The sequence below is a fragment of the Sus scrofa genome, chromosome 10 (assembly GCF_000003025.6).
Source record: "Sus scrofa isolate TJ Tabasco breed Duroc chromosome 10, Sscrofa11.1, whole genome shotgun sequence".
NCBI lineage: Eukaryota > Metazoa > Chordata > Mammalia > Artiodactyla > Suidae > Sus > Sus scrofa.
In genome coordinates, this window is record NC_010452.4 from 15,958,436 (window position 1) to 17,111,868 (window position 1,153,433).

The following is a 1,153,433-nucleotide window of genomic DNA, read 5'->3' on the forward strand; positions in this document are numbered from 1 at the left end:
AGAACAGCGTGAGAGCAGAATGCATGACCTTTGCGCAGCTCCTGATCGAAGGACAGAATCTGGAAACTTGATCAGTGCCTTAAACAGGATCTGTGGCTGCCCAGAATCCCCAGATAATGATTCTTTCTGAAGTCCTGTTGCAGAAACCTCTGTAAGAATACTTATTACCACTTTGGCAATAGCGATGACGTTTATTCCTTAAATGAAAGCGAGCTACGCGGTCTGCCTGTGTGTGTGTGTGTGTGTGTGTGTGTGTGTGTGTGTGTGTTGGCTGTGCCTGCAGCATTGCGGAAGTTCCTGGGCCAGGGACTGAACCCATGCCACAGCCATGACCCAAGCCACAGTAGTGACAACACTGGATCCTTAACCCCTTGACCGCCAAGGAATTCCCTCACGTGTGTGTTACATGAATTAAACGTGGGTCCTGAGAAAGTCTGTAGCTGGGGCAAAAAATAATCTCCCAGGTAAGCTTCTTCCTGTGCATTTTGTTGATAAAACTCCTCTAGTGAGCTGAAGATAAAATTCCTCCGTGAAAACCTAGTTATGTTATTATGAGCACACGTTTACCTTCTAGCTAGAATAGTGGCTCCTTTTGCACCTCTGCACTTGTCCTTGGAGAAGAGAAAATCAGTAGTTAGCTGTCAAAATCAGAGCTACAGTTCTGCTCATCATGCTGTAAGATTTGACCTTCATTCACCTGTCAACTGACTTAGAGCTGAAATTGATGGGATGCAGAAGCTCACAATAAAATGAGAAGCTTATTTTTATAGCTTGATTTTTCTCCATTCCCCAAAGAATAAAAGTGATTATCTCGGTAAATTTCTGCAGTTTGGTTTTAGTATTAAATATTCAATAAATATTATGAGTTTACAATGACTGATTTTGGCACAACCTTCCACAGCCTTGAACATAGCTTATATTCAAATCTGCTGATTTTATTTGAATTTGTTCTTTTGGAGAATAATGTTTTATGACTACATGTACTGTATTTCTGGGTTTATAGTAGCAGCTTCAAATGATTAAGGATTTATTTTGTTATTAACCCTGCCAACAGCCGTTGAATTATTTCACCTGCTCAGGGCTTGAATTTTATCCCAAATCCTAACCTAATTTCCTGCCCTTGCCACTGCTTTCTGGACAATAAAGAGGGCTTATTCTTTTAACAAATAAATATTGAACACCTACTACGGGGTAGGTGCTTATTTAGTCACTGTCATAGATACAAGGATGAACAGAGTAAAGTCGGTTTAGTGGCAGGAGGTGAGATAAACAAGTAAACAAATCTATTAATTTCAGAAAGTCATAAATGCCTTGGAAAAAATAATACAGGGTGATGTTAGCTCTGATTCCCGAATATGTTCCCATCATCATGTGCATAAAACTTGATGGCTCTGCAGAATCCTGGAGGACAGGCAAAGGCTATGCATAGCTGAGGGGGTGCTCTGTGGGACGGGATCATCACAGAAGATCATTCTGAGGAGGTGATATCTGAGCTAAGATCTAAATGATGAGAAGGAGCCCGTCATCCGTGGATCTGGGGGAAGGAGCCCCGGCAAAGGGAACAGGATGTGCCAAATCCCGGGGGCAGGAAAGCCACTGACTGGCAAGTTGGGCAAGGAAAGACCAAGAGCTGGGGCTGTTGAGCTGGAGGGAGAACGGGAGGCTAAGAGAGAGAGAAAGAGAGGCAGCCAGAGGCCAGTTCACCCCAGGAGTGTAAGCCATTGCGAGGACTTGGGACTGATCAGGTCAGCAGGACAGTGACATTATCTGATTTACATTTTTCAAAGATGACTCTTGCTCTTCTGTGGAGACTAAGAGTGTAGGGCAAGAATGGAAACTGGGAGATGAGCTAGTGAAAAAGAATACTTCAGGTAGATTCTGCAGTTTTTTTAAATGGCAGGACCACTGATTTATCCCATTATGTAAGTTTCATGGGTACAGCATGATATTTCTACTTCTGTATAGCATGCTGCTCACCACCAAAAATTTAGCTTCAATCTGTCATCATGCGATTGACCTTTTTACCCGTGTTGGCTCCCTCCCCCTCCTTTCCCCTTGGATAATCACTACTGTGTTCTCTTGTTCATTTATTTCGGTTTTTAAATATTGTGCATATGGATGAATTCATATAGTGTATGTCTTTATCTTATTTCACTAACATAATACCATCTAGATCCACCCATGTTGTCACAAATGGCAAGACTCTGTCTTTTTTTTAAAGCTGAGTACTATTTGGGGGTATGTATATGTGGCATATGTTCTTTATTCATCTACTAGATTGTTTCCATATTTTGGCTGCTGTAAAAAAAAAAAAAAGTGTTTCAATCAACATGGGGTTGCATGTGTCTTTTCCAATCAGTGATTTGGTATTCTTTGGATAAATACCCAGACATGGGCTAGCTGGTAGTTCTGTTCTTCATTTGTTGAGGAACCGTCACACTATTTTCCATACTGGTTATACCAATGTATGTTCTCACGAGAGTGCACAAAGATTCCTTTTTCTCTACATCCTTTTCAACACATGTTACTGCTTGTCTTTTTGGTAATAACTATTCTAACAAGTGTGAAGTGATATCTCATTGTGGTTTTGATTTTCATTGTCTCTCATAATTAGTGCTGTTGAAGATTTTTCTGTACGTCTTCTTTAAAAAAATGTCTAGTCGTGGCTCAGTTGTTAACAAGTCCAACTAGGAACAATGAGGTTGTGGGTTTGATCCCTGGCCTCGCTCAGTGGGTTAAGGATCCTGCATTGCTGTGGCTGTGGCATAGGCCGGTGGCTACAGCTCCGATTAGACCCCTAGCCTGGGAACCTCCATGTGCCACGGGAGCAGCCCTAGAAAAGGCAAAAACACACACACACAAATGTCTATTCAGTTCCTCTGTCCATTTTTTGGGGGCGGGGCAAGTGCTGGGCTGGCAGCATGCAGAATCCCCCTGGCCAGGGACTGAACCCTTGCCACAGCAGGGACACCACCAGATCCTTAACTGCTAGGCCACCAGGGAACTCCTTTCCATATTTTAATCAAGTTGGTTTTTTTGTTTTTTTGTTGTTGTTGCTATTTCTTGGGCCGCTCCTGCAGGCATATGGAGGTTCCCAGGCTAGGGGTCGAATCAGAGCTGTAGCCAGAGCCACAGCAACGCGGGATCTGAGCCGCATCTGCAACCTACACCACAGCTCACAGCAACGCCGGATCGGATCGTTAACCCACTGAGCAAGGCCAGGGGTCGAATCCGCAACCTCATGGTTCCTAGTCGGATTCGTTAACCACTGCGCCACGACGGGAACTCCGGTTTTTTTTTTTTTTTATCGAGTTGTATGAGTTCTTTATATAGTTTGGATTTTAACTTCTTATTAGATATACAAATTGCAAATATCTTCTATTCAGGAGGTTGTCTGTTTTGTTTATGGTTTCCTTTCCTGTGCAGAAGCTTTTTAGTTTGATGTAGTCCCATTTGTTTAATTTTGCCCTTATTTCCCTTGCCTGGTGAGATGTAACAGAAAAAGATTGCTGAGATTGAGATTAAGAGCACTGCCTATGTTTTAGTCTAGGAGTTTCAAGCTTTCAGGTCTTATATTCGTCTTTACTCCAGTTTGAGTTGATTTTTGTGTTATGGGATAATGGTCTAGTTTCATTTTTGTGCACATGCAGCATACAGTTTTTCCAACATCCTTTTTTTTTGCTTTTTAGGGCTGCACCTGCGGCATATGGGAGTTTCCAGGCTAGTGGTCTAATTGAAGCTACAGCTGCCAGCCTACACCAGAGCCACAGCAATGTCAGATTCAAGCCACATCTGTGACCTACACCACAGCTCACGGCAATGCTGGATTCTTTTCTCCTTTGTCATAAATTACTTGTATACTACATATATAATATAATATTATGTATATATAGTGTATAAATGGGTTTATTTCTGGGATCTCAATTCTATTCTACTGATCTATGTATTTGCTTTTCTGCTAATACCACACTATTTTGATTACTATAGCTTTGAAAAATAGTTTAAATCAGGGATCATGATACCTCCAGCCTCCAGCTTTGTTCTTTTTTTCTCAGGATTGCTTTGGCTAATCAGGGTTTCTGGTGGAGCCACATACATTTCAGAATTTTTTTGTTCTATTTATATGCAAAATGTCCTTGGAATTTTGATACAGATTGCACTGAATCTTCAGATGCTATATCACAGTGATTGATCTGCAGGTGTGAACAGGCCTCAGCATTCCTGGAATAAGATTATGTGGCTTTTAATCCTGTCTCCTCTATAAAACTTGCTCAGCTACTTAACTACTAGGTATTTTTTGCCATCTATCAAATGGGGACAACAACAATTAATTTATAATTTCTGCAAGAGGCATTATTAGAACCAGATGAAAGCTTATAAGTGAGAGGATTTGAAAAGTACAAAGCATTTCAGGAATTTTAGGATTAAACCACCCATTACTTGTCTCCCTAAGATCCCTGAAGCACCACTTCTCACACTGCCTCTTACTCTATGGTCTTTAGTCTCCTACCCATTAATGCTTTTGAAGCTGCCATGATGTGCTCTAATATAACACATAGCTTATACTACAAAGTAGTATGCTGGAAATGAATAATCATGAAACACAATCCCAATTGGCATTGCTTAAAATATATGTCTCTATTGGCAAGATTATTACGTTTGCTTGGCCATACAGAAACTCTTTGGCTGACAGCAAAGCACCATTCTCATATGGGAAACATACACCTACACCATACATACACACAATATATACAGAAATTTCTTAGAGAGCCAGAAAAATAGACAATTCAATTCAGAAGTCAGATCACTGGTCTCTGAACAACGAAAATTCAACTGTGTAGAGAAAAAATTCACTAATCCAAAAACACATTCAAAATGACTTGCCTGAATTCTGTCATTACATCAAGCTCAAGGCTCACTCACCTGCCTATTTATTTATTCAACTAACTTGGGGCCCATTCTGAGTACAACGTTTTCCGATTTAACTTTCATACAACCCTGTCATATGGGACAGCACTGCCACTTTCCCCGCTCCGCAGAAGAAAACACTCAGGTGTTGTGGAGACAAATGACTCACCCAAAGTATCCCCCTAGTTAGTATCCTACTAGTTAGTATCCTCCTAGTTAATGGTAGCACTGAAATTCAATCTCAGGTACCCAAAACCCAACTCCCGGGTTTGTCTCTGCACAGTCTAGACTCTATCCACTGCTTCTAACGGCTACTGGTGAGGGAAGGTGATGGCAGAAAAGCACTCGAAAATGAAATTGCAAAACAAAGGAAGAATTCAGCCCAGAGGAAAACTCAAATAAAAGAGCTAGTCTTTGAAAAACATTCACTGTATGTTTCTCCTCCAATATACAGAGGTAAGAACCTAAAAATGAGTCCAACACCCTTACTCAAGCTATAAAGACAATGTAATTTATTTCACATGTCCTGTCCTCTCCTTTCCAGGTGAGCAGACACAGGGAGTCACCTAGGGAAGTGAGACAATAAAGGTGGGTTTCAAATTGTGGGTGGATATTGATCGACACAGCCTCTCAGGACAGAAGAAACTGATAACGCGCCCCACATCCCCTGGGCTGGCCTCACGTCTTCTTCAAAGCTCCGGAGTGAGAAGCTCACAGGCCCAGAGCCCAATTGCAAAGTTAAGTTCAACTTCCACAGCCCTCTGCCTTTGCCCGCTGCCTCCTCAGCCCTCTGCCCAGTGTGCCCAATTCAGAGGGGTCACAGGAAGGACTGGAAATTCACTCACACCTAGGCTTCGCTGACTTAGCTTAAAACATGGGGCCTCTGCAGACCTCCGTTCTCCATGTCTTTTGCTCTCTCAACAATCAGAAGCAAGAGAAACGTCCTGCCTGACCAACGAACAGGAAGAAAGTTGCTCAGCATGGCTGGATCCTGAGAAAAGCCTGAGAACATGCCACTGAAGTTTCTACTTTTTTTTTTTTTTTTTTTGAAGTTGAGATAATTGTTTATGGAGTTCCCATTGTGGCTCAGTGGTAATGAACCCAACTAGTATCCATAAGGATGCAGGTTCGATCCCTGGCCTTGGACCCCGTGTTGCCATGAGCTGTGGTGTCAGTCACAGATGCAGCTTGGATACCACACTGCTGTGGCTGTGGCTGTGCTGTGGGCCGGCAGCTGCAGCTCCGATTTGACCCCTAGCCTGGAACTTCTTTATGCCGCAGGTGCAGCCCTAACAAGACCCCCCCCCACCCCAAAAAAATAAATAAATAAATAAACCAAAAAACAACAAACTGTCAAGAATGCTTTAGAGAAAAGGGAACACTGTTCATCAGTGGTTTTAATTTGTGTATAAGGTTCAGGGGCCATGAATGGTCATGTTGCTATTTCTAGTCATTGTTTACCTCAAACATCCCTTAATAAAAATTATATATACAGAAGAACATGTTTGTAGGAAGAGTCAGTAACTGCAGTTTTTCATCTATTAATTCTGAGGTCCAGTAAGAAAGGCTAACCAGGCAGGTGGATAGGCCGACTGCAGCTTGAGAAAGACCAGGGCTAAAAATACGGGTTGGGTCAGTATCTGTCTGGAACTTGGGTTAAGACCGTTAAATATCACCCACGTGTCTGCCGCTTACACATCTTCTAAACCTGCCTTTAGTAGTTAGGGAAAATGGCTCAAGTTTCCATCTCATATACTATAGGGAGCGCACTCAGATTTCTGTAGATTTTCAAGATGGGGGGGTGCGGATTATATTCACTGAATTTCCTATGACCCACGGAACGGGCTCCTTCTATTCTCCAAAGCTCCACTATCACGATGTCCCACACTTTTATCACATGTGGCAGCAATGGAAGAAAATACAGCCAAGACCCAGAAACCACTTCACCTTGAAAGTTGAACATCCCGGAGTTCCCGTCGTGGCACAGCAGAAACAAATCCAACTAGGAACCATGAGGTTGCGGGTCCCATCCCTGGCCTCACTCAGTGGGTTAAGGATCCGGTGTTGCCATGAACTGTGGTTGCAGACGCGGCTTGGATCCCACATTGCTGTGGCTGTGGTGTAGGCTGGTGGCTACAGCTCTGATTAGACCCCTTGCCTGGGAACCTCCATGTGCTGCAAGTGCAGCCCTAAAAAGACAAAAAGAAAGAAGGAAGGAAGGAAGGAAGGAAGGAAGGAAAAAAGAAAGAAAGTTAGTTGAACATCCCACCCCACTTCTATCAGAGAGGGTTTCCCTTGGCGGACTGTTCTTCAACCCTCGTCTGGTCCCTGTTGCTGGCACGCTCTTCCACCTTCACTTACGGGCTCTGCTTGGAGCTCTGCAATCCTTTACACATCCCGCTGCTGTTTCTTGCCTCCTTTCTGGATTGCCCGGCAAATCTCAAAACTCTTCTTCCTTTACTTTCAGCTAAATTCAGTTCTAACTTGTCCTTAATGTTGCCCAAATGGGCTGTGTCAAAGGGAGCTTCACTTTCCCACCCATAAAATGCACCATCAAGGCAAATTCTTTAACACCCGTAAGTCAATCACCCTCCTTCTGTGGATGATAAAAGCAGCAACAGCTCTCTTTGAAAAGACATGTTTGGGAGTTCCCTTCGTGGCTCAGCAGTAACATACCTGATTAGTACCCGTGAGGACTCGGGTTCAAAAAAAAAAAAGGCATGTTCTCTTCCTACTACATAGAGAAAGACGTGAATGCTGGCATTATGAACAACGATGCTAGTCCTGTTTTTAAAGCACATGCATAAGATGGTCTAAGAATTGTAATAAGTGCCTTATACACATATCCTTCTTTGATCCTTACAACAAACCTATTTTACAGACAAGGAAACTAAAGCTCAGAGAGATTAGGCATTTCACCTAAGGTGAGACAGGTGTTAACCAGAGACTCCGAATCTGCATGTCATTCTCCTCTGGTCCATACCCTCAGTAATGTGCTAGTAAAAAATATTTTTTGGATGAGATTAAGATTTAAAAAAATTTTTTTATTATAGTTGATTTACAATGTTCTGTCAGTTTCTGCTGTACAGTAAAGTAACCCAGTTATACATACATACACATATATATATATACATACATATACAGCCTTTTTCTCACATTATCCTCCAACATGTTCCATCAAAATGATTAAATAGAGTTCCCTATAGAACTCAAATGCTTATCCACTCCAAAGGCAATAGTGTGCATCTACTAACCCCAAACTCCCAGTCCATCCTACCCCCTGCCCCTCCCCCTTGGCAACCATAAGTCTGTTCTCCATGTCCATGAGTTCACTTCTTATCTGTAAATAGGTTAGTTTGTGCCATATATTAGATTTCAGATATGTGACTCATATGGTATTTGTCTCTCTCTTTCTGACTGACTTAATTTGGTATGAAGGGCTCTAGTTTCAACCCAGTTGCTGCAAATGGCATTATTTTCTTCTTCTTTATGGCTGAGTAGTATTCCACTGTATATATGTACTACATCGTCTTAATCCATTCATCTGTCTTGGACATTTAGCTGGCAAGTATTTAACAACTGGCTCCACAGAGGCAAAAATCCCTGCTTTGTACAGCTTGCCAATTTCCATGGTGCAAATCAGCCTCCCACCAAGTCTGATTTCAAACTAATGTGACATCACTGAACACAGAGTTGGGAAGGTATGGGCAGTAGCAAACCATTATACAGCAATTCTACCAACAGACCCATAATCCCGAGAGCACAGATAAAAGCAAAATGTAATTACAAAATCATATTTTACGGGTTTATCACCTGTTTCTAACTATGTTATTTAGTTGTAAGTTTAAATAATTTAAGCTTTAGCAATGGCTGGATTTACTAGCCAGCTTGCAGAATTCTTGAAAACAGTTGGCTCTAGCAAGCATGAGCTGCTGTGAACATACACACAAACTGCTCCTTGTGTGTACCTTTAACATAATCCAGACTTTAAAGAATTAGGGAAGGAAATAAATCAAGATGGAAAGGAAGTCAGAAATGTGTTCTGTGATGAAAATTTAAAAACTCAAGAAGCTGGGACTTCTTGCGATTCCGGAGCTTGAGGAAGGCAAATACCTGCTGTTAAATAACATGATAATGTTTGGAGTTCAGACACATTTGTCATGAGTTTCAGAATTTGGTTCAATAGATAAAATGATTAGGGGGAACAGTAGGGTTGCCTGCTTATTGATCACTGTGACGTTATAAACAAAACATGAGCCCGATGACTTCTTAAAAAAGAAAAATATGAAATAATAATGAATGCTATGACTCTGGATTTAGGAAGTGTTTGGCTTGGTTTGGGGGACATTGAAAGATATCAAGTCAACTCCAGATATCTTTTAACTCATTATCAGTTTTCAAATCGTTTCATATTAGAACAGTCCTACAAGGATTGCACAGCGGCTAAAGACAATAACTCTCCAAAACTATTCACATCAGTCCCCAGAAGTGTGGGGAATAGGAGCACAGAACCACATCTGAATTCCTACTGTCCTTGCTGGGGAAACTGAGACGAAGAGGAGTTAGTCTAATCTTGTAAAACGAGGTCAGGCTCAGATAGGAGCCCTGGGTTCCAGCCTCTGCTTTTTCACTTATTGGCTTTTTAACTTTAAGAAAAGTAAGTTGTATTTTTCCTGCCTCAGTTTACATGCACCCAAAATATTGATAATCATATCTGCCCTATCTGGCTACTTTTTTTTTTTTTTTTTTTTTTTTGGTTTTTAGGGCCGAACCTGAAGCATATGGCAGTTCCAAGGCTAGGGGTTGAATTAGAGCTACAGCTGCTGGCCTATACCACAGCCACAGCAACGCGGGATCCGAGCCACATGTGTGACCTACACCATAGCTCATGGCAATGCCAGATCCTTTACCCTCTGAGTGAGGCCAGGGATCAAACCCACATCCTCATGGATCCTAGTCAGGTTCGTTAACCGCTGAGCCACGAAGGGAACTCCCTAGCTACTTATTTGTGTACAGTGATTACGGCGGTCACTGAAGCCACCATTCCTGGAATCCAATTCATCTTGAAAAAGACTGGACAAGCACAGAATTTTTTGGCAGGCACTGAAGCTACAAAAATGAGCACATAGGTAAGGTCCCTGCCCATGACGAACACTCAGTATGCTGGTAAAACACAAAGTGGGCTTAGAGAAGTAAAAAATCTATAAGATGCATGCATTTCTGTTGTCATTTCCTATTTAAGAACATTCAGGAATTCCCGTTGTGGCTTAGCAGGTTAAGAACCTGACGAGTATCCGTGAGGATGCAGGTTTGATCCCTGACCTCACTCAGTGGGTTTAGGATCTGGCATTACTGTGAGCTGTGGTGCAGATCGCAGACTCAGCTTGGATCCCGAGTTGCTGTGGCTGTGGTGTAGGCTGGCAGCTGCAGCTCTGATTCGATCCCTAGCCTGGGAACTTCCATATGCCGCACATGTGGCCCTAAAAAGAAAGAAAGAAAGAAAGAAAGAAAAAAAAAAAGAACATTCAGGAGTTCCCATCGTGGCGCAGTGGTTAACGAATCTGACTTGGAACCATGAGGTTGCGGGTTCGGTCCCTGCCCTTGCTCAGTGGGTTAACGATCCGGCGTTGCCGTGAGCTGTGGTGTAGGTTGCAGACGCGGCTCGGATCCCAAGTTGCTGTGGCTCTGGCATAGGCCGGAAGCTACAGCTCCGATTCGACCTCTAGCCTGGGAACCTCCATATGCCGCGGGAGCGGCCCTAGAAATGGCAAAAAGACAAAAAAAAAAAAAAAAAAAAAAGAACATTCATTAGCAACGTTGAGAATTTTTAAAAAAAATCTATGAACACGCAGAACTTGCAGAATTTTCTACACAGCCTCCTGAAATCTATTCCACACTATACCCTCAGGCTGGATGTCCTTTTCTTTAATTAAAAGAAAGGGACAAAGTTACACTGAGATAATGATTTTCATAATGAGAAGACCTACCATTAGTAACAGCTCCAAATTCAAGACAACATCTACTTCTTGACAATGGAGAGTTTTTTGTTTTTGTTTTTTTTTTTTAATCTTAAGAAACTAAATAGTTTCTCTACAGATAGAAAGCATCTAGAAGACAATCATATGGTGAAAAAAAGTCAAGATAAATGGCTAAAACCTTTTCCATTCTTTCTTGTTGGCTGATGTTGGTGGCAAGGTTAGTTTTAAGTTGGATGCTTGGTATTTAACCTTGAATGTCTGGTTTTCATTTGCATTACAATAAGTCCTGGCTATTGTACACTCTGTCCAAAAATCTAAAAACCTATTATATCTTGGCTTAATGGCCTGTGTAACCTAATTTAAAATGGGAAAGTGAGCTTCAGGTTTCTCTCTCCAGTTTACTGCAAAGCCAGTATTAGCACAGTATTGTCTTCTTGTTGTCACTTATCACTGATGGTTTCTTCCAACAAGAAGAACCTGCCCATCATGGTGCTGGGTTCAAGGGCAGCTGGTTACACCTGCCCAGAGGGACACAAGGGGACAGAGCAGACTCTAGATGGAGAGGCTTGAAAAGGCACAGAAATTTACATTTAATCAAGGTTCTTCATGTCCCTGATGACTCAGTGTCATCTTTTTTTTTTTTTTTTTTTTTTTTTTCTTGTGCTTTTTAAGGCCGCACCCGCAGCATGTGGAAGTTCCCAGGCTAAGGGTTGAATCAGAGCTGCAGCTGCCAGCCTACACCACAGCCACAGCCATGCAGGATCAGGCCACGTCTGCGACCTACACCACACCTCATGGCAACGCTGGATCCTTAACCCACTGAGCAAGGCCAGGGATCAAACCCTCATCCTCATGGAAACTAGCTGGATTTGTTTCGCTGCGCCACAATGGGAACTCCCAACTCAGTGTGATCTTGAACATATTACCTGACACATCTGACCTTGAGTTCGTTGCCTCATCCGTCAAATGGGAATACTGCCTGAGTGGGCAGCTCCTGCGAGGCCTGCCTTCTCTGTAACCACAGTGATGGGGGCATCTGTAGGCCGAGTCTGTACCAAATAATCCTCCCGCCTCTGCCCCAACAGACTCATCCCAAAGTGACCCCTACCCAGCTCAACATGAGGCTGCTCAGTTCTCTTCCTTAGTAACTGACATTTGCACAGAGACACAGAAACCTGGAACTCTCTGGTGGTAATAATAATAATAAAGCAAACACGGATGGGGTTTACCGTGTACCTGACACTGTTCTAAGCTCCCTCTATATTTACATCTTCAGAACCAAGCTATGTACATGTACTATTTCTAGGATCACCTCCATTTAACAGATGAGGAAACTGGGACCCAGAGAGGTAACCCTATGGGGAGAAAATACACAAAGTCCTGCCTCTCAGGACTTTATCATTTTATCTCAACTAACCAGCCCCCAGGATATGGCTACGATACTATGACTGCTAAGAGGTACTGAAAGATTGCCCTGAGCCTCGCACCTGTCATGGGTTTGGCTTGTATTATTTCCATCCGATCTTGGGGCGCTGCCTGAGAGGCAAATACTGTCATTGTCTTCATTGTACCTGTGGAAGAATGCATTTCTGGCTCCTTTCGCCCTTCCCCTTTCCTCCCCTTCCTACCCCCCTGCATAGAATGAAGGTCTGATGTAGACAGTGTAAATAGCCAGAGCTTCTGGGCATGCTATTGTCTGAGCATCTGACCAACATCAGCAAGAGAGAAAAGCTGGCTTGCAGTTGTGACAATGTCCAGAATGTGAAAGCCCTAGGGCCACTAATCCCTAGCCCATCTGAAGCCAGAAGCACTGGGCATGGAGACTGGAGGCAACCACCAGAGGGCGAGGGACACTGAGATGAATGGAGTGGGGTAAGGAGAAGGGATACGGGGGCTGTTCGGGGAGAGAAGGGGCTCCCCGACACTGCCCAAATCCAGCGCAGGGGCCTAAGGAGGAAAGAAGAGACAGCATCTGAATGCTGGAATACCCACTGTCACCCAAAGCCAAGGATTTCCTAGCTGGTCATGAATGGCAAGACCTATGAGGCAGCGTGGGCAGCACTGAGGGCTTCCAGCAGATGAGGCCCTTCAGCTGACAGAAGGGAAGTAATCTGCTCAAAGTCATGAAGCTGGAGTGGCAGAGGCAGGAGTAGAACCCCCCCCCCACACACACACACTGCCCTGGCTGATCTGGGGTCTACACACTTAACCCATTACCCATCTTGCTCTTGGGCATTTAACCAGCTACTCCATGTCCTCTTTGCCTACAGAGAATTCTTCTATACCTTATTGCTTTTCTTGGACGGCATGTGTTCACATCTGTCCCCAAAACCTCTTTCACATCTGGCTCAGCTTTCCAAGCCAGGCACAAATGCCAGCTCTCTCCATGCCAAACTTTTCCCCTGCCTCTCAAGCCTCAGTACCTTCTCTCTTCCTGATCCCACAGAGCCCTTTGCCTATCTAAGCATACAAGGTGGATTCTGCTCTGCATGGGAGCTGAGTGGGCAGGTCCAATCTCTTCTGCTAATTGAGATCCCCAAGGCCAGAGGTATTTCATATGTTGTTGGCTTCCCTTCACCCCAACCAACCAACACACACACACCACCAAGACACTGCCTTGCAGTTAGCACTCAAGTAGTATGTGCTATGAGTAAGTTCTGAGGATCTAATATACAGCATGGTGGCTACTGTCCATATTGCATATCCTCAATATATACACAGTATATATATATATATCCATATCATATACTTAAAATTTGCTAGAGACAGTAGCTGTTAAGTGTGCTCATCACCAACCAACAAAATCTTATGTAATATGTATATATTATGTTTATATAATATAAATATGTATTTATATTTATATGCATTTTCTGTACAGCAGAAATTGACAAAACATTGTAAATCAACTATAATAAAAAATTTTTAAAACTTCTGTGAGATGGTGACTGAGTTAAGTAACTTGGTAAATCATTTCACAATGTATATGTATATCAAATCATCATGTCATACACCTGAGATGCGTATAAATAATAAATATTATCTATTTTAATATGATCTTTTAATTGAGGTCAATTGTACCTCAATACAGCTGGACCGGGGGAAGGAGAAGTCTGTATGGAAGGAGGAGGCAGACATTCAGAGGATTCAAACAACCACAAACACAAAGCGGCCTCAGAGGAAATGTCAGGAGCCTCTGCTCTGGTTCCATCCCTCAGGCTGAAAGGCCAGCTTGTCTTTGAGTCAATCATTTGGGGGAAGCATCTTCCCAAGAGAAGGCTATGGCATCGCATGAATAAGTCATCCACTGACTCTCTGCACGGGAAGAGTTACTGTGTTATCTGATGGAAATGCGCAAAAAAGAAAGCAGAAGGAGAACAGGATTGCATCCCCAAAGGGAATCAGGAGAATTTACCACCACTACTCAGGTGCCAATTTGGTGCAGAAAATGCTCTCGGGACTTTGCATGCCTCTCGGCTCAGGGTCTGAGGTCAGCCGTGCCCAGCGCCCTCTCCTGGCCACCTGGCCGAGGGTGTCTCTCTCTCTCTCTCTCTCTCTCTCTCTCTCTCTCACACACACACACACACACACACACACACACACTCACTCAAAGGAGCCACCTTCTTACCACCGCAGGATGTCACTATAGCTTCTCAAGAGGCCACGCTCTGAGCATGGGCCCCGGAGCAATCGCCCTAGACTGGGAGGGACAACATCTCCCAAGAGAAGCCGCAGGAAGAAGGGACAGCGTCGGTAAAGACCACGCCTTAACCCCCTAACTCAAGCCACCAAGAAGTCTTGTCCAGAATCATGCCTCAGATCATGTCCCACAAGCCTGAGGGACAGCCAGGTGGGGAGAAAGAACCCCAGCTTCAGTTTGCCCCTTTTCCTGAGCTGCTGTTCAGTTCACGGATCCATGTGTGGGGGATGACAGCAAAACTGCAAAGAGAGCAGTGGCAAAGGGGTGTGAGCCTCCTCCCTGTGGCCGGGTCTGGGTTTTGGCAAGGGTGACAACCCCAGGGGAGGGTCAGAACCCATCTGCTGGTTGGGTGGGTTCATCCTTCCGGCTCTGCAAATCTCCCAGGCATATTTCATGCTTAATGAAGTATCTGCTGTTGTTGGGGTTGTTATTTTCTGAGAGCTTAATGAAACGTCTATGTTCAAGGCTCTTCAGATGGATGGTATTTATTCACTTTCCTCTCGTTTACTTTATACCTGGTGGATGCAGGTTTACGGCAGAGATTAAACTCTTGTCGTTTGATGTGCTTAGAGATGTCAGGAGGTCAGCTTCCTTCTTCAACTCACAAGGTTGTTAGTCTATGACTAACCCACAGGTTTCCAAACAAACCAGCTGTCTATTTTGTATCTCTTTTGAGCTCTCTCAAAAAAATAAAATCAGGAGTTCCTGTTGTGGCTCAGCAGAAACAAACCCAACTAGTATCCATGAGGATTCAGGTTCGATTCCTGGCCTTGCTCAGTAGGCTAAGGATCCAGCATAGCTGTGAGCTGTGGTGTAGGCCGCAGATTTGGCTCAGATCCTGCGTGGCTGTGGCTATGGCGTAGGCTGGCAGCTGCAGCTCCGATTCCAACCGTAGCCTGGGAACTTCCATATGCCGCACGTGCAGCCCTAAAAAGCAAAAAATAAAAATAAATAAATAAAATAAAGTAAACCCAAAGCCTAGTATCTGGACCTCCACTTGCTTGAAAAAGCATTTTCTATAGCCCACTCTCAGCATCACCCACAAACGACCTCCCAACCCTGGGATTAGCTAGAGCAGATCTCATTTTACTATGCTTCACTTGACTGCACGTTGCAGATGGTGTGTTTTTTACAAATTGAAACTTTGTGTCACCCCTGCATCAAGCAAATCCATCGCCACCATTTTTCACACCAGCATTTGCTCACTTCACGTTTCTGTGTCACAATTTGGTAATTCTCAAAATATTTCAAGTTTTTGAGTAACTAGTATATTTGTTGTAATGCGAGGTGATCAGTGATCTTGGATGTTACCACCGCAATTGTTTTGAGGCACCACAAACCTTGCCTATATAAGATGGTGAACCTGGAGTTTCTGTTCTGGCTCAGCAGGTTCAGAACTCAACTAGGATCCATGAGGTTGTGGGTTTGATCCCTGGCCTCATCAGTAGGTTAAGGGATCAAAGCTACAGTGTAGGTTGCAGACGTGGCTCAGATCTGGTGTTGCTATGGCTGTGGTGTAGGCTGGCAGCTGTAGCTCTGATCTGACCCCTAGCCTGGGAACCTCTATATGCCTCAGCCGCAGGTGTGGCCCTAAAAAAAAAAAAAAAAAAAAAAAAAAAGATGGTGAACTTAATTGGTAGATGTTGTGTGTGTTCTGACTGTTCCAGTGACCGGCTGTTCCCACCTCTCTCCCTCTCCTGGGGCCTCCCTGTTCCTTGAGATACAACCATCTTGAAATTTGGTGACTTAATAACCTTACACTAGTCTCAAAGTATTCAAGTGACAGGAAAAGCTGCATGTCTCTCACTTCAAATCGAAAAGCTGGAAATGACTCAGCTTGGTGACGAAGGCAGGTTAGAAAACCGAGACAGACTGAAAGCCAGGCCTCCTGTGCCAGTCAGCTGAGCTGAGAATGCAGAGGAAAAGATCTTGAAGGAAATTAAAAGTGCTACTTCAGTGAACACATGAATGATGAAAACATGAAACAGCCTTACTGCTGATACAGAGAAAGTTTGAATGGTCTGGATAGAAGAGCAAACTAGCCACAGCATTCTCTTAAGACAAAGCCTCACCCAGAGCCAGGCCCTAACTCTTCAATTCTAGGAAGGCCGAAAGATGCCAGGAAGCTGAAGAAGAAAACGTTGTAGATAAGAGTTGATTCAAGAGGTTTTTAGGAAAGAAGCTGTCTCCATAACCACAAATGCTAATGCAGAGGCTACACTGAGTTATCCAGATCTAGCTAAGATAATTAAGGACAGGGGCTACAAGGGAGAGCCCACTGGGGTGCATCGGAAATGAATCCAACTAGTATTCATGAGGATGCAGGTTTGATCCCATGGCCTTGCTCAGAAAGTCAGGGATCTGGCATTGCCGTGAGCTGTAGCATAGGTCGCAGACATGGCTTGGATCTGAGGGTGTGGCTGTGGCTGTGGCTGTGGCTGGCAGCTGCAGCTCCAATTCAACCCCTAGCCTAGGAACTTCCACATGTGGTGGGTACAGCCCTAAAAAGCAAAAAAAGCAAAAAAAAAAAAAAAAAAAAAAAAGATGTGGCTACACTAAACAATAGATTTTAAATGTAGATGAAACACCCTTCTATTGGAAGAAGATGCCCTCTAGGATTTTCATGGCTGGAGAGGAGAAGTCAAGGCCTTGGCTTCAAAGTTTCAAAGCGCCGGCTGACCCCCACTAAGGGCCAGTGCAGCCAGTGACTTTCAGTTGAAGCCAATGCTCATTTTTTATTCCCAAAATCCTCACGCTCTTAAAAATACTGAATTTCCGCGGCCTGTCCTCAGTCGGTGGGATAATAACATCTGGATGACAGCACATCTGTTAACAACATGGTTTACTGAATCTTGTAAGCCCGCTGTTGAAGACATACTACTCATGGGCGGGGGGAGATTCCTTTCAAAATATTTCTGCTCATCGACAATGCACCTGGTCACCCAAGAGCTCCGGGGAATGAACAAGACTCACGTTGTTTGCACGCCTGCAAACAGCACCATTCATTCTGCATCTCATGGATCAAGTCAGTTTGACTTTGTCTTATTACTGAAGAGAGAAGTTTCATAAGGAGGCAGCTGCCACGGTGATTCCTCTGATGGATCTGGGAAACGTCACTTGAAAACCTTCTGGAAAGGAGTTACCATTCTCGATGTCGTTAAGAACTATGTGTGGAGTTCCTGCTGAGGCGAAGCCGGTTAAGGATCTGGTGTTGTCTCTGCGGTAGCTCAGGCATGGTGTCAGTCCGCAGCCGGGCAGAGCGCGTTAAGGATCCAGTGTTGCCACAGCTGTGGTACCGGTCGAAAGGTTCCCATTCAATCCCCGGCTGAGGAACTCCTGCAGTTCCTGGGCCACGGGGTTCACCCACATCCTCATGGTTACTAGTTGGGTTCATCACCGCTAAGCCACGACTGGAACTCCTTTGCTTCTTCCCTTTTTTGGGGGGGGGTCACACTTGTGACAACATGTAGAAGTTCCCAGGGCAGGGATCAACCCCTCATCACAGCAACCCAAGCCATGGCAACAACATCTCTAGATCCCTCACCCACTTTACCACAAGAGAACTCCAAGACAATGATTTTTTTTGTCTTTTTGCCTTTTCTAGGGCCACTCCTGAGGCATATGGGGTTTCCCAGGCGAGGGGTCGAATCGGAGCTGTAGCTGCCAGCCTACGCCAGAGCCACAGCAATGCAGGATCCGAGCCGCGTCTGCAACCTACACCACAGGTCACGGCAACGCCGGATCCTTCACCCACTGAGCAAGGCCAGGGATCGAACCCACAACCTCATGGTTCCCAGTCGGAAACCATGAGTCGGAAACCATTCGTTAACCACTGTGCCATGACAGGAACTCCACCAAGACAAAGATTTTTGACATGGAATCCACTCCTAGTGAAGATGCCATGAAGCCTGCTGAAATGACAACAAAATATCTAGGACATTACGTAAACTTAGTTGATGTAGCAGGAGAAGTGTTTGAGAAGATTAATTCCAATTTTGAAAGAAGTTCTACTTTGGGTAAAATGCTATCGAGGCACTGGGTGGTCCAGAGAAATTGTTTGTGAAAGGAAGAGTCAATCAATTCAGCAAACGTCACCGTTGTCTTATTTTTAAGAAGTTGCCACAGCCACCCAACCTTCAGGGACCACCTCCCTGATAAACTGGCAGCCATCAACACTAAGGCAAGACCCTTCCCCCTCAAAAAGATTATGACTCCTATGACAGCTATGAAAAGATAATGCTCAGGTGATAGTTAGCAAGTTTTAGCAATAAGGCATTTTCATTAGCACCACACACTAACCACTTGAGCTAACTGGCCACTATAATAAAGCATTTTTAAATTAAGGCCTGTACATTTGCCAGATATAATGCTCCTGCAGTATAGTGTAAACATAATTTTCACATGCACCAGGAAGCCAAAATATTCATATGATTTGCTTTATTGGGGTATTACCTCTATTGCAGTGGCCTGGAACTGAACCAGCAGGGTCTCCAAGGTAAGCCTGTATTTGCAGCAGTCTGAGCAATCCGTCTACAACACAGACCTCTCCTTTGAGTCTAGTCTGCAGCTAAGGAGAAAGGAAGCAAACCTCAGTGCAATTGTGGTATGTGGTTCAAGTCAGCCACAAGAAACACTCAGCTGCAGGCTCCAGGGGCTGCAGAATTTAGAGGAGACGGGGAAATACATGAAGTCAAGTAGGCAGGGACGCATGGGTGGAAAGTTGGACTTGAACCAGAACTAGAAGAATGGATCGGCAGAAGAGCATGGTGAAGGGGGTTGGGGGGGTGGGGGCAAAAGATGGAAACGAGCCCTGTGAGCTTGTGAGGCTGTGAGAACACTGACAGCTGAAAAGAATGGGGCTCCATCGTAGGGAACAAATTTTGGAAAAGGAGCAAGACAGTGGAGGATCTTGAAAGAATCTTGAAAACGTGCTTAGTCACTTAAAGGTGACAAACAGACTTTGCAAAGATTCCTCACCTCTCCGGCCAGGTGGACTAGCTGGCTACTTTTTACATGTTAAATATATCTTTTACTTAAATACCAGATGCCTAACTAAAACTTTAGCAAACATTTAGTGAGTGTCAGCTGTGCCAGGCGCCCTGCCTCGGGCTGGAGGCTCACAGATGAGAGTTGCAATCACACGCTCAAGTTCTCATGTGTAGGAAGGAGATGACACCACCCAGGAACAGGCAGTGGTTATCTTTATTTTTTTCTTTTTTGTCCTTTTAGGGCCCCACCTATGGCACATGGAAGTTCCCAGGCTAGGGATGGAATCGGAGCTGCTGGCCTACACCACAGCCATAGCCACACCAGATTTGAGTTGCATCTGTGACCTATATCACAACTCATGGCAACGCTGGATCCTTACCCCATTGAGTGAGGCCAGGGATCGAACCCGTAACCTCATGGATGCTAGTTGGGTCCGATATTAACTGCTGAGCCACTCCTGACCCAGGTATTCTTAAAGGGCTCCAGGCCTTTCCTAGGGAAAAAATTCACAGCGAAAAACCTCTCCCGCCTTTTTGCTTGAACAGTGCTTTGTCCACACGCCATCAGCGCATTCACTCGGCACTTTAGGGTTAGCCGTCTATTCCTTTGCCTCCCACATCGACAGCAAGAAGCCCCTGGGGACACAGGCTGTAGCTTATCCATTATAATGTCCCAAGCGAATGTTTCAGCATTCATTCTTAATCAACGGCCACCGTGGAGAATGAAATTGGGGGCAATCCAGACACAAAGTAGGAGTATAGAGAGGCAACGGTGCTTCTCCTTCCTAGCAATAAGAACTAGCTATTACGCAATTTTAGCAGGCATGTGAACAGAACAGTGAAATGGTGTAGAAACGGGGCCTTTTATGAAAAAGTGCTTTAGAACTTTCAGGAACGACTGGCGATTGCAAGAACGGGAGACATACTGCTGGGGCAGCCGTGAATCCACTGAGACTTTGCTCTGTCGCATCAGCCTCCCCAGGGGCAGGCCCCTTTGAACCACAGGACCTGCCACACAATCGCAAGGCCTATAGTCACCTCCTGATCTCTGCCTGCCTCCCTTCCCCCACCACACTCACTCCTTAGAAGCGCTAATCCTTACGCTTCTTAGGTGTCACCTTGAAAACAGCAGGTCTTGGGCAAGGGTTTCCAGGGCACTTCTTGGTTCCCACGTTGCTCAGGAGTGAGTGTGCCCCCTCTCCCAGATGACCCCGAATTCGGAGCATACATCCTCCATTGCCAGAGGTAAAAATGCTTTTCACTTTAAAAATTGAAGACATTTCTTATTTTATTTATGGTTTTTTTTTTTTTTTTTTTTTTTTTTTTTTTTTTTTTTTTTGCTATTTAAGGGCTGGACTCGCGGCATACAAAGGTTCCAGGATAGGGGTTGAAATGGAGGTGCACCTGCCAGCCTTTGCCACAGCCACAGCAATGCCAGATCCTTAACCCACCAAATGCAGCCAGGAATCGAATCCGCATCCTTATGGAGACTAATCGCGTCCCTTGCCGCTGAGCCCCAGTGGGATCGCCCGAGTTTCTCATTTTATTTATTTATTTTTTTCATTTTTTTTATTACTGAAATGAATTGATCACATCTGTAGTTGTACAATGATCATAACAATCTGATGTCCCAGGATTTCCTTCCCACAGCCCAGGCACATCCCCCACCCCCCAAACTGTCTCCTCCGGAGACCATAAGTTTTTCAATGTCTGTGAGTCAGCATCTGTTCTGCAAAGAAGTTCCGTCTGTCCTTTTTTCAGATTCCACATGTCAGTGAAAGCATTGGATGTTGGTGTCTCATTGTATGGCTGACTTCACTGAGCATGATAGTTTCTAGGTCCATCCATGTTGCTAAAAATGCTGGTATTTCATTCTTTTTAACGGCTGAGTAATATTCCATTGTGTATATGGACCACGTCTTCTGGATCCACTCCTCTGTCGATGGACATTCAGGTTGTTTCCATGTCTTGGCTATTGTAAATGGTGCTGCAATAAACATTGGAGTACATGTATCTTTGCGAGTCATGGTTTTCTCTGGATAGATGCCCAGGCGTGGGATTGCTGGATCAAAAGGTAGTTCTGTGTTTAGTTTTCTGAGGCATCTCCATACTGCTTTCCACAGTGGTTGCACCAATTTACAATCCCACCAACAGTGTACTAGGGTTCCTTTATCTTCACACCCTCTCCAGCCCTTCTTGTTTGTAGATTTTTGGATGATGGCCATTCTGGCTGGTGTAAGGTGGTACCTCAGAGTGGTTTTGATTTGCGTTTCTCTAATAATGAGTGACGTTGAACATCTTTTCATGTGTTTCTCGGCCATCTGTCTCCTTTGAAGAATTGTCTGTTTAGATCTTCTGCCCATTTTTGGATGGGGTTGTTTGTTTTTTTGGTATGGAGCTACAGAAGGTGTTTATAAATTTTGGAGATGAGTCCCTTGTCAGTGGATTCATTTGCAAAGATTTTCTCCCATTCTGTGGGTTGTCTTTTTTTGGTGTTGCTTAGGGTTTCCTTTGCTGTGCAGAAACTTGGGAGTTTGATTAGGTCCCAGTTGCTTATTTTTCTCTTTATTGTCAATACTCTGATAGGTGGATCTGAGAAGAGGTTTCTGTCCTTTATGTCAGAGAGTGTTTGGCCTATGTTTTCCTCTAGGAGTTTGATAGTGTCTGGTCTTCTATCTAGGTCTTCAATCCATTTGGAGTTTCTTTTTGTGTATGGTGTTAGGGAGTGTTCTAATTTCATTCTTGTGCATGTGGCTGTCCAGTTTTGCCAGCACCACTTATTGAACAAGCTGTCCTTTCTCCATTGTATATCCTTGCCTCCTTTGTCATAGGTGTGTGGGTTTAATTCTGGGCTTTCTATCCTGTTGCACTGATGTCTATTTCTGTCTTTGTGCCAGTACCATATGGTTTTGATGAGTGTTGCTTTGTAGTGTAGTCTGAAGTCCAAGAGCCTGATTCCTCCAGCTCCATGTTTCTTTTTCAGGATGTCTTTGGCTATTCTGGGTCTTTTGTGCTTCCAAACAAACTTTAAAATATTTTGTCCAAGTTCTGTGAAAAATGTCTTTGGTGATTTGATAGGGATTGCATTGAATCTGTAGATTGCCTTGGGTAGTATAGTCATTTTGATAGTATGAACTCTTCCAATCCACGAGCATGGTATATCTTTCCATCTATTTGTGTCATCTTTGATTTCTTTCATCAGTGGCTTGTAGTTTTCAGAGTGCAGGTCTTTTGTTTCTTTAGGTAGGTTTACTCCTAGGTATTTTATTCTTTTGGATGCGATGGTAAACGGCATTGCTTCCCTAATTTCCTTTTCTGCTTTTTCATTGTTAGTATATAGAAACGCTATTGATTTCTATGTATTGATTTTGTATCCTGCAACTTTGCCAAATTCGTGGATAAGCTCTAACAGTTTTCTGGTAGAGTCTTTAGGATTCTCTAGGTATAGGATCATGTCATCTGCAAAGAGCGATAGTTTTACCTCTTCCTTTCCAATTTGGATTCCTGTTATTTCTTTTACTTCTCTGATTGCTGTGGCTAGGACTTCCAGAACTATGTTGAAGGGTAGTGGCGAGAGCAGACATCCTTGTCTTGCTCCTGATCTTAGCGGGAATTCTTTCAGCTTTTCCCCATTGAGAATGATGTTTGCGTGGATTTGTCATATATGGCCTTTCTCATGTTGAGGTAGGTTCCCGTTATGCCTACTTTCTGAAGGGTTTTTATCGGAAATGGGTGTTGGATTTTGTCAAAGGCTTTTTCTGCGTCTATTGAGAGGATCATATGGTTTTGACTCTTCATTTTGTTAATGTGGTGTATCACACTGATGGATTTGCAGATAATGAAGAACCCTTATATCCCTGGGATAAATCCCACTTGATCATGATGTACAATCCTTTTAATGTATTGTTAGATGCGGTTTGCTAGTATTTTGTTGAGGATTTTTGCATCGATGTTCATCAGTGATATTGGCCTGTAGTTTTCTTTTTTTGTGGAGTCTTTGTCTGGTTTTGGTACCAGGGTGATGGTGGCCTCACAGAATGAGTTTGGGAGTATCCCTTCTTCTGCAATTTTTTGAAATAGTTTCAGAAGGAGAGATGTTAGCTCTTCTCTAAATGTTTGATAGAATTTGCCTGTGAAGCCATCTGGTTCTGGACTTTTGTTTGTTGGAAGTTTTTTAATCACAGTTTCAATTTCCGTTCTTGTGATGGGTCCATTCATCTTTTCTATTTCATCTTGGTTTAGTCTTGGAAGATTGTACTTTTCTAAGAATTTGTCCATTTCTTCTAGGTTTTCCATTTTATTGGCATATAGTTCCATATAGTAGTCTCTTATGATGCTTTGTATTTCTGTGGCGTCCGTTGTTACTTCTCCTTTTTCATTTCTAATTTTATTGATTTGAGTCCTCTCTCTTTTTTGCTTGATAAGTCTGGCTAGGGGTTTATCAATTTTGTTGATCTTTTCAAAGAACCAGCTTTTCGTTTCATTGATCTTTTCTATGGTTTTCTTCATTTCTATTTCATTGATTGCTGCTCTGATCTTTATGATTTCTTTCCTTCCACTAACTTTAGGTCTTGTCTGTTCTTCTCTCTCAAGCTGCTTTAGATGTAAAGTTACTGAGTTTCTCATTTTAGAATCATCACATTGCACAAAGAAATTGCTGATAGCCATTCAAAAAGGAACGCCCTATTTCCCCAGCTCCTGACTTCCCCAGGCGCCTACTTTCTCAGGCCTGAGGACTCCATGCCATTCATTATTAGATGACATGCAATCAAGCTTGAAATCCATGGGACTGTCAGCAAACCACAACTGGGGCATATCCACTCCCACCTGGAGCCTGGAGTTTACACCTCTTATCGTGTCTGGTTCAGGCACGACTGAACTCCATATTCAGTCTCCAGCTGTGGATTCTGTGTGTAAAGACAGGCTCTTCTGGATTGCAGAGAAGGCTTTGCCTTCCACAGTGACAGAAGACAAGATCACCAGACTCGAACCTAAGGGTGATGGTGTCGCCTTCCTGCTCAGAGGCACCTTCTACCACCCGCATGCTTCCTAAAAGCAGCCGAGGCCAAGCCGGGCGCATTTCAGCTTCCGCAGACTAGAAGCAGAGGCTCGCAGTTTGCAAGAGTTTTCCTGAGAAAAACAAGCCAGGCAACATGCCCACGGCCGGGGCCAGACTCCCCAGTCCTGCTGCTTGTCACTGCTCCTCCGTCCACGTGCAGCACAGAAGTCAGGTGTACCTCTTTCCAACTCTGGCAGAAGTTTCCAGTCATGCTCCCTGCACTTTCCATCAGAGCGAGACTAAGCGAGAGCTGCTGTTCTTCCCCCTCCCTTACCCTTTATTCCCCCATGCGAACAAATTCAAAAAGAGCCAAAAGGGGGGCCTGGTAGCAAAGAAAAAAAAAAGAAAGAGAGTTCCCATTGTGGCGCAGTGGTAAATACTCCAACTAGTATCCACGAGGATGCCGGTTCCATCCCTGGACTTGCTCGGGGGGTTAAGGATCCGGCGTTGCCGTGAACTGTGGAGTATGTGGGTCGCAGACACAGCTGGAATCTATTGTTGCTGTGGCTATGATATAGGTCAGTGGCTAAAGCTCTGATTCGACCCCTAGCCTGGGAACCTCCCTTCATATGCCATGGGTATGGCCCTAAAAAGACCAAAAAAAAAAAAAAAAAAGAGTTCGGATGGGAGCAGCTGGTTCCCTACCCTTCTAAAAAGTTATTTTCTGCATGAATGTAAAAGCCAAGTGACTTTACACTCATGAACTGACTGCATGTTACCTGGCATCTTCCTTGAGACCTCAACTATGTTAAACAGTTCGACCCACAGATCTGTACAGGACTCCTGCTGTTGCCCTTTCTTAGAGAAAGAGCCCAAGATGGAAAGATTTATACAGGAGAGAGAGAGAGACGGTAGATCAGAAAACCATCTGACAGAGTTCCTGTTGTGGCACAGAGGAAATGAACCAACTAGGATCCATGAGGTTGTGGGTTCGATCTCTGGCCTCGCTCAGTGGGTTAAGGATCCAGGGTTGCTGTGAGCTGTGGTGTAGGTCACAGGTGCAGCTTGGATCCTGCATTGCTGTGGCAGTGGTGCAGGCCAGCAGCTGCAGCTCGGATTAGCCCTCTAGCCTGGGAACCTCCATATGCTTTGGGTGTGGCCCTAAAGTACAAAAAACAAAAAGAAAAGAAAAGCATCTGCCATCAAGGGAGCTTTCTAAAGTCAACCTAGCCTGTCCCAGTGTGAATTTCAACTCTGAAATGTTCTTACCCAGAGGAGAACAAGCAGCAGAACTAGGGAGAGCAGTCTACCTCCTTAATCTATATGAAATTAAGAGCACAACCTCCAACCGTTTGTGCAGAGGCATCCAGAATGCCAGGGAACTCCCAGAAGCAGTTCGTTTGTAGAGAAAGATACATGTACCCTGGCCAAAGGGTGAAAGAGAGTTCTCCTTGCAGCACTTGCAATTTAAAGGCTAATCTTGTGTTTGCTACACAGAGGACAATCACTCAATAACTGCCATTGATTGGCTAACTGGCACATCACTTGAAAATCAGTCTGAATGCTCCTGGAATTGAGCATTAACACTTTCCAGCCTATCTTCAGATTGGCCTTTGAAGCATCATCTTCAGGGCTTCTGTTTTGTTTTTTTTTTAATAATGAGTTTTATTTTTTCCATTATAGTTGCTTTACAGTGTCTTAGGGCTTCGTTTGAAAGGAGAGAGTCATTGTGGAGTATTTTAGTCCTTAAGATGCCCTATAATTTCGTTGACCTCAAAGCCTTGAGGTCAGTACACTTAGAATGACTAATGTGAATGGAGCAGTCATGCCTTCTACGATTTAAAACAATTCTCCTTCAAATTGGGGTGACAGTCACCACCAAGTATACAGAGGACTAAACTTCTCTTTCCCTACTTCCAACTGATGTTCAAGCTACCCTGGTAAGTAGAAGATTCCAGAAAGCACAGCATAGAAACAACCTATATGTCCATCGAAAGATGAATGGATTAAGAAAATGTGGTGCATATACACAATGGAATATTACTCAGCCATAAAAAGAACAAAACAATGCCATTTGTAGCAACACAGATGGAACTAGAGACTCTCATACGAAGTGAAGTAAGTCAGACAGAGAAAGACAAATACCATGATATCACTGATATATGGAATCTAATATATGGCACAAATGAACCTTTATGCAGAAAAGAAACAAACTCATGGACATGGAGAACAGGCTTATGGTCACCAACAGGGAGAGGGAGGGATGGACTGGGGTTAGTAGATGCAAACTAATCCATTTGGAGTGGATAAGCTGTGAGATCCTGCTGTGTAGCACAGGGAACTATATCCCGTCCCTTGTGATGGAACATGATGGAGGATAATGTGAGAAAAAGAATGTGTATCTATATGACTGAGTCACTCTGTTGTCCAGCAGAAATTGACAGACATGGTAAATTAACTATAATAAAAATTGTTTTAAGAAAGCACACAGTGGTGCTCACTTTCTCTTCCCACAAGTCTTAACCTGTCACCTCTAATGTTTAAGTATGTTGGCCAATGTAACCAGAAAAAAGAACATTATCACCCTTCCCTCTTTTGTCTGTTAAAGTAAATTCTGTCTTTGTGAGCTTTCTTGTACAGAAATAGGGTGATGAGTGAGAGGGAGCATTGAAAGTCATTACAATGAACTGAGTAGATTTACACTGTTGAGGACAGAGAACTATCAGCCAGTGAGCACAGGCTACACACAGAAGAGGAGATGGGAGGGAAAAAAGAGGAACCACCCGGGCAGGATTAGAAAGTGTTTTTAGGAGGTAAGGAGCAATGAGTTCAGGTAAGAGAAGAGGGAGTTACTTGGGTAGTTCTTGTGTTTATGAATTGCTGAGAAAGAGGCAAGAGGGAAAGAGATTTTAATAAGCTCCCTTTATATTAATAATGTCTTGGGAAATTATTCATGATATTTAATTGCTTTTCAAATATTGTTGTTGGATGTAAGCCTGATGTTCCTGTGAATGTCACCCTACGCCAAGCCTGGGCCACCAGGGATCTCAGCTTTATATGAATTAAAGAGGTTGTTACAGTTTTATCCAGTTGGAAATGTATTGAAATGCCTCATGTGGTTTTAATTGTATCAACATTGGCTTGAAAGAAACTCCTCCTAAAATATTATTTCCATAGAATTTGGGTGTTGGGCAGGACTTTAGAGTAAATCTGCTTTAGTCCTAATAGACTCGATTTTTTTTTTTTTTTTTTTTGGTCTTTTCTAGGGTCTCACCTTTGGCACACGGAGGTTCCCAGGCTAGGGGTCGAATCGGAGCTGTAGCTGCCGGCCTACACCACAGCCACAGCAACACCAGATTCAAGCCACATCTTCAACCTACACCACAGCTCACAGCAGCGCTGGATCCTTAACCCACTGAGCAAGGCCAGGGATTGAACCCTCAACCTCATGGTTCCTAGTCGGATTTGTTAACCACTGAACCATGATGGGAACTCCAGACTTGATTTTTTTTAATGAAGAAGAAATCTGTGATTTCTAAATTTTTTGTTGATTAATTTAAAACGTTGATATATATACTTTATCATTTCTTTATGTGATAGACTTTATTCAAATCCCCAAACTCTCAAGTTATTAATTCAGTCTTTCTTTTCGTAACAGCTTTATTGAGATAAAATTCACATACCATGTAATTTAGAGTGTATACTAAATTACTTTTGGTATATTTACAGTGTTGAGCATCCATCATCACAATCAGCCTAGAACATTTTAATTACTCCAAAAGGAAAATCACTCCACAACCCCTCTGTCACTCCCAACCACAGGCAACCACAAATCTGCTTTCTCTATATATAAATTTACCTATTCTGGGAGTTTCTGTCATGGCACAGTGGAAATGAATCCTACTAGGAACCATGAGGGTGTGGGTTCAATTCCTGGCCTTGCTCAGTGGGTCAAGGATCCGGTGTTGCCGTGAGCTGTGGTGTAGGTTGAAGACGTGGCTCGGATCCTGCGTTGCAGTGGTGTAGGCTGGCAGCTACAGCTCCGATTCGACCCCTAGCCTGGAAACATCCATATGCCTCAGGAGTGGCCCTAGAAAAGGCAAAAAGACAAAAAAAAAAAAAAATTACCTATTCTGGACATTTCATTTAAGTGGAATCACAATGTGTGGTCCTTCATGACCGACAGCTTTCACTTAACACAATGTTTTCAATGGTCATTCATGCTATAGCACACATTTGTAATTTTCATGTACTTTTTTTAGCCAAATAATATCTCATTGTATAGATATACCAAATGTTGTTGATTCATTCACCAACTTATAAATGGACACTTGAGTTGTTTCCACCTTTTGGCTATTTCAGCAGTTATGAATAATCCTGCTATGAACATTCATTTATATGTTTTGAGTTTTGTGTATTTGGTTGGTTTTGTTTTGTTTGGGGGCATGCCCATAGCATGTGGAATTTCCTGGGCCAGGGACTGAATCACGCCACAGCAGCAACCTGACCCACTGAAGTGACAGCGCAGGATCCTTAGCCCACTGTGCCCCAAGAGAATTCCTTCATATATGTGTTTTTATGTAGACACATGTTTCATTTTCCTTGGGAATATACCTAGAACTGAAATTGCAGGGTCATATGGTAACTCTATGTAAACACAAAGTTAAAACTTTTTGAGGAATCTTAAGACTATTTCTGAAATGGCCATACCATTTCATATTCCCACCAGCACTGTATGAGTGTTCCAATTTCTCCATACCCTCATCAATATTTGTTTTGAATTTGACTTTTTTATCACAGCCATCCTTGTTGGTATGACATGGTATCTCACTGTGGTTTTGATTTTTATTTCTATGATATGACTAGTGGTGCCAAGCATCTTTCATTTGCTATTGGCCATTTGTATATCTTCTTTGGAGAAATGTTTATATGAATTCTTTGCCTATCATTTATTTTGGTTCTCTTCTTATTCTTGAGCTGTAAGTATTTTTATATATTCTGACATAACTTTCTTATCAGATACATGATTTGCAAAAAAAATTTTCCCATTCTGTGGGTGGTCTTTTCTGTTTCCTGATAGGGTTCGTTGCAGCACAAAAGGTTTTCATTTTGCTGGGTTTTCTTATTTTATTTTATTTTTTTGTCTTTTTGCCTTTCCTAAGGCCGCTCCCTCGGCATATGGAGGTTCCCAGGCTAGGGGTCGAATTGGAGCTGTAGCTGCTGGCCTACACCACAGCCACAGCAATGCGGGATCCGAGCCGTGTCTGTGACCTACACCACAGCTCACGGCTGGATTTTCTTTATTTTTTTTCTTTTGGTTGCTTGTGCTTTTGGTCTAGCTAATAAACTTACTAATTCCAAGGTCAGAGAGAGTTACCTCTATTTTTTCTAAGACTGTTATAGAATAAGCTCTTACATTTAGTCTTTTTTTTTTTTTTTTTTTTTTTTTTTTGCCTTTTTTATGGCCACACCTGAAGCATATGGAGGTTCCTAGGCTAAGGGTCTAACTGGAGCTACAGCTGTTGGCCTACGCCACAGCCACAGCAATGCCAGATTCGAGCCACATCTGTGACCTACACCACAGCTCATGGCAATGCCAGATCCTTAACCCACTGCGTGAGGTTAAGGATCGAACCCGCATCCTTATGGATACTAGTCAGGTTCTTAACCTGCTGAGCCACAATGGGAACTCCTAATTCATTTTTAAATTCATGCATATTTGTCCAGGGCCCAGCAGGTGCAAAAAAGCACTGTCCTAGGAACTGAGCATACAGAGGTACATAAGTTCCTGCCCTCAAAAGGCTAACAATTTTGCCAATTTTCGTTTAGCTAACTAAAATGGCAACATTCAGTTAATTTGTGCCATTCTTCACATTCACTCCCTATGCTACCTCCCTATTGATACCTACTCTCTGAATCTAGCACAGGATCCTAAAAAATATGGGTCTATCATCTAAAATATCCCTGTTACTGTGTAAACCAGCAAAGGCATCATCTTCTTTAAACGTCTCAGTTTGGGTAACTGATGAGACCCACAGGCTCTGTGGCAGAGAAGAGGAATTCCTGGGCATGTGGGAAGTCTCAGGGGCTTCCCAGGTCCCTCTAAGCACTGCATTTGGACAGTTCTTAAAAACAGAACATGTTCTGGCCTTGCCTATAAAGATTTTCCTTAGGGCTCGCAAGGTCTTGTTTGTCGTCCAAGCCAGAGAGGTGGATCTCTGCCACAGGTTCCGGGGGAAGCCAAGGCTACCCGAGATCTCCGAGGTGGTGCGGAAGCTTTCACACTGCCTCCCCCAGCAAAAGAACATGATTTATCCCAGTCTAAAAACAGAAGTGAGTCCAACCCCAGGCAGCCACACGATCCCCTCTGACAGATTGATAGGATGCTCACGACTATTCTTGACTTGAATGTTAGTATCTGTGTCTAAAAGCAATACTGATAATCGAATCTTTAGAAGCGGACTCTGAGCAAGAAGCAAACCTCTGCAGAGCTGACCACTTGCTGGTCCAGTGATCACAGTCGCGGAACTGGTACAATTCCTTCTCTGGGACTGCATTTATTCACTGCCACCAATGAACATATGTTGACCACCTACTATGTACCAAAGACCGTGCCAAATAATGACAAAAACAAGGAAGAAGAGATTCTGTTCTCCAAGATCCAGACTTAGTGGGAAACCCCTAGTGTCGTGGAGAGTGCAGGATGGAGTGCCTGCCCCCAGCTTAAACCTCTCCTGCCCCCAGAGCATCTGGAGAAGAAGACCTGACAATGGCTCAAAGGGATGAGGTGCATCAAAAGCTTCGATACAAAGGAGCCAACGTAAGAATAGAAACAGGAACAGGCGTTCCCCTCATGGCTCAGCAGTTAACAAACCCGACTAGGATCCAAGAGGGTGCAGGTTCAATCCCTGGCTTCGCTCAGTGGGTTAAGGATCTGGCGTTGCCATGAGCTGTGGTGTAGGTCGGCAACTGTAGGCCAGCTCTAATCCAACCACTAGCCTTCGAAATTCCATATGCTGCAGATGCAGCCCTAAAAAGCAAAAAAAAAAAAAAAAAAAAAAAAAAAAACTATAATCAGGAACATTTCCAGGAAACATGTGCATACTCTAGAATTCCATAATAAACTGAATAACTGGGAGCATCTCTATGTGACAGGCCCAGTGCCGAGTGGTGGATACAACATTAAATAAGACCAAACCCCCTTTTCTTAGCGTCAACTGAATGTAATTCAGTAGCCTAAATAAGACAACTCTGTCAAAAGTGATGAATTTCCAAAAGAGCTAAAGAAAACTCTAAACCGAAGCAACTACTATGACAAAACACATTGACCCCCCATGTCGGGTACAACTTACTAATTAATCAGTGCTATAGAGACCCAAGGTCTCTGGCATTCCCCGATCAAGCATCAGGTTACTGCCTTACGTGATCTGTTTCTCTTTTAACCTAAAGCAAGGCTAGAAAGACATCGTCCCACATCCCTGTAGCACAAGCCATTCAATATCTTATTTTTTTTATTTTTATTTTTTGTCTTTCTGCCATTTCTTGGGCCGCTCCCGCGGCATATGGAGGTGCCCAGGCTAGGGGTCGAATCGGAGCTGTAGCCGCCGGCCTACGCCAGAGCCACAGCAATGAGGGATCTGAGGCGCGTCTGCGACCTACACCACAGCTCATGGCAACACCGGATCCTTAACCCACTGAGCAAGGCCAGGGATCGAACCCGCAACCTCATCGTTTCTAGTCGGATTCGTTAACCACTGAGCCACGAAGAGAACTACTCAATATCTTATAATACGGCAGAAAATAATGTGAAATGAAACCGCTTCTGAGCCAAAACATACATTTAACATAACTGGGGTGTTTTTCCCTGACTTAGCCTGCAAGTCCTAACAGTGTAGCCACATCCTTGCCCCGTGGCGATTGCGCAGCCGTGCTGGGTGCACGGAGAGTGCACGGAACACAACTAAGTGATGAGGTCTCAGTCCTGAGGGAGGTCTGTGCTGGGAGCTTGGGATGATTCAACCCTGGATACGGACTCTAGGAGCTTAGAGTCTAAGAGGGGAGTGGAGACACAGCTGTAAATACTATTTTAGGCTGAAAGTGAGGTTCTGACAAAGGTCTGTTAGGGCAGGGACATAACAAGGGAAGACATGAGGTGTGATCAGCCTTGTAAGGTCCATTTTCACACGGCTGTAAATGCGGTCTTACTATTTGAGGATCCCAGCTCACATGGGAAAAGGCTGTAAAAGACAAAAAAGATGTCAGCATGTACACGTCTAGCCATGTACGCAGGGATCTATCTATACACGTATTCTTCGGGCTGCTGGAAGGACTGGGCCATGTGAGCTCAAGGCAGGCATAAGCTTGGCAGGGAAGTGTTCAGAAAGGACACCTGGACCACAAAGCGCATCCTCTAGAGAGAAACGGGTAGAATTACAGTTTATCAAACAGGAAGTGTCCTACAAGGCCAGTGGTAATTTCAAGTGCAAAGCCTGCCATCACTCACCATCAGCCTCTTGATCAATCCCTCGCACTCCCCGGCCCCAGCGACACTGGCCTTCCGGTTCCTGGATGTACCAAGCATTCTATAGGCTGCTCCCTCTAACAGAATATTCTTTTCCCTTCTCTCCCTCAGACACTAGCTACTCATCCATCAAATCTCACCTTTTCAAAATTCCCTTCTCTGAGTCTCCATTCTAAACAGAGTGCCTCAGGAGTTCCTGTTGCGGCTCAGCAGGTTAAGAACCCGACTAGTATCCATGAGGCTGCGGGCTGGATCCCTGGCCTTGCTCAGGGGGTTAAGGATCTGGCGTTGCCGTGAGCTATGGTGTAGGTTGCAGACGTGGCTCAGACCTGGCATTTCTGTGGCTGGGGTGTAGGCTGGAAGTTGCAGCTCCGATGCGACCCCCAGCCTAGGAACTTCCATACACTGAGGGTACACCCCTAAAAAGACTGAAAAAAACAAAACCAAAACCTAAACAGAGTGTCTCCATTGATCTTTCTAATGGCATCTTTTATACATTTGCTTCATGGCATGTATCGAAGTCTTTGGTTATACATCTTGCCAACTAAAAAAATGCACAGCATGAGACCTATGAGTGAAGGTTTATTTGGGACTTAATGAGGACTTACAGCCGGGTGGACGGCCTCTCAGATAGCTCTGGGGAGCTGCTCTGAACAGGTGGTGGGGAGGCCAGTATGTACACGATGTGGCTGAAGGGAGTATGTATAACCCAGCACGCATCTCCGTGGAAGGCTGCTGTGGTCCCAAGTGGATCCATCAGAGATCTTAGCACTTTTCTAAGTTGAGAAGGTGTAGCAAATTGGGTTCCTAAAACTTGCTCCTGAAGACACCTAACTGTCCGAAGGCCTGTTCTGCCAGTCTGTCCCAGAGCACAGAGTGCCTCACTCCCCATCTGCTTCCACACCCGCTGAGCGCCTTTCAGGGGGTGCTGAAGTTCAACAACTGCGGTGGCTACAGGGACCTCATTCTTGTAGAACCTGATGCCAAATGACATTCTTTAGTTGGCTATTTTTTTTTTTTTTTCATCTGTCCCTCCTACCAGACTACCTAAACGAGGGCAGGAATCACATATGATGAGCACTCTACACAATACTAGTATAGAGCACTGTGCCAAAGCTCTTTGCAAAATAGGTTTTATGCGTAAGAGAGATTAAATTTTTCTCATATGTCAGAGCTAAGACCAATGGGAAGAAGATTGTTCCAAGGCTATAAATAAGACATCTTTATTTCCTTTTTACAAGTTCATCTGAATTATATGCATCATACCCGTTGGTTACAACATTCATGTCCTAAATAGAGGGTCCAATCGTGATGCTAAGTAAAGACATGGCCAGATCAGTTACGTAACGAGCTCTCGGTCACCGGAAGTGTCGGCAAGGAAGCACAACGATCCCTTTGATTCTGAAAATGGACTTCACCATTAAGCTGGCAAATAAAGTTTTGCAAGCTTTTGCTTGAAGCTAAAGCTTAAGGAAACTACAGTCATTCATCCAATCGTTTATTAGGGTCTTTTACTTATTGATGGTTGTGGAGAATTTACCACCTGCCAGGCTCAGTGATGGATGCTGGGCATGGAGCAAAGGACACAACACGGTCCTTGTCCATGGACGTTTCTTTGCACAAAGTCTCACGGTCTGAGAGGAGGCACTGGGACATTTGGCTTCAGGTTGCCGCTATCTCAGGTTGAAACTCGTTTTAGAAACCCTCGAGGCAAAGACTGTGTTTTTTGCCAGGGTAAGGTGGGGGCTTCTCCAGAAAGCGGCAGGAGAAAGCCAGCCACAAATCATGCTCAGGTTGATAATACTCTTAGGAAATAACCCATATCCTCATCTTACATGGCTGGATACTGTTGTCCAAAGGACATAAATTCTATCCTCCCTTTAATCATGCAAGGACTACACACAAGCCAAGTGGGGCCATAAAGGTAGCTGTGCCCCCGGACATACTAAATTGCTTAAGTGACAGCTCTGGCTCAAACAGCTCTTCCAGGATTTTTTTATGAGGTTCACTAACATCTATGGATCCATGCCCCACTCAGGTCGAAGGGTAACCAACAGCCCTGATCTGCTGGCCTGAGGGTAATAGCAGGGGCACAGCATGGAGCCAAGCCCCATTTCCCTGGCCGACTTCTGCCTCCAGGGTCCAGACGGCAGCTCTCTTTACTCCTCCCCTAATTATTTGCAGGTTACATATATTAAGATACTTTTGATCCTGAAAAACCCTCGGCCAGTACTGAAAGCATAATGACACACAAATTAGCCTTATCTGGGATATTGCTCTTTAGACAAGGCTGCCTGCTAATGAACTGGGCGGATGCACGTGGCCTCCTGGTTTGAGACTTTTTATTCTGGTCCAGCACATGCTCACAAAGAGCAGAGTCTCTGGGGCTCATCAAACAGGACTCACTCCTTCTTATCTTGGCCTCGTGTTGACTGCTCAGCTCTCCCCTTGTCTTGTGAAGTAAGTCCTGTCTGTCTAGGACTATATCCCAACCTGCTTCTGCTTTGGAACTTCCTAAGTCTCTCTTGTTCCCCCTCCATTCCCTGCAATACTGTTTTTCTTGCCGCTTTAACGCACCTCCTTCACTTATATGACGGAATCCCTCGCGAGATCTATTTAGCCTTAAACCCATGACTCTGGATGATCAGAAGTAAACGCCAGAAATGCTAATGTCTGCCCTTGATCGAAAGCTCTTTGCTTCGGGACCCTCCATGGGCCAGAGGAAAATAGATTTCCATCAGAGCCCGCAAGATGAGTGTGACTGAGTTCATTGATGATCGAATCCCACTTGAGAGCTTACGTCTCTGTCCAACCCTAATTTGATCTAAATGCGTTCATGCTCTAGTTCAGCTGAATGCACATTAGCTCCTCACATCTCAGGGGAGAATCGGGTTCTTGAGAGAAGCCGGGACATTTTCTCTCAACTTACCAAGCAGGTGCTAACGAGAACACATCATCAGATACAAACCACTTCAAGTCCCTACTTAACTTTCTGCAGAGCTCAACTCTCAACAAGGAATTTCAAGAATAAAGAGATGTCCTCCTAAGGTGTGAAATGGGGGGTTAATAATGGGTACAGAACACAATGCCTATTTATACTTATTTATTTTTAATCTAAGTGTTCCTTTCATTATCCAAGTGTGGGCTCAAGAACATAATGGGGTCAAAGAAATGAAAAGAATACATGTGGCTAAAATTATATAATAGCATTCTAATAAGGTAATAAAAGAGGGAAACTCGCTGATATTTAAAATTCAGAAGGACAGCTAGTGATCTCGAGATTAACCAGCGTGAGAAACTCCCTTTGGGGTCAGTGAACATATCTGAGGAACTGGGATCCCATCGCATTTTACTGTGATATAGGTTGGTTTGCTTCTACATGGAGAGAATGCACTATATCCATATGTGCCAGATGCAGGGTAAAACTGGCAAACAGATCGACTTCTATTTGCCTTTCTGGGGTGACATGGAAGCTTTCAGTACAGCAGATGATTAGGTTGCGGGGGCTGTTTTGGTTTTGCTTCTTTGTTTCAATCACAGAGAGAGGAGAAAGAAAGAAAGGAAGCAAAGCAAAGCCCACTGCCCTTCAGGAGACAAAAGACCCTCAGGGACATCTTCTTGGTCACATCCACCCAACGAGGCACTCCCGGGTTTGGGCTTTATGTAGGAATGTGTGCAGTAACGTGGTCACTCACCAGAAAGCACGGAAGAAGTGGTTAAGAATGTGACCCGTATATTTTCAAGGTACCTTTAAAAGGAATCTCTGCGAAGATACTCGGTTCTCATGGCGATTCACTCTGGAGACAAGGGTTCAACTGAGCCATTGAGTATCTTTTTCTGCGAACCATCCTCTCTCAGCAGTGGTCAGAGCAGGGGCATTTGGGGGCGTTAAGGGGGTCCTACAGGGGCTTCCACTCTGGCTTTAGGGTGTGTAAAGTCACAAGACAATGTCACTCCCATGCCAGCAACCACAATAAGCCATGGAATCTATGGAGGAATAATATTTTTCAGCCTGTCGGAGAGCAGAGATTGTAAATTAAAATCTTGTTTCTCCAAGGAGAGAAGAACATACAACTATGTCACTTCTGACCGGCAGGCCAGTGGTGGAGATAAGCACTAAAGAACAAGTGGAGAGGAAAACCTGATAGGCTTTTTTTTTTTTTTGGCTTTTTAAGGCTATACCTGCAGCATTGGGAAGTTTCCAGGCTTGGGGTCGAATCGGAGCTGCAGCTGCCAGCCTACACCACAGCCACAGCACTGTGGGATCCAAGCCATGTCTGTGATCTACACCACCTACACCAGAGCTCACAGCAACGCTGGATCCTTCATCCACTGAGCAAGTCCAGGGACCCACATTCTCATGGTTACTAGTCGGGTTCACTTCCGCTGAGCCAGAACAGGAACGCCTGACGTTATCCAATTTTTAAAAGACATTTTGTGGGCCAATAAATGTAGCAAACATTGAATTAAACCAAGTTAAACAGATTTCTTTCCTGCCGGACCTTCCTAATCCTTCAATACGTTCATTTGCGTGGCCTTCCGAAGGAAAGCGCTCTGGTGTGTAATTTCACCAAATCTGCTAGAACATGGATCTCTTTTCTCTGAAATCTTAGGAAATACTACCAGAGGTAAGTCACTTCATTTTTGTGTCAGTTTTCTTTCCCCTATGTGAATTTTTTTTTGTCTTTTTTTTTTTTTTTTTTTTAGGGCCGCATCCACGGCATATGGAGGTTCCCAGGCTAGCGGTCTAATCGGAGCTAAAGCTGCCAGCCTACGCCACAGCCACAACAACGCCGGACCCTTAACCCACTGAGCGAGGCCAGGGATCGAACCCACAACCTCATGGTTCCTAGTCGGATTCGTTTCCGCTGTGGCATGACGGGAACTCCTCCCCTATGTGAAATTTAATAGAGTTTGCTTTAGTACTCCCAGAAATCTGAATGGGGATCAGTACGGTGCCTACAAAGTTTGAATTCTGTTAACTAAATGAATTCCAGGACTATGGTTATTAACACAGGCAGCGTGTGGACACAGAAATGGTCACCACATGTTTGGAAGCAAAGTTTCATATCTGCTGGACTGAGAGCAAGTCAGAAAACCTAGGCTATCGAAGGTGTAGAAAACGTCAGCCCATGCTATTCCTGCAACTCAGAGCTCAAGGTCAGACTCTTTGAAAAAAACAAAGACGTTTTCCATCAGGAAAACAGACCATCCTTGTTTTGCCACAGCTTCCATGGCAACAACACTTTCCAAAAACTCATAGAACTCCGTGTATGAGAAAGGATGTCTGTATCACAGGGGATCAGAGATAAGTCCTCTGAGAAACAGATTCCATCTGGAGACAAAAGAATAGAACATTCGACCACTTTACAGGAATAACAAGACAGAACATTTGAAATTAGGAGTCTCCTGGAGATTTGAAATGTGCTCTCTTTCAATGAGGAAAGACCACATAGATGTGTCTCGTTCAAGCACTTAGGTGCTCTTTCTCCTACGGCACATGTTATCCTTCCAGCATGTACTCCATACTCCTGAAAATAAGATGGGAGGAAGAAAAAGTGACTCGTGTTTCAAAGTGAAAAAAGCCACACTGGCAGAAGACGCGTCTTTTCCATCTCCTGGCAATGGGGGGTCAAGAAAAGAATGGACAGCTGAGATGACGATTAGACAAGGGTGGCCCAGGTGACAGTGATGTTTCATCCCCCAGAACTCACCCTCCACCAGGGCAAGTCTTGGGAACTCCCACTCTGTACTGGAATGGTGCTTTATGCCAAGAACTTTTCCCCCGCAAAGTGTCTTTCAGGACTGTAAGAGTTCAGAACCCCAGGGGGTCTGTTTTGTTTGGGGATATTACTTAGCTGGCTTGCTTCAGCTTGGGCCGTAGCAGCAGTCAACATGAGTGATGCTAATTGGGATGCTGGTATATGTCTGTTTTCTTTTGCAGTAACGGTTCTGGGAGCAAAGTTGATAAAGGTGGTTTTTGCTGGCAGGAGTTAGGACCATGGCTGCAATTACCACCCACTCATTTTCCAAACTAGAGCTCTAAAGAGTGAAGGATGTCAGTATCTCCTCCACTTCAATGACGCTTTTGGAATTGCTAGTCTGTGTGAGCGCCACTGCTGTCTCCTGGTTAGTGATTAAACATCTGTGTGGAGGCATCATTGCCAGAAACCTTGAAGGTGCTGGGCCCTAGGCTTGGGACAGGGGCTAGACAGGTGCAAACTGGGCCCCAGACCTTCCAGGTTTGCCGTCTAGCTGCAGAGACAAAGCTAAAATTATAAACCATGGAGCTTGTCACCTCCTTCCTTTCCAACTTTTTATTATGAAGAATGTCAACAGTCACAAAAGCTGAAGCAGTAATATATACTGAGCACGCGTACACATATTCATCAACTCTATTTAAAAATAAGCCAAATACTCTGTGATAATCTAGATGGGAAGAGGATCTGAAAAAGAATGGGTTTGTGTGTGTATACATCTGTATCTATATATATGTATAGATACATACACATATATATGTATATATATAACTGAATCACCTAGTTGCACAGCAGAAATTATCACATTGTAAACTGTAAACATTGCAAATACCTCACTAAGACTTTAAAAAAAATGAAAACCAGTGTTTTCCATTACTTGCTTTATCTGTGTGTACGAGAGAGAGAGAGACAGAGACAGAGAGATTGGAGAGATTGTTAAAAAAACTTGAAAGAAGTTGCAGATATCAAGACACTTAAAGTCCATAATAATTCAGGTGCATCTCTTAAAAATAAGAATATTCTCCTCCCATTTAACCACAACATTAATATCATATCTAAGAAATTTTATACTTCCTTATTGCTATTTAATATCCAGTCGATGTTCAAATATCTGCACTTATTCCAAAAATGTCTCTTTTTTTTTTTTTTTCAGGGCCACACCCACAGTATCTATAAGTTCTCAGGCTAGGGGTTAAATTGGAGCTACAGCTGCCAGCCTACACCATAACCACAGCAACACCAGATCCAAGCTGCATCTGCGACTTCAACCTACACTGCAGCTCAAGGCAATGCCAGATCCTTAACCCACTGAGCCCAGGGATTAAACCCATGTCCTGTGGATACTAGTTGGATTTGCTACCACTGAACCACAATGGGAATTCCTAAAAATGTCTTTTCGAGTTCTTGTCTTCTAACCAGGAGCTAGTTAAGTTTTCACATTAGATTTGGTTGTTATGTTTCTTTAGTATCTTTTTAATCTAAAATAGCCTTCTTCATGTGGTATATGTACACAATGGAATACTACTCAGCCATAAAAAGAACAACATAATGCCATCTGCAGCAACATGGATGGAACTAGACTCTCATACTGAGTGAAATAAGTCAGAAAGACAAAGACAAATACCATATGATATCACTTATAACTGGAATCTAATATACAGCACAAATGAACATTTCCACAGAAAAGAAAATCAAAGACTTGGAGAATAGCCTTGTGGCTGCCTGGGGGGAGAGGGAGGGAGTGGGAGGGATCGGGAGCTTGGGGTTAATGGATGCAAACTATTGCCTTTGGAATGGATTTACAATGAGATCCTGCTGTGTAGCAGTGAGAACTATGTCTAGATACTTACATTGCAACAGAACAATGGGAGGAAAAAGTATGTATACATGTATGTGTAACTTGGTCCCCGTGCTGTATAGTGGAAAAAAAAAAAAAAACAATATGACCACCTTCAATTTTGGTAAATGTAAAATGATGGAGATATTTGTAAGAATTAAATAATCTGTATAAGCTCTTAGACAAATAAATTGCACATGAATTTTTTAAAAAAATAAAATAAAACAGCCTCCTTCACTCCTCTTTTTCTCAGGATATTGACTGGCTGACTTTTTGAAGAGATCAGTTATAGAAGGTCTCACTTTCTGGATTTTTCTGATGGCTTCATCATGGTGTCCATTAACTGTTTTCCCATCAATGTTTCCTGTAAACTGAAAGTTAGGCCTAAGGCTTGACTGAACATATTTGACAAAACTTCCCACTTTCATACATTGCTCATGGGAATGTAAGATGGTGCAGCCACTTTGGAAAATAATCTGGCCGTTCCTTAAAATATTAAATGTATTAGGAAGAAGGCAAGGGTGTCCCCTCTCAACATTCCTTTTCGACATTGTACTGGAAATCCTAGCTAATTAAATAAGACAAGAAAAAGGAATCAAAAGGATACATCTTTGGAATGAAGAAATAGAACCGTCTTCATTTTTAGATTAAATAATCATCTATATAGAAAATCCAAGAGAATTGATTTAAAAAAAAAAACTTCCTGCAACTAATAAACAATTAACAGCAAAGTAACAGGATACAAAGTTAATATACAAAAGTCTCCTGTTTTTCTATATGCCTGCAATGGACAGTGGACTTTGAAATGCAAAACACATTATTTACATTATTACCCCTCAAAAATAAATACTCAAGGATAAATCTACAAAAAAATATGTATATGATCTATATGAGGAAAACTAAAAAACTCTGATGAATGAAATCAAAGAAGAACTAAATAGATATTTTATGTTCATGGGTAGGAAGGCTCAGTGTTGTTAAGATGTCAGGTATTCCTAACTTGATTTATAGATTCAATGAAATTCCTGTAAAAAGCACAGCAAGTTATTTTGAGGATAGCAACAAACTAATTCTAAAGTTTATACTGAGACGCCAAAGACCATGAATAACCAACACAGTCTGAAGGGCAAAAATAAAATTGAAGGATTAACGCTACTCAAAGTAAAGACTTACTATAAAGCTATGGTCTTCTAGACACGTGGTACTAGGGACAGACCAGACAAACACATCAAAGGAACAGAAGAGAGGGCCCAGAAGAAGACCCACACAAATATAGTCAACTGACCTTTGACAAAGGTGTGAAGGCAATACAATGGAGCAAAGGTAGTCTTTTCAAAAAAGGGTGCTGGAACAACTGGATATTTGCATGAAAAAAAAGATTCTAGACACAAACTTTACACCCCTCATAGAAATTAACTCAAAAGCAATCTTAGACCTAAATGTACAACACAAAACTATAAAACTCCAAGAAGAAAAAGCAGGAGAAAACCAGATGACCTTGAGTATGGTAATGCCTTTTTTAGACACAGCATCAAAGGTGTAATTCATGAAAGAAATGACTGATAAGCTGTGCTTCACTAAAAATAAAAACATCTGCTTCATAAAAAACAGTGTCAAGAGAATGAGAAGACAAGCCGGAGACTAGGAGAAAATATTTGCAAAAGGCACATCTGGCAGAGGAATGTTATCCAAACACACAAAAAATTTTTAAAACTCAATAAGAAAACAAACAACCTAATTTTTTTTTCAACCTAATTTTTTTTTAAGGGCCACACCCACAGCATATGGAGGTTCCCAGGCCAGGGGTCCATTCAGAGCTATAACCGCCGGCCTATGTCACAGCCACAGCAACACCAGATCCGAGGTGCATCTGTGACCTACACCACAGCTCACAACAATGCTGGATCCTTGACCCACTGAGCAAGGGCAGAGGTTGAACCAGCATCCTCATGGATGCTAGTCAGGTTTGCTAACTGCTGAGCCACAACGGGAACTCCAAAACAACCTAATTTTTAAAATGGGCCGAAGTCCTTAAACAGTCACCTCACCAAAGAAGATATACAGATGGCAAATAAGCATATGAAAGACGTTCCACCTCCAAAGTCATCAGGGAAATGCAAATTAAAACAGCAATAAGGTCTCACTACATACCTATTAGAATGTTCAAAATACAGAACACTGACAACACTAAATGTTGGTGAGGTTGTGGAGCAACAGGAACTCTCATTCATTGTTGGTAGGGATGCAAAACTGCACAGCCGCTTTGAAAGACAGTTTGGCAGTTTCGTATAAAACTAAATATACTCTTAACCTCCAAGCCAGCAACTGTGCCCTTTGACAGCCAAAGGAGTAGAAAACTTATGTCCACACTAAAACCTATACATGGATGTCTATAGAAATTTATTCATAATTGCCCAAACTGGAAGCAAGCAAAATGTCTTTCAGTAGGTGAGTGGATAGACAAACTGTGGTGTATCCAGACAATGGAATATTCTGCAGCACTAAAACGAAATAAACCATCCAGCCATGAAAAAAAAATAGAAGGAAAATTTTTTTTAAATACGTGTATTTTTTTTCTTTTTTTCTTTTTTAATTGTTATTTCCCCAGTACAATTTTTTTTTCTACAGTACAGCATGGTGACCCAGTTACATGTACATGCATACATTCTTTTTTCTCAAATTATCATGCTCCATCATAAGTGACTAGACATAGTTCCCAGTGCTACACAGCAGGATCTCATTGCTAATCCATTCCAAAAGCAATAGTTGCATCTATTAACCCCACGCTCCCAATCCACCCCACTTCCTGCCCCTCCCCCTTGGCAACCACAAGTCTATTCTTAAAGTCCATGATTCTCTTTTCTGTGGAAAGGTTCATTTGTGCCATATATTAGATTCCAGATATAAGTGATATCGTATGGTATTTGTCTTTCTCTTTCTGACTTACTTTACTCAGTATGAGAGTCTCTAGTTCCATCCATGTTGCTGCAAATGGCATTATGTCATTCTTTTTTATGGCTGAATAGTATTCCATTGTGTATATATACCACATCTATGGAAGGAAATTTAAATGCATGTTGCTAAGGGATTGAAGCCAATCTGAAAAGGCTACCTACTCTATGATTCTAGCTCTATGACATTTTGGAAAAGGCAAAATGATGGAGAGTGAAAAATCAGTGTGTTTGCAGGGCTTGGGGTGAAAGGGAAGGATGAATAATTGGAGCACAGAAGACTTTCATACAGAGTATTTTCATATGACAGATGTATGTGCAAACCTACAGAATACACCATGCCAAAAGTGAACCCTAATGTAAGCTATAGACTTTAGGGGATTATGATGTGGCATATAGGTTCATCAGTTGTAACCAATGTGCCACTCTGGGGGGGATGTTGATAAAGAGGAGGAGGGAACACTATGCCTGTGGTGATGGCATGGGAAATCTCTACACCTTCTTCTCAATTTGTGGTGGACTTGAAACTGCTCTAAAAAAACCACAAAGTCTTTTAAAAATAGCATGGCAATAATATATACCATTAATAGAATAAAAGACAAAAGTAAAACAATTTTTTCATTCGAAATAAAAAAATTATGAAACAGAGTTTCCATATGATCCAGCAATTATACTTTGAGGTGTACAGCCAAGAGACAAATGAAAAAAAAAAAAAAAGTCAACCCCCGAACTTGTACACAAATACTCACAACAGCATCCTTCATAAAAATTAAAAAAAAAAAAAAGAAAAATAGAAACAACCCAAATGTCCACCAACTGATAGATAAATAAGATGTGATGCATTTCATTCCATGTGATAGGATATGGTTGGACCGTGAAAAGGAATGAAATACTGAGGCATGAATGAATCTTGAAAATACACTAAGTAAGTGAAAGAAGTCAGTCACAAAGGGTCACATATTATGTTATTTTCTTTATATGAAATGTCCAGGATAAGCAAATCTATAGGAACATAAAGTAAATTAGAGGTTGTCTGGGTACAGGGGCAACAGAGGAGGATATGTGAGTTTTTCTGCTGATGGGTACAGAGCTTCTTTTTGGGGTGATGAAAATGTTCTAAAATTGGATTCTGGTGATGCCTATTCAACTCTACACTTTAAACGGGTGAACTGTCTTGTATGTGAATGATATTTCAGTAAGCTGTTAGAAAAGAAAGAAAACTTCATTGATGGGGTTGTGTGTCTTATAATGCATCACATCGTAAAGTTCATAATTTTTGCTTTGCCCTCAGTTAATAATGCTCAGTTTGCTTTTTCTTTTTACGGCCACACCTGCAGCATATGGAAGTTCCCACCCCCAGGGGGTGAATCAGAGCTGCAGCTACAGGCCTATGCCACACCATGGCGACACCAGATCTGAGCCACATCTGCAACCTATGCTGCAGCTTGCGGCAATGCCAGGGATCAAACCCACAACCTCATGGATCTTAGCTGGGTTCATTAACCTCTGAGCCATGAAAGGAACTCCCAGTCTCTTTCTTTTCTGCAAATAAGTTCATTTGTATTCTTTTTTTAGATTTCACATATAGGTGATATCATACGATGTTTGTTTCTCACTGTCTAACTTCACTTAATATGATAATTTCTAGGTCCATTCATGTTGCTGCAAATGCCATTATTTCATATTTTTGTGGCTGAGTAATATTGTATTGTATATATGTACCACATCTTCTTTATCCATTCCTCTATCAATGGACATTTAGGTTGCTTCCACTCCTGGCTATTGTATGTAGTGCTGCAATGAACATCGGGATACATGTATCTTTTAGAGTCATGGTTCTTCCAGATGGTGATTCACTTCTAATGAAAAGAATAAAACAGACATGATGGTATATGATTTCAAGGACTAGGTGGTAATGAGATCCTGCTGTACAGCCCAGGGAACTGTATCGAGTCACTTGTGAGGGAACATGATGGAGGATAATGTGAGAAAAAGAATGTATGTATATCTATGGCTGGGTCACTTTGCTGTACAGTAGACATTAACTGTGGTAGATCAACTATAATGGAAAAAAACAAAAATCATTAAAAAAGTAAAAGAAAAAAGGACACCATGACTTCCTCCTCATTCAGTCTCTCTTGAATCACTCTGGGTGAATTGAGAGGACCTGTCATGAGCAGTCCTATGGTGAAGATCCACAGAATGACAAACTGAGGCCTCCAGCCAACAGCCATGTGAGGGTGCCACCTTGGAAGTGGATTCTCTAGCCACAGTGAAGCCCTCTCATGACTACAGACTCCAGCCAACTTCTTGCCTGCAACCTCCAAAGAGACCCCGAGCCAGAATCATTTGGCTAAGCCATTCCCAGATTCCCAGCCTTCAGATATTTAGTCAGATAATGAGTGACCGATGTTGTAAGTCACCAAGATTTGGAATAATTTGTTATTTAGCACTAGGGAATGAATACAGATGCATAAATGAATGCATAGAAAATGTGCTGCATACATATTAACCAGAGAAACGTCAACATTCAGACATCTCTCTTTCGGCTTTTGGATTCTCTGATGTATTCCGTATTTGATTATCTCCTTATTTGACATATCCTTTATTTGACTGACTGAAGTCCCTTGGTTATCTTTGTGGCAGAACTGCCAGAAGTGACAATAAAAATACAATGAAGGATGATGTGATCTGGTTACAATCAAGGTAGAAGTGGAAAGCCAAGCTTCCTGGAGGAAGAGCCCTGAAAAATCACGCCGACAACCAAATACTTTTCTGTCCTTGTCTTTTCCAGACTCATACATAGGCTATCAGTCCTCTTTCCCTTTTCTGTACGAAGAGGAACAAAGTTGCTTCCTGCTCCTGCCTTTTTACTTAAAAAAAAAGGCAGCAAACTGTAGATTTTTAGCAGCAGCAGCAACCAGCTATAGAGTAAGGCATGTTATCTGTGTGAAACAGGAACATTCCCATCAAGGCTAAAATGATTTCTTTAAGGATAAGGGGCCAAATCTATTTCAAATGGAATTTTCCAGGAGAGGAACATACTGTGAGGTTAGCTCCCAAGTTGGCTCATTGTCTGATAGACTAAGAAGTCAGGATTACCCGTTAGTACTTTTTTTTCAGACTGGCTTGACTAGTTCGGTTGGTTTCAACCTGCTGTAAATAGGCCTCAACTTCTGAGTTTAGGTAATTGCCATAGTAGAGGTGTGACTGCTTCAACAACAAAAAATTAACCCCCAAATCCTTAATAGCGCAAACACAATAGAAACTTATTCCTCACATTCATACAGTCTGAAATACATGTTCCTGGACAGCAAGAGACTCACTTCTTCTCCTCCCTCTTTTTTTTTTTTTTGGTTTTTTAGCGCCGTGCTTGTGGCATACGGATGTTCCCTGGGTAGAGGGCTTGAGAGGCTCTCTCTCTCCAGGGGTTACTTATTGATCCTTTGATTTGTTTGTTCTTGAAATGAATGAAATTGCCATTTGAGGGAGCTAGAGAAAGATAACATAGCAGTGTGACTCATAGCATCTTTGGCTCTGTGTTTCCAGGGGTACCAGGCACATATCAACAACTGTCCATAACGAAGGCAGGGGCAGGGGCTTGTGAGGAGCATGGGTTCTGGTAGATGCCTGGGCTCTGGTAGATGCCTGGGCTCTTGTCTTGATCGTGTGCTTTGGGGCAAGTGACTTGTCCTCTCAGTACCTCACCTCCCTCCCCTGCAAAATAGGAAGAGCGACCAGACCTGACCTACCTCCTGGGGGTTGCTATGAGGATGACATGAATGAAAGCATGTAGCATGCTGACAACAGAGGCTGGCACATAATGAATACTTGACACAGCCATTCCTTTCAGGTTCAAGTTGGTGATGAGGAGTTTATTCTTTTTTCACAACTTGGGACTGAGGACTCGAGAAAGAAATTCATCTCCAAGTCCTAAAGTAAAAAGAGCGACAAATGTGGGCAGGCAAGAACTAACTCGGCAGCACAGATCTGGCCCTGGAATGCAGGACTATTCTAGAATCATCTGAACTCAGTTTCACAGGTCCTTCCAAGCAGGCTCTACCTTGTGAAGCATCTTACGGTTCAGCAGAGAGTGTTTGGTTTTTTTAAAGATACATCCAATGGGATATATAGCATCACTGGTGAAACTGTTTTCATCAACCTATGGAACTACGAGGAAGCCTAGGGAGGTATTAATAAAAACGGGGTTGACAGGCACATCACTATAAAGCAGTGTCAGACACAATCCACATATATTAATGGAAGCAGGATTCCAGGGACAGACAGAGAATGTTTCCAGAAGGAGCTGGCTCACTTTGTTATTTTTATATGGGTACAGATATGATGTAAAATGATGCTTTATTCCATTAACTATAACCCAGACATACAGTGTCGTTCCATTTCCCAAAGCAATACAAGCAAATAGCCCTGGAGACAACAAATGGAAATCCATTCTCTCTTCTCTCCCTACCTTCCTTTGTGAGTTAGAATTAGCAGATTTTCCTAAGAACAGGCTTTGCTCTCTTGGCCCACATCCCCACGTCCCCAGGGGAATACAAGAAGACCAACTCCCTGAGATATTTCAAAATTGGGGTGCCTTTTTGGTGTTTTTGCTTTTTGCTTTTTCAGGGCTATACCTGTGGGATACGGAAGTTCCCAAGCTCGGGGTGGAATCAGAGCTGCAGCTGTCAGCCTACGCCACGGCCATAGCAACACCAGATCCAAGCCGTGTCTTCAGCCTACACCACAGCTCACAGCAATGCCAGATCCTTAACCCACTGAGCGAGGCCAGGGATTAAACCTGCATCCTCATGGATACTAGTCGGGTTCGTAACTCACTGAGCCACAATGGGCACTCACCAAATTGGGGGCTTTTTAATTCACAAGATTTAATAAAAGGATTCAATCAAGGCTGTGCTGACATGACATTCAACTGCTCAGTTCTCTGAAATCTCAATAGAGAGGATTATTTTGCATGATGTAAACCAAACATCTTGATGACTGACTTAATTACTCAAATGTCCATCTGCATGCTTTTGATGTCCTAGGTATAAATCTTAAGACAGTTATATTTAAGCCAAAGAGCTGGTCCATTTCTAAGCAACGCTATTTGAGTACACAAGAGGTTCTGAGGGTATCTGAATCTTTTTCACCCTCAGTTGAAGGGACAGAGCAACAGTGATCTGACATTTGTGGAAATATCCTTGTGGCCTGGCCTCACTGGAGTTTTTTCAGTTAGGTTTATAAAATCCGCTTTATTCTATTGATTAAAAAAAAAGAAGTCATATGATACATTCGAGCAAACAAATTTATTCCTAAATTAGGTCAGTGGAAGCAAACATGCAATTTTAATCCTTTGCTCATCTCATCAGCAAACCAAAACCAAAACAAAATATAATACTCAGGTCCCATATTACATACTGTGTGCACAGAAAAATGCAAAGAAGTTTAACAGAATGCTCCCTACATGGACTCTTTTCACTGGATTAGACGCTCAGATGTCTGTGTCTGATAGGTATCATCTGCTAATGCACTTTAAATAACTGAGTCAATAATTTGATATGTTGCTTTTATAAGAGTCCAATATTCCTTGAAAAATTCATATTTCTGCATTCCCAGACGTGGTCCTATTGTTCACAACCAATACTGGTTCTCTGGCGAGAAAACCAAAGGCAGCTCTATTAGATATTCCTCATTGATATTCCTACATTTTTCAGTCGCCAAAGAGATGTGAATATAAAAAGCAAATCTATGGCCCTACATGTCAGACCTGGGTGCGATCAAAGGCACTGCCCACAGTTCCTGGGCAGCATCAGACACCAACCCCAGTGTGGGTCAAAGCAGGCCAGCCGGAAGAGCTGTGAACCCCTCCTCCCTCTGACTGCCCACACTTCCATTCCTGCTGAACTGCTCCTTCCACTGGGGCTAGATGCTCCCACCCAGGGAAGACTAGAAATGCCCAGATCTCAGAGTTGAAAGTCCCATTCTCCCAATGTGCCTGCTGCTCCCACTGCACAAGTCCCTGGGCAAAATCTCCTGACTTAAGAGATTCCAGTCCAGCCTTGATCACCTCCCCACTTCCTCCATCCGAGAGTGACAGTCACCAAACTATCAGCTGTTGGTAACAAGTCCTTTTAGGTCCTGTGAACCAGGACTTAATTTCAAAAATATACCAAGAGCTAATACAACTCAATATATAAAAAAAAATCCAAAAAACCAAACAACCCAATCGAAACATGGGAAGTGGACCTAAATAGACATTTATCCAAAGAAGACATACAGCTGGCCAACAGGCACATGGAAAGATGCTCAACATCACCAGTTATTGGAGAAATGCAAGTCAAAACGACCATGAGGTATCACCTTGCGCCACTCAGAATGATTATCATCAAAAAGTGTATAAAAAAAACAGAAAAAAGACCAACAAAACCAAATCCAAAACAATTAACAAAATGGTAATAGGAACATACATATCAGTAATTACTTTAAATATAAATGGACTAAATGCTCACTCTGACCAAAAGACATAGACTGGCTGAAAAGATACAAAAACAAGACCCACGTATGTGTTGTCTACAAGAGACTCACTTCAGGGAGAGGATGGAAGAAGTTATTCCATGCGACCCGAAATCAAAAGGAAGCTGGAGTAGCAGTACTCCTGTCAGACAAAACAGACTTTAAAATAAAGAAGGTTACAAGAGACAAAGAAGGTCATTCCATAACGATCAAAGGATCAACCCAGGAAGATGCAGCAATTGTGAAAACGTCTGCATCCAAGCCAGGGGCACCGCAATACTTAAGGTAGCTGCTAACAACCTTAAAAGGAGAAATCGACAAGAACACGATCATGGTGGGGGACTTTAACACCCCACTTACAGCAATGGACCGATCATCCAGAGAAAAAAAATCAACGAGGAAACACAGGCGGTAAATAAAAAATAAAATAATTTTTAAAGGTACATTATATAAACCTAAGAAGAAACCAACAAACAAAAACAAACAAACGAACCAAGTCCCTTTACGCCCTAAAGTTAAGGGGGAAGCATCCATATTTTGCCTTCTTCACTCTCAGTCCGGCACAATGGTTAATTGAAACATCCAATGTTTCAGGCCCTGACAGACCCTTCCCTGGACACACGGAAAACATCAGCAGATTCTGGAGCGCGGCCTCCACGGCTGCCCCCTGGAAAAAGGGTTAAAGCCCAGCACGGGCGGGATCAGGGGTGCCACTCTCTCTCACACGTTAGCTCTGCCCGGGCCTGGCAAGGACAGCCTCAGCCCGTTTCCTGGCCCATCAGACTCTCCAGAGGGGTTTGCCCTGGATTAAGGTTTCGAAGCTTTGGTTTTGTCTAGTCTAATTCCATGTCCTGTGGATATCTCTCCCTGGAAATCTGTCTCAGCCCAAATAAAGGGGAGAAAGGTGAGGAGCTAACCTCCCCACCTCGCAGTGAAATGCAGATGGTTGACTCCCGTAGGGTTCCCCTCCTGAAGCCAAAAAGCTCACAGTACCTCGGCTTCAGGCTGCCTGGGGCTGTCCCAGCTCCGGCTGTGGCCTAGAGAACAAAGGCTTGTCCCAGCCAAGGCTCTTTCTTTGCTTAATTCTTTTCTTTATGTTTCATCCCAGGGTCAGCCACTAGGCAGCCCCACTGCAGGGCGGGGAAGGGACTCAACCCGCAGCTCTCTCCTGGGGAACAAAGAGCAGCCTCTCATCCGGCCATCAACCCCCTGCTTCCTGCCTGCCAGCCATTCCCTTTGAGTGCAGCCTGGTGGGGGGCGAATTATTCTGAGCTTTTAAGAGATGGAGTGAAATCACCTCTGACAGAGGGAAAGGGCTTTAATAAAAGAGGTTCCCTCGCCCCCTCGGTTATGTCTGAATTCAGCTGATGTTTCCTGCTCTGGATTTCAAAGAAAATTTCTGTTTTGCTTCTGGGTTTGGAGATAGGTCATAATGAAAGGGAGTTCAAGGAAACTGGCCTGTTACAACAGCTGGACACTCAGAGGGGCAGGGCTGATATGGCTCGAGTGGGACAGGACCCCAGCGTGAGGAAGCCAAGGGGGCTGCATAAGCCAGATGCCTTATCACAGAGGCAGGATCTGACCCCCAGCCTCAGGCCATCAGACAAGAGTGCTGTGGGTCCGAGTCATAGCAGTCTCAGAGAAGAGCCCAAATTCTTCTCAAAAAGGAATACATGGACATTTGCCGCCTGGAGTCACTTAGCTTCCATACTTCTGAGAAAAGCCTTCCATTTTTATTCGAGAATGCAACCCCCGCCCCAAATTTCACCTTAGTCTAGGTTCTTGAAAGCTAATCACCACTACACTGTGCTCAAGTAGAACCACTCATCCTCTGAATAGTGACTGGCTCAGGGATGCACAGGGGACCATCTCAGGGCAAGAGAAAGTCTGTAAGACTTTGATGAGAATTCTGAATTTAAATTTTCTACCAGGCTTGAATCTGATAGGGTATAAGATCTAGAACCCCTGCAGCCATTCTGTGAGCACAGGATCAATCCTTTCTAAGAAGGAAACCCACGGAGAAGAAAGTGTAGCCAAGTGAGGAGACAAACAGAGTGTATGCTCCTGGATCAAGCCATGCCTGAAAGCAATATATTGCTGAACTTCTACCATAAACTTTCTTTTTGCTTAAACTATGTTGGATTGAGGTTTGTTCATTTGTAAGTAAAAGTACACTAATCATACATGGAAGTACAAGGTAAGTACAAAGTAAGTATCAGAGACCTAGAAATAGGGAGTATCCAACACCAGATTCCAAGAGAGCCATAGAAGCAAATAGAGAGGCAGGATCTGAGAGGTTCAATACCCAAGACCTGGATCAGTGGTGTCCAAATGTGAATGTGCAGAAGAATCACATGTGGAACTTAATAACTGCAGAGATTCCCAGCCATTCCTGTGGGCAATTCTGATCCATAAGTCTGGAATTTGACTCAGGGATCTGGCTCTTAACCAGGATCTAGGCAAACTGGGGGCAGATGATGCAGGGAACACACGTGGAGAAACATTACATTTTCCGGGCTGGGAGTTAAAGGACAGGGTTCTGATCCTGGGGTGAGGCAGTGGCAAGCACCGTGAAGGGAAGAAGAATAGCATGAGGCCAGAGCTTAGAGCAGGACTGCAGATACGATCACGGCAGCCGCAGCTCTGCTGGTGACTCACAGCACACGGTGAGCCCGCAGGTCATGAGCCACAATTTCAGAGCTGGACCATCGCACGAGGTTGGAGAAGCCAATGCGATGGTGTGAGCAGAAAACATCCACGTCTGCAAGCGCTTCCATGGATCCACCTAAGCTGCTTCTACCCACCCACCTGTCTGGCAGCTAGAGATTAGGAAACCCAAACTCGGAGTGTCTCCACTGCATGTGCAATGCAACACAACTATAGCCTCTGGTAGCTGGGACCTGGGTCCCCTGCCAGACCACACCCTACTTCAGCTGGGTCTCTGCAGGGAGCCGAGAAGATACAAGGAGCCGAGGAAGGGAGCTTGCTTGAACGGTGCAATTCCGAGGGCAGGCTCCTAATCAGAAAAAGGGGCCTGCCTGAAAGGTGCAATTCCGAGGGCAGGTTCCTAAACAAGGGGATGCCTGCCTGCAGGGCACAATTCCAAGGACAGGCCCCAGAAGACAATAAGGCTTGCCCGCTGACATAGGTGGAAAACTAAATTTCCCGGAAAATAATTTCCATTTTGTGTTGCTGAGGGGGACTGTTCCATGGATGACTTAGTCTTTTCTGTTATTCACTTGTACTCAGTTTTCCTCAGTCTTTCCTGATTATTTACTTATTATTCTTATTTTCCATTCTTATTTTCCTGTGGTCATTTGTGATTTAACAAAGTTACAACAATAATATAATAAGAATTTCATCCTGAAGGACTTTCCCCTATTTAAATCCAACTTAATTAAAACATAGTGTTTAGCTACTTACTAGTTATACAGTAAACTTTAGAGTTAGGACTTTAATGAGGTTCACAGAAGTTAGACATATATTATTCATGACCAAAAGACACCTAGCTATGAGTTATAAAAGCTTTTAAGTGATAGCTAGTTAAGTTGGTTTATATTTTCTTACACTGTCTCCCTGCCATAACACTTTAAAGATAAGCACTAGTCTAAAAACAAGATTTGTTATGTCTGTGACCTCTTCGACTTGTGGAGACTGGCTGGCCATGGGATGATTTGTACTGAGTCTCCTCCTTTCCACATGATGTATTGTACCTAATTGCCCTTAAATTGTACTCACTAAATTTAGTTAAGACAAAGATCTTAAAATATGTTGTACCTAATTGCCCCTAAATTGTACCCACTAAGTTTAGTTAAGATAAAGATCTTAGAACATGATGTATAGCAGCTATACCATGTAATAGTTAACCAATGTACTTTTAACACTGTGATGTAATCTGTAGTGAAAAACTGTCTATATAATCAACCACTTATGCCAATAAAATTTGAGCAGTCCAGCGCCCTGAAAGAAGGGACAAAGAGGCTGTCTCCGTATGTACATTTGCCGACACGTGTCCTTCTCCTATCGGGAAAAAGTGTACACTCCCTGACCGCCAGAGCTGGCCTCCGGCAGGTCTCAAGAAAGGTCAGCCTCCTAGCTGTGACAAGGAGAATGGGCACAGAGGGTCGAGGTCAACAGGAAGCCTGGATGCAGAGGACCCAGCTCGAGGAGGGACAGTCTTCAAGCTGGAGGTTGCATTGACTCATTCTGCTCAAAAAATCCTGGCCTGGCTGAGGGATGGAAAATAGGGGAAAGGCAGGATGGCCAGCCTTTGGGAGAAGGGTAGATAAGTACTGTATCACTCCGAGTCAGCCCCTGGCATTGGGATGAGCCCCACTTGGGCTCCTGCTCACCCCTGGGGATAAAAGAAACGGATTCTGCTCTCAGTAGGGTTGGAGGTCACCCCAGTGCTTCACAACCCGGAGGACTTCACAGACCTACCTGAATACCATGTTCTTTTTCAATGGAAAATACAAAAAATAACACAAGCTCAACATACGATAGAAATAATAATACTTCCAAAAGTTTCATCCCCTGCATCACTGTCAATATTTTGGGGTAAATCCTTCCAGAATTCTTTAAAAAGGACAAACACATCATATAAGCCATTTTAATAAATGGCCCTTTATACTACTTACTGTAAGCATAATTCATGTCAGATATTTATTTATTTTTTAATTTTTGCTTTTTAAGGCCGCACCCACAGCACATGCAGGTTCTCAGGCTAGAGGTCAAATCAGTGCTACCTCTTCGACCTACACCACAGCTCAGCGCAATGCCGGATCCTGAACGTACTGAGCGGGGCCAGGGATCAAACCCTCAACCTTATGGTTCCTAGTCGGATTCATTTCCGCTGTGCCATGACGGGAACTCCAGATATTTAAAGGCAAAGAAGTGAATGCTTAAATAATATCTCATTTATCATTAAACAATCCCTTATTGTTAAATATTTAGACGGTTTCCAAGTTTCTACTACCATAATCTTTGTACATGTTTTTAATTAAATCCTTAAAAGAAATCCCTAGAAATGTTAGCCTAGGATGAATTAGGCTTGGATATTTTTTACCCTCCTGACATATATCACAAAATTCCTTTCCAGAAAGAATATGACAATTTACTTTCCAGAAGACTCTGGAAAGTACAAAGTATTTAATACTGAACTTTGATGGATGTGAACTTTTGCCTTCTTTTTCACTCAAAATTCTGTCTCCTACTCACTTAGAATCTTTTCACACTAAGACAATTGGAAAACGCTAACAATTCCGTTTGCAAACCACTCTGATATACTTTTAATCCTCCTAGCAATTGTGAGAAACAAGACTTACTATGAATTAATACCCCTCGTTGCAAATGAGGCCCAGAGAAGTTGAGCGATTTCTCGAAGCTCTTATGTTTAAGATACACTGGTAATGAAGTAAAAACCAAAGAAATTTCTTCCGAGCCCAGGGTCCCTTTAGAACACTCAGGATACCACTTTAGAACACATTAGAATTTCCACCTAGGACACCACTAGAATTTCATCCCCAATGACTCTGATTTAATTCACCTCGTACAGATGTCTGTGATGAGAGAACACTTCCAGAATGCTTGAGAATGAAATGAAAAATGATGGACCTTCTTCCCAGAAAAAGGGACACACTTATGCACACAAAAAAACTATAAATATATCAGGAGAGAATCGAAAAGACTTGTGGCCACAAATACACCCAAAGTCCAAGGGCACTAAGAGAGGATTTAGTTAGTGGATTACTGATTAATATTTGTGTGGTAAGCAGAATTCCAAGATGATTTACTTCAATGATCCTTATATAATTATTCCCTTCTTTTTTGATCGTGAATGGAACCTATGTCTCAACCCAGGATTATATTACGGTAAAACATATGGAAAAAGACGAATCATCCCAAGTGGGTCTGACCTAATCACAAGAGTACTTTAAATGGGAGCCGAGAGGTCAGAGACCAGGGAATCTTGTGATGTGAAACATGAGAGAAGTTCAAGAGAAAATTTTCTGCTGGCTTGAAAGATGAATGGGCCCTTGTGGCAAGAATTTGAGAGTGACGTTTAGGAGCTATTGTCCTAAAACAAGCAGATTGCCAGTTATTTCTCCAGCTTTAAAAAAAAAAAAAAAATGAGTTTACTTGGGAAGAGCAGAGAATTGCAATTATGGTCTGCAACCATTGTGAGCCATGTACAAGCGCCTGCACAGCAAGGAAAGAACTCTCTTACAGAGCGTAAAAGGAAGTTGGGAGGGATTATAGCAGACAAAGACACAATGGCTTTTCATTCACTGAGTTCTCGCCAGGAAAGAAGAGGAGGCTTTCTTCTTACAAGGGTCTACCGATGTCATAGAGTGTGAGCGCTCCCGTTTCTGGTCTCCTAATTCTGTGTAATGGAGGTTTCTGTTTATTAAATGTTATGACATTTCCCCCTTTGATCAAAATCTTTCTCTGAAAACATCGCTTTCAGAAAAGGCAGGTTTTCTTGTTTCAGTGGCTTTCTGTTTCTAAATGTCAGCTATAACTGCCATGGGTGTAGTGTCTCTTGTTAGGGGGACGGTACACAGATTGGAAACCTACTGAGGCCATATTCAAGAAATAAGGAGGTGTATGAGGGAGAGCTCTCAGGTCCTTTTTATCTAAAGTACATACGTTATCAAAATTATCTTGACAGACAGATCATCTTAAGCATCAGGTCATCATCAAAGGACTGGCAACAAAGTTCTGGACGAGACATCCTGGGAAATCTGTCTCATCAGAGATTGTCTGCTTCAATTCCAGGGAATCTTTACGTTCAGGTCATGTCTGTGCTTTCTCTGTACATCATGTGAATCCAAGAGACTATTCCTTGGAGTTGGATGGCACAAGTGTTGGATAGGGGTGTTTCCACTGAGGTTGAAGAGAGTGCTTCTGGAGGTGTCTTTCCTAGTAGACAAAATCTCCAGGTTGCAAGGTGTAATGCCTGAGGTCTTCTTCTCCTGAGAGTGAACTGTGAGAAGATGGCTCTACCGAAACATGGTTATTTTAATAGAAGCAATTAAGCCTCTTAAGCATCAGAGGCAAGTGCATTCATTGGCTGTCCTGCGACTATCTCAACGGATGAGAGTTCACGAGTTCCAGAAGGGGTTCATCTGAGATTTCCAATGACAACGTGTTTGAAAGGTCTCTGGAAATTTTGCCAATAGAGTCTTGTTTAGTCAGACACACCTGCTATTAGTGTGTCTGACTAAACTAGAGGATTGAGGGTGGGAAGCCCAGTAGGAATGTTGTAAAACTGGCCAAACAGTACAGACTTGTGCAATCCCCTGGCCCATAAAATGGGTGCCTCAATCACTCTGAAGTTTGAGAGGCATTCTCCAGATAGTGATACTCATTTCCAAAAGGACTTTGGCCACAGAAGAGGCAACAGCCTGTCTACAAGAGAAGGCTTCAGTCCAGTATGAAGACACACATGACTAAAACATGGGATGGAGGAAGTTATATGAAATCTGTTTGCCAGAACTTGAGTGGTCCGGACAGTTGAAAATGCCCAGAAGCAGAGAAAACAAGACGTCCCTGGGTTGTACTTTGGAGAAATGGAACCAGTGAGTTAGGCACTTTTTCAGCCTTGTTCATGCTTCCCCACCAAGAGGAGTCATGAAGACTATCATTTTGTCATGAAACTGACGATTTAATGTATGTTCAGGGGTGAGGAGTGGGAATTCTAGAAAGTCTCTGATAGGACTGAGTTGCTATTTGATTCAAGCCAGAACTTGCTCTTTTCATCCAACCAAAAATTATTGAATTTCCAATCTTGCTTTTTTGTTTTCGTTTTTGTTTTCTGAGGTCAAATATTGGGCCTCTCTAGCCAGGTTTTCTAAATTATCTTTTGGGGAAATATCCCTTTTGGATGATGACACCGTTTTGGCTGCTGTTTGCTGAAATGTCAGCAGGATGATTTCCCGTAACTTTCAGAGAGTCAAGATTGCAATGTCACCGGATTAATAATAGCTCAAGTGGCAAGTTAAAGCACTGCGTTCAGTAATTCTTAAACATAGCGGCTATTTTTTATTTTATGTCCATTGGAAGTAAGAAAGCCACATGGCTTCAACAACGTTTCAAAATCATGAACTACTTCAAAAGCACTTCTACCACGAGTATAAATATTGGCAGCTTTGTCCTTGGCTAAAGTACAAGCATGTGTTAAGAGCATATAATTCAGCCTATTGGACTAAACAGCCATTGGTAAAAATGCTGCCTGAAGAACATCCAAGGAAGTTGTCAGAGCATATCCAGAACAGCATTTGCCACTGTCGCCTTTTAAATAAGAACTATCAGGGAACCCCCAGAAGTCAATAGCACCCCATGGGATTTCCTGTAGATCGTTATGAGGAATTAGAAGGTGGTCCCTCAGCATTAAGCAGTTGTGAGGTACTTCATCAGTGATGAGGAGGAGAAGAATATTTTGGCCAAGAATTACAACATAAAAGTGTTATGTAAGGGGCAGCTGACAAAGGACTTCATAGGAGGTGAGGCAGCTGGGAGAGAGATGCGGAGTGTGCTGAGACTTTAGCAGAGCTTCTGCTGCAGGAGGTACACAAAGGGTTAAAGGGGATCCCATAACAATTTTCTCAGTGGCTGCAATGTCTCTAAGGCAAGGGAGGGTATCCCAGTGCCACAGGGTCCAGCTGCAGACTGCAATACCGTATGTGTTTGTGGGGGTCCCCATGTTTTACGTGAGTACCCCAAGGGCCCCCTCTTCCTTTCCACATAGAAAAAGGAAAAGGGAATCTGGTAATTGCGATACCAAGGGCAGGTGGGCAGGTTCATCAGATTCTCCTTTAAAGCTCTCAAGTCTATGTTGTCTGGTTCTCCCCATAAATCTGGGTCAGGGTTATTAACGTTGAGTAAAACATACAAAGTTGTGGCCATAAGAGAGAAATTTGGAATCCAGTTTCAACCATCACCAACTGGCCCAAGAAAACCTTACAACTGGCACTTAGTTTTAGGATTGGGAAAACTTAGGACACCATGAAGTCTATCTGAATTTAAGTATATAGCACTTGTTCTATATCAAATACCCAAAATATTTATTATATTATTATTGCTTTTTAGGGCTGCACCCAAAGCATATGGAGGTTCCCAGGCTAGGGGTTCAATCGGAGCTACAGCTGCCACCCTACACCACAGCCACAGCAATACGGGATCTGCGCCGGATACCCTACATATTAAACCTGGGTTTGGCCAAACGGTAATTTTTCTTTGCCAAGTTTATGTGCCTTTATGTCTAAAAGCTTTAGTAAATGGATGCTGTCTTTCTCGAGGAAGCTTAAGAAGAGTAAGAAGCAAAGCAAATTATCCACTACTGCAACAAAGTAGAATCCCCAGGGAACTGTATGTATATCATGCAGATCAGCCTTCAGGATTTGTGAGAAATCAGATGGACTCAGAAACCCTGAGGCATTACGATCCAGGCGAATTGTTTTCTTCTTTTGTGTAGGCAAAAAGGTATTGGCAAGAATACTAGCCAACTGGAATAGTACGAAATGCACTGCATACATCAATTCCAATAAAGAATTTGCTTCCAGAGGGGTGTTAGCCACGTAAGAGGATCGGAAACAACAGGGCGTCAAGTTACAGTGTCATTTTTTGCTTGGAGGTCCTGGGCACACCTCCACCCTCATCCTTCAGGTTGTCTCACTGATAGAATGTAATTCAGGCATTAGTACAAAGGAAATGAGGCCTTGCATCGTGTAATATTCTGTCAAGGGCTTTATGCCTCCAAGGATTTCTTTCCTTATAGGATATCCATTCATTCTGGGAGAAGCTTTTGAGGAATCTGTTGGAATCCTGATGGGAAGCATGCTGTGTCATCTTTGCCAACATCAGTGGGAGATCTGACCCATAAGGAAACGGGAGCTGATTCAAAAAGGGAAAAATGAGTGATGTCAATAACAAATAAAAGATGTCCAAAGGGTCATGACATTCACCCGGTGGGTGAACGGGTGAACTTCGGTGACGGCTCTCAAATTCTAGAATTATTTCTCCTTTGGGGAGAAAGAAATTCCGACCTGATACTTTAAGAAGTCTCAGCCTGGTAAATGAATAGGGCAAAGGAACTAAGGAGAAAGGGGTCAGATCTCTCAAAGAGGGGGGTTCCCAAACAAAGGGGAGGAGGTTCAGAGTCAGGAGTCTCCGGATGTTCATCAGAGATCCTCCGCTGTTTGAACCATTTTGTTACTCCAAGGTAAGGGCTGCTTTCTGGTAGTGGGACTGAGCACCGAGAATGTGGTTCTGATGCTAATTAGGACCGGAAGAGATGCACCCCCTTTCGGAGGAAATGTTTCTCCAAAAAGAGTAAGAAGGAGGATTGGGAAAAGCCCATCACTGAGGATTGTGCGCATGCTGGAAAGGCTGGTAGAGGGCTTCGATTTATAACAATCTCTTTTCCAGTATGCTGTGGCTTTTTACAATGATAGCAGAAAGCAGGCGTTCCCGTTGGGGCTCAGTGGAAACACATCTGACTAGCATCCAAGAGGATGCAAGTTCAATCCCTGGCCTTGCTCAGTGGGTTAAGGATCTGGTGTTGCTGTGGCTGGGGTGTAGCCCAGCAGCTGCAGCTCCAATTTGACCCCTGGCCTGAGAACCTCTATATGCCACGGATGGGGCCCTAAAAAGACAAAAAAAAAAAAAAAGATAGCAGGAAACAAAAAGGCTTTGCTTCTGTTTAGGGACTTTCAATGGCTGTAGTTGGAGATAAAGAATTTTGGTGGTGTCTCTTTGAGGTGACTTATCTAGAGAAGGAGAGAGCTAGATTGCTAGATTAGGTAAAGCTAGAGTAGGTATTGTTTCCCTTTCCATCCTGGTTGTTTTTTACCAGAAGGGTGGGGTCCCAGTTCAGTTCATTAATAAACATAGAGTTAAAAGCTACCCTGACAGAATCAACATCTTAAGGAAGTCCAGAATTTTCTTAAAAATAATCAAATCGATTATAATAGTCACGAAGAGTTTCATCAGATTTTTGCATGCAAATAGGAATTCGGTTTCAATCAAGAGGCCTTGAAAAAACTCTAGTAATTGCTTGATGGATTCACCTAGCGATTGCCTGAGACTCATCATACCACAAGTTAGCAGGCTGGTCTCCCGGTTGTAATTCTAGAGACATTTCAAAATTCTCCACTGAAACCATCCCAATTAGTGGTATTCCTTCAACAACACCCTGGCCTTCACCAACGACAATACGAATTAGTTGATGTGAGTCAGAGAAACCGGGTTAAGTTTGAATAAATATATGAAATTTAGATAAATAATTGGGGGGGGGGCTTTTAGGGCTGCACCTGTGGCATACAGAAGTTTCCAGGCTAGGGGTCCAATCAGAGCTACAGCTGCCGGCCTATACCACAGCCACAGCAACGCCAGATCCGATCCGTGTCTGCGACCTACACTACAGCTCAAGGCAGTGCTGGATCCTTAACCCACTGAGCGAGGCCAGGGATCAAACCCACATCCTCATGGATACTAGTTAGGTTTGTAACCCACTGAGCCATAGCGGGAACTCCCCAAAATGTTAACTAAGTTAGATTTCAATTATTACATCTGTAAGGATCTTTGCTTACTTTGGGAACATTTTTGAAGATGGCTCAAAATTCAGCTTTAGTCCAGACACTATAAGAAATTAAGGGCTTAGCCTCCTGGATTCTAAGAAGACTAAATTTTAATTCTTGTTTTGTTTTGTTTTGTTGTTTTTTTAGGACCATACCCACGGCATATAGAGGTTCCCAAGCTAGGGGTCTAATCAGAGCTGCAGCCGCCGGCCTACACCACAGCCACAGCAACGCTGGATCCTTAACCCATAGAGCGAGGCCAGGGATCGAACCTGCGTCCTCACGGATGCTAGCCAGATTTGTTTCCTCTGAGTCACGACAGGAACTCCACAGAAGGCTACATTTTAAAGGGACGGGTTTTGGTAAGTTCAGAGGAAAGGGAATGGGGAGAGCTTGAGAGAGAAAGAACAGTCTAGTGAGAAAGTTAGAATGAGGGAGCTGAGGGTACAGGAGAGGCAGGTTGGAAATGGTACTGGAGTGAAACCTGAGACAGAGAACTCAGGAAAAAAAGAGCCTGGGCTTCAGGAACCACGTGAGCTCTCTTTAATGATTCTTTGGCTCAATCTTAAAATCTTAGAGTTCTCATTGTGGCTCAGTGGATGAAGGACCTGATGTCGTCTTTGTGAGGATGTGGGTTCCATCCCTGGCCTCGCTCGGTGGGTTAAGATTTGGTGTTGCTGCAATCTGCAGTGTAGGTCGCAGATGCAGCTCAGCTCTGGTGCTGCTGTGGCTGTGGTGTAGGCCATGGCTGCCACTCCGATCTGACCCCTAGCCTGGGAACTTCCATATGCTGAGGATGTGGCTGTCAAAAGAAAAAAATAAATTAAATTAAAATTAAAATCTTATCTTACAGAAAGAGGCAATCTGAAGCTCTGGCTAATGTGTGGTAGCCTCGAAATACCAGTCAAAAGAGGGAGTCCATATTTTTTCTGGAAAACTTTGAGTTACTGTAGTCTGATTCAGCTTTCAGAAAATGAAGTTTGGGAGTTTCAAAAATTCCCCAGAATGGTCACTGATTTTCTAAATTGCCTTTGGTCAGGTCAGTTCATTTCGTGAGAAATACACACGAGGAAGGATCAGTTTTTAAACATAAAATCCAGCTGGAGTCCCTATGCGGGAGTGGGGGGGGGGTAGCCTCAAAATATTTAGATAACTGGGATCTCATTTCTCATAGGATTTTCCCTAGCGTAAAAGAACAATTTTCAAACAGCTCCAATAGTTTACAGCTCCAAACAGCTAGCAATTCAAACAGGCTAAACAATTCAAATATCTCAAAGAGCTCATAACTCAACAGCCAGCAGGCCTCATACCAGTCAGCTCTAAGGAACCAGCTTGGTCCTGGAGGAGCCAGGCAAAGGCTTTCCAGCCAGTTCCCATGGAACTGTCTCTATCCCACATGAACGGGCCAGTGGATGAACTGGCATAGCTTCCATCCCCCTGAGATTTGGATTTCATCAGTCTGGGTTCAGCCTGGTCATCTGGGTTACTTTTTAATCTCTCCAGGTGATCTCAATGTGTCATCAGGTTTGAGAGTACACAGAGCCACAGTTATCAGTGTCACCAGAGGCTGAGAAATAGCTGCCCAAGGTAACTGGCCCCCTCACCGAATCCATGACCAGCTGTAACCCCCTCCTTGCAACATGAGGAGATGGAGCTGGACCAGGGGAGGCCACCCGGAGGCAGGCGGACACTAAGAAACAGGAACGCAACATAGAAGCTGGCCTCTGTTGTCCAAGATGTCTGGACACAGACCATAGCCTCAGCAAGTCAGACCCTGAAGAAATGCACAACAAGGGCTCCCCCAGCAGGGACTCTTCAAGGCCTCGCACGGCTCGCAGTCCATCTGGTCCTGCTCTCGTCCCCTCCCCCTCTGCAGGCAGCCTTCCACCTGAATGCACAGGCCTTTCTTTTTGGGGGGCATGAGAGGATGGCACATCTCTGTACCTGTAGTATATGGAAGTTTCCATGTCAGGGCTTGAATGGGAGCTGCAGCTGCCAGCCTACACCACAGCCACAGCAACGAGGGATTTGCAACCTACACCATAGCTCAAGGCAACGCTGGATCTTTAACCCACTGAGCAAGGCCAGGGATTGAACCCGCGTCCTCATGGATACTAGTCAGGTTCGTTACCGCTGAGCCGTGACGGGAACTCCCAATGTCTTCTGTCGGTTTAATTCTTCGACCAGAGGGCAGAACCTGGGGGCAGAGAGGAACGTGTTCTTCCCAACCAACCACAGGTTATTCAGGGCCGACACCCATTTCACTTACTGTCAGGTCCTGTCCCCTGAGATCCTGACTTAATAATATCAATGCTGATTTCTCAGCATGAATTCTCTTTTTCTTTTTTTTAATTCTTTGATTGTAGTTGATTTACCATGCTCTGTCAATTTCTGCCGTACAGCAAAGTGACGCAGCCATAAATATATACACATTGTTTTTCTCGCTTCATCTTCCATCATGTTCTATCCCAAGTGTTTGGATCGAGTTCCCTGTGCTGCACAGCAGGACCTCATTGCTGAATTTTAACTTGGCAACAATTGTGACCAGTTCCGTCAGCGGGATGAACACTTTCGAGGCTCCGCAGTCACAGGGCACGCCTCTGGAGCTGTGCCGGTGTCTCCCAGAGAGGTGAAGGGTGGGTTCTGACCCCCAAGGAGCAGCCATCTGGTTTCCCTTCCAGGATCAGGGATTCGACCTTGCACACGCTGCCTTTGGAATCATGAGTGAGCTTTTGGCTGCCACCAGCACCACGGCTTCCAGCAGCTTTGTCTGGCACCCTGTCTGCTTCTCTCTGCCAAAGGCCCTGAGACAAAGAGACTGCAGGTGTTTCTGTGAAGCCCTCCCGACTCTCCAGGCCAGAGGGATGCACTGCATGAGGATGAGGGGAGGGAGTCGGGGAGTATGCATGGCTGATGGGCGTCAAAAAGAAATATGGCAGCTGTGTTTTCTTCACCGTCCCTGATATCACAGGGATTTTGTTTGTTTGCTGTTTTGCAGGGTTTTTTTTTTGTTTTTTTTTTTTTGTTTTTTTTTTTTTGCTTTTTTAGGGCCACATCTGCAGCCTATGGAAGTTCCCAGGCTAGGGGTCGAATCGAAGCTGCATCTTCTGGCCTACACCACAGCCACAGCAACGAGGGAGCTAAGCTGCATCTGTGACCTAGACCACAGCTCATGATAATACTGAATCCTTAACCCACGGATTGAGGCCAAGGACTGAACCCACATCCTCATGGATACTAGTCGGGTTTGTAACGCCCTGAGTCACAACAGGAAATCCTATTTTTTAAATATTATTTTCTACGTCCCTCCCATTGGAGTGTAAACTCCCTGAGAGAAAGGTCTTTGGTTTCTGGCTGTAGCCAGTGACTGGCACATGGTAGGAACTCAATAAATATCTGAGACAGAGAGGGAGGAAAGAGAGGGGGAGGAAGAAAGGGCGAGTACATGGACTGTGGGATTAGATAAACTTTGGCTTAAATTCTTTCTGCAGGAATTCTAAGTGAGCGAAAAACATGGATAAGTTATTTACTTTCTTCAAGTCTCTTTCTTCATCATATTACTGATTAGCAGAACTGGAGTAAAGGCCAGCAATACTACACGTAAGGCTGCTAGTGCTATTAGCCAATCAAAACACAGGACCTAGGAGTTCCTGTTGTGGCTCAGGGGTTAGGAACCCAACATCGTGTCTATGAGGATGCATGTTTGATCCCTGGCCTCTCTCAAGTGAGTTAAGGATCCGGCATTACCGCAAGCAGATTGTGTAGCCTGCAGTTGCATCTCCGATTTGGTGTTGCCATGGCTGTGGTGTCGACCTCAGCTGCAGCTCCAAACAACTTGACCCCTAGCCCAGGAACTTCCACATGCTGCAGGTTCAGCTATAAAAAAAAAAAAAAAAAAAAAAAAAAAAAAAAAAGACGTAGGACCTAATTACTTATTGAGATTATTTGTAATATTATTACTAATATTAAGTACATTTCCGAACATTAGTCAAGATGTGAGCATTGGCCTCTAGGCCTCTAGTCAGAGTTTATCGGATAAGGGCTGTTCCCAGTTCGTCTCTGCTTGTTGTGTGAAGTTCCCCTCTTTTCCCCGAAATTCTGCCTTAGTTTTTCGAATTTAGTGAAAAGCTTCATTCTTCTAGTCACCCTCATCCTGCCCGCTCTGCCTCCCCTACTGTGGATCCCAGCCCTTCTCATCACGGGTCTCTCAGCCATGGAGCCCTGCCCATCCCCACACCAGGCCCTGGTCCCGGACACGTCTGCCTGGGAATGAACCTCAAGTTAGCCAGGACAGAGAAAAGCTCTGATTCTGTCTTCTTTACTGCTGAGCAGGTGGCTGATCTGGCCATTCTCAGAGACCTTTCCCCAGCCTGTTGGGTTGCATTGTCAAAGTTTAACTTTCAAAAAATTCAAACATGATTATCATATAAGCACAGAGTGGATATGTATCCAAGATTTATTTACTTCATAAAGGGATGATCAGAGGAGGATAAAGCGATTTCAAAGGAGAATCTGAAGAACAAAGACTCAGACCATCACGAGTGGCATGATGAAATAAGTTTGCTAGAGATCAAATTGGTAAATGTCTTACAGAGCAATAAAGTCTTTTTAAAGGAAAGAAATCATTTGGGGGAGTTCCCACTGTGGCTCAGCAGAAGTGAACCTGACTAGTATTCATGAGGAGGTAGGTTTGATTCCTGGCCTCGTTCAGTGGGTTAAGGATCCAGCATTGCCGTGAGCTGTGGCGCGGGTCACTGATGCAACTTGGATCTGGTGTTGCTGTGCCTGTGGCCAGCAGGTGCAGCTCCGATTCAACCCCTAGCCTGGGAACTTCCATATGCCACAGGTGTAGCCCTAAAAATAAATAAAGAAAAATAAAAATAAAGAAAAAAGAAAAAAGCAATCATTTGCATCTCTACCAGAATAAAATTAAAATGTAACTTCCCAGAGTCTGGGCCCCAATCAATAATAAACAGTGTAGGGGAGGAAAAAGAATTTTCCCTTCACTCTTCTAGGTTCTTCGCTGAGACTAACAAAAGGAAAACAAACAGAGGTTAATAGAATGTATACCTCCTATGTACATGGGGGATACCCAAGAAAACCAAATAACTCCCTGAAATGGCCCAAGTCACCACCTTAAATGCCATCTCCAGTGAAAGACAAAAGAAGGTGCCCGAGGATGGGAAAGCCAGTTATGAGAGGCTATCTGAAAGCACAGGAAACAAGGGTAAGGGTGTTTATGCAGATTTATGTTGAATTGAGAGCTTCCAGAGCTTTACTCATCCTTCTCTACTTGGTAGAGAGAGAGAGACAACCTTACAGGTGGAGACTGACCCTGTCACTGTAAATGCCTCTTACAAAAGGATAACTTCCACTCAGTTTCCAGAGCATCTTCTCTATCTGCTATTTCTTTTTTTTTTTTTGTCTTTTTTGTCTTTTTCAGGACCACACTCATGATATATGGAAGTTCCCAGGCTAGGGGTCCAATCGGAGCTGGACTGCTAACCTACACCGCAGCTCACGGCAATGCCGGATCTTTAACCCACTGAGCAAGGCCAGGGGTCGAACCCACATCCTCATGGATGCTAGTGAGGTTGGTTACCTGCTGAGCCACAATAGGAATTCCTGCTATTTCTTAAAAATTAATCAGCCTAAAGTAATTCTTATACCCAAGAGGCATCTTACGAAGTGGCAAATTCTACACCCCTTCAATAGGCAGGCAAAAGTCCACTGCCCTAGGGAATTAAAAAGTCTCTAAGGTCCTGTTGGGCAAGCCTTCCTATTTTCACATCCAAGTTTCAGATAACTTTTCTTAACAAAGTTGACTTCTACAAGCTAGGGTATAAAAACACTGTGATGATGGGAGTCCCATTTTTGGCTCAAGGGGTTATGAACTCGACTAGTATCCATGCAGATGCAGGTACAATCCCTGGCCCAACTCAGCAGATTAGGGATCTGGCGTTGCCATGATGTGGTATAGGTTGCAGGCACGGCTCAGATCCAGTGTTGCCGTGGCAGTGGTGTAGACTGGAAGCTACAGCTCCGATTCAATCCCTAGCCTGGGAACCTCTATATGTCACAGGTGCATCCTAGAAAAAAGGAAAAAAAATTAAAGTAAAAATACTGTGCTATTCTGTGTGGCTGACACTATCAGATCCTTCTGATAGAAACTGCCCCTCCCAGCACTATACTGAGACAGAGGCGCAGGTGGCTATTTTCTGGATACAGATGAGTTTGTTAGGCCAGGAATGGGCATCAGGCTTAAGGGGAGCCCATCTCAGGATGGTCAATGGTCTTTTGAGTGCAGGGCCAATGCTGTACCCAAGCAGGAACAAAGTGACTTGATTCAGTGGAGACTTTCTGGGGAACTTTCTGGGAATTATGGGGAGAAAGTCCATTAATATTGGAAGGAAGAGAATGAATAAATTAGGATTAGAAGGAAAGACTGGAGCACAGATGCAGAAACATGGCATCTAAAGGAGGATCCACAGAAACCCCATTCTTTTTTTTTTTTTTTTGTCTTTTCTAGGGCCACACTTGTGGCATATGGAGGTTCCCAGGCTAGGGGTCGAATTGGAGCTGTAACCGCTGGCCTACACCACAGCCACAGCAACGCAGGATCCGAGCGGTGTCTGCAACCTATACCATAGCTCAAGGCAACACTGGATCCTTAACCCGCTGAGCAAGGCCAGGGATCAAACCCGAAACCTTATGCTTCCTCGTTGGATTCGTTAATCACTGGGCCACGATGGGAACTCCGCAGAAACCCCATTCTAAGGACACAACTTCTTCTGGGTCAGGAAGTTATCAGTAGAGATGAAACCAAAACACCTCTGACTTGAACCCAGCCATAACCTAGATTTGGACTTGAACCCATATCCAGGACGGGAACCCCGCCGCATGAACCCAGGTTGGAACCTAAACTCAGGTTATTAGAGTCACTCGCCTGGTGTCTGGACTTACGGAGGTTCAGGTTCTTTGTGTCTCAGTGCAGCAGGAATTCAGTGAGAGACACAGTGGTAATTAAGAAGTAGATGTATTAAGATAAGACACTTGTGAAAGATGCTAGCATGCAGGCGAGGAGGCATGCAGGGAGGGGGAAAAGACTGCTCATTTCTTCATTCTTCGAGTAAACATCAGGCTGACATCACTAGCTCCCCCTGTATATCAGGTAAGAGTATTTGGCCCTATGAAGTCCAGCCAGGACCCTATGAAGTCAAATAGCAGAAAGGTGGTAAGAGATGCTAAAATATTTTGAATCCTCTCAGGTTTCTATATGATGAGGGCCCCTTCTTTGGGATGTCAACTTTCCCTTAAATTCCTGTCCTTGGTCCAGAGGATCGTTATCTTGTTGAACTTGAACGCAGGCCTCATTTGATCTTACCTAATGACCTGAAGCATATCTTGTGCTTTTATTTATGGTTTTATAGTTAAGCAAGCCTGCTTCATTCCATAACATTCTGAGGGCTTTGTTGAGTGATTATTAACTTCCCGTGGTCTCCCAAAGTTCCCTAAGTTTCCCTCTCTATCTACGGTCCCCCTAGTGGGACTTCTGCAGCTACCTGGGTAACTGTCCTGCTCCGTCCCTATCAGAGACCGTAGGGCTGCTGTACCCTCGAGCTTCCATGACAGTGAAAATTACGGCCTTCCTTATTTCTATGTGCTATAAATATCCTTTAAAAAATGCTATTGGAGTGATTCTCTTGCTCCTTACAGCCCATGGAGCCTTACTTGCACAAAGTGTGGCTCCTACTCCATAGGGCCACACAGCCTGGGTTACACTCTCACCTGGAGTCGCAGCCACAAGGCTGTGTCTGTGGCCCCTATTAGTTGCCTGTGTTTTATCAGACTGAGGCTGCACCCGGAGGGTGGCTTATTCAGAGACTATGCAAACTCCAGAAACCCACTCAAACCCGCTCAAGGAAAGGCAGACCTGAGTCTGGACACAGGGAATCTTAACAGAACCCTGTTTAAACCCAAGGTCTCGCCACATAGCTTCTCCCTCCTTCTTCCTACCGGTCTTTAAGCTCTTGTCTCTGCTTCTTTCTGTGCTTCTCTTTTCATTCTTTTCTTTCTGCAGACTGATTTCTTTTCAGGGGCCTCAAAGTTCTTCCAAAAGAGCAGTCCAGTCATTTGAGTCAGCAGAAACTTTCAGCTCAACTCCCCCCAGCCCCCCAATTCCCAACCGGCAGAAGAGGGAAGGTGCCCCGTCGGTTCTGATGTCCATCCCTGTGCCTAACCAGGGACGGGCCCTCTCTGCTGGTGTTAGAGCAGCTTCTCCAAGAAGATGAATTGTCTGGAATAGAAGAGAAGAATCTAAGGAGAAGGGGAGGGGGGGACAATTGAAAGAGAAGCTCTTGGTGTTGAGCGCGCCAAAGTTCAATGACTCGTCCTTCCCAAATGTGCCCAGCAGAGGACGTGTTTGAGCTGAGTGGGACAGAAACCTTTGGGCTGCCTCCTTGGAGCTTCTTGGCACTCATGGGGGCAGGGTGGCCTCCCCGCCCCACCCCCAGAGCAAGTGAACCTACCCAGGTGAGAACCCTTACCCTCCTAATCCTGCAGGTACATCGCCAGGCTCTCTTGAAGACCTGATATGTAACCCTCCATCGAGAGGGTTATAAGACAAAGGGTGTCTTCTGGGAAAAAGACAGTGAATGGAGCGAAGTGTCTCTGGCTCTCTCCCCTGCAGGCCTCAACATCTAGCGCTTCATCAGTAGCCTTTTTATCTTTTTTTTTTTTTTTTTGTCTTTTGTCTTTGTTGTTGTTGTTGTTGTTGCTATCTCTTGGGCCGCTTCCGCGGCATATGGAGGTTCCCAGGCTAGGGGTTGAATCGGAGCTGTAGCCACCAACCTACGCCAGAGCCACAGCAACTCGGGATCCGAGCCGCGTCTGCAACCTACACCACAGCTCACGGCAACACCGGATCCTTAACCCACTGAGCAAGGGCAGGGACCGAACCTGCAACCTCATGGTTCCTAGTCGGATTCGTTAACCACTGCGCCACGATGGGAACTCCCCGCCTTTTTATCTTAAGATAACTAATGGATCTATTTTGAGGAGGGGCATGTAGGAATCCTTCTGAGATTCCAAGGAGATGAGAAGTACAAAGCATAATTAGAGAATTATCCTTGTCACCAGTATCTTCAATCAGCACATCATTCATAGTGATGGTTTCTAAGAGATTTTTATGGCAAAAGTGTCATCTCCAGGGCAAACGAAAGCCCACCCCTACTGCTCCTAAGTCCCCTTTAGGATTACTGATGCAAGTCACTGACTAGACCCTGGAGTCCCCTGGTGAGGAGGGAGTATCGTTTCCATTTGCCAAAGAGAAGAAATGGGAGGTCCCCTTGCGGCTCAGTGGGTTGAGAACCTGACCTAGTCTCCTTGAGAATGTGGGTTTGATCCCCGGCCTCAGTGGGTTAAGGATCCAGTGTTGCCGTGAGCTGTGGTGTGGGTTGCAGATGCAGCTGGGACCCATCGTGTCTATGGTTGTGGTCTAGGCTGCAGCTCTGATTCGACCCCTAGCCTAGAAACTTCCATATGTGGCAGGTCTGGCCCTAAAAAGAAAAAAAAAAAAAAAAAAAAAAGAAGAAGAAGACATGAAGGCTAAAGTAATGACTGCTTGTTCTTGAGACAACCGGTCTGAAGTTCTGCTTCAAAGAAAAGCTCACCTTGGAAGCCTGTGGTCAACACACAAAATAGGCAGAACCACCAAAAGACCTCAGAAGAAGAAGGTTTAATTCCTATGAGAGTCCTTTGCTATTAATTAGGCATCATTTAATCCAGGCAACTCATTTCCAAAAGATCTGTCATTTCTTCCTTTTTTTTTTTTTTTCTTGAACTCTCATCCTCATGGATACCAGTCAGGTTCTTAACCCCCTGAGCCACAATAGAAACTTCTGGGAAAAACATTCTTATTGCCACAGGGCTGAGAAATCTGACAAACAAACCTGTTACTTCTTTAGTTTTTTACCCCAAGCACAATCTCTGTTTAGCATCTTCATTACTTAAGCACCCAAGCCTAAATGCCTTTGTCCTATCCATTCCTCACAAATGTATTGTTACCTTGTCTGAAAAGTAGCAAAGCTGCCTGCCTTGGCTATGTCTGAGACCTCCCTATGTACCAATTAAATCCTGTTCACCTCTCTATGTCGATTTACTTATAAGACCAGCCATAAGAACCCAGGAGGGACAGAGGGGGAAACGCCTTCCCAGCAGTGCCCAGAACAGCATGATGGAGGGTGCTGGGCTCAGCATCTCCTGCTCAGAAGACTGGGGATACAAACACTGGCATAAATACCATGAGCGGTAAAGGACGCAGCAGTTTTCAGCAGGGCCTGAGCCAGGGTGTGCACTGAGATCTCCAGGCCCCACTTGCAGCCTGGGTTTGCTGATTTTTTTTCTTTTTTGGGGGGAGGGGGCTTAAGGGGGAGGCGCACCTGCAGCATATGGAAGTGCCCAGGTTAGGGACTGAATCAGAGCTCCAGCTGCCAGCCTACACCACAGCCACAGCAATGTGGGATCCAAGCTGTATCTGCGACCTACACAGCTCATGGCAACACCAGATCCTTAACCCACTGAGCGAGGCCAGGGATGGAACCCACATCCTCAAGGATACTAGCTGGGTTCATTACTGCTGAGCCACAACAGGAACTCCCAGAGACCAGTTTCTTTCCTTGTTTCTCACTGGGAAAGAGCTAAGCGAGGTTCCTGCTGGGGATCAACCGGTTGTGGGAGGACGTGGCAGCGTCCAAACTCAGCTTTGCCTGGACACCCATGAGGGCTCCAGTCTGGTTTGTGTTCCATGAGTGCTCCTGGAGGAAGGGCCATTGTCTAGAATGAGGGAGACTCTGCTCCAGTGGGAGGGTTCAATAACCTTACTGTCTTGGGCTTTGAGCTCACATTAAAAAGTCTGGTTCTGCAGAAACATACTCAGACATGGAGAGCAAGAGGGAAGGAGAGGGAGTGGTTAATAGATGCAAACTATTCCATTTATAAGCAATGAGGTCCTGTTGTACAGCAGAGGGAACTCTATCTGATCACTTGTGGTAGAACATGATGGAAGATAATGCGAGAAGAGTGTGTATACATGCATGATGGGGTCACTTTGCTGTACAGCAGGAATTGATAGAACGTTGTAAATCAACTATAACGAAAATTTTTTTTTTTTAAATTCTGGTTCTATTGCTTTGCTGTTGTGTGGCTTTGAGCGAGTTACTTAACCTCTCTGAACCTTTCTTCTCATCTGGTTCATGATAAGAACAGTACCTGTTGTGTGTGAGTTCTCTAGACTCAACGAGCTAGCAAGTGCTCACTCCACAGCAGCCCTTTACAGAAGAATCACCTGACTTCTGAAGTGGGCCATTCAACACAGCTCCAGGAGCTTTCCTGTATGGTTTCAGATATTTAGTGCGACTTTAGGAATGGGTTTATTATGGATCAATTTCATGTTCCAGAAGGTTCTTACACACGAGGTTTCCCTAACATGCACTGCACAAACCACTCACTACCAGCGTGTTCAGAGACATCACTCAAAAAGCGGCAAACACGGCAGAGTTTACGCAGGCTGTAAATACGCGGAGTGGCTGCTACAAACATCTAAGACAGATGTTTCCCGACTTCCCCAGGTCAGCAGATGACACAATTTGCTTTGAAAGGCATGCTGGATAGAACATGCCACGCAAAGGATTTTGAGAGAAACTACTTTCGAAAGAAAAAAAAAAAAAAAAGAGTTTTCTATCAGGAGAAGTATCTGGCATCTTATTGTATTAAACAATCAAGTCTCATCCAGGAAAACCATCTCACCGTTTACTGATTTTACTTTAGGGAGAGGGGCTGAGGGAAAAGTGATCATTCTGAAAGCTCCATGCGAAGGGAGCTGCGCCCAGTCCCGTCTGGTGGGTCAGGAGCGGAGGGCGCGCTATGATTAAGTGCCCTTCTCCTGCTAAGACATTCTGAGAAGGGCTTGTAAAGTGTAATGCGAATGGTCAATAGGTTTTAAAGTCAAGAGTCTTCCTGTCAAGGTCATGGTGACAATGACTCTTTAGCCCTCAGGGAAGCTTTAGGGAGAAGCAATGTCATAATTTTAAGTGAACATTGGAAACCATTGTTGAAATCACGCAGTGGTTATCGCCGCTGACTCGAATTCAGCTGAGTCTCTCACGTTCTTATTTGCAAATTGACTTTGCTTAGACAGTCTATGCATCATTAGTCAAAAATTACCTCTTTGTTTTCAATTATGTCCTCTCCTTTTTAGAATGGCTTCCAACGCATGCACTGAGAAACAAAACAAATTCCAAGATTTTGTCTGCAGGCACAGACGGGATTCGTTAAAAAGTTCAGCTGGATAAAGAATTAATAAAAAGAATGAAATCATGCCACTTGCAGCCGCATGGATGGACCGAGAGAGTCTCATATGAAGTGAGGGACAAAGACAAATATGAGGTCACTTATACGTGGAGTCTAATGAAAAATGATACAGAGGCACTTGGTCATGAAATGGAAACAGACTTAAAAGAGTTCAAATTCAAATTTATGGTAACCAAAGGGGAAACACTTGGGGAGAGGGATAAATCGAGAGATTGGGATTGGCATAGATCGCCTACTGTATACAAAATCAGTAAGCAACAAGGACCTTCTGTACAGAACAGGGAAATCTACTCCATACTCTGTGCAGACCTACATGGGAAAAGAATATGAGAAAGAATGGATATACGTGTATGTATCGCTGATTCACTTGGCCGTACGTCTGAAATTAACACAACATTGTAAGTCAATCATACGTTAATAAAAAAAATGTTTAAAAGAATTATTTTTGTCGACAAGAATGTCTGTTCCTCTCCTCTCTCCTTCCCTTATTCCTATTTATTTCAGGCCTGGGTACAGGCCATATACTGAAGCACACTTGAGCCTGACATAAACTTATGAATCTCTAGTCTTGGTTTTACCCACTGAAAATGGGGATATTTATACCTGTCTCAGAGGGCTCTTATGAAGGTGGACAGATGAAAGTGTAGTTAGCAGCCAATGAAGAATGTCTGCTTTTTTTTTTCTTTTTTTTTTTTTTTTTTTCTTTTTAGGGCCACATCTGCAGCATATGGAGGTTCCCAGGCTAGGAGGTGAATTGGAGCTGCATCTACAGGCCTATGCCACAGCAATACAGGATCCTAGCTGCATCTGCGACCTACTCCGAAGCTCATAGCAACACTAGGTCCTTAATCCACTGAGAGAGGCCAGGAATTGAACCTGCATCCTCATGGATACTAGTCAGGTTCTTTTTTTTTTTTCGTCTTTTGTCTTTTTGAAAGCCACACCCGTGGCATACAGAGGTTCCCAGGCTAGGGGTCAAATCGGAGCTGTAGCCGCAGGACTACACCACAGCTCACGGCAATGCCAGATCCTTAACCCACTGAGCAAAGCCAGGGATCAAACCCGCAACCTCATGGTTCCTAGTCGGATTTGTTCCTGCTGGGCCGCAATGGGAACTCTGATACTAGTCAGGTTCTTAACCTGCTGAGCCACAACAGGAGTCCTGAACATCTATTATTCTGAGCATCCTGTCACTTTTCCCCTAAGGAAGTCCCAGGTGGATGATCAGAATTTAAAAATCGTAAGATAGGAGCCACTCTGGCTAAAGAAGTGGAGCCTGGGGTGGGGAGGGGCAGGGGCTGGGCTTGGGGATGGGGAAGGAATAGGATCACAAACCGCATGGCTCCTCGGAGGCACTTAAGCCTCTTTGAAACCGTATTTGAAAACATGGCTCTAGCATCTCATGGTGGAAAATCCAATGGTATTGGGGGCAGGAGCTGATCGGCCCCGGAAATGAAGGTGTGCTTGGGAGCCAGCCGCCCTTACACCTGCTCTGAGCTCAGCCCTGCTTTGCTGGCGACCAAGGTCAGCTCAGGATGTGCCTGGAGGAGCTGTCCAGTCTTGCGCTGAGTCTGGTCTGCAGAGCCCGGGGAAGCCTGGCATTCTCCAGGAGTTTGACTTTAGGCTCAGGTGGGGCTCATCGCAGAGAGACGGCCTAGGGGCCAAGCAGAATGGCCGAGACTGGCTTGAGACCCACATCTCCTGCAAATGTTTCCTGCTTTTGTCCATGCATCCAACAAGTAATTATTATCCAGTAACAAGTATTATCCAGATACTAAGTCAGAAGCTGGGGAGAGCAGATGACTAAGATACTCCCCTGTCCCCCAGGAGCACTCAGCCTAAGAGAGGAACACACATGTCCTGATAAACACAGCATGTCTCATGAATGCTGCAACAGCATGTGCAGGCTGATGGGAGTATGGAGGGAAGAGCAGGTCCAAATTTAAGTTACTGAGATGGGCAAACACAGACAGAGACTTCGTTTTAGCAAGGCTATGTTATTTCATGCTCGATCTCATTTTTTTGTTTGTTTGTTTTAGGGTCACCCCCCTGGCATATGGAGGTTCCCAGGCTAGGGGTCAAATTGGAGCTGCAGCTGCTGGCCTATACCACAGCCACAGCTTGGGATCCAAGCCACATCTGTGACCTACACCACAGCTCAGGGCAAATGCCAGATCCTTAACCCATTGAGTGGGGCCAGGGATCGAACCCGCATCCTCATGGATGCTAGTTAAATGAACTAATATATGTAAAACATTTAGAGTAGGGCTGGATCTATGAAAGCTGCTCAACAAATACAAGCTTTTATCAATATCCTTTGTGTCTGCATCTGAGTGTGTGTGTGAGAAAGAGAGGGAGGGAGAGAGAGAATGAAGGCGAGGGGGAGGGGCAGACAAACTCTAAAGTCTCTTCTGGCACTACAAAGAAATTACTACAGGAGTTCCTGTTGTGGCTCAGCAGTAGAACCCAACTAGTGTCCATGAGGATGCGGGTTCAAACCCTGGCCCCACTCGGTGGGTTAAGGATCCAGCGTTGCTGTAGGCCGGCAGCTGCAGCTTCAATTCGACCCCTATCCTGGAAACTTCCATACGCTGCAGGTGCAGCCCTACAAAGATAAAAAAAGGAAAAAAAAAAAAAGAAAAAGAAATGATAACATATTTTTTCTGACTCCTTACAGTGACAGCTGTCCCAGAGGCTATCAAGAAGACCTACCAAGAAGATCTTATTTCCATTTTCCTATCCAACCTTGTAGGAGAAAAACCGAGACCAGGTAAAGACTTACTACTCAGGAAATTCATCATTATGTTGGTAAGCACTGTGATTATTTGGACGGCAGCACCAGGACAAATCTGAAGTCACCTGAAGTACACCAGAGTGAATTCCCAGTTCAAACGAAGCTCTCTTTATTTGCTTCTGCTAATTAAAAAATCAGACGGAAAGATACTGAAACATTACAGTGAAAACGGCACGGCGCTCTACCAGCTTAATGAATTCCCTCGTGAAATCAGCTCTAAAATGTCACCCCTCATAAATCATCAAGCACAATCTTCCTTGTTCTCTTAAGAGCTTTAGAGTTCATTTTCAAGATCCATGTTTATGTTCTGTTCTGTAGGTTGTGTGATAACCTCTGGACAGAAAAAAAAAAAAAATTCTGGTTCTCTGACTTATCTGCATGCTACCTTTAACCAAAAAGCAAAATGGACAATTACTGATGGCTTCCATTGTATTGTAAGTTCACTTCCAACCTCTTTAGATGTTGTCCTCTATGTAAAATTGCCCATCAGAATTCTCCATGTGGAACATGATGGAAGATAATATGAGAAAAAGAATGTATATGTACGTATAACTAGGTCACTTTGCTGTACAGCAGAAGTTAAAGGAAAGGAACATTGTAAATCAGCTATAATAAAAATTTTTAATTAAAAAATAAACAGAAGAAATTTCAATTCTACTGTATTCAGCTCAATAAACTTTAATGGTATCATAAAAAAAAAGGAGAATTCTCCATGTGAATGTCTCCCCCACAAACATTTAAAAAACTAAACTCATCATTCTTACCTTCCAAATTTAATCTCCCCTGCCCCCAGGATTCATCTCTTAACGCCAACACCCCTCTCTACCCAATTTCCTCATCCACTCAGGTCCCACTGATTTTGCCTTCTTATTATCTCTAAAACCTCTGTCTTTTTTTTTTTTTTTTTTTTTGGTCTTTTTAGGGCCACACCTGTGGCATTTTTTTTTTTTCTGTCCCAGGCTAGGGGTCTAATCAGAGCTACAGCTACCAGCCTACACTACTGTACCTTCCTGAGTCCCAACAGGAAACATCCAGCATCTCGTTTTGCCAAGGCTCTGTGTTTCTTGGCCTAAAGCATCGGCTCAATGTCAGGGCCAGAGTCAATCTGGAGCCAAGCTGAAGAACGGGGTGTCCAAACCACAGTGGACAAGTCTTCCAAGGACACTCAAGGACAAATCAGGCAAACAATTCAGGGGAGGCATGAACACCCGTCACCGCCCTAGTAGTTGCTCAGCGTGGCTGGGCCGTGCAATGGGAGATCCCCCTAAATGCCGCAGGGGCTCATTTGCAGAGCCTCAGGGCTTCCTGCTGCCCCAAAGCTAGCGGGGAGGGATAGGTGAAATAAGCCCCGTCTCTTGGCTAGCTCGTGAGCCCCTTCCCTTTTGAGCATGATGACAGGCAGCTTCACAAATAAGCCGACATCAAACCAGAAAGTGTAATAAATGCTGGGAGATTTATAAGCCCCAGGAAAATGCGAACTGCCAGTGAGGTGGAAAAAAAAAACAAAAACAAACTCACAGTGATCTCACTCTTATGAGAATCCTTTGTTGACTAGAAACTGAGATTTCCACGGGGATGATATGGTCAGAGGATTGATGAAACGAAAGGGAGGCAGCCCATCACCTCCCCAGAGGAAAGAAGAGGCAGGTGTCTGTGGGCTGGGAGGTGGGTCCTGTGCTTCAGAACGTGTCCATTTTCTTCTGCTTAGTAATAATGAATAGGTGATTTTTTTTTTGTCCCTTTTTTTTTTTTAGGGCCACACCTGTGGCATATGGAAGTTCCCAGGCTAGGGGTCGAATTGGAGCTGTAGCTGCTGGCCTACCCCACAGTTACAGCAACACCAGATCCAAGCTGCATCTGCGACCTACACCACAGCTCACAGCAATGCCGGATGCTTAACCCACTCAGCAAGGCCAGGGATCGAACCTGTATCCTCATGGATGCTAGTCAGGTTCGTTACCACTGAGCTATGCTGGGAACTCCACCAATGGGAGATTTCACCAGTCACTGTTCGGAGGACAAATGATCGGAAGAAATTTCTCAGTACCCTCTGCAAGACAGTTGGAGAGATACACAAGGTACAACCACGTGAGTTATAAAGAATGACCTTCCCAAGCTGAGCAATAAATGACCTCAGGCAGCCATTCTGAAGGGCAAATAGGAACCCCGAACTTCGGAGGTTCGGCCAGCACTGCGTTGTCACTTGGAGCAGTGTCGCAAGACATGTTTCTTTGAAAACTCCATCTTGTCCTTCTTTACTTTATCCCATCTTCCTGCTTGAAAAACAGTCACAGTGCTGGTAAATGACTTAAGCTTAAGAACTGTTATGTGCCTAGAGGCCAGAGTAAGAGTTTAACCTTTTACCAGCTAAGTGGCTTTTAAAATAGTAAAAGAACTTATATAATAGTAAACAAACCCTACATCATCCACCCATAGCCACTCCTCATTTGATCTCATCTAAAGAGCACAATAAAAAAGGTGTGGTTTCTTGAGGCAGGGCTCTTGGTCCCTGAGACCTTGAGTCTCCCAGTTCCCACTTTTATTTAAGATAAATGTCTCTGTGTCTTGTTTTATGTTAACTTTTTTCCTTAAGTTCCACGGCACCCGTTCTCCAGCCCCATCCTGCTGAGCTGGCCTTGGCAGAGCAGGACTCATCAGAGCCTCTGGCAGTCACCACGGTGTGCTCAAAACTTATTTTTCAAAAGATGAACATCAAACCACAGACTTAGGGGGCAAGCAAGCTTGTTTTACTTATTATTCCTACTTTTATTTACGTTTTGAAATGTTACAGCAGGTAAACGTTTTGAGAGCTAAGTGGGTGGGGATGAGCTGGATTTTATTCTGCCTCTAAAGAAAACACCTGGATTTTATTCTGTCTCTAAAGAAAACACTGTGGGGTAGACCAAGCCCCGATAAAAGCAGAGGGGCCAATGGGAGTGACAACCCCCTGAGCTGGGGGCATGTGTGCGTCAGGACCAGGGGGCAGGAAAATGAGAAACAAACAATGATATCACTTCTATGTGGACTCCTCTAAAAAAAAAAAGGATATACATGAACTTCTTTGCAGAACATAAACAGACTCATAGACTTTGAAAAACTTATGGTCACCAAAGGGGACAGGTGTGGGGGTGGGATGGAGGATGGACTGAGGGTTGGGACTGGTATATGCACACTGAGGTCTATGGAATGACTGGCCAACAGGCACCTGCTGCAGAGCCCAGGGAGCTCTACTCAGTATTCTGTCATCATCTATGGGGGGAAAAGAATCTGAAAGAGAAGGCACGTGTGTACGTGTGTCATCACTTTGTTGTACAGCAGAAATTCTTACAGCCTTGTAAATTAACTATACTTCAATAAAATGTATTACAACATTAAAAAAAAAAAAAAAAAGAATGTTTACTCCAAGGCTGTCCACTGAACAGATGGTACGTTATAAGGAAGACTAGCGCCATCTCTGGTCAAAATGCTACTTGGGTCCAAGGTTCCATTTTCCTACTGAGCCCCCATGCTTGCTTTGTGTCACCTTTTGGGCTCTTCCTTCACAAGCTCAAAACCCCCAAGTGCTAACTACACACCCTGGTTTCCGGGACTAATGCTAGCTGCCAAGTGCTGTTTTCTGAAGGAACATGACTATGTTTAGAGGATACTTAAACAACTGCTTTATTTGGTCAGTTCAGGAGAAAATCAGATCAACTGCTTGTTTGGTGATGGATGGACTTGGCTATCAACTTGTTCTCACTTTCCTGCAAATTATGTAATAACATAATTGAATTGAATTTTGTTCATGCCACAGTTGTTTTTCTCACTTATCTAAAAGATCTTTCAAAAATTTCCCTTGGTCTATATGTTATTCAAATTCTAACCTCATTTCTCAGGATTTCATTTTATTGATTGAGGAAATTGAGTCCATCAGGAAGAACGCCACGTTCCCACCATGTCAGAATTACAAAGTAAATCTTTTATTTATTTATTTCTTGCTTTCTAGGGCCACACCCTCAGCATACAGAGGTTCTCAGGCAGGGGGTTGAATCAGAGCTGCAGCTGCCAGCCTATACCACAGCCACAGCAACGAGGGATCCAAGACGAGTCAGCATCCCACACCACAGCTCACGGCAACACTGGATCCTTGACCCACTGAGCAAGGCCAGGGATCGAACTAGTATCACGGATATTAGTCGGATTTGTTTCCGCTGCGCTATGAAGGGAACTCACAAAGTAAATCTTTTAAAGGAAGTTTACAACTATTTCTTTCCACTTAAGAGCTTCCTTGCTGGGCATATGGGAAAATCATGCAAAGAGAACACAGTAGTCTCTAGAAGACACACTATAAACACACGGTATGTGGGTACTGTGGCAGTGAACAGGGCTGGTTCTCCTTCCAGAAACATGGTGGGATTTCACTTCCACACCACCCTTGAAGTAAGGCAGGACAGTGTGAGTATTCTAGGTAGATTTAATGAAAAGGGATTTTTTTTTTTTTTAAAGGACCACATCTGCGGCATATGGAGGTTCCCAGGCTAGGGCTCGAATCAGAGCTGCAGCTGCCAGTCTACATCACAGCCACAGCAACGCCAGATCCACGCCTTGTCCGTGACCTACACCACAGCTCACAGCAATGCCGGATCCTTAACCCACAGAGTGGGGCCAAGGGTTGAACCCACAACCTCACAGATACTCATCAGATTTGTTACTGCTGAGCCACAAGGGGAACTTCTGGATTTATTTCATTTTAAAGTACGAGCAGGGAGAGCTACAGAAGTAATGAAGAGTTGGAGAACAGGAGTTCCCGTTGTGGCACAGTGGTTAGCGAATCTGACAAGGAACCATGAGGTTGAGGGTTTGGTCCCTGGCCTTGCTCAGTGGGTTAAGGATCCGGTGTTGCCGTGAGCTGTGGTGTAGGTTGCAGACGCAGCTTGGATCCCAAGCTGCTGTGGCTCTGGTGTAGGCTGGTGGCTACAGCTCTGATGAGACCCCTCGCCTGGGAACCTCCATATGCCTTGGGTGCGGCCCCAAAAAGACAAAAAGACAAAAAAAAAAAAAAAAAAAAAAAAAGAGTTGGAGAACAGCATTTGGGCAACAGGTCAGAACAAAGGGACTCCCCTCACGACTGGGCAACAGAACACATAGGCTGCCCCAGGAACATTCTCGTCCACCTGCACCTGCCCATCTCTCATTCACTGTTCAAAATCCCATTCAAAACGTCCAAGCAGCCAAAACTAAGTCACGTCCATACCAACAAAATTGCCCACAGTGAAGAATCCCTAATGAAGGAGACTGCTGTGCTAAAAGGAATTGTATGGATATTTCAGGGCAAAATGTGATGGATACCCTCTATGGCGGCCGAAGCAGAAGTCCCTGAAGTGCTAGTCATTGTTTGAACCAGAATTTAGGCAAGAAATTAAGCAGCTAAATCCCCCAGATCCCCAGTCTGCTACCATCGCACCCTAATATGACATAAGAGACTCCCGAGGTGCTTCCTAAACCAGGGTCTCCCTCAGGACACTTGGTCGGCCAGGTGCTTCTTGAATAGGCTGCCCTCACCTTTTACCTTTTTGCTATTGCTGCTGACTCGTTCCAGCTTTTAAGAATTCCTCATTACCCAAGAACCTCCTTTCTAGAAAGATCATACAAGTGCTCTCAGGCGCCTACCTGGACCACTGTATTCCTCCAGCTACAATCAGGAGACCAACTGCAGCAGACAAAGAGAAACCTCATGACTATTACGACACCGGCGTGTAGTAAATACCATTGACTATTGCCTTTGGACTGGAGGAGCAATGAGATCCTGCTGTGTAGCACTGGGAACTATGTCTAGTCACTTATGATGGAGCTTGATAATGGGAGAAAAAAGAATGTATACATGTATGTGTAACTGGGTCACCATGCTGCACAGTAGAAAAAAAAATGTACTGGGGAAAAAAGAGTTGATTACAATTAAGACTACTTGATAAGGAAAAAAAAAGTTAAAAAGTAAATACCATTGAATGGAATAGACTAAATGGAGCCACTTGACTTCGTAAAGAAAATCTCCATAAAAAATGAGAGATGGCCTATTTCGGGCAGGAGGAAATGTCTCAGAAAGAAAGCAGAGCCAGCCTAATTACTATCAGCCTAAGAAAAATTCATTGATGTGCCTTCCTAGGAATAGGTTTTTTAAAATCCAAATAAAAATGAACCTCAGGTATTTATGTATGTGTTATAAATAAGAACCAACTTTATTTTACTTTATTGGGGGGGGGGAATGCTCCCAAGGACCAGACAAAAGAGCTAAATGCCCTGTGACAGCCTCAGTAGCCCCAGAATTGCTTTTATAATCATTCCCCAGGCACCCAGGTAGGCATAATGTCATTTAGTCCTTGAGATTATTCTGTGCAAAGTCTGAAAAATAATGACGAATATTCATCACCAATGTTCTCAGTTGAGAAGAGCAATTAGCAAATTCATAAATTAAGTGCTTGCTTGCTTTTCTTTAGTCAAATATAAACAGTTGTTAATAAAGATACTTTTCTATTTTTTTTTCCTTTTATGGCTTTTTAGAGCTGCACCTGCTGCATGTGGAAGTTCCCATGCTAGGGGGCCAATCAGAGCTTCAGCTGCCAGCCTACACCACAGCCACAGCAACACTAGATCCAAGCCGCACCTGTGACCCACACAGCTCGTGACAATGCCAGATCCTTAACCTACTGAGTGATATGAGGGAGATGGAACCCGCATCCTCATGGATACTAGTTGGGACATAACCTGCTCAACCACGTGGGGAACTCCAAAAGATATTTTTCTTTAACTAAAATTTTTCTCCCAGGAAATAAACAAAGAGATGTTGAATGCCAATATTACTGCTTGAACCTCACATCATTGCATCATGCCAGACACCTAGATTCAGTGGCAGAGTTTCATGGGATAGTGAGCATTGGTTAATAAGTCAGTGTGACTTGGGGGTGGGGGTGGGGGATTGGGTGGAGAGCCACAGGACTTCCCCCTTGCTCACACGTGGTCCACGCTTTTACTGGAAAGTGCACAGAAGTATAAACGTGTAGGTTGGCAAGTTACCATCCCAAGAGCTATCGTGGTGACTTCATAAAGTCTCAAGTCCTGTCTCTAAAACTGGTAGAGGCAAAAGCTGACTAACCCACAATTGAGAAAGAATGAGCATTTCTGGAAGTGAGGTCATTATGCTACCTAAGCACACAGAAAATAATGTACAGAACCAAGGTGCCAAGGTACCAAATTATACTGAGATGTCTGCAATGATGTGGGTGGAAATGTTGGCATTATCATGCCTAATATGTTCTCTGTCTGCAGACGGAATTATATGCAATGTTGAATTATAATCAGAATAATGGTTGGCGAGCAAGGAACTACAACAAGGGAAGTGAGTTGGATGCCTTTTTAGAAACATGCCTCAGCCAAAATAGCTTGAGGCAGTGTCCTTCGTAGGAATAATCTTGCCCAATGAGATAGTAAGACTGAAGACAGGAGGAGTGACCTCCCTACGACGGACAGTTTCTGGATGTTCACGGTCCATTAGCCTTCTGTTAAATCTTAGGCAGGACCAGAAATCAATTTATCATTTTAAGGTGACTCACCATCATATCTCTTCTCTAGCTCTGTGATTCATAATATTTAAGGCAGTGAAGATGTTTCCTAGAGGGATAGCTGTCCGTGGTGCTGAACCACTATTAGCAACCCTGAGATCCTGCTGACTCCTAATTAAATTCCTCCCTGGAAGTTTAGGACTATTATTAACACCAGGCCGATCAGAATCAAAGGGAAAGGCACTTTACTTCTTAATAAAAAGTAAAATCCAAATGTTATGCACAAAAACTGTATGGGCAATGTTTAACGCATAAAAATGTCATGAAGATAAAGCTTCAGGAAACGCAAAGAAATATGGAAAAAAATGATGATGAGATTTTAGTCTACACTTTCATCTCATGATAAAGAAATGAGGCAACAAAGAACATATGCAAAAGCCCTAATACACATACATAAAACTGTACAGCAAAGCCTATAACCAGAAAATGGACACTCTGAATTTTTATATGACCAAACCTGGCCACTTTCAGACCACCTGAAAAAATATGAGCAAAGTAAAAAAAAAAGTACAAATGTGGTATAAATGTTATTATAAATGCATATAATATTCTCTGCTCATAGTGCAATAAAACTAGAAATTACACCATGGGAACTTAAAAACTTTCTCAAATAATTCTTGGGTGTCAAAAAGAAATCAAAGTAAAGTTTGTAAGATATCTAGAAAGTAGTGACAATAAAAGCACCACATATGAAAACTAGAGCAGAATGAAAATAAATATATTAAGTATTCAACAGAAAATACTAAGAGATAAACTACTCCTAGGAAAGCGGAAATAATGCATCAGTAAACATGAAAGCAGAAAGCAATACATTAGAAAACAAAAACATAGAACTGATTAATAAATAAAGAGCTATGTCTTGACTGAAGAAAGGAAAATGTTTGAATTACAGGAAGGAGGAGATGGTTGGGGCAGAGAAGAGAGAAGGCAGAGAGAGCTCAATAAACAAAGACAGCTGGAGGGGAGTTCCCACTGAGGCTCAGCGGTAAGGAACCCGACTCGTATCTGTGAGGCTGCGGGTTTGATCCCTGGCCTCACTTTGTGGGTTAAGGATCCAGCATTGCCATGAGCTGTGGTGTAAGTTGCAGACACGCCTCTGATCTAGTGTCACTGTGGCTGTGGCGTAGGGCAGCAGCTGTAGCTCTGATTCCACCCACAGCCCAGGAACGTCCATATGCCACGGGTGCAACCTGAAAAGAAAAAGCAAAAACAAACAAACAAAAAAACCCCAAAAAAACCAGCAACAACAACAAAAAGACAAAAGACAGTTGGAGAAGCAAAGCCAAAAGTCAAAAAGAAATGTTCAAATTGCTGACATGTCAGATGACTACAGGTCCCAATGAAATTATTTCCCCTCTGTGGGAAGTCTGAGGGTCAGTTCACTTGTCTGCTCCCCTCTCCACTCTGACACACACACACACAGACACACACACACACACACACACACACACTCCATTTCCTTCTCATTCTATGCTCCTATCATGAATGGTAGACTTACTTCCATTATTGCTTTTGGGGATAGCTTGCATTTCTTGGGCCAAGCAGAATATAGGGGCTTTAGAGACAATTCTGCTAAAAACTCACACCAAAATGTTCAAGTATTCTGCTTATTTTACAAATGAAGAAATTGAAGCTTGTGAAGTTTAAGTTTTCTAAAGTCTCATGGTGAGTATTTCAAACCTAACTCTACCTACTCCAGTCTATTTTTCCTCACGATGCTATACTGCCTCTCCATGGATAGAGCTGGAGAGCACATCGGAATAAAATCTGTACACAGTTGGCAAATAGTTGAGAAAGAAGGCTAAGATTATTAATGAAATCAAGAGCCAAATGATCTCAACACTCTGAAATGACTGGCTGACACCAACCTAAAGAGTTCCCTGAGAGCGAAGTTCAAAATACTGTATTTGGGAGTTGGAAAAAAAAATAGTTCTACACAAAGAGAAAGAGGAAGATCTGGTCTGATGCAGTTCATCTGAAAAATTCCTCAGTGTTTTAGTGCCTGTAGGCTCCTTGTATCAGTCTGTGTCCCAGTAGAAAATGGTGGCACAGAGTTTAATTGAAAAGCATTTAATGAAGGAACTGTTCACAGGGTTAAGGCAGCTAACTAGTAGTGCATCACCCAAGGACTGGCACCATGAATTCTCAACAGGAGCTGAGGTCATCACTAGGACACACCCATTGTTCTTTTGAAAAATGGTTCGGGAGTTCCCCTTGAAGCGCAGCAGAAACAAACCCAACTAGTTTAGTACCCATGAGGATGCGGGGTTGATCCCTGGCCTCGCTCAGCAGGTTAAGGATCTGGTGTTGCCCTGAGCTGTGGTGTAGGTCAAAGACACGGCTTGGATCCTGCATTGCTGTGACTATGGTGTAGGCCAGCTGCTACAGCTCCTATTAGACCCCTAGCCTGGGAACTTCCATATGCTGCAGGTGTGGCCCTTAAAAGAAAAGGTTCAATAGCTTCTTGCTCTTATTCTCAAAACTCCTGCTGGGGACAAAACCAATCCGGAGCTAGAAAGAAGGACGCCCTGAAGGTAGAGGTCAGACACCTAGGATATATCTCACGGAGGACAAAGTAAAGAATTTATCTGTTGGGGAAGCGAAGAGAGAATACAGTACATTCTCATTACTCTCATTCAACAGAATGACACAGATACTTTTTACGAAGTGAATTTAGTCTCAGGTCTGTTGATATATATTCCTGTCCTCTCTGCAAGGACCAGAAAAAACTCGGAGATCCCATTCTACACGAATGACTCAGAGAAGAAATACACAAGGAGTGCATCCCAAGAAAGCCAGCTGGTATGTCAACCTCACAAAAAGTAGATTCTGGGGGGTAAGAGAGACTCGGGAAAGACAAGTGTGAAGGCTCGTAGTGATCCATGGTGGCCCAGAAAAGACAGCACACGCATACAGGAAAATCACTGGAAAGCAGAAATCTGTTTAATGTAAGCAATAAGTTCCTGCTCTCTAGAACTATCCATCAGTAGAACTCTCACTAGAAGCATGTCTTTATGGAATTCAGTCATAGTCTAGGCTGCCACCTGCTGTTGGGGCTGCCGGCAGAGGGATTCCTGCATTTGGCAGGGCATTTTCCTTACACCCCTGAAATTCAGAGACCTGACGCCAGTACCAAGCACACGAGTCAGTCCTGCTTCAACAAATGCTTGTCCTTCATGCTCAGGACCACGGAGGCAAGACCCGAGAGGCTGGTTTCATTCAGCGATCTCCCCTGCTACTGACATGTAGACATTAAACTATCGATCCAGCCACAGTCTTTGAGTTTTGTCAATTATCAGGAAGGCTAATGGAAAATGACCAAATATGGAAGTGCCTGTTGTAGCTCAGCAGTAATGAGCCTGACTAGTATCCATTAGGATGTGGGTTCAATCCCTGGCCTCGCTCAGTGGGTTAAGGATCCAGCATTGCCATGAGCTGTTGTATGGGCTGCAGACATGGCTCAGATCCTGCATTGCTGTGGCTGTGGTGTATGCTGGCAGCTACAGCTCCAATTAGACCCCTGGCCTGGGAACCTCCATATGCTGCAGGTGAGGCCCTAAAAAGACGAAAAAGAAAGAAAGAAAGAAAGAAAGAAAGAAAGAAAGAAAGAAAGAAAGAAAGAAAGAAAGAAAGAAAGGAAGGAAGAAAGGAAGAAAGAGAGAAAGAAAGAAAGAGAAAGGAAAGGAAAGGAAAAGAAAAGAAAGAAAAGAAAAGAAAGAAAGGCAGTCCATCTTAACTGAATCATCTGGTCATAATTGTTTTTTCTCCATTTAGTGACAACATTTGTCCCAAAATGCTCTTTGAAAAAACTAATTTTTTTTCTTCTTTAATTCATTCCTACATTTAGATGCAACTTTTCCACACATGTTAGGGCTTGATGACCCAGGGATAAATACCTCTTAGAGAAACTGCTGTGTATTGTCTTCCAGGTGTTTTATAATGTTTTTATGCTACTGTGCCCTTAGAATTACCACCTCAATACCGCAGTGCTAAGCGTTTGCTCCATTACACCTCCAATTGTGTAAGGTTAATATGCCTACAAATTTCACTGGGATTGAAATACCTTCAAAAATGTGTGCTCTCTGTTTTTATTCATAAGATATTTTTAGTTCTAAAATTCTTTCCAGGTAAGGTCAAATCCCAGATTCTGAGGCAACACCCCAAAGAGGAATTCTATTATTATAGTCTTATTGTTCTAGTTCAACTGGATTTATCTCGTTTTAACCACAATGAAATGAAGGCAGAAGAGAGTATTTTTTATTTATAGACTTGTATAAACTCCAGAATTCCAAAATTACACCAATTACAGTGGGAAAGACCAACAATTTTAGTGGCACTAAAAATGCTAGAACATGAATTCTAATTTTACCCATTTTTAACTCTTTTTCTTTTTTAGGGCTGCACCTGTTTCCAGGCTAGGGGCTGAATCAGAGCAGCAGCTGCCAGCCACAGCCACAGCCACAGCCACAGCCACACTGGATCCTTAACCCACTAAGCAAGGCCAGGTAGCGAACCCAAATTCTTATGGATACTAGCTGGGTTCTTAACCTGGTGAGCCATGACAGGAACTCCCCAGAAATTCCACTTTAAAAAAGAAAAGTGTCCCAAAAGTGAAATAAATTCTCCTGTTTGGGTTCAAAAAACCAATAGAAACTTTTATATGGCAGTCCTGAATTTAAAAAAAAAAAAAACTCCTTCCCAACTAAGCACCTAATTTCATAAACATAACATCCTGAGAATTGCTAGTGGTTGCAATATACTAGCCACCTAAGGATGTCTGCATCAGGTTAAAACTGACTTGCTTGGCTTTGTCATTTGATTTCATATATTTTGTGTTGCTTATTAAGCCTTCACTAAAACATTCACAGAAAAGGGGAACAAATTTTTCACACTAAAGAAATAAACATAACGACCTTCTTCCTCCCCTAACTACATACACAGATGTGCATAACATTTTTTTGGCCACGCCCACAGCATGCAGAAGTTTCCAGGCTAAGGACTGAACCTACACCGCAGCAGTGACCCAAGCAGCTGCAGTGACAACACTGGGTCCAGCACCCACTGCACCACAGGAGAACTCCACAATGACACTTTTTTTTTTAATGGCCACACCTGTGGTACATGGAAATTCCTGGACCAGGGATTGATTCCAAACCACAGCTCCGACCTATGCCACAGCTGCAGCAATGCAGGACCCTTTAACCTACTGCACCGGGCTGGGGATCAAACCTGAACTTCTGCAGAGACTTGAGACACTACTGTCAGATTCTTAACCCACTGTGTCACTTCGGGAACTCCAGAACTTCACCATGACTTTTTTGTGTGTGTGTCTTTTTAGGGCATGGAAGTTCCCAGGCTAGGGGTCGAACTGGAGCTACAGCTGCCAGCCTACACCACAGCCACAGCAACATGGGATCCGAGCCGGGCCTGTGACCTACACCACAGCTCACAGCAATACCAGATCCTCAGCCCACTGAGCGAGGCCAGGGATCGAGCCCACGTCCTCATGGATTCTAGTCAGATTCACTACTGCTGAATCACCACAGGAATTCTAACATTTTTAAAAGATATTTTGACTCCAGTTACTTAATTTCATTTAGACAGATTTTGGTATTTCTTTGAGCTGAAGTTACCATCCCAGGCAACGGTGACATCCTCTCCCTAAAACACAGAAATGCTAGAAGTGCCAAAGGCTTTGTCTGAAATCAAAACTTGACACCACTCGAACAGGAAATTGTCTCCAAGGCCAGGAAAAATAGGGCAGGCATTCTTTATGGGCTGGCATTACTTCCATGTCAAAGACTTAACCTGAGCGGTCTTTGTAAATTAACGTTCTGAGGCCCATTGGCCATCAGAGCCCAATCCGTCTCATACTCATTGCTAGTTCCTGGTCTATTGAAGATGCTCTGAGCATTTTTCCTTTGCAAATTACTGAGAAAATCTGTCACTTTGAGACACGAAACCTGCCATCTTCAGATGCTCATGATGTTCAGAGAACTCAAAAGACAATGCCTCTCCTCCACATTTTATTTGGTTTTTCCTATCCTGTCCCCACACGCGCATCATCCCCACTGGCCACCTAGCAGAGCCCGAATGTGCTGCTCAGTCTCTCATGCCCAGGGAGTCACAGTCTTTCCTGCCCATCACACTGACGGTGGTTTTAGACATAGGTTCCTCTTGGATCTTGATTCCAGGGTGGATATAGAGGGTTTCTTCCTCTGTTCCACCATTCTGTCCCTTTCTAGCTCATGGGAAACAAATAAAATTGAATAAAACAATACATATCCAGCATTCGTGAGTTGTCAGATTTCTTACGGTTGTATGATTATTTAGCCACGATTCTATGCCGAGCAGTCTACAAAGTGTGTTTTAGGTGTTACATAACGTGGTTTAATCCTCTTAACAACTCTAGAAAATAGGTCATGTTATCATCCTCATTTCACAAATGAGAAAACTGAAGTAGAGTGTACTTAGTCATTTTCACATTTCATAAAAAGCAAAGTTACGTCTCCGAAATTCTGGTTCTCATCATCTCTAGGAGGTTCTGTGTGGCACAAGGGGTATAATTAAGTTTGTTCAAAGATCACAGAAATATCAAGGACTCTGTGATAGGCACAGAGACAGCCCCCCAAAGAGTTCCATGTCCTAATTCCCAGCATCGTAAGGGAATACATTTGTGTTGTTTTATGCCATTACATTTGGGATACCTTGTGAGAGTCGTGGCAAAAAACGAAGACAGATGCGTCGTCCTGGGTGGTCAAGGAGAGACAGGAGAGGGTATCTGAACAGAGTGTTTAAGGATGTGTAGCAGCTCCCCGGGCAAGGGATGAATGCGGAGAGCAGCTTCTCAACAGAGGAAGGACAAACACTAAGGCATGACACAGGAGGCAGGTGGAGGGGACAAGGACATCTGGGCAAGGCTGGGCACAGGACATGAGTTCAGAATGGCAGGGGATGACTCTGGTTGAATCCGATAAGCCAGGGTAAAGAGAGAAGATTTTTATCTTGTAGAAAAGGATAGGTATTAAGAGTGGAGTAACACGAACCAATTTTCACTTTAGAAAGAACACTCTGGTTACTTATTTAATGAATATAGAAAGTGGGCTGCAGGAGGAGCGATATAGAATCTAGGATAAAAACAGTGATTATCTAAGCAAGAAGTGATAAAGACAGGGGGGAAAAAAGCCAAGTTAGAGGACACAACAGATTTGAAAGACATTTAGGAGGTAAATTCACGAGACTGGGTGATTTGGTGTTGATGAGCTTCATGGCTTGAGAGAGAAAGAGGATGTGACTGCTGTTAGTCAAGACAAGGAAAAAAGTAGAGTCTACCTTTGAAAAAAAGGGAAGCTATTTTGCTACAATTTTTTGAACAAATAATAAAGATTATTCCAATTTATTAAGTGCTACTTGTGCCAGGTCTTTATACAGTTAACTCCTGTAATACTCATACGACTGTTATTATAGTTTCCATCTGTTAGATGAAGAAAGTCAGGCTCAGAAAGGTTAGCAATAACTTGTCCACTGTCACCGAGCTGTCAATGCACCGCTCAGCTCTAGCACAGGAGCAGAAATTCTCATTGCAAACCAATATTCTTTCCATCCACTCCACTACTCTGTCATGTTGTTTGAAGTGCTAATGATAAAAGGTGCTTTAGGATGAGGTCCGATAGACCATCCAAAATTCAAGTCTGGAAATGAGATCTGAACTGGAGACTTAAAGAAATTAGCGCTCATCAGCACACAGGTTGAGCATGGCTGAAATTGCTCTTTTTAAGAAACTAGGGAGTTTCCGTTGTGGCTCAGTGTTAATGAATCCAGACTAGTATCCATGGGGACTCAGGTTCGATCCTTGGTCTTGCCCAGCGCTGCTGTGAGCTGTGGCGTAGGTCACAGATGTGGCTCAGATCCTGTGTTGCTGTGGCTGTGGCATAAGCTGCAGCTGCAGCTCCAATGTGACCCCTAGCCTGGGACTTTCCATATGCTGCAGGTGCGGCCCTAAAAAAATAGATACAATTCAAAAAAATTTTAAAAAGACCAAAAAAAAGGAACTAGAACTAGAACTCAGAGAAACCTGGGAGGAGACATTGTTTAGGGGATGAGCCAAAGGAGGTCAGCCAGTGCAAGGAGCCGAGGTGAGCCAGAGCCCCAGGGGGAGGACAAGGTTGACGTTACAGAGCCAAAGGGAAGTGTTGCCCACAGGACACCCTCACGAGTGTGTGCTGGTGAATGTAATTAAGTACAAAATCTTCTCCAGCTAGAAACCCTCTCTTTAAAGATAGAAGGGAAGCAGTTTTTTTACTGAGTAAGCATAACCCAGAATAGGATGCATAGTACGAGCCACCTGCTAAGAGACTGCCAAGACAAAGAAATCTCACCCTTGTATATAATGAGGCAGATACGACCCATTAATGCATGCGCTCCAAATACCAATTACTGTCCTCAATTAAGAGACCTTGACAAACACAATTTGACAGAGTTCATCCTAACTTTAAACCAACTGTTGGGGTGACCATCTGTGTCCGCTAATTGTCTTTGTACGAAGGAAAAACAAGCTTCTCATATCATCTTGGCCAGGAGGAGAGAGAGACAGCTCTTCCTTGATGTGCAGAGTTCAAGAAATAAAGGAAGGAGGAAGGCGGGGAAGATGTAGGTTTGAAGGAAAGAGTGAAAGAAGGCGATTATATGGACATTTAACTTTCTCTATAGTATCTAGAAAAATGGAGGCAAAAAGATTTGTTCAACAAACATCATTGATAACTCCCTGTAGTCTAGGTACTGGGCTGGGAACTGCCTGTTGGTCACCTAATTTGAATCTTTTCACCACGCAGGCTAGGGTTTTGTTTTTTGTTTCTTCCTTTTTTTCAAGGTTGATGGAAGCATCATTGATTTACAATGTTGGGATCATTTCTGCTGTACAACGAAGAGATTCAGTTAGACAGGTACACACATCCATTCTCTTTCAGATGCTTTTCCCACACAGATGGTCACAGAATACTGGGTGGAGTTTCCTGTGCTCTACAGCAGGTCCCCGTGGGCCAATCATTCTGTTATGAGAGCGTGCATATGCCAGTCCCTAATCCCCCGTTTATTCCTCCCTCCTGCCTCTCATCTGTTAAATAAGTATAATAAAATCTCTTACATACTATAATAGTATATATAGGTTATTATTATAACCCATAATAAAAGTATATAATCTATTACTAGGTATTTAAAAGATGAGGCTCAGAAATGATATAACTTTCCCAAAGTCACACAGTAAGTAGCAGAGGGCCAGGATTCAAATCCAGATATATTTGATTCCAGAATTTATGATATTTTCACCATTTCATGCCCAGGAATCTTCCTCAATGATGTCTCTCCCAGGACAAATCAATCAGTCATAGGCATGGCCAAATTAGGGCCTGTAGGTGACTAAAGTGGGAAAACGGCCATAATAGGGTAATGTTTTAATATATTCAATATATTAATACATGAATTTTCATATATTTTTAATACATTAAACTAAAAACGTTACTGAGAAAGACTTTGAAATTTAGTGAGTAACCGAAGCAGCTGATCCATCTGGGGTATCGCCAGTCTTCATTGTGTTTGACTGGGTTCTTTTACGACTCTGTGGAGATGGACATTAACTGTGGAAGCCTAACAGTGATCAAATAATTTCTGCCATCGAAATGCAAATTCTGTCCCAAGGAAGTTCAATTGCTTTCCTCCCCCCACTCCCCTTGTGGAAGACTCTAGGCCACTTCTCCCCCCACCCCCTTTTTAAGGTCTGCACCTAGGCATATGCAAGTTCCCAGGCTAGGGGCTGAATGGGAGCTACACCAGTCACAGCCACGCCAGACCCGAGCTGCCTCTGTGACCTACACCACAGCTCACGGCAGTGACGGATGCTTTAACCCTCTGAGCGAGGCCAGGGATGGAACCTGCATCCTCATGGATGCTAGTCAGATTCGTTTCAGCTGCGCCACGATGGGAACTCCCGCTTTCAACATTCTTCAGGATCTATAATTGTGTCTGCTCTTTGGATTGTCCTTTGCACCATGTGTCACAACTTTCTAGTTCTCACATTCATTAATGAGTTAAAAGCTTTGACGAATGCTCATTTTACATTTGTATGAGAATCATGGCTCTACCCTCTTTTAAAATCAAGTCTTTTCATCCTCGGTTGTCCCTACTTTCCAGCTGTCCCATAATACCTCGGACCCAGCCAAGTCATCATTTCTTCCCAGTGTCACAGAAAGTAGGCACTCTGGTGTCAAGTCTTAGCTTGTGTCCCTGGGCAGTAGGAGAAGATGGAACAGAGAAAGTGAGCCTGGCTCACTTCCCCTGGTGACATGGAGAAAGGAAAAGGGAGATGGGGAGTTTCCCTTGTGACACAGCATTTTCTGTAAGAATTCATTTCTAAAACATGTTCCTATGCGTAAGGTTAAAACACAGTGTCTTGGAGTTCCCGTCGTGGCCCAGAGGTTAAGGAATCCGACTAGGAACCATGAGGTTGTGGGTTCGATCCCTGGCCTCGCTCAGTGGGTTAAGGATCCGGCATTGCCATGAGCTGTGGTGTAGGTCACAGACGCAGCTCGGATCCCGCATTGCTGTGGCTCTGGTGTAGGCCGGTGACTACAGCTCCGATTCGACCCCTAGCCTGGGAACCTCCATATGCCAAGGGAGCAGCCCAAGAAATGGCAAAAAGACAAAAAAAAAAAAACCAAAACCAAAAACAAACAAAAAAACCCCACAGTGTCTTTGGCTCTGTCCCAGAAACTGTTTTGTAGCAACAGTTATTAAGGAATATAGGGTAGGACAGTTGAAGAAAAAGGAATGAGGCAAGCACAACAATAGAAAAAGGACATCAACTATGGGAGTTCTTAACTAGGATCCATGAGGATGTGGCTTTGATCCCTGGCCTCGTTCAGTGGGTTATGGGTCCAGCGTTGCCCTGAGCTGTGGTGTGGGTGGCAGACGTGGCTCGAATCTGGCCTTGCTTTGGCTGTAGTGTAGGCCAGCAGCTACAGCTCCGATTCAACCCCTAGCCTGAGAACCTTTGTGTCCAGCCCTTAAAAGACAAAAAAAAAAAAAAAAAAAAAAGCCAGAGATCAGCAAGGATCCAAGGCTTCCTTTTGCTGCCTATCAAGGATAACCCAGAAACACACCCAGAATCCCTCCAGAAGGACAGACAGAGCAAAAACCTGAAAGCCAGCGTGACCCAGACAGGATCACCCAAACTGGAGAGATTTTATTACCAGCAATTACTCGGTTTAAAGTTATTGACCCCTGTAAAACATTGATTAGATTAGTTACCTAAACAATAAAAAAGCTATGTTTTTCTTTGTACATCTGAACAGTGTGAGTGTTAAAGTTTTGATCCTGCTACGATGTCTGGAGCAGGTGTTTGGGGTGGGAACATGGACAATCTCTAACATCAAAGGGTCAAGAAAAGGGCCCGGTCCTTCACGGAGAGAAACGCTCCAAGTTCAAGTTACACCCAACATCCTGGCAAACGGTACATGCTCATGCCTCCTTCAACCTGTTGGATTACTTGGTAGCATGGGACTCGCTTACTTTCTATCATAAAATGGTGAGGATTTGGCCTCTGGTTTTGTATATTCATTGCTTTTGCTTATGGCATGTTCAGAGGACCACAGGGAACTTTCACAAATGACTAATCAAGCAATTAAGTTAAATCCAGCAACTAAAATTTCCCTTAAATGAGAACATCTGGGGTCCTCTCTCCAGGAAGGAATTATGCTTGGCACTTCACAAAGCTTTTAGGAAGATTAATAAATTGTTGTTTTCAAAGGTGTTCGAGAACTCTGGCTAATAGTGTCTACACTGCATGTTTTAGACATTAATGAAAGTTTGCATTAATGTGGTATTTACTTTGGACCAAAAAGGGAAAAAGAAAATTAGAGCAGCCCTTTCCAGAGGGGAAAGCTTCCTGCCACATGTGGCTATGGAGCACTTAAAATGTAACTACTGTGACTGAGGAGGTGAATTTTGAGTTGTTCTTAATTTTACCTAATTTAAATTTAAATAGCCACATGTGGCTAGTGGCTACACATTACACAGAGCAGCATTAGAACAATGACAAAATAAAAACAATGAATATTTAAAGACCCTTAATGATAATAACAACTATACGGAGTTCACATTGCAGCTTCATGGAAAGGAACCAGACTAGTAGTATCCATGAGGACGCAGGTTCAATCCCTGGCCCGGATCAGTGGGTTAAGGATATGGCGTTGCCATAAGCTGTAGCATAGGTTGCAGATGAGCCTCTGATCTGGTGTTGCTATGACTGTGGTGTAGGGAGGCAGTTTCGGCTCCAACTCGATCCCTAGCAGGGGAACTTCCATATGCTGCAGGTGCAGCCCTAAAAGGCTAAAACTAAATAAAAGCAAAAATAACAATTATAAGAGCACTTATAAATATTTTGAACCCTTACATAAGAGTTTCCCAAGTTGATTTTGCAAATAATACTTTTCTCTCAGGAAATATTAAGTTTAAAAAAGTGTTCCATGCCGCGGGAGCGGCCCAAGAAATAGCAACAACAACAACAACAACAACAAAAAAAAAAAAAAAAAGACAAAAAAAAAAAGTGTTCCAACAAAATTACACAATACTTGTCAGAGCCTTTCATGCACATGCTGTGCACACCCAGGAATAGGACATGGTATGCAGGTGTGTTCACAGTATCTTCCAAACATACTCCCAGAATCATTTTTGCTCTCTTAGTACCTGAAACTTGTGTCTGGGCAAACATCTGAAACACAGTTTCAAAAATCCCCGTGTGAAGAAAAGGGACCCAGTAAAATTAAGACCTTGGATGTGTACCATACTGCTTTTGAAATGAGCCTATGTCCAGACACGGCACTAAGACTTGATGTTATTCACTGTTTTGAGTTGATGCTTTTTTTTTTTTTCTTTTTTTTAGGGCCACACATGAGGCACATGGAAGTTCCCAGGCTAGGGGTAGAATCAGAGCTGCAGCTGCCTATACCACAACCACAGCAATGCCAGATCCAAGGTGCATCTTCGATCCACACCACAGCTCATGGCAACACCAGATCCTTAACTCACTGAGCAAGGCCAGGGATCAAACCTGCACCCCCATGGATACTAGTCAGGTTTGTTTCCACTGAGCCAGGACAGGAACTCCTAATCCATTTTGAATTTATTTTTGTATATGGTACTAGAAAATGTTTTACTTTCATTTCTTTTGCAAATAGGTCCTCAGTTACATATAGCTGCTCTCAGCTCCACTTATTGAAGAGACTGTTTTTTCTCCATTGCATATTCATACACCCTTTGTCGTAGATTAACTGACTATGAGTACATGGGTTTATTTCTAGGTTTTCTATTCCATTCTATTGATCTACGGGTCTGTTGTTGTGCCAATGTCATACTGTTCGGATTACTGTAGATCTGTATTGTAATCTGAAGTCAGGAAGCATGATACCTCCAGCTCTATTCTTCTTTCTCAAGATTGTTTTGGCTCTTTGAGGTCTTTTGTGTTTCCACACAAATTGCTGATTTATTTTTTTCTAGTTCTTTGAAACAAAAAATGCCATGGATATTCTGACATAGATTGCACTGAATCAGTAGATTGCTTTGAGTATCATGGTCATTTAATTTTCCAATCCATGAACCCTGCATATCTTTCCATTCGTTTCTGCCATGCTCAATTTCTATCATCAGTGACAAACACATCCTTTTCATTCCTACAACACTCCTCTGATGTATTAAAGGAGTAGGGTTTTCCACTCCTGGGCATCTATCCAGAGAAAACCATGACTCAAAAAGACACATGTACTCCAGTGTTCATTGCAGCACTATATACAACAGCCAAGACATGGAAACAACCTAAATGTCCATCAACAGAGGAGTGGATAAAGAAGATGTGGTACATATATACACAATGGAATATGACTCAGCCATTAAAAGGAACGAAATAACAGCATTTGCAGCAACATGATAGACCTAGAAATTATCATGCTAAGTCAGTCAGACAATGAGACCAACATCAAATGCCATCACTTACAGGTGGAATCTAAAAAAGGATACAATGAACCTCTTCATAGAACAGATACAGACTCACAGACTTTGAAAAACTTATGGTTTCCAAATGAGACAGGTTGGGGGGTAGGGGGAAATGCACTGAGGGTTTGAGATGGAAATGCTATAAAATTTGGTTGTGATGATCGCTGTACAACTATAAATGTAAGAAAATTCACTGAGTAATTTAAAAAATAAAATAAAAGAGTGAGATTTTCAAAATGCTCAAGCTGATAAAAGCAGCCATGGTAGGAGTTCCCGCTGTGGCTCGGCAGTAACAAACCTGACTAGTATCCATGAGGACGTGGGTTTGATCCCTGGCCTTGCTCAGTGGATTAAGGATCTGGCGTTGCCATGAGCTGTGGTGTAGGTCACAGATGTGGCTCAGATCCTGCGTTGCTGTGGCTGTGGTGTAGGCTGGCAGCTGAAGCTTCCGTTTGACCTCTAGCCTGGGAACCTCCATATGCTTCAGGTGCAGCCCTAAAAAGCAAAAAAAAAGCAGCCATGGTAACCTGCTGAGGATCTCTGCACAATGGACTATCCCCAGGTCATCAACCAGCATCAATCAAGAAGCAAAGGTAGCGCATCACATAAGCACCATTATGGAGAGAGCTGCACTTAAGACACACAATGAGTTCTGTCTATTGACATTATTGCCTTTGCCCAGAAGGGACTAATGGTTTCTCAGGATGAGGAAACTGTACTAACGTGTAAGATGCCTAAGTGAAGATTAATGGAGATTTTAGTGATATCACTTAGTAATATTCATTTGCTAAATCACAAACGGGTGACTGTAGCCATAAGTACATCAGTGCTTAGAATTCACTGCTATTCTCCATAACAATGGGATTTGAGACAACCACTCCTTTTCACTGCTCAAACAAATCCCAGAGAGCTGCAAAATATGTGGAAGAGAATATACTATTTTCTCTCGATTTGAAACAATAGTTGGCTCTTGACATTTCTACCCTAAGCTTGTTAAAGAACGTCAATTATGAATTATGAATTATCAGTGACACCCTTCATCAAGCATGTAGAGTTCCTAACTAGCCTCCTGTTAGGCTTCCTGCTGAATCTATGAGGCAAGTCACTCAGGGTCACATTGCAACTGTCTTGCTTCCACTTTTCCCCAATTCTCATTATACTCTAAGAAGTATAAACATTTGCTTTATTTGCATTCACTAGATTGAATTTTGCATTAATTGTTCACCCTTCTCTGAGTCTATTCTCTTCACCACAGAGATTTCAAGTTCTTTCCAATGAAGATGTAAACTTCCCCAATCCATATCTTTGGGCTTGCCCATATGACCTCCTTGGCATATTGAATGGGGATGCAGTAGTGGTAGCTTGCTAGTTCCGTGCATAAACGTTAAGAGGCCACATGTGTCTTCCCTCTCCCTCCTGGGCTTCTGCCATTGCCACGAGGAGGACATGCTAATCCATGGAGGAGCAGAGACATGCAGAGCAGAGCTGGACCCACTCTTAGCTTAAAGCCAAGAACAGATCAGCCCACCCCGAGCAGCTCACAGATCCTGAGCAAGACAGTTGCGTGAAACCACTGAACTGGGGGGTAGTGTGTTAAACAGCAAAAGCCAACTGGCCAGTCATCAGTTAAGGCTCTGCACTATTCCAGAGATGGATTAGGCGCAGGTCATTCTGACACATGTAAAAAACAAGTTCTCTGCCCTCACAGCAGGTCTTTGCCTTCAACTGAAGGCTTTACTTCACAATTAGATACTTTTGACCAGGAGGAGGTAAGAGATGCCCCAGTCGTCTGACTCCAGCTCAAGTCCTGCCTTATTTCATTTGTCCGGTGGTAGTAAATGCAAACCATGACCAGTGCCAACAGAGAAATCTAGTGAAAGGCTCAGAGTAATTCCTATTAGAGTGTGGGTTTTAGTTCAAATGTTTTTATTTCCCCATATATATTTTTAATTTTTTAAATTTCCAAGAGAAATTGACCCAAAGAGTCCTTTAAATTTGCAGGTCTCATAAAGGTGCACGGTTGGAAGTGAGTGGTTTTATTTTCTTTGTAAATTCAGAATCCTCAGGGAATCTGATTCACTAGGTCTGGGATGGGGCCCCAGAATCTGCGTTCTTCATGTCCCCCCCTTCTCCTTTTGCCCCATAAAATCAGGATGCTATCAAACTACAGGCCACTATTTGAGAATCTCTGCTTAAGACTGTAGGCTTCTTGGGGACACTTAATGGGCAATTTGAGGTAGTGCTGGATGAACCTATTGCCCTATGCCACCGTGAATATATTTTCCCATCCCAGAACGACTCCTGTCCTCACAGGGAGGGCTCCCAGAGGTAATTAGGTCTGAGGGAAACAGAAGGATGGGAGAGAGCCCTGGGTAGGAGGGGGTAAAAGACAAAGACCACCTACAGAACCGGTAGGAAGCACTGAACCCATCACTGGCCGTTTATTCTGTGCATCTGCTAAACTGGAAAAGCTCGGTGCTTCTGCACTTTATCCTAACTACTCAGGATCTGAACTCCAGCAATCAGATACCTAAGCGCACTCTCAACTCCTCAGTTCCTAAACAAGCAATCTCCCCTTATCCCACCCAGCCCTGTCACCTCCAATCTTGCACGTGTCTTGCAGACGCTCCACGGCGGGTGGGCCCCACCCATCCCCACCCATCCCCACCCATCCCCACCCCCACCCTGCACTCACTCACTTCCGTTCTGGGCTCCAGTGTGTTGTCTCCAGACCCGGCTGGATGGGCGCGAAGGCCACGGAGGCCGCGTTGCTGATGTAGGCGCTCACCTCCTTGGTGAGCTCCTGGAGGCCCGCGGCGCTGTAGCCCGGCGCAGTCCAGCGCGTGTTGTCGCGGGCCAGGTTACCTGCCTCCCGCCCAGGGTGTCGGCCAGCCGCGCTGTGAGTGAGTCTGCGCCTGCGTAGCTCGTGGGTCTGTGCATGCGCAGCAGCTCGTGGGTCTGCACGTCCTTGGACTTTCCCGCCTGAAACGCGCCAGCGCCGGTGGACACGATGAGCACAGTGCAGTTGGCCTGCAGGACTGGACACGGGGACAAGGGGTGAGAGGAAGGGGCGCTGGACGGGCTGGGAAGCCAGCTAGAGCCTTGGGCAATCCCAGACCCCTTTGTAAAGCGGGGAACCCTCTCCAGAAGGTTACAGATTCATGGACCCATTGGCTGCCCAGTGCAAAGATCCTGCCTCCCAGTTAAACGCTCACCTAGTCCGGTAAAGGAGCTTTTAGTTCCTTGCTCTGGGATGCCAAGTGATCTAACTTGTCTGGGTATCAGAAAACTTGGGCCTTGCCCCAGCCTGAAAGGGGGACAGTAGCTGAGCCTCATTCGAGTTTGGCCTCCAGTGCTTTCAGAATGCACGGTTGGCAAGGGTGAGCAGAACCTAAGGCATTTGATACCGTTCTTCCCCTAGTCCCAGAAATAAAGCCTGAGTTGCCTCTTTTTTCGTCCCCCCCAATAGGGAGGCTCCTGGGAAGAGGGGTTACTTTACCTGGGAAGTGCCCGTGATCGTGTCACATGGATGCCACCTTAGGTTTCTTACTGGCAGAGCTCTGGCCAGTTCTTAAACTTCTACAAGCTCCCTTGCTCCATTCTCTCGGTCATCTCACCTTGTTTCCTGATCTCTGGATATTGTTTTGCAACCTGAACTCTGGATGTTGTTTTGTACATGATAGTGAAACCCTGTACCAGACCTTAAATCTTTGTGTTTTGAAGTAAAAGGCTTTTCTTTAACCTCCCAGGTTTGCCTCTAGTCTCAAAAGGCTGACTCAAGAGTTAACGATTAGGAAACATTGTTACAGCGAAAATCTAGTGAAAACAGCCTCGCTTATGTTATGGCCTGCCTTGACCCACTCAATTATTGCTAATACTTTCTAGTTAGTATTGCACCCCGTCTGGCTTTTCACAAATGATCTCTTCCTTACTTAATTGCTTTCTTTTACTAGTGGTTATTTTCTAGTTACAGTTATATTTCTAGTGGTTTTCTTTTGTAATCGAAACCGTCCCCAACACCCCTTCCCTGTCAGCAGTCCTCATTCTCCAGAAAGGTCAAGGAACGATAACCCCAAAGACAACCATAAACCATCCCCGGACCAACTGACACCGGATTTGATGACTCCAAAATGATCTATAGATGAAAAAGAATACAGACACCTTAATCCATAACCCTGTCTTCTCAGCTAACCCTATAAAACCCCTTGCTGTCACACCCTCTCAAGTCAGGACATAGTTTTGAGGCCTTAGCTTGCTGTGTCCTCCTTTGCCTGCAAAGCAATAAAGCTGTTCTTTCTGTTTCTCCCAAAACTCTGTTTCCGAGACTTAATTGGTGCCGGGATACAGAGGCCACGTTTCGGCTACAGGAGGGCCTCAACGAATGCTTTTTGAATGAAGCACCTGCCTGGATCCACGCTCCTGACTGCAACTCCGTGCCCAGCTAACTCTTCTGGATCTGAGCTCCAGCCTGATGATGTGAGCTGTGCCCACCCTTCATTGATCCATATTGAGGTTCTGAGTCCTCTTCATACCTTCAGCCTCCACTTCTCCCTCTTTTTGCCCTTGTCTGTCCACTAACATTCAGGGATGACACTCTGAGCTTTTTGTTAAATACAGTGTAAAGCTGGAGGAAGATCAGACTCCAGACCAGACCTGTCTATTATAAGACTAGTCTGAATTCTCACAGCTTCAACACATCTTCACAAGGCAGCTGAGGAGCTCCCATTGTGGCTCAGCAGTATCGAACCCAGCTAGTGTCCCTGAGGAGGCAGGTTCGATCCCTGGCCCCACTCAGTGGGTGAAAGGATCCGGTGTTGCTGTGAGTGGTGGTGGGGGTCACAGATGAGGCTCAGATCCCAAGTTGCTGTGACTGTGGTGTTGACTGGCAGCTATAGCCCCCATTCAACCCCTAGCCTGGAAACTTCCATATGCTCAGGGTACGGCCCTAAAAAAGGGAAAAAAAAGGAAGGGAAGCTGAAAACTGGTTCATGTCTATAAATAAGAACCAACCACCTGTGAATAGACGAAGGCAAAGCAGAATCAAAGACTGTTGACTTCAGAAGTGTCAACAGCCACTGTGCGGCAGCATGTTTACAGTGTTGATCTGAGTCATTTACAGTGATTGACGTGCAGTCTGGAACATGGGGCTGCTGGCAGTTTAACAGAGATCAATCCATAATTCCAGCACACAGCAGAAGTAAAACTCTGCATTGCCATCTGGAACGTGTGTTCACAGGCCGATTAGAAACCAGTTACCTGATGTAATTATACTTCTCCCTTGCCTGTTTTTAAAGAGTTTCACGACATCCCAGAGCATGAAAAAAATTGAAAAAATACTCGAGAGAATGAGGTTCAAGTTTGAACTGCATGTTTAAGAGTTTCTCTCAGACATAGAAGAGGTGTTTATTTGGTTTTGGTTTTGTAGCAGGAATTCTTTATTTAGTGACCCTCCAGCCCTGGGATTCTGTGTTTTTAATGTCACTTAATTTATTTTTTTTATTTTTTTTTTATTTTTATGGCTGCACTCACAGCATCTGGAAGTTCCCGGGCCAGGGATTAAATCCGAGCTGCACCTGTGATCTATGAGGCAGCTGCGGCAATACCAGATTCTTTAATCCACTTTGCCTGGCCAGGTGTCAAACCCACACCGTGGCAGCAGCCTGAGCTGCTTACAGTCAGATGTATAACCCACTGTGCCCCAGGGGGAACTCTGAATTATTAAATTCAGTGCAATTTGAGGACAAATAAAAGGAGGTTATAAATTGACATCTCATACTTAGTAAATATATGGCTGAAGAGTTGCTTACCAATTCATTGGTAGTTGATCAAATGACAGTTTTAATGCAACGAAGAACACCGCCATGTGGAAGAATCCTGCGGCACATTCTTTTGCAAAACCAGAAATCCCCTTAAATATATAAATGATAATTATCCTTCATGTGTTTTTGGTGGATACAAACTTCATAGGATGCCCAGAACATGTTTTTGGCTTCTCTATGGTTACAGTTTTCTTTTTCTTGTTGTATATAGGTTTCCGATGTTTAGCATTGTATTTCCCATCTGTATACCCTGCAGAGTGATCATCAACATAGGTCTCCTTATCATCTATCACCATACAACGGACCCCTTCATTCTCCTCAAACCCGCTCCCAAGGCCTTTCCCTGCTCCTAACCACTAATCTGTTGTCTGGATCTATGAATTTTAGTTTTGTTTTGTTTTGTATAGATTTTACATATGAGTGAAATCATACAGTGTGTATGTGTGTGTATGCGCATGCTTTTTAGGGCCACACCTGCAGCACATGGAAGTTCCCAAGTAGGGGTTGCATCAGCTGCCAGCCTACGCCACAGCCACAGCAACGGGATCTGAGCCGCGTCTGTGACCTACACCACAGCTCACAGCAATGCCAGATCCTTAGCCTGCTGAGAGAGGCCAGGAATCAAACCTGCATCCTCATGGATCCTAGTTGGATTCATTTCCACTGTGCCACAACGGGAACTCCCCATTTTTTGGTATCCTCTTCAATTTATTTTATTAATATCTTATAGTTTTCATTGTATAGATTTTTCACCTCTTTGGTTAAATTTATCCTCAGGAATTTTATTTTTTTGATGAAATTATAAATGGGATTTTTGGAGTTCCCATTGTGCTCAGTGGGTTAAGAACCCAACATAGTCTGTGAGGATGCAGGTTCGTTCCCTGGCCTCGCTCAGTGGGTTAAGGGTCTGGTGTTGCTGTGGCTGTGGTGCAGGCCGGCAGCTGCGGCTCAGATTCCACCCACCTGGGATTCCCTTCATCCTAGGAATCTTGGGTCTGGCGAAACTACCCAGGCTCCCTGAACTTCAGAAGATGCCGTTGGAAAGATACATTTTGAGAACTGTTCTTCTTTGGTCTTTCCAAGGAGCCAGCAAATATATAGTTGCACACATGACATTTCTGGTAGGTTATCTCAGCTGTTTGAAAGATAGGATTCTTTCATTAGGATTTTGGAGTGTAGGAGAAATAAAATACTTTCAGATATTTTGTTCTTATTCCCAACCCAGTGGGGGATGACTCTTGGCAACTTAGAGAATCCCAAATTGAATACTGAGATAAAGAATGCAGTTTAAGTAATATATTGCCCTAATGAAGCCCTGTGTCATTATTATTCTCATAACATAAAATGTGAAAGAGAAATATTTTCTTTTTTGCCTATTTCTTTAAGAATGTCATAACCCCAGTGGCCTTTAACAAATGGCATCTTCACCCAATGCCATGTATCAGCACACTCCTAAGGAATTCTGGAATGGATTTACTGCTTTCTCTGAAAATCAGGGAATGACCTATTTCATACGCTCTTATTTAGATTCAAATACATGGGAATGAAAAATAATAACAATTTCCAATGCTGAAAACCAGCAGCCCTGATGTACAATTTTATTCCCTGAGTAAGGAGATGGGGACCACATGGCTTTGCTCAGTATTGTCTCTCGTATGGTTGAAAAGGGGCAGCTTAGTGGGTTTCAATTTCTTACAACCCAGGAGTTGGCTGTTTTTGTGGTGACAACATGCGTGGGACAAAATTTGGGCCCTGCCTTATATTCTTGAGGTCTGTCTCTTCCTGCAGCCGTGGCTACAGCAACCACCTTCAAGCAGGGGAAACCTAGCAACACCTCCCCTCTGCTGCAGCATATCTGTCTTATTTTTTTAATTTAATTTTATTGGAATATCGACTTACCATGTTGTATTAGTGTCAGGTGTACAGCAAAGTCCATCAGTCATACATAGAAATCTAGCCATTCTTTTTTCCCATATATGCTATTACAGATGACTTGTGTCTTGCCACCACAGCATGGAATGCCTGCAGAGCCAGCCCAGCCCTTACGCAAGTGTCACGTGAATGAGTTGGCCCCAGAGTTAACCTTTGAACAATGGGAGGTGGGAGATGGTAACTGGGTAGGTCTCCACCATCCTTCCTGTGCTCTGTCTATTCCGAAGCATCAGTGACCCTGGTGGACCCAAGCCCCAGGTCCCTGTAAGAGAGAAGACCCTGAAAACGCCCCCCTCCCCCACTTCATTTTCCCCAACTCTTCCCTCCTGTTTTCTAGAAACACTTGTCAAAATTAGAAAATTCTGGAAGCTAATTAAGAAACTAGGCAATTATGTTAAGTAACTTTGTGATGGATTGTCAAGACACTCTTGGAAAAATCCTCCAGTTTAGCTTAGCATCTAAGATGAGACCACAGTTAAGTCATTGACTGGAGAGCCACTGTATTAAAAAAAAAAAAAAAAAAGACTCAGAAAAATGAAATTCTAAAATCTTTTTTTAGGAATTATTTCATGTATTCAGATCTTCATTGCATATACATTTTCTTGCATAGAAGGCAGGAGACGCAGAGGCCTGGGGGTTGGTTGTGAGTCCTTGAGTTTGAAATGTCATGAGCCAACAGTGAGCTCAATGGCTTTTGCTCTTTCCCACGCAGTGCTAGCTGAGTGTCAGAACAGAAGTTCAGTGCCAATTTAGTTCTTTTTCCATTCTTACCCTTCAAATATATGACAAGTAGATCTGATGAATTACTCTCTGTGTTAGACATGCCAGAAATTCAGGATCAGTTTCAATCTTTGAACTGATTGACATACTTAAAGCATAAACACATAAGAGTGGGGAAGGAAAGATCTTAAAACATTGTTTTAAACTTGAAACAATTCAGGCGCACAGAAAAGCACAGAAAATAACAGATTCTATGGCATACCATTGAGTTGAGATAGTTAATAATGCTTTATCTTAAATTCTTTGAACCTATTACTTTAGTAAACAAAAATTTTAATAAAATATTTACATTTTAATAAAACATTACTGCCCAGCTAAAGGCCCACCCAATGTCCATCCCCTTCGCCTTCTATCCATCCTTAGGGATAACTCAATTCAGAAATTAGTATGTGTTGGAGTTCCCATTGTGGCTCAGTGGTAATGAGCCCAACTAGTATCCATGAGGATTCAGGTTCAATCCCTGGTCTCGCTCAGCAGGTTAGGGATCTGGCATTGCTGTGAGCTGTGCTGTAGGTCGCAGGCAGGGCTCAGATCCAGAGTTGCTGTGGCTGTGGAGTAGGCCAGGGGCTATAGCTCCAATTCAACCCCAGCCTGGGAACTTCCCAATGCCGCAGGTGCGGCCCTAAAAAGACAAAAAGAAAAAAGAAATTAGTATGTGTTATCTCCCCATGTGCTTTTGGTCTTCTGCACAGATATGCACCCATAAACAACATATGAGTCCCCTGCATTCTAGCTTTTGTTGCTATTGAGGAAGCTAGTTGTAGTTCTTGGTTAAAAAAAAACAAACAAACCTGCTTTTCTCTTTGATTAATGTTAAGATTTTCTCCTTGACTTTTGTGGTTCAATTTCCCTGCAGTGTTACCAGGTACTTAAGAAAAATGTATCAGGGGAGTTCCCGTCGTGGCGCAGTGGTTAACGAATCCGACTAGGAACCATGAGGTTGCGGGTTCGGTCCCTGCCCTTGCTCAGTGGGTTAACGATCCGGCGTTGCCGTGAGCTGTGGTGTAGGTTGCAGACGCGGCTCGGAGCCAGCATTGCTGTGGCTCTGGCGTAGGCCGGTGGCTACAGCTCTGATTCAACCCCTAGCCTGGGAACCTCCATATGCCGCGGGAGTGGCCCAAGAAATAGCAACAACAACAAAAAGACAAAAGACAAAAAAAAAAAAAAAGAAAAAAAAAAAAAAAAGAAAAATGTATCAGGCATGAGAGCCACTGTGATTTATAAATCTGAAGACCCATGTCTGAACTCACTTCTGGAAAAAGACCCTCTTTTCTCTCAAACATTGCCTGTTTCTCCTGCCTGGTCACCCTTTCCCTGGGGGGGGCTCACTTGACAATCTCCCTTCTGACTGCCTATCAGCCCACCTCCCCTATGCTCATTTCCTCTCTGCTTGAAATAAAGCCCAAGCCCCGAGGCGCCAAGAAGCAGTGCTGGACTCTCAGCAAGACCACAGCATCAGCTCTGTATGTCTGCTGAATTCTGGCCCCTGGGAATTTTTGATTTTAGCTATGCTTTAAAATGAAAATGAAAATGAAAAATGTTATATTTTATCCAGTGCTTCTGGACAGGACAAGGGAGTGGGATTTTATATTTGGTGGATCTCACTGGAGCCAAAAAGCCAGAACAAAATATCTTAACAAATATACTTCTTGGGCATTCCTTGCTCCCTCAAAATATAATGAGCAGTAGCTTGCAAGTCGGAAGTTAAGGGGAGTTCCCATTGTGGCTCAGCGGGTTAAAGATCTGGCGTTGCTGTGGCTGTGGTGAAGGCTGGCTGCTGCAGCTCCTGGGAACTTCCATGTGTGTCAGGTGTGGCTCTAAACACACACACACACACACACACACACAGAGAGATAATGGAGACCATTTTAAGTAGTTCTTAGCTGTAACATAACCCAGACTCAAACCTTGGCTCTGCTCCCACCAGCCGTGTGTGCTCAGTTGGGGTGAATCAACAAGGCTGGGTGGCTTCAGTTTCCTCACCTGGAAAATGGCACGAAGACCAACTGTTGTTAGGAGGGTTCGGTTGTCTCTGTGACCATTTGTACACAGACACACGTAGACACATGTCCCCATTCGAAGACAGAGTGAGCTGTTCAGATTAGATCTCTCTACTTACATAGATGTGGATTTAGATGAACATTTCTTGCTAGCTGTCAACCCACAATTCACAAACTCGAATGGGCAAGAAAAAGCAGCTCAGTTTGCATCTCAGGCTCCCCATTGCTTCAGGCAGAAGGATACTCGATGCCAGTCTTTTTGCGATTTCCCACCACCCCAAGGAGAGTCTTCAGAACACCACATTGTGTCAGGCTGAGCACAGTCTATTCAGGAAATAAAGATTATTAATTTAGAAGCAAGAAATGTGTATCCTTGGTGGGTGAAGAGAAAACTATGAAGGGCCTGGAGACGCAGGCCTTGGCCTTGGCCCTGGCCCAGTTAAGGGAGGGAAGCTTTGGGAAGAGGGCGGGGGTGGGGCAGGGGCCTCTGCAGAATGGAGGGAGGGAACCAGTCCCCAGAGCGAGGAACAAGCTGCAGGCTGTCAGGGCCTCCGGGGAGAGTCTGTATCCGGTGGACAGAGACACACAAGAGAAGGGCCGGATTACGGCAAGTCCAAGAAGGCCAGGCGGAGAAACAGAACGTTGACTAGGAATAGGGAGATATTCAAGACTCTTGGTATGAAGCACACGATGAAAGAAAATGAGTCCCAATGCATGACTCTTAAATTTTAGATGTCCTTTACATTGCTTCATTTCCCAAATAATATCACTATCAAGCGCTCTGATGATTCCAGGTCAGCTAACTTTAAAGGCTGTGCATGTGCACGTTACGTTAGAGTTAAGCTAAGAGAATTATGGGAACTGTAATTTGCTAAGAAAGTGTTTCTTCATCAGCCCCAAATAGCATGAGGTTTTAGTTACCACATACTAATTAAATTGAAGAACTCCTTCTTTTGCTAAACTTAGAAAATGTGATATAATGTGATAAGGTGATGAAGAATTAGCAATCTAGATGGTAGAAGAAATAAAATGTACAATCAATTGCATAAAGTTCCAGAAACACTTTATTTAAAAATGGAGTTGTAAATGCATAACAAAATAACATAAGTAATAAATGTAACAAAAATAAATAAGGAGAATAATGTTTTCATACAAAATAAAAATAACATAGTAAAAGGCCAAATGTTTGTAATTGAACAAAACTGTGTAAACACTTAAACAATAATGTAAGTAGGATAGATGCTAATATCTTCCTAAATAGCTCCTTACCTTCTACTTCCATGGGGATAAAATCAGTACCCAAACATTAAACCAAAGAGGAAATAATGGTGATTATTTTGTTCTACTTTTTCTTCAAATGGATTGACCCTGTTTGAATGTCTCATTTATCCCTTCAAAGCAATTCTACCTTTCCGTTCACACTCTTTAAAACCTTTTCTTCTGTCTTCCTTTATTCACTAGAATGGGGAATTTAGCTTTACAAGGAGAAGAGTTCATTTGCCCCCTTTTTTTTTTAATTTAAAGAAAAATATGAGATCCATTATACAACAGACTTGTTTTTACATCTCTACAAAACAGTTTTTTTTTTTTGCATCTTTATTAACTGGCCCAAGTTTTGAAGTGTATAGAGTTAGTTCCTTAAAACAATGTAGCACAGGATTATTGCTGAGATATTAAAGACTATTTCATAAACGTTGCAGTTTTAGCTTTTTTTAGACCAATGGGGGAGTCAAGGGTTTGGAAAATTCAGGTCTACTAATAATATTTAACTGAATTAAGAGTCACCCAAATTATAGTGTTCTGGAAACATAAAAGATAATTTTTTTTTCAACTTATCCAAATGTGAACTTACTAGAAAGAGAAAAAAAAAAAAAAGTTTACAGAAGATACTTTTCATAAGCTTCCTGTTTAGCACAGGCCCAAAGCCTTGGTCGTTGTCTTGCAGGGTCCTTATAAATGTATACGACTGAGACAGGATTTACTATTGGGTCCTACAGGGAAACACACAGAAGCAATTCCTTGCCTGGGAGTGAAACTATCCACTAATCTTATGACTACTGGTTCTCCAAGTTTCCTAATGTAGAAAATTTTAACTTCATGATCATTTCAAGGGAAATTTTTTTTTTCAACTGTCACATATAAACTTGGTAACACAAGACCAATATACATGTTCTTAGTTTTAAAAATATACTCCACTTAAAACTATCTGTCTACTTTAATCCTTCTAGTTATCATTTGCCCTAAAATTAGACAAAATCTTACTTTCATTAAAAAAAAAAAAAAGGAAAAAAGTGCCAATTGATCTTTTGGAAAGTGGAGTAAAACACTGTGGGGTTAAAACAAATACAGTATGATCAATCGCCTATGTACAAAAAAAAAAAAAAAAGCAAAAGAAAAAAAGAGACAGTCCTTATTGACAGATAAGTCCACCTACCACTCCCAGCAAATCTTAGTGCAAACATAATAATTCATCTCCATAAACCCCAAGACAATGTACGCAGCAACAAAGTTATATAAATCACATATATGCTGGAACATTTTAGAACACAAGAAGGACTCTTCAGAAAGGTCAGTTTGACTGTGGAGAGTAACATGTCATCGTAGCCAATGGTCATGAATCCTAATATAAACCCTATTAGTAAGAAGCAAATAGAAGTGTTTAACAAATCTGTACAGATGAGGAGGAAGTCCATTTCAGGGAGCAGCTTGGCACAGGAGACATGGGGGTCAGAAATGATGGGTATTTAGTTTGCTTGTAGGTCACAGCATGGCTTAAAGAAAAAAAACAAAGATCTATGAAGGGAAAGGATGCAATTATCGAATGCAATTTGAAAATTCATAAAACCACAACATGTGAAACTTCCACAATCTGCTTTCTCCTACGTGTGCATCAAATGGTTATCTAAATGGCTTCAAAGGATTATGATGACACCACATCATAGGTAAAAAAAAAATAAATAAATAAAATTAAGAAGACAGAGAGAACGAGATTGTAGTTGACCAAGCTGTCTTATTTAGTATAAGTCAACACTACGCTCCTTCCAATATTCCTAGTCATTCCACAGGTAATAATTTTTAACAAGCAAGACAAAGTCATTCATGTACTGTAACATCTTCCTCTTCCCCATCAGGGTTGAACCTATTGAAATGTATACTGAAATCAGCCTCAGATTCCGCATTCTCAAATTCAGCTGAGACTGAAAGAGCAGCAGGCTGAAGAACCCTAGCTTCTGGTTGGCAAAGTGTCGGTGTCTGACCCGGGCTGCTGTGGTTATTCACAGGACTGGACTTCTGTTTTGGTGGAGACGGCAAGATTGCACTGGGAAATCCCATGTTGTTCAGAGCCTCCAAAGTTCCATCCGGGTCAATCATAGCATTGATCGCTGCAAGAAGAAAAAAGAAAGAGGAGGGAAAAAGAATTGTAGGTGCGCTTAAGTTTGAGTATGACCATTGCTTATGACTTGGATAATATTTCAACTACTGATGCTTATAAGAGCTTAAACTGGGCTAATCTTTCTTTTTTCTTGTTTTTATGGCTGCACCTGCAGCATATGGAAGTTTCTGGGTTAGGGGTCAAATCAGAGCTGCAGCTGCCTGCCTACACCACAGACACAGCAACAAAGGATCTGAGCCGCATCTGTGACCTACACCACAGCTCACGGCAATGCCAGATCCTCAACCCACTGAGCGGGGGCCAGGGATCAAACCCGCATCCTCATAATCAGATTCTTAACCTGCTGAGCCACAACGGGTACTCCTGGGCTAATCTTTTCAATTCTGTGTTTTAAACTTCACTTAATCAGTAATTCCAGGGCTGATCTATGTTGTAGATTATAAAGACTTGAATGCTTTCTCTGGTCCCTGGAGTAGACTAAGTATGGGCATTTCTGAGCCTGGGGGAATTCAGGTAAGATCTTCCTGAACGTTGCTTTAATTATTATGGGAGGATGGTAAAAATGGTAGTGATTTAGGGAAACACTCTCAGCCTTATTTATTACTCAGATAATTGGGGATTAGTTGCTGATGGGCTTTGGAGTAACCTAACCTGCAGGTGGAGGAGGCCACAGTAACATCCGCATACTTTGAAGGGGCTGGCACGGCATGCAAGTATGTCCATGCCACTGGGCCATCAAGCTGCCCTGGCAGCCTACCTACTCATCTCCACAGCGGCCCCAGCAGGCCAAATAGACCTTGCTGCCTCCATGGGAGGGGCCAGATAAAAAGCAGCTTTCGATCCAAAAGATCCTTGAGTGGGCAAGGGAAAATCTTCGGCAGTGATTTTCACCTTGGCATTGGGCAGAGTGGGGAGCTGGGACAAAGAGGCACCAAAGGTAAAAGAAGCGTCATTTCAGAGGTCCTTTTAAAGGCATACGCCCGCCCTACCAGCTAACAATCATGTAAACAAGCCACTCTGCCTCATGGGGGTATATCCTAACCCTTAGGTATGCCAAGGCTGAAGAAAGGTTCAGACTCACTTAGCTAGGACCAAGGTCAAGACATACCTAAATAGGCATTAATGCATATAATTAAAGATCTGACACAGATGAAAAACCATGTTCGTGTTAAAGTTTAGGAGGCAAAGGGTCTCTTTCTTCTTTTCTCCCTCCTCTCTGGTGCCTGTGTCCAATCCACACTCAATTCTTGTAGTTCAGCCAAATGACTATTATTTACATTAGAACATAAGTTCATGTGGGTTATACCAAAAATATAATTTAAGAATTATCAAATCATGTAAATAATGCTAATTGGCAGTAAGCATTATCAGCTACACACACACACACACACACACACACACACACACACTTTAATATATTATTTAATATAATTAATTTATTTTAGGGCTGCACCTGCAGTATATGGAAATTCCCAGGCCAGGGGCTGAACTGGAGCTGTAGCCACTGGTCTATGCCAGTGGCAGCAACCTACACTGCAGCTCACAGCAATGCCGGATCCTTAACCCATGGAGAGGGGCCAGGGAACGAACCCGCGTCCTCATGGATACTGTCCGGTTCATTACTACTGAGCCACAACAGAACTCCCTAATACATTATTTATATGTTTTTCAATAACAGCATCTATATATAAAAATATTAGAGCCTATATATAATACTGTGAATTATAACATCTATCCTATATGCCTAGGATTAAACTTTCTTCTATTTTAAATTATTCATACTAGGTTTTAAAACCTCCTTTATATGAAAAATTTGAATATGCAGAATCTGTATCTTTTTTTCTTTTTTTTTGGCCACACCTGCAGCATATGGAAACTCCCGTGCCAGGAGTTGAATCTGAGCTGCAGCTGCTGGCCTATGCCACAGCCCTGGCAACACCAGATCCAAGCCACAAATGCAACCTATGCTGCAGCTTGCAGCAATGCCAGATTCTTAACCTACTGAGAGAAACCAGGGATCTAACTGGCATCCTCCTGGAGACATCAGGTCCTTAACCAATGGAGCCACAACAGGAACTCCCAGAATCTATATCTTTATCTATACATCATTACACTTAATCACATAGTGTTCTTTTTTTTTTTGGTCTTTTGCTATTTCTTGGGCTGCTCCCGCGGCATATGGAGGTTCCCAGGCTAGGGGTCCAATCGGAGCTGTAGCCACCGGCCTACGCCAGAGCCACAGCAACGCGGGATCCGAGCCGCGTCTGCAACCTACACCACAGCTCATGGCAACGCCGGATCGTTAACCCACTGAACAAGGGCAGGGACCGAACCCGAAACCTCATGGTTCCTAGTCGGATTCGTTAACCATAACCACTGTGCCACAACGTGAACTCCAATAACATAGTGTTCTAATAGTCAATACTACTTTAGAAATACCACTTAGAAGGTACTTGTCCCAAATCATTAGCTCTTTATACTAAATTCAGTAGCAAATTTACCTTGTAGCTGCTTTTCAACTCTTTTTAGTTCCTGTAAGATTGAAGAGATCTCCTGTAGAGAAAATAGTAACAAAAATTAGCTTACTTTAATCAAAACATTTTTGTTTGATAAGCAATGAACCTCACACTCCTCTTATCTGGAATCCTTCATATTATCTACATGGCTTTACATCTGTAGCAACAGGATATGAAATAATCATGATCTCCAATAAATGAGATTCAAATTTTAAAATCTTTAATGTTGAAACAGTCTTTTTAAAAATGAGATGATGACAGATGATGAAAAGTTCAAAATAATATTCTATAAGCAAATATTTTGAAAACTTGTACTGACCAACCTTGCAACACCTTTGTAAAAGTGCTTGCGGGTTTTCCTTGGAAAATTCATAGACTGTTGGGATAACTCCCTGAACAAGAAAAACCTGCACAAACCCTTGGGGAGGAAACAAGCAATCTAGATGAAGGAAATGGAAATGACTCATGTCAACTTGTATTTGAGTTTGGCTCTTATTTCAAAATGGCTTATTTATAATCTATAATTATCACAAGAACAAGAGTATGTAATTCTGAGACCCCACACCCTCAAGAACTTTGAAACAAGCAACATGTTAAACCTCTGTGAGAGACAGTGAAGGCATAAAATTTCCCAAATTTGTACACTTATATCTTCTTTTATACATCAACAGGTAAAAAATAAGCATGCCATTCCCTGAAAGCAAAACCCTCCTTTCAAAATGTTTTAAGAGTCAAGAAAAACGACCATACCATACTTGAGGTTTTCACAATAGGGACTTCACTTTCGGCTCTTAACTTGCTTTCTATTTCATCCCAATTCCGATCTTTGTCTTTAAATAATATTCTATAAAGCAAAAACACAGGCATTTTACTTTTCGCATTTAAAAAAAATCTATCACATTTTAATGATAACACAAAGCTACAGAAGAATAAAGAAACCACTAAATATTACATGAATTGTAAATTCAATACTGAACCAACATTACCAATAAACGCACTTATCTTAAGAGAATTTGTACTAAAAAAGTAACTGGCTATGAATACACACATAAACCCTTTAAGTGCTTATCTAATCCTTTATTGAAAACCATCTGATAAGAGTTTAATATCCAAAACAGATAAAGAACTCATACAATTCAATAGCAAAAAACCCAATAAAACCCAATTAAAAAATGGGCAAAGGACATGCAGAGATATTTCTCCAAAGAAGATATACAAAGGGCCATTAGGTACACAAAAAGATGCTGAACACCACTAGCCATGAAGGAAATGCAAATTAAAACCACAAGGAGATGGCACCTCTTGCCTGTTAGAATGATCATTATCCAAAAGGCAAGAGATAACAAAGGCTGATGGGGAGAAAAGGGAACCCTTGTGCTTTGCTGGTGGGACTGTAAATTGGTACAACCACTATGGTTTTTTGCGGAAGCGCCTCAAAAAATTAAAAGTAATACTACTATATGATCCACCAATTTCACTTCTGGGAATATATCCAAAAAAAAAAAAAAAGGAAACACTTGAAAAGATCTCTGTACCCACTGTGATCACAGCAGCATTATTTATAACAGCAAGGATATGGAAACAACCGAGGTGTCCACCAACGGATGAATGGATAAAGAAGATGTGTGTGTGTGGGGGGGTGTGTGTATAAACATTATTCAGCCACAGAAAAGAGGAAATGCATTTTCAACAACATGGATGGGCCTTGAAGGCATTATGCTAAGTGCAATGAGAGAGAAAGAGACAGATACATTATGGTCTCACTTATAGTGAAACCCAAACCAAAAACAATAACAAACAAAATCCCCAGACTCATAGAAAAAGAGAACAGACTTGTGGTTACAAGGCAGAAGGTCCAGGGAGGAGGAATTAGCAGGAGGTGGCCATGAGGACAAACCTCTAGGCACTTGTTGTCAAGAGCGCAAAACCCAAGCGTGAGCACAGACCAGAAACTATTTTTCTTTTTTCTTTCATTTTTGTATTGTGTCTATATGAGAAGAGAGAAGTCAGCTGAACTTACAGTGGCCATCACTTCACAATATATATGTAAATCAAACCATCATGTTGTTCGCCTGAAGCTTATACAGTGATGTAGGCCAATCAGTTCTGAGTAAAACTGCAGATTAAAAAATATCAGTGAAGCATATCAAGTCCCTCTAAATCTGGCTGGAATATGAGGCATGATGCCTTGAGAGTTAAAAAGCAACTGAATGTTTGGCTTTTCTTAAGGAGCGCGTTTATTTTATTATTTGATTTTATTTTAATTCATTAATTAATTTTAGTGCCACACCTGCAGCATAGGGAAGTTCCCAGGCTAGGGGTGGCACTGGAGCTGTAGCTGCTGGCCTATGCCACAACCACAGCCACGCCAGATCCGAGATGCATCTGCGACCTATGCAGGAGCCAACACCGGATGCTTAGCCCACTGATCCATGCCAGGGATTGAATGGGCAGCCTCATGCATGCTAGTCAGGTTCTTAACCAGCTGAGCCACAATGGGAACTCTGCACTGTTTTCATTTGAATCACACCCAATGGTCAGGGCATTAGCGCTCTAAGGTCTCCTTAGGTGGGGTAGGGTGTTTGTGTTCCTTTAATGGCTACGTCATCCCCAAGTCTGCTGATCCCATCTTCTGTCACAAGTAAGGGAGCTCTCCTCATGTGAGGCTCTGTCCTCCTCTGATCTCCTAATCAAGTGTGTGCCCAGAGACAAATGAAGCCCTCCCTTCCCTGGGGTAAAGCCCAACTGTAATTTGCAGGAAAAAAAAAAAGCCTAATCAGTTAGTCATTTACATAGAATTAACAAACCGTAGGGCCTCCTCTCTTGTCTAAGTGATTAATACGAGGAGTCATGCCTTGAGCTTGGTTCAAGTACTCAGTGTAGTTCAAGAGGAAACATAATTGCTATCGCTTTGAATTTAATGCCACAGAAGGTAGAGTCTAAAGCTAAGACATGATGGAGGGTTGTTATTATTATTATTATTATTTGGTCTTTTTGCCATTTCTTGGGCCGCCCCTGCGACATACGGAGTTTCCCAGGCTAGGGGTCCATTCGGAGCTGTAGCCACCGGCCTACACCACAGCCACAGCAATGCAGGATCCAAGCCGCATCTGCAACCTACACAACAACTCACGGCAACACCGGATCCTTAACCCGCTGAGCAAGGCCAGGGATTGAATCCGCCCAACCTCCTGGTTCCTAGTCAGATTCGTTAACCACTGAGCCACGACAGGAACTCCAACATGATGGAGGATTATTAACCACAGGAATAAATTAATGAAATAAGCACTGATTAAAAGAATCTTGTATGTGGATGAAGTCTCCAAAACCAATCACTGGTTGAAAGATTTCTGACTGCACGTTATCTGCCCAGCACTGTTCTGATGCCCTCACAGCTGAGTACAGAAGGCACCAGCATGAGCAGGTAATTCCAATTCGCTGTGAAAAGAGTAGGCAGGGAAACAGGATGCGAACTGTGGGAGCGCACAGGAAGGGCCCTTGAGAGAGGTCCTTAGAGACAGGGCCCTGTGAGCTCAGTCCCGGAGGATGGGAGGGGGTGACACACCCGAAAACTAGGTCTGGCTGAGAGGGCTAGGGGACGATGAGCCATGACCATGGACAGACCTCATGGCGAGAACCGAGGAAGAGGAAGTTCAAGACAACGCAGTCCCTATACACACGATTCAGGCTGGTGAAAGGGTTAGACGTGGACAAAATTACTACCACGCCACATAAACAAATAGCAATGGCATTAGAAAACCTAGTTTTTGACTATCCTAGAGCCTTTTTACCATAAGTTTTAGTCTCACTAGTGTACACATTCTGTTCTCTTTACCGATGAGGAAGATACGACTATATTAAAGTTTGAGGTCTTATGAAAGAAGCCCTAACATTCTGTTAATTTCTAATACTATTCTTATGTGGAAGCGTAAAATTTTCCCAATTATTAATAAAATTAACTTAAGTGATTACAGCTGTTCATTCTCTATGATAAAGGGGCAGATGATCTGGGCCATCTGTTCTCTTTTGGCCTCCACATGCTGGCTAGCCTACAGCTGTAGTATCTGAAAAGGGAGGAACAGGCCAGGGGCAGCAGTAGGATTCAGTACCATGGACTTCATCATGTCCCAGCAACGAGGGTAAGAGAAGCAGGATGTCTGAGCAACAAAACGGTACCTGATCTTCCCGGCTGTTTTATCTATAGACTGTCTTATCTTCCTAGAGAACTGAAAGACAGATGACAGCAGCAGATTATCTCCCATGACCTGAAACAGGCAAAGGACAGAATGGACGTTAACATATTTTCCACGATCCTGGAGCAGCATCAGGAACCCTGCTTACAATGCTCTATCTTTAGGGTCATTTCATATTCGTGCTAATTTTAATAAAAGACCAAGGAAGCGTGTAATTACCAAAGTGTAAGTAAATTGAGAAAGAGAAAGAAATGAAAAAGGAGTTCTTTTTTGTTAACTAAGTGGGCACGTTTCCATATTATCTTCCTGATGTCACTTCTTATCTAGTCTTCAACTGCCATCAGGAGTCTGTCTATCATGCTTCCAATTCAAACTGTCATCAAAGCGAAAGGGGAAGTAATTGAGAATACGAAGTTTATTACCTACTCTTTCATCAAATGATATGAACACAGAGACCAAGAAGATTACAATCCTTGTTCTCCACAGCAGGAGATAATTTTTAAAAACTTACTCCAAATACTAAGTTTTTACAATGGAGGTTGGTACCACCCCAGGCGAACGTTATGGGCAAAACCGAGGGCTGGCAAGTTTCTGTAAAGGGCCAGACAGTGAGGGTTTGGGGCCACGGGGTCTCTGTCACAACCAGTCATGGCTCTCCTTATAGCAGAAGCAGCTACAGGTAATATGCAAACAAGGCAGCAGGGCTGTGTTGTAATAAAACTTTCTTTACAAAAACAGAAGGCAGGCTGAATTTGGCTTGCATGCTGTAGTTTGCCAAGAGTCAAACCATGAAAGGCACAGTTTGGTGGAATGCTAGAGAAAGGCCTGAATTTAGGACTAGATGTGGGGTCTCAAGCCAGCTCCTTGTATTGCAGACCTGTATCCAGGTTCCGTAAGAAAATCCAGAAAATAAGATATTGGGGCCATGGATGTTAAGACCCTTTAAAGACCGGGGTGGGAGATGGGGGGAGATAATGGTAATATATGGGAAATGCTATTAAATATTTTTATAAAAACAATGTACATAATTGCTAAATTTTCTCATTAAGTGCTGTACAAATTCTAATGAAAGGGAATGCAGTGAGTAGTGACATTAATCATGATAATTAATAACATCATGGAAAACTAGAACTTGGATATGCTAAGAATTTGAATTTAGTCGGGGATAAAAGGTGACTTTGGATGTGAAAAGCAACATAAAAATTATGAAAGGCTAAATGGTATTTTGTAAATCTTGAGGAAGTAAGCCAAATAAGAGCAGAAGACAGGTACTAATGAGACAGGTGTGAGAAAGGGCAGCGTAGTGGTAAGGGGGAGTGGAACAGGAAAAGGACAGATGAGCTCCTTCCTCCCTCATCCTCAGAGTTCAGCATCACAATGGGTGAACAATTCTTCTACCAACCTTGCGATAACCATCAATCCAAATGTTTCCATTCTCTTTAAAAATATAAACTTCAGAGTTCCCGTTGTGGCTCAGCAGTAATGAACCTGGCTGGTGTCCATGAGGATGCGGGTTTGATCCTTGGCCTCACTCAATGGTTAAAGATCCAGCATTGCTGTGAGCTGCGGTGTAGGTTGCAGATTGCAGATGCAGCTCTGTTCTGGTCTTGCTGAGGCTGTGGCGTAGGCTGGAAGCTGCAGCTCTGATTCCACCCCTAGCCTGGGAACCTCCGTATGCCGTAGGTACGGCCCTCAAGAGCAAAATAAGCAAACAAATAAATGAATAAATAAAACCAGCTATCATACTGCAATTGCAAGTACGGAACTAATGACATGGTTCTCCATCAGGCAGATGTGTTCCTACTCTGCACAGCTGAAAATGTACAAATTCTAAAGACTGACTTTTACTTCCTGTTCCTTATACGCAGGGATCCACAAGTGTGGTCCTAGCAACATGAGACAGAGGGAGCAAACGCAAAGCCAGTCTGGGCAGCACCCACTGGTGACCCACAGGTCCTGCTCATGGCTCTACACCACTGGGGCGTCTGTGCTTATGAAGCAACGGCTGACTGATAGAACCTACCTCTAGTCATACGATTTTTTCTTTCCCATCTCCCTGACTCCCTCCAGCCAAGTTCAACAATACCCTGAATCCCATTCATCATTCCCTTGCGTTCTTTCTTATAGGATTTGTTAGATCCGTTTCTGTCCTAAGTATATGTTTTTTACTTTTTAAATTTATGGCAACACCCATTATATATAATCGTTTGAGAATGACTTCTTACACTTAATGTTCTATTGTCAAAATGCATCTACCCTGTTGCACGTGGCTGTAGTTGGTTTGTTCTGACGACCCCGGAAACAGTTCAATCTGTGCACATGCCACTTTACACATTCACGGGTCTTCAGATCTAAACACTGAGCATATTTCCAAGGTTTGTCACTGTCCACAGCGCTATTATCAATATTCTTTTGCATGACTTTCATTGTCAGTGGTATGAAAAGGTATGTACTAGCAGCCAAACTGCTACATAATGGGCTATATTTATGTTCAACTTTAAGAAATAATGACAAACTGTTGGCCAAAGTGACTGAGCCAATTTAACCTCCACCAGTAACAGTAAGAAAGCCTGGGCACCCACATCTTCTCCAACATTTAATGTCGTTAAGACTTTCTAATTTGTGGCCAACTGAATGCGTATAAAATCGTCTCATTGTGTGTGGTCCTGAAAAGTAGTTTTCTGAACACTCATGAGTTGAACATCTCCTTGTATTTTCATAGGCCTAAGGTATTTTCTGTGAAATGCTGTTTTTTTTTTTTTTGCAGATTTTTCCATCGGGCTGTTTTTGCCTTTTTAAATCAACTAGAGCAGTTCTGATATATTCTATACACGAATCCCTTGTTGCCTGTGGGTTTTATATAGGCCTTTAACAAACGCAAAGCAAACAATATTTTATGTAAAAGTCAAAATTTTTTGTGTCTTTTAGGAAATCATTCCATGCTACCATGTTGAAAGATATTTACCTACAGTTTACTAAAAATTTTAGTAAAGTTTACTTTCAGTTTTAAGTTTTATTTTCACCCTTTAGGAGCTAAGTTCACTTGGCATCAATTATTTGTATTTGATGTGATGTGGGGATGAAATACCACTCTACCCATAAAGACAAGCACTTTTTTCCTAGCCCGACACACTGAACAATGCTCCCCACTCCCCTCCAATGGGACAAGCCTCCCCTGCCTTTTGTTGAAGTGCACGGTTTACTCACTTCATCCCTGCTCCAGGTTCTCCGCCTTGTAATTGTTAAGTGATCAGGAGGCTCTGTTGGTTGAGGTCTTGGATCGCTAGACCGACAGTTGTTTCCTTCGGGTGTTTTAGAATGAACTAATGGAGGGATCTTTCGGAAGTTGAGGCTTTCATCAAAAACACGGTCAACTAACTAATAGGACAAAAGCAAACTTTTGTGAGAATAGAATACTCTGGAAAAGTACAGATACTGGCATTATAGTTTTTATGATTAGACAGAAGTTATTCCATTCTTAGGTAGTAAGAGAAGCATGATTATCTTCAATAAACCAATTACTCTCTTTCAATAAGCACTTCGAGGGTGTCCGTTTTATAAAATAGATGTTCATCTACATAGATTTTATTTTCAAAATCTAAAACATGTGACTATGTTAAATTTGATTGATTCTTCCATGGATTAGGTTTCCCCCGAATGGAAAACAAATGGTAAGCAGAAAAAGCTGAGCCATGTAGATGGACAAGGAGTTCCTTTTACTCACATTGCTTTACCAGTGTAAAATAATGTTTCTTTTTCTTTTAGTTTCCTATCTTATTTTTTTTTTCTCCCCAAATCCAGGTGCTAAATTTCTTCACAGATACATAAATTACAAATTATAATTGAGTTTACAAAAGAAAAAATTTTAATTTACAAAGAAGTATTTTGGTCTTAGATAAAACTTTCTCAATGCTACAGAAATGACATATTCCAGTACAAATGATATACTGCCATCTACAGTGCAAATTATATACATACTATACAAATTAACTCAGGTTTACTGAAGAAGGAATACACTCTAGTACAATAATAAGAAATAAAGAAAAAAAGGAAAAAAAAGTCTACTCAATGAAATGTTTGAAAAATTTTACTGGGTCTGAGTGAATGTTTAATCATGTTAGGTAAAATTTAGTTAGACAGCTAAGAAAATAGTATCGTCATCATTTAAAATGAATGTACCAGAAGAATTGTGTATGTCTTGCCACCAAGAAAATTCTTTTATTTTTCACCAATAAGGATGATTTTTATATATATTTACAATCGATCAATGTGGTAACAAAACTCTACACAGATTAATGAAACATCATTTACCAAATTAGACAACACATGAAAGGGAAAAAACAACCAAAAAACCATTAAAGAACAAGATTATAAATGTGACAAAAAGCAACTGAAGAAAATATTATTAGCACAGTTTACAGAATTAAATGTGTCGAAAAGGCTAACCACTTTTGGCTACTATTGAAAACAATATTTTATCAAATTAAGTACTCAGACTCAATCATCAGCGTTAGAGGCTGGCATATGTTTTCTGTAAATGGCCAAGACAATAAATATTTTAGGCTCTGCAGCCAACCGGTGTCTTTCCAACTACTTAATTCGGACACTGTAGCACCAAACAACCAGATGATAATTAAACAAGTTAGTGTGGCTCTGTCCTAACTAACTCTTAAGTCATTCTTTCAAAATGCCAGTCTTTTATTCGTATCTCTGCACCAAGTCAAGAGAGCCCACGTGGCCAGAGTACCATGGTTTTTATATTAAATGTTAAAGGCACCTCCGGAATGTCTGCTGCACATGGTGCTCTGAGGCTGGAAAGCAGGAGACTCCGGTTTGGGAAGGAAAATAGTCTACAAATGCTAATTTACATTCCAGAGTTCACAAGAACGCTTCAAAACTGAATATATGAGAGAGAGAGTGCACGTATGTGTACTTCAATTTCTGAAGCATTTTTGCCTACGTATACATATGTGTAAATCCATCAACAGAATGAAAACAGTGAAAATTGAAGAATTTTTCTCTTTCTTTGCTACTAGAGATAACTCCTAGTTAAGAAGCTATGAAAATACCTGTTCGACTGAAGTATTTTTGTAGGCAAGGTTGATAGGACCTTTATACAGTTATTTACCAGTTTGAGTTTCTTTTCAGACACCATTGACCTCCACAGTTTACAACGTTTCCTTTTTGCTTTCTTTTTCTTTTGTTTTTTTGGCATGCCTATAGCATGCAGAAGTTCCCAGGCCAGGGATCCAAGCCACACCACACAGCAGTGACCACGCTGGTTCCTTAACTGCTGGGCCACCAAGGAACTCCACCAAGTGTTTCAATACTTTTCTAGCTTTGTATTAAATAGTAGACCAAATGTTAGCCTTTACAAGTTTGGTTGGAAAAACATAAGAGAAATGTGTTAAAGCAAAGTTGGAAAATGCAGAGCTTCATGCCAACAGGGAGGGGGGACAAAACTAAAATAAACTAAGCAAAAAGCTAAAAGCAAAAGAAATAAAGAAAAGAAAGAACCTTATGCATTTCTCCATGAAGATCTCCTACCTCTTCTCTAGTGTCTATGGCAGAGCCAGGGGTGGTGGCGGCAGTGCTTACTGTGGTACTAGGGGCAGTGCCTGAGGAAGTCACTGAATCTATCTCTCCTGCTACATCGTTGATTTCCCGAGCAATGAGAGCAAGATCTTGGCTGATCCTGGCAATGATTTCAGAAAAGAAGTTTAATCCTTTCAAATGACAGGTCTAGAAACAATCACTTTTGATAGAATCAGTTACATAAGTTGCACATCTACTTCAACATTTGTACCCCAAACTTAAGATTTTTTGGAAATGCTAGTAACAGTTGGATATTCATAGTCTTAAGCTTTAATTCTCGAAATGAATGAAACTAAATTCCACATCCTCCACACATTGTCGCTTTGGAAAAATAAATGGGTTAAACACCTGAAGTCGTGATATGTCTACAAAATCTTTAAAATACACCTTTAGTATTAATGACTAGCATTACTATATTCCAGGAGTTCTTAAACTTGGGGGTGGTGAACAGAATTCAAGGAGTCTGTGACCTTGAATGAGAAAAGCAATCACAACTATATTTCCACTAACCTTCTAATTGAAACTTAGCATTTCTTTCAATTATAAATCCAAGCAAGCGACAACAGTGGTCTTAGCAATACCGGTGATTTTCGTCAGCAAAAGAAATCACATTATAGCTGCTGCAAGTACCTCAAAACATTGTCATCACTACCTTGAAATTACTGCAGTCCTTAAACCCACAGCAATAACCTTCCATTCAGTATGTTAACAAAGGACCATCTATGACCATATCACTTTAAAAATACTTTGGTAACTATTTCAAAATAACTGCATTTCTGTGTCATTCTAAGTATTTTCTGTTTATGCATCTAGAAATGTTCTCTGAGACGAGCTCCCTAAGCCTCCCCAGACGGCCCAATGGGTGTATGTTAACAAAGAGGTGAGGAACTCTGAGAGCGTGGCGCTTTATGCTACACGCCATACATGCTCCACGGTACACAATGTCACTGCAACATCACAAGGCAGAGGTAGAGCTTGTGAGGCAGAACTTATCTGATGGTGCGTAAAGACACATTTTCAGAGAAAGTTTCTGGCTTGCTCGTGACCACACACAACTTAAAAGTAGCTAAGACAGGGCCTGCTCCCAGGTTTAGAGCTCATTTCCATAAACCATTTATCTGTATTTTCGGCCACATGGACTGAAAGACTAAGTAACTGTTTCCAGTGATAACTGAAAGTTATCAAAGTTATATATTCACTGCACATGATCTCAATTTGGCTGCTTCCACAGTGATGATTTTGGAATGACAGAATATTCATAATAGTGACTGTATAAGCTTCTTAACTTTAAAATCTGAAGTACAAAGGAGCATTCTTTTTTTTTTTTTTTTAGGGCCACACCTGCAGCACATGGAAGTTCCCAGGCTAGGGGTCAAATCGGAGCTGTAGCTACCGGCCTACGTCACAGCCACAGCAAAGCCGGATCCAAGCTGCATCTGCAACTACGTCAAGGCAACACTGGATCCTTAACACATCGAGTGAGGCCAGGGATCAAACCCGCAACCTCATAGATACCAGCTAGGTCCGTAACCCATTGTGCCACAATGGGGACTCCCTAAAGAAGTATTCTTTAACTTAGGAAAAATGTGAGCTTGAAAGACTTTCAAGGAACATAATAATTACATTAAAAACTTCACAGATTTAAAAAGATAAGCTAAGTAAAAGCTTACGGCCCAACAGAAGCAATTTGTGGTCGATTCCTTTTTATTTACCAATAAATATTTACCGATCCAGGCACTGTGCCAGGCCTTAAGGGTTTCAATGGTAAATAAGCAGACAGGGTCCTTGGCCTCGGAAGCTTAGAATTATATTCTAATATAATCAAACCAGTATTTACCATTATATTATAATCAAAACCACCACAAAGAAGCTTTATATTCATCAACTCTAGTTCACAACCATCTTGTAAGAGAGTTATTATTTGTTTTATTTTGTAGATGAGGAAAACCAGCCTCAAGAGAGGTTGTGTGACCACTTTTTGGTTAAGGTCACACATAATATGGGGCATAATCAGATCTTTTCATATGTCATGCTATGTATATTATCATTCCACATGTAATTTTAAATAACTTATTAAATTAAAAAAATTATAGTTGATTTACAATGTTCTGCCAATTTATGCTATATCTCAAAGCTACCCACTTGTGTGTGTGTGTGTGTATTCCTTTTCTTATATTATCTTCCATCGAGGTCTCTCCCAAGAGATTAGATATAGTTCCCTGTGCTAAACAATAGGACCTCAATGCTTATCTAATCTAAAAAATAAAATAAAAAACTTGTTAACTGTTGATGCAATTCTTTTGAGAAGGGGTTTAAACTGTTTCCTTTGATAAAATATTCAACTCTTGCAATTTCCTGAAATAAATGAACTAGAATGAGAAACAGAATAACCAAGTTTAATGAGATAAAAAAATACACAAGCATTTAATGACCTATTTTTAAAGTTTTTTTATGCAGACAGCTGTGCATTGCAGCTTGTGCTATCTGTAGAAAGCAGTATGAATTAATTAGAAAAAACACCAACAACCGCAACTGCAACATCTTAGGTGGGAAAAATGGGACTAAAAAGAACTCTTCCTGTAGACACCATGCACACTGTTCACTTAGGAGGCACCCACAAAGTCTTGTTTTTAATTTGTGAGTACACTGTGCATTCACCAGCTGTTTCTTTGCATGGTGATTCCCATCTTCAGGTGGACTCTGACATAAACCATGAACTTAATGTCAATCTGTTCTGCTTAAAAATCTTAGGACCTACTGAAATCAGTATTAGGAATTCTAAAAGACACATAAAATTATGGAGGAAAAAAACCCCAAAGTTATGAGTATCTTCAAGTAGAAATATTTTACAACTCAATATAGAGTATGGATATATTCATGTGGTTAAATTTAAGCTTACAAATCAATTCTGTAATACTTCTAGATGATACTTCTTAGAATACTTTATAATAATGTATGTCTTTATCTCTCTTGTATTCTGTGTTTTTTATCCAAGCGTATAACGCCCATTCTTATTATCAAATCTCAACCTCTATAAAGTCTGCTGAAGGAAGGGAAATTCTAAAATGACACGAACTTTTTATCTGGAATTTTGCTTCCATCTGCTTCCTCTGCAATACCAACAGAACCTCAAGCCTTCTAATTAGAAAACCTAATGGATACCTTTCACATTTAACTTCATTCTCCTCATTCCAAACTATGGATGAGATAACAGTCCTCAAGGAAGGAAAGACAGAGGAAGGGTTAAGTTCTATAACACCTGCACTAGTTGTCTACCTTAGCGTCAGAACCAATAATGTAATTTCAAAAATTCTGTAGAAAGAAATATCCATTACTTGTAAAAAGGTGGGTTAACAAGAAGGACATACTTTATGAAGTTATGATTTTCTCAGGTAAATTCTCTCAGTGATGCCCCCTTTCTTACTTAAATCAATTAAAGATTATTTGTTACTGTAGGATTAAATACAGGGCAAATATATTAATAATAGCTTTGGGTATAATGGAAGTTTAAAAGAAATACTGAAAATGAGAGTCCTTGTTGAAAGGCAGGTCCTCTAAACATGCAATATTTGCAAGCGTGACCTAACATTAACACTCGTTTAGGTTTTAAATTAACTATGAAAGAAATATTCCTGCTTCATCTTTTAAATAGCGTATTAAGTTTCTAAAGTTTTTATATGTACTCAGAGTTCCAAAGGATATATATATAAACCATGAGCATGAGATTTTTTTTTTTTTTTTTTTTGGTCTTTTTAGTGGTGTACCCGTGGCATATGGAAATTTCCAGGCTAGGGGTCAAAACAGGAGCTGCAGTTGCCAGCCTGTGCCACAGTCACAGCAACACTAGATTTGAGCCACATCTGCAACCTACACTGCAGCTCCTGGCAATGCCAGATCCTTAACCCATTGAGCAGGGCTGGGGATTGAACCCACATCCTCATGGATACTAGCCAGGTTTGTTACCGCTGAGCTGCATCGGGAACTCTGAGATTGCTTTTGGTATTACTGGGAAAAAGGAACTGATGAGCTACTAAAGAAGTATACATGCTAGCTTTAGAATTCTAATATTGACGCTAATGACAGCATACCAAACCTTCTGTAAGTTTACTAATGGATAAGAGATTATAACTATATGTAGTGTTTAGGAAAGAATTTAGATGACAGAAGTGATGAAATATAAAATTAGTTTAAGAAGTGACATTAAGAATCATTCCAGAAAAGCTGAAGTTGAGCCTGACACCATTATAAAGAATCAAAAATAGGCTAGTTCTCAAGAAGCATAAGGATTAACTGATGCATTTGACCAAAGTAAAGACTACAGGGAAGGGTCACGAAAGCTTCCTACTGACAAGGAGAGAGCTTCCTCTTCTTCTGGGGGAAACTATCAGCTATATTTATTATGTGCTAGTGACATTGTGATGCAATGTTTACCAACAATTTTCACGAAAGAATTATGGCAATGCATATCTCTTGTGAGCATCCAATGAAAGCATGGGGAAGTGGGGGAAATAGGTAATCTGACACCCAAAAGTCTGGCTTAGGGTAGGAGAGTGATGAATTGAAATTAGAGGCTTCTCTTGGGTAGGTGGAGCTTTAATGACTTGAGTAGCCAGAGAAATTTAATGACTGGTCAAAACAGAGGAGGAGTAAAGTACATGGAATCTAATTCTAGCCACCGAAGTAGGTAGGGATTTAATTTATTTTTTTTTAAGGTACTTCCCATTATTTTCAACAAAACTAAGTCCAAATGGGAGCAGCTCCACACATTAGTTGTATTTAGTGAAATGCAAGCTTAAAGCTAGGCTTATGAATATGCTTCAAATAAACCGAACGAGTGGTGAAAAGGAAACAGTAGGCAGATAACCATGAAGGTCTTGGCCCACTGCTGGCCTTCAAGAAACATCTCCTAAAGGAATGAGAAAAAAAATTAACTAGAACCCTCTTGGAAAAAATTTAACACTACAGTGGTAGGTATAATAACGAATCTAAAACAATGAAATATCTTTATGCGTCTTCCGATTTGAGGGAGAATTATATAATCTTACAGTATAATTTTTAGGTAAGTGCACTGTATTTAGCAATCTATAAAGGTAGTGTCGTAGCTCTCTTTGCCCTAACATTCATGAAAGTATAATCTAAGAAATTCCTAAGGGGAGGAAATCCGTATCTTTGTTATAACAGAGAAACTGAGACAGGAGCTACCAAAAGCACATGCAGCAGGGGTACCTAGAAAAAAGTCCTCTTCAATTGAAAGACTGACTATATTACATTTTGCTTATAGCCTTTATATTCCAGATATTCCTTATTTTTGTGCTTTAAGTTTATTTTATTTTATTTTTTTTGTCTTTTTGCCATTTCTTAGGCTCCTCCCGCAGCATATGGAGGTTCCCAGGCTAGGGGTCTAATCGGAACTGTAGCTGCCAGCCTACGCCAGAGCCACAGCAACACGGGATCCGAGCCGCGTCTGCGAGCTACACCACAGCTCATGGCAACGCCGGATCCTTAACCCACTGAGCGAGGCCAGGGATCCAACCCGCAACCTCATGGTTCCTAGTCAGCTTCGTTAACCACTGCGCCATGACGGGAACTCCAAGTGCTTTAAGTTTAAATGCAGGTAAATAATTACTATGCACAGATTTACAAAGTGCTGGTTAAGTGACAGAGCTCTAAAGTCTAAGCAAAAAAGAATATGACAAAGCGTAAGACATTTTGCAGTAAATTAAAATCACTATTACGCTTTTCAAAACAGTGTCTTCACCTATTGCTTTTCAAAAAGTACTGCTCTCAGCATGTGAGTTTTCTTTTTGTTTGTGTTTTTAGCATATGAGTTTTCTTAAGTAGCCAATTTTAAAAAAGACTGCGTATTTCTCACATTCTGTTTAGTTTGTGATCCACGGTTAACTTAAAAATAAATTTCCTTCTTTTAAGCAAACTTATCAACATCCTATAGAAACATTAAATACCAACATTAACTTTCTTACATTCAATACTTTCCTCCTTCTTGCCTTTTTACATTTTTTAATAAACAAAAGCAAGAAAACTTTCTCTTGCTTTGAGATATATGGCTTAAAAATATACCTTGAAAAATTAAAATCTGAAAGGCAAGTTTTATTAGCACAATGCTACTAGAGAACTGCAGGAAAAGGGCACAAAATCATTCGAGATTAAATAGCCTCGCTTTAGAGTACTAATATAGATAATAAAATACACAGAGACAAGGGTAATAAAATGCCCATATTAACACAACAGAACCAAGTGAAAATGTAACAGTCCCTTTGCACTTTCCCCTTCGTATAATAGTTCCTTTCTATTTAGGGGCAGGGAGGTGGGTCTGGCCCAGAAGATGTCTGCTGTTCCAGTTTAGGGTAATGAGCTTGAAAGGGGAACCTCCTAAGAAGAAGCAGGACGCTCTCTAGTTCCCTGAGGTACCCCTTGAGCTCTATGGGAAAGGGAAAAAATAATGAGACAAGAGCAAGGCCTGCTGTGGCAGCTGTGCTCACAAGAAAAAAAAAAATCAGTGGCAAGATGTTCTCACCACAGGAGTTCTGTGGGCCCATATAATTCACGGCACATGTATGCCCTTACTCTGACCACGACTGGCTTATGGTGCTTCAATAATTACCATTATAAAAACGTTTCTTTATACAGTAAAACAACAACGTTTAGCACAATGAGTTTAGAAGGGCATGTTCTATAAGAATTGAAAGCAATTAAAAGCAATCACAAATGATTAGCCATTGAAGACAAAAAAAAACTAAACATTATATTAAACTAATGAGCCAGAAAAAAACAATGCACAGAAGTCCACAGGGTAAAGAAAAAAAAAAAAAAACCAAAACACCATTAAATCATCATAAAAGTTTACTTTTTAAAAAAAGCATTTATGGACTATTATATATAAATTCTGCAATCAATGCTACCAGGCATAAAACTTGAAGATTAGTGTCTTAAACTAAAGGCAGAAATAATTTTAGTATGTACACAATGAATGTGTGGCATACCGCAGTAAAATTTAATACCTTGTAGACTTGAAAAACCTTATAATTCAACTACCACATCGCATCTATTTGAGTAGAGCCTCTCTTTAATGTTCAACTACAATGTTATCAATTAAAAAATCACATCTGCAGCATGAATTTTACTTTTTATTTTATAATCTTAAGGTGATTATAAACATTTATTTAATATTCAAAGTAATACTTCCATTTAATTATTAAAGGACTGCCCCCACTGTACCTAATGTACGCATAACAGTACGAGTAATGATCTGCCTACGCTAATTCCCCCCAGAAAACATCTATTGGAAGGTTAAAAAAAGTAATCAGAAAGCTGCACAATTCTCAGTTATGTGGAGCAGATACTCACTGCCTTTCAAAAATTATACTAACTCATCAGCATCTCTACTGGAAATGAGAAAGGGGAAGGTTACCGAAATAAATTACTTCTACGATATGTAACTAGCAATGGCCCTTGCAATACAAAATGGAAAAAAAAGGGTGAAGAGTAAAACTATTGACAAAATTACGTTCAGAGTTATCTGTGGATTTCATTCTTGGTCTATCAGTACAAATCAAATCAAAACTAAACTTGTTATCAAGCTGGAACACTGACAAATAATTTCAGCTCTTAGCGATAACCCACTAAAACCAACCTGGCAATTTCTTCTCGATGAGCAGTCCAATCCCGGATGTAGTCTTCCTGTTCTTTAATCCGGTGCTTGAACGAAGAACTCGTAGGCATTGCTGACCCAGAGCTCTGCAGCCGAGTCGTTTTCAGGGCTGGAGAAGTACGTAGACGGGTATGTTTAGGGGAATTACGGTTTGATCCAAATTCATCTTCTGAGGTGGAAGCATAATCAGTAGGAAAGCGCCTCCATCTTGAATTTACTAAATTAGTTTAATTATTAAAAAAAGAATTATTATGTTATCTTTTAAAAGAGTTAAAATAAAAATCATGATTTGCAAAAACACCATGAGAGCACACACAGCACAATTTTCAATAACTGACATACACACACCTCACAAAAACCATAAGTCTACTACCCCTTAAAGATAGAAACATTGTACGCTGGTGAATCAAAAACAATGAATAATTAAAGACAATCAAAAGAGCATGTTTTATGTAGTATGGTGAATAAACATTCAGATGAAGAATTCACTAAAGACAAACACCTAAGCAAGCTCTATTCATAAATGTTTAACTCGGGTACTATTTAATTGCAAATACTTCCTATTTTAAGTGACGATATGGATTTTTAATGACAATAACAACAACAACAGCAAAAAAAAAAAAAAATAAGGGAAAAGATTTCCTCATGCCACATGGACTTTCAACATGGAGATGATAAAAACCCTCTTTTCCCAACATACAGATGTGCATAATTCCTGTGGTGGAAATTATGCCTTTATGGCAGAAAAAAAACATTACCTCTGTCATTCAACATCCTGTTATGCTATGATTGGAAAAAATCTTTTTACATGGTAAAAACACAACAAAGCATCTTTAGTACAACTGTGCTGCTTTGACACCGAGAGCATATGGTAAAAATAGACGATGGCAATAAAACCTACAAGGAGCGAAAATCTACAGGCTCTTCTTACAACCACTGACATATACGGCACAGGAGATACTGACAATCGTCACATTCAAGAAAGTGGCCATCACTTTCTTATTGACAGTTAGTAAAGATTTAAAAAATGGTTTTGCTGACACATTCGAAAACCAAAAGACAAATTAATGCAGACAAGTTCACCGCGACTGTTAATATAAGAATCAAACATACAAATAAAGCGTGAAGCATAAAGAGGTAAAAAACAGGGGTAAAATGGCTATTTTGTGGTCAGCTTCCTAAGAGCAGACATTACACCTGTTTAATCCGCTAATGTGTACCTAGCACTCAGCAGCATCTGGCTAACACATGTTTAATAAACGTTTTTTTGTGGGTTTTTTTGTTTGTTTGTTTTTGTTTGTATGTTTGTTTGCTTTGTCTTTTTTTGCTATTTCTTGGGCCGCTGCTGCGGCATATGGAGGTTCCCAGGCTAGGGGTCCAATCAGAGCTGTAGCCACCAGCCTACACCAGAGCCACAGCAACGCGGGATCCGAGCCGCGTCTGCAGCCTACACCACAGCTCACGGCAACGCCGGATCGTTAACCCACTGAGCAAGGGCAGGGACTGAACCCGCAACCTCATGGTTCCTAGTAGGATTTGTTAACCACTGCGCCACGACGGGAACTCCTAATAAACGTTTTTGAATAAATGAATTAATTCCTAGATACTGACCATGTGCTCTTCTCAGGTTAGAAAAACCTAGCAAAGCATGAGATGTTTTTCGGTGGCTCAAGGGGCAAAATCTCAGCTCCTGCTTTAAGTTCCAACTGCTGCTATTTTTAGAAGAGTTTTCTTCCTTCTTTACTTTCTCCTTCCTTCCTTTCTTTCTCCCTCCCTCCCTTCTCTCTTTTAAAACAGAAACTGACTCTAGACTGTGTAGGTTCCTTCACCCTCCTCCATTAGAATTTTATGTCGTTCCTGTCTTTTCCTCCCCAAAGGACATTTTTGCCTGGAGCTGAGTTGGTTCTCAAATAAAATTGATATCCATTCCCCTCAGAGTTGGTTTAAGAACAAAGAAATCTGTCATCAGGACTATATCGTAAGTCTGAGCCTACCCACTTGTCCAGATTCAAACTCCTATTCGAAGATATGCAGAACGTTCATGGCTTTCTGTAAAAGTGTATGAAAATACACACATGGAACTCCAGGTTTTCAGTTGTTTGAAGGAGGTATTAAATGTATGATGGTAACATTATAACTCATTAACACAAATAATACTTTCACCATGGTGGAAATTTGCTCATTTCCAGACATTTGAAAACTCCTATAAATTAAACGCACCCCAAGACTTGAAAACAATTTTAGGAAAAACTAAGGAACAAGAGCAAAGAGGTTTTAGAAAAACAAAAAAAATTGAAATATGGCAAGTCGCTTAGACGGCAAGCAAATCTGTACTTTTTAAGAAAGGCATTTCATTAAATATTAAGTGTTTTTTATTTTGCTACCCTAGAATATGATTCATAGAAGGAAATTCATACGTTAAGAAAAGATCATGTTTTAGATTAAATTTCCTAATTTCTCATTTGGAAATTATGGTCTCGATACCTATCACTAAAAAACTGGAGAGAAAACAAAACCAAGAACAAAGGGATTTAATAAGCTGCAGAAGATAGGAAAACATAAGCGGGTATCATGGAACTCAGGTAGCCCGTTCGGAAGTAGCCGAGAGGAGGATGCCATCAGTGGCTGATAGAGTTCACGAGTGGCAGACTACATGAAAGCAGAACGAGGAAGCGAGAGCCAAGCACTAAGTGTCTGGTGACATATAAGAGATGAGTCACATTAGAATTTAATTTTAATCATCTGAGTCTCAAGGTCAGGCAATCATGACATTTTAGAGAGAAGAAGAAAAAGGAAAACTTCTTCAAATGAAATTCATAACCTTTCCACCCATTGTTCTAGGTCTATTCAGCATCCAGTAAGAATAATGAAGCTTCTGATAATAACTTTTAAAAGGGGATGGGGGGAAGGGGGAGATGAGAGCCACAAACTGCTGGGTGTAAGATGGGCTCAAGCATGAATTTATAATATGGGGAATATAGCCAGTATTTTATAATAACCATCAGTGGGAAGTAACTTTTTCAACTGTATGAAAAACTTAAACATAATGACATAAATAAGGAAAGGAAAACAAAGAGAAAAGCGACCAACAGAATAAAACATACTTTAAAAACTGAAAGGTAACATTTTTAGGTTTTTCTAAAATTGAGATCAAAGAAGTAGATCATAGCAGAAAATGAAAACACAATGAAGAAGTCTTCAGATAATTAGAGAGAGCTATCTTTGCCGACGGGAGGCACGTCACACACGGTGTGCTATGCAGCAAAGCTCAAATCAACCTCTGGACCAAACTTAGCGCGTGTCACAGCAGAGAGGTGGAGCTGAGGAGTGAAATGAAGCAGGGACTCTGGTGGAAAAGGGGCTGGGAAAGAGAGTTTAAAGCCAGGACCTCTAACCTGTTACTTCCCAAAGAACTTCTCTCAGTACCATTGCTTTATTAATCTCTGCTTCCACACTACAGCAGTTACACCCTGTATCTGAGGAAAAAGCCCTGTAGTCTGCTAGCCACCGCAGAGAAGACTTCAAGCAAAAATGTCTTTAACTTTCCCCAAGGCCTACTTATTTATCCCAGCATTTTATAACGAAATGACCCTACACATTGGTCTGAATTCTTCAATTTATAGATAAGAAAACAGGCCCAGAAAGGTCTTGTTTTGCTTAAGTCAAAGTTTAAGCCAAGTCTACTGACTGCTCAGAGCGCGAAACTCATTATAAGTGCTTTACAATTAAGCAAACCTTTTAGATTGCAATAAAAATATTTCAAGTTAGACCTGAAGACATCCCAGATTTCTCATAGAACGATTACTTTTGTGATGTTTACCAATGCTGAATTTTTTTAAACCTTTTTCTTGAATTTTATTGCGCTTAGGTAAAACCATTGATAGAATTAAATGTAATTTTGTATCATTAGGCTCATTTGAATTACTGGTACTAATAAGGCACTTCAGACAAATCATTAAATTGAAAATTCGTTTTGAAGGTATCTGAAATGCCAGTTTCTCAGAGGCTTGAGATTAAAGTGCTGGACAGCACATATAGTAAAATGAGAAAAAGTTCTAAGATGGGCTTAATTTTGTAACTAACTTGAAAATTATTTTCTTTACATTAATTACGACTCATTTTAGTTGTAAAATTATGCAACACTCTTTCTTGTGGAAATAATAAACTACCTATATTCACTATGAAAACATACTACCCATGATGCCTAAATAATTTAAAAAAGGAAAAAGTTATTAGGACCATTTATCTGTAAATGTTTGATTTCTCTTACTGTTAACCAAAACTTTGCTGACATTAAAATACATCCACATCTATAGACATAACATATACAGTTCAGAAAACATTGCATCTTCATACTTACATCAGAATATTTTTGTGGGAAATCAAGCCACAAACATATTTTACATGTGTATTTATGAGCACACAGCAATAAGATCATCTTTTTGGGGGGGGCAATCTCTGACAGTGTTCTGTGTTGGTCTTCGACCTGGTCTTTGAAGAAAAAATAACTCAAGCCACACATGCCCAATATTTACTTCCTACCATCTATAAATTTTGAGGATTAGAATAAAAATGGGAAAGCCAACAGTCTAGAAAAATTCTAAGGATGTTCACAAAATTTTAAAAAATTTTAGAACGTGTACTTAAAACATAATAAAAAGCAACTGTTTTATTTTGATAATGTGGGATATTTAGTTTTAAATATATCTCATGAAAATAAATCCATGATTTTTTTTTTTTTTTTGGCCACCCCTGTGGCATACTGAGTTTCCAGGCCAAGGATAAGATCTGAGCTGCAACTCAATGCCACAGTTGCCTCAAGGCGGGATCCTTTAACCCTCTGTGCTAGGCTGGGGATCAAACTTGCACCCCAGTGCTCCAGAGAAGCCACCGATCCCATTATGCCACAGCAGGAACTCCTAAATCCAGAAATTTTAATGTAACTTCATATTGAAGGATCACTGAAGAAATCTGGGGGTTGAGAGAGAACTAAACTCCTAAAAGCAAGTTACATCAGAATTAAGGAGGCAGCAAAGAAACCTTACTCAATTTTGCGAAGTTAGAGATTTCCATTCTTCTATTTTTATCATCTCCACTTCTTTGAAAAACCTTTTTTTTTAAACACAGCCTACGATATAGAATTTGAGGCATTACAGAGTAGTTTTTACATATGACAATTTGCACAATGTTACAGGCTCTAGGTCAGATATTTCTAAAGAGCTTTAAATTTACAGTGTTGCACACACTGTGGGTACAGTGCGGATGCATAGTTTCGTATTCTTCTAAATCATATTTCAAAAGTGAAGTTTTTATCTTCTTTTGCCATTCAAGATTCATAATCATATTAAGTAGGAATGTCATAATATCAAAGATATCTCAATTAGGAAAATCAAAAAAGTAGGCGTGCTTGTTTCTTTTGGTGTTTTACTCCCTACCCCCAGTAACTATTTTAGTTATGTTACCACAGACTGAAAGATCTGGGTCGCTTGTCCTAGACAGGCTATCAAACTGTAAATGGGCATAGTGACAGAATCTGGATGTACAGTCCCAGACCACAATGCGGCTGTAGGCTCACTAAGAGAGAAAAGAGGATGTGAACACTGGAATGACAAAGACTATGGTGAGCCATACCAAAATCTTTATGTGGTAGACCAGACTTATACATACACTCCTGGTAATATTCCAATAGAGTCCAGCTGTCTTCTGGAAGCTTTGCACACAAGTAGGGACTATTTTTCAGAGCTAGACTAGCTGTGGTAGAAAAAGGAACAAGCTACAAAGAAAAGCCCTGAATTCTTATCCTGCCTCTGATAAATCTATTAACCAGGGAAGGTTATTCCATCTCTTGATCTTAGCTCCCTAAACTGAATAACCCTTCTCATATTAAATTCCATGACCCTAATTAGTAATACACTGTTACTAAATACAAAGAAGGCCAAACTCACAAACTTCAATGTGTCCTAGAAAATTTCAGTAAGTAATTCAAGGTACTTTTTGTACATAGAAAGATGCATGTTTCTTGAGTTCTGCATTTAAAGAAGCAGAAAACAAAATTTAACTTTAAAGATATATATGTGTGTGTGTGTATATATATATACACACATTATACACACACATAGACATATATACACACATTATACACACCCATATATATACATATATATATATGGCATCTTATGGCTGTTTCTCAGACTTCCTTAAGTAATCATGTTTGGTTTGCATTTCAAATAATTCCCTCCTGTTAAACATTGAGGAATAAAACCAGATCATTCATGTGCAGTCAGACAACTAGTACAGAAGGACGAGTCATCAAGGTTTCCATGGTAACATACAACTTAGATTACGGCTTAGGTTATGACAGGAGAAGATGTAAACATTTTTATGTACTCGGACATGAGGTGAGGAAACAAGCAATGCAGCAGACGAAATCTGAGCAGAGTACACGCCGTGGAACACAGCGCAAAAGGAATGTGAACTGCAGAGGCTAAGCCACACGGCAACAGCAGATAACAGCACTGCATGAATATACATCAAAAGACACTAGTTTTTAAATACTTGGCAACAGAGCCATGAACTGTCAACCAAATGAAGGGGAGAAACAAGGAGGGCAGGTGTAATAAGGAAAAACGTCGTCTATTCTGGAATCGTGACTATGTGTTATTCACCTTCAACCTACATCCATCCCTAAGCACAGATGTAGTCATCACCGTCTCACCCACAGACCAGGAGAGAGACAGAAGCGGGAATGGAGGGAAGGAAGGAAAGGAGCAGTGGAGAGAAGAGCGGAGGAATAAGAAAAAAATAAAATAAAAGGATGCGTGCATGGTACTATTAGCTTTGGGTCTTACGGGCTATTCGGTGATAGAAGTAAAAACTGAAAAAAGACTGCGTACCAGCTTTCCCTTCCCTCTGCACTCAAGACTTGGGACTCACTGAGATGACTGACAAAAATCAGTCTCCGAGTCTTTTACCTGCTGGTTGCCCCTCACCTGTCCTTGTCAGTCACGCCCACCTAAGAAGCTGATTATGACGTAATGAGACCACCTTCGCAGGATATACACAAATATCTGTCTTAGTATTCTTGGGTCACACGTGAATGCTCACTGGCTACGGCTCTGGGTGTGAAATATATAAACAGACAAATATGCCGGCAACAGGGTGCATTCGGCTGGGGAGAAAGTGGCTTCTGCAACTCTTATAGTCCATGACAGCTAATTACTACAGTCAAATGACAGAAGAGCACCTTACGAGATAATGCTCATAACCAGTTAAGTTTCTATAGCCCAGTTTCGCCCTTATGTGCTTAGTGACTGTCTCACGAATCCATCTTCTTCCACTGAAATAAATTAAGGATTAGTTTTCACCTGCCCCAACCACAAACAGATTTAACTTAAAAAAATACAAGACGTATCAAAATAAGCAGGAAAAAAGGGTAAAACTGATTCTTTCCTTTAGCTCTGAAAGAAGTGATAAAGGTCATACTGCTTTTCTTCAGGCGCATAAGAACTATGAATTACATGAGGATATCTAAAAGTTAAACATGTTTTTAAAGCACAATATTAATTCCTATTATTTAAACCAGAGAATAATTCCAAATCTAATTTTCACACACAAATCCAGATGCTTCATCAACTAGACAATTGCAATTCCCAAACTGGTTCAATATACATGTTTGTTTTTTTCTTTTTAGGGCCGCACCCGCAGCATATGGAAGTTTCCAAGCTACAGGTCGAATGGGAGCTCTAGCTGTCCGCCTACGCCACAGCAACGCGGGATCCAATCTGCATCTGCAACTACACCGCAGTTCACTGCAACACTGGATCTTTAACCCACTGAGTGAGGCCAGGGATTGAACCTGCATCCTCATGGATAACTAGTGAGGTTCTTAACCCACTGAGCCACAAGGGGAACTCCTGGTTCAATACACTGATTTTGAAATCACTATTTTGCACCAAGATGTTAATCGAAAGTAGGTATAACTTCTGAATTTTCCACTTACTACGCTAAATAAAATATTTTTTATAGGAACAAACCTCTCTAGCGAAACCTTTCTATTGAATATTTTGGGGATCAACACTGACATTTAAATATTTTAAAAAGGAGCCGCCAAACATAAAAGAAAATATGCTAATATGATAAAAAAGCCTGGATCCAATTTACCTGAAGGAGAGCCATGCGCTGAGGTCATACTTTTGACCTTGGAGTCTGAGAGTCGAGAGATACTATTAGCTCTAATCCTAGGAGAAAATTTATCTGAAGGTACTAATCGGGCTCCACTTCTAATGATGGCTTCTGCGGTCCGGGAAGAGGCACTACTTCGAGAGATTGTTGCTTCGGAGTCACTGCGAGCCGATAACGAGCCGAGCCTTGTTCTACGAGGCTGAGCCAACAGATCGATCCGAGAGATGTTACGCCGGCCGGTGGGAGGTTTAGACGTCGAACTCGTGGTGGACACTTCGGAAGCCACGGAGGCTTTGTCGGCATCGGCAAGTTCACTGTCTGAAGCTTCGCCGAGTCGGGCTCTGCGCAGGAGGGAGGTCCTGGTAGGTCGCGGCCTTGGAAGGGTGGTGGATTTAGCCGAGGAACCGGGCGCCCCAGGCGAAGTCTTGGATTTGGTCCCCTTGCTCCCCTCCAGTTTGGCGTGCGCGTGCTCTTCGGTCGAGGCAAGTGGCGTCCTTCCGTGAGGTTTACAGGCGTACGTTTCCTGGTCGGATGACATGACATCGGAGATGGCCGAGTGAGGGACACTGGAGGTTTGGTCGTCATCGGTCAGGTCTACTGAAGGCTGCCGTATTCTTCCGCTGGACTGCACAAATTTCCGACCCTCGGCCCTAGAACCTACATCGGCGGAACGACTTTTTGTTTTCTTTTCGATTTTCTCCCGAGTCCCCGAAGATGACGACTTTGTGACATCCTTGGAAGGAGAGCCCGTGGAACACCTGTCTTTATAGAGACTCGTGAAACTCTTTCGCTTTTGGGTGGACTTCCTCTCAGTCTCGCCAGTCACCAGACTGATGGTACTGGCTGTGTCCACGTCAGATTCTGGTGAGATGGAGTTGTCTCGGTTGTAACTGGGGGTGTCTGGGCCCTCATCCGTTTTGTTATCTTCGCGCAGCTTAGCTTCTAGAAAAGCCATTACTGCCTCTGTGTCTTTAAGAATGAGAGTCGTGTCCATACTAGAGTCAGTGTCCATGGAGTCACTTCTTTCTCGTAGTCTGCTGGCAGTTGTCAGGGCTAAAGAAGGAGGTGTAGACGAAGGCTGTTTGTTTATATGCGGAATGAGTTCTATGGGTATGTTGGGGCTCGGTTTTTCTATAGTGAAGCTCCCTTGCCGCACTAGGGGCTTGGAGGAATCCTTCTTGTCCGCTGCCTTTGAGGTCTGACTTTTCAGAAGTTCCTCAGCTTTTTTTCGCTTGCCCTCGTTCTGGGTCACTCTTTCTCCTTTGCTGCTAGAATGTCCTGGGACTTTTTCTTGAGGCTGTGACTCTGGCTTCAAAGAGTCTTCCCTACATCGATCGACCTGACCAGGAACGCTTTTTGAAGCAGACAGCTTGGCAGGTGTCCACTGTGCCTGTTCCTTTTGTTCTTGTTGCTGGATTTTAGCTAATGTTTGCTTGACCAAAGAGGGCTCCTTATCAGTTTCACTCTTCTCCTTTCCAGAATAGGAGCTGCCAAAGGGAAGCAGGGTTTTGTTATCGCCACCAGTTTTAAGAGTCTCACCGTTCACTGCCTTACTCATTTTACTCAGGGCTCTGTCTGCATCTTGCTTCTCCCTCTGGTACACCTGCGCAGGTGCTTCTTTCTCCTGAAGTTCCGTGTCTTGTTTTTCTCCTATCTCTGACCTCTGTGCTATAATCTTTGCTCTGGAGCCCTCGAGAGACTTTTCTTCATTTGGAAGCTGGGGAAGGGTTCGTCTCCTTCGCTCTCCCTGACCAGCCAAGGAAGCTACCAAGCCAGCACTTCTCACTGAAATGCCAGATTCACTGATATCTGCATCTATAAAAGGAAACAACAAAGCAGGAACTCATTGGGGCAAAAACATAAAAACAAAATCCCTAAACCAGATTTTAGGGTGTCATAAGTCAGACAAAATGAGTTTCTATTTCCACGTCTAATGATAATTAAAAATACAGATAAAAAGCCACATACAAATTATTTTTTATTTGTAATTAACCAAATCTAATAACAGCACCATGAGGCATACAACTGTGTTTAAAAAATACACTTTATATTTATTTCACAGAAGTATAATGAAAAGGTGATTAAATCACATTACGCAGATCTGTAAAAGATGTACTGAGTAAATTATGTGTTGAGTAAATTCTTTTTCATTGATGTATGGCACAGGTGGCATTTAAATATTTGTTGTATTAATGAATGGAATAGTTTGGAGTTGTGTTAGTCTTATTTTAAAATTTTCATTTATATATGTTACATATATATAAAATCATATAAAAATTTGTGTTTGTATATATATGCTTCACCTACAAATTATCTCTTTAGCTTCAGTTAGGGTTATATTTTAATGACATCTGCATTAGTAGTAAAAATAAAATTTAATGTAGGATGAGCAGGAGCATATGTGACTGTGTTTATTGAGGTTTAATTTACTTCTCACTATATAGATTTAGCTTATAGTACTTTAAAAGCTGATGTATGGTTCACAGAAAGAAAGAAAGAGAACAGAGAGAAAGAAAGAGAGAAAGGAAATACCATTCTCTAAAGGAAGAGGGATGGACAATTCCATTATCCTGTCTTCTTGATCATGCCTTGTATGATTGGCAGCCAAACTAGCCCACTGTGAAACCCAACGCTTGTTTCCAGATGAAGATGTGCCTTCCTAAAGGGTAAAAATAAGAGAATGAAATTATACAGTCAGGACCCATCTGATCCCCCTGTTCAGAGAATTCCATTTCATTCTTAAATTCCATTTAACCTGTTGTACAAAGCAATATTTAAACCTCATATTCCTGTATTATCATTTATTTATTTAAACCTCATATTGCTATATTATCAACATTTCTTCACATACAAAATGAAGATTTGGGGGGTTACCCCTTTTAACTAAAACATTATCACTGTGAATGTAGTATAATTTTCCCTACCAATTAAATACAACAATGGTATTAAAGTAAGCTCTTAGTGCTCATAACTTACTGCTGCTAAATAAATTCGGCTGTACGACTAAAGCTTTGTGGACGCTATAGTGAAGTTAGTTCTACTCCAGGCGGCAGAACAGAATCTGAAGACCTGTTCCTAAGTTGTTCTCCAGCTCTCTAAACGTCAGAGTCTCAAGGAGTAATTAAGTCTGCCAAGTCATGTTCAGGGATTTCAAAAACAAACCCAAGGCTGCAGGCTTTTTTTCCACAACACTTTAGTATTTCCAGAAGAAGCTAGAAATCGCTCAATCTTTAAGAAGTTTTGTATAACCATTCTGAACCTAGACCTGCCCCTGTCTAGATCTGTCTTTAAGGCAAGTGCTCGGTCAGGTGTGAAACAGAATTTAATTCATGACATGGTTCCATGGACTTATGGATGTACACTGGGTCAGTCTTTAATACGGAAGATCAAAGATTGTAGAAAAAATGTTTCCTCACTAAAAATCTAAGCCAAGGTTTAGTATTAAACCTGTAATGACCACTAAGGAATGGGACGCTATGGCCAAATTTCATTCTGAATTATCCAAAACACTATTTCATTATAAGTGTTAAAATGACAGGCTAGAAACTGATAAAGTAAATATTGAAGGTGAAAATAGTAAGTTGTATAACATAGCAATGCACATAAAAGGAAGCCTAAGGGTACCAAAACCTGCTAGAATCCTTGAATTCCTTTTGGGATTTCGTGGGAGCTGCCCACAGTTCTGAGACTGAGGAAATACTACAGCCATTCACACCATGCTAGGAATACCCACAGAAGGGTGGGTTTTAAAGACATATGTTCATGTAGAACCATTCCGTGAAGACAGTTCTGATGGCTTCTTTAGGTGGTTTCTTCAAAGTCAAGTACATGCTCGGGCTATATATAAATGTACTTGGCACGGGTCAAGGGGACAAACAGCAGAAGAGGGAGTGTTACAAATTCACAGTCACCAGCACCCTTCCTAGATTAACCAGAATACCAAAACACTGCTTCTAATAAGTATCAATTGCTTTCAGGAAGTAAATTATGCATCTTGTAAAACAGAAGTCAGAATAAAAATTCCCTAAGATCAAGGAGGAAAAAGGAATACTAAAATACAGTAACTGTTTCGATAGTTTTCAGGAAGGAGCAGACCATAAAGAGACAATTTTTACATTAATAAGCAAATATGTATCCATACTTACCTATCTATAAAGAATATTTAACTTACATTTCACAGATATTTCATTTTGTTTTATGTATACCATAAGATTTTATTTATATTTTATATTTACTTACTATTCCTGAATTTTAAATTAACTCATTTCCTGAAAGGCAATACAGCATAGTGAATAAGACAATGAATTAAGAAATCAAGGCTCCTTAAGGTTCAAATTCTGGCTCCACAAAGTATGAGTTTTAAGACCCTGACCAAGTTAATATCTACATACTTCAGTTTCATTATTTGTGAAATGGTACACAGCAAGTGTGTGGATGTTAAATCTTATTAGTTGAATAAATTATAATTATTTAATACTTCTCAATTATATACATTGTTCTATATTTCTTTCTGACATATCAGTGTAGAATGAAATTCTAATATCATTTCTGGGAAGGGAATAAACGTGTGCATAGATCTCAGACTATCATTACGCTGGGTGCTTTTCCTTGTAAATAGCTTTTATTAAAAATACCATTTGTACAGATGGGAAAACTGAAGCTAAGAGAGGGGAAATGACTGGCTCAAAGGTGCTGTTAGATGTGGCAGTTCTGGGATCTGCACTCAGGTCTTAGAAGCTCTACCATACCTCACGCGGTAACTCTCTTAACCAGGCCACCCCTAATTAATTCCACATTATTCTAGTTACCTCCTGGGCTGTCCTACAAGGGTGCTTATCTAGGTCTATCAGTTGTACCTGTCAGGCACTACTTTGCACACGTATCCTGGCATGATAGATCTTTCCATTCCAAACACACGACCCTCCTAGAAAGTACAAGCAGTGTATTTTTTTGTTTGTTTTATCTCATAATGCCAAGGAGAGCAGTGAGCACATAGCTCATTAGCTGCCTACTGAAATTTAACATTTTCCCTCACTGGCAAAAGAATATTAATTTTAAGAGTATTTTACAAGAGGATGTATCAGTTGCTTAAATAGAGTGGACCCTTGAACAAAGAGGGGGGTCGGGGGGAACAGGGGCGCCAACCCTCTGTGCAGTCAAAAACTCATGTGTAACTTTGCAGTCGGCCCTCTGTATCCCCGGGTCCCCATCCTTGGGTTCAACCACGCATGGGTTGTGTACTATTGTAGTGTGTATCTAGCAAGAAACATCTGCCTGTTAAGTGGAGCTGTGCGGTTCAAACTTGTGCTGTTCAAGGGTCAGCTGTAATTACAAATGACACAAATTTATACTATGTGCATGTAAAAAATAGGAAGCGATGCATACCTCTGAGCTGGGAAATCCAGGTGTACTCAGTGGTTTTCTTTCTTCCATTACTATTGCAGCAGAACTGAGAGCCCAATCTTTGACCAGATCTTTATGCTTTTCATTGATAATAGGCCTATTATAATCCTGATTGTCATCTACTCCAAATACCTAGGAAGAGAAAATTATTTTATAAATGAACAGTCTAAGCATCAGATTAATAGGTGACTATTATTAGTAACATCAGAGGCAAATAATGTTTTTAATTAATTTCATAGATAATTTCCGTAATGAGGGAAATCTGTTTAAGGACGGGGTGGCATCCAATAGGTGTAACGGCAGGAAAGGGAAGCAGGGCAGCGGCACGTTACGTAAACATCACTACCCTTTCTTAACCTTTAGCAAATGTTCTATTTAATAATAAATAAGCGATATTCAGGACATTGCCTCTGATTTGTTAAAAGATGTTAGTAACAGTAAACATTATAATAATGCCAAGAGTTAGGACAGAATAGCACACCACTTTAGCTTGTCTCTTTGCTCTGCTATTTTTGAGAAGCATGTTGGAAGCTGAAAGGTATGGGTGATTTTATCTGTTCATTCCCTAACAAACGCTTAACATTTACACGGATGAGGTGCATTTATACCTATGATTTTCTAAGGTCCTAAATAACAGATTTTATTGTATGATCTTTGTATAGAATATACCATAATCCTCAAACTTTGCATAGAATATAACATAATTCTCCAACGTAAAGGACTCTGTTTCAAGTGCAGATTCCTGAGTCTATTCACAGAGATGAGCATTTTCAATAAGAAGGTTGTTGGCTGTTTTATGGTCAACACTTTTGAAATATTTTAAACATAAAGACCAACAATTAGTCATCTGCCTTTAAGGGCAATTGCCTGAGTCTTACTCATTTACTGGCACAGAGTAGGCCCTGATGTTGCTAAACAGACTGGAAAAAGGTTGTAATTAAATAAAGTTTAACATTCTGTTTTACTGTTAAGCCTACTTTGTTTCCAATACTTGTATTTATAGGCATAGCTGGGCTCTAATTGTTACAACGAAGAAGAGGAAGTGTTTGATTTAGCCTTGTGTAGAAAAGGATCTTTAGAACATAACCAAAGAGGCTTCATTTTCTACAACAAAAGGAAAAAACCTTAAACTATTTTTCTAAAAAATTTTTTAATAACACGATCACCTATCTGGTAAATCATGAAGTCTACATTTAGCAATGCAGGTATCAGATTTTCAAATTCACTAAACTTCAAAATGTTACCACTAGATGGCATTACTTACTACTTATTCAACAATAAGTGGTTTTCAAGAAATACGGTTTAATATTCTGTTGAACCATTCAATATTCAAATGATCCTTGCTTTAAGAACAAATTGTGTATTATGAACTTTAAATCAAATATGAATTTTAATCATACACGGTAGTACAGTACAGAAGTGAAAAAAAACTGCTTCATTTTACTAAACATTAGAATTAACAAGTTTAAGAAGTTTAACAAGAATAGCAGTAAAACACACGAAGTATACCTTTCTATGCACTCTGCCTTCAACCCCACTTGTAAGAAAAAGGAATTAGAACTACTAAATCATTAGTGATTTTCTTAAATTTTAAAATTATCTCTAACTCAAGTCACTGAACTCCAGCTTTACTGAAGTTTATCTCATTTGTGTAATTGCTGGAAAAAAATCTAGAGTAAAAGATAAAAATAACCCCATGTGATTTCCTATAATGCTGTATCTCTCCATGTTAATTGATCAATTAACTTCAGTTAATTTCTGATGTAATGCTATTTAATTCTAATCCTTCTCAAAATGGACTTCCAAAACTTCATTTCCTCAAATAGCTAAGTACCAGCAATTTCAAATATATTATACCTCTCCAAATCACCTCTGACACTATTTTGAAATGAAAACCAAAGACATACACAGGGAACTAAGTTCTTAGGGAAGGGGACTGAAGTTGTACAGACAGTTCTCAGGTGACTTTTTACAGATTCCTCTGAAAGACTCAGGGATAGCTGGACGCACATCTGTCAGAGAGGCAACAACTTATTTTCCAAACCAGTGACAACCCGAGGTGCTGCTGTATGGGTAAAGAAGGCTTCAAAGTTCATACCAATATTTTTGATGGTGTTTAAAAAATTGATGACAGTTAACAACTAGCTCAGCTTGACACTGAAGTCGTCACTTCTGTGTCTAAGTACAAAAAATCCACAACTTCCATGGGAAAACAGAGAAGACAGGAACAGCTGTACCATCCATATACTTTAAAGCTGCAACACTTTTTACATCTAAAAAAATACACTAGGAGTTCCTGTGGCGGTTCAGCGGTAACAAAACCAACTAGTATCCAAGAGGATGCGGGTTCGATCCTTGGCCTCACTCAGTGGGTTAAAGATCCTGTGTTGCCATGAGCTTCCGTGTAGGTTGCAGACGCAGCTCAGATCCTGTGGGGCTGTGGTCTAGGCTGCCAGCTGCGGTTCTGATTCAACCCTAGCCTAGGAACTTCCATATGCCACAGGTGCGGCCCTAAAAAGGAAAAAAAGACAAAAAAAGTACATAAAATCTGACATATGATATCATACTTAGAACTCGAGAGCTCCTCAAAGCAGAGACCAAGTTTGCTAGATTTTCTCATCTTTTCATTCTAGATTTTGTCCCTAGGTGATTCCACATATCCCTGAGGCGTCACTTAAATCACCAACTACGCACAGCTGCTCACCTGTTAACTCCCTCCTCCTAGACGGCTCAAAGGTATTTCAAATGAATGATGCCAACCCAGCCTCCTGAATCTCTCGTCCCCACTCTGAGCAGGGCTCAATTAAAGCCCTCGCCCTGATGAAGTATACGATCAGGGTCCCTCAAATCCAAAGTGGGAAAGGGGGAGAGATCAGATGTCCACCCAACCTTGATGCCTCCTCTCTAAATAGGATGCTCCTCCTCAAGTCTGTCAGTTTCTAATTCTTCCCAGGAGGAGGAAGGAGGAGTAGGAACAGAAAAACTTCTTTTTGAACTTGTACCCCCTGAGCTCTCTGGGACTGGCGGTTTACAGACAGCTTATTGATCTTAGGGGCTGGGGTGGCTCTCGTGTGCCCTCTCCTATAGTTCCCCTGGTCTGGGTAGAAGCATCTCTAGACTGAGAAGTGACCTGTGATCCCTCCCACAGCCTCTAGGTTTAGGGTAAGAAGGTAGAATTATGGGACGTGTCCTCAGGCATTTCCTTTGAATGGGTGCAGGTGATATCTGGCATCTCATGTGGGGATTTCACATCCATTTCTCATTGGCTACTTGAAACAATCTTAGGACCTGTTACTGAGGTATGTATGGTACTTGTTATCCACAGGCTGCTGGGCACTTATTTTAAAATCACGACTAAAGAATGGAACTGCATTCGTACTCATCATATCAAAATGTCTAAGTAAAAAGGCACTCAAGTCTCACCCTCAGGAGACAAGAACACCTCTTTCCTCAATAAGCAAGGACCTCCTGGGTAAGGACAGCAGGATCTGTACTGGTTCAAATCAAAGCAGAGGTTTCCAAGGCTTATGGAAATCACTTGACACACATGCAGAAATTACAGTCACTAATATCAGGGAATGAAATCAGGAAGATGTGGAGTTCCCGTCGTGGTTCAGTGATAACGAACCCGACGAGTAGCCATGAGACGTGGGTCAATCCCACGTGGGTTAAGGATCTGGCGTTGCCATGAGCTGTGGTGTAGGTTGCAGACGAGGTTGGTCGGGCATTGCTGTGGCTGTAGTGTAAGCCGGTGGCCGCAGCTCCGATTCAACCCCTAGCTGGGAACTTCCGTACGCCGCAGGTGCCACCGCAAAATGCAAGAAAAAAAATTCAGGAAGATTTAATAGACGAGAATTTCTCGAAACTTGTAATTGTTCATGAAAATCTAATTTCATATTTTAAATGAAAAATCCCTTAAAATTCAGTGGAATGCAGAAAAGAAACTCATGGACTTGGAGAGCAGACTTGTGGTTGCCAAGGTGGAGGGAGGGGGATGGACTGTGGGTTTGGGGTTAATAGATGCAAACTATTGCATTTGGAGTGCTTAAGTAATGAGATCCTGCTGCATAGCAAAGGGAACTATATCTATTCACTTAGGATGGAACATGATGGAGGATAATGTGAGAAAAATAATATGTGTGTGTGTGTGTGTGAGAGAGAGACTGGGTCACTTTGCTGTACAGCAGAAATTGACAACACTGTAAACCAACCAAAAAAAAAAAAATGAGGTGGAATAAATAGTTCTAAACGTATAACACTGTTATTTTTGTAACGTATTTATAATCAATTTTTTTGTTGTTGTCTTTTTAAGGCCACACCCGCAGCACAGGGAAGTTCTGGAGGCTGCGGGTCAAATCAGAGTTGTAGCCGCTGGCTTAAACCATAGTCACAGCAATGTGGGATCTGAACCGCATCTGTGACCAAAACCACAGCTCATGGCAATACCAGATCCTTAACCCACTGAGCGAAGTCAGGGATCAAACCTGTGTCCTTATGGATGCTAGTCAGATTCATTTCTGCTAAGCCACAACAGGAACTCCCATAATCAATTTTTATATTTAAAATTCAGAAATTCCCACTGTGGTGCAACAGAATCAATGGTGTCTCTGGAGCCTGGGACACAGGTTCAATCCTCTGCCTGGCGCAGTGGGTTAAGGATCCGGTGTTGCTATAGCTGTGGCATAGGTAGCAACTGCGGCTCAGATCTGGTCCCTGGCCTGGGAACTCCAAACGCCGCAGGGCAGCCAAAAAAGGAAAAAAAAAAAAAAAAAAAAAATTCAGACAAAATTTTTAGAAAAGAGCTCAGAATGGGAGTATGGGAGATGTTTCATAATTTCTCATGGTATACATCAAACACATGTACATTGATGTTCACAACAGCCAAAAGGCAGAAACCCAAATGTCCATCAATGGATGACTGGATAAACAAATCGTGGTCTATCCACACAACAGTATGTTATTCAGACATAAGAAGGAATGAAGTACTGATGCATGCTACAGCATGGAAGAACCTTGAAAAGATTAAGCCAAGTGAAAGTAGCAAGTCACGGGATTCCACCTTTTTTTTTTTTTTTTTTTTTTGTCTTTTTGTCTCTTTAGGGCTATCCGCAAGGCATATGGAAGTTCCCAGGCTAGGGGTCCAACTGGAGCTGTAGCCGCTGGCCTACACCACAGCCACAGCAACACAGGATCCAAGTAGCATCTGAGACCTACACCACTGCTCATGGCAACACCAGATCCTTAACCCACTGAGTGAGGCCAGGGATCGAACCCGCGTCCTCATGGATGCTAGTCGGGTTTGTTAACTGCTGAGCCATAATGGGAACTCCAAGATTCTGTTTTTATGAATGGTCAGAATAAGCAAATCAACAGACACAGAAAGCAGATTAGTGGCTGCCAGCAGCTGGAGGAGGCAGGAATCAGAAGTGACTGCTTAATAGGTATGCGATTTCTTTTTAGGGTCATGAAAGAAAAATGCCCAGGAATTAGAAAGTGCTGATGGTCACCCAGCATTGTGAATACACTAAGACAGTGACCTGCACACTTTAAATGGCTAAAATGGTGAATGTTATGTGAATGTCACCTGAGCTATTTAAAAAAGGCACCATCTGGCCTGATCTTCTTCCACGTCACCTCTGTCTGGGTAAAAACATACTCTCAAAATCTTTGTCCTCCTGCAGAATCTGGGCCACATCCTTGATTCTTCCATTTCTTAGGAGACTTGCAGCCACACTCTCTTCTCTTTCCATCACTGTTTAGGATCCTTTTTCTATTAACTCCTCCTTTTGTATGTTCACATCACACTCAGATCTAATCTAATGTCTTCATGGTTAAAATGTCCAATTTCTCTCTTCTTCATGGCTTATTTCATTATCACGCATTCCTTTCTTTCATCCCTAACATCTGGCTGGTCATCGACAGCCATCTTAACCTTCTCTTGCCAAACAGATTTTTAAATACTGAGTGGCAAGGTAGGTGTTGCTAGAAACTCAGAGGTATCTCTAGTTTTTTCCAATCAAGACAATTCTGGAAGTTCCCGTGTGGCTCAGTGGTAGCAAACCTGACCAGTATCTATGAGGATGCAGGTTCCATCCCTGGCCTCACTCAGTGGGTTAAGGATCCTGCACTGCTATGAGTTGTGGGGTAGGTCACAGATGCCACTTGGATCCCACCTTGCTGTGGCAGCTGCAGCTCTGATTTGACCCCTAGCCTGGGAACTTCCATATGCCACAGGTGTGGCCCTTAAAAGACAATTTCCCCGAAACTTATACATGTCTTTTGAAATGATCTACAGACTTTTGTGACTTCCATACTTATTACAAAGAGAAGCTTACAAAACATACGAAGTTTTAAATTATACATTTTAACAAGTTACTTTGGAATCAAAATACAAACTAGTTTTAGCATGTAAAAAAACAGGAAAGCCTGTTTGTGGAAGCTTGGTTGTATTTAATCAATCTATAAATTTGCTGAAATCAATAAGCTAATATATAGCTAAGAACATACATATACGGATAAAAATGAAAAAGCATGTCATAAGATTTTCTTTCTCATTCATTCATTAAAAAGACATTTACTGAGTGCCAGGCACTGTTGTTCTAGGCACGAGGAATACAGAAGAAGACCAATAAGACCATTCTAGAAAGAAGAGAAAGAAAATAAACTAGCTAGTGGTACATTCCACAAAGGAAATCTAACATGATAAAAGGAGGGGAACACTAGGGCTCTATCAGATGGGGTGGTGAGACAAAGTCTCTGCAAGTGAAATATGAGAAGGAGGTAGGCAGGCAAAAACCAAACCTAAACAACACAGAAAAACACACAAGGCACAGCTCATTAGAGTGGAGAGCCTCTTAACAGCAGGAAAATAAACGAGATTTCAGACAGTAACAGAGAAAGGAACACAGGGAGGCAAACCTATTAAATGCTAAGCTTTTGACTGAAAAAAAGCAAAGGTTTCCTTATAAAGCTTTGGGAATTAACACAGCAGGATAGGGTTTCCTATGCCTAAGAGGACATGGGGCGCTAGGAAGGGGAGAGGAGAATCAGAGTAACCAAAAGTAAATTCTCCTGATAGAAAAATTGAAAAAAAATTTTTTTTTTTTGTTCAGTGAAAAGACAGCAAGAAAGAAGATTAGTGTATGAGGAAGAAAAATCAAGCTGTCAGAATTGACCTGTTAAGAACCCCACTATTTCCTTTGGCCCATCAACTCATTTTTCTAGATTAAAAGGAAGCAGAAAAAAGTGTTACATCCAAATTCAAATGCAGCCTCTGTTACCAAGGTCTTCTCTTACCACACCAGGCTCTCATTTGATCTCTTCTCCACCCATCTCATCTGGTGTGTGAGTGGACTGTGGACACACTTCCTTCTGCTGTGCCCTACCTGGCACTCTCTGCCTAACTCTGACTCTACTTTATCACAGTTCTCTGGCTCTGACCTGGACCCAATCTCAAATCTTGCCGTGAACCTCAGACTCAGAAACAGCTTACACCTGGATCCAGGCTCGCAGCTCTGGCTTCCTCTGGGCTGACTCACTGCTGTCGAGGTTCCCTCTTCCGTGATCCCAGTCTTGTTACAGTTCTCCTGGTTCTGGATTCTTCCCTATGCCCCAGCTGCCGACAGAATCGGCACTGAGAGATACAAAGCCCCAGGAGGGGAGAGATGATGCTAAAAAGAGGTACCTGGGGAGTTGAAGCTCAGGACAGGAGAGGTACCCCGAAGAAATGGTCCACGGGACGGGATTTCTGGAGAGGAGAGATACTTGTTTCGAAAGACACAACCTCAAGCCCTCAACAATGGCCAATTTCTCTCTTTCATTTAATCTTTGGCTTTCTGTTTTCACTACAAGTCTTTCTCACTGAGCTTGAAAGTCTAGAGCCAGGAGTTCCCCTTGGGGCTTAGAACCCAACTAGGGTCCATGAGGAAAGAGGTTCGATCCCTGGCCTCACTCAGTGGGTTAAGGATCCGGCGTTGCTGTGAGCTGGGGTGACTGTAGGTCGCAGACACGGCTTGGACATGGCACTGCTGTCTCTGTGGTGTAGGCTGACATTCGACCCCTAGCCTGGAACTTCCACATGCCTCGGGTGTAGCCCTAAAAGGCAACAACAACAAAAAAGAGAGGCTAGAGCCGCCCTGACAACATCCTCCTCTTCCCTGGGCAGTGCTTTGGATGAAGGAGTGGGGAAAAGAAAGTGGCTCTACAATGGGTTTTCTAGGTGTCACAGGGAAGTCAAAGCAGGGAGGTCCAGGGGCGATTAGCATGGCTACGGAAGACAATTACCTTCAGTCCAGGCAGTTAACAGCACTTTCTTATTAGAGCGCATCTCCATGCAAGCTTAGACGTAAAACTTAAGAGGTCTTTATAAATAACAGACATTTGTGTTAATAGCATAAAAGGTAAATTTGGGGACAAAGCATAAAATAAGGTTATCTAGGGACAAACCCACCACACGAGCATACAAACCCCAGTGCTGTGATCCCATAACCTGGGGGCTGGGTCAGGGGATATCTCAGGCCCTTTTAACTACGACCATCACAGAAGATGATGGCATTTTACTTCATCGTCTCTTTAAAGAAAGCCCATCTTAAAAGTATGCAACGTCTCCGAGTTAAGATGCAAATATATGTTCTACTTTTCTTCCCTACACCCAGGAAGACAAGGTATTTGGGGGAAAAACTGAACAGGCCTTCCAGGGCTTCTCATAGCGAACATCGGTGTAGCACGTGACGCTGATGCTCAATCACTTTTTTTTCAGTCTCTTTCTGACTCCAAGATGCTCTTTTCGTTTGGTTTGCTCTTATTTCTGTTTGATCCTCCTTTATTCACTCTTATTCCTTTATCCACCCATGTTAGCGTTGCTAAGAATTTCCTTCTTGGCCTCTTCTTACTCTAGGCATTCTTTCCAAGCGATCTCAAACATTATTGTGCATTCAGCTACTCTAACTCCGAAATCGGTATCTTAGCCCAGACCTCTTCCCTAAGACACGGAGGACATGCATATTCGACTGCCTATTGGACATGCCAGCAGCTCTTTTAACTGCCTTCTCTGCTTCCAGCCTTGCCAATTTTCCATCCCTTCTTCACACTTATGACAGTGACTTGATCATACCTGCCGTACCTAAAAGGCTGCAATGATCCACCGCCGCCTTTTCAGTATTAAAAAATCTGAAGTTTTTAGGATGATACACAGGGGCCTTCACTATCTACTTCAACCTCAGTTCTCTAAAAGTAACTGTGGTCTTCCGCACAAGTCCTCCACTTCCTTGTGCTTTTGAACACGTTGCTCCGTATGTCTGGAAAACCTTCGACCACGCTCGTTATGGGATTAAGTCCACAGGTTTCAACATACGCTTAGTTGGCAATTAAATTCAATATCTATTGAGTACATTTTCTACACCAGGCACTAGGTTCCTGCAGTCATGGAGTTTATAGTCTTGCACCTGTGCCTGAGCACATGTTTGTTATAGGGAAGTGGGAGGCAAGTAAATAAGAAACTATCAAACAGGGATAAAGCTTATGATTAAAATAAGCTGATCTGATAGTGACTAGGGAGATGTCTTAGACTGGATGGCTAAAGACTCTCTGAGGAAAACATAACCTTTTGGAAACCATTAGTATCCTTACTTGAAAAGTTTGTTTATCAAAGCATTCATCGTACTTTTTTAGGGCTGCATCTGCAGCATATGGAAGTTCCCATGTTTGGAGTCAAATTGGAGCTGCAGCTGCCAATCTACACCAGAGCCACAGCAACAGGGGATTCGAGCCACATCTGCAGCCTACACTGGAGCTTGTTAGCAATGCCAGATCCTTAACCCAATGAGCGAGGCCAGGGATCAAACCCACATCCTCATGGATACAAGTTGGGTTCTTAACCTGCTGAGCCACAAGGGGAAACTCCTCATCGTACTACTTTTAATTCATGCTTTACTTGTGTGGTTCCATTCCTCTTCATATTCAGTTCTTGAGGAGAACTCTTGTCTTTTTAATCTTTCTCTCCCAACACAAAGCCTGGCACCCAGTCGATGTTGAGTAAAGGTTGCTAAAAGAGTAAATGGACAAAACAAACCAGCTCTCCAATGAGGGAGTAGAAAAGGAAAGAGGCCACACTTCGGTTTTCAGGACCAAACAACAGTTAAATCGAGAGGGACAACAGCTGATGGCCCCCACGTCCATCCCACACACCCTAAACTTCAAAAGGGAGAACACGGATGACAGCAATTTGGAGGGATGCCGGGATCTGCTCCTCCCTCCCAGGTCCTTCTGAGGCCTAGATTCTGGCTATTCTTGGTCTTGGTTTTCTTCATGCCCACAGGTTACTTCCTGTTCTTTAGGCATTTGTCTCCCCAGGGCCTGACCTCTAGCTTTAACCACAGCTCATAGATTCTCAGCTCTTTTTCTTTGGGATTCACAGGGCAATGTAGTGACTCTTGTTTTTTCCTGAGAGTTATGCTCTTGGCTTTGTTTTCTCATTTATACAAACTAAGAACGACTCTGAATTATTTACTCAGTCACAGTCTGACATTACTCCCTTAAATGAATCCTGCTCTAAAAACCTGGTTTTTCCCTGTCCATAGTGTGACCATATAATTTATCATTGAAACTGAGATTCTTTTTGAAAATGAAAAAAAGATGCTTATGACAATTACAGGTAGCAAGTGTACAGCAGGTTTTGTGGTCCCTCCCTCTACCTGGGAGTTTACTAAGGGGTCTCATCCGTAATAATAACTTCTTTCTTGGCTTTCTGGCTGTTCTGGCCAGGCTATTCTCCTGCACTCTAATTTCCACTTGAGCTTCAGATTTGACCCTTTCAATGCTGAGAACTTTTCAGGATTTATTAATACCTATAGTAGAGATCCATATGTGGAAACTCTTAATAAGGGTAGTAACACAGCTAACATTTATAGACCTCTTGTTATAAGAAAGATATTGTAAGAAGCCTTTTATATGTTTTATTAAATCCTTTTTGCAACCTGGTGAGATTGCCTCCATTTTACTGATAAAATAAACACAGGCTTCAAGAGGTTAGTTGACTCAAGGGCACATCTCTAGCACATGCAGGGTTTGTACTTAATTCTACTGTCTGCCTCCAAGTGTTCATGCTCTTAAGTACAATATAATCTCTCACTATAATATAATGTTTTAATAGAGAAACATCAGTAACTATGAATGAAATACCCATAAACCAAACAAAGGTCTAATAGGATAAAATTAATATTAATCTGAATTTTAAAACTTCTTAGCAGTCTCTTTTTTTTGTTCAAAAAGTATCCTTTTATTTTCTATTTGACAGTATTTTAAATAGCAATATACGTGTTCTCAATAACCAGAGGAAAAATTATAAACTTTAAAATAATCTGAAAGAAATGTCATTACTGATTCCCAATGATGAAAATAATTCAACATCACCAAGAGTCATTTTCTATTTCCAATACTGTGTCCTTAGATTTCCTCTAATATATCAGAAAAATAACTTTATCTGTTTAATTGATTTATCTCTCTTATTAACAACTATCATAACATCTATTTCCTAAACTAATGGGTCTCCAAAAGTTCGGAGCTGTACCCTCCAACGGTAAAAAATTTTGAGCATATGTTCCTCAATAAATGAATGTTTATAAATTATATACATATACCAATAGATTACACAGATTGTAGAACATACTCCTAAATAAAAATTAAAACGGTGAAATTAAAAGCTAACATAAGTATTAATAATTGCCCTGCATCCCAAAGGGTTATCTTGTCTAGTCTCTAAAAGACCATTCGGCATATTTATCATCTAAACTAGCTGTAGCTCAAATGTTAACGTGCATATAAACCTTGTTTTTAAAGCAGATTCTGATGCAGTATGTTTAAGCTGGGCCTGAGGTTCTGTATATTCTGTATTTCTAACAAGTTCCCTAGTGATGCTGGTGCTACTCACATGCTGAGCAATTAACAAGAACTTTAACAAGAGATTCATGTTTAGCCAAATTTATGTTTCTGTTTCCAGGGGATAAAATATACAGCTGATTCTAAAGTCAACCTTCCATTATGGGGAAAAAAAAATTGAGAGGAAGAACTACTTTTAAACCATACAACAATCATTACACACATTAATAATGTAAAAAAAAAATCTGAAATGTAAATAGTCATCATGACTAGATATACGCTTGGCTAAACTCAGAGTATCATATACACACTGATTTTGTTTTCATATACTTTTCTATCACCACAGACAGCAGTGAAACTAAGGACAAAGAACAAAACTGATTAAAACATTCATATTTTTATCTGCTTCCAAAATGAAATTAGTAGGCAGAAAAGCTTTGTTTAGCTCGTATCAGCTAATGTTTATATTAACAGAGTCATAGCTATCTGGTTTTGTGTGATGCTTAGTTTTTAAATAAATGCAAAGTGAGAATGGCCAAAGTATAGCATTTTAAAAGTCTATCTTAAAATTCAAACAAATTTAAAAGATCCAAACACCTTATATGTATAGGACTTTATATATGAAACGCAGGCAAATTCAGAATATAAGCAGAACAAAATCAAAAAGGATTTTGGTCTTACTGTTAGTCTTGCAGTTTCCTAATAAACTCCTAAAGGTTCGACAGTATTGACTACATGAGAACGTTTTATTCTATCTCCCCAATAACTTCCAATAGTCGAATATACCACGAGAAAACTAACATCATACCCAAATGTCAGTGCTTTACCTTGTCAATCATTTTCCTTGCTTCCACCTCCTCACTGTTGGGATTCTCTAACTCAATGGTGTAAGTGCCCTTGTCACTTTGGTCATCATCATTATCCTTTTCAGAAGCAGCAGAAGTAGCTTGATTTTTTAACATTTTATCCATCTCCTGGCTTGGTCTGTGCCCAAGACTCCCTGAACTTCTTAATAATGCAGTTGGTAGGAAGGGAATGGACACCGATGGCTCCTCTGATTTCTGTTTAAACAATTTCCCATGTGGAACACCATGCCCCCCTCTGTGGTGCGCAGAGCTAGTCTGTAAAGACAAAGAAACCACTTTGGCATCTGCTGTTGGAGATTTCGTTTTTTCAAGTTTTGTATGTGGTGTTGAGTAAGTAGTTTCCTGACACAAGATTCCTGTACTCTGAGTAAAAGAATACGACCTTCTTTTTCGGGGATTGTCTTCATCAAGGAATGCAATCATAAAAGCAGTCTGACTTACAACAGCTTGGTCGTGATGCTTTTCAGGAGCCTGAGCCTTCTGGAGCTTCTTCTGGTCTGAATGGTGGCGCCTTAAGTGTTCCTCCAGAGGTGCACGTTTGCTGCAGCGCCTGTGAGCTCCAGCATTTTCTGAGTCGCTTTGTGTGCCATCATCATGTTTATTTCCTGCACACAAAAAAGAAACCGCATAATAGAGAAGGAAAAAAAAAAAATCCCGTGGAGAAAATTAGAAGCATATACAAAAGTGCTGTTTGTTCTGGCCCCTCCCCCTTTTCAATCCGAAGTCATATGTTCTTTTCAGTAACAGGCTCTGCAAACTTCCCTCAATTGCAATGCTTATATTCAAATTTTGTCAACAACAATGAGTCCTTTATAAGCAATTGAAAAGGATTACTTTTCTTTCTCCAAATTTTAACTTTATAATGGTTTGGAAATACCTTTAACAGATAAGCAATGCTATATCATCTGTGATAGTCTGTATTTATAACTTTAAACATTAATCCTGCCTTCAAACCTTTTACCTTATTTAAGCAATCCAGAAATTTATCCTTAACATTAGAGAGGAAAAGACAGAAAAGAGTGAGCCCACTGAAATGCTTATCATCATACAGGAAAAAAGAATACAAATGACATAAAAATGTGATGAATCTTAGCTTGCAGTGCTGTTAGTACTGAATGAACAGCACTGGAAGCTAAGATTCATCACATTTTTATGTCATAATAAAAAGATGCAAATTTTTGGTTTCCACCAATTCTTGTGCAATTCTTTACAAAAGTCTTTTTTTTTTTTTTTGCATTTTTCTAACTAGTATTTTATTTTATTTTATTTGGTTTTTTTAATCTTTTTAGGGCCACACCTACAGCATATGGAGGCTCCCATGCTAGGGGTCAAAATGGAGCTGTAGTCACCGGCCTACACCACAGCCACAGCAATGCGCGGGATCCAAGCCGCATCTGTGACCTACACCACAGATCACCAGATATTTAACCCACTGAGCGAGGCCAGGGATTGAACCTATGTCCTCATGGATGCTAGTCAGATTTGTTTCCACTAAGCCATGACGGGAACTCCCACAAACGTCTTTCTAGCTATGAGAATTTTTGAAACCGCATGTGTGTTCATTTAAACTCTGGTGGCTTCAATAAGTTATTTAATAAGGCATGCTAAAAGGCCCAGCATGGAAATGTGTAGTCTATGAAATCCTATATAAATCTACCAGACAAATGGCATGGTGCTAAATATGATCACATAAAAATATGTCTTCTCCATTAAGCATGTAGAATCAAGTTAGAAAACTGTATTGAATTTTGAGAGCATCAGCTTCCTAACACAGGTTTTTTGTTGTTGTTGTTATCCTTCATAGTTTTATTAGAGATTAAATGTGAAACTTCATGAAAATTATTTTTCATTAATTTAGGATTCTACCTAAATAAGTCCATTAAAAAAAAAATCAAATGATAGTTATACTATTATAGCATGAATTTAATGGAAAGTCATGTTATTCTATACATGTTTTAAATGATAGCTTTTTAGAAGAAAGCTATACATGAATCTAGTCAACCATGTATTCCAATTTTTCAGGGACTAAATCTGAGCTTTAAATTTTTCTGGGATATATATATAGTTTTTTTTTTTTTTTTGGTCTTTTTACAGCCACAGCTGCAGCATATGGAAGTTCCCAGGCCAGGGGTCAAATGAAAGCTGCAGGCCTACACCACAGCCACAGAACACTGGATCCTAGCTGCATCTGCAACCCATCCACACCTCGCAGCAACACCAAATCTGGATTACAAACTTTCATCTGAACACCCGCTGAATAACACAATATCAAACAAAATGATGATCAGAACTTAAAGACGTAGGGCCTGGGGAGGGCCAAGGACAAATGTCCAAGAGAAAGTTTAGTTTTAATACTCATGGGCTTGTTTCTAATGAATGTACAGGTTACCTATTGGTGCTAATCACTTAACGCAAGAGGACCCACCACAAAACTGTAGCCATCTATTACCCCCCAACTCCCAGGTATCAACTATAATGGAAAACATAAAAATCATAAAATAAGTAAAAACAAAACAAAAAACGTGGTACATAAAAGGAGTGAGAAGACTCAGAAGGGAGTGGAGCACATAGAAAAGTGTTTTGGGAAAGTAACAAGCCAGGGAGGCAAAGGGGGTGAGTAAGACCGAAATGAAGGGGTTTCAGGAGCACTTTCTGCAGAGTGACAGCCACTAACATTATAAACATCGGATAGACAACAAATCTGAAAAAAACCTTTCTTCAAATTAGCAGCTAGTGAAAAGCAATCTGAAAAGGAAAAAGCTGCGTTTAATTAATGGAATGTCTGCCTTGGTAATTAAGCTAGGAATCAGGAATAGCAGATGGGACAGAGAACCAAACAAAACCATTAGTTCAAACACAGAAGTCATTAAAAACATGACATTGTACAATCTATTTCATGTTGGACTGGATATCCTGAAGAGCAATCCAGTTTGTAAGCGTTATAACGAACTCCCATACATCCGACGTACTAAGACCAACTAACCTATGTCACACACACACACACACACACACACACACACTGACAATATGAAAACATCATCTTTACAGAATTTTGTTCTTGTACCAACTAAATTGTGGAATTTCATTCTTGAACCAGAAAGCTCTAAGTGAATCTAAAAATGAATATAAAGCTATAAATGAATAGCTTTAAAAATATTCACTTTTAATGAATGCAATTTATAAGCTATAAATGAATATAAAATTTGGCACTTGTCTGGTGTCAGGCCCGTTCAGTATCACTTCTTCAAGTTACAGGTTAAAAATCCTCTTTAGAAATTAGCCATTTTCTGGAGTTCCCATCGTGGCTCAGGGGTTAACAAACCCAACTAGTATCCACGAGGACATGGGTTCAATCCCTGGCCTCGCTCAGTGAGTTAAGGATCCCGCGCTGCCGTGAGCTGTGGTGTAGGTCTCAGATGCAGCTCGGATCCTGTGTGGCTGTGGCTGTGGTGTGGTCCAGTGGCTACAGCTCTGATTCAACCCCTAGCCTGGGAACCTCCATATGCTAAAAAGACAAACAAACAAACAAGGAAATCAGCCATTTTCTGCCTTGAAAAATACTTTTTTTGCATTTTTCAGCGTTACACAAGATATCGGAGCTAAACTGTGATTTCTGTTTTTACTCAACCAACAACAAAAAATCACTAGCAACTGTTCTCACCAAGCTGCTTTCTACTTTGTCTATCATTAATCAGACATAAAAATGTTGAAGTCCTTTCAGTATTTTTTAGGGTAGGTTAGCTATACCCATTTAGAAGCTATACTTGGTCAAAAGAAGCACAACTCTCCTAAATGTCTGAAGCGTCTGGGCTTTATGAACAGTATCTCCTTTCCCAAAGTGTGTGCACCTCATTCCCGCAGGAGCAAAGCTGTTTTGCTTTGCTTTGCCTACTTACAAGTTTTCGACCGATCTAAGCAGTTGCTAAAAGTCTAATTATTGTGAAATTGTTATGATTTGCTATACTTACACATATTTTGAGTCCAGATATATATTTTGGATACCCCAACTTGTGGAAAATCTTTAATGATGGCATCTCTGACTCTGGGGGAAAGTCTTTTATAAATATGTCTGAAGAAATAAAGTGCCTCGATCTTGGATCAAAAATAAATTATAGGAGTTCCCGTCGTGGCGCAGTGGTTAATGAATCCAACTAGGAACCATGAGGTTGCGGGTTCGGTCCCTGCCCTTGCTCAGTGGGTTAACAATCCGGCGTTGCCGTGAGCTGTGGTGTAGGCTGCAGACGCGGCTCGGATCCCACGTTGCTGTGGCTCTGGCGTAGGCCGGTGGCTAAGGCTCCGATTCGACCCCTAGCCTGGGAACCTCCATATGCCGTGGGAGCGGCCCAAGAAATAGCAACAACAAAAAGACAAAAAGACAAAAGACCAAAAAAAATAAAATAAAATAAAATAAATTATATTCGCAAAGACAATTTCTTGGATGGTTTGTACACTGGCCGGAAGGGAAATCCCTAAGAAGGGGTCTAAGCAACGGCAATGGCAACATACTAGAATGTACCTATAAATCTGCTCTGAGGGATAACAGTAATTCATATGATTTCTGGTAAAGGTTTAAAATATCTAACCACGAATGTACAGCTACACTGTGAGCATTAATGCCTCCATTTGGAATCAAAATAACAGCTAAAACAAAATAGTTATTATGACTAAAATTACAGCATTTAAGAAAGGTGGTTTTTTAAAAAAATCATTTTTTGGCCTCACTTGCAGCACGCAAGTCCTAGGCCAGGGATCAAAGCCATGCTATGGCAGTGACAATACCAGATTCTTAACCCACTAGGCCACCAAGGGACTCCCTAATCAAGGCACTTTTAACGGTTGCTTTTAAAAGGATCTTTTACATTCATTTTTGACATTTATTAAGAGTGGTTTCAAAAAGATGATGTTATTTCTAAATTTTCAAAGATCATGCTACATTTTATATGATACAAGGCTATCGGTATTATTCATCCAATTCATAAAAATTGTCAATTTACAAATGGGTAGCTTTTATTTGTGAGCTTTAATATCTATGTACACATACAGGCCTCAATTATAATTTATTATTATCAAGTAGGAGAAAAAAAAAACTGATCCCATGTCAAAAGTTCATATGCCAGGTAATTAATTGCTTATGATTATAATTAAATACAGAAATAGGCCCTGACAAAGAATTAGGTAACTATACCATCTCACTCACTGCTTATTTCTAACAAATCAGAAATAGGTATTTCTTCATTAGTTTATCAGAATCCCAGGGCATAAAGTCCAGGTTAAAATGGGGTCAGTCTTGTCAATGATAGTGAAGTCATTCATAGTTTATTCCAATTACTGAGTACCTATCACATACTCAAGTCCTAGGTAAAGCTTTAAAGATAAAAGGTAAGTGATATATAATCTCTGACCTCAAAGAGAATTTATTTAAAGCTCTTGAACTTTTTGTATAGTAACAGAATAGTTAGATTAACATGAAATCATTTCCCTTATAGACAGCTTGTTAAATAAAATTAAGATAGCATAAGTCTGTCCTCAATAAATTCTAAATTAATTGGCAAAATGAATGGAAAAAGTTGATCAGTTGATACTTTGAGGTACAGGTATAAAAGATGTTATACTCTGGCCAAGGGTTATACTAATACAACATATCTAATAACTATTTCACCAATAAACACTCAACGGCAGTTTTCATAAAAGTCTTACTAGTGAAAAAAGTCTTAGTTCGATTAATTCCCAGTATCTATAAGCAAAAAAAAAAAAAATCTGTTTTAAGAGTAACCTGAGAATAGTTGGCAACGCTCTGCTAACAATGTGATGGTATTGCCAAAGCAGAAGTGTGAGCCATTATCCAATGGCTTAAAACTTTCAAAATTTATATCCTGCCATCTTACGAGAAGCAAACAATGGAGAAGAGAATTGAGTGTATCCTTTCCTTAAGTCGAGAAAATGATGAGAACTGTCTTCTAGGGAATTCCACTGGTGAACCGAATGACTCTTTTATTTCCACAGGAAAAATAAACATCTTTAATGACATAAATATAAAGTTATAAAACCAATCTGGTTTTGGCAAGGAAGTGAAAGCAGCAGACTGTTCTGATTGAGGAAGTTGGATGTGGGCCATACAGCTTTGCTCTAAAATCAAATATAAACTTTTGAAAAAGCACAAATTTCCTACCATATAATTATTTACCTAATAGTAGTTTGGTTACTGGGAAGAATGAACTTTTTCATAAAATAGGAAGTTTTGAAATGATCATTTCACTTTACCTTTCAACCTTTTCAAGTAAACCGGAACGTCACTTTTAATACTTTTGGAATCCTCTTCTGTTCTTTCCCACACCATCTGAGGAGGGTTGTTCTGGGCTAGCCAGTCAGCTACTTTGTTTTCTGGTGCCATCATTCCAGTTTGAATTCCCGGCAGGTCTTGAGTTCCAGGAGAAGACTTCTTTGACTTGTGGCGCTGATCAGAAGCAAATTTTGTCACATGGTCTCTAATAGTTACTTTCCCTGGGGTACTGTCATCAAACTCAATGGTAAAGGAAGCATGCCCTGCACCTGTTGTATGGGAGCTGGGTGTGTCTTTTGTTGGGATTTCATGAATAGTGCTTTCTGTTATTTGTGATGGTTGCTGAAATTCTTTTGTAGGGATTTCAAAATAACTTGGTTCCCTACAGAAAGGAAAAAGTACTTCTTCATTTGCAGCTGCAGCTTGTTCCTCAACTTGCTTGGCATCTATGCTGCACCCTAATAAGAAAAATAAGAGAAAATTCAAAATATTTGGGAGCTTCTAGCACTTGAGGGCATACAGCAATGGCCACTTGTGTTATTCCATGAGAATCAGAAGGAAGTCTGGATGAGAAAGAATGGCAAATGTCACAGAGGAGAAATAATTTTGATTATAAACATGGCATTCAGTTACAAATAGGAGATGCAAGATAAGCAGCAGCAATGTCAAAAGACAGTGAAGCAGTTAAGAGATGGACCATGCCTGGTGAGGTACATATTTTTTCCAACTTGGATCCAGAAATTATCAAAGTAAAAAGAACTGAACTCAAATGGAGATAGAGATGCATACTCAAAGTACATTTCTAGAGAGACTAAAAAAAAAATATGAATTTCCTCATCAGGTAAGGAGGATGAAATATATGAAATATCTACAAGCACAAATAAAGTTCCAAAGGAGAACAGGTCCTCAAATGAGAAAATAAACATGATGTCAATATATAAGCCATGTTCTAGACATAATGATTCACTTACCATTTGTCACCATCACATTCAGAGACATTACAGCGACAAACATATCATTACTACTGTATTACTAATTGTAATCCAAGAAGACAGATACAGTTTATATAGAAGAAAAAAATGAGTAAAGCTAAAACATGTGGTCTGCTGGCAGCACGGCAAACCAAGCAGCCATGGGAAACAAAGTGAAAGGAGAAAATTCAGTTGCTAGCCAGTTAATTCCAAAAGGAAATTCATGAACATCTCCACACAGGAGAATGTGTCTAAGTGTCAAAAATCCCAGGTGAATGCTGAATTACAGATCTCAGATCAAGAAGAAGAGTTGGCAGAGGCAAGCAACTCTGGAACACTGTCACTATTCCTCTGTTGCCTCTGAGATAAATATAAAGGCATAAAAATAAGTGCCTTTATCCATAATGTAAAGGCAGAGAAATGAAAATGCTAACTGAAATGATTTTTTTTAGTCTGTTATCAGATAGTGCAAATGCAAACAAACAAAAAAAATTAAAGATTAAACTGCCCTGTTTTTCAGGAAGCAAAAGAACCATGTCTCTTATTAAGATGGTAGAGAGTGAGTTCAAATAAAAAGTTCCTCTCCAAAATTTCTCTAAAGTTCAATAAAGCATTCCTTTAAAAATAGATAGAAAAATCATTTGCAGATAATTTACTAGGAAGGAAAGGCAACACAGGCAGATGAGGTTGTTTCCAATCACTTTCTAATTAACTGAAGTATTTGTTCTTTTGAAACATCTTTTCAAAAATTGAATATTGATGGGATTCTTCAGTCCCTCATTGAGAACCTTTACTGACTACTCAGATGACAGGAGGCAAATCTGGAGGGTATGAAAAACAATCAAGCACAGACGCAAGGCTCCAAAACCCAGGCGTTCAGAACCATTCAGTATATGCGGCAAACAGTCTGATGCTCGTCAAGTCTCCCAAGGATGTCCCTGTCACGTGTCAGAGTTCCATCACTGATATTCCTAACAATGCTTCTGAGCCATAAAACAAAATGTTTCATTAGGTTGTCTTCTTTGCATAAGAAGGCACTGAGATGGGTATTTCCTTTAAAAGCAATGCAGGAAATGGATAAACTTTTGTTCCGTCATCTGGAAAATTTATTACATAGAGGAAGTCATTTCTCTGAAGATGATAAAATCAGATCAAGTGTGGGCCCACTGTACTTGGGAACTGTAGGCCGAGTACAAAAATTATTAGGGGTCTTCTAAATGAATAAAGAAAAATAACAGCTTTCTTTTCTCCGAACACTGACAAAATATATTCCGAAATTCATTAACATTCACTTCTCGTCAAAGCCCATCTCGTTTATACTACAGTGAACTATACACTAAAAATAAACTGCACACTAAAATATTTTATTTATACTAATATTTTATTATGAATCTCAACTGCTAGATATTTAAAAGTGTCTAGTAACTGATTATGCTAGAATTAATTACATTTATCTAAATCAGAGGGCAATATCCTTAAGTTCTTAAGGTATTTCATGATTGTGTGATCTCCTGGGGAAACTTATAATACACATAATCCAGAAAAAAGTGTTCCCTTCACCCTTCCGCATTAAATTAAATTAAGCTATTTTGAGACGACAGAGACTACAATCATGAAGGCACATTCTACTTAAGTCACCCATCCAATCTATCATATTCCAATACTTCAGATTACAAGGACTGGGACACTCCTTTCATCAAAAAGGAATTCCAGCTCAAAAGTTTCCAAATTTAGCATAATTTGATTACAAATCAATGTAAGAGTCAAAAATCTACTCTTTACATTTGTACACACCTTTTCAAAATGTATGCAATACATAAAGGCCTTCAGAACCTAAAAAAAGTGTTTAAACCAAGTGAGCAGGTAGAAGGGCAAACCGGAACTAAAATGAGGACAAATTCTCCTTCATAGGACGCAAAATGTTCACACAATGTCAGGAGAACGTGATTGCTCCAATATTTGCTTCCAGGGTTTTGGGGGCTGTAAGTAATTCTGTAGCAGACTCTGGATATGCATGGGCCCACAGAAAGGGACACAAAAACTTGCTAGATAGCAGATACTCTATTACCCTTCCTGGAATATTCACCTTTCAAAATAAGCACCAAGTTTTTTTACATTCTAAAAATTGATAACTAAGAAGCAAATCACTTTTTGCTTTCACCAAAAAAGTATGCTTAGAGCATAAATAAACTAAACATAAAAACCCTTAATTTCAAAACGATCAAATGAAACAATATTTAGTATACATTTTCAAATTTGATTCTGTGGTATCTGCTGGCCTCATAAATTATTTCAGATCAGTAAACTGTTTCTCTCACCCTGTATTTTAGAAAACGACAAGTGATCAATCTGGAACAATAACATCCTCATAGTAATATAAGAAAGCAAGTTGGAGTTCCCGTCGTGGCACAGTGGTTAACGAATCTGACTAGGAACCATGAGGTTGTGGGTTCGATCCCTGGCCTTGCTCAATGGATTAAGGATCTGACATTGCCGTGAGCTGTGGGGTAGGTCGCAGACACGACTTGGATCTGGCGTTGCTGTGGCTGTGGTGTAGGCCGGCAGCTGTAGCTCCCATTCAACCTAGCCTTGGAACCTCCATATGCTGCAGGTGAGGCCCTAAAAAGCAGGGGGAATAAAAAAAAAAAAGCAAGTGAGACTCTCATCAAGGCTTTTAATCAACTGAATCTGACAGAGCACTTTAAGCCACTTAACAAAACATATAAACCACTTAATTCCTTCTAACTCAAAAATAATCCCAAGATTATCAGAAAGCTTTTGTCATCTGGCAGAAAAGATGCTCAAAAAGACAGGTCATACAAGCTGATAATGATTTAAGAATTTAGTTTCATGCCCACAGCTGAAATCACTACTGGATGCTTTAGTCTGAAATTCATTTTATCATGCAGAGGTATGAGGGATCAATTTTTCATGTCAATTTATTTTTGGAGTGTTTGTTCAAATTTTTGTAGTCTACAAAGTACATTCTTTTTTAATTTTTATTTTTTTGTCTTTTTAGGGACACACCCATGGCATATGGAAGTTCCCAGGCTAGGGATCGAATCACAGCTGCAGATGCCAGTCTACACCACAGTCACAGCAACATGGGATTCAAGCAGCATCTTTGACCTATATCACAGCTCATGGCAACGTGGGATCCTTAACCCACTGAGCGAGGCCAGGGATTGAACCTGCATCCTCATGGATCCTAGTCAGGTTCTTAACCTGCTGAGCCACAGCAGGAACTCCAGTATATCTTGGCATGATTGTGTGTGTGTGTGTGTGTGTGTGATGATTGCTGAAATTTTTACTGTGGTTAAGAGTACAGATTGTGTGGAGTCAGGCTCCTGGGTTCGAATCCCAGCTACACTATTTGCTAGCTGGATGACCTTGGTAAATAAATTTACATCACTATGCCTCTGTTTCCTTATTCATAAAATGGGTAACAGTAGGTATTGCTGTGAGGATTAAATGATTAAACATACGCAGGGTACTAAGAAGAGTGTCTGGATAAAGTAAGCACCACTGAAGTGCTAGCTATTGTCAGTAAACCATGGTTCTGTCTCCAGTACAAAAATTATATTTATACTTCACTGTGTTCTAGAAGGGTGTAGTTCAGATTTCAAAAGTTGTTTTGTGTGTGAGGGTGGAAGGACAGACCTTTAATGGCTAGAAACCTCATCATCACAATTAGTTTTCAGACTTGGTAATAGCGAAGTTGTGTATTTTAAGTTAACCACCAAATTAACACATTTCTCTTTCACTCTCTCCCCCCTTTCTCTCTCTCTCCCCTTCTCTCCCTCCACGCGCCCCCCCCCCCCGGGCCCAGGTGGCTATAGTGCACAGTGGTAATATAACATGTGAGCCTTGAAGTACGGGACTTACAGCTTAGATGAAAAGGCATACACACAAAATACTGAACAAAACACTGTTACATGCTAGCAATACAAATACGCCCACACATCTTTTAGAATTCTATATCTTCTTATTAATATAAATACATGTCTGGGGGAGAAGAGCAGGCAAGAATGAGTCTAATTTATGGGGGATGCTCTCAGAGATAACGCTAAACATTGGTAATGGGACATAGGGCTAAGGAAAAAGTGGGACAAAATTAGAGAGAACTCTGACATAAAATCCATTCTGCAAGCAAAAGGAAGCTACCACAGTTTCTTGAGAAAAGGAAATAAAGGATAGCTTAGATTTATTACACAAAATGAAATGCAGAAGAGTTGAAATTGGAAAGAGTTCCATTATGATTCAAAGGGGAGCAAGGGCAACAGAAGTAGGTGATGTATCAGATGAGGTGAAAGGAAGGGAGACACTCGGAGATTTCAAATAAAGTAGCCATTCCGGATTGCCTTCCAAAATTCACATCCTGTTCCTCCCTCCTAAAAGAACCCCAACATTCCCGAGTTCTGCTCTTCCCATGACACAGCTTATGGACCAAAGGGGAAAACTGACGCCACATTCGGCTTCAGGATGGGTACGACTGGCTTAAGGATAATCTCATAACCCTTGCCAGGCACTGGTTCAGAAATAAGCAGGTGACCTACTCCTGACCTTATGAGACACCAACGAGATGACAGATGTGTTGAAAACTTTGGGGACAGCTTCCAGGGGGTCTTCTAAAAGCAACCTTTTCGATTTCCTTCTGAATGTGATCAAAGCGGCACGTACCCTACCTGCTATTGACCAGCAGCCTCCGAGTACGAGGCAAAACTCCCTCTGTATGCAGCCACTGTGGCTAGAAGGGCTGGGAGCTGGAGAGAAAAGAGCTAGCTGATGACACGGCTGAGATGCTGCATTAACCGACCCTGACAAGATTCAGTTATTTAAGCCAGGGGATTTCTTTCCTCTTTAGTCTCAGGTAGCATTTCTGCTATCTGCATGTTAAAGATATGCTAAATAATACTCAGTTTCTGAGCTTGGACATAAAGAATAAACCATGTTGGCCACAGAAACAAGGAAACTGAGATGGGAATTTCTGTGCAAAGCTGACAACTTCGTTTGGGACACTTTAGGATCAACTCAGTAAGGCCAGCTTTCTTAGACTTGTATCCTGGTAAAAATTAGGGCACATTTAAAAACAAGTGCTCTTATTCTGCAGCTAAGAAAAAATATTTTATTTATCTTGTAAATATGTCAAAGGCAGAAAGTTGAGAAGAGTTCTGACGGAATCTCTCCTCGACTCGGGGTCACGGCTGGCTCTGCACACTGCCTCCCGGTGCCTGGACTTAATTTCTCCCGTTATGGATCCTTATCTGCATTATCACAGAAAACGGATGCTCCATCCTTCAGTGCTGCTGTCTTTGTCAAGTCCTTATGTGACAAACAACCGATACCTTCGTTTATTTCCTGGAAATCTTGATTTTCTGGACTTTCGTTTAATTCATTACTACACTCCTCCGGCAACAAAAGGGTATGTTCCTTGCCCACTGACCTGAGAATATGACTCAGAACCAGTTCTTCACTGTGGCTGCTCAACAGCTCATCTTGTTGCCACTGTATTCCATCAAATTGAGCACACTGAGATTTTAAAGAAGTTTTAATTTCATACATTTTTGAGCATTTGAAGCGAATAAAAATTTTTCATTTAAAAACATAATTAGATGTTTGTCAATCTAAGGAAAACACACAATTAGTTTGTGTCTACTCTTTTGGTCTAATTGAAAACATTTTAATAATTATTTTAAAATATTTAAAATACCCAATTTTATTATTAAACTATACATCGTTTTAATAATTGTAAATAAAGGTGATTTACAGAGATATAAGAATTAATACCTTATGTGATAATCATTCATAATAAATAAAGTTAAAATGACCATGTCACTAAAATACTCATCGACTATTTTTTATCATGTTAAAGATAGGAGATATTTCTTTTAAGGGTGGACAGACTTTGGCTTTAATAAGTTCTTCCTAAAATACATATTTAATGTCATACTCAGATTTTTTTTTTTTTACCTGATGTTCCAGTTTCATGACTTTTTTCTTCAGGTTTGCCATTGGACTTGAAAGCCCTTTTTTCATCTACCTCATCATCTCCCCACCAGGATGGCTGCCCATATAATGGAGTACCACGGGGCATGGCAGAAGTATCTGGAAAGAGGTGGGAAAAATCTGTCTAAAGCATATGAGACAGAAAAAATATATATATACTTTTGCAGAATGCTAGAATTGCCTGGTTGATGTAGTCAAGGAAAACCGTAGCAGAGCTGGCCCCGAACAGCGTGGGGGTTAGAGGCCTCAACCATTCCTGCGGTTAAAAATTTGAGTTTAACTTATCGTCAGCCTTCCAAATCCACGGCTCCTCCATATCTGCAGTTCTGCATTCACAGATTCAACTAACCCTGGATTGTGCAGCACTGCAATATTTACTGCTGGAAAAAATTCACATTTAAGGGGATCCGCACAGTTTAAACCAGTGTGGTTCAAGGGTCAACTGCAGTCTAGACAGCTGAGAAGTACTCTAAGCCGAATAACTTAGTGTTTGTGTTAGGACCTCATTCAATAGTGAACATGATGAAATAACTGAAATTCTGCACTGGCTAATATTTAGGTAAAGTTAAACTGTTATGGCTCATTAGCTTTCTGTTAAGGCACAATCAGTTTTACGGTATATAGAAATGGCTCATTAAGTCTAAACATAAAAGACAAAAAGAAAGTAATTTTGGTATAAGTGACTATTTGTAAGTTTTGTTTTTTTTTTTTAACTCCTAAAGCCAGTGCAGAGTAACTAAATTCAAACTACTTGTTAATTGGGCTAACAGATTTAAATGTGAAACAATTTGCTATGTCTAGCAGTTTTAAAAACTGCTTTTGTATGAATGAGATTATTTATGTAAAACTTTTCACATTTCCTGGAACACAATAAATGTGACAAAAATTATGATGATATAGCCATTATTGGACATTTCTTTTTCATTCATTTCAGTTGTAATTCAGAGGAAAAGCACACAAACGTGAAAGAAAATACTATAAGGCAAATTATATTTACTTCTCTCAAATATTTCAACATATTAATAAACACACCTACAAACAACTGCCATATGTTTTATAATGCTTTCTTTTTTTCTTTTTACAGCCACACCTGTGGAATATGGAAGTTCCCAGGTCTAATTGGAGCTGCAGCTGCAGGCCTACACCACGGCCACACTGCATCCGAGCTGCATCTGCATTCTATGCCACAGCTTGCATCAATGCTGGATCTTTAACCCAGGGAGTAAGGCCAGGGATGGAACCTGCATCCTTGGACACTATGTCGGGTTCTTAACCCATCAAGCCACAAAGGGAACTCCTTATAATGCTTTCTAATGAAGCACTGGCTGCATTAAAACCCACTCTGAAACTGTCACTATTCTCATTATTTTTATAAGGACATACATAATCAAGTATAAATATGATATTTTCTTTTCTTTTTCTTTTGTTTCCCTTTTTGGGCCACCCCACAGGCATATGGAGTTCCCAAGCCAGGGATGAGATACGAGCCACAGTTGCAATCTACACCAGCTGTGGCAATGTGGATCCCTAACCCCCTGTGCTGGGCCAGGGATGGAACCTGAGCCCTGGTGCTGCTGCAGAGACGCTGCCCATCCTGCTGCGCCACAGCGGGAACTCTGACATGATATTGTCAAAGAGGTTAACTTACCCATGGCTTTTTCCTCCGACTTTAGTGCTTCTGTAGTTTTGTGCTGTGCTTCTGTGGCACTATCTGCTACCTTTGAATCTATGCTTTTGGCACATGCAGATTTTGATGACTCTGATTCTGAAGATTTTTGGGACAACTGAAGCTGAATGGTAAACTTCTCATGCTACAAAACATTTAAAAATGGAAATGAAAATATCCATTACTGAAATCAACCCTAGTAAACGACATGTTTACAAATGAAATAAGTAAAAACATTTTTACCTTTAGAGCTTCTTCAGGGACCCTCATTTCTCCTCGAACTACAGTGAAAAGATTTGTATGTAAACAGGGCTAAGGAAGAATATAATGTCAAAATTTTGATAATCAACCTTAAAATGATCAAAGATAATACAGAAATTGGCCTATTTTCGACAGGTAATTACAGAATTATATATTCCCATTAAGAGTTATATATTAAAACAAGTTCACAGATATAAAATTTTTCATTTTAAAATACTAAATAAATTCCTAAAATCTAGCAAGTAATCTAAACTTGGATAATCACGGCCTTCAAGAAGCAAATAACTGGTGATTAATTGGAGCACAAAAGACATTTCATTTCTCACTAACAATAATATGACTACAAAGAAGAAAAAGCACCTGCGTCAAACTATATTGAGGGCTAATCACAAAAATGCAAAAAGAAGTATGTCATCGGTGATTACCCACCAGTAAATCCTGAAGGAATTTGATTACTCATACTTCACAAACACTGATAAAATGAAGTTCATCTTCAAAGTGCAAAAGAAATGCTATAATTAGGGCTTTTACAGTGACCACAACCACTCCTTTCCCCCATAAATTGCAATCGGGGTCATATTACATTATCAAACAACTGATTCTATACAGATTAGAACCAAGTGCTAGCTATAATGAATGCTTTCATTATTATGCCAGAAAGAACAATGTCTCTGTATATTAAAAAGATCTTTCACTAAACAGCAGAGGTCACATTTCCCACCATTACTTAAGCCCATAATGAAAGGACTTTTAAAACCACATACTAAATTCTAGTCTTCTTTACCAATTCAGAGCGCCCATGACTTCAAGGGTAGAAAGCTATAATTACCATGACCACTTGGGGTTTGGGGCGGGGGGACAGACTTCCCATGAATAACAAGCAGCAAACTTGTTAATGAGCATGTTTCTACTCATTAAAATAATAAAAACGTAGAATTTTTTAGAACTCTAAAGTGCTTTGGGAATATCCTATTCAATTCCATTAACCCACCTTTCTGTTCTATTCTGGAGGACTAGAGGGGAGGAACCCAGAATTGTGAAATATTAACATTTTCCTTTTTTGTTATGTACATATGCTGATACACATTTGCTGGTATGGATGAAGATATATATATTTCATGACTAAGTATATTTAATGAAAAGTAAAAACTGAGTAACTTTGTTTTATCCCAAGAAACTCATTACTAGTTGGAGACAATTCAAAGCATTCTTATATTTTCAATGGAAAACACAGCATCTTAAAAATACTGAAAGCCACGTCTATTTTTTCAGTGGAAAACAAATGAGCTCAGCCTACTGTAAGGGTGTTGTGATGCTTCAAGTTTCTGCTGGGCTTTCTCTATTGATGGCTTTTCCCCAAAGCTAGTCTGGGATATCTCCTTTAGATTCAGACATCCTCAAGATCAGGGAAAAATTTTTAAGAGGGCCTAACTCAGGTTCAGGCACTTTACCTTACAAAAAAACCTACTGTGCATGGGACCAAAACACTCCAGAATCCTCTTGATGAGGTCAGGAATTTACCTGAGAACTGTGGTAAGACTAGGGGATTTTGAGACTGCCCTGACCCCAGTTTTTAACCTCAAATTTTACTACCTTCCTAGTGGTATAGACCCAGACAACTGTTTTTAACTTGTTTAATTCAGAAAAATGACCATCTAAGGTACAATTACTTATGATGTAAATAAGTTACAAAACCACAGTAATATTACCCATTGTCATGTCAATTATATCTAAAAGTCACATGCTTACTTATATCTTGCTTACTTGAAAAAAGCAAAAAAACCAATATTTGGGTATTTTGGCATTTTTAAGTAAGAAACAACTGAAAATGGACAAAATACATGAAACAATGGTTTGCAAGACAATCAACATCAGTCAACAAAAGACAGCGCTTCTTGAGGGAAGAGGAACAAATCAAGGTGAGTCCAATCACTGCCCCAACTCACTACTTTAAGAAAGCTTCCAGGGAGTTTCCGTTGTGCCTCAGCGGTAAATGAACCTGACCAGTATCCATGAGGATGTGGGTTCCATCCCTGGCCTCGCTCAGTGAGTTAGAGATCCGGCATTGTGTGGCTCTGGTGTAGGCCAGTGGCTGCAGCTCCAATTCAAACCCTAGCCTAGGAACTTCCATATGCAGAGGGCACAGTCCTTAGAGAGAGAGAGAGAGAGAGAGGAGTTTCCAAATCACAAGGGAGGGGTAATCCAGAGAGAAACTGACAGATTCCCTGAGCTGTGGAGGAAACAGGGTTGAGAGTCTGGGGAGACCAAAGTGACTAGAGTTCATGGACTGAGCACGGAAGAGAGGAGAGCTGCACAGAGACAGAACTGCAGAGACGGACTTGCTCAAGTATTCAGCTGGGTACTGACCAGTACCTTCACTTGAGAAAACTACTACCTATGGCGGAGATAAGAACCACATGAAAGTATTAGAGGTAACAGTGCCCGGGGCTAACAAAGGGCTAGGAATTGTGTCTACTCACAACAGCCACGCTGGAAAAACTCATGAATCATGAGCCACTGGATCCAACGGAGGTTGGCGAATTTTTTCTGTAAAGGGCCAGATGGGAATGTTTTAGGTTTGGGGGCCTATATGACCTTTGTTCCAACTACTCAACTCTGCTGCTGTAGTGTGAAAGCAGCCACAGAAACATGTAAATGAATGGGCATAGCTGGCTTCCAATAAAACTTTATTTATGAATACAGGCTGAGAGCCAGGTTTGCCAATGAGTTTGCTAACTCCTAGAGCAGAGTATACAGACTCGTCTTGCCTCAGCAGTGGGAAATAAGCACCAGAATAACCTTGAGAGCCTAACAAAGGCAAGACCCAGGATGGTAAAACTGTTTCCCAGCAACATGTGTCCCAGAACGAAGCTCAAAAATACTTAGAGGAATCCAAAAATACCCATGGAATACTCAACAAGGTAAAATCCATTATGTCTGCCATCCAGTCAAAAATCACAACGCATGCAAAAATCAATTAAAACTGACACAGAACTACAGACGTCAACAAACACGTTAACACAATTATTGTAAATGTATTCCACAGGTTTAAAAAGTGAAGACTTGGGAGATTTCAAAAACAAATTCCAAATTGAATTTCTAGAGGAGAAAACTATACTGGATGGGTTGACTGCAGGTGAGACACTACCAAAGAAACGATTAGTAAACTGAAAGACAATGCAACAAATTGAAAGCAGAGAGAACAATTAAAAAATAATAAACAGAGCCTCAGTAACTAAAAGACAATGTCAAGTAGTGTAATATACATTTAGTTGAAGTCCCTGAAGGAAAAGAGGGGAGGACAGAAAGAAGTTTGAATAAATAATGGCTGGAGTTTTTCTAAATTTGATTTAAAGTATAAACCCACAGATACAAGAAGCTCAACAAATCCCAAGCACAAGAAACGTGAAGAAAACTACACAAAGGCATATCATAAACAAACTACTCAAAACTAGGGAAAAAGAGAACCAATGCAAACAAGAATACAGTGAAGCAACACCTGGAAGAAAAGCAATGTTATCTAGAATTCCATGCCGGGCAGTAGCACCTTCTGATAACTAAGGCAAAATGTTTTTCCAGACTCATGAAAGCTGAAGGAATTCATCACCAGTAGAGCCATTCTATAAGAAATATTAAAGGAAGTTCTCTATATAAAAAGAAAATGACATGAGATGAAAATGTGGATTGATAAAAAAGGATGAAGAGAGCACAAGAAATAGTAACTATACTGTTTAAGATACAAGAGTACAGTGGCCATAAAAATTGAAGACAATTTTCTAATTACTTGAATCTCTTTAAAAGATAACTGATATTTCAGTGATAACAATGTGGTATGGGGTTTGGAACACACACAAAATTAAAATGTATGACAACTGTCGCATAAAGATCAGGACAGAAGAAATGAAAGTATCCCACTATAACATTCTTACACTATATGTGAAGTGGGATAATGTTACTTGAAGATACAGCTTAAAACGAAAGATAAAGGAGTTCTCGATGTGGCTCAGCAGGTTAAGGATCTAGCACTGCTGAAAGGTGCTACATAGGTGTCGCGGATACAGCTCAGAGTAGGCATTGCCATGGCTGTGGCACAGGCCTACAACTGCAGCTCCAATTCTACCCCTAGCAGGTGTGGCCATAAAAAGAAAAAAAAAAAATTAAAGATGCAATGATACAACCATCAACACACAATCAACACAAGACCCTCCACCAGCAAAAAGATTATGACTCACTGAATGCAAAGATGACAGCTAACATTTCCTAGTAATAAAGTATTTTTAAATTAAGATATATATATATACACATAATACTACTGCATACTTAATAGACTACAATATCATTTAAACCTAACTTTCATATGCACTGGGAAACCAAAAATATTGCGTGACTGGCTTTTTGCAATACTGCAGTGGTCTGGAACTGAAACTACATACTCTGAGGTATACCCGTATTTGGGGGAATTTTTTTTTTTTTTTTTTTTTTTTTGGTCTTTTTAGGGTTGCACTCACTGCATACGGAGGTTCCCAGGCTAGGGGTTGAATCAGAGCTGTAGCCGCTGGCCTACGCCCCAGCCACAACAATGCCAGATCCGAGCCACATCTGTGACCTACACCACAGCTCAGGGAAACACGGGGATCCTTAACCCACTGAGAAAGGCCAGGGATCGAACCTGCATCCATCCTCATGGATAACAGATTTGCTTCCACTGAGCCACAATGGGGAACTCCTACTTAGGGGAATTTTAGAGCTAAAGTGTCAAATGAATGCTTTCGGCTTTCACCTAGAAGACATTAATAAAGATAGAAGAAATCAAATAGACAACAGTAACAACTGAAAAATTCGATTAAACTAAAAGCTTGGTTTTTTGAGAAGATGCTTCCCATTTTCTCCACAAAAATCTGTTCTACTCACAGGATTTGCTGTCAGTTAATGTTGACACCACTTTTCTAACTGTTTAAATCCGCTGCAAAGTCTCAGATTTATCCTTGACTCTTCTCTTTCTCTTAGTCCACATCCAATCTAATTAAGAATATTAATGGCTCCATCTCCAAAATAGGTACAGCATGTCTCGCTGCCTCTGCTTCTATCCCCCAATGGTCCAAACTTCCATTATGGCTCACCGGGAGCTACTACAGCTCCTGTACAGCCTCCTAACGGGCCTCTCTCATCACCCCTGCCCACCTCCCCCCTTAGTCCCTGAACAAGAGTAACCAGAGGACCCTTTTAAACATCTAAGTCTTTATCAGGTCACTTCTCTGATCAAACCCTCTCAGAGCTCCCTGTTTCACTACAAGCCAAAAATCTTAGAGCGGCCTCTCAGGGCTGACACCTTCTGCCTCCAGCCACACTGACTTTTTTTTTTTTTTTTTTTGTCTTTTGTCTTTTTGTTGTTGTTGTTGCTATTTCTTGGGCCGCTCCCGCGGCATATGGAGGTTCCCAGGCTAGGGGTCCAATCGGAGCTGTAGCCACCGGCCTATGCCAGAGCCACAGCAACTCGGGATCCGAGCCGCGTCTGCAACCTACACCACAGCCCACGGCAACGCCGGATCGTCAACCCACTGAGCAAGGGCAGGGACCGAACCCGCAACCTCATGGTTCCTAGTCAGATTTGTTAACCACTGCGCCACGACGGGAACTCCCCACACTGACTTTTAAGGCCGGTCCTCAAACAGGCCAAACGGGCTCCTGGTTGAAGTCTTTTGCACTTAACTCTTCTATCTGTCTGAAGAGCAGTTTCTCCAGATCCATCCTTATCTGGCTCCAATGGTGGCTTCTCAGTGAGGTCTCTGTGAATAACCTTTTAAAAATTATAACTTCCCCACTCCCCGCCACTAGCTCCGTACTCCATTTACACTTTTCCACCACAGACTTAAACACCCTCTGTTACCTCTTGTGTGAGTGCCCTCAGCTCCCTCCAACCCCATTACAGTGTAAGCTCACAGATGGCAGGGACTGGACTGTTTCCTTCACCCCTGGACCCCTATTCATCAGGGGCTATGCCTGGCGTACAGGAGACTTTAATGAATAATAGTAAAGGGACGAACTCATGCTTGCTTATCCGCTACATTTCTGGCCACCTGGACACATATTAGCTCCTTCTGGAGTTTATCCTGGTCACTACGGCATTTTATTCTACCTCCTGAGTTTATAGTCGTTTCTTTAACTTGGATATTTCACTACCTGCTTTTCCAAATCACTTAATTTCTCTTGAAATTAAACACTTTAAGTCGTTTGAAAAAATACTTTTGGCAGACAAATTCTGTTTCTTAGTCCCAGTCTCAATTCACAGTGAAATGTTCTTTCTATTGCTGTGGCATTTTAATTAGAGTAGCTTTCAACTATAAGGTATAACAGTTTGCAGAATAGCTAACTATTAAGCTAAATTTTAACATGAATAAAGCACAATAATGACTTCAGTCTGGTATCAGAAAAAATAAATGTAACATATAAAATTTCACCCTCGGGGTTCCCGTTGTGGCTCAGTGGAAACAAACCTGACCAGCATCCATGAGGACACAGGTTCCATCTGCTTAAGGAGCCGGCGTTGCCATGAGCTGTGGTGCAGGCCGGCAGCTACAGCTCCTATTCGACCCCTAGCCTGGGAACCTCCATATGCCGCGGGTACAGCCCTAAAAAGACAAAAAAAAAAAAAAAAAAATTCATCCTACATAATCTCTGCCACTGTAACAGCCCAATAGTCTTTTACACATGGTGCTCAAAAATCATAAGCAGGAGTTCCCGCTGTGGCACAGTGGGGTAATGATCTGGCTTATCTCTGTGGCATTGCCGGTTCAATCCCTAGCCCAGGGCAGGAGGGTAAGGATCCTGCCATGACCACAGGTGGATCCACCAGATTTGATCCAGTGGATCAAACCTGCCAGCATGCTTATATTATGAATTCTTTTGTCTCAAGAAACGTCATTTTACACTGGAGTAAAGATTTTTAAATAAATTTAAATAAATGCACAATATCTAAGGATATCATATCCAAATCTCAGCTTATCTTCAAGTTTCAAGGTGATGTAAGTCTGTTCGGGAATCCTTACATCATTCACAAAAGTCTACAAGAGAAAAAAAAGATGTTAAGTTACATATGAAGTATAAAATCATTATATTTTAGACAAGCAAATATTCAAACCTGATATAAAATATATGTCATATGGTGGCTAATACAGCTTGCGTATCATCATAAAATACATTCTGCATCGTATACGCTAATCAAGGATTTCATACCAATCCCTGTATTACTATTACAAGTAACACACAAAGAGCCAGGCTGCAGTTGCTCCAAGCCCACTATGCTGCCAAGACAAATTTAGGCACCTAAACATGATGCCAAGAAAAGCTCTTGTGCAAAGCTAGAAATTGTAAAGGGTAAAAGAGTTAGCTCTCGATATACTATCAGGGTCCACTGGACTCAACTTGAGCTTTTCTGGACAACTACAATTATTTGTGAGGATTGAGATTTCATTATTTTTATTCTTAGAAGTCTTCCAAAATACAAAAAGAAAAATTTTCAAGTTGAATAAAATTCATTCCATTTTATTTTATTGCCATCTGAGGCCTTTGGACCCTTTTATGAATTTAAGACAACATACATTATAGATACCTTATTTTTTCCCGTTATCTTGAAACATTTTGTTTCATCATCATCCTGTGATTATTTCATCTTATCAATTATTTCTGACTATGCTGAAAATGACCAAAATAGTAACAGAGGAATGGAATTACCTAGAACATCACTATCCAACAGAAACACATGCAAGTCACTAAGAGAAGCTACACGTTTGCCTTTAAATTTCTTAGCAGGCACATTAAAAGGGTAAATTCAAGGAGGTGAAATTAATTATAATACTATAATTCTAATTTAACCCATACATTCAAAATAGTGCTACTTTAACAAATAACCAATATAAAAATTAAAAAGATATTTTACACTCTTTTTGGAAGGGTGGGGACTGTTTTTCAGACTAGTCACATTTCAAGTGCTCAAGAGCCACACTACTGGCTACTGGCTGCTAGCACAGAGCTAGAAGGGTGATGCAATCATGGAATAAATCATCACTATTTCATCAATCTTCAGGTTTCTTGCTGCATTATCCAAAATATTGCACCATCTTTCCAAGAGGATATAAAAGACATCTGGAAACACCATCTTTTGTCTTTTTTCTAAGCTATCAAAGAGCACAAACTGAGATTTAAGAATTTTTCATTTAACATTCATAAAGGCAAAGATGAAGAAAAAACAGGCAGGAAGATGTTTCACAAGTATCAGAGAAATACAAAACGGAGAGCTGCACTCTAGACTATAACAATGATAAAATGAAAATAATGTAAGCAAAATAGCAGACTTTGAGTCTTCAGATGAAGATAATCCTGGCCAAATTTCCCATAATGCAAGAGTTGATGAGAGAAGAATGTTTTCAAGGTCAAAAAGAAACTAAGATATTTTTCATCCAGTTAGCCAAAGTCAATAAGGGGCATGAAATACTTTTCAATAAGAAATGGACAATACCGTACTTTAAAAGAAATTTGACAGTTTTATTTTTTGATGTTTCTGCTCAATACTTATTTGATTTAGTTGTTTTTTTTTTTAATTTTTTTTTTTTGTCTTTTTGCCATTTCTTGGGCCGCTCCCACGGCATATGGAGGTTCCCAGGCTAGGGGTCGAATCGGAGCTGTAGCCGCCGGCCTGCACCAGAGCCACAGCAACGCAGGATCTGAGCCGCATCTGCGACCTACACCACAGCTCACGACAACGCCGGAGCCTTAACCCACTCAGCAAGGCCTGGGATCGAACCCGCAACCTCATGGTTTCTAGTCGGATTCGTTAACCACTGTGCCATGGCGGGAACTCCAGAACAATGTTTTTTATGTAATTGCCTGGAATGTAGACATCATATAAATGCCCAGCAAGTTTTTCTTTGATAAGTTGAAACTTTAAAAATTACTTTACTCTTTCCTTCTGAATTTCATTTTTCCCATCTTTTATTTTATTGGACTTGAGATGGCCATGATACCTTACTTGGGAAGGTTCCCTCCACAGTGAAGAAATTCAGAAGGGTCCTGAATGTTATACAGAAAAAAATATATATAAGGGGACTGTGCTATTATGGTCATATTCCCAAATTCCTATACATAGCTCATACTATGTAATAATGTCAAAGAATACCAGTGTCTAACTCTATAAAAAAAAAAAATAGAAGTTGCAATCTTATTTCAAATATAAGGAGACAGGAGAATACTACTAAAACTCAAGATCACACATTAGCATCATTTATGAGTAACCCTAAATAACAAGCTCCCAACATGCTTCACGGAAAGGTTGGAATGTTAATACAGAAGAAAATTCAAAGGCTTCAGGCATTGATAAACTCTAATTTCAAGTTCATTTACAAATGAATTTTAGAGTGTTTTAAAACTTTTATCTTGAGTTTGCCAGTCTATATTAATTACAGAAGAAAAAAGCTGAGGAAAATGATGGAAAAGAGATGAATAAAGAAAATATTGATTAGCTGATGTTTCATAAGCATAAGATAAATAATTAGGTATGTGGCCTAGGAGAAATGCCACAGTTGCAAACCACTTTTTTTTTTTTTTTTTTTTTTTTTTTTTTTTTTGGTTTTTTTAGGGTTGCATCCAAGGCATATGGAAGTTCCCAGGCTACGGGTCAAGTTGGAGCTGTAGCTGCTGACCTACACCACACACACCCACAGCAACGTGGGATCTGAGCCGCGTCTGCGACCTACACCACAGCTCAGGGCAACGCTGGATCCTTAACCCACTGAGCGAGGCCAGGGATTGAACCCGCATCCTTATGGATGCCAGTTGGGTCTGTTAACCACTGAGCCACAACAGGCTCCCCAAACCAATTTTATTTACAACTATCTCAACCTAAAATACCATATTTACCCAAAAGGCCTAAAATGACCTATAAATTCCACTTAGAGCTTATTGTTCAACTCTTAAATAGTAAGTACCTATTGTTTTTCACATAAGGTACTAAGTACTTTCATAGATTAAGAAACATATCATTTAAACATGCTGGCATTTACGACAGAGATAATCCCTAAAGTCTAAAAAGGAGTAGGAACTATGAGCCAGACTCAAAGTTTCGGCTCACAAAAACTAAGTGAAAACATCTGGGGGCAAAAAGTCTCCTGACAGCTTGAAATGACAAGAGCAGAGCAAATTCCAAAGACTAAAAGGAGAAAAGTCTTTTTAATAAATTGATGACAAAGCACTTTAATAAATTACATATTTAAAGAAAAACAGGTTTTGTTTCTTACTGACATTATCAGAAAAATTTTTTCTTCATTAACATAAGAAAACACCTATTTTTTGATTTGATCATACCTCTACCTGGTAGGTAAGAGCGATGAGGACCATGAGGCACAGAGAGCAAAGTAACAATCAAGACCTCAGAGTTCACAAGCAGAGTTACTGGAATTCAAGGTCAGGTCCCTGAACTACAAATCCCACGATCTCTGTTCTCTGCGCATCAAGGAAGCTCGGCTGCCCAAGCTAAGCCAAGCCAGCTCCTCAAACCTCCCCATCCAAACCACTAACCTCAGAGAAGCACACTGAACCAGATAAATGTGTATTTGATTTATATACAAATAAATAACATAACTGACTTATAAAATCATATAATCACCATGTACTATATGCTCTGGGAAATTTCGAACTGAGTGGCCGGCAGCACAACCACGGCAATCATGCTGCCGGTGACAAAGGCCGTCTCTTCTTCCTCGAACCACTCTCTTCATGCCCTCCTCACTCTAGGCCACACTGGTCTGCTGCTGCAGGAACTCCGGTGTGAGAGGGGACACGGCAGGGGGTGGAAGGTAGGGAGCTGAGGCGGAATGGGGTAGGAGTGGAACCAAGAGGCCATGGAAGCTAACAGAGGTGCAGGGGCTCCAGGGGACAGAGGAGGCAGAAAGGACTGAAAGCCAACAAGAGGAGCCCCAAGGGGCTTGCAGCCCACTCTAACATCAGCTACAGAACCCGTTCCAGCTTCCCCAGGCACAACCACCTCATCTCTGGTAGTAATATCAAGTGCGGACCTAGGTAGTTGGGAGTGTATCTGAGGGGAGGATGAAAGGCAGTACAAGTGGAAGTGGTCACAGGCAGTTATTTACAAGTTGAGTTTAGTAGGTAAGTGCTTTCTAAACAAATTTAATAGTGTTATGTAGTCACTGCAAAGTAGACAGGCTACAGGATGCTTAACTTGTTTTAATTACTTCTCTTACCATAACAATAATAGTAACTAACACTTACTAAATGCTTAGTATGTACTCCTCTAGGCGTTTAAAATCATTAACTTATTGGAATTCCTACTGTGGTGCAGTGGGTTAAAAATCTGACTGCAGCAGCTGAGTTGCTGCAGAGGTGCAGGTTCGATCCCTGTCCCCATGCAGTGGTTTAAAGGATCTGGCGTTGCCTCTGCTGTAGGACAGGTCACAAGTGCTGCTCAGATTAAATTAAATGAAGTTACATTACATTAAGGGACAGAAAAATGAAGTAACTTATCCAGGGTTACACCACTAGTAAGAAATGAAGCTGTGATCATAATCACTACACAGTGTTCCTTCTGAAACTATATTTTTAACCTGGTGCTCAAATTTCTAAAACTATAGGAATTTTACGAAAAAAACAGACTGTGAATAACAGTCTACTAGTTCTCTAGCAATAAAATGCATGATAGCTGGTAGTTCACAGACTGGCTAACAAAGTCCATTCTGGCATATTTCCTGAGCTATCCATTTGGGAAACAGTACATTTATCATTTGTGTAATGCTTTGAAGTACAGTAACAGGCACACTCACATGTATTGTTACATTTCATCTTCATGAAAATTCTACAGAGCTGGAATTACTGTTTCACTGTGTTAAATTCTGCATTGTCTTCACATTCATAAAATTCAACTCATGATATTTCTGCACAACTTTGGGAACTAATATGAATACATATGAGAAAATAGAATTTCAGTGAGAATAAGGAATTTGCTCAAGGTTGTAACACTTATGTATCACAGACTGAGATTCAAAACTAGGCCCCCGGCACTTCTGTCGTGGCACAGTGGTTAATGAATCCAACTAGGAACCATGACGTTGTGGGTTCGATCCCTGGCCTTGCTCAGTGGGTTAAGGATCCGGTGTTGCTGTGAGCTGTGGTGTAGGTCGCAGATGTGGCTCAGATCCCACATTGCTGTGGCTGTGGTGTAGGCCAGTGGCTACAGCTCTGATGAGACCCCTAGCCTGGGAACCCCCATATGCCACAGGTGACGCCCTAGAAAATACAAAAAAAAAAAAAAAGACGAAGAGACAGAGGATCAACAGAATAGAAGAGAGAATCCAGAAATAAACCCAGACATCTATGGTCAATTATTCTTCAACAAAGAAGGCAAGAATATAAAATGGGAAAAAGAGAGCTTCTTCAGCAAATGGTGCTGGCAAAACTGGACAGCTGTATGCAAATCAATGAAACTAGAACACATCCTCACACCACACATAAAAATAAACTCAAAACGGCTTATTAAAGACTTAAACCTAAGACATGACATTATCAAACTACTAAAAGAGAACAGAAGCAAAATATTCTCTGGCACAAACTGAACAAATGTTTTCTTTGGTCAGTCTCCCAAGGCAATCAAAATAAAAACAAAAATAAACAAATGAGACCAAATCAAACTTACAAGATTTTGCATGGCAAAGGAAACCATAAACAAAATGAAAGGACAACCTATGGAAAGGGACAAAATGATGCAAATGACAAGAGCTTAATCTCCAAAATATAGAGACAACCGTACAACAGCAACAACAAAACAAGCAACCCAGTTGAAAAATGGGCAGAAGACCTAAATAGGCATTTCTCCAAAAAAGGCAAATGGATGGCCAGTAGGCACTTGAAAAGATGTTCAACACCACTAATTATTAGAGAAGCACAAATCAAAACTACAATGAAGTACCACCTCTCACAGAATGGCTATCATTAATAAGTCTACAAACAACAAATGCTGGAGAGGGTGTGGAGAAAAGGGAACCCTCCTACATTGCTGGGAATGTAAACTGGTACAACCACTATGGAAAACAGCATGGAGGGTCATCAGAAAACTAAATACAGAACTACCATATGATTTAGCAATCTCACTCCTGGGGATACATCCGAACCAAACTCTCACTCAAAAAGATACATGCACAGAGTTCCCATTATGGCACAGTGGGAACAAATCCAACTAGGATCCACGGGGATGTGGATTTGATCCCTGGCCTGGCTCAGAGGGTTGGGCATCCAGCATTGCTGAGAGCTATGGTGCAGGTGGCAGACACGGCTCAGATCCCAAGTTGCTGTGGCTGTGGTGTAGGCCAGCAGCTGTAGCTCCGACTGAACCCTGGGAACTTTCATATACCATGGATGTTGCCCTTAAAAAAAAAAAAAAAAAAAGGATACATGCACACCTATGTTCACTGAGCACTATTCACAACAGCCAAGACATGGAAACAGCCTAAACATCCATTAACAGATGAATGGATAAAGAAGATGCGTGTATATATAGAGTGTAAGACTACTCAACCATATAAAAGAATGAAATAATGCCATCTGCAGCATCATGGATGCAACTACAGATTATCATACTAATGAAGCAAGTCAGAAAGAGAAAGACAAATACCATATGATATCACTCATATGTGGAATCTAAAATATGGCACAAATGAACATATCTATAGAACAGAAACAGACTTACAGACATAGAGAACAGACTTTGGATTGCCAGTGGGGAGGGAGGAGAGAGTGGAATGGACTGGGAGTTTGAGGTTAGCAGAGGCAAACTATTATAAATAGGATGGATAAACAACAAGGTCCTACTGTATTGTGCTGTGGGATATACCCATTCTCTTGGGATAGACCATGATGGAAGATTAAATAAGAAAAGGAATGGACAGGAGAGGATTAAGATGGTGGAATAGAAGGACTGGAGCTCAACTTCTCTCCTAAAAACAACAAAATTCACAACTAAAAGCTGAGCAATCCCCACCCAAATGGACTGGAAACCTTAAAAAAGATACCCTACTCCAGAAGAAAAAGAGGAGGCCACATCAAGAAGTAGGAGGGGCGATTTCACGATATAAACAACCCCATACCTCCCGGGTGGGAAGCCCCACAGACTGGAAACTAACTGGTTCACAGAGACTCACCTACAGGAGTTAGAGTTCTGAGCCCCACATCAAACCCTCACATGCTGGGATCTGACACTGGGAGAAAGAGCCCCTCGAGCATCTGGCATTGAAGGCCAGTGGGGCTTGTGCACAGGAGTGCCACAGGACTGGGGGAAACAGAGACCCCATTCTTAAAAGGCGCACACAGACGTCCACGTGCACTGGATCCCAGGGCAGAGTGAGGTCTCCATAGGAATCTGGGTCAAACCTGACTGCAGTTCTTGGAGGACATCTTGGGAAAACAGGGGTGAACATGGCTTGCTGTGAGGGAGGGACATTGAAGGCAAAACTCTCGGGAATATTCAGCAGCTGCCTTTCTCTGGAGGTGACCATTTTGGGAAAAATCTGGCCCCACCTGCCAGTCAGCAGCTGAGAAGCCCCAGGGCAAACAACAATCCAGGTGGGATCACAGCCCCACTCCTCAGTAAACAGGCTACCTAAAGACCCCTCAGGCACACAGCTGCCTCTAATTCCATCCAGAGACTAAGCCCCACCCACCAGAGGGATTAGAATCAGCTCCACCTACCAGTGGGCAGGCATCAGCCCCTCCCATCAGGAAGCCTACAGCAAGCCCCCATACTGACTTCAGCCACAAGGGGGGCAGACACCAGAAGTAAGAGAGGCTACAGGTCTATTATCTATAAAAAGGTCACCACACCAAAAACCTATAAAAATGAAAAGACAGAGAACTATAACTCAGATGAGGGAGAAAGGAAAAACCCCAGAAAATCTGCTAAGTGATGAGGAGATTCTCAGCCTCCAGGAAAAAGACTTCAGACTGTTGATGCTGAAGATGATGCAAGACATTGGAAATAAACTGAAGACACAGATGGATAACTTACAGGAAACACTGACCAAAGAGATACAAGATGTAAAACTTAAGAAGAGATGCAAAATACAATAACTGAAATAAAAAATTCACTAGAAGCAGCTAACAGCAGAATACAGGAGGCAGAAGAACGAATAAGCGAGGTGGAGGACAGATTAGTAGAAACTACGGATGTGGAACAGAAAAGAGAAAAAAGATTGAAAAGAAATGAAGAGTCTCAGAGAACTCTGGGACAATGTTAAACGCACCAACATCCGTATTATAGGGGTGCCAGAAGGGGAAGAGAGAGAGAAGGGGACAGAAAAAATATTCCAAGAGATAATAGCCGAAAACTTCCCTCACATGGAAAAGGAACCACTCACTCAAATCCAGGAAGCACAATGAGTACCATACAAAATAAACCCAAGGAGGAATACACTGAGACACATATAAATCAAACTGACCAAAACTAAAGACAAAGAGAAAATCTTGAAAGCAGCTAGGGAAAAGAAACAAGTCACATACAAGGAAACCCCGATAAGGTTATCGGCAGATTTTTCAACAGAAACTCTGCAGGCCAGAAGGGAGTGGCATGATATCCTTAACGTGATGAAAGGAAAAAATCTCCAACCAAGATTACTCTACCCAGCAAGGCTCTTGTTCAGATTTGAAGGAGAAATCAAAACCTTCACAGATAAGCAAAAGCTGAGAGAATTCAGCAACACTAAACCAGCCTTACAACAAATACTCAAGGAACTTCTCTAGGCAGAAAAGAAAAGACAGCAACAGGAAACAAAAATTCCACAAATGACAAGGCTCACCAGTAAAGGGATATATACAGTAAAGATACGAAATCATCCATCCACAATTATGCCACCAAAATCAGAAATCATGAGAAGAGGTGAGTACAAATGCAGGACACTGGAGATGAACTTGCAATTAAGAGAACAACAACTTAAAACAATCTCATATACATATAGACTCATATCAAAACTTCAGAATAACTGCAAACCAAAAATCTACAATTGATACACAAATGAGGAGTCTCTGAAGAAGAAATATATCTCATAGTAAATAAGAGCATAATCCACCATGAATGGGGTCATTTGACATCATTCTTGGAATGCTGAAGTCTTCTTAGAACTGATTCTGATTTCCTCTTCATCAAAGAATTTATGATAATTATAATTAAATAATTCAACTGTACAATTAAATAATATAGTTCTACAATTGCATTATTATTAACCATTTCTCTCCATGGTATAATGTAAAGTCTACAATGTCTTGTTTATCACATTACCTAGAATGGTGTAATGCCTTTATTGAAGAATCAATAAGATGTAACAAATTGTGAGGACATATTTATATAGTTACACTGTTTTTTAACCAATTTATTCATTTTATATTTTACTTATTTTCAGAGGGTATATTATTTTTGTTATTCTTACCAGTTAAGTTATTCTTTTTAATATGCTATATAAAATATTTAATAGTATATAAGGCTTTTTTCTTTATAAATTTTAGTTGCATAATAAATTTTAATATAATGCTAATTTTTAAAGAAAAATTGAAATGTAATAGATAATACTAAATAGTAAAGATGAAAGCCATAGACAATGGGATAAAATATATAATAAATTTCCTATTTGTCTCAAAAAAAAAAAAAGGAGAGAAAAGGAATGGATATACAATATGACTGGGTTACTCTGCTATACAGCAGAAACTGGCACAGCACTGTAAATCAACTATAAGTTTTACAAAAGATTTACTGGGTTCATGCACTGTGCAGAGCTTTGAGCTAGGCACTGTAATGTATTTACAGAAGCAAAAGGCACATGAACTGTTCCAAAGCACATAATCTAGCACAGTTACAGATATGCACAAGCAGATTTAATATAAGGCTGGTAATACATCCAAAATAGAGATTAAAAGAGAATTTTATAGGTGTGCAGAAGAGTAACTCTACAAACAGGACCTGAGAATCAAAACTGCTTGCTTACATGCCCTGTGTTAAAATAGTTTCCACCTTGTCTGCCTATCTCTACTTTAATCCATGCGATGTGTTAACAACAGTCAGTTAATATTCTTAAATACTTTTTCTTTGCTCCCTTCAGAAAGATGCAGAATTTGGACTTCACTTTTAAAAATAAGTGTGACTTTGATAAGTGACAAGGCAGATGTCAGAACTACTGGGGTACAGAAAATCTAACGAGGTATTTGAAGAAGCAGACAGTGCAGTAGGAAAAGTGCTGTTTGGGAGGTATAGCAAGGAACATGCAATGGGGCATGAATCAGGAAAAGTGGGCCATGCCAGATGTGAGGCATTTCAGTTCAAGTCCAGGGAATTAAGACTTAAGTCTATGCGCCATAGGGAAAAAAATAAAGGTATGAATAAAACTAACAGGAAAAAAAAAAAAAATGCCTCCAAGAACGTATCTCAAGGAATAAACATAAAAGTCCTTCAGGGAGTAGCAGGACAAGCCTGAACAAGAAAAAAAAAAAAAAAAAAAAGTTTTACTATATTTGTGAAATTTCTGCATATGTTTTTCCATATAATGTTTAATGTATATTTTAAAAAGCAGCAGCAGTTGGAAGAAGTTGGGATACATTTAGTTTCTGTTAAGTTCATTTCAAGAATTTTAACAGCGTAGATCTGAACAAAATCCTATTTGTGTATGTTAGCAGGGTCGTAAGAAAATTGAGAATAAATTCTTCAATACTTTAGTATTCTCTTATTTCACAGCTACTTATATTTTGCCAATACAGAAGGAGTAAATGAAGAACTAGGAAAAAAACCTTCACTGCAGTAACACAAAAACATCTTCAGTGTAGGAAGGCAAAGAAGAAAGAATGAACACTAGTGTACAAATCACATACCACATTTGTTAAGGTCAATGAATGAGTTTCACTCCCTTTTACTCCAGTACAGAAGGTCCTCCAACCATCTGGCACCCAACCACCTTTGCATATTTTTTTTTCCAGTTAACCCATACTTCTTGTCTCCTAAGAGTGCTTTTCTCATTCTTACTGTCATGACTTTTCACTGTTTTCCCACATATAAATTCAAGCCATTCAATAAGGCCAAGCTTTCATCTTATCTCCTTAGAGAAGTCTTTTTTTTTTTTAATAATCTTTTATTTTTTATTTTTGTATTGAAATATAGTTGATTTTCAATGCATTAATTTCTGCTGTAGAGCAAAGAGATTCAATAATACAAACACACATGCACATATACATTCTTTCTTATATTCTTTTACATTATGGCTTATCTCACAGGATACTGAATACAGTTCCCTGTGCCATACAGCCCCAACCCCAGGTCCACCCCTAGCTCACCCTCCTTCCCCCCTGGCAACCACAAGTCTGTTTTCTATGTCTGTGAGTCTGTTTCTGTTCTGTACATAGGTTCATTTCTGCCATATTTTAGATTCCACATGTAAGTGATATCATATGGTGTTTGTCTTTGTCTGGCTTACATCATTTAGTATAATAATTTCTAGGTGCATCCATGTTGCTGCAAATGGCACTATTTCATTCTTTTTTACGGCTGAGTGATATTCCACGGTATATATGTACCACATCTTAACCCATTCATGTTGATGGACATCTAAGTTATTTCCATGTCTTGGCTATGATTATCGAGGTGCATGTATCTTTTTAAATTAAAGTTTCTTTCCAAATATATACTCAGAAGTGAGACTGCTGGATCATATGGTAATTCTATTTTTAGTTTTTTTGAGAACTCCATACTGTTTCCATAAACAAGTAAGGGGAAACTAAAGAAAAGCAAATATAACAGGAAATGTAATCTGATTCATTTTCTTACAATGCTAAACAAAAATTCAAATAAGACAAAAAGCAAACTCTTAACTTACCCCATTTAGGCTGCCCAAATCTTTCACCAAATGTTCATCAGCAGAGGCATCGTAATTGATTACAGCGTGTTGCTTATCCACACTACGAGACTGACAGAAAATTTTTAAAGTTAATAAACACAAGAAAATATTGAAATAAATAACAAAAATAAGGATTTCTAGCTAAATACTCTGTATTAATAGGACAGAAGAGAGACATAGGGAAATATCAAAGTGAAAGTAAATCAAATGAGACTTTAACTGTTACAATTCAACACAAATTTGGCATCACTTCCCAAAGAGGAAAGCCGCCAAAATTTTAAGACATTCCTTTCTACCGAAGTCACACGTTCTACTTTGCAGAGATTTTAAATCAGCTGATTTTGCTGAATGTATCAAATGACAATGTTTTTTTTACAATTTGAAACTCTTATATGGAAATCATGTGAATTATCAAATTATCATTTTATAATGTCTTATAAATCTTATTCTAGTATAGTATCTTTCAATACTAAAAACTGTACCATAAATTGTTTAAGGAGTCTGAAGATGAAGATGAAAGGACCGTAATGTGATATGCTCCCGAATAAGCTGACCCTCACTTAAACTGTGGGTTCTAAAACTCAGGGGAGAGCTCTAAGCGAGAAAGAAGAAAAGCCAAAAAGAGGAACTGATACGACAAACTGATTTCTGAAAATTGCCTTTATGTCTCTTGGAAAGCACACATACACTCTTTCTCTCCACAGCTTAGTGAGCTATTTGTACATGAAAGCAGCTCAAAGATGAACGAGAAGCCTCTGGACATTTTTTTACTGAAAGGAACTACCAGAATAGTGACAGGAAGAAATAGTCTGAGAACCAGTGAATGTGAACTCAGCGACCATTTATTACAGGATGACTACGAGAACCTTTGTCGAGAAGAAGCCAGGGACGCATCCAGAATGGGGAGCAGACCTAATTTCCAGTTTCCGGGCCAGCGTGTAAAGAGCGTGGACGTCATCCTCACAACAAGAAAAAGCTTAAACGGAAAATCAACAACCTGCTTTAGTGTCACCAGAAAATTGAGGTCCTAAGGTCAACCGCCACCCGAGAACCACCACGGCGGGTGAATAGAGACAGAGCGGAGAACCACAGCTTGCTGAGAGCAGAAATGACCGCTCCCTCCTGCAACTGGTAGAAAAACTATACGGTGAAGCGCTTAATGGCTGGAGCCTTGAGTGTGAACTACCTGGAGAGCTGAGAACCCCCAGGGACACAGCCTTGGGGGGAACATCATTTTTTCCTGAGTTTCCCTCCAGAAGTCCCACAAGCATCTCAGGGGAAGGACTGGAGAAAAATCTCCTGCTCCTGGCAAGGTGAGGAGGAAAGCAGTCATTCGGAGATACACCCATCCTGTTCTCCTCACCCAGAGCCTGCCTCCAGGAAAACTGCTCTAACGGAACTTGTTCAACCGAACCAATGTGGGTTTTTACGGAACCTAACTGACATGGGAGAATGGAAATACCCAACTCCAGCCTCCTGAGTGACCTTGGTAAAATGACTTATCTTTGTTCAATCATTCTATACAAAAGGTTGACAGCTTTTTTTTGATGAGACTGAAGGTATGGGAAGCATCTGAAAAGGCAGTACTGCCCTGCTTAAAACAAACTCCCCAGTCCTCTTACTAGCCAAGGTAAAACATCTCAAGTCTTTAATATAGCACCCAAGGGCCTCCAAGGTCTGGCCCCCTAAAACGTCCCTGTCTTAATCTCTCAAAACATTTGCCTTCACGTCCTACATACAAACGGCAAGGAACTATTTTAAACACCTAAAACAGACACTTCAATACCACGTACTCAACCATACTCTAGCCTTCCAGAAACCATGTATTCATCTTTTAAGGTAACTGAGAGCAAGCCGCCTCCTCCAGGAAGTCTCTCCAGATTTCACATTCCCATAATTCCTTGCAGGCAGAACTGACCAATCTCTTTTTTGTGCACCTCATGCCAACTCCCATCAGTGTCCTGGGTCATGCTGTTCACACTTAGCTGTTTACACGCAATCTCATTCTATGAGACTCTAAGCCCTAAAGGACAGAAAGACCCCATCTGTGGGCACAATGATATCTCAACACTCAGCATAGTGTCTAGTACATAGTATGTGCTTTAAAAAGCTTGATGGAAAGAAAATCCATGCTATTTGGCCAATTTCACTGTATACAGAAGGTAGGTAGAAAAGTTTTCTTACATAATAAAAGAGCAAAAGTACTGAAGTTACAAAATTCAAACCAAATTTTGAGAAACTACAAAGCAGGTAGCTTAAAACAACAGAACCAAAATAACAAAACAAATTCTGGCTCTCAGATAATTAAAAAAGCAGACGAATTTGGCAAATAAGAGTATCAAAATGAAGCAAGAATACTTCTTCATTTGTTTAAGAATACTTCCTCTCCTGCAACAAACAAGCCAGAAAAAGTCTCTCACTGAATAAAAGTCAACACATAAAAAACAATTCAAAAAGTATTTTTTAAAACACAACAATTTCAGGCCAGGCACAACAAAAAAAGCATTCGAGACTCAAAGTGACTAATTTCTACAAACTATGAAATGGAAAAATGACTTCTTGATCTTGATATGTGTCATACATGTTTTAGGTATGAAATAGCCACTGATTAACATTATTCTCTCTTCTTCCTACTAAAAATCTAAGAGACAAATACATGGATACATATGCTAAGAAAAAACTAAAAAGAGAACATCTGCCACTGTATGTCATCATCATTTAAAATTTTTAAAAGATACCGTAGCTGAAAGATTCTTTAAAGTCCAGTTACAGTTTTACAGTCATGATAATATCTAGTGATTTATTCTTTGCTACGCAACTCAATTTGCACAGAGGCATCCAATATATTGTAAAAAAACCCACTGACCACGTCTTTCTGAATCTTATTTTATCATCTGTAAAGTGGAGATAATTATATCTCTTAGAAATTGTTGAGGAACAACTCAAAAAACAGAAATAAACATTGAGAACTAGAAACTACATGGTACTTTTAATAGTCATAATACTGCACCACTCAAAACAAAGTATAATCTTTATTCAATAATTACATTTTATATATTTCATCCATGGCTCTCTAAGATCTGTTACATAACAGGTCTTATGAAATATAGTCATCTTCCTATAGCAAGACAAACCACTCAGCAAGTTAATTAACTTGCTAAAGTGGTAGAAACAGAACTGGAATTCCAGAATCCCTTGTTTAATCAACTACTCTTTAATACCCAAGCACATTTTCTTCTCAATGACCACATTCTTTAGACTGTCTTTTATGGAGTAAGATGACATAACAACAACAAAAAAAATTCAGAACACCTTTTTTGGTTATAATTAACAAAAAAATATAATTGTAACAAACAGATTACACAACCTTATGGATAATTTGATTCCTTTTTGTACTGGGTTTAAACTACATTATCATCACGGTATTTTTTTAAATGCTCACAAATCTATTTGTAGTTGAAATCTTTACAGGTTAGAAACTACTAAAAATTATTCAGAGACAGAGATTCTAAAATTTAACACCTAACCAGTGGTTGTTTCCTGTAAAAAATGGAAGGTTTTAAACTAAAAATGCTAAATTAGGTTCACCAAATTTTAAAAGCTCTTCTTTTATTTATTCATAAAAAAGCAATCAAACAGTAACCATCTGTATTTCTAACAATTTTAATTATCATACCAACTGATCTAACCAATGTTGAACCATTTCATTTACATAAAGCCTTAAAATGAAAACATAATTTCATCAACTCTAGGGCTCTAATTTTTCAAAACAGATATATTTTTCATTTATATACTTGCGAAAGTCTCCACTATATAATCCATACCTATAACTAATCCAAAAATTAGTTCATTTTTGAGAAACGATATTAAAAGAATAAGATTTTTTAAATCCATTTATTTTACTAATATACTATGAAAAATTAAACCTTTTAAAAACTAAACACAATTTGCCAATATGTTTTCTTACTTCTAAACACAATATGTACCTCTCTGGATTAAGAAAAGTCCCATTCATTTGTAGTGTTGATTCAGACTACCACATAAGCAGCATGTCAATCAAACCATGGACCTTCTTCAGAAAATACAGTGACTAGGGCAGTGCCAAAAGCGGTATGCTGCTAGCAGAAAAAGGACATACGTATTTTTGGAGGCAACTGTTTTTTTTTTCTTGCCTGATCACAGAGTTTCCTCATCAAGTTTATATTTTATTTTTAAAATAAAGCATCAATAAGAAATAGTCATAAGTAGGATAGATGCTCACATTAGACACACACATTGATGAAGATGAAAAAAATTTTTTTTAACTTCTTATAGTGGTAGTAATGGTCTCTACGCATTAAAAAATTACTGATTTGGCTTTGAATTTCTGTTATAAAGGAATTATTTCAATTATGATATCTGAATCAACTCAAAGATACTTAAAAAAATCCATTACCACTGATTTCCTTTCAGTTTTTTCAATGTGGTAAATTATATATAAATATTCGGGGAGGGGAGGAAGAACTGGGAGGGTGAGAATAACACACACACACTACTGTATAGAGTAGATGATTAGCGAGAAGCTACTGTTAGAGCACAGGAAAATCTACTCAATCGTTTATCATAACCTACATGGGGAAAAAGAATGGATATATTTATATGTATGACTGCTTCATTTTGCTGTACACCTGAAACTAATAAAATATCGTAAATCAACTATACTTCAATAAAATTAAATTAAAAAAATATATATACAAACACAATATTTGTCATTTTAACCATTTTAAGTGTACAGTTCAGAGGCATTAATTTACAGTGTTGTGCAGCTTATCACCACTATCCATTTCTAAAATTTTTTCATCACCCCAAATAGAGACTAACTGTACAGCAATGACTCTCCAACCCTCCTGCCCCCAGTCACTGGTCACCACTCATCTACCTTGTGTCTCCATGAATTTCAGTTAGGTGTTTCATATAAGTGGAATCATGCAATATTTGTCATTTGCGTCTGGTGGTTTCCAGGTAAGGTGACATTCACAAATATGGAACAGTACCTTCTGGGGTACACAATTCAAACCATAACAGAGGTATAGAGATTTAGTCTTGAACTCTTCATTCTGTACCACTTGTCTATAGGTCTACCTTATGCCAATATCTTACTTATTTACTTACTTCGTAGTAAATTTTGAATTTGAGAAGTGTGTTATCTAACTTTATTCTTCTTTTTCAAGGCATTTTACCACTTTTTAATTCTGCCAAACTTTGTTCCAAGCTCCTCAGAAACAAAAAAATCTTTAATCCATCTTCACTATGGGTCCCATTTTCCTGCTTCTTTACAGCCCTGATGATTTTTTATTGGATACCAGATGCTGGGAGTTTTACTTTTTGAATGTTGGGTATTTCTGTACTACTGTAAATATTCTTGAACTTTGCTCTGTAAATATTCTTGAACTTAACACAGTTAAGTTACTTAAAGACGGTGTGACCCTTTGGGGTATTGTTTTTAAGATTCAGGTAAGAGTAGAACTCAGACCAGGGTTAATTATTTACCATTAGGAAGCCGTAGCGGCCAATGCCCTGCGAATTGTAAGGTTTTCCAGTCTGGCTGGAAAGGCGTACCATTCCTTACCCAGTCAGTGCCAGGCACTGTTACCTCTAACCTGTTCGAGCGTTCTTGCCCTGCCCCCAGGTAACTCCTGCACGTACGTATGCTGATCGGTACTCGACTGCATACTCGAGGGTAATCGTCCACAGGGCTCCTTCTCTCTCCTCTCCAAAACTGCGCTCCTACGGCCTGGAACCCATCTGGGTCTCCTCGGACTCTCGACTTCCTCGCTCCACCTCACAGATGGTCAGACAACTTCCACTTGTTACCCATAATCCAGGACACAGACACCTGACCAGTTGTGTCTTTTAAGCTCACCTCCATCTAAGAACAGATTTATCCTGCAAGCTCTTCAACAGCCATTTCCACATTTCGTAAGATACTGCTCTGCTGGCTGATACACACAGAAAGTACCACTTCCACTCTTTTAATGAATGAGTTCCCCCATTGCGAATCTAAGACAGCTTTCAGTTTCAAGCGGACTATATCCGAACAGAATCATTCTTGCCTTCTTAGCTGCCAGTCTCACCATTCCACTTCACTGAGAAGCCTAGAAAACCGCTCTTCTATTTCTCTCATTGGATTTATTTAATTAAAGTATCATAATATGTGTATATAACTCACTTATATACTCATATAGCTATATAGTGGCTTCACTTTTGCTGTCTCAAAACTACAAAATAAGATCTTTTTATACTTTGCAAGTAAAAATATGTATATAACCATATGCAAATTTGACTTCTCTAGGGGTAATGGAGGGTTTTTCAGTTTCAGACTATTAATATTTTCGGCCAAATAATTCTTCGTTGTGTTTGGTGGGGGCATGGAGGGTATAAAGAAGTATGTTATTCACCTGATCATTCGGACCTCTGCTCACTGCATGTCGGCAGCAACCACCTCCAACCCTCCACCATGCGTAACAATCAAAATGACTTCGGACATTGCCAAACATCCTTCAGGGGTGTGGGGAGAGGCAGAATCACCCCCCGTTGAAAACCACTGGGCTAAGAGAATAAACATTTCTATTCTAGGCACTTTGTTTACAGTTTTTAACTAAAAAAAGGGGGTAAGGGGACAAGGGGATAAGATGTTATTGTCAGGATCTATTAAAATAACTAAATCCCCCAAAACCTGGGGATCCATTTTTCTGCTAATTACCTTGCTCAAAGATACCTTTAAAGTATCTTTCAAAAGTAACTCCCTCATACATAATTCAATTAACACCAACAAAATCTGTATGGCTCAAACTACTGGAACACATCATCATGAACATCTCTAAAAGAAGGAGATTAATTCAGTATCAATTAAGTATGATTAAAATTCAGTTTTACTTCATGCTATGTTCATTTTATGAATTATTTACAAGTCTTATTTTAAAAGTGTATAATGTGAAATTTCTTACTTCTTAAGAATAAGCTTCTCTATTTAAAGCTCTCATTTTTCAAAATATATTCTCCAAGACTTAGAATTTAGTTTTAAATAATACAAGGGAGAGAAAATTAATTAAGCCAATAGCTGGAGCTAAAAGAGAGAGAGCCAGGAAGTTCAAGTCTTACAAGTAATGCTGCTCTTGAAAGGAAAGAAAAACTATTTTATAGCAATGGTAGGACTCGAGAAGACACACCCAGGAGGAAGATGCAGTTACCTGCAACATGAGCTCACAGTCATCTCTTCCAACAAAAATCATTTCTCGCGGCAGCCTGTGGCGCGTGCCTCCACTGCTCACCAAAAACCAGGATGTTAAGCTCATTTTCTGCTTAGCTTCTAAGTCTCTGGCAAGGCTACGTCATCCTGTAGAGGGAGATTCAGAAAAACATACAGTCAAATTATTTTCAACTCTAGTATCTATTCACCAAATGCTATATACGCAGGCCTAGGACTAGAACTGCATTCGACATTTTTCCCTGACTAAATAAACAGTCGGTCCACGATCCCAGGAAACAACATATCTATCAAATTCTCATCAGTAAAGTAAGTCCCTGGACTCCACCAAGAATTCAATTAAAAAGGAAGCTATCAGGCAATTAAGCATCTAGTCGACTAATAAGATTTATCACCCTTCTGAAAGGCTTTGAGCACAGCTTATAAAGTCCACAATCCTCAAGTAAATGATCACATTAGTATCATGTTAAGCTCAGTAAACACGAGGGAATACTAGGGGTTCCCAGTGCGGCACAGTGGGTTAAGAATCTGACTGCTGCAGAGGTGCAGGTTTGATCCCTGGCCCAGCGCAGTGGGTTAAAGGATCTGGCATTGCCGCAGCTGTGCCACAGGCTGCAGCTGCGGCTCATATTCGATCCCTGGCCCAGGAACTTCCACATGCTGTGACTGCAGCCATAAAAAGTTAAAACAAACTAAATACTAGGAACATTGTATAAATAAGCGTCTAACTTACACATGCTTTGAAAAACAGATTAAATTCAAATGAATATATTTGATACCTGATTAAGAGCTAACAACAGACACCAAAGAAACTGTTTCTTTGTCTATCAAGTGTAGATACCTGATGTACTTTCAAACATGCAATTTCAATTTCTCTGTCCTCATAATACTATATACTCTCAAAATACATTTTTTCTAGAGCAGCACTTAAACTTTTTGTTCTTAAGACCATTTTACACTCTCTAAAAAAAAAAAAAAAAAAAAATAGGAGCCTAAAGAACATTTTGTTTACAGGGCTTAGATATATTAATATTTACCATATTAGAAATAAAAACTGGAGTTCCTGCTGTGGCACAACTGCACCAGTGGCATCTTTGAAGCACTGAAATGTGGATTTGAATCCTAGCCTGGCATAGTGAGTTACAGATACAGCGTTGCCATAGCGGCAGTACAGATCACAACTGTGGCTAGGATTTGATCCGTGGCCTGGGAACTCCAGATGCCACGGGGCAGCCAGAAAAGAAAAAAAAAGAAAGAAAAATGGAGAAGATATTATTAATTTACTTAAAATTATCAGTAAGTCAATTTACTTTTAGTAAAAATAGCTAATATTTTCATGAAAATTAATTATATTTCCAAAAATATTAGTGAGAAGAATAATGCTATTTTACAAATCACTTTAACATTTGGCTTAATAAGAGGATTTTCATATCTGCTCCTCATTCAATCTGTTGCCATGCAATGTTTAACTTAAAATATTTTAGGAGTTCCCGTCGTGGCGCAGTGGTTAACGAATCCGACTAGGAACCATGAGGTTGCGGGTTCGGTCCCTGCCCTTGCTCAGTGGGTTAACGATCCGGCGTTGCCGTGAGCTGTGGTGTAGGTTGCAGACGCGGCTCGGATCCCGCGTTGCTGTGGCTCTGGCGTAGGCCGGTGGCTACAGCTCCGATTGGATCCCTAGCCTGGGAACCTCCATATGCCGCGGGAGCGGTCCAAGAAATAGCAACAACAATAACAACAAAAAGACCAAAAAAAATAAAATAAAATAAAATATTTTAAAAGCTAGCTTCACACAGATAATTAGTGGGAAAAGGGAAACTTATTTAATAGTCTTTCCAAATAACCAAAGATAGTTTTACCTGACACTACATCAAAATTTCACAGGTGGTAATTTCTTGAAAGTTGTTTACAATATGCAATCTGAAATTTTCCATACTTTGTAACATGAAAATCCATCTTCTACTTTGAAAGGATTCTGTATCATTGCACAATGGTCAATTTGAAAAACATTGGTTCCCTGAGCTACAGAGATCTTCCCTGTGATGATGCATTTCATTACACGGTTTTAAAGTATCATATTCATTAATATCAGAAAAGTCTTTAAGTACAGGGCAGCTGGTAAGCTCATGCTGGCAGAATCACGTTTTCAAAAATTCTAATATTCTCTTGAAAGTATAAATTTTATTGGCAAAAAATACCATCCATTGTGTCTGCCAAATACTCAAGTCTACAAAACCATCATCTGTCTGTCAGTCACTGTTTTAAGTACAAATGGTGTTTTATGAAACAAATGGCTAGTTCAGCTTGCAGCTCAATGACAAAAATGCTTTTCCCTGAAACTACCATGGTATTTTGGTATACAGCACACATGCTCTGTGTATAGTTCTGTCACACGGAATATTAAAAAGATGTGACTCAAAGGTCAATAAGCAATAACCTCAATCAATTTTTTTTGACGACACGTGAAGATCCCAGGCCAGGGATCAAACTCATGCCATAGCGGATCCCCAACCAGCTACCACAAGGGAACTCCCATTTGTAACACTCCATCAAGGATATTCTTAAGTGAAGCTGCTTTTTTTCCTACCGGCCCAGTGCATGGCAGTGGAGAATATGATTACTATTACTAGCACAGCTTGGGGCCAATGCCTTGATCTGCACTAAGGTAGCAGCTGCTTTAGTCATCATTGTTTTTCGTACTATCAATTCAATGTCAAGTAATGCTTTGATAATATTATGAAAATAGTTTTGACCTTGTGACCTTTGAAATGGTTTCAAGGATTCCCAGATTTCTGTGGACTGAACTCCGAGAACTACTGTCGCAGAGGATGTGGCTGTGTCATTAAAAGCATAAACCTAAGAGTCGGTCGGACAGGCGGAGAGGTCTGACCCCTGCTTCCACTACTTTTATTTCTGCATGACCTTGGGAAAGTTACATACCCCATATGTAAAATGGGAATAAGGGCAGTATCTACTCAACAGTTTTTTTTCCTTATGGATCAAAAGAATACTACTTATAAATATTTTCCCATGAAATGATACATTCTGATACGATCTAATTAGAAGCAAACTATATTACACTGAACTGAAATGTTCTGGAATTAAAAACACATCTATACATTAAAAGAGAATCCCGTAAAATGTAGGATTTGAATATTAAGGTAAAAATTCTATATATTAAGAATTTATCTATACATACATGAAATAATGGGTTTCATCAAAACAAGCAAATAATCCCTGCAGAGTTAAAACAATTAAGTCTTACCACCCTCTTCAGCTTCCTAAATTGATATGGTCAATTTATGTGGATTCTTAACTCTTCCATTCACTTAATTCTTTGATGCAGATCCATCTGTCTACTCTTTATCGAATTGGGTTTTAGCATTTCATATGTATATCCTGGCCAAATCAATAGAAAATCAAAAAATTTTTACCTGAGGGAAAAACCTTCGATCTAAATATAGTATATAATTTGCATACTGCCTTTTCAAGGAAGGACAATTTTAAAACATGATGTTAAGAAGTCAATAGTTATAAACTCATTTAAGGGAACTGAAAGAAACTTCTTTTCCGCACTGTTGGTATGGACGATATCCATAAGACATGTTAAAGGAAACTGAATTAGCCTAAATACAGTATATGAAAAACCAGGGCCAACTATGGGCAACAAGAAGAGTTTAACATTTTCGAAATCACAAAGTAATATTAAGCATGACGCATATGCTATAAAAATATTTTAAGCAGACAATATCAAACATAATTATATAATATGCAAATAAGTAATATATAACTCTACAATATATACATATAATCATACCATGATATAGAGTCAAATAAGGTAAAGTTTTCCATTTTATCTTGACTTTCAATAAGCTTAAAAGGTAACAAAAATACATATTTTCCTAAAAAACGAAAATAAAACACATAACCCTCACGATGAAGGGTGTTTATTTATTGAGATGGAACAGGGACCATGCGTCAGCTTCTACTCTCTCCTCAATGGGAAGGAGTGAGATGTGACCTGAACCCACTGTCCCTCAGTTTTCATCTGGCCTCTCTCCCCCTATCCACACAGCCTTCTCACTGATGCTGCAGGTGTAACGCTCTTCTACTCACTGAGTAATATTGACACTCAGGGGACAAAACTGAAACCTCTCGTGAGCTTCCTTAGCAGCCAAAGCAGAGATTTCAGCTCAGGTTCCTTTAAAGGTCAGGAAAAGGGGCCTTTGGGTTTGCCAACTATACAGAACATACCCAAGGTCTTGACCTGGGCACCTCAGATATCCTATCTGTAAAAAGAAAAAACTAACAAACAAACAAACAAAAAACCCAGAGACAAGAAGAGAGCACTTCAAGGTAAAATGAGATATATTAAGGGGTATCTTGTACCATCTGGCATACTGGGAGGCACTAAATATATGCTCAATGCCTTTTCTCCCTCTCCTCTTAATCTTTTCATCCAAGTAATACACTAGTATCATAATATGAGATCAAAATATGTCAACCGAACAATAAATATATATTGAATAGCTTCTACATGAATGCTCTAAAATTATTCAGTTAAAGAAATATTTGGAGTTCCTATTGTGGCTCAGCAGAAACGAATTTGACTAGTACCCATGAGGACGCAGGTTCCATCCCTGGCCTTGCTCGGTGGGTTAAGGATCCTCGTTGCCATGAGCTGTGGGGTAGGTTGCAGACGCGGCTTGGATCTGGTGTTGCTGTGGTTATAAACGTGGGCCAGTGGTTACAGCTCTGGTTCAACCCCTAGCCTGGGATAGCCTCCATATGCCCACAGACGGTGGCCCTAAAAAGACAAAAAAAAAAAAAAAAAAAAAAAGGAGAAATATTTAAGGGTAAAAATTGTAGCAGTATAGTATGCCTTATAGCTGACTCATAAAAATTTAAAATACTATAACCTCTATTTTGTACATATCTCAACCCTGAAGCAGTTCATTTAACGGGTCAGTGACTAAAATTCCTGTAACACTTTCCCAAAGCACAAATAGTTGTCAGGTCATGCTGGGGATCTAAAGTCCGAAGGGTATGAAGGACCACTGACCTATGAAAAAATCGTAGCCCCAGGCTTTCTCACATACTCAAGTACAACCACAAACTATAACCTTTGCCCCATGAGATGTAATTCCTCCCATTAAAAGTGGGGGTACAATTTCCCACTCCACAACTGTGGGCTCTGCCTCAGGACTGTCCTGGCCAGTGGGGTGATGTTAGTAGCTGTGGAGCGAGTTGCTTGAGCAACTGGGTCTGACCTCTTGCACCTCTGTCTTGCCCATAAAAAGAACATGCCCTCGTTAGCCCACTGGTTCAGGGAGGAGGGGAGACACGTAGAACAGAGGCTGAGGTCACATTCAACTTGGAGCCGGCCCCCAGCATATCATCCAACCCCTTGCGGAAGGACACTTATGTGAACAAGAATAAAATTACTGCTGTTTTCAAGCCACTGAGAGACGTGCAGCTTCTTCAATAAACAGTGTTGATAAACCTGGACAGCTACATGCCAAAGAGTCCAACTGGACTACTTTCTCACATCATCTACAAACAATACACTCAAAAAGGATTAAAAACTTATATGAAACCATGAAACTCCTAGAAGAAAACATAGGTAGTACACTGTTTGACACTGGTCTTGACAATAATTTTTTTTTTTTGGAGGGAGGGATATATCTCCTCAAGCAAGAGAAACAAAAGCAAATGATAAACAAGTGTGACTACTGCAAACTAAAACATTTTTGCACTAGGAAGGAAACTATCCACAAAATGAAAAGGGAGCCTACTGAATGAGAGGAGTTATCTGCAAACTATGCATCTGATAAGGGGTTCCTATGCAAACAATATATCTGATAAAGGGTAAATATATAAAGATCGCATGCATCTCAACAGTAACATCAACAGGCCCATGAAAAGATGCTCAACACTGCTAATAATCAGAGAAATGCAAAGTGAAACCACAATGAGACATCACCTCACACTTAGCAAAATGGCTATCAACAAAAAGACCACAAATTACAAATGCTGGCAAAGATGTCAGGAAAAGGGAACCCTTGGACACTGTTGGTGGGAATATAAATTGGTGTAGCTACTTTGAAAAACAGTATGGAGGTTCTCAAAAAAGTAAAAATAGAACTACCATAAGATCCTGCAATCCCATTCCTGGGTATCTATCAAAAGAACACAAAGGAGTTCCTGTCGTGGCTCAGTGGTTAACGAATCCGACTAGGAACAATGAGGTTGCGGGTTTGATCCCTGGCTTTACTCAGTGGGTTAAGGATCTGGCGTTGCCATGAGCTGTGGTGTAGGTAGAAGACGTGGCTCAAATCTGGCGTTGCTATGTCTGTGGCGTAGGCCGGCGGCTACAGGTCCAATTAGACCCCCAGCCTGGGAACCTCCATATGCCGTGGGTGTGGCCCCAGAAAAGACAAAAAGACAAAAAAAAAAAAACAAACCCACAAAAATACTAATTCAAAAAGATACACACAACCCACTATTTACAGTAGGCAAGAGAGGGAAGCAACCTAAATGTCCATTAATAGATGAATGGATAAAGAGGACATATACATATTTACATAGAATGGAGTATTACTCTGTCATAAAAAAGAATGAAATTTTGCCTTCTGAAACAACATGTTCGGAACTGGTGGATATCATGCTAAGTGAAATAAGTCAGAGAAAGACATACTGTATGATATCAGTTATGTATGGAACCTAAAAAATAAAGAAAACTAGTGAATATAACAAAAAGGAAATGGATTCACAGATACAAACAAACTAATGGCTATCAGTGGGAGGGAGGAAAGGGGGAGAGGATTAAGAAGTACAAACGATTATGAAAAATATAAATAAGCTACATGGTATAATATACAGCATATGGAATATAGCCAGTAATAACTATAAATGGAATAGTATAATCTCCAAAAATTTTGAATCACTATGTTGTACACCTGAAGCTAATACAATATTGTAAATCAACTATAATTAAATTTTTTTAAAAAAGGAATTATCAGTAATTATTCTCAAACTTTTCCAAAAAACTGAAGAGGGGAGACATCCTAATTCATTCTATGAAGGCTGCATTACAATACCAAAGGCAGACATAGAAGCTACAAGAAAAGAAAACCACATCAATATGTTCTGTTATTGATGTAAGAATCTTCATCAAAATACTGGCAAATCAAATTCAGCAGCATATTGAAAGGATTACACACCATGGCTACACGGGATTTATTTCTGGAATGAAAAGATGGGTCAACATATGAAAATGAATCAGTGTAACAGAGTAGAACAATAATATGAAAGAAAAGTGATCATCTTAAATGATGGAGAAAATGCCCTTGGCAATATTCAAAATCCCTTCATGATAAAAATACTCGGTAAATTAGGAACATAAGGAAACTTTTTGAACATGATAAAGGCCAAATATGAAAAGCTCACAGCTAAATTCTTACTCAGTGATGAAAGAGTCTTTTCATCCTGTGCCCCTAAAATCAAACCTGTGCCCCTAAAATCAGAAATAAGAGAACACCTACTTTAAACGTTTCTACTTAACAAAAAGTACTGGGAGTCCTAGCCAGGGTAATTAGGTAAGAAAGAGAAATAAAAGGCATTAAAAGAAGTAAAAATCATCTCTGTCTAAAGAGGACATGATCTTATTTGTACAAAATGCTAAAAAGCCTACCAAAACAACAAACAACAAATCCCACACAATTATCAGAACTAATGAATGAACTCAGAAGTTTCAGGATATAAAATTAAGCAAAAACCTGCATTTCTATTTATGAGCAATGAATAGTCTGAAAAGAAAATTAAGAAAATTCTATTTATAACAGCATCAAAAAGAATAAAATATTTAGGACTATATAACCGAGATGGCCCAAGACATATACCTTAAAAAATACAAAGCACCGCTGAAGGTAGTGCTTAAAGAAGACCTAAACAGGAGTTCCCGTCGTGGCTCAGTGGTTAACAAATCTGACTAGGAACCATGAGGTTGTGGGTTCCATCTCTGACCCTGCTCAATCAGTTAAGGATCCGGTGTTGCCTTGAACTGTGGTGTAAAGGTCATCGATGTGGCTCGGATCCGGCATTGCTGTGGCTGTGGTGTAGGCTGGCGGCTACAGCTTCCACTGGACTCCTGGCCTGGGAACCTCCATATGCCACGGGAGCAGCCCTAGAAAAGGCAAAAAGACCAAAAAAAAAAAAAAAAAAACCCAAATAAATATAAACACATTCTGCATTCATAGATATGAAGACTTAATATTGTCAGGCGACAAGACTACCAAAGCAATCTGCAAAATCAGTACAATCCTTATCAAAACCCCAACAGCACTGTCTGAAGAAACAGAAAAGTCCATCGAATAATTCATATGGAATCTCATGGGACCCTGGACAGCCAAAACAATCTTGAAAAAGAAAAGCCAATGTTGAAGAACTCGCATTTACTTACTTGAAAACTTCCTACAGGGTGACATTAAGTACAACAGGGTGGTGCTGGCACAAAGACAGACATATATGCCAATGGAATAGAATAGAGAACCCAGAAATAAATCTTTACATATACTGTCGGTCTACTGGTTTTCAACAAGGGTACTAAGACCACTCAATGGGGAAAAAGATAAGTCTCTTCAACAGTGCTGGAAAAATTGGATATCTACCTGCGAAAGAATAAAGCTATACTCTTACCCAACACCATACATAAAACTTAACTCAAAATGGATCAAAGATCTAAAAAGGAGCTAAAACTATATAAAACTCTTAGGAGGAAAAAAAAAAAAGGAAAATTTGTATGACTTCATATTGGGTAAAGGTTTCTTAAAGATGACACCAAAGCATGGGCAACAGAAGAAAAAAAAAACAGATAAACTGGACTTTGTTTAAGTTTAACATTTTTGTCCATCAAGGGACAATGCGCAGAGAGTGAAAAGAATGGGTTTGCCAATCATTATCTGAGCAACGATTCATATGCAGAATATTAATCATTAGGAAAATGCAAATCATGACATACCACTTTACACCCATCAGGATGGCTATTACCAAAAAATGAAAACAACAAGTGTTGGTAAGGATGTGGAGAAACTGGAACCCTGGGCACTGCTGGTGGAGAGGTGTAGCTGCTATGGTTTCTCAAAAAGCTAAACACAGAATTTCTGTATCATCTAGCAATTCCACTCGTTTTGGTACATACCCAAGAACTGAAAAATACGGACTCATATACCATATATCTGTATACCAGTGTTCACTGCAGCATTATTTAGAATAGCCCAAAGGTGAAAACAACCCACGTGTCTGTCAACAGATGAATAAACAAAATATATGCACATACAATAAAATATTATTGTCATAAAAAGAAATTCTGACACATGCTACAACATGAACTTTGAACTTACTCTATTATGCTAAGTGAAAAAAGCCGGACACAAAATGGCAAATATTACATATCCACTGATAAAAGAGGCATAAATAAAATTTGCTGAAAATAGGTAAATTTATATAGACAGAAAGAAGAAAAGGGGTTACAAGCGGTTGAAGGGAGAGAGTAAGAAGTCGTTTAATGGGCACCAAATTTTTGTTTGGGATGATGCAAAATAATTCTAGAAGTAGAGTGGTATCAGTTATACGTGTCAATTTCAAGTCGCCAAACTGTACACCTTATGGTTAAGACGGTAAATTTGATGTTTGTTTTTTTTAAAGTGTAATTGTAATTGGAAGAGAAAAGCCATTCAAGTCCTTTCTCTGTTTTGATTCTGCTTTTCTTAAACCAGTTTTGGAGACCATTGAAACTGCTGAACGATGCAGTAAATAAATTTGGCGCATGTGCACATTTGGCACAACCACTGGGAGACAGCCTTATCATTACCTGCACCTGATTTTGCTCATGAGCCCACGTCACCTTCCCTAATAAAAGTCACGTGGGCTGAAGCCTAGGCGCCTTTGTTCTGTGGAACCAAGTGCCTCCGGGCCCCCACTTTTCTAAATGTAAGAGTCTTCTGTGTTCAGTCGCGCCGTGCGGGTCCCTCTTCCAGGATCTCCCATTGACCTGCAGCACTAGCCGCGGCAAACCAGAGACATGGTAAAACTTCACTTTGTTCAGTTTGCATTTGTTTTTGTCTGTCTTAGAACAGGTTATTCACTGTAGGCTTTGAAACCTAAATTTTGTCACTCTATAAGCTTTATTTCTGTTAGACTCTTATAGTTTTAGGCAGCAGAATTCTACAGCTGAGATGCTACTGTAAAAGCAGGTATCACCCTTCCAAAGTAAAAAAGCAAATGAAATAATACTAGATTTCTCTGAATTCAAAGAAAGGAATCCAAAGAGTTCCCATCGTGGATCAGCAGTAACGAACCTGACTGGTATTTATGAGGGTTCCAAGGGTCTGGCGTTGCTGTGACCTGTGGTGTAGGTTGCAGAAAGAATGGAATCTGATACATTCAGGGTACTACTATTTACTGTTGTAACAGAAGAATTTTATCTAATGAGGAATTTAAGTGACTAAAAAGATCAGCCCCAAAACTTACTAGTATAGTTTCACAGATTAGACCAAATGAGATATGCTTATCCGTTAATCATGAACAGTTAATTAACATGCTTCAGTTTAGAATTAACAGTGATTGAACCCGCATCCTCACAGAGACAACGCTGGGTCCTTAACCTGCTGAGCCACAACGGGAACTCCTATTTTCTGTGCTTCTTAATTTCAGAAGCACTAAAAGAAATTGTAGTATTACAAAGAGCAGAAGTAACCTTCGAACAGATGTTGTCTGTCTATAAGTCTTTCCCATGGCACAGTAAGCCGTTTTTTTTTTTTCCTCTGCAGGCCTAGAACACTCTGTTCACACATCTACTGTGCTATAATTTAAACTGTAACTTACAGCATAATTAATGTTACTATATGTCTCTAGTTCCTAAACTCCTTGAAAGCAGGAAGGTCAATCTTCCTCCATCCATCCTTTCAGGAAACACTTAAGAGAAAATCTACCAAATTCAGGCACTCTGAGCATTCAGGGTGCACAAATAGAAAAGAGGAAAATCCTGCTCCAGGAACTCAGAGGGAATAGTGGTCAGTAGATGCCAGGACAGAGATAAGCTTGAGGTGATGCTAGAAGAAACAAGAAGCTGTCACTGCTCCAAGACTGGGACGGGGACACTGAGGGTAGTGGTATCATTCTAAGTCAGAACAGAGCTCAAACAGAGACCTTTCTTCTTCTCTGTATTTCCAGAGCCTGGTCCAATGTTTTGCCTCCAGTGAGTGACAATCTATTTTTAATGAATGAATGAGTAGCTCTGGAACTGCTACAAATCTTCTTGAGCTGAAAATAATCTGGAACTCTCCAAGGACAGGGATGAGAAATTAATCATTTAACATTTGCTACAATTAAATCTAGCCATTAAATCCTGGATAACCCCTCCTTCACCCCCTCCCTTCTTCAACTGTCTCTTATTCTTTATCTTCTTCTCAGATAGGCCTTGTTTTTTGTGGGGTTTTTGGTTTTTTTTCTTTCCAGCAGTTGACAAAAGTTTGAAGTTCTAACATTTGAAGGTCAGATGGAAGTAAACACTGACCCAACAACACAGTCCCACTTCTATGTTCCTAGTGACTACAGGTAGCTTTAAAAATTGACTCTCCTGTTAGATCAGAGCTCATTTCAGGATCTAACGGATTACAAATGTGGTACTTAAGCTTTAAATTAAAAACAAACAAAACCTCTGCAAATGTTCAATACAGCACACAGTTCTCCCCATACTTCTAAGTTTCAGCATTACATATATTTAATTTGTTTTGTTTATTTCTGTTAAAAATGTTGCTTCTAGTCACTTATAGTTCAAATTGAGGACTGCTCACAAGAAGAGTCTGAGTAACTTTAATGATAAGAGCTGTATGATAGGCAACAACAGTGCACCTAGTATATAATAACATTACAACAGAACTATGAAATAATGCATCACTTAACCCACTGCAAAGAATAGTTTACTCAGATTATCAGGTTGGAGGGGGGAAAAAACCATTACATAAATGATCATCAGCGCATGTAATTACTTGAGCTAAAAACCATGTTAAGGAAAGTCTATTCTTGTGCTTTTGGTGATTGGCGGGCTGATTCATCACCAGATGGCTTTATAGAGAATGAACCTCCTCTCTTACTTCCCAATTCCTGCTGTAAGAAATAACCGGGCTCACATGAGGACTATCCATCTACACAGCTGAAAATGCTTTCCTCTAGCATAATTCACATTTTAATAAAGTACTATCTAGTTCTGCAACCACGAGACAACGTTTCTTCTGGTACCAGCAGGCGTGAAAGAGTGACAATGATCTCTATGGACTTGGTCCAGGGCCTGGCTCTGTTTCCGAAATGAATAAAGAGTAGGAGAAAGAAGATGTGACTTTCATAACAAATTGAAAACGTAAAGAAAAAAGTAATCACCTTCACCTCCTGAAATTGTCATTTGAACCAGCGGTAAAGCTTTTCCATGAAACTGAACGAAGCCACACACAGGCTTCCATGACTTGTAATATGTCTTTTTCAAAAATGTTGACACTATATTTTAGAGCAGTTAGAGGTTCACAGTAAAATGGAGGGCGAGGAGTTCCCACCTTGGCTCAGTGGTTAATGAATCCGACTAGGAACCATGAGGTTGCGAGTTCGATCCCTGGCCTTGCTCAGTGGGTTAAGGATCTGGCACTGCAGAGAGCTGTGGTGTACGTCACAGATGAGGCTCAGATCCCGCGTTGCTGTGGCTGTGGTGTAGGCCGGCAGCTACAGCCCCGATTCGACCTCTAGCCTGGGTACCGCCATATGCCATGGGAGCAGTCCAAGAAATGGCAAAAAGACAAAAAAAAAAAAAAAAAAAAAGGAAAAAAGACAAAAAACAGAGGGCGGAAGAGAGGGATTTCCTAATACTCCAACCACCACCATCAGCACCTCTCTCATTATCAAGTATCCCCTGCCAGAGTGACTTCGTTTTCACAGTGGGTTTTCTGCTTTTGCTTTTACAACTGTTGAATTGATACTGACTGATCATAATCAAAGCACCTCGCTTACATTAGGCTTCATGCTTGGTGTTGTGCACCCCATGGTTTGGACAAATGTATGACGGCATGGATCATCACCTTGGTGTCTTCAAATGTATTCACTGCCCTTTGAAGCCTGTTCTCCCCTTATTCATCCCTCCCTGCAACAACTCCTGGCAACCACTGTTCTGTGTACTGTCTCCACACTTTTCCATGTCACATAATTGGAATCACATCGTATGAAGCCTTTTCGGATTGGATTCTTTCACTTAGTAATATGCATTTAAGTTTCCTCCATAGATTTTCACAGCTCAATAGCTCACTTCTTTTTACCTATGAATAATATTCCATTCTCTGAATGTACCACAGTTTCTTTATTCATTCACCTGTGAAAAGACATCTTGGTTGCTTCCAAATTTTGGCAGTTATGAATAAAGCTGCTAAAAATACAATGTCCTTTGATCCTATCATACCGAATATCCAAAAGATAAGTGAATAAATTTTAAACAAAGGCATAAATTCAGGATTAACATTTCACATTTTCTCCCTACTAAATCTTTGAAGGGAAAATATCCTCAACACTAACAGCTCTGCCTCTGACACCTAATATTTCTGGAAATGAAAAAGCATTAGAACTGCATTTCAGCTAAGAACTCAGAATCAAATAAGGTGCAGATATGACTGGTCATATGTCATAAACGCAAATACATATAATTTTAACTCAGCTTTTATGTGTAATAATAGATAGCATTAACTGACCATTTACTGTATTCCAGACAGTTCTAGGAACTTCATACACACACATGCACGTAGTGGTCTTTAACTACAAAAGTTATGTAGGTTCTAAAAAGTGGACAAACATTATGTAACATTTAAACAAGAGAACTCCATTGTATAGAGTACTAAAAAATAATTTTCTTCATTCATAAAGCACTACACACCAAAACCAGGGAGAGCACAATAAGACAGAAAACGTTGATAACCTCATAGACGTAAAAACAGGCAAAAGTTAAGTAAATGAATATGACAACTTCAGTGATAATAGGAAGTTAGGAATATGAAGAAACAAAACAGCATGATGTAACAGTTTTAGGATGGTGCTGTTTAGTCTGGGTGGTCCAGGAAACATCTCTGAGAAAGTGACATATATGCTTAGAACATATTGAGAAACTCAGCCCTGCTGTATAATTAACTTGATCTGGGGGAGATAATGAAATACGCTCCTGGGAAAAATTTATTCCTTTTAAAATCCCTACCCCCATTTGAAACTGTACAGTTAATCCAAAAAATTAAATCCACAGCTGTGCTTTCTTTGGATACCAACCAAGATAGCTGTTTATGTTCATGTGAACAAAACCTGCACAGGGAAAACTTTTGCTTTCATATACTCTTAATTATTTTGGAGTGGGTGCTCCAATTTTACCTTTATCATCTGCCATATACATTATTAATTAAATTTAAACCAAAACCAAATATATGCCGAGAAAAAAATTAATTTATAACTTTCTCCTAAAATAGCATTAAAGATAAATTTTTTTTAAGAAAAATGAATTGTGATGTTCTAAATATCAATCATCATATAGTCTACATTTGAGTTTACTGTATGTTTTTAAAAGAAGACTTAGATTCGATAACATACTGTTCGATAAATTATCTAAGCATTAAAAGTTGCTGACAAGTCTTCCCTGCCACTTTGTGAAAAATGTAAAGGCTGACTTGCTTTCTTTTGTAGAACTGTACAATTTTGTTAAAATATACTTTTGTTGCTTTACACCAACAACTCAATTTAAGACTCAGATTCAAAAATTTACCAAGCGCCTCCTTTGTGCCAGAAGCTGTGCTAGGTGCTTATACTTTCATGCTTTCATTTAACTCTCAAAACAAGCATGTGAGAAACATTTTTCCCTTGAAGAAAGCGAAAATTAAATGACTTAACCAAGGTCACAAATCCAATAGTAAAGTGGAGGCAACTAAATTCAAACCGAGGATTTCAGAAACCAAGTTCTGGGCCTTTTCCACAACTACTGTCTCCTTTGTATTTTCTCAAGTATGCCTTAAAATGCTAGTGATGCTAATCCCTACAGGCAAAGATTTGAATATGGCTGAAAAGAACATGTTTTTACCTAGTAGCATGTTCTCTGATGACACCTTTTTGCACAATAAACACTGACAGTTCATGTAATATTCAGTCTCTTTTCAATCTATCTCTTACTTTCCTACTGGGCTACCAGCAGGTTCCAAGGTTCTCTCTGTCTCCTGAGAAGTTCACAGATAAGTAAGAATCTATCAATTTATATTAAAATCAGAAAACAAAAATCAACAGACCCATTTAGAGGAATAGTACAAATGCAGTCAAGTGGGGTACAGTTTAGATTAGAAACCTAGAACTTGAAAGAACAGTAAAATATCTCTAGGCTCAATGAACAACTATGAATCTGAAAACCTTTGTCAGGTCAACTATTACTAGGAGCAGGAAAAGGTGCACAAACTTGGCTCAAAGAACTGAAAACAGAACCTATAGGTGTGATAGTGGAAAGGCGTGATAGTGGGAAGAAAGGAGCATGAGTTAAGGGTCTATAAGAGCCTGAAACCCAAATGTTTTTTTGATTCACCTTTCTCAGTTCACTCTATGACAACAATTTCTCTTGTTTTATTCACTTGTCAGTAATGCATTTTAGCATATAACGCCTAAGGTGCCCTGTAAAAACTTTTTATATTCTAATTCGGAAAGACACATGCATCCCAATGTTCACTGCGGTACTATTTACAATAGCCAAGACATGGAAGCAAACTAACTGTCCATTAACAGATGAGTGGATAAAGAAGATGTGGTATATACACATACTATGGCACAAAACTAACCTCAACAAACCTAAGCATACAGACATTATTTCAAGCATTTTCTCTGACCACAATGGCATGAAACTAGAAATTAACCACAGGAAAAGAACTGAGAAAAAATCAACTACATGGAGACTAAACAACATGTTACTAAAAACAATGGGTCAACGAGGAAATAAAAAAAAAAATACCTTGAGACAAACGACAATGAAAACACAACCATACAAAATCTAAGTGATGAAGCAAAAGCAGTTCTTAGAGAGATGTTCATAGTAATACAGTCTTTCCTTAAAAAAAAAACAAAAACAAAAACAAGAAAACACTCAAAAAAAAACCCTAATCTACCACATAAAAGAATTAGAAAAAGAGGAACAAATAAAACCTAAAGTCAGCAGGAGGGAGGAAATCATAAAGATCAGAGAGGAAATCAGTAAAATAGAGATTAAAAAAATAACAATAGAAAAAAAAGTCAATAAAATCAAGAGCTGGTTCTCTGAAAGGGCAATAAGCAAATCTGACAAACCTCTGGCCAGGAAGACAAGAGAATCTAAATAAACAAAATAAGGAATGCAAATGGAGAAACTTCAACTGATACTGCAGAAGTATGCAAAAAACTCATAAGACAATACAATGAACAACCATATGCCAACAAATTGGACAACCTAGAAGAAATGGACAACTTTCTATAAACATACAGCCAACTAAAGGTGAGTCAAGAAGGAACAGATAATTTGAACAGACCAATCACCAGAAGTGAAATAGAATCTGTAACAAGAAAAACTCCTGACAAACAAAAGTCTAGGTCCAGATGGCTTCACAGGCAAATGTGACCAAACATAGAAGAATCTATCCTTCTAAAACTCTTCCAAAAGCCTGAAGAGGAGGGAACACTCTCAAAGACATTCTATGAAGCCACCATCATCCTAATACCAAAACCAGACAAAGATACCCCCATAAAAAACCAAACCAAATAAACAAAACAACAGGCCAGTATCTTTGATGAATATAGAGGGAAAAATTCTCTACAAAATTTTAGCAAACTGAATCCAACACATAAAAAAGATCATACACCACAACCAAGTGGGAGTCATCCAAAGTACACAACAATGGTTCAACATAAACATACACAAATCAATTAATGTAATATAGCACATAACAAAAGTCAAAAACCACATGATCATCCTAATAGATTAAAAAAAAAAAATCTGACGAAATTCAACATCCATTGATGATAAAAACTCTTAGTACAAGTTCTCCTGTGACACAGAGGGTTAAGGATCTGGCATTGTCACTGCAGTGGCTTGGGTCACTGCTGTGGTATGGGTTCAATTATTGGCCTGGGAAATTCCAGATGCTATGGGTGTGGCCTCTGCTCCCCAAAATAAAACTCTTACAAAAGTGGGTATAGAGGGAATGTATCTCTACATAATAAAAGCCACTTATGACAAACCCACATGTAATATAACACTCAATGGAGAAAAACCAAGTCTTCCCACTAAAATCTGGAACAAGACAAGGATGCCCACTCTCACTTCCAACATAGTACTGGAAGTCCTAGCCACAGGAGTCAGACAAGAAAAAGGAATGAAAGGTATCTGAATTGTAAGAGAAGAGGTAAAACTATCACTATATGCAGATGACAGGATACTATATATAGAAAACCCTAAGGACTCCACATAAAAACTAATAGATCTGATAAATGAATTCAGCAAAGTAGCCGGATAAAAAAATCACATTCAGATTATCAGTTGCATTTCTGTATACTAACAATGAAGTATTAGAAAGGCAACAATACTTTTTAAAATTGCACCCCCCCAAAAAAGCCTAGTAATAAACCTGACCAAGGAGGTAAAAGATTTATATGCTGAGAACTAAAAAACATTAAAGAAAACCAAGATGATTCAAAGAAATGGAAAGATATCCCACACTCCTGGATTGGAAAAATTAATATTGTTAGAATGGCCATACACCCACAGCAATCTACAGATTTAATGTGATCCCTGTCAAATTACCCATGACATACTTCACAGAACTAGATCAAATAATCCAAAAATTTATTAGAACCATAGAAGGGCCAGAATTGCCAAAGCAATCCTGAGGGGGAAAAAAAAAACAAAAACAAAGCAGGAGGTATAACTCTCCCAGACTTCAGACAATACTACAAAGCTATAGTAATCAAAACAATGCAGTATAGGTACAAAAACAGACATATGGATAAATGGAAAAGAACATAGAGCCCAGAAATAAACTCAGACACCTATGGTCAATTAAGCTTTGACAAAAAAGGCAAGAATATAAAATAGGAAAAAGACAGTCTCTTCAGCAAATGGACAGCTGCATGTAAATCAATGAGACTGGAACACACCCTCACACCATGCACAAAAATAAACTTGAAATGCCTTAAAGATTTAAACATAAGATAAGACTCTTTAAAACTCCTAGACGAGAACACAGGCAAAACATTCTCTGACATCAATCATACAAATGTTTTCTTAGGTCAGTCTCCCAAGGTAATCAAAATAAAAACAAAAACAAACAAATGGGACCTAATCAAAGTCACAAGCTTTTGCACAGCAAAGGAAACCATTAAAAAAAAAAAAAAAAAAAAAAAGACAACCTACAGAATAGGAGAAAATATTTGCAACTGATGCAACTGACAAGGGCCTCATCTCCAAAATATATAAACAACTCATACAATTCAACAACAAAAAAACAACCCAATCAAAAAATGGGTATAAGACCTAAATAGTCGTTTCTTGAAAGAAGATATACAGATGGCCAGTAGGCCACGAAAAGATGTTCAACATCGCTAATTATTAGAGAAATGCAAATCAAAACTACAATGAGGTACCACGTTGCACCAATCAGAATGGCCATCATTAGTAAGTCTACAAATGACAAAAGCTGGAGAGGGTGTGGAGAAAAGGGAACCCTCCTACACTGTTCATGGGAATATAAGTTGGTACAACCATTATGGAAAACAGTATGGAAGTTCCTCAGAAAACTAAATATACAATTACCATACGATTTAGCAATCTCACTCCTGGGCATATATCCAGACAAAACTCTAGTTAAAAAAGATACATGCACCCCTATGTTCACTGCACCACTATTCACAATAGCCAAGACATGGAAACAACCTAAATGTCCACTAAGAGATCAATAGATACAGAAGATGCTGTACAAATACACAATGGAATATTATTTAGCCATAAAAAAAGAATGAAATAATGCCATTTGCAGCAACATGGATGCAACCAGAGCTTCTCATACTAAGGTGAAGTCAGAAAGAGAAAGCCAAATACTCTATGAAATCACTTATTATGTGGAATCTAAAACATGACACAAATGAACCTACCTACAAAACAGAAAAAATTCAGATATAAAGAACAGACTTGTGGTTGCCAAGAGGGGAGAGGGAGGGAGTGGGACTGACTGGGCGTGTGGGATTAGTAGATGCAATGTATTACATTTAGAATGCATAAACAGTTAGGTCCTACTGTATAGCACAAGGAGCTTTATCCAATCTCCTAGCACAGACCATTATGAAAAAGAATATAAAAAAAGAAGATATACATATATATACTTTCTACTTTCATGTTAAATTATAATGCTCATAAATATAACACTATTGTGCAGCAGAACTATGATGATAGAAGGGTTCTGTATTTTCACTGCCCAAGACATGAGCCAAAGGCCATGTGAACTACCGAGCACTTGAAATATGGCAAATGCATTAGAAAGCATTATTTTATTTTATTTTAGTGTAAATATTCTCATACTGCTAGTGGGTAGACAGCAATAGCGCCAAAAGTAAAATGGAGCTCTAACTCCTTGTATAGTGTTCCTTTATTTACACCACGCTGACAAAGTGTGTGTAATTATGTTTATCCTAAGACCAAGACACAACCTCAAAAACCATCTTTGACAAAAAATAACTAAGTCCTCTGGTTTTTCTGCAGCAGATATCTGATGATAGTATTTACCAATAAAACAATGTATGCATTTTAATTCATAAACAATTTAGGCTTATAAAAAAAGCGATTGTCTCAAAAAATTAAATTCATTCCTGCCTTCGCATGATCATTTTCTTTCCCTGCAGCTTTGTAACTTTTCATGGAAAAATGGTTTCCTACGACTGCATTACACAGATAACATCATGTCACACTACTGAAGACCAAGTCATGAGGTAAATACTCGCACAAGGAAAGATATATTCTTCTGACAATTAGTCAAAGTCCTACTGAGATTTCTATTAAATTTTTTATTTGTAGTTTATTGCCTACGTTACATATTCAAGAATCCTATGAAAAGATATAATTATCTTACATTTCACAGATATCTATTAATTGTATATTCATATCATCTGGAGTCTTAGACAATTTCATATGATCAAATAAAAATACTCAAAATATGAAAAGAAATATCTTTTATTTCAAGTGCTTAAGGACTCTGATTCATAAATTTCATAATTATTCTTCCCTGCTCTGACATTAACCCTTATTCTGTCCTTTTATTTTTACTTTTTTTTAGACACACCCATTGCATATGGAAGTTCCTAGGTCTGGGATTGAACCTGAGCGACAGCATGAACCTGAGCTGCTGCAGTTACAACACTGGACCCTTAACCCACTGAGCCATAGAGGGAACTCCTATCCTGTCCTTATTTCTGACACTGATATGTTTGATAAAACCTTACTTTTGCTTCCTTCATTTACGATGGATCCAACAATGGTTTACCCAATTTTTTTAAGAAGTGACTTTGAAGCACTTATATTTCAATCTTGTCAAAAAGTAAATTTACTTTTCAGAGTATATGGTACACGTACCTATCAGAGAAATACTCAGATCTAACCAGGAAGTAATTTTATAACAGAACGCAGTACCCATACTGGTAAATTTGAATTTCCAAGGCCAAAGTAACTTGTAGATTTTGAGCATGACATCTTTACACAGCAACTAATTTTTAAAAGTTGCTTTACTATTTTTAATAAATGTTATTTCCTGTTAAGAAACTGTCAAGCTGGTTCTTACGACTAGCTCCTTGTTTATGTAGCAAAGTTGGAAAATAAAAATACAAATGTCTACTAGAATCTAAGAATAAGTCTTTCAGAATCTATGCTCTAAAATGAATGAACTTTCAAATAAAGAATTGATATATTACAAGTTGTAAAAGCTTACTGTTTGAACTGTTAAATTTTTGCCTTTTGAAAATTTGTTTTACAAGAGAACTGTTAAAAGCGTGTTTTAAAATGATTAGAAAGTATGAAAAAAAACTTAAAAACCCTGACAAAGAAAAGAAAGTATGGAAAGTATATAGTTCACCTAAAAAAGCTTTTTCTTCCTTCTCTTTAGTGCCAGGCTTTAAGGAATAGTCTGTTTTTGCTAATTCACTTCCTTACCTTTCAACCATTCTTGAATTTACAGTATCTTGGAAAGGCTTAGTGAATTTCTATCCTCTCTCTTCCTCTTAACTGCCTTACTGACATGGTCCAAAACCATGACTCTGAAACTCATGATCTTTAATATTCCTGTTGTATCACCTCTCAGCATCTTTGACCATTCTTATCTTCTAGAAACATTTCTTTGGTTCCTCTGACTTCTGTAGCCACTTCTCAATCTCTCTAAAAGCCTCTACTTTCTCTTTAAAATTCTTGTTTTTTTTCAGGGGTTACTTCCCTTTGAGGCGCGTTCTCTTTGAGACTTCTGTGAAACCACTGGACTTCAAATATGGCTTATTACATTTAGTCACACATCTAAATTTCAAGTCAAAACCTCTGTAAGATGCAGACCTTGGAATTCCCCTTGTGACTCAGTGGTAATGAACCCGACTAGTATCCAAAAGGAAGTGGGTTCGGATCCCTGGCCCTGCTCAGTAGGTTAAGGATCTGGCATTGCCCTGAGCTGTGGCATAGGTTGCAGATGCAGCTCGGATCCCACATTGCTTTGGGTGTGGCTGTGATGCAGGCTGGCAGCTGCAGCCTCGATTTGACCCCTAGCCTGGAAACTTTCATACGCCGAGGGTGTGGCCCTAAAAATACAAAAAAAAAAAAAAAAAAAAAAAAAAGATGCAGACCATATCTCTATTTACTTAAAAAGCATTTTCAGTTCCAAGTATCTACTGACCTGTCAGAAATTGAAAAACAAAACAAAACAAAGCAAAAAAACCTGAATCTTTCTACCTTCTGAACAAAATCTGCCTTTCCTCCTGTTTCCTCTATCTTGATAAATGGCAGTATCAACCATCCAGATAACTCTCTCCCCCAATCTCCCTTTATTTAGGTCACTGATGTTTATCATGAAAATGTATGTTTTCTGGAGTTCCCATCATGGCACAGTGGAAACCAATCCAACTAGGAACCATAAGGTTGCGGGTTTGATCCCTGGCCTCCCCCAGTGGGTTGGGGATCCAGCATTGCCCTGAGCTGTGGTTTAGGTCGCAGACGTGGCTCAGATCTGGCATTGCTGTGGCTGTGGTGTAGGCCGGCAGCTGCAGCTCCGATTGGACCCCTAGCCTGGGAACCTCCATATGTGGCCCTAAAAAAGGACAGACAGACAGACAGACAGAAAGAAAGAAAATGTATGTTTTCTAATTCCTCAAAAAAGACCCCTTCAGCTTGGACTGACTGGGTTGACAATATAGGATAGTAGGAACTGGGGGAAATGGGCTACAGTTATGAAGGTTAAAGAGAAAGAAATTTTAAACGTACTAGGGTGATGAATGCTTTGTTAGAATTCGAGACTGGAGGGAAAAAACTACAAACTGCACCCAAGGAAAAGAGAGGAAGGAAAGAACAAGCCAAAGATTAGAAATTCTTATGCCAAAACTAGACACTTGAAAAGCAGATAAAAGAAACGGCTGTCGTAGAGTTCCCTTGCGGTGCAGCAGGTTAAGGATGTGGCATTGTCACTGCAGCAGCTTGGGTTGCTGCTCTGGCTCCAGTTCAATTCCTGGCCTGGGACCTTCCACATACCTCAAGTGTGCCCCCCCCCCAAAAAAAAGTGGTTGTCAAGAGTATTCTTTGATGAAATACCTGTCTTATACACACCTCATTATATCTTTGGGGGGCAGAGGGTAAAAACTTGCAATTAACCTAAAATCCCATTAGCAAAAAAGATGCTATATTCTACTAATGAATTATGTTCTGAATGCTGTTCCCAATAATTACTAGACATTCGCAGTAATTACTAGACATCACTAGCCCTATCCTCTTGTCTGTGGTCCACCCTCCCCAAATAAATTTCTAAATTTTACTTTATTTATCTTTCATTTAATTGCATTCTAATTGTTCCCACCTCTCCAATTTACAAATTTTAAATGTCTTATTCTGTATAATAGATCCTTCACATTCTGGAATTTGTCACATAAACCACTTACAGTCTAATAGCCACAGGCTCTTATTTTTTAGTGAGTAGCCCAACACAAAATTTTTCACGTTAAGTGAGGGGTAGGGAATAGTGGAAGGTATTGAGGTACTGAGAACAAATATTTCACTCCTGGATTTGCTACTAAAATAGCAGAATCACTATTAGAGAAACAGCGTGTTTCTTTAGCAGTAAATCCATGTATCTTCAAAAAGATATGTAATGCCCAGCAATGATGAAGGCTGAAGAAACACAATCTCATATACCAATGAAGGAAGTTTACTTTGGCAAGAGACTGAATGTGTGGCTGGAGGAGTCGGGGGAAGGGCGAAGTATTACACTGGAAAATGAGAAAAGGTTTCAGAATTCTACGTATTCCTTGAATCAGTATATTTCTTGAAATAGCGGCAAAAAAAAAAATACTGACTTGCACAGAAATTCACAGTTAGAAATGTCCACTGCAGGGCTGGTCACAATTTAAAAAAAATATCATTAATTTCCATACATTGTAAATTACAAACTTTATGAGTTTAATCTCATCACAAACGTTACCAGATTAAACCAAAATAGACAAGAATATGTAACAGCAGTGTCACCAGCTAGTGGAATTATGAGAGTCTGTTCTTCCTGACTTAATGGTGTTTTCTAAATTTTCTGCAATGGACAAGACTTAGTTTCATGAGAGAGAAAATAAAACAGTATGAAAAACAAAGTAGCCATCAAGTCGGTAATACCATATAACATAAAAGGTTCTCAATGTAGATATTTTGAAGTTACAGTTCTATTGCCTCAAAAAGCTTAGTTCTCTATTTGCAATGTCCCTTTTTCACCAAAATAAGTATTTCACATGAACCTCTGTGTCATCAAGTGTGCTCATTTCCCCTAGCTTCTGCTTCAGTAAATCAGTTTCTAGCTGGCCGGCTGACTGAGTTCAAGTCCCCTAACCAGCCCCAAAGCTCTGAATTTGTCCTTTTTCTATTCCACACAATATGTGACAAACCCTAAATCCAGTTAAAAAGCCAATTCAAAGAGGAAAATTCTCCTTGTTGGCCTGGGAAAAAAAAAGGAAGCTACCCTCCTGACTTTCTTCTGACTTCAGTCTGGTTCAGACTCTGCACTTAGAAGTGAAAGATGAGTTTAGAAATGGAGAAAGTTATTATCGCAAAGCCTCCTTCTAGCATCTTGTCCTTTTCTCCGCCCTCAATACTGCAAAAAGATGTACAAAAAGCTGCCTTATGGGGACAGAATGCAGAAGAAGTAAAAAAACTATTCCTACAGAGGCAGGATGAAAAATACTTCTGCTCCTCTCCCCAGCCCTAACAGTTCTTCACATTTAACGCCGTCAAGTGGTAGCACACTTGGGGCACCTCGAAGGGGATCCCCAGATGCGATCACACCTTTCACGTCTTTTATATCTATCTCATTTGTTTTTTCAAAATAAACCTCTTAGGGAATTGGACTATTGCCAGCTTTATTTTATAGATGAAGAAACAACTTCTGGGAGTTCCCTGGTGACCTAGTAGGTTAGGGTCTGGCATTGTCACTGCTATGTCTTGGGTTACTGCTGTGGCTCGGGTTCAGTCCCTGGCCAGGGAACTTCCATATGTTGTGGGTGTGACCCCCCCCAAAAAAAAGAAAAAAAAAGAACATCTGAAATTAAGTGACATGCCCCAAATCACACACTTCATGACTCTGAGGCAACTCCTGATAGCAAATTCTTCTCACTCAAGGGTACTCTCTCCAGTTCAAAGCTCAGTTTACCTAAGAAAGCGCTGCAACACATGTGTGAGTAACAGTTTGTTCACGGCTTTAGATTAAGTAGTTTCTGGGGGAGAGTCATCAACATCTCAACAAATGAGGATAAAGAGAGGTCTGATAAAATTTTTTCTGAGATAGTTTACAAGGAAGAGGATAAGACCTGGTACCTTAGGAAATGTTTCAATGATTAAAGGGGGTGCAGGTGACGGATCATTCCTCATCTCTACCCTCCTTCCCTATCTCCTGGGATTCCACACTCGTGACCTCACTGGCCACTCCTTTTCAATCCTCTGTGGCTCCGGCTCTCTGCTAAGCTTTCCCTATTGGAGAGTAGCAGATACAGTTCCTGGACCCCTTCTCAATCCAATGAACATACTCTCAACCCAGGGGATGTCTTCTAGTCCTGCGTCTTTAAACATGTTCTACTGGTGATGCTTAACATTTAAGTATCTTCAATCCCAACCTAGACTTGAACAGTCAACTGTCTGCTTGATTATCTCTACTCGGATGTTTAATAGATATTTCAAACCTACCATGCCCAAAACTCTTGAATTTTTTTTTTTTTTAAACCGGAACTTGGTAACTTTCACTACCCCCACCACTACCACTCTCCTAAACCTCAATGTTTCTTCGTCTAGATTATTCCAATTATCTCTTAACTCATCTTGTCCCCTTCTTTCCCCCTCCAGTCTATTATTCACAAAACGGCCAGAAGCACAGTTGTTAAAAATACAAGCCGATTTCTGTCACTCCCTTGCTCAAAACACTCAATGAACTCCCAAGGGACTTTAAATAAAATCAACGAACACAATCCCGATCCAACCTCGTTTCCTCCCATACATCCTTTCTATTCCTCACTCACTAGGCCTCTCTGGTCTCTGAATTCACCCACTGCACTCCCGTCTCAGAGCCAGAGCACCCTCCAACCGGATACCTGCAGGCCATGCTTCCTTACCTGTTCTAAGTCTCTGCTAAATGTCATCTTCTCAAAGAACGGGATTCCCTAACCAGTCTCTAAAATAGCAGCTCTCAAGATGCAGAATGTTATATAAAGAGGCTATCTTTGGTGTAAAAGGGGGTAAGTAACTCCAAATATATACTGTGTTGGCCTAAATTGAAAAAAAAAAAAAAAATCACTGGAAGGACTCATAAAAAGTTACCTGTTAGACTGGGGAGAGTGGTAACTCAGCAGATAAGGTCAATGGGAGGGAGTATTTTTTACCTTGTTTGTTTTGAAAATGCCCTTTGAGTTTTTTAAACCATTTGAATGTGCTATCTGAATGACTACTTAAAAATAAATCTAGGAGTTCCCATTGTGGCTCAGCAGTGATGAACCCAACTAGCATCCACGAGGATGCAGGTTCCATCCCTGACCTTGCTCAGTGGGTCAAGAATCCGGGGCTGCGTGAGTGGTGGTGTAGGTCTCAGACATGGGTCAGATCCAGCATTGCTGTGGCTGTGGTATAGGCCAGCTGCAGCCCTGATTTGACCCCGAGACTGGAAACTACCACATGCAGGTGTGGCCTTACTCTCTATCACTCTCTATCCCTTAACTCTCCATCACTCTCTATCCCTTTACTCTGATTTTTCCTCTCAGCACATGGGTTTATTTGACTTTATATCATATAATTATATAATTATCCATGTCCGCACCAGATTGTAAGCTTCAACTAAATCCTTCAGTACTAAAGGATATAATGATTTTCTCCTTAATTAAAAACAAACAAACAAAAAAAAACCACATTCAAATGCTTTTCATTGTCTTTGTGTCATCTTTTTCCTCCAGCAAATTTTATTTACAGTAACATTTATTTAGTTTTTTTGGCTTTTTAGGACCACACCCACAGCACACGGAAGTTCCCAGGTTAGGAGTCTAACCAGAGTTACGGCTGTCAGTCACAGCACAGTTTTTTTGGCTTTTTAGGACCACAGCCACAGCCACAGCAATGCGGGATCTGAGCCATGTCTGCGACCTACACCACAGCTCACGGCAACGCCAGATCTTTAACCCCCGAGCAAGGCCAGGGATGGAACCTGCCTCCTCACGGATCCTAGTGGGGTTTGTTACCATTGAGCCACAATGGGAACTCTGATTTATGTAACATTTATCCTATTTATAAATCTGCATGGCTATGCTCTTGGCTCTATCCAGTACAAGCACAGGATGAAGACATAAGAGGGCTTGCCTGTTAAATTTATAAATGTCAAAAAGCCAGCAAGGGAAGCTAATCCCTAGGACGACAGAAACATGATTCAGGAAAGATTTCAAGTTTTAACTACATGCAAGTAGACGATATTTAAAAGGGTCAAAGGTAAATATTGCTTCAAAAACATCATTTACATGTTCACACAGGATGGGAAAGATCTTAACATAAAAAAGACTTAGGTTTAGATTGACTACAGCAGTGATTTCCAGACAATTTTTTTCAAAAAATAAAATGGAAAACATCAGGCTAACTTTTTATTGTTAATTTCAAAACGCTAAAACGAGACCCAAAGACAAATATCAAAAGAAACTTACCTCCTACTTACACTATCACTCCATTGAAAAAGGTCATTTTAAGATTAGAAAAGTAGAAATACAGAATGAAAAAGAACCTAATCCCCTGAATGGGACAAATATAATTTGAAAAGCCACAAAACATTTTTCTCCCATTTTTTTGCCTAAAACTGGCAAAGATATTACTGTTGTTATTAGCATTAACACAATTTGCGACTCTAAACACAACTATATGACTTGAATGCAGGAAAGGAATAATCATTCAGACCACAACAGGAGAATTAAATCTCCAATTTAGAATGGGATCAGAACAAAAACAGCAATGACAAAACTGACTGGGTCTAGTGACAGAGATGAGAAAGGTAAAAGACACTGTATTACCTGAAGCTGTGTTTAATTTAGAAAAGGGAAAACTTAGCAGAGACCCGAGACATGGAGGAAAACCTTACTGTACGTCACTCTTAAAGACAGAAGTGAATCAATGGAAGAAGTTGCATAGCAGAGCAGATACTAGCTTAGTTTAAATAAGATCTATTTTACTTTTCAAAAGCTAAATGAGCCATCCTATGCTCATTTGTTTACGGAAGTGCTCCTCATGGAGAAGCTGGACTAAATGAGATCTCAGGGATATTAGCAGTAGGTGGCGCATTGTTTGAGACAACTTCTAAAGTCTCCTCTAATCTTAAAATGTTATGAATTAGAAGGGAATAAATATTGCCCTTTTTTCAACTTACTGAAAAAGATAAGTGGAAAGAATTTTGGCTTTAGACAAAAAGACAAAGGTTAGTACTGTGTGACACAGAGGCAGAATTATTCACTAAACTCTGGACTTCAAATATTCTCAACTTTATTTTTTTTAAATTTTTTATTATACTTTATTTACAATGTTGTCAATTTCTGCTATACACAAAGTGACCCAGTTATACATATATAAATACATTCTTTTCTCATAATATCTTCCATCATGTTCCATCACAAGTGAATAATACCTTACTTACTAGACTGCTAGACAAATTATAAATAGAAACACAATGGCTGGCACTTAGGGACTCAATACATACTAAGTATTATTCACTTATTTAATATTATGTACCAAAGGGTAATATTTTCCGTACTGCTTATTAGCTATTGATATAATTAAATACTGACTTATTCTCTGCTGTGTCTCATTTTTGTTTTTCAAATCTAATGCTTGGGCTTCCTTTCGACTTCTATGCTTTGTATAATATCTACTGGAGATAAGCAATTTTTACAAGGTTTTCTTTAACCTTGCTTTCATTGGTTTTCTTTCTACCTTTGACACAAAAGTGGGCTTTACTCTCAGCACATGTCAACTATGTCATTCTTTTTAGCCCCCTTCCCAAATCGTAATATACTATTGCATAATGATATCACCTAAACTGGACTATATATCCAGTTTAATCAACCCTACAACCCCACAGGTGTCTTCTTGTTCTTTTATGAAGCCCAAGAGGCTAACTCATTGCTGAGCACTTCCCTCAAGAAATATCAGAGTAAATAAAGACCCATTTCATCTAGGGTAGTTGATTATTATAAATCTTGATTATTAACAAGAGTTTATGAAACAAGGTAGTCTGAGGTTTCTCCCCATTAGAAGAAACCCATTTCTTATTGAAATACATCAGCACGTAATGCTCCAGACAATATATATTATTTACTCACCAAGGATTTTTCAAATGGTATGTAATTCCTCTTTTCTTATATTCCCAGAATTTGCAACTGTACAGATATTTGAGTTGGCAATTTAACACCACGCTGTTAGATGTTTATTAGAACACTGCACTGTTTAACTGCCCAATGTTCATGAAAAGAAGAAAAAAAATCACTACACCTTAATTAAAATAGCAAAAGTATTTTTCTGGGATAGAATTTTGTGAAATAAAAGACATGTTGGGAGTTCCCGTCTTGGCTCAGCAATAACAAATCCAACTAGGATCCATGAAGACAAAGGTGTGACCCCCTGGCCTCACTCAGTCCATTACGGATCCGGCGGTACTGTGAGCTGTGGTGCAGGTCACAGACACAGCTCAGATCTGGTGTTGCTGAGGGCTGTGGTGTAGGCCGGCAGCTGCAGCTCTAATTTGACCCCTAGCCTGGGAACTTCTATATGCCGAGGGTGCGGCCCTAAAAAGACCAAAAAAAAAAAAAAGTTGACAACAAGTTTAAACATGTTTAGTATTCAGTACTAGAAGAGTGATATGTGATTACCATCGGATACAACAATAAAACTAGTTTTTTGTTTTTTTTTTAGTGATAAAAGGAAATAAAAAACTGATAGTTGGAACAAACAAACCAAATCACTTAAGCACAGAGTTTTTTAAAAGTGTTTTGATATTTACATTAACAGGCATAATGTATGATAATTTTACAATATAAATTTCACTTCTAACACTAAATTGGAAAATATGCAGATGGTTATTTATTTCCATACAAAGTCATTTTAGAACATCATGAAATTTAACAGTAAGACAAATTTCAAGTTTAATATAATTCCACATGGTGAATTTAATTACAGATTACTTTTTAAGTAAGTTGAAATGTAAGCGATATACTAATTCTTTTGTTTTGCTTTGGCTCACTCGCAGCACATGGAAGATCCCAGGCCAGGGATCAAAATTTCACCTCAGGAGAGAACCTGAACCATAGCAGTGACAAGGCCAGATCCTTAACCCACTGGGCCATAAGAGAAGTCCATGATATACTAATTTTTTTAAAAAGTCTATTAAAGTGCAATGTAGAATTAAAGGATTAAAAAGTATAAGACAACAAATAAGCAATTTATGGCAAACTCAATTTCAACAAAAAAGCATACATTTAATTAAAAGTTCAACTTGAGTGTTCTCCTTAAAAAGTAAATTAAGCTGAAAATAATAAAATTCATTAACTGAAGAAAAACAAACCTCATAGGTTCTTGTTATGTGGCAATTTGATTTTTAAGAGTTTATATATAGTTGATCATACTATAAAATACAATATAAGACAACAGTACTAAAATACGGTTACTAATAAGAAGTAGGGGGAAAATTCCAACAGCTTTTGTTTTTAAGAAAAGCCCACTTAGGGTATCTTTTTCTATATCCTTAAGTTAATACATAAAACTATAGTTCTACATCATTAGTATTATTATCTTTACTTCAAAAGAAAAAGACTAGACTGCTACAACGGAGCTGTCAATGAACCTGACTGTCACAGACAACTCAAAGAGTCTGTAGAGAAGCTTTCCCTAAAAGCTGGGGGACTAGGGGAGACAGCTGGGAGCTCACATTGCAGAGACGTTGGTTTTATTTGACTCTGGCTTTCATGAGTATTTTGGCTGGACACACAAGTCAGTTCACTTTCCAAGTTTTACGTCTTCCTCTTGTCTCTGTTAAGTGCTTTTAGACTCTTCAGCTTTAAAACACCAAAATTCTACAAGATCTACAAAGTTAAGAAAAAGTAAAAGCAGCACTGGTTTTACTTTTTAAAAAATAATGGCAGAAAAATACAAAATGGTTTGTAACTTGCAATGTAATAGTTCCAGAACTGAATTCCTAAACCGTTGCAGCCTACCCAGCCAGGGTTATATCAGTGCAGACCTGGATACTGTATTTATAATATAACTGTCTCCTCTCAAATCAGTCCTCCACCTGCTCCTCCCCATTCTCCTTCAATCTCTCTTCTGTTTGTTTTAACCCCAGCAAATGGTTGTATGCATTGTAAGCTTAATAATCAAATCATTTTAAGAGATGCGTTTTCAATCAAGTGTATCACCTACTTTACCACATTTCTCCCAAGTGGGTGAATTTTCATTAAGAGAATAAAAATATCAGTTCAAAAAGTCAGAAAAAGAAATGTACCAGGCCTATTTTTTGTTTTGCATGCTTAAAAAACAAAACGGAAAGATGTTTCCTAACCTCCTCCCTTAGGAACACGAATGCGTTACCCACCCAATAAAAAAACAATTCCGCCGGTTCATTTTCCTGCTACACAACAGCTTCGTCGTCAAGGCCCTTCCTAGTCCATTCTTCATCGTCATCTAGTAATTTTATATTGATCACCTTGGCAAGGCTTGGACAGGCACTGTCCTTGTCTTCCAGAAGCTTTACATTCTCCAAATAAATAAAAACTCTGCTACACACTAAAAAACAAAGATTCTATGACTCGGGATACAAATCCCACATCTTCCCGCCCTGTGTTAGGCAGCTGCTAATTTTTCCTTCCCTTGCATAAAATGAAGGGACACATACCAAAGACCACATTTGAATCTCAGGACAATGAAGTCGACAGGAAGCCACTTTCTCCTCCCCCGGTTTACTACCAAGCTACAGCCTGCGCGGGTGCAGTCGCCTGGCGGGGTGCGTGACACCACGTCTTCTACGCCCTCCCACCGCGTCCAAAAGGCTCCTCGCCGGACCCCCCAAATCACCCCACACCCCCAAAACAACCACACAATAAGGATCGACACCGAGCTGCTCGGACCGGGAAATATCCCTTCACCAGCGGCAGCGCAGCCATTCCCTCCACTGCTCCGCCCGCACCCCTGCACACTGCTTGGGCGGAGCGGCTGCACAAAGCCGGGAGAGCCCAGACGACTCAATACGTGGACACAAGCGGGGAAGCCGGGCCGCAGGACTGGGGGACGCGGGGGGGGAGGGGAGGGGCGGCCCCGCCGGGTCCCGGGTCCGGGGCGGGGGCAGCGCGCGGAGCCTACGGGAAGCGCCCCTCGCCGCCCAGCCCGCACCCCGCCCGCCGCGGGCCGCGCCCGAGCCCCGGCTGCAAACCGGAGGAGCAGGATGTGGGAAGACGGCGGCGACGGCATCAGAGTGCATCACTTACCCCTCACTGCTGAGAGGCACCGGACCGGGGGGCGGGGCGCGCCGCGTCCCGTGAGTCTCTCGCCAGCTTCCTCCCCCACCCCGTCGTCGTCGTCTTCGTCGTCGCCGCCGCCGCCGCGATCGAGCTCCTGGCCCCTCCGCGCCGCTGGGCAATAACGTTATTCCACACACGCTCCGCACATAGCGGTAACGGCAAGGAGCGGCCGCCCAGTGCGCAGGCGCCAGGGGAGAGGGCGAAGAGCCCGGCCCTACCCCTGCTCCGGCCCAGTCCCGGCGAACTTCTACTGCGCAGGCGCCAAGCACAGACAATGAAAAGGGGTTGTGTGGGGGGTCTCACCCACAGGCCTCGCCAGCTGCCGACTGCGCAGGCGTACACCAAAGACCTGCTTCAACAATGAGGAGGACTGGGCTTTAGCTGGGACCGCAACCCGTAAGGACTACATTTCCCAGCGGGCAGTGCGTCAACTCCTCCAAACTGAGGTCGGGTGGCCAGCTGGGTGTGCTAAAATTTGTAGCGTCAGCCGCTTTCACAATTTAGGCTGTTTGGGAGATTCAGAGCTTCTTTTTCCTGAGAATTTATTTGGCGGTGTTGGCAAAAGTTGTGGCTGAAGAGTGTAGAATTTATTTGCGTTCTTGAGACGCCTCAAGGGTCAACTGCATTCTAGCGAACTTAAAAGAATCAAGGCGTTCAGTGAGTGCTTTCTGTCAGATGGTCCAAACACACGATGGGATGGAGGCAGGACCAAGACAGGCAGCGCTACAGAAATGGGCGGAGCCTCCAAACGGTCTCTTGGCGACCAGATCTGGCAGCCAAACTGCTGAAGCGTGAGCTTGGAGCGCGTTGCCCTCTGGGAATTGTAGTTTGTTTGGGAGGGCGCCTGGGAACTTGAGACAGTAATCCCGGAACACGAGGACTACAATTTCCGAGGTCCACCACAAGGGCCCGTGGGTGGGAAGAGGCCCGGCTGGCTGCGTCTGGGATTCCGCGCTCCGGGTTGACAGCCGCGGCAGGAAGCGGGTGGGCGCCTGTGGGGCGCTGGGGCCTCTTATTCTCGGAGAGGAGAACCCTGGACACTACCCCACGCAACTCCCGTCTCTGAGCTCCGAGTGTGTGCATGGCGAAATCTTCGGAGAACTCTACCCTGGAGGAGATTCTGGGGCAGTATCAACGGAGTCTCCGGGGTGAGTTGCTCCGAACCTTTGCCCTAACCCCTTAATACCAGGGTCTCGTGGACGGGAGCTGACCAGGTGCATTTCCTAACGGCTTGGTTCGGCCCAAGCCAGAGTGCAGAGGAAGAAGCTGGATGTTGCTGTGATCTTTGAGGGAAGGCTAAATAGTTATTACGGTTAAGCAGCATCGCTTCCCTTGATTCCCATAGTTCCCATAGTTACCTGAACCAACTCCCTGATCTTGTCTTGGGCATCTTTTTCACCCGACGCCCGCAAAATCTCTAGGACGCTTCTATGAGTGTCGCCCACTTCCCCTACATCTCTCTTTTTAATCCAGTACATTTCTGATGCGCTCTTTTTACACATTCGAATTATAGTATGCTGGGTTGGATGTGATTTATTGGACAAGGAAAAAACACACTAATAATTATTTTAGTCACAACAGCTTCTATTTAGCGGCCCAGGCTATTTACACACATTAAATCACTTAAAACTTAACAACAGTCTTATGAGTGACCCTCTTCTACACCTGGGGACCTGGTGCAAGGAGGTTAAATTAGGCCAAAGCCGACCCAGCTGGTTAGTGGCAGAGCCTGGTATTAATTCAGTCAGGCTTGTCTGCCTTAAAAGCTTAAAAGCCTATGTTTTTTCTTTCTCCCTTTCTTTCTGTCTTCCTTCCTTGCTTCTTTCTTTCTTCTTTCTGCCACACCTGTGATCTGTGACGTGTGTGTAAGTTCCCAGTCAGGGATTGAACCCATGCCTCAGCAGCCACCTGAGCCACTGCCATGACTCTGTTGGATCCTTAATCCTTAAAAGTTTCATTAAGGAATATTAGAGGTCCCACTGTGGTGCAGTGGGCTAAGAATGACTGTGGAGGCTCGGATTGCTGTGTAGGCAAAGGTTCATTAAGGGATCCTTAACCCACCTGGCCTCCACCGTGGGTTAAGGATCCCTTGTTGCCACAGCTGTAGCACAAGTTGCAGCTATGGCTCCGATTCAATCCCTGGCCTGGGAACTTCCATATTGCCACGAGTGGGGCCATTAAAACATTTTTTTTTTAGGATTCATTATTCTCCTAGACGTCATTCACTCTATTTTCTGTTCTTTTGCATTTCTTAAACCTCTTGGTTTTAACGTTTATGACCATTATTTTTACCAGAGTAATAAAAAGCCAGTAGAACTCCATTTTTTATTCCCTACAACCATTGAGGTAAAATGAGCAAAAGACAGGGTTTAACAGCTAAAAAAGGGATATTTTATAAGTAAACAGTCAAGCCTGAAGTAATGTAGAACCAAAACAATGGTTTAGTGTTAGGCGATTGTAGGGGTGTTTTCAGATGGTAAACAGGTTTGGACAGAAAAAAGAGATAAAGTTATAAAGTTAATCACGCTTTTGAGATACTAAGAATAATTGTATTATCTCTTTGAGATGTTTAAAAGACTTAAACCAATCATTTCACCCGTTTGTGCTAAGGTCTTCCACCTTTTCATTTAGTGGTACTCCTCAGAGGCCAAAAAGTAGGGACGGTACCTTGACATGCACTTGTGTACTTGCTGAAGCAACCTTGATTATGGGGGAGCTTCATTAAAACCCGCTGGGATAGTAATAGCAGTGACCACCTAAGGGAGTTATAGAAAGTGGCCTTAGAGTACAGCTATTGTTTCACGTACTTAGGTCTGAAAACAAGTTGAAACTAACTATGAATTCCAAGCTCTTTTTTTTTCCCCCCGCTTTTTGCTTTTTAGGGCCGCATCTGCAGCATATAGAAGAAGTTCCCAGGCTTGAATCGGACCTATGGCCACTAGCCTGCACCGCAGCCACAGCCATGTAGGATCTGAGCGAGCAGCGTCTGCGACCTACACCACAGCTGGTGGCAACGCCGTATCCTTAACCCCCTGAGTGAGGCCAGGGATCGAACCTGCATCCTCATGGATCCTAGTTGGGTTTGTTGACCGCCGAGCCACAGAGGGAACTCCCCCAAGTTCTTAATTATGGCGGCTTTAACACCTGGGTCAGAAGCACCTCCTCACAGTAGTGATGGCCCGGGTTTGTACACTGCCCACCACGGTGGCAGACTAGCCCATTGTCCTGCCCACTCTTCATTAAGACATGGCCGTAGTTAAAATGTAGTAATGTGGGAAGTCTCTCTTCAGGACTGAACAACAGCTCTCATGTTATTACTTTAAGTCAGCAGTTCTCATCTGGGGTGACTGTTTTCCACCCAGGAGATGATTGGTCATGTCTAGATGCATTTTTGGTTGCTGCAGCTGGCAGGGAGGAGTCCGCTGGATCTAGGGCGCAGAGGCCAGTGATGCTGCTCTACAAACACAACACATGCCTTTACAGTCAAGAATTACCAGGTCCGGAGTTCCCGTCGTGGCGCAGTGGTTAACGAATCCAACTAGGAACCATGAGGTTGCGGGTTCGGTCCCTGCCCTTGCTCAGTGGGTTGACGATCCGGCATTGCCGTGAGCTGTGGTGTAGCTTGCAGACGCGGCTCAGATCCAGCATTGCTGTGGCTCTGGCGTAGGTTGGTGGCTGCAGCTCTGATTCGACCCCTAGCCTGGGAACCTCCATATGCCGCGGGAGCGGCCCAAGAAATAGAAAAAAGACAAAAAAAAAAAAAAAAAAATTTACCAGGTCCAAATGTCAATGGTGCTGAAATTGAGAACCATGATCTAGAAGTTGCAAGGCTTTGCTCATAGCATTTGCTCTGCGAGAATCGTACTTGAAAATAATGGCAATTAAGGATACAGATTGTATTGGCTCGTAATTTTGCCTAAGTTCTGTCAGTGTGGCTAAGCTTACTTCTTTATCAATGGAAAGTGACAGATGCATAAACCCTCTCAGTTGGTGCCAGAAAAATACCAGGTGTGTCCTTCATGATGCTCAGGGCCGATCTCCTTGATTTGCCAGCATCCATACATCATTAGTGATCTTCGAGACACTGCTCTCTTAAAATGTTTACCCTCCGGTGCAGATTATCTTTCACTCCTGGCGCCTGCCACGTCAGCACGGTTTTCAGCAATGAGAGTCTTATGAGAATATTTTCTTTGAGATTTTGAAATTTCTGTACACTTGTTTTAATGTCTTTCAGTATTGTCTTTGCCACTTAGCTGGTTTTGTCTGCTTTTGGCTTGTGCTATTTTTATCTTGGTCATGCTACCTGTCAGCCCTCTAGTGAACAGTGACAACAGTCTTCTAAACTAGCTGAGGCCCGGTCAAGTGTACACAGACACATGTCTCTCTTATCTTGCTGTGGTTTCGTTTTTCTGCTCGTCCGCTCTGGTCTACGCTTGTTTTGAGAACTGCGGTGCATCCGGGCTCAGCCTAGTGAGGTATGGCTCATTGCATGTTTTCTCGGAGACAGCTGGGCACCTTGCGGGGTGTGGTTTTGCCTCCCTGTCACCAGGGTAATTCCCTTCACATTGCCCAGTACAGATGGAGAATGCAGACATTAATAATTCACAGTACATATATGAGTGATGATCCTTCCTAGGCAGCAGCATATTTGCCTTTTGTTCAAAAGCATCCGGATGTCAAGAGAGGCTCAGTGCTGAGCTGGAAATTAGCAGAGCAACGGGATGACAAAAGTGAATAGAACAGACAAATTTGTCAGCAATCAGCAGCTCAGTAACCTTTCCGGTGCTCACTGTACTGATTGATATTTGGATAGTGGGCTAACAAATAGTAATTTTGCTTTTTAGGGCCACACCAGCATATGGATTTATCAGGCTAGGGGTCAAATCAGAGCTGCAGCTGCTGGTCTACACCACAGCCATAGCAGTGCAGGATCTGAGCCATGTCTGCAACCTGCACCACAGCTCACAGCAATGCCAGATCTTTTAACCCACTGAACCAGGCCAGGGACTGAACCCGAATCCTCATGGATACTAGTCGGGTTCTTTACCACTGAGCCACAACGGGAACTCCCCAGATGAATTATTTACTTACGTTTATGTTCATGTGATTGTGTAGGATTCAGAGGTTGTATTTGTGTTTGTGTTCATAATTAAGTTTATATTCAACCCCTGTGATTGGTGTTAGGGAAAAGAAATGAGGATGCATTGTGAGGTCTCTTACTGACCTCTAAGGAGAGACGAGGAAATGAGTATCTTTCCATCTCTTGGATATAGACAGATAAAGCTGTGCCCGGTAGCAGTGGGATAGGAAACCCACTGGAAACTCCTGTCTAGCCTGGTTTCCTTACATGTAAGCAGCAGATGACTGCATCTGGGGAGTAGTATTCTTGATAAGGATTATGGCCCTTTAGATGCAAAGGCTCCATTTGAAGAGCCATGGAGTTTCATCTGTCTTGGAAGATCTGTGTTGTTACTCTTTAGGATTAGCTCTGTTTGTCTGTTGCAGTGTATAATTATGTTACTATGTATATATTTGAAAAGCATTTAGCATGGTTTGAAACATAGTGTTGAAATAAGTTTAAAATATCACTCACTCCTTGATTTTAGTTTTAGGCCACAGTTCTTGCAAATTCCTTCTCTTAATCTGTGATCCTAGCAAATGAAGTCACTTGTTGCAAAAAACCCCAAACCTACATTCATCACTTTTCTTTGGGACAGTTGTTGAGTTCCATATCTTAGTATTTCACATAATACTATTTTGTTTTTCTTTTCTTTTTCTTTTTTCTTACCTGCGGCATATGGAAGTTCCCAGGCCTGGGGTCAAATCAGAGTTGCAGCTGTGGTCTACACCACTGCCATGGCAACACTGAATCCGAGCCGCATCTGCTGCCTGTGCCACAGCTAATGGCAACCCCACATCATTGACCCACTGAGCAAGGCCAGGAATCAAACCCCCATCCTCACAGAGACAATTTTGGGTCCTTAACCTGCTAAGCTACAATGGAAACATAATACCATCTTTATAGTACAATTTAACACATATCTTTGAATGTTAAAAATTCTAAAAGATTAAACAAGAATATTAGGAAAGGGATTGATTAAATGGGCTCATAAAACTCTGCCATCATTGTAAGCTAATGAAAGCTTACACAATTTTTTTTCAGATTTCTTTTTCTTTTCCTAATACAGCTTATGAACTTTTAATCAGATTAGGTATACATAAATAATTATCCTTTCTCTTAGAGGTGAAGTCATTTGATGGCTCCACAGAGCATACTTTGAGTGTTAGTCAAGCCCTCTGCTTCCTTTTAATAGACACAGTAAAGATACATGCTTTATTCATAGATTTCAGTGTCGAGGTCTAAAGCTCTGTGCTTCTCATGTAACACACTTTTTGACTTTCCTTTTCCATTAACAAGTCTCTTCAGAAAAGACTGACTTACCGGAAATCTTTTGCTTCTTATTTCACTCAAACCAAGAATGTGTCTTATCTGAACTTTTCTTAACTCCTGAGGAGTAAGAGGAGGGAAGACTCAGTTTGTAATCAGTACTAAATTCCTGTCAGAGAAAGGTCTACATGGAGACAGGGTTGATGTGGAGAATATTATAAACTCACTGGGTCTCTTGTGTAGTGAGTGTAGACTTTCATTGTTGAACCCTGACCTAAAAGACCCAATTTCTTTCATTTAATCAAGGTAGAAAAAGAGTTGCTGTAAGTGGAGAACTTTATATTAGAGATTTTGTAAGATAGAGCTTTTTTTTTTTCCTGTTATAGCTATTTTTTTTTTTTTTTTGATTTCAAACTTTTAAGTCAATAACTTTGGAGAAAGTAGAGTCTATTTTCCAAGGGCCTGTAGAATGTTTTTATAAACATATTCCCATCTGTGATTGGTAATGAAAAGGTAGCAATTGTATAGTTTTTTTTAGGGTTCCCATGTAGGTAGCAAGAAATAGGAGCTTTTTTCTTGAGTACACAAGAAGAAATAGATCTAAATTTCCAAGGAAGGGCCTAGAACAGAAGAGAGCGAGAACGTCACTGGTATCATTGTTATGTGTTGCTCTCTTACCTAGAGAAAGCTTTTCCTGAGAAAAAGCTCTCCTCTGAGGATCTTAAGAATTATTTGAAGTAAGTCAGAAAGAGAAAGACAAATACTATATGATATCACTTATATCTGGAATCTAATACATGGCACAAATGAACCTTTCCACAGAAAAGAAAATCATGGACTTGGAGAACAGACCTGTGGTTGCCAGGGGAGGAAGGAGAGGGATTGGGATGGATTGGGAACTTGAGGTTAATAGATGCAGACTGTTGCCTTTGGAATGGATGAGCAATGAGATCCTGCTGTGTAGCACTGGGAACCATGTCTAGTCACTTATGATGGAGCCTGATAATGTGAGAAAAAAGAATGTATACATGTCTGTGTGACTGGGTCACCATGCTGTACAGCAGAAAATTGACACAACACTGTAAACCAGCTATAATGAAAAAAAATAAAAATCACAAAAAAATATTTAGATAGAATCCATTTGAAATAGATAATAGCCGTACATGAACTTGCATGGGAATTCATTTTTTTAACATAAATTTCTGGTACATATATGTAAATATTTGATAAGTTAATGAATTAAAACCAACTTTCAAGTACAGATGACAAATTTTGAAAGTGATGACTGAAATCTGGGTTTCAGCTTTAATGAACAAAGAACATTTTTTTGTTATAGTTAATGCTGTCTAGATTGGAGGTGGAGAATTTAATCCTAAAATACTAGTAGAAGTAACAGGTTTAAACTTGAAAAGAATAACTGGACTTTAATTAATGAAATTACCAATTGATTGCCTAGTTCTCCAGTTGTTATACTTGTAAAAAACATCCATAAAATGGGGTAGAATTATTAGTAATGTCACCACTAGTGTCATTAGTGTATTATTATAGTATAGTATTAGTATATAGTACAGTATAATATTACCATATTGATATGGTTCTGTTAATAATATAAGGCTCGGATCCTTTGCCGAAGATTTGCTGTTTTTTAGGGCCACAGGTGCAGCATTTGGAAATCCCCGGGTTAGGGGTGGAATTGGAGCAGCAGCTGCGGGCCTGCACCACAGCTCACAGCAACGCCGGATCCTTAACCCACTGAGCAAAGCCAGGGATTGAACCCGAGTCCTCATGGATACTAGTTGGGTTCATTACCACTAGGACACAATGGGAACTCCCCAAAATTCTTTCAGTTGCTTTATACAGTCAAGCTTTAGAGTGGTTTGTTAAGCAGCAATAGATAACTGAAATAATTATTCAGTGAAATATTCACCACAGAACATCTTCAGCAGGAGTTCCCCTTGTGGCTCACTGGGTTAAGAACCTGTAACAGCTTTATTGAGATAAAATTCACATACCATGTAATTTAGAGTGTATACTAAATTACTTTTGGTATATTTACAGTGTGGGGCATCCATCATCACAATCAGTTTAGAACATTTTAATTACTCCAAAAGGAAAAGCACTCCACAACCCCTCTATCACTCCCAACCACAGGCAACCACAAATCTGCTTTCTCTATATATAAATTTACCTATTCTGGGAGTTTCCGTCATGGCACAGTGGAAATGAATCCTACTAGGAATGATGAGGGTGCGGGTTCGATTCCTGGTCTTGCTCAGTGGGTCAAGGATCCGGCGTTGCTGTGAGCTGCAGTGTAGGTCATAGATGTGGCTCGGATCCCCGCATTGCCATGGCTGTGGTGTAAGCCGGCAGCTGTCGCTCCGATTCAGCCCCCAGCCCGGGAATTTCCACATGCTGCAGGTGCAGCCCTAAAAAGACAAAACAAAATCAAGTGAATTTTTGGTACCTGCCACAGAGTGCTGGGCTAACTGGACTCAGCTGGGTAGTTGTTGGGTCTCTTTCATCCCCTTGCAGGTGGATGGCCTCAGGTGCCAGAATCGTCAGGAGGCCGCACTTGGCCGTTACTGGGCTGGGCTTCTCTCCTTCTTATTGTGGTGGTCTCAGGGCCTCTCCTTTCCATGTGGCCTCTTCACAGTCTCTCCAGCAAGGTAGCCAGACTTCCTCCTTACTGGCCTAGGTCTGCCAAACCCCAGCATTCTGAGAGGGTAGAAGCAGAAACTACCAGATGTTTTTAAAGGTGTGATTGGTCTAGCAGGGTGTACGTTCCCCTGCATTCTGTTTTTAGAGATGAATTGTGAGAGTAATTTATGTTAAAATCCTGCATATTTATGTTAAGTATGTGCCAGTGAGTTTAAGCTTAATTTCCTAGGGGAAATTACCAAGAATTTCCATGGAAGATGTGGCCAGCCAGGTGTACATAAATACGGCTGCTACAGAGGCTGCCGCTCTGAGCACATCGGCTCTTCAGATCTTCATCAAAGCCAGGCAGTCAAATGTCCCTTGATGGAGAGAAGGGTTGGGGGACAGAGGGATCCTACCCCCAGGGACAAGGAGGCTTCCTTGGGCAGGAACTTGGTGTGGTGGAGTCCCTCTGCCCCACTCCAGGAGGGGTAGGGGAGTCAGCATTGAGGGGCTAGCATGGTGTTTCCCCTGTGGGGTTATTGTTTGCGGTAGTGGAGCAGGGAGAATTCTGTGCTCCTTGGTGGTAGAGCTGTATTTATTTATCTATTTATTTTAGGGCTGGACCCATGGCATATAGAGGTTCCCAGCTGTATTTTATTTATTTATTTAGTGGCTGAACCTGCAGCATATGGAGGGTCCCAGGCTAGGGGTCGAATCAGAGCTCTGGCTGCCAGCCTGCACCACAGCAACACCAGATCCGAGCCGTGTCTTCCACCTACATCACAGCTCACAGCAACGCTGGGTCCTTAACCAGTTGAGCGAGGCCAGGGATCGAACCCACATCCTCATGGATACTAGTGAGATTCTTAACCTGCTGAGCCACAACGGGAACTCCTCAAGCTATGTTTAGTGAATATGAACACTGAGGTGGCAGGGACCTTAGAGCCTGTCAAGTCTAACCTCTAACCCGTGACCTTAATCTCTCACATCCCCTGGCATGTTCCTCAGCCAGCTAGAAACAGAATTGTGCTTTTTTCTTTTTTCCCCCTGCAGTATCAGAAACGGTTTCTTTTCCTTTAGAAATTGTCTCTTGAGTTGGTGTGCAACTGGTCACCCAGATATCACTGGCCCTGATTGTCCTCTTCTTATGACAGAACGTGCGAATAGAAGCATCCACCAATTGAAAAGTGCCCTGAGAGAAGGTGATGTCACTATTGGAGAAGATGTCCTGGATCCTTCGTTTGGTACCCACGTAGGAAATGAGGATGCTGGGACTGCCTGGCGCGAACTGCAACACAGCCATGCCGGTGAGTGCCACTGTCAGTCCTGACCTGAGTGACACACAGTGAACGCTTGAACCTCCGTGCAGTAATGACTCCAGTCTCTCCTCCTCTGCTCCACTGCCAGGATTTTAGTCCAGAGACACAAATCAGCTAATCTAATTCCTTGCTTATTTCTTTTTTCTTTGATTTCCCAACGCCTGTAGGCTGAAGTCTAACATTTATCAGATGTCCAGCAGTATTTTCTTCAGATGAATCCATGCTACCCCTTCAGCCCCATTTTTCTTCTTTTCTTTTTGTCTTTTTAGGACCGCACTCAAAGCATATGGAAGTTCCCAGGTTAGGGGTCAAATCAGAGTTACAGCTGCCAGCCTACACCACAGCCACAGTAATGCAGGATCCAAGCCGCGTCTGCGACCTACGCCACAGCTCATGGTGATGCTGCATCCTTAACCCACTGAGCAAGACCAGGGATCGAACCTGCGCCCTCATGGATGCTAGTCGGATTCCTTTCCACTCAGCCACAGCAGGAACTCCAGCCCCATTTTTCTATCTTCCTTTCAGCCATTCATCTTGTAAGCCTTGTTCTAACGCTACCAAACTTCTAGCCATGCTTCTATGCTTTGCCTGTGCCATGCATTCTTGCTGGATTTTTTTCTCAGCCTTTTCTGCTCAGTGAGCTCCTCCATCCTTCAGTGTATTATCGCCTCTGTGAAAACGGGCACAATTAGGCGCTTCCTCTTCTTAGAGCACCGTGTATATATAGCTCTAGGTCTACCTAGAGCTCATTATACTGTTTTACATCTGTTAGTTATATCACTTGCTCAGTGGCTTCTTCCTTCCTATGCTGTAGAGATTTCCTTGTGGTTGTCTTTATGTCCCCAGTCAAGAGTGCATTTCGTGATGCATAGTACACGTTTAAACAATATTTGTTAGATGGATGGAAGGATAGTTGGGGGATGATAAACCACAGATCAAAAATAAGGTGAACAAACCCATCATTTTTTTTCCACAGTTAATCAGCTCAAAGCCTTGTTGCGCCAACAAGCAACAGAGGAAAGTGAGGTATCTCCAAGAAGACGAAAAATGTCCCCTTCGGTAAGTGTTAGCTTTGCAACCTAACCAAAGCATTATTTTCTCTAACTATGTTTTAATTTTACCATGTCATTTTTATTTTATTTTATTTTCTGCATTTTAGGCAAATGCAATATGCAAATATACCTGCAGCATATGGAGGTTCCCAGGCTAGGGGTTGAGTCAGAGCTGCAGCTGCCAGCCTACACCACAACCACAGAAACTCGGGATCCGGGCATGTCTGCAACCTACACCACAGCTCACGGCAATGCCGGATCCTTAACCCACTGAGCGAGGCCAGGGATCGAACATGCATCCTTGTGGATATGGTCAGGTTCATAACCCACTGAGCCACAATGGGAACTCCCAATTTTACTGTGTCATTTTAGTAATACATGTTCTAGACAGATTCTGAGCAGGGCATGTCAAAATGTAAAACATTTTAAAAGAAATTCTCTTTCCTCTGATTATATTTGCTGAGGACTTCAAAGCCTGTTTTCCTGATTTTTTTCATTTCTTATTCACTTGAAAAATGTGACTGAGGAAATAGTTGGAAGAATTTACTTTGCAACTGTTAACAAATACAAAAAAAGGAACAATATATGAAAAAGGTAAGCCATTGCTTTTTTATTTTATTATTTTATTTTTATTTTTTAGCCATGCCTGCAGCGTGCAGAAGTTCCTAGGCCAGGGATCAAACCTGAACCACAGCAGTGACAACACCAGATCCTTCACCCACTGAGCCAACAGGGAATTCCAAGCCATTGCTTTTTTAAAGGGATGTTATCATTTTTAGAATTTACTTTTTAATTCTAGCTATACATTGGTTTATGCTTTCATTTTGAATGTTAAATTTGAAGTATGTAGTCTTACTCTACATTTTAAAATATATGGTTATAAAATTGTGTGATACAAGATGCTGTGCTCTCTTTCTTCTGCAGCTGTTTTCCATTGCTGTTGCTTTGATGACATGTATTATTTCTTTCTTTCTTTTTTTATTTTTTGTCTTTTTGCCATTTCTTGGGCCTCTCCCGTGGCATATGGAGGTTCCTAGGCTAGGAGTCCAGTGGAAGCTGTAGCCGCCAGCCTACACCACAGCCACAGCAACACGGGATCCGAGCCGCATCTGCAACCTACACCATAGCTCATGGCAACGCCGGATCCTTAACCCACTGAGCAAGGCCAGGGATTGAACCCGCAACCTCATGGTTTCTAGTCGGATTTGTTAACCACTGAGCCACGACGGGAACTCCGACATGTATTATTTCTGATTGAAGCAATGTGATATAAAGCCTGAGATAGATGCGAGGGAACGGGTGGGTGTGAGGAAAGGGTGTTAAGAAGTGAATGTGGAGGGCGGGTGTGTGTGAGGTGGTGTGTGTGTGAGGAGGGTGGACGGGAGGGGTGGGGAGATGTAAGGGAGGATAGGTGTGAGGGAGAGTCCATGTGAGGAGAGGGGGTGTGAGGGAGGGTGTGTGCGAGGTAGAGTGTGTGTGAGTGTGAGGGCAGGTGTATGTGAGGTAGAGTGTGTGTGTGTGAGTGTGAGGGAGGGTGTGTGTGAGGTGGGGTAGGCATGAGGGAAGGGTGGGTATAAGGGAGGGTACATGTGCAGTAGAGTGTGTGTGAATAAGGGTGGGTGTGAGGGAGAGTAGATGTGAGGGGAGGGTGCGTGTGAGGTTGTGTGTGTGTGTGGTTGTGAGAGAGGGTAGGCGTGACGGGAAAACAGGTGTGAAGGGAGGGTGGGTATGAGGACAGGGCAGCTGTGAGGGAAGGTATGAGGGACAAGTTGGCCAGGTTTAAGTGACCAAAATAGCAGTCTATGCTTTAGGTCTACCTGGGCTCTATCATGTACTCGCTCATGATTTTGTAATGAGATCATACACTTAAAACTCTTTTGATACATATGAAGTCTGACACAAATACAAATGTTACGGCAAAACATCCCCCTTGCATTTTCACTGTGACAGCTGAATGCTCAGGCTATGTGCTGGAAACAGTGGAGACGTGTCACTTTCCTGTACTCACAACTAAAATGTCCTAAATCCCCCCGTGGTAACACTTCATTTCAGCCTGACACATATTTCCATGCTTAATTCCCACCTTAGAGAAATGTACTGTATGCTCCTATTCAATATTTATCGGTATAAATTATAATTTTCATAAAATATTTCCTCATTCAGTACATGTATTACTGTTGTCACCCAGTTTCTGAAATGCTTTTATGTGCACAGTGGGTGGAATACTTCTGAGTCTAGTACATTAAGTTGCTGTATGTGTTGAGTGCTCAGACATGCTTATTAACATTTTAAAGATAAAACTGAGCAGTGATGTTACAAAGCTGACTCCAAATAGCGAAGAGAACCCTTCTCACCCAGAGCGTCAGTTCAGAACGTGCAGCATATACGTTACCGTTACACAGGTCCATTTCTATGGAGCCATGGGAGAGAGTGGAACTTAGACTCTAAGCGCCTACAAATTTTATGTGATGGTTACAAGCCTTAAGAAGAAAAAGGAGAAGGAGGAGAAAGGGGGGAGGGGGAGGAGGAAGAAGAAGAAAGAGAGAAAGAAAGAAAGGAGAAGAAGAAGCTTTTGAAGATTTTACTCTTTAGGATGCAGTTTCATAACCAGTATGACATATGAGAAAGATGTGGCTGTATTGAGAGTGAAAATAAGGCAGTGTCAAGAGAGACAATACATCAAGTTATTATTTTAAAAGGTGGACATCCAAACTCTAACAAACCCCTCAAAGTGTATACAAATGATTTCATATGAACAGTTTCCATACCATATTAGCTTATTTTTTAATTTTCACATTGACTATTTCCTGTAGACACAAAACTAATAATTCATTATTTGCCTGTGTTCTGAATCCATTTCTATTAGTATAAAATTATTAGTTGCTTTCTAATTACCATAGTTAATTCATTTAATTCAAGTCTCTTTGGTTTTTAAATTTATTAAATATGCCCCAAAGCAAACCTCTCCTTAATTATTCTGCCATGAGAGCTGGTACTTCATCATTGTTAGGAATTTCTGCTGGATTGAAAAACAAAATGATTGTGTGGTCATCCCAAGCTTTCCTCTGAGTTCACCTAACTGGTCGATCCTCATTTTCCCTTTTCTTGACTTCCTCTTTTCTTTAAAAAATATCGTGGTATGATGCATGATTTTATAAAGCATTTTACAGTCATTTTAAGATAAGGTAAGATGTCCATTAAAAATCAATTCCAGGGAATTCCTGTTGTGGCTCAGCGTAACAAACACGACTAGTATCCATGAAGACATGGGTTCAATCCCTGGCCTCACTCAGTGGGTTAAGGATCTGGTATTGCTGTGAGTGGCTGTGGTGTAGGCAGGCAGCTACAGCTCCAGACCCATAGCTTGTGAACATCCATGCGCTGCAGGTGTGGCACTTAAAAAAAAAAAAAAAATCAATTCCAAGACTGCTGCAGAAGAGAATTAACACGTTTTCTGAAGTCTCTTCACTGAGTGAATTTCAGTTTCCTATGTCCCTGCTTTTGCGCTATAGTCTTAGAGTCTCTATGTTCCAGAACAGTGTAACTTCGAATTGACTTGGTCAGAAATCAAAAATCAGGAGTTCCCATCGTGGCTCAGCAGAAATGAATCTGACTAGCATCCATGATGATGCAGGTTCAATCCCTGGCCTCACTCAGGAGGTTAAGGATCTGGTGTTGCCATCAGCTGTGGTGTAGGCCACAGATGTGGCTCAGATCTGGCATTGCTATGGCTGTGGTGTAGGCCAGCAGCTGCAGCTCTGATTTGACCCTTAGCCTGGGGACTTCCGTATGCTGCAGGTAGGGCCCTAAAAAGACAAAAAAAAAAAAAAAAAAAAAAAAAAAAAAAGGAAAGGAAAAAAAATCCCATTTTGCTGTTTTGCTAATGTACTCCCTTGTAGATACGATTTTACCTCACTGGCACCCACTCGGCATCAAACACCTGTCTGAAGAACCCCTTCTTCAGGCAGCTCTTCTGCAATTTTAGCTGGCAGTTCTCTTCCATGGCAATTTCTGGAAGAGCTGTCCCTTTATCTCAGAATGACTGAGTAGGATGTCACATTTTCAGATGGCTTCAATAGGCAGCTCATCCCTAGCCAATTCTATTACTCCAGCGTTTTTCCATGTACCATAAGCTTCTTACTACCCCATTCACTTTCCATCCTTAACAAAGGGTATTCATATCCCTGAAGCTTTTCTCTTTGTGGAGTTTATAGGATAAAAAATATAAATACTCGTAGCCACGTTGTGATATAGTCCGTGTTTATCCTGTGTTTATATGATGTCAGTGCTAAATTGAATGCTAAGTGGAGGTGGTATTAACTGATGCTTTGCTAAATCCAAACATGGTGAATTTGTTTTTGCCTTAGAGGTCACCAGAACATGAGGAAACCAATATGCCTACTGTACACAATCTTGTTGCTATCATCAATGACCAGTCTCAATACATTCATCATTTAGAGGCAGAAGTCAAGTTCTGCAAGGTAAGTTTCACAATAAACATTGAAGCCTACCTACATTAACGTTTCTGTTAATTATACCCTGTATGAACATGTGCTGTTATTGGTCTCCATGTTGATAGCAGTACACTGACAATTGCCGTCTTTGTTTGATGTGTAAGGGGAGCTTCTCAGGCTTGGGAATGATACTCCTGACCATTCTGCCGTTTCTGAATACTCCATTTCCCAGCAGTCTGGGACTGTGTGTGATATTTTGATAATATGCTCTCGTGTTTCAGAAGTTTTCCTTTCCTCCTTACTGACTTTAGCCCAGCTCATGGCACATACTTTGGAATGGTAGTACCAGTCATTCTCCCACACTTGTCAACCTATTGAAATTGTGGTGCAGCAAGTAGGGATTCTAAGCTGGTAGACTAAATCGACTCATTGCCAGTGTAAAGGTTTTTAACTTTGGATAAGAATGGCTCATGGGGGTGCTGATGCTTATCATCAAGAAATGTAATATGTGGCACAAATGAACCTTTCCACACAAAGAAAAAGCAACAAACACATGGACGTGGAGTACAGGCTTGTGGTTGCCAAGAGGGAGGGGAAGGGAGTGGGAGGGACTGGACGTTTGGGGTTAGTAGATGCAAACTATGGCATCTGCAGTGGATAAACAGAGATTCTGCTGTGTAGCACACAGGGAATTGTATCTGATCACTTGTGATGGAATATGATGGAGGATCATGTGAAAAAAAAACCATGTATATAGATGTATACCTGGGTCACTTTGCTGTATGGCAGAAATTGACAGAACATTGTAAATCAACTATAATAAAAAATGAAATAAAAAAATTAAACATTGCTGTACAGTGGGAAAAAAAATTAAACATGAACAAAACCCCAAATATGTCACCTATGGCTTCTAACACTAGATATTATATTGCTTGACTGTATGATGTTTACTAACGTGATTAATGCCAGTGGAGCCTGTCTGTCTTCCCAAAGTATGCTAGTGCTTTAGTTTCTCTTTTTTTTTCCCCAATATCAGTGCATCAGATCCTGTGATATTTTTATAGGAGTTACTGATATCTTTTGTGTCATTCAATATTTGGCTACTCTTCTGAGGTTTAAGTCTGATATGTAACTTAAGAAACCTTCAAACATTTTATTGCCTTCAATTTTCAAGGGAGTTTCCTGATCTCAGCATGCATGTCATTTTCTCTTTGTTCTTGGAGGATACAATCATTATTACACAAGTAGTCTAGGATTACCAAAAAAGCCAAAATAATATCCTACCACCCCTTCCATTAATAAGCTTCTATTAATCCCTAAGATGCCGTGAGTAAAACTTAAAACATCTTGTAGAGGAGATAAAACTTTACCTCTATCCTCTTGGTGACTTTGATTGAGCCTTAGCATGACATTGACATAAGACAGATTAACAGGATAAAGCATACACATTTATGTAATGTCAGGTTTAAGTGACGCGGGAGCCTTTATAAGGAAATGAAGCCCCAAAGAAGTGAGAAGACCTAAATGATTTTATACTTGATTGACGAAGATGCAGCTGTGGAAACACAAAATATGAGAGAAGGCTAGAAAAGATGAATTCTTTTAAGAAGGTCTTTTTGTCCAGATTTCTTGCAGCCACTACTCCCTGTCCCTGGTGATAAGAATGTTCTTTCTGGAGTTCCCATCATGGCTCAGCGGTAACAAATCTGACTAGCATCCATGAGGACATGGGTTCAATCCCTGGCCTCTCTCTGGTTTAGAGGTCCGGTGTTAACTTAAGCTGTGGTGTGGGTTGCAGACGCAGCTTGGGATCTGGGGTTGCTGTGGTGTAGGTTGGCAGAACTTAGCCTGGGAACTTCCATATGCCATGCATGCAGCCCCAGAGGAACAAAAAAAAAAAGAAGAAGAAGAATGTTCTTTCTTTCTGGTGTAGGAAGGTATCTTTCATATGGGAGTTTTATTCAGGAAGAAAGAGAGAGGTCCGCGCACTCTTTTGTATCTGCTGTTTTTCAAGTGCCCTTAGATCAAACTAATTCTTCTAAAGTGGCATATTTTGGGATGGCAGGTTCTGCCACGCTTCCATATATATCATCATAAACTCCCCATCTAGGTGGGAAGAGAGCAGAATTGCCCAGAAGCACCAAGGCAGCACTAGAGAGGATACGGCACAGTCCTTTATTTTGCGGTATAAACTATAATTATGATAGGAGAAGCAGGTTACTAAAAGCTGGTGTCTTTGGGGTTGTTTTTAATGGGAGAGAAAATTCTTAAAGGAGTAGGATCATTTAGATCAAGAGAGGGGAGATGAAAGAGTTTCAAAGGGAAAACAACAATGAAAAGATATATTCAGGATGAATATTATTTATTCATGGGAGCCATGAGGCATCTGTTCTAAATTCCTATAATGGACGGATATGTCTTAGAAATAATTAAACTAATGCTGAACTGGTAAAATGGAAAATTACAAAAGCCTTGGAGATTAGACCAAGTATAAATTTGATACATTTTAACAAGGGAGTAAGAGAATGAAAGTCATGTTTAAGGGCTTAGAAATACTTTATTAGTTTGCTTAATGAATACACTCTCTTTAGATCAGTTTTAGGTTTACAGAAAAAGTGCTTGGAAAGTGCATAGAGTTCCCATGTACCCCCACGTACTCGAACAGCTCCCCAACGCTTTCCCCATTAGTGACATCGTGCGCCAGGGTGGTACACCTGTTAACAATTGTTGAACCAATGTCATTACATCATTATTTACTGAATTTCTCAATTTACGTTAGTGTTTACTTTGTGTTCTATATTCTATAAGTTTTGAAAAAATATATAATGACATATTATTAGAGTAGCACACAGAATAGTTTCACTGCTCTAAAAAAATCATCTCTGCTCTGCTTATTTATCCCTCCTCTCCCACCTGCTAACTCCAGGCAACCACTGATTTTTTTTTTTTATTGTCGCCTTAATTTTGCCTTTTCCAGAATGGCATATATTTAGAATCATACAATTTGTAGTCTTTTCGGATTGATTTCATTGACTTAATAATATGCATTTAGGTTTCCTTCATGTCTTTGCATGGCTTGATGGCTCATTTCTTTTCTTTTTTGTTTTGTTTGTTTTGATTTTTAGGGCTGCACCCACGGCATATGAAAGTTCCCTGGATAGGGGCTGAATTGGAGCTGCAGCTGCCGGCCTACACCACAGCTCATGAAACTTTTTTTTGTTTTCTATTTAACATTCCTCTCCCCCCACCCCCTGCCACTGTGCATGCATTATGTGGAACACATACCACAGCAGTGACCATGCCAGTCCCTTAACTCCCTGAGTCACCAGGGAACTCCAGTAGCTTATTTCTTTTTTTCACTGCATATTTATCTCATTGTATATAACATGGCTTATTCATCCATTCACTCACTGAAGGACATCTCACTTGCTTCCAAATTTTGGCAACTATGAATAAAGCTATTGTAAACATTTGTTTGGAAAGTTTTGTGTAGACATAAATGTTTAACTAATTTGGATAAATACCCTGAAACACAATTTGTTGTTAGCCTGGTAAGAGTATATTTAGTTTTTTAAGAAGCTGTGCCATTTTGCTTTCCTGCCAGAAATCAATGAGAATTCCTGATGTTCTATATTCTTGCCAGAATTTGTTGTTGTCAGTGTTCTGAATTTTATTGTATTAGAAATATGTGATGGTATCTCGTTGTTGTTTTAATTTCGCTTCCCTGATGACATATAATGTTGGATTTTTAATGTACTCATTTTCCATGGTACCTTCTTTGATGAGGTATCTTCAGGTCTTTTGCCCATTTTTTAATTGAGTTGTTCATTTTCTTACTGTTGAGTTTCAAAAGTTTGTATTTTGGATACCAGCCATTTATCACATATGTCTTTTGTAATTCTTTTCTCTCAGTCTTGGCTTCTCTTTTGATTTTCTTAACGTGTCATAGAGCAGAAAAATTTAATAAGTTCAACTTATCAGTTTTTTTCTTTCATGGATTTTGCCAAACCCATTATCAATATTTTCTCTTCTTCTACTAGCTGTTTGATAATTTTGGGCTTTTCATTTAGACCTATGCTCCATTTCGAGTTAATTTTTGTATAAGGTGTGAGATCTGTGTCTGGAGTTATTTATTTATTTTTTGGCACGTAGCTATCCATTTGTTTCAGTACCATTTGTTGAAAAGACAATCTCTACTGAATTACCCTTACTCCATTGTTAAAATCGGTTAACTATATATGTGTGAGTCTGTTTGGGGGCTCACTATTTGTTTAATTGAGCCCTTGGTCTGTTCATTCACAAGTACCACACTGTCTTGATTACTGGAATTTTATAGTAAGTCCTGAAGTCTACTGGCATCAGTCTTCCCGATTTGTTCTTTGACCTCAGTATGATGCTGGCTTTTCTGCATCTTTTGCCTCTTTATATAAACTATAAAAGCAGCTTGTAAATGTCTACAGAGTAGCAGGTTGGAATTTTGATGGGGATTGTGTTGAATCTCTCAAGTTAGAAGGAGCTGATCTCTTGACAGTATTGAATCTTCCTATCCATGTGCACAGAATAGCTCTCCATTTATTTAGATATTCCTTGATGTCTTCATCAGAGTTTTGCAGTTTTCTTCTTAAAGTTCTTGTACATCCTTTGTGAGATTTATACCTGAGTATTTCTATTTGATGTTAATATATATGATATTGTATTCTTAATTTAAAATACCAATTATTCATTGCTAATATATAAGAAAACAATTGACTTTTTGTTAACTTAGTAATCTTTGGCCTTGCTATAATCACTTATTTTTAGCAGCTTTTTGATTTTTTGAGATTTTCTTCATAGATAATCATATCATCTGTGACAAATACAGATGTCTTTTTAAAAAATTTCTATTTTCCAATATGTATACTTTTATTTCCTTTTCTTGCCTTACTTCATTAGCTAGGAATTCTAATGTAATGTTGGATAGGAGTGATGAGAGTGGACATCATTGTCTTATTCTTTATTTTAGTGAGAAACCATCTATTGTCTCACAATATTAGCTGTAAGTTATTTGTAGATTTTTTTTTTTTATTAAACTGGAGATAGATTTCCTTTATTCCTAGTTCACCTTGAATGGCTCCTGGATTTTGTCACTTACTTATTCTGCATCCGTTGAGATGATCATATGATTTTTTTCCCCCTTGTCCATGTGATGAATTACATTAACTGGTTTTTAAAATATTGATCCAGAATTGTATAACTAAATTGAATTCTATTTGGTCCTGTTGGATAATTCTATTTATACATTGTTGAATTTGATTTGCTAATACTTTGATGAGGATTTTTTCATCCTTATTCATGAAATATATTGATCTGCAGTTTCCCATTTCTATAGTGTCTTCACTTGGTTTGGGTATTAGGGTAATGCTGGTTTCATAGAATAAGAAGTATTTTATGGAGTTCCCATCGTGGCGCAGTGGTTAACAAATCCAACTAGGAACCATGAGGTTGTGGGATCGGTCCCTGCCCTTGCTCAGTGGGTTAACGATCCTGCATTGCCATGAGCTGTGGTGTAGGTTGCAGATGCGGCTTGGATCCTGCATTGCTGTGGCTCTGGCGTAGGCTGGTGACTACAGCTCCATTTGGACCCCTAGCCTGGGAACCTCCATATGCCGCGGGAGCGGTCCAAAGAAATAGCAAAAAGACAAAAAAAAAAAAAAAAAAGTATTTTATGTGGTATTTTACAGAGAATAAAGTAGACAACAGATCAAATTTGTTCCTTAAAAGTTTGGCAGAATTCACCAGTGAACCAGAGGTGGGCGTGGTGCTTTCTGTTTTGAAAGATTATTAATTATTTATTCAATTTCTTTAATAGATGTCGGCCTACTCAGATTAACTGTTTCTCCTACAAACTTTGGTAGACTATGTTTTTCAAGGGATTGGTTCATTTCCTCTCAGTTATCAGATTTATGGGAAAGAGTTGTTCATAGTAGTCCTTTTTATTCTTTTAATGTCTATAGGACCTATAGTGATATATCACTTTAGATATTAGTAATCGGTGCCTTCTCTCTTTTTTTCTTAGTTAGCCTGGCTAGAGCCTTATCATTTCATTGATCATTTCAAAGACCTTTGGGTTTTGTTGCTTTTTCTATTGATTTCCTGTTTTTTAATTTCGTTCGTTTCTACCCTAATTTTTATTATCTTCTCCTTACTGTGGATTTGGGTTTGTTGTTGTTTGTTTTAGTTTCCTGAGATTATTGATTTCGAATCTTTATTCTTATTTTTTTCACTGATTTAGTTGCATCTCACAAATTTTGATGTTATATTTTCTTTTTTTTTTTTTTTTTAGTTCACAGTGTTTTAATTTTTTTCCTTGATTCTATCCTTGACCTACATGTTGTTTGGAAGAGTGTTGCTTAATTGCCACATATATTGTGTATGTTCTAGCTATCTATCTGTTATTGATTTCTGGTTTAATTCCATTATGGTCTGAGAACATATCTTTTGTGATTTCTGTTCTTTTTAATTTTTTAACATATGGTTTTAGGCCACAGAATATAGTATGTCTTGGGGAATGTTCTCTGTTAGCTGGAGAAGAATGTGTATTCTCTTGTTTTTAGGGGAAGTATTATATAAATGTCAGTTAGATCCGATTGATTAATAGTGCTGTTCAGTTCAACCGTGTCCTTACTGATATTTTACCAATCTGCCAGATCCGTCAGTTATTGATAGAGGACTATTAAAATCGCTAACTGAAATAGTAGATATTCTATTTCTTCTTACAGTTCTATCAGTTTTTGCTTCATGTATCTTGATGCTCTATTGTTAGGCACAAATGCGTTAGGATTGTTATGTCTTCTTGGAAAATTGACTTGTTTATCAATATGCAGTGCCTCTTTTTATCCTTGATATTTTTCCATGCTATGAAGTCTTCTTTGTCTGAAAGTAATATAGCTACTCCAGCTTCCCTTTGACTTATGTTAGAAAGTGGTATGCCTTTCCTCATCTCTTTACTTCTAAACTATTTGTGTCTTTGGATTTAAAGTAGACTTCTTGTAGACAACAAATATTTGGATCTTGGTTTTTACTTACTCTGACAGTTTGTCTTTTCATTACTGTAGTCAGATCACAGATGTTTAAAGCACTAATTGATATGGTTGGATATCTATGATATCTACCATATTTGTTACTGGTTTTGATATATTGCCTTTGTTCTTTTTTTTCGTTAAAGTATAACTGATTTACATGTTGTACCAATTTCTGCTGTACAGCAAAGCAATTCAGTCAAATATATATATATATATATATAAAATATAAATATATAGTCAATACATATATATAAATACATATATATATTCTTTTTTATATTATTTTCCATCATGGTCTGTCCCAGGAGATTGGATATAGGTCACTGTGCTATACAGTACGACCTTATTTATCCGTTCTAAATGTAATAATTTGCATCTAATAACCCTAAACTCCCAGTTCATCCCTTTCCCTTCCACCTTGGCAACCACAAGTCTGTTATCTACGTCTGTGAGTCTGTTTCTGTTTTGTAGATTCATTTGTGCCGTATTTTAGATACAGCATATAAGTGATATCATATGGTCTTTTTCTTTTTCTTTCTGACTTACTTCACTTAGTTTGATAATCTTTAGCTGCATCCATGTTCCTTTTTTATAGCTGAGTAGTATTCTATTGTATATATGTACCACATTTTCTTAATCCATTCATCTGTCGGTGGACATTTAGGTTGTTTCTATGTCTTGGCTATTGTGAATAGTGCTGCTGTAAAACATAAGGTTGCATGTATCGTTGAATTATAGTTTTGTCTGGATATATGTCCAGGGGTGGGATTGCTGGGTCATATGGTAGTTCTATACTTAGTTTTCTGAGGAACCTCTGTACCATTTTCCATAGTGGTTGAACAAATTTACATCCCCACCAGCAGTGTCATGCCTTTTAATTAAAGGTGAGAGCTGTACATGATACACTGAGTAAAAGGAACTGAGGGAGGTAGGCATTTAGTGTGAGGTTTTTTTTTTGTCTTTTGGCATATGGAGGTTCCCAGGCAAGGGGTCTAATCAGAGCTGTTGCCACCGGCCTACACCACAGCCACAGCAATGCCAGATCCAAGCTGCGTCTGCGACCTATGCCACAGCTCATGGCAATGCCGCATCCTTAACCCACTGAGCAAGGCCAGGGATTGAACCTGCAACTTCATGGTTCCTAGTTGGATTTGTTTCTGCTGCGCCAGGGTGGGAACTCCTGGGAGCCCTTTTGATGTGGTGATGAGGTATAGGAGTAGGGAAAGCATTCTGTAGTTCTCAGATTAGGTCTCAGTCTTTTAGTGCACTTAGAGTATGACCTTCACAAATGTTTCTCTGTCTCCCCCCACCCTCTACTCCCCTTAAGCGAGATGAGAAGGCTAGGAAGCTAGAGTTGTTTTTTTTCCTTTCCCCAGGTCACTTAGGTTCTGGAAAAAATAGTTATTTAGGTTCCAGTGAAGTAGTTTCTCTTGGGGAAGACCTAGTTGAAAAGAATAGAATGCTTTTTCATGACTTTTCCTCTACTACTGGATGAAGCAGGAGGGGCTTTTTTTCTAGCCTTTGCTGTAAGCACCTGGTAGTGTCCTAGAGATAAAACTCACAAAAGTGTAGAAGACACCCTCCCCCAAGAGACTGGGTCCCTCTGGAGTTTTTAACTCAACTTCCGTCTACACTGAGCTTTCAGCATTTCATCAATTACTTCACATTTTTCAACCCTGGCACTGGTTCCCCCAAAAGTTTCTGCTCTGGTAGGTTGTGATTCTCAGGAATGCCTGTCTTTCCAATTCAAAGGACAATAGTTCTCCCTGTGACCTTAATTCTCTGATGGATCTAAGAAGAGTAGTTGACTTTTCAGTTTGTTCAGTCTTTTTCTTGTGAAGATGGGAGTGATGTCTTCCAAGCTTATTATCTATCAGGCCAAAACTTGTAAGTCTGCAATATTTGTTTAATTACAGTGTTCAATTACAGCTTTGATTTTTTTTTCTGAATAAAATAATTGGATGGAATTTTCATATATTGCACAATAGTTTTTTTATTACACTGGAAATGAAGATTAAGTATTGCACAAGCAATATATCAATATTTTTTACATTTTTTTTCAGAGTGAGATGCACATTGATAGCTATTCTAATTGCTATATGCCTGTAATTATATTACATCCTGCACAGCCCAAGAAACACTCTTTCAGAGCTCTCCACCAAGCTATTTCTCTCATTATTTCCTTCCATCTGGCTACCAGTTCATAAACATTGTAACTTTCCATGTCTTTCTAGCTCAGAGTCCTCTATTATCTATATGGTCTTCAGTCAGTTTTCAACAAGTTACTGGCATTGGAACATGAGTAATAATCTATCTTACCCAATTTTTCAGCAGTGTGCCTCATTCTTAAAAGTCTTTGACCTAAACCCTTTAATTAAAGCCTTTTCATAAGCCTGCAAAAAAAATGATCAGAAACCGCATAGTCTTGTGATATGGCCATTAGCAGGCCGTCTGCTGTATTCCCCCAGCCTTCTCTTTGTTAGCTAATGCTTGACTTGCTCTGTCTAGATGTAATTACAGTATTTCAGAAAAGGGATAAAAAGCATAGGTCTTGCATGCTTTATGTCATGTCGGATGGTCTGGGAATCAACAAATAACATTGCTTAACAATGCTTGATGTATGCAGTGCACAAGTGGCATTTCTTTAAAAAAAAATTGCTTCGTGTATTTGTTATCTGTTTCTGCTTTTCACAGGAGGAACTCTCTGGCATGAAAAATCGGGTACAAGTAGTTGTGCTTGAAAACGAGAGGCTCCAACAAGAGCTGAAATCGCAAAAAGAAGAGGAGGAAACAATGAGGGAACAAACGCTTCTGGATGCCTCTGTGAGCATTTTTTAAAACCATACAACTAAAATGTATAGTTTGAATGTTGCCTTCTTAACTGCTTAGGTGTTTTTTTTTTCCCCTGAAGTTTGACAGACGTATGGCGCTGGTATTCACTTGGGGCCTCAAAAATTAAAATTCACTGCAGCAGAATGAATCTTTGGATGAAATGATGTAGTGAAGCCTAACATGGCCTCTGGTTTCCTCTGCGAGCATACCATTTATGTTTTTTCCTTATGGCAAGAGCAGATCTGCAAACAGGAAGTGTGTTATATAGGAAGGATTTTGTTGAATCCAGCAGCTGTTCAGAACTGTAGCTTAGATTTCTGTTGTATTTCTCTACATTTTCTTTGAACTTTAAATTCCAATAAGTCTGGTGTGGCAGGAGGAACACCGGCCTGAGGGTCCAGGAGTCAAAATATTACTCTTCCCATTGCCCCTACCAAGCCAGCTGTTGGAGTTCCCATTGTAGCTCAGTGGGTTAGCAGTCCGATGCACAGTGTCCATGAGGATGTGGGTTCAATCCCTGGCCTCCTTCGGTGGGTTAAGGATCTGGCATTGCTGTGGATGTGGTGTAGGCCAGCAGCTCAGCTCCAGTTCCACAGCTTGCCCGGGGAACTTCCATATGCCACAGGTGTGGCCATAAAAGGAAAAACAGAACAAAACAGAACAAAACAAAAAAAACCAAGCTGAGTGTTTTGCAAATAATCGTATAGGACTTTGAAGAAGCATAGCTTAAACCTCATCATTCCGCTGTTTGTTTGTTGGCAGTTTGAGAAGTTCACCAATATTAGCAGTTCTTAACCTTGAATGTGAGTGACAGTCATTTGGGATACCTGTTGACAGCACAGATCCCTGGGTTTCATCGCCTGAGAGTCTGATTCAGTTGGTCTGGGTTAAGTCTTTGAGTTAAAAATACGAATTATGGGAGTTCCCATTGTGGTGCAGCGGAAACAAATCCAACTAGGAACTATGAGGTTGCAGGTGTGATCCCTGGCCTCGCTCAGTTAAGGATCCGGCATTGCCCTGGGCTGTGGTGTAGGTTGAAGACAAGGCTCGGATCTGGCGTTGCTGTGGCTGTGGTGTAGGCTGGCAGCAGTAGCTCCGATTAGACCCCTAACCTGGGAACCCCCATATGCAATGGGTATGGCCCTAAAAAGCAAAAAAATAAAAATATAAATTATGAACAAGTTGCCAAAGTGAGTCTGATATCAGTGGACCACATTTTGAGGAACAGAGAATTAGATGATCTTTAGAAAGTGTTTGTGATAGTTTTTAAATAGTGTTTAAACCTAATATCGCCTAATGACTTGTCAGAGATACTTTCTCCTTCACAATGTTTCTCAAGCCTTTGCCATAGGATATAGTTCACCACAGCTCGTTCTGCTTTTTGAGACAAATTCAACTTTCCACGGGGAAGTTTTAATACTTGCCTGTTGCAGCTCTGCTTTGCTGTGGCTTTTGGTGGTTTTGACTTTGTTGTCGTTAGTAAATCTGTTCTGATTAGAAAAAAAAAAATGACTGTTTTAATGTTTCACTGAGGCGTCCTCTAATTTTTGTCTGTGAAGTTTTTTTATTAACCTGACCTGATATTTTAGTCATAATCTTTGAGTTCCGTGTTCAAGTTTGCTATTTAGAAGTATCTGAACGTGGTACCTCTGAATAATAAAGTGGGCTGATTAGCATTTCTGTTTATTTCTCTGCAGTTACATTTCACTTGATGACCAGATATTTTTCCTTCACTATATAACTTTTCTTATATATTTATTTTATATTATATTATTAGTATTAGTACTTAAAAATTCCACCTTGGGAGTTCCCGTCGTGGCGCAGTGGTTAACGAATCCGACTAGGAACCATGAGGTTGCGGGTTCCGTCCCTGCCCTTGCTCAATGGGTTAAGGATCCAGCGTTGCCGTGAGCTGTGGTGTAGGTTGCAGACGTGGCTCGGATCCCGCGTTGCTGTGGCTCTGGCGTAGGCCGGTGGCTACAGCTCCGATTCGACCCCTAGCCTGGGAACCTCCATATGCCGCGGGAGCGGCCCAAGAAATAGCAACAACAACAACAAAGATAAAAAGACCAAAAAAAAAAAAATTCCACCTTGGTTGCTTATTATTTTGGTGTCAATTTAAAAATGATACAACCATATCAAAAGTACTTAGAAGTAGCTATTTTGTAAAATAAGTAAATTCTTTTGCTCTTCCTCAAAATAGGCAGCAAACAGTGACTCAATTATTCATAGTGTTCAATATTTACATGATGGCAAAGAAGTAGAAGAAGGGGAAGTGAAGGAAGAAAGGAAATTAGGCAGACAAGTGAATCAGAGGGCAGAAGTGAGTAAGCAAAAGGGGAAGGAAATGATGGGCCAAGCACACATGCTTTGCCATATGAGCAAAGGACACTTGCTGAAGAAAGCTACGCACATGCAGATTATAGGAAGGATAAAGTTGTACAGAGATTATTTTTTGAAAATTCACACGAGCTAAAACATAATGTAAATATTGAAATGACTATTGCAGATAGGTCAGGTGACTTCAATAATCTGTTGAATGTTGGTCTTCTCTATTATTTTATTATTAATAATATTATTGGAGTTCCCATTGTGAGTCAGCAGTATCGAACCCGACTAGTAACCATGAGGTTGCAGGTTCGATCCTTGGCCCTGCACAGTAGGTTAAGGATCCAGCAATTGCTGTGAGCTGCAGTGTGCGTCACAGGTACTGCTCGGATCTGGTGTGGCTGTGGCTGTGGTGTAGGCTGGCAGCTGCAGCTCCGATTGGACCCCTAGCCTGGAACTTCCATATGCCACATGTGTGGCCCTAAAAAGCAAGCAAGCAAACAAAGCAATATTATTACCCCCACTTTTTACTTGTGTAGGTGAACGGAGGCATTTCAGCAGCCTATGCTTGGTGCTCTATTGAGAGTTTTAGTGTGAATGAAACTATTTAGAATATCTTAAATATAAACAGATCAAGAGATACTATCTTTTGTCCTAAACTATTTTTTTTTTTTTTTTTTTTGTCTTTTGTTGTTGTTGTTGCTATTTCTTGGGCCACTCCCACGGCATATGGAGGTTCCCAGGCCAGGGGTTGAATCGGAGCTGTAGCCACCGGCCTACGCCAGAGCCACAGCAACGCGGGATCCAAGCTGCATCTGCAGCCTACACCACAGCTCACGGCAACGCCGGATCGTTAACCCACTGAGCAAGGGCAGGGACCGAACCCACAACCTCATGGTTCCTAGTCGGATTTGTTAACCACTGCGCCACGACGGGAACTCCTGTTCTAAACTATTTTTAATGAGTCTATTACCAGGTTGATGATAAATCTTGCCAAAATTATTGGCAGACTTAAATATGTATTATCAATATTTCTTGTTACCTTTTAAAAAAGAATTGAAGTCATTGATGACTGGTTATGAAGTGCCAGACACTTTATCAAATACTGTATTTACTTATATTATTTCAGTTTTATGACAGCCACACAAGGCAGATGATTAAATTAAGGTTCACAGCAGTTAAGTGCCAGAATATCTGGCCTAATATCACAAAGCTAGGATTCAAACACAGGACTGTCTGACTCCCCAGATCCATTCACCTGGCCTCCAATTAGACCACCTTACTGCCTAGATTAGTAATCTTGAGCCAAATGATCTTTGTTCGCCGTGGAACTGGGACTTGGGTGGTAGCCTACACGACTTTTAGCCTATTTTATGACCTTGCACTTGAAGAAGCGAGCAGATTATTTTTTTCAAACTAAAACCGTTCAAAGAATATTTCATTTCCATCTCCCTTTTTCATTGTCTTTCCTTCTTGAAGGGCTTTGTCTCTAGAGTTCAAACAATTTACCTCCCAGACCCTCATCTGACTCTCTAGCTTCGTCTTCTGACATGCATTGCCTTGCACTTCAATCTTGAGTAATGCTGGATTGCTTAAAATTCTCTGGCGGGCATCATGCTCTTTAAGGCCCTGAGAGTTTTCTCATGATGTTCTCTCTTCTTGGCCTGCCCTTCCCGTCTAGCTTACTCTCTTTGACCCTTCAAAGTATCCCACCAAGGTCAGAACTTCTCCAGAAAACTTTCCGTGAATCTCCAGTTGCTCTCTGCGTCCCTGTCCCCTCTGGCACCGTCCCCTGTGCACACCTCTGGTCTCACACTTGCCGTGTGGAGTTGAAATGATCTCTTTAAGTGTTTCTCTTCATTAGCCTGTAAACTCCTTGGGATAAGGTAGTCTTGCTCATTTTTACCTCCTAATCTCTTAGTACAGCGCCTGAGCATAATAGGTATTATACCAGTGTTTGCATTAAACTGAACCTCCAAAGAATATGGAAGAGCATCTCGGAGTACTACTAGGATGACTGCAGTGTACCACGTTGTCACATGCTGTGACATCACAGTGTAGTTCCATGCTTGAGGACGTGTCTCTCTTATGAATACGGCTGTCTCCTTTGGCCCTCAGCAGGAGTTCCATATTTACTTGTTGAAGAAATTAATATAAGTATTTTAGTTCTTGATTCTCACATAAATTTCCAAGATCTTTGGGCTGCTTATTTCACTGAATGCTGAGAGAATGCCCAGGTTCGCAACCCGGCAGTGGGTACGCCACACTCAGTCTGCAGAGAGGTTTTATTCGTTTGAAAAAAATGACTCAATATTCAATAATGGTTCACATGAAAAGCCAGATGTCTGCCTCATTCTTTTGAAAAATCAGAAGATTTTCTGGTGATAAGTGTTCCGATTGATACATAGCAGCAATGACGACCTGAGTAGTGGCTACTTGCTGTGAAAGATCTGTCATGGCCCCCACTCCTTTTAGAATCCATGACACGCTGACCGCATGTTAGTTCCGTTTATCCCCATTTTTTAAAACTGAAGATAAATAATTTTCTGAAAAGCCAGAGGAGCATAAAGATTTAAGGCATGGACTCTGGAGCTAGATCACCAGGGTTCAGATCCTAGTTTGCCGCTTATTAGCCACTTTCTGTCTCCATGACTTTTAGCAAATGACTCTGTGTGACTCAGTTTCCTTATCTGTAAAATGGAGAGATAACTGTCAAACTTACCTCCTATGGTTGTTGTAATGATTAAATGAGTAAATACATGTGGGGCACATAAAACAGTGTCTGGCACATAGTAGACATCATGTGTATTAAATATTATTATTAGTCATGCCTTTGTGAAATGTGGAAAATGAAGAGGCTTTTGCAAGGAAACAGGTCTTCAGAGAGGCGGGGATAGATTCATTTGTTCAATAAACTGATATCCAGCCCTCTTTGCTCATTTACGTTATTGCCTGTACCTGTAGGAATTTGACTTGGTAACACTTGCTATGAAATATGACCCTAGTAGCCTAAAAATGTAAAATAATTCTTCATTTGTACTTAGAAGGATCTGCTTTTTTAAAAAATTCCTTTCATCACAGGTAATAATCAGCATTCCACTTGCAAAGCATGCATGTTGATTTTAAAGTTAAAAGTCAATTGCAATTACTGTCATATTTCATTTTAGGGAAATGTGCAGAATTCTTGGATTACACCAGATGTAGATTCTAGGGTAGATGAAGCTGCCAGAAGATCACTTTCCCATGGCAATGCAAACGTTATCAACGCTGCATGTGCTGGTGAGGCTGAAAAATGGAAGCTAGAACTGGTGAGTAGTTGGGTACTTTTCTCTTAGGCATCTACTTTTTTGGTACTTTTTTATTGTAAAGTTACATAACTCAGCATTTCCTATTTTAACCATTTTAAAAATTTACCATTTAACCACTTCAAGTGTACGGTTCATTTGCAGTAAGTACACTCACAATGTTGTGCAACCATCAACACTATTCATTTCCAGAACTTTTTCATCATCCCCAAAACTCTGTACCCATTAAACAATAACTCCCATTCTCCCCCTTCCCCAAATCCTTGGTAACCTTTTCTACTTCCTGTCTTTATGAATTTGCCTATTCTGGGTACTTCATATAAGTGGAATCAAACAGTATTTCTCCGTTTATGTCTGGCTTATTTTGTTTAGGATAGAGTTTTCAGGGTTCATCCGTGTTGTAATATGTATCCTATGTTTTCTTTTTAAGGGTGAATAATATTCCATTGCACATGTATACCACACGTTCTTGATCCATTCACTTGTTAATGTATTTGGGTTTTTTTAACCTTTTGGCTGCTGCGAATAAGGCTGCAGTGAACATTGTTGCACAACTATCTGTTTGAGGCCCTTCTTTCAAGGCTTTTAGGTATATACCCAGAAATGAAGTTGTTCATTCTTTTTTCTTTCTGTGTCGCTGACTCAGTTTCAGTTGTCTGTCTTCAAGTTCACTAATTCTTTGTTCTACTGCCCAGCTCTAAAATCCCTGTAGTGAATTTTTCATTTTAGTTTTTGTTCTTCTCAGCTCCAGAATTTGTTCGGTTTCTTTTTATAATTCCCTTTCCTGGCTTCCTTTAGTTCTTTGTCCATGTTTTCGCTTAGTACTTAACTATGAGTACGTATTTAAGACAGTTTTATTTATTTATTTATTTATTTTTTTAGTAGTTATTTCCCCTATACAATTCTTTTTTCTGCTATACAGCATGGTGACCCAGTTACACATACATGTACACATTTCTATTTTCACACATCATCACACTCCATCATAAGTGACTAGACATAGTTCCCAGTGCTGCACAGCAGGATCTCATTGCTTATCCATTCCAAATGCAATAGTTTGTATCTATTAGCTCCAATCTCCCCAACCACCCTACTCCCTCCCTCTCCCCCTGGGCAACCGCAAGTCTATTCTCCAAGTCCATGATTTTCTTTTCTGTGAAAGGTTCATTTGTGCCTTATATTAGATTCCAGATACTGCAATGAATATGCGGGTACATGTAAGACAGTTGATTTAAAGTTTTTGTCTAGTACGTCTGATGTCTGTGGTTTCATGAGCATGGGTTCTGTCAATTTATTCTATGTTGAGTAAGCCATTTTTTTCTTTTTTTTTTAATGGTTGGTGATTTTGTTGTTAAAAATTGGGCATTGAACTGCTATACTGTGGTACCTCTGGGAATCAGATACCCCATTTTTCTAAGGTTTTCTGTCTTTTTTATTGTTGAAGGTCGTATTAGTCTTTTTGAGAGTTTTCCAAACTATTGCTATAAAAACTTGTCATGTGTGATCATTGAGGTTTCATTAGCTCACTCATTTGTTTCACAAAGATTTTCTTGAATGCTAGGAGCTGAAACAAACAAACAACAATGACAACAGAAACACCAAAACGTCCCCCCACCACCAAATGTAAGAACTAACTCTCCCAGCCTCTTGAAGTTTGGCTGTGCTGGGATATTCATTCACCGTTCAGCTAGGCTTGCTCTGAGCCTAGAGAGCAACCTGAAGGGAAAACTTAAGGTCTTCTCAGCACTTTTCTGACCATGCTTCTTCCCTGAGCATGTTTATGGCTTTCTAATTTCCCCATATGTACAGATGCTTTTTTTTTTAGGGCTGAATCAGCAGGGTATGGAAGTCCCCAGGCTAAGGGTCAAATCGGAGCTGTGGCTACCAGCCTACACCACAGCCACAGCAACAGGAGATCCGAGCTGCATCTGTGACCTGCACCACAGCTCACAGCAATGCCGGATCCTTAACCCACTGAGTGAGGCCAGGCATTGAACCTGCGTCCTCATGAATGCTAGTTGGGTTTGTTACCACTGAGCCATGACAGGAACTCCTACACAGATGCTTTTGAATTTCCTAATTTCCCAAAGATTCTAAAATAATTCTAAGAGAAAATGATACTTTTAAGTCCTTTCATCTATTTAAAAATAACACTCTAAACAGAATGTTCCAGGGGAAGATAAGATGAATCATGGGTCAGCTCTCATTGTCATCTACAGGTGTCACTGTTAGAGTTTTCTAAAGGCTCGTTCTGGTCCCAGTCTTCCTCTACTTTCTCGTTCCCTAATCCAAGATATATTCTACTATTTAGGAATGAATTCCTTTTAAAAAACAATCTGAAAGACTAAATAAGTTGTATGATTTTTTTTCCCTAGCTGAATTTGCGACGATAACTGTCTAATCCCCGTAGGATGAAGACCGAACTTCCAAGTCATCTGCACTTTGCCTCAGACTACCTTTCTAGACCCACTTCTCACTCTGCTGTCACTCTGACAAGTGTTGGCTGTAAGCATTAGGGCCTCTCACTATTTGCTGCTTTATAAACTTCCTACCCAGTGTCTTTTCTCTCTGAAGAATTGACTTCAGCTTTTGCAGTTATCCCTCCCTGAAATGTTTCCTTCTTGTCCTCTACCTGATAAAATGTCTCCAGCCTGCCACACTTAGTTCAAATGTTCTCTTTTATTGTACCTTCCCTGAGTCTGTTTCCATTCCTCCTTTTCCCACATTAGCATTAATTCCCCTCTTACGTATTCTCTTAGTGTTTTGTTTAACTATTATGGATTCATTTTTTAATCCTGTTTGTGTCAAAGGTCAGTCTCTGCATCTGTGTGCTTCAGATCTTTCTCATTTTTTCCCCCAGGGCTTTCACTCCTGCATTTGTCTTCTCTTGCTGTTGTATCTTTTCTCCCTCTTTTTTCTATTTTTTTATTTTTGTCTTTTCTAGGGCTGCACCCATGGCATATGGAGGTTCCCAGGCTAGGGGTTGAATCGGAGCTGTAGCCGCTGGCTTGCACCACAGCCACAGTCACACGCGATCCTTAACCCCACTAAGCGAGGCCAGGGATCGAACCCGCAACCTCATGGTTCCTACTCGGATTCGTTAACCACTGAGCCATGACAGGAACTCCCTTTTCTCCCTCTTGACTAGGTTATTTTCAGCAAAATGTGTGCTTTACTAACTCCCATCTTAAAGAAAAAAAAAAAACAAAATATATTCTGTGGATTATACATTCCCATTGAATTATCACCCTGTTATTGCTCGCTTCATACCACAATCTTTCCAAGCAGTTGCCTGCATTCATGCTCTGTTCCTCCCCTCCCATTCTCTCATCAACTTACTTCATTTGAGCGTCTATCCTCAGTGTTCCCATAACCTTTTATTTTGAGGTCATTAATAACCCTAGTCTTCACCTTCCTGAACCTTGCAGCAGCATTGTGTCATATGTACATCAGTTGATCATGGCATCATTCGATGTTTCTAATGACACAATTTAACTAAATTCAGGAAAAAAGTATAGAAAACAAAAACACAGCTTACCGATTTGTCTCTAAATGAACAACCATGTCATTGTCACCGGTAAGATAGATCACATTACCAAGTCCCAGAATGCCGGAGGCCAGCTCCAGCGGCCAGGGAGTGTACACTTTTCCTGAAGGAGAGGGACATGCGTCGGCTTTTGCAACGGAGACAGCCTCTTTGTCCCTTTTTTCAGGGCGCTGGACTGCTCACATTTTATTGGCATAAGTGGTTGATTATATAGACAGTTTCTAACTACAGATTACATCATAGTGTTAAAAGTACATCAGTTAACTTTTACATGGTACAGCAGCTATACATCACGTTCTAAGATCTTTGTCTTCACTAAATTTAGTGAGTATGATTTAAGGGCAATTAGGTACAATACATCATGTGGAAAGGAGGAGACTCAGTACAAATCATCCATGGCCAGCCAGTCTCCACAAGTTGAAGAGGTCACAGACGCAAGAATTTGGCATTCACAAATCTTGTTTTCAGACTGGTGCTTATCTTTAAAGCGTTATGGCAAGGAGACAGTGTAAGAAAATATAAACCAACTTAACTAGATATCACTTAAAAGCTTCTATAACTCATAGCTAGGTGTCTTTTGATCAAGAATAATATATGTTTAACTTCTATGAACCTCATTGAAATCCTAACTCTAAAGTTTACTGTATAACTAGTTAGTAGCTAAACACTATGTTTTAATTAAGTTGGATTTAAGTAGCAGAAAGTCCTTTAGGATGAAATTCTTATTATATTATTTATTTATTTATTTATTTTTGTCTTTTTGCCATTTTCTTGGGCCGCTCTCACGGCATATGGAGGTTCCCAGGGTAGGGGTTGAATCGGAGCTGTAGCCACCAGCCTACACCAGAGCCACAGCAACTCGGGATCCGAGCCGCGTCTGCAACCTACACCACAGCTCATGGCAACGCCGGATCGTTAACCCACTGAGCAAGGGCAAGGATCGAACCCGCAACCTCATGGTTCCTAGTCAGATTCGTTAACCACTGCGCCACGACGGGAACTCCGAAATTCTTATTATATTATTGTTGTAATTTTGTTAAATCACAAATCACCACAGGAAAGTAAGAATAGTAAGGAAATAATCAGGAAAGACTGAGGAAAACTGAATAACAAATAAAACAGCAGGAAAGACTAGGTCACCTGAGAAACAATCCACGTTCTCCGGCGCAAACATGGAAATTATTTTCCCAGAAAAGCCCCAGTTCTTCCCCATCAACATCAAAATGAGAGCTGTGTAACCTGAGGCCTGCCCTCGGCTTGTACCATACAGACAGGCTTTCATCCTGACCAGAAGCCCACCTTCGGCATGTACCGTTCAGGTGAGCTCCCTTCCTTGATTAGGAACCTGCCTTCAGGTTTTTCTGCTGTCAGGCATGGTCCTTTTTTTGAGTCCCTGCATCTTCTTGGCTCCCCACACCAGAAGCCCTTTTTATGCCCACTCCCAATCACTGCCTGCTCTTTCTCTTAAAGCTAATCACTGTCTGAACTTTTATGAAAATTGCCTGAGCATGCCTCTAAACACTGGTGTCACTTTCTGCCTGTGCTTTGTTTTGTTTTTGTCTTTTTAGGACCACACCAATGGCATATGGAAGTTCCCAGACTAGGGGTTGAATCGGAGCTATAGCCTCTGGCCTATACCACAGCCACAGCAGCACCAGAGCTATAGCCTCTGAAACCTACACCACAGCTCATGGCAAAGCTTGTACCTTAACGCACTGAGCAAGGCCAGGGATCAAACCTGTGTCCTCATGGATACTAGTCAGATTCGTTTCCACTGAGCCACTATGGGAGCTCCTCTGCCTGGTTTTTATTTCTTAATCTTTTTTATTATTTTTTTTTAAGATCATAGCTTTATTGACATGCCATACAATTGCCCCTTTATATTTTTGTTTGTTTTTCATTTACTCAATGAATTTATCACATTTGTAGTTGTGCAGTGATCATCACAATCCAGTTTTATAAGATTTCCATCCCACAACCCCAGCGCATCCCCCCACCCCCCCAAACTGTCTCCTCCGGAGACCATAAGTTGTTCAATATCTGTGAGTCAGCATCTGTTCTGCAAAGAAGTTCTGTCTGTCCTTTTTTCAGATTCCACATGTCAGTGAAAGCATTGGATATTGGTGTCTCATTGTATGGCTGACTTCACTTAGCATGACAGTTTCTAGGTCCATCCATGTTGCTAAAAATACTGGTATTCCTTTCCTTTTAATGACTGAGTAATATTCCATTGTGTATGTGTTCCACATCTTCTTGATCCACTCCTCTGTTGATGGAAATTTAGGTTGTTTCCATGTCTTGGCTATTGAAAATAGGGCTGCAATGAACATTGGAGTCCATGTGTCTTTGTGAGTCATGGTTTTCTCTGGATAGATGCCCAGGCGTGGGATTGCCAGAACAAATGGTAGTTCTATTTTGAGTTTTCTGAGGCATCTCCACACTGTTTTCCACAGTGGTTGCACCAATTTACATTCCCACCAACAGTGTCATAGGGTTTCTTTTTCTCCACACCCTCTCCAGCACTTCTTGTTTGTAGACTTTTGGATGATGGCCATTCTGGCTGGTAAGGTGGTACTCAGAGTGGTTTTGATTTGCGTTTCTCTAATAATGAGTGATGTTGAACATCTTTTCATGTGTTTTTTGACCATCTGTATGTCTTCTTTGGAGAACTGTCTGTTTAGATCTTCTGTCCATTTTTTGATGGGGTTGTTTGTTTTTTTGGTATTGAGCTGTAGGAGGTATTTATAAATTTTGGAGATGAATCCCTTGTCAGTAGATTCACTTGCAAAGATTTTCTCCCATTCTGTGGGTTGTCTTTTCATTTTGTTTAGGGTTTCTGTTGCTGTACAGAAACTTTGAAGTTTGAGTAGGTGCCATTTGTTTATTTTTGTTTTTATTGTCATTACTCTAGGAGGTGGATCTGAGAAGATGTTGCTATTTATGTCAGAGAGTGTTTGGCCTATGTTTTTCTCTGAGAGTTTTATAGTGTCTGGTCTTAAATCCATTTTGAGTTGATTTTTGTGTATGGTGTTAGGGAGTGTTCTGATTTCATTCTTTTCCATGTGGCTGTCCAGTTTCCAAAGCAGCACTTATTGAAGGGACTGTCTTTTCTCCATTGTCTATTCTTGCCTCCTTTGTCATAGATTAGTTGGCTGTAGGTACGTGAGTTTAATTCTGGGCTCTCTGTTCTGTTCTACTGATCTATGTTTCTGTCTTTGTGCCAGTACCATATGGTTTTGCTGAGTATTGCTTTGTAGTATAGTCTGAAGTCCGGGAGCCTGATTCCTTCAGCTCCATGTTTCTTTTTCAGGATGTCTTTGGCTATTCTGGGTCTTTTGTGCTTCCAAACAAACTTTAAAATATTTTGTTCGAGTTCTGTGAAAAATGTCCTTGGTAATTTGATAGGGATTGCATTGAATCTGTAGACTGCCTTGGGTAGTATAGTCATTTTGATAATATTAAATCCTCCAATCCACAAGCATGGTATGTCTTTCCATCTGTTTGTGTCCTCTTTGATTTCTTTCATCAGTGTCTTGTAGTTTTCAGAGTATAAGTCTTTTGACTCTTTAGGTAGGTTTACTCCAAGGTATTTTATTCTTTTGGATGCAATGGTAAATGAGATTGCTTCTCTAATTTCTCTTTCTGGTCTTTCATTGTTAGTGTATAGAAATGCCATCAATTTCTGGAGTTCCCGTCGTGGCACAGTGGTTAACGAATCCGACTAGGAACCATGAGGTTGCGGGTTCGGTCCCTGCCCTTGCTCTGTGGGTTAACGATCTGGAGTTGCCGTGAGCTGTGGTGTAGGTTGCAGATGCGGCTCGGATCCCGCGTTGCTGTGGCTCTGGCGTAGGCCGGTGGCTACAGCTCCGATTGGACCCCTAGCCTGGGAACCTCCATATGCCATAGGAGCGGCCCAAGAAATAGCAAAAAGAGACAAAAAAAAAAAAAAAAAAAAAAAAAAAAAAAAGAAATGCCATCAATTTCTGTGTATTAATTTTGTATCTTGCGACTTTGCTGAATTCATTGATGAGTTCTAACAGTTTTCTGGTAGAGTCTTTAGGATTTTCTAGCTATAGTATCATGTCATATGGAAATAGAGTTTTACTTCTTCCTTTCCAACTTGGATTCCTTTTATTTCTTTTTCTTCTCCTATTGACACGGCTAGGACTTCCAAAACTGTGTTTAACAGTAGTGGCAAGAGAGGACATCCTTGTCTTGTTCCTAATCTCAGCAGGAATTCTTTCAACTTTTCACCGTTGAGAATGATGTTAGCTGCGGGTTTGTCATATATGGCCTTTATTATGTTGAGGTAGATTCCCTCTATGCCCACTTCCTGAAGGTTTTTTTTTTAAATCAGAAATGGGTGTTGGATTTTATCAGGCTTTTCTGTGTCTATTGAGAGGATCATATGGTTTTTATGCTTCAGTTTGTTAATATGGTATATCACACTGATTGATTTTCGGATATTGAACCCTTGCATCCCTGGGATAAATCCCACTTGATCATGATGTACAATCCTTTTAATGTGTTGTTGGATGCGGTTTGCTAGTATTTCGTTGAGGACTTTTGCATCGATGTTCATCAGTGAAATTGGCCTGTAGTTTTCTTTTTTTGAGGTATCTTTGTCTGGTTTTGGTATCAGGGCGATGGTGGCCTCATAGAATGAGTTTGGGAGTGCTCCTTCCTCAGCATATTTTGACATAGTTTCAGAAGGATAGGTGTTAGCTCTTCTCTAAATGTTTGATAGAATTCGCCTCTGAAGCCATCTGTTCCTGGACTTTTGTTTGTTGGAAGTTTTTAAATCACAGTTTCAATTTCAGTTCTTGTGATGGGTCCGTTCATCTTTTCTATTTCATCTTGCTTTAGTCTTGGAAGATTGTACTTTTCTAAGAATTTGTCCATTTCTTTTTTGTTTTCTGTTTTATTGGCCTAGAGTTGCATATAGTAGTCTCTTAATGATCCTTTGTATTTCTGTGATGTCCATTGTTACTTCTCCTTTTTCATTTCTAATTTTATTGATTTGAGTCTTTCTTTTTTTCTTGATTAATCTGGCTAAGGGTTTATCAATTTTGTTGATCTTTTCAAAGAACCGGCTTTTCGTTTCATTGATCTTTTCTGTGGTTTTCTTTGTTTCTATTTCATTGATTTCTGTTCTGATCTTTATGATTTCTTTCCTTCTACTAACTTTAAGTCTTGTCTGTTCTCTCTCGAGCTGCTTTAGATGAGCTTTTTCTTGTTTTCTGAGGTGGGCTTGTATTGCTATAAACTTTCCCCTCAGAACAGCTTTTGCTGCATCCCATAGGTTTGGGAGTGTCATATCTTCGTTGTCATTTGCTGCTAGGTATTGTTTAATTTCCTCTTTGATTTCTTCAGGGATCCATTGGTTTTTTAGTAGCATGTTATTCAGTCTCCACGTGTTGGTGATTTTTGCAGTTTTTTTCTTGTTGTTGATGTCCAGTCATATAGCATTGTGGGAAAATTTGCTTGATATGATTTCAATTCTCTTAAAGTTACTGAGGTTGGATTAGTAGCCCAAGATGTGATCCATCTTAGAGAATGTTCCATGTGCACTTGAGAAGAATGTGTATTCTGTTGCTTTTGGATGGAAGGTCCTGTAAATATCTGCTAAGTCCATCTGGTCTAATGCTTCATTCAGGGCCTGTGTTTCTTTATTGATTTTCTGTCTGGATGATCTGTCCTTTGCTGTAAGTGGGGTGTCAAATTCTCCCACTATGATTATGTTATTGTCAATTTGTCCTTTTAAAGTTGTTAGCAGTTGCCTTATATATTGTGAACCTGTGCTGGGTGCGTAGATATTTAAAATTGTTATATCTTCTTCTTGGATTGATCCTTTGATCATTATGTAATGTCCTTCTTTGTCCCTTAAAATATTCTTCATTTTTAAGTCTATTTTGTCTGATACGAGTATTGCTACTCCAGCTTTCTTTTGATTCCCATTTGCATGAAATATTTTCTTCCATCCTCTCACTTTCAGTTTGTATGTGTCTCTAGAAGTGAAGTGGGTCTCTTGAAGACAGCATATATATGGGTCTGATTTTTGTATCCATTCAGCCAGTCTGTGTCTTTTGGTTAGGGCATTTAGTTGATTAACATTTAAGGTAATTATTGATATGTATGTTCTTATGGCCATTTTATTAATTGCTTTGGATTTGTTTTTGTTGCTCTTTTTTCTTCCCTTCTTCTCTTGTTTTCTCCTCTTCTGGTTTGATGACTAACTTTAGTGTTGTGTTTGAGTGGATTTTTCATATTTGTGTATCAATTGTAGATTTTTGGCTTGAAGTTATTCTGTAGTTTTTATATAAGAGTCTATATGAGATTGTTTTAAGTTGTTGTTCTCTTAATTTTAGGTTCATCTCCAGTGTCCTGCATTTGTACCCACCTCTTCTCATGATTTCTGATTTTGGTGGCATAATTGTGCATGGATGATTTCATATCTTTACTGTATATATATATATCCTTTACTGGTGAGCCTTGTCATTTGTGGTATTTTTGTTTCCTGTTGCTGTCTTTTCTTTTCTGCTTAGAGAAGTTCCTTTAGTATTTGTTGTAAGGCTGGTTTAGTGTTGCTGAATTCTCTCAGCTTTTGCTTATCTGTGAAGGTTTTGATTTCTCCTTCAAATCTGAATGAGAGCCTTGCTAGGTAGAGTAATCTTGGTTGGAGGCTTTTTCCTTTCATCACGTTAAGTATATCATGCCACTCCTTCTGACCTGCAGAGTTTCTGCTGAAAAATCTTCCCATAACCCTATTGGGGTTCCCTTGTTTGTGACTTGTTTCTTTTCCCTAGCTGCTTTCAAGATTTTCTCTTTGGTCAGTTTGATTAATATGTGTCTCAGTGTATTCCTCCTTGGGTTTATTTTGTATGGTACTCATTGTGCTTCCTGGATTTGAGTGAGTGGTTCCTTCCCCATGTTAGGGAAGTTTTCAGCTATTATCTCTTGGAATATTTTTTCTGTCCCCTTCTCTCTCTCTTTTCCTTCTGGCACCCCTATAATATGGATTTTAGTGCATTTCACATTGTCCCAGAGTTCTCTGAGACTCTCTTCATTTGTTTTCAATCTTTTTTCTCTTTTCTGTTCTGCATCGGTAATTTCCACTAATCTGTCCTCCACCTCGCTTATTTGTTCTTCTGCCTCCTGTATTCTGCTGTTAGCTGCTTCTAGTGAATTTTTTATTTCAGTTATTGTATTTTGCATCTCTTCTTGTTTAAGTTTTATATCTTGTAACTCTTTGGTCAGTGTTTCCTGTAAGTTATCCATCTTTGCCTCCAGTTTATTTCCAATGCCTTGCATCATCTTAAGCATCAACAATCTAGTCTTTTTCCTGGAGGCCAAGAATCTCCTCATCACTTAGCAGATTTTCTGGGGTTTTTCCTTTCTCCCTCATCTGAGTTATAGTTCTCTGTCTTTTCATTTTTATAGGTTTTTGGTGTGGTGACCTTTTTACAGATAATAGGGTCGTAGCCTCTCTTACTTCTGGTGTCTGCCCCCCTTGTGTCTGAAGTCAGTATGGGGGCTTGCTGTAGGCTTCCTGATGGGAGGGGCTGATGCCTGCCCACTGGTAGGTGGAGCTGATTCTAATCCCTCTGGTGGTGGGGCTTCGTCTCTGGATGGGATTAGAGGCAGCTGTATGCCTGAGGGGTCTTTAGGTAGCCTGTTTACTGAGGAGTGGGGCTGTGATCCCACCTGGATTGTTGTTTGCCCTAGGGCTTCTCAGTGCTGAGGGTGGGGCCAGATTTTTCCCAAAATGGTCACCTCCAGAGAAAGGTATGCTGCTGAATATTCCCGAGAGCTTTGCCTTCAATGTCCTTCCCTCACAACAAGCCACATTCACCCCTGTTTTCGATGTCCTCCAAGAACTGCAGTCGGGTTTGACTTAGGCTCCTGTGGAGACCTCGCTCTTCCCTGGGACCCAGTGCACGTGAAAGTCTGTGTGTGCCTTTTAAGAGTGGGGTCTCCATTTCCCCCAGTCCCATGGAGCTCCTGCGCACAAGCCCCGCTGGCCCTCAGTGCCAGATGCTCCAGGGGCTCTTTCTCCCAGTGCCAGATCCCTGCACGTGGGAGTTTGATGTGGGGCTCAGAACTCTCACTCCTGTAGGTGAGTCTCTGTGAACCAGTTAGTTTTCAGTCTGTGGGGCTTCCCACCCAGGAGGTATGGGGTTGTTTATATCATGTATTCGCCCCTCCTACCTCTTTGTCTTCTGCAGTAGGATATCTTTTTGAAGGTTTCTTGTCCATTTGGTTGAAGATTGTTCAGCCTTTAGTTGTCAATTTTGTTGATTTTAGTAGAGAAGTTGAGCTCCAGTCCTTCTATTCTGCCATGTTAATCCCATCTACAATTATCCTCTGCCTGGATTTTAAAACATGATAAATATTGAATCACATGTATGTATTCTTTTGTGTCTAGCTTTTTTGTTCACATTGTATTTGTTAGATTCACATATGTTTTGTATGTGGTAGAAATTTATTCATTTTCAATGAGGGGTGTATTTTATGAATATAACACGTTTAATGTATCAGTTCCATTATTGAAAGATATTTTTATTTTTTCAGTTAGGGGCTGTTGCCAGTATTGCTGCTCTGAACATTCTTTCTTATGTCAGTTCGTGTGCATGGCACTCATTTATGTTGAGTATGTACCTTGGGATGTTGTTGGTCTTAGGGTATGGATATGTTTGATTTGAGTAGATAAGGGCAAGCTTTTCCAGGGTGGCTTTTATAAGTTTACACCTCTGTCAGCAGTGTGTGTGACACCATAGCTGCATCTTCTTGCCAACACATGATATTATGTTTTGGGGGTAGGCCTACAGTGTTACCTCATTGTGGTTTTCATTTGCATTTCTCTGATTGCTCGTGTAATTGAATATCTTCTCCTATATTTATTGGCTATTTGATGTCTTCTTTTGTGAGATGCCTGTTCAAATATCCTTATTATTTTGAATTATCTGAAGTTTTTTTTTAGAAGTTCCTAATGGATACAAGCCTTTTGTTGGTTATATCTATTGAAACATACACCTAAAGAAAATTATCAAGAGAGTTCAAAGGCAAATTCTTGACTAGAATTTATTCATTTTAATGTGGTCCAGTTACCAGTGTTTTCCCTTTATGGTTTAGTGCTTTTTGTGTCCTATATAAAAAAAATGCTTCCATGGACTATTCCTCCTCCATGAAAAAGAATGAAAATATGTCATTGGTAGCAACATAGATGGGCCTAGAGACTCTCATACTCAGTGAAGTAAGTCAGACAGAAATACAAGCTGTATGATACCACTTATATGCAAAATCTAAAAAATAGTACCAATGAATTTATACACAAGACAAAAATGGACTCACAGACATAGAAAATAAACTTACGGTTACCAAAGTGGAGGGGGACGGAAAGAGGGACAAATTAGGAATATGAGATTAACTACTACTTCTGCCATTAACTACTACTGTTAAAATACTTTTTGTATAGTAGTACAAACTAGTATACGACTACAAACTACTATACAAAAAATCGATAAGCAAGTAGGATTTACTGTATAGCACAGGGAACTATGTTCAGTAGCTTGTAATAACCTATAGTGGAATATAATCTGAAAATGTGTTTAACTGAAACACCTTGCTGTACACCTGAAACTAGCACAATATCATAAATCAACTATACTTCCATTAAAAAATGGAACAAAGTTTAACTCTAAACCAAGAGAAAATTCTGTCAATTTTACTTTTATGCAGCTTTGTACTAAGTCTTTTCTGTCTTTGCTACTTGCTTACTCTTGTGCATGAGCTTATCTCTTACCTATTTATTTGCAGTGTCTTTGTTTGTGATGCTCCCTTTTTCCATCCTTCAGAGTAATTTAAGATTAAATTCTGATAAAAAGATTTCAATGTCCATCCAATGCCGAAACTACATGGGGACTACATGAGTTCTTTATACATTTATTTATTTATTTATTTGCTCTTTTTGTCTTTTTAGGGTCACACCCTCAGCATATGGAGGTTCCCAGGCTGGAGGTCCAATTGGAGGTATAGCCTCCAGCCTATGCCACAGCCACAGCAATTTGGAATCTGAGCCACGTCTGTGACCTACACCACAGCTCATGGTAGTGCCAGGTCCTTAACCCACTGAGCAAGGCCAGGGATCGAACCCGCATCCTCATGGATGTTAGTCGGGCTCTCTAATTGTGAGATACAACAGGAACTCCATACATGAGTTCTTTATACTAAGTAAAAGTCTTCATGTATTTGTTCTTCTCACTGGCTACCCTTACTTAATCAGCCCCTCTCTATAGTCACTCTTCCATCTAGCATTTTGCCGTCTACTGATACTAACTGCATGCTTTCTCTAGTCTCTGTATCTTTTACTCTATTGGAAATTACACTTCAAGTCTTAGCATCTCCTCCAATGAAGCCTTTTCTACTTCTGTTCAGCTGAATTACAAGTTCCTGCTTCTCTGATTTCATTTTATCTTTTGTATTCTTCCTTAGACCAAATTATATCTAATTGAAATTGTTCTACTTCGTCTTAGACTATAAGCTGCTGAAGGCCAGAGGCATCTTCATCTTAGATACCCAGTAAATATTTATTGAATTAGGAGTTCCTGTCATAGCTCAATGGTTAATGAACCTGACTGGTATCCATGAGGACACGGGTTCGATCCCTGGCCTTGCTTAGCAGGTTAAGGATCCAGCATTGCCATGAGCTGTGGTGTAGATGACAGATGCAGCTCGGATCCTGTGGTGCTATGGTGTAGGCCAGCAGCTGTAGCTCTGATTCAACCCCTAGCCTGGAAACCTCCATATGCTGCGGGTGCGGCCCTCAAAAGACAAAAAGACCAAAAAAAAAAAAACTTTATTAAAGTAATATCTAGGTATCAGCAGAGGCTTGTATATTGTATAGCAGTTAAGTCTATCATCCTGTGATTTATAACTTTCCTTTTATCATTCATCCAGAACATCATATTTTTGGTATGTCAGCCGTGCAGCAATCACAGTGGGGAATTCCAGGAAGATTTGATCCTTGCCTTCACAGACCTTACATTTTATAATTCATTTTTCCCAGAGTCACACTTTAAAAAGAGCTCTTGCATGCAATTTTGAAAACAAAATTTTCATTAGTAATCACTATTTTATGACTTGGTAGTCCTTCGCAGGCTTTCATTCAATAAACATAGAATATTTGGGATGGACTAGGTAAAGTGTTTGCAGAAAGGACACATTTATTTTTCTCTTGGGTTAAAAGAAAAAAATGAATTTAATATTAATAATTAAAATTTGCTTATAAAACGCAGGGTATAGAGAAAATGTATATTTCTTTCTTTTCTAAAGGAGAGACTAAAACTTACTTATGAAGAAAAGAGTGAAATCCTGGAATCTCAATTGAGGTTTTTGAGGTAAAGTATTATTCATTTATAGTCAAAACCATAATGATCTTAAAAATATATTTGATGTTTGCTGGAATGCCAGTTTTAGTCAATATAGGAATTACTTGATGATATTTTATATGCAGCATATGAAATTTCCTCAAATTAATAAAGAATAAGGGGGCATAAAATTATCAAGTCCTTTTTATAATCCCATCTCAAAGAACTGTGAGCTAAATTACAATTTTTTCCCTTCATCAGTTTTATAGTATTTGTTTCCTCATGGTAAAAAGAATCAGTAATTATGCTTATAGAAGTTATGCTTTTAAGGAGTTCCTGTCATGGCTCAGTAGTTAACGAATCTGACTGTCATCTATGAGGATGCAGGCTGATCCCTGGCCTTGCTCAGTGGGTTAAGGATCTGGCGCTGACGTGAGCTGTGGTGTAGGTCACAGACGTGCCTTGGATGCTGCATTGCTGTGGCTGTGGTACAGGCCAGCAGCTATAGCTCTGATTGGACCCCTAGCCTGGAAACCTCCATATGCCTTGGGTGCAGCCCTAAAAAGCAAAAAAAAAAAAAAAAAAAAAAGTATGCATTTAAAATAAAATAGTATAAATAAAGCACTCTAATTTTCAAATTACAAGCAAGTATTTTTTCCTAAATTTTTTCACCTAAATTTAAAATTACAATGATAATATAATATTTTGCGTGTTTGTATACATGATGAATTTTAGTATACATGAGTTTTTACGTACTTTTTGATATATTTTCAAAAATCCCAGTAAAACCTATGTATATATAGATTAATCATTAGTGATTGATTTGTCATGTATTGAGTAGGAAAAGATAAAGGAATTAATTTTTTATTAATGGTTAATTTAAATAATAGTAATGAAGCATTTTCTTTTTACTCTTTATTTTTTAAATTTTATTTATTTATTTTTTTTGTCTTTTAAGGGCCACACCTGCAGCTTATGGAGGTTCCCAGTCTAGGAGTCAAATCAGAGGTTTAGCACCTGGCCTGTGCCACAGCCACAGCAATGCGGGATCTGAGCCGCATCTGCGACCTACAGCGCAGCTCATGGCAATGCTAGATACTTAACCCCCTGAGTGAGGCCAAGGGTTGAACCTGTGTCCTCATGGATGCTAGTCAGATTCGTTTCCACTGAGCCACAATGGGAACTCCTCTTTATTTAAAAAAAAAAAAATTTTAGGGCCACATCTGCAGCATGAATCAGAGCTGCAACTCCTGGCCTACACCCCAGCCATAGCAACACAGGATCCTAACTGCAACTGTGACCTACACCCCAACTCACAGTAACAATCCGCTGATCGAGGCCAGGGATTGAACCCGCATCCTCATGGATACTAGTTGGGTTCTTACCCCACTGAGCCATTATGGGAATTCCATGAAGTATTTTCAAATAAAATAACCTTTAAAGTACTTTTTATGATATTATTTTAATTAGCCCAATTTGCAATCAAATTTAAAGTCTTCCAGCCATAAATTTTCTAGAGACATAGTCTAATACTAAGAACCAGAGCTCATGGCTTTCATTGCACATGTTATTGTTCACTTATGTATATATTTTTATGCTTTTCATACTTGATCCTGATTAGTTTTAAGATTTTCTCTAGAGAGTTTTACTTTTCCATGAAGAAACCCAAACTTTAAAAAGATGGTCTATTTTTTTCTCTCTTGCTTTGTCATATTTTTCTTTCTTTTTTTTTTTTTTTTTTTTGCTTTTTTTTTTTTTTTTTTTTTTTTGCTTTTAGGACCTCACCCGAGGCATATGGAAGTTCCCAAGCTAGGGGTCAAATTGGAGCTGCAATTGCCAGCCTACGCCACAGCCACAGCAAAGCCAGACCCGAGCCACATCTGTGACCTACACCACAGCTCAGGGCAATGCTGGATCCTTAACCCACTGAGTGGGGCCAGGGATCAAACCTGCGTTCTCATGGATACTGGTCGGGTTGGTTACCACTGAGCCACAACGGGATCTCCTTAGATAATTTTTGAAGGTTTTGTTTTTGTATTTTTAATGAAGAAAAATGGACAGTAATAAATTACTCATGCATATAATCCATGTCCTTTATGTGATTTTTACTGTGTTCTTTACAAATCTTAAGTTGTTAACATTTGAAATAGGGTATTCCCCTCAAAGCAAGAATATCAGGTTATGTTGCCCCAGCACTTTATTAAGAGAAACCACTTAGGGTTGGTATTTGGAGTTTTTGCTTTGTGTAGATGGGATTCTGTGTAAAAAGAGCCAGTATCGGAGGCAGACTAATCTGTTGTAAAATCTTACAACAACCTGGGCTAATGATTTAATATGTTCGAGTCTCGTTTTATTCAAAGTGTCAATTAAGATAATCACACATCTCAGGGTTGTGGTAAACATTAGTAAGCTATGTAAAGCACCTCATAAGGTAAACACCAGAAAATAATAGTTGTTATCCCTATGATTTAGAAGTAGTGTACTTTTACCTGGCTGTCTGCTGGAACATTTTTTTCCCCCTTCTTTTTAGGAAAGAGTTAGCTGAATCGCAGAAAGATTGTGAAGATCTTAAAGAGCGATTAAAGCACAAAGAGTCTCTTCTTGCAGCTAATGTTTCTCACCGTGTTGGTGGTCTTTGTTTGAAGTGTGCTCAGCATGAAGCTGTTCTTTCTCAAACCCACAGTAATGTGCACATACAGACCATTGAAAGACTGACTAAGTAAGTACACTCCTGGATGCAGAGGCTTTGGCAACATGGAAAATCCTGTCTTTAAAGGGGCATTATAGGGAGTTCCCATCGTGGCACAGCAGAAATGAATACGACTAGTATCCATAGGATGCTGGTTCGAACCCTGGCTTTGCTTAAAGGGTTAAGGATCCGGCTTTGCCGTGAGCTGTGCTGTAGGTCGCAGACACAGCTCGGATCCCATGTTGCTGTCACTGTGCTTTAGGCTGGTAGCTGCAGCTCCAATTGGGCCCCTCGCCTGGGAACTTCCATATGCTGCAGGTGTGGCCCTAAAAAGACAAATATAAATAAATAAAGGAGTATTAGAGTTTTTTTTAACCTCATGCTAAATCACATGTGATTAATGTTAAGCTTCAAATGAGATGTGTTTTAAAAGTTTCCTTTATCGGAGTTCCCGTCCTGGCGCAGTGGTTAACGAATCCGACTAGGAACCATGAGGTTGCGGGTTCGGTCCCTGCCCTTGCTCAGTGGGTTAACAATCCGGCGTTGCCGTGAGCTGTGGTGTAGGTTGCAGATGCGGCTCGGATCCCGCGTTGCTATGGCTCTGGCGTAGGCCTGTGGCTACAGCTCCGATTAGACCCCTAGCGTGGGAAACTCCATATGCCGCGGGAGCGGCCCAAGAAATAGCAAAAAGACCAAAAAAAAAAAAAAAAAAAAAAGGTTCCTTTATCGTAGCTTTCTTCAAGACAGAATTGGTAGATTCTGGCAACTGTGTGTAACTGTGTCATTTTGGACCAGCAATTTTATCTTTCTTGGTTTTAGTGTCACCTGGAAACAAGGGAGTTGAAGCAGATAAGCTTCATAATTCAGTTCATTTCTATGACCTTGTACTTGCAAACCCAGTGCTATTCATAACAAAACCGAGTTTGAGAGGAATTCTTTCCATTTTGCTCTGTCTTGGATTTTCCTGCTGCAGTATGGGTAAGGTGAATCTTTATCAAGTCTTTACCCTGTGCCTCTTGTGAAGAATATTATGAGCACCCTGGGAGAAGGACCCTCTGTATCTCATTATTAATAGGGGGTTGGGAATTTCTGTCGAGGCTCAGCAGAAATGAACCTGAGTAGTATTCATGAGGACGCAGTTCAATCCCTGGCCTCAGTGAGTTAAGGGTCCGGCGTTGCTGTGAGCTGTGGTATAGGTTGCGACACGCCTCAGATCCCATGTTGCTATGGTATAGGCCGGCAGCTGCAGCTCCGATGGGACCCCTAGCCTGGGAACTTCCATATGCCATACACGTGGCTCTAAAAAAATAAAATAAAAACGTAGTCTCTCTTAATCTTAGTAAAGCATTGGTAAGGTAAATACATCACCCTCATTTTACAACTAAGGAAACCAAGGCTCAGAGAAATTCAAAATTTGCCTGTTTATATTGAAAAAAATGAATGGAATCATATTTCACAAAAGTAAATTCAAGATAGTTTAAAGACCTTGGTATGACTCTAGACTACAAATGTATGAAAAGAAAATATAGAAAAATGTCTTTATGGCCTTGGGCTAATCAAAGTTCTGAGCATAAAGAGGAAAGCCAAGGTATAAAGGGAACAAAAGATACATTGGACTCCAAAAACTTCCTTATGATACATTATTACAAACTAAATTAAAAAATGGGAAATCCTTTACATTTTATATAACAAAAATGTTGGTACAATGTATAAATAATTTGCTTTGAGACAAACTGCTCAGTTGCCAAGTAGATGTATAATATGAATTGGTGAGCAATAAAAGAGGAAGATAGTGTATAAGTAGATATTCATTCTTTTGCTTTAAGTTGATATGTAGTTGACCCACAGTCCTGTTAGTTCCAGGTGTACAACATAATGATTTGATAATTCAATACATTACAAAATGATCACATAAATGTGGTTATATCCGTCACTGTTTAAAATTATTGACTATATTGACAGTATTATTGACTGCATTCTCCATGCTGTACATTTCATCCTTTTGACTCATTTACTTTGTAACTGTAAGGTTGTAGCTCTTGAGCTCACTCACTATGTTACTCCTTCTTCCAAACCTTTCCCTCTGGTAACCATCTGTTTGTTCTTCATGAGTCTGTTTCTTGTTTTATTAACATTTGTTCATTTGTTTTATTTTTCAGATTCCACATAAAAGTGAAATCTCTCTCTGATTTATTTCATTTAGATAACAGTCTCTAAGTCTATCCATGTTGTTGCAGATGGCAAGATTTCATTCCTTTGTATGACTAATGTTTCATTGTTTTTATGTATGTATATACACACTTACATCATATCCTCTTTATCCATTCATCTATTGATGGCTATGTAGGTTGCTTCCGTATCCTGCCTATTGGAAATAATGCTGCAGTGAATACATCTTTTTGAATTTCTGGTTTTGTATTCTTCTGAAAAATACCCAGAAGTAGAATTGTTGAATGGTATGGCAGTTCTATTTTTAATTTTTTGAGGAACTTATATCCTGTTTTACCTACAGGCTTACCCATTTACATTCCCGCCAACAGTGCTCTAGATTTGCCTTTTCCACATCCTCACCAACACTTGCTATTTGTTGTCATTTTGATGTGAACCATTCTGACAGGTGTGAGGTGCTATCATATTGTGATTTTGATTTGCATTTCCCTGATGATTAGTGATGCTGGGCATCTTATGTGTCTGTTGGATAGCTGTGTATCTTCTTTGGAAACATGTCTCCGGGTCCCCTCCCCAGTTTTTAATCAGGCTATTTTTTTTTTTTTTAATGTATGTTGAGTTTATTGAGTTCTTTGGATATTTACCCCTTATCAGATATATCATTTGGGTATTAACCCCCTAATCAGGTATACCATTTCAAATATCTTCTTCCATTTAGTATGCTGCCTTTTCATTTTGTCAGTAGTGTCCTTCACTGTGTAGAAATGTTTAACTTTGATGTAGTCACACTCGTTTAAAAACATTTTTTTTGGTTTTGTTTCCATTGTGAGGAGATACATCCAAAAAATATTGCTAAGACCCACAACAAAGAGCATATTGCCTAGGTTTTCTTCTAGGAGTTTTATGATTTCAGATCTTACATTTCAGTCTTTGATCCATTTTCAGCTTATTTTTGTATATGATACGAAAAAGTAGTTCAGTTCAACTCTTTGCATGTAGCTAGCTGTCCAGGTTTACTAATACCATTTACTGAATAGGCTTTTCCCTATTTTATGTTTTGCATTTTTTTGCCATAAATTGACCATATAAGTAGCGATTTATTTCTGGGCTCTCTATTCTGCTCCATTGGCCTGTGTGTGCATTTTCCCTCCCTCCTTCCTTCCCTCCCTCCCTCCCTCCCTCCCTTCCTTCTTTCCTTCCTTCCTTCCTTCCTTTCTTTCTTTTTCGCCACCCCACAGCATATGGAGCTCCTGGGCCAGGGATCAGATCTTAGCTGCAGCTGCAACCCAAGCCACAGCCATGGCAATGCTGGATCCTTAACCCACTGAGCCAGGTCAGGGATCAAACCTGCATCCTAGCACTCCCAAGATACCACTCATCCCATTGTGTCACAGCAGGAGCTCCTGTGTGTACATTTTTTTGTGCCAGTATCATATTGTATTTTATTAAAGAAATGTTTTATTTATTTACTTATTTTTTTTCTGTTTTGGCTGCCCAATGGCGTATGGAGTTCCTGGGGCTATGTTCCTATGGCACAGTTATTCCCTAAGCTGCAGCTGTGGAAATGCTGGATCCTTAACTACTGCGCAGGCCTGGGATCAAACCTGTGTCTCAGAGCTCCCAAGAAAGATGCCACCACCAGTCCTTTTGGTGGGAACTCCAGGAATGTTTTGTTTTTATTTCTATTTATTTATTCATTTGGCCATGGACTATAGCAACTCAATATGGGATCTCAGTTCCCAGACCTGGGATTGAACCAGGGCTACAGTATTGAAAGCACTGAGTCCTAACCACTAGGCTGCCAGGGAACTCCCCATGTTGTTTTGATTACTGTAGCTTTGTAGTATAGTTTAAAATCGGGGAGTGTGATACCTTTAGCCATGCTCCTCTTTCTCAATATTGTTTTGGCTATTTAGGGTCTTCTGTATTTCCATACAAATTTTAGAATTACTTTCCTGGTTCTGTGAAAAATACCATTGGTGTTTTTATAGGGATTGCATTGAATTCTGTAGAATCTTGGGTACTATGGACATTTTAACAGTATTAATTCTTCCAGTCCATGACCATGGGCTATGTTTACATTTGTTTCTGTCTTCTTCAATTTGTTTCATTAATGTTTCTTATAGTTTTACAATTACATGTCTTTTACCTCCTTAGGTGGATTTATTTCTGGGTATTTTATTCCTTTTGATGCAATGAGAAATTGTATTGTTTTCTTAATTTCTCTTTCTGGTGGTTCATTAGTATATAGAAATATAGCAGACCTCTGTATGTTAATTTTATATCCTGCAACTTTATTAAATTCATTGATGGCTAGTGGTTTTTTGGTGACATCTTGAGGATTTTCTGTGTGTAGTATCATGTCATCTGCAAACAGTGACAATTTTACTTCTTCCTTTCCAGTGTGGATTTCTTTTCTTTTTCTGATGGCTATAACTAGAACTTCTAATACTATGCTTAATAAAAGTGCTGATAGTGGGAATCCTTGTCTTATTCTTAGAGGAAATGCTTTCTGCTTTTCACCATTGAGTATGATGCCCCCTGTGGGCTTATCATATATTGCCCTTATTATATTGAAGTTTGTTCCCTCTAATCATATTTTCTGGAGGAGGTGTTATAAGTGAATGTTGAATTGTGTCAAAATTTTTCTGGAGTTCTCTTGTAGTGTAGTGGTTAAGGATCCAGCACTGTCACTGTAGTGGCCTGGGTCACTGCTGTGGCATGGATTTGATCTTTGGGCTTGGAACTTAACTGTGCCGCAGGCACAGCCAGAAAATAAAGCTTTTTCTTTTTCTGTATCTATTGGATCATCATATAGTTTTTATTCTTCAACTTATTAATATGGTGTATCACATTGATTAATTTGCAGATATTGAAAAATCCTTACATCTTGGGATATATCCAATTTGATCATGGTGTGTAATCTTTTTAATGTATTGTCAGATTTGGTTTGCTAGTGTTTCCTTGAGGATTTTTGCATCTAGGTTCATCAGTGATATTGGTCTATAATTTTATTTTTTTGTAGTGTCTTTGGTTTTGATATCAGGGTGATGCTAGCCTCATAAAATGGGTTTGGAAGAGTTCCTTCCTCTATAGTCTTTTGGAATAATTTGAGAAGGATAGGTATTAACTCTTCTCTAAATGTTTGTTAGGATTCACCTGTGAAGCCATCTGGCTCTTGACTCTTGTTGAGTTTTTTTTTTTTTTTTTAATTATTGATTCAATTTCATGTCTAGTAATTGTTCTGTTCATATTTTCTATTTCTTCCTGGGTCAGTCTTGAGAGATTGTGTATTTCTGGGAATTTTTCCATTTCTCCTATGTTGTCCATTTTATTGGTATAATATTATTCATAGTAATCTTTTATGATCCTTTGAGTTTCTGTGGTGTCAGTTATAACTTCTCCTTTTTCATTTCTGATTTTATTGATTTGAGTCCTCTCGCTTTTCTTTTTTTTTTTTTTTTTTTTTTTTTTTTTTTTTTTTTTTTTTTTTCTTTTTTTGTCTTTCTGTCTTTTGTTGTTGTTGTTGTTGCTATTTCTTGGGCCGCTCCCGCGGCATATGGAGGTTCCCAGGCTAGGGGTCGAATCGGAGCTGTAGCCACCGGCCTACACCAGAGCCACAGCAACGCGGGATCCGAGCCGCGTCTGCAACCTACACCACAGCTCACGGCAATGCCGGATCGTCAACCCACTGAGCAAGGGCAGGGACCGAACCCGCAACCTCATGGTTCCTAGTCGGATTCGTTAACCACTGCGCCACGATGGGAACTCCTCGCTTTTCTTGATGAGTCTGGCTAAGGTTTACCAATTTTGTTTATCTTTTTAAAGAACCAGTTTTTGGTTTCATTGATCTTTTCTATTGTTGTTTTAGTTTCTATTTCATTTATTTCTACTCTGATCTTTATGATTTCGTTCCTTCTACTAATTCAGGCATTGTTTGTTCTTTTTCTGCTACATTTAGGTGTAAGGTTAGGTTGTTTTGAGATTTTTATTGTTTCCTGAAGTAAACTTGTATTGTTATAAACTTCTCTCTTAGAATTGTTTTTGCTGCATGCCATAGATTTTGGATCATTGTGTTTTCCTTCTTATTTGTCTACAGGTACTTTTTTATTTCTTCTTCGATTTCTTCAGTGGCCCATTGGTTGGTTTTAGCATACTGTTTAGCTGCCATGTGTTTGTGTTTTTTATAGTTTCTTTTTTTTTTTTTTTTCTTGTAGGTGCTTTCCAGTCTTATAGACTAGAAAAAGTGGTTGGAAAAGATGCTAGATATGATTTCAGTTTTCTTAAATTTACAAACTTTGTTTCATGGCCTAGTATTGGATCTGTCCTGGAGAATGTTTCATGTGTGCTTGAAATGAATGTGTAGTCCGCTGTTTTTGGATGAAATGTTCTATATTAAGTTATTTGGTCTAATGTGTCATTCAAGGCCGGTGCTTTCTTACTGATTTTTCTGTTTGGATGATCTGTCCATTGGTGTGAGTGGGATGTTAATGGCCCAAGTATTATTGTGCTACTGTCAATGTCTACCTTTGTATTTTCTAATTTTAGGTGCTCCTGTGTTGAGTGCATATATAGTTATAATTATTTATATATATCTTCTTATATATCTTCTTTGATCATTGTATAATGTCCTGTTTTGTTTCTTATTGCACTTTTTCTTTTAACGTCTACTTTGTCTAATAAAAGTATTGCAACTCCAGGTTTGTTTTGATTTCCATTTGCATGCAATACCTTTTTCCATCCCCTCACTTTCAATCTGTGTGTATCTTTAGATACGAAGTGAGTCTCTTGTGGGCAGCCCATATGCGGGTCTTGTTTTTGTATCCATTCAGCCACTCTTTGTCTTTACATAGGAGCATTTGGTCCATTTACCTTTAAAGTAATTAATGATAGGTCTGCACTCATTGCTCTTTTGTTCATTGTTTTAGGGTTGTTCTTGAAGTTCAGTTTTGTTCCTTCTTCTTTTCAATTTTGGCTTTTATGACTATTTTTAGTTTTTTGTTTGTATTTCTTTATCTTTTGCGTATGTATGTAAATCTATTATATATTTTTGGTTTGTGGTTACCATGACTTTTGTATGTTGTATATGTATTTTGTACATATATGATTATTTTAAGTTGTGGCCTTTTCTACTTAGAGAAGTCCTATTAAAATTTCTTGTAAAGCAGCTATTGTGGTACTAAATGCTTTTAGCTTTTGATTGTCTGTAAAAATTTTGATTTGTCCATCAAATCTGAATGATAGACATGCTGGATAGAATATTCTTGGAGGTTTTTCTCTTTCATCACTTTAAGTTTATCAATACCTTATGGCTTGCAGAGTTTCTGATGAAAAATCAGCTCTATCCCTTGTAAGTAATTGTTATTTTTCCCTTGGCACTCTAGATAGTCTCTTTATCTTTAATTTCATTATTTTAATTACAAAACATCTTGGTGTGGTCCCTTTTGGGTTGACCCCGTTTCGGACTCTATACTTCCTGGACCTGGCTGCCTGTTTCCTTTCCCAGGTTACGGAATTTTTCAGCTATTATGTCTGCAAATATGTTCTCTGCCCCTTCCTCTTACCCTTCTCCTTTAGAACTCCTGTAATGTGAATGTTAGTACATCTAATCTTGTCTCAGCAGTCTCTTCGTCTATCCTCATTAAATTCTTATTTTCTTTTTTACTGTTCATCTTGGGTGATTTACACTATTCTGTCTTCCAGTTTGCTGATCATTCCTATGTATTATCTAACCTACTGTTGTTTCCTTCTAGTGTATTTTCAAATTTCAGGTATCTATTCTTCAGCTCTGTTTGGTTCTCTTTGTATTTTCTAACTTTTTGTTAAATGTCTTTCTGGGTTCATCCAATTTTCTCACAAATTCATTGTGCATCTTTATGATCATTACCTTGAACTCTTTATTGGAGACCGCTTATCTCCTCTGCTTTACATAGTTCTTCTGAAGTTTTACCTTATTTGAAAAGTTACTCATTCTGTAATTATCCAGAGAAATACCATTTTCAAAATGCCAGCTATCAAATTGGTGAAAATTAAAGAAGACTCATGGTCTCAAGAATTGGTGAGCCTAACAAAACAAAACAAAAAAGAATTGGTGAGCCTATGAATAAGTGTATATTTTCATACCTTGCTGGTGGAACTATAAATTGACACTAGGTTGGGGGCTAATTTATCATTCTTAATTCATATTTAAATTATGTGTTAAATATTTTAAAATCTACCCTAGAGGATGTGTGTGTGTGTACATAATGAGGCATTTGTAGGAAATTCTTTTTGCAGCATTACTTGTAATGGTGTTGTGATATTGTGATGTAATAAGAAATACATATTTTGGTGTGCATCTCCAGTTCCTGTCATAGGGGTGTTATAACCCCTGTATTTCCACAAGTGGTAAAAAATCAATAGGTGCATATTTTGTTATAAAACTTGGGTTTTGTCCCTTGTTTCTGAAATAGCTGTTCCAGTCACTCCTGGGTTTATGTTAATTAGATGACTTTTGGAAATCCACTAAAGATGGGGGTTCTGGCTGCCACAGAAATCATCCATTTGATTAGAAAACTGGTATTTTCAGCTTCTACTCTCCATCCTTTAGGGAGAGGAGGGGCTGGAGATTAAGGGTAGTCAACAATGGTGAATGATTTTATCAATCATGCCTGTGAAACCGCCATTAAAAACCCTAAACGGTGGAGTTTAGCGAGTTTCTGGGTGGTTCAACACACTGAGGTGCTGGAGGGTGGCACTCCTAGACAGGGCACGGAAGCTCCACACCCCTCCCCATACCTTGCCCTAGACATTTTTTCCTGTTTATCTGTTCGTGAATTGTATCTTTTATAATAAATGGACAGTAGTAAGGAAAGAACTTTCCTCACTGTCTGTGAGCTATTCTAATAAATGTTTAATCCTGGAAGGGGTCGTGGGAAACCAAGGTTTATGGCCAGTTATCAGAGATGCAGGAGACAACCTGGGACTTGAAATTGGCACCTAAAGTGGAGGGCAGTCTTAGGGGACTGAGTCTTAACCTGTGGGATCTGTGCCAACTCCAGGCAGTTATTGTCAGAATTGAGTTAGTATCCACCAAGAATTAGACAGTTACCATGTGTGGAAAACCTACACAGTTGCTATCAGAAGTGTTATAAGTATAGAAACTGAGTGTAGAAAAAACAAGACATTTTCCTTTTACTTATGAACAACCTAACTATCTTCAAAGAAAAATATCTAAAATATAGTTTAGATAATCTATGAAATTTTATGCATAATCAAAAAAAAAGAACGAAGTAGATTTATATGTATCATTGTGGGACTAAGCTCCAAAACATGTTGCTGATGGAAAAAATAAAAGATGAAAAAGGCATACTTCATATGAAACTATTTGTATTCTTTTCAAGGGCCATTTGCAACCTTACTATATATTTTCTCTGGGTTCATACTTGTGCATAGAAAAGGGTGTGAAAGAATAAGAACACAGTATTTAACAGTGATTACCACAGGAGAGGTAGAAGAAAGCACTGCAATCAAAAGTATGTGTCAAATAGGTCTCTAACCACATTGGCAATGAATTTATTATAAGGAGAACATAATGAAAAATTAACTTTAAAACAAAAAAAATATTCAGAGTCATGCAGCTAAAAAGAATAGTCTAAGATAAAACTAAGTCTAACAAAACCAATCAACAAATAAAAAAACGGGTTTTTTTTCCCCCTACTGTATTGCATGTTCTAGGTCATGAGAAAAATATTGTAAAAGGAAGCTACAGTGTTTACATTGATTCTAAGTCTGTCAGTCATTTAGAAATTAGATTCTTGCTCAGTTATATATTCCTTTGTCTCTATTCTAAATTTCAGCTCTTTGCCTCTTAATGTCAGCCTTCTTAGTTCAGTTTTCTGCTTTGTCAGCATGTCATTGGCTCATGTTCTACTTTAATAACAGTATACAGTGGAAGGTTTCTGCTTTTATTGTCAATGAAAATCGTTGTCTATATGATTCCCCGTTGCCTTGGCTAGTTCAATTTCTTTTAGCTTACTCATGCAGGATGCTGGATATTGAGTGTTATCTTGACTCTGAAGAGTGACCAAAACTTTTTAAGTTTGGATTTCTAGTTTTAAGCACAATTAGAAGCCTGAACCCTCAATGAACTTTATCATAGTATTTCCTGAATGACTCTAATGTGGAATTTTAAAAAGTTATATCCCAAATGTGATAAATCAAAAGAATTTCCTGGTCTCTGTTCAAAATGTTGTATTGTGGGAGTTCCTCTTGTGGCTCAGCAGGTTACGAAACCAACTAATATCTATGAGGTTATGGGTTTGATCCCTGGCCTCACTCAGTGAGTTAAGGATCCTGTGTTGCTGTGAGCTGTGGTGTAGGTCATAGACCCAGCTCGGATCCTATGTTACTGTGGCTGTGGTGTGGGCCGGCAGCTGAGCTGCAATTCAACCCCTAGCCTGGGAACTTCCTATGCTGCTGGTGTAGCCCTGAAAAGAAAAAAAAAGTGTTGTATCATCACACCAGTTTTAAGCTATTTTGTTGATCTTTTAGCTTACTAATGACACAAGAGTGACTTGGGCTTTTGAAAAGGAGGGAATCAGGCACAATTTGGAGACCAGACTGCCTGTGTGTTAGCGGTATTGTGTTAGGATCCTTGAGACTTTTTGAAGAGAACACTTAACAACTATTGAGTATGTTGAATATATATTAAAAGTTGATTTTAATTCCTTATGGTATTTTTTTTATTTCTGCCCTTCACTCAGGCCTCATTATGTCATGAAGTGGGTAAGAACAACAGTAACCTCTCTTTCTTTCTTAAGGGTCAAAATACCTTTGAATGGGAATCAGGATGGAACTAGTTTATGTTAAATTCCTGTCTGTAGCCCACAGTGCCTTGGAGGGACCTGGCTGTACTTTTCAGAAAGGAGAGATGATTACGGCTCCACTGTCCTGGGACTTCAGTCCAACTTGCTTGGGTTTTTTTGTCTTTTTCTTTCTTTCTTTTTTTTTTTTTTTTTAAATGTCTTTTTCTATGGCCGCACCCACAGCATATGGAGGTTCCCAGGCTAAGGGTCTAATTGGAGCTGTAGTCGCTAGCCTACACCACAGCCACAGTAACGCAGGATCCAAGCCATGTCTGTGACCTACACCACAGTTCACGGTAACGCCAGATCCTTAACCCACTGAGCAAGGTCTGGGATTCAACCCGTGTCTTCATGGATACTAGTCGAGTCCGTTACCACTGAGCCACGATGGGAACTCCTAGTCCAACTTGGGACTTGGGGGTGGGTGATTGGCAGTTTTCTGTATGGCTGGCGTTGGAAGATTATGGTAGGAAATTCCCAAAAATGAGGAACAAAAAAATGTCGTAGTCAGCCTTTTAGAATTTCTTTTTTAAGACAGTAATAATACTTACTGATGATTCTTAAACATAAAACTGCTAACAACTGTGGAATAACTTAGGAATTAAAGGTATTTCTTAGGTACTCCGTATTTCAAGGTGAAGCTCATGCATATATCAGACCAACTCTCTTTTTTCCTTATTGTAAACATTTGGGCACAATTATTCAGGGACTTTCTCAGTCCTTTCTTCTCTGATTGTTGCACCAAGTTCCTTAAAATACTACATTGAATACTGGCACCCGTACTTCTTAGCTCATCTTCTGCCTCAGCTGCTCCTTCATCTGGATCATGATTGTTACAGGACTCATGTTGAACCGTTTGCCTTGTTTGAGAACTTGCTTGATCTCATTCATCAAAACACCTCCACGGGTTTTTTAAGCACTTAAAGAACTCTTGCCATGGAAGAGGGTAATTTGGAGAACTGCTCCATCACTCTCGCATCGAGGTATCCTGTGAACTTGCACAACTTCCCACTGTGAGGGGCTTTCCTCAGGCCTGGCTCTGGGGTGGCCCTGTGGACTGGCAGCTCTAGAGCACGACTGTGACTGGCTGGCTAGTTACCCTGGGTGGCCAGAATTGACTGTTTCTGGAGGACAGATAATGAGTAGTAGCATGGGGCTGAAAAATGAGGGCAAAATCTAGAAGGTGACATCCAGAAGTGGGACAGAAAACAAGGCCTCGTGTTGAGGACAAGGCTGACACGCCCAGAGCTGTTTTTCAAGTGTTTGCTGTTTGGTATATGGGCTGGTTGAGTTGAAACAACAAAACAAAAAAATGCAGCAACTGACTGGATGACCCTAAATGGCCGAAATTGCTACCTGCCTCTGTAAGTATATGTAATTTAGGCATCTCTCCTGAACTTCCCAGTTGGTCTGAGGGGCACCTTGAAGCCTATAGTATATTTCTTTCACTATCGGTGTGTGTCAGTCCAGTGGCGGCACAGGTATTTAGTGTCATCAATTTTGTGGTGTTACTGTTAAATCATGACCTTAACAAAACATCAGTATTTGTGGATTTATCTTTGATGAATTTCTGTGATTCAGTAGTCTGAAGTTGGTGAGTGGATATTCTAAAACTTTCTTCAGAGCAATTAAACTATTCTCCAACTTTAAATAGTCTAGTGACTTTAAATTTAGCTCATAAAATATTAAAACTGAGAAGGAGTTTTGCTTCACCTCTTTGCTGCTCTCCTGTAGCAGAGTCGTTATTTGTTAATTTATTCTTTTGTCATTTATTTCATTGAGTATCTTCTGTGTGGCAGACTGCTTTTAGCAAGAGGATATGCTGAAAACGATTAAATGTGTTAAATTTAAGTCTCCTGTAAGAAGCACATTTGTTAGATTTTGATCCTATTGTGGTCTGTTAACATAAACGCTGAGCTTTTTTGTTCTTTTTATTTGGAATTTCGGCTTTGATGATGGCATGGTATTAGGAAGAGATCATTGATAGTGACTTTGGTTTTTTTTTGGTGGATCTTAGAACTTTAAGAAAGGTGACTATGTGAAGCCTATGTTGACTTGTTACCCTTAAAGAGTGAATTTTTTTTTCCTACCAGAATGATAGTTTCTACTTGGAGTGCATATTCTCAGTGAAGCTAGTTGTCTTTTATGTTAGAGCTTTTTGTGAAATGCAAACAAATATGAGTTCAGAATTGCTTGCGTTTACTATTTGTTACTTGACCATAGAATAATTTAATCTTGCCTTGATTCTTCCACTTTTTCACATAATTGTTGTGTCTGATTATACTTTATCAAAATAATTAACTCCTTTCCTTTGAACAGAAAAAATACTTTTCTCAATTGAAAACAAATCAAGAAATTCCAAAATGAAGATCACCATGCCCCCATGAATTTTATGATACTTGCAGCAATTCTTTTTTTTAACAAAAGGAGCTTTTGTGAAACTAATAATTGTAACCTTGTTCAGTATTACATATTTCTTAAAAATATGGCTGCTTTCCAAATACCACGAATAGTTTAGGTTATTTTATCTTTAAGAGATTTTTCAGTCGAGTCACTGGTTAATTTTGAAAGTAATTAAAATTCAGCAATTATACTCTTTTAAGTTGGAACTCCTTAAAGTTTGCTCATTTTTTTAATAGTTTACACAATTGGCTCTTTGCCGATAGTTCAGAACTTGGCAATGAAAAAAAAAAAACTGCAGCAGTTACTTCAAGTGAATTTGAAACCACAGTTCAGGGCTTGAGCTGTTAACAAATCATGGAATAGCAAAAATAACAGTGCAACTTACTTTTTTTTTTTTTTTTTTTTTTGCTTTGTGTGTATAGAAAGTTTCCCACCCTCACTTTTTTGGCTTCTACTGGTCATTTTTATCCAGTGGATAAGTTCCAAATATCCTGGAATCTTTTATATGGGATTTATTTAACCCATGAGATTGGATCCTTGCTGTTTTACATGCCAGAGTATTTTGGCATTCAGTTCATTTCTGTCCCCAAGAAATAGCTTAGCTTAGGGTACTTCTGAGAACTGCTAAGGAGGAGGTGGAGCTAGGCAATGAGCAAAACCCAGTGGGGTAAGATTTTGTAAAACTTTCTGCAACCGATTTTGCATTATATGTGTAACTCGGGCCTTTGAGGGATTCAACAGAACTACCCATTGAAAGAAGAAACATGTTTATAAGTAAGTGGAAGGTTTTCATCGGTAGAGAAGCATGAAAAAGAAGATTGTGAAGCGGGATAGAAAGGAAAGGACCTGTGTTCCAGGGGGAGTCAGCAGTGAGAACAAAACCTCAGTAGTCCCTTCTCAGCATGGCAGCTTCTCCTTCCATGTACAACCCCCACCTTCCCTGCTTTGTTACTTTTGGCTCCTTTTCACCCCCACCCATTTAATTTTGAAACTAACTTCCTCTTTTCTGGGCTTTCCTCTGCAGCCCTGAGTGTGCCAGTCCTCTTCACAATAGGGTATTGTCCCATGCAGATGCCGTCTTGCCATGAATGCGCCTGGCCTCTCTGGCTGCTCTGCCTGCCCCTTGCCCAGTGAGCACAGAGGGTCTTTCTCCGGGGTGTGTTTGACTCTGGGCTGAACCGGCCTGTCCTGGCTCTTCTTATAATTCACATTAATGCTTTTTTTCTTCCTGAAAGAAAGTGAGTGAATGCGCGCTCGTTTGATCATTTCTTGGTTTCCATGTTCTTTTTTTGTGCTGACAGAGAACGAGATGACTTGATGTCTGCACTAGTTTCTGTAAGGAGCAGCTTGACGGACGTGCAGCAAAGAGAAGCGAGTGCTTTTGAGCAGGTGAAACAAGCTGTGCAAATGACCGAGGAAGCCAATTTTGAAAAAACCAAGGCAAGTCTAATAAGATTAACATAAAGGCCTACCATAATTGCATTTTTTTTTCTTTTCCGCATATTGGTTTGGTTACTCTGCCATAACTAAACTCTCTTTTCCAAGCACACAAAGTGAATACCAATTTGTTAAATGTTGACTTTCTAAATTAAAGTTGCTATCGGAGAATTCGTATTCCCCTGCAAATTCTCTTGCTGTGTCACTATTGAAAGAATATAGTACAATGTGACTTTGAGAGACTTGTATGCTTAACCTTTTTATTTCCCAATAATTTTTAATGCTAAGTGAAACTGTTAACACCCATGCTTACACATTTGTATATGTTCATGTGTGACTAAAGACAGATGTTTTTCCTCTGTACCTGGGAAGTTTTGAGAGCATCCAAGATGCCATGATAATAATATGTGTGTATTTAATAGCATCTTTAGCTGTGAGGCTGGATCCCTTGTGTGCTTAGTCAAACAGATTTAATGATGATGGTAGTAATAGTTACATAGGGATCAAGCAGTGTTCTAAGCACTTTGAATAATAGGAGGTTGTTGTTGATTCATTGCAGTGTTGAGGGGCCACGCCTTAAACCATTCAAGTTGGTGTGTATTTATTTTGTAGCCACACCTCAAGTACTTAGTAGCCACAGGTACCTCATGATTACTGTATCGGTATCAGCCATCGCAGACAGAGAACATTTCCATCATCACAAAAGAAAGTTCTGTTGTAGAGCATTGGCCTAAGTCATGTAGTAGCATCATTGTGTTATTGCACTAGAAGAGTAATCAATCTTTTTCAATAGTTAGTTTTTTACTTTTTGAAGTTTTTAGATATTTTATTGAAGTAGTCGATTTGCGTACAATGCTATGTTAATTTCTGCTGTACAGCAGCAGAGTGACTCAGTTATACACACACATATTCTTTTTCACGTTCTTTCCCATTATGGTTAATGACAGGATATTAAATATCGTTCCCTGTGCTGTACGGTAGGACCTTGTTGTTTATCCATCCTATATGAAATAGTTTGCCTCCGCTAACCCCAGACTCCCAGCCTGTCCCTCCCTAGCCCCACCTTGTCAACCACAAGTCTGTTCTCTATGTCTTTGAGTCTGTTTTTGTTTTATAGATATGTTGATTGGTGTCGTATTTCAGATTTCACGTATAAGAGATATCATATGCTATTTGTCTTTTTCTAACTTCACTTAGTATGACAATCTCTAGGTCCGTCTATATTGCTACTGATGGCAGTATTTCATTCTTTTTAATGGTCACATAATATTCCATTGAGGATCTGTGTGTGCGTGTGTAGGGTATGTATTTATATACACCACATCTTTATCTTTTCACCTGTCAATGGGCATTCAGGTTGTTTCCACGTTTTTGCCATTGTGAATAGTGCTGTATGAACATTAGGGCGCATGTGTCTTTTCAAATTACAGTTTTGTTTGAGTATATAGGAGTGGGGTTGCTGGATCATATGGCAACTCTATTTTTGGTTTTTTTGAGGAACCTCCATACTGTTTTCCAATGTGGCTGCACCAATTTACAATCCCACCAACAGTGTAAGAGGGTTCTCTTTTCTCCACACCTTCTTCAGAATTTATTGTTTATAGACTTCTTAATGACGGCCTTTCTGATTGATCTGAGGTAGTACCTTACTTTAGTTTTGATTTCATTTCTCTAGAGATAATGAGCATCTTTTCATGAGCCTTTTGGCCAACTGTATTTCTTTGGAGAAATGTCTATTTTAGATCTTCTGCCCATTTTTCGATTGGATTGCTTGTCTTTTTGTTCTTGAGTTGTATAAGCTAATGTATATTTTGGAAATTAAGCCTGTGTCAGTTGCATCATTTGCAAGTATTTTCTCCCATTCCATAGGTTGTGTTTTCGTTTTGTTTATGGTTTCCTTTGCTGTGCAAAAGCTTATAAGTTTGGGAGTTCCTGTCATGGCGCAGTGGTTAACGAATCCGACGAGGAACCATGAGGTTGCAGGTTCGATCCCTGGCCTTGCTCAGTGGGTTAACGATCCGGCGTTGCCGTGAGCTGTGGTATAGGTCGCAGACGCAGCTTGGATCCCGTGTTGCTGTGGCTCTGGCATAGGCCAGCGGCTACAGCTCCGATTTGACCCCTAGCCTGGGAACCTCCATATGCCGCAGGAGTGGCCTAAGAAATGGCAAAAAAAAAAAAAAAAAAAAAAAAGTGTATAAGTTTGAGTAGGTCTCATTTGTTTATTTTTGCTTTCCTTTGTATTGCCTTGGGAGACTGACCTCCTCTGCCTTCTGAAACTTCTGTCATTCTGACCAAATGTCTAACCTACTTTACTTCCTCAAACACTCTTATTTTGTCATTTGTATTGAAGTGTAGCTGCCCTTTGATGATATCATGACCCTCAAAACCTCCAGCGAAGCCCTTTGCCATCATTTCATCTCGCCTGGCTGTGTTGGAGGGCTCGGCACACCCTCCACTCCTTCCTGCCATTCACGGGCCTTTGCTTTGGTACCTACGTCTAATTCCGCTTCAAAATCAGGTTACCATGTCTCTTTGAAATCATTTTTCTCTTCTCTCCCTAATTTTAATCAGTATAAACTCTCAATCTAGAAGACTATTTGACACTTTTTTAAAAGAAAATCATCTGTTTCATTACTTCAGTTTATAACATTGTAATATCTTTTATACACTCAGCATGTCTTAAACTACAAACATTGATTCTCACAGTTCTGGAAGTCCAAGATCAAGGCACTGGTAGATTTGGAGTTTTTCTGGTTCACAAGCAGCTGTCTTCTCGCTGTGCGTTCACATGGCGGAGGCCGCGCGGGAGCTCTCTGGAGTCTCTTTTAGAAGAGCGCTCGTCCCATTCATGAGGGATCTACTCTCATGACCTAATCCCCTCCCGTAGGGCCCACTATTTATTTGCATCACTGGGGGTTAGGTTTCAATATCTGAATTTTGGAGAGGCACAGACATTCAGTCCTTAGCACCCTCTGCTTCATCTCTTTTCATCAGCCTGAAAGGTTTCACCGTCCGTGGGGTTAACCTCTGCAACACCTTGGTCCCGCCACACTTGGCCTTCCTGACCTCTGACCTGTCCCTCCCGCCTGAACTGACGCGTCCACGAGATCTCAAGCTCTAACACCAAGCCTTTTCTCTTCCTCCCTGTCCCAGTTAAATCTAGTCCGTGTCCTCATAACTGCCTCTAGTGCTTCAGCCTCCTCTCACATCTTACTGTACCTTTGTCTCCAGGCTGCTCCTCTTCCTTTTCCATTTAGATGTGAATTTTACAGCCTGATGCTAAACTCATTGTATTCATTCCATCAAAACAACCAACTGACAAGAGCTTCTTCAACACCTTTGCATCCCTCAAATGTGTCTCCTCATTTTTTTTTTTTTCTTTTTTTCTTCTTTTTGGCCATACCTGCAGCATGTAGAAGTTTCTGGGCCAGGGGTTGAACCCATGCTACAAGCTGGATTCTGTGACAATCCAGTGACCCAAGCTAAAGCAGTGACAATACCCTATTCTTAACCCACTAAGCCACAAGGGAACTCCTCATTTCTTTCTTATTTATCTGGTTCTCTTACTTCCCAAGGCGAATCTCATGTTCTTGCTATCTCCTGTGTCTAGAGTTCCAGGGACCCCAAGCCATTTTTCATCACATGTTTTTGTATCTTCAGTCCTTTCTTCTCCACTTGTTTTTTAGCTTTTTTTTTAAACCTTTGTAGCTTTGCATTCACTTCTGAACACACTGTAGTTAGACTTTCAACAAATTGTAGTCTGATTTCATGCTGCTGAATTGCTCAGTTTATGGTCACCAGTCACTTCCTGATTACTAAACCCGGTGACCTCACCTCAGTCCTCATTTTACTCAAACTCTAGGAAGCCGTTACTGTCCTAGCATAACAGCCCATCTTTTTCCCTTGATTCATCTGATTCTTTCCCCTTGTGGGTTCTCTTGGCACTGCCCTTGTCTCCTCCTCCACACCTCTTTCAACTTGTTTTCCACAAGCCTTAAGTGCAGACCTTCCTCACAGTCAGTTCCTGGCCTTTCCTCTCAAGTCGCCCGGATTTCAGGACTTTGTGTCTTGTCCTCATCCGAACACCCCCGCATGGTGCCTTGAGCTCTCCCAGCTCTCCTGTGCCCCAAATCTACATATCTACTTCTAAACCTCTTCACCTGGGTGATATGCCATTAGCATCCCAAACGCTGCGCCTTGTCCCTTCTCCCTCCTCCTGTCAACCACTCCTCTTCCTTCTACCGTGTTCTCTCTGGTACCTTTTTTCAGATAAGAATATCATGGTCTTACCCATAACCCTGGCTTGGATCCTTTAAAACATCTTGGCTCCTCCTCTAGACATCCAGTCCGTTGCCAGCCTCTCACCATCTCTTCAGAGGCCCTTCTTCCTAAGTTATGCCTGCAACTTCCATTCCTGTACCCCTGCCCCGGCTTCAAGTAGTCGCATACGCTTATGCAACCCACATGGCCTATTACAACAGCCTTGCAGTTGGTCTCACTCAGGTCTCTCTCAGTTCCAGTGTATCTTTCACTCCACTGCCAACGTCTTCCTAAATTGTAAATCTCCCTGTTCAGGCAGCCTTCCTGGTGTAGTAGAAGGAAACATGAATCCCTAGTATGACGTTCCAGATCTTTGATAGTAGAGTCCCACGTTTCTAGATTTACCTTTCACTACACTCCTTTCCTATAACCTGTGCTGTTTCTGAAACGTAAACTGTAATTGACTATTTCCCTGAATTGCTTCTGCTGTACTTTTCTGCACTGTATTCATCTGTGAAATACCTGTTCAACCTATGAGGCTCAACTCAGGTGACAGTCTTCCTAAAAATTTTCCCCAGCCCTCTCTTATTTGAATTAATCTCTTCCAAGTCTGTATTCCTAGTGAGCTGTGTATCATTTTTGTGGCTGTTTACATAGCTCCACCAAAAGTTCTTAAAAGCTAGGATCTGTGATATCTATCACTGTATCCTTCATCTGGCTATTTATATATTAATTGTACAATAAATGTTAAATTAAAGTTAATTATTAGCTTTAAATATGAGTATGAATTTTTGTAATTAGTGCTTTCGAAGTTTGAATAGTTAAGAACTAGAGAAACTACCGAGTATTGCTTTCTAAGTAGTATATAAACAGCAGTACAGGTCCAGTAGTTTATATCACTAAGGTATGTTCAAATATATTAGGAATTTTGCTTTCTGGGAGTAAAAAGTGAAACAGCATACATATTTTAATTTTAAAACCAACTTGTTTATTTCTGAGTTACGAAATTGTTACTTTGTTCTTAGAGTTTCTTGATATTTGTTGCCATCTAGTGTCCCATTTTGCATATTGCATGCTAAATAAGTCGAAGCTGTCACATTGTTTCATTACATTGTATTATGCTATATATTATATTATATCATATTATACCAGTGCTACCTCTGTGCATGTGGGATTTATTCCAGGACCTAAATCCTCAGTTGGTTGAAACCCCAGACGTAGAGCCCATGAATACAGAACTTGCAGATAAGGAGGGTGGACTGTACATACTTCTATAGTGGCAGTGAAAACACCTGAGAATTTTGTAAGAAAATAAATCTATAACATGAGAAAATTATAATGCCATACATAGATTCTCAATCATTTAACTCCCTTGAATCAAATCCCTATTCTGCCACTTTCTAAGTCTGTGCTCTTGGGCAAGTTACCTAATGTCTCAGAGCCTCAGTTTTTTATCAACTGAGTGAGAATTAAATAAATTAGTCCATGTAAGCCGTTTAGCAAACTCTGGCACATGGTAAGTGGCCGATAAATGTTTCTGTTTTTCTTTGAAATTTGCAAGTCATTACAGCTGGGAATAATTTTAAAAGGGAGAAAAATTAACCTGGTAATAAATGAGAGTAGAAAAGTAGAGACTTTTGCAGTGACATCTTTGGAAGGGAAATTGTTGGCTTTGGCATGAAATTACTATGAACCTATCTATGAGATAATCCTTTAAAGAGAGTTAAAAAAAAAAAAAAAAAAAAAGCCAACAACACCACCAACCCAGTAGGTTGAATAAATGTCCCCCAGACTTTCTTTCTTCCTTTTTAAGTATCCACACAATTCTTTTCTTGGACGACAGCAGAATCAGAAAGGCAAGAATTAGAAACCCAAAGTAAAAGGAAAATCAGAAGACCATTGAGCATTATTTGCAAGCACAGACATAGACCATAATGCTTCTTGATTTGTACATTATTTACCACAAAACAAAAGCAAATTATAAACAACTTGAAAATGGGAGATAGAAACCTAAGTTTCTAGTAAGAAAGGGTTTAAGGGTTAAAAATCAATAGATTCCATTATTTGTAAGAAATGCTTAAAACATGTTGAAAATCGTTTTAATTTTCTGGGCTATATTTCGTAAAAATGAACACATTTTCAGACTTAAGTTTATGTTCATAAAGCGAACTCTAACATTCCTCATAATTCTTTCTTTAATCATGAATGCTTTGATCACAAGCATTTCTAGGAACCTAGTCCTAGCACTTGGGATGCTTACCCTATTTTAAACATCAAGTTGGCTAGATACAAATTTATTTCAGAAAATGTTTTGACTCCGTTAAGATGGTAATGTATACTCATTGGTTTAATAAAGCTAGAACTGGGAATATCAAGTCCAGTAATGTTTGGGGAAACATGTTAATGTGGTCAGCAAAGAATGACCACAAATAGATTTCTTAGGAGAGAAAAGCACCTTTTAGGATTGAGTCATCTGGTGGGGGGTGCATGTAAGTCCCCAACTCCCCAAGACCTACAGCCTGAAAAGGATTGTGCTTGGGAAAAGGAAGAAGCCACAACCTTGGGAACTATTAGGAATGATGGCAGCTGGAGGCCCCAGATTAACTCAGTCACCTATGAAGATCTATCAATTAATTGCAGTTGACCCTTCTTTGACCTATGCCTTGAGGATTTAGTTATTTTGCCTTTGCCGAATGATTATATGAGTAAAATCAGGGAGTCCCAAATCATCTGGGATTCTGAAAACTAGGACGAGGAGTCCTAGAATTAACAAAGATTTCATGGAAGGAATGTGTACGTACTTATTTATCAGTTCATCTGAGGCAGTTGAATTTTATCCTCACATTTTATGCCTCGGGAATATAGAAAGTTTCCAAAAGAGTTTGAAAGAAATTAGGGTTTATGAGTTCCTGTCCTGGCGCAGTGGTTTACGAATTTGACTAGTAAACGATGAGGTTGCAGGTTTGATCCCTGGCCTTGCTCAGTGGGTTAAGGATCTGGCATTGCTGTGGCTGTGGCGTAGGCCGGGGGCTGCAGCTCCGACTGGACCCCTAGCTTGGGAACCTCCATATGCCACGGGAGGGGCCCTAGAAAAGACAAAGAAAAAGAAAAGAAATTAGGGTTTAATGCTTTTAGGATAAAAAGAAGAAAATTCACATACTTCAGCTATTTACTGTGTGTATTTATTATAGCTTTCACCAGAGGGAAGCAGAGCAACACATAAAACAGTGCTTACTGAAACCACTTCCTTCTCCATTAACCAGGAATGTGATTATCAAATTATAATTACACAGTGTCTAAGTCAGATGAGATTCAAGTTTCAATCAACTGAGGGGAACACAGAGGTGAAGTGAGGTGGATAGTGTAGTTAAGAGCCACTGGGATAAGGCTAAGGTAGCATAGAATGACTCAGATGCTCTATGTGAGGCACCTTACTTTTACTGGGACTTTTTTTTTGGATTTTGAATTTTTGGGTATCACATATAAAAATATTGTGGATACATCCAAAAGGAAGTTAGAGTTGTTACTTCCTGAAACTCAGAATGGGAAATTTAGATGAACAGACAATTGAGGACTTCTAAATGGGCAGAAATGAAAGATGACACTTCTCATTTTATCAAACTAGGTACTAAATGTTATTTTGAGTCTTTCTTTGTCTTAATTAATGCCTAATGTTTAACCTGGTTATGTATGTAAGAAGAGTGAACTAAATCTTATCTTAGTTGTATTTAAGCAAACTTGATTACTATGTAATTAAACAATAGATGCCTGTATGTTATGACAAATACATTTCATCTTGAAATTCTGTTTATCATTTTTTCAATTTTTAAAGTTTTATTGAAGTATAGTTGATTTACCATATTCTGCTAAAAAACAAAGTGATTCAGTTATACCTGTACACACATCGGTTCTCTTTCAGATTCTTTTCTCACATGGATTATGACAGAATATTGGGTAGAGTTCTTTGTACTCTACGCAGGTCCCTACTGGCCAGTCATTCCATATACCTTGTTTATCATGTAAAGTACAGATTATTTTTAACCATGACCAAATGGAAAATCAGTTAAGTTAGATACTTATATATTTCATATTAGTATAAACATATAATTGAAATACTAGAACACTTGTTTTTTTCTAGTTTTTTTTTCCAAAATTCTAACTCCTCTGTGGCCCTTATCAAGGTTTGTTACCTGGATTTTCTTAGTCAATTAGTTAATATAGCCTTAATTGTGAACATTGAAATATGTGAATAAATGTAATATTCAAACACTATTTTAGATCAGTGTTGACAAATATGAAAAGAGTCTTTATGTTGATTTTAGAGTGACTTTTAACTATCTTAAATACAATTAAAGCTTAATTGTCTCATATCCCCTTTTTTCTTCTAAATTCTAAGGTCCCATTTCACTCTGTCTTGCTTATTCTGGCAGGCTTTAATCCAGTGCGAACAGTTGAAGAATGAACTAGAGAGGCAGACAGAACGACTTGAGAAAGAACTTGCATCTCAGCAAGAAAAAAGGACCTTTGAGAAAGAGATGATGAAAAAAGAAATGACAAAAGAAAGAGAGGACATGAGATCAAAGGTACTTAAGGGTTCAATTTGTTATCCACATTGCAGGAGAAATGTTTATGGGGATGTAATTGCTAATTCTGTAGGCTCTAATTTTTGAATGATCTTTAAAACTTTAAACCTTTTACGTAGTCTAGTTTGCTTAAAACTGAGAGTTCATAAAATTTTCTGTTCTTCAATGTATTTCTCTATAAAAGTTATATTCTCTGATCTTTCCAAAGAAAATAATTAATTAGATTTCATGATGTGAAATTGTGAAATTTACTCTAATCTTGCCATTCTGTTTGATTCCTCCTCTGTCAGAGGAGAGCAGGAGCTCTTCAGGTACCCAGATTTCATTTCAACCTTGGTTAAATCAAGGAGAGATGACTCTCCTGTTTCATCCCCACTTCTAAATTAGACTTTCAGAAGAGAAAAAAAAACCCTTTCATTTGTAAGAAACCAACTGACCCCCCCCCAAAAAAAAGTGATTCTATACTCTGTACAAAATAGGTTCTAACAAATTGCATGATGAATGATCACCATCACCAGATGAATAAATGGAAGGGAGAAATTAGAGGCAAAAGGAAGAGACAACATGAAATGGGCAGTATTTGAAAAGCGGTAGCAGACTAGAATGCAGAGTTTAGTGGAACTGTCTTTAAAGATGCTGCAGGAAAGTGAAATTAAGTGAGATGTGGTTCGTGAAGTAACCCAAACCACAGTTAGTTGCTTTGTTTTGTCAAAGCAGGCTCACAGCTTGGACCTACACATTGTCTTACAATATACCAACATGTGATCATTGACGCATTCAAACACCTACTGAGTCTGTGGTGTGCAAGGCGATGTGCAAGCCGAGGCCATGTAAAGAGAAAAATCACAAATTCTGCCCAGTGAGTTTTAAGTCTCACAGATACCCGAAGCAAGATAAATTCCCTTGTTTTCTTATCCTAAAAAAAAATCAAAAAACAAAGAAGCCTGTCAAAACCTAACTGTACTTCAGACTAACTGCCTACCTTCTCTGACCTGGATTGGTGATCTCAGTTGCTGAAGAAAATCCCACAGTCTTGCAGGTGACACCACCAATGGTCTTTAGTGTCCATGGCTCCTTCGGTGCTTTTTAGCAGTGTTCCTATGCATTCTTTTCTCTCCCATTCATTCAGGATGCAACAGATACTATTTGGAGGTCCCAGGAATGTGGTAGTCACAGGACTAATGCGGTTCCCTCATGAAGCTTATAGACTAGAGGGAGAGGTAGGCGTTAAACACCTACTACTGATTTTTACCCGTGATAAAGTGATTTTTTTTTTTTTTTTTTTTACCGATGAAGGTACAGTGTAGAGTACCATGAGAATGGATAACAGGCAAATATGACTTAGTCTCGGAGGTCAGGAAAGACTTTCCCAAGAAAGAGACTTTGCAAACGAGACTCAGAAGGGGTGGTCCGGTGAAGAGTCTCAGACCCAGGAAGACAACATTCCCAAGGCTCTGAAGCCAGAAAGCATCATACTTTCTAGGAATCTAGAGAAGGCTCAGATGACTGGAGCATTGAAGTTAGGTTCAGAGCAGTGGAAGATGAGTTGGGAGAAGAACGCAGGGACCATATCGTAAATGGCTTTAAAATTCATGTGAAGGATTTTTAATTTTATGCAAGCAGTGATGGAAAGCCATTGAATGGCTTTAAATTGGGCCATGTCATAGTGTCATTTACATTTGGGAAAAAATCATCTGTCAGGAGATTTGAAGGAGAACCAGTGACTGCCTGGAGATCAGGTGGAGGTAATTGGAGTAGTCCAGGTAGGAGGTGATGGTATCTTGCAAGGACTATTTCAAATCGCTTTTATTCTCCTCAAATTCTCTACCACAGCTCCTTTCCTCTCATCCTCAGCAGAGAGCCTTACTCTCCTAACAAAGGAAGTTGAAGTGATTAGGTGTAATCACTTCAACTTATTTATTTCCCCCCACCTCTGCCTGAAGCACAGTTGCACCTGTGTTGCACTCTGGTCAGAGGGAGAGGGGCTTAATGCTAATCCTTTCTCCTTGTTGTGGATCCCAACCTCTGCCACCACTTCGGGGACCTGTTTCTATTAGTTCCCCGCTCGCTTCCACTTCCGAATCTTCAGCCTGTCCTCACTGCAGCCTCTTCCTTATCATCAAGAAAATACTCAAATATTTTTCTCTCATCTGTTGAAAGAAACAACCATTCTAGTCTTTCTCCATCTTGGCTACCCAAAAGTTCCAAAAACTCATAGCTCAATCTGTATCCAAAATGACTCATGGGAGAATATCTGAGGGTAGGATAGAGGTATCTGTCATTTAAAAAATTGTCCAGGTGATTTCAATGTGCAGCCAAGACTGGAAGCCACTTTACTAATCCATTTCCCTCCTTACTCTTTCCCTCAATAGTCAAGTTTCTTGAAAGATTTGTCCATGTGTGTTGTTTTTATTTTCTCCCCACTCACTCACTGTTGAGCCCACTGCATTTCAGCTTTTGTGCCCCTAGCCAATGAAATTACTGTTGCTGTATTCACTGGAGACCTTCTTGTGCTATTTTTAGTGAATATTTTTCAGTTCTTACTCTCCTTAAAAGATTCTCTTTCATGTCTCTGAATCGATGCTCTTGATTTGGGAGCATGATGACGTGTGCCTTTTAGGTTACTGTGGTAAAGTGCCTTTGAGATAATGAAGGCGACATGTCCAGAAAGCAACTTGACAGGAGGTTTTAAAATTTAGCAGAGAGCTTTAGATTTAGGTGTTAAAAATGGCTAAAACATTTGAGGCTTTGATTTCAAGTATATATATGGTATTGATTCCTAAATCTTTATCTCTTTAGTGAGCTCCTGAACAGCTTCACTCCCCATCTTCCCTCTCATGGTAGAAACACTATTTATTCATTCAGCCGGTTGCCCAACTCAGAAATCTTGCTGTCATCCCTGTCTCTTCCTCCTCCCTCACCCCGGACATTATTGAGTCATCAAGTTCTAGGGATTCCGGCTCCGGGCAACTTTACGTTGCCCTGTCTCTCCATCCCAGTGCTTTCATACATCACCCTTGGATGATTCCGCCAGCCCCAGATGGTCTCCTTGCTTCCAGTCTCACCTCCTTCTCATCTGTTGTCTGCTCCGAAGAGTCAGAGATGATCTTTCTAAAATGAATACGTCAATAGGTCAGTCTCTTGTTTTACAGTCCTTTCATGTCCCTGTCTAACCCCTTGGATAAAATGTAGGATCTTTTACATTTTTCTTTCTCTCTTTGGCTGTGCAGTGTCATCTCCTTTCTTCCTATATCACCACCATCCTGACCCGCTTGCACCTCCTCAAGTGTGGAGACCTGCCAGTCTGCCATGCTATTTTTCATTTCCAGCTTTTGCCTGTGCCTTTTCCCTCCTGTTTCCCTCCTGTTTCCCTCCTTGCTACCCCCCACTGCCTAGAGGAATCTTCCTCTGGCCTCTGACTCATCCTTCATGGTTTTTCTTTTTTTTTTTTTTTTTTTAATAATTTTTTTTATTTTCCCACTGTACAGCAAGGGGGTCAGGTTATCCTTACATGTATATATTACAATTACATTTTTCCCCCACCCTTTCTTCTGTTGCAACATGAGTATCTAGACAAAGTTCTCAATGCTATTCAGCAGGATCTCCTTGTAAATCTATTCTAAGTTGTGTCTGATAAGCCCAAGCTCCCGATCCCTCCCACTCCCTCCCCCTCCCGTCAGGCAGCCACTTCATGGTTTTTCTTGATGCCACCTCTCCTCACAGTCTTCCAATGAGGAGTTTTGGGGAGCCCCTCTGATGGGCTTCTATAACTCAATTTACTGCAAATTCTTGTTGAAGTGTCTTCCCTAATTTACTGTGAGTCCCTGGAATATATGGTTTGTTAACACCCTATTGCTTGGCACATCCCTCCCACATAAAATACCCTCAATAGATATTTGTTGAATGAACACAAAGGGAAGAAAAAAGGCCCTGTGCCATTGGAAAGGCCTGACTAAAATACCAGGAGTTCAGAGGCTCAGACCAGATTCCTCTCTGCAAGAGATCATGGAAAACTTTGCGGAGAAGGCAGCATTTTCACTGAGCTTCCAACAAATAGGCAAGATTTAGGAATGCAGAATGTGCAGGAGAGAATGCTGGCTATAACCAACACGAGGAAGGACGCATGAGGAGGTAGATGAAGTTGTGAGCTGAGCCTTGCTTTTGCCAGACCGAGAGGGTAGCATCAAGAGCAAAGATCAGCTACCCTTCCCACCTGGGAGACTTTTTTCTGTGTTGTTTAGGGAGGAGTTCTTGCTGAGCAGTTCTACTATGTAAAGATATGTTGATGAGAATTCCTGATAAGAAGAGGCAAAAGATAGCTGAAATCCGGCCAGGCAGTATTCCAGGTGCTTTCATGTGTAATTTTCTTAAACTGCTAATTATTTTATGAGTGAAAGTGGCAACTGGAATACAATGCATTTGTGAGCTTGAGTCTTTTTTTTTTTTTTTTTTTCCTTTTACCCCCAGTAAGCCTTAGTTGACATTTCTTCTCAAGGTCATACCCTAAATAAAGATGTATGAATAATGAGCTGAAAGTGATCCTAGCACTGAAGCCAGTACTCTCACAGGAAATGGTAGAAGGAGGCTTTGGAGTAAAAGAATTTAGTGTTGAGTCCACTTTGACGTTTCTATGACCTTGAAAAATGCAGTTAACCTCTCCCCATTTCAAAGGCATAAATAATGGAGTTGATCTATTGATCAGTTGATAGGATGAAATAAGTAAATATTTTGAAACTACTTAATATACTACCTGGCTTAGAGTAGACAAATTAACAAATTTTACCTTGTGACTGTTATTCTCACTCTAGCAAGAGAGAAAGAAATAGCCTTACTGGATAGATTTCTTGGACCTATGTCTTGGTTACAAGCAGACAGAATTTAATATAAAGCCCACCTTTATTTTTTATTTATTATCTGAAATGAATTCGGGCAAATTAATTTTCTGAATCTCATTTTTTTTTCCAACTGAAAATTAATCCAATATATTCCTTCTCCATGGGGATTAAAACTTGCTAGCACGGGAAGTTAACCTAACAGGGAGTCTGAACAATTAATCGTAACAACATGGTTCTCATAGTTAGGGCTGGAGCAAGCATCCCTGCTGTGCTCGTGGTGGGAATGCTCGTGAGACTGGTGGATTTTCTTTCCATCTTTTTATTATTTTTCTTTTTTCCTTGCTTCTTACTCTTTTAAAAATATCATGTATGTGGGAAGCTCTAGGAGAGCAGATGCCTTCTACCTAGACAGATTTCGAATCATTTCCTTATGAACAGTACTCGCTGTGAGTTTGTCTGTTGGCATCAGTAATGGTCCTTGGTTGCACTCAGCCACTAAGTTTGTTAGTTCAATCAGTTCTTCAATCATCTATTTATTGAATACCCCCTGCGATTTGTGAGTTTTCCTCAGTCGGGTTCCCTCAATAATAACCCATTGCTCGAATCCTTAATTCTGGTACCTCTTGTATGTGAGGTACCACTTTATACCACATTCAGTATACCAGGGACTGCTGTAAGGTAGAGCTTTCCGTCAAGCCCTCCCATCCTGGGTGTCCTTGTCTCTTGCTTGCCCCTGTCAAAGTTTAAAGGACTTACCTGATGTCAACACCCCAGACATCCAGCAGTGTTGCAGCTGTCTGTGTTCCTTCTGTCTCTGCAACAGATGTGGGTGGAGAAACTCCTGCCGTGTAACGTTGACTTCCAGATGGTGGGCGTGGGGAAAAAGAAGGTGTGACAACAGGAGGGGAGGCCTCGAGAAGTGGGTGACAGAAGGGAGCAGACAGGTAGTGGGCCGAGGAAAGGAGTGATGGGTGGCAGAGGGAGGGAGTCATATGGAAGGCGTACAATTTGTTACATGCTAAGAAACCAACTCTGAAAGTACCATTAGCAAAGTAAATGTCTGCACATTTACTTCAAAAATGCGCACAATTTGAGATGTTTACCATAAGGCATAAATCCACATAAATAAGCAGCATATGATTTCTAGTAGCTGGTAATTAAATTTTCTGTTTTTAGTTCCAGAAAAGCTGTAATTACATGTTTCATAATAGGGATACTCATGAATGTGAATTTTTAAATTAAGGAAATTTAACTAAAATATTTTTATGTGTTAAATCTAACTTCTTTTGACCTTTAATTTTTATTTCAGATCATAATATGCATAAGGATAATTCATAGCTTGGTATTCATAAAAGTAATTTTATGGGCAAATTAGATTTGCAGCCAATCTTTTGATGATAAGAACATGTAAACAATCCTAAGTTACATGTACAATTCTCCACAAGCCCCAGGAAAGATAATTAATACATCTACCATCTAAATTGGAAAATAGCTACCAAGGCTCACATTTTAATATTGGCAAATTTAGTTGTAATTCAAAGGCAATCTTGATTTTTTTTAAATTGAAGTATAGTTGATTTACAATGTTCCTTCAATTTCTGCTGTACAGCAAAGTGACCCAGTCACACACACACATTCTTACAGTCTTTTTTTTTTAAGTCTTCCATTGTGTTCTTACCCAAGAGATTGGATATAGTTCCCTGTGCTGTACAGTAGGACCCCATTACTCAGTCTGTTCTAAATGTAATAGTTTGCATCTACCAACCCCAAACTCCCTGCCTGTCTCACCCCCCCGGCAAACACTAGTCTGCTCTCCATGTCCATGATTTGTTTCTGTTCTGTAGATGGGATCATCTGTGCCTTGTTTTAGATGCCACATAGTAGTGATATAATATGGTGTTTGTCTTTATCTTTCTGACTTCACTTAGTATGAGAATCTCTAATCTTGATTTTTTTTTTTTTGTAAAATTTTGGTTATTGATTTTAGTGTCGAATTCACACCCATGTTAGAGTACAATGGTAGATTTCAAATATTATTTCAATTTGTTATCAGTTTTTGTTTTAACTGATTAAAAACTAATATATACATATCCCTACATGTTTTGCTCTGGAGTAAGGTAACATGTCTTTATCACTTTAAAACTGCTGCAAATGAGAAATTAAGAACCTAGAAAATTTTGGCTTACTGGAGCAAAGTAAAATGTGTTTGTAAGCCAAAAACTCTAAAGGTTAGATCTAAGGTCTAGAAAGCATTTATAACCCTGGGAAGAAAAACTAAGAACCCGATATCCAGAGAGTTCTTCAGAAAAGCTATTTATTCTAAGGATTCATGCATTTATCAAACATTAAGCATCATACCTCTTGAGGAGCACACCTTTGAGGAATTTCTAGTCTAATAAGGAAACAGACAACTCAAAAAGTGTGATGTGTTAAGGACCGTGCTAGAGATAGGTAGAGATAAAGAGAGGTTGTTGTAAGCATTTGTGCCAGAGTGGTGGTCAGAATGTTAAACCACCAGTACCGTAGGGGCAGCCGTCAATGAAGATGGATGCCCGCTACAAGCCAGAGCCATGACTGTCCCAACACGTGAGCTGAATCAGCCATGCGTATATGAAGGGGTGCCTATTTTGTACTGGGGGTTAGTCAAAGAAGCCTTCCTGGAGGAGTGGAGCCAGTGGCTAAGAGGAATCCTGCAAGAGAAATAGTGCTAGCTAGATAGCAAGGCTGGTGGGGTTTTTCCCAACAAAGGGAACTGCATAGACCCTCCTCTTGGCTGGTTTTGGGGGAAGTGGAGTGGGATTGTAGAACACCAGTAGCTCTCTCTAAAGATAATCTTCTCCAGCTCTCCCGTTCAGCCTAAGAGTGATCTGATTCCTTGACATCTCTGAAATTTATTCATGACTATCTCCTCCATATCTTACGTGAGTGTCTGCTATGTCACCTTAGACTTTGCACCAAAACTTTGATTTTATCCTCTTCTTACATGTTTTCCAAAATGAGTGCAGAGACCAGGGGATGAACAGGAGGACAGTACATCTTTAAGTCTAGGGAGATAGATGAGTTGAAAAGGTAAAGTAATAGAGATACCCAATCCACAGAGAAATGATTTGTAAGCCAAGACTCTTGTTAATTCAAAATATTTTAAGTATTTATTTTGTCAATGATATTATCACTTGGGACTTTTATTTCCTCTCACAGGTGTTGACCCTATCTCAGAATATTGCCCAACTGGAGACCCAGGTGGAAAAGGCTACAAGAGAGAAAATTTCAGCTGTTAATCAACTAGAAGAAATTCAAAACCAGCTTGCTTCCCAGGAAATGGATGTCACAAAGGTATAAAGATTTTAGTTTACCATTTACTCACATATTTTCTTTGAAAATTTTCTTCCTGATGCGCAAAGCTCAGAAAGAAGTTTCTAGTAGAAAAGTTTTGTTATTTCGAGATAATAAATGTCCACATAATGGTTATTTGTTCAACATTTACTTCTTATCAGCAGGCCCTTTGCTGGGTGCTGCAAATACAAAGATGAATTAGACACAAATAATGTCTTTGAAGAGCTTAAGGGTTAAGTTGGTGAGACACACTTGTAAGTAAGCCAGCTTTATTTATTTAGTTACTGAATATTTAATAAAACTTGTATTGCTAAATTAGTCAATTAGGCATAATTTTTTTTTTTTTTTTTTTTGCCAGAGATAGCATAGGTTTGGTCTTACAATAATACTAAAAGACATTTACAACATGCAAATGTGCTTAACGTAAAAATATTCACCATCTTTCATTCCTTTTCAGACCTGTTCTCTAAAACCAAGATTCAGTACTACAGCTTTTTTATTCTATTTGTCCTTAAAGTTATACTTTACACTGTGGTATCAGTGTCCAAACTATGGGTATCACAAATTTGTGAACCAAGAGCTAAAATGTTGAATGGTCCTAACTGGCTAAGGTCCATGTTTAAGAAACACTGGAAGTCTCTGTAGATTTCAGTAATCGTTGCTTTAACTAAGTACCTAAATGTGGACATGTGTGATGTAAAGGATTAAATCAGTTTATTTTTCATCAATACATACACAGATAATTTTGTTAAAATACATGCCTAGTTCATATTGCATTTTACTTCTCCACATATTTTCCTAAATGTTGACATGTTTTTCATGCCTTTATTGCTTTTTATATCTCAGTAATTTAACTTTAATATGTACTAGGAAAGGAAGCCTATTTTTTCTTTTTTCCCCCTTGAATTTCTATAGTTCTTAATCTGCTTTCTAAAATGGAACCTAGCTAATATAGAAGCTTAAAATACCATATTTGCCAATCTAATTGATGTGTTTGTGTGGAGGTAGGGGTAGAAGTGAGGGAACTGGGGCAGAGGGATGGAAACGGTTCACCTGATTTAGAGGCGAAAGCTGTACTGAGGTTTTCCAGTTCATTGTCAGGAGAGAACTTTCTGTTGAAATTTGGTGTTGTAGAGAATGACTGCTGTGTGTTTAGAACTGCCCCAAGGGACTCAAACATCAGAGTTATGCCTTGAGGTTGCTTTCACCCCTGAGATAGTATCATTCTAGTTCAATTTAATTTGTTGATTTATTTTAGATGAAATTTAAGTGTTATGGATAAACTCAGCAAATGCTGAACTGAAATTAGTGAGGCAGGGAAACTTTAAACAGAAAATTAGGGATAAAATTATTTTCAATAGGACCTAATGCTTAGATGAATATCTAAATCTGTATGTAATAATTTTGTATTGGTGTTAGTCTTTAAACACCATGACTGTATAATTGTTATTTTCTGGTATTACGATTTGGATTTTTAAAATTTCATTCATATATGTAAATCAAATAGATTGGACTAGTGAAGAAAGTCAGGGAGCCTATAATTTTTTTCTGTCATTCTTAATTTTTAAATTTTATCTGGCTTTAACTAGTAACTTTTTGTAAATTACCAGTTATTTTTGAAATGGGAAGGATCAACTCACACACATTGAAGATATTTGAATTTCAAATATAATTTTTAGTAATATTATTGTTTTTGTAGATTTTTTGAGGATCATTGGGGAAAAGCTTACTGACTTTTTCTTTTGTTAGTATAATTTTTGAACACAGATTAGTTTCAAGTATTCTTTAAACAGAGGAAATGTATATAGGTTTTATAAGATTCTCATACCTCAATAATGATGAAACCAGTTTCTCAAGTTCTAATGATCATTTTTGGAGAACTACCAAAACTGAAAAGTTTCAAGCAAATATAGCAAATGGATGACACATGATTTTTGGAAACTTGTAACTTAGAAGCTGACTTAACAGACTTGTGTGTTACTGGATCTCTCTGCAGGCTCTCAGTTATCTTAAAGGTTCCTAACTTCTTTGTTTAGATTTATCTGCTAATTACATTTTCCAAATATATTTATATGTCTGTAGATGCCCTGGATTGGGGGAAAAAATGTATAAAAGATGATAATCAACTTTAAGACACTATGTATGTTTATTATTCAATAATATATTAAAGTTATTTCACTTACATGTATATTTTCTTTTAATGTTGAATGCTATAGTTATTTTAAAAGCAGAGTTGGCTTAGTCCCAGTCCATGACTTTCACTAGACAACCTTTCTTAACTTAAACACGTAGTATTGTGCATGGTAAGATTGACATTATCTACAAAGCTGATAGTAAATTTTGACTGGGTCCTACTCTACACCTAAATATTACTAATATAGCCTATTAGCAGAGAGAAAAATTCCTTTATAAATTTCCTTGAATAAAAGCCTAACTGATAAAATCTTTAAAGGAAAGTTTTATAATATAGAGTATCTATTTAACTGTGACAACTTGAATGAATAATAATATAGCTTAATATTTTAATTAATAATTTTTCCCAGTTAAAAATGAGATGATAGTGTATTTTGAATGGTAATATATAATTGAATCTATTAGTTTACCTTAAAAAATATTGGACGTATTACTCAAATTCCCTAGTTATGCACTTCTCTAGCTGTAATTTGAAATCGTTAGACTCAGTAATGTCTGATATTGCCTCCACATCTTATAAGAATATATTAAATATGCTAATAGAAAATGCCATTCTCAGGAAAGTTCTATTGTATTTTATTTGTATGACCTCTAGAGGGCACCAGAAGATCTAATTGCAGGGATAGTCTGTTAGATTCCAGCAGCTATTGATCCAGTTTTTATAATCTAACAGGTGTGTGGAGAAATGCGCTATCAACTGAATAAAATCAAAATGGAAAAGGATGATGCAGAAAAGGAGCACAGAGAGTACAGAACAAAAACAAAAAGGGATCTTGAAATTAAAGATCAGGTAAGATTTGATAAGTATATCTGCAGCAATTAAAGACTATCTAATGTTTCTTTCTAAAGTTGTGGTTTTATTCCCAAGTCATTTATTTCTATTGTTTCTAACTAATGGAATGATCCAATTTATACTATTAAAAGAACTTCATTTACAGTTGCCTAAAATTATCACCTTTCTCATGAAATTGTGAGAATACAACTGCATGCATATGAAATTTCAATCTGACAGGTCATAAATATACATTTAGATGTGTGTGTCTATTACTTACAAAAGTTAAAAAAAAATGTTCTAATGCACAGTTTGAACCTAAAATATATGTACATAAAGTTCTCAAAAGATGCCAACTCGAGTCCAATTTTAAGAGAAAAAGTTTAAAATTTGTGAGATGAGATGAGTTGATATGTAAATATGTCAATCAAATTGATTGTTGGCAGAATGAAACCAGTTTTAACTAAGATAACCATGAATATGTTTGCTCAGGAAGCCTAAATTGAGGGAAATTAGAAATGTTAGGGAAAAATGCTGCTTACTTCAATTTCAGTTTGAACAGATGTTTTACATTAAATCTTAGTTGAGATCCTGTAGATACTCCAATTTTAATTGACAACGTGGATAAAATTTTTGGAGAAGCAGTTCTAATAGGCTGACTTTTGGTTTTCTAATTTTATGTTGTAGTACAGAACATTGAAAGCTTTAATTCTTTATATTCAATGAAAGCAGGTTGATACATCCATTTATTCAATTAAGACTGAGTTCTCAGTGTCACTATTTCAAAGAAATAGCTTTGATTTAAAAGTAGATAGCCCTAACTAATTTTTTGAAAAATATTTCTAGTTCAACACTTTTTGCCATATTTCCAACTTACTTCTCTTTCAACACAATCAACTCTCTATGCAAACAGTACAAAGACAATTAGGAAAAGTATTGAAAATGAAAGTGATAATGAAATTTAGTATAAAAAAGTTTTCAAGTTGTGGCTGCAAATCTAAAGAACCAAAATCAAATTCTGCTTTTGTGTGACTATATTCCAAGTGTTATAATGAGTTTTAAATTTTCAGAATTTTCTGAATTATTAACATGTACAAATAATGAAATTATTTTATTCCATCCAGTTGGGGGCGTGCCTGATAGTGAAATTAAAAATCCTTCCTATCAGGAACTGGAGATCTAGGACTACCAGCCAACACAGAACTTTCCTTTTCTGATGTATTATGACTTTTTTTTTAAGGTATCATTTTGTCACACTCACTAGCATTACTGTATACTTTTGTGTTACTCTGTTGCATCAGCTAGCATAATATTTTGGACTAACTAGAAACGTATAATAAAGAAGACTCCTGAATTATTTATAAATTACATTTTAATATTCTAGAGAGAAAAAACACTATAGGAACATTAAGATTAGAATATCACTTGTAAATGAATCACATGTGGAAATATTTGTAATCTGTTCTTTAGCACCGTATCTCATTTTAAATAACCAGTAATGATGCAGAGGCTAAAGTTGCAGAAGTTTAAAAGGAGCAGTTTTCATTTGTAAATCTTTCCTGCTAAATAGTGAAACATGAACAGTTTTCATAATGATTTTAGTGTTATTTTTAGGCAGAGTTGCACCTTTTTAGGAGGTCTGAAAGTCAGGAATAAAACCTCTGAGCAGTTATAAGATGTTCACAAATGTAACGTGCTTATTGCTGTTTTTCTCTTGGAAAGAATTTGAGGAAACCTTATAGGTGCTCTTTGTAACTATTTTGTACTGAACAGACAGTTTCAAAAAAGAAAGTAGTGGTGTCTCATTCCATGGATGATCTGGAGGAGCAAAGCAGCAATTGTTCTTTGGTCTCTCAGCCATGACCTGACCTTCTGTCTTTAAGACCCGAGAGCTACTTTGCTTGGCCACCATCTGCACTCAAGAGAGAAATTTCCATTTAACTTTTAAAAGCTGGGCATGTTGAACATTTATCTGAAATACCTAGAATACTATAAAGCCTATTTGACTTTTAAAGTGTTCTATACCATGCAATTCAGAATAACACGAAGACTGTCTCTATGTTTACAAACGAGGTGTTCGTTGTAATATAGTCATTTTATTTCTATTTTTGTTAATCTGGCCTCTTGATACATCTTTCAAGTAGGTGGGAAACTGTCAGATTGGAATGTGGTGAGAACAAGAGCTTTTTTGATGCACACAAAATAGGGCAAATGGTTGACCATCAAAATCATTTTCCTCATGACCCAAGCCTTGACTCTGGCATAATTAGAAGGAGAGGTTAGGAGAGTAACAATGGCAAATCCCTTCCTCCCATTTTCTCCTTTTATTTTATTTTTTTTTCTTTCAATTGTGTCAGGAACCGATGGATGGGCAGATTATCCTTCCCATCAACTCTTTTGTATCTCTTCAGCTTAGAGAGCGCCTGTCAGCCTCAGCGGATGCTTCACATACACACACACACACACACACACTCTCTCTCTCTCTCTCTCTCTCTCTCTCTCTCTCTCTAAATAAAAAAATAAAAAAGACATTTGGTATGGAGGAGAAGGAAAATTTTGTGCCCTGAATTTTATCAGAAAATTTTGTAGGCAACAGTTACACACATATACATACTCCATTATGGGAATTTTAAAACATATAGAAAGAGAAAGAGAATGTTATAATGAATTCCCACATCTCCATCACCTAGGCTCCAAATTTTGCCAACCCTGTTCCATCGACCTCATATTTTTTTCCCTCCTTCTTCATCGTTGGCCTCATCTTCTTTGTCATCTTTGTTGTCATCCTTTTCTTCTCCCTCTTCTGTCTTCTTCTTCTCCTTTTGCTAAAGTATTTAAAGCAGACCTCAGACATTGTTATTTTGCCCATAAATATGTCTGTGTGCATCTATGAAGTTTTTTTTTTCATGATCACTATGTCATTACCACACCTAAAAGTATTAACAATTCTTTAATATAATATAATGCCCAACCCATATTGAAAAAATTTTTAAACCATCTCTACAATGTTTTATAGTTGCTTTATTCAAATCAGGAAAATAAATATGTTTTTATGTGTTAGACTGTCATGTTATAACCTTCTTTAATAGGAAATAAAGGGAAATTTTAGGAAAATTTCTTTGTTGTCAATACATGTCATGATTGTGCTGTGTAAGGTACTTCATCATCATTCTAAAGAAATACGAATTAATCCTGTACCTGAAAGAAATGGCTACCATGCAGCAACCCCGATCATCGTATTCTGTAAGGAGCCCTTTAGTTTGAGATCCGAAATACATAATTAATTTCAGAGCCTTACATTTAAGACTTAGGAATGCAGCAGGAAGCCCCTGTTGTTACCCGGGCAGGACGAAGGCTGGCTGGCTCTGAAATGAATGATACATAAGTGGAATTTTCCTTGCCAGCTTCCATTTTGGTAGGTGAATTTCAGAAGATAATTCTTTATAGCCCCTAATCTTTGATCAGGGCCTAGTACAGAATGAAAATACAGGGCCCTTCGTTCAAGAAGGAAGAAAAGCGTGCTGTTAAAGGTACTCCAAGGTAAAGCATTTTCCTTTCTTCTGCAGTCAGCTTTCCCTCTCCGTTCCTCAGCGTCTTCCCTCCCTCTTTCTTTTTTTCTCTCCCTCTCTCCACACACTTTCTTATGTTATGGTGTTTTTATTTGCTATTCAATGTTGGACTCCCTCCAGCACAGGGATCCTCATGGGGGTGGGGACAGAGTACAGACCCCCACAGGTGCCCCATGACTGGGTTTGCCCGTGAGTCATGGTTTCAAGCTTCTCCCTCCTGCCGGCCGCAGGACTATACACCATGCCCCGGTGGGGAGGGGAGTCAGTCTTCCCAGCCCGAGGTGGCCAGCCGAGCAGCCTCTGGAGATTGCAGCCTGCACACAGGGACACCCTTGGTACCAGGATCAGGGTGCGCAGAGGCTCCGTACTGAGTACCCTGAGCGTGCTTCAGTGCTGCCAGCCTGGAGCAGGAATGGTCACCTCCATGTCCTGCCCTGAGCCGTCAGGAGTGTGCACACTCAACCTAGCCTTCCCCAGGCTCCCGCCAGAGGTAAAGGATAACAGCAGAACACCTGCCTTCCCCCAACTCTGCCGGACCCAGTCCCACCCGAGGTGCAGTGCAGCAAGGTCCCAAGGCAGGGCCGGAAAGAGGAAGCTGCAAGGAAACAAGTGTCTGAGGTCTTCCCCGGTGCTGCCGGGGAGCAGCGAAGAGACAGAACCCCGGGTCTGAGTGGGGCTTCCATTATCCCAACAGTTCATTTAGGAAACACAAATGCCAGGATAAAATGATAAAGAATTTTAAGACCTGGACCCCAGAGCATAAACTCCAAGTTCTGGGCCCTGTATGAGCACCCTGATCACATGCCCACGAAGCGCCCACGGCTAGGGTGGGGACAGGCAGACAGAGGTTTGGTGTGCTCACGCACCTCGTTCACCCCTACTCACACATGCAGACTTGTGTGCGCATTGAACACGCTCAGGCGTCCTTTATCTGAAGAGGGCGGCCAGCTACAGCTCATGGGCTGCATCTGACCTGCAGCCTGTTTTCACAAATCAAGTTGTAGCAGAACACAGCCACTTCATTTGTTAAGGCATTGTCTACGACTGCTTTCCTGCCAGAAAGGCAGAACTGAGGAGTCGTGGCAGGGGCCCCATAGCCCACCAAGACTTAGAAATATTTATTTTCTGAGCCTTTACAGGAAAAGCTTGCCAACCCTGGCCCAAAAGGACAGAGATACAACTACATGTTAAGTTTCCCCTGCCATCCTGGAATGTGGACCTTAGAGATTAGAGACTCCTCAATCTTAAACTGTAACTTAACAGTTTCGGGGTACTTCCCAGTATAGCAGATGTGCCTGATCCCTCGTCTCAATCATTTAATGGCATCAGCAAGCGAGTGTATGACCGGCTGTAGTGTTACTACCCTACCAGGGGCACATGGCTTAATAATGGCTTGGGTGGGAGTATAAATATATAAATTGTTTCTATTGTACATTTTTAGGTTGGTTCAGTTTCTTTCAGAGATAAGAAGACTTTCCCATCAGTATGGTTTAAGTTATAACTTTGGAGTTATGGCTACAATTGAGTAGGAAGCATTCAAATTCAAAATTACCTGAGTGGGGTAATCAAAGCAAATCTTTAAAGGTGGAGCACAGATACAAAAGAAATAGACAATAAAATTTTGGCTGGAAAAAGAGGGCAAAAAAGGATTTGAGGGTGGCTCCTGTCTACAGCAGTATGACTCTTGCACTCGAATGCTGACAGTAAATGTGGGCTGTGTCAACACAGGAGTTACTTCCTAAATTCAGTTGCATTAATTAGATTATCGGGAATAGTACTTCTATTTTGTGTGGCCTTGTGTAATGATCAGAGGAAGCCCTACACATCCTAATAGTAAGTCCTTCTTAAGGTGAGAAAAATAAAAGCAAAAAAGAAAAAATGAAGGACTGCACCTTTCTACTCTTCACTGTCTTTAGGAACTTGACAGATAATTTCAAGGGGAAAGTTCAACACCTCTTCTTGATCTTTAATATGGAAAGAATAAGAGCAAAGAGATTTAATTGCAGCACCTAGAAATCACAGTAGCCTGAAATGAGAAGTTTCTGACAGTAAGATGATTGAGGTAGATGGCTGCAAGAGGCCACAGAACTTTCTTCTCCGAAATGTTTAGCTTTAAACAGCAGCAGCAATGTTCTTTACCTGAAGCCCCAGCTAATGGACTTCTGAGATCCGCGGTCTTCTATTTGCTTCTGGAGACATCCTAGGAATATTTCATTGTATGTGTTAAAGTAGCGAGAAGTGGTATCCCTCTTTTTTACTCGTTTAGCACCTTCAGAGGAAAGTAAAATCCTGTTCCGCTCTCTCCTCTCTTACACGTCTGTAATGCTGTGTACTCTTCAGAAGGCTTCGGGGGGATATATGGAGATAATGGATGGGTTCTGAGAGCTAGACTTCAGAGACTTATCCAACTACCACCTGCAGTCTCACTTCTATCTCTAAAAAAGTGCCTGGGAGGGGGCCACTTGGTACATGCCTTTAGTACATGTCATCACTTGGTCCCGGTGATGACAGAGTTGCTCTCCAGTGTTCTTCACACCCTCTTTCAGTGCTGGGGGCTTAGCACATTCCTTTCCCTGCATCTCACTCAGACCACAGCCCCTCGAGAGGGTGTAGCCTACCCAGACCAGCATACTCGGCACTGTGGGGGTGTTACCTAGAAGACCCAGGTCCTGCCCTTAAGGGGTTTATATTCTAGTTGTAGAGACGGAGTACACATTTGAATATGCCTTAAAAATACTTGCAAAGTAGCATATCGACAAGTGCAAATTAATGTAGTGTGAACTTCATGCTGGCTACAGCCCATGAGAGGGAGAATCTGGTTCCATGTGTGTGATGCAATAAAACTTTTTTTTTTTAATAGCATCTTCCCTAAGTATGCCCTAAAGCATTGTTCAGCACACTTAGATACATTTGTGTTCTTATCACAGCCTAACCAAAAATTCTGAGAAAATTCTTCAGCCTGGCGTATGTCTAGTAAATCAGCTTTTGTTCTTGTGCTGTCTGATGCTTGAATGGGACAATAGGATTATGTAAATAATTTTAAATACCTCTGTTTAATAAAATATTAATATTTTTCTGAAACACCATGTAAAATTATTTCTTCATTGAAAATTATAATTATGTTGGTAAGGTGAAAAAATTAGCAGTAAAAAAGTGAGTTTGATTTTTTTTTGAACAAAGAAACAGTGTCAAATCAATCCAGTGAGGAGTACTACTTTGGAGATCCTTGGGGCATTTAGCATTAATAACTTTAATGATGATTTGGGTAGTGGTTTTAGGTAGCAGCATATATATATATGTGTATTATAAATATATATATATATAAAATTCACAAAAACACTATAGAAATTCAAATGCTCAAAAAGTCATTTAATTTTCCAGCAAAGATGATAATGCTATTCATAATAATAATATGTTTTTAAATGAAATATATACACAGAAACACTGTATCTGAAAACAGCAATTTAGGGCTATTTGGAGATAATGGCACAAATAGGAAATAAAACAAGCCCTTTTAGAAATAATATGCCTTATGGGATAAACATTTAGAAGTAAATGTTTGCCTTTGGATAGAAATATAAAACTGTAAAATGAGCTCGAGAAATATTTTTGTGTTTTAAGGAAGTCGTAAGACTTGTCAGTTACTGTCCCTAAAGAAATACAACATTTGCTACATTTCAGTTTCCGTGGATGTTAAATATTTTGGTCTGTAAAAATTTTTTTGCATGCTTATTTATTTATTTTGTCTTTTTTTAGGGCCGCACCCATGGCTTATGGAAGTTCCCAGGCTAGGGAGCTGCAGCTGCTCCTGCCTACGGCTGCCAGCCTACACCACAGCCACAGCCACACGGGATCCCAGCCACATCTACAACCTACACCACAGCTCACACCAGATTCTTAACCCACTGAGCAAGGCCAGGGGTCGAACCTGCATCCTCATGGATAGTAGTCGGGTTCACTGTCACTGAGCCACAACGGGAACTCCTGCATGCTCATTTTGACTTTAAAAGTTGACCCATCCTTCTAACCTTGCAGATTCCCTTCTCAGATACCAAGTCTGCAATTCTGGCAGGTACCAGGTAGCAACAGCTCTTCGAATATATGTCCTTGTAGGCCAGCAAGCTGAGTGGTATTAGACATAGGACAGCTACAGATGCTTCTTTTTCCAGTCCAGAAATATTAATACCAATAACCAGTATAAATATTACTAATTACTACATATATACATACATTGAAAAATAATATTTATTGTATAAACATAAGCACATTCACAGAAGCCAGTAATTCCATCACCCAGTAGAGCAAACTGTTTTCATTTTTCTGTTTTACCTTCCACTTTTTGTTCCATATGCATATATAATATTTGCAAGTAGTAAACATAGCCTAGATATAATTTTTTCACTTAACAACAGCTTAAGCCTTATATGTGTTGCTGCTGCTTCTTCCTATGGCCGTTAACGTGTACTTTTAAAGGAAAGCGATGTCAGATCTTGAAGAGAACAGATACTGTTGTAAATTTGGAATCCTTTTGCCCTAAACTTCACCTATTGCTTTAACTCAGTAACCATATATGGCCTGCACTGTGCTGGCCTAGAAGGAACTTCTGTTCTTCAACAAGGGAGTAGGTAAGACAAGTTTGCAAATAGATATACATCAAAGGACACCGTATTGTTAGCAGACTACAAAAGAGCATTGTGACTTATGAGAAGGAGAGAGGACAAAATTGAAGGATGGTAAGGATGTTGCCTGCCTTAGATGGGAGACAAGGACATTTAGGTTGGACGGTGGCAGCTTGAGCAAAGGAATGGAGGTGGGGAGGGTGCAGGGAAGGAGGAGGTGTTTAAGGGACACGTGTGTCTTTTGATTCCATAGCATCCTTGTCTCACTGACCTCAGCGTCGCAAGTGCCACATCTTTGATATAAAAGATTGTCCACAGAGGAGTTCCCTGGTGGCTCAGCAGGTTAAGGAACCAGTGTTGTTACTGCTGTGGCACAGGTTCAGTCCCCTGACCTGGGAACTTTGCAGGTGTGGCCAAAAAAAAAAGATTGTCCTTAGAAAATGGTCTTCTATAAGGTTCAGAATCCCAGTGTCATTGCCTGCTTATGTTGGCACTGAAGTCATATTTTGGGAACGTTTGCATAAGTTTTACATTTCCTTTGTATAAATTCTGTGTAATGGATTTTCAAATGTCAGATAACATACAACAAAATTTCATCTTACTAACAGTGTTAGAATCGAGTGGGATTAGTTTTCTGGAAATAAATAAATGACAGTTACCTTAACAATCTGTAGGTTTTCAGTAATGGAAGCTGAAACACAAAGTATACAGGGTACGTTTTACCGATGGACTCTGAGTCCAAAGACTTGACTTCTTGATGTGGCTTCTCAGCTAATTTCCTGGGCAAACCTCTCAGAGCCTCATTTTCTTTCCCAGTGAAGTGAGAAGCTTGGATAAGTGAAACCTAAGGTTTTCTTTATCTCTAAATGCCAGTGTTTCCAGAAACATGGGAAATATTTCTCTGCCCTTCTTAATTATAAATTAAATATTCCTAAAATCAATAAAAATTATGTGGATTCTCAGTGTCATTCCAAATTTCCCAGTTATTCACTCTGAATTTATAAAAATGACATTTCTGTTACAGTAACCATGAAATTTTAGTGTCATCAATTTTAGATTATATTCTTTTCATTATTATCAATAATTGAACAATAAAATGTCTAGCCTCTTCAACAGTTGAATTTAATTCCAAGTTAGACACCATTTAATCTGCAATAAGGATTAAAGTCCTACTCAATTTAGGACGAAGTTCTATTGGAAATATGTTAGGCAACAGCAAACTGCTCAAGGTAGTATTTTGGAGAAGAAGTTGCTTTTTAGAAAGTCGTCTGTGGAATTAAATTTTGTCAGTCAGAATTTTGTACCTGTGTGAAATGAACCCCATGAGAGGGACATGGGTAACTCCTTTGGAGAAACATGGCATTAATAGCTAGTGCTTTTACTTTCAGTTTTTTTCTTTCTTTGTTTGTGGCCACATCCACTGCATGTGGAGATTCCCAGGCTAGGGGTCGAATCAGAGCTACAGCTGCCGACCTACACCACAGCCACAGCAATGCCAGATCCGAGCCACGTCTGCAACCTGCACCACAGCTCATGGCAGTACCAGGTCCTTAACCCACTGAGTGAGGCCAGGGATCGAACCTGCATCCTCATGGATGCTAGTCAGATTTGTTTCCTATGAGCCACGACGGGAACTCCTCCTTACTTTCCATTTTTATTGGGTGATCTCATAAATAGCCATCGCAGTGAAATGCTGTGGCAATTCTGGATCTAGATGACCCAGAATGTGATCTGGGTTTTGATTTTTTAATCATCAGAATGAAAACAAATTTTTAAGAGATTTCACATATACCTGGCATGTTCCCCTGACCCTCACTGGAGTCCAGTGTGAGAGGCTGCTCTGGACAGAGATTCTAGATAAACTGCAGGCTGCTCATGACTCTTAATAAATTGCAAGATGTTCAGGGAGTTCCTGTTGTGGTTCAGCAGAAACAAACCCAACTAGTATCCAAGAGGATGCAGATTCCATCCCTGGCCTTGCTCAGTGGGTTAAGCATCTAGCATTGCTCTGAACTATACCGTAGGTCACAGACACGGCTCAGATCCCATGTGGCTGTGGCTTTGACTATGGCCGGCAGCTGCAGCTCTGATTCGACGCCTAGCCTGGGAACTTCCATATACTACATGTGTGGCCCTGAAAAGCAAAAAAAAAAAAAAAAAAAAAAAAAAAAAGGGATTTTTATATTGCTATTATTAAGAGATGGTCAAGGTAATTTAACCCTTTTTGGTATTAACATTCATATTTAAGTGGATCTGTTACACTAACATTTAGACTTTAGGAGAAAGATGAGAAAGCAGAGTGGCCTTATTTCTGGCCTGCTTTCTGACTTCCTGAGAATTTTGGCGTTTCCTGAGAAGAATAGAAATACTTTTCTGTATAGAATCTCTCTGCTTCCACCTGAAGTTCTGATATTCATTCGTATGCATTCTCTCTCTCTCTCTTTTTTCCCCTTGACCCTCCTGCCTCCAGTGTTAATAACACATGCAAGAATAGCATTAGCCTGGCTTCAGAAGCCCGAGTCAAGCTGTGGTCGAAAGTTCCCTGTAAAGCGCAAGGGAATGCTCATGTCTTAGGATGACAGTCAACGAAAAATGGGAAGCAAAGACTTTTAGGGGAATCTTAAGAGATGGAGGAGAACGAATTGTTGAATTGCTTGACGTGAAAGATGGTCCCATCATTGCAATTACTGCCTGTTATCTTGGGCCCTTCTTTCACTTGCTCAGCATTTTCTCCTTACGGAGAGGTAATCGTCATATACTAATTTGAATTAGAAACTTAAGGGTGTCATTTCCAAGTTGTCTCTACACTTAAGTTTATCATAGAAAAATAGGGCTGGGTCAGTGTTTCTTCCCTAATTGAACATCCACTCTGTGTATAGTGATTCAAGTTCTTTATAGTGTTGGTATTAACAAGAGCCAGATGTGTTTTGGTCTAAGAGGAGAGTTAAGGCAAATGGATGGTCAAAAATCCATTTATATATTTTAAGTCTATGTAGATATATATCTTTGTGTATATATGTTTATGGTACAGATAATACATAATACAAGCCATGTGACTTACTGATAAACAGGCTTTCTCGAGCAGTGAAGTCTGAAGTGTGAAGTCTCTAAGGGCTGAATTTAGGATAATTTAGACTTGCCTCTCAGCCAGGAGAGAAAGAAGGACCCTACTGTTATTCCAATTGTAAAAACAAGAAAAGAAGAGTGGAGGAAAAGGAAAAAAAAAAAAAAAGGAGATAATGAGGAAGGCTTTAGAAGGCATCCTAAAGACATTTACACTAAGAACAACTGGGTTGTCACCTCTGTTTACTCTGTTTCACATTCATCGGTAACTCAGAAGGGGCCAACATGCCCACAGATCCATTCTTATATCCCATCCGTAGTTTCAGGAAGGATCCATAATCATAATTGCTGTAGCTCCTCATCCCACCCCACTTGCCCCCATCGTTGCTGGTCGTTGAGAGTAACTTCATCGAGCTTGGCAGTTTTCAGAGGACGCTTTCTAACCACATAGCAATAAAGTGCATGACAGTAATTTGTATCTTCGGTATTCACACTTCATCTCTTTTATCCATTCATCTGTTTACGGCCGCTTGGGTTGTTTCCTTGTCTTGGTAATTGCAGATAATGCCACTGTAAATATTGATATGCCTGTATCTTTTTGAAGTAGTGTTTTTTTTTTTTTAATATATTCTCAGCAGTAGAATTGCGAAGTCATATGGTAGCTCTATTTTTAGTTTTTTGAGGGACCTTCATACATTTTCCATAGTAGCTGCACCAATTTACATTCCCACCAACATTTGTTATTGTGGACTTTTTGATAATAGCCATGCCAGCATGTGTGAGGTGATATTTCGTTGTGGTTTTGATTTACATTTTCCTGATGACAAGCAATGTTGAGCATCTTTTCATTGCCTCTTGGCCATCTGAATTTCCTCTTTGGAAAAATGTCTTCAGTTCTTCTGCCCATTTTTAAAAATCAGGTTGTTTGTTTGATTTTGAGATGATGTAGCGCTATTTATATATGTTGGATATTAATCCCACATTGATCATATCATTTCAAATATTTTCTCCCATTTACTAGATTTTCATTTTTTTGATCGTTTCCTTTGCTGTGCAAGAGCTTTTAAGTTTCATTGGATCCCATTTGTTTATTTTCGCTTTTATTTCCTTTAGGAGATGGGTCCAAAAATATACTGTTGTGATTTATGTAAAAGAGTGTTCTGCCTAGAAAGTTTTAAAAATCAGGATGAAAACTTTTTATATTGATATTTATACTTTAACAACTATATTTAAGGTGTTTAGTCAGTCCTTATTATATGCTGCCATTCTAGTAAGTGTATGATGGTATCTTATTGTGGCTTTAAGTTGCATTTCCCTAATAATTAATGATATTAAACATCTTTTCAGGTACTTACTTGCCCTCCATACATCTTCTTCAGCTATATCTACTTCTACACTCCAGCTCAAGAAACTACCATCTTTACCAGTATTACTGTAGTAATGTCCTAATTGGCTTCTTTTTTTCCCCCCCTGCTTCCACCCATTTTAGTCCCTTTCACAGCCATAGGGATCTATTAAAATCTGTGTCAAATCTGTCCCTCAACTTTTTTTTTGTCTTTTTTAGGAGGTTCCCAAGTTAGGGGTCGAATCAGAGTTGTAGCCGCTGGCCCACACCACAGCCACAGCAACGTCGGATCCTTAACCCACTGAGCAAGGCCAGGGACTGAATCTGCATCACCATGGATATTAGTCAGATTTGTTTCCACGGAGCCACGACGGGAACTCCTTGTCCCTCTTGTGATTGCAACTACCAGTGGTTCGCTACCTCAGTAGAGGTAAAAGTCACAGTTCTTAGAATTAATCCACAGAATGTTTCACAGTCTGGCCCTCCTGTTACCTATCTGCCCTTATCTTTTGCTTTTCTCCTCCATCACCCTGCTCTCGCCACCTTGACTTCTTTGCTCTTCCCCAAACACATTAGATACAATCACACTTCAGGTCTTTTGTCTTTGCTATGCCCTTTGCCTAGAACATGGTTCTGCAAGATAGCCTTATGGATCAGTAGCTTAATGCTTTCAAGTCATTGCTTTAAATTATCTCCTCTGTGAGCCTATTCCTGAGCACTAGTATTTTTATTTTGTTTTGTTTTGTTTTTGCTTTTTAGGGCCATACCTGCAGTATATGGAAGTTCTCTGTCTAAGGGTCGAATCAGAGCTACAGCTGCTGGCCTATGCCACAGCCACAGCAACGTGGGATCCGTGCATTGTCTGTGACCTACACCACAGCTCACGGCAATGCCAGATCCATAACCCCGTGAGTGAGGTTAGGGATCGACTCCTGCATCCTCATGGATACTAGTCGGGTTTGTAACCTGCTGAGCCACAACAGGAACTCCCCTGACCGCTTTATTTTAAATTGTACACTATTCCTGCAGTATTCCCTTTCCCATTTCTGCCTTATTTTGCTCTGTATCTTACTCATTTATTGTGTTTGTATAACATTAGCTTCATGAGGTTGTGTTCTCCTCCGTCCGCACACAACCCATTAGCAAAAGCAAAAACTGAGTTGAATAGTGTTATTCTTCCATGTAACCACCTGGCATGTCTTCCCATTTGCATTTAGAAACTAACGTCTACACTCCTTTCCATATCCTGCCAGGCCCTGCATAATCTGATCACCAACTATCTTAACAGCTGCTCTTCTCGCCTACTCTTCCTGTCTCCATTCACTTGAGCCTCACACTTTTCCTTTAGCTTCTCAAACATGCCAGGGCCTTTGGACAAACATCTGCCTTATGTGTTCTTCCTCACCCTTCCTGCGCGTAACTAGCTTCTTTTCTTTCTTTGGTTTCCACCTAACAGACTTCACTTTTCTACCTACTAACATATACCCCATTATTCTCTCATAGTACCTTGTTCGTTTTCTTCCTGAAACTTAATATAATTTATATTTTAAAAAATTTTTGATGTTTTGCTATTGAATTGTATACTTTCTGTTTTGTTTTCCTCCCCCCCCCCATTGTTTTGGAGAATAATTGATTCACAATGTTGTATTAGCTTCAGGTTTACAACAAAGTGAATCAGTTATGCGTATACATATATCTATTCTTCTTTCCCTCGTAGGTTATTACAGAACGTTGATTAGACCTCCCTGTGCTATACAGGAGGTCCTTGTTCCTTATCATTTTATATATGGTTGTGTTAATCGCATCCTGCCAATTCTTCCCTCCCGCACCACGGTTTTCTCTTTATAACCAAGTTTGATTTCAAAATCTCTGAGTTTGTTTCTGTTTTATAAATAAGTTCTTTTGTATCATATTTATTAGATTCCATATGTAAATGATAACATATGATGTTTGTCCTTCTCTGACTGACTTAATATGATAATCTCTAAGTCCATCCATGTTGCCGCAAAAGACACTATTTCATGCATTTTTATGGCTGGGTAATATTCCACTGTGTATATATCCATCTTTATCCATTCCTCTGTCAATGGACCTGTCTTGGCTATTAGAATTAGTGGCGCAGTGAACATCATTGTGCATGTATCTTTTCAAATTATGGTTTTCTCCAAGTGTATGCATGAGAGTAGGATTGCTGCGTCATACGGTAATTATATATTTAGATTTTTTTTTTTTCTTTTTGCCATTTCTTGGGCCGCTCCTGCGGCATATGGAGGTTCCCAGGCTAGGGGTCTAATTGGAGCTGTAGCTGCCAGCCTACGCCAGAGCCACAGCAATTCGGGATCCGAGCTGCGTCTGCAGCCTACACCACAGCTCACGGCAATATCGGATCCTTAACCCGCTGAGCAAGGGCAGGGATCGAACCTGCAACCTCATGGTTCCTAGCCGGATTCGTTAACCACTGCGCCACGACGGGAACTCCTATATATTTAGATTTTTAAGGAAGCTTCCTACTGTTTCCTATAGTGGTTGTACTAGTTGGCATTCCCATCAACAGTGCAGGAGGGCTCCCTTTTCTCCACACCCTCTCTAGCATTTATTGTTTGTAGACTTTTTGATGATGGTCATTCTGACTGGTGTGAGGTGATACCTCATTGTCGCTTTGATTTGCGTTTCTCTGTTAGTGATATTGAGAAGCTTTTCATGTACTTTTTGGCCATCTGTATCTCTTCTTTGGAGAAATGTCTGTATCTTCTGACCATTTTTTGATTGAGCTGTTTGTTTTTCTGATATAAAGCTATGTGAGATATTTGTATAGTTTGGAGATTAGTCTCTTTTCTTGCTTCGTTTGCAAAGATTTTCTACCATGCTGTGGGTTGTCTTTTCATTGTTTTAATGGTTTCCTTTGCTGTCCAGAAGCTTTTAATTTTAATTAGGTTCCATTTGTTTATTTTGGGTTTTATTTTCATGACTCTAGGAGGTGAGTCAAAAAAGATATTGCTGCCATTTATGTCAGAGAGTGTTCTGCATATGTTTTCCTCTAGGAGTCTTATAGTATCTGACCTTCATTTAGATCTTTAATTCACTTTAAGTTTATTATTGTGTATGGTGCTAGAGAATATTCCTTTTTTTTTTTTTCTTTTTTTCTTTTTAGGGCTGCACCTGTGGCTTATGTAAATTCCCTGTGTAGGGGTTGAGTTGGAGCTACAGCTGTTGGCCTATGCCTCAGCCACAGCAACACCAGATCCAAGCTACATCTGCAACCTACACCACAGCTTGTGGCAGTGCCGGATCCTTAACCCACTGAGTGAGGCCAGGGATCAAACCTGCATTCTTAAGGATACTAGTCCGATTCTTAACCCGCTGAGCCACAATGGGTACTCCATGTGAGAGAATATTCTAATTTCGTTTTTTTTATATTTAGCCGTCCAGTTTTCCCAGCACTGCTTATTGAAGAGACTGCCTTTTTTCCATTGTGCGTGTGTGAGTGCATGTGTGTGTGTGTGTGTGTGTGTGTGTGTTTGTTTTGGCTGCTGTGTGTGGCACATGGAATTCCCAGCCAGGGATCAGATCAGAGTCAGAGTTGTGAATTACACTGCATCTGGCAACGATGGATCCTTTAACCCATTATGCTGGGTCAGGAATTGAATCTGTGTCCTGACATTGCAGAGACACCCCAATCCTCTTGTATCCCAGCAAGTACTCCTCCATTGCATATTCTTACCTCCTTTGTCATAGATTAGTAGACCATAGGTGTGTAGGTTTATTTCTGGGCTTTCTATACTGTTCCACTGGTTTGTATTTCTGTTTTTGTGTCAGTACCATACTGTTTTGATGACTGTAGCTTTGGAGTATAGCTAAAGTCTGGGATCCTGGTTTCTCCAGTTCCAATTTTCATTTTCAAGATTGCTTTGGGAGTTCCCGTCGTGGCGCAGTGGTTAACGAATCCGACTAGGAACCATGAGGTTGCGGGTTTGGTCCCTGCCCTTGCTCAGTGGGTTAACAATCCGGTGTTGCCCTGAGCTGTGGTGTAGGTTGCAGATGCGGCTCGGATCCAGTGTTGCTGTGGCTCTGGCGTAGGCCGGTGGCTACAGCTCCGATTCGACCTCTAGCCTGGGAACCTCCATATGCCGCGGGAGCGGCCCAAAGAAATAGCAAAAGGACAAAAAAAAAAAAGATTGCTTTGACTATTCAGGGTCTTTTTTGTTTCTGTACAAATTTTTGAAAAATCATTTCTAGTTCTGTAATAAATGCCATTGGTAATTTGATAGGGATTGCCTTGTAGGTGTAGATTGTCTTGAGCAGTATAATCATTTTGACAATATTGATTCAAAATAAAGTATTATTTTACTTAAAAAAAAAAAAAAAAAAAAACCTGACCCTTTCATTGGAATTCAGATTTGAGGCCAGAGACTCTTACTAGTCACATCCACTTTAGTTTTCCAGAGCTTTTGTGCTTATCATGCAGTTAGGGTCACAGTAACTGAATGAGTGGGTGGATATGTTGCCAGAAGTTCAGCCCTGAAAGTAAATTACTTAAAGCCATATTCTCACTTTACAACTCAACAACAACAAAGCAAACAACCCAATCGAAAAATGGGCAGAAGACTTAGGAGTTCCCATTGTGGTTCAGCAGTAATGAACCTGACTAGTATCCATGAGGATTCAGGTTCAATCCCTGGCCCTGCTCAGTGGGTTAAGTATCTGGTGTTTCTGTGAGCTGTGGTGTAGGTCACAGACGAGGCTCGGATCTGGCATTGCTGTGGCTGTGGTGTAGGCCAGCAGCTGCAGCTCCAATTCTACCCCTAGCCTGGGAACTTCCATATGCTGCAGATGCGGCCCTAAAAAAGACAAAAAAGGAAAAAAGGGCAGAGAACTTAAATAGACGTTTCTCCAAAGAAAACATATGCTTGGCCAGTAGGCACATGAAAAAATATCAATATCACTAATTATTAAAGAAATACAAATCAAAACTTCAATGAGGTACCATCTCACACTGGTCACAGTGGTCGTCAGTAATAAATCTACAAATAACAAATCCTGGAGAGGATGTGGAGAAAAGGGAACCCTCCTGTACTGTTGGTGGGGATGTAAATTGATGCAACTATTGTGGAAAACAGTATGGAGGTTCTACAGAAAACTAAGTATACTACTAAAAAAACTCCTATATGATCCAGCAATCCCACACCTGGACATGTATCTAGACAAAACTACAATTCAAAAAGATAGATGCACCCAGGAATTCCCGTCCTTGCTCAGTGGAAACGAATCTGATTAGGATCCATGAGGATGCAGTTTTGATCCCTGGAGTGCTCACTGAGTTAAGGATTCAGCATTGCTATGAACTGTGGGCTAGGGTGCAGACATGGCTTGGATCTGGTGTTGCTGTGGTTGTGGTGTAGGCCAGTGCTGTGGTGTAGCTCAATTTGACCCCTAGCCTGGGAACCTCCATATGCCATGAGTACAGCCCTGAAAAGACAAAAAAAAAAAAAAAAACCCACAAAAAGATACATGCACCTGTATGTTCACAGCAGCACTATTCACAATAGCCGAGACAGTGGAAACAATCTAAATGTCCATCGAGAGATATATGGATAAAGAAGATGTGGTATACATGCAATGGAATACTACTCAGTCCTAAAAAAACCAAAATAATGCTGTTTGCAGCAACATGGATGCAACTAGAGATTCTCATGTATTATGTGAAGTAAGTCAGAAAGAGTAAGACAAATACCATATGATATCACTTATACATGGAGTCTGAAATATGGTACAAATGAATCTATCTGCAGAACAGAAATAGTCTTGTAGACATAGAGAACAGATTTGTGCTTTCTAGGTGGGGGAGAGTAGGATGGACTAGGATTTTTGGGTTAGTAGATGGAAACTGTTACATGTAGAATGGACAAACAGTAAGATCCTGCTGCATAGCAGGGCAACTTTATCCAATCTCCTGCCATAGACCATAGTGGAAAAGAATGTACATGTATATATATGTACATATGTATAACCGAGTCCCTTTTCTGTACAGCAGACATTTGCACAACATTGTAAATCAACTATACTTTAATAAAAAATTCTCACTTTAATATCTTCTATCTGGTGAACTTGGGCAAATTGCTTAATATGTCCAAGCCTCAGTTATCTTATGTGTAAAATGAGGGTAGATTAAAATTACAGCTCTGTAGGGTTTTGTAAAAACCTTGAGATAATCTCATAGCACAGTAATGAAATTAACAACTGACCTATAAATGTTAATCATTATTTTTAGTAGTGATATTATGATTCACAATCTCTATCCTCATCTCTTTGTTTTGACTGTGTTCTGTTTTATCTTGTTGCTTTACAGAGTCTTGGTGATAACTGCATATGTTATTTTTGGTATGACCTCACCAGTACATAGAAGTGGGGCTGTAATATAAACTTATATTAATTTTGTGTGTGTGTGTGTGTGTGTATCTTTTTAAGGCTGCATCTGCGGCATGTAGAAGTTTCCAGGCTAAGGGTTGAATTGGAGCTGCAGCTGCTGGCCTACACCACAGCCACAGCAGTTCTGAACTGCGTCTGTGACCTACACCACAGCTTATTGCAGTGCCAGATACGTAACTCATTGAGCAAGGCCAGGATTGGAACCCACGTCCTCAGTGGATACTAGTCCAGCTCATTACTGCTGAGCCACAATGGGAACTTCATAAGCTTATGTTAATCTAGCTTCAGAGCCAATTATCATTTGGGTTATGTGTTTATCAAACATGTCTCATAGTGAACACTTAATGAGCTTAAACTTGATTAAAACCCCTTATGGCACAAGTCTACTGCCCTAAACTTGGGCAGTAGGTACAGATATTAATTAACATTTACTTCTCTGAAACTTAATCATTTGAGTTTGGACTTATGGTGTCAGCTTGTCTGAACCCTTTTGGACTTTGTTTTTAACATTTCACTGTAATAATTTAGTCCTCTCAGGTTTATGTCACAGGCAAATTTGATCATCAGGTCATTAGTGTCATCATTAAAGTGAATGATTGAGAGTTCCCGTGGTGGCTCAGTGGTAATGAACCCAGCTGGTATCCATGAGAAAGCAGGTTTGATCCCTGGCCTTGCTCAGTGGGTTAAGGATCCAGCACTGCCTTAAACTGTGGTGTAGATTACAGACGCAGCTCAGATCTGGTGTTGCTGTGGCTGTGGTGTAGGCCAGCAGTTGCAGCTCCGATTCAACCCCTAGCCTGTGAACTTCCATATACCACAGGTAGGGCCTTAAAAAGCAAAGAAAATTTTTTTAAAAAGTGATTGATTTAAACAGTATAATATCAGTAGCAGAGGAGCCCTGCGACCTATGGCTGAAGACCTCCTATAGCTCGATACTCTCTATTCAGTCCTTTGAATGATTTTTTTTTCAACTGATGTGTTTGTTTTACTGTATAAGAACCAGACCGTTTACTTTCTTCAGAATAATTGAATCAAAAGATAGTTACTTTTGTACCTACTATGTACAGTGTGCTTAGGGTAGCACTGAGCCATATGACAGAAGATTGCAGTGATGGCTCATAGTGAAATATTAGGCATGAATGGCTAAGAAATCAAAGTGCCTTTGTAAATATGCAGCAGGTTTGTACTTGGCAGGATTTAAACCTGTGTTGGGAAACTCCCAATGGAAGGGGAACGGGTCTGCCTAGAATTCCAATCTCTCTCTCTAAATCATCTGGATAAATGGACTCAAACGGAACTGTGAGGAATTAAGAGACTGCAAAGTCGTTATTTTGAGATTTCTTTTGTTTATTCAGTTGACCTACTTTCCTTTTAAAAATGTTATGTCTATAGACATCTACCAAATCATTAAGTTGTATACCTGAAAGTAATGCAGTGTTGTATGTCAGTTATACCTCAACACAAAGTGTTCTGTCCTAATCATCATCCTATATTTATCTATATTATGCCTATTTAATTTTCTTTATGAAAATGAGCAAAAGCAGGAATTAGGTGCTTTATAATTGTCACAGCACATAAATTCACTGCTGCATATGAAAGTGTTTTTTTTTTTGTATGCACACATATGTATATATTCATATATATATACGTACACATGTACATATATATTTGTATATACACACAACAGAAATTGAAGGAACATTGTAGATCAACTATAAAAAATTATATGTATATGAATCACTTTGCTGTACAACAGAAATAAACACAAAATTTAAAAAAAAAGAACCAATCAGCTTTACTTCTTGAACCACATTACCCACAACTCCTGGCAAAGTAGGTGCTCATTGAAAGTTTGCTGGTTGAATGGTGAGCTAAGATTTCTTGCAGGAGAAGAGGCTTGAAGGAACTCTGACTTGTGGGTAGAGGGAAACCCGATGGAAAAAACACAGCAAAACCCAGGGAGGAGTGGGATGCAGCAGGGTCTGTGTGGTCTGAGGGAAGAGGCTACATACCCGTGCGTGCGGTGCCCTGCACAGGGAGACACAGAGGGAGGGGCCTCTGCCTGCCGAGGTGGGTGGGGTAAAGAGTCTCCCATGGGAATATTTCAGAATTAAGAATGCAAAGTCTGATCTGTAGGATAGAAAAAAACAAGGACCTACTGTAGAGCATAGGAAACTACATTCATTATCCTGTGATGAACCATAATGGAAAATGAAAGTGTTTTCTAAACTAGGAAAAGCTCCTATATGCACACGGAGCTTTTATGACTGAATAGATAGTCAATAAATGGAATAAATGAATTTGCCTTTTTGCACGTGGATGTTGTTAATTTGAAAGACTCATGCTTAAAACATTTATGAACTAAAGCATCTACTGTACATTGAAATCTTCTTGCCAAATTTAGTTAGAAAATGTAGGTGATTTTAGAGTTAAAGCTAAGTACAATAAATTCTTAAGTTCCCCAAATAGTATTTTACACAAATATTCATGTAATTCACAGCTAAAGAGAAGTTTCTAAAAACTCCCCATAAGGTGAGATCACGTACTCCATGTCTCAGTACAGAAGGATTTTTTTTTTTCAATCAGTGGTGTCTCTAAAAATAAACCTGGTTTTGTTGTTAAAATTTGCTGTTTCTTCATCATATAAGAACATCTCATTAATTTTGGTGAAAATCCTCCACCAAGATAAGGTTAAATTGTCCAGTTTTCCAGTGGAAGAAGATCCGTTTTGTGTCATGAGCATTGTAGCAGAGAAGAGGTGAGTTGACAGACGTGCCATTTCGTGGTCAGGATATTCTGAATCCAAGCAGGTGTTCAGGGAAGAGCCTGCAGGTCTGAATGCTCTTAGGTTTGCTGTCAGTAGCATTCCGCCTCTTACTCTCTTTAGGGTTTAAGAGCCAGAACATTGATATTGCTCTTCTCTTTAATCAGGTACACCAGGGAGTAACAGAAGCTGGGTAGGTAGAAAGGGAGGTGACCTCACAGAGGTCCAGTGTATTTTTGTAGGGGGGAAGAGGAGCTGTATTCCATCATTTATACTGTGAAGTGTCCAGACGCCTTCGATAGGGGTTTCCTTTTCTCAGTCATTTGAAACTGATTTAGTGAAAAAATATGATTTCCTATAAAATAAAATCATTCCATTTGGAGTGAAAAGTGGGGGGATCTTGACTAGGTCTGAATGTTTGAGCTTTTCTTGGTTCGAGAGACAGAAAAATATTCTGTACTAAACAGTCATGGTGAACATAAAATCTAATACCATGTATTTTTCTCTAAATTAAGAAATGATGTATATGATCTTATGAAACTAGTTCGTTAAAAGGGGGGGGGGTTCTAAATCTTAAATTTGTGCCGATTGCCAGAGATTGACGGAATTTAACTACTAAGAGAATACACAGAGCAAAAAGAACACCTTCTTGTTGAGTAACAGTTGTCAGAGAAGAAACGGATGATGTCTTTTCTCTATTGCCTTCCAAAAATTAACTATTGCCAGTAAGGGCTTGTTTGTGCTCGGAACTGAGTTAGCTTTGTGGTCTGGCACTATTCCACATTTGGAAGGAACTCGATATCGGCAAAGGGCCTGAAGCCTGGGTTCTAGTCCAGTTTAGTGGGCCTCAGTGGGTGGTTTCATCTCCAGGGGACCCCCGTGTTGTCACCTGCAAAGGCAATGATACACATGGTCTCTTAGGTGTCTTCTGTCTTTAACTGTATCCTTTTTTGTTTTTTAAAGGCCTGTGTTATTATATAAGCAAACTCTTCATGTAAACAGTGGAGTTAAACTCCCAAATGTTATAGGGTCCTTTTGGGAGGAACGCATTTTTCTTTTGGAAGGAATACAGCCAGCACGGCATTTAAGGGAGAGAGATTTTACTTGATAAATGTACATTCAAGGCTTGAAAATCAGGTCCAAAATAACTCAAAACTTTTCTTATATTTCCCCTTTAGGAATCAGAATATTTACTGCTGTTTTTCTCCACTCCTATAAAAGCAACCTTGAGCATAAGAGTTTTAATTTATTCTAGTTGCTAAATAATAAAAATATGTATATTATCTAAGAGACAAAATAGTTATGCCAGAATTCCCTGTTTTTCTAGCTAAGGACAAACAGGGCAATTTATTTTTTTCACAATTTTTCATATCTGACAAAATAACTGAAAAACTATACTTACTGCTGGAATAGTAGCAGGTTTAGTAACTCTTTTTAAATTATGATTTTATAGTTGTCAGTACTTTTATATCTACTCCAAAAAATTCTGGGCTTTGAAAAGCATACTTGAATATTATATTGGTGTTTCTGTAATTATAGCATCTGAAAAATTATTACATTTGGAGAATAAATGGAAAACGGAGGAAATTATTGAAATTCTGCATTTCAGTGACTTCTATGCTGCAGTTCATTTAAAGTAAAAGTATCAGTTTTGAAAAAAACTTTCAAAAACTAATTGGGGATTATAAGTGATATCCTTGATGCCTTTTACATATTTTTTTATCTTGTAATGAGAACCTGAAATCATTGTAAATACATTTAATAATAAAGATTTTTTTTTTTTTTACCACACGAACTTCACATATTTAAATTTATGGATAATGTTTCCTGTAGCAAAATCAGATATAGCTTCAGGATTAGCAATATCTTCACTTCATTTGAATTTATTTATATTCCTAGATAAGTACAGTAAATAAATATAAAAATATCCTACTTGAAAATGCCTTTCATTATTTATCGAGAATGTTTTAGTGTGGTTTTCTATTTAGTCTTTTTTTATTTGTGTTTACTCAAATTTTTACACATAGAGAATGCTGCAAGAGCAAGAGCAGTCTAATTAGTACTGGACAACATGACCAGTCACTGTAATTGTGTATTCTAATGTATTTTTGGTTTTCTATTGGAAAATAGTAATAACTTTAATAAGCAGAGGTATAAGGAACAAAATTATATCCAAAATATAGTAATGTAATCTGAAAATTATGGTTAGACTTCATTCAACATGAATTCTGGAGCCTTAATATTAATGCTTATAAGACATTTTCTGCTATAAATTTTTATAAGGATCAAGCAAGAATATGGCAGTGATTTCTGTTATTTAATATAGCCCAGATGATTATAAATTTGAGGAGAAAATGAGGTTGTTTAGATCTATCATTGAGTTTTTTTGATCAAAATGATAGGAAATTCATATTTTAATAATTATGGAGGACAAGACAGTGAAGCATGAACAGATTGAATATATATATATATTCATACACACACACACACTTATATGTATAGATATATATTTGTAATTTGCTGCCATACGGATTATATATATAATCCAGGTTGTGTATATAACATATAATGTACATACTGTACAATGTCTGGCAAATAGTAGGCACATAGGTGCTCAAAAATATTTATTGTATTGAACTGAGGATTGGGAAGGAATTCTTTAAGAGAATAAAATAACAGTTTGTTTTCCTAAATTGGAATTATTTTATTTTTACTTTGCGTGATTTTCCCAATTGGTAATAAAACAGTTTTCAAATGGTGATAAAAGTCAGTGTAATAAACATTAGAGTTTGGCATATCTATTTGTAGATTTTCTTTTCTTAGGTCATTTTTTCTTAGCTTTCAGTTTCTGTACTTATTAGATTATTACTGTTTCATGAGAGAAGAAAGAATATCAAATGATTTTTGGTCTTTGAAAACACCAATCTTTTTATTTAAAGATAAGAGAAAAGAGATCTTCCTGTTTTTATTACAGTTCGTTTTGAGAAAAACAACTCTGGGTTTATTTTTCTTTGAATGTACTTATTGTAGCAGGCAAAATACTTTTGAAGCGCTTTCAAAAGTATTGGGTTAGAGGGAGTTCTCTTGTGGGGCAGTGGGTTAAGAATCCGGTATTGTCACTGGAGTAGCTCCGGTTGCTGCTGTGGTGCAGGTTCAGTCCCTGGGCCAGGGAACTTCAACACGCTGAGGCATAGCCAAACCAAAAAATTAGAGTTAGGTCTAATTTTTTTTAACATGAATTAAATTTAGAGTTATTATTTTAAAAAAGGATTAAAGTTAAAGTTATTATTTTAAAATTATGTTAATTTGTTGAGAAATGAAGAAATGTTACGTCAAAGACTTGTATTTCATTGGTGAAAAGGGGAACTTCCAAGTAGAGAATGAAAGATTCAGCCTGAGCAGGAGGCAGGTATACCTCTGAAATGGTAGGTTCTTTCTTTTTTTTTTTTTTTTTTTGTCTTTTTGCAATTTCTTGGGCCGCTCCCACGGCATATGGAGGTTCCCAGGCTAGGGGTCAAATCGGGGATCTGAGCTGCATCTGCAACCTACACCACAGCTCACGGGCAACGCCGGATCGTTAACCCACTGAGCAAGGGAAGGGACCGAACCCGCAACCTCATGGTTCCTAGTCGGATTCCTTAACCCACTGCGCCATGACAGGAACTCTGGTAGGTTCTTTCTTAACATCATGATTGATGACAGTCTTTTTTTCTTTCTTTTTCTTACTTTTTTTTTTTTTTTTTGGTAGCTCTTGATATGTTTTCTGGTATTGACCCAATGTAGAATTTATTCTCAGACCATTTTAACTCTGCATCTTTGGCATATGATAACTAATATGGTCAGTAATTAGCAGATTTATATATTTGACTCTCTTATAAATTTAGGACTCTTGCATTTATTTTGAGTTCTTTAACGGCATTTCTTTTTACCCACGGTGTGGGGTCATTTTTATCTGTTTCAATCTCTCACCTGCATCTACCTCTCTCGTAACTCTTAGCATGTTCATAGCAACTTAACTTTTTGGCAATGCATTATTTCAAGAATTTATCACCTCTTTTTTATGACTCTCCAACAGTTGCACCTTATTTTAGATTTTTACCTAAATCTAAGAGTCGTCATAATTCTCCTTTGTATTTCCAATAATACATCAGTGGACATAAAAGGCCAAGATCTCTTTCTCCATGGTATTTACAGTATGAATGTGCAAGCATGTCATGATTTAAATGTTGTTGATATTTCACCATTTTAGAATATTTTAGAGCATGATAGAATTGGGGGCAAATAAAGCACCTCAATATTTTATTTTTATTTATTTTGCACCTCAATATTTTAAAGAAAAAAATATAGACCTTATGAGTGGCTTGATATTATGTCTCTGATGAACAGAAACTTACATTCCTGAGAGTGCAAAGCAAGCCTTTTCTCTACCTCTAGCAAGCATAAAGCATTTACTTTCAGCTTTTCACTGTTGAGAATGATGTTAGCTGCGGGTTTGTCTTATATGGCCTTTGTTATGTTGAAGCTTCTTCCCTCTATGCCCACTTTCTGCAGAGTTTGTATCAAAAATGGGTGTTGAATTTATTAAAATATTTTTCTGCACCTATTGAGATGATCATATGGTTTTTATTCTTCAGTTTGTTAATGTGGTGTATCACACTGTTTGATTTGTGGATAGTGAAGGTCCTTGGGATAAATCCCTCTGGATCATGGTGTGTGATCCTTTTACTATATTGCTAGATTTGGTTTGCCAATATTTTGTTGAAGATTTTGCCTCTATGTTCATCCATGACATTGGCCTGTAATTTATTTTTCTTGTGATATCTTTATCTGGTTTTGGTATGAGGGTGATGATGGCCCTGTAGAATGAGCCTGGGAGAGTGTTCCTTCCTTTGCTAATTATTTTGGGAAGTGTTTAAGCGCAGTGGGTGTTAACTCTTCTCTAAATGTTTGATAGAATTCACCTGTGAAGCCATCCAGTCCTGGACTTTTGTTTTTGGAAGTTTTTAAATCGCAGTTTCAATTTCAGTACTTGTGATTGGTCTATTCATATTTTCTCTTTATTTTTGGTTCATTCTTGGAAGGTTGTACCTTTGTGAGAACTTGTCTATTTCATCTAGGTTGTCCATTTTATTGGCATATAGTTGCTTGTAGTAGCCTCTTATGATCCTTTTCTATTCCTGTGGTGTCAGTTATAACTTCTTTTTCATTTCTGATTTTATTGATATGAGCCTTCTGTCTTTTTTTCTTGATGAGTCTGACTAAAAGTTTTATCAATTTTGTTGATCTTTTCAAAGAACCAACTTTTGGTTTCATTAATCTTTTCTATTGTTTTCTTCATCTCTATTTCATTTACTTCTGCTCTCATCTTTCCTTCTACTAACTTTGGGTTTTGTTTGTTCTTCTTTCTTTCATTGCTTTAGGTATAAGTTTAGGTTCTTTTCTTGTTCTATCATAATCTTGAGGTCTTTTGTCAGTTTTTCGCAAATTTTCTGTGCGAATAGTTCCACATGTAGTTGTATTTTCAATGTATTTGTGGGAGTAGGTGGGCCTTACATCCTGCTACTCTGCCATCTTAGACCTCCTCCCAAGGTTAGGTTTTTTATTCGATATTTCCTTGTTTCCTGAGATAAGATTGTATTGCTATAAACTTCCCTCCTAGAACTGCTTTTGCTGTGTCCCATAGGTTTCGAATTGTCATGTTTTCATTATCATTTGTCTCTAGGTATTTTTTTTATTTCCTCTTTAATTTCTTCAGTGATCCATTGGTTGTTTCGTAGCATACAATGGAATAAAAAGAATGAGATAATGCCATTTCAGCAACATGGACGGACCTATAGGTTATCATGTTAAGTGAAGTAAGGAGGACAAATATCCTATATCACTTACATGTGGAATCTAATAAAAATAATACAAAAGAACTTGCTTATAAAACAAACAAACTCACAGATTTTGAAATCGAACTTAAGGTTATCAAAGAGAAAACCATGGGGGAAGGGATAAATTGGGAGGATGGGGTTAATGCATATATGCTACCATATATAAAACTAGATAACTAACAAGGACCTACCATGTAGCACAGGGACATTTACTCAATGTTCTGTAATAACCTGTATGGAAAAAATAATGGACATGTATAATTGATTCACTTTGCTATAAACCTGAAGCTAATACAACATTGTAAATCAGCTACACCTCAATATAATTTAAAACAAATTTACTAAACCAGTCCAAAAAAGTATTGCTGTCACTTGGGATCTTTTTTATGAACTGACTAGAGAGCTGCAATGATTCATGTTTTTGCTCTTGAATTTTCTGGTATCACAGAATAGTGACGTAAGCTTGGCTTAACTAAAAAAGTCTGCTGTACTATCAAAAACGTAACAGAATCAGCTTTGTATCAGATGTCTTAATTCCTCTCCTCTTTGGATACATACTTTTAGAAAGGCCCTTCTTTTCTGCCTTAGTCTCATTTCATCTGTTTTGAAAACTTGTTTTGAGAGCTACTATAGCTCTAAGGTAAGTGCTTCTGAGTATAAGCGATCAGTTGATGCTGCCTCTCTTAACATTATGGAACAAGAAGAAAAGTTTTCTCAAAATTCTTTTAATATGCTTTAAACAGTAATTGCTTAGAATAAGAATTGATTTAGCAGCCACATTGAAAACAATTAGAAAACAGAAAAGTTTCACCCAAATGTTACGTATTGTATTGGGAAGGCTCAAAGGTCAAGTGCCACATTGATTCTCAGGCTGTGTGGAGTCTTTCTTTTGTAAAAGATGTAAACTTTGGGACCTGAGGCCACACACATCCAAACTGCACTTCCTCAAGGCTACCCCCGGAGTCTCATGGGGAAATGCTTCTTCAAAGTCAGTCTTTGCAAACTAAGAGCTTCAAGGGTGTGAGTGTGACATTTGATCCAAGCCATGTGAGTTAATCTTCTCCCAATGTCTCTGCCTTCCACCCATGCCAGGTTATAGGCCGAGAGGTTTAGAAAGAACATTATGTCATTTTTTCCTTCATCTTCTGTTACATGTAGAAGGTTCGTTTAGCAAGATAATACACAGTATAGCAGAAAGATTATAGGACTTGAAATCAGACTCATCCTGTTTTGAGTCCCATCTCTGCCACTAAATGTCTGTGTATTTTCCCATCTGTAAAACCAGGATAAGATATTAATTTTTATAAGATTGCCATGAACACAAAATAAGATTAAAAATACAAAATTAAAGTACAAAATGTTAATACAGTGCCTGGCACATAGTAAGTCCTCAAAAATGATAGCTGGTATCATCAGTGTTACTAATTAAGCCTGAAATAAAAACATAAGAAATCAGTGCTGTTGTGCCCTCTGCAATAACAACCATGAACAGAACTTCTAGAATGGTATCAACAACCTTCCACATCTACTGCAATAAAGAAGACAACCATTTTTGTCTATCTCTAAAATGACTTTTTTTTTTTTTTTTGTCTTTTTGCCATTTCTTGGGCCGCGCCCTCGGCATATGGAGGTTCCCAGGCTAGGGGTCGAATCGGAGCTGTAGCTGCCAGCCTACACTAGGGCCACAGCAACACTGGATCCGAGCCGTGTCTGCAACCTACACCACAGCTCACGGCAACGCCGGATCATCAACCCACTGAGCAAGGGCAGGGATCGAACCCGCAACCTCATGCTTCCTAGTTGGATTCGTTAACCACTGCACCACAATGGGAACTCCCTAAAATGACTTTCTTATTACTTATCCTTCCGTTCACATAGGCTGGCTTTTAAGAGTCTAGTTTGGAGAGTAAGTCTTAGAAATAATTTTTGCTGTATTGTAGACCAGTGCTATTACGTAGAATTTTCTGTGTTGATGAAATATTTTATACCTGCACTGTCTGATGTAGCAGATCCATATGTGGCTGTTGGGCACTTTTTGGATGAATGCAACTGAGGAACTACATTCTCTATTTTAATGAAATTAAGTTTAAATAGCCACAGATAGCTAGTGTAGCTCCAAACAAAACCCTATTAACGATTTGGTAATAGCATTCTTTTTTTTTTTTTTTTTTTTTTTTTTTTTTTTGTATTTTTAGGGCTGCACCCATGGCATATGGAGGTTGCCAGGCTAGGGGTTGAATCAGAACTGTAGCCACTGGCCTATACCATAGCCACAGTGATATTAGATCCGAGCCGTGTCTGTGACCTACACCACTGCTCACAGCAGTGCTGGATCCTTAACCCACTGAGCCAGGCCAGGGATCGAACCTTCATCCTCATGGATGCTAGTCAGATTCATTTCCACTGAGCCACGATGGGAACTCCAATGTCATTCTTAATATCTGCAAGTTAGTAAAAAGTGTCAGCGGGTGAATACTTAATTTCTCATGTGTACATTCTTTTTACCTATGCAGAACTTGATAGAAACTATTATTTATCTCCCAAGTGATAGATTCTTATGTTTTATTTTTCAGTAACATATACCACTTTACTTTTCTAAATATGTTCTGTGGATTCATCCATTCATTTGTGAGTAATAAATTCACATTGACAAATTTTGTTAGCTTCCAAACCACAGATTCTTCTTTCTCACTGTGCAAGGATTTGGGGTTCCAGTCTTCCTACTGTTCTGTAGTATATTTTTTCTTTGCTCCTCATTTTCTTCTTATGTATGCAGAGAAGTTACCCTTTAATAAAGTGTATTAAATATTTTTAAGTCACAGAATGTTTAGTAGCAGGGATAATTCATTACCATTGGATGAAAATAGTTCCTATATGCTACTTTTTCTTTCCAAGAAAACTTACCCTTTGGGATTAAGATGATATACAATGAAATCAATTTTATGGGATGAAACAAGAAGTTTTTTTAAAAAAAATGAATAGAATAAGAAGGAATAGGAAATATCTAAGTGCTTCACACATAGGATTAATGTTGCATTGTGAAATGATAGTTACATTTATATATATATGTGTGCAGGAGTGTGTATGTTTCTAAATTAAGTGAAATGAATTTATTAGTATGGATCTTGGTTGAAAAGAAAAACATGGAAAGTTTTTGTCAAATTTATAGTATAATATGAAGAAGCAGTGTCAGAAGATCTGGTTAATTCAGTGTTTTTTGATTCTCAGTTTCTTATTTGTATAAACAAGGATACCTGCCCTATATGCTTCATGCAGTAGTTTCAAAAATGAAATAAAATTCTAAGGTGATATACAGTTGTAGCCTTCCTTGTTCCTTTAGAGTGGTTTATCAGTTATTTTATATTGAAAAAATTCATGGCTTACAATAGCAATAATTTATGCTCTTGTTTATGAATCTTCAGGTCAGCTGAGACTTAGCTGATTTTCTTAAAATCAACTGGGTGGCTCAGCTTCAGAGTGTGGGTTGTAGGTTGTCTGGGCTATGGTTTGGGTTTGGTTCTATTCCACATGTATTTATTGTGTGGTCCAGGCATAAGGGACAACAGCTATCCAGGGCATGCTTTTCTCATGGAGAATCACCAGATATATAAAAACAAAGCCAAACCACATAAACATATTTTGACTTCTGTTTTCATTATAGGCATGAAAACTCCATTGGCTAAGTGAAATCAGATGGCCAAGCCCAAAGTCATTGGGGAGAGATAGCGTATTCTAATCCCAGTGGAAGGGAGATAGAAGTGAATGTTTGCTGACAAATTGTATAAACTATTATATTACCCAGAAGCCATTATATCCAAACTTTTGTTAAGTACTCATTCTCAAATATGAAAGGACAGCCAAGTATTACATATTTGAGGAAAGCCTCTTTCTATTATGTATCTAAATCAAACAGAAAAAAAGGACACTGAGGCAACATATAAGTAGGGGAGAATGTTTAAAATACTATAATATTCTAATAGAGAGGTACAATATTACATTCATAAGATGGAAGTAAATGTGCTAAAAATGTTTTCTTTTTAAATTCAATAGGAGTTTTGGAAGGTGAGGTCAAGGGAATCTCCCAGAAGTTAAAATCTGAGTACAGCTTAATAGAATATATAAGAAAATTAAATGATCAATTCAGTAGAGACAAAAACCAATGTCCAGGAGTTCCAGGAAGAGGAATTATTAAAATGTATGGCATCAAAATATCCTTAATAATAAACAAGAATTTCTTCAAATTAAAAAAAAAAAAATCCTCCACATTGAAAGGGGCCTAGTGAAAACCCAGCACAGCACATGTAAAAAGATCTAACATTGTAAAATTTCAAAATTCCAGGGAAAAGTATTTTCAGAAACAAAAAAGAAAATCATGGACCGTTTATTAGGAATCATGAGGGCTTAGGGCTTTTTTTTTTTTTTTTCCCCTGTATGCACAGCATTTAGAAGTTTCTTGGCCAAAGACTGAATCCTGTGCAACAGCTATAATCAGAGCCACAGCAGTGACACACCAGATCCTTAACCCACTGAGGGAACTTTGGCATAGGGTGTTTCAATTGTTATATTAGAATCTTGAAGACAGTAGAGTAGCCTCTTAAAAATCCTGAATGAAAATTAATTTCAGCATAGATTTTTATACCTAGCGAAACTATCAAGTAGTTGCATGGAATAATAGCTTTTTCAGGCATACAGATACTTTTAAAAAACGTATTATTCATGTACCCTTTCTTATAACAGTTACTTGGAGTACGTATTTCAACAAAAAAAGGGAATAAACTGAAAATCAGAATGACTTAAACCCCAGAAAACAGGGAACTCTAATAGGAGCATGGGTAAGGCTTGACCCAAGGCAGAGATCAACCAGACCAGACATAAAGCACTGAGAAGGATATATCTAAAAAATTTTTTTGAGGGAACTGATAATTGATCTAATATGTTTCATTATTTGGAAAAATATTACTGATGGGTATTTGACAGATCCGTTTGAACATTTGGGGGGAAAATGTCAGTTACCTAGAAAAATAAACTATTAAAAACTGAACAGTAGATTCAAGAAATAATAAAATATTTTATAATAAAATTAATTTAAGCAGAAGCTTGTTTTGGTACAAACAGTATTTCTATAATCTATATAATGTAAATGAATTACCAACTAACGATTTAACCAAAAGTGTTATATGGAAGAATGAGGTGGGTATATTGAGCAGTAAGAGACCTAAATACTACCTTCTTTAATATAGTAAGTCAATTGATAATGTATAATGGAGCAAAATCAAGGAATAGCATTATATCACATTATTTAAAAATATGAAGATAAATATCAGGAGTGGATCCTGTGTGCCATTGAGCATTAGCCTTGGAGATGGTTGAGGGGTAGAGCATAGGCACTAGCCATTCTTTATTATGATCAGTTGAGTACTATTTGACTTAAATTAAGTACATTACTTTGATAAGAAAATCTAATAATGGTGAGAATGAATTTTACCATGATGAAGAAGAAGAGTTCCTACAGTATAAATTATAAATGAGCAATAATGAGTCTCCCTTTCTCCATATCTCATCCTTGGTATTGTTCTCCTGAGGTAGCCACTTTTAACAGCTTCTGCTTTTAGTTGTTCTGGTGGTGACAGTCATGACCTGAAGCTTATCTTTTGGTAAAGTGTAAAGCTATCCGGATTTGTCTTTGCCCAGTTAGCCAAAAGGTGGCCATATCAAACTGCATTGTACATTGCAGGTTAATAGTGTACTTTGAGAGTAATGTACAATTGGCCTGTGACTGTTGTTGGCCTTTCATCCCTGAGCCACTGTATACAGCCAAGGAAGCAGGCCTGACCTAGTTGGGTGAGGCAAAGGTTTATCCTGCCAGTGGGAGCATGGCATTTCTGGCAAGAGGGTCCTCTTCTAACTGTTGGAGTTGGTGCCATGGCAGATTTTCCTGACTCAGGGAGTAAGTGTTGAGCCCTAGTCCAGCTGGTTAGATTATTTGTTGATTTTGATTATCTGCACCAATAAGCTCTTTCTCTGGCACAAATAATCAGAAGCAGGCAGTGATTTTCCATCTTCCTAACAAAAAATGCTTTTTGTGTTTTGAAATTGTAACAGTCTTACTCAGTTTTCACCAGAATACTGCTTTATTGGGAAATTTTGTTGAATTAAATCAACAACTCTTTAGTCCTCAGAGATAGCCATATATCCTTAGGCTGCTCATTTTTCTCTACTTACATCTTCATTATTCTTGACAGGTAGAGAAAAATCAGTAATAATACTACTAGCTGTCTTTTATTCCGCCCTTACTGTATCCTAGGTACTTTGCTAAGCACTCATCTCATTTTATCTTCATGATAGTTTTAGAAGCTTGCTGGGTTTATCACTCCCATATTAGACTGAAGAAACTAATAAGAGTTGAGTGACTTGTCCAAGGTCACAGAGTTAGAAAGTGCCAGAGCTGTGTGTGAAACCCAATTTGTGTTGACTCGGGCCCTTGTTTTTTTATTTTTTATTTTTAGAGATGTACCTGCGGCATGTAGAAGTTCCTGGGCCAGGGGTCTAATTGGAACTGCAGCTGCAGACCTACACCACAGCCACAGCCACACTGGATCTGAGCCACATCTGTGACCTATGCTGCAGCTCATGTCAACAGCGGATCCTTAACTTACTAAGGGCAGCCAGGAATTGAACTCATATCCTCACAAAGACAGGGTTGTGTCCTTAACCCTCTGAGCCACAATGGGAACTCCTTGGGCCCATATTCTTAATCAGTCTCTGTGTTTGACTCACTTTCAGCGCAGCCTCTGACTTTTTATCACATGAGATTAGAAAGCAGCTGCTTTATACTTAAAACCTAATTACCAATGTAAGGCTACATATGCCGTTGTTGGATAGTCCTTATAAAAATTGTTGCCCCTTTTGAAGACAGTTTGGAATTTTATACATTTTCTATTTCTGTCATTTTTTTAATACCCTCTAATTTAAAATTCTGGAGTCATCTTTAATATCTCTTGATATCTCTCCTTTTACTTACAAACACTCATCATGTTCTCTTTCTATTTCGGTTTTCGGTGTCCCTCCTCCTCATGGTTGGGATATTGCGCCTGTCTTACTGTGCTCTCCTACTGCCCAGTCTCTACCATCTTAAATTGATCAACCACACTGATCCAGTTTTTTTTTAAGCTCAGCTTCTCTCATATTGCATACATATTTAAACCATGATCTCCACATTATCTGTAAGAAAATACGGCTTCATAAATCTCAATTTCAAGATGTTCCATAATTGTTCTAAGCTACCATTCCACGCGAGTTGATGTGCCCTTACCTTCTTTCCCACTTTTCTTGCCCATGCTAATGTATCACTAATCTGGTCTCTTGAAGCACAGATTTTCTCTAAAACTCATTTGTTGCTTTCTTACGCTTTGTGTCTTGATAGTCTTTTCTACTGTATATGTCACATTTCCTCAACTGAATTGTTCATTCCTGAGTGTAGAGGTGGGAACTCCCTGAGTCCACCATAATATTTAGTATAGTTTCTTGCATATAATGCTGTATAAAAAATTAATGAATTTTTGAAATTTTAAAGTTAACGTAGAATCCCAATTTTGTACTTCTTTTCATTTTTGTTAATTTCATATATGTTAGACAGAACTTAGACTTTTGTATTATGTTTTTCCATCTCTTTAATTATATTTAATTTGGGGATGTAAATATATTGATATGATTTTTTTTTGAAAATTTGAATAGTTTCATTTACTATTCTAATCTGAAAGATACTGAAAATCTACCCTGAATTGAAAACAATATACTCATTGTTACATAGGTTTTTAAAAATGAACAACCATTATAAGTTGTGTTATTATATTGCTGGTAATCTACAGTTTGGATGGAGATAAACTATAGTGTAATACATGGAAAAATTATTTCATTTCTTTTGCCTGATGTATTAAATATGGTTGGAGAGTATCCTGAATATTAAGTAAATCACATGAAGAAATTTGAAATGTACTTAAATACTAAGTTTAAAATTCTACTTAGATATGATTTTGTTTTCCAAGAGTGGATTGCATTTTTGTGTATTAAAATTGCCTCTTGATTTCTGCTGAGTTTGAAAACATTTCAACCCTTCCCTTTCCCCTTTTTTGTTTTTCTTGTTTTAGTAGTCTGAATATTTATCTCTTCTCTTTTCTTTTTAAAAATAGATGTCTATAATAAATAAAGATTTCTACTTTAATGTATAGATTATTTAAAACTACTTTCTATATAAAGTGTTTTTGCTTTGAAATGTTTGAGTTTCAGTAAGACAAGGATAATTTCACACGGAGACCAAAGAATAAGCTGTCATAAATTTTCATATATTTTGCATGTTTATATTGATTAATCTTAGAGTGCTTTTGTCCCCTTTTTAAATGCAATTTTAATGTAATATTATTTGAGTTAACAAATGGTATACATTCAAAATGCTTGTAGGTTTTCAAGCTTTTTTTTTTCTAGATACTATCGTGCATCAGAATGCCTTCTTTTTACACCTCACATTATTCTAAAAGATATCTTAAATTATTTTACCATTTAATTTGGTTTTCAAAACATCCAAATAAAGCTATAACTACATCTTTTAGAATAAAGAGTCCCATACTTGATGTAAATCACTGCCTGTCTGATCTAATCTCACAAACAGAAATGTTATATTTTAAAAGTGACTTTTTAAGTTGGTTTTATTTTTGAAAGGGGCTGAGGCTTAGAATGAAAGTACAGATTATCCATTTTGACTACCCTCATTTGATCATTTCATTTTTAAAATGAGACTGCATCTTACGATCCAAAAAAGCCTCACTAATGTGCATTTTTGGCTGTGTTAATTCCCTTTGTCATAAAATGGAAGCTCGCCTAAATTTTCTAATAATTGTCCATCACATTGAAATTCATGGCAAAAAATAAAAAGGAGTTAATTTTGAATTCACGTGCATATATTTTATATGGATGCTCTTTCTCTCCTCTCTCTACCTAAGGAAATCGAGAAATTGAGATTAGAAGTGAGTGAAAGCAAGCAGCGCTTGGAACAGGAGCAGCAGAAGGCAACCCAGGCCAGGGAGGAGTGCCTGAAACTGACAGAACTGCTGGGCGAATCTGAGCACCAACTGCACCTCACCAGGTACTCCCTAATCCCATTATGCACCATAGCACCAATTCCATTCCACTGATTTTTGCCACAGGCTTCCAAACAGTTGTGAGAGTTAAGTCTTAGTCATTCAGTGCACACACAGCTTTTAGGCGTATTAAGAAAAGTGGAGATGTGGTGAGCAAAACACCCAGACAAGTGAATGATAAGTGTGGCAGTGAATTACTGATATATTCCAAAACCTTTCATCCACAGTGCTCAAATATTTAGGTGATTCTCTATCAATATAAGCAAAATAACATATTTCTTCTACTATTACCACTACCTCTCCTGTTAATTCTGTGTCTCATAAAACTGCTGAGCTGAAGTATCTGAGGAAAACATTGAGGAAAAGAATCAGCTGCTGTCAGTGGTGAAGGAGACAGAGTAAAAGACATTCCAAGATGCAGACTGAGATGGAACTGATACAAAATAAGCGACCTGATCCTAAGGAGGTGTAACGTTTAGGGATGAAATTGAAACAAACCATTGCAGTAACCGTGCTTGACACTATCGCGATTTCAAAGATTTCAAATTGCATTGCTTCCGTCATGAGATATGGTGATGTGATCCTCGTCATCATAACGCTTTAGGAAACATGCAGCTCAGCCCTAAATTACAAGAAGACATTTTAGGTAGTTTGGGTATTGAACTGGGTAGTTTGCTGTATTGAAAACACACACACCTATACACATAAATATACAGACACAGAAAAAAATTCAAACTGAGATTATAGGCATTTCACATTACCATATAAATGGTTTCTTCTCCCTTTGCGTTTGAGTACAATTTTTTTTTTCAATTTACAGATCAAGCCTTTGAGTTTGTTCAATTTTTAGTGTTTTTAGTTTTTAGAGAGAACATTGTCTAAATACACATGTGAGTGTATACTCCTTGGTTTATTCCTAAACTAGAAAAACACTGGTCTTCTAATCATAGTAATATATTGAATTTAAGCTATGAAAGGGGACTGATCCCTTTTACATTAAATATGACAATGTAATTCTGAGCACGGTATGATAACAGATGGAGAAAAGCACCACTTGAACAGCCTGCATTTGGAGAAAAAAAAAAAATTCTAGAGGTTGGTGAACCTCCCAAAGTTTTGGGTTAGTGTTAAGATGCCTCTAGTTCTGTTAAAATCCAACTTTGTCAAAAACATTTTGTTATGATAACATTCCAAATGATTTGCCAACTTCCCTTTTAAACAATACAAGGAAAAGAGAAGAAAGAAGGAGAAAGGAAGGAAAAAAAGGAAAGAAGGAAAATCATTTATACATGTGTGATATCTGGACAAATCCTAATAGATGAAACACTTTTATGAGAAAAAAAAAACCACTTAATACTGCAGAATAACAACTGTTCTTTGAATGCCCCTTTAAAGTATTGTCATCATAGAACTGAGAATGCTCACGTTAACACAGTTCTTATTTAGTCTTGGAAGTTTTGGAATTCAGCTTCATCAAGATAGTTAATAGTCTTTCTTCTCTGTCAGACTTCTATTGAGAACCAACCATTTGTGTGCTAAGCACTACTAACCCACTTAAATAGGACAGCTTTTAATGTCTCAATGTGGCTGAGCTTCAATAAATAAATACTAATGCGGGTTTTTGCCCCCTTTGCCATTCTGTCTTACTCAGGGAGTTAATTTCTGAAGTCAAAATCCGTAGAGAGTTTTCCCGTGCAGTATCAATTTGTACTGTCTGACAAGATCAATTTCTTGCAAGTAGAAGCATATTAAGATGCAGTAACTATTGAAAATGGACTAGTGGTAACTAATTCCTTTGTTCTTAAGCAAAACGGTTTTGCTTGGTTCCCTAGAAAGCTTTTTCTATTGAGCTTTATTTACAAGCCTACAAAAATTTAACTTAGCTTTATAGAAAATAAAACTTAATTATCTATTGTCTAAATGTAGTACTCTTTTGTGAGCTTTTTTTTACACTTAGTCTACATTCATGTTTTATAAAATCCACATTCATAAATTTAAAGATGACAATAAAACATGAAGGAACTGTGTATATCTTTCTTTTGCATTGACAATGTGACTTGGTTGTTGGGCTAAATTTTTCTGATATATAATTCAGATTTTTTAAGAGTTTGTTTGCTCTCACCATTTTTATTGATTCATATATTCCAGTGTGTGGCTAAAAAAAGTACATATTCTAAATAAAGTTTAAAGTTAAATATGAAAAAATACTATAGAGTAGTGATAAAATAAGACTTTCAAATATGCCAGGGCAAAGAACATTTAAAAACTGGAGTAGAAATTTGTAGGTCAATCTGAAAGAAAAATAACCTACCACTTTTTTTTGAATTTCCCTTTATTGTCTAATTGGGCTTAAAAGTGGAAAATAGAAATTCAGCATTTATTGAAGGACCGAATTGGTAAATATGACATTCATATGTTCAACAAATATTTATTGAACAACTACTGTCTTTTAAATACATTGGTTGGCCCTGAATGTAAGGAGGGGAAAAAAAAAAAAAAAAAAAACCCTCAATACTTCAATTCCCTTAGGTTGTTGATACTCTTCAAAGAGGCTAGATCTATATTTGCAATTTTAATGGAGGGTAATAACAAAGTAGTGAGAGAAATAGAGTTTACTACAGGAGTACAGAAGGAGATTTGGCTCCTTCTGCACTGGGCTTCCAGGTGATGAGGCTTTCGGAGTTGGTGAATAGGAGTTCTCAGAGTGAGAAGGGTGAATACCCAGGTAGCGGGAACCGCACACTCAAAGAGAAAATGATGAGAGAGAATATAAACTCTACAGTCAACCTTAAGTTTTTTGAGAAGAGGCAAACCTGGAACAGGGAAAGGAACCAGAGGAATTGTCTCATGCTCCATATTCTGGCCTTTTGGCCATTCTGTGAGTAATGGGTTGCTCTTTTTATATATTAATCAAGGGCCCGAACATGATCAACTTCTTGGATTGGGATCCTGACTCAGACAGAGGTATGGAGAGTTGATTAGGACACAAGAAGACCAGTTAGGACTGAGTAGCCAACTCCAGCCCTTTAGGCCACATCTGGTCCATCCATCATCTCTTTTGGTATGGTCCCTGAGCTAAGAAAGTTGTTTCTATTTTTAAATGATTGGGAAATAAAAACAGTATCTCATGCTACATGAAAACAAATATGTCTGTAAATAAAATTTTATGGGACACAGCCATGATTATCCTTTATGTACATATGTAGAGTCCTACCATTGGCAGAATTGACTGTGGTCCTCAAAGCTTAAAATACCTCCTATCTGGCCCTTTACAGAAAAAGTTTACAGCCCTAGTTGGGAGGCTGTGTAACTCAAGTAACAATCAAGAGAGCTTGAACTATGATAGGATCAAGTTGTGTATTTAAAGAAGGTAATTGAAAGGCACTGTGAAAACAGATTGGTTGGGAAAGAGATGATTGGCAGGGACGCCAATTAGAATGTAAGCACAGTAGTAGTCCTCACTTAGGAGTGTGCCAGTAAAATGGAAAGGAAATAGCATCTTCAGGAGGCGTTTAGGGGAGTGATAAGAAAGGCCAGAATTAAAGGTGATTCCAAAGTTTCTAGCCCATGTTAACTGGAAGACTCATTAATTCAACGAGGAACCGTAAAAGGAGGGAGAGAGGGAAGAATGTGTTTGCTTTCAGAACGCCAGTGGAGTTGTCCAGTGTGGGTCTGGTGTGAGGAGAAAGATCATGACGATAGGCTCAGATCTGGCTGCTTTTCCATAAAGATACTGTAGCCAAAGGAGTGGGTGAAAGCCCGGGGAGAGCACCCTGCCTTAAAGCACTGTGGGAGAAGAGCCGAGGAGACCGAAATGAGACCTTCAGTGTAAGAGAAAAGAATAAGGAGTGATTCAAAGTCCGCTTTGGGTGAAGGAACCATTACAACCGTACACTTGACTTAGCAGGGGACGGGGTATTCGGGGGCAGGGTGTCCTAGGTTTGAGGAAACTTGAGTTTGGGTGTCTTTTCCCAGGCATTCACTATCTTTGCAACTTTTGACAAATTGCTTAATTCTTTGAAACTGTGTACTCACCTATAAAATTAGGTTACACTAGATGATTTCTAAAGTTTCCTTCCAGCTCTGATAGCTAATAACTCTAACTGTAATTTAAAACAATGCAGTATTAAATTCCTGCTTTATTGACATTAGGCATTTAAATCGATTGGAGTATCCTTTGTTCAGGATGTTTCCTTGGTTCGAAGTTCAGAGAGATTTCATAGAAATGTCCTTCATACCCACTGTTCGCATTCATCGTAAATTAGGCTCTGCTAACCTCTCACGAGGGTTATAAAAATACTCTGCCATCATCCTTCCAACCTTTCTCCAACCCCTGCTGAGTGGACATCCAGAAGCACTGCCTTGACTCTGTCATTTGCTCTCAAAACCTTCCTCAGTGCCATGCTATGACAGCATTCAGCATTTAAGGTTCCTTGACAGGCTCCCCGCTTTCTGGTTTTATTTCCTTGCTACCAGTTTCATCCTCTCACATGTTCACTGTGTTCAGGGAACTGAGCTGAGTGCCTTTCATTTAACCCTCCCAGTCGCCCTGTAACGTACAGACTATTATTTCCAGCATGTGATTCAAGAAGATGCAGCCCTGCTTCAACTTTTGCCCTTTTCTCCCCTTGCCTGTTGTCTACACCTAGACTGTCCCTCTGAGCTCCTCTCGCCCTATTGTGATCTCACCTCCTTTTCCAGGTCTCCCTGAAATTCTGGGTTTTCCCCGGGAGCGCTCCTTGATGCCCCATGCCCGAGGGAGCACGCCTTTCTCTGACTCCTCCTTCCCACTTGGAGCTGAAGGCACTTACTACTACAAAACAATTCCTCAAAAGAGGAAAAATGAAAATCTGAAAAAAATAATTCTCAGAAGTGTTTAATGCACCTGCTTGTCTTCCCTTCTGGAATGTATTCTTCTCCAAGTGGAAGGAGAGGTCTTATTCGTATTATGTTTCTCAGAGTGCCTAGCTTAGCCCTTGGCAAAGAGTTGAAGCTCAGTAAGTCATAATTCTATTAATGATTCATATACTGCAAGTGTATGGCCATTCAAAGCTCAGTATTGATATATAAATATATATATTTAATATTTATTTATCGGTATAAAATATAGGAGATGGAAAAAATTTTTCTTGGGAATTTTTCTTGTACATATTATAGTATGTTATGCGTTTATAATTTTTTTTTCATTTTTAACCTCACATGCATGTATGGTATCGCAGGATCAAACGATGACCATTGTAACAATTCAGGTAGAGTTGGTAAAGTGTACTGTGCCTCTCACCTGAATATGCTTACTTGAAAACCTCTCTCTTTCTTCTTCTCTCTTCCTTCCTCCCTCCCTCCCTTCCTCCCTCTCTCTCTCACACACACACATAGAATTTTAAAGCAGAGTTCTCTATAAGATTGTCCCTCTGACAGTGTTTGAATCCAGTGCCAAATAGATATGACCATTAAGCATAATACATAGCCTGAGTACATGAAAACAGAAGCGAGGTTCCTCTCTTGTCAGTTGTTTTCGCTGGTCCTACTATTCAACTTCTTTTCTTTCTATAACAAACTTTCAGGTACATTTTAAAATATCTGTTCATATATTTACTCAGTCTGCATGGAGCTTTCCTGTTACAAGACATTGTGCTAGGGCTGATGGGCGCTCTAAATATAAAATAGCTTCAGACGCTGTCCTTCACAAGCTTATACGCTGGTGAGGGAGAAAAGAAAATATGCAGAGTTGGTAAGATAAATAAGAAGATCCAGAAGGGAGATTCCAGGAAGTATTACAGGGACAGGGGGACACATAATTTCTTACTGGTCCTTGGTTGCATTTGGATCTAAAAAAAAAAAAAAAGTGAAAATGAAGGAAATTTTGTGGGAAGTTGCAGGTGAGAAAATGGCATGTAGGCGGTGACCATGTATACACGAGAGTAAGTTGAAGACTCACAAGTGTAGTCTCCGAGGTTAAGAATGTATTCGTCTTAGGATCTGCCTGGCACCATGCTAAAATGTAGTAGCTTTGTAAAGAAATAATAGGAGAGGTAGTAGCTAAAGGCAAGTCAGTGGCCATCACTGACTGAGCGTGGACTCTGTTCCAGGAGGGAACTGAGCTGAGCGCCTTTTATTTCGCCCTCCAAATAGCCCTGTAACGTACAGACTGTTGTTTCTCTGGTTTGCAGCTGATGCAACAAAGGCACAAAGAAGTGAAATGATTCATCTAAGGTCACACAGCTGATATGTATTTGAAACCCAGCAATTTGCCTGCAAAGCCTATACTGTTATCCATCAGGCTGTAATTCTATGGGAATTAGTAGGGAAATAGATTAATGCAATTGTTCCTGAAAGACAACCGAGAAAACCAGTAACATAAATTTATAATAGAGATAAGTGTTAGCTGCTCCTTTATGCACTGACAGAAATGCCTGTCAATGAATTGTAGTCTTGGCTTGTGTTTTTCCTAAGAAAGTGTCCTTTTTGGCTCATCATTTGTGTTAGTCATTTAATGTATTATAATACCACTATCATTCTCCTTCTTCACTTCTTTTTTACTCAAGAAGAAAGAGAGGCTTTTATTAAAAAAAAAAAGTGGAAATTCCTTTACATTTGTTTTTGGCATGTCCAAACCTGTTTAAAAAGCTACAGGATTTAACTCTCTCTCACAAGACTAGCATTTACATATGGGCAGATTACTTTATGATATTGCTATTAAAACAACCCTTTCTGAATGTTTATGTAATTGTCATTACCTGTTATCGAGGCAGACCCTCTTCTCCATACTTATCATACGTGAATTGAATCACATTCTTTTGAATCCTATCTTTTACTCAGATCTGATCTGGAGGGGGATGAGTATAGGAAGTTTTCTATTATTTCCCAGAGAATTAAGAAACTGAATTGCACAAAATGCAAAAGGGAGGCCAACCTGCCATTAAATCTGCAGGGTCCAGCTTCTGTCAGGAGAGCTACCTTTAAAATGTGTATTTCCACTTTTAGATAAGTAATGTTTTTCATGATACGTACTTCAAAGAACTTCTCAGAGTAGGGACCTAAACGAGGTCCATAAAATGGGAGGGAGGGAATGGGAGGGATCGGGAGCTTGGGGTTATTGGATACAACTTGGAATGGATTTACAAGGAAATCCTGCTGAGTAGCATTGAGAACTACGTCTAGATACTTATACTGCAACAGAACAAAGGGTGGGGAAAAAAAAAATGTATACATGTAAGTGTAACTTGGTCCCCATGCTGTACAACGGAAAAAAAAATTACATTAAAAAAAAAAATCTATGACCAGATGGGAGGATTTGACCTTATCCAGACACAGCAACGTGAACTCTACTATTTGTATCTTTTTTTTAATTTTTTTTTTATTTCCCCAATACATTATTTTTTTTCCTACTGTACAGCATGGTGACCCAGTTACACATACATGTATATATTCTTTTTTCTCCTATTATCATGCTCCCTCATATTTGTATCTTTTTGAAAGCAGGGAGGAGGAGAGAGGAGTTACCTGGTTATCTGATTGTGATGGGGGCTTTACTTGGGGAGAGATGAGAAAGGCTTGAATTCCAGAGCATTTAGCTTCCAGGTAGTAAGTATTGTTAAGTACATTCTTGAATTTGACTGATCTGACCTCTCTGATGACCAGTATGAACCAGGCCTCTTTGGTTTAGGTAATAGAAATCCCCCAAAGGGGAAATTGATTTGTTTATTAATGAGACCATGTACGACCCAGGTGCGGCTGGGACCTTGGGCTTTCTTGGACCAGGGACTCAAGGCAGCACCAGTGTGCAGTTGTCTTCTGCCAGTTGTGAGCCCCCACTTCTTTCTAAATGTTGGCTCATTCTTTCCTGTTCTTCCACGCATGGAGCCACATCCTTTAGTCTGAACTAAAGATCAAAGAGATGCCCTTGATTTCAGACTGTAACAGTGTGACTTCTTAGCTCCTCCACTTCCAATTCAAGGCCTTCAGTCCATATTTCAAAACTGAATCTTGTGCACACACACCTTTTTGGGTATTGTGACTGGCAGCCTCAGCAGAACCCCAAAAGTAAGAGAAGAGTGTTATACTCTTAAAGGGGGGAGGCTCTTATTAGGGGAAGAATGTCAGGGATTCTGGGTAAATAAAACAGCAAATGTCCCCTCTGTTGCCTCTGCTGTCTTTTTGACAATTCTTGATTTTTCCTTTGACTAAGGAGTGATTTGAAGTGGAAAGAAGTGGAGAGAAAAGTACCTCTCTGGTCATGTTGGTGCGACAGTGATATGTTCCATTGTCAACATGTTATCAAGTCAAAGGGGGCATGATTAATTCTTTCCAGGGTTGCTTTGTGGTTTTTATTTAGAGAACTCTCAAAATACAAAAAGGAGGAAGTAAAGAATGCATAGATGAATTTCTGATGCATGCCAAGCACTGTGCCTGGTTTCCTGCAGCCGTGCTATAGCAAGTGTGGTCCATGGTGGCTGTATGTTACCACTCTGCAGCAAGAGATATACGAAAGTTGAGTGTTTGGAAACTTTGTTTGTTTATTGATTTATTTTACTTTTAGGGCCACACTCACAGCACATGGAAGTTCCCTGGCTAGGGGTTGAATTGAAGCTACAGCTGCCGGCCTGTGCCACAGCCACAGCAACACAGGATCTGAGCCACATCTGGGACCTACAGCACGGCTCACAGCAATGCCGGATGCTTAGCTCACTGAGTGAGGCCCGGGATCAAACCCACATCCTCATGGATCCTAGTTGGGTTTGTTACCACTGAGCCACGACAGGAACTCCCTGGAAAGTTTTTTTTATCTATCTTAAATTGCCCCAAAATCCAAGTATATGATCAGTGGGCTTTTTTTGTATCTTTAACATTTTTTTTTTTTTTCCAGTAATTCTTTTTCATCTTACAAAGCTAATGCTTTGCACAAGATTTTTTTTTTAAAGGTATTTTACACAAAAATTTTGAGACACCCTGCTTTCTCAGTCAAAACAACAGCCCAGGGAAACAGTCTTGGAAAGGTGAAGCGAGAAGTTTCCCAGTGCAGGGAGAATAGAAGCGGCAGGGTTTGAACTGGGCCCGTCAGACTCCAGAACCTGTGCTCCGAAACGCATCTTCACAAATGAGCGTAAAAATGTCTTTCAAAGCTAAACAGAAATACTTTTTGGACTGTAGATTCTCAGTTCATGGGCCAGGAAGCAGGCCTTTTTCATCTCTCTGTCTCGAGCACCAAGTTCGGCAGCAGGCAGTTTGGCAAGATCTCTGCCAATGCTGGATAAAGGCGCCTCTCCTCTGCACTGTTGGTGGAAAGTCAGAAGGAACTGCCTTCATCTGCAGGTGACACTTAGCTCAGGTCAAAAGGCCAAGCTTTCAGCATCTCCTCGTTTGAAGGGGACGACATACCATTTATATGCGTTCTTGCTATCCCATCGTGAACCATTATCTCCTTTTTTTTTCCCCCCCAAATTATTGAAGAATTTTTAGCCTGAAGTTTCCATTTAAAAGTTAAGCTCATTTTTTTTCCCTTATACTCCTTTCATGAATAAATTAAGCCGAGAACGTGTCAAAAATAATTTTAAATGGATATATGTGCCACCAACATCTTCAAGTCCTGAAATAGACGGCCTTGGTACCGTTTTAAATTGTGTCCTCTTTTCCTCCCCCCGCCACCAGGATCAGGGGGAACAGGCTGTCAGAGAGCCAGGAAAGGAAAGACACTTCCTTTTGCCCTCACGGACACCACGGTGCCCGAGCCCGCTCCTCTCCACCTGTTTGACCGACTCAGCACCCCGGTCTCGGTGTGGCCCGGGGCGGGAGAGGTTATGGAGTCCAAGGCTGCCAGAGAGTGTATCTCTGCAGGTTCTGCTTAATGTTCCCTGGCTCGCTCCTCTCAGGCTGTGAAGCCCGAACGTGTGTGCCATGACAATCCACGCTGGGGAGGTACTCTTCTCCCTGCCACACAGGCCCACAGCCTGGAGCATGGTGGCGGCGGCTGCCAACTCATTTTCTGAAGAAGCCCAGAGGAAACTGAGAAAGTATGGCCCACACCGGCTCGCCTGACTCAACAACAATGAACATCAAGTTCAATGAAAATAGGAGGAGAAAAAAAAGCAAGAGCAGAATTGTTATCCTAGTAGCCCTAAGTCTCGATATTTTTCTGCAGGAAAGCTCTGCTTTCCAGTACTAATTTAAGGCAAAAGAAGTATAAACGTCATTAACTGAAGGATGTTTTATTTCTTCTGAATTGGGTATGTGGGTCAGGCCAATACTTAGGCATTACTCTCTTGTAATGTGATGTCTCCCTGATACCCACAAGTAGATTGCACAGTGATTCCGTGGCTGTTAAGTCCTGGAATCAAAGCTCCTTTGAAGGATCCCGAGAAAAGAAGAACGCTGGGGAATAGCCGGTCTCCTCCATGCCCGGCTCAGGCCATGTCCCGTGGAAGACCAAGGGCCCAATTCAAGTAAACAAACTTGGATTCGTCTACTGCTCTATTAGATCAGCTGAGCAAAGGACACAGTTCCCTGAACTCAGGAACTCAGAGTGGGTGCCCAAGGAGTCAGAGAGTGTTTGGGAGCAGCCCCTAAAGCCGATGCCCAGCTGAGGGAAGGCTGCCGCACTTTTGGCTCTGCACAGCCTCTTCCCAGCGAGCGCAGGTCACCTGCAGGAGGGCTGAGTGTCTCCTGTCCTGACCAAGCCGTGGGGAGGGGGGCACAGAGAGAGCATCACAGGGATTCCTGGGGCGGGGGGGGGGGCGCGGTGGGGGGCGGGCAGGACCAGTGTCGGTGTAACTTACCCCTCTGATGCCTATGTAGGTCTGTCTCCAAGAAGTCTGTTGCTAACCAGGGATTTCCCAAAAGAAGGTACCCTATGTTGAGGGACTAGTTATAAACACACAAATATATAGCTCTACCCCCAAAATAAGTATATGAAATAAAGCAACAAGTCACTCTTGGTATAAAGAGATGGAGGTTGGGGGCGTTCAAGACAGGGCCGTGCAGTGGGTTTTAGCAGTATTCGAGATTTTCCGTTTTCTAATAGCAAAGCTGAAGCGCAGTTCACGTGACGGGGCATACTTCTGTTTGTGATTATCTTCTGTCACCTAGGGACAAATCTCTTACTGCACTTTATTTCCTACCGATCTTAACTGTGATTTTATGAGGCCGTATACGAGTGTGAAAATCATTTAAACTCATTCAGGGTTCTGTAAATCTGAGGTGTTGCTCATCTAGTCAGGGACTCCAGCGCTATTAATATAAATTCATGTAAATTAAATTAATTATCAGGCACAATGCATTGCTCAATCTAGAAAACATTAGGGCAATTGAGACATGATCAAATTACTCAAGTCCATTTTGGCAAGGTGGTAGCGTTGACAAATTAGGGACACAAAGAGAGTATATTGTTAAATTTATGACTTCCTATTTTCTAAATCTTAAATAGCCCTCTTAGTCTTCAGAGGAAAACCATCTTGCCATTCCTGACATTGACTATTCGTTAAACCAAGATCTAATGGAAGCAGCTTTGCAACCTAGGGGCTCTTTAAGCTCTCTTTGTCACACTGATGCACTTCTCTCTTAGCCTATTCCTGAAATAAGGCATTTATTCACAATCATTCGCTGTTGAATTAATCATCAATGTCTGGGTTGAGGAAAGAGGATAGTTATATTAAGGAATAATAAAATTCATCTGCAGTGAAAATAAAGCTCATGTCAGAACCACAGATGAACCCAAACTCAGCTCCCACACTCAGACTAATTTGCACAAAGAATTATCTGTTAAAAGTGGAAGAAAGAATGACAGCATGAGACAACTCCTGTAACTAATAAACTTTTTAGGTGCTGTTTCATATGTTTGCTTTTCATTAAATTCAGGAATGGCTGCGACTATGTTGTTGTGATTCAGTCAACATTGATTCCTATCTGTTTTTCATCTACAAAGGCTTAGGGATGCCAGAAAATAAACTGTTAACGGAGAATTAACTTCTTTGGCATGCTTTCATACTTATCTTCCAAATTAAAGAAAATGAAATGGGCAGAAACCGAGTGTAGATTACCTCCTTTTTGTCAAAAATGGTGGGAATTTGAAAATTAATAATAAAAAAGGGAACAGATGCAGTAACATGCCAGAGGGAGATTAATGTGGAGAGTAAAATCTGTGAGCAACAAAACTGAAGCAAACTGAATCAGTGGGAGGTGGTTGTACAATCAAAATCAGGATAAAAGAGAAATTACAAACAACCCTGCACTTGTCAAAGTAGTAGTAATGAAATCCTGACTCTGCCAGCAGTGAGAACCTGTGTTAGCACTTTGGGGTAAGGATGGTAGCCGGGTGCCAGGTAGGAGGGCAGTGCGAGGTTGCTGGGCAGCAGCCATCTTGTGTAGAACAGATGGCACCGAAAGCTGGCAGGGGAGGGGCTCCTTAGCAGAACTAATCAGACAGTAACAGATAGGGCAGCTGGGAAGACTGACCACAGAGAGGGAGTCTGCGGGGTAGCCGAGTGCCATGATGTTTGCAGTGGTGTGCCCATTGGTCTGAGATAAGACCTTGCAACGTCTTTCCCATCTAAGGAAGAGCTGCAACTTTTTGTTGAAAAAGAAAAATGGAGTTGACTTGTATCACGGTTGGGGGTGGGGCGGGTGTCAGGGCAGAGATTGAGAAAGGAAGAATTGTCCATCTCGGCACCGTGTGAGTGAGTCTTCCATCCCAGCTTCAGGGAACTTTGATATTTGCTGTTTGTACGTTTCTGCCCTCCTAGTGTGTGTCGTGTGGCACGTGGATCGATCACTTAATATATTTTGTGCATCAGAGAGTTTGCTGTGTCGAGGCTCTAGTTAAAATTAGAGAAGACTTTTTGATATGATTTCTACCACATATATCTTTCACACGTGAAAACCAAAAGCAGCCCCACGATACACGCACGTTTGTGCTTAGTAATTTCTCATCACCTGACTCAAGCCCTATTTGACTCAGAGCTACATGCGTTTGTGCTTAATAATGTCTCATAACCTGAGCTGATCCATATTTGACTCAAAGCTACTTGCCCATCTTTTTTTTTCCCCTGTGTAACTGTGGATCGAACATCAAAATGTAAGCATAATTCAGAACCTAAAACCTTAAAACAAATTAAGTCATTTTGAAAGAAATGAAATAGAAAACTGACCTGATATATTTAATAACTTATTAAGGAGTCATGGTTTTTTAAATATAAAAGTGGGGCATTTGTGCTAAAACAACTACTCTAACAAAGAAATCCAGATCACCTACATCTGTTTTTGAACTGGTATATTTCTTTCTTTCTTTCTTTCTTTTTTTTTTTTTTTTTTTTTTTTTGCAGAAGGCTTTTAGCTTGGCTCAATTTATTCATTTTGAAGGGGGAGGGGGGCACATTACCAGGATTTGAAATAGGTGGTATAACATAGCCATATGCTATTTATGCAGCAGTTTCTGCAATAAATCTAATTTGGTGCTGTCAAAAAATTAGACTTATTTGATATAGCAGCACATTAGTAAATGATTGTGGCAGTTTTAAAGTTGTCATCTAGTCTCTTCTTACTCTCAACAGAATCTCTCAAATCCATTTTTCCCCCTTGATCCACTCTATGAAAATATCTCAGTTCTTTGTCCTGCAGTCCTGCAGATATTTCCACATCTGAAAGAAGGTCTTGCCTTAAGGTAACTGAGGAAGGGGGTGGAAGAATGAATATCCTCTGTTGTTAAAAGACTTAGGCAGGAAAAAAATCAATAAACCAGAGAAAAAAATAATAGCATTTTCATCATTTTCAATTCTAAGAAAAAGCAGAAATATGAGTCTCCCTCGGAATGTCAATAAATTCAGACCAGTTCTTGATTAAGGAGTGTACGTACTTTATCTTCCATCCTCCTTCCATGTGCTGTTTTAGGAAAACTGATGGGAGAAAGAACACGAACGACACCAGCTCTTGGTCTTTACCTGGCAGCACCCTTAGAATCGGCTTTCCTGGTTCTCTACTGCAACCTGGCAGCATCGCCTCAATGCCTTTTTTATTTTTTTCGGTAAAATTTATGTTTCAGGTGTTAGTATCAAACTATCTCAAACTTCTTCCTAGTGTATCTGTTTAAAAGACAAAATAAGCATCTTGCACATTAGGCAAATTAACCTTAACAGTATTCTTTGAATTCCTTAAATTAGCCCATTTGTCAAATTAATCATCGTATCATTTCCCTGTTCTTTTTCTTACGTATTTATGGACGGGGAAAGTGTGTGTGTGTGTGTGTGTGTGTGTGTGTGTGTGTGTGTGTATGTACATTCATGCATCTGTGTGTGACTATAAGTGATGTTAAACGGAGTGGGTTTTATTTGTTTATGTTCCTATTAAATAAATTTTCCCAAACAAACCTACTAGTGTGTTTTCAAAGGCAGTTTGCTAAGAATGAAGAATTACCTTCACGGTACTTCAAGCAGCCTCTGTTAAACCAGCATTTTGTTAAACTTCTTTCTTCTGTACAGCAGCAAATCAGACCACAGAAGTGATCAAGTTACCTGTATTCTTTTTAGGGTCTTCAAAAGCAGGGATCCAGGTAACCAAACTACCATCAAGCACAGATGACTCTGAAGGGAAAATTACCCAGAGCAGTGTTAACAAACGTGCTGGGTAAATTAGGTACTCCTTTTGAAATTTTCTCCACATAAAAAGAAATTATTTAGAAATTGTGTTTTAGGAAGTTGAAAGAGAAAGCACCTCTTAGAATTCGTATTTTGAGTTCAAAATCCATATATTAAATTGCATTATGTGCATTCATAAGAGTGATTTGTAGGATATAGAGTATTTTGGAGATTAGTAATAAAATTGAAATTAGAGCTGAAAAAGAAGGTCTCTGCTCTTGCGTTTTAAGCTGTCCTCTTTTTGGTTTTATTTTTACTTTTATATTTAGTATTATAATTTTCTTAAAATGTCTGAAAAATTGCTCTGATAAAGTCTTCTATATAAATTATTTTTAATCTTTAAAGCTTTAAGTTTCTAATTTTAAATTACATGTTTTTAGACTTTTTATTAATAAAACCTACTTTCAATTTTATGTCAATAAAATGAAGAGTTTAAATTTTTATCTTTTCTAAAAAGAATTTAAGAAATTTTACAGACTTGATTAATTTTGCTTTATGGAAGCACATGCAAAAAAGATTAAATCAAGGGGTAATTCTTGCAAATCATAAAAGCAACGTTATGAACAAAGTGCCTTTTAGTTTCACATTTGTAACAGTGCTTTGGTTAAAATACGTTTTCTCCTCAAAAGTGATCTTTCTTTTTCTTATAAGAAATTTGAGTTGAGACATTGGTCTGCCTTTTTCCTAAGAAATATGAGTGTCTAAATACTGGTAAATAATTCAACATCAAGTGATTTCATGTCCGATTTATTAAGGGAGGGTAAGTAATTGATAGCTGTAGATGACACAGAATAAATTTAACCGAGACCATCATTTTCACCAAATTTCTGAGTTTATTTCTTTCACAAAACTGGCCTATTGATACAAGCTACATTTCTTCAAATAGATTATGTTTGTTCGGCAGCATGTATTTGAGTATTATACAGAGCTGTTTATTTTTTACATGATGGAATTTAAAATACACGTGAATTGATTTGTGTATCATGGATTAAGGTTTTCAAAGCAAGAACGGAGCTGTGTGTTAATATATAGCTTATAATTGAAATGGTACATATTTGTACATTTTAAGTACTTCAGTGTAAAATGTCTTAATTGGAATACTCTTTCCCTTGGCTAGTTCATTAGTGAAAATATTTATTCCTCAAGTTAATGCTATACAGTATGAAGCAATTTTTACTTAGTGTAAACTTGTTTATGATATTTTGATTTCACTTTAAAACTTTTATTTTGCTTCTTATACATATAGTTCATACTCGATATAATAAGAAGTGCAGACACACATGAAGGAAATACATATCAGCTGTCTGGTTTTACAAATGATCATTAAAACACCATGTCTTACTACTTTGACTCCAAATTATTGTCTTCCCAAACCCAAAAGTAATTTTCACAAGCACATTACACAACAGAACTTCGTCTTCTGCTGGTTAGCGGTAGAGGATTTAAATCCATGCCGACAGTTCATTTGACAATGACCTTGAGGGGCTTTGCTTCTTGAAGAAGAAAGCAGAAGCTTGCGGTAAACAAAGTTCACTTCTGACAGATGGATTGAATGACAGAAAGGTTGCGAGTGCCAGAATAGCCCTGGCAGAGGAGGAAATGTTCAGTGGAATCCAACAGGAGAGGAGGTGTGAACAGGTGCAGGGTTGCTGACGGAAGGGGAACCAGATGGAAGGAGCCAGAGCCAGTTTATTTAAAGGAAAAGGCAGAAAACATTGAAAGGCTGTGCGATCAGTGGCTAAAAGTGTTCATAGAGGAAGGTAAAAATTCACAAAGCAAAACTGCACAGTGGGGTAGCTAACACTTAGCATAATGGTAGTAATTTGTGAGTTTAGTTTGGAAGTTGCAATTGAAATACATTCATCTTGGCTCTTGACACCATCAAGTATAGATATTTGAAAGTTGTTTATTTTTTTCTAAGTTTCTGAGCTTTTTTATCCATCCATTAATTTAATTTTTTTCTCCAGCCAGAAGCTCCGTTATGATAATACTAAAATTGTGTCGTCAGCTCGGAAAAGAAAAAAATTTAAAGTGAAGATTAACATTCCATTCAAATTTATCTTGTGATGCCTCAGTTTTGTTCACATATGGGAAGCAAATGCACGCACTGTTGGGTGACATCTGTAATATCTAAGAAATTTGCAATGTTAAAATAGATGCCGTTGGTTGCTTTTGTTGTTTTAAGTCTCTGTTCATTTCGTGAAGTCCAGTTTGGTTGTTCCAGTTGGAATAATGTTCTCTGAAATACACATTTGCCTGCCCCGATCTGCGGGTTAATTTCTGTTGCTGAGGTTGCCCTGATTTTCATTGACTTTCAGTGACCTGCCTTCAGGCGGACACCTGCAAACTACATATCATTTACAAGGGGAACAGTACACAGTGGGGCTAAGAAGGAGGACTTTCTTGTTTTCTCAGGCATATGAAAATTAAACTTTCTCTCTGTGAACTAAAGACGTCTTTGCTCATCATCTCTCTGGTCACATCTTGCATGTCATTTACGTGGGCCCTTGTCTGCCACTCTTGTTCTTGAAAAGTTCCTGCGTTGTTACATGACTGATAAAAAGATGTCAGTAGAGGAGAGGCGGTTATAAAGCAATCAGCAGGAAAAACAATGAAAATGCACCATTGTTTTTGGATTTTAAAGATCTAGTAATCTCTCCACAAGAACTTCTGCACACTTCTCCCAAAGATGAAATATTCAGAGGCAATTCAGTGAGCACTGTGTTCATATTCCCCATCTCAGAGCAGCCTGGATCAAATAGATTCCATCACATTTGATTAGGGCATTCTGATTTTAGCGAAAATGTCCGGGATCCGTGGCATGCTTTTGTCAGTAAAGAGAAAGAACTGAAATTCGATGAGCCGTTACAGAAGATGGTGATTTACACCTATAGTGTTTGTGGAGATCAACACTCTTGGTCACTTTTTTTAAAGACTGGATGAGGCTAAATGTAACGATTCCTTCGAAGGGGAAATAGTGATTTCTTCTAATAAAGGGGAACTGATAACCTGTTTTTAAAAATCAGCTCTAAAATGTGCTTCTTTCCTTCAACTCATTAAGATTTCATCTAATAGCTATTCTAAAGTTTTACATATACTTGATTAGAACATACTTGCTTTAATTATAATGTAATGATTTTGCCATCTCTTACATCATAGTTAGTACCTTTGTATAGTAATGCTGCTAGCATGGTGCCGCTGTTTAAAATAATACCATAAAACTCACTTGAATTTTGGGGTCCGGGTTGGAAGGTAGTAAAGGAAACTGCAACAATTAGTGTCATCATTTGATATTCGTACTGCAAATTAAATTGCAGGTTCTTTGTAGGTAGAACTAATAGCTTTCCAGAAATGTGAAACTTAGTTGTACTCAGTTTAGCATCTTACATCATAGGGGTCTTCAGTTTGCTTTTTGAATGAAGGGCTAAAGGGTGGATTGCTATTAAATAGGCATTCATGCAGCATTTACTGAGTGCATGTTCTATTCCAGGTACTTGGGGAATATTTAGGCACTGTAAAATTGTTAAATGAAGAGAGCATGCGCCTTCTTTACAGGTATCCTACAACCTAGTGGACAAGGTTTATGTAACTACATACTTTGTGCGTGCGTGTATGCAAAATCTAGGAAACACTACAGTTAGAGTCATAAACTTTCTTTACCTCAAGATCATCTTAAAAGACTGAAGTGATGAGGTAATTACTCATGATAATGACTCATTATAATATGTGAGAACCGAGATGCGGAGAACCTCAGTGCTTTGCCCAAGGTCAACAGTCATTTAGCAGAAGCTGAAAGAAGAGCTTCCATCTCCTTGCTCTTGGTCTAGTGCTTTCTCCTGCATTCTAGTGCTTACTCCTTTGTACTCATGGACAGTATGACTTGTCTGAAAAAGCTCATTAAAATCTGTCTGTAGAAATCTCCTACAACCTGTTGCCAAAGGGGAAAATAATTTTCTTTGTTTCTTTCTTTGGCCACACCCACGGCAGGTGGAAGTTCCCAGGCCAAGGATCAACTCCTGCCACAGCAAAGACCCACCCAAGCCGCTGCAGTGACAACCCCAGATCCTTAACCAACAAGAGAACTCTCAAGAGAAAATAATTTTCTTTTTGGACTCAGGTCCGTGCTCCCAGTTCTTAAAGCAAGAAAAGCAGAGGTTTAACCTATAAACAACAATTACCCTCTCCTCAGAATACTCCTCCTGGGTGGGAGTGGTGGTAAAGAGAGCTCTCGGGACACACAGTCTCCTCCATGAGAACACATTACCCACATTAACTCAGTCTCCATGGAACCCTTCCAGGTAGATTCTGCCATGAGCCCCGTTTTACAGATAAGAAAACTGAGGTGTCTAGGTTAATACTTTGACCAAAGTCACAGCGCCATCAAGTGGTGGAGTTGGGGTTCAAGCCTCGGCCGTAAGGCAGGCTCCAGAACACAGACTTTGGTTTTCAGTATTTCCCACATTTATGTGACTTAGGGAAACTTTTCTAGTAAAAAAAGAAAGAAAAGAAAAGAAAAGAAAAAAAAAAAAAAAACACCTGATTCCTCCACATAGCTCCCAGGAGTCCGGTACTGGGGAATATACAAAACAATCTAAATTACTTTGTGGTAGGAAAACAGAATTATCACATGGGAATTATTTGTCTCCTTATCTCACCAGTGACTCTGGAACTTCACTCTTTGCCCCACCTCCCGTTTTACTTTGATTCACGAAGGGAAGAGGGAGGTCAGTAACTCCCCCTTTAGGTGTCGTCGGTGTTCTAACGTGGAAGAAAGAGGGAGCAACATCTCTGGCCTGTAACTTGAACATCAGCTAGAGGTGCCAGGGTCACCTTACAGGAAGTTCTTCCGTATCTCCTGTTCCAACCTTGCCTTTCTATGTTAACAGTTCTGGAAAATAAATTTGACGTTGAAATAACGAGGCACCTTTCAAAGCTTGGCTCTTAGAGTAAGATTTTATAGAATAAAATATTATAGGCACTTTGGGGCATCAATTATTTTAAACCATCTTCTGCTATGAATCATCGATGCAGACTTAAAGAGTGGGACCCCAAGTCAAACTCTGCAGTAGACTTTATTCTCCTTCAGCTCCTGGCCCACTGCTATTCCCCCCCTTGTTGTGTGTCCTTTCCTGTATCCTGAAGAAACACCACAACTCGTGGGCAGTAATATCCGGAAGTTGAGAAGTTTAGCACTGGTAAGGTGTTATTGTTTCTGTAAATACACTCGAAGGTGCCTATCATTTATAAGTATTTCAAGTGCTATTTTCTAGAAATGACCGTGTTATGATAGTGATTACAACTGTGATTCTCTTGAGGGTTTACTCTGTGTGGTCCTGGTTTTCCCACTCTCCTTTCCGGATTCTTGAATTGTACTTCTTCCAGCAAATAAATTCCACCAACGTTTGTAGAGGTTTGAAACCATCCAGTGGCTTATTTGTATTCCATGAAGAGCAGATAATGTTTTGCAATAAGTGAAAACTACAAAGGCATCAGATTAACTCGCCAGGCAGGAGGATAGTTTATGAAATTGGCTGACAGATTGATTGACTAACTAATACTCTTGATAGACTTTGAAACCATTCGTTTCTTACTAGAAACAAGTAATGAATGAATGATAGGAGGCTGATGGCTGAAGATTCAGGAAATAAATCTGTGGGGGGGGCAGGGATCTCCTAGAGAATCTGCTATTTCCCATTTAACAATTACAGAAAGACTATTAAATGATAAAACATTTTCAATTATATGCACATTAACTTATTAGGAGTCTGTAATCCATGTACGTAACTGGACATTTTTCTATAATTTGCCAGCTTGGCTGTATGGAATAATTTTTAATATGCTTCGTAATTTAATTTTAAATATGAATATGTATTTGGGGAGCTGCTTCAAACCAAATCTGATTTGCCAAAAAAAAAAAAAAAAGAAAAGACTCTGTATGGTTGCATTTGTATAATAGGGTGACTTCTTTAGGTTTAGCTATTCTTTGTTTTCTATCAGAATTTGTCTTTGTTTCTCCTTTCAAGTAATGGTGAAATTTATTAATATATTAAATAAATGATTTATTATTAACATATTAAACATTCTCTTATTAAATAATATTTAATAAGAAATGTATTAATTTATTAAATATTATTTTACTATTAAAAATAAGAGATTTATTTATATATTAAATATTACTAAAGTATTATGAAATAAGAAAGAAGAAACTTATTAGTGTAGTCAATATGATTTTAATAGTTTTTGCTTTTTATAAAAATTTTGAGATTTTCTATCTTCATAAAGTACGTAACGTAGCAGCATTTGACAACATAGTTATTTTCGTCTGTGGAACATCAGGATTACAAACCATGCTTTGCTTTACAGAAGGAGAAAAGGAGTTAGGCTCAAAAAAGCGCTGTCCGGTAGAACTACAATGGGAGCCATGAAATGCAAGCCATGCACTTAATTTACAATTTTCAAATAGTCATGTTTAGAAAGGTCAAAAGACACAGATGAAATTCATTTTAATAACAGTATATTTAACCCAGTGTATGGGGAAAAAAGTATCATTCCATCATGTGATCAATATACATTAATCAGATACATTTTTTCTCATTCTTCACAGCAGTCCCATAGGTATTTCTCCTACTCGTGGCACAGCTCACTTCAATCCAGCCACATTTCAAATGCTTGGTAGCCACATGTGAGGTAGCCGTAGACCTCTCGTTCGTCAGTCTTCCTGGCTTTTCCACAAAACGCAGTGTAGATGCAGTCATGAACCCTAAAGTCTATTTCTACAATAACTGGAATCATTCTATGCAAATAATAAAATCCCGTCAGCTTTTGTAAAAAGTTTGAAGCCAGTAGCCAGGACTAACTTGGATTAGTTTTTTTCTGAGGAACTGTCACTTTGAGAGGAGGAGGCGGCTGGAGAAAGAAGCTGAACAATTAGCTCTACCAGCAGCAGGTCACAATAAGTTCTTCCACAGCTTACTGTCCCGTCTTCACCTTTACATCGTAAGAGCGATGGAAAGTAAACTTGCCAAATAATTAATTTGAAGGTAGAGTCTAACCTTTCAAATGATGATCTGGGCTGGATGTTGCTGGTTGCTTTCTATAGGCTATCTCACACATTCGGATAATATCATTTTCCTAAATGATAAAATGAGCCTTTAGACAGAAGGTCCTCTCTGATGTCACATGGCTAGCAGATGGTGGGGGCAGGGTTCGGACCTCCATAGCGTGCGTCCAGAGCCCAAGCTCACTCCCACTGTGCAACACCTCCTCCCCCTGGGTAGCAAATTGAGGAGATTTTTTATTCTTTCTTCAAGGTTGATTGTCCTTGAGATAATTATATTGATTGCTACACTCTGAGTAGTCAGTCACCTTTTAGGAAATAATGATAACAACAATAATGATATTGGAGTTCCCTGGTGGCGCAGTGGGTTGAGGATCTGGCATCGTCACTGCTGTGGCTCAGGTTGGATCCTTGGCCCCAGAACGTCCACATGCCACAGGTGAGGTCCAAAAAAATAATAATAACACTACCAATTAATATTTGTGAGCACTTATGATGTACCAGCCCTATAGTAAGTACATCTTACATATGATATCCTGGTGGTTCTATATGGAGATGTACTGTTAATAACCCCCTTTTCACATTTGAAAAACCTGAGTGATCCAGGAAGTGACTCGCCTAGGCTACACAGCTAGTAGGTGGGGGTATTGGGACTCTGAAGCCAGGTCTGGCTGACACCAAAGTCTGCACTCTTCCTCCGCCCCTCCTTGTGTACCAAGAATAACCAACCCAGGGAGTTCCTGTTGTGGCTCAGAGGAAACAAATTTGTGGCTAGTATCCATGAGGATGCAGGTTCGATCTCTAGCCTTGCTCAGTGGGTTAAAAATCCAGTGTTGCTGTGAGTTGTGTAGATCCACAGACATGGCTTGGATCTGGTGTTGCTGTGGCTGTGGTGTAGGCCGGCAGCTACAGCTTGGATTCCACCCCTAGCCTAGGAACCTCCATATACCATGGATGCGAAGCAAAAAAAAAAAAAAAAAAAAAAAAGGAAGAAGAAGAATAACCAGCCCAGCCCAGCTGGTAGTGGAGCTTATGTACTAAGGGATAAAGGCCCAAAGTACAATATTGGTTTTAGACATATTTTAGTTGCTTATATTCCTTTTCTCAGGGCACAGATTCCACTGGCTTGGGTAAGTTCAAGGCAGGCTAACTTCTAGAAATGAGTTTGAATATAGATTTAAAATAAAGAAGACAGCAGGTTTTCAGGACTAGAAAGGGCAGCTCTGCAGCTATAGGAATGAGAAGGATGATGGCCTAGAACTGGCTTGAGGAAGAAGAAAATCCAGCAAACACTTTCTGTTTCTGAAGCAGAGAAAACAGTTAAGGATGTAGATAGGAAGAGTTACAAGCAAGTATTACAAGCCAAATAGAAATAAGGTTAAATCATAAAATGACTAAAGGGAAAAATGTTTTGATGAAGAAAATGAACTAATTACTATGACAAGAACCATGGTTTTCTTATTTAGAAGACTGGGAATCATACTAGAGTAAGAATTTGAAAACTTGGGCTCAGGTCAATATTTTGTTCTGTAAGTGCTGGTACTTTTCAGCTCCAGAATTTTGTGTAACAGTGAGGAGAGGTTATAGAGATCTCAATGAAGCTTTAAAAATGAACTGTTTCTGTTATCAAGCCAAGGTCAGTCAGGAGACCACAAGTTTCTGTTATCAAGCCAAGGTCAGTCAGGAGACCACAATCCTAATTTCTCAGAACAGTGAAACTCCCCCCTAGCCATTTTCATTATAGCACTTCCCCCCTTCCTCAGACTTAGAATTCTGGTAAATTCAGCCGTTTAACACATAGCCATAAACTGAGATAAATTTAAAAGTACTTTCAGGAAGTAAATAACTATCACAAAGCCCTTGCACTTTTCTGCGTAGGACCAGTGGAACTTATCCTAAGCATCACTTTTATATACTAAAAAAAATAATCTGGGAGTTCCCATTGTGGCTCAGCAGTAAAATGAACCCGACTAATACCAATGAGGATGTGGATTTTATCCCTGGCCTCACTCTGTCGGGGAGGTGGCATTGCCATGAGCCGTAGTGTAGGTCACAGGCACGGCTTGGATCCCACATTGCAGTGGTTGTGGTGTAGGCCAGCAGCTGTAGCTCTGATTCGACCCCTCGCCTGGGGACTTCCATATGCTGAGGGTGCAGCCCTAGAAAGCAAAACACACACACACACACAAAAAAAAAACCCAGAAACATAACAAAACAAAAAACGTGGCAGTAAATCATAGCAAAAACAACCAATAAAACAATTATGAGAAGCCGATCAGTGCTTCTGTATGCTTTCTGTTTCTTTAGAATAACATCAGAGACCTTTCAGGCAACAAATGATATTGAGTGCCTGCTATTTCTGGTCCCTGAGTCAGGCACCCAAAGATAACAGCCATGAGCTGTGATTCTCAGGAGCTTCCCAGCAGAGGGAATGCAGCAGCAAGCAGGCCTCCCTCAGTCCAAATCATGAACCTGGACTACAAAGAGTTTGTTACAGTTGGTGTAGTTTGCTTAAGGAAGCAGAGACATAATTAATATATTTTAGACATAGTTCTGCTGCAGATGGTCAGGCTTCTATATGCCAAATACCTGGAAAATCCTCTTTTGTGGAACATCTCCTCTCCAAACAGTCCAGATAAATGAAGCATTACTTACTCTGTTATACTTGAGAAATTAGATATCATGGAATGTATTTAGTAATTGTCACTCTTGTTATTGTAACATATTTCTGAATAAATTTAATAGCCACAAAGTAACTAACATGTTCCCCATTTAAAAATAAATCCTAGGAGTTCCCATCGTGGCTCAGCGGAAACGAGTCTGAGTAGTATCCATGAGGACACAGGTTCGATCCCTGGCCTCGCTCATTGGGTTAAGGATCCAGCAATGCCATGAGCTGTGGGGTAGGTTACAGATGTGGCTTGGATCAGGCATTGCTGTGGCTGTGGTATAGGCCAGCAGCTGCAGTTCCAATTCCACTCCTAGCCTGGGAACCTCCATAAGCCACAGCTGCAGCTCTAAGAAGACAAAAAAAAAAAAAAAAAAAAAAAAATTTCCTAGAAATTAAAAAACATTTTGCATATAAAATAGAAACTCATTTTAATCAATTGCACTACAGTTTGACAATGATTCGACAGGTTACAGAAATGCCATTATAATGTATATTGAGCCTACTGATATCTAATTTGAAGCTACCCCTCGGAAGGATTATTAGGAAACTGATATTTTTTCAGAGAGGAAAGACAAGAATGGACTGACGTGATAGTTTACGCAGAAAACTCAGAGGTGGAAATATGAATATTTTGACAATATGAAGAGGCAAAGGCAAAATCATGATCTAATTTATTTCATGCAATAGCATATTTGTTCTTATTCTTTAGTCTTTAGCATTGAGCTCATAGTATCATAAGATAGAATAGAGGCGGGCCCGACATTCTCCCAGGAACTCTGATCCATACAAGCACTCAGTTCGTCTGAGACATCCAAGCTACTTAAAACCTTTGAAGGCTGAAAATCCTGCAATGTGCATTTGATGGCTCTTCACTCTCTGTATCTACCTAGGGTTTCTACAACATCTACGAAACAATGACAGAAATTGCTCTTGCTATTGCTGTAGTAATAAGTGCTCTCCCTGCTTCTAATGTTGTCCCTCGCCCATCTGTTCCCGGCACTGCCGCCAGAGTGATCTTTCTAAAGCTCGAGTGTGATCACAACACTCCCCTGCTTGAAACCCTACATTGGCTCCCTCTTTCCCTGAGGATGAAGTCCTTAAAAATAGCTTCCCGTCCTGGCTCCTGCCTACATCTCCAGTCTCCTCTTTCTTCCATCTCCCCTCCACCAACTGCTCGCTTCTACCCCACAACACACATATTCCACCCTCTGGTCGTGCCAATACTGTTTGCAGTTTTCCAGGAGGCACCTGATTCGCTCCCCCACCCCCGGCCTTTGCACCAGTTGTCCACTTCACTTGTAACAATCTTCTCCTCATTCTTTATGTGGCTCATTTACTACTCATTTTAAGCCTCAGATATTTTAAGCTTCCTGGAATCCTCCCTCTCTGTGCCTAGCCACTCCCCAACTCCCATCCTATCCACTGTAAGACAGCAGGAAATTTAGCTCCCCTTTAATATTTACTTTACCATTTTAGTTGTTCTTTGGCATCTGTTTTCTTTGCCAGACCACGAACACTTTGGAGAGATGGCTGTAGCCTGTGTCTTGTATACTGATGCCTCCCCACGCTTCTGTGCCTGGTGCAGAGTAGGTGTTTAGGTATTTGTTGAATGGATGAGCAGTAGAATTTGACTAAACTTCTCATGCAAGGCAATGCTCTGAAATGGAAAGGACACCAAACTTACGACTAGCTGTTGGGTGTTAAGAAAAATCTCTTAAGTCTCTGAGCTTAAAGATGCCTCATCTCTCAAGGATGTCTGTTCCATCTCCCTTTCTTACAGAATTAGTATGAAGAGTAGAGAGGTCAGTGCATTTGAATGCGCTTTGTAAAACAGGAAGCAAAGACGTGTGGAAGATGATGAGATGATAAGAGTCTGTGGTTTGTCTTGGGTAAATGTGAGTTGTGCAGGCAGCGTAATAGACGCAGGCACTGTCTAGTCAACACACTCTCCTTGGCCTTGAAGGTTTGAGTTTTCGAATTATTTTGGAGGTGTTGTGAGAGAGCTTTTTGGAGGAAAAATATTTTTAGGAATTTTTAAGAATTATTTCCTTCCTTCTGTGTTGATTCCTTTGAAAGAAGTTGACCTCCTTTGTTTCTGCTTCCTTTCCTAGAAGTGACTTGTGCTGTGCTCTGATAACTCATCTCTCAACCTCGTACTTAAAATTCTGACATACTTTGCAGTGAATAAAATAGAAATAATTTACTCTAGGAAATGTTTGACACCATAAAGTGTTTTGCATACTTGAGGAAGTAGGAATTACTGAATCCTAGTCCTCCTATATTTTTCTTTCCCTACTTGTTCCATCCCAGTATTTCTACCTTTGCTCAAGTATGAGAACATAGTCCTTGTTCGTAATCAATAAGTATAGGACTATGGTTCTTCTCAAACATGTATGATGTCATGCTGTCTACTGATTTTACTATTGTTTTTATCTTGTTATTATTGTTAATAACAATAATTAAAGTACTGGCCAAAGTGGAGATTATTTTATCCATTCTCTTCTTCTCATCAGTAGACAGGATGATCCTTAAACCTGTAAGGATACTTAGTACTTTCAATCTCTTAACAGTTGTTCATTCATTTATTCACTTGTTCATTCATTCGTCAAATACTTGTTGACCACACAGTTGTGTTTCATGCACCATGCTGGTCTCTTGGGATAAATTAGTGAGCAGAATAAAGGTCTCTGTTCTTCAGGCACTAACATTCCAATTAAGATGTGCATGTCTGATTTTCCTTAGGAGTCTGTGGTCAGCTTGAGGCAAGAGATGTATTTATATACCTTTTAATGTTTTTGCAGACGTCGATATTTTTCTTTAAGGATACAGCTAATTGATGGTGTCATGGTAGGAGGAAGTGATCAGTGACATATAGGACAAATGAGAAAGGAGAAGGAGAACCATCTTGGGACTGGGCTACCAAGATAGGTAATATAGGTATAAAGTCACACACATGTAGATAAGTGAAATAAGACTCTTGTCCTTTACCTCATTTCTCTGCATCCCTGACAGAATAACATTGAAGCATAGAGATTTGTACTGTGGACATTAGACTCAGGTAGGCCCTTAGTAACTGGTAGACTTTGAATGAACTTTACAGCCTCTCTAGGCCCCAGTTATCTCATTTATAAAGTGAAGGTCATAAGAGAACCTACCATTTAGGGTTGCGTGAGATTATAAGGATACATGTAAAGAACTTAGCTTATGGTAAACACTAATGAATAATATGTCACTAAAATTATTAATATTTTAAGGTAGGATTTTTTTTTTCCTGCCCTATTTTCACAAAGAACCCCTGGATTGAAAGAATTAAGTTACTGGAGTTCCTGCTGTGGTGCAACAGGATCAGCGGTGTTTTGGGAGCCCTGGGACAAGATTTGTATCCTTAGCCCGGCACAGTAGGGTAAGGATCTGGCATTGATGCAGTTTTGGCTTAGGTTGCAACTATAGCTTGAATATGATCTCTGGCCTGGGAACTTCATATGCTGCTGGGCTGCCAAAAAAAAAAAAAGAATTAAAATTACTTGTTTGTGGTTACGTGGGTAATAAGGAGGTAGATACTATACTTGAAGCCTCTAGCTTTGTGAGCTTTCTGCTATACTCTGTTGCCTCTTAAGGTATGGTTTTTCCAGAACACAAAGAGAATCAAGTGAAAAATGCTGTGTGTGTTTTTTTAAAAAAAAAAGCATTAACAGATAGACACCGCTATATATAAAATAAATTAAAAACAAGGATTTATTGTACAGCACAGGGAACTATATTCAGTAGCTCATAATAAACTATAACAGAAAAGAATCTGAATCACTTTGCTGTACACCTGAAACTAATGCAGTATTGTAAATCAACTATCGTTCAATTTAAAAAAGCTAAATGATAAACAAGTATTTAACTCTAGTTAAACTCATAGATTCACTTTCCATAGTAGATTAACAATTTTGAAAATACTTTCTGTGTATACTAAGGTTGAAAAAAATGAGCATGTTAAAATAATGGATTCCAAGTTTCCCACTGTGGAGGAAGTGTAACACTTATAGAAAGAGGGAAGACTAGGTTCTACCTATGTTGTTGGACTGGAATTAGAAACATCAGTGTGTGTGTGTATTCCTATAGAGACATATAGACAAATATTCATATTTGTACTTACACATTTAGATGTATATTTGTATCCTGGCCCTGTTTACTAAGTCAAGACTTGTCAGCAGCAGTGAGCACCACTTAGTGACAGATCTTGGTTTCTAAATACCACTAAAAAGCACAAAATGCTGATTCCAGGGCTGGCAAAGGACAGTGCAAGATGAACCTGGAACATCTTGTAGGGATCTAGAACCAAGAGGTGCACAAGGATAACGGAGATATTCTTGCAATAACCAGCTCGAACGGGGTTCCCACTGGCCAAGTCTAGGATGAGTTGAACTTAAAAATAAGTGATGATCATAATGGCTTATAACCCAGTGAATAACACCAGACTCCGGCATTCCCGTCATGGCGTAACGGAAATGAATCCGACCAGGAAACATGAGGTTGCGGGTTCAATCCCTGGCCTTGCTCAGTGGGTTAAGGATCTGGTGTTGCCGTGAGTGGTGGTGTATGTAGGTTGCAGATGCAGCTCGGATCCTGCGTTGCTGTGTTGTAGGCTGGCAGCTACAGCTCCGAGTAGATGCCTAGCCTGGAAACCTCCATATGCTGCAGGTGCAGCCCTAAAAAAAAAAAAAAAAAAAAAAAAAGACAAAAGGCAAAACAAACAAACAAAAAAACCAGAATCCATGACTCCACAGTGATGTCAAGAAGTTAATAAATGAGAGAGAGAGGAGAGTTCTTCCTTACAGCACAGAGTTAACTAATGAATAAGAAAGAATGTTAGAGTGGAAAAGTCGTCATTATATATAAAACTAGGAGGTTTGATGAGGAAAAGGATAATCACATGGTCTTATGTTACCTACAGAGAGGGGAATAGTAACTTAGAGTGGAGAAGCCTGGGGGAGACCGTCTAACCCATGGTGTGCCGAGGCTGGCTGGTACCGCTCATGAAAACCAATTATGTGTGTTTCTCGCCTGGTTAGTTCAGCGATGTCACTTTGGTAGCTTACAGTGGGCCCTGGTAGAAGTATTGATACTAAAAATTGGCAAACACTCAAATCCATGATAAAATATTTTCTAGCACACCCATAACATCGACCAGGTGATCAAAGATGTCACCGTTATTGGGACAAGTGGATCTTCATGTGTCTTAACTCACAACGGCCCCCTGCTTCTTCCCTGTAATTCCATCAAGAATGGCACTCAGCTAGTGAGCATGTTGTTACCCCAAGATGATGCTGTCACAAAGCTCTCGATAATGAGGGTTTGTTTTTGCTCTTTCAGGGCCGCACTCATGGCATATGGAAGTTCCCAGGCTAGGGGTCGAATCAGAGCTACAGCTGCTGCCTACGCCACAGCCACAGCCACAGCCACACAGGATCTGAGCTGTGTCTACCACCTACACCACGGCTCATGGGCAACGCAGGATCCTTAACCCACTGAGTGAGGCTGGGGATCAAACCCACATCCTCATGAATCCTAGCCAGCAGGTTCGTTTATCGCTGAGCCACGAAGGGAACTCCCACAAAGCTCTCAATATTGTACTTTGAAAGGGAACACCTTTTAACCAGAAGGGTTGTATGTCTAACACCAGAATTTCAGTCACAGTAAACAGGTGAAGAGAAACGTGGCAGGCGGTGTTGGTGCCTCAGATCACTGCCACACCAGGGCCTTGTCCTCAGGGTGGATTCAGGACTTCTCTTTCCTGTCCCACAGGCACTGATGGATTTTAGGAATATCCTAAACTTTTAGTCCTTCAATGCAGTAGTAAAATTTTACACGTACTTTTTTTTTTTTTTTTTTTTTTAGGGCCACACCCTGCAGCATATGGAGGTTCCCAGGCTAGGGGTCTAATCAGAGCTGTAGCTGCTGGCCTACACCACAGACACAGCAACTCGGGATCTGAGCTGCATCCGCGACCTATGCCACAGCTCATGGCCATGCTGGATCCTTTAACCCCCTGAGCAAGGCCAGGGGTCGAACCCATGACCTTATGTATATTACTTGGATTCGTTTTCTCTGAGCCACAGTGGAAACCCCTCTCTCACCTCTCACGTTCTGTCTTGGCTCCTTTGAATTCCCTGTTAGGGCAAGTACTGTGCCATGTTTACGTATCTTTATTTGAGCCATGCCTAGCAGAGTGTCTTTCATATAACAGAGTTATGATAAATATTAAATGAATTGACTTGGATTCTTCTCTGATCCCTTCCTTAGAGACCTAAGTGATTTTTTTTATTAATTCTTTCAACCGATTATTGATTCCGTCTTGAGTGGTATAAAATCGGTTTCCTGCATCAAAATATTTCAAATCCCACCTCTTTACAGTGCTTACAGTAACCTTTGGGAGGATTTCTAATTCTCCATGGCCCTCCTTTTCTTCAATTCTAACGTGAGAGGATTTGATTAAACAGATTTGAGAGTCCCTCTCAGTTCTAACAGTTTAAGGTTTTACCAAAAACCCACTAGGTCAGAAAGACCCGGCAAGGGGCGAGAACAACATAGAAGAAAGGGGGCATAAAAAGGAGGTAGGAAAGCAAGAGTATGCCATGTTGTTATGCAATAAAAACCAAAATTTGTGTTCTATCCGGTCAATGAACTACTTACTATTCAGCGATAAAAACGATGTAGTGTTGATGTAACTTAACGATATAGATGAACCTCAAAACATTATCTTAACTGTAAGAAGCCAAACCCCGGAGCCCACATGTTGTGTGATTCCATTTGTATGAATTGTCCAGAAAAAGCAAATCCATGGAGACCGAGAGTAGATTAACGGTTGCCTAAGCCTGGTCGGTGGAAGTGGGAAGTGACTACAAACGGACACACATAGAAAGAAAGGGCCTCTTTCTGGGCTGATGAAGATGTTCTAAAATTAGACTGTGGTGATGGTTGCACAACTCTAGTTTACAGAAAATTGTTTGTTTTAAATGGGTGAATTTTATAACAATTATATCTCTAAAAGAAAAAAAAACCAAAATGTGGAAAACAGTGTGTCGTTGGGAGAGAATTCAAGAAACGAGAGTTGAAGTGTAACAACATTTGTTGTTAAGGTCTTCTTTTAAACTGTTTTATCTTATAAGCAGAACAACAATGAGACTCTAGTCCTTTTCACTAGTAAATTTTTTTTATATATAATGATTTTTATTTTTTTCCATTGTAGCTGGTTTACAGTGTTGTGTCAATTTTCTACTATACAGCGTGGTGACCCAGTCACACATACATGTATGCATTCTTTTTTCTCCCATTATCATGCTCCATCATGTCACAAGACATAGTCCCAGGGCTGCACAGCAGGATCTCATTGCTAATCCATTCCAAAGGCAATAGTCTGCATCTATTAACCCCAAGCTTCCCAGTAATTAGATAGCTTCTCATTTTGAATTTTTTGTTTGTTTGTTTGTTTGCTTTTTAGGGCCGCATCCTCAACATATGGAAGTTCCCAGGCAAGGGGTCGAATCAGAGTTATAGCTGCTAGCTTATACCACAGCCACAGCAACATGAGATCCAAACCATATCTGCAACCTACACCACAGCTCATGGCAATGCTGGATCCTTAACCCATTGAGTGGGGCCAGGGATTGAATCTGAGTCCTCCTGGAGCCTAGTTGGGTTTGTTACTGCTGAGCCACCATGGGAACTCCTCATTCTGGAAATTATTGGTGAGCCTGGCACCCTTTGTGTTAAGGAATCATAAGCCCCCGTTTACAAAGATTAGTCCCAATTATGACTATTGTCTTGGTATAATCATTAATGATGCCCCAGTTTCACTCTCAAATGGGTACTGGTTTGGAACAATGCATTTGACGGTCACCCAATTACTGGAGAGCTCAGAGTCCTGGGTTTCCCTAGCTGCATTCCTTGATCTGGTTACAGGTCTATCTTGGGGATAGTTAGTGAAAGAATCCACAGTGCTCTTTTTAGGCTGAGCCCCTCATCTCCAGCTGGCAATGCCATTAGAGCCATTCTCTTCCAAACATGTCTGAAAAGTGTTTGCCTGCTCATATGACTTGAGCAGATTCTGCAGCTGTTCTTAAAGGCTGCAGCCTTCTTCGCCACTCTGGCAAGTTTATAAGGACATCCGTTCATTAAAAATTCACCATTTCCTTCCTCTGTGCCACGGACTGAGCTGGGCGCAGGATATAGGAGAGACGAAGGTGACAAAAAGAGACCGACAAGGAAACCAATAACCCAAGTGTGGTAAATGCTGTCTTAGTAGATATACATACACAGCGTACACTGATGTCACTGAGGGAAGAAGGGCTAATTTAGGAGAGTGGAATTTTGAGCAGGCCCTAAAGGAGTAGTACACATTGAGTGGGGGGATGGGGTGAGGGGGGGGCAGAGGGGGCTGATGTGGGTGGGGAAGACATCCCAGCAAAACACAGAGACATGCGCAGTTATCCAGGGCCAGAAAGCACAAGGTGTGACTGGGGTGACAGTAAGGGGCCTGGTGCCCCTCTCCATTTGTTGCAATATTCCAGGCTGGAACTGAGTGCGAAGCAAGACCTTGGAGAAAGTCCAAAGGCTGTTGTTATTAGAAGGACCACAGGGGACCTCATTGCCCATTTAGCGCGGACCCCTGACGATCCATTTGAGCGAGGTGTCGGGTGTATTTTCATTCTGGAATTTTATTCTACAACATTACCACATGCATTGACCGATTTCAATACAGACTTTCCTTATGTTGCTTTATAATTAGAAGCCAGTGAATGGAAGTTCCACAGCGGTACATAGACTAGTAGCGATAGCTTTATGGGATTGTTTATTTTTAGTCTGGCAACGGCAAGACAGTAAATATCTCCATCAGTAAACGAAAGCAGCATGGATGAGAAATGCCCACAAGGAGATGAGGCGTTAGAAATAACTAAGCCAGTTAATTTAAGGAACCCTCATATCACTCACCTATATTTAGAGTGTAAAGAATCAGTGGTGTGTGTGTGTGTGTGTGTCTGTGAGTGCGCGCATACGCTCGTGCGCAATGTCAGTATCCTCAGAGGTGCCAGTCACGAGGCCCTTTGCATTCTTAGGTCCTAATTGTTGAGGAAGTTTCTCTCTCTAGGAGCCTTGGTGATTGACCCCGTGCATCGGGTCAACGTCCAGTCGCAGTGGGAGGACAGACGACTGTGACAACAGAAGCTTCTTCTGCAGTTTCTTTCCATGTGACCCAAAGGGATTTTAGTATGACGTGCTGGGGGATCTTTTCATCTTCACATTCACATTCACATTACACGGCCTGAGGTGTGAAAACATTTAACGAAAAGCATGCCTGTGGCTCTGTAGGATCATTCACTTGCCTCTAGATAGGATCGTCTGCCTGATATTTGAGATTCCATTTTAAGCCAGGGAGGAAAAGCAGAGGGGTCTGCAAAGCTTAGTTTCAAGGATTTAAGTTTTGGGGAGTTCCCATGGTGGCACAGCAGAAACAAATCCAACTAGTATCCATGAAGAGGCAGGTTCCATCCCTGGCCTCGCTCAGTGGGTTAAGGAACCAGCATTGCCGTGAGCTGTGGTGTAGGTCACAGAGACAGCTTGGTTCCAAAGTGGGTGCGGCTGTGGTGCAGTCCGGCAGCTGTAGGACCGATTCCACCCCTAGCCTGGAAGTTCCATATGCTATGAGTTTGGCCCTAAAAGGCAAAAAAAAAAAAAAAAAAAAAAAAAAAAATAGAAAGAAAGAATTTAAGTTTTGGTTTATTAAGCCATCCTATAACTCCAGTATCTTTAGGAAACATTGACCAAGAAAAAAGATTAATTGGTGATACAAAACCTTGAGATTGTTTTGGAGAAAGAGGTGTGTGTTTTGCAGTCACAAAATGCCCTGATTCACTTGTCGTGGTTTTTTGCTTACTTGAATCCCTCTGGATTTATGGCAAGTTGTGGCCATTGTAGGAAGGGTCCTTCGGGTTCCCCCCTTAACGTAAGGGGGAGTCTGTGGAAAGAGCGTTGTCTGCTTAGGCTTGACAATTTCCTTCCTATCAGCTTTCTGCGGTCTGTGGGGGCATTGATGGGGGTTAGTGCATGTGTAGATTAAACGTCTGTCTGTCTCCTCTCTGCCTTGTAGACTGGAAAAAGATAGCATTCAGCAGAGCTTTAGCAACGAAGCAAAGGCCCAAGCCCTTCAGGCCCAGCAAAGAGAGCAGGAGCTGACACAGAAGATACAGCAAATGGAAGCCCAGCATGACAAAACTGGTAGGTGGTAGGGAAAGATTAGAGCCTGGGCACTCGCTCACAAGCCAGGCCCACGCCTTACTGTGAAATGACATCAGGAACACCTGTAACCTTTGGCTGGCCGAAGGGAGCAGATGCTAACTACACCGGAGATTCCGAATTACATATTAGTTAGCGTTTAAAAGAGAAAATGGAAAGTATTGCCCACTGTCTGTTGATTTCAGAATGCTGCTCTCACATCTGTTGCACCATCTGGATTATGAGTTTATTTACCTGTGTTCAAGAAACGTAAAGCTGAGAGAGACCACAACAAAGTAGAAAAACAAAGGGCTTGTTTTTGGCTGGGTTTTCAGGCACACATGTTATATAAAGAAAATAGCATCAGAAGCTCTGCGGGAAATGCTCTGAGCTTACAGTTAGAGTCTCCTGAATAGCATTGAACAGTTCCCACAGAACACACATTATAGCTACTCTAAAAGCCTAATGAGTTTGCTTCAGCATCCAAACTGGAGAAAAGCTTTAGCCATTAATCGGTTCTTAATTCACTGTCGCAGCTGGATGTAATTCAGTGGCTCCAAATTGATATGTTCCTTTATTTAATCTTTGCAGCTTCGAACATTTTTAGCATTTGTATGATTCCCCCCTCCCCCACCCCAATCCAGCGTGATGTTTAATCCTTTGCATTCTTCAAGTTCTCACAACTGCTGTTAAAATTCACTAATACAAGGCATTGACCACAGCTGGCAGCTTGGCTAAAAATTGCCATCTTTCATCACGTTGGCGCTATTCTGCAGCCCGAGTTGGCCAGTAACTCTTTACCTTTAATTTGAAAGTAAAATGCACTTTGAAAATAGGCAGTTTGATTTGTTCCGTTGGAGCCTTATGTAGTTCCTTTCACTCTTGAGTTGTGTGTTCGCAGACAGTGTTAGTCAAAACAAGACAGCGTCAGTCATTATAATTCCACGCCACACACTCCAGGCTGATTGTACTATTAAAACAAAAGTTTAATTGATCCTGTCTCTTCCAGAAAAAAATGTGGCTTAATTTTTAGTGCCTTGATTTATTTTGCTTTGTATGCTTTATGCTTTTTGCCAATCATGATCTAAGACTGAAAAGAAAGGGTCTATTAAAGCTGTCACCTAAAGATAGTTTTCATGTGATTTAATGTAAAGTATATTTGTTGACGTGGTAAAAAAAAAAAAAAAAAGAAAGAAAAGAAAAAAGTTGCTTATCCTATAGGTGAAAAATTGCTCACGTAAAATTCATTACATAACCAGTAAAGAGGCCAGTGTCATGTTGGGCCACATGATTCACTCCATCACTTTCAGTAGAGGCTTTCCCCTCACAGTATTTGGCCAGAAGGAAATGAAAAAATCACCAGGTGTGGTGGTTGTTTTTCCACTACCAAGAGCAGGAAATTACAGGATAAGCAATCGTTTGCCCTCTGCTAGCAGGATCCTGGTGATGGAGACCTGGGCAGTATCTGTGAAGGCTGGGTAAGAATACTACCCGAGGAGCTCCTGTTGTAGCTCAGTGGTTAACGAACCCGAGTAGCATCCATGAGGATGCAGGTTCGATCCCTGGCCTCTCCATCAGTGGGTTAAGGACCTGGCGTTGCTGTGGCTGCAGTGTAGGCCGGCAGCCACAGCTCTGATTTGACTCCTGGCCTGGGAGTGTCCATATGCTGCCAGTGCAGCCCTAAAAGACAAAAAAAAAAAAAAAAAAAAAAAAAAAAAAAATTACCTGAGCCACTCTTAAGATTACTTCCTTGTATTTTGCGCTAAAATACCAGACTCCCTTCGGTTTCTTTGATCACATCTTCACTGATGCTCTCACACTGTTGACAATAAAATAAGGAAAATATGTATTTTGCCTTTGTAATTAGAGAATTATTTGCAGGATGGTGAAATATGTGAGCAAATGTGAAACAAAAACATGCATTACAGTGTAGAAGAGAGTTCCTCAGTTCTTTTAGTTTTGAAGTATCTGGTTATGATAACTTTTACCACTCTGTTGATAGTAAAATTATCAACATAAAGATAAAATAGCTTGCATATTACAAAAATATAATCATCTACGACTCCGTTTTAGGTATTTGACAATTTATTAGTATGTTAAAAATTACACAAAGCTGGTAGGATTGAAAATGTTTCTGGTGTATAATTATCATGAAAAGAAACGTCTCCTAAGGTTGAGTGTCTTGCCAGCTGAGCAGTCCTTTGATCTAAGACCTTCGGAGTGGTTCAGGGTCTCAGAGGAAATGTGTGTGTGTGGTGGTCTTAGCACCTTGACCGCTGTCTGTGTGGAAGCGCTACAGAGCCACAGCCATAAACATCTTATGTTGGGGGGGGGTTGTTATTTCTAGAAAGTGAACAATATTCCTTGCTGACCTCCCAGAATACATTTTTGATCAAGTTAAAGGAAGAGTGCTGTACATTAGCCAAGAAACTGGAACAAATCTCACAGAAAAGCAGGTACGTAATCTTATACAGCACTTTCAGAACACTGTGTATATGAATACTGTAATTTTTTCTTAAAAGACAGTGTCAAAATTAGATACCTATTGGCATATTTTCTGTAAAAAAAAAAAATGATTTTTTCTCTCTGAGCACTTTTTAATTGTCCACACAGAAACCTTGGTGTTTTTTCACACTTAGGTATACATACTGTTATTTGACTTTTTTTTTTTTTTTTTTGTCTTTTTAGGTCCGCACCTGTGGCACATTGAAGTTCCCAGGCTAGGGGTCAAATCAGAGCCACATCTGCCAGCCTACCCCACAGCCACAGCAACGCCAGATCTGAGCCGCGTTTGCAACCTACACCAGAGCTCACAGCAACACCGGATCCATAACCCACTGAGCGAGGCCAGGGATTGAACCTGCGTCCTCATGGATGCTAGTCAGATTCATTTCCACTGAGCCATGACAGGAACTCATATTTGACTTTTTTAATGTTCAGAATTGAAAACTATGAAATTTCAAAATATAAAGCTCAAAATGGCCATTATTTTAATAAAGGATGAAGATAAGCAGTTTTAAAGTCTTATTTTAACACATTTAACATTATTATTATTATGGTTCTCCATGAATGCACAAAAGTTATCTTTAAGTCAAATGATAATAGATGAAATATGTATACATAAAAATGAAAGTACATGATACTTTGAAATAAACCAAAACCATCCTATCTCCTAAATTTTTTTCATTGTAATAAAACAGCATCATTCATTTTATGGGCATATGATCTTTCATAAATCCATTGATTAGGATCTTAATGGATTTTTTCTGTACATTTTCTAATCAGATCATCTCAATGAATGAGTGATTTTATATTCTAAATTCTTAGAAGCCTGAGTTCTCTCTTAGCTCTGACAGTAATGGTGTAATCTTGGACAGATTTATTTGACCTGCTTGAACTGTGGTTTCATCTTATAAATGAATGATGTTGAGAATCTCTTTGAATTGAACTCAGAATAAATCATTCAGTTAACTAGCTAGATCTCAAATATCACATCACAATATAACCTATGTGTATCTTCCCTTTTATATTTTTCTGAAACTCACTTAGATCTACAAAGAACAAGCAATGGGGCTCAGCAAACCAGCTACAGACTTAGGTATCTCATTCAGGAAGAAGATCCAGGAGGATCAGAGCATATCTGATCATTCTGAGCCCTATCTTGGGTTCCTGTATCAATGAGCAGGCCTAGCTGATGGAATGCTTGTTCCTAAATCTTTTGGAAAATCAGAGGGCTGACAAATCCAGTTCTTTCTGCTCACAGGAAGGCAGAAGCTCCTATAACCACCCTGAATGTGCTCTAAACATGCACCTTTTTAGCAAATTCTAATTAAATATCTTGTTTGGGAAGGGAAGAGGCTCAGGGTGCCAAAATACCTGGTATTTTCAGGAAATTTGACAAGGAAACCCAAATGATTTTGCCATGGAAGAGACCCTCATGCTGTGTCAACAGTAGGTATTCCTATCTAGAGAGATTTGATTTGCCTCACATAGATACAGACAAACTGGATTAATAATTTCAGAAATATTTGGAACTGGGGCTTAAAAGATTGTTACATTAAAATTGCTTTGAGATTGAGTGCCGATAAATGTTCTTGCTAAGGAGACGCAAGTCAGGAAATTGAATTGTATAAAAGAGAAAGAGATGCTATTATTATTATTTAATTCTCAGAACAGCTTGAGGCAGGAATTATTACCTTCTTTTACAGATGAGGAAACCAACACTCAGAGTGTTTAAATAGTCAATAGGAGCCCTAGAGTTCTAACTTAGATATTTCTGGTTCCGAAGCCTATGATCTTTCTCGCAGTAAATATTGTATTTTACATCTACTGCTAAAGAACATCCAGACCAAATGGGTTCTGATGGGAAAGTTGAGGAGAGAAAAACTCATCTTTAAATTCCCATGGAGAAGTAAGCGTATTTGGCACGTGAGGGTCAGCTTGTGAGCCTGTGTTAGTTAACCTGGGCTGTGTTCCCCGAGGCCGCCTTTTCACTGCTCCAGGGCTGTCTGCTTACCCTGTGCTGGTCTGGTGAACTTGAACCTCAGCCTCTCTTCCACTCCTGTCACTTCTGATGCTTCTAGCTCCTGACAGCTACTTTGTAAATTGATGTATTCCTTTATGTCTGATACACAGCTGGCACTCAGTACATATTTACTGAATGAATGAATGAAACAGACAAGCACGTGTGGTGCTAACCCCCTATCTTGGTCTGCCTCTGGTTCCAGACTCCTCTTTTGCTAATGACAGGCAGCGTGCAGTAAAATAACACTTTGGAATTCAGACAGAAGCAAGGTTTGAATCTTGCTCTGCCACTTAGCTTCATGACCCTGGCTACATTGCTTAAACTCTCCAAACCTCCACTCCTCTGTCTATAAAAACATTTTTAAAACTATGCTGCAGGATTGTGGTGGAAATTAGAAACACACATAGAGAGATGTAGATACACACATAGGTATAGCACCTGACGCCGCTTGACACATGGAAGTCTGCAGTAGGTGTTCTTGCTGTCATTGATGGCATCAGTTTAAGCATCTTAACTGGCAATTAGGATATCATTTCACCTTGCTATTATTGTCTTTGCCAGAGTCTGAGTGCCATCATTTTCTGACAGATATAAAGTCAATGTCACGATGAAAAACTTTTTTTTTTTTTTTTGCTTCTTCTTTTTTGGCCACCGTGTGGCATCTGGAGTTTCCAGGCCAGGGATTAGATCCGAGCCTCAGTTGTGACCTAAACTGCAGCTGTGACAACCCTAGATCTTAACCCACAGTGTCAGGCCAGGGATCGAACTTGCGTCCCAGTGCTCCCAAGATGCCTCGGATCCCATTGCACCACAGCAATACTGAAAACTTTTTTTTTTTTTTAAGTTTTATTGTGGTTTATTGACAAGGCTGTGATAATCTCTGCTGTACAACGAAGTGACCCAGTTATACATATACACACACCTTTTTGAAGGTCAGGAAAATGTGGATCTGGTTGTGTTTCAGGTTCTGCCCTGGCACCTTGTTTTGTAGGTCTAAGGATTTAAAATATGTATCTACTCTAATTTTACAAGTTGATGTGAAACTAAAAACTTAGCGTAAAGACCAGATAAGCTATTTGTTATGGTTAAAACTTTTACAGGCCCCTAAAATTTACAAAATAGGTGCTTGGTATGTCTCACAGGAAATTAGGAAATAGGATAAATTGTGAAGGGGGCTTGTTTGTTTATTTACTCTTAGTTTGTCATTTCCCTCTGGCTTCCTGCATGACAATATTCCATTTTATTTTACCTTTGCTTTGAAAACCTCTAAAAAGGTAAAGGGCTCAAAGAAAGCGTTTCTTTTTTTTTTTTTTTCTTCCTTCCTTCGTTTTTTTCCCCCAAATTTTATGGCTGCACCTGAGGCATATGGATGTTCCCAGGCTAGGGGTCACATCGGAGCTGCAACTGCTGGTCCACACCGCAGTCATAGCAACACCGGCTCCCGAGTCTCATCTGCAACCTATGCTGCAGCCACCACGGGAACTCCACAGAGTGTTTCTTTAAGAATAAAACTATAAACTAATTAAGCCTTGTAGAAGCCCTCTGGGACTGAGCCTCTGCAGACCCTCTGCTAAACTTTTGGGATAAATAATTTCCTGTGTGCTTTGAGGTGAGGACGTCTTAAGGTTTTTTGAGCTTTCTAAAGTGTTGTCATTGTGGAAGCTCAGGCTCCAAAATCATTATTTAAACCATATGGTAATTTTAATCCAGGTTTTCCTCAGAGTATTGCAGTACGATTTCTCCTGAAAGCAGAAGTATTTATTTCATGTTGACCAACAATTTAAAACATATATATATTTTTTTGTCTAAGAGTCTCATGTTATTCAAGATCCCACACTAAACAAATGGATTCATTCCATTTAAACTAAGCTTTAAAAAAAAAAAAAAAAAAAAGCCTTGTGGATCTAGTCCTGTGACTAGAGCCCCTGCAGAATCCCTGGGAAAGCTGACCCTCCGGGGCCCCACTGTTCCCAGACAGGCTCACTCTTTCCTCCGGCCTCCTGCTAGGCTGCTTTGTGCCAGTGTTTAGAAACGGTTCCTCCGCGTGTGTGTCTGTCACATGTGTTTCTCCCCAAGTAGACGTGCATCACAGTATGGCTGTGCCCACTGCTTCTGCCCCCTGCAAGAGCTCCGCAGTGATGAGCCCGGACTTGCTGCACGCTGTGACTTCCCCACTGCTCCAGTGCTGTCCGCAACCCCAGGGTTTGTGAATAGCACATCCCATTTCAGAGCTAAAAGCGAACAGCCAAGTCCTTGCATTTTATATTTGCTTTTGACCCTCAGACGAGAGAATTAATTCCATTTTGCTTTTAATTGGCACCAGGCAGACATTCTGGCTGATTTTAGAGGAAGCTCACATAAAACTTTAGCTCCTTTTTGTCTTTATTCCCCAGAACTCTGAGAGCTTGTTATAGCAATAGGGTTGTCTTTGAAGTTGGTAAATGGAGGTATTTAAATATCTTTGGTGCAACTGTGATTTTTCTTTATCCAAGTGAAGGAAGTGTTCCATCTCCCCAGGCGCTTAGATGAATCAGCAGGAAAGTGGTTGCAGTGCTGTTTGCAGTGCCATCTAAGACGTGACCTGGGAAGGGCTGGTGCAGGCTAGGAGTGAGCCTCTGCCAGCTGCAGAAGGGAGTCCAGCCTGTGCTTGCTTTCTGTCGCTCAACACTCTTGCCCCATTGCAGTGACTCAGATACGGAGCATAGAGCTGGGGTCTACGTAGCTTTTCTTCCCTTTCTTTCTTTTCTATCACTGTCACTTTCTGGGTTGCTAGGCTTGTGGATGGATGTCTAACATTACCCATTGTGTATTTGTGATTTGCGTTTCGTAATTAAAGGGAACAATGGGAATCCACTGGGTCTCGTTATATATAATGGTTGGTTTAATTTGTTTCATTTCTATCTTGTTAATTGTAAATTGATCATTAAGATTTGAATTCTAATCTGTCACCAGGGTTGTGGGTATTGAGGCTAGAGCAATGATCCTGGTTTTAATCACTGATGATGAGAAACAAATTTTATAATTTTGGTACATATTGCAGTTCATATATTTTAACACTGTATTTTATGGTGTTATAAATATTGTTAAATGACTTTTAGTGTAGTTTTACTGTGTGGACTATAATGTATAAATTATATTACTGTTTTGGCAACAGTAGGTGTCCAACTGTGTGAGTTTAATTGAAGTAAAGAACACACACCCGGCTGAACTATTTTTCTCCCCTTGCATGTTTAGATGATGTTAGGTTGATGCTACAAAAATTATATTCTACTGGAAGAAACGGATATTGGCATCTGCTAATTAATACCAAAGGCTGAATGAGAATCTAAAAGAATAAAAAATTAAGGAGTCATGTTTTTCCTTAAAAAGCAGTGATCACTGTAATCCTAATTATAGTAGTAAAATATTATACTTCATGCAAATGTAATTACACAATGTAAGTGGTATATAAAAATGCAGTGAGAAGTTCATGCTTCTGTAAAGCCAGACATTACCTAAATTTTCTCTGAAAATAGATTAGAGTCAATTATCTTTTTATATGACACTAGGATACTCATGCCACAAATATAATCTCAAGCTAACACAGATGCGTCTAAGTTGACTCTTTGAACTTTGCATACTGCTAGTTCTTTCAACACATCATGGACTCCAGACAGGTACAAGACAATGTCTGTGTACATATACCAAACTTTTTAGTGGACATTGTTAGTTGGTAGGCAGATTACCATTATAATCAAAGAAAAACATTCGTATAAAATATGCAAAGCAGAAAAATGCTGTAGCAATAAAATATCTGATAGTAATATGTGCTTTACAAATAACATTTATATTTTCGAAATTACATATATAGGGGGTCTTTGATGTAGGGCATTTGGATATAAATACAAAGAAGAATTAAGGAAAAAATGTCCTGTTACATTACTGTCCAGCTATAACCATTATTCACTTTAGACATATATCCTTTCGGTCACGTTCCATACAGAGGCAAGTGTGTGTGTATACATGCATTTATATTGCGAATGAAATTATTACTATATATACAGTTTTGCATCCTGCTTTTTAGCTTAATATTCTCTAATGAACACTTTGTGCTATGTCACAAAATTCTCTGAAAACATAGTTTCGTCATTGGTATGTATAATACTTCATCAGAATTTTTAACTTTTCTTAAATGTATTGAATACTGTAATAAGAACTTTATACATAAATCTGAATTTTTGATGCTTTCCTTAGTTGAGACATCTAAAAGGGAGTTTCGGGTCCAAAGACTATGAGCCCTTTTAAGGCTGTTAATGTGTATAACTTTGCTCAAGTCCTGCCCTAACTGCTGCTCAGTATGGGATATACACATACCAGTATGTGACAGAATGTGAGCGATTAAAAAGGGGGGTGAGGGGAATAAGAGGCAGTGTTGCACGGTGGGTGGGACACCCCCTTTAGAGCTGGGCAGACCAGTGTTTGTGTTTGGGCCTGGACAGTCAACATTTGAGTGACCTTAGGCGAATCATTAAACCTCATGATCACCTCACAGAGAAAAGGGATTAATCCAACCCTGTGGGATTAATTGAGATCATTAATGTAAAGGATGCAGATTATCCGCTCTCTGGCATAGCAGAGGGCATGCAATAAATGTTTGGCTTTAATCTGGTTTTATTAGGCATTTCTTTGAATAATAGGGAAACAGTATTTTATAAATGTTTATTGACTCTGTTTCTTCCCCTGTGGATATTTTTCATATTGCCTGCACTTTTTAAATTGGAATTTTGATGAAGACTGAAGATAGCATTTTATTAAATGATGCTTCCAATATTCATCCCACTTTTTATGTTCCCCCTTTTTTAATTTTGAAAAATCTGTTCCCACCTCTTTGTTTTTCCTATGAATTTTTTTCAAAATCAAAGTGACTTAGTTTCTGTTTTAAATACATGTCCACTGTAAAAATTCAGGAAATACAGAAAAGGAAATTTTTTTAAAGAATTTCTAATCCTGACACCAAGGGATAGTCTATGTTAACATGTTAATATATATATCAAGATATTTTTTATTTTATAAAATTGAATACCCTGATTTTTAACATTTTCCTTTTTGATTAATATGTCATATTTTAGGTCAAGAAATAATACCAATAGATAGCCACATTATCAAAATAGCATCACATATTTCTTTTTTAAAGTAATATGACTAATCATCTGTTGATAAATTTTGGGATTAAGTTTCCAGATACTGGGGTGCAGGCCAAGGTTGCTTCTACAAACAATGCTCCAATGAACATTCTTGAGAAAACGTGATATTTTGTGTGTGTGTGTAAAAGTTTATACTTTTACTGTAAAATATGTTTCTTTTGTGGTTTTTCTTTTATTTCTGCTTCTTTTTCTTTTTAGGGCCTCACTCATAGCATATGGAAGTTCCTGGGATAGGGGTCAAATTGAAGCTATACTGCCGGCCTACACCATGGTCACAACCACCCCAGATCCGAGCCGAATCTGTGACCCACGCACACCCCAGCTCATGGCAACCCACTGAGGGAGGCCAGGGATCGAACCCTCATCCTCGTGGATACCAGTTGGGTTCTTAACCCACTGAGCCACAAAGGGATCTCCTGTAATTTTTCTTTCAAAAAGTGACTTTTTTTTTTCCCCTGAGAAAGTACCTGAGATCAGATAAATATTCTTCTGCACTTGTTTCCTAATCTGGTTTAATATTTTTTGTTCTTCCGGAGTTTTAGTGCATAGTACACACTGTGGTAGGAGACACAATCTTGGAAGAATACTAAATTAACAACTTCTAATACCTGCTCCCAAATTCTTTTTATATTGTATGTGATTTTGAAAGGAGAGACATAAGTCATTATCAACTGATTTAGACTATTTCAAATATAAGTAAATTCATATTAGATGAAGCAAATACAGATGGAGGGCTTGATCTGAGTTTGAAAATGAGATGATCCACTCCCTCCTGTGTAATCTAGCAAGAAGGGTGAGGCACAGAACACAACTCAGAGGAATAAATCATAAGCTAATGTGTGCATAAAAGCTAGGGTCAATCTCAAAAAACAATGTGCCGACATATTGAGAACTGCAGGTATTAATCAGAGTCAGCTTCCTTTGAAATGACACTTGAACCAAGGTGAAAGCAAAATGAGGAGTGAGGGGAACTAAGAGGAGGGACTGCTTTATGCCAGATCTTTGGGCTGAATACCCTTAGCAAGTCCACATCCTTTCCAGGAAAAAAAATAAAATGAAAAATGGCTGTCTCACCTAACGGACGAATGCTTTCTTTGGTGGAAAATCATTTCACCTCAAGTATCTTATGTAAACTTCAAGATACATACCATTGTAAACTCCAAGTATTTTAATATGCAAGAGTTTTCAACTTTCCTTTCTTTTTCTTTTGTTCTTCTTCTTCTTTTTTTTTTTTTCTTTTTTAGGGCTGCACCTGCGGCATATGGAGGTTCCCAGGCTAGGGGTCGAATGGGAGCTGCAGCTTTCAACCTACACTACAGCCACAGGAACGCCAGATCTGAGGCATGCCTGCAACCTACACCACAGCTCATGGCAACACTGGATCCTTAACCCACTGAGCAGGGCCTGGGATCGAACCTGCATCCTCATGGATACTAGTTGGATTCGTTTCCGCTGCGCCACGACAGGAACTCTCAAGTTTTAAACTTTCAGTTCCATCTTCTGAGGCAGTAGATTATGAGGAGATGGAGGCCTTAAGGAGTAGTGTGCAATTAAAACAAGGACAAGGATACAATTTTTCTTGGATAGCTATCTTTCTGATGTTTAAATTTTGAGATTGAGGTTGTCATCCAAGACCCTGAAAGGGCAGCCTGTTTCCTGACAGACATCAGCTGTCGCCAAAGTAGAAGTCTGTGATCCCAGTCGGAATATGTGAAGACAGGAAGGAAACTGGAGGAATGGTACCTAACTTTGCAAAACGGATGAAGATGAATCTTAAGTATCTGCCGACATCGATACTTGTATGTGAAGCAAACTGATCTGTTCTCAGGATTCCAGAAAAAAAAAAAAACTTAGAAGGCAGGAGTGGAACATAGGACTGAAAGCAAAATAGATAGTTCTACTCGCATCCCATGCAGCCAGATGACTGTCACTCCTCCACCCAAAATATTAGGGGCTTCCTGTCTGAAGAGATTAAACCATCAGGCACTGGTTAAAATAGCTGCTACTGTCAAGTTAGAATAGAGGGATTGGAGCTCCGTTGTGGCTCAGTGGAAACCAGCCCGACTAGTATCCATGAGGCGCAGGTTCAGTCCCTGGCCTCGCTCCATGGGTTGAGGATCCACCGTGGCTCAGGTCTGGTGTTGCTGTGGCTGTGGTGTAGGCCAGCAGCTATAACTCCAATTCAACCCTAGCCTGGGAACCTCCATATGCCACAGGTGCGGCCCCAAAAAGAAAAAAAAAAAAGCGGGATTAATAGAAAGTGTACATTCTGAAAGGTGAGATTCCCACCGCTCTGTTTCCATCCAGCTCCTGGACCACTGATGGTTAGGGTTGTACACAACAAGCAGGAAACTGGAGAATTCTTGTTTTGAGAAACAAGATGACCACAGAGAAAGGAGTACAGATACTGCTATTGGGCATCTTTCATCAGGAAAAAATGGCTCGCCACTCAGTCACTCTGCACTAAAGCCCACTTGTTTGGGGAAAATGAATGTACACAGATGCATGTGTAATCATAATTTACTTCTTACCCAACAGGGGGCCAGTATTTAAGCAGCTCTTATAAAACTGATACCGCTTTAACTGCAAGCTGAAGCATTAGTAATTACATTGACAAGCTAGACATGGGGTCAGATGGCAAAGGACCACCGTTTTTAAAAACTATATGATTTTAATCATGTGCCATTAAATTACATATGTTTACTAAAAGTAACAACTCTGCCACAGAAATTAGGCCTGGGGGTGTTCCTGTCACAGGGTAATGACTGGCCTGTAATAGGTACTCAGTCAGTATATGGTAAATTAATGGTGGTCTTTTTCGAAGTGGGATTTGATCATTATCATTTTTGCCTCGTTCTTTGAAAAAAAACCATCTCTCTTCAAGTTAATTGTTATTCCTTAATCTGTCGACCACTCGAGTTCCTGTAGTGTGTGTATCCTTCTACGAGACATTTTGTAATTTCTGAAATATTTTATTTTACATAAAACAAGTTTATTGACACTGTCATGTGTAAGTACGGAGTTCAAGAAAATGATAAGGTGATACCATAAAACCATGCTCTCGTAATAAGAACTTTTAACATCTGTCATTTCTGTTTCCACCTCCCTAGATCTGAAATAGCTCAGCTCAGTCAAGAAAAAAGGTACACCTATGACAAACTGGAAAAGTTACAGAGAAGAAATGACGAATTGGAGGAACAGTGTGTTCAGCATGGCCAGCTACATGAGATAATGAAGCAAAGGTAATAAAGATTTAATAATCAGTTAACGTGCCACACATGAATTATGTTTGGTTCAAAAGCAGAATGGGAATTGCGGTGGATAAACAGAACTCATGGTTACAGTGGTACTCGAGGAACATGCTCGGAATTTAATACCTCTATAGATTTCTGCTTTCTCAACTCAGGTTGTTCCTATAATACACAGAAGGAGAGCACATTCCTTCTTTACTGTTCTCTGAAGACGTAGAATAGGATTTAATACAGAATTTTGCAGGAACACCTTTAAGGTGGAAATTGGTAAAGTGATCTGGAGGAATTTTGAAATATTTTGTATGATTTTTTGGAAGGTAAAACATGTAACAGGCCTAAGAAGGTTAAATGTCCTTGTCAGAGGTTGCAGCAATGGCGATGCTAGAGCCAGCGTTTGACTCCAGATCCTTTGGTTCTTTCTAGCAAGTTACTTCTCTGAGCATCAGTTTCTGCCTCTATACACTGGGGCTAACAGTAGCCACTTTGAAGTCAGATATAAAGATCGAATATAATATATATAAAGCGTCCGGCTCTTAATAGCCACCCACTAAATGGCATCGGTGATATTTGCTCTTTTTTTAGATGAAGAAGCTGAAGCTCAAAGAGACTAAAGAATTTGTTCAAAGTGACATATTGAGTAAGCAGGGAAGTTCAGACGTGACTCTTGATCTTTTGGCTCCAAATTCTTTTCCTTTTTCTATGAAGTGGTTTTTTTTTGGGGGGGGGCATAAAAAGCACAGCCCCTTAGTATTTCCTATAAATGTGGTATTCCTAATTTTTTAAAATGAGTTTTATTTTTCCCATTATAGCTGTTTTACAGTGTTCTGTCAGTTTCTCCCACAGCAAAGTGACCCAGTCACTCATATATACATTCTTTTTCTCACATTGTCCTCCGTCATGCTCCACCATAAGTGACTAAATAGAGTTCCCAGTGCTATACAACAGGATCTCATTGCTTATCTACTCCAAAAGCAATAGTTTGCATCTATTAACCCAGATTCCCAGTCCATCCCACTCCCTCCCCCTATCCCGAGGACAGGGCAACCACAAGTCTGTTCTCCAAGTCCATGAGTTTCTTTTCTGTGGAAAGGTTCATTTGTGCCGTATATTAGATTCCAGATATAAGTGATATCGTATGGTATGTGTCTTTCTGACTTACTTCACTTAGTATGAGTCTCTAGTTCCATCCATGTTGCTGCAAATGGCATTATTTTGTTCTTTTTATGGCTGAGTAGTATTCCATTGTGTACATATACCACATCTTCCTAATCTATTCATCTGTTGATGGACATTTAGGTTGTTTCCATGTCTTGGCTCTTATAAACAGTGCTGCATTGAACATACAGGTGCATGTGTCTTTTTCAAGGAAAATTTTGTCTGAATATATGCCCAAGAGTGAGATTGCTGGGTCATATAGTTCTATATTTAGTTTTCTGAGGTACCTCCATGCTATTTTCCCCAGTGGTTGTACCAATTTATATTCTCACCAACAGTGTAAAAGAGTTCCTTTTTCTCCACACCCTCTCCAGCATTTATTTGTGGATTTATTAATGATGGCCTAATTTTTATATAATGATGAATTCCTCAGGAAAAAAAAACAACAGAACATTTTATACCCTAGAACAATCAGTGACTATAGATTTGGACTTGTGCACAGCAATCATGTACATAATGGCGCTTAACCTGCCAGTGGAGGTAGTTTTCTTGGTGTCCATCTCCCCATTTCTTTCTTTCTTTTTTTTTTTTTTTTTTGTCTTTTTAGGGCCATACCCACAGCACATGGAGATTCCCAGGCTAGGGGTCTAATGGGAGCCATAGCTGCTGGCCTAGGCCACAGCCACAGCAATAACAGATCTGAGCCACATCTGCAAGCTACACCACAGCTCACGTCAATGCCAGATCCCTATCCCACTAAGCAGGGCCAGGGATCGAACCTGCGTCCTCATGGATACTAGTCACATTCGTTTCCTCTGAGCCACTACAGGAACTCCCAGCTCCCCATTTTTACCCATTCCTCAGGCACCCTAGGCCTTCTCTGTTTCAAAGTCACTCATTTGTATAATTTAAGGAAAATGAAAATGTTTAAAGGCTCCTTTTGTTATTTTTTTTTAATTTTAAGTAAACATACAGTTCCTGGGCTGGGGGAGGGTTCTTTACAAATTTGATCACTTGCTCTATTGAAGAGAAGAAAAGTAGTCAGAAAATGCCACCAAAACCTTAATCTTTGAGCAATTTGCAAAGTAGGAATCATTCATTGATTCACTTATTAAAATATTTACCTAAACCCAGACACCGTTCTAAGCCAGAGGTCAGCAGACTGTTTCTGTAAATGTCCAGAGAATAGACTATTTTAGGCTTCATGTCTGTCACATAATCTTTGCTTTTTTGTAACCACACACACACGCATATGTGGTTATTTAAAAAAAAAAAGTTTAAAGAGATATCTAGGAGTTCCCGTTGTAGCTTGGGGGTAAGGAAGACGACTAGGATCCATGAGGATGAGGGTTCGATCCCTGGCCTTGCTCATTGGGTTAAGGATCTGGCGGTGCTGTGAGCTGTGGTATAGGTCTCAGATGCAGCTCAGATCCTGTGTTGTTGTGGTTGCAGCATAGGCCGGTACCTGTAGCTCCTGTTCAGCCCCTGGCCTGGGAACTTCCATATGTTGTGGGTATGGTCCCTCCAAAAAAGACAAAAAAAACCCGAAACAAAACAAACAAACAAAAAAAACGAGGGGACACACACACACACACAACCTTTAAAAAGACAAAAAGGCCAACCAAACAAGTGCAGAAGTTTGGCTCTTGGGCTATACTTTGCTCCTATACTAGGCAACCAAGGCATTTTTCTAATATTTCTTTTCTTACGTTTGTATATTGTTTTGGAGTTGATCCAGTTCACCTCACGCATGTTATCCTACCTGGAACCAAACCTGGGAAGTAGTTGTCATTATCATCTTCATTTTCAGCTGGAGACCTAGGGCTCAGAAATATAAAGTTGCCAGCTGAAGCGGGTCAGATAATAAATTCATCATTCATTCATTCAACAAATATTTATTGATTGCTATCATGTGTCGTGTTCTCCACCACATGCCGGGAATAAAATAGCACAGTCAACATAGTTCCTCATCTCATGGAGCACCCCCCCCCCCTTATAGAGAAGATGGATATTGGCAAAAGACTTTAACAAATACCTAATAAAATCACAGGACTGATACTCTGAAAGAGAACTATGCTTTGTGGTATAAGCACATTTAAAAGGTGACTTATCCTGATCAGAAAAAAGTGTCGGTGAAAACAGTGGCATTTGAAATGGAATCTGTAAGCGGCCCTCTGGGCATTACTCGCCTTTTCGAGCGGAGGCTGGCACCCTGCACCCCAGCCCCATCCCGTTTTGTCTGGCTCAGGAGCAGTCATAGTCATTTGCTGACGTGTTCTCCGTGGCTCCTCTCACCCCTCAGTGTCAAAGTTGAGCAGATGAGTCAGAGACCGACCTATTAGCTTACAAACCCTAAAATAGTTCCTCTCTGTCCCTCTCCTAAAAAGTTTGCCAGCTTCTGTTCTAGAGAAGAGAGAACTATAAAATCGAAGGTCCCGAGGGAGGACTCTTGAGGAAGGAAAGAAACTGCAAAGAATAACATGTGATGAGGCTGAAGAGGCAGGTGAGAGCCAGACACAAAGGCAGGGCCTTTAAGTTTATTGTGGGCTTCTGACTAAAAGGAAGAAATTAAAAGACTTTTTTAAAAACAAAGGAGAATGGCGTGATCCCATTTGCATTTTAAAAATAGCATTCCCCAGAGTTCCTGTGGTAGCTCAGTGGTAACCAACCAGACTAGGAACTGTGAGAACTCGGTCCGATCCCTGGCCCTGCTCAGTGGCTTAAAGTTCCAGTGTTGCCGGAGTTTCCATCAAGGCTCAGTGATTAACGAATCTGACTAGGAACCATGAGGTTGCACATTCAATCCCTGGCCTTGCTCAGTGGGTTAAGGCTCCAGCATTGCCGTGAGCTGTGGTGTAGGTCACATATGCAGCTCGGATCCTGCATTGTTGTGGCTGTGGTGTAGGCTGGTGGCTACAGCTCCCATTAGACTCCTAGCCTGGGAACCTCCATATGCTGTGGGTGCGGCCCAAGAAAAGACAGAAAAAAAAAAAAAAAGATCCAGTGTTGTCATGAGCTGGGGTGTAGGTTACAGATGCGGCTCGGATTCTGTGTGGCTGTGGCTTAGTCTGGCTGCTGCAGCTCCGATTAGACCCCTAGCCTGGGGACCTCCATATAAAAGACATAAGTAAATAAGTAAATATAAAATAAAATAAAAACAGCATTCCATCTACTTGGTAGCTAGCTGGAATTGGAGGATGGCTGGAATGTTTACGTCGGATCAGTTAGGCAGCTGCTAGAGTATCAAGTGATGGTGACGGCTTGGACTTGAATTGGTAGTAATGATGCCAGATGTAAACAGATTGGTAAAATATATAGGACACGAAATGAACAGGACTCAATAACTGATTGACTCTGTTGGGTAGAGAAGGGTGTATACCAAGGGTAACATTCCTCTTTCTGACATGCGCAACAGGTACACAGGGATGCCACTTCGTGGCAATTAGAGAATGTGCCAAAGTGGCAGGTTTGTGGCCGAGATGGCCTGGGTTTGAGATGAGCCCAAGTGTTAAGTTTTGGCGGTTAAGTTTTGGCGAGTTTAATACTCGAAGGCATCATGCGAACGGGTGTGTTGAAGAAGCACGAGAACATAAGGGACTAAGCTCAGGAGTCAGGACTGGGCTGCAGGTAGAAAACCCCGTTGGCCACTAAAGGGCATTTGAAACCTTGAGCATCCATGAGGTCGCCTAGAGAAAATGGGAAGGAAGGTGGGCTTCCTGAATGCCAGAGACATCAACAGTTTTAAAGGTAAGGTAACCTGAGAGGTAAGTGGAAACTGGAAAAGTGGGTTATCATGCACACCAAGGGCTAGAAGTCCTTCAGAAAAGAGGCCATGATCCTCTAGGTGCCTCTGAGTGACCCAGGAAGACTGAAGAGCATCCATTGCCCTTAGTGATGTGGACAGCACCGCTTATGCTAACAGAAACATTTGTAGTAGAAGCGTGGGTACAGAAACCGTATTAGAGTGGAATGAAAAGTTGGTGTGAGTTGAAAAATTGAGATTACACATCTAAACCACTGTTTTGTAAGATTTGGGTGCAAAGAAAAGTGGGAAACAAGAGAAAGCAAGAGAGACAGACCACCCAGCTGGTGTAATGGGAGAGATGTATTGAGAGGGGCATTTTGGAACAGAGACTTTTTAAAGTTGCAGCCTGTGTGAATTTATTAAACTCTGATTTGTCAAGGGTATTAAGTTGTAAAGTCAGGAAAGTTACCTTTTCTAGCTGGTGATTTGGAGCCCCTAATGTCCGCAAAGGCCATCCCCAGAATTCATGCTAAAGCTAGCAATGCCATTTCTTCCTAGTTATATTTTAAAATATTGATTCATATATCCCCTCCTAGAAAAGAGAGCCATGTGTGGAGTTCCCGTTGTGGCTCAGCAGGTTAAGAACCCAACTAGTATCCATGAGGATGCAGGTTCTATCCCTGGCCTCACTGAGTGGGTTAAGGATCTGGCATTTCTGTGAGCTGTGGTGGAAGTTGCAGATGAGTCTTGGGTCTGGCATGGCTGTGGCTGTGGCATAGGCCTTCAGCTGCAGCTCCAATCCAGCCCCTAGTCTGGAAACTTCCATGTGCCTTGGGTGTGGCCAAAGGGAAGGAAGAAAGGAAGAAAAAAGAAAATAGAACCATATGAGAGTGTCATGGTGTATACAGAGGGAACAAGCCCTGGAGTTAGTGGAAATGGGCTGAACACACTCACATGTTCTCATGTGCTCAAGTATTGTGTCACCAACCCTCAGAAATCCTGATTGTTTTTTTGGTTACACAATTTCGCATAGTTTTTTTCCCCCTTTTTTATGATAGTGTATTGTTTAAAGTATATAAATAAAAAATCATTGAAGATATGAAGCTACTGATTGAAACATAAACTACTTATTGGTTTAGAGTTGGTAATTCTTCTACAGACAACCTCAGAATGATTTTTACCAGACCTTTGTTTTTCTAGTAGAAGTTTTATTCCTTGAAAGCTAGTGTTAAAATTCAGAAATAAAGTATTGATTTTTATCTAATTTGACATTTAATTTTAGGGGAATTAAGACTATTCATTATTTTCAGAGGAGTACTTGAAAAGACAAAATATTGGCAAATATAATCCAACAGTGTTTAAAAAGAATTATTCACAGTCAGGTAGGACTTATTCCAAGTATGCAAGGCTGATTCAATATTTGAAAATTAAATGTAATTCATCATATCAATAGGCTAAAAAAGAAAAACCACATGATCATATCAATAGATGCAGCAAAAGCATTTGACAAAATCCAAAACCCATTTATGATTTAAAAACAAAATAAAACCTCTTAGTAAACTAGAAATAGGGGGGAACTTCCTCAACTTGATAAAGAATATTACCAAAAAATCCTACAGCTAACATTGTACTTAATGATGAAAAACTCAGTACTTTCCCACAATTATCAGGTTTAAGCCAAAGATATTCCCTTTCACCCATCCTTTTCAACATCATACAGGAAGTAATGCAATAAGACATGAAAAGGAATTAAAGGCATAAAGATTGGGAGGGAAAATTAAAAAAAAAAACCTATCTTTGCTTACAAGATGACATAATCATCTATGTAGAAAATCTGAAAGAAGTGACCAAAAAATGAAACTAGTAAGCAATTATGGCAAGTTTGCAGGACATAAGATTAATATCTGAAAGTTAATTGCTTTCCTATATACCAGCAATGAACAAATGGAATTTGAAACCAAAAATACAATACCATTTACATTAGCACCTCCAAAATGAAATATTTTGGTATAAATCTAACAAATTATGTACAAGATCTATATGAGGAAATCGCTGATGAATGAAATCAAAGAAGTAATAAATAGAGTGATAGTCCATGTTCATGGATGAGACTGTCATCAAGATATCAGTTCTTCCCAACTTGATCTGTATATTTAATAGAATTCCAATCAAAATCCCAGCCAGATATTTGGTAGCTGCTTCTAAAGTTTCTACATGGAGGGGCACAACACCCAGAATAGCCAAAATATTTTTGATACAGTGAAGGACAAAGTCAGATGACTGATACTACCTGACTTCCAACTTATTATAAATCTGCAGTAATCAAGATGGTGTGGTATTTAAGAAAGAATAGATGAATAGATCTGTGAAACAGAACAGAGAACCCAGAAATAGATCCACATAAAGTTAGCCAACCAATCTTTGACAAAGGAGCAAAAGCAGCGCAGTGGGACAAAGACAGTCTTTTCAAAATATAGGGCTGAAACAACTGCACATCCACATGTGGAGAAATTCACAGATATTACACCTTACAGGAAATTAACTTAAAATGGATCATAGGCCTAAGTAGGCAAAATGAGAAAACTCCTAGAATATAACCTAGACAAACTTTGGAATGGTGTTGACATTTTAAATACAACATCAAAAGCATGACCCATGACAGAAATAACTCATAAGATGAGCTTCATTAAAATTCAGAACTTTTGCTTTGATAAACACAATGTCAAGAGACTGAAAAACAAGCCACATACTGAGAGAAAATATTTGCAAAAGACACTTGATAAAGGACTATTACCCAAAATACATAAAGACCTCTTAAAACTCAACAAGAAAACAAAAAGCCCGATTGAAAAATGGACCAAAGACAAATACCAAAGAAGAGATACAGATGTCAACAAAGCACATGAGAAGTCCTCAATGGCATACGTCATTGGGGAGATGCAAATTAAACCGCAGTGAAATAGCACAACCCACCTAGTAGAATGCCAAGAATCTAGACCACTGATGCCTCCAAATGCTGGTGAGGCTGTGGAGCAAAAGGAACTTATTGCTGGTAGGAATGCAAAATGGTACAGTCAGTTTGGAAGACAGTTTAGCAGTTTCTTTCTTTCTTTCTTTGTCCTTTTGCTTTTTCTAGGGCCACACCTGCGGCATATGGAGGTTCCCAGGCTAGGGATCGAATCAGAGCTACAGCCGCCGGCCTATACCACAGCCACAGCAATGCAGGATCCGAGCCGCGTCTGCAACCTACACCACAGGCCAGGGATCAAACCCGCAACCTCATGGTTCCTAGTCACATTCGTTAACCACTGAGTCACGACGAGAACTCCAGTTTGGCAGTTTCTTATAAAACAAAACATGCGATCAATCAATGGTACTCATTAGTATTTACCCAAGGGAGTTTAAAATGTATGTCCTCCACGAAACTTGCACATGGATGTCTACTGCAACTTTATCCATAAGTGCCAAGACTTGATAGAAATCAAGATATCCTTTGGTAGGTGAATGGATAAATAAACTGTGGTACATCCAGAAAATGGAAGATTATTCCACACTAAAAAGAAATGAGCTATCCTGTCATGAGAAGACATAGAGGAAACTTGATACTAAGTGAAAGACACAAATCTGAAAAAGCTACAGCTGTATGATTTCCATCTATGTGATATTCTCAAAAAAGGCAAAAATCTGGAGATAGGAAGAAGGTTGGTAGTTGCCAGGAGGTAGTGGGAAGGATGAATTAGGACTTTTTTAGGGCAGTGAAGCTTTTCTGTATGATGCCGTAATGGTGGATTCATATCATTATGTGTTTGTCCAAACCTATGGAATGTACGACACCAGGAGTGAACCTAATGTCGACTGCGGACTTGGGTGATTGCGATGAGTCAGTGTAGGTTCAGCAGCTGTAACAAACGCACCACTCTGGTGGACAGTGTTGATAATGGGGAAGCTATAAATGTGTGGGAATGTATGTGTAAGTCTTTATACCTTCTCTTCAGTTTTTCTCTGAATCTTATATTGCTCAAAAAAAGGTCAGTGAAAAAATGGAAAATCTATAAAAGAACAATTGACTTTTTACATTACAAATAAGAATTGAGGGAGTTCCCGTCGTGGCGCAGTGGTTAACGAATCCGACTAGGAACCATGAGGTTGCGGGTTCGGTCCCTGCCCTTGCTCAGTGGGTTAACGATCCGGCGTTGCCGTGAGCTGTGGTGTAGGTTGCAGACGCGGCTCGGATCCTGCGTTGCTGTGGCTCTGGTGTAGGCCGGGGACTACAGCTCCGATTAGACCCCTAGCCTGGGAACCTCCATATGCCGCGGGAGCGGCCCAAAGAAATAGAAAAAAAAAAAGACCAAAAAAAAAAAAACAAAAAAAAAAACAAAAAAAAAAGAATTGAGGGAGTTCCCGTGGTGGCTCAGTGGTGACTAAACTGACCAGCATCCATGAAGGCTTGGGTTCCATCGCTGGCCTCGCTCAGTGGGTTGAGGATCCCTGAGCTGCAGTGTAGGTCACAGACGCAGCTCTGATCTGGCGTTGCTATGGCTGTGGCGTAGGCCAGCAGCTACAGCTCCAGTTCATTCCCTAGCTTGGGAACCTTCATATGCCATGGGTGCAGCCCTAAAAAGCAAAATAAATAAATAAATACATGAATAAATAAGAATTCAAATATCATGAAGCTATTTTGTATGTTTTTTATCATACACATGGATTTAATTTCAAAGATGCATTTTAGAGAACACTGTTTTTAAAACATGTTATTGACCAATCGTGCCTCTTTTCTTACATAATTCATTAGGTTTTTATGAAATGAATAGCTGTCATTATTTGTTACATAGGAAAATTATATTTATTTAGCTTTTTATTTTCAAGTAACTTTAGACTTATGGAAAAGTTGCAGAAATAATTGAGAATTCCTATGTATCCTTCACTCAGTTGCCTACAATATCAGCCTCTTACACAACCACAGCACAGTTATCTGACCCAGAAAACTAGCATTGCCTGCAACACTAGAAACCAACCTCCAGACCCTGTGGGAATTTCACCAATATTCCCCCTACTATTCTAAGTCTGGTCCAACATCCTATGTTGCATTGAGTTCTCATGTCTCCTTAGAGGTCTTTAGACACTTAATAATTTCCCTTAAGTGGAGAATCTGATTTGTGATAGTTCCTCAGTATTTCCTCATCATCCACAAACCTGACACTTTCAACGAGAATTGCTCGGTTGTTTCACAGAATGACCCTCAGCGTGGGTTTGTCTGATGTTTCCTCATGATTAGACCGAGGCTGTGTGTTTGGGGCAGGAATCCCACAGTGTTGTGTTCTTCTTGGTGGGTTGCATTTGAAAGGTACATGCTGCAGTGTGGACTTTATCACTTGGTCAAGGTGGGATCCGCCAGGTTCTGAACACAAGAGAAATTTTAAGTGTCTTGTGGGAGGTACTTAGAGACTTTGCAAACACTCTGTTTCTCATTATAGTTTTTTAAGAGACTTTCTGATTTTCTTTTTACAGCCGTACCTGCGGCATATGGAAGCTCCCAGGCTAGGGGTAGAATCAGAGCTGCAGCTGTAGGCCTTCGCCACAGCTACAGCCACACTGCGACTGAGACACACCTGCAATTTATGCCACAGCCACAGCTACACCAGATCTGACCCACTGAGCAAGACCAGAGATTGAACATGCATCCTCATGGATACCAGTCAGGTTATTAACCTGCTGAGCCACAGTGGGGACTCCTAATAGACTGTTTTTTAGAGTAGTTTTAGGTTCAAGAAAATGACTTTTAAAATACTTTTTTTTTTTTTTTTGGTCTTTTTAGGGCCACACCTGCAGCATATGGAGGTTCCCAGGTTAGGGGTCCAATCGGAGCTGTAGCCACCAGCCTATACTGCAGCCACAGCAACGTGGGATCCAGTCTGTGTCTACGACCTACACCACAGCTCACGGCAAGGCTGGATCCCTAACCTACTGAGCAAGGCCAGGGATTGAACCCACGTCTTCATGGATGCTAGTCAGGTTCGTTAACCACTGAGCCACGACAGGAACTCCTTAAAGTAACTTTTATATTATAATCTTTAAATATGTACTTATTTCAAATAAAATGTATTTACTTAAAATTCCCCTCTTAATCATATCATGTGAAAACCATGAAATCATCAAATCAATTTCTAAGGGGTTTCATACAGCTGTGTATTTCGGTGAGGGGAATTTTAGAATCAAAGTACATTTGGAGATGCTGAGGTAGACCCAGAGGGCATGTTATAAGTGTCCTGAGAGTGGAGAAGGGTTGGGACACCAAGCATTGAGCAAGAATGAATCTTGGACCCGAGAACATTACCTCCTACATTGCTGCAGCTGGTGGAGAAGAGGCCGTGAGCTGATAAATGCAGGTTGATGGATACGATGCTGGGAAAGTGAGCTGAGGCCAGAATTTGTTTGTTCTGTGTTTATTAGTCAACTGGTTTATACCAGTCGTTGGACTTGGCCGGGGATAAAAAGATAAAAAGGGTTTTCACTGCTGCCGCATTCCCATGGTTGCAGGTTCCCTCTTTGCGAGGGCTGGTCAAGGTACTATGAGCCCACAGCCCAGGGCAGCCCTGATGCTACATGCCATCTCCTGTGAGGGGTCTTCTGGCTGCTTCATACCTCCTGAAATCCCTGAGGCAAAAGGAGGAGTGTCCTGGGGGACCAGTTGGCCTTGGCAGCCTAGAGAGTATTAGTTGCCTGGAAGCTTTGGGTGGGCCGGTTTTGTTTTTGTTCTGTTTTCTTTTCCATCTCTTGTGCTCTCTGTTTTGTATAAACCCAAATTTTGTAGTTATTAATTGTGGAATGTATAGTCATAAAAACTTTCCTTATTCCCGAGGAAATTTCTTGAGTTAATCATCACACATTTAAGAATCATCATCAAGGAATTCCATTGTGGCACAGCGGTAACAAACCTGAGTAGGAACAATGAGGATGCCGGTTCTATCACTGGCCCTTCTCAGTGGGTTAAGGATCCGGCATTGCTGTGAGCTGTGGTGTAGGTCGAAGACAAGGCTTGGATCTTGCTTTGCTCTGGCTGTGGTGTAGGCTGGCAGCTGTAGCTCCGATTCTACACCTAGCCAGGAAACCTCCATATGCCACAGGTGCCACCATAAACAGCAAAAAAAAAAAAAAAAAAAAAAAAAAAAAGAAGAAGAAGAAGAATCAAAATAGAGACCAGGAGTTTCCGTCGTGGCGCAGTGGTTATCGAATCCGACTAGGAACCACGAGGTTGCGGGTTCGGTCCCTGCCCCTGCTCAATGGGTTAACGATCCGGCGTTGCCGTGAGCTGTGGTGTAGGTTGCAGACGCGGCTCAGATCCCGTGTTGCTGTGGCTCTGGAGTAGGCCAGTGGCTACAGCTCCGATTCGACCCCTAGCCTGGGAACCTCCATATGCTGCGGGAGCGGCCCAAAGAAATAGCAAAAAAAAAAAATAGAGACCAAAGCTCCCTGGGTAGTAATGGTCAGAAAACTGACCCCAAATTATAGGTCGTTTATGAAGTTCTTATGGGCAGTTTTTAAATCTAATAAGTGAATGTTTTTAAAAGTACTGAAAGTTGGCATTTATAAGCCACAGCAATTTACTGAGAATACGAATCCAGTATCTCATTGGCTTCCACCTAGCAGAGCTCCTGTGATACTGCACCAGCTCCAATAATTTGACTTGTGATAATTTGGGGGAAAGATATTTAGATCTTCTTGCGTTTTTAGTGTTGTGCTGAGGTCATCTTGGTCTTCAAATACTATTGTTCTTTTTTTTGGTCTTTTTGGGGCTGCACCTGCAGCATATGGAAGTTTCCAGGCTAGGGGTCAAATTGGAGCTATAGCTGCCGGCCTATACCACAGCCACAGCAACATGGGATCCTTAACCCACTGAACGAGGCCAATGTTCATGGCTACTAGTCGGGTTCGTTAACCGCTGAGCCACAACAGGAACTCCAAATACTGCCATTCCTAGTTTGAGGTATAAAATGCTCTCAATTTAGCATCAAATAATTAATTTCATTTGCTGCAAGTTGTTTTGCTAACCTCCTGCGGCCCAATATTGCACAATTTGCATCAGCATTGTATTAGTTTCTCAACAACTATGCTTCAAGTCCTGACTGAATTATAACTCAGAAGTGAATCACCAGGCATCTCTTTTGCTGAAGGAAATGTACATACAACCCCTACCTCCTCTCTCTCTACCACTACCAACCCCTTTGGTGATGAGCTGCTTGGGAGTCTGTTTCTGAATAACTGGCAACATACTTTTAAAAATAAATTAATGTAATTGCTCTGTTATTTTAGATTTGTATGCCCTTATTTGATAATATCAAATTATAGAAACTGGTAAGTCAAAGTCTCCAGATGCTGCTGGGAAAGAAACTCATTTCAACTCATTTATTTTGAAATATTTCTTTGTTATTGCTGGCTTTCATTTTGCTGGACCGTGGGAATGTGTATTAGGTAGGCTGCCTCCTCTAAAGGGTCTAAAGACAGACAACCTGAGAGTATCACGTGGAGGAAAGGAGGAAGCTATGAGAACCAGAAGCAGCTTATAAAACTTGATCCTTTAGCCTCAAATTATACTAAAATTGTAAGCCAATTGGGGTCAACAAGCAATTTCTTCAAAATCCAAGTATTCTCTGCATTATTGGCAAATCCCTAAGGCACTTTCAGTTACATTTTATTGAGAGGACCTGAAATCAGATTGCTTTCCTACCCTCCTAATAACAGGGGAAGTTCTAGCATAGGAGTTCAAATTTTGATCTGAGAGTGGATAATAAATTATATGAAGCAGCCTGTGTAGTTACCGTAGCTGGAACAAAGCAGGCACTATCGTAACTAATCACCTGGTAGAAAATTAAATGGGACGTAGACCCAACAAAAGAGAATAAGGAAAACATCAAGACATCTTAATATAATTTACACTTCTTCCTGGAAGAGACTCAATACCAAGGAAAAGGAAAAAGACCTTCTTTCACATAATCATCAAATATTTATTTAAGGCTTATTATACAGTGCTGATAGGCTTGGATAAATCACTGGAAAAGCAGACATCCCTGCCCTTAGGGAGCTTACATTCTTTCAACTGCCTTCAGGTATAGTCCGATGCTTTTAAGACCTGAAAGCAGAGAGACAGTATTATTGACCCCAAACAATAAAACCGCCAGTTATTTTACCAGAAAAATAGGTTAATTTGGGCACAGCAAATTAGAAAAGAACTGCATTTCAGGGCACTCGATCTGTGACAAACCGCAGGCAAGTCCAGAGAGTGAAGGACAAGCATGTTCTTTTCTAGAGGAGAAGGGGGGTTGGGTGGGGCCGTTATAAACAAAGAGTTCATTGGAGGAAACTGGGACTTCCAAGTGTAGTGGCTTTTCATTGGCAGAGTCGTGACCGTCTCTAATTGGTTGGGCTGTTGCCTGGTGAGCAGTTATTTGTTTTCCTCCTCTTGCTGGGCAGTAAAGGAGTAACCTTCTACCTGTTGGAGATATAAAATATGTCTTTTCCTCTTGGGTCTGTGGTTGACTTGGAGGGGTAGGGCATAAGAGTTCCCTCTTCTGGCTCTCCTCCTAGAGAGTTCCCTCGGCACACACAACCCCCATATGGAAGGGGGATACGCCCACACACGCACATATAAAAGTTCCCTGGCCAGGGTTCAAATCCAGGCTTCAACTGTGACCTCTGTCAGATCCTTAACCCACTGTGCCGGGCCAGGGATCACACCTGCACCTCCACTAGAGATAAGCTGGGTCATTAATCCATTTCGCCACCGAAGGAACTCCCCCAACTCCATTTTAAATGAGGTTTCTGTTTACTGATTTTCAGTATATGCTAGTTAAAAGCATGCACCCTCAAACAAGGGTTCCTTCCTGGACGTGTGGTGAAGAGCCGATTCCTTAAATCATAAACTTAATCTTCCTCATTTCATCACTTTCTCACTTTATCTGAAAAATGCTACTTTATAGGGTCATGATAATTGCCTACAATAACCCTTGAAAAGTCCTTAAAACAGGGCGTAGTGGAGATTTAGTCCACAGCAAATGTTTTACACTGTTATTCATTCAACATACGTACCAGCCCCTTAACACACCTTGGGGCTCTCTTCTAGATTTTGGACAAGCAACAGGAACTTCCGAGACTAACATCTAGATGGTAGTTTCTTTACATTATGGGTTAAACAGGCTCATGTGAACTAGCCTGTGAAACAGAATGCCATGTTTACATCATGTTGCTTCTAAGGGTAAATGCCTTCTGAGTTTTCAACAACTGATGGGATACCATTTTGGACCACACTTGGGATATGCCTGTAATAGTCTGTGTTCGTAGGTGTATGAATGTATGTGTGTGTATGTTTATATGTGTCCTCTGTTCAGTGATAAAAGTTTTTAATATGAGCCCCAAATAAAATTTCAAAACAGATACATTTACATAGTTATTTTTTAAAAATCATATTTTCAGCATAGCTAGGAGTGAGGAGCACTCTTTTTAAATTCCCAATTGTAACTTTACCTATTAGGGTTTTTTTTCTTTAGAAACAAAAAAATTAAAAAGGCTATCAGATTTTAACTTCTATTCCTGGGAGGGAGAATTTTCATAACATTTAAAAATTAGAAAAGAAAAAACCCTAAGAACATAAAGTACTAGGAAATAGCTAATGCCTTTTTGGAGATGAATATTCTAGTAAACCATCTATAATGAGTCAGTTTTATTTGATAATGTTTATTATTTTTATTTTTCCTCAAGTCTGGATAATAAAAAATATTCAATTAAAAAAAGAATGTATACATGTATAGGTCACCATGCTGAACAGTAGAAAAAGAATTATTGGGGAAATTAAAAAATTTAAAAAAGAAGATAAAAAATAAATATTGCTTAAAAACACTGTAAAAAAAAAAGAAAGTGTTAGATGTGAGTTCCCACTGTGGTGCAGTGGGTTAATCATCTGGCTTCTCTGTGGAAGTGCTGGCAATCCCTGGCCCTGAGCCATGGGTTAAGGATCCAGGGTTGCTGCAGCTGTGACATAGGTCAAAGCTCCAGCTCGGATTCCATCCCTGGCTTAAGAACTTCCATATGCCATGAGGGTGGCCAAAAAAAAAAAAAGTTTTAGAGGCATTTTAGAAGTGTAGAAAGAACCACAGACTCTTGTCTTTGGACAGAGCTTTTGCTAAAAAGACAGAGCAGGTAAATTTCTGTTCTTAGAGAACAAAAATGTATTTCCATGCTTAAAATCCCTAAAAACTTCTTCCATATATCCAGTGTAAGCCTCTCAGAGTCCCTTAACTCTTTAAAGCCACATTTCTCTGTGTGATTTTATCTTTTATATAGACTGAGAATTTCTGATGAGCATATTTATTATTCTATCCCTTATGTTTTAAAATTTAATTTAGTGCTTTTAAGTTAAATAGGAGTTATTTTTCATTTCTATGGTGATGTTTGTTGCCTTGCTTTAGACTCCATAGTTTTAAACATTGCATGTTAAACGTGCAAACTTTAAATAGATCGCCTGGCTTGTGCTTTATTTTGTATCTTCTAGCTTATTAACAATATATCCCTATGTTTATTAACATTTATTAAGCATTGAACATACAAAAGCAAAAAGTCATGATTGCTGCCCTTAAGTTCCCCAGTTCTGCTGGGGAGACTCTTGGTGTCAGAGGGTACAATATGCTATGAAGAGAGTGAATCAGGATGCTCTGGGCACACCAGACTGTCATTCAACCCAAGCTTCATTAGAGAAATAAAACCTAACTGAATCCTGAGAAGTAGTAGAAGTAATCTTTTTTTTTTTGGCCATTTCTAGGGCCGCACCTGCGGCATATGGAGGTTCCCAGGCTAGGGGTCTAATTGGAGCTACAGCTGCTGGCCTACAGCACAGCCACAGCAACTGCCAGATCCGAACCGCATCTGCGACCTACACCACAGCTCATGGCAACGCCTGATCCTCAGCCCACTGAGCGAGGCCAGGGATTGAACCCACAACCTCATGGTTCCTAGTCGGATTCCTTAACCACTGAGCCACGACGGGAACTCCAAATAGAAGTAATCTTAACTGAAAGAAGGACTGCACGTTTGAAGGTTCTGGGAGTCAAAGAGGACATGATGTCTTCAAGAACTTCACTATTGGTGTTCCCGTTGTGGCTCAGCAGGTTAAGAACCCAACTAGTATCCATGAGGATGCAGGTTCGATCCTGGCCTCACAGTGGGTTAAGGATCTGGCACTGCAGCAAGGTGCAGCATACGTTGTGCTTGCAGCTCAGATCCCTCATGGCTATGGCTGGTGCGTAGGCAGCTGCAGCTCTGATTTGACCCTAGCCTGGGAACTTCCATATGCCATGAGTGTGGCCTTAAAAAGAAAAAAACAATAAAAAAGAAAGGACTTCATTATGGCTTCAAAATATAAAGGGAGATTGACAGAGATGAGGCAGGATGCAGGAGTCAGAGCTTCCCTTCACTTTTTCTCTCTCCTCCTTCTTGGGTTCCAGTTATACATGGGTTAGACCACTTGATGTTGTCCTGTAGCTCTTAGACGTACTATTCTAGTCTCTTCTTTCCCCACACTCCTCCCTCTGCCCCCCATGCCAACTCATTTCCCTCTTTGTGTTTAGTTTGGAAAATTTCTTTTGGCCAAGCTCTAATAATTTTCCCTCCCTCTGTGGAACCCAGGCTGTTGAAGTTCTTTATTGCTCGTTAAAGAAATTCTTTGTTGGTGGTGCAGTTTTTTTTTGTTTTTTTTTTTTAATTTCTGGCCTTTCCATTTGACTCTCATCCATGGTTTATGACAGGAATAGGGATGGGGGTGGGACTTCCTGCTGCCTCCTTAGGATCAGATGCACTTGTGTGCTGGGGCATATTATTAAATTTCTATAAATGTGTGAGTCATTCAACATTGTATTGGTGGTTTTCAGTTGGCCGCACTAGAAGTGCTTACATCACAGAAATGGGCAGACTTGTTTTTTTTTCCCCAGAGAGCTGGAGTTCAAACACTTACCATCACATCAATGATAGATTTTGCTTTTACCTATTCCTAGGGCCAGGTGCCGGGGGTTCCACCCCTCCCAGGGGGAGAGCGCTGTCTCCCCAGAGGCACTGAACTCTCTCCTGGGAAGGTTTCTAGACCCTTCCACAGAGGCTTGAGCCTTTTGTTTCACATAAAAAACAAAGAGTCTAGAATGTGGGCAGGGGTCTGTGCTTGTGACCCCGCAAGGCTCGGGTGCATGTCTCGTTGACTTGCTTCCAGTCTTTCTCATGAGCATCCAGTGGAAGGAAACCTGTGGAAGAGGGCTTAGGGATGGGTGCAGACCCTTCTTGTCCTCTCATTGTCTGGAGCTCCTAGGAATTCTAGACTAACCACACCAGCCCACACTCTGAGAGCCCATTACCGTTTTTCTGGCTTTCCTCTTACCTCCTTTTATGGTGGCCATTTTCTCTTTCCCGTTCTTTGCCAAAGATTAAAGCAATTCAAGAGTTCCTGTCTCTCCTCAGCAGGACACACCGCCTTTTGGAATTTAGCTCCCCTGGTTATCTTCCACCCTCAGCTCTCTAACTGGCTCAAGAATAATCATGGCTCTGTTGATGATCTGATTTTTTTTTTTCATCGTTAGGGTGGGAATAATACTCTTTCGTGGCTTCCTGCGTACTAAGAGGAAGTGGGATTCTCAGAAGTTAGAGCTGGAAGAGTCTTTCTCTTGAGTCATGTAAATATGTTTGAAATTTATTCTGAGCCCTCCGAGAAGGGAGCCTTTGAAGGGTTTTAAGTGGGGAGGAGGGGGGTTGCATTCCGGTAATGGTAGCCTTTTAAACATCGTGATACTTACCTCTACTTGGTGAGGCAGAGGGGCCCCCGATGGCTTTCTGTTTACCATTTCCCATCTTTAACTCTGTGGTTTGTTTCTGACTTCTGCGTGTATCGACTTTTTCATCAGTTTGCATTATCAGCCGACTTGCATTTCTCTGACTTATTATTCTGGTATATATCTTTTTATATCTGTTTTTGAATATATATTAACCAAGTGGGTGATTTCAATGACAACTTTGCCAATTCCTTCACTTCTACTGCCTTAGAACTTGAGGAATGATTAAATGATAATGTTTATTTTTGTTGCAATCCCAGGGCAGTGAGAGTGAGGGGAAGAAAGGTGAGATATGGAAGAATGGAAAATAACCTAGGCCATGTGTTACCATACTGAAGACTGCTGCTGCTGCTGCTTTTTTTTTTTTTTTTTTTTTTGCTTTTTAGGGCTGTACCCTCAGCATATGGAAGTTCCCAGGCTAGGAGTCAAATTGGAGCTGCAGCTGCCGGCCTACACCACAGCCACAGCAACACAGGATCCAAGGTGCATCTGTGACCCACACCACAGCTCACAGCAATGCCAGATCCTTAACCCGCTGAGGGAGGCCAGAGATGGAACCTGCGTCCTCCTGGATACTGGTCAGGTTCATTACTGCTGAGCCACAAGGGGAACACCTGCTTCTTGATAAGCCACAGGGTCACGGCCACACAGGCTGTTTCTGGACAGGCTGCGCCTCCAAATAGCTCCCTGGAGGGAGGAAAGGAGAGAGAATTCATCTGTCCAGCTTCTATCCCTGTCTCCCATGGGTCCAAAGTTTTCCTCGTGGGAGATAATTCCCCTGCCCTTGAGGTTACATTTCCCAGTGCTTTTAGCAGTTGTTTTGGAAGCCAAATCCGGAATTCTAGAATTTGGCGTGTCATTGGACTCCAAGTAGCGGGAGGAACCTGAGGCTCGAGGTGTATGCAGTGAGCCTCAGGCGGCAGAAGCAAGAGAGTTCTGCGAAAGCAGTGAACTCAGTCGCAGCGGCCCGGGGCTGAGAGCGCGGAGAGGGGGCACCGAGAGAATCTGATGTGCCAGTGATGGATGAAAACATGAGATACGGGCAGCCTCCAGGCCAGCCCTTGAGACACTTCATTCTGGGCACCTGCTCTCCCTCCGCTGCTCTGTCTCCCTTTCCTCCCAGAGTCGCTGATGATCATCACTGCTTTTGAGCCTTCCTGCGACGGTGTCTTGGTTAAATGTCCCTCGTTTCCTTTTCTTTGTCCTCCTCAGGGAATCTCTGCCTCGGCTCCTGCATCCCGGGGAACCCGGGTGCCGTGCTTTGTTTGGATGCCCAAGAGGCCTGCTCATACGAGCTGCCTGACACCCAAACCAGGGATGCCACTCCCTTCTCTCCAGGATCTTGGAGCCCTGAGCTCTTAAGTCTACTTGTTCATGTTCTTTCACTTTCTCTATTTGTATGGTAAGCTTATTGCCAGCAGGTATCACGTCTTCTGTGGAAAAGTAGCCAATTACAAGGCAAGGGTGCTGGATAAGGAGGGAAAACTCAGCATTTGTGGGCCAACCATCAGCTGCCAACATCTGATCGTGGGCCAGCCAGATCAACTCCCTCAGCCTCTCCTTGCTCATCTGTGAAATGGGGCTTGAATCCCATGCAGATGAGTGTGGAGGATCAAACCAGGTCGTAGGTGTGAAAATGTTTGGAAAAGCCTAAGCACTGTAGAAATATAGTACAGTATTATTATAATCAGCTGCCTTATAGTCATAGCATTATGGCATCAGTACTGTGAAGTAGATGCAACTCTGTAATTGCTCACACAGCACAGCAGTTTTGTAATTAAAGGGTGCAGCAGAGAGGCGTGGGGTAATTTAAGCATTGGATCAGTTTTATTGAGATAATATTCCTGTCTCCTAATTTTTGGAGGGGGAAACTGAGGCTCCCAGAGGTTATGTGACTTGCCCATGGTCACTTAGCTAGCATGTCGCATCGCCAGTCTGGGAAGGCAAGGTTGTCTAATTCTGGAGCCTGTGCTTCCTCAGTGCATGGCAGTGTCTCTCCACGTTTCCCCAGGAAGCCAGCATCTGAGCTGGTCCCGGACTCCAGCTCTCCAGAGCCCCAGGCCACGAGGCTCCCAGCAGATTTTCCCACTCTATCTTGTGAGTGACAGTGGCGTCTAAGAGTCAAAGACTCCTCTAGGGGCTTTTCAGACTAGTGTGCCTTAGCAATCTCCTCAGGTCACAACAAGACTGAGTGAACTTTAAAAAAGATTTTTAGGAGTTCTTATTGTGTCTCAGCAGGTTACAATCCCAATGTAGTATCTGGAGGATGTGGGTTCGATCCCTGGCCTCATTCAGTGGGTTAAGGATCTGGCATTGCCTCAAGCTGCAGTGTAGGTCGCAGATGTGGCTTGGATCCCATGTTGATGTGGCTGTGGCATAGGCCAGCAGCTGTAGCTCTGATTGGACCCCTAGCCTTGGGAACTTCCATGTGCTGCAGGTGTGGTGTAGAAAGAAAATACAAATATTTGTTAAGGAAAGTTTTATCCGGATGTATGCCCAAGAGTGAGAATAGACTTATGGTTGTCATGGGGTAGGGGCAGGGAGAGGGAGTGGGATGGATGGTGTTGCCTTTGGAATGGATTAGCAATGAGATCCTGCTGTGGAGCACTAGGAACTATGTCTGGTCACTTATGATGGAGCATGATAATGTGAGAAAAAATGTGTACATGTATGTGTAACTGGGTCTCCATGCTGTACAGTAGAAAATTGACAGAACACTGTAAACCAGCTATAATGGGAAAAAAAATCGTATGTAAAATAAAAATGTTTTTTAAATTATCAATAGAGAATATATTGTGTGGTGGTTAAAACATGCAGTTTCTGGTGCTTCCTGCCTGGGTTCTCATCCCAGCCCCACCACCCAGCAGGCTCTGGACTGTGGGCAAGTCAGTTCACTTCGTGGCGACTCAGCCTCTTCATCTGTAAAAGGATGGAAAGCAGTTCCCGTCGCCCAGTGTTGTTCTGAGACTGAGTTTAAAGCCTGCTTGGCACACAGGAAACAGTATATGTTTTTGTTAAATATAATAATAGGTTTCTTCGGTTTTAGTTTGCAGTTCAACCTTAATAGTGTATCAGTATTAAATAAAAAATAAAATAGAGGAGTTCCTGTTGTGGCTCAGCGGGTTAAGAACCCGACTAGTATCCATGAGGACGTAAGTTTAATCTCTGGTCTAACTCAGTGGGTTAAGGATCTGGTGCTGCCATGAGCTATGGTGTGGGTCGAAGACACAGCTCGGATCTGGCATTGCTGTGGCTAGGGTATAGCCTGGCAGCTACAGCTCCGATTTGACCCCTAGCCAGGGAACTTCCGTATGCTGCAGGGGCAACCCTAAAAAGAAAAAAAACAAAAAACAAAAGAGAAACACAACATAGCAGGTCCTCCTTTAGAATGAAATAAGCTTCACTGATAGGACTGGACATAAAGTTCAGACAGCACTCCATTTCAGGCTGGTTTTGTGGAGTTTGTTCCAAGGCAGACCTTTATCACCTGAACTGGGAAGGGCAGTGCTGCCAGAGAGCCTGTGGCCTCTCAGTTCCAGGAAGGGCTGCCGCTTCCCAGCCCCGGCCCGCAGAGTCCTGGGACTTGAGGCTGTGTACACAGCCCTAGAGGCAGATCTTTCTTGTGTGTTCATTCAGCTCTTTCATGTTACACAAAAAGATTGATGTCTAGAATCAGCTGAACATAGTGGTTAATTCCTTTGTGGGATTCCATATTGGTTTTGACATTTGTTTGATAATTTTGAACAAAACAACTTCCGAGGTGATTACGTAAGTAGAGTGATGCTTAGTGCTTTTTAAAGTGTCTTCCTTTGTTTAGTTAACCATTTCATGACTCTGACGGCGGGGAGCAATTCCATCCGTTGTTTTTGCCATGTGTAACATACAGACGGTTGCTGGTGGGAATTGAACAGATTGGAGAGACTATTTGATTTGTAATATGTAGAGTGGCATTTTCTAGGGTTTTGTTTTCTATAAATTAATTGGTTTTTAAAATGCCTATTATCCATAAAATTGTGTGTGTGCATGTGTGTTTCAGCAGGAGCAGAACCATCTTCTCCTTACCACCTATGGAAAATATACAGCAGTTTAAAGAGCAGATATTTGAAAGGCATTTTGCAGAAATAAAAAAAAACTGCAGCATTAAAGTGGCTTTTGAGTCATTCTTTTGCCCTTACTGCAAATTTTAATGTTTATATGCTAGACAAATGTCCTTAAAAGAAAGGAGACATCCATCCAGCGGATGCACTGCCGACTCTGGCTGCTAAGTGAAGCTCCGCCAGTCCCGTGTCAGTGTGGGGATGGAGAATGGAGGGGGTTAAGATGCCAGACGTGCAGGTCAGGCTGAGTTTTTTCCCCACCCTGTGCTGCTTATCTGCTGCTTCCTTTTCTTCTCCTTCTTTGTCTGGTCCTCCCCTCACTTTTTTTTTAGGGCCACCCCCAGGGCATAAGGAAGTTGCCAGGCTAGGGGTCAAAGCAGAGTTGCGGCTGCCGGCCTACACCACAGCCACAGCAAGGCGGGATCCGAGCCTTGTCTGCGACTTATACCACAGCTCACAGCAACGCCGGATCCTCAACCCACTGAGCGAGGCCAGGGATCGAACCCGCAACTTCATGGTTCCTAGTCGGATTGGTTTCCGCTGCGCCACGACAGGAACTCCATCCCCTCACTTTTTCATTACTCTTCCTCCCTCTTTTCATGCTACTGTTGCTGTGCTTTGGTTTTTTATTTCTAGATATCCACCTGTGGCCAGATTTCATACTCTTGGTTGTGACATTTTCTGTGAATTCACACTGATAGGCTGTATTATCCAAAATCTGTGTTACTAATTATGAATTTTAGTCACATAGCCAGTTGCCAGGAAACCCTGTGTTCTTAAAAAAAAAAAAAAAAAAAAAAAAAAAGTTATAGGACACATAGATGTTAAACTGTCTTAACACTGAGGTTGTTTATACAAGCCTGATCAGCAATTAGGAAGAAATCAATAAAAATTGTAGTTGGTCATAGTTTCTTACCCTTGCCGAACTTTGCTATAGAAAGAAATGCCTTATATTCATCTTGATTCTTCAGCGTCATAGAAATTCACTCAGGCGAGTTTGATGAATAGGAGAAGAAATCTTTATTTGCTGGGTCCATACTTAACATCTGCATGTATGTCTGTATTAACACTGCCAATTTTCAATTCCAAAAAAGGGGGAGGCTTTTTCAAGATTGAAAGGAGTAAAACCTTGTATTTTCAATTCCTAAAAATATCTCAAATGGATAACAGTTAAAGTGAATTCATTTCGGTGTATAGCTAAGGTACAGATTTGGCCGTGTAGTACTGTTGATCATATTATACCGAGAGGTGATTTTTAGACTTATCTGCAGAACCTCCTGAGGCTGAGGGAGTGAGGGAAAGATCTTATAAAGCTGGTGATTTCCGGCAGATGTGTATTTATACCTCTAGCATCACTAGTTATAATTGAACTATAAAAATGTTGCAACCATCTGGGTAGCAAAACGGGTGAGGTCTGCTCTTGCCTGTGATTACAAGTATGGAGGATATTGGTTGGACTTCATAGCACTGGATTTATAGAAAGAAAACTGTCAGGCGGGGACCGTGTGGCATGCTGCTGGGATGTGTCTGCAGCCAGCTTCCTGGGGTGGCCTTCCCTCAGATATCCAAGGGTCACCATGTCTTAGTGCCCGGTGACACAGTGCTGCTAGGTTCTCTGTCGATTCTACTTTCAGGGTAAAACTTTGATTTTCATGGATAACCTAATCCGCAGAAAGAAAGAATATTATAAAAAAAAAAAAAAAAAAAAAAAAGCATAGCCACCAAAGCCTTTTCTACTAGCAGAGGAGCTTATCATTTTTTCAGAGGGGGAGGAACCCAATTACAGCCTCACTGTTGTAGACTCTTGCAGCATTGAAAGTCAACTGCTGATTCCTTCTAGATGGAGGATAGCTCACTAACTGTTCTGGAGCACTTGAGGATCAATTCCTGAGACCATGCAGTCCCTCCTGATTTACAGAAATGTTGGGCCGTGTACCTCCACAGTTAGAGCTATTAGAGTTTTTGCTGATTTGCTTGGCACATGTCCAGCAAAGTAGTCCATTAAAATTCAAATGCTTTCCCAATAATTGAGACAATCAATTTACATTAAACAAGACACAATGATAATTTCATGTACAATTTAAATTCTATAGAAAATAATCTGTGTGCAATAAAGAGGGATACTTATTTTTGATGCAAAGGGTTGTTTTTATCGTCCGCATAAACAAATCTTTCATATTTTCAAAATAGTTCCCTCATTATCCTTGATGTAGGGGAATTCTATTGTGTTTTATTGTGATGTAGGGACAAGTCTGTGTCTATGGCTGCATGTTTAATAGGCACTGGGGCTTTCTCACAGTGGCATTGAAATTGAAAGGATTGAAGCAGAATACGGTGGGGACATGCTTGTGACATGACTTGGAATCACTCTCGTAAAAAGAGCACACGAAGAGGATGCATGTTGAGCGAGTCTGCTGCCTTTGCGCCAGCAGTAGGGAAGTGGGCGCCATGCATGCATCTTTACCTTTGTGCAGTAGATCAGGGACCTATTGCTCTACCAGGGCCCATCTGTTAGACCCTAAGGACATCATTCAGAGGAATTGGGGACGGGTACATAGGCTAGGGGATGATGTTGCCATGGGTGTGTGCCTTTGTGCTGAAGAGACAGCTTCAAACCCCCAGTGAGTCTGGCCGCCAAACCCAATGAGCTGCCTTGACTCCTCCATGTCTCTCATGTGCAAGCCCTTAAGAAGATGGGTGTGGTAGGTCGGGAAATCTAGAACACTGGAGAAGTATTATTAGGAAGAGTATAGTAAAAAAAAAAAAGAAATAATAATAATAATGACAAGATAGAAAACAAGTCCTGTCAGAGCCCAAGAATATATTTGGCTTCTGCTTGCTGTGTCTGTCTGTTTCTATAAATGGTCCAGAATAGAAACCGGATGTTTAAAATCTCTCTCCCTTTCACATGCTCTCCTCCCCCTCCTGTCTTCCTTCCTCTTCAGGATCAGGAGACTTACTATTTTTATTATTTTTTATTTATATTCCTGTTTTCAATATTTGTCATTTGTGTGGGTAACACATTAATTTTTAATAAAATATTTTCAGACTCTCGGAATAAATGAATCATAAAAGAAAACTCGAAGTTGATATAGACTCCCAGGGAGCCTCTAAACTAAGTGTTACTGTTACTTTTCCCACTCACAAATGGCAAATGGTTATTTTATTTATTTTTTTAAATGATTTTTATTTTTTCCATTATAGCTGGTTTACGGTGTTCTGTCAATTTTCTACTATACAGCAAAGTGTCCCAGTCACACGTACACATATTCTTTTTCTCACATTACCCTCCATCATGCTCCATCATAAGTGACTAGATCTCATTGCTTATCCATTCCAAAGGCAGTAGTTTGCATCTATTAAGCCCAGACTCCCAGTCCATCCCCCGCCCTCCTCCTCCCCCCACCACCCGGCCCAGCCCTGAGCAACCACAAGTCTGTTCTCCAAGTGGCAAATGGTTATTTTAAAAGAAGACGTGTACTTTGATTAAACACTCTTATCTTTGTAAGTGAGGCTAATTTGTATTATTTTTGTAGCACAAAAAGTAATTCAGGCATCATTCTAGTTAAAAGGAAAGAAGTACCAAAACAGTGTCAGGCAGCGCTCTCTAGCAATTTTCTTTTTATCGAGAAATACATTTTCGACAAGCCCCATTGCTGTTAAAGAAATTCAGTTTTGATTTGAGCCTTGAGCTCAATTTTTGTATTCTAGTTCTGTTGCCGAACAAAAGAGGTTAAGGAAGGCAGCATTTGTTGCTTTTAGTAGTTTATTTTCTCCAATCAGTCATTATAGTTTTATATTTGTAAAATCAAAATGAATACTGGGAATTATTCAAACAGGTTTATATTACGTGCTACTCCCAGTGCTATAGCTTTGTAATACACTTTGGAAATATAAATGAATAAGGATAGATTCTTCCAAAATTTTTTTAATTTTAGACAGCATGAACATTTAAGGTATAACATCTTAGGAGACTTTTTTCCCATTCTCAAATTGTAAGAATACCAGTTATCAATTTTATGTTGGCAACTTAGATTTTATTTTAGTCCTTGTGTATATATACAGTTTTGTATTTTCATCTTTGTCATTAAAATTTCTAAATAATATTACTTTCCTCAAGTAAACTGACTTCTTAACATTAACAACACATTTATATAATTTCCTGAATATTACATTTTATATCACAAATAAAGATTGACAGATGTTTTGAGTCTTGCCTGTCTTACAGAGCCGAGTTGCATAGAATGGCATTTTATTTTATTTTTATTTTTATTTTGCTTTTTAGGGCCGTGCCCGCGGCATATGGAGAGTCCCAGGCTAGGGGTCTAATCGTAGCTACAGATGCCGGCCTCCACCACAGCCACAGCCACACTGGATCTGAGCTGCGTCTGCGACCTGCACCACAGCTCATGGCAACACCAGATCCTTCACCCACTGAGCGAGGCCTGGGATGGAACCCTCAACCTCATGGTTCCTAGTCGGATTTGTTTCCCCTGCGCCACGACGGGAACTCCTAGAATGGCATTTTAAAGAATCAGGAGCAATCTGATTTTTCTAATCCAGCTCCTTCTCTTACCATTTACCTCTCACCCCCCTGCCTACCCCCAAGGCAGACACTTTATAGAGGAGGAGACAAGGTGACTTCTGAGACTCCAGTTCAGGTAATGACTAGAAGTCATGGTTTCTAACTTCTGCCTTTGTGTGTTCTACCACACCCCCTCAATCATTTATTTGTTCCCAGAAGTAGGGAGGTGGGCTGGTACAGTAATCAGAAGGAAAATACTAAATGCAGATAAATAGATGTTTAGCAGAAACTAGCTTATCCAGGAAGCCTGAGACTAGCAGTTTGATGGTTCATTGAAAGGCCAGAAAGTCGTAGCAGTTGTTACATATTTCAGGCCAAGACATTTTCTTTGCGCGTGGATCACCTGATTTGCAGTGTCATATCATTTTTCCTGGATAAACCACACGAAAATTGCCTCTTCCTGCACCCAGTTTGGGTTTCTTTAAAATGACAGAGGACATAGAGATATTTGGTAAGCAGCCTCCATGCAGCATTTGCTATTTGAATGACCCTCTGGCTCTGCTACCACATCTTTTACATTTATTTCATGCACACCTCATGTGACAGACTTCTTTTAAAAAACAAAACCAAAAAACTCAGTTTCACTGATTCTTTTTAAGTCATTCTCCTTTGTTTTCAAAGAATCGGCGAACTCGTTTTTTGAATAATCATATTTCCGAGTTCATGAAACACGAAGTTAAGCTTCTGTGAGTAGCGTAAAGAGGTTTGTGAAGAAACCCCACTGGACTTTGGGAAGTATAACACAACTGGTGAGAGCACAAGTGTCCAGTCATGCTGGAGCGTAGCCATTTGGGCCTTAAGGACTGAAAGGTGCTCCGGACCAGTCGTGCTGCAGAGCCGCAGCCAGTGGCCACGAGTATTGAATGCGCCCTGGACATCATTCATTACATTTAAGAGCGGGAAGGGAAAGCCCTAGTTCATTAGGTGTTCAGGGCAAGTGGCCTTCCACTCAGAGAGATTCTGCTCTACGTTAGAAGGAGCTACTAGAGTCAGACAAGTAGAGCCGTGTAACTAGTTTCATCAGAATACTCTGCATTGCATCCTCCAGGCCAGAGAGGAGGCAGCCAACCTGGAGGCAGGAGAGAGGCACTTTCTTTGTTCTTTCTTTGCTTTCTCCCTCTGGGTCTTAGACCAGATTCACACCACCCAGAAGATGGGCCAGTGGGACATTATTATACCAGGCAAATATCCCGCCGTTGTTTGGCAGTAAAAGCAGTGGCCACTGTTCAGCCTAGAGAATCACCCCTCATGTACAGACTTTTGAGTGACCTGCTACAGAGGTGGGGAGAGCTGGGGGTGCAGCCCTGCTCTCTTTAGAGGGCTGATCTACTCCTTACATAAAGTCCTGAAAGAATTGCTTTCCTAGGATGTTGCACTGCTGCAAATACAAGTGATTTCAAAATGGGTTTCAATAAATTCTTGGATTCAGAACCCCCATCTGGTTTTTAAAGGTACTATAAATCCATTAAGTCTCATTCCTAAATAATGAATGAACCAGTCAACAAGTGGTGAACAACCATCCTCTCTCTAAATTGAGTTACGAGTATAATTCTTCCACTTCTCCTTTTATCATTTTTTTTGGGCATCCATTCCACTTTCCTGTCTTAATGAGGTCATGGTATTTTTCAAGGTGGTGATTATAGCACGTGGATGCATCACAAAACAGACACGCAAAGGTGCTCTGTAACCACCTCCTCACGCCCTTCCTAGATTTGTTGTGGCCCAAAGGGGTGGGGCAGCATTTTTCAACATGCGGTCCATCCTATTCTTTGAAAAAAGGGAATGCAGGATGTTTTAGTTTGGGACATATTGCATAGACTCTCTGGAAAGTCAAAATGCACACAAGTGTATGAAAAGTCTGAGAAAGTATTAATTTTTTTTTTTTTTTTGGTCTGTTTAGGGTCACATCTGCAACATGTGAACGTTCCTAGGCTAAGGGTAGAATTGGAGCTGCAGCTGCTAGCCTATGCCACAGTCACAGCAACGCCAGATCTGAGCCATGTCTGCCACCTATACCACAGCTCAACGCTGGATCTTTAACCCACTGAGCAGGGCCAGGGATTGAACCCACATCCTCAGGATACTAGTTGGGTTCGTTACCACTGAGCCACAAAGGGAACTCCGTTACTTTAAAAATGAATCATTTTTAAAGTTTTAAGTTGGCTCTAAAGTAATAATGTAAATTAAAATACTTGTAAAAATTAAAACCTTTACAAAATGAGGGTTACAAACTGCCCTGCAGAGCTGTTTGGGGGGATTATCCCTTATCTAAGCGTGGAAGTGACCCACCAAGGGACTTCATGGAGGACCTGCATAGTTGCATCATCTTTCAGCCCTTACTCCTCCTATCCCAAACATGGTTTTTATTTTCCCTTTTTCCCTTTATACGCTTGTCTGTGGCATGAATACCAAGTCCGTGCTTTCTGCCTCATAAGCAGGAGGAGCTTGTTCATGGCTGTTCCATACACCTGCCCTGCCAAAGGATGGGAGTCTCTTATGTACAGGTGAGAGTTGAGGTGTGATTATGCCATGCTGCTGAGACTATGTCAAGGAACAGGTTTAGGGAGTTTAGGGGCCCTGGACGACTTGTTTATCTCCATGACCACTTCTCTGGTCACGATGAGCAAGGAGAGCCTTACCTATTTTTCTCTCCGCTCCTGCGCTTTTAAAAGGGATTTTGCGGTTGGTATGTTTTTTCTTTTTCTTGGGGATCAGGAATCATTTCTGAATGCTGTATATAGAAGATTTGTATTCATCCAATCATTAATGTGTTCATTCACGGTTTACACCTACTCTCTTCAGATAATACTAAGTGCCAGAAGGGATTGTGCTAAGCACAGGGATTAAAAAAATGCACGATGCTTAACCCTTGTCTTTGAGCACTCACAGTCCAGATGCTCTTGCCTGTGCTTTCCAAAGCTGGAAATACCTTTTCCTTCTCTACCCAGAGCCCTCTGATTTCTCAAGAGCCAGGTCAGCTGTCATCTCTTCAGCGAAGCATTCCTCATCCCCACTCTCTGCGTTACTCAACGCTTTGTTCAGACGACACTTTGATCAAGCACATAAGACGCCGTAATTATTCTCTGAATGTCTGACTCCTTAGAAGCAGTTCCTTAGCACAGAAATCATATCCTCGTTATCATTGTTTCTCTAGCACATAGCCAAGTGCCAGGCACTTAGAAGGCACTCATGAAATGAATTTGCAATCATTTTGTCTTCTCACTCATCTTTTTTCAGTCTCCCCAAACTGTAGAGGGGTGGGAAAAAAAAAAAAGAGAGACAAAATCAGAGTTCGAGGAATGTACAACTTGAGAAAGATTTTCTAACCGCTTATCTGCATCCTCATATTTGGAAAAACTGCTCAATATCTGTGTGTTTAATTACTATCCTTCAGCACGCTTCATCTAAGTTTTTATTGTATAATGACGTACAGCCAATGAGCCCTCAATAAATCTTAATCATACCTATTAAATATGCTTTGATGTCATTAAAACTAGAATGGCTCCACCCTCTATTTAGGCTGTTTAGCTTCTCATTGTGTTATCAGTTGGTTCTTATTTTGCAAAGTTTGTAGGTCACATTTAATGGAGCTGCTTGTTAAGGTGGTTAGCAGTTACATAAATGACGTTGACTTTATACATTTTATGATAGTCATTTGGAATGAGTTATACATTTTCCAAGCTTTTAGTTTCCCCAGTGGGTCTGATATATTAAAGAATGATTGTTAAGATGCAACTTTTGTGAATTTCTTTAGTCAGCTAAATTTGACATGTTACCTAATGCTAATGATTTCTGTATCACAGATGAAGGAGATAATATAGAATGGAGGCTTGGGCGCATTTTTCTTCTTTTACATGGCCAGGCAGAACAGCCCTTGGAAGCTAATCCTTGGACAGAAATGATCGTGTCTTGCTCAAACCAAATATACTTAACTTCTATATCTGTCCCACTTTTTTTTTTTTCTTTTTTGGCCACCCGAGGCAGATGGAAGTTCCTGGGCCAGGGATCAGATCCAAGCCTCAGTTGCAACCTGTGCTACAGCTGGGGCAGTGCTGAAATCTTTAACCCATTGCGCTGGGCCAGGGATTGAACCTGCATCCTGGTGCTACAGAGATGCTGCCAATCCTGCTGCACCACAGAGGGAACTCCTCTGTCCTCCTTTTTTTTTTTTTTTTTTTTTTGTCTTTTTAGAGCTGCACCTACAAGTTCCTGAGCTAGGGGTTGAAACAGAGCTGCAGCTGCCAGTCTACACCACAGCCCACAGCAATGCCAGATCAGAGCCAAGTCTGTAACCTACACCATAGCTCACAGCAATGCCGGATCCCCAACCCACTGAGCAGGGCCAGGGATCGAACTCGTGTCCTTGTGGATACTAGTTGGATTCATTTCTGCTGCACCACAATGGAAACTCCCCTGTCCCACTTTTCAATAATAATTTTTTGACTTATATCTGGAAGTGCTCCAGTTTTTCCACATGGCCCTTAGAATGCAACATTAGTGTTGCATTTCATATTTCTTTTTTTTTTTTTTTTTTTTTTTTTTTGTCTTTTTGTCTTTTGTTGTTGTTGTTGTTGTTGTTGCTATCTCTTGGGCCGCTTCCACAGCATATGGAGGTTCCCAGGCTAGGGGTTGAATCGGAGCTGTAGCCACCGGCCTACGCCAGAGCCACAGCAACGCGGGATCCGAGCCGCGTCTGCAACCTACACCACAGCTCACGGCAACGCCGGATCGTTAACCCACTGAGCAAGGGCAGGGACCGAACCCGCGACCTCATGGTTCCTAGTCGGATTCGTTAACCACTGCGCCACGACGGGAACTCCTCATATTTCTTATTTTGAATTATGCCCCTCTGTTCACCTGCAGGTTGGCTCCTGCTAGGTGTGGCCTGGCCTTAGAGTCCTGGACTTTTCGCCTAGAATGGGGGAGGCCTAAATGGCTGGAAATGAGGCCACCCAGACAGCCTCCTTTCCCTCAGGCCCACACTCCCATCTTGGGGTCCTAGAGCTCCCCTTCTTCCATATGGAGATGAACTGACCCCAAGGAAGGGCTAAAAAAAATGTGTTTGGGTCTATCCTAGGATATCTCAGATGACAACTGCTTTCAGCATAGGATTTAGGGGGGTGGGTACGGGTGGGACTAATGGAAAATTTGAGCTCTCCCTAGAGGCCAGCATGTCTTAATTCTAGGCAGTTAGTCACTCTCTTATTTCTATAGGAAATGTTTCTCTTTTCCAGCACTTAGAGCACCATGTTCATGGTGTTTTATGTCCTTCTCTCTCATTAGACTGTAAAGTCTTCAGTGTGAATCTCAACTAATCAACCTCTGAAATCTCTGTGTCCAAAACTATGCGGAATTAATGAATAATGCTCTAGAAACTGAGTTAATTTAAAAGTCGTTAGTTAATGGTTAGGATTAACGTATGCAGATTCCATAGGTGTCCTTATTTCTTTCCACCAAGCAGTCCATTAGGATTTGAACTCACCTGGCTTTATTAGCTATTTTCAACCTTTTAAAGCTACAGAATGGTTCGGTCCATCCAACACAAAAATAAACAAAACAGGAATTCCTGTCATGGCGCAGTGGTTAACAAATCCGACTAGGAGCCATGAGGTTGCAGGTTTGATCCCTGGCTTGCTCAGTGGGTTAAGGATCCAGCATTGCCGTGAACTGTGGTGTAGGTCCCAGATGCGGTTGGGATCCCGAGTTGCTGTGGCTGTGATGTAGGCCGGCAGTTACAGCTCCGATTGGACCCCTAGCCTGGAAACCTCCATATGCCGTGGGTGTGGCCCTAGAAAAACAAAACAAAACAAAAAATAAAATAAACACAAACAAAAGTGATTGAATGCCTATTACATGACAGCAACCTAAGGCCATGGAGATTTCGAGATAAGTTAAACTGTCACTGACCTCCTCTTTTTCTTTTAATGCTATGTATGTATTTATTTATTTATTTTTTAGGGCCGCACCCATGGCAAATGGAAGTTCCCATGCTAGGGGTCCAATCCGAGCTGGATCTGCCCGCCTGTGTCACAGCCAGAGCAACGCAAGATCTTAGCCACGTCTTCGACCTACACCTTATCTCGTGGCAACACCAGATCCCTAACCCACTGAGCCAGGCCAGGGATGACACCCAAATCCTCATGGATACTAGTGGGATTCTTAGCCCACTGAGCCACAGTGGGAACTCCCACCACTGACCTCTGGTTCTCTGGAGAAGGAGGTGTAGAGCCTCCCTCTAGCCCCCCGAGCACTGTGTTGGTAAAGACTTGAGTCGAGAAATGCAGGTAGCAACCTAGGACCACTGAAGAGAGGCACAAATGCAGCCAGAGATGCCGGGGAACTTCAGGGAGGTAGGGATGCCAAAACATAACTTCAGAGGATGTGCCCAGCTGCCTGCCAGGCCGAGAGGAAAACTGGAGGGACGCTCTGGCGGGAGAAGTGACGTCATGTGGGGTAAGAACTACAAACAGGTCAGCGTTGGTGGAGGGAAGGCAGAAAGCAGGAATGCCCTGGAGATCTATGGCAGGGATCTGAGTTTTTGTCCTGTAGGGACTGGGGGGCCAGTAAAGAATTTTAAACAGGGCACAAGAGCAGATTTGTCTTTCGTATAACTCACTCTGGCAGCAGCATTGAAGGTGATTTGGGGGAGCTAGGCCGGGAAACTAGATAGGAAATGACTAAAGCCTGAAACAGACCCAAAGAGGACGGGATGGATTAAGAGAGAGGTTTAGGAGGTAGCATTGGCCAGCAGTTGATAGCATATGAGAAATGAAGAAAAGGGAAGAATCAAGTAATTTTTCCCCCGTTACTACCTGTTTCTAGGGAGACATTTTTGAAATCTCTGGGGATGAATTTGCAGAATGCCCTAAAAGCAAATGATTTTAAAATGACAGGTCGTTGGTCATGTCTTCATTTGGCTTAAATATTCCCTAAAGCAAGTCAACATTTTTATTTTCAAATTTTTTTATCCCGTATTTCCATGACTATTCAAACCAGATGTATAGTTTTTACAATACAAAAATATTTTATGTCCCAAGAAATGGTAGTCAAGAATTGTATCAGGAGTTCCCATTGTGGCTTAGTGGAAACAAACCCGACTAGCATCCATGAGGACGCCAGTTCGATCCCGGTCTCACTCAGTGGGTTAAGGAGTTGCCATGAGCTGCGGGTTGCAGACTCGGCTACAATCTGGCGTTTCCGTGGCTGTGGTGTAGGCTGGCAGCTGTAGCTCTGATTCGACCCCTGGCCTGGGAACCCTCCATATGCTATGGAGCCCTAAAAAAGAAAAAAAAAAATGTATCAGAAGAGACTGTAGCTGTCTTACCAACTTCTTCACCTCCCAGCCAGGCTGATCTCTTCTGCCTGCAGTAGACTTAACCATACACTGTCTTTGGTGCTAGATACAGACGGAAACCTAAATAGATAATAAAATATAGTATAACTATATCAGTTCTCTTTGGCCGGTCCTACTAATTATGGCTTCAAGCGGTAGTATTATTTCTAAGAGAAGAAAGTTAAAAATAATCAAGTCAAAATAGTAAATGATCAGAATGTCCATCACCAGGAGATAGGTTACATCAATAGGACATAAATTCTCTACAGTGTAATTCTAAAACGCTAATACAAATCACTTATTAGAAGAAAAACCATGACAGATGTTTGAAATATGTAAGTAGGGCACAGAGGATATAAGTAGTATATATGATTCTAGTTTTCGCAAAAAAAAAGAAAAATAGATGTAGATATGTACCCAAGACGTCATGTCTTCTTCACACTCTAGCTTTTGTATCTCACACACGTGGACTCAGTTTTTTCCCTGTGCCAACTTACATGTAGAACTCAGCGACTCCCAGAGTTCCCCAAAGACTTCGTTTGACTATAGCCCTGCTGATCAGCAAGGACTTTACTGGGGATGTTGTAGTTAAGACATTGGAGGAGTTCCCATTGTGGCTCAGTGGTTAAGGAACCTGACTAGCATACATGAGGACTCGATCCATGGCCTCGATACATGAGTTCGATCCCTGGCTTCGATCAGTGGGTTAAGGATCCAGTGTTGCTGTGAGCTGTGGTATAGGTTGCAGATGCTGTTGAGATCCCGCATTGCTGTGGCTGTGGTGTAGGCTGCCAACTGTAGTTCTGTTTGGACCCCTAGCCTGGGAACTTCCATATGCCATGGGTGCAGCCCAAAAAAAAAGAAAAGAAAAGAAACAAATTAAACACTGTGCCTCACATATCCCTTAGAAACAACCTTACAATGTCCGTGGATACTTAGTTCTCTCCTTCAGAGTCCTTTCTAGACCGTGTTTCTACTCTGGGACTTTTTTCCTCTCTCCTGCTTCCCATGCTCCCCATAACTTTCCAATACTTTGCCTTCTCAGGTTCAAATTCCTTACCCTTCTATTATGCAGAATAATCCAGTGCTGCCCCAGCTCTTGCCTCAAATGCACATACATTCACTCTAGCCTGGATCTTGAGTAAATTTAACCTTACAGCCTCCCCCCCCGACACACACACACGAGGATGTGATAAATAAACTGGTCTCTAGGCAGTGACATTATTGGTGTATTTTCTTCCTTCACATGTTCCGATAATTTCTAAGTTTTCTGCGCTGAGCGTGAGTTATTTTTGTAAAAGGAAATGTAAACAGTAAAAAAAAAAAGTTCAGTTCCAGTTGTGCCTCTTTTAGGAAAGCTTTCCTGACTAACCCCTTCCAAGGAGAGTTAGATCCCTCTATTTTTTTCCCATTTTGCCTTGTTGATTTCCTCACTCCGCATTGCTTTGCTGTGATCATGTTTTCCCCTGTGTTCTCAGACCCTTCCTCTTCTGCTGGTTCCTCACTGTCATAGGTCCCTTGTCCCTTGTCCCTTCTTAATCCTAAATCCGTAGATAGGCTGTGAGTCCCCAGAAAGTGTCTGCAACATTTAATATCTGTGCATTTCTTTCCTGGAAAGCAGATGCTTAGTTTTGGGGTGCCTTCATTGTGGCAGGCAAGACTGTAGGTCTGCTCGTTAATCAGAACCTCACAACTTTGAAGATCCCCTGACCCCCTGTTCGTTCATCCTCCTTGTTTAGAATGTAAGTGCCGCAAGGCAAGGACTTGTCTGTCTTGTTCTTCACCAGCATCCTCCTGCCTAGAACATAATAGACACGCGAAAAGGATAATGTTTGGTATGATTAGGTATTATGGGGTAGAAAAGATTTCTTTTACTATCCCCCCCTTTTCAGAGTCGATTAAATATCACGGTGTTACTCGAGGAAGCAGAGAGTAATCAAGATTCTGAGACTCGGGGAACTCAGACCGAGGCCGATGCTCAGTCTTGTTACAAGGTTGGCCTTGAAGCAGGGTGGGATTTGGCACCTGGGTGGACATCCGGCCCTCATCTCTCAGGCTGGACTTGGTGGTCACCTAAGCTGTTGCACTCTTGGCTGGTTTGGGGCCCCAACCCAAGGCAGCAGGTCTCCTGACTCTTGGGTTTGGGAAGTGCAGCGCTCTTGAATGTGGCCTTCCCACAGCTTCACGTGACGCAGTTCATTTTGTATTTAAAGGGAGTTTGTTCCATGGAAACCAGACAGGGTGCTGTTTAAATAGCAGGCTGATGTCTCAGGGTAACATATTGGCCCACTGAGATGCACAGGACTGTGAATCACAAACCCGCCTCTGTACGTTTCTGATATTGTGTGAATGTTCTGGATGTAAGAAAATCCTGTTCAGAATGATCAGGTTCTCTCGTTTTGCCAAAATTCGTCTTTTGAAAGGTTGAGTTGGTGGAATAACTGCTCTTCCTGGCTGCGTAGATTCTCTCAACCACTGCAAAATATTTTTAAAATCAGGGACTTCAGTCCCTAATCCAAATTGTATTTTGGTTTATTTTCTTCAGACTATATATATGTGACTGGGGCTGTGTAGTTAAAGTTCAGCTTTGTGTGTGGTTGTCCTGTGACAATTTCAGTTCGTAAAATAAGACGTTTTCAAAAACCAACCTGAGACCGATACTCTCCAGCAGTTTAGCAGCAAATCTCTGCTCTGGGTATTGAACAATAATTGGGATCTTTCTATTGGCTTTACATAAACTCAGATTAGTAGTAAAATCTAAGCACCAGCCCATTTGGCAAACTCTTCCACTTCATGCAGTCACAAATTTGCTTCTGATTGTGCTTTTCATTCGCACCTAGCTCAGATTTTTGCCTGATGCTTTTTTAAATCCTCTAATTTACATACTGTGGTAAATTTAAAATGAGAACAGATGAATGCTGCTAAACTTTTCTATTTCACTGATGAATATGGTATTTTGCTTCAACTATCTAGCTGTTATATATTCAGTGACCTTTAAAACATGAAATAGATACTTTTTCCATCTATACTGTGCAAGATGGATCATTAGTATTGTCTTCCCTTTGAGACAATGAGTCTGAGACACAGAGGCCAAGCAGAGCATCTGGGAACTGATTGCAACAGGGCTAAAATTCATAGTTTCCTGTTCCCGGGCTCACACACAGTCATCTGGGCAGAGCAGCTTCTTTCACGTTTGGTTTCCTTGGAGCTGTGGGAGGTGATGCGTCCACTCGAAATGTTTTTCTTCCTGCCCTGCAGTCCCAGGGCACCACAGTCTATGTTTAATTGTACCCATTTGGGGGTGTTAGGACATATATTCTAAGTATAAGTGAGATAAGAGGTAGTGTTTTCTGAATGACTAACATGGGTCTGGCCTCAGCTAAGTGTAACATTTTATCTCATTTTTATTATCGATAATAATCATTTTGTTCTCCCCCCAAATCAGTCTTTTTTTTTTTTTTTTTTTTTTGCTTTTTAGGGCCACACCTGTGGCATATGGAAGTTCCCAGGCTAGTGATCCAATCAGAGCTGCAGCTGCCGGCCTCCACCACAGCTCACGGCAATGCCAGATCCTTAACCCACTGAGCAAGGCCAGGGATCGAACCTGCAACCTCATGATTCCTAGTCAGATTCATTTCTGCTCTGCCACAACGGGAACTCCACAAAATCAGTCTTGAAGAGTTATCAAAGAAACCAGAGCCTGACAGGAGCTAGGGTGGTAAAACAGATTTTATTGAGATGCTGTTGCAATAGGGGGAGAGAGGGCTTTGTAGAGAGCTGGCTCAATTTCAGATACAACAAGGAAGAGTGTGGGGGTTCATAGCCAAGGAGCAGGATGGGGGGTGGTGGAGCATGGAATCAATAGATGGGAAATAACTAAGAAGAAATATCATAGATGAGGGAGGATTCTGGCTAAACAGACCTAACAGGATTCTTCCTGGAGGCAGGCCCAGTGATCGCACATCACCGGGGGTGGCGAAGATAGGAATTTTGATTCGATATCTGTGTTGATCTGTTATCAAGGGTAGGGGGTTCTCTCTAAACTGACAATATTCTTGCTAAAATTGGACATTGCAGGCCTGACAAGGGCACACGCTGAAGCCCAAGGTCAAAGCCTGGTTGAAAAGAGGTCTTAGAGGAAACTGACTAAAGTTTGGTCAAGAAGAGAGTCTTTGAGGTTAAATCATTAAATAGCTGAGATTTCTGAAAGCCATGCTCTGTCTGTAACCTGCACTGGCCTCGTGGTTACATGGACCTGTGTTCCCCACTGGATGGTGAGCTGCTGGAGAGACGTGTTCTTTCCTCGCTCCTCCATCTTGCCTAGTGAGCAGCAGGCACTTCCTACTAGCTGGGCCATTTACCTGGTCAGGTACGTGACAAGTGTGCCACCCACCGTGCTGGGCATCTAGGTTGGCCGGAGAAAACTCAACAGATGATGTGGAAATAAATGCTTGGTGAGTGAATAGAATCCAGCACCACATAACTTTGTAACAATGTTCATTTTAGTTTCAATAACCAAGATCAATATTCATTTTAAAGTCATATGCACTACTTAGGATGACAATGTTATAATTCCTAACAGCAAAAATCTGGGGCACATTTTAAAAGAAAGTACAGCAATTATTTTTTTAAAGGGCTTATTTTTTTATTTCGGAATGAAGGATTGAAGGTTTTAAAAACTGTAACCAAAAATTCCTAGGGCATTTTGCGGTTTTCTTTTACCCTGCCATGAAAAAGTAGGCCAATTTCTAGACATGTAAATGCTTTACTTCTGTCTCTCTTGCTCACACTCAATTGTGCAAAGAGACTGGAGGCTCTGAAATCTAATAAATGACTCTAATTCAAAATGTCTTACTCCAAATTCAGCTCGATAGAGAGCCAAGCTTTTGTCATTATATCTCATGTTAGGCAAACCCAATATATTAAATCCAATTTTACCGAATTGATTAGTTAAGTACACATTCTTCACTTAACATAATTTGTGTAGCCATTCCTCCTTGTTGCATTTGCAAATGTGATTCAGTTTATTAGACTCCTCTGTGCCACATTTCAAGGGCAGAGTACATCTGATGATGTACCCAACAGACCAGTAGTGTCAAGTTTGTCACAGTGCCTGGGCACTGTCCTGGGTCTTGAAACAAGATATGGGTCAGAATACTCTCTGCACTCGTGGCGCGCGAGCTGCGGGAGCAGGGATCGGGAGAGTGGGTTGATGGCTGGACCAGGGTCTTGAGGACCTCAGAGCATGGCCCTCTTCTCTGGGCCATCCCTTCTTTGGCATCCTAGTTTTCTCTCTCCTCCAACTGCTTATCCATTGAATGAACCAGGAGCATTCAGGGTGTATCTTGATGGAAAGCCCTGCTCCTCAGCTTCCTCTCCTTGGTGTGGTTCACTGAGAGGGAAAGCCTGACATAATTAGGTCAGAAGAATGATTGGGTTCTGTTTTTATCCTTGATGCTGCCCTGGCCAGTGGGGAAATTCTCTTATTAACTCTGTGGCTGGCCTGCGTCATGAAGGTGACCCAAGGCTACTGGGCCATTCAGATTATTCAAAGATAAAAGATGTGAGCCATTTCAGGGGACTCGTTTAATAAACCTGTAGAAATACTCACTTGACAAATTTGGGATTATAGTGGCAGAATAAAATCCATTTAAAAAAGAACAGATGCCTCCAAGTTTGATGAAACTTGAATGGGAGGATCCACTTAGGAAAAGCAGTGAAAGAAGTTCAAAGGAGCTGTCAGCTATGTATAATTCTTTTCATGTAAATACATAAGGAAAACCAGTCTTTTGGCTTTTATTTTTACAGCTAATATGCCTAGGTCCAAGTGGATCATTCCTAGAATTTAAAAAAATGTAAAGGAAGTTGGAGTTCCTGTTGTGGCTCAGAGGGTTAAGAACCTGGCTAGCATCCATGAGGATGCATGTTCCATCCCTGGCCTTGCTCAGTGGGTTAAGGATCTGGCCTTGCCACAAGGTGTGGTGTAGGTCACAGATGTGCCTCAGATAAGGTGTGGCTGTGGCTGTGATGTAGGCTGGCAGCTGCAGCTCTCATTTGACTCCTAGCCTGGGAACTTCCACAGGCGGCAGGTGCAGCCCTTAAAAGAAGAAAAAATGTAGAGGAAGTAGTTTACTTGTTCGTTTTTGGTGAGAGGGGAAGGTTTTTTTTTTTTTCTTTTCTTTTTATTATGGGACACAGTCTCCCATCTTTATCCCCTCTTTCTTATAGTGCTTTTTCTGGACCTTTCATTATGATCTTGTGGAATTGGGCACAAAGAGCTAGTGTTAAGTTTCCAGGTCCTTTAGTAGATGCTATATTTTTAATAAATGTTAAATATACTCATTATACTGTCTTTTAAAGAACACTTGTTTTTTAAGGGTCTTTGTGTATTCATCTGGAGGGGAAAAAAGTAAGCAAATCTGCTCTATTCAAATCCTATGTTCTAGGGGAACAGATTGTCACAGAATACACAGTGATGAACTTCCAAAAAGGGAGATGGGTGGAGGAATCATAGGTATTTATCTCACATGTTAGAAAACATCAATGCTTTGTGAGTAGAAAATGGACCTTCTCTTCTCTTTTTGGCCAGACTCCTCCTCATGCTTTGTAAAAATGAGCTTATTGATTATGTCATAATTTTTCTTTCTGGAAAGAATCTTATAAATATTTAAAGTCATTGTGTGTCTATTCTGTTGATTCTGAACACTGAAGACATGAAAGAAGTTTCATTCTCATTGTCACATCAACAGTGAAAATGATCCCAAAACTAAAAATAATCTCTTTAAATGTCCACATTACTTAGTAGTTGGTTTTGGCTCCAAAACAGAGTTCCTTCCTTTTAAATTGGTCATTTAAGGAGTTGCCGTCATGGCTCAGTGGTTATTGAACCCGACTAGCAACCATGAGGAGGCGGGTTCGATCTCTGGCCTCGCTTGTGGGTTAAGGATCCAGTGTTGCCGTAAGCTGTGGTGTAGGTCACCATGATGTGGCTTGGATCCCAAGTTGCCGTGACTGTGGCGTAAGCCGGTGTCTACAGCTCCGATTTGACCCCTAGCCTGGGAACCTCCACATGCCTCTGGTACAGCCCTAAAAAGACAAATAATAATGACAAAAAATAAATTGATCATTTATAGCAGATAATTTTAAATGTAAAAGAGAAGCCCTGTGGAAAATATAGGGAAAAAAATTCACCCTTTAAGTTAAACTGTACTTGCTTTGGCTGGCCCTTCAGTATCCGTATGTGCAGCAGCTTACCATTGTTGACTGGCACCATGGCATGGAGAACGTTTTTCAGATAGAGGGTATTTACTTCTTAACTGTGTGCCCGTAGCAGTCCTTGTGCAAACCTGACATTTGTAATGTTGATGCTTGATGTCAAAGTACAGTATCGAAGTCCAGATTTTTCATCATTTTTCTAAAGCTTTTATCCTTAACACATTGATTTGAAGTCACTCACAATTGATTCTTAAAAGAGAGAGTATTTCTGTGTTTACATAATTGCAAGAGCAAGTATGCCTTATGGATTTCAGCTGGCACTCTCCAGCCCTGTGTTAAGTGGTTATCAAGGGTGGTTATTATCATTTACAATATGTAGGAGGAAATCAAGAGGCAGAGATTTTATTGACTTACACCGTGAGACCGCATTTCTGCTAGACTTAACTTTTTTTAAATTAAAAAAATTTTTTTTTCTTAGAGTTGATTTACAGTGTTTTGTCAGTTTCTGGTGTATAGCTGCTAGACTGTTATAGGTTTTCTTCTCATTTTGGCTGCACTATTCAAGGTATCTCTTTCTGACAAAACTGTAACTGTCCAGTTATCCTGGTGTGGGTAGTGATGTCCCTGTAGGAACCTTTGGGATCTCTCCCCAAATGAGTGCTCAGGACACACAAGACAAAGTTCAGTTTGATCTTGACTTTTGAATGGGTCTGAGCAAGGTACTAATTTTAGGACCATACTCTACCAAGAAGTCTAACTCTTCCGCAAGGACGGTCTTAAGATCATCGCTTATAGAAGAGAAAGTCATCCACGCCTTTAGCCTCCTGGCCCAGGACCCTGTCTCTGCTCTTGTTCAAGGCTGTTGGTTCCTGGCTGTCTCCTTGACTCCCCAGTTTCCACAGTTTGATAGCCATTGAACACTGTATTCCACCACCCCTCCTGACACCCCTTACAATAAATGCTAATTACACAACAGGTAATAAATGTATAATAGATCTCATTATAATTAATTACTATCGCAGCAGCTAATGTCAATAGTCCTTGCCATGCAGCAACCACAGTCTTTTTCTAAGCACTTGCCTTCATTAACGGGCTTCATTCTTGTAACAACCCAATGAGGCAAAGACTGGCATTGTCTCCATTTGACCAAGGAGGAAACTATAGCAAAATGAGGTGAAGTAACTGGCCCAAGGTTACCCAGCTCTGACATGACAGAGACTGAACTTGATCCCAGGCAGTGCTATTCCCAAGTCTGTGAACAAGGGTTGCTGATGTGAAGAATCTTAGGATTATTTTAGTGCCCATAAGAGCAATTGAAAGACATTCCTCCTGTAATCGCAACAAGATTCAGTATTGTTTTATGTCCACATTCCTTGTGCTGTCCAAGCTGCTTTCCTGCTGTTGAACTGCTACTTGTCCCACAAGGAACATTGGATCTGTTTCTGAATTGAGTCCCAACATGCATGTCATAAGCTGTTTCATGCATATCTTAAGCTTGAGTATCCTCTGTCTATGTGTGAAAATCATGTCCAGATACATGGAAGAAAATGTGGTAGAGAGACTAAAATCTTAACCGTTTCAGAGTTCCCGTCGTGGCACAGTGAAAATGAATCTAGCTAGTATCCATGAGGATGCAGGTTTGATCCCTGACCTCGCTCAGTGGGTTAAGGATCTGGCGTTGCCGTGAGCTGTGGTGTAGGTCGCAGATGTGGCTTGGATCCTGCACTGCTGTGGCTGTGGTGTAGGCTGGCAGCTGTAGTTCTGATTGGACCCCTAGCCTGGGAACTTCCATACTGCCGCCGGTGTGGCCTTAAAAAGACAAAAAAAAAGTCTCAACAGTTTCGAATATGTTCATGTTACCTTAACTTTAAGGCAGATTGATGAATAGTGAGAAGAAAAAGAAGCGAAGCAATAATCTGAAATAAGATACCGGCAGAAAGAGAAATTGGGTAAAATCTTGTCTTTCCCTGCTGAGTCATTCCTAGTTATTGCCAGTTTATTCTGTCATTACACTAGATGCTGTGCAGCAGCTCTCCATGGTGTAACCCCAATTTGCAGACCAGGAAACTGAGGCTCAGAGGCAGGGAATGGGCCCACTGTTGTATTGTCCATAAGAGGGGAAGCCAGAGTTTAAACAGCTTTGCCTGACTTCTAAGCCTGTGCTCTCCCACCACACTTCACTGTCTCTGCTGCTAAGTGAGCCTGCAAAATTGGTGGCTGTCAGAGGGGTTGTCAGGATTCAGTCGGAGGCCTGAGCAGGGTCATCGGGAGCAAAAGTCCCTGAAAAAGTGGAGGAGTGTTACCATAAGCCCTCAGTGGGGCAGGGGGAAGGGGAAGAGCTACACATAAAGGGAAAGAAAGTATACAGCCTTTTGAGAGAGTGGGAATGGAAACAGATCATAAAATACCTAGAAAGTTAAGAAGTTTCTAATCCATTTGCACGTTTTTGAGTATGCTGATGCTTTTTATTTATTGCCATTCAGTGGTGACGTGGTTATTTCAGACTTTTTAGGAAAAACTTTGTGCCACCAAATATCAGTCACAACACAGTTGCATTTCACATATGTCACACATGTCACATATATGTTGCATTTCATGAGATCAATTTTTTAGGCTTTCTCTGCTCATCTCCTTTCTGTTACCATGGCAATAATAATGTTATTGATCTGGGTGGAGCCTGAAGTTATTCACCACTGGGGCATAAATTAGATTTATTATGAAACTATTGGGAGTTCCCATCATGGCTCAGCAGAAATGAATCCGACTAGCATCCATGAGGATGCAGGTTCAATCCCTGGCCTTGCTCAGTGGGTTAAGGATCCGGCGTTGCTGTGGCTGTGGTATAGGCCGGCAGCTGTACCTCCGGTTCGACCCCTAGCCTGGGAACCTCCATATGCCGCAGGTGCAGCCCTAAAAAGACCAAAAAAAAAAAAAAATTACAGCAACCAATTTGTTTAAAAAATAAAATAAAATGAAAAAGAAACTAATAGGAATTTATCAGATATTAATAAAGCGCATATATGATCGATATAATTTGCGGAGGTACCCAATGTAGTGGCCTCTACTTGACATAATTAATACAGAAGTACAATTTTTTTCACAAAATGCATGGTTAATTATTTGGAACACAAAGTTTGCGCAGGAAGCACTGCTTTATATGGAGGATCTGTGGGCTTTGCAGCAGCGCACTTGGTTTGCAGCGGGGGCGGGGGGCGCTGACGCGGCAGGAACGGTCACTCTGAGCGAGCCTAACTCACAGAGTGATTGCTCACCCCCCCCCCAAGAGTGTAAAAACTGGAGTTTTCCTCTTCTTGGGAGATTGAAGCATCTGAGTCTCGAAGAACATCTCATTGGACATTTAAAAATAGACAAAGATGATTCAGAAAAGAAAGAGCCCACACTCTCCATCCCAAGGTCCAGTCGATCGCCGCAGAGTATGAATGGTGCACGTCTATCATTAAGCAACGGGTGCAAAGGGGAGAGGTGGGCGCTTACGTTACTTTCTTTCGGCAATGCCATGGTCGCCCAGACGAGCTCCTGCTGCCAGTCTCCATGGGGGGTCCTCCCTTTTTCCTGTTGGTGTCCAGTCCCACCAGCAGATTCTGGGCCTTGCTGTATTTCTGCGGGGGTTGACGTCAGGGGCCCTTTAGCCTGTACCTTCCAGCACACTTTGGGGGGGAGCCACCATTCCCCAGCAAGGCACTGTCTGTTGCATCTTACTGCTTAATTACTCTACCTATTTAATGCCACTTAGAACATTGTCAGCTGTTGAGAAAAGGTAATTATCACTAGTCAAATGAAAAACACTTTTTTGGCTGCCTTACGGATACACATTTTACTGGTACCTTGATACATAATGAAGCCTGATAGCAAAACTTTTGCTTGTCTCTTCTTCAAGCCACAGCTGTTTCTCTGCTAAATTCATCCCATCTGTCTTCCCTTCCGTAAAGCTGTAGGCAGTATAGCATAAGTACAGAAGCAGTTCAGTGCTATTTTGGATAAACATAGCTGAAATTTGAATCTTTGCCATTTGCGATGCACACATTTTGTTTTACTGCTGCAAAGAGAGCTGTCAAAATACAACTACATGGATAATTTACTAAAATACAGTCAAATATAAGGTCGATCAAAGAGAAAGTACGTCGGGTCAATCTGACGGTTCCAGTATGTTCTCCGTAGGGTGTCCCTGACCTCATGAGCCCCTGAATTCTCATTGGGGGGAGCAGCCTTGAATGTCTTTGTTGCAATCTGCAGAAAGCTTTTCAGGAGCTCCCCCTTCCTTCTAACCGTCCGTGGCGTGACTTGCAGTCTTTAAGGAGCGTTAGAAGTCTACCTTCCTCGTCTCCAAAACAAGTTTGCGTTAATGGGAAACATTTTCTCTTTCTTGGCGCAGGCAGTCAGATTTGAGCGACACTCCCATTCTATTGTGTTGTAAACTTTATTGCGTGGAAGCCTTTGTTACCCGTGAGACTGTTTCATTCCCACCCACTTCCTTATTTCTGGGTTATGGATGCATTTAAAGGCACTCCGGTGCATTTTTAAAATCGATAAGATACAGTGCTTTAGCGCCCAGGGAGTACTCTTGAATGAATCCCTCGTCTGAAGTCGAAGAGCTCTCACTGCCACATGGGCCATTCTCTCCAACATCTTTCCTGCTTTCTCTTTCCTGTGTGTAAAGGTCTTTTCTAGGCCCAGATGGGTTGTGACCTCTTTGAGGTGTGGGGTCAGTATCACATATTTTGGTACCCACTGTGGCCAGAGCTCATAAAATGTATTTGGCCTTCTGTTTAAACAAAGGGAACTGAAACACCTCATCTTTGGGATGAAACCCTTAAGTGATTCCTTAATCTCAAGTTTAGATTAAAAAAAAAAAAAAGGGTTTTTACATAAAAGATAAAGATGGAGTTCCCATTGTGGCTCAGCGGTAACAAACCCAACTAGTATCCATGGGGACGAGGGTTCGATCCCTGGCCTCACTCAGTGGGTTAAGCATCTGGCATTGCTGTGGCTGTGGTGTAGGCTGGCAGCTGCATCTCTGATTCGACCCCTAGCCTGGGAACGTCCATATGCCTGGGGTGTAGCCCTTAAAAAAAAAGATTTAACTTGTCTCCTTTCTACCAGTGTGGATTCTCTCCTCGCACGTTCCTAGAAGCACTTGGCAAAATTCCCACAAATGTGTGTCCTGTTGACAACTACAATTTCCTTGGAGTGCAGTCTTCTCTGGCTTGTTCTCCACTATTCCCCAGTACCCAGCAGACACGGCATTGTAGGAGTTTGGGTGAATGTTTGTTGCACAAATGAATGAGTGAATAATGGAACAGATGAATCTTGTGGTTTATTTTTTACATTGCCTTAAAGCCCCTGCCTCCTGACCAGCTTGAAAATACCAGCATCTGTATCATGTATGGCATTTAGACAGCTTTCTCAAAAGCACAGTGCTGCTGGGCCCCCAGCTGAGGCCAATGACATTGCTTTCCTAGAAATTCTGCAAGGCCTTCTCTGCACCAAAGCATGGGCCTCTTTCATCTTGTTTTTTTTTCGGGTGGAAAAAAAGAAAAGAAAAAAGAAAAAGGCCAGGCTCTCTGGGAGGCAAAAGTAACATGATTGCCACAAACCCAACCAACTCTCTGCTTCAACCAAAGGTGGACATGGCAGCTTTCGCCAGTGGCTCTTTGAAAGCCATCTGTAGAGAAAGGATAAAGCAGTCTTTAAATTGACGGCATAGTGGCATCTGATCCTGGGCCAGTTGGTGCTTTAGAAGCACAGTCACATCGATCATGATGCTGTCATGACAATCCCTTCTTCCATTCAGCACGTACACGTGTGTCAGACCCTGTAGGTACTGGTAGGCTTCAGCTCATGCTTGCAAAGAACTGACATTTTAGTGCCGGGGCAGGCAGTCATGAGGCATGGTGGTAAGAGCCCTAGCACGGAACACAGAAGAAGGAACAGGAGTGAGGAGACCAGAAAAGGCTCCATGGAGGGGTGATGCTTGACTCCTAAAGAGATGGTGGGTGTGCAATAGAATAAGAAAAGACTAGAACAGGGCACTTTCTCTAATAACCTTCTTTGGATTCCACACTGTGGAAGATCTCTATTGACTTAAGGCCCAAGATAAAGAGCAGCACGTCACTTCCTGCCTGGTTCTCTCTATGCCTGGTTGGACCACCTGACGGCTCTGCCAGCTACCCAGAGGGTTCCTATGGCTGTTCAGCTCCAAGGCCACCCTGACTCAAGCCGCTTCCTATACTGCCTCTATAGTAAAATCCAATTACAATATGAACTTGTATTTTTATTTTGGGAGGGAATAATATGGATAACAAAGTTATCTACAGTGAGATTACTCATTAAACTCACCACTTGATAAGTTTTGTACATTTTTTCGAGAATCCATGGACATCTCCCCACATGTTGATAATCATTTGAGAGCCTGTGGCTTTGACTCCATTCGAGTGGGAGGCCCTCCCCGTCATCTGTGATGGGAGGATAACGAGCCTCGTCCTCCAAATGGACACAGGCTATTTAAATAGTGACCGCTCCTGGAAATACCGGTCCAGCTCGTGGATGTGGACTCTCAGGGTTCCTCTGAGAGCCAGCAGATGGGGGAGGTGGGGGGCTCTTGTCACAGGAGAAATCTGGAAATAACCCTTTATTCAGAACCTCATGGAGAAGTCAGGTGGCCACTGTCAGGTCCTCTTAACCCTAGGAGCTAACAGGACCCTGACTGACAACGGATCCCTGGCGTAATATTTATTTTTGGAAATTTCAACTTAAAACATGTGGTGCTCTTGGTCTTTTAATTTTTTTTTTTCCCCTAAATGTTGTTCGCTTAGCCACGATGCTAATTGTTTACAGGGAGCTCGCAGACTCCTTCCCACCCCCTGGCATGGGCTAGTTGCTGTGTCATGAACTTCAGCCTTTGAGTCTAGATGGCTCTGTTTCTTTTCATGGGAGGTCAGAACTTAGTGATTCTGTCACGTATTCAAACGATCGACTGTAAGGGCTGGGTGGATTCTCCCGGCTAGACTTGGATTTGAAAGGCACCAAGAGCAGCGAGCCGTCGCTAGAGATCCTGCTTAACATTTCACTGCAAGTAGGCTTGCTACCAATTTACTTAACCGAGATGCCAGGGAGTTACTAAAAAAAAAAAATCCAATTATTACACATTATTCAACATATTTACACACACGGAACTATTTCAAACCAGTAATGCTGGAATAAAGACAAAATAATACTGTGTATTTACATAACACCATAACACCTTTCATTAGAAAAATCACAAGCCTTTGCTAACTCCCTGAGCAGCACAACACCCGGTGAGGTGTGTAGGAAGTAAAAGGTAGAACAAGAAACAAGAAAGAGATGGAGGGAGAAAGGCAGGCGCACGCTCTCAGCGTGGTCACGACCCCTGCTGGACGCCCCCCCGCCCCACCCCCACATTCAAGGTCAGCTCACCCCAGGGGAGGGAAACAGACACTGCAGGTGCCTGTACGTGTCCCCGGGCAATGATGCAGAGTAGTTTGCTTCTATAGTTGATGTTTTGGAGTCTTTCCAATCTAGACTCTGGTCTGTATTTTATTGCATTGAATCGACTGGGATGATGAGCTGAAAAGATTTAGATTTACGTCTACACGAGACTGTGACAGTGAGGTCCACTCTGGAGCCTTGATTCATTCATTGTTTAACCTTTCCTAGGCCCAACTAAATAAGATTTCCTTTCTTTTTCCTTAGCCAGGGTGTGACAGTCCATTCTCCGGAAATGCCTAGAAGCAGCCAGATGCAGGCTAGTCAGTGGGTGAACCCTGGTTTCTCCCGGGAGGGTCAAGGTTGATGGGAAGAAATCCCAGCCCAAGCCATGCCCAGCACAGTGAGCACAGAGAACGTCCCGGGATTCCTGCAGACCGCCTAGGGCAGGCCTGGCACTTGGGACAGTGGAGTGCCCAAAGAACCAGGGTGAGCCCAACAACGTCAACAGACCCTGGGATGGTGAACTTTGCATTGCGATTTAAATTTAGCACATTTGGGAATTCCTGTTATAGCTCAGCAGTAACGAACCCGACTAGTATCCTTGAGGTTGTGGGGTTCTATCCCTGCCTCAGCTCAGTGGGTTAAGGATCTGGCATTGCTGTGAGCTGTGGTGTAGGTCGCAGATGCGGCTTGGATCTCTCATGGCTGTGGCTGTGGCATAGGCCTGTAGCTGCAGCTCCAGTTCAACCGCTAGCCTGGGAATGTCCATATGCCACAGGTGCGGCCCGAAAAAGCAATAAAAAAAAAATTAGCACATGTTAACGTCTCTGGATGACTTTTGCATTTGATATTGGATTGGATTTCCATCCAGTTTAGTGCTAGAACTTAGCACTCATTTGGTTGTGCTACACGGTGGTAGATTTGTTCACCTGATCCTTTGGGAAAAAAGAACTTTTTCTCTATAAATCTTTCTCAGAGTGAAGTCTTTCTTTTGGCTGAACCTTTCAGATGTTTGGATGGTTGAGGTGTCACAGATGCCCACGATAAGATAGCTTTCAGACACTGTAATTTAAGCGTCTTTGAAATGTAATAAATAGAGCTTTGTCTGGGTTTGGGAAATAAATGTTTTCTTCCCAAACAGCTGTTCATTGGTGTTAACAATTTTCCTGTCTTTTGAAAGGCAGCGTTTCTTTTTACGTCTAGAACCTCGACACCTTTCTCAGCATGTTAGCCGTGTTAAGACAGGTGCCGTGGTGGTGTTTCTGACATCCCTGTGTCCCATGGGCAGGTGACAAGCCTGACCTCAGGGGCTTCCAGAAGGGAAGATACCACTCATTTCACTCTATGTCATTCCAGGTCAGACTGTCACTTCGTGTCTTAGTGGGGCTGGGTAACTTCACGGCCTTTTCAATGCGTCTGAGACTATTTTGGAAAAGGCATTTCAACACCAAATGCAGTATGAGCAAGTCTTTGCCCCTGTCTTTAACCAGCAAAGCAAAGGAGCCTTGGTTTTTCATTTTGGGCGTCCCAGTTAGCATCCAAAGTGGCCATGTATGATGCTGGGATGAAGTTGGTGATGACCAACTGTGAGAACTGGCCGTGGTAACTACCAAAGTATATTAGATCCTGGCCTGTCCCCTCAAGGTGGTCACGACCCATTTGGGCCTAGAAGCGACCTCTACACGTGGGAAAAGAAAAGCAGGAAACATGTGAGAGAGTGTAATATACATCCATGCTCTGACTTAGGTAGAAGGGCCAAGTGTTGTTTAAGTTATGTTCTACTTTGAAGAAACTCAGACTCAAAGAGGCTAAATGTTCCCAAATTCCCATGACTGGTAGGCTAGGGAATTCTGTACCCTTTCCTACGGAATGTCAGCCTGGGGAAGGGAAGTTAAGATCGAGCATCCTGAACCCAGATGGCTTAGCTTCAAATGCTGGCTCTACTACTTCCTGTGCTGATGGTTTGGGGCCAGGAACTTAAGGGGAGCCTAAACATCTTCCTCTGTTACCTTAGGAGAATTGGTTCTTAAGAGGACTGAATGAGCTGTTACACAGAAGGGTTCAGAACAGGACCTGGCACATAGCAAGTGCTCAGCCAACACGAGCGTTGCTCACGGGCTCAGCACAGGGGCCGAGGTGTAATAGGAAGTGACAGTTTGTGTTGTGCTCCAGGTAGTGAAAGCGACATGGGACCTATTCCGGGTGGAGCAGCTGGCTCCGGACATCACTCCTGTCCAGTGGGGGGAGGCTGTCTGACCCACCCCTTTAGCAAAGTCAGAATAAAATGGTATTTTTGTTCTCATGCTACAACCCAGGCTGACTCTAGTGTATGAAATTAATGCAGGATGGATCATTTAAAAGGTCCGCTTTGGGCGCACCTGGCGCCATTCTCGTGGGACAGTTAACATGCAGGTCTTGGTCGACCCCAGTGCTGCCTCATAACGAGGCGTTCCAGAAGACTCTTGAGAAGCCTTTGAGATTTATATCCTTGGCGTTTGAAACCCGTGGGTCACCATGCACGTACAGAGCCCTAAATTCCAGGCTCCTTGTCTCCGTGCACAAGCCCTGGGCTGGACCCTCCTGGAAGCTGCAGTTGACCTTCGACTGAAAATGTGATCCAAGGCTTGTGAATTTGGAAGCACTGAAGTGAGAGCAAAGGCCCTTCTTTTTTTTTCTGTTTGTTTTGTTTTGTTTTTTGCAAGCCCATGCCATGCTGAAGTTGCCAGGCCAGACACAGAACCTATGCCACAGCAGTGACCCTAGCCACGGCAGTGACAATGCTGGATCTTTAAGCCACTGAGCCACCAGGGAACTCCTCTTGTTTTTTTTTTGTTTGTTTGAAATCTCATTCAATGTTGAATTGGGTTGAAGTCAGTGATGAAATGAGGATCCTGGAAGCTGTAGTCCTAGAGGAGGAAACGAGTTAGGAAACTTGACTTACAGAAATCAGTCCTGGTCCAGACAGATAAAGAGGATACAGGGAGGGAGAAAGAAGAGGGATCAAGAAAAGCCCACCTGAGGTGACAGCCCCTTTGTCCCACTGCATCAGAAGCAAGAAGGGATTGGAGTTCTCAGTGTGGCTCAGCAGAAACCCATTCGACTAGGAACCATGAGGTTGTGGGTTCGATCCCTGGCCTCGCCCAGTGGGTTAAGGATCCGGTGTTGCCGTGAGCTGTGGGGTAGGTCGCAGATGCGGCTCGGATCTGGCATTGCTGTGGCTGTGGTGTAGGCCGTCAGCTACAGCTCTGATTTGACCCCCAGCCTGAGAACTTCCACATGCTGCAGGTGAGACGCTAAAAAAGACAAAAAAAAAAAAAAAAAAAAAGAAAAGAAAAGAAAAGAAAGAAACAAGAGGGGAGTTCATGAGAGCAGCGCCGTGGCTTTTTCTGGAGAGGGGTGTCTGGTTAAGCATATATGTGACCCATAAATTCAGATTTTAGTTGCATCCACTCCCATTTCTTCATGTCAGCATCTGATGAGCAACCTCTGAATGTTCTAGTACCCCTAGCAAAATAATTTTGATTTGAAAACCTCCTATTGATAGTTAATTTTTATGGAAAGACTATTCTCTTGATTAAAAAAAAAATACTGACAATTTCAGTGATATTAAATTAGTTTCCAAATATACAACGACAGCTTTGTTGGTGTGTGTTTATGTGTGCGATGCGTTCAAATGCGTACGGCATGCCCTGCCATCTTATTCAAGAACACTGCTTTAATTTTTCACTGTGTGTAGGAGCACCCCGCATTCAGGCTCCGTGTGAGTGTGAATTGTTTATGACACTTGAACCGTGAACCTGTAGAATTTGTTAGCATACATGGAAATTTGGTGAGGACAAGGATTGTTAGGCTAGGAAATCTGCTTGTCACATGTGCAGTAGCTTTAGGTAAGTCCCACCCAAGGGGCAGTGTGGTACAGACAAAAGGGCATTGGATTTTAACCAGAGGAATCTGGCTTTTAGTCCTGTCTTTACTAGTTTACAACTATTGTTGGTATCATGGGTTTAGGAAGACAAACCTGGGAGTGTCTTCCAAGTGCTGCCACTTACTAACTGTGAATTTAGGCAAGACATTGGCAGCAGCTCTTAGCCTCAGTGTCTTGTCTATAAAACGATCATAATAGTAGCAGTGATACTTTCTTCAAAGGGTTGCTGTTCTGATGTTAAAAGTGGCTAGAAAAGCACCTCCCAGTAACTGCCCACACAAAGGGCTCAGTAAATAGTTAACAATCATCATAATAGCGCATATTATTTATTGCTTTATGTATTTTATTTTTGAATCTCAATTATTTCATTCATTAGATAGAAGACAAACTTCTCACATTGCAGAGCTGTTTTCAGAGTTGAATGAGCTAATTAACGTACACGAAAGCACTTTCTGTGTGCTCCGAAGCCCTCTATTCAATATAATAATAATAATGACTATGTTGTCATTTATTGAGACTCTGCCAAGTGCCAGGCACTTTACACACGATCTCTAATCCTCACAACAATCCAGTGAGGTCAGGAGTGTCATTTGATATTGGAAATGATGCGGGCTTAGAAGAATTTGCCTGGGATCCTGCTTAGATCTTAACATATAACTTTTTTTTTTTTTTTAATTTAAACTTCTCATTCTACGTAGCCACATCTCAGTGATTGTAATAGAATTGTTAATGACAGTTTATTGTTCCTGTGGATAATAGGATCAGGCTCATATCTACTCTGAGCTGTTGAATCGTCCCTGAGGACTGTAGCATACACTGCATGTATTTTATGCTAGCACATGATTTTGATGAAATGCACTTAAAACACACTCATTTGCAAACCTACACATGTCTCCACCTACTAAGCCCTAGGCTAAGAAGGAACATGTCGGCCAGTCCTAGGTGATGGCAATGTGGTTGAAATCCATATGCTCTTCCCAAGGTAAATAATTTTAAGGGCATCCTTTTTGAATGGATAAATTCTGATATTTTTATTGTAATGCTCAGTGGTTTTTAGTCACTTCATGTTTTTAGATTTCAGTTACATGAATCTTCATTCATATTGTTGATTACAAGTAAATGGAATTTACTCTTTGATGCTCCTGCCTGCATGCTAATTATAACTGTTAGCTCACCAGCTAAGAGTGGGCTGCTCGGATTGGCATACCTGACCCTAGGCACATCCACGAGCTCATGTCTGTCTGTATGAGTATAGCTGCACACCTGCCTCCCATTGGACTGTCGTGCGATAGGCATGGGCTTTTGAGCTTGGCAGTTCCTAGCTACATAGCTTTGCTAAAGTTTGGGGGTCTTTTGCTTCTTTTTAAAATCCTCTCTAATCCTCAGTCTCCTTCTTGGTTAAATTGTAATAATCATACCTGTCTCTTAGAGTTTCTGGGCAGATGAAGGGATATTTCATGCTCAGCACGCAAAAGATGGAGTGGCCCCCACTCTTCTTTGACTTAACGAAAAAAGGTTCCACTTTTGCAACAGCGGAATATCTGCTCTGCTTTTTTTGCTGCCTTATTATTTCCACAGACATGGAAAACCAGGTATGGTCAACCAGCCTAAGCTTCTGACACATTTACAGGAAGATCAGAAGCTAAGCTTTTTCTCCTGTAACTGAGATGGGGCTGCCTCATCTGCAGAGTGTCCTGTGCCTGGGGGTGGCAGGAACGTCCCAGCTGCCCCAGGAGGCCGAGGCTACAGTAACTGCCTCTCACCCTCACTTTTCAGGGGTTTCGCTCCTGAAGCCACCATCCTGGCCTTGATCACACACAGGTATCTACCAGGTTTAACTTTCTGTTGAAGAGACCCATAATTTTCACCTGTGTCTTTTTGGTTCCTCGCTCCATAGAATATTTTAGAATCTTTTTCTAATGCCCCCTCCCCCTCGCCCAACTGCTCTAAGTTGCAAATGGCCAGATTTCAGTCATCAGGAGAGCAGAAAATGTATTATTTTTTTGCAGCCTGTCTTACTGGGGGCCAGATTCCAAGGAGGCAGCCCGTGTGCTTACAGGCCAGGAGAGCCAGGATTTCAACAGTGTCAACAATCTTTGCTCATCATACCAAAAAAGCAGCGTGTCGGTGCCGACTCATTAGCATACAGCCGCGCGTGCTTGCTAACAAAGCAGGCTCTGGGTATCTGCTAGTTTCTCAGCTTGTCTGTCTTCCCTGACCGAAAAGAAGAGGAGAAATCGCTGCAGGCAAGGGTGCCGTCCCCTCCTTCCACAGCACAAGGATTCCCAGGGGGAGAGCTTTGAAGTGGTTTCCCAGTAAGCACCCCGGGGGAGAAAGGAGACCATCCATCCTTTGTTTTGCTAATCTCGTTTAAATCTATGACAAGCAAATAAATCGCCATGTTGCCTAGGGGGGAGAAAAAAAAGATCCAGCTCCGAATCATTCCCATCATCCCCATTAGAGTTTTGCGTGAAGCCCTTAAAAAGAAACAGGGACCCGGGCAGAGGTAGACACGCGTGCCCTCCTCCTGGTCTGCCTCTCTATCCTTCTTTTGTTGGGGGGGATGGAGGGAAGAAGAAACGCACAAGCAGATGTGCTGCTAGATCTACAGGCTTCTGCCAACCATATGGCATCTTAAAGAAAGATGGTTGGAGCGTCTGGATTAGCAAAGAGTCGGGTTGGGAAGCCATGTGTCGTGTTGGTACAGGCAGTTGTTTGAGCTCTCTCTAAATGGCTTCAGGAGATTGTGTAATGGAACAAATGGTCCTGCGAGCCCGGGAACAGCCTTGCCGCTGCTGGAGAGGCAATTGGCCCTCAGGCGGGTACTGCTTCCCTGTCCCCCCTCTCTCCTCTACCCCCCTCCCCCAGTATTGTGTCTTCTTCTTTGAATGTTCTCTAAACTCGGAGAATTGACTCAGAACTTTTCAACTTAGAATCACACTCGTGGCTTCTCCCCGCCTCTGGGTCCGCCTGAACTCTCCTCGCTGTCCGTCCGTCAGAGCTGGTGATTAACGATGCTCCAGTCCCCGCTCAGCTCAGCATCCCCTCGCCGCCCTCCGCAGGGGTCCGGGCTCCGCACACCACAGCCTTCAGGGCAGCCTGACAAAGGCCTTTCTGGGGAGGTTGCCCAGCTACTGGGGGGATGATATGCCCTCTCCCACCAGAATTTCCAGAAACCCCCCAAAGACGGAGAGTCTTTCATTTCTTCCTCAGCCAGGAGTTTTCTGTGGTCCCAGGCACTGAGCACATGAGAGACATGTCCCTTTATTCTTTTGGATCTCCTGTGAGATGTGAAAAAAAAAAAAAATTATTCCAATTCTATGGCAGTGAACCATCTGGAATTTGAGGTCACACGTACATTTCCCCAGCAATCCGAGACCTGGTCTCTAATACAAAATGTAAATAGAAGTTTAAGAATGGAGACCCTGATACCGGCAGCACCTTGGTGGTGCTTGAGCCGTGGTCAAGTTCTCCAACCACTCTCGTTCTGAGAGCTTGAGGCAGAAGGAGCCACGAGGATTCCCAGTGACAGCAGATCTCTCGAGTTTGTTCTCTTAACCGAGCTCTTTGGACGTTGCAGCAGCATTTTAGGGCAAACACATCTTATTGGCGTCTCGTTTCAGGGCCATTGCACATACAGTGCCTTTATCTTCAGGGGCTAGAACAGTTCGGCCTGCCTCCTCAATGGGACAGAGAATTCTGAAGCTCCAAGTGTATCATCAATCATAGTTTATGGAAGGCGAAACAAATAGTCAAAGAACTGGTCCATGTATCTGACCAAATCGGCCAAGCAGTGTGAATGAAGTGGTCGGTCCCGTCAGTGGGGGGCGCTGCTCAGCGCCTGGTGGGTGCTGCACACCAGGGAGCAGAGGACCAGAACAGCAGCACCTCCTGCCGAGTTTGAGTCCTCGCCTCCCTTCTGACAGGCAGTGAGCTCAGCTGCACAGGCCCCACAGCTTGGGGTCAAGGAAGAAACACAACATCCAGGTTGCAAATGAGTTGGCCGTGGTAACCAGTAGGAAATAGGAGGCTACCGTGTCCCCTACAACTGCCGTCAGTGGTACTCTGAGCGAGGAAAAGGCATTGTAATTTATTTTGCTTTGTAGTGATGCAGTCTTACGTACCGCCCCCCCCCCACTTTCCCAAATAGAAATGAAGCCTAGAGTGTGTGCGACTGGGCTGCAGTAGGGGAAAAGCAGAGTCTGGAAACCTGAACATGTCTTCAATCTGTCATTACGTTTATGCCCTTGTGTCTGAGGCAAATGATTTTTACTGTCTTGAGGTCATCAGGGAATAATTTAGAGATTGTTACTGACTTTTTCCTAACCAGCTATTTCCGATATGGATAACAGTGTTACTGGAAAAATTTCAGATCACGTGCTATTTCATTTTTGTGACTTCTTTGTATCTATATTTAAAAAATGATTCCTATCTCATATACATAGGTTAAAAACACATTCCTTCCCCACTGCCCCCCGAACTCATTTCATACTGAAGTGTTAGGCTGTTCTTACTTTGTCTTCTGAATTTAGGATCGGGGCAGGGGGTTGTCTGCGGAAAACACAATTTTGATTATCCACCAATTGGAAGAAATTACTCCTTCAGTCCCTTTTACCATCCAAGTGTACGGTAGTCCCAAATTTGTCAGCATTAGAATTTCTTGAAACAATGCAATTAAACTGCAACATATTTCCTAACATTCTTAATTAAGACAGTAACTGAAAAATGTAGATTAACAGAAGTTACTGTTTTTATCAACATATTTTCTTTCTTTCCCGCCACCGTCACGTCCCCCCTCCCCCCACTTGTTTCTGCTTTAAATGTCTGATGTCAGTTTCGTCCACATGTACATTATGCACATGGCACCAAAGAAACAAAGTAAAAAATTCTCTTTTAATTCTGAGCTGCAAGCCCAGCGCCACATGCACTGTCTGTTACATGTCGCTTCTTATGAGGTTCATGCTGGGAGTTGCTTTTTAAAGGCAAAGTGTTTCTGAAGGAAAGAGTTCAGGTTGCGCAGATTGTGTTAGAAAAATCTCACTGTCTCCTAGTGGAATTAATATACTGATTATTCTGTGCAGGCTCAAACTGGCAGCATGTGCAAAAGTTCAAGAGTGTCTGGGAATTGAAATATGGAGGAGAATTTGGGAGAGTGAGCAGAGACAAAGAATTGGAAGTAGGGTCTAGAAGTGAAACTAATGGTAACTTTGTAAGGCGGGGAGCAGTAATTCGGGCATGAACAATTGTGTCATAGAGCAGTACCCAAGGTATTTTTATGGAATCAGGAAGTCCTGTCTTCCATGGCACCATTTAGGATGGATTATAAAAGTCGGTTTCGTTATTGGATGAGAAGGGGAGGAAAAAATCAAGATATGTCATACCTTGCACCTTTTAAATTTTCATTTCTTTGGGTCCTTAAGATATTTGCCAATTTCAATTAAGTCATATGACAAGCTTAATCACCAACATAGATATTTAAACGGGTTGTAATATTTCTTCAGCTTCTCTATTAGCCAAGATTTTCCTTTCCTGTTTAATTAAAAATTGAGTCCTCCATGGTCAACAAACAGTGATTAATTTTTTGTTGTTGTTTACAAATACGGAATTAAAAGGTAAGAAGAGCAAACACCATCAACGCAGCACTTCCCATCACAAGGAGACCAAACTTTTTTCACATTGCTTCTCAGGGGAAAGAAATTGGGACGTGAGCTTGGAGTTAATGAAGCTTTCATCCATCTCCTTCCCTCAACTGCCATCTCGGCTTAATCCTCTCCTTCTGCCAAAGTCCAGAGGCCCTGCGAGCCCCCGCGGAGCCTCCGGAGCCAGATGCCCGGCACCAGCCCCCCTGCCCGCGGCCCGCCCGCCGCCCCCCCATCCCGTTCGGGGGCCGCGGGGCAGCCGGGCCGAAGGGCGGGGAGGGCGGGACACGGGACGGTTGGGCGGAGCTGGAGGGGGCGCAGCGCCCGGAGGCGCACGTGGAGCCCCTCCGACCCTCGAACCCGCAGAGGCACCGTTGCCCAGCGCTGGGGGGCAGCCGGGCTGGCGATTCCCGATGCGCTCCGAGGGGGAGGGCTTTGCTTGGTGGGTTCTTTGGACGAGGCGGGCACCAGACGAGGCTCGTCCCTGCGTGCACAGCCGCCCCTAACGCCATCTAGGAACCTCACTAAAACTCTCTCCACATGACTCTGGGAGTCTGGGGTCAGTAGATGCAAACTATTGCCTTTGGAGTGGATAAGCAATGAGATCCTGCTGTAGAGCACAGGGAACTATATCCACTTGTGATGGAACATGATGGAGGATAATATGAGAAAAAAAAATATATATATATATGTTTGTATAACTGGGTCACTTTGCTGTACAGCAGAAATTGACAGCGTTGTAAATCAACTATAATTAAAAAAAAAAGACGAAGCCTTATAATGGCGGCATCTAAGATGGGGAAAAAACCTACGTTGTGTTTGGGAGTTACTCTTTTCTAAAGCAGGAAATGATCCCTGCGGGGACTTGGGAAACAGGGTCCTCGCGTTGCTCTGTGGGTCACAGTTGGGGAGGATATTGGTCCTGCCTGTACACCTCTTAAAAGGGTGGGGTGCTCTTAAAAGGGTGCAGGGTAAGGCTGCCCCTCCCTATCCCCTAGCATACAGCCCTGCTGCCTCTGTGCCCCATAGCCCGCCACCCTACATTGTGACCGGTTGTTGGGGCAATTGTTTCTACTGCCCTGAACCTTGCCTCTCCCATCACAGCCACTAGGGAACTGCCTTACACAGATAAGTGCTGTATGGATGATTTAGCATGTCTGGGGGTTTCTTTTTTGTCTTCTTAGTATCTGGGCACTGTGATCTGCAGGGGTTCCCAGTCTACAGAGCAGGTGCTCACCAGGAGTGGGGGCCATGACTGGGAACTGCGTCCTGTCCCTTGAGGGCCTCTGGTACAGCGCTGAGTCCACGGCAGGGGACTGCAGTTTGCTGCCTCCGATCACCCCAAGCCTCTCCTTGGCTTGCTCTTCTGCCCCCTCTTATTCCAAGCCCCCACTCTCCCTGAGCCCGTCCTGTGGTGACACTCTCGGCCCTCTGAGCTGAAGCCCGTCTCCTCTGCTATCTCACGGATGGCGTGTCTTGTGTCCGTAGATGCTTTCTGCTTGGAGCGCCTCAAAGTTGATTGATGACGAAGAGATGGTGCTAGGTGTTTTGATTCCAAAGCCATCTTAATAGTGTTCTCTTTGCCACCTCTCTCAAGGCCACAGTGGTTTCCTGGGCTACATGGAACATTTTGTTTACTTGTCCTACTTAAAAAAAAAAAAAAAAAAAAAAAAAAAAAAAAAAAGACTAAGGCGTGTTGGAAGCCTAGACTGGTTCTCTTGCCATTTCTTAAAATTCAGAATTCTGCAGCCCGAACATTAAACAATTGATTTAGCTGGTTCCTTCTCCCCCAGGATGGCACATACAAGGGCAGGATCTGACTTTGCCGTCGGAGCCCATGAGAAACCAAACGCGCCCTCCGGCAGGCCTGATGACTCGGCTCTGCCATGGACCTTCTAGCTGGAAGAGTGATGCCATCGTAGTTATCCCAACACTCATCACTGTGCAGAGGATCCCCTTTTACTAAATGATTTATTACTCTGCGCAGAATTCCTTTGGCTGCAGGTTTTATTTCTGAGTCACTCTGTTCAGCTCAATTGGCCGCCTTCAGTTACCGTGGCAACCAGCAGATGGGGTTCTTTGACAAGGGTCAGCAGGGAGGCTGCCTGGGTGTAGACTGAAGAGGAGCTAAATAATAAAAGCTCTCGGCATTGACAGTTCGTTGTGGATGGCCAGGAGTCATCAAATAACTTTGCCTTAAAACCCAGTTCAATGTATGACAGTAAATGCACCCGAGTGACTAAATCTGCTGACTTAGCTGCCATGGGCTCACTCTTATTTCATCGCACTCCTGCAACCAGTTTGACCTCCTCCCAGGCTGGGGCTGGTCAAACATGAGGGAACTCGAGGCTCCCACGCCTCCCCATAGTGTGGAAGCTGTTGCCTCCCAGGACCAGTGCTGCAGGGTGTGTGTCTCTGTGGGCTCCAGGAAGTGGACCTCCTTAGAACAGAATCTTCCAGCAACGCCACACTGTGCAACTGTTTCTAAGCACAAGTGTATTTCCAAATAACTAGTTTTCGTTTGAGGGGTTTGTTGGCCTCACCTGCAGCATGGGGAAGTTCCCTGGGCAAGGGATCGAACCCATGCCACTACAGCAACCCGAGCCATTGCAATGACAATACCAGATCCTTATCCTACAATGCCACCAGGGAACTCCCAAATAACTAAGTTTTTTTTTTTTTAGGGCCCTACCTGTAGTATATGGAAGTTCCCAGGCTAGGGGTTGAATTGGAGCTACAGCTGCCGGCCTACACCACAGCCCTGGCAGTGCAGGATCAAAGCTGTGTCTGCAACCTACACCACAGCTCAGGGCAATGCCAGATCCTTTCGCGCGCTGATCAAGGCCAGAGATTGAACCCACATCCTCACAGATACTAGATGGGTTTGTTACTGCTGAGCCACAACAGGAACTCCCCCAAATAACTAATTTTTGAAAGAGAGTGCTCAGGCTTGAGTTTAGGCTGGGTGCAGCAGGAGAGGTGGTGTGGCTTTTTCTGCTGGCACTTCTCAGAGCCCTGGAACCAGGGGTGGCTTGTTGCTACTCTGCAGATGTGATTTTCAGCAGTCTTCATTCCTCCATCCTGTTTTCCTTTGCACAGTGAGGCTGTGCTCGCCATGACTCTGCTCTCAGGTATCTGAGACTTAAGGCAAATGGTCTCCTAGGTTCTTCTAAGATTTTTGCCACAGTAGCTCCTGTCCCTACAGTTTCATGGTCCAGACCCCTTATATGGACATCCTCCAAAGAGGTGACAAGCTCAGCCTGGTCAGACAGGTTGCACTTTAAAACTGCAAGGTAGGAGTTCCCGTTGTGGCTTACCGGGGGCAACAAACCCGAATGGTATCCATGAGAACGTGGGTTCAATCCCTGGCCTCGCTCAGTGGGTTAAGGATACAGTGTTGCCGTGAGCTGCAGTGTAGGTCACAGATGAGGCTTGGATCTGGCGTTGCTGTGGTGTAGGCCAGCAGCCATAGCTCTGATTCAACCCCCAGCGCCTGGGAACTTCCATATGCTGCAGGTGCAGCCCTAAAAAGACCAGGAAAAAAAAAAAATTAAGGTAGTGACACAGCAGATGTTCCTAAGTGACCTGAAGGGAAATGGTACCTCCCATCTAGAGGCAGCTGTGTGTTCACAGTTGGTCCAGCAGAAAGCCCTGGTGGCATTATCAGGGCTGCAGGGCGCTGCCTGGGCCCTCCGTGCACACCGGCTGCCTGCTGGCACCGGGGCCCGCGGAGAGTTTCCCAAGCTGGTTTTGGAGCTTCTGGACTCCTTCCCCTGCACCCTTCATGTCAGCGCCAGTCTGTGAACTAAGTTGGTGTGGTTTCCAGCTGAGGAGACCTCAACTTGGTCCGTGACAAGGGAAGAATAGAGAGGGAGAGTGTTTAGAAACTCGTTTAGCAAGGAGGCCGTGCAGCCGCATTTTTATTGAACTTTATAAAACCATTGATCTGCAGTCCAGTGGAAGTTCAAAAAGAGCAACAGCAAAGCCAAATCTGTTCTCTTCCCCAAGCTAGGTGGGAAAGCCCTGGGCTAGGGATTCTTCCTCTTCCCAGCCCCGGGGCTGGAAAATGGTGGTGTCAGCCACTTCCTAGTACCTTGGCAGTGTGTCACCTTTCTCAGGGTTCTTGCCTGAAACATGATGGAGGATAACGGGAGAAGAAGAATGTGTATAGTATATATGTGGGTGACTCAGACACTTGGCTGTACAGTAGAAAATTGACAGAACACTGTAAACCAACTATAATGGAAAAAATAAAAATCATTAAGGTTCTTGCCGCAATCCTTGTTCTTTTGGTATGGAAGCAAAGTCAGGCTTTTTCTAAAAAGGATTTGGATGGCGCAGAGCACTAGATTTGGAGTCAAAGGCCATGGGTTTCAGTCCTAGATTTACCGTAGACTTTCTGTGTGACCTTGGACAAGTCACTTGTGCTCTCTGGGCCTCAGAGTTACTGTAATGGGCAGAACTCCATGATGCTAAGGTGCGTCTCCTCTCTAACACGACCTGACCATTTCGGAGACAGGAGCAGGGGTCTTTTCCCCATTGTGCCCCGATGCAGCCGCCTGCTGTATTGAAGAGGCAGCACGGGCTCAATGGAAATTTGAGAGAATGAAAAATTAAAGGGGCCGTACAGGAATGTAAATTCCCTTTATTAGAAATGTAAACTTTTCCCCAGAATGGCAGGGCTCTTAGAATGAATTACTCCATTTCAATCACTATTGAATAGGGGAGATTCAGGCAAAGGAAATTTAAACAGCAGCCCAGCCATTGAAAGTGCCTGAATTTCCTAAGTGAGGATAATGGGCTAGAACAGGTCCCAGATTCCTAAGCATGTGGCGTAATTGTGCTGATTCGGTGTGACCACATTAATGAGATGGAATTTTCTAAAATGCAGAAGCAATTTTTAAGCACTGGAACAAAGTATACAACTTAAAATTAATATGGCTTATTTGCCAAATTACTTACCTAGACCAGTAATTAGGGGAATGGGGTTTTCAAAACTTCAGCTTGGGGGAGTTCCCATCATGGCTCAGCGGTAAACGAATCTGACGAGCATCCGTGAGGATGCAGGTTCAAGCCCTGGCCTTTGCTCAGTAGGTTAAGGATCCGGCATTGCCGTGAGCTGTGGTGTAGCCAGCAGCTCTAGCTCCGATTTGACCCCTAGCCTGGGAACCTCCGTATGCTGTGGGTGAGGCTCCCCCCAAAAAAGACAAAAACTAAAAACTAAAAACTTCAACTTGGGCAACCTAGATGTATTGTTATGACTGGTTACCTGGCCATAACTGAAGACAGGAGCATGGGACAATTCTGTAAAGTCGTAGTATTGTAGGAGTTTGGAGCCCAGAGAGAACTTAGTCATCTTCTAGCCCAGGGGCTGGCAAATTTCTTTTCTAAAGGGTCGAGTAATAAACACTTTAGGCTCCGTGGCCATATGGTCTCTGTTGCAGCTACCGACTCTGCTGTTACAGTGCAAATGCAGCTATAGTCAATACGCGAGCGGACGAGCATGGCTGTGTTTCAGTGAAAGTTTATTTAGGGGCAGTGAAAGTTGAATTTCACAGAATGGAAATTTACATCACAAAATACTACCTTTTAATTTTCTTTTAATCATTTAAAAATGTAAAAAAATATATATATGTATATTTTTTGAGGGCCACACCCACGGCATATGGAAGTTTCCAGGCTAGGGGTCCAATTGGAGCTGCAGCTGCTGGCCTACACCACAGCCATGGAAACATGGGATCTGAGCCGTGTCTGCAACCCACACCGCAGCTCTCGGCAATGCAGGATCCTTAACCCACTGAGCAAGGCCAGGAATCAAACCTGCATCATCATGGATACTCGTTGGGCTCCTTAACCGCTGAGCCACGACAGAAACTCCAGTAAAGAACATTCTTAACTTACAGATAGTAAGGCAGTGGGCCAGGCTGGCTTTGGCCTGTGGTGTGAAGTTTGCTGACCCACTTCTAGCTTGTGTTTTTAAGACTGACATCAAAACTTGGGAGTAGACAGCATGGTTTTCATTTAGGGAGTTGGCTGTTTTGATGATCAAAACTGGAGCCATGCAAAAAAAAAAAAAAAAAAAAGAAAGAAAAAAATTACTCTCCAGAAGAACCCATTTTGTTATGTGATCGATAACTGCGAGTCACAGTGTAACTGTGCTTCTCACTAAACTTGAGAATTTCCATCAGAATCACCCAGAGGGCTGATTACTTGACTACCCCTACCAGGTTTTCTGGTTCAGGAGGTCAGGAGGTGTTCTTTGCTCAGTTTTTATTTTTTATTCTTATTCTTCTTCTTTTTTTTTTTTTTTTTTTTTTTGTCTTTTCAGTGCAGTACCTGTGGCGTATGGAGGTTCCCACGCTAGGGGTCTAATCTACAGCTGCCAGCCTACACCACAGCCACAGCAACACCGGATCCTTACCGTGAGGCCAGGGATCGAACCCGCAACCTCATTGTTCCTAGTCAGATTCGTTTCCGCCACGCCACGACGGGAACTCCTCGCTCAGTTTTTAAAGTGAAGAACCTGAGGCTGAGGGAGCTCAGGCCTCTTGCCCAAGCAGAACAGGTAGTTTGTGAGAGGATTCTGAACCTTTGTCTCCTGTTTCCAAATCTAGCACTCATGCATCGCTTCTAGGATTATTTTAATTAAGTGACACATTTCAACAGGATACTTAAACATTTTTATATATTATGTTCTTTCAGGGACAAAGTTACTACATATTAAAGTGTACATATACCACAGATGAAATTAGGGTCTTGGAGTTCCAGTTGTGGCTCAGCGATAACAAACCCATCTAGTGTCCATGAGCATGTGGGTTCGATCCCTGGCCTCACTCAGTGGGTTAAGGATCCAGTGTTGCCGTGAGCTGTGGTGTAGGTCGCGGACAAGTCTCAGATCTGGCATCGCTGTGGCTGTGGTGTAGGCCAGCAGCTGCAGCTCTGATTCAAGCCCTAGCCTGGGAACCTCCATATGCCACATGTTCAGCCCTAAAAAGCAAAGAAGGAAGGAAGGTAGAAAAAGAAAAGAAATGAAATTAGGGTCGTATGTTTGGTATAAATCTTGTCCACTGTAAGTGGTTTGCTCATTCTGACACGTTTATCTAGCACCTTGCTAAGTGCTGGAGGCAGAGAGCTGAACCGGATCCCCTTCCCGTCCTTAAATTCGTTGTTGAGAGGGAGAGGCAGACGGCAGTGACTGAAGCTGGGGTGGATCAGGGCCCTGGTGGGTGGAAGCAGTAGAACAGGCTGCAGAGAGATGTACACGGTTTGGGGACTGATCTCCAGAAGCCATGCAGATGGAAAGGGAGAAGGCCAGGAGGATTCAGAACCAGGTCACTCGGGGTGGTCCCACCCACGCCAGAGGGGGGCAGAGGGAGGAGCCCGCCCCTGGTGGCTTGTGAATCCTGGCTCTCTGAACTTAGGCAGTCAGCTAACTTCTCTGTGCTTTGCTTTTCTCATGCACAAAACGCAGATGATAACACGGTGTAGTACTCTTTGAAGGACGAATTTAGTGAATGAATGGAAGATGCCTGCAGTGCTTCCTGGCCTTGAGTAGATGCTTGGATAAATCAGACTGCTCTGCTGGGAACAGGGGAGAACTGAGCGAATATTTTGCAGTCACAGTATCTGCACCTCTGAAGTCCACATGCTGGTTGAAAAGTATTCTTCATTTCCATGAGGAGGCCCCTCTCCCTGGGGGACTGTGGGCCTGAGCGTTCTGAGAACACTGATCTAAGAGGGGGAAGGAAAATCTTTACTATAGGCAGTGCCCAAGGGAGGGAGGGGGTTCTGGTCTGAAAACATTTCAGGACAAGACATTTTACCATCACCACCACCACTAACCCCCCCCCCAAAAAAAAAAACAGCTGCAGTAGTTTGTAGGAAACTCCTAGGTTCATTGTTGAGTGGAACTAAAACCTGTGATTCGAAACACATATTATGCATGAGGACGTTGGCCACTGCTAGGGTTAAGGAGGATACGTAGGGGCTGAGCTGGAGAGAAATACAGAAGGAGTGGCCCCGAAGGCCTGGCACCAGGTTCCCAAGTGTTCATTTGATTATTATGCCTCCTAACTGATTTAGACACTGCATATATTTTGTATGTATCACATACAACACACAAAAATTTAAATATATGTATTCACAGTATTCATAGCAAATGAGTGTCTGAAGCACAGGACCAGAGCTGGCAGCTTGCGCTGCTTCTGTTTTGCATAAGATCTTCCCAGCCCACTCGGCTCTATAAAGTCATTTTGTATTTCACCACTTGCTCCATCTTCTCTTGAAGTCATGCATACACATATATTTTTTGAAATGTTGGTTCTGATGGTGCAGGCGGGGTGTGGTGGAGAGCGTCCCTGTGGGACCAATAGAGATGTGCTCGGGCCCCGCCCCGGTGCCAGGCTCTCTTCATTGTATCTGCACCCAGGGCCTGCTTGTTCCCATGGTGACCACTACCCCCACCGGCCTGTGACCCCTGGGAAGCTTTGCAGGGGTGAGCCCGTGCTGACCGCTCTACCCAGCGTAGGTGCAGCTGTGTTTCTCCCCGAGGCTCCCGTCTGCCCAGCGGTGGCCAGTCCTTAGGAAGTGGGCCCTGTATCTGCGATTAGGATAGTGGCCCAGCCTGGGTGCAGTGTGGCCTGGAAGTCTCCTTCCTTGTGGACTTGCAGTGCCCTGTGAGGGCAGGGGGGCACCCGGGCTAGGGAATTGGAGGTGGGGGAGGGGATGGCCTTCCGACGTGGCCTGGCCGTGACTCCTGGAGCATCGGGACAGGGTGGTGCAGACAGGGAGCGTGTCTGGGGGCCTCTGGGAGAGGAGCTATCGGCCTTGAGATTGGAGCATCCAAGTTAGGGATTGAGCTCTGAAATCTGATGATTCTACATCCCCCTCCTTTTTGGGGGATATGTGCCCATGGGCATGCCCCATGGAAGTTTCCAGGCCAGGGATCGAACCCCCACCACAGCAGTAACCTGAGCCACAGCAGCAACAACACCAGATCCTTAACCCACTGAGCCACCAGGGAGCTCCGATCCCATCTCTCTTTGCTGCTGTGTGGAACCTGTGTGCGGTCGGCAGCTCCTCCTTGCAGGAGGGGCTGCTGGAAAGTCCTCGGCCAGGTCAGCTGAGTGCAGCCCTGCTTCACGCCTTGGAGGGGAAGTGGCTGAAAACAAAGGGCCCAGACAGAACAAGAAATTGAGACCTCTCAGAAGGACAGTGATGCCAAAATCTGCACAGGAGGAACAAGGAGTTTCTAGCCCTGTGAGATCAAGAGGCGCCGTGTCCCAAGCAGAGTGGACCCTGGTCATAGGTGGAAGGAGCAGCGAGGCGTCTGTGTGGCTGGAGAGCAGGCGCCGGCCACTGCCCCAGGCCCTGCAGGGGTTGGAGAGGGGCCAGCTCATCCAGGGCAGGTCCGGATGCCCATGTCCGCCTGAGAGGCAGCCCGTCAGCTGGGCCCCATGTCCCAGCCCCTGGCCTGCATTCTCACCCTTCAGAGCAACAATTTGGCCGTCACCCCACAGCTGTGCCTTTTTTCTCGCCCTCTTCCTGGACAGTAAGGGGGCTGCCGAGCGAGAGCTCGCAAAGGCTCGGTTCACCTGGCCTGCCCGCCCTCTGCCTCTGGAGGAAGGCCCATCTCTGCCCGGGTGCCTTCCTGCCCCTCGATCCAGCCCCCTTTGCCGAGAGGATTCTCCTCCTCCTCCTCCAGGCCCTCCACCAGTTCCTTGCGACCTCCCTGCGTTCAGCCGCACCCCTGTCCAGAACAGTCTCCTGTCTTGCGCCCCGGCATCGGCTCCTGCATAGACACCATGAATGACTCGTCCAGTGTCACTCAGGTGGCAGGTGGGGATGTGAGGCAGTGCCCCGCTGCCGTCTCCTCTCTCCTGCATCCACGGTGTCCTCTGCCTCCCCTGCCTGCTGCCAGCCTCTGCATGCGGCTGTTCCCCAGGCCTGGCCTGGGCCCTCTTGCTACAGCAGAGGTTCCTGGCTGGTGGGAGGTGGGGGCCCGGCTATCTGTATTTTTAACAAACTTGACAATCTTTGCCAGGCTCTCCTGACACATTCCTGGCCTCACCTCTCAGCAGGTTTGACTGGCACAGCTGGAGATCCAGCCGGACCCTTCCTTGGTCCCACGCCAAACAAGTGCTGGGTGAGTGGGTGGGTCTTGCAGGTGCCGCACCCTGACCCCAGAACTCCTACTCCAGGCCTGGCCCTCCTCCCAGCCTCTCTTTCTTGGTTAATGGCCATATTTGTTAGTTTGGCTCAAAGCTTTACTGGGTCCAGCATTGCCTCCTTCCGAGCAGCCCTCGGCCTCTGGTCAAGCCACACTGCCCAGCTTGAGGTTCCCCGGCACCACTGCCTTGGCAGTGCCACCTCCCAAGTGGGCAGGCCCTGCCCCTGGCCCCTGCCAGAGCGCATCCCCGCCTGCCAGTTGAAGGACCTTGGACAAGTCATAGATCCTGTCTATGCCTGTTTCCTCGTCCTCGAGGTAAGGGAGTGCCCTGAGCACCGAAAGGTTAGAGGCGAAGCCCTCAGGAGACGATGGCGACCGTGGCGACGTGTTCCCTAAGCGGGCAGAAGCCGTCCTGGACCTCGACCCTGCCCTGAGGGCCCAGTGCTTTCGTGGCTTGGCAGTGCCCTCTGTGCAGCACTTTCTTGTCTCCTTCACTGGCTGGGAGGCCCCTAAAGGGAGGGCTCTTTTGTGGTTCTTGACCCATGGGAAGTGTTGACCAAGGGTTGGCTGCTCTGCCGGGTGAGCTCGGTGAATCCCCAGGCATCACTGAGGACGCCTCGACTCGGGCGGGCTTTGCCTCCGCTTTCCACCGCTTTCTCATTGCTCGACGTCATGCAGGTTTACTGAACGTCTCGATTTTAGTTTTCTCATCTGTGAGATGGGACGATCCTGCGGCGGCCCCGACCTCTTAGGACTGTAGTGAACTCTAATGAGGTAATCAATGCAGAGGAAGCAGCTCAGAGGCTCAGTGAATGTCAGCTCTCAGGAGTTAGCTCTCCTCAGCAGCTGCGGTTTGCTGAACTCAGGACAACAAAAATGAGAGCAGGGACCACCATGGATGGTGGAAGACAATTTATGAGTCAGTAGGACACACCCCAAGGAGCCTCTTCTAACTGATTGGGTGATGCAGATTCACGCACAACGTAAGCTGGGCTGTGCAGTGTTTGGGGAAGGCTGTCCTAAAAGATACCTTTTTAATTAAAAGAAAGTCTTCCCAGTAATCAAAACTGGCCTTGAGAGAGCTGCTATTGCAATATATTTCCTTAACACAGTCCCTTTTCATCTAAAATCTGGGCTGTATTTTTTAAAAAACAAATGTGAGTTTGGCTTTGTTGTTTTTGCCTTTTCTGAGCGTGTGGTTGGCTTCGTTGCTGCATATGGGGCAACATAATAGAGGCTGCCTCTGAAAAAAGAGGAAGTATATTTATTTAAAGAGAGAAAAACAATCATTAGGGGAACTGCTTGGAGGCTTCAAGTTGAGTCAAAGTGAATCCAGCCTTGGCTCTTCAGCGCTGAAGCTATAGTACCCGCTGGGCTGGCCTCCTGAAGGAAGGCAGGACTTTCCCCGGGCTCAGTGGTGCTTCTGCAGGAAAACCCTGAGCAGCTGCTTTCCTGCTTTGAAGTGGGGCTCACATCCGGGGCCTTGATTCAGATGCTCGGGGTGGGGCCTGGGTGCTCCTGGTCGCTGCTGCAGGGCCCCGAGGCCCACAGGGTGTAGCATACTACCAGTTGAGCCTCATTGAGTTTCCCAGGGCCCCCCTGGAGGTGGGTCTAGGCAGGAACTGGCCCCATTTCTGGTGGCAAGCTGGTGTGGCCAGCCCCTGGCCAGCTTTTGGTGCAGTGAGAACAGGCTTTGCTCAGCCCACAGCCCTGGACCAGGCAGCCACTCTTTTCAGGAGCCCAGATACACACCCAACCCATCAGTCAGCAGGAACGTCATCTCAGTGACCGCAGCACAGGGCGGGGACCACACGGAGGATGGCCACTCCTGGTGCCACCTTCTTCTTCTTCTTCTTTTTTTTTTTTTTTTTTTTTGTCTTTTTAGGGCCACACCCATGGCACATGGAAGCTCCCAGGCTAGGGGTCACATCGGAGCTGCAGCTACTGGCCTACACCACAGCCACAGCCACGCCAGATCCAGGTCGAGTCTGCGACCTACACCACAGCTCATGGCAATACCGGATCCTTAACCCACGGAGTGAGGCCAGGGATCAAACCCGCATCCTCATGGATCCTAGTGGGGTTTGTTACCACTGAGCAGGACGGGAAGTTCGTCTTGGCTCCTTCTTGCCTTTAAGCCTTAATGGTGTCATCTGTTTATCCCATGTTTCTGTTTCATTTGTTTGGAGCAAGCATGAAGCCAAGGGGCTGCTGGCTTTGAGCCAGGGGCTCTCCCCTTACCCAGGTTTTGATTGGAGAGGGCTAGCTACCTAAAGGTTTACAGAACTCAGCTGCTAAGGAGGATATTGTCCACCTGTCTGATTCAAATATCAAAGCATGAGATTTGTCTGCTTCTCAAGGAAGAAGGTTGTTGCAACATCTCTGCATCTTCCATAGCACCCCGAGCAGAGCAGCTGCCCACATGAGTGGGTCAGCCTGGGCGGAATGCCGCTGCCCCTGCCGGCCTTTCCATGCTGAGATGGTGATGGAGGAAGACTTCTGCTGGTGTGATGCTAGTGAGGTGGTGTGGAGACCATGTGCCCGGGAAAGACTGCCCCATGGAATGGCATGACGGGTGGCAGAGGGAGTGGACTGGGCGTCCCAAAGCTGCAATGGCTTCTCTGGAGGGAACTTATTTTTCTCTCTTCCAAGATTAGAGGAGAGTAACAGGAGCCAGGGGGCGGTAATGGGATTTATATACGGTAGGGCCGCAGGCAAGGGCTGGCGCTTGGATGGAAGATACTTGCTCTTGGGTTCTGCGCCAGCCAGATTCAGGGAACGGAGAGCCTCTGTAGCCCAGGCTCGGGGCGAGAGAGACCCTGAACCTGGCCTTGCGCAGCTACAGACACAGAAAGGAAGAACGGAGCTATTCCGGCAGGGAGCAGGGGCGCGGGGGGCGGGGCATAGGCTTGTGGGCGTGGTCAGAGCAGGCCCCTACCGGAGAAGCTTGCGCAGTGCCTGCTAAGACCCGCGTATCCTCAGTGCCGGCCCTCGCACCCTTGCAAGGTAGGACACCTTGCGGAGGGGTAGCAGAACGCAGACTGAAAAGCCAGCAACACCGGTCCGGGGTGAGTGTGCCTTCCAGGGCAGCTGGACCAACCAGCTGCAAAACCCACTGGAGGGTCTAGAAGGGGGTGGGCCAGGTGCCTTCTGGGAAATGGGGAGGGTTGCCCCTGGCCGAAGGATCGCAGAGAGCGTGAGTCAAGTTGTGGATCATCATTAGGTTTCCCGGTTTTACCTTCTCCAAATGCTACGTCCCTGTAACTCAGCGAGGCTGCCCAGATCTCCCAAAGTCCCAAACATCTGTCCTTGCGGGTTTTAGTTGTGCTCAGAGCCCCCTCTCAGGAGAGCTTGAGCCTGAGGGCAGGCTGAGCCCAGTGTCTGCAAAAGAGTCTTCGAGGGTTCTGACTCGGTGTGGGACTGTAGCCTGGAGTTTGAGGCGCAGTTTGAGGTTTTTTTTAAGTCGATTGAAGTCGAGTTCACTGACAAGCTGTGATCATTTCTGCTGTACAACAAAGCGACCCAGCCATGCATATACACACATCCGTCCTCTCTCGGATTCTTTTCCCATGTAGATGATCACAGAACACTGGAGAGAGTTCTCGGGGCTCTATGGCAGGTCCCTGTTGGCCACTCGGTCCCTAATTTGTGCTTTTAAAATCCTTTCCTTGTGAAAATACAACCCAGGGTTATGCTGGTGCTTTTTGCTCGGAGGAAGGGCCTAGGGCATGGCCAGCTTCTTCCCAGAACACTTCTGGGTGGCTATTCAAGTCTGAATTTAGTGCTAGGCTTCCATTGCCACGGGCGTGCGTGCGGTAGGAAGCCGTCTGTGGACAGATGAGGGTAATAGTTGGAGTGAATCAGCGAGTCTGGAGGGGAGAGCCCAGCAGCAGAATGACAAATTTAGGCTCTTTAAAGACATCTGGTCAGCGATGCCGAAGCTCGTGGTTGACTGAGTGATTAATAACGGAAGGCCCTTAGTGAGTGTCCCCGCCGTCCCTGCCCCCTCCCTGGCAGGGCGGCCGGCTGCTCCAGCCTGGCAGGAACAGTTCCAGCTGGACCACGGGGGGCACTTAGGCCCCTCATCTTTGGCCTTGGGGAGTTTGAGGTTTGAGTATATCTTCAGTTTCATCTGCAGAGGCGGCTTCCGCTTCCCTTTCTCATTGGGTGCAGTTCCATTCACCTCATCCAGCGCGTCCAAAGGCTTCCAGTCTGGCTCACTGTGACTTGTAGCTCATGGTTCAAGGTCAGGAGCATCCCTCCAGCCCAGGACACAGTGGCACAAAGGTCAAGGGCTGTCTTTGCCCCCACTGCTCCCTGAGGCCTCCTTGCCCCCTGTTCTCGGGACCCATCTCTCATTCTGGATTCTTCTCCAGGCTGAAGCAACTGGACAAGCACGGCCAGGCCACAGCCCAGCAGCTGGTGCAGCTCCTCAACAAGCAGAACCAGCTTCTGCAGGAAAGACAGAGCCTGTCGGAAGAGGTGGGACGCCTGCGAGCCCAGGTACCCTGCAGGGCGGGCTTACCTGCCAGAGAACACGCTGGGTTGAGTGGGGTCTTAGCTGCGTCTTGCCAGGCTGAATTCCCCCCGGGGTCCTGCTGCTCGGCGAGTAGGCTGGGAGGGTAAGCTTGAAGGGGGTTCTGGGTACAGTGGGCGTGGGGGTGGGGGACACAGAAGTGTGGGCCCTCACCTGTCATCTTGAGGGGGCCGAAGTTTGTGCGTGAGAACAGATCCACCACGAATCCCCAAGCCTCGCGGAGGGCGGGCACTGCCTGGGGGGCACCACGAGCCAGAGGCGCGGGAGGCGGCAGGTGGGGTGGGCTGCAGTGGCCTGGGGGCTTCCTGGAGGATGTGGACAGTCTGACTTGGTGGAGGAAACGGCGAGATCTTGTGAATGGGATGCAGCAGGAGCTTCTAGTCCTAAATCAGGATAATTGAGCTAAGATCCGGAGGGCTTGCGGAGGGCCTGGCAGCAATACACAGATTATTGAACATGCATTACGTCTCCCTGCCCACGAGCGAGCCTGCAGGATTGATGACTGTCTCCGTCTGACAGGCAGGGAAACAAACAGAGGCTTAATCCAGCCACCCAGCTAGCAAGTAGGGGCGCTGCAAATGGAGCCCAAGCCTGAGGCTCCCCATCGCCCTGCCTGCCTCATCGGGGCTCTCCCTGTCCAGGTTGGGTCTGCGGTCTCCAGCAGGGATCAAGGAGGAGAGAGGCATCCAGCCGAGTGTGGACAATGGATGAAACCTTTTCTCCCCAAGTTGCTTCCCTTCCTGTTGGCAGTGAGGCTGGGCTTTTTCCCCCCATCAGGCAGTTTGTTAGGATAATGAGGGTCCGTGGCTGGGCCGGGCCTCAGCCTCTAATTAGGATTCGCGCCCAGGTGCTCCGTGAGGACCCGGGGGACGATGTGCAGAAAGTGCTCAGAATGATTAATGGGAAAAATGCAGCTGGAAATGAAAATGATGAGACATCGCCTCTCCCTCTTTTTGCACAATGACCACGTGCCCAAATGGGTCCTGGGGAGTCTCTTCTCTCAGGGGCCACGCCACTGAGCTCGGACCCAGTAGACCGCGCCTGCCTCCGAGGCCGCCTGCTGAGCCACGTGGCCTGCGTCGCAGTCATCAGGCTTGTGAACAACTCGGTAAAGGACCCGGTTCTGGCCTCTCCTTGCACACAACCGCGGGGCACCCCTGGGAGCAGGGCCCCCGAGTCTGCATTTTAACAAGCTGATGGGATGATTCTGGAGGTCACAGGAGTTTGAGAGCCTCTTTGGGGTTGGGAGGCAGAAAGAACGGCGAATGACTGCAGAATGTGTGTCACTGTCCTTAGGCTCCACGCAAGTCACTGAAGGCGCTTCGAAGACTAGGTTTCCATATCTGCACAGTGGGTACTGTGCCAGCCTAACCAAAGGGACATTGGAAGTGTCAGAGGGGGGCGGCTGGGAGGTGCACGGCAGACTCTCTTGCAGATTGCAGGCCTCAGCAGTGGCAGGGTGTCCTCTGCCCCCTCCTCCCCCGACTGGAAAGAAGGGTCCTGGCAGAGGCACGGCTTGGGCGACGCTGCTCACTTCTCTCTCCCTGACTCCTCCAGGGAGCACAGGCCAGAACACAGCTGTCTGGGCCGTTCCTTGTGGGGGGGCCGGGGAGGTGCAGCCAAAGGTCAGGGCCACGGGTCTCCAGGTGGCGGGAGGGACTGCGACTCATGGCCAGCAAGGAGCTCCGGGCCTATGGGGGCCGAGGACAAGCTCTGGACTTGGCTTGTGGAGAGTCTCGTCTACCAGCTCCGAGCCCGTGGCGCTCTGCTCTCCGTTCTGGACCAGATCATTACCCTGTGGGGTTTGCCTTTTAACGCCCCATCTGTACAGCCCGCTCGGATCTTAGCATGGACCATCCACAGTTAGAAAGCTCTTCCAGGGATTTAAAAACTTGGTAATTGCCAAATGGATTGCAAAATTTTTATAAAACGCATTGAAAAAAAAAAAAAAAAAACAACCCTCAAAACTCTTCAAAAAAAAGAAAAAAAAAAAAGAGCAGGTCTTTCTTGCCTTGCCTGAAGCAACAGAAATGATTTGACCATCCTGTGCTCTATCTGATGCCTGGCCCACCTGGCTCACCTCGAAAGGGATCTTTGAGACTCAGATATTACATTTGGAGTTATTTTCATATGAACATGACAAAAGAAAGTTGGTAGCAGAAGTGTCGGCATTCAGGAGCAAATACTAGAGTTCAAAGGGGAGGCGGGAATCCAGTCGCGCAAGCTCTCCACTGAATATCTAAACCAGAGGCCTGCTTCTCCCACCCAAGTGTGGCGTTAGATTCTCTCGTGCCATGAAATGAACTGTGGGTTTGGCTTCCAGGGAGCCCTGGAGGGGAGTAAGGCTGCTCTTTGCCTCCAGCAGGTGCTCAGCGAGCGCTATCTTCAGAGGGTCCTGGCTGACCAGCCACACCCAGCCCACAGCCAACCTTCTCCTGGAGAGAACTCTCTGGTTTCAGGAATGGTTTCACTAAAGCTCTCCCAGCCTCCAGCCGTAAGAACTTAATTTTGCAGGCCTGGGAGTTCCCGTTGTGGCTCAGTGGTAACAAACCTGACTGGTATCCATGAGGATGTGAGTTTGACCCCTAGCCTTTTTCAGTGGGTTAAGGAGCCAGCATAGCCAGGAGCTGCGGTGCAGGTCATAGGCACAGCTTTGCTGTGGCTGTGGCGTAGGCTGACACCTGCAGCTCCAATTTGACCCGCGCAGGAACTTCCATATGCCTGCAGGTGCAGCCCTAAAAAGAAAAAAAAAAAAAGAAAAATTTTTTGCATGTCATACTCTAAAAATCTGTGTCCACTGGAATTCTCAAAAGAGAATGACTGGTTTCTGGCCGGGGCAGCTGCTGCGAGGCTGGCGCCTCCCTCCAGGTTGCTTCTGTGCCTGGGCCCTGAAGCAGATGAGGATGAGCTTGGGTTGGCCTGCGACCTCGGACGGGAAGCATCTAGCCTGTTCAGAAGGCTTCATTATCCACATTGTTTCGGCTGAACTTCTGAAACATTCACGACCTGCCACGCCCGGGGAGCTGCTCATGGTCCTAAGTCCGCCAAGGTGACATTTTTTTTTGGCCATGAGCATTCCTGTCTCCCTGGAGGTGGCAGGTCTGCCAGAAGCTGACCTGGCCCTGCCGCCGACCTCCACCCCAGCGGGTGTGGCTCAGGGTGCTGATCGCCCAGCGCAGGGCTGCGTTTGTCCTTGGCTCAGGACTGATGAGAAGCACGGCTTTAGAAAATAGCCTTTAAAACATCATGAAGGGCTAGGCTGCTTCCTGGAGAGCGATACAGACATGAAAGCACCAACCCCACCTTGCTCCAAACACGGCTCCCTTCTTTCCTCTTCAGGGAAAAGGGGCGTCGTCAGAGACCCAGGCTGAGCGGACGCAGGCCCAGCCGGGACAGGACCGGGACGTGGAGAGGCAGGGAGGGGCCCAGGGAGAGCGGCCTGGGCCCCAGGGGGGTGTCCGCAAGGCTGGGCAGCTGGGAGCGGGGTCAGCGGCCTGCCACCCACGCCTGGGGCTCTAACATCTGGCCTGGAAGGGCGGCACAGCTGGTGAGGAATGAGGGTCTTTTCTCAGCGAGAATGGCATCCAAGAGAAGGGAGAGAATGGAACCCGTCTGTCCACCGAGAGGACTGTCACTTACACGGCACCCTTTACGCATTTCCGGGGTGACAGCTGTGGTGCAGGGTTGAGTCTGGGGCCGGAAGCCCCCTTCAGAAGCATCACATTGACAGTTTAGGAAACAGCATCTGAAACGGATTTATTGGTCATCAGTTGGCCTCATGACTTTGGAGCATTTTCGGCAGTGAGTTTACTTTCTAACTTGATTTAAATTTGTGTGTGGATCCAGCAGACGTATGAGATCTTACTCAAAATCATGGGCGTTATCTTGTTACCCCAAAGGACTCTTGAAGAGAGCTGGAAAATGAGCTCAAGACACAAAGACCACTTGTGACCCGGAGCAAAGGGAGGAGGGGGCCTCAGAGCCGGGGGCTCCAGGGAGGGCCCCACGCTGGGGGGCTGCACCTGCAGACCAAGCTGTGGGTCGCCCAGCTGGGACTTGGACGTGAGGGGTGTGTGGTGGTCCTTCCTTGAACCCCGGGGGCTTCGCCCAGTTAATTTCGGCGCTTCTACGAAGCTAGCTACCTGCAAGACAGATGGTGCCTGAATAGAACAGCAAATACACTGAATAAAATAAATTAAAAAGCCTCCTCCTGAACCAAGATTTTTTGGAAAGAATTCTAAATAGATGAAAACAAACAATTTGATTTCAACCAAATTGTTGTTTTTTTGTTTTTATCCTGATTTTCACCCGAATTGTCAGTCTCAAAAATAAACACTGATACATTCCCAGAAAATATTTTTCAAATAAAAACTGACTCTGTTAAAGTTTGCCCTGATTCTTTCAAAACTGTGTACAAGACACTGTCAACCAAAGTGACTTGCATATTTTTTTAAATAAACTTGAACATATGCAGCTAAAATGTCATTAACTCCCTGCTGCCTGCGTGTTGTTAGGGTGTGACGTAAGACCCCCCCGGGGGGCACTTCTAACCCAGGGGGTCTTGCGACCCCCAGAGAAACATCCCCAAGTAACTCAAATAGCAGCGTTTCACCTCTTCTTGTTTTGACTACAGGCCCCGTGCGTGATTAATATCGAGAAGCACGTACGGCTTCACTCAAGCCAGACTTGCTCTTCCGCTAACAGTTCACTTTGTCCAAGAGCGAATAATTTCAGAGTAAGCCTCACGAAGGAGAGATAAATTGAATTTTACATTGCTTCGGCTCCGTTTGCTCCACTTATTCCTTCCCGAGTCAGACATTACATTTTGCAATATAAATTCACAATCAAGATTTTAAAGGGAGCTAAATATTTTAATCCAATTAGACAAGTGAACAAAACACTGAATATTACATGTGGTGTAGATAAGTGGTTCTGCCTTTAAAAGACTGTAATCCCGTCACACCACAACCCCGAATGTCAATGTTGTCTTTATTTTTAACGCTTTCAAACACGAGGCAGCCAGAGGCTCCACTCTCTGCTGTTGGTGACACTGTCTGTCCTTTGGGAATTCTTAAAATCTATTTACCATGTTTTCATGGTTCGAATCAAACACAGGCCCCAGCCTGGGTGCAGGGACGTTCTTATGACTCATGGGATTCGCGAAGGCTGGAAGAGGACGGACTGGGTCCTGCGGTCGTGGAAGGAGCCCCCTGTCCGCGCGTGCCCTGGGGAGGAGGCGGCCGGCAGGTGCCAGCCCCTCCCTCTGTCACTCTGAGGACTCCGAGCCTTTGTCCTCCAGGCTGACCGCCCCGCCTGTGCACAGGGCTCCCTGCCTCCCCCAGAAGCGGGTCCCAGGTCCAGCTCGAGATGCTCTTTTCCAGGAAGCCACTGTCCTCACCTTTTTTCTGCAGGGAAGTCTGCTGCCTCCACCTTGGCATTTTTCTGGCTGCTGCTGCTTTTTTTCTTTTTTCTTTTTAGGGCTGCACACATGGCACATGGAAGTTTCCAGGCTAGGGGTCGAATCAGAGCTGCAGCTGCCGGCCTACACCACAGCCACAGCCACGTGGGATATGAGCCGTGTCTGCGACCTACACCACAGCTCACGGCAACGCCGGATCCTTACCCACCTGAGCGGGGCCAGAGATAAAACCTGCATCCTCATGGATGCTGGTCGGGCTCATTACCACTGAGCCACATGGGAACTCCAGCTTCTTTTTAGCACAAATAGAAAAACCTGGTCCAGAGAAGTGGAGTGAATGGAACTCGGTGGGAAACGCACTTCCAGAGGCTGGAACTCACCCCCGGCCACAGGCCAGATGGAAGCGGGTGGGGGCTCCCCTCTGGAGGGGCAGGGGCCTGGAGCTGGGCCCCAGCTACGCAGGCCAAGAGGGGGCCTGGCTCCCTAAGGGCAAGGAGGGAGGTTCCATGTGGAGGGGCTGCCGAGCGGCTGGTGGGGAGCTGCACAAAGAGGCAGCTGGAAAGGCGGGTGGGCTGAGCTGCCTGCCGGTGGCTGGTGAGCAGGACACGGGTGCCTCGGGGCCCCCAGCCCAGGCCTGGGCACAGAGCAGCAGAGAAGGCTTGGCTGGACCATGCAGGTCACCCAGAGACTCATTTTTTAAACTCTGAAACGTCTAAATTTTAGAAACAAATTAGACACAGGTCAGGATGTATGGGGAGAAGGCTCTGTTAGGGTCTCAAGTGAGAACTGAGAAAACGGGTCCAGGCGTTGAGGCTTCAGGCTCTTGCAGGTGTGGAGCCTTGGTGTCCTCTGTGGACAGCGCTTCCGAAGAGCAGCTGCCAGGCCACCCGATGGCCCCGGTCAATCTGGGGGACAGCCACTGGCAACCGCAGATGTGGCCACACCACCCTGGGGGCCACAGCAAGGGGCCTTGGCGACAGGTCTGGAGGCAGAGGAACCATGAAATGGTGGCCGGGGGGCTCAAGCTCACAAACCCCCCCCCCGTCCCTCTGACAGCCAGACCGTGACACCGTGGTGCTGGCAGTGACAAACCTTCTGTATCTCTGGACACGCTCCCGGCTGGGGGAAGACCCGAGAAACATTCTTCGCTAAATGCAGCCGTCCGGGGTGACACAGAGGAAGACAGTGGCGTAACAGGGTAAACCATTCCGTCACGTTTGCTGAGCTCTGGCCGTGGGTCTGGCGCCGAGCAGCGCGTCTGTGGTGGAAGCGGGAGGGGTTACAAAGCAAATGAGCGACAGCTGAGGAGACAGTGACGGCCGCGTCACACCCGGGACAAGGTGGGGCGGCCCTTGGCCCCGCGTCCGCAGGGGCAGATCCAGTGACAGCAGTTCCTCGAGGGAACCGCCAAGACTCGGGAGAACTGCGTGTTTCCTGGAGCTGGTGTCTTGCCTTTTCAGTGCAGTTGGTTTACGATGTGTCCGCTTCTGCCGCACATGCAGCTTGGTTTTAAAACCCACCTCTCCCCTCGCCTTCGGGTCTTAACTGCCCTGTGTTGTGCGTGTTACACACGTGTGTGTTCTTCCACCTCAGTTCCGTTCAGTCGTTCTTCTGCAACGTGCCGCTGGTGGTTTACACTCATCCTCGTGTTCAGAGACGCCCTGAGCCGTAACACTGGAGGAAAAGCCACTCTCCCTGGGGCCCCTGAGGGCGGCCACCCTGCCCCAGTCAGTGAGGACGGCAGGCAAGCCAGCTCTTGGAGATGATGCTTGATTGTGTGAGGTGGAGTTGGGGGCAGCCCCCGAGGACGGCGGGGGTGGCCCGGGGCAAGCTGGCCTCCCTGCAGAAGCCCGGGGTGGGGGTGGGGTGCAAGGGAGAGGGCCCAGCCGTCTCCCCAAACTCCAGGGGGCCACGCAGACCCTGATACCTTCCCCGGGACACACGAGGCCTCCCGCTGTGCAAGGGGGCTGCACACACAATTTGCCGCTTGCCCCATGTCAGGACCCCAGACTTGAGTTGCCATTGTGGCTCAGTGATAACAAACCTGTCTGGGATTCATGAGGATGCGGGTTCGATCCCTGGCCTTGCTCAGTGGGTTGGGGATCTGGCGTTGCCGTGAGCTGTGGTGTAGGCCGGCAGCTGCAGCTCGGATTTGATCCCTAGCCTGGGAACCTCCATGTGCCGTGGATGCAGCCCTGAAAAGACGAAAGAAAAACCTAAGACTTGCTCATCACGGTTGGTCGCAATGGACTGTCTCACATGACTGGGACATCTACTTGAAATGTAAATGTTCTCTCATTAAAAAAAGGCAGCAGACTGATTTTTCATGTTTCTTGTGCAAACCCTGATCTCGGTGTCGCTCGCTGTCCCATCCTGGGGTGGCAGGCGCCCCTCGAGCTCGGGAAACCTAGATGGGGGTGCAGAGCGCACTCGTTGCCCTCGAAGGTGGTTCTCCCCCGGCCTGAGGCCGGAGTCCCGACACCACGTCCCGGCTCATCTGCCGCCGCGAAAGCCGGGACTGCCGCCCAGCCTCCCAGGGGCTCCCGCTCCCGCTCCGGGGGGCAAGGACCTCGCAGCCACCCGCCCACAGGATACGGAGCAGAGACCGGAGAGATGTTTTCCTTCCAGCGGTTTCTGACGTGGTTGACACTGATCTGATAGCATCAGCCAGGGCAGCAGGAGTCGGTACGACTCCCTCGACCCAGTTCTCATGAGCTGGTTTTGAAACCCTTATTCCTGTTTAAAACTAAGAGACCGAATGCGGGAGCTTCCCCCTTTCAGCACGTGGGAGGTGGTTTCCAGGTGAAAACACCTTTATTTGGTGAAAATACATCGCCTGCATCTACACATTTGGAGGTTCTAGCTTGTGTCATGTCACCAGGAGTTTCTCAAGGCAACTTCGATTACACCTTGTTTTTTTGGGGGGGTCTAGTTTTACTCTCTGTAACGTCTGAGCAGCTTTCCGTTAACAGGTTCTGGGACCCGTCGGCATCTCCATATCCCTGGCTGCAGGGGGAGCGGAGCGACTCTTTGGCTGGGTCCTGTCATCAGACTGTTTTCCGGATTAAAGCATTAAAACCAAAGAGTTCCCCCTATATTCCTACAAAGTTTTCATCACCCGGTTACATACAATTTATTTTCTGCAAAACAATCTTCTCCAAAAACTCAGAAAGGGGTTAACGGAACCAGTGAGAAGACAAAGCACATTGAAGATCAGCATCTATTTAAACTTACTTTTATTATCGTTTTTTTTTTTTTTTTTTTCCAGTTACCCAGCATGCCACAATCTGATTGCTGACCTGGATGAAACAGAGTGAAATAAATGATTTACAAAGAGATATTTACATTCATCTGATTTGTACGGAATTATGCCACAACGCACCGCCACCTTCCCAGCGGACCCCACCTCAGATCGCGGGGGGGCCCCGTCACCACCACCTTCCTTGCCAAGACGGACGGGCTGGAGCTGACGTCTGACACTAGATGAGGAGACCTCCTGCTGTACGTTTGCTGAAAAGGCGTTGAGTTAGTATGTTTTTTATATCTGCTCATTTGTATGCTTTGTTACACAGAAGAATTTCAATAAATGAACTTTTTGAAGACTTGAAATGGTTCCTTTTTATCTTGTGGTGATGGAAAAAAACACACCAAAAAAGGCACATATTTTAACTAGGCCAAAGGGTATCAAGGACCAAACCTTTCTCCTGCCATTCACGCTTCTTTCCCTCTTCGAGGTGACCTAGACAGCGCATCCTTCAACTCTGCTTTGACTCAGCATCCCCGAAGACTCCAGAATTTACCATCCTGCTAATCTGTGCACAACCAGAAGACACCGGGAAGCACTAAGCATTATCCTCTTTGCTCTGGTAACAACAAAAACAGACAAAAAGCATCTTTGGCTTGGTGGTGTCATGTTTTCTTCTTCCATATGCAGTAACTCAGAGGAACCTAAAAACATACTTAGTGAAGTTACAAAATTTACTTCAAGTTCTATCAAATATCTGTACACAGATCATTATTTTAGTTTAAAATAGTATTTCTACTATACACAGTTAAGCCCTCAAATGCTTTAAAGTAAAAAAGTGGGGGGGGCACTGACAGTGTCGTTTTATCCTTGGGGAGGACATGGACCTAAGGGCGAGGCTGCAGCCTGGGCGAGTCCCCGACCTCAGGCCACTGTCCCTGGCAGAGAGCTACCGCCGGCACCGCCGCCTCAGCATCACTGGCACGGCCTCTCGGATGGATGTGGGTGAGCCTTTGGGGGCAGTGGGAAGATACACCCGCAGAGACCGTTCGAGTCTCTCGCGTGTGGACGAGGTTCAAGCCTTAAAGAACAGAACTTCTGTTCCGATTCGGAAGTTTGTTTTGATTTCACCAAGTGTGCTAGACACACACGCTGTCACACAAGCTATGTTAACTGTCCCCAGTTCTGTTTCAGGAAGGGTAAATAAATGACACAATAGTCTAAAGATAGCACCTGTAAAGAATCGTAGAGGTCACTTTATGTCAGCCTCCTGGATCTGTCAGGCCCAGCGGTTCCGAGGAGAGCACGTGCGACATGCCCCCGCGTGTTTGACCCGCTTGGGTCCCAAAGCCGATCGTCTCCCTGGCTGCGTCACAGGGGCAGAGCCAAGTCTCCGCAAGAGCAGGCTCATGAGGTAAAATCAGAAAAAGGCCCCATCCAGAATGATCCTAGGCAGATCAGACGGCAGTCCAAGCATCCCACGCGTCTCTGTCACCCACGGCCGAGTCGGTTAATTGGCCATGAAGTTTTCAGACCGTAAGAAGGGAAGTTACGCAGAGTGAAACCTCATCGGGAAGACACTACTGATGGGCGCCACCCGTTAACGACGCTGGGTCCAAAGCCCCTGGTGTGAAGACTGGTGGGGCTGGAGGGGAGCCAGACACCCCTGCATCGCCGGCGGCACCCACCTGCCCCGACCCGCTGCCGGGACGGCGGCGCCTCCCCCGGGGGCCGCCCTTCTCCGCCTCTGCGCACCTGCCCGGCCGACCCCGGGCCGAAGCCGTCCAATCATCCCGTGCGGGGTGGGAGCCACGGGAAACCCACCTCCTTTCCTGTCACGCTTTTATCTAGAAGGAGCTGATACCAGGCGGAGCTATTCCAAAGCCTCCTTTCAGAGAAGAAGATGATTTCGTTTTCTGAGATGACGGAGCCACGTCCAACAACAACAAACAGAGAAGGAGCAGATTGACATAGTGCTTTATTTAAGCTGTCTGCACGAAGGAAAATAATGTGCATCCCTATCAGACGTGTAAAAATACTGAGGATGTACAGTGTACAAAAGTTTCTTGTAGTTATTTCACATCCTTGTGGGCCATATCCTTAAGGAAATAAACAGTTTTAGTATGACCGACAGTAAGAGTAATACAGGTTCTTGGGTTCATAGTTGCTTCAGCTTAAAATCCTTAACCAGGTGACTGGATCTCGCGCGGATCTAATGAAAGAACTAGCAAAGGTCAAGAAATGTCACAAACTATAAAGCTACAGGGAGGTAATTCAATTACCAATTTAGAGGTTTCCTTTTTATTTAAATAAATAGTTTAACATTTCATGCTGGCCTGTAATGCATTACCAGGAGCAAGATAAGGAACTTCTACTGTGGACACAGTACAAACAGTAGCAGCAAGTAGGACACTGAGGTGTGACAGACCCTGCGGTTAGTAAGGAAGGCCCTCACTTTGTCCTCTAAGAGAAGCAAGTGGCCCTGCAAGAACAGTCAGCTCGACGAAGCCAGGAATCGGGGTGGGAGGTGGAAACACTGCACTGATGCTATGGGGTTAGTGGGGACAGCAAAGCTGTGAGCAGCCCTGCCAACGATCCAAGCAGAAGCGGCCCATTTCCCCCAAGAGGCCGCCTGGGGCCCGAGGCAGCCCGCGTGGAAGGCGGTGCAGGACGGAGGCCGCGAAGCCCAGACTCTCTCCCCACAGAGCGGCTCCAGGCTCAGGCCTCTCCGTCCGCCAGGATCCCGAACTTCAGCTCTGGGCGGACGGGAGGGAAGTTTCCGACTCGCTGTGTACACGCATCTCTGGGTTTCGATCGTTCTTCTGCACCAGCTGAGATCGGGGGGCGAAAGGAAGGGACTCTCAAAAGCGAAGCCAAGGAAACCCCTTGCGTGGCACCGACGGAATCTCGGGAGGGGACTGAGCCCGGGCACCACTGGGGACAGAGAGCCAGCTGGGCAGAGGCCGGCCTGGGGCCCAGTCAACGCCGCGTGACTTTTAGGAGGTGTCCTCGGCCAGCGTCATGGAAGCCACCTTCAGATCTGAAAAAAACCCCAAACCCCCGGTGTGCTGAGTGTGGGGCCTGACTTTCCCTCTGCAGAAGTGAATGCTCTGAACACCAGCCCGTCTCAGCTCTCCTCTCTCCCTCTCGCCTGTGTCTTTCTCACCAATGGATGCAAGACAACTTACAGGACATACCTTCCAGTCTACTTCCTGGTCAACGTGAAACATTCAACAGAATTCCAAGAGGAAAAAGAATGTTGAGCTCTATGTGTAAGTTAGGAATGAACTACCATTCCCTGGAACTTCCTACTCAATGCTAAGGATGAACTTCACTCAGGTAGAAATATGAAAAATCAGAATAACATCTATGTCTGCATATGTCTTAGCTGCCTTAGTAAAATGCCCTTGAACCCCCCTGTCGGTCCCAGCGGTCCACCCACCGCCAGCAGTGGTTTCGGATCTAGAAATCCACACTTCCAGCGTCAAGAGGCTAAGACATCGGCGTATGAATATGACTCGTCCTACGGGAAGGTCACTTGCTCTCTCATACAATGCGGTCACGACACTCATCATGCTGGAGCCTTCCACGTGGGAGCTGTCCGACGTTCACCTAAAACACATCTCCTCAAGTGCCCCGTGGAGTCGGGAGCCCCCCTGCCCCCTGGACTTCACAGGCTGCTTTGGAAAATGTCAGCTCCTAGCACCAAAGGGTTGAATCTGAAGTCATCATTAATGAAGGAGAAATATGAGGTTTGCATACATGTCCCCTGTCAGTGAGCAATGGTGGAATTTGAGGACATGAGTATATACAGAAAAAGAAAAGCTGGAGGTGTTCTTTTTTGTTTTTTGTTTTCCCTGATGGCTTAATTCAGTGAGAAATGTACCATGATCAGAATAAACACACCAGGTCCTTCTCCTTTACTGCCCACTCCGTAAATACTCGCGATGTGTGCATCTCGCCAAGTGAAGTCCATTTCTCGTCATCCGGGTCTCAAACTGTCTTCATTACACTCTGTCGCCAGGCCATCGTAACATTTCGGTTCCCAAAAGAGCCAGCATTAACATCCATCTGTTGCAACCCCTTGGCGTGGAGAGTTGGGGGTTTCTCGTTTTTAGCACCAAGGGGTTAACCGACAGCGCCTCTCCCCCCCAAGCCGAATTCTGCCCTCCGTGTGCAGTTTCAGAGCCTCGTCCCCTTTGTCTACATAGGAGAGAAAGTGCATGACTCTCATCAGCGTGTACATTCCTTGCACATGGGTCGAAATAAACTGCAGGACGTCTCTTTTATGTGAAGTTGGAGTGCATTGGCTAACATGACATACAATTCTCATCACTAAAAAATAAATACTACGGCAATAGAAACAAAATCATAAAAGGACATTCGAGGTTTTAACATCCGAGAGAAAGCAAATCCACGTAGAACTGAAGGTAAAAAAATTAAAATAAGGCAAACCACCTTTTTACCTTGGTGTACAAATTTTGGTGAAAAGCAGGATCGTTACACCTGTCTACATTCTTCAGCCATCAGAGGTGATAAGATCAAGAAGGGAAAAAGGGTTCCAAGCACAGGGGAGAAAATGCTTTCTGGCGCAAATGGCATCACGGGCCCTCTAAGTGACCTTGACTCCGAGAGCACGTGTCCCTCCTGGCAGAGCAACTCCCTCGCCAACGACTGCCTGGGAAACCCGGGCGTCTCCCGCAATCCCCGGCCTCCCCTGCAGTATCCAACAGGCGTGCGCATTCCCAGATGTCTAGCGCTAGCTTCACAGTTGGTCAGTCCTTCTCTCAAACGCTTCCTAGTGGATTCCAGCCGATCTGAGTGACACATGCCTGCTCTCTGCGCTGCTCTGATACGCTTTACTAAGACTGCATCTGCGCATCACCGCGCTTCCACGATTGCTTGTTCTCAATTAGAAACTACAGCTTCTTAGTCTAATTAGTGTTTGATTTAGCTTCTAGAAAGTTAAAAAATGTACCTAGAATCAGTGTATCTCCTTTAGCCTTCACTGTTAATAGGGGAAAACAAAAATTAAAAGATCAAAAGATGACAGTTGGTGCACAAATGAACAGTGGTGGGCTCATGACTTCCAGAGATTGTAAAATTACCTCTTAAAGTTGCTATAATAGTAAGACAGTAGCAGCAACAGCATGAGACCTTAGACTGAGATACAATTTCATGCAAAACCAAAAAGTCGAGTGTGTCTGCGTACGTGTGTGTTCTCAGGGGTACAGGCGGCGCGGGGTGGAGACCTCGGACTGGTCTGGGAGTCGGAAGGCGCCTGCCCTCCGTCAGGGCGAGGGCTGGTGTGATGTCCAGGAATCATTTTCAGGGATGAATCTAGGATGACAGTGAAGTAGCAGAAGGAAAGAGACTTATTCTCGTCCACTTGCAGAGTAGGAAAACTGAGGGAAGTGCGGCCGCCTCTCATTGTCCATGCAGTCCATTCCGTCCTCATCATCTGTGGGCAGGAAACAGCTATTTGAAGTTTACTTTCATTTTGTGCAACGTTTTCTCTAGTCTACACACAGGTCTGACTCGGAACATGATAAAGATGAACGGAGCCAAAGGTCCCCAGACGCTTGTGATGGTTTCACTCATTTTAAAAACACATGATGGTTTCACTTATTTTAACAACGATCTCATTTTTCAAACACATGCTCTTTGATGAAATAACACTATCAAATCATCTCTTTTAAGACACTAACATTTCAAGACTCCACCTGTGAAAAACTACTTATTGAAGACAAGATTTGTGTAAATAAGACAAATGATCTTCAGCGAGCTTTAACTTCATGAAACTAGCCATGTCAGAATTACCAAGTCAAAGAATCCTAAGGCACCCAAAGTATCTGCTTAGAATCCAATATCGATCTGTCTTCAAATACTTGTACTGCTTCATGATGCTTTAGGTGTGCTTGCACATCAAAGCTTATTAGGATTCCATTTCATCTGAGCCCTTGGTTGCATGTGTGAGATGTTACGCTCTTTACTCTGTATCCCGTAACTGCCTTAAAACTTGATCCCTAATTTTCTTATGATAAAACCTTAACTCAGAAAGAATAAAGAGAATCAGCGAGGAACGAGAAGGAAGGAAGTCCCCTTCCAAGTCCCCTAGCTCATCAGGGAACAAAGTGGGAGACCCGAAAGGCAAGGAAAGAGCCCGTTTCCACTTAAGCTGCTTCTCCCTTTGCTGGTCCCTGTTTTCTTGCATTTGAAAGATTACAAATGATCACTTGACCTCTTTCCAAACATATTCTGATGAGGAAAATCCTGCCCCGTCAGAATGCACTTCCTTGCATTCAGTCACTCAGTCTCCGGGGCTCCTGTGCACCTGCTCTGGGCCACCTCCCTCCAGGCCTGGGGCTGTTTGCCAGGGTTGGGGGAGGGGGCGCCCCGCTATTAAATCATATACTGTCTGACATGAAACAAGTGAGAGTCTTTCAAAGGCCCAACTTTCTTTTCTCTTTTTTTGGTCTTTTGTCCTTTTAGGGCTGCACCCACCAGTGGCGCATGGAGGTTCCCAGGCTAGGGGTCTAAACGGAGCTACAGCTGCCCGCCTACACCACAGCCACAGCCACGCAGGATCCAAGCCACATCTGCAACCTACACCACAGCTCTTGGCAATGCCAGATCCTTAACCCACTGAGCAAGGCCAGGGATGGAACCCGCAACCTCGTGGTGCCCCAGTCGGATTGTTTCCGCTGCGCGATGACAGCAACTCGCCTTTCTTTTCTTCAAGCAAAACAATTCTATTTCCTCAAACACAGAGGAAGGACAGCACCAATTCTTTTATATTTTAGCCTCTCCGGGGAGCATCACTTTCATGTAAGGGGAGAAGGCACAGATCTTGCTCTGTCATGGCCACTAACCCTGTCACACAACAAAGGACAATGCTCTGCATTCCTCTGCAGAAAAACCAGCATTTCTGCTATTTTCTCAGTGTTCTATTATTTTTAATAGAAGATTCTAGAAATGGGGTCGAGTTGCTAGCCAAAAGCCTTGAATGTACCAGAACCTATCACTGTATTAGGTGGGACTCAATCCATCCAGAAGCATTTGTGGCTCCTGCTCCGAGTAAACCTCTTTCCTTCCGGAAACAGACGTTTTAAACTAACGCCAGCATTTCCAGGCAGTACTGTGACTTGGGGAAAGCTCTGCCTCCTTATGAAATACTGCTGAGGTACCGGGCAGACCACACGCGTCTTTTTAGATCCCATACCTGCCACGGTGTTTTTGGTTGTCCTCCAGAGGACAGGGGCTGTGAATGGCGAGATCTGTTTTGAGTCACAAAGTATAAGAACCCTCCAGAGGAAAGGCGGCTGACATCTTAACGCCCAGCCTCTGACCTGTGGCGATTACATTTCAAAGGAACAGCTCTGCCCCCGAGCAGCAGCTCTGCTTCCCTGGATGTGCCTCTGCGCCTTCAGCACGCAGTGCCCGGGCGGCCTGGTCCGGCCTCAGCCAGCGTGGGGCAGGCCCAGCTCTGGGCCACAACCCGGCCTCGCACCGGGCCGGAGGCCTGGAGCCCAGGAGCCCAGGAGCCCAGGAGCCCAGGAGCCCAGGAGCCCAGGAGCCCAGGAGCCCAGGGCTGCCCGGCTCTGACGGGGGGAGGGGTTGGATTTCCTTTCCCACGAGTATTTTGGCTACGAGGCTGCATTGTCAGCTGCAAGTTTCCTGCCACTTTAGGAACAAATGCATCCCATTTCTGAACATGAACATAGAAAACCACGTGAAGGCCCCATGCCTCGATCCTCTTTACAGCCAGGGACATCGCCTGTCACTCCGGCGCCTCCTGTCCTCCTAAGTTTGGCAGGAGTGGGGGCAGACTCCCAGTCCTGTCCCCAGAGGCACTGGACCCTGCTGGGGCAGGAATGAGGGGTCCGCGCATCTGAATGCGCTCCCCCTCTGAAGGGAGGTTCAGAGGCACAAAGACACTAAAGGACACCACCTATGCAAAGAGCCTCAAAGAGCTCACATCTGGAAAGAGACCAGGGTGCTCAGCCCTGCCTTTGACTCTGGATCCCGGGACCCAGGCAGCGCTAGGTGCCTGATTTCTTTAGAATATTTAGCAAAAGTAATTACAAGGCAGCAAAAGCTACTAGGAGCTCAAAGAAATCCTCCTTTTCTCTAAGAGGAAGGCAGAGGACCATTAATGGATATCATGCAAGACGACACATTCCAAAATCTGTTCAATTAATTAACACCAGCGAGGACAATCTGGCCTGTTACTGCAGCTGTTTGTAAAAAAGGAACATTTGCCTTTCTAACTGCTGATTTGTTCTAAAAAATAACTCTATTCTGTTTTATGAAAGCAAGGTGGCAAGTGGGAAGACCATCACTAACTCGGTGGTCCTCCTGTGGGCTTTTATCAACAAAGCCTCTGTGGGTTTTCACGCTGTTCGAAGCTGCGAGAGCAGAGGATGCTGAATGGCATCACAGGCCAAGGTTTCACAGGTTCTTCTCTGAGCCGCCTCTTCGGGGACACTGGGCCATACCCAGGAGCCGTCCGAGGAAGCGCACCGCCCTGCCGCCCAGGAAGGGCCCAGGCGCTGCGGTCTGACGCCCAGGAGGCTGCTCCCTAAGGCGGGAGCCCACCCTCGGCCTGGGCTGGGCTGAGCCGTGAGGGCAGGCTGCGGGTGCCCACGCCCTGGCCTCCGCTCTTCCGGCTGACGTCTCTCTCTGGGGACCCTGAGCTGGAGTAAGAGGGTGGCGCTCCACAGTGTCCTCCTGCCCCCAGACTGCGGTGCACCTGTCAGTCTAGATGCTGCCGCGGGAGGCACGTCTGGGCAGGGCCACCTGGGGCTGGGCTCAGGGCAGGGCCCGCCGCACTTCGGGAGCTGTGTCTTTCCTCCCTCCCCGTGTCCACCCACTCTTTCCACTGGGGCTTTACCCCGTCACCCTTCACAGAGTGGGTCGCAGGATAAAGGCCACTATTCCATCAGCTGAGCTGGCACTTAAATACAACCCTATTTTTATAGGGTTATTTAAATCTATAGAGAACCCGGGCTGCCTTTCTTCAAGAGATGGCTTCTCAGGCACCCGCGGGGCAAGATGGGCTCTGAGATCATCAGCCCTGTGCCCCTCTTTCTAGAGGGCAGAGTGACCTGCCACCTTCCAGAGCTCGTGACGGACAGAGCAGGACACGAAGCAGGGCCTAAGCCCAGGGCTTCTTCAACTCCACCGTCCTCTTCCACGCTGGGATTCTACGCCGCCTCTTGGAGTAAAATATGCACTCCCGGCTTTGCATTTCAGAGCCGACCTGCTTCTTTGGCTTTCCAAAGAACCCGGTTAGTGCTTCCTAAAAACTGAGAGTCCGCCAATGCCAAAAGCTCTGTTTAACCAACACAAGTGTCTCCAAGAGGCTGTGAGTCAGCGACATGTCAGGACCTTGTCCTCCCTCCCCGTGGAGCTGTGCGAGGGGGACGCCGAACACACATTCCGGGCAGCGAGGGCCTCCCTCTGGCCCTGACACCGCCGGCCTCACCGTCGTCTGTTTATTCACCTCACTTAATACACATTCACTGAATACCTACACTGAGCTGGGGCGGGCAGTGAATAAGACAAACCAAATCCTTCTCAGAGCTACTTCATTCCAGCTGGAGAAAAACAGTAAACAAAGAAATAAACAAATTAACCCAGGAACCTCCTACACTGTTGGTGGGAATGTAAACTGGTGCAGCCACTACGGAGGTTCTTCAAAAAACTAAAAACAGAGGAGTTCCTGTCATGGCTCAGTGGAAATGAATCTGACTAGTACGATCCCTGGCCTCGCCCAGTGGGTGAAGGATCCGGTGTGGCTGTGGCTGTGGGGTAGGCCAGCAGCTATAGCTCCAATTCAACCCCTAGCCTGGGGTCCCCCAAATGCCATGGGTGTGGCCCCCCCAAAAAACCCCCTAAAAATAGACCTACCATGTGATGGAATAATCCCACTTTTGGGTATCTATTTGAAGAAATCCATAATTCAAAAAGATACATGCCCCTCAATGTTCACAGCAGCACTATTCACAATAGCCAAGACATGGAAGCAACCTAAATGTCCATCGACAGAGGAGTGGATCCAGAAGATGTGGTAGGTATATACAGTGGAATATTACTCAGCCACAGAAAAGAATGAAATAAAGCCGTTTACAGCAACATGGATGGACCTAGAAATTATCATACTAGGTGAAGTAAGCCAAAGATAGATACCATATAATATCACTTATATGTGGACTCCAAAAGATATATATATACATACACACACACACACACACACACACACACATGAAGTTATTTCCATAACAGAAACTGACTCACAGACCGAAAACAAATTTTTGGTTGTCACAGAGGAAAGGGGCGTGTGGGGAGGGCCCAGTTAGGAGTTTGGGGTTAACAGGCACACTGTGTGTGTAACGGATGATAACCCACAAGGACCTACTGTGGAACTCTACTCAGGGCACTGCACACTATGCTCTCTAACACATTATAAATGTTGTAAGAGAAAAGATTCAGAAAAGGAGCATGTGTATAAACATACGAAGCAGTGCGCTGTATGCCTGAAACGTACGACTGCGCATTGGTAAAAATAAAACTATATATATACTTCAATAAGAAAAATAAGATAAATTAACCAGGAGAATATCAGCAGGTAAAGGGGTCGGGCCATGTAGAGAATGAAGGGGCGGAGAGATGGCGTCTGATAAGCTGCACTGTTTTTCAGGTTGGGAGGATAAAGAAAGCTCTCTGATAAAGTGACATTTAAATATATCTGAAGACCAGCAAGAACTGTCCACGCAAAAGGCTGGGAGGGGAGTGTCCTAGCGGAAGGGAGGTCCCAAGGGACAGCGAGGCGCGGGGCCCTCACGGTGGAGCCCGGGGCTGCGGAGAAGATGGCAGAGGAGGACGGGACCAGAGCGGACGGAGCTGTGCGGCCAGTGTGAGCGGTTCGCGTTTAGGAGGCACTGGTGCCACTGGAGGGTGTTAAGCAGGGGATGATGGAGCCTGGATACGATGACGCTTACAGCCCAAGGAAGAGGCCCTGCGAATGCTCTATGGTGGACGTACTCCCAGGCCAGGCCAGCAACTCAGGGGTGTTATCAGAATCCCCATGGCCTGCACTGGGCCAGCGGAAAGCACGCCGAGACGGTGCCTGCTGTTCCTACTCACAGTCCTTAGCTACTTGTCCACAACTGCACAGGCTTTGTAACGCTGTCTTCAGCTCAGAGATTCTGACTCCAGCAATGAAGCCCTTCACCTACCAATGGTGACAACCCATGAGAAGCACTCAGCACGCTGCTACCTCACAACTCAACCTGGGCACCAGCCAGGCTATGATTCCTGCTCCTGACTACAGCTAATGCTAACTGTGGGACTTTGGGAGGCTCAACTTTTCTCTGGGTTTCAATTTCTGCCATTATAAAAACAAAGTTAGGCTCTTCCTGCAAGTCTAAAGAAAGAAAAATGCATACGCCCAGGTAACTGCATTTTTCACTGCACAGCACACACAGTCGGCTTGCTGCCAGGCCACGGCTCAGATTACGAATGCCAGGCCTAAGGACCCCAATTTGCCTTTCAGTGCTGTAATCAAGAGACTCCATCCACTGTTGGAAGAGCACTTGAATCTTCCCTTCTCTGGGACATTCAGGCTGAATTAGTACTATCAACTCCTCTGCTTCTTGAAGAGGAGAGACAGAAGAAATGTAGCAAAGGATATTAAAAAAGGAGGGAAAAAAACCCGAATATGGGAGATGGGATTAAGATGGCAGAAAAGAAGACTGGAGCTCAACTTCTCTCCTAAAAACAACAAAATTCACAACTAAAAGCTGAGCAATCTTCAACCAAATGGACTGGAAACCTTAAAAAAGATACCCTACTCCAGAAGAAAAAGAGGAGGCCACATCAAGAGGTAGGAGGGGCGATTTCACAATATAAACAACCCCATTCCTCCTGGGTGGGAAGCCCCACAGACTGGAAACTAACTGGTTCACAGAGACTCACCTACAGGAGTGAGAGTTCTGAGCCCCACATCAAACTCCCACGTGCGGGGATCTGGCACAGGGAGAAAGAGCCCCTGGAGCATCTGGCACTGAGGGCCAGCGGGGCTTGTGCGCAGGAGCTCCATGGGACTGGGGGAAACGGAGACCCCATTCTTAAAAGGCGCACACAGACGTCCACATGCACTGGGTCCCAGGGAAGAGCGAGGTCTCCACAGGAACCTAAGTCAAACCCGACTGCAGTTCTTGGAGGACATCGAAAACAGGGGTGAATGTGGCTTGTTGTGAGGGAAGGACATTGAAGGCAAAGCTCTCGGGAATATTCAGCAGTTGCCTCTCTCTGGAGGTGGCCGTTTTGGGAAAATCTGGCCCCACCCATCAGTCAGTGCTGAGAAGCCCCAGGGCAAACAACAATCCAGGTGGGATCACAGCTCTGCCCCTCAGTAAATAGGCTACCTAAAGACCCCTCAGGCACACAGCTGCCTCTAATTCCATCCAGAGACTAGGCCCCACCCACCAGAGGGATTAGAATCGGCTCCTCCTACCAGGGGGGAGGCATCAGCCCCTCCCATCAGGAAGCCTACAGCAAGCCCCCCATACCGACTTCAGCCACAAGGGGGGCAGACACCAGAAGTAAGAGAGGCTACAGGTCTATTATCTATAAAAAGGTCACCACACCAAAAACCTATAAAAATGAAAAGACAGAGAACTATAACTCAGATGAGGGAGAAAGGAAAAACCCCAGAAAATCTGCTAAGTGATGAGGAGATTCTCAGCCTCCAGGGAAAAGACTTTAGACTGTTGATGCTGAAGATGATGCAAGACATTGGAAATAAACTGGAGGCAAAGATGGATAACTTACAGGAAACACTGACCAAAGAGATACAAGATATAAAACTTAAGAAGAGATGCAAAAGACAATAACTGAAATAAAAAATTTACTAGAAGCAGGTAACAGCAGAATACAGGAGGCAGAAGAACAAATAAGCGAGGTGGAGGACAGATTAGTAGAAACTACGGATGCATAACAGAAAAGAGAAAAAAGATTGAAAAGAAATGAAGAGAGTCTAAGGGAACTCTGGGACAACATGAAACGCACCAACATCTGTATTATAGGGGTGCCAGAAGGAAAAGAGAGAGAGAAGGGGACAGAAAAAATATTCTAAGAGATAATAGCCGAAAACTTTCCTAACATGGGAAAGGAACCACTCAGGAAGCACAACGAGTACCATATAAAATAAACCCAAGGAGGAATACACCGAGACACATAGCAATCAAACAGACCAAAATTAAAGATAAAGGAAATCTTGAAAGCAGCTAGGGAAAAGAAACAAGTCACACACAAGGGAACCCCGATAGGGTTATGGGAAGATTTTTCAGCAGAAACTCTGCAGCTCAGAAGGGAGTGGCATGATATACTTAACGTGATGAAAGGAAAAAACCTCCAACCAAGATGACTTTACCCAGCAAGGCTCACATTCAGATTTGAAGGAGAAATCAAAACCATCACAGATAAGCAAAAGCTAAGAGAATTCAGCAACACTAAACCAGCCTTATAACAAATACTAAAGGAACTTCTCTAAGCAGAAAAGAAAAGACAGCAACAGGAAACAAAAATACCACAAATGACAAGGCTCACCAGTAAAGGGATATATACAGTAAAGATAAGAAATCATCCATGCACAATTATACCACCAAAATCAGAAATCATGAGAAGAGGTGGGTACAAATGCAGGACACTGGAGATGAACCTGCAATTAAGAGAACAACAACTTAAAACAATCTCATATAGACTCTTATATAATAACTTGAGAATAACTGCAAGCCAAAAATCTACAATTGATACACAAAGAAAAATCAAATACAACACTAAAGACAGTCATCAAACATGAAGAGGAGAAAACAAGTGAAGAAGGGAAGAAAAAAAGCAACAAAGACAAATCCAAAGCAATTAATAAAATGGCAATAAGAACATACATATCAATAATTACCTTAAATGTGAATGGACTAAACGCCCCAACCAAAAGACAGACTGTCTGAATGGATACAAAAACAAGACCCATATATATGCTGTCTTCAAGAGACCCACTTCACTTCTAGGGACACATACAAATTGAAAGTGAGAGGATGGAAGAAAGTATTCCATGCAAAAGAAAGCGGGAGTAGCAATACTCATATCAGACAAAATAGACTTTAAAATGAAGACTATGTTAAGGGACAAAGAAGGACATTACATAATGATCAAAGGATCAATCCAAGAAGATGATATAACAATTTTAAATATCTACGAACCCAACACAGGTTCACCACAATATCTAAGGCAACTGATAACAACCTTAAAAGGAGAAATCAACAATAACGCAATAATAGTGGGGGACTTTAACACCCCACTTACAGCAATAGACAGATCAACCAGACAGAAAATCAATAAGGAAACACAGGCCCTGAATGATGCATTAAACCAGATGGACTTAATAGATATTTACAGGACATTCCATTCAAAAGCAACAGAATATACATTCTTCTCAAGAGCACATGGAACATTCTCTAAGATTGATCACATCCTGGGCTACAAATCAAACCTCGGTAACTTTAAGAAAATTGAAATCATATCAAGCATCTTCTCTAACCACGATGCTGTATGACTAGAAATGAACAACAAGGAAAAAAAACACAAAAAACACAAACACGTGGAGACTAAGCAACATGCTACTCAACAACCAATGGATCATTGAAGAAATCAAAGAGGAAATTAAAAAATACCTAGAAGCAAATGACAACAAAGATAAGCACTCCAAAACCTATGGGCTGCAGCAAAAGCCATTCTGAGAGGAAAATTTATAGCAATACAAGCCCCCTCAGGAAACAAGAAAAAGCTCAAACAAGCTAATTTTACATCTAAAGGAGCTCGAGAGAGAAGAACAGACAAGACCTAAAGTTAGTAGAAGGAAAGAAATCATAAAGAGCAGAGCAGAAATCAATGAAATAGAAACAAAGAAAACCATAGAAAAGATCAATGAAACAAAAAGCTGGTTCGTTGAAAAGATCAACAAAATTGATAAACCCCTAGCCAGACTTACCAAGAAAAAAAGAGAGAAGACTCAAATCAATAAAACTAGAAATGAAAAAGGAGAAGTAACAACGGACACCACAGAAATACAAAGGATCATTAAGAGACTACTATATGGAACTCTATGCCAATAAAACGGAAAACTTAAGAAGAAATGGACAAATTCTTAGAAAAGTACAATCTTCCAAGACTAAGCCAAGATGAAATAGAAAAGATGAACGGAACAATCACAAGAACTGAAATTGAAACTGTGATTTAAAAACTTCCAACAAACAAAAGTCCAGGACCAGATGGCTTCACAGGCGAATTCTATCAAACATTTAGAGAAGAGCTAACACCTCTCCTTCTGAAACTATTCCAAAAAATTGCAGAGGAAGCACTCCCAAACATTCTATGAGGCCACCATCACCCTGATACCAAAACCAGACAAAGATACCTCAAAAAAAGAAAACTACAGGCCTACTTCACAGATGAACATTGATGCAAAAATCCTCAACAAAATACTAGCAAACCACATCCAACAATACATTAAAAGGATTGTACATCATGATCAAGTGGGATTTATTCCAGGGATGCAAGGGTTCTTCATTATCTGCAAATCCATCAGTGTGATACACCACATGAACAAACTGAATAAAAGCCATATGATCCTCTCAATAGATGCGGAAAAAAGCCTTTGACAAAATCCAACACCCATTTCTGATAAAAAACCCTTCAGAAAGTGGGCATAACAGGAACCTACCTCAACATGAGAAAGGCCATATATGACAAACCCACAGCGAACATCCTTCTCAATGGGGAAAAGCTGAAAGAATTCCTGCTGAGATTAGGAACAAGACAAGGATGTCTGCTCTCGCCATTACTCTTCAACATAGTTCTGGAAGTCCTAGCCACAGTAATCAGAGAAGTAAAAGAAATAAAAGGAATCCAAATTGGAAAGGAAGAGGTAAAACTCTATTTCCATATGACATGATACTATACCTAGAGAATCCTAAAGACTCTACCAGAAAACTGTTACAGCTCATCCATGAATTTGGCAAAGTTGCAGGATACAAAATTAATACACAGAAATTGATGGCATTTCTATACTCTAACAATGAAAGAGCAGAAAAGGAAATTAGGGAAGCCATCCCATGCAAAAGAATAAAATACCTTGGAGTAAACCTACCTAAAGAGTCAAAAGACTTATACTCTGAAAAGTATAAGACACTGATGAAAGAAATCAAAGAGGACACAAATAGATGGAAAGACATACCATGCTTGTGGATTGGAGGATTTAATATTATCAAAATGACTATACTACCCAAGGTAATCTACAGATTCAAGGCAATCCCTATCAAATTACCAAGGACATTTTTCACAGAACTCCAACAAAATATTTTAAAGTTTGTTTGGCTATTCTGGGTCTTTTGTGCTTCCAAAGACATCCTGAAAAAGAAACATGGAGCTGAAGGAATCAGGCTCCCGGACTTCAGACTATACTACAAAGCAACACTCATCAAAACCACATGGTACTGGCACAAAGACAGAAATATAGATCAGTGGAACAGGATAGAAAGCCCAGAATTAAACCCACGCACCTATAACCAACTAATCTATGACAAAGGAGGCAACAATATACAATGGAGAAAAGACAGTCCCTTCAATAAGTGCTGCTGTGGAAACTGGACAGCCACATGGAAAAGAACGAAATTACAACACTCCCTGACACCACACACAAAAGTAAACTCCAAATGGATTAAAGACCTAGATATAAGACCAGACACTGTAAAACTCTCAGAGGAAAACAAAGGCCAAACACTCTCTGACATAAACGACAGCAACATCTTCTCAGATCCACCTCTTAAGAGTAATGACAGTAAAAACAAAAATAAACAAATGGGACCTAATCAAACTTAAAAGCTTCTGCACAGCAAAGGAAACTCTAAGCAAAACGAAAAGACAGCCCACAGAATGGGAGAAAAATCTGTGCAAGTGAATCAACCAACAAGGGATTAATCTCAAAAATTTATAAACACCTTCTGCAGCTCCATACCCAAAAAACAAACCCCATCAAAAAATGGACACAAGATCTAAACAGACAGTTCTCCAAAGAAGACATTCCGATGGCCAAAAAACACATGAAAAGATGTTCAACATCACTCATTCTTAGAGAAATGCAAATCAAAACCACTCTTAGGTACCACCTTACACCAGCCAGAATGGCCATCATCAAAAAGTCTACAAACAGTAAGTGCTGGAGAGGCTGAGGAGAAAAAGGAACCCTAGTACACTGTTGCTGGGATTGTAAATTGGTGCAATCACTGTGGAAAACAGAATGGAGACTCCTCAGAAAACTAAGAATAGAACTACCATTTGATCCAGCAATCCCACACCTGGGCATCTATCCGGAGAAAACCACGACTCGCAAAGACACATGTACTCTGATGTTCATTGCAGCACTATTTATAATAGCCAAGACATGGAAACAACCTAAATGTCCATCGACAGAGGAGTACATCAAGAAGTTGTGGTACATATACATAATGGAATATTACTCAGCCATTAAAAGGAACGAAACACCGGCACTTTTAGCAACATGGATGGGCCTAGAAATTATCATGCTAAATGAAGTCAGCCATACAATGAGACACCAACATCCAATGCTTTCACTGACATGTGGAATCTGAAAAAAGGACAGACTGAACTTTTTTGCAGGACAGATGCTGACTCACAGACATTGAAAAACTTATGGTCTCCAGAGACAGTCTGGGGGGTGGGGGGAATGTGCTTGGGTTGTGGGATGGAAATCCTGTGAAAATGGATTGTTATGATCATTATACGACTAAAGATGTGATAAACTCATTTGAGTAATAATAATAAAAAAAACCCCGAATATGTCATTGTGTGAGCCAAAAGATGTGACTTGAAATCTTTTAGCTATCCAAATTTACTCCTGAAACTCAATTTTTGCCCTAATTCCTAAACTATTGATGCTATCTTTGACAGCATATGAGGATGCTTACAAGTTATATTTGATATTAAATTCTATTTGGTAGTCTTTTCTTCCCTTGAAAGGAAGGGTGTTTATCAAAGGGTGGGGTGCACACTGTGCAGATGAAATGCTTTTAAGTGGTGCATAATGTATAGTTTTAAGAGGTATCGAGTTTGATAATATCAAGAATTATGAGCAATCTAAATTATGTCTTCACAGATATTACTGCTTAAGACAAAGCTAAGTCAAAGAGAGTGATTCCATTTAAAGTCAATTTTACAACCACTAAGTACGTAGGAGACCAGAATTAGCGACATTCTGAAGGTGGGTCTCAAAGAGCAGTGGGAAACGTGACGGTCTATTTCAGAATCCTTTCAGCTGATGTCAAAATAATCTATTGGAGAAAAGTAGGAAGGGCTAATTAGTCTATAATTCTCATCTACAAAGTTTACCATATATATTCTTTAAATTAAAAAACCTTTTTCTCTTAGCTGCCTGTCTTGAGATATTTCCATATCGAGAATGCCATATTCTTAAATGGAACAGAGTAAGTCACTGTGGAATTTAATCTTGAAAATATCCAATTAAAAAAACCCAGATTTTTCTTCTGTTATATTAGGACAATATCAATGACCTTGTGGATTTACTTACATTTTTCAGGTGGCGTTATTGTAATAGTCTGAGCTGTAAATTCTTCATCAAAATATCTGGTGTCTGTCTCAGATGTTACTTGAGGCTTAAAAGGAGGTACAAGCTGTAAGAAGAAAAAGAGTACTGTTGAGTTTTCCTTCAATTTAGGAAAATTCAGTTCTGGGATAAAATGAGAGAGCAGGTACTGAAGGAACAGTGCAAGAGACGAGACCGCCCAGCTGCACTTTGGAAGGCCCATGTGGTAGTTGGCTTCCCAGTCAACTCTCAACACAGAACCATAGTACCTGGTTGTTCCATATCATATTTCAGGGATTATGAAAAATAGAACAAATGGGAACCAAAGGACAGGGTGGGAAGAGGATACTGAAAAGTCTGTCCTCATACTTTTCCCCTAACATACACACAAAACCACAGGGCAGTGGGTGGTGGCGGCGGCAGCAACAGAACGAGGCTGTTCCCAGTGCGGCAAAAGCACAACCTGGCTGGCTTTGTGCTCCCTCCTTCTGGCGCCTGGCCGGACAGGCTATGATTTAAAATGCACCTTACTGACATCAGCTACTGCCCAGCTCACAGACAGAGTACTGCCTCTGTACTTGGCAAAGACCGACAACTCCGCCGACTTGAGCCGGGGGTTAGTGTCTGCCCCTGCTCTGGAACCCGGGTTCTCGGCAGCCCCTCGAGGGATGTGCCAGCGTTTTGCCCATAGTTTTTTGTTTTTTTTTTAATCAGTTCCTCAAAGGGAACCATCACCTGAAAGATTAAGAGTAACTGCGCTAGGGTTGCTAGAACTGGACTCATTTGCCTCCGGAGGGCGGGAGGCATGGGGTGGGGGAAAGTCTTGGGTTAGGGAAGATGACAGAAGCTTGAGCCATGTGAACCTCTGCCTCTGTACCTCCACTGGCGGGGAGGGGCTGGGACCAGGAGAGGCTCCTGCTTCTCAGGGCTCTGACCTCACAGGGAGCGCCTGCTGGAAACCTGGTCCAGAGCCTGGTGTCAGAGTAAATGCTTCAACGAATACCATTCAGAAGAGGGGGTGCTGCATTTAGAGAAACATCCCCACGTGCATAGAAAAATGGAAAACAATGACCAAAATTACTGTTTTATAAAAATTTTACAGAAACAAATACACAACTGGCTTTAAATCAATGCATTTTCCCACATTTTTCCATTTACGTTTAATAGTAAGGCAAAAAACCTTTAAATTATTCTCTAGATGGACCATGTTTTAAACCACCAAGAAATGACCCGAATTAAAAGCATGTTTTCAGAATAAAGGACCCCATTTCAGTTTAAAGCACATTCAGTGACTCTAAAGGCTTCATTATTAGCAAGTACTCTTTTGGGGACTGAACCAAACTTAGGTTCCACTGATCAGGTGTAAAGGTTGCTAAGGGGCCAGAACATGTTTCTAGCTGTGCCATTAGACGACTGGACGCAGGAAGGAGCTCACTCCACTGATGGGAACCTTCCCTCTTGCGTTCACACAAAAGCGCTTTACTTTCCTTCGACAGACGTTTCAACATCTGACGCACACGCACACATCACCGTCACACCTCCTCCTCAAGGCTTCTAAAGTCCCTCAACGGCATCACAACACAGGCACACAAGAACAAAGGGGACAGAGACTGGAGAGTTTGGGGTTTTCCTTTTGGAAAACTGAGGGATAACGGCCTCTACCTGGCAGGCAACTGGGAGACTGGGACTCTGGCTGTGACCTTCCCTCTGTCTCACTATTCTACAAATGTCCAAAAAACACGCTTCATCCTTCCAATCAAAAACTAACCACGAGGGAGTTCCTGTTGTGGTTCAGCAGTAATAAACCCGACTAGTATCCATGAGGATGCAGGTTCGATCCCTGGCCTCGCTCCATGGATTAAGGATCTGGTGTTGCCATGAGCTGTGGTGTAGGATGAAGACACAGCTCGGATCTGGTATTGCTGTGGCTGTGGTATAGGCCAGCAGCTGTGGCTCCCATTTGACCCCTAGCCTGGGAAGCTCCATATGCCCGAGGTACAGCCCTAAAAAGCAAGTAACAAACAATTAAAAAAAAAAAAAAAAGGCATGAGAATGTCTCTGAGCAGCAGTGGGCTTCTACGGGGCAAAGGAGAATAGGTTTTGCCCTGCCCACCTGCTTCCTTCTGATGGCAAAAACTTCAACCTGCCTTCAGGTGAGGAGAAAGCTGTCATCCTTTTGGATGAGACACTGATCACCTGAGACTTTAAAAAAACTGAAATAGATCTTTAAACAGTGTTCAAGAGATTACAGAGATCCTAGTCTATTCAAACTCATGCTAGGTTTACCTGACCTCTGCCCTCAACCAGCTGCCCTTTCCAGCATTTTCTATCCTTGCACTGCTTCATTTCTCTCCAAAAGACTTTTCAACCTCTGATACACAGACCTACACATACACAAACTGTATACATGTTTATTGTCACCATTTTTATACTTCCTCCCCAATAAAATTTAAGTTCCACGAGGGCAGGTACTTTTTTTTTTTTTTTTTTGCTTTTTAGGGCTGCACCCACGGCATATGGAGGTTCCCAGGCTAGGGGTCGAATCGGAGCTGCAGCTGCAACCTATACCACAGCACAGCCACGTGGGATCCAAGCCTTGTCGGCGACCTACACCAACCACAGCTCACAGCCACACTGGATCCTTAACCCACTGAGCCAGTACGGGAGCTCCTGAGGGCAAGTACTTTTAAGAACAGTTTTATTGAGGTATGACTGACGTACAATAAACTGCACATGTAACTGCACAATTGGAATCATTTTGATGTGTGTGTACCCATGAAACCATCACCAAAATCAAGATGATGTCCTGGTGTCGTCTAATAACCCCATGCAAGTCCGTTCTCCTCCCACCCCCAGAGGCAATGGCTGCCATGCTTTCTGCCATGGATGATTTGTTTCTATTTTTTAGGCTTTTATGTAATTGGAGTCGCAGAGTATGTATTTTTTGTCTGGTGTCTTTCACTTAGCAGAGTTATTCTGACAGTTGTTCAGGTCACTGCATGTACCAACAGCTCACCCACTTTACTGTGGATGTACTGTGTGGACGTCCATCATGCAAGGTCCCACAGTTTATCTACTCTGTCTTTGGACTTCTGGGTTGCAGGCTTCAATAGATAAAGCTGCTAGGAGTCTTTAGGACCAAGTCTTTGTATAGACATAGACTTAATTTATTTATACAAGGAGTAGAATTGTTGGGTCATTTGGCAGATGTATACTTAACTGTTTAAGAAACTGCTAAACTCGTCCCAGAGTTGCTGCCACACTGCATATTACTACCAATGGCGAGTAACTGGTCCACATTCTTGCCAACACTGGTTCAGCCACTCTTTTCGATATTAGATATTCTAATATGTGGATGTATTTCACTATGGTTTTAATTTATATTTCTTTAATGAAGTATCATCATTTTCACTAGTTTACTTCTTCTTTGATGAAGTGTCCTTTCAAATATTTACCCATTTTTTTCCCCTTATTAGGTTTAAAGAGTTCTCTATACATGATTCATGTATGTCCATTTTTAGAAATGTTCATTATCAGATTTGTGATTTGCAAATATTCTCCCACCTGTGGTTATTCCTTTCACACTCTTATTAGTGCCTTTTGAAGAACAATCAGTCTGAATTTTGATTTAGTCTGACTTGTCATTTTTTTCTCTATGGATCATGCTTTGTTTGCTCTTATCTAAGAAATCTCTGCATAACCTAATATCGCAAAGATTTTCTCCTATATTTTTTTCTGGAAAGCTTTACATTTTAGACTATAATTCATTTTGAGTTAATCTTGTAAATGCTGCAAAATCTTTCCCTTAATGGATGCCCAATTGTTTCAGCACTATTTGAATAGAATTGTTTTTATATTTTATTGAAAGTCAATTAAATATACAAATGTAGGTCTATTTCCAGATTATCTATTATGTTGTATTGATCTTTTTCCAATGTTATGGTGAATAAAGATATTATCTGTCCATAACAAGTAGTCTAGATTTGATTACTATGACTTAATAATGAATAAGTTCTGAACACAGGTAGGTAGGTCTTCCCACTTCATTTTTTGTTAAGCTGTTCTGGCTCTTTTAAGTCCTTTGCATTTCATATGAATTTTTACTTATTATTATTTTTTTATTTATAATGATTTTATTTTTTCCATTATAGCTGGCTTACAGTGTTCCGTCAATTTTCTACTGTACAGCAAGGTGATCCAGTCACACATACATTCTTCTTTTGCGTATTATCATGCTCCATCACCAGTGACCAGGCATAGTTTCCAGTGCTACACAGCAGGATTCCACTGCTTATCCATTCCAAAGGCAAAAGTTTGCATCTATTAACCCCAAATTCCCAGTCCACCCCACTCCCTCCCCTTTCCTGTTGGCAACCACAAGTCTGTTCTCCAAGTCTATGAGTTTCTTTTCTGTGGAAAGGTTCATTTGTGCCATATATTAGATTCCAGATATAAGTGATACAATATGGCATTTGTCTCTTTCTGACTTATTTCACTCAGGATGAGAGTCTCTAGGTTCCATCTCTGCTGCTGCAAATGGCATTATTTTGTTATTTTTTTTATGGCTGAGAAGTATTCCATTGTGTATACATACCACATCTTCCGAATCCAATCATCTATCAGTGGGCATTTGGGTTGTTTCCATGTCTTGGCTATTGTGACTAGTGCTGCAATGAACATGCAGGTGCCATGTGTCTTTTTTAAGGAGTTTTGTCCAGATAGATGACCAAGAGTGGGAATGCTGGGTCATATGGCAGTTCTCTATATAGTTTTCTAAGGTACTTCTGTACTGTTTTCCACAGTGGTTGTATCAACTTACATTCCCAAGAGTGCAAGAAGGTTCCCTTTTCTCCACACCCCCTCCAGCATTTGTCATCTGTGGACCTGTTAACGATGGTCATTCTGACTGGTGTGACGTGGTACCTCATAGTAGTTTTGATTTGCATTTCTCTAATAATAAGTGATGTTGAGCATTTTTTCATGTGCTTGTTGGCCATCTGTATATCTTCTTTGGAGAAATGTCTATTCAGGTCTTTTGCCCATTTTTCAATTGGGCTGTTGGCTTTTTTGCTGTTGAACTGTATAAGTCATTTCTATATTTTAGAAATTAAGCCCTTGTCAGTTGCATCATTTGAAACTACTTTCTCCCATTCTATAAGTTGTCTTTTTTTTTTTTCTTTATGGTTTCCTTTGCTGTGCAAAAGCTTGTCAGTTTGATTAGGTCACATTAGTATATTTTTGCTTTTATTTCTGTTGCTTTGGGAAACCGACCTGAAAAAACATTTGTAAGGTTGATGTCAGAGAATGTTTTGCCTATGTTCTCTTCTAGGAGTTTTATGGTGTCTTGTCTTATATTTAAATCTTTAAGCCATTTGGAGTTTATCTTTTTGCGCAAGGTGTGAGGGTGTGTTCCAGTTTCATTGATTTACACGTAGCTGTCCCGTCTGTCCTGTTTACCCAGCACCACATGCTGAAAAGACTGTCTTTTTCCCATTTTATATTCTTGCCTCCTTTGTTGAGGATTAATTGACCAAAGGTGTCTGGGTTTATTTCTGGGTTCTCTATTCTGTTCCATTGGTCTGTCTGTTTTGGTACCAGTATCGCACTGTCTTGATGACTGTGACTTTGTAATATTGCCTGAAGTCTGGGAGAGTTATGCCTCCTGCTTGGTGTTTGTTCCTCAGGATTGCTTTGGCAATTCTGGGTCTTTTGTGGTTCCATATCAATTTTTGCATTGTTTGTTCTAGTTCTGTGAAAAACAACCTGGGTAATTTCATAGGGATTGCATAGAATCTGTAGATTGCTTTGGGTAGTATGGACATTTTTACAATATTAATTTTTCCAACATAGGAGCATGAAATATCTTTCCATTTCTTTGAATCCTCTTTAATTTCCTTGATTAATATTTTATAGTTCTCAGCATATAAGTCTTTCACCTCCTTTATTTATTCCCAGGTATTTGATTTTTTTGGGTGCAATTTTAAAAGGTATTTTTTTATTCCCCTTTGATGAATACAGATGCAAAAATTCTCAACAAAATTAGCCAACCGAATCCAACAACATATAAAAAAGATCATACACCACAACCAGGTGGGATTCATCCCAGGTTCACAAGGATGGTTCCATATGTGCCAATCAATCAATGCCACACACATTAACAAGAGAAAAATCAAAAACCACATGATCATCTCCACAGATGCAGAAAAAGCATTTGACCAAGTCCAGCATCCGTTCATGACAAAAACTCTTACCAAAGTGGGTACAGAGGGAACATACCTTAACATAATCAAAGCCATTTATGACAAACCCACAGCAAATGTAATACTCAATGGAGAAAAGCTGAAAGCCTTCCCACTAAAATCTGCCACAAGACAAGGATGCCCACTCTTACCACTTTTATTCAACAGAGTATTGGAAGTCCTAGCCACAGCAATCAGACAAACAAAAGAAATAAAAGGTATCCAAATTGGAAGAGAAAAGGTAAAACTGTCACTGTATGCAGATACCATGATACTACATATAGAAAAACCTACTCGAAATGATTAACAAATTCAGCAAAGTAGAAGGATATAGGATTAAAGTTCAGAAATAAGTTGCATTTCTGTATACTAACAATGAAATATTAGAAAAGGAATACATATCAATTTTAAATTCAACCTAACAATTCCTACAGAATAACCTGCTAGGATCCTGGTTATGGTTCTAATGAATTTATATATAAAACTTTGAGAGAATGAACATCTTGAAAATACTGAGTCTTCTAAATCACAAACACAGTATATCTCTCCATTGCTTAGGTTGTCTTTAACTTCCTCCAACAATATCTTTTAGTTTTTATTTTTATTTATTTATTTTTGTCTTTGTGCCTTTTCTAGGGCTGCTCCCGTGGCATATGGAGATTCCCAGGCTAGGGGTCCAGTTGGAGCTGCAGCCACTGGCCTACGCCAGAGCCACAGCAATGTGGGATCTGAGCTGCATCTGCAACCTACACCACAGTTCACGGCAACGCCAGATCCTCAACCCACTGAGCAAGGCAAGGGATCGAACCTGCAACCTCATGGTTCCTAGTCAGATTCGTTAACCACTGCGCCGTGATAGGAACTCCTCTTTTAGTTTTTAGTATAACGGTCTTTTAAATATTTTGTCAGGAGTTCCTGTAGTGGTTAAGCATAAACAATCCAACCAGTGATCATGAAGTTGTGGGTCTGATCCCCTGGCCTCACTCAGTGGATTAAGGGTCTGGCGTTGTGGTGAGCTGTGGTGTTGGTCACAGACAGATGCAGCTTGGATCCTGCATGGCTGTGGTGTAGGTTGGTAGCTGTAGCTCCGATTAGACCCCTAGCCTGGGAACTTCTATACACTGTGGGTGCGGCCCTAAAAAGCAAAAAAAAAAAAAAAAAAAAAAAAAAAAGTCAAAATATCTCAAAGTTCACATTTCTATTGCTATCATAAATGATATTTTAAATTAATTCCCACTTTGTACTGTTGCTTTTGTATGAAATTACAATTTCTGTATCTTGCAATCTTTATTTATCTTGTATTAAGTAAACCCATGGTTTAAACTTTAGTAACTTTTTATTGATTCCATCTGATTTTCTACATATATAATCATGTTGTTCATGAATAAAGACAGACTTCTTCCCAATCTGTAGAAAAGGCCAAATAAGAAACAAGAAAATTACGAAATGAAAAAACTCCCTGGTAAAGGCAAACATAGAGCAAAGGAAGAAAATCATTCATGCACGAACATGGCAGGAAATTTAAAAGACAAAAGTAGTAAAATCACCTATATCCACAATAAGCAGTTAAGGGATACAGAAAACAATTAGATACAAAATACATCAAAAGCAGTAACTGTGAGGAGAAGTGAGTATAAATGCAGGGTTGCTAAAATGCATTTGAAATTAAGAGGTCAGCAACTTAAAACAATCATGTGTATTAATAAGATTACAATATCCACCTAATAACCACAAAAGAAAAAAAAATCTAAAACAGATATACTCACAAAAAAGAAAAAGGAATCTAAACATAATACTAAAGACAGTCATCAGGGAGTTCCTACTGTGGCACAGCAAAAATGAACCTGACTCGTATCTATGACGATATGGGTTCAATCCCTGGCCTTGCTCAGTGGGTCAGGGATCCGGCACTGCCATGACCTGTGGTGTAGGCTGCAGATGTGGCTTGGATCCCCTGTTGCTGTGACTGTGGCAGAGGCCAGCAGCTACAGCTCCGATCTGACCCCCTGGGAACTTTCATATGCTGTGGGTGTGGTCCTATAAAGAAAAGCAAAAGATAGTCATCAAATCACAGGAGAACAAAAGAAGAAAGAAAGGAAAAAAACCGACAAAAGAACCCCAAAACAATGAACAACATGGCAATAAAAACATATATGTTGATAATTATCTTGAATGTATATGGACAAAATACTTCAATCAAATGACAAAGAGTGGCTGAATGGATACAAAAACAAAACCTCTGTATATTTTACCTACAAGAGACTCACCTCATTTCAGATCTAAAGACAAACACAGACCGAAAACGAGGGGATGGAAAAAAGTATTCCATGTATATGGAAATTAAAAGAAAACTGAAGTATAAATACTTATATCAGACAAAATAGACTTTAAAATAAAGATTTCTGGAAGATGCAAAGAAACCCACTATATAAAAATTAAGGGATCAATCCAAGAAGACATAATAATTGTAAAATATATATGCAACCAACACAGGATCAACAATATATAAAGCAAGTATTAATGGGCATAAAAGGAGAAACTGACAATAACACTATAATAGCAGGAGACTTTAACAACCCACTTAAATCACTGCACAGATCAACAAGACAGAAAATCAACTGAGAAAACATTGGTCTTAAATGAAATATTAGACAGATGGACTTAACTGACATAAATAAAATATTCCATCCAATAGTAGGAGAATACACATTCTTTCAAGTGCACATGGAACACTCTCCAGGAAATGTGACAGGCGAGGCCATAAAAGAAGCCCTCAGTAAATTTAAGAAAACTGAAAGCACATCAAACATCTTTCCTGACCTTAGCACTATGAAACTAGAAATCAATTACAAGAAAAAAACTGGAGACTAAACTTTATGCTACCAAACAAGCAATGAATCATTAAAGAAATCAAAGAAGAAATAAAAAAAAAAAAACCCTACAGACAAATGAGAACAAAAACACAAGGATTGAAAACCCATGGGGTGAGGCAAAAGCAGTTTCAAGAGGAAAGTTTATAGTAACACAAGCTTACCTCAGGAAACAGGATGAATCTCAAATGAACAATCTAACCTTACACCTAACAGAACTAAAGTAAGGAGAACAAACAAAACCCAAGGTTAGCAGAAGGAAAGAAATCATAATAAGAACAGAAATAAATGAAATAGAGACTTAAAGAAATAATACAAAAGATCAATCAAACTAAAAGCTGGTTCTCTGAAAAAATAAACAAAATTGATAAAACTTTAGCCAGACTAATCACTAAAAAAAGGAGAGGGCCCAATTCAATAAAGAAAGAAATGAAAAAGGATACATTTCCACCAAGACCACAGAAACACAAAAGCTTGTTAGAGACAACTAATAACTACATGCCAATAAAATAGTCTATCCAGAAGAAATGGACAAATTCTTCAAGATATAATCTCCCAAGATTGAATCAAGAAGAAATAGGAAATATGAACAGATCAGTTAACAGTAATGAAATGGAATCAGTATTCTAAAAATTCCCAACAAAGTCCAGGGCTAAGTGGCTTCACAGGTGAATTCTACCAAACATTTACAGAAAAGTTAACACTCAATCTCCCCAAACTATTCAAAAAACTACAGAGGAAGGAACACTCCTAAGCTCATTCTATGAGGCCTGATACCAAAACTAGACAAAGACATCACAAAAAAAGGAAACTACAGGCCAATATCACTGATGAACATATACGCAAAAAATTCTCAACAAGGAGTTCCTGCTGTGTTGCAGCAGAAACTAATCTGACTAGTTAGTATCCATGAGGATGCTTTGAGTTCAATCCCTGGCCTCATTGAGTGGGTCAGGGGATCTGGCATTGCCATGAGCTGTGGCATAGGTTACAGATGCAGCCTGGATGCTGTATTGCTGTGGCTGTGGTGTAGGACAGCAGCTGTAGCTCTGATTTGACCCCTAGCCTGGGAACTTCCATATGCCACAGGAGCAGCCCTAAAAACAAAAACAAAAAAAACCCCCAAAAAACTCAACAAAATGTTAGCAAACTGAATTTAACAATACATTGAAAGGATCATACACTATGATCAAGGGATGCAAAGATTTTTCAACATCTGTAAATCAATCATTGTGATACATACACCACATTAACAAACTGAATAAAATCACATGATCATCTTGATAGATGTGGAAAATGTTTTTGACAAACTTTCTCCAGAAAGTGGGCATACATCAACATAATAAAGGCCATATATGACGAACCCACAGCTAACATCATACCCAACAGTGAAAAGCTGGCAGCATTTCCTCTAAGATCAGAAACAAGACAAGAGATGCCCATTCTTGGCACTTTTATTCAACATAGTAGTGGATGTCCTAGCCACAGCAGTCAGACAAGAAAAAATAAAAAGAATCCAAATTTGAAAGGAAGAAGTAAAACTGTCACTGTCTGCAGATGACATACTATACACAGAAAATCCTAAAGATGTTACCAGAAAACGACTAGAGCTCATCGATGAATTCTGTAGTTGTAGGATACAAAATCAACATATAGAAATCTCTTGCACTTCTACACACTAACAGTCAACTATCAAAAAGAGAAATTAAGATAATAATCCCATTTACCATCACATCAAAAAGAAGAAAATGCCTAGAAATAAAATTAGCTAAGGAGGTAGAAGAACTGTACTTGGAAAATTATAAGACATTGATGAAAGAACGTAAAAATGACACAAACAGATGGAAAGATAAACAGTGTCCTTGGATTGGAAGAATTGTAAAAATGACCATACTATCCAAGGCAATATATAGATTCAATGCAATTGGTAATAAAGTACCAATGGCATTTTTTTTTTTCAACAGAAGTAGAACAAGTAATTTTAAAATTTGTGTGAAAACACAAGACTCCAAAACAATCTTGAGAATGAAGAATAGAGTTAGAGGAATCAAACCCTCTGATGAGATTGTGTACAAAGCTACAGGACTCAAAATATTATAGTACTGGCACAAAAACAGACACATAGGTCAATGGAACAGAAGAGAGAGCCCAGAAATAAACCTATGCACTTAATCTACAACAAAGGAGGACATTCCACACAATGGAATACTACTCAGCCATAAAAAAGAATGAAATTCTGCCATTTGCAACAACATGAAAAGAATTAGACAGTATTATGCTAAGTGAAATAAGTCTTATTTTTCTCTTCAGTAAGTGGTGATGGGAAAATTGGACAGCTACATGTAAAAGAATGAAATTATGACATTCATAACACCATTTACAAAAATAAACTCAAAATGGATTAAAGACCTAAATGTATGACTGCAAACCAAAAAGCTCTTTGAGGAAAACATACACAAAACACTGCTTGACGTAAATTGTGGCAAGGTTTTTTGGATCTGTCTCCTAAAGCATAGGAAATAAAGGAAAAAACAAACAAATGGGACCTAATTACTTGAAAGCTTTTGCACAGCCAAGGAAATGATGAACAAAATGAAAATACAACCTACTGAATAAGAGAAAATATTTGCAAATGATATGACTGACAAGGGGTTAATATCCAGCATATATAAACAGCTCATAAACCTCAAAATCAAACAAATGAATGATTTGATTAAAAAATGGGCAGACGAACTGAATAGATATTTTTCCAAATAGGACATGCAGATGGCCAAGAGGCACATGAAAAGATGCTAATCATGAGGGAAATGCAAATCAAAAGCAAAATGAGATGATCAGCTCACAGCTATCAGAACAGCTATCATTAAAAAGTCTACAAATAGCAAATGTTGGCGAGGATGTGGAGAAAAGGGAAGCCTTGTACACTGCTGGCGGGAAGGTAAATTGGTCCATCCACTATGGGAAACAGCATGGAAGTTTCTCAAAAAACTAAAAATAGACCTACTAAATAACACAGCAATTCTACTCCTGGGTATATATCCAAAAAGACCAAAACCACTAACTTGCCAAAGATACATGCACCCCAATGTTTATAGCACCATTATTGATAAATGCAAAGATACAGAAGCAACCCATGTGTCAAGCAATGAATAAAGATGTGATATGTACATATGTATAAATATATACATAAATACATACACTTAATGGAATATTACTCAGCCATAAAAAAGAATGAAATTCTGCCATTTGCAACAACATGAAAGGAACTATGCTAAGTGAAATAAGTCAGATAGAAAGATATATACTGTTTAATATCACTTATATGTGACATATAAAAAATGCAACAAGCTAGTGACTCCTAACAAAAAAGAAGCAGGGAGTTCCCATTGTAGTGCAGTGGAAACAAATCCAACTAGTATCTATGAGGATGCGGGTTCAATTCCTGGCCTTGCTCAGTGGGTTTTAAGGATCCGTTGTTGCCATGAGCTGTGGTGTAGGTCGCCGATGTGGCTCGGATCTGGCATTGCTGTGGCTGTGGTGTAGACTGGCAGCTACAGCTCCAATTCGACCCCTGGACTGGGAATTTCCATATGCCACAAGTGCAGCCCTTAAAACACACACACACACACACACACACACAGATGCACAGAATCTAGGTTAGTGGAAGAGGGGAGGGGCAATATAGGGGTTAGGGGATTAAGAGGAAGAAACTATTATGTACAATACAAGCTACGAGGATAACAGAGCCAATACTTTATAGGAACTATAAATGGAGCATAACCTTTAAAATTGTCAATCAGTATTATTGTATACCTGTAAATTATAAAATATTGCAAACTATACTTCAATGAAAACAAGTTTTAAAAATTAACATTGCTGGAGTTCCCGTTGTGGCGCAGTGGTTAACGAATCCGACTAGGAACCATGAGGTTGCGGGTTCGGTCCCTGCCCTTGCTCAGTGGGTTAACGATCCGGCGTTGCTGTGAGCTGTGGTGTAGGTTGCAGACGCGGCTCGGATCCCGCGTTGCTGTGGCTCTGGCGTAGGCTGGTGGCTACAGCTCCGATTGGACCCCTAGCCTGGGAACCTCCATATGCCACGGGAGCGGCCCAAGAAATAGCAACAACAACAACAACAACAAAAAGACAAAAGACAAAAAATAAATAAAATAAAATTTAAAAAAAATTTAACATTGCTGTATATTATATATGAAAGTTGTTAATAGAGTAAATCCTAAGAGTTCTCGATACAAGGGAAACATTTTTCCTTTTTCTTTTATTTTCTATCTATATGAGATGATAGATGTTTTCGAAACTTGTTGTGGCATCATTTCATGATATATGTAAGCTGAATCACTATGCTATAAACTTTAGATTTATACAGTGCAATATATTTATTAGAGCTCAATAAAAGTGGAAGGAAAAAAGATGAGGAAAAATACTAGAAAACAAAAAAATCCCCAAAGAGGGAACCCCATATTCTGAATATAAAATCTACCCAAATCTCTGGCTGACTCCTGAAACCAAAGAGCAGTCTTTAAAGCCCCCTACTGAAGACTAAATAAATTGACTGACATTTTAACTGCCACCTACTTTTTTTTTTCTTTTTTGGCTTTTTTTTGTCTTTTCTAGGACCGCACCCACGGCATATGGAGGTTCCCAGGCTGGGGTCTAATTGGAGGTCTAATCGCCGGCCTACAGGTCTGCAACCTACACCATAGCTCACGGCAACCAGGGATTGAACCTGCAACCTGATGGTTCCTAGTTGGATTCGTTAACCACTGAGCCATGACGGGAACTCCCAACTGCCACCTACTTGAAAGGAGACAGAGTTTTCAGTTTGAGTACAGCCATGAAAACTGCCAACTAAAACAAATAACTACAACAAAAAAAATCAATGTTCTCTGTTGTAACCTAACAGAATTCAGAGATACTATTACACATCAGTCCCAATGTTCAGGATATACTCCAAAATAACTCACCATAAACAGAAGATGATGATGCATATACTAGAAAAAAAAAATCAATAGAGACTGATATCTAGATGACCTAGATGTTGGAATTAGCATAAAAGAATTTTAAAGCAACTTTTATAACCAAACTCAATGATGGGAAGTAAAATATGTTGATAATGAATAAAGAGATAGAAAATCTAAGCGGAGGAGTTCCTGTCGTGGCACAGTGGTTAACGAATCCGACTGGGAACCATGAGGTTTTGGATTTGGTCCCTGCCCTTGCTCAGTGGGTTAACGATCCAGCGTTGCCGTGAGCCGTGGTGTGGGTTGCAGACGCGGCTCAGAGCCTGTGTTGCTGTGGCTCTGGCGTGGGCCAGGGCCTGCAGCTCCGATTGGACCCCTAGCCTGGGAACCTCCATATGCCGTGGGAGCAGCCCAAAGAAATAGCAAAAAGACAAAAAAAAAAAAAAATCTAAGCAGAGAAATGGAGACTATTTTAAAAAGAACCAAATGGAAAATTTAAAATGGAAAAATATAATATTTGATACTAGAAACTCAATGTATGGTTTACAGCAGATTAAAGATGACATATGAGTCAATTGATTTATCCACAGAAATCATCCATTCTGAAGAACACAGAATAAAAAGTTAGACAGTGAATGACACTTCAAAGACACTGAGACGCTATCATATGGTCTTAATTCTATCTGTAACTGGAATTACACTTGATCTTAGCCAAAAGGCCGAGAAGCGATTGTAACTGGAATTACGAAAAGAGAAAACACAGCTAAGACAGAAAATACATTTCATGAAATAATGGTCAATAATTCTCCAGAGTTAGTAAAAGATTAGGGATTCAGAAAGTTCAGAGAACTCCAAGTAGAAGAAACAAAGAAAACCTCCCCTGTACACGTTACAGTTACAAGGTTGGAAACAAAAGTCTACCTGCCAAAGTCAGGCAGAGAAGCAGAACGTGTGTGTGTGTGTGTAGATTACAGGGACCTAAAGTCAGGCAGAGAAGCAGAACGTGTGTGTGTGTGTGTGTGTGTGTGTGTGTGTGTGTGTAGATTACAGGGACCTAAAGTCAGGCAGAGAAGCAGAACGTGTGTGTGTGTGTAGATTACAGGGACCTAAACTGTGTGTGTGTGTCTAGATTACAGAGACCTAAACTTTACACTTGCTCCGGTGTGGGAGCTGGTTCAGTCTCTCTCTAAGGCTGCTCAACGCTGAGGCCTGGGGTCCAGAGGGCAGGAAGGCTGGATGAGAAGATGCGTGTCAGGTGGGGGAAAGCATGAGCTGAAGGTCCCAAGGACGGTGTGAAACTCATGGCATTTGTTACTGTCTCTGACCTGAATGGGGATCTTTTCCGTGGAGCCAAACACGGGAAAAGCTCAAAGAGGGTCCAGGGGAGATGGGGGAGGCGCAGGCCTGACAACCGTCTCAGGGCAAGGAGGTACGCTAACACATGCAGTGACGCAGGAGCCACAAAACCACGGCTGCTTCAGTTCTGTCCTCCGAATCCACCACAAGACTCTCAGAAGGCAAGGGAATTTCTGAAAATGCAGTTCAGCTGGTCAAACGGATACATTCTAAGGCCTTCACACAAATACAAATACTGAAGTGTAACATACAATTTACAAGGGAACAAATAACTGAACTTGAATTGGTGCTCACATTCTCTCAACTATCAAGTTACCTACCGTTTTTTATTCAGTGAGAAGATCCCTCAAGAATGAAGGCAAAGTAAAGATAACATCAGACAAAAGAGAACAAGTTTCTTGCCAGCCAACCTGCGCTGTAAGGAATGACAACGGGAATTTTTAGGCTAAAAGGGCGACACCAGAAAGAAACCTGGGCCTTCAAGGGAACGAGGAGAGGCTGGTGTGCTGCCGTCCGTGGTGCTGGCTGCACAACTGCGAACACACTCAACCCCACTCTGTGCATACTGTAACGGGTGAAATATGTCTCAGTAAAAAAAAAAAAAAAAAAAAAAAGAAGTAATTTTAAAAAGGAACCAAGAGCATCTGAAATGGTAAATAGGTAGAAAAGTAATAAATACTAGAATTTCTAACTTAGAATTTGGGGCAGAGATGAAGATTAATCTTCAAATAGGAACAGAAAAGTTTAATAAATGAATCACAAGACTTACTATAACAAGGGTTTGAAGAGTCACTTAGGCTCTTTCAGAAGAGGCATTATTTCATTCAGGCTTCACTCTGTTTCTTGCACTTAATACAGTTTACTCATTTTTAAATGAATAACTGTTTATAGTTGCTATATCATTGAAATGGCTATTAACCAAGTGGTCAAAATAAAACTCTCAAGGACCTATATCACTCCCTAAATGAAAATGCCTCTTCTTGTCTGAAGAAAATACATGGGGAAAAGTACAAATGTCGCAAGAATAATGTTAATCTCAAAATGAGCCCAAAGATTCCAAATCAAGCATCCCTGAATACCTCTTGACGCCTCTCTCTATAAACATACACATACATGTATATGACTATTTTTTCCTTATAAAGAATAAGCTTCAGTTAGCATACAATCGGGTTTGGGAATCTTCAGCCGCAGCTAGGTCCTCAGGCACTAACAGGAGCCTCCTCAGGTCCCTCGTAGGTTTCCCTCCGGCTCCCTTTCCTCTCCCTACACAGGACAGTTGCTCTCAAGCTTCTAACACAGACCACACACGTTATTCTCACTCTAAGAAGGCAGGGAAAGCAGGGCCTTCAGGCAGGAACTACCCCAGCTTCTCTAACCAAATACTTCTTTGGTTTGGCGGGCATTTCTGGTCCATTCCACTTAATGTCTGTACAAAGGAGCCTCGTTTCTTTTGTAAAGGCTGATCCCTTCAGCTATGTTTGCCCTGTCTTCTTCCTGACATCTTTTTTCTCTATTTATTAATCTCAGTTTATATAGTACATCTCACTGTATCTTTTCTGTATCATCTTAAGTCTTACTTTTTTCTAGATAGCTCCACGTTCAGAGTCTTTACATATTTCTCCCCTAAGTATATAATCACCCCTCAGCATCCTCAGGGGATTGGTTCCAGGACCCCTGTGGATACCCAAACCCATGGATGCTCAAGCCCCTTATACACAATGGCGAAGAACTCGCAGAGAACCTCTGCACATCCTCCAGCAAACTTTAGGTCATCTCTAGATGACTTACAATACCTAGTGCAATATCAATAGTACGTACGTTGTAAATACAATGTAAAAGCCATATAAATAGTTGCCTGCATGTGGCAAATTCGAATTTTGCTTTTTGCAACTTTCTGGAATTAAGATGATAGATAGATATGAGATAGATATGTATATATAGCCATTAGCTTGTAATAATTTTTAATGGAGTATAATCTGCAGAAATATTGAATCACTGTATGCATAGCTAAAATAATACAATATTGTAAATCAACTATACAAAGTAAAAAACAGGTTTTTACAAAAAATTTTTCTGCAGACATTATACTTCCTCATTGGCTATTACAAACATTTTCTTTAAATGTGAGAGCAAATTAAGGATGTCTTAATATCACATTCTAGGCAGTTTTTAATCATAGACTGCTGCCAGCACAATGAGAAAAAGAAATAAGGGGTGCACGATTTTTTTAAGGGCCACACCCCTGGCATTGGAAGTTCCCAGACTAGAGGTCGGAATTTCAGCTGCAGCTGCCAGCCTACACCACAGCCACAGCCACAGCCATGCCAGATCAGAGCCATGTCTGCAACCTATACCACAGCTCATGGCAACACTGGATCCTTAACTTACTGAGAGAGGCCAGAGATTGAACCTGCATTCTCATGGATACTAGTCGAATTCATTTCCACTGTGCCACAACGGAAACTCCAGGGTACATGATTTTTAAGAAGAAAAAAAGAACGTAACAGATCTTTAATAGGGGAATATATAATAACTAAAATTAGATTACTTTCTAATCATATTTCTAGAATACGTTCAACAGGAATATGAGGACATAAATATTTGTATGTATTGTTGGAAATAACTGCTTAACATCTTATTTAGAGTAATTTAAGACTATGTTCATAAATGGCTAATAATTTTACTATATGAATTATCAGGGTATGGTACCAAGATTATAAATTTGACATGTAACCTTTTTTAAGAAAAACTTGCATAAAATATTTTTTAATGATAAGGATATCTTTTTCTTGAATGTTTTACCTAAAAAGCTCATCTGGACTTGACTTATTTCTGTATTGGGGTAGAACTGAAATTGAAAAGATGACATTTTATACTAATTTAAAGATTAGATACAGCTACATTTTCACATTTTTCTTGAGTCAGCTGCTAATAGTTTTCTAAGAATTATCCATTAACCCTTTTTTTCAGAAACAGTATAAAATTGTTAATAGTTGTATACTATTTTAATTTCTGTTTTGTCGTTGTGTCCCATTTTCACATATTTTTGTGCTCTCTTTTCTTGACTAACTCTGAGATTTGTCTACTTTAGTAACTTTTACTAACGGAATTTTTTTTTTTTTTTTTTTTTGGTCTTTTTAGGGCCACATTCGCGGCATATGGAGGTTCCCAGGCCAGGGGTCGAATTGGAGTTGCAGCTGCTGGCCTAGACCACAGCTCACGGTGACACCGGATCCTTAACCCACTGAGTGAAGCCAGGGAAAACCCACATCCTCATGGATACTAGTCAGATTTGTTTCTGCTGAGCCACAATGGGAATTCCCATAACTGCATTTTTGTTTTCCCATTTTAAATGTTTGATATTTCATCCATTTTTACTTTTATGCTTATTATTTGCTTCTATTCAATTCTACTGGGTTTATTCTGCTGTTGCTATTTTTCTCTCAACTTGATCTGGAAGCATAGCTAATTAATGTTTGATCTTTCTTATTTGTTGGCCACTCCCACCCCAATACAAGTATCTAAGAACCTCTTTAGCTGCATTTCATTGTCACATGACAATGATAAATTGACATTCAGCTTAAACATTTTCTGCTTTCCAATGTGCCTATTTTAAGATGAAATATATTAAAGTTTATTCTAAAAGTCTGAGTTACACTTTTGTTTTAGGGTACTTTGTACTTCTGTGCTGTTGCTCCTAGTTTTACTGCAATGTGGTCACAGAATATGATCTGAGTTATAAAGTTCCTTTGTTCTCCTAAGGTTTTATTTATTGTCCTAAAAGAAAGGCAGGTTCTAAATTACAGACCCATAGCCCATGAACATTGATGCCAAGACCCCTAACGAAGTATTAGCAAAATGCATTTAGCAATGTATTAAAGGGATTTTACACATGACCATTTTCATGAGGATTCCACTGAATCAGTAACATCAATCAATCACTTTGACTGGTATTGCCATCCTGACAATACTGTCTCTAGCACAGACACGTGGGATGTCCTTCCATTTGCTTATGTCTAATTCATTTAAGCCATGTTTTGCTGTCGCTGTGGCCTAGGCTGGCAGCTATACTCCAGTTTGACCCCAACTTGAGAACTTCCATATGCCATGGGTGAGGCCCTAAAAAGACAAAAACAAATAAATTACTGAATATTTTATTCTTTTTGATGCTATTTTAAATGGAATTTTCTTAAATTGGTTTCCAGTTTGTTCATAGCTCATACATAGCTGCAATATAATGTACCATGTGTGTTGATTTTATATGTGCATCTTTGCTGAATTTATTAGCTTTATTTAAGGGTTTTTTTGGGCATGTGTGTGGGTTTCTTAGGGCTTTCTATATATAACATCATGTCACATGTTAATAGAGATAGTTTTACGACTTCCTTTCCCATTTGATTACATTTTATTTCCTGTTCTTTCTAAATGCTCTGAAAACAACTTCTAGTATACTGCTGAAAAGAAGCATTGAAAGTGGGCCTCCTTGTCTTCTTTATCTTTGGGAAAAGCTTTCAAGACTTTCACCTGAGTATGTGACCTGTGGATGTCACGTATATCCATTGATATCCAAGTATATGACTTTTATTATGAGGAAGTTTCCTTCCATTTCCATATTTTTGGTTTTTTGAATATGTTTTGCTTAATTTACTATGATAGGGTGTTGCATCTTGTCAAATGCCTTTTTTTTTCCTTTTCCTTTTCACGGCCGAACCTGTGGCATATGGAAATTCCTGAGCCAGGGGTCAAACTGGAGCTGCAGCTGCTGCCCATGCCACTGCCACAGCCACATCAGATCTGAGCCGCATCTGTGACCTACACTGCAGCTTGTAGCAATGCAATCAAACAGTCAGTAAGGATGTAGAATACTTAACACTATTAACCCACCTGACCTAACCGACATTTATAGAACACTGTATATAACAAGAATACACATTTTCGAATACACATGAAACATTCAATAACACAAACCATTTTTTTCATAAAACATTATCTCAATAAATTTGAAGTATTTAAAATTATACAAAGCATGTTCTTTCATGTTCCTTAACAACAACAGAATTAAACTAGAGATCAAAACAGAGCAATAGCTAACAAAGCTCCAAATACTGTAAATAAGCAACTTTTTAATAATCCAGAGTCAAAAAGGATATCACAAGGAAAATTAGAATGCATTTGGAAAAAATTAAATCACAGTATGACATAACAAAACATTAAAAAAGGTACCAAAAATATTAGGTTCAAGTTTGATAAACTAGTGCGATATACATAAAACCTCCACTAAAGACCAATTTACCTCATTTTCCTCAGTTTCTTTTATTTAGTACATAATGTCTGATTTCCAACCAAAAAAAACCCTGCAAGACATATTAAGATAAAAGATATATTTTCATGATACAGAGCAAGCCTTGCATATGGCAGAGATATTGGAATTGTGATACCAAGAATTTAAAGCAGCTATATGATCAATATACTAAAGGCTTTAATAGAAAAAGCGGACTACGTGTGAGAACAGATGGGTAATATAAGCAGATAAATGGAATTTCTAAGAAAGCATGAAAAGAAATGTTAGCAATCAAAAAATACCACCACAGAAATTAAGAATGCCTTTGATAGGCTCACCAACAGTCAAAACACCCAAGGAAACAATCAGTAAGCTTGTAGCAATGTTAACAGAAGAAGAGAGAGGAGAAGAAACAGAAGAAACACCTGAAGCAATAATACTACTTCAAAATTAGTTTAAGCCACCACACTACAGATACTGAAGTGCAGAGAATACCAATGAAGATAAATACCCCCCAAACCCAAAGTTAGTCATAGGTAGAGCCTTTCAAATTGAAGTCAATCAAAGTCAAAATCTTGAGAGAAGCCAGAAACACACACACACCAAAAAACTTTACAGGGGTGCAAAGAATTACATTGAATTTCTCTTTAATAACCATGCAAACAAGGAAAAAAAAAAAAGCAGAGTAAAGTACCTGGTGTTGAGAGACAAAACTATCAACCTAGACTTCTCTATCTAGCAATATCATCCTTAAAAAAATAAAGAAATATACTTTCCTGTACAAAAATTGAGGCAATTTGTCACTTGTAGATTTGAATTCCAAAAAATATTTTAAAAAGTTCAACAAAAAGAAGGAAAATGATATAGGTCAGAAACTCAGATCTGCACAAAGAACATTAAAGAAGGAATACATGAAGACAAAATAAAATCTTATTTTCCATATTCTTAACTGAAATAATCAACAAAAGTTTATTCAAAATAATAGTGCAAAAGTATATATAATAATTACAGCTTATGGATAAGTGAAATTAATGTCAGCAATGTTATAAGAAACAAAAGGGAGGAATTAAGAATATTGTTATAAGGAACTTATACAATCCATGAAGTGGCCTAGTAGTATTTAAAAAAGGCCTTGAACTAATTATAATTTGATAATTATATATGCCTATATAATTTTTCAATAACTAGTTAGTAATAATTAGTTATAACTATAATTAGTTATCAAATTATGTTATATAATTATATATCTATATAATTATTGAATTATTAGTAACCAATTCAATGAATTACAGTAAAAAATATAGACTGAAAAGAGTTTAAAAGAAGTGTAAATGATATGCTACTGGAGTTCCCATTATGGCTCAGCCATAACAAACCCGACCAGTATCTATGAGGATGCAGGTTTAATCCCTGGCCTCACTCAGTGGGTTAAGTATCTGGCATTGCTATGAGCTATGATGTAGGTTGCAGACTTGGCTTGGATTCCATATTGCTGTGCCTGTGGTGTAGGCTGATAGCTGTAACTCAGATTCGACCCCAGCCTAGGAGCTTCCATATGCCCCATGTGTGGCCCTAACATGCAAAAAAAAAAAACCCCAAAACAAAACAAACAAAAAACCATGAAAGTCTGGAAAAAAAAGTGGAACACAAAAGAAAATACCAAGGACAGGACAATGAATAGACAACAGTAACAAATGTGATAGATATTAATCCAACTAGGTCAATAATCACTTTAAATTTCAATGTCTAAAACAACTAAAACACACAAAGACTGTCAGAGTGGATCAAAAAGCAAGACCCAACTATGTGTTATCAACAGGAAATCCATGTTAAATATGAAGACACCAAGCGATTAAAAGTAGGAGGTGCCATGGTAACACTTACCAAAAGGAAGCTGGAAGAGCTGTATTAGTTTCAGACATAGACTTTAGAGGAATGAAAATTATCACAGACAAAGAGAGACATTACATAATGACAGAGGGGTTAATTCTCCAAAAAGACATAACAATCCTCAAAATGTGTATGCATCTCAGAGAGTTTCAAGATGCAGAGGACAAAAACTGATACACTCTAAGGACAAACAGATCAATCCACCATCATAGCTGGAGACGCCAACAGCTTCTTTGTCAGTAACTGACATCCATCCAGCGGCCAGAAAACTAGTAAGGACTGAAAAGCACCATCGGCCAACTGGATCTAATCACTATTTATAGATGACCTCCTCCAACAGCAGACCACACATCCTCCTCAAGCTCACACAACACTCGCCAAGACGAACCGTTTCTGGGCAATAAAGCACACTTTAACAAATTTAAAAGAACAGAAATCATAGGAAGGTATGCTCTCAAAACACGCAATGATTAAATTGGCACTCAGTAAGTTAAAGCTATCTGGAAAACCCCCAAATACGTAGAGATTAAGTAATACAGTTCTAAATAACATATAGTCACATAAAGATATCTTGAGAAAACTTTAAATATATTTTAATTAAATAAAAAATAAAATACAACTTACCAAAACTTGTGGGATGCAGTAAAAACAAGATATATAGGAAAACTTACAGCACTGAATCATACGTTAGAAAAGGAAGGTCTAAAGGCTTCCAGTTTAGGAAACAGGAAATAAAAGAGGAAATAAAATCTGAAATAAGGAGAAGAAAATTAAATAAAAGGTAGAGCGAAAATCAATAAAACCAAAAAGTGAAATCACCAAAATCGCAAGCTGGCTCTTGGAAAATATCGACAAAATTGATGAACCTCTGCCACATTAAGGAAGAAACTGAATTTTTACCAGGACTTCTGGCATTTCTAATAGTGTTTGTGCACAAAAATGCTATCTGGTGCAAATTTTTCAATGTTGAAGATTATGTCCAATGACTTCTCATATTTAGTATTTTGTTATTGTCTGTTTACTCTTTGTCACATTTGACTGTTAAACCTCTATTCATCCTTTTTTTTTTTCTACTTTTCTGTGTAATTCTGTGTTAAGTAAAATTCTTACCAGAGCATCTAGTTATATTTTGTTTTTTAACTTATTTGAAGGATTTTAAAGCTTAAGCTCTTTGCATTTCGTACCATAACTAACCCTGGTTTTGACAGCTGTCTATGCTCTTTTAGAGCCTCAGTGCAATGCCTCACAATCAATAGAAAATAGTAATTTTAATGTGAAATCATCAGAACATTTGGAAGATATTTGCAGCTTATCTTTTTCTGAAGTTTTAGACTGAACTTCCATTTGAGTGTGGTAAGGAGAGTATCAACACGAGGCTACCCAGAAGCATACTTTTATGCTCTCTTCCCTGTTAGTACTCATGCTCTGCTTGCCTATCCTTGCTTTACTTACGAAAACAATGGCAATCACTAACATTGGCATAACTGCCAGCAATTACCCATTTTTTTTTTTGCTTCTTAGGGCCACACCCTTGGCACATGGAGGTTCCCTTGCTAGAGGTCCAATCGGAACTACAGCTGCCAACCTACACCACAGCCACGCCAGATCCAAGCCATGTCTGTGACCTACACAACAGCTCACGGCAACGCCGGATCCTTAAACCACTGAGCAAGGCCAGGGATCAAACCTGCAACCTCACGGTTCCTAGACGGATTTGTTTCCTCTGTGCCACAACAGGAACTCCCACCAAATTCTTTAAGCTGAATTTTTCAACCAGAAAACACAAAGTCATGATTCAGTCAGAAAAGTGCATTGCCACTTTTTTATGATACTTCACAAATGACTCTGATTCACCTACAGAAACGTGCTCTCATCAATGCCCACCCCGACCATGGATATCTTTCAACACGCAATTCTGGCTCTCTCTGGGTCTCCCTCCCTAACCTACCTTCTCTTTCCCATCTATTTTCGCACCCCTCTCCTTCTTATAGAGGAAACCCATTCCCACAACTTTAATTGAATTTTCAAATATGCATATTCATTCTTGCTCTCACTCCCAAATGTTAGTGCTGTATGTCTAGCCCTTAGAAAATTCCATTTAAAGTTAAGTGTCGCCCAAACTAGCAATATTCTCCTTTCCCCAGGATTGTCAGAGAGGATTACTAGTTGTTTCTTTAAAATATCTATAGAATTCACATTTCCTTTTCCTTCCTCACTACCTTTATTCTGCTTCAGTGGACGCTACTACTTAACTCTTGTATAATTCCATCCGTCTCTTAGTGAGATTCTCTTTCCCAAATTCTTGTGCCTAAAAGTATATAACCAACAAAACTTGAAAATGTCTAGTCATATTATCTTATTCTTCTACTTCGAGATTTATAATTCTGCTAAGTACGTGGACCAAACAAACATGAGCCAAAGTATCAAGAAGCTACATCAAATTAATAGGCCCATTTCTCCACATTTTGCATCCACTTTCTATCTACCATAAATTGCTGGTTCTTCCCAGGTTCAGCATATCTCCATGCACTTCAATCATCACTACTTTATCTATTCTCATATTGGTCTCCTCTCTTCTTATAGTCCCATCAATTCCAAGCCTATTATTTCCTCTAAATTCATTCTTTTTTCCATGAATATTTCCAAATCAGGGAGATCACGTCTCAGATCTGAAGCTAAATGAGTCTTAAAGGCTAAAGCAAAACAATGAAGGCGAAAAATAAAAAATGATACCAGATAGAAACACAGACATACATAAAGGACTGGAGAGTGTATAGACGCACTAGTAGTATATATGCAGACTTTCTCATCACATTACAATGCAATTGTCTAAAGCTAAACATAATTACAATGTATCATGATGTTTATAATATAGAAAGTAAAACACAAAAATGATAGCATAAAGAATGGAAGGGGAAACAGAACTATGCTACTGAAAGTGATATGGTTATAATATCACTTGAATGTACATTGTGATAAGTTAGAACATATATATGGAAAATTCTAAAACAACCTCAAGACAAAAAAAAAAGAGTATGGCTAATAAGATCATAGATGAGATAAAATGAAATCATAAAAATATTTAATAAATCCAAAAGTAGAGAGATAAAGAAAAATATATAAAGCTGGAAGATTTAAATCCAACTATATAAATAACTGAATTAAATGAAAATGGGTCACAGATTCTACCAAGAGTCAGTATTACCAATGGGTCAGAGAAAAGTAAGGTACGGTCAGTGACCAAGAAACTAAGGCACTGTGTCTTCCTCTCCTCCTGCCATGGGCCCAGATCCTCTGATGGTGTCCAGCTGTTCTAAAGTATGGGCTGTGCCAACCATCTCCACAATGCCCCCGCCCCCACCCCCACCACACCTGCTCAGGCAGGAGGAAGTGAAAAGGTGGGACAGAAAAAGAAAGTTTTCTGGAGACAAAACTTTTGGCCCACAGAATAAGATAGGAGCAAAGCCACAAAAGTTTATCAAGGCTGTCACTCATCGAGTTCAATTTGGTTAACAAAATCCACCTCAGGCAGCACAACGGGAAGCCAAAAAGAAACTGAAGACATATGACAAGAAATAAGAGTTCCAAGAGCTAAATGAGCTATTCAAATCTGTAGCTGCTGCTCAAAAAAATGAAATAAGGGTGCGGATCCTGAATCCATGGTCCATGCATGGGCAGAAATTCTCTTGCGACTTGACTGTGGCAAGAAAATGTGAGGCAAACAGTGAAGACCTTGAAAATCATACTCTGGATAACCAACCGGGCTGGGGAAAAACTGAAAGAAGCAGTGAACAAGAAGATCAAAAAAGAGGAAAAACAAATTCCAAATGTGAGTGTGCAAAGAGTTCCTTGAAGCTATGAAAACAACAAATATGGCTCCTTGGGTATGCTATGGAGGGGACAGGCCTGCAAGCATCCTGACATACTGACTCCTGAGTTTGTACTGTGTTGTACTCTATCCTTTTATCTTTCATAAAAAGAAAGAGAAAGAACAGAAAATTTCATTAGAAGATCTAATTGAAAGAGAGTGTTCTGCCCTAGGTCCCAACGCAACCAAAATAACTCCAGAATCTTTTCCTGCAGAGAAGAAGAGAAAAAGACAATGAAAGACTGATAAACTTGATAACATTTATTAACTGAAATTCATCTCTAGGGAAGACATGTTCCTTTCTCAATATTTTATTTGTTTAATCATTAATTTTTGCACTCGGGACTCAAGAATACGTATCTTAGTCTCTGGTGCATATATAATACTATATTTGTTCTGCTACTGAAATCGTTCCAGCTTTCAGCGCTGTTCATTAGTCAAAGTTGGCTCCTGTGTCCTACCTTCCTTTGTGTTTTTACTTTCTGGCACCACAAATTTCCTTGGGCCCTTCTTTTATCTTCCCCCTCCTGCGTGTGGGATCAACCTCTTCGCCACTGAACTTGGGTTCGCTTGCTGAAGGATGACATGCAGTAACAAAGATTTCAGTGCTAGGTGTGATGGACAACCTATTTAGTGGTAAAAGATGCTTTCTCCCTAAGATCGGAAACAAAACCAGAGTGTCCACTCTCATCATTTCCACCCCACATCATAGAAAGGTCCCTGCTAATACAATAAAGCAAAAGAAAGAAATAAAATTCATACGGATTGAAAATGGGGTAAAGCTTCTTATTTACAGAAGATATGATCATGCAGAGAATCCTAAGTCATCTACAGAAAAGCTGCTAGAACTAAAAGCAACGTCAATACACAAAAATTAATTATATTTCTATTCACAACAATATGAAAATGAAATTTAAAAATACCATTCATATCAGAAGACATAAAATACTTAAGGGTAGGCTCAGACTCTGGAGAGCGATCTCGTCTGAGCCTGCCGGTGTAATAAACCTGAGTTCTCCAAAAAAAAAAACAAAAAAAAACAAAAAAAAAACTTAAGGATAAATTTAACAAAATATGGATAAGACCTACACATTGAAAATTATGAAACATAACAGAGTAATTAAAAATCTACCTAAATGGAGAGGTATAGACACCATATTCAAACGCCAACTCTTCCCCTAATTTTTCTATAAATTGAACACAATCTCAGAAAATCTCGGCAGACTTTTTTGTAGTTGACCAACTGAGTATAAAACCTATACAGAAATTTAACTAGATAAATTTGTACTATAAAACCTCGTGCCAGAGAATGTAAAAGCTTAAAGACACTTCAAAGATCGTAATTTTATGTGTGAATAAAACACCTTGTCCATTTCCACAGAGGAGGGAAGCAGCACATCCAGGATGAGAAGTTCCACATTCCAGGACTGAGGTCTTCCGAGTTGGGACAGGATGATCTCCGAAGCAGCCACTAACTCGTTTTTCACTCTGCCTAGGAAGAGATTGAGCTTTCCCCTAAAAATACCGGTATCTCTACATGTGCCTTCATCTCTAGGTTTGCCACAATAATTTATAGCAAAACGGCCAATAATCATGTAATAAATCTACAAAAATAGTAAATCTCCCAAAGCATATTAATAATACTGTAATAAAAACTGGATTTTAGAGATGAATTAACCATTTATGAATAAATCACACATTTTAAAGACAGAAGGCCCCTTAAAAATGTTTGAAAGCACTAGAATTACAACTGAATTCATTAAAATAGCTACTGGCATTAGTATTCCTATAATTAATTCCTTGTCTGTTAGCGATACAATGCAAACTCAAATAAGTCCAATTGTATTTTCACAGCCTTTCAGAAAGAGTCTCAAAATTTAAGAGTGGTGATGGAAGGAGGTTCTTCTGCAAGTATGTAAAGAAGGCAGAAAACCTCAGCGCCTCATCCAATATCCAGGATATCACCCACCATCCCTGGCGTAAACCCATAGGTGGCATCGGTCGATGATCAGTGGAAACTTTGCTATGGCTGTGCTTCCTCATGCAAGATACTGAACACCTTTGCTCGAATTAAGTAGCAACCATTTTCATCAAAATTCTAACAATTTACACTCGTTTCTCCAGACATTATCTACAGCTATGCTTTGGCAGCCCCTTTTCCTGCTCTACTTGCTTGCTTTTCCAGTTCCATGGGCCACAGGAGAGCTGCCAGAGATCTTAATAGTACCTCTACCCTGGGCATGGTCAGCCCAGTGGAGCAGGCAGGATACGCTTTGCTTCTTCACTGTGTGCTAGCTGGGTTCTCTGAGCATTCCCTAGGCAAGGCCGAACGGCAATTAACGCGAGGAGCTGAACACTGATGAGGAAACCTTTGCAGCCTGTCTTACGCTCCTAAGACGACTGAACAAAGTCCACATTTCGCCCCTTCTTTAAGTTAGCAGTGCCACACTCGCGCTCCACACTGTCTCTTGAACAAACTTTTCTTTCTGTCATAGGCTGGTATTACTGTTGGTGGTGGTGAGGTCCTCCTAGGACAGGGTGTATCAAAGGGATATTTAGTTGCAGTTTGTAACCCTGTGTGCCTCTGACCATCTATTATTTCTAGGAGATAAAACAAGATCTTGACGCTTCTCGGGTATCTGTTTTAGGTCCTTTTATAGTGTACCGACGTTATCAACAGCACACTGCACCAAGGGGCTCCGAATGGACGGACTCATAAAGATCAGGGTTATAACAAAGTGGATGTAAAACTGTCTACAGGACGCTAATAAAACACTGAGCACACTTAAGAATGGTCACGTGCTTCTCACAAGGTTTGGGAAGGATCCAGTACTTACCCCAGCGCTTGACACATGGGAGAAACAGATGTGTGAGTTTAATTGGACTGAAGTTTGAGTAGAAGTCGTCGACACAGTGCAACTATTTTAAACACCTAGTTATAAGAAATGCTTAGAAAATCACCACGCTCCCTATTACCGTAACATAATACAAAAATGAAGTATTCGTCTTACTTCCTCATAACTCATACATCATCCGATCTTTACTTTAGGGATTAATGAAGAAGAATATCTGGCACAAAACAGACAAATGTTGCTGACTGACATAAGATTTGAAAAAATATGGAAACTTGGAACATAGTGAAATGGAAGGACAAACTACACAAAATGACAGGATAAAAATTTTAAATGCGGAATTACATAAAAATTTCATACTAAAACTTTTATATGAGCATTTGAAAATCAAAAACTCAAAATCGGTGTCTGTACTAACAATATCTGAAGTAGTAAAAATAAAATAAAAATTTATAAGAGAGAACAGATGTAATGCTTCCTATTTCTGCACTTAAATAAAAATTACAGGATTAAAAACAAGTACTAAGCAGATTACAACAAAAAGAAAATTACATAATTTGCAGCATTCATTTTGTGGATCTTCAAGTCCTGTTTCAAATAACTGAGAAGTTCCAAGAAGGCAAATTTATTGCTTTGTTAAATATTAAAACCAAATTGCTTTAAATTCCTTTTAAAATGAGAAACTGTATAAATAAATATGAAGAGTTCACTTTACAATGAAAAGCATAGAAAAAAGTTTTAAATTATGATTTTCTAGTTAGTTTTCCTCAAGAATAATATGAGTGTCTTTACTTTTTCTGAATTAAGGAAATGCTGAGATGTAAACTAACAAATTATTGTGATAAAAAAATGATCACATTGAATAAAATTTAAAAACGCATTTGGGGCGTCAAAAATATCAATAAAATTGCATGCTAAGAAGTTCAATATTCCATTAAATGAGAGTAAAAATGAAAAATATCATTACATCATTCCGTTTAATTCACTTAAATTTTTTGTCCTGTAAATTCATTCTGTCAGGCCAAAATAAACACTATGCCGTGAAGATAACCTACCTTTTTATCATATACATCTTGCCAGTTTACTCCAGAGAAGAAACTGTGCCTCATAATCTCCTTTGCATCATCTGGTCCTCCACCAAGGCTGTGAGGACAGAAATAACATGAAATGAGTACAGGACATTTACATAAGCCCAAGGCATAGCGAAACGGTTTTTGTGAAATGTAATTTTCTGTGCATAAATAGTTCTTATGAAAAATAACCATAAAAATAAAAAGCTTTCCGCCGTGAGATCTATGTATCCGAATATGCTATTAAACAATAACTAGCCTCCGGATGGGATGGTATTTGAAAAGAGCATAGGCTTTGGAGACAAAGCTGAAACAGGCGACTAGCTCTGGACTTCATGAGATATATGACAATGAAAAAGTTGCTTAATCTCAGTTTTCTCATCTGTAGAGTAGGGATAATAATACCAGCCTGGTGGATTATTGCAAGGGTTAGAAATAACATTAAGTATCTAGCACAATAAATGGTAGCTACTGTCAGTTCTATAAACTAAATTTATTTTAGAATGACTCTAGTCAAAATGCACACTTAAAACTTCTAAAAATACTGGATGACTGGTTAGAAAGAACAATCTGGAGAGCACTGCTGACAGACAAACTCTGGACTATTTTCATATCTCAAAAGAATTTCCATAGAAATGACAAATTTAATCCATGAAATATCGCTGAGATGTAATTTGCTATGCAAGTTTCAATGTGAATTAAAAATTTAAAAATACACCCATCCCATCTTTGAAGGTACTCTTCTTCAACTAATACCTGACACAACATGAAATTCAGGTACTTTCTGCCTTCTCAATTTCATACGGTGCATACTTGTCATTACGAAGAAAGAAGGAGAAAAACAAAACAGAAGGAAGATGCGAGGGAAAGAGAAAAAAGAAAAAAGAAACGGCAGGGAAAGAATGAGGAAAAGAAAATAAAGGCAATTATTTAAATATGAATTTGATAGAGCAAGTTTCGTTGGATCTTACTCATGGTTAGGGATGATGTGCACTTAACAATCAGCTGTCTGGGGAAATTATGCAGATATAATGCATGTGATCTATACATTTATTCTTAATTTTAATGATATAAAAATGTGAAGCACAAAATTTACAAAGAATACTAAAACATACAATGTTTGTTATTATAAATTAAACATTTGGATTTGAACTCCAAAGCCACCAACTGACTCATAAGTAGTTCTGACATGAATATTGGCTAATATTTCTGTTTATGGTAAAGACTAAGATGAAAGTGATACAACAGAGACATATGTCAGAATTTAAGTTGTCAGTTATGTGAGTAACTTCTTTGCTGAATGGTTGAGAGCTCTGCAAGAGTGGGAGACTAGTTCCTCATTTTTGTGCTGTTCACAAAGTAACAGATGCAGATACAACAGATTTTAAAATTTAAACTGTATTGTAGCAGAGGAAGGACAGTCTCTTCCAGGAGTGGTGTAAAAGAATGAAATCAGAACATTCTCTAACACCACACACAAAAAGAGGGTCAATATGGATTAAAGATCTAAATGTAAGGCCAGATCCTCTAAAACTAGAGAAAAACATAGGCAGAATGCTCCTTGATGTAAATTAGCAATATCTTCTTTGATCCACCTCCTAGCATACCGACAATAAGAACCAATATAAACCAAGGGGGCCTAATTAAACTTGAAAGTTTTTGTTTTGGTTTTGGTTAAAGTCAAAAGCTTTTACACAGCAAAGAAAACCATAAAAAACAAACAAAAAAACCCAAAAGACAACCCACAGAATGGGAGAAAATCTTTGCAAACGATACAACCAACAAGGGCCTAATCTCCAAAATATACAAACAACTCATACAACTAAAAACAACAAAAGGAACAACCCAATTGAAAAACAGGCAGAAGACCTAAATAGACATTTCTCCAAAGAAGATATACAGATAGCCAATAGGCACATGAAAAGATGCTCAACAACACTAATTATTCAAGAAATGCTAATCTAAACTACAACAAGGTACCACCTCACACCAATCAGAATGGCTATCATTGGTAAGTCTACAAATAATAAATGCTGGAGAGGGTATGAAGAAAAGGGAAGCTTCCTACGCTGCTGGTGGAATGCCAATTGGTACAACCACTATGGAAAACAGCATGCAGGTTCCTCAGAAAACTAAACATAGAATTACCAGCAATCTCCCTCCTGGACATATTATTATCCAGACAAAACTATAATTGAAAAGATACATGCACCCCTATCCACAATAGCCAAGACATGGAAACAACCTAAATGTCCATTGACAGGTGAATGGATTAAGAAGATGTGGTACATATATACAATGGAATACTATTCAGCCATAAAAAAGAAAAATGCCATTTTCAATAACTTGGCTGCAACTAAGATTTTCAGACTAAGTGAAGTAAAGCAGAAAGAGAAAGACAAATACTATATGACATCACTTATACATGGAATCTAAAACATGGCACAAATGAATCTACCTACAGAATAGAAACAGACTCGCAGACAGAGAGACCAGATCTGTGTCTGCCAAGTGGGAGGAGGGCAGGGTGGGATGCACTGAGAGTTTGCAGCGAACAGATGCAAACTACTACATTTACAATGGGTAAGTAATGAGGTTCTACTGTACAGCATACAGAACTATATTCACTCTCTTGGGAGAGAGCATGATGGAGGAGAACATGATGGAAGTATATATATATGTATGGCTGGGCCACTTTGCTGTACAGAAAAAATTGGCTTAATACTGTATATCAACTATAATTTAAACAAAGAAATTAATATTTTAAAATTGAGTATTTACTCATGAATAAAATCTTTTAATACTGACTTTATTAGAGTAATCAAGTTTCAAATTTGATACAGGGAAAAAGCAAATCTTAATAAACAATGACTGAAGTTTGAAAAAAATTTAAACTTATTAATGTTTCCCTATCACTTTAAGTTGAAACAAAGAACAAAACAGTACTTCAAGCCCCAACTTTACCGTATTTGCCAATTTTGGTGACATAAATACTCCCACTGTGGCCAACTTCTAGTTACCAACCTGATGTCACTCAACACAGAAGGAAGAGATGTGCAGAAGCAAAACATTATGCAGTATTTCTAACCTCAAAATACAGGAGCAAAATATACGTTACCTCAAAAGCACACATAAAATTTAACATTGTTAGAGAGCAATGGATTTTAATTCTTTTTCCCTTTGATGTTAATTAATGTTCTTGATTTAACTGTAAGTTTGCATAACTTAATTTTTAATAATGACTGTATTAAGCAACCAGTTCACAAAATTCTTGAAATTTAACAACTAGCTATTATAAGCTGGTACACAACGCCAACTCCCAACACAGCACTGGGTGGGAAGAACAACAAGTAGGTCCTAGAAAACAAACAATTATACAATTCTAACGAATTTTGGAACAATCCAGGATCCTCTGACACACTGTCAGAATGGAAAATAAAACCATTAGCTGGTATCTCAGTATCTGTAGGGACGATCCGTGGTTCTCATTAATTAGGTCTCCTATCTCAAGGTCCACATAGAATAAACCACACCCCTGATATGGCACTTTTAGATCATAATACTTATGTTCATATTTGGAACGTTCAGACTGGCAACTCTGTATTTAGTTAACACTAGGCACTTCCTGGCCTCACTCTTTTTCTTTCTATTTTAAGTTGAGTTTGTCTCTCCCCTGGTAGAATGCAAATTCTTTTGAGGGGAGAGATCAGCCCTGGATTATCCAAAAAGCATTTTAAGCTTGTGCTTAGGGAGCCAGAAAAGCAAAAACACCAGAAAAAATGCTTCTGAAAAGAATTATTTAACATTTCAAAGTATGCATCAAAGTAGTATGCATGAGAAAAATCGAAACTCAGAAGTAGTTTATTACACTTATGTTATTGTTTATTTCAATAATGTTTTCAATTTGAATTATATATGAGATGGTAGATGAGGTGGGAGTTAGAATGGAGAAACAATTATTTTATTAATAAAAGATTTTAGTCCAGGTTTGGTTATTCTTTTTTTTTTTTTTTTTGTCACTTCTCAGTTCTCTAGCAATAGTTTGGCTTTGGATATAGCCAGCATTTAATCTATATTTATAAATACATATAAATCTTAAGTATAGACCACGAATACTATACAAAGTCTAAGAATACAATCTGAGGCTGCCATTTTAGAAGTTGGGAGAAATTCTTTAACACGAGCTTCTTTAAAGTGTGAAACTGTCAAAAATTTCAATGGCAATGACGCCCTAATATACAATTTAAGATTTCAAAGTAATATCAAAATATGATTTTCACTAGGATATTTTTGTTTAAGAGTATCAAATTCCCATAATGGAAAGCCAAATGAATCCTCAGCTACTATGGGTTATGGATTATTGGAAATATCATGGAATTTACATTTTCCTTGTGTTACTGAATACAACTTAAGGTGATGCTTTTCCTACAAAATTTGCCCAGGAAGCTAAAGGAGATACTAATAGAGTAATCATAAAGTAATAAATAATAAGGAATAAGAGCAAGATGACAGCTAGCGCTTGGAGAGAACTGACAGCAATTCAGCAGAGTACCAGAAAAAAAAGTCAGTATGTAAAATAGCTGAATAGGAATAACGAGGAGGGATAGATACCATAAGTGCTACATTTGCTTGTTTCCAAAGATTTTTTACCATCTTCTGTTGGCTCTTTCCCTTCTTTCAACCTCTTAAACGTCGACATTTTACAAGATTCTGTTCTAGGTCTTCTTCTCTTTATATTCTACTCTATCATTCTCATGAGTCCAGCTGCCTCCTCGCTATCTACAGATTCCTGATCCATATATTCATCTATTGTATTTCTATTAAGCACTGGTATTATTTTAGCTGCCTGCCTGACATCTAGGCTTTCTATAGAAACCTCAGCTTGGTATACCCAAAACTATTATCAACATCCACCCCACCAAGCCTCCTCCGACTACTCCCGCTGTTAATACTACTCCATTCTCATTGTATAAAGAAGACATGGTGCAAATAGAAAATGGAATATTACTCAGCCATTAGAAAAGCATGAAATAATGCCATGCGCTGCAATGTAGATGGACCTAGAAATTACCATACCAAGTGAAGTAAAAGACAAATATTATATGAGATCACTAATATGAGGAACCTAAAAAAAAATGATACAATAGAACTTACAAAACACAAACAGACTCAAAGATTTCTAAACAACTTACATTTAACACAGGGGAAATGTGGAGAGCGAGGGATAAATTAGGGGGTTGGAGCTGACATAAACAAACTACTGTATATAAAACGGATGAGGGAGCCAAGACATGGAAACAACCTAAATGTCCATCGACGGAGGAGTGGATCAAGAAGATGTGGTACATATACACAATGGAATATTACCCAGCCATTAAAAGGAACGAGACACCGGCATTTTTAACAACATGGATGGACCTAGAAATTATCATGCTAAGTGAAGTCAGTCAGACAACAAGACACCAACCTCAAATGCTATCACTGACATGTTGAATCTGAAAAAAGGACACAATGAACTTCTTTGCAGAATAGATACTGACTCACAGACTTTGAAAAACTTATGGTTTCCAAAGGAGATAGTTCGGGGGTGGGGGATGCGCTGGGGTTGTGGGATGGAAATCCTATAAAAATAGATTGTGATGATCATGGTACAACTACAAATGTAATAAATTCACTGAGTAATAAAAAAAAGAATGAAAAAAAATTTTTAAATAAAATAAAATAGATGGGGTAACAAGGATGAGCACAGGGAAATTTACTCAATATGATGTAATAACTTCTATGGGAAAAGAATCTGAAAAGGAATGGCTATGTGTATATATATATGCATACGTATAAAGGAATGGCTTTACTATGCTGTATGCCTGAAATGACGACAACTTTGTACATAAACTATACTCCAATAAAATTTAAAAAAAAGTAATACTCCATTCTCCAAACTAGTCATCCAGGCTGGAAAACTCAGAGCATCCCCGACTCCTTCCACTTCCTCACCATTTCTACAAATTTCACAAAGTTCTATTTAATGCTATTTACCACTGCTTAGGAAAGACCCCATCTCTTACCTGGACAGTTCCATACGGATTCTTAATTAAATTGCCTACCTGCTCCTGACCTCCCACTGCTGCACTCTATCTATGGCAAAGCTGCCAGTTACCTTTTCATAACACAAATCTTACTACACCATCCCTTACTTTTAATAATTCAGTGGCTTCTCACCTCCTTCTAAATAAAGGTGAAATATTTTCTAAGAAAAACATGAGGTCCTTCCAATCGAACATGTCAGCTTTATCTCCTAGTCTTACCCAACTCACATTCTACTCTCTGGGTGCTGACTTTCTCAAAGGCCATGTGCATCTGGAATCCTAGCTGTTCCTTACATGTAAAATTCTCTGCATGAATGTAACTGCAAATTCCACTCCTTCATGAGCCAACTCAAGTCTTCCAATCCCTTAGACAGCTAATAATTTCAATGGCGTTTGCATGTTGTTTCACCTGAGCATCTCTGAACATACGTTTTGCACCTAGGATTCTATGAACATCTAGAGCAGAGACTATTCATCTTAGTCATCCTTCCATTCTCAATGTTTTAATGTAGCAGGGGAGGGATTGACATATCTACCTTAAAAGGAAATAACAGATAGTTTAAAAATATCAATTTCTTTAGATAATACCAACCTCTGGGTAGACAAAACTTTAAGAGTTGTCCTGGGCCACAAACAAGTCACTAACATTCTAGAAAGGTAGCTCACATGTATTCACCAATTATTAAATACCTACTATGTGTTATCCTTGAGGGGGCTACAGGGCTGGAGTGGGCAAAATGACAACAAAAGAAATGAATGAGACACAGACAGGAAAGCCAGAAGAAAGAGCCGGAAGAAAAAGATGGGTTGAAAAGTCACTGCCCTTGAAACCTAAGGCAAACATTAGATCTAAAAACCAAATAGTGGAGTTCTTGTGGTGCAGCAGAAACGAATCTGACTAGCAACTGTGAGGTTGAGGGTTTGATCCCCGGCCTCGCTCAGTGGGTTACGGATCCGGCGTTGCCGTGAACTGTGGTGTAGGTCACAGACGCGGTTCGGATCTGGCGTGCCAGTGGGCTGTGGTGTAGGCTGGCAGCTGGCAGCTACAGCTGTGATTGGACCCCTAGCCCGGGAACCTCCATATGCCATGGGTGCAGCCCTAAAAGGCAAAAGACAGAATAAATAAATACCAAATAGATAAAATGGAAATCCTAGCTCTGTTTAAAGATTATCTACAGCCAAGTACCACTTGTGACAATACTTGTGAAATAATCACATCACATGGAACATATTTCAAAACCTGAAGAAAACGGTACACTGTAAAGAAAATACAGGAGAAATCCAAATAGCAAAGGAAACTTGATTTCTACTCTTGTTCTACATGAATTTTATATGAGAACTAGGATAAATCACTTGGCCATCTCTGGGCTTCATTTTCTCATCAAATGGAACCGAGAGCAGCACCTATCTAAGATCTCAGTTACGACGACTACACAACACTTGAATGGTTCTTCACAAAGTAAAAAGGTGTTTACATTATGAGATGTTACAAAAGATCAACCAAAATTTGAAACTGTATACACTTAAGAAGCTTACAATCTAAGAGATTTTCAGAGAAATGCCAATATGTGTATATATGTAGATGGAACAGTGGATATATACATGTGCATATAAACACATATACTGAGGTTTTTTTTTTTTTTGTCTTTTTGTCTTTTCTAGGGCCAAACCCGTAACATATGGAGATTCCCAGGCTAGGGGTTGAATTGGAGCTGTAGCTGCCGGCCTACACCAGAGCCACAGCAACACCAGATCCGAGTCGTGTCTGCGACCTACACAACATCTCAGGGCAATGCCAGATCCTTAACCCACTGAGCGAGGACAGGGATCGAACCCATAACCTCATGGTTCTTAGATTCGTTAAACACTGAGCCACGACGGGAACTCCTGAGAGATATTTTAAAATTAATAATTTTATGTCTGATATATAAAATGTATGTGTAAATAAATACATAAATATGAACAAAGAATACTATAGCTCATTAAGCAAAGAGCTGAGGATTCTTCAGGTCACAGTGTTGCTACGAGAATAGAAACACAAAGAATGTAAAGATTTTTTTTTTGCCATTAATCTTTTCATGGCAAAGAATTATCTTCAAACGGCAAACAAAAAAGTAGTTAGATAACAGGTTGGCGTGGGAGGAGAGTAAAAGACAGTTCCATCCTTTTTATAACAGAAATCAGCATAGACATCAAGGGCCAGAGACTGAAAGGAAAAAAAAAGGGATCCTCCTATCTCCACAACAGCAAGCACCATGGCAATTAAAAAAAATTGTTTGCTCATAACACTCTCAGAATCCTTATTTGGTAAAATCTGTATCAAACTTCCAAGTTAGGTAAGAGTTGAGGAAATCTTTGAAATGTTCTATATTATGCAGTTAAAAATAAGTCAGCGTCTCCGTGGGAAGATGTGTACACCAAATACATTGCTTCTTGGAGTTAGTTATGTTTGACTTAATTTCCATATCACAATTTCTAACCACATTCATCAGCACCCCCTGCGTGTTATTTGTGGCTTACCGTTTATTTGGATCCTTTATCAAGAGCCCTGAAAGCAATGATTTTGCATCTGAAGAGAGTGTTCGAGGAAATTTAATGTCTTCCATTAGAATTAGTTCAAAAAGTTTCTCGTGATCCTGGTTGTAGAAAGGTAACCTCCCACACATCATTTCATACATGACAACCCCAAGGCCCCACCAATCCACGGCTCGGCCATAGTCATTATCTTCTAACACCTGAAAGGAAAACCAGTGAAAGATTAATTATTAAAATTATTCATTTTTTTAAAAAACCCAAACACACAAAATATAAGTTAATTATTTGGTCACAGAACATGGGATTGGACCTTGAATAGGGATGGCATTTAGGAAAGGAAACGGGCAGCAGCAAGGGGCTAGTCACGGCCTGGCCGCCCACCACCCTGGCTGGCACCCGCGAGGCACCAAGTGGCGTCCGTGGCCAAGCTCAGCGATGAGCTCCTGCAACCTTCACTCTCCTGCTCTGGGGAGAGCCCACTGGGTCTGCCCCAGGAGCGCAGGCCACGGCCACCCCCAAGTCTTTGGTTTTCATCAGTGCAGGCAGCTGCCAGAGGCTGAGTCCACATGGGGGGCCCAGAGAGTAAAAGATTAACTATTACACATTAACTTTTAAAGCATTATTTTTAAAACAAAAGATTTTTACATAAAAATGAATCACAACTTTCAAAGCCTAGGTAGGCTATTCTGGGATCTTGACATTTAAACTATGAAGCATCCTATAAAAGATACAAATCACACCAAATACGCGAAATGTTTAATATGCATTCAGAAATGACTGGGTACCACAAAGGTCATGCAACAGATTCTAAGGAAGTGAGTATATGAGTGCCTTGGGGATCAAATGAAAACTACTGCATGTTTGTACCTTTTCTCTTTGCCCTACTTCATTTTGCCTTCTGGTTCCACTACTGCAGAATTTAAGTAACACCTCAGAGATAAACTGTGCTGATCACATAGCATACAATGTGTCTAACAGACTCTGGCGCTGGGAAGGACTATCTGATACAAACCAAACAGGGAAAGACAGAAGTAAACAAAGGCAATGTACTCAGAAGAATCCAGGGCAGGGCAGCCATGAAAATAAATACGGTCACTTTTGAAGGCTCTGACATGCTTCAACTCTTTCAGAAAAGATGTAGTCGACAAAGCGAATATCAAGATTTCTTGTTTGGGCTGTAATAAACTTTAGGAAAGTTTCAGTACCTCGCAACAAAAATTTCTATTAAAACACAAACAGTAAAAAATCATGGACTCAATATCTGTGGTATATGCACTTAAATTTATTTCCCAAAACACAGTACCTGCAAAACAAATTTACTAAGAGACAATATGCAAGTATGTGTTAGGCTGTGTTAGAGTAACGTGTTCAAACTGAAACATGATAACTTGCCATTTGTCGTGGAAAAACTCAATTTACCTTTTTACTAGGAGTCTTCCTCATCCAATGGAATTATCTTTATCTATTTGGATCTTTCAATATTTTATATTAAGGTACTATTTTGAATAACCTTTTAAAGGTTATTTTAGCTGATCCTTTTAGCCTTGGGATAAACAGATCAAGAAAACCATATACATGAAATTTATCAATTAAAAGATCCTATAATTGATTATATTAGAGAAAATGTGACACAGAACTATGTAGTACTCATGTTCTGAATTTTTTTCTTTTTTCTTTTTTTGTTTTGTCTTTTGCCTTTTTAGGGCCGCACCTGCAACATATGGAGGGGCCCAGGCTAAGGGTCCAATCGGAGCTATTGCTGCCAGCCTACACCACAGCCACGCCGGATCCTTAACCCGCTGAGCGAGGTCAGGGATCGAACCTGCAACCTCCCGGTTCCTAGTTGGATTCATTTCTGCTGTGCCACGATGGGAACTCCTAAACTTTCCAAGTTTAAGTAAATACACTGTTGAAGATGACTCCTATGTGACTTTTATTTAAGATTTACTCATAATTTCATAGAATGGCTCATGATATTTTTGACAGTTACACGGTGATTATTATAAAGACTAGGAAAGGCACTTTGGTGGACAGAGTAGAGATGGAGAAGAATATAATTTCAAGAAATTACAAAAGACGCTACCCAAAGATTCAGCAGTGTTTTAAAATTCCCTGAACAGATTTTTCCTTCCAGTTTTACCAAGACCGACATCGGGATTACTACAGTGGCTTTAACGAACATCTAGCACCTCATGTACAAATAAAAAATTAAAGAATTACAGAATACTTCCCTTGTGATGAGAACTCGTAGGATTTATTCTCTTACTGATTTTCCTGTGTAACAGACAGCGCTCGTAATCACATTGATTATGTTGTACATTACCGTTTTGTGGCTAAAGATAACTGGGAGCTGCACTGACAATACACAAACACAAGTCCCGTTTCTATATTTTCCAAAACCCTTTTGTAAATAACAAACTGAGATATTTTTGGGGAAAACAGCAAATTCTAGTTTCTACCTTAGCCAAAAATACTTAAAATTTCTTGTTTGAAATGAGTAATATGAGACATACAGAAAATAAGAAAGCAGAAGGAATTCTACTGTATACTTAAAGGGAAAGGCTGTGTATATATATATATAATTCTGAAAGACCAGTGACTTTTGAATCTATCCCATGTTCAATCACCAGACTGCACTGTCTGTAGGCCTTTATCTAATAGATGCAGGATTTTACCTAGGAACAAAAAATTTTTAATCTTTTCACTAAGTAACCTTTTACTACATTCCTACACCAACAACAAAACAGTGGCGCACACACAAAAAGAGCCAAATGTGGTTTTTAACCTCTTTTTTCATAAAACCATAAAAAGCATAAAAGCTGGATTAACTGCCTCCCGAACCCACATTTCACCAGCCGGGTTCTCATCCCCAGCTGGCAAAACTGGCAATCCTTTATTTTTGTTTAAATACCTGGTTTGCAGCCAGAAGGGAAAGGGAGTACATAAAAAAGGGGTTTTATTTTTTGAAGAGAAATAAGCAACTGAAAAATAAAACTGCATTGTAAAAAAATCTGTTTGATAAAATAAAATATATTTTATTTAGCTTTGTAAAATGAACATGGATTCTCAAAGTGGTTTTGCTTCTGAACATATGAGCTTTAATTGATATACACATACATAATGCTACAATTAGAACTGTTTGTTGTATCAGTTTGTACTGAACAAATGTGATGTAATGTATTATCTTAACTGACATGTAAAACTTAGGCAATGTTTAAGGAGAAAATACCCTAACAATTCCACCAGTCCTCTTCTAGGAGTTTTTGCTATCAATTAAAAAGAAAGACTTTTGCTGGAGTCTTACTTCAAAACAGCTGGAAGATGAAATACACAAGAAATAAAAATAAAAGTGATTATAATATTCTACATGTGGATACATAATATAAAACATGCTACTACCATTCATACATTTTTTCTCTCTCCTTAGATCTAAATTATTTCAAAATACAATCCAGAGTGAAATGAAAAATCCATAGCCTCTTTTGCATTATTTTTGGAAGATAATTTCTCTCCCTACTCGAAACACTTTTTCCAAAATTACAGTAATATATAAAATTGACAGTCTTTAACCGAAGAGTTGCAGTTCCTTCTGGCTACCTCTGACGATTGTTTTTCCCTTAGCATTAAAAAAAAAAAAAAAAAGTATCATGAGGGCTGATCCAAAGGGTAGGATAAATGGTAATGGAGGGTTACAACAATGGTAAAATGCATTTCAATTCCTTTACAAAACAACTTATCACATAATGTGGAGATATAATGTGTATATGTGCATATATATGATATATATATGCAGATCAAAAGCTGCTCCCAGAGAAACAATCCACTGGAAGACGACTTATCTTTAAGAAATAAAGGAAAGAATGTATCTCTTTTCCATTAAATCAAGTTGAAATATGAATGTAGTATTTGGTACTTCCCTCTATTCTTTTTGTCCTCTGTAACCAGAGATGCAGCTTCACTTTATAACGGCATTTAACACAAATGCCCAAACAGAGATGAAGAACAAGTGGGGATTTGGAACACTGCAAGAATGTAAATGTTAAAAAAATAATGAGAGGTCACGTCAGTAAACACCCAAACAGAAAGCAAGCTCTAGGAAACAAGGTTTGGTTTCAATTTTTCCACCAGGAGACAGAGATTGCTTTGCTTTCTGATCTAATAAAATCTAAGATTCAGGGAAGTCACAGCAGGTTATCAACGACCACTAAATGTACTGGTGATATTCGGATAATATTTGGTAAAATTCGATGCAGACACTCCCATGTATAGGACAACCAGGTAAGTTTTAAAAAAATCACTCAGCTCTTGAATGGTTTCTAATTCCAAAGAATGACATTAAATAATAAACTATGTATTTTAAAATAATACCATCAGTTAAAAGTTCCCAATGTAAATATTTATTTGGCTAATGGGCACTTCCAAAAAGCATATTCATTCCAATATTCTTTTACCAATTAGGATTCACTGGGAGGCTGAAGGAACACCTCCCTCAGCTTGTTCGCCAGGCCACACAATACTCTCAAGACAAGCAGTTAAGAGGAGGCTATGGATGCCCTGGAGTGGCTTCCTGCTCAATCAATAATCCTGACAGAACAGATGGGGGAAAAAATTAAACATCTAAACAAACTGTCTGTACACCTATGTTGTGAAAGTAAACTGCGAACTTGGATGAACCAATTTACCACTAATTCAAAAAAATTTTTTCCTGGTAACCTTATATTTCAGGTAACTGATATGTGTGTGTTTAACATACAAACATACATTTATTACTTTATAACTTGAAATACTTTAAGATTCCTAACATCAGAGGAATGTGCTTAAAAAACAAAAAGACTTAACAAATTTTCTAATTCAGATTCTAAAATACGTTTGTAGCTTCAGAACTAAGTATTTCATAACCATTATGAATCCCATAGTTTATGGGCATTTTCTTCATAAATATGTATTTTATATCCAGTTTTTAACTGCTCTAATGATTCCAAAGAGATTGAAACTGTAAATGCCATTTGTTCTGAATTAAGATGCTGTAAGCTTTATGGCTACCTCTAAGCCTGCACACACACAAATACTTGCATGCAGCTCACATCGGACTTTCAAAAGCATTCTTTGGCTAGAACAGGCAACACTTTTGAACAAGGGGGATACAATAGTGGTGATCAAATCATACTTAGACATATCTCCCCAGAGAGTTCTATACTTCTTTTTATCCCAAAGTAACAGACATTACGGGATTCTAAGAAAATGGGTCTTTGTAACCAAAGGAACAATGGCCTTTGTCAAATGCTACAGGTAATCACTAGTGTTCGCAGTTAGGGGTAGCTTTGTAAATGTTCTCATGTTTCTGAGACTTTAAACTTTGCACTGAAATTAGAATCATTCCAAAATACTGAATGCAAATATTCAGATTGTTAAAACCAAAAGACCACATAACACTGAAAAGAACTTGAGGTGAAAAATACCACTACAACTGACAGAACTGTAGGGAAGTTTAAAAGCTGCTTCTTAAAAATGTTGAGAGCCATTATCACTGAACTAAATATACCATTTTTGTTCGTATTTAAACATGATCTAATTTACAGACAAAATAGGATGGTTTTTAACATTATCTAGAAACACTGAAAACAGTCAACTCCTGATAGCTGTTTCTTAAGTGTAAATTCTAACCCAAACGCAGACAACTTCGAGGTAGACGAGTCACTGGGCTCCCCTTACTTAATTCTTCCCTTTAACGCTGGTGATGAGGCCTTTTCAGAACCATCTGGAAGATGAAGGTTTTCAAAAATACTTTAAGAGGACAATGGTTACACGGACCATTCATAATGAAATAAAATATTAGGGATGCACACAGTTTTAGGAAAGCTACTAAAACAACTTTTTATTTTTTGTAAAAAGCTTAGAAGGTTTAAGATTTAGTTTCACAATCTGTTAGAACAAGTAGAATTTTCTCCAAGGGTAATAAGCAAAACATAACTATGAGTGCTCCTATTTTTATCTACAGATAAAATGTGCAAATGTATATAACTTTGGCCTTATTCATTTGTTTTAACATCCCCTAAAGACAATACTGACAGAGCCCATAAAATAATGTCTTTTACATTTATTCTTTGTTGTATTGAAAATAAATTTTCATTTAGTACATTGAAAACTACCAACTATCTTCAACCTTAATTTATATGATTCTCTCAACCCATTCTGAAAAAGTATTTCAGATATTGTCAAAATATATATTATAAAGCTAATAGGCTTCAAAAGGAAAGTGAATAACACGATACCAAGCGAGTGTTTTCTAAAAATGAGGTTCTGAAAACTAGGAATGCATCAAAAAAAACCCCCAAAAAACAAAAAAACGCGTTTCAGACACTGAAAAGCAGAGTATTTTACATATGAAATAAAATTATATACATTTTTTCTGAATACAACCATACCAGATACTATGTATTTTCTAACAATCAAGTCATTTTTTGCCATCTTTTTGTTAGTTCTAACTTGATTATCAAATAATTTTTATTTTTACACTATTACAGAAGTGCATTTCTCTAGGTTTCCAAAACCACCTTATTCAACCTTCCCCATCTGTCACCATCTGCTTCTTTTTAGCATGTACTTTTTGTGTGATCACATAAGCATGTGAAAAATAACTAACATTCAGATGATTATCTGCTGGTACATTTGAGGACTGGGCATAATAAAAGTGAACTGCCAAAACGTACTTAACACTTTTAATTTTGTTGGGTCTTGCATGTAAGCTACATTTGATTTTCAAACTGTTTTACAGTTGGAAAGTTGATCAGGTACTGCTAACTCAAGAGCAAAGCTGAGACTCTAAATAATTAGCACTGCATAAAATGGTTTGGATTCAATGAGAGCCAAATCAAATAATAAAATTCAACAGTAAGATTTTATATGTGATTTCTAATTTCTTTTACAATGGTGAGGCGTGAAAATATAGTAGAGATTATGAAAACAAAATCCCCTCAAAACATCTTATAGTCCATACTAGATGACAGGTCAAGTTTATTTCTTTCTGATACAAGAAAGAACAAAGACACTTTAAAACTATATCTACTAAAGCATCTGTAGCGATGGAGCACACTAAACGTGTAGTTTATATGCTTCTAGGACTGCATCTCTGCAACCTTTTTTAAAAAAGACATGGTTTTTCTCTTTAATTCTGTACTTCTCCATCACAAGAAGACAACAAAATTCTTCTAAAAATATCCTTTTTTCAACAAATGGCATTTTTATAAAACTTCCTTATTCTGGTGGTATTTGCCACAAGAAGAATCTTAAGTTCATTTAAAATTTAAGTTCATTTCAAAATCAGCTATGAGTCTGAGATACAGAATAGTCAGATGTACTAGAATATATCAGTTTTAAATGCTTTCTAACAGTGCTTTTAAAGTGTCTTTTAAATACCCTGCATCCAGCTTTAAATAGCAAAGCATTCCTACCAGATTAACAGTTAAAACATAAGTGGCCAGTTTAAAACATAGCCACTGCGAGATGAATGACAGGTTGCAGTAAAATCTCTATGATGCGTAAACAAGTCTTCGACAAGAGGAGGAGAAGGGAAAATATTGACAGTGAGTCCTTCAAAAGCGAACGGTACTCAGGTACATAGGTATTCCAGGACTGACAAACAGCTACTACTTATAACTATCAAGAAAAGTCTGGTATCAATAATGGTATGTACTAGAAACTTCAAGATTCAAAGAAAGTGCGAGATGCCATCTGCAGTAAAAGGGAGAGGCCGGTTTTGACTCTTGCCAATCCCTCCCGAACTCTGACCGTGTACATCTGACCACTTTATGGCCCTGCTCTCAGTTCAAGAGCGATTCTCCCTTTTCCATGAGAGCAAATTCAAACGCCACTGCATCCCGACCCCCATTCCCCGCGTTCAGCCTCCTCTCCTCCTGCCACCAGACCCTCCTGGGGCCGCTCCCTTTCCTTTTACCACGCTGCACGTGACTCCAGAAAAGAAAAGCAATTATTTTCTTGCACAGTGATGATCATTTTCCATATTCTATCACCTTAGTAAATACAGACAGCTACTTGAGGACAAAACCATTTCTTGTGATCTTTGTCTTGCCAGCATCTAACATAACGCATGACACAATAACTGTTTCTCTAATGAATGAATGGGTGTTCTTTGGTAAAAATGGTCCGTATTGGAGACCTGAAAAAAAGGATTTACATGCTTGTTTTTAAAAGTAAGAGTAAACACGGTTACCCTGATTTAACAAAATGCAGTATTTGACACACCTAAAATATAAAAATTAAAACTGCATGAGAAGTTAGTCATCTCAAGATTTGTCACCCTCAATTAGCAACCACAATGGATCACCCTCCCCGATAAAAATAAGGTGTCAAGATTTTAATTATGAATTGGTGTCTATCAGCCATGGGGCATATAAACTGCTTTTAAAAACCAGACTTCTGTAATATTTTCTTAAAAAAGGTATACATTTTCTTATTTGTCTTTAAAAAAGTGATAATTCCTTGGGAATTGCAGACTTTCTATTTAGAAACAATTGGACTCTTCTTTCATTAAATTCTTGGTTTTGTTCTTCAGTTGATGATATTTGCATATAAAATGCTATCTGTTTCTTAGATCATCTGCTTCTGAAAGGAGATGTACTATCTCCTTCAGAAATAACTTCCTCTAATCGTGACAACTTAATTTTTTATTCTAGAGATGGGAAATGGATAGCAAGGGCGATGGAACTCCAGAGAAACAAAGATCTCATGACATCCACAAAAACAATCCTACTCTACAAAATATCGCCTTGTACTTGAATGGACAAGAAATAATGCCACTCACCTTTCACCTAATTCTGCCACAAAAATGGAAAATTTTAAACTCCAGATTTTATAACGGAAAATTTTATTTTTGGCAGCCCTCGATAAAAAAATATTTGGAAATTTACTGTGAAAAAACTGCCAATATTTCAAATTACTAGTATTTCTTTACAATTACTCAACATTCTTGAAATGTAAACTGAATCTCTAACTGAAAAGAACCACTGTAATAATAAACTGACATAAGTTACTACATGTAGAAGGACTGCTAGTATCATTTAGAATATATTCCTTTTTCCTAATTCTTCTCATTACCTTTTCCTGTTGAGCATTTAACAAAGCATCTATTTTAAAAATGACAATCATTTACATCTATAGGTGGCATAGAAATTGTGGCTTTTGGGGGTCATGATGTATGCAGTTAAAAAAAATTCTGATCCTCAGTTCCCTCACCTTTAAACATCAGGTTTGCTATCACGAAAGGTTCTTAGTGTGCTTGTGTATCATGTGGCACATAATAGGTGTTCAAGAAATAGTTGTCTTCATCCATCCAAATCAACGCCTCCCTATTTGGCTTGCACTAACCTTGTTGGGGTTTGGGGGAAGAAAGGAAGCTGTTCTGCCTCACAGTTTTTGCACTAGCTGCTCTCTGTGTTTCGGAGGCTCCCTCTTTATTTCTGCAACAGCTGCCTCTTAGGCATTCAGGTCTCTGGCCAAACATTACTTTCCCGAAACATCATATCAGTAGAAGATCATGTTTTCCATGAGCTGCAGCAGAATCTCCCATCTCACCTGCTCTTTTACAAAGAAGAGGTGGGATCTATGGTACTACCTCTGAAATGTGTGTCGGCTTACGTAGGAATGCTTAACCAATAAGCATGACAGAAATGAGGTGGTTTCTGAAACGAGGCCATAAAAGGGGATGCAGGCCTGACTGTTCATAGCAGCATTATTAGCCAAAGACTGGAAGCAACCCAAACGTCCGCTGACTGTGGAATGGATAAAGGAAATGTGGTCTATTCAGACAGTAAAATATTATTTGACCCTAAAAAGGAACAGAGTACCAATAACATGCTGAAGCATGGATGAACCTTGAAAACATACTAAATGAAAGAAGCCAGACACAATAGGCTACATACTGTATGACTGCCATATTTACAGGAACTATTTGAAACAGGCACATCTATAGAGACAGAAAGTAGACTGGGGAGAGAAGGGGGAGGAGCTAACGAGTATGGGGTTTTTTTTGTTGGTGTGATGAAAATATTCTGAAATTAGACAGTGATGATGGTTGCACAATTCTGAACATACCACAAACCACTACTGTATACTTTAAAAGGCTGAATTTTATGGTATGTGGTAATAAAATAATAAAAATATACTATGAAGAGAAAATTAAAAAAAAAACTAATGAAATATTTCTTATGGTTTGCTAGGTTAAAAAAAAAAAAAAAAAGGAAGCATTTTCTAAACTGTTCCCTAGGCACTGACTTTCAGAACCCAGAGATAAAGAAATCTTGCTGTCCCGAAGGCACCAGGTTATGAGGAAACAAGGTCACATGGAGAAGTTGAGGCTGTTGAGAGCCCTGTAAGGTACCAGTTGACAGCCACCATCAACTACCAGACACATGAAGGGAAGAGTCCCAGAGTCCAGCCTCTAGCCATAGTCACCCCCTGCTATGCCCCATGTATCATGGAGCAGTCATTTGTACTGTCCCACCTCAGAGGGCTCCATTACATAAAATGGTTGGGTTTGGCAGTGGTCTATTTTGTAGCAATCTTAACGAGAACACTACTTAACACAGCCACCTCATGGCAAGCTTCCTTTCCCCAGCTTTTTTCCCATCATGACACTTACTCATTACATGACCTTCTTTATACATGTATTTTCACTCTGGCTCTACCAAAGTGGGTTCCCTGAGAGCAGGGTTCTTTGTACTTGTTCCTATAACCACACCAGCCAGAAAAATACCCAATACACATAGCAGATGAATATCATATAGGTGTTGAATCAACAAATACATGGAATTACTGTGAAAACTTTGGCATGGGGAGGTCACTGGATGGAGCCTGCTTTCGTTTGGCATGGATTCCAAAATGTACTTACTGTTAGTTCACTAACTTTCCAAATGAAACACTTTCCAATAATTTAGTATGAAAACCTGCAATATTACAAATCCAAATTATCATTGTTTCTTCATTTCTATAGGAAATACAAGATGGACTATAAAATGATTCACATTCTTGTCATTCAATTATTCCATTTTAATAAATGAATCAAAATAGGCATGATCAAGAAGTAATATACATATGGCCAAGAAATAAAAATTGATTCTTGCAGTTACTAGTATCTCCGTGCTTATAAAGTTTAAAAAATTCTATATATTCTCTCCCTAGAATAGTAAGTTGGACAAGTGAGAACAAAACAGATTAGATTCATGTTGAAATCCAAAGTCAAAGTAGTAGATACTTTGCAAAATATTATGTCAGTGCTTTTTTTTTTTTTTTTTTTTAATGAATGGAACCACAGCCTACCTCTGGTGCCAGATATTCTGGTGTACCACAGAACGTCTTCATGGTGGCTGCATCTGTGATCCCTTCTTTGCAAAGTCCAAAATCTGTAATTTTTATGTGGCCATCTTTATCCAGCATCAGATTCTCCAACTATGTAGTAAGAAAGATGACACAATTTGTTATATAATTTCAAATACAGGAAAATACTGCTTTGAAAAATTATTGAATGCAGAGGAAGATATTTAGGTATTGTGGAATGAGGACATAGTTAGAGTTAATAGAACTTTCAGTACTTGCAAACCCCGTAGCTTCCTAAATTATGTAAAAAGAAACATGCTTTATCAAATACTTCATGATAATGAAATTATTGGTTTTTAAACCAAGAGAAGTAAGCCATTATTGTGCAAGTTCTAAGACTTAAAACCTAATTAACTTTCCAAAGCAAATGTCCATTCTCTTGTTCTCTCTTTATTTTAATAAGCTGTTATCTAAACAATCCCAAAGAGACAAGAATGGGTTTCAACAATTTCTCTTAGGAGTCTGTTGCTTTTATAAAATACTCACAGAAATGTTTCTTTGGTGGTAGTTGTAAATCAAACCTAAGTCTTATTTTGTAAGGTAAGGCAATATCTTCTTTTGTAGTTCTTTGTAACAAATAAATACCAACCCTTGTAAACATAAGAATATGAAAGTCAACCACTCAGCAGTGAATGGAGAAACACAGCACAGATACTGTTAAGCTGGAATCATCTTGAACCCATTAATACAAAAACAAACAAGACAATCTTAAAGATGCAAGCAAATAGCAAGATCATTTTCCCCAAGTGAAAAATTACAAAATGCAAGGAGGAAAAGAGCTTGTGCAAAGCCAATGCAATTAAAAATATCAACAGCAACTGATCTTTTTCTTCCAATTTGAACCTGAAGTTAGGATTATCATCATGCAGAGATACACATGAGTTCTGGGCTGTGATCTTATAGCCTCATATATAGATGGGGCCCTAACCTTGCTCAGTCATGTAGATATAACCTAAGAGAATACACAAGAAATAAATATACAAAAAATGTAAAAAAAAATTAGCAGAATGAATAATTAACTTTATTTAAGGAGTAGATAGTTATTCTCTTCCTTAACGTGATGATGTATGAAAAGTGCATACCCAAACTCTGAAGTCAGCATCAAATTCAAAACAGAACTCCATATAAGAACATAAGCAGATACTGATCAATGATGATGTTACGTTCTGTCGTATTACCCAGTATCTCATAAACCACAAACTACAGTTAAGCAAGCTGTGCTCAGCAAAGGAAAGCTCAGAGCAAGTCCTTAAGAATAGCACTTAAGGTCTTTTGCCCATTTTTCCATTGGGTGATTGGCTTTTTTGCTGTTGAGTTGTAGAAGTTGCTTATATATTCTAGAGATTAAGCCCTTGTCCATTGCATCGTTTCAAACTATTTTCTCCCGTTCTGTAATAGATGTTCTCCAAGAAAGATATACAGGTGGCCAACAAACACATGAAAAAATGCTCAACATTGCTGATTATAAGAGAAATGCAAACCAAAACTACCATGAGATACCACCTCACACCAGTCACAATGGCCATCATTAATAAGTCCACAAATAACAAGTGCTGGAGGGGCTGTGGAGAAAAGGGAACCCTCCTGCACTGTTGGTGGGAATGTAAACTGGTACAGCCACTATGGAGAACAGTTTGGAGATACCTTAGAAATCTATACATAGAACTTCCATATGACCCCGCAATCCCACTCTTGGGCATATATCCGGACAAAAGTTTCCTTGAAAAAGACATGTGCACCCGCCTGTTCACTGCAGCACTATTCACAATAGCCAAGACATGGAAACAACCCAAATGTCCATTGACAGATGACTGGATAGGAAGATGTGGTGTATATATACACAATGGAATGCTACTCAGCCATAAAAAAGAATGACATACTGCCATTTGCAGCAACATGGATGGAACTAGAGAATCTCATCCTGAGTGAAATGAGCCAGAAAGACAAAGACAAATACCATATGATATCACTTATAACTGGAATCTAATATCCAGCACAAATGAACATCTCCTCAGAAAAGAAAATCATGGACTTGGAGAAAAGACTTGTGGCTGCCTGATGGGAGGGGGAGGGAGTGGGAGGGATTGGGAGCTTGGGCTTATCGGATACAACTTGGAATGGATTTACAAGGAGATCCTGCTGAGTACCATTGAGAACTTTGTCTAGATACTTATATTGCAACAGAACAAAGGGTGAGAAAAAAAAATGTATACATGTAAGTGTAACGTGGTCCCCATGCTGTATAGCAGGGGAAATTTTTTTTTTTTAAAGAAAGAAAGAATAGCACTTAAATGTACTACCCAGCTCAACTCGACTGCTCACCACATTTCACACACTGCACTGACTGCAGAGAAGTTGAGTCCATTTTTTGACTTCTACGGAGAGCTGAACAAACCTTAAATATACTACTAAACCTTTCAAAAGTGGCAGTTCTCCAAAAAAATAAAAAATGAAATAAAATGCAGTTCCCATCATGGCTCAGTGGTTAAGGAATCCGACTGGGAACCATGAGGTTGCGGGTTCAACACCTGGCCTTGTCCAGTGGGTTAAGGATCCGGCGTTGCCATGAGCCATGGTGTAGGTCGCACATGTGGCTCGGATCCTACATTGCTGTGGCTGTGGTATAGGTCGGCAGCTGTACCTTTGATTTGACCCCTAGCCTGGGAACCTCCATATGCCGCGGGTGCAGCCCTAGAAAAGACCGGAGGAAAAAAAAAAAAAAAAGTGAAAGTTCTTTTATTTTATCTAAATTCATCTTCCTCATGATTTTTTACTAACTGGAGCCTGAGAATCTAACCAAATTTGCACAAATGGCAATAAATCCTAATACTGAAACCAATCAAATGTCAAGAATCTCTGACTACTTTAACTGCTTTGAAAATCTTTCTTTTTTTCATGCTTTTAATTTTCCCATTTTCCTTTTCTTTCTCCTGTCATCCTTTCTTGCTACTCTTTCTATCTTGACATGATGGGAAGGGGGAAGTATAAACTAGCAAGGCTGTTGTTTTGTTGAACAGAAATATAAAAGCTCTGTTCTTATTTTTTTTTTTTTTTTTGTCTTTTTAGGGCCACACCCACAGCACATGGAGGTTCCCAGGCTAGGGGTCGAATCAGAGCTGCAGCTGCTGGCCTACACCACAGCCACAGCCACACCAGATCTGAGCCACGTCTGCGACATACACCCCCAGCTCACGGAAATCCCAGATCCTTAACCCACTAGGGCCAGGTACTGAACCTGTGTCCTCATAGATGCTAGTCAGATTCGTTTCCACTGAGCCACAACGGGAACTCCTTGATTTTTAAAAATATACTTATTGTTCTAATATATGAATACATGATAATATATAAAAACAAAACCAAATTAAGTTCTTAAAATGCTCTTAAGATTTTTATAATACAGAAAAATTCTTATAAAAACTTCAAATAATACATAGTAATACTGAAGAAAATTTGTTTGGTGTCTATTTGCTATTTTACAGGCTTTACATGCCTTGCAAAGTGTTCGTGGAAACAACGACAGCACGAGCTAATGTGCTAACTCTCCACATTCTAACAGGACCATTTTGAAGCGGATGAGAACAGAAGTATTAAAATGTACAAACACTGTTTAATAGTAGACGACATATTTTTAAACATCCTGCTTTGTATCTAATTCTCTAATCTCAGATTTCGTCTGGAAGATACCGAGGGCTGAGGAGTGAAACGAGAGGCAGGGATCGGGTTGCAGTGAGGAAGAGGAACCTGAGGCAGGTGACCAAGAGGCCCGGTGTGCCGAGAACCGAGAGGGGTTCCTGGGGTGCAGGACTCAAAAACGGTCTACATATGGGGAAGTTCTAGGCACACCGGGACAGGTGGTTATTCTACTTGTTTTATAAGTCAGCTTAATTCCAATGACAGAGTCAGAAGTAAGGTGAGCCCACGGGGTGACTGTGAGAGAGGAGGCAAAGGCCATGAGATCAGGGACAAGGCAGCGTGAGCTCCCCATGCGCCCAAACCTCCCCTATCGGACAGAGGTGAGTGACAGTAACGCGCGCACAGGACTGCTTTGAGAATTAAAGGAGATGTCGAGGGTAGAACTTAGTAACTGCATCGATCATTTATTAAACACGGGGAGTTTAGTGGCTGATTTATAGCTTATCAGAATAGTGGATGCTCCTCCAGACAACCATGTACACTGAAGCAGAGAGCAAGTTCAGAAATGGAGCCCTAGAAAACACATCTGTTAGGCTGGTGGTGACTCCCTTAAAAATCCTTTTCAGGATGCAACAATTTCTCTTCAGTACACAAAACAGTAACATTTCATAATTTTTTTTTTTTTTTTTTTTTTTTTGTCTTTTGTTGTTGTTGTTGTTGCTATTTCTTGGGCCGCTCCCGCGGCATATGGAGGTTCCCAGGCTAGGGGTTGAATCGGAGCTGTAGCCCGGCCTACGCCAGAGGCACAGCAACGCAGGATCCAAGCCGCGTCTGCAACCTACACCACAGCTCACGGCAACGCCGGATCGTTAACCCACTGAGCAAGGGCAGGGACCGAACCTGCAACCTCATGGTTCCTAGTCGGATTCGTTAACCATTGCGCCACGACGGGAACTCCAACATTTCATAATTTTTGAGCCAGGTATTTTATCAGAGTGCCCACCTTCTTCCATCAATCACTTTCCTGTTCTCGCAATCCTGAAATGTCATTTTGCTGAGCATGAATGAAAAACAACTTGTCCATCAAAATGCGAACAGTCAGAGATGCATTACCTTAAAAATACGATATCTGCAAATATAATCTTGTATAAAGATAAACTGGGGGTAATTGTTACCCAGTCTTGTTAAAAAATGAATAATTTTATGAAGATGCATAACAAAGTTTTCATAAAATTTAAGAACCGTTAGTGTCGTGGTTCACAAATGTGAAAGCAGCAAAGAACCACCTGGAAATTGTCCCAAAGCAAATCAATGGCTTAGATGTATCAAAACCACTTGGAGGAGTTCCCATCATGATGCAGCAGAAATGAATCTGACTAGGAACCATGAGGTTGTGGGTTCGATCCCTGGCCTCACTCAGTGGTTTAAGGATCTGGAGTTGCCCTGAGCGGCAGTGTAGGGTGCAGACATGGCTTGGATCCTACATTGCTATGGCTGTGGTGTAGGCTGGTGGCTACAGCTCTGATTAGACCCCTAGCCTAGGAACCTCCATATGCCAAGGGTGCGGCCCTGGAAAAGACAAAAAAGACAAAAAAAAAAAAAAAAAAAACCAACCACTTGGAAATCACTTTCTTAACTAACTCATCTGACAGTAACATAAAGAGGATTTAGTCACATGTTTTTAGGAACTCTTCTACTGTGTAAAGGAGGAATAAAAATATTTACAAATACTCTTTCTTTACTTCTCTCTCCTAAATCTGGTGTTTTCAAACTTCTTTTTTTAAACCATAAAATGCAAAAAGAATGCTGGCACTGGATTGTTCAGGTACTCAGCTTTATAAAACTTTTTTTTATATATTTGTCTTTTTAGGGCCACCCTCGAGGCATATGGAGGTTCCCAGGCTAGGGGTCTAATCGGAGCTGTAGCCTCTGCCCTACACCACAGCCACAGCAACGCCAGATCCAAGCCGCGTCTGTGACCTACACCACAGCTCACCGCAATGCCGCATCCTTAACCCACTGAGTGAGGCCAGGGATCGAACCTGCATCCTCATGGATGCTAGTTGGGTTCGTTAACCGCTAAGCCATGATAGGAACTCTTGATAAAACTTTAAATGCATCTGTGTATCTCCACTGTCAGTATCTAGGATTAAGATCAGGGCATCATGTTTTTGCTTAATGGACGCATTCAGTGGCAGAAACAATGTACGAAGTCAAACAGGAAGTTTGAAGACAAAGATTATACATTAAAAATCTGCATAATGCTTACTATTTGTATCAGAAGGTTGTCTGTTATCCAATCGTTATCCTCCATACTTTGAGGAGACCAAAATTTCAGACACATACCTCAGAGGTTCCATTAAAAAAAGGTAACATTTTTTACCCAGTTGAATTGAACAGGCATTATTTGACAGAGAGGATCCTGATTCAGTAGATTTTGAAATCTTTTTCATCTGTGCTTTGTGAAAACAAAAAATTATAGCAAGAAAATACTATGCTCCTTTCTGCTCTTTTGGGTGCCTAGAATACAATTAAACTCTTAAAATCCTAGCTGTTTTTAAAGCAGTGCTTGTCAACGTTTCCCACTTCATAGTACAATAAAGCACAGAATTTGTACCTGCATCAGTACACTGGCTGCTTGAGGCTGGAACTGACTGGCCCTGAGGCTCCTCTAATTACCTGTTGGGCTGAGGGAGGCCATGGCTTAGGCACACAGCCTCGGAAGCCCTGCTCTATAAAAAAGCCAAATGGCCTATTAGAAAGTTTAAAAGTTTTTACCTTAAAAGTTTTTAAAAACTTAAAATATACTTTATATTTATCTACTATAATAGTCATATAGTTGTCTAACATATTATGAATCTACATACACATGTCTTTTAGGTATTATTTTAATCAAATGGCTGGCATTTTGTGATTAAAGAAAGGAATGAAAATAGCAGTTCCTAAGGGCCCTGACAACTATTCTAGCAAGATAAACAAACACGTCCCTTTTAACACAGTTACATCAGCGCCAAGACCGCCTCAGGCCCAAAAATATAGTAAGAAATTCCTCCCTTGCACACTGGGTATTTAGGTTTATGGATATCAAAGTGCCAGATGTCACACAAGCTGACCTGCAGGAACTTCGTAACCACGGTTAAGAGAGGGTGTTGAAATTCTGCAAGGAAAACTTTCAACCTTCCAAAGCTAGAAAGGAATGCACAATATGCAAAGCAGAGACCCCACCTAGATTGGGTGGGGTTGAAGAATGACTATATTTAGAAACTGTACCACCCTTGAACCCAGCGCAAGCTAGACTTAATGTCAGAGGTGGCAGGTGTTCTGAGCAGCAGCAGTGGCTAAACGTCTTCATACAGGATGAAACCCGAGTGACTGGTCAGGAGTGGGAGCCGTGGTTTGGGACTCGATATGCAAAGTTAAGCGTGCTGTCTCTTTTAGACTGCTGGTTTATCTGGGAGCTGAGGAAGACCTGGGGGTGGGGGGCTCTGATAAAATACTCTCTCAACACGCCTTTGTGCCATCACTGAGTCTTAGAAACCATCTAAGCATATTCTGGCAGTTTCGCACATGAACAGTCCAAGTGATCAGGTAGAAAACAAGATGAGATGCTGCGCAAGCAGACTACAGTAGCAATTTGTATATGATTTTCTCCCCCTTGCCCTGCCATAAAATCTTGGGAGAAATTAATTCTTCATGGAAGGCCAGTATCTGTACCTTTGCAAGTGTCCCTATTCAGCCTGTTTTGTACTTCGATGGCAGTGGTCATTGAAAAGAAAGGTTACACTTGAAAAAAATAAGAGCTGAGAAGAAAGGAAGTTTTTAATAAAATCTGTACTAATGACGGGCTTTAGAAGAGGTTTCTTCAAATTTTTATGGTATCATGAAGCAACATCAGTTTTTCCTAAGTAATCCCAGGAATTCGGGTCCTTACCAAAACAAAACTTCATATCATGACATGTATTAACAATAAATTAAGCAAACTTACTTCTTCTTTTTTTTTTTTTTTGGTCTTCCTAGGGCCGCACCTGTGGCATAGAGAGACTCCCAGGCTAGGGGACTAATCAGAACTGTAGCCACCAGCCTACACCACAGCCACAGCAACTCAGGATCCGAGCCTCATTTGCAACCTACACCACAGCTCACGGTAACGCCCGATCCTTAACCCACCGAGCGAGGCCAGGGATTGAAACTGAGTCCTCATGGATGCTAGTCAGGTTCATTAACTGCTGAGCCATGACAGGAACTCCAAAACTTACCTTTTAAAGTACAACAACGGTTGTAATAATTTATCTATTGTTTTGAACACCAAGTTATCAGGAACTGTGAAATAATAAAATGTCTTAAAGTAGCTTACATATGAAATGAGGCTTTGCCTCTTAGGTACTGATTTTACTTGAGAGGTGCAGCTACCGGTAGGCATCTCAAGTGGATTTGTATTTGAATAAACAGAAGGTCATTAGCTAGAAAGGTGACAAAGACAAATGCGAGATCAATCAATCCAAGTAAGTACCGAAATCAGTTTTTGATAATGCTGTTTTGAAAATATTTTGTATAAATATATCTAAAACATTCCTTCTCTTATCTTGGGCAGCTTTATTCAAACTTTAGATTTACAAAGGTCTTCTTAGAGTTAAGCCAATGCATTCTCCCATTTTAACTCTATAAGGCAGGACGGTGTAATGAAAAGAACATCATATCTGGAGCTAGGATTCATGGGATCCAGTAATCTTGACTATGTCACCAACTTAGCCCATGACTTTGAGTAAGTCACTTACTAGGCATCTAGGCGTCAATGACTTCGGCTATAAACTACGGATCAGCACTAAATTTCTATTGTTCTAACTAAAGTTCTCGTTCTATCATGCATAATCCTATGCAATATGAATACAAGTAACACCTGCAGAAAATCTGAATTTCTGACCTTTTATGTTATGTATTCTTTTTCTTTTTAGGGCCGCAGGTACAGTATATGAAGTTCCCAGGCTAGGGGTTGAATCACCAGAGCCACAGCTACCACAATGCCAGATCCAAGCTGCATCTGCGACCTACACCACAGGTTGCAGCAATGCTGGATCTTTAACCCACTGAGCAAGGCCAGGGATCAAACCTATGTCCTCATGGCTACTAGTTGGGTTTATTTCTGCTGAGTCCCAACAGGAACTCCTACATTACGCATTCGTATTGGTGTATACCCCATGGATTCTACCCAGTGGTATACATTTACTTAGACCTTTAAGTTAAGGCTACTTATTAATAAAAATCAATCAATTTAGAGAACAGAGACCACTTAATTGTCTAGTAAAGTTAGTGGTGTGTATATATATATATACATATATATATATATAGTAACTACATGACTAGTATTCATATACAAAGTAGGTATTTCATATTGCAGCTTAATAAATTTAACTTAATTTCATCATCAGAAAGAAGGATGGAGCAAAAAAACCTAATTAAATGAACCTCAGTGTACCAATATGTACGTTGATTCATTCAATGAGAAATAATCCAGGAAGCTATTAAAACCATCCTAATTATATCATTCCTTAATCGTTGCTGGCAATCAGATGCGCATTCTTCGTTTCTTTAGAGTAATAATTCTATCTTACAGCTTTAAGCATTTTCTTTTTTTTTTTTCCTTTTTCTAGGGCCACACCTGTGGCATATGGAGGTTCCCAGGCTAGGGGTTAAATCAGAGCTGCAGCAACCAGCCTGCACCACAGCCACAGCCACGCCAGATCCAAGCCGCATCTGTGATCTACCCTGCAGCTTGTGGCAAGGCCAGATCATTAAGCCACTGAGTGAGGCCAGGGATCGAATCCACAACCTCATGGACACTATGTCAGGTTCATTACCAATGAGCCATAATGGGAGCTACCAAGCATTTTAGGTATATTACTGAGTACGTCAAAATTATTCTCATTTCCTTAAATCCAGAAATCTTGCACTTTCTCCCTACAAATAGGATTCATCAAACACAAGTAGCAGTGAGGAGAGTAGATTCGGGCAGAGGAGAGCTAACTGCTTGTAAGTAAATTTGGAAATATTGTCTAAGTTTTATTGTACCTTGTAACTAAATTCTTCTTTCAAAAATCTAAATTCAGACATTTGAACATTATGGGATTATTTGGCCATGCAGATGCAGATCCAGGGATGCTGAATTCGGCCACTCTCAGCTATGAAAACCTGCAGGCTAAATATAATCATGCTGTCGACTGATAGTCACTTCTGGTCTACTTTGTCACTTAGTTGATGATCCCTGATCAAACATAGTTGGACAGTTCATTTCTCCTAAAAACAGTACTTGACAGCTTATGCTAAGAAATAAAATAAAAATAATATTTAAAAATGAAAGTTTGGGAGTTCCCGTCATGGTGCAGTGGTTAACAAATCCTACTAGGAACCATGAGGTTGTAGGTTCGATCCCTGCCCTTACTCAGCTGGTTAAGGATCCGGCGTTGCTGTGAGTTGTGGTGTAGGTTGCAGATGCGGCTCGGATCCCATGTTGCTGTGGCTCTGACGTAGGCCGGCAGCAACACCTTCGATTCGACCTCTAGCCTGGGAACCTCCATATGCTGCGGGAGCAGCCCTAGAAAAGGCAAAAAGACAAAAAAAATTTAAAAAATAAAAGTTAAACAATGAAAATGTTTAAAAAATAATATGTTATACCAACATACATACTATATTTCACTGTCATCATGTAAAACAATATTTTTGAGAGTTACATCTTGGGGTCATTCATAATACAAAGATACATAATTGATAGCAATATCTTGAAATAACCTAGACAACTGCTTGAATAATTAGATAATTTAAGAGTCACATGAGGAGTTCCCGTTGTGGCGCAGTGGTTAACGAATCCAACTAAGAACCATGAGGTTGTGGGTTCAATCCCTGGCCTCACTCAGTGGGTTAAGGATCCAGCGTTGCCGTGAGCTATGGTGTAGGTCGAAGGGGTGGCTCAGATCCCACGTTGCTGTGGCTGTGGTGTAGGCTGGCAGCTGCAGCTCTGATTCAACCCCTAGCCTGGGAACCTCTATGGGCCGTGGGTGCATCCCTAAAAAGCAAAAAAAGAGTCACATGAAATGAATGAATGGGAATGAGGGGATGATTGTGATTTCTTTTATGTGCTGTAATACCTTGTTTCAACAGAATTTCATAAAATATATGTAACTTTTATGTCTACAAATCAAATTATATTTTAAATGAATTAATACTTGATAGATAAAGCAATTCTGTGTCAGATTTTTACAGGTCAAGACTACCATATGACTTACTTTTTAAGAAAGACTCTCACATTTAGAATTTTTTCAGTCATGGCACGAATGTCCTTAATATGGCCAATCTAATTCAAAACACCGTCATGGGACTTCCTACTACTTTTTATGAGATACTCCAGGGGTCAGCAAACTATGGCCTGTGGGCAAAATCTTGCCTACTGCCTGTTTTTGTAATTAAAGTTTTACTGGAACACAGCCAGACACGCACATTTACATATTATCTGTGGCTGCTTTCACCCTGCAGTGGCAGAGCTGAGGAGGTGCAAAGGAGACAGTACAAACAGCAGAGCCTAAAATATTCACTCCCTGGCCTTCGCAGAAAGTTTGCCAAGCTTTGAGCTACTCTGAGGGTCTTGTTAGAAAGAAACTTAGAGAAAGAAAGTACCTCTTACTGATAAAACAAATACAGTGCTTTTTAAAATGGAAACTAAACAAGTTGATAAAAAGCTGTATTAAAATGCTTCAGGTATTTAAACCCATGAAATATTAACTACAATATCAAATATTTTCCTGCCCCTAGATAATCTTATCCATTATAAAAGTTTCTTCATACTACATCACAGGATGGGAATATGTAATAATGAAATTCAACTTAGAATGTCACTTGCAAAGTTACTTGACTTTTAAACAGATGTTTAACATTACTCGTTATACTTATAGAAAAACTAAACTATTTTTGGTAGATCACATTTGATCAGAACAGTTAGGCAGAACTTATTTTGCATGTCAAAACCTTGGACTTAAACTACACACATCAATGAATGAAAACAGTGAACTACATTCTCAAACAGAGTGGGTTTTTTTCCCAACTAAATCTGCTTTTCTCCAAATTGTGTAACTTTGTAATTACTTTGTGTTTGTCCCTATAGTCTCTGCAAAAACAAATTCTGATTACTTTGCTTTTTTACCTTGAGATCCCGGTACACAATCTTTCCGGAATGTAGATAGTCCAAGGCAGAGACAATTTCTGCACCATAGAAACGTGTGCGGTCCTCAGAGAACACCCGCTCTCTCGACAAATGGAAAAACAGCTGCAGGGTAAACAGCAGGGACAGGATTGTAATAATTACTGATTTAGTGGGGGAAATTAACACAAACATAAAACACCTCTCATCACCATATTGTGATGATAGATAGTGTACTCTCAGTGGACACTGCGCACTCTTAGACAGCAGCTGGCTTATCTTTCCCAGGTTTCCAAGGGGAGACTGCGAGCTGTTAAATCAGCGTTTTAATCAATATACCAATCTTGTCTAAGGCATTCTGCTTGCTACCCATTTAACCTTCAGTTACCAGAGGAAAAAGTATGCATCATCAGATTACGTCTCCCCCTCAGGGGTACACTGTTGCTTCACTCTTTCAAGGATTAGGTATGGAGACTTCTTTGAAATAAATGAACATAAGCATAGACGTAGTATTTCTAATTAATTCCCTGATTTGCAACCGACTTCAAAGAAAGGACTGATGATGTATGGAATCTGATTTAGGTGAACTTTTAAAATTCTACAACTCTTGATTCATTATGACAGCTCTAGAAATGTTTTTAAAGCTTCAATCAGTATTTTCTGCAGAGAGAAACTGTGAGGCTTTAATTTTTCAATTTATTTTCGTAATGCCCAAAATGGACTGAGAAGCTCCCACTATTCCCCTTGTACAGTCTTCCCATTCCAATAATAATTAACTATGACGCCAATCTTTTCTCGGGTAATTACTTGAATCACAATGAATCACCACTCATTTCCTATTAATCACCTAAAAGATACTCCACTCCAAAGTCAACAAGCATTTATTTCTTGGGTGCTTGCTGTGGTCAGGTGTCAGGCTCTCTTTTTACGACACCGAGTGTCTCATCTCTCAGTTCAACAATGTATATGAGGAAGGAGCTGGTTTCAGGCACTAAGCATTGACTACTGATCTTTGTTCTACTGTTTCATCATATTAAGAAAGTCACTGAGAGCAATGGAAAGATTGTTGGCAGTGCTGAGTACACTGCCAGAGATCACAGTAGGTACTCAAGACCTATCTCTGATTAACCAATCAGGCAATGTATCCTTGACCACGAGATCAGAAACTAACTGTCCTTCATGTGGATTACTTACACAAATCGCTTCTACAAATTCCTAAGAATTATGGTTATCCAAGATTTACGTCTCACACACCAAGTCCTTAGTTGTAAGTAACATAAAAAATGTTCCCTATAGATTCTTCCCTTTTCCCATCTCCACTTCCACTTAAGAGTTTATTATTATTTTAAGGTAAAATTTATGAATAACCCATTGTTATAGTAAAGAGAGGGAGGTAATATCACATAACTATTGCCAAAAAAGACTGGCTCAGTATTAGCAAGAGGAAAGAAAGCTAAAATATTTGGCAGGTGGTCTCTAAACGTTAATGCTCTCTACTACATTGTCATATTTTATCAAATCTAAGATGCTATTGTGACTCCATTAATTTATGCTATTACCAAGAACAAAAACGTCAACTAAAACAATGACAGAACATCAAATATAAAAAGGACTTCTGATTCCAGAAATGTTCAATGTGTCTTACGAATGACAAAACATACTATGTCAAAAATCAAACCTATGTCTCTAATTTAGGGATATGTTTCAAAATTCATTCATCTTACACAGGCAGATAATATGCTATTAAGGTACTGCCATTCAAAGGAAGACAGGAAGTAGAAAGAAGCATGGAACATCAGTAAAAATTACAAAAAATTCCTAGGTCAAAGTAATTTCTGCCATCCTTTATGCAAAATATCACTGATTTTGATGAAGGAATTCCTGTGACCTCTGTGTAGATTTATGGTAGTCTTCTAATGAGATGAAAATAGTGGTTGGATTTCTAAGTTTTCTTAAAACACTGCCAAGCCTAGTACCCACTCATCTACTGTACAAAAGATTCTCTCTAAACAAACACATGTCAGCTTCTAGATCTTTAATTAGACCATAAATTTTCAATTTGCCTTCTAGCCAATCTCTATAAAAATATCAACTTAAACAAAGCTACTTAAGGAGAAGAATTCTATTTATTTCTCAATCTGCTGTCCTCTGATGACTACTCTTGCTACCTCAAGGAACTTATTCTTGTTTACACAACCAAGAACTTCTTGTTCTGGAGCTTAGAAGCTCACCTATTCCCTTTCTCATTCGTCTAAGCATTCTTGGGCTTTGGTACCACAACTCTCCTGATTTTTATTTAACTCTCTGATTATTCCTTCTTGGTTTCTACCTTGGTTTTGAACCAACTTCCCATTTAGGGAGAATCAATTATTTTAAAGTCATTCTATTGGACACTAGAAAGAGAAGAAGAGGGCACACGACGGTGATTAAGACGTCATCCCTGACTTTAAGAAAGTCAACCCAGTGAAGGAGATAAAAAACAGGAGAACCGTGAGAAACTTCCTACTTCTGATATTAAAAATGCTTTGGAGGCAAAGGATGATTAATCTTTACTGGAAGAAGCAAAGGAAACTTCACAAATAAGGTAGTATTTCACTGGGGTTTTGAAGGATGAGTTCTTCAGGAATAGTGAACAAAAGAGAAGACTATGAAAGACTGCTACACAAGTTTTATCCATCTTAATATTTTGACCATAGCCTAGTAGAGTACCTACAGAGAAGATGATGTGGCTAGAAGGTATTAATTCTAAAGGGAAATAAAAACAGTGATGGAAAGGAAATAGCATGCAATGAGTGCATGTAGCTGCAAGAACAACAATATACATTCAGAACAATGATACAACTTGGGCAAAAAAATACAAAGACAAGGCCACATTCTTTATGACCTTTCCTGTCATGTTATGGTTGAGAGATTAATTCTGTAGGTAAGGGGTGTCAAAGACATCTGGGTTAAAAATTAGCATAATTAAAAGACAATCCTGGCAGCAACTGGAGGATTAAAAACACCTGATACTAGGGTAGTCAGGTAAGCAATTCATAATGTGCAAGAAAAGTTACTGAACACCAATTCAGTACAACTGCTGTGAAAAAGCAGCAGATACAATGAGAGGAAATGGTGCTGATCCTAAGGATACCACTATTTGGTTAGAACAACCAGCTACATAAACAATTTCATTAAAAATATGTAGTTACACAATAGAGAGTTTTTAAAGAAATGAATAAGTATGTTCAGTTATATCACAATTTACATTTGAACTGGCTCAGAGCTTCAACTAGAGATGTGATAACAGACATTTCAGGAGAATCAATAGCCCAGAGGGAACCTGCTTATACAATTTGGGCCAAGGGAAACAGCAACAGTTTTGAAGTTTCCCTATGGATAGCCAAGTAGACATTTCTGCCAGCAGTATAAAAGAATGGGGTTGGGAACAGAGGAACAATGGATTTTATTTTGATCTGTGGACACTTAAATAAGAACTCGATAGCACTGCTTCAGAGCTATAGAATCCAAGGGCAGAGGGATAGACATGGGAGTCATTTATATAAAGGATAACTGATAACACTAAGAAGGCAAGGTATAGCCCAGAAATTTAGTAGAAACTGAAAACCGAGTTAAGCTCAGAATATTAGAATATACTCACATGAACAGGAAAAAGAGGTAGAATCGGATAGTCAGATAAAGAGTACTAAGAGCAATACAAAAGGAACAAAGAATGTAAAAATACATGGAGAATGACAGACCAAGTTTCAGGAAGGAAGTGAACAGTTACCAGCTATAGGAATTAGGTCATTAGTTCCCTTTCAGGGACGAGATGTCACGGCTAGGTGGGCTACGAAAAGAATATAAAGGGAGAGATGGTGACTCTTCAGAAAAACATGAATGAGATGAGCTGACGTATTATTGAAACAGAAGATTTTTTGCTCAACACGTAACACTTTCAAGAAAACTTTTGACTGAAAAAACTGAGAAATACTATAGTGCTACAATTCACATGGAACAGGCACACAAATGAATGCCAATGAAATCAGGCAGCCAGAAACAGGTTACTGTATAAAAAATTGAAATACAGTAAAGCTGATGACGATGTATAACACACTAATGAGAAAAATGACTAATAAATGGTGTTTAACTGTAGAGAAAAGTAAAATTTGATTTTCGCCTCACATTGTAACAATTAATTTCAGAAGTAATTTAAAACCTAGAGAATATGAACCAATAATTACGTGATCTCAGGATGAAAAAGGATTTTCTAGGAAGAAAAGAAATGGAATCATAAAAGGAGAAACTGGTAGAATTTACATAAAATAGCAAAAATAAAACTGAGTATCTATGACAAACATGACAAAGATCAAATGCCTAATACATAAAGAAATTACATAAAAAACTAAGCTACAAGGGGAAAAAAGAGTAAGGGCACGGATAACATTAAGAGGAATACAAATTATTATATGAAAATATGGCACTCTATAATAATCAATGCAGTAGAGATAAAAACACTACACTTAAAGAAATGGCACTGCCAGTGAAAGTGTGATGAGATAAGTATCTGTACACACTGGTGGCTAGTATGTAAACAAACTCTTTGCTGGACAATTGGCAATAGATATCAATACGATTTTTAAAATACAATAGTTCCTCTTCTAAAAATTTCCTTTAAAAAAGGCTATATAAAAGTCTCCTACACAAGGATCATCTTGCAGCAGTACATGCGAGAAACATGTGAAAACAGCCTTCCAACCACGTTGAAAAATCTTCCACCTAACATCATAACAAGATAAATTTCAGATGTAACTGGCAGGTAAACATAAAATGTGAAGCTAATTAAAAAACTAGAAAATAAAATATAAAAAGTTCATGGGACTAAACTTACCCTTATGTCCTATAAAACAAAAAATGAAAACTGGGAAAGATACACAACAGAACCCTTTCTAGATCGTGGATAGCAGGCAGTGTAGGACCCTATCCTCTGTGAAAAAGGAAGTGAGCCCTAAAAGCGCCTGCCTTCTGTCTGGGGGTGTCTTCCAGAACGCTATGCAAGAAAGGAAATGCCAAGTACAACACAGAGGTCTCACTGTTGGAGAGGTAAGTATCAGAGTTTGAAGTGGGTGGTGTAAAGGACATTAGTAGGACAAAACACAACTGAGAAAGAAGCTATACAAACTATATACTTGAGTCTGCTGATACTAAGCAACACATGAGTAAGGTTAGACTCTATGAGAATAAGCAGAGAAGGAAAGGGGATCTGTAGGCCAAATCATTCCCAGAGCTCACACAGAACTGAGAGACATTCAATTTCTCCTCAGTCAGAAGAGTGTCATTACTGAACACCCAAGCAGTCAGTGGATATTTCAAAGAAGTCAGAGTAAAAGCTAAACCTACATTAACAAAGCTAACAAACACTGGAAAATATATCAGCAAACAACTGTTTTTCAGAACAAGTAACATTCTTCAAAGACCAAAAAAAAAAAAAAACCAAAAACAAAAAAACAAAACTAAACACTCATGTAAAATTTGAACTATCTAGTATCCAATCAACAATTACTAGACATGAGAAGATGCAGTAAAATATGTTCTATCACCAACAGAAAATCCAGTCAGCAGGCAAAGACCTCAAAAATAACAGATGATGGAATTAACAGAAAGTGACTTGAATGCAATATGTGAACATAAAAAACAGATAATGGAAAATAAAAAATAGGACTTAAAAAAATTAAACATATAATATCTGAATAAAAATTTGCTAGATGAGATTAACAACAGATTAGAAACTGCAAGAGAAAAGACTAATGAAATTAAACCACAGCAGAAGAAAACTATATAAATTGCACCTAAAAAAAAAAAAAAAAAAAAAAGAATCTCTGCAACCTGTTGGAAAGTATTAAGGAGTCCAACATATGTAGAACAGCAGATTCTGAAAGTGGGAGGGAGACTCCTGCAAAATAATGTCTGAATTTTCTCAAATTGGGATAAAAATGATAAATGCACAGATTAAGTATTTTAATGAAACCCAACAAGATGAAAACTCACAACATTCATGAACGCTCAGAACATAACCAATTAGGTTACACTAAAATGGCCGAATAACTGGCCATAAACAGAAAATCTTCAAAAAATTCTGAAGGGAAAAAACATTATAAACAGAAGAACAAATAGGAGAATATCCCCAGACTTATCCTCAGAAACTATATAAGCAAAAGGACAATGGAACAAGATGTCCAAATCGCTAAAAAAAAAAAAAAAAAAAAAAAAAACCAAAAATCCTAAAATTCTGCATCCAGTGGACATATCTGTAAAGATTAAAGACTTTTGCTTTGACTATGATTAACAGATACCAGATTTACATCCCCTTCTTCAACAATTAGAAAATCATGTAAAATAAACAATTGGAAAATCATGTAAAATAAAAAAATAAGCATCAGGCATCAAAGGTATATTGACTCCCCCAAAAAGGGAAAAAGGTGATAGCTACGGTTGTTCTAGCCTGATGCCTGGAGAGACCATCCAGAATGTAACACAGGGAGGGAAAACCAAAAGAGAACCTGGTGGTACCCTTGAATCAAGCATAGAGAGTTTAGAAATTGGGGAGATAAAAGTTGCTATAATTCATGAGGCAAAGAACCAGACAGAGGAGAGTTCCAAGGGTCTGCCATGGACCATCTTTGAGTTTTGCTAATAAGCACATGTATGTGAGGAAAATTCTGAGGCCAAGGAAAGAGCCATTGAAAAGAATCAGGTGAAAAAAACCACAAGCTCATAAAGCCAAAAATAACCTTTGTTCTTACCAGGCAAAATGGGAAAACTGAAGAAACGTGGGACCCAGCAGAGTCTTTGAGGATACCGTCTCTATAGTGCACCAGTATTAATGTTAGACACAAAGGCCACACACTGATTTTTGACAGAGATGACAAGATCATTCAATGGGACAAAGGACAGCTTTTTCAACAACAGATGCTGGAATGACCAGATATCCACATGGGCTGAAAAATGAACCTCAATCCTTAGCTTACTGCATTCATAAAAATAAATCTAAAATAGGTCATCAGCCTAAATGTAGTAGGTATAACTATAAAAGTTCTAAAAGGCAATATGGGAAAAATTATTGTGATTCAGGATAGAAAACGATATAGATTGTATTAAAAAAAACAAAAGACAAATTGATAAAATGGATTTGAAAATTAAAAACTTGTATCCCTCAAAAAATATCACTGAGAAAATGAAAAAGCAAGGTATAGTCTGGGATGAACTATATGGAACACATGTATCTGGCAAACTATTTGCAATCAGAATACATAAAGAATTCGGAGTTTTCGTCATAGCTCAGTGGTTAAGGAATCCGACTAGGAACAATGAGGTTGCGGGTTCAATCCCTGGCCTTGCTCAGTGGGTTAAGGATCCAGTGTTGCTGTGGGCTGTGGTGTGAGTAGCAGATGCGGCTTGGATACTGCATTGCTGTGGCTGTGACGTAGGCGGGCAGCTGTAGCTTCGATTTAACCCCTAGCCTGGGAACCTCCATATGCCATGGGTGCAGCCCTAAAAAGCCAAAAAAAAAAAAAAAAAAAATTGTATTAAAACTATACTAACCAGATTAGAGACTGCTCACTTCTACCACATTAAAGAGATTATTCAGTTGGAGAATAAAATATACTTTTAAAAGAATAAAAACTCTCTAGGTAACTTTTAAAAAATATTTAAATCTCTGATATAATATGAATGAAATATGTGGGCTATTTATGAAATATATCCAATATCAATAAAAATAATAAATACTACAATTTTTTGCGCATTAAAGGCATTACATTCAACAAGTTACATAATGCTATCTCCATATTAGATGATTAAGAATAATAAATATAAGTTATATTACTACTACAATAGTGACTACTTTTGAGTATTGCTACTCGTCTGGCACTATACTTAGTAATTCAGACACATTACATTACTTAATCCTCAAAACAACCTTATAACACAGGCACAGTTATTATCTCCATCACAGAGTTGAAAAAAACTAAGATTTAGGCATGTTGTGAAATTTACCCAGCATCACGTAGGTCTTAAATGGTAGATCTGAGATTCAATCTCACGCTGTTCTTCTCTAAAGTATATCATCTATTATATACTAAGTATAGTTTTTATTAATTGTAGATAATAAATTATAAATTATTCTGTTAAATTTCATTCATAAAATCTCCTTTATAATTGTACACTATGAACTGCATAAAAGAGAACCTCGTCTAGAGTATAGTTGCCTTCTCAAGGTCTAGAAGTACACAGGAATTCAACAGTAGCAGGCAAATTGAAAAATGTAGATGAAATGAACAAATTCCTGGAAACACAACAAAGCTCACTCAAGAAGAAACAGATAAAATGCATAGCTCCATAAACGTGTTTTTAAAATTTCACTTCATTATTAAAATCTGTCCTACAAAAAAAAAAAAATTTCGATCTCAAAATTACACTGGTGAAGTCTATGAGAAAATGGAAGAAGCAGCAATTGCCGCCTGACTCATTTTAAGAGGCTACCATTACCCTGAATCCAAACCCAGAGACATCGCTTGGGGTGGGAAGATAAGGTACCATACACAATGTTCCTAATGAACAAAAATATAACATTCTTAACAAAATTTTGGCAAACTGGATCCAACAACATACCAAAGGATAATCCATAACATCTAAAGGGGATTTATCTGAGAAACGCAATGTTGGTTTAACATTTAAAAACAAACAAACAAGGAAATTCAAGGTATTAGCAGAATAAAGAAGAAAAACCACATGATCATTCCAATACAGAAAAATCATTTGACAAAATTTTATGTCCTTTTGTGATTTTTTTTAAAAAGCACAGCAAACTGGGACTAGAAAGGAAATTCTTAAAATTTGATACAGGTTATCTATGAAAAACTTACAGCTATCAACATTCTTAAAGGTGAAAGTATAAATGCTTTCATCCTAAGATTAGGTATAAGGCAAAGATGTTTGCTCTCACTTAGCCATTTAACAGTATTGTTGGAGTTCCCGTCGTGGCGCAGTGGTTAACGAATCTGACTAGGAACCATGAGGTTGCAGGTTCGATCCCTGGCCTTGCTCAGTGGGTTAAGGATCCGGCATTGCTGTGAGCTGCGGTGTAGGTCACAGACACGGCTCAGATTCCATGTTGCTGTGGCTCTGGCGTAGGCCGGCGGCTACAGCTCCGATTGGATCCCTAGCCTGGGAACCTCCATATGCTGCGGGAGCGGCCCAAGAAAAGGCAAAAAGACCAAAAAAAAAAAAAAAAAACAAAACAAAAAACAACAGTATTGCTAATAAGGCAAGAAAAATAGAAAATCCATTGCAATTGAAAAAATTCCAAGTAAAACTGTCTTTGTGTCTTTGTTTCCACAGGATGTGATCATCTACAAAGAGAATCTCAACATATTTACAAAACAAAAAAAACCCCACCACACAAAAACCCTTTAAGCGAGGATGCAGGATTCAAGGCTAACATAATTATCAACTGCATTTCTATAAGCCATTAATTCAAATTTGAAATTTTATCACTTATAAATAAAAATAAGGTAATTATGGATAGGTTTAACAAAATGTTCAAGACCTGTACAATAAAAACTACATGATAAATGTTGAAAAAAATTATAGAAGATCTAAATATTGGGAAAGACACAGCATGTTCATGGATCACAAGATAATGTTGTTAACGTGTCGATTCTCCCCAAACTGATCAACAGATTACAGTATTAATTAAAATCCAGCAGACCTTTATGGAGAAATCAACAAGCTTATTAGATAACTTATACGGAAATGTGAAGTAAATAGGGTGGCCAAGACAAATTTTAAATAGAGCAAAATTGGAGTTCCCGTTGTGGCTCAGCGGGTTATGAATCTGACTAGTTTCCATGAAGATGTGGGTTCAATTCCTGGCCTCGCTCAGTAAGTTAAGGACCCAGCATTGCCATCACCTGCGGTGTAGGTCACAGATGTGGTTTGGATCCCGTGTTGCTGTGTCTGTGGCATAGGCCAACAGCTGCAGCTCTGATTTGACCTTTGAACTTCCATATGTTGCAGGTGCAGCCTTAAAAATAAAAAAAAAAAAAAATCAGCAAAACTGGAAGACTCAAATTGCCTCATTTCAATACTTACTCTAAAGCAAGAGTACTAAAGACAGTGAGATATAAGCATAAGGATGGATGGATAGAGATCAATAGAGTAGAGTCCAGAAACGATTCAGTCATATATGGTTAATTGACTTCTGACCAAGGTGTCAGGACAATCCAATGTGAGAAAAACAGTGTTTTCAACAAATATGCTTGGACAACTAGATACCCAGTTGCAAAAAAAAAAAAAAAAAAAACAAAAAAACAAAAAAACAAAAAAACCAAAAAAACCCACAACAACCTTGACTTTTAGCACCGTAAACAAAAATTACCTTGAAATGGATCACAGACCTAAATATAAGTCCCAAAACTATTAATATGTCTAGAAGAAAACATAGGAGAAAATCGTAACAAACTTGTGCTAGGAAAAGAAAATTGAAATTAAACCCCAAATGCATAAACCACAAAAGAAAAAATGGATAAATTATATTTCATCTAATTTATAGGTTTCGTCCTTCAAAAGACACTTCTGTAAGAAAGCCAATCACTGGTTATCAGGGCAGAAGGTGATGGCAGGAAGTGACTTTAAAGGGGCATGAATGATTTGTCAAGGTGACAGACAAGTTCCATATCATAACTGTGGTGTTGGCAAATTCACTTTATATATCTGTCAAAACTCACTGAATTGTACACTCAAAAGCGGTTAATTTTACTGAATGTAAACTACATATCAACAAAGGTTTTTTCGAAATGGATTTAAATGAAAACATACACAGGAAAAAAATTCCCCACCAAAAAAATTGAAAAGGCAGGACCACAGATTGGGAGCAAACATTTGCAATATATATATATATGATAAAGTACTTGTATCTAGAATATATATAAAAAGTCTGGCTACTCAACATTAAGCAAAAACCCAATCAAAAATTGGCCCAATGATTTTAACAGATATTTCAATAACGAAGATACAACATGGCAATCAGGCAGCACTGGAAAAGATGTTCAGTGTCATTAATCTGTCAGGAAATTCAAATTAAAACTGTAAGACACCACTATAGAACCAAAAGAATGGGTAAAATTAAGAAAGACTAACTAGAGTTCCTGTTGTAGCTCAGCGGGTTAAGAACCCAACTAGCATCCGTGGGGATGCAGGTTGGTTCCTTGGCTTCGCCCAGTGGGTTAAGGATCTGGTGTTGCCACAAGCTAAGGTGCAGGTTGCAGATACGGCCTGGATCTGGCATTGCTGTGGCTGTGGTGTAGGCTGGCAGTTTGCAACTCCGATTTGAACTGTAGCCTGGGAAATTCCACATGCTGTAGGTACAGTGAAAGGAAGGAAGGAAGGAAGGAATGAAGAAAGTCTGTGTCAAGCATGGTGATCATCAGAAACATCCTAGAAGAGCAAAATGATACAACTTGGCAGTTTCTTATGAAGCTGAACATAGCAAATGACACAAAAATTGCATTCCTAGATATTTACCCAAGGCAACAAACTATACATCCACACAAAGATGTGTACAGGAATATTCATGAGAATTTTTTTCATAATAGCCCCAAACTGCAAGAAAACCAAATGTCTATCTCCTAGTGATTACATACACCCATTATAATACTTCCGTATAATGAAGTAAAGCCATAAAAAGAAATAAACTACTGATACACGCAACAATATTGAGGAATTTTAAAAGGAGTATGTTAAGTGAAAGATGCATAACACAAATGACCATGTACTGTGTTTGGGGATTATAATTTTTAGTACTTAAATATAGTTTTGTTCCATTTTCCTGATTTTTTTTTATTATACATATATTGTGCCTTCTGTTTTCATGCTCTTGAAATACTCATTCTGGGTTAATGCAGCTTTTGTGTAAGAAGTTTGACTACACTGAAACTGCCATCCTGTGCCATAACCACATGAAGAGAAATCATGAAAAATATATAAATGCCTGGCCAGCTCCTGCAGTTCCAGTCACATGTGATACTCTAAATGTGAAAGGAAGCATCTTAGATGCTAAGGCTAGTCGAGTCTTTGGATTATCACTTGAGATGCAGTAATATACTGATTTAAAGAATTTTAGGAAACTAGCCTTGAAATATTATAAAAGTAGATACTAAAAACATGCCCAAATTTATTTTGCCTTGAACTTTATATGCTAATATGAATATTATAGTGCATCCTTTTCGGCTTGAGACTTTCTGAAAAACGCCTGGATGAAAACAACAGAATTCCTATAAAACTTAAGTAATTTATTAATAACTAAGACAGTAAAGAAGTTAGCTTGTCAGACCCCTTACAGTAAAGATATTTCTATACCTATAAATTGAGTACAATTAAAAAAACATCACTATGAATATAAAATGATACTTTTAATTTAAAAATCGCTCAAATCACACCTCCATAAATTAGTAAGTAGAACTAGAATGTTGACTGCCGGCATTTCTGTCTCATGTGAATTTAAAATGAGATGATTTTGGTTCATTGAAGACAAAATGCCAGCCGGATAATGAGAATCTGAAATGAGGAGGAGAGGATCTCAAGATTGGCATAAATCTGGAAGTCATATGCAAAAAATAAAATCAATTTTATCAAAGAGCTTACTATGGAGTGTACAATGAGCTAAAACGTAGACAAGAGTAGCATGTAACTCAAAGTGTCAGCTTCATTTGTACCCACAGAAAGAATATAGGAGGATGTGAAAAATTTATCGGATGAGGAACATTTCTTTCCTCACTAATGAATGTCAACCTCCAGGAGATTTCGGCTCGGAGAGAGATTTACAGAGGTTTGGTTTACAGGCCTGAGAGAAAGAAGGCTACGAGTAAGATTTGGGGGAAGAGTAGAGACATTCTAAACCAAACTAAACAATACCTTAGTTTTCAGTTTACATTTTCTCCCATAATATTTTTCTGCTCCTCATATAAATTTGAAAATACTCAGGTACTTCCGTAGTTTGGGCTACAGAACAAGAGTGGATTGGGTATGCCAGCAGCAGTGTGATTAGAGTACTTTTATAATTATTTCTTCAGATGCTGATTTGTTTCCACTAAAGGCTGCAGTGAACTCACTTCCACAAGCTTGTTCTACTGAGCTCCAAACAAACCCTTGTAGTACATTCTGTACTACAGCCAAGATGCGAACCCTGCACTGAGCCAGAAAAAAAGGGAGAATCCCATGGCACTCCACTTAGGAACTAGCAGTTAGAGGTCAAATCCAATGAATTCAGCTACCTTTCAGCTGTATAGCTTAACTATTCGCTCACATTTAATACTTTCTCCTCAACTTCTGAGGCTTTTCTTCTCTGGCTTCTTCTACCCAGGATCCTCCTTAGGCTTCTCTCATGAGGAACATATCTGATGTGCTTATCTTCAGGCACCATTCTTGGCCATTTACTGTTGTAACTACATGCCATTCTCACTCCGGGCATTCTTCCCTTCCTTGGTTTCAGCACTTCTGATGAAGCCTATCCGTATCTCTGATCAGACTCTCCCCCCTCCTTCATACTCCCCACGAGGTACCTCATGGACGAGATGGGTATGAACACGTCCAGATCGCATTCCTTTAACTGTGTGTCCTTAACTGTATAAAGAGTCCAGTATCCACACAATTCCCCAAGCAGCAGGCAGGAAACTGTGATGTTTCCTTTTTTTCTCCACTTAGTCATTAAATCCTAGAAATTCTACTACCTAAAACATCATTTAGAATTTCATTCATTTTATGTGCATCGGGACTACTGATGGACTCTTATGACTGTAATACACACATTCTCTACACACACACACTGGAGAGACCCAGAAAACTAACCAATCCAGTACAATGAGCATCCCTGTCACTCAGCTTGTTAGTCTTCAAATACTACTTTTTCTCTGAAAGAAACAAGAGCTTCTTGAGAAGATAGCCTGAGAAGGAAAAGTGAAAGACAAGCCCCAGGATATCTGGTTAAGGCAGAAGTCATTACCAGCTATTGTGTAAGTTCAAAATGATTTAGGAGACTTGAAGAGGCTCCCACTGTCCAAACATGGAAAAAGTTCATCTTGAAAAGATAATCATTGCCATTTATTGGAACCCATGAGAAACATATTTTTAAATAACTGGTTACCTTTGACAACAACAACAAAAAAGAATTACATTTGTTCCAATATTGCCTGAATTAACAAGCTTATCATTTTTATGATCAGATTACCAAAACTTTCCAACTGCAGTAATTTCTAAGTAGCTTCCTTGCTTCCAATTTTGTCGCTTCCAATACAAGCTTCATACTGCTACCAAAGTCATCTTTCTAAAACATTTTCATACAGAAATCCTTCCATGATGCTTCACTGCCTTCGGGATAAAATCTAAACTACTTGGGAGACATCTGTCCTACCATGACCTTGACCACCTGGTCAGGTTCTTCTGGCTTTTCTCTGCACAACCCTATGCATCCTCTGTACTGAGCTACATCTGGGCTGGTGAAGGAGAGCTTCTTGCATGCACATTCTAAACATTTGATTTGCTCTGTGAAGGAATACCCTTCTTTCATTGTTACTTATCTAACTTAACAGTCACACTTAAGACTTAGCCTAACAATGAAGACGTGTTTCCTACCCTGGCATTCTCCCCCTTCTCCCTCTTGCTTCCTGGATTGATTCAAACACCCATTCTCTGAATTCCACGGCAACTAGTATTTGCACAGCAATAATGACACTATAAAGTATATCCATATTTTTCTGTATATCTAATTCAATACTCATCTTCTAAATGTAAGTACTACATGTTCCTTATTTCCTGCATCCTCTGAGGTCCACTCCATAGTAGCTGCTCATTAAATATTTAATAGGGAAATGGACTATAATGGAGTAGATTCTAAAGTTAGCATATAAATTATCAGTATAAGAATTTTTTAAAAATCAAGTATCAAAATCACCCTTGAAAACTCCTTAGGAAGGCACTATAGTGGAGTCCAACACTCTGTCTCAATACGGTTATTAAGCTCAGCACAGTTTTTCCTCCAGCACTGAAATTATAGTTTCTTTAGATGAACACCTATACTTACAATGCACTTAATAGCAATGTTTTATAAACAATGTTTACTTTTTAGGTCTAGAATTTATGTTACATGAAATTCTAAGGATGACGGGTAGAAAATGACATGGAATAAAAGAAGAGCAAATTTCTCTCTCTCATCTTGAGGCCACTCTGCCTGCAGTCATCAAGAGGAGTGGCAGAATCACCATTTCCCTCTTTCTTTCTTCTCCCTCTCTGTCCTTCCCTCCTATCTATGTTATCTCTTGCTGAACCTATTTCTTTGAATTCATATCAATTAAATGATTAGGATATGACTTCATTGTACCGATACGCTTAGAAGCAGCCACTGTGATTTTTCACAACTAGCATTTCTCCCACAAGCTACTTCCATCAGGATTATGTACTGCTTTAAACAAGACTGGCAAAAGGAGGGATGATGACAAGCATGGCTTTGAGCATGCTGAACTCCCGGGCAGCAGGTCCACGAGGAAGAAGTCCAGATACTCACAAATGTGAAGAAAGTCTAAGAAATGTCTCACAGTATATCAGTAAGTGCTGCTGGGGACTTTTTTGTGTGGCTTTGTGGATATTCCTACTTTACTTCCCTCTACTTCATTCTTAGTTTAAAAGCATTAAGTACTATGTTAAGTACTTTACAGCATCTAAGTTTTCCGCATTTCTAGGAGTATCCCTGAATGAATAAATGGCACTGTGAACCTAAAGCAAAACCAAAATAAAATATAAGTCACCATAACATATACTGAATATAGATTTACTTCTCAGAAGATAAATTTAAATTCATCTGAAAAAAATCTCATTAAGTCCCAAGAACTAAATAACTATGTATTTATAAAGCACATTTAGGAGAATATCTAAATTGTATTCAAAGGCACATATGATAACCTAAGAGTAAAAAGTTGGGAGGTTACATATATAAAAATGTGATTTTTACAAAAATTACGTAAACACTGTATTTTCAAATATGTAGCAATGCTATAGTTATCATACATACACATAAAATTATATATCATAGAATCAGTTAGCCTGCTTTAATACTTTAAATAATTTCAGTTTTTATTTATAGCACATTTCTAAAACAGAAATGCCAAACAAGAGAAATACTGTAGGAGTTTTAATGCTAAAGAAAACATCTAGTTAGTCTGAAAACCTGCTTTTGTGTATTTTTTTTCACAATCACCAATTGATTAATTTCCGAAGTATTCTAGGTTAAGAAGAGAAGTGCAGGGGGCAGCCAGCTCCCTCTACTGAGCACCTAGGCAGCTTCCCTTCAACCACCATGCAAAATTCTTCTCTCTCCTGTGAAATTCCAAGGACCTTGATCCATACTCTGGATACAAATGATAACAATCACTTTACACGTAGTATACAATTTGTCTTATCTTCCTCATCACAATATAAATTCCTTGAGGGTAGATCTATGTTTGATTCATGTCTGTATGCCCCACAGTATCTACCAAAGTGCCCTGCTCATACACAATAAATATGTAGTTTATAAATACAGCAATTCTCCCCACCCAAAAAACATTTTCAACTTTTTTCTTCAAAATAACCATGTAGTACATTACTTTCTATTTTTCTTCCTACTTCTTAGCAGTTCTTAGTTTACCATTTTTGCTAACTTCTTTCATCCCTGTTCCTTGAGGGAATCTGTCCATCTATTCACTTATTTACTCTTTCAAAACATCCAATAAATATTTGCCAAGTTCCTACTCTATGTCAGGTGGTGTATAAAGTGCTAGGGTTACACCAGTGACTAAGACCCTTAGAGAGCTCAGAGTCCAGTAGGAAAGACAGACAAGCAGATTATGTCATAATAAACCAATGTGCTGATTTCTATAATAGATGCAAACACATGACACTAAGAGTTTTTTTTGCAATTTAAGAGTGTTTCTCCTGCTTTTTTTTCCCTGCAGTTTATCATTTCTCTCTGCAGTATCCACTCTCCTGGTTATCCATCCATCTCTCTATCTACCTGTCTGCCTGCCTACCTACCTTCCTTTCTTCACTTTTACAACACCTACCTGTGATAAAATAATACAAAAGCTGCACAAGAAGAAATGTGAAAAGAAGTCTTTCTTCCTTCCTTGTCCCCAATGACTCAGTTTTCCTTCTCAAAGGTAAACAGTTATGTACAGTGCATATTTCCAGAGATATTTAATGCATACACACACATATATACGGTCTTACGTCAACACAATGGTAACATACCTTACATTCTGTCTGCACCTTGTTTTTCTTACTTCGTAACATATCTTAGAAATTGCATGGAATCAGCCCATATTGGGTTGCTTTGTTCTTTTTAATGGATATGAAGTATTTCACTGCACAGACGTAACACTGTTTAAGCAGTCTCCTTACTGAATGTTCATTTAAGGTACTATAATATTACAATGAATGTATATATCCATATATTATTTTGTGGTAAATCTGTGTGTTTCTACAATAACTTCCTGAAAGTGAAATTTCTGGATCCCAAAATATGTACATTTTTAATTTTAATAGCTACTAACATAGGAGATTTCATCAGTTTAATCTCCCACAAAACAGGAAATATCCACCTCCATAACTTAAATTACAACCTTTATGGGAATGGCTCCCAAACCCACATCCATATTCTAACCCCTTATTTATTCTGTGATATTCCCACCTATCTATCTATCTATCTATCTATCTATCTATCTATCTCCTGGAACCTCAGGGAAATGATTTTCAAAACTAAATTTATAATTTTAACCTTAACACATTCTTCCTAAGTTCACTATGCCTATTAATTCTCCCTGATTCCAACCGAAAATCACTTCTGATAATTCTCTTTTTCTACCCACATCCAATTAATCAATTGTTAAGACACAGAATCCTAGAGAGTTGTGTGACATCCATCTCCTTTTTACTTTTTCATTCCCAGACAGCAGCTGACTGCAAGAGCCCTGTTCTGAATGCCTAGGCTACTATTTGTGTGTGTGTGTGTGTGTGTCTTTTTAGGGCTGCACCCATAGCATATGGAAGTTCCCAGGCTAGGGGTCCAATCGGAGCTGTAGATGCTGGCCTACGCCACAGCTCACGGCAACGCCAGGCGATCCTTAACCCAATGAGCGAGGCCAGGGATCGAACCCACAACCTCATGGTTCCTAGTCGGATTCGTTTCCACTGTGCCACAAGAGGAACTCCCTGGGTGACTATTATCTAACTCCTCAATTTCTGCTTCCTCTGCTTACCTCCCAGTGAGGCTGCTCACATCAGCCTCTCTGCCGGAAACAGCTTCTCAAATCAGTTCCCCCGATGAAACCTCATGAAGGCTACCCTAAATGCTAGATCTTCCATAGTACCCTATCATTTATGAATTTATTAACACTCAGGTCTTTCACTATACATTCTAATTTACAATATACTTCCTAAGATAAATGATCAACTTTTATCACATCTGGATAAACCCGCACTCCCAAGGGACTCAAAATGTGTTTACTGAAAGAATTTCTTCCAATGAACTGATTCCCACAAAGCAGATAATTCTATAGGAAAAAATATTCTATAGAAAATATTTCCTTTTTACTCTCTTCCCTCCTCTCTCCCTCTTCTTCCCCTTTTCCTCCTTGCACCCCCTTCCTTCTTCATTTGTTCATTTGTTTCTTCCTTTCCCTCCCTCCTTCCAGATAATAAGACTATTGTATCTGCAAGATACAAGCCCCTATTTAATAATTAAATTTATTTCAGAACACTCACAATATGAAATATTTCCAGTTAACTATTCTAATTACGGAATTTCTCTTCAAACCACAAAATTCCTTAAAAGTCCTTAAATACAGTCAAAGTCACTCTAAACACCATGCAAAAGAAGCGAAAACTCAACCACAATGCGCCTAGGGCCTACTGTTACACTGAGTTTAAAATGAGTAAAAAAATTTTTTTTTAAATTTCACAAAAACTTGACGAAGAACTATATAAAGGAATATAAATTATATATTTCTGGTTTTCAAAATTACGTAACCTCAAAATCTTATCTGTAGTAAAAGTTTTTACATTATTCAAAAAAGAAAGGGTGAATACATTTTCCTATACATAAAAGTAGATATTAAAAATGATATTTGATTAGAAAATTATTCAGCACCCGTTTACTAAAACAGCAGAAAGAGCTACACACATGCTTATGAAGAAGTAGAGAACCATTGTAACTGGTATGGTACATAACTTTTAAAAAATAAAGGCAATGCTACCATGCAAATGCAAGTGCTAGATTCACTTCTTGACTCACCTCTCCCCCATTAACATATTCCATCACAAAACACAAACGGTCTTTTGTCTGGAAGGAATATTTCAAGGACTTGAAATGAAAAAGAAAAAACGTTATATTATAATCCTACATTCTTATAACAGTACAAGAACAGCACACTTAGCATGTAGGTATGACTGATAAACCCAATTGTTATTGTCCCTTAAGAGTCTCTTCCTTTAAGAAGACTTAAGTAAAAGCTGAGAAACGTAACACAAATTTTGCAAAGAACAGCAATGAGGATTATTTTGGAAAATTAAAATTAGGATTTTTAGTAAAAATAAATAGTTAATTGTTTTGAGCACGTCTTAATCTAATTTGAAACTGTACTGGTCCCCAAAGTTCTTATCCGTGAGTAATTTGTAAGGCCTACAAATTACTTTAGGGGAAGTTTTAGGAATACAGTTATAGTTGTTATATTTGGGTTTCTCATGTAGTTTCACTATCACTTTTGCACTCAGGTGGCATAATACGACCCAATACAATAGAGCTGTTTCAGGTAATTTTATAGGCTATAAAGATATTAAAGCATTAAAACCAGCTAGCTCATGACACTAAACAATAAACACACAAAAATGTAACAAAATAAGTCTACGGATCTGGTGATACTTCTGACAGTTCCTACTAAACCATCCGGAATCATTAAAAGTGTCTTCCTTTTGAATGTCTATAATTTTAAATCTTAATGAACTTCACTGGAACCAGGAACATAAAAATCTTTGCCAACTATGCCTCGATTATAAGTAATCGGACCAAAAACACCAGTTTATTTCAAAATAACTAAGTGATATGTCACAGTTTATACTTTATCTAATGAAGAAAACATACCATGACTTATCCTATTTTTAACTTATAATAGTATGTCTAAATTTATTTTAAAATGTACTTGCTTTATTTTTTTTTTAAGTCAGGGAAAGTTAAGGGAAATAAAAAAAAGTCTCAAAACACCCATGAGTCTGTATGAGAGGATTACAAATGCATGGATGTTGTAAATATTAATCCATATGTTCTATTTACTTATCCACAAAGGAAACGGCATACCTAAATGAAAGTTATTTAAAATGTTATTTTTCAGGAAGTTCCCACTGTGGCTCAGTGGCAACAAGACTGACCAGTATCCATGAGGATGCGGGTTTGATCCCTGGCCTTGCTCAGTGGGTTAGGGATCCGGTGTTGCTGTGAGCTGTGGTGTAGGTCACAGACACTGCTCGGATCCTGCATTGCTTTGGCTGTGGCACAGGCCAGCAGCTATAGCTCCGATTCAACCCCTAGACAGGGAACTTTCATATGCTGCAGGTGTGGCCCTGAAAAAAAAAAGGCAAAAAAAAAAAAAAGTTATTTTTCAAAGCTTAGCTGTTATAATAAAATTCCCTTAAATTTAAAATGTTATGATTATTACATCTTTCCTCTAAGCACTTACTGTTAAAAAAGGATGTCTAGTGTTCTTTAATACTCTGCTTTCAGTTAAAGTGTGTGCCACTTCATCCTACAAAAGAAAAAGGCAAACCTTTATGTTGAGCACTAATAATATAAAAATTTCACTATTTCTCTAAGACCAGAAGAGATTAAACACAGACACGGAAAAATATTTTATAACATATGCTCCTTTTATTGCTAAGCTTCTTTTATATAAAAAAGAGGGTCAAATGAGTGATTTAAATCAGATGGCTATAAACTCATACAAACCCAGTCAAACTTAAAGTTTATCAATGGTGATACAATAATCACCAAAAAGTTATCAGGGATACAGAAAATGGCATAGTACGCTTTCTCCTTGCAGAGACTGCCTTGTTGGTTAATAGCTAGACATGGAGTAGTTAATATTTCCATGTCTGTAATACCTTGTGTTCAGGGGCATCTAAAGGATATATTTTAGTAAATATCATAGAATTTGTAAGTCTTCGGCATAAAAGAAAAATCAGTTATTGAAAAGGGGATCACAGTATAAAAATGATATTTAATTCTAAATTTTATAGCAATAGAAACAGTATTAAAAATTGTATCTTTTTGCCTGTGGCTTTCTAGCATGCTTCTCTTTATAAAAAAGGTCCCAACCTATTCTAGGTGACAATTTTAAAATCTAGATATAATTCAAACCAAAAATAGAAGAGCGTATTTCCCCAATTTTGTATATAAATTTCATCTTGACATCAAAAGTGAACTAGGAAAAATTTTAACAAATGGAGAACTGGAAAAATGTCTCATATTTCAAAAATAACACTATCTCGGAGTTCCCGTCGTGGCGCAGTGGTTAACGAATCCGACTAGGAACCATGAGGTTGCGGGTTCGGTCCCTGCCCTTGCTCAGTGGGTTAATGATCCGGCGTTGCCGTGAGCTGTGGTGCAGGTTGCAGACACGGCTCGGATCCCGAGTTGCTGTGGCTCTGGCATAGGCTGGCAGCTACAGCTCCGATTAGACCCCTAGCCTGGGAAACTCCATATGCTGCGGGAGCGGCCCAAGAAATAGCAAAAAAGACAAAAAAACAAAACAAACAAACAAAAAAAAAACACTATCTTAAAGAAGAAAGGAAAGGAAGGTAACTCCTGAAGCTAACACGTCTCTGGTCTCTCTGCCTCTGCCAAGATCCTAAACAAAACCCTTCTTGGACCAATTTCTTACCACTGTCAGCAAATCACAATCAGAGTATATGTAAGACATGCAAACATTAGGACATTGCATTATATTTATTATTTTTGCAAAAGTATGTGACCTTAGTTAGAAGATAAATGAACAATAGACTGATCAAAGATGCTAAAATCCAAAAGCCATTCCAAGAGACCAATTCTTTCTGAACAGAATGTAAAATGTAATGACACAAGTATTTAAAACCAGTGAAACAAAGCATGGGTAAGAAAGCAATCCAGTCTTATACTATAAAACTCTCAGAGAAAAATACAGGCAGAACACTCTTTGACATAAATCGCAGCAATATTTTTGGGGGGTCCACCTCCTAGAGCAATGAAAATAAAAGCAGAAGTAAACAAATGGGACATAATTAAAAGTTTTTTGCAACACAAAGGAAACCATAAAACAAAACAAAAATCATGAAGACAATCCACAGAATGGGAGAAAATCTCTGCAAACAAGTGACCCACAAGGGATTAATCTTGAAAATATACAAAAATCTCATACAGCTTTATATCAAAACAAGCAAACAAACAAATAAAAAAAAAATAGTCTGAAGATCTAAACAGACATTTCTCCAAAGAAGACAGATGGCCAAAAGGCACATGAAAAGATGCTCAATATCACTATTAGAGAAATGCAAATCAAAACTAAAATAAGGCATCACTTCACCAATCAGAATGGCCACATCAAAAAGTCTACAAACAGTAAATGCTGGAGAGGGTGTGGGGAAAAGGAAACCCTTCTACACTGTTGGTGGGAATGTAACTTGGTACAACCGCTATGGAGAACAGTATAGAGGGTGCTTAAAAAAGGTAAATAGAGAACTACCACATGACCCAGCAATCCCACTCCTGGACATATAACTACAGAAAACCATAATTCTACAAGATACATGCACCCTAATGTTCACTGCAGCACTATTTACAATAGCCAAGATATACAAACAACCTACATGTCTATTTACAGATGAACAGAGGAAGATATATACACAACAAAGTATTATTCAGCCATAAAAAGAATAAAACAATGCCATCTGCAGCAACATGGATGGACCTAGAGATTATCATATTAAGTAAAGTCTGAGAAAGACAAATATATCATTTATAAGTGGAATCTTAAAAAAATGATACAAATAAACTATCAGAAAACAGAAACAGACTCACAGACACAGAAAACAAATCCATGGTTATCAAAGAGGAAAGGGGGGAGGGATAAATTAGGATGTGGGGACTAAAAGACATACATTACTATGTATAAAACAGATAAACAAGGTCCCACTGTATAGCACAAGGAACTATATTCAGTTATCTTGTGAAATTGTAAGTGTAGTGTAAGTCAGAGAAAGGCAAATATCATATGATATCACGAATATGTGAAATCTAATAAAAATCATACAAAAGAACTTATTCACAAAATAGAAACAGACTCAAAGATGTCAAAACCAAATTGATGTTTACCAAAGGGGAAATGGTGGGGGAGGGACAAATCGGGTGGCTGGGACTGGCATAAACACACTACTACACACAAAATCACCTAAGGAACAAGGACCCACTGCACAGCACAGAGAAATCCACTCAGTACTCTGTGATGGCCTATACGGGAAATGAAGCTGAAAAAGAACGGACAGATGTAGAAGCTCACTCACTTCGCTGTACACCTGCAGCTAATATAACACTGCAAGTCAACTATATTCCAATACAATTTTTTAAAAAAGGAAAGAAAGCACTCCAGTCTTTTTAATAAGCACCAGGCTGTCATATCATAACTCTGAGTTAGAATATAGTACAAAATAAGGAAGAAGTAGAAATGATACCATAACTTCAGTACTCACAGTTCTAGTACAATGATTAGCATACATTAGATACTTAACACGTGTTTGTTAAGCTTAACTTTATCGTAAGAATGAATTTCAAGATGTCAGGTGTGTGGGACTTCAGGTATTCAATCATTCATTCCTCCAATAGACATGAAACAAACATATCCCGGATACTGTTCCACCCACTCAGCAACGCAGACAGTCCCGCCCTCTATCAGCTGGTGGTCCGTTAATGGAAAAAACAAAGCAGAGAAGGGGATGCTGCAGTTTATGAGCATCATACAATGAATACAAGATACAGGATTAAGGATTCCACAAGCGGCTATTTAATGAAATACAGAACTGAATTCATTGATTAAGGAACAAAATCCGTGATGTGCATTTACTAACTATTAAGGACAGGGCAAGTATAAAGTGAATAAAAGACATGATTCTTTTGCTCATGGAGTTCACCTGCTAGTGGAGAATATATAAGAAACCAATCGGCAAACATCCAATTTAAGAAATCACTACAAATTCTTAAGAGAAAATTGGGGTATCTTCCGGAGTAAATGGGATGACAAAAGAAAACCAGAGCTAGAGAAAGAGCACAGGTTGGGGAATGTGAGGATGGTATGGGCGGCGAAGGATGAGGGGCCTGACTTCTGCTTCTAAGTCGGCTCGGGACGCTGAGCGCAGGCGGGCTCTACCGGGAGACAACCACACTACCTCGAGAGAGCTGAGGACGGTTTGGGCTACCATACCGGCAGCAGGAACAAGAAGAAAATGAAGGTGTTTTTGAAATATAAAATTAATAGTAATTAACAGTTACGTGCTTCCAACAAAAGAGTAAATCGCAAGAAATATTTCTTTACATCCCATCAGAAAGACATTCACAAAAGATGTAACACTGACTTGTTATGCTTCAGGATATTAAGTGATTTGAGGGAGTAAACTACGAAAAGACTAAGGAAAGTCAAGTATGAAACCCATCTGGAACCAGAAAAAATATTCTAGTGCTTCAGAAAATATTTCTGGTGGATATTTCATTCTATTGTGTTAAAACAAACTTACTATATGTGATAGTTATTTTTCTAAGTTACGTAAAGTTTCATGAGGGCTTAATTCTGTCATCTGCCTAACCACGTTACAGATGTATGTTGACAAAAGCTAAAACAGTATTTCTTTGTTATAAGAATGGAACCAGAATTACATCCTTCATGTAATAAAATGTATTTTCTACCATATTTTACATCTGATAAATTAGAATATTCCCCCTTCATGCAAATGTAATGGTAAAGTATTTCACATACTAATTAGTTTCTGCTATGAAGATAAGGTACACGAGCTAAAAAGTAAACACAGATGTCAATAATTTTTAATTACAGTTAAAAGCAACATGTCAAAACAAAAAGTTAAAAATAACAGTGATAAAACTTAGTGGCTAAAACAATATGATGCTTTTTAAAAAATCCTTTGTTATTCAGGATTACAAATGAAGAGTGCTTAAAAATCCTTCGGTATATAATGTGAGTATAACGTTTTCATGAAAATAGCTTTTGAAATACAGTCTCATATATATTCACCCATGGTAAAATACTCAATAATGAATTTTAAAATCAAATTTCTTTCATAGAAAAATGCTTGGGGAGCATAGAATTTCCCCAGTCCTCTCTAATTTCTCTCTTCCCCTTTACTACATGTGATCTAAAATTCTCCTTTCATTTGCCCCACTTATTGTCCTGTTCGTAGGGTTTTTTTCGGCAAGAGGACAAGGAGTAAATGGCGGCAGAGAAACCGCCGAAGAGAATATCTCTATCGCCAAAAACGCGAAGAGTGTCATCTCCTTTAGTCCCTGCAGCAACTCAGCAGGTAGATTTGATTACTCTCATTTTTACCTGGGGAAGCACAAGTTAAACTGCTCAAGTTGCAGGGGACACAATCAATACTGGTCCCACATCTAAGTCCAACATCAGTGGTCATTTCCACTTCACGATACGGCCTTTTATCTTCAAAACAGTTTAGTAGCAACTTAACTAAGTACTTTACCTCTGTTCGTATTACTTTCTCCATCTTGACCACAAGACTAGAATGACTAACTCTATCGGGAACTGGCTACATCAAGATATATCACATCTCAGGCATCTTTTTAATTCATCGAGAACAATACACCCTAGAGGAGCAGACGGAGCGAGCAGGCGGGGAAGTCGGGAGAAGAGAGAACAGCCCCTACCTTGGCACACCTGTCCTTACTTACACCCCAGGGCCGACCAGTGAGCTTCACGTACTTGTTCGGTTTTGATGAGCCACTTGTTAGCAATCTTTACTTTTTTTCCCTACAGGAAAGATGTCATACATATCAACCTCAGTTTGGGGGTTCTAACGTCTTCCTCTCTGGAAAACTTGAGCACCAGCCTAGACACAGACTTTGAATACTTCTTCACTCTCCAGCTGGCACACCGTCTTCCCTCTACTGCTTCATTTTTATTTCTATTCTTTTGGAAGATCTTTTTCATCTTGATGGAGAAAAGGAAAGCATGGTTGTTCCCTGTGGTCTATCAATACCGCATCACCTTTCTCGAATGTTGCTTTTGATACTTTGCTCTTCATGCTCTTGTTCCACACAGTCCTTGGAGGGAGGGTTACATGAACTCCTCTGACGCAGTCACAGTAAAATCTTTAGCACCTGGTCCCTAAATTGCAGCATCTATACTGCCCTTCACTACCTTCCCTTCTTCCCTTCTGCCTCTTTCAATGCCCAGTATTGGAGTCAGTCAGTCTCTACTCTCTCACCTCTATATTCCACGTCTGAAGGGGAGAAAGCCACAAACATCCTGACAGCACTATCACAGTGCCCTCTCCAATCGCAGCTGAATCTCCGAGGATTCTTCAACATATCCCTACGGATGTCACTCTTCCTTTACTCAGGACGGTGGTTTCAAAACTTTCCCTGGCCTCCCACCAGGCCTGTTACGTAGGCGGAAATGCACACAACCCCACGACGTTACTCCACCTGCTAAGCTACTGAGCTGAGACTGGAGCCCAGGTTGATGGGATTTCATGATGTCCGGGAGCTTTTCATTACGTTGTCTCTCTGCCTCAGCCTCACTCCCTCAGTTTCAAAATGTGATCTTACTTCCTACTAAGAAGATAAGTCATTAATGATATTTGATGAGTCTGATAACTATCCTCCTGAAAATATACTCTTCTCCTTATTTCCAGGACATCAGAATCTCTTAATTTTCTTCCTTTATAGTGGTTACCTTTTCTTAGTCTTTTTTTCTGGTTTCTTCTTTCTTTTCTTAATCACCATACCTGTGGCAAATGGAAGTTCCTGGGCCAAGAATCAAATCTGTGCCTCCACAGCGACTGGAGCTGCTGCAATCAGATTCCTAACCCACTGAACTACAGTGGGAACTCCTGGTTTCTTATTTCTAAGCCCCATTCCAGAAGTGTCCCCAGGAAGCAGTCCTCACATCTTCTCTCGTCACAGGTACACTCACTCCCTTGGTGATTTCACTCAGACTAAGACTCTAAATACAGTCTACATGGCGATGGGTTTCTATGTCAACATTTCACCTGCCGTTCCAGGGTCACACTGCGGCTATTCTGTACCCTACCCTCGGGGTTCCAAGTTGGAGCTCTGAACCACCACGGCTGGGGTGTTAGTGAGGCTGCTCGGTACCTTGCCTCTGGGTCCTAAGGCAGAACTCTGACCTGCCATCACCAGATTGTGCTACTGGAACTCTGTGACCACCCCAGAGTTCTGAGTTGCAGCTATGACCCAACATCACTGGGGCTAATCTGTTACTCTTCTGCAACTGCCCCCTGCCCAGGCCCCCTGGGTCCTGAATCATGGCTATGAGTTGGCGTCACTGAAGCTAAGCTGATGCCGTTAATACAACTGTCCCCTGGGTGCAAAATCAGATGGTGCACACTACTCTACTCTGCCTCTAGGTCCAAGCCACTGTCACACCCTTGTCACCCCAGGTATCCTGCTGCTGGGTTAGCCTTTACCCAGGAGTCTGAGTCACTGGTGACCCAGAAACCCAGACCCCAGTTCCATGGGAGAGCTCCATACACCTGCACCTCAGAAACCACTGCCACTACAAGTGTATCTATGGAAGGACTCAGGTGTTGAGGTAGCTCTCTGTGCACCAGACCTCGGACACAAACTCCATGGATGTACTGAGTGCCAGCACACTAGACCTGCCATTAAGAAGGATTCCCTTGACAAGAACTACCTCTAACAGGCAAAAAAGAACAGGAGGGTCACAGCAGCTTTTGCCTTTGAGGACCCAATAGCCTTAGCCGCCACTGCCACCCACAGACCCCTACAGGCTTGGTCACAGAAGATCTCCACAATCTACATTATGTTGACCTCCGCTGAGAGAGCTACATGGAGAGGAGGTCACTGTGTCCTCCCTGGAACCAGAGACACCACACCTTGCCCAGGTGGCACACTCACAGTCATCTATAGGTAATAGCCTTTCCCCAGTGAAGCCAGTCTGAAACAGCTGAAAAGGGGGAACTGATCCCTCAAATGCACAGATATCAATATGTAGACATTAGAAACATGAAGAAAACAGGACACCATCAAAGGTACACATAATTTTCCAATAACCGACACTAAAGAAATGGATTTGAGGAGTTCCTGTCGTGGCTCAGTGGTTAATGAATCTAACTAGGAACCATGAGGTTGCGGGTTCAATCCCTGGCCTCACTCAGTGGGTTAAGGATCCGGTGTTGCCGTGAGCTGTGGTGTAGGTTGCAGATGCAGCACGGATCCCACATTGCTGTGGCTCTGGCGGCGGCTGCGGCTCTGATTTGACCCCTAGCCTGGACAAAAAGAAACAAACAAACAAAAATTTGAAGAAAGCCCAGCAAGATTCAAGAGAATCCAAAGAGATAGTTAAATAAACTCAGAAGAAGAATACATTAACAAAACAAATTCTGGAGCTGAAGAATATAAAGAATGAAATGAAAAGTGCAACAGAGAGAGTCAACAGTAAGCTCAGAAGAAATAATATACAAACTTGACATTTTCCAGTTGAAGAAAAAGTATGAAAAAACAGGAAGAAAGCTTATGTGATTTATGGGATATCACCAAATGAAACAATATTCAAATTATTGGAGTCCCAGAAAAGGAAGAGAAAATTTATTTAAAGAAACCATGGCTTAAAACTTTCCAAAGCTGCAAAGATATGAACACCTAGATATATGAAGCTCAAGGATGCCCAAACAGATTCAACCAAGAGACCTTTACCAGGACACATTACAATCTAGTTCTCAAAAAAAAAATCTAAGACAAAGAGAAGATTTTGAAAGCAGTAAGAGAAAATTATCCATCACGTACAAAGGAACACTAATAAAGCTATCAGATTTCTCAACAGAAAACTTGGCAGCCAAGAGAAAGTTTTATATATTATAAAACTGCTTAAAAAGAAATAACTATCAACTTAGAATACAATACACGCAATGCTGTCCTTCAAAAAGGAAGGAAAGATAAAGACTTTCCCAGAAAAACAAAAGTTGAGGAAATTTATCACTAGACTCACCTTACATTAAATGCTAATGGGAGTTCTTTAGGCTGAGATGATAAAATACAGTAATCAGTAACATAAAAATATATGAACACATAAAATTCACTGTAAAGATAGTTATACGAATTCAAAACACTAACACTGCAGTGGTAGAGTGTAAGTCACTTTGATTTCTAGCATACATGTTAAAAGACAAAGTGTCAAAAGTAACTATAGCTATAGTATTTTGTTAATGGATATAGAATAAAAAAATACAAACTGGAAGGCTAGTAATATAAAATGCTGGGGGGAAAATAAATGTGTAGAATATTTTAATTCAATTGAAGTTACATTGCTTTTAAATTAAAGACTACTATAACTATAAAATGTATTACAAACATGACAGTAATCACAGAGCAAGAAACTCTAATAGATACACAGTTAAAGAGAAAAGAATCAAAGTATGCCAACATAAAAAATCAACAATTCAAAAAAAAATTAAAGTAAAAAAAATCAACAATTCACAAAGGAAGCAAGAGCAAGAAAAGAACAAGGAAACTATAAAGTAATTAGAAAGCAATTAAAGAAATAGTGATAGTCTTTAATCATGAATAATTCCTCTAAATATAAATGGTTTAAGTTTTCCAATAAAAAAATGGAATGGCTGAGTGGATTAAAAAAACCCAACTACAAGCTGCCTAAAAGAGACTTGCTTAAGCTTTAAGGAAACTCATATTATGAAAATGAAGGGATGAGGAGTTCCCATAGTTGGGGTCTGAGTCTTAACCATCAAGGTTTCAAGAAGTAGCAGTGGGAGTTCCATTGTGGCTCAGTGGAAATAAATCTGACTAGGAACCATGAGGTTGCCGGTTCGATCCCTGGCCTCAGTCAGTGGGTTAAGGATCTGGAGTTGCTGTGAGCTGTGGTGTAGATCACAGATGTGGCTCAGAACTGCCGTTGCTGTGGTCTGGTTCCAATTAGACCCCTGGCCTGAGAACCTCCATATGCTACAGAAGCAGCCCTAAAAAAAAAAAAAAAAAAAAAAAAAAAAAGAACGAAAATAAAGGGATGAAAAATTATATTCCATGCAAATGGAAACCAAAAAAGAGGAAAGGTAGCTACACCTATACCAGATAAATAGACTTAAAGTCAAAAGCTCTAACAAGAGAAAATAAGATCAGAATATAATGACAAAGAAGACAATTCATTAAGAGGATATAACAATTGTAAATATATACACAACCAGTAACATAGCAACAAAATATATTAAACAATTATCACCAAATATGATGGCTGAAATGTACAGCAAAGGAGTAACAGTAAAGGACTTGAGTACCCCTACTTTCCACGATGGAGAGATCATCCAGGCAGAAAATGTGCACTTCAGATCAAAAGGACCTAAAAGACGTATATAAAACATTCCATCCAACAGCTTCACAATACATAGTCTTCTCAAGCATATAAGAAACATTCTCCAGGAAAGATTACATGTTAGGTCACAAAATAATTCTTTTTTTTTGTTGTTGTTGTTGTTGTTGTTGTTGTTGTTGCTATTTCTTGGGCCGCTCCCGCGGCATATGGAGTTTCCCAGGCTAGGGGTTGAATCGGAGCTGTAGCCACCGGCCTACGCCAGAGCCACAGCAACGCGGGATCCGAGCCGTGTCTGCAACCTACACCACAGCTCACGGCAACGCCGGATCGTTAACCCACTGAGCAAGGGCAGGGACCGAACCCGCAACCTCATGGTTCCTAATCGGATTCGTTAACCACTGCGCCACGACGGGAACTCCACAAAATAATTCTTAACAAATTTAAGGAGATTAAAATCATACCAAGAATCTTTTCCAACCATTATGGTATAAAACTAAAAATAACAGGAAAGTATGAAAACAAATTTTTTTTTTTTTGTCTTTTTGCCATTTCTTGGGCTACTCCCACAGCATGTGGAGGTTCCCAGGCTAGGGGTCGAATCGGAGCTGTAGCCGACGGCCTACGCCAGAGCCACAGCAACGTGGGATCTGAGCCACGTCTGCAACCTACACCACAGCTCACGGCAACGCCAGATCCTTAACCCACTGAGCAAGGCCAGGGATTGAACCCACAACCTCATGGTTCCTAGTCAGATTCGTTAACCACTGAGCCACAATGGGAACTCCTAAAAACACAATTATATAGAAAATAAGCAAAACATTTTTGAACAACCAGTGAGTCAAAGAAAAAATCCAAAGGGAAATAAAAAAAAAAAATCTTGAGACAAAGAAAATAAAAACATAATATACCAAAATATACAGGATGCTGAAAAAGCAATTCTAATAGGAAAATCTGTAGTGAAAAATGCCTACAGTAAGAAAAAAGAAAGATCTAAAAAAGAACCTGGTTTTGCACTGTAAGGATCTAGGAAAAGAACACACAAATCCCACAATTGGCAGAAGGAAGGAAATAATGTAGATTAGGATAGCAATGAATAGAAACTTGAAAGACAATTTAAAAAAAATCAACAAAACTAAGAGTTCGCGTATTGAAAAGATAAAATTTACAACTCTTTAGTAAAACTAATTAAAAAAAAGGAAAGATGACGCATATGAAATCATAAACGAGAGGAGACATTAAAACTTGATATTGCAGAAATACAAAGGATCATGAGAGACTATGAACAAATGCTAACAAATTAGATAACTCAGAAGAAATGGATAAGTTCCTAGAAACATACAACTTACCCACACTGAATTATGAATAGAAAATCTGATCAGATAAATAATTAGCATGACATTTACACCAGTAATCACAGATTTCCCAACAAATAAAAGCCCAGGAGCAAATGGCTTCACCCATAAATTCTATCAATATTTAAAGAAGAATCAGTACTAATCCTTATAAAACTCTTCCAGAACATAGAGAACACTTCTAAACTTATTTTATGAGGCTGGTATTACTATGATTCCAAAGCCAGAGGATAACACTACAGAAAAGAAAATTATATGCCAATATTGTTGATGAATATAGAGGCAAAACTTCTAAAGACATTAGCAAACTAAATTCATCAAGAGAGAAAAAAGATCATATACCACAATCAAATAGGATTTATTTCAGGGATGCAAGGATGGTCCACCATCCACAAATCATTCAATGTCATATACCACATAAACAAAATGAAGGATAAAAATCAAATGATCATTTCAATAGATAAAGAAAAAACATTTGAAAAAATTCAACATCCATTTATGATAAAAAGTCAGAAAAGTGGCTAGAGGGTAAACTATCTGAACATAATAAAGGCCATCCATGACAAAACTACAGCTGACTTCATACTCAATGTTAAAAAGTTGAAAGCTTTTCCTCTAAGAATAAAAACAAGATAAGAAGGCCCAACCTCACCACTTTTATTCAGCACTGTTTTGGAAGACCTAGACATAGCAATTAGATAAGAAAAAATAAATAAAAAGAATCTAAATCAGAAAGGGGAAAAAGTAAAACTGTCTCTATTTGTAGATGACATAATCTTATATATATAAAGACTACACTAAAAACCTGTTAGCACTAATAAACAAATGCAACGAAGTTGTAGGATACAATATCAATATGCAAAAATTAACTACATTTCTATATGCTAATAAACTATCAAAGAGAAAAGTTTTTAAAAATACTATTTATAACTGCACTGGACATAATACTAAGGAATAAATTTAAATGAGGAGGTAAAAGGCCTGTACACTGAAAATTATGATTTGACAAAAGAAACCAAAGAAGACACAAATAAATACAAATATATTCGATGCTCATGGATTGAAAGAATTAGTACTGTTAAAATGTTCACACTACCAAAGTGACCTACATATTCAATATAATACCTATCAAAATTCCAATGGTATTTTTCACAGAAATAGAACAAACACTAAAACATGTATGTAACAAAGACCCTGATTAGCCAAAGCAATCCTGAGAAAGAACAAAGCTGGAGGCATCATGCTCCCTGATTTCAAACTATATTACAATGCTATAGTAATCAAAATGATACAGTATTGGCATAAAAACAGACATAAACATCACCATGTATGTATGGTTAAATAGTTTATGACTAAGGCCACAAAAACATATGAGGAAAGGAATGTCTTCAATAAATGGTGCTGGGAAAACTAAACAGGCACATGCAAAAGAAAGAAACCAGACTACTATCTTATATTACATACAAAAATCAACCCCAAATGGATTAAAGAATAAAACCATGAAATTACTAGAAATACATATAGGTGGTAAACTTCATGCCAGTCTAGGTGACCAAATTTTTTTATTTGACAAAAAAAGTATAGGCAACAAAAACCAAAATCAATACACTGCTTCTTCATGGCAAAGGAAACCATCAACAAAATGAAAATAAAACCTACTGAATGGGAGAAAATATCTGCAAACATACATCTGATTGAGGGATTAATATCTAAAATATATAAAGAACACATATAATTTAGTAACAAAAACCCAAATAATCCCATTGAAAATTGGGCAGGGGATCTGAATAAACAATTTACCACAGAAGACACATAGATGGTCAACAGGTACCTGAAACTGTGCTCAACATCACTAACCACCAGGGAAATGAAAACCTAAACAACAATCAGATATCACCTTATCCTGTTAGAATGGCAAGAAATAACAAGTGTTGGCAAGGATATGGGGAAAAAAAATCCTCGTACATGGTAGGCGGGAATGTGAACTAATATAGCCACTATATAAAACAGTATGGAACTTCCTCAAAAAATTAAAATTAAAACTGCAATATAACCCAGCAATTTCACTTCTGCGTATTTGTCCAAAGGAAACAAAATTACTATATTGAAAAGGTATCTGCACTCTCATGTTCAGTGCAGCATTATTTGCAATAGTCTAGACATGGAAACAATCTATGAATCCATGTATCCATCAAATGATGAATGGAAAAATAAAATGTAATACAGATTTTAGCCATAAAAAGAAGGAAATCTTGTGACTTGTAATGACATGGATGGGCCCTGAGGGCATTTTGCTGAGTGAAATATACCTGAGAATGACAAATACTGTATGATTTAACTCATATATGGAAGGGAGGGGGGCAGGAGGAGGAGGAAAGACCTGAATTCATAGAGAACTGCTTAGAAACAGCAGGTGGGCAAACTGGTACAAAACGATGGTCAAAAGGTACAAAATTCTATATGAAACTAGAGATCAACCACAGAAAGAAAAATGAGAAAAGGTTAAACACAGGGAAACTAAATAGAATGCTACTAAAAAACCCATCAGAAAATAACTCAAGACAAAAATGAAAACATAGCCTTACAAAATCTCTGGAATGCAGCAAGAGAAAGTGTCTAGTGATAAAAGCCTTCCTCAAGAAACAAAAATCTCAAACAACCTAACCTACCACTTAAAAGAATTAGAAAAAAACAAACAGAAACGAAAGTCAGCAGAAGGAAAGAAATAAAGATCAGAGAGGAAATAAAATAGAGATGAAAAAAACAGAAAAGATCAATAAAACTGAGAGCTGATTTTTTGAAAAGATAAACAAACTCAAGAAACCTCTAGCCAGGCTCACCAAAAAGAAAAGAGAGAGGACCCAAATCAACAAAATAAGAAATGAAAGAGGAGAAACAACAACAAGTATCATGGAAGAACAAAAAATCATAAGAGAATACTATGAGCAACAGTGTAACAAAAAGTGGACAACCTAGAAGAAATGGACAAGTCACTAGGAATGTTCAGTTTGCCAAAACTAAGTCCAGAAGAAACTTATACTGATCCTTCTTAAAGTATTTAAAAAAAAAAAAATTGAAGAGGGAACACTCAGATTTATTCTATGAGGCCACCACCATCATCCTAATACCAAAACCAAAGACACTACCAAAAAAAAAAAAAAAATATTATAGGCCAATATTTTTGACGAATACAGATGCAAAAATCCTCAACAAAATATCAGCAAACTAACCCCAACAATACATAAAAAGGATCATACACCATGATCAAGTTGGATTCATTCCAGAGTCAGAAGATGGTGTAACATATGTAAATGAATAAATGTGATACATCACATTAATGAATGGAAAGACAAAAACCACATGATCATCTTATACACACAGAGAAAGTTTTTGACAAATTCAACATCTATTCAGTATAAAATCTCTCCTCAAAGTAGGTACAGAGAGAACATACCTCAACATATTAAAGGCTGTTTATTGAAATTCCAGCTGTGGTTCAGCAGTAAAGAATCTGACTCGTAAAGATAAGGACACAGGTTCAATTCCTGGACTCACTCAGTGGGTTAAAGATCCAGCATTGCTGTGAGCTGTGGTGTAGGTTGCAGATGCGGCTCAGATTCCACATTGCTGTGGCTGTGGTGTAGGCTGGCAGCTGCAGCTCTGATTCAACCCATACCCTGGGATCTTCCATATGCCACAGATGCAGCCCTAAAATAAATAAATAAATAAAGCCCATTTAAAACAAACCTACAGCCAACATAATAGTCAACAGTGAATAACTTTTAAGCATTCTTGCTAAATTCAGGAACCAGACAAGGATGCTCACTCTCACACTTCCATTCAACAAGTACTGGAAGTCCTAGTCTCAGCAATCAGACAGGACCTTTTACAAAACAAAGGAAACAATAAAATGAAAAGACAACCTACAGATTGGGAAAAAATATTTGCAAATGATGCTACTGACAGGGGGTTAATAACCTAAAACATACAAACAGATCATAGAACTCAATATTGGAGGAAAACAATCAAAAAATGGGCAGAAGACCTGAATAGGTATTTTTCCAAAGAAGATATACAGATGGCCAACAGGCACATGAAAAGATGTTCACCATCACTAATTATTAAGAGAAATACAAATCAAATCCACATTGAGGTATCACTTCACACCTCTCAGAATGGATGTCATCAAAATGTCTACATAATGCTGGGGAGGGTGTGGAGAGAAGAGCTTCCTCCTACACTGTAGGTGGGAATGTATCAGAAGCAACCACTATGGAGAACAGTATGGAGGTTCCTTAAAAAAACTAAAAATAGAGGTACCATATGATTCAGCAATCCCACCCCTGGGCATATATCCAGAAAAAAAGGAAAACTCTATCAAAAAGACACATGCACCTCAATGTTCACACCAGCCCTATTTACAGTAGCCAAGACTTGGAAAGAACTCAAGTGCCCTCCAATAGACAACTGACTTAAGAAGATGTGATGTGTGTGGGCTGGCAGTTGCAGCTCTGATTCAACACACACGATGAAATATTACTCAGCTGAAATAATGCCATTTGCAGCAATCTGGATGGACCTAGAGATTATAACACTTAGTGAAATAAGTCAGACAAAGAAAGGCTATTATTATATATCACTTTTTCCACTTTTATGTGGAATCTAAAAAAATAAAAATAAATCTATATACAAAACAGAAACAGATTCACAGACATAGAAAACAAACTTATGGTTACCAAAGGGGATAATAAGGAGGAGAGAGATGGAGGAGGAGAGTATGGGATTAATAGATTCAAACTACTAAACATACAATAGATAAGCAATAAGGATTTACTAGATACGTCAGAGAATTATATTCAATATCTTGTAATAACCTGTAATGGATTATAATCAGAAGAAAAACTGAATTACTGTACTATACATCTGAAACTAATACAACATTATAAATCAGCTATACTTCAATTAAAATATATTTTTTAAAAGTACAAAATTCTAGTTATAAAATAAATAATTCCTAGGAGTTGCTGTCGTGGCTCAGTGATGACAAATCCAACTAGGATCCATGGGTTCGATCCCTGGCCTTGCTCAGCAGGTTAAGGATCTGGCGTTGCCGTGAGCTGTGGTGTAGGTTGCAGACACGGCTCAGATTCTGAGTTGCTGTGGCTGTAGTATAAGCCGGCAGCCACAGCTTCGATTCAGCCCCTAGCCTGGGAACTTCCACTTGCCGTGGGTGCAGCTCTAAAAAGACAAAAAAGTAAAATAAAATTAAAAAATAAATAAAATATAATAAAATAAAAATATTCCTGGGGATTTAATGTACAGAACGATAAAAAGTTGCTGGGTTAACAAATCTTAAAAGTTCTTATTACAAGAGAGGAAGATTATAACCATGTGTGGTGATGGATTTTAACTAGACATACAGTAGTCATTATTTCAGTTTATTCTAGTATTTTTAAATTTATTAGCGATGCTTTTCCATTCAATGGTTAAATAACTGAAAATTCACAGACATAAATAATCTATGCTAGTCATCTATTCTACTATTTTATTTAATAATAAAAATTCAGAATGTCGGGGAAATATAGTAAAAAGCATCACTAGTGTAATCAGTGATACAGGATCACAAATATACAATGAAAACATTCTCCCAAATACACAAACATAGAAAAAAATATCTCCCCCTCATGGGAATAAAATAGCTCCTGTAAATAATACTCAGATAATATTATAAACTTCTAAAAAATGTAACATTTAAATAAACATTAATATAAAGGTATTGCTGAAGCTGTAGCCTACAATGAACATTCTGGTTACTTAATGGAATTTACACTTTAGTCATGTGCATGAGCCACATATGTACGTTTATACCATAAACAAAAATTTAGTGATCAGTTACCTTGGCAATAATAACTTCTTTTTTCAGAATCTTCATAGCATAGTATTTCCCACTCGCCTTCTCTCGAACCAAAATAACTTTCCCGAAAGTGCCTTTACCTAGTAGTTTCAAATAGTCAAAATCATTCATTGTCTGAAAAATACAAATTAAAAAAAAAAATGAAACGCTTGATGCAATCTATTTGTAAGCATATATGTATATATTTGCATTATCTACTCAAAAGCAACTTTTACCAATTTCTAACCACACTCGAATGGAATCAGGAAGTTCCCACTGTGGTGCAGTGGAAAAGAATCCAACCAAGAACCGTGAGGTTGCGGGTTCAATTACTGGCCTCGCTCAGCGGGTTAAGGATCCGGTGTTGCTGTGAGCTGTGGTGTAGATCGCAGACGTGGCTTGATCTGGCATTGCTGTGACTGTGGTGTGGGTCAGCACCCACAGCTCTGATTAGACCCCTAGGCTGGGAACCTCCATATGCCTCGGGTGTGGCCCTAGAAAGATAAAAAGACCAAAAAGAAAATGGAACCAGACTGGCACTGGCTATCTCATCAGCAATCATGCATACTGGAGACAGTAATTTTGAATCTAGAACTTCTCAACTACTCAAACTATTAGCGAATCATAAAGATAAAGGGAAAATAGTCATTTTCACTCATTTTCAAGGACTCATTTCTTAGGATTCATTAGTGTCACTACAGTCAATGTGACCGTAAGAAGTCCTCTACAAACATTTCCAAATGTGTCGAAGAGAAAAGTACTTTTCGAAGGCAGTATTTGAGCATATACACTATCAGACCAAGGAGGGACCTCAAGAAAGAGAAAGAAATGTAAGAAATATCAGAGCCCAGTGCAAAGAAACAGAGGAATGACAGCAGGCCCTCTTCTGAGACAGCGACTGGCGCAGTTCAGAACAGAAAGTCATGGAGCTCCAGGAATGTCCTTCGTCTGCCTGTTTTCAGTTTCATTTCTCATTCTCATTTCTAAGTAAGGTGATTATGGGGATTTTGCCAAGTAGGATTGCTAACTGCTCTCCAGACTGCCTCCTTTGTATGCTTTTCCTGCTCTGCCTTCTTATGAACATTCTTCCACAAACGTCCAGAATTTAGATAATCCTTGTCCACTAATGCCCTCCCCAATCCAGCTTTCGTTTTTGTGGACTTGTCCCTTTAAAAAATTCCTAGTAGGCTTTTAGATGGAATGGGAGGTAACTGGGTGTGCTCAGGTCAACATCTTAAATTTAACTGTAGTTTCAAGGGATTTAAAAATAACAAGTTAAGAATCTGGGGTCTTATCCTACAAGCAATCAGAAGTTAGTGAAGATTTCTGTGCTTTTTTAGAAGTACTTCTTTCCTGTGTACCACCCATTTGAAGTAAATTGTCAAAAATGTCTCAAAACCAATGACCTCCGTTTCTGCCTTAAAAAAACTAGAAAAAGAGGAAATTAAGCCCAAAAGAATTAGAAGAAAAAAATAATGAAGACCTGGGCAAAATTCAATTAAATTTTAAGAAGAAATAAAAACAGCAGAGGAAAGCCAATGAAACCAAAAGGTGGGTTTTTTTTGTTTTTGTTTTTGTTTTTTTCAGAAAAATCAATAAAATTTATAAACCTCCAGCCAGGTTAGTCAGAAAACTAAAGACAGGGAGTTCCAATCATGGCACAGTAGTAATGAACCCTCAGTATCCATGAGGAAGTGGGTTTGATCTGTGGCCTGGCTCAGTGGGCTAAGGATCTGGCTTTGCTGTGAGCTGTGGTGTAGGTCGCAGATGTGACTTGGATCCCAAATTGCTGTGGCTGTGGGCCAACTGCTGGGGGAATGTGACCCTAGCCTGGGCACTCCCATATGCTGCGGGTATGACCCTAAAGAAAAAAAGAAAAGAAAAATAAAGACAAAAGATGCAAATTACCAACATCAGGAATGAGAGAGGTGACATCACTACAGATTCTACAGATACTGAAAGGATCACAAGGGAATATTATGAACAACTTTCAGTCCATAAAATCAACTTACATGAAATGAACAAATTCCTGAAAGTCTCAAAATCAAAGCTCACTCAAGAAGGAATACATAACTTGAACAGTCCTGTATCTATCAAGGAAACTGAATTTGTGGTCAAAAACCTTTCAACAAGAAAACCCCAGGACCAGAGGGTTTCACTAGTGAATACTATCAACATCTAAGGAAGAAATGATACCAATTCTATATAAACTCCTATAGAAAACTGGAAAGAAGATAATTTCCAACTCATTCTATGAGGACATTGTTACCCTGATACCAAAACCAGACCAAAACATTATAATAAAACTATGGTTTTCTTGTAATGTCTGTGGATACATGTAAAAATTATAAGAATTGTATAAATGAACGCCTACACTCCTTTTCAGTAATATTTGCAACCTATAATTTTGGTTATTTTTCCAAAGGTCAAGTTACATTGTCTTAACCCCATTCAGTAACATCTCTAATTCAAAAGAAAAGTAGCAAGAGATATCAGGGAGAACAATCAAGTATGTTTATTAATTCAACTAAAAATCAAAGAGGTGCCACTAAATATACAGAACACAGTCAACAGAGCTAGTGTCATCTGAACAAATTAGTAGGTAATATTAAGTATTTTCTTTCTCATAAACTGGTTTTTAAATTCAAGTAATATTATATTATCACAAAGCTATTTGTGCTATGCAGTCTCCCAGGATGGCTGCCATGAACCCCCGACTCCCTGGAGGCACAGGCCATTCTTCCCATGGAGAGGTGATCTCAGCTTTCCCTCTCCCTAGGCGGGCTTGGTGTCCAGCTTTGAACACAAAATATGATCAACGTGATACTGTGCCAGTTCCAGGCTTAGCCTTTAAGTTTGGCAGCTTATGCTTTCTCCCTTTTGGAAAAGTCATTCTTAAAAGTCAGCTCTCATGCTGGAGAGGGGTCTAGGCTATCTGCTGGAGAGAGAGGCCACAGAAGGGTCCTGGAAGATGAGACACCAAAAGAAGAAGTTTACTGGAAGAGAACCAAGAATTCAAACATGTGAGAGAGGCTTTCTTGGATTTTCCAGCCCAAGCCCATGTGCCAGCTGAATGTAGCTGCTTGAAAGATCCATATGAGACTAGCAGACCTGTCCAGGCAAACCACAAAATCATGAGAAATAATACAGAGTCATTGTTTTAAGACAGTAAGCTTGGTGGTTCGGTCACAGCCATAAAGAACTGAGAGCCATTATTTTCATAACCATAATGTCGTTTTATTGCTCAAAGCTTCATTTGAGCAGAACCTTCTTAATTTTTTATCTAAAAACACTGGAAAATGATAACTTGTTGTGTCCCATTACTAAATATAAAATGAAACTGAATTCTGGGGATTAAAAACTATTTTATGACATTTTCACATGAAAAGCAATATGTAATTACAAAACATTACTATCTTCTTTTAAGGACTGCGGTTCTTAGGGACAAGGTGGGGGGGAAACCTTGACATCCTTCATCCTAAATTTCACAGCTGTCAGTCTGCCAATCTTATTAAAAAAAAAAAAAAAGAAAGAAAGAAAGAAATTTACATGGAAATTCAAATTACTAACAAAGCACCCTATGTGATAAAATCAGAAACAGATACCGTATTTATTTTGATAAAACTTCAGAAAATTTAAAAAGTATCTTTGATACCAAATTCTTCAGTGTGGTATACAGAGTAATTGTCTGGTCTTTACAATGAAATACAACCTATTACAAATTGTTTTGCTCTTGCAGATGGTCTTAAGGGAAAAGAAAAGTAAGAGTTTAATTAAAAATAAAAGCATACAATATAATTTACAATAACCAAGACATGGGAGCAACCTAAGTGTCCGCCAACAGATGGATGAAGATGTGATATATACATACAATGGAATGTCACTCAGTAATAAAGTAATATTACTCATTAAAAAAGAATGAAATAATGCCATTTGCAGCAACACAGATGGACCTAGAGATTATCATAGGAAATGCAGTAAGTCAGAGAAAGACAAATATTATGATATCACTTACGTGTAGAAATTTAAAAAAATAGTACAAATGAACTTATTTACAAAACAGAAACAGACTCAGAGAGAAATAAACTTATAGTTACCAAAAGGGAAGAAAGGAAGGGATAAATCAGGAGCATGGGATGAACGGTTACACATATAAAATAGAAAAACAACGAGGATTTACTGTAGAGCACAGGGAAACCATATTCAGTATCTTGTAGTAACCTATAATGAAAACTAATTTTTTAAAAAGAACATATATATACACACACGTAATATATATACACATTTATCAAATCACTTTGATACACACCTGAAACTAATACATTATAAATTAACTAAACTTCAATTAAAAAATTTTGAAAAGAGCATAGGATACTCTCTAGAAAAATTAATTCTTTACAACCCAAACCTAAGAATTCATTAGGAAAATATTTTACGTAGTTATACATCTTTCCTTTACAGAATCTCTAACATATCAACGTGGCTGTTTTAGGTTAAGAGATGCATGTGCATACATAACAAGTGCTGAAAAACACATTCAAATCACACACACTAGAATATAAGAAAAAGATCATCTAGACCCAAACTAGGTTAAATATATACAAATAATTGGAGGAATACGAGGAAAAAAATATAGTGGTTTTAGCATATGTGATCAAAAAAGATCAATTCTACATACATTTACAGTGTAAGGGGTAAACCAAATAAAGCCCATGGGATTACAAAAGGAGGCTTTCCAGAAGTTCAGCTCTCTGCCCACATCTCTCCCGCCTTCTACGGCACTTTCTCCCAGGGAGGTGGAAGCTCCAATCTGATCAGTCGGCTTTTACAACGTGATCATGCTCCCCTCCCCATGGGTAGGAAGCAACAGCGCTTGATTTCAGCAGGTCTGTTCTTTCCTTCCTCTGCTCCTGTCTGCCCAGCCATTGCTATGAGTATGGTATTAGGCATTAAGCAAAAACTAGAGTCAGATTTGTTGGGAAGATAGGAGGTACTAGTTATACTTTTTATCAAAGTATGAGATGATAACCAGCTGCTCCCAGAGAGGCTGAATTTTGATTCTCACTGTCACACATCTAGGACAGGGAATAGATAATGGATGCTTCAGCAGACAAAGATGAGACACTCTTCAGAGTCTTCTAATCAAACTCCCTTGAAATATTTTAATATTTAATTTTTTTGTCTGTTTAGGGCCATCCCATGGCATAGGGAGGTTCCCAGGCTGAGAGCTGAATTGGAACTGGAGCTGCCGGCCTACACTACAGCCACGCCAGATCCAAGCCGCATCTGCGACCTACACCACAGCTCATGGAAACGCTGGTATTTTACCCCACTGAGGGAGGCCAGGGATCAAACCTGCATCCTCACAGATACTAGTCAGATTCGTTTCTGCTGAGCCACAATGGGAACTCCTAATTTTTTTATTTTTGGTCTATTTTGGGCCACATCTGTGGCATGTGCAAGTTCCCAGGCTAGGGGTCAAATCGGAGCTGCAACTGCCAGCCTACACCACAGCAATGCTGGATCCTAGCCACCATCTGCAACCTACACTGCAGCTCACAGCCATGCCAGATCCTTCACCCACTGAGCAGGGCCAGGAACTGAACCCTGTGTCCTCATGGATAATAATCAGGTTTGTTACTGCTGAGCCACAATAGGAATTCCAAAACATCATTTTTTAATTTAAAGAACTATTAGCACTTGAATCTGGTTGCAAAGCCTGTGCTTCTTCTCTACACCACCAATATCTTTCCCTCTCCATGAGTTTTCAAGCTGCAGAGGAGATACTGTAGTAATACTCTACCACTACAGAAAATAAGCATTTATCCGATCCAGGTGACACAGAGCCAGTTAGGACAATTCTCAACACAGCTGCCATAACCAGTAGCTTTTCTTTCTATCCTAGTACCCATTTGTCCAAAAGTGAACAAAGAAGGAAATACACTCTATGAATTATGAGAAGGGTGTACTTATCTCAGAATCTGAACTTCCATGATTCTTTTTATAACTGACACAAATAAAGGATATACAATTCACTCTTGGACAACATGGGTTTCAGCTGTGTAGATCCACTTAAGTGTGGATTTTTTTCCAATAGTAAGTAGCACAGTACTACATCATCTGCTGTTGGTCGAATCCTCAAAAGCAGAATCACAGACACAAAGGAACCATGGATATGGAGAAACTGCCGCTTCAGAGAAACCACAGATATGGACGAACTGGGGGCAGAGAGGGCCGACTATGGTGGGCTCACCAAGCCTCGGTGCTGTTCAAGGGTCAGCGGTAGTTTCGAGTCCCTTATCTTAAGGAAGTGACAGTAAAATTTCACCCTTTGAACCAAGTTATTCGGATCATTTTAAAATAGTGATACAAATGTTCTTTTTCTGCACTCTTTATTTCAAACTATTTTATGCTACTTCATTTTAAATGAAATAAAAAATCACAATGGAAATAAGGTCAAATAAGACAATGGACCCTCCAAAATTCAAAATACCTGGAGACATAGTTTCAATGTCTCTCAGTCTCAGTTCAGTATCCTACAATTCTCTATTCTAGGAGACTGCTTCAAAACTATGTCGTTGTTTATATATCTTCTTTTTTTTTTTTTTTTGTCTTTTCAGGGCTGAATCTGCGGCATATGGAAGTTCTCAGGGTAGGGGTCGAATTGGAGCTGCAGCTGCCAGCCTACACCACAGCCACGCCAGATCAGAGCCACGTCTGCGACCTACACTGCAGCTCACGGCAACATCAAGTATTAACCTACTGAGCAAAGCCAGGGATCAAACCTGTGTCCTCATGGATCCTAGTCGAGCTCTTTACTGCTGAGCCACAACAGGAACTCCCTGTTTATGTATCTTTACGTGGATAAAGTGAAATACTAGCTAACAATAATAGGTAGTATTCATTGAGCACTTAGTATGTACCCACTTTACATACACTCCCAACAATGTTTTAAAATTGACAACTCTGTAAAGACCACTGTTACCTCCCTTCTATAGAAGAAGGGACTAAAGGACAGAAGGATTAAGAAACTTTCCCCACAATTACGTACATGGTAGATCCAGGACTTGAATTCAAGCAGCATGACAACAAAACCTCACTTTCCAAGAGTATTCTTTCCATAATAGTAAAATTCTACTGATTTTTCCAAGAGTGCTCTAATGTAAAATGAAATTAACTAATAATATTCCAGCACTGTGTACATGCAATTATTTGACAAACTATTTTGAGGGACAGAGTATAATCATAAGAGAGACTATTTGTATAATTTTGTTTCTAATATAGCTTGGTTATGAGTATAACAATTGTAGAGATTGTAGAAGCTCAAGATAGATATGAATCAATAAAAAGAAAGACTGTACACTGAAGTTGCATAGTTTGTAAAGTCATTATATGCTTGAATAAGATAGTTAACTTTTCTAAACATCAGATAACTGAACTGTCAAGTGTGATAATAGCAGTACCCACGTGTGATTCCTATGAGGATTAAATGAGATAAATATATATAAAAGTACTGCTCAGAGCCTAGCACAAAATAAGCATATATAAATGCCTGTACGTGGTAATTAATGGAAGTGATAAACTCTAAGATAATCAACACTAGTAACTGAAAATAGGAAAATGTATTATGCTTTTATAATCATTTATAAAACTTAATAGAAAAAGTGCTATCTGCCATATATTTCCATGTTTATATCTTTCAGAATACTTGTCACTCTTTTTTTTTTTTTTGACTTTTTTACTTAGGGCTGCACCCGTGGCATATGGAGTTTCCCAGGTTAGGGGTCTAATCAGAGCTGTTGCTGCTGGCCTACTCCAGAGCCACAGCAAAGCCAGATCTGAGTCGTGTCTGCGACCCCCACCACAGCTCACGGCAACACTGGATCCTTAAGCCACTGAGCGAGGCCAGGGATCGAACCCGCAACCTCATGGTTCCTAGTCAGATGTTTCCGCTGTGCTTTGGACAGGAACTCCAACATACTTGTCACCCTTCAAAGTTCTTCTGGCAAATTTCCATATTCATTTCCAAAATTCTTACATCTATCCGTAACAGTATTTCTAGTTATTGTTATAAACTCCCCATTTTCAACCTCTAACTGCTTAAATACCATCTTATTCTTAATCGTTATTAAGCAGAATTTTAGGAATTCTAGACTGAAACAGGGTAAAGCTGATAAAGGTTGGTTCTTGAATGAGGTACTTCATTACTCAAAGGATAAGATTAATCAAGATCTGAATTTAAATTTATGAGGATATTCAAATTTCAAATTAATTGTGTACATGTGTATATACATGAGCCAAAGCAGCTTTCTTGAGTAAGTGGGCAAAGCTAGTGCTCTTCTCTTTGCAGTGACTGAGGAACAAGGGCGGGGGCAGTTCAGGTGACTCCAAAGAGAAGAGGGGTACAGTTCAACTAACAACTAGAGGGTAAGTCTTCAAGCAAGACACGTAGGGTTCTCAGACATCTAGCCAAGATCAAGCACAGAATATTATTCTAATGAGAACAGGAATTTCAGATAGTGACAGGATAATTAAGTTGTGACTGCAGAGCTCTCCAAGTTCACATGGTTAAATTAGCATACAGAAATAAAAGAGGATTTGAACTCAGGCAGTCTAACTTTACAGAATTCTTAATCACTGCCTATTACCAAATTACATGGATAATTACCTTAGGAATTAGTGTTTTCCTACCTGAAGATTAATTTAAAATCTATTATAACAATATATTCTAACATCAAAAATGGCATGTTCATCTATGTGGAACACCTGTATCTTTAGATTAATCTCAAATATCATTTTTTTATATAAGGGAGTTGTTTTTCAATTTTCTATAGCAATGAAAAATATAATTTACAATTCCAATAAATACATAAATTGGTGCTTATTATTCTGGAGCACTGAGGAAGGAAAAATCTGTTTCCCTGACTGGCCCAGAAGCAGCCGTTAAAATAAAAAGCTGTAATTTCCAAGACTGTTCGCTTTCCTGCTGACATTAGTGAGGCCGGGGCACCAAGCAGGAAGCACACCAGAGCCATTTCGGCTTCTGCTTTTAGGAGAACACAGGATGCCAAATGGCAAAGGACCAAGTCATTATGGAAAACATTTTATTTCCAAGTTTCTAAAATAGATTTAAAAACAATAAGGGGAAAATGAAAATTATAAAGTCTTATGATAGCACATCAGTCACCACTTCCTAACAAGCCCTATCAGCATTCAGAGCTAATTGCTGAAACACTAAAATAAAAGTCATGTTGTAATTATTTGCTTTTCAACAACAGGTTTAAGATTCACCTGAATAAAAACCATCCACCACATTGACATAATGGCATATTCTAAGATAATCGGCTGATGATTTTTTCCAAATGTCAGTTGTTAACATATTTATTCCACACACATAAATGCTGTGCTAAATAGAAAAATGAGTGCTTCTTTTCTACCTTTCTTTTATGATGGGTTGTAGAAGCATCCATCTCTTCCTCTCCTATATTATCAATTTGTGAAGTTGGACTACAATTCATTCTCTCCTCCTCTTGCCTCTGAAGTCTGTCTGCTACAGCCTGGATAGCTTCTGTCCATTCTTCCCTATAAAAACAAGGGGAAAAATCCCATTAATAAAAGCATGGTAAATGATTCAAAATTTTTTTTTAATTTTTATTTTTTTTATTTTTATTTTTGTCTTTTTGCCATTTCTTGGGCCGCTCCCGCGGCATATGGAGGTTCCCAGGCTAGGGGCCGAATCGGAGCTGTAGCCACCGGCCTACGCCAGAGCCACAGCAACGCGGGATCCGAGCCGCGTCTGCAACCTACACCACAGCTCACGGCCACGCCCGATCGTTAACCCACTGAGCAAGGGCAGGGACCGAACCCGCAACCTCATGGTTCCTAGTCAGATTCCAAACACATATTATTCAAAGGTCAGCTGTAATTTATAATGGCTCTATTTTTGAATTTTGCTTTTGATTCAATGACTGCTAAGGAGGTAGGCTATTTAATTTCCAAATACTTAGAGTTTTTCTAGTTCTCTTATTCACTTGATTTCTCTTATTCACTTGATTTTATAATTCATGATTATGTTCTGGCAAATGAACCATATGCATTTAAAAACCATGTGTATTCTGTCAATTTGGGGTACAGTATTTCATAAAATTTCAATATTTCATCAAGGTGGTTGATAGTATAATTCTATGTCTTTGCTGATTTTCTAACTACTCTATCAATTATTGAAAGAAATTTTTGTATCTCCAAATATGATTGTGGGATTGTCTACTCTTTGTTATTGCATGTATACATATTCATGATCTTGTATCATCCAGCTCGACTGATGTTTTAATTATAAGATATCTTACAAGTCTCTAGTAATATTATTTTACTTTAAAATCTAATACAGCAAATCTCCTTTTTATGCTTATTGATTGCATGAAATAACCTAGCATTGTCTTTATATTTAAAGCGCGACTTTTACAGACAACATTGAAGGAAGAAGATTTCATTTTCATCAATTTTGAAACTCTGTTTTAACAGCAGTATTTTTTCTGGCCGCACTGCAGCATGTGAAAGCTCCCAGGTTGGCGGGGATCCAACCTGCACCATAGCAGCCACCCAAGCTGCTGCAGTGACAGTGCTGGATCCTTAACTTGCTATACTGCAAGGGGACTCCTAATTGTGGTTATTTAGTATATTAATATTTAATGCAATTATTTATATGGGGGCCCATGAGTCCACTATTTTTTCTGCTTATTTCGTCTTATTTTCCTCTTTTCCCTTCTACATTTGTTTTATTAGCTTAGATTTTATTAAGAATTCCGGTTTAGTTTTCCTTCAGTCTTTTCAACCATCTCTTTTTCTGCATTATTTAAAAACAATCCTTAACTTAGAGTCGACTTATAAAACATATTGGAATAAATAACTTCTGAGTCTCCCTCTCTTCAGAGAAGCTTTGTGATCATCATACTCTTGCTTTAAGTAGTTATCCTTGAAATTATAACATTAGCCCTCAACTTAGCAAAGTCTAACATGTCAATACTTGTAACTCTTTCCAGAAAATGCACTGACAGCTTTAGAAATAAACTCCATTGTCCCCTCAATCTCAATTTCTATGTTATTACTTTAGATTGTTTCACTCTCCACAAAATAAATTAAGCCAAATGAGTGATGATAATATATTTACTATTTTAATTTTTTTCATTCATTCTTACCACTCTCCTCCCATTTGGGACTCTTTTTATTCTATCTGAAGAATACTTTGCTGGTGTTTCTTTTACAGCAGGCCTACAGGTTACAAACTGTAGAAATAATTTTTCTTTGCTCTGCACTTTAAAAACTCTTAAAAAATATAAATATACATTGTGAAATGATCCATTATATCACATTTTTTTCTTTGCAGCCTCCTTATCTGGCAACCACCTGCTTTTCTCTGGGTCTATGAGTCTATTTCTGTTTAGCTTGTTCATTTGATTTCATTTTTCTTTCTTGTTTTGGTCCACACCTGCAGCATGCAGAAGTTACTGGGCTAGGGATCAAAGCCATGCCACAGCAGTAACAACATCAGACCTTAGCCACTGAGACACCAGGGAACTCCTGATTTGTTTTTTAGATTCCACATATAAGTGAAGTCATATGGTTTTTGTTCTTCTCCACCTGACCTAAATTACTTAGCATAATAATCTACATCCAGCCACGCTGTCATGGCAAGAGTTTGTTCTTTTTTATGGTTGAGTAGCATTCCATTATATTCCAAGATACTTAACACATCTTCTTTATCCACTCATCTATGGATGGACACTAAGGATGCTTCCATATCTTGGCTACCATATTGCAATGGACATAGGGGTGCACATATTCTTTTCAAATTAATATTTTTTTTGGAAAAATAACCATGTTTATTAACATATGATCTTGCTAAATCATATGTTAATATAATTTTCAATTTCTGAGGAACCTCCACACTGTTTTCTATAGTGGCTGGAATAATACACATCCCCACCAACAGTGTACAAAAGTTCCCTTTTCTCCATCCTCATCAGCACTTGTTATTTCTTGTCTGATAATACCCCTTCTAACAGGTGTGAGGTGATAGCTATTTGTGGCTTTGATTTCCATTTTCCTGGTAGTTAGTGACACTGAACATCTTTTCATGGGTTTGTTGGCCATTTCCTTGAAAAAAGTCTATTCAGATCCTATGTCCATTTTTGAAATCAGGTTGTTTTTCTGAAATTGAGTCTTGTGAGAGTTCTTTTGTGTATGTTGGATATTAACCCCTTATCAGATATACCATTTTTAAATGTTTTTTCCCATTTAGCAAGTTGCTTTTTTGTCTTGATGGTGGTTTTACTGTGTAGAAGCTTTGTTGGATGTGTTATTTGCTTATTTCTGTTTTTGTTCCCCTTGTCTGAGGAGACGTATCAAAAAAATATTGCTAAGACTGATGTCAAAGAGCATACTGACAATGTTTTCTTTTAGTAGTTTTATGATTTCAGGTCTCACATTTAAGCATTTAATTCTGAGGTTATGTATATAATATAAGCAAGTTGTTTGGTTTCATTCCTTTGCATGAAGCTTGTCCACTTTTCCCAACATCATTTATTTAAGCACTCTTTCCTCTTCAAGTTTTTAGAACAGCTTAAAGAAGGAGAAGTGTAAGCTCTTATTTATTTATTTTTTTTGTATTTTCTAGGACTGCACCCGTGGCATATGGAGATTCCCTGGCTAGGGGGTCAAATCAGAGCTACAGCTACCGGCCTACACCACAGCCACAGCAACACGGGATCTGAGCCACATCTGCGACCTATACCACAACTCACGGCAATGCTGGATCCCTTAACCCACTGAGCGAGGCCAGGGAAGGAACCTGAAACCTCATGGTTCCTAGGCGGATTCGTTAACCACTGCGCCACGATGGGAACTCCTGTAAGCTCTTCTTTAAATGTTTGGTAGAGTTCACCTGAGAAGCTGTCTGGCCTGGGCTTTTATTTGTTGGAAGGTTTTATTTTTAAACTTAGTCAATTCCATTACTGGTAATCAGTCAGTTCCTATTTTCTATTCCTTCCTGGTTGAGTCTTGGGAGAATGTGCATCTCTAGGAATTTATCCACTGTGTCTATGCCGTCCATTTTACTGGTGTGTAACTGTTCAGAGTAACCACCTAGGATCCTTTTTCTCTGGTTGTGGTTTGTAATGTCTCCTCTTTCATTTCAGATTTTATTATTTGGGTCCTTTTCTCTGATTTCCTTGATGAGTTTGGCTCAAGGCATTTTACTTTAGTTTACTTTTTCAAAGAACCAGCTTTTATTTCATTGATTTTTTTTTTAAGTCTCTAGTTTATTTATTCTGCTCCAGTCTTTATAATTTATGTCCTACTAACTTTGGGTTTTGTTTATTCTTCTAGACTTCCTTAGATGGAAGGTTAGGGTGCTTACTTGAGATTTTTTTGTTTCCTGAGTAGGCTTCTATCAGTACAAACCTCCCTCTTAGAACTGCTTTTGCTATGTCCCTCAGACTTTGAATTGTTGTTTCCATGTTCATTTGTCTCAAAGTACTTTTAAAATTTTCTCTATCATTTCTTTAGTAATCCACTAGTTGTTTAGAGCATATTGTCTTAGCTGCCATGTGTTTGTGTTTTCTGCCATTTCTCTCTTGTAGGTAATTTCTAGTCTAAAACCTTCATAGTCAGAAAAGATATCTTAAATTTATTGAGACTTATTTTGTGGCCTAACGTGATGTATCCTAGAAAGTGTTCCATGTGAATTTGAAAAAAAGTGTATTCCCCTGGTTTTGGATGGAATGTTTCATATGTACCTAGTAAAGTCCATCTATCTGGTCTTATGTGAAATTTAAGGCCAGTGTTACCTTACTGATTATTCTGTTTGGATGATCTGCCCACTGATCCCTGATGTAAGTGAGAAGTGAAAACCCCTTATTATTGTGCAACTGTTAGTATCTCCCTTACATTTGTAAATATTTCTCCCATGTTGGGTGTGTGTGTATTTAATTTTTATGTTATTCTTGGATTGATTCCTTGATCATCATGCTATGTCCTTTTGTCTCTTGCTACAGGCTTTGTTTTGAAGTCTATTTTGTCTAATATAAACACTTCATTTTCATTTAATACCCTTTTCCACCCTCTTACTGTCAGTCTCTGTGGAATACGTCTGAAGTAAGTCTCTTATAGGCAGCACATATACAGTCTTCCTTTTGTATCCATTCAGCCACTCTTTCTTTTGAGTTGAGCATTTATTCCATTTCCATTTAAAGTAGTTTGATAGATACGTATTTATTGCCATTTTGTTTATTACTTTCTGGTTGTTTCAGTAATTCTTTTTCGCTCCCCTTTCTTCTTTTGTTCTCTTCCTTGTAACAGAGTGACTAGCTTTAGTATCGTATTTGTATTATATTAATATCATATGTAATTTTCTAAGCTGACAATCATTTAACTTCAAACACATTCTAACAACCCACTCACCCACACATTTAATGTTTTAGATATTATATTTTACAGCATTTTTGTGTGTGTGTTCCTTAACTACTTACTGTGGCAACAGATGATTTTTTTTATCTTCTAAGCTTTCTACTAGCTTTATAAGTGGTTGATCTACTACCACTACTATACTTTTGCCTCATACCGATGAGATGTTTGCTCCAATAATTTTCATATTTTCTAGTTGCAGTCTTTTCTCACTGAAGGAAGTCCCTTGAACATTTCTTCTATAGCTGATTTAGTGGTCCTGAACTCTTTCAGTGTCTGTCTGTAAGACTATTTATGTCTCCTTTAAATCTGAATGACAGCCTTGGTAGGTAAAGCATTCTTGGTTGTAGGTTTTTTCCATCACTTTGAATATATCGTCCCATTCTTTTCTGGCCTGCAAAGTTTCTATGAAAATTCAGCTAATAGTCTTATGAAAATTCCCTTGTCCATAACTACTTGCTTTTCACTTGCTATTTTTCCTTTTTTTTTTTTTTTTGTCTTTTTGCCATTTCTGGGGCCAGTCTCACAGCATATGGAGGTTCCCAGGCTAGGGATGGAATTGGAGCTGTAGCTGTTGGCCTATGCTAGAGCCACAGCAAGGCCAGATCTGAGCCGCATCTGCAACCTACACCATAGCTCACGGCAACGCTGGATCCTTAACCCACTGAGCAAGGCCAGGGATCGAACCCGCAACCTCATGATTCCTAGTCGGATTCGTTAACCACTAAACCACGACGGGAACTCCTCCACGTGCTATTTTTAAGATGCCCTCTCTCTTTAAATTTTGCCATTTTAATTACAATGTATATCTGTGTGAATCACTTTGGATTCATTTTGTTTGGACTCTTTGTATCTCCTGGATATGGATGTTATTTCCTTTCCCAGGTTAGGAACGTTTTCAGCTATTATTTACTGAAATAAGTTCTCTGCCTCTTTCTTTCTCTCGTATCCTTCTGAGATCTCTTATAATGTGAATGACAGAATGCCTCATGTTGTCCCTGGTCTCTTAAACTAACCTTATTTTTGAAAATTCCTTTTCTTCTTTCTGTTCAACGTTGGTGATATCCACTACTCTTATCTTCCAGTTCACTGTTTTGTCCATCTACAATCTTTTTTTTTTTTTTTTTGTCTTTTTGCTATTTCTTGGGCCACTCCCACGGCATATGGAGGTTCCCAGGCTAGGGGTCTAATCGGAGCTGCAGCCGCTGGCCTATGCCAGAGCCACAGCAACGCGGGATCCGAGCCGCATCTGCAACCTACACCACAGCTCATGGCAAGGCCAGATAGTTAACCCACTGAGCAAGGGCAGGGACCAAACATGCACCCTCATGGTTCCTAGTCGGATTCGTTAACCACTGCGCCATGACGGGAACTCCTACAATCTCATCTATTGATTCCTAAGAGTGTATCTTTATATTTCATTTACTGCACTCTTTAGCTCTCCTTGGTTCTTTACATTTTCCAACTTTCGGTTGGACTTCTCCCTGCGCTCATCCAGTCTTCTCCTGAATATGCTAACATCTTCACTACCACTACCTTGAACTCTGTATCAGGCAGTTTGCTTATCTGTATTTTGATCAGCTCTTCTTTGGGGGGTTTTTATCTTGTCCTTTTGTCTGAAACATATTTCTGTTTCCTCATTTTACATAATTCTCCATTTTTTATTTCTATGTGTTGTGTAGGTTGGTTACATTTTCCCATCTTAGAGAAGTGGGCTTACATAGGAGACAACCTATGGAGCCTAGCAGCACACTACCGTCTAGGCACTGGGGCAGCTTCTGATCAGCTGGTGGTCAGGGCCAGGTCTTAGGCTCATCAGCCGCAGGGCCCAGGGGCTTTGGGGGCTACCTGGTTAGTAGTACCTGCTGTGTCCCAGGGCAGTGGTCTGGGTCCTGGGAGGTCCCAGTGATGGTGCTGGCCCACTGGTATGCAGGGTCAGGTCTCAGCACTGATGACTGTGGAGCCTGAGGGCTCCCAAGGCTGATCCAGACACACTGTGTCCCAGGGATGGGAGGCCTGTGAGGTCCTGGGGCTGGTGGGTGGAGCCAGGACCTAGGGGATTCTGGACTGGGGCTTACTGGCTGATGGGCAGGAATGCAACCAGCACTGACATGCTAGAGGGAAAACTTCAAAACGGTTCTTGCCATCACCAATGTCCTTATGATGGAAGAAGCACTCCAAAATGGCTACTGCCAGCATCTCCATCCCCAGGAGTCAGAGTCACCTTTTGACTTCCTGGGAGGCTCTCCAAGATCAATAAGCACACAAGTGGGTCTGACCCAGGCTCCCTGCAAATTCAAATTATGGCCTCTGTGGCCTTTGCAAGGGAGATTTTACATGAGCCCTTTAAGAGCAAGTCTGTTTCCTATAGCCCTCCAGCATTCCTGTGTGAGCCCTGCTGGCTTTCAAAGTCAGGCATTCTAAGTACATGTCTTCCTAGTGCTGGGTACTTGCGTAAGGCTTGCACCACTCGCCCTTTGGGGAGAACCTCTGCTATTCTTTCCTCTCCTACCATCCCTTTTATTGTAGTTCCTACTTGATATACTTAGTTTTGGAACATTCTTTCCTGCTAGTGTTCAGATTGTTCTTCTTTATAAACAGTTGTAATTGGGATGTGCCTGTAGGAGGAGGTGAGCCCAAGTCTTCCTACTCCATCATCTTGGCCATATATCTTAAACTACTATCAATAATTGACTGAAATTACTACAATATTCAACTGAAATACTTTATTCCTGGAAATAAAATAACTAAGCCTACAGTTAGGAGAAGGAAGAAAATAATAAAGATTAGAATAGAAACACACAAAATAGAGAATAGAAATATTCAATGAAAACAACAGTTGGCTTTTTGAAAAGACCAACAAAATTGACAAAGGTTTAGTGAAACTAGGGAAAAAAAGGAGAGAAGCTCCCCTCAAATAAAATCAGAAATGACAGGAGGCATTAAAACTGGTACTACAGGAGTTCCTGTCGTGGCTCAGTGGTTAATGAATCCGACTAGGAACCATGACGTTGAGAGTTTGATCCCTGGCCTTGCTCAGTGGTTAAGGATGCGTCGTCGCCATGAGCTGTGGTGCTGGTCGCAGACGTGGCCTGGATCCCACATTGCTGTGGCTGTGGCTTAGGCCAGCAGCTACAGCTATGATTAGACTCCTAGCCTGGGAACTTCCATATGCCGCAGGTGCGGTCATTGAAAAGACGCCCCCCCCCCAAAAAAAAAAACAAAAAAACTGATACTACACAAATAAAAAGTACTATAAGAGATTACTATAAATAGAGGCCAACAAACTGAATAACTGAAATAAATTCCTAAAAACATACAACTCACCAAGATATCAAGGAAAAATAGAAAGCTTGAACAAACCAATAAATAAGGAGATTAAATCAGTACTCATAAACCCCCTAACAAAGAAAACCCTAGTACCAGATGACTTCACCTGCAAATTCTATCAAACATTTAAAGAATAAATACCAATCCTTCTTAAACTCTTCCAAAAATAAAAGAGGAAAAACTTTTAAACACATTTTATTTATTCATTTATTTTCATATCTTTAGGGCAGTGCACACAACATATGGAGGTTCCCAGGCTAGGGGTTGAATTGGAGCTACAGCTGCCAGCCTATGCCACAGCCATGCCAGATTCAAGACACAGGTGCAACCTGTACCACAGGTCACAGCAATGCTGGATCCTTTACCCACTAAGTGAGGCCAGGGATCAAACCTGTGTCCTCATGGTTACCAGTCAGATTCATTTCCTCTGAAGCATGAGGGGAACTCCTCAAACACATTTTATAAGGCCAGCATCACCCTGATATCAAAGCCCAAAAAAGACACACATTTAAAGAAAACTACCAGTCAATATCCCTGATGACCTTAGATGCAAAATTCTTCAACAACAACAACAACAACAACAAAAAACCTAGCAAACTGAATTTATGAGCACATTAAAAGGATCATACACCTTAACCAAGTGGAATTTACCTCTGGGATTCAAAGATGGTGCAACACACACAAATCAATGTGATACACCACATTAACAGAATGAAGGATACAAATTACATGATCATCTCAACAGATGCAGAAAAAGCATTTGATGAAATTCAATGCCTCTTCATCATAAAACACTCAACAAATTAGGAATAGAAGGAAACCTCAATATAAAAAAGGCCACACATAAAAAGCCTACAGCTGACATCGTAGTCAATGATTTTTAAAAACTAAAAAATTTTCCTCTAAGACCAGAGTAAGAAAAAGATGTCTACTCTTTTTATTTATATTCAACATTGTATTGTAAGTCGTAGCCAGAGCAATCAGGTAAGAAAATAAAAGGCATCCAAATCAGAAAGGAAGAATTAAAATGATCTCTTTTAGGAGCTCTGTTGTGGCTCAGCAGAAACAAATCTGACTAGTAACCTTGAGGTTGTGGGTTCAATCCCTGGGCCCGCTTGGTGGGTTAAGGATCTGGAGTTTCCATGAACTGGTGTAGGTTGCAGATGCAGTTTGGACCTGGCCTTGCTGTGGCTATGGCATAGGGTGGCGGCTGTAGCTCTACTTAGTGACTCTTACCCTGGGAACCTCCATATGCTATGGGTAGTGCCCTAAAAAAGCAAAAAACAAAACAAAAGACAAATATCTCTTTTAGCAGATGACATGATTTTATCTGTGAAAACGCCAAATATTTCACCAAAAAACTTTTAGAACAAATGAATTCAAAATATCAGGATACAGAATTAACATATAAATCAGGTTTATTTCTATACACTGACAATAAACATCCAAAAAGGAAATTAAGAAAGTAATCTTATTAACAGTAGCACTGAAAAGAACGAATTACTTAGCCATTAATTTAACTAAGGTACAAGTTAAGGCAAAAAATTTGTACACCAAAAACTACCAAACATTGGTGAAAATAAATAAAAAGTAATCCTTTGCTCATGGATTAGAATACTTAATATTACTGAAACATTCATACTACCAAAGTCATCTATACATTCAATGCAATTCCTATCAAAATTCAAGTGGCATTTTTTTTTTTTTTTTGCAGAAATAGGAACAAAATCCTAAAATATCTATGAAACTGCAAAGGATCCCAATGGCCAAAATCATCTTGAGAAAGAATAACAAATCTGGAAGCGTCACACTTCATGACTTCAAAACACACTACAAAGCTACAATAGTAAAAAAATATGGTCCTGGCATAAAGACACATATATGGGTCATTGGAAAATAGATAGCCAAGAAATAAACCCATGCATATATGGGCAAATGATCTCAACAAGAGTGCCAAGACTACAAATGGAGAAACGACTGTAACTTCAATACGGGATATTGGGGAAACTGGATATCCACACAAAAAATAATGAAACTGAATCCTTATCTTACACTACATGAAAAGATGTGAAACTAGAAAACTCTTACAGCAAAACAAAGGGATAAAGCTTTTTAACATTGGTTTAGGCAATGATTTTTTGGCAATAAACACAAAAATAGACAAGTTGGGAGTACATCAAACTAAAAAGCTGCACAGCAAATCAAACAATCAGCAGAGTAAAAAGGAAACCTATGGAATGATAGAAATCATGTAAGGTGTTAACCAAAATGTATAAGGAACTCCTACAATTCAAAAGCAAAAAACCAAATAACCTGACTTTTAAAATGGCCAAAAGACATGAATAATTATTTCTTCAAAGAAGATATACAAACGATCAACAGGCATAAGAAAAGAAGATCAACATCATTAATCATCTTGGGAACGCAAGTCAAACCACATGAGATAAGTGGTTCCATAGGCGGGATGGGTCCTCCAGCCCCAAGGACCATTTCCTCATCTCCAGTAACAGAGACAAGCACACGGCCACTCTCCTACCCAGCTGCCACGATCACTCATTAGCAGAAATGTTAGCTGCCAGTGCCCAGGGCCTACAGGCCATCTACCAGTGGGCCCTCAATAAAGGGGAGCACCCATTGACTGAGAAATTGAGGCACTGTACAACCAACCAGCAGATTCCAGAAGCTTATTTTTCTGGGCTCCAATTATGACATGGGGGTTGGTGTATGCTGGACTGGTTGACATGCCTGGACTTTCAGAAAAACTTAAAACATCTCAACTTGCTATTCTGATGGCTTCAGGGTTTATCTGGTCAAGACACTTACTTATAATTATTAAAACAAACAAACAAAAAACCTGGATTTTGTTTGCTGTTAATTTATTAGGACAGCAGGAACCTCTCAGCTTTGTCATATTTGGAGATATAACCAAAACCTAAAAGCTAAAGTAAACAAATAAGAGTTCCTGATCATCCTAAAAGTCTAAATGTGGACATAACCATGGGACCTAGTTTGATTTATTATCTGGTTATTGATAAGGTTGATGCTCACTGTGCTAACATCTGGAAGGCATAAAAACAAATTAACTCTAATGGGGAGATAGATTCAAAAGAAAAACTTTTAATTTACAAAAAGCATGAGGTATCATCACACTTGTTAGAATGTCCATTATAAGATGATAAGAATGTGGAGAAATTGGAACCCTTGTGTGCCGCTGATGAGAATATAAAACGGTACCGCTGCTATAGGAAACACTATGGAAGCTCCTAAAAAAATATAGGACCATCTTATAATCCAACAAACCCAATTCCACACATTTATCTCAAAGAACTGAAATCTGGATCTAAAAGAGATATATGGACTTCTGTGTCCATTGCAGAGTTATTCACAATAGCTAAGAGGTAGAAACAACCTAAATGTCCACTGATGGAGTCATTCATTCATGGATAAAGAAAATACCATATAAACATACAATGGAATATTATTCACTCTTGAAAAAAGGAAATCCTGTAATATGCTACAACATGGACATTATGCTAAGTGAAATGAACCAATCACAAAAGGACAAATATTGTTATGGTTCCACTTACATGAGGTATTGATCAGGTATGAGGTGTTCAGACTCACAGAAGCAGAAAGTAGAATTGTGGTTGACAGGGGTAGGAGAGAGGGAGATGGAAAGTTGCTATTCAGTGGGTACAGAGCTCAGCCACGCAAGATAAAAACCTAATCTGCTCTACAGTAATGTGCACATAGTTTATACTACAATACACACTTAAAATTTGTTATGAGGTAGATTTCATATGCTTTTTAATCACAACTTTTAAAAGAATGTACTAAAAAAGGTGAAACAATTAGAAGCACTCAAATACATACAACAAATACTAACAGACATAAAAGGAGAAATTGATGGGAATACACTAATAGTAGGAGACTTTAACACCACACTCACATCAATGGGCAGGTCCTCTAGACAGAAAATCAATAAGGCAACAGAGCTCCTATATGACACAATAGAAAAGTTAGACTTCACTGACATTTTCAGGACATTACATCCAAAGAACTCAGAATATACATTCTTTTCAAGTGCACATGGAACATTCTCAAGGATTGACCACATACTGGGGCACAAAAATAACCAAATTTAAGAGTATAGAAATTATTTCAAGTATCTTCTCTGACCACAGTGGCATGAAACTAGAAATCAACCACAGGAAAATAAATGAGAAAACACTGACTACATGGAGACTAAACGACATGCTAGTAAGAAACCAATGGGTCAACAAAGAAATCAAAAGGCAGATTTAAACATACCTCAAGACAAATCATTATGAAAACACAACCATTCAAAATCTATCAGATGCTACAAAAGCAGTGCTAAGAGAGAAGTTCAGAGCAATATAGGCCTTCCTCATAAAAGAGGAAAAGTCCTAAATTGAGAAGTTAACCCACCACCTAAAAGAATTAGAAAAAGATATGGAGGTACCTTACAAAACTAAATATAGAACTACCATATGATCCAGCAATCCCACTCCTGGGCATATATCTGGAAGAAACTTGCACTGAAAAAGATACACGCACCCCTATGTTTACTGCAGTGCTATTCACAACAGTCAAGACATGGAAACCACCTAAATGTCCATCGACAGATGAATGGATTAAGAAGATGTGGTATATATACACAATGGAATACTACTCAGCCATAAAAAAAAGAAAATAATGCCATTTGCAGCAACATGGATGGAACCAGAGACTCTCATGCTAAGTGAGGTAAGTCAGAAAGAGAACGACAAATACCATATGATATCACTTACATGTGGAATCTAAATATTTGGCACAAATGAACCTTTCCACAGAAAAGAAACAAACACGTGGGCATGGAGTACAGACTGGTGGTTGCCAAGACGGAGGGGAAGGGTGGGAGGGACTGGGAGTGTGGGGTTAGTAGATGCAAACTATTGCCTTTGGAGTAGGCAAGAATTGAGAATCTGCTCTACAGAACAGGAACTGTGTCTAAACACTTGCGATGAAACATTAGGATAATGTGAAAAAAAGAATGTATATATATATATGACTAGGTCACTGTGCTGTACAGTAGATCTTGACAGAACATCATAAATCAACTATAACAAAAATTTTTTAAGTTCAGACTATTTTAAAAAATAGTAATAATTAAAGGTTTTGCTTTATTACATGTCAAAATTTTATAAGGGTTTTCTAATCAAGACCATGTGGTCTTAGCGCTATAAAGACAGAAGAAAATCAAAGGGAAAAAAAGCCTAAAAACACAAATATTAATGTGTAAATGCTATCTATAATCAGTGAGAAAGGAATGGATTATTCAATAAATGCAGCTCAGACAACAGTCTCATCTTTTGGGGGGGAAAAAAGGACTCCAAATTTTTATCATAAAATGAAATAAATAGAAGGTTTTAAAAGATACAGTTTACAACAGGTAAGGATTTTAGACTGACAGGCAAAAACAGAAAATACAGAATTTTTCTACCTCTCACTGCCTCTAACATTAACATTAAAGTCATATAAAGTCTCTAAACAGCAGATTCTAGATGAATATAGAAAAACACTCTCCAATGGCAAATATAAATATGCTGTTTTTCATTTTTACTAAAACTGCTTTCTTCTAATCATAAATGCAAATGAAAACTAACTGCTCCCAAAAGTAGTGTGATATTATTGCAGAAATAGCAAAGCAGATATTTTAGTGTTAAGATATGGCTTAAGTCCAGCTTTGCCAACGTAAATGGAAAAGTGAATCATGCTTCAGTCGGATGTTATAAATCCACTAAGAATATTTTCAAGGAATATACATGAAGTTCCATTCATTCAGCCAGTCAACGAATACTACATTGGATCCCGGACTATGAGCTAAAGATAAAATAATGAGCAAAGAGATACGATACGTGGCAGTCAAGAATCTTACAGTCTAATGAGAAAGGCAAATAAAGATTCCAGTGGAGATATACCTGATACGAAAGGTACAAGCAGATACGTTAAGTAGACAGCAGGGAGTCCTGCCTCGTCTACAAGAGTCAGAGAAGGGTTTGTAGGAAATGTGACGTTTTGAGCTCGCATCTGAAAGATGCATGGTAACTATGCAAGCTGAGGATCCAGCATATAAAGTGTTCAGGGCAGACAGGTCAGCATGGGGAGGGAGGCTATACCAAAGTTTATGTCCACCAAAGACTTAAATACCTCTGCACAGAGTAAGACTGGCGATGTATAAAAGAAAATAACTATCAGTCCTCAACTCTGGTTACAGAATTAGAATTCTGAGCAATTTCTCATTCTTTTCTACATTTCCTAAAGCATTCAATGACATATTTCCATTTACTATTTATTTATTTATTAGGTCTTTTTAGGGCCGCACCTGTGGCATATGGATGGAGGTTCCCAGGCTAGGGGTTCAAATCGGAGCTGTAGCTGCCAGCCTACACCACAGCCACAGCAACACAGGATCCGAGCTGTGTCTGTGACCTACACCACAGAGCGAGGCCAGGGATCAAGCTCATGACCTCATGGATACTAACTGGGTTTGTTTCTGCTGAGCCACAACGGGAACGCCTCCATTTACTATTTATTGACCAAAAAGTATGATTAAAATAATACTTTACATTGAGGTGGGGTTGTTTTTGTTTTACATCTTAGACAAGTTTCTTAGGATATAATTTATTCACTTGGAAAATTAAGACTAGCGAATGAACATTTAACTTCACGAAGTTTCTGATTTGGAACAAATATGATAATGTGTAGAAAAATGATTCGGCTGTTGTTGGCCCTAACTCAGTACCAGAACCACTAGGTAAGAGGATATTGAGACAGAACTCAAGGATGGGGAAGAGGATGCAGAAACTGAGAGTACATCAGGAAGATGACCTGTGACGCTGATAAGGTTGGTGTGATAGTTATTAATATGCTGCCACCTCCATCTTTAGCAATGGTAACAGATAATGCCAGGCAAGCGTGATGCATGTTTTTTTTTCCCCTCAACGAGCTTAGACCCAGTCTCAGAGTCCTTCACAGCATAACACTCCAGAAAGCTATTTGCATAATGACATGCTATGTGAAACCTTCTGCAGTCACTTGCATTAAAATGCCAAATATGAACACAATTACATAATTTTTAAAAGGTAGTCTGGTGATTAAAACGTCCTCTTTAATTTATATTTTAACTTGAAATGTCCTGTTTTCTGTTTAAAAAAGTAAGTCTCTCTTATAGCACTTCCAGAGGTTTTTCTGATTAAGTAATGCGTAAGCCTGTCATTTATTTATTATACCAGAAACAGAATTATTAAGGGATATAACATTTTATAAATGTATTTACAGATACTTACAAATGGTCAACTTGGATACACATCCATCTTTAGATTGACTGTTCCTTTTTCATAAAATGGAAAAAAAAAAATGAGTTTCTTACCTTTCCTCTGGAGTATCTACATGAAATGTTCTCTCTATAACAGTGGTCCACTGAAGACATCTGATAATAAATGTGTTTGGCTTTGGTCGTTCTGTTTTCATTAACTGGCATTCTAGAAATAAAATAAAAATGTTTCTTTGAATATTTATATTGAAGTCAAGTCGTATAATTCTCAGTTCAGTTGAGAATTACAGAGTTCTGAACGAAGCCACTGCAACCTCACCGCCTTCTGTGCGTGGCCACCAAAGGCTGTGCACAACCTGGCTTCAGTATTCCTTTCCAATCGATCACCCACTCTGGTCACTAACCAGCCAAACTGGACCACTGAACCCATCCCAGATACCTTTTGCTCTTTCCTTTACCTATAGCTCTGCTCCAGCTGATACTATTATTTGGACATTTTCCCATTTATTTTACCCCAAACCATATGCAATCACCAACAGTCAAAAGAATATATGTCTCTGACAGTTCCTGTCGTGGCTCAGGAGAAACAAATCTGTCTAGCATCCATGAGGACACAGGTTCGATCCCTCGCCTCGCTCAGTGGGTTACAGCATCAGGCATTGCTGTGAGCTGGTGTAGGTCACAGTTGTGACTCAGACCCAGTGTGGCTGTGGCTGTGGCGTAGGCTGACAGCTACAGCTCCTGATTCAACCTCTGGCCTGGGAACCTCCATATGCCATGGGTGCAGCCCTAAAAAGACCAAAAAAAAAGGGGGGGGGTCCCTTAACGTCTAGACCAAATTCTGCTCTTTTCATGACATCTTTTAAAACAACCCAGTGCCTAGACTGATTATTCCCCTTCCCACATTCTGATTACACTCTCACTAAACTTCCCATTCACTATCTGATTATTTATTACTGTACCTCTCATTTTTCACTTGGCATAGAGTAGCTTATATTATTATTTATTATTTTAAGAAGTATCCTTGTCCCTACCTAGATTATAAGCCTTTGACAGTACATACCCCTAAAACTCTTAGTAATCATAGCATCTAGAGCCAGTCAGAAAGGGTAAATTCTGTCGGGGACTATCTAGGAAGAGCTTAAAAAAAAGGAGCAAAACGGAGTGGCTATTCTAACACTACTATGCCTGGATTCACTACCCCCCCCCAAATCATTAACTATGCGACCTTGGACAAGTTAATTAATCTTTAGTCAGCAAGATTTAAATGGGAAACAGTAAGAGTACCGACATCACAAAACTGGTGTGGGGATTAATAAGTTAATGGAACACTTAGCATAGTATGTGACACAAAGTAAGTTCTCAGTAAATTTCAGCTGCTATCAGCAGGTGAACACCTACCTGAGCTACACTTCAGAGGATACATGGTATTGAACAACAAGAGAAAATAGGATCGGCTGTCTACTGACACCGCTTTTTGGAAAGAAATTAATCTATCTCTAGGGGAAAAATGCAACAGTGTTTTCTCAGTGCTCGCTTGTTTTGCCTTAGCTTCATCATTAGCAACTATCAGCTATGTAGGTCTTTACAGAACCAAGTCATTAATCACATCGGACTAATTGTTCATTGACTCTTTACACTAAAAGAGATGATTCACCAAGGGTCTCTGTTTACTTCTTTTTCTCTTTTCTAACAAGCTTTTAAGGTCTTAGCCATCATCCCTCAGTTTGCCTATATCAAAATCTGAATTTCTTTCCTTATTGGATCTCTGTTTTATGATACACATGTCCAACTATATAGTGGATATTTCTACCTGGATGAATTAACTGGTACCACACCTCAAACCAAACCTACTATCTTTCCCCTTAAATCTGTTTCTCCTCCTGGCTTTCCTCTTTTTTCCATCTGGAGTGAAAACATGGGGTGACCTTCTTTTCTGATTCTGGTACTATTTGCCATTACTTAGATTCTCCATTGATGCGATTCTACCTCAGTCTCTCACCGTCCAGTGTCTAAACCTCCCCAGGCGTCATAAAGCCGGATCTTCCTCCTTAAGAGGTGTGGAGGAAGTTGCCTTGTGGTAAGTGGGGTAAGGAACCAGCGTGGCGTGGGTTTGATCTCTGGCCCGGGAACTTCCACATGCTGTGGGTGTGGCCAAAGAGCGTGAAGAGAGAGAGGTAGACAGGCCAGATAGGTTAGTTAAATACAAACGCTGTCTTCTAAGAGACATGTGAACCCATCGGACACGGAACTCCGGACTTCTCCCAGCCTTGGTTCCCTGGCTAACCTCGGCAACGACTGCTCAAATCCAAAACCGTGGAATCATCTTTACATCATCTCTTCTCTCACATCTCGTTCTGGAAAGCCTGTTGCCTCTGCTTTCAAAATATATTAGTATCACTTCTCACCTCCTCCACTACCTTGGGACAAACCATCATCTCTCACGTGAATACTCCAAAAACCTTACAACAGCTGTCCCCTGACCTTCACTGAAGTTTGTTCTCAAAATATACAGCCAGTGACCTTCTTAAAATGAGTAACTACAGAAAATTCTGCCATGTTTTCAACTCACTGCGAATGGAAGACAGGCGATCCTATGCGACCTTGGCCTCCCATCCGCCCCACTTCAGCGTCTGACCTCCGCCAGCAGCTCTTCAGGGCCACTCCGCCAGCTCCCCTGCCTTCCTTCCGCCTCCTCACCAAGGCGCTGCACTTGTTCTCTTCAGGGCCTCGCCTCTAGCTGTGCCCTCTGCCTGGTGTTCTTCCTCTCACACATCCCCAAGGCTAACCCCTCCCCTCCCCTCCTTCAAGCCCTACATCAAGTCTAACCTTCACATTCAAGCCTGCTTTGACCACGCTTCTTAACACTAATCCGCATCCTCTGCCCAACTCTTCTCACCTGCTCTGCTTTTTACTTTCCGCAGCAATGTCACCATCTTTGTTCATATGAGGTGACTAACTTCATCATTTTCTTATTGACCGTCTGTTGCTTCAACTATAATGCAAGCTCTACTGATATATTCTTAGCACCCAGAGCTGTGCCCAACACATAGCAGACAATATTATCATCCAAGTGAGTGAATTTTGACAGTACTAATCCAATAAGAACATAATTTTGATAATACAAGAAAGAGGAGAAAATTTCTGGAGCAACTTCCTTAAAGAGTCAAAAAGGGATGGGATTTACTGGACAAGCGGAGGGCTGGCTGTGGTCAGGAGTACAAACAGCTTAGTGTTGGAACAGGAGAGAAGATTAGGTCAAAGAGCCTAAACAGAGGTGGGGTACAGGTGCAAGTTGGAGCTGGCAGAAATTATTTGCTCATCACTTTTATTTTTTCCACTGAATCAGGATATAAAGTCACCCTTAAGAATAAGGCGGGACAAGGGTGCACTGGGGCTTTGAGAAGAGAGAAAATATCTAACAGCCTTCAAAGAGTAAACAGAACAGAGAAATATCCATGTCTGCTAAGCAGCATTAAGGGTCCCCTGGAATTAAGTGATCAAAATTTAAAGTAACACCAGGGATTGTAGTTGCGTATTTTTCCCCAGACATGTTCAGCTGCATGGGTGCAGACAGGAACACAGAGGACTGGATTTGAGCAAAGCTTTGCTTTAACTAAGTTCGCCAAAGCAAGAAAGTGAAACAGAACACAGGATGCAAGACAAGGGAATGGTTTAGATAATCAACTAGGGAACTTAAAATGGGTAAGAAAGGAAGTGAGAACCTGGTGGTGTGTAAAATAATGAAAAGGTAGTAGATCTGACCAACAGTAAAATCTACTGTTTCATGTTATATACTTTTTGAAACATGAATGTTAAAAAAAATCAAATATAATGATTAATGAGAACCTGCTATATAGCACAGGAAAATCTACTCAATGGTTTGTAATAACCTATATGGGAGAAAAAAATGCATATATTTATCATGTATAACTGATTCACTACGCTGTACACCTGAAACTAATACAACATAGTAAATCAACTATACTGTAATAAAATTAAAATGAATGTTTATAATGTTTATAATATAAAATGGAGTGGATTATAGATTATATTGTATAAATATTTTTACATATAATATATAATACATATTAATATATAGATAATTTATATTAATTACATATAATATACAATACAGTGGAACATTGTTTAGCCCTAAAAAGAAATGGAGGTCTGATACACACTATACCACAGATAATCCTGGCAGACATTACGCCGAGCCGGACACAAAAGGATAACCATTGAATGGTTCCACTTACATGAAATATCTACAACAGGCACATTCATAGCCGGTAGATTCGAGGTTACCAGGGACTGGGGGAGGGGAGAGTAGGGAGTGACTGCTGGTTACAGAGGGTCCGTTTGGGGTAAAGAGAAACTTTGGGAATAAATAATGGTGACAATTGTGCTTTGTGAATATAATTAATGCCACTAAATGTCACAACTTAAAATGGTTAAAATGACAAATTTTATGTTATATATATTTTAACACCATACAAAATAACTTCCAAAAAAATCGAATATGCCAATTCATATTTGTTTAAAATATGAAAGTTTTAAAATACCAACGATATTATATCAATTTCTATCAATAAAGAACCACATGGTTTTCCCCAACTTACTCTGCCTGTAAGGGACAGACTCAGTCCGATTGTCTCTAGGCCCATCATTCCTTCCTACTGCCTTCTTCATAAAATTCCTATCAAGTTTCTAGCCAGTACTTCACTATACTGCCCTGCAGATGTTTGCTGTATGTTAATTTGAGGTCCTAGCTCGATAAATTACTGAAAAGTTTGGAATTATGTGCACAACTCTTCCTCACGGCACCTACAACAGCGACAGCACATATGGGTACGAGGTAAATACCTGATGATTGAGTCATTAACCAACTGGCTTTTAATGTAACAAGAATGGAGAACAGACACTTAAACAGAGGAGCAGTCCTGACAAAAATGCTCATGAGTGAACCATGTTAGAGCAGGAGACAGGAAGAAAAAAGAAAGAAGGTTCACTGACTTCAGTTTTACCGCAGCTTCCCATTGCGGTGATGTCAAGGTCATCAAGATAACAGACTTTAGAATACCAGCCTCAAATCCAGCCTCCATCACACACTATCAGCTCCGTTACCCTAAGCAAAGGAGATTCTATCTCTAAGCCTCTAGGTCTCCCATCTTCAGAAGCACTCTCAGGAATTAAACTTCAAAGGAAGTATACTTTCAACACTACACCTAAATGAAGTTTATAATCTATAATCTAAAGAATTTAATAGTCTATAATCCAAAGAACTTAATGCTGTAACAGTAAAAGCTATTTCAAATACTATGTGCGAGATTCTAAGTGATTATCAATTGCTGCAATTTATAATAAGGATAATAAAAGTGGTTAATTACTGTTCCTAAGCAGATGACTGAAAAGTCTGCTTTATTATTTAGAAAAGAATATTTATATAGCAAGGTGTTGGAAAAATATTAAAATACGATATTTATGTAGTAGTTATGCACAGCGTGGTTGTTTTGACTAAATATGCTAAGTATTTATGGACTCAGCAACATATATGAGATGCCAATTATGAGCCAGGCACTGTGCGAGACTCTGGGTATAAGAAAAATGAGTAAAAAACTAACAGCTTACAGCACATACCAAGCTCTATTTTTAATCACCATGTGTGTAACTATAAAGCAGAAATTTCAGTAACAGTATAAAAGCTTTAATCAGGTCTTTCCAAAACCTCTAGTTTAATAAAAATGTTACATGTAATTATGAACAATAAAATAGAAATAAACCTACATGTTTATAGGTTTCAGTGTGAAATACTCTACAAATCAGTCACACTTCTAAATAATACTCATTAGATTGAAACAATGGGAGAGAGAAGTGGCTACCAAAAGCCAGTCCAGGACAATGAGGTGACAGGTGAGTCAACATTAGGAGAGAGAATATTTTACCGCAACACCTCAGGGTTTACCACTGTACATAAACAAATGTAAAGAGCTGAATCCAAACTGAAAAGAACAGAAAATTTTCTTTTTTTGGTCATTTTATGTTTTGGCCGCGCCCATGGCATATGGAAGTTCCTGGGCCAGGGATCGTACTCAGGCCACACAGTCACCCAGAGCCACTGCAGTACCACCACTAGATCCTTAACCCTCTGTGCCACAAGAGAGCTCCAAAACAGCTGCAACTTGATCATATTAAAACAAGTGAGCCAGTAAACAGCAACACTTTGGCTTCATTTACGTTGGCCGTAAAATGGAAACACGAACACATCCTACAGTTCTGCCTAAGATGAAGAAAAATATGCCATGAAAGTTTTCAGAACATTGCGCATGTCTGAAAACTTTCATTCTTAACGGGAATTCTTGAAAAGAAATAGGGTAATAAACAGATTAACCAATACTTCTTAGAAGAGTATTTTCCTTTTAGTTACGTAAAGATTCCTAATTCAAAGTAGACCAATTTCAACAAAATTTTTTTAAATGTAGCAATTTCAGGTAAGATTCTAAAAAGCTATTAACCAAATCATTATCCATGACTTCTGGAACCATTTAGTACACAGGAATAAGGCAAGCTCTCTTAGATAAGATGCCAAGGGACTAAATTTTATTACATCCTAACCCACGAAACATTTTAAGAATGTTTTTATTCCATCAGTATTTAAATGAGATAGTTATACTAGCTAAACTCATGTGAGCAAGTTAAACTACAAGCTGAATTTCAAACATTCTAATTATTTTAGATCACTCCAAACCACAGATGACCAGGTTTAGTCAAAGCTGTAATTACTCTATAAACCTGAAAGCCAAACAGAGGGACCAGATCAAAAAAATACTTACCAAAAAGAAGTTTTGGGATATCATCTGTTCAGACTTTACAAACAGGTTAGATTTTATTTCAGACGCTCTAACCCTTTAAATGCTAACTACATTCTTTTAAAAATAATTCTAACATCCAATGTGAAAAACAAAGGCATAACAGATTCCACTTAATCGTACAATGAAATAATGATGTGAGTTATAATGACCACAAAGAGAGTTTATTTCTTTTAAGGCCTCAGGTATAATACTATTTCAGATATTCTGGGAAAGAGGGGAAAAAGTATCTCTTTTAGTTAAAGATTTCACAATCCAGGGGGCAAAAAAGCATAGTGTCTAATTAAGATTCAACACATCAACCTTAAAGAAACCGTTCACTCCACCACAAGGAAAGCATCCTAGGTGTCCCAGGTACCCCAGCAGAGAGCAAGTTCCGGGGTATGGTAGGAGATGAGATCAGAAAGACCTTCAATGACCTGGGAAGAAGGACCCTGGATGTAATTCTATGCAGCCTTTCTTGTGGCTTTGCCTCAACTGGCACCTGATGTTGGATGAGTCTCAAACCTGCACCACCAGTGCCAGCCTTTCCATCAAGCTCCATTTCCCTATGGCCAAACTGGCCTCTGTCTTTTGAGCATCTGCTATTACCTCATTCTCAATGTATCTAAAAGGATGGGTGTTTGTTTTTTTTTAATTTTTCAAACTGAGAATTACCACATCATCCCAGTATTTCTATTCATTTTATTTGAGTCATTTTTCTAATCATCCAAGAAACACGCCTTCAGTTGTCTTTGATTTTTTTTTTTTTTTTTCCAATCCCTGGATAAACCTGCAACAATCACTGCAACCGTTCTTTGGTAATACCCTTTGAAATGCTGCCTCTTTTCATGGCTCACAACCAGAGGGTTCATTACCACAATGTGGGTCCCTGAAATGGTCTCCCAGACGGTGTCCCTTTCTCCAGCCTTCTCTCCCTGTCCAAGCTGTCCTACCTACAATTAGCCTGATCAGTTTTACTCAAACGCTTATCTACAAAGTTTCAACTACGGCCATAAAGAGGTCTTTGGTTCTTTACAACAGTTCAAAAACTATTTATAATCTGGTTTAACTGATGTCCTGCAAGCTAAACGAACAACATACAGTGGAATCACCAGTTCATTCATCTCTAGAAGAATAGAAAAAAATCAGCATCATTGCCAATTTAGGACAACAGAGAAACTATGCCTTCCATTTTACATTTTTTTTCCAAAATTTTACCGTAACTTTTAAAATCACGCCCCCAAAAATTCAATTCCTAGGAATAAACCTGACCAAGAAGGTGAAAGACTTAGATGCTGAGAAGTGTAAAACATTAATCATGGAAATTAAAGAGGAGTCAAAGAAATGGAAAGATATTTTTCAGTTATAACTTTGGCATGTTATTATCAACTTAACCACAATATTCAAGTCTTTTATGCATTATTGCTCACTTAATCCTCCCAATAAAGTTCTGAAGTATTTTCATTATTTCCATTTCACAAATAAGAAAATAACAACTGTCTGATTTTTAAGTCACTTGTTCAAAAAGCATCAAGTCAGTAAGGTTATAAAAGTGAGACTTTAATCCAGTTTTTCTAGCTCTAAAATTCTTGGATCTTCTTAGTATGCCACATACTGTTTTGGGAATGTTAGCTGCTTAGAAAAGAGGAAGTTAAGTTTTATTTCTTTATAACAAGCTTTATTTACATACATCACTCTCGAGTTTCTACAACATTAAAGTGACAGAACAGACGACATGCAGAGTAATGAAATAATTTTCCTGAGAAAACGGACCAAACTTATATTTGAAAAACGTCTTTCTGTCAATATTAGATTACTGGTACAAAGCTGAGAGCACATTTGGAATATTTATTGACCAAAATGTTAAAAACCGAACATTAATATATAACTGGAGCTGCAGGAATTCTGATATTGGAACTTGTTCAGGTTTATCAACCTAAGCCAACTTCGGTAAAATAATCTAGCTGTAAAAGAATAAAAAGTCATTTGTCAGGAAAACAGAAATGTAACTTTCTAAAGGCACAGAAATCCCAAAGAATTTCTGAGGTAAACAGTGGATCTATAAATAATAGTGTAACAAAAACATTTTAATAAAATGTTCTATTTCCACAGGACAACTGTGAAGTTCAAATAAAACAATGAGTATGAAATAATGCTATAAAGGAAATATTGTAAATTTTAATTACTTTATAAGAATATTCTATAGAGACAAACTTTGTCAGTGTGTTTTGGAAGCAGTATCTGTTGCTGGATGGATGATTCAATTAGCATGAACTATTCTGGCATGTTTCAAAAGCACTGCCATTTTAAAACATTAAAAATGTCTAAAAATGCAACCATAGTAATAGTGCACGGGTTGGGGGTGAGGGAGAAAGACAATGACAAATTGGTCCAAAAGGACACTGAGACTTCATAGTTGGAAGACCATTGTGCTGACAATTAGTAACAGGAAGCAGAGTACAAAACAAATGAATGAAAAAGGCTGAACTTGCAATGAAAGACCTTATTATAGTGCAGAAACATTATTGTAATAAAGGGGCAATGTACTCTCCTCCATAAAACTTTCAAACAGGCACCCTCGCCTCTTTTCTCATTCTCTGCGTTTCATTTTTTCATTAGCATCTGCTTGATTATGTATTATTTCCAACCCCAAAGAATGCCTCTCTGTCTTTCCTAAATTCCAAGGCTTAAAGGTCCTTCCCCTCACTGCGGCCTTGAGCCTCGTTCAACTTGACTCAAAATACAAAAGCTTTTAAAATAACATAAAGAAAGAGAGGGCAAAATAGAAAGGCAGTGATTTAGTATATAACTGCAGAGATTAAAAAATGGGTCCCTGAAATCTAGCTAGAAATGCAATGATCATATAATCCAAGATGACTCTATCTCTAAAAATTAGTGTTTCTCCTATGACATCTTTGATAGAATGGGAAGAAGACTGAGATCTTCACCTACTACTGAATTCTCTGCATTAAGCTTCAGTTTCCTTAAACAGAAATATCCACAAGCTCTGAAACACACTTTATTAGTTGAGAATGACAAGATTTGATCCAGGACACTGACATAAAAGTAGTCTAGAGGCATGGAAAACCCACGTGTTCTGAACTGCCTGTGCTGGAAAATTTCTTACCTCAAGACCCTACAGCAAACCATGGATGCTTTAGTTAGTTAAGCAATGGTGTGAAAAAAGCCCTGACCCTGACACCTGAAAGCTGTGGGTTTAGCTTTTAGTTCCAACGTTTACTAGATGCAAGGCCACTGGCAAATTCCATAAGCCCAGTTTCCCTAGCTATAAAACAGATATTATGTATCCTGCAAAAATGTCAGCAGGACTAATTATATATATACATAAAGTAGATAGGGCACACAGGTACTCAACAAGAGTATTATTTTTATGTCTCAGCAGACTGGATGTTTCAAGAAATTATCATCTACTGCTGTAAGATAACTCATTGACTTTTAGAAGAAAAGAATTCAGAGATTCTTCATTCCAACTCTTTCACACCACAGATGACAAAATACCAGGGTGGTTAAGTGACCAGCCCAAAATTACGTAATAAATTTCTATCAAATCGTTAGCCACCTGGTTACTACCACCATGCTTGTTCCTCTGCTACAGCATAAATCAACAGCACCGTTACATAAAATACACCTCTCGAGAACAGTAAGAGTCTGCTATAATATTTGACATGCGATGAAGTTTTTGTGTTGCTGAATTAATATCACTTGAAGAGAGCTGTCACTTCTGAACCCCATTCATGATTAAATGCATTCAAGCCAGGTGTCAGACCAGAGACAAAAATCACAGTTCTCCCATGTATATGCTTAGAGACTCTCAAAAAGTTTCTTAATCTTTCTAGGTCTTAGTTCCACTATCTAGTTTGGGTTTTTTTTTTTTTTTTTAAGGTAATATTGATTTCATGTTCTTCTTGTCATGATCATGTAAATAAGCACCTCTTACATAGTAGGTGCTTAAAAAATTTAGCTCTCTTCTTTTACTTCCTTAAGTCTCTCTTAACTGCCTATGTAATAATTAGAAGTAAGATGAGATTAAGGCACCAAACACAATGGGCATATAATAATTTTTTAATTTATAATTTTTAGAAAGTACACATCAACCTCTACTTTCTAGAAAATAAAAAATTAGGTTAAAAATAAATATTAAAAAAATAAGTCAGGTGGGTTTTATCTAAATTAAACTTTACCACTCAGAAAGGTAGGTGAAAAGAATTATTTTTACCCTTCAGATATGGAAGAGTATCCTGGAGGAAAACTCTGGGGTCAGAAATAAGCTAACAGTACAAGGATCCGTCAGCATCAAAGGCTGGCTGGTGTTGGGTGGTATTCTACACTCCACAAAATTTTCATTGAAAAGTGGAGGTACATTGACCTATTAATAATTAACATTTTAAAATGTAACATCAATAATTAATTTAATATTTAAATTTTATACAAAAACCTTTCACGGCTGCTGATCACACGCAGGCTGCAGGTGGTGATCCTCCACTCCACACCCCCAATGCACAGCACCTCAGCTCCCTACACAAGGTCAGTTGGAGCTCAAACAAACAGATAAAGAAATGATGTGCCCTTTTTTCCGCATGCTAAAAATCATCTTAGCTAAAGAAAAAATATTGACTGTAACATGGTATTTTAAAATAGGATATTCATTTTCGTAAGCAAAATTATTTTATATTCTACTAGGAGAGACGATGAGCTGTGATGTTACTACAGAAAGTGTACCTAACACATCACGCAGGAAAACAGGGGACCTACTGCCTGATGCCTGACACTGAGGGAAAAAACCCCAAGTGTCTCGTGTGATTACGGCATTCTGCTAAACATCAAGTGCCATCTTTACTCCTATCATTTCTACTTCTTTCTCCTTTGCTATTTTTTACTCTGTACAGGGATAAAGAAATAACATACCATTTGGAGCATTCATTTATATCTAAGGATTTCATATCCATTTAAATAAAAAATAAGAGATTCAGCTGAAGTTTCTCAAAAATATATTTTTTTGAAATTATTGCTAATCCTATTACCTAGTTTCATGTCATCTTTTGACATCTTACTATTTCTCCAAACAACCCCAATTTCCAAAGAAACTTTTCTTGGCGACCTAGTCCTGAATGCTACCTCCCTTTCCTAAACTCTTTCTGAATACAGTAACCAGAACACTTACTTCAGAACCAAACCATCAAGATACCCAGCTCAAAATACCAATTCTAAGGGTCTGTGGCAGCTTTTGACTACTAGCATATGAATTCTTCAAATCCAAGGGTTTTTTCATCTATCTGCAGCTTCATGAAATGCACACAGGCTTCCAGGCTAGCACTGCTAGACATGGGTTGAAATTCTGACTCTGCCGTTTGCCAGATAAGTGACCTAAAGAAGGTCATAAAATCTCTGTCTCTTTACAGTGGGGAACACAACACTTATGTCAGAGAGTCGCTGTGAAGATTAAACGAGATAACGTACTCGAAGGGCCTGGCACACAGTAACGCTCCAAGAAAGGTGGCTTTCCTTCCTTCCTTCTCCTTTCCTCAGTCCCTGGTACAAGGTTGAGAACACACTCAACCCTCAATGAAAACTTTCTAAATATTCATTTGAGCTTAGAGTTCCTCAAAGTTTAAATAGTAATTGTGGTAAACCCAATGTTTCCAAATTGTGTTACCTTAAATCTCAGGCCCACAAGGGAGGAAGTATCACCACAGAACAAGTGTGTGGGTTGTTATTTAAGGATGACTAGGAAAGGAAGAAAGAAAGGAGTCAGAGGGGGAAATATTTAAGAACAATTGAGTGCAAATCATTCCATGGATGGCAGCCTTTACCTACGCCAGAGGTGACTGCTGACCTTAGGGGAAGGTGGCTGGGAGTGGGAGGGAGGGAGCGAGGCAACGAGAGGAGGAAGAGGAGCGGGTGAAGGACGGGAGAGAGGGAGGTTGGTTGGTTCTGCTGGGATCTCGAATGTGCTCTCACACGGATGTTCGGCTGACTCCTCGCCTGCCTTCGCCTAAGAACAACCCCCACTGCATCCCCGTCTTACAAATTCGAATAATTATCTAATGGAAAAATGAAATTAATTTTAAAATTTCCCTCGGGGTTGATAACCAAAGGATCCTCTTATAACAGAAAGATATTTGAGGATGCTACTACTTTTATTAGATAACAAAACAACTTCTGACTAAAACTTATAATTAAAGAATTTGAGAGTTCCTGTCTTGGCTCAGCAGGAACGAATTAGACTAGCATCCATGAGGACACAGGTTTGATCCCTGGCCTTGCTCAGTGGGTTAAAGCTCTTGCGTTGCCATGAGCTGTGGTGTGGGTCACAGACGCGACTCGGATCTGGCATGGCTATGGCTGTGGTGTAGGCTGGCACCTGCAGCTGTGATTTGACCCCTAGCCTGGGAACCTCCATATGCTGTGGGTGTGGCCCTAAAAAGACAAAAACAAAAAATAAATTAAAAAAAAAAAAGAATTGCACTCAGTTCCTCTGAGGTCAATCCAGGGGTGCGGACCTTTCAGCTGCAGTGATGTCTTTTCTTCATCTTCCAGAAGGAGGCCATGGGCACGGTCTGGCGTCTAGCTCACCTTGTTTAGCTATATAAGAAAGACTAGCTTCTACAGATCCAAGTCCTCGGCATTAGATGAAACTGGGATTTTTCCCCAAACCAAACAAGAGCAGCTGGTCTCGACTTCAAGAGACTGTTGCAAACAGGTGCTACTTCAAACCTGTAATGGTCTTTAAAGAAAATTCAATATACTTGTTTCCATCCTACTCCAATGTAGGTTAGCTGGAGAGGGAAAGAGCCGCCATTCAACTCAACTGAGCAACTATTACTGACCATCTTCTATGTTATCACTTTTATTTGATAGCATTTATAATTTACAAGGTGTTCTCACATATATCATCTCCTTTAACCCTCACCATAATCCTGACGTGACCTCTCATGTTTAAAGAGGAGAAAAACGAAGATCAGAGAGGTTATGTAACTTGCCTAAGGTCACATAGCTAGTAAAGCAGTAGAACCAAGACTCAAACTCCAGTTTTCTGACTCCAAGTCCAGTGATCTTCCAGCATACCCTATCTTATAATAAGTGTTAGGGGAAATGCTTTCAGTGAGTTCACACAGTGATTACGTCCTGGAAGTTTCTCATTTCCCTTGATTCTACGTAAGGCCCCATACTAAGTTATATTCTGCTGAATGGGGCTAAGAAGGTAGAGATTAACTCGCGAGTACATCAGGAAAGAGGGTGAAAAGAGCAGGAAAGCTATTAGGGAACACACAGGTTCTGAAAGAAATCTGAGCAGGTCACCTGTAGGATTATAACAAAGGATGTATTAAAATCGTGAGATTATCTAACAGGAAATCCAAATGATACACACATACATTTGTGTTAATATAGGACCTGGAACTGCTCAAGTCTTTCAGAGACAGAGCGTTGTTCTCACATGTAGGAGCTGGATGTGAAATGCTAGATTACCACTGTCATAGCTATTAACATGGCATGACACATTTTCTTTTGTGCACATCTGTTGCATAATGCAGAAAAAAATGACGAAAAAGTAGAAATTCTGTGGAAAAATTTCTTACCAGATTAGTGTGATCTGAATGAGGAAGGAAATATGTGACTCAATACAGCATTATTACTCTAAAATTTTCTAAACACTATTTCCTTTTAAGTAATTTTTAAAAGGTTTTTCTCCACTATCAATTCTAAACTTGGTTTATGGGCTAAATTTTGCAAATACATGAATATAGTACCACTCATAAAAAGGAAGGATAGGAGGAAATTTTTATTAAATTTGCAGTAATTCACTTAAGTTTTAAGTAAGGCGTTCCTTACTGTGAGAGAGACTCACCTGTTACCAGATACAACTCTGCCTAAAAATTTGAATACAATTAGAGAAAAAGCACCAAATCTTCAAATGATCAAGTACGTAAAATGGTCTAAAAATCACTCAAAACAAAAACGGGGTTAGGAATGCCACATGCAATTGAACCTAATAAAATAAAACAATTGACTTCAAAAAATTGTATGGAACACTGAGGAATAACAGAAGAAAAAAAGGACTACTACTAAAATATACACAGTATAAACATAAGTATAAAAAATAATTCATCTTCCTCTTATGAAAAATGAAGAAAATTTAAGACTTTTCTGAGCCAGGTGGTATTTGCAAAGTAACTTTTTCTCTGAAGACGAATCTATCCTATGCATCACTTCTACATACTCTATAGAGAAGAGAATATTTGAAGGCAAGAGATCAATTGGGAGATTATCAAAATAATCCAGGAGGGAAATGATGAAGAACTGAACATCCTAGGATGACAGCAGTGAGGATGGACAGTAGGGAAAACAAGACAGTACCTGGCTGACGGACCGACCCACCGTGGGAAGAGAGGAAATGCTGGTCTATGGACGAATGCCTTCTACTGCACACAAAATCCAGACAGATTCTTTTTACATCAAATACTGATGTGGACGCTTACTGCTCAAAAGCCTCTGCTGGTTTCCAATGGGTTTCCATTCAAAACAAACTAGTACTCAAGATCTTTCACAATCTGATTACAATTTATCTAATCTTAACTTTTTTCTTCTCCACTGAAAATGCTCTATCCATCTAGAATACCGCCTAGACGCAAACAAGCCACTCCTTAACTCTGAGATCATGTATTTGCTGCTGTTGTTCACCTCACTGAGAAAGTCTTCCCTCTTCCAAAAACCTCAACATCACCTATCCTTCTGGGTTCATGTTAATTGTATCTCATGTATACATTCTTATCTAGTCACCCTACCTTACCTTCACCTATTCTCTCAGCTTCTATAGCATTTATTTTCTATAAAATCCATTTCATTCTTCCTCCCATTGCTATGTGCTCTAGTCAAATGTCCTTCAGAGTCAATGACAAATTCTTCCAACCAAAACTGTATTTTATACTCCTTTTAATATCTAGTATGGTTCTAATAAGTCCTTTAAAAGTAAGCTATCCTGATCTCTTATAATCCTTATATACTTATATGGTATAGGGTTTTTCTACAGTTATAGGATTGTTTTTCTAGGCTGTATCAATGTCTTATGTAAGACCAAGAATCAAGTCATAAGCTATTTCTTTATGCTCATGAACCACAATGAAAGCATTAATAGGAATCAACTGATTTTTCTACATATTTAAAATCTGATTCTAATATTTATTCAGAGGTAAAAATCGTTTTTGTAAGGTTAAGCCCCATCATTACCTTACTCTCTTTCAAAGAGAAGAAAAACAGGTTAGTGAGTCAACATTTCATGTCTTTTTAAAAATAGGCTCAATAAATGCATTTTTTTTTTTTTAAGGGATGGAAGAAAGGTTCAGAGAGGAAAGGAGTATTGCCAGGGTGGGCCAGTATCTGCACATAGAATAAGTGAGAATTCTAGGAGGTGCTCTTGGGGACAAGGGCTGGCCCTTTTCCCTTCCCACTACTATGTGTAGGAAGGATGAGATCAAAAGTAGGATAAGCTGCAAGACATTACAGCCACATATTCAAGTTTTCCAGTGAGCAACTGTTTCCACTTGTGAGTTGGGCTAATAATTGTCAAAATGTCAGAAACCACGACTACTAACCGGGTACACAAGCTGCTATGCTCAAAGTATCTATGAACACAGCTTCGCAATAGTGCTTGTATGTATCCTACATTACTTTCCAGTCAAAATGTAATATTACCTATGCAAAGATAAATCTCAAATTACTAATTTACCCAACAATAATTCTGATTAGAGATGTACTTTGAAAAAACATTATTTTACCTACATTTCTATAGTACTATATTTAGAAGTCACCTTCACGTATGGTTCATATATGATCCTTTCAAAAAAGGATAAAGGTCAAATATTATTGTCCACATTTTATAGTTGCTGAAGAGTTTGCATTCTGCATGCCAAAGAATATCTAGCAATTTAAGTTTTGGAATTCTGACCCAAAATCATTATCTCAAAGCTCTAGATAAGGAAAATGTCATAGAATGGAGAAGGGGCCGGGGTGGAGGGGCGGGATAACCTTTAAATGACAGTAGAGAAATTAGAGTTTTAATCCTGATACTTAACTACCACTACCAAGTAATGCAACCTTAAAAAGATCACTGGACTGTCAAAGGCCTCATTATTTTCATTTAAAACAGGAGAACTTTGAATTAGATGTTTTCAGACATTCATTCAAAAGTTATTAAACCCTAATATGTAGGCACTAGGAAGTCTAAGATTACCACCAGACTCTTTCCTCTAAAATAACCCACAGATTAGTGGGATGAGACAAACACACGAACAAGACAACGAAGAAACAATGTGATAAGCACCAGTCAGAATGGCCATCATTAATAAATCCACAAAGAACAAGTGCTGGAGGGGTTGTGGAGAAAAGGGAACCCTCCTGCACTGTTGGTGGGAATGGAAACTGGTACAGCCACTATGGAGAACAGTTTGGAGATACCTTAGAAATTTATACATAGAACTGCCATATGACCCCACAATCCCATGCTTGGGCATCTATCCAGACAAAACTCTACTTAAAAGAGACACATGCACCCGCCTGTTCATTGCAGCACTATTCACAATAGCCAGGACATGGAAACAACCCAAATGTCCACCAACAGATGACTGGATTCGGAAGATGTGGTATATATACACAATGGAATACTACTCAGCCATAAAAAAGAATGACATAATGCCATTTGCAGCAACATGGATGGAACTAGAGACTCTCATACTGAGTGAAATGAGCCAGAGAGAGAAAGACAAATACCTATGATATCACTTATAACTGGAATCTAATATCCAGCACAAATGAACATCTCCTCAGAAAAGAAAATCATGGACTTGGAGAAAAGACTTGTGGCTGCCTGATGGGAGGGGGAGGGAGTGGGAGGGATTGGGAGCTTGGGCTTATCAGACACAACTTAGAATAGATTTACAAGGAGATCCTGCTGAGTAGCATTGAGAACTTTGTCTAGACACTCAAGTTGCAACAGAACAAAGGGTGGGGAAAAAAAAATGTAATTGTAATGTATACATGTAAGGATAACTTGATCCCCTTGCTGTACAGTGGGGGGGGGGGGGATGCATGGAAGCCCATGCTCCTATACTAACTGAGCTATTATTCTGCCTCATGTTAAAAAAAAATAAAAAATAAAAAATAAAAATAGTGGAAAGGAAAGAAGGATTTTTTAAAAAATTAAATATGTGGGAAAATATAAATAATTACTTGATTATGCAAAATAAAAAAAAGAATGTGATAAGAACAAACGATATCAGAGGAGTACCTTAAAAGGGAATGAGGCTGGGGATTTAAATATCAATCGTCTTAAAGCATGAAAAAAAAATTATTCTGGCAAATAGAGGATAGAATGACATTCCAACCAGAGGGAACAGCATAAACAAAGGCTCAGAGTAGAAAAGCAGCAGTTTACATAGGGACTTATAAAGAGTATAGTACTGCCAAGTACAACTGGACAGCAGGAGAGAGAGAGGCAAGAGTTGAAAGCAAGGCCAGACTGAAGGAGATCTGCGTGACCTATTGAGGAAGCTGGACTTGATCCAGTAGGCGCTGAAGATCCAGGGCAGGGCTTTCACGAGGTAACAGCATAGTTAGGATTTAACTCAAGCAAGATCACTCTGTCCCAGAAGGAAGAGTATCAGTGGTAGGACTAGAGACAGAGCACCACAGCTAAGAATGTACAGTGGAGAGGATAAGGGCTTGTTCTTGGGTGATTATAGGGAAGGACAGTAAGTTCAAGAATTAAGAAGCAAAACCAGCAGGACTAGACATGAAACGAGAGTGAGGAAGATGTGAAGGGGGGAAAAGGGCCTGGACTACGTCCAGATTTCTGCTCAAGACAGACCTAAGGTAGTGAATACAGGCAGAAAAGGTGGCAAAATTATCTCCAGTTCAGTTTAGGATACATTGAGTCCAAAAAATATCTCGGTAGATGTGTCCAAGAGTCAACAGAATATAGTAACCTGATGCCCGGGAAAGAGGCCATTCCTGAAGATACACAAGTGAGGGCAAGCTGCACACCAGGAGTAGCTGAAACCTTAGTAGGAATGTGAGTGTGACCATCCAGGGGTAAGAGTCCTTGGCCAGAAGACACCTTGGCATCAAAATGCATGAAACAAGCAAAAGAAAACCAGGAGAGAAAAGCATACCAGAACACAATGGGAGAGATCATCCCGAGAAGGAAGTACTAGCCAAAACTGTAAAATGGACCTCAGATGTAAATCCAGGAGAAGAACAACTGAAAAATGTCCATGTGTCTTAGCAATTAAGTGGTCACTGAAGAACTTACTAAAAAGTGGTTTCAATCAAGTAAAGAAGAAAGCTGGACTGATATGACATGTAAGTGTCATTTAATAAGAAAAATGATACAAAATAACTTACTTATAAAACAAACGAACTCACAAATTTCAAAACCAATCTTATGGTTACCACAGGTGAAACCACTGGGGTGAAAGAATTGGGAGGATGGGAATAAGATACACACACCACTGTACAAAAGACATGATGATGGAGAACCCACTGCAGAGCACAGGGAAATCTACTCAGTCGTCTGTAATAACCTACATGGGAAAAAAGAATGGATATATTTACACCTATGCCTGATTCATTTTGCTGTACAGCTAAAACTAACAATAAGTCAACTAACTATATGCCAATAAAATTTAGTTTAGAAAGCAAGCAAGCAAGCTAGACGGTAGTGGATTGAGAAGTAGAAACAGGAGTTCCGATCGTGGCTCAGTGGTTAACGAATCTGACTAGTAACCATGAGGTTGCAGGTTCGATCCCTGGCCTTGATCAGTGGCTTAAGGATCTGGCGTTGCCACGAGCCGTGGTGTAGGTTGCAGACGTGGCTCAGATCCCTCATTGCTGTGGCTGTGGTGTAGGCTGGTGGCCACAGCTCCAATTAGACCCCCAGCCTGGGAGCCTCCATGTGCCTCGGGTGTGGCCCTAGGAAAACCGAAAAAAAAAAAAGAAAACGCGAAGTAGAAACAGTGAGTATAAAGATTGGGTTTTTTTTTTTTTTGGAAATTTTAAATCAAAAGAAAAGGAATTTAAAACTTAATGAAGACAGGAAACATTAATTCCAAGTCCCTTCTACTTTATTTTTTCATATGGACAAAAAGCCTATCTTGGTAAAATTTCATTGAAACCAAAGACTAAATGTGATGTACCATGTTTTAATTATCAGGAAAAGCAGGGGACTCATGGCTATCAGTAGAATATATGTATATAATTAACATTCCCCAACATACCTTAGAAACACCTTGTAAACTAATTTCTTTTTTTCCACATACTAAAGGGGGCTAGGACAAAAGGGAAACTACTGCCTAAAGTTACCCTCTCTCGCTGCAACTGTTCCTTCTCTTAACATCCCCTGAAAACATTCTCTGTTATCCTCTGCCTGGAATATCCTTCTCTTCAAATGGGCTGAATTCCGACTCCCTCTTCAAGGGCTTGCTCAAACCCCCCTCACAGAATCACTGGACGGCAGAGACCAAAAGGGCCTTCCACCGTCACTGAATCCAGCTGCTCTCTCTATGCGGATGAAGGAACTAAAGACCAGAGAGACTCAGAGAGTGACCTGCCCAAGAGCACACTCGGGGCTTTCGGTGAAGATGCAACTTGAACCATTTCCTCAGTCAGGGCCCATGTCACTACGCATTACTTACTTCCTCAGATAATTACCATTTATAAATCTATGTTTCTAATAAATCAGGCATTAAAAACAATCAATTTAAAATAGTGTAAGATCCATGTTAAACACATTCTGCAATTCGAGAGTTGGTCTTTAGCCTCACTTACCAGTTTGAGTCAACTACCCACAACTACTTGATTATACAAGATTACAGATGTCAACTAATGTTGATTTCATGGATAAGTTGACTGTCAGTCACTAAATAGGTTCTCTCCCCAAGAGCACAGCATTTATTTCAGCCTCTGCCAGTGGAAGTGTTGGAGCAGATGTTGGCAGACTGTGACATACAGTATGTCTTTAAAACTTGTTGGGGTGTGAAATTTCATAAGGTCAAAAAATGCTGCATTTTGAACAGCAGATACAGGAGTTCTGTACTTTATAAATTATTTCAGACAAACCAATAGGATTTGCTATTAAAACAGAGAAACTAAGAAACTACTGGCTTTAGGTTGGATATGGTAATATATGCTGCTCATGTTTTAAGAGCCAGTTTCTATTCCTTTAGAATGTCTGCTCAAAAGATCTTTAGAAAGAAAATGTGTTCTTAAGTCAATACAAAAACACAAGGTATTATTTCAATTGACAATAAGATTTTTAGAATACTTTTCTACTGTAAAGAAAGCCATAAATATCTAATGAACATTTTGGTGAAGAGAAAAATTATTTTCTTAATACATACATATAGTGGTATTCTCACTTTAAAAAAATTGAAATTTCCTACAGAAGAATCCACTTATATAAACAGATAATTTTTTTTTTCAGTTCGTATCCTCAGCATTCAAATGATGTCACAAACCCTTTGTTTTATTTTTTAAAAAATTTGTAAGACAGTATCCATAAAAAAGACTGGGGCTCTATAAAACGATAAAATGACTTCTATAACATTCACAGATTTTTACTATCTTGGATTTTCTGATGTTGCTATTTTATTGTACTTTCTAAATTTATTTTTTGCTTCAATTTTCCCTCATATCTTTTCTACATGTGGCTAATAGCTAACACACAACTAAAATCAAAATTAAGAAGGGTATCTGAAGAGTTTATCTTAGTTCAGACTTTAGCTCTTATGCAATTTTATTATAGCTTAACATAACTTTTAAAATGCTTTAATCCTGAATTAACATAGAACATCTCTTTTATTGATTAATCAGTAATCTGAACAGTCTGAAAGCCTAGTCGTAATTAAAATTAATTATCAACATTATCATTAATTAAAATCATGTTATCAACATTATGTTTTGTTCAAGCAAAAATATAATTTCTAAGTTTAAATTATAAATATCTTGTTAGATATCTGTAAGAAAGAAAAAATTAACTACAAACAGAAAATCTCCCCAGAAAATAATTTCTAATGTAAATCACTTGTTTCTCATCATACAATCAATCAAAAGAGCTAAGATCACAACAGGAAACTTTGATTAGAAATGCACTAAATACTGCCACATCTTATAACCAAGTTCAGTCCACCAACCAAGTTCAAAGGTCTTTATTTACACTTTGAAAAGAAAATCTTCTGGTATGTATTTGGGAAATTGTATTTATCACATTCAAGTTCTAACTCTAAAAAATATTAAACTATATGACATTATATAAGACCACATATTATCGGTAAGCCCTATGCTATAGAACCGAAATTCTATCAGAGCTGAAAATTTCTCTGGTATGAAATACAAACCTAAATTTTTTCCTAGGCTTTGCATCTATCCTAAGATATACTCACATGAGGCCATACAAATAAAATAAATAAATACAACGTGAATCAACAATTATAATTAACTTACTTGCTACTGAAAAGTTGTTGAGGGGATAAGGTAAATCCACATCTTGAGGTTTCTCTTTATATCCTATGAATGAGCCATCTGTCTTCAAAAGGAAATATCTTGGCCTCCAGTTTTTTATATATTCTCCTACATGAGGAAAGCATGCATGTTAATGCTAGGGAAAAAAATGAACAGCAGCTTTTATGTGAAAAATAAATTATGGTACAATATATGTCCCACAACACTGGCCTCCAAAAATTTAGATAGGCAATTTTCTTTTAACTTAGCTTACAAAAGAAAATACATAAGCCTGCAATTAACATTCAATAAAAACCCAAACATGTTTTGTTTTTAATGATTTCACACTTTGATAATTCATTTGCACCATTATTTCTTCAGAGAATCATTCATCTGAGTACACATTTTGTTCAGTTTTTCATATCAGATGGTTGTTAGCGTGTATTTTCAGCCGTTTTAGAAAGCCTTGGTAAATCATCCACACAGTATCAAGGAATTTCGATGAAAAACACTTATCATAAGAGGGACACGAAAAAGATGTTTCTCTTCCATGTACCAAAACTAACTGTGCCATTTTTTAGAAAGAAAGGGAAAAAGTCTATTCTCATTGTTAAATCTTGATCATAACTTCTTTCAACAACATTTTATTATTATGAATAGGAAAATAACTGCACAAATGCTGTAAACAAATCAAGGAAATGAAAGAACATGGGTTAATAGAACTTAAAAACCACACACACAATCATACACGCAAATGTAATAACTAAGAACACACAGCATAGTGCCAAGCACATAATACTCAGTAACTGTGTATTTTATCAGATTTTAATATAAGCTATCAATTTGCCACTAAAATATACATATTAGCAGTCAGATCACCATTTGCTTACTTCAGAGAGGATTCTATTTAATTTTAAACAACGCAGGTGCCCAATGATACTACTAAGAACTCAATGGCTACCTGGTCTAAATTTTCAGCTGTCTACTGGCTATATCTACCTGGCTAGCCAATCTCAAATGCTTCATCACAGTACTACAAAAATTTTAAAAGCAGTTCAACTTTCCCTACAAATCAGTTTCCCTTGACACCAGTCACCTAAGCTCAAACCTAACATCTGACTGTTCCCTCTCCTCTCCATCAGGAGCTAGGTCAGTATCACCTCCACAAGTCTCTCTGCTTAGCCACACCTGAACTGTCCTAACACAGCACATCTGCCAAATGCTAGGGCACTGTGAATGTGCCCCATTCTACTCATCCCCCTTCCACCCTAAAGCATCTACCACTGCCACCTAATTCTAATGCAGTATGTACTGCTTTGATTATATCATTTTCTGATCAAAAATACTGACTCCTTACTGTTTAAAGTATCAGCCTTTTAGTATAAATGTGAGCTCTTCCACACTTTCATAATATCATCTGAATATGTATTTTACGTGTGGAGTTATACTTCTGAATTGGCAATTCTCAAACTTCTTATCCCAAACCTCTTTAAACCCTTTAATTTTTTTTTTTTTTGGGGGTCTTTTTGCTATTTCTTTGGGCCGCTCCTGCGGCACATGGAGGTTCCCAGGCTAGGGGTCGAATCGGAGCTGTAGCCGCCGGCCTACACCAGAGCCACAGCAACGCGGGATCCAAGCCGCGTCTGCAACCTACACCACAGCTCACGGCAACGCCGGATCGTTAACCCACTGAGCAAGGGCAGGGACCGAACCCGCAACCTCATGGTTCCTAGCCGGATTCATCAACCACTGCGCCACGACGGGAACTCCCCTTTAATATTTTTAATACTTAAATATACCCAACAAATTTTTGTTTACGTAGATTATATCTATAATATTTACTGTGTTAGAAACTGAAAAGAAAATTTTAACTTTTATTACTTTCTTTAAAGGTAATAAACACCATAAACATGAATAATTTTATGAAAATAGCTTAATTTTCTAAAAATTAAAAAATTAGAGGAAGAAATGCTTGACATCTTTGCAAATCTCTAACTTAATCTTTGGCTTAATATAAGATAGCCAGATTCTCATACCTGCTTCTACATTTAACCTGTTACAGTATGTTGTTTCAGTTGAAATATATGGGGGGAAATCTGATTAAAACAGATTTGTGGCTAGAAAAGGGAAGAGTATTCAATTAGTTATGGATGTCTTTCCTTGATACTACACCAGCATTTAACAAGCAGTCATTTTCTAAAAGGTTTACTGCAATGTGGAATGTGAAATCATTATCAATGACCTTTCTTTCTGTCCTCTGCTATGTGAAGTCCGTTGGTCTGTATTTCACACTGAATGAGTTCTTTTACACTCTGTAGGACTCCAAACCATCACACACTGGTCATTTAGAGAACACTGGCCCATCAAGTTCACCAAATATTGACACATTTCATTACACAGTTATATTCATTATCACTACAAATCACATCAGGAAAGTAAGCACTTGGGAAGCTGGGAAGCAGGTATGTTCTCCAAAATTCTCCTTTCCACTTTAAAAGTCAGTTTTCACCACTGGCAGTAAATGCTGTCAGTTCTTTTCCCTTGAAGGGATATACTCCAAGTGCCCAACCTAGTTAGCGACTGCCACTGGACTGATGCTCAATAATAACTTACTAAATGAATATGCATATATAACATCCCCACAAATGCATAAGCACACAAGAGGAACTGAAGAGAAAGAAAAGGAAAACCTGAGACCCCCCCTTCTCACTTTGATTTCCTAAAAGATACGGCCCTAATGTGAAAAAACAGGCCTAATTTATAAAACCAGAATGCTAAACCCACAGTTCCCTTTAAAAAAAAGTCAGAATGGCCATCATTCATAAAGTCCACAAACAGCAAGTGCTGGAGGGGGTGTGGAGAAAAGGGAACCCTCCTGAGCTGTTGGTAGGAATGTAAGGTGGTACAGCCACTATGGAGAACAGTATGGAGGTACCTTAGAAATCTATACATAGAACTTCCATATGATCCAGCAATCCCACTCTTGAGCATATATCCAGACAAAACACTCCTTTAAAAAAGACACATGCACCTGCATGTTCATTGCAGCACTAGTCACAATAGCCAGGACATGGAAACAACCCAAATGTCCATCGACAGATGATTGGATTAGGAAGACGTGGTGTATATACACAATGGAATACTACTCAGCCATAAAAAGAATAACATAATGCCATCTGCAGCAACATGGATGGAACTAGAGACTCTCATACTGAGTGAAATCAGTCAGAAAGAGAAAGACAAATACCATATGATATCACTCATATCTGGTATTTAACATACAGCATAAATGAACCTTTCCACAGAAAAGAAAATCATAGACTTGAAAAAGAGACTTGTGGATGCCCGGGGGGAGGGAGTGGGAGTTTGGGGTTAACGGATGCAAACTACTGCTTTTGGAATGGATTAACAATGAGATCCTGCTGTGTAGCACTGGGAACTGTATCTAGACACTTACAACGCAGCACAACAATGGGAGAAAAAATTATGTATACATGTATGTGTAACTGGGTCCCCATGCTGCACAGTGGGGAAAAAAAAAGTGTGTTGGGGGAAATAAGAATAAAAAATTTAAAAAAAGTTGGTTAAAAAAATAAAGTTAGGGAGTTCCCGTCGTGGTGCAGTGGTTAACGAATCCGACTAGGAACCATGAGGGTGTGGGTTCGGTCCCTGCCCTTGCTCAGTGGGTTAACAATCCGGCATTACCGTGAGCTGTGCTGTAGGTTGCAGATGCGGCTTGGATCCCGCGTTGCTGTGGCTCTGGCGTAGGCCGGTGGCTACAGCTCCGATTCGACCCCTAGCCTGGGAACCTCCATATGCCACGGGAGCAGCCCAAAGAAATAGCAAAAAGACCAAAAAAAAAAAAAAAAAAAAAAAAAAATGAAGTTAACTAATTTTGAGTAATCTTAAAAAAAGTTTTCTTAATTGTACTTATTTTTCCATTCATATTTAAGTACTCCTATGTAAAATTTGAAACTATTTAGCTATTAATTTTCTCATCAGTGACATATATAGATACCAAATGCTACTATTTTAAAACAGTAACATTTGTATTGACACAAAATGTTCTAAGTTTCATAAGGTAAATAAGTAGTAGTTCAATACCTACAACAGAAAATGAAACAGCATTTTTTTTAATTTTAAAGAAAAAACTGAGACAACACCATTTCTTTGTACCCATTTTTTTTTTTATTTTTTAGGAGTTCTAAATAACCTTACCTTAAAAAATGTATAATTAAAAGAAATAATGTTCAACATCACTCATTATTAGAGAAATGCAAATCAAAACTACAATGAGGTACCATCTCACACTGGTCAGAATGCCATCATTAACAAGTCAACAAATAACAAATGCTAGAGAGGGTGTGGAGAAAAGGGAACCCTCTTACACTGTTGGTGGCAACGTAAATTGGTACAACCCCTGTGGAAAACAGTATGGAGGTTCCTCAAAAAACTATAAATATAAAACTACCATGTGATCCAGCAACTCCACTCCTGTATAGAGAAATGGATCATGAGCATGGTGAACAGACCTGTGGCTGACAGTGGGGAGGGGACAGGGAGTGGGATGCAGGGGGAGTTTGGGGCTGATAGAGGCAAACTATTACTTCTGCAATGGATAAACAATGGGGACCTACGGTACAGCACAGAGAAATATGTCCAGTCTCTTGGGTTGGAACATGATAGAAGACAGTACGGGAAAAAAAGAATATATAGATACATATACGTATATAAAGAAAGAATACTCCTTATCATTTCTAAGAATATCCTGTCTGCCACTAAATGTAAGTTCAGATGAAAGACAAAACATCACCACATACATTTCATGTTTTTTATTAAACCAATCTTAGGAAATTTAAAATATTTTACATGGTTTATGGCAGGGCTTCTGGTTGTCAAAATGTTCTTAAAAATAAACTTATCATGCACCCTTGCTACATAGTAATTATACCAAGACTCTGACAGAACCATTTATCCCAGAAAATTGAAAAGTCAAAATTTCCCTTCTTGATTAGAGAAAAATAAGCATTTCTCACAAAATTTTATTAATTTATTTGACTGTTAATCAACAGTTGTACTGTTACATTAAACTAATAGTGGATCTCAAATTTACAAAGAACTCCTGAATCCAATTTTTATTGTTATTTTTCGTCTATAATGTGAACTGACTTTCTGAGAAAGTACTTAGAGTGCATGCACATATTTATCAATTTGTTCTAAGGGCTGGGGACACAGTAGCAGAAAAAAAAAAAGCAAACACAGGGAATTCCCGTTGTGGCTCAGTGGATTATGAAACTGACTAGTATCCCTGAGGATGCAGGTTCAATCCCTGGCCTCGCTCAGTGGGTTAAGGATCTGGCAGTGCCATGAGCTGTGGCATAGGTCATAGATGCAGCCCAGATCTGGCATTGCCGTGCTGTGGTGTATGTCAGCATCTGTAGCTCCAATCTGACCCCTAGCCTGAGAACTTGCATATGCTGCAGCTATGTCCCTGAAAAGCAAAAAAACCCCATGGTCTCCAACTCATAAAGCTTCTATTTCAGTGTTATACCAGATTTCAGACGCCCTCTAAAATTTGGAGAAGGGTTCTGAATATTTCCTGAAAGCAGACCCTTTTTTATAGATTTCTATAAACATTCTCAAGTAAAGCTCATATAATAGCACAATGTGTTAGCCTAATTAAATATTCATCCTCTAGTTCCAAAAATGGAACTAAGGCCCAAAGAAATGGACCTTACAGAGGACACTAACTCATAAAGTATTAATAAAACAGAAAATTAAGCTTCTTGCCACCTTCTAGACCCAGGTACAGAAGAAGGGTGATATTCCTAGTTTAAAAGAATATAAAAAATTATAGCTTTTCACAGCATCTTGGCAAGAGACTGTGCACACTGCCGGCAAAGTAGAATGGCTTCTGCAGCACTGGAGATCCCAGGAAAACTGGGTCTTGCCCAGCTGGTCATGGAAAAGGAAGTGAACACTTTTCTCACTCAGTTGAGGCAGAGAGTTCAAAATACGGCACATCTTCTCAGGCTGTTCTAAAAACAGGACCCTAAAGTCTTGGCTTTTACAGGGCCAGGTGCCTAGATTAAAAGTACGCTTTCTGCCACCAATTCTTTTACGATCGATTGCTAAAAATCAATCACATCTTATCAGCACAGCATCTACACCTAAGTTTATACCTGCTACACTAAAACTAAGTTGCATCATTCTTTCATTTGTTTTGTTTTGTATTTTAGGACCACGCATGGCATATGCAAGTTCCCAGGCTAGGGACTGAATTGCAGCTGTAGCTGCCGGCCTACGCCACAGCCACAGCAAAGCAGGATCCAAGCCATGTCTGCAACCTACAGCATGGCTCAAGGCAAGGCCAGACCCTTAAGCCACTGAGTGAGGCCAGGGATGGAACCTGAGTCCTAATGGACACTAGTTGGATTTGTTACCGCTGAGCCATGACAGGAACTTCCTGCTTTCATATTTATAGTCCATAGATTTCAACTAACTTAAGAGGCAGCCTCGTTATAATGGGGAGAAAGTCTGGTTAAATAAAGCATTTATGGGATACCAAGTTTTCTGAAGAGATTATTTTATGGGTAGCATCAATATACACCGGAAATTTGCATGCACTGTCATGATAAACCTTCAGCAAACACTAGTCATACCTGGATAAGATACCATCACAACTTTCTATCTTAATGGATGCTTCCAATTCTTTCTCATACTCCTTGGCTGGAGGCTTTATGTATTTTGAAGTATGCTATTACCAATATCAAAACACATTTTCCAAAAAGATTTCTGCTATTTTGGCTTCTGTAGTAGACCAAATGGTGAACCCCAAAAGATATGGATGCACCCTAATCCCTGGAACCTAGGAACATTTATTGGCAAAAGATGTGATTAAGTTAAGGATTTTGAGAAGCTTATCCTGGATTATCTGGCTGAGCCTTAAATCCAATTACAAATATCATTGTAACAGTGAAGCAGAAGATGTGACATACAGAAAAGAGGAAGAGGCAATGTGACCATGGAGACAGAGAGTAGAGTGATGACCACAAGCCAAGGAACACATGAAGACACCAGAAGCTGGGAGAGGCAAGGGATGGATTCTCCTCCAAAGTCTCCACAGTTACACCTGGATTCTCACTTACACCTGCTGCTACCTTAATGCTAACTTCTTGCCTCCAGAACTGTGAGAGAATAAACCATTGTGGTTCCAAGGCACCCAATTTGCTGTAATTTGTGACAGCAGCTTGAGAAAACTAACGCAGCTTCTCAGCCCTAAACCCAACAAAGGCTTGTTTATAGATACCCAAACCTCCCCCCAAAAAGACAAAAGAACCTCCCAAAAACCCTACTGATTAAGTTCTTGGCATGAGCAGTACAGAGACCCATAGTTAATATCTTCTGCATGAAAAGGGAAAAATCCACATCACTCCTATAAACAGAAGAGAATCCTATCTATGAAATGGGGAGGTGGAAGAAGCTGTTTTATTTAGTTATATATAATGACTTCAGATTCTGGACTTTTGTCATCTTTCTTACCTTAATAATTTACTTCTAACAATCTCAAACTGAAATTCTGGTTTCTGTAATAAATATAGGTGATATAGCTTTTAAAATTACCAATGGCCACTCATACTTGCTTAGATATAGGCTTCAAAGCTCATCGCTGGCTAAGAAGGTGAAGGTATTTTCACAGGTATGTCAAGAAAGAGGCAGTATTGTTATGACTCATCATAAAGCTGAAACAAATATCAACTTAAAATTCCTGAGAATATCCAGCTTTTTATACTGTATTTCTATTTTTAATCATAACCTAAGTTTTTAAGATGTATTATTGTTTGTCTTTGTCATCTCTGAGGGATAGCTTGAGTTTGAATCCCAACTCTTCCATTTATGACCTGCAGGAAATTAACCTCTCTACACCTCAGTTTCCTCATCTGAAAAATGAGAATCATAACCTACCTGAAGAGTTTGTAAGGACATAATGCAAAAGGATTTAGAACATTACCTGGCATACAGCAAGTGTTAGATTATTTTAAAATTATTAAATGAGGAGTTCCCGTCGTGGCTCAGTAGTTAATGAACCCAACTAGGAACCATGAGGTTACGGGTTCGATCCCTGGCCTCGCTCAGTGGGTTAAGGATTTTGGCATTGCCAGGAGCTGTGGGTGTAGGTTGAAGACATGGCTCAGATCTGGCATTGCTGTGGCTCTGGCATAGGCCAGTGGCTACAGCTCTGATTAGACCCCTAGCCTGGGAATCTCCAAACGCCAGAGATGTGTGGCCCTAGAAAAGACAAAAAAAAAATTATGATTTCTAGTATTATCATTTACAATCCATCTACAACTGCATATCAAATATCCTACTAATCAAAATAGCACTTATTCAGAAGAATTAACATAAATGAGGCAACAGTGATAAATTTACTCCCGTCAGCAGAAAAAAAGTCTCTTTAGCTAGTGTCAGGTATATAATACTTGAGTCCTGTGTAAAGGAATAAAAAAGGTTATCCAATATAAAAACATAGCACTAATTTAATATTTTACCTCTTTTTTAAGATAGGGGTAGAACAGCTATCAGAGGAGTAACTAATTTTCCAAAGAAAGAGCAAACATCCTAGATCTCTCTGAATTAGCTCTATTAAATGACATACACAGGGTATATATACTATCATGGAAATGTAAATGTTTTAAGAATTTCCAAAGGAGTGCTTTAAACCAAAAAATGACAGCTTTCAATAAAAATAAATTTATGTGACTTTAAAAAGCCATTAGTCTTTATGAGTCCATTTTTATCTAAGACAAAATGAGGTTTGATGTTAATTTCAGTATAAAATCTATTTCATTTTATGGTTCCCAGTAAGTACTTGGCTACTTTTTGACAAATGCGAACCACATTTACACATACGAACTACCTAAAAGAAAACATAGTGGAATCTTTTTTCCACTAGTGGATTTTCATAAATAAGTATTAGCACCACAAATAAATACTGAATATATAATTCTTAACAGTACACTATATTGCAAATATCTTAAAACTAAATATAGTTACTGAAGAAATGCACGATAATAAAACATTTCCAGGAGTTCCCATGTGGCTCAGCAGGTTACGGATCCAGCAGTGTCACTGCAGTAGCTCGAGTCACTGCTGTGGCATGGGTTTGATCCCTGGCCCAGGAACTTTCCGTATGCTATGGGTACAGCCAACAAAACAAGCAAAAAAAAAAAAAGGAAAAGGGAAAGGGAAAAAAAAATTGCAATCCTTGAAATTGCTTGTTACTTTTTGTGGAAATTCCCAAGCCAGAGATTGAAGTCAAGCCACAGCAGTGACACCAGGGAACTCCAGCCTGTTACACTTCTAAATAGCAGATCCAACTGTCATATTCCAATTGGTTCAAAGTAAAAGCCCTACTTATGCCTCTGCCAGGGAGTAGAAATGAGTTTTTCCACTGAAGTGGTAATCTTTTACAGATGTCTTGAAAGTAACCCTAAATTTTAAAAAATATTATCTCCACTGCAGTGAGCTAGCATAGCAACAATTTTTCAACTGCATAGGGACAATCTGAAATTTTAATAAATCAAAGTGCTTCTGCATACTGTAGGTGCTTACTAAATATACATTGACTAGACTTTCCAGCTTCTGAAAACCTGTATTTTTAGGTTACTATTCTACTTTTATTAAGTCCTTTCCAAGGATGTTTTACTTTGCCCTTGGGCAAATTAAAATTGTTAAATTCTATGGTGTTTTTATGCAACCTCTTGGACAAACAGCCATTAACCAGCTTTGGATGTGTGTTGATGATATATGAAAACTAGATGATGTCTGCAAAACACGCCAAAAGCATTACTGACTCCTGTCCAGCTCACTCATTTTAAGGTACTGTACAGTAAGTACCATAGAGCAAAGAATAAGGTTCTTTCAACAATTTTATTTAAAATTGGGGAAAATGGGCACTCATTCAAATATACTTAGTAAGTATAATACTAAAAAAAAAAAAAAAAAAAAAAAAAAAAAAGGCACTAAAAACAGCACTGAGAATGCAGCAACGAACGATACAGTCACTGCACCTGTCCTCATGGAGCTTTAGGTACAGAGGCAGCTGTGAGGAGAGTTAGCTAGGAAAAAGCAGGTTATTGAGCAATTAAAATTCAAAATAAAAATTTCTCCCACTTTCTTAATCACTCTTAATAGTCCACGAAGTCATACTGAGGAATGGCAACACCTCCTATGCCTTGGCATTTCCAGCTAGCATCCTATGTGCCTCCTGAAAAAAGTGCTCAATAATAACTGCTGTTTGATGCATTACTGTGGGGGAAGAGACTGGGAGGCATATCAGCATATGGTCCTTCAACAATTCATGAAAGAACTGATTACTCCAGGTTTGCTGCTGTGGTAATTCAAGATGAGGCACTGCACCCATTCCTCTCTGAAGCCCAACGACCATACAAGCAGAGAAGCATGGTTATACAGCTGATGATGCTACTTCCCGCCAGCACGACATACAGCACACTTTAACCTTTCCCATTTCAGGATGTTGCCTGTGCTTGGTTTTTTGCCTCTTGTGGTTTTCTGCACAGTATTGATTAATCAAGTCACACTGCAAAATCTTTATGATGATTTCACCCAGCTTGTCCGGCTATCACATACGGTCTTTGAGAGATTTGTCTGCTCTTGTGCTGGTCAATGGGTACCACGGCAACTGGCCAGATGGAAGGGGTTTACAATTTTGGTGATTTCGCATTGTGCTTCCAAGATGTCTTAAAAGCTTTCCAGATGTACCCACGTTCTTCTGCTTTACCACATATGCTCCTTCAGGATTATTTTGAAAAGCACGTTAGAATCAAGAATTTTTGCTTCCACTGCATAATGCATGAACTTGTCATTTTTACATTAGGTATGGTTTTCGTATCTATTTTCTAAAGAAGGCTGGGGTCCATATTTGGTTTGAAGCTGAAGCAATGATAAGAACGGTACCTATGCACTGAATACCACAAGATGGTAGAGTGCCAGCTTCTCTAAGATCTCAGAGTGCCTGGTCTGCCAGTACTTAGTCTACTTTATAATTTTCTTTTGTTATCCAGAAAATTGCACAATTACCATCTACCTTTAAGCATTCTGGTACTTGTTTCATAGTATTCTATAAATTAATCAAATCCTAGTTCCCTTTGTTTTTAGAAACATTACATTGCAAGCCAAAAAGCTGATACTTATTAATTATTCTTTTAAACCTAAGAACATCTTAATAGAGTTATAGTATTAAGTTTTACTGTGAGAAAAGCACACATAACGAACTAGCCAACAGAAAAATAGCATCTTGGTAATTTAGTGAAGAATAAACCATGAGATTAGTTTACATAGCTGTAGATATGTTGTGGAGAATTACTCGATTTGTACTCAGCTTCCTGCTGGGTTAAATGTGAGCTAAATTATTATTTTGCTTACATTTACGCCCTTGGAGATTGCAAAAGCAAAGCTTTCTTTTTAATCTGCTTTCTGCATTACAGCACAAAGTCCCCAACACCACACATATAGTCATTCCTGCACTATTACAAGTAGCTAGGGCCACAGAATTTTCAACTATTCCAAAGAAACGGACCATTTTAAAAAGCTTTCATCAGAAGGTTTTAGAACTTCCTTATTGTAACCATTTCACATCATATTCTCTAAATATCAAAATTAATGTAATAGCCTACACCTCAATAAACAGCCTCATTAATGAATGTCAAACTGGGAGATGCCGAGTCCATTTCCAAACCGACCGACTCACCACAGGGACCTCCTCCAGCACCCACTGCAGAGCAGGCTGGCATCGTCCATTAACTGAATGGACGTGTAAACCCACCACTGTGCAGAACAGAGCCAGCCCGTAGCAGCTCTCTCAAATGGAAATCCCACTGTAACACAGCCCTGTGCAGCTTAATCCATTTTCTGTTCTAACACACCTGATGGGTAGAATATACACCAACAAGAGTGCCTCACTATGGCAGGGAGACGGCGCTGGCAGAGAAGGCTGTGTGCACTCATGAGGAGGAGAGGCCTGCGCCATTTGGAAAAAACCCCCAGGTGACTCAACCATCCCAACCCGAAGTTAAAATCACTGCCTTCTCGACTCAGATGCAACAAAACAGAATCAGGTCTCATCTTAGACACTCACCAACAGATGGTCTCCTATAATAAATTCCCAATAGCAAGGTACCCAAAATGACACTGCATGAAATCACCAACTCTCTCCTTCTGAGGCTGAATCCACGGCTGGTGGTAACCTCTTGCGTCTCTCCTTTGCTTTTCCTAGGGGGACACTTCCTGAGACGTGTACCTTATAGAGGGTGTAAGAATGGCAAGGACACCCTTGAATGGACTGAGCCAAGCACTGTGCTCAGGCATCGTGCACAAGACACCCTGCACGTAGGCAGGGAGAGGCGGGGAAAGGGGCACTTTCTTTACAGACGGTCAGGCTGAGGCTCTGAGACACTGGTCACAAGCAAAAGACAAAGTTGAGATTTGAATGAAAATCTATTGAAATCAACAAAAATTCTACTCCTCCATGCTGCCCAAGCTTTCAAGACGAGGCCCCACGTAGCAGAGAAGAGAGCACGCACTCTCAAGTCTAGGGTTCAAATGCCAACTCTTGGGCATGTTGTCTCATCTCTGTGCCTAAACTTTCTCTTCTGGCAAACGGGGACAGCAGTAGTGAATGAGAAATCAATTAACATTTGTAACGCCCATATAACAGCTGCCTCAAACTAAGTATTACATAAGCATTTGTTAAATGAATAAAACCTCTTAAAAGTATGGCTAATCAAGAAAGATTTAGTGAGTGCCTAATGTGAGTGCTTAAATGTATACAACATATTAAACTACACAAAAGTAAATGGACTATTCAAAATAAAATAGAATTTGTTACAAGAAATAACAAAATTGGAGAAGACATGGAGAAAAGGGAATCTCAGTATGTTGTTGGTGGTACTGCAAACTGGGGCATCTGTTATAGAAAACAGCATAGAGTTTCCTCAAAAAATTAAAAATAGAACTACTATATATATAGTATGCATATATATGCATGCAATGGACTACTACACAGCCATAAAAAAGAATGAAATCCCACCATTTGCAACAACATGGATGGATGTTGAAGGCACTACGCTAAAGTGAAGTAAGACAGAAAAACAAATACCATATGATTTCCACTATGTTGAATATTTGAAAAAAATGAACAAACAAAACAAAAACTCAGAGATGCAGCAAAAAGTTTAGTGTTTACCAGAAAGGAAGGGGGCTTGGAGAGTGGGCAAAATGAGTGAAGTGGATCAAATGTATGGTGACGGATGAAGTAGACTGGTGGTGATCATGCTGTAGTATATACAGATATTGAATTATACTGAATTATGCTATACACCTAAAAGTTATGTAACTAAAAAATAATTTTTAAAAATATTTCAAATATGGGTTGTTTGTTCTCCATATGGGCCACCAAGACAAAACAAAAAAAATAAAAAAGCCCCCAAAATAAAACAGACGAAAAAAAACCAACAAAAAAATTTCAATGTGATTTATTTCATTTATACGAATTACCTCTGTTCTACATTAGTTGAGCCAAATAGGTGTTTCTTTGTGGGTAAAAAATTTTTGGTATTCACTTTGCTTTTCATCCCTCATTATTACTGATAATAATGAAGTATACGTCATTTATGTTCAGTCAGTTCAAATCTTTCATTAAAAACAGATAATACTGTCACAAAAAGTCTTCCTTATTAATTCACGATCAAGTAACTCCGGGGTGGGGAGGGGGGAAATCAAGCATTCCACTGGATTTATTACTAAACAGCTCAATGTTTCTTTCAAATTATCTCCTAAGAAAGTTACCTATATACAAAAGCCAAAAAGCAAAAGCACAGAACTCATTATTCTGACATTGGCCCTTCCACTCCACCTTTTCATTGCACAAGTTAATGATCATTCAGTCTTAAATACTCTGAATTCAGAGACATGTTCAACCACACTTTAATGTTAGGCTTTTATAAATGAAATAATAATGTATTTCAACTTCTGGTACATTTACGTATAACAATTGCATATCCAGTGAAGTACATGGTACTTGATATACTGCATCTTAAAGATCTGATTACGCTTAAGTTTATAAAACTGGAGGGAATATAATGCTTCCATTTCAATGAATGCTGCCACACATTCAAAAGTGTGGTTCAAATAATATTGAGTACCAGAATATCTGCTATCAAAGAGACATAAAGTAAAACACACCCAGGAAAATCATCTTAACTTTCCTAGGTACTTTCCTTATCCTCCCTGTAAACCTATCTCATCTGGCAATGTGTGGCCAGTCAACTGCTAGCATTTTCTTAGAAAAGAACTGAACATGCTTTGAGGCTGTCATCAAAGTGAGGTACACAGAAAAAGCTAGCACGTTTAAAGAGCAGAACAAATCAAAGAGATGGAACCACACATCAAACGCTGCTCGATGATCCAAAGAAGTCCATTTCTCCTCCCCAGAGCAGAAAAGCTGCTTCTCAAAGTTCAAAATGAATTTACTTACCATGGCCCTCTGAGGGCAGTATTACCTAACACATACACTGAAATTTCAGCAAACAATCTTTACCTACCATTCTAATAAAAATAAATTTCAATAAAGTAACTTGAAGTGGGTATATTTGCTCACTACATACAAACATTTCTTTCCTCTTCATTGTCCATACCTCTACAAGCACAGTAATGCTTGCTTTCAAATGTTTCCAGCAAGTTTGAGAGAAAAGATTTTCTATAAACCAACGCATCCTGAAGGAAAATGACTTGAAGCCTCAATATCATAGAGGCTTCAAAATACAATAAAATGAAAAATTATATAAATGATTCTATGCTGTTTAAATATTGTATTAAGTTTCTAATGTAATGGTCTCTGTAGAAAAATGTGTTTTTTAAAAGTTGCAGGTTATCAAGAACATACAAAATTTTCAAGAAAGATAAAGTATTTCAAAGAGATTAACATTCAGCCCCAAACTATAGGTGTTCCAGTTTTTCTTATATGCAGCTAAAAGCCAATAGGCTCATCTGTTATAAATCATTCATTTACTAATAAAATATAATACAAATGACAAACTGGCACTGACGGGTCAAAGCACCCAATTAATTTCCATGTTGATTCTAAAACTATAAAAATCTTCACGTATTAATTTACTTTCTAGACTCTATTGCAATGTGCCTTGGGTGTTTTGTCCCTTTTCCTCAGAAACTATCTATTTCACACAAATTAGTAAAAATGTTTTCTGGCATTCGCTTGGCAGAGATTTTTTTAGGATGCACAAAATACTGAATAACTCACCCTATATATAGTGCAGTGCCCTGACAGACTTTTAAGAATATAAAAAGTGCCAACCATCATATCAGAGTTTTATGTATGTTAATTGGTGACTATCCAAGTCTAAACTGCATACTGCCGCCACTCCCCCCCGCCACCCCCAAATAAAGCCAGCCTAAAAACAAAGAGCTGTCTTATAAGTGAGTGACCTGTTGAAAGGAGATAAATTATTATACACAGGTAAATAACAAGATTTTGTTTTACACAGTAAGATCTCCTGACACATGGTTTCCCCTTAATAGAAAGATGCTTTTATCTACAATGTGTTCTTTATTTACTTTTAAGGTAAGTCCTTGCTTCTGTAACTTAAGGTCTAGTTCTCCACTTAGGAATGATGACAATACCTGGCATAACTTGGAGGAAACTAGGTTTTAAAAATATGTACTACTGGAATTAGACAGTTTTATTCTTTTTAAATTATACCATATAATGGAGATTTTTTAAGGTCAAAGAAAAAAATTTTAAACTAAATTCCAAGTCCTATCTTAGTAAAACAGAAAGTACAAAGAACTATCTTAACAGAGTCAGTTGAACATAACGCAAATGCAGAGATGGGAAAGAAGGTCATTTCATAAAATTCTTCTCTGTAATAAATATATATACTTAAGTTTAAATATCTCTTCAGAAAGATGCCAGGAAACAACAGCTGCTGTTCTATGTGCTTTCACTTAAAAGTATAAAATTATGAACTTTGATGCTGTGTTGCAGTCTCAAAGCAAATAAGTGACTTGCCTAGCCAAAAAAAATACATGAACTTCACGGTTTAAGCCTTTCTGCCTTTGTATCTTAAATCGTCTTCTGTTCTAAAAAGTGCTACCAAGTTTACTAACATCTTTAATCAGATTTTCTTTAAACTAAACACATTAAAAATTTTAAGGCAAAACATTTAGCAAGATGCCTTAAAGAATGTCAGACAGTGAAATACTCTGTTTTCAACATACTGGCCAATATTGTTAAAAATTACTATTCATGCAGGATTTTTTTTTTTCCTGAGGCACAATTCAAATACATCTATATAACATGAAAGCTAGAAATTCCTAAAGTTTTTTGAATTACCCTGAACATAAACCAAGTACAGTCTCACTCATAAGTGAAAATGTCCTCGGTGTTTAACAGTTTCATCCTTATCTGTGATACAACATTTCATAGGCTTTGGGGTATTTCCACTTCTTTGGCACTGTAAGTTCTTCTTTTGGCAAACATACCATTCAAAAAAAATTAAGAGTACAACACGACTACCTGTATCTGAATACTGGCATCCATTACCATGCACTACTTAACATTAAAACACCCTTGTATGAAGCTAGCATTGCTCAATTGCAGTCTATTTGTTAATATAACCAATTCAGTCTTCAAAAGAGAACTCCTTATTCACTATACCCAGTCCTCTTAACCACTCTTAGAAACTGGATCAGGCAGCTCTCCCAGGTGCAGCATCCCCTGACTTTCATGCAAAATTACTGAGTAACACTTAGTAAAGAGAGAATGCCTGACAGAAACAAGAATGTTAAAAGAAAAATGGAAAAGGATCATCTCCATCTGAGTGGGAGTTCACCATCCTATCCTGAATTTATCAATTCCCCTCAGGTGAATCAAAGCCATTTCCTCTTCACTCTTCTAAAAACAGTTCTACTTATCCCAGCACTTTTATCACTATATGAGCTTGATCAGTTTGTCCACAAAAAAGAGATGGAACAATCGAACAATCCTTTAAAACTCCCCGAGGAGATACTGTTTTAATGTTGCCTGTTCACTCCAATTATTATATTTAATAACTGTAATGTGTTCCCAAACCTTATTTTAAAAATAATTATAACCCAGAGTTCCCTTGTGACGCAGCAGGTGAAGGATCCAGCACTGCCACTGCAGTGGTGCAGGTTCCATTTCTGGCCTGCTAACTTCCAAGTGCCACAGGTGTGGCCAAAAAAAATAAATCATCATCATAACCCAAATATAGCTTAAGTATTGGCCACAGCAGAGAAAAGCATAGCTCCAAAATAATGAGATTAATATTGAATTAAGGGAATTAATCCAATTTCTGCAATCTTGCAGTTTTTAAGTAGAAAAATAATTTTATAAGATACAAAATAAAATCATGACTGAAAACCATTCATCCTCCACCCCAAAAATAGTTACATGTAACAATTTTCTTGATATTCTCCTTAGATAGCTGATCTCCCTTCAGATTTATGAAACAGACATAAATCACTCATCATAAGGTTCTAAGAAAAAGACCTCGCATCTTAAACGGCCTCTAGAACTGTGTCTGCTCCCTTTGGAACAGAGCACTTCAGTGAACAATAGTCACAGCCTTTAGACTTCCACATGGCATCTAACAAAAAGAGTACTAACTGCTGCTGTTACACATGTTCCAGACTTTCCAAACATATTATCTCATTTAATCCTCACAAGATCTGTGAATATCAGTGATTGTTTCCTTCTATGAATGCATGAAGAAACACACTTAAATAGGCTAAAGGACTTTCATAAATTCACTCATCCAAGTTAAGCCATATTTCACACAGTCCAAGTGTATGTAACTTCAAAGACACTCTGCCTTGAATATTTCAATCACTGTATTAGGAACTGCCTATACTACAATTCTGCAAATGGCTCTCAAGTAACAAGATGAACAAAACACAGACCTCCAAGTTGGCTCTTACTCAAACGTGTTTTTGCTCAGCCTCTCAAGCGAACATCCTGGCTGCCTCAAACCACACCCTCAGCTTAACACCTCTCCTTGGAAAATGGCATACTGCTTCCTCCCAAGCTTAGCAGGGCTATCAGGATTGACTAGGAAATTATGAACATATGTACATAATTCTACATACAAAATATGGACATATTTGTAGCCTTCCAAATCAAAAGAAGAAATTAAATATATGAGACAAAGGAAAAGTCCAAAGTAGCTGATGGTTCTCTATGCCTTTTCAGCAAATATGGGTTAGTCACTTGAGGAAAAATCGACAGAAAGTTTTCCTCAACAGACCTGACCTGTATTTCTTCGTGAAGAGTATAAAATAACAAATAAACTCCCTTTAGTCCTTTCAGAAAGACATTACTGTGTTTGCCTTTCAACCACACTTAATGCTTTTTTTAAAAACAATTATGCAACAAAACCCTAAATGCTTTAGGAAAGCATGAGTTTACCAAAAGTCAAAGTGAAAACTCTAATTCCCCACACATACTTTTTTGCAGAAGATATCCAAATAGAAGGAAAAAAGAAAGAAAGAAGAAAAGAGAAGGAAAAGTCAGGGCTTCTCTTTCCATCTTCTAGTAATTTCACTCATACTGTGATTAGTTTTGATGTTTTACAAAAATTTGAGGTGTTTTACAGCCTAAGTACCTCTGAGAAATTTTACCTAACACCACTACTCCTTCTCAATTATTTAAGGTCAAAGTAATAAAAACACAGAACCAGTGTAAATAAACTGGTTTAAACAAACCCATTTAAATAAACATTAACTGCACCCTACATTTAAGCGCTATCACAGCATTTCAAAATATTTCAGATTATCAAGTCTCTAATACCTGAGGACAAGAATGAATCAGAAGGAAACATACAACCAATTCATTACTCCATAGAAATGTGTAACTGTCATTCATAGACTCAAAGACAAGTAACAGAAAATGTGTTAACCAAGAAGGGCAGGTTCTCAGATAACTCTGTTTCCCAACTAGTAAACATCTTTGTTCCAAGTACGACGGAAGTACTTAGTCAACGCATTTGGTACTCTCCATCTCACCCCTGCTGGTAGGCTATAAAATCAATTCAGTTTCAAATCATGGTTAACATCTTGACTACTGTTATATTAAGAGCACTGGGATTCACCTGACTTATCTCCTAACCAAAACCTCCTCTTACCAGGCAGCAGTTCACACGTAAAACGCAGCAAATAGAATAGCTATCATCTATATGGAGAAATAAAGTTTTTATTGTCATTTTAAGAGAAGTTGTTTTCTAAAACTAGACTTGAATAAGAGAAGGAAGAGGAAATACTAAGCTCCTAAACTAATTAGCGAACTAAGGGGAAGGGGCACGCGGGAAAACAAGGATAATTAGTGTGTCCCCTTGGTTAACCAAATCCACACGTACATTGGCTCTGTATGTGCACAAACATCAGCAGCATCATAAACCGTCTCAAGTTCTAGCCATTATTCAGTTCGACATCTGCACATGTTTATGCGTCTCTCCAAACAACCTCTTGAACACCCTGCTGGAGCTGTCATTTTTTTCTTCTCCCTATCTGGCAGATGGCAAGTCAACAATCGGCATCAACAGCAGCCGAATATCTCCCCCTCCACCCTACCCCCCTCAACAGACACAATAATAACTTCTTTGTGCTTCCCTACAATGCAGCTGCTTAAACCATTTCGCTACAAGGCTGCTTTGCCTTAATAAAAAAAAAAAAAAAAAAAAAAAAAAATCCCTTCTGTCAAGTCTAAAAAGCAGCATAATGTTAAGCAAGCTAAAGCCACAGCACAGCTGCAAACGGGCAGACACATTGACAGCTCCTCCCTTAACAAAGCCCTGTGAATTGAAGGGGGTTCATCTGAGGCTCACACAGTAATTAGTATAAAAAAGTCCGACAGCCTCTATTATGCTAAAGGAAAAAAAAACTGGACAGAACTGGGCTGCTGTTTTGCGTCAAGAGTTCTGCTGCAGAGTAGATAAATCATGTTGGGTTTTTTCCTCTCTTTTTAAAGACAGTAATAAGGAGGATGAGAGAAGCTAATTTGAAAACTTGGACACAGTAATTGTACCATATGGTGAGCATTTATCCTTTCTGAAATGCACGCTAACAGTCACTTACATGCACACTGCTTTGTTTTACAGTTGTTATTCTCTCTACCATATTCATAAAACGGATTTGAATATCTGATACTCAAGCGAAGTTGGGTGTAATTAGCGACAGAACTGCCTGGGTTTAATTTATTGGCCTTGCACTGCAATCTAGGAAATGTAAAACAAAGTTAAACAACGTGTCCACCTTGTAAAATGCTTTTTAACTCAATATGAAGAATGAATACAGGTTCACACAAGTGTTGCTAAGTTCAGGTGTGGTACCTTTTGAAAATTCCCAAACAATAAGCTGTAGCTGTTGGAAAGATTTCTACTAAGACATTTCAGGATAACAAAATCACCAAATGACCTTTCATTAAGATCATCTGGTTTAAATCTATATGTCACTGAATGAAGCACATGTAACTCTTCTCCATAGACTTAACAGAATTTCCTCATGTGTATCCTAAAAATTTTTCTTCAAGCAAACCTGTCAGTTATTAAAATGTTATTGAGTACTATGTGCCAAGCATCATGATAGGCACAGAGAGAAGGATACAGTATCAAAAAGTTTTCATATTTCTAAAATAAAATTTGAACATAAAGTGACCCAATGTTTGTGTTTGTCATACTTCAAAATTCTTTAAAAACCCACTTAGTATTTTTTTTTTAAACTCTTCAATAACATTAGGGTATAAATCCAATATACATGAGTGACATTTTTCTGACAAAAAAAATTGCACAGAAAAAAATTCATTTTAATGCGAGCTGTGTGCCTCTTCAGAAAAAACGTAAAGTGTGTACCTTCTATGAACTACATTTTAAACACTGAGACACTGCACTTGAACTTGTAGGAATCATCAACTTTCAAGTGAAGTGAAATCATAGGTCTGAATTTCCACAATTCACGCATATCCACAAGTCCTGTTGTGATCAGTATTTTGGGGACATGAGAATGTAACATATTTTAAGGAATTTTTAGTTCAACAGAGAAATCAAGAGTCCCTACTCAAGGCTGAAGTAATTACAGTATGTTTATATCAATGGTAAAAATATCCCAATAAGAAGGCAGGCATAATTACATTCAGAAGGAAGAGCCCACCCAACGACTTTCACCAATGATATTGCATGATAAATCTCTACCTTTGGGCCACAGGATCAATTTACCCTAAAATTAAAATACTACTTTTTTGTATACTTTCTGGTTTACTTAACATTTTCAAATATTAAAGATGGGCTTGATTTCAGATAAACTGTTGTCACAACATTTTATCATCAGTTTTTCTTAGCAAAATCTACAAACAACTTTGAAACTATCTGAAACCATTTTGCATTATGTCAATGATAATGCAAAAAAATCTAACTGTCCAAGGGTATAAAGACTATTTAAAAGTCTCCTCTAATAAGAAGCATTTGTCTTTTTTATAAGAGTATAAACAGCAGTTTAAGAAGAATGCTCTCTTCATGTAATCACAATTCTGACGCCTTTACCTAAGGGGGCATGGCAATGGCAAGAACAAAATTCAGTCTGTTAAGAAAATGTTTATAAACTAGAATTTTAGAACCAAATGACACTACTGTGTCTGATAAGCTCTCATTTTGGTTTACTTAACAATATATCTTTTTAAGAGCTCATGTATGCCACAGAAGTAAAAAGTTGGTTTTTCTTGTGAAACGTGAATAACTAAAGTCCTCGTAACAGGTTTAACAGGCACCAAAGACAATTAACATTACATAGGGTACCCTGAAATACCTGTAAATATTTGGTCTAAGTCTGTGACACACCGCTAAGAAAACAATGCAGCGGTCTACTGATGCCCTAACAATGATGGCAAACCTGATCCAAGGCTTAAGGTTTCAAGAAGGCTTTCATCTTGACATATTTGGCAGAAATAAAAGCAATGAATCAGTTTACAACAGACACCCCATTTCTATAATAAAAGCAAATCAAGCAATAAGAATGGATATCATACAATTTCAAATCAATAGGGCCTAGAAGCTAAAAAACAATGATTACTAATACTTTATTATGATTACATAGAAAAGAATGGGAAGAAAAGAGATTATTTCTAGAATGGTGTTCGGAAGCAGGCCTCAGCCAAAGATATACCCCTTGATATTTTGTCTCTATTCTTAGGGCTCTTTTCGGGCCCTTTCAGTTCCAAGGAAGAAAGCCCACCGAAGCTAACACAAGCAAAGCGTTATTTATTATAAGAATACAAAAATCTCATCCCAGGAAAAGAGCTCTATAGGCAGAGTTTAGGCCATTTAGATCTGGAAAATGACAAACATCACCTCCCTGTTTCTTCTTCAGGGACTGTGGACGTTCTGGTCTCTAATTTCCTTCTCTGGTCTCTCTCTTTCTCCCATTCCCCCAAGCACCCCGCTGCATCTTTCTTAATTTATCTGCTGCATTTTCACATTCTAATCACTGGTTCCTCACCTTGCTTAGAGGTTTGGTTAACCCTGCCGTAGGTTAAAAGCAATTCTAACTCCATCTCTTAGCTACTTCGGTCTTTCATCTCTCTAACTCCTTGCAAGAGCTCTTGGATCAGATGTCCACTAATCAGCTTAACTGAGGCAGGAGTACCTATCCCAAATAAAAGGAGGTGAGGATAGAGCAGTTCCCGTTAGAAAGGGCTTCAGAGACGGCAATAAAACATGAGTGTCCCAGGACACTGAGCCATGTTAGCTGTGTGCGTGTGTTTCAAGAAATATATTTACATATTTCTAGTTTACTGGATTAGTTTTAGCAACTGGAAAAATGACTAATTAAAAGCTTTTAGGAGTAAGTCACTGAACATGTTATAAAACAGTAACTTACCCAAAACTGCTTTATGTTTTATTGACTATGAGCTAGGACTACTAAGGCATCCAGGTATAAATCACTTGAGTCTCACTCATCGGCTATTAATACATAAGACACACTCGTATTTTTCTATGACTAGCTTTTACATAGTATATTTGAGGATAACACTCATCACGTGGCAGAAGTTTATGTAACTTCCACATAACTATAACACAAGTTCAACTGGTACCACAGTCTTCAGGTTACTACTCTCATATACTAGGAATCTAAATGCCTCTTCAAAAGACTTGTCCAGTACTTTTGAAATTGTGGTCAACATTTTTTATTTTATTTCTACTACTTCTTTTTTGGCTATGCCCCCAGCATGCAGAAGTTCCCAGGCCAGGGATCAAACCTGTGCCACAGCACTGACAACACTGGCTCCTCACCCCACTGAGCCACAAGGGAACTCCATGGGTCAGGACTTTCAATTTAGCATCACAAATACCAGGGCACTGGCAGACCCCACCTAACAAACAGACAGGGTTCCAAAGGTTATTTGTCAGAGATTTAAAACTTAGTTTATTACAGAAATAATTTTACAACTATACATGGTAGTGAAGTCCTACAACAGTCATTAGCTGAAAAAGCTTTATTCAGTATGAATTCTAAGACCTGGCATTTTTACAATATTTTACTTTGCTTTCACTCTCATTTCAAGTGATCCTCCCCTCAACCTGGACAGAAACAGGTTGGGTATTGATATTCCCATTGGTATTTTATTCCTATAGATGACACACAAGAATGGGGATATGTTTTGCTCAAGAGTTTCAAAACTGTTAAGTACTCAATAGAAGAGAATGAGATACCAAGCTTCCTATCACTGGATGGCCATATAGCAAAGATATCATAAAAGAAATCAGAGGGAGTTCCCGTTGTGATTCAGTAGAAACCAATCTGACTAGCATCCATAAGGATGCAGGTTCGATCCCTGGGCCTTGTTCAGTGGGTTAAGGATCCAGTGTTGCCCTGAGTTGTGCTGTAGGTCATAAATGCGGCTCGGATCCCGAATTGCTATGGCTGTGGTGTAGGCTGGCAGCTATAGCTCTGATTCAACCACTAGCCTGGGAACCACCATATGCTATGGGTGTGACCCCAAAAAGACTGAAAAAAAAAAAAATTCAGTGAAAGGTTGTGCCAAATTGCTCCTTAGGTCACTTTTAACATTAAGATTTTAGGATGTTTTTATGAAATAGGAAACCCAAGATTTGGCACTGTTAAGAGACATGCCTACAGACCAGTTCTTTTGAACTCCAAGTCCAGTGTGGCTCCAGCTAATCTGTAGATCATAGAGCATACATTTTACATTATACTTGTAAGAAATCCTGGAAACTCAAATAACTTAATAATATTTCTAGTTTTTTAAATGCATTATAATAAATCCAGGACACTGAATATACAACACGTCCATGATCTTCCACACAAGTGGGACAAAGCAGAGGGTGACAGGAGAGAGGTATGTTCTTTTCATGCTGGATGCTACACATAGAAAGAAAGAGGACCTTTCCCTTCAATCAAATGTTTGCATTGCTACCTCAACACCACCCAAAGTGCAGGTCAGACAGCCTCATACCATTTGGATAAAAGGTAATTCCACCTGCAGCTGAGCTGCTATCAACAGTGGATAATAAGACACCTATGTCTTAACAGCCGTTGCCACCATACACAAGACTTAGGACATGAGCATTCATAAGTCAAAAACTGTACATATTCTCTTTGTTATTTACACAGGAGACGAAAACTGGAAACATCACGTCAACTGTATGGTGTAATTTTAACTTACATGTATTATTAACTCTTCATTTTTAAGGCTTTTTTAAATAGCTAGCTAAGCCACAATATTTTACCAATCTGCTTTTTTTATTGGGTGATAAAATCCAGTTTTGAGGCACAAAAGATTAAATGTTATCAACTTAAAATAGGAAAATCAAATGTGAGTTAAATGAATTGATAGATGATTTCCCTTTTAAGCATTTTAGACAGTATTTTGCACATCTAAAACACAAGGTAAGTTTCCTTTATATTTAGGCAATGTAAAAGGATAACATACCATATTTTATATGTGCATAAACCATGGCCATAATTCTTTTCATGTACTTAAGAAAATGACTCATTTCAGAAATAATCCAAGTAGTAAATCTAAATTACAACACACACACGTAGATTTGCAGCTCTGTTCATTTAAACACGATACCCTTTTCTGAATATGTTTTATCAAGATAGTCATTAACTAAACCTGCAATAAGCAAAAAACACATTCATACACCACATATGGAATGAGGCAAAATTCCTATTTTTAAAATAATGTTCAAAATCCTCTCCCAACTATGAGATCTGAATTTATTTCACAATGTCCTCTAGTCCTCGAGCTCCCAGAACTGCTCTTACTGTGCTTATACTATAACTCTCTGCTCACCCTGTGTTTTCCTTATCAGTTCCCTAACAGCATTCTAAATTTTTCTCACAATCCTTTGTTCATCCCCCCCTGAGTTATTCCACAATGACTCCTCCAATTGGACTCAAACTCAGTTTCTCACTCTCAATTCCACTTTGTTTTCTTGACTCCTGATTCCTAAAAAAAGGAGAAATAAATTTTGAGTAAACTATTCACTCACAAAAGTGTTGAGTGTATGTGTGAGCAGCTTAAAGAGATCAACCATGGGATCTTACTGGCTTCACACAATCAGAATTTTATTTGGGGTACATGTAAAATCAAACAAATATTCCTGGATCTGTGGGTAGCTCTCCTCCAGGCAGTGATTCAAGGACTTGGACTCTTTCCTTCTAGAGGTTCAACCATCTCCTTGGCTTCATGATTGCCACTAGAAGAGTCCAGGGAAAGAGGACTGAACACAGGAGATGTTTGCAAGCCATGTGTGGAAGTCACACCACTTAATGCTGCTCATACTGTGGTGGTCACAACTTAGACCTAATAAGTGGTCACACCTATGGCCACATCTAATATCAAGTCAGCTGGAAACAGAGCCTGGCTGTGTAGGGCTGAGTGAGAGGGGTATTCAAATGAGTACCGTGAACAAGTAGCCAATCCCTGCTATACTGAACATCTAATGCGGACACTAAATAAATTCTTAACTACCAAGGAGCTTAAAATCTTTTTGGTTAACACACACACACACAAAATAGTCAAAAATACTTCAATACGATAAAGCATTAGGTCAAACATAAGCAAGTGTTAAAAATTAATAGTCTTCATGTGCTTTACCAAATGTATTTATTACACAGAGTTCTATGATTATCATAAATAGGGTCTCACCCTGACTTAGCTCTGGTTTAAAAGATGTGAGGAGAAAAAGGCAGCGACTTGGTAATATCGAAATATTGCTTTAATTCAAGGGTTTTAAACAGTTAAAGAGGTACTCTCCTGAAATATCTTTCAAAACTACAGAAGTAATAAACATGGGTTAAGGCAATTTGTGAGAAATCAAAACGCAATCACCATTTAAAAAAATACCTTCTTAGCTCACTGTGTATCTTAGAAAAAAAATACGCATGTAAACCATTCTTTTGAAGTACGTGATGCAACACATTCCATTGCTAAGCAGGGTTACAAAAATAAGAAGTACTCTTGTAATACTTTTTTTTTTTTTTTTTTTTTTTTACGACCTCACCCCTGAGCATATGGAAGTTCCCAGACTAGGAGTTGAATCAGAGCTGCAGCCGATGGCCTACACCACAGCCACAGAAGTACCAGATCTGAGCTGCGTCTGCTATCCATACCACAGCTTATGGCAACACTGGATCCTTAACCCACTGAGCGAGGCCAGGGATCGAACCTGCAACCTCACAGTTACTAGTCAGATTTGTTTCCGCTGCACCACAATGGGAAATTTAGTACTCTTATAATTCTTAAATTTGCTTACTAGTTGCCATATCCTGGAGAGAAAAGAGAATTAATAACCCTGGAAAAATTATTTCAGTTTAATCCTATCTGATACTTCCTTTAACAAGATATATCAGTATATTCATAGAATCTAAGATTGTCAGTGCTAAAAGGAAGCAGGTATTAGTACAGAATTAGAAAACACTTTCTATTACTTCTGGACAAATACATCAGAGGTGAGATCACCCTACAGATAGCTTTTTAAATTAACCAGGAGTTATGGGAGTTCCCTTGTGGCACAGCAGGTTAGGGATCCAGTGTTGTCGCTGCAGAGGTGCAGGATTGAATCCTGGCCTAGGAACTTCCACGTACCACAGACACTGCCAAAAACAAAAAAACAAACTAGAAATTATGCTGTGCTTCAGTTTTTATACCAGATTTGAATCTCTTCATGTTGCATAATAAAATTTCTAAAAGGGTCAAGCATAAAACACTCCAAATAACTTCCAAACATATTTTGGAAATGAACACATTTTAGTTTTATAGTCACTAAAATTGACATTGCTTAAAAGGTCACAACAGGTGTTATTCTCATGACCAAAATGTTTAACAATAAGAACAATTCATATATTTTGACACATTTGCTAAATTCATGTTGCAAGTACTAGACTGCTGGCTTAAGTTTTTATTGTTTTATTATGCTTCCATTTGAACTTATTAACCATAAAAGAGAAACATGATACTACACTTAACTTTAGATAAAGAGATCTATAACTGAAATAGAAATGAACATTTTATAATATACAGTCATAATTCCATCAAAGCAGTTCCATTTAATTTTTTTACATTTGTAAGACATAGTCAATGTAAGCTTCTAGGTTCATGTATGTGAATAAAAATGTAGAAAACAATGTAATCATGAAAAAATTGTTTTATAAAAGACATAGCTCAATCACAGAACTTCCTCTTTCCCTGTGACCACCATGCCCTCTCCCACCCCAAGCCAAGACCTTTAACTATAGTCAGAGGGCATTATATCACACACAGGGCCAATCAAATCTTTCAAACTAAAAAGAAGAAAAGTTCCAACTGGAGAATCCTGAATAAGAACGCCCTGACCAACACCCCCTGGAAGAGGAAAATTTCTTCCCAAACACAGAAAAATAAAAGATTCATGCTTCAATAAAACATCAACCAACTCAGAGAACTATCATGACAAATCACACCTAAAATATTATACTAGACATCAGCAATATAAAAACAAGTATCGCAAAAAGTACTTTGTGTAAAAAGCAATTAATCTTTCTCAGGAAATGGATGAAATAAATCTGAGCACTTGTTTTGAAAATTATCAAAGCTGCTTTTTATTCAAAATTTATCATTTTCATGTAAAATAATAAAAGTGAAATTGCAGATAGGTGTATGTTGTCTTTTGTTCTTATGCATCTGTTTTTAAGTAATAAGGAGGTCTGAAAGACAATTTATAAAAATGACTAGATACTGCTATACTCAAAAATAAACAAACCATAAATATTTGACCTATCTCCTACCAGTTCCTTTATCAAGAAGTATATTACAAAGCAGTCAAAAACTCAATCCCAATATAAGGAAAATAAAGTTGCTGGCACAGGAGAGTGTTTTGAAGTGCTTTCTGAATACCTCAGTCTCACACTCAAATCAGGAGCATCTGTCCACCAACTGTCAAGATAATGTCTAGCCTAGGAGTTTTCTTGAATACATCACTATTCATAGATTTCTGTCACATTCAAAAGAGGAAGATGAAGGAAAGAAATAAAAAGCCATACTTCCAAAGCTATTTTCTTTTTCTATATGACATAGAAGAGGTAAATAGTACCACTTGTACCAGGTCCACTCTGAATCAACTGCCCTTCCATCTCCAGATTCGAGAATGCAAATTAAATTTTCTCCAGAATTCTGATAATTCACTAGGTCCTAGTAATACTTCTCACTTTATATTGTTACTGATTCAAGAATCTGATTCCTATATTCAAAGCCTATACCTCACCATTATTTTCATAGTCAAATATACGATAAAGGTACAATCAACCCCTAAGATTGCAGCCATTAACCCCTAAAGAAAATGGCGAAACAAAGATAAGAGTATTTCACTGGCTTCTTTTTAGATGAAACTACAAAATTCAAGCTAAATAAACTTATCTCTCATTTAAAGTTGATTCTTATGAAATGTACATCCTTTTTTTCCCCCATATCATATACAGCAAATGAATTCTATAAGGGCATTCTTATTCAGGATTCTCCAGTTGGAACTTTTCTTTTTAGAATTATAGATTTATAACATATAAATAATCCTTAATTATTCTGAAATGATTTTCTGAGACAAAAAACAAATTTCAACAAGTTTAAGTGGACAAATTATATCAAGCATTTCTTCTAACCAAAAGAGAACTCAATTACAGGAAGAAAAATGGGAAAAAACCAAACACATGGAAATTAAACAACATGCTGCTAAAAAAACCAATGGGTCAAAGAAATACTTTTAAAAATCAAAAATGACCTTGAGACAAATAAAAATGAATACACAACTTTTCAAAATCTATGGGACACAACAAAAGCAGCTTCAAGAGGGAAGTTAACAGCAATACAGGTCTGTCTGAAGGAACAAGAAAAATCTCAAATAAACAACCTAAGCTACTATCTAAAGAGATTAGAAAAAGGAGAAAAAACAAAGTCCAAAATGAGCAGAGAATGATAGTAAGAGTAAAAATAAATAAAATAGAGACGAAAAAACAACGGAAAAGATTAATGAAACCAAGAGCTTGTTTTTTTGGAAAGATAAAAAATATTGATAATCCCTTATCCAGGCTCATTAAGAAAAAAAGAGAAAGGACCCAAATAAACAAAATTAAAAAAGAAAAGTTACAACCAGTATTACAGAATACAAACAGTCATAAGGGAATACTATGAACAGATATATGAAAAAATTATACAATAAAGACAAAAATGGATAAATTCCTAGAAACGTACAATCTTCCAAAACTAAATCAGGAAGAAAAAGATGATCTGAGCAGACACATTACTTGTATTAAAATTAAATCAATAACCAAAAAATTCCCAACAAATAATGTCCAGCACAAGGTGGCTTCACAGAATTCTACCAAAAGGATAGAAAAGGCTATCACAGGCGAATTCTACCAAAAGAAATCCTTTTCAAACTATTCCAGAAAACTGAAGAGGGAACCCTCCCAAATTCATCCTATGAGACAATCATTACCCTAATATCCAAACCAGTCAAAGACAATACAAAATAGAAAATTACAGGTAAGTATCTCTGATATAGATGCAAAAATCCTCAACAAAATATTAGCAAACAATAATTCAACAATATTTAAAAATCATCATACGCCATGATCAAGTGCAATTTACTCCAGGGATGCAAGGATGGTTGAATATCCACAAATTCATCAATGAGATATAGCACATTAATAAAACAAAGGATAAAAGTCAAATGATCATCTCAATAGATGCAAAATAACTTGACAAAATTCAATACCTATTCATGATAAAAACTCTCAACAAAATTGGTATAGAGGGAATACATCTCAATGACAACAAAACAAGGCCATTTATGACATACCCACAGCTAATATCATAGTCAATGTTGAAAGACTGAAAGTCTTTCTTCCAAAATCAGGAGTAAGAAAAGGATGCCCACTCTTGCCATTTCTATTAAAAATTGAAGTCCTAGCCACAGCACTTAGACAAGAAAAAGAAATAAAGGCATCAAAATTGGAAGTGATGGAGTTCCCTTGTGGCACAGTGGCTTAAGGATCTGGCATTGTCACTGCAGTAGCTCAGGTCACTGCTGTGGCACAGGTTCAATCCCTGGCCAAGGAACTTCCACACCCAGTAGCCAAGAAAACTGGAAGTGACAAACTCACTATTTATAAAATATATGACTATATATAGAAAACCCTAAATTCTCCACCAAAAAACTATGACAACTAATAAATGAATTCAGTAAAGTTGCAGGATATAGACATACTTTTCTATACAGTAATAGTAAGAAACCATCAGAAAGAGAAAACACGAAAACAACCCCAGTTACAATCATATTAGAAAGAATTAAAATATCTTGGGATAATTTTAACTAAGGAGGTGAAAGACCTGTACTCTGAAAACTGTATCTTTACTGATGAAGGAAACTGAAGACGACACAAGTAAATGGAAAGCTATCTGTATTCACAGATTGGAAGAAGTGATTAAAATGTCCATACCACCCAAAGCAATTTACACATTTAATGTAATTCTTACCAAAATTAACTAGGGTATTTTTCCAGAACTAAAACAAATAACCCTAAAATTTGTACGGAAACACAAAAGACCCCAAATAGTAAAGAGCAATCTTGAGAATAAAAGAACAAAGCTGGAGGAAGCCCTGGCTTCAAAGTACAATACAAAGCTACAGTAATCAAAACAGCGTGACACTGGCACAAAAAACAGACACACAGATCAATGGAACAGAATACAGAGCTCAGAAATAAACCACTGCACACAGGGTCCATTAATCTATGATAAAGGTGTCAAATTACACAATGGGAAAAAGATAGTCCTCAATAAGTAATGTTGGGAAAATTGTACAATGACATGCAAAAGAATAAAATTAGAACATTTTCTCACATGATCTACCAAAATAAACTCAAAACAGATTAAAGACCTACATGGAAGACTATAAACCATAAAACTTCTAGAAAAAAACATAGGCAGTACATTCTTTGATATAAGTCTTAGCAAGTCTTTACAGATATTCCTCCTCTGGCAAGGGAAACAAAATTAAACAAATGGAATATAATTAAACTTAAAAGCTTTTTGCAGTGAGGGAACCCATCTACAAGATGAAAAAGCAACCTGCTGAATGGAAGAAGTAATTTGCAAACAGTATGTCTAATAAGGGGTTAATAGCCAAAATTTATAAAGAGCTCATACAACTCAATATCAAAAAACGAAATAACCCAATTAAAAAATGGGCAGAAGACCTGAACAGACATTCTCCAAAGAAGACATACATGGGAGTTCCCATCGTGGCTCAGTGGTTAACAAATTCAACTAGGAACCATGAGGTTGCAGGTCCAATCCCTGGCCTTGCTCCATGGGTTAAGGATCCAGTGTTGCCATGAGCTGTGGTGCACGTCACAGACGTGGATCAGATCTGGTGTTGCTGAGGCTGGCAGCAACAGCTCCACTTAGACCCCTAGCCTGGGAACCTCCATATGCTGCAGGTGCCGCCCTAAAAAAAAAAGACAAAAAGACAGACAAAAAAAAGACATACAACTGGCACATGAAACATCACTAATCATCGGGGAAATGCACATCAAAACCACAATGAGATGCTTCATACTGGTCAGCATGGCTATCGTCAAACATACAATAATGAACATTGGTGAAGATGTGAAGAAAAGGGAACCCCTGTACACTGTTGGTGGGAAAACAAATTGAAACAGCCACTACAGAAAACAGTATGGAGGTTCCTCAAAAAAATAAAAATAGAACTACCACATGATCCAACAATCCACTCCTGGGCATACATTCAAAGAAAATGAGAACACTGATTTGAAAAGATACATGCACCCCAATGTTCACCCCAATATTATTTACAATAGCCAAGACATGAGAGCAACTTAAGTGTCCTTCAACAGACAAATGGATAAAGAAGATGTGGTATATATATATATATATATATATATACACACAATGGAATATTACTCAGCCATATATAAGAGTGAAATGTTGCCATGTGCAACACCACGGTTGGGCTGGAGAGTATTATACTTAGCGAAGTAATTCAGACAGACAAAGGCAGATACTGTACATTTCCCCTTATATGCGGAATCTATAAAATAAAATGAAGGAATGAAGTGTAACAAAAGGGACTCAGATACGGAAAACAAACCGGTGGTTATCAGTAGGGAGAAGGATACAGGGAGGAGAAAGACACAGGGAGGAGAAAGACAAAGGGGATTAGGAGGTACAAACTACTAGATATAAAATAAATAAGATATAAGGATGTGATATACAACACAGAATATAGCCAATATTTTATAACTTTAAGTGGAGTATCATCCATAAAAATATCAAATTACTATGTTGTATACCTGAAACTAAAATAATGTTGTAAATCAACTGTACTTCAATTTAAAATAAAATGTTTTTCTGGGTCATTAAGCCAATGCCATGTGAGGCTGGTGGGGAATACAGGGCCCTTGTCCCTGAGGTCTTCAAAGTCTTCAGGCAGGAAACACTTGAGACAGTATGAGGCAGAACAGAAATCAAGAAAGAAGAGTGGGAAAAAATAAAAACACTAGGATTTCAGAGAAAGTTAAGACTACTATTTTCCACTTTACGTAGTAACAAAAATCAGTTGATTATACTTCTATTTTCAGTTGTATAAATCTTATATACAATAGAGAACATTAAGTGAAAAAATTAGTTGAGAATCAATTAGCAAGTGACTTTCCAAAGACAATTTTTCTCAAATACAAAAATGAGGACAATTTTCCATATCATGAAACTTAATTAAAACTAGTTATATTTTTGACAAGATTATGTATTAAATAAAAATCTCTAAGCCGAAATATATTTTTTTCTTATTGAGTTCCATCATAATTTAAGAGAATGAGTCTTAAATTTTAGAATAAATATGACTTACCAGAGGTACTTAACATAAATGAACTTATCCTGCAGGATCCCAAACCTAGACATTCTAAGTCCAGTTTCTGGAAAACTGAACTTGTAATAAGCATCCCAAGGAATTCTAGTACAAGTGGACCACAGCCATCATTTAAGAAGTACTAACTTATTGCTACCTTTCGACTGGGAAAAGATATTTGGTCTTTCCAAGTCTGTTTGGATTATTCAGTTGTTGGGTTTTATAATGGATCTTAAGTTTGCTGAATTTGGAGATCCAACTACGGTATAATCTGCTCCTCAACACTGAGGCCACACCCGCTTCATTTATTTGCAGTAGGTATATTAAAAGAAAATAAAATTGATTTTACATGTATTAGAGGAGTTTAAGTAAGTTCTAATGGTGACATCTGGAAAAATTATTTGGACAATGAGTCAGTCGGTTTTTTCTAATCTTCCCAAAAAAGTGGGGTTAATAACATTTGACCTACCTAGCAGATACTTGACATAGATGCAAAAATACTTTACACATATAAATTGAGTTCAACTAAAGCAGAAAACAACCTAAAACTATAGCAGATATTTAATACCCTCTTTCAGTAATATCTATGCCTAGTTTCCATAACTTAGCAATAGTCATTTCTCAAAATAACAGAAAAAAATTTTCCTGAAAAAGTTTGTACTTGCTCAACTTAACAAATACTCTCTCAACCCAAGAGAAAGTTCTGTCTGTCTATGGGCAAGTCCTCAGTCCCACAGCCACAAAAGTTACCAAAACAACATTTGAAAAAAAAAAAAAAAATGGACCAGACACAAAGTTCCAGATGGGTCAAAATGCTCCAATTAAGAGTCAAATTTATTTTCCTTTTTGATTCTCATAGCCCTTAAAAGCCAAAGCATCCTCATGAAGAAGAAGGTAATCTGGTAGTGTTAGGGATGGAGAGCAAAGAGGAACTCATTTTACCCCAACATCTGGCATCCTTCAACAAATCTGTCCATATAAAATCAAAGCAAGGCAGATAAGGGTCTGCCAAGCCTATCCTGTTCAGGCAGTTGCGCAGGTGGCCTGGCCAAGGCTCCCTGCCTGAGCTGAGAAGAGAGATGCCGCAAGCCCTGCAGTGAAACCTGCCTTCTGTGGTGGGCCCAGTCAGTCTTCAACAGATTCCTTCCACACCCTCAGGTCATGACAGAAAATGAGCAATTCACACGGTATAAATGTTTTTGGTTAATGTGAATGAATTAACATTCAAAAGGAGCCCAACCTAGATAATATACAGTGAAGCTGAACACACACACTACCCGTCAAAATCGAGGCGAGGCAGCTCAACCTGACATCTGTTAAAGGAATAAAAATAAAGGGTAGATGGCAGACAACATTTAATCCTAGGGTCAGTCTTCATAAATCAGCCTACAATACCAAAGGTTTACTATTATAAGGATTCTTGCCCTTAACTGCAGTTTATAGGTTGAAACATGCAAAGCTGAAGTCTTATTCTTCTTGAAACAATGCCTTAGGGGCAACTCATGAATCTAAGTTTCACATCTGCTTAGTCCACAGAAGAGGAATCTCCACCCTCACATTTCAAAGTATTGCTAATAAAGAAAAAAAAAAAAGGTAAAAATCAAGGAAAGGAAGCATCATCAATATTTTAGAAACATCAACTCAAAAATTTAAGAAATCTGAAACTGACCTGAATTTAAGAAAACAGAATTATAATACTGATTTGGTAAGTATCCATAGAAGAATGTTGATATAAGATTTGACCTAATTGTTCATGTCTTTTAAAGAGATGTAGCCAAGGGCCATACAATCACCATTCCAGAAACTTAAAAGCAAAATGTTACAATCCTATGACCTTAACAGCTTAACAGAAATCACATACAACTGGAATACTTAACCCAGAAACTACCAATTCCCGCCCCGACTTACTGTCCACATTAAGAAGACTTTACCATTGCTGAAGACACTGTTCATCACAGCTACCTCATGAAATATCCATCAACCATTCAATGGAAAGTACCAACGGAGTTTGCTAAGACTCTTTGAATCCTTTACTGTTGTACCATGGTCCTTACACAATCCTAATCAAGCACACGCATGCGAGCGCACACACAAACACACATACACACGCACCCTGCAATGACCCATCTTAAACCAAACTTTGGTCCTCAATACACACCAGGCTTGCCTTCTTCCCTCCAAGGTACTGCCAGAGCTCTGTCCAGGTGGTATTCTCACCTACCTCAGCAAGCAATAAACTCAGCTTTGTCTCATCAACACATTGTGAGGGGTTTATTTGGGAAGTCGGCATCTGACACTACACTAATTATAAATTTTAATACTTATTAGGAAAAAACGTAAAGCGTTCTTGGGAACTTTGAGCTTGCTGATGCATCATACTAGCAATGGTGAATTTGGATTACTAAGCTTATTTTACGTAAAATTTTATGCAACAGGGCTAGAGAGGTGATCACAATATTCCTTTAGAACAACTTCTAGCCATATGCTATCAATTTCAAGGTTTGAAAGGATAACCAGTTGAAAGAAAACTTCAAAACACTAAATCCTTAAACCTTTCTAAAATTAATGAGTTAGGGTACATATCCTTAAAACGACAAAGCTATTTACAGACTAAAGACTTTAAGGCAAGAGTCAAATGTCAGACATTTCAGGAAAGGAGGGAAGTCATTAGGGCAAAAAGCATCTAATATAAAGGGAATCACGTTTTCTTTAGAGAAAAGAGCCCTAGATTGAAAGATCAAAAAGGGAAGGCCAATGAATTTAGAGAAGCCCAGGTAAGAAAATGTTTCAAGGAGGACTTAGTTGCTAATTGTGCTGAATGATATTAAGAAATGAGAGATAAAAGCAAAAAAAAAACCCTATTCAAAGGACTTGGGAAATGTGGATGCCAACAATTTTGACAAAGGCCTTTTCAGTGCAGTGATAAAAAATGCAAGTATGAGGTGAGAAAGTCAAAACTGGTCCTCCCCCCACACCATGAGAATAGATCATTTTGAAAACCAGAATAAATTTGTTTGCATCTTGCCTGTATTTTCAATGTCTCCCTCTCTATTTACTCCTTCCTAAGAGTGCTAAATATTTATATGCTTTAAAAATATCTCTGGATTATTTTTGTTTATAACATAAAAATGTATAAATATATGTATATATAAATTATATTTACATACCTGGGACATTAAAAGCTACATCACAAGCCAAAATGAAAGCAAAAGGTTATTACCTGCTGTAGCTATAAATTATGTTGCAGCAATTCATTTGTGTTTTCTACAGACCATACTTTCAAGTTAAATGATATGACAAGATGATCAATGATAAGGCCATAGAGAACAGTCCATAATAATTTAGAGAACATTTGCTTTAATACAGCAAAAAGAACTGAGGGAGCAAGAGAGGTAATGAGCAAGACCAAGGTAATGGGCAAAACCCAAGTTACTCATTTTTTTAAACTGAAGTATAGTTGATTTACAATGTTGTGTAATTTTCAGGTGTACAGCAAAGTGATTCAGTTATACATGTATCTTTTTCAGATTCTTTTCCATTAGAGTTTGTTACAAGATATTGAGTATAGTTCCTATACAGTAGGTCTCTGTTGGATACCTATTTAGTGTGTATGTTAATCTCAAACTCCTAATTTATTCCTCTCCTTCCCCTTTCCCCTTTGGTAACCCTAAACTTGTTTTCTATGTCTGGGAGTCTGTTTCCGTTTTGTAAATAAATTCATGTCTATCCATTTTTTACATTCCACATATAAGTGATACACAATATTTGTCTTTTTCTGCCTGGTTTACTTAGATGATAATCTCTAGGTCCATCCATGTTGTTACAAACAGCATTATTTCATTCTGTGTGTATATATATCTTCTTAATCCATGCATCTGTCAATGGACATTTAGGTTGTTTCCATGTCTTGATTACCGGAAATAATGCTGCTATGAACACTGGGGTGCCTGTATCATTTCAAACTCGAGTTTTCTAGGGATATGTGCCTGAGAGTGGGACTGCTGGGTTATATGGTAACTCCACTTTTATTAAGAAACCTCCAAACTGTTCTCCACAGTGGCTACACCAATTTACATTCCCACCAATGGAATACGAGAGTTCCTTTTTCTTCACACTCTTCTCCAGCATTTATTATTAGTTGTAGACTTCTCAATTATGGCCATTCTGACTGGTGTGAGGTGATACCTCATTAATGTTTTGATTTGTATTTCTCTAACAATTAGTGATGTTGTGCCTGGTAGCTATCTGTATATCTTCTTTGGAGAAATGTCTATTTAGGCTTCTGCCCTATTTTGATTGAGTTATTTATTTAGAGGTTGAGCTGTACACGCTGTTTGTGTATTTTGGAAATTAAGCCCATGTCAGTCTTATCACTTGCAAACATTTTTTTCCACCCTATAGGCTGTCATTTCATTTTGTTTATGGTTTCCTTTGCTGTGCAAAAGCATTTAAATTTAATTAGGTCTCATTTGTTTATTTTTGGTTTTATTTCCACAATTCTAGGAGATAGACCCAAAAAACTATTGCCACAATTTATTTCAAAGAGTGTTCTGCCTGTTTTCTTCTAGGAATTTTATAGTACCTGATCTTATTACATTCGGGTCCTTAATCCATTTTGAGTTTATTCTTATAAATGGTGTTAAGAATGTCCAGTTGTCCCAGCACCACTTATTGAAGAGACAATCGTCTTTTCTCCATTGTATAGTCTTGCCTCCTTTGTCATAGATTAATTCATCATAGGTGCGTGGGTTTATTTCTGGGCTTTCTAACCTGTTCCATTGTTTCTGTGACAGTACCATACAGTTTTAATGACTGTAACTTTGCAGTATAGTTAGAATTCAGTGAGCAGGATTCCACCACTTTCATTCTTCTTTTTCAAGACTGTTTTGGCTATTTGGGATCTTCTGTGTTTCCACACAAATTTTAAATTTGGGTATTGTATACGGAAAAACACTTCATGAAAAGCCTGGTATGATATTATAAATTTAACGATTTTTAGCTTCCTTCCCTAATTTCGTTTGTTCATCACCTTCACAATTTCTGCCATTTTCACATGCAATCTATATTATCTAATTAATGTTCTACTTTGTATTCTTTTTCCTTAACAGATGTAGTCTCACCTTAATAACACTGCCTCCTGAGAGGCTGAATATGAAAAGAGACAATGGCCCAACTACGTATGACAAAAGAAATCTGACCTCTGCAAGCAGCCCAGGAAGCCAAACCCCAAGCTCTACAGTACTGTGCCTGAACTGTCAGGAACTGGACAATGATGAACCTCCATAATTTTTACCCCTGCTTCCAATCCAGGACCAAACAGAGAGTTAAATATGCTTGAAACCAATTACATAAGATGCCCACCACTGGCTTCTCCATGCCAATAACCTCCCATCAGGGCACACCCAAAGCCTCCCTGTTTTTACTCTAAAGCTTTCCCACTCCCCTGCTTGCCTCAGAATGTCAGCCAATGTGAGTGAAAGTGGTTGACTCTCTTGCTGGGCAAGTAAAAGTCTCTGTTCCTATTTGTTTTCTTTTGGAGGAAGCCTGTGTTGATTCCCACACCACGAAAGTACAAGTCTGATAGGTTAGTCATAGTCTTCTAATATTTAAAAATAAATATTTTGCTAACAGAATAAATGCTTGCCCATGTAACCACCTAAACTGCTGCACTGCACCTTGGTTATGGGCAGGACTGCTACCCACTTTAAGAGTCTGAGTCAAACAGGCCAACACTGAAACCTCCTAGGAAGATAATTAACAAGCTTCTTTTCTAATAAGCTACTATACGAAAAGTCTCTTTTTTATTAACACTTCTCAATCAGAACTTCTAAAGTCTGACAGTACTCTCAGAATGTTTTATACAGAGAGGAAAACCACACTTTGCCCTCTAGATTGCTACGTTAGTGAGCAAACCATCTGTCCACAACTTTATAGGAAATCAGCCATGGAAGACTGAGTGGATCTGAGATGGGAGGGAGTGGGAAAGGAAAACACTGACCACAGCCTCATAGCTCTATGGACGGCTACCTGAAAGGCCAGTGACCCTCATTTGCACTCATATTTCAAAATGCAAGGCATGAAGTCTAAATATTCCCACATCAAAGCTATTCAACATTGTGATACAAAGCTAGAACATTGGGAAATAAGAGAATATATGGTTTCTCTGCATACAAGGCAGATCTATTCATTCTAAACTTAGGGTTTTTTTTTTTAATTTATTAAAGTACAGTTGATTTACAATGTTGTGCCAATTTCTGCTGTACAGCAAACTGACGCAGTTACTTTTTTTTTCCCCCCATCATGGTCTATTCCAGGAGACTGGATATAAAGTTCCCTGTGCTATACAGTAGGACCTTATTACCCAACCATTCTAAATGTAATGTAATCCATTCTAAATGTAGTTTGCATCTACTAACCCCAAACTCCCAGTCCATCCCACTTCCTCCACACAGATCCCCATGACAACTATAAGTCTGTTCTCCATGTCTGTGAGTCTGTTTCTATTAAACTTAGTTTTTAAAATTTGTCTAAAGGTCCTCCAATGTGGACTGAATTTAGCTGTCCAATAAGCTTAAACATTTCTCAATTTATGGAATTATTAAACATGTTTAATATGTTTTTAAGTAATAACCTCAGACTCCAGTTGATCTACAAATTTGCTATACTGCTATTTAGAGGTAACTCTCAAGAGTTGAGTAGCTAACATCAGTTTATTAAAAAGAACAAGAATGTGTGTACTTTTAAATAAAAACGTGACCCAAGTTCAGAAAAATGAGAATACCAACGAGCAAACCACCAACTACCCTCCACAACCGTGTGGTAACATATCTATTGTTATGAGCTTTTTCCAATCAGTATTGTTATGGTTCTACAAAGAATCTAGTGCACCAGACTGTAGCTAATTATGTATATTCCAGTGATTAGCAGGCACTTGTTGCCTCTTTCACACTACCCTCCAAACAGCAGCCTTTGAGAGGAGAATAGACTGCAAATTTATTGAGAGAACACTGTTAATCCTTTGGGGAGAATGTAAATGTAAACAGGACTACTCTACATCAAGGTGCTCTGACAACAACAATCATCTGCATAAACACATGCTCAACAACAAACAGGTGTTCTATTTCACAACTAGCACCCATTTGATGCTTTCAAGTAAGCATTATGCACAAACTGTCAGAAGTACTTTGAAACCAGCTGCGATTGCTATAATTAGCTGCTTTCCTACACTTGGTTTCCTTCTACCTGTTCAGCATCATGCAATGCCAACTCACATACTCTAAGTAAAATGACCATTTCAGGGCCTTTACTCTTAAGGTACAGAAAGAGGACATATTAAAGTCGATTTAAGCTAATTTAACTGGAACCTTCTGCAAAAGAACCCAATCAAAAATACCAAAAGCAAAAACGCAAAACTTTTGTTAAAATACAGGAGTGACACAAGATCTTTTTTCAAAGCTGTTTAAAGTGTCGACTCAAAATAGGCCCAAATTATTGTATTATTTATTAAATAGAACGGAAAACAGTCTAAAAGTTTGTCAATTAAAGCCTAAGTAAAATGTAGTGCTAAGTCATTCCAACGGAATACTATACAGTAGTTAAAAGGCATGATCTTCCAAAAGCTACAGCTTTAACTATATAAACACATAGTACAGATGCAGCACAAAAACGCAATATTGGAGTTCCCGTGGTGGCGCAGTGGTTGACGAATCCGGCTAGGAACCATGAGGTTGCGGGTTTGGTCCCTGCCCTTGCTCAGTGGGTTAAGGATCCGGCGTTGCCGTGAGCTGTGGTGTAGGTTGCAGATGCAGCTCGGATCGTGGCTCTGGTGTAGGCCGGTGGCTACAGCTCCGATTGGACCCCTAGCCTGGGAACCTCCATATGCCACGGGAACAGCCCAAGAAATAGCAAAAAGACAAAAAGACAAAAACAAAGCAAAAAAACCCCACAATATTGAGTGAATAAAATTTCAGAATGCTAAGAAGTAAAAGCTAACCACCATAAAAGATACACAGTAATCAAATCAATATCTATATAAACACAAGCCTGAAGTCAGGTTTTTCAAATATGTTAATGCAAAGCCCCAAACCTGCCAACATCAAATACAGCAGGACCTCTCAATAGGAGAATTGTGGCTGGTCTGATTCTCCTGAAAATCCAATCCAGTGACAGATATTCTGTGAAGCCCATGATGGCAGGGACTATGTCAGCTCCACATGGCGTACCCCCTTTCTGTACCTAAACAGCACCTCCAGTAAACAGTAAGTGTCTGACCAAAAAGAATTCACGAATCAAAGAATGTATGTGCACAAGTGAATGTGTGCATACAGTTCACAAATGCTAGAATACCGTTTTAAAAATGTGAGCTATGAAAAAGATTAGATCATACAATTACATTATTTTAAAACGTTAAAATATCACTTTTGTAACATATTTAAAACTTTAACAAGCTAATCATAATGAAAATAATTAGCAACATTTTAGAACAAGAAGAATATTTTGTTCTATTTCCCTTCAACCTGTCTCTTCATCCTCAGATACTACCACAGCACACCCAAAAACAAACTTTAGCATCTAAGTGGCCAAGTCTCCCCAGCATGACCATTTTTGTAGTTATCACTGTCATCGTCATCACTGTCATTACTACTTTTTCCAGCTATTTTCATCCTTTTGACTGAGATGACAGAATAAACACATGTTTGACTCAATCATGTGTGAAAAACAAAATCTAGATTCAATAAAAGGGTCACTTTCAGAAGTACCAAGGAGGAGAGGAAGAAAATGATAGAGATCTGAGACAATGCCATGGGAAAACAAAGAGACTGGCAGAATGAATTTGAGTTTGAAAAATAGTAATTTAAATATTATCAATAAGTGAAATCACTTCCATTGGCTAGTGCTAAAAGCAAAATATGTCCCAAGTATATATTAAGTATAATGGTAGTCTGGGGGGAAAAATAACATTTAGCTTCAGCTACATTTCGTCTAAACTATCTGCCACATAATTCTTTTTAAAAATACAAATCTGTAAACATTAGAAAATGTTTAAGTATCAGAAAGAAAGCTTGAGATGAGGTTAAAAAGTGTATGCTTTGTAGTCAGATATCTGGGTTCAAATCTTGGCTCTCTGTCTTATTATCAATGAATGATAAAGTTAATCTCTCTTAAGTTCTACTTCTTTCACAACAAAGTTGGGATAATAATAATGCTTACTGCATAAGCTTGTTAAAAGTTTTAAGTGACATAACATATAATTCAACCCATCACAGTGCCTGGCACATACTAAGAGTGATCGATAAATATTAGAAATTATGATCACTAACTGTTAGCAGCTATAACAATCAACAAATTCCGGAAAAAAAAGAAAAAACCGAAGTCAGGGAAAAAAAGATCCCAAGTTGCTATGTTTGATGCCCAAAGTTAATGAAATCTACTAGAAAAGAAAGTTACTAAAAGGAGGCTGAATTTGAAAAGCAAGAATTAGGAAGAAAACAGCCCTATAGACAAAGGTTGAAAAGTCAGGAAAATATCAGCTGTAGAGCAATTGTGTTCCTAAAGATATTTCAAAGGGAAAACAAACTAAGAATGGAAAATCCTATAATAGGAAATACTGTAATAAAGAAATCAGGAACCTTGAAGAGTATTAAGTGCTCAGATAAAGAAATGGAAGCCAGAGTTCCCACTGTGGCACAGTGGGAAACGAATCCCACTAGGAACTATGAGGTTGCAAGTCTGACCCCTGGCCTCGCTCAATGGGTTAAGGATCCCACATTGCCATGAGCTGTGGTGTAGGTCACAGATGTGGCTCGGATCCCACGTTGCTGTGGCTGTGGGGAAGGCTGGCAGCTGCAGCTCTGATTGGACCCCTAGCCTGAGACCTCCATGTGTCGCCTGTGCATTTCTAAAAAAGGCAAAAAAAAAAAAAGAAAAAAAAAAAGGAAGTTTAACTATAAAATGAGAAGGGCACGGTATATGCCCATTTGACCCATTTGAAAGGAAACAAAACAGAGAGAGGTACAAAGACTCTGCCCAAGACTCATCTACTTTAAAAAACCTGAAAATCTACCTGATTCCGTTCAGACAGACCCATATTCTTCTATTTTCTTCCACCTTCTCAATGGAGAGAGCTATGTAACTGCACTTGGTGGACACTTACAAATACTTGCTGAGAGCACGGATTGTGGTCCACTTCAACAGTTTACGTAAAAGGCATTATCTGAATGCAATGCGGTCTGTTCACACCAGTTCCTTCGTCACAGACTACCCAGCCCTACAGATCTACTCCCGCTTCCAGAAAGATGCCAGGTTCCAGTCTGTCACACTCTTGGCTAGTCCCCTTCCAGTAACTTGATTCCCCTCACAGTGGGACAGGTACTTACTCTTCAAGTCTCAGCTTTACCTTCCCAACCTCCAAACAGCCTTTCTTTACTATGAACAAGATGCATGAACCTTAGCAAGTCATGTCACAACATCTACCAAAGTATGGATTCCATTATACTTAACTAAGGAAGATGAAAAGTAGAGGGGGGGAAAAAAAAACGAAGAAAGAGAAGACAAAAAGAAAAGTGAACAGAGTAAGAGACAAGAGAAAAGGTAGATTTCCTTAACCAGACGTTGGTAAAATAAAACTTAACTCCTGTTTTAAGGATTCCAATTCTTTCCTCTTGAACCTACAGAGATTTTACATTAAATAAGACAACAGTTAAAGAGTCCACTAGGGGAAGTAACTGGGTGTCAATGATCAGAATAATCTTTTGCTATAAATCAGATGAAATGAAATCAAGGGTCAAAAAGATTCCTTAACCTAATCTAGAAATTAAATTCACACATAAAAACTAATCAATGCTAAAGCAGGACACAGTTGAAAATTATGAAAAGATTCCAAAATACGGTAGCACTTTGGTTTTTCAGAGATTAGCCGTTCACTTTAAAACAATACAGAGTAGCATTCTGACCTGAGATTAAGATAAACTAATATACTCAAATTGCACCAACTACATCTATAGCCAGGCTAAGTTAAACAGAAGAAAGCAACAATGAATAAACTCTTCACTAAAAAAGAAATGTTTGTTTTTGCAGGTTAGAGCCACCATTTTTTTCGCATTTGCATCCTAATAGTTCTACTTGGTCTCCCCATTATGCAACAGTTCTTTACAATACAGCCAGCTTCCCTGACAACTGGGTTCGTTTGCCAGAGTGGCTTTGTCTAAATCCTAAAGCTGTCCTTGGCTTTGCATGGAGCCCAGTGGCTGCCTGTGATCTGAATGCCAATGAAGAGTACGGACCCTGTTGTCTAACAAGTCAGAGACTAAAAGGTCTCTCTGGGGTCAACCCACTGTCTCGACTACTTTCATAAGCTTAAGAGACTGGAAAATGAAGCTAGAAATGCATCCTTATTTCTTAGGAAGACAATAGGAAAAGGCATTAAACGTTTAACATTCGTCAGATACCTTAGGGCTTCAAGTTTAAAGACGAGTCTAGTAAATCTTCACAGGTTAATAAAGTGCTTGTTCTTTTACACAGAAGTTTAATCTTAAAGAAAACATGTAAATAAATTTCGATTGTCATATCAAATTGGAGGGTGTTTAGAGACTGCATATAATCCAAATCATATGAAAACTCTGCTCATTTCCCATTTGTAACTGATGGAAGGAGATTAGTGAGCTATAAAGATGGCAAACTATTAAATTGTAAACTTTGGTCTCTAGCTAGAGCTACAATTTAAGAAATGCACTCTAACGCTTAAGAGCCAATTCCTAGGTAGTACCTGGTAAACAGTAAACATTTAAAATGCTAAAAACTTCAATAGTAGAAGCAGGAAAATATTGTTTTAAACTACATAGTTTTAAATTGTCAATGAAAAATAGGGCGTATTGTTTGTGTGTTAACTCGCCACTCAGGTACCAATCATGCATTTCCTCATGTGTCTTTCAGTGCTCCCTTTTTCTCCTTTCTAACTAATTTGCCACCTCTCATTTAATCAAATGCCAAACCCTACCTGCCCTGGCCTCCTAAATAGCTCTCAAAGTTGTCCACCGGAACAACCGTCTTCCACTGTCCTAACTCACATCATCATGATGTCTCATGCGGATTCTTCCAAGAGCCTCTTAACTGATCCCTGGCCAAAAGAATCCAACATACGCAATTTTAAATTCTCTAAAACCATGTTTAAAAAAATTAAAAAAAAAACAGATAAAAGTATTCTAAATAATATTTTTACTTAACCAAATATATCCAAGATTATTATCATTTCAATAAGTACCTGGTAAAAACAAGAGATACGTTACATTCTTTTTTTCAAAGCATGACTGAAAACCCAGCGTGTATTTTACACCGACAGCATAACCCATTTCAGCATCAATTCAGATGCCATATTGACAGCTTAAAGTCTAAAGTAATCCTACCAAAATAATAAACAATCCTTTGAAAAACGTTAAAAGTTTTTTATTGCTTCCATTTTTAATTAAAATTAAATCAAATTTAAGATCCAGTTCCACAGCCATACTAGCCATATTTCAAGTGCTCAACAGGCACCTGCGACTCCTGGCTGCGGTGTTGAGCAGCATAGCAACAGGGTTTCAATCTTTGCCTCTTCTCATCCAAACCCAACCTATTCAAAAAGGCAAACTTTGAAGACCTTATGCCCTCAGACCACTTCTCAGTGATGTTAAGACAAAACCCAGCCCTTGCAGAGGCTGCAGCGCTGGCATCCTCTCCCTTTTCCAGCCTCGTCTTTCTCCAGTTGCCCTTCACACTCTGCTCCCTTCAAACAATGCTTCTTCGGGGGAGGGAACACACGGAGCTCTGCCCCCTTTGGCCTGTGCTGTTCCTTCTGCTGAACACTTTTTCTTCCCCAACTGGCCACCTCCAGCTCATTCTCCAGGTCTCAACTTAAAGGTCACTTTCTCTCCTCAGACCCCTCTCCGTTACATGACACACCTGCTGTGGGGGCAGGAACCATGGTGCTCCTGTTCACTGCTGTATCACCAAGTATCAAGCGTTTTAGGGGGAGTCCCAAACAGGAATCAATCACAAGAATAATCTGGGCGACCTAAAGCATATCCTCATGTCAACACATGCTGCAGGAAGATTACCATGGTCTTACCATGGTTTTACCCTCACTAGCCAGACAAACGAACTATGAGGACCGGTGCAAAATGAACACAGAAACACCTAGACTCTCCAGTTGGAATATTCAGTATGAAGCTGCCAGGGCAGTAGGCCTGAATATCAGAGGACCACTTTCCCCCCATTTCCTGTAAGGGATGCTCATCAGCATAATTCCAGGCTTCTTTTTCTCCCTTTACTTATTTTAATTCTGGTGAGGAGGAGTCATTTGTCTGGTGGATAAATGGGGCCGGGGCGTGGATCTTGGTATGCAAAATTAACCTCAGCCCTTTTTCTTCCTTTTGAAGATAGTCTGCTGCCTTTTTTTCTTCCTTTTGAAGATAGTCTGCTGCCTTTGTTCCTATAGATAAGAGATCAGCAAACTACACAAGGCCCGCAATCTGTTTTTCCAAATAAAGTTTTATTGGAACACAGCCACTCCCATTAGTTTGGTACTGTCTCTGGCTGCTTTCCTGAAGTGAAATCAGAGTGGAGTAGCTACAGTTTTGACAGAAACTACATATGACCTACAAAGATATTTCCTATCCAGCCCTTTACAAAAAAGCAAAAACCCCAAGCTCTGTGGCACTTATCTGTACTGCCTGAAATATGCTTGGGAAAGTCTGTAATTCTATAATGCAGTCAACAAGCCATTTGGCTCTCACATTAAGACCTCCAATTTAATCTTTATCAGTAGTATATTTTGGCTTCCACCTTTACGCTTCGTTTTATGGCTAATAAAGTATAGAAGACCAAACAGGAAAGAGTAGTTCTTTAAACTGTGCCCTTCAGAAACTCTAAAACTATCTATGCAAATTTTAAGGCATATTTATTAAGCTCGAAAACAAAATTTGAGGGCAGGGGTCTCAATCAAGTACCTGTTCCAGGTATAAGGTACCTGGAAATCTGTTTTCTGAAGGAAATGTTAGCCCTACATCTGGGATATCTATGTTACCTCCTTTATTTTATAAAAACTTATACCTGGATTTTCTGTAAAAAGTTCGTTAGTCTTCAGACATTATTGATTTTTGGTTCCTTGAATTTCTCTTTCTCTAAAATCAGTATTACACAAAAAGCAGCACTAGATCACCTATTTATAGTAACATTAGTAAAAAAAAAAAAACTATTCCAATAATTGATTGAGGAGCATTTATAATTTCTCATACTCAGATTGTTTAAAACCTTTTAGGTGGTAACAATTCTATTACACTTGTGAAAATTTACATGCAAGACTATCTATAGAGAGGTTGAATAGAGGGAATTAATATTTTCCTTTTGTAAGTTTATAGAACGTAGTTCAACAGTAATCTTAAATAAGATGTTTAAATAGTCCAGTGAGAGTGCTGCATATCTTTATTCATTTCAATTACTGAACCAATTTTGTCCCTTTTTTCCCCCTCTTTGTCTTTCCAGGGCTGCACCTGTGGCACATGGAGGTTCCCAGGCTAGGGGCTGACTCGGAGCTGCAGCTGCCAGCCTACACCACAGACACAGCAATGCCAGATCCGAGCTGTGTCTTCGACCTACACCACAGCTCACAGCAACACCGGATCCTTAACCCACTGAGTAAGGCCAGGGATCAAACTCCTGTCCTCATGGACATTAGTCGGGTATGTTAACCACTGGGCCAAACGGGAACTCCCAATTCTATCCTATTTAAGATCATCTCCCCAATTCAATACATCTCATGCTTTCAAAGTTTTCTACTAAAGTTGCATAAGTAATTTAATATAAAAGACTAGCACAGATGATGGTATATAAAATACTTCCTACCTCAGTTCACTAAGGTTTATTTTAGCTGCTGGGAACTCTTGCTAAAATAAAACCAAGAATAAGAAATAAATTGGAACTTTTCAAAGAAATCACTTTTGTGTAAAAAAAAAAAAAAAATTTTTTTTGCCATTTCTTGGGCCGCTCCTGTGGCATATGGAGGTTCCCAGGCTAGGGGTCTAATCGGAGCTGTAGCCGCCGGCCTACGCCAGAGCCACAGCAACTCTGGATCCGAGCTGCATCTTTGACCTACACCACAGCTCACAGCAACACCGGATCCTTAACTCACTGAGCAAGGCCAGGGATCAAACCCACAACCTCATGGTTCCTAGTCATATTTGTTAACCACTGAGCCATGACGGGAACTCCTGTGTAAAAAATTTTAAATGACAGATGAAGATAAATTTATTTTTCTAAAAGTATTTTTCATCTCAATTAGGGTGTGTGTTCTTTGTATTCACAATGTTCAGCAAATACTTGAGACCATGAATATATACTATTATACATTCCCATAATCCTTCAATATATTAAAGCAAACCAGTTAAAATTATAAACAATGGGATTCCATGCAAATGCTAAATATGACTCTGATAACCAGAATCCTTAAACATTTGTTCTTATGCTTTCTTATTTGGCAGTACAGTAAAACGAACTTTTGGTCTTTAAAATTTTATTTTCCCATCAGAAATCTATTTCTCATAAACATATTCTCCTGAACTCTTGTATTTTAGACTGACAGCACTCTACTCACAAAAATCATGGACATAAAAACACTTCAGGGGCTTCATGGTATCTTTTACTGAATTGAAATTGTATTAGGTTAACACTGCTACCACAGACAAGATACAGCTGGCTTGGCTGGCTTACATTGGAATATGTGGCTTTCAAAGTCACCATGGAAAGAAAAAGATCAGGGGAGGAGATACACTGCCTCAGCCCAGAGGTGACAGGACTGTACACAGTCCGTAGGCCAGAAACTACATATCAATATAACGGCATGGGAAACAGAAAGTGTAGAAGCATATGCAAAAGCTGGTCTCTAACTCAGAAGCAGCTCTCTAAAATACTACTCGAGGAAATTCCAATCTCTGTGTTTAAAGATAAGGTTGTAATTTGTCACGACAACTAAAATTAGTTAAATCAACTTTAAATTACACTCTAATACTACAAAGTCTATTATTTTCTTTCTGGTGCCAAAAAAAATCATTTTAATAGTTTTTTCCCCCCAAATAATTATAAATAGTTAGCCTTAAGAACACTTAGAAGATAAATATTTGAAATTAATTTTATGGTTTAATATACAGAAAATGTTTTATTAACTTAGGCAAGATTTTTCAAGGAATTTCACAATTTATCAAATAGCTTTATCAAATCATTTAACAATTGATTATGTCAAATGTTTTAGGTAATATCCGATTTAAAATGCCCCTGTTTAACATAAGTTTAATTTTTTTTTTCAATGCAGCATCACAAAGTTATTTTAGTACTCCACATGTAGAGCAAACAAAAAAAGGGCTCAACTTCAGTAGTCCTCAGGGAAAGGCATATTAAAACCACAACACGGTATCATCACACAGCCAAAGGAATGATTAAAATTAAAAAGACAATCTCAAGTGTTGGTGAAGATATAGAAAAAAATGAAACTCAAACACAGAGAATGTAAAAACAAAACCAAAAAAGACCTCCAAGTACTTTAGGAAAGTACCTAGCAGTATCTACGAAAGCCAAAAATAAGCTTATCCTATGATCCAAGACTCCACTTCCAGGTATATACTCAACAGAAATGTGTATGGAGCACACCAAAAGACATGGAGCCAGAAAGTAAAAACAATCCAAATATCCAATAATGGAAGAGAAATTAACTGTGGGACACAAAGAAAACACCATACGGCAATGGACACGGAAGAACTACTGTTGCATGCAAGAGCATGGAAGAATCTAACACACGTAATGAAGAAAAACGAAGCCACAAGGAGTCCATGTTCGAAAGCAGGCAAAACTGCTCTACGGGGAAGAGGCCACCCTACTCGCTACGTGGAGGATGGTGACTGGAGGGATGGGAGGTGGAAACTGAGAAGGTACTGGTGATGTCTTCTGGTTTTATATGGATGCCAGTTACACAGTTTGGTTCATTCTGTGAAAACACAGAGAGGAAGAGTCTTACGATTTTTTACTTTTCTGTGTGTATCTCGTACCCTAAGGAAAAGTTTACCTTAGAAAATCAATACTAAGAAACAATCTCAAATTTTTTTTTTTTTTTTTTTTTTGGTCTTTTTGCCTTTTCTTGGGCCGCTCCAGCAGCATACGGAGGTTCCCAGGCTAGGGGTCAAATAGGAGCTGTAGCTGCCGGCCTACGGCAGAGCCACAGCAACACCAGATCTGAGCCTCGTCTGCAACCTACACCACAGCTCACGGCAATGCTGGATCCTTAACTCACTGAACAAGGCCAGTGATTGAACCCGCAACCTCACAGTTCCTAGTCGGATTCATTAACCACTGCACCTTGACAGGAACTCCTCGATGTACTACATTTTACACCATCATCTATTAGTTCCAACATCCTACTCCTATGTTCAAAGGTCATCTTTGAAATGGCTACTCTCGTCATGTCACCATGTGAGGATCTCATTTCTGAAATGAACTTTTAAAATGTGCTTATTAATTCTAAAAAAGATATTTCTTTTGCAAGTAATGGGGGAGGTTTCTTTTGATGACCTCGTTGCAGATCTCAGTTCTAAGAATGGAAGTATGGGGCCTATCTATATAATAAAATGAACTATGACACCAAAAACATGGACTTTAAAATATCATACCATGCCAAAACATGTAAGAATTTTCAAAACATGCAACTATTAATGTAATAAAATTTATTGAGTTTAAAAAAAAAGAAAAAATAAGAATTTGCAAAACGATTTAGGTCAATCCTTATTTTAGGAAAAAACTAGGTAATATAATTTGCCCAAGGTCACAAAAACAGGTGGCAATAGACAATAGCAGCACTCAGCTCTCCAGGATGAGAGTTTATATGCACTTTACCTTCTGGACTCTTCTCCTGCCCATCTGATCACTAGTACTAGGAATGGAGGTTTTACTACTTCTAGAGATTTCCTAGAAGATACCACTGAAGTTTAATTTAGTGAATTCAAGACATAATAATTATAGAAAATGAGCACCTGCAGTAAGAGTAGAATTTATCTTGAAAAGAGCTTTCAAAAAACGATGCATTAATCTTATTAAAGTGACCATTTCACGATACATACAAATATCAACTATGTTGTACACCTGAAATTAATACATTATACATTATATCATATTTTAAAAGTGCATTAGAGGGATGTGTAAAAAATAATTTAGCAAAATCTGTATTGACTCTGGAACACAACTTTAATACACATATCCAAAAACTGCAAACACAAATTTCCTATGGGGAACCAAAACGAAGAGATCTTTCATTGAACAATTTTTCAATTTGTTTTGCTTCTGTTTCCCTAGTTTAACACTTATTTTACTAAACTCGGATACAGTTAGAACTTTATATCCAAACATGTTCCTCTCCGTTATCTTTTTTTCAGCAGTTTGACAACCGTCTCTAAACTAGCCCATCGGTTCCATGTCTTTGTATGTCTTCTCAACCGTGGCTATGTTATGTGTCTTCCTAATATTTATTTAAATCATATCCTACTTAATTATTCAATTAAAATGTACTCCTGGACTTCCCGCTGTGGCTCAGCAGGAATGAACCCGACTAGTATCTAATGAGGATGTGGGGTTTGAGCCCTGGCCTCGCTCAGTGAGTTAAAGGATCCAGCGTCGCCATGAGCTGTGGTAGAGGTCAAAGACGTGGCTAGGATCCCAGGTTGCTGTGGCTGTGGTATAGGCCAGCAGCTGCAGCTCAGATTTGACTTCTAGCCTGGGAACTTCCATATGCCATGGGTGGTACAGCCCTAAAAAGACAGAAAAAAATAATGTACGTCATCTTGACATTTCAATGAGCTAAACATGATGTATCTTGAGTGATTTTTTTCTCTAAATAATAATCAATATAAGCCTATAGATAATAAAACTACTTAAAGCAAAGCAAAAACAAACTTTAGAGACCATTTCTTATTAACCAGTTTGTCAGAGAGTTAAGTCATTCACTGCTATTTGCTTGGGTTATTTCTTTAAGAGAAAACATAATAAGAGATGAAGTAACTTCACAATCTGATAGCTAGGCCTTAGTCACAACTGCAGATTCAAGCTCGGATTCCTAACCCTTTAGTAAAAAGAGGAAGAATCCAATAACCTCTGGATAGTTACTGCTATTGATTTTTTTTTTTTTTTTTTTTTACTTTTAAGAAATGAGTTTAAAACAGTAGGGGATCAGAGAGGACAGAGAAAAAGAAAGAAGACAGACCTCACAAGACCTTCCCCTTGAAAATCTCCAGCAAACTTTATGAATACGTTAGAGTGGAAAAGCATAGTGAGGAATAGAGGATGAAGGCATCAGAAAGGTTGAGCCCCGTATTCTGCCTCTGGAGAATACTTATTGTCTTGAAGAAAATGAGCATGAGGGTGGGGCTGGGGTTACCAGTACAGGAAAGTAACAACTGCGAGCTGCCATGCTGAGCTTTAAAAACAATCATCAAAAGGGGCTTTGGGAGCTCACCAGCTGCAAAGTTTTTGTATTAGGCTGTGATTCCACTGGGAGGATGGGAGCCCCTAAATAATGATGTCAAAAGAGTTTTTATATGCCCAGGAAGCATTTCAGGCAAACAAGTATCTACATTTGCTCCTAATGGAGGTGAAGGCCTTTAGGGATTAGAGATGGAGAGTGTAGATGGCCATTGTCTAAATAAACATATTATTCTAAGCACAACAAAAAGAAACAACAGGATACAGAATATTTTTACTGTAAAGCAAAGAAATAAACACCCCTTTCATATGCCAATAAAAATGTCAGAAATGTTTCTGAAAATTATACGGCAAAGCAAATTGAATAAAAAATTACAGAATAATTTCCAGGGGAATTTCATTAATGGAGCATCGCTGGACCCATAGTTGAATACTTTATCAGAGAGGCCATAATTCATAATGACTGGTCAGTTCAACATCATTCTGAGAAAGCAACAGTAGCAGGTTTTTAACTTCCTCTCCCGCTTTACCGTCTACCATGTGTGCACTGCCTCAGCAAAGCACAATGTTTACGTTCACTTGTTTAGAAAGCAAAAGGATTTCTTCAGGAGACATTGAGAGATTAGAGGAGGATGGCTTCAATCAACAGATCAAAATATTACTCCACAACATGCGGTCTGAATGAGTGGAAAAGTAGGCTTTTTTCCAGTTAAGGGCAAGTGTTAGGTTAGAACTCTTAAAGCAAGCAGCCTTCAACGCCTCTGCCTGTTTCCAGCTACGCCAAACAATGTATCCGTTTCCTTCTTGGCAGCCTACCAAACCTGGGCCACAAGTTCTGCTCCTGAACCCTCAGTGCAAAGGGCTTATCTGATGAGTACTTGTTTTCTGATAAATCACGATGCTATATTAGCAAACAGGTACTTTTTAAATGAAACTATTAAAGTAACGTTACATTGGGAAGTACCACCCACAGAAAACTGCCTGAAAATATAAACTAAATTTGTCCATGATCACAATAAAATTCACAAGAGAAAAAATTAGAACAGCATACTTAAGACAGCATAGATTTTTTGCAAACAAGGCTATTAAGCTCATAATAGACACAAGCTAACTACGGGTCAGCAATGAAGCTGAGGTATGTAAAAAGCACTGGGATCTATGGTTGGGCATATCACATGCAGAAAATGTGACACTATGCTTTTTCTACCATAATGATTTTGAAATTGTTTATATTGAGACCCAATGATTCTAGCAGTCTCTCAGGTTCTTCAGTCTAATGAAGAAAAAAATTAACATAAATGAAAACCTAAGAACATAAAGAGGTCCTATAATACATACAGGGTGCCTGGGTGTGGTTTACGTATGTGTTTCTGGGAAAGTCAACAGGGTTTGTTTTTCCATTTCTCTGGGTTTTGCATGCTTGTGTAGTAATTATATTACAAAGCCGTACAAAACTACTCAGAGGTTTTGAAAGAACCAAATGGAAAACCTTGTGGGTAGGCAGAAAGTCTGACACGCTGTCCAAACATGACTCCTTTAATTGAACATGAAGATAAGGAAGCAAAACTGTAAGCGGTGATCTTATCCGGTTGGGATAGAAGACAAGAACGAGATTTCTGAACAAGAGCTGGATACGTACTTTCTTAGAATTTAAGAGCAGAAAGGCCACACAAGCAAAGCTTCATACTCACAGTTCAGTATAGAGACAGGCACAATCTCGACCACCTAGAAAACAGCAACTTCGTAAGTCCTTATAAAAAAACCCACTCGCGCCTGTAAAAACAGAACCAATCTAACAGACACACAACTAGTATCAAGAGAAGAAAACAACTGCATAAACTCTGATGTAGGATTTCAGAAACATTTTCAGTTCACTGCAGGAATACTACTATTTTGTGTGATTAATACCGTGATTAATCACATGAAGCTTTCAGGATTTTTGTTATAAAGGAAGTACTCTCTCTCGACATGGTTGTACGAATGATACCTGGATAATAAAGAATCAATCCGCATAACTAGATTGCCTACTTATGTTTGTCTGACTTTCAAAGCCCTGTTACCCTGAACAGCGGCAAGGTTAGCCTTGCCATGTGAGTCAGAGTGACATCTAGTGGCAACTCTGTTGAACGTACCTCTTTGTAGTTTCTTAGGAGAGATGGAAGCACCGATGAACTGTGCCCTGCAAACGGTGGACATGCAAATGCTGGAGGACCAAACCTACCGTCTTTAGCATTTTAAGCTAGTAGTCCCACTTCCCCATTCCCGCTGAACGTCCTCCTTCCTTTCCCTTACCATTTCTAGTCCTTCTCTCCTTTCCCCCTTCTACCCTTCATCATCTGTCTCAGTCTCTGTGGAGCCCTTGGTCAGCCCGTATTTATCGCATCTACTTTTCCTTCCACTGAACACATCCATCTCCATCCTAGGTATACTGTCCAACCTACTTTCAGTGTAACTGCTCCGAGTAACAGTATTTTAAATCATGAAATGAAGCCAAAGGAATCCATTATAATTCATGCCACCCTGGGAGAGTATTTAACCCTCTTCTCTGAATGCCCTGTCACTGTATAATAAATAACTTTCCTTCCTAGACAACATGGCAACTATTGAACATAAATAGGCTCAACTTCCCCATTTTCCATTTGAACAATCTCTTGATTTGGAATAACCTCTTTCTCCATGTCGAAGGATAATTATCCAAGGCCTCCGTTTCCCTGTTCCTGTGTCCCAATTTTTGTTATCCACAAAGTTCTGTTATGTCAATGACTATCGCTCTTGTGTCTTCAGAATCTCTCTTCATTGTGACTCTTTCCCTGTAACCTGTGAACATGCTCACCCCCCCCAAAAAACCTTCTTTCTCTGACCTGCTTTCAGTGTTTCCTGATAAAAACAAACAACTCTAAAGAATAACCTTTTGAGAAGAATAAGAGAGATGTTCTCCATTTCTTCAACATCCGTTCACTCTCTAATTCCTTGCAACTTGCTTATCATCATGACTCTATAGAAACTGATCTCTAGAAGGTCCCCAACAAGGCCATCAGTGACTTCTTTTGATCAGGATCAGGCCTCATTTTTAAATCCTTACATCATGTTGTGATAACCACTCTCATGTGGCTTCTATGGTATAAGCTTCTACGGTAGAACAATCTCTTTTATCTTTTCCCACCTCCTTCATAACTCTTGACTTGCCTAAATATGACATGGCCTCCTATACTCTTCAATAAAAAAGGTAAAAGCATTGTTTCTATGAATAAAGTGGTTCAGTTAGTAAGTAGAAATTAATTCGCCTATGAAGTGAGCCCAAATTTACATTCTGCTAGTCTGCCCCCACTCCTTTAAAAGACTGCTTTAAACTCATTTGATTTACTTTCCTGATTATTTCCAATCATAATTGTCTAATGAGCTGAAGTTTATACTGTATTTAACATATATTTTATGCCATCTTTAGATGTGTCCTAAGTGTTTTTAATGTCACATCATAATGGTTACTTGTAACTACTACATGTACCCCCCTATCCTACTTCTCTCCCTTCCTCTCTCTCACCCCCCGCCCATATTTTGTAAGAATAGCAAGCCCCATACCCTTGTCCTCCAATTGGCGTTATTTCTAAACATACTACTCTTTTTTTCATTAATTTCCATCACGGTCTATCCCAGGAGACTGAATATAGCTCCCTATGCTACACAGTGGACCTTGTTGTCTATCTGTTTGAAATGTAATAGTTTGCATTTATTAACTCCAAACCCCCGTCCATCCCACTCCCTCCCCCCTCCTCGGCAACCACAAGTCTGTTCTCTATGTCTGCGAGTCTGTTTCTCTTTTGTAGATAGGCTCATTTGTGCCGTATTTTAGATTAGATTACACATAGAAGTGCTATCACAGAGCATTTGTCCTTCTCTTTCTGACTTACTTCACTTAATAAACATACTACTCTTTACACACTCTTGATTAAGTAAAGACTGCTGATTAGGGCTGCCTAATACTTCAATAACCAGTCAATTAACTGCCAAAAAAAATAAAATCATACTTTACAATCATTTTCTAAAAAAGAACACTAACTTTTGGTTTTAGTTGCTGGTACTCACACTATTAGGTTAAAAACACACATAGGAAATGCGATAATATTTTGGAAAAGAAGATTATTAATTCTGAGCTATCCATCCAACTTACTTGTGAAAATTCCACTGTAAAATGACAACCCTAATTTATATCAAATCAGACATACATTTTTAGAATATTTCTCAAAAGACGACTACTAAAGGGACGAAAAAACTTCTCAAAAATTATGATACAGAAACATGAAGAGTATCACAATTTAGTTATCTATGCAACTTCTACAGTGTGAAGACATTTGCCACAAGGCAAGTTTTAGTATGTATAAAGACATTCATGTGACAGAACTTTTTAAATTTATTTTTGGTATTTTAGGGCCGCACCTGCAGCATATGGAGGTTCCCAGGCTAGGGGTCGAATCAGAGCTACAGCTGCCAGCCTACACCACAGGCACACCAACACCAGATCCGAGCCTCATCTGTGACCTACACCACAGCTCATGGCAACACTGGATCCTTAACCCACTGAGCAGGGCCAGGGGTCAAACCTGCAACCTCATGGTTCCTAGTCGGATTCGTCTCCACTGTGCCACAACGGCAACTCCACGACAGAACTTTTATAGTACATCTGAGGCAATGACAACTAAGTTGGACTTTTCTACCAAACGCTTAGATCTGGATTTAAGCATCAAGAAAGCTTAAATGAGTAATACTCTAAGAAATGTAATTATATCTAAACTTTATGTATATAATACACTCATTTCCTTTTTTAGAGGGGGGGAGTGCTATATTCTTCCTTTAAAATGATGAACTGTTTTCTTTTCCTCTTTAGTCGAATCAGGACAAAGACGGGACATTTGGCTCTGTGCTCTTGTCCTAAAGGGCCTCGGCAAACGTAGCCCACATAGGGGCTCCAATTCAGAAATGCAAAATGGAGAAGGTATTTATTGCAGAACGAACTTCTGTCTACAGGAATAGGCCCGAGATCTGCAAACTGTGGTGGGGTGGAGGGGAGGTGCCCAGCAAACAGGACATGGGTAGGAAGTAGTAAGGGCGAAGTTCCTGGGTATCGAGGGGGTTTCAGGAGGTGGGCAGTCTCTGGAAACTTCCGCCCCAGGGCCCAGAGCCGCCAAAGCAATCTGCTATGCACACTGATATTTTCCTTCCACCGGCCCCAGCCTCCCGCTGCAGGGAAAGCTGGGAGAACTTACCTGCAGAAGCCTGGTTGGCTCATCCCAGGCAGCTGCTGAAGCAGGGCTAAGGCTAGGTGTGGGGTCTGTAACAGCGCTTGCTGGGCGACCTGCTTTATTGTTTACCACAACTACAGTCTTCTTCACTTCCAAACGAAACCGGAAGTGACCAGATGAGAGTATTTTCAACTAAGAAAAAGAATCTACTCATATTATATAGGCAGGTACAAAAGAAGTGATAACTTCTCCAAAATCAAGCACATACACACCTGAAAGCTATTTCTAGTAAAGTCACAGAACATGGCATTTTAAAGAGTCCTGAAATGTTGAACTATGGCGACCATGAGCAGTGCTTTAGGAATAGTTTTGATTCTGAAATCAAAGCTCTTTGTATTTGAGGATACTAATTCAGCCTTTTTTGTAGTCGATGCTATAAATGTTATAGAAATTATGTACTGCTCATGCATGTTCATTACGTAAATTTCACATAATAATAGGTTTGTTAAATTAATTTTTCTTTTTCCCTAAAATAGATAAAACAATTATTCCTTATTAAGGATTAATCACTTGCCAAATTTAATTTTCTAAAAAAACCTCCTTGAAATTACATACAAGTATGAGATTTTGTGTTTTCAACTTTTTGTTTTTTTCAATGCCAAGATACTTTAAACGTTTAAATAACAAACACTTTTGCAGGTAGTCCCTTGGTTTCTATGGGGTCTGTCCTCTTTCACTTCCCTGGTAGCTTTGGGCTCCTGGGAATGCGTGTGCCACAGAATAATGCTACAGTCAGTCAGCACATCTGAGGATGTCATCACAAAGACAGATTTAACCTGGTTATACAGTACTAACTAGTACCAGCTAAACCAGCCTTAAATCGAGGTCCTTGCACTGGAAGAGTGGGGAAAGGAGTTAAAAGTTTTTATCCCTCTTCCCAGGCAAAGAACTGGCAGTAAGCAAATATCTGAAATAGGCACGCGTACCTTTGACATAATGCCTGCATCCTTTTCCAATACATACTTTTCTCCCACAGCCTGCACTCCTATCAGCTTCTAGGTCTTCATGCCTCTTCCATCATGTGGTACCATCTTGATCTGCCTCAATTTCCCCAAATACTCCATATTTCAATGTTACGATCTTCCCTCCACCAACATCTGATCTCAGCGAGGCAACAAGAAGAATGCAAACAGGTTTAAAGGAGTAAATGAAAAGACATGCCAAAACCTTTTAAATGGTAATTTGAAAATTTAAATACCTTGGCTACTAATTTACAGTTGTAATTTATGGCACCTTAATGAATAGAAGAAATTAAAATATCAGCAATGTTTAAGAAAGAAAACCAGGGAATATGAAGATAGGTTGGTATACGAATGATCCTAGAAATCAGTTTTCTCTAAGAGATTTGGTTTAAAACGATGTTCTTCTTTCAGTATATACACCTGAGAGTTACACAATACTGTTCTTTTACAACCCGATGTTGACACTATCAAGGTTGGTATGGAAAGGAAGGGTTTCTTCCGGAAGAGAAAACCATCTCACCATGTTACATTCTTCATCAATACCCTTCAGCAGTTCTTTATTAGCTGCTACATCAAGTTCAAACTCTTCAACAGGTTAGGAAGTTACATAGAGTGTGAGAACTGAGTGTAATAGTCATGTTAGGAAGAACTTTAGAACTAAGTTGAAGACTTGGAATCCCATCTTTCTTAATGAAGCCTTCTATAAAGTCAATATGGAAATAACATTGAACCACCTCTTGAACTAATAATATGACACAGTTCAGCACTTGATTGATACAGTGCCTTGAATTATTCTGTGTTTCGTATATTGGCCTTCTCTCCAAAGTAGATTACAGAAGTTTGGAAGTTCTTGTGCGGGATTTGCCTCATTTCTACCTGTTGTTCCAATTTGGTTATTAACCGTACACTCTTACACTCTGAAAAGGCTTTTATTTTGCATGATACATTATATAGTCAGCCTACATGTAAAGACCCTGTACAGTTTATTTTCTTAATCAAGTACCTAAGATATAATCAAGAACAACTTTCATTAGTTTTCAGTTTAGAGTTATTACTTTCTTGATTAGTCTCATGGCTCTCTGTACTTTTAATTGGCATTTACTACAAGTGATAACTGCACATATATATAACTATTTTATACGTATATCTACAATAAATAAGAATATGTATTTGAATGATTAGCTGGTTTTAAGTTCTGTGGACCAGAAGCACTCCACCAGAAATGGTTCTGCTCCCCACCCATGGTGGACTTTTGGCAATATCTGGAGACACTTGTAGTTATCACAAGGCGGAGAGGGTCAGGAGCCAGAGAAAAGCTGCTGGTATCCACTGGGTAGAAACCAGGGATGCTGCTAAGCATCTTACAATGTACAGGAAGCTCCTATAACAAAGAATTATTATCTTGTCCAAAAGTGCTCAGCTAAGGCTGAGGAACTATTTAATAAGGGCAAAAACCTTGTCTATTCTGACTCACAATCTTCCCAAGAGAACAATGTTTGATGTGTATGAGACAGTAAAAAAACCTTTGCCAAATTAATAAAAAAAAATCATTCAAGACCCTTTACTAATTCTTCTCATGCTGCTCCCTTCCTGCTCCTTGCCTGCTTTTGTCACATCTGCAAATCCACATGAAGGACTAGAAATTGTAGTATAAGTAAATCTTTGAAATGCTTCAATAACTAATACACTGATAGATTAGCTGGTCAAAGGGCTAAACATAGTCTAGCTAAAAAGCTAAATGAGCTTCATGTTAATCATATTCTCCATGTTATTAGAATTATTCAATTATAAAGAAAACTCTCAGAATTCTCCAAATCATTCTCTTACAAAGTAGTCTAATTCTACTATAACAAGCTTTGCCTGAGGCTCGCTATTAGGTGAGTTTAGGATATGGCAAACAAGGTTCATAAAGACCAAAATAAATGTTTAAGACTTATCAAAATCGTTACTCACACACTAAAAGAATCCCTTATTATAAAGCAGTTTCACCTAAAAACTTAGAGCATTAGGCTACAGAATTCCAAAGTATGCATGAAAATGTGAAGGCACTTTTATGCTTCCTTCCATCATCAGGCAGGACCAGAGGTGTTAAGAATCTGCAAGCACTGCAGTGAGAAGCTGTGGTAAAGGGTTGCACTTAACCAAATGGCTGCAATGAGTAAGCAGCCAAAATGATTAAGAGATTGGGTACATGCAGGAAATTATCAAATAAGTAATATATTAAAGATAAAGGACCCAATTGCTCACTGGAAGTTATATAGGAAGGCCAAAGCTAGAATGAACCCTGCAGTACTAAACAGGAATTGGGATACTGATATAGCAAAAATGAGTATACATATAAATGTATATATACACACATGTGCAGACTATACATACATACGTACACACACACAATATACTGAAAGGGCCTGAGAACAATAACCCCCAGTATGATGACTACAACCAGTACCCATATTTTTGATTCTACATATCATTCGCTACAAGAAAATTAACCAGGATTCCTCGGAGCACACCGATCCCAGGGTGGGGATTCTCCAAGATGAGCCTAGAGCACCTTGCACCAACAGTAAGCACGTGCTCGAAGAATGATGGAGGCATGCTGAAGCACACAGAAGTTTGAAGGGGCTCTCAAACAATTTAAGCATCCAAATATACAATAATTTTAACACATCAAATAAAACAACAATCTGTGAGCCCGTAATGACAGAAATAAATAGACAGCAGAATCACAATGAATGAATGAATGCAGAAAAAATAACAGAATGAGAAAATTCTCATTTGACACTCATCTTTTTTCTTACCCCCACCCCCCCTGCCGGCCATGTCCGCAGCATGTGGAGGTTTCCAGGCCAGGCCAGGGATCAAACCTGCACCAGAGCAGTGACCCAAGCTACAGCAGTGACAACACTGGATCCTTAACCCACTGGGCCACCAGGAAACTCTTCATCTGACACTCATCTTAGTCATAATTACATCAGGCAAGAAACATCAAACCAGCTGATAAAACCAATGGAAAAGTTTGATGGAAACACAATCTATGCATAGTCTCAAAAGATCTCCCTACAAAGTAATAACGAAAGGGCAAAGCATACCTTCACTGTGTAGAAAACTGGTCACTACTTTAATCAAGTGATCAAAATTAATACCACTAGCAATGGGATAAAACAAAATTGAAGATGCCCTCAGAGGATATAATAACATGACAACACTTCTGTGACACTGCTGCCAAAAATGTACCATCTGAATCTAATTCTGAAGAAACATCAGAAAACCACAAATTGGGCAGCCTTCTACAGAAGAACTGGCATATAATCTTCAAAAGCATCAAGGTCACAGAAGTAAAGGTGATGGAGCCATCCCAGATTACAGGAGCCTAAAGAGACCTAACAATCAGATGCCATAGAGACTCCAGATTAGAATTTTTCCATAAAAGACATTATTGGGAAAATTGGCAAAATCTGCATAGGGCCTGAGGATCAGATGGTGGTGGCGGTGATGTATCAATATTAATTTCTTCGCTTAACAGTTAACACTCACATCATGGAAGAGACTGTCCTTGTCTGTACGAAAAATTCACCCAAGTACTCAGGGGTAATGGATCAAGAAAAAAAGCCTCTGAGTTCTTCTTACAACTTTCTGAGAATCTGAAGTTATTTCAAACCGTAAATACAAAATAAATTAAACGTGAAGATTTCTACATTTCCTAATTACATTTTGACACAGATTTAGCTAACAAAGTTCTTAGACAGGTTCTAGTAATAAATTCACATCTCTTCACTCAACAAATACTGAGTGACCAATTCCATGACAGCCACTGGGAACACAGTACACAAAGTGGACAAAAATCACTGCGTTAGTCAAGTTTCATTTTGACAGGAGAGAAATGAGTATTAAAAATGATAGATATCGGTAAGTGCTTAGAAGAAAAGCATCAACAGTGGAGGGAATATGAGGGGGGGGGGTGAAGCTTCAGTTTTAGAAGGAAACCAAGGATAGTTTCATTGACGTAAAACTGCAAAGACGTGAGGGAAGCTCGATGCAGCATCAGGGGAGGACGTAGAGGACAGCAAGGCTTTGAAATGGGAACATGCCTAACGTGCTCCAGGCACACAAATGCACGAATTAGAGCATGAATCGCTGAAGCACAAGGCAGAGACTAGTAGGCTGAGGGTCAGAGAGGAAACGAGGAGCCCCAGGTCATCTGGGGCCCTGACGGTGGCATTTGCTCCGAGTGAGAATGGTAGTCAGCAGAGGTTTCTGAGAAGTCACATCATCTGACTTCAGTTTTAAAAGCATCACTGGAGCTACTGCTAGAAAATAAACTAGAGACAATTGTGCTAAGTGGGCAACATTAATCAAATTTAACGTCTTCACAATAGCCAGGCATCTATTATCAAATACAATAAAAACCTAATTGAAAACTAAATCAAGAAGTCATGTTATATACCTTATCATTCCAAAATAATAGAAGGCTGAGGAGTCACTTCATACACTTTTTAAAAAGGGAAAAAAATAAGAAATTCAAGGTCTTCCAACTCCCAGGTTTCATTATTTTCTAAATCAGTTAATTTACATCTGGTATTATTAATGTAATCTGAAGGACAAATCTTTGTGTAAATCTAAGAAATGTACTTAACCGAGAAAATTTATTCAGTCTCACAACAATTAGAGCAAATGCTTCAAGAATGCATAAAGTTCCGTTCCAATTTGCATAAACTTCAAACAAGAAAAATCCTGTATTGTTTAAGGAGACATACATAGGTGCTAAACCTACGATAAAATCTAGGTAATTTAGTACCATAAGAGTCAGGAGAATATACACCACTCGGGGAAGGAAAAGGGGACTTAGCGATGGCTCCTGGGATCACAGTATTTATTCTGTTTCTTCATTTACATGGTGGCCAGATGAAAGTTCACTTTATAATTTTCACCCTGTTATAAATCTATTATTGAAGCACTCTTCTGCCCTACAAAATGTATATTTTTTAAACACAATTTTTAAAGAAGAAACATTAAGATATGGAGGCAAAATAAAGCTAGACCAAGAGTCGTAAGAAGCTATAAAGATGCCTAACTTTTATACCATTATACTTCTAAACAGTTAACCCCAATATCCCAAATTGCACTGTAGGCACATGATGTGGTTTTCTATAGGTTTCCATCCTGTCAGTTGAGAAAATACCTGACTAATGGAGGCAATGGCTTCTGGCTAAGAATATGCATCCCCAGATGGAAAGGGGCCAGGGCTGTCCTACACACCCTGTCAACTCCCTGCACAAACCACAGATACCCAGCAACCAGGTGCTGGAGGACTAGACTTTGCTCACTGAGAAGGTAGACTTCATAGTATGTACACCTTACCAGACAGATCTCCACCTGAGATGCAACAGGATAAGATGAAGCACACTCAGGGAGTTACTCAGTAATGCCCCACGGGGTCATATGCAGAGCAGACTTGTCACAAGGTCTCTATACCAGCGAACCCATTTCTGGAATGGATGTCCCCCGTACATGGCGAGTATTAGCCAAGATCCTATTTAGAATTTCAACCCCACCACTATCAACCCTGGTACTCATATCCTCTTTCCCAGAAACGGTTTTTCCTCGACCATCTAATATGCCATATGCTTTATGTATTTATCTTCGTTTGCTTTCTCCCTCATTTGTATGCAAGCTCCATGAACACCATAGGTACTGAGTATCTGACTGAATGAAGAAGTGAAGAGATGGAGAACAGCTGGTGGAGGCCAGACTCAGATCCCATCTGGCTAAGCCCTTCTTTTCACCTTTGCTCCAAGGAGTTATTACATCCAAATATTAAGTTTAAAAACCTAGAAGTCGACAGAATGTCAAGGTCCCTGAAAACTCAGTCAAGTAAAGGAACAATATAGTTTAGAAAGACTTCCCAAAACCCTGAAGATCAGCTATCAGTCAGGTGCAGCACCAATATGCACCAAATGCGGGACTGTCCCAGTTACCAGGAGATGTTGTCTGGGCCTCAATAAGACAGACCATACCCATGACTATAGTAGATCTGATGACCTTTCTCTGCTTTATCGTTAATATTTAAACGTAAACTGACCTACTACAGGCAAAGCATATCACGCCATGCCTGATACACAGCAACAATTTAATGTTAGCCAGGGGGAGATACCACCTAACTTAATTTTTTTTTTTTTTTTTGGAAAATATGAATGGGTTTTAAGGACTATGTTAATACATGTGCAGTTAAGAAACATAAGAGGTAGGAGTTCCTGTCGTGCCACAGAAGAAACAAATCTGAGGTTGCAGGTTGCAAGTTCGATCCCTGGCCTCACTCAGTGGGTTAAGGATCCGGCATTGCTGTGAGCTGTGGTGTAAGTTGCAGACACAGCTTGGATCTGGCGCTGCTGTGGCAGTGGTGTAGGCTGGCAGCTGTAGCTCTGATTAGACCCTTAGCCTGGGAACCTCCAAATGCAGTGGGTGCAGCCCTAAAAAGACAAAAGAGAAAGAAATATAAGATTTTATTGTTGAAGCCAAAGTGTGCTTCCTTTACCTTGAAATCCTTCTTGCTGCCTGAGCTAATCCAAATCCAGTATTTCATAAGAAATTATGACGCTAGGGTAATTTTTAAAGTCAAAATAACAGATTTTTGTCAGTACACTTGGTAATTATAAACGAATAAGGCATTTACAGTTTTCCCCAAGTTTTCTGGAGAATATGTTTCATATCTTCTTAGTAATCCTGAGTTTCTGATAAGTTCTGGCACATAGCAACTAAATTATGAGAAATGGATAGATTATAAATGTTTATAAAATTAATCTTTTATTCCAGGCACCAAAAAAAATCATTTATTCTCAGGATAGACTACTGATCATCTGTTCTTAAAATTTTTCATGTCAACAGACAATACTAAAAATCGTAAACAATGAATTTACTATACATATTTTAAATTGCCAAACTCCTTTGTAATGACGTGATCAAGCTAACACACCGTATTACAGAAACAAGGTATCTAGGAAAGATGTCAAAATTAATCTTTTTTATCTGATTTATATATAATCAATGATCTAACCTCACAGATGGTTATGAAAGTATCCAAAAGGTGTTTCCATGTGACAGAGCACATCACAATCCACAAAATACACTGTTTTCCATACACTTAATAAGACCATACTTACCATACTTTCGAAACCTTTCAATCCTAAGTCCCTTCAAGATTTACTAAGTAATTTCTGAAAATAAGACATGAGAATGGTTAAGATACAGACCTAAGCACGTCTGGCAACACAAATTATGCGTGTCAAGGTAAAGACTGTTGACACTGTATTTAGAATGTAAATCTCATCTCCCAAAATCATTCACTCACTGTTCCAGAAACATTTCTAGAATGAACCAGAGCTTTCAGGATTGGGGCCAAGTTTTATAGTGAAGTTTAGTGTTGGCTTATAGACTTTATATCTGCCATTTACTTACTTTATGCATAAAGACAGACAAATATTTTAACTTATGAAAGCAAAAAAACGCTATTTCTAAGTGTAATTACTCAACTATGAAATCAAATCAACTATCAAATTTTCCTACTAAATGAAAAACTATCATCTATCCATTCTCTATTGAATACTTCTCACTAGGTACACAAAATTATAGGGATTATTACTTTAATTTTTAAAATCATCCAGTTTAATGTTTATTATTAATAAAGCCAATCAGTTAATTTCTAAATCATTGTTTTACTCCACTGAAACGCTTAGTTTTAAAAAGTGAATAGGCTATGTACTAGGATTTCATCTCTGGAGATTCCAGTAACAGTAATAACCTTAACAAATTATTTAAAGTTTACAGCCCCAGAGTAAATCTCTAGTCATTTTTCAAACAAGTAAGCTACTTTTCAGAAAATCCTGCCATCTTTAAAACTCAAATGTTCACAGATGGTTAGGTTATAATCCAAATTTTACAAATTTTATTAAGTTAATGAGAAAGTTAGTACTTTACTGTGAATCATGTGAAAGTTCACCTGTATTACTGAACTTAAGGCTTAAGTGCAGAGCCCACCTGGAACAAAGGCGTCCAGCAGTCCCCTCATGGATATCTGTCTTTGTCACCACAGGCTTTTTTAAAAAGCATGTCGACTGACAACGAAAATTTAGCAAGAGATTCAGAACAAAGAAGAATTCATAGAAAGGATGTCCAAACCAAAATTCTTTGCAGGATACTCAGGTTTAAACAGAACAATTGTGGTAATATAAAAAAGTTTAGTAAATCCATTTGGGAGGTTTCAAGACATGTTAGATCCTCTGGATGCACATTTTCCAAGTAAGAATAATTTACAATACAGTCATGTTCTGAATAGGTTCTAGATCAGAAGCCAAAGGAATGTTACATTTCTCTCCACCGTAATTCTACAATTTACACATTATCTTTAAAGTTTTAAAATTAGATTCCCTTTCAGTTTCATTTTAGATACAAATATCACTTTTGCTTTATTATTGGAAGACAGATAAGCAGAGCCTGTACATGTGTATTTTTCATCTCATCAACCTAATCAGCAGAATATTAAGACTAGGAGAAGGAAACTTCACCACCCTCCCATGGCTGGCTCGGCAGCCCAACAGCAGTATTTTCAACCTGACTATTTCACTGTGCTTATTTCTGAGCAATCGTCAGAAAAGGAGATTCATACACCGGATCATAATCATAAAAATTTTGGTAAACATCCAAATTTTTAAAAATGAAAATGAACTAAAGGCTGTCTTTGCAAAATTCTTAACTCAAAATTTCCTCTACTAAGGTATTAAGACACTATTTTAATAACACAATGGTTAATTCCTTTTTTAATCTGTTGTCATAATCAAATAGTATTCAGAAAGTAAGACTGGAGAGAAGGAAATACGTCAAAATGTAAATAAATAGTGAATCCTTATGTGACAAAAATACAGTAAGTTTCATACATTAAAATATGAACCTGTTTGTGCTCTACATCAAAGGAAACCACATAACATTTGAGGGGACGTCTTTATTCAAGAATAATCTGAGTTAAATAATGTGTAGCTAGAGTACTGGCCCCCAAACACTGGGTTGTTGAATCGTATAATACACACGTATGCTGAAGGTGGAAACAGTCGTACGTTTAAGAAAACTATGTCAATGTAAAATACAGTAACACGTTCATGTTAATATTTTAAATTAAAAAAAAAAATCATTAAATCCCGAGTACTGACCTCTTGAAAACAAAATTAGTTTAAAAATACACAGTAACAAAGAATGATAATAAAAGAAAAACATGAAAAAAGGTCTATATTTAACTGGCTGCTCAATCATTAGAAAGGTGCCCCATAACTACCATATGTTACTCAAATATGTTATCACACCTACAATTTCATCATATGTCTCCCAAGAAATTAATTAGCTCTACTAACTTTTTCAACTTTGACAAAAACGTCTGCATCAGTCAGATTACTAGCTGTTGCAAACATTTCAAAATTCAAAGCTTTCTTCAGCTTATATTTAACCTTTTAATTACTATTAATCATTCAGCAACACGTAGAACATTTGACAGATGTCTAATTTTAGCACTTTGAATAATGTAAAGTCACGCATTTACTTTTAGTACACATTTTCTTAGTAATTTTAAAAAATAAAATTAAAAGTCTAAAACTAGTTACGGATACATCATTTCACAGCTGTGTTTAGGTTAAAGAAGAAAATATCTAAAATTTTCATTTTCTCTAAAAATTTAAAAAGAAGTTGAGATCATATCACTTATGGCAAGAAATAAATTTAATGATTATAAAACTTTTATAAATTGAAAAAAGAAACTGAATATGATATGCTAATTTAAAAAGATTTTACATGAAGTTTCCATTGTGGCTCAACAGGTTAAGGACGCAACACTGTCTCCATGTGGATACAGATTGGATCCCTGGCCTCACTCAGGGGGTTAAGGATCTTAACCACAAGATCCTTGCCACAGACTACAGCATAGGCTGCAGATGCGGCTCAGATCCAGTTTTGCTGTGGCTGTGGCTGCAGCTTCAATTCAAACCCTAGCCTAGGAACTTCCATATGCCGCAGGTATAGCTATAAAAAGAAAAGATTTTTAAGCTACCAGCAGTAAAAAGAAAACAAAAGTGACTAAGAAGAGAATTTTCATAAAATTCTTTAGCAAACTTTTTAAAAGGAGGGAAAAGGACCTATTCCTGTTTCATTTTAAATCACTATCAACTCAGGCTATCCTCAACCATGGAATAAGCCAGCTTCCATCTCCACTATTTTATTCAAACTGCTCTGTTAAGGTGACCAATGACATCTTAAGTATTCATTCAACAAATATCTATTGAGCAGTGACCAAAACAGACAAGAATTCTGCTCTCATAGAGCTTACCTTCTAATGGGAATGAAGGAGAAAATAAACGTAAGTACATTAGCAGTGTAAGTAAAAAGAAAGAAAGAAAAAGAAAAAATAGTGTATCAGTAGTGTACAGGGAACCTTCTAATTTCCTTAACCAAACAAAAATCAAACCACAAACAAGGAAAGCCTGTACTTGCTTCAGGAAAGCCATGTAGAACACTGCTGAATTCTGAGTTATTTCAACTAACAAAGCAATGGATAATCTAAAAATAAGCTCTGTGTAGTAAGGAATTAGATTTAACTTCCAAAGTTCCTACTTGGATTGAAGTAAGTAATTTAAGTTAATCAGAATGAGGGCAGCCATAGGAACAGCCAAAAATACCTTGCTGGTGGGCACCAGTCTTTCCTTTGCCACTACCAAGGTTTTTGCTCCTGCTAAGGGAAATGGCACCTCTGAACTAACCTCTCAAAGATGTCCTCTCAGAAGCTTTCCTTGACCCCCTCAAAGAGATTTAAATCTTTCTCTTTATCCCAAAATTCCATAAAAATCAGGACCGATGGTGTTATCTTTGTAGTCCCAGAACCTGTCTTAGGTCTGGCAGAAGAGTGTGAACTGACTTTTCACCAATGAAAGTACTATTTAGAAAGAGGAGTCTGACCATGATAAAACAGAGTCGAAATCTAAGGTTTCTAATTGTTGTCACATCATTCGTCATGTGTAAGTACACTGCTCTCAACCAAAGAAGCAGCAGCATACCCATTCATAGTATTTATTAAAGTCCTACTGTGTGTGAGGTTATATTAACACAAAAATGTGTGACACTGACATGGTCCCAACCATCAAAGAAAACCTGTTCCGGGGGGGAAATGATAATAGAAAAAGACAAGAAACGATAGTTTCAGACTGCAGTAAGTTCTGTAATAGAAATTTACAGGGCACATTGCTAGACATGCCACTGCATGTCAAAGAGCAACAGGATGCACTGCAAGGGAAAGACAAAACTTTAGGTGGCTGTTGCAGGAATACAGCAGGTACAGAGATGACAAGTCCAATTCAATTAACAATGTTAATGACTACTACAATGTCTCATTTACTCTAGTCCCAGTACAAATAAAATCTCACTTTAAGCTTTGAAGAGCTTGAATTCTAATAAGGGAGAGATATGTATACACATCAGCTTGACTGTGGAGAGCACGAAGTTCATGGAATCAGAGAGAAGAGCATTTAGCTGACTTAAAGTAGGTAGGAAGTTTCCCAAAGGAAGAAAATGCCTAGAATAGTTAATCATAATGAAAATGCAAATAATATGTATTTTGAAGGAAGAATCAACAGGACAAGATAATACCATGCGCAGAGGAGACTGAAAGAGGAGGGGTAAAGGAATATTTCTAACCTAGTGATTTGAAGAATTCTAGTAATTTGTCAGTGGAGGAAAGGTCAAGGGGGGGAACCTTTCCTTTTTATATCAATTAAAAAAAAGATGAACTCAATTTTGAAAATCTGAATTTATGGTGACAATGGTCTATCCATGGGAACGTTTTAAACACTCAACTAGAACAAGAAGGAAGAGAGGTTCTTTCATGTACTAGTAACAAACGTTTGGGATTAAGATATATCTGATGTCTGTCATAATGCCACGTAGCCCTGACAGCAGAACTAAAAGCAGCAGCTCAAGAATCAGAGGCAGGATGGGATATCGCCGCAGGTTGTGGATATCAGAATATGGTGGGTCAGTCAAAGAGTGCTCCAGGACAGGGGTGAACCAAGAAAGCCAAATGTTAGGAAAGCCAAGAGAGGGGCCTGTGGTCAGCAGGGAGTGGCAGCCAATGTGTTAAGTGGGACCGATGATTCCCATAAGGCAAAGCAGTAAAGCCACTGAATTACGTGGTAAAAGGAGCCAATTCCTAACTGTAGAGAAAAGTTTCATCCTGCCCAAGTCCTAGGTAATCATAATGAATCGTTAACGAGGGACCTAAAGACTATGAACCACATTCCCATGACAAATTTATTTTAAAAGCATACCTAACGTTTAATGGAAGAAACAAACATTATATAGATTAAAAACTATGTAAAAGCAACAAATATTCATTCCACCAATATTTTTTAATAAAAAAATTTCCAAGTTAGGGAGTTTCCACCGTGGTGCAGAGGAAATGAATCCAATTAGTATCCATGAGGTTGCAGGTTCAATTCCTGGCCTTGCTCAATGGCTTAAGGATCTGGCGTTACTGTGAGCTGTGGTATAGGGTGCAGATATGGCTCGGATCCAGTGTTGCTGTGGTGTAGGCTGGCAGCTGTAGCTCAAAGTGACCCTTAGCCTGGGAACCTCTATATGCTGCAAGCATGGCCCCGAGGGGGGAAAAAATTTCCAAGTTAAAAAATACTCTCTAACAGATGTTAAGAAGATTTTTATGTAGAGCTAGATGAACCTGAGTATAAAATGATGCAACTTGATATTTCCTTCCAAGTAATTCCAGAAGTAAAGGAACAGGTGGACATACGATAAAAGAAGATTGGCAGATTGATGAGCAGGGGATGTTTGAAGCTGCTGTTGATTACATCAGTGCCGGCTACGGTACACCCTTTACTTTCTTACATGTTTGAAGTTTCTTAATATTTTATTACCTAAGAGCCATCAGAAATAAACATCTGTATTTATCCCAACTCTACAAGGATTTGAAGTTAACCTGAAATTGTCAAAAGAAATGGAAACAGTAGAATTTCTATATGAAGGATGGTTATAGAAACTTGGCTTGTAAAACATACACATAGATGAAGGGAACAACAATGCAGGAGTCTGACGCCCAGCTCCACACAGTAGGTAGGAGAGCATATCCTACTGCATCTTTCCACAGAGCCCTCGACTGTCCCTATCAAATAAACCGTTCACTTCAGCATGAAGGAAGAAAGCATGTCTAAGTTTTGAGATAATTCATGTACCATAAAAATTACCACTTCAGACTGCACAGTTAGTGTTTGTAGTGTACCCACAAAGTAGTGTCACCACCACTAATAATTTTCAGAACTTTTCATCACCCTACACGGAAACCCATTTGCTGCCCTTCGCAGTAACTCTCCAGTCCCTCCTCCTCCTCCCAGCGCTGACAACCACTAAACTGCTTTCTTTGTCTCTGGACCTGCCTATTCTGGACATTTTATACAAATGGAGTCATACAATATGTGGCCTTTTGTGTCTGTTTTCACTCAGCATGAGGCTTTCAAGGTACATTCGTGTTACAGCAGGTGTACTTCATTCCGTTTCTGGCTGAATAATAATCCATTTTATGGACTGTTCCCTATTTTGTTTGCCTCGCAACAGTCATTTTCACTTTGGGGCTATTAACAAATATTGCTATTAAGAACATTCATATACGGGTTCTGTATAAACACATGATTTCAACTCTCTTGCGTATATACTAGGTAGAAAACTTCTGGGTCACGTGGTTAAGTCTCAAGGAACTGCCAGACTGTTTTCCAAAGCAGCTGCACCATTTCACCATCCCACAGGCGTGTACAAGGGTTCCAATGCCTGCATGGCCTCCTCACCAACACATTTCATTATCCGTCTTTTTGATTATAGCCACCCTAATGCATCTAAGTGAAACCTCGATTTTTTAAAATTTTTTATTTATTTTTTTGGCTGCACTCACGGCATGCACAATTTCCTGGGCCAGGGATCGAACTCAACCACAACAGTGGTTGACAAGGGCCAGTGCAGTGGCAACGCTGGACCCTTAACCTGCTGAGCCATGTGGAAACTCCTCACATGATTCTGATTGGCATTTTTCTGGTTAATGATGCTGACCATCTTTTCATGTATTACCAGTCGTTTGTGTATCTTCTTTGGAAAAATGTCCAATCCAGATCCTTGTCCATTTTTAATTTGGGCTGTCTTTACACTGTTGAGTTATAAAATTTTATATGTTCTGGATACTAGACCTTTATTAGCTATATGCTTTGCAAACATCTGCCATTCTACAGGGTTGTCTTTCTTGAGTGTCACTTGACACCTAAGTTTTTAATTTTGATGAGTTTTTCACTAGTTGCTCATGCTTTTGATAATAAACCTAAATTGGCAGTAAGCCATTGCCAATCCAAGGTCACAAAGATGTAGCCATTTTCTTCTAAGAAATGTATGGTTTTAGATCTTATGTCCAGGTCTTTAATCCATTTTGAGTTATCTTTTGTATACAGTGGGAGGTAGGAATTCAAATTAATTCCTCTGTATGTGGCAATCCAGCTGTCCCAGTACCCTCTGTTGAAGGCTATTCTTTCCTACTGAAGGTCCTGCTACCTTGTCAAGAATTTACCAGAGCTGTCTAAGTTTATTTCTGGACTTTCAATTCTCCTCCATTGATCTGTATGTCTTCCTCCCTATCTCCTTTTGACGGCACAGAGCCTGAAATATGGGAGCACTCAATAAAGATTTAGTAGTTGAATAACTATCCATGATAAAATGATTAAACTATGAGCTGAGCAGTATCTTAGGGAGCCTTAACCTACCCTAGTGTTTAAAGAGCAAGAAACTGAGACCCCAGAGAGGTTAACTGACTAGCTCAAAGGCGGAGAATCAATTACCTGAGAGGAAGAGGAAGCACCAGAATTCAGCTTTCCTAATTCCTGGTGCAAGACTCTTTCCATAATCGCATGTGGCTTCGCAACTAAACTGAATTGCCGTGACATCTGCCCATGTGCCTGCCTGTGAGAATCAGCATGCACACCAGAGGCAGAGACACGCATGTATCGTAACACTTAAATCAGAGAGGAACTCCTCATAACTACAACTCACCAAAAATCCTTAAAATCAGAATGGACAGAAAATAACATGCCCCTGAATACAGTGTTTCCCTCCAGATGACTATCCTCTAACTTCACTTTCAGCTCATGAACATAGCTAGTTGCACCTTCGGTTCTTATACTATTCCAAAGAGAAGAAAATTCTGTGTGACAATAAAAATGATAAAGCAATCAGATGCCTCATTCCATGACCTGCTCTCTTCACCATTTCCCATCACCACTGTGATGCTTCACTCACCAAAAAGTACTGTAAAGCAAGTTAAAAAAAAAAAAAAAGCAATTATCATAAACTTGACTTTGACTTTTCCCATCCAAAAACTAATCTGCCTCTTTCCAAAATTCAGACAACTTGAAGAGCTGTAGAACAGAAAAATAAAAGGGAAAAAATGAGCAACTATAGGAAAAGCCTTCTAAAAGGGACATGGGGGGATAGACTAATGTATTACTGAGAGGCAAAGGGAGGACGCTAGAGTTAAGACCACACTTCCGTGGACAAGTAAAGGAACCGCTGTCTGGGCAATATGTGTATGCAGACCATGAACTTTCTCGTAGTTGAGAATATATTCGGCCTTCAGTTTAAACTATAACCTCGAGACTCTTTCACCGAGTCACCCAAGCACAGCTACCTCTTCCTTTCACAGCTCGCCCACTCTTCCCTCTACAAGCCTCCACTTCTGTCATGATCAGAGGGTATTTTAATAGTTACCTCACAGATGTGTCTCCTTTTTAAAAGGATCATCCCATTAAGGGCAGAAACCAGGTATTTTCAGTGTTGTTTGTGTTCAGTGCAGAATCTAGCATAGCCCTGGCACACAAGAAGCACTTTAAGATTCTTTGTTGAATGAACACGTTCAAACATACTGAATGTTTTGCAATACTGAATACATCTGTTCAGAAGTGTCAATAATAAGACATTTACTCATTCTTTCTGTTGTAATTCCCAAACATTACAGTTCACGTATGTATTTCCTGACTCTTAAGAACAAACTTCAGAGTTGGCCAATCTGCTAAAAAACAAAACAAACCTAACTCAGTATGTTTAGAGCTCACAGTGTTGTAGCTGTCAACCATTTCTGCTAAGGCAATTCTCTACTCCTAGCCAAAAATCACAATAAAAAGTTCAAGTCTAGTCCCCCGCAAGCAGCATGATCTGGTGCGGTGACTTACAAAGGAGTCGGGGAACCATCTCTACTAGAATCATGTCAAGGAATTCTTGATGGCAAGGTATCTGATGTCCACCAAATAGATTTAAAGATTAAACAAGAGAATAAAATGATTGTCAAATACTGGCATGTAGTAAATGTATAAAAACTTTTAGAGTCTGAAGGCCCGGATTTTAAGATGTGCCTCCACTGTGACCTCCTAAGGAAGGTCACACTTCATCTCTCCGTGCCTCTTTCAGTTCCTCTTTTGTAAACTGAATGCCAATCCCACAAGCTCCCTGTGAGGCTCAAATGATACTGAATAGATAAAGGGACTGGCCCAGATACTTAGACACTGGCGTCTAACAAGCCTATGACAGCGTTCGTTCACTTCCTACCTGGCACAGGTTGTGATTCAAAGAGCAGAGTCAACAAACTCTCCTCGCTAAAAGTATTTCTCCCAACAGATGTCATGGTTTCAAGTTCTCACTGTAAGGAAATTGTTTGGATTTTCAAAAGCCCCAGTTAAATGTAATATGAATCTGCTATTTCACCTGTAATGGCTATCTCTTCGGATGGTGATAAAACTGGCAAAGGCCTACAGAGAACTACTAATGAGGAGATTGAAGGAACATATCCTCATGAACACTGTGTCGGGTTCTTAACCTACTGAGCCACAACCGGTATTCCCACAGTGTGCATTCTGATAAAAATCATAGTACCGATGGCGTGATAGGTACGCCATATAAAATGTTAATAAAATTTACATAAGGAAAAAACCCAGAACTATTATATCATCTTTACAGACCTCACCAAGACAACGTAATGCCCAAACTTAACACTTGAAATTTATCCCTATTATTAAGGAGCAACCACTATCACTTGTTTCCAATTCCAGCCCAAATTCTCACTCACTCACCCGCCCGCCATCTTATGAATCCTGTGCTTCCTCTCGGCCTGTGGGCTCCACCAAAGGGGACTCTATAAAGTAAATGTGGAGACAATTACTGCCAAAGGTGAAAGAACTAGAGATTCTTAATAGTGCTAGAAAGGGCTAATAAAGTAAGTCCTTGATGCACCGACGCAGAGAGGAAAAAGTAAAGCCACAAGCTAGAAGATAGGATTATACTCCAATTTTAAAATGTCAAAATGTGTGTAAAATTTAAAATGTCTGAAACAATTTTTTAAAACCCAGAAGAACACATTTAGTATTATTTGTGGATAAAGATCTAAGTGATACTTCTGTTTTCCTGGGCTCACAGAAAAACTCATCCTGATCAATGAAATCAGAGAAAATAAAGATGTGAATGAAAACACTTAAAAGGCTGTATTTTAAAGGTGATAGACATATAAAGAATATTAAAGGTTCTCGTTTTTTCTACTCTTTACGCTGTATCTATAAATCTGACATTTGCATCCCTCCTTCTGTCTGGACAGAGTGAAGAAAGCATCTTTTATCAGCATGTCTGCAATCCTGCTCTTCTTCCTACATCCCTTACTGTTATCGCATATTGTCCAGCAATGAAGAGCAAAAAATCATCAATTCGTTTGTAGATTTTTCTCTACGACCTCATACGCACAATCTATGCCAAGTTGCAATCATGGTAATGATAACAGGATTAAATAAACACACTTCACTTTTTACGTGGGTGGCACAGTGCTAAATGCTTTCCATAAATTACTTAATTCTCAAAACGACTGTGTAAGAGAGTGCTATGGACTGAATGTCCCCCCCACCTCCCCGCCATTCATATGCTGAGGCCCTAACTTAGCCCTTGTCAGCTAGGTTTCGATGAGGTCGCAAGGGTGGGGCCCTCATGGTGAGATCAGCACCCTTGTAAGAGGGGACAGAGAGCTTGTGTCTCTTTCCACCATGTGAGAACACAATGATAAGCTACTGCCTGAAAGCTAGGAAGAGTTTCCACCAGAACTCAAAAATGCTGGTGCCATGCTCTCACACTTCACAGCCTCCAGAACTTTGAGAAGTCACGTTCTATCATTATCATTTACGCTGCCCTGTCCGTAATATTTTGTTATGGCAGCCAAAGCTGAGCAATTCCCCATTTCACAAATGAGAAAAGTATGGCTTAAACAGGCGAAGTAACTTCTCTACAGATGAGCCAGGCTACAGGAGTAGAACAAGGATTTAAACAGGCTTTTAACTAATACTGTTCCATTTATAACTCTCCTATACTGAGTTCCTAATGTGAGTCCAAGAGATCAAAATAAAGTTGCCCTTAAAAATTTCATACATCTCATCATGTATTATAGGCAAACATGGACTTCCAAAGTATGACTCCCTCAGGGTGTGGTACCCAAGAAATGTTTACTGAAATAAATAGAAAAAAATATCGAAAAAAAAAGTGATGTGTTATATGAGTAGGTCAAATTAAGTAACAAGGGTTTCCAGAAGAAACAATTAATTCCAAGGGTGAGTAAGACAACCACTTTGAGAAGAGGTAGAGCATGAAAAAAGTCATACGGCACAACACTGTAAATCTACGATACTAACAAAAATTGTTTAAAAGAAAAAAAAGTCAACTAAGTGCAATTCAGTCAGAACAGGGTATAATTAATTCCATTTGGAGGGAATTTATCAGGGATTACTAGTAGAAGTCACATACAAAAATAGATTTTGATAACGTGGCTGGCTGTTCCTTTTTCAATCCCGTAATTTAACACTGTACTTTACAGTATAAAATATCTTAACAAATGCCCCTGTCGTTCATCTCTTCCTTTTTCAAACCACCCTACAGCAAGTATAAAAGTAAGCATACTAAAATGCAGATCAGATTGATTCCTTGTTCAAAAACATTCACTGCGCCTACAATATACTATTTAAACTCCTCAGACTAAATAAAGGCTTAGCCCCTCAGTCTGTTGTTTTTTCTTTCCTTCCGCATGCACCTTGAGTCCTGATACCTCTACACTGAGGCTATACCGAATTGGATTATCTGCTGCTCCTGAATAGGCCCTGCTCAACTGTCTCTGTCCTAATTGTGGCCCGTTTTCAAGACCCACTTTGTAAGAACTTCCTTTAGAAGGACAGCCTTGTCTGCTGTTTCACCAATTACCCTCTGTCTTATATTAGTTACATCCCCACGTGTATGACTCCATTCAAGGCTACAAGCTATTTGAGAGATGGTCCCTACCCTACAGGCAGAGTTATTAAAAAAAAAAAAAAAGAAAGAAAGAAAAAAGAAAAGAAAAAGAAAAAAGAAAAATCAAAGCAAATCTCTGTGTCTATGTCCAGGTAACATACAAGGAGCTCATTAAAATGTGGTGTGATAAGAGCAGCATTAGACAACTACTGCTAAGGGTTTTAGGACCATCACCTAACCCAGCCTGCAGAGGTGCAGATCTGCTTCCCAGAGAAGATCACAAACTAATTCCTAAGAGATGAATATGAAGCAGGTAAAACACACACAGGTATGAAACAGGGTCATATGTGAGAAGAAATACCAGAAATTCAATATTGCTAGAATGTAAAATTGGAGCCAGAAGTGGCAAAGTTTAAAGCTATAGAGACAAAAGGCTTCATACATTGTGTTGACAAAGACCTTTATGCTGTGGACCAGTAGTTTAGAACTAGCAGAAACCCTGAACTCATACTGCACCAAAATTAGGGTTAAGTTATACTGGAAGACATTTAAAGAATTGAATTAACCAGGTAGTACGTCAAAAATCAAACAGGTTAAGAGTTATTAGAGTAAGTCTCCCCACACCTCTGTCATCTGCCCACTTCACACCCTGCCTCCTGGGGCAAGTGCTAGTTTTCATTTTTCCTTCCAGAGTTCCCTTATGCCAATAGAGCAAATAAAACTATATAATCTGTTTCCTCTCCTTTACACAAACAGTACTGTATAATACGTCCTGCACCCCAATTTTTTTTCTTTTAATGGCAATGATTATCCTTATAAATACTATTCTTCCTATTCCTTTTCAGCTGTGTAATATTCCACTGCACATCTGTATCATTTCTTAACCTGTCCACTATTCATGGACATTCGGGGGTTTTTTCCACTGTATTACAATATGTTGTTTTGGCTGACATGTGAAGAAAATTTAGCCTTTCACAGTTATGAATAGAAAAAGGAAGAAAGGGATCAATGAACTTTTCAGATTTGTTGTGGATGATCTCCCAATCTTTTGCTATCACATATAACATTCGTATCAATAGCCATGTACATATATCATTGCAGAATATGTAAATATACCTGAAAGATACATTTCCTGAAATTGGAATATACATTTATAATTTTGATATATATATATTATCAAATTGTCCCCAGAAGGATGGAACTAGTGTAAATTTCCAAATGGTAATGACCGAGCAGTGACACTGCCTGGTTCCCCAGAAGGAAGAATACTAAGGAACTCTACCCTTGAAAATCCCAATCAAGGAAGAAGAATCTAGCAGAAGCATGAGATAATGAAAGAATCATAAAAAAAAAAAAAAATGAGTTATGAGGTTCTGAAGAAAAAATAAGAGGTAATTGCTCTCTAGTGTCAAATATATACCAGAGAGATCTAATATAATGAACTAAACTGTAAAACCTCAACAATTAAAGCAGTATGGTAAGTCATGCAAAAGTACATCAAGAGAGCATAAAAAAATACAGTAATGAAGAATAAAGGTAATTAAGAATAAATGAAAGAGAACACTATGTCCCAAGAAAAGGAACCACAGCTCCCTGGAGAAATGGTTGCTTCTAGAGGTGAGAAACTATACGATGGGCCTGGAATATCTGATTGTGTCACAATGTCAAAAAGTCTTCACATTTGATGGGAACACGTCGTAAGTATATAGAGCTAGCCTGTTAGGGCTTCCATGGGCCAAATCTAGGATAATTTCAGAACTAATGACAGCAAAAGATTATAATCCACTGAATAGTCTAGTATTCACCAAGGAGAAAAATGTCACTTTTATAGTAAAAAGTCAATGAAAATGAAAAGGGAACAACTAAATTAGAAAATCACCATGAATCATAAAACGGCTGATTCAAACAAAAACTGTCATTGGATGAGGTTGGCAGGCCAAAGTTTGAGGAGTAACCAGATATTTACATAGTCACAAAATATCACATCACACAATCTTACTAATTACAGAGAGAAAATAATAACTCTACAATAGAAACTTGGTAGACACCACTGTAACCAGTGATCAGTCAATAGCAGCAGGATTGGGACAAATCAACATCATGTGCTTCCGGATTAAAGCAGACTAAAGAGGGGTTCCTGGCGTGGCTCAGCCTGAACAAACCTGACTAGTATCCGCGAGGATGTGGGTCATAGTGTAAGCTGTGGTGTAGGTTGCCAACGAGGCTCGGATACAGCATTGCTGTGGCATAAGCTGCCAGCTTCAGCTCCAATTTGACCCCTAGCCAGGGAACTTCCATATGCTTTGGGTGTGGCCTTAAAAAGACCAAAAAAAAAAAAAAAAAAAAAAAAAAAAGGCAGACTAAAGAGGCATAAATACTGATATATCAGTTGCATGACTAAAACATCATGATGCACATAACTCCTACAGGATGACTTAAGATTCTTTGAGAGGGACAGCTATAAAGGTAACATCTGGATAATACTTAGTTGGAATTTCTTGATTTTACTAACGATAATTGCAAGATAATGCCAGAGTTTTAGGAATCATAAACTTAAGTATATAAAGGTAAAGGGATCAAGTCTCAAATTTACTCTCAAATAGTTCAGAAAATAAATGTATTTGAACATAAGCAACTTTTAATATATTTTACATATTCCTATATAAAAATATTTTAAATACCATATATCAATGGGGGAGGAGGGACAGAGCACTGAGACAGAGAGGAAACGAGGGGGAATGAAAAAGTAAAACGATGCATAGGTTGGAAAATGGTAATAATTGCAGAGTGAGGATATGGACGTTGCTATACATGCTCCTCTGACAAATGACTGCTGGCTGATAGGAACAGGACCCCACTAAGCCGAGGAGGCAGGAAGGGTAGTTGTCCAGTCAGTCCATTTCTCTTTGAGCGAGTTCTTGCCATAATAACAGGAAATCTTTGAGACACCGTCTGCCCGTCTGCTTCAGTTTGCTGGGGGGAGGGAGTGTGCTCATGGGTGCTAGCTGCCCGATCCGCATTTCCCAGATAACCCTTTCCTGCTTTCAATCCGGCCTGAGGAAATACAGGCATCCCGATCCAGACTCTAGCTCTCTTAACTGTCTCCCCCTCCCAAACCCGCACTGCCCTCCCATGCCCCTCATCATTTTCTTCATTTCTAAGTCACAGGGGATAGTGGCAAAGAGGGAGGTCAGTGGGCAAGGGGGAATATCCTTTGTCCATTTGTGTATTTATCCTTTTCTTAACAACTTACGGAAACAACCGCTAACAAAAACGTTAATTCTTGTTTTGTTCCCAACATGTAACCCCATTCAAGGATGGGGTTATGGATGCTTTATTTTTGAGAAGTTTTTTCACATCCATATTTCACAGATCATTAATGAGCACCTATTACTTTTTTAATGAAAAGTTATATTTTCAGATTCCTTAAAAGAAGCAAAATACCAGCAAGAGTTTCAACAGAACCTAGAAAACTGATTTTAAAAATCAAATGGGTTTATTTAACAATTTCTTAATGGCCCTGTGGAGATAGGAAGAGCTAATTCAATGAAGAGGAGTAAAAAGTTTGTGACAAGCCTTAGAGAGATCACTATCTGTTGTAAAGTGGTAATGGCAGAAAAATTTAAAAAATAGGTTAAAAGAGAGTGCAGGGATCCCAGAAGCAAATCTACATCTAAAAAGAATATGATGGATTATTCAACAAATGTGATGGAGATATTATAATTTTGGAGAAACAGTAAGATTAGATCCCCTTCCTAACAACCACCACACACACACCATATTCAAGGTGGATTAAAGAATACCTAAATGGGAATGAACTTTTAGGTATTTTATAAAAACGTAAGACACTCTTGGTAGCCAGCCTCCCAGAGAGCCTTTGGTAATCCTCATACCTGGTGTTCCACCCCAGAGTAGAGTCCCTCTCACACTGAAAAGGCTGAATGACAGTCTGACTTCAAAGCCTAGACCATTAGACATTAATTTCCGCAGTGGTCTCCCGGCTCACTCATACAGGGGAAGCTAGTTTACAAATTATGATGACACTCAAGTCACCATGAGACCACCTGAAGAAGAACTGAGGCCTCCCACCGACAGCCTGCACCAACTCACCAACCGATGCGACTGTTTGGAAGCAAGTCTTCCAGCCCTAAGTAAACCTTCAGATGACTGCAGCTCTGCACGACAACGTGACTGCAACCTCCGAAGAAACCAAGATCAGGAGGACCCAGCCACACTGCTCCCAGAAATGGAGAGAAATAATATTTATTCTTTTAAGAAAACAGGTTTTGGAGGTAATTTTTTAATGCAGCAATAATTAATAGAGATTACTGTTATAACCTCAATGTAGGGAAGGGAGTTCTTAAATATGATATCAGAACCTAAATTATAAAGGAAAAGACTAAAAAATGTATCTATGCTGAAAATAAAAAATTGGGGTACAATAAAAAGTTAGTACACATACAACTAAAAGGACAGGCCACAAACTGAAAGAAAATATCTGTAATTCAAGTAATATTAATACCTGAAGAATCTGTACAAAACAAGGACATCTAATACCAAAAAAAGCAGCACAAAGAGCAGAAAATACAATTTAAGAAATTAAGTAGAAATAAAAGAACTATAAACCCACTAACCAAAGAAATGAAAGCTGAAAACACCAAATACCATTTCTCATACATTAGAATTGACAAAAAATTTTATCTGACAAGATGACAGGTCTCACAAACTGCTGGTAGAGGTAAACTGGTAATAACCACTTTAGAAAACAATACACAAAATAGAGTGGAGGTGAAGGCTAACCATGCTCTATGTCCTAGCAATTTTCTATTTGCAATAAAAGTGCACATACACATAGGACTTCTCGTGTGGCTCAAAAGTGTACATATACATGGATAATGTACACAAACGTGTTGCAGTACTGTTTGTAATAGGGGAAAAAACACAATCACTTAAAGCACTTCAACAGACTAAAAAAAAAAAAAAAAACTAGGTTATTCATGCAACCTCACACAGCAATGAATATCAAGAAATCATAACTCCACGTATGAATACAAACACCTTAAAAACATAATGCTTAAAAAAGAAAAGGCTGCAAAGGTTATCTGCTGATTTATCAGGAGAAATTTAGTGATGAAAGGGCAAAACCCTACAACGAAGAACACTCTTCCTAGCAAGGCTCTCGTTCAGATTTGATAGAGAAAGCAAGTTTTTAGACAAGCAAGCAATAAAAGAATTCAGGACCAGCTTTTAAAAAAATGTGAAAGGAACTCCTCTAGGCGAAAAAGAAAAGACCACAATTAGAAACAAGAAAATCATGAAATGAGGCATTCCCATCATGGCACAGTGGGTTAAGGATCCAGTGTGGCCATGAACTGTGGTATAGGTTGCAGATGCAGCTCAGATCCCATGTTGCTATGGCTGTGGTGTAGGCCGGTGGCAACAGCTTGGATTAAACCCCTAGCCTGGAACCTCCATATGCCGTGGGTGTGGCCGAAAAAAAAAAAAAAAAGAAAAGAAAGAAAATGATGAAATGAAAACTGTCACTGGTAGAGACAATATAGGGAGTAAATAATCCACACACAAAGCTAGAAGAAAAGATAAAAGTAAAAAAATCATATTTATCCACAACAAGATACACACAAAAAATTCTATGTAAAAAATGAGATCAAAAACAGTAATCATGAGGGGAGGAGAGTACAAACGAAAGGCTGTGAAAATGCAGTTGCAAGAGATCAATAACCTAATCATATAGCAGGCTGCTCTACAAAAATCTCATGGTAAACAGAAACCAAAAATCTATAATAGATATACACACACAAAAGAAAAAGGAATCCAGACACAATACTAAAAAGATAGTCATCAAATCACAGAAGAAAAGGAGAAAAACACAAGGCCTACATAAACAATTAAGAAACAAATTAACAAAACAATTAGAATGTACATGTCATATATATGTTCATACATATAACATATATATAACTACCTAAAATGTATATGGACTAAACGTTCCAGGCAAAGACAGACCGGCTGCAAGGACACAAAAACAAGACCCATATATATGCTGCTTACAAGAGACTCACTTGCCATCTACAGACACATACAGACTAAAAGTGAAGGGATACTGAAAGGTATTCCACACCAATGGAAATCACAGGAAAGCCAGAGTACCAATATATCAGACACAACAGACTTTAAAGACAGTTACAAGAGACAAAGAAGGACAATCCTTAATGATCAAGGGATAAATCCAAGAAGATATAACAATTATAAACATATATGCACCCAACAGAGGAGCACCACAATATATAAGACAAATATGGACACAAAAAGGAGAAATTGAGAGTAATACAGTAATAGTCAGTGGACAGATCAGCCAGACAGAAAAATCAGTAAGGAAACATAGGCCTTTAAGACACTAGACCAAAAGGACCTAATTGATATTTATAGAACATTCCGTCCAAAAGCAGCAGACACACATTCTTTTTCAAGTACACACAGAACATTCTTTAGGATAAATCTCATGCTAGATCACAAAACAAGCCTCAGTAAATTTAAGAAAACTGAAATTATATTAAGCACCTTTCCCAACCACAAAGCTGAGACTAGAAATCAACTACATGAAAAAAACCCTGCAAAACCCACAAACATGTGGCAGCTAAATGATATGCTAGTAAACAACCAATGCATCCCTGAAGAAATCAAAGAAAACAAAACAAAACAAAAAACCAAGAAATACCTAGAGACAAAAATACAACAATCCAAAACCTATGGAACAGAGCAAAGGCAGTTTAAAAGAGAGAACTTTTTAACAGTATAACCTTACTTCAGGAAGCAAGAAAAATCTCAAATACCAACCTGATCTTACACCTAAAGGGACAAGAAAAAGAAGGACAAACAAAAACCAGAAGCTAGTAAAAAGGAAAGAAATCATAAAGATCAGAGCAGAAATAAATGAATTAAAGGCCCAAAAAAAAAAAAAAAAAAAGTAGAAAGTAAGTCAATTAAACTAAAAGCTGGAGTTCCTGTCATGGCGCAGTGGTTAACGAATCCGACTAGGAACCATGAGGTTGCGGGTTTGGTCCCTGCCCTTGCTCAGTGGGTTAAGGATCCGGCGTTGCTGTGAGCTGTGGTGTAGGTTGCAGACGCGGCTCGGATCCCGCGTTGCTGTGGCTCTGGTGTAGGCCGGTGGCTACAGCTCCAATTCGACCCCTAGCCTGGGACTCTCCATACGCCGTGGGAGCGGCCCAAGAAATAGCAAAAAGACCAAAAAAAAAAAAAAAAAAAAAAAACCACTAAAAGCTGATTTTCTGAAAAAACTGATAAACTTAGCCAGTCTTACCAAGAAAAAAAAGAGGGTCCAAATCAGTAAAATGAGAAAGAAGAGAGAATAAAGGAAGAAATAAAAGGAGAAGTTATAACCACCACCACAGAAACTCAAAGGACCGTAAGAGACTACTACAAGCAACTGTATACCAATGAAATGGACAACTTAGAAAAAAATGGATAGATTCTTAGAAAGGTACGATCTCCCAAGACTGAATCAGGAAGAAACAGAAAATATGAACAGACCTATTGCTAGTAATGAAATTGAGTAAGTGATTTAAAAACTCCCAACAAAGTCCAGGACCAGAGAGCTTCGCAGGTGAATTACCCAAAACATTTAGATTACTATTAACATTCATCCTTCCTAGCTAATCCAAAAAGCTGCAGAGGAATACTTCCCACATCATTCTGTGAAGCCACCACCTCCCTGACACCAGCACTAGCCAGAGATACCACAAGGAGTTCCAGCTGTGGCGCACTGGGTTAATGATCTGGCTTGTCTCCCCAGCGGTGCTGGTTTAATCCCCCAGCATAGTGGGTTAAAGATGGAGCACTGCCGCAGCTGTGGCATAGGTCTCAGATGCCGCTCGGATTATATCCCTGACCTAGGAACTTCTATATATTTCACAAGTGTAGCTGAAAAAGCAAAACAAAACCAAAAAAAAAAGAAAATTATCGGTCAGTATCACTGATGCACATAGACGCAAAAGTCCTCAACAAAAACTAAGCAAATCAAATCCATCAATTCATTAAAAAGGTCACATGCCATGATCAAGTGGGATGCAGGATTTTTCAATGACAGCAAATCAATGTGATACACCACACTAACAAGTTAAATAAAAACCATGATTATCTCAATAGATGAAGAAGCTTTTGATAAAATTCAACATCCATTTAAGCTTTAAAACAAACAAACAAAAAAAAAACCACACAAACAAAAACTCCCCAGAAAACGGGCATAGAGGGAACATACCTCAACATAATAAGGGCCTTATATGACAAACCCACAGCTAGCATCATACCCAATAATGAAAAGCCGAAAGCATTCCCTCTATCACCAGGAACAAGACAAGGATACCACTTTCACCACCTTTATACATCTTAGTTCTGGAATTCCTAGCCACGGCCATCAGAAGAAAAAAGAAATAAAAGGAATCCAAATTGGAAAGAGATAAAACCGCCACGGTTTGCAGATGACATGATATACTATATAAGGAAAATCCTAAAGACACCACCAGAAAACTACTAGAGCTACTACTGCTATACACCTGAAACCAACAGAATGTTGCAGAACAAGTATACTTCAATTAGAAAACAAAAAGTCTGCAGAAGATATATGCAATTCAGTATCATTTATACAAAGCTTGAAAACATACTAGTCCTATTGTCTAAATACACATGTATACACAAGAAAAATTTTAAAAATAAATGCATGAGAGTGACGACCACTGGACGAGGTACACCTCTGGATAAGTGGGGTAGGAGGAGAGGGAGTGGTATTAGGGAGGATGCATAAACTTCAAATGTATCTGTATGTTTGATTAATAAGAAAAGGATATGATAAAGCTACAAGATGGCTACTTGAGTGCTCATTTTATTATTCTCTATTCCTTTTCTGCTTGCTTGCATATTCTACAACAGAATGCTTTTAGCCAAAATAGAATGGCAGACAACATACTTAAGTAATATTTGCAGCAAAAAAGTTCAAAAGAGAATTTATACAAATTGCTAAGAACATCCAGCATGACATTCAGTGAATAAACAATGATATGCAAAAAAAAAAATAACAAAATAAGAAACTGTAAATACACAGCAAATAAATATACAGCAAAATGTAAAAGCTCAAGCTTGTTATTAACCTTGCAGTGAGGAGTTCCTTTCGTGGCTTCATGGTTAAGGAACACGACTAGGATCCATGGGGATGTGTGTTTATCTCTGGCCTTGCTCAGTGGGTTCAGGATCCAGTGTGGCTGTGGTGTAGGCCAGCAGCTGTAGGTCCGATTTGACCCCTACCCTGGAACCTCCATATGTCATGAGTGTGGCCCTAAAAAGGGGGAAAAAGCAAAACAAAACTGCAGTCAATAAATATGCTTGAGTGCCTCAAGATCCAGGTGCTCCCTATTCCAGTCTCTGGGAACAGGCCAGTCAACCACATAACTCTCATACATGGAGCTCACACTCTCAAAAGTGGAGGCAATCAATAAAAATATAAACAAAAAGCCCAGTGTTGGTAAATATTTTGAAAACGGAACACGTGAGGCACTAGAGGTGAAAGACGAAGAAACAGACATTTTGAGTCGTCACAGACTCTAGGAGAGATCCACTTGTCTTGAGACTATTGGAAAAAATCCTTTGCAAAGCTAAGGAAAAGATGGAAGAGCCAAGTGCATAAGGCCTGACGTAAGAACAAACGTAATCCATTTGAGGAACAAAAAGAGGAGTATGTCTGGACTGCAGTGAATGCGGGAGTGAGTATAGGAGAAGTTAAAGTGGCAGACAAGAGGGAATCCAGAGGAAAGCAGGTTTTAATGGAGCTTGAAGCTCATACAATTGAAAGAAGAGAATAAAAACTATGAGGACAAAATTAGGTACTAAATTGAGTATGTCTTCAGAATGAGAAAGACAAATACATCAAATTACAAAACTGTAAAAGCTGTCAAGCACATCAAAAAATCCTAACATAAAATTTTAATGATTAAACCCCGACACAATTTTATAGCTTTTTCTACATATCCTGGCTGTATTGTACTTGATTGTCTCATCATACAACAACGTATTTTTAAGTATTTTCTATAGAGAAATCAGACAACAGTTCAGTCTTTCATCTAGAATAAAGGATGAAAGTTTGGTTTTTCTAACTGATAGTTTTGCAAAGTTTCATCTTCACAACTGCCTACTGGTGATGCCATGTAAACATTTCGAATTAACGAATCTGCGAAAAGTCTTTCCTTTCTTTGACACAGGCGTTCTAAGATTACTAGAATGTTCGACAAACTTGCAATCAGTCAACCCTGGTTTGTCTTCCATGACTTCTAGTCGTGACACCTTCTAGTCCTGGCTGGTGACACAGGATACGTTTATATCACCGTTCGGCCTCTGGCCCTGCCCCTTCACGTGAGGATGCCAGCTGGGAAGCATTCTTAAACTGAGTCAGCAGGCCATGACTAAAGTATATGCAAAAGCCATTGCAAATCATGTGGACGTATCCCACACATCTCAGCTTAGGATTCCAAGGCTGCCTGTGTCCCCCCAGCACAACCTGAAAGGGAGGAAGTGCACGTGTAAAACTCTAGTGGCCTTAACCAAGTGAGGTCCAGCCTAGAAAACACTCTGCACAAGCAGGAGACCTTAAGCTTAAGTAGCTTCACCCTAACTCCACCTCTGTCCAGATCAGCTTGAAAGATTACTGAGAGCAGTTTGGAATTCTTTTTCCTTCTGTAAGAGACAAGATATTGGTGGAGAGTTTTAATCAAAGTGAAACTGACAGCACTATCAGCCTGAACCCAGCCAGAACACAAACTGGGACTTAAACCCCTTAAAAAAAAAAACAAAAACAAAAACAAAAAACAAGTGGCCGCACCTGCGGCACATGGACGTTGCTGCGCCAGGGGTCGAGCCACAGCCACTGGAGAAGCAACGCCGAGTAGTTATGCTGAGCCACACGGGAAATCCAAACCCACAGTTTCAAATTCGAGTTACTCACCCTGTCTGGACCCACTAAGGTTCAAGTTCTTTATGCCTCCGCCAAGAAGGAATTCGGCGAGATGTGCCTTACTAGGATAGACGCTTGTGAGAGATGCAAGCAGGGGGGCGAGAAAGCTCTCTCTACCCGAGGATTGGTGGGCCACACTTTTATCCTCCAAGGGGCGTGGGGACTGGAAAGGCCCGCCTCTTCCTTTCTAGGTGGAGTAGCTCCTCCTTAGTATCCGGTAAGGTGTGTATTCAGATCAGCTGAAGGGCGGTCCTCAAACTCTGGCCCTAGGTCTGAATCTAAATGCAGGCCTCATCTCTCCCCCCGACCAATGACCAGAGGCAATTCTCGCACCTCCATGAATTAAGCAAGCCTGCTTTGTTCTGATGGTTTTCCTAAACTTGCAATGTTCTCCTGACATCCCCCCAGGTTTCCCTCTTTATCTATGATCCCCTAGTAGGACTTCCACAACCACCTGTGCCTACTCTACCCCCATCAAAAGGACCTAAATTGTTTTAACAAGAACACACTGTATGACCGAAGACCATCCTCTAACCCTGTTCAAAAAGGGCTATTTTCAGCATAAAGAAGATGAAAATTATGCTTCTTCTGAAAATTTGTTTCCTCTTTCTCCCCATCTTTGGATTTAAAATCCTAAAATATACAAATCTGGTCATCCCATTATTCCCCCCACAATAACCTTTACTTGAAAGGAAAAGTAATAATTTCTCAACTTACAAGTTTATAATTAAAGGGTATAATAACTATATTAATGCGATTTTAAAAAGCAAAATACTGTTACTGAGTGTGCTCTTTACAGCTATGCTGGGAAGGGAGGCACTTTCCGAGCTGTGTACCGCCAATCCTGAGAGCCTGGCCTCTCCATCAGTCAGTTCAGGGAGACCTCCAGACTGCTTAAATTAGCAAAATTTAACTAGCAACTTAGTTTTCACAAACAAAACTCTGCATCTAACAGGTTAAGTATTCAATAAGCAAATAACAGTAAACCAGTCCATCATGAACTTATTAAAAGCACTGGGGGTGGAGATGGCAAAAATGATTAGAAGCTGTTGAAGCAGAAATGCTCGAGTGTGGTGGCGTCCCTCAGCCCTTGCGACTCACCCACAAGTCTGCTGCTCTGCCCTTCGAGCCACGTATTGGTGGGGGGCAGTGTCAAGAGGCAACTTCTCACCACACAAAGCATCCCTGCTGCTGAAATGCTAAGAAATAGGGGCTGCAGAGAAAAGGAAATTAAGGAAGGCAAAAAACGGCGGGGGGGGGGGGAGTCTGAGGGTTCACATAGGAATTTATTTGAGAGCAAAGTGTAACCTAACACACACAGAAGAGAATAATTCCGACGGATATATACATTTAGGCATGGAAGACAGAATAAAAGCCCTGTAGGATTAGGTTAATCTGGAAGACATCACATACAGATTCCCTCATTTGACAGCTGTTTACTGGTATCTGCTTCACGTGTATCTAAAGTAGGTGACAGCAGCGGCAACAGGAAAAATACGGATGAATGTTACGGAGAAATCTGGCAGTATCTGGTTAAAGGCATTGGGGCTGGGCTTGGATAAGACAAAAGCAAAGGTCAATAATGGCTGTAGTCTCGAGTCCAAGTGCTGGAAAAGACGTAAGACAGTAGAAAATAGAAAAGCTGGGAAGTATTATCAGGTACCACTTTTCATATTAATGACTAATTCCCCTTTACAATTAACTAGCTCAATCAAAAGAGCCAAGCCTTCCATCCAACCTGCAAAGGATTAAGATGCGTAAGGAGAGGGTCTGCAGCAAATGCTAAGACTTCTGAGACAGCAGAAGACCTGGGCTGGGGGAGAATATTATATTAATCCAATGTTTCTCAAAGGGTGTTCCATGACACATAAATCTTCTTCCCGAAACGCTACTGCCCCTCTCTCTCCCACCGTCTCAGCCCCTCAGATCCCACCTGGGAAGTTCCATGAGGGGGTAAGAAAAAAAAAAAACCACTGTATCACAAGGAATTCTTGGAGAATCTTATAAAGTGTACACATGTACGTTTTAGAATTCCGCAATATAGTCCTGAGAAGCCTACAAAGAAAACCTTTTCTTTTTTCAATCCAGGTACTTTCTCAACTTACTCAAAAGCATCGATCTATTTCTGCGGAATGGACTACTACGATGTACACTTTGGAAAATGGTACACCGATGACAATACGTATGCTCCTTGAGGGCAGAGAGAGTGTCTTATCACTCTGCATACTCACCACACCTGACTAGGTATCAAGCACAGGAGACAATGTGGGCTGAGACAAACAGCTACTTACAGGGTTTATGTAATAGCAAAAGCCACATGTTGTGGTCCTTTTCTAAAATCTGTTCCAAAATATGCAGGATCATCCTAAATGTCTTATAATAGTTCTTAATATGATGCAAAAAATACCTACCATAACTTATTTATGTATCTATTACCCCAATACCACTGGCTATATACAGCACTGCTTTGCTTTGCTTCCAAAATGAAGTCCTTCCTCAACATACCTAAAGACACCTCTGACTCAACAATAAAATATTCAAAATAGAGTATAAAGTAAAACGGCTCTGTAAAAATTGGGAAGTCCTATATAACGCTAAGGGCTATTGCCATACTCATTCAAGTACGAGCACTAGATGAAAAGCACATGCTTTCTGCTAATGCTAAGAAGTGAAAAAGAAAAAACAGAAGTAGACAGGGAAGCAATCTTTTTCTCTTAGCGCCTCGTCAATGCAGGGGAACCTCAGCAGTCACTTATTCCAGTCCCCTTCCCGCATGAAGGAGAAGAGGAAGAAAAACATTCTGCCACTGGGCGGGGGCAGGAACAAAGTGTGCCCCTCCAGACTTCATTCGGTAGCTCTGGGCCAAATGAATCAACATGTTTATCTGCGAATACAGTGGAGCTCCCTTTACAGTGTTATGTGCTTGAAAGGAAATGAACTTTTTTTAAATCAAAGTAGAACAAATTAGAAAGTGTTTGTTTTAGCAAATTCAGTTAAGCTCTTTGTTTATGAAAACCAAAAATTACAGAATAAATCTTTCATTGTGTCAAAATGTTTATTCCAACCTGAAGACTTAAGGAAATTCAGGCTCTAAAACATTGGCTCTAAGGGTCAAGGACAGTCTGACTTCTTAGTTCTGCCAGCAGTTTTTTAAAAGTGGCTTCCTGTACTAGGGAATGTTCACTATTCTTACACAAACAATAATAAAAGTCATTTATACAACCACTGTGATTATTTTTTCCTTTCCTTTTAGATTCACTGTTTGGCAACAGCAAAGGCTACCGTCATTAATTCCTAGTAAGTATTTGGAGCTTTTATTTACCATTCTATTTCTACACATTTAACACTTGTTGGGAAACTATAAATTTATCCATTTATTCAAAAAATATGCCCTGAATGTCAATAATGTCATTATAGATGAAAACAAAAGAAATGTGGTCATTGTCCACTAAGAGTTTTCAATCCTGCTGGGTGAAAAAGATATTCAGATATATATATAATCCAGACCATGAAAAAAAAAAAAACACCACGTAAACAAATAACATGATAGAGCTTGGGAGTCGGAGAAGGGTCCCCTTGGTAGTGACAACCAGGCTAAGATGTTAGCTTAAAAAACATTAAACGTGATTTAAAACACACATATATACCCCCAATCATCCTAGGAATAAGAATGTCCACAAGTGTTAGCATTAAAGGAGTTATATGAGCAGTGGTAAAATCCGTATGACTCTGCAAGTAACAGTGACAGCTTCATGTAAACAGCACTAAGAGATCCCTATCTCTAGGAAGAAAAGCAAGGGCTACCCCTGGTGTATTTCCTGTCAAAAATAGGTTTCATAGCTACAACTATTTTCCAATGAAAAAGCCAAACATCAGCTATTAGTCAGGTTAATTTCTTATCATCTGAAGTCCTCTAAACACATGGAATTGAATTTATAACATGCATCCCAAGCCTTAACACCCCATAAATCCCAGGTCACAAAAAGATAACTATTCTCACAGATCGCAAAGCAGTAACAAACTTCTAGATATCATCTTATGTTAAAATACTGTCCCTTTTCAAATCAGAAATGAGACCCAAAGTGGGGAAGTGACGTATACACCATCATTCATCTAGTTAGTAGAAGACCAGGAGGCTGACTAGAGCCTGGACCTCCTAAGTCCCAAGCCCATGCTCTTTCTACAGCATCAGCCTCAAGTTTATCAAATGACAGAGGAGCACATTTGCTGCAAATAAGGCAAAATTTAAAAACACCGGAATTCCATTTCAATAATGCTACTCACCTTCGACTGACACGTACTTCCCTTAGGTCCCAGAAAAAGAAAGTTTCCTCTTTTGCCACAGATCCAGAAAAGTTTAAAAGTGAAGGAAACGACTAACAGTTACGGACCCTACAGGGTTCAAGAGTTAGGTTGAGTGCTTTATCTCTTTTAATTTCACTTCATCATCGCAACTACCCTGAGGTGGATATTATTAATCTTATCTTACTGATTTAGATTTTATTTAGATTCAAAAACACTAAACTTACTCAAGGTTACACAGCATAAAAATGGCAGAGACAAGGTTTGCATTCAAGTCTGCCTGACTCTAAATCCACGGAGTCACTTTACTGCAAAAAAAAAAAAAAAAAAAAGTATTTTTTCATAGGAAAATACTACACAAAGCAGCTGAGTCTCCCAGAGCACTCACCAATGCCTATTTAATTGCTAATGAAAAGTCTTTTAAAGTTTGGTCTGGGAATCTAATAACCATTTACTACTTTATTTTATAAAGAAGTTTTAAACAACTACTTTACAAGCAAATTTTAGAACACATTCTTCGGGTGAAAACTGTATTTTCTTGTCAGCAACCTTTTCAGCCTCACTGTCACTGCCACCCAGAAAAGCATGAGCTATCCATTCCTATGAAATGCTGGTCCACAAACAATAGGGAGAAGGGGGCATGCAATACACGACCACTTAAGCATGAGAAGACAAAAACTACATTGTTAAAATTCTAATTTTTCCCTTGGTGAATAATCCATTAACAGCTTCACAGGAGAGTAGTACTCAAAAAATAAGAACTACATCGCAACTAGAGCAAAGCACATCATACGTAGAGGAAGACCAATTTCTGACTGCACAGCTGCCTTACCGTCGGACTGTGTTTCCTGCCAATCAGTTACTACTCACGGGGCAGGTTCTCAGCTTCCCGTAGTTGACATCTTCCGTCTGCAGGCGTCTCTCATCCCACTCTCTTTACCCTCGTGGATTTCTACTTGAGTTTTCTCTATCACTTTAGCGGGGAGTAAAAATAGGTGTCTTCTCTGATAATATTATTAGAAGGCTGGGTTTTTTTTAAGTTTTCTTTTGATCCCTATGGTGTCTGTTTTCTCCCAATACTCCTCCTCCACATCTTTATTTCTGTTTGCTTATTTTGAGCTCACTTTTTTATGGGGGCTTTCCCCCAAATGTCTGATGTCTTGGGTTGTTTGTTCTTATTTAAGAATGAGGTTCTGAAAAGAACTGATTGTAAGGTCAGTTGGGGGGGGAGGTCAGGGATTGTCACTAAGCGGAGTTCCCTCTGGGGGCCCTTGTGGTGAGCCAACCATTAACAGAAGACAGCTCTACTGTCTGCAGGAGATGAGCTGGATAGGCTGTGGCATTCGGGGAGAATAAAAGCAGCAGGAAGCTAAGAGTTCCAGAGTTCGGAGGTAGGTTGCCTTTAATCTCCCAGTGTTCAATCAATCAGCCATCCTGTGCCCCTGGTTTCAAAATGCAGGTAATTCTTCAATTTTATAGAGAAAAAATTATGTCCTTCCAAGGCCCAGGACTCATGGAAGCAGAAGTCACTTACCCAACAAGGACACACAGGGAGAGAACCTAAGGATTCCACCTGGAAGCAGACGTATTTTCTGACTACTCTCCCTGTTTTCAGCTTCACTTCTTCACTCAACCTTCCCCCTAGTGCCTGATGCCTCTTAATGCTGAGCTTCCGGAAGCTTCAGAAAGACATGGTACAGATGATCCTTGAACAACAAGAGCTGAACTGCACAGGTCCGCTTATACATAGATTTTATTCACTAAATACACACTGCATGATCGCGGCGAGCACAACCTGCGGATACAGACCTGTGGATATGGAGGGCTGACTGGGAATTTACACACTGAGTTGTAACTGCATGGGGTCCTGTGTGTTCTTCAAGGACCAACTGCATTACACTTCTTACAGGTATCGTGCATTTACAGGTAATGTCACCTCTCCCCTTTGCTAATCAGTTACTGTTGTCCAAGTGCTTTTGGGAGGGTTCTTTTTTTAGGCTGTACCCACAGCATGTGAAGTTCCCAGGTCAGGGATCAAGACCGTGCCACAGAAGCAACCCAAGACACATCAGTGAAAAAGCTGGATCCTTAACCCTTTGAGCCACAAGGGAACCCCTCCATCTGCTTTCTGATTTCAAAATAGTATAGCTATTTGTCTCCTATCATATCTTATTCAGAAAGAAATGGAGGACTATTGTTTAAAGAGTAGGTCATTCCTCAGTATCCACAGGGATTGGTTCTGGGATCCTTGCTGATAGCAAAATCTGTGGATGCTCAAACCCCTTATATAAAATGACATATTTGCATATAACCCACACATATCCTCTGATAAACTTTAATCATCTGTAAATTTCTTTTTTTTTTTTCTTTTTTAGGCCGCACCCACAGCATATGGAGGTTCCCGGGCTAGGGGTTTAATCGGAGCTACAGCTGCCAGCCTACTCCACAGCCACAGCAACTCAGGATCCGAGCCACATCTTCGACCTATGAAACAGCTCATGGCAAACACCAGATCCTTAACCCACTGAGCAAGGCCAGGGTTCAAACCTGCAACCTCATGGTTACTAGTCATATTCGTTTCTACTGCGCCACAAGAGGAACTCCTAAATCATCTGTAGATTCCTTATAATACCCAATTCAACACCTATGCTATGTAAATAGCTGCCAACACAAGGCAAACTAAAGTTTTGATTTTTGAAACTTTCTGGAATTTTCTTTTTACAAAAAAATTTCAAACTGCAATCAGCTGAATCCATGGATGCAGACCTTCTGGATACAGATGGGCCCAATTATACAAAGATTGTTTTGCAAGATAAATAAGTTCTAGAGAGAGATGGCAGTGATGGTTGTACAGCAACATGAATGTACTTAATGCCACAGGACAGTATGCTTTAAAATGGTTCAAATGACAAATTTTATGTTCTGTAGGTTTTACTGTAATCTTAAAAAATAATTTTTTAAAAGGCTTTTTTTTTTTTTTTTTTTTCCCCAAAGTTACCTCCTGAAAGACTCCTTCCTAGATCACCGTGGGCAAAGTTTTCTCTCCCCAGCCAGGGTACCTTTCTAGTGCATGTACCATGGTGGGCTTTCTCTGCTACACCTACTGCCAGGTGAAATCACCCTATTTACTTCATTACCTGCTTATTATCTCCGTCCTTCAATTAGAGAGCAGGCACCTGGGCCACCTTTTGATATCACCTATACACGATAGGGATAAGAAAATAGGAAAGCACTCAATAGATATTTGGTGGATAAATAAATGGGTTTCGGGGCCCAACCCCGAACTCTCGAATGAGACTCCTGGGCTTCTCAGACACTGATTTACAAGCACAGAACACATGCTACTGATGACCCAGCAGCGCCTCTCCCGTCTAGCCAGTCAAAACCATATGATACATCTGATCCTTACAAGAGATATTCTTTTTTCTCATCAGTGAAGACCCATTGGCTTTTGTGTGCAGGACTGAACAGGAAAGTCAGAGAAAGTAGGAGTTTCTAACTATTTTCATATAGGAACACCTGACAACACGGCCATATGGTGTCTTTCTCTTGAAGTGATCTGCGCACACAGGCCTATTAGAAGAGCGGCCACATCATAAACAGGTTTAATTTATTTTGCTATGTGATTCAACTGTTAAGGGAGCAAAAAAAACCTCATTTCTGTTTATGTCCTTAATATTATTTTTCTAATTTCCTACAGAATTTTGTTCTATCATCTTCCTTCTTTTGTCCTTAGATCTCACCTTGCCAGTTCTCCAGCTCCCTCCTAGACAGCAAATATATCTATGTCATTATAAAAAATACTCACTTCACCTTACTACACACTCCACCTGCAATCTTCTCTACCCCCTGCACCACGTGGAGCTTCCTGGAAGACGACTTTCTCGTGTCCATTGATTCCTCAACCTTCAACTCCAAGGCAGCTAATAAGGCCGTCAACTGCTTAACACAGCAGCTGTCCTCTCCGCAGTGACCAATGAGCTCCCCTTTTTCTGATACCCATATTTGCCCACCTGTTTAAGTGCTGCTCCTCCTTTCTGATGACTTAAATTCTTTTCATCCTTAAAAAAAAAACCCAAAAAAACAAAAAAACCAGGCAGGTCTGGGTGTGAACCCGGCTCTAACATTACTACACCTTTCTGAGCTGGCTGACTCAGGGGCTGGGAGACGCTGTCTCCCCAGGACGTAAGTGCAGGCACTACTAATTCATCTTTATATCCTGGACAATGAAGTTTGCGAGAGGGTAGGAAGAAAGGAAAGAGGGTGTGGTGGCTGCGGAGAAGAAGAGGGATGCAGGGTAGGGAGATGATACAGGAACACAGCTACACTCACCTTTCATCTGTAAGTACAAGGCAGAAAAGTTAACCATGATGGAGCCTCGATGCCTGGTAAATCCAACCAAACACCTACTTATTACCTATTTAATGGTTTGGTTTTGTTCAATGTCATTAAACATTTACATTTAAGATTCTAACAGCTGTACATTTACCTTAGTCTGGTTGTAAAAATCATACTGTTAACTACAGTGGTAGACAATAACAAACTCACAGTTTTAGAAAATACTGGTCAGTGAAGCCATAACATACTTCAGCATTCTTTAATTTCCAGATGGAATAGAGGGGGACACAGGCAGGCTGGGGTCAACATGAAATGAGTTGGAAATGGAATAACATTGAAGTTTGGTGATGGAGTGGTTTTAAAAAGAGACTCCATAAAATTTCCACCTAAAATTAACTTTTAGATCTATGAAGAAAATGTCATCGGACTTCCCACTGGGCTCAGGAGAAACGAATCCATGAGCTGTGGTGTAGGTCGCAGACATAGTTTGGATCTGGCGTTGCTGTGGCTCTGGCCTAGGCCAGCGGCTATAGTTCCCTAGCCTGGGAACCTACATACACGATGGGTGTGGCCCTAAAAAGACAAAAAAAAAAAAAAAAATAGAGCATCATAAATAAGTTGATTGTTTTTTTATTTTTTATTGAACTACAGTTGATAAGTTGATAGGTTTTTAAAAGCTTTTTCGAAAGTTTGATTTCCTTACTTTAGGAAAATGAAGATATACCTAAATTTAGAATCAAAGTACACATAAATAAATTGCTTTAAATAAATGCTTTTTTGCTATATTTCAAGAGAAAACTGGTATTTCGGGGGCACTTATTTAACAGTGAAAAGGAAAATATCTCTTTCTAGATTAAAAAAAAGCATAAGGATAATTACAGGAAATCAATCAAATTCACCAAGTTGTACTACATATAACTTAAAGTTCCTTAAGTTTCTATTCTCTGCCTTATTTCCAAGTTTCTACTCCCTTTACTCACTTTGAACTTTCCGTATTCCCCAGAGCTCTGTCCTCCCGCTCTTCCTGCAAGCATGTCTGTCCCTTTAGGACCAGTGCACCTGGGTCTGAATCCTGATCCCAGGACTTCGGAGGTGTGGAATCTTGAGACATAACCTCCTTGCACCTCAGCTTACTCATCTTTTAAAAAGAAAGATAACATAGGACCAACCTCTCAGGTTGCTACGAGGACTGAGTTAATATATATCAAATGATGAGAATGCTGCCTGGCACATAGTAAATGACCCCAAAGTGCAACCTCCGGCAGACCTGTACAACTTATGAGCCAAACCAGGGCCCTTCTGAGATGTAAAGAGGAGACTATTAATAAATCCCACTGGAGCCACAGGCATAAACCAGAACTGTCCTAGGCAAAATGGGACAGAGCCATCAAAACTGTACAGTAGACGATGAACTATAAAATACTGCTGGTATGTAACCATTTCTGCCCTACAAATATCATCGCTAACCTAAGACTGTTCACGTCCTGTTAACAGGAAACCTACTTAAACACTATTTTCTCTGAAAGTGGTTTCCATGAGGGAGGGAAAGGAGCTAGAATAGGTCAACAAATTTCAGCAATGCCAAATTATGCAAAGTTAAACAAGTTTCTTTACCCTCCAGCCTACCCAAAAGTCCCTGGTATACTAATGCCTTGTTTCAATTAATTTTATTTTGCAACTACAAAGCTATTATAAAACAAAAATTAAGAGAACCACTGGCTTTTTTTCTTAATATAACATATGTTCTTTATCTCCACACAATGTTCTTTTCCTTAGTACCTAGCTCATAATGAGGACTAAATAAATATTTGTTAAATGAAAGAATGAATACTAAAAAAAAAAAAAAAAAAAAAAAAAAAAATTCCTCATAAATTGTTTCAGGAACTAGCGTGAAATCAGAAAAAAAATTCTAGTTTGGGATTTTGGATGAGCTTCAGATTTTGTTTTTTTTTTTTTTCCCACAAGAAGGATAAAAACTGCATTGGATTTTCCGATGGATTTGCCCTCTACTAAATGTGGCTTGCTGATTATGAGGAAAAATACTCCTAGAAGGTAAAAATAACAATAGTAGAGCTAAGGTATATGAAAAATACTTACTTAAAGCATAAAGTATTGATCTTTACAATAATCTTAAGGGATATACAGCTTGACTGCAGGAAACGTAATAGATCCCAACTCCACAAAACTTATTTCCAACTGCCTAGTCAGGATTTTCTTTTTTTTTTTTTTTTTTTTTTTGGTCTTTTTAGGGCCACACCCATGGCTGCACCTGAGGCATATGGAGGTTGCCAGGCCAGGGCTCTAATCGGAGCTGCAGCTGCTGGCCTACATCACACCCAAGCAACTTGGGATCCGAGCCGTGTCTGCGACCTATACCACAGTTCATGGCAACGCCGGATCGTTAACCCACTGAGCAAGGGCAGGGATCGAACCCACAACCTCATGGTTCCTAGTCGGATTCGTTAACCACTGCGCCACGATGGGAACTCCTGGAGCTGTAAGGGACTTTAAAGAAACGAATCAAAGTAAAGTTTTACTGGGCACCAATCAAATGCATTTCTATCCCTAAACTTCAAATCGGGTGGCAGTATCACCTTTACCACGATTGCCATTCTTCCCACAAGAAGACAAGGTTCAGCAATTGGTCCGAGTTAACACAGCTGGTGGGTGGAGAAGCTGGAATTCAAACACATATCTGCCTAACATAAAAACCAGAATCAGTAATTTTCTTTACGTTAGTATTAAGACTCCTCCTATTTTACATTTTTCTGTAACCCAAATTACTCTATTAAAAACAGTAGAAATTGAGAGTTTCACAAGATCTCTAACCCATTTATCTACTTTACAGTCTAAGTGGTGTCAAGTGGTTTTTATGTGTTGTTCACACAGTTGGTTACTCAAAGAGTTAAGATTAAAACCCAGGACTTCTGCTTAGAGTCACATCCAATTCTTTTCGGCAACACTACAGATTCGTGCTTCTCTGTAAGAATTAGAGTACTATGTATTACTTATCGAGCAATTACATGAGCCCAGCACTGTATTGAGTACTGTGTATAATTATCTTGAGTCATCCCAACAATCTTTTGTTTTGTTTTTTGTCTTTTTAGGGCCGCACCTGAGGCATATACAGGTTCTCAGGCTAGGGGTCCAATTGGAGCTCTGGCCACAGGCCTATGCCACAGCCTCAGCAACACCAGATCCTTAACCCACTGAGCGAGGCCAGGGATTGAACTTGCAATCTCATGGTTCCTAGCTGGATTCATTTCTGCCGTGCCACGATGTGAACTCCCCAACAATCTTAAAAGTCCAGATATGACTCCAAAGTCAGCTACGCTTTGTCTTCCATCACACTGTTTTCATAACCCCAACTAGAAACCAACCTGGGGAGTTCCTGTCATGGTGCAGTGGTTAACAAATCCGAATAGGAACCACGAGGTTGCAGGTTCCATCCCTGGCCTCACTCAGGGGGTTAAGGATCTGGTGTTGCTTAGTGAGCTGTGCTGTAGGTCGCAGACGCAGCTCGGATCCTGCATTGCTGTGGCTCTGGCGTAGGCCAGCGGCTACAGCTCTGATTAGACCAGTAGCCTGGGAACCTCCATATGCCATGGGAGCGGCCCTGGAAAAGGTAAAAAGACAAAAAAAAATAAAAAGAAAGAAAAAAGAAAAAGAAACCAACCTGTAAGTGTGTGTACTGTGATGGCTGTTTTGTTTCTGTTTTTGCTGCTACTGAAATTAACCCATGTACAGCTGCTCTATTTTTCAGAAAGCCTAAAAATACTGTGATGTAGCATGGAAAATACTTTTACTTATTAAAAGAAAAGGCTTCTACAGTATCTTCATGAACTCATAAACTAAGAAAGTTAAGACTCATTGATATAAGTAATCAAAGGCTGACTTGCCTCCTAAAGAAACTGACACAAGGCATTCAGGAGACTACTTGGTTTGTTATAGAAAAAACAGGTACACACACCACACGCACACACATAGAAAGAAATGTGCCAGATTTTTGACCCACGACCCCTTCAATTCACAGTCACTGTGACTTTCAAGAAATAATCACATAACCCGGACTCTGTACAATCCGCATATCTCTGCCTACCCTGATAAGAAGGGACCGGGGCAGGGGGACACACAAGCAAGCTACTCTGGAATCTACTACATGGCGGGTGGGGAAAGCCTATCTTCCTTTTGGAGAGTAAGGCACCATGATACTGCCCTGGGGCTTCCAATAACCACATGCCTCCTGCAGAGCAGAAGCCTGCTTGAAAATGAACACATCACAGATGGAAACAGCAGAAGGGAAGAGAAGAAAGAATGCCTGAAATCAGTCCACTGTGGATTCCCCATGTATATAATGTAATAAATCCATCCTCTCTTTTTATATTTTCTTCACTGATTAAGCTTCTGTTGGGTTATTGTTTAAAATTTGGAAGGTCCTCATTATTCTCAAAGAGAAAAGTCCTTGGTTTAAAAAAATACTGCAAAATTTTAAACATTTAGGGAGTTACCATTGTGGCACAGCAGAAACAAATCCAACTAGTATCCGTAAGGATGCAGGTTCGATTCCTGACCTTGCTCAGTGGGCCAGGGATCTGGCGTTGCTGTGAGCTGTGGTGTAGGTTGCAGATGCAGCTTGGATCCCACGTTCCTGTGGCTGTGACAAAGGCTAGCAGCTGAAACTCCAATTCAACCCCTAGCCTGAGAACTTACATATGCCGTGGGTATGGCCCTAAAAAGCAAAAATAGTAAGTACATTGATAAGAGTACAGAGCCATACTGTATCGAATATTTATTTACTTTAAATTCTTTTATACAAATTAAACAGTAACTTTGCTTACAAGGTTACAAACAAGGTTAAATGGTGAAACTAAATGTAAATTAAGCACCTTTCTTCCCCATTTTACACACAAAATTCTAGTCTTAGTAGTAATTACTGATCAGATAACTTTCTCCAATATTTAACAAAACATACATTAGTGAATATTCTTGACTTTACATCTTCTTCCAACAACATACAGTCATCCCATGATTCTAACCAATTGAGATCTTTGAAATCAGAGGTCTGATTTTCCCTCTGTGTTCACGCACTCCCCTACCCCCACTGCATGGCTTGCTTCTCATGTTGGCAACGTTCTCTTCCCAGCCCTCCAATTTCAACTTGTCACTGGATCACTTACCTATCACTGCATAACAGATTACTACAAAACGTAGAGCTTTAAAACAACAGTAAGACTTTATTATCTCAGTTTCTGTGGGTCAGGAATGCGGGACCGATGGTACAAAACGCAGAAGAAAACTACAATACTGCTGCTCAAAAGGAATAGAGCAGGAGGTGGATAGGAGTCACTGGCCCATAGCAATTCTGAAATCCAGTGCAATACAGGCAATTCCTGAGTAGAATTCGAGTGCTGCTTCTGACCTCTAGGCTCCTGGTTCTGCTTTAACTCATCCTTTCTTTTTCCATAAAGGGTAGCCCATGTTTGCAGCTACATGGTTTTTTCAACATGCTTCCCACCTGCAGAGGTTCAGGGCTCCAAAGGCTGCTGTTCAGGGTACTGTCTCTGTCCAAGCCTAGTCCAAGCTGATAATGTTTCTGTCAACTGAACTCTCATTGAAAGAAAGGAGAAGAGAGTAGACAGGAGAGAAGAAATTTTGTGGGTATCCTGAGAACCTTACTACGGTTTATTCCACCATGAGAGACAAAGGCTGCACCCATGAATCTCTTCAGGACAAGCCCTTCCGTACCTTGGGCCTCTGCTGAGACTGCTGAGGGACAACTGTCTAAATGTTTTTAGAACCCCCACTGTTTGATTAAAGAGTTCTTTGAGAAAACACACTGGATCTTTGAAACTGAGTCACATCCTCAGTTTCATTTGTAGACCATGTTCCCTGGGAGTGTCCTGAATCTGCCCTTCCCCAGAATCTAGTTCTTAATTGTAGCAACACTGCTCAAATGACAAGGCTACGAATTCTCAAACTCAACACTGCTGCACTCCTTTTTACATTTTATATACACATTTTATTTGTGAGCACCAAGAAGAAACCCAAAGTGTCTTTAACATTCTGCTTACAAATCTGACTTGGAGCCCCTCGTTCATTGTGTACGTTCTTCTACTTCCCATTTTACCGCAGGTGACAGAGATGCCAAATTTTTAGCCCTACAAAACAAGAATCTCCTTCCTCAAATCACTGACAGCTATTTTTCTCACTCTTCTCTAAGCTCTTGCCCACAGTCTTCTTGAAGGCCATTAAACATCTACTAGCAGTTTATTCAAGGCTCTTCAGGTTTATGACTCAAAATCTTTCTAGACTGTGTCCACTGCTGAGTTCCAAAGACATGCTCCATTTAAGGTTGTTGTTACAGCAACAAAACCACTCTGATACCAAAATCTGTACTATCAATTTCTACGTAACAAATTACCCCAGGAGTTAGCATTTCAAATACACTGAACTTCTACTGCACATTTCAATGGGGCAGGAGAGGCTTAATCAGGTGGTTCTGGACCAGGATTTCTGCTGAGATCGCAGGCCACATACTTACTGACCACAGCTGTAATCATCAAAAAAGGCTTTGCTGGAGTTGGGTTTACTCCCATGATGGCTGACCCACACGGCTGACATGTTCATAGTGGCTCTTGGCTTATAGGTCCATGTTATTACTACAAAAAGGAGCTTAATGGTCACTCCGCCTTTTCAAGTCTCTGGATGATGCTTTTCCAAGTTATGCACAGGCTGAACTGCTTTCTGAATTAGCATATCAACAGTTTATCTGATATGATATGTTTTAAATTACAAAATTTAAGCAGTGCACAATCTCATTACAATTTTATGAGTAACCAGCTGAAACTGTTTTTACAACATATAAAAAACTCAGTAGTGATTAGCAAAAGCTGAAGGAAGTCTCAGTCAAAAGGGGCTATCTAGTCATCTTCCATTAGCACCCGAAACCAAAGATTCAGCATCCTGTCAATACCATAAGGGGGTCGACACCACACCTATGTCTCTGAGACTACCTCTGGCCCTACTGCCACACTTATGATTCACCTTGTGAATGGAGATTTAGATTCCATAAACTAAAGATAAAAAGAAAGGAGAGATGGCTAAAATGTGGGGTATATTAAAAGAAAACTACAAAAGTACATACAAGTAAAAGCAAAGGCAGAACTAAAATACCCACTGTGTTGAAGGAACAGAAACTTAAATCAGTGAAACAGAAGGCCAACTACAAAAATTCACTGGGGAGGAGTTCCCGTTGTGGCTCAGCAATAACGAAACTGACCAGCATCCATGAGGACGTGGGTTCTATCGTGGCCTTGCTCAGTAGACCATGTTTCCCTGAGAGGATCCAGCGTTGCCCGTGAGCTGTAGTGCAGGCCATAGACACAGCTCGGATCCTGCGCTGCTGTGGCTGTGGTGTAGGCTGGCAGCTGCAGCTCCGATTCGGCCCCTAGTCTGGGCATTTTCATATGCTACAGATGTGGCCATTAAAAACAGAGAGAGGGATGGACTCTTTCTCTTCCTCTTAAATCTAGACTGGCCTTGTGATTTGTTTGACCAATAAAATGTATTAGAACAAATGCTGTACCAGGTCTGGATCTAGTCTTTAGAAGGGCTGGTAGCTTCGATTCTCAGAAGCCAATCATATGCTCTGAAGTTCAGACTGTCCTGCTGAAGAAAGGCAACTGGGAGAAGAACCAAGGCACTCCCAGTCAACAATCGGCACCAAGGACCCAAACATGGGAGCAAGACCTTCTGGGATTGCCCACCTCAGCCTCGTGTCCCTCCAAATGCAGCCAAATGAGTGACCCAGTTGTGAGATCACCAGAAGAACCACCAAATCAAACCACAGAATCACAAAAAATAATACATCACTGTTTTCGGCCACTAAGTGCTAGGTGATCTATTTTATAGCAGTAGGTAACCGATGTAGCTATATTGACCTAAAACAACAAAATACTGTCAAATTATATGGCTACACGTCTTGTACATATCTACATATAAGATACATACATCCCAAGTTCCTTGCTAGAAAATATTATCTGATTAAACTGTTTGAAAACCCACCTTATTTCAAAAGCCTAGTTGAAAATAACAGCTAAAATTCTATTACTTATTTGAAAAAATATTCTAAATCCTATCCTAGGATTAAGTCAGGCAGAGAAGATTGGATAATAGATAACATTTAATATTACATCTTCCCCCTTTACTGACATCTACTCTGAGATATTTTAAGAAAATTTCACTGTATAATTTCTCTGCTTCCTTCCTTTGAGGACTTACTACGTACTAGACATTGGAATGGAAAAGACGAGGAAACTATGAAGTGGAAGTGAGGGCATGTAAAAATTTTATCACTCCTCTCCCTTTTCTAGGAACTCAGTCCCTGCCTTACCTGTGCTCACAAAGCCCTTTGGACAAATCTCTATTTTGAAATAATAATAATAGTAATAGCAGCTAACATTTATCAAGAACATCCTTTGTGCTTGGTGTTAATTCAAAGCCTTTCACTTGACTTAACGCACTTAATCCTCACAGCAAGTCTCATGAGGTGGGCAAGAACTATCTCTATCCCCATGCTACAGATAGGGAGGAAACGGACTCTTTTTTCTTTCTTTTTTATTTTTTGTCTTTTTAGGGCCGCACTCAGCATATGAAGGTTCCCAGGCTGGGGTCAAATCCGAGCTATACCCTCTGGCCTACGCCACAGCCACATTAACGCCAGATTCCAGCCTCGTCTGCAATTTACACCACAGCTCACGGCAACGCCAGATTCTTAGCCCATGAACGAGGGCAGGGATTGAACCCACAACCCCATGGTTCCTAGTCGGGTTCGTTTCCACTGCGCCACAACAGGAACTCCGAAAATTGACTCATTTTTAAAAAGTCTTTTTCTCCCACTAGACTCTAGAGTCCATGCGGGCAGGTCATTTGCAGCCTCATATCCTTCCCAGTAGCCAGCACATACTTCTCCATAACTGAATAAAGAAATTCATTAGCCAACTAAGTAGAAATAAATATGCTCACTTATCTTACAGAAACAATTTTCTACTCCTCAAAAGCATAAAGGAGTCACACCTTTCAAGACTATAAGAAAAAAAAAAAAACGCTTGGGGCTAAATATCTCTGGAAAACTTATAAGAAAAATTAACAAAAAAATAGAAACATCAATTCATTGATAAGCACAACTATTAAGATCTAACCTTTTACAAACAAGCCTAATTAGTCGTAATATATTTTCATTCAGTGCCATTTTTATGCTTAAACCATAAACACCACACTGAAAGCTACACACATTTACATTTTTAAAGTGTTTTTAAAGAAGTCAGTGACAGACGGATAAGAAAATAAATGGTATGCTCGTTAAAACATATGAATGAGAAAACTCCCAGTAAGTATAGGACCTAGAAACACTTTGAAAGATGTGATCTGGGTCTTTCTGGCTGACCCCGTATCATTTAGGTTGGAAGAGTTGGAATTATCAGCTATAAAACCTGTGACTACCAATTTCACTGCACATTCTGACTTAAAAACAAAAATGAGAACCTTTACAGAAATGACTTGATACACTAAAAACTCACAATCCTCAGCAAACTGGCCAGAAAATGAAATTCGAATTCTGCAAGGAGAATCGAGTCACACCAAGGATCATTTTACACACATATCTCCTAATTCACTAGCATCACAAAATAATAAACTGTTTCTAAGAAGGGAGCCCAAGCCCAGTACTCCTACAAACAAATAAACCGGCTATATTTTAGAATCATCTTCACAGGGGTAAGTTTTAGAGAATGCCACGTGCCAAATTTTCACTGTGGCCTCTATATAGACTGTTGTGTCTGCCAGAATTCTGACTGAGAAATGAAGTACAAACATTATAATTTCGGTTACTAATAAGGTCAGGTGGGGGAAGTGGACTGGGGGTTTAGGATTAGCCTATGCACAAAGTGATATATGGAATAACTGTCGCACAGCACAGGGAGCTCTCCCCAATATTCTGTGATGGTCTATATGGAAAAAGCATCTGAAAAAGAATGGATGTGTAAGAGTTCCCATTGTGGCTCAGCAGGTTAAGAACCCAACATAGGGGAGTTCCCGTTGTGGCACAGTGGTTAACAAATCCGACTAGGAACCATGAGGTTGCAGGTTCGATCCCTGGCCTTGCTCAGTGGGTTAAGGATCTGGCGTTGCCACGATCTGTGATGTAGGTCGCAGACAGCAGCTCGGATCTGGGGTTGCTGTGGCTGTGGTGTAGGCCGAGGTTACAGCTCCAATTCAACCCCTAGCCTGGGAACCTCCATATGCTGCAGGTGCAGCCCTCAGAAATAAATAAATAAATAAATAGAATTTTAAAGACAAGAAAACTCCTTTTTGTGGTACACACTGGTGGTTCAGGAACACAGCACCAATTTCTAATCCCCTTTAGCCAGGCCACCTCCCAGAAGAGACTGAAAGCCAGCTTGGAGCCTTGAAGCAACAAGTATAGGAAGGAAAAGTCAACAAACAAAAGGTAAAGAAACAGAGAGAGCTTGAATCTTTGGTGATTTTATCCTGATCTGATAAACAACCAGCCACTGCCCACCTTTACCCTCTTAAGTGAAAAAATAAACCTGTGTTTGTTTATTACTGTTGGCGAGGTTTTCGGCCATTTTTAAGGGAATGCTTGCTTTACTAACACATTTACATACAGAGAGATAACGTGGGTCTCTTAACTCCTTTAATTTAAAAAAAGAGTGCTCGCATAAATAAAAAAGTCATACTGATGCCAAATGTATGACAAATTAAATGCAGAAGGTCCTACATATTTTCCCTTAATATTTTTTCTGATTATAAAAGCAACTATTCACTTTAGAAATTTTACAAAACATAGAAATATATAATGAAGAAAAAACCCACCATCCAGAGATAATCACTTTTAGTACTTTTGGTACATTTCCTTCCAATTGATTTTTATACATATCTCAATATATAAAACTATACTTTTTTATTTTCATAAATTGGGATCATATAGGATATAGTTTATTATTTATAATATATGTACAAAGTAGCAATAATTCAGTAACATAACAAGGAATATAAGGCTTAAAGATAAAAGTGTCTCAGAGTTCCCATCATGGCGCAGCAGGAACAAATCTGGTAGGAACCATGAGTTTACGGATCCCTGGCCTCACTCAGTGGGTTAATACAGTTCTGATTGGACCCCCTAGTCTGGGAACCTCCATATGCTGTGGGTGCAGTCTTAAAAAGCGAAAATAAAAATAAAAAAAAATAAAACTATCTCTTCCACCATTCTCTCTCCCACCCCCCCTTCCCACCCCCCCACAACCATTCCACTTGTCAAAAATAGCCTCTTTAAATACCGCTGGAATTACGGCTCTGTTTTTCAGTTGATCACCTGTGACCATGTCAGCTAACTTCCCATTATTAAGGTGAGAAATTGTTCTTCACTTTTCTTCCCAATTTTCACTACTTTTATTTTCCTTTTTAGTTTTTCTATTGGTTGATATAATAACATTAAAAAAATATACTTAAGCCTCTATTTCTTGACACATGAAATTTAGAATTAGTATTCTTATAAGGCAAATGTTTTTAGTCAAAAAGTTCAATCACAAGATTAAAATACAACCATTATTTGGCCTTACCCAATCCTGGGGTTGCGGGGGGGAGGGGGGGGAGAATGTATGTAGTTGTTGCTCTACCACTAACTCATTTAAGAAAAAGTGTTGGAAAAGAGAACAGTATCATAGCAGAATAAATACAGAAAAAATGAATTTCTAAAAATGGTTAAAAACATAAAAAGATATAAATATTTAAATTATAAAAGATGAAGACTGGAAAAGAAAGCATAAGGCCAAACAAGAGAAAAGGAATACTGATTAACTTCTCTGTTACACTTGTCTTTCCAAAAGAGAACCATCATAACGCTAACACTGGTACCCAGCAGTGCTCAGATCAAGTTATCACTCTGAGATCCAGCTGGCATCAATAATCTTTGAGAAATACAGAGCATCAGGTGGGTATTAAAAACAAAACAAAAACCTGTACAGGCAAGTACCCTCGCTGTTTTTATAGAAGAAAATAATGGGTAAGCCTAAATATCAAATATTAGTAAACAAGGTCAAATTCAGCAATATCCTATAACAGATTATTAAATAATAATAACAGCTACTGTTATGAACTATTTGGTATATTCCATGTACTGCGATAAGAGCTAAGCAAACATGATGATCTTTGAGTCTTACAAGCATATAAAACAAATACGATTATCATATATCCATTTTACAGATGACAAATTAAAGACATAGGGAGTACTCTGCCCACAGCCAGTAATAAAAGGCTTTCTGAGACTTAAAGTTAAGTTCCATTCTTTTAACCACTGGACTAAACGGACAGTCTGTGAGTACTTAAAAATGAGAAGAGTAGATGGATGACAAGGAAAAATAGGTTCCCTAAAAAGAAAGTTACATCAAATTAGTCCCTCTTGTCTGAGTTACCATGTTACAACAGCACAGACAAATCTCTAAGACATATTGCTAAGTGATTATGAAACCATTTATGTAAAATGAGACAAAACAAAAAGATCCAAATGTTGATACAAAATAAAGTACATAAATCTCATTGCTTTAATTATCCCAGTTCCTGTCCCCTGCCCAAGCTCCTGAATGCCATTCTCTTGGCAAGAGGCAAATACTACTTATAGTTTGGCATCTATCTTTCTGGTTCTTAAATATTTGAGGGAAAAATCTGACTTCATATTGGCAACAACACACTTGACAGTGATTATTTCTAAGGAAAATAATAGTGGAAGAATTATATAGTACTTTATTCATTTACTGCTTTAACCTTTTACAAGAAGAATTCATAGTTTCATGAACTCAGAAGTAGCTTTCAGTCCTAAGAGTAAAAGCAAAAATTACCCCTAACATATGGATAAAAATTCCAGAGCTATGACCACTACTACCTTGTCACTACCGTGTCCCACTTACCTGATTTAGATAATTTATATACTAACCCATTCTGGGACCATCAGGGTTCTGCCCAGCCACCTCTGCCAGAAATAAACATTCAGTCAGTTCTACTAACTCCTACCCCCCGTTAGTTCCTACACACAAAACCTCGACAGACAGATGACCTGATTTAGAATCCCAAAACCCTATCCTAGATACAGGCTGCTTTCGTAACTATGATGATCTATTCTATGTTTCCTGCCTTGCCTCAGCTGTCCCAATTCAAGTTCCTTGCCCTGAAATCGGCCAGATATTGCTATTTGAACATCCAAATTGTTTTCCTCCTCTTCCTTATTTATTCATCCAAGATTGATGAAGAGCCTACAATGTTCAAGGTAGTGGAAGACCCTATTTGGGACGGAAATACAGTTACATGGGCATAACTCCTGCTGCCAGGGAGTTTACAACAGAGAAGGTAACATAATGTATCTATGTAAGAATTGGTCAATATAAAGCCACAAGAAGCAAAGGCATCAAAGTGATGTAATATTAGAGACAAGAGGAATCATTCTAACTTTGTAAAACTGTGGCCTGGGAAAATACTGAAGAGGAGATATTAAAATCTGGCCTTGAGGGTCATGAAAGATTTTCACCAACAAAGGCAGAAGGAAAATAAAAACATGGAGTTCCTACTGTGGCACAGCAGGTTAAGGATCCGGCATCATGTCGGTGGTAGTGCAGGTTTGATCCCCAGCCCAACAGTGGGTTAAAAGGATCCAGCATAGCTACAGTTGTGGTGTAGGTCACAGTTACGGCTGAGATTTGATCCCTGGCCTGGGAACTTTGATACGCTGCAGTTGAGGCCAAAAAACACCCAACATGCCAAGTAGAAAAACTGACATAAGTAAAAACTACCTATAAGAAAATACAGTGGTAGGAGTTCCCACTGTGGCTCAGCAGGTTAAGAGCCCGAGTGGCATCCACAAAGATGTGGGTTCAATCCCTGGCCTCACTCAATGAGTTTAGGATCCAGTGTTGCCATCGCTATGCTGTAGGCCAGCAGCTGCGGCCTGGATTCAACCCTTAGCGCACGAACTTTTTTTTTCTTTCTTTTTTAGGGCTACAACCCAAAGCACCTGGAAGTTCCCAGGCTAGGAGTCAAATCAGAGCTGGAGCCGCCAACCTACACCACAGCCACAGCAGCACCAGATCCAAACAGTATCTGTGACCTACACCACAGCTCACGGCAACACCGGATCCTTAACCCACTGAACAGGGCCAGGGATCAGATCTGCATCCTGATGGATACTAGTGAGCCACAACAGGAACTCCAGCCTGGGAACTTTCACATGCCGCAGGTGTGGCCCTAACAAGAAAAGGGAAAAAAAAAAAGAAAGAAAGAAAATACAGTGATTGATAGGCAGAAGGGTTATCACATCATTAAGATGATGCGATTCATTTATAGATAACTGATTTATAGATAATTTCTAGTAAGATAATTAGAGAAAGTTTCTTTATGTCCAAGATATAGAAACCATGGAGGTAGCTTCCCAAGTGAGATAACCCAACAGGTTCAAGAGGTCCAGCTTCCCTGCCCTCTCCCTGGGACACAGAGCAGTGAAGGGCACAGCTCAAATAGCGTGAGGATTCCACCAAAAGAAAAACACTCCCTCTTTTCCATTCCCAGGGAGTTTTTTGTTGTTATTGTTATTTTTTTGTTTTGTTTTGCTTTTCGCTTTTTAGGGCCTCACCTGCGGCATATAGAAGTTCCCAGGCAAGGGGTCAAATTGGAGCTGCAGCTGCCAGCCTATTCCACAGCCACAGAAACACCGGATCCGAGCTGCATCGGCAACCTACACCACAGCTCACGGGCAACACCGGATCCCCGACCCACTGAGTGAGGCCAGGGATTGCACCCGCATCCTCATGGATACTAGTCAGATTTGTTTCTACTGCACCACAATGGGAACTCCTTTTCAGGAAGTTTTAAAACCCTTCCAATAGTTCTGAGCCCCTTTCTCTCCAGGTACTAATAAAAGAATTTTTAAAAGAACTCCAGTACATTCCCAAGTGACAAGAAAGAAACAAGATAGGAAGTATCCTAAAACTGGCAATAAAGAAAGTCCACCACTGCTCCTTGCTCTGCTCTGTCTCAGAGTCTCCTCTAGCTTAAAATTCTTTGAATTTGCTTGCAAAAAAATGTTCAGCTATGTTTCCAGGTGATTAGAGCTCAGTTGGTTTAAACCACTTAGTTTCCTCAACTATAAATAATAGATAAAATTTCTACTTCTCCTAACCTATTATGAGCAATTAAGATACCAAGTAACAAAATGAAATGACTTATGGAATTCTCACTGTGGCTCAGCCAATTAAGGACCCGTCAGTGTCTCTGTGAAGATGCAGGTTTGATCCTGACCCCCATCCAAGTGGGTTAAGAATACAGTATTTCTGGAGTTCCCGTTGTGGCTCAGTGGTTAACAAACCCGACTAGGAATCATGAGGTTTCGGGTTCGATCCCTGGCCTTGCTCAGTGGATTAAGGATCCAGCCAGCATTGCCGTGAGCTGTGGTGTAGGTTGCAGACGCGGCTGGGATCCCACATTGCTGTGGCTCTGGAGTAGGCTGGCGGCTACACTCCAATTAGACCCCTAGCCTGGGAACCTCCATATGCTGCAGGAGCGGCCCTAGAAAAGGCAAAAAGACAAAAAAAAAAAAAAAAAAAAAGAATACGGTATTTTCTTTCCGCAAGCTGCAGCACAGATAGCAGATTCGGCTTGCATCCAGTGTTGCCACGGCTATGGCGTAGGCTACAGCCACAGGTTTTATTGGATCCCTGGTCTGGGAACATCCATATGCCCCAGGTGCAGCCGTAAAAAGGGAAAACAAAACTAAATGACTCATAAAACTTAATCTTTCTATCTAAACATTAAAACATATACCTAGGAGTTCCCATCGTGGCGCAGTGGTTAACGAATCTGACTAGGAACCATGAGGTTGCAGGTTAAATCCCTGGCGTCGCTCAGTGGGTTAAGGAACTGGCATTGCCGTGAGCTGTGGTGTAGGTTGCAGACGTGGCTCGGATCTGGCATTGCTGTGGCTGTGGTGTAGGCTGGCGGCTACATCTCCGACTCAACCCCTAGCCTGGGAACCTCCATATGCCACAGGTGCGGCCCTAGGGGAAAAAATAAAATAAAATAAAAGACAAAAAATAAAACATATACCTAGCAGAGTTCTGCTTCTAGTGACTGTAGAGTAACTTGTATTATTAGGCTAACTTTCTCACACACAAAATTATAAACTCTGTACAAAATACTACCAAAAAAACCTATTCGAAAGCAGTAGAAAGCATCAAAAAGCAAGTGAAACTGGGGGGAAATTGCCCCTAAAAGAAGTGAACTACACTGGATAAGATTTGCATTTTTATATGGCTCTGCACTTGAAAGACTCCTCTATTCCTTGAGATTAGTGTAGATAAAACTTAGAAAACAGTCTTGCCGGCTTAAGGAGTCAGATGATAAAAGAGTTCAGAGCTGCCAAAAACTTTTCATGGCTAGGAAGTGAGAAGGATATGCCATAAAAGAGGGAAACACAGAGGGGTAGCCCCAAAACCTACATGTAAACTCTGCCCAAATTCTAGCTAATCCCTGAATTGTGCATGCATAGGAAAGACTCCAATGAGCCTGAAAGCAGAAAGCAAAAAGTTGATGGAAAAAGCTGAGATTTTAGCTGTTTGTCACAACAAGGGAAATGAAGTAGAGACTGAAGAGAATCAAGGTAAGTACCAGTTAGAACAAAAAGCAATGGTCTTGAACAGAAAATACTAGATCAACAATACATCACCACAATGAACTGTATACAGTTGAAAATTACCAGACTTGTGAAGAAACAAGAAAATGTGACCATAGGCAAAGAAAAAATGCCATCAACAGAAACCAGCTCCAAGAAAATCCTAATGTTGGAATTAGCAGACAATAAATCAACAACTTAGATAAAATGGAAAAATTCTCTCAAGCACACAATTTACTCAAACTAATACAAGATGAGACAGAAAATCTGAATAGTCTTAAACCTATTAAAGAAATTGAATGTATTATTAAAAAACACAAAAAGCTCCAACCCAGAGGGCTTCACCAATTGCATTTTATCAAACATATAAGGAAGAAATAAAACCTATCTTTAGCAAATATCTTCGAAAATTGAAAAGGGAATTCCCAATCTACTTTATACATCTAGAATAATTATTATAGCAAAACCTGAAATGAAAACTATAGATCAATGTTCTGATAAATGCAAAAAAAAGATCCTTAACAAAAATACTAGTTAGTCAAAACTGGCAATATATTAAAGTTAGCACATCATGACCAAGTGGGATTTATTCCAGCAATGAAAGTAACAGACCATGTTAGCATATCAACAGAATAATGGGAAAAAGTGGTCATTTCAATAGGCGCAGGGCAATCCCTTGAAAAAACTGAACACCTACTTAGCAATAAAAACCCTCAGCACACTAGGAATAAAATGGAACCTTCTCAACCCAAGAAGGGGCCGTAATGAAAAAGCTACAGCTAATATGATACTTAGTAGCAAAATAAATGCTTTCCCAATAAGATGAGAGATAAGGCAAAAATGTCCACTCTCACCAGTTCTACTCAACATTGTACTAGAGGTACAATGGCCTTTTTAATTCATCCTGTAAAGCATTTGGTGGACCCTTTGAAAATGCAGGCTTACAGCTTTTTTCAGTTGTGGGAAATCTGTGTTTCTTCCATTATTTTTCTCTTCTACGTGCTTTATATTTTTTCCACCTCTTTTCCCCCTACAGCTTCTATTCTAATACTGTTTTAAGGTTTTTTCTTCGTTTTTCATGTCTTTGTTTTTTCTCTTTGTTCTGAGAGTTCTCCTTGACTCTTTCTTCCAGCCTTTTATTATTTATCTCAGCTATTACTTTATATTTCTGGGAATTCTTTCTAGTCCAGTCACCTGCTTTTATTTTACATACATAATATAATCAGTGAAATAAGACCAAAAAATTAATCTATGGCATCAAGACTGGAAAGGAAGAAACTGCGGCTCTTTGTAGCTGACTTGACCACTGACACAAAATATTTAGCATAACTAACATTAATAAATGAATTTAACGAGGCTGGGGCACGCAAAGTGAATACACAAAACTCAACTGTTGATTGGGAAGGTGTGTAACAGTAACTTTACAATTATGTAACTCTAGAATGCATACGAAAGCTTATCATTTGATGGTTCTCTCTCCATTTGGTTTATCTGATTAAAATTTTGAAAACACATACAATGAAACAATAAAAAAACAAATTTCACATTATTGTAAATACATTAAATCTCTGAGTTTCAATGCCATTAGAAAATAAATTGAATTTTTCTGTTCCTTCTCCATTTGTAATATAATAGTGAAAGTGAGCTTCTCTATCATGTGGTTTAAACAGTCACCACCACAGCTCTTTACTCTATGGAAAATGCTTGCTGCTGAAGAGTAAACAGGAAATCATACTGTCATTTTCTCTTTCCTTAATCACTTCATAATTTATTTCCAAAGTCGCTTTGTGAATAAAACATGAGCAAAATGTACACAAATACATACAAGTAAAGGAGAAGGAAAGGCCCTTGTACTTGGACGAGCACCCCAAAAAATGCACACTTTGTTCTGTGTAACAACTTACAATTGACTTGATCACAACAACCACAGGTTAAAACATAACCCAGTTGACAATCTTCGTGAGTGAAGTATGTTTTGCGCAGCGGGGATTAAGCTATTTCATGAGAAAACTCATAAAGGTATAAAGCTGTAGCTTAGAATCACGAAATACTAACTTTCTAGTTCATGTGAACAAACCATTTCATGGAATATAAGACAAATGTCATTCAAAGGACACAGTTTATGGATATCACTGAATTGGAAACTATGAGTACAAGGCAAACTAGGGAAAAAGATATTTGAAAGCACACAGAGAGAACACAACATGGAAGTTCAATTTATTAGACTCTAATACAACAAAAGTGTTAAGAAATTAACACATCATGCAGCATTTTCATCAATCAAAATCTTTTCATGACAAAACTACCTCTTAGCTTTGAACCAGTTACAAGACAGTAAGATTACAACTTGCCTAGAACTACATTACAGATTTTAACTTGTTATGGAGGAACTGGCTCTCCACATTAATAAGATTATTTAAGTTTTTAAGAAATAGTACTAGTAACAAACAAAACATTACACATTAAAATAAGCCCCTACATAATCTTATTGCAATCTACTTAATTCTATAATTTAAACCTTTTAAGCTGGCAAAATGTTCCATTTTATTAATACAGTAATAATTAAGTAATAAGAAAGCTAAACTTTTCACATCTAGTTTCAAGATGCTGAGTTACCTAGCGTATACCTACAGGTTGGTCTTTGAAGACCATCATGTAAGAAGTGTCTAATACACATGCAGGTGCCTCTTATCCCAGCGTGGAGCCAAACTGTGAGCTGCTCTCCTAGGACCATTAAGGAGGAAAACATGAATAATATTTTACTCCAGTTTGCAACCGATGTTTTTTATATTGTCATTTCTAGCATCAAAAATACTCTGTTAATGTGTTATCTCGACTAATATTCATCATTTTGAAACTGCTCCAGAAGAGCACAGGAAAAAAGGTTTTACTACTGTTATATCACTGGTAACCAGTTAGGAAAGCATTTATCCCACACAATGTCAACAATTACCTCTAAGTCCTCTTTTCCTTTTCTAGGAAGGTATTTGTTGAAAAGCAATTTATTCACATTAAAAGTACAAATAAAGTGAGATTTTACCTGGATAGGCGCAAAGACCTGATTCATAAACACAAGTCTGACAAAAAAAGACTGACAGTCAAAGTAAGAACTGTACCGTAACTTTCTCTGTATCAATACCTTCTATTTATAGCTTAAGCGTTCAAAACACTTCTCCACAGACATGATATTTTATAATGCTTACGACCACAGTGTGAGGTAAAGAAGACAGATACTACACTTATTTTCAAATAGGTACACCAGAGTTTAGGTGATAATGACCTGCCCAGGGTAATAAGTAAGCAGCAAATAATAATACTCAATAATAATACTCTTTTAGATGAAATTCTCTGAACCAAAATATAGCCAAACAATGAAATCTGCTTGACTAAAACATAAAATTATTACTAAAATAATATTTTAAATCTCTAAAAGAATAAATTAAGAGTGGGAAAAATGTCCACTTTGGTTTTCCCTGGTATTTCAACTAATCCTTTCAATAGTGTAGTTAAACACTATCATCACAAATCCTCAGTCAGTGCATCTAACTTATTAAAGTATAGGGAAAATACATAAAGTGCAAAAAGAAAGGACATTATCTGTAAACCTAGTCTTTTATTCAGAAATACACACAGACAAAAAGAGGGATCACCAGATGCCTGAAGAAAACAAACACCACCAAAAAAGAACCAAAATAAACAAACTGGAAGAGGTAATCAATGAGGAAAAAAAAAAAACAAAACTTAAAATCTATTTAGTGTCCTAGGATTAAAGATTTCATTATATATGTAAAATAAAAGCAGGTGACTGAACTAGAAAGAATGCCCAGAAATATAAAGCAATAGTTAAGATGAAAAATTAAATAAAGGGCTGGAAGAAAACATCAAGGAAATCTCATAGAACAAAGAGGAAAAAACAAAGACATGAAAAACGAAAGAAAAACTTTAAAACAATATTGGTATAAAAGCTCTGGGGGGGAAAGGTGAAAAAATACAGAGCACATAGACGGGAAAAAAATAATGGAAGAAACACAGATTTCCCACAACTGAAAAAAGCTGTAAGCCTGCATTTTCAAAGGGTCCACCAAATGCTTTACGGGATGAATTAAAAAGGACTATATCTCATCCTCCTTAAATTTCATAATGCCAAGGACAAAGAGGCATAAACACAAAAAGCGCCCAGAGAACAGAAACAGGCTACCTACAAAAAACATTATTCATATTAGCATCAAATATTATTCGTATTAGCATCAAACCTCTTGGCAGTAAAACTGGTTACTAAAAGATAATAAAATGCAACCTTCAAAATGCAGAAGGAAAATTATTTTAAATCTGAATTCTATACCCAGCCAAGGTATGTACAGTTGCAAAAGCAAAAAGGACATTTCCAACATTGTGCTGACAAGCACCCAAAAACATTCTGAAAAAATTACTTCAAGAAGTACTCGAGATAGCTGCAAAATAAATCCAAAACAAAAAGAGAAAAGCCATGACATCTAAGAAAGCAGAGAACTTATCAAAGAATGCAATAACATGATATTAGCTAAATGTAAGTTCATGTTACAACTTCAGCAAATAGTATGATTAAAAAGCTAGATAACTAAGCAATATGATGAAGAATGCATATGCTCTTTTACCAATCAGGGGAAAGGTGGTAATTAGGAAATACAGAAAAAACGAGAGCCAAACTAAAGCTTAGGATGATCTTGAGCACCAATGGAATATAGAAATCATTTGTTCTCTATAGGTCTCATCATACTCACCATAATACTTTGTTTAGCAGTATTATTTACATAAGCATAATATGGATTAATGCTTTTCAGAATCATTAAGTATAATTATTATAAACCTTGAAAATACCAAATTAATGTTACAGTTAATATAAAATGGGAAGGGAATGTGGAATTCAAGGGAACAGTTATAAGGGGCACTAATTTTTTTCAACTTACAGAGTGGCAAGTTTAGACAGTATCTAAATACTTGCCAGAATTAAGGGTGCAAGAGCTAGAAATTTAACCACAAACATCAAAAAATAAATAAGTAAAAGGAAGAAGGGAGAGAATAGGTATTAAAAGTTAAAACTCTTCATTTTTCACAATGAAGAGATACTAGATTACTTAAGATTCATCAAAAATAAACTTGAGCATAATATATATATAATTAGGATAATAATCAGCAGAAGAATTAAAAATAGAAACAGTCTCTCTGAGGAGAGAAACTAGCTGGAAGAGGTAGAGTTACTTTTCATTCTACAACTTTGTGTACTACTCAAATTCTTCTCCCCAAAATAAACACTCACACACACTCTAAACCATTACAATCCCTCGTCTCTAACCAGTACCGGAAAAACATGGAGAAATTCTTTTTTCATTTTTTCCTTTTTCTACATCCCATGCACTATCTACTAACCGTTTTTTCTGGTATTTCAGACAAGACATAGTTAATAAAATAGACTCAAGAACCACCCTAAACCCTTAATAAGATGTGGTGATAGTAATAATTTACATTTGTTAGAATTATCCAAACACATTCACACCTACTGTCTCATTTAATCCTCACAATTTTGTGAAAGCACATTTTTGAAATTACTAAAGTAAAAACACCAAAAGGTTTAAGCAACTTGCTACTCCCAAAAAGCAAAGTAGGAAAAATAACATAAATGTAATAAATGAGTTAAAAAATTTTTTAAATAACCTTCATATAGCACTAAAATATGAAAATGCTTTCCAAATTTATGAGAACAACATGAAAGAAATTACACTTAGCAATACGAATAATTAGCCACTCTGGAAAACAGTATAGCAGTCTACAGCTAAACATACACTTAACATATGACTCAGCAATCTGATTCTTCGGTTGTTTCCCAAGAAAAATGAAAACACATCACATAAAGACATGCACTCAAATGTTCACAGTGGCTTTATTCATAATAGCCAAAAACTAGAAACAGCCCAAATGCCCATCAACTGATAAACAGATAAATAAATTTGTCCAGATAGTGGAATATTATTCAACAATAAAAAGGAAAAAACTCATGACATACACGACAACATAGATGGATCTTTAAAGTATTATGTTATGTGAAAGTAACTCAACACAAAGGACTACGTGTATGATTCTACTTACATGAAATTCTAGAAAAGCAGAATTATAGTGACAGCAAATAATTGACTGCCAAGGCTGAGGGAGAAGGCCTGACTGTGCAGGGGAATGAGACGACTTTCTGGGGTGATAAAAATGTTCCGTATCATGATTAGGGGGTTTGTTACACTACTGTATAAAATTTAGCAAAATTCATCACAGTCTATACTTAAAATGGATGAATTTTATTGTATGTAAACTACAATTCAGTAAGGCTGATTTTTAAAAACTCATTAACTATGATCATATTTAACTACTGACGACAGCTTTTCAGCCTAAGTATTAACTACAGATCTTCAAAGAATATTAAAATCATTAAATGATTAAGAGATAACTTTTAACCCAAAAATAGATATAAAGAAACAAAAGCTCTGAGAGTGGAACAGTCTTCATCCTACTGAATTTGGCCACGTGGATAAACACAAGTTGCCTGGCAACTTCTCCAAACTCTAGTCTAGATTTCAAATAAACACACTGACCACATCAGCAGGTAACCTCATGGAGGATAATCAAAGTTTCACACTGAAGAGTTCTTCCTTTAATATTAAAAAAAAATGCATTTGAATTATTTATCTAAAGTAGGCATAAACAAGAATAAAAATAGATCATGAAAAATTAAAATGTGAAATCAAACAGAAACACACACACACACACACACAATCCCTTTCCTCATTGGTCTTTTACTTGAGGAGTTTACTTATCTAACTATGGGATTATTGAATCCATGGGTTTGTGAGTGAACCCCTCCCCCTTTACTACTTTAAGGCCTTCCCCTGCCAATGCCCAAACTGGCTTAATAAAACTAAACCCTTGATATATTTACATGTCTTTAAATGTATACAAGTTTAGACACTTTTCTAGATATTAAATCATTCTAAAGACATCTGTCTCAATTGTAGAATTTGTGGACATACAGAATAACACAACATGAACCTTCCATAATATGCATGCATACAACATACCAGAAAGCCAAATCAACATAACTTGATCACAATAGATCCAAATCAAGAATTACAAAGAATTCCTAAGTAAAAAGCACATTCCTAACACATACATTAAATATCATTTCTATTTTAGTGGACATAATATGTCACAGTTTACTTCATTAACAGCATCAGAAAAAAAAATACGAACTTTCAGGACACCACTAACTGTTAGCACACTTACCAAGCATATTATTTCCCATTTTGTTGAACACTTACCCCTCTTCTGAACCCAACCTTCCTTCACAATGGTAACATCGCTCATGATGGCTCCCCTCTGAGCCCCCAACTTGGAGAAGTGGTACTTTGTGACACCAGCTTTGGGGTTTGGATTCTCTGCTGCTGCTGCCCTTCCCACTCTCTAGTGATGACTCAGCCTGGAAGGAAGTATTGAAGAAAGAATTTCTTTTTTTTCCATTCTTGCAACTCACATAGCAATAACAAACAACTAATTCTTTGTAAATGTCTTCAACTGGCCTGACCTCACATAAAAGTCTAGCTCTTCAAACTGGGGAACTTATTTATTAAGTAGTTTTATAATGAATGCACTTCCCTGGTCTTGTGACAGATTTCAAATGAGAGTGAAACTTTTAACCTAAGAGGTTGCAACAAAAAAAATGTCTTAAGAAAACCACTGTCACACCTACACAAATAATGCAGAAAATTTGCTTGGTGATGTGTGTTTGAGGTGAAAAGGGAAGAGAATGAAAGTTTGGTGGACTAAAAGTACATCTTTGTGTACGTTTAGTTTCAAAATCTCAGTAAACTTAGAAACAGTCATGGCATGGTAATTGCAAATGTTTTTAATTGCTGGATTTTATACAGAAAACAATGTGCTAAGAAACCAACATGTATGTATGCTTACTTTGCCTTGTTCCAAGAAATAATTTAAGTAGATTACAATAAAGAAAATACTACGAATAATATAAAATCAATTATTTTTTACAGTAGATGAAGCGGAACAAAGGGAATATGAAAGTAGAAAAAAGTATGGCGTACTCAAGACATGTCAAGAACTATTACAGTTGCTTACATCTATTATTTTCAGGTAATCCTCACAACAACCCTATGAGGGTACAATTAACCCCATTTCATACATGGGGAAACTGAGGCTCACAGAGATTAAGCAACTTGCCTGACTTCAACACAGCTAATGAATGATGGCACCAAGATGTAAACCCCATCTATCTGATTCCAGAACCTGCATTCTTAACTCCAAATGCTACTTCCTTAAGTTAAAAGGAAGCCAGAGTAAAAATCTACATATTTGTGAAAGAATGGCCCACAAATTTACCACAAAGTTTTCAGGAAGCAAAGCAAATAAGGAAATACAATCAGTTTCAATATTTACAGAATCCATAGATACTTTTAAAAAGAAAAAAGTTCAGAAGAAAACAATTCTTCATGTCAGAAATATGAAATTTAATCCATAGGTCTTTATAAGATACGCTACAGTATAATAAACAAAAGTCCTCAAAAATATCCTCATGTATATACAGCAATGAGATTTACAAGCTATTTCTTTTTCTTTTTCTTTTTTTTTTTTTTTTTTTTGTCTTCTTGCCATTTCTTGGGCCACTCCCTCAGCATATGGAGGTTCCCAGCCCAGGGGTCTAATGGGAGCTGTAGCCGCTGGCCTACACCACAGCCACAGCAACGCCAGATTCAAGCTGCGTCTGCAACCTACACCACAGCTCACAGCAACGCAGGATCCTCAACCCACTAAGAAAGGCCAGGAATCGAACCTGTAACCTCACGGTTCCTGGTCGGATTTGTTAACCACCGAGCCACGATGGGAACTCCAACAAGCTATTTCTTATTGCCCCTCTCAATCTAAAAAAGGAAAATGCCAAGATAAAATTGAATTAAAGCATTTCCACAGAAAGGGACCAAAAACGTGAAATTAGGAACCCAAGCATAAATTTTAGATAAACTGAAAAATGGATGGATAGACTAGATAGCTATATACCATTTTCTCAAACTGGGTTTGGACAAATAGTGCATAGGAATAGGTTCAAGGTTAGACGCTCTATCTAGTACTGAACTAAATTACGGCTCTTTTTCCAATACAAATTAAGTACAGAGCCTAATCATTTAGCAGTCTGGAATCAAATTAAACATTCTCTTAAGAAAGCCTGAGAAGTCTGCATGGCTGAAGAGAAGACCTCCCCTTTCACGTGTCATGGGGCTGAGGGCAGCAAGACTGTCCTCAAGATCATCCGGGTTTGCTACTGTACAAAGTCAAAAGGGTATTAGAATCTAGGTGTATTTCCCCAAAATATGTTTGAATACCACAAGGAATCCCAGAAAAATAAGAAGAAAAAGGAGGTGAAAAAAAAGAAAAAAACATCCTGTGGTCAAACAGGTTTGAAAATTCTATTAGCCATCATGTCTTGAAACATCACTGTTACCATATTAAAGGTACAAAATACATAATATTTTATTATGTATAAAATACATAATAACCTTATTTATCTCAGCAAATCCTAAACTTTTTTTTTCCTTTAGTAACATGTACTGAAATCCAGAAGAACACACTGTGAAAAACAACCATAGGAAATGGCCACATAATTCAGACAAGACCTATTTCATCATTAAAAACAAGCCAAAAAAAAAAAAAAAAAAAAAAAAAAAAACCTCTCAGTAAAGAATCAAAACATCATTTTAATTTGACTTATGTAACTTCCTGAAGAACTCAGCATGGTCAACTGGCTACTTTAATACAGAACTAGACAACTGAAAGCGTTAACTCTTCAAACAACATCAATAATTACGACTGACCCTTGAACAACATGAGTTTGAACTGTGCACGTCCACTTATGTGCAGATTTTTTTCTATAAATATAGTACCCATGTTTTCACTTTTCAGATCTTTAAATTAACTAGGGAGGGAGGAGAGTCTGCATCTGCTGAGAGATCACAACATGCAGAATCAAAGGAACTCAAGTTTGAGTTCTGAGTCTATCCAAATTGTTTCAGCTTCCTGCCCTTGGATGAGTCATTTATCAATTCTTTTGTTTCTGAGGCAGATATAGCAGTGGGCAGATTTGTGACTCGGGTTGGGGGCAGTGGGGGATGCCCCACCCCAGCACTGGTCAAGGGTCAACTGTATAAGGAAGTTAAATATTCAGGACACTAGTGCAAAATGCTACCTTTAGAAGAACTGCATTTAGACCTTCTCTTTGGTAATACTTCTAGCAAGGGCCTCACATCTATTTGGCCACTGTTGATTTATGATACAAAATGATATACTCTGGGTAAATGAAAATTCCTATCTTAATATCCTTAACAATTGGAAAGCGACACAATCAGAATCAAAGCTTGGTAATAAACCAAAAAAAACAAACAAACAAACAAAAAAAAAGTATTGAAGAAACAGATACAACATACTTTCCTATTAAAATAATTTGTTTTATAATACCTTTATATAAAGAGCATTTGAAAAACAAAAGTATTTTCAAAACTGATTCTAGTTAAGTCGACATTTCATTGTTAGATTCTTAAAGCTGGAAGGGACCTTCTTTTTCACAGCTGAAGGAACAGAAGGCAAGACAGATGAAGTGACTTGCCCAATGTCACACAGCTACTTTACAAGAGAATCAAGACCAGAGAAACAAGCACACACCTTCCACTGGCATTGCCTCATCGGTATAAAATAATGCACTGAAATAGTCAGATAAACCCCAAATCAATGAATTTTGTTTTATAAAGAAACTGTTTCTAAAAACTAGTTTTTTAGATAAAGATGTCAATCACTGCCTATATAAGTAAACTGTTCAAATGGATATTAAATCAATAGGTCAAAATTTATAATCTTCAATAGGGCCAGTGAACCCAGGAATTATAGAGATCTCTCTATCCATTTCATATTTTAAAATGTTACCAAATTCTACCCATAAACATAATTTTTCAGCTTTAAAATTGCTCCTGGGTCTCTCCTAGCTAAAATGATGCATTCTTTGAACACAACCTGAAAGTCCTTTAACGGTATACTACTCTAGAATTATAATCAACAGGCCAGAAATAAACAATGTCTTTAGTGTAGAGAACCAATGCTACTGGACTCTCAAGCAATAACCTTTGATCTACTTTTCCAACAGTAGCAACACTTTCACCAAGTCAAATACACTCTCCCACTCAGTCCTCCACATTACTAAAACCACTAATCCGCAAAATGTTGGGCTGGACTTTAGCTCTATAGTCTGTTTCCTAAGGTAGAGTGAGCTTCACCTCCTCCTACAAACCTCGCTTCTCCAGAAATATACTCTATCCAATAAACTAAAAGAGATAAAATTTGGTTTATTTTTCTTTTAAACCTATTACATTAACCATTCATTACTGGACAATCTAATTTTTCCCATTCTTGCAAAAAATTTCATACAAAATTCTTGGTAGAATCAATTTAGAATTTACACAAAGCGGTTATACTAAAAGTATTTTCATACAACATTATCTAAGAATTTGATGATAATAATAATTACATTTGAATGCCATTTTACGATTTACAAGCATTTTCACATCTCTCACCTCAATCAACAACCTTATTCTGGTAAAGCAATGTGAAGCTGCCTGGCACGTAAGAGATGCTCAAAAATATGGAATAAATGAATGACTGGGTAAGTGAAAGAACAAAAATGAAGCTTTAGATAACTAATAAAGACAAAGCAAATTAATACTACAAGTCAACAAAGAGAATGGCATGAAGCCATGGCAAAAAAAAACCCCTCAACTTAAACATTATGGAACCACCTCCTCATAAATAATTAAAATTACAATAAATACTCTTCCCTAATCAGTAAAGTATGTTTCCTATAGACCTGCATTAATTTTAAGAACACACATTAAAATTATTTTTTTCTTGACATTTTTTCATGCCAAAAAGATGGTCAAGTTTCAATTCCCAAACTGAACAAGCACCAACACTGCCCAAAGTTATCCACTATGGAAGGAAAAAAGGGAAAGAATGGCATATTTTCCTAATGATACTTTTAAGAATTTTTAAAAGATACATTATTTACGGCAGCCAACCATTCAATTTTAAGCAATAATTAAACTTCTTCCAACATCTTTTTAAAATACGATTCACTCAAGAAAATATATGTGTGTGTATATATATATATATGTTTATTCAGTTAATAAATATGTATTGCTTGTCTGCTCTGTGACAAGGACTGTACTGAGTATATAGAGGGCAAGCAAAACAAAGTATTTCAAAAATCTTTTCTAAACATGTAATGATAATGCTTTTACATATAGTTTCTCATTTAACTATAAAAACAAATCTGTGCAACAGCTATCATATCTACAATTTTGAAACAAGAAGACCATCAGTAACCAATACTGCTATGATTTCCCTACAGTTACCCTAACAAGTTAGTGACAAGTATCAAGAATGGCCATCTGCAACTCAAGTCTTTTAACAATCTAGTACACTTTCCACAAATTAACCCAATGTGAACCCCAAAAAATATGTTCAATACTTGCAAGTAGTTCTGAACATTGTTTTCTGCAAATTATATTTCAGAAGTCCAGTAATGCATGTTTTCAAATAAATTAGAAGTTAAAAATAACTGTTGTGTCACAAATCAAATTTTAACAGAAGACTAAAAGTAGATTGACATAAAGTTAGAAAGTACTCCCAGCAATTCGTTTTTACAAATTAGAATAAAATTCCTGTGTTAATAATTTCCTGTGTGTTCATTTCTAAGTGAAAATCCATTCTATAATACAACTGTGTATAAATTACCACAATTTGGCTGTAATTGATGCATGTAGAGTATACTCGCTCTGCACATTTTTAATATACTCTAAATATGCTGACCAAACTAAATTAACGAAGAACTAATGTTCAATACAATAGAATGTTGCTACTTTGAAATACTAATGATGGTCAAGGGTAACCACAATATAATTCCATGGTATTTACCGACGTTAAGAAATAGGTAAAACTATGCCATATTTGCCATAATAAATGCATAAGACTATATAAAACTTTTAAATGGAAGAGAAATTCAAGGTAAACTGATCTCTACTTCAAATAAACTCTAGGCCAATCTGTCTTCCAAAGACTGTTATTCTGCTAAAAGTATATCATAGAGAGAAGTGAGCCATGCAAACTCTATATTTTGGAATACCTTTCCTCTCTTCCCAACACACTTTGGATTTTCTTAAAATTCTTTCTATAGATATCTTCACTCTTTCACACTATGGGAAAATATCTCAATAAGCATAGACAAGATTTCTAACTTTCACACAAAATATCAGTTATCCTAAACAGCCAATTCTTAAAATGAACTTTATAAACTTTGAAATATCTACACAAAACCTAAAGCACTTCCCCCCTCTTCCCTGCTCCTGCTTAGGGCATGTGAGAGCCATTTCAACCAATGCATCCACTATTAATCAAATAAAGAAAGCAACTCCTGTTGAGTGATATATTTCATACTCTAATTTAAAACAACTATGAAAATGCTTATTGCATTCCTCTGGCTCACCTACACCACTGGCTCACCTCGACCACTGAACAATTATAACACAAAAAGAATCCACACACACACACAAAATTCCACTGGCATATGGTCCATTAAATACCAATAATTCACTTGACAGATTTTACTCCTAATTATACTGACAGTGGAACAGTAGGTATGGAACCCTATACCAAAACTTCATCACAATGGCGCATCAGAAAGAGGACAGGACAGGACAGGAAACTTGGGTCTCTGCTCCCAACTCTCCCCACCCAGCGAGATGCTGTTTAAGATCCTTTAATTCCCGGTGCCTGTCTACTTAGCCATAAAACTAAAACTGTAGCATTAGATGAACTCTGAATAGCTCTTATCTATGGTTCTTCAAGTTCAAAGCTACTGAGTATCTCGTTCACTATAGATGGCATCCTAGGTGACAGTATCCTAATTATACACAGTCCCTGTCTGCTAAAGGTTAATATATAGTTGGGAAGATAAAACATTCAAACATCAATTCCACTCAGACAAAATTTGGACGAAATTCCGACATTGGCAAAGTACCATCTTCCTCCCCTTCCCATCCTCTAACTCCCAAATATAGTCAGAGGCTTTTTCAATTAATAAGAAGAAAAGCCTCATTTGAAAATCTTCCAGTGATTTCTTCTGGTGAAAAAGCAAATTTTTAAAAATTTTCCCTTTGAATATTAGCAAAGTAGTTTTAAAATGTGAAATATTTGTAATTGGTGACAAATAAATATAAACAGAGTATTGAAAAGAAAAAGGACCAAAAAAGCAAGTCTACACATCAAGAAGTATATATTAATTTACCTATCGATTACTATTTGAAGATTTCCTGGCAAAGGAAATGTGTTTACATCTTATATGTTGAAAGACTATGGTGCTACAATAAAACGTGGAAACAAATGAGGCATCTAATTCGGCCTTTGAAACCAAGAAAAAGTTATGGATCAGTCAATGTATCTTTTTTTACCATATTATTTTGATTTCTGTGAAATTTATTGTACAACATGATTAAAATTTAGTACTGGTAATGCGAACTCTAAAGTACAAACAGGTTAGGAAAAACCCTAAAAGAAAAAGCGTTTCAAAATTAGGAGAGTTAAAATGAAATGGATGTTTAAAATGCCAGAAAAAGTATTTCCTCCTGTGACAATCACTTTCAAAAGTTGCTGTGAAGATTAAATAAGTTTACACATGCTAAGCACATATAACAGTGCCTGGCACTTCCAAGTGCTCAGGAATCTCCGCTCTATGATAGTAAATGACCACGATAAAACATTTAACATCAGATGATTCAGATGATTTAGGCGACTAGAGAAAAGCACATGCTATACGAAACCAAGATTTAGAATCCTGACACACACTCTGAAACTTGCAGTTAAAAAGAGAAATTTTAAATAATTATTAACCAAAAATTAGTCATGTGCATTAATTTACATTAACTTAAGGAAAATAAAAATGTCAAATTATGAGGCTGATTTGGTCAAAATGAAATGGTTTCTTTTTTCTGCCTTGCATCTTATGTTATTCAAATCTAAATGGTTCTAAATTAAATATTTTTTAGTGCTTAAAACTTAATCACACTATAAAAACTAGATCCCATCAAATCATGCTAAAAATCCAATTAACACGTCATTGACAATAATTCCCTTATCTTCCCAAGGGTGAATTCTAGTACTAAAAAGTATAACAAAAGAAAGAGTAGATATTTTTTCATAAAAATATGCAAAGTTTAAGTACATCTTAAACTTCCAAAAAAAAAAAAATCTGTAAAACCAGCTCCTATTTTTGAAGAAACCTAAATAGTTGGAAATTTCCATTACATTTTTGTAAGAAAGCAAATTTCTCTTATCCTCAGATAGCAAGCTGGAGTTTAAAAAAATCTTAAATCTATGCTAAGTACATTTGTCCCGTAAGTTTAACCAAAACATGTTTAGATTTGCAGTGATTCTGAAAACAAATTCACTTTCTAATGGTAGTGATCTTTTGGATGAAATGTAAATACGAAAGGTTTTTAACCAAATCATCTCCTACCACACAGTTCATACGCCAGTATTTGTTGAATGAATGAAATCTGATTTAAAAATTTTTACAGCCATTAAAATTACACAAACAAAAACAGCCAAAGCAGAACTCTTAAATAGCCTGACATACACAACTTAAACTAAGAACCAAGGTAAACAATAACATTAAATTAGAAAACAATTCACTAAAGTAATCATCACAGAAAGGCTAAGTAAGAGTGGGAGACAAAATGAATACAAATACGTTTCATAAACTTTTTGGCAGAATTACTTTGGACAAGGTATTTTTTTAAACGCTCTAAGAAAACATTACGTGCTGCAAATACTCAGTAGAAACATAAAACTAAAACTCTACATTCACCTAACTTCCAATGTTGTCTCATTCCTGCGATATATGCAGTTCCCTCACTTTAAAATTAAAAGCTCAGGCCAATCAAAGATATGGAGGTAAACCCTAGTGTGGAAAACAAAAAGCAGGTCTTCAAACACAGTCTTTTTGGTAAACTTTCAAAGTCAAGATTATGCATTAGCAAAAGAAAAAGCATCCACAGTGCTGACATATACTTCGCAAGTAAGAGTGCATTCCGTCACCTTGGAAAACTAGTAATACTAATAAGTAGATATTTCAATAAAGGATGTTTTCACGTTTTGGACAACTATCTCCTAGAATATACCATTTATATCTATTTTGCGATGGCAAGTGCGGAAGACAAAACTTTCTAAACCATCTTCATGGGCTCCTTTTCGCTTTTTCAAGTATTTTCTAACAATGTATAACCTAATTTAATGAGTCGCCACCAAAAGCAAAACCCAATGGTTATCTAATAACCTATAGTCCACGAAAAGATAGAATATGACCATGATTTACCAAAGATGGAACATGTATCTACACTGATGACTTGCGGCAGTTGCCAACCTATTAACTACAAAAAGTCATTATTTCACATTCTTTAGTTTCAAGATGAACTAAGAATGCCTGAAGATTTTATTAATACTAGGAATTTAATACAGATACGTAGATTTTACTGTTGAATTTATTTGGAAACGTTATCAACTACAAACTACTGGGCTTCCAACCAATTACCACACGGGTAAAATGTGTTGGTTTTAGTTTCATAACATTATTTGGACGGAAGAAATGTGAGTATCCCAGCCTTGACTTATGGGTAAGTATTTCCTCTGCTTTCAGAAGATAAACAGTAAATACCGGTATTGAGAACCTGGCCCTCACCAGATTCAATCTAGCCTAACTGTAGATTCCCGGGAAATCCCAAACAAGGGGTGACCCCACCTAGGAGTCAGGGCGAACACATCAACCAGCTCTGCTTCAACTTTAGGCTTGGAATGGCCCCCCCAGCATCATGGCTGATGCAGACCGATGCGCAGGAGGAGGAGGTGGACGAGGAAGAGGCTGGTTTGTTTACTTGCAGCCAGAGCCGCCGCCGCCGCCGCCAGCAGCGACAGCATCACTGGATCCGCCAAAGCCAGCATCTTCCGCACATTTCTATTCTTAGCACACAACTCCCGAGCGGATCAAAACCCCACTACTATTAAAAACACAGACAAGCACGTTCCCCACCTCCCACACACCCCCACCCCACCAGTGCCGTCTCTTCCTGTGCGCCGGCGGCGAGGGGGTGGGGGTGGGAGAACAAGACCCCCGGGGAGCCGGCGCATCCTCGCCTTCCCCCACCCACGCGCAGACAGCCCCTTCCCCCACCCAAGCGCCCTAACACCGGCGCTCCCCGCGTTACATAACCCCGCCGCCACCCCAGGCCGAGCGGGCCCCCTCCTCACGCCGCCGGCCGGCGGGGAGGGTGAGGGGAGGGAGCGAGAGTGGCGCAGAGACCGGAGGCGCCGGGCCAGGGCGGCCCAGACCCGGAGCGCACCGCTAGGCCGGGAACACCCTCCCCGGCTACCCCCGCAAAGTGAGGGGTGCGGTCCGGCCGCGCCGGGCATCCCCGGCCTCCCCACCCGCATCCGCACCCCAGCCCCCGGCGACCCAGCCCCGCCCACGCCCCCGGCGCAGTGACAGGCTGGACGCCCCCACCTCGTTCACCGACCGCCGCCCCCGCCCGAGGGGGGCCCGGAGGGAGTGCGGGCGCGGCTGGGAGGGGGCGAGAGTGGGGGGGCGGTGGCTGTTACCTGCAAAGGCGGCGGCGGCGGCCCCGCAGCTGCTCGGGCGGCGGCAGAGGATGGAGCCGGGGGGCGGGGGGAGGAGAGGGGGCGACTCGGGGGTCCCCCTCCCTCCTCCTCCCCTCCTGTCCTCCCCCCACCCCGCAGAGCCTCTGGCCCCCCTGGAGCCCGGTGCGGCCGGCGGGAGGGCAGGCGGCGGGCTGCAGGGGAGGGAGGGAGGGAGCCGGCCGGGCCGGGCCGCGGAGCTGGAGCGGGAGGCGGCGGCGGCGGCGGCGGCGGGAGGAGGGAGGCGGCGGGGGGAGGGGGCGGAGACTCTACGTGGGAATCGGATCTCGGCTACAAATTCAATTCATCACCAGAAAACTCCGCTCGGGCGGGGGCCGGGTCGCGCCGGCGAGGCGAGGCGGCGGCGGCGGCGGGCGGAGGCTCAGGGCCCCGGCGGCCCGGAGCAGGTCGGGGGTCTGCGGCCTCCTCTCGGGCCGCGCCCCGCTGGGGGCCCCGCCGCCGCCTCCCCACCCCCTCCTCCCCCACGGGGCCGCCGCCGATCGGCTCTTGCGGCCGCCGCCGCCGCCGCGGGGCTTGTTGTTGACTTTGAGGAAAACTCCTGACGTCAGGGGCTGGCGCTCCGCGACTGGCGGGAGCGGTTTCCCCGCGTCCCCGGCCGGCCCGCTGCTTCTGCCCCCTCCCCACAGGCCCACGTCCGCGGGCTTCCCCGCGCCCCCTCTCCTCTCGCGAGAACACCCCCCAGCCGGAGCCAGGAGCTGGGCGTCGTTCCTGGGCGGGAAGTAGTGGGTTTCCCCCGCGCCCTCGTGGCGTGCGGCGGGCACCCGAGGCCCGGGCGCGGAGGCTCGCTGCCCTCCTCCGCGCTCAGCCGGGCCCCAGGCTTTGCCCGCCCGCCGCGGCTCGGGGGCGGTCGGGCGGGGAGGGTGACGGGCCTGGACCTGAGGCCCCCAAGGTGGGCGGTGCCCTGTGCGGACGCGCCCCCGAAAGCTGGGAGCCGGGAGGCCACCGACCCCACCCGTCTGCACCTCGGGGGTCAATCCGAAGCCTAACTCGGCTCCTGACTCCCGGGAGGTCTTACCGTCCAGTTCAAGAACCCCTCTCGGAAGAGCCATTTCGGCGCTTCCTGTAAGCAGCCACGACCACACTGTGTAAAGCTTGCGGTAGAATCGCAATTCAATCTTAAAATTTCACACTTTTTAGAGATACTAGTTTTCATTGACTTCGGGGAAGCCATGATGTATTGCATTCACTACGAAGAAGATGCCATTTTTCTTTGGAAGTTCTTAGTTCCTGGGAATCTTTGCAATGGAGAGACTACTTTCTGCAAAATGGTCATATTTTTTTACTGTCCATCATGCTCCATAAAGTTATAAAAGACGTTTATTTTTTTCTGACGGAACACTGGGGGGGGGGAAACTATTTCGCCACGTGGTTTTCACCTTGTGGATTTATCTGTTATTTCTCCCAATGTAAGATTCTTGTTAGTGCTTTCTCGGCTTCTTTCTGTAGAACAGTTTCTCCTGATGCGCACCTCCTACTCCGCTTTTCATGTTCTGACAACTTTGGGTTGGTAGTCATTCCTTTACACTATATCCCTGGTATTTGCATAGGGAGTTGTATTTATACATCTATGTCCACAGCTTTTGCGAAATGCACATCTATTGGGATTGTGGACAGGACTACGAAACCTATGAGAAGTAAAGGGCCTTTTAAGTCAATTTTCTCCATTAATAAGGGAAACGCTTTTCTGACCGTTTTAGAACAAAATTTGCCATTTTAAGAGAGACAATCCACCGGAGAGAAAAAGTCCTCAATTACTGCTCTTCTTCTTTTTCTCTATTTCCCAGCATGTCATGAGCTCATTAATATAGACTGTATCCTTATTCTCAGTTTATCTGTGTATAAAATATATATAATTTATTGCCATAATTATGAGACCTCTCACAGTCCCTATTGGTAAAATGGTTCCATTACAGATTTCTTGGGAATAGCAAAAATGGGTCAGATTTTTATTCTATAATAACCCAACCCACTTTTTATTTTTAAGAAAATAGTCCCTAGGACAACAGCGCTAAAAAGAGTGTCTCAGAACCCCTTTAAATATTTAATTCTGAGAGTTGTGATAATCTGATTTACTAGATATCTCTTAAAAGTCGCAATTCTCATTCGTTTCCGGTTTTAACATCAACATATTTGCCAGAACCAAATTTGTCTTATGAGCCATCCTTCCTCAAAATAGTTCTTCAAGTCTCATAAGATTGTATTAAATCCTAACTAGATTAAACCCTAAAAGTAAATGCGGTATAAACTACGGAGGATTATATATTCTGGCCTTCATGTATTTGAAAAATTGTGAACTTTTATTTCTTCTGTGTTTTGTTCTACTATAGTAGTTTCATTACTTTCTGTAATAAAACACATCACCTTTTGTTATAGAATTATTATAGAACTAGTATTCCTTAAGTAGCATTGTTCTTTCAGACTGTGCCATCCTGAATTTGGGAGAATTTTCCAGTTGTGCTTGGATATGTATGCAGTGTGCATGTGAATGATATATTGTATATACAGTGTGTGTGCCAGATTTCTCCTCCTCCTCATTGTCATCACATTCCAATCCTGCTGGTAGCAGGAGCATGTTGATCCACAAGAATATCCCTCCTAAATTTTGGAGGAAAGCCTTCATTCTTTATTAATCCAGAAATTCTTAAGGCTGACATCTCTCAGTAGTAGTAATGTATGCATCTTAAGAAAAATATTCTCTCTTCTCGACTACCAATGAATAAATTACTGAGATCTGTTTCTTAGTACTTCCACCATTTCTTGGGAGTAACTTAAACTAGAAGGCACAATTAGAATTTCAGGGCATCAGGTGACAAAAATTAAGTTACTGCCTCACTACCTGAATAGCACGGGCATCTTGTCTCCAGTGGCTGCAATAGAACATGACACAAAGTACGCACAAAATAAGTGTTTGTTCTCATGGTCATGGAGAACAGACTTGTGGTGACCAAGGGGGAGGAGGAGGGAGTGGGGTGGACTGGAAGTTTGGTTTCAGTAGATGAGAACTATTGCATTTGGAGAGGATAAGCAATGAGATCCTGCTACATAGCACAGGGAGCTACATTCAGTCACTTGTGATGGAACAGGATAATGTGGAAAAAATGTATATATGTATTATGACTGGGTCACTTGGCTGTACAGCAGAAATGGACAGAACATTGTAAATCAACTGTAATAAAAATATCTTAAAAAATAAGTGTTTGTTGAATAAATGAATGAAAGAATGAAAGGACAAATCAGTGTCCTACGTACAGTTTATATAGTACTTTCTTCTGGGGAAGGCTTATCAGAAAGATTGTGAACACATTTTGGAGACCTGGAGATCTGTGTTCAAATCCTCTCTCTGAAGAACTTAGGCAAGTTTCTTAACTTTTCTAAGCCTTAATTTCCTCCTTTGTGAAATGACAGTGACAATTGCTTACAGTTAACAGTTCAATAGCTTATTATGAGAATTAAATGAGATGAAATATTAGCTAGTATCCAAAACATATCCAAAACTGAGTGGTCAGCAAGCTAAAATTCCTTTATCATAAATGTGAACATATTTTTTAACACTGGCTAGTACAACAAATTCAAACATCTATCCTAGGGAGTTCCCACTGTGGTTCAGCGGTAACAAAGCCAACTAGTAACCATGAGGATGTGGGTTTGATCCCTGGCTTCACTCAGTGGGTTAAGGATGTGGCATTGCCATGAGGCAAGGTGTAGGTTTCAGACTCAGCTCGGATCTGGCATTGCTGTGGCTGTGGTGTAGGCAGGCAGTTGCTGCTCAGATTCAAACCCTAGCCTGGGAACTTCCGTGTGCCGCGGGGTCAGGCTTAAAAAGACAAGAAATATATGTATATATATCCTGGACGCGTTAAACCAAGCGCGGGTCCCTGTGTACAGGCACACATCCATAGGTCAGCCACGCAAGAAGCTGCTAGCATGTGTTTAAGCCTAGCTGTCGGTAGGCTCTTTGGAGAGTTGCTTCCAAGCTTCTCTGACTGCAGCCCCTAGACGACATGAGTAATGCACCTTTTCTTTTAGCTGCCTTCTCCTGATCCTCAGCTTCTGTTTCTTCAGTCCTGTTGTGGCTTCCCTATTGGAGTCCTCTCACCCTCTGGCAGAAGTTCTCCTAGGCGGGATGGCTCCAGCCAGCTCATTCTCTCCCAGGGAACTTTATCTGGCCCTTGTGAAATACTCACACATCCTTTGCCTGGAAGACCATTCTCTCCCTCGGTTCTGCCACAGAAGCAGTTGGGCAACCTGTTTCCAAGGTCCCACAGAATCCCTTCATTGCAGGAAATAAACACATCCCAGGCTGTCCACATGATGCCACAGAAGCCCCTGGAAGCCCCCTGGCATAAGCCAAAGAGGCATCTTCCATCCCCTCCCCACGGAGATGGCGAGCTCAACTTTCCCCTCGAAAAGCCCTGCGCAAATCTCCTCTGTCCCAGCTACTTTACATTCTTAAAGTGAAAGAGAGCATTTGAGTCATAAAATAGGTTTGGGATTATTTCCTTTATAATAGTTACCTAACTTGAAATTTCACACTTTTTGTATTTGGGGCTGTCACTTGAAATTTCAATTTTAAATTCCTATTCAAAAAGCATATTCTCTCTATGGTATAAATATTATCAGCTTCTTATTTAGATGTGCGCTCACATGTATTCAAAAAATTATCAGCTATTACCGAAAAAAATATTGAGGTTAACAGGTGTTCAAGGCACAAACGTAATTAAAACAGTATCTTCTCTGTATTTGTTTGTATTTCTGTTTGACAAATATGTGACAACGAATTGCCTGTTTCATACATTGTTACCCACATTAATTATATTAAATATTTAGACTCTTACCCTTGGTTCATTTCTCAGTTTTTTCTTAAAAAGCCTACATTTGAACACTATGAAATTTAATCTCTAAAGAGCCTACTATGTGTAAATATACCACAAATCCAAAAATAAAAATATGGAAGTACAATTTGTACTGAGAGCTGGTCACTTGGACTAAGGTTACATTGAGCCACAGAAACCTTTGGATACTAGCATCAAACCAGATGGATTTTTTTTTTAACAATATAAGATTGCCTTGATTTTCCTTTAATGTCTGTGATGACCAAAGATGATTTGCCTTCTTTTGTTCTACATCAAAGTATAAAAGATTCAGAAAATGATTGGGCTTGGGTGTCTAGCTTCAACTCAACTTTATCTAGTTCCATGCAAAGTGGGATTGTGAGCCTTGAATGTACAAGTCAGAGAATAACAGTTTACTAAACACATGTCACACTTGCCTACAGAAGGTCTCCTCTTCTAAAAAGTTACGTTCTTATAGATGCCTGCTTCTAAATACCTGAGTTTATATGACATCCGAATTACACGACATCTACAAATCTTACTGATGAGCAAAAGCTTCTTTAGATGATTCATAAGGGAAAACTTAAAAAGAATGAAGAAAAAGGCAAAGTCCCCAACTTGTGTTACTCTTCCTGTACTTTCTCCTTAGTGATAGGTTATTATAATAGCCTCTTTTTCTGAAACTCCCGGTCAGGGTTTCATAAAACCTATTGGCATATTTGCCTCGTCCTATTGTCTTCCCTGCTGAAATAGTTTACATCTCAGACCATACAGTTCACATTTTAACTTAATTCCCTAAACACTTGTTGATTCTCTATACAAAGGTCTAGAGAAAGACATAAGTACAACCCATTACCCACCTTCAGGATCTTCTATCTATTGGGAGACCACCAGAAGTAAGCAACTATAATACAAATAAATGCATAATTTACAATAAATAATAGAAAGATATATAAAGGGGTAAGAGAACATACCCACAGAGTGGAACAATTAACAGTGGGATGAGAGGGATTAAGTCAGGTCAACTTATAGAGAGGTTAATGACACTTTAGCTGAGCCTTAAAATGAGGTCAAAACTTGACCAGGCAGGAGACATCCCGGGCAGTGGAAAAAAAAAAAAAAACAACACAGAAAAAAGCCAGAAAAATTACATCAGGGACTCCAGGAAAAAGAAAATGGGTGCTGGGAAGGTTTTGGTGACATGAAGGCATTGCAGCTGGGCTTGAAGAATAAGCATGAGAAAAAAATTGAGTCTATATTTACATAAGCACATTGGAGAGGAAGAAGAAGGAAGACTCTCCACAAAATTTATGATGTCAAGTCATTGGGGCAGAGTGATTAGAGGGTGAGCAGAGGAGTAGTGAAGAGAAGAGGATTGAAAGTTGAAGTCTAGACTTCTGCCCTCCTAGCCCTGGGAAGAGTGGTGTGTGCGTGTGCGTGTGCGTGTGCGTGTGTGTGTGTGTGCACTATGGTTGTTATTGCTTTGGGGGGGAGGGTTGTCAGAAGGCAAAGTTATGATGGAAAAAGGAGAAAATAAGCCGTTTTTTCAATGTTAAAATTGACGTTCACCTGTGAGACTTTCAGGTATATATATAGTAGTAAACACAGCAGCTAACGTGATGGAGGGCTTGCTCTGTGCTAAGCACTGTGTCAGACACTCTACAGAAATGAACTGATTTAATATCAGAGGCATTTGAGGATATGAAAATACGGAGGGCTGACTAAAAGGCCTTGGTCTGAAAGTCTAGGTCTGCATTAGAGCATAGAGCATGGGGTAAATGGCACCAGGCAGCCGTGTGACATAAGAACTAAACCTTGAGAAACGCTAATACTTGAGGGCAGCAGGAAATGAGGGGAAAAGTAGCCAAGTGGCTAAGGAGAGGAGCAGAAGTTATAAAAGCCAAGGTAGAGAGAGTTTCCAAAAGGGGGGATCAGAGTTCCCGTTGTGGTGCAGCGGGAACAAATCTGACTGGTATCCATGAGGAGGCAGGTTCAGGCCCTGCCTCACTCAGTGGAGCCAGGGATCAGGCATTGCCATGAGCTGTGGTGTAGGTTGCAGACTTGGCTCTGATCCTACATTGCTGTGGCTGTGGTATAGGTCGGCAGCTGTAGCTCCAATTCAACCCCTAGCCTGGGAACTTCCATATGCAGCAAAAAAAAAAAAAAAAAAAAAAAAAAAGAACAAAAAGGGGGATATGTATTTGCCAGTGGAAATGCTGCAGAGGAGGTCAAATAAAAGAGACAATCTGATTATGTCTCTACTGAATTTTACAACTGGGGAGTCACCGGTTGATTTTATGGAAGCAATTTCATGGTGTAATGGAGTTGAAAGCTTCACTCAACTGAGTTAAAGGGAAAATGGCCAATTGAGGGAGCTGGGTATGGAGTGATGGGGGTAGGAACTAATATTTATTGAAACCTACTAGGAGCTGGGTTCTGTCCTGGCGCTTTGCTTAAGTGTGACAGGATGCTTTTGAAATAGGAACCTTTGTTTTCTGGTTTCCGACTTCCCTAGTTCTTCCTTGCCATTTAGAGAGTAAGAAGAGCATTGCCGCAGGACAGAGCCGACAGAGCAAACGGCTGTGGAAAGGAGTCCTTCCCTGGCTTTGTAGTTTCCAAAGTCTAGCCCTTAGCGGGGGAAATGGAAGAGACTCCAGGGCTTAAAACAGCAGACTTGGGAGGATATGCGATGCCAAGAACTGAGGCTTCTCTCACTCTGTACCAGCACCTCTGGACAGCTCCTCAGGCCAACAAGAGGAGAAGAGTTCAGGAGCAGACGGAAGGGTATCTGGGGAAAAGCTGGCTTTATACCCTGCACTCTGGGACCGGCTCAAGTGGGAAAATGAGTACATAACCTGACAGCTTTTAGGATTCAAAAAAAAAGAAAAGAAAAAAAGAGGGAAGTTGTATCTCTTTCCTTGTGAGAGCCTTCATGAAGGGGCAGACTAGAGGTTGACTTGTCCCTGTGGTTAATGTAGGTATTCAGCCCCCACCAAGCTTCCCGGGGCCCCGTGTGACTTGGGCAGCAACACAACAATTCCTATGTGACCAGCATTTCTCAGGTTTAGGCAGATATCTGAGATCCCCATGGTCAGCTGTGATGCAGGATTAGCTTTGCAGTTCCGGCACATCAGCAAATGATACTGAAGGGACTAAGGGACAGCTCAGCAGCAAGGGGCAACTGAAATGACTGATAGCTCAGAAGATCTAGCGTGTGCACACAAGATCAATAGCCCGTTCTCTTCTCATGCACTCACACCATGTAAGCCATTCTCCTACTGCCTTCCCTCCAGAACTTCTTCACAACCGCCGGCAGAAGGGAAGATTCTAACCAGCTAAGTAGACGGAGACTCAGTAAACTTCAGTTCTAGAAAAAAAAAAAAAAAAAAGAATGAAATAATGCCATTTGCAGCAACATGGATGGACCCAGAGGGGATCATATGAAGTGAAGTAAGTCAGACCAAGAAAGGCAAATATCACATGAGATCACTAATATGTGGAATCTAATATAAATGATACAAAGGAACTTACTTGAAAAAAGAAAAAATATTTTAAAAATTTAAAAAAATTAGCACTTAGGAAAATGGCAGCATTTACATTATAAAATAATCTTCAATTTTAAAAAGTTACATCTCTATAGCTAATTAATCGAACAGTGAAAGTCTCAAAAATGATGGTTGCTTTTTAAACTCAGTGTTTTAATATTCTCTTTATAAGGTTTGTTAAAATGCCCATAAAACTCTTATGCTAAAAATAAAAATAAAGAAGAAAAAAGTAAAAAAAATAAATAGGGCACTCTCTACCCTATAAAGATTGACAAAGAAAAAAAAATTTACAAAAGAGAAACAGACTCAAAGATTTCAAAACCAAATTTATGATTACCAAAGGGGAAATGTGGGGGGGGGTGTTAAAATAGGGGGTTGAGATTGACATATACCCACTACCAGGTATAAAATAGGTAACAAGGGCCTACTGTACAGCACAGGGTAAACTATTCAATACTGTATTAATAACCCATATGGGAAAAGAATCTGAAAAGGAATGGATATATGTATATGTACAACTGATTTGTCGTCCACCTGAAAGTAACACAACTTTGTAAGTCAACTACACTCCAATAAAATTTATGTAAAAAAACCCTTCAATTTGTTCAATGTGGGAAAATAAGTCCATGCCCACAATATCTCTTCTATGACACTTGCCCTTCATTACAACTTTATTTAAATAGGAATTGCCACTCCCATATTTCAAGTGATGAAATAGATTCAGGGAGATTGAGGAATTTTTCCAAGCTAGCAAAGAATAAAGTCAGACACCCAGGCCTATTTTACACTGAAGCCAGTGTTCTTTCCACCTGATCACTTTGTTCTTTCAAAAAGTTTGACAAGAGAAGAGGAATGATAGCCAGAAGGGGATCCAGGAAGACTTTTTTTTTTTTTTAAAGAATGAGAGAAATGAGAGACTATAAATGCAGAAAGGAAAAAGAGCTGGTTGAGGGAAAGAGACTGAAGATGAAGGGAAAGTGGGATTATTTACCAAGGAATGATGCTAAAGGATCAAGGAGGTGAATAAAGACAAAGCGATACACCTTGAATGGAAGGTGGGTACTTTTCCAAGATAATAGTGAACTTGAAAAGGACTTGCATAGATAGAAAGAGTTCTGTAGACAGGTGGGAGAAATTTGACAGCATCAGTGCTCCACGGCATGAAGGAGGAAGGGCCAAGTGGCAATACTTGTAGGATGCATGGAGGACGAAAACTGAATCATAACTCGCATTTTAGTGCCTTGAACAGAAGTTGGTATATGTCATGCATTTGATGGAGTTCCTTCGACATTGTCAGGGCATTATGCCCAGATCTACAACCCTCCTCTGAGGACTGAAGCAGACATTCTCCAGCTGCTCAGAATGCTGGTCACTGACACTTCTTAATGTCCCCTTTCCAGGAATTGCCCTCCACTGAGAGAGCAGCTTTACCCCACAATATACTCTCCGCCCAAGGATTGTACCATCTGGGATGCAAGGTCTACCTCCTTGCCTCAGTTCAGGATAAGCCTATAGGATCAGCCATACCCCTAGACTTCTCTATCGCGCTCCTGACACACCACCACACACACGCATGCACACATGCACGCGCACATGCATGCGCACGCGTTCATGCGCAGGATCAGCTGAAGTGTTTGTTGTGATGATGCTACACTTTATTCTCTACCCAATCCTACTTCCTTCACTTCCCCACAGGTATTTCCCCAAAACTTCCTGCAGGCACTTAGCCTACTCTTGGGTCCCTCTGATTGGGGGACAAGTCTGCTCCCCCCCATTCCCTAAGAGCCCTTTGCAGGTGTGGTTTTGTGCAGGCGTGGTTTTCCGCAGGGGTGGTTGTTTCTGGTTCTGGGGTGAAGTATTGGCAAGCTCACTTGTCTGCAGGCCTAAATGCACATTCTCCAACTCAACTGATAGAAATGTAAACCTGCTCTTTTCTTGGCCATTGCCTGCCTTTTACATCTATTTTTCAATTGGAATGCAAATTCACAAGGAGAGAGGGGAGTTACTTTACTCTCTGAAATTTTGGAAGTGGTAAAGAAAGTTTTTTTAGTGTTTGGGTGGCAAAAAAGACAAGAAACGTTAAAAATAAACATGATGTGGAATATAAGATTTAAAAAAAAAAAGTGGTTTCAACTTTTAGAAAATGTCCATGAACTCCAGTCCTATATGCAGAGCAGTTCCTAATAAGAGAAGGAGTCAATTGAATCTACCCGGGCCCCCAGTCATTAGATTTAAATCATTGTTCTTTATTCTCCAAATTTTTGGCGTAATTCAAAAGAGTCATAAAGAACCAAAGAGCGTTGGCTCTGTTACAAAGAAGAACGGCATCCGTTTTTTCCTAAAACCAGTTTTACCATTAACTTAATGACATTTTATTACTGAAAGATAAGTATGTTAGATGGATCCACATATGGAAACATCTAACATAGGTTTGCAGAAGTGATGGTGAGGAGGACACTATTTTTATTAAGGCCTATTTTTAAATTACTTTAATTTGGCCTCATTTTACCCCCAATTACCCTCTGAGATAATTTTTCAGGCCTAGCGCCAAGTTAAGGGTGGTTCGGAAGCTTTTTCCAAGCAATTCAGCTGTGTAAGATTTTGGTCTGTTTTGGGAACGAGCAAGATGAAGAAACCTTTACATTTTAGACGGACTGAGGGTTTCAGGTGTCAGATTTTACGACTTCATATTCAATATGATTCTACCTCTGATCTTCATTTTTGTTATTCCATAAACTCCCTGGAAGTAATGAGGTTTCAAGAGCTAGAAAGCATATATTTCCTTTTCTCATCCGTTCGAGTCAATGTTAGGGTTTCTGAGGTACCACTAAGTTTTGATGAAGTGAATCCATACATTAGTTGTTGCTTGCCAATTGTATTGCTCATCAATAAAGCTAGCACCAATCTCCTCCACCGCATCAAGATGTCCTACAAAAACGGAAGCTATGCAATCGTAATTTTTCACCTTTTGTAATAAGATTATGGAGGGCGGGAAATGGGACAGAGAGGCCTTCAACTTCTCCATACTCCTAGAATATTCCTTGCCAGGAAGGGGTGAAGAATGCTGTGAGATGACAGAATGGCTCCTCCGCTCTCAGCGATGACGATGGGTTTGCTCTGAGCTATCGACACTCATACCTGGGCCTCTTGTGATCAATGACACACAATTTGGAGACGGCTGACTGGGGTTAATGGTGCAATCTGTGGTTTTGGAACGGAGTTCTTCTCTGTGTGAAACTAATTGGCCCATATGGGGATTAAAGTGGTAACAGTGTCCTCATTTGTCAATTCATCTATTCAGTGTTTGAATCTGGTTACGTCTGAGTACTTCTCCCACTTCAACCAATGCATTTTCAGATGATAACGTAACTTCAGAAAGAGGAAGACGTCGTTGTTTAAAATGGACAAGCTGCGTAGCAGCCCAAAATCACTGTGAGAAAGTCAGTAAAAATTAAATAATAATTTTCCTATTGCCAATTATTCTTAAGTGAATAGCCCAAGCCGTGGGAAACAGAACAGGAGGTAAGTCTGCTTCTCATGAAGTATCTTGATTCCATCACAAATGCTAGAATTACTTTCAAAATTGCCAAGACATGCCCTCAGAGCACTCTCCTGACTGCCCGGTGATTGCTTAGAGGGTATCACCCCCAACAACCTCAGCTCTTTCCCAAAATGTTAGTTTTCAGATCGGGACCTGACCTTTGTTCTTCACTTTCTTTTTCTTTGTTTCTATGCTCATCAAGGTTTTCGTTAATGCTGGCTCCAGAGTATTTTTTCATATCCATTTGCCAATTACATGATTAATGGACTGACTTTGGGGGAAAAGAAACTCACTCTCTGCCACAAAATAGAGGCCCATCCTTCAATGTAGACTTTAATTCAGACTTCGAGTCGATTGAAGACATGTCTGGACAATACAGCATCATTAAATTCAAAGCTTCTTTTTAGATCAACTTAGATTTTTCTCTCTTAATTTTCTTTTGAGTGACCTGATGCCTTTGTCCAATTCAACTGATGCTTAATAACTGACTAACACAGATAAAAACAAGCCTCAAGTGGTCAAATTGTGCTATGGTGAAGCCTGCAGCATAGCGGACACAAAAAAGTTAAACTTGTAAAAAACAGAGTAAAGTGTTGATTATGAGAGGATCAGGGGTGGAGAGATAAGATAGATATTATTTAAGGGTACAAACTGGCAAATAAACCCTGGAGCTCTAAAGCACACGGTCATGAATAGAAACAACAATATTGTACTATAATTATACAGTGTCATAAATATCGCTACAAGGGCAATCCTATTACAGCATATAAATGCATCAGAGTAACATGTTGTACACCTTAAATTTACACAGAGTTATATGTCAGATTTATAAAATTTTAAAAATAAAAAGGAAGACAACAAGAGATTGAAAAAAAAAAGGTTAAATAGGACACCCAGCCGGGATGGAGAACAATGAGCCAGGATGTCAAGGAGACCACATTTATATGCAATGGAAAAGCATTTTCTTTACTTAAACTTTCATTTAGACGCTACCTTCTCCTGCCAAAAAGACGTTTAAAATAAGCGACCTTTGACCAGTTACAGAAATAGCAAGCATTTCCCACAAATCGTGATACAGACGCAGATGTAAGAAAGGAACGGGGCAGTGTGATCCCACACGCGTGTGAGATGTCAAAGAGCATCAGCAGAACCTTGACAAAGAGAGAAGAGTTATATGAACAGGACTAAAAGAGAAACTTATTTTAGCCTTATTGGCTAAGCATTTTCACCAGGTCCTTAGTGAAGAGAAGTTGGAATTTAACAACAAAACTCTAAAGTTTGCAATTTATAAAAATCATTAAAATAAAAAAAATAAAATTTCAGTTAAAAACATCAAAAAAAGAAATATTTATATATCTGCTTAAATTAACATTTGATTCTCTTGTCTTCATAAAATAAAAAGGATTGCTGAGATATTTATATGTACAGGATCTATGCTACCTTATTATAGCAATCAATATTCTAATTCCAAGTGGAGACCAAAATCAGCTCAACTGCTTCACTTAGAAAAGAATGCATTTGTTGGAGTGAATACCATATTATATTTGCATGAGAGAGACAGAGAGAGGGAGATTGAACTAATAGAGGTGCAAAATGAAGAGTGTACATGGCTAGGACTTTCTTTCTAGCCGGGTATTAATTCTTTATCTTCACTTTTAAAATGGTGAAATATAATATTTTTGCACAAAGTACATAAAACCTATGTATAGATTGGCATAGATGTTATGTCAGTCTGTACATAGGTTTAGATTTTAAAGCAAACAGTTGTATGACTACTATCCAGGTCCAAAAAAGAGAACCTAAGCAGCAACCTTGAATCCAGTATGTGCTTCCCCAACCATAGCCTCCTCCCTCAAGACTAACTACTACCTCATCTTTTGGAATAATCATTTCCTTGGCTTTCATTACAGTGTTTCCTCCAATTTGTCAGTTCATAAAGAAGTTTTTGTTTAATTATCTCCTTGTTCTCAGCATTATGTATTTAAAATTCACCCTTATTGTTGTGAGCAGCCCTATTTTTTGTTTTTACTGCTGTGTGAATATATCATGATTTTTTTAAGGAGTTTATCTTTTTCATCTAAACTTTCTAATTTAATGACATGAAGTTTTTAAATATAGTATCTCCTTGTTTTCTTTTTCATGTCTGAAGAAACAGTAATGTCCTCTTTTTCATTCCCGATATTGGCTTGTTCTCTCTCTATCTCTCCTGGTTGATTCCCACCAGAGGTTTGTCAATTTTACCAATGTTTAAAATTCATTAGTTGCTGATATCTTTCTTATTTTCTATCTTCTAATGTTTTGGGGTTTTGTTGTGTGGTTCTTTTTCTAACTTCTTGAGCTAGATGGTGAGCTCATTCATCTTCAGCCTTTCTTCTTTTTCAATTGTGTGTATAAAGTTATACACTTTTCTCTAAAGACTTCTTTAGTAGGGTCACATTTGTTTGAGGTGTGATCTTTTCATTACCTTTTAGTTCAAAATAATTTTTATTAGCATTCTGATTTTTTATTAGGATTATAGTTCTTAATTCCCCCCAAATATGGGAACATGCTTTGTATTATTTCAATCCTTTAAAAGTTATTGAGACTTGTTTAGTGTTCTAGCTTTTTATATCTTAGCTGATTTCTTTGTCTCCACAATCCATCAATTACTGAAAGGGGTATATTATCATTTCCCATTATGATGTGGATGCATCAATTTTTCTTGAAGTTTTGTCAATTTCTGATGATATTTTTTTAAGGCTATGCTATTGGAAACACACAAGTTTAGAACTACTGTACCTTCCTGTTGAATTGAAGTGTTTATTATTATGAAGAGACCCTCTTTATCTCTAATAATGCTTTTTACCATAATGTCTATTTTCTGTCCTTGCTCTTTCTCTATACACACATATACCTATGTGCATATACATATATGCATATATATATATACTGTATAAATACATACACATACATACTCTACATAGTATACATACTATATGTATGTGTGTGTATAGAGCTATACCAGCTACTTTTGGCTAGTAGTTATATAATTTTTTTTCATCCTTTTACTTTAAACATTTCTTTCAACCTTTCTGTAGAGTTATGCATTGTATGGGTTTTAAAAAAATGAAATCTGATAACTTGTCTTTTAGCAGTTAATTCATTTATATTTTGTATCACAATCCACAAAATTGGATTTCCAAAAAGACTACTCTCTGATTTGAAGGGTTCTCTTTACTCTGCCTACTTTCTATAGCTTCTTAAGATGCTCACTCAGAGCTTAGCTCAATAGAGGGACATAATGCAGATGAGATCCAGAGACTCCCCCTCAATAAGTCCGTGGTCTTAACCATGAAGTTCTCACCATTGCAGGGTTCAATTGATGTTCCCTGCTCCTTTCAAGTCCCTCATAAACATAGAGAATCACATAGGACAGGTCCTCTGGAGCTCTGCTCCTCCCGCTTGAGTCTATGCTATGATGAGAAATGGGGCTGCTCTGTGCCTTCAAAGTTCCCGAATAAACCTGATTTTAAATTTATGCCCAGTCATGCTAGCGATATGTGTGCAAGATCCTTTGCCTAACCCCTTTCTTACTTTCCTTTCGACTGATTACATTTTATCTTTTTTTTTTTTTTTTTTGGTGTTCTATTGATTTGACAATTACTTTTTTTTTGTCTTTTTGTCTTTTTAGTGCCGCACCCTGGGCACATGGAGGTTCCCAGGCTAGGAGTCCAGTCGGAGCTACAGCTGCAATCCTGAGCCAGAGCCACAGCAACACCAGGTCCGAGCCGCGTTTGCGACCTACCCCACAGCTCATGGCAATGCTGGATCCCCAACCCACTGAGCGAGGCCAGGGATCGAACCAGCAACCTCATGGTTCCTAGTTGGATTTGTTTTCACTGTGCCATGACAGGAACGTCGACAATTACTTTTTGTTTATTATTTTAGTAATGACTTTAGAAATTACAATATACAAAATTAACATATCAATATCTAAGTTTCCTCAATACTTTTACCCTCCTGGAGTGATGAGGGGAACCGAAAAAAAAAAAGAAAGAAAAATAGCTTGAACTCAATTCCCTCCACACTTAAAAAATTAATGTATTTTTGCAGTTGTGCATCTTAATTAAACAGCTTTTGAAAAAGTCCCTATGAGGCATTATTATTAATGTTTATAGAAACAGGGAATTTCTTAATTTATCCAAGTATTAACCATCTTTGTTTCTCTCCGATCTTTTATTCATCTTGAATCGTCCTGCTTTCAAAAGTACATCCTTTAACACAGTGCTTCTTAACCTGTTTGTAGTGAAGGACTTTTTTTTTTTTTCCTTTTAATCATCGCAGACTAATTTTATTTAAGTACAATAACAAATTAAATTCAGTGGAACAATTAAATGAAGAAAACAAAGACATCGCGGTACAAGCCCCACGTGTTTATTCTTAGATTCGATCGACATAAAAGTCCTCTGTCAAATTGCTGTACCCTTTCTGAATGCCTCCTCCTCGTTCCTGGATTTCTCTTCTGTGGATTAGTAGCCAACGCCCGCAGACTGACATTAGTCTCTGGACATCTACTGTAGTGACCAGGCCTTAACATTTTCCTTAGTGAGGACCTCCCTGCTGGTAATGTCCTCTCCATTTTGATGTGTCTGAAGGTGTCTTTTTCAAACCTTCATCTTTTAAAATGAACTTTTCTATGTAGTGTCATATACATGCAGAAAACTCCATGTCTTGAATGTGCTGTTCCAACAGATCTAACTCGGTCAAGACACACAACACTCCCAGCACTCCCAGACGCCCCCTCCAACCTCCTCCGAGTCACCACCCTACCTCTCTCCCCAAAGGTCACTGCTATCCTAATTCCTAATATTATAAATTCGTTTTGCTTGGTTTTTTAGTTCATATACGTGGAACATAGTCTATGCATTTTTTTTGGATCTGGCTTATTTCTCTCAAAAGTATGCTTGTGAGAGTCATCTGTTGTTGCCCACAGCAGTATTTTGTACATGGTCATTGATGTGTAGTATATTCTATTGCATGAGTATGTCGCATTGAAAAATAAAGTCCATTTCTTTTTTTGTCTTTTTAGGGCCATACCCACCATATATGGAAGTTCCCAGGCTAGGAGTCGAATCCGAGTAACAGCTGCCAGCCTGCTCCATCGCCACAGCAACGTGGAGTCTGAGCTGCGTCTGTGACCTACACCACAGCCCATGACAACTCTGGATCCTTAACCCACTGAACGAGGCCAGGGATCAAACCTGCATCCTCATGGATACTAGTCAGGTTCACTACCACTGAGCCACCATGGGAACTCCTTACATTCCATTGTTGATGAACACTTCGGTTGTTTTCAGTTTGGGGCTGTTATCAATAGTGCTTCTATGAACAGTCTTCTGTGTGGTTTGGTACATATACATATGCATTTCATTTAAGTAGATACCTAGGTATGGAAATGCTGGGTCATAAAGATATATGTATGCTAGACTTTGCTGCCAAAGACTTTCCACTTGCGGAAACCCACCTGCACCAGAAGGTGGAATTTCTGTTATTGCATTTATATTTTGTAGCAAGATCATTTTTACTTTTTGTAGGTTGATTAATACTTCCTGCTTAGAAATATATTCAGAACTTCAGTATAAATTTTTTTAAGTTCCAAGTTTGTTTTCAGTACCAAAACTCTGCAGCACATATGTGTATGCATATTTATGAGCATAACAATTTACAGATACATTGTTATATTTGTCTTATTAATGAATATCATTTTGGATTTTGCCATTTGATAAGGAACTCCTTTTCCAGAGACCCACCTTCCAATGCAGGAGTGGTTTTTTTTTTTTTCTGAAGATAAAATATTAATTAACTGTATAACATTTGATACTTCATCCTTTAATTAGATCATGGAGGTTAGAACCTTGGCTTCCATGTTACACTTGTTAATAGTATGTGATATAAAAGGGTAAAAGACTAATCCTGGAAGTACAAAATGAGAGAAATCACTAAGAAATTCCTAAAGACAGAAACTTGGATCAAGGAGAAACTTAAATACAAGGAACCATTACCAATTCAATAAACACAAAGAACTCAAGAGAAGAATGTTGATACTACATGTCATCTGAAGACTATTCCTATCAAACAAAAGGAAAAAAGAAAATAAATGTAGTTTGAGGTCACTCACACATTAATTTCTTCAGAGCATTAAGGAAGAAGAGGCTTAAGATTATTAGTATGTTTTCTAGAAAAGCCAGCAAATAAATGTACAAGAGAGTGGAATGGACAAAGGGTTTAAGACTTGGAATTTGGGGTTGAGTCCTAGCTTTACTATGTACCAGCTATGTGAAAGTGGGCCAAACATGTTATAAGCCTTTGGTTTTGCCACATACGAAATAGAGATAGGAGTTCTCATCAGTGGTACAGTGGAAACGAATCTGACTAGGAACCATGAGGTTGCAGGTTCGATCCCTGACCTCACTCAGTGGGTTGGGGATCCAGCATTGCCGTGAGCTGTGGTGTACATCACAGACATGGCTGGGATTTGGCATTGGCTCTGGCTGTGGTGTAGGCTGGAGCTATAGCTCTGATTAGACCCCTAGCCTGGGAAGCTCCATATGCCACGGGGGTGGCCCTAAAAAGAAACAAATAAAATAGAGATAATAATAATGCAATTGACCCTTGAACAACTGGGCAGATCCACTATAATGTAGTTTTTTTTTTTTTTTTCACTAAATGCTGATTACAGTACTGTAAAATCTGTGGCTGGTTGAATATGGGGATGTCCAATCATGGATAAGGAGCACCAACTATAAAGTTTTATGTGGATTTTTGACTGCAAGCAAAGCGGGTGCCCTGAAGCCCCCAGTTGTTCAAAAGTCAGTGCTTCTTACCTCAATGGTTGACAAAAGAGACTTGGCAGGGATTGGCAATCATACAACAGAATTCTGGGTCAGAGGTGTGTTACTATAATCTCATGTAGGTATTTTTCTAAAAATGTTAGTTAGCTGTCACATTTTTAAAATTTGGATTCCAGCTTCCTTCTTAAAATCAACTTCATTCAGGTGTTATTTACATAAAATACAGTTTTCCATTTTAAGGGTGCAATTTCAAGATACTTGCAAAAATTTAGAGACCTATGTTTCCTCTACCACTGTCAAAATAAAAAGCATTTCCGCCACTGCACAGGTGTCCCCTCTGTCTCTTGGGGGTCAGCGTCCCTACCACACTTCTGCAGTTTCAGGTAGCTATTTATCCACGTTCAGTAATTACTGCTTTGTTTGGCCCTTTTCTAGAATTTCACATCAGTGGAATCATAATTCTGTATTCTTTGCACCCAGCTTCTTTTGCTCACCATATTGTCTTGGGGTCACCTATGTTGTGTGTGTCAGTTGTTTATCCTATGATACTGTCAGACAATTACCCATTGTATGGTTATAGCATGATTGGTTCACTCATCTGTCATTGACATTGTGGTTGTTCCAGCTTTGGGCTGTTATGAGTAAAACCGCTATGTCCATTCCTGTATAAATCTTTGGATGCACATGTGTTTTCATTCCTTTCTGGTAAATGTCTAAGAGGGCAATAGCAGGGTCACGTGCATCGTACGCTCAGCACTATAAGAAACTCCGAACTTTTTTTCCAATGTGGCTGGACCATGCTGCATTTCCACCAGCAAGGTGTCAGAATGCCAGCTGCCTCACGTGCTCACCAATACTTAGTATATCATCAGTCATATTCATCTTCACCATTCTAATACTTGCATTATCTCCTCGAGGCATTAGTTTAAAGATGGTGAACATCTTATGTATTTGTGGGCTATGCATTTATTGTCTTTTGTGAAATGTCTTAAATTATTCGCCTGTTTTTATTAGAATGTTTGTCTTCTTGTTATTCAATTGTAAAGTTTACATATTCTGGTACAAATCTTTTGTTAAATATATGAAATGCTACCATTGTCTCCCAGTTGGTGGCCCACCTTTTACTTTCTTAATGGTATTTGTATGTTTGTTTGTTTTGTTCTGTTTTTTATTGAAGTATAGTTGATTTACAGCAGTGTGTTAGTTTGAGGTATACAGCAAAGCGATTCAGTTATACGTATATTCTTTTTTCAGTCTTTTTTCTGTTATAGATTATTACAAGATATTGAATACAGTTCCCTGTACTCTATGGTAAGTCCTTGTTTTTTATTTTATTAATGGTAATATTTTACAAGAGCAGAATTTCTTTCTTTCCTTCTTTTTTTTTTTTTTAATTTTTAAGGACACACCTGCAGCATATGGAAGTTCCCAGGCTAGGGGTTGAATCAGAGCTGCAGCTGCCAACCTACACCACAGCCACAGCAACGTCAGATCCAAGCCACGTCTGCGAAGTACTCCACGGCTCATAGCAACAACGGATCCTTAACCCACTGAGCAAGGCCCAGGATTGAACTTGTGTCCTCATGGATACTAGTGGGGTTCCTTACCACTGAGCCATGACAGGAATTCCCAGAAATTCTTAATTAAAAAAAATCCAATTTATCAATATTTGGCTTATGCTTTTTTGTGTGCCACATCTAACAAATCTTTGCAAATATTTTCTTCTATGTTTTCTTCTAAGCATTTTATAATTTTGCCAATTGCAACTAGGTCTATGAGCCATTTGGGGATAAATTTTTGTGTATTGCCTGAGGCAAGGGTTGAGGCTCATTTTTCCCAATACTTGATATCTAGTTATTCCAGTATCGTCTGCTGAAAACACTATTCTTTTCAACATCAAAATCAAGTGTGTCTCTCTCTATATATATGTATATTTCTGGATTCTCTATTCTATTCCATTGATTAATATTCCATAATTATGCCAATAATATACTCTGTTGATTATAGTATTTTCATTTTCATAGTAAGTTTCAAAATCAAGTAGTTTGAAGTCCTCAAACATTTTTTCTTTTTTAAATAATTGCCTTCTTTATTCTAGGTTATTTCTTTCATAAAAATTTCGGAGTTCATTCGTCAATTCCTGAAAAAAAAATACTTTTGGTGTCTTGATGTGAATTACATTGAACCTCTAGATCAATTTGTGAAGAATTAACATCTTAAAAATATTGAATTTACCAGTTCACCAACGTAGCATATCTCACCAATGATTTAGGTATTTAAAATTTTTTTCTTAGCGTTCCCATTGTGGCTTAGCAGGATAAGAACCCAACATAGTGTCTGTGGAGATGTGGATTAAATCCCTGGTCTTGCTCAGTGGGTTAAGGATCTGGCGTTGCCACCAGCTGTGGAGTAGGTTGCAGACACGGCTCGGATCTGGTGTTACCATGGCTGTGGTGTAAACTCGCAGCTGTAGCTCCAATTCAGCCTCTAGCCCAGGAACGTTTACATGCCACAGGTTCAGTCATAAAAAGAAAAAAAAATTTTTTTCCCAACAATGTTTTGTCTTTTGTCTTTTTGTCTTTTTTGTTGTTGTTGTTGTTGCTATTTCTTGGGCCACTCCCTTGGCATATGGAGGTTCCCAGGCTAGGGGTTGAATCGGAGCTGTAGCCACTAGCCTACACCAGAGCCACAGCAACGCGGGATCTGAGCCGCGTCTGCAACCTACACCACAGCTCACGGCAACGCCGGATTGTTAACCCACTGAGCAAGGGCAGGGACCGAACCCGCAACCTCATGGTTCCTAGTCGGATTCGTTAACCACTGCGCCACGACGGGAACTCCCGACAATGTTTTTAGTCTCAATGTACAAATACTACACATATTTGGTGATTTTATCCCTAAGTGTTTCATGATCTTCAAAACAATTATAAATGGTTCTTTTTTATAAATTTTATTCTCTATATGGTCCTGGGCCAGGGACTGAACCTGAGCCACAGCAGTGACAGTGCTAAATCCTTAACCACTAGGTCACCAGGGAACTCCCAGGTGTTTGTTTCTCGATGTTGAGTTGTATGAGCTATTCATATATGTTGGATGTTGACCTCTTATTTATTTATTTATTTATTTTATTTTTAGGGCCACACCTGTGGTATGTGGAAATTTCCAGGCTAGGGGTTGAATCAGAGCTGCAGCTGCCAGCCTGTACCACAGCCACAGCTGCAGCCACAGCCAGATCCAAGCTGCATCTATGACCTAAGCTGCAGCTTCCAGCAATTCTGGATCCTTAACCCACTGAGCGAGGCCAGGGATCGAACCCACATCCCCATTGGTCCTAGTTGGTGACTTAACCCACTAAGACACAACGAGAACTCCTAACCTCTTACATTTTTTATTTGTAAATATTTTCTCCCATTCAGCAGGTTGTCTTTTCATTTTGGCAATGGTTTCCTTTGCTGTGGCCATACTATAGTAATCAGACCAAACTGTAGCAATTGGAATGCAATCATACATTATTGATATTTGTATATCATACAAAATGCTATAGTTTCTTAGGATGGAAGCTTAAGTCATTGATATCGACTGTTCTTTTTCTAAAATAAGCATTTAAATATTCCTATAAGCCCTGCTTTAGCGGCGTCACAAACATTTTGGTATTCTATGCTTTCATTATCAATCAAAATATTGTGTAACCTGTTATGTTTTCTTTTTGACCATGGTTTCTTTAGATGTGTATTGTTTAATTTCCATGTGTTTGGGGGGTTTTCAAGATATCTTGTTATTGATTTGTAACTGAAATCCATTATGAGTAAAGATCTGCCCTCTATGATTATAATCCTTTTAAAGGTGTTTTATGATTCAGTATATTGATCTATTTACTTGAAAATATGTATATTTTGCTATTTTTGGATATAGCATTTTATAAATGCCAGTTAGGTCAGTGTTGTTGCTTATGCTTTTATATCCTTACAGATTTTCTACTTGTTTCATTGATATATTCTCAAAATCAAAGATTCTTTCCTCAATCATGTCTAATCTATCAATAAGCCCATCAAAAGCATTATTATTAACAGTGTTTATCTCCAGCGTTTCTGGTCATTTTAGGATTTCCATCTCTCTGCTTACATTGCCCATCTGTTCTTGCATGCTGTCTACTTGAGCCATTAGAGCCCTTGACATATTAATCATAGTTGTTTTAAATTCCTGATTGAATAATTTTAAGATCCCTGCCATGTCTGGTTTTCAGGCTTGCTCTGTCTTTACAGAGCCAGTTTCTACTCCTGAATCTCTGCTCCAGTAGACTGTGACTCTGCTCGCCCCCTTGTCTCTCCAAGCTTGGGTGCAGTGGTTTGCTGTGTGTCTTCACCTCTGTCTCAGATCCAAGAAAAGTTGTTGATTTTTCAGTCTATTCAGGTTTTTTTTTTTTTTTTTTTTTGGTCTTTTTAGGGCCGCACCAGCAGCCTTTGGAGGTTCCCAGCCTAGAGGTTGAATTGGAGCAGTAGCTGCTGGCTTACACCACACCCACAGCAACATGGGATCCAAGCCAAATCTGTGACCTGTACCACAGCTCATAAGCAATGCCGGATCCTTAACCCACTGAGCAAAGCCAGGGATTGAACCTGCGTCCTCATGGATGCTAGTCAGATTCATTTCCGGTGAGCCACAACAGGAACTCCCAGTTTTTGTTTTTGTTTTTTTTTAATGAAGTGGTGATTTCCAAGCCCCTTACATGTGAAACTGGAAACTAGAACTCTCTACTTGTGCTATCAACTGTGAGAGGAGTGTTGAAATTTTAAAATTTAATTGTGGATTTGCCCATTTTTTTCTTTTGGTTCTGACACTTTTTCCTCTGTCTACAGGTAGCATCTTTGCATATACATTCCAGGATTATAATGTCTTCTTCCAAATGTCCCTTTTTATTCATGGTAATATGCTTTTTCATGCTGTCTACTTTGATATCAATATATCAAATATATTTGATATTAAGATGGCCACTCTAGCTGTCTTAACATCAGTGTTCGAGAGTTATATTTTTATTATTTTTCTACTTAACAATTTGTGCTTTTATACTTAAAGTGTGTTTCTTGTAGACTACATATAGTTTGGCCTTGCTTTTTTACCTATTTTGATAACTTCTGACTTTTAGCTAAAGAGTTTAGACCACAGGTCATTAATGTGTAGTTCCAGGACCCATGCGAGTACCTAAGACCCTTTCAGGGTGTATTTGTGAGATTACAATGATTTTCATAATAATTCTAGGTTACTATTTTTTTTTCATTGTGGGGACAATTGCATTGATTATGCAAAAGCCACAATGGATAAAATTGCCTTACCATGAATCAAGGTGATGGCATTGAGCTGTACCATAGTCATTAGTATTGAACATGTGCTTGGAGAAAAAAAAAAATGTTTCACTTGAAGAATCTCCTTTAGGAATTCCTGCTGTGGTGCAGTGGGTTAAGAAAGGGTCCAGTATTGGAGTTCCCGTCGTGGCTCAGTGGGTAACGAATCTGATTAGGAACGATGAGGTTGCGGGTTTGATCCCTGGCCTTGCTCACTGGGTTAAGGATCTGGCGTTGCTGTGAGCTGTGGTGTAGGTCACAGACACAGCTCAGAGCCCATGTTGCTGTGGCTGTGGCGTAGGTGGGTGGCTACAGCTCTGATTCCACCCCTAGCTTGGGAACCTCCATATGCCATAGGAGTGGCCCTAGAAAAGGCAAAAAGACAATTAAAAAAAAAAAAAAAAGAAAAGAAAAGAAAGAAAGGGTCCGGTATTGCTGCAGCATTGCTGTGTAGGTCACAGCTGCAGCTTGGATTCAGCCCCTGGCCTGGGAATGTCCGTATGCCATAGGTTCTGCCCAAAAAAAAAAAAAAAAAAAAAAAGCACAAAAACCTGGAGTTCCTATCCCGGCTCAGTGGTTAACAAACCCGACTAGTATCCATGAGGATGCAAGTTTGATCCCTGGCTTTTCTCAGTGGGTTAAGGATCTGGCATTGCCGTGAGTGATGGTGTGGGTGGCAGATTCAGCTTGGATCTGGCCTTGCTGTGACTGTGGTGTGGGCTGGCATCTGTAACTCCGATTAGATCCCTAGCCCGGGAACCTCCACATGCTGCAGGTGCGGCCCTAAAAAGACAAAAACGAACAAAACGAAACAAAATAAAAAAAAACAAAAAAGTCCCCTTTATCAAGGAGTAAAATGTATCAATTTTATTAACTATATATTGTTTAAATATTCTATTTAGTGAATTGGAAATACACATAAAGCACTTCACCTATATATTGAAGTGTGTGTAAAAGCCCTGCATAAAAGCACTTGTGACACTGAGTTGCAAGCTGAACTAGCAACTTTTTAAATGGAATATTGTTTTTACTTGAAAGAACAGCTAACAAAACATGGTCATTCAAACTTCGATATTTGGCAATGATTCTCTCCCAAATAAAGGTAGTGATCCAGTCACTCAAGGAAGCTCAGCACTGTGAACTTGACCAGTTTACCAACAGATGAGATTGGTAATGATATGAACAATTGCAATTTTTTTCGATATCGTGTGTTGAAATGTGCCAACATTTGCAAAACTCATTGGAACCAATATGTTCCAAATGATTAATGCATGATGTTGTGTGGGTAAAGAACCATTCAAGGTTCTAGAGAGACAAATGGATTTTCATGTACTTGACAATGAAAAGTTCATTGATGTGACTTCATTTTCCACAGTACAACTTTTAAGCAACTTCTTGTCAAGTTTTGTTGGGTTTTTTGTTTGTTTGTTTGCTTTTGGGCTTTTTGGTTTGGTTTTTTTTTTTTTCTATTTTTGGCTATACCCACAGCATGTGGAAGTTCCTGGGCCAATGATGGAGCCTGTGCCACAGCAGTGACCCAAGCCACAGCAATGACAATACCAGATCCTTAACCACTAGGCCACCAGAGAACTCTCGACTTGTCAAGTTTCGATGTAGGATCAGAGATGAATATCTGTAATTTTATGAAAAAAGATATGAACATAACTTTTCCACCTACAAATCTATGTTAGGCCAGATTTTCCTCATATACTTCAAGCAAAAGAAGCTAATGAATTACTCAATAGCTTACTCATATAAGCTATTGTATGTTACTCTGCTCATTAGATATTTTTGTTTTGGAAAATATAGTTATTTGTCATAAAATGTTATTTTGAATGAATTAATGTGCAAATATATTAAACATTTCTCATTTTTAATAACTAACATGACATAATTTTGCATGGTATATATATTTATGTATACATATATACCTCTCCCACATGAATAAAAGTTTGTTGGAGTCCTCAATAATTTTTTAAGACCACAATTTTGGTAATTGCTAGTTTGACTTTCCTTTTATGTGGTTATCCACATATGGTTGGATTTAAGATTACCATCTGGCTGTTTGTTTACTATTAGTCTCATTTATTTTTTGGTCCTCTGTTAGTTCCTTTTTTAAAAAAATTACCTGTGATATTTTTAGTATTTATTTTCTCCATGCTTGTTTTATTATTACTATTAGTTTACATTTTTTGCTTTTTAGGGCCACACCTGAGGCATACGGAAGTTCCTAGGCCAGGGCTCAAACTGGAGCTGTAGCCATCGGCCTACACCACAGCCACAGCAATGCCAGATCCGAGCTGTGTCTGCGACCTACACCATAGCTCACGTCAATGAGCATCCTCAACGCACTGAGCAAGGCCAGAGATGGAACCTGCATCCTCATGGATGCTAGTCAGATTCATTTCCGCTGGGCCACAATGGGAATTCCAACTCTTGTTTTATTAGTTAGGCGTCATTGTTTCCAAATGGCATTCACCCCTGGGAGTCAGCAAATAGCTGTCCTCTTCAGAAGAGCCATAGTTCCTCTATTTTGACACAGTTATTCACTCATGTATATTACCTGTTATTCCTGTAGGAAATTGAGTTTGGATCCTTTGTTGTAGAGTCTTATGCCAATGTGGGTTTAGGAACAAGAATAATATCGTTGGTATTAAATAACCAATGTGATTGTCCTCTCTCTCTACTAAATGGTAGCCATTATTGGCAGAATCTCTCTACTGCCTGACTTCTTGTTTGGGGGCTTAGAAACTGCTTTTACCGCCTTAATATTAAGCGGATTTTAATATACACGCATTAGATCCAGCAATAACAAATTCAGGAAACACAAGCAAAAAAGGCATAGAAAACTGTCCTATAAAAATAGCGTTAGGCATTGAGAACTATGTCTAGATACTCATGTCGCAACAGAAGAAAGGGTGGGGGGAAAAACTGTAACTGCAATGTATACATCTAAGGATAACCTGACCCCCTTGCTGTACAGTGGGAAAATAAAAAAAAAAAAAAGAAAAAAAAATAGCGTTAGGGACTTTCCTGATGGTCTAATGGTTCGGACTTGCTGCCTTCCCTGCTGTGACCTGGGTTCAGTCCCTGGTCTGGGAACTGAATCCCATGTCAAGCTGCTGCACGCCACGGCCAAAAAACCAAAGACCAAAATAAAATAAAATAAATATATCATTTATATATTATAAAATCAAATAAAATAAAAATACTGAAATAAAATATAAAATAAAACAAAATCAAATCAAATAAAAATATTATTATACCCAATGCTGTCAATAAACCCTTATGAACTTCTTTCTTCATAAAGGACCCTCATGGAGCACTGGAGACAGACCCAAAGACAAACAGTTAACATATGCTACTCTGAAGTGTCCTGTGGTCTAGAAATGAGCATAAACACATACAAAAGGTTTTTAGCTGACATAACAGAAGCATCCTGGATGGAATGGTCAGACCATATGAGAAGTCGTATGTTTTGCTTCAGGGGGAATTAAGGTCAGGCTTCATAAGGAAGTTCTTAGGCTCCGTTTAAAAATATGACTAGGGGTTCACTAGGAGAACAAAAGAAAATGGGCTGGCATTGTTGGGGTACGATGAGCAGTTCTGAGTGGCTGCAGCACTCTGTCATGAAGAGAAGAATTTACAGTGTAAGATATAAGGTTAAGGAGTAGTTAGGGACAGTATTGCTGAGACAGCATTTCATGCTAAGAAATTTGGACTTTAATTGAAATAATGCCATTTGCAGCAGCATGGATGGATCCAGAGACAATCATTCTGAGTGAAGCCAGTCAGATAAAGAAAGACAAGTATCCTATGATATCACTTATATGTGGAATCTAATAAAAATGACACCAAAGAACTTCCTTATAAAGCAGAAACAGGAGTTCCTGTGGTGGCTCAATGGAAACGAATCCAACGAGCATCCATGAGAATGCAGGTTCCATTCCTGGCCTCACTCAGTGGGTTGAGGATCTGGTGTTGCCGTGAGCTGTGGTGTAGATCGAAGATGTGGCTCAGATCTGGCGTCGTGGCTGTGGTGTAGGCCAGGGGCTATAGCTCTGATTTGACCCCTGGCCTGGGAACCTTCGTATGCTTTGGGGGCGACCCTAAAAATCACAAACAAACTAACAACAACAACAAACCCAAAACTCACAGATTTCCAAACCAATCTTACGGTTACCATAGGTGAAACCATGGTGGTGGGGGGAGGAATTGGGAGGGTGGCGATGATATATACACACTACTGTATACAACAGATGATTAGCAAGAACCTACCCTATAGCTCAGGGAAATGGACTCAAGAGTTCCCATAATAAGCTATATGGGAAAAAAGAATGGCTATGTTTATATGTATGACTGATTCACTTTTCTGTATACCTGAAACTAATATAACATTGTAAGTCCACTCTACTCCAACACAATTTTTTTTTTTTTTTTTGAATTGCACTGTATATTGAAGGTTACCAGAGTCAGGATTTTAACAGGGAAGGGGCAAGTGGAGTTTTGTTTCAGAGCAAGAGAGAGAGCTCTAGAAGCACTGAAGAGGATGATGTGAAGGCTATAAGAACTGAAGGCGGAGTTCCCGTCATGGCGCAGTGGTTAACGAATCCGACTAGGAACCATGAGGTTGCGGGTTCGGTCCCTGCCCTTGCTCAGTGGGTTAAGGATCCAGCGTTGCCGTGAGCTGTGGTGTAGGTTGCAGACGCGGCTCGGATCCCGCGTTGCTGTGGCTCTGGTGTAGGCTAGTGGCTACAGCTCCGATTCAACCCCTAGCCTGGGAACCTCCATATGCCGCTGGGGCAGGAAATATCACTAGGATACTGTTGGGTCTCCCAAGAAAGCTCCTTCATTGACTCTGAGAGAGAGACTGACTTTGGCGTGCCGTCTTGGGGTTTCCAGGGCAAAGCCAGGGTGACGCCATTTTTAGACCCTCGATTCCTTTTTCATGCCTATTTTCATATCTATTAATTCCTTTTTCATACCTATTTTGAGCCTATGCTGCTTCTGCAGCTTCTCATTTTTTACTTTAACACACATATATCTTGTGCCTGCTCTATGGCTGGCAATATGCAAGCCCTGGAGTTACAGACACAATCGTTTTACTCATAAAGTTTATGATCAGGAGATTAAGAAATTATCCCAGGAGCTCCCGCTGTGGCCCAATGGGATGGGGAGTGTCATGGGAGCTCTGGGACAGGCGGGTTTGATGCCTGGCCTGGCACAGTGGGTTAAGGATCTGGAGTTTGCCACAGCGGCGGCTTAGTTTGCAGTCTTCAGATCTGATTCCTGGCCTGGGAGCTCCGTGTGCCACAGGGGCCAGGGGAGAGAAGAAGTTATTAGAAATGTCAGGAGTGTTTACATCTGGTTAAATGCATATTGTCTTCTCCCTCTCAAAACTCCACTAAAATGGCACTAAATAAATAAAAGAGATATAACTCAACAAGCACAATGAAGATAGGAAATTGGTGGATGAGAGAAAATTCACTCGTTCAAGGAATTAGTAGAAAAGTGAGTATCTGAGTTAGCGGAGCAAAGTCAGCTAAAACACAGGAGCTGAAACAAGGGGCTACGAAGGCGAAGCAAGCAGTTGGAGAGCTTCTCTTCCCCCAGAAGAGACTTGAGATGACTCAGCTCAGGCTGACACCTTTATTATAGCCTTGGGAGAGCCTCTGATCTGCATGCCTGACTCATTGAACCTGAGATGATAAATATTGTTATAGGAGGCTAAATTTGGGGATAATTTGTTACCCACCTATCAATAACTAATACACAGTAGTTTGCCTATGTTTCAAATTTGACTACAAAAACAGGTTTTGGATTTACTTATTAGTCCTACTGTTTTTCTGTTTTCTGACAATAATTTCTGCTTTTGTTTATTTATTTGGCTGCACCTGTGACCTTGGACGTTCCCGGGCCAGGAATCAAATCCAAGCCGCAGCTGTGACTGTGGCAAACTCCAGATCCTTAACCCACAGTGCCACAGCAGGAACTCCCGTGTTTCTATTATTATTAATTCCTTCTTTCTGCTTTTTTTGGTTTCTCTTTTTGTGTTTTTTGAGTTGGATTTTTATTTATTTTTTAAAACCTTTTATTGGTGTAGGTACTTCATGCTGTAGGATTTCCACTGATGACTATGTCCTTGCCCATGTTTGGATACAGCTTTCTATCATTATTTTTACTTACAATAAATTCTACAGTTTCTCTCCGTATTTCCCTTTTGACTCAAGTGTTTTTTACTGGCATGTAGAATTTTTTTTTTTTTCAGGAGGAAAAGACTTCCTGTTTTTCTTAAAAAATCCAGTTATCTTTTGGTTGGGCTTCATTATTGTCATTATGGCCAAAGATAGAATCAATTTTCATGAGTGTGGACGGGTACTAGAGAAGTACCATGGCAAGCAGAGAGGGAGAGACCGTGGTCCCTTCCTTGAAGGATGCTAGTTACATCAGGGGCCCCCCTTATGACATCATCCCTATTTCCAACTACAGTCACATTTGGGGGTGAGGGCTTCAACATAAAGAATTCAGTCCATAGGACGTTGGATGGTCATGGATGTCCCATATCTCTTGCAGGCCTCCTCTTGACTCGACCCCAGAGCAGAGAGGGAGGAGCAGCACGTTCCTACTGAAAGGAGTCTTCATTGACATGGCAAAGGTGATGTGTCACATGGAGTCCCCTCATGCTGCAGCGGGTTAAGGATCTGGCTTTGTCACCGGAATGGATCAGGTCAATGCGGTGGTGCAGGTTTGGTCCCTTCATTCAGGAACGTCCCACATGCTGTGGGTGCAGCCAAAAAAAAAAGGGGGGGCTGTACCACAAAGAGGATGGGGAAAGTTGCTCTTGTGATTCCCTTAGGTTAAGACTCTGCCTCAGCAGAATGGAATGAGGTTCTCCTGCTGCCCTGGCATAGGTCAGCTGTCATGTGAGAGGGCTTGTGAACGATGCATGGCAAGGAACTATACGCGGCCTCCAGGAATCAAAGCAGTCCTGCTGATGGCCAGCAAGAGAATGGACCTCCAGCCTATCGCTGCAAAAAAATGGAGTTCTGCCAACAAACACCTGAGCTTGGAGGAGGAGCCTGAGCTCCAGAAAGGAAGAAGCGGCTGGAACCGTGATTGCCACCTGGTGGGACCCTGAGGAGAAGGTCCAGCTATGCTGGGTCAGATTCCTAACCTACAGACACTGTGAGATAACAAATGTGTGCTGAATTGGGGGTAATTTGTTATAGTGCCATAGATAACACAGCACTCCACTTTCCAAGCCTCTCCTTTTATATTTTATATTTGTGATTTGTCTTCTTCTTCTTCTTCTTTTTTTTTTTTTTTTTTTTTTTGTCTTTTCTAGGGCTGCACTTGTGGCATATGGAAATTCCCAGTCTAGGGGTCGAATCGGAGCTGCAGGTGCCGGCCTATACCACAGCCACAGCAACACCAGATCCGAGCCGTGTCTGTGACCTACACCACAGCTCATGGCAATGCCGGATCTTTAACCCACTGAGCAAGACCAGGGATCAACCCTGAATACTCAGGTTCATTATCACTGAGCCACAACGGGAACTCCCTGTGTTTGAGATCTCTTCTCCCTTGCCCTACACACTAGATCAGTGCCATAAACAAGTGGTAAGTGTAAACATTTGGGGGCATGCTTAATGATTTGTCTGCGTTGAAAGCTGATGAAAACTTGACACATTTCTTGTCATATGAAGTAAGTGGGCTTATTGGAGAAGAGTCTCTTCTGCCAAAAGTTGGAAGAAAAAACAAAGGGTAATAAAATTTAATATCAGAGGAGATGGTAACAGATGGACTGTAGGCTTTGAAAAAAAAAAAAACGAAAGTTGGACTCACTAAGGTGAATGAATCCTTTATGACTAAAAATGGAAGACAGGTTTTACAAGTATCCAGCAAAAGGCGTAACTACGCAAAGCTGAACTATCATGAAACGGATGGAAAAGGAAAGGGCAAAAGGAACAAAGCTAGGAGTAGCATTAAAAAGTACATCTGTGCCAAGAAGTTAATCAAAGAATGAAACAAAACAGTTTTAATCAGGAGGATAGTAGTAAGAAAATATCTCACGTTAAGAAACATGAAAGGCAAGACAAAATCACTCCGGCGCAAAGAATGAGGACGCTGGCAAGGGTGCCGAAATATCACCAGAGAAACAAGTGTTCAGTCCAGAAGCACAAACATGTCAGTCATTTCTTGCCCACTTCAAAATTCCAAAAGAATTTGGGTCCAAGATGCAGCGTGAGTCTCCTGCGAGCCAAACATCATATTATTTTCTCCTCAATTAAGTCTTCTCGGGGAGCCACAAATGTCTCTTTTGTCACTAACCGCTCCAGGTGGGCCTTGTTAGCTCCCAGTTTACTGCCAGATTGTTAAGCCCACTGTTGAAGTCGCTGCTGTCATTTCCTCCTCTGCCCACATTTGTTACCTCCACTCTCGCATCCCGCTGCTCACCCCTCCCACTCTCCCTTCCACCGCCACCTCCGCGTGTGCTTCCACGTGGCCCTACGTGGCGGGGACCCAGTCCCCGTCTGCCTCCGACATCCCCTTTCTTCCACGTACTCCTCCAGCCAAGCGCACCTCTTCTGGAAAGGCAAGTCTGAAACGATTTTCATGACACATTTCTCAGTGGCGTAGAATCTACAAATCGAAGTGATCCATCTTTGAGCTCAAGGAGGTCCGTACCTCTCCCCTTTAACGCAATCCCTTCCTTTCCATATGTCCCTTGAAGCTTTTTTTTTTTTTTTATCTTCTTTTTAGAACTTCCATATCCTGTGGCATATGGAAGTTCCCAGGCTAGGGGTCAAATTAGAGCTGTAGCCACTGGCCTGCGCCACAGCCGTGGCAATGCTGGATCTCGGCCAATGAGCGAGGACAGGGATCGAACCTGTGTCCTCATGGATACTAGTCGGATTCATTTCCCCTGTGCCACAACGGGAACTCCTGGTTCTGAGAACTTAAACCAGGTTGGCATTACAAGGCTTCTGTGCTGCAATACTCGGCGTCTGTAATTAACAAGTGACCTAATCATTCTGCCCGGTGCATCCACTTAGGTTTGTGTGAAGTATACTTGGGCTTCTGCACAACCCAGCTCCTGAACTTGGGTATCAGGTCCCTGGAGACCCCTTCACAGCACGTGTTACATACCGGCAGGCCTTACTTCACTTTGCTGCTAAAAAGGGTCCCTGCAGATTCTTAGCCTCTTCCCTTTTGAAGCTTGATTTTTTTTAAGAAAAAAGTGCAGCCCTGCTATTAATTTCCATAGGTTGGTGACAAGAGTCTTGGTGCTTCCCCCCCCCAACTTTAAAGACATTGATCATCAGCCCAATTGCTTCTCTTGTTCTTCTCTTTGCTCTTTGAAATGAGAGTCTTATAGTTTCTAGTTTGTGCACAGTTCACTCAGGGGCCTGTTCCGTATGCCTTCGGCAAGCGTGGTGATATTCCTGTGTCCCATCTGTCTACGTGGTCACCTCCATATTGGATGCACCTGCCTGAACACAGAGACTGTGCTGTATATCTTTGGTCACCACAGTACCTAGAATAGTGCCAGACACACAGTAGGTGCTTAAGGCTGTTTGCCAAATAAATAAAGCTTACGTATATGCAAATACTGGCTGTGGATCTATAAAAAGATTATTTATTTTACACAGAGCAAGATCTGCTACAGAAATCTAATTACATGTAAAATTTGACAAGGTCTAAAAAAAATAGACACGTAAATGGTTTCATCGCCATTTTTATAGTGTTAGTAGGTGGTAATTAGATTAGCAATGCAGAACGATTTTCCTGCCTTAAAGATGGTGTTAAATATTGAAATGGTTCTCAAGTGTGGCAATAGAATGTTCTGATCGGCCTTGCTTCTGATGGAATTAGGATATACTGTACTGCTTGTCTCTCTGTCAAGGTCCATGTCATGTCTGACTCAATATTGTGCATGTATAAACACTATAACATACTGAAGAGTTGAAACACATATGGGAAAAAACTATTAACAAAATCTAGCAGGAAACTAATAAGCCTTAATAAATATTTAAAAAATAAAATACAGTCCATCTGGGAGAAGCATAAATTTTATTTTCATTCATTAGGGTGACCCATTCACTGACTCATATTTCTTTACTAATTTGAAAAATTAGTCACTCTATGTGCTGATATGAACATTGCAGCTAAAGGACTATTTTCAATGTGTGTAATGTGTGAATTCTCTCTATAAATATTAGTATTTTCCTCAAACTTGGAAATTACATGACAAAAGAAAACTCAAACCAACTATTAGTGTGATAGATATAAGTTTACGTTCAAAGCTCTTAAACTGAGAGCTTTATCTGAGATGAATTCAAGAAGCAGCAGCAACTTTTTTTTTTCTTCTTTTTTGGTGGCCTCACAGCATAAGGAGTTCCTGGGCCAGGGATCAAATCTGAGCCACAGCTGCAGCAACGCATCTCCTCAGCCTCCGGTGCCAGGCTGGGGATTGAACCTGTGCTCCAGCACTCCCAAGATGCCCGGGATCCCGTCGCACCACAGTGGGAACTCCATAGCAATTTTTTGACTGAGCAGTGTTTTCCTTAACAATATTTTGAATCAATGTCTTTTAGTATCACTTTTTCTTTTCGGCAGCCCTGAGGCATATGCAGCTCCCGGGCCAGGGATCAGATCCTAGCCGCAGTTGTGATCTAAGCCTCAGCTGTGGCAACACCAGATCCTCAATCTACTGTGATGGGCCGGGGACCGAACCTGCATCCCAGAGCTCCCAAGCCACCGATCCCATGGCACCGCTGGCGGGAACTTCTAGTATCATCACTCTTTTAGTAAAAACTCTTACCTTTGCCCATCTTTTATTTAACCTTCCCCCAAATAGACTTACTAGGGAAAGGGGGGGTTCTGCGAAAACCCTGCCTTTTTTCAAACGGCCGGCAATTTTCTGTCTTCCTCTGCTAGCTCTAATCTTGTTCTGATAGCTGGTGGTTACTCTGAAACAGATGTAGTCATTTCCTATACGCTTCTTTGACTTCTGAACAGGTATTTCTCTTAAGTAGCCTTACTTGGAACAGGTGGAGTGGGGGTGTGGTTAAGTTCTTCCTAGAAGACGTTTCAATGGTGAAAATCGGTTTTTCTTAAACTTTCTATCCCAAAGATTCCAGAATCCTCTCCTTGAAAATTTTGCTCAAGCTGTCCAGCGCTTTTGCCTCTCAGAAGCATGTGCTCTCTAGAATATCACTGCCGAAGGGAACAGTGGGAGAAATGACAAGGGGGCAGGTTTTACGGAGCAACTGAGAACCAGGAACTTGGGTTTCCTGCAAAAAAAAAAAAAAAAAAAAAAAAAGGAGCAGATGGAAATCATTCCCATTACCACATTGCACCTTGAGAATCTGGTTCAACACAAAAGACCCCGCCTGACCCAGGCTCCTGGCTGTGCATCAGGCCTGAGAGAAGAATTCTTTTCTGACTCTTCCCACCTGGAGGGGTAGTGTTGTGGAATCTGCAAGCAGCAAAGGATTTGTTGGCAAATGTGTTGATGGTGCTCCATGTTTGCAGTGAGTAGGTTGTAATTTTCCTCCGAGGGACCTCAAGGACGTGGAACTGAACTCCTGAGCTAATTCTTTGATTGCTAACTGCCATCCTCTGCAAGGAGAGAAAAATGTATTCCAGAGCCACCATGAGAGTTATACAGTCGCTGAAAAGTCAGTTTCCAAAAGGCAACCTGCCCCAGGTTTCCTGGATTCAGATTTTAGCACAGGGAGGAGCGCTTGAGACTGTATGAGTCATGATGCGTGCTTAGTAACTTCGCTACAACATCGGGGATGAGGTTGCTGGTGTTGCATACTGCTTGCATCTGGATGGAATTAGAGCTTGTAGTGTTTCCTCAAGTCTTATTAATAGCAGAGGACTAAATTAATAAGTGTATGCCATGTATAGCATTTGAGGAAATGAGCAATGCCAGAGAAGGTTTATCAGGACTTGCTGTTTGTTCTTTCTCTACCCCTGGGGAAACAGATGCATTGATCAGATTTTTAGAGGAAAAACAGCCTGCGGTGGGTTGATTGTGCAGAGTTATGATAGACCAGGAGTGTTCTTCATGATAGCCCAAGAAATACCAGGTCAGAAAGATTCAAAGAGCTTCTAAGTTGATTGGCAAAGGGAAGGCGTGTAACTCATAGGGAAGGTAAATGATATCAGGTTGTTTTCTGGCTTAAATTCTCTTTTGGTAGTGTTGCTGACTTTGGATATATCTTTTTTTTCTTTTCTTTCTTTCTTTTTTTTTTTTTTTTTTTTTTTGCCATTTCTTGGGCCGCTCCCGCAGCATATGGAGGTTCCCAGGCTAGGGGTCTAATCGGAGCTGTAGCTGCCAGCCTACGCCAGAGCCACAGCAATGCAGGGTCCGAGCCATGTCTGCAACCTACACCACAGCTCAGGGTAACACCGGATCGTTAACCCACTGAGCAAGGGCAGGGATCGAACCCTCAACCTCATGGTTCCTAGTCATATTCGTTAACCACCGTGCCAGGACGGGAACTCCGACTTTGGATATATCTTAATTTGAAATCATTCTATTCCAAAGTTAAGGAGCCACTGATAAGAGTCTGAAGATTAGCTTCTCTTTCCTCCTTACCCCTATCACTGAATCTCTAGCACTGTAAAATAGAAATTAAAAACACTTTGGGTAGCTATGCAATTGAAAAATGAAATATTCATGATTAAAGATGTCAAACTAAAACTTAGTGATAAGATAGTGGGACATAACATAGGCCTCCTGTTTATGTATGTATATGGTGTAATATTTCTGGCTTTTTTTTTTCTCTTGACTGAACCCATTATATAGGGAAACATACTTAAGTGGATATACCTGAAAAAGAAAAAAAGAATTCATGGCTCATGAAAACTTCAGGAACCTGGCTTCAGGTAGAGCTGGATCTAGCTATTCAAATGAGTCATCAGTATTCTTTTTCCAACTTTGAGTTCTGCCTTACTCTGCCTTGACTTCATCCTCAGGAAAGGCTCCCCATATAATGGTTCATAACAGCTACAGATTTATATTTTTGACTTGGACCCCCTCCCCCCCAAAGCAAGTTTCTTGCTCCCAATAGTTTCGGTCAAAGTCCTGGAATTGAATCTCAGGGCCCATCTCTGAACCAGTTACTGTAGCCACAGTGATGGAATGTACTTGATTGGTCTAATCTGAGAGGTCCGTCCTCCCAGAAGCTAAATGGACTGAAAGTGGGTGAGGGTCTCATTCCCAAATAAAGGCAGTATGTTGTCATCAGACGAGGGAAGGAAGAGGTGGTGAGCAGACAAAAGACTATGTTTCCACTCCAATTGGAATTGGTAAATATGTTGGATTTATTTAAGGTCATAAGAATTTTTTAAAAAACAAGCCTTATCGGGAGTTCCCATTGTGGCTCAGCTGTAACAAACCTGACTAGTATCCATGAGGACACGGGTTCGATCCCTGGCCTCACTCAGTGGGTAAAGGATCTGGCATTGCTGTGGCTATGGTGTAGGCCAGAAGCTGTAGCTCTGATTCCACCCTCCACCCCTAACCTGGGAACTTCCATATGAAACGGGTGCAACACTAAGGAAAAAAAAAAAAAAAGAACAAGGTTTATCAATCCTTTACTCCCAAACGTGAGCAGCCCCCATAAGAAGCTATATGCTTATTAAAATCATGTAACCTTTTACTAAACATGTTTTTTTTTAACTCCTTTTTTTGTTTGTTTGTGTTTTTTTGTTTGTTTGTTTTGTTTTTTGCCTTTTCTAGGGCCACACCTGCAGCATGTGGAGGTTCCCAGGCTAGGGGTCAAATCGGAGCTGTAGCCACCAACCTATGCCAGAGCCACAGTAATGCAGGATCCAAGCAGAGTCTTCGACCTACACCACAGCTCATGGCAATGCCGGATCCTTAACCCACTGAGCAAGGCCAGGGATCAAACTGCAACCTCATGGTTCCTAGTTGGATTCGTTAACCACTGAGCCACGACAGGAACTCCTAAACTCCATTTTTGAATTGCCTCCTGAGTGAGTTTACAAACTAGAGAACAGACCTTGTCCCACTGATGTAGAATTACATAAACCTTTACATCCTATATCTAATAATATTAAATAAATTAGCCTTCTTTCCCACTGCTGGAGAGAGAGTATGCAAAATAAAATTCCAAAAATGGAATTTAAAAAATGATCTGAGTAGAAGAATTATTGGACTAAAACCAGAACTTCCCACGGCACCTATTTTCTTTTTCTTTTCTTGCTTTTTAGGGCTGCATTTGTGGCACATGGATGTTCCCAGGCTAGGGGTTGCATCAGAACTACAGCTGCTGGCCTACACCACAGCCATAGCAAGGTGGGATCCAGGCTGCGTCTGCTACCTATGCTGCAGCTCACGGCAAATCAGGATCCTTAACCCACTGAGTGAGGCCAGGGATCGAACCTCATGAATACTAGTTGGATTCATTTCCACTGAGCCACAACAGGAACTCCCCACAGCACCTATTTTGGAAGGGACATGACTCATTGGGCATAGAAGTCATTTTTAAGTGCAAAAGGAGGCAGAAATTTTTAGAGCGGATTCCTGAGACTGTTTCATCATGAGTATGTGGAGGGGCGTTCCCTTCTTGGCTCAGTGGTTAATGAACCTGAAGTATTCATGAGGACTCGGGTTCAATCCCTGGCCTCACTCAGCAGGTTAAGGATCCGGTGTTGCCGTGAGGTGTGGTGTAGGTTGCACATGCGGCTCGGATCTGGCATTGCTGTGGCGTATAGCTCCGATTCCACCTCTAGCCTGGGAACCTCTCTAAGCTGTGGGTGTGGCTCTAAAAAGACAAAAGACCAAAAGAAAGGGTATGTGGAGAATAGAATGGTTAAGTCCTGAGGAACAACTGGTCTACCAGCATAAGCCTCATGAGTCCTGTGCTCCCCCATTCTCAGTAGTGCCAAGATTAGAGAAGGGTGCTCTCGAGCAGATGGCTGGACAGACTACAGCATTAGTTTGCTGAGCCTCCGTGCTTGCTAATTAATTCTTCAGTTTACTAGGATTTAAAATGATTGTTCAAAACAAGACATTCCTTAAAATACACGTTAGGTGTAAGTCTCAACACGGTATTGATTATTAAGACGGTTATTTGAAACAGCTGAGGGTTGTTATTCAATAACAGCATTGCCTTACCTGCCCTGTTGATTTAATTAAGCTGTTTTCAGTTTGTCAAAAGATCTTCTACAGTTTTGATGTTCTTGTGCTCCTGGATTGTGCTTTCTGATTTTCTGGTTAAAATGGTGAGTAGAATTCTGCAGCAGATTTCATTTTACAGCTCAGATATGTAAAAGAGTTGACATTTATTATTGGGGAAGCATAACTGGGGAGACAGTGGCTTGAGAATTAAAAGTTGTAAATTCTATTTTGGCATAGCTGTTGACTATGTTACCACACGTCACCTAACTCCTGGGTATTTCTTTCTCTCTGGAAAATATGAGAACTGAATACGGACTTATCTCATGCAGAGCAGTGAGAGGGAACTAAGTCTCTCTTACGAAGGGTATTGAGATTGTGTAGTATTTTCACTATACAAGACATTATGGGAAAAAACCTAAGGCTTAAAATTTTTAATGTACAGAACACTTCAAACTTATTAAAGTAGTTTTTGGGTGGTTTCTTTTTATACTGGAATTCTGATATTGAAAGCGGAAATATACAAATGCGAACCATGTAGTTTTGTTTTGTTTTTTTTTTTTTCTTTTTCTTTTTAGGGCTGCACCCGAAGCATATGGAAGGTCCCAGGCTAGGGGTTAAATTGGAGCTGCAGCTGCCGACCTACACCACAGCCACAACAATGTGGCATCTGAGCTGCATCTGCAACCTACACCACAGTTCACGGCAACGCCAGAATCTTAACCCACTGAGCAATGCCAGGGATTGAACCCACCTCCTCATGGATACTAGTTGAGTTCGTTACTGCTGAGCCACAGTGAGACCTCCTGAACCATGCAATATTTATTCAGAGCGGCAAAGGAAATCTCAAGAGCATTTTTGTAATAGGATAGGCTCTCTAGTGTATGGTATTCCCTTAAAATAACAAATAACAGATAACAAGTAACATTTTGAAAGAAGTAATAATTTGGATAGGTTGCTAGGGTTGTTGTCATTGAAAAAAGGAGCACTGTAATCTGAAAACCTGAGATCTGAAATAATTCAGGGCACAATTATGTTTAAAGAAATATGACATCAGACAAACATAATACAAACTGGTGAATGGGAGTAATGAAGTTATGGCACATACTTCTCTTCTTACACCATTTGTTTATTATCATGAGCATCTCTCTTGGGGAGGGAAATTTAAAAGACATTTGTAAAAGCAAATTCTTGTGGTCTCTTAATCTGGTGACATGGGAGGAGGAATGAGATGAGAAGATAAAACGCCTAATTGGGACCAGACAGGAGGCTGTTATCTTTATGAAACATCAAAGTCGATAACATTTTTGTAGGTGCGATGAAACTTCTGTATAAGTTATGAAAACTGTTAGAAAGTTGGTTTATCAATGAACAAGCACACTAAGTGCTGTTATTGTGATCTAAAGCACGAAATTAGCTTCTTAAATATTCAACCTTTTAGAAAGACCACTACAGATTAAAGAAGAAAAGTGAATAATTAAGACTTTCATTGTAGAGAATTCTTTTCTTATATTGAAGTATAGTTGATTTACAATGTCATGTTAGTTTTCAGTGTATAGCAAAGTGATTCAGTTATAGCATGTTATATATATATTTTTTTTTCAGATTCATTTCCGTTATAGGTTATCACAAGATATTGAATATAGTTCCATGTGCTGTACAATAGGACTTTCCTTGTTGTTCATCTATTTCATATATAGTAATGTCTATCTGTTAATCCCAAACTCCTAATTTATCTCTCTCCCCTTGCCCCTTTGGTAACCATACATTTGTTTTCTATGTCTGTCTACGCATGTTTGTTTTCTATATAAATAAATAAATTCTGTACATAAGTTTCTTTGTATCATTTTTTAGGATTCCACATATAAATGATATCATATGATATCTTCCTCTACTTAGTATGATAATCTCTAAATCCATCCATGTTGCTGCAGATGACATTATTTTATTCTTTTTCATGGCTGAGTATTATTCCATTGTGTTTGTATATGGCTGAGTATTATTCCATTGTGTTTGTATATCACATCTATCTATTCATCTGTCGGTGGTATTCATCTGCCGGTGGATCCTTAGTTTGCTTCCAGGTCTTGGCCATTGCAAACAGTGCTGCAATTAATATTAGAGTGCATGTATCTTTTTGAATTTGAGTTCTCTCTAGATGTATGCCTGGGAGTGGGATTGCCAGATCATAAGGTAACTCTATTTTTAGTTTTTTAAGGAAGCTCCATACTGTTCTCCACAGTGGCTGAACCAACATATATTCCCACCAGCAGTGTAGGAAGGTTCCCTTTTCTTCACACCCTCTCCAATGTTTGTTATTCATAGACTTAATGATAATGGCCATTTTGACCAGAATGAGGTGATAGTCACTGTAGTTTTGATTTGCATTTTTCTCTAATAATTAGTGAGGTTGGGCATTTTTCATGTGCCTGCTGACCAACCATATGTCTTCTTTGGAGAAAAGGCTATTTAGGTCTTCTGTCCTTTTTTTTTTTTTTTGTCTTTTTCTAGGGCCATACCTGTGGCATATGGAGGTTCCCAGGCTAGGGGTCTAATCGGAGCTGTAGCTGCCAGGCTACAGTGTAGCCATAGCAACGCAGGATCCGAACCATGTCTGCAGCCTACACCACAGTTCGTGGCAATGCCAGATCCTTAACCCACTCATCGAGGCCAGGGATCGAACCCCCAACCTTATGGTTCCTAGTTGGATTCATTAACCACTGAGCCACGACGGGAACTCCTTGTCCATTTTTTGTTTAGGTTTTTTGCTTTTTTGATGTTGAGCTGTGTGAGCTGTTTGAATATTTTGGAAATTAATTCCTTGTCGGTCATATCATTTGCAACTATTTTCTCCCTTTCCATAGGTTGTCTTTTTATTTTGTTTATGGTTTCCTCTGCTGTGCAAAAGCTTATATGGTTGATTAGGTTCTATTTGTTTATTGCACAGAATTTTAAAAATTTATTAGAGAGGTTTCGGTTGGGTTCTTTTTATTTTTGAGATTGTTATTGGAGCTGGGTTTGTTTGATGCTCTTTGCCTAAGTCTCAAGCTTGGACCCACCCTATTTGGTTACTCGCTGAACTGAATATCTTGCATGTACCACAAACGCACTATGTCCAAAATGGAATTTTTTTGTCTTTTTTTTATGGCTGCACCTCCTTCATATGGAAGTTCCTAGGCTAGGGGTCGAATCAGAGCTGTAGCTGCTGGCCTAAGCCACAGCCACAGAAATGCAGGATTCGAGCTGAGTTTGTGACCTACACCACAGCAGACGGCAATGTCAAATCCTTAACCCACTGAGCGAGGCCAGGGGTCGAACCCTCATCCTCGTGGCTATCTGTCAAATTTGTTTCTGCTGCGCCACAATTCCAAAGTGGAAATCAGTGTCTGCTCAGATGTGTTCTTTGCTCAGGGGTCCTATTTCTGTAAATAATATTGTCACCCATCCAGTTGCCCAAGTCTGAAACCGAGAAACTGTTCTGGATTCTCATTAGGGAGCGTTCAAGCAGAGACAAGAACCACTGGAAGATAGTTGTACATTATGCACACGTTTACCTATAGACAGAAATAAGTAGATAGACATAGACATACACCCCCACGCACAGGAAGTGATTTTTTTTTTTGTCTTTTTTGCCATTTCTTGGGCCGATCCAGCGGCATATGAAGGTTCCAAAGCTAGGGGTTGAATCGGAGCTGTTGCTGCCAGCCTATGCCAGGGCCACAGCAATGCCATATCCAAGCCGCGTCTGTGACCTACGCCACAGCTCATGGAAACACCAGATCCTTAACCCACTGAGCAAGGCCAGGGATTGAACCTGCAAGCTCATAGTTCCTAGTCGGATTCTTTAACCACTGAGCCACGACGGGAACTCCCAGGAAGTGATTTTTACAGGGGTTTGACTCCACACCATGTAGACAGTGGTTATGAGTCTTGAAAGGCTATTCTCTTTGCATCTTATGTTGGAGCTTGAAGGCTATGATCTTTGCATCATATGTTGGAACAGGCAGGAAGGAAAGATGAATGCAAAGAAGGAATAGGTGCAACCAGGAACTTGAAAGCATGTGCTGGAGCCCCTTAGGGCAAACTGAATCCCGTGCCAGATTTTGTTGCCTCTGACCTTGATGGTGAGGGTATCTGCCCAGACCAGGGTGCCGTCACCCACTGGGGGACCAGGAGTGGGATTCACTGACGGGGGTCCAGGGCAGAATGGAGCAGTTGCTGACTGGGCCACTGCCTCCCACGACGAGGTGATAAGCCTGCAGGTAAGGGACAACGTGTGTGAGCTACAAAATGGTGGTTGTTTCACCTCAATAAAAGATAAAGTGAGGCATATTGAAATTTTTTTAAGGACCATGAATGTGGCATATGGAAGTTCCCAGGCTAGGGGTCAAATCAGAGCTGCAGCTGCTGGCCTACACCACAGTCACAGCATCGCAGGATCCTTAACCCACTGAGCGGGGCCAGGGACCAAACCCCCGTCCTCATGGTTACTAGCTGGGCCCGTTACTGCTGAGCCACAACGGGAACTCTGCATACTGAATATTAAAGAGCATTTATTCATTGAATCAGGCAGTGTTTGGGAACACTCTGCCAAGAGGAGTCAAGGGAAAGACGTTCTAGAGAAAGTAGTGAAAACTAAGAAAGGACATTAGTTGGTTGCTTGCGGCTTAAGGCCTTGTTGGCTCTGTGTGATTGGCTGTCCTTAGGATCTTGATTTCATAACCTTGAGGCTTTTATAGGCTTAGGTTTTAGTTTGCTGACATAGGCCATGAACGCATTAGAGCTGCCTCGGTCTGATGGACTCCTTTTATTTTTATTTATTTATTATTTATTTCTTTATTGGGGGGGGCACATACGGCACATGGAGGTTGCCAGGCCAGGGGTCGAATTGGAGCCACAGCTGCTGTCCAACACCACAGCCACAGCAATGCAGGCTCCAAGCCATGTCTGCAACCTAGACCACAGCTCACAGCAACGCTGGATCCTTAACCCACTGAGCGAAGCCAGGGATTGAATCTGTGTCCTTGTGGATACTAGCCAGGTATGTTAAACTCTGAGCCATGATGGGAAACTCCCTAATCACCTCCTTTTAAATCAATATAGTACCACCCATCCTCCAGCTCTGCCATACAAATATCTCTTGTGGCTCACAGAGCAGGACACATACAGGAAAGAGAATTCTAGGAAAGGGAGTTCAGTCTAGCTGGCCTGACACATTACAAAGCCACCACACTTACACTGAATCAGTCACCATGTCCTGATCATTCCACCTCTTTTTTTGTCTTTTTTTTTTTTTTTTTTTTTTTTTGTCTTTTTAGAGCTGCACCCACAGCATGTGGAGGTTCCCAGGCTAGGGGTCCAATCGGAGCTGCTGGCCTATGCCACAGCCACAGCCACAGTAATGCCAGATCCAAGCTGCATCTGCTACTTATACCACAGCTCATGGCAATGAGGGATCCTTAACCCACTGAGCGAGGCCAGGGATTGAACCCGCAACCTCATGGCTCCTAGTCAAATTCGTTTCCACTGTGCCAGAACTCCACTATGCCATGGGAACTGCTCATTCCACCTCTTCATCTCCCAGCTGCACTTACTTCTCTCACCTCCGTCACCAACATAGCTCACCAAGCACCACCTCACCTCTGTCCCTCTCCCCTGTCACAGATACTCAGGCTATTTTGTTATTAAAAATAAAATTGGGGAGTTCCCATCGTGGCGCAGTGGTTAACGAATCCGACTAGGAACCATGAGGTTGCGGGTTCGGTCCCTGCCCTTGCTCAGTGGGTTAACGATCCGGCGTTGCCGTGAGCTGTGGTGTAGGTCACAGATGCGGCTCGGATCCTGCGTTGCTGTGGCTCTGGCGTAGGCCGGTGGCTACAACTCCGATTCGACCCCTAGCCTGGGAACCTCCATATGCCGCGGGAGCGGCCCAAGAAATAGCAACAACAACAACAACAAAAGACAAAAAGACAAAAGACAAAAGCCAAAAAAAAAAATAAAATAAAATAAAATTGGATGGACGATCCCTGGTACAGCAGCTGATTAAGAATCTGGCGTTGTCATTGCTGTGGCTCGGGTTGCTGCTTGTGGTGTGGGTCCGATCCCTGGCCCTGGAACTTCCACATGCTGGGGAGGGGGGGGCTGCCAAAAAATAAATAGATAAAAACTTACAAAATTTAATAAAAGACAATGCCCTGCTGAAAAGCCATCACTGCCCTTAGGATAAAATGCTGCCTCGATCACATGACCGAGACGGCCCACAGAGAGCTGATCATCATGCACCTCTCCCACCATGTCCCCTGACCCTTGCCTTGGGGCACTCTAAACTCCAAGGACCTTTTTTTTTTCTGTGAATTTACCAAGATTCCTCTTACCTGGCTGGTTTGTAAATGCTGATTCCTTTTCTGCTAACATTTCCCTTTATCTTTCCCTCTTTTCTCCTTCCCGCAAAACCCTCTCCTGCGGAGCCCCGCTCCCTACCGGGGTCTTGTGTGAATATCACTAGGCCAAGAAGGCCCCTTCACCTGGGCTGCTGCCTCTCATGGTGCCCTGTTCTACCCTCGATGTGACACTAAGTTGTGCTATGGGATGCTGAACTTCCCTGCCCAGCTCTGGGAGGGTAAAGACTCACCTGTCTTGTTTGCAGTTGTATTTTCAGAGGCTGGTGCATTGACGGTGTTCAGTAAGTATTTGCTTAGTAAGAGAAATAAAAACTGCTTGTGGAGTCCCTATCGTAGCTCAGTGGTAATGAACCTGACTAGTATCCATGAGGACATGGGTTTGATCCCCGGCCTCGCTCGGTGGGTTAAGGATCTGGCATTGCCCTGAGCTGTGGTATAGGTCACAGTTGTGGCTTGGATCTGGTGTTGCTATGGCTGTGGTGTAGCTCCCTAGCCCGGGAACTTCCATATGTCATGGATGTGGCCCTAAGAAGACAAAACAAAAACCAAACAAACAAACAAACACTGCTCGGAATAACAAAACAAAGTCCTGCCCTCCCATTGTAGCTGGAGACAGAGTGGATACCGACGAGTTAATGGTGACCGTGCAGATGATGAGTGTGTTTGCGGAATTTTATACAGAGACAAGTTTTCCCAAGGAAGAGTGCGGAGGCTGAAACTTGACACATAAGTCTCCTGGGCAGGATGGAGGCAGAGGGAAGCGTCTATAGAGTCGCAGGTCTGAGAGGTCACAGCATGGGTTAGAGTTCACCTGGCAGGAGCTGGGAGGCAGGAGCGGAGGCCCAGGCGGAAAAGGCAGGACTGGATGTCATGACATGCTCAGGCTTTGACGACTTTCTCCTGTTTGGAGTGAGAAGCTGTAAAGTGTGAGGCAGGACTGCGCCCCCACATTTGTCTTTGGGGGAATTATCAGCAACCCTGTAGCAGCATCGATGGGGGAAAACGGGCAGGGTTAGGATCTTCCACGCTTTGCGATGGAGTCTTGCTTAGCACAGGGAACTACTCAGGGATGCAGGGGATAAGTAAGGAAGACGTGTAACCATGTCCACCTTCACAGCAAGACCTTGTGCACGTCAGAACAGTGTTCTCTGCTTGGTTCCCTGGGCTGTCTTACGGCCCTTCCTTCTCCCGGCTGCCTCTGCAGCCTCCCGGTGCAGACATGCACCTGCTCTCCGCAGCCTCTCTGGATGTCTCTGCTTCCCAAGGCGGGGGGGGGAAGCAGAGAGTTGACTGGCAGCCACATTTAATCCAGCCACGTTTAATCCCCCTGCCTCCCATCCCCTTACCCGAGTTTGGGCAGGACTCTGACTCTGGACCTCCTCCTGTGTCTGAGATCCGCCCTTGGGGATGTGAGATAACACAGAAGCAGTTTGGCTTAAGAAACTCCTTAGGAAGGGTGCTGCTGGCATGTAGTCACCCTAAGGCTTCTCAGAGACGAGAGCGATGCCGAAAAGCCTGCCCCCTCCCTGGGCCTGTGCCCCAAACCTGCTTACATAGCTGACCAGTGTGTCCGAGGACAGTGGGGATTGGCTCTCCAGTCAGGGCATTCAGGAGACAGTTCAAAGCTAGAGTAGATGGATCGCCTAAGGAGAATATGCAGAATCAGGGAAAAGCAGTCTGAAGAGCAGCTCAGATAGACAAGTAGGTGGAGACTGAGACAGAGAAAGCAGGGAGTCCATCCCCGAGGGACATATAAGGCAAATAAAGCACTAGTGTTATTTTATTTTATTTTATTATGTATGTATGCATTTAGCTTTTTTATGGCTGCCCCTGCAGCATATGGAAGTTCTCAAGCTAGGGGTTGAATTGGAGCTGCAGCTGCCAGCCTACACCACAGCCACGGCAATGTAGGATCTGAGCCGCATCTGTGACCTATGCCACAGCTACAACAATGTGCAAAGGCAGATTCTTAACCTGCTGAGCAAGGCCGGGGATCGAACCTTCATCCTGGTGGATAGTAGTCAGGTTCTTAACCCACTGAGCCACAACGGGAACTCCCAAAGCACTAGTATTTTAGACACTGGTGAGGTACTTTATCAATTAGTCTCAGAATATGTTTAATAAAAGTTATATTTACATCTTGGGTTTCTCTCTGCTGCTCCTTGCAAGATTTGGCTGTATGTCTGCAAACTTCGACTTAGCAGATATTTGCAGCACCTGCCTCTTCTCTTTAGGCTGTTAAAAGTGTCATATGTGGTGTGCAGGGCATTGAACAGACGTAGAACCAGTGGTTAAATTCAAATGGGTTTTAGCCATTCATTTTTTTCCTGTATTAACCACCACTGGTATATCATCAAAGTAATAGGTTTACTATGGTTTCATTAGTGCCCTTTGTGAAATGACACTTCACTAGATCTAGCTTGTCACTTCTGGGTCAAGGAATGTCCCATGTTTTCCTATGGTTAATATCTTTGTTAAGGTACATCGGCCCTAATACTCTTATGTTATTTTAATAATGCCTTTTGTTTTTATTTTTATTTTGTTTTAATTTTATTTCCAGTATACAACAGTAGGACAACTTTTTTGGGGGTATTTTTACCTGCAGACTGACCTATCCCAGATCACTCTTTTTCAAATTGAAGATTGGAAGTGGGCTGTGAAATCGATTTTGTAGGTCATGTCAGTTTTTTAAAAAATTAAGTGAAATGGAACAGAAAATATTACAGTGTATCACATGCTGGAATATGTTGAAAAGAAGTTTGGCTTGTGAAAATTTTGTTTCAGTCGAGTATTGGCTGCCTGTGTGCTTGCAGGTATGTGCATGAAGGGGGTGCATATGTGTGTTTATGGTTACAGGATTGGGATGAAAAATGTATTTCTTCCAGTGGATTGTAGTTTAAAAAAGAGTTTTTCTTTTGAGAAACACTGTCCTGCCCACTTTGCGCTTGATACCTGCTGACTTAGATCCCATCATGCTGTGGCTGTGAGCTTTTTTTTCATCTTGGTAATCCTAGAATTTAGCACAGTGCTTTGCATGGGGTAGACATCAAGCAAACCCTTGTAGAATAGATGAGTGAGTGAATGAATCTATGAGCATTTGTGTTGTATAGGTTAATTTTCCCTGAATTCATTATCCCGCATTTGCTGATGTTCAAGATAGGCTGATTGGGGAAGAAATAAAGACAAGAAATCAACTTGGTCCCTTCAGGAGCTTTAAAAAAGGAAACTCACGGAGTTTCCATTGTGGCTCAGGAGTAACGAACCTGACTAGTATACACGAGGATGCAGGTTCCATCCCTGGCCTCGTTCAGTGTGTTAACGATCTGGCATTTGCTGTGGCTATGGTGTAGGCTGGCAGCTGCAACTCCCATTTGGCCCTTGGCCTGGGAACTTCCATGTGCTACAGGTGCAGCCCTAAAAAGCAAATCAATCAATTGATCAATACATAAATAAATGAAATGAAATAAATAAATAAGGAAACTCCATTTGGACAGAAACAATTATTATGCATTGTAGCCACTGCACTGGGCAGAGAATTGGTGGGACCCTTGATGGAAATGCTACGTATTACACGTTTATGAAATTTTGCAATATTATTGCACAGCCGCAATTTTACTCATTCATTTATAGCAGGTATATCATTTGTTTTTTTTTTTTCTTAATTCTTTGCTCCGTTAAGAAACAATCTATCTTGATTCCTGAGCCTCCGTAGAAAATGGTCCAGCCTCGTGAATATCTGGTAACAGCTAGGAAACACAAAGACAAATATTTTAACATTTTTTTTTTCCTTTCATGATGAGCAAAATTGGAGAGTTTTATACTCACTCCTCAGGTGACCTGGGTCATGAGACAATCCAGTGACACCTTCCCAGTGGGAGCTGTTCTCCCTGGAAGGAGCTAAGTTTAGTCGGCGTCTCAGATGGAACTTGAAGACAGAGGAACTCACAGCTAATGGAAATAGAAAACGGCAGACGAATTCCACATTCCTGGCAACGAGCAACTGAAATCACTGGTGCAACGTCCCCCGAAACAGAACCTTCCACCTGGGGGAGAATGTCAACTGTCCTCCTTTTACGACATCTGAACAGCTTGTGCAAGTTTCCAAGAGAAAAATCTGCAATCTATTTTTTTTTGTAGTTTATTTTTCTCCTCTTTTTCTGTGTGCCGTTGAAGTGAATTCATTGTTATCATCGTGAGTAACCAGAAGTAAGGGATCAACGTATCAAAATATTTTTTCAAAATCAAAACTCTAAATGATAGCAGCGGCTCTCAAAATCTGAAACTCTGCAAACAGCGGCTCACACACGCTAACCAAAGAGTATTATTTTGTGCTTGAAGAATAATACCTAATTTTTTTTTCAGTACGTTTTTGAGATCATATCATCTCAAGGTGGAAAGGATTCCTAGACTGCTACCTAATGTTGGCCCAGCAATGGGTGCTAGCTTTGGAGCAGGTTTTTCTGGTTTGTGATAAAAGGAAAATCTAAGGACCATGTAGTGATGTTTTTCAATAAACGAAATGGTTATATTTGCAGGACTAGTCTTTATTCTGTGATTATAGCTATCCTACTTTGTATGTGTGTGAAGATAACCCTTTCTTTAAAAAAAATAAATTTAGGCATTCCCATGGTGGCTCAACAGGTTAAGAATCCAACTAGCATCCATGAGGATGGGGGTTTGATCCCTGGCCTCGCTCAGTGGGTTAGGGATCTGCCTTTACCATGGCTGTGGCATAAGCCGGCAGCTGCAGCTCCAATTCAACCCCTAGCCTGGGAAATTCCATATCTGCAGGTGCAGCTCTAAAAAGAAAATTAGTAAAAAAATTTTTTTAATTAATTAATTAAAAAGTAAAATTTACATGAGAGTTGATCTTTTTTTTTTTTTTTTTTTTAATTGTGGGAAAAGGGTGGTGACCCTGGACTGGAGCTACTACTGACCCAGTCCAGATCTCAGCTGGCATTCAGATCCCTTGCTCCATTCTTTTGTGGTCATTACACTGCCTCTGCCAGATCACGGCCAGACACAGGGAATGTGCTGTCTCCCAAAGAACTTGCAGCAGAATAGAATGTTCTTAGAACCATTCTGATGCCCCTTAGAACTGTCTTCATCGAGGATGTGTCTCTCTCGAAGTTGCCCTAATGGTCCTATTGGACATCAGTGCCTGGCTGGAGGTAAGTAATCAGAAAATGCACAGAACTGCTTCATTTCTTAGTGAGACCTTTCATCCACATACTAGATTATTTTAATAATTCTCTTTACAGTAAGTGCATTTTTAAAGGATACTGTTAGAATGAAAAGAGCTTTGTGGAACCAAATTACATCCATTCCCTACGAGTGATTTTTCAATTTTTATTCGTCCAATGGAAGGAAACCTCAGAAGGAGAAAATTGAAGCATATTTTGAATTTATGATAATAGTATTAACTTGCACTTGGGGAAAATCAGTTGACAATCGAGGGTGGCTATCCTCTGAAATGTGATCCTTAATCCTGACAGCTTGCACATTTCATCACCACTGTGTTAAATGATTATCATCATTCCTAATCCCTCGCTTGGTGGGGTATTTTTACAGTTTACAAAGCTGGTTCCCATCACGGTCTCACTTAATCCTTATGATAATCCTATAAGATGGTAAACTAGAGCTCAAAGATGGTAAGTGACTTGCTTAAGTTCAAGCAACTCGTAAATAACAGGGCCAGGGTCTCATCCTAGGTCCCCCGCCGACTCCAAATCCACAGCTTTCCCAACTAAACCAGCAAAGCCCGCATCCAGGTACAAGGATGAATACGCTTCCTCTTATCTTCCTGTCTGCTAGCATCTGATGTTCAATCCAGTAAGAGAAGGTACATCAAGAATACACGATCAATGGGGAGTCTCTGGTAAGCAGACTTTTAGATCCATTTGTTCTATCTAAATAGACTCAAACAAACAATAAGATCAGTCTTCCACTGTTCTGTGTACACATGAGCCCTCAGTAAATATTTCTGACGGACTGCTGTGACAAAGTCAGCACATAAATCTTAAATAATAACTACGAAGTCAGGATACTTCTGACTTGGCACAAACCAAAGCATTTCAGCAAAAAGTTCTGGTTCTCTCTCTCTCTATGGACTTGGTATATAGAATTTCTCCCAACTCAGCTTATGGTTTTGAGTGACCAACCCAAAATAAGCTTTCCTCTCAAAAAATTTTTCTTTCACAAGAGCGATCAGTTCAGAATAGCAGTAGCAATTAGTATTCTGTACGCAGCAACTCATCCTCAGCTGCCATGGCAGGGTCCAAAGAGCCCAAGCCAGAATCCATATGACAAGAGCTCAGTTCTTTTTATTTATTTATTCTAAACACATGTGGTCTCTGAAACTCAGCGGCTTGGGCTTGTGATTATAAGGGCAGGACGACAATTTCCGCAGAGGAAAATGGTTATTTGCCTCTGCTAAAGTTTAAGGCGCTTAAACAGACTGCTATGAAATATAGAACTAGCTGACGCTTTTACCTGCCGGTGGGAGCGAGTCAGCTATGTTCAAGTTTCTCAAGGACAAGAGAGAATTCGGGCTGGCGTTAGATCAAGAAGCTGAACTCCAAATAGGCAAGAGAAACGAGAGCGAGCGCGGGACCAATAGATAAATGAGCCCTTGTGAGTGGACCAGAGCGGCTGCTGCAAATAGGACAGCGGAAGGAGAGGTGGGAGGGGCCGAGGGGAGCAAGGTCAGAGAAGGATGATATCAATAGAGTATCTCCAAATAGCACAGAATGCAGCAAGAAGTAGCAGCAGATGTCAGTCCAGCCCAATATCAACCCCCGTGGAGCTATGTAGAAAGACTTGGAAAGAAACCGCATCACCGCAGTTGGTATTAGGAGTAAAGAGAGAGCAGATGAAACCTTTCTCCCCATGAACTGAAAGCCATGACTTGCCCCTGGCCGCAGCCGCGGCTCCTTTCTGGCTGCCCCCGTTCAAGTTTTGAATTCTTTTTTTTCTTTATTTCAGATCTTTCTTTTCCTCCTTCCCCTTTGGTTTCCTCTCTTATTCCAGACTCTCTGGCTGCCAATTCTGACTCTGATTCTCACCCCACTGGCTGCTCCTTGCCTATGCCACCAGGTACTCTGGTTCCAGATGCTTACTCTGGCCTCAGCAACGTTCCCGGATTGATGATGCATAACCAGGAGAATATATTTACTGCTGCACTCAGAAAATTCCCATCATGATTTGAGACATTGCTGGCATGGATTGACTTTCATAACTGTGGAGGAAAGCCAAAAATGTATAAAGGAAGTCTGTTTTCAGAGTTCACATCCCTTAATTTTAGTGAATGGATGTGGGTGTGTTGAAAACTTAGTTTCTTAAGAACTGCCTAAATTTCATAATTATTTCATTTTCATCCGCTCACAGATGGCTTTGCCCTAAGTGTAAAAATTGAAGAGCCAATATAAAATGATGGTACCTTTACTCTGGCAGTCAAATGTTAAATTGCAAACGTTGATTTTCAGAACCTTGGAGAGCATCAAGCTCCAGCCCTCCCTTTCCCTCTCCAGAGCCAGCTCAAGGGTAGGCTGCTTTCTTCTGTAAAAATGTGACAGAAGAAATAATGGAGGGAGTTCCCATCGTGCTCAACAATAATGAATCTGACTAGTATCCGTGAAGAGGAGGGTTCGATTCCTGGCCTCGCTCAGTGGGTTAAGGATCCGGCCTTGCCGTGAGCTGTGGTGTAGGTTGCCGATGCTGCTTGGATCCTGTGTTGCTGTGGTTGTGGTGTAGGCCGGCAACTATAGCTCCAATTTGATGTCTACCTAGCCTGGGAGGTATATCCCACAGGTGTGGCTCTAAAAAGACAAAAAGAAAAAAAAAAAAAAAGAAAAGGAATAATGGAATAAATTGACAGTGAAACTAGTGAATTTTATAACAAAAATGCCTTCCCCAATAACCGTTTTTTACAGTTTCAATTTCTGTTGTATAGTGTTGCATAGTTATTAAAAGGGTGGATTTGGAGTCAATAAAAAGAGTTCTGCCAGTTCCTAGTTAGGCACCCTTCAGCAAACCCCCTAAACCTTACCTCTTCTCATCTGTAAAATGGAGCTACAAACAGTAGCTCCTTCACAGGGTTGCTCTGATAATCACATGGGATAATGCTGGTAATAAGCATTGACGGCTTTCTGCATACTTCCAAGCAAGATGTTGACAACAGCTAGAGTGACCGATCCTGAGAGTTTGGGGTTGGGGGGAGCTGTCTTTCAGATCTTCTTTTCCAGGAAAACAGCATACCCAGGAAGGAAGGAAACAGCCCAGTTCCAGCCTTGTCAGTTTCAGCTTCATAATCTGGAGTAGAGGCTCCAGTTGTTCTCATCCACTACTCAGAAGTTCCACTGGGCGTGGTTTACCTGTTTGCCCATTTCAGTAGTGTTGTCAGCTACTGTAGTGTTTCCTTGCTTTCCCTTGTACCTCTCTCGATAGACAGCTGGATCGTACATTCATTTGTTCATTTTACACATGTATTGAACATCTACTTAGTGTCGATGTTGTGTGAAATGCTTGAGATATGGTGATGAACAAAAGGAAAGGATCCGTTTCCCTCTTTGGAGAACATTTCTCACCACAGGGATCTTGGTATCAGTTAGAACCCACTTGCCTTTACTGAAGCTCAAAGGGCCAAACTGCTCATTCCCCAGTCTTCCTTGCAGGTGGGGCTCAGGCATACCACTTAGACTCAGTTAGACTTACCTGCACCAGACTTCCGCTTGAGGTCTGATGATCCAAAAAAGTAGGTGAGTTAGGAGTTCCCTCAAGGCTCAGTGGGTTAAGAACTGGACTCTCATATTCATGAGGATGCAGGTTTGATCCCTGGCCTCCCTTGGTGGGTTAAGGATCTGGTGTTGCTGTGAACTGCAGCATAGGTCACAGATGCAGCTTGGATCCTGGTTTGCTGTGGCTGTGGTAGGCCGGTGGCTACAGCAACAATTTGACCCCTAGCCTGGGAAGTTCCATATGCTCCAGGTGTGGCCCTAAAAAGACAAAAAAAAAAAAAAAAAAAGTAGATATAGTGAAAGATTTTTTTCTGGTGGTAGCAGTGGTAGCTGAAATAGCCAATTTCCAGGGCTCCAAGAATGGTGATGCTGACATCAATGTATGGTGCCCAGTGCTGGCCCTGTTGGGGCTGCAAATTACTGTGACTTAGGTCTAACATGACTATGCAGTATGAATAGCCAGATGAATTTAGTGGCATGATTTGGCCTGTGGTTCTGCCTGCTCCTGGCCATTTGGCCTGTGGTTCCTTTGCTCCTGGCCATTTTTTTGTGGCTCTCTGTAGCCCTCCTGGAAATTCTTTTAGTACGCTATCATTTCTTTTAATACATTTTTCTTTTTGCTAAAATTAGGTAGTCATTCACTAGTTTTGTAGCTAAGTATTTTGACTGCCTCCCCAGAGACTTAACTCCAAATCTGTACTTGAAACCTGGGTGATCCTGGTCAAGCGAGGCTTCTCTATGAGCCCCAAGCTGCTCATGCAGCTACAGCAGATGAAAGAGTACACATCAAGTGCTTATCATACAATGTCTACAACACAAAAATGCACGATGCATGTTAGCTCCCATTAATGCATTTTAAAAGAATAAATAGGAGTTATCATCATGGCTCAGCTGTAACAAACCTGACTTGTATCTATAAGGACGTGGGTTCAATCCCTGGCCTTGCTCAGTGGGTTAAGGATGTGGTGTTGCCATGAACAGTGGTGTAGGTGGCAGGCGCAGCTCGGATCTGGTATTGCTGTGGCTCTGGCGTAGGCCTGCAGCTGCAGCTCTGATTCGACCCCTAGCCTAGGAACTCCCATATGCTGCAGATGCAGCCCCCTTCTCAAAAAAAATTCCAGTTTTGGTGCAAATGATTGTATTATGGTTTGACATGGCTATTGTTTCTGACATATTATTTAATGTAACAATGTGGATAGCAGTCATAAGGTGTGCATCATTATTAATTATCTAAGTAATTCTGCTAAAATGTTTTGGAAGTTCTACCAAACTTCTTCCAAACAAAACCTCGACTTTAGGTGAAATACCTGAAGCGTGAATTACCCTGGAAAAAACGTAGAGGGGTGGCATTCTCAGTGGACACCTACTAGTGTTCACTCGAATGAACCTTCTTTCCATAACTAGCCACCAAACCAAAGGAGCTTAATTAGTAAAAACCCAAAGGTGTATAAATAAAACTCAGGGCATGAAGATTTAACAGCTGCAGGAATGGTTTGATGGGAATGAAAGTCCTAGCTCATAGCCCATGTGAAGGTTTTCCAGTAGGAAAGATCATTTATTTTCTAGGACAAGGACCTGAAGGAGGAGTAACCTTAATAAACCAGCATGAAGAAGTGGAATGGCCAGTGATCTTATTTATTTATTTATTTATTTATTTATTTATTTTATCTTTTCTAGGGCTGCACCTGAGGCATATGGAGGTTCCCAGGCTAGGGATCTAATTGGAGCTGTAGCCACCGGCCTACGCCAGAGCCACAGCAATGAAGGATCAAAGCCGCATCTGCAACCTACACCACAGCTCACGGCAACGCCGGATCATTAACCCACTGAGCGAGGCCAGGAATCGAACCCACAACTTCATGGTTCCTGGTCAGATTCGTTAACCACTGAGCCACGATGGGAACTCTGCAAGCTATCTTAAAAAAAGAAACTTATGGAGAGATGTACATAAACTGTGAAAGGCTGCTAAGAAATAAATTATTGGGGAGAAGCGTTTCCATTTAATTAAGAAATGGATTTGGGGAGTTTTTGTCAAAACAAACTCTCTTCTAAAGTCAGTATCTGTTTTGAATTCTTTTTTAAAAAATCCTATTTTCAGAGTTTCCACTGTGGTCCAATGGGATAAGAAGCCGACTGCAGTGGCTCAGGTTGCTCTGGAAACATGGGTTTGATCCTTCACCCCATGCAGTGGGTTAAGGATCTGGTGTAGGTCGCCACTGGGGTTCAGATAGTTCCTGGCCTGGAAACTTCCATAAGCCAGGGTGGGGGCATAAAAAAAATCCTATTATCATGAAAACAAACAAACAAAATAAAGCCCGCAGGTCAACTTGTGTATGAATAGTGGTGGGGGAATTAAAAATTTTACCTTTGAGAGTCAACAAAATATTTGGTATTTCCCTGAACAGAATGTCTTAGTGACTCATATTTTGGTACAGATAGGGGTTGGACTATAACTTAACTTCTTATTTCTATTAATTTGAAATTATGTGGTTTTGGGGGGGGGCTTTTTTAGGGCCACCCCCACAGCATATGGAGGTTCCCAGGCTAGGAGTTGAATTTGAGCTCTAACCGCTGGCCTACGCCATAGCCACAGCAATGCCAGATCCTTTGCCCACTGAGCAAGGCTAGGGATCGAACCTGCATCCTCATGGATACTAGTCAGATTTGTTTCCATTGAGCCACAATAGGAACTCCCGAAGTTATAATTTTTATTAAAATTACCAATGGAAAATCACCTGAAAGGAAGGACTTGGGTCTGTGTGTTAACTCTGGCAACTGGTTCTCACTCAGTATCCTAAGATTAAAAAGAGAAAGAGAGAGACATTTTTTCAAAGGGTTTGAAATCTCTTTTCCTATTTTAACACATTGTCATGTCATTGAAAACGCTCACAACGGGATAAGAATGCAGTTACACTTTCCCTTTCTACTTTTAATAAATGTTTAGGTTCCTATTTTTCATTTTGTGTTCTCTCTTGATCTTTTCTATTCTTTTTATTCTGAGATCTCTCTTATTCAGCTGCTCTTTTACTCCAAAGCTCATGTTTCCCCCTTTACTCCTGTTATTTGACATCTCTCAGAAGTGGGTTGGAAATATCCTTTTCCTTTAGACAAATTACTTTTCTTACACACAAAAACTTCTTCAGGGCGGTGATCTGTCAAAATACTATGCAGGTGGTAAAAGTATCAAGGCTGTTATGTATCAATGGGAACTACCTGTCGACTTGTATAGAAAGATTTGAAAATTACCCTTAAAGATCAGTGGGAGTCTGAGCTGAAGGCAGACATGAATCCATGTCAGCATGATTCCTGGGAAAAGGACTTACTCAAAAGCAATGCTGGTATGAAAGAAAAAAAAATGTGGCATAAAGAAATTCTTGTAAGTTCTCCTTATTTGCAGCAGCCTATTTTGTGAAGTGTGGATGAGGGGAAAAAAATCTTCATTAGGCTCGATATTAAATCTCAAAAACTGAGATAAAACAGGAGCTCTGTCAGGTCACTTGCTACTCTAAGTACTTGTTTTTGGGGGTGAGGGGGGACATCTTTTTAGGGCTGTACCTGCAGCATATGCAAGTTCCCAGGCTAGGGGGCGAATTAGCTGCAGCTGCCAGTCTACACCACAGCCACAGCAACGCATATATACTGCAGCTCAGGGCAACACCGGATCCTTAACTCACTGAGCGAGGCCAGGGATTGAACCTGCATCCTTATGAATACTTGTCAGGTTCTCAACTTGCTGAGCAACATTGGAAGCTCCCTAAGCGCTTGCTTTTTTTAGGGAGGCTTGCCATAGTGGCAAATGAAAATGTTACTCTAGAAGGGTCTGCTTTATCTGTTCCATCCCTCAGCTCTCACAATCTGTAACATAGCTATGGTTATCCTTGGGCACAGCTAAGGACACAGGCTCGGAGACCTTGGAAAGATCACCAACGTGCAAATCTGGGAAAGGAAAAGAACTGGAATGCAGGATGCAACCTCCCTGAAAAATCCATACTCATTCTGACCTGTATTTATTCTAATGAATTGGCCCTGCATTTGTTTTATTTTTGCCTAGAGGGATTTTCATCTGTGCACATAGTGTCCTTTTCTGTGATTTAAACTGAATCCGGCTTTGTGTTTATGTCATCAGGGGAACGCACTGGTCAGACCAACCTCAGAGTTACAGGGAGAAAGTGAAGACGCCGTGGGGAAAAGTGATGGAGGGAGGCCTCCCTGGGTGGCGGGACTGGGCCGAGGGAAGAACCTGCACTCTTAATTCATCTTCAACGGAGCCACGTATTAATTCATCCATTGAAGACTGATTTGGCCAATATATTGTTATGCATCTATCGTGTGGTCCATATTGAGGCCCTGGGGATAAAACAGTGAACAGGACAGACAAGATCCTTGCCCTCATGGAGCTCATGATCTAGGGGGCAGACAGACTAGAGAAAAGCAAGGTAGAAGTCCTGTTGTGGCTCAGTGATAACGAACCTGACTAGTATCCATAAGGATGCACGTTTGCTCCCTGGCCTTGCTCGGTGGGTTAAGGATCTGGCATTGCCGTGAGCTGTGGTGTAGGCTGGTAGCTGCAGCTCCAATTAGACCCCTAGCCCGAGAACGTCCATTTGCCACAGGGGTGCCTCCCTCCCCCCCAAGAAAGAAGGAAAAAGAAGAAAACAAGGTACTTGGAAGCACAGATTACAGGTTGTGAAATATGCTGTTGATTACATTCTATTCCCTGTAGGATCTGGAAGTGAAAACTGGGTGAGAATCTAGAGATGCAGATGGAGATGATGGTGAGGGCGAAGACCGGAATGATGAGCAAGCCTGGAGAGCTCAGGGACAGAAGGGAGGCCTGAGATGCTGCGTGGAGTGATGGGGGAGGTGGGATGTGGGGGGGTGGGGTGGGGGACTGAAAGATTGGCCGGTCTGTCTTACAGAATTGGGAACCAGGGGGCTGAGAGAAAGGGAGGCATGAAGGACTCCCAGCTTTTAGTGTGAGCAACGGAGGGCATGGCAGAGATACCTGCTGAGATGTGGGTAACTGAGGGAGCAACAGGTTTGGGAAGAAAAATCAAGAACTCTGTTTTGGCTATAGGGACTTTAAGATATTTATTAGACAGTCAACTAGAAATGACAGGAGGCAGTTGGCTGTGCATCTGGAGTTTGGGGGAGGGGTGTGACAGTAAAAAGAGTAAAAATAAAAAAGACAAGTTTATTATATAGTAATATGTATGTTTATTAATGTGTTATGTTACAAGATCTGGTTCAATGAATGAAAATAGAGACATCAAAAAAAAAAAAGCAAAAAAAAAAATCTGCAACAAAGAATTTATAGAAAAAAGGGATCCATCATACGACCATTTCATTTTAAACCCAGATAGAAGCCGAGGGCATGATATGAGAATGTAACTCAGTGAAGGCATTTCTGCGGAATTCTCATTTAATGTCTATGGGCAGAGCTAATGATCTAACGGGTGTGGCAAAGTACCGACCATGCTAATACCTGCCGGGAAAGAAGGCTCCTTGGACAGTCTTCTTTGAATTTCACTGCTCCTGGATGGGCATTTGCCGAGCATCAGACAACAACACTGTCCAGTTAAAGTCCCTGATGACAGCCCAAGACCTGCGTTTGTACTCTGTGTTGCTGATTCAAGAACATTTTTATGCTTAGGTACCAGACACCCATGTGGCAAGATTTCTGTTCCATTATGAAAATCCTACCGCCAACTGGAGGACTCAAAGGTTGCTGTCATGTAATCACTAAAGGGCAAACAGGTTAGTTTTTCTTTTAAAAAGAAACACTTTTTTCTTTTTAAAAATTTTTAAAAATATGATGTTTATTTTTTCCATTATAGTTGATTTATAGTGTTCTGTAAATTTCTGCTGTACAGCAAAGTGACCTAGTCATACATACATTTATTCTTTTTCTTACATTACTCTCCAACATGTTCCATCACAAGTGACTGGATATAGTTGATAGAGTTCCCTGTGCTCTACAGCAGGACCTCATTGCTTGTCCACTCCAAAGGCAATAGTTTGCATCTACTATCTCCAAACACCCAGTCCATCCCACCCCCTACCCCTCCCCGTTTTTTCTTTATTATTCATAGTGCATGTTAGTTGCAGGTAAATTAGAAAAACAGAAAAATAAAAGCAGAAAGGAGAAAATAAAACTCAATCACTGGGCATTAATGTTTTGTATACCCCTCCAGATATATCTATAGACTATTTTTTTTAATGTGTAGTGATACCTTTTAACATTCTGTTTTTTGTTTTTTGTTTTTCCTCTTATCAATACATTATAAGCAGGATTCCCATCATGGCTCAGCGGAAACGAATCTGACCAGTATTTATGAGGATGCAGGTTTGATCCCTGGCCTCCCTCAGTGGGTTAAGGATCCAGTGTTGCTGTGTGAGCTGTGGTGTAAGTCACAGACACAGATTGGATCAGGCGTGGCTGTGGTGTAGGCTGGCAGCTACGGCTCCGACTCAAGCCCTAGCCTGGGAACCTCCATATGTCTCAGGTGCTGCCCCAAAAAGACAAAACAAAACAAAACCAAAAACCAAAAACCACCAGTGTAAGCAGTTTTTCTCTGTATGGATTACCATACTTTATTTACGCAGTCCCCTTCTGGTGGACGTCTAGATCTCTTCCCATTCTTTTGGTATTAGGAAGAGTGCTGTATGTGACTCTTCCTCTCTCCAAATTATCTGGCACATTTCAATTTATTACCTTAAGATAAGTCTCCACAAGTAGAATTGCTGGATCAAAAATGTAAACATTTAGTAGTCTCATCGTGGCTCAGTAGAAACAAATCTGGCTAGTACCTATGAGGACTCAGGTTCCATCTCTGGCCTCACTCAGTGGGTTAAGGATCTGGTGTTGCCATGAGCTGTGGTGTAGGCCGGCAGCTGCAGTGCCGATTCAACCTCTAGCCTGGGAACCTCCATATGCTGCAGGTACAGCCCTAAAAAGACCAAAAGAAAAAAAAAAAAATATATATATATATACACATTTAAAGGCATTTGATAGGTATTTCTAGACCCTCTCCTAAAAGTTTGCTCCAATTTGCACTCCCCCCAGCAGTATCTCAGATGGCACTCTCTAGGTATTTCTTTGGAAGGAGAGGCAGGTTAAAATTCAATAGCTCTTTGCTATTTAATTTCACTTCTTTAATCACTAAGGAAGGAGAGACTCTCCCCTCCACCCATTCCGCACGGTTTTCTGATGAATCTGCCCCCAGACCTTTAACAAGTCTGCCTGGACTCTCTGAATTTTGTTCAAAACCATCTTGTTTTCTCAAATATCCAATTATTCCCAGGAACATAGCTTACTATTTCCAGCATCTTCCAAGATGCCAAAGAGATCATCTGTCAGCAACTAAGAAAGCTCTGCAGACCACCCTTCTTTCATCCATCTCCCTGAAAATGGCTGGGACAGAGCTGATTTACAGCTTGATTGATTGATTGATTTTTAGGGCAGTACCCCCCACCCCAGTATGGAAGTTCTCAGGCTAGGGGTTGAATTGGATCTGTATCTGCTGGCCTACACCACTGCCATTAGCAACCAGGGAACCGAGCAGCATCTGTGACCTACACCACAGCTCATGGCAAAGCAGGATCCTTCACCCACTGAGGGAGGCCAGGGATCGAACCTGTGTCCTCATGGATACAAGTCAGACTCATTTTTGCTGAGCCACAATGGGAACTCCCTACAGCTTGATTTTTAAGCGCCCTGCTCAGAGGTAGAGCCTTTAAAAAAATCCCTTTAATGGGGACGGACTCTGGAGCTGGTGGAAGTGGAGGGTCTCTGCGAACCTGCGCTCTTACAGAAGCCGAGGAACTTCCACGGCACCCAGGCTTTGCTCGTGAAGAACTGTGAGCCGAGCTTTCTCTCCTGCCTCTCCCACCTCATCCTGTCCACGTGACTGGCGCGTGAACTCCTGCTCTCTCCAAATGAGACAGTTGATATGGAAACATGTCAAGGTCCCTCCTGTTGCAGGTTACAGGAAGTTCTGCGCCAGTGACAGCCACAGCGACGTGTCATAGCTTAGGGGTGAAGAACAAAGCGCCCTGGAAATCTGATTCCAAGTCCAGGGCCCCCAGGGTTAGTTAGCGTGGGCCTCAGTTTCCCCATCTGTAAAGCAGACCAACTTCGTGGCGTTGTTATGAGGAATAAGCTCTGTCACTTTGCAGAAGAACAGAGCCTGGAACATGGAACGGTGCTAAAGGAACCAAGGAGATGGGAAAGCAGAAGGGGAGCAGAGGGCGGACGGTTTAAAAAGTGGGCTAAAGCCCAGGTAAAACAGAGCAAGAACTGCTCTGAGGAAAAAGGCCAACCTGATCAGGCTTCTTTTTCCCCTTTCTGCCAAAGCCCTGCTGCGGGGGACGTGGAAAGGCAGCCAGCGCTTTCTGCCTGGGCTCCCCGAGGCCGTCCCCTTCCGCGTGGAGCGGCTGCGGGGGCGGCGCAGGGCTGGGGGCTGGCGGGGACCCGGGTTGGGGGGCCGGCGGGGGACCCAGGGCGAAGCGGGGCCGAGCGCTTTGTGCCAGGCGCTGAATGGGTGATGTGCGTGCGCGCGGGGCTGCAGGGATTAGCCCTGCTTTCCCATGAACCACAAAAGAACGCCCGGATCTGGATCCGGGACGTTTGTCATCCTGGGGCAGGCTGCTCAGGAGGCGAGGTAACCGGAGCTTTTCCCTGACGGCTGCAGGCTTTGGGGACGTGGGGTCACTCTAATCCTTCCTGTTCATATTGTGAGCGCGTACACAGCCGGGCTTAAGCTCTGCGGTGGAAAATGAGAATCGCGATGCAGGCATTCCTGAACGGCTACGTCCTCGGGGTGCTTTCACTTTTTTTTCTTTTTTCTTTTTTTAATGCATGCTCTCTCCCATGCATTCAGTCCTCTCACAGACAGCAGCGCAGCTGAAGTGCTGTGGCCGAAGTCGCAGGCGCTGCCCTCTGTCCCTTCAAACCCCATTTCGTTCTGCGATCGTGTGATGCTCTCGTTTACTCTCTTTTCTTTCTTCTTTCTTCAGGCAGCCCCTTTGCCTTCCCCGGCCTTTGTGAGGATTTCAGAAGATTGTTAGTAGATACTGGTCCATCCGCATCTCATTTAGCAGGGAATTCTCAGAAAATGACGACTGTATTACGGCGTTGGTGGAAAGCAGAAGCTAGGTTTATTGGTAGAACCCTGTTAGGATTTACTCAGAATTCCCTCTCCCCAAATTACACGTTTCTCTTGCATTCAAATTTGATAGGTTTCAGTCCCTGGGATCTCAAGTCTGCCATGTGAGGCAATTCGAGGTCCATTTTTTTGGTGATGCTTCATTGTTGCAACCCCACTTCTGGTCAAAAGGAAAGAGAACCATGCTGGGAATGGAGCCTGAAGTCAAGGTTTCTAGAAAAAAGGCTGTCCTGGGAGTGTCTGAGGGAAAGGGACCTGCTGCTGAAGGTGAGAAACACAGAGGGTCTCAGCAGACGCCTGGGTACCCAAGGACCAGACTCAGCCTTTCATCTTCACAACTAGCGAACCTCCCTGTCTCCTGAATCATTCCTTTATTGACTCCTTTCACAAACATGTTCGAGGGAGGACAATATTCGGAGCCTTGTGCTAGGACTGCGTTAGGGTGTGAGGGGTGGTCCCCCCATTTTGCTTTGGAATGACTTGGAGACACGTGACCAAAATGCATATTCCCTGACTTTATCCCCTACCTACTGAAGGGGAACTTCTGAGAGTGGTGCTGGGCAGGGAGTCTGTAGTTAACAAACTGATTAGCTGACGCTATGCCAGTCCACTGGGCCTTTGATCCCATTTAAAGCAGAGTGACTGGGGTTGGGAGGAATATGGTTTGGGGCTCGTGGAACAGCATCTGCAAGGACAGCAGAGGTGAGAAAGACCTCATTTGGTCCATGGTGTGTAGCTAAACCGTTTGCTCCAAAAGCATATGGTTGGTATTTCTGCAACAGCTATGTAGAAAGCCTTTGTTTCCAGAATGTATTTATTCCTTTAGCTTGACGTTTTTACTACCCTAATAGATGTCAGTAGTGGGGGCGCACATACTTGATAGCACTTGATTTAGGGCTCCACTTCAACAACAACAACAACAACAACAACACACACACAAACACACACACAGAGCTGGAATGTTAATACAATGAAAGACACCTGTTTTTCTGGGGATTGTGGGTACCTGATGCAAAGTCTTCGATTAAAGGTAAATTCTCATCTCAAAAAACTAGACTAATATGTGAATATTTGGGAGTTCCCATTGTGGCTAAGTGGAAACAGTTCTGCCTAGTATCCATCCATGAGGATGAAGGTTCGATCCCTGGCCTTGCTCAGTGAGTTAAGGATCTGGCTTTGCTGAGAGCTGTGGTATAGGCCGGCAGCTACAGCTCTGATTCCTCCTAGCCTGGGAACCTCCATATGCCTCGGGTGTGACCCTAAAAATAAGACAAAAAAAGTGAATATTTATTTTATGCATCAATATATTTATTTTGCATATATCTTATTTTAAAAATGTAGCCATACAGGCTTTTCACATAATTAGCAGGGTCAGTAAAAGCTTTCAGGGTACTTGCGGGGCAAAGTGATTGTACAGTACTGAATTGTAAGCAACTGACCCTCTCTATTTTAAGCCTTGTTACTAGCTAATGATATTGTGTGTTGAAATCTAAGAATGAAGAGATTGGAGTTCCCATCGTTGCGCAGCAGAAATGAATCTGATTAGGAACCATAAGGTTGCAGGTTCAATCCCTGGCCTTGCTCAGTGGGTCAAGGATCTGGCATTGCTGTGGCTGTGGTGTAGGCCGGCAGCTGCAGCTCCAACCAGACCCCTAGCCTGGGAACCTCCATATGCCACAGGTGTGGCCCTAAAAAAAAAAAAAAAAAGACTGGAGAGATTTAATAACTTTTTCAACTAAGGAGATATTCAAGCTTGATTTTCTGTTTTATGATGAAAGCTTCAAGTCTTCTGACAAATATTAATGCAACATATGTCACCTCTGGTTATTTTCATCTCCTTATCCTTAATTCATTGCTGAAGCTTTAAAGAAGACATTCCTTCTGTCTGCATTAACATTTAACTCCACACCTGTATGCAAAGATTTCCTTACCTCCAGCCTTCTGGTGGAGCTTTTTCTAATGAAATTAAGGGGACCTGAGCTCCCTCTTCAGCTCTTGGTTTAGCCCTTCCTCAGTCCTTTTGGGTCCCCCATCTCCTAGCTTCCATTAGCCTTTGCAATTGGTCTCTTGAATTACCCACCAAATCATTTTTGTTTCATGTTTGTCTTTTTCACTCCCTTTTTCTCCGGGAGGACAGGGACCATGTATATTGAGTTCAACACCACCAGAATCTAGCACTCGTATGTCAAGGTCAGCAATGTCAAAATCTAGTGCATATTAATTGTTCAATAATATTTGTCAAATTAGAGAATAAATATGGATTTTCCCAGATTGAAAATACCATCCTCCCATTTGACCAATTTGGCATTAAAATTTCAGAATTTCGGAGTTCCCGTCGTGGCGCAGTGGTTAACGAATCCGACTAGGAACCATGAGGTCGCGGGTTCGGTCCCTGCCCTTGCTCAGTGGGTTAACCATCCGGCGTTGCCTGAGCTGTGGTGTAGGTTGCAGATGCGGCTCGGATCCCGCGTTGCTGTGGCGCTGGCGTAGGCCGGTGGCTACAGCTCCGATTCGACCCCTAGCCTGGGAACCTCCATATGCCGCGGGAGCGGCCCAAGAGATAGCAACAACAACAACAACAACAACAACAACAACAAGACAAAAAAATAAATAAAATAAAATAAAAAAATAAAATAAAATTTCAGAATTTCTTCGTGTGCTGAAGAAAATGACCCAATCGACTTATTATTTCCTGTGATAGATCATCTCTGTTCAAAGAGACATGTCTTTGTGGGAGTACCTGGGCTTTGTAAGTCTTTTACCCCAGAGTCTTGTTTGTGTTCTACTCTGCACATGGTTATTTCAACTGAGCAAATAGCTGGTCAGTTGAGTGTTTCCTGGGTGCTCAGTGCCCGGATGGACAAAACATGCAGGGTTAGATCTGGCCCCTGCCCTCAAGGAGCTTATGATTTACCTGAGAAAATGACACCTAGACATCTGGAACAAGCAGTAGAAGATCGAATAAGAAAATGAATGGGAGTTCCCATCGTGGCTCAGCGGTTAACAAATCTGACTCGTATCCATGAGGACGCAGGTTCAATCCCTGGCCTTTCTCAGTGGGTTAAGGATCTGGTGTTGCCGTGAGCTGTGGTGTAGGTCCCAGACATGGCTCAGATCCCGAGTTGCTGTTGCTGTGGCTGTGGTGTAGGCTGGCAGCTATAGCTCTGATTTGACCCCTAGCCTGGGAACTTCCATATGCTGTGGGTGCAGCCCTAAAAAAAAGGACAAGAAAAAAAAAAAAAAAAAAAGGCTTTGAAGAATAGATAGGCCCTGATTAGTTGGAAAGAAAGGAATAGTATAGAAAAGCTGAGAACAAGGAATGAGAGTGTGCATCAGTGAGGTGGCCATTTGCCCTGGTGGAGAATCCAGGATGAGCTAGTGAAGTCTGCGTGGGAGGCCCTGTCTCCAGGTGCTTTGCTTCAGGAGGCCTGAGGGAAGAAGGAGAGCCCTGTTCAGACTCCTGGCCCCGGATTCACAGTTACTGAGCAGAGAGCAAACATCACAAAACTCGACAAAATGAAAATAATATCACCAATAGAAGTTTGTCAGTAAGGAAGGGAGGAGGGTAATTATTTTATCTCTCAATCCTTACCATCTAAAATTAATCAGTGCTAGAGTTCCCTGGTGGCCCAGCAGTTAAAGATCTGGCATTGGCACTGCTGTTGCGTGGGTTCGATCCCTGGCCTGGGAACTTCCACATGCCTTTGGCATGACCAAAAAATAAACAAACAAGCAAATAAATTAGTTTTTAAACATGTTCTTCTTCTTTAAATATCTTAGATATTTGGAGTTCCCATTGTGGCTCAGTGATAATGAACCTGACTAGTATCTGTGAGGATGAGGGTTCAATCCCTGGCCTTGCTCAGTGAGTTAAGGATCCGGTGTTGCCATGAGCTGTGATGTAGGTCACAGATTCGGCTCGGATCTGGTGTTGCTGTGGCTCTGGCGTAGGCTGGCAGCTGCAGCTCTGATTTGACCCCTAGCCTGTGAACCTCCATATGCCACAGATGCAGCCCTAAAAAGCAAAATAAAATAAAATAAAATAAAAGGTTTTTTAAAAATAAATATCTTAGATATTTTAGGAAGCAGTGTATTTTTGGTCAAGAAATATTTGTCTAAACTTCTGTGGTATTTTCGGTTTCAGTTCAAAAACTTATTTTTCTTGCTGATTAAAATCAAGCAAAATTAATTTTTAATACTTTTAATTATCAAGAGAATAAATAGCATGGCATCCTCATTAAATTCTTTCTATCTAGCTCTCCATTTCCATATCTATTTCACATGCACAGTAATGTGTTCAGTTCTGCTCATCAAATGTTAACATTAATTCGTTCTGGGCAGTGGGATTTAGGTTTAGGGTGATTTGGTTTTTTTCTTTGTACTTTTCTGTATTGCTCGTTTGAAAAAGTAATGAGTATATAGCATTTTGTTAAAAGCAATTGTCGTTACTTTAAAAAAAAAACAAAAACAAAACCCCACATATCTGGCCAAATGAAAAACTTGGAGAGAAGGGCTGAAAGAGATAAAGGAAACAACTTTTCTGATGGCCAGTTTGCTGTAAAAACTCCAAGTCTCGTCTTCCCACCCCATTGCTATATATAGCCATTATGCTGGACATTTATTTACCCAGCCTGGGGACTTAAATTGATGGAGCACTCACAAGTGTCTTAGCCTGGAAATAGTTTGAGTGGTGTAACAACCACAACTGTTTATCAGCTCATCCTCCCTTGTCCTTGGACTCAGGGAAGAAGTCCAGCACGACTCATGAGGTGACTCTCGATTGGTCCAGACTTTACCTGGTGGTCTTATTTCCCATTTCCAGTGATTGGTTAAGCAGGAGCTTGTGATACAGTTCCAGCCAATTAGATGTAAAAGGAGGATTTCTGAGTCATGATCTTATGCAAAAATTTTTGCTTTTCAAAAAAAAAAAATTAGGAAATCTCCTCATTTTCCTACTTCTTTATGTTCTTGTGTAAGGATAAAATGCTCCGAGCTACTGCAGTCATCTTAGACCCCGAGACAATGAGCCTGAGGACAAAAGCCACAGGACTGGGAAAGGGAGAGTAGGAAGAAAGATTCTTTTTTTGTTTATTTTTTTAGGACTGCACCCACGGCATATGGAGGTTCCCAGGCGAGGGGTCAAATGAGAGCTACAGCTGCTGGCCTATCCCACAGCCACATCAACTAGGAATGGGAGCTGAGTCTGCGACTTACGCCACAGCCCATGGCAACTCTGGATCCTTAACCCACTGAGCAAGGCCAGGGATCGAACCTGTGTCCTCATGGAGGCTAGTCAGATTCGTTTCCGCTGAGCCACTCCAGGAAAGGTTCTTGATTCCATAGATCTGGCTGCCAGTAACCCTAGAACTGTTCATTACAATCTTGTCATGGCCAATAATACGTGCTCTGTGGTTTAAGGTGCATTTAGCTGAGTTTTCTGTTCTTGTAACTGAAAGCATCCTATAAGATACACTGCAGGCCTGGGAAGCACGATGACATGCACGTTAGTTGGGCAATAGGAGCAGAAATCTCTCTCGCTCTCTGTTTTCAAACATAAGAAGCCAGGCAGAATCAGAGAAAAGTTTTATATGTTGCAATTTCATAGGTTCCATTTTAGGCCACATCCACACGCACAGAGGGCTGCTGTTTACTACACACTTATTCTATGTGAAGTGCTTTTGTTTGTTTCTTTTTTTCTTTTTTGGCTGCCCCGAGGCATGTGGAGTTCCGGGCCAGGGATCGGCTCAGGTGCGACCTATGACCTATGCGTGGCTCAGGTGCGACCTATAACCTATGCGTGGCGCCTCTATCTCCACCCCACCCCCTCCCACCCCAGGTATCAGGAGGAGATTGTATTCAGGGAGTGAAGCATGGTTGGCCTGAACTATTTTCTTTTTCTTTCTTTTTTCTTTTCAGGGCTGCACCTACACCACCAGATCTGAGCTGCGTCTGTGACCCACTGAGCAGGGCCAGGGATTGAACCTGCCTCTTCATGGATCCTAGTCCGGTTCTTAACCACTGAGCCACAGTGGGAACTCCCTAAACCTGCTTTACATTTTCACGAGTGATTCATCCGTGAATGAACACAAGTAGACAAGAGACCCTGTAACCAGTAAGGCCCAAGGGGACATCTGCAGATGGCATCTCTGCCTGAATAGAGAGGGAGCCTAGCAAGGACACAAATTGTGCCTCTGTCCTTTCCTCCTTGCTGGGATGTCCATGAAAGAACATGATGCCTGTAATTTTGCTAGCCAGCTTTGGACTCTTTGCTGACAAAGATCAGAGAGAAAAGCCAACACTCAAAAGATGGTGGAAAGAAGAATGAAGAGTTTGGGTCCTCGAGAGTACCTTTGAGTGGCTGAATTACCCTGAAGCCACCCACCCCTCCAGACTCTTGTGAGACCAGCAATGAAGCCGTGGCTTCATTGGTGGTCTTTTCCTCACACTCTAACTCATGCTAAGGGATACACCAACAACTCATGTATTCCTATGTTTTTTTTTGGCCACACCCATAGTATGCAGAAGTTCCTGGGCCAGGGATTGAACCTGTGCCATAGCAGCGACTTGAGCAGGTCCTCAACCCACTTCGCCACCAGGGAACTCTGATACCTTTTTTTTTATTTTTATTTTTTTTAGGGCCACATCCATGGTATATGGAAGTTCCCAGGCTAGGGGTCCAATCGGAGCTGCAGTTGCCAGCCTACACCACAGCCACAGCAACGCCAGATCCTTAACCCACTGAATGAGGCCAGGGATCAAACCTGCATCTCATGGATACTTGTCGGGTTCATAACCCACTGAGTCACAATGGGAACGCCCCTACTACTTTAAATGATCTTTTAAACTGAGTTCTTAGTAAATGACTTGCATTGAAAAAAAAAAAAACACTTTAAAAAAAAATCCCGAGTTAAAAGGTTATGGAAAAATGGAATCCTTTACAAAAATAACACACGGCGTGCATATTTGCTTGATATTGTGAGAACCACTCGGGCTTAAAGAAACATTTTATAATGTCTGGTTTTGTTGATCTTGGATATGGTTATCTTACTCTCTGTCAAGTGATGGATTCCCACTGAGAAGCAGCGGCTTACTCCGTCCCCCGCATCCCCCAATTTTGTTCTGATGTTGCCAACGATCCTTTCTATGACAGACACAGAAAAGAACGCAGGAGACAAGTGGAGAGATGTGTTCGAGTCACATAGGGATGCAATGAGTCAATCTAGATTACAAACCCCTCGCCAGCAAGGTTATGTCTTTGCAGTGATTCGTTCTCACCCACCTCTATTCGTGTTTACTTTCTGCAGCGGTCACAGAGTTTAAAGCGACTTGCTGTTTGTCAATAGAGATCTAGTGGCCTGAGGATTTGAGCTGTGGCTTTTGTTCCAGCTAGATATTTCCATGTAGTTTAGATTAATAAAACATGAAGGAATTTCTGGTATGATGCATGTGCTCTGTTTTGCTTTTTGATTGCATATTAATTACGTGCAAGCATCTTCCTTCCACGAAAATAGAATCCCCCATCTCTAAGCTTTGACTTGCCGTCCAGGTTCCTGTTGATTCTTCCTCTATTTTTTTTTTTTTTTCAGTAGAAAGTATGTAAGAAAAATAGGGATGAGCACTTTTGTGTTTGTTGTTGCCAATACCAGAAATTATTAGAGCGGTGCTTTTTCTCATCCATCATCACAGGAAAGAGCTATGCTAGCAACGCCTGGGACTGAAGGTCATGCTGCCTGGCTTCGTGGGGACAGATGGCCATTGCTCATCATGTTAGAAGAAGCTTGATGCTGACTTCTGGACATCAGCTGCTCACTATGTATATTAAGTGATAATTTAGCTTCAGGTGGCACCGGCCCTCGTGCTGTCTGATCTCCTGCCATCTGAATGGAAAATGTTTGGGCAGCAGTACCTTGCTTTCTTCTACTACATTAGGAGACAAAAGCAGACTCCTTGATGCCTCCAATAACGATAATAACAAACAACATTGCTTCTGGTCATTTGGATTTTGCTTCGCCAACAAAGTGCCCTGGATTTAAAGTCCCAGTGCAGCACATTTGTGAGTTTTAGGGGGTGGGATTAAAAACAATGACAACACAAACCTTGTGAAAATAAAGCCACAGGAGCATTTGGGCTGGGGAGGGAGGGACAAGCAGCCCAGAGCAGGGGTTGGGGGAAGACATCAAAAACTGGACTCTAGGAGTTCCCATTGTGGCTCTGAGGATTAAGAACACGACATAGTATCCTTGAGGATGTGGGTTCGATCCCTGGCTTCACTCAGTGGGTTAAGGATTCAACATTGCTGCAAGCTACAGTGTAGGTTGATGAGGCTCAGACCCAGCATTGCTGTGGCTGTGGTGTAGGCTGGCAGCTGAAGCTCTGATTGGTCCCCAGGCTTGGGGACTTCCATATGCCTCAGGTATGGCCAGAAAAAGAAAAACATAAAAAAGAACTGGATTCTGCCTTGGTTTCAGAAGATTCTTAATTTTTGGTTTTTGTGGCTTTATTGATAAATTCTCTGCTTCTGAAGAAGCTTAAACTTCGCTAAAGCAGCTATATCATTCATTTTCATTGAATTCCTATAAGTCAGGGTTTAACAGGTAAATGGAAGGGCCAGGAACCCAGCACAGGCAGCTCTTCCCTGGGTGATGGTTATTACTGGTTCCAGTTAGAGAATTAAGGAAAAATGAATTTATTCATTTATATTCCTTACCACATTCCACAATGGGTTGAGTGCAGTATCTTGACCATATAGTATATAATCAGAGAGAAATTATAACCAGAGGATGAGAGCTGGAGAAGACATGGATACCATCAAAATTCCATCATTAAAGATCATACAGATACATACAGGTCATAGAATCTTATGCTGCTAGTAAGACTGACAAATTTGGATCTAAGTTTCCTGGTTACCAGATCCAAAGCCAAGTATGGTATATTGTGAAATATTCAGTTTCAGAATTCATATTTTTATGCTAAAAAGCATGCTACTTTTTTTTTTCTTTTTTTTTTTTCTTTTTCTAGGGCCACACCTGTGGCATGTGGAGATTCCCAGGCTAGGGGTCTAATCAGAGCTGTAGCCGCTGGCCTACGCCACGGCCACAGCAATGCGGGGTCCGAGCCGTGTCTGCAACCTACACCACAGCTCATGGCAACGCCGAATCCTTCACCCACTGAGCGAGGCCAGGGATCGAACCCGCAACCTCATTGTTTCTATTTGGATTCGTTAACCACTGAGCCATGATGGAAACTCCAAGCATGCTACTTTTTTAAAAGATGCAAAATTTCCCTCACTCTCAGGTCTTAGTAAAGGTTCTGAAATAAATAAATAAAATACAGTCTGTTGTTGAAACCACTCATCTGGTCCCTTGTTCACAGCAACCCTAGCAAACCATGGCTAGGATGGAACTTTGGAAACTATGATTTCAACCCTGTGCCCAATTGTGCCTGCTCCCTTTTGCCTTTCTTGAAGGATCTCCACGGAGTGCTCCTGACTGATTTTTCTCAGACACTCCCTCAAATAGCATTAAAAAAGCAGCAATGTCATGGCTCAGTGGGTTAAGAACCTGAATAGTATCCATGAGGATGCTGGTTCCATCCCTGGACTCACTCAGTGGGTTAAGGATCAGGCATTGCAGTTTGCAGATGCTGCTTGGATCTAGAGTTGCTGTAGCTGTGGCAGAGGCCCACCGCTGCAGCTCCGATTCGACCCCTAGCCTGGGAACCTCCATATGCTGCGGGTGCGGCCCTAAAAAAAAAAAAAAAAAAAAAAAAAATTGAACCTGAGAATAAGCTGTGGAGATGAGACCTAGGCAGTGAATAAAGAGGTTGCTGGGGTTTCCTAAGTGAGGTTCCATACGCTTAAACAAGAAACAGAGCTCCTCCCCACCCCCATATTAACTTTGGAACCAATATGATGTTTAGTAATTTGTTTCTAAGTTGCAAGGAAATACCTGTGGGAAGCAAGCTAAATTCAGCGGTACAGTCAATACACTGAACAAAGAAGTCAGTTAAAGGGGAAGGAACCTCCTTGGAACAGGGGCGTTTTCAATGTCTGTATGATAAATAGTGGAGAAAGCGGAGGTTTCTCTGAGGACTGATGAGTGTCCTTTGGTCCCCCTCTCAACAGATGTTTTTAAACCCTCCTCTCCGGGGATGCACTTGGACAATCTGAAATTATTTTATATTTGGCAAGTGCCTTCTACTTTGCAAATATATTATCTCATTTGAGTTTCACGACATTCCTGAAAAGTCATCATTCCTAATAAAGAAACTAGGACGCAGAGGTTAAGTAATCTAAGTGGTAGAGGCAGAATTTGCCTAAAACCAGGTAAATTCCCCAAGGCCTGCCAACTAGCCTTTTTTTTTTTTTTTTTTTTTTTTTTTGGAAAATAGAAAAGGAACAGTACCAATGAGAAGTCTGTTGAAGGCTTCTTTGCTTTGGTATCTTTGTCTGCAGAATGGGACATAATCTACCTCAGACTCACAGAAATGGAGTAAGATTAAACAATGTACTCACCGCATTTGACCCCTTTAGAACATGACCTGGGAGTTCCTGCTGTGGCTCGGCAGGTTACCAACCCACTAGTACCCATGAGGACGCAGGTTCAATCCCTGGCCTCGCTCAGTGGGTTAAGGATCCAGGCTTTCTGTGGCTGTGGCGTAGGCCGGCAGCTGTAGCTCCAATTAGACCCTAGCCTGGGAACTTCCACATGCCACAAGTGTGGCCTTGGAAAAAAATTTAAAAAATAAGAAAAGTAAAATAAAATAAAATAAATATATATATAGAATCTGACCTGGCACATAGGAAGTGTTCAGTGCCGGGGTTATCATTTTTACTGCCTGGCTGTCTTTCTCCACCCTGCTCTGAATCTCTTTTCCTTTCTCTCTTGCATGTCTTTTTCCAAATTTTACCCTGCAACCCCCAGAAAACATCAGAGACCAATACTCATCTCAAGGCACAAAGTTCAATCCCAGCTCTCCTACTCCTGTCTCTGGAATTTGGGACCAATTCTTGTTATCCTGAGCAAGAAGTAATTCTGGAATCCAGAGCTATGTCGAATCCTTTCTCCTGGGATCTCTTAGCATGGATTCGGGTGTTTTTGTTTTTGTCTTAAAGCAGAGCCACTTTCACTTTCGAGAGACCAGAAAGGATATGGCTGCAGGTGCCCTTCTCTCTCAGCCCCGGGATCCGCTGGACCACTTCCTCCCGCTCCTCGGGGGGGATGGGAGGACCCCAGGGCCACAGCTCACTGCCATTTCCGCCACCCGCGCAGCTACTCAGTTTCCACAGCGGGGGCGTGATCACCAGCGAGGCTGGGACCCGCAAAGGGACAGAATTACAAGGCGCTGGATGCCCCGCGAGGGCCCCAAGGGGCGGGGGGCTCACGGCTCCGCTGGTGAGAGAGGGACAGGTGGCCCATAATGCGGCGCCGCCACCCTGGCTCATTCGTCGCGTTCTGGCCGCGATCGCCGGGGTGCGAGCGGGAGCAGCCGGGGAGCGGCCCCGACCCCGGGCCGCCCGAAGCCCGGGACAGCCCGGGCGCCCTCTGGCCGCGCCCTCCCAGTCCTGCGGCCCTGTCTCCGCGAGCGTCCACGCAGGGGAGCGCCGGGTTTCTTTGAACTCTTAGCGCACCCGCCCCGCCTCATGGCACCCGGGCTAAACTGCTGGACGTTTATGGCGAGTCTATCGGAAAAAAGAGGATGAAAACGTGCAAAAGAGAAAAATCCAAGCGAATGCTTGACTTTTCTGAAAATGAAGACTCCGATCTGGTGGGACAGGGGCTCCACTTTCCTGCAGACCCTTAGACCCTTCGATGACTCATTCTAGTAGGAAAGCAAGCTTAGCTCTGATTTTTACAGAGAAGCGGGCGGAGGGTGAGTCAGGAGTTATAAACAGGATTAGGATTCGAGCGAGGTCTCTGGCTTTCTATTACACCTATTAAAATAAGGAATTTGAAAGTTGTTTGCAGGGAGCTGCATGAACTCAGGTCACAGTAGCTTTCGGTTATTCACGATGCTGGAATGGACTGCTGTATTTCGGTGGATGGGTGGGTGGGGGGCGGAGAGACTAAGGAACTAGGTTTTTAGCTTAATATTTCCAAGGCCTGTGAGTGGTATTAAGAAATTAGAGGAGTTCCTGTTTTGGCTGAACAGTAAGGAAACCGACTATTATCCATGAGGATGCAGGTTCGATCCCTGGCCTTGCTCAGTGGCTGAAGGATCCGGCATTGCCTTGAGCTGTGGTGTAGGTCGCAGACCCTGATCCGATCTGGCATTACTGTGACTGTGGCGTAGGCCGGTAGCTGCAGCTCCACTTTGGCCCCAAGCGAGGGAACTTCCATATGTTGCGGGTGCAGCTCTTAAAAAAAAAAAAAAAAAAAAAGGAATGAACGAAAAAAGAAATTAGAAATTAAGAAAGAAAAAGAGAGAAGGAAAGAAAGAAAAAGGAGTTCCTTAGTGGTTAAGGATGGGCGTTGTCACTGCTGTGGTGTGGATTTGGTCCCTGGCCCGGGAACTACTGTATGTTACGGGTGCAGAAAAAAAAAAGAGAGAAAGAGAGGAAGAGAGGAGGAAAGAAAGAAAGAAAGAAAGGAAGAAAGAAAGAAAGAAAGAAAGAAAGAAAGAAAGAAAGAAAGAAAGAAAAGAAAGAAAGAAAGAAAGAAAGAAAGAAAGAAAAAGAAAGAAAGAAAGAAAGAAAGAAAAAAGGAGTTCCCTTGTGACTCGGTAGGGGTCTCGTCACTGCTGTGGCTCAGGGTCACTGCTGTGGCATAGGTTCCATCCCTGCTCAGGGCCACTTCTGCATGCCTCAAGCTCAGCAAAAATAAATAATAAATCGGGAACTTCCAACCCTTCTGCATTTCGGTGAGCCCTCTGAATTTCAAATTCCCTTTAGCTAGAGCTAAAGGCCAGGGCAGGAGAGAGCAGGCTGCTGGCAGAGGAGTGGCTCCAAGGGTAGGCGGAGCCAGGCTGAAACTGGACAGCGTATGGCTGCGCAAGGAGCCACCCCCTCGCCCCGCTCCACCCCCTCCTCCCCTGTTGGGGGTTTTCACAACCTCCTCCCACCTGGCTCTCCTCACCCACCTGACTCTGCTCCAAGCTTACAGGTTAGGGGTAGAGCACTCCTACCAAAAGGAGGCGGGGGTTCTAACATAATTTGACTTCTGACAAATCAGGTGAATAAGAATCTTTGTAATCACTTTCTGTGGTTGCACGTTACCTACTAAATCCTTACAGATTACACCAGTGGATAGGCAAATCAGCTAACTTGGTTGTGTCTATTTAATTCCTTTCAAAAAAAGAAAAAAAAAAAAAAAAAACCCATATGGATTACCTACTCTCTGTCTGTGAATTCTTTTTGTAGGCTTTTTGTGGAAGGCATTTTGGAGCAGTTGAACTTGCTCTGTGCTTTGAGATAGAAGGGAATAACTCTAAAATGCTGGTCATTTTCATATCCTTATTATAATCCCTTGATTTTTTTGGTCTTTTTTGGCTGCCCCATGGCACATGGAGTTGCCAGGTCAGGGGTCAGATCCAAGTCACAGTTGCGCCCTAAGCCGTAGCTGCCACAAGGCTGGATCCTTAACACGCTGTGCCTGGCCAGGGCTAAAACCTGCATCCCAGCACTCCCAAGTCGCCACTGATCTCCTTATGCCACAGAGGGAATTCCTCTAGCTTTGTTAAATGTCTTTTTAGGGCTATTCCTAAAGAACGTCATGTTTAGGAATGAGGTGAAGCATCTCAGTCTTTGGTACGGTTGGAGGAAAGAGGCCTTTGGCTATAAGCTAAGATCAGTGTGCAAAAAAGAAAAAAAAGGAGTCCACCAGGCAGAAGACTCAGGGGCCGCTTACCTATATACTCGGTTGTGCTGCACTGCAAAATAACAGAGAGAGGATGGATGTCACAGAAGAGAATGGAAAGAGAGGTGCTGCTTGTTCTCACATGCTGTATCTAGGTTTTAAGAAGTTTTTCCTAGCGCTTATTTTGCATTTTACAATAGCATTATCATCACCTATTTCACTCTAATTTTAATTAATGACTTAACCATACTTATGTAGTTTGCTTCACTCTTTTAAGAAATTTTTACAGGAGTTCCTGTTGTGGCGCAGTGGTTAACGAATCCGACTAGGAACCATGAGGTTGCGGGTTCGATCCCTGGCCTTGCTCAGTGGGTTGAGGATCTGGCGTTGCCCTGAGCTGTGATGTAGGTCACAGACATGGCTCGGATCCTGCGTTGCTGTGGCTGTGGTGTAGGCTGGTGGCTACAACTCCGATTTGACCCCTAGCCTGGGAACCTGCATATGTGGTGGGAGCCGCCCAAGAAATGGCAAAAAGACAAAAAAAAAAAAAAAAAAAAAAAGACATTTTCCTTTTTTTTTTTTCCCAGAGTACTTCCTAGAGTGAGTTTTTCAGAAAGAGAACACAATGGGATACATTTAGAATCCTTGCATAACAAAAATATTTTTAGTTTGCCCTAACATAGGAATAATTTATTGTCATGTATTGAAATCTTGGATCAGACATGTTTTTTCTAGAAAGTCTGAAAACATTGCTTATTGTCTTCAGCTTTTAGGGTTGGGTATGAGATGGTGCCAGAATGATTTTCTTTGTTTTAAAGGAGGAGGAGTCTCTGAGCATTGTAAGATTTCCCTGGAAATGAAAAAAAAAAAAAAAAAAAAAAAAAAGTCCCAAACCTAGTCCGGTTAGGATGTTTTGCGTGATGGTGTTTCTAAAGTTCCTTCTGGGAAGTAATGAATATTCCTGATAAAATGCTTAAGTAATTTTAAAATAAACTTTAATGAGCTTAAAGAGAGCCTGCCTCTGGGAGATTAGCTTCCCACCCACTTAGCTGTCAGTCAAGAATCTAATGATCTTTAACCAGAGCTTCTATTCTAGTCCCTCCTTTTTCCCCACTAATGTGTCCACTAAGAAAGGTATCTTTAAATTGGTCTGTTTCTAGATTCTTCCTTTGAAGTAAGTGTTCATAACTCAATTTTCTGAAGGTTTTTTTTTTTTTCTTTTCTTTTTAATCTTTCTTTTGGGAATTCAGGTATCTCCCTGGGACAAGTCCGAGTGTAAAGGGACACTGCTGTTGACGAATCATAAGGAATGAGGGCATAAGAAAGCCATTCATTTGTTCTGGAATTTTAACCTACCCGTAATGGGGGATCTACAGAGGGTGTGGAGGAGCAGGCTTTGAGAAGACACTTCTGGTGATGATGTGTGGAGACAAAAGCCCAAATAAGCTCATACTCTAAAAAGTGCCCCACACCTGCTTGTCAAAACCCTGTGGACTTGAAGAGCTAGGAGCTAGAGCTGATTTGAACCATGCTTTCACCTCCCCCCCACCCCTGAGGTTGCAAATTTTAGCCCCGCTCCAGACCAGCCGAATCAAAATTTCTTGGGGTAGGGTTCAAGCCTCACAATTATTATGTTATTTTTTGCCATGCCCATGGCATGTGGAAGTTCCTGGGTCAGCAATCAAACCTGCACCACAGCAGTAACCAAAGCCATGGCAGTGACAACACCAGATCTTTAAGCTGCTGAGCTGCCAGGGAGCTCCTGTTATATTTTTGTCTCCCCAGATGATTCGTCGAAGTGCAACCAGTGTTGAGAACCACTAGTGTAAATATTTTTCTGCTACACTTGGAGTTCCCGTCAAGGCTCAGTGGTTAACAAATCTGACTAGGAACCATGGGATTGCAGGTTCGATCCCTGGCCTCACTCAGTGGGGTTAAGGATCTGGTGTTGCCGTGAACTGTAGTGTAGGTCGCAGATGCAACATCAAAAAAAAATTTTTTTTTCTGCTACACTAGACCCCTATCCTTTATTCTTTCCAGGTGCAATTCCAACTACCCCTCCCTTTGTTCATTTTCCCCATACGTTGTTACCATGAAGTCTCTTCCCTAACTTGGATGTATTTTACCCATTTGATCATCAATGCAACAACTATTTGTAGAACTTTTTATGCCAGGACTGTGTGAAGTGATGGAGTGTCTCCCCTGTGAGGTTCCAAAACAGCATAAAAGAGTGTCCTCTTCCCTTCCCTCCCAGACTCTCACTGCCATCACTCCCTGGGACACAGAATGCCCTACTTGTCCCTGAATCCTTAGGCATGATGCTGTCCTGCTCTCAATTCCAAATTGGCCTCTCCCCGATTACGCGTCCTCCTTATTCCTTCACTGCGTCTCTGTCTTGGTGTTGGAGGCAGTGGTAGGTGGAAGCGGGGGCAGCCAGCCTCCCCAAATAGTCCAAAAACAGGGCAGAGCTACTCCGCACTGAAACAGCCCTTGGTCCATGCCGGGTGTAACAACTGGAGACTCAGATTGAACAAAAGGCCCATAAGAATGAGGAAGGGGGAAAAAAATCCTGCAGAGATGGACTCTCAGAGTCTTTTGGCTCATGTAACATTCCTTCTTTCTCCAGCCATTCCAGTGCTTGCCACTGTCTTTCTCATGAATAAGGCACCGGGTCCCTCTCTCCTTCTCTTCTTTGGGTAGTCGGAGCCAGGAAGCACAACAGACGACTGAGAATATAGTGTATATTTGGCTGAGCATAAAAGGCAGCATACGATTTTGTGGTCAATTTATCTTCACCTCATTCATTCTCAGGGGTACATGGTTTTCGCCTCATTGATTTTCTGTGTTCATTGACTTGAAGCCTGCTGTGTATGGGAGGATGCTTCGTGTCCTCTCAAACCATCTCTTTTTATTGTCTTGGCAACTCTCTGCCTTCAGCTTAAACTAGTTTGCACTAATCTCGGTGGATTACCTACTTGATACAACACTTGTCTTTTTAGTCAAGGAATTATACTCTTTAATCTTTGCACTGGAAATATTCGCGTTTGAAGGGATCTCACAGGTCATCCTAGTCTGGTTTTTTCATTAACCAGGAGAACACTGACGATCAAGGAGGGAGAGGAATTTGCTTAAGGTCACACAGCTAGAAAAGCAGCAGAGCTGGACTGCCTCCTTAGAATGAAAGGAAGGAATGAAAAAATAAAAATAAGAAAATAAAAATAAAAAAATAGAGAGGCAGATGTGGGGCTGGGTAGGGAGGGAAAGAAAAGAATTTTACTCAAGATATATCAGTTAGGATCCTTTGGGCTGCAAGTAACTGAACACTTAACTCAAACTGGCTTGAGTAACTAGGATGTTTATCATCTCATGGACCAAGAAGGTCTAAGATAGGAGTTCCCCTTGTGGCTCAGTGGGTTATGAACCCGACTAGTATCCATGAGGATGTGGGTTCGATCCCTGGCCTCACTCAGTGTGTCGGGAATCTGGCATTGCCTTGAGCTGTGGTGTAGGTTGCAGACATGGCTTGGATCCTGTGTGGCTGTGGTGTAAGCCGGCAGCTGTAACTCTGATTGGACCCCTAGCCTGGGAACCTCCATATGCCGTGGTTGTGGCCCTAGAAATAAAAAGTAAAAAAGCTCTGAGCTAGGAAGGCCCCAGGAGTACTATATGATTAGGGCTCTGAGTCCACTTTTCAATGATCCCTTACCTAACGCATCTCTGTGTGTCAGCTTTGTTCTCAGAGTGGCTTCCCTCATGTGCTGTAGGGACATCAGCAGCACAGGTCAATGTGCTTCCATGTTCACAGCCAGGTGGAGACACGGAGAGAGGGAGGGAGAGGGAGAATGAGAGCATGAATCGGAAGTCCTTCCCTTTAGGCGGATTGGGCGAGCTGAGAGCACGTGCCCATCCCTAGACTAGCCATAGTTGCTGGAGGAAGGCCATGAGCTTGTGTCTGTGCTCCTGAGCCCCTCTGGCAAGGGGCATGGCTCCCTACAATTCATATGGACCCTGCCTCGATCAGCACCCACTTCTGGAGATGGGGGTGGCATTCCTCTCCCATGTGTTGCTTAAGCTTTATGGCGGAAAGGTTGATCAAGATTCCCTAGGAAAGAAAGATGGGAGGAGTGGAGGGGTTGGGTGGCAACCAGAAGCATCTCCTACACCAGAAACCATTAGGCAGTAACTTCCACAAAGCTGGCCCACGGTACCAAGCCCACACTTGGTAGACAGCAAATGAGCAGCTCTCAGTGCTGTTCTTGCTACCATTTATTAAAGCCTGGTGACGTGAGGGATGGGCCAGACATTTTCCGCTTTACCTGTGCTGGGGGGGGAGGGGACTAAGTTGGAAGAGGACCAGCCATGCCTCTTGCTGCGTGTGGAGACTCCGTCCTAGGATGGGAGGGGTCAGAAGGAAAGAAAATAGACTTTCCTTCATGCTTTGAGGAGACTGCCTCGCTGATTTGTAGAAGGGGTGCCTGGGTCAGGATCGGACCTTAGGAATACTTCCTAAGTGCATAGATCATGTGGGAATTTTAGTCTGAATGGAAGTCCTTTTTTTTTCTTTCCTTCTTTCTCCTTCCTTCTTTCCTTCCTTCCTCTCTTCCTTCCTTTCTTCCTCCTTCCTTCCTTCCTTTTTTAGGGCTGCACCTGCAGCATACAAAAGTTCCCGGGCGAGGGGTCGAACTGGAGCTGCAGCTGAGGCTATGCCACAGCCATAGCTACACTGGATTCGAACCTCATCTGCAACCTACACCGCAGTTTGTGGCAATGCCAGATCTTTAACCCAATGGGCCAGTCTGGGGATCGAATCCACATCTTCATGGAAACTACATCAGCTTCTTAACCCCTGATCAGGGAACTTCTCAGTAGGGATACTTACTGCCTCAAAAAGATTTGAACCAGCACAAAACCAAACCAAAAGATTAGGGGCTTCACATGCAAATTTCCTCTTGAATGAACTATAATCCTCTCTTGCCCCAGAGTGAACTTTTTCAGGTGGGGTTGGCAGTGGATGTCACCTATCAGTGTCTTATGAGGCTCCTGACCAGCCCTGGGTTGGCCCTATTCCTGGCTTGAGCTTCCTCCTTCTTTCTGAAGTTCTATTATCATCCTTGAATGCTCATCTCGGGCCAGAATTCCCTCCCCACCACAATGCATTGTTCTGCCTTTAGGTCATTCCTGGAACTTTTTACTATTCTGAACACCACTCATCTCCATTTATTGTCCTGGCCTTTCGCAGCCGTCCCATTGGTGGTGTTTCTGGGGGAGTACTTTGAGGTGGGTGAAAAGCATTTTTGAGACACTTGCAGATAGATAACATCCCTGGGTCTCAGGCATCCTTTTTTAAGCATCCCCACCATCTACATTAATCATCCTGTTTTTGATGCATAGACAAAGGAGGTGGAACAGTTTCTGTAGGACTTAGGGAGGGGGCCTGTTTCTAGGAGCTGTTTCTTCCAGTCTGGAGAGGCAGCTTCAGTCTGAGTTGTGGGGGCGGTGTGGAAAAGCTTTTGGCTCCTGAATTACAATAAGGATTGGAATCAAGAGAGCCCACAAAGATTCTGCCCATAAAGCTGTTTCCCTCCCGTTTTCTTTTTTTGGAAGTGAGGCCCCAAGTATTAATGTTTTCCCCACCGAATGCAATTATGCGTGTAGAGTGTGAAAAGGGGGAGACGCACAAATGGTTCCATCTTTCTCTCTCTCTCTTCTCCTAAATAACTTGTTTGAGTTCTTGGAATCTTGGGGCGTGTGTGCTGATGTGTTCGGAGCCTGGGGATGTGGCTTCCCGAGGCGGGGATGTTCTGTCATTCTCTGGGGGTTGTCAGCAGCATCCTGGGGCCTCTGAATCCATTCTCTTCCGTCCGTCCGTCCAGCTGAATGTTCTGTTGCTCTCACTGGCTGGCTCAGTCTAGCCCCGAGTCCTGAGTCAATCCTGGCAATAGAAAGGTATCTGCAATCTTAGTCCCCTCTGCCATCCATGACGTCTGAGAAGTACATTAAATGCTCTGCAAGAGTTCCCCTTGTGGCTCTCCTAGTATCCAGGAGGATGCGAGTTTGATCCCTGGCCTCGCTCAGTGGGTTGAGGATCCAGCATTGCTGTGAGCTGTGGTATAAGTCACAGACGTGGTTTGGATCCCAAGTTGCTGTGACTGTGGGGTAGACTGGCGGCTACCTAGCCTGGGAACTTCCATATGCTGCAGACACAGCGCCCCCCCCCCAAAAAAATGCCCTGCAAACTAAGGACAACATTGCTATGCCATGTCTGCTAACTTTCATGCCCATCAATGTCCTTTGCTCTCAACCAGCCCCAAGGGCAGGCGCTGATCTCCTGTATGCCCTCAAATTTGTTGCACACCACGTCACCCTGTGATGTCCCCTTTATCAGAGGCCTGCCTCGTTCCAGCACTCCTACCTCCAATAGGCTGTACCAAGCCAAGTCCTGCCCTGAGCCCTAGCCCACGGATACCTTTCTTCATGCCGTACCCATGGAGCTGGGGCTGGTCCATGCCCTGTGCCTCCCCCAACATGTGTCCACCTGGTTGGCTTCCGATTCCTGAGAGCACGACTACTGCCTGAACAAGCCCTGTTGGTCTTTGTCTGTGCAAAGCCTGAAGGCCCAGGCTCCTTGACACTGGATCTTAGGCTGATGGGTGGAGTATGAGTGCTGTAATTCCTGGATGGAGCTAAGGTGTTGCAAGGGGTCCATCATGGACTCAGTGTAGGTGAATATGGATCGTCTCATATAAATATACACATCGTCATTATTATTTTTTTAGGGCTGCTTCTGTGGCATATGAAAGTTCCCAGGCTAGCGGTTGAATCAGAGCCACAGCTGCCCTCCTACCCTACACAGCAACATGGGATCCGAGCTGAGTCTGTGACTTTCATGGCAGCTCACTGCAACACCAGATCCTTAACCCACTGAGCAAGGCCAGGAAGTGAACCCATATCCTCATGGATACTAGTCCCATTTGTAACCCACTGAGCCACAATGGAAACTCCCCACATGATGTTTTAAAAATACAGGCAGATCCTTCTATAGCCAGACATAAATCCATTAAAGGCATTAGCGAAAGCATAGCGTCTTTTTGTCATTATGTATCTTCTCAATCAATGGATACTAAAAATACAAGCACAATACCATAAGATGTTGAGGTCTAAGAAGGGCCTCTTTTGCAGTTGCTTTTTGCACTAACCTGCTCTCACTGATATGCTGACTCCCCTTGGGGGCGATATTCTGATTTTAGGGCAAAAACTCCCAAGAAACTTCATTGTTCATCACATGTGAGCACTTGCTGGTGGTTTTCCACGCCAGCTGCTACTGGTAGGGCTATCAGGCCTGATGTCTTCTTAGCCAGCTCCATAGTTATCTTGAGGCAGGTTGACTCCAAAATTGCACTGGCCTCGGAACAACTAAATATGATGCAACTGTCTTGGGGGGAATGTTCCAGGGAGAACAGTCAGTCCTTGCTTCTGAGCCTCCAAGTCTCTAAAGGTGTCCATACTCTTAAAGACTGATGGAGGACTTGGTCCTAGAAACTTCCAAGATATCCGAAGACCCCCACTTGTTCCCATTAATCTTAGAGGCAAGCTCTAACTTCTAAGACATTCGGAGCCAGCATCTATATAAATATCCTATTCTCTAGGATTGAGCAGAAGGAAAAGGCAGCCAGAACAAATAACTTCCAAATAAATATTTTGCCAGACTTGACCAGACTGCAGATCCCCCCCCTTCCCCCACCTTTTTTTGGCTTTTAAGGGCCGAACCTGCAGCACATGGATGTTCCCAGGCGAGGGGTGGAATCGGAGCTGCAGCTGCTGGCCTATACCACAGCCACAGCAACGCCAGATCTGAGCCATGTCTTCGACCTACAGCATCGTTCAGGGCAATGCTGAGTCGTTAACCCACTGAGCAAGGCCAGGGATCAAACCAGAGTCCTCATGGATACTGGTTGGTTCCTTACTGCTGAGCCACAGTGGGAACTCCTCCCATCCCCCGCCTTTTTTTTTTTTTTCTTAGACTATAAATTCCTGATAGAAGAAGCTACTCTACCCGCTACCCCCAGACCCCATTACATTCCCAGGGTTCCCAGGTGTAGGTCTGAGATACTGGATTCCAAGGGAGAGTCCCTGAGCCCTGAGTCTGAGCCCTGAGTCTGCGTGACGCCTGGCCTTGAACCCAGTATAAGCTTCTAATGGCTTGCTGAACCTTCGAAGTTATTATAGAGGAAAAGCAGCTCAAAGCTGTAACAAAGGATGGGATCCCAGAAAGCTCGTTCAGCACCTGGAGCCCCCCCTCAGGCCCAGGGGAGCAGTCCTTGTGTTGAAGTGGACAACCAGCACCCTGTCTCAGGTTTCTGCTGTGCGGGAGTGTTACAGAAATAATGATGGGGTGTCTCCTGAACGTCCACTGCTCCAAGGGGAGGGAAGTCATAGCTGGAGTTTGGAAAGACCACTCATTCAGATACGGGACTCGTTGGCCTCGGCACCCCCTTTCTGAGTCAGTGAGCAAGCACAGGAGAGCCAGCCTGTTGGGGGACATCCTGGGAAAGAGAGAAGAGAGACCCTGAAGATGCCACTTACATGGCAGTAATGCCTCAGAGGACAACTCCTGAGCTCCCAACGGGACCACCAGGTAACATGGTCCTGCCCATTTAGGAAGCGTTCCCCCCGGGAGCTCCGGACAACGTTCTCCACTTCTCTGTTCCGGACTGTGAGAAAAGCCAGGCAAAGTCAAGGTGATCTAGCCCGTTGGGACAATGACACTTTGTCTTCAGACCCTGCTTTGTGCTGCCAATGCTGCGGAGAAAGAGCTGGCATGGTCCTTACTTCATGGAGCTTATGGTTTGAAGGAAAACCCAGGAAAAAAAAGAGAGAGAGAGAGAGAGAGAGAGAGAGAGAGAGAGAGAGACAGGGACGGGGGAGGAGGGGAGGAAACAAACAATTACATAATCTGAGAAGGGAACAAAATGTGCAACGAGGGGAGTTCCCGTTGGGGCTCAGTGGGTTAAGAACCTGACCAGTATCCCTGAGGATGCGTTTCGATCCCTGGCCTTGCCCAGGGGGTTAAGGATCTGGCATTGCTGTTGTGATGTAGGCTGGCAGCTCTGATTCTACCCCTAACCTGGGAAGTTCCATGTGCTGCAGGTGCAGCCCTAAAAAGAAAAATAAAAAATAAATAATCTTTTTTTTTCCCTCTTTTTAGGGCTGCCTCCGCAGCATATGGAGGCTCCCAGGCTAGGGGTTGAATTGGAGCTGTAGCCGCCAGCCTACACCACAGCCACAGCAACTTGGGATCCGAGCCACGTCTGAGACCCACACCACAGCTCACGGCAACGCTGGATCCTTAACCTACTGAGCGAGGCCAGGGATGGAGCCTGCGACCTCATGGATGCTACTCAGATTCGTTTCCACTGAGCCACGACAGGAACTCCAATAACTAATCTTAAAAAAAAAAAAAAAAAAAGGCGCAATGAGGATGGCCGTGGACTGACTTCAGGCAGTCGTATTTATTACTGAATTATGAAGGATGAGAAAGAATCAGGCTAGTCCTGAGCGCAGGATAAGAGCACTTGGGGCTAAAGGAAAAGTGGGCTCAGATGCCCCGGGAGCAGAACAGAGCTCACCCCTTTGATGAGTTTAAAGAAGACTTGGGAGATGAGGTTGGAAGAGCTGCTTCCCCAATATCCCCCCAAAGGCCGGGAAGAGATGCCCAAGAGAAGATAAACTAACTGAGTAGGTGAGGTTAACTAGGAATCTGGAATTTAACTCAAGTTCTCATTTTGAAGGGAGGTAAAGACGCTTGGGCATCTGTCTGAGCAGACTGACCTTGAATTCTGCTGCCCAATTTTACATGAAAGCTTTCTGTAGGGTTTTTTTTTTTTTTTTTTTTTTTAACAACCAAATAGAATTTTATTTTATAACATGACATGTGCCTTTAAAAGCAGAAGAGAACTGTATTCTCAGTGGGGGGAAATGACTAGAAAGAGGAAGTTTAAAAAAAAAAAACAACCAACAGAGAAGCAAGCCAAGGCTCTTATCTGCACAACCCCAGATTCTGGTCAAGGAAACTCTAAGAGATCAGAGGCAAGTCGTAATCTGTGATAAGCAGATGGGAAGAAGTAGAGGGATGTCGTCGGTAGAGGGGTCTGGGAATAGCCTGAGGGATCGGATTTGGGGAGTGGAATTTTCTAGAACAGGTCAGGCCGCCTGACCGTGGAGGAGTCTGAGAAGGGCTGCGAGGGTGCAGGGTGTTTTTTGTGAGACCAGGGACGGATCCTGGTACGGGGCCCAAGGCATGTGGAATGTAAGATTCTGTACGAGCATGTGTGTGTGTGTGTGTATGTGTGCACGCGCACAGGTGGAACATTTTACAAGGACGGAGGCAAAACTGCTCACGGCCCTGTACACCGATGCCAAAGGGAAACTCAGAGGCAGAGTTGGAGGAAACAGAAAGGTAGCTTTGGAGCCCCCACTGTGGCGCAGCAGAAATGAATCCCACTAGCATCCATGAGGACGTGGGTTCAATCCCTGGCCTTGCCAGTGAATTAAGGATCCAGCATGGCCATGAGCTGTGGTGTAGGCCGCAGATGCAGCTCAGATCCCATGTTGCTGTGGCTGTGGTGTAGGCTGGCAGCTGCAGTTCCGATTGGACCGCTAGCCTGGGAACTGGGAACCTCCATATGCTGCAGGTGTAGCCTTAAAAAAGACAAGAAGAGAAAAATAATTAACTTTGCGCCTTAAAGGGGCTTGTCACCACTGTCAGTGATTAGCCTGTGACAGGAATACCTCAGGCTACACAAGGTACAATGCGTGTTAAATCCCTTCTCGCTTGAACCAGCCTGACCTGCTCAGAAGAGCAATACTAGGGATGGACTTGAATCACTTTGGAAAGTGGAGAAATGCTTGCTTCCAGGCTCTTCGGCCTTTCCTAGCAGCCAGCCGCCCCAGCCCCAGCCCTTCTTCCTACCCCCCCACCCGGGGGTGGGGGTGGAGGATTGGAATTTGCCCTTAGACTTCTGCTAAATAGATCTAAGGCCATTCATCTGCTGTCCCTGTGAAAACATTAGCACCTGAATCACGTCTCCTCCCCTTAGGGGCCTGTGAAATGCGTACTTTGATAAACTTCAATGCAAAGCATTTATACTCAGATTTGTAAAGGCAGGGCTCACAGTACTGTTCTTTTTAGAAATGTTTTTCTTTTCTTTTTAGGGCTGCGCCTGCCACAAATGGAAGTTCCCCGGCTAGGGGTTGAATTGGGGCTCCAGCTTCTGGTCTATACCACAGCCACACGCCTATGCTGTAGCTCATGTGGCAACACTGGATCCTTTAACCCACTAAGCAAGACCAGGGATGGAACCCACATCCTCATGGATATTCCTCTGGTTCTTAACCTACTGAGTCACAATGGGAAAACTTAGAAATATGTTTCGGAGCAAAAGCTTTTTGAGCATTTACTGTGTGCCAGGCACTGAGTTGGGCCCCGGGGGAGGGGGGATGATGAAGAGAGGGTCCCTGCTTGGAGGAGTGGGTTATCCAGAGGCAAAAGCAGACACGCAGCACAGTTAGTGCTTGGGCAGCTCATGGTCAAGGCATTTGGAAGGAGGTTCTTGGAGAGGGCAAAGAGAGACTTAAAAATTAAGAATCTTACATGCTGATTCCAGCTGGAATAGCTGGAATAGGAGAGAGGAATCTTAGCATCTGCACCAGGTGACAACCTGTGACAATGCTCCTTGACCAGTCAAGGTGATGACCAATGACTTGGGAGGCTTGGCTCAGGAGGCTTGGCTCAGGAACCTTGAGTATTTTTCTGCCCTGGATCAGATGATCCCTGAGGTCTCTTTCTGCTCCCAGGTGGGTAGAAACTAGTTAGGAACTGTTTTCCAGGAGCCCAGGTGAATGGCAGAAAAAGCGACTGCTGATTTATCCTCGAGTCCTCCCCCTGGTAGCACAGTGAAGCTGGCTTTGAGAAAGCCAGAGATAGAGTGGCTTGATAAAGTCCAGGTTTTGCTTTCTGACCATCCTGTTGCTCTTTGTACCTGCAGTGATGTGTGGTGTTAGCTGGAGGCTGGCGGTACCTTGAGTTACAACGTGACTATAAAGAAATCTACTTGTTCAGAGCCCAGCACCCTGGGGCTCAACCTCACCCTTTCAGCTCTAGGAGAAAATGACTGTGGAAGTAACCTCCGGGCAGGGTGTGGTCTCAAGAAGCAAAACACTGCCAATTGCTTTGAAAACATTCTGCAATGATGATCCGGATTGGAGGATGCTAGAGCTGTTTGGTTTTGCTGAAAGAGGTGGCTGTGTAAGAAAGAGCGTCCCATCTATGGTCCTTCTTTTCAAAGCTACAAGCAGTGCTGTCTTTGCTCATTTAAATCACGAATCTGATCTGGGCATCCAGGCCCATTGTCTGATTATGTGATGTACTTGCTGTGAGGCTCGTGCCCAACAGGGAGACAGTTCATGGAATTGCAAATACCCGTGTAACCTTGGTTTTCTGACTCGAGGTGCTGTGTTTCGGCAATGGGAGTCTGCAGTGTTTGAAATGACTGATAATCCCCCGAGGCGCTAAATGCATTACTGCCCATGTTTAATCTTTGGGAGCCCAAAGAATTGTTTCCTCTTGGAGTCCCCGTCGTGGCGCAGTGTTTAACGAATCCGACTAGGAACCATGAGGTTGTGGGTTCGATCCCTGGCCTTGCTCAATGGGTTAAAGATCCAGCGTTGCTGTGAGCTGTGGTGTAGGTTGCAGACGTGGCTCGGATCCTGCATTACTGTGGCTCTGGTGTAGGCCAGTGGCTACAGCTCTGATTAGACCCCTAGCCTGGGAACCTCCACATGCCGCGTGAGCGGCCCTAGAAAAGACAAAAAAAAAAAGAATTGTTTCCTCTTCCACTTTCCAGTCCAGTTATCTGCCCAAGGTCACCCTACCGTGTCTCTGTCTCCACAAGCCTTCATCGATCCCTTTAGCTTGTCTGACTCCCACGTTAAAAGTTCAAAATAAAAGCAAATACTGCTAATAATATTTCCAGATTTTTACATATTTTAATTTTTAGGGTGTATCTTAAAATTATAATAAAATCTTTATTTCATATAAGGAAATTTTTTTCCTTAAGAAAATGTGTAATATTCTAGGTTCATTAAAAACCATTTCTGGGAGTTCTCCTGTGGCACAGAGCGTTAAGGATCCGGCATTGTCACTGCTGCAGCATGGATTCAGTCCCTGGCCTGGAAGCTTCCACATGACATGGGGTGTGGCCAAAAAAAAAAAGACTTTTGTTAAAAAAAAGTTCCCCCAACCTCCCAAATCATTTCTGTTTCATTTTACGACAAAGAACCAAGGCCAAAGAGTCGCAGTTTCCTTCTAACTGTGGGTTGAATTGTGACTTCCAAAAGGATGTGTCCCAGTCCTTCCTACCTAGGAATGTGACCTCATTTTAGAAACTGGGTTTTGGGTCGTTTCCGTCATGGCACAGTGGAAACGAATCTGACTAGTACCCATGAGGATGCAGGTTCGATCCCTGGCCTCGCTCAGTGGGTTAAGGATCTGGCGTTGCTGTGGCTGTGGTATAGGCTGGCAGCTAAAGCTCCAATTTGACCCCTTGCCTGGGAACTTCCATATGCCATGGGTGTGGCCCTAAAAAGATGAAAAAAAGAAAGAAAGAAAGAAAGAAATTGGGTCTTTGCAAGTATAACCAAGTTAAAATGTTGTCATGCTGGCTCAGGGAAAGCCCTGGTCCAGTGATTGGTGTTCTTATAAGAGGGAAATTTGGATATAGACAAAGACACACAAGTGATGGTGGAGACAGGTTGGTGGGATGCTGCCACCAGCCAAGGGATACCAAGGACAGCTGGCAAGCACCGGAAGCTAGAAAGGCAAGCACGGATCTGCCCCTAGAGCCCTTTGAGGGAGCGTGAATCTTCGGACACCTTGAATTGGGATTCCAAGCCTCCAGAACTGTGGGAGAATCCATGTCTGTTTTTTTTTTTTTTTTTTTTTTTTTTTTGTCTTTTTAGGGCCACACCTGTGGCATATGGAGGTTCCCAGGTTAGGGGTCTAATCGGAGCAGTAGCTGCCAGCCTACACCACAGCCACAGCAATGCCAGATCCAAGCCGTGTCTGCGACCTACACCACAGCTCACAGCAGTGCTGGATCCCTAACCCAGTGAGTAAGGCCAGGGATCAAAGCCACATCCTCAGAGATACTAGTCAGGTTCATTACCGCTGAGCCACAACGGGAACTCCTCCAACTATTTTTTTAACCTATAAAAGGTAATGTGAAAGGTGAGTGATTAAATGGCTCATCGGCTCCACCCCAAACATAATCTCTCAGAACTTCTTTTATTAGTTAACGGCACCAAACTTTCCATCCAGGGGGTCAAGCTAGAAGCCTTTAAGGTCACTGGTTCTTCCCTCTGACACTGACTAGATCTAATTGATCCCCATATCAAGCCTACCCACCATATCTACCAACCATCCCCCGAGAAAGCACACGCCACCTGCTCTGCCTCAAGTGTGAGGGCTCCGTGGTTCCCTCCCGCATGGCCTGACCGCCTGCTGCAGGCAGCTTGACTCCCTCCCGCTAGCACCTTTCACAGCCTTCAATGTCACGGTCTGCATCTTCCTCTCCAGCCTGATCAGAGCCTCCTCAAGCAGAAGCTGTTTCCCATTCCTCTCTGAGCCCCCGGGGCTCAGTCTCCGTCCCGCTGAGATATAGTGGAGGATGAGCCCCCAGATGACTGAGCGAATGGAGGGACCGTTGTGGTGGGGGGGGGCTGGGAGGGGGGCCATGGATGCGGTCTCTGGTTGAACCTAGTCTGGGAAGCAGCTGCCCAGGTGATGGAGAAGCAGTGAGTTCTAGAAGGACCCAAAACAGATGCTGGAGCCGTCAGCTGGAAGTAAAGTAATGAAGGGAGAAGGGTCTGTTATTCTAAGTTTTGGACAAATCCTCTTGTATTTTATTATTTATTGATTTATTTTGTCTTTTTAGGGCCATACCTGTGGCATAAAGAAGTTCCTAGGCTAAGGGTTGAATCAGAGCTGCAGCTGCCAGCCTACACCACAGGCACAGCCACTCTGGTTCCAAGCCACATCTGTGACCTACACCACAGCTCAGGGCAACACCAGATCCTTAACCCACTGAACAAAGGCAGGGATCGAACCTGTGTCCTCATGGGTACTAGTCGAGTTCGTTACTGCTGAGCCACCATGGGAACTCATTTATTTATTTATTTATTTTGGCTGTGCTCCCGGCATGAAGTTCCTGGGCCAGGGACCAAACCAACTTGAGCCTCCGCAGTTAACATCTTGGGAGCCTTGATAGGTTGACCCCCGGGGAACTCCTGGCCAATCCTTTTTTAGAAGCAGATGAGTATCCATTGAAAATAAATTGGGGTCTGTGTTGTGACACTAGGGTGCCCGCTGCCCTTGTGCATCACTGGGGAGCAGCTGCGGGGCCGGGGGGAGGCAGACTGGGGAGTGGAGCGGACCCACAAGCCACTAGGAAAGAGGCAGCTGCAGCTCTGCTTTCTTGGTCCGCCCCTCGGTGCCCCTTGTAGGGTGGAGGGGAAGCCTGTGATGGAGGGAAGGACGGCTGCCCTGGGAGGAGAATCCCACAAAAACTGGTAGGTGGAGGAAGCTCTGGGTCTCCGGCAGGAAACAATGGCCCTGCCTGGAGCCTGTCTCTGGCCTGGGGTCACAGACTCTAATCCGCATCAGCATAACTAAGGAAATGCCTTGAGGAAAGGCAGGTACGTGCAGAGCTTTTGCTTCTGCTTGAATTTCTACTTTTATTGTCCATGACTGAAAATCCCTGCAACAGAAGGGACAGAGCATCCTTAAGAGAGCCCTGGCACCCAGCAGGTTCCTTGCTGCAAGCAGCCCTACAGCGTGGGGCTCCTGGCGAGTCAGCAGAGGCTGAATTCTAGTCTCTTTTTTACTAGCTGTTTAGTAGACCCTGGGCTCCAGCACATTTCACTTTGATCATAGAGAATATCCAGGGTCAGGTAAGGTCATTTCAGCCTAACAAATGTACTGGACTGAGCCACCGCCCTAGCGGCCATCCGTGAACCCTGGCAGCACCTTGGCCACCCTTTGGAAGACCTGGCATCTTTTTTCCAATGGCATCATGTGTGGGCAGGAGGTCTGTGGTGGGATGATGGTTATCTAAAGCTGGCCTGTGGAAAGTGCCAGGCTGCAATTGAGTTATTGACACTCCACGGGGATAAAAGAGAGGCTTTGGAGAGGGTTTCTCTGCTAAGTTCAGGGCATTCACTTAGTCTAGATTGTATCTTTGGTATATATTCAGGAATTTGAAAATGCCTTTTCTAACTGAATCTAAGTGTGTGTAAACAGACAAATCCAGAATGTGGAACATTCCACAAGACCACTTGCCCGGATTCTTCAAAAGAGTCCCCGTAGGGAAAAACAAATGACTTTTTAAAAACCCTAAACTATTCTAGATTTGAAAATACCAAAGAGATGTAATGACCAAATACAATGCATGGAACTGGACAGACTCTTGGATGGGAAAAAAAAAAATATATATATATATACATATATATATATGTATATATATATACACATACACACATATATAGGAGATTTTGGAAACATCTGGGAAGATGTAAATATGAAATATTTATTAGCTGACATTGGATTCAGAATAATTTTCTTGGGTGGAACCGTAGTATTGTGGTTGTTCTGGAAATTTTTTTCCTGGGGGAGCATGAAAAAGTTTTAGGGGTGAAGTGGAGTGATGTCTGCCACTTTCAAATGGTTCCGTAGAAAGAAAAGTTAGACAGAGATCAGGCAGATGTGGCCAAAGGTTAATAATTTGTGAATAAGGGTAGAGGGGATATGACTATTCGTTGCGATGTTTTGAAGCTTTCCAGTAGGACTGAAAAAGTTCAAAATAAAGATTTAAAAAAAAGATTCGATTCTTCTTGCTAAAATACTTTATCGGTACTAGACATTTGAACAGTACTCTCTCGCATGATGTAATCGACTTTAAAGTGCAAGCCTGTTGGAAAGAAACAGCTCAACACTCCCCTTTTAGGAAGCAACAGTGACAGGTGAGAGTGACTCGGTATTAATATCCCAAATAAAAACGAGGGATAGTAAACAAAGTAAGAAACTGTCTAGAGGGAGTTCCCATCGTGGCTCAACAGCAACGAACCTGACTAGTACCCATGAAGATGTGGGTTCGATCCCTGGCCCTGCTCAGTGGGTTGAAGATCTGGTGTTGCCAAGAGCTGGGATGCAGGTCGGCAGCTGCAGCTCCAATTCAACCCCTAGCCTGGGAACTTCCATATATTTCAGGTGCAGCCCTAAAGAACAAAAGGCAAGAGACAAACAAAAACCCCCAAACTGCCTAGGGAGTGCTGCCCCCGTGCTGGTCTTGTGTTCTTCTGTGTGGTCCAACATTCTCTGTGTTATGGCACATATAGAAAATGGTATGATTTGCGTGGCCAATGGGGGGCGAAGCTGCTAATATCTGAAGGCAACCAGCCCAGAAGCTCTGGCTGCCCCAAGGATGAGGGGTTCCCGTCTTGGCACACCCACGAGCCATCTGGGCCACGCAAGTGTGCCCCTGCCCGCCCACAGGTCTGACACACGAAAGTTTTGTGGGTTGCTTTAACTACAACTTGAAGGGTTGGCTTGAGTAAAGCCATCTAGGAATGTCCTGCACACTGTGGCTTCCTGCTCCTGATACTATGAATGAGGTTTAGGGATCACTACGTTCTCTGCCTTAGCACCCAGCACGAGCGCTCTGACCTCTCTCTCTAACACGTCTCTGTCTGTATCATCACTCATCACAACACTTGTTATGAGGGATCTTGATTTGTAACAAGGTTAACAACGAGGCAAACTCCTACGGGCACATATGGAGCAAACTCAGGAGCTAATGTTCTATCTCTGGCTTTGTGATTCAGTCCAAGTTAAATGTATTGCGATGAGGCAAGACATGAATCTGAGAACAGAAGCCTAGGAAGGAAACATACACCCGGTTTAAGCCAAACCTTTCTAATGAAGTAATATTTCAGGTTTAACGCTCTCCATCCTGAAGCTCCATTGAATTAATTTTAATTGACTTACATTTATACAATACGAGGCTGCTTTAATGAAGAGGGAAGCCTACTGACTGGGCTTAGGAGAGGGGGAGTTCTTAACCTTCCCGGTACATCTGCATAGCCTGGTGAGCCTCTCAAAAATGTGGACACATGGTCATCCTTCTCAAGAAAAAAAATTTTTTTTTTTTTCTTTTTAGGGCCACACCTGAGGCATATGGAAGTTCCCAGACTAGGGGACCTATACCACAGCCACAGCAAGCGGGATTATTATTAACAGCCCCATTTTACAGGTAAGGAACCTGAGGATAGTTTGGTTCTAGACTTGATTTCATCATTAGTTAGCAGTGTGTTTGGATAGGTCACTTAACCACTGAGGACCTGTTTTCTGTTGGGTTAGTGAGTCTCTCAGGCTCCTTTTATTGGATGGTTCAGTGATTCTGCGCCTTTTTTGGGGGGCCACACCCATGGCATATGGAGGTTCCCAGGCTAGGAGTTGAATTGGAGCTATAGCTGCTGGCCTACACCACAGCCATAGCAATGCTGGATCGTTAACCCACTGAGCGAGGCCAGGGATTGAACCTGCATCCTCATGGATACTCATTGGATTTGTTTCCACTGCACCACAATGGAAACTCCTGATTTTGTGCGTTTTTAATTCATTCTTTCTTTATCGTTACCCTACTTTGTTTTTATTAACCTCTTCCTTCTCTCGCAAACTCTTGTACATTTTGACAAGCTTCCTTCTACTTCTAGATGCAGATGCTGGTCTACAGATGTCAACACTGGAGTTTGGGGATTATAAACATTGGTGCTACAACCCTGGAGCTGAATCCCATACTTGGAATATTAGCGAGTCAAGCAATGTCATTGGCCTGAAAATAGCATAGCGTAGACATGAGTGAGAAAATGATGAAAATGACAGCCGTGGTACCAGTTGGCCATGGTACCTTAGTGTCAGTTATTATCTTTTATAATATCTTCATGAATACTGATCATACAACTACTAGTATACTTGTGCCTTGAAGAATGTTACCCAGGAGTTTCCCTGGTGCTACGGCTCATCAAGGATCTGCTATGACATAGGCCACTGCTTTGGCACAGGTTTGATCCCTGGCCTGGGAACTTCCACATACCTTGGATGTGGCCAAAAAGACAAACAAAAGAACAATAGGCATAGTCTCCTAATACATCAAATAATGGTGCAGCCACACGGTTAAGTTACCCCATTCTCCTTTCAAATTTGGGGACAGGGAGATTGGGGAAGTAGGATTTAAGAAACTTAAGGGAACTGAAGTCTACTTTGTTTGCTCCAAATGGCTAGAGGATCAATGGACGGCACTCTTCTCTGCGGGGACTTAGTCATTCCAGAGCAACAACGATCTAAAGGAGACGCTCAATGGAATGAGAGCAGATTTCGAAATCATTATTTTTTCTCTGCTTTGCCCTCGGAACCTTGCCATGTAGGACTTTCTGTTCTTTATCTGCAGATCTGAGTGTTCTCATGGTCACCACACTGAGAACTTACGTACAAGAGGCCAGAGAGACGGTGGAACGTATTCTTATCTGTGTACGTCTCCCTGGCACTTTGGACACTCACTCCTCTATTCTGCGTGAAACCACAAAGTGGACGGGTTCCTCCAAGTATTCAAATGACTCACCTCAACGAAGGCGGTAGATATGTTGGGCCAAAACCATCGGAAATGTCTTTGTCAGCAGGGAGCAGAAGTTACATTAATTAAGACGTTCTGAGAAGGTACTGGGTGCTCTCCCCACGAGTCAGAAAACTATTTTAATCCTAATTAAGGATGCTCCCTCTCAGCATCTAGCAACATGGGAAATGAGAATCAAAAAAGAGTGGCATTTCTAAAAGCAGGGTTGGCAGACTAAGACTGGGACCCCCCCCCCAAAGCCAGGAACTGGGCATATTTTGATAGAAAACCACCAGTGAAATGAACTGATATTTCTTCAATCATCTTTCCATGTTCAGAGAAGATTAGGAAAAGGTACAGAGTGAAAAGGTCAGAAACAGATACAATGTGGGTAGGAGAGTGAAGGTAGGAAGAGATACAGAGACATAATCACTGACCTTGGAAGGGAAAAACGATGTGGGGGTGGGGCCGGGGTGCTACCCCGCCAAGAGTAGTGCCACGCACCCAGACTGCTATGCTTGTGTCTCTGGAGCTCCGGCATGTAAACCTTAGTCTGGAAAGAAATGATGTCACCAGGATTTTCAGCCTAAGCCCTCCGTAAATTCGTTTGTTTGAGGGTGATTTGGTGATTCCTTGCGGAAGCTTAGTGTTTAATGCATGGATTTTGAAAACCTAGTAAAACTATTGAGACATTTCCTTACTGTGCCTTGTCACATGCCCATGTCCAGCCCGAGTACAAATCTTGGCACACACTCATGAATTGGAATCGAATCTTGGAATCGAATCATGAATTGACATCACATCTGCTGTCAAGACCTTCATCCACACTTGCAAGCCCTCGTGAATAGATGCAACTTTCACCATCGGAAAGGGCGAGCTCGATGCTCCAGGCGGAATAAACAGGAGGTACCATCATATTCGTCTGGACCTCGCATTCCTGGTAAAGCATCAGTTTTCAAATGATGACTCCTAGGCGCATCCTCCACAGTGGAAAACTATTTGAGAGGCAAGAGCGTGGATTAACATTCAGAGATTAAGTGTTGGGGCTCTTTAAAAAAAGGCTTTCCTGAATGAGAAAAGAGAAACACACAACTGTTTTGGTTTATGTTGATGGAGGATAAGGAGGTCATCAGTATGGAAACCCTCCCCCACCCCAGCTTCAAAGCTGAAAGGGCGTTCTTACGCATAGAATGGTTTCTGTTGGCACTGGCAGAAAGGACCTTTGAGAGAGGAAAGAGAAACGAGCTTCTGGCCAGAATACCAGCCCCTAAGCTTGCTTAGTTTTACCAGGAAGGAACAGGCGCCGTAAGTCTGGTCCTGCCCCCTCCCTCCCCCACCTGTGTGCATCCTTGGCTGATACTCTGTAGAGCAGAACCCAGAAAACAAGAGAGTATGACCTACACATTCATCCGCATGTGTAACTCTGTCCATTAAAACACCCCGAAACAGGCAGCCTAATAGAACATTATGCCATAGATGACTCTAATCAGCTCAACATATTGATTTTTGAGCATTCTCAATTTGTTTATCAGAACGAAGTTTATTCTCTTTTAATGACTTGGCCAATTTATTGCTGTGTTCCACGGCTTTTGCGATATTTGCTTCTGTAGAGTTTCCCACTGTGGGACACACCCGATCACGGTTAACGGGGAACTGGTTATCGCAAGCTGGTTTCGTGTGATCAAGACGATGTGGACCAACTTTCGGGGTGTCAGATAAAAAAAGTTGGGGCGGCGGCAAAGGATGGATAGATAGATGGCAAGTTGTTGGAAGGGGGGGGATTTTTGCCTGGATTCGATCTAAATGCATATCAAAAAATTGTAAAATAGAATCTACCAGCTAAAACTAATGAGCACAAAACTGCATTGATTTGGCCCAGGGTGGACAAATAGAACATCTGGCATATTTGGCACCAATGACACAGCTGGCATTGTTGGAAACGTTTCTGCAGAAGGTACAGATGCAGAAATGGGAGAATTGGTACAAACAGTGCAGATGGAACAGTTGGAACAGATGACAGTGGGCAGAGCTGGCGATGCTGGCACAGGTGTCATAACCTCAACAGCTGGCACAAGTTGTGACAATCCTGGGATTTCTTAGTACAAGGCACATGTTCATTTTGGCTTTGGCTGCAGAGAGATAAGAGCATTTTATAATTAGTAAATGTGCCATTTAAAAAAGAACTTTTTCCCCCTCCATCCTTAAGGACATCCACCTCCAACTGTTAAAGCTTGGAATATAGAGCATTTTTGCAAATTAGAATTTCCCTGAGAAAGCCATAATTGATAAATACAAATTTCGTAGAGGAGCCAATTAGATATTTTTGTTCTGATATAGATAAAATTTATGAATGGAATTTCTTCATAGGAGTTTTGTGGGAAATAAAGGTCAGATTCTTGGAAATAAAATACTTTTCATTTAAATCAAAATTGGTTATCAAATTAGAGGGCTATTTGTTTCTGAAATGTAGTGACTATTCCCCAATTATATGAAATTTCCTGCAGAATCACACTTGAAGACATGGTACAGAATTGGAAACCTGTCTACAGAACAGGTTGGGAAAGGAGAAAAAAATGCTGGAATACATAATATGGAGAAATCATGATATTGCCACTCTCAAATACCAGTGGGACTTGGCTCTAATTTCATCTAAAATGCTATCATTTGAGCTCAAATTAAACATACAATATAGTAAAGTCTTGTGGGCAACATTGAATATCAGATTAAAAAGTTGAGAGAACAAAGCAGTTTGTTGGTGGCTAGAAATCACTGTTTTCTTCTAATATTTTTATCATCATAAAAGTCTATTCATATTATGGGAAAGCTTAAAACTATTACCCAGTTATAAAATAATAGAAATATAGCAAAGGATTAAGAAATCTCTTAAATTAATATGGCACAGTCTCTTGAACATAGTAATTTCTCCATAGACTCTCATTGAATTAATGAACCTACATTCTAAGAAATATCCATATTCATAATTTTTTTAAAAATCAATAATTGCCTTCCATATTGATAACTAATTTTCTATTAGGAAAAAAACAAAGAGAATCAGGTCTCCATCCTCCTTAAAGCCTCAAACTTGACACATACATTTTATTTTATTTTATTTTATTTTATTTTATTTTATTTTATTTTATTTTATTTTATTTTATTTTATTTTATTTTTGTCTTTTTAGGGCCGCACCCGTGGCATATGGAGGTTCCCAGGCTAGGGGTCTAATCGGAGCTGTAGCCACCAGCCTACGCTAGGGCCACAGCAACGCCAGATCCGAGCTGCGTCTGCGACCTACACCACAGCTCATGGCAATGTCGGATCCTTAACCCACTGAGTGAGGCCAGGGATGGAACCTGCAACCTCATGGTTCCTAGAGGAATTCGTTTCTGCTGTGCCGTGATGGGAACTCCTATACATTTTATTTTTTAAATTTAATTTTATTATTTGATTTATTTATTTATTTATTTATTTATTTTTGCTTTTTAGGGCTGCATCCATGACATATGGAAGTTCCCAGGCTAGGAGTCGAATTGGAGCTACAGCTGCCGGTCTACACCAGAGCCACAGCAACGCAGGATCTGAGCTGCGTCTGTGACCTACACCACAGCTCACGGCAACAACGGGTCCCCAACCCACTGGGGAGGCCAGGGATCAAACCCGCATCCTCATGGATACTAGTCAGATTCGTTTCCACTGCGCCATGATGGAACTCCTGACACATACACTTTAGCCAACTCCTTCTTCCTCAAGGGAAACCATCGATGGGAAAGCTAAGTTGGTTATCATCTACTCTGCATCTCCAAGTAAATCCAAAATTCTTTAGGTTTTCCAACGTACCTGAAATTAAAATCAACATAATAAACCAGCTTCTACTCATAATCAATGCCATGCAGTGAATGTTTTATATGTGTTTGGAGACTTTGGGGAAACTACTAAAGTGAGGTTAATTGTTTTCACTAGATGGCAAGTTCTTGACCATTAAAACATGCTGTCTTTGTTTCCAGATGGCTCTGCCTATTGTCCCTATATTTAATAAAAAAAAAACTATTTAATATTATTTAAGCACTTGATTGCAATTTCCCCTTTACTTCTGCTTTGTTATAACCTCATTTTGAACCCATCTAAACTATACTTATTATTCAGAACTTTAATTCTATCACTTTACTTTAGTTCATTTTTTTGACTGAGGTGACAAAAATGTTTCTGCTCAAAACGGATAAAACACCTTCATTTGTTAACTGTACTTTTGTGATCCAGAACGGCAACTAAGAGATAGAAGAAGAGGCAAGAGGGCTTACTGTTCTTCTGGGGCCAAAACATGATGACAGATGAATCAGTTTAAGGGAATAGGCAGGAAGTGTGTGCCCTGTGCCTCTTCGCTTTCTGAAACACAGCTTCGTGGCTGAAACTCAGGTGAACAGTGCTTCTCATCAATACATGCCTTATTAAAAACGATCGATGTATTTTTAAATTCACATATTCGGGAGTAACAACCAGGGGTCTTTCCAGGCTTGGGGCGGGGGTGGGGGTGGCTGGCAAAAGTGTTTCTGAAAGATGAGGATGAGGGTGAGTCATTCCTTTGAGCCTCTGCCTTCCTCAGGAATTAAATGAAAATTAAACATGAAAGATCCAATCTGTTGCAGCAGTGTGATTTCTCTATCATTGTCCCAGCCACTATCTATTTCTAAGCACATTGAACTTTCCAATTTATTGGCGTCTCATCTTATGTAAATATCCCTTTCCTTCTCTAGCTCCAAGACATCAGGATGTGCTTTCATTCCACCCTTCAAACAGTTGCTCCACATTCTGCTTCTCTGCTGTCCCTGGGGCAGCTTCTCTTCTCTGCACATGGTAACCTGGGATGTTTTTTCTCCTCCAAGCCTGAAAAAAAAATTTGGTATATCAGCGAGATGGTGAACAAAAATAAAGCACTCCCACCTCAAATAAAACCTTTTATAAATGTGAAACAACAATTCAAGGGAGAATTTTATATTAATGTCAAGAATCGAGGGAATTTTATAGTCAGACTCATCTCCGTCCAATTTATCTGCATTCTCCTCATGCATCAGCTGCAGGTCTTTAACCAGACCCCAGCCCCAGCTCCTCTTTGGTGTCGTGAGCATCAGCTCTTGCATTGAGTACAGCACCCAGTTTGTTTGTGAGAAGATGGGTTGCCCCTCTCCAGCCCCATCACCAAAGGCTGTGTGCTGGTGACCGAGATGCAAAGACACACTTAGAAAATGACTCACGCTTGTTAGTCCATGGAAAGTGGGAAAGGAGAGAAGGGCAGAGGGGTTAAGAATCATGTGGAATTTTGGGGGGGTTGGGGGGACACAAGAGTAGGTCTCTATGGATGTGGTTGGGCTATTGTTTCATTGTAGTTTAGAATTGAGCTTATTTTTGGTGATTTGTGGTTTAGTTCTTGCAAGCCAAGCAAGACTTTAGCTACAGTCTATTCCCCAAAACTACTCTGCTGGTATCTATCACTGTGTTATATGAATTAAAAATTCACTGAAGTGTAGACACACTTTTTAAAAAACTGTTTTTTTTTTTTTACCTTGTTGAGAGATTTTACATAGAAGAAATTAAAATGTGAAACAGTTCTTAATTCCATTCTATTCACAAAAGGGTAAAAGTATGAATAATACCATTTGGAGCAACATGGATGCAACTAGAGATTCTCATACTCAGTGAAGTTAGTCAGAAAGAGAAAGACAAATACCACATGCTATGGCTTATGCGTGGAATCTAAAATATGGCACAAAGGAACCTATCTATAAAACAGAAGCAGACCCACAGACATGGAGAACACACTTGTGGTTGTGGGGGGCAGGGGGAGTGGCGGGAGGAAGTGGGATGGACAGGGAGTCTGGGGTTATTGGATGCAAGCTATTACATCTAGAATGGATGAGCCCTGAGGTCCTACTGTACAGCGCAGGGAACTATATCCAATCTCTTAGGGTGGAACATGATAGAAGATAGTCCTTTAAAAAATTGTTCTAGGAGTTCCCGACGTGGCCCAGTGGTTAACGAATCCCACTAGGAACCATGAGGTCAAGGGTTCGATCCCTGGCCTTGCTCAGTGGGTTAAGGATCCGGCGTTGCTGTGAGCTGTGGTGTAGGTGGCAGACGCGGCTCGGATCCTGTGTTGCTGTGGCTCTGGCGTAGGCTGGCGGCTACAACTCCGATTTGACCCCTAGCCTGGGAATCTCCATATGCCATGGGAGCAGCCCTAGAAAAGGCAAAAAGACAAAAAAAAAAAAAAAAAAAAAAAAAAAAAAAAAGAAAGAAAAAAAATTTGTTCTAATATGAAAAAATGTAAACCGTATAAAAGAAATAAACAGACTTAGAATACTGGGTTCTCAGATACCCATCACCTCGAATAAACAATTATTAACATCTTGCCAATTTTGTTTCATCTTTCCCCGACCTATATATTCCTATATTCATACTTTCCTCCTCCCTATTTGATGGAGTCTTTTAAAGAAAATTAATTCAATGTTTTTTCACCTTCAAATACTTCAATATTCATTTCTAACAAACAAGGGCAAGTCTGTACACATAATGACCCCCCAAATAACTATTTTTACATATCATTTAATCCCTAGTCTCTCTTTAGAGTCCCTGCTTATCTCAAGGATGTGTTTATGCACTTAGTTTGTTTGAATAAGGAGCTAAACAAGATTCTGACACGGTCTCTCTTTTTTTCCTTCTTTGGGCCACACCTTCAGCATATGGAAGCTCCCAGGCTAAGGTCGAACTGGAGCTGCTGCTGCTGGCCTACACCACAGCCACAGCAACGTGGGATCCTAGCTGCATCCATGACCTATGCTGCAGCTTGTGGCAACGCCAGATCCTTCACCCACTGAGCAAGGCCAGGGATTGAACCCGAAACTTCACAGATACTATGTTGGGTTCTTAAGCCAGCTGAGCCACAACAGGAACTCCCTGATTATGTCTCTTAAATTTATTTTCTCCTTATCATTTCATTGATTAGTGGGATAAACCGGATCCTGTCCTCAGAATGTCCTGTGTTCTGAGTGTGACCAATTACTTCCTTGGATCCTCGATCCCGGCGGTTCCAATAAACCAATGTTTAGAACTCTGGCTTGGTTGGACTGAGATTCAAATTTTAAGACCATTTCGTATTTGGTGCTGTGTTCTCACTTCCCATTGCATCAAACATGATAACAATGGGACCTATAACATCGCGTTGTCCCATTTTGAGTGATGCTAAGACTGATGGATGAATTCAAGTGTGTACATTCTTGGTGCCTAAGATTGTATTCATCTATTCTCGAGCTTCTTTTTACATATGAATATACCATTATCTTTGATTGCCATAGAGTCCTTCAATTGATAACGGAAATTCTTTGATATTCATTTATCAGAGAACTGTCAATGGGCAATATCAACTTTACACACACACACAAACACACACACACACCTGAAACTTTTCCATAGCATACTTTACATGTATTTTATTTGCCTACATATTCTTGGAGGCTAAATCTAAATTATAATATGTTTTATATGTCCAAATGCACAGGCCATTTCCAGGTCGACCAAAGACTAGTAGATTAGGTCACTGATCAGTTAGCAATTGCAGTCATCAGAGTAAATATTTGTAGCCTGTTTCATTTCAGTCATATTTGCAACCAAATTGAGTCCACTCTTCATGGATAAGTAACCAGTATACAAGTAATAGGTCCAGTTGTTTTAAGAATGCCAGTGGTTAGGTTAATTTAACTACCTCCTTGTTTGGGAACTCTTCATTGTGATTTGTCAAATATTAGATCATTTCAATGTGGTAGATATTACAGGTCTTGCTTTTTACTTCAAATCATTAATAAAGAAGTAGAAGAAATGGAAATATAGCAAAACATCTGAGTACTTAAATGCTAGAATAATTCCACAATACAAACATTCAGGTTGAAAGCCTAGGAAAAACTGCATACTGAATTTGATTGTTTTTAATAGATTGTTATAGAATAAATACAATTGGATGTATATGCAATTATGTATTTCATAGATATTTCAAATATTTTAAACTTTTAAATTCTCATCTATTTCTTGGTTTGCTTGGAAATTGAGTGTTGAAATCATTGGTTTAAGTCTAATGAATATAAATGAAATGTTTTCCATTAGTGATTGATAGTAACTGTAAATGCTCTTAGTAAAATTCCAGGTTTTGTGAAAACTTAAGAAAAATGTCTTAGTAGATGCAAACTATTACATTTATTTTTTAAAATGATTTTTATTTTTTTCCATTATAGCTGGTTTACAGTGTTCTGTCAGTTTTTTACTGTACAGCAAGGTAACCCAGTCACACATACATATATACATTCTGCAAACGATTACATTTAGAAAGGATAAAAAACAATGTCTTACTATATAGCACAGGGGACTCGCTATCCAATCTCCTGGGATAGACAATGATGGAAAAAATATATAATATTTAATGTATAATATATACATATATTGTATAATATATACACATATATAACACGTACAAATATAATGTATAATATATACATATATTTCTCTATATAAAGTATATATATAATGTATAAAATATGTACACATGTATAAGTACATATACAATGTATAAAATATATATATTCCATTATATATATAAAGTATACATACAATGCATAATATATGTACATATATAATGTATAATATACACATTAATATGTAATATATACATATATATCTGAGTCACTTTGCTGTACAGTAGAGATTGCATAGCAGTGTAAATCAACTATACTTTAACTTAAAAAAAGACAAAAGGAGAAAAGAAAAACATCTTTCTGTGTAAAGTTTGAGAGCTCACTTCTACTGTTTCCTATAGTCCTTGGGTAGCCCCATGGGAAGGTATTTGAACAGGTGTGAAAGCTGATATGGGGAGTGATCCCATGACTTCAGCAGGGCCGCACAACCAGTGAAGGACAAAGCCGGTAATCAGGATCCTTGGAAATCCAATTTGGACTTAGCGCATTCTGTTCTAGAGAGAAAATGGTTCACGTACTTTCATCTGAGGAGCTGCTGTTATTCTGAAGCCTAGGCCCGTGCGTGATGGAAGCTTCCAGTTGGAGCATTCTCCACTTGCTGCAGCCGGCTTTGGCGTCGAAAGCCTTTTCTGTGTCCCTGTCACAGGACATTTGATGCCCTTCGTGATTCTCAGCTCTCGTGGGCATCTCCCATCTAAAAACGGTTTCCTCTCTTTTTGATTCACAGGAAGCTGGATTTAATGTGGTTTCCCCTCCCTTTTCTTTCTTGTGCAGAGAGATAACAAAAGTTGGAGAGAAATAAGGTGTGAGACTTTTGTCAAATATTCATAAGATTCTTAATGAGATCTTTCTCCCCTCCCTCTACCCCAAATGTGAAGTAGTTTTCCCTGACAACCTTTCTTTTAGTTCATTCCTTCCTCTTTCTTGATGAATGTCTACCCCATGTTGGGAAGAATTTCTTTATTAAGTTCCTCTGGTTTTGGACACGACTTCTTCCATTGGCCCAATTTTTAAAAATTGCTTTTCTTGTTCTCCTCCTCGCACATTAAAAAATACATTAAATTAGGGAATTCCCGTTGTGGCTCAGTGGAAGCGAATTCAACTAGCAGCCATGAGGATGTGGGTTCGATCCCTGGCGCCGCTCAGTGGATCATGGCGTTGCCATGAGCTGTGGTGTAGGTTACAGATGCAGCTTGGATCAGGCGTGGCTGTGGCTGTGGTGTAGGCCGGCAGCTGTAGCTCTGATTGGACCCCTAGCCTGGAAACCTCCGTATGCCTCGGGTGTGGCCCTAAAAGAAAAAAAAAATTAAATCAGAAATCATTCTAATTAAATTCATGTTTAAATAGAGATACATATTGCTTTTCTTATTATGTTTTTATGATAAGACTATGACCATTCAAATTGAACACTAGTACTTTCTCACTGATTAGCATCCCATTTTGAGGTCTTTTCAGGGGCCATGGAGAAGGTAGATGGTGCTTCTGAGAACAGTTATTAAGGTGAAATTAGGGAAGTTTCAAAAATTTGGAATTAATGAACTCAAAGAAGCTACTATGACTGGCCATCTCTTCAAAGCCCTACGGTGTGTAATCATTGTAAAAAAGATCCGACCTGTCATTATCAACACTTTAAAAGCCCACGTGAAATATATTTAATTTATTACAACAAAGAATCAAAAGCATAAGGACCTAACTCAAGAGTAATTGTTTAGACGTCAGAGCATGACAGTAAGAATCCCTTGGAATCCTTGGGAACAACAGTAGCAAGAAGAAAAAGCAGCAGCAGCAATCCGGAGTCTAGTTACCAGAAGACTGGGAGATGAACTGAAGGTTTGCTGGAAAAGCAGTTCTGCCTTTTCACCTCCTTGAACCTAGGAGTCCCTCTGCTTTTCAAAGTTCCCCTGATCAGGCTCACCTCCCTAGTAGGGCTAAGATCATTTTTTATCATCTGACCCTAAACTTGGGCCATCTCTTCTTTCCTTTTCCTCCTCCCCAGCTCCATCTTTGCAATGACAGACTGCCTTCCGTAATTGCTGTCTTCTGTAATTGTTCTAGCTCCAAATTGGCTGATTAGGGGAGAGACCCAGCTGTCCATCAAAATGGTGTAAAGCCATTGAAGCAGCCATCCCCTGAGCTGGAGAAAGTTAATTGCACTTTCTGAGGCTGTCCCAGTAGGAGAGGTGCTGGGAAATGCCCTGAGAATCCCTGTTAGTGCTATTTTTTTTTTTTTCCTCTGAACATGTCCATTTATAACCTGGAAAAAAAAAAAGTGTAGTAAACAGCATGGTAATTAGATTTACAGATGATATTAAATCAAGAAGCACTGGAAACACACCAGCGAATAAAGAGAAACGTTACACAGGGTTTCTGAGGTTAAAAATATGGACAGGATCAAACAAAGTGAGAATTAAGGCAGACAGGTGTAACCCCAATGCTTTGGAGGGGGAAAAAAAAAGCAAGCTATGAGAGTAAGCGGCAAGAATGCAAAATCCAGAAAACAGGAATTCCAGAGAGATCGAGAGAGAGTGGACAACAAATTAGATGTGTTTGCAATATGCCATGGAAGCTAATGTGATTTGGGGCTGATGTGCAGAGACATCACATCATGAGGGAGAAGCAGGCTAATTTAGTGCATTTGGCAGAGACACACCTGGAATATGTGTTCAGGTCTGTGTATCTTGGGAGCGGACAGATACAGAGAAACTAGAGGGAAATCAGCATAAAGCAACAACAGTGATTAACAAGTGATAGGCTGATCTCTGAGAAAAATGCTCCGTATGCTTGGTCTTAAAAGAGGAACAACCATGGAACATTTACATTTAAGGTTGTTTTCCTGATATTTACCGATGAGTCAAGAATTATTAAAGTGTAGTTAGCATAAGCGTATATACTGTCTTTTTAAAACGGAGCACTGACTTTTATAAGAAGGAGAAACTTCTTGCCCATCACAGCTGTGAATTCTTCAAGTACCTTTTTAGGAGAGTAAAAGGAGGCCACCACTGGAAAACCCAGTTACATTGTTATCATACTTTTCATTCCTAAACCATTAGAGTGACCCTGGCCGTGACCCTTCAACAATGCAAAATTAAATGGCACTGCTCATCGGCCAGAACCCCAGAAATCTCCCCGGCTGCCTGTTCCTCTGCAAAGTTCCACTCAGAGGTGATCGTTTTTTAAATTTGGTTGCAGTACCCTCCCTATGTAAGTGCTTGTGGCAGATGGCTTCTCGTTGCCGTCGTTTGGGTTACTCCTGGTATCTGCAGAGGCTGTGACCAAAAGCAACAACTGATCCCCGTGTGGCTGGAGGCTGTCACTTAATCTGAGGATTGGCTTCTGAAGGCAAAGGAGAGAGGAATCTAATTTTTTAAACATTTCAAAATGAGAGCTGGAGGAGCAGCATTTTGTACTAGCTAATGAGGCTAATTTGTTCTTAAAATACAAGTTACTGTGCTTCCTAAATTAAAATTCACTTCTGATGTAAATACAGAAGATATAAATACGGAGAAGAGATGTATGCTGTATTTTTTTCTTTTTTTTTTTTTTTTCAATTTGGAGCCCATTCTAAGAGGAACTGTTAGAAAAGTGATTTTATTTTCTATTGGGAAGATCTTTACTTCCTGGCATCCAATACAGAGAAAGACATTAAATAGCATTGGTTTAAAAAAGAGAGAGAGCGAGAAGAAGGTGAGATGACCTCTTCCCAGCTAGAGATTGTAAATTTCCTTGTCCTGGCGATTATTCCCTAAATTGTTGTGATGCTTAACTTTCTCATCTGGAAGATGAAAGTGGGGAATATATTGTTTTCAAAGTAATCAGATAGTCCACTGACAAAGGCTTTACTACCATCTAGTTATTTAATTAAATCTGCCAGAGAGGAAATTCTTATTCCTAAATCAAGGGGTTTCCCTTCTATTCACCGAGGGGAGGAAAGCCACCCTTCTCATGTGGTTTTGCTAGAGAAGGTTTTCTTATTCTTTTCATTTTGAACATTAGAGAGACCCGCGCAGAGCTTTAGATAAATGAAAGCAAATAAGAAAAGACCTTAAACATAAATGACACTAATTTTCTAAATGCTGTTTTGTTAGCTATTTAAAAGAGCAGTCTGGACCACACTCTACAAGAAATAGAAACTATCTTAATCGTGCAATAATATTTAATGCATAAACTAACAAATTATACAGAGCAATTTTCTAAAGCATCGTTTAATAGCGAGTGTATTTAGGGGATTCATGCTACCCGTTTTCTCCAGGCTTTGCTTCGGAACCCTGGGCAATGATTTGGGAGCGCTTAATTGGGAAAGTAGCTGCCCTTGCCTTAATCCCATTTTAAGTTCAGATTTAGGAACCAGGAAGAAGCTATGTTATTTATACTATTTAGGTGATGGGTTATATTGTGAACATTTTTTTCTTTTTTTCTTTTTTAAATGCCCATACCAGTTCCCAGGCCAGGGGTTGAGTTGGAGCTGCTGCTGCCAGCCTACACCACAGTCACAGCGATGCCAGGTCTGAGTCACATCTTTGACCTACACCACAGCTCACAGCAATGCCAGATCCTTCACACACTGAGAGAAGCCAGGGATTGGACCCACATCCTCATGGATACTAGTTGGGTTCATTACTGCTGAGCCACAGTGGGGACTCCGATTGTGGGTTTTGAATATGTCTGTAACAGATAAACCTTGCTCTTTCTGATACCAATGATTTGCTTTTAAAACAAGTGAAGCTGTTACTCAAAGGAGCTTAAATTGCTGTTCACTGACCAATCTTTGTCTTCACAACAGACCAGATGCAAGCCACCACAGCTTTAAAAATATGCGCACTCAGACTAAAGGCTTATTTTTTTTTTCCCTTTCCACCCAGATTTGGCAATATTTCTCTGAAACTTGCTTCCTTCCTATGCTTTTTCTTCTTTACTTTGGCACTGTTGAAAAATTTGGTGTAGCAAATGGTTGTTAAAATTGGAGGAAGAGTGTGCCAGATCAAAGGAAGGAATGATTGTGTGTGTGTGTGTGTGTGTGTGTGTGTGTGTGGAGCCTGGCATGTAGTGCAAGTTGCTAACATGCGAGACGTGGCTTCACCATCCAATGCAAAGTCTTTACCACGGTCTCCAAGGCCCTGCCCGATCCAGTTGCTGTCTACACCTGCAATCTTATGCTGCACAACCTTCCACTCCTCCTGCTTCATCCACATGGGCACTTTTTCTCTGGCTTGACCAGCAGGCTCTTTCCTGTCTCAGGCCCTTGCATTTGCTGTTCTCTCTTCCTAGAAAGCTCTCTTCCTGACTCTAGGTGGCTGGCCCTCTCCTCTTTGAAGTCTCAACAAAAAAGCCAATACTTCAGAAAGAACTTTCTCACGTCCTCCGTTTCAAGCAGCCCTGGTGCTGCCATCTTTTGTGTAACTTCCTCTCTGTCATAACCCGGTTCTCCCTGTCCCCTCTCCTTCTTCATCCTCTGCCCCTTCCTCCTTTTTCTCCACAGTTCTTTACCAAAATTATCCTGACTGTGTAGTACCTGTTTATTGGCTCTTTCCTCACCTGGAATGCATGCTCCATGATAACAGAGGACTTGAGTTTTCTCCAGTGCTGAGAACAATAGTTAGCCCGTAAAGGTGGGCCAATATTTCTTAAAGATTTTATAGAAACATCTCATTACATAGTTTTCAAACATTTCTACTTGCATATATGGAAAAGGAAAGAAACAAAAAATAGTTGTCTTAGACTACACTCAGGCATGTTTCTTAACCACAGCCACATCAAGGTATCAGGATATAATAAATGTTGCCAACTTCAGGCAACCTCATCTGAAGATATACACGGAGACTAGGGTACCACCATCAGGAAAGCATTCTTTTTAGGTGCAAAGGAAATTGGGAGCCTGACACCAAGGATACAGACCAGAAGCCCCTGAGGTCAAGATCCTTCATTTCAAAGACTTGTTTGGATCCTCTAAAACTATTGTCGGACGTGCAGCCCACCAACAGCCTATGAGATGGGCTGAAATAAAATGGAATGTCATCATGATAGATGCCAAAGGAAGGCCAGTGGGAAGGATGTGAAGTCAGTTACTTTCTCGACAGAAGATCATTTCTAGCATGAAGCATCTATCATTGCCCCTTTGCCTTTCCCAAGTGATAGAAGTCTGAGATGAGGAATAAATCCATGGGTACAAAAGAAAGAACCCGGGCTTACTTTGAGGGCTTGTCAAACAGAAAATAAGAATTGCATTTCCCAAGTGCTCATCAAGATTCCTGATCAGTCATGCTGCATGCCATGGTTCTAGGGGAGACAAGGAATTCTCTCCCAAGGTCATTGCCACAGTGCCAAGGGAAAAATCTGCTTGCCTGGCAGCGAGAGCTAGAAGTCCTTTCCAAAGGTCAGCTATCCTATAAGTGCGGTTTATGTTACCTCATTAAACCTCCACCACGACCCTGTGAAATATGCACTGTTTTTTAATGTACCATTTTTGTTTTATTTTTTAATTTTTTAAAATTGTATTGAGGTATAGTTAATTGACAAGGCTGTGATCATTTCTGCTGTACAAGAAATTGACCCAGTCACACACATACACACATCCATTCCCTCTCAGAGCCTTTTCCCACAAAGATGATCACAGAACCCTGGGTAGAGTTCTCTGTGACCTGCTGTTCCATTTTTATAGACGAGAAGACCAAGACACAGAGGTGGGAAGCAATTTGCCCGACATTAATCAGCCAGTGTGGCAGGGCCATATTTGAACTTGAACAGCCTGGCCCCAGAGCCTGCAGAGACTGAGAACTTTCCCGTACTTTAATCTACGACCTGGGTTTCGAGGAGGGATGTTTTTTGCAGCCTTCTTATCTCTGGAAGCAGGAAAGGCAGAGCCCGACATTAAGGAGTAATTGAAGGCTAACAGTAACTGAGGATGCCTGAGAAACAGGGTAGAAAGAATGCGTAGTGACCTGGCTGTACTCAGCAACCTCCAAAGGGGTTTGATGGAAAAGGCACCTGCTTTTTTCTGCAAGTGCCACCGCATTATGCGTAGGGAAGAATGCAGAGCATTTCTGACTTTCTGAGCATGATCCACTGTGACTTTCTCTTTTTCTGGACTCCAAATGGTGCTTGACGGCAGCACTCGTCCATCCCCCAGGGCCTGCCTAACCAGGAGAGGCCACATAGCAGAGCCAAAAGGACTTGGACCCTGGAAAGAGGCCATTCTGGCTTTAAATCCTGGCTGTGCCACTTATGAGCTGCACAATTCTTGGCGAGTTACTTAACCTCTCTTTGCCTCAGTGTTCTCATCCACAGACGAGGTTAATAATATTCACCTTCCAGAGCTAGGGTGGGCATATAATGCACAAAAGAAGACCCCTGAAAATGTCAGGCACTCAATCAGCATGAACTCTCTCTCCTGAACCCAGACCAAATCCTCGCCTGTAGACCACTGAAATTATGTTTAAGGTCTCGCATGATGCCAGAGCTAGTTTTTCCAGTAAGGAGGATGGGACAGAGAAATGGAGAGCATTGAGCACCCCTCAAATTCTAAGTCATGGAAGTCCACACCAGTTTTATTTTTGAAGCTCTAGATCTAGGTTTGGGCAAAGGCGTGTGGGGAGAGGTGATGGAGAGCAGTGCTTTTCCTGACGGCGACAGGAGAGTTAAGACAATTAAACTGGATTTTACCCCTTCAGAGTCCAACACTTGTTTCTCCAAGTACAGTGAGTTACAGAGATAGCACATCATGTACCAATAATGAAAATAACTCTGTGAACAGCGCGGAAGTAAGTTGGGGCTACTTCCACCCACACAGAGATGAATTTTATGTGCAGAAGCCCGGTAGAATATAAATGAACTGCTGTGTATGAGAAAGTAGAAACAAAAGACTGAGACTCCAGGCTGCATCTCAAGAAGAAACCTGCACACTTATTTCCTGCATGGCTGCAAAGTAAATCATGGATGCAGAATTCCCTTCTTGCAGGGGTTGTAATGAAAGGTCACACACAGTGTGAGGGAGAGCTTGCATTTAGAGGCACCTGGTCTCAAGAGCCCCTGCTTCTCATCACGAACTCTCTAGATGCTCTTTCTTCTATGTTCACGCTTTGTTGGCAACAGGTGTTTGTTCATTTTGATAAATGTCAGCTTCTTCACATTCACTTTGGAGAGAGAAGGGTGACAGGCACCAGCCTGCCCTGGCTGAATGACGACTTTTCCAAAGCGCATGCTGGAGGGCAAGCCGTGTACATGTGTTAGAGCCACATGGCTGGAGATGGCTCAGTCTCCTCTCCCCTTGTCAATGTGGGTGACTCAGCATCAGCAGACATGCTCCAGATGTCCTGCCATCATCTGACTGATGTAGACTCTAGGGAGCCCCTAGCCTCCCTTGGTATACAAGGAGACAGGAAGCCCTAGGCTTCTAAGTGGTACCCTAGGGGTTTCTGAAGTGCCCTAAATGCCCTAATTGAGTATCACTGTTCTGCTCTCTGTCATGATGCTTCCATCCCTGCCCATTTCTCTTTTCCTAGTTGTTTGCTTTCGGAAGGCTCACTTAATCAAATATCCCACTCAGTTCATCAGATGAGTTTCCCATCACACTGAAGGCCAAGGCGCTGTCCAAGGTACCACACCCTACAGCTAGTTACTGCAAAATGCTAGTTACTACTCGAGGGTATGTTCTATTTCTGTTTCTGTGAAATCGCCTCCTTACAAATCTGAAGGGTAATTTCGATTACAGAAAAAAGTGATTAAATAATATTAATTAACCGTCAAGATAAAATAAGATGAGATTTTGTGACTTTCTATGTGGCTGTCTTCCTGCTATCTGTTTAAAACTTTAAGAGAACATCAAGCTGAACCGTGTCCAGCTAAATCAGTAATTATTGATTTATTTTCTGCTCTGTCACAGCACTCTTATAAGTCCTTAGAAGGGCTTAGAAAAGTTTAGATGTGGTTCAAGCTTTCAGGAAGCTTACAAATCAATTTGGTTAGGAAGATATGATAAATAATGTACACACATGAAACTCCAAGAAAGAAACAATTACACAGTAAAATTTTAAGGAAACACTTACAAAATGCTTTATTTTAAATCCCTGTAGATTTAAACGTGGCCTTGGTTAAAATAAACCCCTACATCCCCCCAGTTTATGTTGTGATAAATATACATATAAAATTTGCCATAAAAATTTACCACTTTTAAGGGTAGAGGCCTGTGGCTTAGCAGTACATCTTGGAGTACAAACTGTAATGGATGGGAAAGTGGAGGACTCGAAAACTCTGACACTTTAAACCAGGTGTGACTTGAGCTCTTGTTCAGAGAAGATGGCTAGAACTGGGATAGACAGACGGGGCAACTGGGCACACCAACGAGATGACTCGAATGTCCCCATCTAGGTTGGAATTTATGCAAAGTATTTATTCTGCTCCTTTCTGACTACTCACATGTGAAATTATGAGTTATAAATTAATCGTTCTGACAAATGTGGAATTTTAGACTCAAAAATCTTATTTGAAATGCATTAAGAACCTGAGGATCATTTTGCAATCTGATTACAGCTTTTATCTGAATATATTCGATGGAAAATTTCCCCCAGAGGCCAAGTCTCAAGGAATCGTTCATTAAATATTGCTGCTAATGAAAAACGAATTCACTCTTTTAATTTTTCTACTTAATCAATGGCCTCTCTCTATAAAGGTGACAGTTGCGCTAACATCTATTTGCAATTGGTGTGGCTACTGGAAGCTTCTGATTTTTTTTTTCCCCCAAACTAAAATTCTCTACAAAGTTTGTCTTTCTAACAGATGAGATGACACGTCAGGACACGTCAAAGGATACCAGAAATCACCACACTCAGGAAAATGCAAAGCAGACAAAATAGAACAGAAATGAAAAAAACTTCATGACCACAGAGGGAGCTTATGATTGGAGTTTATTATAAAGTGCGTCTGGGTAGAGCACAAGGAGAGTCCAAACATCTACGTTCTAATCCAGGTTCTGGCACGTAATCACCTTGGCAAAGAAATACTAGTGAGCTTCAGACTTCTTATCCGGGTCAACCACCTACTTTCCACTGTATTAAATGTGTGGGGAACTTGTCTTAATAAGAGATAACGCCTGTTCTTCCTAATCTGCATGCTTTTGATAAATATCAAAATGGATCGTGGTATGATGGTTAGATGGGAGACATTATTAATACTGAGGTGTTATTAACATATTGTGAGAGAATGACACAGATCCAACCAGGAGTGTGTTAAGAGTTATTCTTGAGGCACATTTGGATCACAGAGGTGCAGACTGGACCCTCAGTGTGAATTTGGGGCACGATCCATATGACTTTGTACTTATCGTTGTATCTATTCGAAAGCTTGTTTCCATATGTGTTGTAACCGTGGCTCGCCCATTACCTTTCTCTGTACGAGGCCCCTTAGGTGGCGTTTGCATTGAGTGCAGTGATCTTTGTTTTCAGAGAGGGAAATTTTATAAATTGTGCTTCACTTTTATTTCAGCTCGAGCTGTTTTCTCCTGGGAAAACAGCTTTTTGCTTTGGCAAAAATGGATGTGAGGCATTGGCGAAAACGAAAGGCCATTTTTATTGCAAAGAAAACTGCCTTTTGCTTTTGCCAAAAAAAAAAAGCAAAACATATGAGACAAAACCACAAATATTTCCCTGTTTGCAAACCCTGTGAAAACGTGATTTTTCACCAGTGGCGAGACTATTTTCCCACACCAGTCTTCCCATTTCTAAAAATTATGGTTTCAATGGGAAGAGTCACAACTCATACCTATAACACCTCGCGGCTCTAATCGAGTATCATGAATATTGTTATGAAACATGTTGAATGTATTTTCTGTCAAGTGTAACACTGCAGGGCACACAGCCCTTCCTGAGTAAGATGAGGATCTTGACAAAGGATAATGGAAAAAGTGCTGAGCAGCAGTGGATCACTGACACTGAGCAAGAATGCTTGAAAAGGAGAGATGTCTGGATGGAACTTGGATTTAACGTGGAGGATGTAACTGAATGAATAAAGACCTAAGAGGATGGCAGCGAAGCAGTGAAAGAGAAGAAAAATGTGGTAATAACACTATTACTGAAAGAACACGGAAAGAGTGTTCCAGAGAATTGGGTACCAGTGCTGAGGGTACAGTTAACTGCCTGTGCAACCTCTGGCAAATCAGCTCAACCTCCTGGGGTCTCAGATGTCACCTGTGAAAACGATAGGATTCACCAATGTGACTAGATTCCTTTGGGATCGACAAATTTGCAATAACCAGACTGGAAGTGCATTTGTAAAATATAAAAACTGTCTGGGAACGTAAGTTGGTGCAGCCACTATAGAAAACAGTATGGAGGTTCCTCAGAATGTTAAAAATAGAATTACCATATGATCTAGCAATCCTACTCCTGGGCATATACCAGACAAAACTATAATTCAAAATGATACATGCACCCCTATGTTCATGGCAGCGCTATTCACAGGCACCAAGACATGGAAACAGCCTAAATGTCCATCGACAGATGAATGGCTAGGGAAGATGTGGTACATATATACAGTGGAATATTACTCAGCCATAAAAAAGAACAAAATAATGCCACTACTGCAACATGGATGCAACTAGAGACTACCATTCTAAGTCAAGTAAGTCAGAAAAAGAAAGATACCATATTGTATCGTTTATATGTGGAATCTAAAATATGGCACAAATGAACATATCGATGAAACAGAAATAGACTCACGGACATAGAGAACAGATTTGTGGTTGTCAAGGGGGAGGGGGCTGGGGGAAGGATGGTGGAGGAGGTTGCAGGTGCAAACGATTACATACAGAATGGACAAACAACAAGGTCCAACTGTATAGCACAGGGAATAATATTCAATATCCTATGATAAACCACAATGGAAAAGAATAGAAAAAGAATGTACATGTGTATAACTGCATCATTTTGCTCCACAACAGAAGTTAACCCAACATTGTCAATCAGCTGTACCTCAGTAAAGAAAAAAAAAATAAGATGTCAATATCAATGGATCTCTGCTAATTGACTCTTGATTCCAAAGTAGCCCACTAAAATCAGAGGTCTAGGGGGTCTCTTTAATGATTTATGTGAAGGTACTCACATAAAATTATCTGGGAATTTCTTTGCATTTGGTTTCCTTTAATATACTTTTCCCTCTGCCTACACCAAGCCCTTCCTAATGAAGCTGACTTCTTTTCATTTTTCTGCAGGTGAAGTAATAGCATTCATTCACTTTTTTATATTATTAATACAAGCATGACTCAATCAAAGCAATAGACTTGCTCAGGAAGGTGGGGTATGAATAAATTTGTAATACGTGGATTGCTATTTTGAGAAATACTTTTTTTTTTTTGGCTTTTTAGGGCCACACCCACAGCATATGGAAGGTCCCAGGCTAGGGGTCGAATTGGAGCTACAGCTGCTGGTCACAGCCACAGCCACAGCAACGCCAGATCTGAGCTGCATCTGCGACCTACACCACAGCTCACGGCAACACCGGATCCTTAACTCATTGAGTGAGGCCAGGGACCTCATGGATACTAGTCAGATTCATTTCTGTTGCACCACAATGGGAACTCCCCCTAAATACTTCGTTTTTAAAGCAAATCTATGGTGAATATTTTATCAGCCAGGAATCACTTTATGAAGTAAAGGCATTTCCCCAAATGAATTTATTTTATACATTTGTTTTTAAGAGCATTACAGAGAACCCCTCAAAAGTTCCTTGCTGTTCTTGATGCTCCGCTTCCAATCTTGCATCCTCCTTTTCTCCCTTCCCCGAAGAGCTGCCTTTATTGAATCTTGGCCCTGAATTAGACACCGTCATTTGTCATCTCTGTTATCAATTGTTTATCGATTGTGACAGAGCACCAGACCCTTTAGGTGCTTTAAATATGCTTTCTCATTCATCGCATAGGGCAAGCCCTAGGGACTAGTTACTACCCTGTGTACCCAGAGTGCCTTCTACAGGGCTTTGGTGGCAGATAAAGTCCTGCCCCTTGACCCGTAGAGGCTCTACATTCTCTGAGTCCCCTCCCCTCCAGCTGCCCAGGTGTTTGCCCTCTAACCTGCTCAGTAGGACTTTGATGGAAATTTCAGGTGGAGGTGATGGGTGGGGGTGGGGACTCTTGATGCGCCTTCTACTGTAAATGGACAAGGCTTTCCTGGGAAGAGGCTTCTCAGGGGATTGTATCCAAAGTGCCCAGCTGGCCAGGTCCATAGCTCCTGGAGAAGCCACTGGTTCCAAAGCTGTTACCTCTACGTGTAAATCTGTAGAGCTGGCTGGCTCCTTCTCTGATACGGTGGAAGGACTCTAGCTAATGTGTCATATGGCTCTTTGAGTCAAAGTGCTTCCAGTCCCTTCATCTTGCTTTGTGGGGGCCTCTGGCCTGAACTGTCTATGTTTTGGGAGAAATTGTTCTGGCCCCTGCATCCACAGGGGAGCAGATCTTACTCTCTGTGTCTCGGCCAGCCACCCTGGAGCCTAATTTCTAGTGGTGGGAAACAAATAAAAAATAAGCAGGAGAGTTCCTGCTGTGGCTCAGCAGGTTAAGAATCCAACAAGTATCCATGAAGACGCGGGTTCAATCCCTGATTAAGGATCCAGCGTTGCTATGAGCTGTGCTGTAGGTCGCAGACACAGCTTGGATCTGGCATTGCTGTGGCTGTGGTGTAGGCTGGCAGCGGCAGCTCTGATTCCATTCCTGGCCTGGGAATTTCCATATGCTGTGGGTGCAGCACCCAAAAGACAACAAATAAATAAATAGTTAAATAAGAGAAACAACACTTACTAAAGTGATACCCAAAGATGGTTTAGAGCAATTTAGCTTCAATCCCATCAAACCACAAAGCTCTTGTAAAAAAAAAAAGTTCGTAATGCTCCATTTACTACTTTGACATGAAATTCGTAGAAAATATAACACGTTTACAAATAGAATTTTTAAAGAGCACAACACAATGAACTTTAGAGTGCATTTATAAACAAATAAAAAATAAGCATGTTTTAAGTAAATAAACAGGAAATAAATATAAAATATCTCAGTTCACATATAATAAATATAAAAGTGTAGTTGTATATAATACATAAAAATATAGTCTATTTACTAAATTTAAAAAGGAAACCTAAGAGGAAATTAACTTATCGAAAAATTATGTTATTACAATATGCAAATACTTGAACTCCGCTACACAAGACATTGGTAGTTCTGGGGTGGATGCTCCAAACTTTATGCAGATGTCCTCTTAGGTTTATGCTTCCCTATCAATGCTTAAAGCTTATGCATATGTATGTCCTCCTCCTGAGTAAGGAAAAAACCTTCCTCCACCCTCTCCTCCTGGCATATTACTATTGTCAGGAGTCTTTAAACCTGAAAAGGTGTGGATTTTTTTTTTTTTTTTTTTTTTGCAAGGGAGGGAGGTAGATCATTGCTGATGGATACTAGCTGGTCTTGTTACCATTGAGCCACAATGGGAACTCCTCTAATAGTTTTATCTTACAGTCATCTGTTCCTCTTGCAGGAGTTCAGGGTTTTCCTTTATTTTGGAGCTTCCCAACTATGCTCATTTTAAATTCTTGTTGTGTCTTTCCCATTATTTTCGTTTCTTCTGGGGAATAGTCATTTTCTTTTTCTTTCTTTTATATATATATATATATATTTATTTCCCCAATACATTATTATTATTTTTCTACTGTACAGCCTGGCGACCCAGTTACACGTACATGTACACATTCTTTTTTCTCCCATTATCATGCTCCACCATAAGTGACTAGACATAGTTCCCAGTGCTACACAGCATGTCTTTCTGTCTGTATTTCTTTCTTCCTTCCCTCCCTCCCTCCTTTCTTTCTTTTTAACTTTCTTTCTTTCTTTCTTTCTTTCTTTCTTTCTTTCTTTCTTTTCTTTCTTTCTTTTCTTTCTTTCTTTCTTTCTTTCTTTCTCTCTCTCTCTCTCTCTCTCTCTCTCTCTCTTTCTCTCTCTTCCTTCCTTCCTTCCTTCCTTCCTTCCTTCCTTCCTTCCTTCCTTCCCTCCTTCCTTCCTTCTTTCATCTTTTTAGGGCCACACCATGCCATGTAAAGGTTCCCAGGCTTTGGGTCAAAGTGGAGCTGTAGCCACTGGCCCACACCACAGCCACAGCAACGCCAGATCCTTAACCCACTGAACGAGGCCTGGGATCGGACCTGAGTCCTCAAGAATGCTAGTCAGATTCGTTTCCACTGAGCCATGGCGGGAACTGCTATTTCTCTCTATGAGTTTACCTTTTCTTCTGTTGGGACTCTCAACTGCATTAGTCAATGTTTGTCTCGGAGGAGGGGGGACAAGCTTGCATGTGCTTTCCAGGCTAGTTCCGATTTGGAGGGCGGGGCTGCTCCTCAAGGTGAACAGACCCTGTGCTGCACTCTTGCTCAGCCACTCCCTGTTTTCTCTACTTTAGATGTGATCCGTCCCACAGGGACTCTCCCAGCACTTCTGTCCCAGGAAAGGTGGCCATGGGGTGGGGGGGTGATGCTTGGACTCCTGCCAGCCTACCCGCTTGCTTTTCTTCTATGTTCCCTTTCCTGTTGGGCACTCCCTGTTATTGTGGTACCTGTCCAGGTCCACCTGTTCTAGGCGCTGGGTTAATACTGCTGCACAAAATGATCTCTGCGGGCAAATGCAAGGGAGGGAAGGGGAACAAGAAGAAGGAAGGGATCCAGTTGCTCCGGCCTTCGCCAAGTCCAGACCACACTCCTCCCATGTTAGTTGTCGAGCTCAGCTTCTTGGTCCTCCAACCTCAGCCTCTCCATTCTTTCTGTGGTGTCTCCATCCAGGCTTCGATTCAGGGGGGACGGTCAGCATCCCCTGCTCCTTAGCCATTTTCAGCCTTAACATTATTATCATTTGTCTTTCCAAATATGAAAGAAACATTCATTAGACTTCAAACCACGGCTATTCCAACATTTGCGGGGTAGGGCATTCAGAGGAAAATGTGAAAACGACTGGATTTTAAGTATACTTTAACAGCTTTTATACACAACAAGAGATCCTTTCAAAACTCAATGGTCTGATTAATATTTCATCTCAGTAGAAGCCCAGATATTGAGCCCAACCAATAACTCCACTCTCAGTCAGATGGCAGTCGGTTGATTGGTGTCTGGCTCTCAATTTCTAAATATAGAAAGTGGGAAGATGCTTGTAAGGACATCTGTCTGGGCAAATGCCAGCCCTGACTTCAAAGGCAATCCATTAATACAACTATTGGAGAGGGTGATTTTTGGTGGGGGAGTATATATTTGAATCATTTCTTCTTTCAAAACATATTTATTGGTCACCAATACTGTGCCAGGCTCTACGCTAAGATCTTCCTGAGACATTCTTTTATATGAGCGACAACTGGAATTTTAAAGCATAAACATTGACATTGAATGTATAGTTGGAAGAGTCCTACTCTCTTCTCATTCTGTTAAAATTCTGGCTTGTGCTAAAATTTGGACAACGTTACCTGTGAAACTTTGTTCAATAACACTTTGATGGTTTAAGAAATACTGTTTCAGAGGGATGGCTACTTCTTTAGACTCTCCCTGCAGCTTCTGGTCTAGAAAAGCTGGGCATCCTACAGACACGGAGCTGAGAGTAGAGACTCAGCAAAAGGACTCCCAGGAAAATACTGGGGTTGTTCTGGTCCTGAGGCAGCTCCATAAATTGTCTGGAAAGATTCTAGGATCTTTGCAAGAGATACTGAACTAGTAGTATGTCTAGGGTTGGTGGCCCTGACAGCTGAAATATTCAGAGCCTTGGCTATATGTAGGTCTCTCTTGTAATCTTAGGATTGATCAGTTGGGAATAAGGCAAGGATGGCCCCAAGGGACAGGCAACATTGGAGGGGCACAGGAGCCATCATAGAGTATTAAATTGTATTCAGAAGACAGTTGAGTTATAAGTCCTACGAAATAAGACTATCAAGGTGCTGAAGAAGGTATAGAGAAAAGGGAACCCTCCTACACAGCTGGTGGGAATGTCAATTGGTACAACCACTGTGGAAAACAGTATGGCGGTTCCTCAGAAAACGAAATATGGAACTATGATATGATCCAGCAATCCCACTCTTGGGCATAAATCTGGACAAAACTTTCATTTAAAAAGATACATGCATCCCTAAGTTCATTGCGTCACTATTCACAACAGCCAAGACGTTCGTTCCCAGGCTAGGGGTCTAATCGGAGCTGCAGCTGCAGGCCTACACCACAGCCATAGCAATGCCAGATCTGAGCTGCGTCTTTAACCTACATCACAGCTCACAGCAACACTGGATCCTTAACCCTCTGAGAGAAGCCAGGGATGGAACCCTCACCCTCATCCAGACAAGGGCGGGTCCTTAACTGGTTGAGACAAAATGGGAACTCCTGAAAATTCTTTTTTTTTTTTTTTTTTTAATGACCACCCGAGGCATATGTAAATTCCCAGGGCAAGCTTTGACCTACACCACAGCTGTGGTAAGGCTGGATCCTTTTAACCCGCTCTGCCAGGCTAGGGATTAAATCTGTGCCTCTGCAGCGACTTGGAATCTTTTTTGTTGTTGTTTGTTTGTTTGTTTTTGCTTTCGGGCCTCACCTGCAGCATATAGAGGTTCCCAGGCTCGGGGTCGAATCGGAGCTGCAGCTGCTGGCCTACACCACAGCTCACAGCAACACCATATCCGTAACCCACTGATCAAGGCCAGCAATTGAACACAAATCCTCATGGATGCTAGTTGGGTTTGTTACTGCTGAGCCACAGTGGAAACTCCCTGTTTTGAAAATTCTTTGTTTTTGCTATAATTCCCAAGCCACCAGCATTCACCTTTCCGGCTTTTTTAAGTTAGCTCTTCCTCACGTGTTTATCAGAGTTGACTAACAAGCACTGCCTCTTCTCACTGTCCCTTGCTTCCATTTTTTTCTGGCTCCCCTAGAGCTTATAAACTGGAAAATATTGAAAAGGTGGACTGAAGATATTATTCAGCCAGACAACAATATTTATTGATCTCACTGTGTATAAAACACTCCGTGAGTTTTTTGAAAAGGTCAAAGAGAAATGGCTCCCAAGAAAAGAAGAAGTAGGAGTTCCCGTTGTGGCTCAGTGGTTAGTGAACTTGACTAGCATCCATGAGGACATGGGTTTGATCCCTGGCCTCGCTCAGTGGGTTAAGGTTCCGGTGTTGCCATGAGCTGTGGTGTAGGTCGCAGACGCGGCTTGGATCTGGTGTTGCTGTGGCTGTGGTGTAGGCTGGCAGCTACAGCTCCGTTTGGACCCCTAGCCTGGGGACCTGCATAATGCCTCGGGTGCAGCCTTAAAAAGACAAAAAGATGGGGAAAAAAAAAGAAAAAGAAAAAGTAGAAGCAAAACCTCCAGGTCGTCCATAAATTGTACAATCAACTGTTAAAAAACTACAGGCAGTGTGATCAATTACCAGGGGCTTCTAGGGACAGGAGTTGGGAGCAGCAGAGGCAGGTGGCTGAGCCCCTTGCTTTAGTGGTTTATTTGGGGGCGGGCTGTTGCTGGCAGGCTGCTTGGAGCTACTGGGGAGTATTAAGGCTAGAATTTTATAAACTTTAGCTATTTCTCTTCCCCTCACTTTTTTTTTCTTTTTTTTTGCTGGAAAGGACCACTAAAACTCCCAACCAGGCAAGCCAGCTGTGGATGTAAACCATAAAAGGTACTAACACATCTTCCTGGAAAACATACGCTTTGTATCTTTAGAGAAAATGGAGTGAATTCTGTGTAATGGGTAAGTAGACCACATAAAACTAGGAAAGCAGAAAAACGATGTTTACAGAATGTTACAGTGTATGTTAAGACGGGAGAGGGTGCCCCTCCCTTGAGACTCAAAACTAAGAAAGGAGGAGTTCCCCTTGTGGCTCAGCAGTAATGAACCTGACTAGGATCCATGAGGACGAAGTTCCATCCCTGGCCCCACTGAGTGGGTTAAGGATCCAGGGTTGCTGTGCACTGTGGTGTAGGTCATGGATGCGGCTCGGATCCCAAGTTGCTGTGGCTGTGGTGTAGGCTGGCAGCTGCAGCTCCAATTCGACCCCCTATATGGGAACTTCCACATGCTCCAGATGCAGCCCTAGAACAAACAAACAAGGGGTGGGGGCAGAATAAGAATGGATACTGAGAATTAACCAGCTGTCGTTCCAAGGGGCTTGGCTCAGCTCTCTTCCCCAGGCCAACCCTGTCTTTGTTTAGGCTCCATCTTCGGCACCTGCTTCTGTGTGTACGCTGCCCTTCTTTGTTCATGCATGTGGCCCTAGACCCTTGGAAGGTCTCTCAGAGGCTGTGACCAGGTCTGTATCTGCCACACTGGATGTCATATTTTCAGCTGCCTGGGGCTGTGCTTCCTCCGGTGGAGGTGGAGGGGAGAGGGTGAAGGGAAGGACTCAGCAAATGGTAAGGGCCCAGTGGTCCACGCTCATTCCTTGCACCTGCTCACACATCAATGTTAGGCATGTCTCTGGATTCTTAAAATACGGGATTCCCAGTTTTGATTGTGTGTCTGTAGGCTCTGATTGGATCTGTACATATTTACCTGCATTTTCTACACCATAAATATGTGTGTTACCACGTGATAAAATCCAGCGTTTACCTTCCAGCACCTTCTCCATCATATATCCTTACCCATCAAGAATTCTCAAATTTAATGGGCAAATTATTCCACAAAATTTGTAGATTATGGGCTAAGAGGCAAGCACTATGTGTGGTTGGATTTCTAGCATGTAGCGCAAAATAGGCACCTAATAAATGTTTTCTGAAAGAACGAATGATTAACCAATGGTCAACGAAATTCACTTGATGATGAAGTAAACTACCCTAGAAGAGCTCCTCGGGGGTTCCTGTCGTGGCTCAGTGGTAATGAACTAGTGTCCATGAGGACGTGGGTCTGATCCATGGCCGAGCTCAGTGGGTTAAGGATCCGGCACCTGCAGTGCACCTGGCAAAAGAGAGGCTGATGGATTTTCAGTGGAAGGTGTTTTTGCCCCACAGAGGCCATGTGGTCATGTCTGTGGACCTACCTGGTTTTCACGGCTGGAGGAGGAGGGCTTTTACTGGCATCAGAGGTAGAGGTCAAGGACCCTGCTACGTATCCCACGAGTTGTTCATACACTGTCTCTGGCCTATGTACCTGCAGGTTTTCTTCTTTTCTTTTCTTTCCTTTCCTTTCCTTCTCTTTTCTTTTCTCTTCTTTTTCTTTCTTTCTTGTCTTTTTTAGGGCCGCACCCATGGCATATGGAGGTTCCCAGGCTAAGTGTTGAATTGCAACTGTAGCTGCCAGCCTACACCACAACTCATGGCAACATCAGATCCTGAACCCACTGAGCAAGGCCAGGGATCGAACCTGCGTCCTCATGGATGCTAGTCAGATTTGTTTCCTCTGAGCCATGACAGGAACTCCCCTACCTGGAGTTTCAAACGTGGCCACCCAACACCTGTGCTACAGTGTAGAGTGTATGAACTCTGGATAGGATGCTGCTGGTACCCACACCTCATCCGTGGGATTCATTCTCCCCCCTGTGGAGAAAACAATATTAAAGCAGAGACTTGGAGATCTGAGGAGAACCTCAGCCCCCACCCGCTTCCCTGGGGGACCGTGAGGCACATCTTGCCTCTGGAAAGCCCTAACGGGGAGTGAGCCTCTCGGCTGCCCTGAACTTCCATTATTTTTATGCAGCCGTAGCTGAACAAAGGACAAATGAAAACTTTCTCCGCTTGACATTGAAAAAATTACTGGCATGTCACACAGTAATTCATTAAAGAATTCTCATTCATCAAAACAATTCATTTTTGTTTGAAGAGGCTGAATAAGCAGTTTCTTGCTGATTTCACTGTCAGCCTCTCTGGCCACATGTGGCTCTAGTTCATTTGCAGTAATTTTATTCCTAAATATTAAGAGCTTTGCGGGGGGGAGGATATGTGGACTATTTTAAATCAAATTGGGCTATTTTACTTAGATACCCCCTTTTACATTCTTTCTTTTACAATTCTAATACCCGCAACTGGAATTTAATTCCCCCCCCCCTTTTAAGATAGAGAGATACACAGCAAGTAGATTCTTTTTTCAGGAATTGAAATCTGCTCAACTGATCTGAATTTACTCCTGAACCAAGCACAGGAAATTGATTTCTGGGTAATTTTAAAAGATTCCTTATAATAATACCTCAAACTAAGGGGGATTGTTGTTTTAGAATTTTTTATACTCCTGAGCCCTCATTAAACGTCATGGATGTTGCTTTACAAAAACCCATTGTTACGAAGCACACCTGGCTCCTTCTCTAGGCAGCTCCGTTGCAGCGCCACAGAAATATAGCTGTTGGATTTCCCCAAAATTTTTTCCCTAAAATCTTTATTCAGAAGTATTTTCCCATATCTAATTGGTATTATTCATCAAACAACTTGACTTTAAAAAAAAAACCTTTGTACATTCTATTTATTTAAACTTATTTTTATCAAAGTATAGTTGATTTACAGTGTTCCTGCAATTTCTGCAGTACAGCAAAGTGACCCAGCAACACACACACACATACATATACACTTTTTTTTTCTTTTATATCATCTTCCATTATGTTCTAACCCAAGAGACACAGATCAAGACTTTTACACAGGGAACTCTATCTAATTGCTTGCGTAGGAACGTGATGGGGGATAGTGTGAGAAAAAGAATATATGTATTTGTATGACTGGGTTCCTTTGCTGCACAGCAGAAATTGACAGAACACTGTAAGTCAACTATAACACAAAATTAAAACATAGGATAGGAAAGGTAAAAAATTTTTTTTTGACTTTTAAAGGACACCTTTTTCTTTTTTTAACTTGTTAGCTGATTCTCCTGTAAACCCGATTCCCTTTGTCAAGTCTCTCAACACTGCTTCTTTCCCCCTCTGTCACAGAGGAGGGTTGGTAAGCTCAGAATGCTACCTGAGGTCACACAGATATTTTAAATGAGTGAACAAGTCGGGGACAATAGCAGGTATCTGAGGACTCTAGGAAACCAGAGCCTCTGGACTGGGTAGAAGGTTGCCACGATGCAGCTTCAGCAAAGAGTCCCAATGAGAGAATTCGGCATGAGGTCTGCCAGATCTCACACTTTCAAGGGAGAGCCACAAACTAGATTTTATTTTTTTTATTTTTTTGTCTTTTGTCTTTTTGTCTTTTGTTGTTGTTGTTGTTGCTATTTCTTGGGCCGCTCCCACGGCATATGGAGGTTCCCAGGCTAGGGGTTGAATCGGAGCTGTAGCCACCGGCCTACGCCAGAGCCACAGCAACGCAGGATCCGAGCCGCGTCTGCAACCTACACCACAGCTCACGGCAACGCCAGATCGTTAACCCACTGAGCAAGGGCAGGGACCGAACCCGCAACCTCATGGTTCCTAGTCGGATTCGTTAACCACTGTGCCACGACGGGAACTCCATAAACTAGATTTTAGTGTGAAATATTTCAATTTTAGAAACCATCTATGATGAAACATTTTTAAGGTCACCCTCCCGCAAACCTGTAAATGTCCCCCAAGTCACCAGATATTTGTTTTAGCCATGCTTTAGCCAAATTTGCTTCCATTAACATCTGGTTATGGAGTTCTCGTTGTGGCTCAGTGGGTTAAGAACCCAACATAGTGTCCATGAGGTTGCAGGTTCGATCCCTAGCCTTGCTCAGTGGGTGAAGGATCCTGCATTGCTGAGAGCCGAGGTTACAGACATGGCTCAGGTCTGGCATCGTTGTGCCTGTGGTGTAGGCTGGCAGCTGCAGCTCGGATTTGACCCCTAGTCTGGGAACTTCCATATGCAGCAGGTGCAGCTGTGAAAAGAAGAAAAAACAATCTGATCATGCCTCACTGATTTTGCACCCCCGCCCCCGTGTTTAGCTCAGACTTGTGCAGGAACGTGGTAAACATCTAGTGAGGGGAACCCTTCTCCTCTCTCACGGCCACGTCAGGCACTGGGACCAGAGCTGTTCTCGGCAGCCAGTGAATGCCCTGGTCCCTGCACTTTGCCAAGAGCCTCTGGAAATGACGTGGGAGGTAGCTGGTTAGCAGAGTGGTGGCTCTGCCCATTGAGGCTGGGGAAGAAAAGGGCAGCTGGATCCTGGTCTCCACCTGTCTACGTCTCCCTTCTTTTCACTTGACCCTCTCCCCTCACCCTTTGTTAGTCCAGTATCTCCACTGCCACCACCAACACCAGGTGAGACTGGGTACAGGCTCATCTCTGTTATGCACACACATACACACACTTCTATACGTGGACCCACACATATCCACATAGAGACTCGCTCACACACTCACACACACATACATACACACAGCTGCCATTTCCTGACTTTTTTTTTTCTTTGCTTTTTCAGGGCTGCACCTGCAGCATATGGAAGTTCCCAGGCTAGGGGTTAAATTGGATCTGTAGCTGCCAGCCTACACCACAGCTGCAGCAACGCAGGATCTGAACTCATCTGCAACCTACACCACAGTTCACGGCAACGCCAGATCCTTAACCCACCAAGCAAGGCCAGGAATTGAACCCACATCCTCATGGATACTAGTCAGGTTTGTAATCTGCTGAACCACGATGGGAACTCTGCTTCTCACCTGCTCTTGCTCTTCATTTACTTGATCTCATCTGCACGAAACATGTGATGTATTTTGCAGGTGCTGCAAAGGGACTGAAGAAGCCATATGTCCTTAATGGCATCGATCCCCAAATGGGTCCCCACACTTGGATAACAGAAAGTTAACTTTATCCTAACACTGCACCTTGGATTTTTATAAGCACTTAAGTTGTAAAAGACATTTTGGGAGTTATCGTTGTATGTTCATCTTTCCAAACAAAGCCTGTGGGTCCAGGTCTGAGAGGTTATCATCCCCTTTTAGCGGATCAGGAAACTCCTGCCAGGCTCAGAGACTTGCCCGGCTCGGCTTCAGACACAGGAGGGTCTGCAAAGGAATTCTGATGTCAAATATTAAAATAGGATATTGGTCGACATGTTATTGTCACTGAATGAGATTTTTCTTGTTATTTTACTCTTTTTAACAGAAGTGATTCATTACTAATGGTATCTCTCCATGTGATTGGATATTACAGAGTAGTTGACTCTGCTCTATCAATCTTTCTTCTGGTTAACTTGACCTCTGTATGTATGATGTCACTCAGCCAGTTGCTAGAAGGTCAAGGACCAATATGTTTTTCCTAAGTAGGATGATTTCTTTGTATTTTGTAACCAGTTTGGGCCAAGCAATACAGGAAGAAGGGTAAACGTGATGTTTTCAGGAAATGTTCCTGTTTGTCATTTTTTTTTTTTTTTTTTTTTTTTTTTTTTTTGCTTTTTAGGGCCATACCTGCAGCATATGGCAGTTCCCAGACTAGGGGTCAAATCAGAGCGACAGTTGCTGGCCTACTCCACGGCCATAGCAATGCAGGATCCAAGCCATGTCTGTGATGTACACCACAGTTCACAGCAATGCTGGAGCTTTAACCCACTGAGCAATCAGGGATTGAACCCTCATCTTCATGGCTACCGGTGGAGTCCATTACCACTGAGCCATGGCAGGAATTCCCCCATAATTAACAACGTTTTAAAAACACTACTCAGCTAACTTATTATCTAGCATAATCTCTCTTTTTTGGCTGTACCCATGGCATGTGGAAGCTCCTTGGCCGAGAACCCACACCACAGCAGTGACCCGAGCCACAGCAATAACAATGCCAGATCCTGAACATGCTGAGCCACCAGGGAACTCCTAGCAAGGTCTTCTTTTGAGAAGCTACATCAATTAGGAGTTTTTTGGTTATAACTGTCCCAGAAAACTGAACCAAATAGAGCTTTTAAAAGATACTATCTCCTCCAAGGGCTAAAGTTGGAATGATGTGAGCAACAGAAGACCTATCGGGTTATGGCACAAAATGTAAGATAAAATAAATATCCTTGAGTTCATATTGCTATAAATACATGATTAAGTAAATAAATAGATGAGGGAGAAGAGACAAAAATATCTTCTGGGCAGAGGAATTCTAAACAGCTTATGAAACGACTCCATTCTCAGTAGAAGCATTAACTCCCCCCTCCTTAAGTGAGAGCTGCTCGTAATGACGCCTTTCCACAGAGGACAGTATGGAAAGGAGGAAAAAGTACATTGACAACGGAGAAACTGGACACACACTACCCCAGGCAGGAGGTCAAGGTGAGTATTCCCACGGTTAAGTCCTGTTGATAGTCTGTACCCTTGATATGACGTGATGAACATAGCACCTTACTTGTGGGGTCTTCCTCCCTTCAAAACTCATAACCCCAGTGCCAGCATGAGAAGAACACCAGAAATCTCCCCAGAGAGGGGCCTCCTAGAAAAGACTTTACCAGTACGCCTCAAAACAGTCAAGGTCATCAAAAACCAGCAGAGTCTGAGAAACTGTCACAGCCAAGAGGAGCTTAAGGAGACAGGACAATAAAGATAGCATGGTCTCTTGGATGGGATCCTGGAACAGAAAAAAAAAAAAGGATGTTAGGTTTAAAATCAAAGATGTCAAATCTGGAGAGAATGGGATGGCCTGGGAGTTTGGGGTTGGTAGATGCCAATTATGACATTTAGAATGGATGAGCAATGAGGTCCTGCTGTACAGCACAGGGAAAAAGATGAAGTCTCTTGGGAGAGACCATGATGGAAGATAATATAGGAAAAAGGAATGTGTGTGTGTGTGTGTGTAGGAGTGGGTCATTTTGCTGTACAGCAGAAATTGGCACAACATTGGGAATCAGCTATACTTTAATAAAAAAAAGAAATCTGAATAAACTACGGCCTTTAGTTAGTAATAGTATGTCAGCATTAGGTCATTAAGAATAACATAGGTTCCGTACTAATGTAAGACATTAAAAACCAAGGAAGCTGGTGAGAGGACACATGGGAACTCTTTGCCATCTTCTCAGGTTTTCTGGAAATCTATAGCTGTTCCGGAGTTCTCCTTCACACGGAGTGGGCGGGATATACATTTACAGTCTTGCCAAGCTCTTGTAACTCTTCTGCTCTCTGCAGTCATTTAGTCCCAAGGGAACGTAGACTCTCTGAACGTTTGAAGACGATGGCACTGGTCTACGCATTTGACGACATTGAGTGAATCTGTCCACATAAGCAGGACTCAGTAAGTCATTAGAGATTTGAGGACACATGAGCTCCAAAGGCAGGAGACAAACCCTACGAGGACTCAGAAGTCCATCCTCTCTGTGAATATTTGGTATGGGACAGGTTATTGCAGTGTGTACCTCCCTTCGTTCAAAGGAAGCGCATCACTTGGGAAGCCTCTTTGGCATCTGGAGGCCACATTGTGTCTACTGGAAATACTATGCTGACACATGTACCAGCTGACATGGAAGGCTGTCAACTTTGAGCGGGACCTATGTCAGGAAAGAGCTCTGTGTCAGGTCTAGGTTGTGATGCAAGCAGCCCTGCTGCCTGGACCATATGACTAGCAGACCCTTTGTTATTAGAGGTATCGGTGGTGGGAAAGGATGTCATGCGGAGTTTATGACAAGCCCAATAGGAGATGCACAATGTAGACCCCTAGGGTTCTGGATCAAGGCCATGCCATCTGCAGCAGAGAATTACATACCATTCGGGAAAAAAAAAAAAATAGCTCCTGTCATGCTAACAGGCCCTGGTTGAGATGGAGTGCCTGACCATTGGGACATTGAGCGACCATGTGGCCAGAATGGCCCATGATAATCTGGGTTCTGTCTAACCCACCAAATCATATGGTCAGGCGGGTCTAGAAGCAACCCACCCTAAGACAGAGTGGAACATCCAGAATGAGGCATGAGCAGGGCAAGTGGGCAGAAGGGAGATTCATAAGCAGGTGGCCCAGACATTCATGTCACCTGCCACTGTCATAGCAGCTCCTCTCCCTCAGCTCATGTCTGTGATGATCACTTGTAGCCTCATGAGGTCTTCATGGTCCCTTAGTAATGAACTGACAGAGGAAGAAAAAGACCAAGCTTGGTTAATGGAAGATCCAGATTAGTTTACGGGCGCAAGCCAAAACAGACAGTGATTGTGTTATAGCCTCTCCTGGGAGTGGTCTTGAAAGGCAGAGGTAAGGGGAACGGCTCTCCCACAGGAGGAGCTTTGGCTCTATGCACCTGGATGATCCACTTTGGAGAAAAAGAAGTAATGTGTGCAGAGACTCATGAACAATGGCAAAAGGCGAGGCCAGGGGCCTAGAAGCAGCAAGACAGGAAATGTCAGGGACAAGGACCCCAGGGAAGAGCCATGTGTGCAGAACCATGGCACTAGGCACAAAGAGTGAAGCTCTCTGCATCACCTTTTACGGCCCACCAGAAAGCACCAACTACAGAAGAGCCTTAAATGACCAAAACGAGATGACTCCCCAGTCCGTGGCAGCCAGCCTCTATCACTGTCTACCTGCCCAAGGACTGGTACAGTTGGTGCCTCAACACAGTAGTTAACCACCTCAGGGATGGAGGCTATGTATGGGCTTGGCAGCATGGGACCCCCCACACCAAGGCCAGCTCAGTCATTGCCACCGCTAAACATCCACCCTGCAAGCCACAGAGACAAATGCTGAGCCCCAGAGGGAGCACCATCCCTCAAAGAGACCCAACAGCAATTTAGTGGGAGCTTAATTACATCGCACTTTCTCCATCCAGAAGGGGAAATGATTTCTCTTGATTAGAATTGAGAGATATTCCAGGTAGGGGTTAGTCTTTCCGTCTACAGGGCCTAAACTACTACCTGAAGGTCTACGGTGCGTATGTTCCACTGATACGAGAGCCCATATAACCTTGCACCGGACCAAGGAATCCACTTCACAGCAAAGCAGAGGCAGAAGGAAGCGACTGACCATGGGCTCTCCTAGATCTATCACATACTGCACTATCTAGAAGTTGCCGGCCTGATAGAGAGAAGTCACAGGCTTGTAAAGGCGCAGTTAAGTCACTGGCCTGAAGATAATTTAAATATGGGCCACCATCCACTTGGACTTGAAGTCAATGAACATCAGGAGTTCCTGCTGTGACTCAGTGGGTTAAGAACCCGACGTGGTGTCTGTGAAGATGCAGATGCCATCCCTGGCCTGGCTCAGTGGGTTAAGAATCTGGTGTTGCCATGGGCTGCAGGTGCCATGAGGTCACAGATGTTTCTTGGATCTGGCGTGGCTGTGGTTGTGGCCCAGGCTGGCAACTGCAGCTCTAATTTGACCCCTAGCCTGGGAATTGCCATAAGCCATGGGTGCAGCCGTTTAAAAAAAAAAAAAAAAAAAAGTCAATGACCATCATATGATATTCTGTTCCCAGCAGGTAGGATACACAGGTCTAGGAACCAAAGAACACAGGAGGAAATAGCACCCAGTGACCCAGTGGGGCATGGATGCCTCCAATCCCTTCTGCACTGGGTTCTGTGGGGTTAGAGGTTTTGGTTCCAAGGAAGGGATTGCTTCCATCAGAGCAAGAATCGCATTAAACCTTAAGGTACAGCCACCACCGTGTCTTCCAGGATCTTCCTGCCCAGAGACTATCAGGCAAGGAAAAGGTCACTATCGCGGTGGAAGTAATCCACTCTGACCATGAGAAGGAGGCAGGGATGCTGTCAGGCACTGGGGCAGGGAAGCGTGTGCTCACCACCCAGGAGACCGATGCTGGGGTCTATTTGTGCTCCTCCGGCCAATACTGATGATAGACAAGCATAACCTGTGAATTAAAGGCTGCGCAGGGGCTAAAGCACAGGGCTTGGGTTCCTTCCATCAGGGAGTCGTCTCTACCCGCAGAGGCGCTGGCTGAGAGTGAGGGAAACAGGGTGGGTGGAGACCTCAGTAGGTTGCATCCGAAGACCAGCGATAACTGTCGTTCATCACTCTCATCTTCCTCATATAAAGTTTCTACAGGAAAAGAGACCAAGGAGAATCCTGCAGGCACAGTTCCCAGATGGGGTGAAGTCATATACCAGCAGCCCGGGAGTGTAAGGACTGGACTGGCGTGCACGTGGTGAGTCACCACCAAGATCCCTGCGCGCGGGACCCAGACGCTGATCCTGCCACCCTCCAGGAGCGGCCAGTGCCTGGAGGTACCCCCACCTAAGGGAGCTGCCTCACCCAGGCCTGTGCCCCCTGTGCCCCAGGGGCAGCCCACACTTGACGCCTGCTTGGTGTGGGGGTGGGAAGCCCAGGCAGGGCTCCTGCTTCCACTCAGTCAACACGGAAGGGAGACCCCAGCTGCCAAACAACCCAGGCAGCTGGCTGCGGCCCCTGTTGTAACTGTATCAAAAAGTCAACTCTTCCGCCCAGTCCTGCTCCTCCCTCACCCCCTCAGGTGCGGGTCCTCCGCCTTCTGCCCTCCCGGTTAAACTTCCTACAGGCACATCTCTGCCTCCTCTGAGTCTGTTTTCAAGGGAACCTTCGTCTAAGACAGCCCAAGACAGGCGCTGCAAGTGATAACCCACAGAACCATCATAGGAGTTCCTGTTGTGGCTCAGCAATAACGAACCCACTTGTATCCATGAAGACTCGGGTTCCATCCCTGGCTCCACCCAGTGAGTGAAGGATCCTGTGTTGCTGTGGCTGTGGTGCAGGCTGGCAGTTGCATGTCTGATTCGACCCCTAGCCTGGAAACTTCCATATGCCACAGGTGCAGCCCTAAAAAAGACCAAAAACCAACAAAACACACAAAAAACACCAAACCAAACAAACACCATCACAAACATTGCTATTTTAATAGAAACATCGGTTGCAAGATTTTCAAGGTTGTTTCAGCTAAAGTTGGAATGTTCAGGTGAGTGATGGAGTTTGCATTTGCCGTTTCTCATTGGACAAAATTTTTCCAAATTAGGCCTAAACATCTGTCTCCTGCCCACCCTGCAGTCCTGCAGCCCCATGTCACCCCCCTGTGCACTGGAGTCCCTTCATAGAGCAAACAGCTCTGGTTCTGCAGTTCACTTAGGCTGCACCCCAAACAACAGCAAAAACAACCAAACAAATCAACAAACAAAAACCCCAGAAGCCAAAGAGAGAAAACAAAAAAACCAAACCCTGGGAAGTGTTACTTTTCCAGCCAATCATACAGACATCCATAACTAACTTACCTCTTTTTGTAGAAATTATGGCTTTTTATATGGACACACTGATCACAAAAAGTGACTCGTAGACTCGCTGAAAACTCGGATTCCACTTTCAGCAAACTTGTGCCCAATGTAATTTTCTGTGATTTGAACAGAAATTCAATGTTGAGGAGAACAGAGGCAAAGGCTATTTTTCAGCTTACATGGGTATTTAAAATTCACTGCAAGGTGAGCTAGACTTAGATGCAAAACTGTACTTTTGTTGGATGATGCAGATTTCAAACTTTTAGTCTTTTTTTTTTTTTTTTTTTTTGCTGACAGAACCTTGTTTTTTTTTCCCCCTCCTTTTTTTCCCCCAGCAGGAAGGCACAATCATTCTACAATACTGCCAAATATAACAAACATCTACAGATGGGTTGGTCTGCAGCTGGAGGCTTTAACTTCATAGTATTTATTTGAAATATCCAAGCCAGCCGAGCAGGGCTAAAGCACAGTGGGCACAATTCACAATGTTTTGGCTCTGGAGCAAATAGCAGTTGAACTTAGTTTTTTCAGCTAAAATGGAATTTATGCAGATGTGCTTTGCACTAAATTCATTAAACAATTACATCCTGGTGCAGTTTTCACATTTTTGTAAAGGATCTGCATAAGCACTAATTAGATCTAAAACAATGTTACTGGGCAAATTACAGTGTTGATTGTCTGCCTTGTCTTGCGATCCGCATCTGCTTTGCCACGATGATGATAATTTAGGTGCAAGCCATGCAAATGCCGGTTTTTGTTACATTTAATAGAAATATTTATTTAAAACGTACTATGGATTAATTGATCATGTAACCAGCATTAAAGCGCCTCCAAATGTTCTCGCACGGACTTTAAGTGTGGTAAAATTGAGGCTGTGAAAATCCAGGAGCTGAAAACTTCTCACAATTGCGAACTGGCATTTCCTCAGCGAGGTCTGCTATTGAAAGGCAACTTTGCATTTCATTTGGCTTCAAGTGCAAGCTGGGTAGCTGAATTACAGCAGTGCCTTTCAGAGTTCGGCATCGGATGCAAAGGCAGAAAGGCTCTCCAAAACAGCTCCCAGCCCTGGCTCCCCTTGCTACCCCTTCTTGGGTCATCGGTTTAAAAGGACGACGACTGGGTCTTAGAAAAGCAGCCAGTTCTTTAGCATTTCAGACATTAGGGTGTGTTTTCTTTTGCTGATCATCATCTACTTGCTGTGTCATATATCATTAAGGCATATGAGCATTTAAACATCAAGCCAATTCTGCAGAAGTGAGGACATTCAGACAGGGTTTCTATGGCAACTTTGAATGTACCAACTTAATTCCAGGCTTGCTCTGGTCCGGTCACCTCTGTTATTGCTCTCATCCGAGACTTTTTTTTTTTTTTTTTTCTTTTTTTTGCTTTTTAGGGCTGCACCTGTGAATGTGGAGGTTTCCAGGCTAGGGGTCTGGTTGGAGCTGCAGCTGCCGGCCTACACCACAGCCACAGCAACGCCAGCTCCTTAACCCACTGAGCGAGACCAGGGATCGAACCTGCAACCTCATGGTTCCTAGCCGGATTCGTTTCCGCTGTGCCACGACGGGAACTCCCTCATCCGAGACATTCTTTAACTCACTGACCAGCCGTGCATGTGGGAATCCTGAGTGTCACTGTTCTGCGCTCACCCAGGACAACCGCCGCTGCCACCACCTAGTCTTACTTTCTCTCTGGGAAGGAGGCCAATGCAGTGAATCAGTGCGGCTGCTGGTTCCCTAAAAAACACTCCTGTTGCTTGACAGAGGGTTACTTTTATTGTTCAGCAGCGCCGGCCATAAAGGAGCAAGCTCGGTGCCAGCGCCCACAAAGATGAAGAGGCAAGATGAGACTCCAAATTTCATCCCTGAAAAAGTCCGAGTTGGGAAATAGCTCCTTTCCAGGCAGGAAGAATGATTATTAAGGCGAAGCACAGCAAAGTAATTAATGGTGCTCTCCAAAGGTAGCCTTCGGTTGCCTTCCTTTTATTGGATTGCTTCCCTCACCTTTTTCTGGGCCTTTCCATTTCATTCTGCAGTTAGGCTAGGTAAGAAAGACGGTGACTAGAAGGGTGATAATTCCTTCTATGGCTCTCATTGGTGAATCTGAAAATGCTGTGCTGATTGAATGGGAAATTACATCCTCCTTGAAAGAAAACATGACTTTGGCACTGGGGCTTGGGATAAGGGAAAATGTCATTAAGTTGGTGTGAAAAATAAAATTTGTGGAGTTCCCATGCGGCTCAGTGGGTTAAGAATCCAAAATAATTTCTCTGAGGTTTGATCCCTGGCCTGGCTTAGTGTCTTTTAAGGATCTGACCATGGCCTCAAGTAGTGGCATAGGCACAGATGCCGCTTAGATCTGGTATTGCCGTGGCTGTGGTGTAGGCCTGCAGCTGCAGCTCCGATTTAACCCCTAGCTTGGGAATTTCCACGTGCCACAGCTGTGGCCTTAAAAAGAAAAAAATAAGGAGTTCCCTTTGCGGCTCAGTGGTAAGGAGCCTGACTAGGAGCCATGAAGACGTGGGTTTGATCCCTGGCTTTGCTCAGTGGGTTAAAGATCCAGTGTGGCTGTGGTGTAGGCCCACAGTTACCAGCTGCAATTCAACCCCTAGCCTCGGAACTTCCATGTGCTACGGGTGCTGCCCTAAAAAGTAAAAACAACAACAACAACAAAAAAAGAAAGAAAGAAAGGAAAAAACAAAATTTGTAACAAAAATGTATGTTTGAAGGTTCAGAAAAAGAGTATTATTAGCATTTCCTAACTTGAACCTCAAATTCTTATGGTTTCACCTTGGGAAGAGACTTACTTCTATAAATCATTTCTATTTAGTGTTTCATTTTAAGGGAGAAATGAGGATTTCATTTTTGTTAAATGAAAAGCAGGAGTTCCCATCGTGGCTCAGTGGTAACAAAACCAGTTAGCATCCATGAGGACGCGAGTTCCACCCCTGGCCTCACTCAGTGGGTTAAGGATCCAGCATTGTCATGAGTTGTGGTGTAGGTCGCGGGTGTGGCTCAGATCCTGTGTGGCTTTGGCTGTGGTGTAGGCCGGCAGCTGCAGCTCTGATTCGACCCCTAGCCTGGGATCCTCCATCTGCCTCTGGTGTGGCCCTAAAAATAAATAAATAAATAAATAAATAAATTCTTTGTCACCTTTAAAACTTAAAAAATAAGTAAATAAATAAGTAAATAAAGGGATTTTGGAATGGGCTTCGTGATCCTCTCCATGTCATATTCTGGTGGGTCTGACATTTTTAAGCACCTACTGTGTGTCAAGCATGGGCTATGCTTTGAAGGTAGAAGGAGACACTCGAGATATGGTCCCACCTTGCTTCCTAATCCTGCTCAGCGGGGACTCAGGGGACCATTATTTGTCATTCCGCAAAGCACAGCACAGTATCTAGCACAGAGTGGTTCCTACTTATTGGTGGACACAGAGCCCCAAACAGATAATTTCCATCAAAACAGTAGGTACAGAAGCAATGAACGCCCACCGGAGAGGCCCCTAACCCAGCCTCTTTGAGGCCTAAAAGATCAGTCCGTGTGGACAGGGCCAAGAAAACCGGACAGGAAGGAAAGGCAGGAGCAGGTTGGAAAAAACAACATGGCATTTGGAAGAGCTACAAGCCGCGTGGGATTAATAAGGCTGAGAGCTCAAGGTGGGTCCCTGAGAGAGAAAAACTCAGCATTAGACATGGACCAGACCTGTGCCCCGTGAGCCAGCCCGAGGACCTTGGGTTTTACACATGGGCCGTGAGAAGCCATTTCAAGGGTTTTAAGCACAAACCATGTGTGCACTTATGTACAATTTACCTCCACCCTTTAGTAATAACGTGAGCCAAGAGCTATGGAATGTTTACGATGTGCTAGATGGACATCTAAGTACTTGATGTGCTTATTCTCATTTTACAGAAGAGAGACCCTCAACCTAGAGAGACGAAGTGCCTTGCCAGAGGCATACGTGTTAAGGGCAGAGTTTGGTCTTGAACCCAGGTCTTAGTCACTGCAATAAAAACTTGCAGGGTTTCACCGAGAAGTATTAAAACACACGGCTTTCTACTTTTCTTTTTCTCCTTAAAACTAACACCAGATTGTCCCCATCTCTGGAATATACAACCCTTTCCTCTTTTTTTTCCTGCATTCACGTTTCTACCTTTCTTAAAGCGTATGGAAGCACCATCAAATGGTAAGTGCCTTTTCTCGTCTAACGTCTCTGGGAGAGTTATGGATACAGGCATTAATCAGATCATCTAGTGTGCCAAATGTGCTCTTTTTATGAATCATTTAAAAATGGAAATACTGTTTTCTTCTCTCTCATTTCGCTCTGGCCCACAACTCTAAATACCCATTGGTTGCTTTGCTGAAGAATCTAGAGCAATGCTGTCCAGTAGAACTTTCTGTGAGGATGAAAATATTCTATACATGTGCCATCCTATACCATACATATATACATAGACATATGCGCTGAGGAAGTCAGCATTCAACTAAAATTCCAGTTTTATTTAATTTTAATTATTTTAAACTTACATATGCGTGTGGCCAGGGGCTGCTGTTTTGGACAAGGCAGCTATAAAACATCTCCACCCATCACAGACGTTGTATCGGATGGCATTGCTCTGGAATATAACGTTACCTTTCCTAAGCAACAACCAGCACCTTCACTCCTAATGCTGCTCCGAATGAGAGAGTCCTCCATAAATGACCTATGAACTTTTATCTCAGAGTTTGCATTGATAGCTTTCAGATTTTCTTTACCTTTTCGGTTAGAGTTGGGGTTTCATCGCATGGTCTACGAAGGTAGTAAATTATTCTCTGAAAGTAAATCTCATGAGATCAATGATTCTTCCACAAAATCAAGAAACTATAGGAGTTCTCTGGTGGCCTCGCAGGTTAAAGCTGGCATTGTCACTGCTGTGGCTCAGGTCGTTGCTACGGCTTGGGGCCCTGGGCATCCCCCCCCCCCGCCCCCGCCAAAAGCTTTAAAATTCTTATCTTAAAAAATCTACTAAAAATCCCAACAAAAAATAACTCCCCTCTCCTCAAACTGTAAGGACTAATAAATAAGTTCAGCAAGGTTGGAGGATATAAGATGAATATATAAAAATCAATTGTATACCTATATATTTGCAATAAATAAAAAAAGTCCAAAAATGCAACTAAGAAAACAATTCAGTTTACAATAATATTAAAAAGAATGAGGAGTTCCCGTCGTGGCTCAGTGGTTAACAAACCCGACTAGTATCCGTGAGGATTCGGGTTCGATCCCTGGCCCTGCTCAGTGGGTTAAGGATCTGACATTGCCATGAGCTGTGGTGTAGGTCACAGATGTGGCTCAGACCCGTGTTGCTGTGGCTGTAGTGTAGGCTGGCAGTTGCAGCTCCTATTGGACCCCTAGCCTGGGAACCTCCATATGCCACAGGTGCGGCCCTAAAGCAAAAGACAAAGACAAAAAAAAAAAAAAAAAAAAAAAAGAAGAAGAAGAAGAATGAAAATACTTAGGAATAAATTTGACAAAAGAAATGTAAATTACACTGTGAAAGTTAAAAAACCCATTTGAAAGAAATTAAAGAAGCTATAAATAAATGGGAAAACATCCCACGTCCATGGATTAGAAGCCTTAATGTTAAGATGATCAGGCTTTTCAAACCAATCTCCCAAGTCAAGGCACTCCTCGCCAGAATCCCACTGAACTCTGTTAAAATCAACAAGTTAGTTCTAAATTTACGTGGAACCAGAAGAGACTCAGAGTAGTCAAAACAATCTTGAAAAAAGAAAATCAAAATAGAAAGACTCACACCTCCTGATTTCAAAACTTACTGCAAAGCGACAGACAATAATGGTAATAATCAATACTAATCAAGCCAATGTGGTACCGGCTCAAGGATGGACATATGGATCAATGACAGAGGATTGAGAGTCTGGAAATAATCCATTCATCTTCGGTCAACTGGTTTGAAACAGGATGTCAGGACCCTTCAATGGAAAAAGGACAGTCTTTTCAATACATGGTGCTGGAACAACCAGATAGCCATGGACAAAAGAATAAAATTGGACTTTTTCTTCACACCTGATCTAAAAATTAACTCAGACTGGGTCCGAGACCTCCATGTAAGAGCTAACCTATAAAACTCTTAGAAGAAATCTTCATGATTTTTTTTTTTTTTTAGGGGTGCACCGGTGGCATATGGAAGTTCCCAGACTAGGGGTCTAATCAGAGCTGTAGCTGCCAGCCTAGCCACAGCCACAGGCACAGCAACGTGGGATCCGAGCCGCATCTGCGACCTACACTGCAGCTCATGGCAACGCCAGATCCTTCACGCCTTAACGAGGCCAGGGATCGAACCAGAGTCCTCATAGCGTGTGTCACCGCTGAGCCACGACGGGAACTCTGAAATCTTCATGAGTGTGGATTTGACAAAGGATTCTTGGATATAACACCAAGAGCACGAGCAATGAAAGAAGAAAGTAGATAAGCTAGACTTTATCAAAATTTAAAACTTTTATGCTTCAAAGGACGCCATCAAGAAAATGAAAAGACAATCTGCATAATGGCAAAAATATATGAAAAATCACACATTTGATGGTATTGAGGGCTTTGTATCGAGAATGTATAAATAACTCATACAGCTCAATCATTTTTTTAAAAAAGCAAATAAGCCAATTTCAAAATGGGCAAAGGCTCTGAATAGATATTTCTCCAAGGAAGAAATATAAATGGTCAATATACACATGAAAAGATGCTCAACTTTATTAACCATCGGGGAAATGCAGATCATAACTACAGGGTACCACCTCCTACCCGCTACAATGGCTAGAATAAGAAGTCAGATAATAACAGGTGTTGGAAAGGATGTGGAAAAATCAGAACCCTCACATTGCTGGTGGGAGTATAAATGGCTTAGCTGCTTTAAAAGAGCAGTAACAAAGAGAGTTACTATGTGATCCAGCAATTCCACTCCTAGGTATATGTCCAAGAGAAATGAAAACACATGTCCACACAAAAATTTGTACACAAATATTTATACCAACATGATTCATCATAGTCAAAAGGTGGATACAGGGGAGTTCCCGTCGTGGCGCAGTGGTTAACGAATCCGACTAGAAACCATGAGGTTGCGGGTTCGATCCCTGCCCTTGCTCAGTGGGTTAACGATCTGGCGTTGCCGTGAGCTGTGGTGTAGGTTGCAGATGCGGCTCGGATCCTGCGTTGCTGTGGCTCTGGCGTAGGCCGGTGGCTACAGCTCCGATCTGACCCCTAGCCTGGGAACCTCCATATGCCGCGGGAGTAGCCCAAGAAATAGCTAAAAGGACAAAAAAAAAAAAAAAAAAAAAAAAAAGGTGGATACACATCAATGGACAAATGGATTAAACAAAATGTGGTATATTCATTCATACAATGGAGTCTTAATTTTAATTTCAATTTTTTTTCTTTTAAAGGGCTGAACTCTCAGCATATGGAAGTTCCCAGGCCAGGGGTGGAATTGGAGCAGCAGATACTGGCCTATACCACAGCCACAGCAATGCCAGATCTGAGGTGCCTCTGTGAACGACAGACAGTGCAGCTCACGGCAATGCCAGATCCTTAACCCACTGAGCGAGGCCAGGGATTGAACCCGTGTTCTCATGGATACTAGTTGGGTTCATAACCTGCTGAGCTACAACGGAACTCCCAAGAAAGATCTTTTGATCCAGCTGTGAAATGGCAGCTAAAGAAGACTGCTTTGTGCTACATATTTCCTTTTTTTCTTTTAGAGCCGATTTAAAAAATATATATATTAGGCGTACATAAGCCCAATGACTAGACATTTTATCTGGGATTGCCCGATAAAATACAGGAAGCCCAGTTAAAATTGAATCGAACACAAAGAGTAAAAAAAACCTGAAGACGTTTTTGGTGCAATATGTCCTAAGTATTGCATTATGTTCTATGCAATATTTGGGATAGAATTATACCAAAAAGTTATTTGCTTTTTATTTCAAATTCAAATTTAACTGAGGGCCCTGTATTTTATTTGCTAAATCTAACAACCCTGCCTATAACACTGTTCGTATCACTCACATAAGTGACAAAGGTTAGCGACAAAGGTTGGCTCTGTCGAGGAGGAAGACCTGTTCTTCCCAGTATCGTGACAATTCATGATTCTTCTCCCAATTCTTACGTTCGACTCTCATCAAAGAGACACAGTGGGCACATGGCTGGGTGATGAAAATGACAGCTGATAATGGGTCCGATTTATTCACCTTCTATTTTGTCTCCTAATCACAGTGGCCTTCAAACAAACGGAAATAGGAATGGGTTAACAGCTTTCCTGCTCTGTTTTCTTTTCCGCCTCTTATTTCATTAAGCACCTGGGAAATACCCTTTAGGTGACACTGTGCCCCCATTTCCCACAAAAGTGGAAGCGTTTTGTCCCTGAAGGTGATGGGCCTGAATCGCTCCACAGAAGCCCTGCTTTGATAAGAATTAATCATGGTTGAGACACTCATCGAACAAAACTTTAATTAGGGAATTCTCCTTCCATCTTGGAGGGTCTGTGATGTCTAATGTGATTTAAATACTATTGGCCCGACTCGCAATCACCAAACAGCCTCCTGCTGGGGACAGTGCTGTGTCATTAAAACGGAATCCACCGAGAGAGACAACAGTCACATTTACTGAATAGAAGCACTAAAGCCATGACAAGTATTTTTTCAGGCTTTATTTCAGGGTAGCTATGTGATACAGGCTTAAGGATTTATTCACTTTGCTAGATGAGACCTGTCTGCTCCTCCATTAAAGTTTGTGTTTGATTTCTACAGATGGTGGAATGTGCTGGTGACATGAGAACCAGGAACCTGGACGCCCAGAACTTGGTTCAGGTTCTGTTGCACCTGTCCTGGGATTTGAGTGTGTGTTCAAGGCCACAGGTCTGTGTTTCCTTCAAATTCTTTGGTGAAGCCTAACGCCCAGTGTGAGGCTATTTGGACATGGGGTCTTAGAGAGATGCTTAGGGCGTGAGGGTGGAGCCTTCAAACTTGGGATTAGTGCCCTTTAAAAGGGATTCCAGGGAGTTCCGGTCGTAGCTCAGTGGTAACGAATCTGACTAGCATCCATGAGAATGCAGGTTTGATCCCTGGCATCGCTCAGTGGGTTGAGGATTTGGCATTGCTGTGGCTGTGGTGTAAGTTGGCGGTTACAGCTCCAATTGGACTCCTAGCCTGGGAGCCTCCATATGCCATAGGTGCCGCCCTAAAAAAAAGAGAGAGAGAGAGTTTCCAGAGAGCTTCTTGACCCTTCACCATGTGGGGACACAGTGAGAAGAAGACTGTCTATGGGAGTTCCTGTTGTGGCTCAGTGGGTTAAGAACCCAACCAGTATCTGTGAGGATTCCGGTTCGATCTCCACTCCTCAGTGGAGTTAAGGATCCAGCACTGCCACAAGCTGTGGTGTAGGTCTCAGGGGCAGCTCAGATCTGGCATTGTGATATAGGCTGTGATATAGGCTGGCAGCTGCAGCTCTGATTCAACCCCTCGCCTGGGAACTTCCATATGCTGAAGGTTCAGCCCTAAAAAGACAAAAACAAAAAACAAAACAAAACAAAAAAATTCATCTATATGAACCAGAAAGAGGGTACCCACCAAATCACCAAACACCAGCTCTGCCAGGCCCATGACCTTGGACTTCCCAGCCTCCAGAATGTGAGAAATCAATGCTTATTGATTAAACCACCAGACTAAGATGTTTGCGTGATGGCAGCTCAAATGGATAAAACCAGCAAGTCCTGAGCCTCACAGAGCATCACTGCCCTAAGGGCACAGCTGCAGCTCCTCCGTGTCCCTGAGAGCAGGTGAGCTGGCGCCCACAACAGAGCTCTGAGGACAGCGCCAAGCCTCTGTACGTGTCGAGAGGACACTTCCAAGAAAAGCCTCTTTCTGTTTTCTGGATCCAGCCCTGCTCCAGGTTGAGGGGGTGGCACTTGGGTAGCCAAGCTTCCTCAGCTCCACCTCCTCCTCCCAGCCCCGCCAGCCCCTCTCCTTGCCTCCCTGTGTCATCGTCCAGCCATCATTCACCCTGGAAACTTCCTGACTGTGGCCGTGTCCGATTGACTCAGCCGCGTAGAGGCCCCTTGGGGAACTGCCATGGAGGCTTCGAGTGATGAGAAGCTGCCCAGCCCCTTTCAGGTACACAATAGACCTCGAGGTTTAAATTAATATTCAGCTTCCTAAAATTATACCTTGAAAAGCTCAGTTTCCTGAAGCCTTTATGATGTTACAAAGCTAGTTATTCTGTTTATAAGTTGAGTACATTTTGTATAAAATAAGAAGAGACACCTTTGATTACTGTTTGAATCAACTCAAGTGGAAAGACTACATTCCTCTTAATCCATTAGTGCCGTTTACATTAACTATTAGTTTCCCTTAAACTGCAGTGATCGATTTAACACACTTAAGTTTCTTTCTAAGCAACGTCAAGTGCCCAATCTGGCAAGTTAATGACTCTGACAAGCAAAACCTTCCGATGAATTTAAAGTGGGTTTTTTTGTTTATTTGTTTGTTTGTTTTCCTTTTTAGGGCTGCACCTGCAGCATATGGAAGTTCCCAAGCCAGGGGTCCAGTCGGAGCTGCAGCTGCCAGCTTACACTACAGCCACAGCAATGCGGGATCCAAGCTGAGTCTTGGACCTATACCAGGGTTCCTGGCAATGCCAGATCCTTAACCCACTGAGCGAGGCCAGGGATCAAACCAGCATCCTCATGGATACTAGTCCGGTTCGTAACCCTCTGAGCCACAATGGGAACTCCCGATTTTAAAGTTTCTTAAACTTAGTAAACTGGAAGTTGTGATATTATGATTCTGAAGTTCTAGCAGACATTTGAATAGTGCTTACACACTTAGTAAAATTCCCATTATAAGTCTTAAAATTACTTTTCAACCTGCAGTTAGCAGGGCGTGGTGACTGGCAGGATGGGGGCTGGGAGGTCCAGGACCAAAGGTGACCGAGGTTCTGGGTTGGTAGAGACAATGGCCTCAGAGAAGCTGATGTGGGCACCTGGCGAGGAGGGCAGGGCTGGGGAGAGGGAGGGGGGGCCCTAGCAGACAGATGGGGGTGCAGGCTGAATGTTGGGGAGACGATTCAATGGCTAGAGTGTAGAGGGAGAGAGAAGAGCAAGGGCCCCATTGAGCCCAAGACTTTGGGGGCCTGACAGAGGCCAATGATGGAGCCAGAGAAGGAATCAGCAGCACAGGACAGCCAGTCCATGGCCCTGCACTTGGAGCTTTTAAAGCCAAAAAGGCCTAAAGACGCTCTGGGCCCATCCGACACGGCCATAGTCTTAATGGTGTGTCTGTAACCAATCTTTAATTTGAGGACTTGTCTCCCTATCTCTCAGATCATGATGATAATAACGGTTTCTAAGGTAAAAGGAGAAAAGAAATTCAATGTCTGATTTAAACAACACTTTTGTGTGTGCTTTTTGTCTTACTAGGGCCCACCTGCAGCATACGGAAGTTCCCAGGCTAGGGGTCGAATCAGAGCTGTAGCTGCCGGCCTACACCACAGCCACAGCAACGCCAGATCCAAGCCACATCTTCGACCTACACCACAGCTCATGGCAACGCGAGATCCTTAACGCACTGAGCGAGGTCAGGGATCAAACCTGCAACCTCATTGTTCCCAGTTGGGTTCGTTTCTGCTGTGCTATGATGGGAACTCCGGAAAAAGGTCCTTTTAAATGATTTTTTTTTGTCTTTTTAGGGTCACACCCGCGGCATATAGAGGTTCCCAGGCTATGGCTCTAATTGGAGCTATAGCCGCCGGCCTACACCACAGCCACAGCAATGCCAGATCCCTAACCCACCAAGCAGGGCCAGGGATTGAACCCACAACCTCATGGTTCCTAGTTGGATTTGTTAACCACTGAGCCACAACGGGAACTCCAGATGGCCCTCTTAAAATACAAGGGGTGGAGGGAAGGCTAGGTTAATCCTGCTTGGTCCAATAAGATAGCAACTACCACATGGCTGCTGATTATTTGAAATGCAGCAAGTCTGAATTGAGATGGGCCCTGAGTGCAAAATGTACACACTGTGTTGGAAGACTTTACAAAATCAAGAAGGTAAAAGATCTCAGTAAAAATTTAAAAATATCAACTCCATGTTGCAATTCTCATATCCCCAATAATAATAACTTAATATTTATAATAATTGTTAATAATAAATTAATAAAATGTATTATTATTAATAAAATACATTAACACTAATAACAATTTTAGAATGTGTCCACCAGAGAACACGAAATTGCATTTGTGGATTTTTTTTTCTGTTGGCCAGTACTGGGTTAGGGTGACTAGTCAGATGAAGAGGACCAGCTACATATGATCCTGTAATAGGATGAGTGGCTTTATTTTTAATAAAAGGTCAAAATTAAGCTTCCCATGTGGGTCACAGAGCAGAGACAGCACCTGTAGGAAGAGGTTATCCTGAGAAAGACAGGCCTTCACCAGCAATTCAGAGGTAACTTGGGAAACAGTTTTGACTTCTAGAGGGTGTGGATTTGGGGGTCTGAGTCTTACCATCTAGTTTTTGAGATGTAGCAGTGGAAGTTCCTGTTGTGGTTAACAAATCCAACTAGGAACCATGAAGTTGTGGGTTCGATCCCTGGCGTCACTCAGTGGGTTAAGGATCCGGCGTTGCCACGAGCTGTGGTATAGGTTGCAGATGTGGCTTGGCTCTGACATTGCTGTGGCTCTGGTGTAGGCCAGTGGCTGCAGCTCTGATTTGACCCCTAGCCTGGGAACCTCCATGTGCCGCAGGTGTGGCCCTAGAAAAGACAAAAACAAAAAACAAAAAAAAAACAACCTTGATAAAAAAAAAAAGAAGTAGCAGTGTCCCTTGGGTATCAGGGTCTGTGTCACATTGTTTTGTACAGATTGTGTGAGTTTAGAGATGAAAGGCTTAGAGGCTACCTGGTCTAACCCCTAAAAATGATCAGCAAGGACAGGATGCAACTCCCCCTGCTGAGCAGGAGGAATTGGCTGCCCATCCCTGGCACCGGTTGGTTGCCACCTGGGATGTTCCACGTCAGCTTGGTGGGTGAGACTGGAGAAGCAAGAGATCAGCTGCAAACACGGTCTGGATGGCACCGGAGCCTCTCCGTTAGACCCCTGTGTGGTCCTTGTTCAGCCGATGCTTCCCTCACATCCCCCGAGGGGCCTCTTCCTCCTTAGGGCTAACTCACTGCCATGGCTTCCCGAGAAGGGAAGACGCCTTTTGGGTTTGATCATCTGTGTTTCCATGTCCTGGTTCCCATCCAGCCACTCCTTGTAAATCTCTACAGCAGACTTCCTTGCAGCAGTTCCGGGAGAAAAGGCTTCCAGAATGATTTTAGTACTTTGTCAAAGACTCTCTCTCTCATTCTTTCCCCCACCTTCTGGCTTTGAGGCGGCGGCAGGAAAGATGCACGGTGCTCACATCTCAGCACAGGAGAGAGCGTAGCCGCGTCCAGGACCGTCCCATTTCCAAACAAAGCACCACATGTCAGGAGGTCCAGGTCCATAATTCCTTACCTGAAATCCTTGGGGCCAGGTGGGATTTGGAATTTAGAATTTTTCAGATTTTAGGAAAGTAGGACATGGTGCCTAAATCCTATAACATCCCAGCGAGGTCTGGGGATGTTCCAATAAGCAGACGCATTATTCTTTCTGGGGTGAAACTGATGGGAGTCACACTAAGAGGGATCAATAAAGACCCAGAGAGCCTCGTCTTCATTCGGAATGAGTTTTGATGCCACACGGGTTTGCTTTTTCCTTTTTTTTTTTTTTCAGTTGTTATTTCCCCAATACAATTTTTTTTCTACTGTACAGCATGGTGACCCAGTTACACATACATGTATACACTCTTTTTTCTCCCATTATCATACTCCATTGTAAGTGACTAGACATAGTTCTCAGCACTACACAGCAGGATCTCATTGCTAATCCATTCCAAAGGCAAAAGAGACAGGAGTTGTCATTGTGGCCCAGCAGGTTAAGAACCCAACTAGTATTCATGAAGATTCGGGTTCGATCCCTGGCCTCGCTCAGTGGGTTAAGGATCCGGCATTGCCATGTAGGTCACAGACGCGGCTTGGATCTGGCGTTGCTGTGACTGTGGTGCAGGCTGGCAGCTGCAGCTCCGATTTGACCCCTGGCCTGGGAACCTCCATATGCCGCAAGTGCGGCCCTTAAAAAACAAAACAACAACAAAAAAAAACAACACACAACAGACAGTGTTTGGCTGTCAGAGCTTTCTGGATTTGGTAACTGCAGATACGTGTGGATGTTCCACTGCCAGGAATCGGTAGCTGCCTGTGCTGGGCTTGCTGGTGTGGGGTTCACTTCTAAGAGTGGACCCCCTGCTAGCCCCAGAAAACCTTTAGCCCAACTTGGGCGCATTTGAGGGAATAATTCATCCTTATGCCATCGTTCCAAGTCTGAGGGTCCTCTGAATTTGAGCTCCCCCATCAGCCAGTGTCTGTACCCACTGGTTTTGGTGGCTATTGTGGGGTTGGCATGAGAAACTCTTCTGTGTTCAACTTTGGAATATTACAGAGAATCAAGGATTGGTATTTTCCCCCATTTTCCTACCTCACAACTAGTTTATGAATTCATTTTCATTCACAAACACTATAATTTCATGTACTCTCTCAGGTACTGCTTTAAAGGAGAGACAATTATAAGCTGATTTTACAAGTAAGATGAGGCCCAGGAGCGTTAAAGAACTTGATCAGAGGCACGTAGCTCATTCAGTGGCAGAGGAGGAATTAAAACCCACTTCAAAGTCAGTCTTTGCCCTTAACCACTATACCATCGCCCCATTAAATCTTGGGTCTACCATGGGCTAAACCATAGTAAACATGAGAAGAAAAGCGATTTTTTTAAAACGAAAAATATAGGTGACTTATTTCTTCCGGGTGTTCAACCATGTCCCGAAAGCATTAACTTTCCAGCTGTGGTCACTTTCCTTTCACCCAAAGTAAGATCTGCCATTGTTTTGTTTTGAAAGCATTGGCAATTAAACATAGAGGTTGTTGCCCCAACAATTATATATTTTAATAGAAGAATTTGAAATTAAATACTGTTTATAAGGGTAAACTGAACTTCTAGAGCTCAGGCATAATTTTTATTTTTTATTTATTTATTTATTTATTTTTTTAAATGAGAGTTGCAATGTTTATTTCAGGTTCTCTCTTGGGGTTTTTTTTGTATTTTTTTTTTTTTCTTTTTTGCCACACAGGCAGTATGTGGGAATTCCTGGGCCAGGGATTGAACCTACGCCGCACAGCAGCAACCAGAGCCACAGCGGTGAGAACGCAGGAGCCTCAACCCGCTAGGCCACTCCCAGGCATAATTTTTATTAGAAAGAACTTCCTTACTCTTTTCTGTGCGTGAATAGGCTTAAACTCTGGCGGTGCCTGTTACTGTTCACCATAGAGTGATAACACTTTGAACAAAGTGCTTGAAAATCGCAGAGTAATTATTAATCAGACTGTTGCTCTTGAAGAGTTACATTGTTGATACGGAAGATGACGGTTCTCCAGAAAGGAATGTGTCTTGTGTTGTCACAATTTTGAGTGAAGAAATAAAATCTGTATCCGGCCAAGTCATGAGGCATTTCAGAGCTCCCCATTCTGTTTCAGGTTGGTCTCAGCTAAATGGATTCAGGATACAAAAGGATCAAAAACTATCCTGCCCATGTTTTGGAAGGAGAGGATCCAATACACTTTGATTAGAAATCTATACTCAGCGGACCCGTGTGTCTGTAGATTTATACTCACTTTATCTTCATTTCTTTCTTTTTTGGCTGCCCTGCGGCACATGGAGTTCCCAGGCCAGTGACCTAAGCTGCATCTGCGGCAACGCCCCATCCTTAATTTACTGTGCTGGGCCAGGGATTGAATCTGTGTCCCAGTGCTCCCAAGACGCCCCAATCCCGTGGTGCCACAGAGGGAACTCCTCTTCATTTCTTGGTATAAGATATCGCTTGGCAAATCCCAGTATTGCCTCCACGAAACCTAGAAGAAAAGAGATACAGACACACTGTAATACCTGGAGGTAGCTGACTGCACCAAGACCCCAGTGGTATGGGAGGCAGAGCTGTCAGCCTAGCTTCCTGGGAAGTGTCAGTGTGGTTGGGGTTAACTGAGGGGAAAAAATACGGGGAGAACACTTTTTCCATTGGGAGATTTATCTGGGCTTAGGTGAGTCTTTTAATCTGCAAATTTCCTTTCATTTCCACAGAGCCAGTGATATCTCGTCTCATCTAAAAGTCCCAGCCACAACATTTCTTAGGGGGTTATACTAATAATACATGTGTTAGGGGGTTTACTAATAGTAAAAACCAGCCACCAAGGAGCAATTGACTTAATGCCACAAAGGTCTGTTTCTCACTCAGGAAGTCGACTGTGGGCTGGGTGACCATCCCAGGCGTCTGTCCACAGGCTCTAACTTGACAATCAAGCCTCCTCTTGCGTCTCTGTCATCTCATCTCATCATGAGTCCTCCTTGACTTCTGGGGCAAAGGGAAGAGACAGCTGGAGAGTGGAGGGGTTGCCTCTTCTGTGACCTGGAAGCCTCATAGACTTAGAGCCCCTTGGGTAGAACGGAAGCAGGAGCTAGATGGGTTCCAGGCTGGGTAACTGGAATATGCTCCCTGTGGACAGCTAAGGTCAAGATAAAGATGATGGCAGGAGTAAGGAGGAGATGCATCCTGCTTGGATAAAAGATAGAGACCATCTATGTCTCTTTCTTGAGGTCAAGGAGACCTCCAGAACGACACAGAAAGGTTCCTCGGGGGTCAGAGAAGGAAGGGGCGACAGATCATAGTGCCTCCTGTCAACTTCCCAGACACCCTGGTGCTAGAATGCATCCTGGCTACAAGATGCTCCCCCAGGGGAGGGTCCTGAGTCAGGCCAAAAGCAGACGAAGCCAGATGATTGGCCAGAGGAAGCCCAGAAGGCCCGCCCCCATACAAGGGATTTAAACCACCTCCAAAGCACCTGCTGCTCTCTTCCTCTCTTGCTCTTTCTCCCTGTCTGTCTCTGTCTCTCTCCCTCCCTTTCCCACGTCTCTCTTCTCTCTCAATAAATGCTTATTTGCCTCACGACCCTCAGTCTTTTTGCAGAATTCTTTCTCCAAAGAGAAAAGTCCTGGGGACCTACATCAAGTGGTTAGGGTTCAGCGTTCTCACCCCACGGCCACCCAAGAACAGAATGGAACGGGTCGCCTGGCTCCACCCAAGGGAAGGCGTGGCCATCAACCCTGATTCTGCTACGCTGGAGGAAAAATGAGCATCATTATCCAAAAATAAACAGCAGTGACAAGAAGAGAGAGATGCTTTGGCCCCTTTCTCTTAAAGGAAACTCAAGGAACTGTCTTTCTTGTGCAGAGTATTTGTTTACAGGACGATGACGACAATGAAGATAGTTTCATTAATGACAATAAGAATAAACGGGCCTGGGGCGTTCCCTTCGTGTCTCAGCAGAAACGAATCTGACTAGCATCCAAGAGGATGCAGGTTCGAACCCTGGTCTTGCTCAGTGGCTTAAGGATCCAGCGTTGCCTTGAACTGTGGTGTGGGTCCCACACCCCCTGTGTACACGCTCTGCGGAAAGAGTTCAGCAAAGCCTTCTTGCACAAATGAATGAATGAATGAAGCATCCTATAGCCTTAAAATTTCATGAGGCATTTCTTAGTGCTATTCTCTCCCAGCAAACCCCGGTTCTATCATCTCGAAGAGGCCGCTAAGGGCCTGAAACGGCGTCTGCCTTCCCATACTTCATGTTGATGAGAATCGGGAGCTACAGTCTTGCCGTTCTGGTAGCAGTTAGGAAACAATAGGAACTCAGTAAATTGCATTTCAATGTTAGATGTAATTGCTGCTGTTGTTTGCCCCTTACCTAAATCTCTTTCCTAGGCAGCAAAGTAGTCTTCAGATAAATTGTAGATGTTAGACCCCTTGGCAGAGTCTTAGCCAAACCAATCCGTAAGCTGTTCTTTGCATACAAAAGGCTCCGACCACCCTCAGCATTTGTGCCTGTGGTTGTTTTTCTCATCATGGTAATGGGCCTGTGTTAACCTCACATGGTCTCTCCTCTAGTCTCTGGAACCATCGATGGTACTCCCCTTGTGAGGCGGTTTGGCCCTGTAACCACTGCTCTTGATAAAGGCCTGTCTTGCTATTTTGGCTTTGGCCTTCTTCAAACCCACTCATGAATGAGCAAATGGTCCTTGGCTAGACTCCTAAAAATAACTTGTTTTGCCTGCTGCCTCGACATCTGACAGCAAAGTTGGTGATATGTATTATTAAGCGAATGTGAATGTAACAAAAATGTGCTGTGGTTTATGCACAGTCAATCTTATCCTGTGGTTGGAACCTATGTCAGGATTTCTACCGACTCCCTTGAGTTTGCGGAGCCGCTTAGACACACTCGAATCCTGGGTTCTTTCACTTCTCTGAGTGAAATCTTTTTTGCAGGCTCTGATTTTCTCCTCCAGGCCGGGTACCATGCGACAAAAACTGTATATATGCCTGGTCATATTTTCATCTGTGTGCAGGCTGCCCCCTTGGGGTTTGAACATTAGTATTTGCTGATTTTTCCTGCCGTACATATTTAAGTGCAAAGCGTTTCATTTAGATGCAGAAAGGCCTGCAGGTTTGAGGGGGTGTAATTTTTCAATAACGAGCTTAGTGTGTATAAAAAGGTAATGGGCACTTTTATATGGACTATTTATAAACTATTCAAGGGGAAAAAAAGCACACTCCATTCTTGTCACAAGGGGAAGGCAAACTAGACAAGAAGACTCGGTTCATTCAGGTTTAACTGATCTGTATCAAGACTCGGAAGAGATGGAAATCAGGGTTTCAAAAGACAGCAGGCTGAAAAAAAAATAACATACATTACTCCCAAGTGGTCCTTTTTTCTTTCTGTCTGCAATTTAGCACAGTGCTGGCAATAATGAAAGGAACCTGGAAAATGGTGATGGGAATTAGCCCATTTTTGGGGTTATTTGATAAGCTCATCATTGCAATCCAATCATTTGACTTTGGCCTGTTGTTTGAAAGTATCTTTGGTTATAGACCAGATTGTTCTTAACTAGATATAATCTACTTTCTGCTAGATTTTTCTGTTCTTTTTTTTTTTTTTTTTTTTTTTTTTTGCTTTTTATGTCCACACCCTCGGCATGTGGAAGTTCCCAGGCTAGGGGTCTAATCACAGCTACAGCTGCCAGCTTACACCATAGCTCACGGCAATACCAGATCCTTAACCCACGGAGCGAGGCCAGGGATTGAACCTCATGGTTCCTAGTTGGATTCGTTTCCGTTCCACCACGATGGGAACTTCCACTTTCTGAATTTTCTAAGTGAAAAAAAAATCGTATGGCGTTGTATTCTAGCCTCTTATTTGCTAAGCAATCATTCATAAGTTTTTTTTTTTAACTTTTTCCTTTTTTTTTTTAAGGGCCCCACCCATGACATATGAAAGTTCCCAGGCTAGGGGTCCAATCGGAGCTGCAGCTGCCAGCCTACACCACAGTCACAGCAGCACTGGATCCAAGCCACGTCGGCCACCTACACCACAGCTCACAGCAACACTGGATCCTTAATCTCCTGAACGAGGCCAGGGATGGAACCCATATTCTCATGGATTCTAGTTGGATTCTTAACCTGCTGAGCCACAGCAGGAACCCCAACACCGCAACTCTGGGGCCCTGATCATTCACGCACATTTATTCAAAATCTGTTTGAGTGCCTACTGCATGCCAGACCTGGGGCATGAATAACAAGAAATCCTAACGTGTGCCCCAGTTACCCTAAATCAACAACCCTAAATCAGAGCTTCCTTGAAACACACAAAAATCAACTGAAAGTCTTTTCATTTTTAATTTAAAATTCTTCCTGGTTTCACAAAAGCTTTTTTTTTTTTTTTTGTATAATGTTCTCTTTTATTCTCTATGGACATCAATACTTCAGATTTATTTTGTTAAAGCAGAGAGTTCCTGTCATGGCTCGGTGGTTAACGAACCCGACTAGGAACCATGAGGTTGCGGGTTCGATCCCTGGCCTCACTCAGTGGGTTAAGGATCCGGCGTTGCTATGAACTGTGGTGAAGGTCGCAGACACGGCTCAGATCTGGTGTTGCTGTGGCTCTGGCGTAGGCCGGTGGCTACAGCTCCGATTCGACCCCTAGCCTGGGAACCTCCAAATGCCGCAGGAGCCCCCCTAGAAAAGGCAAAAAGACAAAAAAAATAAAATAAATTAAAAAAATATTTTGTTAAAGCAAAAATGCAAAATTCAAGCTTTTATTTCCAGTGAACAATCAAAAACATTAAAACTTGCTTTATATTTCACTTGGGAGAGACAAAAACTTTTAAAATATACCTTCTGCTCATGATATGCCTCAAACCTTTGGAAGAGAGCTGAACGACAAAATCGAACCACGAAAAGGAAAAAATAGTTAATGGAAACAACGCCTTTAGGACAGTGCTGAACATGCAAGCTTCGAAATTTTTATAAAAATAAAAGAAGGAGTCTCAGGATAATAGAAGTGATGAAACTACTTCTATTATGCAGGCCACAAACTAGTAATTCAGTTGAAATGGAATCTTGGACTTTTTTCCTCTTGAATCTGTTATTCTTTATTCCAATCATGTTTCCTCAAATGGGTTATTGCTAATAATTACCCAGAACTGGGGGGACATAATGGTTCAATAAAAACATCGTGCTTAATTTTCAGCAGAAAAATAAAGTTTTATCTATCTATCTATCTTGCCACCCCGATCTATCTCTCTGTCTCTCTATCTATCCATCTCTTTCAGTCAGTTTTTAGAGAATCTGACCCTGTTAAAAATACCCTACATCATCTTATTTTTGCACAAATACCAGTTATCAGTGAATCACAAAAGCCTACAGAATATACAACGGCAGCATAAGAGGAAATGGAAAAGCTCTAACTGCCTCAACGATCTGTTATTATCTCCAGCGATTATATTTGTAGACCGTCACTTAAATGTGCTTTTATATGTTTTACTCTGCAATGTATGTATGTACGTATGTATGTACGTATGTATGTATGTCTTTTTACGGCCGCACCCGCAGGATATGGAGGTTCCCAGGCTAGGGGTTGAATTGGAGCTGTAGCAGCCAGCCTACACCACAGCCACAGCAGCACCAGATCCAAGCAGTGCCTGCGACCTACACCACGGCTCACGGCAACGCCGGATCCTTTATCCTCTGAGCAAGGCCAGGGATTGAACCTCTGTCCTTATGGATGCTAGTCAGATTCATTTCCGCTGAATCATGACAGGAACTCCAGAACCTCCTATTTAAATATAGCCTTTGTTACGTTGCTGTGGTTACATGATTTTATATTCCATTTAAAGGTGCAAACCCTTGGTGGCAACATATACCCTACTTTCCACTGTGCTTTAGAAAAAGGCATATATAAAACATCAGTTAGAATTAAATTCTGCTGCTTGTGAAGAACCTTTCAATAATCAGACCTAAAGCAACATAAACATGATTTCTCTCTTACAGATACAAAGTTGAGGAAGAAGCTGTTCTGGGCTGATATGATTACTTTGGGAAGTCATGAAATCCGGAAGCTTCTTCCAGGTCACCTCTGCAGCCTGCCTCGAGTGTGGCTCTCATTCTCAGGGTCCATCACATCAGCTCAAGCTCCAGCCATCACATCCATTTTCCAGACACTGGAAAGGGGCAAAGACGAAAGGGGTCAAAAGGCATAATATTGATTTTCATAGGGGGCTTCTTATAAACGGCCACAGATCTCTTCCACTTATATTTCATTGCCCAAAACATATCATATGGAGAGTTCTAGCTGCAAAGGAAGCTGGGAAGTGTAGTTTTTATTTTGAGCTGCCAAGTATTTAGTAAAACACTAAAGAAAACAGGAAGAACAGCTATGGGGGGAGACCTCCAGAAGACTTTACTACATGTAATAAGTACAAACTTCTTACTGTGAAGGGAGAATTGACTGATACAAAATGAAATTTTATTATTATTTTTATGTATTTATTTTGGCTGTGCCCCTGGCTTGCGAAAGTTCCCAGGGCCAAGAATCGAACACAGGCCATAGCAGTGACCGAAGCCACTGCAGGGACAAAGCCAGGTCCTTAACCCACTGAGCCACCAGGGAACTCTCCCACGGAGTGCAATTTTAGACATATATCTATGTACCTATGCACATATCTTTGTTTATACTTTAAAAATGTGGAATTCATAGAGCTTACCATTTCCACCCTGGTCTCAGCCCCTCAGAATTCTTCTGGGGTCAATGAGCTAACTGTTCTTCAGTGCTTTGGATGTAAACATATCTGCATCAGACAACAAAGGAAGAACAGGGATGCTTTCCATTTGTGTATCAGGATGCCGAGAAATAAAGAATGACACACCCCTGGGGTATGAATAAGCTCTGCAATTGTTTCAGTTTAAGCAGGGCTAGAATTGCCATTGTGATCTTGATTTATGGAGAGAAATTCTCTATTCTGAGTCTGTTTCTGTCTGTACCTGTGTTACAGGTTAATAGCAAGACCCTGCTGTCCTCCGTTTCTATATCTGCTACCATCCTGAATGGTGGAGAGATTCTGGTAGGACAAATAGATATAAAATATCTATTTTGTAACTGTCTTTGCATTAGATAGGCAGTAGACACCTGTCCTCAGCTTCCTTTTGGTGCACTCTATTTTACAGGCACAAAACACACGTATACTAGATTTCTCCCCTATTTCCCATGACATGCGGGACACCCTCCCCTCATGTAATACCATATATGTGGTTTTAAAAGTGTATCCACTTCTCCCTCTGTCACCATCCACCAACGTGCATTCCAACACTGTATTCCTGCCCTGCACCCCACTCCCTGCACTACCCCTTAATGAAAGAGATGAAGAAAGGCTTCCTATCAGGGGTTCCCGTTGTGGCTCAAGGAATTGAACCTGACTAGTATCCATGAAGATGCGGGTTTGATCCCTAGCCTTGCTCAGTGAGTTAAGGATCCAGCACGGCTGTGGCTGTGGTGAGGGCCGGCAGCTGCAGCTCCAATTAGAGCCCTAGCCTGGGAACCTCCATATGCCGCAGGTGCAGCCCTAAAAAGAAAAAAAGAGAAGAAAAAAAAAAGAAAGAAAAAGAAATGTTTCCCTTCAAAGATTTGGAGTTTTGTGTGCCCTTGGGCATCAGGTCCGGGGAAAGTCCAAAAGGGAATACTTAGAACGTGAGGCTAATTAGTTACCTACCAGGTACTGTCCTAATACTTTATGAGGGACTGTCTCTTTAATTACCCAGCCTCCCCACCCCCTAGAATGAAGGTACATGCTATTATTGTCATCCCTGTTTTCATAGAAGTGGAAACTTAGGCTTGAACACCTTAAAGTAACTTGGTTACAATTACACAGTTAGGGGCAGCCTGAATGGTCTGGCCCCAAACCCATGCTTGCAACTACTCTGTCCCGCCGCTTCCGTGGGACACAGCCCTGTTGGCATTGTCCCCTGATGGCACAGCATGGGTTGTCAACCAAGCGTGCTTGTGGAGCCCTGCCTGATGTGAGCCCATCCCTCCGTGGGGAAGCCTGCAATCGAATTAAGAAAATAACCTAATAATATACAATGGCACACGTATCGACACCCTCTCCACCAGAATGTATTCATTTCAAGGCTGAAGCAGCCTCGTGGCTGCAGGAGAATCACACGTTCCACTCCGTGGAGGCTTAGCATCCTTTTGCCAACCACCTCGCCTCCCTCTGACAGAAGTGCTAGTTCGAAGCAAAGGTTTTGTGAACATTTTTCTTGAAGCAAACCTTGTCTGGCCATGAATTAACCACAGACCATTTTGAGAGGCGCTCCCATATTTACTGCCCCCTATTTGCAGTCCGATTCACAGGTTCCAGGCACTGCACACGGGTTCAGTTAACAAGGAAGAAGGAAACTGATAAAGATATTGTTAATGGATCTCTTTGTGCATAAAAAGAACTCGAATCTTCCCTCCCACATGCTGTCCTGAATTCCCCTTTTCCTCCTTCTCAAAGTTTTACTTTTTCTCAGAATGTCTGTGTGTGCCATATGACAGTGATTTTCTGTGGTAATTGCTTTATTCTTCAATAAGAACCTTTACAATAGCGAACTCCTACAACACTTATGTGTAAATTAGGGCTGTTCCAAGGCAAAAAAATCGAACTTTGGAATATACATCTGCACCATTTCTCCCTCCCCTTGAGTGTGAGTAGATTTTAGACTGATTTATATATATATATATAAATCTCCTCCTTTAAAAAAAAATCATTCTTTTTCTGCATCTCTAGTTTCATGCATTTGGGTTTACAATGGGATCTCAGAGAGGACAGACCATTAATTCATTGCAAAATAGCTCACCAAGAAAGAGTACATTTCATTCTGTTGTATACAAAGTCCGGTGGAACTCTCTAGAAATGCCATTTTTAAATTCCAGGGCTCTCAGGCTGACTCACAATGGTCATCGGCGGGCTGGTTATAGAGTAGATGGAGGCTGTGTCCCCAAGCAGCAGGGCTGGACATGAGGAAAAGCAATACACCTTATTAGAGGGGCTTCCAAGAAATGATTGTGATGGCAGTAGCTTTATTTTGCTCACTTGCAAGAGCAACAACAAAATGATGCCACAGACGAAAACTGTCACGTCCCACCCACGCCATCTGTCCTGTGCTGTGCACCCACAGCTCCCCTCGTTCTACAAATTAATCTTTCGCACATTTTTTAACAAAAAAGTGTTAATGTTAGAAAAGAAGGGAAAAAAAAACAAGGAAAACAGAAAGGGCTGTGTAGAAAATAAATTAAATTTAAATTTGATAGCAGTTATGACTTTTTTTATTGACTATGCGAGCAAACAGTCACTTCAAATTGGTGCCACTGGCATATTATTAAAACTACAGGGCATCCTTAATGATCTCTGACAATGGTCGTGTGCGTGTTTTTTTTAAATATAGCATGCACATTTTGTCCAATTTGGGCTCTTTTTTCCTGTTGCTTTTGTCCTCTTTCCGAGTGGGTATTATTCATGAACTGAGTCTTTATTATCTGTTTGGCCATCTGCATAGCATTGGCCATAGTCCCCTGTATTGTAATTTTGAGTGAAAATAAGGACTGTTGGAGATTGCAATACTAAAAATAATAATAATAATATGCTTTAAGAATTCAAAAATAAAAGAACTAGAGGAAAAATATTTGCAATGGGGTGAAATTTGAAGACACATAGCATGGAGGTGGGAGAAAAACATAAATCCACTCATCTCTGAGAGCAGAATCTGAGTATCCGCTCTGACCAAATTAACATTTACTTGCCTTGATAACAGGTAGTTCAGAAAGTGATGCTTCTTCATGCTAGAGTGTCTTGGAAAGAAAAAAGAAAATCTTTTTTTTGTTTCCTTACTTCTGTCCTGTTTCAGAAGTCCACACACCTCTTCGTGGACTCCAAAACAGTGGTAGACCCCCTTCAGCTGTCAAGATTTTATAATTTGACTATTCATGTGTACAAGGTATTAGGTGCCTGCTTTTAGTTTATTAATAAGGGAAGTTTTCTCTTAAATTAAAATATTAGGACATAATTTTCATTTAAATTAAAAATTCCGTATTGGGAAAAAAATGAATCGACTGCAAACTTGAATAATTGTCTTATTCCTAAAATTTTGCCTGACTTCCTGAGGGGCTCTCCATTCGCCTTTCTTCATTTTTCTCCACTTTTGATCTTTTCCCTTTCTTTCTGAAATTCTCTCAATCAGTGTTAGCGTACCATTTTTTCCTTTCCACTGGTCAGATTTTTCCCTACAGCCACCGGAAGTCCATGAAAATCAGCTGATGGAAAGGTGAATGTGGATTAGCAATGAACAGCTTCCTGACAAGGGTAAACCAGGCTACAGTATACTTAGGACAATAATATTTTGGTTTCAAGTGAACATGTATAATATCCTATTTGTTTTTAATGTTCCTCGATTTTTTTCCTTGTAGTTGTTTCCCATTAAACTTGAGGAATATGCAAGTAAAGCTGTGTGTACACACACACACACACACACACACACACACACACACACACACACACAAACGCCCTCTGCTTGGGTTTACTACCAAACAAGATGAAGTCTATCCATTATCTCATCATTTAGACAATGAATTATTTACTTGCATTTAGTAGTGGTTTAAAATAACTTTTTAAAAAAGCGGGAGTTCCCGTCGTGGCACAGTGGTTAACGAATCCGACTAGGAACCATGAGGTTGCGGGTTCGGTCCCTGGCCTTGCTCAGTGGGTTAACGATCCTGCGTTGCCGTGAGCTGTGGTGTAGGTCGCAGACGTGGCTAGGATCCTGCGTTGCTGTGGCTCTGGCATAGGCTGGCGGCTACAGCTCCGTGATTAGACCCCTAGCCTGGGAACCTCCATATGCCGCGGGAGTGGCCCAATGAAATAGCAAAAAGACAAAAAAAAAAAAAAAAAAGCGTCTTTCCCCTCCAAATTGGTGTAGGTGTGTATATAGTGACAACCTTTATGGCATAAAAATGTCACATTTGGAAATTTAGAGCACATCGCTTTAATATCCACATTGATTTACCTAAAAATAATAAAGAATTTCTAAAATCAAGAGGGATAACCCAGTTTCAAAGATAGCTACTTGCTCATGGTGGGTAAAATTTAGGCCACATGTTTTTATTTATTTTCATATTTATTTAACTTATATGGAGAAGATAAGTGGTCATTTAAAGATGATAGAGTTAATCCTTTTATCTTTAAGACTGCTTTAATTACAAATATTATAATAGCCCAGAAATGGTAAACATTTCTTTCTAGCTCATTGAATGGCATATAATTTTAATTAACATTATAAAATATATGTTTATTTATCAATATTTATCTGTTACCTCTAGGAGATCTGCAGAAAACAAAACTATAATGTTATTTTACACACCTGTTTTAAGTCATACAGTCCTTTTTCACTAAACAGGTGTGATAATCACTGATACTCTTAAAACTTATCTAAATGTACATTTAATAATATGGTATTCTTTAACAGACTATATTTCAGATACGATTCTTTAGAAAAAAAACAAAACAAAACAAGAACAAGAACAAGGAACATCCCCTAAACAGAAAAATCTGTGATCTTGAGCATTCACAATTAAGAGCCAAAGTTTTCACTCTTGCAACATAACAAGAAGGAAGTAATTAAAAATCCTGAATTTAGGGGTTTCCTGGTGGCTCAGTGGCTTAAGGATCGGATGTTGTCACCGTTGTGGCGTGGGTGTGATTCCCTGGCCCAGGAACCTCTGTATGCCCTGGGCAGGGCCAAAAAATATATACATATCCTGAATTTAAAAACATTCTTTTAGAAATATGACTTAATGGAAATACTTTTAATTATTATGTAAAACAATACACTTGCATGAAATGGTTTGGGCCCATATCACGTCTTAACCCTGCTTTTTTTTTCTTTCTTTTTTTTTTTGCTTTTTCAGGCTGCACTTGTGGCGTATGCAGGTTCTCCGGCTACAGGTCTCATCGGAGCTGTAGCTTCCAGCCTACACCACAGCCACTGCAACACAGGACCTGAGCTGCGTCTGCGACCTAGACCACAGCTCACCACAATGCTGGATCCTTAACCCACTGAGCAAGGCCAGGGATGGAACCCGTGTCCTCATGGATCCTAGTTGGGTTCATTACCCTCTGAGCCTTGTGGGAACTCCTCAACCCAGCTTTTGACTCCCGCCTTTGTTGTGCCCCATACCAGAACATGTCATCTTGTACTAAACAGCATCTGAAAGCTAAACATTCTCTCTTAACCGTGGCTTCCAATGGCTCTAAGTCTTCTCTGAGTCTAACTAGGAATTCCAAGTCAGAATAAAGAATGGGGCCTCCACTCACCCTTATTCTGTGGGAGTTTTAGACTTGTTTGGAGAAACAGAATTGGGTACTAATGCACTTAAGTAACTGTATGCTTATTCTTGGATATTTCTGTAGCTATTTTGAAGTGTTACAGATTGATTATCGCAGAAGCTGTGTGAGAAGAAAGGCTCTCCATCAAATTTCTGACCAGATAGCTCCTTCTGGCCATGAGAGTTTGAGTTTCATTTAAACAACAGTAAATATAGGCATAAGGGTTTGAGATGAATTATGTAAGCCCTTTAGCCATAACCATTACATTCTGCCACCAAATGAGCTGCTGTTCTCACTTTGTTTTATGGGCTCTGCGTAGCCTGTGTTATTGTATCTGCCAAATAAAACTCAGCAAACCATGCAAATGAAAATATAATCTTTTAGCTTTCAGAGTCGCAGGATGCGCCCGTATATCCAGTTTTATCGATACCTCTGCACCAGATTTACTGCTATTAGGACCCTACCGTCTTAATCGGATCTCCAGGAAGGAAAAACATCTCTTGCCTGGAGCCATCTTCTTTACATTCACTAATAGCATCTATCTTTAGTTGAAGCTACACGTGAAAAGTCAGGAATAATTTCTTTCCTTCTATTTTTCACTTGTCTGTGTGGTTTCAGGGGAGACCATGGACTTTTTCCTGAAGGAGAAAAACCCGCGAGATGGTATTTTTGCCAAGTTAGTAGATTTTAATTTGTTTAAAAACAATGGCGGTTTTTTTCTTTTAATTTCAGAGTGGCCTCCATACTCAAAGAGCAGTGGCTTCCTTGATGCCTTGCTCTGCGATGCGTCTGTCTTCATCTGGGGCCTTGCCTGAGCCACTTAGCCCTTCCGTGTCAGCATCCTCCTCCAGGTGATGAAGAGAACACCTGTGCCGACAGGAGATGTTTTGAGGAATGACTCACTTTCTAGCATTTTCGCCTCAGAGATGCATGCTCTTTACCCATGCGTGAGAATCGCTCTGATTTCGACCAGGAGTAAAGTCTCCGCTGTTCCCACTGGGTTATTTCTATAGTGGGTCAGCGTTCCATTCAGAAGGCACATGGACACCTTCCAGGTAGTCTGTAGAACCAGCGATATTTGTCACTTTTCCCGAGTTTGAAGGGAGCAGTTGACCATGTAAAGCACTGCCATCCCCTCCAGCCTCTGTAAAAATGCAAAGGAAAAAATTCTCTCTTTCCATCTCTCCCCTCCTCCCTTCCTTCCCCCTGCCCCTCCTTCCCTGCCTATAAATCTTTCTTAAATTCTTCTTATGTGCTAAGCACCATTCTAGGTGCCATCGGTACCGCCATTAATGTCATAGGAAATGTGCTCATTCTGAGGGAGCTTAGAGGCCGTCAAGGAAGATAGCAAAAAAGAGAGTCGGTATCTTAGATCATGGGAGTTTTTTCTTTATTGAAGTCATTCCACCCTCTTTCTTTTCGATGCTAATTTATGCATCTGGTTATGATCCAGGCCAAATGTTTGATAGGGAGGCTGATATGCCTCGTACCAGGCCCCATGTACGTTAGATGTTTAGTGACTGTTGAATGAATGAATTTCTGAAATGTGATTAGTTAGGTTCATGACTAGTTCATATTTCTCAATAAAATGTCAGTACCTCCCTTAAGTTTCTTTGTAAGATCAACCAAAATCCATGTAAGGAGTGTGCTATGAAGCGCTAACTCTATACTAAGAAAATCTCATTTATATCAAGCAGGTGTCATCAGAAAAACCAGCCAAATTCATGACGTAGAGGTACATGAGGGTACAGGCGTGCGCGCGCGCGCGCACACACACACACACACACACACACACACACACTTGCCCTGATTGTGGCAATTCAATGTCTGGGAGGAGTTAAACACCAAATATATTCTAATTCTCTTTACTTTGGGGCCAGCTATTTCAGAAAGCATTGTTTAAGGGCAATGAGCAAGAGAGGATTTGTAAAATAATAGTAGCATAGAATGAGCAGAGCTCAGGAAGAAATATTGACATCTCTGTTGAGTTGACCTCTCTGCTGCCTCCACCTGCACCAGCACCATGTCCACCACCACGGACTTCCTGTGGGGATGACGCCCTCTCTCCAACGCTCTTCAATCACCTTTTTCCACCGCCACCATCTTCTCACGTTCCTTTAGCGCCCTCCCCCCAAAGCTACTCTCCCTTCTATTGCCCATCTCTGTCATTTGTCCCCGTGCGTGCGTCTTTGTTACACAGACTTTTGTTGCTGCTCTATCTTAGTAAGCCTGTGTTTCTGCATCTGCCCCCCCATCCCCAGTGCTAAGGCTTGGCTTGGTAATCTAGATCAACTGTAGATCAACTGTTTTGTGCCTCTTTTTTTTTTTTTTTTTTTTTTAATGCTATGACCTCGCTGAACAGACTTAGTTTTGTCAAACAGCTTCAGAGCAATGGGTTCTCAGTTAAACAGGTGCCAGAACATGAAGGTACAGAGCCAGGCAACAAAGAAATGTTCAAGACACCGAGAAGAACAAAATTGAAAATCTGTTTTCTTCTAAGTTCGTATTCAAAGACCACTTTTCCTATTGTCTCCAGTAAAGTCATTACGGCAGCTTCAACTTAAAATGCTTTTTTTTTTTCTTTTTTACTGAGTTTAATTTAGATACATATTTGCATTGTAAAATGGGTACTTTAAAAATAATCATTTTAGTCTTAAGCATAAATGCTAGTTCTTTGTAAGGGAAGTAACTTCCTGAGTTGCATGTTATCGCTAAGGGTGAAGTAGAATTCTGGAGTGAGATTTAACCTTCTGTCTGCTCTTATTACCAGGAATAGTTTGAATTTGGTATGTATCAAGACTTTTGTGTTAAATTTATAAGAATTTCTTTATAAGAAAAGGTTTTTATTAAGACAGTTTTCTGTTATTACAGTCGTTAGGGCTGGGATGCCTTTTTTTTGGAGCCAGGCACAAAAAAATGAAAGGTTATCTTTGTCCAGTGGGTTCACCACGAAATCTGCACATCACGAAGTCCGAAACATAAGGAGGAGTGATATTATTTCATGTATTTGTCGGCACCTAGCACAGGGTGGAAATTTTACAAGAACTGTGAGAAGGCAGTCCCCTATTTCCCTTTTGTATTATCATATGTCCATCAGCAAGTCATGTTTAGATGTAACGTTTTCCTATCTGCCAGTTTAAAGCCCAAGAAGGTTCTGCTTTTGAGGAGGGGCAGGCCTAAAAGGCAGGAAAAAAATTGTCCTTGTGCTGGAACCCAGACAGATAGCTGTTTGTCTTGTGGTCAGAAGCACCACACTTGTCCTGTAATAGATGTGCAATGTCAATGCCAACCTATAACCTCTCTTTACTTCACTTCCTCTAAGTGCATTTGCACCCAAGTGTCCACCAGCCCTAATTTAAGCAACGGAATAGAATTAAAATATTAACATTGAAATACTTAGTTTTATTCTTTCATTTTGAACAAAAACAAACTTCCTCACTCTGAATACAATTTACAGAAATTTTAGAATAACTAATGCTCAAAGATTTCTGTTATCGAAAAATGGGGCATGAATGTCATAGGTTCATGTAAATCTTTGAACCTATTATTCCAGAATCCATTCATCTGGAAAAGTTGTAGCTCTCCTCAGATTATTTTCAAAAATTAACTCTAAAAAACCCGCAAATAAAATGAACACATCTTTTAGCTAACATAACTTCCAAAACAATAGAACAATGCCAACATTTGGATTTTGGAGGAATTGCGTGATGTGTGTGTGTGTGTGTGGCCACTCCTGTGGCATATGGAAGCTCCTGGGCTAGGGATCAAACTTGTGCCATAGCAGTAACCCAAGTTGCTGCAGTGACCATGCTGGAATCTTAACCATAGAATAATTGGGTTTTTTTATTGTGTGTTGGTTTTTTTGGAACTGTGTGATTTTTAAAGGGGGTGACTTGTCTATACACATTTATTTTGTTTAGGATGGTATCTAAATACTTTTTAACCAATTGACCTCACATCAATGGCCAGCAGGAAGGCATTCTGTGGAGCAAGGAAGAGAGCCAACCTGGAATTCGAAAGTCGCCCAGGCTCATATACCAGTAGAATAATGAATGTATTACAGCACAAAGTTAACTGTAAAGAGCATTGCTGTATGCATTTTCCCCTTCCATATGCTATAAGGCATAAGGCAAATTATTGGTAGGCTGGGGGGGGAGGAAGAGAGCGAGAAAGAGGTGTGATTTGGGTGGCTCTTTGTTTTCTTTCTCAATTCTCCAAAGTGGCCAGTGTTGGTCTCTCAACCAAGCCTGAACTATCAGCCGCCTTCAGCCATTATGCTGTCTCTGGATTTATGGCAGACACGTAAAAGTACTGATTTACAGTAAGCAACTGAAAACTGGCTCTACAGGAAAGACAGTTCTGGGAAGACTGTATCTTTTGCTTGTCTCTGCCCTTTCATAGACCTCAAACAGGTTTAAATTACTGGTGTAGACTCTATCTGCTTTCAGTAAAGGGGGTCTCTCCCCACTGCCCTGCGTAAATCTGCTACAGATCTTTCCTCAAGTGCTTATGATAACATTATTTCTGTCTTCAGGCCTGAGAATCAGGATGAATTATCCTCTATTTACAGCTTATCATAGTTCAGAAATTTAACAGATCCAAGTATTACAGAATTTATAACCCAGGAAATGATTTGGCATGTAATGTGCTATGTGGGATTATATAATTTTTTTTTTTTAAACTATGCTTTAGGAAATATGCTCCCTGTTCATTTCATCATGGTGGTGTGTGTCTCAGTTTGTTCATTTACTTTTTACTATTGTTTCAGCTGTGTTTCTCTGTCTCCTCCTCCTTTCAGGCCATTTTAATGTGTCATTTCTAAAAGCCAAAAGAGAATGACAGAGAAAGAGAGAGGGAAAATTTAAATAAATTAATAGAATTTAAGCTATGACACTGAAAGTGAATGAATGAGCTGAATAGAAGCTTCTACACATTTTTCATGTATTTTTTTTTTTTCTACACTCAAAACCAAGTTAGTTTCTACTCACATTTTGTTACGTTTTTTTTGGGCGGCACCCAAAGCATGCCCAAGTTCCCTGGCCAGGCATTGAACCCTTGCCACAGCTGTGACAATTCCTTAACCTACTGATCCACCAGGGAACTCCACATTTTATAGTTGTTATATTTAAAACAGTACACCTTGCAATATCTGGTCTTTGCCTATTAATGCTTGCCTCCCTAATTTTTTAAGAAAAATTCCAATTATACCTGAAGTTTCTAAAAAGTCAAAACTCAAAAATTAATTTCATAGATAACTTTTTCAAGATGACCTATTGCACAAAGTGTAATAAAAACGCCGACACGATTTTTTTGTCGGGGATTTGGCCTGTGGTTCACATTTAAAAGTCAGACATTTATTTTATGGAGTTGCTCATCAAATTAAGTTTTATAGCGTTAAACTGTTATTGGCCAAAAAACATGTGTTACTAAAACGCAAATCTTGTTCTCTAGCAAGAAATCCAACCATGAATGGTTGGATTGACTTGTATCATTTTAAATTTCAGGATTCCCAGAAAAGTATGGATTAAGTGGAACTGTACAGGACTGGGATTCCTCCAGAGGGAAACAATGGTATATTTTTCTAATAGTTTAGAGTCTGTACTTTTTGCACCTTTTCCCCACTGTGGGAGAGGAAAAAAAGAAAGATTATTGGTTCTCAAACTCTGCCAAGTAGCCCTGTATCTTGCTAAGTCTGTTGGGCAGAGGTAAACAGACCCTACTTTGAAGATCCTACCCCTTATAAGGAGTCTGACTTACCTTCCATGATTCCAAATGGATGCTCAATAAAAATAAGCCTTCTGTATTATACCTCTGAAATCCGTCTTATTTATTTACAATTTGCATGCTGACAACTTTCCAAAGATAACTTAAAAGTATCATTTGTACAGTAAGGTTATGACACTTAAAAAAAAAGGCAGAGTAAAAAATTTTTTCATGTTAAAAAAACAAAAAGGGCAGAGGAAATGGAACTGCAACCAGGGATCAGGGGCAAGATGGTTATAAAAATTTAATATTAAATTTAGCTCTGACATTCATATCCTATTACATTGTTACGTAGTTTCTCCTTTGCTTCAGATTTTTATATATTTATGTCATTTCTTTCCCAACTAAATTTAAACCCCAAGCAGAGAGGCTATCTCATACTTTTTTGTTGTCTTCCATTAGCCTTTTTAAACACAATAACTACTCCAGAAACATTTTGATTGATTCTGACAATGTGGGAATAGTCCATGCATTGTCATAAATTTTAAAAATCCTTTACATAATTGAGGGACTACAAACTTGCTTCCTTAAATATCTATTTAATTTATATTTCCCGGCTACTCTACTCACCTCTCAAAATGGATCCCAGTGATGACTGTTGTATCTAAAAAACAAGGCTCTTAACTTTTGATGCATCAGTGTCTCTCCTAGGACATCTCTGGGGCTGTTATTCTACCTGTGGGTGCTTTTTGTAAAAACTTTTGTTTGAGCTGTGACTGTCCTACGTGCCATAGAACTGAGTTTCTAAACGTTTTGTGTAGAACCTGAATGTTCCAAATTTCTCATGAACTTATTATGTAATATGCTGTCACTATCACTGACTCTTTTTGTCCAGAAATCTGTTACTTTCCTTATTTTAAACTTTTAGTAGGTGAGAAACAACTTTGAGAATGCAAGTGTTTATTTTCCCAAGCTTTTCCTGCACTTGTTGGCAAAGCGCCTGCTTCTTTTCACCTGTTTTTATAATATACACTCTTACATTATTATATACACATTATATACATAATTATAGACATACAATCATATATGCTATATATATAGTATATACACTATCTTCCTTCATCGAGAACGTTTGTAAAATTCCCCTAAGTCGAAACAGGTCAGTAGTGAGGTTCTCTGCTCTTTCTACTGACAGACTAAAGATCTAGAATTCACCAGCCACCCAGATCCAACAACAGATTTCACGGAACACAAAACTCTAGTTGCCTCAGGATGGCCTTGACCTCGGTTATCAATCATAAGGGCACACAAAAACATTGAGGAAAGAGCAGAGAACCTCACTACTGTTTCTAACAGGATATTCCAACAGTATTTCAGCTCCAGGAATTTTGCGTGCTCCTGTTTTGACTTCATTAGTAATTCAATATGTCTGATTTGCCCACACGACACTTTTTCAACTTACTTTATCCATCTGACCTGGAACAAAGTGAAAGCACATTTTGCCCAGTTGAAGAGTCTTCTGGCAAGTTGGGTCGCAACAGGCTTGCCAGTCCCAGTTCAGTTAACAAAGAATAAACACATTTCACTTGACATTTACTAGTGCACTAACTTCCTCACTCTGCAGTTTTCTATTTTATATTCTCAAACCATTTTTTTCACTTCTTATTCAACTTTTTACTTGTGATTCTTGCCTCCTCAACAAGATTTCCAGTTTCTTGAGGTTGAGGTTGCTACATGTCTTCGTGGCCCTGATCAACACAGTTTAACTGCAAAGAACAGGAATGGAATAAAAGTTTACTTGAAGGGAGGGAGAAGCGATACAACAGTCTGACATCTACCCTTGGTAGTTTAATTTTGTGGCTTGAGACATACCAATTACGGAATCAGGCTATGGCTTCTACAAGCATCAATTTTACTGCAGTTCTCTAGAATTTGGTCACTTGGGAATGGCTACTTGTAACAGTGCAAGGAAGTACACGTGACAAGAGGGTTCTCCGAGAACGACGGGCGCTCCGCCGCCGTGCCTGTGTCAAGATGCCTCGAGAAGGACGCCCAGAAACGGCCCGTCCGAGCCGGTGGTGTCCGCAGAGCCCGACGCGCACCTGCACACCGGGCAGCGCGGGTGGGCGCGAGGACGTCCCTTAGTCCTAAGCTCTGCGCTCCGGGGGACGAAGGCCTGGGCCCTCACAGCAGGAGCAGAGGGGGCCACCTAATGCCGGACTCAGGTCAAGTCTGTCCCGGGCGCCCTGCCTCCACGGATACCTGCTTAACTTCGAGCAGCCCAGCCCCACTACGTTTAAAAGTGTATTTACGGTTGTCAAGGAGCACACCGAAAAGCTTGCTCCGCACCCCCAGAGCGCGCGAGGCCTCCCAGCCTGGAAACAGGCCCCTCCCAACGCAGCTGTCGCCGCCGCCCGCGGGCTCCTTTCACTTTCTCACGGCCAAGTCCCCCAGAGGGGCGCCGCTGCCGCCACCGCCGCTGCGCCCGCCCGACGACTCCGCCCGCACCGCCTCGCTACCAGCCCCGCCCGCCCGGGTCCGCCCAGCCCAAGAGTTTCTGCTTGCGATTGGCTCGCGGGAGCGGCAGCTCCGGCTGGCCTCTCCCATTGGGTGGGCTCTCTTGTCAGTCCGACGAAAGCCCGCCACTGCCTCCGCCCCTCTGAAAAGCCGCCCTCCTATTGGAGGAGACTGCGTGCAGGGGGCGGGCGGGGAACCCGGTCCGGCCGCTTTCGGTCAATCGCAGCAGCCCAGCGCCGGGAGGGAGGGAGGCGGGGGGAACATCTGGCCGGCGCCGCCGCGTGCGTGCGTGGTGCGTCCCCCCGCCCCTCCCCCCGGCTCCCCCCGCCCCCCCCGCCACTGCCCCCCAGCCCGGGCTCCGCGCTCGCTCCTAGCTCGCTCGCTCCCTCGCTGTGTCTGGCAGGCTGCGGCCGCCGCTGGGCTGCTGCCATGGGGAGCCGTTGAGAGTGGGGCCTCTTCGCTCCGCCGCGCTCCTCCGGCTGCCAGCGGGGGTGGGCGGGCGGGAGGGGGCAGGGGGAGCGGGCGACGGAGCCGGGAGTGGGGGGCGGGGGGGCCGGGAGGGAGGGAGGGGGGCCCGCGGAGGAGGAAGCCCACCAAGTCCGGCGGCGGCGGCGGCGGCGGCCGGGAGGCGGAGGACGCGGCGGCGGTGGGGACGCGGTGACTTAGGGCCGCTCCGTGTGAGTCCCGGCGCCGGCCCCCGGCCCCAACCCGGCGTCCCCTCCGCGCCCCGGCCATGGCGGGCGGGGCGCTGGCTGTGCGGCCCCGGCCGGCGGGGCAGTGCGGGCGGGCGGCCGGGCGGCCGGGCCCCGTGAGTGGAGTTAGTTTGTGCGGGTGGAGCTGGGGGCGGCGGGGCGGGGGGGGCGCCGCAGCGGCGGGGGCCGGGCGCGAGGCCGGGCCGCCGCAGCTGCGGGTCGGGCGGGGTGCGGCCGGTGCAGCTGCGGCGCGGGGCGCGCTCCGGCCGGTGCAGCTGCGGCGGCGCCTCTCGGGGCGGGGGCGCGGGGCGGGGGCTTGGGAGCGGTGCAGCTGCAAGGCGGCGGGACGGCCGCCGCTCCGGGGACCCGTGCAGCTGCGGCAGCGCCCGCGGGGAGGCCCCTCCCGGGCCGGGGCAGTTGCCGGGGGCTCGCGCCTGGGCGGCGGGGAAGCGGTAGCCGCCTCCCTCCCCCGGCTTCTTACGACTTTTCTTTTGTTGTTGCCGTGACCTGGGTCTGTTTTCTCGTCTGTTGTTTAAGGTGTTTTCCTGCTGCACCGGCTCTACGCCCTCCGCCTCCTTCCCTGTGGTTTAACCTTCCTCTTTCCCCTAGTGTTTTATGCACAGCCAACTACGTAAAGATTTGCATTTCTTCCCCACTCCCCGCTCTTCACCCCCCCCCGCCCCCACCTCCTTGAAAAACAAAACCCAACCTCACAAAACCTCTCCGGACCCGCGGCTGCGAGGCGCAGAGGGGTTGATTTGTGGAGTGGGAGTCGCTGGCCCATTGCAGTGCTCGGGACTCGTTAAACTGTCACTCGCCATTCCCCCCGCCCCAGCCTAGCCCCCCGCCCCACCGGGTAAATGGGGTGATTAATGTCTGATATATTGGAATGAGGCGAGGGCATTTGTGCAGAATAGGTGGTGTGGCCGAGAAGGAATTTATTTCCAAAGAGTGCCTCCTGAAATAGGCATTCATAATTGTGTCATTCATCGCGAAGTTAGAGAAAGTTAGGTCTGTGACTTTGGAAAAGCGAGAAGCGCGGGATGGAGACCTTGGTCTTTGTTACTCTTTATTTAACTCTTGGCCGTGGTTTTCTAATGGGAGCGGAGTGGACATCCCCAGGACTGTGACACTTTGCGCCTCAGGCCCCAGCGCCTTTTCTGCTCCTCACCCTCAGAAGGGTCTTGTAGAGACGTGCTTGACATTCACAGATGTCGCAGCCCCTTGCAGGGCACCGGTCAGGCCGGCCCGGGTTACCTTAACAATTTCGTCAGCCGCTCTAAAAGGACCCACAAAGTCTAACTAAAAAAAAAAAAAAAAAAAAAAAAGTTCCCAACTTCCTAGACCTGGCTTCCCTTCCACTTCCCCCTTTCTCCCTGAAAGGTTTTCTTGTGATCATGAACATTACAGAGTGACCCACAAAAAAGATTGTTATGGGACACAGATCAAGGGGAAGACAGAGTTCTGCTCTTTCTGAGCAGAAAGTCAAATCAGATAGGCAGATGCAGCATTCACTGTAAATGGCTGTAGCAGGTTGTATGGGTTTATTAATTTGTCTCATTGAACTGAAGTACTTTCCAGGATTTCAGAAAGTGCAGTTTCAGTTTGTTGATACAGAGAGTTGAAATTTGCATTAACTGGCAGTGTGAGAACTGAGGAGGTAGTTGGAGAAAAGTTAGTTATATAAGAGTGAAGTATGAGATAATAAGGTGAACCAGTTTGAAGTGGTAGTTCTGAACAGTCTTCCAGCATTCTGAGACACGTATACCATTATCTCAGCAGGGGAAAAAAAAAAAAAAAGTGCCGTAATAATGTTGAAATGGGACTGGAGATGTCAAATGGGTTGGTTTAAAAATATCCCTAAGCTGCCTTTGCAACTAAACGTTGGAGTTGAATAAAAGTGAATCTGGATTTCCTGAATAGCACCGTGGCTTGAGTGTGCTGTCAGTATGTAAGCCAGTCCACCAACTTAAGACAGAAGTGTTGCTATTCCATAAATACAGTAGAACTCCATATGCTGAGTTTTTCAATTTCTTCTGTTAGAAAGTTTGGGGGGAAAAAAAGGGAGACTTTGAAGTATTTTGTTTATACTAACAGAAGAGAAAAGTTCTCCTAAGAAAAAGCTGGTGGCAGGAGTGTAGAGGAGTAGCATATGGCATTAAAAGGAGCACAGCTGGAGGTAGCATTTCCATCTGAACATGATGTCAGAGCAGCTGACAGCCTGCCATCCCTCAGCCTTTTATTCTAACACACAGACAGGGAGTTAGTGTGTGCGGATCTGTGGTGGAGAAGGTATCTCATTCCTCTCTAACATCATCTCCACTTTGCATCTGTCTCTCTTAGTCTGCTTTTTTTCCACCGATGTAACAGACCTGGAGCCAGCGAGACTCAGAGGGAAGGACTTAATCAGGTTTATGTGTCCTAAAGGTAGGAGTAGCAAGAGATTAGATCGAGCATATTTCTGTTTGGGTGTTTTGTTTATTTAATTTAAAAAAAAATCACATTACTTTGCTAATCCAGTTTAGGAATAAAATTTAAGAAATGGAGGATTAAATGAACATCTTATTGGCGTTGAAAGTCTTGGGCTTGTTTGGTTTTAATTTTTTATCCCTTTTGCTCGAGTGGGTAAATAACTTTAATATACAGAAATATTTCAAGTTGTGAAGTGTTAAGAAAAGCTTTGAAAGACTGCTTTTTGAGATCCCTTGGGATTAAAATGCTTTTTTGTTGTTGTTCACTGCTCTTTAGATTCCTTTTGCTTTGGGTTGGGGGGTGGGGGAGAAATAGTAAACTGTTTGGAATCCAGCATTCAAACTTACATGAGAAGATTATTCTAGTTAAGAAGCTAGATTGTTGTGTAATTAATTCCACTGTGAAACTTTATTCTTCAAAACATTCGGCAGCACTACTGAAACATACAGCTGTAGTGCTTTTGAAACCGAAGGTTTTTTTAAAAAGAGAAAAAACAAACAAACAAAAAAAACTTTGGTCCCCAGGAGAAGAGTTTGACTGGTTTCCTCATTTCTCTTTCAAATATATATTTAAGAGATCTTTTATTTCAGCATAACGATAATGATTTGCAGGAGTTTTTGTGTTAGCGACTAATTTAGAACTTGTAGATTTGAGCTGCCTGAATTGGCCAGACAGCTGTAATCGCACTCCTCTATTCTTAATCTCTTTATCTGGGCAGCAGCTGCCATATGGCCACAGTCAGCTGGATCAGATGTTTATAAGCTTCCTTCTTCGTCCCTCTCTGTCCTCTCAGCCTCCTAATTTGATCACGGCTACCTTGTGAGCTGCCCTCCAATCTTTATTTTTAGCCCTCTCAAGGATTAGGATTGATGTTAGCTGTGGGGCACTTAAAGTGATTGTATTGTAAATCTTGGGTTATTCCAGCAGCGGCATCTTGCAAAATGTACTGGGTTAAGATGAAAGTTTTAGTCCATCTTGGGCAAAGTGTAGAAGAAGCCGGGAAGTAATTTTTAAATATTAAATTAACATGTACCCATTCCCCAAATGCACTCTGTGAGATGGATTGTGTGGAATCTTGCTTTTGGTCAGAGGAAAGGGGAAAGGGGGGGGGGGAATCCTTTATTTTTAAGGAGTTGAATTTTGCAGCTGAATTGTGACCCTTTGCACATCTGTGTCTTGCCTCCCTCCATTTTACCCTCCTTTCCCAGAAAATAAGGGCAGCAATGCATATTTGAAAGAATAGAAGCTAGTGGGAAAACAAGATATATCAAGTTATGTTGAAACAAAGTATTTTCTGTTGACTGAGGTATGACAGAGGAAAAAAAAAATAGTTTCTCTTTTTCTAACAAGGCTTTTTTTTTTTTTTCTTGGATGTTGAACCTGTAAAGCTTTTGAGTTTCATTTGAAGGTAATATGCCTTTATTTAAAAGTTTGCATTCATTTTAATAAGGAACTCATTTGTTTTGCAACAGATCAAAGTTTAGATGAGAATTTTCAGAATTAAATAAAGCCCTCCTGGTTCCTAATAGTCTAGATGTACGCAGTTTACAAAGAAATATAACCGTTTCTTTTCTCCATTCATTAGAAAAAAAATTTGGATTTGTTCATAGTAAAGATGATCTTTTCCATCTGTTGGTGTCGTTCCTTCTGATCTCGTGCATGTGCGCAGTACCTGCAAATCTTAAGGCATTAACATCTGTTTTTATACACAGGGCTTTTGTTGTTGTAACACTCTGACTTTAAAAGTAAGTTGTTTGCTAATTTCTGGACTAATTATGCGATTTCATTTTTTTTTTTCTTCCTCGATGCAGCCAAATGTGTGTGTTTAAATTGTGCTTTCTAAGTGCAGTCAAGTAGCAAAAGTAAGAAAATAAAAAAGGATGGTTGAACAAGTTTTCTGAATCTTCCAGAATGTGTTTGGGACTTTTCTTTGTTCATCCTACGAGTTGTTCCCTTTGAAATTAAAGCTATTTTGTAGGTTTTGTAGGACATCATTTGACGATGAGAGTTAATTAAATTTCTTCTGAAAGAGACCTAAATTCTCATTCTCAGTAAGAGACCGTACTGAAATTAAGGCTTTTAAAACTCCACTAAAAGTTCGAGGAGGGTGGAGATGCATCCGAGACTGTTTGGCTGGGGTTAAGAAGTTTCCAAAGTGTCCATTTTTCTTCTCGCGTTTGGTTTTGTGTGTGTGATTTGGTAGTGCTTGGCTCATCAGCCTGATTAAGATTCAGGGACATGGACCTCGGCGGCCCAAGCTGGTTCTTTTTTTTTTTTTTTTCCTTCTTCTTCTTCTTTTTTTTCTTCATGGAGACTAGAGCATTGCAAAGTCGTTCCTGACCAGGCTCTCATGAGAAATGTCTCTCTTCCCAGGTTATGAAGACAGTATGGAGTTTCCAGACCATAGTAGACATTTGCTGCAGTGTCTGAGCGAGCAGAGACATCAGGGTTTTCTTTGTGACTGCACTGTTCTGGTGGGAGATGCCCAGTTCCGAGCGCACCGAGCTGTACTGGCTTCATGCAGCATGTATTTCCACCTCTTTTACAAGGACCAGCTGGACAAAAGAGACATTGTTCATCTGAACAGCGACATTGTTACAGCCCCAGCCTTCGCTCTCCTGCTTGAATTCATGTATGAAGGGAAACTCCAGTTCAAAGACTTGCCCATTGAAGACGTGCTAGCAGCTGCCAGTTATCTCCACATGTATGACATTGTCAAAGTCTGCAAAAAGAAGCTGAAAGAGAAAGCCACCACGGAGGCAGACAGCACCAAAAAGGAAGAAGATGCTTCAAGTTGTTCGGACAAAGTCGAGAGCCTCTCTGATGGCAGCAGCCACATGGCGGGCGATTTGCCCAGCGATGAAGATGAAGGGGAAGATGAAAAACTGCACATCCTGCCCAGCAAAAGGGACTTGGCGGCCGAGCCTGGGAACATGTGGATGCGATTGCCCTCGGACGCAGCAGGCATCCCCCAGGCTGGCGGAGAGGCCGAGCCACACGCCACAGCAGCTGGAAAAACAGTAGCCAGCCCCTGCAGCTCAACAGAGTCTTTGTCCCAGAGGTCTGTCACCTCCGTGAGGGATTCAGCAGATGTTGACTGTGTGCTGGACCTGTCTGTCAAGTCCAGCCTTTCAGGAGTTGAAAATCTGAACAGCTCTTATTTCTCTTCACAGGACGTGCTGAGAAGCAACCTGGTGCAGGTGAAGGTGGAGAAAGAGGCTTCCTGTGATGAGAGTGATGTTGGCACTAATGACTATGACATGGAACATAGCACTGTGAAAGAGAGTGTGAGCACTAATAACAGGGTACAGTATGAGCCGGCCCATCTGGCTCCTCTGAGGGAGGACTCGGTCCTGAGGGAGCTGGAGCGGGAGGACAAAGCCAGCGACGATGAGCTGATGACCCCCGAGAGCGAGCGCGTGCAGGTGGAGGGCGGCATGGAGAGCAGCCTGCTGCCCTACGTCTCCAACATCCTGAGCCCGGCCGGCCAGATCTTCATGTGCCCCCTTTGCAACAAGGTCTTCCCCAGCCCGCACATCCTGCAGCTGCACCTGAGCACGCACTTCCGCGAGCAGGACGGCCTGCGCAGCAAGCCGGCCGCCGACGTCAACGTGCCCACCTGCTCGCTGTGCGGGAAGACATTCTCCTGCATGTACACCCTGAAGCGCCACGAGAGGACTCACTCGGGCGAGAAGCCCTACACGTGCACGCAGTGCGGCAAGAGCTTCCAGTACTCGCACAACCTGAGCCGCCACGCCGTGGTGCACACGCGCGAGAAGCCGCACGCCTGCAAGTGGTGCGAGCGCAGGTTCACGCAGTCCGGGGACCTGTACCGGCACATCCGCAAGTTCCACTGTGAGTTGGTGAACTCCTTGTCGGTCAAAAGCGAGGCGCTGAGCCTGCCCGCTGTCAGAGACTGGACCTTAGAAGATAGCTCTCAAGAACTCTGGAAATAATTTTATATATATATATATATATAAATAATATATATATACCTATATATAAATAGATCTCTATATAGTTGTGGTACGGTCTAAAAGCAGTCTTGTTTCCTGGAACTGAAAGGTTGGGATATTAACTTGTTTTTGCACTTTAGAATAGCATGAGAATCTCACTAATTTAGCGTTCAGATGCAAGAAACTTTAGAACAAGTCAGAGAATAGAGAGGTGTTTTTCTTTTGAGGGGGAAGTAAGCCAATAAGAACCTTGGAAACAAATCGTCCTGTCACAAAATGCTTTCATAGGGCCTGTTTTGTCAGCACTGCGGTGTCTTTTGAGCTTTTTCTTTTTTTTTTTTCTTTTCCCCACCTTTTCTTCCTTTTTTTTTTTTTTTTTTTTTTTTTTAGTAGAAATTCCCTCCAGTTTTATTAGCCTCTTTATACGTCTCTCAAATTGCATGAATCTTTTCTGGCTGTTGGAAACCTGAATGCTTTTAGACCCAAATGGAAAATTTCTGAAATGCTGGATTATCTATTTTTAAACAAGCAGTTGACTTAAAACTTTCTGTGGCAACTTCTGGTTTTCTGACGGTTCCCAATGAGAGAAAATTCTGAAAGTACACTGGGATCACTGGGACGCTGTCTTTGTGAAGGTTTGCTTGGGATGAAAAAGGATATTGCAGCTTCAGCAGTGTTGAACTGTGTGTTGAAAAATGTGAATTACTGTTATTGTATACTGTAATTGATTACATGGGCTTGGGGGGGGTGTCAAAGGACTTGACAGGTTGTGTTGATGCTCTTAGTTGAGTCTTGAAAAGTAAATATTAACGCTACAGAAATGCATGAGTTTCAATATATTTTTTGTCTTTGTTTGCATTGTATAACTTTAACGAGTGAGTTTAAAATTATTTAATTTCCTTAGAAAAATAGCACCATTTGGGGAAAAAAAAAACCTGGTGTTATGAAGAACGTTAATGCACTGTTTTATTTTTATTTTATATAATTTAAATTGACTTTCCCACTGTCTTTAAGTTGAAACTGTTAAGCTGAATAAAAACTTAAGCTGCAAATTGATAACTTCGCTACATAACAAGGAAAATATAAATGTTTACAAACGGCTTAAAGATTTGCATGTGCAGTGTGCATTTATAACAGAACTTCTAATTGCACAAAACCCAGGCCAGCTCAAAGTTTAGGTGTACACATTTACCCAGTTGAGCGTTTTTAGAGTAACTACTGCACAAATTGACAATAGGTCATTCTCTTTTTCTTGCTCCCCTTTTCTTTTTCTCCCCCCTTCTTCCTTTCCCTCCCTTCCTTCCTCCCTCCCTCCCCTCCCCCACTCCCTCCCACCCCCAAATCATGAAAAGATTCTATGGACTGAAAAAGCCCCAGGCTGAAAGGACTGGACTGCCTTGATTGACATGGGGAAGGGGGTAGGAGACTATGTGTATCGCGGCAGCAGAGGCTGCAGCCCAACGTGTGGTTTTAATGACCAGCACGCAGGGCAAAAGCATTTTGCACAGTGTTTGTTTTCCTGTCTTGCACTTACAAATAAGGTCTATGGGAGTAGCATGGAAAACGTTTGCTGTTTTTCCCTTTTTTTTTTTTTAAATTGCTTTTGTTTAAAATTTGATCGCCTTAACTACTGTAAACATAGCCTATTTTTGTGCTTAAGATACTGAATGGAAAACTCCATTGTGTGTTGCTGGACTGTTTTGGAAATATTTGGTCAAATGTGTGTTAATTTGGCTGTAATGGCATTTAAAGCAAACAAACAAACAAAAAAAAAGCTGTGAAAATGGCCTTGGAGCATTATCTTTAGTTACTTGAAGAGTTTCTAGTTTTTTTAAAATACAGTTTATGTTAAAATAATTTTTATTAATTTAGAGAAGACAATCAGCGTCTGTGAGAAAACGGACTTTCTTTTGGATTTTCTTTTTGTGGTCATCGTGAGTGATTGCTTTTTCCTTTTATTAGTTTCACATTCTTCCTTTGTTCTAAAACTTAGACTGACATCTAGCTTTGACAATCATAGTATGTTTTATTTTCCTGAGGGGGGAATAACTTATAATGCTGTTTAGTTTTGTACTATTGGTGTGTTGGTGAATTTTTAAACTGTGTGCTAACTGCAATAAATTATATGAACTGAGAATTTCTGGTGCGTTTTTCAGATTGTGATTTTTGTAACAGCTAGATCCTAAATATGTATCATACATGGCATCTTTATTCGTAATATCAGTTCTATCCAGAGCTCATTAATTAAGTCACTCAACTGGAAGGGTGCAGACATCTTACTTCTGGTCATTTAAGAAGATATTAAATGCACATTTTTAAAAAGTGACCCATTTTCTACAGCCTGGATCAAAAAGGCAGTTCTCTAGAAATGTGTGAATCCATGAAACTTCCAAGTGGCAGCATAGGTTTTTCATAATACACTGTACAACTACTAATCCATAGACCATAAGTCATATTTTCGTGGGTAATTTTATCCTAAGTTGATTGGTCAAATCTCTTCTTCTGTGTTCTGGTTTAAGTGGAAAATTGAAGGAGACCGGATGTCTTAATTTGGAAAACTGCTTGACTAATGACTGGAATTCTAGGCAATTGAATTAGCAGGCATTCGATTGTTCAAGAATAGCTGTGTACATCCTTTTTGTTGCTGGGAGAACTCAAAGGTTCCCAAGTTTTATTTCTGAAGTTTTAACTTAAAAATGTCATCAAGTACATGCGACCTTTTAAAAAAAAAAAAACTGCTCCCTAAGTTGTGTGATCGTCCCAGCTTCATGCTTGCTTTGACGGCATTGTCGGGTGAGAAACGTTGCTGGTCGACCTCAAGAATTAACGGAACACTCACACGTGCTCGATGGTCCTATAGGGGAATTGTCCCATGCAGTCAGTCCTAAGTGTGGCCTGGGCGGGCCCCGACCTGAGAGTCTTGTAAATCCCCAAATCTAATCGCCCACGCTTCCAGCCTCAAAGATACCTATGAAAATAGAGGTTTATATGGTTGTCAAAATTAAATACATTTATATTAAATGGCCCACAGTAAGGTTAATATTCTTAACTTCTTAGCGGGATAGAAGGTCTGGAGCCTGAAAATGTGCCGTCTGTGAGTTCTCCGATGGCTTTGGGTGGGAATCCCAAAAGACGCCATCATAAAGCACAATCAGAAATTTTTACTTTGGGATCCCACGTTCCCCCCCACACACACACACCCTTTTTTTTTTGGTGAAACAGGATTTCTATAACATGCAACTCCCTTGGTTTTAACCAGCTGAACATTGCTTTACATGAAAAGCGAATGTACATTGGAGCTCCACAAAATCATTTATTGGGCAGCTACAGGCAGATAAAAAGGCTGGGTGAGGAGGGCATCTGTATTTTCAGTTCCTGTCGTGACCGTCACACCCAGAGAGGTTGAGGGTTATAATTCAGTTCCACTGACCAGCATCTGATTTTCAATGAGGGGCGTTATCTTCAACGTAACTAGATTCGCTTATAAAAACAATATTTTGACATGACATTTGGAAGAACTAACTTTGTAAAAAAGTCCTTGCAAAAGCTGGAACAATTATGCAAATCACCACCTTTGGTAAGTGAAGGAATCAGTTGTTTATTCACTCCGTTTTTAAAAAAGGAAATTGATTTTTCATATAATCATATTGGAAACCATTCAAATTGATCCCCCCTTCGACCCTGGGCTGATGCATATTTTAAATATGTGGTTTCACTTACTTTTGAAAACATCTGCTGCTTTTAGATAATCAATCACGCCCAGATTAGTGTGGGCCCAGCACTGCGTGCGAGATGGACCCTGGGGGATGTCGGAGAAGGATACCATGCTAAGGATACAGGTTTCGGATGTCCTTCCTAGTTAAGGATGCTATTGGACGCATAGGTGAGTCAAGTAGTTTTACTTTAACAGACTGGAAGTGACGGTCTACAAACAAGGTATTGGAAGATTAGACAAGAGCGAACACTCTTATTAAAATTACATAATTAAAATGACAAGTAAAAGTTTTGAACCGTTAACCAAAAAAAGATGGGTTTTGTAACCCACGATGTAACACTACTTAAGAACTCTTGACTCTCCCAAGATTTATCAATAGAACACAAAATATATAAAAACTTGACTTCAAAAATTCCATTGTACCAGATAAGAAAATTAAAAACCTCTTTAGATCTCAAAATGTCCTGTATTGTATGACTACATTGTGTTTTTATAAAGCTGAAAACATCCTTGGATTTCTAATACGAGGGAAACTTTGACTTACCTCTGGATAGGAAGCTCAGATAATTTTAGTTTTAATGTGTAGATATTGATCTAAATGTTAATTGTTTCGATGTTTGAAACTATTGATAAGATACAGTGACTCGAGGAAGTATGGATTTTGAAATTCAGGAGGGTGATCTTAATCCTTCTCTTTAAAACCTTTGCCATTAAAATGCTAGTGATAATACCATTAAAAAAAATAAGGCAATCATTTTATTTTTTAAGAGCAAATCGCTTTTAGGAGTGTCATTTTGGCTACAGTCCAAGTTTATTACCCTGACAGGATTTTGTCCCTTATGTTCAAAAGTGTCTACCTTTGGCCTGCAGGAACATGGCAAAATACCTCTGTACGTGATCCTTTGGTCCAAGGCGTAGAATCACTTTTTCTTGGACTTTGTCAGTGTAATCATACAAAAGGAAACATTTTATGTTTCTAGGCTTCCTATCCCTTCTTAGATTTTCGTAATATTTTATAGTCTTAAAAAGAGAGCTGTGGTCGTCAGATCTTACTGATGACACTGGAGGTTTTTACAAATATTACTTCATTTACAGAGGCAATTACAGTTTTGGAAATTGAAACTCTTCAGTATTTTGCAAACTGATCCCTTAAAAATCTTTCCTAATTACCTTTTGTAATTTCTTAGGAAAGAAACGGAACTCCAAATTTAAAACACTGTAACAAGGAAGGGTGAGATCATAGAAATGAAACCCTAACTGGAAAGTGTTTCTTTTGAGCCCAATTACTTTATAAGTATCTGCTTACACTTAATAATTTGTTGCATTAATTATCCAGATAATTCGGGCTCATAGAACAGCTTTCTCCTGAAATAGTCAAGCCCTTGAAAGAAATCAGATTTTTTTTGGAGAGGAATGAATTACCTGTTGCACTTTCCTGATTCTATTCTGACATTTACTGGTTTCCTCTTCCTCGCCATCCCTAGGTTTACGTGAGCTTGCTCCTTTTCCTTGGGCTCAAGGGTAGTTTGCAAAGCAATTTTTTTCAAAACAAAAAATTTTCTGGAATTTTCAGGCCCTTGTGCCCCTTTCTAATCGTCTTCAGGAATGGGTTTGCAGTGGCACTCTATTTTGCCATAGGAGGCGATTCTCTCTAGTTCGTTTGGCAAAGAGAGGAGCAAAAACCCGATTTGGCTTTAAAATGTAGCACATTAGTCAGTAACAGTTTCAGTGAGGATATTTAGAGTGGCTTTGAGAGGCCGTGTGACACAGATAGAGAGTCCATTCATGGGAACGACTTATTTACAGTTTATTATCATCTCTGTAGTTAATCATTAAATCAAGTGGTTTTTATTCAACGTCGATATGCATGCTTAACACGACTATATAGGAATTTTCAAACGTCCTAGTGGCCCAAATATTCAAGTCTGTAAGAAGTGTGTTTGTATGGTGCATCTTCCCATGTACCACTTCATTAATATGAAAAATGTGTTTGAATGTTTGGAAACATAAGAGCGATGAACTCCGTTGTTTGAATGCACAATGCAGATAAGTACAATGATAACTGAACTTGAAAGAAGAGCAGAACCTTATGCGTGTGTGCTGTGCCAAACCAGAGCTAACTTCCGATATGTGACAGAGCCTCAAAGAATGTATCTTGGAGTTTTCTTGGGGCACAGCAGGTTAAGGATCCGCTTGGATCATGCTGCCGTGGCGTGGGTTCAATCCCCGGCCTGGGAACTTCCACGTGCTGCGGGTGCGGCCCCCCAGAAATGCAAAATATAAAAATATAGATTACTTAACACTATGGACATAATCAGCTCCTTTAAAAAATCATACTCAGTGCAGTATACACTTCACCTTTGAGGGATTTACCAAACACCCTGACATTTGTGTATGTCTATTGCTCTGAAATGGTCTGTGATCAAAGTTGGAGCCTTTAAGCCTTTCGTCTCATACTCTGAAATCTGTTCTTGCAAACAGACTAAAAATTATATGTATATAAATTTATATATAGATATATATAACATGCACCTAACGTATCTCTCTATATTATGTATCTCTAGATCTTTTCTGTGGATGATTTCTTTGGAGCTGTTTGCTAATACTGCAATGCCTCTTGCATGTTTACTAGACAGACAACAATGCTTCCTACGATGTATGTCTCTTTGGATAAGTTCTAGAAAAGCAAAATGATACAATAATAGATAGTTTAAACATTTAAGAAAAGCATTTTTTGCTTGTGAGTCATTGCCACAGAAATTTGTGCTCATCGTTTTTAGCATAAGAAGAAAATCCATTTCTTCTCGTTTATAACTGTCTCCCTGTGTGCTTGAAATCCTCATCGAATAGAATTTGAGCATCGAACCATATTCCAAGACAATCTGATTTATAAGTTTATTTCTATAAAGAACTGCCTTTGAGAAAGAGGGTGTTTTAAGCGTACGACAGGAGGGAGAAATAGGAGAGGTTTATATTCAAAGCATAAACATGATACACATTGCCCTTGCTATAATATTTAAGATCTCTTCAGAATCCCCAAGATTTTGCAACTGAACAAATGGAAAAGAAACTGAAGGCTGGCAGATGGAATACCCTTTAGGTTTTTATTTTTGTTGAGACTCAAACTAAAATTCATATTTTATAGTCTGCTGTTTTTTCTCGACATCCCTTTATTGATTAGAAAAGAGGGTACCTTTTATGCATTGAGGGATTTCGACACCATTGCACAATGGAATTTTCCAACCAAGTTGTTATAGTATGTGACTCTCTACATCTTGAAAAAATCGAAATACGTTTGACGTGAAAATTACCTGTGAGCTCAGCCCCATTTACCAGTCTGCACCAGCAAGCCACATACCTATACCCAGTGAGCGAGACTGGAGCCTGTGGACCAAGGAGCTGAAGCATTTCCAGGGGCTCAGTGTAATAAACCACACTGAACTCGATGAAATCCTTAGGTTAAGAGGGAAAAAAAAAAAAAAAAAATCAGAGGCTATGTTGAGGCACAATGAAGTTTTGTTTTTCCTACTAACTGTGAAGTCTAGAAAACGTGGTAATTTCTCACATTCTATTTATATGTTATTTTACTTGAGGGATGCCTCAAAGCAGTACTCGCATCACTTCTGTGCAAAACGGGAGGGAGGGCGTGTTTGTCATCGTTTATTCAATTTGCTTTGTAAAGGTGCTTATCTTGCAGTAAAAATAATACTTCAGTCAAAATACAGGCAGTTTGGAGGCTTGACCAGCATGGAAGAATTTTAAAATGATTGAAGTGTTTCTGTTTAAAAGTCAGTCAAACAGCACCCTCGAAGTACAAGGCAATCCATCCTCATATTGTTATTCTGATTTAATAATATATATATCATTTTCCCCTCTCCTAAAATAACATAACTCTTCAGCCTTATAAACAAAAACAATTCCTAGCTTACATCTGTATCCTGAATTTTAAAATTTGCATTCTGAGCTGGTTGCTTTTTCTAATCATGCGTTAATTTTGTTATTCAAATTGTAAAAATAATGCAATAATAATGGCCAGAATGGCCCAATTATTCCCCATTATTTGAAGACCTATGGTGTGTGTCTGATAGTCTCCTCTTACAGATTGCTGCATCACGTGTTCTTGCTAAACTCACAAAAACTTCAGAGCAGCAAGGGGCAAAAGTGACTTCCAGTTGATTCCTCCTGAAAGTGGAGGAGCAGGTTCGGAGTGAGGCATAAGGAAAAGCAAGAGGGCTCACGCACTTTGCAAACATTTCATACATTCTCCAAACCTTTAGACACCTTTTAGGCATGAGGTTTTCTTTTCCTTTTTTTTTTTTTTTTTTTTCCTTCCCTCTTTAGAGGCACTTGGAGGTTGAATGCCTTGTTCGGCCCACATCTCTGATCAAGTCTGAATCTGAAATCAACATTCTGGTTACGCCCAAATGGTAAAGTTGATGTGTGCGTGTGTATTGACCACGATGGCACTTACCATTCATTGTCTGCTATCTATATATTTACACATGGAACCCTAGATTGGACTTATGCTATTTCTCTTTCTGACTTGGATCTTATCAATGACTCGAGAAAATATCACCACGCAACACTGGCTTTGGGGGTCAAAGGAGGACATTCCGGGCCCCTCTGTCTCAGGCTCCCCCTAGAGCTGAGACCCTAGTGGAATTCTACTGATGGATACCCTCTCCCTCTCTGCTCCCGGCCACGAAAGGGGTGCTTGTTGAACCACCACGAGGCACTGCTCCTTGCAGGCCAGTAACTGCAGGGCTTGACAGAGCTATTGCTGGATGTGCAGCAGGGGACAGAAGAACACAGATGCACGAGGGAGGGTGGCAGCCAGACCAGAACCTCCAAATTTGTTTGCTGCCGAAATGGGAAAATTGAATACTTTTCCACTTTTAATCTGAAAACTGGCCTTGGTTTCTTGGAGGGTTTCTCACCTCCTTCTCTCAGTATCATCTGCTTAAGAGGAAATGAGGCACCTGGGAGGATCCCCATCTTCCTGCCTTCATTCCTCCACTTGTAAGAAAGACCAGAAAAATAATGCCCTTCTCCTTATCTCCCTCAGCACAGTGTGAAATGAACACGCAGAAGCGTTAAGCTCTCAGAGAAAAAGGTGCTGTGTACATTTGCTGTGACATCACGACTCTGGTGATTGTACTGTGTTTTCCACGAAGATGAAGTTTCTCCTTAGCCCTAAAACTGCCTTCTCACCCATGCGGATTTTTTTTTTTTTTTTAAATGTGAATTTGTATGATTGAAATTCACCGAGCACTAATAGTCTCCACTTTATTTCAGTTCGAAGCAGGCCCTGCAGAAAGCGGTTTTGACATAGAATGTGGAAGTTCAGGTGCCACAGGAAGGAAAAGGATTCTGCAGTCTCAGGAAGGTCTGCAGGTATGTGCGTGTATAGGTACACCGGGACCCTCATGTAATTTACATCACACTTTTGGTTTCTTTCGATGAGTTTCCCAAAGCCCCTTTCAACTCTCTTTGTCTGATTAATCGAATCCAAAAAGCGAACTTGGACGCAGGCATTCTGTTTTTTCTCTCAAGGCTGGAGAGACCAAGACCAAACGCTTACATTTTATTCTTGCCTCATAATCTAAAAACCAACATGAGTCATATATAGAATGATAAGGAACAAACACAGCTCCCCAGGGAAGCAGATATACGAAAATGATTTACCCAGAGATTTTAAATGAGTTACTCCGACCTCACCAGGGGGAGGTGGCGTGTGGCAGATCAGAGCTCAGAGCACCTCAATCTCAGGCCCTCACGTCACCGTGGTGCTATTTTATGTGTTGTTAGAGCCGCACGGTGGTGCAAAGCAAATGTATGGTCAAATTGCATCATAGCGAATCCATCCATTGGAGGAAGGAAGATGCACCTGGTGAAAGTCCACAACTCGATGGAATGCAGCGCTCTCTGCTCCTTATAAGGAAACTTTGAGTAAATATTGCCAAGCTTACGATCCAACTTCTCCATAAAACAGACTGCAAAATCCCCATTCAGCCTGTCCACTCCGTTCTTGGATGCCACGCCACTCACAAAAGCATCCGTGCCCCAGTCATCTGGGTTTCTTTTCCTTCTTGCTCTCCTTGATACAATGACACAAATGTCCCTTTTTATTTCATCATTTTCATAGATTTTTTTTTTTTTTTTTTGAGCAAGGCAATGACTTCCACAATACACGTTTGGTGAAATCATCCTTTGAGTGGATAGACTTAAGAGTTTGGTTTTTTGAAAAGTTAAAAGAAAAAAAAAAAACAAAACCACAACAGCCAGAACCAAAAACAAACAACACCCCCCCCTCCTTGCTTGGTGCCGTAGACAAGAGTCCAAAGGACATTAGCTGCTCCATTGCACACATTGGAAGGGAGAGTTTGCTGTGAGCTCAGTCCTTCTAATAGACTGGCAATTTTGTAAAAGGTTTAGGGGATTTTTGTTTAACCATTTCTGCATGTGTTCTTAATGAGCTGGTCATGGTTGCTAGCAAGGTGCAGGGTGTGCGTTTCGTGGCATTTTTCTGACCCAATGTCTCCCTGCTGAACCCAGGACGGGGCACCTGGGCTCCTCTCCTGGCTCATCTATGGGAGTCAAGGTGGTGGGACCATCTCCGGCCTGTCTTCCTGCCAGGGATGAATCATGCTGTAGGCAGAGCGGAAGGAGTCTCTTTGTTGACAGCTTTCCATCTGGACCTTGGGTATGGCTGATGGTTCATGCAGCGCGAGGGTTTGTTGGAAGGGGCTGGGAGAATCCACTCCTCTACTGGGGATCAAGAGTGGGTAAAACATCAGCAGAGAACGGTCCAGGGATTTCATTTGCAAAGCTCAGAGGACCGTGCCAGGCCCTGAGAGTCAGGTCGCTGGGTTTGTGAATGTGGATGACTGCAGCTTGGACGAGCTGGCGTTTCATAGTCAATAGGGTCGTTATAGCCTCATTCAGATAATCTGACAGGAGAACACCTGAATAAATACATCACGCTCAGGCGGCTGAAAGTAACCCCCTTGGCGTTTAATAATTAAAATCAACAGAGCTATTAAGATGAATTTCGGTTTGTCATGTATAAATGGAAGAGCCTCCATAAAGGATGGGGTTTTGTGATTCATATAGGAATATGATGGATGGCTGATACGTTTTCCACAGCTATTTAAGAAAAAAAGATTGTCTTAGTCATGGGGTAAACTTATGTGTTGCATTGCACCATCCAGGCTGTGTCTGGGCCAGTACAGATTTTTTTTTTTTTTTTTTTTGTGAAAGATTACTTCTTGGCAAACTAGATATGCAAACGCCAGAATACAGTAAAACCACATTTAATTGGACCTACTTGCCAACTTCTTGAACACAGCTTGGATTATTCCACTGGAGGCTGCTTCTGTTAAAAGCTGGGGGAGGAGGAAGTGGCATATTGACAAGGCTTCAGATAAATTTTTTTTTTTTTCACTCGAAGTACAATTATGCAACGAGCCAAGTTTGGAAGTATTTTACTATGTTTAATAATTATTATTAAAGATATTGTAAAACATATGCATTTGTTAAGTGGAATGTAATGGGAGTAAAATCATGTCATAAATTCTACTTTGGATTTATTTTCCTATTTTGTTTTTTATTTGACAGCCTTCCAAATTGATTCTAGCCCAAACCATGCACTCTAATACATATCGTACTTGATATTAAAGTGAGAATATGAGTAATTTATAGAACCCGAGTGAGAACAGTTTTCTTCTCTTAGCCAGCCTATATGGAATTGCCACCCCTGTTCAGGTAGCAGCTGACACACAAACCATACGCAGAGAGGAGAGTAACAGGGATCCAGAAATCCTGCACATCCTTCTACTCCGGATAGAATTCCAAACCTCACGTGTCCTGGGCATATCTATTGTTCAATGGGAGAGCAGGGCCAAGGAGAAGGGTAACTTTCTCTGTGTGTGTGTGAGTCTAGGAGACTTTAGAGGGATTCACTGACAATCCATAATTCTGCTCAGGCTGAGTCTGGGCTTCAGGTGATGCCGAATAACTCAGAAGGCTGAGAAGGCCTGGCTTCAGTTTGTTTCCACGTCTTGAGCTGAAACAAATGCACATGGTCTTTCCAGTCTCCGTGTCAAGGGTAAAAACAAAACGCCCCTGGAACTGTACTTCTTAAAACCCAAGAGAGGTGCTCTCTGCCTAGATTAGCAAGACACTGCCCTGGCACCGAACTCTACCTGCTCTGTGAAAACCCTCGCTCTACTCAGGCTGCTTAGCAATCGGACCCACTCTTCCCAGCGGTGATGCGCCAGTCTGACTTCTGTTTGCTCCGCTGTGTCACTGCCTTCCTCTGCCTCCCCGCGACCAAGGGAGGAAGGCAGCCCGCAGGGGAGAAGGCCGACCCGCCCAGCCATCCCGCGACCCCCCGCCGCCCCGCCCGCCCCCGCCCCCCGCACTTCACCCCCCAGGGCCTGGACTTCTCGGCGCTTCCCTAGGGGTGTTCTGAACGCTGCCCGGGCTTGGGGGAGCCTGCTGCGGCTCTGCCGCCCCGCGCGGGGTGGACTGCAGCAGGCCAGACAGCCCTGCGTCTGCAGAGGGGACGTGGGGACACCTGGCCCGTGTCCCCGCGGTCAGGGCTCGGCTGCAGGCCTTTGAAAATCCTCCGCACCGACCCCCAGCGCCTTGGAACTTTCTCCCTGGAGCATTTAGAAGAGCCCGAGCCTGGATTTCTCGCACACCTAGGTCTCGGTGCATTCAGGGCTGTCCCCGAGCAAGCCAGCCAGCGGGGACGAGCCAGCAGGCCCTGCCCTTGTTTCTCAGAGCCTGGGGCGGTCGGGGTGATGTGCTTGCTTCTGCTCTCCAGCCCACAGCGCACGGGCTGTGCCTCTTGAACAAGTGACTGTATCTCCCTGGGCTGCTTTTCTTCCATCTTGAAAATAAACTCTTGGGGCCAGATGACGCTGAGGTTCTTTCCAGCTCCAAATTCTCGGGTATTTTTTAACCTATTTAACTGAAATGCTGATTAAATTTGGGCTGATGACAAGGAAGTATTTTCCGATGAGAGTGAAAATGGTGGCTAATTTGACATTCAGGCTTCTGAGGCTTGTGGTGATCAAAGGCACACCCAGATAAGGGAGGGCAGGGGCAGGGCTGCTGAGCATTTCTGCTTGCCTTTGGAATTTTTTTTTTTTTTTTAATGCTTTTTAGGGCCCCACCTGCGGCATATGAAGTTCCCAGGCTAGGGGTCATATGGGAGCTACAACTTCCAGCCTTCACCACCATAGCCATGCCATATCTGAGCCACATCTGTGACCTTCACCACAGCTCACAGCAATGCCCGGATCCTTAACCTACGGATCAAGGCCAAGGATTGAACCCTCTTCCTCGTGCATACTAGTCAGATTTGTTTCTGCTGCACCACGATGGGAATTCTCTCTCCTATGGATTTTTAATATCGAGCAATGCTTATGTGTGCACCTGCTCGACACACCTCCTTGTCTTTGGTCAACCCAGTGGGTTTTGGATGAATTTCTTTCTTTCTCTTTTCTTTTTTGGCTGCACCCACAGCAGGCAGAAGTTACCAGGCCAGGGATGGAATGCCTGCCACAGCTATAACCAGAGCCACAGCAGTGAGAATGTAGAATCCTCAACCCACAGAGCCATGAGGAAACTCCTAATTTCTGTTGTTTAATAGGAGCATCCAGAGAGATCCTAACCAGATATTAGGCAAGAGCTTACTGGAGTTCCCACAGTGGCACAACAGGATCAGCAGCCTCTTGGGAGAGCTGGGTCACAGGTTCCATCCCTGGCCTGGCACAGCAGGTTAATGATCCAGAGTTGCTGCAGCTATGGCTTAGGTAGCAACCATACCTCAACTCTGATCCCTGGCCTGGAAACCCCATATGCTACGGGATGGCCAAAAGAAAAAAAAAAAAAAGAGCTTACTCAGTTCCATGTTTTTTTTTTTTGGTTTTGTTTTGTTTTTAACTCTACACACATACTTTTGGGAAAGTGAATGGGGGAATTGTTGTTGCCAACAATGACAACAATGACAGTAGCTGTCGTTCATTATTTTAGCTGTCTGTGAACACGTGCAGAGGGCTCCGGTCTATGAAGCCATCTCTGTTCATTCTGCAAAGGTTTTCATGCTTGCTCGGCATTTCTGCAGAGTCTTGGTTGAACAACTCCCTGCCCCTTTCTGAGGATAGGCCTTGCAAATGAAAAGGCTAATTCTTTTTTTTTTTTAATTGAAGCATAGTTGATTTACAATGTTGTGTTACTTTCTGCTGTACAGCAAAGTGATTAGTTATACATGTACATATTCTTTTTCATATTCTTTTCCGTTATGGTTTATCACAGAATATCGAATATAGTTCCCTGGGCGATATAGCAGGATCTTGTTGTTTATTCATCCTAGATAGAATAGTTTGCATCTGCTAATCCCAAACTCCCACAACCCTCCTTCAGTCCCCCCTGCCTTGGAAACTACAAATCTGTTCTCTATGTCAGTGCGTCTTTGTTTTTCATTGATATGTTGATTTGTGTTTTATGTTAGATTCCATATATAAGTGATGTCATATGGTATTTGTCTTTCTCTTTCCGACTTACTTCACTTAGTATGAGAGTCTCTAGTCCCATCCACGTTGCTACAAATGGCATTATTTCATTCTTTTTAATGGCTGAGTAATATTCCATTGTCTATACATACCACATCTTCTTTAGTCATTCATCTGTTGGTTGTTTCCATGGGTTGGCTATTGTGAATAGTGCTGTTATGAACATAGGGATACACATATCTTTTCCAATTATAGTTTTTTTGCCCAGAAGCGGGTTTGCTGGATCATAGGCAATGCTGTTTTTAGTTTTTTGAGGAATCTCCGTACTGTTTTCCATAGTGACATCACCAATGTACATGTCCACCAATAGCATAAGAGGGTTTCCTCGGAAAGGCTAATAATTCTGGTAGACAGGTCACTTCCAAAGACCATTGCTGTGGGCATGGTTCATGGAATTTGGAGTGTTCAAGGGGACTGGTGATAGGTCTACAGCTCCGAGGTCATTTGAGTTAGGTAGCTGGTCAAAGGAGAACACACAACACTCACAAATGGACTCTAAATTTAGGGAAGATCACATTCTTAGTAATGTCATAAAAATCCCGTGTTTTGTCATCAGCACTGACCTCGTCATTCCTCTGTATTTCTAGCAGGTACTTAATCCACTCCAATATGGAGGAGAACCCTACCAGATTATTGTGTGAAAAACAAACAGAAAAAAACAGCCCAAGAAAATGATTGTGGGCTAATTTGTACTAGAGTCTAGCTTAAATATTTTCACTTTTATTTTTTTCAGTCTGAAGTCACAAAGTAAAATGGTTGAGGAATTCAAGATTAGGGTGTAAGTGAGACTGAAATAGGACTGCATTCTTATCTGAGTTAAAACTCTTTTGGTGGCAAGGAGCAGAAATCCAACTTAAGCTAGTTTAAGCCAAAGAAGAATTTTATTATAAGGCTACTTGGACTCAATGGAATCCAAAAGAGGAATATGAACAGGCCTTGGGAGCGGCTAGAAGTGGGAGCTCAGAGGCTGTCGGGATTTGTTCTCCTTTCCTTGCCTCTGATTCTTTCTGCTGATTGGCATTTTCTATTCCTCAGTCCACATGGTGGAACAAGGCTGCCAACTGCTTCTGTATTTGCATGTCTTCATTTTCAGACACCCAGGGAAAGGCTGACTTCTTTTGTTAGTTGCAGTTCCCAAATTCTGGGGGAGAATTCTGATTGGCCTGTTTGGATGGGGCACCCACTCTTCCAACCAATGGGCTGTGCCAAGGGTGCATGCATTGTACCAATCTGCAGTCCCTGGGGTGACCACATGCCTGCGGAGGGCGGGGAGTATGGGAGAGGCAAGGGCGCAGCCCCCGGCAGAGGGGGAGGCGGTTCCCTAAAATGAGGCTCCTGCTGAGCTGGCAAAATAACAGGGGCCCATTACGTTTCTGTACTGAAATTAAAGGCAAACTAGGTAAAAATATTATTTATCTGCCAGTGAGAACAATATATCCTCTCTCGTGGTCCGCCTTATTAATTTCTAACGCACGGCCAAGTAGTTAAATGAAATAATGTATTATTTTAAATTACAAATCAATTGTCATTTAACTTAGTCCATCTGAGCTCCCTGCAGTTACCTGGCCTTTGGTAATCCTGACACATACGCATACACATTTTTATGAAATCAGGACTGGGCTGACCCTGGGGAGGCCATGGATCTCCATTGCTGGCCTTACGTCTCAGCTATTTAATGGCAATCCAGGTGCCTCTGAGGGCACAGCGTTGGGGGTGGTGGTGCATAATTCCTTTCTTCTCCTTTGGGATGTGGGAGAGGATGGTGTCGGAAGAATGCCACAACAGGCAAGAGATGTGCGTTCTTGACCTGGCCGCCCAGGAATCCCTGAATCCAGAGCAAGACTGGAGTGGGGGCGGGCTGGCCATGTTGGTTACCGCGCATGAGGCTCACCACGTCAGGGTGCTGGCTTCTTCCCATGGGGTCACAGTGGGACAATGCACCTGCCTGTTGAGAGAGTGAGCCCCAGGAGACCAGGCTGCTGGAGAAACACTCAGATCGTTTTAAATGGCAGACACAGGTTGTTTGGACGTGTATGGCTCATCACTCCTTACGCATTCACTGCTTCCTTCCTAAAGATGCAAAACAATCCGAGTTTGAAGAAAGCCCCCAGTGAGAGTCAGGTCCTCAAGGCCAAGGTGCAGAAGCATAAGGCTAATTGATTCACAGTGTCTCAGACTCTGTAGAAAACAAATATGAGTATTTTAGGAACGTTGGGTTTGGTTATGGCTGGATTGTGTGTGTGTGTGTGTGTGTGTGTGTGTGGTTTTTAGGGCCACACCCGCAACACATGGAAGCTCCCAGGCTAGGGGTCGAATCGGAGCTGCAGCTGCCAGTCTATACCATAGACAGAGCAACAGAGGATCCAAGCCACGTCTGTGACCTACACCACAAGTCATGGCAATGCCGGATCCTTAACCCACTGAGCGAGGTCAGAGATCAAACCCGAATCCTCATGGATACTAGTCTGGTTCATTACCGCTGAGCCACAATGAGAACTCCAGTTATGGCTGGTTTTGCTCAAATTCTTGTGCCCCACATTGGGAGAACTTTAGGGACTAACAGAAGATGTTTGCTCATTCCCAGCCTTTTTATCTCCTTGTCCTGCCTGCCTGGGAAGCCAGGTCAGGAGAAGAATTTGTGCTCTGATGGCGGGGAGCTTGGCCAGGTGTTGACTCACTAAAACAGAAGTTTCTGCAGCTCCTCCCCACCCCTATCCCAGAAGGTCTCACGAGAGTACCTTCCAAACGACAGAAAGGTTGCACCTGCCAGGACTCAGGCTCTCTTGAAAAAAGAAAGGAATTCATTATGTTCCATGTTGGGAAGGTCTGGGGGTGGCAATGGCCTCAGGCGCAAGGACTCAGGCGGCAATGACCGTTAAGCTCTCTCTCCTTCCCCACCTACGCTTGGGCTTTCTTCTGTGTTTATAGCTGAGAATGGGTTTTTCTCACATGATGCGGGAATTGGATGTGGACGATATGGCACTAGCTGGCCTCGTCCCAGCCAGTGAGTGCCAAAGGAAGAGGGCGTTATCCCTTGAACACCTGCGCTTAAGTCCCCATGAGAGAATTCTAGCCTGACCTAGATGACCTCGCTGCCCACAGCCCATCACTGTGACCCGAGAAAGGGGTACCATGCACGGGCAGGCTTGGGGCCATGTAATGGCTTCTTTACGGCCACTGCTAGCATGAGCCTTAATTCAAGCTTCCCAGAGCTGGGAGGTGAACTGGAGAAATTTTTGAAGGGGGGGAGTTCCCCTCATAGCTCAGCATAAAGGAATCAAACTAGTATCCATGAGGATGCAGGTTCGATCCCTGACCTTGCTTGGTGGGTTAAGGATCTGGCGTTGCCATGAGCCATGGTGTGGGTACAGACGCGGCTTGGATCCCGAGTTGCTGTGGCTGTGGTGTAGGCTGGCAGCTGTAGCTCCGATTCAACCCTTAGCCTGGGAATTTCCATATGCCATGGGTGTGGCACCCCCCCATAAACAAACAAACAAACAAACAAATAGATAAATAAATATTTGGGGGGCTTAAACACAGGAGAGGAAGATTTTTACCAGGGAGCCAAAGACATGCTAGTTTCTCTTCGTGGGTTCTTGCTTAAGAAGGCTACTTTGATTTGGGCGTGGGAGGGTAGGAAAAAGTGACGTGGTAGAGGGTAGATGTTTATGAAAGGACGATGCACGAGACCCTGCGGGTACAACGTCCCTGCCCTCCTAGAACTAACTTACTGGTGAATAAAACAATGAAACAAAATATATATTATGATAGAGCAGCGTGAGGGCTGTGGAAGGCGACTGCATGGTAAGAAGGAGCGCACGGCAGGGAGCACCTGACCCAGCTGCAATGAGAGAGAAGAGTTTTCCACAGAAGTGCTTGGAGAGTAGGGGTTCGTCACACCATAAGGGAGTGGAAGGGTGTTTGGGGCAGAGGGATCAGCATGTGCAAAGGCCCAGGAAGAGAGCCGGGCCACTTTCGGGAGCCAGTCAATGCAGCTAGAGCCCTGTGAGGGAAGGTGTACGCCGCCACCACAAATGACCGCCAACTGGCTGGCTTAAAACAACAGAACTGTATTTTCTCATCATTCTGGAGGCTGGAAGTCTGAAATCTAGATGTCAGCAGGAAACTCTGAAATACAGGCTGGATAAACAAACAGGTCCTACTGTAGAGCACAGGGAACGATCGTCAATGTTCTGGAATAAACCGTAAGGGAGAAGAATACGAAAAGAATGCATGTATATGTATAACTGAATCACTTTGTTGTACCGCAGAAATGAACACCTTGTAAATCAACTATGCTTCAATAAAAATTTTAAAATAAAAAGTTAAAAAAAAAAAAAAAAGATGTCAGCGAGGCCTCATTCCTTCCTTCACATTTAAATCCCAGGTTCTGGTGGCTCCAGGAATTCCTGCTGGCTATGCACACCAATCTCTGCCTCCATCTTCAGGTCTGTGTCTTCTCATCTTTTGTTTCTTATAAGGACATTGTCCTTGGATTTAGGGCCGCCTGGGTAATCCAGGATGAACTCCTAACCTCAACATCCTTAACTAGGGGAGTTCGTGTTGGGGGTTAAGAACCCACCTATGGAGTTCCCGTCGTGGCGCAGTGGTTAACGAATCTGACTAGGAACCATGAGGTTGCAGGTTCGATCCCTGGCCTTGCTCAGTGGGTTAAGGATCTGGTGTTGCCTTGAGCTATGGTGTAGGTCGCAGACACAGCTCGGATCCTGCATTCCTGTGGCTCTGGTGTAGGCCAGTGGCTACAGCTCCGACTAGACCCCTAGCCTGGGAACCTCCATATGCCATGAGAGCGGCCCTAGAAAAGGCAAAAAGACAAAAAAAAAAAAAAAAAAAAAGAAAGAAAGAAAAGAAAAAAAAAGAATCCAACTAGTATCCATAAGGACTCAGGTTGGATCCCTGGCCCCGATCACTGGGTTAAGGATTTGGCGTTGCTGTGGCTGTGGCGTAGGCCGGCAGCTGCCGCTCTGATTTGACCCCTAGGCTGGGAACCTCCATATGCCACAGGTGTGGCCCTAAAAAAAAAAAAGATCCTGGACTTGATTATATCCACAATGATGTTACCATTCACAGGGTCAGGTGTTAGGATGTGGGCGTATCTTTTGGGGGCGTGGCCATCTGGTCCACTTTAGAGGGAGAGTATTGAGAGATGCTGTGGACTGACAGGCAAGGCCAGGTCCTAGGGAATCTAGATTCATCCTCGGGCAAGCAGGGACATGTCTGTGTGCATTCTGGAAGGCATTCTGGGTGTTCTGTGGAAAGGGGCCGTGGGTAGCACTGAGATAGAAGCTGGCAGCCGACAGCGGTGATCAGGAGGCAGTTGCTGTGGTTCCAGCGAGAGTGAGGGGAGTGGGGCTGGGCAGTGGCCAAGCTAGGGGTGAAAGCCGGATCCAAGACCCACTCGGGAGAGCGGGTCAGCAGGACTGGTTGGCCACAGGTCGGGGGCAGCAGGGTGGCGGGGGAGCAGCATGGACAAGGCCCACCACTGTGCCGCGTGTTCTCCAGGAGAGGGCACTGGGAGAGGGATAGAAGTTTGGCTTTGGAATGGGGCTAAAGCTGGGTTCGAATCCCAACACTGCCACTTTCCAGCTTCTTCTTTTTTTTTTTTAAAGTGTTTTTAATCATCGTTGATTTACAATGTTCTGTCAATTGCTGCTGTACAGCAAAGTGTCCCAGTTCTCTCTCTCTAGCTACTTATTCTTTTTCTCACATTATCCTCCATCATGTTCCATCGCAAATGATTAGATGTAGTTCCCAGCACTATAGAGCAGGACCTCTCGGCTTATCCACTCCAAATGCGACAGTTTGCATCTACGGACCCCAGACTCCCCGTCCCAGCCCCTCCCTGCCCTTGACCTTCATTATGCTTCTTGTTTGTGCTGAGCCTCAGTTTTCTCCTCCATCATGGGGAGGTGATGTCTTGACTTTGCAGGACTCTGGGGGGAGCTAGATGGCAACACACACAGGGTGCTTGGCCAGGGTGCAGCACCACGTGGGCACCCAAGTGTGCTGCCATACCCCCACCCCTTGCCCAGCCCGCTCTCCCTCGGGACCTCCCCCAGGCTCCAGCTGTGCCCACCTCCTCCTCTGCCCCACCTGCTTCATGGGCAGCTGGCTCCCTGCACCTGCAGCTCTACCCTCCTGGGGCCTGCCCACAAGGTACCCTCTCCACTGTCCTGGAACCTTTGACAAAGACTCTGTCACTTGTTGCCGCTAAGCAGCACAATGTGTGACATGGTGGTCTTTGCCCCTCCAAGAGGGACAGGAAGTACTCGTTTAATTTCGTTTCGGCTGCCATTCATTCATCCGCTCGCTCATTTCTTCTTGCGTTCACACATCTGCTCCCTCAACAAACATTTCAAGTGGGCCAGGCACTGAGCTTTGTGGACCCACCAAGCTGAAGGGATCTGGGCTTCCCACCTCCTGCAGTTTGCTAATCCCACCGGCGGCCAACCTTCCCTTTGCTCGTGGCCGTTCCCGATCCACTGATTCCATGGCTTCACTGTGGCTCGGCAATCTCCGCAGGTGAGTGAGGAGGAGCCTGAGTCAGCTTCTCCAGTCTGACCCAGGGAGAAGGGGGACACACAAAACGCTACCCAAGCTCCAGGAGGTGGAAAGCACAGCCTCCCTGCCCTACCTCTCAGGCATATTTCCAGTCTCCTTGGCAACATGCTTCTCCCTCCCATCTCTTTCCATCTCCCTCCCATTGACACTCATGCTCTGAGTCTGGGAAACCGAGAGGGCGGGGCTAAAACTGTACTTAGAAGGATGCTGTAGGCGCTCGAGCCTGAAGGCCTGTGTAGTTTCCTGGGGCTGGACAAGCACAAAGACTAAAGGGACTGCCATGTTTCCCCCCCCCCACTTAGGGGGCTGGCCTCGCTCTTGGGGGTGGTGGGGAGGCCTCTGCTTTCCATTCTTGGGCTGCCTGGAGCCTTGCGTCTCTCAGGGGACATGTGTTCTGCTGGGAGACGCAAACGCCAGGAGCTCTCCTCATAAAGGGACAGTCTCTGAGATAAAGGTCATGAGAGGCCTTAAACCCACCACCTCGAAGAGGAAGGGAGAAATAGTGTGAACTCCAGGAAGGAAGGCAGAGCTTTAGGAAAGAACAAGAGTGATTTCATTAATTGATGAATTCATTTATTTTAGTGTTTATTTATTTGTTTATTTTGGTCTTTTTAGGGCCACACTGTTGGTATATGGAGGTTCCCAGGCTAGGGGTCGAATTGGAGCTACAGCTGCTGGCCTACACCACAGCCACAGCAGTGCCAGATCCTTAACCCACTGAGCGAGGCCAGGGATCTAAGCTACATCCTCATGGATGCTAGTCAGATTTGTTTCCGCCGAGCCACGACGGGAACTCCGATGAATTCATTTATTATGCTCAGCGCTGTGCAAAACACAGTGGGCTTTACCCAAGGGGAAGAAGAAATATGTCTGTATCCCAAAAGGAACTCTTTTTTTTTTTTAGGGCTTTTTAGGGCCACACCGGCGCCATATGGAGGTTCCCAGGCTACGGATCTAATTGGAGCTACATCTGCCAGCCTACACCACAGCCACAGCAACTCCGGATCAGAGCCTCGTCTGCGACCTACACTGCTGCTCATGGCAAGGCCAGATCTTTAACCCACTGAGTGAGGGCAGGGATCGAACCTGCAACCTCATGGTTACTTGTCGGATTCGTTTTTGTTGCGCCCTAACAGGAACTCCCCTCAAAGAAACTCGAGAGGAAAAGGTGGTACACCCGCCTTGTGTCTTGCTTTAGAACCAGGGCCAAAAAGGTGGACATTAACGAGCACCTCATGCTTAACGCATTCTGTGTCACTCAACAGAAATCTCTGCTTACCTCTCCAACAGTGCTTCTGGAAAGGTACACATGCCCATTGTACAGATGAGGAAACTGAAGCTCAGAGGTTAACTTCTCCAGGAACCAGAGTTCCATCCCAGTTCTGCTGACTCTGAAGTCTATTAAATCTACTCGTGAAAATTCAAGTTAGAAAACAGAGGAAAGGGAAGTGGGGGCATCACAAAAGTATTCTTCCTTTGGCAAAAGAATTCAGTTCTTTAGTCTTTTAAATTTTGAGTGGTTCCAAACAGTTTTCACTCATCTGCCTTAGCTCCACAGTTTTACGAACTGTGGGCTGTAGGAGGCCTTGCTGGCTGAGGCGTTTGTTGCTCAATCTGGAAGAGTAATGTAGCCACAGCTTCTCTTGGCCTCATTTGCTGATTCCCAAAGTCAATGCGAGAAGTCCCAAAAAAAGAACGGAGAGCCAGAAGGGAATTTAGATTCCTGCAGTCACATCTTTCATTATCACGTCTGCAAATGGAGAGCCAGAGAGGTTAAGCGAGTGGCCTACGGCCACCCAGCTGGTTCCTGGTGGGGAGACGAAACTTGGTTCTGCCTGGCGTTCCCTCTGCCATCCTGCACTGCTCGGCATGGAAAAGGAGAGGGCTCTACTCCGGTAGCGCCACCCACGGAAGCACCAGCAATGGTCGCAGTCACCACGGTTGGTTGATGGTGCCAGTGCGGGGCAAATCTTTCTAACAGTGTGGGTGCCTTCCCTTGGCGAGGAGTCCGCCACCCTCCCTTTCCACGGCCCCCTGAGCGACCCCGGCCCTGTTTCAGGTCGGCTGTGCATTAAGGGATCACCTGCCAATTCGTTGGCGTGTGGCGTGTGCTCAGCTGAGGGGGCCTTGCTCTGGCTTTCTCAAAGGAGCCCGTGGCTTTGGCCTGGGAGTCTCAGTGTCATCTAGCAGGTTCCAATACCTGAGGCTCCTGGCCCTTTACTTTCTAGGGTCTTGGTGAGTTGAACTTAAGTCCTTTGTCGCCTTCTTTGTTGTTCCCTTTGCAGCAGCTGTGGTTCCTCAGATTCCAAGGAGGTGTGGCTGGGAGACCAGAGGCCTTGACAGCCCCTGGGTGGCCCCTCTGCCATCTCTCCCAGGCTGGGCTCAAGGGCTGTGGTGGCAGGAGTGCCCTCACCCTGCCCCTCCCTAGGCGTGGAAGATGACATGGGGCGTGGAAGATGACAAAGGGCGTGGGGAGCCCTGGGCTCGGTGCCTGGCCCAGAAACCCTCCGTGTGAGCTCCAGCTACTACCTGCTCTTACAACGTCACGTCCTCTGTGCTACCCGCTGCCCATTTTCCTGGGAGCCCAGGGACCAGGGGACGAGTGGCCGGGATGGCGGCACAGAGCGATGAATGTGAAGGTTAGCAAGGGCTGCAAACAGCACCCAGCCCTGCCCCACTCAGCACCTCCTCCCTGGATCCGCAAGACCGCTGTGTGCACTGCCTGTGGCTGAGGGGGCTCCTTGCACGCTGCCTTCTTCCAGCCCTCTCCCACCCTTGGCCGCTGAGACCCTGCTCTGATTCAGGCCCTTGACACTGAGACGCCCTGTCTGCTTCTCGCGTCTGCCTCCTGCCGTTCAGGTTTTCCCATGGTGACAGATGAGGAAATAGGGCTCACAGTATCGGGGTGACAGTGCAGAGAGGCAGGCTCATGTCCACTTCCCGGAACGCCTGCCTGTGGGGCTGCTGCTGCCATCAAGGTCAATGTGGCCACTGACCTTCAACTTCCAGCGTCGTTGGGGGACGTAGGCAGTTTTCTTGTGTGTACATTTCTCTTTTCCAAAGAGCTTGCTTTACTTGTGAAATCGAAAATAACATTAGCCAGGAATTGAGCCACAGCCCCTGCAGCAGCAACGCTGTGTAGTGATGCTGTGAGCCACAATGCGAAAAAAAGATATACATATGACTGGGTCACTTTACTGTACAGCAGAAATTGACGGAACTTTGTAAATCAGCCATAATAATAATAAAAAAGAAAATAGCAAAGCGATTGCTGACAGTGCCCAGGTAGCCAGGAACCGCTGGGCAAGTGCTGTCTCCTTTATCCCTTGCACAGGGTCCTACGCTGGGCATCCTCGTTTTCTAGGGGAGGAAACCAAGCTATAGAAACATCAAGTAACTCATCCACAGGCACACAGTCAAAAGCGGCAGAGCCAGACGGAGGCTACTGCTTCCAAGGGAAAATAAAACTTCGTCTTAGGAATAAAAGAAGCACTCGATTTAATATGAAATGTCCAGAACAGGCAAATGCATAGAGACGGAGAGCAGATTCTCGGTTGCCAGGGGCTGGGGCGGGGGTGATGGGGGGGGTGATTGCTAATGGAGACTGAGTTTCCTTTGGAGTAATGCAATGTCTGGAACTAGATAATGACGATGGTTGGACAACATTGTAATGCACTTGATGTCACTAATGGTACTTTCTTTTGGTTTTTTTTTTTTTGCTTTTTAGGGCTGCCCCTATGGCATATGGAAGTTCCCAGGCTAGGGGTTGAATCAGAGCTGCAGCTGCTGGCCTACACCACAGCCACTGCAACGCCAGATCCGAGTTGCATCTGTGACCTACACTGCAGCTCATGGCAACACTGGATCCTTAACCCACTGAGTGGGGCCAAGGATTGAACTCATGTCCTCATGGATCCTAGTTGGATTCATTACCACAGAGCCACAATGGGAACTCCCACTAAGGGTAAATTTTATACTTGTATTTTACCACAAAATTTCAAAATGTAAAAAAAAAAAAAGAAGAAAGACACAGAATTCGCTTTGTGGCACACTGCATTAAGAATCCGACTGCAGAGGCTCAGGTCGAAGCTGTGGCTGGCATGCAATCCTTGGCCTGGGAACTTCCGTATGCCATGGGCGTGGCCATAAAGGGAAAAAAAAGACAACAAAAAATGATTACTAATCATTTCTAGGAGCAGTTACATTTTGAAAGCTCTTTTTAAAATATTTTATTAGTATTTTTGCTTAGGGTTTCTTCCTTTTCTTTTTTTCTTTTTTCTTTCCTTTCTACTCCTTTCTTTCTTTTCCTTTTTTTCCTTTTTTTTTTGATTTTTTTTTTTTTAGGGCTGCACCTGCAGCATATGGAAGTTCCCAGCTATGGGTCAACTCAGCTGCAGCTGCCAGCCTAGGCCATAGCCATGGCAACACCAGATCTGAGTCACATCTGTGACCGAAGCTCATGGCAATGCCAGATCCTTAACCCAATGAGTGAGTCCATGGATCGAACCCACATCCTGACAGAGATAACACTGGGTTCTTAACTCATTGATCCACAATGGGAACTCCTGGAAGCTCTTTTTAAGAAGGAATACAGTTTGGTCAATTAAAAAAAAAATACTAAAAATAGAAAGTAGCCCTGGGAGACCCTAAAGACCTGGAATGGGAATCAGATGGCCACTGGAATTCTTTGCTCTGCTGAAGAGGGCTGCAGGCTGAGAAATCACACCAGCTAAGGGATGCAGTGCACTGAATGCTAAGGGCTTTATGCTGATATTTTCATCTAATGCTCATAAAAGCCCTGGGAATTGTCACTTTTGTTCTACCCATTCCACAGATGAGAAAATCGAGGTGTAGAGAGTTTGAATGACTCACTCAAGGTCCTGTGCCAGTAAATAGCAAAGCTGGGCTTGGATTGCGGGTGGCCCACACTCTTACCTGCCACTGTCAAGGACCTGTGTGTCCTGTGCTGTTTTCTCTGGGTGTGGCCCAGTGCACTTTAACTCTGTGAAAACACTCCTAATCCTTCCTGCTGTCATCTGGACTAGCCTGTCCAACAGGGCATAGGTGCTTGAGAAATAGTGAGCTTGGAGTTCTCATCGTGGCTCAGCAGTAACAAACCTGGCTAGTATCGGTGAGGAACCATGTTCGATCCCTGGCCTTGCTTGGTAGGTTAAGGATCTGGCATTGCTGTGAGCTGTGGTGTAGGCTGCAGACATGGCTCAGATCTGGCGTTGCTGTGGCTGTGGGGTAGGCCGGCAGCTGCAGCTGCCATTCGACCCCTATCCTGGGAATTTACATGTGCTGCAGGTGCAGCCCTAAAAAGGGTGGGATAAAAAAACCAATGCCATGCAAATGCATATTCTCCATACAAGGGTTTGGGGCAGAGGCGCGAAGCCCCAGACCCTGCGACTTTGGAGGACAAAGAGACCAGGTCTCAGACCATCCCTGGTCACCCGGATCCCCTAGCCCCAGGCTCATCTGCTCTTGGTCCCAGTCTGTGTTATGTGTCTGTTGGTCCTCCCTCTGCTGCTGTCTGGCTGCCTGGGCCCAGGCTTAGTCACCTCCTGCCCAGACCCCCGCAAGAACCTGCCAAAAGAGCTTCCTGCGTTCTGAGTCATCTCTTTTCGCAAAGCCTCCGACCCCTGTGACATCAGAGTGAACTTTCTAAAGCACGGGTCAGGTCACTGCTCTCCCTTGTTCCAAATCCTGCCTGGGCTCCATTTTCCTTACAAAATAAAAAAGCCTGACCTCCCCAGCCTGGCATCCAGTGCCCATGGGCATCTGGTTTCCTCCAACCCTCTGCTCGTCACTCAGACAAGACGTTATTTCTTTCTCCACGTACCGGGCACTGGGGTTGCCGCTGTGGACACATAATGACAAGGTCCTGCTGCCTCCTCTCTAGGACCTGAGCATGTAGCAGGGCCCACGGGCAAAGTGCTATGGACCCACACAGCCCGAGACCAATCCTGGCCCGGAAGTCAGAGAAGGCTTCCTGGGAAAGGCAAGCGGTGCGAAGTCACTTGCAGCCACCTGAAGATGGCACAGGAGGGAGCCAGGAAAGGCCAGGCCCGGGGGTGTGGGTTGGGCAGGAAAACAGAGGGGTCATGGGGTAGGTCTGGAAGCAAGAGAAAATGGGCAGGGCGGGTGGCTCTAGTGCCTGACAGGAGCATGACAACAGGAGGGAGGGGGCTGGACTACAAAAGGCTTGAAAACCCTGGCGGGAGTTTGCTTAGTCCTGGGAGCAGTGGGAAGCCACTGAAGGCAGTAAGCAGAAGAGTAATGTGTGAACAGATTTTATTTTATTTTATTATTTTATTTTTTCTTTCAAGGGCTGAACCTGCGGCATATGGAAGTTCCTAGGCTAGGGGTCAGTGGGAGCTGCAGCTGCCAGCCTAGCCACAGCCACAGCAATGGCATCTCAGCAGCATCTGCCACCTACACTGCAGCTTGCAGCAATGCCTACTCCTTAACCCACTGAGCGAGGCCAGGAATCGAACCCGCATCCTCATGGACACTATGTTGGGTTCTTCACCTGCTGAGCCACCATGGGAACTCCAAGATTTTCATTTTAGAAAGAGCATTCGGTCTGTGGTTTGGAGAAGTGGTTGGAGAGAAGGGAGACTAGTGAGGGGGCACTTCCAGGAATCCAGGCAGGAATCGTGGCATCCGGGGTGGATGGAAGGAGGCAGAGGTGAGGGGATCTGAAAGGTCAAGGGCAGCTCTGGGCAACGATTTGTGGGGGACGGGGGGGGGGGAGGGGACAAGCCCCCTTGTGGACGATGGTGGCTTTCCTGGGCGGGGAGCATAGGACAGCAGCTCTCAGGTCTGGGCAGGTATGGGTGGGGGTATGAGAGGCATCGCTCCGCTTGTGACATAATGAAATTCGGTGCCTGCGACACACAGGAGAAATAGCCCCGTTGTGATGGGGAAAAAGCAGAGGAGGGCTGTGTTCAAGGCCGGGGGTGGGAAGGAGAGCCTGCAACAGAGATGGAGAGGGAGGCGGTGCAGAGGCAGGAGCCGAGCCTGGGAGCTGGTCCCCGGAGACAGGATGCCAAGGACAGTGCGGACCAAGGAGGCGCGCTGGGCATGGTCTGGAGCAAGGAGGTTGTTGACGACCTTGGCAGGAGCAGCCCTTCCAGGAGGAGTGGGTGCCGGGAGCGGGGGGGCAGCCAGACCACAGTGGGCAGAGAAGTCCTCCGAGCTGCGTTGAGGCAATGGAAACACTGGAGACGGTTTCTGTCAAGAACCTGGGCCAAGAATGAGAAGACAAAGAAAGGACTGAGGCTGGAGTGGAAACAGCTTCGAAAGAGTTTTATTTCCCTCCCCCAACACACCTCTTTCCTTCCCTTCCTCGGTCGGGGACCATGAGGGCGCCATATGGGGAGGGGGGCAGCGGAGCAGGAGCCCCGATGATGGGGAGAGAGAACAAGGCCCGCGGAGAAAGTGGCTGGCGGGTTTGGGGTGGGGGGAGATCCGAGGCTGGACGGAGAGGTCGCCCTGGGGAGGAAAGGCCCCTCTTTCACTTTGGCCAGGAGAAGCGCAGCAAGAGGCAGATGCAGGGCCAGGGAGCCCTCATCCCACCTTTTCGAGCCCTGGCTTGCTTTGCTCCTGCGCAGAAAGGACCACACACGCTCCTCCCGCGGGGGCCTGACCTTCTCCCCTTCCCTGCGTTCGTCTGGGGAGTTCCCTCTTTTTCACAGGCCCTTCATTCTATCTTTAAATGCAGAGGTGTATCCAGTCGTATGGGACCTGCGGGGCACACAATTTGGGACAGAATGCTAAAATATGTTACTTTGGCAACTTTTATAAAAACACGTAAACCTGCACACTTGTCTGTGGCATCTTCTGGGACCTTGAAAGGAACCCATGAAAGCTTGATTCCTTGAAGGTCAAGCTGCATGTTAACTCCTCCTAGAGTCTCACCATATTCAATATTTTGTAATAACCTAGAAGGGAAAATATGCTGAAAAAAGATCTATATATATAACCGAATCGCAGTGCTGTATGCCTGAAACTAACACCATATTGTGTATCAACTATACTTCAAAAAAAAAAAAAAAAAAAACCCTCCTTCTAGATTTGAATGTTAAAATCCTGTGCAAGCTTCAAACTTGAACAACAGCAACAACAATAAACAAAACAAGCAAAGAAACCCCAAACCAAGAATCAAAAAACTTCTTCCATGAGGCCGCTCCAAATGGAAGGAAGGAAGGAGAGCCTTGGTTTCCCCATCTGTAAAATGGCGCTACAAACATCTGTCTCCTTGTTGTGGAGATTAAATAAGGTAACATATGGGAAAGAACCTGGCAGAATTCCTTTCCCATAATTGGGGCTTAATTAAACGATTGCTAAAGAAATAAAAGAACATATGAACCTAGCTCCCTTTTCTCACTTCTCACTTTGACGGCATGTTAGTTATTTATTCATGTGCTCATTCTGTTCTTCCCAGGAGACTCCAAATACCGTGTGCAAGTCTTGTTATTTGAGTCCCTTACAAGGTCTGTCAGTGTGTCTCGCATGTCGTGGGCATCCAGTACATTTGTTGGATGGATGGATGGATGGATGGATGGATGGATGGATGGATGGATAGATGGTGGTGTATGAATCACTTACTGAAGAAGGAAGTTCATCATTAGCAGACTTGCTCAGAACTCCACCTAAATGAGTTTTCCAGTTGAAGCTGTCAATTCTTGCTGCCCAGACAGGTGATCAGTTAACAAAAGACCAGGAAGGACTGCAGCGGTGTCATGGCAAGGAACACACGTTGGGCTGAGGAGGCAGAACATGGGGAAGGCAGGGCTTGAGATTGTCAATCAAATTTCAGAGTTGAGCTGTCAGTATTAGGAACTTTGAGAAGACAGTGTGGAGCGCTGCTCAGGCTGAACATGATAAATTAGGGTCCCCCCGCAACCCGGAACTTCCTGTTGTGGCTCAGTGGGTTATGAACCTAACTAGTATCCATGAGGATGTGGGTTCAATTTCTGGCCTCGCTCAGAAGGTTAAGGATCCGGCATTGGTGTGAGCTGTGGTGTAGGCTGGCAGCTGCAGTTCTGATTCGACCCCTAGCCTGGGAACTTCCATATACCACAGGTGTGTACCTAAAAGGCAATAATAATAATAAATTAGGATTCCCCCAAACTAAAAGATACTGGCTCAATGAAATCCAGAAAGATAAGTCTAATGAATGTGTGTTATAGTGTGGGTAGGTTTCTTACTTTATTCATTTTGAATACCTTGCTGCTTAGGGAAAACTCATTTATCAGTATAGGGAAAGGGGGCCTTACTGTTTACCTCTCAAAGCACCGCTGTAAAGATTAAATGAAAAAAAAAATATATGACTCTATATATAAAGTGTTCCATAAAATGTAACTACCACACAAATGTATTTTATTATTGCTCTTATTGTTGCCTCCCTGGCCCAATCTTGCCCCCCCCATCTGGGGGCTCACCCTTCTCCCTCCCCTCTCTTCTCACAGACTTTATGTCCCACCAGCTTCCTTGATGTATCATCATTTCCCCACCACAAGCGTGTATTCCCAGGTCTCCCTGGTCCAGGTGACCGGGGCAGCCTGCCCAGTTCCCAGATTCTGAAGCCCTTCAGAACACAGGTGATGCCCCCTCACTTTTATCCCTTAGTCCCTAGACGAATTCTTGGCACACCATAGGCGCAGAGGGTGTGTTTGCAAGAGAGATAATGCTCTAAGATGATGGGAAGATAGTTTTTGCCTACTTTCATCTCCATCAGGGATGACCGTCTCAAGGAAGGCAAATTGAGTTCCCCAAAGCAGCTCTATTTGTTATTCCTAAGAACATAAGGCCGTAAATATTTCCTGTTACTTTACAAATCTTGGAGGAAAAAAGTTCCATTTCCTTCTGGAAACCATACTATTCCTTTTCTGATGCAACTTCTGAACCACTGTTGACATGCCACTGGGGGAGGCAGCTCTTTGCAGTGGAAAAAGCTCCAACAAGATTCCTTAGGCGAGGGGTTTAAATCCACGTGAACTTGTCTCCAACCCTTGCCTCCCTGGAGTCAAGTTTCCTCTCATGTGAAATGAAGGTGATGACGCCATCCTGCCTTCCTGTCCAGGCTGTTTTCTAGATGGATGAAGAATGCTTGCTTCTAAAGCCCTGCATCCTTATGCTCCCTCCTCTCAGATAATCCTTTTAGATGGAGCCTTGGTAGACACAGCACACAGTTATTGATAAGCACTGGTAAAGGACCACCAATGAAAGGGAAATACTAGGAAAATGTGGCACAACTGAGCTCCCCGGGGGTAGGCCAGGTAGCCGTTGTTAGCGGGTGGGTTGCCCTACGACTCCTCGTGGGAAGAGGGAGGGCAAAGAGCAAAGGGGAGACACTTCTGGGGCCTGCGCGCTCTCCCACGGGTCCCTCCCTCCCCTCACACCAGAGAAGCCTGGTCCCAGGAGCCCATCCCTCCCGACGCCTCAGGATCCTGCATTTGGCTCATCCCTTCCGTGTTGGGCATCGCCCTCCAAACCGGGTCCTTCCCAGGCTTCCCATCTCTGCCGCCTTCAAAAATATCCTCCCTCAACCCCGTAAACCTTTGCTTCTGTTTCTTCCCTCCCACCGTCCAGCATCTTGATGGAGAAGGATGCTCGCTCTTCCCACCCCTCATGGCGTATGCACGGCTGTTCTTCCGCTTCTCCTCGGAATCAGCTCTCAGGAAGGACCGTGTTGTCCGCGTTTCTACAGCAGATGGACGGGAGTTCCCATTGTGGCTCAGCTGGTTAAGAAACGGCCTTGTATCCATGAGGACGTGGGTTCAATTCCTGGCCTCACTCAGTGGGTTAAGGCTGTGGTGTGGCCCTGAGCTTCGGTGTAGGTCACAGACGTGGCTCAGATCTAGTGTTGTGGTGTAGGCCTGCAGCTGCAGCTCAGATTCGACCCCTAGCCTGGGAACTTCCATATGCCACTTTTGCCCCCGATTCCCCCCCAAAAGAAGAAAACAAAACTGCCATGTATTGAGTTCCCAGTTCTATGGGCTGGCTAGGTGGCTTTTCTTGTTGGGTCCTCATCAGCTGATTCCTGCTGGGCGCTCTCATTCTGTGGTCTGTTGGTCAATGAACTGGAGGCAATGACTTTAGGATATCCTCGCTCACATCTTAGAAGTTGGCAGCTCTCGGACAGGGAGGCAGTAACAACGGGGCCTTATGCCTCTCAACATCCAGCAGATTAGCTTGGGCTTCTTCGTCTGGTGGTAGCCTCAGGGCTTCTACCAGCACAAGGATTTTACACGCTTCTGCTTGTGTCCTGGTGGCTGACATCCCACGGGCCAAAGCAAGTCCTAGGACAAAGTTTGGCATCAAAGAGGGCAGGCACTCAAAGAGCATGAAGGGAGTGTGGAGACAAGGAAGAGAAGAATCTGCCGCTACGCTTACAATTCACCACAAAGCTCTGTGATGTATTGGCTTAGACCCTGTGTATATTTGCTCACTAGTCTACGTTGATGGGTAAAGCAAGGTGCCTGGCCTACAAAATACAGTAGGTGCTAAGGAAATATTTTTAAGTAAACAAATGAATTTTAACCATTTAAATAAGCTATCTTTTATCGGGCTATGTAACAGGTGCTGATTTAAATATTTCGCATGCATTATCTAATGCTTCCCGTATAAGGTCTTCAGTATTAGTACCATTTTACAGATTAGAACACTGAGGCTTAGGATTGTAACTTGCCCTATAGAACATAGATAATGAGAAAGGAATTAGAATGTGACACATGTTTAACTCCAAAGGCTGTGCTGTTAATCCCTCCTCTAGGATGTTCTTGTTATTATTGTTATTATTATAATTTTTTTTTTTGCTAAAAGCTTTACATTTTTTATAGTTTGAAATGTCTTCCTTTATTTTACTCTTTTAATTTTCAAGTTGAGAACAGGGTGATCCTTGTTTCTCCTGGCCTCCCTGCCCCATGTCCTTGGAGGTCCAGAGGCCCTGTAAACACCTTACAACAGAGCCCTCATTCCAGTGCCAGATGACACGTGTGTGTGTGTGTGTGTGTGTGTGTGTGTCTTTTGGGGGGCTGAACCTGAGGCATATGGAAGTTCCCAGGCTAGGGGTTGAATCATAGCTGCAGCCGCTGGCCTACACCACAGCCACAGCCCTGTGGGATCCAAACTGTGTCTGTGACCTACACTCACAGCTCACAGCAAAGCCGGATCTTTAACTCAGTGAGTGAGGCCAGGGATCGAACCTGCGTCCTCGTGGATACTAATCAGGTTCTTAACCCATTCAGCCACAAACTCACAGCCCCACACCTAAAATCACTGTCTTGATGGCTCAGCAAAGTTGAGGGCCAGCATTTCACCCTAGAAGGCAATACATCAGCCCCAACAGTAGCTGCTGAGAGGTGCTGAAACATCCTTGTTTATTTTATCTCTTGACCTTTCAGTCCCCACATAAGGGAATCCATGGATCAAAACACAAATGGTCTCTAGTCAACATCGTCTTTTAGGGATGACCATTGATTCAGAAGTCAATAACCCAACACTACAAATGCTTATTTCACATTTACTGTATTCCGGGCACTATGCTACACACAATAGGGGAACATAAGTGAACCCAAAGGCCCTGTGGTCAAGACACTCATCTGAACATAATTATTGGACAATGTATTATGTACGGTGGTGGCGATGCGCCTAAAATGTACAGAGGATGGGTGATGGGGGTTGAAGCCAAAAACAGGGAATTCTCTTATACAACCTTTAGATTCCAGTTCAGGGTCTAAACAAGCTTGGGCTTCCCAAACAGTATAACCGAGCGGTCGAGTTCATGGACTGAAGGGTCCGACAGACTTGGGCTATCTGCCCTTTCTGCCACTTGTTAGGGATGCAATGTTGGAAGAGAGAACGTCTCTAAGCCTGAGTTTCTTCCTTTATAAAGTGGGCTAAGCACAGCATCTGCCTTATAAGAAATGAAAAAAAACAAAAACAAAAAACCACATACGCCAAGTTATTAGCACAATTTTGGGCACATGGCAGATGTCCAAAAAGCGATAGGTGTTATTACTGGTTGAGGTAGTCACAGAGCTGGTGGTGCATTATCAACTCTATTCATCGCTCCTTAATTCATTCAACAAATATTTTTGCTGAGTGTCTGCCATTTGTCAGCCTCAATGGGAGAGAGGAAAAAATGACAAGATACACATCATGCTTTCAAAAGGCTTACAGTCCAGTGTAGAGAAGACATGTGTTTAAATAGCTACTCTCTTGTCCAGATCTAGGCTGACGTCTGGAATCCTCCCGCATGTGAAAGGAATGGTTTCCTCTTAACATACCCTTTCTCTTGAACGACTCTGAATCTTTTTGATTTCAGATGTATCTCCTGGGAGTTCCCGTCGTGGCTCAGTGGTTAACAAATCTGACTAGGAACCATGAGGTTGCAGGTTCAATCCCTGCCCTTGCTCAGTGGGTTAAGGATCCGGTGTTGCCGTGAGCTGTGATGTAGGTTGCAGACGTGGCTCAGATCCCGTGTTGCTGTGGCTGTGGTGTGGGCCAGCAGCTACAGCTCCGATTTGACCCCTAGCCTGGGAACCTCCATATGCTGTGGGCAAAAAGACCAAAAAAAAAAAAAAAAAAAAAAAACCAGATGTATCTCCCATTTTTCGTTTGTAGTCTCACCTTCATCCCTTTGTCTTGGTAGTTGGTACAGCTCTTTCTGTACTAACCTCTGTCTTTCATTGTTGGTTAGGGCTGGTGTTCTGCCTTTGGAGTCTTTGAGTTGGGGGCCACTCCAGGCCAACCCCTTAGCTCACCTCACCTCAGCAAGAGCCTGAGCCAAGCTTAGTCCTTAGAGGTTGACCAGATGACAAATTAAACATTGGCCTTGAAAAGACTCTTGAGGGAGGAATGGAAAAGGGCTATGGAGAGGCCAAGAGAAAGTCAGCCTAACCTGGACTTCCTCACATCAGCTTGGTGGACAGGAAGCAGCCAGTGTCTATGATGTGATTTGTTTTGTGCAACACAGAGTTTATCCTTGCAGCCTCGTAACTGACCTTGTATACCTCCGGGTCTACAAATACGTACCCCTTGTTGACATTCACACAGAGCCTTCGGACACTTGACAGGAACATGACATTGTCTAAAAATTCATCTGTTTATTTATTAATTTTAGCCAACTGGTTTCAGCCATAGGAAATGAGGAGCTCATTTTTCAATAAGCCATGTCTCTAGGGGTAGTTCATGAAATCAAAGAAATCAATCTAATTCGTTAGCACAATTAAATAATGTTAAAAGGTTATTTGTGGAATAAGCTTAAATTAAGAAATGATATTAGGAGTGCTAGTCATTATTGATTATTTCATTGTCAGCCACTTAAAAATTATCTTCAGTTTTGAGGTTTTAGGTCACAGTGAGATTTATAGCATCCTCCTCTGATTCACTCTACCCTGTAACAAGATGTACTGCGATCTTGTTGAATGAGCCGTGCGTGGACTTACCTGATTCATGTCGTGGTCCTTTCACTGCATGGCAACCCAGAGAAAGTCAGCTATTCTTCCTGAGTATTGAAGTCCTCATTCATGAATGGGAAAAATAATACTAGCTTTGCAGAACTAATATAAAAATTAAATGAAATCATATTTATGAAGGCACTGTCTAACAGTAATAGCGAACATTTATTGAATGCTTATCATGTGTTAGGAACATGTAGGAGCTCCTAGCACACAATGGTAGGTTATACGTATTGACTTACGTCATCTTCATAAAACCCTATGAAGTAATTATCATTACTCCCAATTTACAGACAGGAAAACTGAGGCATCGGGACGCTTAATAAATTGATGAGTAAGCAGCAGAGTGAGACCAAGTCCAGCTAATTTGGCTCCAGGACCTCCGCATTAGCTACTACAATCTATTCCTAACCACTAGGCGGCACTGCCCCCTAGTGCCTCCTAAATCTGTGTTCAGTGCATAGTAGGTTCTCAATAATCATCAGTGTAGCCAACTATTTGAGTCCTCACCAGACTGTAAGCTCTTCTGAAGAAAGCCCCACGTCTTACTCAACTCCGTGTCTGTCCTTTGCATATGCTCGTGCTGGGCTTGGAATAATAGAAACTCGATTGTGTTTGTGTCTCTGTGTGTGTGTGTGTGTGTGTGTGTGTTGTTTGGGTGGAAGGATGAGACTGGGTGGGGGGAGGGAGAGGTAAAAAGGCTAAGGCAAAGATTTTGCTACTTCCACTAGTAACCCGAAGTCTAGTGATGTTACAATCTCCACTTGGAGTCTTTTGGGGGGAAAACCATCTCTATCACCAGTATATCAGAGCCAGGCTTCACGCTGCCTAGACCACCTAAGAAATCAAGCCTGGACATACTTTCTTGGAGAAATACTGGTGGGTAACAGAGAAATAACGTCGGAACAGTTGGTGCGTTAATATCTGAAATGTAATTCAGATGACTTCATCTCTAGACTCTGCCAATTTTCAATTACTTCCAGCATATGAAACACCACATACCAAAACCTTCTATCCACCTCACTCACCAGACACCTCTGCTTCCTAGTCCCTGGGGCTCAAAAGCCACATCTTTGAATCCCCCAACCCCCTGTGCACCCTCACCCCCACATACTCTGTGTCCAAGGCCACAGACACAAACTCTTCCATTTCATCCCCACTGGAGTTGCACCCCTCACTCATCCCTGCTGCCTGCTATCACCAAAGCCTGCCCCCCCCCACCCCCAGCATCTCTTCCAGCTCTCATCTTTCTCCAGTCATCTATGTGTGCATGAGGGTTGCATCCATTTCCTAAGTGCCCTTCTATGTATATTATTCCCCTGCCGGAAGTGGTTGGTGGGTCCCCATTGCTTGCTGGACTAAATACTCCTTTCCCTTGAATTCCTGGGCTTCTATCCCATGACTTAATTGGCTAGCTCAGGTTTTATTCCCTCTTCCCCTATCATGTTCAACTGCATACTGCGCTCTAACCCAAGTGTGCTATTTATAGTTCCAGAGACTCCTCTTCTCTTCAGCTGGAAGCTCCTCTTTCTCACCAGCCATTCAATTCAAATAACCTTATTCCAGTTTACTAGCCAAAGCCAAAGAGACATGCCATCAAGGGTGGTGAAGAGCTTCTCATTTCTTTTCTCAAAAGACACATGGTCTAACACCTTCGACTCACCAGCTTTTGGGACACATCAGTAATTTCTTCCATACCTGCTATGCCTTCATGCTTGTTTCATCAATGGTGTGTCCATCATATCTGAACCTTATCTTTCTTGTGGACAGCCCTGTCTTGGGCTTACTTGTTTACTCAGCGGCCTGGGCTGATTCTTTTTGAAGCAGCCTGTCTAGCTATGGACCTACTTCCAAAGTAGGAAGGGCAGGGTGAAGAAAGAGGGGCCAGAGCCTGCTGCCAGGGGTTAAGAGCCCAGAGCATGGAGATGGATAGTGGTGGGGGTGGGGGCGGGGGGAGTGGGAGGAGTAACTGTGTCCGGAGGCCAGATGCTCACTTATTTGACCCCTTTAGACACACATTATTCTTCAAATGCAGTGAATAAAATGACAAGTCAAATCATTTACCTCCCAAGGAAGATCAGGATAGAGGTTTTGGAAAGCTTGCATGCTTTCCAGATTTGGAGAAAAGCTCGTCTGTGATAAAGTGGGCATTACCATCATCCTACGGGCAAGTGGGCAAATGAGTTCATCCACTTCTGTGTTCTGCAGACTCTAGAGAACTCCCAGCCTGAACTCCAGGAATCCTATTTGCTTAATATATAATAAGTGTATCATATCATATATTATATAAGTATTGTTTAAGTATATATTATATATGTATTGTATTATATAAGTGTATATTCTATTATATAAGCATTATAAGTATATTCATTATCATATATTACTTATTCTAGGAGTCTTTAATGTCTGTCCCAAGGGGTGGGTGCCTTTCTTGCCAGGCTATTTATTCCAGCTAATCTCTCATAAATGGCTCCCTTGAGAAGGGCTTAAAACCGCCATCTCCCCTATAGCCAAAGGTCCTTTTCTGAAAATAAAGACCCCTTGGTTTGCTCTGCCTCCCTGTAGAACTCAGTGACAACGTCTTTCTTCATAGGTTTTGAGTCTAGGTCTTCAGTGGTTTGAGGATCATGAAGAAGGCAAGCCTACCAGTCCCTCCATGACCATTCGTTGCTGTACTCTCTCATTGCACGCAGGAAAAAAACCAGAGTAACATACAACCCTTGCTGTGTGTGGGTCTTTCCCATAACCACAGTATCACAAGGAGACTCGGATTTCCTAGGGAGCCAACAGTAAAATCTCAGCATCGACCGTCGGCTGTTACCACATCTCCAATGTCAGAGTCACAACGGAAGTCCGTCATCATTTTTTTTCGTACCAAGGTTCACGGCCCCGCACTCGGCACCGGGGGAGGGGCAGGCATGATGATGGGAAAATGAGAAAACAAATGAAACAGTCTCACTACCTTTAAAGAAGTTAGAGGCACCTCTCCTTCTTTGCTAGTGGCAGGTACGTCCTAGGAAACCATTGCGAACACTGAATTAAGTGAAGACGGAACCATCTCTCCAAAGGCAACATAAGGGTCCGTTTCCTGGGAACTTTTGGTTACAACAGTATTCATCAATCAAGCAATGTATCATTTTGTTTTATGTGTGTTTTTGCCTCAAGATATCTTTTTTAACATACATTGTTGAGTCATTAACTTTGAACTCGTGGTCAACAGCCCTGAACTCATGCCTGAATGAAGCTTGTCTAATACACGTATTTTTCTCCCCAAGGCGCCTCATAGCCTCTCGCTCTGAGGACACGAAATGGCATTTCAACACCACCCTCAGGGGCCATTTTAAACAGCAAATCCCCAACAAAAAGCAGATGAATTAGAAAAATACGGTGCAGGGAGTTCCCTCTGTAGCTCAGCGGTAATGAACCTGACTAGGGTCCTTGAGGATGTGGGTTTGGTCCCTGGCCTCGCTTGGTGGCTTAAGGATCTGGCATTGCTGTGAGCTGTGGTGTAGGTTGGAGATGTGGCTGGAATCCCATGTTGCTGCGGCCGTGGTGTAGGCCGGCAGCTACAGCTCCAATTCTACCTCTAGCCTGGGAACTTCCATATGCGACAGGGGTGGCCCTCAAAAATCAAACCAAACAAAGAAACAAACAAATGAATAAATAAAAGGCATGTTCACCACAAATAGCACAATTTGCAAGGCGGAACTGAGGCAAAGGCAAAGTATGAAAACCAGGACCCACGACATAACCCATAAGGCCTGGTGCACAGTGAAAATGCAATCTCTTGTTCAAAAAGACAGCAACAATGACAGCAATAAAGCGAGGGTGAGGGAGTTCCCATTATGGCTCAGGGGGTTAAGGACTCGACCTGATGTCTGTGAGGATGTGGGTTTGATCCCTGGCCTCACTCAATGGTCTGAGGATCTGGTGTTGCCCCAAGCTTCAGTGTAGGTTGCAGAGGCGACTTGGATCTGGCATTGCTGTGGCTGTGGCATGGGCTGGCAACTGCAGCTCCTATTTGACCCCTAGCCTGGGAATCTCCATATGCTGCAGGGGCGGCCTTATAAATAAATAAACAAACAAACAAATAAAGCAAATGTGGGGCCTTTGTGAGCCTGAGGCCAGTTCCCACCACACAGGTCCTATGTCCATGGAGCTGGCCCTGACCTTGACACTGAGAGCAGTACAGGCCGGGGATCAGGGTTCGGGACTGGATCATGAAACGTCTCCTAGTGGTGGTGGCATTTGAACGAAACCTTGGATGGTTGGACAAAGCAGCTCAGTGAATGGCTGAACAAACAGAGCAGTCTGACCCCACAGGCCAGGGTTGGGTAGTATTTATTGACTTTGACCAGTGGCCTGGTGCTCGGCCTGTGCTTAATAGGCATTCTCTCCTTTAATCATCACCGCAACACCATGAAGGGCAAAGTCATTACCACCTCTGTCTTACAGCGGAGGAAATGAGGCTTCGTGAGGTCAAGTAAGTTGCCCCGTGTTGCACATGAGAGGACAGAGAAAGGTTTCGAACGCAGTCTCTCTGCTCCCCAAACACCCACATCTGATCGCAACCACGCCATATGCTTATTTAATATGAAATGGCCATTGCCCTATTTTTCACAGTCTACCTTGGCAATCTCACCACTGATGGGGTCCCGTAAGCAGACACCCATTACAGAGGGCCTGGTCCTGGCCTGGAGGGCACGCCCTTCCCCGACCTGCTGCCACATCCCGCTTCTTTGCACCAAGGACAAAGACCTTGCTTGCTTACAGCCCCTTAGAGTTTACAAAAGGTTTCCTTTCTCTCTTTTCCTTCCATCCTTCCTTCCTTCTCCCCCTGCCCTTCTTTCCCTTTTTCTTTCTTTCCTTGCTTTTTAGGGCTGCACCTGCAGCATATGGAAGTTCCCAGGCTATGGGTTGAATTGGAGCTGCAGCTGCCAACTTACACCACAGCCACAGCAATGCCAGATCCCAGCTGGCATCTGTGACCTACACCGCAGCTCACAGCAACGCTGTGCCCTAAACCCTCTGAGCAAGATCAGGAACTGAACCCGCGTCCTCATGGACACTATGTTGAGTTCTTAACCTGCTGAGCTACCATGGGAACTCCCAGAGGTGATTTCTTTTTTATTCTCTCCTGTGTTCGTTCTCACTCCAGTCTCTTGAATTCCCTCCTCAGATCTTACAGCCTGGAAATCTGTGAACAGAGATGTGAGACTCGTTCTAGGCTCGTCCAAGGCACGCAGGTGGGGAGTGAGGGCAGAACCTAGAATCCACGTCTTCTGGTCCCCAACTCAGCCCCGATGTCCTTATCCAGGACTGTTAGGTGGTGGGTCGTTTAAAGCTCAGGGGCACAGAAACACACCGGCTCCCATATTCCCGCCTGGACCCCCCGCACAGACAGGACCCCTGTGCCCAGCTCTCCTAGCAAATGCAGGCTCCTTTCCTTGGGTTCTTTAATAGAGGGGCAGGCAGAGTGTGCAGGAGGATGACGAGGAATAGTCTGCATGACAAGAGTCTGCTGGCGATTCAGGCTCAATTTGCGGTCTGCTCAGCTGAGGGACTTTCCTCGCTTCTCAGAACAGCGTAATTAAGCAGAGTTGCTGGAGGGCGCTTCCCTTGGTTTGGGAAGGGAGCACAGAGCCATGTTTGAAGTATCAGGCACCGGCTTGGCATCTTCACCCAGCTCTGGAAGGCTCTTTAGATCCAATGAGGATGCTTCCTTGCTTCTGGCTGCCCGGGGGGCCGGCTCCTCCCTCTGTCTTGAAGCTGGTTCTTTGGGTCCCTCTGTCCTGCAGCACATGAGAGGGACACAGGGCTCTTTCTCCTTCCAGCAGCGGCATAAAAGAGGATCAGCTCCTTTCCATCCCACGCGGAGCCCGGCCAGCCGGGCAGGGAGGGAGGGAATAAAAAGAGACTCAGGCACTGCTTCCCAGAATGGATGGTTAGCGTCTGCGGAGGCTCTTTGCACAGTAAATGAAATCAAACAACCCAAAGCAGGGATGATTTGATCCCAAGGATCAAAAAACATTCAGATGGGGGGTGTGAAACTCGCAGCGAGCTCCAGGGTTCCGCCTGCCCTCAAGAGCCCTTGGACGGAGGGCAGCAATCCACACGGGCTGTGGGTGGGCACCTGCTGCAGAAGGCCTCCCCGTGGGAGCCAGGTCGGAGGTGAGCCCCGAAGGATAGGTAGGATGTCCAGGCGGAGAAGCCACAGCTGAAGCGTAGGTGTTGAGAAGGTCACCCAGGAGGAGGAGATGCAGAGAAATTTTTGAAAGACTCGAACTAAGTGTGTAGGAAAACCTACACTAAACGTAGGATGAGCCTGAAAGGGGACTATATTCATTTCTCAAGCTGCCCTAACAAAGGACTGCAAACGCACTGGCTTTAAACAATAGGAATGTATTCTTGGAGTTCCCATTGTGGCTCAGCGGGTTAAGAACCCAACATAGTATTCGTGAGGATGCAGGTTCAATCCCTGGCCTCAGTCAGCGGCTTAAGGATCTGGCATTGCCATGCGTTGTGGTGTTACAAGTCACAGATGTGGCTCCGAGCTGGCGTGGCTGTGGCTGTGGCATAGGGAGCAGCTGCAGCTCCAATTGGACCCCTAGCCTGGCAACGTCTATATGCCGCAGGTGTGCCGTAAAAAGGGAAAAAGAAAAGAAAAGAAAAGAAAAAAGAAATATATTCTCTCAGAGTTCTCTGGGCCGAAAGTCCAAAATCAAGGTGTCAACAGGTGCATACGTTCTCTGGAGGCTCCAGGGGAAGGTCCCTCCCTGCTTCTTCCTGGTTTCCCGTGAGCCCTGACAGTCCTTGGGATTCCCTGTTTTGTGGATGCAACTAAAACCTCTGCCTCCATCATCACACGACCTTCTTCTTGTTCAAGTCCATGTCCAAATTTCCCTTCTCTCATAAGGACATCACTCACTGGATTAGAATCCACCCTAATGAACTTATTGATTTGACTATTTGTGCAAAGACCCTATTTCCAAATAAGGTTCCATTCCGACGTACCAGGAGTTAGGTCTTGAACATTGTCTTTTGAGGGGACATAATTCAACCCACAACAAAGACTGACAAGGAGCAGCCACAGATAAGAAAATAGGAGAGGCTGTCGTGGATACGCCCAGGCCAGCAGCACTCAGAGGAGGAAGAGGGGGGCGGAGAGGGAGCATCATACACAAGATAAAGACCATTCATTGGCTTTATCTTCTTTTCTTTCTTTTCTCTCTCTCTCTCTCTCTTTTTGGGGGATGGGCCACACCCAGGCATATGGAAGTTCCTAGGCTAGGGGTCGAATCTGAGCTGCAGCTACAGGCCTACACCACAACACTAGATCTGAGCCATGTCTGTGACCTACACCGAAGCTCAGGGCCACACCACAGCCTTAACCCACTGAGTGAGGCCAGGAATTGAACCCACGTCCTCATGGATACAAGGCCGTTTCTTAACCGGCTGAGCCACAATGGGAACTCCCGTCCATCTGCTTTAGAAACGCGGACAACACGGTCCTTCCTGAGAGCTGATTCCGAGGAGAAGCGGAAGAACAGCCGTGCATACGCGATGAGGGGTGGGAAGAGCGAGCATCCTTCTCCATCAAGATGCTGGACGGTGGGAGGGAAGAAACAGAAGCAAAGGTTTACGGGGTTGAGGGAGGATATTTTTGAAGGCGGCAGAGATGGGAAGCCTGGGAAGGACCCGGTTTGGAGGGCGATGCCCAACACGGAAGGGATGAGCCAAATGCAGGATCCTGAGGCGTCGGGAGGGATGGGCTCCTGGGACCAGGCTTCTCTGGTGTGAGGGGAGGGAGGGACCCGTGGGAGAGCGTGCAGGCCCCAGAAGTGTCTCCCCTTTGCTCTATGCCCTCCCTCTTCCCACGAGGAGTCGTAGGGCAACCCACCCGCTAACAACGGCTACCTGGCCTACCCCCGGGGAGCTCAGTTGTGCCACATTTTCCTAGTATTTCCCTTTCATTGGTGGTCCTTTACCAGTGCTTATCAATAACTGTCTGAACCTGACTACTATCTATGAGGATGCAGGTTCAATCCCTGGCCTCGCTCTGTGGGCTAAGGATCCAGCGTTGCCATGAGCTGCAGTTGTAGCTCGCAGACTCCCTTGGATCCTGTGTTGCAGTGGCTGTGGTGCAGGCTGGCCACTGCACCTACGATTGGACCTCTAGCCTGGGAACTTCCATATGCCACAGGTTCGGGCCTACAAAACAAACAAAACAAAACAAAACAAAAAATCTAGGCTAAACAACTTTGAAAACTAATCTGAAAAGTCCAGGTTCTGCTTGAATTAATGGGCTACATGTGGAATTATTTTAAAAAACCAGAACCTCGGGATTGGGAGACAGACAGAAAACAGAAAGTGATAGTGAGTTTCCATTTTATGATTGGTCAAGGGCAAAAAATGTGCAAATATGAGCATCCTTGTGCCTAAGTATGCTCGAAGCCGTGGTATTCGAGATGTCAGTAAACATCCACCTTCTTTGCTGTCATCCTGAACTGATCAAATTCTCCCCCATTTCCTGCCCTATCTAACCCATCTCCCAATACATTCCATCTTAAAGACAGAGACAATTGAGACTTCCAAGAAAACAAGTTTATATGATATGGAAAAAAAAATTGGGACTAATGGATACACCTTTTCATCCAGAGTGGAATTTCTAATAACAAGCAACAGCTAAGAGTTACTGAGTGCTTATTGTGTTCATTACTCCTTATCTCATTTCATCCTCACGACAATCCTGTAAGTTACTATTATTGTCCTCATCACACAGATGAATTTTAAGCAACTTGCCTATTACTAGTTATATAACCACAACTGGTTATGTAACCACAACCCCTCCAACTGGGAAGGACAGAGCTGAACTCAAATGTGTATGGCTCTGGGGTCCATGCTCTTAAACACGCAACTAGAGGAAATAGGCTTCTAGCAAAAAAAAAATAAAATAAAATAAAAATAAAAATAATAATAATGATTGAAGTTAACAAGAATTCCTTGGTCCTTAAAGAGATAGTCGACTATGTTAAATAGTTATCTGTGCTTCCCCGGATAGCTAAGTGTTTCCAGGTTAAGCTTGAATTATCCAGTTCAGGTCTTTAGAAGATGACATTGACACGAGAAAATAATTTAGAATAAGATTTAAATTCTTTTCTTTTTCTTTCTTCCTTTTTTTTTTTTTTTTTTTTTTTTTAGGGCTGCACCCATGGCATATGGAAGTTCCCAGGCTAGGGGTCGAATTGGAGCTGCCCCTGCCGGCCTACACCACAGCCACAGGAACTCGGGATCCAAGCCCTGTCTGTGACCTACACCAGAGCTTGTGGCAACGCCAGATCCTTAACCCACTGAGCGAGGCCAGGGATGGAACCCAAGTCCTCATGGTTCCTAGTCAGGTTCATTACTGCTGAGCCCCGAGGGAACTCCCAAGATTTAAATTCTTTTCAATGCTTTATTCTATTGTTCCTTGACTTTTCCGTTTACATATTTTTAGATATCTAGATCCACTTCCAATGGCGTTTCTCACTGAAATTTCCGACTGTTGTGTACTTCACGCTGCTGCTTTTATCTCAGTGCTTTTATCTTAGTCATTCTTTTCTTTGCTTGGAGGATTTTCTCCTTTGTACCTCTTGATTTCCCTTCTCCACATTTTTTTTTTTTTTTTTTCTGAAGAGGTCAAGAAGCTGTCGGCAACATCAGATCCTTAACCCACTGATCGAGGCCAGGGATGGAACCTGCGTTCTCATGGATACACATCAGGTTCTTGACCCACTCAGCCACAATGGCAACTCCCCAGATGACACTTTTGAATGAAAAACTAAGTGTAGGGACAAGTGACAGCCCCATACTTCAAGTCTTTATAGTGCAGCAAAGTCAAGGGCCAACATTTTACCCAAGAAGGCAATAAATCCAGCCCCAAAGGGAGCTGCTGATAGGTGCCAAAGCAGCTTTGGTTTATCTTATCTCTTGACCTTTAAGTCCTTATATGAGGGAATCCTTGGATTCTGTCTGCCTATTGTCTGTTCCTTTGCTTTGCACTAGACTGACTTCACTGCTTTAAACCCTTGCTCTCTGTGCATTCCTGCTGCCTTATTTCCTTTATTCTTTTTCCCTTCTCCTCTCTAAATGTTCAGCCCAGCTCTTTTCACGGAGGAAAGCGGCCCCTCCAGGAAAGAGGAGATTCGGCCCTCCAAGCTGCCAATTTAGCATGGCAGCGGAGGAGGCAACAGAGAAGCATACATTTAAAATTGCTGAGAGGCGTAGAAAACCCTTGTCGGGTGGTTGAAAACGGTAGAATCCATAAATTTTCCGGGGCCGCGTTCATTACTCACGGAACTTTGGCAGGTTGAAGCCTGTGTGCCTCTTCCTGAGGACGACTGCTCCGGCTAATGGAATTCTTCTGTTTTCCTATGGCTCTGTTTTGTTATCTTTAGGCACTGAGTCAAGTGGCATGTGCCAGGGGAGGGGGCGGTGGCAGCTGCCCCTGCTGTCACTGTCCTGGCATGGCTATGACCCTTCCTTCTGTATCAGCATCAAGAGGATGCCGTCATTGCAAGGCGCCCAGCCGAGCCCTCCACCCCACCTCCCAAAGCACCAGGTCGCCTCCAGATCCTTCCTGTTCACCATTAACTGTGAAATACCCAGCACAAGAAGTGCAGGTGGGAAGACCGGCAAAGAGATGTATTTCTGCATCTTGATGGTGACATTTCTTTAATTTGGGATTTCTCTTTTGCTGACTAGAATTTCAAATTCTCATGTTACTGTAACTAATGGCTGGCAGATGATGGATTTTTAAAGTATAATTAAATTAAAACAGGCTTTGCTTTTGGTAAACTATTTTTAGGAAAACGTATAGGATTAAAAAAAAAAAAAAAAACCAACCCAACACTAAAAACATGCTCAATCTGGATGTGAGAGAATGTTGTTCACTAAAAAGCCTTATACATATTTCATTATCATTTAAGAAACTGGCTTGTTTGTCTAATAGAAATCGAACTTTGTATCAATACGTAGGAATACATGGCAAGACATCTGAAACATGTAACTGATATATACTCGAATGAAAGTCTTCAAACTATTAAAAATACTATTGTGCCTGTAGACAGATAATTTAATTTGCATAAAATAGTATACAAGGAGTCACTGTGTAAAAGATGCTAGGATGTGGGATCTAAAGCATGCAGACTCAGAAAACATCGAAGGACTCCTTGAGTTAGCATCTTCAATTTTATTTTCTTTAATTAATTGATTTTTTTAGGGCCTCGCCTGTGGCATATGGAAGTTCCCAGGCTAGGGATCGAATTGAGGCTATAGCTGCCAGCCTTCACCACAGCAATGCAGGATCCGAGCCTCGTCTGGGACCTACACCACAGCAGCTCACGACAATGCCAGATCCTTAACCCACTGAGCGAAGCCAGGGATCAAACCAGCGTCCTCATGGATCCTAGTCTGGCTCGTTAACCACTGAGCCACGAAGGGAACGCCTCCTCTCCAATTTTAAAGTCCATTTTAAGTCATAGAAACAATTGTACACCCATTCTCTGGCACATATAGTGTGGTTAGGAATTCAGGGGCCTAAATACATGCTTAGCAAAGAGTGAAAAGGCAGACGGCCCTTCACTTAGAGGTTGCCTTTAAAATGGGTCCTGTGTACTTCCACGCAACCCTCACCCCAGTTGGCTCCTCATGTAAATGGGCCCAAAGTTTCTTTCTCTCTCTCTTTTTTTTTTTTTGAATTTATGTCTTTTTTTAAAGTTTACATGATTTTACTTTTTTCCATTATAGTTGAGTTACAGTGTTCTATCCATTTCTATTGCACAGCCAAGTGACCCAGTCATTCATATATGAATATATATATATATATATATATATATATATATATATATATTCTTTTTCTCACATTATCCTCCATCATGTTCCATCACAAGTGGCTAGGTATAGTTCCCTCTGCTGTACAGCTTTTTTTTCCCCTCTTTTCCACCGAAGAGAATTATGAGTGAGAAAATGCAGCCCACTGAGAAGCCAAGCCTCAGTGCAGACCCAGTGGTTGGAACCCCGACTTGATGGATTACCCTGACACACTCCCTGCTCCCTGGCAGGAGCATCCTCATCCCTGCCCAGGACCAAGCGCCATCTCCTCCTCGTGGCTCACCACGCCCACCATCCGTTATCCCCTCCACTCAACAGCTGTTTCCTGCTTGCACTTCATGCCACGTGAGGTTTTTTAAAATCTCTTTTTTTTTTCCCCTAAAGATGTCTGTACACCTTCCATGATTTTCTTCTGGGGAGCAAACTAAGTGTTCTTCTTCCCTCCTCGCCACCTATTCTCCTGGACACCACAAAACCAAGAATCTGGCCATCGTGGGCTTAACATCTCTATGAACTGGACAGGGAACCAGAGCTACAGGGGCCACAGAGCCATCAGCTTGTCCCCTCCCTCCCCCGTCCCCCGTGCCAGCTCCATAGCCACCACTGCCACTGGAGACTCAGGGGAGGGTGGGAGTCCCAAAGTCGTCGTGGTTCTCCGTGTTCTGTGTACCTGAGAACCACCCAGACACAGTCAGGCTTTAACTGCAAAATAGGCTGCTGCTTTCTTTTCCTTCCAGGCAATCACATAATGGGAACTGGATTCTGGTTTTGTTTTTTTTTTTTTTTTTTTTTTTAAGGGCCGCATCCTTGGCATATGGAAGTTCCCAGGCGAGGGGCTGAATTGGAGCTGCGGTTGCCAGGCTACACCACCGCCACAAAAATGCCATATCTGAACCTCGTCTGCAACCTACATCATAGCTCAGGGCAATCCCAGATCCTTAACCCACTGAGTGGGACCAGGGATCGGAACCCACCTCCTCATGGATACTAGGTGGGTACTTAACACACTGAGCCATGATGGGAACTCCACGGGAATTGGAGGATTTTTAAAAGGATAATGAACAGCAGAAACACTGATACCTTTTCCAGTGGGCTCAAGAGCCTGCTGAGAGACTCTTCAGGATGGGCAAATTTACAAAGCTAAAATGTCAGGTTGTCCCCAGCAACAGTCCAATTTCCCTTGTAAATAAAAGCAATTTTCATTATCGTGTAGCAAGATCTTTACATTTCATAAATAGGTTTCTCAGTTTTTTAAATTACTCTTTCCATGGTCTACCTAAAGGGTAAATAACCGACAATTGTAATTCTGTCTTGTTTCTAGCAAAATCAGAACACAGAGGACTCAAATAACTTCCATCGGCCACAAGGTTAGTCAGTGGTAAAATCTGAATTAGAACTCAATGTCTTTTGAGCTCTCAACTTTCATTTTGTCCTCCGAGCCACACAAACAATACTATTCAATAGCCTGGCAAGCATGCGCTGCCACACTGTAAATTCTACAATCTTATAAATCTTTCAGGAAATTCTTGAAACATCATAAACCATAAAGTCATATTTTGAGTAGTCTGTCACCAGATCTTCCAGGTCAGTTATTTTCTGAGTTTCCTTATGGGCTATTTGTCATAGCTTTGAACCCAAAGTCATTATTTTGGTACTTTGGGAAATAGTCATTAATTTGTATTTGCGCCCCCCCCCCGAATTACAACATATGCAATGTGTATGCCTTTGGGATTCTGTACCTTTAGACTTTGGATGGGACTTGTCAAAAATCAAATCCTAACCCTGCCTAGTTGACAAATAAATTTTATAGCTGTCTGAAGGTTTACGGCAATGCAGATTGTCTGAGCCAATAAGTTGATTTGGTGAGAGCAGGATGCTAATGAGTCTTTGATCCGTGCAGAGGCCAGTGAGCTCTAGAACAGCCTCAGCCTGCACCCCTCACCCCGCCAGCTGTCTAGCAAATGCCTGCCATTGGTCACAGGGGGGGCCAGGCAAGCTGGGAGTGGGATGGAGCAGGGCAAATCCATCATCTCTCCAAATGCATCACTCAAGTGCCGGTCTTCCGTGAGACAAACCAGCAGTGGTCCCTTTCTGCACGGAGACGAGCACATTGCCATAAAGAAATATTCTTTAACACTCTGAGTGTGAACGGGAGACCCTGTGTACGCTGCACATAAACCTAGACGGGTATTTACTGCCTGACTTGGGTTTTTAAAGGCATGGTGCTGCTGCGGGGGTTGGGGATCGGAAGGAGCGCTTGCTGGGATTTAGAAGCTGACCATTAGGGTGAGGGGTGTCAGGCACGCGATGGCAGCATGAGGCAGCTGGGCTCCAGCCGGGGGGCCGAGACAACCTGTAGCAGCTGGACCAACGCAGGAGGTCAGTGTTTGTGAGCACTGACTTCTCCCTGAGCGTTCCGGGATGGTAGGACACATCAAAGCTCGGCCGCTCGGAATACCACCCAGTGGATTTTCTGTATCTAAACCCTTCCCAAGATGCTGACCCAGGACAGAGGGATCTTCCGTTAGCTCCAGCCCCTTCAAAGATGGCATCACATTCCTCTTGCATGTGCTATTTCTGGAAGCAATGATGCTGCTGAGCCCAAGCTTGCCCTGCTCGCCACATGGCAGGCCAATAAATCCAGAGAGGAGTTGTTGGGCAAGGCGTAAGGACGTTCATCAGAAAGCTAGCTCACGGATAAGAAAGCAGACTAGCGTCTCAAAGAACCTATCTTCCCTCAGGCTGAATCCAGGCTCCTTTTATAAAGAGGAAGGGGAGGAGGTGGAGCCTATTGCAAGGCTGACCAATGGCTAAGGAGGACCATGAAGGGTCGCTCACTGATAGTCGCCAGCTTGCAGTAGGGTGGAGGATGGAAGCGAAAATAACCCACTTTGCAATTGTGTTGACAAGGCCAAATTAAAAGTAATTTTCTTCTGCTATCCACTTTCTTTTTCTGTTGAAAAGGGATAACATTCAGCAAATTTTTTTTTTTTTTTTTTGCTAAGCACCTACTATATTCCAGGTATCAAGGAAAAGGAAGAGGATGAGGATGAGGGTAGAATAGGGATAGGATAAGGATAACTTACTTGGATTAGGCTGTGAAAGATCTCCATATGGGCGCCATGGTATATCCTTTCCCTAACTCCTTTCAAGGTTTGGGTATATTTGATATGGTTGAATATAGAAGAGTGTAAGAAATTATTTTATTAGCCAAACACAAATTAGTGAGAAAAACTAGTTAAAAAAAAAAAAGACAGGAAAACACAGTCTCTAAATTCTGGGAGCTAGGATTATTATTATTGTTTGATGTTGTTGACGTCAAAATAGCGGGAACTGTGCAGGAAACACACGCTTCTGTGGTAAAAGGAGGAGGCTTGATCCTCTGGGGAAATCATGGCAAAAGTTAAAAAGAGCCACTTGCTCCAAGAGAATGTTCCAGTTTGGTGGCAAAGTGCTTGAACGCCCAGACGGAACGCTGTTCTTTCTAGCCCATTTTGGATGGGCTGCAATGGCAGCTCCCATTTTAAAGGGACGTGGGCTCCAAAAATGCACTTGGAAGTAAGTCTTTCATGCAGAATTTGAAATGCTCTCCCTGATAAGACTATCAGGAATTTTCACGAAGGCCAGGTTCCGTGACCCTGGAAACAATTTCTGTCTCTACAATGGCCCCACCCTCCCAGCACCTCTTGGGCAGCCGGGCGACTGCTCCCACCCTCCCACCCTGCCCCCGTCCTGGCCACACCATGGCGTTGCAGTTCTGTGGTCTTTCAGCCCCTGCTCCCACCTCAGAACTTGTGCTGCTTCCTTCTTCCTGGAGAGTTGGTCCCTATCTCTGCTGGGGTCCTGCCTCGCTTCCTCCAGGAAGCCTGCTGAGACCACAGTTGTCCAACCCTTCACACTCTGAATCACCCTCGTTGGCTTCATTTTTCTCAAGCCTTTTCATCTGCTTAAATATGGTTCAAGACACGCCTTCATTTTGTCCCGTCCATCAGAGGGTAGGGTGCCCTGGGCAGGGATTTTTTTGTCGTATTTATTTATTTATTTATTTATTTTTGCTTTTAAGGGCTGCACCTGCTGCACATGGAAGTTCCCAGGCTAGGAGTTGAATCGGAGCTGCAGCTACCGGCCTACACCACAGCCACAGCAACACTGGAAATGCACCTGCAGTTCACAGCAACACCAGATCCTTAACCCACGGAGGGAGGCCGGGGATCAAACTCGCATCCTCATGATACTAGTTGGGTTCATAACCTGCTGAGCCACAATGGGAACACCTTTGTCACTTTAATCACTGCCTATTTTTAGCACCTAGAAAAGTGCCTGGCACGAGGCCAGTGCCCCACAAACAAGGGTTGAATGACTATTATTGTTATAAAGATGTTTGGAGAGTGCTTTGCAGCATGGGGTGTGGGAGTGTAGGAGCCCAGCGGTGTGGCCTGGAACAAACAGCTTTGCCCCGAGTCTCTGTCCTCACCTGGGACACATCCTATCCCAGCTCAACTCACAGCACTGCTGGGACGAGCAAATGAAGCCCTTCCTGTCAAATGATTTGATTTTCTCTAAGCCATGTTTTTTTCATCTTTAAAATCGGGCTGTTGGCGTTCCCATCGTGGCTCAGCTGTAACAAACATGACTAGTATCCATGAGGGCTCAGGCTCGATCCCTGGCCTCGCTCAGTGGGTTAAGGATCTGGCATTGCTGTGAGCTGTGGTGTAGGTCACAGATGCGGCTTGGCTCCTGCCTTGCTGTGGCTGTGGTGTAGGCTGGAGGCTGTAGCTCTGATTGGACCCCTAGCCTAGGAACGTCCGTATGCCACAGGTGCAGCTCTAAGAAAACAAAACAACGGACTGTTGCCTTAACTACTCTTTAAAAGCACTTAGAGCCCTTAATGTCAATGATAACGATGGAGACAAAACCCTCTTTCACGTTGCCTGGTGCTCACAGTGATGGCTTCTCACGCCTGATGTGAAGTGCTGACTGCCACTTAACATCCAAGCCTCAGCTCGCGGGTGCAGACGGCAGAATTCTAACCTTAGTGTCCTGTATGGGCAATGGGCTCACCTTGAGTGTCTGCGATGCTCAGATGCTCAGTTCTTCCTTCTGACCCCGCTGGAATGTAATGGTGGGACTCAGCAGATCCTGCCAGAGAAGGATAGAGGCGTCCTTCCACCTACGTCTACTGGAAAGCCCTTCCATAGGCGGGGGTGTGACTTTTTAGTGGGGACGGACTGGGCTTGTAATTGTCCTGTCCCATAGGTCAGAGCGGAATCACCCCCACCGGCCTGAGCATCAGCATCTGCCTTTGAGTCCCTCCTGTGCCCGGCAGACCCCCTCCAGAAAGCCTCCTGCCCCCGCCCCAGCCCCCACCCCGCAACACATCCGTTACCTGGAATGACCTTTGGATGCCGTCTAGTTTACGCTCTACCTTCTGGGTGTCAGTCTCCGATTTCAAATCCGTATCGTAGCCCTAAGCATACACCGAAATTTAAATTTCTAAGATTTATTTTGAATTTCCTTTACATATGTCAAGCAGACGTCCCTTTATAAATCCTGAAATCACCTTTGAAATTTTAGACAAGGGCAGATGTCACTTAATGTGACTGGCATGTGTTCCACACGCCATTTGTCGCGTGTGGTCGTTGTTTTCCTTTTTGCTTCTTTTTTTCCCTTTCTTTCCTCCTTTCTAAAAAGCACCATCACACTATCAACCCAATTAAAACAAAACTTTTCAAAGACTCTTATTTCGTGGCTGAGCTATTCCAACCTCTGACTTTTTTTCTGAAGCACGAGATAAGACTTTCTGATTCACTGGGGGTGGGATGTTTATTCAATCTGTTCGTTTTGTACATTATGGGTACTGCTTTTTCATTTCGATGCCATGTCAGTGGCATATACTTTCTGAAATTAATAAATACAATACATACCATCGATGTGTGAAATTAAAAAAAAAACCTATTTCCATAGTTTGACATACAAAAATGTACTCACACACTTTTGAAATCTACTGTCAAATCATTTCACATCTGTACCTAAAGCAAACAGACATAATGCTAACAGCTTGTTAGAATTCAGAAATGCCACCCGCTAATCAGCCCACCTGTAGCATTCTCAGTCCATCTTGCAAGCTGCATACCCTGCTGCCAAGAAGCTTGACAAGAAAATGTATATTACATTATCCAGTAAGACGGGAAATATTGTACAGGGTGAGCTAAAGAGAAGACACAACGTGCGGCCAATGACCTACTGTACCTTTTCATTCTAATATCTGCCTGGAGGTGACCTAGCTTCATTCCCATTTGCCACAAATTAGAAGCCACTGCTAAATCTCTGGGTGCAAACCCTGCAGCAAGTTTTCATTGTTTCTGGCGGGTTTGGTTCTGCGGAGCCGGCATGGGCTAAAACACAAACCAAGGAAGGAAAGCAGAAAGCAAATTCTGCACCAAATTTGAAGGCAATAACCCCATTTTCCGACCGTTCCATCCTGTGGTTCAGAGTAAAACAAAGGACCTTTCCCGACCTTCCTGACACCCTTTAGAAACCATAGTAGTGATGACGTTAATGAAATCTACTCCTGAAGTGTTATTTGAAATCCTAGGAAAGAGGTCTTGCGATGATTCTTAGCAAAAAAGTCAAGTACAATGCAAAAGGGAAATGAAGCGATTGAAATCCTGGAGCAAAATGGGGTAGCAGATCAGGGAACAGACCATGGGCTCTGCCCACGTCTGGAAGCTCATGGCATCGGGGTAAGCGTGACATCGCACAGCGCAATTACATTCTACCAATTATTAATTTCTATAGACGAGAAACTCATGTGCTCACAGAACTGTCTTCTCTGGGGGTCTGGGAGTAAGAAATGTGATTTTAGCATCTGTTCTTTTAAGGCTATTTGCTCTGGGAAGGCAGTGTGTTTTGCCATAAATCTAGGTCATTAATTTGTATCTGTTCTTTGTTTATTTAAGAAACAGGACAAAAGGGCAGCTGCTGAAACATTTGGCTGTGCCGAGGGGTAGTGGGCTCAACATGCTGGAGTTCTGCACATGACCAGCTTGAGTTTGTATCCACAGCTACAGGACAGGACTTTATGGAGACACTCTGCCAAGCCATGTGGTGTTCGGCTTCCCTTTGCATCAATACTCTTTTAATTACCTGATCCTGAGGGGGAAAAGTTAGAGAGAAGTGTCAGAGCAAAAGCCTCGTAACCTGCTGAGAATCAGATTTAAAAAAAAAAAAATCATGATACAATGCCTAGCAATTATTCTGAAGAACATCAGCATAAATCCTGCTGCTGGCCTGCACAGGTAACACTATGACCTATATAATTTGGTATTTATAAACTGAAGCACAATAATATCCAGGAAATTGATTGTTAACAACATTTAATGCTCTGAAATTGGCCATTAAATACAGAATCATCTGAAAGGCATTATTGTTATTAGGAAGCATTGCAGAGGTTTTATTTATTATCATAAACCTAATGGACTCAGTAAATTAGGTATATTTAAAAAGGTCATTTGCTGCTTGTTGATACAGAATCCTAAGCCACTGTAATTCAAAATGAACCCCAAAACATAGTCGTGTTTTGAAGGATGATCTAGCTTCAGTTATTCCAAATAAACAGCATGGAAACGTAATTCCTCAGATAATTTGGAGATAATAATAATAATGATAATATCATGTGACAAGAACTGTTAGGACTGATTAAAAGGTTATTTTGAAAAACATGAGTTTTCTGGTCATAGTTATTTATTAGAAGTGAAAGAAAAAAGTAAAATTCATCAAAAGTGAATTTCGAGACACAAAGAAAAATGGTGCTTAGAGTTGTGCTTCTTTTGGATGAAATACGATGCCACCTTTGCATTTTTCTAGAAATCCCTCATGGTGAGAGGGTATGGCCAACTTAATAAATCTCAGGAGTTTGCTTGTCTCAGCCTGGGGGCCTGTTGGAGGAGACACAAGTGACGCAGGGGTCCCCGCAAGCCAGCCACCTGCGGCGTTGATGAGTTTGTCGCATGTATGGTAGAAATTCAATAGTTATCTGGATAGAGATTTAAATTTTTTTATCTGTTGAATGTATTTTCATGGGAGTAGAAATGTTTTTTTTTTTTTTCTTTCCAGTGCTCTCTCTCTCTCTCTCTTATTATTTGTAATCATTTATCCATCTACCCATTTGTCCCTTTACTCACGCACTCAAAAAACACTTATTGTCAAATGCTCTCTTTTGAGAAAGTCCTAAGTGAAAATTGAGTTAGAACTAGGGAATGCTCAGAGTTCCCATCGTGGCTCAGTGGTTAACGAATCCGACTAGAGACCATGAGGTTGTGGGTTCGATCCCTGCCCTTGCTCAGTGGGTTAAGGATCCGGTGTTGCTGTGAGCTGTGGTGTAGGTTGCAGACACGGCTCGGATCCTGCCTTGCTGTGGCTCTGGCATAGGCTGGTGGCTACAGCTCCAATTTGACCCCTAGCCTGGGAACCTCCGTATGTGGTGGGAGCAGCCCAAGAAATGGCAAAAAGACAAAAAAAAAAAAAAAAAAAAAAAAAAAGAACTAGGGAATGCTCTTTCAATGCAAAAATCACACCCTCCCCCTGGAACATTCTGGAAACCTGAGGAACATTGCAGGCACTTGTGTTTGCTGAGCTCTCTTGTCAGCTGCAGGCAGTGGTCTGAGAGGGACCTGGAGAGTCTGCATTGAGAGACAGGGGTCCAAGACCCTTAGGAAGAGATTTAAGCAAGACTTTCTATTTCATCTGACACTGTGCAGCCATTGTTAGGGTATCCTGTAGGGAGGCCCCGGCAATCTTGCTCTCCCAATGAGTGGGAACTTGGCCCAAGGAAAGAATGTGTTCTTTCCCATTGTTGCATTGTTTTTTTGGTCAGAAAAAGCAGAAGCGTCAAACAGCATGATCCTGGGCGTTCCTGTCGTGGCTCAATGGTAACGCACCTGACTAGCATCCATGAGGATGCAGGTTCAGTCCCTGGCCTCACTCAGTGGGTTAAGGATCTGGTCTAGGCCACAGATGCGGCTCAGATTGGGTGTTGCCGTGGCGGTGGGGTAGGCCGGCAGCTGCAGCTCTGATTGGACCCCTCGCCTGGGAGCTTCCATATGCTGCGGGTGTGGCCCTAAAAAGCAAAAACAAACAAACACAAAAAAAAACCCCAGCATGATCCCTGGGAAGAGCTGAAAAGACTCTTCTGTCAACATCAATGAAGAAAAGAAAAACAAAATCAGTGAGATAGGAGATCTCATAAGATTTCTTAGACTCTGAGACTGTGTTTAGGGGAGAAAACACAGGAAGCATCCTGCATATGTACGTGCCAGGAACTTGGTATCACAGAACTGCTATTTATTTTGAGTCCATTACCACTGGATGGCTACGAAGCCAGTAACTAGACAGCACCTCCCACAGGTGAAGAACTATGCTGGATATTGTAATACAAATACTCTCTGTGAAATAAAATAATTCTAAAAACTCTTATCTGAAACTCTGATGTACTCAGTAGGGTACCTAGCCTCATTCTGTAGGCTTAGATGAAGTTCAAGCTATCTTTTTGGGAAAACAAAGGAAACTGAATTGAGATAATTCTAAAATTAATGGTGAAATCCTCTGGGTTATTATTATTATTATTATTTTTTTTTTAAGGAAACTGGTCACGAGTTTACTGCTGAGCTGGGCACAAAGCCCTTTGTACTTGTCTCATCCGGTCATTATGTTTCAATTCTATTCATCTCTTGATTTTTTTTTTCCTTTTGTTTGACCCCATTCAGACTCCTTTAATCTCCCACACTGTCCTCGACTCCCCAAGGGTTTCATGGGTGAAAAATACACACAGGGAAAAATGCTGGCGTCCCAACCCCCTGGGGTAGCCCAAAGAAAACTATCTAGTTCTTTTTGGACTCTCGAAAGAGATAAAGAATACTTTGGATGTGTATAAAGACAATACTGTGTTTATATCAGAGAGTGAGGATCTGAGCTTCTCTTCTGCCGCCCAAAGTTCTTCCACTCGAGTCTTGCTCACTTTTTAATTCTACTCCAACATCCCTTGGCTGTTAAATTCCTCAACTCTTCTCTGTGTCTTTTTCTCCTGAACCCAGTTCAGATGCTCTCCATCTGATTATCTTCCCCAGGGTAGCTGTGGCCTTTGGGAGGCAGTCTATGTGTTAAATGAGTGATTATTCATTGTGATATCCAAGCAGGAAAACCCTCCTCTTCTTATAGAGGCTCCACTCCCTAGAGAACAGTTTGGCAGCATTTTCCTCAAAGTGGAATAAAAAATGCATCACACATATTAAAAAAAAACAAAACCCACATGGCATCTCCCAGGAGGTTCCTGATGCAGGTTCCATTTTTGTCAAGAGAAGATGCATAGCGTAGTGGGAAAAGCATTCAATGGGGGCTCAAGAGGCACCCCCCAACCCAATTCCAGTCCTGGCTCTACTAGTTACTAACGGGGGATCTTGTGCAGGTCACCTGCCTCACTGGGGTTCTTAGGTCCCCCGGTGTGAAGCCAGAGGATGGAACCAGGGAACACCCAAGGTCCTTCCAGCATGGATACTCTCCGAGTCTAGAAAAAGGGACCCTGAAACCTTAAAAGGAAACTTTTGTCAAAACTGGGATTTGCTGCCCCGTGACCAGGTAACTCAGGCGCCTACCTTTTAGGTATTTTACTTTCCAAAGTACTTTCGCCCTGTCTGCTAGGAAGAACATCTCATAATTATTGAAAGCACAAATTGCCCTTCAGAAATGGACTTTTTGAAAGTCTGAAACCAATATTCTTGGGGGGGGGGGGCAATGCCTGTAGAGTAGAATGCAGCAGATTTTAAAAAATGGTCATTTTCGTAATTTTGTCTAGCTTCTTGGTGAATACTACAAAGCATAAGGCTTATTCTGAGAAGTTGCCTTGAAAAGTTTTCTTTCTGATTCCAGAGCTATAGTTAGATCAGCCCATAATTCTAGCTATCTCCCTCCCTCTCCACATCCCTCCATATGATATGATTTAAAAAATAAAGTTAGGAAACCATCCTTTTCTTTTGTCTCCATGAGAATCCATATTAAGTACCTTGGGTTGAGAAGGTTTTCATCACTGGTGCGCATTCAAACATACTTAAAAACCCGTAGAGGATCTGGAACTAAATCCTGAGCAAAACTGTTCCATATTTGCGTGTGGAGAGAAGAGAGGAAGAGAAGGAGGGAGGAAGGAAGGAAAAGCAGACAGGCATGGATGGTTGCTCCTAAGTGTATCTGTACAGATCTGAGCAAGATCGGTAATCCCTGTGTTGGAGACAGACTCCGTGAATACCCCTGAGCTCAGATACTGCAAGCACAGTCCGAGGAACCGAGGTTCTTCCCTGGCGCTTTGAAAGTATTGTGCGCCTATCATGTGAAGACGCCTGCAACGTCTTTTCAGAGGTATCCTTTGCTAGCTGATGCTTCAGACAGTTCATTGAGTCCAGTGTTTTCCCCATCGCCAGCTCAGCACACACGGGCACACCATGAAGCCTTGTCTGCGACGGGAGTAAAAGTCGTGCTTGCCCCAAACCAACTGGTCAACCCACATTTCATTTTGCCTTTTTTTTTTTCTTTCCTGCTTTTTTCTTTTCAGCCGCGCCCATGGCATATGGAAAGATCCTGGACCTATGCCATCGCTATGATGATGCTGGATTCTTAAAGCACAGTGGAACCCTCCCACCCACATTTCTGACTACGCTCCCCATTCAAGACCCAACTCTCTTCTCTAAGGCCTTCCTTTCCTTTCTTTGCCACCTGGTTTGGTCAGGGACACTCACTGTACCCTCCCCTGCCTAGGATAAAGGAAATGCGAACATCTGTCAGTAAATAAAACAAACATTTGCAAAACACTGGACTGACCTGGACAGTCCAAATCCCCACCTGCAAGTCACATTCATTACAGATGAATTATCTCTTAAATCCCTTAGATTATATCTGCTCAAAACTTTCCAAGGTCCCAGGATACTGCTGATGCTTATATTATTATCATGTCGTAAGGGAGTGATTTAGACTCTCTCAATACGAACCAGTATTAAATCTCAACTTGGATATGATATGGGTCTTGAAGTTACAGAAGGAGGCTAACTTTTCAGCCCATGGTAATTCCCTAAATTGATAACAACTCAATACCTGAATCTATAGATTTGATAACCAAGCTTATAAATTATTGAGGGACCCCAACGACTAATGATGGAGTGCTTACTATGTGCCCGGCAGCGTGCTAAGCTTTTGGCGGGGGGTAACTCACTGCATTTTCTCCACAAACGTCTGTAGCAGGTGTTATTAGTCTCAATGCAATAAGCAGTTTGCCCCACATCGTACAGCTCATAAGATCACACTCAGAATAGGGACCAAGTCTGACAGTTACACCAGAGCTTTCCGTCATTATGTCAAACATGAGCATGTGTGGGTTTAGGTGTCTTTCCGCCCCCCCTTCCCTTCCCTTCTCTTCTCTTCTTTTCTCTTTTCATGGCCATACCTGTGGGCTGTGGACATTCTCAGGCTAGGGGTCGAATCAGAGCTGCAGCTGCCAGCCTACACCACAGCCACATGGGATCCAAGCTGCATCTTCGACCTTACGCTGCAGCTCATGGCAACGCCGGATCCTTCACCCACTGAGTGAGGCCAGGGACTGAACCTGCATCCTCACGGACATTATGTGGGGTTCTTAAACCCCTGAGTCACAACAGGAAGTCCTTAGATTTCTTAACGTGTTAACCATGAAATACAGCCTTTGAAGTAAATCATTCATAATGGGAGCGTTGAGTAGGACTTTGGGGGAAAGATCCCACTTTGGGCTGTAGGGCTGTTGGATCCTGGTCTTTATGGGCACAGGATCTCACACAGAGAACAGTAACATGTTATTCTTGACCTGGAGGGGAATAAACGAATGTTTTCTAGAACATAAAGGGTTTTAGATTAGATGTATAAAATATTTTCTCACAGTTAGAGAGCTGTGAGAAACAGGAACGTGTCTTGAAGGAAAGTGACAGAATCCATTTCACTGTAGGAGAGATTTTCCTCGGAACAGAAGCGGAGAAGATTCAAAGGCAGGGTCCAGGGGTCTTTTGCTTTAGGATTCAGCAATCATCTCACAACTCTAAAGAGCCTCCTGGCTCAACCATCCTTTTTTTTTTTTTTTTTTTTTTAGGGCTGCTCCTGTAGCATATGGAGGTTCCCAAGCTAGGGGTCAAATTGGAGCTGTAGACAATCCGCAGGATCCGAGCTGCATCTGCAACCTACACCACAGCTCACAGCAACACCAGATCCCTAACCCACTGGGCGAGGCCAGGGATTGAACCTGAAACCTCCTGGTTCCTAGTCGGGTTCCTTAACCCCTGAGCCACAACGGGAACTCCTGAACCATCCTTTTAACAACGAGACCCTTGAGAGCGTGGTAACCAAATGTATGCAGACCCCAACAAGAATCCAAACTGGATGTGATTCTATCATTCTGAACCACCAAACGACAGTTTAGATGAGACGTGAGTCATGGCTGAAGGGAGGGCATGAATCAAGAAAGAGGATGTTTTTCTGATTTAATATTTGTTAATTAATACAATTAGACCAGTCTCTCTCCTGTTCTGCAGGTCCGAGGTTCAATCCTATCACGTCATTGAAGAGAGAAGAAAAGGGCCCCCGTTTTCATTGCTCCCATAAGGGAGGCAAGTTTTCTGGTTGTTGATGGGCCCTTACAGAGACATGCTTCTATTCTGAAAGCTTGAGATATAAAATAATAGCTGTTTGAAACGATGAAGATTTTAAGTTTTTCCCTCTGAAAGTAGTGAATCATTCATTACAGGAAAACAGCTCTCTGCTTGCACCCGGGGAATCAGGAATTTGAGATCTACCTAACAAACAGCTGTGGAAGCTGCTGTTCGTTCCAGTGTCACGAGTCGTCTATTTTGTGAGCACCATAGGTGTGGGTATTCTGGGGGTTGGAGTGGGGGGAGAAATGAGAGAGCATGTCAGAATAAATCAGTCTGTGGGAAGCAAGAATTTTATAAAATTTGGAACTCTGATCCAAAGAACTGTTTCTTGGTGCTATCTCAAAGCTCTGATGGCTTACTGTTACCAGATGCATCATTATTTTGACACTAATAAATGTGGGAAAGCCTGGGAAAAATCTGGTGGGCTGGAAACTGTCTGTGGACGAGGTCTAGCTTTTAAAACTAATTTGCTGGAAAAAAATAATCACTGTCTTTTTTCTTTCAACCATAGAAAATACTATTTCCTTTATGCCATCCAGTGCGTTAGTTTGTCTCTTATTTAAGAAGCAACAATAACATTTTCTGAATGCCCAAACACACTTCAACACGTACTTTTCAGAGAAATATATATGAGTTATGGATTTGAGCAAAATCCATAGTTAATCCAGATTATACATTCCGTCATGGTTGAAGAGAAGGTTTGTTTTCATTTCATTGCTCAACTCTCTATTATGTCTTTTTGGGCTCTCTTCAGAGATTCTGATTTGAATGCACTTTTTCCATTGTTTCCTTTTATCAATTTAATCTTATAATATGAGGTTTGAGACTGATTATCCAGCTTTTTAGACAGCAGTACAATTTTTTTTCTCTGCTTAACACATCGCAGAGAACTGACTGTCAGGTTTTGATCTCATATGTTCCATAATTCTGTGTTCTGGTGTGATGCTGGCGTCACTGGTAGAATTTGAGACAAATAGTGATCTTTCCAAGTTTCAGGAAATAAATGCTTGTAATTTATAGGAATTAGACATGCAAATATTGAAACGCTTTAAAATAGCCCGCAGTTACTTTTTTTTTTTTTAATTTCAAAGGCGTGGTGAATTAGATCCACCGACCTGCCCTCCCTCCATGCGACAGCTAGCATTCTAGATGATTCAAGACTAAGGAGAATGAGTCCTTCACGAGCAGGATGCAGAAAGAGACAACAACTGCTACCCCGTTTCGGTGGCTGCTTCTCACTTGGAAAGATGAACGTGGTGCTTGCAGGGCCATGTCCACTCGCTCCCATGTCCATCCGATATTGAAAAATAAAGCAACATTTAGGTGGATGTAAGCATCGCTCTGTCAGTTGTTGAAGTCTCCACCGTTATGCCAGGTTGCCTTTTCCCACATGTCTTAAAAATCTGTTTAAATAAAAATGTCAAACACACGTATGATTTCTGAAGTGGCACAGGGCATTCGAGGGGATCTCTGTGTGTCTAGAACAACCTCTTAATTACCTGTCTCCTGCGATGCCTGTACAGGGTGTTGCTCCGTAATTATGTATTTCATGATGGAAGAATGGAATGGAGCCAGTTCTACAGATATCTCACCAGAGACGTCCCCGAATACCTCGGTCAACCTTAGGCTATTGCTGCTTTACCTCTAATGGTTCCAAAGTTCCCTATGATGTTGAGCCAGAAAGATTGTCTGGCTATAATCTTCACCCATGAATCCTGGCCCGTGCGTTGGAGGGTGTGTTCTAATCCCTTTACTCCCAGACCATCTCTTGAATGTTTTAAAGCAGTTATGTCTTTCTGGAGACAATAGTTCCCAGCTCCTTCTACCCGGGCTTGTCAGGGAGGCAGAGCAATAAAGAAGAAATATACAGGAGTTATGGATTTGAGCAAAATCCACATTTAGTCCAGATTATACATTGTTAGGTGAGGGCTCAGTCAACTTGTGTTTGGGTCCTGTCTTGGGTGTATACAAGCCACGTGACATGTGGTGGGCCATGTAATTTCTCTGGGTATTTATAGATTCGTGTATAAAACGTGAACACTATTCATGATAAATTCACTTTGACGGCTGACCTGAGAGTACTGTTTGGGGGATCAAACCCTCTGAACATTGTAAGATGTTATAGGAATGCAAGATATCCACATTACTATAAGATGTAGTTTCCAGCTACTTCACCGATCTAATATCCTCCTTCTGGCTTTACCTAGTTGGTTATTGCGTTCCTCAAAAATGTGGTGACCAAGACTAAGTCTACTGTTCCATCTGTGACTGGCCTTGTATGAAGTACAATAGAAATTAAAGGAGGAGATGGAGGAGTTCCCGTCGTGGCTCAGTGGTTAACGAATCTGACTAGGAACCATGAGGTTGCAGGTTCGATCCCTGGCCTCGCTCAGTGGGTTAAGGATCTGGCGTTGCCATGCACTGTGGTGTAGGCTGCAGACACGGCTCGGATCCCGAGTTGCTGTGGCTCTGGTGTAGGCTGGCAGCTACAACTCTGATTAGATCCCTAGCCTGGGAACCTCCATATGCCGTGGGTGCGGCCCTAGAAAATACAAAAATATTAAAAAGAATTAAAAAATAAAGGAGGAGATGGAGTTCCCATTGTGGTGCAGTGGAAATGGACCAGACTAGTACCCACAAGGATGCGGGTTCAATTCCCGACCTCCCTCAGTGGATCTAGGATCCAGCATTGCCATGAGCTGTGCTGTAGGTTGCAGACGTGGTTTTGATCTGGCATTGCTGAGGCTGTGGTGTAGGCCAGCAGCTGTAACTCCAGTTCGACCCCTAGCCTGGGAACTTTCATATGCCATGGGTGTGGCCCTTAAAAAAAAAAAGAAAGAAATTAAATGTGGAGAAAGTGATCTCAAATTATTTATAACTTACCATGGCCCTCATTCTTGATTTATTTTAATTCTCATACTAAACCTTTTAGGCATGTATTACACAGGTAAATAAACCTTAGAAATATTAAGTAATTTGCTCATATCACCTAGGTCAACTTGACTCATGGGCTTCCTTCTCTGCCATGAGGCCCAGAATTTCCATTATTTCTTAATTGGGACACTGCTTCTGTGATAGGAGCGTCAGTGCTGAGGACATTTTCACCTGGCTGGAACATGATGCTACCTCGTGTTAAGCTTGCCGGAGACTCAGGGCCTCTGGAAATGAGAGAAGACATTTCCGTTGTCTGAAGCCACCAAGTTGGTGGTTGTAGCAGCCACAGGACACACTCCCTTGCATTATTCTTCCACGCCCCTGAAACTCTTTTGTAATCTGCTTGGGTTGTATGTTCCATCTTCCTTTTCTTTATACGCATATTATTCATGCTGAAAGGCACCACTTTCCATGTGTTTTCTTTTAAGATCTGAGCTCGCGAAACTGCTAGCCATGCTTCACGTTAGTTTCTCTAAATGGCATCTTCTAGTGGTCAGAAAAGATAAAACAGTGTTTGGACAGATGTGTCATGATTTTCAAATGCCTTTCCTCTTGGCTTTTCAATTATTGAGGGTACAAGAATGCTTATCATTTATTTCTTTATTTTTATTTTTTGTTTATAATGCATTTTATTTTTTAATAGAGTATAGTTGATTTGCAATGTTGTACCAATTTCTGCTGTACAGCACAGCGACCCAGTCATACCTGTATATACATTCTTTTTCTCATACCATCTTCCATCATGTTCTAGCCCAACAGACTGCATATAGTTCCCTGTGCTGTACAGCAGGACCTCATTTCTCATCCATTCTAAATGTAAGAGTTTGCAACAACCAACCCCAAACTCTCAGTTCACCCCACTCCCTCCCTACGCCCTCCTTGGCAACCACAAGTCTGTTCTCTACGTCTGTGAGGCTGTTTCTGTTTTGTAGATAGGTTCTTTTGTGCCATATTTTAGATTCCACATATAATTGACACTGTGTGGTATTTGTCTTTCTCTGTCTGACTTACTTCACTTCGTATGAGTCTCTAGTTCCATCCATGTTGCTGCAAATGGCATTATTTTGTTCTTTTTTATGGCTGAGTAGTATTCCGGTGGGTATATATACCACATCTTCTTAATCCATTCATCCACTGATGGACATTTAGGTTGTTAAAATAGAATTTTTGTTCAGCTAATTACAAATTATTTTATGCTAGAAGTTCTATTGATGCCAGTAGACCCAATGAGCTAATACTTCCGGGGGGTGGGGGGTGGGGAGAGACCCCGCCAGAAGGGAAAATGGGTCACACAGAGACCACAGAGAACCTTCTCTGATATCAGCCCCGACTCACCAACATCCTACTGGAGCTCGCCTAAATCTGCTGCCTTTTACACAAGACAGACAGCTTAACGCCTCTTAAAGGACCCTTGAAGAAATCAGAACTGGGCAGTTAGGTGGGTCCCGATGTTATGGGGACAGAGGATTCATGTTTACTTGTGTCCCTTTTCCTATTTTTTTTGTTTTTGTTTTTGTTTTTGTTGTTGTTGTTGGAAAAGATTGTTTTTTAAACTGCCACTTGTCTAAATGTTCAACATCATCAAATCTTCAAGAAGTTACTGTGTTTTAAAAGTGCCTGGAAGAGCCTCATACATAATTTATGTATTGACTCCAGCACTAAAAGTACATACCTGGGAGTCCCACTGTGGCTCAGCGGTAACAAACCTGACTATCATCCATGAGGAAGCAGGTTCCATCCCCCACCCTGCTCAGGAGGTTAAGGATCCTGCCTCGCTGTGGCTGTGGTGTTGGCCGGCAGCTGTAGCTCTCATTCGACCCCTAGCCCGGGAACTTCTATATGCTGCTAGAGTGGCCCTAAAAAGAAAAAAGAAAAATCTATACATTGAAACTAAAAAAAGGCATAGAGGAGTTCCCGTCGTGGTGCAGTGGTTAACGAATCCGACTAGGAACCATGAGGTTGTGGGTTCGATCCCTGGCCTTGCTCAGTGGGTTAAGGATCCAGCGCTGCCGTGAGCTGTGGTGTAGGTTGCAGACGCGGCTCGGATCCCGCGTTGCTGTGGCTCTGGCGTAGGCTGGTGGCTACAGCTCCGATTGGACCCCTAGCCTGGGAACCTCCATATGCCGCGGGAGCAGCCCTAGAAAAGGCAAAAAGACAAAGAAAAAAGAAATAAAAATAAAAAAGGCATAGAGAGAGAGAAATGATGGATTGCCGTCCCACTTACTCAGTGGCGCTCCTGGACCGCGAGCGTGTCCCCAGGTCGCGGGGTGCGGAAGAAGATCTGGGTGGGGAAGGACAGGAAAGCGCCGGGGAGGGGAGGGGGCAGAGAGAGAAGCAGGCACAGCGAACGGAAGCAGGTTTGACCTAGATTCCCAGCTGCCCATTCTTTGAATATCAGAAACTCAATTAAATGCTGTTGGGGGTGGAGGGAGGAGGGGCAGAGAACAGAACTTTTAGAAGCATGAACCCAAAGAGTCCCAGTCTCTGCTTCTACCCATTTTCCAGACGGTGTCGCCCAAGGCCTCCGATTCCGGGGCTGACCCTCCCGCTCGGCCGCCTCTCTGTAGGGAGAAGCAATTCATGTGTTCTGCCACGTGCCTCGGAGATACTTAACCTTGTTATTGGAGAGCCATGTGGGAGGAGCTGCTCCAGACGCTTCCTTGCCCGGAGAGAAACGACTGCACGTGTCTGCAGCAGTTGGGAGTGGCAGCTCGGGAAGTGAGCATGGCAGAGGACCCAGCAGAACCCAAGGGTTGCTCGGAGTCCCCTCCGAGCACCCACATCACAGGAATGGTGCCAATGCCCGTTTGACTTTGCTCTTTAGGGCAAAGGGTTCTTCCAGGATTCTTGATGAGTTGCAACCCCATGTAGTCACACATAACGGCAGAAGAAGGTGAGGATTTTTTGGTCTGTTTCTCTGATGTTCTCTAGGGCCCATATTCCTGTGACTGCACCTTGCTGTCTTAGCTGAAGTTTCAGTCACTGTCCAGCTCGTATATTCTGGAATGTTCATGGGTTTCTTTTTAATTTTTTTAATGGCTGCATCTGCAGTATAGGGAAATTCTCAGAATCACGGTGGGATGGGAGCTGCAGCTGCCGGCCTACACCACAGCCACAGCAACACCAGGTCCCAGTTGCATCTGCGACCTACACCACAGCAACACCAGATCTGAGCCGTGTCTGTGACCTACACCACAGCTCATGGCCAACACTGGATCCTTAACCCACTGAGCAAGGCCTGGGATTAAACCTGCATCCTCATGGATACTAGTCGGGTTCTTAAACCACTGAGGCACGACGGGAACTCCACTCATGGGTCTTTACTAAGCGTCCACTGAGGGGAGGGCTGGGTATTTAGCCCTGTGAAGAGCACAGCATATGAGCCTTGATCCGAGAGGGGGACAAAGTTCCCCAAATATGCAGATGGCAAGAGCTCCCCCATGGCAGCATATGAGCACTGTGCACTTGACTGCAGCCAAGGTCACAGGGCCTGTCAGCACTGAAAGTCTTCATCAGAGTTGCCCTTGCAGGAGCAGGGTGGGGGAGAGGAAAGCATACGGCAGAGCTGGGACGAGGGCAAGGCAGGTGAGGGCTTGGCCTCTGGTGCAAAATTTAACAAAACCTCAGTAATCAAGATACAGAATTTTTTTTAAATTTTTTATTCTTTATTTTTTGCTCTTTAGGGCCACACCCATGGCATATGGAAGTTCCCAGGCTAGGGGTCGAATCAGAGCTACAGCTGCCGCCCTACACCATAGCCACCGCAATGCCAGATCCAAGCCTTGTCGGCCCACACCACTGCTCACGGCAACGCCAGATCCTTAACCCACTGAGCGAGGCTGGGGATTGAACTTGTGTCCTCATGGATACTAGTTGGGTTCATTCCCGCTGTGCCACCATGGGAACTCCAAGATAAATCATATTTTAATGCAATATTTAAAAATCACAACTAATATAGAAATTAATAATGAGCAAAATGTCAAAAATGTAAAGACAGGCTTGATAGTACTGATTTGTCCTCTCTCCTTGGGCTCTGATTTGGTGCCACACTGTACTGTTACTGAGTCTGTGAGTAAAGGAGGGAGTGGAGATGGGGTCAGCGCTCGTGACAGGTACAAGGGTATCAAGGAAGGAGGGAAAATTCACATTATGCTGCCGAGTGGATAAGCTTGGCTATGACAGAAGGTCTACACCAGGGGCCAGTAAAAGATGCAGGATGAAAAAGGGAGCGGTTTACTCAATACTCTATACAGACCTTACGGGAAAAGAATCTGAGAAAGAGTGGCTGTATGTATAACTGATTCACTTTGCTGTACACCTGAAACGAACGCAACACGGTAAATCAACTAAACCCCAACAGAATTTTTTAAAAAAAGAAAAGGAGCAACCATAAGTCTGTTCAAGGGGGAGGGAGTGGGACGGACTGGGAGTCTGGGGTTAATAGATACAAACTATGGCATTTGGAGTGGACAAGCCATGAGATCCCTCTGTGTAGCTCAGGAAACTCTATCCGGTCACTTGGGATGGAACATGATGGGGGATAATGTGAGAAAGAGAATGTGTGTATGTGTGTGTGATTGGGTCACTTTGCTGTACAGTAGAAGTTGACAGAATACTGTAAATCAAGTATCATGGGAAAAAATAAAAATCATGAACTAAAAAAAGAAAAAAAACCAAATATTAGAAAAAATAACAAAAAGCAAAGGGGGGAGAGTTATGACAGCGATTGAGGGCAGGATGAAGTGTCATAATGAGAACTAATAGACAAGATGTGTCATAATGGATGATCAAAAATGGTGGCGAGGAAGTGGTCCTTAAAAATAGTTGTAGCGTTAGTGGCTAGGATGGATGGTGAAGGGATTGCCTTGAGGAAGCCAGTTAGTTCAGACATGGGGTAAACAGAGGTGTCTGCTTGGGGACTGCTGTGGCCCTGGGAGAGCAACATTTCCAAATGACCCTATAGGAGTTCCCACTGTGGCTCAGGTGTTAAGAACCTGACTAGGATCCATGAGGATGTGGCCTTCAATCCCTGGCCTTGCTCAGTGGGTTAAGGATCCGGCATTGCTGTGAGCTGTGGGGTAGGTTGCAGATGCGGCTTGAATCCACTGTTGCTGAGGCTGTGGTGTAGGCTGACAGCTTTAGCTCCAATGCAACCCCTAGCCTGGGAACTTCCATAGGGGTGGCCCTAAAAAACAAAACATAAAAATAAATAAATCATTTGGATGTAAGAAGAAAAGAGAAGCAAGAAAGATCAGCCATCTGCCCTTCTGCCAGGTTCCTGGGTGGATCTTAGTTGGAACTGCCCATGAGGGCATCTTTAACAGCGACTGGCCTGGAGGGTCTGGAGGAACCCTGAGGGGTGGAAGTGGGAGAGACGGTTTTGGGGGGGGGGTGGTCTTGTGTGTAGGTGGGAGATCTGACCCCTGGTGAAGCAAAGGGCTCAAGGATAGGGGCTCAAAAATAATCTATGAAATGTCAAGGATTTTGTTTTCCCGCTGAGTGTTGCCCCAAAGCGCGGTGCTATTAGCACTTTGGCATAACAAGCTTTTGTCCAATGGAACTGTTCTGTGTATCCCAGAAAAGTAGCATCCTTGATGCTGGTTCTTTCCTTCCCCCCCCCCCCCCCCCCCCCCCGCCTCCTGCTTCCTTCCTATTAAATGCCAGTGGCGCTTCACTGGGCAACAGGAAAAGGCCACACACATTTCCAAGTTCTGCCCAGGATGTGGTTCCAGACCCTCCAACCCCCTGAGAACCCCTCTGGAGAAGAATATCTGAATTTAGAGAAAGAGTTATCTAAGAGATAACCATGGAATAATAGGATGGCAGAAAATCCAAAGGCAGAAAAAGTTCCCAAAGGGAGAATAATCAGGGGTGTCCAAAGTAACAGAAAGACACCTCCAATAAGGACACCTTGCAAAACAAAGGCAGCTGCAGTGGCATTTCTAGCACTGTTAGTTATTCCAGAATTATTAGGTGTGGTCCTGTAGGGCAAGTGATCGGATAGTTGTATTTTTTCAGGCGGGGCCTCATTTTTATGCTTCAATGTAACAATCGCGTTCATCCAGTCATACAGTCTGAGAATTGAGCTCTGTTCAAAACACATACATATGTTTGTACATGTCCATGTAATATGGCCTGACTCACAGGAAGAGCGTGGTTTTTGAAAGAAAAAATATTATCTCATTGTTGTTATATATTCATTAATGCCATCTGTAGAGCTATCTGTAAGATGACAATATGCAAATATCAGGAAACTTAGCTAAATTTTTTCTTTTACTTCGTTTTAAATGTAAGGAATATTTTTGTGGGTGTGTGTGGAAACAAAAGGGCAACACTTTCATTTGAAAATAAACTCGCCCGACCACACATGATCATTTTTATAAAGAAATGCAGTCAAGAAGCTGGTAATGGTTTCTTCCTTGTCAGTCAGGCACCTTCAAAGATGTTTGGGTTCTTGGCCTATAATTCTTTGTATGTCTAGTTCACCCTTGAGGTTGCAGACAAGCTGTGTTACGGTTCCTTCTTTGGGAATTGTCTCCCTTGGAAGTAAAATGGAGAAGGTAATTTTTACATATTATTTTTCATTCTGTTGCATCTCCTCTTGCAGTTGGACCTTTAATTCGGCATCTGGTCTTTGGAATGATTATGGTTGTCCATTTCCACTGAGTTCTGTTGGTTGTGCTGAATCAAATCAGATAAAATTTTGTGAATCTCTACTTAGCGTTCTATCAAAGTCATCATTACATCACTGATTTTGGAAGACTGTATTACTCCTTCAGTTCTAGCCACTTTGTTCCCCCAAGATTGGAAGAGGAACTAGGGAATGATATTTCTACACATAAAATACTACCTTTACAGCTTTTTAATTCCTCTTTCCAAATCTCATATTGTCAGCAGAGGTCTTTTTTTTTTTCCCTCCCCATAACGTTCAAAATGATCTGCCCTTTTATGAATGCCTTGAGACTGTCACACAAAGCTGACGGTGAGGGAGCAGATGCCTCATTCAATTCCAAATAGAAGGAAATCTGTTGTCTCAAATAATCCCTAAATTCAGACACTTTCAGACAGCTATTATCAAGAGACCACATTCTAAGAGCAGATGTGTTATTAAGGCTGAGAAATGTTATGAGGACTTCGTGATCTGACAAATGATTTCAATCTATCCAGCAGCATTCTAACATTTCATCTTTTAATAAATTAGAGATTAAAATATCCATCTTGGGGGAGACAAGTTGGATAAGGTAGCTGGGAACTGGAGTTGTAACTGATACTTCATTTCCATACGACACCTTCTTTAAATTATGCCTACAGATCCTCTTCGATATAAAATCTGTTCATTTGACGAAAGCAATTATGATGTATTTTAATCTCCCATATTCAATCCTATGGTTCCTTCCCACAGACATGAAACAAGAGCTCCTGACTTGCAGTGAGGAATGAAAATCAAAGCCCTCCAGCCTTTCCTAGTCCTACCTAACTGGGCTCCGTCATTCAGTTTACCCTTAGGTGACCGCTCTATTCAGAGCCTGTGCAGTGAGGCAACTGCTGGCAATTCTGCTGAGGGCTCACCCTCTCCTTCTCTTGGCTGCCACTGAACTCCTCTCTCTCTCTTTTCAGGTGCAATAGACTTCTTACACTCTTTGGATTCAGCACCACCAAACCAGCTTTAGAGCAGACGCTAGAGGCACTTCCCTAGGCGGAAGAGAAAAGGCCACAATGTGAAACCAGAAAATTACAATATGGGAGAGCTCACAGGTGTAGGAAGTCACCCACCCACAAAGCTAGTAGGGAGGTTAAAAGACAAAAGTAACAAATCCATTTGTATCCACAATAAGCAGGCAAGGGATACACAAAACAGATGTAAGAGGTGATGTGGAAAGCAGTCCTTGGGAGAGGAGGAGGGAACAAAAGCAGGGTATCCAAAGGGCACTTGAAATTCAGAGCTCAGCCACTTAAGACTCATATCGAGACTCCTATGGAAAAACCTCATAGTAACTACAAAACAAAAATCTATAATAGATATACACACACATACACCAAGAAAACCAGAAAAGAGGCTCTCCTTTTGCGTCTGAGGGAATGTTTCAACCCGCCTTATTCAGGATCACAACGTGTACCATCCACAGCAAAGCATGCATTCCTCAGCCTTTGCAAACTGCTTATTATCCCAGGGTTGTACCCTCCCCCAAATACCTGTGGTGCCATGCAGTTTTTACATAATCCTATCATTGTCAAATATAATACAACTTAGAGGCAGCTGAACATCAATTACCGTAAATAACCTGGAAAGCATCAAAGGTGCCCGGATTCTCTTCAGCAGAGATGTCTCCAACTGTACCCGTACTGAAGTTTATATCCACCGAGGCTTCCAGAAAGTGGATAGTAAAGGGGTCTTGACCGGTTTTCTTTACCTGTCTGGATCTGCTCTCCTGGCTCCACCTTGAAGATGTCGCTTCAGTCTGAAATGTAGGAGCAGAAAGCAAATTATCTGCTAATACTTTTCTTTGTCGGTTAATTGTTTTGTCTTAGACCTTAAGGATCAGAATTTGACAACCAAATTCAGAAGACAAGTGACACTTACATTGTAATTTCAAAAATATGTTAAATCATCAAAGTCCTAGATATGGAAATGCAGCACAACAAAAAGAATGGAACCTTGGAGTTCCCATTGTGGCTCAGAAGGTTAAGAATACGACTAGTATCCATGAGGATGTGGGTTTCGCACCCTGGCCTCTCGCAATGGGTTAAAGATCCGGGGTTGCAGTAAGCTGTGGTGTAGGCCAGCTGCTATAGCTGAGTCAACCCCTAGCCTGAGAATTTCCATATGCCACAAGTGCGGCCCTAAAAAAAAAAAGGATGGACCCTTACAGCTGGGCAACTCTTAACTCTCCTCTTTAATAAGCAGTCTTGTCTCCACGGTGTGGTGGGGTTCCCCCTGGCCCAAACACTTCCGATCGTTCTGTCCTTAGTAGATTTGAGTTTTACAGCTGTTGTCATCCAAAATGTGTTCATTCATTCATCCATTCAATGTGTGTTTAGTTCCTGCTACATGCAATGTGAAATAAAAACGTCTGAAAAGCCTTTGGAAAATAGACATTTAAAGAAACTTGCCACAGACCCCAAAGGTGATATACTTTTGATCTAGTTGCAGTGAAGTTTTTAAGAACATAGACTTGTACAAGGAGTTGAAACAGAACCAAAATTAGGGACAACTTTGCCATTGACCAGCTTTGTGCTCCAGAAGCCTCCTGCTCAACTTCCTCATCACTCTAAAATTTAGGCAGTGACTAAGAACCTGCAGTAGACAGGCGTGGGGGCACGTCGGGGGCTGCAAAGATAAGTCAGACGCAGATTCCGATCTGATTTAGCTTCCCGTAGTTATGAGAGCAGACAGATACCATTACAACACAGAGAGGCGGTGATCTTGGTGAGAGAGACCCAGGGCCATACGCAAGTCCAAGGAAGCAAGTCACTCTTCGCCTCCGGGGATACGACGAGGGGAGGTGCATTTGGTTTGGGTCTTCAGGAATGGGCAGGATTTGGATGTACACAAATAGATAGGATTTTACCCCAGGCAGAGGCAGCAGGAAGAGAAAACCCAGAGGTGGGAGCGAAGCCCAAGGGTCAGACTCAAGTTCAAAGAAAGTGCCTTGTTGTTGCTTGCTTCCTCGCTTGTTTATGTTCGGTGAGGAATACTCTTGAGCTCATTTCTAGGTTCAGAGGCGTCTGTCCAAAAAAAATAAAATAAAATAAAATAAAGGTGCGACGGGGGAAGGGTGGGAAAACAATGGCCTAGAGCCTGGCTCAGGGGCGGGGCCAAGGTGAGGGAGCTTGCGCAGAAAAGGGGAGGCGGAGCCAGGAACAAGCGTGTGCAGAGGTTCAGGCAGAGCTCAGGGGAGCTGGGCGTCCCTGCCTAGTGGCATCTGTGTTCTCTGTGGCAGGTTGGGCTTCTGTTGAGTCAGAGGAGTCCGGGGGGAGGCTGAGAAGACGGATGAAGATTTGGAAGCGCTGATGCAGCGGATGGGGAAGGGGCCAGCTGTGGTCACAGAGAATTGCTGCGCCGTCCTGAGGCCCCGGCGGAAACGGGCATCAGGCACTTGCAGTGGAACCAGACAGGACGGCGGTGGCCTCTAAAAATCTGAGTCTGGGAAGATGCAGGAAGAGGAAACATGAAAGACAGAAGGCAGAAAGAAGAAACATCACGAAGCCAGGACACGGAGCACGCTGAAGGATCAGGGATCTGTAGGCGAACGCGGTAATGAAAAACTTGGGGTCGGTGGGTTTGAGGAAGTTCTTGAGAACTGGGTAGTTTTTTTTTTTAAATTAAAGTATAGTTCATTTACAGGGTTGTATTAGTTTCAGGAGTACAGAAGAGTGATTCAGCTATACATACATATATATATTTTTCAGATTCTTTTCCCATATAGGGTTATTACAAAATATCAAGAGTGGTTGCCTATGCTCTACAGTAGGTACTTGTTGGTTATGGAGCGATACCCTTTTCTCTGAATAAGAGAGGGAGGATTTTCAGCTCATTTTCTTTCTCCATAGTGGGAATTTCACTGTGCTGGGTCCAATTAAAACTGATAAATAAGGGAGTTACCATTGTGGTGAAGTGGAAATGAATCCAGCTCATATCCATGAGGACAGGGGTTCGATCCCTGGCCTCGCTCAGTGGGTTAAGGCTCCGATGTTGCCGTGAGCTGTGGTATGGACCACAGATGTGGCTTGAATCTGGTTTTGCTGTGGCTGTGGTGTAGGCTGGCAGCTGCATTTCCCATTCAACCCCGAGCCTGGGAACTTCCATATGTTGCAGGTGCGGCCCTAAAAAGTTGAAAAATACAAAACTGACAAATAAGTAAATGTTCAAGGATATGTTTTAGTGAACATTAAAAAATAGTAGCAACGGAGTTCCCGTCGTGGTGCAGCGGAAACAAATCCGACTAGGAACCATGAGGTTGTAGGTTCGATCCCTGGCCTTGCTCAGTGGGTTAAGGATCCGGTGTTGCCGTGAGCTACGGTGCAGGTCACAGACGCGACTCAGATCTGGCATTGCTGTGGCTGTGGTGTAGACCGGTGGCTACAGCTCCAATTAGACCCCTAGCCTGGGAAACTCCATATGCTGCAGGTGCCCCCCCCCCGGCAAAAAAAAAAAATATATATATATATAGTAGCAAGGAAGCATATGCAAATGAAGCTCTCTGCTCCCTAATGTGGGTTCATTCCTGATGGAGACCACACATGAAAACCAGCCTAACTCAAGGAAGGCAAATAGACTTAAACTAAAAAACCAGTTCTAGGAGTTCCTGTCATGGCTCAGCATTAATGAATCTGACTAGCATCCATGAGGACGCAGGTTCGATCCCTGGCCTTGCTTGGTGGATTAAGGATCTGGCGTTGCTGTGAGCTATGGAGTACGTTGAAGACGAGGCTCAGATCCTGCATTGCTGTGGCCCTGGTGGGGGCCTGATTGCACCCCTAGCCTGGGAACCTCCATGTGCAATGGGTGTGGCCCTAGAAAAAAAAAAAAAAAGAAGCCAATTCTGCCTGCTTAAAGGTGGCTGCTTGGAGTGTTGTGTTAACGATTCTGAACATCAGTGTGAAACAGCATCGTGGCCAGTTTATGATGGCTGCTAAGGTTGCAGAAGAGAGTGGAGAACGTACAGCACATATGTGCCATTCATGCAGTAGGTAGAATGAATACCCAAGTTTTGTACTTTCTCATGCTTTGCAAGCCAAGTAGTATAAAACCGTGTGCAAATCACTTGATTTTTTTTATTTTTATTTTTTCCATTATAGTATTTTAGTGTTCCGTCAATTTTCTACTGCACAGCAAAGTGACCTACACACACACACACACACACACACACACGTATATCTACATACTTTCCAATCACTTGATTTGTTATTATTGGTATACCTAAAGTAAAATACAATAGGCAATTGTATCTATATGCATTGCAAGTATTTCTTTATTTTCAAAGCCCCTTGAGCTCTTGCCTAGAAGCTGATACTTAACTATCAATTGTAATAATGTGAGCAATATATTTTGTCAAATGTGTGTTTATGTTTCATCTGAATGAATTTTCTAGCGGGAGACATGTTCAGTTTAAGGGAACTTTGTCCCTGGGACCATGACTCTAACATCTTTCAACTGCCAGAAGCTTTAAAGACACTTGGACTTTAAGAGGCTTATAAAAATAAAGAGAAATGCGATGGTTATTTTACATTATCAAGGACAAGAAGAGAATTACTGTTTCCTGAGACCTGGTTTAGGTTCTTTAGGAGTGTCCTTATTTGGGGTGCTGAGTGAGGCTGAGGGAGGGGTCATCTGCTCAGGGACACACAGCTCACAAGTGGCGAAGGCAGAGTCCAAACCTAGTCTCGCCCCCTACTTCCAGTCTGTAGTCTTTCACTCTAGGAAAGAAGTGGGGTGTTACCACCTCTGCTCTTGGATAACTTATTTGAACAACAACAGCAAAAAATGTCAGAGTTCCCGTTGTGGCTCAGTGGTTAATGAACCTGACAAGTATCCATGAGGACGAGGGTCCAATCCCTGGCTTTGCTCAGTGGGTTAAGGATCCAGCGTTGCCAGGAGCTGTGATGTAGGTTGAAGATGTGGCTCGGATCCCGAGTTGCTGGGGCTATGGTGTAGGCCGGCAGCTACAGCTCTGATTGGACCCCTAGTCTGGGGTCGAATGCCTCCATATGCCGAGGGTGCAGCTCTAAAAAGACCAAAAAAAAAAAAAAATGTAAAAAGGCTATCAATTTTAGAGTTCCTGGTGGCCTAGCAGTTAAGGACTCAGCATCGTCACTACTGTGACTCTGGTTCCATCTTTGGCCCTGGGAACTTCTGGGTTCTGCAGACATGGCCAAAACCAACCAACCAACCAACCAACCTACCAAAAAGCTATCAATCTCGCACATAAGATGAGCTAGAAATTCTGTTCACTCTAATGCTGGGATTGTTCATCTTTTTTTTTTTTTTTTTTTTTTTTTTTGTCTTTTTGCTATTTCTTTGGGCCACTCCCGCAGCATATGCAGGTTCCCAGGCTAGGGGTCGAATCGGAGCTGTAGCCACCAGCCTACGCCAGAGCCACAGCAACACGGGATCCGAGCCGCATCTGCCACCTACACCACAGTTCACGGCAACGCCGGATTGTTAACCACTGAGCAAGGGCAGGGACCGAATCCGAAACCTCATGGTTCCTAGTCGGATTTGAGAATTGTTCATCTTAACAAATGGCCTCTCCTTTTTTTTTTTAAACCAGCAAAGGTATTTTCAAAATTCGTCTATCTAGGTTCACTTTAGAAACAAATCAGTCAGGAAGGTGAAATGGTACAAGTGGATATTGTCATCTGGCACTTACTGAACTTCCATGTATGTGAACTTGAGTTCAATGACCTTTGATGACACTATCTAATCCGACTTGTTTCCTCTTCTCTGGTGCTATTAGAGCTTAAATATGGGTTAGACTTTTTCTCATTATCTTTTGCTTAAAGCTTGATGCCAGTCTGGGAAAGCCAGGGCCACGTGAGACAGCTGAGCATGACAGAGGTATAGGTGAAGTTACAGACAAAACTAACAAGAGAAGTTGTGATGCCAGCTTGCAGTCCTGCAGAGGGGTTTCTGGAGTTCAAATATAAATGGTTTTTTCCTAACTAAAAAAAAACCCCCAAATCTAACATATTAAGTGTTTTATTGAAGGCCCCAATTATGTCTAGAGTTTTGCACTGAGTTTATTTTAAAATGTATCTGGAAAAGCTGGTGTCCAAATTTTCCCATAGACTTACACATGATGCGAATCTGTATCTTTATATTTAGCTGCAGGCCACCTAACAAGTTCTTAGGCGAAACACATTATTTTGCTGGTACAAGAAGAATAAATACTGTATTTGGAAAGTTCCAGTGTTCTTTAAAATGTTGCTGTTTCCATAGCAATAACATAATGTACTAAAGAGTAGACTAGTGTTTCTTTAGAAACCACGTGTATGGGTGCATGTTTCCATGAAGGATTTTGAAGTATCTCACCTGCTTGTGATCCAAAAATGGAACAGCAATGGTTAATGGAATCAATCGTCATCCTACGAAATGGAACTTAGCCAGTATTTCACTGCCTGGTTATAGGTCAGTCTTCTGCTTTTGGTCATATTTGTAGTACTTTCTTAGGCTCTGTGCTCTTAGATGGTGGAAAATAGAGTCAGATTCACTCTTTACTACATTGAGTCCACAAGTATTTATTAAGCACCTAAATGCCAGCTACAGTTCTAAGCACTGGGAACTCAGTGACATTATGGAGTTTATATTCGAATGGAGAAAACAAGGAAATTCCCTTTGAACAAGAAATGTCACATCACACGACATTTGCATATATCATACATATAGAACATGCATATGAAAGTGCTCTTTAGAGTTCCCTGGTGGCCTAGGGGTTAAAGATCCAGTGCTGTCACTGCCGTGGCTCGGGTTCGATCCCTGGCCTGGGAACTTTTGCATGCTGGGGGCGTGGCCCCCACAAATGTGCCCTTTGGGTGAGATTAGTGATGTTTTAAATGCTTTAGCAGAATATGGCATCAAAGAATAGCATATTAAGAAGGTAAGGAATAAGAGAAAAAGAGAGCGCTGGGAACAGTTATAACTGCTAGAGTTATTCCCAGGTGGTTCTGCCAGGGGGCAGACCCAGGATCAACCTCATCAAATTAAAGGTATCAAAGGTGTTGGGGGGGTTACTGTTAAATTATTACAAATATAAAGACTGGAGAATGAGTTCTGTGCGAGGGAATGCTCTTGGGGAAGATGGAGTGTGTCTCTTAGGATGTGACTGTGATCTTTAAACCTCCTATTAAACCTTTTTTTTTTTTTGCTTTTTAGGGCTGCATCTGAGGCATATGGAAGTTCCCAGACTAGGGGTCGCATCAGAGCTGCATCTGCCGGCCTACACCATAGTCACAGCAACACCAGCTCCCGCCACGTCTGCGACCTACACCGAAGCTCATGGCAATGCCAGATCCTTAATCCACTGAGTGAGGCCGGGGATCACATCAGCATCCTCATGGATGTTCGTCAGGTTCACTACCGCCAAGCCACAGCGGGAACTCCCCAAAACGCTTTTTGAATACCTCCTTCCTCTTTATTCTGACTTGGAGTTGGGTACCTTTGCCTTTCTGTAATCCTCCAGATCTCTTTCCTGTGCTGATTTTTGTCTCGATGAGCCCCACTTTGTACCCTCAGGTTCCAACTCCCAAAGCTGGGAGAGTGGACGGTGGCAGGCATGTCACTGGTTAACTAATGGCCGTCTGGCATCTGGCGAGGGGATGCAGGTCACAAACGTCTCCATGGTGGGTCATCACTATTCAGAGAGAGAACAGGAAAGGAGGGGGGTGTCCCCCCTTCCCTGAGGCCACACATCTTTGTCTCCTACACAGGCTCCATTTGTACTTTCAATAGCAAAACCTTGAAAGATAGAATGCCTTCAGAAACCCGTGTCTCTCTACCATGTGCACGATCCTTTTGTGCCGCAGCCTGGCTGCTGCCCGGGTCATAATAAGCCAGTAGCAATCTCTAGGCTCTCCCAGACTCACTGTCCACATTGCTCCAAGGGGCTCTGCCTTGCAGACACGTCTCAAGCTGCTGTGGGAGCAGAAAGAGCTTCGTGGGCCAGATGTGGGGTCACAGTGTCAAAAAGGCTCCCGGGGTGGCCACCCTTTCTTCAGAATCAGACAAGTTGACCAGCTCCCTGCAGATGCCTTCTTAGGCTCTGCTAATAAATCAGGAAGCAGCAGGGTCACAGAGAGTGCTGAAATGTAAGCTCCTATTTTCAAGTGAAGCATTTCAAAGTTTTGCTTTACCCCCAGCTGGGCCAAAAGTCCCAAAGGTTGGGGGCATTGGGGAGGGGGGTGGAATCTAACTTTATCAAGACGGGGAATTCTGGGGGTTGCCAACCACCCAATACTTTTCACCATGGTGTTTCCACCCAGACATTCTCTCTTAAATGCAGAGGCATCATTTTCTTGCCAAAAATGGGATGATTGACCAAGCCTTCTTTAAATCATTTCATCTTATCCATTCCCATCTGAAGGAACAGATATTGCATTAATATTAATATTCTTATTGTCTCTCTTGAGAGAGGAATGCCCCTATAACCTTCCCCCCCCCCCAATTACTGCCAGCACTGCGGGGACGTGAAGTTAGAAGAGGAAGCTACCAATGCAGGGGCTGCAGTTGTTTTATTAGCAACAGCTGGTGGCAGCCCCCTGCCCATTTTTTTTTTTTTTAAATACCCTGCTTGTCAGCTCCAGCTTCTTGAGACTGGATGGCAAAGGGTCAAACAAGAACATGGCATATTTCAGCTTTTGCATGCAGAAAAAGGGGAGTTATGCTAAGGAGGATGCAGGCAACATTCAGAAGCTGCTTAAGAAACTTTACAAAAAAATATCTGCTCTCAATATTACGTAGGTAACATTTGAGCAATTAGACAAACATATTGAGTAACTGAAACCACCTGTTGGGTTTGAAAAAAAAAAAAAACACGCTTTCCTTCTCATTTGTCCAAGATACTTTTATAGGAATAAAAATGTGCACTGCACATGTCTTCCATTTATCCTGATTGGAACTTTGTGTCTGTGATCAAGGGTGGAGTTTGCAACACCAGGAACCCTTCTAACTGTGTTGGAAACAGTTGACCATCAAAAGGAAATCTGTGCCATTTGCCCAGCAGAGAAATAAATCTTCCATGACTCATTTTTGCCCTGATTTTTATCTGGGAAGTCCAAAGGCACACTGTTTCATCTTATTTCATCTTTGGAATTCCAGGTAGCATTTTCAGGTATATTAAATTCACATATGGGCTGTGTATGTAACAGACACTTTTGACTGGTTAAACAAGTGTCCTTTGTATTGGTAGCTATTTCAGTCATTTGCTTTTCTTACTATGATTAAAATTGAATGAATCTCATATATACTTCAAATATATAATTACATGATTTCAAATATATAATATATGTAATTCATATATGTAATTTCAAATATGTAATTTTATAATTTCATGTTATATATGATTAATGAACAAATACCATACTGGCAGAGTTATGCAACCACTCTAATCTTATGGCATACTAATTACATATCATGCAAATAAGAACACATGAATTTGCATATTAAAATATTATAAATATTCACAGAAAAAGGACATGGTTAAGAAATATATCACTTGGTCAAATCTATAAATAATGACTATTGGGAAGAAAAAGGTTGACATAACCCAAAATGTGGGTCTATGATGTGCCTGCCTCTGGGGGAGAGAGACTAGAATAATGCCAAATGGAAAGAAATCTTGGCCACCCTACCAATTAATTTCTTTCAAGTGTAGCAAGTTGAAAACATATATTTCTTCTTCCCTCTGGATCAAGTTTCTAAATATAACAGTAACACTTATAGGACTAATGCTTGAGATTGTGACAGAATCTTAAAGACAGCGATGATAATACCATGGTGAAATGCATGATCCCTCTCCAAAGAGAGCTGCTTCAAGGATTGTGCATCCCTGATTTTTTTTTTTTTTTTTTTTTTTTTTTTTTTTTTTTTGCCACACCCGCAGCATGCGGAAAATTTCTAGGGCCAGGGATTGAACCTGTGCCACAGCAGTGACAATGCTGGATGTTTAACCTGCTGAGCCAGGGAACTCTCTGCTCTTTTTTTTAATGGTCAGATTAGAGGGAGGTTCGCTGCAAAGGAAGTGCCATTGGCAGCCACGGTCTGTTTAAGTATAGCTTCAGCCGTATGTCGTATCTGTATGTGGTCGTTTGGTAGGTGCAGGCCTGGGGATTCATCTGCTTCTTATAAAACAAATTTTCAGGAGGAGGAAGGCACTCTGTCCTAAATGAATGTTGGAATGTGATTTTAGACACCCTGAACTCTGTTGCGGTGGGCAGAAAAATAGTCCCCAAAGATGCCCACACCCTGATTGCTAGAACTGTGAGTGTGTTACCTTACGTGGCAAAAGAAGACTTTGCAGATGCGACTAAGTCAAGGGTTTTGAGATGGGGAGGATCCTGGGTTATTGAAATCGCTCAAAGTAATCACAAGAGTGCTTAAAAGTGGAAGAGGGAAGCAGAAGGAGAGTCGGGGGAGATGCGACTACAGAAGAAGGAGGGAGAGTCGAGATGTGAGGCCACACCTCACGGTTGCTGGCTTTGCAAGTGGAGAAGGGGGGTCATGAGGCCAGGAATACAGTGGCCTCTAGAAACCGAAAAAGGCAAGGAAGCGGACCGTCCACTGCAGAGTCCAAGAAGCAGCAGGACCTGGTGGACGCCACGATTTCAGTCCAGCGAGTTCTCCAGAGCAGTCAGGCAATGGTTGTTTTAAAGCCCTGAGTTTGTGGTACCTCGTGGCAACTTGTGACAGCAGCAGTAGGAAGCTAATACACTTGTGCTCCATGATTCTTTTTGTTTCTGAGGATTCTACTGGGAATCAGTGACTGACAGACTCCAGAATGTTGTACCAGGAAAACTCACCAAGACTCCAACCCAGACGGAGAAGAATGAGGATGGGTCCCAAACGAGGGAGGGTGACAAAGCTATTTATCATTTCAGTCATGTTTTCTGACAGCTTCAGGACATCGCACACCTTTGGTTGGGACTACTGAGTTTTGGCGTTATTTAGAATTAAAAGAGAGTGGAGTTCCCGTTGTGGCACAGCAGAAACAAATCTGACTAGGAACCATGGGGTTGCGGGTTCGATCCCCGGCCTTGCTCAGTGGGTTGGGGATCCGGCATTGCTGTGAGCTGTGGTGTAGGTTGCAGACACAGCTCAGATCTGGCGTGGCTGTGGCTGTGGTGTAGGCCGGCGGCTGCAGCTCAGGTTAGACCCCTAGCCTGGGAACCTCCATGTGCTGCGGGTACGGCCCTAAAAAGCCAAAAAGCCAAAAAAAAAAGAAGGTAAAGAGAGTGACAGCATGCCTTCATGATTAATGGTTTAGCAAGTGGTCATACAACATCTGCATTTTAATGCCTCCATTTCTGGTTAATATGTTTCTCTCACAACAGACTCAAACGACAGCAGTAAAAATCAATATCTTTAATGTTCTTCAAGGGCCACCTTTTAAATCTGTGGGAGAAGCCTAGATCAAACAGGTCCTTTTTGTTTCATTCTCTTTCATCAGGGAAGTTAGAGGTAGAAAAGTCTCACTAGATCACAAATTAATGAAGCTGTGTGGACGTCCTTGCTGATTAATAAAGGAAAGGAAAATGAGCAGCTAGAATATATCTAAACACCTTTCAGTCTAGGAGAAAGAGTAAAAATTCTTTTCCTGATACCTAGACAAAATTTGTTCATGTCTTACACTAGAAGTAGACTTCTAAAATCCTGACCCTAAAGTTTACTCTCAGTGATTCTTTTTAAATAGATTTTCTCCCAAACAGAGAGACAGGCAGAATTGGGCAGACAGAGGAAATTTCCCACAATGCTGTGCTGCTAGACAGCCTCCCCAAGCGTAGTCACTTGCTGGAGCCACCTTTTGTCTTTTCCAAACCCCTTTACTGGTTACTGATTTCCTTCCGGGGGATTCCAGGTATCCAGGGGATTCTAGGTCTCAGAAAACATGCGCCTTCTGATTGGGTGTACAATTTTATGAACTAGTACACTTAGAAATGAAAGCTAAGGAGTTCCTGTCATGGCTCAGTGGTAACAAATCTGACTAGGATCCATGAGGATGCTGGGTCAATCTCTGGCCTCACTCAGTGGGTTAAGGATCCAGTAGTGCCGTGAGCTGTGGTGTAGCTTGGCAGGTGTAGCTCCAATTCAACCCCTAGCCTGGGAACAAAGAAAAAAGGAAAGAAAGAAAGGAAAGAAAAAAGGAAGGAAGGAAGGAAAGAGAGAGAGAAAGAAAGGAAGGAAGGAAGGAAGGAAGGAAGGAAGGGAAGCTAAGAATCAACATAAATAAGTACAGAAGCCAAATTTCTTTTATGACCTAGCCCCAGAAATTACTCACTGACATGTCTGTAGTATTGTGTTTGGATCACCCTAACTTATTGTAGGAGGGGCTGCACGGGGGGCATGAAAACTATGAGGTGACACACATGGAGAGCCATTGTGGAGGCTAACAACCGCACAAGAGATTCTCTCTTTTCAAAGACATTGGTTGGTCGTGGCCCTGTTGACGTCCACCTACAGAAGCCCATCCTCCAGAACTGGAAAGATTACATAATTGGCTGCCCTCATTCTCTTCTTCCAGAGTTGCAGCAGCCGTGTGATGATTGCAGGGCCTTGAATGGGAAGAACTGATACTGTTATTAGGGAAAAAAAATTATCTGCCTAGCAAGTCAAGCCCGTGAATAATCTCCTCTATGTTCTGAGAGAAAGCTTTTCTTTCTTCTCAGTTGCAGACAAGCAAACAACACCACATAACTTCTGCCGGCATTTCAAGCAAACGCTCCAAGACTTGACATCTGGGGAGTCACTGAATTTATATGGACAAAAGAAGAATGTCATATTCTCCTCCACTTCCTTGACAAATCTCTTGAATAGTATCTCTTCTTCCTTATACATAGTTAGTGGATAATTCAAGGCTCTGATGCTCATGAAATTGACACATTTTCCACAGCCGCAGCCATGATTTCAAAATCGTTGGCCAAGTCTTAGATGGAAGCACATGCCAATGTCAAAAGCAATGAGACATGATGGTATGTTGTGCGTCTTTATTTACCAAAGAAGCGAAAAACCAGGTGGTTTCATGCCAAGCATAACATGTGCTTCATCAGCTCAACAAGTACGATACCAAGATTTTGTGTCCAAGTCATACCCTTGTTTGGCAAAGGAACTTTTTAACAATTTTGAGGATGTCAGTGGCCTTTGAGGTTCCAGAAGGGACTCACAAAACAGGAGTTCTCTTGTATCAGTATGGATCTAATGGACAGAAACCAAGAGCTAGATGCATTGAAAGATGTCGGTAAATGTCTTCCAGGGAAAAGGCTCGTTAGCCAATTCTTCCATGACCAAATGGTTAAAAGAAGTAAGTGCTGGTGATTCTGGAATAGATGACTTTCTATGACAGATACAGTTTCTTTTCTTTTCTTTTTTCTTTTTGGGTTTTGTAGGGCCACACCCTTGGCATATGGAGGTTCCCAGGCTAGGGGTCAGATCGGAGCTACAGCCGCTGGCCTACACCACAGCCACAGCAATGACAGATCCGAGCCATGTCTGTGACCTACACCACAGTTCATGGCACTGCCAGATCCTTGACCCGCTGAGCGAGGCCAGGGATCGAACCCACATCCTCATGGATACTAGTCGGATTTGTTTCCACTGAGCCACGACAGGAACTCCCCAGAGAGTTTCAATATTCCCTCTCTGATCCAACCTAGAAGTCTTTTGACTATTTTCCAGAACATGTGGTTTCACAATTGCACGTGACTTCTTTTCCTTAGAAATATCATGAGCAGCTTTGAGAGCAGCATGAAAATAAAGTTTTATTTTTGTGTTGAAGCACAGCCACATTTGGGGAAGAATCCAACCAAAAATATCTACCTTGCCTGATGTTTTCAGAGAATAGACAGTTTAATTGGATTTGCCTTTCCCCTGGGAGGATCTAGGCCACACTAGAACACTGTGGCTTTTGACTCCCATGATGTTCGATGGTGAAAGCAGAAGACATTGATCATTTTTCCCAACTTAACTCACACCCGTATCAAGAGGCAGAGATGCTAGGGTATGTTTCCTTTCCTTGTCTTTAGGAAACGAATCTCAGTGCCATATCAGGGTGGAGACGATAATTTTTGCCTTACCCGACCAGGTACAAAATTTACTAGAAGCATCGCTTGCATGTATTAGAAGCAAAATGCTATCATTACAGCACGGTAGATATGGAACACAATTAAAAAAAAAAAAAAAGCCATGATCAAGGGACTAGAAAGATAAAAACAAAAATCATCCTATTCTCTCAAGGCTCATCCATGGATTCTGTGATGGCTTGACTGTGTTCCTCTGAAATTCGTCTGTTGAACCGCTACCCTCTATGTGATGGTTTAGGAGGTGGGCTCTGGGGGAGGTAATTCAGGTTGAGGCAGCCGGGAGGGTAAAGCCGTCATGAACGGGATTAGTCCCTTATCAGAGTCACCAGAGTGCTGGCTTCCGCTCTCCGCTCCCTGTCGCCTGAGGACATGACGTGAAGTCACCACCTGCAGCCAGGACGGCAGGTCTTGCCAGACTCTGACCGTCTTGACACCTGATCTCAGAATTCCAGCCTCCAGAACCGTGAGCAATAAATGTCTATTAAGCCCCCCAGTCAACGACACTCTACTGTAGCAACCTGAATTTGTCCAGGACCAATGCCCTAGGAACCCTGCCCTATGGACTGGATTTCTGGGCTTTTCTTCCTTTAGACTGAGTTCCCTGGAGGCTGGAACTGCGCCTTGAATCTCTTTGTCCTGACAAGAGTTAGAATGTATCCTCGTCATGCCAAATAGCAGTTACCATGCTTTACATACCACTGATCTAAATCTAAGTGCAATTAACGAGTGGTGCTGGCCCCCATCGTGAGTGTTCATTAAAAAAAAAAAAAAAATCTGTCAAAGAGATGAAGGAAGGCACACCTGAGAAAAATAACATGTCCAGGTATTTCTACCAGTAGCTGGGAGAAGAGTCCCCTGATGGAGATAGTGTAATGACAAGCCTGACTTGTAACAACATAGATTCGTTTTGACTGTTTCGTATTTTTTTTTTTTAATAAATGGAATCATACAGGTTTGTTTTCTTGTTTTTTGGGTTTTTTTTTGTTTTTGTTTTTGTTTTTTTGTCTTTTGTCCTTTTTTTTTTAGGGCCGCTCCTGAAGCATATGGAGGTTCCCAGCCTAGGGGTCCAGTCAGAGCTACAGATGCTGGCCTACGCCACAGCCACAGCTCACAGCAACGCTGGATCCTTAACCCACTGAGCGAGGCTGGGGATCGAACCCACAAGGTCCTGGCTCCTAGTCGGATTTGTTTCCCCTGCGCCATGTCCGGGAACTCCCAAATCATACAGTTTTTATCTTTAGGCATTTATCACATTTTGCCTAGATTGCTGTAGTTTTAAATGTTGTGTTTTTTAAAGGATGAGAATACAAGTTTCTTTATGTAACTTTCTGGTAGAAAAAAAAAAAAAAAAACAGAATCTGGAACATGTATTGGATAGAATACATGAAACCGGGGGCTCCTCCACCTGTTCAATTCACCAGAGCTCATGGAGATGTCGACCTAAGAGCTTGCCGGAAGGAGTTCCCATCATGATGCAGCAGAAACGAACCTGACTAGTATCCGTGAGGTTGTGGGTTCCATCCCTGGCCTTGCTCAGTGGGTTAAGGATCCGGTGTTGCCATGAGCTGTGGTGTAGGTGGGAGACGCAGCTCGGATCCTGCATTGTTGTGGCTGTGGGGTAGGCTGGCAGCTGCTGCTCTGATTTGACCCCTAGCCTGGGAACTGCCACATGCTGCAAGTGTGGCCCTAGAAAGACAAAAAGACAATAATGATAATAATAATAATATCAGTCTCTTCCATCCTAATGGGATTAATGGAATGTTCTCCAGACTAGAGTTAACTTACTGCTGACCTTTTGGGTTTATTCTAAACACTGTTCTTAGCCTCAGAGCTTCCTTCTTTTGACTTTATTGATTGACAGGAGAAGAGTGTCACAGGGTCCCCTTAGTGGTGGTGTGGCAGGTGAGTCACCTTCTTCTTCAATCTAAGAAGCACCAAGCTGCTACAATACTATTGAAAGATCCTCATACCTAATGGCCTCTTCTCATTTCCCTTTTTGCTTTCTTTTGTTTCTTGCTAAAAGCCCAGGCAGGTCCTTTGTCAAGAAAACATGCAACCCTACTGAGAATCTTTTTCTGTGTACCTTACTTTCATTTTCAGCCTTGTTACTAGCCTTCCCAGTCCCCAGAATCCTGGTGGGCACTGACGTCCCCTCTGCACTCAGGACCACAGCACATGAGTGGTTCTGAGAGATAACGGAAGAAGCCCTTGAAATGTAGCTTCCTAGTGGAGTCATTCCAGGAAACCGTGACCTAGCAGGTGGCCCCAGGGTATTCTCTGTGGGATGTCCATCTCCAAAGAGCCACAAACAAATTCTATCAGGGCAAAGACGTGCCAGGTGTTTAAAGGGCACCGAAGGAGGCAGAAGATAGGGGTTGAATAATCAGAGAAATCCAGCTGACAGAAGCCTGCAGTTGAGAAAGCAAACTCCAGGTTATGGTGGGTGGAGCTCAGATCTGTTGAGCTTGGAAGTCATAGCCAAGATTTTCTGCTCATGGCTTCTGTTGTCAGTTTTACTGTTGCCAGCACCATCTTAGACTCCGTGCCAAACTTGGGACTGATATTCCACATTCTAGATCATTTGTCTGTCTGCTGCCACCCCATTGTAATATGTGTTAACCTCCTCAGAACTTATTGGCAAGACTTTGAGACAATCACTTCAAGATCCACAAAGTTATTTTTCTCTTTTCTTTCCTTTTCTTTTCCTTCCTTTCTTCCTTTCTTCCTTCCTTCCTTCCTTCCTTCCTTCCTTCCTTCCTTTCTTTCTTTCTTTCTTTCTTTCTTTCTTTCTTTCTTTCTTTCTTTCTTTCTTTCTTTCTTTCTTTCTTTCTCTCTCTCTCTCTCCCTCTCTCTCTCTCTCTCTCTCTCTCTCTTTCTTTCTTTCTTTCTTTCTTTCCCCACCCACAGCATATGGACGTTCCCAGGCTAGCGGTGGAATCAGAGCTTCAGCTGCCCACCTACAGCAACTCTGGATCCAAGCTGCATCTTCGTCCTACACCACAGTTCACAGCAATGCCATATCCCCCACCCACTGAGTGAGACCAGGGATCGAACCTGCATCCTCATGGATACTAGTTGGATTCATTTCTGCTTCACCACAACAGGAACTCCCACAGTCATTTCTGATCCTCTCCTCCCCGTATCCTACACACTGACACTCTTCCCTTGGCCTCGTGAAGAGAGGGGTCATAAAAATGCTATCAAGCAAGAGCGCTAATAGACAAGACTGCACATCCAGCCTGTGTGTTCATATTTTGTTGCTTCCATTCGGTTCCCGGTTTTACCAACTAGGTGAATGGAAGAGGAGCACAGTGTGGGGAGCCCGAGGGCAGGTTCAGAAACAGCTGTCTTCTCACTCGCTTTTGTTGGGCTGGTGACCATCACTGCCAACAAGCGACCTGCCCTTCTTCCTTAGTTTCCATGGCAGGGACCACCAGGGTCTCCAGTTGGACACAAGGACCCAAGGGTTTTCTACACTTTAAACAAAGCAATGGGAAAATATGTTTTCTTGACCCTTTGCAGGAAATCCTGCCCAATACACACAAGAATGCAGCACTTCCTGGACCGTCAGTTGCTCAGGTCCAGCCTTGCGGGGTGAGCTCGAGTGAACCTGGAAAAAGATGCTCACATTCTCACTCAGTAAGAAAACTTGAAAGTCATTATGTCTGAAAACACCAACATGCACCAAAACCCCAGCATGAATTAGTTGGGCCTTTGAGATTTAAAAAAAAAGACGTGAATGTTTCACGATAGACTAAGGGAAGGGAGAGATTTACATTTGACCCTGAAGTTGCCCATTTTCTCTGCTTTAGTGTTCAGCTTCTTACAAAGTTCCTACCCACCAATAGCAACAGGGTAAGAAGCTACTAGTCTGAAAGAGAGGAAAGGGAAGTCTGTCTTATGATATTAGAAACAAATGATCTTTATTCTAAAAGCCATGGCCTCTAAATTAAGGGGAAAAAAATGCAAGCTATGATTTCCTTCCCCATGTCCTGGGGGAAGTTGCAAGAATAGGTAACACACAGCTCTCTTGCTCAGAACTGGCCCTCCCAGGTGGTGACAGAGCAGAGCAGCAGTGGTGTCTGCAAATAAAAAATAATGAGAGAAACATTTGACTTCCTGCTCCTCTCCTTTCCAGGCAAATGACACTTAAGAGTCTCAACTTGGACTTGTAAATGCTCCCCCAACTCAGAGAAAAAAAAAAAAGAGCAGTTTCTGTGTTAATCACCTCTCCTTTCTTTGAATCTGTTGATTACTTTTCCTTTACTAGCGTTTTAAGGTAGCTTAAAAACAAAATGCATGCCTATTGCTGAGATTATAGGATTAAGAAAAAAAGACAAAAAAAAAAAAAAAAAAGAAAAGAAAGAGAGAGACGAAAAATCCAGTGGATTGGTGTGTTACCTGGATGCAAACAGTTTTGTCTTTATCCTTTTTTCTTTTCCTTTTTTTTTTTTTTTTTTTTTTCGGTTTTTAGGGCCACATATGGAGATGCCCAGGCTAGAGGTCAAATTGGAGCTGCAGCTGCTGGCCACAGCCACAGCAACGCCAGATCCAAGCCAAGTCTTGACCTACATCACAGCTCACCACAACGCCGGATCCTTAACCCACTGAGCAAGTCCATGGATCAAACCCGCATCCTCATGGATACTAGTCAGATTCGTTTGCACTGAGGTATGAGGGGAACTCTCTTGTCTTCCTGCTTAAAAGGAATTAGGAGAGGCAATGCTTTGGAAGTGTTTGTATCTAAAATATTGTAGAGGTTTGCAAATGATGTGGTCACTCACGGCACAAAGGGAACTGTGTTGGAAGTGGTGCCTTCTTATGGTCGAGATAGATAATTGTCCAAAAGCTAAGGACCTCCCCATGAGTCTCCCTCCCTCTCGCCGCATCTCTTCCACTCAGGCACCCTTGGCCCATTCACAATGAGACTCACTTTCACAAAGCATTCAAGTAATGTCTCTCATTATACAGTGGCTTGTGAACTGGTGTCTCTAAACAGCAAGCTGGAAGCACAGGCTTCCCGCTTTCCTGCTGGGTTATTTAGGAGAACCTATGCATAAGAAGACACCATTTTTGTTTATTTTGGCTTCTCGTAGAATCAAGGCAATTTGGAGCTGGAGGGAATTTCGAAAATTAAGCAATTCAGCCCCTAACTGTTCCTAGTGAAGGAACAGAGACCCAGCAAGATGCTTCAGCATGGCCAGCGTCCTCTGCTTCCAAGATCTCCACCTCCCTGGGCATCTCAGATTCCCCACATCCTCCAAGCAGCTCAGCGACTCTTCTGTGCAGGGTGCCTGGTGCCCACTCTGTCCATGGTCAACCCGCATGGCCCTGCCTATACCACGCTTTTCCATTGTAAAAGAAAACGTTTCTGAAAAAGTTCCTAACTTTTAAAAGTTAAATTAATTCAATGGATTGGTTAATTAAAATAGATTAATTAATTAAGCGGTAATGAAATGGATAACCATTTAATCAGACTAAAGATAGCCTAAAAGGAAGACAGGAAGAATAAACGTGGGTAAATTCAAGTTTATTCTGGGTTTGGTTAGTAGGACTAGCTGATGTTCCATTCATCCACCTATCCAAGGAAAATTTATTCAACCTTCTTATGCAAAATTATTTTTTGCACATGTTCTAAGTGCCAGTTATTGAGTATATGAAGTCACATGAAACTGTCTAGTTAGGGAGATAAAAAAGTGTCCGTAGTGATTATACTACCATATAATAGATATACAATGTACACATAGATTCAACATTATGTGCTGTTGACAAAGTCTTGTGCAGGGCTCATGATTAAACACTATAAAAGACACAATAATGAGAGTTCCTGCCCATTAGGAGGTTTAATTACTAGAAACCATAAGACACACAAAAATTCTAATGCAAAGTAGATTTTCATGTTATTTACTCTGAATTACTCTGTAATTTATAGCATTTTAAAAATTAGGGACAGGTGCTCCCTACATAAATACAAGAAAAGATGTAGAGTGGATATTATTATTTTGGAACAGAACAGAAAAGGATCCTGAGGGTCGGAATATATCATAAGTTAAAGGTAATAATCAGCAAGGAGCCCCACAGTTTAAACAAAGAACTTGACATTTAGATGCCTCAACAGAGTTGAGCAAATATAAACCATGAGGGAATCAGTGCTCTCTACCATCACATCAAAAAGAATAAAATATCTAGGAGTTCCCATCGTGGCGCAGTGGTTAACGAATCCGACTAGGAACCATGAGGTTGCGGGTTCGGTCCCTGCCCTTGCTCAGTGGGTTAATGGTCCGGCGTTGCCGTGAGCTGCTTGCGGTGTAGGTTGCAGACGCGGCTTGGATCCCGCGTTGCTGTGGCTCTGGCATAGGCAGGTGGCTACAGCTCCGATTAGACCCCTAGCCTGGGAACCTCCATATGCCGCTGGTGCGGCCCTAGAAAAGGCAAAAAGAAAAAAAAAAAAAAAAAAAAAGAATAAAATATCTAGGAATAAACCTATGTAAAGAGACAAAAGACCTGTACTCTGAAAACTGTAAGATGCTGATGAGAGAAGTCAAAAATGACACAAACAGATGGAAAGATGTACCATGGTCTTGGATTAGAAGAATCAATATTGTCAGAATGAGTATACTACCCAAGGCAATCTACACATTCAATCCCTATCAAATTACAACGGCATTTTTCATAGAACTAGAACAAAAAATTTTAAACACAAAAGTCCCTGAATAGCCAAAGCAATCCTCAGAAAGAAATATGGAGCTGAAGGAATCAGGGTCCCTGTCTTCAGACTATACTACAAAGCTACAGTCATCAAAACAGTGTGGAAGTTCCCATTTGGCTCAGTGGTTAACAAACCCAACTAGTACCCCTGAGGAGGCTGGTTTGATCCCTGGCCTTGGTCAGTGGGTTAAGGATCCAGCATTGCTGTGAGCTGTGGTATAGGTCACAGATGTTGCTTGGATCCCTTGTTTCTGTGGCTGTGGTGTAGGCCAGCAGCTGCAGCTCCAATTCAATCCTTAGCCTGGGAATTTCCATATGCCACAAGTGTGGCCCTAAAAAGACAAAACAAAAAAAAAAAACTTTTCTAAAACCAGAAATATAGAACAATGGAATTGGATAGAAAGCCCAGAAATAAACCTGTGTACCTATGTTCAATTAATCTACAACAAAGGAGGCAAGAATATACAATAGAGAGAAGATGGTCTCTTCAATAAGTGGCCCTGGGAAAACTGGACAGCAACATGCAAAAGAATGAAATTAGAATACTCTCTATCACCATACACAAAAATAAAACTCAAAATGGATTAAAGACCTGAATATAAGACAAGATACTATAAAACTCTTAGAGGAAAACATAGGCCAAACTCTCTCTGACATAAATCACAGCAATATCTTCTCAGATCCACCTCCTAGAGTAATGAAAATAAAAACAAAAATAAACAAATGAAGCCTAATTAAACTTAAAAGTTTTTGCACAGCAAAGGAAGCCATAAACAAAATGGAAAGATAACCTACGGAATGGGAGAATATATTTGCAAATGAAGCCACTGACAAGGGACTAATCTCCAAAATATACAAACAAATCATACAGCTCTAGGTCGGGGAAAAAAAAAATCAGAAAATGGGCAAAAGACGTAGACATTTCTCCAAAGAAGACTTACAAATGGCAAAAAAAAAAAAAACCTATGAAAAGATGCTCAACTTCACTAATTATTAGAGAAATGCCAATCAAAACTACTATGAGGTACCACCTTGCATGTACTAGCCAGAATGGCCATTATTAAAAAGTCTACAAACAATAAGTACTGGAGAGGGTATGGAGAAAAGAGAACCCTCTTACACTGTTGGTGGGAATGTAAATTGGTACAACTACTATGGAAAACAGTGTGGCAGTTCCTTAAAAAACTAAAAATAGAACTACCATATGACCCATCAATCCCACTCATGAGCATCTATCCAGAGAAAATGATCATTCAAAAAGCTACATGCACCCCAATGTTCAATGAAGCACTATTTACAATAGCCAAGACATGGACGCAACCTAAATAGCCATTGACAGAGGAATGGATAAAGAAAATGTGGTACATCTATGCAATGGAATATTAGCCATAAGAAAGAATGAAATAATGTCATTTGCAGCACCATGGATGGACCTAGATATTATCATATTAAGTGATGTTAGACCAAATATCATGATATCACTTATATGTGAAAGACAAATATCATATATCACTTATATATAGAATCTTAAAAAAGGATGCAAACAAACATTTGCAGAACATAAATAGACTCACAGACTTTGAAAACAAACTTATGGTTACCAAAGGGCATAGGTTGTGGGAGTGGGGGAGAGAGATGGACTCGGGGTTTGGGATTGGCATATGCACACCGAGGTATAGGGCGTGACTGACGAATGGGGACCTGCTGTGTAGCGCAGGGAACTCAACCCAATATTCTGTGATAGTCTATGTGGGAAAAGAATCTGAAAAAGAATGGATGTGTGTACATGTATAACTGAATCACTTCAGTGTACAGCAGAAATTATCACAACAGTGTAAGTCAACTAGACTTCAATAAAATTTTTAAAAATGAAAAAAAAAGATAAGGGAAAATTGGAAGAAACTGAGACATTTCATTTATTTATTTTTTTATCTTTTTAGGGTCGAACCTGTGGCATAGGGAAGTTTCCAGGTTAGGGCTCGAATCAGAGCTGCAGCTGCCGGCCTGCACCACACACCACACAGACACAGCAATGTGGGATCCGAGGCACTGCTGCAACCTCCACTGCAGCTCACAATGATGCCAGGTCCTTAACCCACTGAGTGAGGCCAGGGATCAAACCTGCATCCTCATGGATGCTAGTGGGGTCCGTTACTGCTGAGCCCCAACCGGAACTCCGAGACGTTTCATTTAATAAGTGAAAATGAAGAGAGGGTTTCTAAGAAGGGCTAAAGCGACACAGTATGTCACTGACCAAAGAAAACGGAGATGCATTTGTAGTACGTTGTCATTAGCAGACACGCAGGAGGAACTGAAGAGTCCCTTCGTGACACCAGCTCTTGATGTGCCTCTTGTCGCTTTTACAAAGGAGGAGCGTGGCCCTGGCTGAGTGAGCTGAGGCTAGATGTGGTCATTCCTGGAGACTAACTTCTGAGAAGACGTTCTTCTATTTTTCTCAGTGTTATCGAATGCCCTTTTTTTTTTTTTTTTTGGTTTTTAGGGCTGCACCCACAGCCTATGTAAGTTCCCAGGTCAGGGGTCGAGTCAGAACTATAGCTGCCAGCCCACACCACAGCCACAGTCATGCAAGATCTGAGCTGGGTCTGCAATCTACACCACAGCTCTCGGCAACGCTGAATCCTTAGCCCACTGAGCGAGGCCAGGGATCGAACGCACGTCCTCATGGAAACTAGTTAGGTTCATTATTGCTGAGCCACAGTGGGAACTCCCTGTAATTGACCTTCTGTAATTGTTTTTCATGTCTTTAGGTGCAAAAGAGGAGAGCTGTTACCTCCACAATGATCTGAAATTTTTCAGATTTAAAAAGAATCCTTTTGGGGCGTTCCCTGGTATCTCAGCGCTGATCATCCCCCCGCCCCCGCCCTGCCAATAACAAAACAAAACACTTTTTCAAAGTCTTCTACCCATAAGACAAATCTGAAAATGGGAAATTGGTTTCTCTACTTTTCCTCTTGCATGTTTCTTTGAAGAGTGTTTTTGGTCTCAGGGCTCCAGGAAGTCATATGGCCCTTCTTGCTTTGGTTTTGTTGATTTATCTGCATGATTCTGCCTAGATTGTGCTCCTTCGATCCAAACTCTAATTCTCATTTCCTTCAGGTTATTTTTGGCTTTTTTTTTTTCCTTTTTCTTCTTTTTTTTTTTTTTTTGGTCTTTTTGTCTTTTTGCTTTTTCTAGGGCTGCTCCTGTGGCATATGAAGGTTCCCAGGCTAGGGGTTGAATCAGCTACAGCTGCCGGCCTACACCACAGCCACAGCAACGTGGGATCCAAGCTGCGTCTGCAACCTACACCCCAGCTCATGGCAACACGGGATCCTTAACCCACTGAACAAGGCCAGGGATCGAACCCGCAACCTCATGGTTCCTAGTTGGGTTCATTAACCACTGAGCCACAATGGGAACTCCTCCTTTGGATAATTTTTGAAGGGCTTCCCCAGACAGCCACGTTTTTCCTTGTCCTCAGGCCGAGGTCAACCATTTGAATACCCTGTCTTACTTCCTTGAAGAGAATTCAGCTCCCCTGGTCCTACTCACCTATACAACCAAACCACTGAGTAATGACCTTTCTCTCTCCCTATCTGCTACCTTAAAAAGAGTGATCAAAAATTTTCAGAGTTCCCTGGTGGCTCAGCAGGTTAAGGACCTGGTGTTGTCACTGCTGTGGTGTGGGTTCATTCCCTGGCCTGGGAACTTCTGCATACCATGGGCAAGACCAAAAAAAAAAAAAAAAAGTAAATTATCATTTGAGCATCAGTTAGGAGACTGAATACCCTTGCTACCATTGTCTTTAAATCCTTTACCTTTTGAAATAAACTAATGAAAGTAAAAGCAGCAATTAAAGTAGGAAAACACAAATTCATCTATGTAACACTATGGCTATGATCCTTCTTTCCATTTTTCCACATTCCCCAGAACCTAACTTTAACAACATTTAAATGAACTGATTTTAATTTTTTTAATTTTTTTTTTTTTTTTTGTCTTTTTAGGGCCACACCCACGGCATGCGGAGGTTCCCCGGCTAGGGGTCCAGTTGGAGCTACAGCTGCCGGCCTACACCACAGCCACAGCCATTCGGGATCCGAGCTGAGTCTGTGACCTACACAGCAGCTTGCAGCACCACAGCTCAAAGCATCACCAAATCCTTAACTCACTGAGTGAGGCCAGGGCTCAAACCCATTTCCTCAGAGATACTGGTTAGGTTCATTACCGCTGAACCACCATGGGAACGCCTTAATTGATTTTTAAATATTTGTTCATTTTTGTTTTTAATTTTGGCCCACAATCAGTCCTCTAAGTGAGTACTTTTCTCCACATTGTACTAAGGATGCGGCTTGACAGGAAGATGAAAATAAAATTTCAAATATGAACTTAAAATAATTTTGAATTATTTTAAATAATTTAACAGTATTTAAACCATTTAAAGATCACAACATAAGGAGTCATAAAATTTTTAAAGAGGTATAGTTTTTTCATTATTTTTTTTATTAAAGTGTGGTTGATTTACAATGTTGTGCCAATTTCGGCTGTACAGCAAAGTGACTCAGTTATACATGTATATATGTTCTTTTTTATATTATTTCCATCATGGTCTATCCCAGGAGATTGGGTATAGTTCCCTGCGCTATCCAGTAGGACCTTGTTGCCTATCTATTCGAAATGTAATAGTTGGCACCGGCTAACCCCAAACTCCTCGTCCACCCCTCTCCGTCCCTGGCCCCTTGGCAACCACAGCTCTGTTCTCTATGTCTGAGCATCTGTTTCTCTTTCGTAGATAGGTTCCTTTAATTTTTTAATTATTTTTTTTGTCTTCTTTTTTGCCTTTTATTTTTTTAGGGCCGCACCTGCAACATGTGGAGGTTCCCCGGCTAGGGGTCAAATTGGAGCTATAGCCACTGGCCTACACCGCAGCCACAGCAATGCAGGATCCGAGTTACCTCTGTGACCTACACCACAGCTCATGGTAACACTAGATCCTTAACCCAAGGAGCAAGGCCAGGGATCGAACCCAGGTCTTTTTGGATACTAGTCAGATTTGTTTCCGCTGAGCCACAACGGGAACTGCTTTTTTTTTTTTTTTTTTTAGGGCCGCACCCGAAGCATATGGAAGTTTCCAGGCTAGGAGTCGAATCAGAGCTACAGCTAATGGCCTGCACCACAGCCATAACAACACTAGATATGAGCCTCATCTTCGACCTACACCGCAACTCATAGCAATGCTGGATCCTTAACCGACTGAGCAAGGCCCAGGGATCAAACCTGCCTCCTCGTGGATAGTGGTCAGATTCCTTTCCACTGAGCCCTGATGGGAAATTCTATGTCATAGTTTAGATTCCACCTATAAGTGATATCATATGGTATTTGTCTTTCTTAAATAAGTACAGTTTTTAAAATATGTCCATTGCCACAATGAAATAGTGAAATCTGGATGAAAAAAAAAAAAGAGCACTTAGAAAACAGAACCTGATTTCCACATGCAGAACCATCTGAATTGAACCAAACTGTCCTTCTCAAACGGGGCTCATTAGTTTTTTTTTTTTTGTCTTTCTGCTATTTCTTCAGCCGCTCCTGCGGCATATGGAGGTTCCCAGGCTAGGGGTTGAATCGGAGCTGCAGCCACCGGCCTATGCCAGAGCCACAGCAACGCTGGATCCAAGCCGCGTCTGCAACCTACACCACAGCTCATGGCAATGCCAGATCGTTAACCCACTGAGCAAGGGCAGGGACCGAACCCATAACCTCATGGTTCCTAGTTGGATTTGCTAACCACTGCACCACGACGGGAACTCCAGTTATTTAAGGAGCCATGAATAGATCAGGAATAAAATCCACCTGTGGATTTTTGTAAATGTGGCTTCGAATTCCTTGGCACTCCTCGCCCTGCGAGGTGGAGTTTAAGTCCATTCCACTTGACTTTGGGCTGACCTCACTGCCGGGCTTCTAACACAGAGAATGTGGCAGAAGAGATGCTGACAGACCACCTCTGAGGCTCTGTTAAAGGGGTGACACGACTTCCATCTAACTCCCTCTCTCCTGGGAAGCTTATCCTCGCAATGCAGCTGCCATAACGTGAGGTCAAGACCAAGCCACATGGCGATGCCACAGGTAGCTGCCCTGGCTGGTGGCTAAGGTCCCGGCTGTTTGAAAATAGACCCAGGACATGTTTCAATCAGCTATGGTAAGACTGGCACACACAGAAATGAGTCATGAAGGAAGAGGTCTGTGTATTCACAGGTCCCTAAAAACATGCCACACAGGATGGCACTGGAGCACCCACCAGGGTCAGTCAGGAGGCAGAGGAGCAAGGGAAAAGGTGGCTTCCATGAGAAAGAAGCGATGAGGCAGGGCAAGCAGGCTTAGGACTGGCTAGTTTGATTTTTTTTTTTTTTTTTTGGTCTTTTTAGGGCTGTACCTATGGCATGTGGAAGTTCCCAGGCTAGGGGTCGAATTGGAGCTGCAGCTGCCAGCCTACATCACAGCCACAGCTGCACCAGATCCGCGCCCCATCAGTGACCTACACCACAGCTCACAGCAACAGTGGATCCTTAACCCACTGAGCAAGGTCAGGGATGGAACTCGCAACCTCATGGATACTAGTTCGTTCCGTTACCGCTGAGTCATGATGGAAACTCCAGAATCGGCTAGTTTGAATAATTGGGATGGGCTCTAGGATGTAGGACCTGTCTCTAGCTTTCTGCTACCTACCTCTGGGTCATTAGGGCAGGTAGCTAGGTTCCCAGAGCAGGAAAGCCATCCAGGAGGTGGTGGGCTTGCAAATGACAGTCCTGTCCTTTCTAGGAACCATCTAGATTGGGGAGGGGCCGTCGCTCCAGGGTCCACAAGGCTCCAGATGTCAAAGCATCAGAATCAAAAGGCATGTTTAATACATGAGCTGACAGCCAGCCATGTGAGCGAGGAAGCCTTCGAGATGCCCCAGTCACTGTCGTCAAGTTACAGTCGCGGGAGAGATCCTGAGTGAGAACTGACTTCCTGAGCCTGGTTAACCCCCCAGACCTGGGAGAGACAATCATCATTACCTAATAATAATAATAATAATAATAATGACAAGGAATACTTTTGACGTTTTATGTCCCTAATGGGTGGTTTGTGATGTGGCAGTGGCTAACTGAAATATCCTGTTTAAGGAATTGACATGATTGCAGAGATGACTTTTGGATGTATTGCTTCTGCTATAACATGGAAAAAATTGCATGTCCATGGCTAACATTATACATTCTCATATATAAGACACTCTCCTGTATCAGACACTTTTTAAAAGCATAATTATGACATTTCTAGAATGGTTAAAGCACATAGATTGTTCTATCAAGTCATCATTTCTATTTTGAAGCGAATTACTCTCTCAGTTACTGTATCTGACGTTCCTTTTAGAGATGTTTTTTTAGCGAAGGACCGTGGACTATGAGAACGTGTCTGCTTGAAGGCGCTAAAATTCTAGAGCAAAAGCTTTGACTGGGCTTCTACCTACAGGGCACTGAGCAATTTTTTTTTTCCAGGTACCTAAGAGGCTATTGTGGGTGTTCCCACTGTGGCTCAGCGGGTTATGAACCTGACTAGTATCTATGAGGTTGGGGGTTTGGTTCCTGGCCTCGCTCAGTGGGTTAAGGTTCTAGAATTGCCCTGAGCTGTGGTGTAGGTCGTAGATGCAGCTCTAATCTGGCGTTGCTGTGGCTGTGGGGTAGGCCAGCAACTATAGCTCCAATTTGACCTCCAGCCTGGGACTTCTGTATGCTACAGGTGTAGCTCTAAAAAAAAAAAAAAAAAAAAAAAAAAAAAGAGGTTATCGTACACCCTTGGGAGAGCAGCACAAGAGTGCAAGACTCTTACTTGGGCTTGCTGAGAGATGAGCGAGGCTAAACTCTGTGTGTCATCAGATATTACTACAAAGAGTGGGCTCTGGCTTTGGGATGTTCATCAGTCTGTTTCTGCTATTAGCTAAAGCCGTAGCCACACAGAAGCCTGGCCCTGGAGACAAAATGCTCCAGCGTGTCCCCAGTAAGAAGGTGCATTCTTTGAGCTGGGGATGCACAAGGGCGCCATGGTTACAAAACAGCAGGAGTTCGGAGGGTCTGGGTGCTAACACTCATTAAACACCTCACTGGGTTTGGGAAGGGCAGCCCCTCTCTTGCAAAAAAGGAGGGGAAACCGTGTTATTTCCTCCCGTCTTCCTCCTGGAACATCTCCAGATCCAGGATCTAAGAGAGACAGGTGTGGAGGCTGCAGAGTTCCCTGGTCCCCCTTACAGCTCCTCTGTCTCCCCCCCATCGCCAGGTTTTTTCCCTCATCCCATCCCCAGGTGCTCCTCTCCCAGTCTTGCTGGTCTATAAATTTCTTTTTTCTTTTTAGGATCGTACCTGCAGCATAGGGTACTTCCCAGGCTAGGGGTTGAATTGGAGCTGCAGCTGAAGCCTACACCACAGCCACAGCAACGCCAGATCCGAGCCGCTTCTGAGGACTTGCTTCACGGCTTGTGACCATACCCAGCTCTTTAACCCACTGAGCGAGGCCAGGGACTGAACCCGAATCCACATGAATACTGTTCAGGTTCTTTCTTTCTTTTTTTTTTTGTCTTTTTGTTGTTGTTGTTGTTGTTGTTGTTGTTATTGTTGCTATTTCTTGGGCCGCTCCCGCGGCATATGGAGGTTCCCAGGCTAGGGGTCCAATCGGAGCTGTAGCCACCGGCCTACGCCAGAGCCACAGCAACGCGGGATCCGAGCCGTGTCTGCAACCTACACCACAGCTCACGGCAACGCCGGATCATTAACCCACTGAGCAAGGGCAGGGATCGAACCCGCAACCTCATGGTTCCTAGTCGGATTCGTTAACCACTGCGCCACGACGGGAACTCCCTGTTCAGGTTCTTAACCCACTGAGCCACAGTGGGAACTACCCATAAATTTCTTATTGAAAAGAGAACTCTTGGTGTCATCTCAGCCTCCGAGACCCCAAATTGTGATGCTCTAGTTGATGAAAAGCAGGTGAGAGTTGGGGATTTGGGGACCAGGGAGCTGTGTCTTGAACCTCTTCAAAGCAGACCAGACTGGCTCTCACCAGTGCTGTGTGCTGTGAGGCTGGCCTGGTCTGTGGGACTGTCTCCATGGGAAAATTGCAACTCTGTTTCTTCTGTGTTAAAAGACAACCTGGGAAAATATAACTCGAAGCAGTTCAGAAAACATAGTTTTCAATGCCGCACACCAGAAGGTAAAGCAAGCTTTTCTTTTCTCGTTTTTGGCTTTTTAGGGCTGCACCCAAGGCATATGAAGTTCTCAGGCTAGGGGTCGAATCGGAGCTTGTAGCTGCCAGCCTGTGCCCCAGCCACATCAATGCCAGATCCGAGCCACGTCTGAGACCTACACCACAGCTCATGGTAACGCCAGATCCTTAACCCACTGAGCGAGGCCAGGGTTGGAACCCATGTCCTCATGGATACGAGTCGGGCTCATTACTGCTGAGCCATGATGGGAATTCCAACAAGGGTTTTTTAAGCCCTAGGATTCTGACCTTAACATTTTGAGAATGCTGTGCATCCATTTTCAAAAGAAAACCGGAAATCATCAGTGAAGCAATAGAGGAAATCTCTTCGGAGGTAAAGTAAGGAGATCTCAATGACCGTGTCAATGACCTTGAGTGCCTACCTTCTAAAGCTTCTGCATCATCCTTACTTCCTAGTCTCTTCCCCAGTTCCTAGCTACACGGCGGATGCTCATTGCTGAGTGAGCGCGTGGATGAACGGGAGAGAAAAAGAGAAGCAGAGAAGTAACTTCTGCACTCAACCAAACAGACCAAGGATGATTGATACTTCTTTTAACACCAAATCCTGGAATGAAGAACTCTGAGACAGGATCTATACTACTAATTAAATCAACAGCAGTAGCCAATTGCGCCTGAATCTGGCTGCTCTTATGATCAACAACTTCCACCCCCTCCACACACACACACACACACAACGTCCCGCCAAGTGAATAATCTTCTCATTAATTCAATTAAGCTGTTTAGAAATTGGTGTCTCTTGTTAGATGCAGGGTCTGGTTCTCCAGAAAGATTTATTATTCGATTAGATTGACTCTTTATTCTGATACAGGTTAGGATTTCGGCTGAGGGCAAGCTGAAAGTTTTGCCAAGGACTTTGGTGGCTTCTTGTCTTTCAGTTTATGATTTCAGCATTTGCTGCCTGTGCATACATTTGGAGATTTTTCTTTCATGCTATTACTGCTCTTCCTTTTGAGTCTGTAACTTGCCGCAGACTAACATGCAACCTTTTGAACAATATTGCATCTATATTAAATGCAAATATTAAGGTATATAAATGCATTTATAAAGAATTCGTTTAGGGGTTCCCATTGTGGCTTAGTGGTAATGAAGCCGACTAGGATCCATGAGGATGCAGGTTCCATCCATGTCCCCACTCAGTGGGTTAAGGATCCGGCGTTGCTGTGAGCTGTGGTGTAGGTCGCAGATGCAGCTTGGATCTAGTGTTGCTGTGGCTGTGATGTAGGCTGGCAGCTGTAGCTCTGATTGGACCCCTAGCCTGGGAACTTCCATGTACTGTGAGTGTGGCCCTAAAAAGAAAAAAAAAAAAAAAAGAATAAGAAAAAAAAAAGAAAAACCAGCATAGGTATAAGACTGCCTGGAACCATCAACAGGAGATTAAAGGAGAAAGATAGTAACAGCCCAGAAGAGGGGGACGATTGGGTCAAGAAATCCTGTCGAGAAAAGCTGTACCAACTGAGCATAGAGATTGGCTCTGAGTTTCCAGGCACACATGGTCATTTAATGATGGTGAGCTATTTCAGGTGACCAAAGAAAACACATCATTTTTTTTTCACCCAATATTTATTGAGCATCCAAAACAGGGCTGAGCCACTTGTACAGCCTGGCCTTCCTCATTGTCATAGAATTTCAAAGCTTGCATGAGCTGTATCAATCAAGTGTCACAAAACATCTCTCCCAGTCACCTCAAATACACAAATAACATGATGGAGTGCTTGGTGTTTCCTCAGAGGGTGAGCGTTAGTTTCCTACTTTGAAGGGGAGCAAATCCGCAGCTGAGGAACCTAAGATCTTGTAGGAAAAGTGGGATTCCTGGGACAGAAGTCACATGTTGAATGTATAAAAGCTTTGCACACATTTTTATATCCCTTAAAATAAAGTAGCACTGCAAAGAATGATAAACATGGACGGGTGTTTGGCCTTGCTCAAACCAGTGTAATAAATAGGATGAAATTAATTTTTATCTATAATGCTTTATTTGCTAGGATTTCCCTCTCAAAAATTTTAATCACATGGCACTCTAGTCATATCTCCTTCTTGCAAATAATAATGATACCAATTCTGTACCTAGTTCTCCACTCAAACACTCAAATACTTTAAATGGTATCATTTTGATTCCCACAGTCCAGGTTTTTCAGTGTTTATAGAAATTAGGATTATTGAATTAGAAAGGGCGTTATGCAACTTGCCACGATCCATCTGGTTACAGGGTCATAACACTGGCTGTGAAAACCTCCCAGCCTCATAGATGCAGGCGGATTCTCTCCTTTCCAATCAAGAAGTCTAAGAGTTTAAGAAAATTCTTAGCTGCCTTTATTTCCTAAAATTTTGTGGCAAAGCCTCTACTCCTGTATCTTTGTTTCAAATTTGAAAATCTTATTTCCTTCTTTTGCAAGTGTCCTCTGAACAAAGGACTCACAATTTTATTTATTTATTTATTTATTTATTATCTGTTTTGTATTTATTTTGCTTTTTAGGGCCACCCTCGTGGCGTGTGGAAGTTCCCAGGCTAGGGGGCGAATCCGAGCTGTAGCTGCTAGCCTACACTACAGGCACAGCAGGGTGGGATCCAAGCCGTGTCTGCAACCGACACCACAGCTCTCGGGAATGCCAGATCCTTAACCCACTGGGCAAGGCCAGGGATCGAACCTGCATCCTCAGGGATACTAGTCAGATTCATTTCCACTGAGCCACGATGGGAACTCCCCACTCATCATTATTTTAGTGCCCTTCTTTGGCATGGTGGAATGTACAGCAGTGAGAAATGCAGCATGCCTGGATTATTTAATAGTTGTGTGACCTTGGGTGAGTTTCTTTAACTTTTCTATGCCCTCAGTTCCCTTTTGCAAAACATGGATGGTAATAATAGTATCTATCGCATAGAATTGTTAAGAGGACAAATGCATTAATACTTACAAAGTGATTAGAAGAACAGTGCCTGGTACCTAATAAGTTCCATCTGAGTCTCTGCTAAATTAAGAGAAAAAAAAATTTCAATAATACTGTAATTCCCAGAGTAATCCTGGGGGGTGGGGGTGGGAATGAATCATAAGACTAGACTAAAATCTTTTCTCAAAGCTCCTTTTTTTTTTTTTGCTTTTTACAACCACACCAACTGCATATGGAAGTTCCCAGGCTAGGGGTCAAATTGGAGCTGCAGCTGTCAGCCACAGACACAGCCACAGCAATGCAGGATCTGAGCTGCATCTGTGACCTACACCACAGCTCATGGCAACAGCGGATCCTTAACCCACTGAGCAAGATCAGGGGTCAAACCTGCATCCTCATGGATCCTAGTCGGGTTCTTTAACTGCTGAGCCACAGCGGGAACTCCCAGGCTCTTGTTAAGACAGGGAAAACGCAGCTCGTTTTGGTCACGACGGTGTGACTGTGGAATGGTCCTCTTACCAAGCTCCTCCTCTGATAAAATGGACATTGAAACCCATCCGTATTAGCGACCAATTTCCTATTTTATTTCAACGCAGTAAATGTTTGTGAAAGTCATCTTTGTTATTGTGATGCCAGTATTTGACCTATGAAAATGGATGGTTGAACTAGTTCAGCACAATATTAGCGGATATGAACGAGCAATGCCTCATTGGAAACTAAGCAGTGTTTCAGCTTCCACTTGGCTGAGCATGAATGCATCTGGATGTTTCAGACACTGAGTGACTCAGGGGGAGTTGAAAGAATTTTACTCTGTGTTTGTCTTTCGGTCTTAAATGATGGGAAACCATCCCTCCAGATTTAGCCACAGTGTTTCCTGGAGTTTCAGGCAAAATGGAATTGTTCCCACTCTCCTTTACTTTGTCGGTCCAAGAGTGTCAAACCAGCTAATCAGTACAGGAATAGACCCCACGAATGATCAGCACAGACTTCTGAAAAAGTTAGACAGGGGTTTGTTGAGTGCCTCCCAAAAGCCAGACCCTAAGGAACACCAGAAACCTCGTTAATAGCATCATCAGCACTTGAACACGTACGATTTCATAAGAACTGTATGTCACCTTGCAAAATGCTTCACAGACGTAGCTCTCTCAAACCCCCTGGAAGGAGGATCTGTGCTGCTAAGAAGAGGGCAGCTCAGAGAGGGAACAAGACAAGCCACCGTACAGTTTCTTCCAGGCCCACATCCTCCATCCATGGCACTTTTTTTTTTTTTTTTTTTTGTCTTTTTAGGCCCGCACCTGCTACATGTGGAAGTTCCCAGGCTAGGAGTCAAATCGGAGCTGCAGCTGCCGGCCTACACCACAGCCACAGCAACATCAGGTCAGAGCCAGACCTATGACCTGCACCACAGCTCACAGCAATACCAGACCCTTAACCCACTGAGCGAGGCCCGGGCTCGAACCTGCATCCTCATGGAGACTAGTCAGGTTCTTAACTTGCTGGGCCACAACAGGAAGTCCTCCATGGCGCATCTTGAGCCTAGCCTAGCTGTTTTTGCAGGCTGCTTTGGCGACTCTGTGTCTCTTCTCCAGGGGAAATTGGCCTCCACAGAAGAGCAGGAGCTGATGCTTTATTGCGAATGGGGCCACACTGAAACCCTGAGAGAACAGGTGAGTTCCCGAAAGGTGTATACAGAAGGCATGATAAACCCAGATCTCCCTCCCCCAACGAGATCTCAATTCCTTGTTTAGGCCACAAGATGTATATAGAAAAAGGTAGGATGGTAAATGAGCAAGAAAAACTCTCCATATGTTCACCGCAGCACTGGGTGAGCAGCGTCACAATCCTACTATCTTGTCTCAAGGGCCAGCAGCATGTGAGGGCTCTGCAGGCGCCCGGGGCTTCATCGTTGCGAGACATGTTTCTGGAATATTTTCTTAGCCTCTTTGCTGAAAACTCCATCTTGTCCTGCTTTACTTTACCCCATCTTCCTGCTTGAAAAACAGTCACAGTGCAGGTAGATGACTTAAGCTTAAGCACAAAGACCTAAAGGCATAAGCTATTCCTAGGGTCAGCAGAATAAGGACATAATGCGTTGGTCTAGGCATTTCGGACCTGTGCAGATTGGCACACCGTTTGCACAGGCATGATATGTCCTCAAAAGAATAAGAGAAAGAGGAACCCCATGGCCAAGTGGTTTATGAGCGGTCGTTAGCCGAATATGCATTAGCAAAGAGAACCAAGGTGCAAACCTAGGCACGCTGGGTTGCCGCACACAGGCGTGCCTTTTGCAGAAGCACAGTGAGGATTCTCTGAAATGCTATGCATAGATAGCTGACTCAAATGCTGATGATTGTTAAATGCCTAAAGGTCAGAGTAACAGCTTAACCATCTACCAGCTAGTGACTCTTAAAATAATAAAAGAACATACAAAAAAAAAAACCCTATATCCTCCACCCATAGCCCCCTCCTCACTTGACATAATCCCAAAGAGCACAATAAAAGCAGGGTGGTTTTCTTGAGGCATCGCTCTAGGTCCCTGAGACCTTGAGTCCCCCGGTTCCCACCTTTACTTAAGATAAATGTCTCTGTGTCTTGTTTTATGTTAACTTTTCCCCTTAAGTTTCACAGCACCCGTTCTTCAGCCCCATCCTGCTGAGCTGGTCTCAGCACTTCATCTACACAGCAATGCTCTGATGTAGGCACTGTGGTCAGGTCCACTTAACTGAGGCGTGGGGCAGTTAAGTCATAGCTGCATGGGGGTTTGAACCCAAATCTGTCTCACTCTAAGGCCTGTAGCGTCCCCAAGACATTGAGCCCCCCACCCCAGCCTAGGCACAGCCTTCTTTTCGGCCTCTCTTGGTCTGCAAGCTTCCTGTTTCCTCCACCACTTTCGCCTCTTCCTCGTTGTCATTTCAGCTGGTCACTGGCTTCCAGGGGTGACGGCAGCAAAAGGACACTGCCTGGCCAGAGACATGCAAGAATGGAGGAGTGAGATGAGGTGTTTTTGTTTTCTTTCTTTTTTTTTTTTTTTCTTTTTTAAAAAAGTTTGATTGAAGTCAAGTTCATTGACAAGGCTGAGATCATTTCTGCGGCACAACAACGTGACCCAGTCACGCATATACACACATCCATCCTCTCTCTGATGCTTTTCCCCCATAGATGATCACAGAATCCTGGGTAGAGTTTTCTGGGCTTTATAGTGGGTCCCCGTTGGCCAATCATTCCATATACCTCAGTGTGCATATGCCAATCCCAACCTCCCAGTCCATCCCCCCACCCACCCCACACAAGAGGTTCTATCCAGAAATGGGATGAGGAGTTCCCAGTGTGGCTCGGTGGTTAACCAACCCGGCTAGTATCCATAAGGACGTGGGTTCAATCCCTGGCCTTGCTCATGGGTTAAGGATACGGTGTTCCCATGAGCTGTGGTGTAGGTCGCAGATGCGGCTCAGATCCTGTGTTGCTGTGGCTGTGATGTAGGCTGGCAGCTATAGCTCCGATGGAACCCTAGCCTGGGATCTTCCATATGTCCCCAGTATGGCACCAAAAAAAAAAAAAAAAATTTAAAAATTTAAAAAACAACCCAAAACAGAAATGAAATGAGGCATTTCTGTGGAGGATCTAAGAAAACACCAGGAGGATTACACATCCTCCGAGGAGCAGGTGACAGAGTGCTGAGGGCTTCCCATCCATCAGTGCAACAGCAACATGTTACTAATACTTACCAGCTGTGCAGCCCCCCACCCCACCCCTTCTACAGATGTGGACACCGAAGCGGAAGGAATGGCAGGAGGCTGACCTAGGGTCACACAGAGCACCACAGGGATTAAAACCCACAAACTCTGAATTTCTAGCCTGTGGCTCAGCTTGCTGCCTACCATCCAGGCCAACACGCATGGCCGGCTAGGTGTCTCATTGGGCACAGCCCCACGATCCAGCAGTAATCTGCTGTCATTCACCCAGTGAGAGGCAACCGCAGAGAGAGTCTGGACCCTGCATTTACCTCGAAGGCACAAGCCTCACAGAAGCCCCAGTGTAAATTCAGGAGGCACCGCCCCCTAAAGACACAGCAGGCGGGGAGGGGGGCCGGGGGGAGACGGTCTGTGCTTTTGCTTCAATATCCACATGTCTACAGGTGCACGGATTTCCTCCGCAGAGCTGGAGAACCAGGTAGGGATGGATTCTAGCCCAACGCACTCCTCTCCCAACGGGCTCTGTCCAAATTCTGTGCTGAACCAACAGGAACCACGCCCACTCTGCCGAGGCCAATGTTCTGACATTTCAAAACCCAACTCCTCCTCGGTATGACTAAACCAAGACACAGGCACGACAGTGACTCGAGCGCCTTATCTCTGGAAAGCCCACACGTCTGAGAAAATGGCAAATAGGTCTTTCTCCTTCGACTGATCTGATCGCAGCGAGGAGGGAACGTCACGAATTCCCAGTTCTGTTTGCTTTTGCACAAGGCGATCGGGGCTGGCCCCGGGTTTTCATTGGCAACTCGGCCTGAATTAATACGACCTCTGGACAGAGGACGTGCAAGGCGCAGCTTTCACGTTTGGCTTCGTTGAGGGGCCCCTCGCCCCCCACCCTGGAAACCACCTCCTTGTAGATGATTGCAGCTGGAATGGGAATAGGAGCCAGCCAGCACTAGGCTGGGCGGGGAGGGGACGCTTTGTGCCCCTGGCCCCCTGTGGTAACCCTCCTTGTTCCTGCTTCTAGAGGGATGCTCTGCAATCCTGGGGTCTCAGGATGTGGTCTTTGGGTGGCAGCATGTGGCCACTGATTTCAGGTTTCAATTTACTCTGAATGTTTGCAGTAATGTAGAAATTTAGTCATTTGCTTATACCTACTCAAGTAAAAACCACAGCCCTTCATTTGCATCTGATGGGAAATAATAGTACCATATCAATCGATTCAGACGAGATCAGCTGCTTTTGAAGGCCAGGGGTTATTGGTGGAGCAGATGTCCCATGGATTCTGCTCTCACTGGCCAGAAAATTTTCAGAAGCACAGAAATAATGAAGTCCCATATTAATGTGATCATAAATAAACACTCAAAGATGAGTATAATCAAAGCCAGAATGCTGTGTAGTAACTTCCAGGTTCTATAAATCAGAGCATCATAAAATCATAAAACTGGCAACAAACACCTTCAGACAAAGGTTAGGAGTCAGAAGTCCCTGGTGATATCAATTGTGGTTATCATTTGTATTTTTTAAAATGTTACTATTGGAGTTCCTGTCCTGGCTCAGCAGAAACAAATCTGACTAGTATCCGTGAAGACACAGGTTTGATCCCTGGCTTCATTCAATGGGTTAAAGATCCGGTGTTGCCATGAGTTGTGGTGTAGGTCACAGATGCAGCTTGGATCTGGCGTTGCTGTGGCTGTGGCGTAGGCCAGTGGCTACAGCTCTGAATAGACCCTTAGCCTGGGAACCTCCATGTGCCATGGGTGTGGCCCTAAAAAGACAAAAAAAAAAAAAAAATTAAAACGTTACTATAAACCAGAATATCATAAACCCGGCAATAAACTTGAGAAACCAGCTTTCACTGTAAGGCTTTAAGTCAGAATTTTCCAGGGATGAAAAATTTTTTTCCTACAATTTGTATTTTTTAAATGTAATACCCACAGTAATTATGCTGCATGTATGTGACAAATGTTTACATGAAACATTGGGATTAAATTACTCATAGGCCCTGTGTTACATTACCACTTAAAATATTTCCAACTTAGTCCTTCTTTCAAACATTTTGTTAACATAATTCACAAGAGAATTACTTTTCTTCGGATTGTTCTGAGAGCTGCATGTAATGTTCTCAGAGTCACTTAGGTTCTCAGGTCTAAAAGCTGCCCTCTTCCTTCCCCTTTCTCCTATTGATTATAGCTCTTAAACTGACACCTTTGCCAACATTCTAGAAGGTTCTATACCTTTATTTTCCCTCTTTTTTTCTTTGTAGAGCCACACCTGTGACATATCCCAGGCTAGGGGTCCAATAGGAGCTACAGCTGCCAGCCTACACCACAGCCACATCTATGACCTAAGCCGCAGCTTGCAGCAACACGGATCCTTAACCCGCTGAGCAAGGCCAGGGATCAGACCTACATTTTTGTGGATACTAGTCAGGTCTGTAACCTACTGAGCCACAACAGGAACTCCCAACATACCTTTTTATATATAAGCAAAGTAAGATACAGGATAATCCTGAATTGCTGATTTGGAAGCATGGACTCAGCTTAAAATTATTTCATGTACAATCCTCTACCATTTGAGATAAACCTAAAGACACACGTACCATACCGTCATCATTCCCATTTTTCCAATGAGGAAACTAAAGTCCTAAGATTAAGTGAGCTGCTTGAGATCTCCCAGTTTGCATATGGGGAAAAGCGGCTGGAAGGCGTGGTTCGTCAGACACTGACACCTGTGCTTCTAGCCACCCTCACACTTTCACACACTCATCTTTTCACGCTCCGCATATGCTTGAAAAAAAATCCAAAACGCCATTGTAAGGAACACACTGGATCATCAATTTCAGGAACCTGTGCTGCCCAGGATCTTAACTCATTAATTCATTTAATCCTTCCTATCGTCTTTCCTTCATTCATCTCTTCCACCAAGAGTCACAGAGCACCTTTTAAATGCTGGCCACTGTGTTAGCTGCTGGGGTTTTTTCAGAGAACCAGAGAAACAGACACGGTCCAGTTCTGAGAGTGGGAGAGGTGTTATCCAGTTAAGCACAGAATATGTACACACACAGGAATCACATGAAACGCCAAGTACAACTTTGGACGTAGGGTGCAAGGAAGATGTAAAGAGAGCTGTGCACCTGTAGAAAGGGACCCTCACGGAGTGTGAGAGAAGAAGAAAGTCCCCTAAAGAAGTGGCCTGCAGACGGAGGGAGAGTACCAGTCTGGCTCTCGGAATGTTCATAACAAAGTGACAGCTTTGTCCTCCTACCCGCCCCAATACAGCTGTCATTCAGACAGTTCTGTTCTCACTTCAGGCAACAACATGGAATACCGACCTACAGATCCTTGTTATAAAATTCAACCCAAACGCAACTGTTTTTAAAGCTTACTTAAGAGTTTGGATATTGAAAAATGTAGGCTCCTATTTTTACCCTCCAATCTCTCACCATCTTGTAAATTTTACCTGTTGTTCCTGTATGAATTTGTCCCCCTCATTTGCATATCATTTCTCACTGCCTCCTATCATCTCTCACCGGGAGTTTTGCAGCCACCTCCCTGCCTTCAGTCTGTTGAATGAATTGTCCTTGTTGCAGCCATGGTGTTCTCTCTAGAACATGGATATAATGAGCATGGCTCCATTCTTACTGCCGCTAGCTCCTGTTACCAGAGCAGGCTGGGTTAGGTAGCTCTCAGTTATAGCATCTCTGCATATTTCTGCTGCTGCCTTTGTCGCAGCTGCCGTCACCTTGCTGCCGTTAGCCTGGTTGTGGTTGTGTGCCTGGATTCAGGCAGGCAAAGACTTGGGAAATACTCAGGATTCATTAAGGCGATATTCACATATGTCAAAAGAGCTGAAGAAACACAAATCCAATGGAGGAAATTAGTTACAGCTTGGTGGGAATCGCAGATTGCAGGAAGCAGAGAGAAAACGAAGTAGTGATAGAATTTAAGTCTTGAGACACGGATAAGAGACCAATCCCTTTATCAAGTTTTGAAGTACCATTTATAGTGCCGACAAAGAGATCTCATTGTGCGTGACTGCAGCAAGAATCAAGCCCAGTATCTGACAAAGTGTATCTTCAGGTCTTTAAGAAACTTTAGTATATTTGTTGGGTTGGGATGAAAAAGCTGTTACTTTAGTGAGTTGTTTTGTTTTCTTTTCGAAACCCTGGGAAGATATAGAATTAAATATTTAAGTGTGGAAATACATAAGATACATTAAGATTTTAGCTAAATTTGGAAATAAGATATGTATATTTGCTGTTTGAAGATTTGGAATGTTTAAGAAAAATGGGCATATTTCAAGATGTCACAGAATGTCGTTCTAATTTCACATTTCATTTTAAAAGATGAAAATTTGTTCCTGATTTGAATTATGATTTTATGATTTTAAGTTAAAAAGTATAGGAGAATATTTCCAAGGTCCTAAACAATATGGGAACAGTTTATAAGAGCGAGTCATCAGATACATGTTTCCTTTTACTGGATATAAAAGGGCAGCGTAGGTACTTGGGAAATTTTTGTCTATTAAGCAGACAACTGAAGTACTAAAAAAAGAAATTGAGTATATTATGTTTATAAATACTGTTTAAGAAAATTCAGTTAAGTAGTGACAGTTTTCTTTCTTTTTTTTTTTTTTTTTTTTTTTTTTGTCTTTTTGCCATTGCTTGGGCCACTCTTGCAGCATATGGAGGTTCCCAGGCTAGGGGTCCAATCGGAGCTGTAGCCACCTGCCTGCCCCAGAGCCACAGCAACCCGGGATCCAAGCCACGTTTGCAACCTACACCACAGCTCATGGCAACGCCGGATCCTTAACCCACTGAGCAAGGCCAGGGATCGAACCTGCAACCTCATGGTTCCTAGTCAGATTTGTTAACCACTGCACCATGACGGGGAACTCCCAGCAGTGACAGTTTTCTTAAAAGCGGTTTTAGGAGTTCCTGTGTGGTTCAATGGCAACAAATCTGACTAGTATTCATGAGGATGTGGCTTCGATCCCTGGCCCTGTTTAGTGAGCTGCAGTGTAGGTCGCAGAAGCATCTCAGATCTGATGTTGCTGTGGCTGTGGCATAGGCTCCAGGTGCAGCTCCAATTGGCCCCCTAGCCTGGAACATCCATATGCCGCAGGTGTGGCCCTAGAAAGGCCAAAAAATAATAATAATAAATAAAGTGGTTGTAAAATGTAGTAATGTATGAATAGAATAAAAAGAGTTGTAAATTGAGCCTAAAAGCTTAAAATTACGCTTTTGAACTTATGAATTTTTAATTTTAACAAATCAAGTATTAATTTTTAAGTCCCTGAAGTCTTTGCAAGGACAAGAGAATTCAAACTGAGAACTGCAATTATCCGTGGTTTATCACATTTTTCCTTTTTTGCTGAGTGTTCCTCAAAGATAAGAGTCAAGTCTCACTAAAATAATAATTTTTATTAATTTTTTTTCACCAATTGTTTCACCTTTTCTTAACTGGATGACCTCTTTTTTGGTCTGCACATACATAGTGCAGGATCGAACCCTCGTCCTCATGGATACTAGTTGGGTTTGTTACCCGCTGGGCCACGACAGAACTCTTTGACTATTTTTAACTTAAAGTCTATTTTGTCTGATATAAGAATAGCTACCCCTGGCTTCTTTTGATTACTATTTGCTTGAAATATCTTTTTTCCATCCCTCCACTTTCTGGCTATCTGCATCCCTAAAGCTAAAGTGAGTCTCTTGTGGGCAGCATATCACCGAATCTTGTGTTTTGTTTGTTTGTTTTTTCTAAATCCATTCAGCCATTGGATGTCTTTAATAGGAGAATTAATCCGTTTATATTTGAAGTAAATTTTGATGGATTAGGACTACCATTGCCTGTTTTTTTATGGTTTTGTACATCTTCTATTCTTTGCTTCCTCTCTTGCTACCTTCCTTTGTGATTTGATGAGGTTTTGTGATGATGTACTTTGACTTCTTTATCATAATTATTTGCATACCTACTACAGGCTTTGCTTTTGAGGCTACCATGAGGCTTACATAAAACAGCTTATGGTTATAATGTCATATTTTATTATTTATTTATTTATCTATTTATTTATTTATTTTTTGTCTTTTTGCCATTTCTAGGGCTGCTTCTGCGTCATATGGAGATTCCCAGGCTAGGGGTCTAATCCGAGCTGTAGCTGCCCACCTACACCACAGCCACAGCAACACAGGATCTGAGCCGCGTCTGCAACCTACACCACAGCTCATGGCAACGCCGGATCCTTAACCCACTGAACAAGGTCAGGGATCGAACCTGCAACCTCATGGTTCCTAGTCAGATTCGTTAACCACTGAGTCATGGCGGGAACTCCATAATGTCGTATTTTAAACTGATAAAAAACTTAACTTTGATAGCATATAGAAATGTTATACTTTTACTTCTCTCTTCCTCACATTTTAGGTTATTGATGTCACAATGTATATCATTTTTATCTTGTGTATCCAATAAGAAATTATTGTAGTTTCAGCTATTTTTAATATGTTTTTATCCTCTTAAACTAGAGTTGTAGGTGAATTACACACCACCAATGCAATATTAGGGATTTTTAACTTTGAATGTATATTTATTGTTACCAGCAAGTTTCATAGATTCATATGTTTTTATTGTGCTAATTAGCATCCTTTTATTTCTGCTCGAACACTTCTTGTTTTGATGTTTGACAGTTTAATTATAAAAAATCTTAAGTATATCCCTTTTTAGGTTCAAATTATGTGGGGTCCATTAGGCCTTGTGAATCTGGATGTCCATTTCTATCCACAAATTTGGGAACATTTTGGCTATTATAGCTTTAATTAGAATGTTCTGTTCCTGGGAGTTCCCGCCGTGGCTCAGTGGTTAACAAATCCATCTAGGAACCATGAGGTTGCAGGTTCGATCCCTGGCCTTGCTCAGTGGGTTAAGGATCCGGCGTTGCCATGAGCTGTGGTGTGGGTTGCAGATTCGGCTCGGATCCTGTGTTGCTGTGTCTCTGGCGTAGGCTGGTGGCTACAGCTCCGATTGGACCCCTAGCCTGGGAATCTCCATATGCTGTGGGAGCGGCCCTAGAAAAAACAAACACACACACACACACACACACACACACACACACACACACACACAAAGAGAATATTCTGTTCCTTTCTCTTTCTCTTCTTTTTTTCTGGGATTTCCAAAATGTATAATTATTTCTTTTGAGGATGTCCCATGAGTCTTGAGACTTTCTTCATTCTTTTTTATTCTCTTTCCATTTTTCTCCTCTGACGAGATATGTTCAAATCACGTATCTTCTAGTTCACTGATTATTTCTTCCATTCTGTTAAGTTTGATGTTGAATTCTTCAGTTCAGCATTGTATTCCTCAGCTCTAGGATTTCTGTTTGGGTTTTTTTTTTTTTTTATGGTTTCTATTTCCTTCTCATTTTGTTTATGCATTGTTTCCCTAATTTTTGTTTATTTTTCTGCCTGAGTGTCCTTATAGTTCACTGAACTTTAAGAATTCTTTGTCAGGAGTTCCCCTCATGGCTCAGTGGTTAATGAATCCAACTAGGAGCCATGAAGTTGTGGGTTTGATCCCTGGCCTTGCTCAGTGGGTTAAGGATCTGGCATTGCTGTGAGCTGTGGTGTAGGTTGAAGCTGTGGCTCAGATCTGGCATTGCTGTGGCTCTGGCGTAGGCTGGCAGCTACAGCTCCAATTAGACCCCTGGCCTGGGAACCTCCATATGCCATGGGAGTGGCCCTAGAAAAGGCAAAAAGACAAAAAAAAAAAAGGAATTCTTTGTCAGACAGTTCCTAGAATTTCTTTGGGGTCAGTTATTGAAACTTTATTGTGTTTCCTTTGGTGCTATTAGGTTTACTTGATTCTTTATGATCCTTGATTCTTTGTGTTTATGTCTGGGTATTTGAATAAGCAGTCTCCTCTTCCAGAATTTATAGGTTCACTTTGGCATGAAAAGGCCTTTACCATTCAGCTCAACTTGGATTACTGGATGGGCCAGCTGGTAGCATCTGTGGGCAGGTGGAACGTGCTACTAGTGTCTTTAGTTGGGAGCTGCCACTGCCCATGTTGTGCCACTGGCTGAGATCAGTGGTTGGGTGGGTCTGCTGGCAGTGGTCTGTGTTCACGTAGGGCCACCACGTTGGCTTTTTGACCGGGGAGGTTTGGCTATACTCTGCAGTCGTGTGGGGCCACAAATGGGCCTCTGCCGTCACCTCTATTTGGATGAGGTTGTAGTCTGTGTTCCTTGGCATGGCAATGCCATGGTGAGACTCTGTGATGAAGCAGGGTTTGGACTCTGCAATTACTCCCGGTTGGGTGGAGTCTCAAGCTGTGCTCCCTGACCATATGGTACCACTGGCAGGGCCACAAGCAGGGCTTCACAGTTGGATGGGGCCTCAGGCTATGCTCTGCAGTGAGATGGAGCTTTAGGCTGTGCCCTGAAGTTGAGCTGGGCTGCAGGCTGGGCTCTGTGCTTGAGAGGGACCTCAAGCTATATCCCTCAGTTGGGGGGTGGGGGCGCTAGAGACCACCCTCCACAGCTGGGCAGGGTCACCCCCGAGGCTCCCTGCCTGACTGAGGCCACAGGTCGTGTTCAGTAATCTAGCATGGTCATAGGCTGGCCTCTGAGGCTGGATGATACCATAGGCTGGGTTCCAAGGCTTCCCAGGTTTACTGCTCAGGCTCTCTGGCTATACAGGGCCAGTCCAGAGATCATATTAACAGTTGATCAGGGTTGCTGGCTTAAATTCCAGCTCAAATGGAGCTGTTAGGTTGGACTATGAAGCTGCCTGGGTTCTTTGACCCGGCTTCTTGGTCAGGCAGTGTGGAAGCTATTCAGCAGTTGAGTGGTGCTATGAGTTGATTCCTTACCTGGGTAGAACCATAAAACAGGCTCTACGGTCGGTTCAGCTTATTAACTAGGGACCTAAGTCAGGTAGAACAGACAACCAAGTTCTTTGGCTAGATGGGGCCACTGGCTTGGGTCTGCGGATGGGCAGAACTGCTGGTTGGGATCTCTGTGTAGGGGTCACTGCAAGCAGGAATGTGATCTGCCAGGATCTGAGTGCTGCCTCTCCTGTCTCCATCTCTATTTTATCCACAGCTGTCAAGCCCTGCCGATTCCTCCAGTAATTGCCATGAGGTGAGCCCCAAATGGGCCTCCTAGAAGCATCCTACAACGATCAGGATGCTGGCTGTGCACCTGAGGAGGCTCTGTTTTTCACAGTGGAGAAACTGAGGCCCAAGCTCCCTCTCAATGCAGCACCATGCTGGCCTGGGGGAGGAGGGGCAACGTAGTCAGAGTGTAGCGTCTTTGCTTACCCTTCTAAAGTGGTCCTTCCCAGTCGCTGTGGCCCAGGGGAGATGCTTCAGCCTCACTCCTGGGTTCTAGGATTTTCGCAATGTTGTCTTGTTTAAGGGTAGTGGATGGTTGGTCTTTCTGTGAACGGAGCTAGAGTCAGAATGACCTATGTTGTCATCGTGATAATGTCACTTCCTCTGAAGAAACATCTTCAATTCAATGTACTATAAATATAATTCTTAGCCCTGAGATAATCCTGTAGTACTAATGTCTATTCTGAGGTCCACAGCAGATGTAGAGTCCATGGAGACCTTTTTATCTAAGAACTTCAGCCCATTATGCCAGATTAGCTAAAAACTGAGTTTGTTTTCTAGCCCCCTTCAATGTAATGCCCCAAATAGCCGGTGATGTACGCAGATTATATATGATTTTAAATTAACACAAATTTTCTTGTGCAAAGTGTGGCTAAGAGGCAAGACCTTTAATTAAGGCAAGACCAGCACCACTAAATTTATTACCAAAGGTCTGCCAGGAGGTGGTGAGCCCGGTGTGCTCCCTAGGAAATAGTGGGGTTCCCGCCAGCCCATTGGTCATGGAGGGAAAATTCTGAGTTGCTTCTGCAACAGGAGAGACACGTCTTCATCGGTTTGACCACACTTTCTTGACCAGTCTTCCCTGCAATCATTTCTGAGGTTCCTGGTTCGTCGAACCTTCTGGAGTCGCAGAACAAGTGTAGGCAGCTAACCAGCCCTTGTATACCTCAGAGTCATGACCTGGGCCCAGGCAATGCTAAACAACTGGCAGAAAGGTAGCTGCTAGTGCTGGGCATAAGACATGGTCACCGTGGACAGCAAGGCGTGGCTTAAACAGCCTCCCAGAACTGAAGGGCATTCAGTGCATGCTGGGTTCTGTGGGCAGGAGTGCGGAGGGGCCCAGCAGCTGCTCTGTGCCAGCACAGGTGGAACAGCTGCAATGAATGGGCCAAAGGCACACTGTGCCCAACTTCAAACACATGGCCTTGCTCTGGACAGCTGAGAAACAGCAGCAGCAGTGGCAGCAGCAGTAGCAACAAACGGACCGCCCTGACCCAGGCCGTGGTGGGAAGGGACAGAATGACTCCCTATTGTGCAAAGCAAGCCAGCAGGCTGCATTTCACAAAGCTCTGTCAATAGCAGCTGCAACCACCAGCGAAAAGTTATCTTTACGTGTGAATCATTTGAATGAGGCTCACCCGGGAGTTCTTCCTCAGCTCAGTCCGTGTAAGAGACATCTCTAAAATACCATCAGTATCTGTCATGGGCATATAGGCAATTCTGCTCTTTCTCTTATACTCATCTCCACTAGAGTGCTTTCCAAAGCTGCAGAGAGCCCTGTTTCCTGGTTAACAACGACTGATAGGACTCTAGCAATGGCAGTTGTCAACTTCAGTAGAAAGAGGCTGGTTATATACCCTCTTGGAGCTCCCTGACTGTGTACCTCGCCTGACTGCACTCTAGGTTCTTTCTCCAACACCAGCATCTCCAGGAGGAATGGTCATCAGGGAGAGGTTCATGTTTAGGGTCCTTCTTCCCATCTTATGGGGGATGGTGAGAGTTCATAGCATCCCACCACCCAAACTGACTTGAATGGAGTTGTAGTTGTTCTTTCTAAATGCGTATCCGCCCTGCCTCTTGGTGGTTGCCATGTGATTAAAATGAACACTCAGGAGGGTACAGAGGACTCTACCCAGTATTCTGTGATGAGCTACACGGGAAAAGAATCTGAAAGAGAAGGGATCTGTGTACATGCTTGACTGGGTCACTCTGTCGTACAGCAGAAATCTTCACAGCCTTGTCAACTACCTAGACTTCAATAAAACGTAAATAAATAAATAGACAAATGATAAAATGAACTCTCAAAACTCTACCCCCGGATAGTGAACAGGTTGATCTTGGCTGGGATGCTCCCCATCACTCTCAAACCCACCTCTCTCCAACCTCCATACCATGTTCTTCCCTGCTCTCATCTCCAAGGGTACCAGGGACAGCAATGGTTTGGGACCTCTTTCTTAGACTGGAGAATGTTTTTTTCTGAACAATTCCAATTTTTGTTTGACTTCGCTGGTGATCCTGAGCAGTTGTGCTGCAGTGTTCCCCAAGTTTCGAGGCCTCCTCTGTGAGCAGCTTCACGGGAAATTGAGCCGACTCTCTTGTATACATAATCTTAATCACTGCAAGTGAATGTTTGGAATGGGCTAATAGACTAAAGGCTTAGTGGTATTTTTTAAAAATAACACTAGATGTTTGAAAGGGACATGCTTTTCAGCTTCTGCTCAAGGGAGTAAGAAAAAAAATAAAAAGTATAAGCAAGAAATGCCTACCCTGGCCTTGCTCAGTGAGTTAAGGATCTGGCGTGGCCGTGAGCTGTGGTGTAGGTTGCAGACGCGGCTCAGATCCTGTGTGGCTGTGGCTCTGGTGTAGGCTGGTGGCTACAGCTCCAATTCGACCCCTAGCCTGGGAATCTCCATATGCCGTGGGAGCGGCCCAAGAAATGGCAAAGAGATAGGAAAAAAAAAAAAAAGAAAAAAAAGAAACGCCTAGTACTACATATGGAGTTTCTACTGTTATGCCACAACTAGTTTCCTTGTTCATTTCTCATCCCTCTATTCCTCGTTGCTGATCATTTTCTCTTTTAAAACTCAGGTGCTTTTTACTGTCTTATTTTCAACCCTCCTGCCCCCACCTTCTTTCCTCGAACGTAATATGCAACAATCTGAATGTTTCACAAGCATCTTACATCCTCTCTCTATCGGAGCCGAGTTCCCTCTCTGGGAATCCGACTCTGTTTTGAGACGGTGGATTATTCTATCATTAGAACACAGACGTAAAAAACAAACTTCTGCTCTTCAGCAGTTCTAGATGCACAGATCATGTCCCAATTGGTGAGAGTCAAGTGGTACCTCTTTGGTTTCTTCTTCCTTCCTCCCTCCCTCCCTCCCTCCTTCCTTCCTTCTTTCCTTCCTCTCTTTCTCTCTCTTTGGCTGTAAACTACACATAACATAAAAGTTACCATTTTAACCATTTTAAAGTATACGATTCAATGGCAGTGAGGACTTTCGTAAAGTTGTATAACCATCATTACGATCTACTTCCAGAACCTTTTCATCATGTGAAGCAGAAACTCTGTAGCCACGAAATAGTAACTCCCCTCCAGGTCCCTGATAATCCTGATTCTTTCTGTCTCTATGGATTTGCCATTTCTAGCTGCTTTATATAAATGGAATTATAAATTATTTGTCCTTTGGTGACTCGTGTATTTTATTTAGCGTAATGTTTTCAAGATTCATCCATGTTGTAGCATATATCAGAATTTCAGTCCTTTTTATGGGCTAATATTCCATTGTGTGTGTGTGTGTGTGTACACATATACACAATATGTGTGTATGTGTGTGTGATATATATACAAATATATATATTTGTAAATATATATGTATATATATATCACATTTTGTTTATCCATTCATCTGTGATGTATAGTTGGGTTATTTCTAGCTTTTGGCTATTGTGAATAATGCTGTTATGTCTGATGCTTTTTGAGCAACTTGGATCTAACAGGTGACAAAGGTGTGTCTGTTTAGGATATTGTGGATTTTCTGAGAAATTTTTAACCTAATTCAAAGTATTCAGAGAAACTTGGGTGTATGCAAGTGTCTATTAACTCAGTTCTATGCGGCCTTAAATTTCAAAAGTAGTAAAAAAAAAATGCTGTAGAACACAATAAAATTTACATCAAGTATTCTTAGTTACAATCACACCATCTCATGGCTTAGAGATACACCCAATATTGTACCAAGAAATATCCAGACATTGCACATGCGCCCAGAGTGTTTTATATGGCAGTAGGTAAGAGGGAAATCATTTTGGTACAAATATCATTTTTTTGTAAGAATTATGATTTACCATACTCTATCCTCTATTTTGCATTCTGTGATAGTTACAATACCACATCAGAGATGAAATACATATTCATCTTAAGAAATTATGAGAGTCAAGGAGCTCCTGCTTCAGCACAGTGGGCTAAGAATCCAACTGCAGTGGTTTGGGTCAATGCAGAGGTGCCAGTTAGGTCTCCAACTTGGCGCAGTGGGTTCAAGTATCCAGCATTGCTGCAGCTGTGCTGTTGACCTGCAGCTGCAGCTCAGATTCAATCCCTGGCCCAGGAACTTCCATATGCTGCTGGTGTGGCCAGAAAGAAAGAAAGAAAGAAAGAAAGAAAGAAAGAAAGAAATTATGGCAGTCAAAAATAACCAAATTCACCAATAAAAATCATCCCTCTTTTAGCTGGAGTCATTAGAAAATTACTATTTCTCAACTCAGATTTTCTCCTCTAAAACCATGGCAGATTCCATCTGTAATAGGCATATAGGCAATTTTGTCACATTCCTGTCCCCCTTCTATACCTCCCCTCTCTCTCCTCCCCCATTCCTACCACCCCTCCCCCCCATCCTGAACTCCTAGCAAATGCCAAGATTTTCTTGCCTACCTGTAACTCTCCTTGTCCAAGAGACGTAGACACATCTACACTCTTTCAAAATTAGACCTGTAACCTGGAAAGCTTTTTTCTGGATTCAAGTCCAAGAGAACTTCCTCTTAGTTTTCTTTTTTTTTTTTTAAAAAAGGAGAGTTTTCTTAGCAATCTTTAACCTCAGACCTGTTGGGTCTGTGGCTCTTGCTAGGTCTGCAGCAAAATTTCTGCTCCAATGTAAAAATGTCATTCAAGTGGTGAAATAAGGGCAGTGGGTTCACGGGCGTGTGCCTTTCCTGTTAGTTTAGGGGACTGAAGGAAAAACGGGTTACAGACTGTCTCTCTTGCGGTGACAACAGCCTGACGTGGACTTGTGAACCCTCGTGCACTGGGATTAGCTGTGAAGCAGGTGGGCAGTGTGTGCATGGGAGGTCGGAGAGGAACAAGGCCGGCGATATCCAGAGTAGGTATTTTATTCCAAAGCCATGCCTCGTTTGGAAGTCACCATGCTGGTCAAAATTCAGAGTCAGGGAGTTCCCGTCGTGGTACAGTGGTTAACGAATCCGACTAGGAACCATGAGGTTGAGGGTTCGGTCCCTGCCCTTGCTCAGTGGGTTAACAATCCGGCATTGCCGTGAGCTGTGGTGTAGGTTGCAGACGCGGCTGGATCCCGCGTTGCTGTGGCTCTGGTGTAGGCCGGTGGCTACAGCTCCGATTGGACTCCTAGCCTGGGAACCTCCATATGCCGCAGGAGCGGCCCAAGAAATAGCAACAACAACAACAACGACGACAAAAAGACAAAAGACAAAAAAAAAAAAAAAAAAATTCAGAGTCAGAATGTATGACTGACTGTGCCCAAACCCACGACCGTAACCTTCCCTATTCTTGGCTCTGGCCCCACATAGTATAATGATATACTAATAACATTATTGAACTATAATGTTCTAGGCACTATTTTATAGCACTTCACAGTAATTCCATGAGAAGGGAATCACCTAGTTTTACACCCAGTTTTATTGTTGAGGACACAGAAGCTTGACGAGATTGAGATATGTGTGGTGCCACAGTTCATGAAAGGCAAAGGTAAAATCTAAGCCAGACGTTCTCATTTGAGAGCCTGCTCCTCCAGTCCATGGGCTTCACTGTGGTGGGGGCTTATTACGGCTTAAGGGCCATGGGCCACGGTTCCATGAGTGTCTTGAAACTGCCTCCCTGACCCCTTCACCCCTCCTCTTGATGTTCCCCAACCCCTGGAAACCCCTGGTGGAATGATTAACCTACTCGCCAGAGATGGTTCGTTTTTGCTGTACGCCAACACATTTCTGGCCTCAGTTCTGACCAGATGTGTGTTATTCTTTCCAAGTTTTCTTGGTCCTAAGGACTTCTTCTCTGTCCATCAGCCCTGACAGACTTCCTACTATGTAGAGCAAACCTACTAGGTGCTATGAAGGAAACCCACACTGTGGCAGCTCTGTCAGCCCTCACTCACTCCAGTGCCTGGCACATAGCACTTCACTTTATTTTTCTTTTTTCTTTTTTCTTTTCTTTTCTTTTCTTTTCTTTTCTTTTCTTTTCTTTTCTTTTCTTTTCTTTTCTTTTCTTTTCTTTTCTTTTCTCCCTTCCTTTCTTTTCCTCTCTTTTCTTTCCTTTCTTGGTTGCCACACAACCACCTGCGGCATATGGAAGTTCCCAGTCTAGGGGTCAAATCAGAGCTGCAGCCACAGCCACACCAGATCCGAGCAGTGTCTGTGACCTACATTGCAACTCATGGCAACACTGAATCCTTAACCCACTGAGGGAGGCCAGGGATGGAACCTGCATCCTTAGAGAAACAAGGTCGGATCCTTAACCCATTGAATCACAACAGAAATGCCTGCATAGCATTTCTTGAATGAATGAATCCCTCATTCTAGAAATCACCTTAAAAAATTTAAAAAATAAATTAAAAAAAGCTAAGTGTGTTGCTGAATGGAGCACTTGGGATGAGAAAAACCACACTCTTCAGAGGAAAAGAAAATGCATAAACTTCCTTGACCCCAAAGTCCTTTTCCTTGGCCTGTCCCCAAGGCCACGCTGAAACCAAAACGCACCACTTAGGCCTCACCTTCTGCCTTCCTTCCTGTCCATTTCTTTGGACTCTCAAGTTGAAAAGTCCGTAGGAAGGACTTGAAAACCACTAAGCTTTTGCCATGTTCTTCATGCACGGAGTATTCTTTCACTATGGGATAATGAAAACACAAGCAGAAAAAAAAAATTATGTTCTAGCACTCATTTTCTAGAGCCTAGATTGTGGGGGCAGTTTCTGCTACATGCATGCATGTGTGTGAGTGTTTCTAAAGCATGCAATAAAGTTATGACCTAATACGTGCAGTCTACACACCAAAGCAAGTCCTTTTTGTCTCTACTTAGAACTGGAGAGAGAAACTTGCACCAGCATTCGGGGTAGTCTTTGACCTATAGCAGTGTGAGTGGCCTGAGTGGACCAGGATTCAAGTTCACCAGAGGACAAAGGGATAGAGGGGTACGTAGGAGACTGTGCTGAACTTAAGCTTGAGGCCCTTCCAAGAGAGGCCTTGGAAGCGTATTTCTTCCTGGGCTAATGAAGCATGGACAGGGAATATGGGGAAAAATGTGTGGCAACCAAACAGCCATTTTCCAGTTTTTCCTACCTATGGCCATGGCACAAGAAGGTGGTGGGAACAGGGACGTCCATCAATAGTCTGGCTCTGGTTTAAGAGAGACAGTTGCTTTCACCAGTGCAGCTTTAGCCCGTGCTAAACATGACAATGCCATCCAGTGTCAATAGTTCCAAGGAGACCCTTCATTCTGAGTTACAGCGATGAAACCGCTGGTGGGGGGTCCTGCTACTGATTGCCTTCATTATCATTTCATTGTGCTCCTGTGAGGTCTAGGGCACTTTGGAGCTCTCAGGCCTTTGAAAAGCCTTTCATGCATTGGAGTGGCTTGACATTCATATTCATACATCTCACTTGCAGGGCAGCAGAACCTCTATTCGTGGGAGCTTCCTCCTTTGTGCACTCAAGGTCACACCCCATTTAGGTGGGAGTCGTAATATTCCGGAGAACATCAAGCCATCATAACTCAACGCTGCGATCCAGAGTCCTCTCGGGTCCTCACAGCTCTCTGCCTCCTGATTCAGAGTCAAAGCGAAACCCAGACTAAGCTTGTCCAGTGAAGGTCTTTGAAGTTCGCTTAGAAGTTTTTATCATGTTTGAGAACTTTTGATTTTTTTTTTTCCCTTGCTTTCTAGGGCCACACCTGTGGCATATGGAAATTCCCAGGCCAGGGGTTGAATCGGAGCTGCAGCTGCCAGCCTACGCCACAGCCTATGCCACAGCGACAGCAACTCAAGATCTGAGCCATGGAGCCACATCTGCGACCTACACCACATCTCAAAGCAATGCTGGATTCTTCGCCCACTGAGCAAGGTCAGGGACAGAACCTGTTGCTGGAACTTGGCCTCTGCTCACTGCGCTGAATAGGAACATGGAGGCAGAGCTTGGGGTAAAGGAGAAAAAAAAGAAAAAAAAGCTTTATTGCTTTGCCAGGCAAAGGAGGGTCACAGCAGGCTAATGCCTCAAAGACTGCCTCCCCATTTAGGAGAGATGGGGGGTTATAGATTGGGGAGTGAAAAATAGGGCCTCAGAGAAGGATCAGGGGAGAGGCAAGCTTGCATTGTTTTCAGAGCTGGTGCTCAGTGGTCTGGTGGTCTTCTTTCCAGAATCAAGAATTCTTCAACATCGTCCATTTGTTGGGGCGTTTAGTTCTGCAGAAGAACCCAAAGATGATTCCTTGAAGAGGGAGCAGGATCCTGCCCCAAAGCTGCACTATTGTCTGTTGACTGTCCCTCCCTGGTCTCTGCATCCCCTCCCTTCCCTGAGGAGCGACTGTTTGAACCCGCCCTTTGGAGCTCAGGGGAGGTCGTGGACGCTGAGGTTTATTCCCTAAGAACAAGAACTGGGGGGAGTTCCTGTTGTGGCTCAGTGGAAATGAATCTGACCTGTATCCATGACCCGACCAGTATCCACGAGGATGAGGGTTCAATCCCTGGCCTCGCTCAGTGGGTTAAGGATCCGGCGTTGCTGTGAGCTGTGGTATAGTTTGCAGACGTGGCTCAGATCTGGCATTGCTGGCAGCTGCGGCTCCAATTTGACCCCTAGCCTGGGAACTTCCATATGCCACGGTGCAGCCCTAAAAAGCAAACAAAAAAACTGGGGAACACAGAAAGGTTTGTGTGCCTAGGAGCCTCAGAGGTGCCTGCTTGGTTTCAAACCTGCATCCTCATGGATACTAGTCAGGGTCATTACCGCAGAGCCACAATGGAAACTCCTTCACATTTTGAAAGACAGCACAAGGCACAGTTCTTGAACTACAGCCAACATCCCAGAAAGTCCCTGGGTACACAGGAAATACCCTTGAAAGGGCCACTCCTAGTGTGTCCAGGGCAGCGGAACCTCAGTGGCCCCCGATCTGCTCCTCCTTAAAGAGCCGGATTTTCCTTAAGACCCTTCTCAAGTCACTTTTCTAAGATTCAACAATGGGATACGCAAAAGTCTGAGAAGTGTGTCAGGCCCCCAAAGAAGATATAAACAGAGTCTCTCACAAAATTCAATTGTCCCCCTTCTCCAGGGCCATAAGCGAGTTCTGACTCACTTCCCCTCCCAGATAGGATTTCCTCCTGCATGTTTGCCCAGTGCAAAGGGATTCTTTAAATGCCTTTGTCATGAACCAGCTTCTGCAATTTGCCTCTCTCAATACTCCTAGGGCTTGCTGAAAAGGTTTCTAGCCATGTGGCACCATTCCCATAGCATCTGGCATCACCCCTCCTGGCCTTGCTTCTGGGGTATTCCCTGGGGATTAGTCACCCAGCACCTTCCATAGGCTTCGCTGGCCACAGACTAAGTTGTCTCATGCCTAAGGAATCTCCATTGTCAGAACTCAGGCTCCCCCTTGCCTAAGCAGGCAGGCCTGCAGCAACTGCCAAACCAGGGAGAGTTCTGCATCTTTCAGGACGTATCCATGGCCCTTGACCTTCCACATCCACAGGGAATTGGTTGTAGGGCCACCACAGAGAGCAAAATCTGCAGATGTTTGCGGGCCTTATAGAAAATGGTACTTGCTCTCAAATATCACATATGTAATATGTTACATGTTTGTGTTTACGTAATAATAAATTCATGTTTATGTAACAATAAACACTAGTATATATATATATATATATATATATATATATATATATATATATATACACACTATGGTGTTTGCATGTGACTTAGGCACATTCTCTAGCATACTTTATTTAGCTTTTTTTTTTAGGGTAGCACCTGTAGCATACGGAAGTTCCCAGGCTAGGGATTGAATTGGAGCTGCAAGCTGCCGGCCTATGCCACAGCCACAGCCATGCCAGATCCTTAACCCACCAAGCAAGGCCAGGTATTAAACCCACATCCTCATGGATACTCGTCAGGTTTGTAACCCATTGAGCCACACCAGGAACTTCCTCCTGTATACTTTAAATCATTTCTAGGTGACTTATAATGCCTAATATACTGTTCGTGCTGCATAACTCATTTTTAGAACCTTGTAAATGCTATGGAAATAGTGAGGCATCATGCATGTCAAATTCGAGGTTTGCTTTTTGGAAATGTCTGGTGTTTTTTTTTTTTTTTTTTAAAAAAAAGATGTTTGATCTGTGACTGGTTCAATTTTTCGATCCTGACCTCATAGACATGTAAGGCCCATTGTAACGTGTAGTGTCCGTCTGAACAAAAGTTATCATTTAGAAAGTGAGCAAAGCAAACTTACAGGAGTTTCATGGGACCTACCCATCCTACACATGGACGTTAAGTGTTCACACGTGTTTGAGGCGACCTGACTAAAGCCTCTCAAGAAGGTCATTGCTGCTGCTGCCCTCCGACATCTATTCTTGCCAATGAATCATCACGAAGTGCAAAAGATATCAGTTATACAAATAGGGGCTTGGCGATGATCTAGTCACACCTCACCCTGGGCTTTGTTGAGCAGCACACTCTGTGGTGCTTTTTTGATGTGTTCCTTAGTGTGAGAATTGCTGATGCAAATGATCCCATTAAAGAGATGCCTTCTTTTTATCGAAGCTGACAGCATCTTTGGGTGATCTACGGAAAGAAACATAATTAGCTTTTAGTCTGTCAGACACCTTACATTCTAATTGAGCAACATGAACATGGAGTAAACACACACACACACACACACACACACACACACACACACACACACACACACGTGATCATTTCATGGAGTTCTAAGTGCCCTGAGATGAAATAAGGGGCTCTAGGAAAAAGCAGTAGGGTTGGGGTTGGAAGGCAGGGCACTGCTCCTGCAGGTGCCTGAGGAAGTCTCTTCCTCCCAGGGGCCGTCTGAGCTGAGGCCTGAATGAGAGGGAGGCCAGCACTCAAAAGTCTGAGGGACGAGGCCTCCCAACCAGCAGGACAGCAGGTGCAATCGTTTCGAGATGGAGTGTGGCTGAAGCACATCGAGGATGGAGGGTAGAGAGCAACAGGAAGAGTCGCCTTGGAGGAGGTTAGAGGGAAAGGCAGAATCTGGTCCGGGTGGGCAGTTTGCATTTCATTTTAAGCCTAATCTAAAGACGTAAGAGAGCTTTAGTGGGGGCAGTGACAAACCTGATTTGTGCTTTAGAAAAGTTACTTCATCTGCCCTCTGCAAGATAGACAGTAGGGGGCAGGAAATAACTCAGATGAGAGATGATGGATCTTGGCCCATGACAGGAGATATATTTTAGAAGTATTACCGTGGTTTGGATGTAGAGTTTGAGGGAAGGAGAAGAACCAATAATGACTCCAAGGTTTATAGTCAGGGCAACTGAGTGGATAATTCTGCTATATATGGAAAGGGGAAAAGCCTGATCCTAACGGAGAGGAAGTGATCTGAGGGAAGGACAAACTTCAGGTTCAAGGTTGCCGTTGTCGATCATGAGATGTTAGACATCTGAGTGAAGACAGTGAGATGAGTATTTGAATCCGGAGCTCCAAAAAAATGTCAGAGCTGGAGTCGGGGAGGGACAGATTGGGCGTTCGGGATTAACAGAGGCAAACCACTACATATAGAATAAAGGACAATGTCCTGTTTAGCACAAGGAGCTGTATTTACTATACTTTGATAAACCATAATGGAAAAGAGTAGGGGAAAGAATGTATACCTATGCAGAACTGAGTCACTTTGCTGTACAGCAGAAATTAACACAACATTGTAAATCAACTATACTTCAATAAAATTAAAAAAAATTAAAAGTGTAAGGGGACTATGAAGGGAAATGCTATTTCTGTGAAATAAGCCAGAAAATGGCTTTTTTTTTTTTTTTGGCATCTCCATCATGACATCTCATTTTATTCGTTGGTTATAACTATGGGCATATATAATTGAAATAAATGTGGTTTCAAGCAACAGCAACAACAAAAGAGAATGTCAGAGCTAGATAAACAAGTGTTGGAGTTCCCATTGTGGCTCAGCAGGTTAAGAACCCATCTAGTATCCATGAGGATGCAAGTTTGATCCCTGGCCTTGATCCGTGGGTTAAGGATCCGGCGTTGCCATGAGCTGTGGTGTAGGTCACGGGCATAGCTTGGATCTGGCATTGCTGTGGCTGTGGTGGTGTAGGCTGGCAGCTGCAACTCTGATCCGACCCCTAAATTGGGAACTTCCAGGTGCCATATGCCATGGGTATGGCCCTAAAAACACACATAAGGAGTCCCCGTCATGGCACAGCGGAAACAAATCCAACTAGGAACCATGAGGTTGCGGGTTCAATCCCTGGCCTTGCTCAGCAGGTTCAGGATCTGGCATTGCTGTGAGCAGTGGTGTAGGCCAAGAGCTCTAGCTCTGATTCAACCCGTAGCCAGGGAACCTCCATATGCTGCAGGTGTGACCCTAAAAAGAAAACACACACACACACACACAAAAGGATGATAGTCAACAGCTTAGACATACGTCTTAAATCCATGAGACCAGATGAGACCACCTTGGGAAGACAGAGATTAATTAGAAAGTCAAGAACAGAGCACTGGGGCACCCCAACACTTAGAGAGAAGTGGAGAGGAGGAGACACGAGAGGAGCTTAAGCAGAGCCTCTGGGGTAGGTGCACTGCCTAGCATCCTGGAGGCTCAGGGAAGAAAGTGATTTGGGGGAGAGGGCACTCATTTGTACCAAACCCTGCTGAAAGCTCTCCCAGGAGGAGACAAAGAGCAGATTCCTTGTTTGGCATTGGGAACCTTGATCAAAGCCACCCCAGTGCAATAAAAGGAACCAAAGTTTGATTGGATGGGCTTTAAGAGATATTAAGAAGTGAGGAAAGGATGAGTCATAACAATCATTTCCAAGATTTTTCTCCGAAGGGAAGCCCAGAAGTGAGGCTAGACCTAGAATGGGAAGAGGTCTCAAGAGACTGTGTTTCCCATGGATGCTATTGATTCTTGTTTATCCACTGATGGAACTAAATATAAGCTATAGAGAGAAATTCAGGAAGCGAGGGAGAGAGAGCAAGTGATTGCAGGAGCAACGTCCTTGAGAAGAACGTGAGGGATGCGATTCAGGTCATAATGGAGGAGTCAGCCTTAGAAAGAAGCAGGTAGACGTTCACTTAAAAGGAAGCAAAGTGGTTTCAGCTCAGTAACTTTCAGCTCTTGAGTCTCAGTAAAGTATAAGTGGATAGGTAGGTGGGGCAAGTATCGGAATTTTCATAAGCATGCATGATCGGGGAAGAAGGAGGCACAGTTGTTAAGGGCATTTGCAAAGGAGTGTTTATACTGCTGGGCCAGGAATCTAAGCTAAGAAAGGAAGTGAGAATGTGTGTGTGTGGGAAGTGGTGGTGGTGGTGAGGAAGAGTGAAAAAGTGGAGGGGAGCTAATAGATTGTCAGTCATGGCTGTGTCACACAGCGCTATTGGAGGGCTGTAATGGAACTTTCACAGGAAGGAGATGACGGTCAGAAAGGGAGATGCCTAAACTTGACCTTTTGGATGTTGTGCAGTTGTTGTTAATGAGAAGGTCTAGGGTGTGGCTGTGAGAGTAGGTAGACAGCCTCTAGAGGAAGAGGTCTTTGGAGAAAAGAACAACGAAAGAGGAGACCCGATCCTAGCTGGATCATCCACACGAAGGATGGAGTCACCAGGAATGATGACAGGGGGAGAGGGGCTCAAGGAGCAAGGTGCCCAAGCCATCGCTGAATGATGGAGAGAAACTGGGAGGCTCAACAAATACACTCAACGAATGAGGAGGAGTAATGAGTGATAAAGCGATGTTATTTATTTCAAAGGAGGGTTTTGAAGGAGGAAGGAGCAAAGGGAAACAAGGACACCCACCGTACCACTAAGGCTTGTGAGAGGCACGGCAGACAATAAAAGTAGGTTCCACTTGTGAGCGCTTCAAAGAAAGCTGGGTCCTCGGAAGACCACCAGGAGTCCGTGAAAGCAAGATGGCGATGGGAACGTTCAGATGGGAAATTTGAACAGGTTCCTTAATGTTTGCTACTGTTCAGCAGGACAGCTAGGATGAACTCTGATGTTTCACTCCAGTCTCACTTGTCTGGGAGCTGCAAACCTTCACAGCGTTCCATGGAGCCCACCGGGTCTATGTGAGCTGGGTCCCAGGACTCAGGACCATACCATACAGATGATCTGTTCAGGAGATCAAGTGCCACTGAAAGATGTATACTTGTAAATTGTTCCACATGGCTGCCTACAAAATGCTGTAATGTGGGGCTCATGTTACACATGCTGGCACCCACCCAGAGGCTGCCTGCAGTGAAGGGAAAGGTGGTATGGAATGCTGGGGACCCAACGCCCCCTCTCTGGCCAGATCTCTCTACTGGAACTGATCCTGATTGCCTTCACTCAAATATCACGTTTTCAAAGAACTCCATATGTAAAGGAAGAAACTCAGAAAAGTCAAACGTTCTAGGAAGGTTCTGTGCTATTTAGTAAAAGGACCCTTTAATCTTTAAGACCATCCATACTTTTTGTTTCATGGTATTTTTATTAGTCACTGTTCACGCCTAAATGAGGACTCTCAAGGTCATTACACTTGGACGCTACTATCTGTGATAATAAGGCAGTGACACTAGCTACAGTTCAATAATAAGCTGTATAGGGAGTTCTCTTGTGGCTAAGTGGGTTAAGGATCCAGCACTGTCACTGCAGTGTCTTGGGTTGCTGCTACGGTGCTGGTTCGATCCCTGGTCTGCAAAATTCTACGTGCCACAGGCACGGCCAAAAAGAAAAAAAAAGTAAGTTGTAGGGAAAATATCGTAATATTTTATTTTATTTTTTATTTTTATGTTTTGTCTTTTTAGGGCCACACCTGTGGCATATGGAGGGTCCCAGCCTAGGGACTGACTTGGAGCTGTAGCCGCTGGCCTACGTCCACAGCCACAGCAATGCTGGATCCTTACCCCACTGAGTGAGGCCAGGGATTGAACTTGTGTCCTCATGGATACTAGTCAAATTAGTTTCTGCTGAGCCACATGGGAACTCCAAATTTCATATTTTAAATTGACATAACTTTTTCAACTGACAGAAAAAATGTGGCAGAATTTTGAGGAAGTATTCACTCCTAAGGAGAGGTATACAAAATTTGAATATAAAGGAAAATATTTTGTCCAAAGTATTAGTTTAAAAATAGGCTTCAAATGAAAGTGATTTCAATACTATGATTGAGCGTATATACATAATTGGTTCTATTTTCTTAATTAAACTAATTGATACTTTCAGGCAAATGGCTTGTTAATTCAGTTAAATGTTTGATTTTTTAAAAAAATTCATGGAGTTCCCTCTGTGCTTCAGTAGGTTAAGGACCTGCTTTTGTGACAGCTGTGGCATAGTTTGCAGCTGTGGCTCAGATTCAATCCCTGGCAGGAACTTCCATATGCCATGGGTGTGGCCAATTTTTTTTTTTTAATTCTTTTACATGTAACTGTCCAGTTTTCCCAGCATCACTTTTTGAAGAGATTATCTTTTTCTCCATAGTATATTCCTGCCTCCTTTGTCATAGATTAGTTGACCATAGGTGCATGGGTTTATTTCTGGGCTTTCTATCCTGTTCCATGGATCTCTATTTCTGTTTTTAATGCCAGTACCACACTGTTTTGATGACTGTAGCTTTGTGGTAGGCTCTGAGGTTAGGGAGACTTATTCCTCCAGCTCCATTTTTCTTTCTCAGGGATCTGCTGTAGAGCACAGGGAACTCAATACTCTGTGATGGTCTATATGGAAAAAGAATCTGAATGGATGTGTGTACATGGATAACTGAATGATTTTGTGGTACAGCAGACATTATCACAACATTGTAAACCATCTATACTTCAATAAAACTTTAAAAATGAAAAAAAAAAACCACTCCAGTTTACATTAATTAGATTAGACTGATTAAAACTAATTGAGGGGGTTTGATGATGTTTCATGTGAGTTGCAAGAACAAACTTCTGCTACTATAGGAAGTGATAAGAAACCAGAAGTGGGAACTAATATAAAAGTAACAAGTAACGGACATTGGTAGTGATTTTAAAAGCAGAATGGGTGAAGTTAACTAAACAATGACGATCTGAGAACAATGGGGTTTTTTTGGGTCCATGGTTAGCACAGATATGAAAATCTGGTGGAGAACTCAAACTGGTTCACAAAGGCTGATTGCTGATTTCATCCGTTTGTCCTGTCTCTGCGGGGGTGACGCTCCTGTGATTCTTTGGTGCTTTTGGTTACACGTGCAAGCACAGGCAACAGTAAACATCTATCTTTGCTGACAAAGCCCTTTCCCATTTTTCTGGTACGTTAGAATTTACTATTCTCAAATCTCCAGAAGATTTCAACTCAAGGAAATAGATAACTTGCTGACTAAAACAGATGTGAAATATTTCACCTGATAAGTTCAGGGAAAGAGATTCTTTTTTTCCATGCCCCATGGCTGTGCTAAGAGCCATTCAAAGAGCCACTGGAGTTTAGAGGACGAAGGAAAAGCCGAGATGAAGTCTTCTAGGAAAACCCAGCTTTTCTGTAATAGCAACAGAATTTCGTTCGCCATTCTTGTAATTGTACAAAAAGGGATTCTAAGCCTTGAGTAACTGCTTTCTGTGTGAGTTCTTCATGTTTTCTGAGAGCAATCTGCCATGATTTTTTTAAATCCCAGTTAGAGATTGTGAAAGAACTTTTCATGTTATTGGAAAGGCTTTGACATCTAAATGTATCTTTTTTTTTTTTTTTTTAACCTGCATAGCTTTCTTATTTGAAGGCATGCCAAAACAAGCGAAGTAACGGTTTTCTACTCTGGTTTGGTTTCCTAGAATGAAGAAACAGCATGTCTACTTGAATTAGATGTTTATAGGTTGAAATCTTAGGGGCTTTTTCACCTATTAAGTGGGAAAGATACCTCCTAGGTCAGAGTTGGTTTTTTTTCTGAAGCATCACCTAATATAATGCATAACCCGTCTCCAAACACAGTGCTTAGTCAGTAAGTATAGGGTTACTTGCATCACCTGAAACCATCCCTTGCATCAACCTTCCTATTGGTTCGCTGCTTCTACTCTTCCTCCTCTACGGAGTAGCCAGAGTGACTCCTTTAAACATATAAACTAGATCATGTTGTTTCTCTACTTAAAATTCCAATGGCTGCCCATTGCTCTTAGAATAAACAAGCATTTGGCTGTGACCCACAGGGATCCAGCCCTTTCTCCGTGATCTAGCCCCTGCTCACCCCTCTCCTAGGATCTCCTGTCACTCTTTACTCTCTGCTATGATCTTCTGTGTCTTGCTGTGCCACGGTTTCCCCACCACGATGCCTCTGCCCTTTTATATCTCCTCCAGGAACTCTGTTCTCCCAGAGTAGCCGCCTCCTTTTCCTTGTGGTCTAGGTCTTAGATTTAATGTCATTTCTTTGTGTAATCCTTCTGATCAATCTTTTTTTTTTTTTTTTTCCTTTTTTAGAGCCACCCTGCATCCTATGGAAGTTTCCAGGCTGTAGGTGGAATCAGAGCGACAGCTGCCAGCCTACCCTACAGCCACAGCCATGCCAGATCCGAGCCGCATCTGCAACCTACACCACAGCTCACAGCAACACCGGATCCTTAACCCACTGAGGAAGGCCAGGGATCGAACCCGCATCTTCATGGCTATTAGTCCGGTTCTTAACCTACTGAGCTATAAAGAGAACTCCCTGATCAATCTTAAGCAGTTCTCCTTTCACCCTACAAACACTCTTCATCCCAGGAAGGTTTTGTTTTCTACAAAGCACAATCACGATCTAAAATTATCGTGTTCATTGATTTGATCATAGTCTTACTTCCCCCAGTAGAATATAAACTCCAGTAAGATTTTCTGTCTCGCAGATAATAGGTGTTCAGTAAAGAGCTGCTAACAAATGGATCCGTGAGGGAGTGAATGCATTGATAAAATTCCCAGAATCCTTGAAACAAAAATAAATCATATTTTAGTTCAGGCCTGAGTGTGTCTGTGTGTGCAGAGCCTAAAGATTTTTAGTGGCTCACAGTGATTCAAAAAATGACCAGTGACAGTGTTTCCCAATGCTGAGAAAATTCAACAGCCTTTCCCTAGACACAGAGTCTTGGGACACACTTATGACGTGATCTGGCTTTGACATGTGTGCTTATTTCAGACTAAATGAAGATGTGATATTCACCCTTCTTTCTAGTCATGGTAAAGTCCCATACTCTGGGAGTTCCTGTCATGGCTCAGTAGTCACGAACCTGACTAGCATCCATGAGGACACAGGTTTGATCCCCGGCCTTGCTCGGTGGACTAAGGATCCAGCATTGCCGTGAGCTGTGGTGTAGGTCATAGATGTAGCTTGGATCTGGAGTTGCTGTGGCTGTAATGCAGGCCAGCAGCTACAGCTCCGATTCGACCCCCAGCCTGGGAACTTCCATATGCTGCAGGTGCGGCTCTAAAAAGCAAAAAAAAAAAAAAAAGAAAGAAAGAATCCCATACCCTCATGGGCAATCATGTGGAAAGGAGCGAACGAAGATGAGACGACCTCCATCGTGTGTGTGTTCATGGCCTCAGGGTCTGACTCACTGAAAAGACAAAAGAAACGGGAGGTTTTACTGATGCAACGAAGAGCTCTCCCATATTTCTGTCTTTCCAGGTAACCACACAAGCCTCATCCTGGGGAAGGGAGAGAGAGATGGTAACACATAACTGGCCCCTTCCCAAACTCCTTAGAATAGACATTCACGGAAAGACGCACGGACGTGTGTCCATCCATCTTCTGGACGCCACGTCTCCTGTCCAAATACAAATTGACCTCTGCCTTTTCAAAGGCAAAATTTGATCCATTAATGTTCTCCAGTGTTGGTTTCATAAAGCAGTTGGATGGGCCCTTCTTCGCAAATGAATAAAAATGAGTCAAGTCCTCAGCATCAAAGGAAAGCCAGGACTGGCTTCCAGAAGCACGAGGCAACCCAGAGAGTCCATCTGCAGCCAAACCATGCAACAGACCCAGACACAGCTTAGAGGCTGGCAACAAGTCTGCCTGCAGGATCTGCCAAGGAGCCAGATGCTGTTGCTTCCAAAGCTTGGCATCAGGGCCCCTGAATGCCATCCAACAAAGAGGAAAAATAGGAATGATATAATGTGGTGGGATAAAACACATCCCACCTCAACCTTTTTTATTACTCACTGGAAAAAAAAATATGGAAGATATTTATGGGAAAGTACCAATGTTTTTGGAAATATTGTACATACATTAGCTACAACACTATTTTTGCCAAATGGGAAATATATTTAAAACATGCAGTCGGCGTCTGTCTAAAAATAAATTGTCATCTTTTCTGATCAATGTATATGTCCAGGATATGGAAATGACTCTGCTAATTGAGGATGCTGTCAGCTAGTGCACTCGTAAGTTACCAAGAAGTAAAGTTGTGAAGAAGTCTGTGTATGTGCATAAAATAGCAATTAATGTGGTTGTCATATGCAGTGAATTTAAGAAAGATTGGGCTTTGAAAAGGGAGAACTCTCCGACGAAGGTGGAGTGTTGAATTCATGGTTATATAAAGTATTAGGAGTTAGTTGGATGAGATGTTTATGGACGAGGAGAACTGATGAAGAAGCACGTTTGCCAAGGCTCCAGGGTAGTATTAAACCCCAGGATATATGACGAAGTACTGTGCAAAGTACTGGTATGCAGTGCAAACTCATTGTCTCCCTCTTCATCTGCGTAAACCAGCAAGTTAGCATCGCTTTTGATAACCTTTCGGAAATGTCTATTGTTTGGAGGGTGATCCAGCATTCCACACTTAGAGATCATGAAAGACAAGGCAGAAAAGGGATTGTCGCTTCTTTGGCAGGTGGGATGAGGGCTGTAACCATAGCCCTGTGCTTCCGCCTTTCCCTGGAGTCGCATTCATCTGAGATTCCGCCCTCGAAGTCACTGCAGGCTTCGGCGGCGCGGGCAGAGTTGATTCCAGGAGGCTTCGGCTGAAAGGCATATTGCCCCAGCACATTCTCACAGCAGATCTGTCATCTTAGCCTGTTGACAGGCATTTGAAAACAAGGGACACTCTCTGGGTGACAAGGACACGGTGAGGGCATTGGGTCCGGCCAGCCCAGGTACTGGCTGGGGAGGGGGGTAGGGGGCGGGGCCAATGCTCTCAGGGGGCGGAACCCTGTGGAATATGGAATATTCACCCCCTTCCACTGCTTTGCCAGGTTGCAGCATCCTTTCATTTTCTGTCTCAAAACTAAGAATCTAGGACACAGACCTGAAAGAAACACGTTTTGGGGTCTGAATTACAGCTGCTTTCTTTCTAAGTTACCCATTTCGATGTCATCATGGCAACTCAAATCTAGGTATTTCTTCACCCCAGATTCTTTGGTTTCTCATATGCGTGAAAAAAAAGGCAAGGCATTTGAATAGAATGTGAAAGATCGTTTCAGACAGAAAAGACAAGATTTTCAATTTTATTTTTTTCCTGGTTATTTCACTCCTGGTCTCACGCTTTGCAGAAAGAAGAGCGATCCAAAGGAATACAGGGTCCCAAAGACCTTCTCAAGTCTCCAGACCGTGTTTCAGAGAAAATCAGTGCTTTAAAGGGCGGCCTGGGTTCAACTGCCAGCCCCACTCAGGGGACAAGTGTAAATACACACAGACACAAACACTCGAATCCTAGAGCCCACCCATGCTTCAAATAAAGACCCAGGGAGAGGTTAGTAGACTCTTATACAAATTGTGAGATTTTTGGAAGATCAGACTATCAGGGCTCTCTTCTGCTGAATAAGGATGTTGATTGCTGGAACAAGGCAGGTCTCGTGATCTTTTTACTCACTAGAGTATTCATGCAAAAAGAATAACAAGTAAGGAAGAGGAGTTCCCATCGTGGCTCAGCGGAAACGAACCTAACTAGTACCTATGAGGATGTGGGCCTGATCCCTGGCCTGGCTCAGTGGGTTAAGGATCTGGAGTTGCTGTGAGCTGTGTCGTTAGGTCACAGATGCATCTCAGACCTGGCGTTGCTGTGGCTGCGCTGTAGGCCAGTGGCTACAGTTCCCATTCGACCCCTAGCCTGGGAACTTCCATGTGCCTCGGGTGTGGCTGTAAAGACAAAAAAAAAAAAAAAAAAAAAAGGACAGAAGAATTGAGAAAATGTTTTTCTTTCAAATTTGATCTCATTATCTGTACTGATTCTCATTAGTCGCCCCACCCCCCCGCGCCAAAAAAAAGTGGAAAAATGGTCATATTATAATATTAGTAAAACCAAAAAGCTTTTCAATAATTTATGTTCAGTATATTTCCACACTGGAGCAAGAGGTCAGGCTTAGCTCCGACTGAAGATGTTATGATACAGACACAAATGCATCACCGTTACAGTCGGCAGATCACACGTACCTTCCAGGGTGTCAGGCAAAGGCCCATGATTTGTGTCGCCGCAGAGAATGATAAATCACTGCGGAAGACATAGCAACCACAATCACCGCCACCATGTAATAGATCATGATGAACCCCAGTCCCTTCCAAACCTGATTTCCAGTTATCAAGGGCTGACGATGGCAAATCGCTCATGGATATTAATCTTTGCGCTCCCAGGCCTCGGCCGACTGAGGCTCGGCTCCCTCCCCGTGATTTCCAGCCGTGGGAGAAGCTCGAGGGATGTGCGTTGTGTCCAAAAGGGATCACATATACATATTTCCAAAAAGAAAGAGTGTTTCACGTGCCATCAATCAAAGCCTTTGGGAACTCTGTAGCTTTCTGGAAAGGGCTGTCGTGGGAGGATTTGTTCCAGAATGGAGCTACCGAAATAAGAGGATGAGGCCATGTTATGGAAAGAAGAGGGGGCTCGAGGTGACTGCGGGGCAGAGTTTATGCACAGGAAGCTGCAGCAAAGAGGCTTTCCTACCCCAGAACCCTAGCCGCTCAGCTGGAGACCCGTTCTGCAAAGCCTATGCTCTAACTGCTGATTTACCTTTATAGACCTCGGCTTCCTAAATATCAGATTCAATGAGTGCTTATCCCCCTGGCATCCAGCACATGGCCTCAGGTCAGGGCTATATCCACGTCTCCTTCGTCCTGAGGCTTATTTCTGGACGTGCCAACCCCACTCCATATCCCACAGTAAAATGTACCCACATCCCACATTAGAGGGAATTTTAATTTTTTTTAGCTCTATAATTTTAAAATTATAATTTTGCTTCTGAAATGATATGGCTATGAGCCGTTTTTTGCTGTTGCTGCTTTTTAGGACCTCACATGCAGCCTATGGAGGTTCCCAGGCTAGGGGTCAAATCGGAGCTGTAGCCACCGGCCTACACCACAGCCACAGCCACAGCCACGCCAGATCTGAGTCACATCCACCACCTACACCACAGCTCATAGCAATGCCGAATCCTCACTGAGTGAGGCCAGGGATCGAACTCGCATCCTCAAGGATGTTAGTCAGCTTCGTTACTGCTGAGCCACAATGGGAACTCCAGGCTATGAGACATTTAAACCATGTTTGCTGATGGTTTCCTGGCAGCTCTTATGTCTCCATAGGAAATGTAAAGAGAAAATTTGCACATGGTTTTCAAGTACCGTGTAATTTTTATTAATACTAAATTTAGGGACCAAAGAAGTGGTGGCAATCATGTCTCGTTCTGCAAATTAAGTATTGATTAATGTCATTTTTTTTTATCATTTTCTTTTGAGATGATACATTTTTGAGTCCTCAAATATTTTCTGGGCCCCGACATACCTTGTAGACCACCTAACGCTGGAATGAAGAATAAAAGCCTCACATGGGAGAAGTCCATCCTTTAAACTCCGCAGCCCAACGATCTAAGGTTCCCAGGTCTCTGGCTTCTTTGTAGGTCTCTCACAACACAGCCCACAAAACTCAGCTGGGTGCCCTAGAAAACCATCCTGTGGCAGAAGAGAGCTTGAGGTCGATCTGGGGTCCACGGGGGCCATCTGTCACAACGCGGGGGCGATCTGTCACGAGGAGGCTCCGAAGCGTCAAACACCATGACAGTCCCTTTGGGGGGGGGCTCCCTATTTTTGACATCCCTTTCGGGAGACCTTTAACCTTGAGATGATGGCTTCTTCTGGCAAAGGCTTCATCCACGGTCTCTCTAGACCCCAAGGCATGCTTTCGAACGCACATCCTGCCTATTGGCTCCGCAGCGAGTTTCCTTAGGATTTAGGCTCCAGGCACACCATTTCCAACACTTCTAACCTTGGTAGAAACTAAAAGAATGTGCCAGCACCTCCTTCTCAGCTCAATTCGGGGGAGTAACTCTCTGATTTATCTCCCTAATTTATTCTGTGTTCAGAACAGAGCAGAGGTATCATCTGAGATGTATATTTTAACTACCCCCTCAGTTAAAATAGGCAGAACTAGACATTCTTACTTCTGCTTTTTTCTCGTCTTTGGTCACACTGGTGGGCTCCACGCTCCTCCTCTGTACGGTGGAGGCCTTGTCTGGATCAGGTCCATCCCTCTTGCCTTAGGCTGTTTATTTGGGACTGAGGCTAACCAGGAAAATGTACATCTCTAGCCTTGAAGAGTTTCACAAACACACCCTCAGGCCTTGTATCAATTCACCCTGGGGACATTGCCACCCTCAGCTCGGCAGCCAGGTCCCTTTCCCCTCTCGGCACCACAGACCCACACTCACACCCGAGACAAGCCCTTCCACAAAGCTAGTTTGTCATGAGCAGATCACGTGGAGCAGTTTCAAGGCAACCCTCAATGATTTCTAGGTCTATGTTTATTTCTTTGTTTTCCTTAATGAATTTTATCACATGTATAGGTGTACAACAATCACCACAAACAAATGGTAAGGCATTTCCATCCCAAACCCTCCGTGCATTCCGCCCCCCCCCCGCCCCTCAACCTGCCTCATTTGGAAACCGTAAGTTTTAGTAACATAGATGGATCTAGATATTATCATGCTAAGTGAAGTCAGTCAGACCATGAGACACCAACCTCAAATGCTATCACTGACATGTGGAATCTAAAAAAAGGACACAATGGACTTCTTTGCAGAACAGATACTGACTCACAGACTTTGAAAAACTTATGGTATCTCTACGTTTAAAATACTCAAGACAAGGAGTTCCCTTTGTGGCTCAGCGGTAATGAACCCAACTCATATCCGTAAGGATGTGGGTTCGATCCCTGACATTGCTCAGTGAGTTAAGGATCGGAGCTGCTGCGAGCTGCGGTGTAGGTTGCAGACATGGCTCGGATCCTGTGTTGCCGTGTCTGTGGTCTAGGCTGGTGGCTACAGCTCTGATTCGACCCCCAGCCTGGGAACTTCCCTATGCTACAGGTACGGCCCTAAAAAAAACAAAAATAAGTAAAATAAAATAAAATACTCAAGACAACATTTTTATATTTGACTTTCTCTTGGTTATCTTCCTTCTTCTCTGGTCATTCCTAACAGGTCTCTTGTTGCACTGTCGCCTTCTCGGGAAGGCCACCCTAACACCCCTCATTTACAACTGCAAACTTCACTCCACACCCTCATTGCACATTTAAAAAAAATCTCCTCACCAGACTGTAAGCCTTGTAAAGATAAGGATTTGCGTCTGTTTGTGCTCTGATATAACACAAACATTCAGAGCATTGCATGACACCTAAGAGATACTCAGCATATATTGGTTGAACAAATAAAGAGATAATACTTCTTCCATTCCCTAAGATTGGGAATTTGATAAAAGTTTCTCACAACGGGGAGTTCCCGTCATGGCTCAGTGATTAACGAATCCGACTAGGAACCATGAGGTTGCAGGTTCGATCCCTGGCCTGGCTCAGTGGGTTCAGGATCCAGCATTGCCATGAGCTGTGGTGTAGGTCACAGATGTGGCTCGGATCCCACGTTGCTGTGGCTCTGGTGTAGGTCGGTGGCTACAGCTCCGATTAGACCCCTAGCCTGGGAACCTCCATATGCTGCTGGTGCGGCCCTAGAAAAGGCAAAAAGACAAAAAAAAAAAAAATTTCTTGCAACGGGTGCTGCAATCTCTTGATTAATACTTATAAACCTATCCAAATGATCTCCTCTGAAAGTCTTTAGGGAATCCCAGGTCCTTGACATGTGGGTCAGACTGAAAATGCAGCCCATCCCATTAGCTGTGCAAACATTGCAGATTGGTTGAGGCCATCATGCAGGCAGGATTTAGGATGTGTGCTACAGAAATTGTTACCTGTGCCTCTGAAGCCTAATGTAGTGAACAAGAGTATCCAGTAGGTTTCTTACTTCATAGGAACACATTTTGTATATGTGCGTAATTGAGACTTCAAGAGTGAGCTCAACAAGCCCCACAGAACATGTATTTTTCCCAGACTGCTCTTCAAAGTGAGCCTCGAAGAGTTCCCATCGTGGCGCAGCGGAAAATGAATCCGACTAGGAACTCTGAGGTTGCAGGTTCCATCCCTGGCCTCGCACTCAGTGGGTTAAGAATCCTGCATTGCTGTGAGCTGTCGTGGAAGTCACAGACACAGCTTGGATCTGGTGTTGCTGTGGCCATGGTGTAGGCTGGCAGCTGTAACTCTGATTAGACCCCTAGCCTGGGAACTGCCATATGCCACAGGTGTGGCTCTAAAACGACCAAAAAAAAAAAAAAAAAAAAAAAAAAAAGAGAGCCTCGAACAACCCACAAATATGGCTCTCAAAAAGGGAAGTCAAACTAGACAGCAGAAATTCCATCTATTTGGCTTTGCTTCGAAAGGCAGGGCTAAGACAAGTGGGCAAGATGTTTGAATATAAGGAAGACAGTTCTAATAATTAGACCTGTGAAGAAATGAAATGGGTGCCTTGAACATGGAGGGCTCCAGTCCCTGGAAGGGTTCACCCACAGGCTGGACACCACGTGTCATGGACTCTGCAAAGAGCCTTCCTGCATTGAGTGAACTTGGAGGTTCTTCCTGGGCTGAGATTCTGCAAGATTGTGGGGTATAAGGGTCAGTTCCATCACTCGCTCATCTCCGAGGACAAAGCATGGAATGCTCCCTTGACAGGTCAGTGAGTAAACTGAGGCATGAAAAAATGAACAGATGACCCACATTTTCAGAGTGAAACTTCATGAAAAGAACACCCCTATTTCTGCATCCCATTTTTTCCTTCACATCAGATATAATTAGCTTTCCAAGTGAAAAGTATCAATCAAATGTGAAGGGCAAGGCAGAAATGTTTCCATATTTTTTCTATTTGGATAAAAAGGAAACAGCTCCTAGCAATCGAAATTCACAGAATGCACAGAACTCAGAAGTAAGTTGAAATCACCTGTGGGGTACAAGCAACAATTTTTTCCTTGCCTTGCAGAGTAGGCAACAGTGTTCCAGTCGGGAGAAGATAGGAAACTGATAAAATGAGTGTCCGAAGGACTCATGTGAGCCGTGTAGACTCCCAAGCTTAAAGCCTGAGAGATGCCTCTCTGTGGGCATGAGAGGAGTTGATCTGAAAACTCAAGAGTTATGGCCGATACCACCAGCATGATGCTTCTCAATAGGTGTTTGTAACAGTGGGTATCACCAGCCCCTTCTCCTCTAAGCTCTTGACTGACTCATGCAAAATCACTTGTTTCGAACCTATCTGTAAACTATACTTGCGTCCCATGCACTGGTGCTTCTATGGAATCTTAAAATCAATTCCAAAACATCCAGTACCACGGTGGCTGCCACCACTCGCCTTGCTGCTCCCAGATGTAGTGGCAAGGGCTGGAAGATTCAAGGAGAGCTGTGTGTCTTCCAGGCTGCAGGAACGCTTAGTAATGGCCAAGATGGGAAAACAGGAAATTGGGAGAGGCTGGAATTCTATCGACTTTAGTTTCAGAATGGGAAAGAGCCAATAAGATTTCTATTGAACAGATTAGATAGCCTATAGACTTCTTTCTATTACTCTGTACCTTCTAGATATTTCCAAGGGAGCCAAACACTGGGAGACTGATTTCCTTGAGCATCTTTCTGTATGAAATCCTGAGTCTTAACATTTTGAAGGTCATTCTTCTTCTTATGAAGTAGAGGGATTATGATCTATAAGAAAAATGTAAACTCTAAAGACAGAGAGATGCTATTAAAGAAAATCACTGCTGTGGATATTTACCCCATAAAAGATCCTAAGATTCCAAATTTGAAAACTCGTATAAACTCATCATTGCAAAGTCCTGAGGAGTTTTTCTCCGTCTATGTAATGAACAACTGTGTTGAGCAAAGGACTCCTTGGGTTCACACTGCTTCTTCCTCCATCTCTGTTCCCTGAATGCTCTTCTTTCTCAACGGGCTGAGACTTAACTTGGTCAGACACCCTCAAGCCTTTGTGTGAGTTTTTTTTTAACCTTTATACAGTGTTTAAAGGTTACTTTCCACTTACAGTTATTACAAAATATTGGTTATATTCTCCACATTGTATAGAACATCCTCGAGCCCATCTTATACCCAATAGTTCGTACCCTCCCACCCCTATATCACCACCCCTCCCCTCCACTGGTAACCACTAGTTTATTTTCTATATCTGAATCTGCATCTTTTTTGTAATGGTCACTAGTTTGTTTTATTTTTTAGATTCCACACATAGGTGATATCATATAGAATTTATCTTTGTCTGACATATTTCATTCAGCATCAGGCCCTCCAAGTCCATCTATGTTGCTGAAAATGGCAAGATTGTGTTCTTTTTTACGCCTGAGTAGTATTCCTCTGTGTGTGTATGTATCATATCCTCTTTATATGTTGATGGACACTTAGCTGTTTCCATGTCTTGGCAACTGTAGATTACGCTGCCATGAACATTGGGGTGCATATAACTTGTTTTTGATTTCGTTTTTTCATATATATGTCCAGGAGTGGAATTGTTGGGTCATACAGTAGTTTTCTTTCTAGTTTTTTGAGACACCTCCATACCATGGCTGCACCAATTTACATTCCTACCAACCTTAGAAATCTGTATCCTTGAGTGAGTTTTGGTTGTTTTTTTTTAACACATTTGCCCTTTACATGGTAAAAGCGATGGTCCTGGGGAACAATTATCTACCTTCAGTGCTTCAATCGATTATAAGCTGAACTGCTTCTAAAATTAAGGGCTTTCTGGATGCAGGCTGGAAAATTGACGTGCATTTCTTATAATTGGACATCACGCCAAATTAATGATATTCTCTGAGCAAGAAAGTAGTCATGGTCAGGGGTGTCTCTCCTCACTCTTTCTTTCCTCAAATGATGGACTTTTGTTCAAGTTCATGAAGTCGGCATCCTCCTTCTTTTTGTTCTTTGAAGAATGCAGCAGAGGGGCTAAGCTGCTCTCAGTGCCTTGAATTTTGGAAGACAAAGTTCTGTCCGCCCACCTACCAATCCCTGGCTCTAAACCGTGACTATTTCCTTGCCATGGAGGGTATGTCTGTAAAAGGGGCATCTTAGAGCAGGGGTCAGGGGTCAGCAGATGAAGTTTTGGGGCCAAATCCAACCTGCCGTCTGATTTTTTTTCTTTTTAGGGCTGCACCTGAGGCATATAGAAGTTCCCGGGCTTGGGGTCGAATCAAAGCGGCAGCTGCTGACCTACACCACAGTCACAGCAATGTGGGATCTGAGCCGCATCTGCGACTTACACCACAGCTCACGGCAACACCAGATCCTTAACCCTCTGAGCAAAGCCAGGGATCAAACCTGCGTCTTCATGGATGCTCGTCAGATTCATTTCTCCTGAGCCACAATGGGAGCTCCCCCGCCTGATTTTTTAAAATAAAGTTTTATTACTTTGCTGTACAACAGAAGTTGAAGGAACAAGGATTCCTTCATTGTTCGTTGATGAAGTATCAGTGCATGATAAAATTTTTTTTTTAATAAATACAGTTGTATTGGACATTTGTCAATGTACTGCAGTGGCTTCTTCGGGGCAATGACAGCAGAGTTCCGTAGTAGCCACAGAGACTGTATGGTTCTCAAATTCTAAAATATTTGCTCTCTGACCCTTTATTAAAGAGTCTGCTGAGCTGTGGTCTAGAGGATGGTATGGTAGAGCTAGGATGTGCTAGGAAATTGAAAAATTAGCACCCAAGACTCAGCTATACCCTGATTGCCTCTAGGATTCTGGGCAAGTCACCTTACCTTCCACTCTCTTCTGCAAAACAAGAGAGATGGCCTATACCATCTCCACGTTTCTCTCAAAGACAAAACTCTGTGACCTGGGAGTGGACCTGCCTGCCATCTCCAGGACCAGCTCTGAGTGAACAATCCTGCTGTTGCAAGTTTCTAGCACTTTCCTCTTTTTTTTTTTTTTTAGGACAATTTTATGTGCTTTATTTGTACTGACATTTTTGTACGAGTCTCAGAAAAGCATGTTTTAATATGACAAATCAAATTGCAAACTCTGTTAAACTTACTTAATGGCGTTATGTAACAAAAGTAGTCCAAAAACAAAATATAAGTTCTATATGATTCTAAGTTCTCAAGTAAGGACAATGTGGAATAGTCTGTATGTGCAATATCCCGCTATTGTGGCATACTTGTTGAAACCCACATTAAACTAGCTAAAAAATGAAAGCCTTATATTGAATCATTTTACAGAGAGAGAACCAGCTGCAGTTCTTTTGTAAAATGCACCTAATGGTGGGAGTTCCCATTGTGGCACAGCAGCAATGAATCTGACTAGTATCCATGAGGATGCAGAGTCGATCCTTGGCCTGGCTCTGTGGATCGGGGATCCAGCATTGCCATGAGCTGTGGTGTAGGTCACAGACACGGCGTGGATCCTGCATTGCTGTGGCTGTGGTGCAGGCCGACAGCTGCAGCTCCAATTCGACCCCTAGCCTGGGAACCTCCATATGCGCCCGGTGTGGTCCTAAACAGCACCCCCCCCCAAAAAAAGGCCTCAGGGTGGCTAGGGCACTGGCCTCCAAGCCCCTCAAATTGCAACTCATGTCACCTCCTGAGGTCACAGAGAAGTATGAGGAGGGGTCACATCGTGGGACAGAAACCAGGGACAATTTCCAGGGGGACTATGAGTAATCAGGCTTCTCTTCCCATAAATGGTCACAGATCCTTACTTATTATTTCCTTGCTGGAAAAGATTTTTTTTTTTTTTTTAAAGATCGTACCCACAGCATATGGAAGTTCCCAGGCTAGGGGTTGAATCAGAGCTGCAGCTGCCGGCCTACACCACTGCCACAGCAACGCCAGATCCGAGCTGGGTCTGCAACTTACACCACAGCCACAGACACCAATGCAGGATCCTTAACCCACCAAGTAAGGCCGGGGATCAAACCTGCATCCTCATGGATACTAGTTGGGGTTCATAACCCACTGAGCCACAACAGGAGCTCCCAGATTTTTGCTTTTGACTTCCAAAAGGAGCAAGAGAAACTTCTTGCTGGAGAGGCTGCGTCTTGCTCTTATCTGTGCTGTATAGATGGTGCCTGGCCCAGGGCTTGGCATCTAGTCAGGGGCTAGTGAATGACAGAATGATTCATCATGACTGATTAATGGATGAATTAATAAATGAACAAGTGAATTGGCTAGGGATTGGGGTGCGGGAATCCCTGGCTATTTCGCCTCAGCCTTCCTGTAGGACAAAGAGGCAAAGAGCAGGGAAGAACAGGGGACCCTGCACGGAGATGATGCTGAAAAGGAAAAAAATGGCATCCAAAAGAGCCGGAACTAGGAGCAGCCCCGAGCGGCCCGACTGCGCACAGTCCAATTGTCCAACTCAGGGGCTCTCGGCGCCAAACCCCAATCTCTGCGCCGCCAGGCCTCCCCGGGCTCGGTGCGAGAAGGCCTGCTGCTGCTGGGAGCAGTCATGCGTGCTCCCCCCGCAGCCCAGGCTGCGCGGAGCCCTGCCAATCTTACCTTCCGCGGCCAAGGCCAAGTCACCGCGGCCAGCAACGCTCCAGACCCCTGTCCCTCTCTGACATTTGGGGATGGCAGCTCCCAGCCCACAGTGAGCGGTTTCAAAGAAAAATGCAAAAGCCATTCCTTTTCACTTGGCTCCCAGAGTCCCCAACTGTGTCAGGGCGACTAGCTGACTCGTGATGCATCTGAGTTATTAGCAGTTTCGGCTGGTGTTTCTGTGTGTTGGAGGGCTGTCCCTTTCCCTCTCAGGGACACCACACCGGCCCACGGTCGGTGCCCTGGGACCTGCCCTCCCCGCCTGGGCACACCCTGGAATGCCAAGCCATGGCACCCATTTCTGGGGAGGGGGGCGCTGCCCGTTGAGAACCCCAGCTGTGGCTGAGGGCTGGGCAGGGGCTACGCGTGGCCTGTTCATTCTCGCTTCATCTGGTCCAGCTGTCAAGGCTCTGTTCTTTTCTGTTTGGGGGTGTTTGGGGCTGAAGGTCACGGAGCCTTCCCATCGGCAGGACTAGTCTATGTACCAGCCTGCCCTGCCTCCGTGGGGAGGCGTTACCCTGCTTTGGAAGCCAACTCTGGCATCGTCTTCTTCGAAGAAGAAAGGAGAGCCTCCAGAAGCCACGTGATAAACCGTGATCAGAGGCATCTCCACCGCTTCTCGGAAACATGGGTTTGCTGTTAACATCAGACCCTCCTGGTTAAATCTTGCTTCTGCCACTTCGCAGCTGGGTGACCTTGACCAAGTTAGTATTTTCTCTGTACTTACATTTGCTCGTGTGAAAAATGAAGGTGAGGGTGGTGCCTGCTTCAGAGGGTTGCTGTGAAGATCAGATGAATCAACATTGGCACATTTGGTCCTGAAGCACAGTTAGCTGTTCTAAAGATGCCCGGGCCACGCAGTGTTGGCCACCTGGTGCTGATCCTTGTGCTGGGCGCTTATGGGAAATACGGGATGTTCTGACCTTGGCTTTGCCTCTTACTGGCTGTGTGATCAAGGAGACACATGGCTGTTTTGCAGCCCACTTTCCTCATCAGTAAATGCAACAACATCTACGCTGCAAATTGTTCCGGAGAATCCAGTGAGGTCACGCCAATGGAAATGCTCTGGGAGCAGCTTCAAGCTACACGTGCTAGAGTCTGGTGATTGGGTGATCGTTCTAGACAGGTGATTGGTCTGTCCTTTTTTTAAGTCTCCTGGGACAGAGATCCCAACACTGGCCCCTGGCACCGTCTGGTGCTCTGCTTAGCCCTGATGGTGGTAAGTTCTTTTTTCTTTCTTTTTTTTTTTTAAAGGGCCGCACATGTGGCATATGCAAGTTCCCAGCCTAGGGGTCCAATTGAAGCTGCAGCTGCCAGTCTACACCACAGCCCCAGCAACACCAGATCTGAGCCACATCTGCGACCTACACCACAGCTCATGGCAACCCTGGATCTTTAACCCACTGAGCGAGGCCGAGGATGGAACCCACATCCTCATGGATACCAGTCGGGTTCATTCCTGCTGAGCCACAACAGGAAGTTCTTTGTTCTTATTGAGGTATAATTGACACATAATATTATTTTACTTTCAGGTGTCTAACATAATAATTCAGAGTTTGTATATACTGTGAAATGTATATATGAAATAAATGATCACCTCATAAGGCCAGTTCGCACCCATGACCACAGAGTTACAAAATAGAAGTTCTTCTTTTTGTTGCTTTAACGTCTCAAAAAAGGCCCTGGGAAAGTCTGAGCAAGAATTAGTTATCACCGCTTCCTAAGACAGAGTGAGAGGAAAGAGCCCCGCCAGGAGGCAGGAGGCCTGACTGGTGCACGTGTCCAGGTAAATACCCAGGGCCCTGGGGCAAAGCTGTTGCATTTGTCCTTGACTAGCACGGTAAGCACACTTTTGCTAATTCATGCGTTCGTCACTCTGTACTGTACCCTCTGCCACCAGCCTTCCTGTACGAGGTATGCAGCGGGACAGGTGTAGACAGAGGAAGAGGAAAAGGCTGCTTTAGCTGCAACTCTGCAGGTTCAATGTCACCCTCTTTATCTATTTGGAAGTCGAAGCTGCTTTTTCCTAAAGCACCAGAGGTTCAATTGCTCAGAGGGCACATTTGTGGACGTCATGTGCCCGCAATTACAGCCAGATCCAAATGGTACGTGGGTATCGGTGAGGACCAAGGACCTCAGCAATGCCAAATCTAGGACGATTTTTTTTTTCTTCCCTTTATCAATGCCTGATCCTTGGTGGAATCCCAGAGTGGTCATCTCTGTGAGAGAAGGATTGAGTGATGTTCTCGGGGGATCTAGAATCCAGGAACAAGGCACCACAGGGCAAGAAATCTCTGGCGTGGGTGCCCCCTCCAGGGCCCTCAACGCTTCCCTGTCCATGTGAGAAGAAACACCGTGGTGTACATTTTCCATCCTGCAGTTCGTGTGGGGAGCTGCCTGTCTGCCTTGGTCCTAATGGGAGAAGCATGCCTGCGTCTGCAGGGTTACCTGGCACCAGGGTTTTTTCTGAGCAGTGAACTATAGGGCAGCCAGACCCCTCTGGAAATGATGTCATTTTTTCTCTCCTTTCCAAAAAGCTGCAGCAGGGGACCTGAGCCACGGTCAGTGCCTCACCTCCTGCCCCCACCAGTTCACCCACTACAGCCTGGAGGTGACTTTGGAAAACACCCAGGCTCAGGTGTCTGTTTGTCTTTTGTCTATTTAGGGCCACACCTGTGGCATATGGAGGTTCCCACTCTAGGGGTCCAATTAGAGCTGTAGCTGCCAACCTACACCACTGCCACAGCAACGCCAGATCCGAGCCACATCTGCTACCTACACCACAGCTCAAGGCAACACCGGATCCTTAACCCACTGAGCGCGGCCAGGGATCCAACCCGCATCCTCATGGATACTAGTCAGGTTCTTTAACCACTGAGCCACGATGGGAGCTCCAAAGTAAGGAGGCCTTCTTGATAGGAAATAGAGCATCGGAAGGTTATGCCCCATGTGCCGTGGTTTAACTGGCAGCAGCCCCTTTGCAGGCCATTGGCCAAATGCACAGGGTAAGAGTGCCTCTGGAGTGAAAAGTTGTGAACAGAGGACACAGAATATGCCGGAGGGTGGCTGGAAAATATGAGGGTTGGGGAGAAAAGGCAGCTAGAGCAAAACCTAAATGGAAGAGGGCAGTCTTCCCCAGAGTAAGTGAAAAATGATAAAAACCTATGCTGACTGTGATGTGGAGAAACACCTTCTTTGCATCCTGCTGCCAACACTGTGTACCGGGGTTTTGTTTCTGTTTCTTGGGTTACCAAGTGTTAGCAGGGAGTAAGGATTATGAAAGATTTATATTTTTCACCTGATCATTGACTCTCCAAGAATATAACTCAGAAGAGTGATACAATAGAAAAAGACTATCATGAGAATTTTTTTAAATACACACAGAAAAAAGATATATACACATACACATACATATAACTTGGTATAAAATTATACATCTAAGTATATAGATGTAGATATCAGACCAAATATTCAGAAACAGTGGACTAACCAAGGCCCTGGAATATCCCCAGGATGACCTAGTCAATGGCCACCTAAAGAGACAGGAGCCAAGTCTATGCTAATATGTGGGAATACGTATGTAGTCACATTATGTGGACAAAACAACACGGCATCCCTAACAAGTGCACATCAATGGAAAACGAGTCCCTGTACAATTTCAAGGCTCAGGGATACATTTGGAACCATGGAAATTGTTAACATTTAGACTTTCCCCTTTTTTGCTATCAAATACTTAAGAATACAATACAATTTTCGAAAGTAAAAAGAGAAGTGAGGCGTCCCCACTGTGGTTCAGCAGTAATGAATCCAACTCGTATCCATGAGGATGCAGGTTCGATCCCTGGCCTCACTCAGTGAGTTAAGGATCCGGCGTTAGCCGTGAGCTGTGGCGTAGGTCGCAGATACGGCTCAGATCCTGCATGGCTCTGGCTGTGGTGTAGGCCGGCAGCTGCAGCTCCAATGCAACCCCTAGCCTGGAAACTTCCATATGCCGAGGGTGTGGCCCTAACAAGAAAAAAGAGAGAGAGAAGTGAGAAAGGGGTATAGTAAAAAAGAACTCGGAGAGCCCAGAAAGTGATTGAGCAGACAAAACTAAAACTCAGATGGCATCGGAGTTTAAACCATGATCCCTATTCTCCGGCTCTGCTTCCCACTTCCACCCCATCACTCTCAGGCTCCCCACCTTGACCACATCTGTCTCATGAACGCCTGAGGTTTTTGTTTGTTTTGGGGGGATTTTTTTTTTTTTTAAGGCCACACCTGCAGCATCTAGGAGTCAAATCGGAGCCGCAGCTTCCAGCCTACACCACCGCCACAGAAACACCAGATCTGATCCGAGTCTGCAACCTACACGGCAGCTCATGGAAACATTGGATCTTTTAACCCACTGAGTGAGGCCAGGGATTAAACCCGCATCCTCCTGGATACTACTCTGATTCTCAACCCGCTGAGCCACAACGGGAACTCCCGGCTTCTGGAGCATTGGAGTTCCTCTCCAGGTCTTTGCAGGTTCCTTCTCCCAAGGCCGGGCACCGGTGACAGGGGCCCTGGAGGTCCCCAGGGCCTGCACCTGCTTTTGCCGCTCCAGCTCTTTCAGGGCAAGCGTGTGAGCAAAGGGAAGCCACACTCTACAGCCCCAGAATCCAAATTTGCCACTGGCAGCAGGTCTCCGAGCCCCAGGTCCAGCAATGGACGCTCCTGGTCCAGCCTCAAAACATTCATAACCTCTCCATGCAGTCCTCTGGCAGAGAAAAGCAAACTGTGAGCTCAGGAAGCTAATGACCTTGAAACTATCCATTTATCTTGGCCTTTCCCCCTCCGTGTGAGATGCCACAAAAAGTGCCAGTCTCTCTCTTTCTCTCCGAAGAAGAGTGGATGTAGCCAGCAAGCCACACAGGCCTCACCTTGGCTTTTCCTCCGGGGCCAAGCCCTGGGGCTGGGCTACCAATTCCAACCAGAGGGAAAGTGCATCATTCTCCATCATCGAATCCACCTTCCTGAATCCTCCACGTAGGGCACAGAGAGCTCACCTGAGTTCTGCTTCACAGCCGAATGTTCGTTGGCTTCTCCATAAATCTTCACAAAGAGACAATGCCTACTGGTAACCAACCTCCTGCTTAGCGCCAGAAGTCCGTGACAACTCTCCCAACTCGAGCTGTGCCTGCAGCCAGCGGTGGGCCACCTGGCCCCGGGTACCCCTGCCCTTCCTCCCCCGGGGGAGGAGGGCGGCCACCCTGAGGAATTTGAGCCTGTGAAATCAATAGCTCTTCTGGCTTTGCCCAGCATCTGCTTTGGTGTCTGCCTTCACCCTGGCACTGGGACTCCAGCTTCCCGCTGGGCTCAGCCGAAGCCAAGAGCTGGCACGGCGAGGCTCCCCTTTGTTTATGGTGTGGGGCCACTTGGGTGTGAGATGTTTCCTCTTCTCTTCTCTGCAACTCTCAATTGGATTGGGGTTCAACGACAAATTCACGGACTGCGGCTGGGCTGAGAAGGCAACTCGTGTCAAGCCGGGACACAAGCAAACAGACCAGCCCACAGACCAAAATCCACAGGGAAAAAGAGAATCACTGAGCGGTGTTTTTAAAAGGCCATGCTGTGTTTAGGATCAGAAAGCTCCTAAAAAAAAAAAAAAAAAAAAAGGAGAGTTCCCACTGTGGCTCAGCAGTAACAAACCTGACTAGTATCCATGAGGACAAGGGTTCGATCCCTGGGCTCGCTCAGTGGCTTAAGGATCCAGTGTTGCCATGACCTATAGTGTGGGTCACAGATGTGGCCTGGATGCCATGTTGCTCTGGCTGTGGTGTAGGCCAGCAGGTGCAGCTCAGATCGAACCCCTAGCCTGGGAACCTCGATATGCCGTGGGTGCAGCCCTTAAAAAAAAAAAAGAGAGAGAGAAAGTTTCCTTTCCCTGATCCTTGTATCTTTCATTTTGTGGGATCTCTGTTTCCTGGATAACTTACCTTTTCTTTTTCTTTTGCGCCTCCCAAAGCTCTATTTCCTTCTTTCAGCGGGATTACACCTGGACCAGGAAGGTTCTTCCGGATCAAAAGATGCCAAGGCCAAGGCCCCTACCAGCCGTCGCTTCTGCCCTTCGCTTCCTTCCAGAGGGCGAAGTAAGGGAAGGACATTTGTGGAGAACGGCTGGAGGCAGAAGGAAGAGAACCAGGACGGGGGTGATGTTCTCCCAAGCGAACGGCTAATCTGAGGTTCTTTCTCTTTAGGTTGGTCCCACCCCCCTACCCCCCACCCCCACGCCCCCACCCAAGTTCAGCTTTAAGGATGAAAACATCATTTTCAGGTAAATCCACAGTTGCTCTTAAAGTTTCCAAGCTGCCTAGGATACGTGGAAAGGTAGCTTCGTTGGTTTGCTCCTGTATTAATGTGGGAACCAGCTACATCAATCCTTCCACATGAGGTCTGAATAGGTTATTATAAGGTGCTTAGAGATTTGGCAGGCTAAGGCCCATCGTTCTTTCAAGATGTTAAGAAAATAAATGTAAATGCAGGAAACCCTGCGTGTGCGGTGTCTGCTGTCCAAGTTTTCCATTTGAATGTCAGTGTAGTATTTGGGCAAAATTAACCACAAGAACAAGGGCAGAGGACTCTCACTGGGGTAGAGTCTTCCTCTGAACCTCTCTTTAGCCCCATTTGATCCTGACGGATTTGAGACGGGCCAGGGAGTGGCTTTCCAGGTTCTCAGGCCTGCTGTCTTTGTTAAGACTCATCCGTCTCCTAATGAAACCCAACTAGACTGAGTTTGAACCCAGAGGGGAATTTTCCTAAAGAGTTACTGGGAGATCTCACAGAACTCAAGACAGTGGGACTCCTCAAGGGGCATGAAATAAGACCTGGAAAGACCTCAGAAATCCAGCTGTGCTCTTGCTCTGTTTTTCTCTGGGTTTGCTGTGTACTCTGCTCTTTCACTCTTCTCGGAAGGCTGGCTTTCTTTGATGCTACTTGCAAGACAGTAGACTCAGCTCCTGAGTTTGAAACTGTTCCTTTATTCCATCCCACACAGAGGAAAGAGCCAGCTGCCAACTAGAATTTTACTTTACAATTGTAAGGTTAACACACCAGTACTCTTTCTTGTCTCATTGGCACTGCTCATGTCTGCTTTGTTCCTTTCTCAAAGCATCCTGTTCTTGTTCTATGAGTTCTATGCTTGTCCTCTCTCTCTTAGTATATTAATCCTATGTTCTAGTGTGTATTTATTCCCTTTTCAGTTTTCTCTTGTATTCTCTTTAACTTTCTCCTTTTTTCAGGATCAGTTCATTGTGTTTTGCTCTGTTCTGTCTTGCTTTCATGGTGTTAATTTTTTCTTTTTCTTTTTCTTTTTTTTTTTTTTTTTTTGGTCTTTTTAGGACCAAACCTGTGGCATATATGGAAGTTCCCAGAGCAGGAACCCAACTAGTATCCATGAGGACTTGTGTTCGATCCCTGGCCTCACTCAGTGGGTTAAGGATCTGGCGTTGCCATGAGCTGTGGTGTAGGTCACAGAAGTGGTTTGGATCTGGCATTGCTGTGGCTGTGGTGTAGGCCGGTGGATGCAGCTCCGATTTGACCCATAGCTTGGGAACCTTCATGTGCAGTGGGTGCAGCCCTAAAAAGACCAAAAAAAAAAATTATTTGGAATTTCAAGATGGGACAGCAGAGCAATAAACCAAGTGTAGGGCCCTTGCAAGGCCAGGGCCCTGTGAGACTGGCCAGGTCATGGGCCCATGAAGCTGGCCCTGCCCAGGAGCTCCCTCCTGGGATCAAATTGTGACTGCTGTCATGGGTTCTCTCTCAATTGCTCCCCTGGGGGATGTTGTAAGAGAGTTCCTTGGAGAGGCCAGCTGGCAGGACACTGAGGCTTGCCAACCACCACCTGAGTGAGCTTGGAAGTGCATGATTCCCCTCTCCCATCCCCGGCCCATCCCAGCAAGCCTTCATCTTCATCTCCGTCTTCACCTGCAACCCCAGATGCTATTTCAACCTCACGAGAGATCTTGAAGCAAAGGCACCTCATGAAGCCAAGCCTGGAATTCTGATACACACAAACGGAAGGTAATAAATGTTTGAGTTCTCATTGTGGCACAACGGGATAAGCAGTATCTCTGCAGCACCAGGGCACAGGTTCAATCCCTGATCTGGCACAGTGGGTTAAAGGATATGGTGTCGCCATTGCTGCAGCTGTGGCGTAGGTCCCACCTGTGGCTCAGATCTGCTCCCTGACAGGGGAACTCCACAGGCCATGGGGCGGCCAAAAAAAGGAAGGGGAAAAAAAAGACAAAAGATAACAAATACAGTATTATTCATTACTCTGATCTATTGAGATGTGCTGTAATTTACACACAGGCAGTTAAGTGAGATTATGGATTGTATCATCTAGATTTGTCTAAATCCATCCTCATGAAAAAATGGACAAGCTGTTTAAAGAGATTCCTGCAAAGAAGCTAGAGATTGAAGTTAATGCTAACAACACAAATTGACCCCAAGAAAATGGCTCTTCATCAAACATATTTTTCTTATTTTATTTTTTTTGCATGTATTTTTGCCTTTTTTTCTAGGGCCGCTCCTGCGGCACATGGAGGTTCCCAGGCTAGGGGTCTAATCGGAGCTGTAGCCACTGGCGTACCCCAGAGCCAGAGCAACACGGGATCCCAGCCGCATCTGTGACCTACACCACAGCTCACGGCAACACCAGATCCTTAACCCACTGAGCAAGGCCAGGGATCGAACCCGCAACCTCATGGTTCCCAGTCAGATTCGTTAAAGGAAAAAGATAATGATGACTAATCAGATCTGTCAAGACGGTGACCTTTGGAAATATGGGTTTACATCTACTTGAAGTACTTGTTAAAAATGAATAATAATTATAAATAAGAAAACATCTATGAGCTCAAAAATACCTCAGTGACAGGTTTCATGATCAAAAAAGGTTGGTGATTGCAATGGATAAGCACTGAGATCCTGCCGTATAGCACAGGGAACTATATTTAATCACTCATGATGGAACACGATGGAGGATAACGTGAAAAAAAGAATGTATATAAATGTATAACTGGGCCTCTCTGCTGTGTAGCAGAAATTGACAGAGCACTGTAAACCAATTATTACAAAAATATGTTTTTAGGACTTCCCGTTGTGGTGCAGTGGTTAATGAATCTGACTAGGAACCATGAGGTTGCATGTTCGATCCCTGGCCTTGCTCAGTGGGTTAAGGATCCGGCATTGCCGTGAGCTGTGACTCAGCTGTTGCAGACGTGGCTCAGATCCCGCATTGCTGTGGCTGTGGTGGAGGCTGGTGGCTACAGCTCCGATTAGACCCCTAGCCTGGGAACCTCCATGTGCCACGGGAGCAGCCCTAGAAATGGCAAAAAGACAAAAAAAAAAAAAAAAAAAAATGTTTTTAAAAAGGATTGGTGTTTGCTGTGCCTGTGCTTAAGATGGGAGTAGGTGAGAGCACTCAGACCCCTGCTTCAAGGCCACCTGGTTACAGAACCAACACCATACAGGTGGGCAAGGGTCAGGTAGCAGGTGCAGCAGGTTGGAATGAGAGGCCACTTACAATGACCAGGAGACTTAAAAGCATTTTTACGATGAGTGAGACCAGACTCCTCACAGTCACACACGATGGACACTTATTATTCTTATTTGATTATTAAAGGGAAGAGTAATTCCAGAAGACAGGAAAGCCTTGGGAACACTCAAATTACACATGCAATATAATTGTTTGTTGTGATAACCATTCAGAAAAGAAAAGTTAAATATATATGTACAGTTCAACACATAATAATTAAGTGACTTGTAACTGCCACCTGGGTCAAGAATCAGAACCTTGCCGACCGTCCGGAAGCTCCCCAGACACCCTTTCCCAATCCCATCACTCACCCTCTGCCTTGTAAAGAGCTACTGTTCTGGAGTTCCCGTCGTGGCGCAGTGGTTAACGAATCCGACTAGGAACCATGAGGTTGCAGGTTCGGTCCCTGCCCTTGCTCAGTGGGTTAACGATCCGGCGTTGCCGTGAGCTGTGGTGTAGGTTGCAGACGCGGCTCGGATCCCGCGTTGCTGTGGCTCTGGCGTAGGCCGGTGACTACAGCTCCGATTCGACCCCTAGCCTGGGAACCTCCATATGCCGCGGGAGGGGCCCAAGAAATAGCAACAACAACAACAACAAAAAGACAAAAGACAAAAAAAAAAAAAAAAAAAAAAAAAAAAAGAGCTACTGTTCTGAGCTTTGTGATGATCCTTTTCTGGCTTTACTTGATCATTTTGCCACCCTAATATGTCTCCGTAAACAATATTGGAATAGTAATACAATATTACTATTGTACTTTTTTTGTTGGTGGTGGTTTTTTTGTTTGTTTGTTTTTTAGGGCCATACCTGCAGCATATGGAGGTTCCCAGGCTAGGGGTTGAATCAGAGCTGCAGCTGCAAGCCTATATCACAGCTCACAGCAATGCCAGATCCTTAACCCACTGAGCGAGGCCTGGGATGGAACCTCTAGTATCCTAGAGTCCTCATGGATACTAGTCAGCTTCCTTACCTCTGAGCCACAGCAGGAACTCCTGGTTTACCTGTTTTTATGTTTACCTGGTTTTAAATGTTATATGACTGGAAATCAGATTGCATGTATTCTTTCATCTAATCTCTTTTGTTCAACACTATTTGAGAGTCATTTGTGTTGCAAATAGCTGCATCTATTGTTATTGATATATGGTCTTCATTTGTATTACTATTCCAATTTATTTATCCATCCCTTTGGCTTGTGTCCAGCTTTGACTAATTATGAGCAATTCTGCCTTAAACCTTCTGGTATATATTATCCTCGTGCATACATACGTGAGTGTCTCTAAGACACATGGGGCAGTAGAGGCGCTGAGTCATAAACTGTGTACAGCTTCAAGTACAGTAGGTAAGACCAAATTGTTTTTCAGAGCAGCTATCCCAAGTTGTGCTCCCCCTTCCTCCCCCCAAGTGTAGGAGATGTCTCATTATGACCCATCTTTGCCAATACTTGGTATTGGCTGTTGTCACTCTTTTAAAAATCTGGCCAATCGTGTAGCATTCTCTCTTTGTGGTGTTAATTTGCATTTTCCTCATTACTAACAAAATGCTTTGCACATATTTATTGGCCATGTGGATTTATTCTCTTGGGATGTGTTGGGCTGTGCCCACTTTTCTACAGGATTGAGTTTTTTATGGATATGGAGGAGTTTTTAAAATATATTCCATTACGATATGGTATTTATATCTCCCTACACCCTAAAGCTTTGACTTCTTATTTTATGTTATCCTTTGATCAACACAAGTTTTTTTTTTATTTTTAATGTCACCAACTTAATAAATCTTTCATTTTTGAATCTTGTTTAAGGAGATAATTGCTTATATTTCTTTTTTTTTGCTTATATTTCTTTGTGTGTGTGTGTGTGTGTATGTGTGTGTCTTTTGTCTTTTTTTTTTAAGGCCACACCCAGGGCACATGAAGGTTCCCAGGCCAGGGGTCAATAGGAGCTGTAGCCACTGGCCTACCCCACAGCCACAGCAACTCGGGATCTCAGCCATGTCTGCGACCTACACCACAGCTCATGATCCTCAACCCACTGAGCAAGGCCAGGGATCGAACCCTCGATCCCATGGTTCCTAGTTGGATTTGTCTCTGCCGTGCCACAATGGGAACTCCTGCTTATATTTCTTGTATGAAGATATTGTATATGATGATCTGAAAGCTTACAGTTTTACCTTTTACATTTAGACCTTAATTGACTTGGAATTCATCATTGAAAAGGCATTCTCCGCACTGACCTGCCATGCTTCTCTATGAGGTATCAACTGCCCACACACACGCATGTTCTTTTACTGTTCCCTCCATTGGTCTATTTGTCACCTGTGCCAATACCACACGGCCTCCACTAGAACTTAAAACTGGTGTCTGGTAGAACAAATCTTCTTACCTCATCATTTTTCTTCAAGAGAGTCAGATATACTTTATATTTACATCTAAGTTTTAGAATCAACTTGTCAATTCTACCAAAAAAAAAAAAAAAAAAGAAGAAAGAAAGAAACGTGCTTGGATTTTGACTAGGATTAAGATTAAATGGAATATCCACAAATCAATTTGGGAAAATTAGTGTCTTTCCCATAGTGGGTCTTCCCATCCATGAATATGGTATATTTTTCTCAGTCTGTTTAGGTTTTCTCTAACAGCTCTCGACATGATTTGAAAAATTTGTCCATGGAGGTCTTGCAAATATTTTACTTTATTTTATTTTTTAAAGTTGAGTCATAAAGATCATTTTATTATTTTGGCAAATAGTTGTGAATATTTGTTAGTATATAAATCCAGAATACATTGTCCAAAGAATTACCTAGTAATTGAAAAATTCTATTCATGTCTTTGAACTTTTAGTTTAGTCCTACAAAGCATTTTTTTATAAACCTATTTTATATTTTATTTTTTATTTTATAATGATTTTATTTTTTCCACGATCTCTGGTTTACAGTGGTCTGTCAATTTTCTACTGTACAGCAAGGTGACCCAGTTACACATATATATTTTAAATATTTACTGTCATTGCTTCATATTTTTATACATGTTGTTCCTGATTTATAAGAATACATTTGAATTTGGTATATTGCTATTTTATCCAGCTGCTTTGGAAAAGTCTTTTAATAATTCTAATAATTTATCTGTAGGTTATTTTGGATTTCCTATGAACACACTCTTACCTCCCACTGCCTTTTCCTTGCCTTTGTGTACTGTCTAGGGTCTCCAGTATAATGTTCAATATTATAACTTTACGCATGCATCTTATACCTTTGTGATGCTGAAATCTCGGTGAGGAACAGCTTGCTGCACAAAAGCTATTCAATGAGCATTTGTTGAATGAATAATTGAATGAAGGATCTATTCCCTCATCCAGAGTAGAAATCATTGGTTGTCACAAAAGCTGGGGACAAACTGAAAAACTAGGTTAGGAATCAAAATCAGAACCAACGGGACAAAATACATTCGGGGAGACCAAGATGAAGGTGCCAGAATACCTTCATAGATGAGCCTGGTAGGAGGACCTAGCTTGGTCCAGAAAGAGGGAGAATGTGACTAATTTTCTTAAACCTCAGGCACAGTGCTAGGCACTTTTATTTTATTTTAATTTAATTTTATTTTTATTAAAATATAGTGGATTTACCATGTTCCATCAATTTCTGCTGTAACTAGATCTTTTAAATTCATAATTCTCCTCCCCAAATAAATTCCCCATTTGTTGACTATGTTCTTATGCTTCTCTTACTTGTATCTTAAAGCCCAAGCCTTACACGATCTGGTTCCCGCCCACCTCTCCAGCCCTGGATTAAGACACTAACCCGCCTTGCTGTGTTCTAATCTCTCCGGCTTCTTTTCAGCTTCTAGCAAACACCAAGCTCCCTCACCTATAAGTGCTTTGCACATCTTCTCCCTCTGCCTCAAATGCTCTGGCTACCATCTCTCCTGGCTGGTTTCTCTACTTGTCTGTCAAGTCCCAATCACTTTCTCAGTGAAGCCTATCCTTACTTTCAGCATAGAGCTCAGCTCCCCCACAAAGTGTACTCTTAAAGCACCTGTACTTTTCCTTAAAGGCTCTCATCCACATAGCAAGTTAAGCCCTGTTTTATGACTTGATACCCAATTCGACTGCCAACTCCAAAAGAGTGATGACTCTCTAGCTTGTTCGCTTCTGGATTCCCAAACACCTGGCCAGCACCTGGCATACACAAGGCAGGTCATAGTTCCTCCCTGAACTAAAAGCTATAGATCTTCACTCTTGATTCTCCTTCATGCCACCGACTCTGAGCTTTTCCTGTTGCTCCCACGGTCTCCCAGGGGCTCCCTCCTTGCTCCCAAAGCCTCGTTTCCTTAATGCTATTAGGCTACTTAACCATGTTGAACTGGGTGTACCTCCACGTTATGTATCTCCGCACCTGCACGGGTGCCAGGCCATAGTAAGTGCTAAGACATGTTAGCTTGAGAAAATGAATACATGCAAATAAATAATCAATACTGAGCAAATTGTGCATATGCATACAATGAGTATTTGAGCCTTTCTTACCACAGGGCAGTCTCTTAAATGAAGCTAATCAATTGCAAGTTCTTTATGATAATTCAGGTAATTAACCTCCCTTCGAGAGGCTCTAAGATAAAAACAATTTATGCTGAATTATAGTCAGTAGCGAATACTGCTACGGAGAGGGTCTTGTGTAGTGTAGGCATATGAGGATGTGTATGTAATATTATATATATATGTGCATATATATATATGTATTTCTTTCCCAAAAAACTTACAAAAATAAAGAAAATGTCAAAGCCTTTTAAAGGGCGTGATCACGCTGAGTAATACAACCCCTCCTTGGTTTTACATTATTTCAGTATGAGATGTTTTTATGGCTCTTGCTAAAAATAAAAGACATTTCAGACTTTCTCGGTAAATGAAGCACTGCAGACTTTTCAGTTTTGTTGTTTCCCCCAAGATTAATATAATTAATTAAAATCCAACGTTAGTCTGATTTACAATCTGTGAGTCAATGAGTCACAGAATCTGATGCTAATAGGGCAGTTTCGCTTTCTGCGCTCTTAACAAAAAACCGGGTCCCAGCAGCAGGCTGAGCAGAACTGGAGAGACCCGGAGAGAAAGACCTTCTGAACCTGACCGTGGCATATTTATTCGGTGTTTGGAGTAGAAGAGCCTAAGAATAATTTGGAAAGACAACTGCTTTTATCAAGTATAAGAAATTAGTTGAACTGAATTTAAATGTAATTATTACACAAGCAGCTGGTGAAGGCTAATTTCTGTTCAGTTGGCTTTCTCAGGAACTGCACCCCCCCACCCCCTGTTCCTAGGAAAAGATCAAGTTTCAAGCTTTAGGTCGCTGATACCAACTCTTAGAGACTGACCTTGGGCTGGGGTCAGTGCTAGGAGCCACAGGGGAGATTCCCCCTCTCCTGGTGTGTTTACTGGCCCGGGTTCCTTCCCTACCTTGGAAACGAGACTGCCCTGTGTGAGTTTCACGTTGACATTGCTTTGACAGGTTTGAATTCCTCTCGGGTCCCTTCTGATGGGATCTCTGTCTGGACCACACCTGATCTGGCATTCAGGGTTTTCGGCGGCTTCTCCGGGTTCAGAATGATGGATCCCATGTGATGGGGGAAACTGTTAACTTCAAAAACCGCAAACTTCTTGGCATTCCCCTTGTGGTGCAGTGGAAATGAACCCAATTAATTTCCATGAGGACTCGGGCTCGATCCCTGGCCTCACTCAGTGGGTTAAGGATCCGGCATTGCCGTGAGCTGTGGTGTAGGTCAAAGACGCGGCTCAGATCCCGAGATGCTGTGGCTGTGGCTGTGGCTGTGATGTAGGCCAGCAGCTGTAGCTCCAATTCAACCCCTAGCCTAAGAACTTCTGTAGGCCTCGGGTGCAGCACTAAAAAGCAAACAAACAAACAAACAAACAAACAAAAACACCAAAAAAAACCCTCACAAACTTCCTAAATGTCATCTACCTGGGCCAAATCACTCAAGTAGTCCCTGAGTGAGGTAGTCTAAGTCCCAGTCCAGTGTCCCCTCCAACACCCCACCCAACATAACCACACCCCAAAACTGCTGGGCCCATTCCTTTCACATAGGTTTAAACATCTGCCACACCCCCACGCCCCTCCAGGTCAATACACAAGCCTGTGCACCTCAAGTGTGCTAAACTGAACACACATGTGTCCAGGTCTTTTTTTTTTTTTTTTCCTTAAAATAGCAGTCCTTCTGGAATGTGTAAGGCGTCTCCATCATTGACACCCAGCATAGGGGAACTTACAAAATTATTCACAGGAGAAGAGATTTCCGTAGGCAGAAAGGAAGAATAAAGTGGGGAAACTGGAAAACTGGGGGTGCAAAGAAGCTGAACAAAGGGAGAAAGACAGGCCGGGGACTCCAGGTAAAGCTCCACAACCGGCCTCAGCCCGTCCCACCCCTGAGCCCCCAGCGAGATCTCCTTGAAGCCCCAGGGGTACCTATGAAGTCACAGCTTCCCCCAGGGTCACTCTAGCTCCAGCTAGGCCTGGGGTTTCCTTCCTCATGGGCAACTTTCCCAGAGCTTCCACACGGCCAATAGGCTGTTTGGGGGTTTCTAGGTTTCTCCTTCCGAGAATCCCCCAATGAAGGCCTTGGGCCTAAGAGGCTGCTGAGTTCCCCGTTCCTCAAGGTGTGGTCCTCCCACCAGCAGTGCACACCCCAAGCTTCCTGGTACCTGTCACACTGCTAGACACCTTCGGGTAGGAGCTGACATGACCTTGACCCCCAGGCAGCGCAATGAGCTCTAACACAAGCTGCCTGGCAGAGAGCATCCTCCAAAGCCCCTCATTTCCCCTCTCTGGCCTTGGCTGTGTGCATGCGTTATTCTTCAGTTTGGACGCAGGCCCGCTCTGCCCCTGGCAGCATGCACAGGGAGCCCTTGAAGGCCTGGCGCTCAGGCCTGGGTCCCTGATGCTGCAGGGACCCTTCCCCCACTCAAGCACCTTGACCTTCATGCTCCTACAGTTCAGTTGTCTGCAAGATCCTACCTCCTCCTGCTCATGCAATTCTCTTTAGTCCCAGCTGGACAATTCCCCAGGGGTCCTCCGATTTCCCCTTTATCTTTAATCTCATTGCTGGATTGACTAACACCCGTGGGGTGCTCCACCTTGGGCTGCTAGAAGGGATGGATTTTTCCAGATACCTGCAAACGTGTTTGTGAAAAACAAAGAACTGGTCTCTCCAGACTAAGAATCCAGACTTTATCCTGAGCCAGAATGCCCAGTCTCAGTCTTGAAAGTCCATCGCCCACAACGTGGAGTTCAGATCAGTGAAATTCACAATCCCCTTTAGGGGGACTTGACCATCCATCCTTTTTCTCTGCAGTGATTTGCATATCACAGGGCCTCTCTCAATTATCGGCAGGAGCCAGGAGCGGGAGGGGAAGGGAGGGCCTGAAAATGTATGCAAACGTTGATAAATGTTCATAAAATATGGAGGACAAAATTCCATCGTAAACACCTAAGACGGACCCGTGCCTTAGCTCCCTAAAGGGAAGGGGTTGGCCTGAGTCACCGTAAGATCCTGGTCCAGAGTCTGAGCTTATTTATAGCACCTGCCAGTTACTGGGACAGAACTAGACTGTTGGGCAGTTTTAGGTTTAAATTTTTTTAAAAAAAGGCTGTGGTGTTTAATCTCAGAGGGCAATCTGGCTGTAAAGCAGATCTTACTGAAATCTTTTCCTGGTTCAAATCATGGAGCCCAAATCCCCAGCTTGTGGCCTCCACCAGATTGTACCTTCACACCCAACCTTCTCTTCTGCTTCTTTTTCTTTTTTTGTCTATTGAGGGCCGTACCTGTGGTATATGGACGTTGCCAGGCTAGGGGGCAAATCAGAGCTACAGCTGCCGGCCTACACCACAGCCACAGCAATGCGGGATCCAAGGCGTGTCTCTGACCTACGTAGCTCAAGGCAATGCCAGATCCTTAACCCCCTGAGCAGGGCCAGGGATAGAATCCGAGTCCTCACGGATATTAGTCAGGTTCATTACTGCTGAGCCACAAGGGGAACTCCCCGACCTTCTCTTTTCTAGGCTCTTATTCCTTAGATAAATTCATTTTTCTTTGTAAAGCTGTTCTGTTCAACCCCTGCTGCCTCTACGGCGACCCACATTCCTTCAGGAAGCAGCACACAGGGAAACAGATGGTGGGGACGAGGGGCCGAGGTGGCCGTGGGGTGGGGCTGGACTTCTGGTCCACAGCCTGACTGTGGGAGACCTCACGGTCAGCTGGAAGGTTCGGCTGGTCCCTGAACTTCACGTTCAGCTCTCAGAGGCCTGCAGGCCGCTGAGCTCCTGCACAGGCCTGGGCAGGAGCTGCCCTTTAGGATCAGACAAGAAAGAGTTTTGTTCTCTGAGCATCGACTTGCGGCTCAGCCCACGTGAGGGCTGTTCACCGAGGTGTCTCGGCCAGGTGGCAGATTTCTCCTGTGGTCCCGTAACTTGGCTTGAAGCGGAAGATGACCCGTGTCACCTGGCTCCCTGATAACGGAGAGCAAATTCCAGCAAAAAGTGCCCATGCCTGGGCTGGCTGGCCATTCCCGTGCCCAGCAGGCAGCTCCCTGCCATCTGGCCGCCTCAGAGAGCTCACAGCCGCTCTGCTCCTCACCCACCTGGCTTCAGCTGCTCCCAACCCCAGTGACAGGGACAGCGCGGCCAACACTGGGCACAGACTGGGCTTCCAGTTACCTGCTCTCCTGCTCCAGGGACCGGCGACCAGGTCCCTGAACGCCGTTGTGCCCTAGTTTTCCACAGAATTGATGCCCCATCCTTTGGGGGTAAGAAACCTTTCAACCGCATTTGCCAAGATTGAACAACCCAAAGCTCAAAGGCATCTGTGGCCTTGTGAGCACAAACCGTGGTCCAGGGACTTGAGTCGGGATGTCCTAAGTGACTAAAGGCTTGAAAACAAGTGCGGAGTCAATTTCAGGGGAAACGTGTCCCCACACGTACCGCTAGAGGGTCTCCTTCTGAACATAACGTTACAAAGAGGAGGCCCAGCAACAGCTTGTCATCATACTGTCACGGTTTTTTTGTTTGTTTTTTTTGTCTTTTTGTATTTTCAAAGGCCGCACCCACAGCATATGGAGATTCTCAGGCTAGGGGTTGAATTGGAGCTGCAGCTGCCGGCCTACACCGCAGCCACAGCAACGCGGGATCCGAGCCGCGTCTGCAACCTACACCACAGCTCACGGCAACACCGGATCCTTAACCCACTGAGCAAGGGCAGGGATCGAACCCACAACCTCATGGTTCCCAGTTGGATGCATTAACCACAGGGCCACAATGGGAACTCCTCGTGTTTCTCTTAAAAGGGTTTTAAATGTGGCCAGGCAAGAGCTTGTGATACGCCTACTAAGAGGTAAAGCACTTTACATATTGCTCTATTTACGCATTGACTGATTTTATGAGTGGATTGTAAGAACACGAGGGATGAAATTAAAAATAGAGATACACAGAAAATTAGAGACCAAACGCTTAGGAGCAAAGGCTTAGGAGGGGAGAGGAAACCTGGCCTGTAGATGTATGGCTCTCAGGCTCATTCAGCTAATGGGGCTGAGCCACTAGTTGAGGATGGAGGATTTCCGAGATCTCCTGGTGTTTTGTTGTTGTTGTTGTTTTAGGGCAGCACCCATATAGCATATGGAGGTTCCCAGGCTAGGGGTTGAATCAGAGCTGCAGCTGCCAGCCTACGCCACAGCCACAGCCACGGCCAAGCTGCATCCAAGAGTTTTGCTGCCCACAGCTTGTGGCAGCGCTAGATCATTAACCCACTGAGTGAGGTCAGGGATCGAACCCGTATCCTTGTGGGATGCAAGTTGGGTTGGTAACCTGCTGAGTCACAGTGGGAACTCCGATGTTGATAGTTTTCATGCACATCAACACCTGTGTGAGCGAAGTGCTGCTTTCATGTAGGATAAGACGTGCTCCCGCCTTGGGGTTTGGGGCAAACAACAGGGAGTCCTTCTCTGGGCCTTTATCCAAATGGGGTTGCGATACAAATTACTGGAGAAAAAAGACCCTGGAGTCAGTAATGCAGCTTGTGAGGTCAGAGGCCAGTCCACGTGGGCATCGCACTGGCCATGGATGCATGACCGACTGATCTGTGCGGTACTGGCCACCAGCCCCCCGCCCCCTTGTCCTGCCAGCAGCCCCACTCCCCAAGGACCTGTCCAGACCTGCCCAGAGCAGTACCCCAAAACCGCTCCTTAGTGGAGTTGCAGCATCTATAAAAAGCTCAGCTCTAGTAGCACATTTACGAATCGAAGTGACTCCTGCTTTAATGGTTAGTATCAACTCGCTAAGGATCTGCCTGGATTTGTTTATCTGGTGAATTAACTTAGACTCTGTCCTCAAAGACAGGTTGGGTGTCTGACGTTGGAGGAAGAAGCTTGAGGCAGGGGGGTCTTCACAAGTGAGGTTTTGGGGGATCTCCTGAAGCAGAGGGGCACCCAGACCTCAGGGAAGGGGCAAGTGAAAACCGGAAGAGGAAGAGCACGAAGGAAATGCTCCCACCGCTTGATCTTGCTGGGCTGAAGGCAATGAGGACCGTCTAGGCCAGTTTTTGTCCTCAATTCAAGTTCATACTATCTTATTATTGTGAATATTTTGTGTTCATGAATATATTGCATTCGTGCATTGGTTTGGTTTTGTTTTGTTTTCTCAAGTAAAATACTCTGCCCTGGTTGTGTCTCCATCCCTCAGCAATTTCAGGAAGAAGCATATTGCATTTCAGCCCTCCAGCCTCATCCTGGATTTCTCACCGCTCAATACCCAAAGGTCTCATATTGTCCACTGGATATTCAATCTCTTCCTAAAATGGACCTTCAAAGGCTCAGTTATCTTTTGGCCTCTCGCAATAGTCATCAACGAAGTTAGCAATATAAGACTCCCAATCTTTCTTTATTTATAAAAATGATACAGGGAGTTCCTGTTGTAGCTCAGCGGTTTATGAACCCAACATAGTGTCCGTGAGGATTCGGGTTCAATCTCTGGCCTGGCTCAGCAGATTAAGGCTCTACAAGCTGTGGCGTAGGTCGCAGATGAGTCTTGAATCCTATATTGCTGTGGCTGTCGTGTAGGCCAAAAGCTGCAGCCTCAATTCGACCCTAGCCTGAGAACTCCCATAAAAAAAAAAAAAAAAAAAAAGATACAGAGAGTAACATTAAAGAAAATACACATTCCTAGATCCAATTCTGTACTCTTTTAGGTGATATGGAATTATTGTAGGTGCTTAATTGAATGCCAGGCTTTTTTTAGTATTACAATCCTCAGAATGTTTCCAAGTCAAAGTCCTGTGGAGGACGATAAGTTCTCCCTCCAGCTCTGTCCCCAGCGTTTGTCACTCGAAGGTCCCTTGGCATCAGGCTCTGGTTGAGAGTTTTGGTGGGTCCTTGGGTCTCACTTCAGCAGACCAGAGGCAGTGAGGGCCGGGAACACGGAAAGCGCTGAGCTCAAACTCTGGCACGACCATCCAGTCGCTATGCTGATGTTCTCATTTGCAAAAGTCAGATTCCTCACGCCTACCACACAGGCACTTTATAAGGATTAAATAACGTGATGAAGGTGACGAGCTCAGCAGAGGGCCTGGCACACAGTCTGGAAAGCCATCCTCTCCACCAACCAGCTCCACGTTCCCCTCCTCATCATCCCGTCCTCATACCTCACCGGTTCTCACGACTCCTTCAAGATCAAGCCACGCGTCTCCCATAAATTCCCCATCTCCAGGAAAGGTGGGTCCATCATCCTGGCTGTTGGCTCTGGTCCTGCCATCTTGGACAAAACTCCGTGGGTCCCTCAGAGCCCCACCACCTCCTCTGTATCCTCCCCCAAGCCCCTGGGAGGTTTACTGTGATGGTCTGAACCGTGAGTCTGGCTTTAAGAAACACCCGTTCCGCCACCTGTCACCATCTCTTCTATCCCTGTGACAAGAGAGTAGAAGACATCACATTCAAAGGAGATGCCACAGGACGACCTAAAAACTTTGTAATGGCAGAGGCAAAATATTTATTCTCATTTCATCAGACTCTATTCTCTTTGGGTTCTGCTGGTTCACAATAGGTATTAATCATGTAATCAAACAGGCTCATTTATACTCATCCGTTAATCAGTTAATGGCTCCTCCATAGGCATTTACATAATGTCTTTAGCCAGAAAAAAAGAAAGCACAGCCTCCCAAAGGCTCCTGGGAAGTGCCTCTGTGGGGACAAGGGCCACCTCCGGGTGGACTTTCTTCCCTCACCCCCAGCAGCAGCCTCCCTGCCGGTGCCTGGGCCTGGGGTCTGCTTGCCTTGATAAGATCCCCATTTGCTGGCCACATCTGCTGAATCATCTGCCCTTTGTTGGCTGCGTTTCTTCCCACATCCAGATGCACAGTACAATTCACTCCCTGGCTACGGCTGATACAAAGCTGGACTTGCGTCCTATCAGTGGGCTCAGGCTGGATGAAGAAATAACAAGGAATAGGGAAACTTACAGCTTTCAAAGCGGGACATGTCTATCTGTAATAAGTGCAAATCTGGATAGGGTGACACTTGGACAACCAGCATAAACCAGGAAAGATGGTCACTATTTTTAAAGCTTTTTTTCTTGGGGGGGGGGGCGCTGTGGTGTGCTGTGGCATGATGTGGGATCCCAGTTCCTAGACCGAGGATTGAATCCAGGCTGCAGTGTTGAAAGTGTCAAATCATATCCACTAGACCACCAGGGAACTCCTGGTAGACAGTCACTTTAGCAAAGAGTTATGTTCCCTCTTTGCGACTCAAAGCTGGATGACTTCTTCCATTGTACATTATGGCCAAAACATTGGTGAGAACTCCTCTTTGGGATTCAGGGGGGACCATACTGCACTGGTTTGATTGCATAGAGATGTCACTGTTTGCACGTGGGTGGGCAGCTCAGCTTTGGTCCATCACTGGGGAAGGGGTGTTAACCCTTTCATTGATGGAGGCAGGCTCGGTTCATTATCTAATCATCAGTTTCTAGACCACTGCTCTGGAAACAAGCCACATCATGTTTTGAAGGAGAAGTAGATGGAATCTAAAAGAAGAGAGAGGTCAAGAACCGACCCGAGAGGCCGGGAATGACTGACAGGACATGCAGGATAGACTCTGAGAGGTTAAGTGATTCTGCTTCCACGAAGTCATAAACTTCAGCCTCATGTTGGAGCTTGGCTGTTTGGCGACAGCCCGCATTTGGAAGAAGCACCCAGTCAGAGCCCTTGCCGCGTGTCTGTGCTGAATAACACGGATGTAAGGAGGCTCGGCGATGGCTCTAAAATGGCTTGGAGTGGGAAAGCCAGAGACTTCTGCAGCCAGGTCAGATCCTGAAGGGTTCATCCAGAGTTTCACCCAGTCTTCAGATTGGGTGCTGCTGCTGGGGCCACAGAAAAGGGAGCCAAGAGCCTGGTATGGCCTCCAGCCATTGCCAGGGCCCTGGCTTGGGAAGCGGGCTGTGGGTTCCAGGGAAAAAGGCCTCCTTGGCTGGCCATCTGGTTCATGCTCAACACACGCATGTGGGAGGCACACGGGGACCGTACGTAGAGGCAGAATCAATAATCTGACAAGGAGGAGGAAGTTCACAGCTTCACAAGTGAGCGCCTCAGCATTAATTAATGTATTCATTAATACGATAATAATTTATGAAGGGCTTGTTATATGACAAACCACGTGGGAGGCTGGGTTGGAAGATGAGAGAGAGAGAAGATGCTATAATAAAGATATATAAAGATATGCCCCCTTCTTTTTAAAAAACCCATATTGGGGGAACGAGATAGCTATGCAGACATATTATTAGGACACAACCTTAATAAAGCCTGTTTTTGTAGGTATGTGCAGAGAATTACAAAGCTGTAGGGAAATGTGCAATTACCTGAAGAATCCTATAAAGGCTTCACAGAGGATGTGGTATGAGAGCTGCATCTTGAAGGGTGATTGGGAATTTCTCTCTCTCTCTCTCTCTCTCTCTCTTTTTTTTTTTTTTTTTTTTTTTTTTTTTTTTGTCTTTTGAGGGCCGCACCCACGATCCATGGAGGTTCCCAGGCTAGGGGTCGGATCAGAGCTGTAGCCGCTGGCCTACACCACAGCCACAGTAACAGGGGATCTGAGCCTCGCTGCGACGTACACCACAGCTCACAGCCACGATGGATCCTTAACCCACTGAGGGGGGCCAGGGATCGAACCGGTTCCTAGTCAGATTTGTTTCCACTGCGCCACTAAAGGAAGGAAAAAGGAGAAAGTGACAGGCTTTAAAATCAGACAGAATTAGGGAGTTCCTGTGGTGGCTCAGCAGGTTAAGAACCCAAAAGAGTGTCGATCCCTGGCCTCACTCAGTGGGTTAAGGATTTGGCATTATCACAAGCTTCGGTGTAGGTTGCAGATGTGGCTCAGATCCAGTGTTACTGTGGCTCTGGCATAGGCCTGCAGCTGCAGCTCCAGTTTGACCCCTAGCCTGGGAACTTCCATATGCCATAGGTGCAGCCCTAAAAGAAAAAAAAAATTTTTTAATCAGATGGAATTATATTAAGCTCTAGATCTAATTGTGTTAACTTGGGTTCATTTTTTAGCCTTGGCAAGCCTCTGTTTCTCCATTTGCAAAGTGGAAATAATAAGGCCTACCTTACAGAACTGTTATGAGAAATAGAGATAATCTATGTTAAGTGATTGGCAAGGGAATGGGCACAAAATAAGCAGTGGCTTGGAGTTCCCGTCGTGGCGCAGTGGTTAACAAATCCGACTGGGCACCATGAGGTTGTGCGGGTTCAATCCCTGGCCTTGCTCAGTGGGTTAACGATACGGCATTGCCATGAGCTGTGGTGTAGGATACACACGTGGCTCGGATCCCACGTTGCTGTGGCTGTGGTGTAGGCCCCTGGCTACAGCTCCGATTCGACCCCTAGCCTGGGGACCTCCATATGCCATGGGAGCATCCCAAGAAATGGCTAAAAAAAAAAAAAGTAAGCAGTGGCTTTATTAAACTAACCAGCTTCGGCTGTGACGAGAGCATTTCAGACACAGCACATACCGTGTATAAAAACAGAGACACTCATATCTATGTATATAAGTGGGTCACTTTGCTGTACAGCAGAAATGGACAGAACGCTGTAAATACACCATAATAAAATTTTTAATAAAATAAAATAAAAAACAAAAAATTAAGAGGGGGGCGGAGGGGGATGGGCTGGGAGTTTGGGGTTAGTAAATGTAAATTACTGCATTTGGAGTAGACAAGCAATGAGGTCCTCCTGTATAATAGCACAGGGAATTCTATCTAATCACTTGTGATGGAACGTGATGGAGGATAATGTGAAAGAAGAATGTATATCAGGAGTTCCCGTCATGGCTCAGGGGTTAACAAATCCGACTAGGAGCCATGAGGTTGCAGGTTCGATCCCTGGCCTTGCTCAGTGGGTCAGGGATCCAGTGTTGCCATGAGCTGTGGTGTAGGTCGAAGATGCAGCTCGGATCCAGCGTGGCTGCGGCTGTGGTGTAGGCCAGCAGCTGTAGTTCCGATTTGACCCGTTGCCTGGGAACTTCCATATGCCATGGGTGCAGCCCTAAATAAAATTATTAAAGGAGTTCCCGTAGTGGCTCAGCGGTTAACAAATCTGTTGCGGGTTCGATCCCTGGCCTTGTTCAGTGGGTTAAGGATCCAGCATTGCCATGAGTTGTGGTGTAGCTTGAAGACATGGCTCAGATCCCGTGTTGCTGTGGCTGTGGTGTAGGCCGGCGGCTACAGCTCCGATTAGACTCCTAGCCTGGGAACCTCCATATGCCACAGGTGTGACCCTAGAAAATACACACACACAAAAAAAAAAAGACCAAAAAATTATTTAAAAAAAAAAAGTATACCCGGCCACAAAAATAAAGAAAAAAATGCTGGCGAGATATTGACCTTGGAGAGGATTCATTGCTCTATGCACTTCCCATTCCTCAAGAGTGAACTGGTAATGATAATGGTACCAACCAAGCACACAGTAAGTGCTCGAACTCGTTAGCTGCTTAGGATTATTACTGGCTTTGTACAATCCTTGACCCTTCAATATACGTGGGTGCTTATCCTGTGCCAAGTAGCAAAGAGTTCCTTCCCAAACGCATAACTCACCTACAGCTTTTCACGCAGATATATTCCGCAGAGATGAAAGCACAAACATATGGGAGCGGTGTCATTTAATCATCACCTAATTAGCCCAACTATTTAAAACAGGCCTCACGATGAGGCTGAAAACATTCTCACTTCTAAATGCCGGAAGCTGCGTCTTCCCGTAATTCTCTCCCTTGTGAGCGGAGTGAGTGACTCTTGGCTGAGCGCTGATGCTTCCGCTGTGTTACATTTAGACCTCGCCGTTTTCTAGTCATTTCCTTTCTTTGTCACTAGATGAAGCAAAGACTGCTTCTGCCTTGCTTCCTTGTTCTCTTGATGTTTCCTCAGTGGTGAGGGTTCTTTGGGTGGACTGTTCTTGCTTGGTTGTTGTTTGGGGGGTCGTTCTCAAGGTGTGCCTGAGAGAGTAATAGTAAGAGCTAATGTGACAAAGGCTGTCGAAGCATTTCACGTTCAATCTGCCCAGTGGCCCTGTGAACTTGATATCGTCAGGATCTCCAGTCACTGCAAGAAGCCAAAGCTCCAAGTGGTTAAGTAACTTGCCCAAAACCTCTCAGCTGATGGGTAGACAGACTAGCCAAGACCCACTCCCAGGCAGTCTGCTTCCTGCTTCCCTAAGAAAATCCGAGCAGAGTAGGAAGGAACCTTGGAGGCAAGAAGAGGCCATGACTATGTGCTAACCCAGTTCCTACCATTTGTCTCCCAATTAATCCAAAACTTCTCTTCTGGAGAACCGTATTTTCTGATTGTCCAATGGTCAAATTATGGACCCCCAAGCCAGGGAAATAAGTGCTCAACAAAAAAACTCTCTCCAAATAGCTGACTTATAAAAATCTGTTAGGATAAAAAGTTCAGAGAAACTTAAAACTGACAATGAAAGAGACCGCAGTCTTTGAAGGTGAATCAAAAAGGAAAAAAGCTGTAAATACTGAGAAAACTTGCCTACAGAAACCAAGGAAAATCGGCAGGAATGCTCTGTAGAGGATGAAAACATTTGACAGACAATTGGACTTGATGATTTTTCAGGATTTTTCGAAACCCAGAGATGTTATCATGTAATTGGTAACATCATTATTTGAATTCCCTGTTTTAACGTTTTTAGTTTCCTGGAATAACTCACAGTAGATCAGTACAGTTTTGTGCTCCTTTCTGCCTTCCAAATATTTCCACATCCAAATTCCTCTGTGCTTCAATCTCTAAGGTTTATTTTGGAGGCCTCTACTCTGTTCCATTGATGCATATGTCTGTTTTTGTACCAGTACCACACTGTTATAATTGCTGTAGCTTTGTAGTATTGTTTGAAGGCTGGGAGAGTTATGCCTCTGCCTTGTTTTTTTCCCCTCAGGATTGCTTTGGAAATTCTGGGTCTTTTAGGGTTCCATATACATTTTTGGCTTATTTGTTCTAGTTCTGTGAAAAATGTCATGGGTAGAATTTCCACTGTGTCTCAGCAGTTTAAGGACCAATGTTGTCTCTGTGAGGATGCAGGTTCAATCCCTGGCCTCGATCGGTGGGTTAAGGATCCGGTGTTGCCACAAGCTGCAGTTTAGGTCACAGATGCAGCTTAAATCTGGTGTTACTGTGGCTGTGGTGTAGGCTGGCAGCTGCAGCTCTGATTTGACCCCTAGCCCAAGAACTTGCATATGCCACAGGTGTGGCCACAAATAGGAAAAAACAAAAGGAAATGTCATGGATAATTTGATAGGAATCACATTAAATCTGTAGATTGCTTTGCATAATATGCTTCTTTTTACAATATTAATTTTTCTAATTCAAGAGCATGTACAAGTCTTTTACCTGCTTAGGTTTATTCCTAGGTGTTTTATTTGTTTGTGTGTGTGTGTGCAATTTTAAAAGGTATTTTCTTTTACATTCCTTTTCTGATGTTTCATTGTTTAGTATACAACAAAGCAATTGCTTTTTGAATGTTAATCTTGCATTTGTTAAATGCATTTGCTAAATGCATTTATCAGACTGAGTAGTTTTTGTGTGGAGTTCTCAGGGCTTTCTATATATAGTACCATGTCCTCTGCATATAGTGACAGTTCTACCTCTTCCCTTCCAATTTGGATACCTTTTATATCTTTCTCTTGTCTGATTGCTATGGCCAAGACTTCCAATATTATGTTGAATAAATGTGAGAGTAAGCATCTTTGTCTTGTCCCAGATTTTAGCAGGAAGGCTTTCAGTTTTCTCTGTTGAGTATTATAGTGGCTGTAGGTTTGTCATAAATAGTTTTTATGATGTTCAAATACGTTCCCACTTTGATAAGAGTTTTTATCTTGAATGGATGTTGGATTTGTCAAATGTTTTTCTGAATCTATTGAGATGATTATGTGGTTTTTGACCTTTCTTTTCTTAACGTGGTGTATGACGTTGATTGATTTAGGTATGTTGAACCATCCTTGTGAACTTGGGATGAATCCCACTTGGTTGTGGTGTATGATCTTTTTTATATGTTGCTAAAATTTTTTTGAGAATTTTTGGATCCATATTCATTAAAAATATTGACCTATAATTTTCTTCTTTGGTGGTATGTTTGTCTGGCTTTGGTATTAGGGTGATGGTGGCTTCATAGAATGTCTTAGGGAATATTCCCTCCACTTCAATCTTTTGGAAGAGTTTAAGAAGGATTGATGTAAGTTCTTTGTATGTTTGGTAGAATTTGCCTGTGAAGCCATTTGGTCCTGGATTTTTGTTTATAGGGAGTTTTTATTATTATTATTATATATTCAATTTCACTTTTAGTGATCAGTCTGTTCAAATTATCTATTTTTTCTTTTTTATTGTTATCGTTTTTTTAAATGTTTTACTTATTTCCCTAATATAATTTTTTTCTACTGTACAGCATGGTGACCCAGTTACACATACATGTACACATTCTTTTTCCTCACATTATCAGGCTCCACCATAAGTGATTAGACATAGTTCCCAGTGCTACACAGCAGGAACTCCTCGCTAATCCATTCCAAAGGCAATAGTTTGCATCTATTAACCCCAAGCTCCCAATCTACCCCACACCCTCCCCTGCCCCCTCGGCAACCACAAGTCTATTCTCCAAGTCCATGATTTTTTTTCTGTGCCCTGTATTAGATTCCAGATATAAGTGACATATCTATTTCTTCTTGATTCAATTTTGTGGACTATATGTTTCTAGAAAGTTGTCCATTTATTCTAGGTTGTCAAATTTATTGGCATATAATTGTTCATAGTATTATCTTATGGTTTTCTGTATTTCTGCTGTATCCAGTTGAGATTTCTCTTTTTTTTATTTCTTATTTTGCTTATTTGGGTTCTCTCTCTTTTTCTCTTGGTGAGCCTGGCCAGAGGTTTGTAAATTTTGTTTACCCTTTCAAAGAATCAACCCTTGGTTTTATTGCATTTTTTTTTCTATTGTTTATTGGAATCTCAATTTTATTTATTTCCTCTCTGATCTTTATGATTTTCTTCCTTCTGATAACTTTAGGTTTTGTTTGTTCTTCATTTTCTAATTCTTTTAGGTGGCAGGAGGTTGTTGATTTGAGATTTTCCTTGTTTTTTGAGGAAGGCCTATATTGCTATGAACTTCCCTCTAAGAACTGCTTCCACATCAACCCATAGATTTTGTAAGGCTGTGTTTTCATTGTCATTTGTCTCAAGGTATTTTTTAATTTCCTTTTATTTATTTCCTTGTTGACCCATTGGTTTTTTAGTAGCATGTTGTTCAGTCTCCATGTGGTGGGTTTTTTCTCCCAAGGTGTTGGTTTCAAATGCTGAGAGCTGAAACTGTGTTGGTTGTCTTTAAATCCCTCTCATAGAACCCTCAAAGTATTCAACATGTGTTTGCTTATTTAGGAAAATGGTAATTTTTCTGTAATTAGTTCCTCCAAAATATCCGAAGTTGCTTGGAATAGTTTCTTCCACCAAGGATTAACAACTTTGTTCATCAGGGGTGTTTTTTGTTGTTGTTCTATTAGGTTGCATTCTCTATGAAGAAACAGCTACCTAAGCAGACAAAGATCAATTTTCACAGATCGCATTTGCGTTATCTAAAATTCTGAACTTGTAGTGGACCAAATTAATGGTTATTTCTGTAAGTTTGGCCATTTATGAAATTGCAGTGTGAGCCAACAAGAAAACAGGATTTACATTATCAGAACCAACACCAACCAATTAAAAACACTTTGATGGAAACTCCTCTTCCATAAAGCAAAGTGCCACCAGCGGGCCATATCTGGTCAGATATTGGAACTAACTTTCTGTTTGATCCTACTTCCTGGATGAACAGTGCCTGATACCAAAAGTTCTCATTTTTAAAACTCTTACCACACAGGTACTAGGGTTACGATGCTCCTGAAAGCACTAGATCCCAAGTCTCCCTGTAGGCGCTGCACACAAAACCATTTATAATATGTATCAGTAACATGATTGCATATGGGCTTTTCACACAGAGGAAATAAATTACTATTTTCAATGAAAACATCAAAAGCTCCCTCCCTAGCCATTCTGAGAGCAATTCTCCAGCAGTTCTCCCTTAGGCTAGCCCCAGGATATTCTGGAAGACTATTTATTTATAATCCTGGCGCCGGCCTCCTACGATCCAGTCTTCCCCAAATCCAAGCGAGTGGAGAAGCACCGATTCTCAGAAGCTGGCCTGAACCTTGCCAATTCCTCCCAACACCTCCTAAGCTTTTCCAAAATGGAGGGCTCTCCCGGCCTGGCCAGAGCCAGGGTCGATCAAGCCTTATCTGGCTCTGCGGACAGCTGGCATCCCAGGCTCAGATGCAGCCACTCCAGGTGCGGCCCACAGTGCCAGGCACTCAGCACCCAGAGCCTGTGCACAGAGACCCTTGCCCCTGGCATGTCTGCATCACTCTGGGGCAGAGGGAAGACAGACGGAAAACACCTCATGAGACACTAGATCCGCAAGTCCATTATTCATGGACAGAGAGAAAGCAATGGAGCTAAAGGAGTAGGTTGCGGGCAGGGGGCACGCGGGGGAAATCCCACCACAGCGCCCCCTACCGTCTCCAGGCTTCAGTGCAGGTGGCAAAGCGCTTCTGCGCCTCTGTAGCTTGCCCTTTGGGTATGTAAGCTCAGCCGTCAGCCTTGATGAGCAAAAGTCATCTTAACCTCTCTCTTTCATGTTACAAATACTGCCTTGAGGTTCAGAAAAGTGGGCTACCCCCTGACAAGGAACACGTCAGCGCACACGCTTGCAGGCACTAAGGGTCCTTGGCAAGTCAAACTCCTCCTGTTACAAACAGTCTTAGAAAAAGAAGCGGAAAGAGAGAGATGGTTCCTGCTTAGTCTTTCGAAGGCGCGCTGGATTTTTTAATGGACATATAGAAAAGGTCATTACTTGAATCCGTTGTAAACTTGAAGAGCCTTGATCCTGCTTCCTTTGAGCCAAAGAGGCACTTAGTCATTTCATCTCTTTGTCCATCAAAACAGGCTCTGCGTCCAAGATGTGGCCCAACTCGAGTCCTGTAATTCCCTCTAAGTCCATCACCGCCTTCCAAAATAAGCTGGTTAGTTTAAAATAGCCTTGTAAATAGCACTCACCACCTCACACAGAGCAAATCATGATTTATACCTGAAAAAAAAAAGGGGGGGGAAAACTGTCATGGATTTAGCTCCTCGTGGAGGAAAGAATGACGTGGAGGAGGCTACTCTTTTAGCAATCTTTTCTTTAAAAAATAACTCTTTATCTTTTTTTATGACCAGACTGAAACATGCCCAGGTAGGGAAAATTTAAAAAATAGAGCTCAGCAAAAAATAAGTATTTAATTAGACAGTACTGTGACAAGGGACGTGTCACTTCTAACATTGCGGTTTGTATTTTTGCAGCCCACTCTTTCTTTCTCGAGTTCATCCTCAAAAAGGGATCATAATCCTTATGTGTGAGGCGATGTCAGAGGGTGAAATCTGTGTCAAGAAATAACTATGAGCACACCGGACAATTTTAGCTGCCAAAACCCGGCAAGCCTTGGGGAGCGTCAGGTCCTGCCCACTAACTTCAAGCCACAGTAGCTTCGCTGGAGTCTCAGCCAAACACACTAATTCCATGCAACACAGCTCTGAGCAGCAGGCAGGATCGGGGACCTGGGTAGCCAAGGACGTACAGGAAGTCAACATGTTTGTTCATCCTGTCATCCTGGACCAGGAGATGAGCCTGAGGACAGGAGCGCCTGGCCAGGCAGAAGGACAAAGAGCGAGGAGATGGAGCCTAAACCCGGAGGAGCAGGCACTTTGTTTCGCCCTCTTCTCTGGGGAGAGACCCAGGATTCTTTCCATCTGCAGAGAGCACAGTGGTCAGTGTTGCTGCTGCTCTGCAGGGCTCAGGGTGTGTCAGGAGAGGGTCCTCGGAGTTCCCATTGTGGCTCAGTGGTAATGAACCCGACTCGTATTCATGAGGACGCAGGTTCCATCCCTGGCCTCGCTCAGTGGGTTAAGGATCCAGCGTTGCTGTGAGCTGTGGTGTAGGTTGCAGAATCGGCCCGGATCCTGCGTTGGTGTGTCGGTAGGGTAAGCCAGCGGCTGCAGCTCCGATTCGACCCCTAGCCTGGGAACTTCCTTACGCCTTGGGTGCGCCCCTACAAAGCAAAAAAAAAAAAAAGAGAGAGAGAGAGAGAGAGAGAGAGAGTCCTCTCTCTGCGGGAGAGTTGTTTATTCAGTATTTCACTAAAATAGGGCTCCTTTCAGAAGCATTTAATCGGTGCCCAGAATTTTAGCATCCATGGGGGAGGAAAGAGGTTGTTTTAAAGAGAGACAGTTTAGATAAAACAATAGCAGCAGTAACAATGCCGCCTCTTGAAGGGGCAAAGACGTGGGTGTGGTGTTTCTAGGGAAGGGACACTGACCCCATTTCCATTCTAGGGAAGGGACACCGACCTCATTGAATGTGGACAAAAAAGCTCATCAGAGACGCTCACCAAACCCGGTCATTCACAAGCATGAAAGAGGGCCTCATGCCGCTGCATTCTGGCCGCGAACCAAAGGCTCCATCAGCTTCGACACAATTAGTCCTATTAATATGGAGAGGCCCCAGCGTCGCAGCAAATTCCTCTGGGCAGCCAACTTGCCTTAAATTATCTGCCAAGGCCCAGCCAAGTGATGTTTGCACTAGGGTTGGAAAATATCAAGACTTCGTGGGGGGAGAAGAAGGGAACCCAACGTTTCCTGAGCTCTTCGCTCGGAACGAAGGACTAGCCCCCGTTTTCTCACGCCATCCACCCCGAGGACCCTGGGAGACTCAGGATTGCCGTTCCCATTTCACAGATGAGAAAGCCGAGGTTCAGAGCACCTAAGGGAGTTGCCCAGGGTCCCACAAGAAGGTGACAGTGTTGGCACGGGGGCGGGGGGCTGCCTGCTGGTTCCACAACTCTTGTTCTTGGTCCCGCCCACACTGTTCTGACCCCAGCCCCCTTCACAGTGTCTCCTCTTAGACCCCTGATTCTTCTTTCCTTTTCAGAAGAAGAGCGATGCATTTTTATAGGTGATGATAACAAATGTGAAAGCTTAGCTTTTCACAGACTGACACGTCCCAGCAGGAAGGAATCTGAAGTCAGGACAGGGGTGAGCTTCTACATTCTTCTGCTACATGTAGCTTCATTAACAAGAGGATGCAGGGCCCAGAGATCATTTAATACATTTACCCTGTAATCATGACCCAAGGCTTAGCCAGTCCTTTGAAAGACAGACATACAGGAGAACGGAGAATGAAAAGGCAGGAACTTCCTGCTGTGGCTCAGCGGTAATGAGCCCAACTAGTATGCAGGTTCGATCCCTGGCCTCGCTCAGTGGGTTAAGGATCCAGCGCTGCCATGAGCTGTGGCATAGGTCACAGACGTGGCTCAGATCTCATGTTGCTGTTGGCTGCAGCTCCAATGCTACCCTTCGCCAGGGAATATCCACCGGCTGCACCTGCAGCCCTTAAAAAATAGAGAGAGAGCAAAGGAAAAGGCGGGTGAGAGAAAGTGAGGCATAGATAAGGAGTGAAAGGTTTGAGGGCGAAGATGACGTTTCTTGTCCTGTGCATCTCCAGGGTCCTTTCACTGCCAAAGCGTCGCCAGCCAGCCGTTTCCCTTCCACTAAAAGAGCAGCGCTTCCAGCAGTTTCCCTTCCACTAAAAGAGCAGCGCTTCCTGGGGCGGGGAGCTGGCCCCAGTGGGCGGGGAGCCCTGTCCGCAGGTCACAGATTCCACTTGCGGTTTGCCAGGGCTGGGACCGATGGCCCTGGGCCGTCTGTGCTCTCTGTCGGACCCCACCAGGTCTGACGGTGACAGCTGAGGGGGGCTAGGGTTGCAGCCTTACAGCGCTCTGGAAAAAAACAGCTGCTGCGGTCCCGCGGCCGCCAGCCTGCGCTCCATTGGCGAGCGGGACATTACGGGCTTTGTTATTCACGCAGCCGTTGGAATCTCTGCCCATTTAAGGAAGGGAGCCGCTGGGTAATCCAGGGCTGGCTGTGCCATGGACGAGTGACTCACTCCTCTCTGCCACGTGAACTGAGGGTGACCCGGGGCCCTGCCCCAGACGTGGTCCATACTCTGGATGCAGGTCCACTTCGGGGATTCCTGAGGGGTTATGTGCGCTCTCTCTATGAAGCGGAATCAAGCCCCCCGCCCCGTAAACCGTGCTTTTTGTTTGTTTTGTTAACATCGGAGAAGAGGGAGGAGAAAGTTCAGGTCTGGGAAAAGAACAAGAGCTCAGCCACGCTGGTTCACCCCGACGGGAACCCCAGCCAGTGCTTGCCCGGGGGTGGGGGTGGGGGTTGGGGGGCGGGGCCTGGAGGCAGGGGTCCCCTCCCAGGGGCCACCTTGGACCAGGAGAGGCCAAGTAACAGCAGTCCTTGGAGCAAGGAAGCACTGGCTTCTATCCCCTTCTGCTGCTCTCTGGCCTGCAGCCCTGGGCTACCAACTCCTGTCTGCTGCCCTCAGTTGCTCCATCTGGAGAATGGCCCATTCCCACCTCACAGAGTTGGCGGGAGAACAGGATCTGGCACAGCGCCAGGGTGCATCCCAACACTGCTAAGATAGGTATAGACACGTGTGTGTGTGTGTGTACAGAGATGCACACATATACACACGTGTGTGAGTATATATAATATATACACCAGCCTATATACATACATATATAGATATATACCTATATGTTGTTGAGAGAGAGACACACAGAAACAGAGAGACTAGGCAGGGTTGGCAGGAGAACACAGCACAAGGGAGGCTGTAGCTTGCAGAGGAAGGAGTGTGACCCCAAGTGTCCACACCCCCATGGACAATGAAAAAAGCCCCCTTGTAGCAGCTGCAATGGCCGGAAGCTGATGTTTATCAGGTGGCCCCTTATCAGAGAAGTGCTGTCCTTTCATGCTGTTTTTTGCTGTTTCTAAAAACAGAAACTGGAATCTCTCACTGTTGCCAAGATTCTTTAAGGGGAGACCCTCAGGAACCTCAGGGCGCAGGGGGCCAGTAACAACCCCAGTAAGTAGCTGGTGACCTCTGGTGGCGGGCAGGGTGGGGGCTGCATGGAGCCTGAGCCAGGATGCGCCCTGTGGGGCCCAGGGGCCAGTCAGTCATGAGCCCGGGGCGGCCCCTTGCTTTCCTGGGCCTTCCTCCCCAGCCCCCAGCCCCCAGCCCTGGGATTATGGTCCCAGGCCCCTCAGGAGGGCAACAACTTGAGCCCAAACTCAAAGGGAGGAGGGGTGGGGTTCTCTCCTAGCAAATGACACTGTCCCCACGATGCCACTCACAATCTTGTTCCATAACCCAGTTGTCGGTGCAGCCGTCCTTAGGGATTTCTCACTGCCTCCCACTTTTCTTGTGTTCTCATCTTTGCCTTCCGTCTAGAGAAGGTTCCAGAAGCATAATGCCTGGTAAAAAGGAACTACTGAGGAAGAAGAGATGGAGTTCTTAGGGTACCTTCAGAAGGGACTTTATTTTTTATTTTTTTTTAGTTTTATTAAAGTATAGTTGATTTACAATGTTGTGCCAATTTCTGCTGTACCAGTCATATATATATACATATATATATAGTCTTTTTCTCATATTATCTTCCATCATGTTCTATCCCAAATGATTGGATATAGTTTCCTGTGCTATACAGCAGGACCTCATTGCTTACACATTCTATTTTTTTTTTTTTTTCTTTTCGTCTTTTCTAGGGCCGCACCCGCAGCATATGGAGGTTCCTGGGCTAGGGGTCTAATCAGAGCTGTAGCTGCCGGCCTTTGCCAGAACCACAGCACCTCGGGATCCAAGCCACGTCTGCAACCTACACCACAGCTCATGGCAACACCGGATCCTCAACCCACTGAGCGAGGCCAGGGATCGAACCTACAACCTTATGGTTCCTAGTCGGATCTGTTAGCCACTGAGCCATGACGGGAACTCCCTGCTTATCTATTCTAAATGGAATAGTTTGCATCTACTAACTCCAAACTCCCAGTCCATCCCACTCCCTCCCCCTCCCCTGGCAACCACAACTCTGTTCTCCATGTCCATGAGTTTATTTCTGTTTTGTAGATAGGTTTGTTTGTGCCATATTTTAGACTCCACATATAAGTGATTAATATGGTATTTGTCTTTCTCCTTCTGATTTACTTCACTTAGTATGAGACTCTCTGGTTGCATCCATGTTGCTGCAAATGACATTATATTGTTCTTTTTTATGGCTGAGTAGTATTCCATCGTGTATATGCACCACATCTTCTTAATCTATTCATCTGTCGAGGGACATTTAGGTTGTTCCCATGTCTTGGCTACTGTGAATAGTGCTGCTATGAACACACAACTGCATGTATTTTTTGAACTGTAGTTTTGTCCAGATATGCATCCAGGAGTGGGATTGCTGGGTCATACAGTCATTCTATATTTAGTTTTCTGAGGAGCCTCCATACTGTTTTCCATAGTGGTTGTAGGAAGGGACTTCAGATCCCTTAAGTCCAGAGAACCTCAATGTCCCCATCTGAAAGTGAAAACAAGTGTGCCCACTCTGTGGGGATCCAGTGAGATTGTGTGTGTGTGTGTGTGTGTGTGTGTGTGTGTGTGTGTGTAAATCAGTAAAACATTGCATACATGCCCTTCTTCCAGGGATTTGCATGCCCCAGGGACTCCAAGTCACCTTGTATTTTTTTGCCAATACCACTGGTGCAGCATTAAAACAGACAAAACCTGTGGCCTATGGATTGAATTGTCCCCCCTGCCCCAACTCATATGTTGAAACCCTACCCCCAGTGTGATGGTATTTGGAGGTGGGGCCTTTGGGAGGTGATTAGGTTACATGAAGTCAGGAAGGTGGGGCCCGTCAATGGAATCAGTGCCCTTGTAAGATGAGACACCAGAGAGCCTACTCCCCACACCATGCAAGAAGGCAGCCATCTGGGAGTTCCTGCTGTGGCTCAGCAGAAATGAACCTGACTAGTATCCATGAGGACACAGGTTCAATCCCTGACCTTGCTCAGTGGGTTAAGGATCCAACATTGCCATGAGCTGTGGTGTAGGTCACAGACATGGCTTGGATCTGGCGTTGCTGTGGCAGTGGTGAAAGTCAGTGGTTACAGCTCTGATTGGACCCCTAGCCTGGGAATCTCCATATGCCACAGGCGCAGCCCTAAAAAGACAAAACAAAAACAAAAACGTGTAACACTGTGCGCTGCTAGGTGTTAACTAGACTTCCTGTAGTGATGATTCTGGGATAGGTACAAGTATCAAATACTTGTGTTTACACCTAAAACTAATACAATGTAATATATTAACTATATCTCAATAAATAAATAACCACTGTGGTCTTCTTTTTCCTCCTTTTTTCTTTGCTTTCTTTTTATTTTATTTTGTTTATTTATTTATTTATTTGCCCTTTTTTAGAGCCACACCCGCTGTATAACGAAGTCGCTGGGCTAGGGGTCAGATCAGAGCTACAGCTGCCAGCCTACCCCATAGTCACAGCAATGCGGGATCCAAGCTGCTTCTGAGACCTACACCACAGCTCACGGCAATACTGGGTTCCTGACCCACTGAGCAAGGCCAGAGATTGAACCCGTGTCCTCACGGATGTGCGGCGGATTCGTTTCGGCTGCGCCGCAATGGGAACTCCCTTTCTTTGCTTTCTACTCACAAAGCCTGGGACAAGGGAGAAGGGTTAGAAGTCAGGCCCCGGCTCTTTCTTCTTCTTTTCTTTTTAATTATAGTTGATTTACAATGAGCCACCATCTCTTTCTAGTCCTTTTGTCAGTACTGGTGACATCAGAAACCCTCCTCCGCCCCTCCCCACCCAGGGGTGGCCTTGACCTTGCCCTCAAAGAAGAAATCCCTGGCAGGGTTGAATGGGGAGGCTCCAGGGTGGCTGGAAGGAATCAAGACAGCCTTCCCAGGAGACCCCAGGGCTATCGATTCCCCCGGCCCATTGTCTGGAGGAAGCGTGACTGCTTTTCCCCGGGAGACCCACAAAGTGCTAACTGTGAGAGGTGCTTACTGGGCCAGCCTGACCTGCTGGGGCCGGCAGTGTGCGCCTTTGTGATGGAAGGCTCAGTGTGGCTTGGATGGGGAGGAGCCAGGAGACCCAGGCTGGGATCAAGAAAGTCCTATAACCGGTGCCTTCTTTCAACCTGTCCCACATCAGGAGACCTGCGGCCCCAGCTGCCCTGGTCTCTCCATAAAAGGAAAGATAAGCATCACTCAACAGTAACGAACCCAGCATCACTCAACAGTAACGAACCTGACTAGTATCTGTGAGGATGTGGGTTCAATCCCCGGCCTCGCTCTGTGGATTAAGGATCCGGCATTGCCATGAGCTGTGGTGTGGGTCACAGATTCGGCTCAGGTCCTACATTGCCTCGGCTGTGGTGTAGGCTGGCAGCTGCAGCTCTGATTCAGCCCCTAGTCTGGGAACTTCCATATGCCCCAGATGCAGCCCTAAAAAGCAAAAAATAAAAAATAAAAATAAAAATAAATTTTAAACATAAAGATAAGCCAGAAGATGTCAGAATCAGAACCACTACAGAAGAAAAAAAAAAAAAAATGCAATGCTCTGTCACCTGCACCACTGTCCCTGGGCAAAGCGAGAAGATCTTGCCAAAAAAGAAAAAAACAAGAAAACTCTTCTTTCTCAATCTGTTCATCTCCCGTTTTCAAAAGTTTCTACACCACCAGGAGTGTTTCCCAGGAAAACAGAAATTCTGGAAGGCAGCTCTGCTTGCCGCTATACCCCCAAGGCTGCTGAAAACAGAAATTCTGCGGGCATTCTGTTTCCCTCAGTATATAGAATGAAAGCGTCCCGAGCAATCCAGCTTTGAGGAAGAAGGTCAGAGGCTCCGTCTCAGAACCAGAACCAGCTCCCCTCCAACTCCCCAGACAGGCCTTGCCCATCCTGCTGTCTTGGATGCAATGAGCGGGAGCAAGCCTGGAGGGGGAGTGGGATTGGGCGATTGCAGGATGAAAAGAACACTCACATGGGCAGTTCCCAGGGCTGCCTGTGCCCTGGGCCGCCCCCAGGCCCCCTGCTCCCATAGCATCTCTCCTTGGCTCCATCACCACCTCCCTGAGGCTTCTCCCAGGCTGGCTCCAGTTCTCATCTCGGGCTGGGACTGACTCACGTAGGACCTCTTACCCTGGTCTACCTTGCCCGGAGGTACTAAGGTGTTTGTCTTATTATCTCCTCTAAATGTCAAATGCCTTGAGAGCAGTCCCACTATCTCAAGCGTCTGGGGTTCCCCTGCAGTTCTGAGCTCAGTGCCTTATGAATGGCTGACTTTCAAAACAGCCGTTCAGTTGAGAAGGAATATTCGGTAACACATAGCCTCCAAGCTGCTTGCCTGCCCATCTTGCACCAAACTGCTGGGGGATGGAGTCAAACAGGATCCTGAGAAAGAGCTTGTAAAGGAGCTGGGAGTCCTCTAACTAATCCCTGGGGGAAACAGGATCCCAGGTTCCCCTGGATGACAGCACTGAGGCTGCAGATGTGAACCCAAACAGCTCCGTAGGAGGTGACAGCCCAAGGCTGGCGGGACGGGATGCCCCAAGACTGGGAGAGGGAGGAGCAGAGGAATGGGGCAGGGCCACTTCACAGTGGCGACACCTCTTTCTGGGGATGGGGACAGGCAGGGACAGGGCTAGGCTTGGGAGAAGCAACACCTCCAGAAAAAAGAACTGCGTCGGTGCCCAGGCTGGGGAGCAGAGCTGGCCAGGTGGCTTTTCACAGTGGAACTGGCTGCACATTAAAGGAAAGAAGCCCTGCGAGGTGCAGATTCCCAGGAAGTGTAGCTCCTCCCACAAATCCGAGGGGTGGCTTCCTGCCCCAGAGCTGAAGAGGAGCCCAGATGCTGGGTTGCTTCACCAGGGTCCCCTGTCTTCAAGGCTTGGTGATATAGGGTCCCCGGGGTTGTCTGGAGGACACAGGTCACTGTGAACTCATGCTCCCCGTGGGACCTGCAGGATAGCAGCACCTGTCCTGCTGTCATAGGCCTGCTCCCTTCCCACTCCCTGTCCCAGCGAAGGGGACCCGGGCAGCTTCTCAGGGCACACAGATGGAGGCTGTGTCTACTCTTAGGTCACAGTGGGAAAGACCAGGCCAGGCAGGAGGGTTTCATTTCCAGCTAAAGGCAGAAATGCCTCCCAGGCGGCCCCTCAATCAGGCTGGGAAAGGTGGCCCTACCCCTGGATGGTCTTTTATTTTTTTTTTTCTCTTTTTAGGGCCTCACTCACGGCATATGGAAGTCCCCAGGCTAGGGGTCTAATTGGAGCTGCAGTCGCCAGCCTACACCACAGCCACAGCAACACCAGATCAGAGCCGAATCTGCAACCTACATCACAGCTCACGGCAACGCTGGATCCTTAACCTACTGAGTGAGGCCAGGGATCGAACCTGCATCCTCATGGATACTAGTCAGGTTCATTAACACTGATCCACAATGGGAACTCCCTACCCTGGATGACTTTTTATTTCTTCCAGCCCCACCAGAGAGGGCAAGGAAGCATTCAAAGAAGAGAGGGAAGGGGAGCCAGGGGGCGTTTTTGAGTTTCACTTTTGAAAATTAACCCCCGAGTGAGTTCCCATTGTGGCTCAGCAGGTTAAGAACCCAACTAGTATCCATGAGGATGTGGGTTGGATCCCTGTCCTCGCTCAGGGGTTAAGGATCCAGCGTTGCCATGAGCTGCAGTGTAGGTCACAGACATGGCTCGGATCTGGCATTGCTGTGGCTGTGGTGTAGGCCAGCAGCTACAGCTCCAATTTGACCCCTAGCCTGGGAACCTCCATATGCCACAGGTGCAGCACCCTGGCCACCACAAAAAAAAAAAAAAAAAAAAAAAAAAGAAAGAAAGAAAGAAAACATTAACCCTAAGGCCTATAACAGTTATTCTGCATTTCACTTGTCCACCCTTTGCACATGCACAGTGACCTCACCTCAATTTGGTAGTGGACTCAACCAAATTGAGGTTCCCCAGGAGCATCCTAAACAACCAGGTAGAGCCGAGGGCCTAAAGTCTGAGTGACTGCCATGCTAGTCACCAGGTGCCTTACAATCTAGAACTTGCAGGTGAGCCTTACCTCGGAGGGGTAGGGCGCTTCAGCAGGAGCTCTGGGTCGAGCTGTTCTGCCCCAGATAAATAGCGCCCGGCACAGCCGCCCATCAGGTGATTTGGAAAAGCTCGGCGACCCTGGGACTCACTGGAATACGTAAGCCTGGGCAAAGGGAGATTAACATTCCTGAATCCCCAGTTCCCACGAAATGTCACACTCGGCCCCCAAGGGCCTCTTGCGGAACAGGGAGGAGGGGGCCAGAGGTTCTCTCGCCTGCCATCCAGTTAAACTGCAGCTCAGACAAGGGAGCAGAGCGGCGTGGAGGAGAGCCGTGAAAGGCACCCTTGTTCCGGCTCCCGGGCCGCAAAGGAGGAAGGTGAGGGACGCCCCCGCCAGGCTGGGCTGCCGCTGGGGACAGACCCTCCTTTGCATCCCAAGCAGCTCCCAGCAGCAGTGCCCGCCCTCCCCTCCCCGCCACGCTTGGGTCTGGCTGACCGTGGCCGAGATCAGATGCTGCCTCGGCCCGGCCTCCCCGCCTCAGCGGCCCAAACAGCTAGAGCCTCTGGTCCCTTCCTCGCAGCTCACTGCTCAATCCTTCTTTCCACGATGGCTCCAGCACTGCTGGGCCCCCAGCTGCCACGAATAGCACGGGTGCAAACATGACAGCTCAGCGCAGGGAGAAAAACAGCAGAATCTGTGGACCCAAGGATCACAGAAATATCTGGAGTTCCCATTGGGCTGCAACAGAAATGAATTCGACTAGTATCCATGAGGATGCGGGTTCAATCCCTGGCCTCACTCAGTGGGTCAGGGATCCGGCATTGCCATGAGCTGTGGTGTAGGTCGCAGAGGCGGCTCAGCTCTCGCATTGCTGTGGCTGAGGTGCAGGCTGGCAGCTGTAGCTCCAATTCGACCCCTAGCCTGGGAACCTCCATATGCCCTGGGTGCAGCCCTAAAAAAGGGAAAAAAAGGGCGATCACAGAACTTTTGATAGAGAGGAAAGATGGAACATTGGTAAAGATTAAGGGGAAAGCCAGCCACTGAGTGTAAATGCCAAAATCAGGAGCCTGAACAGAAAGCCCTCCGGATCTCCCAGGAGAGACTGATCTCAAACGCTCTGGCCCCAGAAGCCAGCAAAGCTCTCCAGCCCTTCTGATATTTAGGGGCATCTAAACATCTCTCAGATGGTGTCTCACTTCCAGAAGACACACGTAACCCTTTTTCCAATAGGGTCTATTCCAACTTGGAAATCATGGTCCCTGTTGTAAGAATGACCTTGTCCTCGAGGTGGTCCAGAAGTTTCCTGAGAAGGAGGGAAATGGGCTGGGCCCATGTCGCCAGGAGATGGCTCAGCAGACGGAAAAGCCTGAGACATGGAACTGAGCCTGTGTCCTGAGGGCCCTGGGGCGGCAACTTTTTGGGTGGGCGGAGGGGAAGAGCTTGGGGGGCTAGGTTGTGAGCAGATGATGGAGCGCCTTAAAACGCCCAGCCTAGGGGTGTGGACTGGACGTTCTCAGCCAGGCTCGACCAGATGCCATTCTGGAAGAACGTAGCGTTCTGCCAGATGTTGCCAGATGTTAACAGGTGTTGCAGGGAGGAGCAAAGGGGTGCTGAGTTACATGCCACCCGCTCCTCTGTCTCCCCCTGTGCCTTATAGAGCTGACTTCTATGAACTGTATAGTCTGGACACCTGTACCCTTGGGCTTAGGGTTGGGTTCAGATGCTGGGGAAAGTGGCAGGTGGCTGGAGGGGGAGGAGAAAGAGGTGGGGTATTTATTCCCCCTGGCTCCATCCTTTAGGTGGGGTTTGGTGGTAGCCTGTCCTTCTTCCAGGGGGTTCGGCTCCAGTGGTGACATGCCTCTGCAGGCCATGCCTGTCCTGGGCTCAGTCCTCCTCCTTATCTCAGATTCCCCCTGCTTCTAGTCCCCCATCACCCCCTCATTCCCTCCTCGGTTCCCTTAATCTGCTCACATTCTTGCTAATAGTCCCTGCAATTACTCCTTTGAATGAGCCATCTGTTTCCTGCCAGGATCCCAGTCAAGTAAATTTGGGGGAAATGTGTGAAAATTTGCAATGCTTATTAGCATTTTAAGGCTCCAAAAAGTCCTGCTGTAAAGACATCCTTTAATTTTGTTTTGTTTACCAAGTACCCTTTTCCTGGGATGCTTACGGATCCTGACAGAATTCAAGAAAAGCTGCTATAAACGAATGGTCATTGGAGGTGACACACACAAAGCAATGCTGTGGGAAAATAAGTTTGGGGGAGTTCAGGGAAAAGAATCCGACTAGTATCCATGAGGATGTGGGTTCGATCCGTGGCCTCGCTCAGTGGGTTAAGGACCTGGCGTTGCCGTGAGGTCGCAGTGTAGGTCGCAGACGCTGCCTGGATCTGATGTGACTGTGGCTGTGGTGGAGGCCGGCAGCTGCAGCTCCGATTTGACCCCTAGCCTGGGAACTTCCATACGCTGCAGGTGCGGCCCTAAAAAGCAAAACAAACAAAAAATACATGCAGCTTTCTCCGTGTCTTTGCACAAGTCGAAAATAGGAGCATTTTCAATGAGAAATCGGCAGATTAAAACAACTGTGATGACGGTATTAGACAGGAGTGACGATGCTGAATTAGATGCTTCGGAGGGCAATTCATAGGCCGGACCTTGGTCTCTTTCCTCCAGAATCTCCTTGGCCAAGGGC

The 1,153,433-nt window shown here is 41.5% G+C and overlaps 5 protein-coding genes, 1 long non-coding RNA gene and 1 pseudogene across 59 annotated transcripts; 3 read left to right on the forward strand and 4 right to left on the reverse strand.

Annotated features, from left to right (window-relative positions):
• CEP170 (centrosomal protein 170) lies at positions 110,109-232,842 on the reverse strand. Of its 31 annotated transcripts, none has more exons than XM_021064160.1 (21): positions 232,432-232,712; positions 200,090-200,235; positions 192,840-192,929; positions 180,920-180,998; positions 173,920-173,978; positions 173,659-173,821; positions 171,975-172,109; positions 165,015-165,491; positions 159,195-159,358; positions 158,715-159,008; positions 145,996-146,145; positions 143,143-143,269; positions 140,590-142,425; positions 132,412-132,538; positions 124,713-124,860; positions 122,373-122,543; positions 119,149-119,237; positions 115,723-115,816; positions 114,958-115,009; positions 112,320-112,445; positions 110,109-111,833 (listed from the first exon to the last, which is right to left on the reverse strand). In XM_021064160.1, the coding sequence occupies exons 2-21, from the start codon at positions 200,192-200,194 to the stop codon at positions 111,823-111,825; spliced, it is 4,497 nt and encodes a 1,498-aa protein (XP_020919819.1). In that variant the 5' UTR covers positions 200,195-200,235; positions 232,432-232,712; the 3' UTR covers positions 110,109-111,822. The 31 variants fall into 31 exon arrangements, with proteins under 31 accessions (XP_020919819.1, XP_020919818.1, XP_020919817.1 ...); XM_021064159.1 differs by having other exon boundaries at positions 124,764-124,860; positions 132,412-132,646; XM_021064158.1 differs by having other exon boundaries at positions 132,412-132,646.
• On the forward strand, positions 232,743-483,393 carry SDCCAG8 (serologically defined colon cancer antigen 8). 14 transcript variants are annotated; one of them, XM_021064177.1, is made up of 19 exons: positions 232,778-232,910; positions 242,647-242,799; positions 243,788-243,870; positions 248,231-248,344; positions 258,073-258,201; positions 263,706-263,846; positions 278,722-278,786; positions 281,287-281,475; positions 296,165-296,303; positions 304,991-305,143; positions 313,177-313,311; positions 316,178-316,294; positions 352,935-353,077; positions 387,557-387,684; positions 390,029-390,137; positions 400,500-400,631; positions 474,205-474,331; positions 480,841-480,982; positions 483,053-483,393. In XM_021064177.1, exons 3-18 carry the CDS (start codon positions 243,859-243,861, stop codon positions 480,934-480,936), a joined length of 1,929 nt encoding a protein of 642 aa, XP_020919836.1. In that variant the 5' UTR covers positions 232,778-232,910; positions 242,647-242,799; positions 243,788-243,858; the 3' UTR covers positions 480,937-480,982; positions 483,053-483,393. The 14 variants fall into 14 exon arrangements, 13 of the variants coding, with proteins under 13 accessions (XP_020919832.1, XP_020919833.1, XP_020919835.1 ...); XM_021064172.1 differs by having other exon boundaries at positions 232,910-233,612; XM_021064173.1 differs by lacking the exon at positions 480,841-480,982 and having other exon boundaries at positions 232,743-233,612.
• AKT3 (AKT serine/threonine kinase 3) lies at positions 483,030-783,310 on the reverse strand. 8 transcript variants are annotated; one of them, XR_002336106.1, is made up of 15 exons: positions 782,200-782,331; positions 771,762-771,919; positions 649,373-649,498; positions 627,105-627,216; positions 611,320-611,464; positions 601,886-602,017; positions 584,741-584,806; positions 583,303-583,371; positions 563,949-564,071; positions 552,071-552,199; positions 540,722-540,936; positions 532,101-532,188; positions 501,699-501,801; positions 486,471-488,489; positions 484,988-486,068 (listed from the first exon to the last, which is right to left on the reverse strand). XR_002336106.1 is itself a non-coding variant. In XM_021063994.1 (14 exons), exons 2-14 carry the CDS (start codon positions 771,805-771,807, stop codon positions 488,404-488,406), a joined length of 1,440 nt encoding a protein of 479 aa, XP_020919653.1. In that variant the 5' UTR covers positions 771,808-771,919; positions 783,272-783,310; the 3' UTR covers positions 483,030-488,403.
• Positions 620,064-622,823, forward strand: LOC110255583 (annotated as a pseudogene).
• LOC110255592 (basic salivary proline-rich protein 2-like) lies at positions 782,110-783,305 on the reverse strand. Its single transcript, XM_021064263.1, has 2 exons — positions 782,555-783,305; positions 782,110-782,435 (listed from the first exon to the last, which is right to left on the reverse strand). The coding sequence occupies exons 1-2, from the start codon at positions 783,303-783,305 to the stop codon at positions 782,110-782,112; spliced, it is 1,077 nt and encodes a 358-aa protein (XP_020919922.1).
• Positions 954,587-963,287, forward strand: ZBTB18 (zinc finger and BTB domain containing 18). Of its 4 annotated transcripts, none has more exons than XM_021064457.1 (3): positions 954,632-954,707; positions 957,066-957,149; positions 959,568-963,287. In XM_021064457.1, exons 2-3 carry the CDS (start codon positions 957,137-957,139, stop codon positions 961,148-961,150), a joined length of 1,596 nt encoding a protein of 531 aa, XP_020920116.1. In that variant the 5' UTR covers positions 954,632-954,707; positions 957,066-957,136; the 3' UTR covers positions 961,151-963,287. The 4 variants fall into 4 exon arrangements, with proteins under 4 accessions (XP_020920117.1, XP_020920116.1, XP_020920119.1 ...); XM_021064460.1 differs by lacking the exon at positions 954,632-954,707 and adding an exon at positions 958,583-958,602 and having other exon boundaries at positions 955,394-957,149; XM_021064458.1 differs by lacking the exon at positions 957,066-957,149 and having other exon boundaries at positions 954,587-954,707.
• Positions 988,497-1,007,717, reverse strand: LOC102168134. Its single transcript, XR_002336232.1, has 4 exons — positions 1,006,836-1,007,717; positions 990,644-990,799; positions 989,612-989,779; positions 988,497-989,277 (listed from the first exon to the last, which is right to left on the reverse strand). It is a non-coding gene; the product is annotated as an uncharacterized LOC102168134 (long non-coding RNA).

Bases quoted from the DNA above. Each gene is read 5' to 3' on its own strand.
- AKT3 (XM_021063994.1), bottom strand. From the start codon at position 771,807: ATGAGCGATGTTACCATTGTGAAGGAAGGTTGGGTTCAGAAGAGGG. The intron at 611,465-627,104 runs GTAAGAAACTCA...TTGTTTTTATAG, and splicing joins GTAGATACTCCAGAGGAAAG to GGAAGAATGGACAGAAGCTA. The intron at 488,490-501,698 runs GTAAGTAAATCC...TCCTGCCCACAG, and splicing joins AATAACGCCACCTGAAAAAT to ATGATGAGGACGGAATGGAC.
- CEP170 (XM_021064140.1), bottom strand. From the start codon at position 200,194: ATGAGCTTAACATCCTGGTTTTTGGTGAGCAGTGGAGGCACGCGCCAC. The intron at 180,999-192,839 runs GTAAGTTAAGAG...TTTCTCTTGTAG, and splicing joins ATTTGGGCAGCCTAAATGGG to ACTTTTGTGAATGATGTAAG. The intron at 173,979-180,919 runs ATATCCTTAGAT...AGCCCTGTTTAC, and splicing joins TAAGCTGAGATTTGGATATG to ATACAAATCTTTTCACTGTA.
- LOC110255592 (XM_021064263.1), bottom strand. From the start codon at position 783,305: ATGGCTCTTCCGAGAGGGGTTCTTGAACTGGACGGTAAGACCTCCCGG. The intron at 782,436-782,554 runs GTTTTCTGGTGA...CTCCCGCTCCAG, and splicing joins CCGGCCCCCGCCCGAGCGGA to CTCCGCGGCCCGGCCCGGCC.
- SDCCAG8 (XM_021064172.1), top strand. From the start codon at position 233,546: ATGGCGAAATCTTCGGAGAACTCTACCCTGGAGGAGATTCTGGGGCAG. The intron at 233,613-242,646 runs GTGAGTTGCTCC...TTCTTATGACAG, and splicing joins GTATCAACGGAGTCTCCGGG to AACGTGCGAATAGAAGCATC. The intron at 387,685-390,028 runs GTAGGTGGTAGG...TGTTATTTCTAG, and splicing joins AGCCCAGCATGACAAAACTG to AAAGTGAACAATATTCCTTG.